This window comes from Lepidochelys kempii, chromosome 12 (genome assembly GCF_965140265.1).
Source record: "Lepidochelys kempii isolate rLepKem1 chromosome 12, rLepKem1.hap2, whole genome shotgun sequence".
Classification (NCBI taxonomy): domain Eukaryota; kingdom Metazoa; phylum Chordata; order Testudines; family Cheloniidae; genus Lepidochelys; species Lepidochelys kempii.
The window spans coordinates 33,511,438-34,664,870 of NC_133267.1; the positions used below are offsets into that span (position 1 = coordinate 33,511,438).

Here is a 1,153,433-nt window from a genome sequence, read left to right on the forward strand (position 1 = left end):
CATAAACTCTTGATCAATGTTAAAACACTTTAGGAAATATTCTGCTTCTTTTGCCTGGAAACAATATTTTACTCTGGAAAAAATCTATCAACGTGATATTATTTTTATGAGAGGCTGTATCAGAAAGAAAAATCAGTGGGTCTCATGGCTAACATATTCCCCTTCCTTCTCAGAAACCTCTATCAGTGTCAGCTAATAACACTTCGGAGGAAGCAACCTTAAATGCTACCTATCTCTTTACAAACTTTTCCTTTCAATGAATTGCTCACATTCTGCTAAGCCTGAAAGACTCTCTGCTTGATGTGGGTCTGATTTCAGACCACACTTAAATTCACATTTTTAAGAGCTTAGGACATGCTAGGAAAACTGTACCTAAAACATAACTGATCTTTGTTTTGATTTTTCATTAGTTAAGATCTTTGTTCTTTTATTAAAAACCAGTTACAAGACCATTTTTTTAAAAAAGAGGGAGATAAACCAGAAAAGAGACAGAGAAATGTCTCGTAACCCAAGGCCCAGTTTTCCAGTTTGAATGTCTGAAATTAGGAACCTAAATACACATTCCAGGCACCTACGGCAAGTGCTGATTTAGGAGCCCCAGAATTTGTGTGCCTAAACCAGGCATATAGGTGCTTAAATGTGGATTTAGGTGAATGAAGTTAGGCATCCATGTTTGAGAAGCGGGCTCTGATCAATACGAAGAAATGAATCAGTACATTGCTAAGAACTGCTTTGGAGGACTGTGATTAGATATTTGTGAGAACTGCGTCAACACTTGCTATGAGCATTTGATGTAACACCTTCTGTGAATCATAGGAACATCTTATTGGGTCAGGTTTGTGCACTTTACATGGCAGCACAATGTCTACTCAATAAAATGGGTCTCTGAACACCTCACCTTCGTGTTCGGCTCTCTGAACTGGCGCCCCTTTGATTACAGAGTCCAAAGCAAGTTTTGTGTCCTGATATTCCAAGCCCTCCACGGGCTGGCCACTACCTAAGAAATTGTCTCTCCCATCAGGAGCTCATCCTAGGACATCTGCATACCATTGGATCACTGAAACCGACAACCCACAGGGGGAGTTTCAGAAATACAGGAGACAAAACTTTCATGGGACCTGGACCCTGGGGTCAGATTTACAAAGGTATTTAGGTGCTTAAAGATGCAGATAGACAGGTAGGGCTAGATCCATTAAGGGACTTAGGTACCTAACTGCCACTTTAGATGCTTAAGTCCAAACTGTAGATCCTAAAAGCTGAGTTCAGCTGCCACCTAACCTGTAGGTACCTCAATTCCCAAGGGGCCTAAGTTTCTGTTGATGGGCCTGCATACAGATGTGAAATCTTGATGCTTAGGGCCTAGCTCACATCCAGACACAAATACTTACATCTTCATTAGAGCCGATCTCGAACCTGGCCTTCCCAGGTGGGTAGGGTAGCCGGTAGGCTGTAGAGCCATTCTCACAATCTCTCTGGCCCAATGAATACAAAGTGGAGCAGCTTCAACAGGAGAGATTTGTCTCCAAATATCCTGTTACCCACGGTTAGGACATTCTCGCAGGTTCAAGTCACTGCTCTGAATCAGTCAGAGTGCGGATCTGAACCTGGGTTTCCCACATCCTGGGTGAGTACTTCCTCCTCATTCTCATTTGTTCTTCTTGAGAAAGGGCTGATCTGGCTTAGGTGCCTCACCCAAGGAGCGGCTTCATGTCTGTGAATCCCAATCAAAGATTGATGCCTCCCGCCAGCCTGGCCTTAAGTGCCTAACTCCCTTGGCACTTCTTACTGGCTAACTCAGGTGGCTGCTTCCTCAGAGTGCTGGCTTCTGTGAATGCCATTCGTTTGTGCCTAACTCTCCCTGTACATTGCAAATCCAGCCTCTTGACTATTGAGACTCACTCCTACAAGAGAGAAGAATGATGGCAGAACTATCCACTGGAAACACTATTGCCATGTGTACATTGAGTTCCACATTTGAGAGTTTTTTAGATCTGTATCACTGTTCTAACACAATAAGCCCCTCTCTCTATACTGATGCGATACAAATGATTGGGAAGAATCAGAGAGTTGTGACCAGCATGACTGACATATATTATGTGTATTGGTAAATACAGTAGTCACCAGTAAAAATGCATCATTTGTTCCAAATAAATAACATTCTCTCAGTATTCCCAGTGTTCTCTAGAGTAAGAATAGGGAATGCTGCAAATGTTCAGATAACCTCTATTTATCAGAGGAAAAAGTGATACTTTTTTTATGCAACCACTGCATTTGGTGGTTAGATTTTACTTCTAGCTTAACAGTTTAAATAATACAGTTTTTATACATACGTACTTGGGGACAGGAACATTTGGGACCAGAACAAGATGGCATGCTCAATGAATTCCTCTGCTCCTGCTGATTGTTTTCATGCAATAAATCACCCTGAAGTGTCTCTCTGTCTTCAAAATGATGTCTCAGGAACCCTAAACAAGAAGCCAAGGGCTCACCAGAGGATGGCATTAAGAACCAAAACATTGTTTTTTTCTCCCTGCAGAAATCTTCTCCATCTGTGCGAGAATTGTTGTCCCTGCCTTCCTCAGCAAAGTAAGAAATGCACAATATCAAAGCCAGCACTTCTGTGTCTACTCTGCCCTCAAAGGATGTACAACAATGAACTTTCAGGTCGCTGAGCCAATGTGCAAAACCTCTTGTGTAACCACACCCACCCCTTGATAATTATATGAGGAAGAGCAACTGCAATCAACCTGGAAAATGGCATCCCATCACACAAACCATGTGCTGCTAGCCGCTTCCACTGCACTTTGGAAGGAGCTGTATTCCTCCAGAGACAAAAAGTAGGTGTGAAAGGCCAATCACAGGCGGAACATCATAGGTTCCACAGTGTACTGCTGCCAATTTGTGGAAAAACCAGTTTGTTTTTATCATCATATAACAAACTTCACTACAGAGGCACAACAAAGAGTGTTAGGGTTTTATTTATTTTACTTTGGAAAGATGTTTGGTATTAAGTCAATAGCCTCCTATTACAAGGTGGGATCCGCTCACCCTGGATTCCTTACTGCTACCAGTCCTCACACAGCATTCATGGCAAACTCAACACCCAATGCTTTATTTACAGTGTGAATATAATCAACAAGTTCCCAGCAGCTTGTGGTTCTTACATTCTCCCTAGGCACAGGGGGGAGAGATCTCACCTCTCTGAGATTCTGGGCTTCTCTAGCCCATCCTTCTAACCTACCTCTCCTCCATTTCCTGTCTCTCTTTGAGCTCTCCTCCACTGATGAGCTGAGCCACCTTGGTAACTGATTAATCATTCAGTCCTAGGCCAACTATCTCCCTGATTTTCCCCATGTGGGGATACTTAACAAAAGACCAGAGTGGTCAATCAGCCTAAGGCTACTTGCACGCTGTCACATCTCTCATTCCATGCTCAGGGAGCTTCTAATTTACATCCCCATTAAAAATAATGATATGAATAGTAGGATACTAGACAGTTCATCCCTTAGTGAATAAAATTAGCCTGTGTATGTTGCACTATAAAACCCAGATCCTGGGGGGGTTTGCCTGCATGGAGTTCATTGCAGGATAAGAGTCTGTAAATGAAGACTCAAAAAGACAAATAACTTATTCTTAACATTTTAATGTTTCTTCAGTTTTGTTTACAAGTATTAAAGATGTTCCAAATACAAGCCTTCTGCAATGGCATTGTCTCAACTTCTGCATCCTACTCTGGGCCTGCATGAAGCAAAGCACACAAGAGACATTAGTAGCCATGATAAATGCCTGGAACGCCCTCTGTGAGCAATTCAGGATACAATGCCAAGTTCACCTCCAAGCTGATTCAAACAAAGCAATGGAAATCTTTTGAGATCTATGTGCAGAAGGAAACTGCATTAATGATATCCATTTGGACCCAAGAGATGCATAATGGCCCTGCAATTACTGGCTTCACTCTCCAGTGACTTCTCATCAGCTACAGGACTGTTACTCTAACTCTAGAACAGTTGCCTCTGGCTTTAACTCTGCAGCAGCTTTTACTCAGCTTGAAGATTCCAGGTTTTTGATCACCGTCTGCTCGGAAAAGAGAGAAGCAGCTGCGGTCACAGCAAGATGAGACTCTTGCTTCGCTATTTCTCCAGTTACTCTTTTTCTGGTACCTGACTACATAACTATGCAAAGTGGCTTCACGTGGTTTACATGTCTCTTCTAGGCTCTGCGCAGAACTTAATGTTTCCCAGTTCCCTTTGGTATAGACTATTGTATTTACCACAACTCACGTTGGAGATGGGTGTCTAATCGCTTCCACTTGCAGAAGCCACATGAAGTCTCCTGACAAGCAGACCAAGAAAATCTGATGGATAACAAACAAATCATGGTGCCAAAATTTTACAGCATTTGACTTCTCTGGTTAGCTCTCTCATAATTTGCTATGTACTTCAATAATAGGCCCTCTTCATCTACTCTTTACTAGTGAATGTAAATGTAGTTATGGCAAGTGTCAGCAGGTGGTGCTGATACATGTAGACTTCCAAGGTCTTTTTTCTTGCTTTGAAAGCAAGCCTTGACCCGTGAAAAGACACACTGTGGTCTTCTTAGTTTTAGGTTCTGCCAAGTTTTTGTGTAAAGGCAGAAAGAGGAGAGAGGGAGCTGTGCAAGCAGCTGGAGAGTTTGCTTTCTGCTTTGGGCTCTTATTAGAGTCAATTCTTGAGGTGGAGTTGCTCCCCAGGAATCAGATATTGGGGTTGGGCTGAGCTTCCTGGGGGAAAGGCTTGCCCTGCATGCTGTTTGACCACCTCATTGCAGGACTGGTGTGGATGTGAAAATAAAGCATGTTACACTTAGACTAGCTCAAAGCCTCCATGTCACTGATTTCTCCTCCACTGCGGAAGCTGACCTGCAAAGGGACAACACTGAAGTCAGAACAGGTTACTGCTGTTGGAAGAAAGGACGATATTATTTATCCTGTTATTATTATTATTTGTATTACAATAGGCCCTAGGTGCCCCCATCATGGACCAGGGCCCTATTGTGCTAGGCACTGTACAAGCAGAGTAGTTGTCAGTCCTTGCCCTAAAGAGCTTACAATTGAAATAGACCACAGCGTGGGGGAAGGGGTGGAACACACAAGCAGAGGGAACAATGTGATGGCAGCAAATGGCATGTTAGGTCCCCATTTTTAGGGGACTGGGGTGGGTTTAATTAGGAGGCAATCTGCTAAATGGAGAAAGAAGGGGGTTACGGGGGGACAGGGCAAGTGAGGAAAGAGTCAGAGGGGCAGGTTTGGAGGGCAGCAGAAGTGAAGAGACTGTGAACGAGGATTGGAGCAAACAGCCAATCAGCACAGGGAAGAGAAAAAGCGTTCCATGGTTTTGACGGGAATATGCAGAGGTCCCTGCTTCTCTTCCTAATGGCTGACTCCTCTCTGCAGTTTTCCACCCAGGCCACATGGTAGATGGAGAGGAGACACCCTCTGAGTCTTAATGCCCTCATAATAAAGGGTGTGTGTATCTCACCTTGATAGATCAGGGTCCAGTGCAATGTTGGGAGAGGAGTAGCCCCACCTGGGCCCCATTTTACCCTCTCCCCACCCAGTGCAAGCAGGAACAGAAGCAGCCAAAACAGGGATATCAGGTGGAGTCTTAGTCAGAACTCAGAGACATCTAGTATTTTTCATGCGCTCTTTCAGCACCATCTCCAGATTATCAAGACCCTTCCTCTGAGCCTGTGCATGATAATTCGTGTGCTGTTTCACTGGGCCTTTGTTCAGTGCCATAATGCTCTCTTCTGCTCTGTTCTCCTAGTGCAGCTTCTTCGAGCTGCAAGCTCATCTGACCTTAGAGCCATTGCTAGCCAGTAGTTTTATTACTCTTATGTGTATTGAAGTAGTACCCAGATGCCCCAAACAGGATCAAGTTCCCATACAAAGATATAGCTCCTGCCTAAAGGGCTTATAAATGACCAATCACCAAGAAGAACCCTGGTCACAGAAGGGACCAGTATTGGTGTTTCATTTGTCTGTCAGCAGTGAGCCAGTGCCCTGCCATTGCATTATGGGTCCTGTGTGTACAATGTGCCATCATTCAGATGAGTTGGTACGTTGAAGTTCTAATGACAAATCGTCATTAAATATTTCCTGGGCATTCTCTACGTGCAGCTGAGTTAGCCTCTCCAGGTCCCTGGTTGCATTCTAGTTTGGTTTAATTCATTTCTGCCTAGCTAAACTGGTGGAGGGATAGTCCAGTGGTTAGGGCACTGGCTTAAGACTTGGGAGACCTTGAGTCCATTCCTTGCTCTGCCACATACACATCATTTAGCTTCTCTGTGCCTCAGTTTCCCAACCATAAAATGGGATAATAGCACAAGGGTATTGGGAGGATACATACATTAAAGGTTTTAAAGCACTTTGAGATTTACTGATGAAAAATGCTAGGTATTATTATTAAGATGGAGCCAATATTCTTCTTCTTTGCTTTCTATGCTCAAAAATTGTAGTGTATCGTTACAGTATACTGTGGAATCGCTATTGCCCTCCACACCAGAGGTGTCTGCACATCTGTGGTCGATATTTGTTATCACACGAACAATATAGTTGCATGGTTGAAATGCCATGGAATAAAAGGTACTGTGTAAATGTATAACATGATTATGTCTCCCCAAGAGCAGGCAATCTGATTGCTAGCTTCAGATTGTATTGACATTCACTTTGGAGTTCGTCAATTTGCATATTATGCAAACTTAATTAGATTCTGGCATGAGTAGATTTCTTGAGGATTGTTTCTGCTGAGTTGACTGGTTTCTTTTGCATCTGTTTTGACTCAGATCTAATCACAAGTCAATTTTTTTTTCTGTTTTATTATTGTAACTTGATTGTATAGGTCTATTTGTGAAGCCAATTGGCATGTGTAATAACATTTGATTGATATTATTTTACATCCCACTCTTCCAGCAATCATTCCTTTCTTCAGTTCCTCACTAACAATCTGCTTCCCTGAACTGCTGTTTCATGTATCTTAAGTCAGGGGTCTGCCCCAGTGGATCTGATTACGGCATTGGGAACAGAGGTAATTCCTTCACTAGTTCAGTAAGACTACTCACAGGCAGGATTAGGCCCTTAAATTCTTAAGCTCTCCAGTGCAGCGAACATTGTGTAAATTTACAGAGGCCTGTGAAATGACTTTAATCATCAGTTAAATTCCCTTAGTTTCATTTTAATATGGAGATATACACCTATCTCATAGAGCAGGAAGGGACCTTGAAAGGTCATCAAGTCCAGTCCCCTGCCTTTACAGCAGGGCCAAATACTGTCCCTTATTTTTGCCCCAGAACGCTAAATGACCCCCTCAAGGATTAAACTCATAACCCTGAGTTTAACAGGCCAATGCTCAAACCACTGAGCTATCCCTCCGGCCTAATTTGCTTTTCTAATGCAGATTTCATAAACTAGCAGAGTTTACTAAGATCCAAACAGAAACAACAAGAAAAAGGATTCATAGAGATGTTGGGATCTATGGATCCTTTTCCTTATTGTTTCTGTTTGGATCTTAGTAATCTCAGCTAGTTTATGAATTGATCTATAGATAAATTAACTGTTCAGTGCACTAAAAGGGTTAACCACGCTGCTTATTTTCACTACTCTGGTTTCACTGTCACAAGTGCAACTCACTACCCACAAAACTCAGCTGTACCCATTCAGCTCAATACATCTTACTTTAGCACTTTACTGCCTGAATTCCAGTCTCAAAGTGAAGCTAATCAGGGGAGCTGTGATTTTTATAGCTGAGTCAGCTTTCCCATGAGCCTCAGTTCCAAAAATAAAGCAATGTTTTCATATGTACATTATGTCCAGGGTTTTATTTTAGCCTCTCTTTGGATAGGCTTTTTAAAAAGGCCTCATTTCATGCCTTTTAAAGGAAAGAAATACAAATAAGATGTGGAGAGGCTGCAAAACAGCATCTCCCTCTCATCCCCTTCCCTGTCATAATAGCAAATCTCAGCACCACTCCTGGCCAGACAGGGCCCTGGACCTTCAGAATTTGGCTTCTTGCCCTACGGCTGTGGGAGTTAATGTGGAGTGTTTACCTATTCTACAGCAGCTTATGTCCTTTGAACTACAGCGATGGATGAGACAGAGCCAATTATACAATATATCTGTAGTTACCCCATTTCCCCTTCCCTTCCTTTCCAGGGAGGATAATTTGGCCTGGTACAAAGACCTGCTTTCATGTGAGTACATTTCCCTCTTCTCACCCTGCTCCATTCTCTCAGCCCTTCCTGTCCAGAAAATGTTCTAGTAACCAAGATGCTCCTGCCTGAGCTTTCTACTGACAATTCAGATGTAGCTGCCACTAGACTCTTCAGTGTCTGCAGGCCACTGAAGTGTTGAAAGCCGGCACCTCTCACCATCTGTATGCATTAGCTGCAGAGTTAAATATTCTGGGATGGGAACTCTGTTCCAGAATGTTCAGGATAGTTGCCCATACAACATAGGGAGAAGCTAGTGACCGCCGTTTTTTGCAACCAGATGCTTGGCAATGTGAGAAGGCACTAAGAAAGGTTGTGGGTTCTTCAGGCTAGAACTGCCACAATGCAGTAAGCTTTGTTTAGTTCTCTGTGTCTAGAAATAGTGTTTCTTATAGAAAAGAAATAGGGCCAGATTCGCTCTCACACCTTGATCTGCTCAGTGCAGCGGGGAGGAGTATTGGGAAGCTGGTTATAGTTTTCTCATTCAGTTAGCCAGTCTGTGCTGACTTCAGCTTGAATCCGAACAGGCCTTAGGTGGCTCTAATTTATGCCAGTGGGCTGTGGTTCTGCACAGCAGCTGAGGCTTGGAGGAATGCAGATGCCTGACATGTTCCCTGTACTGTTGGCATAAGGGTTGAGTACACCAGCTTTATGTCAACTGAGAGTTCCTTCCATGGAGGGAATTCTCAGCTGGCCAGCTGTGGCTGGATTCTGGTCCCTTTGTGTTGCTTGTACCAGTCTGGGGGATGGAATCTGACCCATAGATTCCAGGCTGGAACAGCAAGAGTGTACTTTGGGGCCTAATTTAGTTTTACTTTAGGGGATTGTGCACAATCTAGCAGAAGATATGGGTAAGTCCACTTCTTTGCATGTTAGTAAAACTAGGCCCAAAAAAGATTATGATGACTCCCAGCACTCCATAAGGCAAGGTAATCCCAAAAGAGGAAGCAAAGTGACAGGTTTCTTCTAATGTTTAAAAAGCCTTAATGAATTTTACATAATGAAGATAAAGTTGGAGACAAACAAAGAAATATGAAGAGATCCCAAGATATCCAATGACACAAGAATTCATGCACAATAATATTTCAAATTAATGAAAGAAAATGGAGTAAGAATCACGTACTTACAGTATATACTCAAGATGTTTGCTTTGAGTGGGATATTCAGCTTAAGATATCCAAAGGCTGAAGAAAGATTCCATTTTGCTATGTGTCAGAGCACAATATCTCTCAGCTTTATATTTCACAGAATGTGGAATGGATACAGTGGTTTATATAAAGTTGTGCAGCATCCTTCTATTCCTGAAGGATTATTTTAATGGCTAAGGTTAATACTATATCTAATAGTTTTTGCTATAAATACCTGCCTCCTCTGTTAAATTTGCATACTTGACTGATGTAAAGATTATTAATGACATGTTTAAAACTAGTTTTTAATTTGGCTGTTCATTGAGAGATATCAGTAGCTCGGTTCTAGAATAATTGAACTATGGGACGTGGGAACAGGAGGTGAATAACTAGTTGTCACGCAGCATGACCAGTAAGAGTTGTTATGAGACTGATTGGAGTCCTGAAGTGCTTTAAGCAGGAGGGAAAAAAAGAGGGTTAATTACATGGATGTAAGTCATTAGCATGACATTTGGTCCTCCAAATTTTATTTCTTTCTTCCTGTGATAAGGAAGTATCTGTGTTTATTTCTACTGTAAAGTGTAGTACGGTGGGCCTACAGAGGTAAATTTCCTGAATGTTAATCGTGGTAGATGACCTGAGGGCGGGCAGCTTTGTCACACAGAATCTCATGGACCTAGAAAATTCTGAGAGGGTAGGGAAATTCCTTAATTTACTTCCTTCCTTAATTTATTTACTTAATTTACTTACTTCATTCTTAATTGTTGTGTATTTGGAAACTTACTGTCAGGGAGAAAATAATTCTGAAGATTCTCAGGTGATAAGATGTTGTGTCCTGAAATCAATTCTTCTCTGAGCTCCTCTTGAAGCCAAACATGTAAAGTAAGGACTTCATTGCTATAACAGGTGGTTGTACCAGAAATATCTTGAATAGTGAACAAGACCCTTGAGGATCACATAAGATATTTATTTGCTTAAAGGCCTTGATGGTTACATGGAGACTAGACTGCAATTTTTTAAATGGGGTGGAAAGGACATAAGGACCGGGGTGAAATCTTGACTCCTGTGAAGTCGGTGGGAGTTTTGCCACTAAGTTCAACTGAGCCAGGATTTCACTCCCATCATGCACCCTTAACTTGTAGCATTGGGTCGCTAGTGCACCAGTCCATTCTTGGTGTTCTGCTTGTGTGATGGTCTCCATCTTGGCTATGGCAATGTGGATTGAACCAGGGACCTCCAGAGCTATAAAGCGTGAGTTGCTTGAGCACCAAGTCTTTCATCTGATATCCAGCAATTCATATCCTCTGTGAATTAGCACAGAGCGGGGCATGTAACAAACACTCACTGGTGGGTTATGCTTGCACATATTCAGGGTATCCACAAAGGTTTGTATGAAGTGTAAAGGGGCACTTTATTGGGGTCCCTTCTCCCACAACATGGTCCTCCTGCTTTAATGTCTGAAGACACTACACCAGTAACAGTTGGCTTCATATACTGTCAGTCACTAAACAGTTAGCTGTCTAGCTCAGACAGGTTTCGTCCATGGCTATCCTTTACTAGCATTAGACAAAAGAATAGACGCAGAAAGCATATTTGTGTGTATCCCAAATCTAGTCATCCCTGTGTTATAAATGCTACAACTGCTGTGGCCCTGTGTGCCAGCTGGAGCCCATTACACCCAGATATTCACAGACTGACACATTATTTCTCTGTCTCATATCTTGTTCACCTCAAGCTATACTTACGCATCTGCTGTTCTTCTGTGAAAAGATGAAAGGTTAAGCGGGATTGTTGCTGGATAAAGGTGGTGAAGCATGTTCACCATTAGTAAGTAGCATATACATGGTGGAATATTTAAATACTCTCTCTTGAGAAGAGATTTTTTTTTTCGTTTTAACCCATAAATGCAGGAATTTAAAGACCAAATATCAGCCTTAAATTTGAATTTCCTGGCTGACATTTGGTTGGACTTTGGCAGCTGTCATACAATCATAACATTATTAAAATGCAACATTCTGTGTTTAATTTGTTTCCACAATATTAACTTTGCCGTAACTCATGGTGAATGTCTTGATCTTGGATATGTCTTCAAAAACCAACCAGTGTATTAAACCTGCTCTCTCTGTGTGTTTTCTGAACTGTTTTCAGTGGATACATGATTATCTTGGTCTGTATATATAAATCTGTATTACTTTTTTTTTTTTTAGTAACTTTGTCAGCTGAATCTTCAAATGATGACTCTGACATGGTAGGGCTGCCACAGAAAAGTAGGGAAGAGGATATGTTTTGTGCATTTATTCATTTAATTTAATTACTCTGATCTGAAGTTATGAACAGGATTCAGAATTCTGGGAGCTTGGTGAGTGTAGTTCCCCTGCTCAGACAAAGGAGTTTATTTCACTTGTACAGGATAAGATGCGGTTCAAAGGGAAGTAAGGAAACATGTTGTATTCTGCCCTGGTATAAGCCCTTAAACTCCATGACCTTCAGTGGCATTGCATCTGCTTCTGAGAGGTCTGAATTTAATCCAGGAACACCAGTTGAGGGGGTGTGTTTGGAGGCAGAGGATACAGGTAGGCCAGCCAAAAAGGCCTCGTCATGGTCAACCATATCCTAGCTGCAGGCTTGTGCAATCGCAGCAGGCACTCCAAGGTCCTGCAGTGAGGCTCATTCTGACCAGGGATCTTCGTAAAGGAAGGACAGTTCAGTGGTTAGGGAACTAACGTAGGCCTCTGTTCCCAGCTCCACTAAAGGCTTGCTGTCTGTCCTTGAGCAAGTCAGATTGTTAAAGGTATTTAGGCACTGCAGTGCCTTCCTCCTCTTAAAAATCTGGGCTTTAGTGTGTCTGTGCCTTGATTCTCCATCTGTAAAATGGGGATAAGAGCACTGCCCTGCTTCAGAGGAACTTGTGAGGAAGTTGGATAGATACTTGTATGTCCATCTGTGACCGTGCTATCTGCTATCTAGCTAAGAAGCAACGGTGTCAAGTTGCAGTGGGGAAGGTCTAGGTTGGATATGAGGAAACACTATTTCACAGGGAGGGTGGTGAAGCACTGGAATGGGTTACCTAGGGAGATGGTGGAATGTCCATCCTTAGAGGTTTTTAAGGCCCGGCTTGACAAAGCCCTGGCTGGGATGATTTAGTTGGTGTTGGTCCTGCTTTGAGCAGGGGATTGGATTAGATGACCTCCTGAGGTCTCTTCCAATCCTAATATTCTATGATTCTACTTAGATAGTAATCGCTTCCTGGGGCTAGTATTGGTGATAACTCTACAGTCTATGTGGATTTTCCATTTTTTGTCCATTAACTCACTGTGCTAGACTTTTTACTAATAGATGGTGGATTTTACATGACCTCTCCAGTAGTGGAGACTTGCAGCCTCAGTAACACTTTCTGTACAACCCTATGCTAATCTGTTTGTGGATGAATAGTCTTTTTGAGCCATCTGAGACAGCACATTCATCCATCTAAGATCTTCTTTTTCTGCCTTGTGTTCTTCTGCCAATGTATGCCGGTTAGTAATTTGCAAATGGCAGGTGTTCATGTAGCAGCATAATATATCATGATTCTTGGGGCTGACTTCCTTTAAAAATATCATGTAGCCCCCTCCCGCAAGGTGTGGCTCAATCTTCCTCCTAGTGCGTGTTAATCAGAGTGGCTTCTCCTCTCAACTTGCATGGGTTGGGTCCTGGGTTATTTTTTGTGACAGCTGGTGCCTCTGCACAAGGTGACTCCTCACTGTGCTCAAGACACAGGGGGTGCTGTCCCTTGAGAAAATGAATAATGGTACCCCTGCTGGCATGGGGGATAAAACCCATTGATGGGAAACAACAAAGTACATCAAGACAACACCTAAGCAAAGAAATGACACACCCAAAACTAATGTAACAAAGAGGGACTTTATTGGGAACAGGGAAATAGGAGATGGGGAAGTAAATGGTTAGGTTAACTAATAAATGCTAATACATCAACATATTAACACATTCCCAACTCCCAGCTCCCTACATGGCAGATTCCCAGGCAGATGGTATACTGAGGGTAAGTCAGGATGTGAGTGCTGCGATGCTGTGAACACAGGCTGGCTTAAATGGAAAGGATCACTTTATTGTGTCTCCACACCTGGATGGGGAAGTGTCCTCTTCTGACTCCTTGGTCTGGAGTCCTGTAGAGGTCTTGCTTGGCTCTCAGTAGCTGGTGCTGGGTTTGATCTCTGCCGCTCTGGAGACTGGTCGTTGTAGGTCTGGAACTGGCTGACCCATATACTAGATCCCACAGCAGTTCAAAGACTTTCACTGTGGAGGGGAAGTTAATCAGAGACTCCCTGAGCTGTTCGGCTTCTCTCTGAGCTGCTTCCAAACTCAACATGGAAAATAAAACTAGTCTTTTTGTAAGGCTGTTCCCTCTCACTGAGGGGCTGAGCAGCCTGGCCTCATCCTTGGCCCAGCAGACTGCTCATCCAAAGCAACCCATGCAGAAGCCTCCTTACTGGTTTCATCAGAAGTTGCTAATCCATTCTGTCCCCACTCCTGACTCCAAGCATGCTGGGTGTGCTGTCAGAGGGCTCTGGTGGTGGTGTTCAAAGGGTAGGAACCCCTAGAGGCTCAGTTCAGAGTTCTAGGAGCTGGCAAACTCCACGTGGGGGGTTTACAACTACAGCATGTGTAATAACAGTCCAGCACACACACCGCTCAGACTGGATGAGAGCATTTTGGATCATTTCTATAGAATGTTGTAACATCTCTTATTTGTTTTTAATGGTGTCCCTTGTATTGCATTCGTTCTGAAGGGCCCCAAACAGGAATGGGCCCCTAGAGTGCTAGGAGCTGTGAAAATGTACAGGAAGTTTCCTTGCTCTGATGAGTTTACAAGCCAATGAGTCAAAGGGAAGTGGACCAGAACACCTCCCACATCCTTCTTATCTAACAGGGCCCTGTGGAACTCCTTGCCTGAGGAGGTTGTGAAGGCTAGGACTATAACAGGGTTTAAAAGACAACTGGATAAATTCATGGAGATTAAGTCCCTTAATGGCTATTAGCCAGGAAGGGTAAGGAATGGTGTCCCTAGCCTCTGTTTGTCAGAGGAATGGCAGAGGGGAGATCACTTGATCATTACCTGTTAGGTTCACTCCCTCTGGGGCACCTGACATTGGCCACTGTTGGTAGACAGGATTCTGGGCTGGATGGACCTTTGGTCTGACCCAGTATGGCCATTCTTATGGTCTTATTTTTAAATAAAACATCTGTCCCCAATTTCCCCATATCTTTGCTAATCCTCTTTAAACAATAAAACAACCCATCCCATTTGTTTTCAGTGGATATAAACTGCCACACATTCTGATCTAGCTGCCACTCGGTCTCTGACCCTCTTCCTACTGTTCGCACGGGCATATTTATTAACGTTTGTCTTCCTTCTTCCCTACCCCCCTACCGATTATCCCACTTTCCCACCTAAATCCAAAATTTAGCTCTTTAAAACCCCTGCTCAGCTGCCACTTAACCTTGTACCTAAATCCCCCAGTCACCTAAGTTTCCATTGGTAAAAGTAGAATACGGCTCAATAGCATTCATCACTATGTATTTTTGACAGGTTTCCATGCCCCATTTAGGGCTTATGTCCCACCCACCATTCCCGTTTCCTTTGGTGTCGAGGTTTGGCGCCATTGGCCATTTTGAATTTTTTTATTATTATTTTTTATGTTTGAAGAGAGAGAATGTTGCATTTGTTTAGAGAAAAAGGTTGAAAGAATAGAGTGAGGGAACAAAGAAAAAGAAAGATTTTTTTAAAGGGTCAGTTTGAAAGAACAGAGGCAAGTTATTAAAGAAAAGAAAGATTTTTGGTTAGGTTTAGTAAGGAGAGATGATTTTAAAGGCCTAGTTTGGCATGTTGTTAGAGAATAAAAAAAATTGAAATAAATTTAAAACATTTATTAAATATAAAGTTAGGTTAAAAAGAACACATGGCAGAAAAAGGAATTTTATAAAGTGGACACTGTTTAGTAAGTACATGATAAAAATATAAAGGTTGGTTAAGAAAGAAGCATTTAAAATATTAAATATAAGAGTAGGTTAAGAAGAGAACATTTAAAAAGAGATAAATAAGAGAGAAACATATAAAGATAGGTTAAAAGAGAGAACATGGCAGGAAAAGGGAAAAGAAAGCCCCTCGACAAAGGGCAAAGATAGGCGGCACGTGGTTGAGTCAGAGAGAGAGATCTTACCCTTACGACCGTTCCTGGGGAAAGAGGGAGCTCCCAAAGCTCACAACCCCTCAGGCTAGCTATCTCTACCTTTGGATCGAACCAATCAGATGTTGTTCTACAGCTGGGTCATAGAATACATTTTCCTGAACCAATCCTATTGTCCCAAGATTTTTAAACAAGAGCCATCTCCCTCCCCTCCCCTCATTACCCTCCCTTTAAGTGCCTTATTCTTATTTAAAAAAACAGACCCCAAGCATCTTTCCCACTATGTAGCACTTTTACATAGGTGCTTTAATAAAGGTTAAAACCATAAGCCCTTATTAACTAACGTTTTTTAAAAGTTTTTCCCTATGCTTTTGGTGAGGATTATTTGAAGCTACAGCAAAAGCAGCCTTGTTAGCCAGTGAATTAGAGATAAAGAAGGCTGTTAGAGGTCCAGAACATAGAGATAAGAAGTTTGTTTCTTTTTAAACTTTTGAACAAAAGCAAGTAAAAGTTATATTATGTTTTGTAGAGGAATAAAGCTCTGTTTTATAATCACTTGAAAAGACAAGCCTATTTGAAGAAACAGCCCATTATTTATAGGTGTTTTAATAAAAAATGAGCATGCAGAAACACCCCAGACAACCAGTTTATCAAACTAATTTATAGTAATAAAAATGTTTTCCCCTATGCTTTTGCCTACATTGGTTATTTTTTTGTGAGGACAATTTGAAGCAGTTTTTTTAAATTAGTGGATTAGAAAAGAAGAGGACCACTTTGAAAGACAAGCCTATCTGAAGAAACATCCCTCCATTTAACACTTTTACATGTGTGTTTCAATACAAAATAAGCATGCAGAAGCACCCCAGCATTAAACCCACAAACCCTTACTAACAAAAAGTTTTTAAAAGCTTTTCCCTATGCTTTTAGTGAGGACAATTTGAAGCTGCAGCAAAAACAGTGTCTGTGAGACGTTGGATCAGAGATCAGAAGGTTGCTTCTTCCCCCACTTTTTAAGAAATAGAGGTGAAAGTTATAATTAGGTCTTGTCAAGGAATAATCACTTTAAAAGACAAGCCTATATGAAAACACATCCCTTCATTTAACACTTTTGCATATGTTTCAATAAAAAGTTAGCATGCAGAAATAACCCCAGGTTAAAAACACAGAGAACCTGTTTATAAAAGTAATTTATAGTGATAAAAAAAGTTTCCCCCTATGTTTTAGACTAACATTGGTCATTTTTTAGTCAGGACAATCTGAAGCAGCATGCTTTTGCAACAAAGCCATGGTTAGCAAAAACACCCTTTGTACGCCAGTGGATCAGAGATAAGAAGACTGCTTTTCCTCCCACTTTTTTTTAACAAATACAAGTGAAAGTTATATTAAGTTTTGTAAATATAAACACTTTAAAAGACAAGCCTATATGAAGACACAGCCCTTTATTTAACATTTTTACAGGTGTGTTTCAATAAAAGAATGAGTATGCAGAAACATCCCAGAGTTAAAACCACAGAACCTTAGTAACAGCTAGTTTAACAGCTGGATTCTGTAATCCAGTAGATCAGAGAGAAGTTTTTTTCCTCCCCACTTTTTAACAAATCCATGTGAAAGTTATATTGAGCTTTCATTTTCTTAGGTCTTTCAGATTTAAATATGACTTTTTCTGTCGCATTATCAGAATGTCTTTGTTTTTAAATGTTTTTCAACCCGTGTGCTGAGAGACAGGTACAAGCTCCTGTGTTTGATTTGGGTCCGTAGATTTTATTGTAAAAGACAAAACCCATCGCTTTGTGACTGCATGAAGCTCAGAGATCGCCTATCTGAAGAGCACCCCACCCCTCGACTTTCCTCCCATACTTTTAACGCTTGCTAAACATGCAGTGTTTCATTATATAAAGGGTTTTTTTATATTTAACATGAAAATACAGCATTGACTGAGATGTAATATAACATGACCTTTTTTAAGGATGTTCTGTATGCAGTGAGGCCTATTTGAAGCATTATGTTTGTTAGTTTTTTAAAAGTTTAACATGAAAAAGCATTATTGACTGAGCTGCAACACAACAAGGCCACTCTTAGGGATATTTTTTAGAGGTTTAGTGAACTAAAAAGGCTCAAAATACTAGCTTAGCCTTTTAAAAATAGTGTTTTTAAAGTACCAAAACAGCAGATCACTGCCAGAGAAAACTGGCAATTGAGGGGAGTTTGCATATGTGTTTTAATTAAAAAAAAAAAAATTAACAAAAAAATACACAAAATTGCTTTTTAAAGTTTGGATTTGTACAAAAAACACAACAAAAAATTAGCTTATGTAAAAAAGTTTGCTGTTTTGTTTTTTTTTTTTTACCAGAGACCAGGAATCTGCTCCCCCCCCCCCCGCACCTTTCATCTTTTTAAATGTTTTTTAAATCTAAACTGAAGACAAAAAAATTTAAAAATAAGCCACAGCCATAGTGATCAGGCCATGGGCGTAAGAAAGCTGTCCTGAGTTTTAGGGGGAATGTTGATAACTCTTTTAGTGAAACAGTTTTGTCGGCAGCTATGCTGTGTTAGTTGTTATGCTTTAGAACGGGCAAGTGTTTGTCAGTCAGAAGCACTTTTCCACTTTATGAGGTAATATTTCCCCCATCCTACGACCTATCAGAAATATTAACAAAAACAAACTTAAAGATACGTTGTAGCAATGCCTGCAAAGCAACAATTACAATTTTCTTGATCATTATCTTGTCCAAGCCCCTAGAGAAAATTTTTTTGATTTGTTTTTATAAAACACTTTTATGCGAACTATAACCCTAGATGCTGTATCGCATTAAATAATATGAACCGGTAGATGAAAGACCTGAGACATTGTTGAAATCAGAGTGGTCACGATTAAGTCCTAATGCAGAGGGCCTGGGGTGGGAAATGAAAAGGTACAGCCGAAGCAGAAGACGGTATGATTTAAGAGGGGTTGTGGGGCTGCTTTGCAATGGTCCAGATGGTCCAACAGCCTATATCCCTCATGCACAAGTGCCAGGACTGGGAACAGGCAGCTCATATACCTCTTGTAGTTGTTGACAAACTGTAACCTAACTGCATGTAATCTATGGGGGCAACCTACTTCCCCTTTTGACAAACCCCACACCCCTTGAACTCCATAAAAACACGCCTCACACTGATATTTTCAACTGACATTTTATTTTACAACCTACCCTGTTTTGTTCCCAAAACACGCTCTAGTGTATTAGTGCTTTTTCTTAGCAAGATTTAGTAATTTGCTGAATGAGGAAGACGTTCAACATTTTGCATTAAACATTTCTCTGTCGGTTTGATGATTTCATCCAAAACGCTATTTGGGTCCTCTACCTCTGTCCCCCGTTCTGCCCCTAGAGCTAAATGTTCCTGGGTTAAAAAGAGGCACTGCAGCGCATATCCCAATGTGAAGATGATATTTAACGCACTCTCCATACACAAACTACCACTAATTTCTTTACTTTTACAGTTCAGATCATCTAAAGACCAGTACACGCAGTCGTGATATCTCTGATCAGGGGCATCTATGGTGCACCCAGAACAATCCTCATTTTGTTTCTCTCTCAGGCAGTGCTTGATAATTCCATGCAAAGCCGCTCGCACAATTGCACACATCACGGTTTTACGGTTATGAACTCGCACAGGCTTAATACTGAATTTCTCCCTCAACTTTAGATAGTACAGGCCTATAGAATAAGCATCCCCCTCTGTTTCGCCATTCTGTTGAGCATCTGGTTTTGAGTCTGGGAAAAAACAGATCGGGCCCAATCCACCGGCCTTTCGGAGCTGTCGGTATCCAGAACCTCCAAGTCCTCTGAAGAACCATTGCTCAGCTGCTGAAATATTTACAGTAAGAACTACGTGTAATGCATCTTTGTACTTTTTCATAACATGATTTTAAAACCTTTTTCACTGTGTGTGTCAAGAGACCCCTTCCGCATGCAGCTGTTAAAAACAACAATAAATGCAATGTGTGTCTGTGCAGCCTTGATCCAAAAGGCTCTAGCCAACCGAGCAATGGTGACCAGGTCCCTGCCAAACCATCCCTTGAACGTTCTTACATACAACATACCTGTATCTCGTCTCCATACATCCCTTTGTTTGAATCATTTGGGTTCTCCTGGCTGGGGTCCAGAGTCTCAAACAAATCTTGGCCCAGCGGTCTGGCCTCATGTTTCTCCACCACGTCGTTCTTGCAGGTACAGGCATAGTTAGCTATCCCTGTTTTCCACTCCCATGACCCATCTCAAACACTGTTTGCCAAACAACAGTGTGTTTGTTTCTTCAGGTCCCATAGCAGCGACCGTATAATGTCTCCTCATGAAAGGCTTGACTGCTGGTGTTGGGCAGGGCCTTCTAGGTGCAGTCTTTAATCTTTAATCATCAGACCCATTTAAATCCCTTTGTGGCTGAGGATACCCCTAGTATAACGAAGGGAGATCCCTAGTATAGCAAATGCTGGTCAGAGTTTGAAGTGTTGGCGGAGGTCATGTGATGACTTCATGGCGAAGAGAGTGGACCCCCTGCCAGAGCCACAAACTTCAACTTCTGTTTGTTTTTAAGACTGCTTCCCAAAATTTGGGAGCTGTGGTAGAACTAAGAATGCCTCTACAAACCCATCTTGGCAGCACTGCCAAACACACAAGGCCAGACCTTGGAAACACATTCTTTATCTCTTTACTAATCCAACCCGCAGTATGTTGAATCATTGCCCTCTCGGATAAATGCTGTTCCCCTCCAGTTACTTCGCTCCTTCATGTCTGAAGTCTTCCAGTGGATGAAAGCAGCTGGTCTCACTTTTTGTCCTGGATGCCTTGTCATATGTTTCAAAGCTGGGCTATATACTGTCCATCAGGTGCCTGCTTTCTGGCCTCATACTCAGGGCTGTGGCTGCATTATGGGATGGTAGGACTATGAACTGCTGAAGTTAGGATGGAATGGGTCAGACTCCTCTCTGGTGTAAGCTCAGTGGAGTTACACCATGAGTGTGATTGGCCCCAGTATATTTAGACTTTCCAAATAACAAGAGAAAGACAACAATAATATTTTGTACAGATGTTTGTTCATTGAATGAATTTGGCTTATTCCATTTCTCCCATCCAGGGCTCTGGGCCCACATGCAATCTCTACTAAAAATTCAAAAGGCTATGCCTGTCCCTAGTCCTACAAAATATAAGTCTCTCCATCTACTCCACTGCCTGGGAGAACAGCTAATCTCTACACCATGACAAGAAGGTCAACAGATCTCGGGCTTGTCTACATGGTAGGGTAACACTCTCTATGGGGGTGTGGTTTCTAAAGCGTGGACCCGTGTAGACCCTCCTGGTATGTACAAAAGGTTCTCTAGTATGCTTTAACATAGTACTATTTCAGACAACTATGTTAAAGTGTGCCAGCAGGGTCTCCACAGACCAATTAATGCACAATTTGTTAGTGCACTTTAGAAATCACTCTCCTCCCCCAGCCCATAGAGTGCATCGCCCCACGATATAGACAAGTGCCTAGTGACTGGCAACTTAAGAGGTGAAAGGACCACTGTAGCCCCTTCTCTGATGAGTCCCTCACTGAAAACACCCTGCATCCGACCCACTAGGGTGCAGACAGAGTGCTGTTAACTCAAGCTTAGCATTGACCTCCACTGCTGTGGTATCAACCAGAGAAAAAAGTGGTTTGCAAGGTAACTTGCCTATTTAAGGCTTTATAACGGAAAACTGTGGTGCTAGGAATGGTACCTTCCATCAGAGGATTTCAAAGAACATTGCACACTCTAATTAACTTAGTCTGACAGCATCTCTGTTGGTTGGGTGGTATTATCCCCATTTCACAGATGAGGAAATTGGGGCACTGGACAGTGTAGTGATTTGACCAGTGTCGCATAGGAAGCCTGTGGCAGGGTCAGGAATAGAACCCAAGTTTTCTGAGTTCCAGTCCTGTGCCAAAACCATAAGACCACCCTTCCCCATCTAATGCATTAGATCACCTGTTCCTATAACCAGAAAAAAGGAGTACTTGTGGCACCTTAGAGACTAACCAATCTCAGCTGTAGCTCACGAAAGCTTATGCTCAAATAAATTGGTTAGTCTCTAAGGTGCCACAAGTACTCCTTTTCTTTTTGCTAATACAGACTAACACGGCTGTTACTCTGAATCCTATAACTAGAATACTCATATACATGGTGAGGGCATAACAGAGGGCCTGTAAGGCTAAACCCACATCAGGGACCATGGTCCCAGATGCTACTATTGGACAGGTACCCTAAAAGCCCAGGGAGAGGATTCCACACAAGGTTCACTTGTCCAGAACCGAAATCATTCACAGGTCTGGCTGCAAAGCGTTGGCATTATCAACGCTGAAGAACTGTATCCTACTCTCACCTTTTGCAGAAATACATGCAAGCAAGCTCAATGGCAAACCCCTCTGAGATTAAACCATCCTTTCTGTTGGTTCCAAGTTTCAAGAATATGGGAAAGAGCTAGAACCAGCAGGTCCACCCTTCAATCACACCTTGTCAGTGGGGTCTTATACCAATGAAAGCATTTCCTCTAGGGGCAGAGTGCTATAAAATGACTATCATCCATATGATCCTGCTTCTGCCTACCAGAATAGGCCCCTCCCATAGAGGTCAGCTTCTTAGACTGCCATTGGAGGCACTTCCAACATAACCATCCTCCATAAAAACGAGCTGATGAGGAGACTGGGCTAGATGGTGCCCATGGTAAATGTGGCCTAAACAGAAACCAACTGTCAATTTTTGCTTGCGTCTTCTGTTCCGGTGGCCCGTGCAATGAATGTTCTTCCCCCAGCACACACCATTATCTGTGTTATCAGTCTCTTCTGCATGTATGGTTATTGCAGACATGTTTTTGTTTCCTGCTTTTCCCAGGAAGGTGCCATCTCCTTCTGTGTCTGGCTGGTGGGAATGAGAGGGGGCCGAAATACAAGCATCCTCTTCTGAAAGTCACATAGTGGGGAGGCAAGGATTTACTCCTGCCCCACTATGATCTCAGGCTGTGCTCTGAGCCCTCCACCCCACATTCATACTGCTTGAGTAGAAAGTGAGCGGCTGACCCTGAGGTGGAGCTGGGCAGCCAGTGGAAATGCAGCACTGGAAAGAGACGAGGAGGATGGGTGCCCGCCAAAGATCAATCACCCTCTTTGTTTCTCAAGTGGCCAAAGATATATACTACATGACAGAACTTGCCCTGGCAAGCTAGCCTCATGCCTCAGAGAAGGGAAGTCATGTTTGGGAGCAAAAGGGCAGAGCAGGTAGAGGCCTTCTGCAGGAAGCCATCTGGTATTAGGGAGAGCACCTGGGGGTTGGGAGTGGTGAACATTTTTTCATTTTGTCTAGGGCAGTAAAGACCTTAATGAACACTGCCAGTGCTGGTTCTGTTTTCTGCTGGAGCTCTGATCCATACATGGGCCTAAACATATCCCTGACATTATTTGGGGTACTTATGAGTCCACGTGGCACTAAGCTGCTACTTCATGGGAAGGGTCAGGCTCTTAGGACAGCTCCATCCCCCATCTCTGAGTGGTCTATGGGTAAGCAGCTAGGGTAAGAGCATGCATTGGGAATGCTGCAAAATCATGTCCCTTTCTGCAGGAAGCTCCTGCTGATGCTGAGGAACATGGGAAATAGCTAGCAGCAGAAACACCAGGGACACTGAGATTTTTAGAGCCATTGAGGAGTTAGTGGTGGGGAGGCGGCCGGAGGTGGCAGTGAGACAAGAGTGGGGAGGAAGGGATGTCAGGATTACAGGTACAAAACCACCTGGAGATTACATGGTGGGGATAAAGAAATTGGATGCATCTGAGGGGGCAGAAATAGGGGAAAACTGTGCAAAGGAGACACTAAATTTGTGGTTGGGGCCCCACCTGCGTAATGTTACATTGCTAATTATAACATAATAATTTAACTAACCCCCCCACCATTTGATTCTTATAATATCAGATCCTTTTCCAAACAAGAAAAGTTCCCATAATTGAAGGACACAGACTTGAGAAACTTAGTCCTAGATTCAAGTTCATTGAGTCGAAAGCCAGTCCGCCCATTACCTGAGCAGTTAATAAAATCTATCGCCCTATGATGGATTTTTTTTCTTGCAGGCTAGAATTGATCTGTCCTTGTTGTGATTTGTGAGATGGAGGGAAAACACAAAATATAATCAGGATTTCTGCTGCACTGAAAAACTCCACTATATGGCTTTTCCAGGGCTTGCAAGTAACTAAAGCTGCAGCGGTCATTTTTTTGATTTATTGAAAATAAAGCACACCTTATTAACATTTTAATAAAGAGAATCTCTTTGCCCCGGTGCTCTGAGTTGCTGTTATTTCCCCCTGTGCAATTCCATTCTCTGAAAGAGCAAAATACTAATGAAATCCATAAAGCATGATTTGTAAGACTGAAACTAAACACACAAATTCACCAAAGCCAAATGCTTTCTAAAGGTGCTGTGTTTGTGAGAGGTGCTTGCCCAATATGTGTGATGCAAAATGGGGATGCTTTGTGAAGAAATCATCCTTGTAAAGCTATTGGTTCTGGTCATCAGACTCTATCCAATGCTTTAGTGATGATGCTGCTGATCTATTTGGGAAGTTGGCTGGCTCTCAAGGCAGAGTCTCTTCTCAAAGGCTGTTTCACAGTGAAAATATGCTCAGTGCAGCCGAGTGCATGAATGAAAAAGCCTCCGGTATCTTCTAGTCTGGCAAAATGCAGCACAAAACTCAACTTACTCTGTCCTTTCTACTATCCCAGGTAAGAAATGGGATGTTTTTTTTTTCTTGCTTTCATTCATCTTCTCTCTTCTGCATTTGGATTTGGAAGTATTTGTGATTCAGGTCTGATTTCGGAGTCATTAGACATTGCTTGAATTACTGTTGAAGGACGCAAGCTCTCTGTTATAAGGCAGTTGCCAAGAATGTAGAATCTCGAACCTCCCTGACTTACAGTTACAACGAATTTGCTCTGCGATATGTAATAATGTTTCCCTTTTAGGGGGAGTGTGTGTGTGTGTGTGTGTGTGTGATCTTTGAAGTGTATTCAGCAGCAGCAGCAATATTTTGTCATATCAAATCCTGCAACTTTGATATGCCTCTTTCCTCTGTGGCTTGTGCCGCTTAGAAGGGTCTGTTAGCTCACCTTATTTATTGCTTTTTAGAAAAAAGATGTGGAGGGAAAAAAAAAATCAAAGCATGCAGAAGCTCCCCCCTCCACCCTCTTGACATGTATAGTACTCGATGTGAGTGACTTGCTATGTAGCCTTTCCTCTTATTAACTGTAATAGATCCCCTCTGCCAGAAAGCAGAAAAAAACACCCAGCCTTGAAACCCAGGGGGCTGCTCCAGTCCTGCTGCTTCTGTCACTCAAAGCAGAGGAACTAGCTGGGTTCTTCCTTCTCTCTACCTTTGGTTTCTTTCCCCCTCCCCCCCGATATCCCCTTTATACGTTTAGTTTTGAAAGCACCGTGTGATGTCTGAGGTTTCTTTATTGCTGTCCGGTGTGAAACACTTATATATTTTGTCCTAGTAGCTCTGTAAACTCCCACTGAGGGAAAGCATCGTCGGCTCCCCTTGGGATAAAAGTTAATTCCTTTTTGACTTGGGGCTTGAACAGCTTTGTTAACCCGTAGGAGCCCGGAGCGTTCTGGACTGCTAATGCTTGGGAGGCTGAGTCTCTGTGTGCATCTGCAGTCTCTAAACGGATTTGAAGCTTCCTTTTACAGACTGAGGGAGAATGGTGCGGGCTCGTGCAGGGGAAGCTTTGCTGCCGAGGGGAGGCATGCCAAGGGTCTGTGAGCAGAAGGCAGCTGGATGAATGGAGTGCATGTGGGCTGTGGCTCAAGAGTGGGCATGCTTGGCTGCTAGTGCAACCTGCCTGTGGGTGGCTGGTGAAAGTATGGTACAGAGTGCGAATTGGTGTCTTGAGGGAGTGGATGGGTGGGTTCGACTGCCTGTGCACTAAGAATAGTCCCCCTTAAAGGGAGCAACAGAAAAAGAGGGATGGTGCAGAGTCTGGTTCTCTATAAGTTGTGGGTAAATGCTGCTGTTCTAGGTCACGTCCCTGGGGCCCAGATACTGCAGTGATGGGACCATTAGGATTGCACACGCTGGGGATGTGTATATGGGAGGCCACATAAACAGAGCTAGCAGCATAGACTGAGGCTCTATGGGCTGCCTGGGTGGGCATGAAAATGGGCAGGGGGCCAGGCGAGCTGAGCTGCTAGCTGAGGCAGCACATATGGGAGAATGGGCATGCTGCTGCCTGCGACTGGCATGGCCTGAGGCTCTGGGACTGGCTGGCAGTGCCCGCATGGGCATCAGGTTGGAGAAGCTGCAAGAATGGGCTGAGATTCAAGGGCTGGCTGCAACTGAACATGCAGGCAGCTGGGCAAGGTCAGCTGCCAACAAAGGCTGAAGCATGGAGAGAACAGGTGCCAACCAGAGGGGGTGCGGTCTGGGAACACCCAACGCCACAGTGGGAACCTGGCGCATGTACTAAGCTGACCTCCTCACCCAAGACTTGAGGACTGCCATCTCCACTGCATTTCATCCTGCTTTCTCCGTGACTTCAGGCTCTTTTCCATCTTATGGGTTTTTCAATGCATCAAATTAGTCAGCTCAGGCTTCTGGTCTTATTCAAACATTCCTCTTTTGTCAAGAAGCAACAGGAAGGCACCCTTTCAATCACACTCCACCAATGGCCTGTTGAAAAAGCAGCTTGCATTTTAGAGTTGGCCAAGCACTTCATAGTCTATTAGTGCCCAATCCTGCAAGGTGCTGAACACCTGATCCTGCAAACCGCTTTAGCACGTGCTTGACTTTAAGCATGCAAGTAGCCCCACTGAAGTCACTGGGGCTGCTCACATGCTTACGTTAGTAGCTGCTTAAGTGATTGGCTGAGTTGGGGCCAGAGTGTTGAGCATAATGCAGGACTGAGTTCTTAGTGTTTCATAATGCCCAGTGTTGAAGGTTGTTCAAACTGTGATCCATCCTCTCTTATCAGGATGGGAAGATTTAGCAGGCAGTCTACTTAGTGATTTTTTTTTAAATGTACTTGATTAAAAAAACAACCACCACAGAATGTCAGCAAGTGAATTCATTAGGAAATCAGTTCAATTGGTAATAGGAAAGTGTACATAAATAAACCTGTTTTGTTGAATATAGTCAGGGTAAAATGTTAATTGTTGGTGAGACACAGACGGGGGGAGGGCAAAGGGGAATTATTCAAAAGCTGTACAGCTATCCTCTTAGACTCAATGCGCACACAGAACTTTCATGTGACAGGAGGAGTAAACAGAAGAATGGGAGAAACAACATATTAAACAAATGTAGCCATCTGGCAGTGGTAGTGTTTGTTACACATATTTGTTAGGTGTTTTTTTTCTCCTCCCAGCAGTAGCAACAGCTACTTCTGTAACCTCATGCTAGTGGAACTAGCAAAAATCAATCCTGATAAGCTGATTTCTAAATAATAAACATCAGTAAATGCAATACTTTTTGGGGACAGTGGAGGAAAAGCATAATTCACTTTCAAAACAACAAGGGATACATTTGGGGTAGGGAAAACAAAGCAAATCTATACTCTGCAGAGTACATTACCGGCCATGAGAATATTAAATGTGCAGAGATGAAAGTTTTATATTTTTATTTTTTCAGGTCAAAAGTAATTAATAAAAGAAAATCAGTCTTTTAAAACAGAAACTGACATTTTTAAATAGTCAGTGGTTGACAAGTGCAGGCTAAAAGCCAATTTTCCAGACATTATACTGTCATCCTCATTGGGCAAGTGTACTTTATGAGTTGGTTTGTTTGGTGAGGGTTAACCTATATTAGGAAGCTGATTGATCACTGGATTTTAATTTGCTACCCAAAAGACTTAGTCTACTTGATGGGATTGTTTTACTGTCATTTATGTCTTTCATAATTTGATAGAGGAAGTCTGTTCTTCAGTATCTCAGTCTGAGTGGCTAAGGAGGACATATTCTTGGGAGCCCATCAGTTCATGGTAATCTTTAAGATTTTGCAGGGATACGTGCACTGTACAATTTAATCAATCTGAAGCTGACAGTGAAAATTTGGAAGGTTTGCTGGTAACTTGCATCTGTGCATTTAATCATAAAAATTACAATAGGGAGTAAATACCTATAGATCTCTAAATAGTTCTCCTTTCATAGAAAACTTAATTGCATACAAAAGTTTTATTTGTAGGAAAATATAATTCTTCAAAGGGGTTGCTTTGGCATGTCTATGTACTACATTGAAATATGGACAATTGAATCCAAGTTTATCATCAATTTGAAACTAATAGAACCATCAAATGGCTGTCAGTAGGCTATATAGATAATTGTTCTGCTATAGCTTACAATATAAGGAAGCTACAGTGTTTGAGAATTTTTGGAATCAGTGTGATATCTGCATGTATTGTTATCAGTTAGTTATCAATATATATATTGAATAGCTAGTTCCAGAACACATCCTTCATACATACACACCAATACAGGTGTAAGAATTATTCAGCTGTCCTTTATTTTTCAAATTTCTCCAGAAGAGGGCTCCATGCACAGCATGAAAGTTAAAAGTAATATCTGAAAAGCACTGGAAGTTTAGCAGCTGCAGGAAAAAGAAGAATCTCATTCGCACATAGAAACTCTGTTGAAATAACTTTGAAGATTTTGCTCAAGTTTTAGTCTCCTTCCTTCTTGTCTTATTATTGCATCTGATTTGATGGCACAATTAGGGTTACTTATAATATCAGAGGCCTACATAGAGAAATGTATGTATCGTGTAGTTGTAATTGGGACTTTAACCCTGAATTACTCGCTGAGTACTTTACTTTTGCATGCTATAGCACAATAATGATTGGACAATTTTCTTCAAATGTCGCTTTATAAAAAGGCCTTGTTCTTCCATGCCAAATGTTATCTGGATTATTTTTTTTAAATCAGTGGAGTTGTACCTGCTTATATGTGTTGTGAACTTGACCCAGGGGGAGAACACCCCTGCTTCTGTGGACAGCGCCAACGAATCTTTAACATCTCACTCAGAGAATGGTACCTCAAAATAATACAGTGCCTTGTAGCATCATGCTGTGGCACTGGTTTAATACTGGCTCAGATGGAAGCATGCCCCCTGCTGAATCATCAATGATGCTACCTGCAGCAACTCTGGGTTTTGCTTAGAGGTCCCTTGCACAGGATCTGACCAGACCCAACAATTCTGGCCATGTGAGATCTGAAATAATCACAGGCAGAAATGGTGTGGCAGTTGATAATCGAAATGCTGCTACAATGTTATCTGCAGTGTCGTAAATGGCACAGCTGTAGCAGAGCACAGAAAATATTGCTGGATCATACTTTCCTTCTCTGCAAGATGTATGAGATATATCTAGTTTATTCAAGGGTTTAGTGGCATGGATAAGACGATGAAATTAGTTTTCACCTAAGTCCTATTGTGCATAGCGCTTTTGGTGTGGCAAACAACAGGTGACTTTACAACCTCTCACTGCATAATGAATATTGGAGTAATTTTGATTTGTCAAATAAGAAACAAAATGCATTGGAAAGGAGTCTCTAGTGACTTCTGCCCCACGGAAGCAACAGGAGCTTTTAATGTTGTGCAGATAGGTACAGGAACAGGGCCAGCCCACAACATTTTGGCACCTGAGACAGGGAGCTCAAATGACGCCCCCACGCCCACTTGCTTGGGCCAAAACTTTGAAAGGTCTCAATTCTGCCTTCTTCCTGTTCTTCTCCTCTCATGGTACTGCTCTGTTACCTACCCCAATAAAGGAGAACTAACAACTTAAAACGCCTTGTTCAAAAAAGTAACCCTTAACTTTCAAACGTCTGAACAGCAAATGTAACTTTTCTTGTCTGCAAAGTAAACACTGGCATTTTTATCTGTTTGAATAGTCAAAGTGATGCTTTCCCTGCCTTCTTGGTTGCAAAGATTTGAACTGCTTCCTGCTGAAGGCCCACAGGCCAGCTCATGCTCTATTGAGGTGGTTGCAAGGCCGACCAGCCTCTCCTGTGTCATTGTCGAGCGTAGATGTGTTTTTATTAACTTCAGCTTGGAGAAGCTGTGTTCTCCACTAGCAACGGTGACAGGAAGTGTTAGAAGTATGCACAGAGCAACAAAAGCATTTGGAAAGAGGGTGGTCATCTTATTTGTGCACATATATTCCAGAACAGCCTTTGGAGTTGATCCTGCAGAAATGTATCTTGAAAGGGCTTTCAGTTCATCACCTAAATCACTCACATCAATATCGTGCATGTCACCATGTATCAACACTGTTTCTAGCGCCCTGCATTGCTGGTGTAGGTCTTCTTCAGGTATAGTGAGGAGTTTTGGAATATCATACAACATCCCAGATATACTGCTGTGTTCCTTGAGCTGCATGAAACGTTCTTCAACTGACTGTACTGAACAATCTAGCACCTGGTTAAAGAATTCAACTTTGAATTGTTTTTTGGGGTCTCTTATGGGATTATCCTGTACCTCGTAATCAAAATGTCTTCTTCTTCGGTGACTCTTGTATTCTTGAATGGGTGGGAAAATAGCTTCAGTGTGAAGTTCCTCTGCCAACTTCTGTGCACTCCTCAGAACGTTTTGAAATCCCTCATCTGACCGGTAAGACTGTAGGTATGACTTTGCTTTGTCCAGTTGTTCCATTGCTCCAGATATATCCAGGTCAACACCCTGGAGTCTTTTGCTTACAACATTTATTTCAAACAGTATGTCATGCAACAACACTAAGCCACACAGAAATTTGAAGTTATGTATATGTCTGGTGATTCCATTTCCCTCTGCCACTGTTCTCCCATGAACAGTTCCTGTGATAGCATTATCCTCCATAATGGCAACTATGGCATCATCTATCTTCCCAATTTGGTGTTTGATAGGCTTTATTATTGCCTCCACTCGACTTTCCCATCGTGTGGCACTCAGTGGTTTCAGTGTCAGAGAGGATTTTCCCACATGTTGCTTCAAAATTTGCCATTGATGAGTTGAAGCAGAGAAAAATACATTGATGCTTTGAATTACATAAAAAAATTCAGCAGCCTCACTAGAAGTTGATGCTGCATCACTGACTACCAAGTTCAATGAATGAGAACTGCATGGGACAAAAAAAGCTCGAGGGTTTAACTCTTGGATCTGTGTCTGCACTCCTCTGTTCTTTCCTCTCATGTTGCCACCATTATCGTAGCCCTGACCTCTCATGACAGTTGTCGCAATTCCCATATCTTCCAGCTTTTTAAGAAGCACATTTGTCATACCAGCTCCTGTAGTATCATCAATGTCAATAAATTCTAGAAAATGCTCTCTAACAGTCACCATTGCAGGGACATTTTCACTAGGGTCTCTTTTTGTTGCAAAACGCACCATTAAAGTCATTTGTTCCATATGGCTGATGTCAGGTGTGCAGTCCAGAATAACAGAGTAATATCTTGTTGACTTCAGATCTGCCACAATCTTCTGTTTGACTTTTCAAAAAAAGAAAAGGAGTACTTGTGGCACCTTAGAGACTAACCAATTTATTTGAGCATGAGCTTTCGTGAGCTACAGCTCACTTCATTGGATGCATACCGTGGAAACTGCAGAAGACATTATATACACACAGAGATCATGAAACAATACCTCCTCCCACCCCACTGTCCTGCTGGTAATAGCTTATCTAAAGTGACCATCAAGTTGGGCCATTTCCAGCACAAATCCAGGTTTTCTCACCCTCCACCCCCCCACACACAAACTCACTCTCCTGCTGGTAATAGCCCATCCGAAGTGACAACTCTCTTCACTTTTGTTGCCAGTAACGGTATGATCTCATTTTGAATTGTTTTTCCAAGGTAGTGGTGTGTGTACATTTCTTGGGTGGTGACGACTCTTAGATGCTCCTGGAGTTCAGCATCAAACTCAGCCGTCAGCGCCACAATTTTAAGGAAGTTTCCATTGTTTGGCACATACAGCTGATCTGAAGTGCCACACAGTGCTAGGTTTTGGGTAGCAAGCATTCTCACAATGGCAATGAGCCTTTTCAGAACATTTTGCCAGTAAAGAGACTCTTATGCAATCTTCTCTTGATGCTGATCATCTATGGTGGCCTTTAACCTTAGTCTTATTTCAAGCTCTTTCCACCTATGGAATGCGCTCTGGTGATTTGCTGCCTTCTCATGGCATGCCAGATTTCTAGCCAGATTCTTCCAGTCCTTTGTTCCTTTAGAACCCAATGTGGCTGGAATATTAGACTGGAAGAGTTTGCAACAAAAACAGTATGCAGCATTCTGGGTTTTTGAGTACATAAGCCATGGCTCTCCACTTTGTCATCATTGGGGATTTCACGCCAGTAATGGGTTGGATGGAAATGTCTATTTTCATTGTCTTTGGGGAACATGAAGTTTTTCACTTGCTGTGGTCCATGCAGTACAAGGAAGTCCCTCAGGCTACTGCTCAATTGGTGCACAGTCCTGGATCATCTAGACTGAAGGAACTAAACTCAGCAGCAGCTGTTTCTTGCGCCTCCACCACTCTCTTCTCTGATCTACACTTTTCTTCAGGAATGTGCATGGTTACATCCATTTGAGATGGAGATATGGATGCTGCAGTAGCTGCCAGGTCACCTGCACTCTGACTAACTGGAAGATCAGGCATCTCCTCACCACTCACATCCTCACTGGGACCGGAAGGCTCACCGTGAACATTTGTGTCTATGTATCTCAGGAGAGCTCCTTCCTGCTTAGATAGAAAAGCTTCCTTTGCTTTCTTTCTTTTTCTGAATGCTGCCCCAGAGGGGCGTTTTCTTCTTTCACTCAGGGCTGCTGTTCTGTGCCAGCTATAGTGGCTCTCCACACTCAGTGGAAGGGGACAAATAAGCAGGCTGGTAGCAGGGCCTGAGGGAGGGGAGCTATCAGCGTCTTAAGGGCCCAACTGGCTCCTACTATTTCAGCTGACTGCCTGTTCTCCTCAAGTGGGCTCAGGGAAGCAGCAGGAAACAGGACGCTCCCTGCGAAGCTGGTGTTAATCAGTCCAGGCTCCTGGGGGTGCTAGAGAGGTACATAAGAGGCTCCTCCTCCTCTCTCTCCCTGCAGCTGCTGCTGCTTTCTGTTATTCCCTCTGACCTTTTCTCCTGCCTGCCAGTTCTGTCTCTTGTGCCCTCCTTCCTCCTGCACAGCACTCCCCCATCTCTGTGCATCTCGAGCAGAGAATCCAGATGCACCAGCAGCAGCATTCACGACTTTCTACACTCTGGGTCCTAGTGGTGCCCCGCACAGTCTGGCACCTGAGGCGGCCGCCTCAGTTCGCCTCATGGTAAGGCCAGCCCTGTACAGGAGTGTCTATAACTACCCAAACAAGTTGGCTCTCTTCCTTCTAACATGTGAAGACAGAGGAAGAAAACAGAGGTGTGATGGTATAATCTTTCCCCCTGTCAAGGGACTGATTTTTTTCATTTATGCATTTCTTGTCTTCAGCAGCTGGAGGCAACCCTCTTGTGGTCAGGATTTTGGCTTCAGGCCTTAGAACTGTTAGGCCAGCGTGAGACATGTGTGTTTTTCTTAAGGGTTCTTTCCCTAGGCTAGGATTTGAAGCAGAAATGCTAGGATAATAGCTTTCCTCTTCTGATTTCCTCCACCCCCACTTCACCATGATAAATGCCAGTGGCCAAATTCTCTTTTCATTTACATCACTGCAACTCCAGTTAACACAATGTGTCACCTGTGCAACTAAGAGGGGAACTCGTTCCTAAGCATATAGTTAGCTGTCCAGTGGTCTGATTTCAGGGCACTTTAGTTGTCCTTCCACCATAATGTTGTTAGTGGATAGAGGTCATAGGACACTAGATGCCACATAAAAAGAACGTAATTACAAGATTGTTGGTTCCCTTGTTAGGCACCAAATTCTGTTCTGTTCCATGAAGCACCATTGATTGACCATGTCATCAGACTTTAGTCTACTGTTGAGATAATAGCGTAGACTTGTGGTATGGATTGTGTTATCTCTTCTAGCAAAAGGATCTGATTGCTCAGAAAACCTTATTCCTTTTCTTGTGGAGTGAACTCATGTCCCCCATTACCATATCAAATATTCAATTCTATTTTGCACTATTAATTTTCTTAGAAACAGTCCTCAGAACAGCTTTAAGAGGTTTCAAATAGGGTGAGGCATTAAAGTGGGGGGTGGAGAAATTATTTTGAACTCTAAGGGTATGTGAGAGATACCTGCTGGCAAGCATGAGCAGAGAGAGAAATTAGATTTCTTAAAGCTTTTAGCTGTTTATTATGGAAAAAGAATGATCATGCTAGTTCTGGTGAGGACTTGGAAAGCTGGAAACTAGTGGCCCCAGTCCTGCAAGTTCTCCTACGTAGATAAATCCCATTGATGTGGGACCTGCGCAAGAGGAGAGATCGGGCATTGTGGAACAACTTACAGGATTGGGGGTCTTTATATTGTAATGTTCAGCTGTTTGTATTATGCATGAATAAAAAGGCAATTTACTGAAATTGTGGAAAATATCAGGCTGGCTGATTTATACACAATTACCCTTTGCTTTACATCACCTTTGCATAATTTAAACATGTCAGAAGGGATTTTGATCAAACTTTCAGAATACAAAAGACCTCTCTGAGGTGGAGGATATTGAGCCCCCAGGGGAATTTTTACAAATGTTACGAGTGCATGAAAATTCAGTGTCCTGATGTCACCTTAACTAGAGCTTTCACTACCATGAAAATCACTGTCCACATGCGTGGGGCCAAGATTCTCTGATGGTGAAACTGGCATAGATCTACTGAGGAGCTATGCGACCGTGCATCAGCGAGAATCTGGCTCATTGTATATAAATGTACATTGCTGGCTAAAATGACACACGCGGGGAATGCTGTAGAGTTCAAGACTTACTGTTTGTCAAGCTTGCTTTTTCCCCCTCAGCAGACTGATGATTTCAACTTTCCCAGTGTACAACAGCAATCTTTGAAATGCAATAGTTGCACACATAGAGTCCCAGAGTCTAGCATTAGTAAGTTTCCCCAGAAGAAATGGGGCTCTTGAGCAGCATTCTCACGCCAGCTTGAGCAGGACCAGTGTCTTTCCTGGATCTGAATGCTTCCCCTCCTGCCTCATGAGACAAACTTAACAATTTTCCCAGAGGCAGCCCCTCTAGATGGCCCTAAGGAACACATTTTATCAAATGATAAAATAAACTATGGGAACTAAGATCCTTTTGAATCATGCACCACTATATCTGGAGCTCTGAAAGCTGGACATATCACGGCTGTTTCACTGATGAAGCAGGAAATCCTAAGCATCTGTGTCTAAGTAAATGGGACAGGCTCAGCCATCAGGATTTGACAGGCATTTCCCATCAAATTACATTTGTTATTTCCATGGCTGGGGTTTTGCTGAGTCAAAAACCTGGAAGTTCAGAGGAGCCGCATAATGAGAAATGGGGACCTTTTTGACTCTTCTGCCCAGTGTGGTCCAAATTTTCAGCTGTAGTTTTGGTTGATTTGGCTAGACTACTAGCCAAATGTAACCACGGTTAGCTGCTTGCAGAGACAGAATCTGTGGCCTTACATGTGTCAAAAGAGACACAGGTGGCACCTGCTGAAACAGGTCCTCCTTGAAATTTACATATGTGAGGAAAAAGGGAGGGATTGACGGCTGTGGCTAAAGTAAATGGATAAGATTTGTGAAACAGGCATCTGTCTGTCTAGGGGGACATTTATATCACAATAGTACCAGAGGGCTGGATAGTGTGTGGGTCCGAGTGGCTTTTCTCTCTTCCTAAAATGTCTTGTGTTCTCATAATTGATGTACTGATGGAACTAGCTGATGCTCTGAACTCCATAAACTCTGCCTTTTGAATACCAAGAGCCTTATTAACCTGTCAATGTATAGATTTTGGTGTTTTGAATACAAAAACTCCCAGGGCTGGATTCTACCACCCTTTATACATTTTCAGTAGTACCTTACTAGGGAGTAAGATGCTCCTCGGGGTTAGCAAGGGTGTCAGAATGAACCCTAATAATGATCATAAATAAGGGGATGTATATCTGAAATGCTTCTGTTACGAGATGGATAGTGGTCTGACATGCTCTTAGTTTGCTGTGCTAAATCTCTATTTTATGCTGCTGTTCTAATCATGACACTTTAATAATAACAACAGTAAAGGAAAAGAGCAGAACAATCTTTAGTTTTAAATCCACTTACTCTATTTGTGGGATGTGTTCAGTCGACTAACAACATAGGAATTTCAATATTCTGCACAGTAGGGATATTGATTATTGCAGTGTGTCAAAGAGAGGCAGCCTTTCAGGTATCACTTTCATAGCCACCCTCGTTATATCCGGAACAGGGTGGGGGCAGACAGCTATGATCTGCGAATAAGCTGTTATTTAGTGGAGGTGACTTTCAGCATCACATGTTTCTTAAACTTAGCAACAACCATTTCTGTTAATGATGCTGGGCCAGATTCTCAGCTGGTGTAACATGGGATTACTCCATTGACTACACTGTCATTAACGGAGCAATACCAATTTACCCCAGCTGAGACGCTTGGCCACTGTGTTTACAAAGTGCAATTACTATCAACATTACATATTTCCACTATGCATCTACTGGCGTACTTATATGGCTCCTATTACCATGCTATCTGAGCACCTTGCAAACAACAATGAATGTATCCTCACTTCCATAAAATAAATGCTGCGAGGTGACGGGCAACATTATTCTGAAGTGGGAGACTGTCTTCGCCATCTGCCTGTTCCATTGACTTTAGCACTATTATATTAGTTGACTAATGATGTAGGCTGCTGTCGTTTTTACTTCCGGATGTTGATTCAGTAGTGACAGTTCATTGTACTGACCAAAGATTACTTCTGATTGACTGAAGCCCAGAATAAATTCCCTTTCTAGGTCAATCAGAAGCTAGTTAAGGTCCTAATTTTTTTAAAAGTCTGCTATGCTTTTTAAAAAATATAATCAGTCCTGATTGGCCAAAGTATTACCCATTCAGTTGATGCCATTTTGCATTTGGTTTACAGTAGGAGCTATTAACAAGGGAACTCTTCCTTGTCATTACCGCACAGATACCCTAGAGATCTGCTATTCTAGGTATAAGCAAACTAATGTGATAACCTAAATGATATCTGAGTGTAAGTGAGTTGCCCAAGGCCACTGAAGGTGTCTGTCACAGCTGGGATTAGCACTCAAATTCAAGGACCCTTTTTGTAGTTAGTTTGTGGACTGGCATGGAAAATTCAGAGCTAAAGATTTTAGAATGGCCACTTTAAATGTTTATCTCTTCCTATGCCTGATGTGTGTTTCAGATGAGGATTCAGTTTGCTTGCATTTGCTTCTCAAAAGTTTTATTTTGTGCCTTTTTTCCTCCTTTCAAATACATATAACCTGTTTCTTAATTACTGTTAATGGGAGCTAAACACATGCATTAATTACGAATGGCTGAACCAGTCTGGATAAAGTAGAGACTGACTTGATTCTTTGCCTAGAGCTCAAGTTGAACCCAATCCAAGCTGTTCTTCTGGCTTTTATTCTTCACTAGTTTTCATTTTTGTGTATCTCTGCACTTATGGGTTCCAGAGAGGATCTGAAGTGGATGTGCCAATATACAGCAAGAGAAGCTGCCCTTGTGTTATCTCCAGCCTGACTGGAAGCCAGAAGCATCAGAAATCATCTTTAAATTTTCTGCCTCATTTTGCAGGCCACAGGAAGGTCAGAGAGTTCTTCTGTGTGTTTATCAACACTAAACCTCTAAATCTATCTCCATCACTCCTAACAACTGACGAACTGACCTGTTTGCAAGGAATAATTCATCCCGTGTATGTGTCAGGTGGGGATAGACTTGACCAAAAGTCCATTGAAGTCAGTAGAAGGACTTTCACTGACTTCCTTGAGGTTTGGCTTTGGCTTTGGCTCTGGCTCAGACCCTATGTTTGGAATGTATTGCTATTTTACTTGGAAGATGAGTTCTCCGTACAGCAAGAAAAACAGATATATTGGAGGAAAGTCAGATTCTCCTAGTACGTTGTACAGCTATTAGTTATTTTTCATATCTAACCTGCAGATTTGCTAGAATTACTTCAGTGTCAAATAATAGTATTTTGCTAATGTGGCTGGCAAATCTGACCTTTGGTTCACAAATACAAATCACAGTGATTTAATCTCGTGCTTTTCTGTCTTGTTTTTGATTGTAACTGTGATCAAAATGCTATTTGCTAATATTTGAAGACTTTTTTTCCTGTTACCACAGACACCAGCAGCTTTGCAAGGAGAAAAGTGAGTACAGATTTCATGGGAGTCGCTCTCGTTTTCTTTGGGAAGTATAGACGTTAGAGATGGTTCCCCAACTAAAGCCTGAGTCCAAATACCCAGGAACTTTGGAAAGTTCAGATCTGAGCCTTGTGGCTCAAACTCACCTTTTTTATTTTTTCCCAAACTATTCTAGCATTTTGGCTGCACCTACAGTAAAGTGGATTTTGCAGGCAATCTCCAGACTTTGTGCTAAGTCTTGTGACTATACCAGGGATCGGCAACCTTTGGCACGCGCCCTGCCAGGGTAAGCCCCTGGTGGGCCAGGCCGGTTTGTTTACCTGCCGTGTCCACAGGTTCGGCTGTGGGAAGTGGGGGCCAGCACATCCCTCGGCCCGCGCCAGTTCCTGCAGCCCCCATTGGTCTGGGATGGCAAACCATGGCCAGTGGGAGCCGCAATCAGCCAAACCTGTGGACGTGGCAGGTAAACAAATCAACCCGGCCCGCCAGGGGGCTTACCTTGGCGGGCTGCGTGCCAAAGGTTGCTGATCCCTGGACTATACCATTAACAGTTTAAAGTTCTTGAGCTCCTGAAAAGTCAAGAGTACCAATATAGTAATTTAGTAGTAATTTTCTTGTTGACATAGTTGTTGAATATACGTTCCTTTTCTTGTGTTGACATGGGAATATGAGAAAGAAGATCAAACTCCTACACACCAAATCGGAAAGGAGAAAGCAAGAAAACAAAGTAGAATTGAATGCCTTGTAATTTTGGTGAGGCCACTGGCAGGTGGGAAAATAGCCCTTTTCATCCTTGCTGGACCTCACTGTTGCATATTGAGATGGGAGTACAGGATGCAATCTGGCCCTGATGTATGTGAATTAATACAGGTAAATCCCAGTGAAACAAGCAGGGAATCTACCTTATGTGTTTACACTAACAGATTCATTTCACTTGTGCTGGGAGTAGATCCAAATCTGAACTTGAGTTTGCAATGAGAAACGTCAGTGCATTATCCCAGCGATTTTACGTGCAAGCATCAGTGCACTGAGGGATGATAGTTTATAAGGGATAAAATGTCCCGCCTCTATCTGTTCCCTAGCTTCCAACATTTATTAACTGCCCAGTGAAGGAATGTACTTTTTTCACTTCTATATATTATGGTTTGGTGTTTTTCATTACCATTTGCTCTATGTATTAATGGACAATATTTATCTCTGCCTGCTGCTTTGAAACCTTTGTGTGCATGGGCATAAATCTCACCCTAGCAATGCTTCGGAGAACTTGTTGCAATTGCAGAGGAAATAAGCTCCCTGCAGGGCAGGGACGCAGGGAGTGGAGGAGAGAACAGGAAAGGACAAGCTGGGGATAGGATAAGAAGCTAAATCAGACTTCACTGAGAAAGGGGGTGGTGGAGCTTGCAGTTCCTTTAATGCTGTGTGCCCCCATCTGTCAGTCACTAGCCGGGGGGTCTCTGGCTTGCTGTGGCGAGACCATCACTAGCCCACCCAAGAGACTATCGGGCAGTGGCATGCTTTTGTGCCACACAGAGCACGTATGATAAATAGATATAACCCTGGTGGAAGTGAAAAGTGGGGAAAGGACCAGAGCCAGTTGGGAGATCATAGTCTTTGGGAGCTGGGTTCTCAAGAGGGGAGCAGACCTACTGGTCCGTGATGCAAGGTACAGTGGGCATTTTAAGGTGGTTGAAGTGAAAAGCAGATTATTTTAGAGTTGTGTAGTGGGTCTGCTTTGAGTCTGGGCCTGAAGGCCCCATTTGTGTGTCCTGTACCCAGTAACTTCACTTGTAAATCAGTCCTTCACCTAATCCACTTCCCTTCCTTGGCTGCTATTTCTGAAAGGCCAGCTTAAAGCTCAAAGAGGAGAAATTGGAAAAGATATCTGGCTTTTGGCAAGCTGAGCACTGTGACTGCCTCTCTTCAAGGCTTTTAGTTTTGTCCGGAGTTGGGCTGTATTAAAAACAAATTAAAATCAAGGCATGCAACTTGTAAACTATTAATTTGCTTTTGAGACTGAGGTTTTTGCAGTATTTGCTTGTGACTCATCTGATTCATCTTGCAGTGCTAGAGTTTAAGTGCCAATAAAAGAGAGAGAACACAGCAGAGCTCAAATATATTTGACCTTTTCTACTATTGCCAAGAAACAACTGAAATATTGGTTAGTCACATGAACCATCGCAGTTTATCCTGTAGAGAGATCTACAAATGAGGCGCCGTTCCTTAGAATTTCTGTCAAAGAGACTGGGTAGCACAGGGGACCGGTGATAAGGAGATACTGGGCCCAGCCTCCACTGCTTTGCTCTTTGGGTCATCATACAAACATTCAGATTTGTGTGTTACACCCATTGTGTGTAAATGGCCCAACAAACTACAAGGTGGTCTGACTCTGCTTTCTCCAGGTCACTGGTTGGAATGTAGTTCAGGACCACAGTGTCCAAGAGACATTACCAGTTCATGGTTGTGCTTGTGATGGGTCTTGGTCCATTTGCTAATGGATGGGCACTGGGGGACTGAATCTCAAATATAATCTCTACCGCAACTGGTTTCATGGATCAGTAGTATCAATACGGAGGCAAAGGCCTTGTCTGTAGGGACTATTCTTTCTATGGCGCTTGTGCTGACTTCACCTATAGGGTTGTGTGTTAAATGGATGTAAAGGAATGTGAGGTTTGTAGGACAAAAAATGCAACTACAGATTCCACCCCCCCCCCCCAAGTTGTCTCTTTCCAAGCTCCTTCATCCTGTTCTAACATCTTAGAAAGCAGAAGCAAAAGGACACAGCACATCTCTTGCTGCACGCTGCATTTTGTGCCAGGCTAGATGCAATGTCGTGCAGCGAACTCTCTGTGTATAGAGTGAATTTCCCCTCTCCTGCACAAAGCCAGAACATGCTTTCTGTGTCCAAGGGGCTGGGGGAAGGGATGCGCCCATCTCTCAGCCCTTCCACAGTTGCTGTTCCAGGCTATGTACTGAAAGAGAGACTGCTGCCCTTCTGAGGTTTTAGGTACAGGAGTTGTGTAACTGGGAATCCTTAGCCTCCCCTTGGCTCAGTCTTCCCTCTGTGTGCTGGCCTACTCGAGGCCAGTGCAGAGGAAAAGAAGAACCCCACCAATTCCGGGGCAGCTACTCTCCTTACGTCTCTAGAGGTGAGTGAATTTCACCAATGGTGAATCTGAAACAATTCACTTAAATAAGGAGAGTGTGTCCTTTCATCTCCTCCCACCAGTAGTTCATGGCTTCTCAACAGTTTGGGAAGGTAGCAACATTAGTGGCCAGAAACTAATCCCCCATTCTTTTTATTCTATGTTTAGACTCCTTAGAAATGGGATTGATACTGCCAATGCTAGGCATTCAAAAACCAAACCAAACAACCCCCCCCCCCAAACCATGAGTCAAGCTCCCAAATATCCTGAGATTGGCTTAAAATCATGATCAAATAAAAACCCAGACACAATCAACATGGGGTCCTTTTCTTTGCCTTCTGGGTTTTGCACCTTTAGGGGTTATGCTTTCAAGCTCTTTTCTGTAACTATCACTCCCCACAAACTTTTTTCTAAATGACAGCTGAGATTGTCACCTCGCCACCAATTATCTCAAGCATTGGCAACACTTGGTCTTACTCAAGAGATTGCCCCTGGACCAAGACCTTTTTCACTTGGTAGCAGAATGCAGCATTTCCTTCGTTTGCATCACTTCCCCACCAATCTGAATGTACTTTTTCCCCCACCACTTGGAATTTCCATATTTTGGGTCAACCATTCCTTGTCACCAGCTATAATGTAAAACCTGTGGAGGCTTCCTGGCAGAGAGGGTTGATGTACTGGGACCAAACACTCCTGCAGTGTATTCATCTCTGCAAGCTTCCAAGAGACTTAAATATGAAGGCAGTCAATTCCGATCACTGTACTCCAGGAAGGAAGCACCTCTGCATACAGACTGTTGAAACTCTGAGCAGCGTTTCCCTTTGCTCCACTGTCCTCTTCCAGGCTTCATCCTGCATTCTGTCTCATTTGATCTTTTTCCCTTTTAGCTACAGCCTGCATTGCAGTATGAGATACAGGAGGTCTGACTCTTACACCACCAGCATTGCATAAAGAGAACTAGTGTGAGAACGTCCTAAACTTGTTTTCTCTCTTTATAACCTCATCCTCCTTGAGCAACTTGATTTTTTGGGAGTATTTACCGAAGTGCTGTCAACAAATTTTCTTCAGGGCCGCAGCGCTAGACACACTTCTTTTTTTGCAGCATACAGCGTTTACTTCCAAGCTGTTAGTGATTCATTAGCTTACAGTTCCAGAAATCTTTTCCAAGGGGATCACTCATCTCCCTAGGGGTGGCAGAGATATTTTCAGGCCGGCTATGCAATGTTATGGGAATGTTTTGAAACTTGCCTGGCTCACATCATGTGGCAGTGACCGTGCCAAAAGCTGCCAATTCGATAAAGTGTTGAACATAGATTCCATGGGAGGTGCCCTGCGATATTCATAGACATAAGCAAATAATAGTTCATCCTGACTCTTGAAAGATTGACTGTGCTTTGAAAGAATTAGCCTCTCCCTGGCTATAAGGAATATTCACCTACTTACTTGACGTTACAGAATGTGACAGTAATACATAAGGAGCCACACAGAAATAAGCAGCTCTTGTAGGAGCCACTAAGAACCATCCCCTTTTACCAATGTGGCTTAGCACCCTGTAGGCTAATGGTGTGATTCTTAAAGGAGCAGCTGCAGTCCTGTGGACAAGTCATGCACCAGAACCCCATTGTGTTAGGTGTGGTACAAACACAGAATGAAAAGCTGGTCTCCGCCCCCGAGGCATTTTACATCTAAGAGTTTGTCTACACAATGGGGTAACATGCCTTACATGGGTGTGAGTTCTAGCCCTGGTCTACACTAGGACTTTAGGTCAAATTTAGCAGCGTTAAATCGATGTAAACCTGCACCCGTCCACACGATGAAGCCCTTCATTTCGACTTAAAGGGCTCTTAAAATCGATTTCCTTACTCCACCCCTGACAAGTGGATTAGCACTTAAATTGGCCTTGTGGGGTCGAATTTGGGGTACTGTGGACACAATTTGATACTATTGGCCTCCGGGGGCTATTCCAGAGTGCTCCATTGTGACCGCTCTGGACAGCACTCTCAACTCAGAAGCACTGCCCAGGTAGACAGGAAAAGAACCGCAAACTTTTGAATCTCATTTCCTGTTTGGCCAGCCTGGCAAGCTGCAGGTGACCATGCAGAGCTCATCAGCAGAGGTGACCATGCAGAGCTCATCAGCAGAGGTGACCATGATGGAGTCCCAGAATCGCAAAAGAGCTCCAGCATGGACCGAACGGGAGGTACAGGATCTGATCACTGTATGGGGAGAGGAATCCGTGCTATCAGAACTCCGTTCCAGTTTTCGAAATGCCAAAACCTTTGTCAAAATCTCCCAGGGCATGAAGGACAGAGGCCATAACAGGGACCCGAAGCAGTGCCGCGTGAAACTTAAGGAGCTGAGACAAGCCTACCAGAAAACCAGAGAGGCGAACGGCCGCTCCGGGTCAGAGCCCCCAACATGCCGCTTCTATGATGAGCTGGATGCCATTTTAGGGGGTTCAGCCACCACTACCCCAGCCGTGTTGTTTGACTCCTTCAATGGAGATGGAGGCAACACGGAAGCAGGTTTTGGGGACGAAGAAGATGATGATGATGAGGAGGTTGTAGATAGCTCACAGCAAGCAAGCGGAGAAACCGGTTTTCCCGACAGCCAGGAACTGTTTCTCACCCTGGACCTGGAGCCAGTACCCCCCGAACCCACCCAAGGCTGCCTCCTGGACCCAGCAGGTGGAGAAGGGACCTCCGGTGAGTGTACCTTTTAAAATACTATACATGGTTTAAAAGCAAGCATGATTAATTTGCCCTGGCATTCGTGGCTTTCCTGGATGTACTCCCAAAGCCTTTGCAAAAGGTTTCTGGAGAGGGCAGCCTTATTGCGTCCTCCATGGTAGGACACTTTACCACTCCAGGCCAGTAACACGTACTCGGGAATCATTGTACAACAAAGCATTGCAGTATATGTTTGCTGGTGTTCAAACAACATCCATTCTTTATCTCTCTGTGTTATCCTCAGGAGAGTGAGATATCATTCATGGTCACCTGGTTGAAATAGGGTGCTTTTCTTCAGGGGACACTCAGAGGTGCACGTTCCTGCTGGGCTGTTTGTCTGTGGCTGAACAGAAATGTTTCCCGCTGTTAGCCACGGGGAGAGGGGAGGGTTGAGGGGGTAGCCACACGGTGGGGGGAGGCAAAATGCGACCTTGTAATGAAAGCACATGTGCTATGTATGTAATGTTAACAGCAAGGTTTACCCTGAAAGAGTGTAGCCACTGTTTTATAAAATGTGTCTTTTTAAATACCGCTGTCCCTTTTTTTTTCTCCACCAGTTGCATCTGTTCCAATGATCACAGGATCTTCTCCTTCCCAGAGGCTAGTGAAGATTAGAAAGAAAAGAAAACGCACTCATGATGAAATGTTCTCTGAGCTCATGCTGTCCTCCCCCACTGACAGAGCACAGACAAATGCGTGGAGGCAAATAATGTCAGAGTGCAGGAAAGCACAAAATGACCGGGAGGAGAGGTGGTGGGCTGAAGAGAGTAAGTGGCGGGCTGAAGACAGGGCTGAAGCTCAAACGTGGCGGCAGCGTGATGAGAGGAGGCAGGATTCAATGCTGAGGCTGCTGGAGGATCAAACCAGTATGCTCCAGTGTATGGTTGAGCTGCAGCAAAGGCAGCTGGAGCACAGACTGCCACTCCTGCCCCTGTGTAACCAACCGCCCTCCTCCCCAAGTTCCATAGCCTCCACACCCAGACGCCCAAGAACGCGGTGGGGGGGCCTCTGGCCAACCAGCCACTCCACCACAGAGGATTGCCCAAAAAACAGAAGGCTGGCATTCAATAAATTGTAAAGTTGTAAACTTTTAAAGTGCTGTGTGGCATTTTCCTTCCCTCCTCCACCACCCGTCCTGGGCTACCTTGGTAGTCATCCCCCTATTTGTGTGATGAATGAATAAAGAATGCATGAATGTGAAGCAACAATGACTTTATTGCCTCTGCAAGCAGTGATCGAAGGGAGAAGGGGAGGGTGGTTAACTTACAGGGAAGTAGAGTGAACCAAGGGGCTGGGGGTTTCATCAAGGAGAAACAAACAGAACTTTCACACCGTAGCCTGGCCAGTCATGAAACTGGTTTTCAAAGCTTCTCTGATGCGTACCGCGCCCTCCTGTGCTCTTCTAACCGCCCTGGTGTCTGGCTGTGCGTAATCAGCAGCCAGGCGATTTGCCTCAACCTCCCACCCTGCCATAAACGTCTCCCCCTTACTCTCACAAATATTGTGGAGTGCACAGCAAGCAGTAATAACAGTGGAAATATTGGTTTCACTGAGGTCTAAGCGAGTCAGTAAACTGCGCCAGCGCGCCTTTAAACGTCCAAATGCACATTCTACCACCATTCTGCACTTGCTCAGCCTGTAGTTGAACAGCTCCTGACTACTGTCCAGGCTGCCTGTGTACGGCTTCATGAGCCATGGCATCAAGGGGTAGGCTGGGTCCCCAAGGATACATATAGGCATTTCAACATCCCCAACAGTTATTTTCTGGTCTGGGAATAAAGTCCCTTCCTGCAGCTTTTGAAACGGACCAGAGTTCCTGAAGATGCGAGCATCATGCACCTTTCCCGGCCATCCCACGTTGATGTTGGTGAAACGTCCCTTGTGATCTACCAGAGCTTGCAGCACTATTGAAAAGTACCCCTTGCGGTTTATGTACTCGGCGGCTTGGTGCTCCGGTGCCAAGATAGGGATATGGGTTCCATTTATGGCCCCACCACAGTTAGGGAATCCCATTGCAGCAAAGCCATCCACTATGACCTGCACATTTCCCAGGGTCACTACCCTTGATATCAGCAGATCTTTGATTGTGTGGGCTATTTGGATCACAGCAGCCCCCACAGTAGATTTGCTCACTCCAAATTGATTCCCAAACGACTGGTAGCTGTCTGGCGTTGCAAGCTTCCACAGGGCTATCGCCACTCGCTTCTCAACTGTGAGGGCTGCTCTCATCTTGGTATTCATGCGCTTCAGGGCAGGGGAAAGCAAGTCACAAAGTTCCATGAAAGTGCCCTTACACATGCGACAGTTTCGCAGCCACTGGGAATCGTCTCAGACCTACAACACTATGCGGTCCCACCAGTCTGTGCTTGTTTTCTGAGCCCAGAATTGGCATTCCACAGCATGAACCTGCCCTATTAGCACCATGATGTATGCATTGGCAGGGCCCATGCTTTCAGAGAAATCTGTGTCCATGTCCTGATCACTCATGTGACCGCGCTGACATCACCTCCTCGCCCGGTATCGCTCTGCCAGGTTCTGGTGCTGCATATACTGCTGGATAATGCGTGTGGTGTTTAATGTGCTCCTAATTGCCAAAGTGAGCTGAGCGGCCTCCATGCTTGCCTTCGTATGGCGTCCGCACAGAAAAAAGGCACGGAACGATTGTCTGCCATTGCTCTGATGGAAGGAGGGGCGATAGACGACATGGCTTACAGGGTTGGCTTACAGGGAATTAAAATCAACAAAGGGGGTGGCTTTACATCAAGGAGTATTTCAGGCAGGACTTCCAATAAGAAAAGGTGCACCTAAGTAATTGTTCTTATTGGAACAAGCAGGTTGGTCTGGCCTCTGATTGATGAATGGCTAGATTTACCTCGCTGCACCTTCTCCGTGACCTAGAGGAATGAGTCCCCTAGACGGGGCAGGGGGGGAAGCAAATGAGTACAAAACAAATCTGGTCTATTGTTTTGATCCACTCCATCTATCTTTTACATCTTTGGCTGGCAGCAGACGGTGCAGAAGGACTGCAAGCCATCCACATCTCATGGCTGCTCAGCAGAAGATGGTACAATAGGACTGCTAGCCATCCTCATCTCTTGCCTGCCTGGCAGAAGATGGTACAATAGGACTGCTAGCAATCCATATCGCCTGCCTGCTCACCATAAGATGGTTCAATAGGACTGACTGCAGAACTAAAGAGAATGACCTGGTCAAGTCACTTCTAATGTAGTCCCTGCACCCATGTCTGCCCTGGCGCTCCTGGCTGATGTGGCCAGGGGCACCTCGGACATGACGATGACGGCTACCAGTCGTATTGTACCGTCTGCTGCCACAAGGCAAGGGGTTGCTGCTGCTGTGTAGCAATGCAGTACCACGTCTGCCAGCACCCAGGAGACATACGGTGATGGTAACCTGAGCGGGCTCCATGCTTGCCATGGTATGGCGTCTGCACAGGTAACTCAAGAAAAAAGGTGCGAAACGATTGTCTGCTGCTGCTTTCACGGAGGGAGGGAGGGAACGGGAGCCTGACGATATGTACCCAGAACCACCCACAACAATATTTTAGCCCCATCAGGCATTGGGATCTCAACCCAGAATTGCAATGGGCAGCGGAGACTGCGGGAACTGTGGGATAGCTACCCACAGTGCAACACTCCGGAAGTCGACGCTTGCCTTGGAACTGTGGAAGCACTCCGCCGAGTTAATGCACTTAATGCACTTAGAGCATTTTCTATGGGAACACACACACTCGAATATATAAAACCGATTTCTAAAAAAACGACTTCTATAAATTCGACCTAATTTGGTAGTGTAGACATACCCCTAGAGTGAATTAACATTTGGCACATTAATTAGTCCTTGTGGATCCTGCTAGGGCACAATAAAGATTCCCCAATGCGCTTTAACCTCGCATTGTTTCAAACAATACTATATTAAAGCACACTGGGGAACTTTTAGTGCACACCAGCAGGGTCTACACAGCCCAACTAATGTGCAACACATTTGTGAGCTTTAGACATCACACCCCTGTAGTCATTGCTGGATAAAAGAATTTTGAACCCCTTGGCACCATGGAAATTGTGCCCTGCCTCTCCCTCCCCCCGGCCACAGGAGAGGCCTTGCAACCTGGTGCACAGGCTTGCAGTGCTGCTCAGGTTTGGCCTGGCCACCCTGCTGTCAAGACATCAGGGTGGCCAGGACAAATTTGAGTGAGTGGCGTTGAATGGAGCTGCACTACCACTCAGGTTTTTTGTTTTCAGAGATTAGGGCAGGGGTCCCCTGAGGTGGGGGGCCCTGTATAAGTGCACTAAGTGCACACTGGTTAATCTGGGCCTGCCTTTAGTGCACATATTGCTGCTCTGTGTAGACAAGCCATAAATACAACTCTCTTGCCTCAGTTTCCCCATCTATAAAGTACTTTGAAATCTAATAATGAGAAGTCCCACATAGAGTACAAAGTACTATTATAAATGGCATTAATCATCAAATGGTAAGTTTCTTGAGTGAAGGGGGAGCTTGGGGAGGCGCAAATCATTTGTCTGGCCGACTGCCCTGGAGTTGGAGCTCCCAGGGCTCCAAGGGTCCCTGGCTCTGGTGCAGCCCAGTAGCAAGCCTGCCCCCGAGCTCCCAGTAGAGCTGTGCAGAGAATGGCAATTCTGTTTTGCAGAGAATTTTCAGATATTTAGTTTTGGTTCCAAATTGGAGTGAAATGGGTTTGTTGAATTCTCAAAATCTTCTGCAAAATGGAATTGTTGTCCTCTGCCTGGCTGTAGTCATTTCCTTCCCTTTACTGCCACACACATCCCCCACTCAAGTGCTTTTCTCCCATATGGTGGGCCCTACGAATGTTCCATGAAAATATTTTATTACTATAACAGGAAAATTATCTGGTAAAACTAGCTAATGTGTATCCAGATTCCATTTCTTCTCCATTAGATGTTCCTACATTACATCTCAGATCAAATAATTAATCTATAGTTGACCACATGGCTAAATGAGCAACTAGATCACTGTTTGTAGTGCGGTTCGCGCCAGAGGCTAAACCTAGTAGTTTAAGTAAAGTGCTGTAGTCATTTGAATATATTCCATCACTCTCCTACATGTGAAATATCTGAGTAAGGAACAAAGTAATATTGTCCAATTAAAAAGTTACATAATTTAAGCATACATTTGCATTAATGACAGCCATATCCATATGTTAGTTCAATATTAGCATTCTTTGTCCTTAGGCCTCTTTATATTAGCTAGCATGCAGCATAAAAAGCTCCAAGGCCTTGAATAGGAATGGTTGAGTTTTAAACTTTGCCATTAGTTTGACAGAATGTTTTTTAGAACAGTGACGGCAATATGGTTTATTTAAAAATAAACACAAAACGCATATCAGCGTTAAATGGTAGTAATACACTCAAGCATTTTATTTACACTTTCCGTTCTTTATGCTTATTCACTTAATGGCAGATAAAATAAAATCCCATTATCTGAGGCATCCTTACGATTCAATTAAGCTAGAACCCATTTTGTAAGCCAACTTCGAGCTGAAAGAGAGCAAGTCTACTACAGCTCTTTAGGGGTCTATGCATCTGTCTGGATGACCTTGCTGTTGTTACAATTCTAATAGTAAAAAGCAGCAGCCTAATTCAGAATATTCTCTCAAGCACTGACAAGCAGAGTGATCCCTGTCCTCAAGAACTTGCAATCTAGTTGGCCAGCCCACACAAAACACACATTGGTTTTGTTATAAGACATGGTGGGTTGGTGATTAATATCTGGGTTTCGAAGGAGGAGTGAATTTTGAGGAGGGAAGCATTTGTTCTTTGATAGTTGATTGGCACAATTGAAAAATAAAGGTGTGGTCAAAAGCATTTAACAGCAGAAGGATAAGACCAGACTGTATTTGCTTCTGATATAGGGCAAGCATAGCCTCATATGCCAGATACCAACATCCTTAAACAACTTACATGAGGATCTGACCCAAAGAGTACAGGTTGCTCATAACTCACCTGTTATGTTACGAACGTCAAACTTAGACATTATCCATCAATAGGTTCACAAGTCCTTCAGATGAGTTTTGGACTGAATTAGGGTTTTGTTTCCAAACAGTGCAAAAGTCAGGTTCTCGCTCTTTTGAGACGATAACCGAGTGAAACTTGGCATTGAGTTTTCACATTGAGATTTTGGAACCATTTAAATTTGTCTCTTGGGACAGGTACAAACTCATGTGGTTTGGGATGGAAAAAGTGCTCAAATAATGCAGCGGTGGAATTTCTCCTCATGGCTGTACGTAGCTGTCTCTGAAGTAACCTGCTTTGTCCTCCAGCATTCGAGTGCTGTAAAATTTGGGAACCCAGTGAAAGTAAAGTCAAAGTGGCAGTGATGTAGTGAACAAGGAACATGGCAAAGTAAATCGAGTATGTGCTTGGAGAAAGGTGTTTACAGGACTGGCGTTTTAGAAATACAAATTAAGGTTCATTGTCAGGTCAGCTGGCCTTTGATGCTATTCGATGTTATTCAAGAGACAGTGCCATTCTGAACCATGTATCTTGGCTTTTCTGTACTTAGCTTTACTGAACAGTTTTTTGCAGGCCAGATCTTGTGATCCTTACTCACCTGAGCAGTCCTACTCATGTATGCAGTCTCTCAAAGGGTTTGGTCATTTGAGACATCGGTCATGTGAGTAAGAGTTGAAAGGATTTAGGCCTACATGAACCACATGGAAATTCACATCTTAAGATCCTGGTAGTTCCTATTCCCAGGAGGATACTGATCAGAAGATGTTGAAAAACAGACGGAAAGGAAAAGCAAAGCGTCAAAGAAGCTGCAAACCCAAGAGATGCATCAAATACAATATAGCTGTACACAGCACAATTTAGAGCAGACTAGAAAACTAATTTTGCATTGCCACTGATCAGTGGTAGAACATTGCAAGGCAGAACTGCGTGAATAAAGGAGAAAATACACTACACAGATCTACAGAGCAAAGTTTTTTGTTGTTTTTTTTTTTAATAAAGTGACACGTTCTAATTTAGACCTAATTTTAATTCCTGTAACATTACTTATAATAATGTCTAAAGTCCTCAGAATTAATTTGACTGGAAAAATTCCAGAAGGACTTTCAATTTTTCTCATTAAAAACATTATAGATGTCTTAATTAGGCACTGTTATTAATGGTAATATTATTCAATTTAAAACCACACACTTAAGATGCAGTTACCTCTAGCATGATTAGTTGGAGGAGCTGTGCTTGGCAAGGATGCCCACTAGAATCCTGAACAGTTAACTAACCATGGCCAGATCCTTGTCCTGTGTAAATTGCTGTAGAACCAGTTACTCCAGTGGAGTTATGCTGATATACACCAACTGCAGATTTGGAGTTATTTATAATTGTGTCTGGTAGATGTATGTGGAGGAGAGGGGAGGGGGTAAGTGCAGGGTTGATTGCTTACAGTAGCATAGCTTTGTGAGATGGTGCCAATACATTTTTAACTCTTGCAGCTAAGCATTTTCTGAATTTCCTGTGAAATCAAGTTGGAGCTGGCTTGGGTAGATAATTGGTTTGATGTTCCTCTCTTGCGTCAGTTTTACACAGTATAACTCCATTGACTTCACTGGAGTTATTCCTGGCTTAGGCAGGGATTCAGCAAGAGACCTAACAAGCGTGTAGACCTGTTGATGCCAATAAATGACTCCCATTCTTGAAGCTATATGTGCTTAAGTGTGGTGCGGAATGAGGATCTTATGGCACTGTAAGTGAGAGGAGAATCAGGATCAATATTTCACTTGCTCTCCTGGCAGCAGATTTATCAGAACTTTTTCAAAATATTGTGCATCTCCTTTAATGTGTATGTTTCTTTGTTAGACGACTGAAAGCCATTCAGATTTGCCACGTTTGTCACTGGCTTCGTCGGCACACAAACATCCAAGACAGTTCTTGTTCCATAATTAGTGCCTGTCACTCCCATTTCATGTTAGTTATGTTTATTGTGCCTGTGTGTGGGAAAGGCTGTTTGCTAGCTTGGACACTCTCTGTCACTTTGTGATTTTAATTGGGAGAATTGAACAAAATAAAACGCATAGTTTATGATTGCCATCGGGGTATACAGCTTCGTTGTAGAAAGCAAGGTCTCCAATATTCTAAATGATTTGCAAAGCGAGGTGCCTATGTGGAATTGAAAGTAATATAGCAACATCTTATACATCCTGTTACTTAATCATTCTGGCATTTAGATTCAAAGCACTGCTTTGAAAAGGATAAAATGTCTTCTCTGTGTACATACTTGCTAGCGAAAAGGGAAAGACAGACCTTACAAGAACCATTTAAAACCTATAGACTTCCTTTGTCTTGCAGGTAATTTAACTATGTAATGAACAGTCTGTATATATTCAGGTTAAGAGGTACAAATGTGCATGGGGCTGCTAGAGTAAAAGGCATATGGATCTACAATTAGTATATTGGTAGCACTGAATTCTCAAAATGGGACAGACATTGCATCTGTTCAGTGGTGTATAATGGCAAGTTATTTGAGGTAGTAGGGTGTGAAGCTTAAAAGGAACTTAATGGCTTTCCCTTTAATAAATCATTGACTATCGCTGTGTCATCTTTTATTAGCATGTAATTTTGTAAAAGTTAAAATTGAGTATAATGTTGCATATAATTCTAGAACATCTGGTAGCAATATCCAGCAGCAGCTGTTTAGTACCTGAAATATAAACAAAACATGATTTTATCCCTTGCTGTCACTGTTAATTTTCCTGAAAGTACAATGTTATTGGAATAGGTGCACTAGGAAATATATCTGGTCATTAGAAAGAATTAAAAAAAATCCATCTAATTCAAGCAGTAGAAACAACGGATCTACAGAAGAGTGGATGAGATTAATAGAGGTGGTAATGGTACATTCATTCATAAAAAGAAATCTTTACAAAAGAATTTTGAGAAGATGGTAATATTTAAAGGTGCCAAGTATCAGGGGATAGCCATGTTAGTCTGTATCCACAAAAACAACAAGGAGTCCGGTGGCACCTTAAAGACTAACAGATTTATTTGGGCATAAGCTTTCGTGGGTAAAAAAACACTTCTTCAGATAATCTTGCATCTGAAGAAGTGGTTTTTTACCCACGAAAGCTTATGCCCAAATAAATCTGTTAGTCTTTAAGGTGCCACCGGACTCCTTAATATTTAAAGGATTAGACTACACCAATGCTTCGGGATTGAAGCACTGAAGTGCATCCTATCAATACAGCTCAAGACCGATAAAAATTGTACACACCTTCCTCTGCCCCCTCCCCCTTCAGAAGTAATGTAGCCCAGTGCTTTAAATAGGTGGGGTTCCTGTGTAGAAGGGATATTCCTTAATCACATTTCTCTCCTTCATGTGTGGGAGGGGAGCAAATATGAGTAAAAAATGAGGATATAGCATCATGGTTTCTCCAGTTCATACACATATGTTACTCTCATGTTATAGCATCTTCATATCCAAAAGAGAAACAGACCATGGGCTAGATCTGCAGGTGAGCAGTCAGTACCTGGGGAGGAGAAGGGGAGATACGTGATTTTACCCCACCTTTCCAGTCCCAGATCCTAGGGGAACAGATTAGGCCAGCCCTCAGGTTGCTGTAGCTTACATCCTAGCAGACAGGGGCTCTCAAATATCTGTTCTGCTGATGGTCGTGGCTGGAAAGCTTCGTGTTCTGGCCCTTCCCCCTTCCTTCCCCAGAACACCATGTATGTTGGTGGCGGCTTAGGGCTGGCTAGCCTGCTGAGGGTGGTTCTTTGACAGGGGAATCCTCACTTATTGACTTCCTTAAGGCAGCCCTAAACTCCCTTTAGGCCATCCCAAGGTCTGGCCCAGGATTTGAGACATTCCATGGCAATAGGAGCAGCGATTTGGGGGTTGGGGCTGGAGGTGCAAGTTAAAATAATAGTTTTTGCTTTACGTGTTTGTAAAAAAAACAGTTCCTTAAATGTGTCACTTCAAAGAATAGAGATGAGATCCAAACGGGCTGACGGCATTCGATGAGCTCAGATCGATTTGTGGCAGATCCCGTGCACGCTGAATCAAGGAGAAGATCCCTGTTGGAAGCGGCGGGAGCAGAATCAGAACCAGAAACAGAGCAGAAGGGGACTGACAAGCAAAGTGTTGTGAGGACGGCTCTTCTTTTCCCTCCCTGCCACACCCCTTTCTGGATTCCTCTGGGGCATGAATCCTAGTTGGGAGACAATAATTTAGCAATCAAGTGATGTAGTCCTGTTTAAACAGCCCAGGCCTGCACTGAGTAATATCTGACTTTAAGGATGGATTAAAGTTGATGCTTTCTGACACATGAATAGAAAAGAATTTCCTCACTCTGTAGTATCTATAAGGAGTCTTGATGACGGTATGCCGTTAGCTGTGACAATGGCTATTTTTGCTGCCTAGTAAGGACAATAGAGACTTCTTTTTGGAACCGGGAGTACAATGAGGTTTATTTCTATATCTGGGGTGCAGCCCTACTTTCCTTTTGATGTCTATTTCCAACAATGATTAAAAGTCGCTCCCCCAGCATTCTGATCAGTGCCCACTATGAGCTAAATATATTTGTCAGAGAGAAAGTGGTTCTATGGCTGGGCAAACACCCTTTCTGATTTATCTTGGGCACATTTAACTAGACACACTGCTTTTTCTCACCCTCTATTTACTGTGGAATTACATTTTTATGGAAAATCCAAGCCATCTACCTGTAAGTTGATTTCCAAGCTGAATGCAGTATAGCGTTCAAGTGCAAATATTTTACAGGAACCAGAGATTCAGGCAGAATGATGCTAAATAACAATTTCATATTGGTCATATTCCACCCAGATGGTGAAATCCTTGCTCTGTTGAAATTGATGGTAAAAATCCCTCTAACTTCTGAGGGGCCAGGATTACATCCTTTGTGTGTAATTAAGATTTCCATGTTTTAATTATTTTTATTACTGACATCTTACCTAATTATATAATGATCTTACATTTACGTAGTATCTTTCATTCTGAAGGATCCCAAAGTTCTATATGTGGTATGGCTCAGATCCTGCAATTGCTTACTCACATGAATAAAACTTCAATTGTAATGGAAATACTCGCATGCATAAAGTTACTCACATGAGTAAGTATTTGCCGTATCTTTGCATAATTGTAAGTGTGCCTATGTGTGTATACATGATACATCCCCCCCTGCTGAATGATTGCTATTGCTGGGGTGGGATGTAGTAATTATTTTAACAGCAAGCAAGGCACCGTCACCAACAGTTTGGGAAGTGATGCCTATTTTATCCCCTGCAGGGGGTAAGTAAGTAGGGTATGACAAATGTATATTGCCCTCATAGGAAGCTGACTACTTACAACCCTTTCTCGTGTGGAGAGGAAAAGCCATACGTCTGCAATGACTACCCATGGTTGTGACTTGGTTTGTAGGTTTTATTTCAAATCTGTGACGGAAGCCAGCAAAGTGCTGACCATGTGCTTTTACTATACAGCATTGTATACAACCCATGCAATGCTGTGTGCAATCCTGTGAGGAGCATTTCTCCTTTCCAACAGATTCATAGTCTATTTCAGCTAAAGAAATCAAAGCTCTTCTTGTAAGCTAGTAAGTCATTTGAATGGGGAGAGTTTGCTGAATCTGTTACCTATAATTGCTCGTACTGCTGCATGGAACTTGTGCTGCATAACAGTGCCAAGGTAACATTTTTATGGATCATATTGACCTTTCTGAAGCACCACCCTCAAATGCCTGTCCCCCACCCTCTATAAGTGTGTAGTACCTAAACAATTTGCTGTGGGATTTTATTATATATTTTAAAGTTGGAAAGACAAAAATTGCTTACCTTGTAAGTTGCTAGAGAGTGAGTATCATTGCATTGCTATAAAACAAAAGTTGGTATGTTGCTATTGTCAGCTGAAGGCAAGGAGGAATGACTCTTGTATAATGCTTTTCAGCAGTAGATTTTAAAGTGCGTTACCAGGAATCTTATCACCATTTTACAGTTGGGGCACGGAGAAGAGAAGTGATTTGCCGAAGGTCACCCAGCAAGTCAGTGGCAGGGCCAGGAATAGAACCCAGGTCTCCTGAGTCCCAGTCTAATGGTCTATTCAATAAGATATATTGCCTCCTACCCTATTTCTGCTCTCTCATATTCTGAGATATCAGCTCCCATCTCTGCTCTACCAACAATGCTAGCCTTCATCATCTGTTATATTTTCAAACATACTTTCTCCAACGCTGCCTCTCAGATGTGGAAGCAACTCCCCACAAACATCTGCGAAGCCACCTCATTCTCCTCCTTAAAACCCTCCTTAGAACTCTCCTGGGCTGTGATGCCAAAATAAAACTTTTGACAATTATCAGACAGGTAGGATGCTGAGATTGCTGCCTACCATGCAGACTAGTATTATCTCACTGTTTCCTTGTGCTCTCCCTGTCTGTATCCACTGGTTATCTCTCATCCTATGACAGGGACTGTCCTCTTGTTCTGTGTTTGTACAGTGTCCAGCACAGAGGGGTCCCGATCAGACATGCCAAACCTGTGGAAAAAAAATGCAGAAATTGGGCTAGTTTTTGGCTTAATTGGCTGGTGAGTTGCTTGTTGGCTAGTTTTTGGTTATAGCTTGTTGTTTGTTTGGCTTATAGCTTCTTTTTTTTTATCAGCTCCTGGCAAGCAGGGACAAGGGAAGGGCAAGCAGGGGCATGGTGGGGGAAGAGTCAGGGGTGCACAGCAGGCCCACCACAGTCCCAGACTGCACACTGGGGGGATCTAGTCACATAGAGTGTTGAGGTTCTTAGGGATTGGCTTGTTTTGGCCTTGTTTTGAAATGGGATTAGCTTGATTTTGGGCTTATTGTGAAAGTCGGGGTGCTTATTTACCGTGTGAAAGTTGGCAACTGTGGTCCGGATCCAGGACTGGGGTCCTTACATGCCAAGTTCAGGCAGATAATAATGAAACTTCAAAGGCGTTTGCTGGAAAATTTAACAAATCTGAGCATGTGATGTAGAAAACTTCCAGGATGCTAGCGAACACGATTGATGGGGGCAGACAGCTTTGTGCACATTGATGGCATGTGCCATGCTAATTCAGAGGCAGGTGTCTGGCTGAACTAAGGCATGTCTCCTGCACTTGCAGCCTCAGGGTTTTTCCATAATTGCAATGAAAAAGCAGGAGTTCGGGGTTAGACTAGTGCCTTTTCAGCAGCACAGTCCTGCTGCTGAGTCAAGAAGGGGGATGATGCTCTTCTGCTGCTTGGGCCAGGGTTAGAGCCTGATGGTTATTTAAAGTTTCATTATAGTAGTGCTTAGAAGCCCCAGTCAACAAGCACAGGACAAAATGACAGCCCTTGAGTCCACTCCATGCATGGACCTCAGAGAAGCAAAAGCATGTGACTATCCTGCCCCACCTTTCCAAATTTCTATTAGGATGCATGAGAAATGTTCTGCTTAATTGAACTTAATCAGAGACTGATATGCTCACTAGTAATTCTGGTACCACAGCCCATTTCATCAGTACGGGGGGAGGAAATTCTCGCTGTAGGGATATTGTTCCTGATTAGGAAATAATTATGCTACTAAGGCTGCGTTTGCAGTACAGTGGCACAGCGATGGTGCTGCAGCTGTGCTGCTGAAGTGTAAACGCTTCCTACATCTGCAGAAGGCGGGTTCCATCACTGTAGTTCTACCACCTCTTTGAGAGGTGGTAGATCGGTCAATGGAAGAATCATTTCAGACCAGAAGAAGAGTTCAGGGTAGCTCAAAAGCTTGTCTCTCTCACCAATAGAAGTTGGTCCAGTAAGAGAGATTACCTCAAACACCTTGTCTCTCTGATTAACACCTAATCATTGATTTGACTTTTATAACAACATTATATGAACTTAGTGAATCCCATATACTTCAGGTCTTCTCTTTTCTTTCATACCCTGTGTCCCTCTTTATTATGGCTTATGTAAGAAAGGAACATGTACTGTCAACAATTCTGTTTTACCTTTAAATTGAAAAAAATTGAGCTAAAATGTGTTTTTTTGGGTTTTTTTTGCCATTTACAAGTTTTACCTTCACATTCTCAAAGACACGATCAATTATTCTGCTTTTATGATGCAAAATGCATTTCCAGCTAATAGATCAAAGAGGTCAGCCTGCTTTTTAATGCTGTGTGCATCCATTCGTTTGCAACTTAATCACATACGGTCAAAGTGGAGGCATTAAAAACACCAAGTAGAGGCAGAATTTTTCAGATTGCAAAACAGCATTGAATCCTGGAGAGTTGTCTACTATGTTTTTCACTTATGTGTTTGTTTTTAATAGTTTAAATCCAGATTTGTGACTTGGGATAGCAATGTGCTTTATAGAGAAAGAAAGGAGGAAAAACTAATTTGTCATCGTGCGATGGACTATCCGTCCTTTAAAATCAAGAGTATTGATACTTTATATACAATGGGTATACATATGTACTTTATAATTTCTAATAGTCAGAATCCCTGATTTTAATAATACCTACTGCTTAGATAGCTCTTTTCATGAGATCTCAAAAAACTTTATAAAAGATAAGAGATCACTATTGTTAACCAATTTTATAGATGGGTAAACCGAGGCAGAGAGAGACATGTTGCCCAACATCACCCAGCAAGTCATTGGCAGAGCTAAGAATAGAACCTAGCTCTCGTGCGTTACAGTTCAGGGCTCTATCCATTGTGCTACACTGCCTCCCTCTTTCTTGGTCTCAAATGCCGTTATCCATCAGGGACTTCAAACACAGCAAGTAACATACTGATTTGGGGACTGATCGAAATAGAGGGAGTCAAACTCAGCCCAGGTGTGAGCTGGAAAAGCTCTATTGGCTTTACTGGAGAAGCGATATTAACCCTCAGGCTGTATTTAGCCTGTTGCATCTACCTGAATTCCTATACTCTCTGAGGCTAAGACCCTACAATTTCTGGTACTTACAGTGCTTGTACTTGCATGGAGCTCCATTTAAGTCAGTGTGAATCTTTTCATCCCTTGCACTGTTGTTAATATAATGAAAACATTTATCAGTTTAACTGTTTTGAAAATTATGAGGGTTCATGTGAGCAGCTTGGGACCCATAGCGCACTGTATGCACTGCCGCCAGTCTCCATCTGCTACCACCGCCCGTGGGATAGCTCAGTGGTTTGAGCATTGGCCTGCTAAACCCAGGGTTGTGAGTTCAATCCTTGAGGGGGCCATTTAGGGATCTGGGGCAAAAATTGGGGATTGGTCCTGCTTCAAGCAGGGTGTTGGACTAGATGACCTCCTGAGGTCCCTTCCAACCCTGATATTCTATGATTCTATGTGCAGTAGGGTGTCCCTCCCCTAATAAATAGGCTGCAAGGATATGCTTTAGGTAACAGCTTGGTAGGGCTTCCTGTATACTAGGGAATAACCAGATCCTGTGATATGTAAACTCTGAGGCCCAAAGGCCTGATTTTTCCCACTCAGGGACTAAGGGTCAAAAAGTTAGGAGCGTAAATACCTCTGAGGATATGGGCCTAAGTTGCTACTGTTCATTGAAAGTGGCTGCCGTTACCTCTAGAGAGTCATATGGCAACCTGTCACCAGCTGCAGGAAAACAAAAGGCAGAACCTGCCGTCATCTGCCAAAGGTAAAAATAATGGGAGTGTTTCCAACTGTCAGCCGTGCTGGACCCCCTGGGACATGTTTGAGATGTTGGCGGATGGTCAGATGAGGATTTGACACCCATCAGATGCAAAAAGCTGTGTCACAGTGTGGTATGCAGCAAGGGATAAAAGGGTGTGCTCAGCGGCACGGCCCATATGGAGATGGGGCCTTTCTCAACACAAATCAGCCAGGCCATGTATCAGGGCAAGAGCAGTGCCTCCCCGCTCCAGCTGGTTGTGACAGGCATTATATGATCACAGACAAAATAGCAGACCCTTGCTGAGAGCTCTGAGAGAGGCCAAAAATGCTTTAGTACATATTAAGGCATGTCATCCATTCAACAGTGCTGAGCATGTGACCTATCCCAGTTCTGCCCTGCGTAGGGTGAGGGTTTCCAAGATCCTATCACTGCTGCTACTCCCTAGTATCAAACCAATCTTTTCAGAGGAAAGAGACTGTGCTGAAGTTGCACTGAGCATTGCAGGCTGTGATACAACATGCCTTGCAGAACTGTGAGGGAGCGAGCGTCCCCTTGACCACACACACAGCAGCGGCCAAGCCATTGATTACATATCCATTAGTGTGCACTGGGCCAACCTTAGTGGCACCAGGGCTTGGAGCTGGCTGCTTGAGGTGATCCCACAGTTCTGAGAGGCCTACCCTTATTTCCACCAGCATCCTAGGCCTTGGCTTACCTGCCAGTGCAGGTGTTTGAGGCCTTCGCCCCTGCAATCTCTGGGCTGGATTCTGTTACCCTTACACAACTTGGGTAATCTTATTAAAGTCAGTGGGGCTACTTTTGGAGAAAGGTGCTATTCAGAGTGAGTAAAGGCTTCAGAATCGGGCCTACTGGGAGGTGGGCTTGGCTCCTTTCCACTTCCTCCTTTTCTCCTGTACCCCTGAATTTTAGCTACAGGCAAGAAATGCACTTGTACAAAACGTTGCTTGCTTGTCCAAAACAATGAAAGGGGTGAGAACATGGAGAATGCAATAAAAATATTCATAAGGGGTGAAAAATCACACAGAACCAGATGCTGATTTTAGACTCTGCCAGTAGTAAGCAGTAGCGTGTATTGCACATGACCCCTGAAGGCACTGGGACTCAGAGACATACCTCTCGGTCTCAATTCCTCCCATGCTTCCTCACCGCACTGGGGCTAGTAATGTGCTGCTGGCCTCTACTTGAAGTAGATTTTGAGCCCTTGTCTCTCTTCTCTCTCCCCTGTGCCAGCTCTACTACGCTGGTTGACGAGTAGGGGCGTGGCCACCCCCACCTGCTCCAAAGGAGCATAGTGCCCACTTACTCTGGGACCTGAGCTCTGGGTAGCCCATGCAGGGGCGTAGGGGGCTTCTTACTTCCATGTGAAGGGTATAACCCAAGCCACAATCCAGCCCTAAATGTGCAATTGATTTATTGTGAACGGGGGCGGGCGGTCATTTGCCCAGTCCCGGTGATAACAGTGCAGCATCTGCTAGCAAATATTGACAGTCCTCATGCTTTATAAATCACTTTCTTCTCATGTCCTCCCAAGGAACACACTGCAATCTGCAATCCCATTGGCACAGCTCTGCTCAGATCTCACCAGCAAGAAGTTTAATAGCTGTTTTTTGGGGAGAAGGGGGCACTAACTGCTTATTTGACAATGTATTTCAATGGTTTCTTGGCATCCCTGCTAAGTATTTGTTCATGTGCCAAATCAACGAACACCCACACGAACTTGGCTTTTGACCTGTCTGCGACACATTTGCTATCAATAAATGATTGATTGATTGAATGCTTGATAGCAGATGCGAAGTGTCTGCGGGTGTGCTACAGTAAATCTGGGGTGGCAAAGCTAGCATAATTTTGCCTGTCATGGAAGGAAAAGTAAGGGAGCATTACAGCAAGGGAGGAGAAATTACTGCTTTCTGTTTTGTTTGCCCATCTGAAATGGAAAAAGATACCTCCAATATGCAGTTCGCCTGTATTGTTCACTGTGTTGCATTCCCTGTAGATCAGTGTATTCATGTATACACAGCTAAACATTCTGATGACCAAATTCAGCACTCCTTATTTGCATTGTATCATAAATTGTGCTATATATATATATTTTCTCTTAACCTCACTTGTACAATGAATGCCACACTCCAGAATATGATGTTGTGACAGTTGTTGGCTTGGATGACATAATGCTTACCCAGTAAAGGGTTAATTCTTATATCTTTATGCATACTGTACTGTAAAAACTGCTGCAAATCTTACTATCTGTACATTTTCAGCTATGAAAATTCTGAATACCAAGCATGGAGGTCCCTTCTGGCCTTGGAATCTGTGATTCTCTGATTCCCCCATTCCTTCATGTCCATGGGAAGATTGGGATTGCCTACATAGTGCTCAGTGTTCTCCTACCCCTTGCAGCTTTGTGTTAAGATAATGACTGTAATGAAATATCATGCTTCAGGGCTTCAGCCAATCATCTGCAAGGGACAGGAAGGAAGATTTCCTCCCGATGTACAATTGGCTAGATGTAATGTTTTGCCTTCCTCTGAAGCTTCAGGGATTGGCCCTGGATGAAGACGAGACACGGAATGGAGTGGCCCAGTGCTTTGAGGTGGTGCAGAGAATCCTCCTCTTGGATGCCTAGCTGGTGTGTCTTGCTCACATGCTCAGGGTCATACTAATGGCCAGATTTGGTGGGGCAGATCAGGTCAGATTGGTAGGGACTTAGGGTGGTGTTCCACCTTCCTCTGCAGCATGGGGCATGGATCATCAGATGGAATCATCTGGGCATATCCCCCCTAATCATTTCCCTGCCATTGCAGGGGTCTTGGGCATTGGTGGTAACTTGGTCTTTCCAATTCTTTCCCTGTGCCACACAATTTAGTCTTCTGAGGACTGAAATGCTAACTTCAGTGTCTGGACTTAATATAGAGGTATCTTGGTGAAAATGGCCTATGATATACATAGGTGATCTAATTTTGCCTTCTGGCCTTAAACTCTGTGCACCTATGAAATGTATTGTCTTATGGGCTCTCAAATACTATAGAAATGGGAATTATTACCTTGCCCCCAAATGACTCCAAAGTGCCTTGTATATGGGTTGGGTAAACCCACCACAGATTTATTTCAAGGGGAATACGAATTTCTGTAGTTCAAGGTCTTGGCTTCTCTCCTGCAGTGTAATCTGTGACTAGTTAATTTTGGGACTGACTGTGACAAATGGTGAGCACCAGGAACTCCCTCTGAACTGCAAAGGCTCAGAACCTCTCAGGACCAGGCCCTATTGTTTGTGACTCTGGATTTATTTTGTAAAGCGTCCTATATGAGGATGATGCCTTAAGACTTCTATATCCCTCCTTTTTCTCATTGTCTCTTTTCAAGAAACACAATTTGATCATTTCTTGCATGTTCTTAGTGTTTTTGGTCTTTGAAAGATATTTCGTAACTCTAAGGAAATTAGTTTAATGAGGGAATGAGGCTCAAGGACGGATAAAGATCACTAGTCAATCCATAGATGACTAACAAGACTGTAGAAAGCCTTGACAGAAGCGTACTTTGATCTAGAGTTATCTGAAGAATTTGTTTTTTTCTTCAGTGCCAGGCAAGTTAGTCTGACATGTGTGTCCTAGCCTTTCCTGATTTGAACAGTTTGTTCTTATCCCATTATCTAATATTTCTCCTTTAATAACTTCCTCTTCATGCTTTGTAGAAACCACTGTTCATTTCCTCCTAAACCCATATAGATCACATCTGTCCAAGCTGTGGAAAAAGTTCAGTCTGTTGTCGGCCTTTGTTAACTTTTGAATTGTTTGAACTGTTTGAAGTGTAAAATAGAACATGTTCCGATATTATAGACAGAGTTCTTCCTATAATTTTCTGATGTTTTCAAGTCATAGGGATTTTCCCCAAAACACCACAAATTTTCTCAAGTCTGCCATGATATAGCTGGCCATTGGGGGCCACAGAAAGACTCCCATCGACTTCAATGGGCTGTGGATCAGGCCCCAGGTGTTCAGGGTGCCTAGATGTCTAAGATGAGCTGCTTTGATATTCCAGCTCTGTAGGCGGAAACAATGAGGGTTTAAATGATACTTTGACAGCTATTTATAGACTTTTCTTAACTTAGTGCTGACAAAATAATATCCTACCAACCTCTAGGAGTTGGAGCATTTTATAATTGTTAAGCAAAGGAACAGAGTGAAGTAACCATAGTACTTACTTCTTAAAGTGACACTGGTTTAATACACATGGGAATTAAAATATAGGTCTACAGGGAGGAAAGGCTTTGAGATGGACACAGGGCTAGATTGTAACTTCACTATCTGCCCTAACTCAGTGGTGGCTCGTAGTTGTGCCCAGCCAGGAGGATGGCAGGGAAACAATTATGATGCAGGGAATCTCGATTTCCCCTTATACCACACTCCTCCCTTACTCTGGCGGGAGGCTGTAAATTACTCCTCTGGCTGGTGAGGAAGAGGGACAGAGCCCAGGCTTTTCCCATTTCCTGACCTTCACCACCCATTTGATCGCAAAGGGGAGTATTAGGCAAGTCGGCTGGACTTTCCTGCCCCTTCCCTCCCCTGCCATAGACAGTCAAAGAGTGAGCAAGGCCAAGAAAGGGGGAGCCTTACTTCTATTTACTCCTTGCTGTGGCTGTGACAGTCTAACCCAAATTATTTTATTCTAATACATTCAATTAACTAAGCAGGAAATGAATAAATGAGATAAAAATGCACATATCATGCGAGGTATCATTAGGTGGGAACACCCCCCAAAAATAAAATCTGAACCTGTGGAAGAACATCCACATGGAAGATTTTCAAAAGAAAACTAGAAAGATCTTTGAGAAGAGTATGATTTTTCTATGCACTGAGACCACCAGCGGTTATTGTATGTGGCCTCAATTGATTTAAATAGGCCCAATGGCCTGTGATGGGTATTTAGATGGGGTAAGATCCAAGTTACCGGGAAAGAATTTTCTGTAGTATCTGGCTGATGAATCTTGCCCATATGCTCAGGGTTTAGCTGATCGCCATATTTGGGGTCGGGAAGGAATTTTCCTCCAGGGCAGATTGGAGGAGGCCCTGGAGGTTTTTCGCCTTCCTCTGTAGCATGGGGCACGGGTCACTTGCTGGAGGATTCTCTGCTCCTTGAGGTCTTCAAACTACAATTTGAGGACTTCAATAGCACAGATATAGGTGTGAGGTCTTTTTTAGGAGTGGTGGGTGAAATTCTGTGGCCTGCATTGTGCAGGAGGTCAGACTAGATGATCATAATGGTCCCTTCTGGCCTAAATATCTATGAATCTATGAATCTATGATTAAGCTCAAATATTGTAAAAATAGGGATTACAGATACACATTTATGTGCAATATTATGCTTCATGTTGCTACACCTGTTGTTAGGATGGTCAATATGAAAATAAACAGGTGGCATTTGAATTTTACATCCCTGAAAAATGGTCTGCTCTTATGAATTTTTTGAAGGTAGACCCAGCTTGCATGAAGCTCTTTTTATATTCATAAAAGGCTTGTTCCATCCCAGACCGCATTAAGAGACATCTTTTAAATGTTTTAGTAGTGGCACATTAATTTCCTGTGCCGCATATTGAAAGGAAATGGTCTGAATTTGTTTTGGAGAATCCAGTGAGGGTAGGAAAATATGTGAAACTTGCTAAAGGATTATTTGATGAATAATGTAAAGGCTAAATATGAGCCAAGTAAAGAAATAACCTAACAAAGGGAATCACTTACCAAACAGGCCAACTGAGATATACAAACATAGAAACAAAGTGCTGTGCAAGGATACACAAGAGAGAGGCAAGTGTGGAATTTGTAGAGCTGCAATTAAAGGAAAAAAAGTCATACTATTTTAGCTCTATCCTAATTAGAGAAATGAAATATGTAGGGCTATTGGGCTAGGTGTAAATGTACATAGCTCCACTGAAGTTAACATGCACCAGCTGAAGATTTGGTCTTTTATGTTACATCTTTGGCTCTCTCTCTCTTTTAATTGCTAGAGCTACCCACCTTTCTCTCCCCAAAGAATGAAATAATACTTCTGGAGACAGCATGCCAGAGGAAGCAGAGATTAAGTTCAAAAAGATCAGAATGAAACAATGATTTTCAAAGTGAATATTTTTGCCTGCTTAGCTAATCACATTAATCATTTTAAACCTAGGTTACTTGTGGCAGGAGGGCCTGTAATAGAGTGAGAGGTTTTTTTAAAATTTTTTTTTATTGCTTTTCCTTTCCTCTCCCTACTTTTCTTTTCTTTTTGACAGAGGTGGGTGATTGGATGCACAGTGTGTCCAGGTATTTGCCATCACTTTCCTTTCTCAACACTCTCTTGGCTCCATTAATTCCTTTCCACCTATAATGAATTAGCAATATATACCTTTTTTTGTATATTGGTTTTGTGTGTGCATGTGCGTGTGTGTGTGTATAATTGTTTTTAGCATATGCAAGTAAACTTCCAGATTTTAAACTTTCATTTTCTTAAAACATGGATTTATTTCCTAAAACTGAGAGTTCAATGACAAAATAACTGGAAGTGGAAAATCTCTGTAGAATATGGTAAAACTGAGCTAGCAATCTGAAGTTCTCCATGTTTGAGTTACTTGGAGGGGAGGATGGAATTAAATTAATTGTTTCCCACCTCTTTCCTACGGTCTGTTAGTACTTGGTATATGATGTTCTGTTATTTCTGGCAAGAGATTTGTGTGCAGGCAGGTGGAATAGACCTGAAGAAGAGCTCTGTGGAAGCTCAAAAGCTTGTCTTGCTCACCAACACAAGCTGGTCCCATAAAAGATATTACCTCGCCCTCCTTGGCTGTCTAGATTCACTATATGTTTAATAACAATATGTTAGTTTCTGTAGCACTTTCCATCTGCAGATCACAGCACATTTTACAAACTTTATTGAGTTAAGTCTTGCAGCACCTAAATGGAGATAGGGACGCATCATTACCACTATTCCACAATGGCGACTGAGACACTGAGGGCCAAATTCTGTTCTCATTTATACCACTGTAAATCCTGTGTAGCTGCACTGACATCAATGGAATCGCTTAGGATTTACTCCAGCATGTGTCAAAACAGAATTTGGCTCGAGGAGTTTCAAGGAATGATCCAAAGCTTGCTGAAGTCAATGAGAGTCTTTTTGTTGATTTCCATGGGTTTTGGATCATGCCCCGCAAAACTTCAGCCAGGTCATTTTGCAGCATTTCTGGAAGAGCTGGGATTAGAATCAACTTCTCTTAACTCCCAAGTTTTCATTTTAGTTTCAGGGCCATCGTTCATTTGTCGGAGCTAATGAAGAACTGTATTGATTTAAGGGGTGGGGGGGAAGACTCAGGAGTGCTTTCCTTACAACAACTTTGAAATCATTTAAGGTATCAGAAGAAAGGCTTCTTTCTTTGGAACGGCTTTTCTGTTCATTTGACTGACCTCTGTCTCCTTCATATAAGAACTATGGAAGCAAAACTGATCAAACCAACTGCAACATCCAGAGTATAAATGTGATTACACATATCTTTAAAAAAAAAAAAAGAAGAAGAAGCATGTTTTGTCTTTTGATGGTTTGGGCGACATATGTCTTTGTATAAATTGCCAAGATCAGAGTTTTTAATACTGGCTTACAACTGTGAAATGCATGATTGGTTATTAAGCGAATGTCTTGGATGTCTCAAATTTATATCAATTTTGTTTAATTTATTACAGCTTGTCAAAACTGCCACATTTGACTTCCATAATGTATAGCTTTGTTGCCGGTATGGGCAAGCCCCCTCTGACTGCAATTATGGAACAGTGGGAAAATGATGTACGTTTGGAAAAAATGAATGTTGAGTGGGCTTAAACATGAGTAAATGGGCAGGTTTGGCAGCCACACAGGAGTTCAAATCATACAATTTAAGCTACTTCAAGCTCTATTGCAGTCACACAAGAAAAAAATTAGTAAAAGGTATGGTTATGCAAATCACGTCATAAGTGGTTAGCATTTGGAAGGCCTATAAATGCATTTGCCATATAACTGTCCACAGACATAGGCTGTTTGGACGTGAGTCTTTATTTGCCGTTTGGAGGATTAGCAGACTGTTTATTGTAGCACCCTTAGCTCTTAAGTGCACTTTAGCTGTTTTTCCAACAGTACAGAATTTATTCAGCGTGCTAACTTGCTGATAGATGCAGCAAGGAGAGTAGTTGCCAGACGTCAGCGGAATGTACAAGACCTCACAGCTGATGGATAATATTTCATTAGTTACCTTGAAATGTGCAATGTCTAAATGGGAACCAGTGGACTTCAGTCAAATGTAACAAATTGTAATGATTATTGGTGACTTAGTGTGTGCGAGAGAAAGACAGATATTGTTATAAATCTGCATATGGATAACAGCTGATAGAAATAACAGGTTGAATAAGTCACTGAATTTCTTAATATTATTTAAAATAGGTATTTTATTAATATTTTCTTTTCATTATTCTTCCAGCTTTAGGGACCTGATCCAGGGCCCAGTGAATGACAGTCCTTCAGTTGATTTCAGGGGGCTTTCAGTCAGGACAGAGAATGATTCACAAATATTTTGTGCATATTTATAAATGTAATGAAAAAGTTTGATTAAAATATTCATGCATGATTCAACCCACTGCAGTTTTATCCACCACTTGCGTATATAGCCAGACCCCTTTCCTTGAGGTCTTTCCTGAGTCAAACTGCTACCAAAATGTCAATGGAATTGTGCTTGAATAAGATCCTCAGGATCTGCCCAATATTTGTTTCCATAATCTTTAACATTAATCTTTAGGGCTAAGAATTGATGCTTACAGGGATTTGGGTCCTTTGTGCAAGAAAGATATTTGTTGTATCTTACAACCTGATTAAAGAGATGCTGTCAGGTACTAAAGCCATAAAACCTGACCATGCCTGACAGCGGCCCTGTGCAGAAAGCCTCGTCCTCCAGTATCCAAGGATGTATTTATTTCCCAGTGCACCAATACTTCCTCTTAAATTAACTCAGGTGAAAAGAAGACACTTGACTCAGGCAGCTTAACAACAAACAAGTTAGTTCACTTTCACTAATTCCAGGCCTAGTGTAGGAGGGTGAAGCATACAGCTGTTGGGAGAATAAATAATACCTTGGATTCCAAAAGGCGAGAGCTTTTAGATGAGTGACTGCTGTTGAGGTATGTTAATTTTTCTGCCAAAATACCTTGACAAATTGAAAGATATGCCTTTTCTATGCTCTATTGAAAGATATGCCTTTTCGGAGACATGAAAATTAGATGTGATGTGCTAAATGGATCCCTTGTGTGGAAAGGCAGATCGATTTTGCTCACATGCTTTTATCCATGCAAGTGTACAACTCCACTCTTTGTCCACGTGGCACTTACTCTGATGTCACAATGGAGGGTTGCCCGAGCCAAACCTGAGTGGCACTGTGACCCCGCATGCCCGGTCACAATGCCCAAAGTGGAGAGCAAGAACATGAGTTCCTGCTGCGGAGTGAGTGTGGGCTCCTTCCCTCACCCCTTTCCTTCCCCCAGGCCTCCTCCCTCAGTGGGCTGGGTGTAGGGCTACAGTGCTGGGGTGGAGGGTGCTGAGGCTAGTGGTCAGTATCTGCTCAGCAGGGTGAAGAGAAGGAGGCAGTGGCAGCCGAGGAGAAGGATGCTGGCCTATGATTTTGGGCTCCCAACCCTTTGGGTGGATCACAAAAATACAAAAGGCAATTGGTGGATCGCCTTAATAGAAAGTTTGGGAGCCACTGCTCCAAGGAGGCTGACAAACCACCTCCATGTGATGTCAAATCTGTGCTGACCAAGACAGAAGAGGTCACTTCTGAACCGGGCTGTTGTCTGTGATAGCTACTTTGGTGGCTTGGCAATAATTTAACTGCAAGCATTGATATCAGTATTTACAAATTTCTTTTAAAGGTGTCTTTAAACAGAGATAAATATGCGTATCTGCCCTCAGATACACTGGCACATTTCCCTCTATGCACACATCGAATTGATCCAAGTACAGTAGAACCCCATTTATTTGACCCCTCCTTATCCACCTCTCTGTATTAACCGACCAACCAGCACACACAGGTTCAGAAGTGGGAGATCTCTCCTGTGGCCCCTAGACAGCATTGCAGCCTCTCACTTGCCCATTCGTCGGATTATCTGAATTTTTGATGATCCGATCAGGCTCCAGCCCTAATTAGATCGGATAAACGAGGTTGTACTGAATGTTTAAATATTAAAAGAGAGACATGGGTGAAGTTTGAAACCAAGGGAGCATGGTATGGGTAACTGTGGGGGAAAAAAGAAAAGGAGGACTTGTGGCACCTTAGAGACTAACAAATTTATTTGAGCATAAGCTTTCGTGAGCTACAGCTCACTTCATGTAGCTGACGAAAGCTTATGCTCAAATAAATTGGTTAGTCTCTAAGGTGCCACAAGTACTCCTTTTCTTTTTGCAAATACAGACTAACACGGCTGCTACTCTGAAACCTGTCATTATGTGGGGGAAACTAGATGTGGCTAGATAAGATGAAGCAAGGTTCAGAGTAGAGGAGACTGTGGGTGGTTATCAGTGAGGATGGAAACTGAGACCTCTGTCTCTAAAAGCATGAGCATCTACCATGTGAACTAAGAGACCAGACCTGTTAAACAAGGCTGTGGCAGGGTCCTCAAAATCTATGTGGCTCAGCTACTACTAGAGGGGGACAGAGCACCATGCTGAACTGGTATGGGTTTATATAAAAATGCATCTGGGGGTCATTAGTCTTCAAATATGTAAAAGATTTTGTAAAGGTGAAGGCGATCAGTTCTCCATGTCCGCAGAGCACATGTACCAGCTTCCTCTGGGCCCTGGGGGTGCTCAAACCCTGGCTCCGCCCCAGGCCCCACCCCCACCAACCCCTTTCCCCAAGCCCCCAGCCCTGTCCCGCCTCTTCCTGCCCCCACTCTGCTGCAGGCCCTGCCCCCACCCCTGCTCCACCCCAGTCCCACCCAGTTCCACCCCTTCCCAAGAGTGCATCCGATCCCTGGTCCTCCCCGTCCCCCCAGCGCCTTCTGCACGCCGTGGAACAGCTGATCCACTCCAGGAATTGATCGGTGGGGCTGCCAGCAGATAGGAGGCGCTGGAGGGGAGGAAGGGAGCTAGCTACCGGTAGGTGCTGAGCACCCATTATTTTTTCCCGTGGGTGCGCCAGCCCAAGAGCACCCATGGAGTCGGCGCCTATGCCAAGAAGGGTAGAACTAGAATCAGCTTACTTTGCAACAAGGGAAGATTTAGGTTAGATTTTAGGAAAAACTTTTTAAGTGTAAGGATAGCTAAGCACTGGAGCAGATTACCTGGGGAGGTTGTGGGATCTCCATCATGGGAGGTTTTTAAGAACAGGTTAGACAAACGTCTGTCAGGGATGGTCTAGGGATACTTGGTCCTGCCGCTGTGTGGAGTGATGGAGTGGATGACCTCTTGAGGTCTCTTCCAGCCCTACGTGTCTGTGATTTTACGATGACGCATATTCTACATACTATTTTAAATATCAATCCAAATGGATGTGCCAAAAATTATAAATCTCTTTTCAACTCGACAAGTCATGAGTTTTGGCCAATATGTCATCAGGTGCTGTCTAATTTGGTCACAATATAAAAATACTTATTCAATTATTCAAGTTGTGACCAATCACATATAGAGCAATTGTCTGTGACTTTAGGCAGGCTCCTGAATCTCTCATACGCCTAACTTCGCAGTCCTGCTCAGAAGGTTATCCCTGACCTTACAAGAGGCAGAGCAGGAGATCGGGGCATGTTCTATCAGATGAGAAATAGGTATGTGAACTATACACAGCATGAGTTATTGGGACACCTTACATTGTCTTGGCTTAAAATTGCTTTTTGCCAATGCAAGAGTGCCGTTTTCCCGATTTAGTTTACAGCTTTTATAAATGACTCCCTGTGCGCCTGCTGTGCTATCATGCTGAGATTTCTGTGGGCCAGATTTTCATTAAGTGAGTCCAAAGGTAAATGTGCATTTGGTTGCTTGCGTTTGTCTGTTGAATTAAATCCACTACATCTGAAAGCTGATCATGTTGTGCACGCAAATGGGCATTTGGGCCTGAATACCTGTTTGTGTGCACAGACTGCTGCATGAGTGTTTCTGAAAGAGATTGTCTCGGTGGAGTGATCTGTCTGATGCGGCTCCTGAGATGCATAATTTTCAGGCGACGGGAGATGTTGAAGTCGTCTTGTACACTTTGTACAGGGGCCAGCCACAACCTGACTGTGGGGTGTGCGTGCAGGAACTGCACTAACCTCATGGTCTGAGCTAGACACTCCAGTGTGGACAAGAAGAGCAGAGAGGAGGGGACAATCAGTGCTTCTGTCTCCTTCCCCCTGAACCACCAGGGTAGAATGGGGGTGCACACAGAACACTTTCAGAGACCCAGCTTCTGTTCAAGTAGGTATTATGTTTGTGTGTGTGTCCCCTGACTGAGTTGCTCATTAGGGCATCCTATTTAATGAAGTTTCAGTCGGTGGTTGCTTTCTTCCTGTGAGTACCTGTCTCCTCCCCAGAACCGCTGTGAGGTAGGGAAATATTATTATCCTCATTTTGTGAATGAGGAACTAAGAGGCACAGAGAGACTCAATGACTTGCTGCTGGTCACATAGCAAGTCTGTGGTGGAAGAGGGAATAGAACCTGGGTCTCCTATGTTCTAGGCCAGTGCTTCAACCATTGCAACATCCTTTCTTCCAAATAGGTATTCCCTCAGATAAATTGTCTGTCTCTTTGGGGAAATGAAGACCGTCTCTGATTGTCTGGGGTCTCTGAATCTGTATAGCTCTCTCTTCACCCTGCCTCCAGTGCAACCAGGGGTTTTAAGTTACAGTCTGGCCTTCTGCTCACGTGGGTTGGGATCATTAGCCAAAATATATATTCAGTAATATTACTCGTCACCTTCAAGGTCTTGCAGAATTTCTCTCCACCAACATCCTTGCTACCATCTGCTCTTTCTCTTGTCCTCTATGCTTTTCCCCGTCCTCTAGTCTTATTGCTCCCTTTGTATCCATCTACCATGCACAGCTGAATGCTCCATGTAACTGGAATGGTTTTTTACTTGCCCATCAAACACCTTCTCTCTCCACTTTCAAATATCTCCTGAAAACCAGCTTCTTTCTTGAGTACTTCCTGCACCGGTCTCCTCACCAATGCTGTCTGTACACCCTGCTGCACCTAACCTGTTGCAGCGTATTGGCTTACTGTTTTTGATTGTATGCCCCTTGAAACAGGTATTGTGAAATTGTTTTTTGTAAAGCACTTGTAATAGGTAGTATAGGTTACAGGACTTTACACTGGAATGCCAGATTTTCTGATGAGTCCCCATACTGGAATGCTGCATGAAGATGCAGTTATTTTTCCTGACTCACTCAGGTATCAAATCAGCTGTGTCTTACTTGCTACAACACATAGTATTAAAAGGTTTAAATGTCTCTGAGGCAGATAGGATTAAGGTAAGGGAATAAGGTGGTTCTGAAAGGAAAAGTGCTCAGGAACATCCACGCTCCAGAGGAAACTTAGGCTTAGCCTTATAATGTTAACAATAAAGACAAAACCAGGAAACTGGTAAGTTTGGACTATATCCAGTGCATATGCTGTGTTTGGAGCAGGATAGAAATTTCATATGCTTATGGGGCTATGTGCATTAATGATGCTTTATAAATATTAACAATAGAGATTATGTTATTGTACATACATTATTGTAATCATACTGTGGAAGATATTTTACCAAATACACAACAATAATCCTCTTAGCAAAATTAACCAGGCATTAAACTGAGAGCTGAGGCTGTGAATTTCTGTTTATAATAAAGCTGTTTGTCTGATGGTTTTTCAGGATTGGAATAGATATTGCATGTTTCGATTCTGCTGCTGAAACAAAGTGACTGACTGGCATGTTTTTGAGATTATTTCCCAATGATGAATGCCATCAGTACTCATACTCACATCCACCCAACCCGTTTTCCTAACGCCTGCCGACAGTTCACTGAAAAAATAACGGGAGTCTTGCTTTCAGATATCAAATTTCTATAAGGTACTGCCTATATTTTTTTACTCTACTATGCTGTGCTTTTCCTCTACAGAAGACTTTGATCTTGGGATTGATTTTCATTTGTCTTTCTGCCATCTCTGTCTCTCCCTCAATTTCCTGCTCTTCATTTTGTCGGGTCTACTCTGCTGTCAGTTCAAGGCGATGACTCCTGTTAATGCTAATGGGAGTTAGAGAGTGTAAATTCAATTAGTGCCAGTGGGAATTAGTCCTATAAATTTCTTACGCATTGAGGATTTTTAGACCTGTATGCAAGGAGGGGTTCCCCTTTAGCTAGTTTTCCTAATTCCATTTTCATGGTGTGCTGTTCATTTCTTTCCATTCTCCCAGCCTTTCTGCAGTTAGAGCAGGTGAAAACCTCTTAACGTTACTGGGAGTTGGAAGAACATTCTCTGATAATAGAATATTTCCTTGCTTGAATTTATTTATATTCTTGAAATTTGTGCATGAATCTAAAGTCACTGAAGTGTGTATCATATCATGCATGCATTGGACACACTGGACGAAATATAAATGAATTTTGTTTAACTTCTTGCATTTATCTAAGCTTCTTGGGGAGAAGGAAAGGGAGATGTTAGGTTCTGTATTTGCATTTTAGTATCTTCATCTAGGATTGCAATTGCCTAATTAAAAACTAAATAATTGTCTGGAACACGCTGTTTTCTTGTCCATATTCCAGGAAACTTCATGTAATTTTATTCCATACATTCATTCCACTTTACTGAATCAGAAATGGACAGATTGGTAGTAAAAGCAGGATGGAGATTTTGTATAAAACCCATTTACCCACCATGAACTGTGTCCTGTGCATAGACACTGTACTTGAAAGTCTAACTTTGGCCAGCACTTGACAACAGTTCCTTATTGTGCTAAATAAAGGCACGGTTCTGCCACCCTTATTGGTGCTGAGCGGTGCATTACAAGCACAAGGCAAATAGCTACAGTGATTTCAGTGGGACTATTTGTGTGGTAAGGTACTACTTCTGGTGTATAGAAAACTGTTAAAATGACAAGCTATCACTTTAAGTTACAAGGGGTTTCCTGGTCCTTCTTGCAGGCTTGGGGGCTTGGTAGTGAAGCATGTGATTTGGCTCTTTGGCAGCTGAGTCCTGCTTTGCTCCCCTAGGGAGCAGCCTCCTTGTCTCTCTTTCTTTGTAATTGGTTGTTGCTGTGTTAGAATTGTGGAGTCCAGCAAATAAAGTAGTGTTACACTGCAACCTTTCAGGAAGAGTATAAATGTTTTTTTTTATTCTAAATTTCTGCATGTATTCCATGAAGATAGCACTGTGATGGGGTGTATGAACCCTGCACTAGATCTGAGGGGTTAAGGAGCAGCGCTGGGCCCAGGCGCTGCCCAGTGCAACTTCAGTGTGTGCTCCTGCTGGAGATGGAACTTAAGAGGGAGCCAGACAGTTCAGAAAGGGGCCTGAGAAGCGAGGGAGAGGGACCTGTCCTGAGAAAGTGTGATGCAGAACCCTTCTCCTGGATTGGAAGGTCCTGCTTGCTGAGCCAGAGGGGCTGAAGCTTCAGCTGGTACCTTTTCTCTTACTACTTCTTGACAAACTGCAAAACTTTGGCAGAGAGTGAATGGTTGGAAGTGGCACTGGGAGGCAGTCTTAAGGCATGTGGTAACCTTTATAGGGCCCTGGCCTAGAGCCTGGTGGAGTGGGAAGGCCTCGGCTCCCTTACCAATCCACTCCCCCACATTAAGTAGGGTACAAAACCCCACACTTTCTAGACTCCCCATGAGGGGAAGGAGGGAAAGGATAAATACCTTTTGAACCCCAGTGAGACTGGACGCTCCTGGAGGTCAATAGTTGAATCTCATATCTTCCTAGGAACCCAATCACACCGGGGAGGGGAGGGAGAGAAGATTGAGTGGTAACCTGTCCAGAAGGGTATAGAATCACAGGGTTAGAAGGGACCGCAAGGATCATCTAGTCTAACTCCCAACCAAGATGTGGGATTTGTTGTGTCTAAACCATCCAAGACAGATGGCTCCAGCCTCCTTCTGAAAACCTCTAGTAAAGGAGCTTCCACCATCTCCCTAGGCATCTGTTCCATTGTCCTACTGTTCTTACAGTTAGGAAGTTTTTCCTGAGATTTAATCTAAATCTGCTATGCTGTAGTTTGAGACCATTGCCTCTTGTCCTGCCCTCTGTGGCAAAAAAGAACAACTTCTCTGCATCTTTTTTATGGCAGCCTTTCAAGTATTTGAAGACTGCTATCATGTCCCGCCTTAATCTTCCCTTTTCCAGACTAAACATACCAGACTTCCTTCAACCTTTGCTCATATGGCTTGCATTCCATCCCTTTGATCATCTTTGTTGCTTGCCTCTGGATTCTTTCCAGTTTCTCCACATCCTTTCTATACATCGGTGACCAAAACTGGACACAGTACTCCAGCGGAGGCGTAACCAGAGCTCAGTAGAGCCGTGCTATCACCTCCAATGACTTGCATGTTATGCCTCTATTAATGTAACCTACAATTGCATTTGCTTTTTTTGCAATAGCATTGCATTGTTGACTCGTGTTGAGGTTGTGATCCATCACAACTCACAGATCCTTCTCAGCCGTGATCCTGCCAAGCCAGTTAACCCCATGCTGTATTTGTGCATTTTGTTTTTCTTCCATAAGTGTAGCGCCTTTGTGTTTTCTTGAATTTAATTTTGCTTTCTGTAGTCCAGTTTTCCAATTTATCAAGATCGCTCTGAATTCAAGTCAAACCCCAATAAAAGACAGACTGCCAGCGATCATGAAAGGTTGCCTTGGGGAAAGAGTAGCAGCGGGGACAACAGAGGCCTAACTACCCACTAGGCAGCATCACCAGCAAACAGTATCCTTCACAAACACTACTCAGTAGGCATAAGGTAAACAGAGTTGTTATCTACCTTTATGAAGCTGAGACAGATATGATGCCCATCAGTGTTGGCCAACACATAAAAGTCAATTGAATAATTTCTGTGCTTGTGAGACTTTTCACCATGATGATGGATAGCGATTGTCCCTGGTGGATGTTTATAATCTTTAGGAGCCAGACTGGCGCCTTGCAATCTTCCCTCAAGAAGGAGCAACACATAGTGCAGCCCTAGGGGATAAAACCGGGATTGAATTGTGGCTGTGAGAGTGAGGAGGAAGTGGGAAGGCTAAGCCTTTATATCTGGTATGGTTACTTCCCCTTCCAAGCTCGCTCAGCTGTGCTGGTCTTGGCTCTGACCCCATGCAGACAGCTGCTCCCCCAATCTCTCATGTGGCTGCCTTGAAACACTTAGCTCATGTAGAGGGTAAGGTGACTCCTTACATCCCTTTTACCTCTCAAGCACAGGAGTTTGGCCAGGGTAAAGAACTGGTCCTGTATTAACAGTTTATTTAGGGACCCTTAATTGTGACCCTTCTATTTTGTAATTTAACCCCGCAGGCTGGGGCAGGTACTGTGTAATCATATGGGGGAGAGGGGCCACAAAATCCCAATCAAGCAAACCCACTTTTCCTGATAACCAAAAAAATCACATCATGAACTTCCCAGCTCCTAGTTAGAAGGTACAGGGTATTTGAAACACAAGGGGCAGATGGGATCTGCTTACTGGTGCAACAAAATCCACTGCCTGAAATGAACGACAATTCTCTCCCATGAGGATTCTCCACCAGAGAACAAGTCAAGGGAGTCCAACATGGAGAACCACAGAGAGCAAAGGGAAAACAGCTATACAGCCCAAAGGGAATGGGAGACTCACAGAGCCCTGCCTAGTTGTGAGAATGCCCCTCTACAATAATCACCACCCATTTTCCTTTGCCTTTTCAATCAATGGCCTCTTTCTCCATGATGATGTTGCAGAACACCGGTAACCTATGATAGGGTTGCAGCCTTATTGTTTACGGTTGGGACCTACATTCAATCTGTAATTTGGTCTTTATATAGTTAGCAGGCTGACACTTCCCTGCATAAGCTAAAGAGATCTCAGCATAAGCAGTTGAAATGCCCAGAATGAGTAGGAAATACAGAACAATGAGGACAATGAATCTTGTCAGTTCTGTCTATATATCTATATCCATAGGAACTGCTGCACTGAGGTCACGGTAGCACTTTTTCTCCATTGCATAGCTTAGTTCTAGCCTTTTACTCTATCATTTTTTCACTGAAACTGTAACATCTCAGCAGGGTAGTGGAATAACAGGGTAACTCAAACCAGACAATAACCTGGGGAAAAGTTTAATGATGTTGCAGGCTTCAAAATCACCCCCTCACCAAATGCAGGAGCAGGAGGACATTCACTGTCCATCCCAGTGATATTGTACAGGCATAGAGCTGCTTTTATGTTCCATTTCCTCTCTGTCTGTCATATCTACATACAGTGACACAGAAGTAGAGATTGTTTGTAACTTTGATTCTTAGTGCAATGAAAGAGGGTGATTGTGGCAGATTTTTTACTTTACTTCTTTCTTCTCAGTATGAGACTCTTCTAAAGACCCTTCAACACATGAAATTCTCCCATGCCCTAACTTCATCTTCTCTGCTGATGAATTCTTCCAAGGAGTCCTTCAGAGGTATAACAATGGGAAGGTACCATTCAGGATGACATTTTGCCAAGAATAGTACGTTCTTTTGTGATGAAATTTTCCGAGGCATGCTTCCATTAGAAAATGATCTCAAGAATAATTTCCAACATAGACACCTGAAATTAAAATGTTCTGTTAGAGAATCTATACTGTACCAAGATGAAAGAAATTCACATAATGTACAACTAGAACAAAACTTGCCCTATTTCACCCCTATTTCAAGAAAACTTTTAAAGATTCAATTGTTGGAGAGATTGTAGGTCTTTGGTGTTCATGGTGTGTTTTAAATGAAATATTTATTTGGTGGCAAAGGTCTTGAAGTGCCTTTTTAAATGAATTTCTGCCTACAGTTTGATTTCTTTGTATCTCCCAAATTTTGTTTTTCTTCTAATTTCTGCTGATATTCAACCCATAGCCTGATTCACCTTCCATGATTGATATCACAAAAAGGAGCTGACAGTGCAACAAGAAATTTGTAGAACCATAAATATTTGATCATACACTGGAAAGATAACAACGTTTTTATATCTGTCTAAACCAGCCATGAATGTTTTATTTTATTTTATTTTTAAACAGAAATGATGGCAGGCTTAAATGGAGGCCTGAGCTTCTATTTCTAGGTTCATGGTGCTCATTTAACCTTAAGGTTTAAGTGAAACAAGCTTTGTGGTTTCAGCTTGTCTTATGATGGCCAACAGAGATAAACATACCAGCTCATGCAGTTCCGCAAAGAAACTAAAATAGGTAATCAAAGGAGAACTATAAAGCTCAAGTTAAAATGGGATTAAACCCAGATTTTTTTGTTTTTTTACTGAATGTAAACAGGTACTTAGATGCGCTGGGTGTGCATAGCAAAGACAGAATGCGGCATTAACTAGTCTATGAGTTTCATACCGCACAGGAATAAGCTTTAATGTACTTCTGAGAAATCTCCTCCTTCACCTTAGCTGCTTTGGAAAAATGTTTATACTACTTGGCTCACCAAAGGCATCAGAGAAAACTTGGACCAAGCATGCATTATTCTCTCCTATCTTAAGTGAACTAGTAGGTACTAGTATGTTTCAAAGAGGGGATACTGACACCCCCTTCAGCTAAAAAAAACCAACCCACCCAGACAAAAAACAACCCTGAGCAACCCCCTCCTTAAATTAATAAAATCTAAAAAGTCAAAACCCCTCCCCCAAGGAGAATTTTTACCCCTAAAATGGAGAACTACTAGAGATGCTATGAAGTCCACTAGGGACTTGGTTATTTATATTGATTTTTTGTGGAAGGCACTCAGATACTTTGGTAATAGGCAGCAGCGTGGCACTCTAAGAGAAGATGGGTGGGGGAAGGGTTAAAAGCTAACATAAAACTTTATTCCTGTGCCCTGTGTTTGCCATAACATCAGTAGTGGTGATGTGAGTACACAAATCTGCGATTAACTCCATTTTTACTTTGACGTTCATCCTTTGATGGATTCATTGACCCTTCCTAGTAAAAATGTCAGCAGAGGCTCTATTGGATTACTTTGCTCCATATCTCTCTTGCGTTCCATTGTCAGTTTCAGATGGAGAAAATAAACCATTTGACCAAAAAAACCATTGCTCTGTTCCAAAATATAGGTTCTCATCCATAGCCCATTGAAGCCAGTGAAAAATATCCTATTGATTTCAATGGGTTTTGGGTCAGGCCCTTTGATGATCAAGAGAAACTAGTGTGAACAGATCATGTTTTGAAAATGTTCCACTTGAATTTTCCACTCTCACTATGTATTACATTTCATTGTTACACATCCTGTTCAGGTTAGTCCTAAGATCGTTGTCTACTAGTGTCACAGTCCCCGGCAGTCAAGGATTTTTGCTATTTTCAGTCTCTATATCAAAAGCAACTCTATTTGAATACAATATAGGGTGCCTCTTAATCCTCACAAGTAATCTTTTGCAAAACTAGAGGGCAAGTGATAAACTGAACATTAATTCAAATCTATTACTGTGATAAAGGTACACTGAATTTTAGGAAATCCTGTTGGTCTTAGCATGTTTCAGTATGATGGCGTATGTGAATATACAAATATAAAAAAGAGCAGACAACCCAAATTTTTCTTCCATAGCAACTGAAATGGATACTAAAAACATGAAAGATCTTTGAAAAATAAGAGGCAAATAAAGCATAAAGAAAATAGAGTGTTGGCTTCCATCACTCATTTGGCAGTACGCTCTTTGGGAAACTGAGTGAAATCCAGTGGATTGTCGGTCTAACACTGACTTTTTTGTATATTAACTGGTATTTAAACCTCATTTATAGAGTCATTTAATTTACTCTAGTCATGGATATGTGAATAAGGAAGTTTAAATAATTAAAACCAAAATATATGCTGTCTATTATAATGGTTTAATTACATGATTGGTGTTGAGTTGTCAAGGCAGACCAGGCTAATTTACCTGATAAGCCTAATATAATTTGTTTGTGTATTTTGAGAGGTTGACAGAGAATGCTGGCCCTTGAAGCGTAAAGGTTTGCAGGGAGTTGGGGGCAAGAGATTCTTTGCTTAGATGGTAATACAATTTTCAATACCTCATGACTACATGGTTGCCTTTTTTGACTCCCAGGGGTGTCCCAACTCATTGGTTGAGAAACACTGTTCTAAATTAGACTAATAATTAAACATAGATGTTGTCAGATGCCACCGGTGTGGTGCCCTGCTCTATCCAATGTTGATACAGTCGGCTGCGTGTGTGTGTTCCCTCTCTGTGCTGCCCCGGCTCTGCACAGATAGCTGGCACATCAGACCCCAATAGAACCCCCAATGACCACAGACTCCAATAAGGTACGAAGGCACCTGGCCAGGTTTATTGACCAACAAAGCACAGTCTCTAGCTCCCCGGATCTGATGTCTACAGTTCTGCTAGTATATATGTGCTTCCTGACAATGGACACAGCTCAGTCAGTGGTGGGACACTCCACTGCCCCCTAGGCTGGACAAAGACAACTCCTCAGGTGTGCATTCTTATACACAGGTACAAACAAATTAGAAGTGTGTGTGTGGGGGGGGACACGAGGCCCTGTCCCCTCCATGGCCCTGCCCTTGCTCCTTCTCTTCCCCCTGAGGACCTGCCCCCTTGCCAGCTGGAAGCTGGATCTGGGCCATGGTAAGAGCCACCCAGGGAGCCCAAGGCGCTGTGGGGAGGCCCAGACCCTCCACCTGCCCTGGGCAGCATGCCCCAGGAGTGGGGGACATGGGCTAGTGGGTGCTCTTGGGCACCCCAGCCTCCTGCCCAGGACAGAGCAGGGTCCAGGGCTAATAAGCTTACTAGAGATCACCCCCCAGCTCCAACAAGGGCTCTGGTAGGAGTCAGTCCTTCAAATTCCACAAAGGGATTTTTCTATGGTTACAAATTGATAGCTCAAAACCTGCAAAACCATGAATAGTTCAGTCTTTCCTTTATATAGCTTGGGCCTTGCATTTTGGCCTCACGTGGCAAAGGCACTCTCCTCAGGGCGTAGCTTCAAAAGACTGGGTTTTTGCATTACGGGACTAGAGGGGAGTTGCATTCACCTCCCCCCAGGTGTTTCCCAGGAAACCCACTTCATATGTATTGTCCCCAAAACCATTCTTATCTGCCACATTGTTAAATATAATTCTTTTGATCATCCAGGCTCACAATACTATGTAACCTTTGCATTTAATACAATGGACTGCAAAGATACTTAAACTTAATTCAGTCAGGATTTTCAAGGATATTGCAGGAAATTGGCATACTGGTTACAGTCACAAACAGCAACAAGTAATCCTCGTTTTCAGGAAAAATCCACTGAAACACTGATGCCTGATACCCAGGAATCTGCTTGGCCTCTAGAATTTACTCTTATTAGAGAGATTAAGGCAGAGCGCCAACTCTTTTGCTATTGTCTACAGCTCACCTAAAGAAGTTTGAATCATAAAAACTAACAATACAACACTTCTTCAAAGACTAAACCCTGCTCAGAATTATATGTGTAACAGCACCATCTGGTGACTCCTGCCATAACAGTATTCTCCCATACAGTAATAGGTCTGTCATGTCATACTTGCTCTCCTTTGTTATCCTGGGAGTCCCCATTCAAGTTACTTTTACCTCCCTGCCCCTACAATGGTCTTTCCACAGACGTTCACTCGGGGGATGATATGCCTGGGTCTTCTGTAATGTCCATTGTGTGACTCCCAGATCTGTTCAGGACTGAATTAGCTGCCTTGGAAATTATAGCCAGTATGTTATACAAGACCCACACAATTGCCAGAAATAATCAAAAAGAGTTGTAAAAGGATATCTGTTAGATTTGAGCTCATGCTTTCCATGCATGCCCTTCTGAACGAATAGACTGAATCTTGGTATAAACTGTTCCCCCCTTTTCTTAGACTAACTTTACTGAAACAATGAACAAATAAAGTGGTCTGTAGTGATGAGCAGTGGACAATCAGATAAACAGTCCCTGTTTGTCCTTGCTTGTATTTAAAATATTTTGAATAATACATTCTTTTTTTGCCAATTTTTTACCCAAATTCTCCCCATATTTTATAGTTGAGCAACAGTAACCATGGCAACCTTTACAATTACTTTTACTTTTCACCTGCAGGGGTTGTGTTAGGTGCCCTTGAAATCTGATGTATCAAAGGGTAGGATGCCTATCACAAATTGTAGGGGAAAAAATCTTACTGCTTTGGAGAAGTCTTGACAATAAAGCATGTATGCGTATGTGCCGTGTGTGTGTGAGAGAGATTTGAATGAATTAAGATTGCAGTGTCCTGTATATTTCTCATATGAAACAGTGAGTGACCTTCATCTGTTCTTCTCTATGGATCCATGGAGAGACCATAATCTTAAAGCTTCTTTTGATCTCTCAAATGTAGGCTCATGGGAACAGAACAGTTGATCGTTGTCCTGTGATATAATCTGTTTTATGTGCAGACACTCTCAAAGGCTTTTTCCTATCTTATTTCTCTTACAATAAGGGGGTTATGAACATTTCAGTACACAGGTGACAAGAAGTACAAGGGTGGAAGCATTAAATAAACCCTTATACATTTTATAATTAAAATTCCAGCCAGTAGAGGCTGTGAAACTGAGATAGAAACATGCAGCAAAAATATACTTGATCATAGGAATTGCAAAGGCAACACGTTACATTTGCAAGGATTATATTTGATACTCTCTGTTTAAAACAAACAAACAAAAAACCTAAACGAAATTATTTCGCCATTTTCGGTGAGACAAAACATTCAGCATGATGTGTGGCACGTTTGAGCTCTGTCCACAAGCTCCACTGTTTTATACCTCGCTTACTATGTTATGATACTTTCAAGGGATTAACTTGACAGGGTGAAAAACAGCCAGATGTATATTTGAGTAGAGATTTAAAAAAATGCCAAGACGCAGCATTCTGCTCTGCTGTCAACAATTTCAAGGTGAAAAGCCCACCAACATGGCAAATAATGGAAAATGCTTTGCAAAGTTTATGATAACGTAACAAAAAAAAAAATTCCTCTCTTTTGGTATGCTTCAAACATTATAGCACTTATCCATGGCCTGAAGATCAATAAGGCTGAGTGTTCTTTTTCGTTATCAATTAAGCATGTGAGTTGAAAACATTGTGGGCATTAGAATCTTGTGACTGCTGTACATATATGCAACTTAGCCAAATGCTGCACACGTTTAATGCAGATAGTTAAACTTTATTTAAGGCTAGATCCCTTTGTTCACATTTAATAGCATCTCACTCAAAAACCCCACCATTCACTCTTCTCTCTGTATTTCTGGGAGGGACCAAAACCTCTGCGGGGTTGTTACTCCTCTTCCTACATAGGTGGGTAGGGAAGTAGAGGATCAAAACTAGGAGTGGGGATAGAGCCTTTGCACGAAGTACTCAATGCCAAACATGTGACTGGTGCAGATTACTACCTCCCTGGAGCAAGAGGGGAACTAAGGATACGACTGGCTCCTTGTCTGCTCCTGGGCAACATGAGTATATGCTGCCCCTTACCTGTGCTTCTGGCTTTAGGTGCTACTAAACCTGAGTAAAGGTACTGGAATCTGACCCTTAACGTTTAAAAAAAAAATTCTGCTAGAATGTGTTGTGTTGCAAAGAGTATCGGAGCCCATTCTGCACAGTGAATAGTACCTTTGACAAGTAAGTGTGTGCAGGATCAGGTCCTTGATTTTACATAGTGTCTTTCCTATAAAATATACTTTAAGGGATCAGGCTAATGCCAAGAAGCAGGAACCGTAGAGGAGAAGGCCTCAAACCACCAGGAGTGAGACTGCAATGAAGTGGGAGAAAGTAGGAAGGGGCGAGGCAAAAGGAGGGAGCACGTTAGGGGGCAAAATACATGAATTACTGGTAGGGAGAAGTGTATTTTTTTTTATCTCCAAATAGAGTGACAGTTCTGACCTGGAAGTACATTATTTACTAAAAATCAGATCAAGTAAAATTGGAAGGCCTAATCCCAAAGTACTAAGTGCTTCCTAAGGCCTTGTCTACATGGGAAGGTTTACCATTATACCACTGTAATTTAATTATACAGGCATAATCCCTCATGTGAATATTCTTATTCCAGGATAAGAGTAGCTTTTTTCACTTTAGCTTCCTAAGTGACATAAACTAAACCAGGGGTTCCCACAACAAATTTTTTGGTCGTCTCAGAGTGCGGCCAGCAACTCTTGCTGGTGGCAGGACTGATAATTTTTCCTAAAATACTTGATTAACTTTAGGAAAAACAAATAAATATCACATATACATATCATTGCAATTTATTTATGTAGGGGTTTTTTGCAGACTCGATAGTAAAAATCTTTCTGTGAAAAGTGATAGTTGTACATTTGTTAATATCAATCACTTTTCACAGGACACTTAATAGTGATCTGGAAGGCTGTGAAAAGTGATACTTGCATGTTTGTTAATATCACTTTTCTCAGCAAGTCCCAGGACAAATTAAGCCCTGGATGAGGGGGATGGAGGCGGAAGCTGGTGGGACATGGTGGGTTGGATGTGGACCGGGGGAGGCAGTGGAGGCCTGGAGCAATGGAGGAGTGGATGTAGGGCCAGGAAGTCAGTGAGATCCAGGGGTGATGGGGAGGGGAACATGGATGCGGGGCCAAGAGAGAGGAGAATGGGTGGTGAGCACCACAGCTGTGCAGCTGGAGCTGGGGGTTGGCGCCCACTGCCATGTGGCTGGAAGTCAGTGCCTGTGGCCAGAGGAGGAGCTGCACAGCAGGGAGTTGGAGCCCAGGGCCAGTGTCCCCCACCATGCAGTCAGAGCCGAGAGCTGGGTGCTGGAGCCCGGGGCTGGATCTCGGGGCAGTGTCTGCCACCAGGAGGGCAAAGCCAACACCCACTGCTGCATGTCCAGGGCTGGAGATCAAGACCCAGGGACAGCACCTGCTGCTGCTTGCCCGGGCTGGGGATTGGTGCATAGAGCCAGTGCCCATTGCCATGGGCCTGGGACGACAGGTTGGTGACCGGTGTCACCGACCAAGACTGGGGGTTGGCACCTAGGGCTGGGGGTTGGTGCCTGGGGCCAGCGGCTGCTACCGGGGTTGGGGCGCGTGGCCGGTGCCGTGTGGCCAGAGTTGGAGCCTGAACTGAAGTCCCATGGCTGAAGAACCAGGGCCGCGTAGCCAGAGTTGGGGGTCAGCACTCAAAACCCTGCAGCCGGAGCCGGGTGTTGGCACCTGAAGCCCCATGGCTGGAGCCCTGCTCCGCACAGCCAGGTCCCGAGCCTCATAGCCTCCTCTCCCTCCACGTAGAGAACTCACAGTGCTCCTGCAGCATGGTGCCCCACCTGTCTCCAGGGGCCGTGCAGGGTTGCGTATCCATGAAGAACTGGGAGGGAGAGGAGAGGGGCCAATGCTTTGCTTCCCTCCCCACCACCACCGCTGAGGAAGCTGTGGTGGCTTCACGGAAACCCGCTGGTGGCCGTATTTGAGAAATGCTGAACTAAACTAAGAAAGGCACTCTTATGGGGTGTGTGAGATATAGTGATTTTAAATTACCACTTTAGCAAAAACCGTTTCCCATGCACACAAGGCTTGAGAGTTGCTGAAAGGCCTTGATTAGCGCATGCTTACTAGCTCTTAGGAAATGCTCAGCACCTTGCAGGATTAGGCACTAAGGGCCCACTTGCGCAAGCACTTTGCAAACCGTCTTTGAACTCAATAGGACTACTCCACCACACCTGTCAGTAAGCACTTGCAGGATCAAGTGCTGATTTAATAACTGGTTTTAAGGCCAGCAGAGATCATTATGTTCTAGTCTGATCTCCTACGTTATTGGGTGAAATCCTCTGACCTGCAGTATATAGGAAGTCAGCTTAAATGATCATAATGGTTCTTTCTGTCCTTGAAACCTATGAAGAAATAGCACAGATCTCAGAATTTCTCTTTGTAATTCCTGCATCAAGCCTATATCGTGTGGCTGAGCTCGAGAAAATATTTTTTAGAAGGCCATTCAGCTTATTACTTCAAGTGATGTAAAATCCACCGCATCCCTTGGTATGTCCCAAGTTGACTGATTCAGGCTGTCGGAAAGCATTTTTGGATCTATTCCCATGTTTTCCTTCAGAATCATGTTGTGCTACAAATTATTTTGGTAACCTAAATTAAAAGTGGATTAGAGTATGCTATTGAATTTGTTCCTCCCTCTCCTGTTTAGATGTACAGTTTGTGTTTTGGTTTTACTCTCCCATTATTCACTATCAATCAAACAAACAACATTCAGAGATTTACATCTAATGAAAGTGAGAAACTAGACTCGATTAAAAAAACAAAACAAAAACCAAACATATACAAAAACTGGTTTAAATCATTCTTTCTATTCTAGCAAGTATTAGATTCCATGTTCTACAACAAAAATAAGAAGAAAATTATCCATGCCTGAATTAAAAGCTAATATTATCTCTCCCCCTCCACCCCCTGTATTATAGCAGCAATTAATGTTTCCCTGCTGGCTCAATGGATCGCATTTGTAACATAAATTGCGCATTTCATATCACTAATCGTGTGTGTTTGAGTTATACTTCAAGCACTTGACTATAGATTTCTGCAGCTCTGCTTCAGTTACAGAAACCTCCTAAAAGGAAAGAGATGTCATAGTCAATTAAATATCTTTGACATTCTCTTTTGAAAGTACGTATTGAAAAGATTCTGCATATGAAAACGCAAAATATCCAGTTCATGGGCTTGACAGGTGCACTACAGCTAAAACTCAGCTGCTAAGGTTGTAAATAGCTCTGCCATGACTGTCAGTAACGCTATATTTTAGCCACGGAAATAAGAATCCATCACATAGTTATGCAGATCGTTCCTCTAATTAAATAATCTTTAAGCTAGACTGTCATCTAAGCATTGTGAAACTTTAAGTATAAAACTAGAGACCAGATAATGACTATTTTAATAGAGTACTTCATGATAAACTCTTGCTAAAATTAGTTCCTTGAGGGGTGAGAAGTGCTCAGCATTGGCCTAACCGTATTCCCATTGAAGTCAATGGTAAAACTCCCATTTGCTTTAGTGGTTGTTAGACCAATTCTAAATGCTTTTGAAAGTCCAACCCTGAATGAACAGGTTTTAATGTGCCAAAAAAGTAAATGAGGAGGAAGAGATTGCAGTTAAGGTTGAAGCTTTGGAGGCTAAAGGCGGGAACGATGCTCTTGTGGGTGATTGATTAGACTGGAAATCAGGAGTTCCACGGTTTTGCAAAGCAGGCTCGTTAGACAGAGTCCTAATCCTGTCCTATTCTATTCTGCATAAGTCTTTATACTGCACTTATCACTGTGGAATCTGAGCACCTTTCAGTGGTGCGTGCAGCAAAGGGCCACCAAAATTGTCATGTGATGTTTCTTCTCTCATCCTCTCCCCAGAGGGAGAACCATATTTAGTGGAGTGCCTTGCTTTGGTAGTGTGTCTTTCTTTAAATAAAATATAAATATACGTGTTGCTATGCATTTATGTTAGAGGAGGTAGGGAAAAGAAGTGGGAATTGCACTTGTAGTGAAAAGGTAGAGAGGTTTGTGACGGTCCTCAGTTCCCGGGAAAAATTCATGTGCAGTGAGTACCACTGTGCTTTACCTCTCACCGTTCTTTGCCTTACAAATCCTCCCAGAAACATACAGTGCCCCAGCCAACAGTTCTTTCTACAGAGCACTGAAGGGAGGTGGAGAGTATGTTCTATCCACAGGCTTTTCCCCCCTCTTCAATATTTGTTGGCTAGATTGGGCCCTTTTCAGCCCCACCAAACCTCTAGGCATTCAGGGTGATTTGGTGCATAGTTGCCATGAAATAGAACCAATACGACAAGGTCGCTTAACTATCTGCCAACTGGAAGCAATGGCGATGATGTGGCTAATTGCATGGCTGCTGCTGTTACCTCTGGATAACTCTGCAATCAGCCGTTGCTTTCTAATCAACCAGCTCAGGCAGTTGGAATGCTCAGGGCTTCCATTGAAGTAAAATGTGTAAATTAGGCCCCATGTCCAGCAGGCTGTTATGATGTATTTTAAATACAGCTTTGACTCCAACGGTGATTTCTGAAATTAACAGATGTGGACCTCAGCCCTGCAAAGACCTTAAGCACACGTTTCACTTTGGACGCATAAGTAGTCCCATTGACTTCAGTGAGACTACTTATGTGCTTAATGTGAAACGTGTTCTTTCCTACATTAGACCTTTACTCTGCTAATCATGTTGACTGTCCCACTAAAAGATGTACCTTGACAATGGCTAGGAGTATTACAATAAAAACACAGGAGATACATTAACTTAGAAATAATTCCCCAAATAATTGCTCCAATAATTAATGACCTGTCTGTTTAGAAACTCTCCCAAGAAAACAGATATAGACAGTTAATTCTCTAACAAAATAGCCATTGGTGATGACAACTGCCTAACTGCTATTCCAAACGGATTAGTACAGTTAAAAGTGAAGTATAATTGCATTTAAACACAATTTTTTAGCCCTTTGCAATTTCTAGGCTTCCAGACAAATGAATGTTTCAGAAAGGGTTTATAAAATGTCTACAAAGGGTTAATCCTTTGAAACAGATAAGTAAGTGGCTATAATATAGTTGAGTTACTGCACTTAAAATCCGCAGCATTAAAAGAGTAAATAGTTCATGTCCAGAATGTTTGCGTCTTGGCTGTTTCCAGCATAGTTCCACTCCTGACACACATTTATAACATGAAATGTTTCCATGGATTTCACCATGGTTCTTCATACTAACGGGAGTGCCAAAGGTCAGATTTCACAAGCAGCGAAGTTCACTGAACCTCTAATCTGATTACGGGCATTGTTTATGCCTGCACTACACTTCTTCTTGCTTGATACCATGACTACCAGGTGATATCATTATTATTGCATTCGGTCCTTTGTGCCTTAGGATCTAATCCTGCCATATGCTGAGCACCTTAATAAGAGCTGAGGATGACAATTTAGAGTATCCAATATCCTGAAGGATCTGTTTTATTGTGTGCTATCTCTGATATTTATCATAGTTGAGACATATTAGTCCGTACTCATCTACTGTGGTGTTATAGAAAAATGTACTACTTTTATTTAAGATAAATAGTTATTTTGGTATCTGCAGTATTTCCTTGTACTTTCTCATATTTTACCACAGAAAATACCTTGAACTCTGCAAACACTAAAGCAATTAGCAAGTTGCTAAATACCTAAGATTAATTTTATCATTACAATTTTAATATGCTACTCTCTTTATTCCCAAACTCTATTTACAGCATGCTGGGTGAGATCCTCAGCTACTTTAAATTGGTGTAGTTGCATTGAAGCCGCTGTAGTTATGTTGATTTACAGTTCTTGTGAATCTGTCCCACAGTTTCTAGCATAAGAGAATGGAATTAAACAGGAAAAGATATCATTTCAAATGCAGCCCTGCCAGGTAACTTTTATGTTTCATAAGTAAATTGACAAAAACTGTCTTCTCTAATGTGAGGCAAATGTGCAAAAAACCTCCCATGTTTACCTGTGTTTACACAAAGCGAGTATGAATTTTCTATTTTTTTAAAAAGAAAAATGATACTTGAACTTTCATTGTTTAACACACATGAAAATATGTCTAGCACATAGATTCTACCTCTTCAGAAATTCAGAACTAATTACATCATAATTTGCATATCAAAGCAAATTACAACCTGATGAAACATTTTCCTGCCAAACATTTCTTTATCTTAATGAACAGAGTAAGAATACTTATTATATCCTGATTAAAATGTCTTTGTACTTGTCCAACAGTTTACACTCTGTGTGTGTGTGTGTGTGTAATATATATAAATTGTAACCCCTTACCAGCAACAGGAACAAAATAGATATTCTAATGTACAGCATATATTTTAGTGTTCATATCAACAGATTTAATATTATATTAAGTTCGATGTCAAGCCTAAAAAAAACTCTCCTGGATTTATATTGCATGTAGAAGAAGCTAATGGTTTAATTCAGAATGAATATTCACCACCACTACCTAGTTCCTATATAACAACATGACAACTTCTAACAATCTGAGAAGCTCGGCACATTTTATAGTTATATACCACAAATTATGTTGTTACACACATATACTATGAGGGTGTGTGCTTGCCCAGTGAAATTACTGCTGAAAGATGTACTACATCTGGGATGAGGAAGTAACAGAAATAAATATTTTGTGAGAAGTGAATTTATGTATACAGTTGTTATATTAAAAACTGAGCCTTCTTTATTTTTCTGGAGACAGTTTTTCTTAAGCAAGATGCTCTCACATTACAGTATATTTATAGAATAAACGAGAATTAATATAACATTGTCTATAAATATTTGGTCATAAATAGGTTTTACTATGTGTACTTATCCTGGGAAAAATATGCTTTACTTACTTAATTATGAAGTTCATATCCTCTGGCTGTTTTGGGTTGTTCTCACTCCACTTTGGTAATTAACCAAAAGCTAAAATAAATTTACTAAATAGGATTGTTCTTAATATAAATACTAAATCATATTTTCCCCAATGTAATTGTACCTGAATGGATGTAACTGTAATGTGAGCTATAAAAGGAGATAAAGCTGCAACATAATGTACAATTTCCTACCACATAATGGTAACTCTGAATAACACATGTTCCAGGAAGAAAAGTAATTTAAACTACATTACAACAAATGCCATATTTTAAAATGGAAACTATCCATCATGTGCTGAAAGAAAGCGTTAGTGAACTACAATAATTCTGAGGAATGTACTTAAAAATTCTTGTAGGAGTCCATTAAAAATAAATTGATTGACTTAATTTCAGGACATATTGTAATAAATTGTAAGAGACAGTTACATGTAGAGTCTTTTTTCCCAATGCATAAAGCTAATAATTGCAAGTTCAGTGGACAATAATAATACGAAATAATCGGCGGCAACTCATACTCTTATCTTGAATAAATCCTTCTCTTTAGCAAATGGTCATCAAATTTAAAATCATGATGATAAAAATGCATATTATTTAAATTAGATTTGTATTTCTATGCATGTCAGATTTCTAGCAGCACGGTAAATTTTAACATTGAAACCCAAGGTGGGTAAGTGACAGAAAGGGATAATAATAAGAAACCCACATATACCTACAGTTCACATTGGCTTTCTAAAATAGAAATTGGAAAGAACAGTTATTAAACTCTTTTCATTTCATATATAATTCAAAGATATACATGTATATTTTATACTTTAAAATGAGGGCTTACTACAGGGTAGCAAAACTTCCTTTTGTACAAAATTGTATGAGATAGCAGGAGATAGGTGGCACTCATCAAACTGACATTAACCTTGATTGACACATGTCAACATGGGGATGTGTAGGTTTTGTAATCCCACAGTGCATCTGGGTTGATGGGTACATGTCACTCTGTGTTGACCTAAAGGAGAGAAACATGTAGGCCCAATGAAATAAATGGAGTTGCATGCCTTTACAGCAGATCTGAATTTAACCCTTTGTTTTGCTCTAATTTCCAGGGCGGGGGGAGGAGAGAGGAAGGCTGCCCTTCATATCCACCAGTATTTGATTACTTCCTGTTTCACTTATTCTTCTGTTGCCCTACAACCCTAAAATAATTGATCCACCATTATCCCGACACAAATCCCACCCTGCCAGCAAAGTTCTGTGCCTCTTCTTCCCCTTCTATGGATGGTTTCTTCTCCTTTTAATAAGCCCTCCACTCTACCCACATATTGGTCTATGTGTATATGGCATTTTTTTATTCAGTAAAAAGCTTCACATATTGGATGCCTCAATCATTTTCTTGTACACAACTTTAAAGGTCTGACTCGTTATATAGTAGCTTCCAATAAGCGAAAATAATGTTTTCACCATGCTGGCTTTGAAGAACTTGGCCACCTCTGTTATTGATTTTTGTCATCTGTATAAGCTCAGAACAAGGTATTTTTTGCTGATTGCTTTTGATTATTGTTGGCATATTTCCTATTTATATGTGCAGTCACACTTGTGCACTCCTATTGAAGGCAGTGGAATGGCGCAAATGTAAAATAGAACAGAATATGGTCCTTAGGGACTAGAAAGAATAGAAGAGTACCACATACAATGGGGCGGTTTTCATGGGAAAACACTCCTGAGTCCTGAGAAACACCAGCGACATTGGCACTGCTTGGTTTGCAGGATGTTTCATTCCCACAAATTGACAGTAGGGCTGCAGGCCTGGGTGGTCTTCTGAGGACCGAAAATACTTCCGTAGGAAACACCTCCACGGTCTATCAGTGGCAACTAGCACTGGGATTTCCAGCACTAAAAGCATAAGTAGAGCCCTGCAAATCCACGTGTATCCGCTTTGTATCATCTGACTTTTTGTTTTGATTAAACACATGGTCCCTGGGCTGGAACCCAGAGGAGAGGGTGGGCCTGTGTTCCCCTACCATCCCCAGGAAACCAGGATAGAAACCCTCTCTGAGGAAGAGAGGGTAAGGATTACAAGGGCTGGGGCTCACAGCCTGATACAGGGTCATGGGACCTTTTAGCCTCTAGGATTCTGTACTTCTCCGAAGGACTGAGATTATGAATCACCTGATTAGAGAGCTAGAGGTATGAGAAAAGTCCAACTGTCACTGCCCCAAACTTTTGTCTGATGGAGGAAACTGGGTGCCCCACCATGCCCAGCCATGAGGGGACATGGCTGGGCCGTAAATTTGCTCCGTTTGAGAGACACAATGGCAGTTTGTGATAAACAATTAAAAAACTGCTACAGTAATGACCTTCCTGTTTTACAGAAATGGGAAAGTCAGAGCTATACGGAAGAAATTTGAAATAAATGACAGTTGGAAAACAGAGGAAACAGATTATATAGGGATTCAAAGATGGGATGAGTCACCTCGATTCCTAACTTTTGTTTTTCACTAATGAGGGGTTGAATTTTGCCATTCAGATGCATCCCAAAATCAGTAGTAGTGTATAGTTGCAGCCTCCAAGAGGATGTTCTGGGAGGAATTGCCTCTCCTGAGGTAAAGTAACTTCCCAAGCTCTTTTGAGGCTCAGATGGCTAATGCAGGCTATTTTTCAAGAGAAATGTGTGGTACAAAGAACAATGGAACCACAATACAATCAACATGAAGAGGGAGTCCTCTCAGAGTGCCAAGGTCCATTTGCTGATGTTTGCTACTCAAAGAAAAAGATGTGCAGGATACTGGAGAAACATAATTTCTGCCATTGAATACATTAAAGCATTTCCCTGTGTGAAAATAGTGCATTTTCATTATGAGTGACTGAGGGAAGCAGAAAGCTCCACTCTTTGTCCATGAGCCACTTGAACAGAGCAGGTGACAGTGCCATATGGCCCTTTCTTAAATGTAAAGTGTTCACATGAAATCAATACATTTGTTTGGAGTGGCTACAAATGCATTTAAATGACACCTTCGCAATTAGGAAGGGAAGGTCTAGGGTTCTTAACATTACTGTTGACAAATGCATTCAGTACCACTGAGGGTATCTGAGATCTCATTCGCATTTACCCACCATTTCAAGCAGGCAATTGATGCTGGGGCACCAGAGATTATATACTTGTGATTAGCCTAATTGTCCGGCATTCTGCTGTTTCTGAATAGAAAAAACTCACTTCGAAAGCTTTTAGCTGGTACTAAAACTCTTAGGGTCTGTCTACACTGCAATTAAAATCCCCTGACTGGCCCGTGCCAGTTGACTCATGCCCATGGGACTTGGGCTAAGGAGCTATTTAATTGCAGTGTATATGGTCAGGCTCGGGCTGCAGCCTGAGCTCCTGACCTCCACCTCAGAGGGTCTTATAGCCTGGGCTGCAGCCCGAGTCCAAATGTCTACAGCACAATCATACAGGCCCTTAGCTCAAGCCCCGTGAACCTGAATAATCTGGCCCGGGCCAGCCGCAAGTTTTTAATTGCAGGGTAGACATACTCTTAAAGACCGAGTTGAACGGTGGCTGTAGTTTCTAGGGATCCAAAGGATGTCTGGTCAATGGAAGTTCTGCATTTTCCCCACGCCAGAAGAAGTTGATTTTCAAACAGATGAAAACATGGACGAGACATCTGTTCTAAGCCTATTTTTTTCCCCACCATTCTTCAAAAGCTTCTTCAAAACTAAACCAATCCACTTTAAATTTCACAGGATGGCACATTTTATACCAAACTAGATTTTCTCTTTTTGAAAGTTTGCGGATGGAAGAATCAGCCTTCTTAGCTATACTACAAGAGGTTATCACACACAGATTTTCTAGGACTGCCCCTAGAACGAAACATTTTTGTCACACACAAATACAGGTTAGAGAACCTCGGCAGACAATTTCAGGGTTGACAACCCAACCTAATGTGTTTACTGATATGCTGTTCCTACCACCCTGCCCCAAATTTATTCAACAAACAAGCAAGGTCTTTATTCCAATTATTAACAATAACAGCAAGGAAATACATTTGCGTGCTATGACTCACAAGAGAAAAGCCTACAACTGCAATGTGTTTACACAAAACATGAGGAATACAAGAGATGGATCAGCCTCCGCTTGGATGACACAGTCCCAAGACTTGTCTGAAGCTAATTGGGCCTTCACCGCTTAGTTTGTAGAGCTGGTTGGATGGTGTTTAGTTTTTTTTTTTTTTCCTTATGGAAAATATTGACTGTCAGAAACTGAAAGGCCACCCCCCCTCCCGTTTTCATGAACCACACACTAACTTTTTGGCTGAATACCCATTTTTGGCAGAAAACTATCCAAAATGAAGTTTTTTTGTGATTGACCTTTCCTAGATGAGTGTAACACACAAGAAACTAAGAATAAACCCAGTGAGCTCAAATGGAAACGACACTGTTCTCTAGCTCTAAAGCTGTTAATCTCTCATGCATATACTCTAAATAAAACCTCCATACTTCCTTAAATCTGACAATACTGCATCAGCTGCCTTTGGGGTGGGTATGGCAGAAGATAAGAAAAATAATTTACTTTTTTTCCCAAGAGAGAGACTATTTCATTGATGTAAAATGCAAGTTTCTTCCTTCCTACCCTCCTTTTCTTTGTCCTGTGTCAAACTGAAGAGTTGCCGTTTGCATGATTATTGTATATGAAGAAGCAATGGGAACCTTGGTGTGTCAATCATAGAATATCATAGAATATCAGGGTTGGAAGGGACCTCAGGAGATCATCTAGTCCAACCCCCTGCTCAAAGCAGGACCAATCCCCAATTTTTGCCCCAGATCCCTAAATGGCCCCCTCAAGGATTGAACTCACAACCCTGGGTTTAGCAGGCCAATGCTCAAACCACTGAGCTATCCCTCCCCCCTTCCCTTTCTAAATATCTCATTCAGTTAGAGCCAGTGGTATGCCTCTTTTACTTACGGAGTCATTCAGAAAAGGACTGCAGATTTACTGATACAATTTATATATAGCTATTTCGGCATGTGACAGGCTGGTGATTGGAGTGATGCTATAACTGCAATGAGAAGAGATTCAGTCGAATGGAAAGGAAAACTTCAGCTCTGTGACTATTGCAGGAATCTGAGTATTCTGCTTTTGTTTACATATTACTGGTCTATATTCAAGGGTGGTTTTGTGTATAGAGTGCTGGACTGATGGTCAGATCTGCGTTCACATCCTAGCAGAGCCACCAACTTTCTGTGTGATCTCAGGCAAATCACTTAGTTTCTCTGTACCTCTGATACTTATTTTTAAAATGAGGATTGTGGTATTGGGGCTGTGCCTTTAAAGACTGAGCTTTCCAAACAGAATCTGGGTGGGGTGCCGTGAAGCTCACTGAATACCACAACGATAAAACTTCCCAACCACATTTCATTAATTGTGCGAGGTGCCCAGTTATTGCAGTGATTTAAGTACCTAGACAGACATGAAAATCAAAATCAAAACATAATCTGCACATCCCTTCAGACATTGTTAATAATTTATTACTCAGAAACAGGTGTTCTGGTAGCAACTGACCTCAGAAGGGTACAGACATATTTCCTGCAATATTTCCCCAGTGTATTGTCATTTAAAATATGCTTCTACAAATCAGCTACAACCTGCTTATTAGGAAGTCATTTATTTTCACAGAAGGAGCTTTGCTGTAAGTGGGAGGCTCACAACAACAGGGGATACAAATTGAAACACATGGAAATAATTCAGGACTTTGATTCTACTTCCTAAGGAGTGTGAGATTTGCCTTCACTCCCTAAAACAAAACCTGAGTAAACAGCCCTTTTGCAAGGATCTACATTGGGCTTGTAGCCCAGCTCCCAACCCACCGACAAATTGTGGATTAGTGAAGGGAGCTCCACAAATGCTATTCCAGGTTGCATTGCCAAGGAGGTGATTAGTATCCGCGCAATCCCCTGGCCATGATTTAAATGCTTCCTTGCATAGTGGGCTATGTGGATATGTGGAGCTGGAGAAGAACACAGATGCAGTGTGCAAAAGTGGGTAGAGAAATCCCCCCCCCCCCATCTGGTATGCATAATTGTCTTCCCAGAATGCAACTGGGAGTTTTGTTCAGCCATGAGAATATGGGTTGCAGATCCCTCTATATTGATGGAGTTTCACTTCTCCACGTTCGCCCTCAGTGGGTTCCATTGTAAGCAGATTTCCTTTTTTTGGCAAAGAGGATGGCCATAGGGAGGTGGTGGAATCTCCATCCTTACAAGTTTTTAAGGCCTGGCTTGACAAAGCCCTGGCTGGAATGATTTAGTTGGGGTTGGTCCTGCTTTGAGCAGGGGGTTGGACTAGATGACCTCCTGAGGTCTCTTCCAACACTAATCTTCTATGATTCTATGATAACGTGCCAAACTAACGTGCTGCTTTGCTCTTCTTAGAAGTTAATGTTCAGCTGTGAAAAGCAACATGTTTGAGTCTCTGGGCATTGCTGCCAGATCTGTTCCTCTATAAGGGAAATAGGCCTCTGTGGGCTTATTGATCAAATATAGATAACTACAAGAACCATGGAGGAAATGACAATGTAGTAACCAGCAATTTCAAACAGCAGCCATTCCAAATAAAGCATAGTATAGCAATAGTTGTGTAATGAATACATTTCAAAACTCAGTTTCACATTTAAAACACTGCCTGGTGGGCTTGCTCTCAGTTCAGCTTAGATGTACTCAGAGAAGGGGGAGGCAAGAGCAGTGAAGGTCACTGTAGAATACCTATTCAGCAGCAGCAGAATTAGGTGCATGATGCTCTTGTTTTTCTTATCAGTCATTGCATAACTAATTCCTGCGAGTACCAAGCTGGAAATGATATTTGTTTACTGTATTCTCTCCTATAATAAATAAATGACTAATTTAGTCAAGGTCTGACTAAAATTAATGTTAATGCCATACCTTCTGTTCTCGCTCTGCAGCCTGTGGGATCTGAGGACACGTGATCTTAGGTGTTGTGCTCTTGGAGTGTTAAGTGCCAAATGACATAGCTTGTAATAAAAGAATCTTGACTCGTGGCGATGTTGCTGCTGCTGGTGTTGGTTGTCAGGGTTGGGTAGATACTTTGCTGCGGATTCTCCTCTGCATTGTGGTTGCCTTTGCAGTGCTTCATGAGGCAGATCGCAGCTGGCCGAAGAAGGATCACCCCCGTGTTAGGGAATCTTTTAAAGGATTTGAGCTCAGATGGCAGATTTTATGTCACTGCCCCTCCTCGCTGCCAGTTTCAGGGCCTGGCCAAGGCTCTGTTATGCCTCATGTTTCAGTCTCTTGGGGCCATTGGTTGCCATTCATATGTTCACCAGGCCTTTTAAAATTGATTTCCTGTCCCAAATGGAGTATATCCTTTTGCTAGTGCTAATTTTCCTGAACAAGGTGAGTCTTGATACTTATATAATATATAGCCCTAAGGATGTTCTAAGTTATGCTGGATCACTGGCTGTACACACTGCTGGTCCAGGGTCAAGCGAGTTTAAAGGTAAACTGTATGCTGTCCTTGCATCCTGCTCCTGAGATTTTCTGTTTTCTTCTCTGATGCAATTGAGGATCTAGTTCTGTGTATTTCCATCTGCACAAAGATGGAGGTCCTCCCACATGGGTAGCTTTGGTGAATTAGGTCCTAATTGCTCTTTGCTTGTTTGCGCTGTAGATCCTTCTTGCGTAATTCTGCTGTCATGTGGCTTTCAGTATTTCTGGTGTACTTTGAGATCTCTGGTAAAACAGTCTAGAAGTGCAAACGATTATTTGCTGTTATTGCCACCAGTGGAGGTTCAACATGCAGAATGACTGCAAAGAATACAGCAGAGCTCTTCAGAATGAAGCAGAAGGAAGTGATTTGCTCCTAAATGATAAATAGATACTCATGTTCCATTGATTTATAGTTTCCCACTATTGCCTTCACCTTATTTATGAAAGTTCAGGAGAACGTCCCTCAGTGTAGTACAGTATATCAAACTGAGGATACAGCTAGGGCTACAAGTGCCAGCAGAAATGGCCTCAAGTACTCTGATTAGCTAGGAGGGACTGCAGACCAGTGAAAGATGCCTTGTTTACAGAACAAGCCCTTTTCCCGCTCCTATTTGCCTGCACATAATTGTAAAATGTCATGATTCAAGTGGCAATTAAGGCTACATGTGCAAATCAGGCAATTGTGCATGCAGCTGGCCAGTTGTGCATGCACAATTACCCAAATTAAGCATGCAATCACTGTAATTCCGTGCACAAATAAGGCATGCAAATGCAGACTGCCAATTTAAAAATCAGCCTTTCATTCTGTGCATCAAGTGACATTTCTGAGAATAATGGAACATAATGGGCCCAAAGTGTTGGATGCTTAACGTCATTTTTGGGAAGTTTATTTGGTGGCCGTTCACCAATGAGGATGACATTTAAGATGGCATCAGCTACTGGTTTGTGCTGTAGGTCTTTGAACATATTCAGATATGTTAATACTAAGAGGCTTGAACTTCCGATATTAGCTCAGTATATTTTTTCAGCTTTGTCTTTATAGAGTGCTACAGCCCATTTTATTGAGGAGGGAGTGGTATACCAAAGGATCTAAAAGTTGTTATTGACTAGACTAAATTCCGCTTTACATAGTCTTCATTATGTATCCATGAATCCACAAATCCATGGGGCCGGACGAGTTGCATCCGAGAGTGCTAAAGGAATTGGCGGCTGTGATTGCAGAGCCATTGGCCATTATCTTTGAAAACTCGTGGCGAACGGGGGAAGTCCCAGATGACTGGAAAAAGGATAATGTAGTGCCAATCTTTAAAAAAGGGAAGAAGAAGGATCCTGGGAACTACAGGCCAGTCAGCCTCACCTCAGTCCCCGGAAAAATCATGGAGCAGGTCCTCAAGGAATCAATCCTGAAGCACTTACATGAGAGAAAAGTGATCAGGAACAGTTAGCATGGATTCACCAAGGGAAGGTCATGCCTGACCAATCTAATCGCCTTCTATGATGAGATTACTGGTTCTGTGGATGAAGGGAAAGCAGTGGATGTATTGTTTCTTGACTTTAGCAAAGCTTTTGAGACGGTCTCCCACAGTATTCTTGTCAGCAAGTTAAAGAAGTACGTGCTGGATGAATGCACTATAAGGTGGGTAGAAAGTTGGCTAGATTGTCGGGCTCAACGGGTAGTGATCAATGGCTCCATGTCTAGTTGGCAGCCGGTGTCAAGTGGAGTGCCCCAGGGGTCGGTCCTGGGGCCGGTTTTGTTCAATATCTTCATAAATGATCTGGAGGATGGTGTGGATTGCACTCTCAGCAAATTTGCGGATGATACTAAACTGGGAGGAGTGGTTGATATGCTGGAGGGCAGGGATAGGATACAGAGGGACCTAGACAAATTGGAGGATTGGGCCAAAAGAAATCTGATGAGGTTCAATAAGGATAAGTGCAGGGTCCTGCACTTCGGACGGAAGAACCCAATGCACAGCTACAGACTAGGGACCGAATGGCTAGGCAGCAGTTCTGCGGAAAAGGACCTAGGGGTGACAGTGGATGAGAAGCTGGATATGAGTCAGCAGTGTGCCCTTGTTGCCAAGAAGGCCAATGGCATTTTGGGATGTATAAGTAGGGGCATAGCGAGCAGATCGAGGGACGTGATCGTTCCCCTCTATTCGACATTGGTGAGGCCTCATCTGGAGTACTGTGTCCAGTTTGGGGCCCCACACTTCAAGAAGGATGTGGATAAATTGGAGAGAGTCCAGCGAAGGGCAACAAAAATGATTAGGGGACTGGAACACATGAGTTATGAGGAGAGGCTGAGGGAGCTGGGATTGTTTAGCCTGCAGAAGAGAAGAATGGGATTTGATAGCTGCTTTCAACTACCTGAAAGGGGGTTCCAAAGAGGATGGCTCTAGACTGTTCTCAGTGGGAGCAGATGACAGAACGAGGAGTAATGGTCTCAAGTTGCAGTGGGGGAGGTTTAGATTGGATATTAGGAAAAACTTTTTCACTAAGAGGGTGGTGAAACACTGGAATGCGTTACCTAGGGAGGTGGTAGAATCTCCTTCCTTAGAGTTTTTTAAGGTCAGGCTTGACAAAGCCCTGGCTGGGATGATTTAACTGGGAATTGGTCCTGCTTTGAGCAGGGGGTTGGACTAGATGACCTTCTGGGGTCCCTTCCAACCCTGATACTCTATGATTCTATGATTCTATGATATATAAGTAGGGGCATAGCGAGCAGATCGAGGGACGTGATCGTTCCCCTCTATTCGACATTGGTGAGGCCTCATCTGGAGTACTGTGTCCAGTTTTGGGCCCCACACTACAAGAAGGATGTGGATAAATTGGAGAGAAGGGACCATTCTGATCATCTAGTCTGACCTCCTGCACAACGCAGGCCACAGAATTTCACCCACCACTCCAGCGAAGGGCAACAAAAATGATTAGGGGTCTGGAACACATGACTTATGAGGAGAGGCTGAGGGAACTGGGATTGTTTAGCCTGCAGAAGAGAAGAATGAGAGGGGATTTGATAGCTGCTTTCAACTACCTGAGAGGTGGTTCCAGAAAGGATGGTTCTAGACTATTCTCAGTGGTAGAAGAGGACAGGACAAGGAGTAATGGTCTCAAGTTGCAGTGGGGGAGGTTTAGGTTGGATATTAGGAAAAACTTCTTCACTAGGAGGGTGGTGAAACACTGGAATGCATTACCTAGGGAGGTGGTAGAATCTCCTTCCTTAGAAGTTTTTAAGGTCAGGCTTGACAAAGCCCTGGTTGGGATGATTTAATTGGGGATTGGTCCTGCTTTGAGCAAGGGGTTGGACTAGATGACCTCCTGAGGTCCCTTCCAACCCTGATATTCTATGATTCTATGAATGATTGAACAGATAATTTTCTTCAGCTTCTATACACAGTTTGGAAGAGGGCTACACTCTTTACTTAAAAACAACACAAAGCAATTTAAATAAAATGACCTAAGTCAGTGGTTCTCAAACTAGGGCCGCTGCTTGTTCAGGGAAAGCCCCTGATGGGTCGGGCTGGTTTGTTTACCTGCCACGTTCGCAGGTTCGGCCAATTGTGTCTCCCACTGGCTGCGATTTGCCCCTCCAGGCCAATGGGGGCTGCAGGAAGGGCGGCCAGCACATAGATTCATAGATTCATTGATATTTAGGTCAGAAGGGACCATTCTGATCATCTAGTCTGACCTCCTGCACAACACAGGCCACAGAATTTCACCCACCACTCCTGCGAAAAACCTCTCGCCTATGTCTGAGCTATTAAGTCCTCAAATTGTGGTTTAAAGACTTCAAGGAGCAGAGAATCCTCCAGCAAGTGACCCGTGCCCCATGCTACAGAGGAAGGCAAAAAACCTCCAGGGCCTCTTCCAGTCTGCCCTGGAGGAAAATTCCTTCCCGACCCCAAATATGGCGATCAGCTAAACCCTGAGCATATAGGCGAGATTCACCAGCCAGATACTACAGAAAATTCTTTCCTGGGTAACTCAGATCCCACCCCATCTAATATCCCATCACAGGCCATTGGGCCTATTTACCATGAATATTTAATTACCAAAACCAGGTTATCCCATCATACCATCTCCTCCATAAACTTATCAAGTTTAATCTTAAAGCCAAACAGATCTTTTGCCCCCACTGCTTCCCTTGGAAGGCTATTCCAAAACTTCACTCCTCTGATGGTTAGAAACCTTCGTCTAATTTCAAGTCTAAACTTCCTGGTTCCCAGTTTATATCCATTTGTTCTTGTGTCCACATTGGTACTGAGCTTAAATAATTCCTCTCCCTCTCTGGTATTTATCCCTCTGATATATTTATAGAGAGCAATCATATCTCCCCTCAACCTTCTCTTAGTTAGGCTAAACAAGCCAAGCTCCTTGAGTCTCCTTTCATAAGACAAGTTTTCCATTCCTCGGATCATCCTAGTAGCCCTTCTCTGTACCTGTTCCAGTTTGAATTCATCCTTCTTAAACATGGGAGACCAGAACTGCACACAGTATTCCAGGTGAGGTCTCACCAGTGCCTTGTATAACGGTACTAACACCTCCTTATCCCTACTGGAAATACCTCCCTCGGCCTGTGCTATTTCTCACAGACCCCATTGGCCTGGAGCGGCGAACCGTGGCCAGTGGGAGCTGCGATCAGCCAATCATGCAGATGCGGCAGGTAAACAAACCAGGCCGACCCGCCAGGGGCTTTCCCTGAACAAGCAGCAGCCCTAGTTTGAGAACTATTGCTCTAAAGCATATGGGTGGCCATTAGGAAGCCTTAGAGCACAAATGATGTAAGTGACAAGTACTGGTTACAGCTAAACTGCCCTGCTGGCAGTTCATGTACTTGCCTCAAGTGCTTCTAAGAGTAACACTTTTAGCTTCTAGGCCCAATGCAAAGTAATTGGGTTGAACAGAGTTTTGTAATGTTGGAATTTATAAACACATGAAACAATAAAATCTTAAGCAACATGTCATCAAGAGGTACCCTTCCCACCTCTGCCAAACCTCACATTCACCTGAGACCTTGCCCTTTGAACCATTTTCCATATGTAGGTAAAGCACGAGTATAATAATGTATAAACTTCTGAAAAACTCTGCCCATGTGGCTTGGTCTACACCTAAAATAACTTGTCACTGTTTCTATCACAGGTTCAGCTGCATCAGGGTGGCAGTGCTGGGTTGACTAGTGTAGACAAGACATCTGCAATCACTGTCAATTTAGCATCCTATCACCCGCACGTTCCCTGATGAGGCTTGGATGACATGATCGTTAAACACCGTAGGCCAACTGGAGCATGTGCACATCTATGGAGTTGGCCTGGTGCTAGCATCGGTGGGGAATTTTCAAGAAAAATGTGCTAGTCTGGATACAGCAAGTGAAGGAAGACAATACAGAGTAAAGGGATCTGCGCTGAGAGAGCATCTTCCAGCCCACAGATGTACAAATTTAGCAACTGTCAGTTTGAGCATCTCAGCTAAAATTAATTAGCTGAAATGATCACTGCCATGTGCACTAACTTAGTCTCTTCTGTGCATCTAAAGAGCAATACCTCACTAATGAAGTGAGGATGCACTGTAATCTGTAGTTTAGCAGTACATGAATTTGCAAACTACCCTGGGACAGTATGTGTAATCTTGAAAATCTGGTGCAGACTATGACTGTCTCAGGAATACACTGCACATTTCTCTGGACACGTAAATAGGTCAGGCTAAAACTTTAGGAACAGAAAATCAATCTGATGAAAGGCACACTTGACACTTGAATGATTATTATTTATTTGTCATGTAGCATTGTGGTGATGCAGAGAAACCACGCACCAGCACAGAAAGGGTTAAGATTAGCCATTTGTCAAGGTTCCTCCCCCACTCTGAACTCTAGGGTACAGATGTGGGGACCTGCATGAAAAACCTCCTAAGCTTATCTTTACCAGCTTAGGTCAAAACTTCCCCAAGGTACAAAATATTCCACCCTTTGTCCTTGGATTGGCCGCTACCACCACCAAACTAATACTGGTTACTGGGGAAGAGCTGTTTGGACGCGTCTTTTCCCCCAAAATACTTCCCAAAACCTTGCACCCCACTTCCTGGACAAGGTTTGGTAAAAAGCCTCACCAATTTGCCTAGGTGACTACAGACCCAGACCCTTTGATCTTAAGAACAATGAACAATCCTCCCAACACTTGCACCCCCCCTTTTCTGGGAAATGTTGGATAAAAAGCCTCACCAATTTGCATAGGTGACCACAGACCCAAACCCTTGGATCTTAAGAACAATGAACAATCCTCCCAACACTTGCACCCCCACTTTCCTGGGAAATGTTGGATAAAAAGCCTCACCAATTTGCATAGGTGACCACAGACCCAAACCCTTGGATCTGAGATCAATGAAAAAGCATTCAGTTTTCTTACAAGAAGACTTTTAATAAAAAATAGAAGTAAATAGAAATAAAGAAATCCCCCCTGTAAAATCAGGATGGTAGATACCTTACAGGGTAATTAGATTCAAAAACATAGAGAACCCCTCTAGGCAAAACCTTAAGTTACAAAAAAGATACACAGACAGAAATAGTTATTCTATTCAGCACAGTTCTTTTCTCAGCCATTTAAAGAAATAATAATCTAACACGTACCTAGCTAGATTACTTACTAGAAGTTCTAAGACTCCATTCCTGGTCTATCCCCGACAAAGACAGACTATAGACAGACACACAGACCCTTTGTTTCTCTCCCTCCTCCCAGCTTTTGAAAGTATCTTGTCTCCTCATTGGTCATTTTGGTCAGGTGCCAGCAAGGTTACCTTTAGCTTCTTAACCCTTTACAGGTGAGAGGAGCTTTCCCCTGGCCAGGAGGGATTTCAAAGGGGTTTACCCTTCCCTTTATATTTATGACACCACTGGACCCAGCTAACCACACTGCATTATACCTGCAGCCAATGCCAGGCCTGGAAGGGAGAGAAAAGGAGGAGCCTGGCGAAAAGGCAGGAGCTAGCGGCCTCCCTACTTGAGGGAAGGATCACTAGCCCACTGTCTGAGGCAGCCACCGGGAACCAAGCATGTCTTCCTTGCCAAAGAAGATGGAGAAGGACGTCTATGACCTAAGAGAAACCTGGGTGACCAAACCATGGAGACCATGTGGGGGTTCCAACTAGGGCGACCACCTTTTCAAAATGCAAAAACGCGACATATGCAGGAGCCCCACCCCCTCCATGGCCCTGCCTCCTGCTCCTCTTCTTCCCTCTGAGGCCCAGTCCCCGGCCAGGCCAGAAGCCAGAGGCAGTCAGTAGTAAGAGCCCCCCAGGGAGCCCAAGCCTCTGTGGGGAGCCGTGGACCCGCCACATGCCCTGGGCGGCATGCTCCAGGGAGCAGGGACATGGTCCAGGAGCTTCTCTTGGGCACAATGAGAGACAGCCCTGCTCCAAAGAGCTGATAATCTAAATGGTCAACTGACATTTTACCATAGGGAACCCAGGCGCAGAGAGTTTAAGTGACTTGCTCAGGGTCATGCTGTGAGTCTGTCTCAGAACTGAAAACTGAACCCAGATCTCCTCAGTTTCATTCTAGTGTCTTAACCACAAGACCATTCTTCCTTCCTAAGGAACAGGCTCTCAGTTATAATAAGGACATTGTACACCACTCTGGCAGTGTAAAGGGATCTTAAACTGGAAGTAAATTACATTTATTCTTGTTTTATGGCCCCCTTACATTACTAGTGCCTTAATGAAAATAAAAAATAAAATACTAACTAAGGAAGTGTCCACATGATGGGTTAGTGTGAGGCAAGCCAAGGCGTGACTGGGCAAAGCACCAGCTTGCCGCACACTAACTCACCATGTAGACAAACCCGATATGTATTTCAGATGAGAAACTCTTAATGAGAAACTTTAGAAAATAGCCTGCTCTTCCGCACAGAGGGAAGAACAGAGATGAGCTCCAACAAGACGTGCACGATATTTGAAAAAAATTAGTTCATTCTTCAACAGGTTGGTTTGGAAGCTGCTGGTCTGATGTGCAATGGGATGCTTCTTATTCCAGCCAGTTACCTGAGGTGAGATTCTTGAGGTTTCTATGGAGTTAGAATTGATTGCCTGTATATTATCTACTGTTCAGACAGAGGAAATTGCTCTACCGTGTTCTTTTTGGCACTACATTTAACTTGTTTTCACCTCAAATATGGTCCTTTAATGCATGCAGTTTTTAAGTAGTCCAGCTAACAATGAAGGCTAAAAACATATATCCATAGCCAATGTGATTTGTAAAAAGTTCTTTAATAGACTCCAAACCCTAATTCTTAATGGCCTAAATTAATTCCCGACTAAACCAGTTCACATATGTAACACAAGAAATTATCTCTACCCTGCCCAATATCTCTTCCCCCGCTAAGGTTATAGAACCTGCATGTACCAAGTCCTTCCCCATAATTAATCTCTTCCAACCCTATTAAAAATGGTTGCGCAGAGAACAATCTGATTCCTCTTAGAATAGTTCACCTGGTGCTACTGCTCCCACTAAGGGAACAAGCTGAGAGAAGGAACAGGGTTACTGATAAAGCTGCCAGGCTGACTTTTACAATAACAATATGCCCACTAAAGACCTCCTCAGTTAGTCTGTCAGGCTAAAGCAGTAAACAGATGTACAGTAACTGTCCTATGTTCTTGAAGGGTTATTAGGGTGGCACAGGTGTTGTTTCAGTTGATAGCAGGTACCTCTTAGGACTGCCATGCCATTTTTTCTTGACTGGGTTTTTCACTTCAAAGTCGTTTGAACACCATCCAAAAAGTAAGCGGCTTTCCTTTTAAAATTAGTACATTTTGGCAATTTCACCGAGCTGAGCACATCTCTCAGTAAAGCCAACATTTTTAAAGGGCCACTCAGAAAGCAATGACTTACAAAATTATCACATCTCTGCCAATGCTGTTGCCCTTGGTTAATTCTAGTATCTCTTCACACCCGTATCGTTTCATCACCCTACCAAAGATAAATGTTAATGATTTCTCTGTGGCTGGTGCTCTGTCAGGTCTTTGCCATGGGTCTACTGTACTTCACTCTGGCTTCAATCTATATATGGGTTGAATTCTGGTTTGTGGGGCAATGAGCAAATTACTTCTGATGTAAAATTCTAGATACCTTCTGCTTGCCCTGCTGCCCTAACTACTGGCAGCATATGTTCCTATTGAGATAACTGTCAAAACCTCTGCAAACTCCCCAAAAGTGGAGGGAGTGTGAGGAAATCTGGCAGTTTCAGGAGACCCAACTAAGTGAAAGTGCTAGAAATAAATTTGTTAGTCTCTAAGGTGCCACAAGTACTCCTTTTTTTTTTTTGCGGATACAGACTAACACGGCTGCTACTCTGAAACCTAGAAAAACAATGTAAGTTACTACAAATAACTGAAAATGGACCAGATCCACAGTGTAGTGTGAATGGAGATTCAGTGATTAACATCAGCTGGGGATCTGGTCCCAAAGAGTTAGCTCTTCTTTGAGCTGTTTAACTTGTCAGGATCCGTGTTTTAGGGGAGCAAAACATTTCAATATGAGGGTGCCATCTGCAAATTGTGTAGGGGGATATGTGTGTGTGTGTGCGTGAGTGCACTAATATATGGCCTTCACATCAGAAGAGTTCCCTGCACACATGAAAACATTCTGACATTGTGTTGCCTTGTTTCTGTAAGAGCCAAAACCCTTTTAAGTTTTCTGCAGCTTGGAGTAAATATATTTCGCCAACATAATGGCAGAGGTAACTTCAGAAAGGTTATCGGCTATATTTCTGGAGCAAAGTGCAGCCTGTGGGGAAAAAAAGTATGTAAATGGTTTTAAATGGTATGTAATAAAGTGTACATGGGTTGCCATAAGCAGAAACATGATTAAAAGGATCCTGTTTCATTCTTGGTGATATCTTTTTCATGAGTGTCATAATACTCCTTTGAATTACTGAACCCTTTTATTCGGGCAAAAATATAACTGGCAGATGATGTAATCATGTAGAGATTCGAGTGATCTGTCATTTCACAGCAAACACGGCTTTTGCCAGCTTTAGTTGACTTATGAAAGGACCTTAGCTTTGCTTATACCTGAAATGGCCTCCCAATATCCTAGTTTATAGATTGCTAGATGGAGTAATCGGAAATATATTGCGAGAGGTTCCCATATAATATTTATTATATTAATGAAATGTAAATGAGGTCATGCAAAAAAGACAGGGAGAGATGGTTTCTTTTCTATTTTTTTACCTATGCCATTGAGCTAGAAATGTGATATGAAGGAAGGATATAAAATGCTCTTTATGCTGTGGCAGTGCTGGAAATAACTTATGGGATGTCTGAGCTGTCATAGGGGTTTGAACTGACGGAATTAATGACTGATAAGGAACCACGTACAAGTTGCAGGTGCAAGGCAGATAAGTCCTGCTTTAAGCATAAGCTTACTTAAAGCACAAATATTTACCTGCATTTTTTTTCTTAATACAAAAAGATTCAAGCACCTTTTTCCCATTTGTAGACCTGGACAAAAAAAATGTTGGGGAAAAAGAACCCTTCCTTTCTTACATCTTTGTCTGTTTGTCTATTTCGACTGTAAACTCTTCAGGGCAAAGACAGTCTCTTGCTATGTATTGGCAACACCTAGTACGATGGACCACTCATCTCTTTTGGGGGGCCTGTAAGCATGACCATAATGCCAATGATGTGGCAAGGTCAGAACATTTTTTGTTGAAACAGATTTTCCTGGAAATATGCTTGTCACAAGGGGCTGGCCCTTTAAGGGGAGTCAGCTCTGCCCTGCCTGTGACCAGCAGTTGTCTGGTAGCTGATCCTGATCTGATGACTTAAGTATTACTGATGATCCCAACTGTGAAAGGGTTAGCGAGGACTACATAGGGAGAGAGAAGCGCTCTGTCAGGGAAGGTGACCTGGGAAAGAGGAGCAAGGGGGTTCCTTGCTCTGGGAAGGGCCTGGTGAAGGCAGCCTGGAGAGAACCACAGGGAGCAAGTTACAATCCTATGGGAGGCCTGGAGATAGGGAGGTCTGGAAGAAGCAGGGAAGTCCCTGGGAAAAGCCACCAGAGTCCTCCAGCTGGGGAAGCAGTGGGGAAATCTGCTAGGAAGAAGGGCCTCAAGGGAAAAGCCCAGGGAAGCAGTTGTAAGCCACTGGAACAGAAAAGGAAATCTGCATTCCCCAGGAGCAGGGTGAAGAGCAGAGAACTTCATCGTAGCCCAAGAGAGACAGAAACGTGTTTTGTTTAGCTGTGTTCTGTTTGGCTGGTTAATTTGACTTTTGTTACCCCATAAGGGGACTGAACTGAAAGGTGACCTGGCCAGAGGGCTAGGCTATGGAGGATGGAGATGGGTCATCGTGGAGCCAAGGAAGTGGCCAACAGGGGTTGTTAGAGATGAGCACCCATGCAATGCCATGGCCTGATGAGAGGAGGTGCTACAGTGGTGAGTGGAACTGCTTACAATGCTGTTTTGTTTAAATGTATTGGTTTCAACTAAGTTTTTGTCAGGAAGGAGCGGGGAGCAGGAGATGGCTGGCTAGGTAGATGGACACACAAAGACTGAGTCTATGGTCCGGTGTTTAGGGCACTGGCCTGGGATGTAGGAAATCCTGGTTCGAGTCCCTGCTCTGCCTGACCTGGGATGAAAGTCTTTGCTCTGAATCAACCAGTGCCCAAACCACCAGGATGGGGGACACTCATATGCCCTGAGGTTTGATCTGAAAATAGACGTTTTGACACAGTTCCGTTTGCATGAAACACATTTGAATTCTTGAAAGTTGTTGTGACATGGAATTGTCATTGTTTGGCCAGCTCTTGTGGCAAGTGGCTAATCCATGTTGTGGGGACAAATTCTGCACCCACTTTCACTCTTGCTACCACACTGGGGTTGATGGAGAGTAAACTGTAGGCTGAACTCAGCCCATAATATGTATCTGCAGAAAGAGAAGAAATCTAGATTCTGACATTGAGTAAGTGCAGCTTTAATTGGAGACCCTGTTTACTTCTATCTTTGGCTCTCTTTCCACCTGGCTACCCTCAAGCATTAATTCCATCAATGTTCAAACCCCTGTAGTAGCTCACTTGTGCAATTGTCAGGCCTGACATAGATTCAAAGAGATGCCATATACTTTGTTTGTGTTACATTAAGGGCTATGCTTTGAATAACTGAATCTTATTTTTAACACTGGAAAGTATTAAAACGGAACATGTGCAAGTGCCTAATGAAATGTCAGGTTTCTCTTGTGTTCAATACACCTGTGTTTCCTTTACATCGCATTACATTGTTTTGAAACGCCGTCATCTTGCTTTCACATTTCATCTCTGTTGTTTTACACACTTACGCAAACACATGCTCACAACCCTCTATCTTCTCTTTCAGACAACTGGTAAGAGCGCTCACAACCTTCCATCTGTAGATCACTGGTTTGAGTCCTACACAAATCAGTGGTGACTAAAAGTTGCTATGATTTAGCAGCTGTTGAATAATCTCTGTAATCTTAGTTCATGGTCTAAGGCAGGGATCGGCAAACTTTGGCATGCTGCCCGCCAGGGTAAGGCCCCTGGTGGGCTGGGCTGGGGTTTGTTTACCTGCCACGTCTGCAGTTTTGGCCGATTGTGGCTTCCATTGGCCGTGGTTCGCCACTCCAGGCCTGCTCCGTGGTTCCCATCCCTCGGCCTGCTCCGCTTCCCACAGCCCCATTGGCCTGGGACGCTGAACCGCGGCCAGTGGGAGCCGCAATTGGCCGAACCTGCGGACATGGCAGGTAAACAAACCAGCCCGGCCCGCCAGGGGGCTTACCTTGGTGTGCCAAAGGTTGCTGATCCCTGGTCTAAGGAGAGGTTTTCATTTTTTCCCCTAACAGCAAGGTTTATTATTCTTGTAGAAACAATGGAAGTACTGCGTTGTGGACTGTTTAAAGGATCAGATAGGTTACTAGAGGCAAAGCCAGGTTTTCAAGTAAATTAGCCACACAACTGCATACCTCTTGTATGTGCAGTTTCTGACCCCTTTTGCATATACAAGTTGGTGAATTGCCATGGGCAGAATTGTGCTCTCACCCATCCAGGTTACATGACCGATCATGGTAACTGCACACACAAAGAAGTCATGCAGTTGTGTACCCATGTTTGAAAATGTGGCACATGCTATCTAATTCTGCATTGACAAGGGGATTGACACAGGCAGGGGTTCCCAGAAATGTTCCTTGTGTAAACAACACTTTAATACAGAGATTATCTTGTGTGGATCTCCTCTCCCCATTCACAGACCAACTTTCCCCCCATCTGCTTATTCAGGCACAGCGCATCCCTGCTGTAACTACAGTAATTGATAGCATGGGAAGCTAACACTGGGAAAGCATTTCATGTATTTTTAGGTCTTTATTAATGCAATTTAGCAGCTGGAAATAGGGAAGAGAAGCCAGCACCACAGGATCAGCCAGCCAGTTTAAAATAAATAACTAAACAAAAGCCAGCAATGCTCCTGCTTTAGACGAGTTTCAGAGTAGCAGCCATGTTAGTCTGTATCCGCGAAAAGAAAAGGAGGACTTGTGGCACCTTAGAGACTAACACATTTATTTGAGCATGAGCTTTCGTGAGCTACAGCTCACTTCATCGGATGCATGCAGTGGAAAATACAGTGGGGAGATTTTATATACACAGAGAACATGAAACAATGGGGGTTACCATACACACTGTAACAGGAGTGATCAGGTAAGGTGAGCTATTACCAGCAGTGGCTCAGCAAGCTGCAGTTCAGCCTGCCAGTCTGCCCACCCTGCTGGAACTAGTCCTGTGAATAGCTTTTGTTTTCTTAATTTCTACATATCGATCTGCATGCGGATTCCATTTTCATCCCTGATTGTGCGGTCGTTCCTTGTATCATTTGTGTTTATTCAGTGTGATTTGTTCTCAGTTCACATTTTCTTGGAGCCTTGCATTGTACAGAACATTTCTTGGAAGGAGGGTGGTAGTGTTTTTTAATGGATGGAGGCCCGTGCATAGATACTCTTCCAGTTGTCACTCAAATTTTGTGTATTGTTGTTTAGTTATTTTGTGGGGCAAAAATCCCAATCTACTTCATGGCTCTGTTGTGCAAGGTACATTGCAGACACACAAGAAGCCTCATTCCCTTCCCAGAAGAGTTTCCTAATTAAATTGCTTGCAACCTGGAGGTGGGGTCGGAAGCCCCTGCAAGCATTTGCAAACTGTTCCACACGCCCGGACCCCTGTGTCTGCATCCAGCCTTGTTGCCTTTGCCAAGGGAGACATGGGCCCAGGAGTCTGCCCGCGCACAGCCGCTTGTTGGTTGAGAACTTTGGAGGTCAAAGAGTAGAGCACTTTCTTACTGGGGAGTTTCATTGTGGTCATATGCTGGTCTGTACCTTTAAGCTTCCCTCCAGGGAAGCAGCATTGCACTCCCCACAGAGGAAATATAAATCAAAAGTATTATTATTTTGGTCAACCATGTAATCTTATTACTTTAACCTTTCTCCAGCTTCTACTTACTATTTCATTGCCCCCCGCTCCCGTGTGGAAGCCTCCATGTTGAAGCACAAGTGAAATTATATGGTAAGCACCTAGAGGCAGGGACCCTGTCCCATACAGTCATAGATCAGAAAGCCAGAAGGGACCGATTTGATCATCTCATCTGACCTCATGTATAACACAAGCCATAAGACTTTCCTGAATTAATTCCTGTTTGAAATGGAGCGTCTCATTTTAGAAAGACATCCAATCTTGATTTAAAAAATCCCAGTGGTAGAGAATCCATCACAACCCTTGGCACGTTGTTCCAGTGGTTAATTATCTTTGTTTTAAGTTTGCATACTATTGGATGCAGTAAAACAAATAAGAATAATGGCAAATATGAATGAAAGATGTGCTGAAGCTGGTCCTCTTAAGAGTGGGTTGAATGTTTTTTTCTCCTGGCCTTTCTCTGCATTTCTTCAGTGGCACACTTGTCTTAAAGTTAACTGCATGGCTTTCTTCCTATTGTATTATTGTCCCTTTATCCAGTACCCCTGCCACCATAGACTAACAGCTTCATGTATGTATCTCATTGTGCCAAAACAATGATTAATAAAACACAGCTGGGACGTAAACCATTGAGCCTGGCTAATTCAGAGTAAAAGCTGGTATTGTTTAGCCTGATTTTGTCCCTTTTCTGGCAGTGGGATCCCATGGATGCATTGCTGGGTCTGTTATAAACTGATGTAAAGATCTGCCAGAGGAAGCCATTTGCAGTGCACACCAAGAGGTTGTACTGGTCTATTCTTGAGTGCTACCTACTGGTATTTTATGCATTAACTATTTACATATTTTCAGATATAGAGCATTCCTATGAGAGCATCTATGTGGATCCTTGTGTCTCCCATGTGGATTCGATTGCAGGATCATCTGGACCTTTGACTATAAGATCTTTAGGGCAGGGACTGTGTCATTTTACGTGTCCACACAGCACCAAGCAAATTTTGGTGTTGCTGCAATGGAAATGTTAACACTTGTTCTTAAGTTATAGCTCTGCACTTTGTCTCTCCTCATTTCAAAACAGCTTGCATTAATGATGGTGTGCTGGCATTAATGTTGAACGCTGGCTTTGTTGTCTTCTGTCACAACTTCAGCATTATTAAAATTCAATCTTTTTTTAGGGGAAAGGTTTGTATTTCATATTTGAGTGCCAACAGACAAATCAAATGGCATGACAAGGCTGGAGAACAGCAGAGCTAATTCTGGAGTTGGATATACATGTGTCAGCTGCCAAGCCAGTGCAATGTAGACATCTCATTACGATGTCTTCTCAGCAGATCAGATAAGGCAGGGCTTCTTCCTTTACAGCATTTTATTGGCAAACAGAAATAAAAACACAAACCCCAGTTACATGACTCACTCTTCTCTCCGGCAACTGAAACGATGAGGGGTCCGGAACAGCTTCCATAGGAGGATATATTAAAAAGACAGACTGTTGAGCTTAACAAAGTCATGACTAAGGGGGGATGTGATAGTCTATAAAATCCTAAATGGGAAGTGTTAGCTACTCCTTCACACAACAGAAAACCAGGAGTCACCCAATTAAATGAATAGGCAGAAGGTTTAAAACAAACAAAAGTATTTCTTCACATAATGCACAGTCAATCTGTGGTACCTGTTGCCTGGGGATGTTATGAAGACCAAAAGCATAACTGGGTTAAAAAAAAATTGGCGGATAGGTCCATCAATGACTATTACCAAGATGGAGAGGGATGCAACCCCATGCTTTGGGTGCACATAAACCTCTGATTGCCAGAAGCTGGGACTGGATGACAAGGGATGGATCACTTGATAATTGCCCTTTTCTGTTCATTCCCGCGGAAGCATCTGGCACCAGCCTTTGTCGGAAGACTAGGACTAGATGGACCATTGGTCTGAACCAGTATGGCCGTTCGTATGTTCTCTGTCATTTTGTGTAGGTATATAAATGGATCTCATATACTTAAAAAGATCACACTGTGGTCCTACAATCACTATTATTTGCAACTTCCATCTATTTCACTGATTCCTCTCACAATTTTCAGCTGTGTGGTACAGTGAACAGACATTTGCATTCCAAATCACAAAATAAAGGGATGATTAAAAACTCAATAACAGTGATGGATTCTATTCTCTGTTACCCTGGTGTTAATCAGGAGTAACTTGATGTGACAATATGCTAATGTAATATCAGTGGTGAGATCAGAATCTGGGCCCGGAGGCATACATTTTCCTCTAATATTTATTTATCTTTTTTTTAAAAAAGACTAATTTTAATAATAGAAAATGGACCTTGAGATCCATCATTGTAGGGTTGGTTTATTGATAAGGAAAGCCAGTTCTGTTTTCAACCAGAAGACACGATAAATGTTCATGAGACTCCTCCTTAAAAAAAAAATACTAAAATATAATGTTCTTGGTATATATTCTTTTTATTTAAAGCTGTTTGGGCTGCTATCAATACCCATACAGGTCACACTTTATTTTAAGGGGGTGTTTATAAAGAGTTAATGAATGGTTAATTGATATTATAAGTAGAACTGGGTGGGAAATGATTTTCACATTCCATGAAAATTTTTGAGATTTCAAAAATTTTCCCATTCCATATTGGGCTGGAATTGATATCTTTTGAAAATTTTCATGAACAACCAGAGACAAAGAGTACTCGAGACTAGCCAATAGCTTGATGGTTGAGACATTAACCACTGGGCTATTAGTTATTCTGGAATGAGGGTCTCTCTGGTTTTGACAGAAATTCAATCTGGACCTGAGAAACCTTCTTGTTGAAAGTTTTTTCAGAACTGATACCTTTCAGTAAGAAGTTTCAGTTTTAACAAATCGACATTTTATTTTAAATAATTCCTGACCAGCTCTAGTTATAAGCATGTTAAAGATGTGAACTGTATGTGTTATTGATCATTATAAACACCTCAGTAGAAGAAAATATAGATGGCTATAAGCAACTTGTTGGGCATTCTAACAATCAGTAAGGATTAAGTTATTTATTAAAATATCTCTTATTTATGGACTCTTTACAAAGTATTTGTAGATATACCTTTAATATAAAGTATAACCCATATATATTGTGGCCTATTTTTTTCCATTTAGCGAAATGACGTATTACCTTATTTCTATAGCGCCTGTAACAGTGGCTTTGGTGTAGGAGTGGCTTGCAGATCTAAAGTCAAAGAAAATGTGCTTATATGATGCATCACAGCTGCTGCCAAGTTTCTCTGTCCCAAGATCATTTTCAGCAGGGTGGTTCTTCTGGAGCAGCCTCCGGGTTTGAAGATAGCTGTGGATAGTCCCTCTGTGCTTCACTGCTACTGCTTGAACGCTCCGTATTTCTGCGGTCACGCTTCTGTGCTGTGGTGTATATATAGAGAGTTATAGGCTGGATAGTTCAATTAGCAAAGAGAGTAGTAAAGGACCACTCTAGAAGGATCACTGGGACTCACTTTGAAGAAAGCCACCTGCCTGTGCTTGCATACATACACAGGCTCCATGCCTGCTGCTATACCTCATTGAGGCGGGAGTCCTCTTTACCCCTATGCTGAAGGTCAGCTCCACTGACCTGTACATTGGGGGTGAGGAAAAGTCATATTCTCATCCCCTCCCTGACCCTCTGAAACCAAGTCTGCAATTCTGCTTGGCCTTTGTGTGAGCCGAACAAGGGGAGGTGGTGAAGATGCTAAAATCTTTCCTCTCATTGTCGTATTAATTTTGACGGAATCTATGAGCCCAAAGAGTCAAAGTTGGAAACTTGACCCAGTAACTGTCCAACACTAAAAAGTTTTAAACAAGGTTGGAGTTTGCTGTACAAAGACGTCACCTATTTAGCACCTATTAGCAAACACCAGGAATTCATTGCAAAAGTTAGAAATGTATTGATTGAAACATGCAGAAGGAAAAACTCCAAACACGGCACACGCACAAAAAAAAAGCGTTGAAACTGAAATTGAGTGATTATGGAAAACAAACAATTAAAACCTGTCAAAGTTTCTTTTTAGAGAGAGAGAGAGAGAGAATGTTGATTAGTCTCTTAGTCTGTCAAAGTCCTTCTTGGGGAAAAAAGCATTAGTTCTGTTCAGTTTTCAGTTTGGAGTTATAGTCACTTTCCAGTTTTTGACAAAACATACAGACACAGAAGAGAGAAAAGAGAAAGAATAGTAAAGAGGGGAAAATTCCATTTTTGTTGATCTCAGAGTACAGGGCAGCTGACAGTCATGGATGGTTGCTCTGGTCTGGCAGCTCACCTACGACAGCTGTTGCTCTGGAGCCCAGCTGGCCTCCCAGTCAGAGACACCATCTGTTTGGTCTGATCAGGTCCCTCTCCTTCACTGGTCCTTCTGAGGTGAGCAGAGCTGGATGGGCCATCTCATCTTGCTGCACTGGTGACGTGCAGTGCATTTGATTTCAGGATCAAGTGAAAAGCTGAGAAAGCAAAAAGATAGGAAGAACACAGTGGGGGATGGAAAGGTATAAAGGAGAGAATGGAAGACAGAGCAGGATCCCGCATGTATAAACCTGGAGTCCTTGCTGGTGCAGTGATGCTGGTCAAGTGTCTCCACTGGTGTAAGGAACATGTGGAATTTGGCCATAAAATTCAGGTAGACATAGTAAAACATTGCACAGGGAGAAAATTAGTGTGGGCTCAGTCCTGGTCCCATGAACGCCAATGGCAAAATGCTCAAATTTCAATAAGGGAGCAATTCTGCTCCAAACTATAGCAGAATTATTTGCCTAAAAGAGTGTTCCTAGAATTCACCATGGCCTGCAAAGAACAGTCATTGAAACTGGAACCTTCCGTCTCCCAAAACTCTGGAGTAGCAGTAAACATATGGAAGGATAGCAGCCTCCACTTATGTTTCCAGTTAAGGACAGGAGGATCAAACAATGAACTGGACATATAGCACAAATAACCATACTCAAGGAGGTGAATATTTCTTAATATCAGTCTGCTCGATTTCCGGGACTGAATGCAGCAAATATTCAGATGCTAGAAAGGCAGATCTGGTAGATCAGATAAAGGCCTAAACTTAGAATTAGGCAATCTTTGTTCTTTTTGTAGTTACACCATTGATTCACTTATGTACTTCTTAAGCAAGTTACGTTAACTTCTCTGTGCCTCTGTTTTACCATCTGTAAAATGGGAATGATAATGCTTAATCAGCTTTGAGATGAAAACTAGATTAAAACTAAACAAAAAGAAAAGGAGGACTTGTGGCACCTTAGAGACTAACCAATTTATTAGAGCATAAGCTTTCGTGAGCTACAGCTCACTTCTTCAGATGCATATCGTGGAAACTGCAGCAGGCTTTATATATACACAGAGAATATGAAACAATACCTATTCCCACCCCACTGTCCTGCTGGTAATAGCTTATCTAAAGTGATTTCCAGCACAAATCCAGGTTTTGTGCTGGAAATCACTTTAGATAAGCTATTACCAGCAGGACAGTGGGGTGGGAATAGGTATTGTTTCATATTCTCTGTGTATATATAAAGCCTGCTGCAGTTTCCACGATATGCATCTGAAGAAGTGAGCTGTAGCTCACGAAAGCTTATGCTCTAATAAATTGGTTAGTCTCTAAGGTGCCACAAGTCCTCCTTTTCTTTTTGCGAATACAGACTAACACGGCTGTTACTCTGAAACCTAAAACTAAACAGTTATTGTTTCACGTACCATGTGCTGGATAATAATATGAGAAGACTCCACATCTGTAAAACTAACCTGGCTTGCTCTTTATTAAGAAAACTATTTATAGAGATGACAGGTTTCTGCAGTGAGCATTATAGACATGTGCTCACAGACTGGCTTCCTGGTGCTTCCTCCATACTCTTCCCCACCTTCAACTTGTGCTGCTCCCTCCACATTCCATGTAGGTTGCTACATCAATTATTTTTGTGAATGGATGTTCAGGAGTGAACACAACAAATGGGGTTAAGAGTTAGTCATGGGGCTACAAGTGTTAGGAATTGCAGATAAAGAACTTCACACAAAAAGCCATTTGCAGGGCATGATGACAAGAGGACTTATTAGTTCTCCAAAACCCAGAAAATGATGCTGCATATTTTTGAGCAGCATCTACTGGCACTTTAACTATTTACATACAGACTTATGTCTCTTCTAGAGCTCACCTGTAGTAGGGCAAACATTCTAGCCAATCAGTAGCTGTCTGTCATGTAACCTATGTGGCTTAATGCCTTGCAGTCATTCTTCAGTAGTTTTTAGTGCTAGTTTGGAAGTACTTTTCTCTTCATTCCACCTTTTGTGGAGAAGAAAAAAACAATTTATCTTTCTGTTCCTTATTCCCCAACCCAGCAGGAAAGAAGAAAGAAACTGAGAGAAGGGCGGGTGCTCAGTCTCTGCTGCTGACTTCATAGCAAAAGGTAGACACACTATGTGTGGTGTGTCATTAATGCACACCACACATAGAGCTGGGGAGGGCTGGTGCCTGCCCAGATTCTAGCCAGGTCCATTTTTGTTGTTGTGTCTTAGGCACCCGTGATTGTTTACAATTCTCTGCCAGGATGATCTCATAAAGGATATGGACCCTCACAATGAAAATAGAGAATCTCTAAGTTCTATGTGCTTGCTCTCGTGAAGCTGATGCTGGGCTCTTTCCTCGGTGTCTCATCGTTTATATTTTACCTCTGAAATTTCCATGGTAACTCCCCACCACACCCCAAACCCAAGTATTCTCAAACAGGAGGATCTCTCAGGGTCCTCTGAATCTGAACAGCGGCTGATGTTTTTGTCTTCTGAGAAGGAACAAACCGAAGTATCTTTGTATTAGTACCTTGCACAGTTATAATCAGCCTCTTATTGAGTCTAGCCAGCTCTTGTGTCACATTGCACTCACGAACCACAAATGCAGTTCTGTTTCACAATGGATTACACCCTTCTTTCTGTAGTTCCTGCTGCTGTGTAGCACACAGTTATTTTTCCTTTTATCTTTGCAGGTATGAAAATTTGCAGCCTGTAGTTGGCAATCCCTGTAACAAACGTTATCTATTTGTATTGTCATAGCATGTGTTCTAGGAGTGATGGTTTAGAGCCAAAAATCCCAAAGTGCAACTGGGTACCGATTCCAACTGCTCTTTACATGATAGTTTTGCAGGAGCAGTGGATGACTGCTGACCTTTGATAGGGTGCTGTAAATATACTTCATTTATTTTAGGCATCTCATGAGTCATTGGCTTCTGTACCTCAGACCAACATACCGGCAGAATTAGCTATATTGTCTTTGATGGTATGGAACTAGTTTTCAAATTTTAAAGAACAAATGGTAACATTCAGCCATAATCAGTTGTTGCAGACATTATGCTAAATTGGACTGATTGGTGATTATGTTACGATGGGTTCTAATAGGACACAAATCTGGATTTTGTGGTTTTGGCAGCACAGCACAAAAACTAGTGTTTTGACTGCTGAGCTTAGTTCGGAAATCAAAAGTTCTTTCCTGCACAGCTGCAGTGAAAATCTGACTCTGAGCTCTGTTAAATCTTCCTGGATTAGCACAAAAGAGGTAGTTTTATATGGTCCAGATAGGAAAGGTGGTCAAGTCTTATTACAGTGTGTGAGCTGAGCACTTATTTCTACACAAAGGAGAACAGGTTTTTCAGGGGCATACTGGCAGCAGCTGGAGTCTATCATCCTTAAAGGGAAACATATACTTTTCTACCTGAATGCCTTTTTGCTCCTTGCTATTAGGCCTCTCTGGATGCTGGCTCATGATGATCACAATAACCCTCTGTATCAGTCTACATTTATACACAGTTGCAAGTTCTTATGCCATGCAGATTATGTCCCTGGATGGTCAAGGGTATCAATCAAGCAAAACTGAAATGCATTAGCCACATGTGAAGGGACATTTTCTGCACTGTGGGTGATGAATCAGGATTATGCACACTTGTGAGTGCAACCATATGAAGTCTAGCTGGACTGCATCTATGGCTCAGGTTGTCTCCTGGTGCACTACAGGTGTGATTTCACTGAGAAGCTCAAATTCACTCCTACTGTGACTCAAGGTATCCACAGTTGCAGTTCAGCCACACCAGTTGGTTTCTGAAAGTTCCTTTGGTATTCCATGTTTTTCTTTCACAATGTGCTACATTTCCCCCCTTTCTTTTCTTAAACAGATGATTATCAACAGCTGGTGTAATCAAGCATGTAGTTCTATTACTTCATCGCTGGCATAGAAGCAATGTTTCAGGCCAGATCCTCAGCTGGTGTTACTATGTGTAACTCATTGACTTCAATAGAGCTATGCTGGTTTAGCTCAGCTGACGATCAGGCCTTTCCTATGTCAGGAATGCCACCCCTCGTGTTATACAGGGCTACCCCACCCAAGCCCACTGTTACCCAGCATAATGGTTTTGATCAACTTTATGAGCAAATGCAATACCTTTCTACCAGGAAACCAGGAGCATAGACAGCCAAGTGATATGTGTATGGAGTATGTTCTTGAGGGTAGGTTTTCCTGCTGAGTGTATTCATCCAGCTGACTGGACCCGAGTTTATGTGACTGTGATTAAGTGTATTGTCGCACAGCAGAGTTTCTCCCTAGCTTGCCAAGGCTTCACTGCCATGCCCATAGGCTCTTTTTTAGGCAGTTTTTATTGACCAGACTTAGCAAACACAACCAGTTTTCCCAGCTCACCCTTTGCATCTCAGGCTTTCACAGTCAGGCCTCCCTGGGGCTCAGGCAGGCCTGCTTTCCTGCCTCTCTCTTGCTCACTCTCCCTCAGCCACTTCCTTCTCACAGCCAGCCCCTCACTGGAACCCTGTAACTCTGCATGTCCCAGGTGCAGCCCCACCCCTTTAACTGGCCCACCTGGGAGCACATCAAACTCTGGCCCAGGGGAACTGGACCTACTTCAGTTACAGGGCCAGCTATCCCATGGCATATCTCCCCCCCCCAGACAGGAAAACATGCCTCTTTCACAGGCAGGTTATTTCCATGACCTGTGAGGCCCCATCTGGACTGTTCTGACCCCCACCCCCAACCCAAAACACAGAAGACTCCATATAAACTCATACATATAAATTCAGATATATCCATATTCCCCACAAGCCTTACAATTGATGTCTTCCCCAGTCAGTCTACAGAATCTCTCTTTCTTCTCCGGGACATCAAGGGTATTTGCACAAGAGTCTCTAATTCTTCCTCAAGTTCACTGACCATTAGGATCAGGTGGCCCCTCTCTTCCTGAGTGGTCTGATGTTCTTCAGACAGCTGCTCACATTCCGCAGCTGCCAGTCACTTTGGCAGTCCCCCAGCCTCGTGATGGAAGCCATAACACAGGTGTCCTCTGACTCGCCTCCCACAGAGGATCAATGGTCCCTGTGGGTCCCTGGTCAGCCTCAAGGTCCTGTGTGGGTCCCCACTGCACCCCTCTCAGAGGTGCTGTCTGGGTCCCTGCTGAACCCTGACCTGACTTTGCCAGCAGTTTCTGTTCCCTGTCCCTTCTCTGTCTGGAGCCTGGCCAGCTCCTGCTCTAGCACTAAGCCCTGCTGTTTCCCACTGTCTGCCTCCACCCTAACAGGGGCAAATTTCATTTCCAGTTATACCAACGATCTTCTGCTTAGGTGCTTAGCTCCTCTACTACTAAAAGTTGATGTCTTTTTAGCTGACCTTGCAGGATCTGGAGATTGTCAAGGGCTTGCTCTTGATCCCACTCCACATTTTTACTAGAGCTTCCAGCTCCCTCTACTCCTCCGGTCTAAAAGGGATCATGGTGGCTCCAGTCATCACCGCTGACCGGGCCGTTGACTGTCCAGTTGGCAGCGCTGGGCAGCAGAGTTGGCAGGCTCCTTGCTAGCCTCTGTGCCACGTGGCTCCCAGGAAGCAGCCGGGATATCCCCACTCTGGCTCCTATGCATAAGGGCAGCTAGGGGGCTCTGCACGCTGCCCCGCCCCAAGCACCACCGCTGCAGCTCCCATTAGCCAGGAACCATGGCCAATGGGAGCTGCGGGGGCGGCGCCTGTGGACGGGGCAGTGCGGAGATCTGCCTGGCTGCACCTCTGTGTAGGAGCTGGAGGAGAGACATGCCGCTGCTACCAGGAGCTGCTTGAGGTAAGCGCTGCCCACAGCCTGCATCCCTGAGCTCCCCTCCGTGCCCTAAGCCCCTGCCTCAGCCCTGATCCCCCTCCCGCCCTCTGAAGCCCTTGGTCCCAGCCTGGAGCACCCTCCTACACCCCAAACCCCTCATCCCCAGCCCCACTCCAGAGTCTGCACCCCCAGCCAGAACCCTCACCCCCCCCCCGCACTCCAACCCCCTGCCCCAGCCCGGAGCCCCCTCCTACATCCTGAACCCTTCATTTCTGGCCCCACCCCAGAACCTTCACCCCCAGCCCAGAGCCTGTACCTCCTCCCATACCCCAACCCCTTGAGCCAGCTTGGTGAAAATGAGCAAGTGAGTGAGGATGGGGAGAGTGAGCGACAGAGCAGGGGATGGAATGAGCGGGGAGCAGGGCCTCAGAGCGGGAGCGGGGTAGGGGGCGGGGCAGGGGTGTTCGGTTTTGTGCGAGTAGGAAGTTGGCAACCCTGCTTTCCAAATTCATAGAATCATAGAATAACAGAGTTGGAAGGGACCTTTGGAGGCCATCTAGTCCAACCCCCTGCCCAGAGCAGGACCAATCCCAACTAAATCATCCCAGCCAGGGCTTTGTCAAGCCTGACCTTAAAAACTTCTAAGGAAGGGGATTCCACCACCTTCCTAGGTAACGCATTCCAGTGTTTCACCACCCTCCTAGTGAAAAAGTTTTTCCTAATATCCAACCTAAACCTCCCCCACTGCAACTTGAGACCATTATTCCTTGTCCTGTCATCTGCTATCACTGATAATAGTCTAGATCCATCCTCTTTGGATCCACCTTTCAGGTAGTTGAAAGCAGCTATCAAATCCCCCCTCATTCTTCTCTTCCGTAGACTAAACAATCCCAGTTCCCTCAGCCTCTCTCTGTAAGTCATGTGTTCGAGTCCCCTAATCATTTTTGTTGCCCTTCGCTGGACTCTCTCCAATTTCTACACATCCTTCTTGTAGTGTGGGGCCCAAAATTGGACACAGTACTCCAGATGAGGCCTCACCAATGTCGAATTAGAGGGGAACGATCACGTCCCTCGATCTGCTGGCAATGCCCCTACTTATACACCCCAAAATGCCATTGGCCTTCTTGGCAACAAGGGCACACTGTTGACTCATATCCAGCTTCTCGTCCACTGTAACCCCTAGGTTCTTTTCTTCAGAACTGCTGCCTAGCCATTCGGTCCCTAGTCTGTAGCGGTACATTGGATTCTTCCATCCTAAGTGCAGGACTCTGCACTTGTCCTTGTTGAACCTCATCAGATTTCTTTTGGCCCAATCCTCCAATTTGTCTAGGTCCCTCTGTATCCCTCTGTATCCAAATTGACCCTGGGTCCTTCCTGTCTTAAACTGTTGTTCTACTTTCCCCTGCATTATGGCTGGGAAACTCTGCCATTCTGTCCCCAAGATTACAGACTGAGCCCCAGAGTCATTCAGAGTGGAGCCTAGGCAACAGAGCCAGCTGTAATGATTGTGAATGTGATTACCTGAGTTGTCTATCAGGGATACTCACCTAATATGACCGGGCTTGCCTCATCTAAAGCACACCACCAGACTTCTCTGGATTCCTTCAGAAGTACCTCCATTGGATTATGGGACTTCCCAGGTCACTAGTAGGTCCTGTGTAACACCCACTCCCCCCACCCTGTTTTGGGCTATACAGGGTCTTTCCCCAGTGAGAATTTGTTTTGTAACGTTCCCTGTTGGGTCACTTTGACCACACCATTCAGTCTACTCTGCCCCCTTCAGTCTCAAAGAAGGCTTCCCGCATTGAGGCAGGCTGAAATAACCTTACCTGCTCTGGGCTCCCATAAGCAGGACCTTCAAAAACTGTTCCAAGACAAGTTGGTTCATGATTTTCTCTCTTGAGTTGGTCTCTGGGCATAGCCACCAAGCAATGAGATCCCATAATCTTTGAGTTACGATCTAGGGTTGTGCCTTTGCAAGAATGGTGCAACCTGAAACCGGTGCCTTTACGTCTCTGGAGTCAGTCCTAGTCTATCTAAGATGGCAAACTTCACCACAGGTTAGGAGCCTGCCTGCTTGTTGCTTCCCAGTCAGTAGGCTGCATCAGGAATAGTGCTATACAGGCTGCCCAAGTCGATTTTTATCGCAGCCCGTTGCACTCACCACTCTCTTGAAGGTCTGGAGGGAAGACCAACATCTGACCCTAGCTTTGCCAGGCCAGGGACCAGCCAGCCCAAGGTTCCCTCTCCAGAACCAACCACGTTCCCCTGAGACCCTTGGCCTCAATGGATTCTGCACTCGCTCCTATTGCTGGAGGTGGGCTTCTTGACACCACTGCTAAATGGTGAATTGTGCCTCTGCTTGCTTCTGGAGGCTCTCCATCAATTGCAAGAGTATAGCCTGGATCTGTTGCTGCTGTTCCTGCTGCCACTGTAATGTAGCTGGCTGCTTCTGCTGTCACCTTCTCCATCTTCCTTAATCACCCGAATTAGGTGGGGTCAGTCAACATTAGGGGCTTCAATTCTGCCCTGCCTCCTTACCGGGCCCAAGTGGGAGCCCCTGCTCTGGCACAGAAGAGCTAGACCAACGTCAGCTACAGAATCAGCCTTCTTGTGACATGGCTATTTCAATTAATGATCCAGTTGGATTAATTACAATTAAAAGTAGTTTCCACAGCTGTATTAGGTGAATTTTCTCCCAGCTTGAATGAAGCAAAGTGGCTTATGGAGTATGAAAAAAATTCTCAATGGAGTCTCTTTGTCCCCGAGCCTTTCCTCTATATTTGACTTTGGGTGACTGGGCAACAAAATGGCAGACAAAATTCAACTTTGTTAAATGCAGAGTAATGCACACTGGAAAACATAATCCCAACTGTACATATAAAATGATGGGGTCTAAATTAGCTATTACCACTCGAGAGAGATCTTGGAGTCGTGGATAGTTCTCTGAAAACATCCACTCAATGTGCAGCAACAGTCAAAAAAGCGAACAGAATGTTGGGAATCATTAGGAAAGGGATAGATAATAAGACAGAAAATATGATATTGCCTCTATGTGAATCCATGGTATGCCCACATCATGAATACTGCGTGCAGATGTGGTCACCCCATCTCAAAAAAGATGTTTTGGATTGGAAGAGGTTCAGAAAAGGATAACAAAAATGATTAGGGGTAGGGAGCAGTTTCCTTATGAGGAGAGATTAATAAGACTGGGACTTTTCATCTTTGAAAAGAGACCACTAAGGGGGCGGGGGGAATATGACAGATGTCTATAAAATCATGACTGGTGTGGAGAAAGTAAATAGGGAAGTGTTAGTTACTTCCCCTTATAACACAAGATTAGGGGTCACCAAATGAAATTAATAGGCAGCAAGTTTAAAACAAAAAGAAGAATTTCTTCACACAACACCCAGTCAACCCGTGGAACTCCTTGCCAGAGGATGCTGTGAAGGGCCCACCTTGATTATCACTACAAAAGGTTACCCCCCTGCCCCCCTGCTCTCCTGCTGATAATAGCTCACCTTTCTTGATCACTCTGGTTACAGTCTGTATGGTAACACCCATTGTTTCATGTTCTCTGTGTATATAAAATCTCCCCGCTATATTTTCCACTGTATGCATCTGATGAAGTGAGCTGTAGCTCACGAAAGCTTATGCTCAAATAAATTTGTTAGTCTCTAAGGTGCCACAAGTACTCCTTTTCTTTTTTTTAGGGTTCAACAAAGAATTAGATAAATTCATGGAGGATAGGTCCATCAATGGCTATTAGCCAGGATGGGCAGGGATGGTGTCCCTAGCCTCTGTTTGCCAGAAGCTGAGAATGGGCGACAGGGGATGGATTGTTCTCTGTTCCATTCATTCCCTCTGAGGCACCTGGCATGGTCGGAAGACAGGATACTGGGCTAGTTGGACCTTTGGTCTGACCCAGTATGGCCTTTGGTCTGACCCAGTATGGCCATTCTTATGTTCTTATGATAGGAAGAGCTGCTCTCCCCTAAAACTCTTTAAAGGCAAAGAAACTTTAGAAAAATCTCAGTTCTAGAAGGCTCTGTGGTGAGGGTTTGGTTGTTTTTTTGGTTTTATTCGGCACAACATTGTATAGGTAAAAGAGCTGGTTGGGAATTTTTGACAAATTGCATTCTGGTCAAAAATGCTGATTAGTCAAAACTGAAAAACGTTCGCAGAACCAGTTGGGGTCTATGAATTTCCCAATTCAAAAGCTGAGAAAAATGTTTTTTTGAATTTGTCCCTATATTTTTGTTTTTTTAACATTTTTCGAAAATTCTGGTTTTCCAGTTCTCAAAGTCTTTTTGTTTAAAAATGTTAGCTAATTATATTGACATAAGATTGTTTTAAAAAAAGGTTGAAATCAAAACAAAACATTTTAATTGACCCAAATGCAAAAAAAGTTTTCTTTTTGATTCACAACAATGTTTTGATATTTTTACTTTTTGTCCCAGTTGGAGACAGGAATAAATTTCAAACTCTCAAAAATATTCACAAGATGAGCAAACAATTTCCTACTCTGCTCTAACTGACAATCCTTTCTTTGGCCTTTGTTCGCCAAAGCACTTGAGCATGTGTTAAGCCCAGCCCTATTCAATAAAGTTACTTAAGCTCATGCTTCAATGGGACTTAAGCAGGGACGTGTGTGCTTTGCTGATTCAGGGCATGGGTGCGGTATTGCAAGTTTAAAATCATGTGAAAACGAAGTCAGCAAATGCCCTATAACTTCAACTGTCAAATGGCGGAACTCATCCCCTGGGTTAGTTACTTTTCTGTAGTGTCTGGTGACATTTGACTTCTGACCTATTCACTGGACTCCAGTGTTCTGTTGACTTAAAAACTTAATGAGCTGTAAAATTCCAGTGCAGAGACAACTTTGGTGTATCATTCTATTGGTTGTATTAGTATGCATAGCATAGCAGTATACCTGATGTCCACAGCAGGCAATTGCAACACCAGTGGAGAAAGAAACAGAGTAAAGCACTCAAAGTAAGTGACTAATTAATCATACTCTTGATTCTAATAACATAAACTGTCTGTGTCTTGTGAATTGTTTGTCTTTAATTTCACATTTTATTCTAGAATTTCAGTAATCAGCAAACCCCCTTTGCTCACAAATTGACATAAAAAGTTTTAATCTTGTTTAGAGAGAACTTGGCAATGGAACAAATTACTATGCACCATGTGCAGGACTTGGATTGATTTGAAGGAAAACGAACAACAGTAAATGACCTGTTTTTCAACCAAAACATAGACTCGTGTCTCCCATATATTTATGTACCAATGAATAACGAGTACTTCATTCCAGCAGTCCCTTTCCTTCGGCTATGTTGCAGTTAGAAATAAAACGTTTAAAAAAGAACTTGAGTGTCCTGGTAGTTATTTTCAATAAACATAGACAGGAAGAATATCCATACTTTATATATCTTTTAAAACAGTTCCGAGTAGTCTTTTGTGACAAATTCTGGTTTTGAATTGATATATGAAGTAATGTTTAATGAGAACATAGGAATCAGGTTTGTCTGAAATAAAGGCAGAGAGCTTTCTATTTACTGAAAGAGCCGTCAGATCAGATGCAGTCGATGCAAGTGTCCGGAAATAAAGGCTACCAAATTTTCAAAAGTGGCCACTCATTTTGGCCAACTTCAAACATTTTGAGTGTGATTTTTTTAAGAGATATTGAATGTCTACAACTCCTGTTGTCATCAGTCAGAATTCTGGATGCTCAGTATGTCTGAAAATAAGTACCTCAACTTGGGCAACCGAAAAGCAAGGCACTGAAAACCAGTAGCTACTTACAGAAAATGTTTGTTCAGAGTGTGCTTTAGCTGGGTAAAATTATTCAACTCAAACGTTTTTGGGGAAAAAAAAAAAAGCAGATTCATCAGCATGAAAACATTCTGCACATTCATGTCCGTTTCACCAGTTTGTTTCAGTTGGGAAGGAAGAAATCCATAAAAATCGAAATGTTTTGTTTAGAAATGAAGTGTGTTGAATTTTTAATTCAAAATGCCTTTTTGGTTTTGAAATTTCCTTTAATTTTTTTAAATTAAATGTTAATTGCTCAGAATTGAAATGAAACATTTTGTTTTGACCCATAACATCTTTTTGATTCACTGAAAATATTGAATTTTTTTTTGTTCAACCCAAAACTATTTTTTAATATGTATTTTTCAGAATTGCAAGTGAACAACAACAACAACAACAAATTCCATTATTTCACCCAACGCTGCTGGGTTTGCTCAGAGGCTCAACACGTTTCCATAGGCATGTACTAAAATTACATCGTCTTACTAGTGTAGTTAACGCTATAATGGTATCAGGATACTTATAGAACAAAACACCAGTCTGAGCACTGAACATGTCTTAAATACCAAAACCAAAGCCATATCTGGGGGGAGGTCAGACTGGATGTTCTATGTGTAAATGCAGTCTTTGAGAAGACAGGAGATTATTATTTTTAAGGAGACCGAGAGAAGAGTTTTGGATACTACCATTTAAAGAAAAGGAGGACTTGTGGCACCTTAGAGACTAACAAGTTTATTTGAGCATAAGCTTTTGTGAGGTACAGGTCACGTTCTTGTCAACTGATGGAAATGACCCACCTTGATTATCACTACAAAAGGTCCCCTCACCTCCACTCTCCTGCTGGTAATAGTTCACCTTACCTGATCACTCTCCTTACAGTGTGTATGGTAACACCCATTGTTTCAGTTCTCTGTGTACATAAATCTCCCCACTGTATTTTCCACTGAATGCATCTGATGAGTGAGCTGTAGCTCACGAAAGCTTATGTTCAAATAAATTTGTTAGTCTCTAAAGTGCCACAAGTCCTCCTTTTCTTTTTATGGATATAGACTAACACGGCTGCTTCTCTGAAATCTACCATTTAAAGCATCACTGATTTGGACGTACTATTAAAAGCTTGTAAATCAAAAGGGTTGTGAATTTGGTGAATATCAGTCATATTTTGGCCATAAAATATTTTAAAAATAAGTAAAGCCCACATAAACCAAAATGAATTCATAAGTAAGGAGACGGCTGCTTAGTCTGCTTAGAGATAAATGCTGACCATGCTCATCTCGTTATACATTAAGATGATCCAGGAAGTACTATTTTACTCTTCTTGGGATAGACAGATTGCAGCTAGCTTAAATTCTCTAATGAACTATTCAGCTGTGCATGAAAGCACAGCTGTTAATCTAGAATCTTTCAGTAATGAATCAGGATTATTTATATTACCGAAATATGACTGCAAGGTATATCCAGTTCAGTGAATCAAAGTGCCCCAGTAGGAGCATATTCTACAGCACTCGGAAAGCTGGGCAAATAGAAAAGAAGCCCTCCCCCTCTCTTCACATGCAAGCATTTTTCACCTTCAGAAGCAATCTGTAAACATGCTTTTAAGAGTTTCTCTTAGAAAATTAGAGGGTATGTGTTAGACACAGCCCTAGCCCTTGTCATAAGGTGTGCTTACCTGCATTAGAAAATGTAATCCTTGTCTTTCTTTAAACATATACCATTAGCTACTACACCAGGGAGTAAAAATAAGTTAAGTGAAAGGAAATCATGGCTAAAAATCAAACTTAACAATTAACTTTCACTTTGAGGGGGAAAAAGTACTGAGCACTCTGGCAAAATACACTTCAGCGCACAAAACAACAAGAGCCTTGCTTGGGAAAAATGATGAATACAGTCATTTTAGAAAACCTTAAGTACAGTAAGTAATAATTAGTTCTCCATACTATTAACCAGAAGGAGCACTTAAGTTTTTTGACATCCCTAATCTTGGAGCCTGGGGAACGGCACAGAACATTTGCATTAAATTACTCCTCATTTTCCAAGCCCTGTCTGCCCCTTCTATAGGCTCTGCTGCCAGCATTTGTGAATTTGGCAGAAGCCTACAGACTTCACAGTTAATATCACTGTCTCCTGCCAGGCACATCAGAGTAAGATGCATTATAGTGCTGCATGACAATGAGGAAGGGGGTAAAAATCGTACAGATCTAAGGTGCAGCACCCAGGTACTGTCATTTGCATCAAATTAATGAAATGGCATTAGTGGATCTACATGTGTTCCCCACTTGTAATGTCGGAGGGAGCCGAAGTTGCAATTGGAACAACCACAGTGGTAAGGGTAACCGAGTGGCTCTCCTGCTTTGTAAGAGCTGTGTGACTGCATATGTATTGTATTGCTTTTCATTTGATTATGGCCTTGTCTGTAATAGTCTCATGAAGACTTGATTACCATTTACTACTTCCTTCTGCTGTTACTTTGTATGACTTTACTACTGCCATTGTTTAGGCTTCCACCTTAAATGTTAAACAGGGTTTAAGGAAGTTTTCGGCGTTGGCCTAATTGTGCTTGCATCTAAGGCCTTGTCTACACACACAACTTGTACCACCTTAACCATGCTATTGTAAAGTAGCACAGTCCGCACCAATTTGAAGGCTAACCCCTTAAGGGCTGATCTGCACATAGATTTTGTGCCCCTTTAACTATATTGGTTTGAAATTAGTATAAGAGGTAGAAACTCCTAGTAAATTTAGGGCAAGAAGCTATTCTGGTCTAAGGCAGCTTTATACCAATATGGTGATGTCCACACAATGGGTTGTGCTGTTATAAATACTTCGGTAAACATCATGCCCCTCACAGAAACAGATACAAAAGCTGTTTGTAGGCCAGCCTAAGTCAATGGTAAAACTCCAGTTGACTTTACTGGGAACAGAGTTATGCCAGTGGTTTTGAAAATCGCACTCTCTGTAGTCATGTGCAGCAGTGAAGACTGTAACTTCTCAGTGAAAATGCTGTAATGGGTCCCATTAAAGGTCATTAAGATGGGAGGGATTTTTTTGAATGGATGTATACAAGCAGGTAGCCATCCAGAGGCTCATTAAAGGACAACTTTGAGGTTTAGTTTACCTTGTCAGCCATGATGCTGCACAACAAATGTGGCTAAGAGGCTTTCCCAGAGATTCTAAATGCAGGGGCTATTTGATGTTTCCGTGCTGCTGTGTGAATGAGAAGTGGCAGTTGTGTGTGACGCTGAAAAGCAGCAATGAGAGACAGCACTTCTTAGGGATGGTGGTGGATAGGCCATCTGGCTTGGGATTTCAGGAAAATATATATTTCAGCTCTTCAGAGAAACAGGATTTTGGGTATATTTCTGTAAGCAACTAGATCACATCAAAGATTACCTTGCTTCCGTGCCATTGATTTCTCATTCCAAACAGAAGTGCCCCATTGAGCCCTGCATTTTGGCTTTCAGTTTGGCAAAAGGGGAAACAGGACTTTCTAGTTTTCATGTGTTGCAAGCTGGTTACAGTGTGAGGCTGTAAGAATAATTACTGTCCACTACAGGGTCTGTTTGTTGAAACGCCGTAGTATCAAGTCTGCTTCTATCGGCATCTCGCTTGTATTTTTATTGCTCATATGTAGTAGCATAGAGGCAACCCGTGTGCCTCCATAGTTATGGTTGTGTTGAAGGTTCCGCTAACAGGAGGGTATAGAACCCTTATTTCTGCATACCTTGGTGAAACTGTTCTCAAATGTAGGCTATTTCAAGGAGGAAAATCTCTGATTTTCTTAGTACTTTTCACATCACTAGCACAAAGCACAAATTATAGCGCTACACGTGGGAATTATTGGGTGAAATTCTTTGGCCTATGTTATGAATATCCAGTCCTGCATAATGGTCCTTCAGACTTTTAAAATCCATCAAAACTTTAGAGACTTTGCAGAATTCTAAAAGATTTACAATCGTTCTTTTGGCAGCTTTCCCATAAGTTCTAACATTGCTTTGGACCCCTCTTCCATATAGCAGTCTCAGAAGCCACAAACTTTCTATGTCACACAGGACTTTAGCATTCTGAGCATAAAGAGATTTCTGAGGGAAGGAAATTACAAAGGCAAACTGGAATTTGGCTTCCTTGTCATAACCGTCCTATTGTTTGCCCCAGGTGCTGGAGGAGCAGTAGGACTTCATTGGAAACTGCCTCATTCGTGCTCCTGCTTTGTCTTTCTGCTGGATCAAAGCCTTTTAGCGAACCCTCTCCTTAAATGCTCCCTTCTAACCATAACCTAATTCACACTCAAATGTGGAACACTTCTGCATTGGGCATCCAATTCCAGTGCACTAAGAAAGATCGGTCATAATGGGGCTCCCTCTTGGGAAACCACAGGAAACTCAAAGCTTATGCTCCAATAAATTGGTTAGTCTCTAAGGTGCCACAAGTACTCCTTTTCTTTCATCTGACAGAGAAGCTGTCTCCGTAGTGGAGCTGCCAGCTCTCCTCCTCAGAGCCATTCTGGTTGCAGGTCTCTTCTTCCCCAGGTACTAGCCCCTTCTACCAGCAGGACAACCAGAGAGAGAAGGCTGAGATGTACAGTTTGCAGCTCTGTTTATTTCCCCTTTGGCAGATTCGCCTGTGGTTTGCCAAATGGGAGCCTTATTGGTATATTTAAATGGGGATGGGATAGTGCAGGTGAACGAGAAGAGAGGGGTGATCCCTTTCACTTTACAATGCCTTAGGACTGGAGAAGCGGCCATGGAACGAGATAGCCAGCTGGGAAGCTCATCTGGGAAACTGGTCTAGCAGTGTGGATGGGTACATTTGAAGACACTGGCTGTCTAATGCACTCAAAAGTTCTTGTTTTATCCTTTAACTCAGCAAGACAACATTTCCCATATTGTAAAACTAAGGAAATTCTGAGTGAAATAGAGGGCTTTTCGAGCTGCTGGATTCTTACCAGCATGGCCTTTGTGTCTGTCTAGGGACCATTTTTAAGGCAAGGAGGAAATTTTTCCATCAAACTGCATTGATACTGCACGTCTTCATATCATTGAACACGGAGAGGGAAGTAGTAGCAAGGGAGGAAAAGAAAAATGTTTAGACCCTGAGCCAAAAAGACATCCATTGCTTTTGTTAATAAAAAAAAAAAATGCCCTGTCTAAATGAAAAAGTCATCTAATATAATGTTCTTTATGGAGGTGAAAAATATTCCCTGTGGAGATTCCAGTGTTTCATTATCCAATTGAGTTCAGTGCCTCATGTTTCAAAGACTGTTCTCCTGAATGATTATTCTTATGTGGATGTCAGCTTGTCCTCATGCTCTCGAAACCCTTGCTGAGCTGCATCATTTAAAAGTCAACACCCTATAAGTGTTTTTATACCAAATATAGTAACAGAGCCACCTCTGGCACATTGATTTATTCCTTATATTCTCTGCCTTTTGTGTAGATTACTGCGGTGCTGCTGGTGCTTGCAATAAGAAGAGATGTTTCCCCAAGTCCTTTTTTAATACTGTGAAAGAAGACAGGGTGGAGGGAGAGATTAAGGGGGCTTTCAGTGGGAATCATAGGATGTGAACATTCTGATGACAAGAGGATAGATAGAACTCTCTTCTGCACTCAGGAAATTTAAGGGCCTGATCAAAAGTCCACTGGAGTCATTAGACATTGGATGAGGGCATAAAAGAGAGAGCACGAAAGCTCATGCTCAAATAAATTGGTTAGTCTCTAAGGTGCCACAAGTCCTCCTTTTCTTTTTGCGAATACAGACTAACACGGCTGTTACTCTGAAATATGCCATGGTTGTCACTGCTCATGGCATAACTACATTTACAAAGAACAGAACTGCTCCTTCTTAGGGGGGAATAAGGTTACTGTTGTCTTGACTGACTGTTTGTGTAAAGCTGCAGTGGAAATAATTGTGTAGTCATAGGAATTAGAGATGGAAAGATCAACAAGTTCATATGGTTCCCATCCTCTCTCCCCTGTCCGTTGCAGGATTGTTCCGTTAAGTAAAATGCTTTTATATGAGAATGTTTTGGAGTATCCACCATTTACTTGGTAAGGCAAGGGATAGCGAGGCAGAGAGAGAGTACAAACGTTCTCTGCAAGATGCACGTTCTCAAAGAGTGCAATGTAGCTGTATCCATGTGGGTGCTAGAATATTAGAGAGATGAGGTGGGTGAGGTAATCTCTTTTATTGGACCAACTTCTGTGGGTGAGAGAGAGAAGCTTTTCAGCCACAAAGAGCTCTTCTTCAGGCCTGGGAAAGGAACTCCCAGCATCAAAGCAAAACGCAAGGTGTAACAGATTGTTTAGCATAAGCAGTTAGCACATATTGTAAGGGACCATTCAAGGTAGAGTGGGAGTTAGAGGGTTACAGGAGCCTTCACAACAATCTGTAACCCACTGACTCCTTCTTTGTGTCCTATGAACTGCAGAGGTGTTAATAGACAACTTCACATTGAATGGTCTATTATAATATATGTCAACTACTTACTTGTGACACTGGGAGTTACTTTTCCCAGAAGCTCTGTGTGGCTTGAAAGCTTGTCTCTCCAGCAGAAGTTGGTCCAATAAAAATATATTATCTCGCCTACTTTGTTCTCAAAGTGTCATTTGGTAAGTGGAGGACACAAAAGGTAAATTCTCTGCTGTATGCCAGCTGACTTCAGAGCTGTGAGAATAACAGAATTTGGGTCAGAAAAATTAAAAAAAAAAGAGTTTTTATCCTTTTAGTTTTTATTAATAAACTTCAAATACAATTCAAAACAGCATTGTGAATCAAAAAGTCAAAATGTTTCATTTTAGAAATTGGCTAAACAAAATGTTTCAACTCTTTTTTATTGTTGTTTTGTAGCTGAAACAAATCAGCACAAATTTGTGAAAAGTTTTGATTAATTTGAACCTGTATCTTTCAGTGAAATTTTTTTTTGTCCAAAAATGTTTGCCCAGCTCTAGCTGACTTACTGTGGAATGGGGCTTGAGCTATCAAAAGGAAATATTTTCTGTAGGAAATGCATCCGATGAAGTGAGCTGCAGCTCATGAAAGCTTATGCTTAAATAAATTTGTTAGTCTCTAAGGTGCCACAAGTCCTCCTTTTCTTTTTGCGGATACAGACTAACACGGCAGCTACTCTGAAACTTACCTGTGAAGTATATGTTCATATGAAGTATATGGATATGTTAAAGTATATAAATAAGCATTTAGTACAAGAAACCAGCTGTTTGATTCATATTGTTATGCCATCTCACCTCTGAAATCACACAGCAGTTTTAATTATTATTTCACCACCAAATGCTACTATCTCTTATCCCTTATAATAATTTCTCCTCTGTCTCCTACTGTGGAGAAGAATGATGTAAGCAAACGCCTAATTCCACTGCACATTGGCATAGAATTGTATAAACCCCAAGTCAAGTATGCAATGAAGCCCCATGACAAATGTTGTGACAGATATTAGGATGCTTATTACAATCTAATTTCATGATCGTATAGATCTGACTGCTTAATAAATGAGGGAATTCTTTACTATGTGTCTGATCCAAAGCCAGTTATAGTCCCTGGAAAGATTCCCTTCAATTCCAACGGGCTTTGGAAGACACCCTATGATATTTTTCACTACAAGACATACTAAAATCTTTCCTACTATTGTAGAAAGGAAAGCTCTTAACCACCCCATAGATGGTCTCCCATTGAATCTCTATCCACTTCCACAATCTTGTCACTGTTGGTATAACAGCTGTTGGTCTTTGCAGCTTCTGTCATCCAGAAACACCTTCCTACCATTCTGTGCCTCACCGACTCTCCATCTACTTTGCTTTGAAATATTTTTCAGTGACCTATGTTCACATCTGGTGTAAATACGCTACTGTCCTAAGTATTTTCACTCCGCCAGTTAGGCAGGAAACTTTGTCAAAATTTGTGTCATATCAGTGTGCTCTGTGCTGTACGAAACAGAGAGACAACCAGACCCAGGGCCAAGAAATTTATTTTCCTTTTTTTTTCTTTCTTTTTTCATTGTTTTCTTATTATCTTAATGCCTAGACATCCCTTTTGAGGTGGGTGGTCCTATGGTGCTATGTGCTGCAAAGACACAATAAAAGGTGATCCCCATCCCAAAGAGTTTAGGATCTAAATAGAAAAGACAAAGGACAGAGGAAGGAAATAATTTTCCCCTGTTTTCAGATGCAGATACTAAGCCCTGGTCTACACTAGGACTTTAGGTCGAATTTAGCAGCATTAAATTGATGTAAACCTGCACCCGTCCACACGATGAAGCCCTTTATTCCGACTTAAAGGGCTCTTAAAATCGATTTCCTTACTCCACCCCTGACAAGTGGATTAGCGCTTATATTGGCCTTTCCGGCTCAAATTTGGGGTACTGTGGACACAATTCGACGGTATTGGCCTCCGGGAGCTATCCCAGAGTGCTCCATTGTGACCGCTCTGGACAGCACTCTCAACTCAGATGCACTGGCCAGGTAGACAGGAAAAGAACCGCGAACTTTTGAATCTCATTTCCTGTTTGGCCAGAGTGGCAAGCTGCAGGTGACCATGAAGAGCTCATCAGCAGAGGTGACCATGATGGAGTCCCAGAATCGCAAAAGAGCTCCAGCATGGACCGAACGGGAGGTACGGGATCTGATCGCTGTATGGGGAGAGGAATCCGTGCTATCAGAACTCCGTTCCAGTTTTCGAAATGCCAAAACCTTTGTCAAAATCTCCCAGGGCATGAAGGACAGAGGCCATAACAGGGACCCGAAGCAGTGCTGCGTGAAACTGAAGGAGCTGAGGCAAGCCTACCAGAAAACCAGAGAGGCGAACGGCCGCTCCGGGTCAGAGCCCCAAACATGCCACTTCTATGATGAGCTGGATGCCATTTTAGGGGGTTCAGCCACCACTACCCAAGCCGTGTTGTTTGACTCCTTCAATGGAGATGGAGGCAATACAGAAGCAGGTTTTGGGGACGAAGAAGAAGATGATGATGATGATGAGGTTGTAGATAGTTCACAGCAAGCAAGCGGAGAAACCGGTTTTCCCAACAGCCAGGAACTGTTTCTCACCCTGGACCTGGAGCCAGTACCCCCCGAACCCACCCAAGGCTGCCTCCTGGACCCAGCAGGCGGAGAAGGGACCTCCGGTGAGTGTACCTTTTAAAATACTATACATGGTTTAAAAGCAAGCATGTGAAAGGATTACTTTGCCCTGGCATTCGCGGCTCTCCTGGATGTACTCCCAAAGCCTTTGCAAAAGGTTTCTGGGGAGGGCAGCCTTATTGCGTCCTTCATGGTAGGACACTTTACCACTCCAGGCCAGTAACACATACTGTAACATCATTGTACAACAGTAACATCATTGTACAACAAAGCATTGCAGTGTATGTTTCCTGGCGTTCAAACAACATCCGTTCTTTATCTCTCTGTGTTATCCTCAGGAGAGTGAGATATAATTCATGGTCACCTGGTTGAAATAGAGTGCTTTTCTTCAGGGGACACTCAGAGGAGCCCATTCCTGCTGGGCTGTTTGCCTGTGGCTAAACAGAAATGTTCCCCGCTGTTAGCCACAGGGAGGGGGAAAGGTTGAGGGGGTAGCCACGCGGTGGGGGAGGCAAAATGCGACCTTGTAACGAAAGCACCTGTGCTATGTATGTAATGTTAACAGCAAGGTTTACCCTGAAAGAGTGTAGCCACTGTTTTATAAAATGTGTCTTTTTAAATACCACTGTCCCTTTTTTTTTCTCCACCAGCTGCATGTGTTTCAATGATCACAGGATCTTCTCCTTCCCAGAGGCTAGTGAAGCTTAGAAAGAAAAAAAAACGCACTCGAGATGAAATGTTCTCCGAGCTCATGCTGTCCTCCCCCACTGACAGAGCACAGACGAATGCATGGAGGCAAATAATGTCAGAGTGCAGGAAAGCACAAAATTACCGGGAGGAGAGGTGGCGGGCTGAAGAGAGTAAGTGGCGGGCTGAAGACAAGGTTGAAGCTCAAATGTGGCGGCAGCGTGATGAGAGGAGGCAGGATTCAATGCTGAGGCTGCTGGAGGATCAAACCAGTATGCCCCAGTGTATGGCTGAGCTGCAGCAAAGGCAGCTGGAGCACAGGCTGCCACTACAGCCCCTGTGTAACCAACCGCCCCCCTCCCCAAGTTCCATAGCCTCCATACCCAGACGCCCAAGAACGCGGTGGGGGGGCCACCGGCCAACCAGCCACTCCGCCACAGAGGATTGCCCAAAAAAAAGAAGGCTGGCATTCAATAAATTGTAAAGTTGTAAACTTTTAAAGTGCTGTGTGGCATTTTCCTTCCCTCCTCCACCACCCCTCATGGGCTACCTTGGTAGTCATCCCCCTATTTGTGTGATGAATGAATAAAGAATGCATGAATGTGAAGCAACAATGACTTTATTGCCTCTGCAAGCGGTGATTGAAGGGAGGAGGGGAGGGTGGTTAGCTTACAGGGAAGTAGAGTGAACCAAGGGGCAGGGGGTTTCATCAAGGAGAAACAAACAGAACTTTCACACCGTAGCCTGGCCAGTCATGAAGCTGGTTTTCAAAGCTTCTCTGATGCGTACCGCGCCCTCCTGTGCTCTTCTAACCGCCCTGGTGTCTGGCTGCGCGTAACCAGCAGCCAGGCGATTTGCCTCAGCCTCCCACCCCACCATAAACGTCTCCCCCTTACTCTCACAGATATTGTGGAGCACACAGCAAGCAGTAATAACAGTGGGAATACTGGTTTCGCTGAGGTCTAAGCGAGTCAGTAAACTGCGCCAGCGTGCCTTTAAATGTCCAAATGCACATTCTACCACCATTCTGCACTTGCTCAGCCTGTAGTTGAACAGCTCCTGACTACTGTCCAGGCTGCCTGTGTACGGCTTCATGAGCCATGGCATTAAGGGGTAGGCTGGGTCCCCAAGGATACATATAGGCATTTCAACATCCCCAACAGTTATTTTCTGGTCTGGGAATAAAGTCCCTTCCTGCAGCTTTTGAAACAGACCAGAGTTCCTGAAGATGCGAGCGTCATGTACCTTTCCCGGCCATCCCACGTTGATGTTGGTGAAACATCCCTTGTGACCCACCAGAGCTTGCAGCACTATCAAAAAGTACCCCTTGCGGTTTATGTACTCGGCGGCTTGGTGCTCTGGTGCCAAGATAGGGATATGGGTTCCGTCTATGGCCCCACCACAGTTAGGGAATCCCATTGCAGCAAAGCCATCCACTATGACCTGCACATTTCCCAGGGTCACTACCCTTGATATCAGCAGATCTTTGATTGCATGGGCTACTTGCATCACAGCAGCCCCAACAGTAGATTTGCCCACTCCAAATTGATTCCCAACTGACCGGTAGCTGTCTGGCATTGCAAGCTTCCACAGGGCTATCGCCACTCGCTTCTCAACTGTGAGGACTGCTCTCATCTTGGTATTCATGCGCCTCAGGGCAGGGGAAAGCAAGTCACAAAGTTCCATGAAAGTGCCCTTACGCATGCGAAAGTTTCGCAGCCACTGGGAATCGTCCTAGACCCGCAACACTATGCGGTCCCACCAGTCTGTGCTTGTTTCCCGAGCCCAGAATCGGCGTTCCACAGCATGAACCTGCCCCATTAGCACCATGATGCATGCATTGGCAGGGCCCATGCTTTCAGAGAAATCTGTGTCCATGTCCTGATCACTCACGTGACCGCGCTGACGTCGCCTCCTTGCCCGGTATCGCTTTGCCAGGTTCTGGTGCTGCATATACTGCTGGATAATGCGTGTGGTGTTTAATGTGCTCCTAATTGCCAAAGTGAGCTGAGCGGCCTCCATGCTTGCCTTGTATGACGTCCGCACAGAAAAAAGGCGCGGAACGATTGTCTGCCATTGCTCTGATGGAGGGAGGGGCGACTGATGACACGGCTTACAGGGTTGGCTTCAGGGAGCTAAAATCAACAAAGGGGGTGGCTTTACATCAACGAGTATTTCAGGCAGGACTTCACAGAGGGTTCCAATAAGAAAAGGTGCACCTAAGTTATTGTTCTTATTGGAACAAGGAGGTTAGCCTGGCCTCTGTTTGATACATGGCTAGATTTACCTCGCTGCACCTTCTCTGTGAGTGACTGTAGTGTGACGTAGAGGAATGAGTCCCCTCGACGGGGGAGGAAGCAAATGAGTGCAAAACAAATCTGGTCTATTTCTTTTTTTGATCCACTCCATCTATCTTTTACATCTTTGGCTGGCAGCAGACGGTGCAGAAGGACTGCATGCCATCCACATCTCATGGCTGCTCAGCAGAAGATAGTACAGTACGACTGCTAGCCATCCTCATCTCTTGCCTGCCTGGCAGAAGATGGTACAGTACGACTGCTAGCAATACGTATCGCCTGCCTGCTCACCATAAGACGGTTCAATAGGACTGACTGCAGGACTAAAGAGAATGACCTGGTCAAGTCACTCCAAATTTAGTCCCTGCGCCCATGTCTGCCCAGGCGCTCCCAGCCGACGTGGCCAAGAGCACCTCGGACATGACGATGACGGCTACCAGTCATACTGCACCGTCTGCTGCCAGAAGGCAATGGGTTGCTGCTACTGTGTAGCAAAGCCGTACCACGTCTGCCAGCACCCAGGAGACATACGGTGATGGTTACCTGAGCAGGCTCCATGCTTGCCGTGGTATGGCGTCTGCACAGGTAACTCAGGAAAAAAGGCGCGAAACGATTGTCTGCCCTTGCTTTCACAGAGGGAGGGAGGGAAGGGTGGCCTGACGATATGTACCCAGAACCACCCGTGACAATGTTTTAGCCCCATCAGACATTGGGATCTCAACCCAGAATTCCAATGGGCAGCGGAGACTGCGGAACTGTGGGATAGCTACCCACAGTGCAACACGCCGGAAGTCGACTCTAGCCTCGATACTGTGGAAGCACTCCGCCGAGTTAATGCACTTAATGCACGTAGAGCATTTTCTATGGGGACACACACACTCGAATATATAAAACCGATTTCTAAAAAAACGACTTCTATAAATTCGACCTTATTCCGTAGTGTAGACATACCCTCAGTCACTTGCCCAAAGTCACTTAAAAGCCTGATGTTAATCCTGCTGCAGTGAATGGGAAGTCTCCCAATGACTTCTAAAGTCTTTGGATAAAGTTGAAAGGGAGTCTGCTGGGACCTGAACCAGTTCTCCTGAATCACAGTACAGTGTCTTACCCTCAAGACTGTCCCTCCTTTCACAGTCTGAATTAGAGAACAGTATAATTCATTTATACAAGTACAGCACCAGATCACCGTCAGATGACAATTACATTTCAAGGTTTTGCAGATTTCCCTTTGTCTTTTTTTAAGCAGTGCTCTTTTTTTTTAAGTAGTGGATTAACATCAAAAGGATTTTCTGGAGAATTGTTTAAGAAGGAATTTCAATGCTGAGCAGGTGGTTAGCTGGTCTATATTCGTTGGCAAGCTGAACAAGGCTATGCAGAATAAGGTCAAGTCTGTATAAGAACATCTCTATTACTGTTTAGCTACCAGTGCCCCTGTCTTATTATTATTTGCTTCCTTTTTCTGCTATGGATTTTCTGTCATGAATTGGTCTCTATCCCTAAACACTACGAAAGAGGGTAGCATGTGGATCAGAAGTGACATTCATAAACAGACATGTATGCCCATCATAACATAAGTTTGGTGGAAGGGATGGGTCATTGTACTTTGATAAGAAGTGTGTCAGAAACAATAACTTTTTCTTTCTTTCAGAAGAAGGGGAAATCCTTTTGTCCTTGTATCAGATTTTGATCTTGGGGTTTTAACAGTTCATTGTGTGAAGGGGAAGATGAGGAAAAGACTGATTTCTCCCAGTTTTGGCAACCAGTGACATACTAGCAAAGGTAGAATGGAGTGCTTGCTCATGTGTCTGAGTGGATGTGTGTAGTATGAATATCACACCTTAGTCAGTTTAATGCATATATAGTAAGCATCTTTGAGCACAACTGCTGTGAATTCAGGATGGTGCATTTTTGCAAAAGAGATCATGATATAGCCTTTTGGGGTAGTGTTTGCTGTCCACTCCATTTGTGGTCCTAGGACATAACCTGAACCACTGAGAAGCTCTGAGAACCCAAACTCCTATTGACTTTAAAGAGAATAGCAGATACTAAACACACGTCTGAATCTGATCCTTCAACTCTGGAACAATTTATAATCACACTATGCAAATGGCAATGAAAGCATTTTATTTTCTAGAAGAAGCTCATGGTTAAAGGCATGCTATCTAGATAAATATTGCATATATATGCGTACAAAGAGACGGCAGAAAACCTTTTGCTATCTACCATAAGCAACATATCAGGAAATTTAACACAGATATTAATGAGTAAAACCAAATTTAAATTCAAATTCTATTAAAATTATTTGTTCATATGAACTTAAAGACTCTTGGGTTCTTATTCTGACTTCATCACTTGCTGGGCAACTTTGTCTGCATCTTCGTTTGTCATTCTGGAAAATGTGGTCTACTAATAATTATAGTCTCCAGAGAAGTTGTTAGTCTTATTTAAAATTTGTGAATGACTGGATAAAAGCACAATATTCTGATTTGGGAAAAGTAATTTGTTTATGAAATAAATCAGTTTATTGTTTGTTTCCCATATATTATTTGCCCACGGTCTCTTTATGGGTACTTTTTGTATTTTTCAGTTTATTTATGATTTCATTATGGCAGCAAATGGGTATACACCACCATGGGTTATACTGCCATCAAATGTTACTTGTGTCTTTTTCCAGCTCCCTCCCTCCTGCTGTTGGCAATAGTTGCACCTATTTGGATCCTCCAACTTCCTTGTGTTTCTCAAAAATTAATGATGTCCCTGTGGTTCCCACAGCAATGTTCCTGCAGTTTTGCTATATCGCTAATCACTATAAGCAACACTAGTCGATGAGCATTGCAGTTTGAGGTCTGGATCCCTGGAACCACAAATGGTCTACAATTTTCTCACAGACTTGAATAATTGATTCAACCTCCCTTATTTCATTATTTCAATTCTCTGACTAGTTTTAGAGTAACTTAAGTTAACCACCTTGTTCGCTACAATTGCCCCCTTTTATTGCTATTATATGAAAGACCTATAGATGGGTAGCATTATACGAGCTTATACTGTGCCTATCCAAATTAGAGGAATCAACAATGAAATTGTAAACCTCTGCTAAGAAGAAGCTAGTGTTAAGAGCTATTCACAATCCCTCTCTCTCTTTTGGTGCCAGTCCTACACCATTTGTCATCTGCAGAGCACAATGGAAAATCTGGAAGCAAGGTCCCTTCTATTCAGGTAATTGACATTGCATTAGCTCATCTCACATACGGGACAAGACTCGAATGACAGGCCTCCCCACTGAAATATATGCTTTTGAATAAACTTGTGAAATGCAACAAGGAGTGTCATGGCAAAGCTTCCCTCATGGCACTTTTATGTATATTATCACAAGAGGACTAGATTTAATTGAGTTGTTGTCAGGGTTCCTTCCCGACTCTGAACTCTAGGGTACAGATGTGGGGACCCACATGAAAGGCCCCCTAAGCTTATTCTTACCAGCTTAGGTTAAAAACTTCCCCAAGGTACAAACTTTGCCTTGTCCTTGAACAGTATGCTGCCACCACCAAGCGTTTTAAACAAAGAACAGGGAAAGAGACCACTTGGAGACATCTTCCCCCAAAATATCCCCCCAAGCCCTACAGACCCCCTTTCCTGGGGAGGCTTGAGAATAATATCCTAACCAATTTGTTACAAAATTATCAAAGACCCAAACCCCTGGATCTTGGAAAAGTGGAAAAATCAGTCAGGTTCTTAAAAGAAGGATTTTATTTAAAAAAAAAAAAGGTAAAAATCATCTCTGTAAAATCAGGATGGAAAATACTTTACAGGGTATTCAGATTCAAAACACAGAGGATCCCCTTCTGGGAAAAACCTTAAAGTTACAGAAAACAGGAATAAACCTCCCTCTTAACACAGGGAAAATTCACATAAAACAAAAGATAAACTAATCCGCCTTGCCTGGCTTACTTATACTGGTTGCAATATTGGAGACTTGGATTAGGATGGGTTGGAGAAGATGGATTTCTGTCTGGCCTCTCTCAGTCCCAAGAGAGAACAACCACGTAAACAAAGAGCACAAACAAAAGCCCCCCCCCCCAAGATTTGAAAGTATCTTGCCCCCCTATTGGTCCTTTGGGTCAGGTGCCAGACAGGTTAGCTGAGCTTCTTAACCCTTTACAGGTAACAGGATGTTGCCTCTGGCCAGGAGCGATTTTATAGCACTGTATAGAAAGGTGGTTACCCTTCCCTTTATATTTATGACAGTTGTATATTTGTGCCTTCGGCCATAGGCAAATACCAAGTAAGAGAACAAAGGGCAAGTTCGATTAATTGCTATTAAACTTTCTTCCTGAGACCAGCAGGTAACTGCAAAACTACTACTGCATGACTAAAACTGAAGCATTGCAGAGTGAATTCAGAGGGGAAAGCAAGAAGCTGCTATAATATCACTGCACATTAATTCATGCTTAAGACAGATTCACCTTTCTTTATGGCACCGTGGGGAACCGTAAAGATGACTAGGAATACAAACTAACCAAGACAGTAAAGAAGGAAGGCGGCATCCTGCAATGCTTTTGGAGTTCATGTATTACAGCCACTTTGCCTGAATTCTTTGCTGAGCATTCATTTCCATTTGAGCATAATCAAAGGGTGGCTTGCACCTTTAGCTATGTAGAAATGAGGCTAGGTGATGCAGAGGCTTAGTATTTTACCCTTTCCCCTCTTCTGCCTCTGTAGGTCTGAGTTCAATACTGGATTTGAGTCGCAAATGAAAAAAAGTTTAGTTTGTTGGTGACCATGACTAGGGCTGGCTGAAAAACAACAATTACATTTTGCAAAAAATCTTGAGGTTATGAAATTTGTTTTCATTCTGCACTGAAATGACACAACCTTTTTTTTTTTTTGGTGGGGGGGGAGGAAGGGGGACAATAAAATGTGTGTGTGTAAGAGAGAGAAAGAAACTCTTACTGCAGAAGACCCAATAGCTCATTGATTAGGGCACTGATATGGAAAACCCAGTTTAAGTACCTGCTCCAGATCAGGGCCTTGAACATACATTTCCTATATCCCAGTTTAATGCCCTAACAATCAGGCTATTCGGTCTTGTGGGCTGGATCTTGTTCTCTCTTTTTGATTTTTTAACAGAAACTCCATCACCTGAGAAACCTTTCTGATGAACGTTTATTTGAAACCAAAATACTTCAGCAAAAATGTTTCTGGCATTTCAATGAAATTAGCATTTTTCAACAAAAAAGATATTATCTTGTAAAATTCCATACCAGCCATCCCCATCGCAAAGCTACTATGCAATTTAGCATGGTTGGATGGCTCTCCTCCAACTCAGACAGTAAGAAGGGTGTGTGTCTGGCGTAATGTGCTTTGGAAGTTTTGTGTGTGGGCAGCTTCCATGGTGCCCCTTTCGGAACGTGGACCGAGTGCTTCCTTGCTAGGGTAATCCTTATTCATGTAGGGCCAGAGTGTGAGCATGCTCGTGCAGGGACTCGGGGAATAAGGTGCCTCATTACACCCTTTTGCTTGTTACCTGTATTTTGGATAGCAACTTGGGGTAAGGAAAGTAGCTGCTGCTACCCATCTTGCATAGGTGGGTGGAGACTGGAGTTGGAGCCAAAGCTCAACCCCAACTCACTGGCCAGTGTATTTGCGCTGGCAGAGAAGGGGAAGTAAGCCATGCCAGGGAAAAGGTTGCTGCATCTTTCTTCCTTCCTGGATCAAGAGGAAGCTGTAACCACACTGTGACTGAATAATTGCAGAAACAAAGGGCCAAATCCTGGACTCTCTAGCAGTTTGTTATTGAGTCAATGGGAGATTTTGCCTGAGGAATGAGCTGAATAAAAATTGAATGAGGACTTCAAGATTTGACCCCAAATTACTAATAAAATACTAATTTCTACAGTGGGAAAATATTATTAGTAATATTTACAGTTGGACTGAAATTCTGAAGGTGAGTTTGAATATAAAAAGGCCCAAGATTTTAATTCATTCTAATGCTAAATAAATATGTCTTACTAATGAGAACTCCATTTCATAAACAGTGTATAACATTCACCAAACTTGGTATCCAATATAGAGAGACCCTGAAAACCTGAAATGCATTTAAGTCAATGAGAGTTGTCAGAACTCATAGTATATCTGTTTTGGGTCCCTGGGAACAAGATACATTTATAGGCCAAAGATTAATGCCTGCTTCTGACCTGTTGTGCGATTTTGGGCAGGTCTCTTTACCATCTTGTGCCTCAGTTTCCCCTCCTACTCTTTATCTGTCTTATCTGTTTTCATGTTAGCTCCTCAGGACAAGGATTGTCTCTTACTAAGATGTCTAGTTCAATGTATAAATGAAATATTTTTGTTTTGGATTGACCCAAATCAAAGTATTTCGCCAAATGAAATTGAAATGTTGTGTGTTGGGTCAGTCTGATATTATCTGTGTATGCCTGAGCTGCTGTGGGACCCCATGGAGCTGTAGTTCAGATGACTCATGGCCCCATTCTCCCCTATAGGCTAAGCTCCGCAGTGAGATTACATCTTCCATGAAACACCAACGTATCCCCTCTGATGAACTGCCATGGTGCATCATAGGATCATTATAGAATCATAGAATCATAGTATATCAGGGTTGGAAGGGACCCCAGAAGGTCATCTAGTCCAACCCCCTGCTCAAAGCAGGACCAATTCCCAGTTAAATCATCCCAGCCAGGGCTTTGTCAAGCCTGACCTTAAAAACCTCTAAGGAAGGAGATTCTACCACCTCCCTAGGTAACGCATTCCAGTGTTTCACCACCCTCTTAGTGAAAAAGTTTTTCCTAATATCCAATCTAAACCTCCCCCACTGCAACTTGAGACCATTACTCCTCGTTCTGTCATCTGCTACCATTGAGAACAGTCTAGAGCCATCCTCTTTGGAACCCCCTTTCAGGTAGTTGAAAGCAGCTATCAAATCCCCCCTCATTCTTCTCTTCTGCAGGCTAAACAATCCCAGCTCCCTCAGCCTCTCCTCATAACTCATGTGTTCCAGTCCCCTAATCATTTTTGTTGCCCTTCGCTGGACTCTCTCCAATTTATCCACATCCTTCTTGAAGTGTGGGGCCCCAAACTGGACACAGTACTCCAGATGAGGCCTCACCAATGTCGAATAGAGGGGAACGATCACGTCCCTCGATCTGCTCGCTATGCCCCTACTTATACATCCCAAAATGCCATTGGCCTTCTTGGCAACAAGGGCACACTGCTGACTCATATCCAGCTTCTCGTCCACTGTCACCCCTAGGTCCTTTTCTGCAGAACTGCTGCCTAGCCATTCGGTCCCTAGTCTGTAGCTGTGCATTGGGTTCTTCCGTCCTAAGTGCAGGACCCTGCACTTATCCTTATTGAACCTCATCAGATTCCTTTTGGCCCAATCTTCCAATTGGTCTAGGTCCTTCTGTATCCTATCCCTCCCCTCCAGCGTATCTACCACTCCTCCCAGTTTAGTATCATCCGCAAATTTGCTGAGAGTGCAATCCACACCATCCTCCAGATCATTTATGAAGATATTGAATAAAACCGGCCCCAGGACCGACCCCTGGGGCACTCCACTTGATACCGGCTGCCAACTAGACATGGAGCCATTGATCACTACCCATTGAGCCCGACAATTTAGCCAGCTTTCTACCCACCTTATGGTGCATTCATCCAGCCCATACTTCCTTAACTTGCTGACAAGAATACTATGGGAGACCGTGTCAAAAGCTTTGCTAAAGTCAAGAAACAATACATCCACTGCTTTCCCTTCATCCACAGAACCAGTAATCTCATCATAAAAGGCGATTAGATTAGTCAGGCATGACCTTCCCTTGGTGAATCCATGCTGGCTGTTCCTGATCACTTTCCTCTCATGCAAGTGCTTCAGGATTGATTCTTTGAGGACCTGCTCCATGATTTTTCCAGGGACTGAGGTGAGGCTGACTGGCCTGTAGTTCCCAGGATCTTCCTTCTTCCCTTTTTTAAAGATTGGCACTACATTAGCCTTTTTCCAGTCATCCGGGACTTCCCCGGTTCACCACGAGTTTTCAAAGATAATGGCCAGTGGCTCTGCAATCACAGCCGCCAATTCCTTCAGCACTCTCGGATGCAACTCGTCCGGCCCCATGGACTTGTGCACGTCCAGCTTTTCTAAATAGTCCCTAACCGCCTCATCGTCCCATCATGGTGCATCATGGGAGATGTAGACCAGAGAGGGAGCCCATCCCACTGAAGAGAATGGAGTCATTAGGCAGCCAAACTACAATCCCCATGGTGCAACAGCTGATGCAGATACCGTTCAATGTTGACCCGAGGTGAAATTAAACAATTTGATTTGGTTTGACAAATTGAAGTGAAACAACTTTTTTTAAAAAATTAAACTATCCAGTTGCTGTCAGTTTATATTGAACTGCCTTAAGATTAATGAGTTTGTTTGTTCCCTGGACTTTTCAAAGGCAGTGAGACATAGATCAGTTATTCAAAGAAATTTGGGAATGTTGAAACATTTCATAACAACGGAAAATATCATAACAAAATGTTTCAACATTTAAAAATCCAATTTTTTCAGTGCTTTCCCGCCTGAAAAAAAAATTGTCCAAATATGGGACTCCCTTCATTCCACAAAATACTAGAATTTCCCACAGGATGGAAATTCCCATTTTCAACCAGCTTTATCAAACATCTAGATCTAAAAGTTATGCAGCAGGAGACCACAAAAGAATTACACGTACAGGAAAGACGTGCAAACTGACAGCAATTGGGTAGTTTATATTGAAAAAAACAAGTTTGTGTTTTGATCTACATCTTCGTGCTTGACTTTAGGAAAGACAAGTTTAATATAAATCCCACTGCCAATTTACTGTTTGTTAGTCTCAGGCTGCCTTCTGCTCTCCTCTCACAGTGCTTTAATATTGACCTGCCTTAAGGTTATTGACTTTATTGTTTGTTCCATGGGCTTTTCACAGGCAGTGAGATGGACATCAGTTATTCAAAGACATTTTCTCCCTGACAGTTTTCCCTTGCTACTTTTAACTGAAGCAAGAGCTGTCGACATTTTGATTCTCTGTGTCCACCCTGGGTTTTTTTTTATTTCAACATGGGTTTTCAGTAATATCATAATTCAGTTATTAATGTCTAACCCTTTGGATTTTACTGGATTTCTGTAATGTGTGTCATTAATACTACGGTGAAAGTGGGAGGCATAAAACATATTTCTATTCCTTGTCTGGTAGACAGACTGTATATTGTAAACTTGATTTGACAAGTTTGGTGGCGCACACATTAGTATGTGTTCATCACTGAAGCTGTGCACAACAGGCATGCAGACCACCTGCCTCTTCACCATTTGCAGCTGAAATGGGTGCCTCAGTCTTTGTTATAGCTATGAAACGAATTTCTTTATGTTGAACTATCCAATAATAACAGTAGCCTCTGGGATGAGGAAGGAGAAATGAGCCAAAAGGGAGAACGGAGAACCAGGATCCAGCACACGTGATAGCAGTTAATGGCAAGAAGCAAATCACCAAAGACAGAGGCATAGAGTTTAAATAATAAATACATGGAGTGAAATCCTGGCTTCACTGGAGTAAATGGCAAAATGTTCATTGACTTCAGTGGGGCCAGTATTTCACCCAAAGCGGTTGGCAGGAGAATTTTTGTTGGTCCGAGCTGGGGGAAGTTGTGAAGACAGGGATTCTTCTTTCCTTCTTCTTCTTTTTTTTTAAGTTATTTTGAAGAATTAAGACAGTAAAAAGCAAAACCAACTAAATTCCTAAAAGAGAAATTACATACAATTGAAGCAAGAAAAAAGTAAGAAAGTCATAGCACTAATAGACATATAGCAGTGGTGAAGATAAAACATGAGGCTTGCACTATCATTCATTATTCCATGGAGCACTGTCATGGAACATTTTCCCAGATCCTGCCAAAGAAACACCAGCACTTTTTTGAGGGGGGTCCTCTTCTCCTTCAGAGTTTCCTTGTCAAGGCTGCGTTTGCCACTGATCACTTAGCTGTCTTTGATTAACATGGGGTACTCCGACTTAGTATCACTTTTTTAGTAAAAAGAAAAGGAGGACTTGTTGCACCTTAGAGCCTAACAAATTTTTTTGAGCATAAGCTTGCATGAGTTACAGCTCACTTCATCGGATGCATGCAGTGGAAAATACAGTAGGGGGATTTTAGATACACAGAGAACACAAAACAATGGGTGTTACCATACACACTGTAATGAGAGTGATCAGGTAAGGTGAGCTATTACCAGCAGAAGAGAAAAAAAACCTTTTGTAGTGATAATCAAGGTGGGCCATTTCCAGCAGTTGACAAGAACGGGTGAGGAGGAGCGGGGGGAGGGGGATAAACATGGGGAAATAGTTTTTGAATGTTATAATTCTTGACGTCTGATTTGTGTCCAAACCGGACAGTCTCTACGTAAAAGAATAAATGGACACAAATCAGACATCAAGAATTATAACATTTAAAAACCAGTCAGAGAACACTTCAATCTCTCTGGTCACTCGATTAGAGACCTAAAAGTGTCAATATTACAACAAAAAAACTTCAAAAACAGACTCGAACGAGAGACTACTGAATTGGAATTAATTTGCAAACTGGACACCATTAAATTAGGCTTGAATAGAGACTGGGAGTGGATGTGTCATTACACAAAGTAAAACTATTTCCCTATGTTTATTCCCCCCCCCCCCACTGTTCCTCACATGTTCTTGTCAACTGCTGGAAATGGCCCACCTTGATTATCACTGCAAAAGGTTTTTTTTTTCTCCTGCTGGTAATAGCTCACCTTACCTGATCACTCTTGTTACGTGTGTATGGTAACACCCATTGTTTCATGTTCTCTGTGTATATAAAATCCCCCTACTGTATTTTCCACTGCATGCATCCGATGAAGTGAGCTGTAACTTATGCTTAAAGCTTATGCTCAAATAAATGTGTTAGTCTCTAAGATGCCACAAGTCCTCCTTTTCTTTTTGCGGATACAGACTAACACGGCTGCTACTCTGAAACCTTTTTTAGTGAAGCAGCTGATGTGCACTTTAGAGCAAACAGAGATCTAGGGCCAAGGTTCAACAAAGCAAAACAGAGAAGCATGTGACTCTATTCTATTGACTTCAATAGGACTCACGCATATGTTTAGGTTAATCAAGTGCTTAAATGCTTTGCTGAAATGGTGCATAGTCGCCCAGTGCCAAAGATGAAGTTTCAGTGCATTGGCAAATATGATTCCTGCCTCTTTCCAGCTTTAGGACAGAAGACTAAGAGATAAAGTACAGACTCATGTTGTCTTCCATAGGAACTTCTCCAATATTTCTTACCCATTGCTAGATCTACCAGAACTAATTTTTTTTCTGCTGTCCAGTAATATCTTATCTGGAAAGATCTTGAGAAGTAATGATATAGTGGTTTCCTTGCCATTCAGCCAGATGCTTTGTCATTCTCCATCTGTTGTATCTAATATTCATTCCTGTTCCACTTGACTTCCATTTCTGTGGTTGCCGGGTACAATAAGGAATTTGTAATTTTTGTTGCTGGCAGAAGTGAACATAACAGTCTCATTAGTATTATATTTTTTTCCACAATCTTCATGGTCTCCTATAATGATGATCAGCCTTTTAAAATCAGACTTCTTTTTTTTTTTACTGTCTCAGGAGAGTGAATTTTAAACATATCACATACTGTATAAAACCCTTGCATCTGTTCTTCAATAATATTAACATTGCTTTGATGTGAATCACTAGTAAAGCTTCTGCTGATATTAGAGTATTAACAAGTCTGTAGTGACATAACCCTTCAGGGTGGGTTTTTCAAAAGTGCTTGAAGAAGTTAAGTATCCAACTTGCTCCCACTGAAAGTCAAAGGGAGTTGAGTGTTTAACACCCTTAGGATCTCTTGACTACCTTTTTTTTTTTTTAAAGTGTGTAATGTATTTAGTACAAGGGACCTTGATCCCTGATTGGGGGCGTTTGTGCTACCACAATACAAATAAGAACTAATGATAACACAGCAATTTTAAACTGAGTACAGTTGTTTGACAATGTGTTTGATGTACTTACAGAGCTTTCTGCGTAGTATGAAGTGCTCATGCTGGACTTTGGAGAGCTGGAATTTGGTTAGGTTGTACTTGTAAATATCACTTTTATAAGTTAAAATATCATTGTACTTCTAAAATATCTGCCTTTACGTTTGTTTGAGTTGCATATCTAAGTAATTATAGAAAACTTACCTTTTTGCAGTCAATCAATATATTTTTTTTTTACTTCTGATTTACACATTTCTCTCTCCCCTAGCTTAAAAATCTCCTGCCGTAGGCAACGTAAATGTGACAGGAATACAATTTAACAAATATGTAATAGATGCACTGCTGGTTCCCATAAGAGTTTTGGATACCTGACAAATTATAGCTTTCATTTCTGAAACCCACTTTCTGTACAATTCAGCTAACAAGTCTTTGATTTACCGTGCCGTTAACAAAAATAATTCTTTTTGGACAGCAGTAGAGAACTGGATTAGCACAATGTACTGCTTCACCTTAAAATCTATATAAGGTAACCGTTAAGGAGAAGGGACAGATTTGTGATTAACTGGTCTATAGACCTGCTTTTAAGATATCTTAGTTCATTCCCTATAAGCTATTCTATTAGAGAGCCTTCTCTGAAGAAGTAAACTTGTAATCTCCTAGTGTTTCAAATATTTGCCAAGGTGCCTTATAAATCACTTAGTTTCTGGCAGCCATGCTGTACTTGACTGAAAGACAGGAATATTTCCTACTTTAAACCATTGACATTTATTCCTTTATATTGTAAGAGGAAAAAGTGGTGTGCCTCGTGCTCATACATAACAGTATAAAATCGACTTAAATGAGAGGAAGAAAGCTGCAGGGGGACTGGTTTCAGGAAGTTAAGATGAGATTCATGATGAGCCTACTGTCATCATTTTTAAACAGGCATGCAGGGCAGGGTAAGCGACAGCCACAAGTAGAGAAAAAGCTGAAAAGAGAGGTGCAGCATGTTCATAATTGTAGGACTGCTTGTGCACCTCTTTTTGGACACAATCTGGTACCCCTGGGTGCGCAAAAATCCACCAATTGATGTTAGGGTGCAGGACTGGGCTCTTCACCATCTCTCTTAGAATAGGTGTTTACATTCTATAGCCCCTTTCATTCAAGGATCTCAAAGCACTCTATAAACACTGGATTAATTAAGCTGTACAGCCTCTCTCAGAAGTACATTAGTATTATTGCCTTCATTTTACAGATGATTAAACTGAAGAGAGGCTAAGTGGTTTGCCCATGGTGCCCACTGCAGGGAGTCAGTTATATAGCTGGGAAGAGAACCAAGGGGAGAAATCCTGGCCTTTTGATGTCAATGGGAGTTTAGCTATTGACTTTCAATGGAGCCAGGATTTCATCCTGAGGTCTGGTTCTCAGTCCTATGTTCTGTAAGATGTCACCTCTTCACCACTAGAACTTCTGTTGCTATGGGGGAGCAGCAGGGGCGGGGGGGGGGGGGGGGGAGGAGAGGGAAGAGAGAAACAAAACACAAAATACCACCCAGGCAGGAGCACTGAGTAGTTAAAATTAGGCACGGAATAGCCTCATTTGCTGTGCATTCTGGTTTGCTTTTGGCTTGATTTCTAATTTTGTTTCTTGTAAGAGGAGCACCTACTGTGAATAGCTGTTCTTTAATAATAGAATACTACTTTACTGATTAATATTTGTTGGACACTCAGTCTAATTGGGGTTCTTCACAGCTTCTTTAATTACAATAATTTGAGGTTTTGCTTAAGCAAAATATTTCAGAGGAGTTCAGTGATGCTTTGCAATTTAATTGTATGCAGCGAGCACAGCAGATGACTATGGGGAAAGAGGAGAACACAGTCCTTCCTCAACCCAAGACATGTGTTTCTGAATGATAAGATATGTTAGTATTTTTGTTTCTGAATCAAAAGATGTAATACCAAGGATTTACAGGAACTGGGAACTCTGAAACCTCAGCCTAGGGAATAGATGCAGTGAACAAGATTAACTCTGGATAAAAAGTAGCTCTATACAGTACAATTCAAGATGTCAGTATTTACTTACTAACTGAAATTGAAGAGACAGAATTTCAAAAGCCTTGATTGGCAGGCCAGGCCAGTAAAATATCTTTCAGGACTAGACACTATCATTTCAATTCACTGTACATGATGACACCGAATTACTTTACTGTTTTGGTTAATTGAATTTATGTTTTCATTGTGGCTCATTTTAATAGCAAAGAAATAAATATCTTCAAACTCTTGGGAAGAATTAAGGATTAGACGTTATTAATTTGTTTCTTTCTACAGTGCCATGTTTAATCCTAAAGTTTGTGGACCACATTTTAATACCAAGATTATCTTATGGATACTTGCCATCCATGCTTTCGTAACATTCTTGTGGCTACTGTAGCAACTGCTTCCATGGAAAAACAATAGATTTAGTAGAGTATTTATGTGTCATTGGCAGCCTTATAATGGAATTTAGCAACTGGAAATAAGATAGAGGAGCCATCACCATTTTGCCCACCCATCTCTGTCACAAACACCAATAAGTGCTTCTGAGACCACCGGTGGTACATGGATAATTTTGCCAATTTCTATCCACCAACTGCCTGTCCTCAATTTTCCCTTCCCTTCTAGGGGGAGTGGTTTAAGAAGACCATGAATATTCTTGGCCATTTAATGGGTGAGATCCATCAGTAAAGCATTGAGTTGCTACACTGTAGTTTCAACACAAAGCTCAGTTAATCATATTTTGAAACTCTAAACTTTACAATAACAAAGTTTATCCTGAGAGGTTTCAGAGTGGTAGCCATGTTAGTCTGTATCAGCAAGAAGAAAAGGAGTACTTGGGGCACCTTAGAGACCAACAAATTTAATTGAGCATAAGCTTTTGTGAGTTACAGCCCACTTCATCGGATGCATGCAGTGGAAAATACAGTAGGGGGATTTTATATACACAGAGAACACGAAACAATGGGTGTTATCATACACACTGTAACGAGAGTGATCAGGTAAGGTGAGCTATTACCAGCAGGAGAGAAAAAAACCCCTTTGTAGTGATAATCAAGGTGGGCCATTTCCAGCAGTTGACAAGAACATGTGAGGAACAGTAGGGGGGAAAAATAAACATGGGGAAATAGTTTTACTTTCTGTAATGACACATCCACTCCCAGACGTTATTCAAGCCTAATTTAATGGTGTCCAGTTTGAAAATTAATTCCAGTTCTGCAGTTTCTCGTTGGAGTCTATTTTTGAAGTTCTTTGTCGAATAGGTGCGATTTTTAGGTCTGTACTTGAGTGTCCAGGGAGGTTGAAGTGTTCTCCGACTGGTTTTTGAATGTTATAATTCTTGACGTCTGATTTGTGTCCATTTATTCTTTTACGTAGAGACTGTCCAGTTTGACCAATGTACATGGCAGAGGGGCATTGCTGGCACATGATGGCATATATCACATTGGTGGATGTGCAGGTGAACGAGCCTCTGATAGTGTGGCTGATGTGATTAGGTCCTACGATGGTGTCCCTTGAATAGATATGTAGACAGAGTTGGCAACAGGTTTTGTTGCAAGGATAGGTTCCTCGGTTAGTGTTTTTTGTTGCGTGGTGTGTGGTTGCTGGTGAGTATTTGCTTCAGATTGGGGGGCTGTCTGTAAACGAGGACTGGCCTGTCTCCCAAGATCTGTGAGAGTGAGAGATCGTCCTTCAGGATAGGTTGTAGATGCTTGATGATGTGCTGGAGAGGTTTTAGTTGGGGGCTGAAGGTGACGGCTAGTGGTGTTCTGTTACTTTCTTTGTTGGGCCTGTCCTGTAGGTGACTTCTGGGTGACTTCTAGGGGCATTAGGGGATGAGAGCTGAGGAAGCGTTGTTCTAAGTCAGCCATAAAAATGCTGGCATACTGTAGGGCCATGCGGGTACCCATAGCAGTGCCACTGACTTATTCGACATACTAATTAACATTGTTGAGCTAGAACCTGCAAGGTGCTGAGCACTCTTGCCCTAATTCTAAAAGCACTTCAGCATATACTTAACAGTAACCATATGAATAAGCCGAAAGGCTCAATTATTGTGGGATTCAAACCGTAATCTACTAAAAAAACAACAACAAGGTTGTTCCCTCCACACACGGTTGTCTTCAGCAGAAAAAGAAGTTCAGCTTCTGAACTGCTGTTACTTTACAGTACATAGTAGACATGGAAACTTGATTTTAGAAAGGATCTGTTCTAACATTTAAAAACTGATACTGATGTTCTGATTTTGCATAATCCTGATTTATTTCAAAGTGTAACGCTTCATGGTTATGAGAGGGCTTCACCCTTCCAAACTGAAATTTTTATTTAGGAGATGAAAGTTTGCTTAAATGTAAAATGCATGTATAATTTATCTGGCCTTATTTTATATATTACATTATTCCGGAATTCAGTCCCAACCGTGAAAAATTGATTAGAAAAACAATTTTTGGGGAGGGGGATACTTTAAAATTGTGCAATACTGCACATAATCAGAACCCCAATCATTTTCAGATAGAAGCGCCTATAAAAATTGAAGCACTCGAATAATTTTAAATTGCTTTACACTGTGCAAGAGCAGAACCCCAATCACTTCCAGGCTGAAGCATTTATGAAAAAAATGAAGTGCTTCAGTAATTTTAAATTACTATGTACAAGGAAAAGTGCCTTTAAATTATTGGATACTCGAACATCATAAAAACTCTTTTAAAAGTCCAAGTAAGTTGAGCAGATTTACTTGGTCTTGCGATTCAGAATGTACCAAACTCATTTAAAAATTGAACACAACGAACAAATGAAATTATCACTACTATTTTTAATGTGTGTTAGGACATCCCATGAGCAAATATAAACCCAACAGGAGGAATTCCAAAAGAAGACTGTCCCTTCTCACTGAGGTCAGGTAAAATACACAGTCAGTCTTGCATGGGTGAAAATTGCCGGGAAAATTGAAGTTGTTCTTGCCTCTGATTAAAGAGAGGCCCAAACCAAAACCCAATAGTGAATCTGATCTGAGCATTGTATCTCTGTAATGGGCAGGACAGAAGCTTGACTATGAGCGCTTTCAAAGTGGGAGTCTGGAATCTAGATCTGAACTCTCCCAATCCTTCTGAGCATTCAGACCCATATTAGATACAGGTTCAGACCATAGATTTTGCTGCTGTCCACATCTTCAGTTTTGATCACAGCTTTTGGGGTCATCTTTTTTCTAAAATAAAAATAAAGCAAACTCAGTAAATATGAGGGATGATGGAATCTGATACTTTTCAAAGAACTTCTGTGGATAGTATAGTGTTTTTTAAATATGGGAGTTCACAACAATTTTTCAAGTTCCACAGAATTTTACTGCCTTTTAATTTAAGTCATCATTTTCCAAAAGAAATGCAATGTGGTGATTGCGGTTGGGTTAAACCTTGTTGAAGCTGATGGACATTTATTTAGGATAACTGTAAGGTTCTGTCTATGCTACAGTGCCATAGCGTACAGTGCCATAGTGACAGAAGGGGTTCTTCCATCTCTGTAGGAGCTCCACCTCCCTCAGTAGCTAGGTCAATGAAACACTCTCTCGTTGACCTAGCTGCATCTACACCAGAGGTTAGGTAGACGTAGCTACGATCAAAGTTGTGGATTTTTCCCTCCCCTGAGTACCGTAGTTATGTCGGCCTAAGTGTGGACAAGGTGTAAGAAGGAGTTAAACTACTTTTTGGAGTAAGATAACTGAAGTAATAGGAGCCACCACCCAAAACACAACCCCCATGCAAGGCCTGTCAAAAACTGAGCTATGTGGATGGAAGGGTTTAACGGGTTGTTATTTGATGGAGCTGTATATATGCCTGAGCCAAAGCAGCCAGGATCAGACAGAGAAGGCAGCAAGAAAGCCAAGGAGAGAGCCAGAAAAGGACTCAAGGCATTGCTCTGAGAGAGAACCTAGTGAGAGAGAGAGCACTTTTTGGGCAGAGTGCTGGCTGGAAAGAGGCTTGGAACTAAGAACAGAGAAGCTGCCTACTGTTTGTTTGATTCCTACTGTTTTAAGGTAAACAGAAATGTACATACATTCAGTATTATGTCAAAGAAAAGCCTGATTTCATCATCAATTTCTTCACCTAACAGAAACAAACCACAAGACCCTAAATATTGGCTAACTGCTGGGGTTAAAAGGGCTAAGGTGTTCTGTTATGCTTGTTGGGGCATATCCTCAACTGGTGTAAATTAATGATGCAATGACAATTTAAACCAACCGAGGATCTTCCCCCTAATGTATTAGTAACTCTTGCCTGGGTCCTCAGTTGGCCAGGGAATAAAATGTTTCAAATCAAAACATCAGCTGTCTAGGGCTCAGATTTTCCTACAGCTGCTGTGTGTCAGTTGATATTTTCGGCAGTGGTTGTTCCCTCCTTTATTTCTACCCCCGCACAAATAAAAAAAATTAATAAAAGGTGTTTTAAATGACTGTGAACACATTTTAAGGAAAGAATATAGTCATTGTTTGCCCAGGTGGAAGCGTATTCTGCAGTATAATCGAAAGGAAATAGAAATTAAAGGCCTGAGTCAAAGCCCATGGTAATCAATGGACAGACTAGCCTGGACTTCAGGCCCTCATCACAAATCCTGAAGTTCATGTGAGTCCTGCCATTGTTTCGAATTGGAATATGTGCATAGGTAAAGATACACATGTCCAGCAGCACTGGGGCCTTATTTGATCATATTAAAAAACTGCCACATTCATAAAAGTGTTCAAACTTACATTTCCCTGAATTTTTGGTGTGTGTACGTGTGGTAATATTCTATTTTAAAAAGAAAACACTCTCAAAATATTTTCCAACTAATTTTAAGATTCACTAGTTGTATCTATTGTCAATGAGTGAAAACAAATAGTGATTTCAGTAGGAAGTCACTAAAGTACGTTCAAATATTCAGTCAAATCCCGTTCTCTATATATGAAACATTTCTTTCTGAATCCTAATGCATTTAGGGTCAATAGTAGCATCTTCATACATAAAAGATTTCATTCAGCTTTTAAAAGGCAAGTAATTATAAGAGAGAGGTTATAGACCAAGGTCTTGGTTTCATATAATTTGTGTTCTAATTAATTTACCAGATATAGGTTTTGCTTCGGCTCCTAAGTGTTGATCTTTAATAGTTATCGTGTTCCTAGAACTAATGGGTTTTATTTCTTTGTAAAGGTCATTCTTGATGTAATGTCACTGTTAACAGAGGGCCTGTAAGCTTTAGAGAGTTTGCTATGTTGTGATGTGCACAGAAATGTTCTGTTACTTGCTGTCTTTCCCCCAGGACATAATTCTTCTAGAGACAGAAGAACTGGCAAAAATAATTTAGCTCTTTTAGTTGTTCTCTCTTGTCTTTTATTTCCAAAAAAGGTCACATTTCTTGATGAAGAAACACCTGAAAAGGGCTGTGTTTTATGAATACATGTGCAAGGCCCGGTTAGTTCCGTGAACTGTGATAAGGTGTATGTATGTAGGGGCAGATTTTCAGCTGGTATAAATCAGCCTAGGTCTGTTAAAGTCATTGGAGATATGCTGATACCAGCAGAGGGTACCTATAATAAGTTAAAGCTACCAATCTTTTGTGAATAGAAAAACTTTTTTTAAAAAAGGCACAGTATTGACCAAGATTAAAATTATTTAAACGTTTTTCTTTATAAGTAGTTTTGGAATTGGATTCTTGACTAATATAAATTATACCACGAGTCTTCTGAATCTACCAGATACTGATTCTGCCAATTAAGGAGTTGCATTCCCCTCACCTCCAATTCTCTTTAAGCACCTGGCTTTTCTACACTGGTTATTTCAGAGTTGATCAATTATATTAGTTTTCACTAAAACTATGATAACTTTATGTAGTTCTTGATCATTCATCTGGGGTTCACTGGGGTCAGTACTTACTCTTTTTGATAGACACACTCAGAAAGAAGGAGCATAAAAGGACTGCAATTAATTTATCATCACTGCAGAGTAATTATGCAGGCTAGCACAGTGAGTTGATTTCACATGTTTTATAGAAGAAATTGTAAAAATATGTCCCTCCGATAAAGGTGAGCAGACAAGTAACAAATCTACTTTCCTTTTCCCTTCTATGACTTAGCTTGTAAGTTTTGTGAGTTGATCAGCAGCTAGATAATGTGTCCAAGTATATTATACTGTCTAGCATAGCGGGCTCTAATCCCAGTTACCTCAATAGATTATTCCCAAATACGGAAAGGGTACCATCTGCATGCTAACTGTGACACCCTTGTGAGTTAAGGTCAGCATAAACTGTGCAGTCCCTGATACATATTTTCAGCAATACCTCACTAATTTCAGAGTTCAGTTCCCCTTCCTCTATAAAGGGCATGGTACATTCTAGTTCCCACTGAGTTAGCACGAGAAACTTCCTAGCCTCCGCTTGCTTGCTGAAATATGATTCATGCCCTTACCTTGACCAACAAGCCCCCAATAGCTAGTGCATTCATCCATTTCTTTATCTCTTGGTAATGATAAAGAGAACAAAGCTTTTCTCAGTCCACCTCATGTGAGAGTAATTCCTTTTGTCTGAAGATTTACCATATCCTTGCTAAAGAATAATATATAAAGCAGCTGCACTGATCATGAGCCCATAAACTGGACCAAGCCGATAAAAAGATTGCTCATGCAGATTAAAAGAACACACTGTGGTCTTGCTCCTGATGAAGCCAATAAGAAAACTCCCCCTGATTTAAGTGAGAGTAGGTTTATGTCGTGTCTCTTCGCAGACACTAGCATGCTCCAGAAGTTTAATCATACAATTTAAAAATGCCTTCTAAATGACTCAATATTATGGAAGTATAATTAAAACTATGCATGAGGGGCCAAATTCTTCCCTGACATATGCACATGTGACTCTCACTAAAGCCAGTGAGAGTTCAGAACAAAATGTGTCACTAACTAGGTCATTAAGAGAATTGCCATTTCAATTATACCTGGTAGTTAATGTCTAATAGTATCGGACATTAATAATATGTTTGCATTGGCGTCAATGTACAAAATTTTATTTATTTATATACTTTCAATAGCAAAAAAGAACCTAGTTGATCTAGGTCACTTGTTAACCAATGGCCTGTTAATAGGCATGAAAGGAAAAAAATTGAGTTCTGGTAGTTCACAGAAGTGTTTTGATTGCACTTGTACAACTAAAAAACAAGGGGGCTCTTTTGGTGGAATAGAAAACCTTTTCCCTGTCTTTCATCTGATGTCTAATCTTTTGGCTGAACCCCAGCTTTTTGTATTTAGTGAAATTATGAAAATGAATATTAAACCATTAAAACCACTTTTTATGCCTGTACTACAACAGGTTATTGTTGCCACCAGATATCATTGCAAGTTACAGGTTTTCCCCACCATAAAATACTATATTCATTCCACTGCGAATAATTTGTGGCAAGATAATACAGGTAATTTAATCTAATTATGGTAACAGAGCTCAAATTAACTCACATACTTATGCCGAAGATTATGAGCCCCATTGAATGGAACCTGTCCTGGGATTTCAATAGGTTTTGGATTGGGCCTTGTGAAATATTCTTTATGAAATATTTTTGGGGCTCAATTCCTGATTTTTTTTCAATGCTTGGGGCTCACAATACCGCTCTTGTCTTTACCATAGCAAATGAATCCATGTGCTCTTTTAAAGGTCTATTTTAGCAAGTTTTGTTTTGGTTTTAGCTTCCTGGTGCAGAATACCTGAAAGACAGATATACAATGTTATACACTAAGCTAAGTTTTGTGATTTAGTAATAATTGCCGTGTGTTATAACACTATGGAATGTAAAGAAAGCAAGAGATGGAAGGTTATACCTTTCCGATAACGATCATGTTGTTAGGAAATTATACATATATCATATTCAGTATAGTTGCAAGAAATTTCATCTGAAAGTGCTATCTGGTGTAGGAAATATGACTTAATTTTTTTTTCTGTAATAGGTTCTGCCACATCAATATTTTTCTGTATGGAATAATTACTTTTCCCCCATGCAAGTGGATATGAAGTGGCATAACTATGTTTAAGAATTTCTTAATTTTTTTTTTATAGAGATTAAAATTTTCATGTTTTTCATGGAGCCATAACTATGGGAAAATAGCATGAAACTGGTTCATTAGATGATAAATAACTAAAATGTTCTATATAAACAGACCTTGGAACAGGCTATTGTCGCAATACGGTTTAGGTTTGGATAGTTCCATATGCTGCATTTAATGAGAAGGAAAGTTTGACTTTCTGTGTGTCTTATTTATGCCTCTTTCGCTGGTGCAATAGTGCTACAGAATGGCTCATTTGCATTATTCTGTTGCCTGTAAACTATATTTATTGTGCAACCTCCTCTAAATAGGCTAACCAATTGCAATCTCATTCTGCTGGTGTCTGTGTTTGTCACAGAAACGTGTTACCACCTTTAATAACCCAAATAAAATGATTTGGGGCCAGGCTCCACTGCCCTTAGTCACACTGAGTAGTATTTTACTCGTTGAGTAGATTCATTTGCTGATGATGAGTGGCACTTTACCAGATCCATCTGTAAAATGGGGCGAATGATACTGACTGACCTCCTTTAAAATGCTTTGAGATGTACTGATGAAAAGCACTATATAAGAGCGAGGTGGTATGACTAGTAGCAGATGATTTATTTTAATGGGACTACTCATGGAGAAAAGCACTCCTCATCACAAGTATCCAGAATCTTGCTCTTTGTTACTAGCCCCTGAGAATATTTAATTAATATGGATGATAATTTTGGTATGGATGTAAGGGTTTGGACAAAGGCTAATCCTGATTCTTTTTGCAAAAACTGCTTGCTACTGTTGTAGCAAAACTTACACTCAGGCCTTAGGCCAGAGTTTCTTCACTATACCTATGTATCCAACTAAGACCTCGGTTATACCAGCCTGCTGAACATCAGTTGACTTCAGTGACAGCTTTTAGGTGCCCAGCACTTTTGAAGATCCGTCCATTTATTTAGCAGCCTATGCTTACAAAATTTTGTAAATTTTGACCTAAAATTCCAGTCTTATTATAAACAATCAGCTAGCATGGACTCCAGGGTACTATTGGGACTTGCATGTATATAGGGGTCCATGTGAAAAGTCTGGTTCTGATGCTGGTTTAACAGCCTTATTTTACTTCCTCTATAGAACTTAAACTTGAGAAGCAAAGTACCTGCCTGTTCAAAAACACTTACCAGTAAATCACTTCTTAAATAATCAAATGAACAAGATTTCCCATGTCGGGGAAGATACACATTTTATTCAATGTGTGATACAACTCTCATAATAAACACTCATTATTTTCTGACCCTTTCCTTTTGAAAGTTCTCTTTGTTAGATAGTCCTCCTAAAGACTTTGTCATATTCTGATTCCAGTTAATGGAAGTCTACTACAGTCATACTTCTTAGTGACAAGAGAACTGAATTCATTTGAGCCAATAAAGTCACTCTAATTTGCATTTTCATAACCCACCCTTCAGTACTCCAAGTGTGACTTTCATTTTTAGGACAGAACTATGCAGTAAATGGATGTGCAGACCCTTTAAAAGGATATTTATCATCCTTGAAGAATCTTATTGCCAAATCTTAATAGCATTTCTTACAACAATGACTTGAATTCACTATCAGATTCAGAGGTAGAGCTGTAGAGGTTTTCAATAGGCTTTTCTGAACCATCTCATGATAAAAAAGAAGGTTAACACCTATTTTTTTCTCTTTCTCACGGACTCACTCACTCCCCTCCTCCCCTCATATTTAAAAAAAACCCAAAACACACCACACGCAATCCACCAATAGGATAGAATTCCAAAAAACAGCATTGCATTTCTTTTAGCCTATATAGGTGAATTTGGTGGTGCTGTGATAATGAAGTATAAATCAGTGCGTAGTTTTACAGTATTATAATACCTTTGTTAATGACACCAATTTCAGGATGTACGCTGCTAGCTTTTGGATCATTTCCTTCTGTGCCAGTTGCTGTAAAACCACTCAGTGAGGATGTTCAAAAATGTCCGTCAAGTAGCCTGTATCTGGGTAGGTGAAACAATTGTTTGAGGATCTGCTACTTGAAGGCAGTGTCAAAAATCCCATTGTCCAGTCTGATTCAGAATCAGGCCCTTAATTCATAAGAATATTTCCATTATTCGGTTATGGTAACTATCTGTGACAATTTAATTTAATGTAACTATTTCCCTGATCCAAAATGCTATGGGTGAAATCCTGAAGTCAATGGAAAAACTCCCACTGACTTCAGTGGGGCCAGGATTCACCCTCCTTCTGTAGAATGCTGTCAGGCTATGCTACTTATTGCTATTATACCCATTTTTTCTCTCCAATAGACCCTCTTACTAAATATTTCTGCAGGAAAGGGAGAGGTAATAAAATAGAAAAATGCATAATGTCACTATATAAATCCATGGTTCTCCCACACCTTGAACACTGCATGCGGTTCTGCTCACCCCATCTTAGAAAAGATGTACTAGAAATGGAAAAGGTACAGATAAGGGCAACAAAAATGATGAGGAACAGCTTCTATATGAGGAGAGATTAAACAGACTGTGACTATTCAACTTGGAAAAGAGGCAGCTAAGGGGGGACATGATAGAGGTCTATAAAATGATGACTGGTGTAGAGAAAGTAAATAAGGACGTGTTATTCATAACACAAGAACCCAGGGTTACCCAATGAAATTAATAGGCCTCTGTTTGCCAGAAGCCGGGAATGGACAACAGAGGAAGGGTCACTTGGTGATTACCTGTTCTGTTCATTCCCCCTGATGCACCTGGCACTGGCCACTGTTAGAAGACAGGATACTGGGCTAGATGGAGCTTTGGTCTGACCCAGTATGGCCGTTCTTATGTTGAGGCCCTATTTTTGAAGCACCTGTGGAAGGAAGGGGTCTTTAGATTTGGAGTAGCAACTTAGCCAGTTTAATATGTGTAACAACGTATCCATCCCTGATTTTTCATTTTGAGATTAACTCAGTGTTACCAACTCTCGCAGTCTGGAGTTTTTTTCTCACTCCACAGCCCCTGGTGTCATAGTATTATGAGAGAATATATGCAAGAACCTGAGCTTTAATTTGAAAAACAACAAAACAAAACTGGTTTCTAGCTCTCATGATGCCAGAGAAAAGCTAAAAAAGATGAGCTGGGTGTACCCCAGACCTTAAAACAAAGCAAATAGCAGGAGAAAATAAAACCTAAACTTGTATAATTTTCTGAACATCACATGATGTCTTTGGGACTAACTCCTGATTTTTGAAGTCTGGAGGTTGGCAATACTGTCACTTATGCCTGAGTCTCTTTTCCATGTTAACTTTTCCTGTAACTTTATAGGGTTTTATGGTGATTTCTTAGTGTTAAAATTGCTCGCATGGAACCAGAGATAAAATGGGGACCTCCAACTTTACAATATTATCATCCTAATAATCTGAGATTTCTTTGTATTTATATTCGATACAGTTCACCCTAGCCTATGCCCCACTTACGCCCTGTTTGGATATGCCTTGTGTGAGTCTTCTGCATAAGGATGAATTTCAACCCATAAGAACAATGTGAGATGTAATTGGCATTCTGAAGATTAGGGTTTTTTATAATTGGGACTTGATCGATTACACATCAGGCTGACAAATATTCGAGAAGGATTACAGTAGAACAGGTTGAGAACATCACTTCCAAATCTGAGATATGGCTGATCTGATCTGAATGGAATTCCTGTACAACAAGCAGAGAGATCTGATGGTTTGAAAATCTCGTTTTATGTTCTATTTGGGAGCTTGTTTTAGAGGCTAACTTTCCATCAATTGCAGAGAGGCAGAGAAACCCTGTTCTGAGATGAAGTCACGTACAAAGGGTTTCAGTTCAGGTTCCTCATGAATATCTGCTGCGGGAGAGGTATAAAAACTGTCAGAACTGTTTTGCTTAAATGCAATTTTGGTGAAAAATGCTGTTTTGTTGTTTCACGGGGATGTAGCATGGGGATTCCACAACACTTTCCCAGGGAAGGATTTTGGGGTCTGAGAGACTTTGTACTGAGTGGTTACAGCCATGGCCTGGGATGGGCCTGATCCAGAGCAGAGTTGTTCACCCTAGCTCAGTCTGAATCTGGCAGAGTATATAGACACGAACCTGGGCCTCCCATGTCCCACGGCAGTACCCTAGCCACCATGTTCACCAAAACATTAGAAAGGTAGGTTTTTTTTCTTCTGTCCCAATGTGGAATGGACATTCATTTCAGACCCTCAAAATCTGCTGCAAGACGGAATTGTTATCCTCTGGTCAGCTCTGATAAAAAAGTGAGATCCCCTTCTGCTTTCCATTCCATGGTTCTTGTGTGACCAGCTTTCAGGGCAAACACTGAGATCAACCTCGACCTCTAGAATATGTTTGTTGTTTTATTAAGATGTTTAGTAGGCCTAGTACCACCATGGGGAACACAGCTTTATCTACTGACCTTATGACCAAGCTTACTTAGGAGCTAGCTGAACCAGTGACATTTACTTATAAAGACCAGTAGTAAGTTTGCATAGACAAACTGTCAGGATATTAAAAATTGCCTCTTCAATCTTCACATTTTATTAACAAGTAAATTGCACCAGGTGAGACGGTTTGGTTGTATATATGAGTCCATGGGCTCTCTAGAGCTGTGTGATTGAACCCTGCAGTTTGCTTTGCAGGGAATGGTTCACTTCCAAATTGATTTAGGTTGTTATGAGCAAATGGTGTTTGGTGTTCAGTCTTTGAAGGTTGCAGATACTATTTTTCTCAGTAAAAGAATGGGAGACTGACCCCTTCTCAGTTATAGAGCAGTGTACTTTTAGCTTTCGAAATTCTTATCTCTTTGCTTCTTAAATATTATAAGAAGCTCATTGGCTAAAGTCAAAAGCATTTTAGCATGTGCTTAATAAGGGAGGCAAGGAAGGAAGAATCCCATTTCATAAAAAATCTTGAGGTTTCAACATTTAGTTAATACAGCATGGGGACAAAACCATGTTTTGAAATGTTCATTCCAGGTTAGTGCCCTTACCACTGTTCTATTGGCTGTTTTGGGTGGTTCTCTTGTGCTTCTCTTGTTTTGACCAGAAATTCCATCCTGGACCTAAGAAACCTTCCCAATGAAAGTTTCATTGAAACTGATGTATTTCAGCAGAAAGTTTCAGTTTTGATGGTTTTGGTAAAAACATGTTGCCAAAAAATTCTCCACCAGCTTAAGTGCTTTGCTAAAGGGGATGGGTTTGCTGAATTGGAGGCACATATGCCCTTTAATTTGTAAGTATGAACAGCATTTGTGTACCTTCACAGTGTTTTAAAATCTCCTATATGCAAAATAAAATATTTTCTTTGGGAGAAGATACCTGTAAGCATTCAGATGCCAGTTCTACTTTCTTTAAACAGTTAATGATCCAGGAAACTTTTCTTTTTGGACACACACAATTATGAATTCTGTATGGTGCTGAAATTTAGAATATGTTCTGCTTTAAACAATATTCTCTTTTGCTTTCAACGCAAATCTGTACTTGGTTTATTTTTTTGCCAGGGCTTTTCAAAGTGAAGACCTTTAGCAGACAAAATTTTAAGAAGATAGACATTTAGTTCAATAGAAGAATTTTTGTTGCCTGAAAAATACAGTTACAAGAAGGACTGTGCTTCTAAAAGATAATTAATAAAAACCTTCCATGTGATGACAAACTTGACATCTTGTCTAATGTCTGGAAGAGAAGAAAGTGTTTGGAATTGCACAGCTAGAATAAAATGTTCCATTTCACAGCAAGGCCAGGCCTGCATTTTATAATTATTTCAAAGAGATTAAAGGTCACATTCTGTTTGTTAAGTTGACATTACATGAGTCCTGTATACTAGACTTTCAGAAGTGAACTCATGGCATATTTAGATCATCCTGATTTCACAGCAAACACACATTGTCTGAGATTACTGACCTAGATCATATCCAAATCAGTTTTGCAATCCTAATCTATGTTTTCCTAGGCTACAAACTAGAATTCAAGATTCTAGAGGCTAGGCGATCAAGCTAGGACGTACTGCCTCTTTTATGTCCACCACCATGTATTTTTTTAGCAACAAAATCATGTTTGTAATTAATTTTATCTTTATCGTTGAAAATATATGTACTTTATGGGCTATTCTGCCAAACTGGGCTGGTTTTGCAACACTGTATAGTTCACTGTTTGTGTCTTGACACGGGAGTACAGGAAGGAGTGGCACATTTTATTCTGCACTAATTCATGCTGTGTGCAAGCCCATTTGTTGGCATCATGTGCCAACTGGGCCTAATCTTTAAAAATACACTGTTGCAGCTCCCTGCAGAAAATGCATATGCAAAGCTATAATGCCGACAGACCCTGATCGTCATCAGGCAGGATCAAACCTGAGACCTCTGGAGCTTAATGCTTAAGTCTCTTCTGCATGAGCTAAAAGACACATTTCTATTAGCCAAGGCTGTAGCAGGCGTATCACTCTCTAGTTGTTCTAGGTGTTACTACGTGTGACACTTTATCTACATCAAGCTGGCATGGGTTACATGCTTCATTTTCACACACTATTACTGTGGATTTGCATCCGGATGGAGTAGTTGCACATGCAAACGGCTGGTTACATGCATATCTGGCCACTTCTATGAATTAAATAACTAATTTGCAATTTTGAGTGTAGGCTTTGAAAATCTGGACGTTACTGTGTGAATCCTTGGTACAGAAGGACATTGGAGGGCAGAGTGAGGCACTGTGGGACAATTTCTTAGCTGTGTAAATTGGTAAATTTAAAGTCAATGGAGTTATGCTGATTGTCACCTGAGGATCTTGCCCTTTGTTTGCAGGTTGCTGTTTATTAAGAGAAGAAGGGGAAGCAGCAATCGTATGGGAGACATGACAGTGTTGCCAAGTGGCTTAGACTCTGCTTGCTTGTGCTCTCTCTTGGTTTCTTACTTGAACAAAGGGGCAAATGCGGTGCATGTCATTAGGGATGAGAAGTGAGCCCACACTCTGCCAATTGGATTGTCACGAAACGTTCTGGCTATTGCACACAGTGTCTAGCTGGCCTTTTACAGCAAGTGTTTATGTGAAATAGACTGCCCGAGAATCAAGTTTCAATAAGAGCAACTGATATAAGACCAGGTGGGATACCATCCTCCCTGTGCTTTGAAAGACCAAGTAATGTAAAGCCAACAATGACTCTGTAGTGCACCAGGATTTTCTGTATGGAAAGAAAACCTGGGTAGCATTCTGTTTCTTTGACAAGAGCAAACAAGGGATGGCTAAGCGGGGAGCATGCTAGCCTAAGATTGATAATAATAATCACCTGTCCTCTGAACAGAGCAACATGGCAAAGAGGTTTATCTAACAAAGGTAGCACTGAAGGTGATATGCTGGAGGACCCTGTTCTTACTCTATAGGGAGGAGGCTTATTTGCTGAAATAGTGTTAGATCACTGAAAATGATGAGCTTATCTCTCATTGGCAGGTCAAGCATAGTAGGTAGCTACTGAGTATAAGGGCTCTTTCATGAGCATGTCAACATTTATCTTTTTGTACTAATGAAAGTCAAACTTAGCATTTTCTCTTTGGTTACTCTGTTGCCCTTCTCTGGTCTTCCTTTGGGTGTCCAACTGGAGGCATTTTAGGCATGTGTTTAAACTAATGAGAGCTGTAAGTGCTCTGCATCTCTGAATATCAGGACCAGAGGAAATCCCCCAAAGGAGGCCCCAAATGCATTTGGATGCTTATATTTGGGTATGGAAAAGTAGATTTATCCTGCCTGCTACCTTGGATCTGGCTCGTCTTTCTTGTGCTTCATTTAACCCTTAAACTTTCTGTGCCTTTTTTTCTTCTCCACTCTTTCTGTGACTTTTCTACCTGCTCCTCTGCCATGTAAAGCCCACCAAAGAAAATAGCCTTTCAGCTCATTGTCTCTATTCAGTGATAGAACACAAATCTTCTGAAACAGAGATTGGTTGGGAATAGGTACAATGTCAATTTTATTTTGCTTTTACCCTCCCTCCGCTGCCCAGATGTTCCTGTGGTGACAAGGTGCTTTGGTGATCACATACTAACAGTGACACAAGCTGTATTTAACTTTACCCTTCAGATCCATCTACAGAATGATGTACACATTCCATTTTCAGTCTTTCACTGGGGTAAACAACTTTTTGATTGTGGAGAAACCGGACAAACTGTAGCTTTGTGGGGGGTGGGGAATTGACATTTTCCATCTGCTGCAAGAGTTTATACAAAGGAAACTTTTGTGACATGAAACTTTATCCTTGAACAAAAGACTTCTTCACTATCTCAGAGATTTACTAAACTAATCTGAGCTTATAGGCCTTGAGTCAGCAAATAACTTAAGCATACTCCAGCCCTATTTATACTTGCTTATGTCCCATGACTTAAGAAGGACTTCAGAACAGGCTTAACTTTAAGCAGGTGCTTAAGTGTGTTTCTGAATTGAACATTATTAATCTTAGGTACATCTGCACAATGTTGGCCTGGGGCAATGTGGATGGTGGCTCAGGCTAACTGCTCACGTATATGCACCCAGGGTTGGGCAGTATTGTATTCAGGCAGCTAGCCCATGACGCCACACTGCTATTTTCAGTATGCTAGCTTGAGCAGTGCTAGTGTATGTCTGTCTACCCAGACTGGGCTTTACCGCACCAGCTGCAGTGTAGATGTGTCTTTAGACATATTATTTTTTTTGCAACCTTTATATCTGCCTGGGTATATGCTGATTGAAACTTCTCGTGCAAAGCAATGGTTAGAAAGTTGTAAAGGGAAGCTGTGATGTGCTGGATGTGTGGGTGGCTTTTTTTTTTTTTTTTTAAATGAACATTGAGTCCAAACTTGCTAGCATTCACAAAAGCCAAGAAGGTTGGTGAACAAGTGGATATTAAAAGTCCGTTCCCTCTGTTTCCTCAGGTGCTGTTGCTTGTATTTGCAGAAGATTTAGAATGCATCCCTGGATTCCAGCAAAAGGTTTTTCATATTGAACAGCCATCTGAATTCACAGAGGATCAGCCAATTCTGAACTGTAAGAAATGTAATTTTCATATGTAATTTTTGCAAAAATCTGTATTAACCGCAGTCTGAGTGTTTTTGTATCACACTGAATTTATCAGAGTTCTTTCTCCTTATGACATGATTCCAGGAACAGCCTCCACCTGGGTACTACAATAGCTCCTCCCCTCCCCTTAAAATCCTTTATTTATACAGATTTTTGAACTTTGCTATGAATGAGGGTTGGCAAAATTCTGCACATTTATCTGTTGGGGTTTGAATATTTACATGGAAGCTCAGGATCATCCTCTGATTTTATGAACGAGTCACCTCCTGCATTCTTTGCCTTTCCTGCTGTATCAGTACATGACTATATAGAAGGCTCTTGATTGGCATTTCAGTATAAATTCATTCTTCCTCCCTGGTGTGCATCCATCCCAGGAGCCTGACCCAAAGCTCATTGAAATCAACGAGAGTCTTTCCATAAAATTTAGTAGGCTTTGGATCAGGCCTGAGTTTCAAAAAGTTATTACCATCTCTTCTGTGATCTAAGCAGTTGATCTGGGTGGTCCAGTCCCCTTTCCAATGGACAGGTGTCCATATCACAAAAACTACCACCAGAGCTGAGCTGGCATTGATTCTTGGCATCGTACACTCTACGCAGACAGGCCGAAAATTGAATGGGCCATGGAGATATAACTCTTCTTTCAAGAGTTTGTCTTTCCAGGTACATTAATGATGCAATGTTGCAAAGCTTGCACTGCTGTTGTTCATTATGTAGTGGGACCTGTTCTGAGGATGTGAGACTTCAAGGCTGTCAGCCTAATATGGTACCTAAAGTGAGCTTTAAATATTGATAATTTTCAAAAGAAATTTCAACAGGGTTTGTGAAAAAACCTGCGTTTTCCCCACATAATTCATGTTGTTTAGTAGCCTTTTCATGTGACCACATTTGGTTCAAGAGCTGAAATTAACAGTTCATATGTAATAACATTTATGTGAAAGTAAGGTTCAGAGTTTGGATCAAAAATACAAAGCAATAAAATTCAATTTAAGGAATACCTTTTCTCTCTCCATCCCCTACTTATTTAAGATTATATTGTGAGTGAAAGTATTTGCTCTGTTTTGCAGTTTATATCAAAACTCAGATACACGTGTGGTTAAATATTTGGCTACATGTGTTTGTTCTCCCTGTGTGCTGTCCCAGCTCTGCATAGACAGTTGGCACAGCAGACCTTGAGCGAACCGCCCAATGACCACAAGAGCCGTTAAGGTACGAAGGCACCCGGCCAGGTTTATTGTTGACAAAGCATAGTATTAGCACCTGGCAGACTCTACGAGGATACTAAGACATGTATGCCCGTGACAATGGACGCAGCTCAGTCAGTGGCGGGACTTTCCATGGCTGGCCAAGATACTCCCTCTGAGATACATCTTTATACCCTGATATAAACAAGTTACGTACTGTCAGCCTGACCTTATGTTTTAGGAAGGGTCGGTGTGTTTCTGTTATCCTTGGGGAATGTACCATCCTTGATATTGGGATGTTCTGATACCACTTGATAGTGGGATGTGTTTGTGTCAATACTCTGTACTTAGCACCTCTTAGGAATGTGTACTTCTGCAATATCAGTCCTGTTCTTGCCAGATTTTGTGAGCAGGTCCTGCCTCATACCAGGCCTGTGATACAAGGGCTTATGTCTCAGGCTCTCTTTCTACTGCAACATGTACTACAATTTTGTCACCGGGGCCAACTGAAGTCAAAGGAAAGACTCCCATTGACTTCAGTGAGCTTTGGATTGGATCCAGATTTAGGGTCACCTTTTCTAAAGCACTTTGGAGACTTAAAGCACTTGAGCACTTAGGTCCCTAAGTTCCATCTCCAAAAGTGACGTAGGCAGTACATTGTATTGACTTTCAATGTGATTTGGGCTCCTAGGTGCCTAAGTTGAAGCTGGAACATAGCATCCTAAGTTACTTAGGCATTTTTGAAAATGTTGCCATTATGCACTAAAATGTGTTGCCAGATTTTCAGAGGTGCTAAGCACCTTTTGGATTCCATAGAGTTCAGTTGTTCGTTTTCTTTAAAAGAAGACCAGCAATTTGTTGAACAGACATAGCAGCCAGACAGCATGTGTTTTAAGCACATAATGTTGGGGGTTTCATGGCCTCAAAGGATAAAAATGTTCTCCTGTTAAAATTTAGTTAAATGCAAATAACTTTTATTGTCTCTCTCTTTGGCTGTACCTGAGTACTTTGATGCCTTAGCATGTCTGTCCAAATCTCTTGCTGATTTGTCCTCGGTCTGTTCAGCAGCATAAAGGACAAACTGTTTAAGCCATTGTTGATTTGACTACATTGTGGTCACCCAGCAAATTGCACGGGTGTGAAACTGACACAATAATTAAGACATTATTAATTTTAAGAGGGGGAAGAGCAGGAGGGAAAACCATCTCAAAACAATCTTGGGAATTAAATTATTTTAATAATCAGATGCTAAATTGGCCTAATACATAACATGCGACAAAGACAGCTTGTCAATGTGCAAGTCTAGCGAACTCAATCACTCATAAGCAGTGTGTCCTGGATGTGACAATATTAAACCTGTGCATAGTCTTTTCAGTCTTGTCTTCAGTGGAATCAATATTTTTAATTGTGCCTGTTTAAATACACTTTGCATGCTGTTGCATTATTTTTATACGCATTACTCAACAGCAGTATAATTTAACAGTTGTATCTGAATGTGAGGCCTACCATGAGTATGTAAATTAATAGAGCCAGTATGCAAAGCAGGTCTATAACGGTGATTGCTTTTGTAGTCTTCAATAAACCAAGCCGATTTTAATTCTCCACTGAAGAGCAGGGAAACAATCATATTTGTTTTTTTGATCTTTTTAATTTCAACAAGAACATACTGTATATTCCATTGCCAGTGTTTCCTCCAGTAATTAAATATGGGTTATAGTTGTTTCGTATGTATTTACTAGTTGGTCATAAATGCAGCTATATTCATTATACATGAAACTTATTGAAAAAAAAGAGACCAAAGCGAGAGCCATTTATTTCTTTTTTTATTTGCATGCGTTCTGGCAGTAAAAAAGTTATTTCACATATTCAGCAAACCTTTAAATACCTTCAGTGAAGAAATACAATCAACTGAAGCATAGGACTCTGAAGAAAATAATATACAACAAAAGAACCACTGCAACTTTCAACCTACGTGGGAACTATTTTAGGAGGTTGACAAAGGTAAGTATATTTACATACAGAATATATAAAAGATGAACCAAGGACAAATGAAAGGCAACGTGGAATGGAGAGATCAACAGAGCTCGGCAAAGACTTCTAGGGTTGGTCTGCAGCTAATCTAGGTGAATCCACTCTAGCCTTAGAATTTATTATGAATTCAACAAAAATAATGTTTAGAAAATACCCTACTCTAAGGAAGATGTGGAAGGCAGGAATAAGAGACACTGAGATTTTCTGGAAATGTGGCAGATAAGATCTGAAGGGTTACTCTTGGTAGCAGTTCCTCAGTTGCAATCAGGCTTCCTGAAAAGTGCAGGGACGAAAGCCTAGCCCCACTGAAATCAATAGGAGCATCGGGGCTCTTGCCTTGGGCATAGGTGCCGACTTCTGCTGGTGCCGGTGGGTGCTCGACGCCACTCTGCCCCTGGCCTGGCCCCGTCCCCACCCCAACCCGCCCCCTCCCACCCCTGCCCTGCCCTGCCCCCATTCCAACCCCTTCCCCAAAGTCTGCACCCCAACTCTGCCCCCTCATTGCCCCTATTCGACTCCTTCCCCAAATCCCCGCTGCAGCCCCGCCTCTTCCCCGCCTCCTCCCCTGAGTGTGCTGCATTCCCGCTCCTCCCCCTCCCTCCTGAAGCTTGTTACACTGAGAAACAGCTGTTTTGCGGCAGCAAGCGCTGGGAGGGAGGTGGAGGAGCAGGGACGTGGCACGCTCAGGGGAAGAGGCAGAGGTGAAGTGGGGTGGGGAGGGGAGCTTGGCTGCCGGAGGGTGCAGAGCACCCCCTAATTTTCCCCTTCGGTGCTCCAGCCCTGCAGCACCCATGGAGTCAGCTCCTATGGCCTTGGGAACGGGCTTCTTCCAGAGTTTCACCAAAGCCTGGGTTTGGTCAACTTCAGGGTACACCTGAAAATTCTTCAGTTCAATCTTCAATGAGGCCTCGAGTTAGAAATCTTTTACCATCAATGCAGATGCTAGCATTTTTTTGGTCATTTGTGAGTGTTCCGATAGAGACAAATATTTTTAGTGTTCATTTTCGTTATGGCATGCCCAGAGAACATGGCAGTGGGTGTAATGTGTAGAAACACTTGAATATGAATATATCGAGTCAAATTCAGCCTTGATGTAATCCTTCTGTAATGCAAATGGCTAATAAGAATAATTGAGGTTTTGTGATAACAATGAATTAGACAACATGGTCTAGTTCAGGGCGTTCAAGAAGTTATTCCAAACCCCTTTCTCACCCTTAAAGGGGTTCCACGTGCATTGGATCCTATGAGTGAAAATCTATTGTGTGTCATTTTGCATTAGCTTGCTCTGACCATTGGTGTAGAATACAAAGTTGCTGTGTTTAGAAATGAGCTGAAGAAGAGCTGTATGGAAGCTATAAATGGAAGGCACAGTGAGAGAAGGAGGGGGGTTGCAGTCAGGAAAAATGCGAGGCAGAGTAGATATATACATGCATGCAGCTGATAATGAGATTAGTATGTGCTGGACAGTGATGGTATGTCTGTACTTGGAGCTGGGGGTGTGATTCCCAGCTTGCATAGACACACTCATGCTAGCTCTCATCGAGTTAGTGCACTAAAAATGATAGCGTATGGTATGTCTGTACTTGGAGCTAGGCGTGTGATTCCCAGCTCGCATAGGCCTCCTCATGCTAGCTCTTATCAAGCTAGCATGCTATTAACAGTGGTGTAGCCAGTGTCACACTGGCAGCACCGAGCAGTGGAACGGGCTAGGTGTGCTGAGTACGTACCCATGGGGTTCAGGAGCGTTTGTACTCTGCATGGCTAGTTCATGCCACCGCTTGCCGCTGCCCATGCTACCCTGGCTACACTACTGTTTATAGCATGCTAGCTTGATAAGAGCTAGGAATCACACGCCTAGCTTATAGCATACATATGCCGATGAGTAGCCTAAGAAGCCACTGGCTGACAATAGCTGAATAGCTGAGCTTTACTCTCCCTCCCATTCCTCAATGGAGGCAGGATTTTGGAAGCATGTTGCATAGCACCCATCCACTCTCCCCTCCCAGTAGTAGAGGGGGTTGGGGGGTGGGGAAGGAGGTTTAGTGCTGCCAGTTCTCACAATTTTATTGTGAGCCTTGTGATATTTAGTGCTTTTCTTTAACCCCAGGTTCCTGGAGTCCTGGGATTACGTCCAACTCAGTTTTCATTAAAACAACAAATTATGTTTCTACCCTTCCGTGTTGGAGAAAAGCGGGAACACAAATTCATTGTTAAGGCTCAGAAACCCCGCAAAAAACAAATGAAAAGAAACCAAACTGATTTTTTTTAAAAAAAAACAAAACTCATGATTCTAGGTAGGTGGGTGGACAACACTCATGATTTTAGAAGTAAAAATTGGACACAACAGGCCAATTAGTGTAGCTGTAGGAACTTCTTTGATCAGACAAGCTAGGGACCTACTGAAATTGTATTGCTTCCTACTTCCCTATTCACTGCTGTCTCCATTTCAAACTGCTGTTTAAGGTTCACTAAAGAAATCAGTTTGTTTCCTATTCTGAGGAAACCAGGTGGACTTGTGCCTAGACTATCATTTGCCCCTAGGATTAGGCAGCAGGCTTGTTTTTCCTAAACAATTTTGCTTTCAACTTTTTGTTCATTGACTATAACTACTACACATGTTCTGTTGCATACCCATGACCTCCTTTCCATTAGTTTCCTGAAGATCCTATTGTTGTTTCTTAGCTGTCATCCTTTGTACTCCAGTGGAACTGTTTTTTTTTAAATTGATTTTATCATTACATTTCACTTAATGGCCACCTCCACCCTTCCTTACACCTTTTTGTTTTCCTAATCCCCGTTTTTTATTCAATACGCATTCCTATAGAACTGTTTTCAGATTAGCAACCGTGTTAGTCTGTATCCGCAAAAAGACAAGGAGGACTTGTGGCACCTTAGAGACTAACACGTTTATTTGAGCATAAGCTTTCATGAACTACAGGTCACTTCATCGGATGCATGCAGTGGAAAATACAGTAGGGAGATTTTTATATACACAGAGAACATGAAACAATGGGTGTTACCATTATCAATGGGTGTTACCATTATCATTACCAGTATCAAGAGTGATCAGGTAAGGTGAGCTATTACCAGCAGGAGAGCGGGGGGAAGAGGGGACCTTTTCTAGTGATATTCAAGGTGTTTCATGTTCTCTGTGTATATAAAATCTCCCCACTGTATTTTCCACTGCATGCATCCGATGAAGTGAGCTGTAGCTCACAAAAGCTTATGCTCAAATAAATGTGTTAGTCTCTAAGGTGCCACAAGTCCTCCTTTTCTTTATTCCTATAGAACTGTTTCTGATCAAACCCTAAATCTCTCTTCCTTCGTATCTAAGTATCCCTTGTTCTACTCCCCTCTTTCCCTATCCTTTTTTTCTTAAGATCATTTTTTAAGACGCTGTCGTGTTCAAAACATTGCATCTAACTTTCTGTTCAGCATGAATTCAAGGGGATTTTTATATTTTAGCATCTGTAGCATAATGGAAAAAATACTTTTCAAAGAGTCATAACTTTGGCAAAAATAGCTATTTCAGATTAAGACTTTCCATAGGCAGCCTCAGGGTGAATTTTTGGGTCAGAGTTTGATTTAGCCAGATTTTCATTTTTTTCTGATCACAGGAAATGTGGTTTATTTAATTGCTTCAGTGGGGACGAGAATATTAGAATGCAATTCTTAAGTCCACATTGGCTGTGTTTTTAAAATTCACCATCTGACACATTGTTCATACTTCGGTTTGAGGAATCGCTGTGTATATTTTGGGCTAAGGTGTGGTCCCACGTGGCATGCCGATGAGGAGCCCAGTTGAATAACAGGAAGTTTCTCCTTCAACATGTTACACTGAAGGGGAAGTAAACTGCTATATCACTTTAAGGGGCACAGCCTGGGTGGGAGGGTTCCACCTATGCCCTGGACTCTCGTTGGTGAGTTTCTTCAGAAGTCATAACTGCGAACTCTTATAACTTACTCCCTCCGCTCCTGCTCGGTGTCTGTGTAGGTTCAGCCACAACTGAGTCCTTAAAAAGCACAGATATACTACATGGATAATGATAGTTGACTGAAGATATAATACTGAACAGTTGTTTTTTGCTTTTGCCCATAACTTGAGCTAGAATGCTAGTCTTACTTTGAACTGGGTGGATAGATGCTCACCTTACTGGGCAATACCATCGATTGATAGTTTTCTTTGTAGTTTTGTGAATCTGTTCTTCAGATAACATCAGGAGAGTTGCAATGTCCTAGGACAATGCTCTGCTATCAAACAGGCAAGACTGCATTTTCCTTGATCAGGTGATAAGTGACTTATTTTAAATAGGTTTCAGAGTAGCAGCCATGTTAGCCTGTATTCACAAAAAGAAAAGGAGGACTTGTGGCATGTTAGAGACAATTTGTTAGTCTCTAAGGTGCCACAAGTCCTCCTTTTCTTTTTACTTTAAATACAGTATTTAGACATTGCTGGATCATTTGCGGCCTTCAAATGCTTCCCTTCTGCAATCTCTTTTTTAGTCAAGCTGAGCTGGCAGGTCACTGCCAGTGACAATGCTCCATCATGCAGTGATGACAGAGATTCCTAACCAGCCCCATCATATGTGGAATGTAATTGTGTTACATTAATCATGTTTATACTTCACATACATGACTCGTGGCTTTTTTGAGGTATTTTTAATGGACAATAAATCAAATAGTACACATGAAAAATGAAGGCAATTAAGAAAGAGGCTTTGGGTGATGTGCCTTGCATGCTAAACTAGGAAATACGTTGGTAGTGATTTAAATGTCAAAACAAAAGCAGTGTTGACCCTTACTTGAAAAGATTTAATTTGGATGTTAATTAATGGCTGACCTCTTCTGTCTCTTGCATGATGGATTGCATGTTTTCAGAGCTTGGGATACTTCAGGATCAGGGCTTTGTCTGTCCATATTCAGGCACTTTTTCATTCCAACTGAAACTTTCCTTTCCATCTGCATTGGCATTCTTAGCTTTGTTTACTTATATGGTGGGAGATTTATTAACCAATTAATCATAGATACTTAAAGGTGTGTCTGCAGTTCAGCAAAGCTGCCCCTTTCAGCGAGGTTTCATGTGTCGTTCAAGTTTCAGGTGACATTCTCATTGCCTACAGCAGTGAAAAGCACTGACGAACATCCCTGTTATTGAAGTAATTCCATGTATGGAGACGCAGCTTGTATTGATTTCATGCCACCACAGAACATTTCCTAGTGATTTCCAGAACCAGCAGTTGTAGTTCTAGTAGGAGGTTTTCAGTGAGATGGTACCACTGCAAATGAAAGAACAATTTGGGCCAACAATTTCATACATAGCAAACTGTCTGCAGAGTTGTACATGATCAAGAAATTCAACTAATCAGGCCATGGTGGAACAAATATATGTAAATTACATCTGAATGCCAAATAACAGATGTTTAGTTCACTTTAGACTTATATGACAGCATTTCTTTTTAACTCTATATGTGAACTGTTACGAATGTTAGTTTCACTTATTACAGTCTGAAGATATATGTGGAAAACATGGAAAAACATGGCATGTTCATTATACCGGGTAAGATGTGGCTGCTATCTCCATACAGGTTCTATAATGGGACAATTGGCAGCGTATATAGATAGAGCATCCCACCCGCTAGTGACCATGCCATATTTTTCCAAATTGTCTACATACATGTTGCCTAACTCCTATTACTTTCAATGGGCATTAGGTGCCTAACTGCTGTGGATGTGCCTTTGAAAGAACAGTCTGTCCTTTTGACATGGACTGTATAACAAATGTATAGATGTGGATAATGTATATGAGGACAATACATATATCTCTATATAAGTAAAATAGAAATAATCTGTGTTTGTATGTATGTACAGCTGTATCTAGAGACAGATCTATATTTAAGTGCACAAAAATATTGTATCATCTTCTAAGCTGGCTTCAGACATGATCAAAACAAAAGATAATATGACTAGTGATTGCCAGGTGGCCAGACAGTTGCCTACCCAACTGTGCATGTCAGCTTATTAACAGGGCCTAGGGGAAAATGAATTTTAATATAGACTTTGTTTGATTTTTATGCATATACATTTCATTTAACTAAAAAAAGAATGTTCAAAAAGGAGGTAGCATATAATTGTGAACAATGTGAAAGAACTAATTAGTCGCTGAAAACCAGCTCTGGGGTTGAGTCAAAACCTCACAGGGGTATAGTCACTGCTTTTTTTTTTTTTGGAAGTAGCAACACAGCTCTTGAATTGACGAACAACCGAGAGAAAGCTCTATATAGTAACATGAGATCTTTTCATCTCTTCATCAGGTTTTATAATCTTTGTGAGGAGCACAAAATCAAACCATAAACCAGAATGTGTGCATCACCTGTTTCTCAATTACCCCACAACCCATGCATAAATAAAGGTGATTTGTTTGGGACAGAGTGCTCCATTAACCTTTGGGTTATGAATTTAGATGAATGCAAGGTAGTAAATTACTTGGTTTGAGATGAAGTTTGTTTCTATAGACTTGGCAGGAATCATCCTCATTTGTAGATAACACTTCCGTGAAATATTTCAGGGCTTTGGTTGGTTGAAGTAGGCCAGCTGTTGTTCTAATAGCCTAAATCAATGACCAACTGCTCCATATTAGCAGGTACGTCAGTTGCTCAGTGCAGTGGAAACCTCATATTAATTATGTTTTAAGGTACTTCTAATGGGAGATTTTTCTTTTTATGTCCAGTTGGCACTTCCAAATCAAATATCAAATTAATTTATGTTATCCACCAAACTGATTTCCAGTATTATCAACCTGATTTGCCGCATAGGGTCTGATAGTATCTTGCAGGCTCTTCCTCTCTAGGTAAATAGGACATATCTAAAGGCCAAATTGTTTGTAGCCTTTGTAGAAATGTATATGGTTTATCATTTGACCAGCAAACTATCGGACACAATTAGCCTAAAAACTAACTTATTTAAAAGGGACATCAGCCTGGTCTTACGGTGGGGTCCCTCAGGCTGGGTTACGCCTGTGCAGGTGGTGTCCTTCCACATTCTAGCCAATTGCATCCCCTGTTTATTAGGAGAGCATCTATTGGTGAGGGCTACTGAGTAGCACTGGGATTGTCCAACAGACACTATACCATGGGAGAGAGACTAGCATAAAAAAAATAGCTTTGGGAGGGAAGAAGGCCTCTTTCCTCAATTGTAAAGAATTCATCTACCAACAATCTGGTCCAAACGGTCAGAAAATGTTGACTCCTTTCAAGTATGGAGGTGTTGTTGGGATACTCATGGACTAAGGCGGGTATTTCACGGTGCCGGGTGCATTTCCCGTAAGTACTATGAACTGTAACATGATGGTTCCCACTGGATTGTCCCACCACAGATTGTCCCACTGTGGTGTGTTCAGCTGCCATATGAGACATTAGCTGTGGTATGCAAAGACCATTGGCTCTGCTAAGTCAATTTTTGAAGCTCCACAACTCATAGTTTTTGTATTTCTGGAGATGATATCTCTGATATTTTAATTTTAGGATTTTTGTAAATTCACCCTTCAAAGGAACCAGTGGATAGATAGTGGACTTTCCATTAAATTTTCAAAGCAGTGTGCAGAGATTTAACAGGGATTAGTGGGAGTTTCTGATGCCGAATCCCTCTGTAAATATAGGAGTTTTCATGATTCCTCATCTAAAGTTAACAATATTTTCAGGCACATTGGGGTGCTCAGAAATAATAGTGATCATCTAGTTCACTTTGTTTATGATCTCTCTCTGCTCAACCAAAACAAATTATTGAGATCATCTTTGGCTTTTCTAAGATGATTAAATTTAAATTTAAAATAACTCAAAAATATCCCTTCCTTTTAAAATAAACTTTCCTTTTTCAGCTTGCCAACATTTAAAAACAACCACAACAATCTGCTTTCCTGGACAGGACATTCTCTGTCTGTAAAGATCTGTTATTTCTTTAGTGCATACATTCCCCAATCCAGAAACAGGATTCCTGTTTCTATATGTGTCACTTAGCTGACTTTCTGTCTCTCTTGATTTATGTTTGGGAAAGGAATTTCATAGGGTCCTTGTTGACATTCACTAAGTTGAACACTTATTTTTTTTCTTGTTGCAAGCCGGTGTTCATACCATGGAGGTAAGACACTACACCTCATCCATCCCCTCTGAACTTGCCATCTGGTAACAAGCAGGGAAGAGTAAACAGGCAGAATTTTATAGATTGTTTTTCAAAAACAGAGCCACTTTGGTATGCCATTCTGAATGCTAGCATATCTCTTATACCCATCTGTACTTACTAGGTACAGTAGTTTACTGAAGGTGGGCTAGCGTAGCAATAAGCAATGCATACTGAACCTTATTATGTGACATTGGTATGAACTAGAGCTGGTCAGGAAAAAAAAATCTTGAGAGAAATTTTGACTTTTTTGGGGGGAAAACTCTAAATTTTTCAGCTGAAGTTTTGACAAATTCAAAATTTTTGATGAAAACCAGCACTTTGCCAAATAAATAAATTGTCATTGAATTCCATTGAATTCAATTTTGATGGGAATTTTTTGACTAGCCCTCATGTAGTGCCTAAGAGTTGGAGAGCAAAGACACAACATGGAGTATTAACCTTTGGAGTCTTTTGTCAAATGCCTGAGGCCAATGAATAAAGTAAATTCTCTTAGCAGCATTCCTACGCATCACACCTTTATTACTTCCGTCAGCCAGGTTGGTTGCATGTGTGTATGTGGGCGGGGACAGGGAAGGGGGAATCCTCTTAGGCAAAACTTTGGGTATTATGGCCTTGTTTCCATATAAATTTTTGAGGGGCCATATAAATAAAACAGCAATATTCCCAGGAATGGTAGCATTGGCCAATAACTACAGTCTACTGTACATGCCATTCATGTGATTCACTAGTGGTTTAAGGTTTCCAAAAAGAAGAGGAACTGATCAATTCAAAATGTGGGAAACAAAGCACTACCAAGGTCAACATGTTAAGGGGATTGTTACAGTTACAGCTAAAAATTGCCCTTCTAAGAGCCCACTGGGAAAGCTTAGCAAAATTTACTAAAACATAACAAATCTGGAAGAAAGCATTCTTCCTTATATCCACAGGTAACAGGAACAAATGCATAATGTTCCAACCCTAAAATCTTTCTCTGAGTTGTGCTTTCTAGATTTACACCAGGGTTTGCAATATGTCCCTTTTTTGTTTCTTTCAGTCACAGTAGATTTCACAGCTTTCTTGAAAGCCTCCAGCCACTCCTGCATACAAGGACCGTCAGCCCTGTTTGTTCAGACTTTAGAATGATGATAATCTGTCATATCTCAGGGTGCAATGTACTGCAGGGCGGCAGTAGCTTTGTGAGCCATCTCTAATAGAATCTAGCCATGGAATTGGCGATGAGTGGATTACCCCAAAGCAACTCCTGTTCTGGCTTGGGGATGTGCATTAAGTAAACGGGTATGGCCAGAACAGTCTCACTAATGAAACTCAGCTGACAATTGGCCATTGGTCAGATGGCATAAAACTGTTCTAATTTACAACAGGAAGCAGCGTGCATACAATGAGTTCAAGGCCGGTTTGTTCAAAAGCGAGTTGTACGCCACCTTTATTCCCCCTGCCCCCACCACCATCCTGAGTTGTGCCATTGGCATTTCAGCTGGACCTCAGAATTTATCAGACTGTATTTTGCTCTTGTCCTCCTTTCTTTTAGCAATTTGTATTGAAACAATGACAGTTGCATTGTTCAGTATTGGCACTTTTGAAATGTTCAGTGCAGGGTATTTACATTCTGTCTTCTGTACAGATTCAGAGAGAAACAATGAGCATTTATGGAATGCATCATGACATGTGGGGAGCATTTAGGTGAGCTTTTACTGTGAACCAGCGAACAAGTGGCTGTAGAAAATGCTCCATGGTTTGATACAGAAACAAATAACCCTGTGGTTGCAACTGGAATTCCCGCAGGCTTTATTTAGTTGAAATTTTAATTACAATGCCAGCTCTTTCCTGAACTCACACAATAACACAGTAGGGAAAGAGAATTATAAACTTGGCCACAATAAAAGAAAATATAAAAAAAATTAAACAAAAAAGAAAGTTCACCCTTTGGAAAATGAATAAATTGAGAGATAGGTACAGAACACAGGCGGAATTATGAAGAACTGAAATTATGTGCATGAACATAAGAATGGCCATACTGGGTCAGACCTGCCTCCTGTGGCTCCACTCAGCTCCCAAAAGTAGCGGCATGTCCCCCCTCTGGCTCCTAGGCGTAGGGCAGCTAGGGGGTTCCTCGCACTGCCCCCACCCCAAATGCCAGCTCTGCAGCTCCCATTGGCCGTGAACCAATGAGGAGGGACATGCCGCTGCTTCTGGGAGCTGCCTGAGGTAAGCTCTGCCCGGAACCTGTCCCCCTCCCCCACGCCCCAACCCCCTGCCCCACCCCTGATCCCCCTCTTGCCCTCCTTTTTGTTTCAGAAGATGAAGGAAGTAACCAAGGGGCCACTTTAGACTTCATGCTCACTAAGAGGGAGGAATTGATTGCAAATCTGAAGGTTGATGGCAATTTGTATTGAAAGTGACCATGAAATGATGGATTTCATAATTCAAAGGAAAAAAAAGGAGTAAGAGCAGCAGATTAAGGAAACTGAACTTCAAAAAAGCAAACTAAGAAACTCAGAGCACTGGTAGGTAAGGTCCCATGGGAAGAAAATCTAAGGGAAAAGGGAGTTTAGGAGACCTGGCAGTTTCTCAAGGAGACCATATTAAAAGTGCAACAGTAAACTATCCCCATGTGAAGGAAAGAGGAAAAACGGTAAGAGGTCAATATGTCTCCATGAGGATCTCTTTAATGACCTAAAAATCAGAAAAGAATCCTACAAAAACGTGGAAACACAAACAGATTGTTAAGGATGAGTACAAAATAATATTACAAGCACGTAGGGACAAAATCAGAACGGCTAAGACACAAAATGAGTTACACCTAGCAAGGGACATGAAAAGCAATAAGAAAAATTACGATAAGTACATTAGGAGGCAGAGAAAGATGATGAAAAGAGTAGGTCCTCTACTTAGTGGGGAAGGAGAACTAGCAACGTATGACATCAAGAAGACTGAGTTGTTTAATGCCTGTTTTGCTTGTGTTGTCACTAAAAAGCTAAATTGTGACCAGATACTTAACAATAAGGTAGAAGAAACACAAGTCAAAATAGGGGAAGATCAGATTAAAGAATATTTAGGGAAGTTTGAAGTATTCAAGTCAGTAAGACCTAATGAAATTTACCCTAGGCCTAGAATACTAAAGGAACTAGCAGAAGCTGAAGCAATCTTGGAACTGTTAGAGATTATCTTTGAGAGCTCATGGAGGATCGGTGAAGTCTCAGAGGACTGGAGAAGGAACACAGAATCTATCTTGTTTTAAAATGTGAAGAAAGAAGACACAGGAAATTATAGAGCAGCCTGCCTAACTTCTATACCTAGAAAGATGCTAGAACAAATGATTAAATAATCAATTTGTAAGCACCTAGAGGACAATAGGGTTATAAGTAAGAGCCAACATGAATCTGACAAGAAAAAGTCATGCCAAACCAACCTAATTTCCTTCTTTGAAAGAGTTACTGGTTTAGTAGATGGGCGGAAGCTGTACATGTGATTTTCTTGATTTTAGTAAGGTTTTTGACACAGTCCCACAGGACATTCTCATGAAAAAACCAGGAAAGTGTAGCCTAGATGAAATTAAAGTGTAGCTGTCTATGGTTCATTGTCAAACCGTGAGGGTGTATCTAGTGGTGTCCCACAACGGTCTGTCATGGGTCCAGTATTATTCAACATTTTCATTGATGACTTGCGTAGTGGAGTAAAGAGTGAGCTTATAAAATTTGTGGATGATACTATTGCTGTGAGGGATTGCTAGTACTTTAGAGGACAATATTAGTATTCAAAACAAATTTGACAAATTGGAGAATTGGTCTGAAATCAATAAGATGAAATTCAGGAAAGACAAATGCAAAGTACTTCACTTAGAAATGGAAAATCAAATGCACAACTATAAAATAGGGAAGAACTGGGTAGGTGATAGAACTGCTGAAAAGATCTAGGATTTATAGTGGATCACAGATTGAATGTGAGTCGACAATGTGATGCAATTGTGAAAAAGGCTAATATCATTTTGGGGTGTATAAACAGGAGTGTTACATTATATATATGACATGGGAAGTAATCGTCCCACTCTACTGAGCGTCATTTGGAGTGCTGTGGCCAATTCTGGGTGCCATACTTTAGGAAAGAGGTGGACAAATTGAAGGAAGTCCAGAAGAGAGAATAAAAATAATAAAAAGGATTAGAAAACCTGACCTATGAAGAAAGATTAAAAAAACAGGGCATGTTTAGTCCAGAGAAAAGAAGTATGTGCGGGACTTGATAGCCTTCAAATATGTTAAGGGCTGTTATAAAGAGGACTGTGTTTAATTTTTCCCCATGTCCACTGAAGATTGGACAACAAGTAATGATCTTAATCTGCGGTAAGGGAGAGTTAGGTTAGATGTTAGGAAAAGATTTCTAACCCTGAGGGTAGTTAAACTCTGGAATAGGCTTCCAAGGGAGGTTATGAAACCCCAATCATTGGTGGTTTTTAAGAACAGATCAGACAAACACCTGCCAGGGATGGCCTAGGTATATATGGTCCTGCCTCAGCAGAGGGGGCTGGACGAGGTGAACTTCCAGCCCTACATTTCTATGATATGTTACAGGAGGAATTTTTAAAAATGCAGTTTTGTGGTCACAGAAGGATGCCTTGAAAGGTTAATAACCTTTGATACAAGGTTTCCATTGTCTTGAGTATCTGCAAAGCAATCAATTTTAGCTCCTTTTCTGTGAAACTAAATTAAAGTTGTAAACAAATGCCTGCTTCAGATGAGATTATTTTTTTAAGTTTACTGACCACAGTAAAAGTACAACTTGAAGAAGATATTTCATGAATGCCAAGGCCAGAAGTTGCCTTTATATGACCGGAAGTCTTTTCACATTTCATTGCTTAGGATGCTTTATCTCGCCATTCTTTTGATAGATTTGTTCAGTTTCAGTCTTACCTATCTGCATTTAATTCCATTCCTTATTTTTACAGTAAGCTATATCACAGCTGACCAATGCTATTAAGATGTATCTTCCTCTATTATAAATTTTGGCTTGTATCAGATCAACTAGAAAATTAATGAAGGTACAAATATGTCTCTAGGAAGGAAGATTACAGGACTTTTAATGAAAGACCAATTTACTGTGCAAAGACTGAAGAAAGGGTCTTATGGATTGCTGACCTATTTAGGAATGCTCTGTCTTGAGCAAGGGACTGTGTAATCAGTACCATTCTGGAAGTATCTCTGGGAGGTTGCATGATTCTGAGGCAAACCTCTCCCCCTGTTTTCTACTTGCCCCAAATGGTTGATGGGGGCTGAGGTGTATTAATTTGCTGCTGGCCGGTGCATTGAGACTGGGTGGAGCAAGTGCTCTACCTATTTCCTGTCCTCTGTGATACTGGGGACTATGCAGTTAAGAGCTGAGCTTCTCATATAGGCTGCATGGGGTGCTGTGAAGCTCTTGTTAGGTGCAGCCAGCTGAAGCCAGACACACAATTAAGCAGCACCTTAAACACCTGACTGACTACTGAACACCACACTCACCAGCTCTGCTTGGGAGTAAATGGCTGTGCTGTACTCCCTTGCAAACCTGGATACAAGGTGTGGGTAGCCCAGACAGCATCTTAAGAGGGTTCTTCCTTCTGCATAGGTGTTTAGTCAAAGTCACAAGCCAGGACTCAGCATGAGGGTGAGGATATGTTCACTACAGAGCTAATTTATCCGTGGAAGCATGTGCAGTGCAGAATGGCTTCCTATAGACAATTGGAAAATCTCCATTAAAATACTTTCGGTCTTTGAGAGCTTCTTGGTTCTCAACATTGCTGAAACATTGCTGCTTTGTTAGGTGCCTACATATGGATTTAGGAGCCTTTTAATTTGAAGAAATAGAATATTTTTGCCTACAGTACTGGTCTATAGCCACCTTACGGTATCTTTTTATATTCACAGCTTCAAACATAGAAACGCTAGCTTATAGGAGAATTAAAAGGTCAGTTCATCTGAATATTCAAAATGATCATTTGTGTCTTAATAAGAAATAATCTTGTCTAAAGCTATCCTTTAAATCAAGTAATCTTGTAATGGATCAATTTTGTCTCTTATACTAATCCAAAAAAAAGTAAAATGTAAATATTATCTATAAATTAGGTGCATCTATTGTAAGAAAATATTATTGACATTTCATGCAGGTGAGCAGTGGTTTAGGGGATAAGATATGGAGTCTGTAATTTATAAATTATGAAAACATTTGTTAAAAACGCCCACCAATCCTGAGATTGTTGCTGTGCGGGATTTTATTTTTATTCTCTGAGACACTCAGTCTGTGATGGGTTCTCTAATAAAGCTAGAAAAGGATTCTGAAATATTGAAGTTTTAACACTTGCATAATAAATCTATTAATCTTAATGTTTCTGGAAACAGTAGCCATTGACTACAGTTTTCATACATCAACATCACTTCCCAGAATAGGGTGATACTAACCATAGTTTGCATTGGTAATTAACTGAAATAAAATGACTTGTGAGAACAAGCAAAGGGAATAGTCTACACTGACTTAACCCTTGACTTAACTTTTCCTGGCCCCAATTCAGCAAACACTTAAGCATATGCTTAAGTCTACCCTTTCTTTGCAAATTCCTTAAGCAAGTACTTATTTTTAAGCACATGCTTCAGTCCCATTAGCTTCACTGTGTAAAGTCTTCACTTTATGGACCCCATGAAATGCTTTTCATTGATAGCATTGCCAAGAGATGTTATTTATTCAGCCACAGAAAGGTGCAGGTGTGTAAGTTTCCCACAACATCTGGCCAATATGTTTTACTTCCTGATAGGGAGAGACCAGATCCATAGGTGTGGGGCTAGTTCAGTCTCTGCGGTTCATTCCATCCTTGACCTCTTGTTGAGAGTGTCTACACCTAGTTCCAATTTCCATAAAAGGGTGCCACTTGAGGTCATGTCTTTGATGTATGTATTTGTGTGCTAGGAACTGCACCTGAGATAGTTAAATCATATTCCTCAGACTAGCTGTCAAGTGGTAATGGTTTTTGATCATTATTAACATAGTCTGAATTCAAGAGGTTAAGGACTGAATATTCTGATGCAATTCCTTGTAGTTCACAATGCTGCAAAAGAACTAAAAATAGACTTACCCTATGTTGAGGGAAGTAAACGGGAAAATAGGGTCTGCTTGCCCTTTTTTGGCTATGAACTCTTTGTGAAGACCTCAGATCCTACTGAACTGGACACAGCATAAAAACTTGGATGGATGCATTGATGGACATCCTGAGAAATGCTGAGCATCTGCAACATCTTTGACCTCATCAGGAGTTTCCAGTGCTCAGAACCTTTCAGCATTTGGCTTCCTGAAAGATTAAATGTCTTAGACTCATATATTGTTGGCTATGTAGCTTAATTGCAAAAACATGTATAGTGTGTTTCTTCTCACATCAAGATCCGATAAAATGAAGGTGGGACATTCCCATGTATCTGGATGGGAGTTATTGTCATCACAAAATTAATTCCAAGAGATTTCACTTTTCTAACAAGGTGTCCATCTATACTTACCATCCCAGTTCTTTTAACAAGATTTCCTACTGGGACAAAATCCATGCCCTATGTTCAGTAGTTATTTCCCAAACTGAAATGTCTTAGCCATTTTTGTATCTTCAAATTACCTAAATAAATAAATTAATTAAATTAAATAAAAAGGCTCAGTCCATTTTGGGGACAAATATTGCAAAACTGTATTTGGTTAAAAAATAAATTATTTTAAAAATATCAGTGATTGTTCACTGGAGTTAAGTGTTTGATGCATTTAAATTAGTATTCAAATTAGTATTTAAATTGTTTTTTGAGTGGAGTGGGGATGGTAATAGCTGGCTAAGTTGACCAAGTTTCTCTGTGATTTAAAACGTTACCTGTTACTGAAAGTGTCTGAAGAAGCAGGCATACAGAACGCTACATACAGGTCAAAATTTCAACGTATGCAACTGCTGTCTCTTTTGGTTGCATGAATATTGAGCAACCTGCAACAATAACTAAGCAGCCATGAAAGCAATTAACGTTTAGGGAAAGATGATATTGAGTTTTAAGGAAACTTAAGATAACAATATAAACATTCATTTCAAGATAGCATCATTTTAAATTGAATCCCACTGGAACCAGTGGGAAAAGAAAATGTATAAATATTTTTCCTGCAATATGAATGTCCCTAGAGACGTAATTGTATCATGAAAAATAAACAAGTTTCTGAATGCTGTACACTGAAAGAATTTATTTTGTGTGAGTAGATCCATTTGCATAGAGCATGCAATTGGTAATGTGTAGCATTTCTTGTAAAATTAGTAATTGTTAAGCCACATAAGCAATATTAAATTATTACAAAATGCAGGTTTTGTTCTTTACAGTAAACTGAGCTTTAGATTGCAGTTTTTTTATTTTAAGACTATTAACTGAAATAAAATTGATTTTTGCCAAAGTACATTTTACTGTATGCTGATTATACGACTATCACTTCAAAGTAGAAAGTGTGTAACCGCGGTTATACAGTGAAGTGTCTTAGTGTCTGTTACACATGGTACTTAAGCATCTTCAAAGCCATTTTCATCTTCAAAGCACTCTGTGAAAATTTACTAATTAGCCCGCACAATGCTCCTCTGAGATAGCAAAGTAAAGTATTATAGCCATTTTACAGATGGGGAAAACTGAGATGAAGACGGCTTCACCTAAGATTTAGTCAGGGGTATTTATAATACAAGTCATGGACAGGTCACAGGCCATGAATTTTTGTTTATTGCCCATGACCTGTCCATGACTTATACTAAAAATACCCTTGACTAAATCTTAGCCTTGCTCATATTTAGCTTGTGATCCACTTTGATCCCCCAGATCCTTTTCCGCAGTACTCCTTCCTAAGCAATTTCCCATTTTGTATGTGTGCAACTGATTGTTCCTTCCTAAATAGAAATGAATTTGTCTTTATTGCATTTCATCCTATTTACTTCAGACCACTTCTCCCAGTTTGTCCAGATCATTTTTAATCTTAATCATAGAATCATATGACTGCAAGGGACCTTGAGAGGTCATCTAGTCCAGTCCCCTGCACGCATGGCAGGACTAAGTATTATCTAGACCAGTGGTTCCCAAACTTGTTCTGCCACTTGTGCAGGGAAAGCCCTTGGCAGGCTGGGCCAGTTTGTTGACCTGCCGCGTCCGCAGGTTTGGCCGATCACGGCTCCCAGTGGCCGCGGTTCACTGCTCCAGGCCAATGGGAGCTGCTGGAAGAGGTGTGGGCTGAGGGACCTACTGGCCGCCGCTTCCAGCAGCTCCCATTGGCCTGGAGCAGTGAACCGTGGCCACTGGGAGCCATGATCGGCCTAACCTGTGGATGCGGCAGGTAAACAAACTGGCCCGGCCCTCCAGGGGCTTTCCCTGCACAAGTGGCAGAACAAGTTTTGGAACTACTGATCTAGACCATCCCTGACAGGTGTTTGTCTAACCTGTTCTTAAAAAAATCCTGTCCTCCAAAGCACTTGCAACCCCTCTCAGCTTGGTATCATCCACAAACTTTATAAGTGTACTCTCTATGCCATTATCTAAATCATTGATGAAGATATTGAACAGAACCAGACCCAGAACTGATCCCTGTGGGACCCCACTTGAATATGCCCTTCCAGCTTGACTGTGAACCCTGATAGCTACTCCCTGAGAAGGGGTTTCCAACTATGCACCTACCTTGTAGTAGCTCCATCTAGATTGTATATCCCTTGTTTGTTTATGAGAAGGTCATGTGAGATAGTACCAAAAGCCTTTCTAAAGTCAAGATATACCACATCTACCACATTCCTCCCCCTTTCTCCTCCCACCCCCCGGCTTGTTACACTGTTAAAGAAAGCTATTAGGTTGGTTTGACATGATTTGTTCTTGATAAATCCATGCTAACTGTTACTTATCACCTTATTGTCTTATAGGGTATCTGCAAATTGATGGATTAATTATATGCTCCATTATCTTTCCAGGTCCTGAAGTTAAACTGACTGGTCTGTAATTCGCTGGGTTGTCATTATTCCCCTTTTTATAGATTGACACTATATTTGCCCTTTTCCAGTACTCTGGAATCTCACCCGTCTACCATGACTTTTTGAAGATAATCGCTACTGGCTCAGGTATCTCCTCAGTCAGCTTCTTGAGTATTCTAGGATGTATTTCATCAGGCCCTGGTGACTTGAAGACATCTAACTTGTCTAAGTAATTTTTAACTTGTTCTTTCCTTATTTTAGCCTCTGATTCTACCTCATTTTCACTGGCATGCATTAAGTTAGAAGTCCAATTGCTACTAAACTTTTTGGTGAAAACTGAAACAAAAATGTCATTTAGCACTTCTGCCATTTTCACATTTTCCGTTATTGTTTCCCCCCACATACTCATTAAGTAATGGGCCTACCCTGTCTTTGGTCTTCCTCTTGCTTCTAATGTATTTGTAGAATTTTGTATTTTGTAGTCTCAGTTGGATTTGGTATTCTTAATTGTCTGTGATAAACATTCATAGTGGATTGGGACTGATTGGAACTATGCAGTACCAAAGTAATGACAGATGTTATATAAAAGCTTAATAAAAATGATCTAATCTATTGGACCCCTAAAACATACAAATAGAATTCCTGTTCTATCCAGGTTCTTATACTAGTCCCATCACTATTTTACCTGGACACATAACAAGAATATCAGCACCATGAACTCTAACAGATATGATTTGGTTATTTTTTTAACAAAAGGCAACAAAGCCAAACACTAAAATACTCAGCACAAAAGACACTAACAATATCCTACCTGTTCTGGAATAGACTGAATTAAGAATAAAGTTTCTTTTCCAATGCACCAACGTTAGGATGTGAACAGCGTTTATCAATTTCCCTCCTATCAAAATCCAAGTACACCAAAGTCTGATGCTCACTAATGAATGCAATTATACCCCCCTGCATATTTTTCTCTGGTTTTTAGTTAGAAACCTATTTAAGTTAAAGTAGGATCAGAAAGACAGTGAAAAATGTGACATATTTAATTCTCTTTAGAGAAGATTGAAAAATAATGGGATATATTTTTATTTGATTCTATGAGGATTCAATAGAAAACTCTTCTTATGTAGTCATGAAATATTTTGAGAGTCATGAAAGTATTGCAAATTGATTGCTGGAGTTAGACTTGCCAGTCATAGGTTACTACAAACAGCTGTATTTTACCTTTGGAAACTAAGATCTATTGCAGATTAACTTTGACACGGAGGTGCTATGGTGTGTGTGTCAACATTTAGCCATCTGCTATTTCTGTCAGCCCTTTCGGAAGAGTGCTGGATTGTGATGGATACTATCAATAACTGCATTCCTTAAAGTAAATATAGTAATCTAAATCCAGAGATGCGGGTTTTTTTTCGCATTCTCCTAAAATACTTTATGAAAAAGTAAAGCAGGAATTGACCTCACCATAAAAAACATAATTAATTTTGAGAATTAAAAATATATTGTAAACTAATAAGGATGTTACGTATTGAGGAATTCCATGTAAAACTGACCAGGTAATTAAAGGTTGGAACACCTCTTAAAAGTAGAATATCTACAACAGATTCTCAGCTGGTGTAAATTAGCATAGGTCCATTGACTTCAATCACACTATGGTAATTTATACCTGCTAAAAAACCCTCACTTTCTGTGCCTAAACTCTTTGAGATCGTGTTAATAATCCTTCATAATAATGCTTCCACTATGCCAGGTTGTATAATAACTTACTTGCAGAATTCCTGAAAGAAAATATAGGCTTTTAAATGTCATCCTGGGGGAAAAAAAATAACTCCTGTATGCTTCTAAAGACAGCATTGCATGTGCTTCCGTGTAGACCCAATCATGCTTCCTTTGATTTCAATGACACAACTCCCTTTGACTTCACTGAGAAGAGGCTGAGACTCAGTATTGGCTACGGCCTTTCTTATCAGGAGTGTAATAGCAGTTTCAAATGAATTTGCAATCCCTTTCATGGTCCTGGTGTATTGTAGTTCTCCAGTGCCTGCAGGCCTGCCACATCTAGCAGCGTGGAGGATACCACGTGCAAAATTGGAAATATCAGCCAGGTCTAATTTGGAAGCCCTGCCGCTGTTTTCCCCCTAATTTTCTGCCAGGTTCCCTTCCAGCCTTTGGGATTCAAAATACACTATTTGGGGGTAAGACTGAATTGATTTCTGACACCATGTGACACTGTGGAAGACTGGGAAGAAACTGAAAGATTATCTGGCCCCGGGCATCTGACCTAGGCCAGAGTTCCAAAGTTTAATAACAGGTTTCAGTGTAGCAGCCATGTTAGTCTGTATCTGCAGAAAGAAAAGGAGGACTTGTGGCACCTTAGAGACTAACAAATTTATTTGAGCATAAGCTTTCATGACCTACAGCTCACTTCATCGGATGCATTTTTGCGAATACAGACTAACGTGGCTGCTACTCTGAAACCTATTATACAGGGAGTAAAGAAGAGTGGGAGAGGAGCAGACTGTCTCGCTAAAGCTGACACATTTGATTGCCCCAATTCACCTTTAGTCCCTCTGGGCCTGTCACAGTTTACAGCCTGCTTGGTAATAGCAATACGTCTAAAATTGTCATCCGAACTCTATCTGCTGCTTTCTCACCTGTGTTATTCATTTTTCATTGCTTAGAAGGAGACTTGCAGCTTAATTGGTGTCTTTCTCGTTATTTATATTGCCAAAAGCAGAGGATTAAAATATCAGGAAGGAAGAATAACAGGAGTTTTGTTTCCTAAAATAAATGAAAGATTAATGTGTTTGTTTGTTTGTACACAAGATATACATGGGTAGGTAAAAAATCCTGGAACCTGTTGAAGATCATCTGAACAGAACAAAGTGGCCTTTGGAAGGCAATTAAAAAGAGTTCTGGGAACTGATCTATGCAGATACCATGGCTCAACACTTCAGGGATTAATTCTCATTTTAATTCCATTTCTTGGGACTTATTGACCCATTTCACATCTGATGTGTTTTGCTCATTTAACCTCAGTCTTGTGATTATACAAACATATTGCTGAATTTCTGCTTTTTTTAGTTGGCATCTGCTTCTTGCTCTTATGATCAGACAATGGCCCTGAGTCTAGAATGTGCTCCAGACACTTTGTGCTTCTCTACTTGGCCTAGACCAGGAGCCTGGAGGATCTCTGCAGCATGAGGGGAATCTTGGGTGATTAGTGAATTAGGTGCCAAGCTGGAAACACTTCATAGGGAGCAAAAAGAAAAGGAGTACTTGTGGCACCTTAGTGACTAACAAATTTATTTGCGCATAAGCTTTCGTGAGCTACAGCTCACTTCATCGGATGCATTCAGTGGAAAATTGAATCCAATTAAGTGAGCTGTAGCTCACGAAAGCTTATGCTCAAATAAATTTGTTAGTCTCTAAGGTGCCACAAGTCCTCCTTTTCTCTTTGCATTTGTGGTACTTTGCTGTGATGGGTTCTTAGGGTCTATGGCAGATCATGCAAATTGGGAGCAGCCTTTAGGATGCTCTACCTTGTACCTGTGGGACTGGCTCAGCACAGCTCAGCATCAGTATTGAAGTACAATGGGCACCTTTGTGTCTCACCACACCCAGAGATGTGCCCCAAGGCTTTGCGGGCACAGCTGAGGAAGGAAGCAGGACAAAGTACTTTCTCGGTTTAATAATGCTAGTGCTTCAAGGTTGTTTACTGTTTCTGTAGCATGTTCTTCTGTGGGTGAGGGTTATTTTTTGTGAATCCCTGATTATATTTTTGAATGCATGTGTGTGTTTGATATATATATATATATATATTTAAATCAGTGGTACAGAGGCCCTAGTAAATTGTATGATCCGTTCCAAGGAAGATTTTGAGAAATGTCTGATGGCACTCTCTGACTTTCTCAATAATAATGATGTAACACGTTCCATAATCCTCACCTGGTTCTCGAACAAATAGCATTACTTTGTTTATTCTCAAGCATATTTAAATGAAGTGACCTTGTCATGTAACTACCGGTAAGCATTAATTAGCTAAGCTGCATGTTAGAGTGAATGAACTAATAGGTGAGCCAGGAGGATTTGATCACTAGAGTTTGATTTTTAACCCACCAACTGCCAGGTGATTTGCCTGAGGCTATGTCTTCACAGAAAATAAAAGGGGGGAAGAGGAGGAAATTGTATATCAAGAAAGCGGTCTTGATATAAAATCCTACAGGAGACAAAGCACAGCTAGTTTTTACCTCTTTGCAGCTAGTCAAGGTAATCCCCAGGTGAGGGTATGGATTTGACCTGGACTACCTATGCTGAGGTAAAAACAACATGTGGCTTGTCTCCACTAGGATTTCACATCAAGACAGCTATTTTGAGGAAAGAGTGCACTGTTTTTCAGTTAAGACACAGCCTGAAATGTAGTGAGACCTGGACCCAGTTACTGGTTGTGTGTGTGCTTTATTTCACTAACCCCTGTATGTGACAAATGCTAACAAATTTGGCACATGCAAGCTATATGCATTTCAGTGGAACTACCCCTGATTTACTTTGCTATAAGTGAGGAGAATACGACCTGTTGTTGTTTCTTGGTTTAAAAAAAGCCTAAAAACTGATTATCAGCTGGGCTGTAGAAGCCCACTAAGAGATTGGTATTTTATCCCATTCTAGAGGAATTGCTTGCCCTGATTCATGGTATTCCTTGCCTGCTTCAAAGTCAGGAGGGTAGCACACCTGTAACTGAGGGCACAATTTGGCCCATAAGAGTTACGTTCTAGGTGCTAATTTAATTTTTTGAAGTTTTTCCGCTTTCACTGTAGGGTGATAACCCTAGTTCTCACAGGGGAATTGCTCCCCCATTGTGTCGGGTGGCTGTGATTGCTAGGTTCCTGAATGCAGCAGGGCTGTGATTTGCTCCAAGGCAGAAAGATATGGCCAGTAAATGGTTATATCCTACTCCTTTCTCATCACATCGCTCATGTTTAGCAGGCATAAACATTCCTCCCTCTCTACAGGCAGCTAGCTGACTTTATTCCAAGTCTATGCCTTTGGCATGCTAACCTGTTTCATTCCTACCCTCTCATCTTTTCCCCACCCTCAGAGCATATGTACACTTCTTCTATCTGTCCCTTCTTTTCAGTCAGGGAAACTACAACATTTCTGACTCCACATCACTTCCCATTGACACAGCTGATACAAGTATGGTATATTTTATTAACTGATCCCCTTTATTCCTACCCATGAAGATTTTACCTCCATGAGCTTTTTAAACTAGCTTCATGAGCCAAACATCTTTCACACATGCATGCAGCCTTTTGAAATTAATACAGATGATAAGACGGATGATGAAGCTAGATCCTAGACTCTAACTGGCTTCCCAAAGCCAAAGCTCTCAAAATTCCCCTTCCCAAGCTTTAATGATAAAGAAGAAGGGGAAAAAAAATATCATCCACGTAGTTTCAGATCTGGCCAAACCATTTCAGCAAACAGCACTTCCCTTCTGTTCCATTAAGCATGATACAGAACCCGTGGCAAGACAGGCTATTTTTTGTTGGCTTATCTAAATTTCATCCCGTTTACACAACACTCAGCAGCATGCAGTGGCTGTAAATAATGTTAGTTACTAGAAATAATATGACCTTTGAGGCATAGAATACTCTCCTTCCATCTGTTTTCTGTTAGCAAGAATCTCAGTAGATTGCTGATGGAAAGAAATGGAGAAGAGTACATTTCCCAGGCACTCTCTGGGTTTCTTGGATAATAACAACACCTTTTCAAAATATGTTCAGTGGTTCTAATATTTTCTGTCTTTGAAATGAAATGATTTAATGGTGGACACAAGGTTTTAATTTGATTGAGATAAGCTATGGCTGCAAAGTTGGGATCTGTCTCCAAAGGTCCCTAAAGCTTAAGGTTAGAGTGGGAACTGGTCTGCTGCTTTGGATCCATTCTATAGAGACTGGCCTGGGTGATGGGTGGAGGTGGAGGTCCTCAGCTGGGTGGAGGTCCTCAGCTGTTGTCACCGCATAAGCCCACTCAAATTCTTTGCGCTCATTTTTGTTTTTTGCTCACTTTTGTTTGTTGGGCTGGCTCTGATCACTGCTACTTTAGCTGTCATCTGTTGTTTGCAACACTGATTGTGTACAGTATGTAGAGTGTGGCAGGTAATGTGATCTAGAGAATTGAGTCTGGGAGAGCAAAGAGGTTGGGTGTTGTAATCTTACCTGGGTTGCCTGTTGACTTGCTAAGTAGCCTTGGGCAAGACACTAATGTTCTCTCAGTGGTTTTAAACAGAGGAAGGAAACCAGTGGGAAGAAACCCGCAATGGGGTGCTCCGAGAGAAGAGGCTGTGTGTGATGTTTCCCCTTGTTCTTTGCTCTAGTGCCCTACACAGTTAAGCCACGCTATCCAGGCCACAGCAAGGAAGTGTGGGGAGAAGTAAGGGAGGAACCATACCAAATGGCATGTTCCTCGGTGACCAGGCATCCCTAATTGGATGGCACAGTCCCAAAATATACATTTCAAGTCCTGGTCCCAGGTTGAATGACTTTGGGACAGCCATTTGTCCTGGATTCCCTGTGGCACTGCTCCATGCCTGCCCAAAGTTCAGAGGCAGTGCCAGCCTCTTCCTGTTGGTGGTCGGAGGGAGGTTATATGGGCCTTAGCACCCCCTTGCCATAAGGCCCCCCCTTTGCTCCTCCTCTTCCCCCTGAAGCCCCTCCCCTGGTCAGTTCAGAAGCTGGAGCCAGGCAGTAATAAGAGCAGCCCAAGGAGCCCGGGCCACCAAGGGGACCTCCAGGGTCTTGGACCCTCCACTTGCCCCGGGGGGAACATGGGCTAGGAATTGCTCTTGGATCAGCCACTATGACCCACATCCTTAACTTTACAGGGTCCGGGGCTCGCCACAGTAGCCTGGGATCCTTGGGCAGCTTTTACCACTGCCTGGCTCCGGCTTCCAGCCTGGCCAGGGGCCTGGGCCTCAGTGGGAAGAGGAGGAGAAGGGGGACAGGGCCACAGAGGAGGCGGGGCTCCTGCATGTTTTTGCATTTTGAAAAGGTGGTCACCCTACCTGTTCCGCAGAACAGCTTGTATGCCTGCCTCAGAGTGACATTTGCTAACTCCATGCACAGTGTGACTTCCCCCACTGGAGTCACAGGCTGCACCCAGTGACTCACTAGCAGCAAGGGGACGAACCAAGACCTGCAGAGCAAGAGTTCCGCCATTTGTGTGGCAGGGATAGGCATGGCTGTGGAGATGGAGTCCTGTGAAACCCTGTTCCTTGAAGCCTGACTCTGCCCACTCCACTCCCCTGTCAGCCACGGGGCAGGAGAAGGTCGATGTACTAACAGAAACCCTAAATAAAAAGCCTAGAGCGTTTGGGTTACTTTATATGGTAGGCTGAGCAGAGGGTGGTGATGAGAGGTTTATTGCTAGGATTCTCCAATCCTTCCTTCTCCTTTGCAGACTGGGGATCAAGGCTTGCAGAGAATACATTAGAGCAGGGGCTGTGTAACGATTCCAGCGCTAAAGTATTCATTGTGTGTGGTTGACTGTATTCCTGGTCAAGCCCTAGGTGTGCTTTCTAGCACAAAGACAAGACGGTGTACCTATCGAGTGCATATTATGCAGCAAGAAAAATGGAACTGTGAGAGCTACATTGTAGCATCAGCTCAGTATTTGGGTCTGCACCTCTACCATACATATATCACGACCATGTGTTCAGAAGAGCTAACAGAGTGCGGTGGAGTTTATGAAAAAGTACTTTGATGATGTTCAGAAATCTCTCTTTGACCTTTAAAACCCCAGAATACTGTAAATGCTCTTGTGTGATATGTGGAGAGAATCTAAATCAGATGTGCTCAGCTGCTTCTGATGCAGGTCTTGTTGGTGATACATGTGGGCTATGATTGGGAGGAACAGAGAGAGTAACTTTTTCCTGATGATCTTTAATTAAAAAAAAATAGAACAATGTTGACCATTTCTGCTCTGAATTTATCTTGGCATATGCCAGAGTGTAAACACAAGACTAAACAGGTAGTTAAGCACCGAGGTGCTGGTTCAGCAGAGCACTTAAGCATATGCTTCATTTTCAGCAAATGCTTAAATCTCATTTATTTCCATGTGATTTAAGCATGTACTTAAAATTAAACACATGCTTCGGTGCTTTGAATCTGTGCTGGAGGGATTTTCCTTTATGTCTGTTTCTCCACGCAATATTGTATGGAATTTGAGCCCATATAGCTGAGGGCCCAGTTGGACTTCAAGTGGTAGTTACAATGAAAGACACTTTGAATATTGTCTAGTACTCCTAGAGGTGAGCAATGACTGCAAATTCTCCTCAATGTATATCCTGATGCTCGACTTAATGGGAGTTCCATCGTTGTACTGGACGACAGAACTGAGGCCTTCCTAGTTGTAACACAGCTTTTGTTGTCATACTCGTCATCTGGCGTTTATCCAAGGCAGAGCTGGTAACGCTAAATTCTGCTCTGTGCATGTTAAGTGTTAAAGGAACATGTGAAATTTCAATATAATTTCCATGGTTTTCTCTGCATGCAGAGGGCTTTCTGGTAGTTCGTCAATCAGATCTCGCTTTGATATTGCTAATTATTTATAACGTAATTAGAGATATCAAAAAAAGAAAAAACAGCAGGCAATTCAAAAGGATCTAAAGCGTTGTCTTTATCTTCTAGCTGAAAATATTTGTAAAATGTCTTTTCACTTCACAGAGTATGGAGGATCAAAGAGAGTTCATTTGTAAAATGTGTATCCATTGTTGCAAGGGTTCTGTACTTTCACTGACTATTAATCACCGCTCTGGACTGTTGACTTTATTAAAATAGAGAAACTGCTTAAACCATAGCACTTATTTACAATAAATAGACAAGACGTAATTGCGTAATCCCTGGTGCAACTCCTTGGATGACTGTGTTATTATTTTCCCTCTTCCCTCCAAAAATGCTATAATGGGGAGTCAAGGCATGAGATCCCTCAAAAACCACTGTAGTCAATGGCAGTTGAAGGCACACAGTACCTTGCAGGATCGAACCCATTGTTCCAGCCAGTGTCTAGGAAACCACCACTGCAAAGCTATTCCCCACCGTATTGCCACCCCATCTACATGGGAAACACAAATGAAATTCCACCCATTCCCACTGAAATGGTTCCGTTTTCCAGAGATCTTTTTCAAAATAATAGCCAAATGGGAGCAGACCCCAAGGACTCAAGGATGAGCTTCTCGGAGGCCATTAAAAAACTTTAAGGACCATCCCCTAGGCAGTCTATAGGACTGCAAAGTGGTGAATAGATTTGGGCTTGAGCTAGATGCAATGTAGAAACAATATAATGTCATAGCTGACCACTAAGTGTGAACAGTGAATGGCTATCAGAGCAAACAGTCCTCCATTTGTCCATAGGCTGACATATGTTAACTGAAATCATTTGATGAATAATTTCAAAGGACGCTTGTTAAAAGCAAAGTCCGTACATGGATAATTGAAAAACAGAAAATGGGTCCAAATTAATGAAATATATTATTAGCTACAAATAATCCATGCAGGACCTCCTTGTAGCCTGAGCCTGGTAAGAAAGAAAAAAGACCCATAGTATTAAAATATACAGCATTAAGTGCTTGATCCAATGCTCACTGAAGTCAATGGAAAGACTCCCATTGACTCCAGTGTGCTTTGGATCAGCCACTGTGACCCACATCCTTATCTTTGCAGAATCGGGCACATAAATCTTCAAAGGTCAATCTTGACTTGAAGAATACTCCAGCATTAACTTTGCTTAGCTGAAGATGTCAACCTCAACCCCCAGGCTACAGTTTAATTTGCAATCCTTGGAAAAGAAATTGTCAACTTCTGCAATGGTTGCCTCTGTGTTTCTTTTTATAACAAAACATAGGTCTCTCTTTTTGATAATCTACATATGGAATCTTTAATAAAGTGGATTCTGGAATGGAGGTGCCAAGACAAACTCAGTTGCTGCTGATGATTTAACTGTGTTTAATGAAAGAGCATCCTCAGTACTTGTGTTTGCAAACTGGGTAATGGAATGCTGGTACTTGTTAATCTCTGCTTGGAGTTTGCAAAAGCAGAACTATGTGTCAAAATGTCTCTTTGTTTTATGAATCTTGATAGATGCATGCCATCTGTGCTACCAGGGCCATTGTAAATGGGAAGTTACAAGCTGAAGGTCAGGAAAATAGAAGATCAAGATATTGTGAGGCTTTTTTTTTTTTCCAATTTGCTGTTTTTATTTCAAAATTTATGTAGGAAAGAACTGCTGACACTGTTGGAAGCCGTGGAATGTGTTATAAAATTTGAAAGTCCCCAAGAATGTTCTTATCCATCTTTCTTTTATTTTTGAGAAAGCATCATTGTTATGCGTGAGGCCAAGACCTATTCTAAAGCTGAATGTTTAGAGTGCCAAGCTGTATCCAGAGAGAAAAATTACGCTAAGCTGAACTTCATAAATATTTTTATAGTCTAAAGGTTTTTTCTATCAGCACTGATAGGTTTGTGATGTTTCTCTTCAGTGCAACTACTTAATTATTTAGAGCCATTTATTTTCATTCCAAATACTCAGCTGGTTACAGAAGATATTACAGTATATTAAGGAAAAAAAAATTAACCTTTTAAGATATACTCTACCTTCTCAAGAAAACTGTCTTTCACACGTAGTGGAAGATTGCTTTCACATACTAGGGCACTGTTGTTAAACGGTGCATTTCAGAATTTATGAGGGCACAATGAATTTGACATGTTTGGAGAACAGCAGCTCTGAGAAAGGCAACCATTCAACGGTTAAGGTTTCATTAGCAAGGAGTTGTGGAAAATGTTCCTAAGCTTGCTGTAGCTGTCTGATTGTAACTTGTAATTTTTAGTTTTAATGTACCTTGGAGAGCTTAATATATCAGCTATAGGTAAAGTTTAGGTTGCCTACGCATTTCTTTTCTAACTTCAGGTTTTCAATCCTTTTGTGCTAAATTGCCCAGCTCTGGTTTGTGCCAGCAACTGCATTTGTATTTAGTTATTTTGGAAAGCTCAGGCAAAAATGGTTCAGCTTTTTGTGAGTCTGGGCAATAAAAAGACCCTTTCTCCAATAAAGAAAAATATATCTTGTACCTGAGGTTCAAATAGCGAGGGAAGAAAGTAGGGAAATATTTCTCATTTGAGAGAATTATGTTTGAGTAGTCAGGTGGAAAATTGGTTTTGATTTGGCCAAGCTAGGAGACTTTGCTTAAAAAATAAATAAATCACAATTTGCTCATATGCAGTACATATTTAGCAACATTAGTGTGTTTTCTATCAACACTTGTAACGAGGACAGGGAGTGCTCTGCATGCATGTGTGACTAACTTTGTTGGGCAGTGTCTTTTACTTATTGTAGGTGGTAACACTCGGTGTTAAAGTGCAGATTAAGTGATAAAGTTATAGGCAGAGTTTTGCTCCTGCATTGGGCGTGGCATTTTAGTTGTGTCTAGCTGAAAAGAAGCTGTAAACTAACTCTCTTTTTTTTGCTTTTAAATATAAATAACCCTAGAAAATCTCATTTAAAAAAACTCCTGGAATGTCCCATGTGTTAAGAGACTGTTCAGGTTTGCCCACTTCGGAACTCAGAACAAGCCAGCGTTAAGGTTGCATGCAGCTTTACTTCCTCATAGGTATGGTCTTGTGATAGGGTGTCCATAACCACAACATAGACCAGGTGCAATTAGGTTAATTAACCTGATAGGATGCACCTGGGTGAGAGCCAGGGCTTGAAAAGCTGATAGATGATGGAGTCCAGCTGAGAAGGAACAGGCAGGGCTGGTATAAAGCCAGAAAGTTGGGAGCACAAAGGGGCTGTAGGGGAAGTAGTGTGTAGTCACTCCCTGGGAAAAGGGAGGTGTTTTGGGGTCAGGGAATTAAATAGTCTGCAGCCCATCCCTAGGAGAGGAGAGCCAGAAAATATAGGAAGAAGTCCAGAAAAATAATGACAAGGTCTGGGAGAAAGCAGACCACAGTTGCTAGGACTGGAACCCAGCGGAGAGGGGAGGCCTGGGTTCTCCTATAAGCCAGTGGAGAAGTGGCATAGTCAGGGTAGTGAAGGGAGAGAGACTTTGATACCCAGGAAGGGGAGCACTATAGTGACCTGTCTGGAGGTTCCAAGCCATGAAGAGAGAACACCCTAAGTTGCAGAGAGATAGGGTGGCTATGGGGCTCATGAACAAATAACAGAAGCAGGCCTAGGACCTGGAAGGAGCTAATCCCCAGAGCAGCCAGGAGGAGGCACCCTGGTGGTGAGTGTACCCTGTGACAGGTCTATAATAACATGATCACACTTAGTGTTTCTCCTACTCTTGGTATATGGGTGGAATTTTCAATTACCATGTACTATTCTGTGAATGGCAGAAAAGTAAGAGTCCATGAAATTCATTTATATACAAGATGTGGCTTACAAGGTTCTGGGGGTGGGTGGGGGGAAAGTACTTATTTCCAAGTAATTGTGTTGAATTGTCTTAAGAAGCTCAGAGGAGATCAAGAGCAGGGGTGAAGGTCTCATATTTTTTTCCCCAGACCTTTGTGGCTCAAGAGAGACAATTTGCCATTGCACGGTCACGGAAAGGGCTTTTTTGCAATGGAATAGTTGGAGACTTAAGAAAATCTTGTTGGATGTGTATTCCAAGCCATGTTGTCACAGGATGCCTTATCTACAGAAGCGCACAAGTCCTCCTGTTGTTGACTAATCTAGGGAGCAAGAGCCGAGGGTAATACAAGCAACCATTTGCAATAATTACTAATTAACAGTGATTCACTATACTTATAAAACAAATGCAGGATTGTTAAACCAGATCATATGCTTCTGGATAGATTACCGGACTCTACAGTGCCTGTATGTGGTGGCACTTATGAAATTTGTTGCCTCCACATATCAAATGTATATTATTTATCTGCCATGCTGACAACACATCTCTAAATGGTCAAAAACAGTTTCTTGTGATGAAACCTTAGACTGTCACCCAGGTTACTTAAAGAGAATGCTTATGGGGTCACTGTAGCATCCTGCATGGAACTTGGGAGGGAGGATCACAGGTTGCAGGAGGGAAGAGTTTAGAGAAGGCACCAGACAGCCTATCTATGTGCATGTGGTTGGAATGCAAGCTGGGGGTTGTAGCACCTTGGTAAATAGGTCTCTTAATAAAAAAAAAAACAGTTTTCTTTTAGAAACAGGGAGTCTCCTCATTATGTCCTGCCATGTGGTACATGAAACAATCATGACTGTATTATATAAATTATGTACAAAGAAATCTAATCTGAAAATGTGACTGTAGCCTAAAAAGTGACTATGAAATTGGCTGTTCCACATTGATTGTCCCTATCTCAAACTTGCACATTTTACAAGTGACATGAAGGTTCTAGCTGCAACAGCTATTATCCAGAACCTGAATGTCAAGCTCTGTTCTTTCTGTCTCTTGCATCTTCAGTAATAAAGCTTTTGCAATTGGGACTTAGTTAACCATTTGACATATGTTGTATGAGCATGAGTAGACTTCATCTCGCCCTCCTTTAGGTGTGATGGCTCTGGACTGCAAACTGTTATAAAGCAAAAGATTATTGTATTAAGTTAAGTATGTGTCTAAGGACACACACACACCGCGCAAACACAGATCTTTTGATCAAGATACTTGGCCAGATCCTCAGTTGATGTAAACTGGTATAGCTCCATAGGAGTTACAACAGCTGAGGATCTGGGTCAATCTTTTTTAGTCCCTCTTCCGGCCATCTATCAAGGCTGGATTTCCTTTAACTAATATGAATAACATTTTCTTCTTGACTGAAGAAATACACACATGATGCTTTTCAGTTTGCTCTTTTGACTAAATGAAATATAATCTCACATTAAGTCCTTAAAACTAGAAAATGTAGTTGTTCTCACACCGAATGGGGGTGTGGTCCCAGTACTTAGGATAACAGAAAAGGTGAACACTTAACTCCAGTAAAGTTTTTTGTTGCGCTAAGAGCCTAAAATGGTATGGTATATAATAAGTATGAAGAGTGTTGAGATGATCAAAAACTGATGCACATGGCATTTCAAATGTCAGCGATGTGATGTTTATAAAATATGAAACTTAATGGGGACCCAATGTAAAGACAATTAACTGGAGCAATTGGCTGCTGATCTGAATGTGAGTCATGTTCATAATCTTCACAGCTGTATGTCTTTTTTTAATTGTTTTATCTGTGGTTCTCACCTTGTTAATCAGATCCGTAATCATTGCTTCACATTTGTACTTCAGGAACAATCACATTAATATTTTTGAAACCTTGCTTGGCACAAAACAGTTGGATTTTAATTTCATGTTTATTAAAAACAATCAACCCAACGTGTACTTTGTCAAAACATTAAGATTGGGAACATAGTGTAACACGATTGCTCAAACTCATTTTTGTTGGATTAGGAATTTAATTCTTTTTTTAATACATTTGTTGCTTAATCCCATTTTCACAGGATTAAAGATTTTCCCCTCTTCTTGAAGCTTTCTCTGGTTTTCTGTCAGTCACCTTTGTTGAATATCTATACCACACTCTTAATAGTTCTGCTTAGGTATCTCTTAATAGTTCAAAGCAGATCCACATGTTTTAAATTGATCAAGGTTCCTGAAATAATTATCACTGCTTTTGGATGGCACATTTCATTTTGATACTGTATTAAAGCGACATGTTTCTTCAAAGCTGCAAATGGAAGTCAATAAAAGATGGTTGGTAATTATTCTCTAATAAACATAGTAAAAGGTGCATGGAAAAAAATTAGGTGACATAGTTGCTGCCCACAGAAGTGGTGGTTGGGTTTTTTTTAATTAATTGAACATCTAAAGTTAAGCAGTGGCGGGGGTGTGAGGGGAACAGTTTTTAAAATGCCAGAATAAATGTTTGGGTTTGTTCAACTTTACAGGTCTGTTGTGATCAAATTTGCTATTTGTGTACAAAATATCCTCTGCTTGTTATCTTCCAGCAGACTATTTATCATGTCTAACTATTGCACTTTAGGGGAAAAATTGTTTTCCCAAATGAGATGAGAATGATAATATCTGAAATTTGGAACATCTGTTCTGGCTAAATCCCAGAGAGTTGTCATTCAAATTCTGCATTCTCACTTATCTTCTTATAAATACTATGATTTTCTTTCTTCCAGTGAATTTTCTAGCCTCAGCAAAACCTTAATGAATCTCTATTATTTAAATTGCTTAATAACTTAACCACTAGATAAAGATAGTTGGCTAAAATTTATTCTGGGGATTGAGGGAGTTACATGTAGTATTTTTTATATAAAAATCATGTGGCCCGCTGGCTACCTGTATATTATCCTTCCTGAATGCACAGCTTTAAATCAAAGGCATTGTTAAAGGAACTAATCCCCAAAGGCAATACAATAACACAAATAAAAGTCCTTGAGGAAACAAAGACGCCAGCTGTTTATACAGGAGTGTCCCCTACCTAGCTACATCCAGACTAAGAATGATTTAGTCTTCCCAAGGCTAAGCTTAAGATAAAAGGAGGATGGTAAACCATTAGAGGAACCTGGGACCTAGAAAAAAGAGGGGCATTTTGGGTGAGTTAAGGGGATGGGAGGAGCTGCTCCCAGGGAGTGTCAGTGACACACAAACTGCAGCAAGCTCTCTGCTTCTCCCAGGCCACAGATGGGAGGTAACTTGCTTCTACCCTGTTTCTGTGTGCTTTTTTGCCTTTGGGTGAAAGAATAAATAATACTTTGTTCAGAAGATGCTGTTTCTGTGACCTTGTTTCGGGCTCCCGAAGGGAAACTTACAGTTGCCAAAACTGGTTGGGCTTGTCAGGTTAACATGGTTGGAGACTGCATCTCTTGTTGGCAGCCCCTGTTTTCCAAGTGCTTGATCTGTGTGGTTCTCCCCTCCCCCGGAAAGTGGGAAAGGTAGCAAGGCCTGTCCCCCAAAGGGATACACTCAGGTGAGAGAAAAAGGGGTGTAACACCACAGTGACAGTGCACATCTGTCCTTTTGAATGGGTCCATCCTCACTCAACCATTTTCCTGGATCGCTGGACACTAACTGACAAAGTTTGTTCTAAATTCTGTGTTTGGTTCTTTAATTTATTTGCTGATCTCTGTGTGCATATGGCTGTGGGGGAAGTTATCAGATCCAGACATCTGTTGAACAGAGACAGTGTTAAATGTATGCACATGCTGATATCTCTACTAAAGTGTTTTTTTGGCTGCCATGAGCTTTGGTCCTCCTCCAGAATAGGCTTTGTCAATGCAGTAATGGAGAGCATGTTAGTTGCAAATGATTGACTTTTGATCATTGTCAATTCAGTAAAGTTTGTGATATTTTTGCTTTAAAAATCCCCTAAAATAATAAGGGGGGGAAATAAAAAAAAATTAGGTCTATTTGCACAGATCTCACTGAAGTGAAAGAGTTATCATGTTGGTGTGTCTGTTGTGGCTCATGTCTTAGGTGCAAAGTATCCCACAGCTGCTCAGTCAATGTTTGTAAGTTACTTTTCACCAGAGAGGTTTTCAGTTGGCCATGAAAGGGCTTTCAGTGTGCTGTGAAGTGCTACTGTTGTCCCGGGTATGTTACATAAGCAATCGTCTCCTTTCCTACAGGCCCTGTGGTATCTCAAATGGTCAGTCAAGACAGGTGATCAATATTCTATTGGCTGCAGAAGAGAGGCTGCAGAATGATCCAAGTATGGATCATTATCACTGGACACTTACATCCCCCATAAAGTGTTGGATCTTGTATGATGGCTCTGAATTGTCGATTCTTCCCTCTTCCCCTCAGATGAGGCTGAAAGTTATGATTTTTTAAAAAATAAGTGTAGCCCTGTTGGCTACAAATAGGAGGGTAAGTGAACAACTTATGCTATTTCAGGTCTCAAGATCCACCTGCTTGATGTTGTAATATAACTGACTGTAATGTTCATCTTAACTCTCCTTGATGGTCAAACCAGACCCTCTTCTTCAGAGGGCCATGGACAGACATGGAGGATAAGCGGGTATGACTGTGGAAGATGGCTCAATGGCATTCAATTGCAACTTCATCTTCAGAGCTGCTGTCCTACCTTTGCATGCTTGCTTTCTACGTCATATACAGCCGAAATGTATTAAAAGTTTGGGAAGGACTTGACCCTTCCTGGAAGAGAAATACTGATCAACTAAAATATTCACACCTGTGGTAGCCAGTCCATTGTTCCCACCATCTCTCAAACTGGATATGCCATTACATGGATTAAGCCTGTTCCTGCAGGGTTCTGAACACTCCAAACCTCTGCTCACGTCATTAAAAGTTATGGTCGCTCCCCTCTCAGTATCAGTCTGCATAAGATTATTTAAACTCCATGGATGCATCTAGATATAAACCAAAGCCTGGCAGGGCACCTTAAGTTGTACTATCCCCGAGACATTTAAAACCGGCATGGCATGGCTTACACCAGGCCCCAATCTTTTCATCCCTTTAATGCAAGCCATCCTTAATCTGTTGTGGTTTATCATGTGCCGATGCTGTAGCCCCACGCCAGGCATGTTGGCATGAAGATCAACGCAACGGACTCACTGCAGCTTTTAGTACTCTGGTTTCTGTAGCCGCTCCATGAGCTCGATAAATGACTGGCAACTGTGGCACATTTTATTTAGTTCTCATGATTTTATTTATCTTTACAAATAACATTTTAGAATAAACTGATAAAAATCCCCGGCTCTGTGCTGGTATGCAAGTCACATTTATTATTGCATTGTTTTCTGGATGGTGGTGGTGGGTGGTTCTGTTACTACAGTTTAAGTCATGACTAATGGTACATGCCAGCAACAGAAATACAGATTCAAATTTAAATAAACTACAGAAGCAGTGTTTTACAGGATAAGTTTCTCGTTGGCAATTTGTTTTGTCCTGACAGCCTAGAATCCTGAAGCCATTGTTACACCAGCCTCTGGGACCAGCGCCCGCACCCAGCCAGTGCTTATAAATGTTTCAGACCCCAGTGTGGTATGGTGGTTTGGAAAAATGGAACTTAATTTATTGTTTCGTTTCTTGTCTCTTAAATCAATCTTTTGGAAATGGTTAACAAAATAGGAGCCTAGTTTTATTATTTGGGGCGGTATAAATGTTTCTGCTGTTACATGATATTTCTAAGCTCACCTTTGGATACTGGGCTAAAGTCATCCCTGTAAGCAGTCACAATGTTCAACCTCCACACCAGGGTGCTGTTTAAAACTGGGGCACTTTATTCAACTTTTGTCATAATTAAAAACAAAACAAAACAAAAACCCCACCAACTACCAGATGACCTTTTTTTATGAATAATTGGGGTGACTGAAACTTCCCTTTTTTAATATATTTATAGATAGATAATTATTAAATCAACAGTTTGGCCAAAGCGACTCCTGTCAAATTCAGATTCTCAGAATGTCCAGAGAAGGAAGAAGTAATGAAGAAGAAGAAGCTGCTACCACCACCCTATCTCCACCTTAAAAGTTTTAGCTGAGTGGTTAGGGCACTCACCTGAGATTCAAATCCCTGCTCTGGAACAGATCCAAAATAGACTCTTCTGATTCGACGACAATTCTGGAAAAAGACAGATTTGATTTGACCTGAACTGATTTTTTTTTTCTTTCTTGGAACTGCTGTCAAACCAAAATAATTACTCACCAGCTCTCCTCCTGTCCACACCCAGCTCACTGCATGTTTCTGACCTCTTCAGCACAATTCCAAACCTTAGAGACAGGTCATAGGAAAGTCCAATCCCAGCACACCATCTAGTTCTTAAACACACACATAGTTACCCTAAATATACTAAGTACACTATTAATTTAAATGAAACACACATTCTAACTTATAACTACTGCATCAGGTCCCCTGAAGTTCTCAGGTTGTACCAGGATTAATCTTAACCTTTGTTTATAAAGAGCTGAGTGTGATCATGTTACTCATTTTCCCCCAAACCCTACACACATTGATGATCAATTTTACTATGATGGTAATGCACAGAATGGGGAACAAGGTGTCATATTGTTGGATGTGGCTCTGCTGATGCTCAAGTTCTTCTGTACTAGCATAAGAGTAGTGGAGCCAAACTCTGGGAGGTACAGAAATGGGGACTCTTTGGCTTTCACAAGCCACTCTATTTCAGGTCAGCAAAGCTGGATATTTTATGACTGATCTGGGTGGTGGGGGGATTATTCTCCACAACACAGTTGACTCCAATCTGTGGCGATATTCCGGTGGATGCTGTTCCTTATCACTGGGAGGTGTGAAAAGAGAGAGAGTCCGCTTTGGAGACAGGAAGTGTGTATTGTGCTTAAAGGATTCATTTGTGGTCCATATGAAACCTTCCGGATATCAGAATAATTCTTTCTAATGAGATTAGCATATGAAACATTGCTATTTTGAGACTGTTCAGATTTTGCCCTAACCTCTTAGAAGGTTGGAAATTGGAAGCTCTGACAGCTCCTTTGTATGCTATACCATTCTTTATGTTTCACCAGTGACGCTTTGCAAGTTTCTGTCTACAACATTCAATTCTACAGCCCTAAATTAAACCAGAGTTCTAAAGAAATCTAAGATTTGTGTTTTTCTTATCTCCTGTATCACTCCACAGGCTGGGATAAGATAAAAAGGTATCTGTTTTTTATGAAAATGTGTGACCACATTTTGAATTACTTTGCATTATGTAAAAATGTTAAAGTTAAACTCATCAGAGATTCATGCTTGTTTGTACTGTAGCAAATATCTTATCAATCTCTTCAGGATTTGATTAAATTCTTTGATATTCCTGATGCTGCTGGCTACCTTAGTAATAGTTACCACTTCTGACACCAAATGTTTTCATTCCTTCTAGCTTCACAGAAGAATATATTTCAGACTTATTGCTTAAATATTTTATTAGATCTATATTCAAAGGATTTCTTGTGGTTCATAACTACTTAATTATAGCTCTTGATTACAGATTTATCTTAAATGATGTAATTATAGATTTGATTTAATAGTCCAGCATTTGATGACATTAATATATATGTGATCATTGCAAAATATAATAAACTTGTCATAAATATTTACTACCTTTTTCCAGTGCCATTGTAGTAGAGGAGCTGTATTATCCAGGTGGAAGAAAGTGTTTAGTTTTTGTTTATACTGTAAGGTGAAGCACCGCAGGGGAAATGCAAAATGTAGTAATATTGATGAAGACCATTGGATTCATACACTTAGTCCAAGCAAGCTGTAAATTCAGAGGCCTGTTTTTCATGTAGTTATTGACACTGAATTTTTTTTATTGCTGCTGAAAGATTGTTCTGGGTACATAAGCTCAAGAAAGTATCAGAGTTAGAATATTGTTTTTCTTTCATATTCATGCACTGAAATTGATAGCAACCAAAGATCCATGGGAGGGGTGGGGTGGGAGGAGAATCACTTACAACTGGTAATGTTCGCAAAAAGACAAGGAGTATATTTGGCACCTTAGAGACGAACAAATTTATTTGAGCATAAGCTTTCGTGAGCTACAGCTCACTTCATCGCATGCATTCAGTGGAAAATACAGTGGGGAGATTTATATCCATAGAGAACATGAAACAATGGGTGTTACCATACATACTGTAACCAGAGTGATCACTTAAGGTGAGCAGGGGGAGGGGAGGATGGGGACTTTTGTAGTGATGATCAAGGTGGTCCATTTCCAGCAGTTGACAAGAACGTCTGAGGAACGGGGGGAGGTGGGGGAAAGGGGAGGAATAGTTTTACTTTGTGTAATGACCCATCCACTCCCAGTCTCTATTAAACCTAAGTCAATTGTATCCAGTTTGCAAATCAATTCCAATTCCGCAGTCTCTTGTTGGAGTCTGTTTCTGAAGTTTTTTTTGTTGAATTGCAACTTTTAGGTCTGTAATCGAGTGACCAGAGGGATTGAAGTGTTCTCCAACTGGTTCTGAATGTTATAATTCTTGACATCTGATCTGTGTCCATTTATTCTTTTACATAGAGACTGTCCAGTTTGACCAATGTACATGGCAGAGGGGCATTGCTGGCACATGATGGCATATATCACATTGGTAGATGTGCAGGTGAATGATTCTCTGATAGTGTGGCTGATGTGATTAGGCCCTATGATGATGTCCCCTGAATAGATATGTGGACACAGTTGGCAACAGGCTTTGTTGCAAGGGTGGATACAATTAACTTAGGCTTAAATAGAGACTGGGAGTGGATGGGTCATTCCAGAAAAGTAAAACTATTTCCCCATGTTATTCTCCTCCCCCACCCCCCACTGTTCCTCAGATGTTCTTGTCAACTGCTGGAAATGGCCCACCTTGATTATCACTACAAAAGGTTTCGTGCCCCCCCCTTCCTGCCGGTAATAGCTCACCTTAAGTGATCACTCTGGTTACAGTGTGTATGGTAACACCCATTGTTTCATGTTCTCTATGGATATAAATCTCCCCACTGTATTTTCCACTGAATGCATGCGATGAAGTGAGCTGTAGCTCATGAAGCTTATGCTCAAATAATTTTGTTAGTCTCTACGGTGCCACAAGTACTCCTTTTTTCTTTTTGCAAATACAGACTAACACGGCTGCTACTCTGAAACTGTAAATGTTGTATATTTGGATGAAATTAGGGTTTGGTTTTTTAGCTCTTTTCATTAGACTGGAATAAGTAGGGGCCAGATCCGCAGCTGGTACAAACTGGTGCAGCTTTGAGGTTAGTGGAGCGATGCTGACCTACAGTAGGTAAAGATCTAGCCCTCGAGGCTTAGCTTTGTTAGCCCTCTCTTTCTCGCTTTGGTTGGTAGCCTTGTTTCTAAGGGCCTGATCCTGTTCCCATGGAAGCCATGGCAAAAGTCCAGTTGACTTCAATGGGAGCAAGCCTGTGCCCCAAAGGAGCTGTGTAGTACTGTGTGTCATGAAACCATTGGTTCTTTGTAACATTAGCATAGTGCCTTGAAGACAGCCATCTTATCTTCAGAAATTGCACTGAGACAGTTGAAAGAAGTTATTACTTTGAGATAATTTGCATTGCAAGTAGCCAAATTAATACATCTGAGGCCGTTCTGCTTGGCTGCTGTTGTAGTTTGAATCTAGGCTCCATCTACTTCGAGAGAGTGAAATAAGTGATCTCCTGTAAGAGTGCTAGGGACTGATGTCCTATATTTTACTACAGTTTGGTAGCAAACTTCATTGACCCTGAGCCAAATCCTTTGTGGCCTCGCTACTATGAGCAACCTTACTGAAGCCAAAGGGAATGGCTGGCCTTGTGGAGAAAGCATTTACATTCCATATTGGACTTCCAGTAAACCTCTTAGTCAGTGGCTTGGTATAAAGGGTGCTGCTCTTCTCACCACTATATGCACCACTCAAGCAGCACATTAAGGACTTGATTTTCTTCAAAAATAATAATGCCACATGATGGCTCTCTCCCCCACTCATTTTTCTGAAGCTTCTGCAACTTTGTCCGCTGCTTTATGGAAGCTTTGCTTGCATATTTATTGGATTGGATGTTTTGTGATTAAGCTTTCTTTCTCCTGATCCTTTAGCCGCTGAATGAAGCAAATACATTAGTTAGCCAGCATTTAATTCATTACTGTCATTAGAGTTGAGGATAATATGCTTAATATCTCAGAGGCAATGACAGTCCTCACCTTTCTTTTTCCCAGTACGATGAGCGAGTGATGAGCCTATCTGAGGTATTGCACTTTATCTTACTATACGGTATCTAGCTTCTCTTGCTGCAAAAGATATCTTTCTGTATAGCTTAACAATGATGAATGGAGGATTATTGTACAACATGCAGACCAATGCTCTTTTTCACACCAAGTTTTGAAAGCCTTGCTCTCTCCTGATTTTTGTTTTTACCTGGAAACAAAGCAACCCATCTGGCTATATGGTGTAATAGCCCCAAACGGAAGCTAAGCCAACTCAAGTGTTATCTGTAATAGAGGTGCCTACTTATTTTCTTTGCATCTCGGGGAAGCGTTATGGTTTTGTATGCTCCGTGCACGATCTGAAATAGTCACATTTAATTAATTCCTAGCAAAGGAGTGTGTGAGTCAATAACCAGCTTCTGCAGGTGATTCAACTGCAGAGTGAAGCTGAGGCATTTGATAACTCTCACGTATCCTGGTGTGAGCATATTGCAATGCTACAAGGATTACTCCTATTGTATGGTAAGACAAGGGAAGAGTCAATATGTTGACACTTAAGATAGGCCAAGAAAGATTTTTAAGTCTTGCCTGGGAGCATGACTCCAGGGTGCCTTGCAGTTAAGATAAAGATATCTAAGGAAGAATGGAGTGTTACTGTGCAATCACCTGTAACCTATTTTCAAAACTGTTTTAAGATATAGTTATAGTATATTAACTGCAAGATGTACAATGGATGAAATTATCCAAAAAGGGGCATAAACTCTGATTAACCACCAAATGTTGAGACAGTTGGAAAGTTGTAATGGAACAGGAACCTTGGCAATAGCCTAAGATAAAGACAAGTGTGTACCCAAAAAGAGGAAATAAGGACCAGATTGATGCACAGTAAGAATAACAAGTATAATTGCCCCTTAATCATAAGAGAAGTAAGTCCATCCACAGGCTGGATGTAGACTGTTAGAAACTACAGGAAAGGTCTTCCACAAGCTATTGGTAATTATGTCTGTGTATGTGCTTCTTTTACTAATTGTGTGATTAATAAGTCCAATTAAAGCGGACTTATCTGAGGTTTGCTAAGCAAATTTGAATTCAAAGAAAATTACTGACTAAATGGATAATCCTAACCAAGAATTCTCATCAATTATTGGCTGCTGATTGGTTATTGGTCATGAATAATCACTAAATTCATAATTTTCCGTAATCAATGTGTATCACAAAATAAAAACAAGGGGAGAAACTCATTTTCATTTGTCCCAGGAGCATTTGCTGCTACTTCAGACTTTCCGTTGTCACCATTTGGGGCAGCAGTCGGAGTTACAAAAACCAAACACAAATGTAGAGCCAATAGTATGCTGGTTCACAACAGTTGCCACATGTTAAAATTGCATCTCCACACCAGAAGGGGAAACTAAGATTTCCCTGCATTTGGTGGAGTCACTTCCTTTCTGGATGCTGCTGAGTTATCCCTGCCTGAGATGACTTATCCCTCCAATGGATAACATTACTTGACAGAGCAAGCTCTTGGTTTTTGGAATGAACCAGATTGAATCAAGAGTACAGAGATTCAAACATGCAAACTCGCCTGACAGGAAAGAGCCCCAGATTTCCTCCACCAAAGAAGATCAACACCTTTCACTTTAAATCTCACAAGTTAAATACTCAATTGCAGTACAAGTATTTAGTGCATTTTTCAGGAGCAAAGAATAAACCTTTCTTGCAAAGTCTGGGTTCACGTTAATTTGTTCTTCGCAGTGATGCATTTTCCTCCTTGGTTACATTTGTGAGAATCTTCCATATGGGCTGGTATGGGAGATTCTCTACCTTCCTCCCCCCCTCCCCCTTTCATCAAGCACTTGCCCTTGGTATGGGAATGAAGGACTAATCACTGCTTATGAGAGCCCCTGTTAAAACACTGGCAGCACAGAAGGATGATGATGCTGAATACTTTGTGTCAATGAGGAATTCTGCTTTGTTTGCAAGAGGATAAAGTTTGATTTGTCAGGGCTTTGCTTGAAATCCTTCCCTTGTATAATTAAACTCAATTCTTTACTACTATTACTTGTACCTCAAGAAAACAGACTTTCAAGCTGAAGCACATAAGACCTGGTTCATTGCAGAAAGCAAATGTCTTTCATACTATGAAAATGCACCAAGTCTATAAAAGCAACAGCTGGCTGTGCACTGAAGTTGGGCATGTGTTTGGTTGACTCAGACGTACGAGTCTTTGCTATGAGTGAAAATAATAATAATCAGTGTGGGAATCATGTTAGCTTTTGGGACATCATTTAGATGGGAGAATGTTTTTCTTTTGTCTTTTAATCAGCAAGTTTAAAAGCAGAATCTGGGTCAGATTTTATGGTGGAAATCAGCATGCCTCCATGGAAGCCGGTAGATTGACAGCCATTGAGAATCTGGTCCCGTGTTTTCAAAAACGGGGGGTCTAATTCTCTGAGGTACCAAGTGCTCACTGTGAGATGCTGAGCACCTACAGTTCTCTGCAACTTCCAGCTGTCTCTCCTATTTCTAGGGTGAAAATTAGCATGGTATCTGAGCACAAGGATTTGGAGGCACACAGGATCTTGCAGGTGGCATGCAGCCCTTTAATGGTTGGTGCCTTGTTAAGGGAGTATTGGACGACTTCTTCTTATTTTTTTTTAAATACTGCTTATTCAGCTTAAATGCAGGATCGCTTCCTCTTCCCCTCCAATTAAGGTTACTTAAGTTTTTTAACTCGGGTTGATTTGAAGTACAAGAAGATTAAATGAGTGACCTAATTTCAAAGAATGATGAGTCAGTGTCTTAACTGGAATTGGAACCCAGGTTCCCTCTGCGTCTTTTGCTCAAACTGGAAGGTGCCTACTGAAAAGTTATTCAGAAAAGATCATCTGTCTGCACAGGTTTCCTCTTTGCAAAATCTGGCTAGATTAACCGCTAGATTTAAACCTGATCATGTGATGTTGAGAGGGCTCTGAAATGAGATGGGATTTCCATGGAAAATGAGGATGCTCAATAGCCAGCACTGCCAGCCCCAGACATTTGAAGATCATGTGTTGAAGGATTTTGCAAAATCAAAGCTTGTTTTGAGTTACGGGAGCACAAAAAACACCTTAACCTCTATTTATTTCCATTCCATTTATTCTATTGAATAATTTTTAAATGGACAAATTATGTCTTCAATATTTTCAAAAGCAGAAAAATGCTTGCTTCCTGCCTGTCACAGTGTTTGTTTGCCAAGTTTCAGCCTCACAATTAATGATTAAATTCCATCTCTCAGCACAAATGGCTGAAAAACAAGCTTTGAAATAAGTGGGCATCACTATCCAGTAATGAATTCATGATAGGACAATTGAGGTAGGACATTTTAAGTGCCTCATCATTCTGATTTCCACTGATATTTATTGTAATAACATTGACCATATTCAGCTAATTTGGCATTCATATAGAACTTGCATGTATTTCTTTGTAGATGGTAATTTACCATTTACTGTAGCAAGTGTTACTTAATGGACACTGCAAAGCTTTACCACATAACGTTTAATAAAGCCAGCCTTTCATAGCTTAATCTTCTGTCAAAATCCAGAAATGCAGGGGAAAATGTTGAGCTTTCCAAAGGAGGCAGTTTGAATTGTTTTAATAAATGAACATTTTTCCTTTATTGCTTCTCATTTAAAAAATGTTCTTACTGTAGGTGAATTTGCATGAGCAAGGCGAATTCCCGATATAGATACTGGATACAGTAATAAAACAGATGTTCAGTTTAGGGTTCAAAGTTTTAAAGTTTGCTATAAATAAAACGTTTACCATGTGAGATGAAAGACAGGAAAGTCTTGGTGGGGCATCACAGAGGGTCTGTGCCTCCATACCAGTTCCCAGATTCCTTCTCCTAACCTTAGGGTGACCAGATTTTTTGGGACTTATATAGGTGCCTATTTACTCCCCCCCCCCCCCACATACACACATGCCCAATCCCATTTTTTCACAGTTGCTATGTGGTCCCCATACCTGTCCTACATTTCAGAACTGTGGGAGTAGAGCTTTGCTGGATTGTCAGGGCTCCAAGGAAGCCATGCAAAAAAATGAGAGAAGGCAACAGTGAGAAGAAATTTACATAGGCCCACTGTGCACTTAGCTAAATGGTTTTGAGACAGTCAATTAATTTGACCTAGTCTGTCAGCTAGTGGCCTGATTCTTCCCCCACCTCTCACAGTTGCTGCACAGCTGATGCTCCCATTGGTATGAAAGCCGATGGATTTACCTGTGCAAGGGGTATGATCAGGCCTCCTGCCAGGTAGTTTTTTCAGGGCATTTAGCATTAACTTTCCTTTTCTACTCTACAGAGCTATTAATAATAGCTCTGTATACAGTCCTAAATAATTCCTTTACCCAAGTTGGACATATTTGGCTCTCTCAATCATTCCCTTTTGATCAGTCTTTCTAGGCTTTTGATTACCCATGTTTCTCTTCAGTCATTTGTCAATATCTTCCTTGTAGAAAGCCCATAGTGGAATGCAGTATTCCAGGTGCCAATGCGTCCGAGTTGTAAGGAGTCGGATTATTACCTCCCTGCATCAGGAAGTAATGGTCTTCTATATCTGGAGACAAAATGTGTTGCCTTTTGGGGTGCCATATCAGAATGTAAACTCGCATTTAATTTGCTGTACATTTTCTGCCTGATTTCTCTGTTAACTTTAATGCACCCAGGATTCTTCCCTGTCATTGAGCAGCTGTGTTGTAACGGTATTTCATGGGTTTATATCAATCACCATTACAAAGTCCATATTTGTACCATCGTTTTACCAGGTACTTAAAACCTAGATCAAAGTCATGATCCAAAGCCTACTGAAATCAATGGAAAAACTTGAATAAGGGCCTCATTGTGGTAGTTCAGATACTACTGTCAGATACTGGTTTGTAAATGTTGACTTTCTAATGGAACCAAGCACTGTACAGGTGTTTCATCTTAGATTAAGGCAGACATTTCTGCTGTTCATGTAAAATTTTCAAAAAAGGCATGTACATTAGTTGTCTATTTTCTTTGACATTTATGTGCATTGTTGAACATATTTGGAAAAAAGTTTACGCTTCTTCCTTGGGGAAGAACTATTTCTAGACAAAACAAATCATTATTTTAGAGCTCGTCAAAGATATAGGAAACTTTGTTCAAGAATGAAGGAAATATTTAATAAAATGTGGGGTTTGTCATTTAAAAAAATACTTTATTTTTTTCTCTCAAAGATGGTATTTGGATTCATCACTAAAAAAGTTGACCATTAGTCACCTTCAGAAATAGCGATTGGATTACTTTGACCTTTTCTGTCAAAAGAATTGCAATAACATTCCTCTTTTTGCAGGAGTGTTTGGTGGAATAAATTTGCCAGCCAACTGCAGCCATCCTATAGATTGCATGAATTTAATCAGTTAACCCAATGTATAACAATGGCTAGATAATGTTTATTATTGGGCATAGATGTGTCTAATGACATCTAGAAGGAACTAGGAAGAGAGTGTTTAATTGGGTTATACTGTGTAATCACTGTAACAATTTCCAATCTAAAATCCTCATATGCTAAATGTATTGCATTTTAAATATTAATTTAAATGATAAAACTATTTCAAAAGATTACCTTTCATAAGATGGGAAAAATAAGTTTTCATAGTGGAACTGATCCCTTGAACTTTTTTTTAAAAATAAGGTTACCTCATTTTCTAGAAATGATGTGCAAAGGGAAATATAAAATTAGAGGACCAGATGCTCAGCTATACATCAAGGACTCAATTCTGCAAGATGATCATTCTGTCCTTGAATGATGCCAAATTACACACACGTTCTGCAAAGCGCTTAAGCACGTGCTTAACTTTAAGGACAAGAGTAGACCCTTGGACTTCAGTAGGACCACTCACTTGCTTAAAGTCAAGCATGGACTTAAGTGCTTTGCTGGACTGGGGAAATAGTGCTCACTAGTAACTTACAAGATCAAGCCCCGATGCAACAAAGCACGTGCTTAATGCTTTACATGTGAATAGCCCCATAGATTTCAAAGCAAGATAAATATGTGCTTAAACGCTCTGCAGAACCTCTGTGTAAACTGACAAAGTCCTATCGCTGTCATTGGAGTTGGTCCAGTTAATGCCAGCTGACAATCTGGCCAGTGTGATCATTTTTATAACACAGGACCCAATTTTGCAACTCTATTTTATGCAAGTAGGTTGCATTGGCTTCACTGGGACTATTCACACAATTAAGGATTAGGCCCAGGAGTAAAGGTGCTAGAAGTAGGCAGTTATTAATTCAGGGGCAGGATTTATTGTCCTAAATATGATTGTTGCATTTTTAGGGAAAGTACTACAGAACTTCGTGACCTTGAAAGAAAGTGGATGGCTCTTTTGCTGTAAGGCTGCTGTTTTAAAGGCTGCAGTAATTTCTGAACTGAAATTCCTCCTTTCTGCTTCAGATCTCCCAAATGCTCCAAAAAAGGCAGTATTTTATTAGAACAGAGTTTTGGAACAAGAAGGGAATTGCTAGAGGATGAAATAAAATTCTGTTTGTCTAAAAGACAACTATTATAGCTATATATAGAATACCCGGAGGTGAAGAGAGTAGAATTTGTTATAGCATGTGCTGAAAATGTGAAGCAGAAGAAAAATATGTAGCTTTTGGGATTCAAACACTCAAAAGACAGAACAAGGAAAGGACCCTAATGCTGAAGGCCAGTGGCTTTTTACAGGTGGATTAGATGTCTGACTGGAATGCTATAGCTGACATTGACTATTTCCATTTATATAATTTTTCAGTTGCTTGTAACTTTTTGAACTGTCACTTGGGTTGGGCTCAAACTTTCCAGACGTGGTCTCTGTCTGAAGGAGTCGTGTGTGTGTGTAAGATTGAGGGGGAGGGGAAAACTGTTCAGCATTTTAAATACAAAAGGAGAATAGAAAGACACATACACTTCTCTAATTAGAAAAAAATCTTGCAACTTTTTCTGAATGGCTATAACACAGAGATGGTCATGGGCACAGGTAAAATTGCCTTGCAACAGCACAGGGGAATGAAATAACGGTTGCAAATCACAGAACTTCAGAAGATACTTCCATAAAGGCAGATTAACATCAGTGGTGGAAAGCTGAATTTTAGTAAGCAAATAGCTTTTTCTGCAGAAATGTGCCAGAAGCTTTGTAGTGTTCTAGTGAACACTGGTTTTGATATGGCCAACAGAAGAAGACTTGAAGATCACATGCCATCCTTCAGGTGCAATACTTTAGCACTCATTACTAACGTTCTGAGGGAAGGACTGCTGTGCTGGGCAAGCTGATCATCCTAAAACAATTAGAACATCACTTGTCTGCTATGAAAAATCAGCTCCCTATTATCCCATTGTGCTTATTGCTGGGCAAGATGTTTGTTTTTCTTGGAGCATTCTCTATGCTGTGAAACTTCAGGTCAGGTTTAGTATGGGGTAGTCAGTCCAAGAGAAGAGTAGAAATTTGGGCACAACAGATTTACAGTTTCTGTAGGAACCAACATAACAGCTGGTGCTGAGGACATCAGAGCACCGAGTGACCTTATTATCTTTGGGAATTTTCCCAATAGGAGTATGAACTTGACACATCTACTGACACAAGCAGTGAAACAAAAGCTTGCCACACCTGTGATATAGTAGGCTAGTTCCCAAAGTGATGAAAATGTAGATTCTGGTTTTAGTTAGGTTAAAGGTTTCCAATGCCTGTATAGTCTAGAGCCAAGGGCATTCAGTTAAGCAAATGACTGTGGAAACAACTTTACTGAAATCCCACCAAACTACTAGGAATAAGGAAACTTGTTCTTTGGGCAGCAACTTCTGGAGAAGCTTTATAGCTTCCATGAATTATACAAGGAGACATTTTGCCATTGTTCCATATGTCAAACACCATCTCCATGAGAGTTTAAAAATATATCTGCATGGCCCTAAAGATGATTTCCCTCCACAATGCCTCCGCAATGACAATGCCTCGACAAGATGAAATTTGTTCCTTGCACTCAGCTCTAGAAAATGGCGGTTATAAACCACCCAGAATAGAGGAGGAGTTTCTAGCTATCAGCAGTCCACATGGCTATCAGCAGGCAGCTCACTCTTTTAGAGGCCATTTGGTTTGCTATATTGATAGCTGCTCTCAATAAATAGGTTAGAATGATTTATTAAATTACCCTGTGGGAAGTTAGTGTTAACATTGCTAGTTTGCTATGATTATGTCAAAATGTGACATGACATGAACTATGACAGTCTTCAATTCAGCTAGCTAACTAGATATAAGGAAGGATATCCTAGGTTAGTGGATCAATTCCAGTAAAAACAGCAATATCGTCTTCAGTTAACCGTGCACGCATCTGTTTTGCTGGGATTTTGTTTTTTAATTTTTTTTATTTTAATGCTAACAGTACCCAACAAAGGCCAAGGCCCATTTCTGCCCTGCACAGAAATATAGAGCCCTGCTCCATAGCACTTACAACATAAAGTCCCAACTCAGCAAGGCATTTATGCATGCACTTAACTTTAAACAATTGGGTATTCTTGTTGAAGTCAATGTAAATAGTCCATGCTTCAAGTTAGGCTTGTGCTTGGGTATCTTGTTGAATCAGGGTCTGTGTAGAAAAGACAAACAGTAATGGACCAACAACATGAAAGCAAAATATGACAACTAAAAAGTTTTATACATTTGATTTTTTCCTTTTGTGCTAATTTTTTTTCAAAACATCCCCCCCTCCAGGTGCCCAGAAAATCTGCTTTGTCATTACTGACCCGAAGCATACCCCTTTCACCCTGCCTACGCGCCTACAAAATGAATAGAGACATGCTGATATTGAATGTCTTGTACAGACAAATAGTTAATATGTAACGTTTGTTCTTAAACTAGTTTAATGAAACATATGTATTTTATATCCTAGATGTGATGGCATACATAGAATGCTGATAACCTTGGTCTAAATGGTGAAGTTTAAGTATTAGAATAAAAAGAAACAGGTGAAAACCAATCATAACATTCCTTGATTCAATTCTACTCATTTCTAAATCAAGTTGTACTACAACATAGTTTAGTCTTGAGGAAGGAATTTTGAGTGCCTTTCAAACAAAGACTTGTAAAATTACAGAATATCTTTTTTTCTAATTTCTGTTATTAGAATACTTTCAAGCCTATTGTGAGGATTTCTCCAGGCCAATTAGAAAGCTAATTTTTAAGGCCATTTTTTCCTTTTAACCTATATCAATCATTTTTAAGAAACTGGCCACTTACTTAGACAGCGGAGCTCTGGCCCCTTTAAATCCCCTCTGGAGCCCTGCCGCTGCTACCCCAGGGGCTCCGGTTGCGGGGTCCAGGGACCTTTAAAACACCACTGGAGCCCTGCTGCCACTACTCCAGGGGCTCTGGCAGCGGGGCTTGGGCAGCGCTTTACAAGACCCGGGTCTCTAGCCGCTGCGGGGAGCCCAGGGCCCCCTTAAAGCGCCAGCCTGGGGAAGCCAGTCCAGTTCAGCACAGCGTACTGGCTCTTGCCAGTTCTCTGTACTGGACCGTACCAGCTTACTTTCACCTCTGGTTGTAGCTCATTCTCTCTGAGATGTCTTATTTTTCTTTGGGACAAATCCCTCTGTAGCTGAAAGGATATTGTCCTTATCCAATTCAACAGCATAAGAAAAATATTTCCCATGCTTCAGGATGGAGGGCTATCTTAATCAGATATGCACCTCTTATGTCACTTAGTCAGGCAGACAATGGACAGCCATAAGTTTAAAAGGGTTTGGTTTATTTAGAAAAGGAAGTTTTGGGATGCAAGCATGAATCTATTTAAATTTATATTGGTGTGTGTGTGTACATACACCCTATAATGAGTGAGACATATTTATAGGCAATATATACCATATATATGGTTTTGTGTACACTTGTGTGGTGTGTATGTATATATGGATACATAATCTTCTGATTGCACATGAATTATGTATAATACATGATAGTATATCTTTTTTCTTTTTTTTCCTCCTCTTTCTGTATTGGGATTGGGGGGCAGGGGAATGTAAAAGCATATTTAGAAAAAGGAAAAAATATACATTTAGGACCAAATTCTGGTTTTAGTTAAACTTGTGAAATCTAGGGCAAAACCTTCAAAGGAATTGTATTAACCAACCTTTGCTCCCACTGAAGTCAACACAAGTTTACTATTGACTTCAGTAGGAAGCAGAGTTAATCCAATGATGAGCCCTTTGGAAAAACCTACCTTAAATCCCAACAGCAGATTAAACCTTAATATTCCATTATACTCTAAGGTTAGAATACTTAGCTTAACTGAAGACGTTTTAATTGTACTGAAGATGGGATTTTACTACAAGTAGTTGACTCAGCACAGATGGGCAATGTTAGGCAAACCTTTATTTGAGATGAGATGAACTCCTGCGGACTTTTCAAAGTTCAGTCTCCATCAGACTGCTCCCCGCAACATGGCAGAGATGGAGGTCATTGGGACAAACAGCCTTGACCAGTAGGAAGCAGATTCTTTATCGGAGTTCAACTGTTTCTTCTTGATCGATCAATCAAAACAGGATGTGATCAAGAGCAGAGACTAATCATTCTCTGAAACTATCACATATGTTAAAGATGGATTTCAGTTTATCAAAACCCTCTCGGGAGTAATGCTTTTCCTTGCTCAAATGAAGTAATTCATGGAGAGTCTGAAAGGTGAAGCGCCGACGAGAGCATGGCTAAAATAACTTAAATTTCAATTAGACCCAGCTGGAATTTTTGTATTGGAAAATTTTTACAACGGGCAGCAGAAATTACTATAGGAAAATTGTTAAACCCGTTCTCTCTCGAATGCTGCTGTTCACATACTTGTTTCTTATCCAACTTTCTAATGAAGGGGGTGATATAGTTCTAATAGTTTGCTGTTCCCTTCATTGTTGTTTTACTCATTACCAGAAAACTTGTTTCAGACAAAAGTGGTAAGGGGGGAGGTCATAGGCTGAAATATTTGTGCTGAATCTGTGAGTAGATTCATTCTGATTCCCCACTATAATCTCTAGTTAATTATCAGATTATATAACAGAACTACGTGGAAATACAAATTCTAGATCTAGGTTCAGCCTTTTATCTTAAAATGAAAATTGTTGTTCCCATCCTGATTTCCAAATGATATTTGCATATGGTGGCGCATAAAGGTTGAAAAATACAGATATGCCACAATATTCAAATATCAAGTTGAAAAACTATTTGGGGTGGGTGTGCCCATGCATGTCTGAAGGATGCAAATTTCTTTTTAAACATCATGAACTGAGAGATCTATTAGGATTAACATTTCTAACTTAGTTACACCTTTCACTGTAATATCAGGATCATGCTTGCTGATCTCACCTAACTGCAGATGAAATCAGGAGTAACTCCAGTGAGGTTAAAGCTGGTATAGACTAAGGGCTACACCTACACTGTGAACCAAGGGTGCGATTTCCAGATCGTACGCGTATACTCTCATTCGCTCTCATTGAGCTAGCACAAGCATGAATAATAAGGTAGCCACAGCAGCACAGCATAGTTGAGACATGGTGTGTACAAACCGGCCTGAAATTGGCTAAGCTGTGTACCGTTGCCCATGCTACTACAGATACGAGTATTTATACTCATGCTAGGATGATGAGAGCTAGTACAAGTATATGTCCAGGAGCTGGGAGTCCCATCCAGCTCTCAATGTAGATGTAGCCCTTCTGAAATCAGAATCAGACACTCTCTCTTCTAGAGCCAAATCCTGATCTTACTCATGTGAGTAGACCATACATTTGGCTCACACAACTGTAAGGTTTTGATCCAAAGCACACTGACTAACGTTAAGGGAAAGATACCTATTAGCTTAGTGAGCAAGATTTGGCTATGCTATGTAATCGCTTGATGTTTCCTTAATTGTTCATTCAAAGTTGTCTATTTTAGGAGAGAAAACCAAGCACTTGATAAACACGGATAAATAATGTTTGCATGAAAGGTGCATGTAAATTAAGGCTACTTTATTTTTCTTAGATTAAATTCTGTTGAAATGTACTTGAAATTCTGTCAACTTCCCATGAATTTTATTAGCAGCAGATATGATAAAACTGATAAATAAGAAGCTGAATCTGTTCTTTTGCCATATTATCAGAAAGATTTGTTAAATTACATGTCATACATGCATAGGGAGAGTCGTCATGTGATAAAGCAGGAGTTGGTCACATTGAAAATTAAGGTGGAGTTGTTTTTGCAAAACAGATTTTCAACAAAAACAAAACAAAGTGAAGATACAATGTAACTTTCAATTGCAACTAATTAAGCTTAAAAGCATATCGGCTCACAAATTGACAGCATCACAACTGACATATTAATAATTCATTCTCAAAATTTGTTTCAATTTCACACCATCCTTTCCTGGCACGAGCACAAGATTTCACATGAGCTATTTGAGAAGATGAAGCTAGGCTGATTTTACATCGGCTGAGGATCTGGCTCTAAATACAGTAGATCCTATTGTAGCATTGTTTTTTTCAAGCAGAACTCTCTTGTTGAATTAAATGGGTAGTTCTGGTTTAAAAAAAAAATCAATGGCACAACAGACCCCACTGACCTTTCTTTTTAAATGTAAATGAATTCTTAGTCCTAAATCTATACACTAAAATGGATTTTCTGTGGAATTTTTCCACTTACTCACAGCTTTATTTGTATAAATTCATTGAAATACTTTTACACCTATTTTTTCAGAATTAAACTTCTTGAAGTTTTGTAGAAGGTTGACATTGCCTCAAACCTTTTAAAATAAGGACATGGTACAAACAGCTTATAGCGAAATCCTTTAAGAAGAAACGCTTAGCTTGGAATAAGCATGTCCTCCACTACTGTTTGAAACCCATCAGACTCGCTACAATACTGCGATGTGCTGCAAAAACATTAGCATTTAGGAGGTGCTATCTTCCTACATTCTGTGGCCAGCTCTGCTTAGCAAAGAACAGAATGTGCGCAAATCTATCAGCAGAGCTCTCAGTTTAGAGATGTGGCATTCATAAGCATAGATGTAAAAACTACAGGCAGTCTGCACAGGGCAGCAGAGGAGTTATCCTTTTTTCCAAGCACACCTGCTGATTTTTAAAGCTTTGTATTTTGTTAAAGGGATGCTTGAGGGTAGGCACCTTTGTGCTTATTTTCTAATGGCTTCAAATGGATGACACTATATACAAAAGCCTAGTCTGGAGTTTGTACAAAAACAGAGGCAGGGAGCTTTTTCAGTTGTCAGTGCAGATTTAACAAGAAGTAATGGCCTAAAGTTCAAGAAAAGGAAGATTATAGGGTAAATAGTCTCACCCTTTAGTAACATTATGCCAATTAGATAGTGGAATACCTACCAAGGAAGGTAATGGAACAGTGTCATTAGAGATATTCAAAGCTATTTTCCATGGGTGGCTAATGGGGAATTTTGTAGAAATCTACTGGTACTGTGTTCCCATGATGTACTGGGATTGAATGGATGACCAAAGTTGTGTTCCAAGTAAATCTCTGTACAACGGGGACTTTCTGTCAGTCTAGGTATTTACTGAATATATCTTGTAGTGTCTAGAGTCCGAGTCATAAATATTAAAAACTGCTCTGAATCTCTGGCTAAATCAAAATGAAAAAACAATGGTTTTCAAGTCCTACTGCTCTTTCCCTGCAAGAGTTTGCCTCTCTTAATGTTTCATGTCTGTTTTATTCAACAGGCATGCCAGAGCTTGAGCATTTAAGAACCTCCTCTTGATTTTCTTGAGCCATACCATTTTTAGGCAAAATTCTACTTTTCAAAATCTAACCTGAGTTTTCTGAAAATTTTCTGGGTTGCTATTTGAACCTGACACCCAGATAACAGGACTAGAGAGCTACATTATCCTCTTGATGCTTGAATTATATTGTTTTCCTGATTTATGAGCACAACTTATTTGTTGAAAATATTTAAATGAGTCTGCACTGAGTGGCCACTAATAAAAAAGACAATATCCATAGTTACCATAGTATCAGAGGGGTAGCCATGTTTAGTCTGGATCTGTGAAAGCAGCAGAGTCCTGTGGGTACCACAGGTACCTGGTACCCACAGGACTCTTTGCCGCTCTCATAGTTACCATACAATATCTTAAATAAGACCACATTTCCAAAGAGTAGTATTTAAGGGTTAGACCCTCTGATGTCCTATGCCAATATACAATCATCTGAGGAGCTATACCAATTTATACCATATGAGGATCTGGCCTTAACTGTGGTATCTAGGTGACCATTGCAGATAAATGTTAACCTTGTAATGCTGATCACTGTACCCCTAAAAGATAGGAATGAAGGTTTTCTAGATCATGCAAATCTAGTAGCTACCCATTGGTCAAAGATCACTATCTAAATGTCCTAGTGCTTGGGGAAAGAGACCTGACTCCACTTGTGATATCACAAGTGACACAGGATGCAATAAACTCACGATTCTGCCTCTGTATTAACTTCTCTTGCACGGTTTGGATCTAGGTCAGATTTCAACTTCCATGGGATTTAGAGTGCCTGGTTTGGGGTTTTCTCTGGCTCCGTCTCCAATTTAAAGTGCTTTTTTCATATTCCTTCTTGACTTTACTCCTGACATAAGGGGTTGAATTCCCTGCACTGCAATGGAATTACATGAGCTGAGAATTCTGGCACCAGAAGTCTAATTTATGGCAGAAGTGGGAGAAATAGCAGAGCTGATCGTCTTTGTTTTTGTTTCCTCTCTTTCATGTGCATTGTTTAGTCCACACAGGGTGATCTTAAATTCAGAGTTTACATCATCCTTCAGAGACAAAGAGCAGCACTCCAGGAAGAGCATCATGCATGGTTTTAATCTTGTGGGGAGAGCCCTGAGATCACTGATGAGAACGTGGGGCCTCAGTGGCGACTCACAGAACTTCCTCATGTGCCAAGCAGTGAATACAGAGTGGGGCAAATTGTACAATGTACAAATCAGTGCAAATCTCAGTGAGGCTCCTGGAAACCCTTATCTAGAGCCATCCCTCAATATTGCATCAATAGAAGGAAGTTGTTGGTTCACAGTCAAGATGTCAGGAAGTGGGTAGGATAGATCTGGATCAAAGAGAAATTTTGACTTGCAGGAGAGGGCAGCCAGCGGGCTGGGAACTGGGTGTTTGAGCAGGGATGTTGAATTGCAGCCCTGCCATATGAACTTCCTGCTCAAAAAACGTAGTGTCCCAACTCAGCAATGGGATGGAAGGATTTTTCTATTGATTCCTCTTGTCAGAACTCTGCATATCAGTGTTTAAAGGTCTACTGACTCATAGTGACATGTGTAGTTCGTCAATTCTGCTGTGGGATGAGAGAGGTGGGAGTGGCCCTTAAGAGGAAGGGAGCTAGGGAAGTAGGAAAGAGAAAGTTCTGGAGGGAAGACCCAGGGATAATCAAGTTTAAGGAAGAAGCTGAGCTGAGGTTAATGTTTCATGATGGTTTTTGAGTATATTGTGTTGAAGACAGACTTGGACTCATCCTGATGACATCCAAGGTCAATTCAAGTGGGTTCATGGTTTGCATTGCTCCACTCCCAACACTCCTGTGGTTCAGATAAATGTTTCCAGCTGCAACATGGTAAATTGAGGCACAGAGTACGAAGTCCAAGATCTCCAGCAATTCATGGACAGTCCTGGGAACCGAGCCAGGAGACATAACTGCCAGCCCCTAACAGTGCCTGAAAGTATTCCATGTCTCCAAAATGAAACAAATAGGAAAATCTTTTTAAACAAGAAGGACTTAATTTTGCAGACCTACACCAAGATCTCAAGACTGCAAAAGAAGAATGTCCTTTTGCCCCGTTTACTGCATACTTCATAGCTGGCTTTGAACTTTGTTCATTTTGTGAAAGGATCATACTGCAGCACTTTTTCTGCTGCACAGGGCTTGAGAAATAAACACTCTGTGATGCTTAAGGACTGCAAAGTAGAGAGCGATACAGGGAAAGCTGGAGACTTTGCCAGTTTTTCATTTTCAGCCAGGTTACACTTGTATAACAGATGGTGACAAACAGGTTGATGGCACCAGTTCTTTGCAATAGAAATTTAAATTTTCTGGAGGGTCCTGCGAAGAGGCATCACTTTTAGTAACTCGCAGGTCAGTTAAACTTTTGGGCTAAAATTTTTTCCACCTACAGAGGTCCCTTTTTATCTATTTTTTTTAAACACAAAATTGTGCTGATGTAAAAAACAGATCAAATGGAATGCTGTGTAAAGCATAGAGCTTTTTAAAGCATTTCTCCCTATTAGGGTTAGGCAGCCAAATCCTGTGAAAGAGAAACACTTTAAAATAGGCACATTTTGTACATGATGTTAAGGCTAATTTAGTTTCCCCTCCCCATGAAATGCTACTTTCCCAGTATCATGGCAAGCCAGGAGAAAACTACTTGTTTTGCCAACTCATTCTAGTTTCTAAAATATTTGGAGCGTTACTTTAGTCTATGAACGGATTTCTCCTCTTCCTCCCCCCCAGCCCCCACTCTTACATTTTTGCTGTGTTCCAAATGCCACCCATCCGCATCAATGAGTGGCAGATATTGCTTGCCAAAGGACAATAGGTAGCTCCTGCTGTGAATCTTCGGCACCCATTGGCCAGCTGAGACAGAGGGGGACTGATTGGCCAGCATTCATCAGCTCTCAGGATTTAGCCCAGTGCAGGGACTGTCTGGATCCTCTTTCAGCTCTGTTCCAGCAACCCATCCAGCTCAGCTGAACTAGGAATGGGAACTCAGCCTGACAGATATTGCAGGTCTAGCTAATTGCCTGTTTAAGAGGTCAGGAAGGAATTTTTTCTCTCATGGGCCAATTGGCAGAGGACCAAGGAGTGTTTTGCCTTCCTTACAGCATCTTCAAGCCACAGCTGGTTAAGTAGGAAAGTGCTTCACACCTAACTGGGGTGGTGGTATTTGTCAGTTGTGGTCAGTTCCAGAGTGGTTAAGAAAATAAAATGAATAGTTCCCAGAGGTAGGACCTGGGATTTTGGTGATGGGCCTTGGGCTCATGTGACAGACCATTGTCACCTTGCGCACACTCTGTCCCCCTCATGGGGTAGAGGGGTGCTAGGACTCTGAGAGCTGAGTACTGGGGTGTAGGCTGTGAAAAATACACCCTGCATTATGGGTTATATGGTAAGGAGCTCTTGAACCAATTAAATGCCTGGTATAGGAGAGTATAGGTGATGGGCAGGTAATGCCCCTCACCAGCATTAAAGTTTAATAAAAGTTGTGGCCTGCCACTTAATTCCATAAATGTCAGTTCTCATTTTGCTTCTGTGTCTACATCAATTGTGTTTATATTTAGAGGGGGAGGGGGTATCCTAATGGCTAAGGGATCTTAATGTTGGGACATCCATTACCTACCTTCATCTGATTTACATTCATTTAAATGTAAATATAGTTTGACGCAACATTCTGATCTACATTTTGCAAAATTGGCATTCCCTTCCGAGGTTCATTCACCACATAATACAGAAATACACTTCATTTTGTAGAATGCCTCTATCGATCCCCAAGCACCTGATGGAATTAAATATAAGGAAGCATGTGGTGCTATAGAAGTAAAGGAAATTATAATTGAAAGACATTGTACAGTGAACAAATTAAAAAAAAATCAGTCAGGCTTGTAGCAGTGGGAGAATGAAATTAAAGGAGCAGACAAGGGGGAGGAAAAATTAAGTGGGGGGAGGGAAGCTAGAAAGACAGTGAGGCAAAGAGCAGGGGAAAGGATGCCATCTATTCCAACTGCTGGGAACAAGGCTCTGAAGCCAACAATAGGGGAAGGATCAGAGGAGTATACGCAGACTGCAGAGAAGAACAGAGACCATGTTTATCGGATGAGACACCTACCCAGAGTGCAAAGTGTGAGTGCAAGATAAAACTTAGGTGAACCATGAAATCCCAGGGGGCATGAAAACCTGTCAAATCATTTCTGAAGGTTCACAGTGGTGCAGAAATATTCTCTGTGGTCTTGTCTTGCCCAGCCCTGCCCTGCCCTCTAACTGCTTGGCCAATGAGGAGTCTCTAGCAAGTTTGTTGAACTGCTTAAAGTGGCCCATTAGGATTGGATAGCATCCTCATTGAAAGGGGGCCAGGGTGGAGGGGCTGAGCAATACTGTATACATAAGAACAGGCTGTTGCCAAGTTTCATTTTGATGCAAAAATTAAAAAAAAAGACAAATAGTGGAGTGGTGCATTCTGTCAAACTAAATGTTACTATTTGTTGAGGTTACGAGGCTTTTGGTAGATCTGGAATGGGGGCAGGAACTGGTTATAAGAATCCTAGAACTGAACAAACATCTCTGGGTTTTTTATATTCAAAATACCTTTTGCCTTTAAAGGTGACCAAGTATAACACAAGAGGCAGTGACTGAAACACACCTCTTGAGAACTGCAGAATTACTTTATTTAATGAGACCTGGCCCCGTGGGGCTATCAGTTACATGAATAAGGGCCTGAAGGATTGCTGGGGGAAATGAGTTTGGGAGGTATTCATTAGCAAAGAATGAGAAATCTTTAGACTTCTAATTACGTACATCTAATGGCAGATGGAACTGCCATGAAACCAGCTCTGTGGTTCCCTCTGCTTACTTTCAGATGATAGCATCTGATGGGGCATCAAGATATAGTCACTTTTATATTTATATATATTCTCTCTCTCACACTCACACGTGCACCCCTTCATTTGAAAAATCTGATATGGGCCTCAGGATACTGGATATGATGAACCTTTGGTCTGAACCATTTTGACAGTTCCTATGATCCTTTGTACCCCAGTATCTGCAGAATTCCCTTGCATCCCCTTATTTCCTCCATAGAAAATATCTTGATTGTAAATACTTATTTAACACAATTGGCCAGACTTATTTAACACAGACACCACTGTAGCCTCAAAATTAATAATCCAGTAAACTACTGCAAACTTTCTGAGATCCAAACGTTCAGTATTAACCAAACTGCAGCTGACATGTTGTACAGTATATCCTCTTGCGTGTATCTGTGTATATTTTCACTCTGTTTTAATTATGGTGCCTCAGAGAGGCATTGTTGGTCTAATCAGCTCCCTGTACTTGTAAAGGCTGATTAATATGTACCCTGGTTGGTTGGTTGTATTATAATAAAGATCTTGTTTGTGCTAAGGCCTCACCTGTGGTTTCTTTAGAGCCCTCGCTTTTTGGTGGTTAAAAAAAAGCCTACTGCTGAACAGATGGATTAACCATTATTCCTGATTGATGGCTTTTTCACCTTGCTGTGATGGAGATCTCTTAATCCGCTGGTTTTGACTTTGGTTCTTCGGGGATTACAGGCAGGTTTTAAAGTTTGAGCTAGGTCCCAGCCGTGGAACCCAATCCATGAGTGAGATTACTGAACCAAAGTCACCGCCACAACAATTCGGGGCACATTTTCCAACATGCTCTGATCCCGGCTATCATTAAAGATAGGCCTTCTTAGTGTGACCTACGTGATATCTTATTAGCAGGTTTAAAACACTGTTCTTCTCACTGCTAATGCTAGCTAAATGCTCTTTCTGAGTCTGTATCTCAGGAACAACTCGCTATGGGTTGATTACTCGATCCTGCTATATGGCCACCCTGCTGCTTTTATGTAGAGCTTCGGCTGGAGGATCTTTAGTCATGCCATTGTTCTATCCCTGTCATGCCTCCAGACACTCCTCCCTGCTGCCATATTGTGTGGAAACTCCCTGCCTCCTGCCATCCCATACAGTGGAGAGGCACAGTTTCCACTGCCAATTCAGTTTCTTAGATTGAGATGAGGATTTTCCCAAGGGATGAAATCTTTCTTTCCTTTCCCATCAGTTGGAGGGCAAAAATACTATGTCATTGCATGGTGAGTGGGCACAGAAAAGTCAACAAACAGACTCCATGGTTTCCTCAGTACTGAGGAGCTGAGCTCCATAGTGGGTGGAAAGGCACAGGAAACAGGGCGGGTCAATCAGGGAATGTTGAGGGCCTGGTCAGGGAGTTTAGCAAAACTGGTCTATACATAAATTTTTGTAATACTTTTTTTAACTGTACTGGTTTGAAATCGGAACAGTGAAAGTTGTGCAGCTGCCTGGTAACTTTATAGGAATAAATCACCTTTTTATACCAGCGTTCCACACAACAGGCTGCACTATTAACTATTTTTGTAGGAAAAATCACACCCCTGCCCGAAAGAGTTAAATCAGTACAAAAGGTGGGCAGGGCAGGCCTCAATCATGCTTGGAGTAGCATTAGAACTTTAGCATAAATTTAACATTTTTTCATTTGCCTCTGTCCCTAACCCATGTGAGAATGTAGCAGCCTTTCTTACACTGAAAGAGCTGCTGACATAGTATGTAAGTGTCTAGATCCACTATTAAGAAATTTATGGAGCGGTGCAGAAGTTGGACCAATAAAAGATTATTACCTCACCCACCTTGTCTCTCTAACATACATGCAAAAACAGGTAAGGCAAGAAAAGTAAGTTACCTCTCCTACAGGTTATTTTTATTTTTTCAAATCTCTGGCCTCTGCTATTGTGACCATGGTCTTAGTGAGGAAACACCTGTGGTCCCTCAATTAGGGTGAACTGCAAAGAATGGGACAGAGGATCCCCATAAAGCTGGTGGCTATTCCAATACTAAGAATTACCAAGCCAACATAAAACAGCTTCTTTATTACCTTACTGGTTACTCAGAAGTCCAAACAACACAGTTCCCTTAAAGTGATCCAGCCTCAGGCCTCCATCCAGGTACCCATGTCAAATATGATGAAAATTTCTGTAAATCTTATTTCATCATATAAAAGAAAAGGTTCCACCAATCCCAATGGATCAGACACATAACCTCCTGGGTTAAAAAATGTTTCAGATCTTACCCAAATACACGCTACAGTCAATTCTTATCTCCTTACATGTCTTTTGAGGGTTCTTTATTTTGCAGGATGTTTAACCCTTTCTAGCCATGTGTCACCACTATATTCTTCCCCTGTCTTCTCCACATTCATACTGTCAATCACCTATCTTTTATACCCTGTTCTGTAGCTTCACACACTGTTATTCAGTCACCTCACCTGAGTACCTGTCCATTCTAAACTCAAACATTTTTATGCATAAATCACAATAAGTAACCTAAACCTATTTTTGCTTATCCTACTAAAACATACTTTTATCTGTCCTGTCCTCTGCCGTTAATCCCACTGGCTCCATCCAATTGTTTTTATTTTACTATTCTGTTTTTATGGCCTTGGGTTTTTGCTTGTTAGCTTGTCTTGGAGGCAAAAACCTGCCTGACTTCAAGACTGCGCTTGATACATTTGAGGGGATGGTATGATGAGACTGCCTATGATGGCATTTAGCCCCTCAGCACCTGCCAGTAGCAAAAATCCAAAATGGCTGGAGATGGGTCGCTACATGGGGAGGGCTCTGAGTTACTTCAGAGAATTCTTCCCCAGGTATCTGCCTGGTGGGTCTTCCCACATGCTCAGAGTCTAAGTGATTGCCATATTTTGGTTCTGAAAAGAATTTTCCCGCAGGTCAGATTGGCTGAGACCCTGGAGTTTTTATGCCTTGCTCACTTGCAGGTTTAAACTAGTGTAAATGGTGAATTCTCTTTAACTTGACATCTTTAAACCATGATTTGAGGACTTCAGTAACTCAGCCACAGGTTAGGGGTCTATTACAGGAGGGTATAGGTGAGGTTCTGTGTCCTGCAATGTGCAGGAGGTAAGACTAGATGATCACAGTGGTCCCTTCTGACCATAAAGTCTATGAGACATCTTGCTATTTACACAGACCAAAGATTTTACAAAGTAAGATACAGAAATCATATACCAGTATACCTGACACAATTCATTACACAGTTTTCCAACACTGCGTTGCCAGTATGTTTAATGGAAGAAAAACAGTGGGCCTAAGTACTAATCTTGGTCTAGCGTTTCTTACCAATTTTTTTAAAACTCTTTATGGTCGGTCAATATATAATATCCATTTATTGTTCCATGATTTGTAAAACGAATAAGGTCTCCTTCATGATGTCCTCCTTGGCCAGGATCCACCCCAGCATAGAGGGCCAGCACAAAACAGCACTTAAGCTGCATTTTGTAAATCAATACGCATCATTGTCAGGTGGAAAGAGAAGGGTTTCCGAGACACTTTTCTGTATTATGGTTGCTGATTGCGCAAGTAGATTGGCCTTTTTATTATTTCTGTGTTGCTATTATCAAGGAAAATGCATCCAATTTTTACACTGAGAAATCACATAATATCAGCCTTGGCATTGTGCCCTCCCGCAAGCAAAAAAACCAGAGAACTGGGATTGATTCACCTTAATTAAAACAATGGAATTCCATTAGCTCCACAATCCCCGTAGAGAGAGAAACTTGATGGGGGAAAAACAGCCTGATTCTTCTCTTCTAGCAGTATAAACAGATGTTGAAGTATAAAGGGGAGCATGAAAGAGGAGGTAAGAGAGCACAGCTCCTCCCTCCTGTGATAAAAGCTGAGGGGAGAGCTCCGCCTCTAGTTTGGAAAAGCTAAGCTCTAACACGACTCCTATTCTGCTTCACCCCTCTACAGCTTCCCTTTCTTGCCAGATGCGGTCAATCTACTTTAATCACTGAATGTAAATGAGGAGTAACTGAGTAGGAGGTAATGGCATTAGTGTAAATGAGAAAGGAAGCAGGTTGCATAAATAGGAATATAGAGACCTGATTTTTTTTTTTTAAAAGCTGGTTGCTGGTAGCGCATACGTGATGGCTTCCAAATTGGTCAACAATAGGAATTGATCCAGGACCCTCCAGAGTTTAAAAACACATGGCTTTTAAACTGTGAACTAAAGAGCCAGCTTCTGTAGCTGGGGTTGTAACTGGCCCAGCAATGGGTTCCACATATTCAATTTTGTATAGTCAAATAGGTACACACTAGCTTGTGCACAGGTTGGGGGGGTCTAGGTGAGGCACCATTTCAAATCAGACCCTAAATTGTTGGCCAAATGCTGTACTTTACTAAAGAGTTCTGGTCCTTAGGTGACTTAAATGCTTTTGTTGGTGAATCTGATGTGGGGCCTGATCACAAAGTCAATGGAAAAAGTCCCATTGATTAAAAGGGAACAGAAACAGGCCCATTATCTGTTTATAGCTCCCCTTCAAAGGTGAGTTGGTCTCAAAGGCCTCTATTTTCCAAAGCTTAATAAGCAGTTTTTCCTGACTCAAATGTGAGTGGAAATGGTACTTTTATGCTCTTCAACATTTTTCTTTGTGTTTGGCAGAACCCTCTGATTAATGCACTTAAAATGTAAGCATCTGCACTAAAAATAAAAATAGAAGGGGGAATGCAGACCCCTTAGCAGTTGCTGGATCATTTATAGGCATCTTATACTGCCTTTTGCAAGAGCACATTGACATTTTATGCTTTCCTGTGGCAGTATATTTTATGGGATAATTGCTGTAGGCAGAATGAAATTAACTGATGGAAAATTTCACTTTGTGTGTATGTGGTTGTTTTTTGTTTTGGTTTGGTTTTTTTCCTACAATTTACAGTGCGTGCTGTTACCTTTCTAGAGATCAAGGATTCTTAAATGATTAAAATTTCAAGCATTTGTCCCTCCAATTTTCTTTTTTTACAAATTGGGGTTGAGGGAATCAAACAAGCAAACAATCTTTACAGGCAAGAGAAGGCAAAAGGTACAGGAAGCCTGATTTTCATATCCTCGGTGACATCAATGAAAATTGTCTGAGCAAGGACAGAAGGATTAAACCCCGAGGCTGCTACTCAGGCAATAAAAGTTTATTTTATTTCCCATTCTCTCTCCTAATGGCTGCTATTACTTTGAAACTATCCTGCTATTTTGCAGTCAATAAAAAGGCCAAAAAGGCTCCTTTTCTGGAAATTGTGTAAATTAAAGCATAAACTAAAACCAATAGCTTAAATGGAAGTTCCAGACACCTTCTGTTCCCACACCACTGGGCTCAAATACATGCAAATAAGAGCCAGAGGCCATCTCTAAATGTGGCTAAAGTTTAAAAGAAAAGTGGTAATGGTAAGAAAATGCATCCAAAATTGAGATTACGTTAAAATGCAGGGAGAGAAAAGATTGTATCGTGGGGGGGGGGGGGGGGGGCTGTCTGTGTTCCTGAAGAGTCTTACATATTTGGAAAAACAGTAGTGTTTTCGAAGGGCAATTACTCTAGATTAACTAGAGGCTTTCAAAAGTGCCTACAGTAGTTAGCCACACCACTCCCCTGGAATTTCAGTGCCTAACTCCCTTAAATTCCTTTTGAAATTCCTACCCCGAAGCATTAAAAATAAAAGTAGCAAATATCAAAGTCTATCTCTTTTGGATGAGCTGAGTCCCAGAGGAGTTTTGTTGTTTTTATTATACGTAAAAGCTAACATCTAAGGAACCCAGCCAGCTAGACTGTGTGTCTGTCTGTCTGTCTATACAGTGCCTTTCTCCCAAATAATTTACAATCTAAGCAAGAGTTGGAATCCTACTGATGTATCCTAATTCATTGCAGGGCTGTGTTTCGCACAGGATTATTTAATTCTTCCCCTTTCCTTTCAGAACACACATATACACTTCAACTGTATACCTGCTTCAAATACAAAACAAGTGTTTGTATTGTATCTTGTGCTCTTAAGACAAAGACTCCAAATGTTTGCGGAGAGGAGATGGTCTGAGACGTTAGCTTTGAGGAGTCAGGTAGGCCAAGAGGGGAAGACCGCAGACTGCAGCGGTGGAGCAATCTGAGAAGAGAACTGAAATTTAGATGCAGGAGGGATGTGTAAGCTTGTGCGGTGACTCAGCACAACAAACCAAGTCATGGGCACCAAGTTCTTTTCCTCATGGATTAGCATTTAGAGCAAGAATGTAAATTACTTTAAAACTGTTTAACTCCCTCCTATGAGCCCTAGCCTGGGGTAGTGCTTGCTCAGAAGTCCTCTCTCCCCTCTGAATTCCAAGCTTGCGCTGAGTCTTTGTGCCATTGGAAGAAGCTAACTGAAATTAGCCCCTTGCATCGTGGGTGTCAGGTAATGGTCCTGCACCTTGAAGAAGGCTACCAATGAATGGCCTCAGCTGATTTCATATAAAAAGGGAGACTGGAGAGCTGCCAGGATGGCTAGGGCTCACGCTCTCACCATCTGCAGCCAGTAGGTTTTAAGTAAACCTCTATCTCTAGGACTGGGGATTTGAAAGGAGGGTCAATGGGGCAGAGTAAGTGGGGGAAAAATGGCAACCAGATTTGTCACAAAAGGTTCAGAGAGTGCCCAGGTCCATCTTCTCTTCTCCAAGCCTGTCTGTACAGCTAGTTCCTTTCCTGTGCCCGGATCCAGCAATGTACTTAACGTTCAGCGTGTGAGTAGTCACCCTTGAGATCAACCGATCTAATCACATGCTTAGGCGCCTTATATAATCTGGGCACCACTCTGTCCTTCCTTGCTTCTCAGCCCCTTTTTATTAGTCCCTTCCTGTCTTTTCCCCCCCCCCCACTGCAAACAAGACACCTTTTTTCTCTTAAGCTCCTTTCTCTATAAGACCGCTCCACAAAAGGGGAAATAATATTAAATGCAAATCCATGTTAATAACACTGTTATAAACAACTGCCGCTCAGTGCAAATGTATGGTTGTAAAGATACCAAGTATATTTCCTTCGTGTAAAGCTTACGGAAAGCTCACAATGGGAAAACATGACAACGAATTGACAGCTCAGAGTTTGTCCTTTTTTATCATCACAGAGTCCTGTGATAAATGTGCAAACATGTTGTTCCTCACTTTTCTTTGTAATGTAAGATTGAAATCAGCCAGATTTGATTGTTCCTTTGAGTTACAATTAATTAGCTCAATGTATAGCAACCGTTTTTAGGAGTGCTCTGTAAATTCAGAACTGGCTGTCTTGTTCTGGACTTTATTGGCACACGATTGCTTGTTGACAGTGTTACATAAGAGTAACAAGCTGATGTGTGTTTAATGCCCTAAATTCACCGTGTAACTCCATGGTTGAATGATAAGCACCCTCAACCTTATTTGAGATTCAAGCAACTTAGCATGTGTGGCATCAGTATTTCAAATAGGGAGAGAGGAAAAAAGTCTCATTTCTGTGCATTGGTTTCCCAACCTGTTGCGTTGGAGGCCTGCGGTTTAAAATGAGGAGTTTTAAAGACTCCCAAATACGGAGGCCCAGATTCTCAGAACTGCATGCATAGATGAGTATAAAAATATTGCTCGGGCATGCAGGAGTGAAATCAGGGAGGCCAAATCACACCTGGAGTTGCAGCTAGCAAGAGATGTTAAGAGTAACAAGAAGGGTTTCTTCAGGTATGTTGGCAACAAGAAGAAAGTCAAGGAAAGTGTGGGCCCCTTACTGAATGAGGGAGGCAACCTAGTGACATAGGATGTGGAAAACGCTAATGTACTCAATGCTTTTTTTGCCTCTGTCTCCACGAATAAGGTCAGCTCCCAGACTACTGCACTGGGCAGCACAGCATGGGGAGGAGGTGACCAGCCCTCTGTGGAGAAAGAAGTGGTTCGGGACTATTTAGAAAAGCTGGACGTGCACAAGTCCATGGGGCTGGATGCGATGCATCTGAGAGTGCTAAAAGAGTTGGCGGATGTGATTGCAGAGCTATTGTCCATTATCTTTGAAAACTCATGGTGATCCGGGGAAGTCCCGGACAACTGGAAAAAAGCTAATGTAGTGCCCATCTTTAAAAAAGGGAAGGAGGAGGATCCTGGGAACTACAGGCCAGTCAGCCTCACCTCAGTCTCTGGTAAAATCATGGAGCAAGTCCTCAAGGAATCAATTCTGAAGCACTTAGAGGAGAGGAAAGTGATCAGGAACAGTCAGCATGGATCCACCAAGGGCAAGTCATGCCTGACTAATCTTATTGCCTTCTATGACGAGATAACTGGTTCTGTGGATGAAGGGAAAGCAGTTGACGTGGTGTTCCTTGACTTTAGCAAAGCTTTTGACACTGTCTCCCACAGTATTCTTGTCAGCAAGTTAAAGAAGTATGGGCTGGATGAGTGCGCTATAAGGTGGGTAGAAAATTGGCTAGATTGTCGGGCTCAACAGGTATTGATCAATGGCTCCATGTCTAGTTGGCAGCCAGTATCAAGCGGAGTGCCCCAAGGGTCAGTTCTGAGGCCGGTTTTGTTCAATATCTTCATTAATGATTCTGGAGGATGGTGTGGATTGCACCCTCAGCAAGTTTGCAGATGACACTAAACTGGGAGGAGTGGTAGATGCACTGAAGGGTAGGGATAGGATACAGAGGGACCTAGACCAATTGGAGGATTGGGCCAAAAGAAATCTGCTGAGATTCAACAAGGACAAGTGCAGAGTCCTGCACTTAGGACAGAAGAATCCAATGCACTGCTACAGACTAGGGACCGAATGGCTAGGCAGCAGTTCTGCAGAAAAGGACCGAGGGTTTACAGTGGACGAGAAGCTGGATATGAGTCAACAGTGTGCCCTTGTTGCCAAGAAGGCCAATGGCATTTTGGGATGTATGTATATTTTGGGATGTATTGCCAGCAGATCTAGGGATGTGATTGTTCCCCTCTATTCGACACTGTTGAGGCCTCATCTGGAGTACTGTGTCCAGTTTTGGGCCCCACTCCACAAGAAGGATGTGGAGAAATTGGAGAGAGTCCAGTGGAGGGCAACAAAAATGATTAGGGGACTCGAACACATGACTTACAAGGAGAGGCTGAGGGAACTGGGATTGTTTAGTCTACAGAAGAGAAGAATGAGAGGAGATTTGATAGCTGCTTTCAACTACCTGAAAGGTGGTTCCAAAGAGGATGGATCTAGACTATTCTCAGAGGTAGCGGATGACAGAACAAGGAGTAATGGTCTCAGGTTGCAGTGGGGGAGATTTAGGTTGGATATTAGGAAAAACTTTTTCACTAGGAGGGTGGTGAAACACCGGAATGCGTTACCTAGGGAGGTGGTGGAATCTCCTTCCTTAGATATTTTTAAGGTCAGGCTTGACAAAGCCCTGGCTGGGATGATTTAATTGGGGATCGGTCCTGCTTTGAGCAGGGGGTTGGACTAGATGACCTCCTGAGGTCCCTTCCAACCCTGATACTCTATGTGAATGCAATTCTCATGTGTTCATGATAGATGTGGTAAACACACACGTTCACACGACTAATGCATATTAAGGCCCTGATCCAGGTCCTGTCGAATTCAGTGGGTCTTTCTATTGACTTCAGTGGCAGCTGGAGTAGGTCATAAGTGATCAAATGCTCCTGCACACTTCTGAACATCTGTGTTTACACTTCAAGCATAAATAAATCTGATGCATCATTTTATTATTCCCTCAACTACAGTGTCCACTCTCATATCTGTAATAAAGGAACCTTTTGAGGGCATAGATCTTTTTAGAGAGTTCTTACTACTTCTGTCACTGATAAGCAGAACACACCTGATTCATATGTTTACTCATTCAGATAATTGTCTAATTGGTCCATGGTCCTAACCAGGTGATAAGAACTGTGACTGTCACTCTGACAGCATGTCCACAGAAACTTTGAGCAATTAATCCAGAATACATTAAACATGGGATACATTTTGAGTGAAGCACGTGGTATTAATATTTATTGCAATATCTTTGCAGAAATGCCCATAATATTAGACCTTGTACTCGTTAGACTGTGAGTTGGAAAATTATCTTGGATTATATACTACTTTAGTGACAGATCATGGAGGAACTCCTGTATGCTATCTCTTAATAAATTCTACATTTCAGAATCTATATAGATGAGAGTATATAGTTTTGAAAGTGGTCCAAATAGAAGGAAAGAGTGTAGTAATTTAGAAATGTTCTAAATGTATTACAGGGTGAGTTGCACCTACCATATCCCTGTATATTGTGATAACTGCATAGGGATAAATCCTGATCTTCTTTGTCCATAGTCTCCTTACTTTCAAACTACTCACCGGATTAAGGTAAGCAAGATCTGATTCCAAGAGTAATGTATGTGAAAACACATATGAAGGACCCAGTCCTGTGATGACCTCCATACATGCAGCTCTCTACCCTCTTTCAGAGACCCACTGAAGTTAAAGGGGCTTTACATAGACGTGGTGATCTGCTTATGCAGACCTGATTGCTGGATCATGGCTGTTATGATACTAGTGGAAAGAGTAAATTACTTCATCTTAGGGTCTCAAAGTAATTATAAGCATACTGCAAATTGTGGCTCAGTACCTTCTTGCAAGGTAAGTGAGTATAATTTTAGTACTTACTGATGGGAAAAGTTAGACTTATTAAGACTATGTCATGTTTTCAAAAGAACCCATCAAGTTTTGACAATTCACGTGAAATCCTGGTTTCTTTCAAGTAAATTACAAAACTCCCATTGATTTCAAGGCAAGATTCCACCCACAGATTGAAGCACTCAGAATTAGTGGAAAATTTGGCCTTCGGTGATTTGCCCTATGTCCCAAGGCGAAATTGGGTTCAAATCTACCCAAGTGCATCTTTTCCCCTATGAAGAGGTCAGTTGCAGCCCTTAGTTGTGGAGCTGAGCATAAATGCCAAGAAGTTGCTCTCACCTGAAAGAACATGCCCTTTCATGTTGCAAGAAGCACAATCATTCATCACAAATAGTGGCACAAGTCTGATTAAACCAATATTGTTAGTTGGCAAAACTGAATATGGTGTAAATGACACAGGCTATTGTGTCTGGTCTGAAGTAATAATTATAATACCTTGCTCTTATAGAGCTTTTCATCAGTGCATCTCAAAGGGATTTACAAGGAGATCAGTAGCAGTTAGAGAAACTAAGACAATGTTGTGAAATGACTTGCCCAGGTCACCGAGCACGCTGATAGAAGTAAAGAATCCAGGTCGTCTTTGTCCCACTCAGCACATGCCATTGGAATTGCATAGAATTTATTTTCCTCCAGGTAATGCAGTTTCCTCTATTTTACTGTGTAACTGGGGGCATGCCACTTAATCACCAGCTTCTCTGCCTCAGTTTACCATTTCTGTAATTAGAGCTTTTACAGTTCTATTGCTGATTTTCATCAGCATCCGAGAAAATATTATGCTGCTTGCCAGTCTCTGGTAATTGCTGGAGGTGATCCCGTGTTTAGTAGATAACCCAGATGTCAAATGTAGACCAGAGAGCTCTATTACAACTAGGCATGTCTTAGCAGTGAGTGGGCATATTTCAATACACTCCAGGAAAGGTATCATCAATAAGTCATCACTGGCTATACAGGAACTGTTTTGTTCGTTCACATAGTCAGATAAGTGTCAGACAATTACCTTTGCATGCTGCTAAGTCATGTAAGTGTTGCTGATGTTTTCGAGGATGTCAGCTTTGAAGCCTGAGTAGCTAGTTAGTGTTCAACACTCAACTTTGTGATTTTTTTTTTAATTAATACACCAACTTTCATTGCTCCTTGCTGACTGATTCTGTTTGTCTTTATCCTTATCTCCCCTCTGGGGCTTGCACAGTCCCAAAGAGATCCTTGGAAAGGCATGGAGCTGGTCAGATGATAGAATATCTGTCCTGTAGGAAATTCTGACATTTTTTCTCATTACGAATTGGGATGAAAAGTCAACATTTTGAAATGTTCACAGAATGGAAATTCTGAAGAAAAAATTCTTTCAGAAACCTCCAAATGGCCTTTTCAATATTTCATTTTGCTAATGTTGAGACGTTTCCTTTGGATAATTTAGAAACCTAATATATTATAAAAATATTAAATATAACATTTTATAATCTAATTTAAAAGTCTAAATGAAATAAAGATGTTGGAATGAAACTAGTAAAGTTGAAATAAAATGAGTCATAACAATATATTTTGATTTTGAGTAGTTTTGAAATTGACAGATTTCAAACTTTCAAATTTTGATGGAGTGATATGTTCTGTCAAAAAATATTGACTAGTTCTATTAAGGAATTATGGTTTGTGTAAGATACACAATGAAGTGGAGTTTCATAAGTTTTCCAAAGACATGTATATGAGCTCTCAGTGCGATGCTGTGGCAAAAAGGGCTAATGTGATCCTTGTGTGTATAAACGGGAGTCTCGACTAGGGGTAAAGAGGTTGTTTTACGTCTCTGTGGCACACTGGTGTAGGTGTTGCTGGAATACTGTATCCAGTTCTGGGGTGAACAATTCAAAAAGGATGTTGATAAATTAGAGAGGGATCAGAGAAGAACCATGAGAAAGATTAAAGGATTAGAAAACATGCCTTATAGTGATAAACTAAATAGACTGAGCTCATTGAGTCTAACAAAGAGAAGGTTAAAGGGTGACTTGATTAGTCTGTACATACCTACATGAATAAATATTTGATGATGGGCTCTTCCATTTAACAGGAAAAGGTATAACACAATCCAGTGGCTGGAAGTTGAAGCTAGACAAATTGAATTAGAAAACAAGGTGTACACTTTTAACAATGAGGGTAATTAACCAGTGGAACAATTTACCAAAGGTCATGGTGGATCTTACATTACTGCCAACTTTTAAATCAACATAGGATGCTTTTCTGAAAGATCTGCTCTAGGAATTTTTTTCAGGGAAGTCCTATGGCCTGTCTCTTATAGAAGAGGTCAGACGAGATGATCGCAACAGTCCCTTCTGGCCTTGGAACCTATGAAACTTTGAATCCCTCAATTTTCTAAGGCAGGGTGGCCAACCTGTGGCTCCGGAGCCACATGCAGCTCTTCAGAAGTTAACATGCAGCTCCTTGTACAGGCACCGACTCCGGGGCTGGAGCTACAGGTGCCAACTTTCCAATGTGCTGTGGGGTGCTCACTGCTCAACCCCTGGCTCTGCCACAGGCCCTACCCCTACTCCAGCCCTTCCTGCCCTCTCCCCTGAGCCTGCCGTGCCCTCGCTCCTCCGCCTCTCCCAACCCCCAGAGCCTCCTGCATGTCATGCACCTCTGATTGGAAGGTGCATGGAGGGAGGGGGAGACTCTGATCGGCGGGGCTGCCAGTGAGTGGCGGGCTCTGGGAGCGGGATGGGGGAGGGGGGGGCTGCTGAGGTATTACTGTGGCTCTTTGGCCATGTACATTAGTAAATTCTGGCTCCTTCTCAGGCTCAGGTTGGCCACCCATGTTTTAAGGTCTAAATGTGGGACATACACAATAATGATGCAGAGGGATTTGTTCCTTTAGTCCCAAAACCTATAACCTTAGTTTCAAGATTCTTTATTTCTCATATAAATTAATGTCGTCAATCAAAGCATCACGGTTGCATGGAATGTAGGTAAAGTTGGTACTAAATGAGTGAAGGCCCTCAAATATGGGACTGTGGGCAGGTATGGAAATCCATCCTAATGACTTTCAGAAATGGTCCTGAACAAACCATGATGATGATGATTTGTATTATAGTAGCACTGTCACAGACCAAGACCCCATTGTGCAAGGTGCTGTACAAACACAGAACAAAAACACAGAACCCTGTCCTTGGCTGTTTGGAACATTGAACGCTATCATTTAGTAAAACATTTGTACAACAACGCTTGCAAATTTGGGGAAATAGAATTTGGATTAATCCGGGATTATTCTGATGCCATCCTTCTTTGCGTTTTTGGGTAAATATGTGCAATGCTGATGTATGTGCATAAAGAAAATGGTTTATATCCTTTGTAGTGTCAACAGCCTCAGCAGGCATTTATCTAAGTAAACATGCAGCAGGATGATTAAGCAGGGGTGAAGCTGAATGCACGAGATACAAATTAATTTTACCATTGTTTATAAGCCATACACAACACAAAATACAGAATGTTTAGCACGGGGGAAAGTACTGAGCTATGTAGAAAATGTCAAAATGAGATATGGGAAATTAGCTGTTATTTAATAAGTGTTGGAAAGAAGCCATGGCTTGAATCAGTAAAATCATTAGCAAAGACAGTTCCTTACAGCAGAGTGATATATTTGAAGTTTGAAGAATGGCATTTGTTCTGCCACTGGGCTTCACAATCCACTCAAGAATATACATGACACTGTGTGGCCAAAACGGACCGTCTTTTCCTCTCTGCGTGTAAAGCCCCTGGCACATTGAGGCTCTAGTCTCAGTGGGACCTGTGGGTGCTACCATAGTATGATTAAGAAAATGAAGAAGGGTTAAAAGGAGCAGTATCTGTCTGCAAACTGGTATTGCTGATGCAATTATTCAATAGTAACATTTTGCACTTACGTAGGGCCTGATTCAAAGTCTATTTAGATCAGAGAAAAGACTTCTGATGATATTCATAGACTTGGGATTTGACTCTCAGTGGCTTTCATCAAAGGAGATCAGAGGATTTATAAGGAGAGTAAGAATTATCCTCATTTTATGGAGGAAATGGAGGCATAGACACTCAAGTTAACAAACTGAGCCGGTGGCAATGGAACCCAGGTGTCCTGAATTTTAACCTTCTGAAACAATCAAAAGAAAGCAGCATGCTTTTTATAACAAATCCTGGTAAGGCCACAGAGAAGCAAAGCTGCAAAGGCTATTTAAAAAAAATTTTATGGCATCTAATTGGCACAATTATTTTGTGCATTATTGCATAATTAATGCTGTGTTGAGAAGTCTGAGAAGTGCCATGAACATAGTTACCATCTAAGTAATCTTTTTACAAAAGAAGGATGATACAGCTCCTTTGATACTGCCAATTAGCAGAGAAAATCCTCATAAGATATAGCTCAAGGATCTATTCATAATTTTGTGTTTGAATATTATGGTAAAAAATGTATATGGCAAAACCAATAAAAATACAGAAGAAAGGCAGAATTAATTCTCCAACAGCAAGGCAACATTCCATATTTAGAGTTCTGTAAACATAACATTAATCAATGGAAAATGTGCAGGAAAATACTAAACAGTTATGGACCCTAATTCAGAGAAATATACTTAGCAAAATATATCTAGCTTCCATGCTTCAAAAGCCAACGCAAAGCCGCAAAACCTGTTGGAAAATCAATTTTCTGCAGTGTCTGTGGCTTGCACAGACTTCCATGGTACAAAGATTTTTTTTTTTAAGTTTAACCAATTTATTGCTGGGCCTCTGTGCTACAAAAGCATTCAAGTTGATCTTCCAGAGTGCTATTGAAATAATCATGGAAGAGCTCAATGCCCCTGGAGAAGATGGCGTCAGGCAACTCTGGTGGCATGTTTTCCTTGGGGTACCTTTACACATAAATCCTGCCTTCTGCTGCAATGGTGGGCAAGGCAGGAGAGTGGGGTATAGGCAGGGTCTTTACCTCCAGTCCATGGAAAACAAGCTGGGTAATTTAACAATGCATTGGGCAATGTGGCCAGCTAACACTCTGGGCCATACACCATATTGCCACAGGTTTGTATCCTAATGCAAAGGAAAGATAGGAAGAATAGTAAGAAGCCAATAGGGCTCCAGGAACTTTTTTATGACCTGAAAATCAAAAAGGAGTCCTACAAAAAGTGGAAACGTGGATGAATTGCTAAAGAGGAGTACAAACGAATAGCACAAGCATGTATGGACAAGATTAGGAAGATGAAGGCACAAAATGAGTTCCACCTAGCAAGAGACAGAAAATACGATAGGAAGAAGTTCTATAAATACATTGGGAGGATGAGAAAGACAAAGGAAATTATAGGTCCTATACTTAGAGAGGAAGGAGCGCTAATAACTGGTGATATCAAGAAGGCTGAGGTGTTTAATGTCTATTTTGGTTCAGTCTTCACTAAAAAGGTTAATGGTGAACAGATACTCAATACAATTAATATTAACAACGAGGGAAGGAATGCAAGTTAAAATATGGAAAGAACAGGTTAAAGAATATGTAGATCAGTTGGATCTATTCAAGTCGGCAGGGTCTGATGCAATTCATCCTACAGTACTTAAGGAACTAGCTGAAGCAATCTCGGAACTGTTAGCAATTATTCTTGAACTCCTAGAGGATGGGTGAGGTCCCGGAGGACTGGAGAAAGGCAAACATTGTTTCCAATTTTAAAGACAGGTACTAAGAGGACCCATGGAATTATAGACTAGTCAGCCTAATTTTGTTCCAGTATCTTTCTGTGTTTAAAATTATTAAACAGTGTTTGTAAACACCTGGATGATAAGAGTTATAAGGAATAGCCAACATGCATTTGTCAAAAACAAATCATACCAAACTGACTAAATTTGATTCTTTGACAGGATTACTTGTCTAGTGGAAACAGTAGACATGATATATTTTGAGTTTAGTAAGGCTTCTGACACAGTCCCCATAGGACATTCTCATAAGCAAACTAGGGAAATGCTGACTAGATGAAATTATGATAAGTTAGGTACACAACTGGCTTGGAGGCTGTTAGCAATGCTTTGCTGTTAAACTGTGAAGATGTTTATATAATGGGGTCAGTCCTGCGTCTGGTGATATTCAGTGTTTCCATTAATGACTTGGATAATGGAGTGGAGAGATGCTCATAAGATTTGCAGATGACACCGAGTTTGGAGGGGTTGCAAGCACCTTAGAGGAAAGAATTAGAATTAAAAAGGACTTTGACAAATTGGAGAATTGGTCTGAAATCAACAAGATGAAATTCAATAAAGATCAGTGCGAAGTACTTCACTTAGGAAGCAAAAGTTAAATGTACAACTACAAAATGGGGAATAACTGGCTAAGTGGTAGAAGTACTGAGAAGAATCTGGGGGTTAAAGTGGATCACAAATTGAATATTAGTCAACAATGTGGTGTAGTTGTGAAAAAGCCTAATATCATTCTGGGTGTATTAACAGGAGTGCCATATGTAACACATAGGAAGTAAAAAGAAAAGGAGTACTTGTGGCACCTTAGAGACTAACCAATTTATTTGAGCATGAGCTTTCGTGAGCTACAGCTCACTTAATTGGTTAGTCTCTAAGGTGCCACAAGTACTCCTTTTCTTTTTGCGAATACAGACTAACACGGCTGTTACTCTGAAACATAGGAAGTAATTGTCCTGCTTTTACTTGTCACTGGTGCAGACTGTGTCATACATGTACTATGTCCAGCTCTGGGTGCCACACTTTAGGAAAGATGTGGACAAACTGGGAAGAGTCCAGAGGAGAGCAACAAAAATGATGAAAGTTTAGAAAACCTGACCTACAAGAGAAGTTAAAAAACTGGGCGTATTTAGTTTTGAGAAAAGAAGACTGGGGGTGGGGGAACTGTTAAGGCCTGTTAAAAGGGGATCAATTTTTTCCCATGTCCATTGGAGGTAAGAGCAGAAGTAATGGGCTTAATCTCTGCAGCCAGGGAGATTTAGGGTAGGTCTTGGGATAAAACGTTCTGAGCATAGGGTAGTTAAGTTCTGGAATAAGGCTTCCAAGGGAGGTTGTGGTATCCCCATCATTTGGAAGCTTTTAATAACAGGTTAGACAAACACCGGCCAGGGATGGTCCAGGTTTACTTGCTCCTGCCTCAACGCAGGGGTCTGGATTTGTTTTCTCAAGGTCCCTTCCAGCCCTACATTTCTATGATTCTATGTCTGGTTCCCCAACTCATTAGCACCTGTAGAAAGGCCCCCATTGACTTCAGTGGTTGTTGGATCAGGTCCTTGATGCACATATTGAACCTGCTTAGAGGAGAGACAAAATGGCCAACATATTACTTAAGGACTCTGTACTAACAGGATTCCTGGAGGGGATTCACGAAGATACCTCTGTCCTCCTTTGTTCTGACCAGGGCAGGACTGTGCCCAGTGTCAGCAGCGAAGCAGTTAATAGCAGGGGATTCTTTATTTTTTCATATAAATCAATACATTTCTTCCATAGCAACATACATTAATGTCATTTTAGGTAAATCTGAGGATTAAACTGAAGCATCTCTGACAGCATTTTATCTCTGTGCCATTGTAGAAGCACACACATTGTTAGCAAACATGCATTAGTTACAAAACCTTAATTCCAGAAATAAACAATCTAGCTCCTGTATTTCATGTGATGGTGCTTTCTTATTTGCAAGTTTTCAATTGAGCACCTTTTCCATTACTGGCAGAGCTTATTGCGTTGTTTAAAGGGGAACGTGTTACTTACAAGAAATGTGGTTTTGCTGGTTTACAAGTATTTAACCCTGTGAAGTGAAATCGGGATTCTTAATGCAAAATGCATTACTGCTGGACTCAGGAGATTCCATCTCCATGAGTCTTTTCCAAGAAAACTCAGCCCATTAGTGTCCTGAAAAATTCTGGGAGAGGTACATTATTGGAAGTTTGAGAGAATGTTGAGCTGAAATATTGAAAAACTTCTTGTGTCCTTCTTGTCCATGGTCTAGATCTCACTCATTCAGACACTTCTGATGCCCAGTTACATTAATTCAACCCTATGAAAGTGAAGTCATGTTGTACTGATGGACCTGAAAGCAGAATCTGACTTCTAGAGCACACTGAATTGCCACATTTGGTGTGAAAGCATTTAAAAATAGACCATGCCAGGTGAAGGTTCTCAAAAATATGATACAGGGTCTAGGTTCTCAGAAAGCTTCACAGATATTTTGAAGGAACCTGGGCCAAGATTTGGATGAAATCCAGGAGTTTGTCACTTGAGGTTGTAACTGTTTTGGTTTGACTGAATTCCACTTTTTCAGGCGAACCTGTGAAACACACAGGAAAACCAAGGAGACTCCATGAGAACTGGGAACAAAAAAGACCACCTTCAATTAGCTGAATTTTGCACCAACTTTAAAAATGAATTGTGGCACTTACCTCCACTTCTTTAACTTGAACCCTTTCTTGGTGGGTAGAGAATGGTTGAGGTTACTTCTCTTTGTAGCTACAATCTTACTTACATTTCTGCTGAGAATAACTCTCATACTGATGAGAATAACTTACATACTGATGATTAGGAAACCTGATCTCTTTTGCTGAGTGATTTTTTTCACATTTCATTGTGTGACAAAATTCATCTTCTTGTAATCTTCTAAACCTGAATGTTGTTCGGTTCCCATAAAGGTTGCATTTTAAATCAGTTGCTTTTGTTCAGTCAGCAGAAGTTTAGCTTTCATTGGAAATATGTTTCTTGCAGCTGCATAAGTAGTGGGCAGGTTTTCAAAAAATGTTCAGGTGAATTGAAAAAGAATTTCAGACTATTGTTTTTCTATTTTGTGCATTTTGAGTGGTTGGCCTTTTCTAGTGTGAATAGGATATTTTAAGCTTCTGAGCTCAAACATTCACTGAGGCCTATAACACTATTGTTATAGTATACAGTATACACACACAACTCTCTTAACGGAGATGGAGGTATACCAGCAATAAGAGTGCTTTTGCCCATATAGCCTATACTGATTCTCTGAGGAAAAATAAGGTATACCAGCAAAAACATTTTATGCTGATTTTAAGTGTGTCTATGCTAGGGTTTTTGCCATATGGAGATGTCCTGAAAATATCATGCCCCTGTGTAAAATGTTCTTGTGTGGATCTGGCCTGAAAGTGAATTTTGAAGTGTATACTTGCTAGTAACATTTGAAATGCACTCTAGGTTGCCGAACTGCATCCAGTCAGGAGCAGAACCAAAACCCTATGTAACTGACAGAGCCAATGTTGAAATTTCAATATTCACAACCAAATTTCAGTTATTCAAATAGGAGGAAACATTGACAGAAATGCATGAATAATTTACCTCTAAAAATTTAGCAATCTGCTTGTGAATAGAAAAATACTTGGCAAAACCCAATAAATGATTCATTCCAAGTCATTTTCTCAGCTCTGATGTTTACTAAGAAGTATATTTTTGTCACTTTTACTTAAATGCTGGTGGTGGAGATAATTGAATAGCAGAGAGTTGCCTGGGTATTAGAAAAACTATGTGAATCTCATACACTGACATAAAACAACTTGTGTCAAAGGGTCTTAACATTTGTCATGCAGCAACTTCAATTTAAAAATGTGTAGCTTTAATGAGAAAGGTTATGTATAATGGTGAGTGATACATAATTAATTCAAAGATGATGCATTGGGTAAAGCTTTAAGATTTATAGGGTAGGTAACATCTGAAAGGAGAAATTCTCAGTTTCCTACTGTGCCTTTGGGGACTGTGATATCCTTTTTAATAAGCCGGGGGTGGAATTACACAGCACCAGTACGTTTATGTTCCATTTCATACAATTAGCAGATCAGCCTGTAACCGTAACTGTTGTAAATTGTGTTTCTGGACTACATGATACTCCAGTATTTCAAAGACCAAAAACAAAATAGTTTTACCTATTGGAATATTGGAGCTTTTTAAACAAAGCACCATTGCTTTTATACGCTCGATAATTCTTTCAGCTCCATGGTTTATTAAAGATGAATCATTAAAGGGGCCTGATTCTGATGTCACTTACACAAATTAGACCCCTATGTAACGTTCCTGGGGTTACTTCTGCTTTACAGTGGTGTAATTGTGATCAGGCTCAGAGACCATTAAAACCGATCCTGTTTCAAAACCTTTATGAAGAAAAGCACTCTTTCATGGATTTAAAAAAAAATAGCCATAACTAGGAAGACACCAGCATTTTCCATTATGTTCTGGAACTGCAGCTGCCTCGTCGGATTGCCAAACTGAGGGAGTGGTCTGTCAATTGCTTTTCCATGGAATATCTTAAAACATCTCTTGAACAATCAAAGCTGGAAAAATGTCCACCAACTTTCTGTTTATAGATAGCTTTTTTCCTTTACATGCATGGCTGACTAATTCCGTACAGGTCCTGAATAATTCTGTGTTAGAGAAAATGTTTCAAATTACAACTCTGTAAACCAACAACAACAAAAAGACTCCAAAGCACTCAATTGGATTTTAATCCTTATTTTATTTTATACAGTTTACCATATTGGGAGCATAATTGTCAAATATAGACGTAATGATAAGATGTCCACTTTCTAGATTTGGATGCTCACATTGGCAACTGTGGACTTGAAGTGGCTTTTTCTGATTTTAAGTACCAATCTGAGCATCCAAATGTGGGTTTTCTGACACCTTATGACTACTCCTTATGTGCTGTCTATGGCACTATCTGCATGCCATAGTTCATGGCATCCATTTTTTAAAGAAGGCATATGACTTTTCACAAGTAGTAGCCAAAAAGTTTTCTAAACTGTTACTGGACAAGGTCCCTCACCAAAGGCTCTTAAGCAAAGTAAGCAGTCATGGGATAAGAAAGAAGTTCCTCTCATGGATCAGTAACTGTTTAAAAGACAGGAAACAAAGGGTATAAATGGGCAGCTCTCCAAATGGAGAGAAATAAATAGTGGTCCCTCCCACCCCCCCATCCCCATCAGTGTGTGCTGGACCAGTGCTGTTCAACATATTCATAAATGATCTAGAAAAAGGGGTAAACAGTGAGGTGGCAAAATATGCAGGTGATACAAAATTACTCAGAGTTAAATCCAAAGCTGACTGCAAAGAGTTACGCTGGTATCTGACCAACAAAATGGCCGATGAAATTCAATGTTAAGTGCAAAGTAATGTACAGTGGAAAACATCATCCCAACTATACATGCAAAAGGATGGGGTCTAAATTAGCTGTTTTCACTCAAGAAAGAGATCTTGGAGTCATTGTGAATCGTCCTCTGAAAACATCAACTCAATGTGCAGTGGCAGTCAAAACAGCCAACAGAATGTTAGGAACCATTTGGAAAGGGATAGATAATAAGACAAAAAATATCATCATGCCTCTCTATAAATCCATTTTATGTCCACATCTTGAATACTGTGTCCAGTTCCGGTCATCCCATCTGAAAAAAAAGGAATTGGAAAAGGTACAGAGAAGGGCAAAAAAAATGATTAGGGGTAGGGAATAGCTTCCATATGAGGAGAGATTAAAAAGACTGGGATTTTTCAGTGTGGAAAAGACACCTAAGGGGGATATGATAGAGGTCTATACAATCTTGATTGGTATGGAGAAAGGGAATAAAGAAGTTATTTACCCCATCACATAACACAAGAACTAGGAGTCACCCAACAAAATTAATAGACAGCAGGTTTAAAACAAACAGGAAGTACTTCTTTACACAATGCAAAGGGAACCTGTGGAACTCTTTGCCAGGGGATGTTGTGAAGGTCAAAACTTTAACAAGGTTAAAAAAGAACTAGATAAGCTCATGGAGGATATGTCCATCAATGTCTATTAGCCAGGATGGGCAGGGACCATGCTCTGAGTGTCCTGAGCCTCTGTTTGCCAGAAGCTGTGAGTGGACAATAGGAGATTGATCACTTGATGATTACCTGTTCTGTTCATTCCCTCTGAAGCACCTGGCATTGGCCACTGTTGGAAGACAGGACACTGGGCTAGGTGGACCATTGGTCTGACCCAGTATGGCTGTTCTTCTGAAACCATTTCTATGCAAACTTGTCAAAAACTTTGAAAAATGGTAACTTCTGTCCAAATGGGCCATGTATTAACTTTAACATATCTGTGTTTGCATGTGCAAGGGGTACTGATTTAGATCATGATACTCATGTCACTTGATTTTGTTCCTGGCTGTCTACCACTGATGTGTTATGTGACCTTGAGTAAACCATTGAAACTCCCAGTATGTCAAGTCAGGATAACAATATTCACCCTTCTTTGTAAGTGGTTTTGATCTATGGATGGAAAAATGCCACATAAGCCCTTAATAATAACAATAATCCATTGTCTTTATTGGAACCAAGATCTCTTGAAGTGGAAACTTAATGCAGTAACTCACACCGTTACCCAAAACTTAGTATCAAGTTGACTTAATTTCATGTAATATCGAAGAATTGCTTAAAGAAATAATGAAGAAAGATAGGGAATCTCCCCCTGGAAGAGCAAGTGTGAAAGTAAAATGGAATTCTGGTTGTTGTTCTCTCTTCTGCTGTTATGCTGGCCTGGCCTTACTGAGAGGGGCGGAGTTGGGAAGGAACCCTGGAAAAGGCCACTAAGACTAACAGAACAGTGTCCTGGTGATTACAGCAACAGTAATTTCTCCTATCTAACCTCCTGTGGATGGGGTAGAAGTGAACAATGATAATGGAGGAGTCAGTACATGGAACATAACATAAACCGGCAAACCTAATAGAGGAATGGGGTCTTGAAGAACAGAGGAAATTGGATTCCTAGTGTCTGGCTGAATATTTGCAAGATGTGGTCCAGATTTCGCTACAGATTTCTAGCCTAAACTGGAATTAGCAGGCCCTCCACTGCCATTTCTGTAAGACCACCATTCCCATCTTACTTAAGGAGCTGATGGGGCTGGAATACATCTAGAGAACCCCACGTAACCTGGTAGGCCATCAGTGGAGCTACAGTGATTTACACCAGCCGAGGATTTGGCCCTCAAATATATTTTCCCTTTGTGTGATTATTTTCCCCCTCCCTACACCCTCCCCCTAAAGGTGAACGATCTGGACCAGATTCATCTCCAGTGTAACTCCAATTAAATTAATGGACCTATGCCAGGGATGCATTGCAGTCCTCTTTTGTTTAGTCTCCAGATATGTACGGAATGCTCTTAATAATGAGGTTCAAGGAGCAGAAGTCTCAGCACTGACAAGTAGTATTTTTGCTCTTTTAAAATAATAAGAGACAGCCTAGTCTAAAAGGTCTACACTGCTTATGCTAATATTGCGCATATATATATAGCTCTGTAGGCAATGAAGTAATGAACACTGCCCAGCGTGCTGCCATGCTGCGTTAATTTTAGACAAAAATAGGAATGGTCCGGGAGGTACTTATGCAAAATAGTATTTGTTTCCAGAGAATTATCTGGCCATCTTGTTGGACGGATGCTGTGCCATTTGAAAACTAATTTTGTTTAGTTTATACTAATCGATATGAGTTCTAGTCTGCCATTCACTTTCAGTGAATAATCTCATTGTGAGATGTGTAAGACAGTATAGTGTGAGTCAGACCTGTTTGACTGAAACCAGCACTGAAGTTGTAGTGTGAAAACCACATTGGTTTCCAGGTCTATGTGGCTGTCATGTATTCAGCCCCACCTTCTATACCTTGCTTTTATATGCATTGTATAATAATTTGATTTTCCTTGGCAGTCATAAGAGAGTGCACAGCATTTCTGTTTTGTCATCTTTCCTCAAACTCCTCTCAGCTTTTGCGCTTTACTCATCTGTTGATGGGTGAACTGCAATTCTCTGCTTTAGGATAAACTGGAAAGTTAGAGCCTACCAAAGCACTCAGCAAAGTTTTAATTATCTGTAGGCATCATTGCAACATTAACTTGCCAATCAGCGAGAGCAAGAGTGTTTACAATTTCTTGCAAAGGGCCAGGCAGGGCATCTTTGATCACATTTCTATTTTTAAACCTCTAGTCATCTAACTTGCATACTGTTTTACTCTTTCCCCCAAGCCCTCCACACCCTTCCAAAAAAAAAAAAAGTGAGAATGGTGTCATTATTAATTTATGGCTCAAATTGATCCCAAGAAGAAGGGACTACAAAATTGCTAAAAGGCCACGTATATAAATATATTTATACAGTGTCATTTGAAAACAGTCACATGGTAAATGACTTGCTGTCAATTTGTTTATCTTTTTTAGCCAGTAGCAAAGTGCAACACACATGAGATCTAACAATATACAGTGGGCTGTCGATTTATGATGCCATAAGAGACTGCTGATTTGGAAAGGGACACGCTCTTGGAAAATGTACAGATTTAGTGATTTATACTTTGTAATAGGTTTATAACTATGAGAAAAGTAAAGTCTGATTATTATCTCGTTAAACTTAAGCATAATAATCATGATGATTGTTCTAAGGCACAAAAAAGGATGATATTCAAACAATTACTCTTATTAGGGTTCTATAGTCTAATGCCATAACTAAGGTCAGGTAGTAGCTCAAGAAATCTATATTGATAATCCCCAGAGCAGCATGATTGCAATATTTATAACTAATGGTGTCTATAATGAATCTAAGGGTTAGTGAGAAGTCACTGTTTTACATCTGTATGACTTGGAATGCAGGAAGGAGAGCAGACATGTTAAAATAAATACGTTAAATGAAGTCTTAGTGGAAGTAGCTTTGCCATTAAATCACTCAAGATCATTTTGGGACTGGTAGTATTTTCAAGTGTAGCAGCTAAAGCACTACATGGGAGTTACACGGGAGTGTGGATTACGGTAGAATTTATTTATCCTTCAAAGGATAAAGAGTATTTAGCTGTGCAATAACATTTTACGTACATCTTGACTGCCATGTCACTGCATGGTAATAATTGCCCAACGAGCCAGTATCTTGTGTATCCTGTATCCAATGTGTCCCTCAAATGAAAAGAAAGAGAAAAAGCCAGAGGCAGACTGGGAAGAGCTTTTAAATAAAAAGTTGTTTGCAAAAGAAATTCTGGAGCCCTTAGATGGTCTGCAATACAGACTGCTTTTTCATTTTAATAGTATTCATTTTGTATGAGAAATGGTTCCAAGATGCAAAATTTGGAACTCGAGCCAAACTTTCCAGAAAAATTTGAGGGGTTTTCAGATCTGGGGTTTTGGCTCAGACCAGTCTTTATAATATCTTCATATAGGGCCTCGTATTTAATACCAAAAGTGCTTATTTCTGGCCAATAGGACCACAGCTAGTTGAAAGTGTCTGTAGGTCCTGGTCATGATGTGCCTGATTAAAGCCTACTGAAATCAATGGAAAGGCTTGGAATGAAAGACTCCCATCAACTTCAGCTGGCTTTGGTTTTGGTGATGGGAGTTATGTGATGCCATTGCATGCTTAGTATTAAATTAAATTTGTGTGCAATCCCATTCTGCTTTCAGAGACAAGTAGATATCTGAATGACACTAATGATCACAACTTGCTAAAATCTTGGATAGGTTGAATGTGTCAAGTCATTAATTTTAAAGTTTTATTTTAATGTTGCTTGTTTAACTGGAAGCCTCGGTCATAGCAAATCCAGCTGTTTAACAGTAAAAATTACAAAGATTATTTAATATGAACCTTGACTGCAACTTCTGGGCTACCTAGTCTACTTAAACACATTACTTTCTCATTAATAAATGGGGGAGAGGGAAACTTTATTCGTCTGACAGTCTTTCTCTGTGTTATATGTACAAACAAATTTCAGGCTTCTTCTAAATGGTCTTGATTGACACAACTTACTTGCCCCCAAGGCAGTTGTTTAGTGGAAGATGCCAAAGCTTGTCTTTATGTGAAGTATTAAGGGCTATGCTTGATGTGAACAGTAACTGCTTTGGGAATGGCTGTGTGCTGCAAGATTACATGGTTTGGTTTTAATTATATTGTTCTCGGCAGTGTCACTTGTCTGATCTTCGTATGAGAGTCAATATTCAAATGAAGGTTATTCAGTTTTGTAACCATTAGTCAGGCTCTGATATTGTCTAAACAAGATAACAGTTAAGCAGGTTGAAAACCCAGCAGAGTTTTAAGAGGCTTGGCGAGGAGGCATTACTTGTGATCTCCAAAATGTTTTGCACTTTGGTAGACTGTAATTAAGTGATTGCTTTTCTCCAGCTTAGGGAGTGATTTGTATGTCTGTGACATAAAATTGATGGGATCCTCAAATGAAGCAAAACATAGAATTAGCGACAAACTGCACAGTGTTGAAATGAAAAGTTGTTTGCTAAAGGTATTCTGGAGCCCTTAGATTGTCTCTGATACAAAGAATGGCTTTTAATTGTAATAGTATTTTTAAAGATGCAAGGGCATTCATATTCTAAGAAAAATATTACATAGTGGACTTATTACTCTAATTTCCTCTAATGTATATAACCAATGCATCATCCTCTATCTCCAAAACAAGCTCATACCACTCAACAGCACTCTGGAACTGTGTGCTGGTACCGCTTACGCTGAAGGTGGGAAGAGACAAAAGATTTATTTCTGGTGATAGCTTTTAAGATAAATTTACTGCACTTCAGGCAAAGAGTTTTCCATTGATTTTCTTTATTCTTTCCTTTTTTGCATTTCCTGGCATATACCAGCTAATCATTTTCCTTCTTGTTGGGGTGGTGAGGTTGGAGCCGGGCATGTGCATTCCTCTGTTGTATTATCAGACACATAAATAACTAAGTCTCTGGCTTTGGCTTCTTGCCTCAATGTATTCTTGTGGTGAGAGAGAATATGCCATCCAATTTTCCCTTCTCTTTTTGAAAAAATTCTGTCTCAAGGCGCTGGGGGTAGGGAATGACTGTACTGACAGTGGTATCAGATGAAAGTTCTAGGTGGATAGTTCCGTATAATGGGAATCTCTCTCTGTCTCTCCCGGCCTCCCATCACTACAGTGTTCGGTTTATTTTCTCAGGTGGAAGTCAAACTCCCAGGGTGGTCCATGCACAAGATAGGAGTGCTGTGAGAGCAGATCCATAGTCCACTGCCTTAAAGAGATCAAGTGTTTCATCTCTATCCTATAGGCAGCTTCTATGGACAATAGTCTTGAGCTCCTTCCTAGTGACCCAGGGTCCAGCCAAGCAGAAATGTGCTCACCTTTTGGTAGCAAACTCCTTCCTCGCTTATCAGTAAGCTGGGCTCTCACATCATTTCATTTAAGGTTTGTCTGAAATTAGAATTTAAGTTGTTTTTTTTTTAAAAAGAGGACTTAGAAAAATGTCTGCCATTTAAAAAAAGCAACAAAGTTATGACAGATCACATTAAGAAATGACAGATCACTGTAATTATAACAAACAGACCTTGAAGATAAACAGTTTTAATTGTGAACTTGAGGTAGGGGGAAAAAAAAATCCTATGACCTGCAGCTAATTGCCTGGTTAAATGAAAACCCTTTCTAAATTAATTTGTTACCTGGAGACATTTATTTAAAAAAATGGTTCATGCCTGTATTTTTTTCGGTTTTGGCTCTAGCCATTTCTTGAGAGTGATTGCTTGTCTTTATTTTTTTGACAACTACAGACAACTTATTTACATAGTTAAGCCTCCTGGAACCCTGGTTTCTTGTGTCAAATGTAACTGAACAGATCAGTTTCTAGTAAATCACAGATGTAAAGAGAGTAGTCTTGGATAGTTTTTTAGGCTGAGATCCACACTGAGAAGGAAATTCAGCACCAAGAATCCCACTCCAAATCTTGTATTCTGTTCTATTTCATGGCATTCAGAGAAGTAAGATTTAAAAAAAAATATAAAATACTCTTGCTGGAAGGTTGCAACAGAAGACTACTTGATTTCTTAGAATTCGAAGTAACACACCCAAACCAAAAAACAGAGAGACACAGCAGGCTGCTCCCTAAAACAGAGAGACTAAACTCACCCTATCTTACCCATGCTGGCTGGCTGCCGACTCACTCTGATGGTTCAATTCCCTACAGAGCCCTCTACTCTGAAAATTTAAAGTGATAGATCACAAATTTAAAACACTTTTCAATGCAGCACAGATTCATTATTCAGCCCCTACTCAGCTGAAACTATCCCTCCACCCAATGCATTCAAATAGGAATTCTTTTACAACTAAAGGTGTTGGCCAGTCTTACACAGGTATTGCAGCCGTAGAGTGTGTGTGTGTGTGTGTGTGTGTCTATATATATATATATATATATATATATATATATATATATAGAATCATAGAATATCAGGGTTGGAAGGGACCCCAGAAGGTCATCTAGTCCAACCCCCTGCTCGAAGCAGGACCAATTCCCAGTTAAATCATCCCAGCCAGGGCTTTGTCAAGCCTGACCTTAAAAACCTCTAAGGAAGGAGATTCTACCACCTCCCTAGGTAACGCATTCCAGTGTTTCACCACCCTCTTAGTGAAAAAGTTTTTCCTAATATCCAATCTAAACCTCCCCCACTGCAACTTGAGACCATTACTCCTTGTTCTGTCATCTGCTACCATTGAGAACAGTCTAGAGCCATCCTCTTTGGAACCCCCTTTCAGGTAGTTGAAAGCAGCTATCAAATCCCCCCTCATTCTTCTCTTCTGCAGGCTAAACAATCCCAGCTCCCTCAGCCTCTCCTCATAACTCATGTGTTCCAGTCCCCTAATCATTTTTGTTGCCCTTCGCTGGACTCTCTCCAATTTATCCACATCCTTCTTGAAGTGTGGGGCCCCAAACTGGACACAGTACTCCAGATGAGGCCTCACCAATGTCGAATAGAGGGGAACGATCACGTCCCTCGATCTGCTCGCTATGCCCCTACTTATACATCCCAAAATGCCATTGGCCTTCTTGGCAACAAGGGCACACTGCTGACTCATATCTAGCTTCTCATCCACTGTCACCCCTAGGTCCTTTTCCGCAGAACTGCTGCCTAGCCATTCGGTCCCTAGTCTGTAGCTGTGCATTGGGTTCTTCTGTCCTAAGTGCAGGACCCTGCACTTATCCTTATTGAACCTCATCAGATTTCTTTTGGCCCAATCCTCCAATTTGTCTAGGTCCTTCTGTATCCTATCTCTCCCCTCCAGCGTATCTACGTACAGCGTAATTTATTAAAATCCAACTGTAAACTACTGATGATCTGGAGTTACAGCTGTTTTGTTTTGTTTTTTAATTTTGTTTGCAGTTCAAATGCTTTCTCTTTGCTAGAGTGAACTGTAGCTCACGAAAGCTTATGCTCAAATAAATGTGTTAGTCTCTAAGATGCCACAAGTCCTCCTTTTCTTCTTTCAGTAAAGAGATGTGTTCTGTTTTACTAACAGAAAAATTTCATAGTCTTATTTTGAGACCAAGAAACTCATTATTTTCATAAGAATTTTCAAAATATCACTGTTCTGAAGTTTTTTGGAGTGATTTGCAACAATACCATATGATAAATACATTTTAAATTCCCTTGATTCAGTCAGTTTGTAGTTTAGATTTAGCATATTAATATTTTTAAAAAATCTTTGTATGGTATGTTCTATGGAGGTCACATAAACCCATAAGGAAAAAAATATTGACCATTTGCATTTCAATGGCATACACTTCCACTGAAACAAAAGAGTAAAAAAAAAAATCCTTTTCTTGATACTGCTTTAGGTTCTTGGGTCACTTGAATCATTCAGGTTGTAATCCATATTAATAGGGAAATCTCTTGTTCTTCCACTGACATGAAGGTTCCAATGTAATTCAACATAATATCAATGCAGGTGTCTTCTACGTTTTCAATCACATAACCGTTCTTTTTAAATTGTACTGTGTGTTGTATCCAAAAGATCAATGGCCATGACAGAATGTCATTGAAAGTTCCTAACATACTTCTACTGACATCACATTTTCATTGGAATTGCATCTGATGTCCAGGAGTTACAATACCACCTCTAATATTACTATGCCTTACGGTCTGCATCTGGCCTAAGTGCTCAGTCAGATCATGTCTGTTCTAATATAAGTTGGGGAAAAAATCATTACGGGGCCTTCTATTTGACAAGATTTGAGACTTCCATTTATCTTATGTCACGGAGCAGTTACTTGAAGAGACAGCATGGGTGGTTTGTGAACCAGAGGCTGGGGGAGCACTGGAAGGGCAGGTGGCCTGGCCACAGCCCCCTCACCCCAGAAGTGCGAGTGGTATGGCTCCAGCCTGAGCCGGCGCCTCCACACAGGGGGACTGGAGCCATGCTGAACAGGAAGCAGCATGGGGCGGGGCTGCGGTGGAGCATGGGCGGGGCAATGCCTGGCTGTTTAGGGAGGTACAGCTTCTCCCAGCCTATGATACCCACTGCCCAGGAGAATCAGCATGGCTTTGAGGTTTCCTCTGAGAGGAAACATGGTTTGAGTGGACTGGGAGTCAGAACTGGGTTCTGGTTCTGGAACAGGCTACTCTGAGACCTTGAGCCAAATTGTGGCCAGTCCTCCTTCCCCCATCTTGCACTTCCAATCTGAGGATAGCAACTATTCCATCAGGGACCACAAACCAAGTTTTATGCTAGGACTCCTGTGGGTGGCTGCTTCTTTAAAGTAATGGGTATGTTAGTGGTAATGGGCAGGCCCTTGGTCCTACCTTGTCCCTCAGACCTACCTTGTCCCTCGGACCAGACAGCAGATTCTGTTGGGTGCACAGCATTGGGCGTGCTGCATCCTCTCCTATGGTCGGAGGAGCTCCAGAAGGAATTCTGGTTCAATCACTGGGAAAACTATGGGGAGGGAAAAGGTTGAAGTAGCCCTTCTAGCCCCTCCAGCTATATCTGACTGTAAAAACTAGATCTAGCCATAAATATAGCAATAGGCAAAACAGGATGTGTGACAAAATCATGTAATTTGGCTTGAAATTTTATTTTTTTTTCTTTTTTGAACCCATAGATTCATAAATTCCAAGGCCAGATGGTAGCATTGTCATCATCCAGTATGACCTCCTGTATAACACAGGCCATAGAACTTCCCCAAAATAATTCCTAGAGCAAATCTTTTAGGGGGGAAAAAACCCCAGTCTTTATTTAAAAATTATCAAAGCTGAAGAATCCACCGTGAGCCTTGGTAAATTGTTCCAGTGGTTAATTGCTCTATTAAAAAATTATACCTTATTTCCAGTCTGAATTTGTCTAGCTTCAACTGCTAGTCATTGGATCATGTTGTTATACCTTTCTCTGATAGTTTGAAAAGCCCATTATTAAATGTTTCCCATCTAAATACTTAGAGACTGCAATCATGCCATCCCTTAACCTCCTCTTTGTGAAACTGAATTGTATTGTAGTGCTTGTGTTTTTTCAATAACTTGATACAAATGGAGGCTGGTAGTCACTTATTGGCAGAAGTGAGCTTCTAGGAAGCACTCCAAAGATGTGATTGAGGAACACATATGCCCAGGATAAAAAGTGATATTTCAGGCATTGGAGGAGCAATGTGGGGAAAAAAGCATGAAAAGACTAGCAGGAGAGTGAGACAGTTGAAATTTCACCCATTGCATCAGCTGTGTTGGATTCCCCGTAAAGCAGCATTGTATGACCTGTTCTCTTTCCTTATCTATGGTAAGCCTATCCCACCTCTCTTGGGCTCTGCATTTTTATTTATATAGTTATTTATGTGACACATGGAAGAAAAACCTGCTAACGTTAATAGCTACCAGGAACAGTGTGGAAAGCTTTTTCTTTGAGGGCCAGCATCTCACTCACTTGAATGTGCAAAATGAGCACATAATTGCGTGAGAGAGTTGTGGATGCATTTCACAGCGTTGCACACACAAATTTGGTGAATGCAGATGCAATCAGACACAGACATTTGCCTGTGCAATTATTGAATTGGTGCATGCAGTCATTGTGACCCGAAATTGGGCCAGCTAGTAAGCTTAGGGAGGACAAATGACCCACCAGAGTTTGGCAGAAAGCAGCACCTTTATTATACTGATAGCTAAGCTCAAAAGAAGGGTGGGGGGCTCATGGTCACACTCACACTCTCATACTCACGGTCCCAGGACAGGCATGGCACTGGAGATGTCAGGATCCTTCAAGGTAAGTGTCCCACAGCACAGCGATGGATGGTACGATGAAGATAAGTCTTCCCGAGGCATGATGGAATGCGAGGTGGTGAACCACTGGCCAGGAGGTACAAGCTTGTGAGTGCACTCCTGATCACATGGCCTCTTCCCCTTTTAAGGACCTGCTCCTCATGGCCTGTGACTAGAGATGACTTGGCCACATGTGGTTGGTCACACTTCATCTTGGATGGTGTCCGTGCATTGGGTGTGTGATCGCTGCCTAATTAGAGTTCCAGACACCTTGTCTACCTGGGAGCTCTGCTGCTCTTCCAGCTGTTTAAGCAGCACAAGCATTCCGGGAGGGAGGGGGAGGGGGAAAGCCACTTCACAGGTATTCAAAGAGGGAGAGGAGACAAAAGGGAGGGGGAAGGTGTAACAGACCTTTTGAACATACAGGTTGTACAGAGCATACAAATCACTGCTGCTCCTATAACAGTCATTGCAAGTGTATCAGTGATTAGGGCTTCAGAAGGACATGAAATTCCAGGGCTAAATGGTATGAAATTTGGCCTGGCTTTTCCAAAGTAATTAAATTATAATTTTTTTTTCTATTTATTCCTGTTGTATTTTGCTGAACATTCTGCTGTCACTCCCATTTCCTCAATCTTTGAGTATATGCGAAGAAACAGTTTTTATAATTTTATGAGCTATATACAGAATTTACATACATACATATGGAAGAGACCTAAAGAATACAATAATGAATGATAACCTTTCCATAGGGTATTTTTTTTAATCTATCCCCAGGAAAATCCACTGCAGAGGTAGAATTCTTCATTAAATTCTATAGGATGGTTAAAAATATCCTTCAGAAAGATTATCCTTTTCTGTGAAATTCTATAGGAATTTTTTCCATGAAAGAACCCTCAGCCTCGTCTACAGTTTTCCCTGGCTACAAATCATCATTTCTACAAGACACGTTGATTTTTAATAACTTTTTTGTATTGCGTATCTTTTTAAAGAAAACTGTTTGACCTTCAGAAGCCATTAGATCTGTCAGTTGTTAGTAATACATTTCCCATCCTCCCATGCAACTGCCAATTTTTAAAGCCTCTAAAGAGTCAGGACACAATTCCTATTATCAGTTAATTTTTAGCTTCAATATGGGGTGCTAAGGGATCTTGCCTTATTTGTAGAAGTTTGCTAATGATAAAGGGGTCAGGATGCAAGGAGCAGATATACAGAGGCAAGTTTCTGTTGCTATGCAGGGAGCCTGCTCTAGGTCAGTGCTTCTCAAGCTATCTGATGTGGGGGACCGGCAATTTTTTCCCCAATAAGCGCGCAGACCGGCAGCTGATGGCTCGCGGACCGGCACTGGTCCGTGGACCACCACTTTGAGTAGCACTGCCCTAGAGAACAGAAACCCATAGGAGAAGCTTGGAAGCAGGGACTCTGGAGTCTTAGCAGTTATCAGGTAGGAAGGGGCTGAGCCATTATCTCTTCTGTCAGAAGTGGGTAGGAAGTAGAAATACAGCTGTTATGTTCGGAGCCGGGTACCCTCCTAGGCCTTCAGCAAGGCGGTGTGTCTGTGACTTGTGATTATAAGGGCTGGAATTAGAGACGACATAAAGCAGAGCTCTTGCAGGCTCCATAAACACAGTATGATCACTGAACTCTACATGTCTGAGAGAGACTGGCTAGCTGTCCAGCTCCCAAGGGAGTCAATAAAGGAGGGTAACTACTGTCCATTGCTAGAGAGAGGGCCCTGTGTGGACTCAGGCCTGGGCTTGGGGGGCCCCCCATCAAACTAATGCCCTGGAGCTGCTGTTGGGGGAAGGCTCAGAGGAAGGGAGAAGAGTCTCTCATTCCTGTTGCTGGTCCAGGGGAAAGGGCAGAGAACTAAACTGAGTCGTCTCTGTTGCTTTGCTGCTCTTGCCCTGAGCTGCAAGAGCAGCTGCCTCCCACGCTCTAGGTCTGGCTCTAGAATGTACTCTCTGGCCTGCTGCCATCTCCCCAGTTGTTTGTCCGTTGTCCTCACCCACTTCCATTCTTTAGTGCTTACTAGACTTGGGTTGTGGTGTTCTATGAATCATTACAAACGTCCTAAAATAAGAGCTCTCAATAGCATTTGCTGCTGTTCGCTTTTCTGTGCCTAGCTAACAGGGCTCAGGTTACCCACCCTGCCTGTATTGCTGAATTCTTTGAGCAGGGCTGGATTCTTTTCAGAGCAATGGGTTCTGTGCCAGCTGGGAGTTTAACAGTTGCTTTCTGTATGTAGCTGCTGCTTCCTCACCTCTCATCACCAGACTCCCCCACCTCACCCCTCTGCCCTGATCCAACTGAACTCTGTAAGAGAGATCAAGTCCTGTTACAATTAAAACATGATCTAAAATTAACTGTTAAACTGAATGAATAAACCTAAAGGCTAAAATCCTGGTCTCTCTGAAGTCAGAGGCAAAACTCCCATTGGCTTCAATGGGCTAAGATTGCAACCACAGAATGAGCTATTAAAGTTGTCTATTAAAGTTGGCATAATGCTATAGAACCTAACGCTGATAACACCCACACTTAAATACTTCAGAAATTTTTAGTTTACTAGTACATTGACCCACAGCCTTTCCCTTCAAACTAAATGGCGAAGATTGAAATTGATTAGCTGACTTGGACTCAGGAGCACAATACAGTGATTTTCACAAGGGACACTTCAATTCACAATCTTAAAAAACTGGGTATGCCGTGCATTGCAGGTGAGAGTATTTCACTTTTGCACCAATGGACAGAGAGGCATTATTTCTGTATGAAAAGAATTATCCTTTGGTTCTGATTAAAAAATGTTTTCTTAAACAGAAAGTACATATGGGTTGTAGCTACTTTTCAAGCTTACTTTTATTTATTTATTTAGCCTCCAGCTACACCACTACGGGCTCTGATCTTGCCATTAAGGAGTCCAGTCCCCTAGCATGGTGTTGGAGGTGCTTGTCTTTCAGAGGAGATGCAAAACTGGGATTCTAAAACTTTTGGATATTAAAGATGGCAATATTTGCATGAGAGAGCTTGTAAGCTTCTGGTCTGCTGGCCAGATTCCAGTTGGATAATTACTTTCTGCCTGCCTAAATCTTCCCCTGTAGTTTCAATCAGATATAGTATCCTTCAGTCCCTATCATAAACTGTTGCTGGGTACCCTTAACCAGCTGTTCCACCAAAGAGGCAGGCCCACTCCAGTGATTGTGTGAAGTGATGCCTTTATAGAGTGTTTACAAGGGTCTTTTTCTAAATATAAGCTCTTATTCATATTAAGTCTGTCTGTTTAGCTGGCTAGCTATCAGAATTCTATGTATGCACGCAGCTGCAGAATATGCACATATATATTGTGCTTTCATACCTTTTTTTTAATAGTCCAAAATAGTTCTCAAACAATTTTAGACAAATGATAAACAGGCAGGCTCAGAACTGTGGATCCCATACTTCAGCTCAAAGCAAATTGAAGCATTTGAGTGTTAAAACCCTGAAAATGGGGCTTTGAAATAGAAACATCTCAGCATAACGAACTCCGGCATGTAAGAACCATGCTGCAGCTTGTGTTTTCTCAGTGTACCGCTTACAGGAAGGATCCAGGAGTTAAACATTTCCTGTTTTAAAACTGGATTCATTAAAACATCTGTGGTTCATTATCACACTGGTGTGAAAGCCTCACATATGTTACCCATCATAATTGTGGGGTGGGTGGATAGGAGGGAAGGAGCTTGGAAAAGAGTCCCACAAACCTCAGATTCCTTGTTCTGATCTACAAAAGGTAACGTTCCCAGTCACACCTTCAATTCCCTATCATTACAGTAATGGGCTTGGGATCCCATGCAAGAAACCTCCAGTTGCCAAAGTTGCCTCTGCTGATGGAAGGCTATGATTAAAACCACACATACACACACTCTGATTAATTTAGTTAGTGGGCATATATATTATACCAAATACATATGGTGAAAAGATTTTCTTAAAAATAAAGGCTGGAGAGCCTAATGCTGAGAAATGAACAGAGAGAGAAGTGACATACATGTTGTTTTTCATTGGGAGATGGTTGGCAGTGCTTCCATTCGGCTCGCACAGGGTTTTGGAGACTGTTTCATACCATATGGCATATTAAACACAATAAACATGTTCACTTGGCAGTGGGGGCATGACAAGGAACATCAGAAGGCATCAATAAATGAATAACTTTGCCTTCGTGTAAATAAAACTTAGATGGTTATATTTTAATTCCCTGATAACTTCTTATCTGGACACAGCCATTTATAATCATGACTGGTATGTGATTTCCAGCAGTGTAGATTATAGAATAGTTGAATGATTTATTATTATTTTTATTGCAGTAGCGCCTCTGATCCTCAGTCATGGCCTGCTGTGCGAGGTAGTATACAAAGAGAGAACAAAAAAAGGTGGTCTTTGCCCTAAGGAGTTTTACAGTCTAATTTGATTAAACTTCTTAAGCACTAACTAAAGTTACTCCTGTGAACATTTATTTTAAACTTCAAGTGTGAGAGTTCCCTTTTAAGCAGGTTACTATTTATTTGATCTGTTAAATCCCAGCTATACAGTATGCATGTCTGTTATGTGAGAGCAGTTGCACTGAGTCTTTTGTCCTTATTTCTTGTAATATTCACCACGTCTCATCTGTCTGTTTTTCACCCGCTTCATCATATCTGAACACCTAAACATCAGATAATGGGCCAAATTCTCTTCTGCTGTAAACAGACTATTAGAGGATTTGGTCCAATGACTAAATCTTCTTCCTCCCACGCCCACACAACCCCTCCAACAACCTTTTTTGACTATTTAAAACATGCACTATCCTGCAGACATACTTTGATTTTAGGTTATTCACGGACATCTTTTTCACTTACTTGGACTATTTTTTAGGGCCAAATTAGAAGAGAAAATTGAGATGAATAGATTCTTCTAATTGCACTTTGACAGTAACCTGTTGCAAGCAGGAGGGATTTCCCATTTCTAGGAAAATCCAATCTTACCCCTTCTTGAAGTTTGACTGTACTGGTAACGCAGATAACAACCAACCAAGCTTCAGCCTGAGCTTTCCACCCAGGTATGGTTGTTCCTAAGACTCTGGCTCAGACCCAAGTTTGCTTTGTTCTTGAGAGAGAGGCTGTAGCCCCTTTTGATTCAGCTAGATCCAGGTAGGATATTAGACTTTGAGTATGACTCAGCAGTACTTGTGTGGCATTTCAGTGTTTTCCTTTCTCTTTCTTAACTAAGGCCCAAATTCATAGACCCAATATACAGCCAGCTTGGGAATACACAGCCTGGGCCAGGGAAATGAATCCTTACCATAAAGTTGTGGAACAGCTGTGGGACTCTTCCATGGAGACTGCATTAGCTGAAGTAGCTTGCCATAGCCCAGTATCCCCTGATTGAACGGTAGGACAGGAATGCCTGCACAATGGAATATCCTCTGTCCTTGGTCCCCTGTGATGTGAGCACAGAACGGATGGTGCAGAACTCTTGTGCAAGACCTAAAACCAAATTCCCACCTTTCCTTTGTACAGAGAAATCACAACGATTCTGGTGAAAAGCTGGGTTTGCTCCCGAAATTCAGATTTACCATACTTATCTTCAACTCTTTACAGTTTTGCTCAACCTACTTCTCTATCACTGCTGGGCCCTCATATTCCTCCATATTGTGTTCGTGTGGCTCCCTTTGTCTCCTCCCATTCACTCTTGGTTTCACTCCTACACACAATCAGATTCTCACTGCTTCTTTCTCTCTCCTTCATATCCCTTCCCAAAACACTTTTTTCATTGCCTGCCCTCTTTCTTTTCCACCATCATCTTCACATCTTCTGTTCCTGAGATCAGAGCCAAATTCTGTGGTGGAACTGGGAATTTAGGGCATCGGTGTTTTGCTTGAAACATGGCAAGGAAGTAGCATTCCACTTTTCATACAGCCCTGTTTTTCCACCAGTTGGAAAAAGTGCCAATTTCGTAAAAGCCAGAGAGATGGAGGAGCAGACTATGAAGGGGGTTGAAATGACAGGTTCACAACTCCAAGTGAATATAAAATATACATCCAAATATCTCTTCTGATTGCATGTGTCCAAGCAGCATGAGATCTTGGGTTTCTTTGCAATGCTCACAGATGTTGGCGATGCAGGAATCTAGAAACTGGTGAATGCTGAATAGCGCTGCTGGAGAAATGCACGACTAGAAAGTCTAAAACCTCTTTTTTTTTGAACCATTGGGAAGCATAACTTTTTTTAATGTAGCCAACAGTGCTGTGCTTGGTGACGTTAGAGGTCTGAACTGTGATCTGTTTTCAAGTGAAAACTTTCCCTATTTGTTCAGCTTTTTTTTTTTTAAACTGTTACTAGGAGACTCCTCTCTTCTGACACACTTAACTTGCCGAAGTGGCAGCTGCCAAACTTTACCAGCTGTGAACTATTAATACATTAGTAAATTGCCGGGAGCTTTTTATTATTGGAGGGCGGCTTTTATGCAAAAGGATCCACTTAAAATCTCTCCATCAGGATGGGATCTGCATCAAGCAACTGAATGAAAAATTTCAGTTTTTAATCCCCACAATTTGTGTGTGTGTGTGGGGGGGAGCTGCCTTTTTGCAAGTTGACGGTACCATGAGATTTCTGTGTGGCTATTAAAATGCCTGGCATGTATCATCGTCAGGAGTTGCATTCATATGGTGCTTTTGGTACTAGGGCAGGCGGCTAATACAGAGCTTTCCATCAGGACCTAACTGCAGTTACATGAATCTTACCACCAGTGCTCCATGGTCTCAATTAACAGACAGAGTGCTCTGAGAGCATTGGCTCTGATGTGTCATACAGCCTTATTATTGTCAGGTTGTTTGGAGCAGCACATCCCATGTCAGTGTGTTCTTTCTCTGCTGCAGTGTAAGACTTGGTTGGCAGGGGCCTGCAGGATGGGGAAGAGAGGAGTAGGGGGAGGCTGGAGAATTCATCTGGAGGGAGTGGGATGGCCAAGGGCAACAGGGGCTTTTGTCTTATTTATGGTACCATTTTGGATTAACCTTTATTCAGTGAAATAATGAACCTGCTGGGCCCAATTCTGCTCTGTTAGACAACTGTCAGTCGAAGGTTACACTGAGGACAGTGATGCTAATTTAGAGTAAATGGAAGCAGGATTTGGGGCAGTATGTCTCATTTCTTTTTGATCCTCTGTCTCTTTTCTTTTCCTTCCATTCCTTCACCAATAAGTGGTATCCTTCTTTCCTCTAGCCACTTTTCATGTGTCTGATTTCTTCTCCTTTCTTCCGCCACCTCTATCTGCCTTCCTTTTCCAGTGGTGTTTTTTCTCTCCTTCCCTCATATTTTCATTTCTATCTTTCCCCTTAATGTATCTCTTCCCAAAATTTAGTGTCTCACTGCTTCCTTTCCTTCCTACCCCTTCACTGTCTCCCTCTTTCTCTCCTCTCACTTGCAGTGGTGCTGGGACAGTTTTTATAGTGGGGGTGCTAAGAGTCATTGAACCAAACCGTAAACCCTGTATATAATTGAAACTACTTCAAGCCAGGTGGTGCTGCAGGACCACTAGTTCTAGCACCTATGCTCACCTATGCAAAAATGGGAAAACATTTTTGAGGATCCACTTTCCATTCCCCCATCTATTCAATCCTGACTCCTCCATTTACTCCTGGACACTTCTTTTTTTACTCACTCCCTCATGGTGCTGCATCAGAGAAAACTAAGGCTGGAAGGGACCTCAGTCATCAAATCCAGCCTCCTGTGCTAAGGCTGGCCTGTAAACCTAGACCATCCCTGACTGGTGTTTGTCCAACCTGTTTTAGAAACCTCCATGAAGGGGATTCCACAATTTCCCTTGGAAGACTATTCCAGCATTTAACAACCCATATAGCTAGAAAGCTTTTCCTAACATCGAACCTAAAACTCCCTTCCTCCAGATTAAGACTATTACTACTACTTCCTTCAGTGGACATGGAAAACAATTGATCATAGTAATCTTTATTACAGCCCTTAACATAGTGGTTCTCAACTGTGGTCCACTGCTTGTTCAGGGAAAGCCCCTGGCGCACCAGGCTGGTTTGTTTATCTGCCGCTTCTGCAGGTTTGGCCGATCGTGGCTCCCACTGGCCGCGGTTCGCCGCTCCAGACTAATGGGGGCTGCGGGAAGGGGCGCAGGCCGAGGGGCTTTCCCTGAACAAGTGGTGGACTACAGTTGAGAACCACTGCCTTAACGTATCTGAAGACTGTTAACAGGTCCCCCATCCGTTGTCTTTTCAGAAAACTAAACGTGCCCAGTTTTTTTAACCTTTCCTTACAGGTCAGGGTTTCTAAACCTTTTATCATTGTCATTGCTCTCCTCTGCACACTCTTTCCAATTTGATCCAATCTTTCCTATAGTGTGGGTCCCAGAACTGGATCAGTGCTGAGTAGAGTGGGACAATTAACTCCTGGGTCTTACCTACAACTAATACCTCCTGCTGATACATCCCAGAATGATATTATCCTTTTTGACAACTCCATCACATTGCTGACTTCTATTCAATGTGTGGTCCATTATAACACCCAGATTCTTTTCAGCAGTAATATCCCCTAATCATTTATTCCCCATTTTGTAGTTGTGCATTTGACTTTTCCTTCCTAAGTGTAGTACTTTGCTCTTATTTTTGTTGAGTTCAGGCTAAGCTTCTGTGTTGTGAAAGTTGTTTTTGAATTATAATCTTGTTCTCCAAATTGTTTGCAATCCCTCCCATATTGGTGTCATCCACAAATTTTATAAGCATGCTCTCCACTCCATTATTCAAGTCATTAATGAATAGTACTGGATCTAGACCTGCCCCCCCCGTGGAACCCTACTATATATGTCCTCCCAGTTTGACAGAAAACCATTGATAACTACTCGGAGTATGGTCTTTCAACCAGTTATAGTACTTTATAGTAAATTTACCACTTTATAGTAAATTCATCTAGACCACATGTCCCTAGTTTGCTTATGAGAATGTCCTGTGGAACTGTGTGAAAAGCCTTATAAAATCAAGATATATCATGTCTACTGCTTCCCCCATCCACTAGGTAAGCAACTCTGTCAAAGAAGGAAATTAGGTTGGTTTAGTATGATTTGTTCCTGGCAAATCCATGCTGGGTATTCCTTATAACAGTCCATCCTCGAAGAGCTTACAAATTGATTTAATAATTTTGTTCCAGTATCTTTCTAGGTGTCAAAGTTAGGCTGACTGGTCTATAATTCCCTTTTTTCTCCCCCTTTTAAAGATAGTCACTATGTTTGCTCTATTCCAGTCTTCTGGGACCTCACACATACTCAAGGAGTTCTCAAAGATAATTACTAATGGTTCAAGATTGCTTCAACCAGTTCCTTAAGTACGATAGGATGAATTTCATCAGGACCTACCCCTTGAATACATCTAACTAGTCTAAATGTTCTTTAATCTGTTCTTTCTCTTTTTTGCTTTGTGTTCCTTCCCTCTTGTTGGTAACATTAATTGTGTTGAGTATCTGGTCCCCATTAACCTTTATAGTAAAGGCTGGAAAAAAATAGGCATTAAACACCTGAGCCTTCTTGATGTCGTCATTCATTAGTTCTCCTTCACTGCTAAGTAAAGGACTTATGCTTTCCTTCATCTTTTTCTTGCTCCTAATGTATTTCTACAGCGTCTTCATATTGCCTTATGTCCTTTGCTAAGTGTAACTCATTTTGTACCTTAGCAAGTTCTGATTTTGTTCCAATATATCTGATATTCTTTTGTACTCCTCCTTACTAATTAGTCTGTTTCCACTTTTTGTGGGATTCCTTTTTGAGTTTTAGGTCATAAAAGATCTCCTGGTGGAGCCATATTGGCTTCTTTCTATTCTTCTAATCTTTTGCATCAGGATAGTTTGTAGTTGTGCCTTTAATATTGTCTCCTTGAGATTTTAATATTGTCTCCTTAGATTTTCTTCCCATGGAACCTTGCATACAAGTTCTGAGTTTGTCTGCTATTTTGAAGTCCATTATCCTTTTTCTGCTGCTCTCACTCCTTCCTTTTTCATGATCACTTTCACCCAAATTGCCTTCTACCTACAGATTTGCTACCAGTTCCTCCCTGTTGGTCAGAATCAAATCTAAAGTAGCTATCTGCCAGCCCTTCAGAGTCTCAATGTGTGGATGAGACGATGGTGTAGAGGGGAGGGGTTTAGATTTATTAGGAACTGGGGAAACCTTTGGGATGGGGGGAGCCTATACAGGAAGGATGGGCTCAGCCTATACAGGAAGGATGGGCTCCATCTAAACCAAAGTGGATCCAGACTGCTGGCCCTTAACCTTAAAAAGGTTGCAGAGCAGTTTTTAAACTAAGAGATGGGCAGGGGGGAGCCGATTGTTGCAGAGGCGCATGTGGATCAGACAAAGACTTCTCTTAGCGGAGAGTCTATTGATAGAGATTCTCTAGGTTTTAGTCAGGAGGAAGGGATGGAAGAGGATAAAGTATGGGCCAGATAAGATGAGAAACGTGTCAGATTCTTTATGTGAACATCAGAAAAGGGCAGGCAAACAATGACAAGTTTTTAAAGTGCTTGTACACAAATGCTAGAAGTCTAAATAATAAGACGGGTGAACTAGAGTGCCTTGTGTTAAAGGAGGATATTGATATAATAGGCATCATAGAAACCAGGTGGAGTGAGGACAATCAATGGGACACAATCATTCCGGGGTACAAAATATATCAGAAGGACAAAACAGGTCCTGCAGGGCTGGGGAGTGGCACTATATGTGAAAGAAAATGTAGAATCAAATTAAATAAAAATCTTAAATGAATCCACATGTTCCATAGAATCTCTGTGGACAGTAATTCTATGCTCTAATAAGAATATAACAGTAGGGATCTATTATCGACCACCTGACCAGGACAGTGATAGTGACGATGAAATGCTAAGGGAGATTAGAAAGGCTATCAAAATAAAAAACTCAATAATAGTGGGGGATTTCAATTATCCCCATATTGACTGGATACATGTCACCTCAGCACAAAATGCAGACACAAAATTTCTCGATACTTTAAATGGCTGCTTCTTGGAGCAGTTGGTACAGGAACCCACAAGGGGAGAGGAAACTCTCGATCTAGTCCTGAGTGGAGCGCAGGATCTGGTCCAAGAGGGAACTATAATGGGACTGCTTGGAAATAGTGACCATAATATAACAACATTTAACATTCCTGTGGTGGGAAGAACACCTCAACAGCCCAACACTGTGGCATTTAATTTCAGAAAGGGAAACTATTCACAAATGAGGAGGTTAGTTAAACAGAAATTAAAAGGTACAATGACTAGAGTGAAATCCCTGCAAGCTGCATGGACACTTTTCAAAGACACCATAATAGAGGCTCAACTTAAACGTATACCCCAAATTAAAAAACACAATAAAAGAACTAAAAAAGAGCCACCGTGGCTTAACAACCATATAAAAAAAACAGTGAGAGATAAAAAGGCATCTTTTAAAAAGTGGAAGTCAAATCCTAGTGAGGTAAATGGAAAGAAGCATGAACGCTGACAGATTAAGTGTAAAAATATAATAAGAAAAACCAAAAAGGAGTTTGAAGAACAGCTAGCCAAAAACTCAAAGGTAATAACAAAATGTTCTTTTAAGTACATCAGAAGCAGGAAGCCAGCTAAACAACCAGTGGGGCCCCTGGATGATCGAGATACAAAAGGAGCACTTAAAGTCGATAAAGTCATTGTGGAGAAACTAAATGAATTCTTTGCTTCAGTCTTCATGGCTGAGGATGTTAGGGAGATTCCCAAACCTAGGAGCAGTCTTTTGTAGGTGGCAAATCTGAGGAATTCACAGATTGACATGTCACTAGAGAAGGTTTTGGAATTAATTGAGAAACTTAAAAGTGACAAGTCACTGGGACCAGATGGTATTCACTAAAGAGGGGAACTCAAATCTGAAATTGCGGAACTATTAACTATGGTTTGTAACCTGTCCTTTAAATCAGCTACTGTACCCAATGACTGGAAGATAGCTAATGTAACACCAATATTTAAGAAGGGCTCTAGAGGTGATCCTGGTAATTACAGACTGGTAAGTCTAACGTCAGTACCAGGCAAATTAGTTGAAACAATAGTAAAGAATAAAATTGTCAGGTACATAGAACATAAATTGTTGGGCAAAAGTCAACATGGTTTCTGTAAAGGGAAATCATGTCTTACTGATCTATTAGAGTTCTTTGAGGGGGTCAACAAACATGTGGACAAGAAGGATCCAGAGGACATAGTGTACTTAGATTTCCAGAAAGCCTTTGACAAGGTCCCTCACCAAAGGTTCATATGTAAATTAAGTTGTCATGGGATAAGAGGAAAGATCCTTTCATTGATTGAGAACTGGTTAAAAGACAGAGAACAAAGGGTAGGAATAAATGGTAAATATTCAGAATGGAGAGGGGTAACTAGTGGTGTTCCCCAAGGGTCAGTCCTAGGACCAATCTATTCAACTTATTCATAAATGATCTGGAGAAAGAGGTAAACAGTGAGGTGACAAAGTTTGCAGATGAAACTAAATTGCTCAAGATAGTTGAGACCAAAGCAAACTGTGAAGAACTTCAAAAAGATCTCACAAAACTAAGTGATTGGGCAACAAAATGGCAAATTAATGTGGATAAATGTAAAGTAATGCACACTGGAAAAAATAACCCCAACTATACGCACAATATGATGGGGGCTAATTTAGCTACAACTAATCAGGAGAGAGATCTTGGAGTCATCGTGGATAGTTCTCTGAAGATGTCCACACAGTGTGCAGCGGCAGTCATAAAAGCAAATGGGATGTTAGGAATCATTAAAAAAGGGATAGAGAATAAGACTGAGAATATCTTATTGCCCTTATATAAATCCATGGTACACCCACATCTTGAATACTGTGTACAGATGTGGTCCCCTCATCTCAAAAAAGATATACCGGCATTAGAAAAGGTTCAGAAAAGGGCAACTAAAATTATTAGGGGTTTGGAACGGATCCCATATGAGGAGAGATTAAAGAGGCTAGGACTTTTCAGATTGGAAGAGAGGAGACTAAGGGGGGATATGATAGAGGTATATAAAATCATGAGTGGTGTGGAGAAAGTGAATAAGGAAAAGTTATTTACTTGTTCCCATAATATAAGAACTAGAGGCCACCAAATGAAATTAATGGGTAGCAGGTTTAAAACAAATAAAAGGAAGTTCTTCTTCACTCAGCGCACAGTCAACCTGTGGAACTCCTTGCCTGAGGAGGTTGTGAAGGCTAGGACTATAACAGGGTTTAAAAGAGAACTGGATAAATTCATGGAGGTTAAGTCCATTAATGGCTATTAGCCAGGATGGGTAAGGAATGGTGTCCCTAGCCTCTGTTTGTCAGAGGGTGGAGATGGATGGCAGGAGAGAGATCACTAGATCATTACCTGTTAGGTTCACTCCCTCTGGGGCACCTGGCATTGGCCACTGTTGGTAGACAGGATACTGAGCTGGATGGACCTTTGTTCTGACCCAGAATGGCCGTTATGTTCTCCCAGTACACCAGGCTGGCTGAGAGGGTAGGGGCTGGTATTGTCCCTGGTATTGTCCAAGCTGATATTCCTTAACCAGTCTGATGCCTTAGTGCTTAGTCTGCCACATACTGTAACCACTTGCCCTTTGCAGCCGCTTCTGGTTCAATTTAGCATCTGAGGTTCTGATTTGTCAGAGGTGCTTAGCACCTGCACTCCCATTGACATCAGTTGGAGTTGTGGGTACCATCGCCTCTGAAAATCAGCCCTAGTGTGCATTTTAGGCCGCACTCCACAATGCATCACATGGTAACAAGCTTCACTCAAACTGAAGAATCAAAGGGCCACAGATTTCCCATCTCTGCAATTTTCTGGTGGTGGGGTTCAAATGCAGTGGATTTCCAGGTGGAAATTTGACTAGGTCTACAGTCCCCTGGCAGCCCAGGTCCCAGAACTGCAGTGCTGTGAATATATGCTTAATCCACAGCATTGGTGGAATGAGGTCATATGAGAAATTTACCTGCAGGTCTGTTATGCCAGTCAGTTGTAGATGGTCTCTGTAGTGTGTGTCCAGTCATGGTACAGTACAAAATTATTCTGTATCTGAGACCACAGCTTTGGTTCCAGTATTGGTCATGGCTGTGATAGAATCTAGGAATTTCTTGACTATAAAAACAACAACTGAACCTAACAGGATAATCTCAACAGTGGATTTAACCAGTTAATCATTTTGAAGCTTGCTTTATTTTTAATAACTCTAATGCCTTTGATCTTCTATAATTTCTGGGTGCTTGTCTGTAGCCATAAACAACAACAGTTTTTAAAGATCCACTACAGAAGGGAAAACAAGATCAAAACAGCAAGCAACCCACAATGAACTTAAAAGAAGTTCACTGTACCAGCAGCTTAATAAGCAATCTGGAAATCTAGGGTGGATCTCCTTTTAAAAAAAAACAAACCCCACACTAAACACATGCAATCCATCTTTCTCAACTGGAGAAACCTAAAAGATTTACGGTGCAACTGCAAGTTTGTGGTGAAGACTTCTTAATCACATGGTTTATTATGAGGTCTAAAGCTGACATGATGTAACTGAGATTCCATTTTAATGAAGTGTGTAATTACTGCAGGCAATGGTATTCACAGTATTTAAAGGCTAGGAGCACCTGCTAAATCTCCAAGGTCTTTAGGGGCAAAACTGTCTGTAGTATAAATCTGTAATGGTTAAGGAGACTCACACAGCTCAAGAAAAACCCATTCTACATGTACTGAATTATATGATCTGAATTAACTCGCGTTACTCATCATTTACCAAAAAGAAAAGGAGTACTTGTGGCACCTTAGAGACTAACCAATTTATTTGAGCATGAGCTTTCGTGAGCTACAGCTCACTTCATCGGATGCATACTGTGGAAACTGCAGAAGACATTATATATACACAGAGACCATGAAACAATACCTCCTTCCACCCCATTCTCCTGCTGGTAATAGCTTATCTAAAGTGATCATCAAGTTGGGCCATTTCCAGCACAAATCCAGGTTTTCTCACCCTCTGCTTCCCCCCCCGCACAAACTCACTCTCCTGCTGGTAATAGCCCATCCAAAGCGACCACTCAGGAGTGAGTGGTCGCTTTGGATGAGCTATTACCAGCAGGAGAGTGAGTTTGTGTGTGTGGTTTTTGGAGGGGAGTGGGGGGGGTGAGAACCTGGATTTGTGCTGGAAATGGCCCACCTTGATTATCATACACATTTTAAAGAGTGGTCACTTTGGATGGGCTATTACCAGCAGGAGAGTGAGTTTGTGTGGGGGGGGGCGGAGGGTGAGAACCTGGATTAGTGCTGGAAATGGCCCAACTTGATGATCACTTTAGATAAGCTATTACCAGCAGGAGAGTGGGGTGGAAGGAGGTATTGTTTCATGGTCTCTATGTATATATAATGTCTTCTGCAGTTTCCACAGTATGCATCCGATGAAGTGAGCTGTAGCTCACGAAAGCTCATGCTCAAATAAATTGGTTAGTCTCTAAGGTGCCACAAGTACTCCTTTTCTTTTTGCAAATACAGACTAACACGGCTGTTACTCTGAAACCTGTCATTTACCAAATGTAACCTATAACATCTAGCATACATTTTCACTGTATTGTGAAATAAGAAAGATAAAAGAAATGGGGATAGATACTTGTATCACCCCATAACTTATCAACTTGCAGTAGCTTGCTGATTGTGCACTTGAAATTAATGTAATTCATCACAGTATCTTTCTTAATTACCATCAATCTCTTGTTTCCCTTTTGTATGTTTTTTTTAGAGATCTCTTTAAAGAAGAATTGTGTTGTAATGAATTGTTGGTAAAGATGATAATATATTAAAATAAAGTCCCGAAGATGCAGAGCAATAGCAAGTATGCAGAACATGTATATCTGAGCAACACTGTCTACCTTCACAAGGCTTAAAACAGTTTCTTGGTAGCATAAACACTTTCTATCTATGGATATATAGGGGCAGATCCCCAGCTGGTGTGCTCTCAATGATCTATGACCATTTATACTAGGGCTGAGGATCAATGGCATTATGACAATTTTGACCAGGATGAGGATCTGCCCCATAGTTTTATTAATGGTGGAAGTCTGACAAACACAAAGAACTATATTGCTCCATTGATGGTTGCTGTTAAATACGGTGCCCACACAATGGTAACTGGGATCCTGTATTTGGGTGATAGCTGTGTTTTAAATGGTGGCTAATATAACTACCTTACTCGCTTAATTCTATATAACCTAAAATAGTCACCTTCATAGATCATCAGCCCTTTATAAAAGGATCTCAAATCAATAAATAAGATAAACATCCTGCAAACACAAAGTCCATACTACTCACAATTACAGTATTTTGAATTACATTTCACACTGTTACAATTATGGGGAAGATTTTTAAAAACATAAGAAGCAGGTAGGTGCTCACTTCCCATTGACGAATCAGTGGAAGTTGGCTGTCTATCTTCTATTTACAACTTTAAACAATAAGGAGGGTTAGTTTTAATGTGGAATTCATACATTTTGCCAGATATCTTAATAGTGACTTTCAAACTGTAGTATGCTTTCTGTCACACTTTTCTGTCATATAACATTTTTACAATAGAATATGTACACAGGTTAAAAACAACCAATTCCAGTCATGAAGGCAACATACTGGTTACCTTTAACTGTTTGGTTAGCCTTAAAGACTCTAGAGGTCCAATTACATGAACAACTCCATAATAAGTATTCTGTAGATACTACCTAGTATATGCAATTAGGTATGTATTTGCTGTTTGTGTGATCTTGATTTGAGTAGTCACAAAATGCCCATGACTGAAATTATTAATTCATGTCTTAGCTACCCAATTTTCCTGGTCAAATCTTGCATCCCTCCAAAACTGCACACACACAAGCTTGTCCACAAAGTGATGGTCATGCAAACAGAGAGCTTGATTGGAGACCACTTTGAAAATGTGCTCCATAGTTTGAACTAGTTGTGTATGATATCTGTGGAGAAGCAAATCATGTATAAATGTTTGAAGTTTGTGTGCAGACCAATACTTACACTCTTGTTTCTTCTTCTTTCCCAGTGGTGTTTGATGACTGCAAGGGGAATGACAAGTTGAACTTTGAAGTTTCTAACCCAGATTTTAAGGTGGAACCCAATGGATCTTTAGTTGCACTGAAAAATATAACTGAAGCTGGCAGAGCTTTGTTCATCCATGCCCGGTCTGCCCAGGCTGAAGATATGGCAGAAGTTGTAGTTGTCGGAGGGAAAGACAATCATGGCTCTTTAAAGGTAATAAAAGACCAAAGTTCACAAGAGAATGTCAAGGAGGGTTGCCGTTTCAATGTAACTAACATATTAAACACTAGACAGCTTTACCTCCTTAAAAGAGAGATGTCATCAGACATAAGAACAGCCATACTGGGCCAGACCAGTGGTCCATCTAGCCCAGGATCCTGTCTTCTGACAGTGGCCAGTGCCAGGTGCCTCAGAGGGAATGAACAGAACAGGCAATCGAGTGATCCATCCCCTGTCCTCCACTTCCAGCCTCTGAAAAACAAAGGCTAGGGACACTCAGATCATGACGTTACGTGCCTGACCATCCTGGCTAATAGCCGTTAATTGACCCATAGTCCAAGTATTTTAATATTCTGAACTCTTGAAATTAGGGCTGTTGTATGATATTGAGTCACTACATATTTCCTAGGCACCAACAGAGAATTGATAATGCCAATGAAGGCCAGATATTAACAAAAGAACCATTCATACAAAACAGCCCTTCTGCAAGGACACAGATCAGCTTTGTTGAGGGTAGCTCATAAGAGGCCGAACCCTAATAACCTTACTGGTGCAAAACAATGGGGCTAGACAGCCATGGTGTGGCCCTTACTGAGGATCTGAGAAGACTTACTGTAAACATGTAATTTAGGTCCTACAAATCCTTAACATTCATTAGAAATCTAAGAGTGACATGGGAATGAATTCCAGCCTACGGCTCTTAAATTTTTTAATATGGGTCTCCTATGTCCTAGTGTACATCAATGCCTGTACCAATTATTACCCCACATTTTGCTGTCTCTTCTTTACATGCCAATGATTTTTGTTCCACTTTGTCCATAGAATAGTGTCTCCTTCCTTTTTCACATACAATTTCAACATAATCCTAAAATGATGGGGTGGAGGGCGGGGGAATTGATTGAAATGTTTACTTTATACGCAACAAAATAACAAAAGAAAAACTGATGTAACCTTCGTTTCTGTGCCATGGCATTCAGCAAGTAGGCAGGCATGACAGTGACTTACAAGATAATTAAGCCCGGTACCTTTACAGACCTATAATTTAAAGGAACTCAAAGAAGCCATAATGAGGAGGGTTATAAAGAGTGACTGATCCAGCGTCTTATTTCAGTATTTAGACTTTTGGCTGGGAGCACTTTCATTATATTTCCGACAATAGCTATAGTAGTTTAACTTAAATCTTCCATTTTTTTAAAAAAATGGGTTAGCTGTAGGGCTAACAAAGGCTGAACAAACTTTTAAAAGTCAATGGCCGAGGGAAAGGTTTTGATTTGCATTTTAAGTTGTATTGAATGTGAATATAGATTGCCGGGGAAAACAAATGGCATCAGAAAGTTGTTATAGCATGAGTAGAGGTGGTTAGAACATTTTCAACTAAAGGAAATTTTGTCAGCCTTTCCGTTTCAACTAAGGATATGTCTACAAGGCAAGCAGAAACCTGTGGCGCTGAGTCTTGCAGCCTGGGTCTACAGACTCAGGCTTGCACTACAATTCTAAAAATAGCTGTTGTACACATTTGGGCTCAGGCTTTAGAGCCTGAGCTCTGGCCCAAGCCCAGACACGAGACCTGCAGCCTGAATCTGTAGACCCAGGCTCTGAGACTCACTGCTGTGAGCGTCTCCTTGCCATGTTGATGTACCATAGGTCACCTCAAGAGCAAGAGTGACTCTCTCACATGCTATAGCTGGCTAGTTAGGGCACTGGCATGGAATCAGAGAAACCCTGGTTCAAGTTCTTGCTCTACCTTATTCAGCGTGATTTTTGGAGGAAAACTCTCTGGTCTGAAGCAGGGGCTTGAATCTGAGTCTCCAGCATCACAGAACAGGCTATAACACACACTCACTCTTCCATTTTTGTGAAAGTGTTCAAAACATTTTGTTCCAGTGTGGAACAAAAAACAAACGTTGAAACCTGGAAGTTTGCCGTGAAATGGTATTGTGCCCTTTAGTCAGCTCTAATTGTGAGATGAGGGATGGGCCCAGATCCAAACAGCCCTGAATGCTGCTGATAGATCTGGAGCCAATCTTTGGGGCCCAGTCCCTGTGTGAAAGTCTTGTTCTTTATGAGCCACATCCTGAAGTTCTTACTCAATTTTTATTCAGTCTTCCTGAATGAGGCAGCCCTTCCATTGTCTTCAATAGCAGGTTTCCTGTGAAAGGTATGACCTCAGGATCTGAACCACTATTTTTGTGAGAAACGGGAGATTTCTCTGAGAAGAAAAACAGACTGTTGGCATGGGGTATCTATGTGCATGTTTGTGCCGTGCACTTAACTATATCTATCAATGCACGTTGGTCCTCAACTGCTATTCAGGTGGTGAGATTCTCTTCTTCAGACTCCCAAGTGTACTGATTAATGCTCAGGACAGGTTTAAAAGCCATCAACTTCACTTTATTCATAAATAACGTTTGATATGAACTCTGGCCCTGGTCCTGGGCTCTGTTCTGGCCACTTTTTGCTGCTCTAGTGGAAGAAAACCAACCTAAATCTGCAGATCCAACTGTTGGCTGATCTCCCCCACACAGGTGGATCCTCAGAGGGTGTAGAGCTACCTGTAGCATCTCCTACACCTGCAGCCATCAACCTTTTTACAGCTGCTGGTATAGGGGACATGACTGGGAGAAAGGGCTGTGACCAGCGTCCCCATTCAAAATGATAATCCTCGCCTGTAGTAAGGACATTGGCAACTTGTGGCTGCTTAACCTTGTCTTGGGAAACTATCCTGGTGTAGAGCAACATCAGGATTTGTTTCAGAGTAGCAGCCGTGTTAGTCTGTATCCGCAAAAAGAACAGGAGTACTTGTGGCACCTTAGAGATTAACAAATTTATCTGAACATGAGCTGCAGCTCACTTCATCGGATGCATTCAGTGGAAAATACAGTGGAGAGATTTTATATACACAGAGAACACGAAACAATGGGTGTTATCATACACACTGTAACGAGAGTGATCAGGTAAGGTGAGCTATTACCAGCAGGAGAGCGGGGGGACTTACCTGATCACTCTCGTTACAGTGTGTATGGTAACACCCATTGTTTCATGTTCTCTGTGTATATAAAATCTCTCCACTGTATTTTCCACTGCATGCATCCGATGAAGTGAGCTGTAGCTCACGAAAGCTTATGCTCAAATAAATGTGTTAGTCTCTAAGGTGCCACAAGTCCTCTTTTTCTTTTATCAGGATTTGGTGACAGTGGAGAGAATCTTTCCAGCCTTCCATCTTGTGTTTACTGAGCATTCCCCAGTGATGTCAGAGAATCAGTCCCAGAGCTGCTGGATTAATCCAAGTCTTTCTAAGGAGGATTGTATTTTTTTAGCAAACAGTTCAGTTATTATTTGCCTATATTAAGTCCAACATAGTCTGTTTTGTCTTTCTGTGTGTCAAATTCAAGTAGAATTTGAAGATTACATTGTCCTATCTGAAGTGATTTTATGATAAATTTGAACTTAAACCTTCGTGCTACAATCTCAATGTGTCAGCATGGAAACAGCAAAACTGCTCCATCTGTGTGTGAGATGGATCTTGGCTAAGAATAGCTCTGATTGGAACTTTAGCATTTTAGTATAATTCTGTAGGGTTATGATAAGCATATGCTAGAGCAGTGCTTAGCATGCAGTACTTAGAGTTCCGTACCTTGTTTAATTAGAGGATAAGTAGTTATTAAATATTTCCCCACTGCCTGTGTCTGCAGTTTCTCTTTTGAAAGCTTGTAATCTACATCTGTGAAATCCCATTGTTAATGGTTCTAATTACAGAATCTCAACATGTTTAGAAATGACTGACAACAATTGACTAATACAGTGACTGGCAGTCTAGGTAACATTAGCTGTGAGCCTGAAGAGAGACTAAGTAAACGATAAACCTTTAGAAAGGGTGATTGCTCCCAGTCAGAGTTGAGATGGCTACTGGGAAGATATATTCTCCAGAGTTGTCCTCTAAATAAGTTTTTGGATTCTAGTGATCTAATTCCCATTGAAGCCTGTGGAAAGACTCCACCTGACTTCAGTGGGAGATGAATCAGGTCCTAAGTGATTCAATTAATGAGTGATTTAATTAAGTGATTCAATTCATAGCTAAAACATCACCAGTGATTATAAAGATATTGCCTTCTTTCTTAGCGGTTCTGCTTGTTGTGTCTTTGAGACATATCTGCTTATTTTCCTGTCGGAAAACATTTTTACTTTTGTTAGCTCTCCAGAGGCAACGGATTCATATTAGCAAGATGGATGCTACTCTGCCTCCAGCATAATCAAGAAGATAGCCAATTAGATGCTGATTAGACTTTTTATTGACTAGAAGAGGTGGAAGAAGCAAAAATTGTAGTTTGATTTTTCAGATCAAGTTTCCTCTGAAACTTACTTCAGAGGTTGTGTGTCTGTGTAATACATACATATATTTGTGTATTATGGAGGGACAGAAATCCCTTCATTGTTAAGGTTGTAACCAGATTCCATTCTAAGTCCTGTTGTTAGCACCTCCCCTATAACTATGACTAGTGACATTGGTTTCTGTCTGTTTTAGGGTGTTCTACAGCAGTGGCTTTCAATCTTTCCAAACTACTGTACCCCTTTCAGTAGTCTGATTAGTCTTGCATACCCCTAAGTTTCACCTCACTTAAAAACTACTTGCTTAGAAAATCAACCCTAGAAATACAAAAGTGTCATAGCATGCATAGGCACCGACTTCCCCTCTGCCCAGTGGGTGCTCGACCCGCCCCAGCCCCCTTCCCATCCCCATTCCACCTCCTTTCCCCACAGGGAAAAATTCTTCTTTTTTTTGGGGGGGGGGGGCAATGCACTTTTCTGTGTGTTGACAAACTCTGCCCCTTTTCACAGCAAAAGGAATTACTTAGAAATTTTCTTTGCAGAAACACAAACACTGAAAAAATAAAAGCAAGATACCCAGAGCCGGGTTCCAAAGCAGATAAGGGGACAGGCGGATAGTCACAAATTCTAGCCGAGGAGTAGCTGTACCACATGGTGCCCAGGATTCTCCCATACACAAGGATGAAATGATTAAACGGAAACTGTCAACCCCTCAGGACTCTTTTCAGGCACCAGATGGGAAAAGAAAAGAAGAGATAAGAGGGAGGAGCGTACCCTTGGACAGCATGTAATGTAGGAGCAGAACTTTAAAATAGCTTCTGTTAGTAGCTCAGAAAGCAGGGAATGAACTTGTTGCAGTCAAGCTGCCCTGTACCATTCACTTTAACTGACTACCCCTGCGGTATTCTACACCGCCTGCAGTTTCCCTATTTTAAAGTTTTGGTTTTCAACATTATGGTAATATATGCTTGTTACATATAATGTTGAGGAGAGTAGACTGAGACTCAGGAGAGCTAGGTTCTGTTCCTGGCTCAGCTGTTGGCACTTGTCCTGTGGCAAGTTACTTCACCATCCTGTGCCTCCATAGAATGAGAATAGTGATTCTTAGCCCTTTGTAAAGCACATTGAGACCTATGGTTGAAAGGTACTTGTCAAGGTTCCTTCCCCACTCTGAACTCTAGGGTACAGATGTGGGGACCTGCATGAAAAACCCCCTAAGCTTATTTCTACCAGCTTAGGTTAAAACTTCTCCAAGGTACAAACTATTTTACCTTTTTGTTCCTGGACTTTATTGCTGCCATCACCAAGCATCTAACAAAATATAACCAGGAAAGAGCCCACTTGGAAACGTCTTTCCCCCCCAAAATCCCCCCAAGCCCTACATCCCCTTTCCTGGGGAAGGCTTGATAAAAATCCTCACCAATTTGCATAGGTGAACACAGACCCAAACCCTTTGTTCTTAAGAACAAGGAAAAAGCAGTCAGGTTCTTAAAAGAAGAATTTTAATTAAAGAAAAAGTAAAAGAATCACCTCTGTAAAATCAGGATGGTAAATACCTTACAGGGTAATCAGATTCAAAACATAGAGAATCCCTCTAGGCTAAACCTTAAGTTGCAAAAAGACACAAAAACAGGAATATACATTCCATTCAGCACAACTTATTTTATCAGCCATTTAAACAAAACAGAATCTAACGCATATCTAACTAGATTGCTTACTGACTTTTTACAGGAGTTCTGAGCTGCATTCCTGCTCTGGTCCCGGCAAAAGCAACACAGACAGAGAACCCTTTATTCCCCCTCCCCCCTCCAGCTTTGAAAGTATCTTGTCTCCTTATTGGTCATTTTGGTCAGGTGCCAGTGAGGTTATCTTTAGCTTCTTAACCTTTACAGGTGAAAGGGTTTTTTCCTCTGGCCAGGAGGGATTTAAAGTGGTTAGCCTTCTCTTTTATATTTATGACAGTACTATATCAGAACTAGGTGGTATTATGAAAGTGTGCTATATTTTGGTCTGAAATCACCAAGATGAAATTCACTGGACAAGTGCAAAGTACAGCACTTAGGAAGAAAAATGAGACAAAGTACAAAGTGGGGAATAGTTGGATAGGCAGTAATACTGCTGAAAAAGATCTAGAAGTTATAGTTGAGATGAGTCGTCCATGAGTTACCTCTGAGCCTGCCCAAGCCTGATGAGTCATCCCTGAGCCAGAGAGTATGATGTGTCATCCACAGCAATTACCTGCAGGTCTTGTGATAGGCCCCATGCCGTTCAACCAGGGTTTAGCCAATCCTCAGGCCAGAGCCCGCTCATGTGATCCCAAGGCAAATGTATAGACTCCTAAGGGGAGAAGTTTCTCTGGTCTGCTCACCATCACTACCTGGCTGGGAATGTTCTCATTGTCTGGTAGTTCTGACACACTGCCTGTACTTCAGTTCCAGCCAGCCCTTGCTCCTGCTTGTACTTCTGCTCTAGCTGGGCCTTGTTCCTGCTTCAACTCTAGCCCCTGCCTGCTGCCATTCTAGCCAGTCCTTGCTCCAGCCTGCATCTGCTCCTGTCTCAGCCAGCGATTCTGACAGTAATGGGTCACAGACTGAATGAGTCAACAATGTGTTTCAGTTGTGAAAAAAGAGGCTAATATAATTATAGGGTGTATTAATAGGAGTGTCATAAGTACGACATGGGAGGTAATTCTCCTGCTCCACCCAGCATTGGTGAGGTCTCAGCTGGAGTACTGTGTTCAGTTCTGGGCCCCAACCTTCAGAAAAGCTGTGGAAAATTTGAGGAAGTCCAGAGGAGAGCAACGAAAATGATAAATCAGGTTTTCTAAATCTTTTATGAGGAAAGGTTAAAAAGTCGGCACATTGTAGTCTTGAGAAAATACGACTGAGGGGGGACCAGACAGCAATTTTCAAAAGTGTTAAGGGCTGTTATAAAGATGGTGACCAGTTGTTCTCCATGTCCAATGATGGTGGAACAAGAAGTAATGGGCTTAATCTGCAGCAAGGGAGATTTAGATGAGCAGTTAGGAAAAGCTTTCTAACTCAATGGGTAGTTAAACTCTGGAATAGACTCCCAAGGGAAGTTGTAAAATCCCCATAATTTGGAGGTTTTTTAAGAACATGTTAGACAAACACCTGTGAGGGATGGTCGAGGTTTGCTTGGTCCTACCTCAGCACAGGGAACTGGGCTAGATGACATCTCAAGTTCCCTCCCGCCCCCCCCCCTTCTGTGATTGGCATCATCGTGCCATAGGTTCAAATTGCAGCACGTTTTTTTGGATTTCACTGTCTGCTCTGCCAGTGTAATACAAAAAGGCTGCAAAATTTTGTTTATAGCGGAGGAGAAATGCTGAGGCCCTAGAGCAGAGGTGGGCAAACTATGGGCCACAGACGACCCACAGGACCGTCCTGCCTGGTCCTTGAGCTCCTGGCCGGGGAGGCTAGTCCCCGGCCCCTCCCCTGCTGTCCCCCCTCCCCTGCAGTTACGTCACTGCACAGTGGGGCTGCGAGCTCCTGCTGCTCTGAGTGGCATGGTAAGGGGGTCCTGGGAGGTGGCGGTTGGATGGGGCAGAGGTTCTTGGGGGGGGGGGTGGTCAGGGGATGGGGAACGGGCATTGGATAGGGCATGGAAGTCCCGGGGGGCCTGTCAGGGGGCGGGGGTGTGGATGGGGGCGGGGGGGAAGTTGGGGACAGGGAGGTTGGATGGGGGGGTGGTCCCAGGGGGGCGGTGGTTTAGGGTGGGGGATCCTGTGAGGGGGAGGTCAGGGGACAAGGAGCAGAGGGGGTTGGAGGTTCTGAGGGGGGCCGTTAGGGGGTGGGGAAGTGGGAGGTGGCGGGGTCCAGGCTGTTTGGGGAGCCACAGCCTTCCCTACTCGGCCCTACATACAGTTTCGCACCATGATGTGGCCCTCGAGCCACAAAGTTTGCCCTGCCCTGCCCTAGACCGTAGTGACTGTCTGTCTATCTTAGCACTGATGAAAAAGGATCAATATTCTTGTTATAAATCATGATTCTATAATAGAAGAAAAAAATCATAGGGAGAAAAGTGAATACGTAAATTGAGTCATTTTGCAGTACAACTACTGTAGGTTATTTGAAAACATCATAAAGTACCAGCCACTATGCTATAACCAGTAATTGGTCCTATCAAGGAAAATTAGGATTTTTTCAACATATCAGTTTGGAGGAAAATTCCAAATGGGCTGAAAACGACCCTACAAGTGTATGAACTGGACTCTCATATGAGAAATTGACAAATAGATTTGCTGATTTTCATCTTATTAGATTTTACAAGCAGCAGTTGCTTCAAAGAGGAGTACGTCCAATGCTGTATTTTACATATCATTTCAAGAGACTACAAAACTATTCCTAAAGTCGCAGTGCTCCATTAATATTGATAATATACTTATGAGTTCTTATGCTGATCAAAAAGATCTGATATAGAAAATTGCTTCTTTTCAGAAAACTTTGAGATATTTCATATTACAACATAAAAAGGGTCCATTAGGTTTTCAAAAACACGTAGTTTATTTTAAATCCGTAACACAAAAATCTTTGTTTCTATTATACTGTAAAGTTTAGATACAAACACCAAGATTAGATGAAATATGACATTTCTATACTTGCGGAAACAAAATGTTTGTCATATTATTCCACTAATGTACGAATCTGTATGAGATTTGTTTGCAGGCTTTAAACTTCATCCACATGAAGCCATAGGTGTTGGTATATGGATAGTATTTTGTTAAATAGCTTTTCTCCTTTTTATGGCCACCCATTGAATGATTTAAGTGAAAATCATTTTTAGTTGAGATAACCTTCAAAATCCCTATAACTACATAATCACATTTTACTTTAGGTCCATGAATGCAATACCTCATTGCCATCAGTGGGTGAGTCAATAACGTGTTCCAATTATTTCTATGTGTACATTTATTAAAATCCCCATTGCGGCTCTCTGTGTTGTGAAATCATTATACAACATAGAGCTCTCTCTAAATCCTCCTTAGCCACTCAAACCATTATGCACCCAAAACCCCAGCCAAACATGGGTCCTCTGCTCCCTGAGACTGATTCAAAGTCCAGTGAACTTCAGTCAGGTTTGGATCAGACCTTCTATGCAGGAGTTTGAACTATTAGATCCACGTAAGTGTAGTTCTGAGAGCTTCTCTCCTGGCTCACAGTCCCCCGCCTGGCAAGCCGTTCATGGCTGACAGAGACATTCTCTTAACAGTGTACTTGAAGTAAAGAGACTCCACTGTGTACACCCCATCCCTGAGTTCCCCATCCACTCAGCTACATCACTGCATCAGCTCTCACTGGTGCTGATAGCCAGGTGTAGATCTTCAGCACTTGAGTGCATTTCCCCTGCAGATTTCTGCTGCTGAACAAATCCAGATTTCACATCCATTGGTTCTGGAATCTGCCCTAACAATGTACCATTGATTGAAGAATTATCATGGTGCCAAGAGATGTGGCAGTTGCTATAGAAGCAATTGCCTTTTGTATTGAATGGCAGAGTAAAGAACATGATCCACTGATGATTCTGATTAACTTACATTCCATCTTTGAGCAAAGTATTTCTAGTAACATCTCTCATTGTATGTGTAAATGCTTAGATCAAATGTTGTTAGCCATAAGCACCGAGTTTTCTTTTGCCCCTGGGGTTGCTCCACCCCTGCTCTGCCCCAAGGCCCCGCTCTCACTCTGCCCCTCCCCTGAGGCCCCACCCTCTCTCTCTGCCTCTTCCCACCCTGCTCCAACACCTCCCCCAAGGTCCCATCCGCCCACCACTCCCTGCTTTCTGCCCGTCCTCAAGCACCTCCCCCAGCCGCCAAACAGCTGATTGGTGGCAGCCACCAAACAGCTGTGGCTGGTGGGTGCTGAGCGACCACGATTTTTTTTTCCCCGTGGGTGCTCCAGCCCTGGAGCACCAACGGAGTTGGTGCCAATCTTGTTAGCTAACTTTGCTCCCTTTCCCCTCGATGCACAACTTCAGCATGTAAATGAGAAGTAGTCAGTTATTTAAGGAGAGAAAAATGGTCTTATCGACTGGAAACATGAATAATTCACTTTGAAATTATAAGCTGTTGGCTGCACTGCATGTTCTGTGCTTTCCTAGGTGAATAATCTACATTCTGATTTTATATGAACTAGAGATGTACTTATCCTAGGAGAAGGACTTTGTGCTTGTCATTAGCAAACAGAATCCAGTCAGCACAGAACGTTTTAAGTGTTAAAGCTGAAGTGAAATCATAAATAATTATTTGTATTTATTTCTTAAAGAGTCACGATCAGTGACAGAGTAACTGGGTAGACTGAAAAATTACAAGAGAACATATTCCAGAATAAAGTATTTAAGAATCACAATTCCCTTTATGCACCAGCCAGGACCTGAGTATAGAATTTTGTGTTTTGCAAGAAGAATAGATGTTGTCTATGTATCTATTTCACTGTAACATAGGCAGCCGCTTGTCCTGCTGTTAGTGTGGACATGTGGTTTCTTTACAGGTGAAATGAAAAAGCCCAGATTAAATCCCTGCACTGTAACCAAATACTCTGTTTTTTTTAAATGCATGTAGGCCAATCCTGTGCCCACTGGATTGACAAAGCTTCCATTATTTCAGTGGGAGCAAGGGTTGTTCAACGATTGTATTGTTGGAGTAAAATTCATCCCCATACAGAAGGCTTGGAAAATACCCATGCTCCATTTATGTCCCTCTGAAGCATTATCATGAGGCAGTATTGGGATCGGAGTGGAGCATAGGCCCTGTGCTGCTTCTTTGCACAGGGATGAAATTCCCCTTTATGGTTTGGGATAATAAATAGCTCCCCTTGCCACTTCAGGGAGAGGGGGGCTGTCATTCTGTGGAGTGTCAAGAAAATCCGTAGCGGCTCCTGTCAGGGTTCCCTCCCCACTCTGAGGTACAGATGTTGGGACCTGCATGACAGACCCCCTAAGCTTATTTTTTACAAGATTAGGTTAAAACTTCCCCAAGGCACAAATCCTTTCCTTGTCCTTGGACGGTATTGCTGCCACCACAAAGTGATTTAGACAAAAATTCAGGAAAAAGGACCACTTGGAGTCCTCATTTCCCCCAAATATTCCCCCAAACCCCTTCATCCCTGGGGAGGCTTGAGAATAATCTACTAACCAATTGGTTACAATCTGAGCACAGACCAAACCCCTTGGTTTTTAGGACACTGAAAATTAATCAGGTTCTTAAAGAATTTAAAAAAAAAAAAAAAAAAGGTAAAAGAATCACACCTACAAAATAAGGATGGAAGGTAACTTCACAGGGTAAATAAAAAGATTTAAAACAGAGGATTCCCCTCTGACTCTGCTTTCCAGTTACAAAACAGGAACAAAATTACCTCTTAACATAGAGAAAATTCACAAGCTAAAACAAAAGATAATCTAATGCATTTCCTTGCCTTACGTACAATTTTTGTAATCTTAGATGCTCATTTCAGGTATGTTTTTAGGAGATGTTTTTCCTGCCTTCTCTCTCTGTCCAGAGAGAGAACAAACAAAGAGAGCACCGACAACCGCCCCCAGATTTGAAAGTATCTTCTTTCCCCATTGGTCCTTCTGGTTAGGTGCCAACTAGGGTAATTGAACTGATTAACCCCTTACAGGTAAGGCAATTCAGTACAGTTGCCCTGTGTATATTTATGACAGCTCCTTTAAGGGTCACCCCTTTGGGGATTGCAAGGAGGGTCTTGGGAGTGGGGAGAGGGTAGCACCTGAGCAGGTTAGTGGGGCTCAGGTAACCATTGGCCCCTGTGCACCCAGGGAAGGATATATACACATACCCTTTCTGCAGCCCCATAACCCTTGTACAAGAGGCAGGTGGTGGGGTCCCAGCAGTGGGTTGGAGACCAGGTGTGGAGGGGTGGTGGGATGATGGCAGACACCCACCAGGTGGAAATGATTACAGAATGGTGGTCTGCATTGTATGAATGACTGAGAGAGTTCCTTGATGAGTTAAATTAATAAAAGTTGTGGCCTAATTAAACCCCATCTCTGACACCTTGTCTGTCTTAGTGCACATCTGGCATGATGTGTCGAGCTGCTAAGATTTATAATGACATTGTGAGGAAATCTGCTCCAGAGATGTGGAGAAGATGCAGAGGACTCATTGGGAGAAAAGCTTAAATTTAAAATTCATTCCAGTAACTGGGGGATGTTGGAGGGAAAGCAGTAGGCTAAATGTGATTTACAAGAATGTAAAAAGAGATCATAAAGGATAAGATGTCCATTAAGATACGTAATAATGTCATATTTATAAAGCAGCTTTCATCCTTTAAGATTCTTAAAGCATATCCATAAGTGTAGCTAGTGTCTATCTACATACAAACATCTGCATAATATGAAGTATTTAGGTGGATCTGTTTAGTATACATTAATGTATAAGTGATGTATAACTTCATCACTGAAATGTAGTTGCTTTTATAGTGGGGATTTTGGAAAAGGACACAGAGACCCCCCACTCAGTATTAAAACTGCCATGAAATCTTTAATATCCATACAGAAACATATTTTTAGGTAGCCCAGTAAAGAGACTGAACAAGAGAAGTGACAGACTAGAACCCTGCAGAACCCAAGAGAGCACCTTGGAATAGATGATGAATTGTCCACTACTTTCCTTTTGGTCTTTTCAGACAGAAAGGAGCCAAGCCATTCAAGAATGATCCCATCAGTCCTTGTTGTAGTCTACAATCACTTCTGTAGTTCATAAATGAGATTTTAGTTGATGATCTCCTAGCATCGATTATGCTCTGACCCAAAGTAAAATTTTCTGAGAACAGAGTCCTGAGGATTCTTGATGTTGTTGGAATTGTCTTACCACCGTCTATTCCATAAACTTCCCCAGATAATAGAGATTTGAAACAGGGCAATAATTAGACTAATTATTCATGTCAGAAGATGATTTCTTGAGTATAGTAGTTTCTCTTTTTGGAGGCATCGATAATCATGTCTAATAATTACCCCCAACACTGCCATGTTTCAGCAGCCAAAAGGAACAATTATTACAATAGCACCTATCTTAGCAAACATCTCCAGCATCAGTGACCATCACAAACAAAGAATACTCTGCATTTGTCCTCACCCAAGAATACTGCTATCACAAAGACAGGGAGTTCATTCTGGATCTTGGCAAACTTATCTGGTGATGACCTGATTCTGTCACCATTACTCACATTCATCTCTACCTTCATCTACACGTATTCTTATGCTGTAAGAGGGACTACTTGTCACAGCAAGGTCCTTTTCATCATAAGAGTGGCAGAATCAAAATTCAAAAATCACAATAAGCATCACATTCCTCAGTTACTGGATGCTTGTCCCTCGGCCTGCGCCGCTTCCAGCAGCTCCCATTGGCCTGGAGCAGCGAACCGCGGCCACTGGGAGCCGCGATTGGCCAAACTCGCAGATGCGGCAGATAAGCAAACCAGCCCGGCCTGGCCCAGCAGGGGCTTTCCCTGCACAAGCGGCGGAATAAGTTTGGGAATCACTGATCTAGATATTTGCCCTCCCATTTTATCAACCACGAGGCAGCTGAATCTGTACAAGTGGAGTAAAAGAACACCTGATCATTGTAAAGTCCTGCCTTGTCAGGACTCAGTTATTGCCATTGGTCTTTTTTTTTTTTTGACGCCACCAAAAATTCTCAATATATTCTATTATCATTAAATAACGAGCTGCATAGCATGCGTAGCTTCTATGGCTCTCCACTCAATGAATTCATAAATGGTGAGAGGTGTGATCTCTACCGCTCAGAGCTAAACAAGATCCCCATTTAGCACAAGTGCCAAAAGTATGTGGTGTTGGAGCAGGAGAATGAGGTCTATTCCTGCTGTCACCGTGAAGTTCCAAGAATGCCACACTTTGCTGCATAGTAACAAACAAGAAACTCATTGATGACAATAGATTTGTTTAAAATATTTTATTTGAGACCAGCTACAGTGAAATGGCTGGATTCAGCTTTTGGCAACACAAATCATTTCATCAGCAAATGTTCAGACTCCTGTAGGTGGAAATGTATTAACCTGCCTGTGAGTCAGCAGGTACACTTGGGTTTTATGGTGTCCAATTTTTGTTGAACGATTTGGCATCTCTTAGACCTTTAAAACATTTTGTCTTTCATTTCTTTTCTGTCTCTAGAATTACTTAAACTTTTGTGGTTCTGAGAGAAATGAATTACAGATCTAGTACGTGCAGCTTTTTCAGATAGGGGCTAGAAAATAATCCCTTTAAAATGAGACATGGCTCTTGCACTTAGTGTATTGCCTTCTCATGGACTGTACTTTATGATCTCAGCATGATACCATAGTTCTTGCTACTTAAAAGGGTCATGCTTTGCATCACCAATCAAAATGGGCTAAATGTTTAACTTTGTAGAGACAAATGCATTTTAAATAATGGCACTAATCACACTAGAGAACTATTGCATATTTTATGTGGCCAAGTACCCAGTTCTACAGCTAGTGTTAAGGCGCTATTGATGAAGAAGACTTTTGAGTGTTCAGTCAGACATGACCTGTGTGTTCACAGATGGAAATAGTTAGTCTGTTGTTGTTTTGTGAACTGTATCACCAAATTATTTATATCACTATATAAATGGCAAGGTTTTCCATAGCTTTAAGGACTTTGCGAATAAGAATCAGTGCAGTACCATGCATTTTGCATGTGCCCCTGATGTTTTGAAATGGATAAGCCTGGCATGCACAAGCATATCCTTCAAATGAGAGAGGACTTATAAATTTTGCAAAAGATTAAGTAGTGATTGTCTACATGCAATTTAAAATTTATTTATTTACTTTCCTAACACAAATCTGCCTTTGAGATAGCATGTAAACATCTTGGTAGAAAATTTATTCATTTCTGATTATTTTTTAAACTGTTCAAGGCTAATATGTTGCATAAAGATCTACCATGAGATCACCTGAAAGAGACAGACAGTGGCAGTACTTTATCAGCAATAAACTGCACCATCCCTTTATTTGGACTATCAGCCCACCCTTTTTTACATGTGTGTCAGTGCCTGGGATGTGGGCTGTCAGGCCTAGTGGTTGGAGCAGGAGTCGGATCCCAGGGTCAGAGCTGGAGTCAGAAGTTAGAGGCCAGAGTCAGGGGTGAGAGTCAGAGTTAGGAGCCAGGAGTTGGAGCCCAGGGTTAGAACTACAGTCAGACTAGAGCCAAAGTCAGAGGTCAAGAATTGGAGCCCAGGGTCAGGACCAGATTACCTGGAGAGAGACCAAGCAGGAGCAGGGTCTGGGAACAAGCAGCCATGGGCACATGCTTTGCGCAGCCACTGAACTGCTGCTGCTGGCCTTAAGATCCAGTCTGCTGATCCTTCCAACCAATCAGGTGGTGTAGCCAATCAGTCAGCCTACTACTGGCTAGCTGGACTTGTTAGGTTGCCCAGAGACTGTCTCTGCTGCAGACCCTGATTCTTGACAATGAGCTTCAAGGGCTTGATCCTGTGTTGTTCTGAGCTTGCCCTGGGAGATTCTGGGCCCCTCTGTATGCAACTTCAGCCCAGAAAGCCCTCATCACCATCCCGCACATACTCACAACCCAAAAGGCTAGGGAATTGAATTCTGTTCTTGGTTCCTCCTGCAAAACTCTGCTGACTTCACTAAAATAACTTCTGATTTACACCGGTGTAACTGTCAACAGAAATTGTCCCAATGGCTTTTTTTTTTTTTTGAAGCACAACATTTCTGAATATTTTAAAAGGCCACATCAAAACATAAAGGCTCTCTTTCAAGCTCATCAGCGTACTTATGAATTATGGCATCTGTACTTATGAAGTAAGGCAGTTGAATTATCTCATTTGGGGTATTATCAACCTGATTCTACGCTCATTGAACTCCATGCCAAACTCTCAGTGACTTCACTGGGATCATAAACACTAAATGTGAAGGTAGAGTCTCTGTAGAATAATAGGTTTCAGAGTAGCAGCCGTGTTAGTCTGTATTTCCAAAAAGCAAAGGAGTACTTGTGGCACCTTAGAGACTATGCTCAAATAAATTTGTTAGTCTCTAAGGTGCCCCAAGTACTCCTTTTCTTTTTGTAGAATAATATAGTTTTCTCTTTGTGTGGGAATAATATTCTGATACTCTCAAAGCTTTCTGCTGATGTAAAGCATAAAGGCAGTCATTTTTGCTTGCTGGAAAACTCCTGACCAATCCAAAAGACATCGTGACTAAACAGAGACACTGTCAAGGCCATCTGCATTAAATTATTTCCTTTCATCTATGTGATATCTCCCAACAAGGAACTGAAAACAGCATACACTATTCTCTACCGTTGGGTGTGGGTTTTTCCTGGGAGTCAATGTTGAGAAAACTTATAGAATTTCTATTTTCTGCCTTCTAGCTATGTCACCTTTAGGATCAGTTTTTTACAAAGAAATGCTACAATCTATGCCTAAATTAGGAAGCGTGTGTCACAGTATTCTGTATTTGGTTTGGAATGGCTGAAACTCTCATTGGTACAGCCAATCTTTTGCAGCAGGGGCGCTGCTTAGAATAAAATCATGTGTTTACTTGTTTTTACAGGCACTGACTCCTAACTACTCTAGAATGACTTTCTGAAGAGATACAGGGGATGAAAATTTTGCTGTCGTCCTAGAAATGGGTAGTTTCTAGTGCAGATCAACTTTTTAAATGCACTTTTTGAGTGCAGAAATATTCCTGCTAGGTAGTGAGTATCCAAGCCTTCTTGTTAAATGATAGGCTGTTCCATCCCATGTTATTAAAGAAGCACCCTCTACAGAGTAGTGAATAAATTAGGGCTATATTGTCACTTTTTTCCTAGCCCCTCAGTAAGGGGTGGAGCTCAGTTAAAGCACAGCAGGAAAGGAGTTGAGCAGTTCTGGCCAACAAACTTGGGACTGTGTGTGTGGAGGGGGGGAAGAGGGGAATCAAGGCTATTCTCTGTTCCTGTCTATCTACCCAATGCCCATCTGCATAGGTGAGAAGGGGTTTTGCAGTCCTGCAAGCCTGCTCTTCCTTGATACCTTCACCCATTATTTTGAGACTGGCAATACAGTTAGTTCACACTATGCCTCCTTAATTCCTTGGGTTGATATGTAGGGCAGAGGGCCTTAATGAGGATAATATTGCTTACTCCAATTTCCACTTCACTTGCAACCAGTCTATATTTCTTCAGTTGCTTCCACTGAATCCTACATTTGTGTCTGCATGTGTTGACCTGTCTTCAAGTCAGTAAGGGAACTGAAGTCAAATGTGTGATGGCCACCATCTTGGCTGACACACCAGGGACTGAACTGGGATCATCTAGAGCTAAAAGCATAAAGCACCATGGTTCTCTAGTCAAGGCTCTAACAGACTTTCATCTTTTCTGGATTAGATACCAAGAGCGACCTGTAACACACACTTTCCAGTGGATTACTTATACAGAAGAAATGTTTCTTGATTCAGAGTATCATATTAAATTACATTAGGACAAAATTAATGGGAAGTATCTCTGTAGTGTAGGTGGGAAAGGTGGCCTTATAATTTTCCTGTTGGGTACAGAAGGAGCTGATTTTACTGCAGGGACAAAATCACTTCACCGCCTCGCAAACCAGAAATATGGGGCAATCTATCTTTTTCTTTTTTAATCGCTTGGTGGACTTGAATCAAACTGGCTGTTGGTAATTAAACCTTGTTCTTTTAGTGAGCACTCAAAGTGCATTAGGCTGCGTTGTGGGTCATTTTATTAATTGAAAATGTGTTTAGGATGATTGTGGTTTGGATGAGTGACTTGATTAAGCCTTTGTCTTTAAAAGTGTAGAATGGGAAAACAAGGGGGAAAATTAATCTTGACACTAGACAATATGTCGTTCAGTAATATATGTAACTGTGTAGGAAGCCATTGCTAAACAGTGTTAATCCATGTGATATGCATTTATAAAATAATAAATTGTACATAAATATTGGTATTTTTTGAGGGTATATAAAGGTCTTGCATATGAAATGCACAGAGCTATGTAAGTATTAACACAGTGTAGAGGGAGGGAAAGGGTGACCAGAATAATACAGGAAAACTACAAGGGAGAGAGCAGGAGCATTCAGCATTAATATTTATTGTTACAGTAGCAAGGTTGAGGCTCCCTTGGCATTGTACAAACACATAATAAAAGACAACCCCTGCTCCAAAGGGCTTACAGTCGATATAGAGAACACACACACATGGGGTGGGAGTAAGTGGTGTTTATCCCTGTTTCACACATAGGGAACTGACTTTCCTAAGATCTGTGGCAGAGCTGGGACTTGAATCCACATCACCTGAATCCCAGTCTAGTGTCTTAATTGCAGGCTCAGTCTTCACCTTTAGGCACTGGGAAAGCCCCCTGACTCAGGATTCACCCGCTCACCAATGCTAATATGTGCCGAAAGGGGCTCTGTGTAAGCCTCCAGCTTTCCAGTGCTTCCTTCATAGGGCTTCTAATGCCATTAGCTTCAGGAGATCTTCAGCTGGATGCTGCTGAGGCAGCAGCCTGAAATCCCAACCTGAACTTCCATGTTCTTTCAGCACTCAGCATGAGCCATCCCTGCTCCGACACAGCGTGTTGCATTTTGCAAGGGGCAGGAGACTCTGGGGCCAGTGGAAAATGAAAAAGCCCATTGTGTTCTGTTCAGCTCTTTATATTGAACACGGAAAGTGAAGATATGATTAGAAAACAGGGACCTGACATGCGAGGCCCTGCAGAGGGCAGATCCAGATCCAGCAAAAATACATGGTTGAGAACTAACAAAGTCATTGTGACAGACATGGCAATTTCCTGCCATCCCTTGAAAAAACTTAGTGAATTAAGTTTTTAAGTCTTTGGGATCTGTTGTATTACAAATGCACAATTTATGTATTGTGGAATTGTATGTACCTTCTCTAGGGAAGAGACGAGACCAAAGCAAATCCTGGGAAGAGTGAGGAGTGTCAAAGGACTATTTTGAACAATGTGGCAGATAAGAATGAACTTTTGGGACAAAAAAAAAAGTTAAGTGGGTTTCCTAGGAAGTACCTGGGTGAGAGAGGAATGCAAAATCCTTTCTCTGGTGGTGCAAAGACCCAACCTTCTGAAGCTGTGCCCTGAGAAGAGAAGCATTGTTTGCTGATTGCCAGTTACATGATGACAGGATCAAAGGCCCAAGCTGTATAAAGGAAAGAATGAACTATTCATGGTGGTTCTTGTTCTGAGCTTAAGCAGTTATGAACTTGTAACCACAGAAAAAGCCCTGTGAAGGGTTTGAAGGACTTATCACCTTCCAGAGCCCTGATTGGAGTTGGGGATAGTATCCGTGTAGGTTTTTTTAATGTTTCCATTAGTAATGTATTCACCTGAAGAATAAATGTGCTTGCTTAATAAAGTAGGGTTGCCAACATTGAATTTTAAAAAAGTATGGGACTGTTTTCTTAGCACTCCTGCCCCACCCCTTCTCCTGATGTTGTTTATTATTATTAATAATAATTAGCAGTACTCACCTACTGAACGCCAGGGGTATTGCAGCACTCAGCAACTCCCCATCTTGTTGTAGAGAGAGGAGAAAATAAGGGAGTGTTGGCAACCCTGCATGGCATCTGGAGAGACAGCAAAGCTGGCCACTAAACCATCTGGTTTGTTTGGGTGTATGTGATACCGTTTACAGACCCAACACTAAGTCTAAAGGAGTGAAGAAACAGTATGGAGCCAAGAAGGCTCTGGCCCTCAGCAGGAGAGTGAGTTTGTGTGTGTATGGGGGTGGGGGGGATGTGTGAGAACCTGGATTTGTGCAGGAAATAGCCCAACTTGATTATCATGCACATTGTGTAAAGAGTTGTCACTTTGGATGGGCTATCACCAGCAGGAGAGTGAATTTGTGTGGGGGGGTGGAGGGTGAGAAAACCTGGATTTGTGCTGGAAATGGCCCACCTGATGATCACTTTAGATAAGCTATTACCAGCAGGACAGTGGGGTGGGAGGAGGTATTGTTTCATATTCTCTGTGTATATATAAAGTCTGCTGCAGTTTCCACGGTATGCATCCGATGAAGTGAGCTGTAGCTCACGAAAGCTCATGCTCAAATAAATTGGTTAGTCTCTAAGGTGCCACAGGTACTCCTTTTCTTTTTACAATCAGTGTCGTGCATGTGATACCGGCTGCTACTGTTCGAGCATTTGAGAGAGGACTAGTTTGGCTGCAATACAGTATCTGAGTGTAGCAGGGTGTCTTAATTCAGTCTAGATGCATTTGATTGTTTAACAGAGACCGTTAAATAACTTGCAGTGCATATTTGATACATTTGGCCTTTCTTTCTGTTCACAAACTGCCTGTGAACAGACTTTGGCATTTGTGACTGTACAAATTATTCACAGCTATGTGTGAAATTCTTTGAGTAATTTTTGATCTGAAGATTGTTCACAGACCATTCCTAGAAAACATCCACCTGTGTTAGTTATGTGATTTACATGATATTACTTCTGCATCAAGATTTGCATGGCTTGTATAAATAACCAACAGAGGATGAAATGCAAATTTAAAACAGACTACACTATTTAAAGAATTTGCTTTTGGTAAATATTTGAGCTTAGTTTACTTTTGGCACATATTTGATTTATATTTTATAGAAGAAGGTGAAAACAAAAAGGTCATCTCCATGATCCAATTGATTTGAGAAGGGAGGACATAATTCCTGGAAAACAGAGACTTAAATTTACAAAGGGGGAAAGAAGTGGGATTACATGATGTAAAAGTAGTGGGGGAAATGGGCCTTGGAAGGTTCTCTGGATGAGAAGAACACTCCCAGCAATATGAAGCTATGAAAGAATAAGCTGTACGTTCCGGGCATGTTACAATCCTGCTAATGGCACTGGGCATGGTCTGGTTACTTGATTGCTTTCTACAGTGAAAGGATGGCCTGGCCTTCCACTGTTAATAGAATGTTATTTTGTTTCTAAAATATAATGTTGTGGTTCAGATCAGGATTTAGAAATTTTGAATAAGCCCGGAAGAGCAGCAACAAAAAATCTTGCTCATCTTAGTCATGTTAACAAGGCCTTCCCTCAAATCAATAGGACTAGTCATGTAGGTAAGATGAGATGGATTTGGTCAATACTGCAGTATAGATTATATAAAATTGTAGACCTAGCACTGGAAACCAGATGGAGTCCTTTTCTTGTTTGTGTTGACAGTGTGAAAAATATTTTTGTCAATTGTTTTTTTTTAACGATATAAGCATTGTTAGGAAAGCTGAGCAGTCATATTTGCTTCAGTGTTTGTGCATTGATTATAAATAATTTCCTCCTCTGTTGGAGGCAATGATTTATAAATGCAAGATCATCATTCAAAACTAAATATAGAGTTCCACTAGCAAATGTTGCTTCTTTCAGCTAGAGTGAGCCATATATGGACAAAGTATGATACTGAGTAAAATCTAAAACCATGGTCTGCGCTGCTTGTGGAAACATACATTCAGAGCATAGCCAAAGCTATGTAGGCCCACAAAATCCATAAATTTAAAAGAGAAAAGGTTAAAAAAACATGCACTGCTGAAAAATGACTTTAAAAAACATTTTCTGGCTTCCTCCCAAAGAATATGTAACCTTTGCTTTATTTTATTAACTATTTAGGACTTGACCCAGCAAAGTTTTATGGCTAATGGGGCTACTTGCAGAGTATAAAGTTAAATGCATACATATGTCTTTCCAGGATTGGGGTCCTATACTAGAATATAGAAACAGAGTCCGATACTCAGTTGCCTCAAAGCTTGACTCAGCCAAGCTGAGGAGGAGTGGAAGGGAAAATGTCTTTAAGCCACCTTTACAGAGTCCTGCACTTAGGACGGTAGACTCCCATGCACTGCTACAGGCTGGGAACCAACTGGCTAAGGGGCAGTTCTGCAGAAAAGGACCTAGGGATTACAGTGGACGAGAAGCGGGATATCAGTCAACAGTGTGTCCTTGTGGCCAAGAAGGCTAACGGCATATTAGGCTGCATTAGTAGGAGCACTGCCAGCAGATCAAGGGAAGTGATTATTCCCCTCTATTTGGCACTGGTGAGGCCACATGTGGAGTACTGCATCCAGTTTTGGGCCCCCCATTACAGAAAGGAGGATGTGGAAAATTTGGAAAGAGGCCAGTGGAGGGCAATGAAAATGTTTAGGGGGCTGGGATACATGACTTATGAGGAGAGGCTGAGGGAACTGGGGTTATTTAGTCCTCAGAAGAGAAGAGTGAGGGGGGGGGGATTTGATAGCAGCCTTCAACTACCTGGGGTGGGGGGTTTGAAAGAGGATGGAGCTAGGCTGTTCTCAGCGGTGGCAGAATACAGAACAAGGATCAATGGTCTCAAGTTGCAGTGTGGGAGGAGCGATGGTCTCAAGTTCCAGTGGGTTATTAGGAAAAACTATTTCACGAGGTGGGTGGTGAAGCACTGGAATGGGTTACCTAGGGAGGTGGTGGAATATCCATCCTTAGAGGTTTTTATGGCCTGGCTGGGCAAAGCCCTCTCTGGGATGATTTAGTTGGGGTTGGTCCTGCTAGATGACGACCTGAGGTCTCTTCCAACCCTAATCTTCTGTGATTTACATCCCCAATTATCCAGAGCTTTTCATTGCTGGATCAGCCTGATGTAACTTAGACTGAGACCTGCACTGTTTTTAAATTCCACCAGCACCCAGGAGGCTGTTTGGCAAGTTGTGGGTTGCTGGAGAATAACAGCATTCCAGGCACAACTCCTAAACTGAGGGCTGCAAATAAGCAGGGTGCTCAGCCAGCTATCCCAGCTCTATGCTACTCAGGAATCCCCAGATAACTGAAGCTACCAGGTGTCCAGCTTCTTTGTGTGTTGCAAAGCAATTATTCCACATAAAAAAAAATGTACAGTGCAATAGCACACTGATAGAAATTTTCAAGAGGAAAGAAACTCTTCAGGTAGTCCTCATAGGTATGTCTCCAAGCACAATAGTTGCTTAAAATTCTGGCCAAACATTTTCCAAATGTTCCTGGAATTCTTCGTCAGGGTCAAATCCTTCTGCTAGCTAGACCAGGGCTGAGCGGATGTGAAAAGAGAAGAACCAGACTGCACCATAGCAGCTCACACCTAAATACATACACACAATTCTTGGTTAGCATGTAAGAATGTAGCTAATAAATCCTATGGAAGGCAACTGCCCTTTAAAAAGATATGACTTCAGTATTTCCCACAAGTAGCCTCAAATATTGTAACACTCTTGTAGCAATTTTCTCAAGTGCAGTACAATGCTGTAGTAGTTTTACACTGCGACAAGATGTTAAATATGAACTTCATTAGAAAGATGAATTCTGCTCTCATAGAAACTCTCCCCACAAGTCTAAAACAAACCCCCAACTGCACCTCTATAGACCTCTATAAGTTACTTTCATAACAAAAAAAATGGTTTTAATTTTTTTGAGGAAAGGTTTGAGTCAGATCATATTGTCTGGATCTGTTAACTCATTCTCAATATTACCTTTTCCTCTCCCACAAACACCTACCCTCCAAAACTTAGCATGAAAGGTATATATTTTTCTAAATCGCCATCCTGTACCTGACTTTTTAATGGAAGAAACAATATCCAGAGCCAAGACTAAATATTTTATTCACAATAGAGAGCAAAGTCTCTCCCGCACTGAAACTGAGGCTGTAGATTATTCTGGGCTGATAAAAAGATACAATGGTAGGAAAAGAACTTTCTTATAAAGAATACTGCTCTAAAACAATATCTCTCTGAGGGAGGAAACTCATCTGCATAATTACACATAGTCAATTCAGTTTTAGAAGCCTCTGGAGTATAAATATAACTTACTCAGGGGAACTGTTTTGCCAAAATAACTAACGAAAGTGTTTGAGCAACTTAGCATTTTGATCATTAATAGGATTATTCAGAACCACAGTGGCAGATGACATCTTCCCATACAAATTAACTGCCTCATGACTGAGCGGATAGAAATTGGCAGATTCTAAGAGCCCAGTATGCCACCAAGTGAAAAACGAACAGGTGGATTTAATAATTGCAAAATTGCCAAGCTAATAGGTGACATGGTTTAACTGTGATCATCTTCACGAAATACGACGTCGCTCAGCAATTATCACTTTTAAAAATCCCAGTGGTGGTTTGACTGACATTTCTAATATTCCAGTACCATGCAGGAGTGTTTGACTAAGCATAATGAAGGACCATTATGATGTTATACACTTAGCTAGCAATCATCAGTTATGCTTTAAATTTAGGTGTCAATATTAAATCATCAAGAAGGATTGCCGCAGGTAACTCTTTCACAATCTCATCAATAATGCCTTGCCAAGTACAATCCTTTAGAGACTTAAAATTTACAGTGAGCCTAACATGCTTTTGTGGCCACATAATTATTTTTATTATGCTTTGTGGCAGTGTTGGCTGCCAAAAGAGGTTGTCCTAAAATCCCAGTGTGACAAAAATCAATTTTCAGATGCAAATTAGGGTACCATAGGTGACATTTTTCATACCCAATAAATTGCTTGTCTGTGGCTTTGAACTAATGGCCACATAAACAAGAGTGATTGGTGCCAAGGTATTGCATTATAATCTGTGTGAAGTTTTATGTGACTCATACTACACATTGAAAAGAGAAACACAAAAAGAGGGGGACACTTCTTGCAAGAATCCTTCTTCTTATCCTTTTCCTTCAGTTTTACATCATGTATCTCCCTTTTCCCAGCCCCTGACTCCCCACCTCTTCTGTCTCTCTCTCCCTATTAATTCCAGTTCTCTCAGTGATATCTTTCTACAGCAATTTTTGCTTTACTACAACAACCCCTCCCTCTCCTTCCTCCCCTGGGAAATCTGTCTGAAGAGTAGCCCTTACTAATTAGCTTGTTACATTCTGGAAACTCTGCTTCTACCATGGTTATGGGCCTTGAAATGATGAGCAGCGACAGGAATTCATCCAAAGCTTCTCGAGTGCAGCTTCTGATGAGCCACCTACCTAGCCCAAGTAACTTTGATAAAGAGTACAGTTTAACAATAAACTAGGAATTTGCAATGTAGTTACAAGCAGAAAAAGGCGAGGACCAAAACTTCTGATCTAAACACCCTTAAATCTTGAAGTTGTTTGAAACCCAAACTTCGATCAGAATTTGGCCTCTGTCTTAATAATGGGTTAACTCAGACCTCTGGATCTCTAATTAAGAGGCTGTTTTGTCCATTACAAACATGAAAGGTCAGTTTTTGATAACATTTCCCTTTTCTGAATCACAAACACCACAAGTTAGATATTACGCCATAGGGATGATTAATAGTGCTGTGGAGTCATACCAATAACCTGTTTTGTTGTATTTATGTGCACTTGCATGGTGCAGTAGATGCATTTTAAAATGCCAATTCTAGAAACGTTAGGGTTCTAGTAGTAAGTAGAGTGAATATCACTGGAACTGGTAATATCTCTAAAAACAGAATGGACTTTTTAGGTGAAACATATGGAGTTTGACTTTGAATAAAGTGCTGGCAATTTCTGGACGCTTGTCCAAACCTAATCTGAATAATCCAACTCTGGTGAGCCTGATTATTTAGATGGGTCATCCTGGGAAGCCTCTGCTGATTGTGATGCAAATTAAAACCCGGTGAGAAGAAAATTCCTATGGTATGTGGACATTTTAACTCCCAGTCGTAGTCCTGAAATGGAATCTGTTTAACTAATAAACAAAACACATCATATTTACTTGGGCATTTTTCAGACCTCTTTAAAAAAGGTTCAAAGTTAAGTTCAAGTTTTGGATGGAGGCTCAGATCAATCTTTATTTTATTTAAACTATTCCTTTTTTCCTCTCTACTTATTGATTCAAATAATATCATTAGGAAAATATTGTCAGGCTAAAATAACTAAGACGCCCACTCCTGCTATCTCATTTGCCCATGCGGATCATGGGCCTATGAATATGAAAATAAATTACCCATCTTTTGGAAAAGGAAGAGGCTGTTTCTGTTTATTGTTCTGGTAAATGGTATTTTTTCATGTCATTGTTCTTTAGATATATATGTAGTGTGTTTTCCACTGCTGCTTGCAGCATTTACCTAGCTCTGTGGATCTGAAACGTCGGTACCTGCTATTAGGATCACAGAACAGAGAGCAAAGTTTTTGTATGTCAGAGTTGTCAGCACAGCAACGCAGCATAACAGGTTCCTGACACAGTGCAGGCACAGCTTACAAAACACATTTTTTAAACTTTTGTTTGTGCCACTTGGTTGGCTGAATTGCATCGGTTTATTCCTTAGAAACAATAGTTTATTCTCATTGCCACAGTAATGCCTGGCAAGGCATAGCATATGGAATTCAGGGCAGCATGCCACTACAGACTCCACCCTGTACTTCTGGAAGGAGAAATTGTGATGGAAAGTATGAAAACTACTGTTCCAACTTCCAGTCCTTTTAAGGGCACCACAGCTGTTCCCCCATCCAGATATCTAATCTGTCCTTCTAACCACCTATATAGCCCCTATTAGGTAGTATCTTAGTACTTCCTCACCAAGGAACATGGCCCTTCAACTAGTGCAGAGACTTTGAAGACAGCTCCTTAATTCAAAGATTTAGATGGATGGCAAGATTTTCTCACCGGGTTACAGTTCCTCTGTACTACTGGGGATCCAGTAGCAAATGCCCAGCAGAGAGTTCTCTTGGTAAAGGAGATTTGCCTGTTATTTGCACCATAGCTGTACCTTGTGCCTTTGTCCTCTTTTTCCAGCACTGGAGGTGGGAAGGGACATGTCATAGGTCAATTTACCACCACATTCTTCCTTTCTGGAAGCAGCTTCAAGTTGCATGGGGTCAAGGCTGTTCTGAAGACTCAAGGAACAAGAACTGGCTCCTGACACCTTCACCTTCTCTTTTGTGCTGAGCAAATGTAGCCCATAGATCTCGATCATGGCTAAGTGCAGAAGATGAGAGATGACCTAGTCCATGTATCTGTCTTATAAAAATTGATAAAGTGGATATAAAATGCATACAGGACAGAGGTCAAAGAGGCTTTTGAGCCAGAAAATATATTCATTGATGGTACGTTAATGTACATTGGTATTATGCAGGCTCCCAAACAAGGGTTTAAGTAGGGATTTGATGAATAGGTAGTTCAGCTATCTTGACCATGTTCTATGCTATTGGAAATTAACAGCTATTTGCACAAGGAATTTCATTTGAAAACGGAGCAACACAGTTATGTAAACTCTTAGAAAAGTACATTTTTGGAAGACTTAGGCCCCGGTGACTTTTTAGCATAGATTATTACATCCCATATGTTAAAAAAGTAAAGGTTTAGGAGTGCAAGAACTGATTCATTTAGACTAATAGGGGGTCTACAAGCAGCCACACATTACGTGACTTGTTCTGATAGTGTTGGCACTCATGATTACTAAAAGAAGACTGTTTCAGTTTTCGTGTAGTGATCAAGAAAGGTTCACCTAAGCAAGACTTCAAATGATTAGAACAAGACAGGTGCTAAACCCATCCCTTGACTTATCCATGTGTTAGTAGCTGGAGTTCATTAACTTGTCAACACCCCTTCCTTTCTGAGAAGCATAGTGAAATGCAAAAGATGATGTGCAAATCAATATCAGAGTTCTTCTTTACTACTGTGTTGAATATGACACAAAGCAGATTAAGAAGAGAAAAACATAAGGGTATTGTTAATATGCCATTCTTATAAGCATGTGAATCTCACAGCTAATTCATAATAATTCTTATCCTCATCATTACAGAAGGGTAGACTTTTGGACTTGGGGGCTGTAGTCTGAGCTCTGAGACCCTCCCACCTTGCTGGATCCTAGAGCCCAGACTCCAGCCCAAGCCTGAACATCTACACCACAATTGAACAGCCCCTTAGCCCAAGTCCCGCGAGCCTGAGTCAGCGGGCACGGGCCAGCCATGCGCTTTTAATTGCAGTGTAGACATACCCTAAAGAGCTCTAAAATCTGTATGCTTACTCAGGTTGTCTTTAAATTTGCTTTGCCTCCTGTGGATGCTGGGTAGGGTAAGTTAACTAAATTTAGGGAAGAGACCTCTAAAATCTAGTGTTGTTTCCAAGTATGAGGATTTAAAATGACATCAGGTTTAATAATATCTTTAATAACTGGGACAACAGTTTGAGTATAAAATTTATTTCATACAAGAGCTACATACCCTATAACATAATCTCACACACTTTTCTTTAAAAAGAATTGCATATCCTGCTAGCATTGCATGATGCCCTCATACAGATTCTCTTTGTGAAATACTGTACACTGCACAGATGAAGGATAATCCTTTTCACACATTTCAAGGTGTCAGAATCCTCTGACACCCAATTATTTAGGTGGATCAAGGCCAGGGAAGACTGAGCGTTACTCCGGAAGGACCTACAAAACTAGGTAATTGGGCAACATGATAGCAGATGAAATTTGCCATAGATGAGTACAAGGTAAAGGTAATGCACGTTGGAAGGAACAATTTAAACTATTCATATACACTAATAGATCCTGAATTGCTTATTACCTTTCAAGAAAAAATGATCTAGGAGATGTTTGAACAGCCCAGTGAAGACATGTGCTCAGTAAAGGGTGAATTCACTTCCTAAATCCTAATTTGGGCCCTAAATAAAATAGCCTTATTTTCAAAATTGCTGAGCATGTATCTATTCATGGGGTACCACTTATTTGGCCCCCCAGAACCAAAGTATGTGAGCACCTTATAATCATTAGCATATTTATCCTTACAACCCCCCTGTGATACCACAACCCCCATTTTACAGATGGGAAACTGAGGCACAGAGAGACTTAGTGACTTGCCCCAGGTCATACAGGAACCTTTGGTGGAGCAAAGAATTGAACTTGGCTCTCCCAAGTCCCAGCTTAGTGCACTAACCAATGGACCATCCTTCCTTTCCAAGCAAGCCACTGTAATGAGCAGGAATTATGTGGTGCTCAGCACTTTTGAAAATCCTACCTCCTTTTAAATAGCATGGCTTATATGATTCCACTGACCAGAAACCCAATGTACCTTACCCTAGTTTAATTAATTTGCACAAAGCCTGCCTGCTTAGGGGTTGTACAGATGGTGACTATTTTGCTCTTGAAGGACACTAATTTAAAAGGCAACACATGTAAATTAGAAAAGAAATGTTTTTATGTAACCATGACTGTTGCATGTTAAGGACAATGGGTCAGATTTCACACATCCGTTAGAATTGTGCATGATGTTGTGATAGCTGTGTTAAAATTACGATTACTATCAAACCTCATGTTTCATGGTAACAGATCACTCAGCTACAGTCAGGAACTCGAGCTCAATTAGGTGCATACATTTAGGTTTCCATCTTCTGAGACATTCAGTGATAACCACTGTCAGGAACATGAAGCCAGATGACATGGTTCATTGATGTGTTCCAGTAGGGCAATTATTTTATCCTGATTGTTGATCGTGTCAGATCCACACTATGAATACCCTAAATTATACTTTATTTGCAGTATGCAAGTAAGGGGGCCTTCTGGATTCTACATCTAATAAAGAATTGACTGGGATCCCATCCTCTAGAAAAAGCTGGTTATTCTCATCTGCATCTTCCATGTCTGTATGGGAAGATTCTTCCAAAGGGGGTGAGATTTGACCCAAAATAGGTGGAACTAGCTCCAAACAACACTAACTTCTATTATCTACAGAAAAAGTTGGATTTGGAAGTTAAAATTGAATATAAATTAATGGTAATCTTGGATAGAATCAAGTGCTCTTAGGTACAACAATGGCAGTAATTTGAGAGTTGGCTTTGTACATATAAATATTCACCATCTCTTACCTAAATTAGGATCCACATAAAAACTCTTGCATTCAGAAAAGTTACATGGCTCTTTTTGATAGTCTCTTCGAGAGCTTTCCATCTGTAGTCTAGTAAATGGATTATAAACAGAGCAGTCCTAATTCTCCAGTATCTACATTACCATTAGTGTGTCCTTGTTGCCAAGAAGGCTAATGGCATATTGGGCTGCTTTAGTAGAAACATTGCCAGCAGATTGAGGGAAGTGATTATTACCCTCTACTGGGCACTGGTGAGGCCACATCTGGAGTATTGCATCCAGTTTTGGGCCCCACATTACAGAAAGGATGTGGACAATATGGAGAGAGTCCAGCGGAGGGTAACGAAAATGTTTACGGGGCTGGGATACATGACTTATGAGGAGAGGCTGAGGGAACTGGGGTTATTTAGTCCTCAGAAGAGAAGAGTGAGGGGGGATTTGATAGCAGCCTTCAACTACCTGAGGGGAGGGGGGTTCGAAAGAGGATGGAGCTCGGCTGTTCTCAGCGGTGGCAGAATACAGAACAAGGAGCAATGGTCTCAAGTTGCAGTGTGGGAGGAGTGATGGTCTCAAGTTCCAATGGGTTATTAGGAAAAACTATTTAACTGGGAGGGTGGTGAAGCACTGGAATGGGTTACCTAGGGAGGTGGTGGAATATCCATCCTTAGAGGTTTTTATGGCCTGGCTGGGCAAAGCCCTCTCTGGGATGATTTAGTTGGGGTTGGTCCTGCTTTGAGCAGGGGGTTGGACTAGATGACCTCCTGAGGTCTCTTCCAACCCTAATCTTCTATGATTACATCAGTGTGAGTCCTTTGCCTTCAGCTGAGTCATTGGTATAAAACTGATGTAAGGCAATGGAAAATCAGGTCCATTATTTTCATGTTTGAGTATCATTCTGACTGTAGTAGGAATCTGTACCCAGGGTACTTGTCAACACTCATCCTTGTTTGTATCTCACAACTGAATTAAGCTCTTAGGATCAAGTTGATAATGCCAGTGAATTAATTTGGACTGAGTAGAAGAAATAAGGACCAAATTGTGAAGCAGATTTATATGCTAACATTTCAGCTCTTTAGGCCCCAGTTCAAATCTGGCTTGGAAAAGGAGGAATTTGGCCTCAGCCTGGTTCTAACTGGGCATTTTGTCTTCATCACAGACCACCACTTCACTTGTTAGTACTGGCAGCCTCTGCTTAGGAAAAGCATAGAACTGTAATAACAGGGGGAACTTAAACTCTTTAGAACGTCATTCCTATATAGTAAAGAGTACTGGAAAGTCTCCTGTCTCTGTGGCATGCTGTGCAGTCCACAGCAAATCTGTGAGATCTACCCTGCATTCTCACCCTGCAGTCTAATGCAGCACATTGTTACAGCCCCGAGAAAGAGCCACCTTCCCTCTCCACTTTGTGCAATGCATTTTTTGGTGTGGGATAACTGGCAAATTTTGCACACGAGTACCTAGTTAGCCATTACATGGGAGAAGGAAGCTTGGAAATCAGATCTGTGTGCCCCAAATTGTTTTCAGTTGAAAGAGCATATGAATTAGCGTTGTATTTTAAAACAGGCCACACAAATTCCAAATTCAAAATGACAGAATTGGGAGATTGGATACTTCAAAGCTTGGAAATAGGGTACAAGGAGCCTGCTCCTCTGCTGCCTTGCCTATGTAGCTATTTGCACTGTGTAAAGTGGACTGGAAATGCTACTATTCTGACTGGTTAGCGTTTTACACACACTGTTGCACTGGCATGAATGGCTGCGCAAGGTACAGGACAACAGAATGAAGCCCTGCATCTCTGATCTCTAGGTTGTTATCTGTATGAAGGCTATTCTGTGGCTTATGGCAGCAGTGTCATGAGCTGCGTCCAGTTCCCAGTGGATTTCATAAACAAATTTGAAAACCGGGGTTAGAGGTGGAGGGATGTGAGGAAACAGCTCCTATTTATCTGCTAAAAGCCAAAGGAGAGGTCCCACTGGTATTTCTCTATCTGGCTTACAGAAAGGCTGCTCTGGAAGAGTTCCTCCCTTGGTCCTGGCTCATGAAGTCAGAATCCACCAGGATTTTTGAACTTTTGGGTTGCCAATACTGGCATTGGGGGAGTGAAGGTGAAAAGGGGAGACAGAGAGAAGAAGGGTGAAGATAGGGAAGCTGGGGAGAGGCAAAGCAAAAAGGTATGTTCATGGGCAAAGGAAGCATGTGCCAAGGTGATTGACAGAGAAAAGTAGGCATTTTGGGGGGCAGAGGACATCAGTTTAGCGTGACCTTGGCTGCTGAACAATATTGAGTGACAGTGACCTTGAAGGATCAAAATGAAGGGGGTGTAACAGGTTCTGGGCAACTGAATCTGCATTCCTGGTCTGTGGTCCACCAAGGGCACCCTCTTTTGGCTCCAGCTCTTAGCCATCACCTCTTTTAGGTGGCAACCTGCAGCTCACTCACTCCTGAGTGTGTTTTAAGGCTGCACAGCTCCCTGCCTTACACTGCGATATCCCCAGCAAGCTAGTCTGCCTAATGGCCAGCACTTGCACTTTGCTTTCGCTCTCTGAAAAACCTATGACCAGTGTCTTGCTGCAATGATAAGTTACTGCATGGCTCCTTCTAAGCAAGCACATTTATTCTTAAAGTAAAAGCATTCCAGTGAAATCATATTAAAACAATCAAAGCATCTATATGCATGCTCAAATCTGAACAGAGGTCTTCTCCAACTCCAAACTAGGTTATAGTCCTTCAAAACCGACAATTGGGTTTTTCCAGTGGTTACAAGTTCATCCATTTTAGTTCCAGAACCAAAATGAAAAATGGGCAGCCCAGCCACTATTTGGGCTTTTGATCTTGACCTTCTGTAGTAGGTAATCAACAGATAATGACTGTCTCCGTGGCTTCAAAAGGCTGGGATTTTGCATAACCAGGGTTAAGGAATTTGCGTTAACCTCTCCCCAGGAATGCCCCAGGAAATCCATTTAACACATGTTGTCCCAAAAGTCCATACTTGTCTGGCACCTTTTCAAGGTAGTCTTTTGAACTCCCAGGTCTCACATCTATTACATCTCCCCCAAAGAGCGTTTAAATACAGTCCCAGCCCATAATAATACATATTACTTAATGCAATAAGGTATTGCAGGGAATTGCCATATCTGTCCCAGAAGGATATTAGAAGAGGGAGAAAAGACTGGGATTAAGGGTGGGAGGATTGTGGTGCTTTCACGTGAAAAAGAAGAAGGGGGTGGGAAGAGGGAGATTCAGCTGAAGGAGTAGAGGCAGTGTTTATGGGGAGAGGGTAAGGAGAGGTGCAGAGTTTGGGGAAGGATGGCAAGGAGGATGGGGGTATTTGAGGGAACAGTGGTGAGATCTAAGGATGTTTGTGAAGAGCTCAGGGGTTGGAGGGAAAGGGAAAGGAAGGTTGAGAGGCTCATGGGCAGTGAGAGGAAAAACTGAAGATTTGTTGGGAGGGGAAGGCAGGCATGTTTGGGGAAAGAGGGATGTTGAGCCTTTTGCGGGATGGAGGGAAAAGAGGGTACTTGCACTGCTGGGGACCTGTATGCACAGAGACATTTGATTGGGGCTTCCTGTGTGACCCTGGACAAATCACTTAGAGCCAAATCATTAAAAGTATTTAGGCACCTTAAGATGCACCAAGGGACCTTAGAAATTAATGGGAAATATTTAGATATTACACATTTTAAAACTCCTCTATTGTGTAAGGGCCTTTTATTCTTTTAACAGTGGGGTAGATTTTTGTAAAGAATTATTAACAAAAATGGGGGTTTTGGTGTACATTTCCCAAGCGTGGCCTGGACAATTTCCTCAGAATGTTTCAGATCTCCTTCGAAGGTAGGATGTTTTCCTTACATATGTCTGTGACTCTCCCAAACTTCATCAAAGGGAGCCCATCTTAAATATCAAACAGACTGAAAGGGGGCTGGGATCGGGGGGAACAGCCTTTCCAGCTACACTATTGAAATCAGTGCCTCTTGTGAATATTACAAAAACTAAAACACAAACTGCTGGCTCAAAACCACCATCATTATTTCAAAATGCACAAAAATAAAATAGGAAGTCAATGAGCCCTCTCGTCCCTACACTTCCCACTGTCTCCGATTTAGCCTCTGGTATTTTCCTTTGAGATTATAGGCAGCTGGGAGTAGACTATATATACTCACTTATATCAGCAGTTTCAGATTTCAGACATGACATAATTTAAACTCTTACCCATCAATACACCTATTAAAGATCTGATTTTATAAATCTCCCAAACTATGACACTACCTTCATACCTGAAGTGACTTGGGCAAACCTAGGGAAATCTACACACAGGTCTGAAAAATAATTGCAGAAACTTAGAAAAGCAGATGGTTCTAAAAGACAAATTTACATTTTCTGTTCAGCTCTGTTGAAATAGGTAACTGAAAATATAAAGAAAGATAACTGAGTAATTTAGAAGAGTGTTTCTCAACAACTGGTACCTGAGATCTCCCTGATACTGTTTAGAAAGGCTGAAAGTCTGTTCCCTCTATCAAAATGGTTGAGAAACATTGATTTAGAAGATGATGCATGAGGAGAGTTCTCCTGAAATGCATTCAGTGTCACTTTTCACCATCATGGAGGGAGTTCCAATGGAGAAGAAATAATCCTTTATTAGTAATTTTTGGGTTGCAGGAAAAAAGTTTAGTCAAACAGCCCCATCTGATGATAAGAAAGTGGGCAAACAAATCACTATATGCACATTTTCTAGGGCTACTTACAGATCCAAACACTTCAGTTTGAGAAACCCCACAATCTTTTGATACCATGGTAAAGAGAAACTGTGCGGGAGAAAAATCTCCATTGTATTAGGCACAGTACCTTCATGATCTGTGCATTGTTATATTTCATTGCATTAGGGCAGTGAGTATAAAGAAAATTAGTCTGTTTCTTTACAATATGGTTGAACACACTGAGGATCTCAAGGTTTTGGGGCATCTTTAGTGGCATTGTATTATCCAGGATATCAGACGAATACTCTCTATTGAGGTGAGTTCTCCTGCCTTCTGCTATAAAAGCAACTTGTTTCTGTTTGCTTCATGCCAGTGGAGATTTTTTTTCCACAGTGATGAGTAATGCGAGTTAGTAATGTGTCCAGGTGAAACTTGAGACATAAGGTCAAAACAGTAGTTTCCCAAAGCCCATATTTTGCAATGTTATCTGACATGTGCAGTCAGCCAGAGCCTAATTAGTTGTTTATCCATGAAGGGATACCTTATTATATTTAATGAGCAGTGTGCAGCCAATGTGAGCATTCCTGCTAGAGGGGTGATTCAATATGGTTTAAATGAAAATACACCCACTACAGTAAATAATGATGGGAAAAGTCTAGAATGTTAATTTAAAGTAACATTTCTTTGTCATTTCTGGATTAGTCCCAGAATAAGTAACTCCCATGGTTAATGAGTGCGGAAAGAGAAAGCTAATGGCATTCAGTCATTATCAGCTTTGACTTAGAAATACTTTTTGCTGACATAGAATAAGGTGAGCTTTCAGATACATTAAAGTTACACTTGAATGTAGACAGAGGATTTTTTTACATCATGCCTCACAATGCATAAGTCCAAGATAATCATAGAGCAAATAATTCTACAATGCAGAAATGAAATGGTTTTCTCTGGAATAGTCTTGGGTATTCATATATACAGCTTAAAAATAGGAAGATGTACCTTTGGCTATTTTTAATGCATTTATAAAATAATTATTATTTACAAGGGTACTAAAATATAGAATTGTAATAATGTAAAACAAAATGTATGTTACCCGTCAGGAAGGCTAAAAAATCCAATACCCCATAAAAAAAATGATAGCCCCTCATTAAATAAACAGTTAGTAAATCTGCAGTCAGAGATGTCATGAATTGGTGAGAAGTCAATGAATCGATCAACTTGTGTAATCTGAAGATCTGTCTGTCTATGTATGTAACAATTATAATAGTAAAAAACACCCACGCAATTAAATTCACTTTTCCACTAACAATTTCCAGATGCTGCCCCATTGTGCATACTTCAGAAACTTTTAATCTCATACGTTCAAAGATAGATGATTCTCCTTAGTATACTGAATTCTAGTTAGATTTAAGCTTTTAAAGTATACAGTACAATTTGTATGGTGGGATTTACAGGGAATGAAGAGAGAGACTATTTATAAGTAGGTGTCTGTGTATCACTGGCCTCTAAAATTCTTAATTTTATTAATTGATCTAATGATTTATTTAAACAGCTGTTCTTAAACTTACTTATGAAGAGCTCATGAATACAGTTGGGTCTTTCCAGAGTATTAATAAATGCCAGTGTTTTGATGCTTTGGCAAACATTTAGAAAATTTACTTTCAATACTGTTGATGGTAACCACCAGGTAGTGATGATTATTATAATAATCTGCACTTACAGCACATAACACACATTAAATAAATCAAACACCCTCTCTGAAATACAGTAAATAAGGGATAGATATAGAGAAGACTATATCTCCCAACACTGATATGCAGCCACCTCCAGCTGCTCTTTTACATCACACAGCCATGTTACACAACAGTGGGAGTGAAAGAGAATGCCATATTAAATTGCAATTTCAGGGAGGGGGTCAGGTTGCTTGCATTAAAAAGTAAATTAACTCTGTTTGTGTTTTTGTGATGGAAACTGCTATTGACCCCGTCTTACACCATCAAACTTAATTTATAAAAAACAACTAAATGACAAGAAACACAACTGCTTTCCTGGTCACCTGTAATGGGTTACAGATTGCCACTCCAGTCATATTTCCAACCCTTATTGTGACAAATTGATGAGTGTTCGGACATCTAACTTATTCCCCTGACAAATTCTAATGAAGTTTTCTCTGCCAAGAGTAATGGTGCCTGTTACTGGAAAGTGGCTTGGCTATTTATTCAAATTTTCAAGAGGTATTAAGTCCTCAAAAAGACTCGTACCACACGGTGGTGGTGGTGAGGAAGCTGAATTGAGAATTCTTGAGGGAACTAGGGAAGTCTGAACCTGTGTAACATCCTAGATTATGTAGACTTGACCTCTATCAACTCAAGGTCATTGCAGTTATTTGGATTAGTCTTTTTTTTTTTTTAGCACATGCCTAAATATTAGAAAAATGAACCTCGTCCGGGCTTGATGCTTGTGTAATGGGACTAGGAAATTAAATTAAATTACTGGTATTGTATCTAAAAATGACACTCAGTAAAGTGAAAGGCCTGATGCAAAGCCTGTGGTGAAGTGGTGAGTCAGATAGTCAAGTGAGAGTTGGATGCCGGCCCGATTCTCCGTTGTCTAGGGAGACAGTAGCTGAATCCTTGTAAGCGCTGAGGCAAAATATTTCTGTCAAAAAGTTAAAATTAAACAATGCTCATTCCACTTCCTACTCCCTTGTTTATTGAAAAGGAGAAACATAATAAAGAAAAACTTTGTAACACAATTTCCACGCAAAGTATAAATGGAGTTAAGATTCCCATCTTTTAAATAGGATGGCAGATCTGAGATTGAACTCTTTCAACAGCTACCTGTAATTAACTCCTTTGTACTAATATTGTGGGAATCTTTCCGTTGCCTTTATTAAGTTTAATTGGATTGCTAGAGCTCTCTGGCCCAATCCTAGCCATGCATTCTGCACAAACAGCATGAAGAAAGCTTGAGTCCCATTGTTTAATTGGTAACTACTCACCAGTTATCAGTGGCAGAGTTTTGCTTCTATAATTTCTGTAACAAAATCCTATTGCTGAGACAACTTTTCTGGGGGGTGGGGCACAGCCTTCCAAGAGATGCTAATATTATAATACAATAATAATATTAAAGTGATATTGAGACAGTAGCTTACAACATTATCAAAAGGTATAACTTGTGCCATTTGAAATGATTTCATAATCTTTGCACCGTGCTCCAAGAAATGAAAAAGGTGCACCCAGCTACTGTGATTACATATACAAACTACAGGCCTGATTGAGTATGCATTGAAGTCAATGCAAATCTTTTCTGTGACTTCATTAGGTCAGGCTGTGTGTAAGCATAGAATTCCCAAATCCTGGCTTCTGTGTTGGTCACCATTAACAAGTCAGCATTTGCCAACTGCTACTGCACAGTGTTAGCTGACATACCATAATTTCTCCTTTTACTTAGAAAAGGAAGTAATGTGGTAACTGTGCAATATATATATATATTGGTAAATGTTGATGTCTTAATGGTGGCCAGTCCAGAATTCTTCTGCTTCCCTTTTCTTTTTCCAATTTTGTTTATGTGAACTTGATAGTGACGTATATAGGCTACTAGCTTAATTAGTCATATCTGCGTGGTGGGTGAAATGTACCCCTGTGCAGAGGGGCAAGCATCCCTTTAATTTCAGTAGGTGACAAGAAAGAGAATGTTGACTTTTTAGAGGTGACTAATCAGATGTAAGTGTTACACAGTCATCTGTACAGGAATGAAATTTACTTTATATGAGTATACAGACATCTCTGACTGAACTACCAAAGCCCCATCCCACCCTGCACTGGACTCATTGTAAAACCCTGGAAGAATTCTTTATTGTTCCAATATCTTGCTCATAATGCAGAGGTAAGGTCTTCTAGTCTTCCTACCTCCTTTGACACCTCCAACACTTTGTGATAATGAATGTGGACTGAGGTAGTGACCAGTTGCATAATCTTTGGTTTTTTGCAAGAGGGGAACAATCTGAAAAAAGTTTAATGATGATTGATTGTGGGAAAATGTATGAAATAATTGTTCATGACTCAAGTCTTCCAGTACTAATGGAAATGGGTTCCAGATAGAGCTAGTCCTAATTTGTATTGGCAGCAAAAATAGACACAAGACACTGTGATACAGCAGTACATATGGAAATCTGGTACTAGATATTGCCTGACTATTGCTGAACGCTGACCATGCCTTTGAGTGGTGTGGATCTGGAAATGCCTCCCACTGAACTGAACACAGGGATCCATACTACAGGCAGGAATCAATTTCTGTTGCCTTGTTCATTTGCAAAGGCATTTTGGGAGATTATTCTTCAATGTAATGTAGCACTTCATGAGCTCAGAGGGGTTGGTGAGACTAGGAGTCAGCATGGATCAAAGTTGTCATCACTGTAGTTCTATTTGTTCTAAGCTGACTAAAGGAACCTTTTCATTTTGGACATTTCAACGTTCATTCCTTGTCATGCTCCTCAACCACGTCACATAGACATATGGCAACCTAAGCTCCTGCCTGTATTTACAGCAGAAGTGAATTTGAAAGCTTACTGTATTGTACATTTGCCTTTCGGTAGAATTCAGCTTTTTTTATTTTGACACTTTCAATGTTTTTGTCTTCAACTTTCTCATGAATTTTTATTAGGCAAAATTCATTTGGGAGAGAAATTGAAAGACAAAACAAAAACACGGACCCAAGTGTCTTGCATATTGAAAGACTAAAGAGAGGTGGCAATGTGCATAGGATGGAGGGGAAAATATTATTAGGGTGGGCCTCAAAGTAATGAAGGCTGAAAACAGATTTTCTTGATAGTTCTTCCTCCTCTTTGACTTCAGCAGGATTGGAATTGACTATTGCAGGCCTGAGTTTCCCCTGCTTTCTGTTCATTGTCCACTTTGAAAATTCATACTAAAACCAATTGAGGCAACAGTTTTCAGTTACTGCAGACTGTATATTAGCCGGAGGCACTAGCAAGATAGCAGCAGGAACAGCCCGTGGTTGTTTCCTGACAGAAACAAATCGTGCCTTTTAGAAAGCTCATTTACAGAATGACAAAGGTGTTGCATCAGCCACCATTGAAATGCATCCACCTCTGGGATATAATGCAGCAGCTATTGTAACAATACCCGTATACAGCAGTTTGGGTCCAGAAGAGAGGGAGAATGTAGAATGTAATTACCCCTGCTGAAATTTACCGAGATTCTCCCATGGATATAGCTACTGTGATCACGCAAAACTGTCATGAGATCTTTAATGACCATAAATGATCAAAACCTACCTCACTTTCACAACTGATCCCCCCAACCAACATCTTAAATACACGGAAATTGCTTAGCATCAGGTTTTGATTCTACCTGACTCGGATGGAAATGTGATACTGGTAGAATTAACCAACACCACTTCCACCAGTATGTTTGTTTACCTGCAGGTCTCCTACCCAAGCACTTAGCTGGCCAGATCTCATCTGGTTTTTAAGATTCAACAGGTTCATCAGATGGGAAGGTAGCACAGTCAGAGGTGAAGATTTATAGAGCTACTGTGGTTGCTTTCAAGCTAGGCCATTTTTTCTACTTAGGCTGAAAGTTAGGCTACAGGAATGCAAGATGAACAGTGCATGCATAAATCATTATTGGCATCGTCATAAATGGAATGATCCTGAAGATCAGACTGAATAGTTTAAAGATAATCATTAATCACAAAAATGGTTCAAGTCTTGAACTAACAATACTCTTCCTGCTAATGAGGGTTGAGAGGATGTATTGGCAAGGTCCCGGCACCTGGAATTTTCTAGTCAGAAATTAAGATCTATGCAATGGGGATAATAAATTCATGCTGTCCTGGAGGTCTTGGATAATTACTTCCCTCTTTTTTTTTTTTTTTAGGAAATCTTTAAGATTGAAGATGGCAGTCTTGGAATTCTAAGACAAAAAAGGGCCATTGTGGCAACAGCAATATTAATTCCAGAAAATCAGAGACCGCCATTCCCCAGAGTCGTGGGCAGGGTAAGTCTTGACAAAACAGAGCATCAAATTGCGATATTAAGTAATTCATCCATTTCTCTTCGGTTTTTCTGTAGCATCTATCACAGTGGTAGATATATGCTGGACAAAATTAAAGAGCATGGAAGCCAGACAGAAAGAGGTGATTTCTCTCTTTCCTTTTGGGACAGAGGAGCATGATTTTGATGCATGTTGGATTTTTACTTGAACGGGATCAGTTCTGATAAAACGGGTTTATCAGAGTGGTATGTTTTTAACCTCGGCACAAACTTCACAGTAACAGTCACCTAACAAATGTGCTTGTCCAGTATTGATGTCCACATGACAAGTCATGAAGTTCTATTTGAGAACAGTACATTCCCTCAGGATGGGATATCTGGTGTCTGATTTTGTTTTTAATTGTGGCTATAGCACCCAAAAACTGACATGCATACAAGGCTTTGGACTCCTTTAATCAATCTACAGTACCCAAAGACCATGTGTAGCTGGTGGCTTTTTTGTATAGATCTTTCAAAACAAGACCCTATTTTGTGTATCTCTGTAGACACACACACACTCACACTCACACCCCTGCAGTTCTTATGCATAGATTTTCTGAACTGCACACATATAACTTGCATATCCATTTGGCAATATTGCTCATACAGCAACAATAATTGAACATACAAATGAGTCATTTAGGCATCATTTGTTATAACCGCCTGGACATATTTTGCACATGGGCATTTCTGAAATATGGGCTTGTAACTGGGTCAGCACTCACCTCTCGGGAGCGCCCCCTTCTGGTCTGGTGTGTCTGTGTTCTTTCAGTTCTGGTGACCCCTTTTGGTGGTTCTTAGGCAGTTTTTTCAATGACTCAGCCCTCGTCACACACATTGTCTTCATGTTAACCAGAACAGACCCCTTCTGGGGTATATAGTCACTGTCTCTCTAGCCCTCCCTGGACTTTGATTTTTAGTAGTCCAGCCCTTGTATGGGGCCATATCCCCAGGCATTCCTCCTGGAGATACTATCTTCCTGCAGCCCTCCCCAGGCTTAGTCCTTAGTCAGTCCCCGCAGCCAGCCAGGAGCTCCCTCAATACTCCCCCGGTCCCTGCTAGCAAACTGTCTTTGGCTCAGTCTTAGCAGCCAGCCAGAAGCCTCTTGCTGCCTTGGTCCCTGCCAGCAGACTGTCTTTGGTCCTGCTGCTCTTCTAACCAGACACCTAGTCCTTTTTTCTCCAGCTCCAAGCAGCAACTAACTGCTGCTCTGTTCTGCAGCTCCTTTTATATGCCCCCCCCCCCAGCTCCCTGATTGGCTGTTCCAGTGGTCCCTCTGGGTGCTTCCTCACAATCAGTCTAGGCTGCTTGGAGGACCTCTCCACTGCTCCTTTTCTGGGATGGGTGTGGCAAAACCCTGAAGCCTCTAGCATTTTATCCTCCTCCCTGCCCTTGTTCCTCACACTGATACTAAACAGATCTCATCAGAAGATTTCTTTTCTTTTGGGGCAGACTTGAATTTTTTTAAGTACAAGTCTTGTTTAATTGTGAAAAATCCACCATGGCTAAGCTTTTTCTTTGTTTGTTTAAAATAACCAATAACTTGGTAAGCGGTTTTTGAACATGGGCACAATAAATATTTGATATCTTAATGTCTACATGGTGCAGCAATGTGTAGTAAGGATGTGAGTTTTCTAAAGTACACAAATTGTTCCATGTAGACCCTGTTGGTGTGCACTAAAAGTTCGCTAGTGTGCTTTAACATAGTGCTGTTTCAAAGAGAAGATGGCAGCTGTCGAGTTCTCAGATGTGAGTGATTGAGACAAACAAGAAAGTTATTTTATATACAGATCTGGTAGGTAGAAGTTTGGTTTGGGTTTTTTTAAATGTATTCAGTCACCTTCATATTAAATATGAAGGGCAAGCCCTTTGAGATGTCTTTCATAGGCTGTACATCCATCCACCACAAAATCCTTTTTATCTAATAATAATAATAATAATAATATATTTTAAAAAGATCCCTTTATTCCTTTCCATAAACCCAATATCAACTAACAACAGATGGTTCCCAAGTCACAAAATTTAGATGCCGATCTGGATTTCAATCTCTGAGAATTTGATTCAGCACTTACAGAAATAGAGCCCAGCCTTGAAATTCAGATCTGGATCCATGGTCCAATCCTGACTCCCTTCTTCTTTTGGAAGCGGTTGAGTTAGAACCATTTCTGCTATTGCTATGATGTAATTTTAACTGGCAACTTCATTCCAGCACTGAAAAAGCCAGTGATGTTTTCCCCCTGGAATCACCGGAAAAGGTTGTTATTAGTGACAAATTATTCTAGAGTAGAAATAATAACCAAGACTTATTGTAAAACGTAAACGTTACCAGATAAATAGCTGGAGGAGCAAATGAACTACTACCTCGTCACATCCAGCCTCAATATGCTAATCCCTATAACATCCTTTTATGTTGACTGAATAAAATAGATTGGGGGTCTTAATCCTGAATTAAATATATTCTAATTTCTATCATATGTTCATTCATTAATCGTACTTGGCAGAATCTCTTGGTTGGAAAACAAGTATTTTGCTGACCCAGGTTACCAAAAAATACGGCAGAGTGTTTAAGAAACCTTGTGGAGCACGATCTACGTCAAGGTTCCAAAATTAGTTTAACTTGCAAACTTTTCTTTCTGCTGGTTGAAGCCCATGTTATTTTCCAGGGCGATTCAAAATTTTTGCCAGTTCTCCTGAGGTCTGCCCCCCCGCTCCTCCCACCCCCATCTACAGGGAAGCCTGTGCTCTGTATTAGGAACAGAAAGAGCCCTAAAAAGTTCAATTGTTATAATTGTCTGGCAGGTTACAGTATACACATAGGCCATGGAGCCAGGACAGCCATCTGGGCAACAGCCTTTATCCTAGCCAAAGTTTGGTGGTGCTGTGACCCTGTGTCCCAGCGCACTACACCACTCAATCAAATGTAGAGAAGGCATGTGTAGGGGCTCAGAGGTCAGGCTGCTTGGTAAAGAGGAAGAGGAGAGGTAAACTGCAACATGAATGGAACAGGCACAGCACAAGGGAGCTGGATCATAAAGGTCATTGTACTGACCTTCACAGAGTCTAACTTCTCATCTGGAGGGTTTAAATCTAGGGAATAAGAATTTGGTTTGTTTTAGTATTCCATTCATTCATGGGCCTTTCTGCCAAAATACCATTAAGGCTAGTAGTTTGGAGGGTGTCGTGAGTTGCATATCATGAGAAACTAGTCTGAAATTCACCATCTCACCTTATGTAGGTCTCCAAACAACTGCCAAATAATACCACCATTCAAAATAGTGAGATAGGATAGAAACGTTTTTACCTCTATTGCGAAAGTGTCCATCCATATAGTATCCCAGTAGCTTGACAGCATTATTATTTATATTACTTTCACTTTGTTGACTGGAAGGCCTTTTCAAGACATTTAGTTGCCAATTTGATGGCATTCGTTGTACTTATCCATGTAGCAGCGGAGACCACAAGCAGGTTCTCATCTTCTCTGCTATCGCCATATGAAAGAAGAAGATTATTTGTATTACTGTAGCACCTAAGAGCCCTAGTCCCTATTATGCTAGAACAAAGAGACAGTCCCTGCCCCAAAGACAAGAGATGGATACAGACAGGAAAGAGAGTACAAGGAAACAATAAGACAGTATTGGTTAACATGATCAGCAGCGATATCAGCATGCCAACAGCCTTGGTGTTGTCAAGTGTTTTGTCAGCATCATGGAAAAGGAGAGTTTAAAGAGAGTTTTGAATGAGCAAAATGTGTTAGAAACAATATTGATCGTACTGCTCAGTGTCTTGAATCAAGACTAATGAGCGATTTCAAGCTAATGGGATAAATTACTTCACAACTCTGTGCAAAAATTCACTGGAATCTATAGTTATAGCTAAATAACAGTTCTAATGTGGATGCCTAAACTTAGGACAGAAATCCATACCAAGGCACATACATATTACCCTGATTTTCAGCAGTGCTAAGCATCTGCCCCTGCCATGTAAGGCGGTAAGAACCACAAGTGCTCAGCGCCTTTGAATACTGGGGAACTTATCGAAAAACACTTAAATATAGGTTTTCAGTTGGAGTCTGTGCATAGGCGTGGGAAGTAGGGGTGCAGGGTGGGGGGTGTGGGATGCTGCAGCACACCCAGGTCTTATGTGGGGCCACTGGCCGCAAGCCCAGGCCTTCACACCCCAGCCCAGGGCTTGGGTCTTGGCCACCGGCCCAGGCCAACTCAGGTTCCAGCTACCAGCTGCTGGCCCACTTCCTTGCTGCTGGCCCTGTGCCTGGGGCCCCACACCCAGGGCTCTGCTCTTGGGGGGCTGGCCTTGCCCCTTGGCCACTGGCCCCTTGCCCGGGGCTCCAATCCTGGCCCCGTGCCAACCCCCAGTCTTTACCCTTTACCCCTGTCCGGGTCCCCCCCTCACGGAGACACGGCCCTGCTCCCAGCCCCAGCTGCTGGGAGCGGGGGTTGTGGACAGGGGTAAGGGGGCTGGCTTTCAGCACCCGCACAATTAAAAGGGTTCCAGCGCCACCGAGTCTGTGATATTTTGGGGACCACCCAGGCGAATAAGGGGTTCTGTCACCCCTGCCCTGTAGCTTCAGGGTGCTTTGGTGTTGTGCAGATCTCTACCAGCAGTAGCCTGTCCACAAGCAGAAGGCCTCATCCTGGCTTCCGCTAGCCTAGTTATTCCTTGCAGGGTGACAGTGTCTAATTTAAGTACCCAGGTCTGAACATTTTGCCCCAGTCTCATTTGAAAACAAAGTAGATTTTGTATGTTTCTTTGAAAATGCAGGGGAAAATATCAGCAGTGTTTCAAATAAAGAGAATGAAATACTTCAGAGCAGCAGCAGTGAATTGCCAGAATGTACTTAATAAAACATTGTAAATAAAGGATACATTTTTTAAAAAGGCTCTAATTCTTAAAGTACTGGTGGCGGGGAAGGAAATTTGTATACTTTCATATTTTTCAAATCCAATAAGGATCAATGCTGACAATGAAAGCATTTGATTTTATTTCCATTTTGGATGCCTCGCTCAAACATCTGCATTAGCTATGCTCTTCGGAAAAATGTCAACATCGGAGCACTAGTTCTGGCAGAAAATCATGGAGAAGTCGAATTTACATTCCTGTTACCAGTCATGGGCAAACCTCAGGAAGCCTGGTGTTCTGATTAAGCTACAAATGCTTACTGTGAGCAGCTTCATGAGTTCTGAAAAGGTGACTTTGCATTTCGCAAGAAGCAGTTTTCTCAGATTTCTGATTCTTTCTGCTTCCTGTGAGGCTCAGACATTCCAGGAGAGAGAAACACAGTAGCATCTGTTACTGCATGAGAACCAGGAGAGAACCTACATTCTCTTTTTTTTTCATCCAACACAGGAGAATAGCTTTAAAACCTAATATAGTCCCCATAGAGTTACAGTAGGCTCAGTCATCACAACCACAGCTAACTGGACCCTTCGTCCTCCTTGGTTAGTCCTAGAATGTTGTAAGAGGGAGGCTGTGGACACTTCTTTTGCAGCCACCATCTTCTGCAACTGGTTTTCTACTCTCAAAACCCACCAGAAATGCTGGACTGAATTTGGCCAACTGTGTGCCCAAGCACGCCACGATGTGGGGACTTGTCCAAATCTTTTTGAATTATCTGGATGTCTTGGGTCTGTAGAATTGGTCGGGAGATGTTACAAGAACATGCTTTCTTGTGAGATTTCTGTTCCTTTCTTGTTTCTAGACACACTCCTTTCTTGGCCAGACATAAACGTGAAGTTCAAGGCATGAGAAAAAGAAAATAGGTAAAGAAGAAAATAATACTTAAATAGATGTTTTCAGGTTTCAATAGTTGTCTACTTTTGATTTGTAGTTTGGGATGTTTCATCTTTTATTCAAAATTGGTCACTATTTATGTATATTATAGCATACAGAAAGGACATTTTATTTAAATGCATACGTGCTGTATATATACTATGTTTTGGTAACCCTACCCTCTTATATTTGTGTCTCTGCTGGTAGAAATCTCAGAAGGAAGGAGAACAACAAAATTCAAGCAAGCATGTACAGTCTAGGTGTAATAAAAACATAATATTAAATGTTATTGAATTTGCTCCTCATAAGGATGAACACAGCTGACTCAACTGATAAAAAGTTATAACGAGTTATAGTGCAGGGCCCCGAGAAGAAAAAATGAATTAGTTCTAACTCTATGCAATCATTTTCAGAACAGTTCCTACTATGGAAAGTCACTAGCAGGATTTGTGCCTGAAACAGAAGCGTAGTTAACAAATGGTGTTTATGAAAGCAAGGAACAAAGAAAGAAAAAACTTCTTGTCATAGACTATACAGTTTGTGTGACTGCAGCTAGGGCTGTGATCCAAATGTGACTTGGGGCAGACGTGGGCTGCCCAAATCACCTGCCAGATGGTTAGAGGCCATTCTTTTGGTGAGGCAGTTCACTTAGAGCCTCCCATGTTGTTGTTTCTGACTGCTGCTGTTTTAATGTCTGATGTGGCTCTACCTACAGTTAAGAAAAGAAAGGAACCTGATTAACTATAGGTGAGTATAGAAGCACCGTATGTTGTATTATGAAGTTGATCAAGGAATAGTATGCAGGCTCTTATTAACAGTACTCTCATCTACAGTTTACAATGCTGATGTTACTGTGTTGTCATCTGCTATAGAAATATTGTAGTATTTTCTTCATAAGGAAAAGATGCTAGTCACCCAAAAAAGCCCATTCCTCCTAAAAATGCTGTCATCCCATATAACACACGGCTGAGGATGTAATAAAAGAGATATTGAAAACGGTCTGAAAAATAAAAGGCCACAGTCATTTTTTAGACGTTTCTGCTTCTTCATTCGCAGTCACGCTGGATTTTTGTAAACTCCTTCCTCTCTTGTAGCCCTGCCTGTATCTCAGATCTGTGTGCCAATAAAATTCAGGATCGCCCCTTGATTCAAACTCTCACTAGCAACCTAATGTTTTTTTTTAATTCAGCAGGGTTGCAGCTGACTTGACTGTCCACTGTGACTGATGAGAGTGTAGCGTTCCTGTTGATGATACGGTATATGAATAAAAGGAATTAAGAACCAAGGATGCTCCCATAATACAGAACCACAAGGGAAAATCAGAAAACAAAACACCCAAGTCCTTCCCTATGTGACAATCAGTGATCAGAATGACAACGTTTTGCTTCATCTTTCTGTTCATACTGTTTACAAGTTATGTGGCATTTTCTTGGCTCAGTAAGATGACTGGGATAGTGACATAATTTCGGATGCTCCTAGCTCTTGGTGCTCATCACGCTGACAAGAACATTTTGCTATACAGTCCTTCCGCTGACCCTCCTTTGTTCCTTCCAACTGCTCCATCAGCACATCTGTTTAGTTTATTTGGCTGCCCTGACTAGCCAGCTTATATTTGTGGCCCACTCTAATTCTGTGCTTCCTAGAGAAGCACATGGTTGCATGGAGATAATAAGGGCAGAAGCCAACAGCCAAACTCCTTGCTGGACCATGGATGGGAGCAGGACAAATAGCACAAAACAGGAGAGTCAGGGGGAAATAATTTTATTTCAACGTTTTAAAAAATCATGACAACATAGGAAACTACAAGGGTTTGAGGACAATATCCATTAAGCGTCACTGAAATTTTGGGAGTTAAAACAGGGAGGAGATAACTATATTGCATGGGAGGAGAGGGAAACTTGTCACTTTTTAAACACAAAATCTTAATTCAATTTGTAGCCTAGTAAAGCAATAAATGTAGACCTCCTGCTCAGTAACATTATTGACCTCCTACTCTGTCTACTTAGGAACAGGATTATTGCCTTGTCAACTGAGAACCCCTTCCTTGGTATCTCTTAATTAAATAACGATCATACCTATACTGTGCATTTACGATGAGAATTCTGGTGGTTTAGCAGATCCTGTGCTTGTGCAAACTAGCTTGCGTTCCTAAGGGAATACAATGAGATTAAAATATTTTAATACGCTCTTGGCAACCCAAGCTTCTGTGTCCAGATGGTCTGGGCTATACATGTTGACTGTTATTGATGTGTTTCTTTTTGCTCTTGATGGTAAAAGTGCAGGGATATTATATTCAATTTTTTGGTGTCCCTCCATATGTTACTCTTCCCGTTTATTTGTCCACATCAAGTGAAATGAAGTACAAAGCAGTGGGACATACAATTCTGCTTTAATTACACTGATGGGTTATTTGTCAGTGCTCCATAAAATTATGGATATTTATTCTATGACAAACTAAGAGTGGTGGTTCTATTTACTTAGTGATTGCCTCTTGTCAGTCTTTAACAGTAGCGGTACATTGTATGATGCTTTCTATTTGGAGTGTGACCATTATACTAATAAAGAGCTTAGGGTCTAAAAAATGTAGTCACAAGTGGTCAGTTTTCTAGACATGCTGCTAGGCATCTGGAGAGGAAATACTCTGGAAGATTAGTGTTTTATCTGGGCTGGATCTAGGCGTTTGCTATTGATCCTACACAGTCACAGGGAAATTGAGAGTCCATAATGTTACTATATGAATTTATAGGAAAATTTCTCATGAGATGTGTATTTTGTTTTAAGGGTACCCAGAACATGGACTGCATGCTTACTGATTGGATGATTATCTTATTTACACATAAATAAAGCACCCATACATCAAGGTTCTTAATCACATGCCTATCTTTCAGCAGCGGAGCTGTGCCATTGGGACAGTTTAGTTGGGGCCTAAATGACCTACTGAAGATGATGTAGTTTGAAATCTGAGATCAGATTTATGAGTGGTATAAGGGGACAACCGACTCTACTGACTTGAATGAAATTGTGCCCATTTATTTAGCTCTTGATGAAGTGAGCAGCCCTCCAATCAAATAAAGGCTTTCAATGCTAATACGTGAGTTATTAAACTGACATTTTAATTTTCAATAAAGGATCTATATTTGATGTCCCAATGAACCCATTAAGTCAAAAACGGCACTCCAGCTGTATCTGGTTTTCTGAAGGGCTCTCTTCAAACTTTCGTCCTGTTTAAAATATTGATAGTCACATAAACAATTAGAGTAAAATATGTTCTGTTTAAACTAACAGAGTCCCGGTGAAAAGTCTTGTTAAAACAGTTATGTTTACTTAAAATGTTTCAGAAGAATCAACGTTGAGCAGTTGGAATCAGACAGCTTGGAAAACTAATTCAGTTACAATTAACAATAATTCATCTCCAGTTTTCAATGTTTTGTGACGGTAATAAGGAGAAAAGAAGATTTAAGGAATACTTTGCTAATCTAGTTACCATGGCAACAAGTTTGGTTGGAGATACAGTAGCTCTATGGCAATGATGGAATTAAAATTTTCTGCCTAATATTGAAATATCCAGGACCTAATTTCCTGTAGCTTCATAATAAATCATGTTAATGACCTTAGAGGTAGATCCAAAGAGATATAACCTTGTCCAAGCTCTGGAGCTATTCAATAAAGTATATTACAGATTAACTATTGTGTTGTTTGTATTAACCTAACCTTTGAATTTAAGGAAATCTTAAAACTCTTTTATGGGAAAGAATTTCTAATAGATATGCTGCAACTCTTGCTAGTTAATTGCTCATGTGAGATAACCACAATAGAGCAAAACTCTAACAATTCCTTTTTAGTTGTTATGCTGTTGGGAGCTAACTTTTTTGAAGAAAAAGTGGCAGGTTTTTAAAATGGAAATAAGAAAGTGAATGAATGAAATATGCTTTTTTAAAAAAGATTTTGTCTATTCTGCTGCCCTACCTAATGAACCTAACTGAAAATTTTAATTTGTTTCCGTAGTGGTATCTGCCCAAATGCTGATACCATGGGCTTGTTCAGGAGCAAGAGTTCTGAGTTAAGAAAACAACATTCCAAGAAATCAGACATAGGGCCTGATTCTGCCACTTAAGCAAACAGTCCCATTGACATTATGAGTTGGAAAGACTTCCAATAAAAGATATCTAGCCATTTTAGGGATGAAAAGTGCCTGAGTTAATAACAATCTCTCATCCTGATCATGCTTCCCTGTCCCTCATGAAGGATTGTTCCTTTCAGTCCAGTTTTAAATTCTTTGTCTCCATTTCATGTATGGCAAGTAATGGGACTTATGCATTTCTCCCAAGGTGATTATTCACTTGTCTAATCACTCCATTGAGAAGTTTTCTTGATGTTCATCTTAAATTTGTCATGTCTCAATTTAATTCAGTTATTTCAAGTCAACACCTCCTACCCTTTCTCCCACTCAGTCAAATCATCTTGTACAATCCCTCTTCCGTCTTGGTGTTTTTACTGTTGACCGGGAGTTCACCTCCAATTCTAACCTCCCAAAAGTTTAGGCATCTTTAGATCCAGAATTTCAGTTTGTGCCCATCTCTCTGCTGTTAATTTGTGAAATTGCCTCCTATAAACCTATTTAAAGTAATATCTTCCTTTAAGTGGGATTATGAGAGGCAAAAGGAGCTACTCAGTGATCCATATGTATAGCTAGGCTGAAATATAACAAGCATGAGAGGCCAGATGTGAAGTGCATTGAAGTCAATGGAAAGGCTCCCATTGATTTAAATGGGCTTTCTATCTGGCCTATGGTGCGAACGTACTAACACACATTTATATCCATGTAACTATCTAATAGAGATGGACTGACCCAGCATGGTTGAAGACTTGATCTTGTTGTTGCCCAGTCATTTCCACCATCTTCATTCATCCCATTTCCTGCTACACCATTTTAGGCTTTCTACCCCTCTAAATAATTCTTCAGCAGTAGCTATTCATGATTTAAAGTAAGATCGACTGAATGGTGCTTTAGAAGAAAACTAACTTATCCCCACATATGTACAAGCCAAAACATGTTAGCACTCTGAGCACTTATTTTGCTGACAGGGTTTGTTAAGTCCAGTAGAGAGGAAGACAGTATGTGGACTGGCCCTAAGACAGTCATTTTCATTAGCTATCACTTGTTAAACTGATATTAAGGAAAGGTGACTGGTAGATTATTTCTAAAAGGAAGAGGATGATGTGTCCTGCATATGCGTCCTCTACAAAGTAACGTAAATATCTATGATTCAGGAGATGATGGATTTTTTTCCTTCTGACTGACCGCCAAATTCTTTTAATCATAAGTAATTAATGGTGACTTTTTTAATAACCGTATATTAAAGAGAGAAAAATGTGTTCATCAGTTGAACAAGACTAAATATGTGAGCAGAATTAACAGAAGGGGAAAAATGGTTCCTGTAGTAGCCTATTAAAATGTGGAAATTGATCTAATACAGAGAGATGCCACATGTAGAACAACACAGCTGAGCATTTGGATTCCTTACATCCATTAATCAGAGAGCAATGCTACTTTCTGCAGACACCTAATTGCGAGTCCTGGGTTCTACTCCTCGATATGCCACTGATTTGCTATGTCACCTTAAAAAGTTACTGTAATTCATGCTTCATTTTCCACAGTCGTAAAATAGGACACATTACCTACCTTGTTATAGACAGATAAACTACATTTGGGCTGGCTTCTGATTAGAGCAGGCTGGGAAATTTCTGTCAGAATGATTTTTTTAAATGAAACATGCCCTTTTCATACAATCAAAATTTTCTTTGGGAAAATTTTAATTTTGTCTTTTTTTGGGGGGGGGGGGGGGGAAGGGCAGGAAGCCAGGGTCAGGATGGGCAGGAGGCAGGAAGAATGAGTGCCCTGGCTGTCTGCCAACTCAGTTGTTGTGCAGTGAGGCAACCAGGTTGGGGAGAAGGTGGGGAGACCAGTGCAAGGGGAGTGGAAGCCCACCTGGAGGTTCTTGTCAATTTCATTTTCTGCCTACTGGGGAAGAAGGTGAAATTGACAACAGCCTTCCAGGTGGTCAGCCACTGAGCTGAAAAATTCCATTCTGGATCTCCCAAAATGGAATCTTTTGAAATATCTGCCCCATGGAGAATTTCAGAGGTTTTACTTTTCATTTTGAATTGTGGTGACATTTTTTCCAAAACCTTGACATTTTCCAGGGGACAGAAATTCCATTTTCAGGTCAGCCCTAATTCTCATCTCCTTTGAGCAGGTATAATCCAGAATAACTTCAGTGAAGTCAATGCAGTTACTCTAGGTTTTCACTGATGTAATGGAGAGCTGAATTTGACTTTTGAAATGTAATTATTTAAAAGAATATTCAAAGAATCTAATTTATTGGTGTTTCTAAGGATTGATTTTTTGCTTCATTTTTATTGCAAAACATGACATTGTTGTAAACCTAGTGCTAGGTAAGATTGTCATGTCCCACTCTAGTGACCAGAGGATAAGAATTCACTATTGCTGCCAGCTAATGCTGGCTATTTATTTTAACTCCAATGCCAAAGATGACCTCTGCTTTGGTGTTTATGGTCCTGAGTTCAATCACTCCTCATGACCTAGAATAGGCTATAATTTGTAAAGCTCCCCTAGGTTGAGATTTGAACTTCTGCAAGCTTCAGAAGGTTAGGCTGAGCATTCCTGATGGGAGCAGTTTGTAACACTTGTCAAGTATGTTTCATAGAATCTCAGCCAGAGGGGAACAGTGTGATCTTCTAATCTGACCTGCTGCATAAGGGAGGTCACAGGACTTCCCTGAATTAATTCCAATTTGAAGTATAGCATATCTTCTAGAGAAATATCCAGTCTTGATTTTAAAATGTCCTAATCCAGCACAACCCTTGATAAATTGTTCCAGTGATTAATTACTCTCTCTCAGTTAAAAATTTGTGCCCTATTTCAAGTCTGAATTTAGCTAGCTTCAGCTACCAGCCCTTAGAACATGTTGTACCTTTTGTCTACTAGATTGCAGAACTCTCGGATACCAATTTTCTGTTCCCCAGGTAGGTACTTTTAGATTGTGATCAAGTCACTCCTTAGCCTTTCCTCTGATAAATTAAACAGATTGAGCTCCTTGACTATTATAAGGCATGCTTTCTAATCTGTTAATCATTCTTGCAACTCTTCTCTGAACCCTCTCCAACATCCTTCTTGAATTGTGGAACCCAAAACTGGACATAGTATTCCAGTAGCCATCACACCAGTGCCAGGTACAGAGGTACTATAACCTCTCTATTCCTCCTTAATATTCCTGTTGCTTCTCATTCGCACTTTTGGTCATAGAGTCACACTGGGAGCTCATGGTCAGCTGATTATCCATCATGAACCCCAAGTCTTTTTCAGAAGCACTGCTTTTCAGGATAGAGTCCTCTGTCTTGTCAGTATGGCATGCATTCTTTGTTCCTAGATGTATGGCTTTATATTTGGCCATATTGAAACACACGTTTGCTTTCACCCAGCTTGCCAAGCAATCCATATCACTCTGCATCAGTGATCTATCATCTTCGCTACTTACCACTCCCCAATCTTTATGTTATCCACAAAGTTTATCAGTGTTGTGTCCTCTCTGATAGCTGAAATTAAGGATATAATACTGCTGCTAACTAAGGCAGTTAATCTTTGAGCTGAATGGCCTGGATCAGTGCTTTTGGTGCTTAAAGTCTGTAGTTCTTTCCTCTCTGACAACCCATTGTCAGTTGATTGGGAAAACTTCTGTGGACATACTCACCCATGGGTCATAGCTTGGGTAAGCATAAGGATTAAGGAAGGCCACGATTAAAGAAGGCCATGATTACATTATAGAAAAATGTGAAGGATGTGAATGCCAAGGAGAGAAAGGGATTATTTAGAATAATAAAAGGTGATGTAACAGAGTAATGGGACAATAATAAGAGACAAAATGAAAGCTGAATATCTCCTCACAGTAAGTTGTACTGTTCTGTGGAAGAGTTACCCCAAGGATAGCAGTGGAAGGCCACCTCACTTGGGACATTTAAAACTAGAGTGGACAAAGACACTAGTAAACTTGAAATAGGGAATCATTGTACACTGATAGTAAGATGGTCTGTGTAATCTAATAGGGTTTATTTTTCATCTCTGGGTTCATCCAGGGTTATTTGACTTGCATCAGTGTTCACTCTTAGTCTTGCCCCATGTGAAGGGCATTTTCTTTCCCTTCTTTATTTTACAGTGTTGTGTGATAATCTGATCAAGGGACGGATGTACAGTATGATTCTAACTTCCATGCTGTCTGCTGTGGTTCTCTTTCATAAGCCTTCCAATTTTTTTTTCCAACAACTTTCTCCAGCCTCTTCCAGCTGGCCACAAAGGGCCAGGTCCTCTTATCTTTCTCATTTATTATTAAATTCTCATTAACCACCTGTGCCACACAGTTTGCAACCTTATCCATGAAAATCTCTTTCAAATGTTCCTTTTAGGCTTTACCACATGGAAGGGAAATGATCTTGGTGCCTTTCAGGCCAGGATGTAAAAATGTAATGAGAGAGAAGCTCCAACAAATCTTCTAAGCATGTGTTTAAAATTAAGCACACACTTCTATCCCATTAATGTCAGTTAGAAGAGGCTATGCTTTGCTGAGTCAGGGCCCAAGGGCCTGATCCAAAGCCTACTGAGGCCAATGGAAAAGCTTCCATTAAGTTCAATTTCCTTTCAATCAGGCCCAACTGCTTGGATGTTTTAGTAGGAACAGAATGTAATTTGGGTTGATAACTTGAAGCAAGTGTGAAATAAACTTGACATGTACATAGCTGGTTTTGTTGCTTTTTCATTTCTTCGAGCAAAAATTTCGAAAGTACATCTGGCAAAAATGGGCTTTTCATCTAGCCTCAAATTTGTCTAGTTTCACTAGATTAGGTTTTTTTTTCATTGCTTTAGAAGTTTTGCCTTTCATTTTTGTAACACATGCAAGAAACTATTAAGCATACATTTTCAATTGAGCTTTCTCAGTACTTGCCAGAGACTTGAATGGATTTTGATAATAAAAATCTGCACAGCGATGAAGTCCAGAAATTGAAAGCAGCAGCAATCCTTATAATCTAATAACATATACTAATATTTTTTTTACTTATTAGAATTGCAAGAATTGAAGAAGTATGGATACAGCTATGAGGAAAATTAAAGTCAGTGGCTTTATTATTTTGAGGGGAGGTTCATGTTTAAACCTGATTAAAGATATAATAGAAAAATATATTATAGTTTGACAGTAATTCCTTAACTCATTTTATTCTTCATAAGGTAAAACAAAATACATACAAATTACCAGAGGAATTATTGCTTGATTAAATTCAAAGTACCAGTGGTAATCTTTTCAGAGAATAGTACATGCATTAGGGGAACTCACTCTTCATATAAAGAAAAAGTAAAAGGTCTATGTGAATTTTATCAATAATAAAAATTAATGAACAATACAGCACATGCAGAAATTGAGTAAATATGAAAACATAAATCAACATCTAATATTACTGTGTTGTTGGGGTTTGTTACATTTGAGTTTGCTAAGGGCACTGGAACCTGAAAATTAATTTTAATTAATAGAATCTATTCATGTCTGAATTCATTTTGGGCTCTTTACACAAGCATCCAGTTATACTATTGAATTCTGTTAACTTATTTTATGGTGACAATCTCAAGGAGCAATTATCACTTAAATGATTTTTTTTAAAGGAGTGGAACACAATAGTGAGACACAAATCCCACCAAATACTATTATTATCTGTTACTGTGAAATCTTAAGAAGCAAGCACAGTATTTCCTGTAGGGAAGAAGTTAAAGATGTATACAAACTGAGGAAGGGCAATCTTTTTAAGCAGTGGAAAATAGATTTTTTTAAAGGGTTTTTTTAAAGGTTGGTAGTTTCAAAGTGCAGATAAAAGCATTCACATTCAGTTAACAACCATCTAATGAAAGTTTTGCACATTTTGGTTGCTGAATATGTGCTCTGATCCTTTATCTTGTTGACATGAAAATACGCTTGATAACATTTGGTTATGTCCATAACCTTCCCCATCATAAACCTTTATTCTGTGTCTACTCCAGACAGAGTTTATGCTATCAGATGGAGGTTTGTATACTGCTCTGATTCATGCTCCAGTACAATAGTCACTTTTTACAATGCAGAGAAAAAGAGCCAAAGATTTTTTCCCCCTCACAAAAGAGCAATTTTCTAAAATTCTTATTTGACTGTCAGAGTTAATTATATTTTATGATAGGGCTGATTTTTTCCTATCAGGGTTTTAAATCAAGAGCTGGAGGAAAACTGCATCTAAATTGCCATTTTTTTGTTCTTGATCCTCTTGAGGAGTGACTCCCTATTGATTGAGTAATGAACTATGTAGACCCATATCCAGTAGCAGGATTTTTGAAAAGGAGAAAGGGCTGTGATGCAGAGCTGGGGGGATTATTTCAAAGCGCATAATTTATTAGATTAGTTTAGCTTTGTTTTCTGAAAATATATTGTGAACATACTTTGATTTTTTACAACTTTTTGTTCTTCATACTTAGTCAACAAACATTTTACACAAATATTTGACTTTAAGGGATGTTTGTGAGCTATTTGCTTTTACAGTGTTTTCAAAAGTTTATTATTTGGGGTGTGCAATTGATCGCCTTTGTTGTCTGCCCTCTTAGGGGCCCTGGGCCAGCAAGTCTTATTGAGTTATTGGACCCAGCTGGGAAGGAAGCAGGTGATTATAAAAGCCAGAAAGTGACTTAGTTGAGAAGGAACTGAAGGTACCAGATGGTTGCATGCAATAAGTTCTGAAGCAGGGGGAATGAACAGTATGTCCTCCCTTCAGGGCCTCTGGAAGCTGTAGCCCATGGTATGCAGAGGAACTGCTTTTTGTTTGGATGTTTTCCCAAGTGTTTATGCTGAAGAACAAAACTGTGTCCTGAAAGAGACTTAAGCCTGAGAGTAAAAAGAAAAGGAGTACTTGTGGCACCTTAGAGACTAACCAATTTATTTGAGCATGAGCTTTCATGAGCTATAGCTCACTTCATCGGATGCATACCGTGGAAACTGCAGAAGACATTATATACACACAGAGACCATGAAACAATACCTCCTCCCGCCCCACTGTCCTGCTGGTAATAGCTTATCTAAAGTGATCATCAAGTTGGGCCATTTCCAGCACAAATCCAGGTTTTCTCACCCTCCGCCCCCGCCCCCAACAAACTCACTCTCCTGCTGGTAATAGCCCATCCAAAGTGACCACTCTCTTCACAATGTGTATGATAATCAAGGTGGGCCATTTCCTTGAAGAGAGTGGTCACTTTGGATGGGCTATTACCAGCAGGAGAGTGAGTTTGTGTGTGAGGGGGCGGAGGGTGAGAAAACCTGGATTTGTGCTGGAAATGGCCCAACTTGATGATCACTTTAGATAAGCTATTACCAGCAGGACAGTGGGGCGGGAGGAGGTATTGTTTCATGGTCTCCGTGTGTATATAATATCTTCTGCAGTTTCCACGGTATGCATCCGATGAAGTGAGCTGTAGCTCACGAAAGCTCATGCTCAAATAAATTGGTTAGTCTCTAAGGTGCCACAAGTACTCCTTTTCTTTTTGCGAATACAGACTAACACGGCTGTTACTCTGAAGCCTGACAGTGAGTCCTTCCTGGGTTGGAGAAACAAGCCAGCAGCTTACAAGGAGGAAGGAAATCAAAGAGCTTTCAGGATGGCTACACAAAGACTTCCTGTGCAATCACATATTGACAGGAGTATTCACAAGACCACTAACATCCTTGCAAATAAAATATCTCATACAAATATTCCCAGAAAGCACATAGAAAGGGTGGAGAATACCATGAAAATTAATTCATTATTTTTATTCAACTACTGTAAGATCATGAGAAGTTTCTACCTTCCAGTCAATCTCCATCTTCTCTAATTATGAGATAGTCAGGGAAATATTGCCCAGCTATTAGGATGCATGGCTCTGTCACTGACACTGTATGGGCCACCCTTACTCATGCTGAGTAGTACCTTACTCCCTAAATGTTAAAATCTGTGAGACAGATTGTTATGCCCTTACTGACAGAATAGTGCCTCAGAGTTACTCCATGAGAAGTTTAATCACTTTAAAGAGACATCTTTTGCAGTCAGATGCTACTCTAGATGTATAAGGGTATTAGAATCTGGCTCAATTGCACTGCTCACAAAGTAAGTTACTACTCTATGTGAGTAGGGGATAGGAACTAGCCCCATGGGATCTTGGAGTAATCTGCTGTGCCCAGGTAACCCAGCTGTCAAACAGGTATAATAAATCTTACCTAGCTCGTAGGGATATTTTGATGCTTATTTCATCTTAGGTTTCAAACCATTTTGATGTCTTTGCACTTATATACTGCCTTTCAGTCAAAGTCTTTCACATTTTCATTTTGGAACTTTTCATATACCAGGGGAATGAAATAGACTTGAGAAGAAAAAACAATATTTCTTGATAATGGAAACTATCTGAAGTATTGACGTATTTTGTGTTCTCATCTAATGATTTGTGTTGACTTTGAGTTTTGATTAACGTGCTGTAGCATAAAGAAGACACTGTGGATAGCAGCAGATGGCTAGCTCTTCAGAGAAGAATCAATATTTATGAACTGCTTATGGTATTAAATGTGTATTCATATCTGTGGCTTTAAAGTTATATGGTTGTATTAAGGTAGAGTAGCTGAGTCTATTACATTTGAAGTGAACCAAAATAGACTGTATCACACAAGTTGAATAGGTGTGGAGATATTCTGTTGGGTGTCTCTAGGCTTCATTTTCATTTGTTTCTCTGCTGGACTATCTTCTGGATAAAAGGAGAGAGGCACTGAATTTGAGTGCTGAGTTTTCTAATGGATACACAATAGATACATGTAAGGCCTAATTCGCCTCCAAATAAAATCAATGGATTAGGCATATGCTGCATGCATGTAGAATAGTGAGAAGACTGTAGTAATGAACCTGTCAATAAAATGTCAAATATAATAAAGAGTTGAAAGAAATATAATAGATAAAGAGTTGAAAGTAGCTGTCTGAGCATGTTTATTGTACATATATACCTTAATGCTAAATCAAGTAAACAACAAGAAGTTGCTTTTAATTAGTGTGTGATAGCCAGGTACGTCAAAAGTACTATTTTAAAAAATTCTATCAGTGCTTTTATTTGGAGAAAAGCTATTAAAATTTTAAATGGGACTAGTATTGTAGTAAAATGACAAATCATAATCAGTTGTCATAGGAACGCATCTACTGAATGGACTGTAAATTGACGCTATTTTTTTTTACAGGAGCAGCCAATTTCAATTTTTGGATACATGTCATCAGTTAAAATTGATATACTAGGCTGTATGTTGAGATTAGGGGATGAATATACTATATAGTCTTGTAAAATTCTCAAAACCTTCCAGAGAGGGAAAGGAGACCCATAGAAGTAACCCTAATTGACAAGAGATCTGTCTTCTCATCCATAGACTCTTATAGCTAAATTAAAATGAGTGCTTCGTAGTTGGAAAGACCTGACTGTTCTTTATAAATATCAGTTTCAAAACCCCCTGAGCTCCTCATATTAGTTGATAATCCTACAAATGTCTTAAGAGCTTTCTTAGCCCTGGTCTACACTAGGACTTTAGGTCGAATTTAGCAGCATTAAATCGATGTAAACCTGCACCCGTCCACACGATGAAGCCCTTTATTTTGACTTAAAGGGCTCTTAAAATCGATTTCCTTACTCCACCCCTGACAAGTGGATTAGCGCTTAAATCGGCCTTGCTGGCTCGAATTTGGGGTACTGTGGACACAATTCGACGGTATTGGCCTCCGGGAGCTATCCCAGAGTGCTCCATTGTGACCGCTCTGGACAGCACTCTCAACTCAGGTGCACTGGCCAGGTAGACAGGAAAAGAACCGTGAACTTTTGAATCTCATTTCCTGTTTGGCCAGCGTGGCAAGCTGCAGGTGACCATGCAGAGCTCATCAGCAGAGGTGACCATGATGGAGTCCCAGAATCGCAAAAGAGCTCCAGCATGGACCGAACGGGAGGTACGGGATCTGATCGCTGTATGGGGAGAGGAATCCGTGCTATCAGAACTCCGTTCCAGTTTTCAAAATGCCAAAACCTTTGTCAAAATCTCCCAGGGCATGAAGGACAGAGGCCATAACAGGGACCCGAAGCAGTGCCGTGTGAAACTGAAGGAGCTGAGGCAAGCCTACCAGAAAACCAGAGAGGCGAACGGCCGCTCCGGGTCAGAGCCCCAAACATGCCACTTCTATGATGAGCTGCATGCCATTTTAGGGGGTTCAGCCACCACTACCCCAGCCGTGTTGTTTGACTCCTTCAATGGAGATGGAGGCAATACGGAAGCAGGTTTTGGGGACGAAGAAGATGATGATGATGATGAGGCTGTAGATAGCTCACAGCAAGCAAGCGGAGAAACCGGTTTTCCCGACAGCTAGGAACTGTTTCTCACCCTGGACCTGGAGCCAGTACCCCCCAAACCCACCCAAGGCTGCCTCCTGGACCCAGCAGGTGGAGAAGGGACCTCCGGTGAGTGTACCTTTTAAAATACTATACATGGTTTAAAAGCAAGCATGTGAAAGGATTACTTTGCCCTGGCATTCGCGGCTCTCCTGGATGTACTCCCAAAGCCTTTGCAAAAGGTTTCTGGGGAGGGCAGCCTTATTGCGTCCTTCATGGTAGGACACTTTACCACTCCAGGCCAGTAACACATACTCGGGAATCATTGTACAACAAAGCATTGCAGTGTATGTTTGCTGGCGTTCAAACAACATCCGTTCTTTATCTCTCTGTGTTATCCCCAGGAGAGTGAGATATAATTCATGGTCACCTGGTTGAAATAGAGTGCTTTTCTTCAGGGGACACTCAGAGGAGCCCATTCCTGCTGGGCTGTTTGCCTGTGGCTAAACAGAAATGTTCCCCGCTGTTAGCCACAGGGAGGGGGGAAGGTTGAGGGGGTAGCCACTCGGTGGGGGGAGGCAAAATGCGACCTTGTAACGAAAGCACATGTGCTATGTATGTAATGTTAACAGCAAGGTTTACCCTGAAAGAGTGTAGCCACTGTTTTATAAAATGTGTCTTTTTAAATACCGCTGTCCCTTTTTTTTCTCCACCAGCTGCATGTGTTTCAATGATCACAGGATCTTCTCCTTCCCAGAGGCTAGTGAAGCTTAGAAAGAAAAAAAACCGCACTCGAGATGAAATGTTCTCCGAGCTCATGCTGTCCTCCCACACTGACAGAGCACAGATGAATGCATGGAGGCAAATAATGTCAGAGTGCAGGAAAGCACAAAATGACCGGGAGGAGAGGTGGCGAGCTGAAGAGAGTAAGTTGCGAGCTGAAGACAGGGCTGAAGCTCAAATGTGGCGGCAGTGTGATGAGAGGAGGCAGGATTCAATGCTGAGGCTGCTGGAGGACCAAACCAGTATGCTCCAGTGTATGGCTGAGCTGCAGCAAAGGCAGCTGGAGCACAGGCTGCCACTACAGCCCCTGTGTAACCAACCGCCCTCCTCCCCAAGTTCCATAGCCTCCACACCCAGACGCCCAAGAATGCGGTGGGGGGGGCCACCGGCCAACCAGCCACTCCGCCACAGAGGATTGTCCAAAAAAAAAAAAAAGGCTGGCATTCAATAAATTGTAAAGTTGTAAACTTTTAAATTGCTGTGTGGCATTTTCCTTCCCTCCTCCACCACCCCTCCTTGGCTACCTTGGTAGTCATCCCCCTATTTGTGTGATGAATGAATAAAGAATGCATGAATGTGAAGCAACAATGACTTTATTGCCTCTGCAAGCAGTGATTGAAGGGAGGAGGGGAGGGTGGTTAGCTTACAGGGAAGTAGAGTGAACCAAGGGGCGGGGGATTTCATCAAGGAGAAACAAACAGAACTTTCACACCGTAGCCTGGCCAGTCATGAAACTGGTTTTCAAAGCTTCTCTGATGCGTACCGCGCCCTCCTGTGCTCTTCTAACCGCCCTGGTGTCTGGCTGCGCATAACCAGAAGCCAGGCGATTTGCCTCAACCTCCCACCCCGCCATAAACATCTCCCCCTTACTCTCACAGATATTGTGGAGCACACAGCAAGCAGTAATAACAGTGGGAATACTGTTTTCGCTGAGGTCTAAGCGAGTCAGTAAACTGCGCCAGCACGCTTTTAAACGTCCAAATGCACATTCTACCACCATTCTGCACTTGCTCAGCCTGTAGTTGAACAGCTCCTGACTACTGTCCAGGCTGCCTGTGTACGGCTTCATGAGCCATGGCATTAAGGGGTAGGCTGGGTCCCCAAGGATACATATAGGCATTTCAACATCCCCAACAGTTATTTTCTGGTCTGGGAATGAAGTCCCTTCCTGCAGCTTTTGAAACAGACCAGAGTTCCTGAAGATGTGAGCATCATGTACCTTTCCCGGCCATCCCACGTTGATGTTGGTGAAACATCCCTTGTGATCCACCAGAGCTTGCAGCACTATTGAAAAGTACCCCTTGCGGTTTATGTACTCGGCGGCTTGGTGCTCCGGTGCCAAGATAGGGATATGGGTTCCGTCTATGGCCCCACCACAGTTAGGGAATCCCATTGCAGCAAAGTCATCCACTATGACCTGCACATTTCCCAGGGTCACTACCCTTGATATCAGCAGATCTTTGATTGCGTGGGCTACTTGCATCACAGCAGCCCCCACAGTAGATTTGCCCACTCCAAATTGATTCCCAACTGACCAGTAGCCGTCTGGCGTTGCAAGCTTCCACAGGGCTATCGCCACTTGCTTCTCAACTGTGAGGGCTGCTCTCATCTTGGTATTCATGCGCTTCAGGGCAGGGGAAAGCAAGTCACAAAGTTCCATGAAAGTGCCCTTACGCATGCGAAAGTTTGGCAGCCACTGGGAATCATCCCAGACCTGCAACACTATGCGGTCCCACCAGTCTGTGCTTGTTTCCTGAGCCCAGAATCAGCGTTCCACAGCATGAACCTGCCCCATTAGTACCATGATGCATGCATTGTCAGGGCCCATGCTTTCAGAGAAATCTGTGTCCATGTCCTGATCACTCACGTGACCGCGCTGACGTCGCCTCCTCGCCCGGTATCGCTTTGCCAGGTTCCGGTGCTGGAAACTCAGGAAAAAAGGCGCGAAACGATTGTCTGCCCTTGCTTTCACGGAGGGAGGGAGGGAACGGGGGCCTGACGATATGTACCCAGAACCATCCGCGACAATGTTTTAGCCCCGTCAGACATTGGGATCTCAACCCAGAATTCCAATGGGCAGCGGAGACTGCGGGAACTGTGGGATAGCTATCCACAGTGCAACGCTCCGGAAGTCGACTCTAGCCTCGGTACTGTGGAAGCACTCCGCCGAGTTAATGCACTTAATGCACTTAGAGCATTTTCTGTGGGGACACACATACTCGAATATATAAAACTGATTTCTAAAAAAACGACTTCTATAAATTCGACCTTATTCCATAGTGTAGACATACCCTTATGGACACAATTGTACATATAGAAACACTTCTTAAAATTTTCATTATTAAGAAAGTTAATAAATTTAGTTAAGTTTTTAAAAAAGGCTAAGATGTGTTATTTGTCTCATTTCCATAAACTAAGTAGTGTTGCTAATGTCATTAAGTCATTTGTTCCTTTTATGAGACTTTTGATAGTATGCCTCCAGCTTTTACATTTCAGTAAAAATTAGAAAAAAGTCTGATTCTCAGGAAGCTAGCTTGCTTTATTAACCTAAAGGCTTGACTTACCCCAATGCCCATCTCCAGTGTCTTTTTGTCAGCCTGCTTACAGATCTCTCAAATTATATATAAAAAGATCAGAGATTCATTTACTACATTGCTGAGTACTTTATGTATGTTTGTGTGGTTTTATCGATTGTTAGGTTAATCTTTAACAAATTAATTAGAACCACAAAATATTTTGATTATATTTTTGCAGGAGACTCAAACCTATATCTGAATGCCTCAACTTTTTGGAAGATCATATTTAGATCCTACTGTTGTTGGCCTAAGACCATATTTTAATTTTGCTCATAATTGTATCATGATTATTACATCAAACAGAATAAAAGCTTTCTGTAGTGTTACATATAAACTATACTTTTTAGCTTTGGAAATTTTGGTTTTTGTGTAAATACAGATAAGTAGAGGGAGACAATGGCTCATGAGATCGGAAATGGGTTACTGACCCTTTCATTGATTTCATACAGCATTTCACCTATTCTAATCCACATAAATATGGTAGTAATCAAAAAACATTGTCAAGTGTTGAAATTCTGAGACTGATATCCTTTAAAGTGCCTCATCTGGAGTGATCCCAATTAAGATAAATTTAACATATTTACACCTGCATAACGGGTCAAATCTGGTGTTCATTGGCCTTCATGAAATGAATCAGACTGCTTCACTAGCTGAGACTAAACTATTTAGTATGAAACAAAAATTGGCCTGAACATTGACCCACCCTGAAATTAAACCATATCATCAAGTTGTCTTCTTTTTGAGTCAATAGTGAGCTAATATCTCATTATGGGCAAAAGCACAATGCTTCAGGAGTAGCCATTTTTTGAATGAGAGATAAAACCTCGGTCTAGAACAGCTGTGGTCATTTATAGATCCCTTCTACTCTTTACAAGTGTAGTAAGCTGGCTCCAGTATTCTGGCTAAACTTCCATTGGGTATTTATATGCTGCCTGCCTATAGTTTAATTGGTTACTCTGTTTTTTTTAAATGGACACCAATCATAATCCCATTTTGCAATGGTATAATTTACATGTTTAAGTATACCACAATGAAATTGCCAAAAATGTGAATTAATAGATCATCATAAATGTGTATTTAAAATAAAAACAAAAACCACCCTACTGTCCAAATAACCTAATTATTGTAACATCACTAAGATAACTCATGGTCTTGTATTTGTAATCTTTAGCCTCCATTCCTCTCCCACTTCACTGTTTTCCTTCCCTTGTGTTCTGGTGACTCTTCTTACCTACTAAGCTCTTTGGAACGGGGCTCATGTCCTTTTTTTTAAAACCTGTAAGGCAACTGGAAAATATTCTGGTTGACAGTGAATGAATAATAATTGCCTAAAGGCATTGGACCCAATTGGGCTATTCAGCATTGGTATATCCTCATGCAGTGGTGCAACTGAGCACAAAATTTGGTCCAGTTACAATGATTACCATTAAAAATCAGTTACAACAATCTCCATTAAAATTCGGCAGTTTCCAACTGTTATGTCTGATAGCATAGTTTAGTAATGGTTATTTTTTAATGGTAGCCACCGTGTTACCTCTAAAATGACCTTAGCTGTAGAGGAAGGAGGTGTAGAGGTGCTTGAAAGCCACTTATCCATCTCCTTCCATCTCAGGGGTGACCCAGTTCGGGTGCAAATTAGAGAAGTTTAAGGATTTGCTGCAGCCTGTAGAATTGAAATGGCCCCATAGGATCCATTGCACCAATGAGGACTGGCAGAGCACAGCGCACTATGGCCCCACCCCTTATGGCAAGGGCGTGGGGGGACAAGGAAGTAAAAATTATACCAGATGAAGATTCACTCCACATAGACTCCTGAACCACTCATCTGGGACAGGTTGAAGGTCCCTTTGTCCTGTTCCAGTGGCCCCTTGGCGAGACCAAACCCCACTAAGCAGAATAGAAGCAAGACTTGACATTGCTACAGTAGATAGATTTTCTTCCTAAATCTTGGCCTACTTAAAACAAGTATTCTACATTTAAGTTTGAGGTCTGTTCAGCCATGCTTATTTGATTGCCCTTATTTATTTTTTTTTAAACTAGCTGAAGTGTTAAACTGAGTTTCTCCCCTCATTAATAGCTACATTTACATTCTGCAAGCTGGGGAATGCACAGCTATTATCCGGCAGAGTTATGCATCTCACAGTTTAATAATTTAACTGCTCAAACTTTCACACAATCTTACCATTAACTGCCTTAAATTGTAGTTTTTGACATTGAACAATGTTTTGTTAAGCAACTACGTGTGACTGGAAATTCTCATTTAGGCGAAAGCTTCCTGTATTTATTCTTAAATGGAATAGAAAGCCTGCAACTATTTTTGTTTCTTTGGAAAAATAATGTAGTTAATTGTAAAACAACAACAATTAAGATTTACATGTTGATAATGCATAAGTTTACAGGCTGACGCTAATGGGGCAGTTTGCCTGAAAGCAAGAAGAAAAAACTATCCATTAAAAATGAGTGCACCTTCTGAAGTACATCTACATATTTGTCAAACAAGTTAGGTAAAACCTAGCCTTTTATTATAGGAACTGTTATGTATTTACTCTCTAGGTCCCTCCTCTGAAAGTTTCTCAGATGTCTCCTTCCCCACTCCACGGCCCATATTCAGGCCTCAGGAGCAGCATTTCTGTTCTTCTCCATAAATCTTCCTCATATCATGTGTTCTTTCTTGAATGCTTGCTGATATTTTAGAGACACAAGATGGGGGAGGTAATATATTTTATTGGACCAGCTATTGAGCTACACAGAGCTCTTCTTCAGGTCTGGGAAAGGATTCCAAGTGTCACAGCTAAATGCGAGGTGGAACAGATGAGCATAAATAGTTAATACATTTTGTAAGAGTTGGTCATCATTCAAGATGAAGTGGCTAGATAATACTTCTGTAGTCATTGGACAAACAAAGGGAATTACTGGGTTACAGATTGTTGTAATAAACTGTAAATCCAGTGTCTTTATTAAGTCCATGAGTTTTGGTGTTTAGTATTTTAATTACTAGCAGATGGTAAGAAGTTATTGGCTCAGGTTCTCTGCTTCACCAGAAATAAATTTTGTGAAGCAGAGGAGGTGGGCTTCAGCGAATTGGTTCTGAGCCCCTGTGAGGGACTATGGGCCTCAAACCTGTGCTCATAGGTCCCCAGGTAGTCTGCAGACGGTGACTACCCCTCAGCAGCTTCTCTGACACTGTAGAGAAGAGAGCTTAGTGAAGCTCTAGATCACAAAAGGCCTCCTCCCATGAAGCTCCTGACTTGGGGGAGGTCCAGCCCCACTGATTAGCTGGGACACAATACTTAAACCAGAAAGAGAGAGAGAAAGTTGTCTGAACAAGTAGGTGAATCATAGAGCCTCGAGAGGTCATCTAGTCCAGTCCCCTGCATTCATGGCAGCACTAAGTATTATCTTGACCACCCCTGACAGGTGTTTGTCTAATGTGCTCTTAAAAATTTGTAATGATGGAGATTTCACAACCTCCCTAGGTAATTTATTCCAGTGCTTAACCACCCTGACAGTTAGGAGGTTTTTCCTGATGTCCAACCTAAATCTCCCTTGCTGCAATTTAAGCCCATTGCTTCTTGTCCTATCCGCAGAGGTTAAAAAGAACAATTCTTTTCCTTCCTCCTTGTAGCAACCTTTTATGTACTTGAAAACTTATCATGTCCCCTCTCAGTCTTCTCTTCTCCAGACTGAAAAAATTGGGTTTGTTTAATCTCCCCTCATAGGTCATGTTTTGTAGACTGTGACGGAGTCACGACTCACCACCACCGGCGCCTCCTGAGGGTTGCTCCAGGAATTAGCTCTTGTCCATTGCAGAGCACCCTCTGCACATGGTGTCTCACCCGCTATCTGCTCTGATGGTTTGGAACCCACATTGCTCTCCACTCAGTGGCATCCTCTTCAGGACACTGCCCTCCAGCAGTGCCCCCTACTCTGTTCTTAACCCCTTCCGGGGGGTGGGTAGGAAGATAACGACAGTCCTTTGGCTAACATCTGCCTCGGTGGCCAACCACAGCCCCAAAGTCTAGCCCCTCACCTCAGGGGTAAGTTTCAGTCTGTCTCGGTCACACTCCTCTGTGGCCAGGTGCAGTGTAAGGGGGAAGCGGGGGACCCAGGCCCACCCGCTACTCTGGGTCCTGGCCCAGGGACCCTCTAGCAGCAGCCTCTCTCTGCCCTCCTTCGCTTCCCTCTTGTCCATCTATCTTCCCTGGGCCACTTCCCCTTTGGCCCCGTGCACCTTCTCGACCCTTTTTAGCAGGGGCCGCAGCCTGGCAGGTAACTGGGCCAGAGCTCTCCTCTGCTCCTCCAAGCCTGCCCAGCACTGCTCTGTCCAAGGTGCTACCACCTTACCTCAGGAGCCAGTCCTCCTCCTCTGCTAGGCAGCCTTTATGTAGGACCCAGCCCGGCCCTGATTGGCTGCCTCTCCCTTTGCCCTGATTGGCTCTCCACAGGCCCTTGCTGATTTGCTGCTGGTCTGTGCAGACTCTCTGGCCTGTTCTAGCCCTTTTCCTCATGTAGTGGGGCAGCTGCCCCACTACATAGACCTTTAATTATTTTTGTTGCTTTTCTCTGGGCTTTCTCCAATTTGTCCACATCTTTCCTGAAATATGGCACTCAGACCTGGACACACTACTCCAGGTGAGGCCTAATCAGAGCCGAGTAGAGCAGAAGAATTACTTCTTGTGACTTGCTTACAACACTCCTGGCAATACATCCAATGATGTTCTCAATGCAATGATGTTCTCTTTTTCTGCAACAGTGTTACGCTGTTGACTCATATTTAGCTTGTAGTGCAGTGTGACCAGCACATCCCTTTCTGCAGTACTCCTTCCTAGGCAGTCATTTCCCATTTTGTATGTGTGCAGCTGATGGTTCCTTCCCAAATGGAGTACTTTACATTTGTGCTTATTGAATTTAATCCTATTTCAGACCATTTCTCCAGTTTGTCCAGATTATTTTGAATTTTAATCCTATCCTCCAAAGCACTTGTAACCCCTCACAGCTTGGTACGATCCGCAAACTTTATAAGTGTGCTCTCTATGCCATTATCTAAATCATTGATGAAGATATTAAACAGAACCGGATCCAGAACGGATCTCTGTGGCCGCAGAACCCCACTCGTTATGCCCTTCCAGCATGACTGTGAACCACTGATAACTGCTCTCTGGGAATGGTTTTCCAACCAATTTTGCACCCACCTTATAGCAGCTCCACCTAGGTTGCATTTCCCTAGTTTGTTTATAAGGAAGTCATGTGAGACAGTATCAAAAGCTTTATAAAGTCAAGATATACTACGTCTACTGCTTCCCCCCATCCACAAAGCTTGTTACCCTGTCAAAGAAAGCTATCAGGTTGGTTTGAGCCAATTTGTTCTTGACAAATCCATGCTGACTGTGACTTATCACCTTATTATCTTCTAGAGGTTTGCAAATTGCTTTATTATTTGCTCCATATTTGCTTCTGTCTGGGTATGGAAGTTAAGCTGGGTCGTCCTTATTTCCCTTTTTATAGATTGGCACTATATTTGCCCTTTTCCAGTCTTCTGGAATCTTTCCCAGCTTTCATAACTTTTCAAAGATAATCGCTAATGGCTCAGTTATCTCCTCAGTCAGCTCCATGTGTATTCTAGGAAACATTTCATCAGGCCCTGGTGAATTGAAGACATCTAAGTCAGTGGTTCTCACACTTTTTTTTCCGCAGACCACTTGAAAATTGCTGAGGATCTAGCAGACCACTTAATGATCTTTCCAAATGGTTTTGGTACCGTTAGCTAACTATTGTAAAGTGTGTTGGATAAAAGCATAATTTTAAAAAACTTAATAATAAACTTTTTTTGTTCTACAAATAAAAGCACACATCTCATTTTAATATCAGTACAGTAGTCTTACCTTTCTAATGTGATGGATGTGCCCTCTGTCCCGGGCTGCAGAAGCCCCTGAGCTGGGGCTGGGAAGGAGTGGGGTCTGTCCCTCTCTCCCCCACCACAGCAGCCCCCCGAGCTGGGGCTGGGAAGGAGGGCCGTCTCTCCCCGGCAGCTGCAGTCCCGGAGCTGGGGAAAGTCACTTCTTTCTCTGGATGCCACAGCTCTGCACGTCCCAAATTCCCCCCACCCCCTCTTCTCACCCCACTGCCCCCTACCCCCTATTCCCCTCAAGGCCACCACCTCACCTTTCATGTGTGTCTTCTCCACGGTCCAGGCACCTAACTAGTGGAGCCACACCTGTGTGCCTCCACTAATTAAGTGGGTGGCCCTTCATTCTCTGATGCGGCTGCCCAGGCATGCACCTTAGAGAGAACTATCCGCGGACCCCCTGACTGGAGCTGGCAGACCACTGGTGGTCCGTGGACCACAGTTTGAGAACCACTGGTCTAAGTAATTTTGAATTTGTTCTTTCCCTATTTTAGCCTCTGATCCTGTGTCATTTTCACTGGCATACACTACATTAGATGTCCAATCACCACCAACCTTCTTGGTGAAAACAGAAACAAAGAAGTCATAAATCACCTCTGCCATTTCCACATTTTCTGTTGTTGTTTTTCCCCTGCTCATTGAGTAACAGGCCTATCCTGTCCTTGGTCTTCCTCTTGCGTCTAATGTATTTGTAGAATTTTATTTTTACCCTTTATGTTTCTAGCTAGATTGATCTTGTTTTGTGCCTTGGCCTTTCTAATTTTGTCCCTACATACTTGTGTTATTTGTTTATATTCATCCTTTGTAATTTAACCTAGTTTCCACTTTTTGTAGGACTCTTTTTTATTTTTAGATCCTTGAAGATCTTGTGATTAAGCCAGGGTGGTCTCTTGCCATCCTTCCTATCTTTCCTACACAGTGGGATAGCTTTCTCTTGTGCCCTTAATAATGTCTTTTTGAAAAACTGCCAACTGTCTTCAATTGTTTTTCCCCTTAGACTTGCTTCCCATGGGATCTTACCTACCAACTCCCTGACTTTGCAAAAGTCTTCCTTCTTGAAATCCATTGTCTTTATTTTGCTGTTCTCCCTCCTATGACTCCTTAAAATCATGAACTCTACTATTTCATGATCACTTTCACCCAAGCTGCCTTCCACTTTCAAAGTCTCAACCAGTTCCTCCCTATTTGTCAAAATCAAATCTAGAATAGCCTCTCCCATACCATGACATCTCCCTTGCTTTTTACCCCTGTATACTTACCCAGAGACTTTCAAAAAGTCTGTCTCCTATTTCCATCTCAATCTCAGTCCAAGTATATACATTTTTAGTATATAAGGCAACACCTCCTCCCTTTTTTCCCTGCCTGTCCTTCCTGAGCAAGCTGTATCCTTCTATACCAATATTTCAGTTGTGTATTATCCCACCAAATCTGTGATGCCTACTATGTCATAGTTGTGTTTATTTACTAGCATTTTGAGTTATTCCTGCTTATTCCCCATACTTCTCGCATTAGTATACAGACATCTAAGATACTGATTTGATTCCCCTCCCCCCCCCCAGTTCTTTCTTGTCTCTCCTTTATCCCTGCTATAACAAGCCAGGCTACCCCCCAGATTCTGACCCTTCTCCCAGGTCTCCATGTTTCTGACTTACCTGTGGGCTTTGGTCACCTGTGCCCTTCAAACCTAGTTTAAAGCCCTCCAAATATGCTCTTCCCCTTCCTCAACAGTGGACCCCATCTCTGCTTAGCAGTCCTTCTTCCTGGAACAACATCCCATGGTCAAGGAAGCCGAAGCCCTCCTGGTGACACCATCCTTGCAGCTAGGCATTCACCTCCAGGATGCATTTGTCTCTGCCTGGGTCCCTAGCTGGCTGCTGCTATGGATTGCCCTCCTTATCCCAGACCCCCATCTGTTCCTGGTTCCTGCCTTCCTACCTTGCTTCAGGTCCTTGCTCCTACAACCTAACTCTGACACTGACTCTGACCCCTTGCTTGGCTCCAGACTCTTTCTCTGGTTCTGACCTTTGGATTGGCACCTGCCTCTAAACTCTGCCATCTGGCCACAGATGTCAAAGGACCATCTACCAACTGCAGTGCTATGCATTGCAGCCACTTCTTGGTTCCCATTCTTTCTTGCCCTCCTGCCCAGAAACACACTTCACCATTCCCCAGCAAAAGGGGTTATGAAGAGGGTGGTGTATGAGTCAGCTATCCCAGCTATACACACAGTGGAGAGATTCCTAAGCCACAGGAACCCTCAGAAAAAGTAATGCAGCCAGTCTCCACCCCATGTACATCACTTGCGTAACATAAAAATTGTGGAGTGGGGCAGAAAGTTTACCCCCTTGTGTTGTCCCATGGAAATCATACCCAGATTTAGTAATTGTTGAAACTATATCACATTCTTACTGGTATGCATGGTTATTTTTCCTTTCTGTATTTAAAAATAAAACTGAGGGATCACAAAGAATTATACATGCTGATAATGTCAATGGTCAAGAAACTCAGATCATAGAAAGTCAATTTTTAATTCATTGTCCTGTGCTCTCTATTTTAATTATGTTCTTCTAATGTTAATAGGCTTTAAAACTGTGTGGTCATATGCTCCAATGCCTTGTTGTATATTAGAAATACCTAGATACAATGGGTTATGCTGAGGATGGATTGGAATCTGAATTTCCAGGCTTACGCAAATTGAAAACCGATCCTTTGTTATTGGATCATGATTTTATTTTAGTTTTTGTCTGTGGGTTTACATGTGATTAAATATTGTCATTTTCCGAAGGAGTATTTGTTATAAAAGAAGATTTAAATATACATTCATGGAATAGGCTTCATATCAGTTCAAAAACCTGATTGATAGACAAGACAAAAACAAGGATAAATGATAAAATAGACCATTCTTGAAGCAGATGAAAGAGGTGAATCATGCTTTTTTATAATGATGAATGTGGTGTCAGTAACAAACATGTTGTTACTTAGACAGTTATTTTTCTAACCAAAATATAGTTTAAGAATATGTATTATAGTGATGGGCCCAGCCCAGAACATGGTATAAGAACCTCCTGGAATTTTGAGATCTTGTATTCAGATCCAGGCCTATCTCTAATGTGATAGCTGCAAAACAAGAGAATAGAGAGACAAGGTGGGTGAGGTGCTATCTTTTATTGGATCAACTTCTGTTGGTGAGAGAGCCAAGCTCTTCAGCTACACAAAGTTCTTCTTCATTTTCCAGTAAAAGATGTTTTCTTACCCACCTTGTTGCTCTCATATCCTAGCACCAACTTGGTTCCCTTTGATAAACTTTGGGTTTTTAATAAATTCGGATTTGTCAGATTTTTACATTTTTTGTGATAGTTATTCAAAAGAACGGGCAATAGATCATGGGGATTTTAGCTTGCTTTTATTATAGAGTAAATTGGTTTACATATTACAAGTAGGATGAGACAAAAGAATGTTTATTTGTTAACACTAGGTGTCCTTTTTTAAAAAGGAGCTTAAGAAAAAAAAAAGTAAAGTTGCATGTGTGTGACCTTAGACTCTCAAGTCATAGGCTAAATTCAGACTCGAAGTAACTGGGGACAATTTCATGGGCATTTTGACCACCTTAGTGTAGGGCCAAATGTGTACTATTCAGATACATCAATTGACGCACTCTGCTGCTTTTGGGATCCTGAGAATTTTGTTGGGGTTTCAGATGGTGATTCTACTAGAAAGAAGAAACCACCTTTATACATGCACAGAATTAGAAGGATGAAGAATTAGAGGAGACGTGGACAAAATCTGTTGTTCTTAGGAAATAGGGAGAAGAGAGGCTGAGCAATCGGCAGGATCCAAAATTTTTCAGAAGGCTAAAAGTGTAATCAGGCTATCCCATTTCCAAGAGATGCATTAATAGCAGAATATGTCTTATGGGATTCTGGATCGCTCAAGATCATTCCATGTTTTTTTAAATTATAACCGCCTTTTTAATCTGTTAAAATGAACAAGGTATTGAGTCTTGAAAACATGAATGGCTCTAGATAGGCTTCTTAATCACAGATATGATGTAAACATTCAAGCAGTGGAGCTTACAATAAAAGTAGATATTTCATCTATATCATATTTTGGATTGGGATTTCAGTTTAGGCAAGACATGTGTGTTTTGATCTACTTTATATTATATATCCTGAAGCAGAGTTTGTTAAATTTCTTTCATAAATCAAATGGAAGCCATGTATTAAAACAAGAGGCAAAAATATAGACTTTATATACCCTGTAAGGTGTCGGCTTCCTCACCCATCTGAGGAATTATCAACCAGATCAAATTGGACTTTAGCCCTTTCTATTGGGCTCCATTTATGGTCCAAATGACCACACACTCCCAAGAGGCAAACAAAACTTCCAGCCATGATTCCTAGGGCTTTCCATCTGGAGTCTTCTTTCCTCCGGGATTACTGCAAGAGACTGTCTCTTCCTGCAGCTTCTCCCTGTGGTCCCCTCCCCTCAACTGGACCTCTTGCTAGCTCTTATTATCACTCCCTTCCCATCTGGGTCTGGGAATTGACCAGGGCTGTCTGACCCCAGGTCTTTGTCTTTTAAAGGGGCAGGCCACCCTGTGCACACCACTTGAAAAGGTTTTTGTTTTTAAAGATAACTTCTAAGTGTGTTCTTTAAAGTTAGTGGGTGGTTCCTGTATACTTGGGTGATGTGAACCACGGAGTATTACATTTGGTTACCCTTAAAAATCAATCAGTATGTTTCAACAGTTACCTCACCAAGGTATCTGAGAGAATTGTTGGTAGGCATTGCCATTTCAATGGTGTCTATTATGTTAGGAAACACTAACTGGACAAAGAAAAGGAGTACTTGTGGCACCTTAGAGACTAACCAATTTATTTGAGCATAAGCTTTCGTGAGCTACAGCTCACTTCATCGGATGCATACTGTGGAAAGTGTAGAAGATCTTTTTATATACACACAAAGCATGAAAAAATACCTCCTCAGACTAACACGGCTGTTACTCTGAAACCTGTCATTATGCAAGGCACTGCATTTAGCCGTATGGAGTGGAAATCTATCAACTGCATGAAAAAACTTGTACAGATACAGACAGACATCATCTTCCTTTCCAAATGCAAACAGATGGACATCGTACCAAAAGGACTGAAGGTAAAAAATCCATTACAATCTACATACCACACAGACTATGCTGACAGCTTGTGCCACACGCTCTCAAAGAAACTGCGGAACCACCTGATCAACATCCTCTACAGCAAACAGGGAAAGATTAAGAATGAGCTCTCAAAAATGGATACTCTCATAAAAAACCAACCTTCCACATAAACTTCCTCGTGGCTGGACTTTACTAAAACTAGACAAGCCATTTACAACACACACTTTGCTTCTCTACAAAAGAAAAAGGACACTAAACTTTCTAAACTACTACATGCCACAAGGGGCCACAGCAATGGTTCCCTCAACCCACCCAGCAATATTGTTAACCTATCCAACTATACTCTCAGCCCAACAGAAGCAGCTGTCCTATCTTGGGGCCTCTCCTTCTGCCCCTCCACCCCCACGAACATGATACAGTTCTGTGGTGACCTATAATCCTATTTTCGATGTCTCCGACTCGAGGAATATTTCCAACATACCTCTGAACAACATACTAATCCACAGAAGCCTCCCAACCAACACTACAAAAAGAAGGATTCTAGGTGGACTCCTCCTGAAGGTCGAAACAGCGGACTGGACTTCTACATAGAGTGCTTCCGCCGACATACACGGTCTGAAATTGTGGAAAAGCAGCATCTCTTGCCCCATAACCTCAGCCGTGCGGAACACAATGCCATCCACAATCTCAGAAACAACTCTGACATCATAATCAAAAAGGCTGACAAAGAGGTGCTGTTGTCATCATGAATAGGTCGGAATATGAACAAGAGGCTGCTCAGCAGCTCTCCAACGCCACTTTCTACAAGCCATTACCCTCTGATCCCACTGAGAGTTACCAAAAGAAACTACAGCATTTGCTCAAGAAACTTCCTGAAAAAGCACAAGATCAAATCCGCACAGACACACCCCTGGAACCCCGACCTGGGATATTCTATCTACTACCCAAGATCCATAAACCTGGAAATCCTGGGCGCCCCATCATCTCAGGCATTGGCACCCTGACAGCAGGATTGTCTGGCTATGTAGACTCCCTCCTCAGGCCCTGTGCTACCAGCACTCCCAGCTACCTTCGAGACACCACTGACTTCCTGAGGAAACTACAATCCATCGGTGATCTTCCTGATAACACCATCCTGGCCACTATGGATGTAGAAGCCCTCTACACCAACATTCCACACAAAGATGGACTACAAGCCGTCAAGAACACTATCCCTGATAATGTCACGGCTAACCTGGTGGCTGAACTTTGTGACTTTGTCCTTACCCATAACTATTTTACATTTGGGGACAATGTATACCTTCAGATCAGCGGCACTGCTTTGGGTACCCGCATGGCACCACAGTATGCTAACATTTTTATGGCTGACTTAGAACAACGCTTCCTCAGCTCTCGTCCCCTAATGCCCCTACTCTACTTGCGCTATCTTGATGACATCTTCATCATCTGGACCCATGGAAAAGCCCTTGAGGAATTCCACCATGATTTCAACAATTTCCATCCCACCATCAACCTCAGCCTGGTCCAGTCCACACAAGAGATCCACTTCCTGGACACTACAGTGCTAATAAACGATGGTCACATAAACACCACCCTATACCGAAAACCTACTGACCGCTATTCCTACCTACATACCTCCAGCTTTCACCCTGACCACACCACACGATCCATCGTCTACAGCCAAGCTCTGCGATACAACCTCATTTGCTTCAACCCCTCAGACAGACAAACACCTACAAGATCTCTATCAAGCATTCTTACAACTACAATACCCACCTGCGGAAGTGAAGAAACAGATAGATTGATAGAGCCAGAAGAGTTCCCAGAAGTCACCTACTACAGGACAGGCCTAACAAAGAAAATAACAGAATGCCACTAGCCGTCACCTTCAGCCCCCAACTAAAACCCCTCCAACGCATTATTAAGGATCTACAACCTATCCTGAAGGATGACCCAACACTCTCACAAATCTTGGGAGACAGGCCAGTCCTTGCCTACAGACAGCCCCCCAACCTGAAGCAAATGCTCACCAGCAACTACATACCACACAACAGAACCACTAACCCAGGAACCTATCCTTGCAACAAAGCCCGTTGCCAACTGTGCCCACATATCTATTCAGGGGACACCATCACAGGGCCTAATAACATCAGCCACACTATCAGAGGCTCGTTCACCTGCATATCCACCAATGTGATATATGCCATCATGTGCCAGCAATGCCCCTCTGCCATGTACATTGGTCAAACTGGACAGTCTCTACGTAAAAGAATAAATGGACACAAATCAGATGTCAAGAATTATAACATTCATAAACCAGTCGGAGAATACTTCAGTCTCTCTGGTCATGCGATTACAGACATGAAAGTTGCTATATTACAACAAAAAAACTTCAAATCCAGACTCCAGCGAGAAACTGTTGAATTGGAATTCATTTGCAAATTGGATAAAATTAACTTAGGCTTGAATAGAGACTCGGAGTGGCTAAGTGGTTATGCAAGGTAACCTATTTCCCCTTGTTTTTTCCTACCCCCCTCCCCCGACGTTCTTGTTAAACCCTGGATTTGTGCTGGAAATGGCCCACCTTGATTATCATATACATTGTAAGGAGAGTGGTCACTTTAGATAAGCTATTACCAGCAGGAGAGTGGGGTGGGAGGAGGTATTTTTTCATGCTTTGTGTGTATATAAAAAGATCTACACTTTCCACACTATGCATCCGATGAAGTGAGCTGTAGCTTATGAAAGCTTATGCTCAAATAAATTGGTTAGTCTCTAAGGTGCCACAAGTACTCCTTTTCTTTTTGCGAATACAAACACGGCTGTTACTCTGAAACTAATTGGACAATAAGTATTTGGCTCTTTTTTAAATAATTCAAAGCCTCTTATGACCAGAAGTGTATACTCACACATCTTTGTCTTATATTTCCTTGTTCAACCATTTAATTCCTTTCCATAGGTGTGCAAGGAGTTCAGTGTTTTAGCGGCATTTCAGTTGCTTTTCTATCGTGCTAATATTTTAATAATTTTGTTTACAGTTACAATTAGCACAAGTAACCTACAGAAGAACTGGGAGTGAACCGGATCAGCCCTCTTATCTCTGTAAGCCCTCACATTAATAGATATTATCTCCCTAACTTAACCCTGTGGTCAGAATAGCACAGTTGAAAGAGTGAGTTACATAAATGTAGACCCTAATGGTTGGTGTCTGTATGAGGAAACAGTAAACAAGGCATTCTTCAACTAGAGCAATCAGAAGGAAATCTACTTGCTGTGAGACAGAAGAGGAAATGGCTTTCCAAACAAGTTCAAATCTGCTGCAAGTCTGTCAAACTCAATGAATCATTACTTGAATTCTGGAGTCAAATCATCTATCATTCTAAAATACGTACTCTCTCAGAAACTCATTAATAATCCATCAGACAACAATTCTGGAAGACTTGGAACATAAACAGATTATTTTTTAACCATTTTTGCATTTAATTTCCCGAATGATGCAATTTATTTAAAATAAATCATGTTTCAGTTCTAAATGATATTTGGAAATTTCTTGGCACTTGGCAGCTGCAAATCAAGTTGATTCAAATAAATCCATGTATCAGTCAAGAAAAGTTAAGTCACTCAATGAGCAAGAGTTTGAGTAATAAGAGAAAAGGCTGTCCCAAATGCTTCCTTGTTGTAACCTTTCCTATTTTAGTAGACTTATGTCAGGGATAAAGTTAGTCTGCTGTGTGTGCATGTGTGTGTTTTAACAAATAATTACTCTTCATAGTTTATAGCTCAATAAAGCAAAAGAGCTTCATATGTTAGCCAATGAACACGAGTGGAATATAGCATGCATTCCTTATTCACTGGCTCCTGTTCTGCAAACTATATGCTGTATAGAATAAGTGTATTTGACTTTATTTAATACAGATCATTCATGTATTGAAAATTCTTTGGGTGAAATCATGGTCTAGTCAAATAAACACAAAACTCCCCCTGACTCCATCAGAGCCAGAAATCTACCCTTGGACTTTGTTGACCTCTAAGGTACCAAGCTTCATTTACTAACACTGGCTGTGCATAGCCCAAATACTTTGTCTTATTTCAGGCCATTCTACTTTAGGATATCTTTACCACTAATCAAAATATATGGCTATGAATAGAAAAGAGCTGAACAATAGAAGTGCAGAGTTAACGTGGAACAAAGTATGTTTGTGTCTTTATTATCACTGAGCACCATAAAGAGCTAAGCTGCAAGTTTCAGATGAACATATTTTCTCATTAGCTGCTCTGAGAAGTCTTGGCAGAAAACGTGACAGGTATTTTACTTCTGCTCTCCCTGGTGCACACAACCTTCTCTTCCCATCTTATGATGAATATTTGTTGCACTAGCATTTAACAACTTGTGTTAACATTTTTGAAAAACTCCCTAACTTTAATTGTTTTAATCATTTTGATCATTTCATGTTATAATTCTGGTAGACTGGTTTTGTTCTTTCTTGTCAGAAACAGCTGTTTTAGGCATGGTATATAAAAAAATATTTCAAGGTTTGATTACGAGACGTTGCTCAATCTGTCATTGGTTTCCACTCCATCTCTACATGTACTATCGGACTAAATCATCAACAGTGAAGGCCTCAGATGACCCAGAGTTCACAGAAGTCAATAGGAATTTTTCCATTGACTTCAATGGACATTTGATCAGGCCATTACAGATATGTATGCTAATGTATAATATACCAAACTGAAAACAGCTTGCTGAAATTAACTTTAATGTTCCACATTAAAACAAAATAGGCAACCATGTTTACAGCATTGTTTCTCTATTTGATGTATTTGATATAATGCAAATTTCCTGGGTGAAATTCTAACGACATTGACGTCAATGAGAGCTTTCTCATTTACTTTAGTGGGACCAGGATTTCACCCTCATACATATTACAAAATAGAACAATGCCAACCCACCTAATTATTCCAATTTCAATGTGCAAGCACAAGTCTGAAATGCCACAAAAATGCATCAATCTTTTCTCCCTATGGAGTGTAACCAAAGGAATTCTTCAGCATTTATGATGTACCAAAGATACCTTGCTCCTTAATGTTCTCATGAAGCCATCCAAATTAGAGAAAGGGACAGAATTGTATTATTTAGAGGCTTTTCTGGGCCTTTGTTTGTTTGTGGTTTTATGGTTCCCTTGTATATAGCCTTTTACAACCTCTTAAAACTTTATTTATTCCTTTCATAGCTATCTATAAATATATAGCTGTGATAGCTATTGTATTTTGTATCTGTTTGTTGAAGCATTTAATATCCTTTAACAAATTGATAAAATAACTTTGGTCCAAAAAGAGTTTTGCAAAAATTCTGAGTGACATATAATAGTATAGCTACATTTCCCACGATCCTTCAAGATGATCTTCCAGACAGTGGAAAATCCAGCAAGACTTTGGGAAGCACAGATTCACCCTGCATTTTCCTATTGCATTTGTGAGGGTCACAGTGACTATGGGGGAAAAATTTGAAGTGTTGCTATTGACTTCAGTACAGCCAGGATTTCACCCATGCACTTCCCCAAGTCAGCCTACTGGGAAATGTAGCTAGCTCTGTAAAGTATTGATAATTTTTTTTCAAGTCAGGATCAATTTATTTTCAAGGTTCTAGCTGATTAGTTAAAAAATCAGGATTTATGTGTTAATGCAAAAAAGAGATTATGTATTACAGAGTTTTGGCAAATATTTCAAAATCAATTTTTGTATATGGTTTCCTTTGCTTACTTAATCTTCCCCAGTTTAAATTCAGTTCCTTTCAATCAGAAGAATGTGAACAAATTGTAGGACATACAAAAGGCAGGGTCGGGGGAACATATGAATGGGATGGAGAAATTGACTTACAGTGTAAAGGAAGATTTCAGTTACTATTATGGACCAGCTCCTCAGATGGTGTTTTATATCAGCTGAGTATCTGTCCCTAAATATGTATAGTTTTGCTATACGACTGATTGTGTACAGTATATGTGTACACAAGTATTAGAAGGTTGGAATCCGCAATGGAGAGCCATTTTTATGAAATAGTCCAAGGCACTATAGTTAACAGCTAAGGGAGGAAAATAAACAAAGAAAATCTTAAGCTTGAAATGGGAAAAAAATCCTGAAAGTGAAATGTATTGTGGTAGACTGAAGACATAGCACTGCTGATAGGAACAATCCTACACTGGGAGGGGAATAGAGAAGATCTAAGAATCTGTCTTTTCCGTATGATTTCTATGATGATATGTTAATCCCAGGAATTTGGATGTAATAATCAGCCCAGTTGTAATCAGATGCATATAGGCTAATATTTACTTTTCCTTAATCCTTTTTTAAATAATAAGGCTCAGTTGTAAAATAATTCTGTGGACATGATTCTAAAAGAGTTGTGCAAGTTGACTAGCTCTCTTGATTAGGTGATGCAGGATTTGGCAAGTTAATTAGGTATAGAACTCTAGTGCGAGGCTAGATTACTTAGGTACATTAAGTTACATGAGTACTTTACTCCCACTCTACTGTTGCTTTGCTGGCTTTTTGTTAAGCAGCTTTTGACTATAAAATTGCTCTTCCATTTTCTAAGTTATTTCACTGCCTTCCATTTTCTCCTTTAATAGATTTAACAGTTCTGTTTATAGTCTTGGATTGACAAATATTGGTCCTCTTATTTCCACGTGTTATTCCAAGTAATGTGATTATAGAAATCCAGGTGTAGGGCTTTGTAACTTACTGAATGAATATTACATTTTCATAAAAAGTGTTACATACCATCAACAATGGAACTGATAGGCAACTGCTGCCACTGTCAAGGTGGGATCTGTCATCTGTCAGTCATTATAAATTATAGTGGCCTAGTTGTTAGTTGAACCTGGAGACCTTTCTAGCTTCTGAGGGTTTAAAAACCAAGCTTAGACTTGCTGTTTTGTATTTTGAAAATGATTAGTTTGGGAATTGTATATGCTTTGCTGCTAATTTTAACTTTTGATTGAGTCTATAATTCCTTAGTATGACTGCATGAAGAGTAATATACAGAAGAAAGTAAAATTGCATTGCAATTATCATCTAGTCATCTGAAAGCTTCTTGAGAGACTAATGTAACTCTGTTGCTAATTGTTATGTTATAGAGGTGTTTTGCACACTGGAACCTGTAGTTTGAGCCATTACGTTTCTACTTCTACCAAGAATAAACATTCATTAAGGTAAAATATTGATTTTTTTAAAGAGTGAAAGCAAAGACGAACAATGGCAAAGAACAACATTTTACCTTCACGTTAGAGTTGCTAATAATCCTGAGATTTATTGTGCATTTTGAACCCTTATCTCTGGGGAAAGTTGGAGAAAGGAATTAAGAAGAGGAGAGAGTGAGCTGTTTATTGCACTGAGCAATTATTCCAAACCCTAATGTGAGGATGCTGTAGAGCTTTAAGAGTTCTCATTCATTCAAAACAAGTTTAAATAAAAGGGTTTTTTTTTTTTTAGAAGCAGTCTGGGCAAAAATCAGACTTACACAGAGTGACAGTACATCTCAGTGTACCTTATTGGCAGTTCTGTCACTTGGAAAAAAGTTTAATTTCACAGCCCAAATACTGAATAAAATTGAAAGCTGAACCTCATCAGGGGAGATGAAAGTCAAATATCAAATCACCAACAAAAGTCGTTAACTTTGAGTTAACGTTGCTACTGTTAAAACATGGATATGCCAAGGAATGTCACCATTAAAAAGCCCTCAAACCCTCTGAGAAGGTATGGAAATTAAAAGTGAAGAATGGGTAAATGTGCAAATACCCTCACAGATAATGCAATCTCTTAAACATACAAGGGTAAGATAATTTATTGCTCATTCAAAAAATGACCTTTTCTCTTTTCTTTTCAATCTTCTGATTCTCCCTCAGGAGAGGCTGTGGTGGAAGTATATCAGGAGATGTATGTATAGCATGCAAATTGTTGGCAAAAAAAAGTGAATCCATCTAACACACACGTGGGGTCTAAATTGTGAAACCCTTGCTCGCATATTTGAGCTCTCACTTACATGAGTAGCCCCATTAACTCTGGAGGGACATATGCTCCTCTGTACATTTTCACAGAGGGGAGGGGAATGGGAAAGAAATTAAAACAATAGTACAATAGTTTATTGTATTTGCAAACAGAATAATTTTTCCTACCAGAGTGTGGGCAAGAGCAGCAATTCCCAACCCATGGTCCGTGGAGCCCTGGCATCCTGTAGATTACTTGCTGCTGGAAAGTCACATGCTAACGGCTCTCCTCCTTCATTTCAACTGTTTCTTAAGATGTTCACGCACTTTACTGAAATGCTTTGAAGAACAAATAATTTAGGCCAATATTTTCCAATGTAGATGCCTAATCTCTCCATTAAGATGTGAGTCACACTATCACAAAGTTTAAGAATCCCTGGACTGTATGCCTACAGGGCCACCAATGATACTGCCAAGAACGACCTTGAGCAGATCACTGCAGGCTACGTGGCTCTGGGAAGAAGGATAAAGGAGTTTGAGGCACAAGGGGTGGTCTCATCCATCCTCCCTGTGGAAGGAAAAGGCCCGGGTAGAGACTGTCGAATTGTGGAAGTCAACCAATGGCTATGCAGGTGGTGTAGGAGAGGTGGCTTTGGATTCTTTGACCATGGGATGGTGTTCAAAGAAGGAGGAGTGCGAGGCAGAGACGGGTTCCACCTAACGAAGAGAGAGAAGAGCATCTTCGCAAGCAGGCTGGCTAACCTTGTGAGGAGGGCTTTAAACTAGGTTCACCTGGGGAAGGAGACCAAAACCCTGAGGTAAGTGGGATACCAGGAGGAAGCACAAGCAGGAGAGCACAAGAGTGGAGGGCTCCTGCCTCATACTGAGAAAGCGGGACGATCAGCGTGTTACCTTAAGTGCCTATACACAAATGCAAGAAGCCTGGGAAACAAGCAGGGAGAACTGGAAGTCCTGGCACAGTCAAGGAATTCTGATGTGATTGGAATAACAGAGACTAGGTTGGATAACTCACATGACTGGAGTACTGTCGTGGGTGGATATAAACTGTTTAGGAAGGACAGGCAGAGCAGAAAAGGTGGGGGAGTTGCATTGTATGTAAGAGAGCAGTATGACTGCTCAGAGCTCTGGTGTGAAACTGCAGAAAAATGTGAGAGTCTCTGGATTAAGTTTAGAAGTGTGAGCAACAAGGGTGATGTCATGGTGGGAGTCTACTATAGACTACCAGACCAGGGGGATGAGGTGAACGAGGCTTTCTTCCGGCAACTCGCAGAAGTTACTAGATCGCAGGCCCTGGTTCTCATGGGAGACTTCAATCACCCTGATATCTGCTGGGACAGCAATACAGCGGTGCACAGGCAGTCCAGGAAGTTTTTGGAAAATGTAGGGGACAATTTCCTGGTGCAAGTGCTGGAGGAACCAACTAGGGGCAGAGCTCTTCTTGACCTGCTGCTCACAAACCTGGAAGAATTAGTAGGGGAAGCTAAAGTGGATGGGAACCTGGGAGGCAGTGACCATGAGATGGTCGAGTTTAGGATCCTGACACAAGGAAGAAAGGAGAGCAGCAGAATACGGACCCTGGACTTCAGAAAAGTAGATTTTGACTCCCTCAGGGAACTGATGGCCAGGATCCTCTGGGAGAATAACATGAGGGGGAAAGGAGTCCAGGAGAGCTGGCTGTATTTTAAAGAATCTTTATTGAGGTTACAGGAACAAACCATCCCGATGTGTAGAAAGAATAGTAAATATGGTAGGTGACCAGCTTAGCTTAACAGTGAAATTCTTGCTGATCTTAAACACAAAAAAAGAAGCTTACAAGAAGTGGAAGACTGGACAAATGACCACGGAGCAGTATAAAAATATTGCTCAGGCATGCAGGAGTGAAATCAGAAAGGCCAAATCACACTTGGAGTTGCAGCTAGCAAGAGATGTTAAGAGTAACAAGAAGGGTTTCTTCAGGTATATTAGCAACAAGAAGAAAGTCAAGAAAAGTGTGGACCCCTTACTGAATGAGGGAGGCAACCTAGTGACAGAGGATGTGGAAAAAGCAAATGTACTCAATGCTTTTTTTGCCTCTGTCTTCATGAACAAGGTCAGCTCCCAAACTATTGCACTGGGCAGCACAGCCTGGGGAGGAGGTAACCAGCCCTCTCTGGAGAAAGAAGTGGTTCGGGACTATTTAGAAAAGGACTAGTGCAAGTCCATGGGGCTGGATGCACTGGCCTCTGAGAGTGCTGAAGGAGTTGGTGGATGTGATTGCAGAGCCATTGGGCATCATCTTTGAAAACTCATGGCAATCGGGGGAGGTCCCGGATGACTGGAAAAAGGCTAATGTAGTGCCCATCTTTTAAAAAGGGAAGAGGGAGGATCCGGGGAATTACAGGCCAGTCAGCCTCACCTCAGTCCCTGGCAAAATCATGGAGCAGGTCCTCAAGGAATCAATGCTGAAGCACTTAGAGGAGAGGAAAGTGATCAGGAACAGTCAGCATGGATTCACCAAGGGCAAGTCATGCCTGCCTAATCTAATTGCCTTCTTTGACAAAATAACTGGCTTTGTGGATGAGGGGAAAGCAGTGGACGTGTTATTTCTTGACTTTAGCAAAGCTTTTGACACGGTCTCCCACAGTATTCTTGCCAGCAAGTTAAAGAAGTATGGGCTGGATGAATGGACTATAAGGTGGATAGAAAGCTGGCTAAATCGTCGGGCTCAATGCATAGTGATCAATGGCTCCATGTCTAGTTAGCAGCCAGTATCAAGCGGAGTGCCCTAAGGGTCAGTTTTGTTCAATATCTTCATTAATGATCTGGAGGATGGGGTGGACTGAACTCTCAGCAAGTTTACAGATGACACTAAACTGGGAGGAGAGGTAGATATGTTGGCGGGTAGGGATAGGATATAGAGGGCCCTAGACAAATTAGAGGATTGGGCCAAAAGAAATCTGATGAGGTTCAACAAGGACAAGTGCAGAGTCCTGCACTTAGGACAGAAGAATCCCATGCACTGCTTCAGACTAGGGACCGAATGGCTAAGCAGCAGTTCTGCAGAAAAGGACCTAGGGGTTACAGTGGATGAGAAGCTGGATATGAGTCAACAGTGTGCCGTTATTGCCAAGGAGGCTAACAGCATTTTGGGCTGTAGAAGTAGGGGCATTGCCAGCAGATCAAGGGATGTGATCGTTCCCCTCTATTTCACATTGGTGAGGCCTCATCTGGAGTACTGTGTCTTGTTTTGGGCCCCATACTACAAGAAGGATGTGGAAAAATTGGAGAGAGTCCAGCGGAGGGCAACAAAAATGATTAGGGGACTGGAACACGTGACTTATGAGGAGAGGCTGAGGGAACTGGGATTGTTTAGTCTGCAGAAGAGAAGAATGAGGGGGGATTTGATAGCTGCTTTCAACTACCTGAAAGGGGGTTCCAAAGAGGATGACTCTAGACTGTTCTCAGTGGTAGCAGATGACAGAACGAGGAGTAATGGTCTCAAGTTGCAGTGGGGGAGGTCGAGGTTGGATATTACGAAAAACTTTTTCACTAGGAGGGTGGTGAAGCACTGGAATGCATTACCTAGGGAGGTGGTGGAATCTCTTTCCTTTGAGGTTTTTAAGGTCAGGCTTGACAAAGCCCTGGCTGGGATGATTTAGTTGGGGATTGGTCCTGCTTTGAGCAGGGGGTTGGACTAGATGACCTCCTGAGGTCCCTTCCAACCCTGATATTCTATGATTCTATGATTGATTCCCTATCTGCAAGTCCTGTAGCATTTTAACTACAGAAAGCACCTGAACCTACCTTCTCCCACTGAAATCCATGAGAATTTTGCCATGTGCTTCCCTGGGAGCAAGATTGTGTCCAAAGTATTTTATGATTCAAGTTGTATAGAAGATGCCATACAAAATAAATTTGTCATATTGTGTGGTAAAATTCCACTGGTGTACAAAAGTCCCATTTTCCTCTAGAGTTAGTCATCCTACGCCCATTTTCTAACTGAAGACCTATATTTCCTCGTATTTAATATGCAACACAATAAACAATATAATCATTCCCATTAGTGTAAGTAAATAATAGCATTAAAATCCAGAAGCAGATTTCTGTGTGTGTGTTAATATTCACTAAAGCCAGTCTGATGTGCAAAGTAAACGAGTTTACTGGTTTAATGCTCTTTTAGGCCAGGAAACATTTATTTCGCGTATTTCTCTTGTGTAAATTAAATTAGGTTTAAGGGCAGCAGCACAAACACTTATTTATCTTAAAAATGAGACTGAGTCAAGGTATAATACATATAGAGAGAGTGATTATTTAGTTTACACATATATAATGAGAATTTTATATTGGTCCATTAAGATAATAAATTTATATATTCAGGTAGTATCTTTCAGGGAGAGCTAAAAGACTCAGGGATTGGAAATGAAGTATAGATGTTGGGCTGGATCCTGGACTGACTTTAGTGGCTGAAGGATTCATAGATATTTAGGTCAGGAGGGACCATTATTGGTCCCAGAGCCTTGCACGGCTATGTCACTGGTTCTTATCGTGCTCTTGTGGTTGTTTCTGAATTTCTTTGCCATCCAGATGTGGTTCAGTAGCCTGTATGAAATAAATTGTTCCCAGCTACTAGTAGACAAGTGTGTCTAGGTCAAAACCCACCACTGCCACAGGCAGTAATTGGTCATCTTGTTGGTACTCTCAGCAGACAGGACAATGGTTGAATGTGATGGGATACTAGGTTACTCACCAGTCTGGAGATGTGGTCCTTGTAGGTCAGAGTTCAGACACATTGTCTTTGATTCTCTTTGTTTCCTCTGTTACAAAGTGGTCAAGCAGAGACAATAAGATCCAACAGTGAGATCCAGACAGGGAAAATATAACGAGGAGATTAGATGGAGTTAGGGAAGTAAAGCACAATATAAGAGCTGGGCAATAATTTAAACCCACAGTTTTGCTTTCAGGAGTGATTTGGTTGTTGGTAACATTCATTTTGGCTGAGTTCATTTTTTCTGTTATTTTCTAGCTAAAGAGAAGTCAGTCAATTAGGGACAAAAGGGCAAAAGCTACGCTGGCACAAGTGGATGGCATTTGAGAAAGGAAAGGAGCAGAGTCACGGGAGAGAGGAAAAACAGCTGGTGAGAAAAGAATGTGAAAACAGAAGATCAAGATGGCAGAGCCAAAAAAGCAGTGTCGAGAAACTGAAAATATTGAAAATTAGATTATCTGTGTAATCTATCTGTCCACATACACACAGAGAGAATGTGCCCTATGAGTGTAAATAGTTAAATCCTAGAATCCTTACATACTTTGAAATTCACCCTTCTGCTGAGGCCAGCACAAGACCTATGCATCATTTAACTCACATTGAACCAGGGTGATTGTCATGTGGAGTGTGACTAGGACTTTTGTCTTCTTACGTACAGTGAGATTTTACCTATTGTTACTGTATGTGGGCCAGAACTAGAACCATTCAAAGTTGGGGATGGGGACGACCGTGACACAAGGAACTTATGTTTAAATCACTCCTTGTTTTCTCCCTGCTGCCCCCAAATCACCCCTATCCCCCTCTAGTTCTTCATTTACACATGGGTTGGTTTCAGCATGAATTATATTCTAAGCTTCTTTTGTGATACTGGTTGAAAATGAAGCACCACTTCTCACATTTTTTTTCATTCTAGTAGTGCAGCTACAATCTTATTGACAGAGTTGTTGGATCAGTTTGTTCTGACATTTTATGCTAACTTTAGAAGCAAATTTCAGGACAAACACTACATTTTATTTATCATTCATACTTTGAAGTATCATTCATACTTCCATTTTCTGTCTCACTTTTTGACATATTTCAGATACTTTCCAGATGTTTCTTATTGTCGTGTGACTGTTTTTCATGTCTAAGTCGAGAAGTGAGCCATATTCAATAACATGCACTTGCAAAAAGAAAGCATGAAATTCTTTGTTTATTGCATTAAAAACAATGAAGTATTGTTTATCATTAAAGCATTAAGTGCTTTACTAGATTAAAATGTTTAAGGTATTAAATACTTGAGATAGCCATCAAATATAGCAGCCTTCTGTCCTTGACAGAAGTGCCAACATTTGCTGAGATGCAGACCTGTGACCTCTAGATAAGTTTCAATACACATTAAAATATTTATCTTCCTACTATGACCTTCCATGTGCAAGTCATGAGTCATGGATTTGTTTCCTAGGGAACTAGTGACTGAGAAAAATCTATAATTAGATCCGTGGGTTATTTGCTACATATCGGAATTGGGTGCTAAGCAGGTTCTAAAAACATCCAGAAGAATTGCATTGTCTTCGGGTTAATATTATGAAACCAAATTTACACAGAACTTTGTTAGCAACTCACTGGTTTTGAAAATGTTCAGTTAAAAATATTTCTACATTTTTCTGGTACAGCCTGAATGTTTTTTCTCTGAGTCTTCCCTCAACTCCACAGTATTCTCAAAGAAAGAGACTTGGGCTGGGCAGTTGGTTAAATCAAAATAAAATCCGGCACAATCTTTCTTTTCTTTCTCTAAATACAAACTGAACATTCATTTCCAGGGATGGGTCAGGTTGGCTGGAAGACTCCTCTTGCATTCATGTACCCTGTGGGGCTCACTTTGCTACTCCTACTCAGTCCCAAATTGGATCCCTCTACCCACAATTCTTATTCCATAATCCCGGCAGCTCTGTTTCCATTGGTGGTTTCCACCTAATCCCAATCCTGATTCATTTTTTTTTTTTGCTTCCCCTGGAGGCATTGCCCAAAAGACTGGGGACTGTAGCTGACAGGTTGGTGTGGTGGTTGCAACTGTAGCCAAAAGTGAGAAGCTAGCAGCTGACTCTTCTTAGCCCCAGGCTGGGTTTTGCTTTCCAGAGTGATGTTCTCTAGAGACCATTTCAAAATCAGACATGGCTGTAGCTGGGGAAAAGCTGCTACTTAGGTTTCAAGCTGTACGTGTGCCTGTGTGGGAAAGTCAGCAGAATGCTAAATATATTGGGGGTGAGTCTCCACTGCGTCACACCTGGTGCCGTCATTTACACATGTGCAAAGTGTGTATAAAATGCTGCCATGGTGGGTTACATAAGCATCAAGTGAAAACAAACATCAAACAAGTAAACAGCATTGGTGGGGAGAGATTTTTTTCTACCTTTGTGTTTTAATAATTCCTGTGTTTATATTAGCACAGGGGGAAGAGCTTTTACCGTTAGTAATCATGACAGCTAAATGTGTGGGGCGGCGGCGGGGGGGCAGTGCAATCATAGCACTCTAGCAGGAGCTCTGGGAAACGCAACAACTTGTTTATGCGCTTGTATATTTCAGAGTACAGTCTTCAGTATATTAATACCTGCAAGGAAAGTTTGTTTATCATTTTGTGTGAAGCAGGCTACACCTAGTGTTGCCAATTCTGGTTGGATGTATTCCTGGAAGTTTCTTCATATGACATAATATTTAATTGATTATTAATCTTTAATTCCTGGAGACTCCAGGACAATCCTGGAGGGTTTGCAACCCTAGCCACACTCACTGCTGGATTGATTTTGTTGGAGTTACATCAGGAATGCAGAATCTAGAGAGTCACTTATGGTTCATTCTGGCTATTGAATGTCAAAATATAAATGTAATTGAAGGGATTTTTTAGTCTTAGGTTAAGAACTATTACAAAGAAAGTGCAGCATATTTAGACTAGATAATACTTAAGATAATATTGGGAAAACAATACTGAACTAGATATTTACTCCTATTCTCCCATTTACTTACAATCTCTTAGGTACATGCATGATGATTGCATATTGTCTGGTCTATCCCATATCCTGAATCCCGCCAATGAGAAACCATTAAATGCTATTTCTGAATATTTGCCTTTTAGATCACAATTATAGGTTTTTAATAAATCATCTCCATAAATCCCATATAATTCCTTGTATGGAAAAATCTCCCTCCCCCTCCCCTTTTTTTAAAGAGTTCATTTGAGATTTTTTTAAAAAAATATTTGTCACTTAATCAAATTTTCCTGACAGCTAACTACATATTTGGAGCTACTCTAGCCGCTTGTCACTTAAACAGACATCAATCCTCAAATTCTCTTAAGCAGTGCAATCTTCCTTCAATGGACAGAGTAAATCTAGTAAACTTAAACAATGATTAGACTATGGTAATTGAAAGGCCAAGTAAACCAGTGTAAAATCCAGGCACTGATGATAACTCCAAATGTATTCCTTTGAGAACATGAAACTCTGTGGCTATAAATTCTGCCCAGTCAAAATAGTCAATATATATTCTGTAGTGTAGCAAATCCAGACCAATGAAATAATAATAATCTACTGCAGCGGTTGTGAATTTGTCAGTTCCAGAGTTTGCTTGAAACCACAGGTCAAGTAAACGTTGCTTACAATCAGGGAATCTTCTTCTTGCCTCTCATAAATTAAAGGCAAAAGGAGATTGCAAAAAGTCAGCATTCACCTGTGCATTCAGTTACCATATTTGCATGTGTATGCAAATATTCAGTGTCAAAATGCTAATTTGTATAGTTAAATCCCCAGTTTGCATGACATGTGCAGTAACTGCAGGAGAAACCTGTAGGCCTCAATCCTACAATTGATTCTATGAAAGCAAGCCCCGTGCACTGATGAAGAGCCCCATCAACAAACTTCCAGTTAAAGGGGTCGACCCATGAGGAGTCAGTTGCAGGTTCAGGGCCTTAATGTATTAATGTAGGTGTGTGAATGAGTAGACCTTTTTCTTTTTCTTTTTTGGTGTGTGGACCCTTGTGGTGGGGTAGACAAACTCCACTGCAGCATGGAGGGGTTAAGGAGCTGCTTTGGGCTAGAGCGGCCCCACCCCTCTGCACTTGGAATCATGTCAGGACAGGAGGAAGAGTTAAAAGGAGGGAACTCTACTCAGAGGGGGGCAACCCGGGCAAGGGAACAGGCTGTTGGGTTCCCTAGCTCCCAGGGAGAGGTCTGACAGCCAACAGAACCTCTGCCCTTGCCCACAGGAAAACTTGGATCCCCTGGGCTAAGTAGGAGAAAGAGACTGAGACTTATGCTGGAGACCCTGTGAACGCCGTAGCGCTTCCAAGGCTCTCTGCAGTAAGAGAGGCCAATATCCTGACTGAAGCTGCCTACAGGTTTTCTTTCTTTTCCTTAGTGCTTTTATTTAATCTCTTTTGTTGACTGCGGACTGTTTCATTTGTTTCCCTAGTACCCTGAGAGGGGGAAAGACAGTCGCCAGACCTTGGCCAGAGGGTAGAGCGCCAGCCTCGCTGGACTAACACAGCCAGCAGGAACTGTTGGAGTGGGGCCATTTTGGATCCTCACACTTGTGTTCTCCATGTAGCTCCTAACGGGTGCTCTGCCAAGGACAGATTTGTGACACCCTGTGTCTCTGACTCAAACTTGATTCAAAGTTCTTCTTGGTTTAACTCCTCTGCTGTGGTATGTTCCCTATTACAATTCATGGCCCTTATATCCAGAAGATACTTTTTGGCTGCATTTCAAAAGAGGATCTTCAGATGATTTATACCAAAAAGACACTCTTGAAAAGAAGGGCCTGGTTGTTTAGAAACAAGAGTTTGTTAAAATGATTACTAGAGGATTGGGACTCCAACCAAGTCATTTTGCTGAAAGGTTTGTGAATTTAATTGCCTTGGTAAATTTCAGATTCACAAATGAGGATGAATCCTGTTCAAAGTAAAATGTTTAATGTTTGTAATGACCCGTTTTCCAGCTACAGGATTTGCTTCAGCAACATAATTAAGCATGTGACTAATTCTGAGCAGGTGTATAGTCCCATTGAATTCATGTGCTTAAAATTATCAAACACACATAGCTTACTGATGATTATTGTGTCATCCAGAGTAACCATGGTTGATGGTGTCATACCAGGCGTTGTGTTGTAAAGTTCCCAGATCTGGCTAAATCTTCCAAATCCACAAATCTTTGGGTCTGGTGATGGTAGGGAGTCAGGGCACGCATCCCCTTGTGCATCAATGGAAAGTTTGAGAGCATGGTGTGCTGGGGTGTTGTTATCCATCCAGATAACATTGCCAAAAATCATACAATGCTGCTTTCGAATATAATGAGTGATGGAAGGAAGGCCAGATTGCTGAGAAATTATGACATTTTGCACAAAATCAAACCACTTTAGTCTCAGGATTTGATGCTGACAGGACATATAGAATGTCAGTACTGCTCCATGTCTGCCTGTAAGAGGGTCCAGGTTTCCGTACAGCAATACAGGTAGTACACAAGTTTGATAGGTCCTGAATATGCACAGAGACAAAGACATCATGCTTATGGATGAAGAAGCGTGGGATTAATGCAGGAGGCAGCAAGACCTAGTTGTGAAAGAATGTCTGTCTGTTTTGCTGCAACTGTTTGAACTCTGCTTGCAGCCTAGGTAGAGGAACTCATCAATGCTCCCCAAGATCTCACCCTCACCTGAACTGGGGGTTTTGGTGGCCCAGCTCTGAAGTTCTGGACCTTGGTCTTCTGTCATGAGACATTTAACCCCATAGTGTGGGTGATGTCTTGGAGATCTTGGAGGGCAGGGCCGAAATTCTCTGACTTCTCCACAAGCAGGGCACCATCAGCTGCATGGTCTTGGTTGGTGAATGCTTCTTGACCAACCTGGATTCTGATGTGTGAAGGGCAAGTCCTAATATCCAGCTGATAGCTAGACAGAATAGTGCCAGGGCGAGAATGCAACCGTGCTGCACACCAGAGATTGTGTAGAAACACATTGAAAACCATGAACCAACACATACTCTCATTCGATACAGGTGTGAAGATCGGTGTACCAGAGTTAGCAGAAGGTCTGGAATGCCATCTCCTTTCAGTGTGAGCTAAAGTGCTGACCCGTCAACTGAATCAAATGCCGCTTTGATGTTGATATATGGCACGTGATGCACTTCATGTGGCTTAAAGTCAGATACATGATAATTGCCTTTATGAATTAGATTCTCCATTTGGATCTGGCAGGTGCTGGAGATGTTTATATAAGATTTCTATAAATTCTCTCCCAATCAGATTTGCAAACACATATGCAGCTTGCTCAAGAGGCACTTAGCATGCGCACTAGATCTTAGTTTCCAAAGATGTCTTCCATGCCAAACAGGTTCAGAATTAGAGGAGTGTAAATACAACATTGGGAACAAGTTTGTGTCTTTTTATTTTCATAATTCGTTTTAATTTCTACAAAATTTATGAACAGATAATCGCAATATTGAAGAAAGAGATACATTCCTATTTTGTAATGACAGCTAGAAAAAATAGTTCCCAAGTTCAAATTTATTTATGTATAGGCATATCTTAGCACTTTTATTTATCTGTAAAGCAGACTTCAATTTCCAAAAAATGTTTTCATCTGCATTATGCAATATAATAGTTTGTGTCATGTTGTCTTTAAGCTGCAAAGAAAAGCCTACCCAATAGTCACTTTTATTTTTTAGGTAGTAGCAAAAAGAACCAATACAAAATGTAGCCCAAAGTAGTCCAAAAAGGAATGGCTAATCTTGGAAAAGTAGCTTTTGCCCAATAGACATTGCCTTTTTATTATACACTTGAAAGTGTGAAATTAGAACACACTCCAGTCACATGTTTCTCCCAATTAAAATTGACCCTTGGGGATGTGACATTGAGTAGAGGCTGAGAATCTAATTAAGCTTGCAAAGGGAAATGTAGTTTTAAAATTAAAATAACCGAGTTATAGTTTTCTTTGCGAAGTTCAAATGTGCCTGTTTGTTCACTAACTGTGTAAACTATTCTTTCTCTGAAAGAAATACAGAGAAGTGTTTACTAAGTCTTTCAACAAAACCAGGTAAAATATTTATAGCATCGCAGATAGTCGAAGAAGGAAGAAAGTACAGTATTCCCCAGTTCCTGCCACACTACTGAAAAAACATTAACTTGACATTTTCCTTTTCTTTCATTCCTGGGTTTTCACAAGAGTTGGTTTGGTGTCTGGGGTCAAGTATTCATGTTACGGGCCAATTTCTCACCCTTTAATTGCAAGCACATGGTTTTATGGGTTATCTGCAGGCAAAAATTACATTAAACTGCAGGCAAAAATATTAGAATTTGGCCTAGTTGAGTTACGGGTGCAAGCATCATGGTCCAGATATTCAAAGCAGTCTAGTTAATTTAGATGGCTTTCAAAATCTCATCCCATATATGGGCACCACATTGGGAGCTGAGCTAGAGCCCCTTTGCAGGACTGAAATGATACATCTCTGAAATACAGAGAGCCAGTGGTAAAGATTTAGAAATTCAGGAAATATTTCATGTGAACTGCTATTAAGTAATGACACTTCCATGCTTACTAACATGGAATAAATGTTGTTGATGGCAGAATTGCTGTGGTTGCGGAACTATAAAAATATTTCTCTCTTGGGGGATGTGGTGGTGGTGTTGCTTTTATCTCCCTTTTTTGAGAATACTCTGATTTATTGCTGTGATAAGCCCCTAACAACTGAGGGATCACACTGTTGAAATGAGCTTAGCTGGATGGGACACACAGTCTGCTGAAAAATCATGTTGGTTAAATATGTTTCAGCCAAGAGGCAGCTTTTACCAGCTCAGTAACATTCCATTTTCTACAGAGTGGTGATCATGATGCCAAGTACTTTGTCTTAAGTGTCTTTCCTTTTGGTCTATCAAAGGCGCTTCTTATATGACCTCCTTAATGATAGTTTCATAGCACCTGGCAGTCTTAAATGCATTTACCCCCACAACACCTCTGTGAGGTGGGTTTAGTCTGTATTAGCAAAAAGAAAAGGAGTACTTGTGGCACCTTAGAGACTAACCAATTTATTTGAGCATAAGCTTTCGTGAGCTACAGCTCATTTCATCGGATGCATCGGATGCATCAAATAAATTTGTTAGTCTCTAAGGTGCCACAAGTACTCCTTTTCTTTCTGTGAGGTAGAGAAGTGCTTTTATCACTATTTTGCATATGGGGAATTGAGGCAAGAGAAGCAAAGTGGCTTTCCCGAGGTCACATAGGAAGTCTGTTGTGAATTTAGGAATAGAGCACCGGTCTCTCTCTAGTCCCTTAACCTCTGGACCATCCTTCCCCTTCAGGCTAGTCATACTCTACATACAGCCTTGTCAATACCTTGTTTTAAGGATTGAAATTCACTCTAAACTTTAAAACAATTCAAAACCAGAGTACACTGTGTAATTAATAGCCATATTTTGGGTCTTCTGTGTGCAAAAGGCATTGGGATTTCAGGGCCAGCTGAACAAGTATTACTATAACATTATTACTATGTACATACTCAATGGGGTGGGGGGGAAACAATAACAGAAAATGTGGAAATAGCAGAGGTGCTTAATGACTTCTTTGTTTCGGTTTTCACCAAGAAGGTTTCTGGTGACTGGATGTCTAACATAGTGAATGCCAGTGAAAATGAGGTAGGATCAAAGGCTAAAATAGGGAAAGAACAAGATAAAAATTACTTAGACAAGTTAAATGTCTTCAATTCACCAGGGCCTGATTAAATGCATCCGAGAATACACAAGGAGCTGACTGAGGAGAAATCTGAGCCATTAGCAATTATCTCTGAAAAGTCATGGAAGACAGGAGAGATTGCAGAAGACTGGAAAGGACAAATATAGTGCCAATCTATAAAAACGGAAATAAGGACAACCCAGGGAATTACGGATCAGTCAGCTTAACTTCCGTACCCAGACAGAAGCAAATATGGAGCAAATAATGAAGCAATCAATTTGCAAACCTCTAGAAGATAATAAGGTGATAAGTCATAGTCAGCATGAATTTGTCAAGAACAAATTGGGTCAAACCAACCTGATAGCTTTCTTTGACAGGGTAACAAGCTTTGTGGATAGGGGGAAGCGGTAGACGTAGTATATCTTGACTTTATAAAGCTTTTGATACTGTCTCACATGACTTCCTTATAAACAAACTAGGGAAATGCAACCTAGGTGGAGCTGCTATAAGGTGGGTGCAAAACAGTATGCATCCGATGAAGTGAGCTGTAGCTCACGAAAGTTTATGCTCAAATAAATTGGTTAGTCTCTAAGGTGCCACAAGTACTCCTTTTCTTCATTCCCAGAGAGTAGTTATCAGTAGTTCACAGTCATGCTGGAAGGGCATAATGAGTGGCGTTCCGCAGCTTCCCGCGGCTCCCATTGGCCGGGAACAGCGGCCACTGGGAGCTGTCGGAGGCCGTGCTTGCAGACTGTCATTGTAAACAAGCTATCTCGTGGCCTGCCAGCGGATCCTGATGGGCCCCGTGTGGCCCATGGGCCGCAGGTGGCCCATTGCCATCCTAGGAAGAGTACTGCAGAAAGGGATTTGGGGGTAATAGTGGACCTCAACCTAAATATGAATCAACAGTATAACCCTGTTGCAAAAAAAGCGAACATCATTCTGTGATTTATTAGCAGGTGTATTGTAAGCAAGACATGAGAAGTAATTCTTCCGCTCTACTGTGCTCTGATTAGGTCTCAACTGGAGTATTGTATTCAGTTCTGGGCACCACATTTCAGGAAAGATGTGAAACAAATTGGAGAAAGTCCAGAGAAGAGCAACAAAAATGATTAAACATGACCTATGAGGGAAGATTGAAAAAATTGGGTTTGTTTAGTCTGGAAAAGAGGGGACATAACAGTTTTCAAGTACATAAAAGGTTGTTACAAGGAGGAGGGAGAAAAAATGTTCTTCCTATCCACTGAGGATAGGACAAGAAGCAATGGGCTTATATTGCAGCAAGGGAGGGTTAGGATGGACATTAGGAAAAAATTCCTAATGGTCAGGGTGGTTAAGCACTAGAATAAATTGCCTAGGAAGGTTGTGGAATCTTCATCATTGAAGATTTTTAAGAGCACGTTAGACAAACACCTGTCAGGAATGTTCTAGATAATACATAGTCCTGCCATGAGTGCAGGGGACTGGACTAGATGACCTCTCGAGATCCCTTCCAGTCCTATGATTCTATGATTATGAACTGAGATCTGGATCTTCTGCATGGATTTGGGAACTCTCAAATCCTATTGAAATTAATGGCAGCTGAGGGTGACTAGCACCTCACAAGAGGAACTCAGCACCTTGCAAAACCTGGCTCTATATGGCTTCTTATAAGTTATTGCTAAGAAAGTTTTTAATTTCTAAAGTGTAATACATGCTGTGTTTCCATTATACTCAAATAGTGTTTGAACTCTTAAATACCCAGGGCAGTGTGAGCTAGTAGATAAAATAGGAGACTAATGATCAAGAGACCTGATGTTAAGCCACACTTTTCAACTTACGGTACCTAAATTCAGACCTTCTAAATCCATATGCAGGCTCCTGATATGAGTGGCCCATTCTTAGCTGCAGGCAGTCAGCTTCCCTGAAAATCAGACCACTTATTTAGGAGCACCCAGCATTGAAAATTTTAGCCTTAAGTTTTCTGTGCCTCAGTTACTCCATCTGTAAAGTGGGAATCACAACACCCAACTTGTGATATACTTTGAGATCTTGGCATGAATGGTGCTATTTAAGACACTAGTCTTAGTAACACGTTTATGAGTAGCAATGTTAGACAGTCATCCTGTTCTTTCCTCCTTATTCTTGTTGAAGCACTGAAACATATGGCAAATTAAGGCTGATTTTTATTAAACTTTTCATCTGTATTGAGCTTAGTGTGAACTGGGAAATGCACTTTCTTTGATTTATGGAAGCTTTATATGAGCATCTTAATTAGAAGATGTTAATGGTCCTGTTATATTCCTGGGAGCATGTAGTAGCTCCCTCTTGTGGCTAATTAAACATTAAAAAACCAAAACTTTAAAAAATGACTTTTTTAAAGTCTTGTTGCTGCCAGTCCCAAACAATAGCAGTCAGGCGAAACTGATACTTCAGGCTTCCGGGTGCTCCATGCTTTCCATCGCTACATCAAGCACGTGCCTCTGAGATGTATCCTTATTCTCTGATACCGCTCACCTCCAGGTTAGCTCTGCACACTCAGAGAACCATGATAGCATGTGGGCAGTTTGATCCCTAGTCTTGTTGGCAGGGATTGCTTGTTGGCGTGATGTGCTCTAGGATGGACTAGCATTTGCAAGGGGGTGGGAGGGCAGATAAAAGACTTACTGGTTTTGTAGGTTTGAGTGTAAGTTGCATGTGTTGAGTTGATGGCAGAATCCGGCCCCAGAAGAGAGCGTGTAGAGACCAGCAGGCCAGCAGCTCTCCCCTCTCCCAAGGAAATGACAAAAGTGGGATCCAAGGGCCCTGCTATGGAAGAAGAACCATGACACCAAGCGAGTTTTGCCTGATTGTTGGTTGAATAGGGGCAACCTATCCTGACTCTGTGTTTTGCCTTGGCATATTCAGAATTGGATGAGGGTAGTGGGGAATCCATTTATGTTCTGAGGAGGAGAAGACAAAGAAGGTGGAACAGATTTATAACACAGAAATTCCACCCTCCCCACCCCCACAAAAAATTTTTTTTGAGAGGAGAAACTTTATCTCTGACATTCTTTTTCTTGTAGGGTATTGTCTTATGGCAAATTTTCACTCAATTAAAATTTAAAAAATTGAATAATGATTGTTTGGGTTAACCAAAAATCATACTGCCCAATAACCTGCAAACAGGCATTGCTGAACCCACAGTAACAGGGCAACAAACATGAATTTCCTCAGGGACATTATTAACAATCTGTGCATTTATTAACTCTAAGTGGGCGTGGATCCAGAATTCCTAATACTTTTCCTTTGTTTTTTCCTGAGCTGTGATTCAGACCAGCACATAAATATTTGACTTAATGTTTCTGTGGAAACATTAACGAAATGGTAGAAACAAAAATAACATGAAAACAGCAATAGGAAAAAATGATTTGGCAAGACTGTCAGCATAATAGGGCAAGATTAGTTTATAATCCTTTTAGGTTCTTGTGTATAAATACAAGTTTGCAAAGCCTCTAGCTTGTAAGAAACTTCACATAGCTCTAGAAGTGTACACATGGTGCCACCACTCATGTGGAACACACTTGAAAAAGGATTTTTAGGCATTCTCTCAAATGGAGAAAAGAGGGAGTGTTATCCACGAATAGACACATAAAAGGAACAAGAATTCCATCTGTATGGCTAAGCGATGTATGGCAGGGGCACCCAAATATTTAATTAGGAGTATTTTCCTGGCTTTAAACCTGGGGGTGGGTGTGCCTGGAACAATGTCAGTCTCACTTTAGATTGTTTTGAAATGAATTAGGAATCATTGTGTGGTAGGCGGTTGCTGCTGAGATTTTTTTTTTAACTATTTAGAGTGGAAATCACGTCTCCAAATTTTGTCCCACTTAAATGGAATAGGTCTCTGATTTTTTTTCCATTTAAATGAAAAATCAAATCACAGCCACCCCTAGCTGGTGGGCAAGTGCTGTAGTAGATAGGATAGGCAGGATAACAGTAGCTTGGATAACTGGAGTTCCTCTTGCGGGGGGCGGGAGGGATAGGCTAGTAACTAACTGACAGTTAACCTAATCCTATTGACATCAAGTTTTTTCAGGTTTAGATACTAAAATTTCACTCTGTTTTCTGGATGATTTAAAGTGTTGTTTTTTTTATATGGCTTCATTTTTAATGTCAAGAAATTCATTATATAGTTTCACATTAGGGTAAGGCTTAAAATTATTTCTGTTGAATTACTACATTTATATGAGTTTTGATCAGTTCAGTCGAGCTGGGTCCTAACTTGTTACTTTCACCTAACAGGTTATCGACAGTGACGGAACAGAGGGATCAAAGTTTCGACTTTCTGGAAAGGGAGTGGATCAAGAGCCAAAAGGAGCATTCAAAATCAATGAGAACACTGGGGAAATCTCAGTGACACGGTCCCTTGATAGAGAAGCCATTCCCACTTACCAAGTGAGTAGTCTTAGCATTATGGCCTGTACCCCTTCCTCACAAAGTATCTTTTTTTCTGTGGCTCAGGTTTGCTTTTTGAGAGTACAACAGGTTCAGTGTTTTGATTAATATTGCATGCTACTATTTGTATAAAAAATTTCAGAACATGAACACTTGCACGTGCAATTTCTGGACACACTCTCATACCCACCCACATGCATGCAAATCAGTCATATTTATTATCTCTAAATGAGAGGAGATCCAGATTCCTAACGCTTGCTTTTTCTTTCCTGTTTCTGAGCTATGAGTCAGACCAACACATAAATATTTGTGTTTTGTTTACATAAAGTCTATCCTTTGTGTCTCCTAGAGACAGTTTGTGAAAACTGTGCATGAAGTTGATTTATGAACGCAAAGTTCTGCTTGGACAAAAAGAGGTCTCCTTTGAGAACATTGCAGTGGAAGTATTATCAAATCCTCCTTTGTTTTACAACCTTCTGTCCAATTAAACTTTCTTCACACCACATTGATTAATTCCAGTTCTATGCTTCTCTTCTTATTTCCTCAAGCTGTCCATGGAACAATATATTATCCAGCTCTACTTTCTAATCATGGAGCTCTGTCCAACGGGCTATCAAAAATGTTGTTAACAGGAGCATATATCCATGTGTTTGGCAGGTAGAATTCTTCAGAATATTTTATATATATTATAATAATTTTCTTGTTCAAGTAGTTGAGCTGGTCTGTGCGCATCTTGTGCACTACTGCCAGAGCGTTTTCCCTAGCTGTACGCATAGGGACAGTCACACATGCAGTCTGGCTTCCCTCACACTCTGAGCTGATACCATAACTGGTGGAGCCATCCTGCCCGTTCTACATTTCCTTCTTACTGTCAGAGGTCAGAGAATGCACTGTGCTTTACTGTCCTCATGTCTCTGTCCCCATTAGTACTCCACGCTCTCTCTGTATGAGGGTCACATCAGAGATAGGTGTCTGATCAGCTGTGCCTTCAGAACAAGAATGAAGAAGCAGGAGTGGTGGGAGTTCTGCCTCACTCCTCTCCACCCCTTCTCCCCAAGGCTCCACCTCCTGCTCACTCCTCTCCACCCCCTCCCTTCCGTTTCTCACCCTTATGGCTGGTAAAAAGTGGGAGGGTCCATGGCCTCCTTGCCCCCCCCCCCATTCCTGCACCCCTGGGAAGTTGTTTTTTGCCCAGCATTGGAGCTTGCTCAGTTAGGGCAAGGGAGCTCCTTGACCACTCCTCCCAGGAATGATCTCCCAGCATTGCCTGCTCACAGAGATCTCCACCAGAGCAGTCCTCCAAAGAGTATAACTGCTTGGAGCACTCTTGGCCTCTGAAACTTGAAAAGAGGGTGGCTTGGATGTCCTCGAATCCACAGTGTGGGACTCTTCTCTGGCAAAGGTAAGACACTCCAGTACTGAAGGTAGAGAGCGCCCTTCAATGTGCTGCTCCCTGGTACCATTCCAGAGTGGCTCTCTTAGGACTAAGCCACTGACTCTGGTCCCTACCCTGGAAACATCAAGACCAGTTACTTTATCAATGACAACAGTGAATTGGTCACCCCTGCTTATGGTGGGAAAGCATGCTGCATCAGTACCAACAAAATCAGAGGCCTCTCTCTCTCTCTCTCTCTCTCTCTCTCTCAGTACTGCCTTCGCCACTAATTCAAGGTGCGGGCTCCCCGTTCCACTATAGCACCAATGTTGGCGTCTCTTACAGCGCCCATATCAGGTCAAGTACTGTCTTCCTCACTCTTTGATTACATCACCTAGATCACCAGTGCTTGCTCCACTTCAACACCTAATACCAATAGCCAGGAAGCCTCCGATGCTTCTGCTGATACTGCAGCCTTGGTGTAGATCCCGCTCTCCAGTGACATTTCAGGTACTGCACCAATATGGCCTTCAAAGAACTGTTTCTCCTCATCAGAGTGTGAAATGAGTTCTTGTCTCTCCCACCTCAGAGAATCCAGGGTGCCTTTCACTATTTTGACAAGAGTAGGTAGTACAATTAGGGGGCCTGGGCTAGGTATGACTGACCTCTGGTACCATATCAACCCAATCACTGGTCATACTAGGTGCCTTGGAGAGGGTACCTCCACTGTTCAGATCTATATCCTCACCTCCTCATAGAAGTGGGGCACCAAGAAGGGAGGCTTTCCTACCCAGGACGCTCAGAGTCGGTACTGGACAGCCACCAGCACTGAATTGTGGGACAGTCCTCAGGCTGGCTCGGAGCAAATGTCTACCTCAGTGGTACAAGACCGGGCTCATGATGGTCATGCTTTGTCTCATAACACATTCTTAACACTGGATGAGGCTCTGGTACTGGATGAGTTTAAGGTTTACCGAGAGCTCTGAAAAAAATGGCTTCATCTCTTGATATTCAGATGGAGTTGGTGGAGGAGAATCTTCATATACATATAGACATTTTGCAGCCACCAACTGCTGGAAAAGTAGCCCTTCTCATAAATGAGGTGATAATGCAGCCCATCAAGTTGTTCTGACAAAACCCATCCTCTTTTACACCTATGGCAAAGCACGTAGAGCATAAATAACACAGTTTTGAACAGTTCTATCAGCACTCCACACTTTTTTGCAGGGATGTAAACAAACCAGACCTGTTTGGCAGAAAGTTTTATTCAACTATGAGATTGCAACTTTGCATAGCCAACTGCCAGGCTCTCTTGGCATAGGGATGCAGTATCAAATTTCTTAACAGGTTGCCTAAGGACTCCAGGGCGAGTGTCAGTCCCTATTGATGGAGGATCATCTGGTCTCTCAGTCAGCTTTGCAGGCTTTCCTGGATGCTGCACACTCAGCTACAAGTGTCATGGTGATGGCATGACCATGTGACATTGCCATAGCTGCATTCATTGGGGATTCCTGCAGAGATACAGCAGATGACTGAAGATCTCCCTTTTGAGGGCTATGTGGTGTTCTCCTCCAAGACTGATAAGGCACTACATACACTGAAAGACTCCAGGTAGTGAAAAAGTCCTCATTATACACCAGCCCCTAAACGGTCAAGTTTTCATCCTCACTTCCAGCCAAGCCGCACTACCTCTCCAGAGAGCTGGAACAGTCCAGGCACACACAGACAACAAAGGAGGAGGCCTCCACCATCTGCCTCCTCCGTCATTTCATCTGGGCAATCACAGGCCTCAAAGCACCTTATTTGACTCCTCCATCGAGGATGGCATACTACCAGGTCAAATTTTTCTGGCCCTTTCCCTACCTTTGGGAACTGGCTGTCTCATTTCTTAAGTGCATGGGAAACCATCATCACAGACAAGTGGGTCTTAAGCATGGTGGAGTGGAGATTTACCCTACAGTTTCTTTCTCTCTCCCATTCCCACTCCACTCTACTAATACCTTTTCAGGGACCCATCTCACAAGTCTGTACTATGACAAGCAGTGCAGTCTCTATGTTCTTTGGGAGCTATAGAGGAAGTGTCTCCTTAGTACTGGAGCAGGAGGTTCTTATTCTGTTACTTCCTAATACCCAAAGCCAGAGGGGGTCTTGGGCCCATTCTAGAGTTCTGAATGTGAACATCATCAAAAGATTAAAGTTCCTATGGTTTCCTATGAGACTTTTGTGCATCATTCAAAATCTATCCCCAGACCTCAGCAAGGAACTGTCTCAGGTTCTGGGGGCACATGGTGGCATGTTCTTATGCGACCCACCTTTCCCACCCCAACTGGACATCTGGACAAGTTAGTGTGCATCCCAGCCAAGGTCTTGTTGCACATGGATTGGTGGATGAACCAAGACAAGGCCTGCAGGGTCACTGACTCTCCCTTCTATGATCTTGGGGACAGCTGCTTCTGCTATGGAGTGGGAGTGTTATTTGGGCCATCTGCAAGCTCAGGGCCTGTAGTCTACTCATGAGGGCAAACTATGCATAACTCTTCTTGAGTGGTGTGCACTATCCAGAGTATGTCAGCAGTTCCCGCCATGCATCCAGGGCAGGAGCATGAAAGTGCTCACTAACAACACCACAGCAGTGTTTTATGTGAACGAGCAGCGGGGATGCCTGCTCAGATGGGCTGTGTCCCGAGGCAGCCAGGCGGTGGAATTTCTGCATACTGAATGAGTAAACTCTCAAAGCATCATACCTGCCAGGAGCTCAGAATGGCCTGGCAGACTGCTGGAGCAGATAATTCAATGTGGATCATGAACGTCTCTCAGTACGGCTGTTCTAAGATCATAGCTTTGAGTAGGAGGAATTTGTTCACAACTCAGTAGAACAGGAAATATCCCCAGTTAGTGAAAGGACTGTTTTCTCTAGTCCTTTGACAAACATGTTCCTAAAAGGTCTTAGGTAGTCTATTCCCACCTATCAGGAATCCATCTCCTCTTTGGGACCTGAATTTAGTTCTGTCAGTTCTTATGGGACTTCCATTCAAGTCCTTAGCCTCTTGCTGTATGTAACCGTTTTAGTAGCCATCACTTCTGTGAGGAGAGTGGGGGAGTTGCATGGCCCTAGTAACTGATCTTCCAAATACAATATCCTACAAGGACAAGGTGCAGTTTAGCCCACACCCTATTTTTCTTTCCAGAGTTGTATCTGATTTTCACCTCAATCAGGCAATATTCTGACTGGTCCTTTTTCCCGCCCTGCAAAATCAACATGCTCCATAGTTGAGATGTACACCAAGCTCTAGCCTGTTACCTGGATAGAACAAAACTTTCTTAGTTTTCCTGACAGCTCTTTGTGTCCTATGCAGAAAGAAGGAAAGGTCATCCGGTTACTGCACAACTGCTCTCTCAGTGGATTGTCATCTACATTGCTCTGTGCTGTACTGCTAACGGTATCACACCACCTGGACAATTGGCAGCTCGCTCAGCTCGGGTGCGTTCGACTTCCACTGCTTTTGTAGGAAACACCCCTATTGTTGACATTGGTATGTGCGCTAGGTACTATGCAATTCCTGCAGCACCAAGGGAAGGTGTGAATGTGTGAAAAGCCGCCCCTTATTCTGATGAGACTCCTAGCCTCACCTCCGCTGATAACAGCTTGGGAGTCACTTACAGTATAATGGACAGATGCAATCACTTGAAGAAGAAAAAAACAGTTACTCACCTTCTGGTAACTATTGTTCCTTGAGATTTGTTGCATATGTTCACCTTCTCCAATTACATTCTGGTATGAATGTTGGGGTTGGTCCTGCTTTGAGCAGGGGCTTGGATTAGATGACCTCCTGAGGTCTCTTCCAACCCTAATCTTCTATGATTCTATGAAGGACTGAAGGGTGAGCAGCCAGGCTCCTCCCTTTATATCCTCTGCTCAGAGCATGAGGGAAGTCAGGGCACATGTGTGGCCTCCTCTTCACATCTTGAAGAACAACAGTTACAAGAAGGTGTAAGTAATCATTTTGACAGAAAAGACTCGGAAGGAATTCAGAATCACCACCTGGTCCGTAATTTCCCTATGGAAATTCAAACAAATGACTTTTAAAAAAAATCTGTATAGCAACTTTACAGCAATTCTTTGTCATACGTGGTTTGGCCACATGGGATCTGTTATTTCACATGCTCTTTCTACCACTTTGACTGTGAACTTGGTTGTATTTGGTTATGTTAATACAGTGGTTCTTAACCTTTACTGCAGCCTGCACCCCTTCGGTTCTCCAAATATGTTCTCGCACCCCTTATCAAAAATCAAAATATGTTCTCGCACCCCTTATCAAAAATCATTGAAGTAGGTCAGTTCTTTAAACTTAGATATATTTTTTGTTTGTATATTACAGTAATCGTTAAATGTATAATGTTAATAAATACATAGGTTTGATGAAACAAAGTAGCTGTACTTACCTGCCTGTGCTTAATTTGTGTTTTTGATGATTTACCTTCTAAAAAAATCTGGCCTGTCTCGCACCCCCAAAAAGGGCATCTTGCACCCCCAGGGGGTGCGTGCACCCCAGGTTAAGAACCACTGCTTTAATATAATACTATAACCGGTATTTGGTTACTTTGATATAGATTAACAGTTGGAATCAAAACCCGAAGAGGCAAGCAAATTTGCACCTTGCCACTTCTTATTGCAGGCCTGAGCAATTGCCTTCTGTGGCCTCATCCAGAGTGAAAATCTCATTGTTCCAAAAGCATGATGTACCCATTCTGTGCTAACAGTTCTGCTCATTACCATCAAGCTGTTCCACTGTGTTTCCCAGCATGTGCTGATCAATATCTGTTGTTTAGAAGCTTTCTCTGTCTCTTGTCATTTGGAAGGGGTTTCCCAGTCATATGAATATCCATATTTGCTAAATAGCACTGCTTCAAACTCACCAGATTGCGGTTTCTGCCCGGTAAATGCCACACTGTGGACTCACTATTCAGATTTATGTTACCAAGTCATAGAGGATTTATGGTAAACATTTTTTTCTTTAAAGCAACAACAACAAAACCCTTCAGTTTCACCTTGTACTGTTTCTCATCTTCTTTTTTGCAGCTATTTCTTCCTTTCACAGAATCACAGAATATTTGAGTTGGAAGGGACCGCAGGAGGTCATCTAGTCCAACCCCCTGCTCAAAGCAGGACCAATCCGCAATTTTTGCCCCAGATCCCTAAATGGCCCCCTTTTTGCCCCTCAATTCATTCAAAATATTTTCCCCTGGAAAGTCATAGCAATCTTTCCAGCCTAATGCATTTAAATCTCAAACCTCAAATGTTGTCCCTATCTGATCTGGTGGGGCATGTGTTAAATTATGGACAAACTTTATTTCCCTAGAAGAGCAACGCAAATCACATAAAAATAATGCAGTGCAGTAGATTATCCAGAGCAATGCAAATGTTTATTTTAATGGACTGTAGCTCTTTCTATCTGACCTGCTATAAAATTCTTCTGCTCAGCATGGTCACTGAAATCCTGTTGTGCAAACTGTAGTGGAAAAGTTCTGTAGGCGAGCTCTTAATTTGATTAGTCAGTCTGAAAAAACAATGAGTTAGTGATTCATCTACATTGAAACTATGTCAGGAAGGCGGTTGGGTTTTTTTTCTTCTGTGGCTTTCTTGAACCACTAAAAGATGAATGGCTGGAAAGCTTCTTAGGTTTGTGGCTTTTTTTCCCCTGTATTATTTCAAAAAGTACAGTGCACATGGAAAATAAGAAAAGAAAAAATTTCCATGAAAAAAGTATGAATATTTTTCAGGTCATCATACAGTATAGCAGATAAAAATGGTGCAGCAAAGGTAAAGCTGTGCATGAGGAGCGCGTCAGTGTGTGTCCTACATACATAAGGGAGGAGAATTAAAGGGGACATTCATAGGCCTTAAAAAAGGATCATGCCCTTTTCCCTTCTTTATCATGTATAAAGAAGGTTTTTTCTTTGCTTCTTTTTTAACACTTGAAATTCAGGTTTTCCTTACTTTGTGGTTTCTAGAAGATTCTAAGGACTACTGGAAAAGCTGTATGATATTCATGCAAGAGAAATCTGATTAACAAAAAAGGGTGATGAATTCTACTCAGACCGTTTTAAACACTTTGTTCTTCGTTTGTTTTTGTTAACCCCTATTTAACTGAAATGGATGAGACACACTTGCGAGATAATGTCTTTCTTAAAGATTCAACATGCCTGTGATCCTTTAAACAAGCATTGAGAAAACGCACTGTTCTTGTATCTGAGACTTCCAGTGAGTCCTCTGGCGAAGACGAGGAGAGGTTAGGAATTGCTGCTCCTCATATTTGTAACCATCAGTATGTTTTTCACCCTTCTTTATGCATTGTAAAGAAGAAAGGAAGCCACAGTGGCCAAGATTTTCAAAAGTGACAAGGGATTTTTGGAGGCCTCATTCTTTTGGTGTTCAGCTAGAGAGTCCTGCTGTTCAGAGGTATGTGATAAGCAGTTTCTGAAAATCTGGCCCTTTTAAAGGCATCTTAAATTGGGCACCCAAAAATTCAGCCAAAAATCACTAGCCACTTTTGAAAAACTGAGCTATTTTTTCCCCCCCAGATTACCTCTGTTATATGTGCAACCTAAAATATGGCATTTGTTGACTTTTGGATGGCTAACCAATGCAATCTTCATGGTCCCCTTAACATTGTCATGTGGTATTCAAATACATATTAGACACAGGAGGACCAAGCAAATAGCTACTGCTGCTATATCCCAACCAGAACCGTTGGGAGGGGGTCTTGTCAAGCCAAATCTCTTAAAGTGTGGTGACTATGGGGGGAGGTGTTCTCTTTACCTGGAAAATCTCAGATAAATCAACTCTAGGTGGACTTTGGATCTGATTGTGTACTTGACTCGCCTTGCTGACTGGAGTGGCTTTGACTGAAATCCTTCACAATAACTTCTTTAGCATGTTTGACAGTGGGAGTAATGCCTGGGAGAAGCCGCCAACACAGAATTAGTTCGTCCGGGGATATTTAGAAAAGTTGCATGTAGCTGGACCTAAAATGGCAACAAATGTTCATGTAAATACACTCGGAAAAAGTTGTCTAGGTCTCCTCCAATGCGAAATGAGAATACAGAATTCTAGAGACTGCTGCTGAGAAACCAGGAAAATCTTAGGATAAAATAATGTACAGCCTGAAAAATAAAAAGGAAAATGAACCCCCCCACCTGGACCAATCTTTAAGAAATCAGTTTAAATACCTATCTGATTTTAACGTAATGGAATGATAAATAATGTGCATGGGGCTTCTGATGGTTTATTTTAACGGATAAACACCCTATAAAATACCCCTGGTACAAAAGAAATTAAATTGGTGTTTATCCAATAAACACCAGAAATGGCTACTTGTATCTAAGGCAGAGGTGGGAAAACTATGGCCTGCGGGCCACATCCGGCCCTCAGGACCCTCCTACCCGGCCCCTGAGCTCCTGGCCCAGGAGGCTAGCCCCCGGCCCCTCCCCTGCTGTTCCCTCTCCCACACAGCCTCAGCTCACCAGCTCAATGCTCTGGGCAGCGGGGCTGTGAGCTCCTGCCGGGCAGCGCAGCTGCAGAGCCGCGGCCTGAGCCAGTGCTCTGTGCTGCTCAGTGGCCTGGCTGGCTCCAGCCAGGCGGCACGGCTGCCTGTCCTGGTGTTCTGGGCGGCGCGGTAAAGGAGCAGGCTGGGCTGGATAGAGGACAGGAGAGTTCGGGATGGTGGTCAGGGGGCGGGGGTGTGGAGAGGGGTTGGGCTGGTCAGAGGGTGGGGAACAGGTGGGTTGAATGGGGGCAGGGGTCCTGGGGGGGCAATCAGGAATGAGAGGGGGGTTGGCTGGGGCGGCGGGGGGCAGTCAGGGCAGGGGGGTCCAGAGGCAGTCAGGGGACAGGGAGGGGTGGATGGGGCAGGAGTCCCGGGGGGGCCATCAGGGGACGAGAAGCAGGAGGGGTTCGATGGGGGCAGGGCTGGGCCACGCCTGGCTGTTTGGGGAGGCACAGCCGCCCCTAACTGGCCCTCTGTGCAATTTTAGAAACTCAATGTGGCTGTCAGGCCAAAAAGTTTGCCCATCCCTGCTCTAAGGGCTTGTCTGTACAGAGCAGTAATGCAGGCTATGTGGATGTGATTTCTGAAGCGTACTAATGTGTTGCATATTAATTGGTCTATGTAGACCCAGCTGGTGTTTTTGAAACAGCTGTATTTTAAAGCGCACTAGGGAACATTACAATGAGATGACTCATTACAGTATATACTACTGCAATACATTACACTTTACAGTATATACAAAGAAAGCCACGAACCCCCCCCACACACAAATCTGAAAAATTGCTAAAATAGAACCTTACAAAATGAAATTAATAAACCGTGACCCCCTGATGTCCTATCTGTACAGTATTTTATTTTCCATCTTATTTTTATTGGTTTTCATTTACAAACATAATCGTACAATTGTATCAGCAGGACTGAACATACACAGCAATTATTCAAGTATATATTTCAAATACTTGTATTCTGTTTTCACTCCTGTTAAAGTATCCAAATGTAAACATGCTGTAGACCTAAACTCAAAAGTTTCTACCTGATAACCCATTCAATGGAAAAAATAAATTACAATAAAACCAAAACAGGAATGAGAGACGACACAGTATTATTAAAGACATTTAAAGTGTCAGATCTCCAACAGTGGGAGTCATTAAGAAAATCAAGGGAGACAAGGTGGGTGAGGTATTATCTTACACTGGACCAACTTCTGCTGGTGAAAGAGACAAACTTCCAAGCTCCCCAGAGCTCTTCTTCCACTTTGTGGTGCTCAAAAGCTTGTCTCTTTTACCAGCAGAAGTTGGTCCAATAAACAATATTAGAATCATAGAATCATAGAATATCAGGGTTGGAAGGGACCCCAGAAGGTCATCTAGTCCAAACCCCTGCTTGAAGCAGGACCAATTCCCAGTTAAATCATCCCAGCCAGGGCTTTGTCAAGCCTGACCTTTAAAACCTCTAAGGAAGGAGATTCTACCACCTCCCTAGGTAACGCATTCCAGTGTTTCACCACCCTCTTAGTGAAAAAGTTTTTCCTAATATCCAATCTAAACCTCTCCCACTGCAACTTGAGATCATTACTCCTCGTTCTGTCATCTGCTACCATTGAGAACAGTCTAGAGCCATCCTCTTTGGAACCCCCTTTCAGGTAGTTGAAAGCAGCTATCAAATCCCCCCTCATTCTTCTCTTCTGCAGGCTAAACAATCCCAGCTCCCTCAGCCTCTCCTCATAAGTCATGTGTTCCAGACCCCTAATCATTTTTGTTGCCCTTCGCTGGACTCTCTCCAATCTATCCACATCCTTCCTGTAGTGTGGGGCCCAAAACTGGACACAGTACTCCAGATGAGGCCTCACCAATGTCGAATAGAGGGGAACGATCACGTCCCTCGATCTGCTCGCTATGCCCCTACTTATACATCCCAAAATGCCATTGGCCTTCTTGGCAACAAGGGCACACTGCTGACTCATATCCAGCTTCTCGTCCACTGTCACCCCTAGGTCCTTTTCTGCAGAACTGCTGCCTAGCCATTCAGTCCCTAGTCTGTAGCTGTGCATTGGGTTCTTCCGTCCTAAGTGCAGGACCCTGCACTTATCCTTATTGAACCTCATCAGATTTCTTTTGGCCCAATCCTCCAATTTGTCTAGGTCCTTCTGTATCCTATCCCTCCCCTCCAGCGTATCTACCACTCCTCCCAGTTTAGTATCATCTGCAAATTTGCTGAGAGTGCAATCCACACCATCCTCCAGATCATTTATGAAGATATTGAACAAAACCGGCCCCAGGACCGACCCTTAGGGCACTCCACTTGATACCGGCTGCCAACTAGACATGGAGCCATTGATCACTACCCGTTGAGCCCGACAATCTAGCCAGCTTTCTACCCACCTTATAGTGCATTCATCCAGCCCATACTTCCTTAACTGGCTGACAAGAATACTGTGGGAGACCGTGTCAAAAGCTTTGCTAAAGTCAAGAAACAATACATCCACTGCTTTCCCTTCATCCACAGAACCAGTAATCTCATCATAAAAGGCGATTAGATTAGTCAGGCATGACCTTCCCTTGGTGAATCCATGCTGGCTGTTCCTGATCACTTTCCTCTCATGCAAGTGCTTCAGGATTGATTCTTTGAGGACCTGCTCCATGATTTTTCCAGGGACTGAGGTGAGGCTGACTGGCCTGTAGTTCCCAGGATCCTCCTTCTTCCCTTTTTTAAAGATTAGCACTACATTAGCCTTTTTCCAGTCATCCGGGACTTCCCCGGTTCGCCACGAGTTTTCAAAGATAATGGCCAATGGCTCTGCAATCACAGCCGCCAATTCCTTCAGCACTCTCGGATGCAACTCGTCCGGCCCCATGGACTTGTGCACGTCCAGCTTTTCTAAATAGTCCCTAACCACCTCTATCTCCACAGAGGGCTGGCCATCTCTTCTGCATTTTGTGATGCCCAGCGCAGCAGTCTGGGAGCTGACCTTGTTAGTGAAGACAGAGGCAAAAAAAGCATTGAGTACATTAGCTTTTTCCACATCCTCTGTCACTAGGTTGCCTCCCTCATTCAGTAAGGGGCCCATACTTTCCTTGGCTTTCTTCTTGTTGCCAACATACCTGAAGAAACCCTTCTTGTTACTCTTGACATCTCTTGCTAGCTGCAGCTCCAGGTGCGATTTGGCCCTCCTGATATCATTCCTACATGCCCGAGCAGTATTTATATACTCTTCCCTGGTCATATGTCCAACCTTCCACTTCTTGTAAGCTTCTTTTTTATGTTTAAGATCCGCTAGGATTTCACCATTAAGCCAAGCTGGTCGCCTGCCATATTTACTATTCTTTCGACTCATCGGGATGGTTTGTCCCTGTAACCTCAACAGGGATTCCTTGAAATACAGCCAGCTCTCCTGGACTCCTTTCCCCTTCAAGTTAGTCCCCCAGGGGATCCTGGCCATCCGTTCCCTGAGGGAGTCGAAGTCTGCTTTCCTGAAGTCCAGGGTCCGTATCCTGCTGCTTACCTTTCTTCCCTGCGTCAGGATCCTGAACTCAACCAACTCATGGTCACTGCCTCCCAGATTCCCATCCACTTTTGCTTCCCCCACTAATTCTACCCACCTTGTGTCTCTTATACCCAGAGCGCAACATGGCTTAATCAACAACACTGCAAACAATTAAGAAAACCAGCGTTACCTTCTGTAGCAGTTAAATTTGCTGTAGTGTTCATAGTTAAGGGTGGGATTTTAAAAAGCACTCCTTAACCATTGACTTGGATGGGAGCAGAGATAGACTGATGCTGAGCACTTTAGAAATTCTCCCTCTTAAATACATAAAATACTGTAAATACCGTGGGCAAGTCAGACACTGTTTTGATGCATATTTCTGGAGGCATATATGTATTAGGGCAGAGTCACATCTCATGTTCTACAGGTGCAGATCTGTGGTACTTTCCCTTCTAATTGGTTTCCACTTGCAATCAGTTTGTTGAAGGTGCAGGTACCCAAACTTGCACCTGCAATCCAAGTATAGCTGCAAAAATTCAAGTCAATATTTTGCTGGTGCAAGTTGCTTGCCTGAAAATATACTTGTGGAGAATGCTGACTTAGCATGAAATTGCCCCCTGCTCACAGATTCAGTACATGGTCTATGCACCACTTAAGCCTCAGCTGTATCTGACTTATCCATGGTATTTGCAATATTTTATACCTTTACATTTAGGATCTACTCTAAGAGCTGAATGTATGACTTCACTCACAATCCCTTGCTGCCTTAAGCAGGTTTTTTTCCACCCCATTTTCATTTGGTTTTAGGCAAAGGATTAATGGTATTTTTAAAGGCTGCTGCCTTAATGATCTCGGTCCCATAAACCTTTATTACTGCTTATCTGATTGATTTGTGAGCTGTTTATTGGAATTAGATAAGTGATGGCCAAGTGTGTAAAATCCTACCTAAAATTTTAGTGTCAGTAATGATTAATTCTGTTAGTCACTAATACATTTGCAAATATGATGGCTTCTCTTGAGAAAATGTCAGTTAAAGTTTGGAGTGACAACAAAATCCAAAGCCAATGCAGTGGAATTTTTTTTTAGTAATCACCGTTTATAGCGTCTACTGGACTATACTGATGAAATCTTTCTTACCAAAGGAAATTCCCAGCAGCTGTTGACATGTTTGCCCCTAACTTACTATGATTGGGAGGCATTTGGTTGTAAGAATCTGCTCAGAAATAGTGTCTTCGTGTTCTCTGATAGCTTGAAAGGCAGGAAAAACTGCCAGACCTGTTCTGAGCACCACCTGGCATCTGGTAATGAATGTAACAGTTCGAAGAGTGTTAATTATAACTAAAGATTGACTAAGGAGGTAGAGTTCCAATCTAGATCCACATTAGCTTTATAATAGTTACTATGTATTTAATAATAGTGCCCAGACATCCCAGTCAGGACCTGGCATCCCAGATACAAACGCTTTATGAAGGCATGGGCTCTGCCCAACAGTGTTTGCAGTCACAGTTTGATTTCAAGGTGGAATAGTGGCTAGGAATTTGGTTTGAATTTAATGTCTCAGAGACGTCTCTCATCTCACAAACTTTTTTGTGTCTCAAGTTTGGCATCCAAACTGGATCCAACACACAGCTGACACAGCAGGGACATATTCAGATCTGGGCATTCACACACTTCCTACATTTGAACGGGCTTTGTCATGAGGGTCTGGTTTTGGCCACCTCTATAACATGACAAGCCTTGATATAACTGTTTTGCTTCAATGACGTTTAAGACCAAGAAAGAAAAGGAGTACTAGTGGCACTTTAGAGACTAACCAATGTATTTGAGCATAAGCTTTCGTGAGCTACCCCTCACTTCACCGGATGCTGTAGCTCACGAAAGCTTATGCTCAAATAAATTGGTTAGTCTCTAAGGTGCCACAAGTACTCCTTTTCTTTCTGCGAATACAGACTAACACGGCTGCTACTCTGAAACCTGTTTAAGACCAAGTCTCTTTAAAAAAGAAGAAAGATCTTTTGATTTCTGAGGGATGAACCCAGTAGCTCCTTTGTTTCAGGTAAGCATCCATAAATGTGGTTGAGTATCCAAAAATTCCAGAGTTCTTGAGTCTGCAAAAGAGGAATATGAATCTCAGGAAACATCTCTCTCACTAGGTAGCCATACTTTGTGCTGCTTATTAAGGTAGAACAGAACAGCCTTTTTTCATGGTAGTAAGGCATGTCTAGCATTTGTCCCATCTGGAACAAAGACATGCAGACATTCGAGATAATAATATTGGAAGAACAAGTTAAATCATATCTTTCTAGTTTTTAAAAATCTTTTAGTTGAGGGTCATTTTGAATTAGAGATGGGTTTGAGTTGTACTGTTTGGTGTTTTGGTAGTTAGGACCCATGGGCGAAATCCTGACCCCACTGAAGTCATTGGAAGTTTTGCCATTGGCTTTACTCAGGACAAGAGTTTACCCAAAGGAGTTTGGTTCAGCTAGTGTAGAAAATAGGGGCCAGTTGTAAAATTCAAAATCTAAACTTTCTTAATATTTAAGGTGACATTCAGATCAAAGGGTCTGATTCTGCTAATGTTGGGCTTCATTCTGCCACCCATAATCATGATGGGTGGTACTTTACTCCACAATTACTCTGTGTGAGTAAGGGTGGCATTTTCAGTTCCATTGAGAATAGGGGCCAGTTGAAGGGTTTGGAAATGGATCTGATCTTCCCCATTGTTCTAGGGTTTTTTGGACATGACTGGTTTGTTCAGGCCCATCTCTGGTTTGAGCTTTTTTTGTCACTTATTTTTATTTTAACCCAATCATTTGCTTAGCTCTGGTTATTATCCCAATTAACATGAGCAATAAATCTGACCCAGAAAGGCAGCAGTGTTTCCTGATTTCCTTTGCAGTACTGCCAATATAATTTGTTTGAATTTTCTTGTTTTGTCATTATCAAAGTCTAGGCATCCTTGTACAGGAAGCCAATCTGTCACTGCAGAAAACAAGCTAAAAGCTCCTACAACTGATTTCACACTTTGTACATGATAAACATTTTCTAAAACAAATAAAGCCCTTCACTTTTTTAAAAAAAATAAATAAAACAAACTCTTCACTTTCATTCATTAACAGTTCAAATTGTCTAGGTAAATTTTGTCACCACTCTGATTTGCAAGCTGTTGTTGAGTGCCTTTATCTTGCTTTTTTGTTTCACGCTTCCAGAGCATCCGTTTCTGTCTGATTATTTCTACCTCCATATCTATTCAGACTTGTAAAGCAATTATGAAAGGACTTTGACTGCTGTATCTAATATAAGGTTGGATAGGCTCAAATGGAGACTACCCATTGCCTAGCTGGCACATTATTATTTGGGGCCAGATCTTTAAAGGAATATAGTCCTCTAACTCACATTGAAATCAACACGAGTTAGGTGCCTAAATATTTTTTAAATCTTGATGCTTAAGACATGAAAGATCCGGTGCTTCTCGTCAGTGCTGTGGGGTTTGCATTTAGCAATAAGTCATGAGTGAACTAGTTTGTACAATCTGAATCTCTGGCCAAAACTCAAACCAAACTTCAACTAAACTTTATTACTTTTTTAAAAGTTCATGGACTGTTTTGTCCATGAGAAATTATGCTTCTTTCCTATGTTGATTAATTAGTGGATGTGTTGTCTGCCCTCGGTATGTGAAGAAATATTTATTGGAATGAAGTGCAAAACTCATGTCTTTGACTTAGTGTACCTATAGCTGTTTCCTTATACACAGGGGCTCACAACACACTCACTAATTAATCAACATAGGTAAGCAGCAACAGTAACAACATAATCTATAAACTAATAAAACTGTTTCTCCCAATGGGCTAAGGAGGACTAGGAGAGAGATTGTAATTCTTTTACAGTTTTAAAATACTTGGCACATGCTTAGCTACTTGAGCGATGGAGGTCATATGAGTTCCTCGATGTCTTAGATCTAGAAATTGAGCCAGACTTAATTACCAAACCAGCCCAGACACACTGGGCTCCAGGAGGTTTCTTGATTAGCTTGTGCTTATTGCAGTCCCTCACATAAACTAGAGCAGACCACAGTGATTATTTGCATGAACTATTCAGCATTCCCAAGCCTGGCCTTGGCTTGGGCCTCTGCAGTCTTGCACACCCAGGCCAAGAATTTCAAACACAGGAACCTAATGTTAGGCTCCCAAATCCTTACTTAGGCTCTTAGAGGAGTGATCTGACTTTTTAAAAGGCTGAGTGCTATTGATTTCTGTAAGACCTGCTGAATGCTCAGATCACTTTATTTAGGAGTCTATATAAGAATTTAAGGATCAGATATTCCAAAGCTCTCAATTAAGCAAATAAAAGAAGTAGCCAGATTTTCAAAAAATGCTTATTGGCTCCCTCTTAGAACAATGGGAGTTGCTGGGTCCTGAGGACGTTTATTTCCTGAGGACAGATGTACAAATGTTAGTCTCTTATTTTTGAAAACCTTTGCCATGGTCCCTGGCACAAGAAAATCTATGCCTATTGTTTCTTGTATGAAAGCGATTTGCACATGAACATGCTAATAGGTGCAAAGTTAGAGGTTTGTGAAATGTGCCCTCTACTGCATAATGTCTTTATTTCACACTTTTCTAAAACAAATACAGAAACAAACAATAGGTTGGAGTAAATATTTAATTCCCTGGGTATGTTTTTTCATCTTAATCAGGTGTATATGTTTTTATAGCACCTCCCACAATTGGTCCACATCTTTATTGGAGTCTTGGGTGCTGCTACAATACAATAAATAATATTACCAGGGCCTGATCGTTGTTCCCCTTCTGTCTTTTATTTATTTACTTACTTATTTCTGCTAAAATTGCAAGTTGAAAACTACGAGTCAAAATGCCCTTGAATATATGAATGTAGCAGCAGGCTGTTGAGGTGCCAGCTGTAAATTATGTCATTATGAAAGGAGGAATAACTTGTCCTTTATATATAGACCTGTTCAGTGCAGTTCAGAACAGTTTTACATACTCAGAATATTGGATCCGGTATGGTATGAGGAATTGCTCTGGTGATCTACAGTCTTCAGACATATATGCATAGACAACCACAGCCAGCAGCTGGGGGAATTTGCTATATTTCTTAACTAGTACTGTAGATGGTACCTGTACCTTTTTACCCTTGAAAACGTCTGCTGGAACAATGCCTGCCATAAATTATTCACTCCATGGTATTGCCTCTTAATATTTGAATCCTACACAGACAGATATTTAGAACTGTGAAATCGTATCTTCTTAGGCCCAAATCATCTCCTCTGTGCAAAGCTCTAAGTAAAGGGACTTTTGTGCAAGGGAGCTCTGTGTGGGACAGACCCCTTGCCTCCCGATAAACTTTGGACTGAAGGTTATGTCTACACTGAAGCTCGAAGGAAATCCCAGCATGGGTAGATGTACCCGCGCTAGCTCTGACCAATTAGATGTCACAGTGGTGGGAGCAGCAGAAGGGGCTAGCTGCCCTACCACGTGGCTAGGGTATTGGTCTTTTGGCACCTTGCCCCTCCATCTGCTTGCTCTGCGGTGGTTATGCTTCTAGTTTTAGCACTCTTATTAGAATAGAGCTAGTGCGGGTACGTGTCCTTGAGCTGGAATCTTACACCTTCAAGTTCTAGTGTAGACATACCCTAAGATTCATGATAGATCAAAACACAACAAAAATCAAGCAAAACAGCCCCACAAGGGTATATTTCTGTGTCCTTAGGCTGACTAGATTCATCTAGTTCATTTTCCCCCTGCCCCATATTGATGAGAGCAAGTAGCAGCAAGACTAAGTACTTGGTAATCAGGTTAGAAGCAGTATTGATATAAAATGAATGCTATCATAACCCAGGATTCAATCCTGCAAGATGCAGGTGCCTACTGTAGCATAATGCCACTATATGTATTTATCAGGAAGTGCAGAGGCAACGGGAAGCTGGTTAGAGAGATCTGGAGCTGTAAAGGGCTAGATTCTGATGTCAGTCTGCACAGCCTTGTTGAAGGCAGTTCATCCTGGTCTACGTTTGAGAGCTGCACTGTTGTAACTATTTTGGCTAGGGTATGAATTTTAACTTCTATAGTTTATGCTAGTGCAAGCCTGGGTGTGGACACAGTTTTACTCGTATAAAAGTACTTTATGCCAGTATAGCTTATTCTCCTTCCTGCATAGAAATATTTATATTGGAGTAGCACATCTTTATATTAATATAATTAAGTCCACACTAGGGAGGCTGTTCTGCTTTAAATATATGGGTGGAGTTGAAGTGACACAACTTTCTAAGGTAGACCAGGCCTGAAGCTAAGCTGATTTTTACCAGGATCTGACCCACAGAAGTTAGGGATCAGAGTAGCAGCCGTGTTAGTCTGTATTCGCAAAAAGAAAAGGAGGACTTGTGGCACCTTAGAGACTAACAAATTTATTTGAGCATAAGCTTTCGTGAGCTACAGCTCACTTCATCGGATACAATGTTACGGACTTTCTGAGCGAGACCCAGGCTTTATCCATTCCATTGCAGATGTAATAGTCAAATTAATGCATTTCACTGAAACTAAGACTCTCTTCTTCTCTGAGAATATTATGCCTGCTCCAAGATTTGGAGCACCCTCCTCTTCCATGGACTGCCCTGGGAAATGAAGGACCTCAGCACTATGTAAGAGGTGCTCACTTCCTTGCCTGATCCTGCATTTTACGACTCGTGTTTTTCTTCCAGTGATTAGTTTTCATCTTCCACAAACATTATCACCAGACCCCATGCTGAAAAGTCCACGTAGTAAAGTTAGCTAAATTTCATGTAATATTGCCCTTTAGCAACCTAACAGTGCTCTTTGATTCAATACCCAGTTCTGTCTCACTGGCAGAAGACAGATTTCATGTCTTTTTTCTCAAGGGGAAGTAATTCAAATGAGCTATCTTTGAATTTGGCTGGCATGTTGAAATATGGATAATTTAGTGCAAATATGTATTTTTATTGTAAGTTATATAGCTCTTTTCTGGAACCAGAATTTTTAGCTATTCAATCAGTTTATCTAAATATGCTGCCTAAATATATTATCTTCTAACATGTTAATAATCATGTCTAACAGCTATGCAAGGAACATTTTTTTCCTCTGGAGTCTTTCTTTTTCTGTTTTTTCTTTTTGTGTGGACAACTTGGATTTCAAACAGTCTAGTTTTTTCCCCTTCGTGTGACATAAAGCCTGAAATCATCTTCATGTTGCATGTACTATACTAGTTCATGCAATCTAATTATGGCTCAGAGTATGTCAGTTGCTTGTAACAGTCATGTATTGTTCATAGCTAATTGAATTTGGATTTAATATTTAATGCACTGTTTGAAGTAGTGATAAATAAATGCTTGACATAAGGATTCCACATTATTTCTGAGCTATCCTTTTACTAACCCCAAAATTAAGGTAGAATGTCTGTTATGCATGGCCAGAGAGGGTTAAACATCCTGCAGAATAAATAACCTTCAGAAGACGTGTGGGGAGATAATGTTTGTGTTTCTGCGTATTTATATAAGTACGAGTAGGGTCGACAATGTAATCCACTGTCCCTTTCTATGCTGATTATTCAGAGATCAAAAGAACATCCTAGTATTTAAATGAATTGTAAACATGGGATATCTCTGTATTCATCTCTCTTCGAAATATACTGTGAATGGTGGAGGAACAAGCAAATTGCCTTATGTTAATTCTATACCTAAGTACCAATGATGATCCTCCTTCAAAATCATCCTAATTACCTTTTGTTCTCGGAGGAACTCCCAACTTGTCAAAGAGGACATGAAATTGTATAAATGATCCTTGGGCCCTGATTCTGTCATCTGCTTAAGGCTGCATACCGGGGAAGCTTAGGCCATAAGGACTGAGAGCCCACTCCTAAACTGGAACACCCTGCAATGACATTGGACTATAACCTATGAACTATTTCTGAAAGAACTCTTTGCAACTACAATGCTCACCATCTCTGCTATGAATTTGAACCTCATTGAATTAACGTCTGTATGTATAATGATCTCTTAACCATGCTGTCTCTTTTGTTTTTTAATATATTTTAGTTTAGTTAATAAGAATTGGCTGTATGCGTGTATTTGGATAAGATGTATTTGGGAGGTAATGTGTCCGATCCTTTGGGATTGGTAGAACCTTTCCTTTTATATGATGAAATAAAGTTTTCAGAAATCATCATATTTGACTTAGGTACCTGGATGGAGGCATGAGGTTGGGTCACTTTAAGGGAACTATGTTGTTTGGACTGCTGAGTAACTGGTGAGGTAATAAAGAAACTGTTTTATGCTGGCTTGGTAAATCTAAGTATTGGAATATCCACCAGCTTTGGGGGGGGATTGTCTGCCCCATTCTTTGCAGTTCACCCTAATTGAGTGACCACAGCTGGCCCCCACTGGGACACAGTGTCTTATACCTTTCCTTTGTGTGAATCTTGAACTGATGAAAGTTATCATGCAGACAGCTCTTAGGACCAGAATCCTATGTTTACTCACAAACAGGTGTGGTTTAGGCATCAGACATTCAAGCTTCTCCACTCTGTCTTGTCACTATATTTTAACCTACTTCCTAAGGAGCCAGCTCTTTGAATGGGAGGGTCATTCATGCAGTCCCTCTCCCAGCTCATTCATTGGCCTCTGTGATGAGTGCCACCAAACTTGTCAGTTTGGGTAAGGTGCGAGGGGGTGGGGAGAGAGTGTCCATACACCTGTCCATACACCTGTCCATCAGGAAGTGAACTGAGACTATCAACTCATTTCATATAGTTACGGAAAGCTATTAGATTTGTCATGCTGAACGAGTGACTTGGAAATGAAAGCTTATATATTCATTACCACATAAATGAGCCTCTATCTTCCTTTACTATGGTTTAACTGTTCACTTTACTCATATACATGGTGCCAGCACTTGGGCCTGTAATTTTAAGATGGTCAGTTGAATTTGAAATGAAAAAAGTCAATTATCTTCATTAAATATGGGTAAAGAGTGTGCATGTAACCTGTAAAATAAGGGTTCTTACTTTATGAATCCAGAAAAATTACCACTTCTTAAATGAAGGGCCTGATTTTCAATAACGCATATGTACAATTCCACCAACACTAGAGGGGGACAGAGAGCTATTCTGTAAGTGTTGGTTACACACACCAAACTGTGTGTGCAATTGCCATGATTGTTCATGCAAATCAAGTATTTCCACATGCTAATTAGAGGTGCAATAAGCTTAGACTTGCACACACATTTTTTAATTGAGCCTGAAATAGTTGTTAACAGCTCAGAAGTCAATGGAGTGTCGGGTCTCCCAGAGTATCTACAGGTGCAGTATCACTGCATTTTTTTGGAGAGAGAAAATGAAAAACTGTCAGAAGAGCAGAGGTTAAAATAATGGGCTTTCTATGAATGAGTCAGTTTTATCCTCTGTATATACAAAATACATATTTTATAAACTCCATAATTTTGCATATGTTGTTCATTTTTTACTGTAGATAAACTCCTCAATGAATACTGTAGGTCTTAATGTTATGTGATATCAGCAGGATACTGTGCTTTCATTTCACAACCACTGGCATGCTGGTCTCATCTATTTGGGAAGCACCTAAAGTCAATGGTTACTGTGGTTTGTTTTCAGATCTCAACACTAGCATGGATTTGTCATAGTTGCCTGGTCCATGTCCATGTTATTGCTAAGAGAAATAGAGTGAAGTTTCCTTACAGTGAGAGATTACCAGTGGTTTGGTTATAACTTATCACCTCAGACAGAGCAGCAGGCTTAGGTTCTTGAGGAGGCAACTCCCTCCTCCAGTTAAACTACCATCCTAGCAATCAAAGCTGACTCACAGAGAAAGGAGGGAATGAGGATATTTCTGTTTTTGATTTTTCTCATGGAGCAGCAATGCTGGAAAGAATAATAATGGGAATGCAAGTTAGAGCTAATGACATGTTTGTCATATCATGCTAATAGTCTGTGAAGCTATTTTTGCCATTATATATTAATTGTCATCTTAAGCATTTAAATGTCCTCATGATACTTCTGCATGCCTTAATCTATTCTAATACTATAATTATTGCTGTTTGTCTGAATTGTGGCAGTACTGTAAGCATCGATTTGGGACTGTGGTCTTATTGTGTTAGATGCTGTATAAATACACAAGAAGTCGTGGCTCCTTCTCCAAAGAGCTTGTGTTCTTCAAAGCATGGTGGGAGATCAGGCTGTGCTTTGTCTGTGGTTGTAGCAGATAACTCCCCTTCCCTGCAAAATGTAATGTGCACAGCTGAGGAACTGTGCATTAATGCGTGTCTCTGTGGTTCGGTGCCTCCCTGAGCAGTGCGATATATGCATAACCTCTGGATCAAGGTCAGCAAGAACACAGTGCCCATACCTATTAGACCTGCATCACTCAGTTGCAGGTACAAGCAACATTATGTTGCCTGTGCTCTTCAGTATCTACTACTACTAGTAAGAATAACAGCAGCTTTCTGAATGGTTTACCTTGTGGTTAATTTCTATTTCCCTAGTAGCCATCTACAGTCTATTAGAAAAAAAATTGCACCCAGTTGTACCAAGTAGATAGGTGCTACTTGATTGCATTCCAACTCCTTATAGCAATTTACTTTTGGGTGGACATTTCTGAGAGACATGTCAAAAAGTGGGCTCTGGTTTGATGCCTGCAGCCTTATGAACACAAATTCTGTGCATCCATTTGCCACAAAATTTGCAGCACTTTTGAGATGCTGTGCATATAAATGCAGGTGTTTAGAATCTCAGATTTGTTCTGAAGAATTAAAAATTTAGAACTAAGGTGATACTAATCTTCCTGTCTGACCTTTGTTAAACAACCTGGCTGGGACATGTTCTTCAGCTGAATCCACTTGACGCACATATTGGATGTACCTGTTTTGACACATGGGCATTGTGACAACAAGCCATGTCTAGAGATCATGAGGTTTTTTTCTTGGATGGACTGACAGGGAATATCACTTGATCCATTGACAATAATCTTTCTCTGAAACAGTCTCGGAGCTCAAATGTTGTTGAAGTCATGTCAATCCCAGGATATTCGAAAGACGATGTGGGTGAGGTAATACCGTTTATTGGACCAACTTCTGTTAGTGAGAGAGACAAGCTTTCGAGCTACACAAAGGTCTTCTTTAGGTCTGGGAAACACTCTGCGTACATTTCCCAGACCTGAAGAAGAGATCTGTGTGTGTTCGAAAATTTGTCTCTCCTACCAACAGAAGTTGATCCAATAAAAGATATTACCTCACCCACCCTGTCTCTCAGTGCTCAAATGAAAGATATCAGAATACCACACCCAGCTTCTGAACCCCTCTCTGACATGCATCATAAAAATAAAGGGAATTCTGTATACAGGGCTATAAAATCCCTCCTGGCCAGAGGCAAAACCCTTTCACCTATAAAGGGTTAAGAAGCTAAGATAACCTCGCTGGCACCTGACCAAAATGACCAATGAGGAGACAAGATACTTTCAAATCGGGGGGGGGGGGAACAAAGGGTCTGTCTGTGTGATGCTTTTGCCGGGAACAGATCAGGAATGCAGCCTTGCAACTGTTAGTTAGTAAGTAATCTAGCTAGAAATGCATTAGATTTCCTTTTGTTTAATGGCTGGTAAAATAAGATGTGCTGAATGGAATGTATATTCCTGTTTTCGTGTCTTTTTGTAACTTAAGGTTTTGCCTAGAGGGATTCTCTGTGTTTTGAATCTGATTACCCTGTAAGGTATTTACCATCCTGATTTTACAGAGGTGATTCTTTTACCTTTTCTTTAATTAAAATTCTTCTTTTAAGAACCTGATTGATTTTTCATTGTTGTTAAGATCCAAGGGTTTGGGTCTGTGTTCACCTGTACAAATTAGTAAGGATTTTTATCAAACCTTCCCCAGGAAAGGGGGTTTAGGGCTTGGGGGGATATTTTGGGGGAAGACATCTCCAAGTGGGCTCTTTCCCTGTTCTTTGTTTAACACGCTTGGTGGTGGCAGCATAGGGTTCAAGGACAATCTAATCGCCTTTTATGATGAGATTACTGGTTCTGTGGATGAAGGGAAAGCAGTGGATGTATTGTTTCTTGACTTCAGCAAAGCTTTTGACACGGTCTCCCATAGTATTCTTGTCAGCAAGTTAAGGAAGTATGGGCTGGATGAATGCACTATAAGGTGGGTAGAAAGCTGGCTAAATTGTCGGGCTCAACGGGTAGTGATCAATGGCTCCATGTCTAGTTGGCAGCCGGTATCAAGTGGAGTGCCCCAAGGGTCGGTCCTGGGGCCGGTTTTATTCAATATCTTCATAAATGATCTGGAGGATGGTGTGGATTGCATTCTCAGCAAATTTGCGGATGATACTAAACTGGGAGGAGTGGTAGATACACTGGAGGGGAGGGATAGGATACAGAAGGACCTAGACCAATTGGAAGATTGGGCCAAAAGGAATCTGATGAGGTTCAATAAGGATAAGTGCAGGGTCCTGCACTTAGGACGGAAGAACCCAATGCACAGCTACAGACTAGGGACCGAATGGCTAGGCAGCAGTTCTGCAGAAAAGGACCTAGGGGTGACAGTGGACGAGAAGCTGGATATGAGTCAGCAGTGTGCCCTTGTTGCCAAGAAGGCCAATGGCATTTTGGGATGTATAAGTAGGGGCATAGCGAGCAGATCGAGGGACGTGATCGTTCCCCTCTATTCGACATTGGTGAGGCCTCATCTGGAGTACTGTGTCCAGTTTTGGGCCCCACACTTCAAGAAGGATGTGGATAAATTGGAGAGAGTTCAGCGAAGGGCAACGAAAATGATTAGGGGACTGGAACACATGACTTATGAGGAGAGGCTGAGGGAGCTGGGATTGTTTAGCCTGCAGAAGAGAAGAATGAGGGGGGATTTGATAGCTGCTTTCAACTACCTGAAAGGGGGTTCCAAAGAGGATGGCTCTAGACTGTTCTCAATGGTAGCAGATGACAGAACGAGGAGTAATGGTCTCAAGTTGCAGTGGGGGAGGTTTAGATTGGATATTAGGAAAAACTTTTTCACTAAGAGGGTGGTGAAACACTGGAATGCGTTACCTAGGGAGGTGGTAGAATCTCCTTCCTTAGAGGTTTTTAAGGTCAGGCTTGACAAAGCCCTGGCTGGGATGATTTAACTGGGAATTGGTCCTGCTTCAAGCAGGGGGTTGGACTAGATGACCTTCTGGGGTCCCTTCCAACCCTGATATTCTATGATTCTATGACAAGGCAAAGTTTGTACCTTGGGAAAGTTTTTAACCTAAGCTGGTAAGAATAAGCTTAGGGGGTCTTTCATGCAGGTCCCCACATCTGTACCTTAGAGTTCAGAGTGGGGAATGAACCTTGACACATGCATGAATAATAATTTCAGTTTGCTTGGATGAAATTTCAAAAGAAAAATATCATTTTTTCTGCTCTTCTTTCCCCTACCCCACCAAAATCTTTTAGCTGGGTTGTTCTTCAGTTTGTGAAAGCAGTTTCTCTTCATACTGTACTTCTGACCTTGTAGATTGCTGTATTAATTTATAGAAAAAAAGCTTTCCTAAAGATCCAAAAATGATAGCCCCAAATTCCCCAAGTCAGCACTTGTTTTAATTACATCCTAAAATATCTTATCAAATGTACAGGTATGATCTGATTGCTATAAACCCATGTGGATGGTCCTCATTAAGCAATAGATCTTTCAAGCTGTCCTTGATTATTACTTCCAATACCTTCTCCACTGCTCAAGTCAAGGTCTTAGACGTCTGGTGTTAACCTTTTAAAATTAACATCTCTTCAGCCCTGTAGTAACTCGCCGTGTAGCTGAAACGATTTTAAGAATATCTGCTAAGGGTTCCCTTATCTCTTCTGTTGTTCCCATCAAAATTCTGGAAAGGATTCCGTCCGGTCAAACATCCGACAACCTAGTTTTGTAATCACTTGTTTTGCAGGGACCTGATTTCCATTAATATTTCTTCAATCTCCCCTGTGAAATACACAGGCCTTATCCTAAACCGAGGCAATGAATTTATTAAATTTTGGGGTCAATAAATTACTCTTTTCAGCTCCTGTGGGCCCCACTGTCTCCTTGACTGACCTCTAGTTCCTTATGTACTTGAAGAAAATCAGAATACCAATCTTATCCTCTTATGCAATCTTCCTTTCATTCTCCACTTTTTCTTCTTCTTCTTCATTTTTTTTTTTGCACTTTCTTACCTTCATTTTCTATCTTTTCTACTTCTCTGGTCATCCTTGATGTGTTTTATGTCATTTGTAGATATTTTTCCTACTCTCACTGCCTGTTTCCCTATTCAGCCATGCTATCTTGTTTCATGCCTTTTTTAAACGGCACTGCTGGAGGCATTCGTCACCCTTATGTGAACATAAACTTGTCCTTAAACACTTTCCTTAGCTACTGTTTCCTCCTTCGTCTGCATTGTTTTACTCTGTTTAAATAAACATACCTTATAGTTCCCATACTCTTTCAAATATTGTTTGTTTACATTCAAAGTATTTATGATCATCTCCTCCTTGGCATCACTTTAGTGCTACTTAAATACTGAAGTAGAATGGTTAAATATGCAAAAAGCCTGGTACTTTTGTCTAGCTTTGCAACAATCACATTCTGTGTTACTGAATCTAAACCAAGAATTGTCCTGTTTGCATATCAATCTCCCCCTACAGCCCTTTAGAAAAAACCCTGAAATTTGAATTAATTTTTTACTTTTCATTTAGCCTTGTCACACAGGAGCATAGTTTCTATTTATTCTCATGCATCATCAACAGATTTGTTAACTATCTCTATTCTGCATAGCAGTATGAGCTCTGCAGTGCTACCAGGAGTCAAATGTAGGAACAAATACATGTTTGTGAAACAAGTGACAGACCTGGCTCTGAACACACACACAGGGAAGATACATTGAGGAAGAAGGTGCTCTGTTTGCGTATTCCCTTTTCACAATACAACTGCAGTTCCTGTGTTCAGCTCCCTGGGTATCTCAGCTGCTGCTACTGTCCTTTCTGACTTCTCCTTTCCCCAGTAATGTCTGCCCTAACTGCTACTCAACAATATCCTCACTGTCTGCACTCCTGTTCCGAGGGGCTGTAGCACATATATTTGTATGTGCTGCCTGTTTTTATCTGCTACTTCCTGATTTCTAATTTTTAAAAAAATCATTCTAAATCCCAGCAAATGCAAATAGGTTTTTTCCTAACGTAGGAGTGATGCCTGTTTGGCCAAATATTTTAAATTCCACTTCAATCTGTCTTTCTACTCTAGTTAAATAGAAATCATGCCTCTCGTCTCAGCAGCATCAAACCCATGGTGCATTGTCATCACTTTATAGTCACTACACTCTCCAGTTGCTTTGGAGGACATCCCAGTCACATTGAATTCATGCATTGTAGCTCAAGTCTATGCCTCATTGGCCACCCCAACTATTGAAAACCTGTAAGTCCCTCACCCTCAGAAAGTCTGAGATTTTTTTTTTTAATTTGCCTTCTCAGTTTTGAGCTTCTAGGGTTTTCAGTCTCTTCTCTTCAATTATTATGCTAGAAACTTACTTTTTCAAATGAGATTCTCACATATTACAAGACTGCAGTAGCTGGGGTTTTAAGAAAAAACAGGTAATATCATGAAACTTGTGGTAAAATTGCAAGAGTTAGCAGCAGTACCTGTGGCAATGGGAACTGTGAGAACTTCTTGCATTTTCACTTCACAAATCTTTCATAGTGAAAACAATTATGAAAAGGAATTATTCCTGTCCACTGTAAAACTTCTTTCTTTCTTTCTTTCTTTCTTTCTTTCTTTCTTTCTTTCTTTCTTTCTTTCTTTCTTTCTTTCTTTCTTTCTTTCTTTCTTTCTTTCTTTCTTTCTTTCTTTCCAGAATATGTGAACAAATTAGAGAGCGAAAGAGAGAGTGTCAGGGTGGCTACAGCTATAAATATGCAAAAAGCCTGGTACAGAGAGAACTCATATAGTATCACAGATGCTTTTGGTGGAGTCACTTTGTTCATATTTCCAGGACACAAGCCTTGCTGTGTTTGAAGGTGTTTGTCCTGATTTATCTTGGCCATTATTGATTTTTCCCCCTTTTATATTAGAATCATGCTCTTCAAAACCACACTCACACTCTTCAAAACCAGGCAATTATGTCTGGTGAGACTGCTTTTCTTCCAGTAGCTCATTAATGAGAAACTTGCAGCAATCAAGAGGTGGGAGTTATTTTAGAATTTTCAGCAGATCGGGTTCCTGGTGCTCAGACTCAGAGAAGGGGATTTTTGTTTGTAAGAACCGTGCCTAGAATATGTTTTCTTTTGGCTAACCAAGGAGAGGTAGAAGAGTGGGACAGATCCTTGCAGCTGTCACCAGTGCTCCTTGTGGTGGAGATATGAACTAATTAAGTCAAGTGAGGTAAAATGGCGTGGGCAAAATCTTGGGACCCTATCAAAATCAATGGCAGTTTTTTACTTCACTGTGACTATGATTTATATAAGTACATCTTTTGTATTGGTTTCTCTCATGTATAAATACACAGAAGAGTTTGTGGCCATTGCCAAGTGAAGGATCATGGTTTGAGAGAGATTTAGGAATCTAGAATACTCTGATTCTTTTCACAGAACTTCTGCAACTCACTTGCTGCATACATGAGCTTCCAGAGGATAGTTCTTAACATAGATAGCTTGCATTATTTTAAAAATATTTGTTTAAATAAAGTTTCGGAGACTGTAGACATAAGCAGAGCCTGTTAGAAGTTCTACTCCATTCATCTTCATGGCTACCATGAAGGCTGTCATAAAAAAGTCCATCTGGGATCGAGGGACTTTAAAATAGAGAATGAATATGAGATCTGGGGGAATACTGAAAAACTGACCATAAATTGGGCTCCTCCATCTGAAGATATATATAATGAAAGAGAGAGAAAGAGGTGGATTTTCTTCTGGTCTGTGCCTACAAAGCCTAGGTCTTCCACAGTGTATATTTGGATTGCTACCAACACAGCACCCACTTGTAAATTTCTACCTTTCCTCATAATATGGGGACTAAAAAGGAATATACTTATATTGTGTTATGAACACTGCAAAATCACAACTTTCCTCTGAGGTTTGTAATTAGTGTATTATTTTTACATAGCTGTAATTCAAATGTCTTTGGGGTGCACCATATTTGTATCATGATACACCTGTTAATACACTGTATCATATAGAACTTGATCCCAGTCTCAGCTGACACCTAAATAGAAAAAAAAAGTTGTTTTTTTTTTGCTTAGATGTGGCTAGATTTATGTATACACAATTTAAATGAATTATAGGTTACTGGTTTTTTTTATTTGCAAGTGTGTATACTTATGAAAAGTGTTCTTTTATCCATATTTTCCTACTAGTTTTATAGATTTGGGTTGGTTTTCCTGAAGAGTACTCTGCTACTTAGAGCTGTTCGAAAAATGAAAAAACAAAATTTAAAAAATTGTTTTACGGGTTTCAGAACGAGTGATGTTTTTAAAATTTTGCTTTTCCATTTTCTCTCCTATTTTACTCTCTTTTCTCTGTTTTTCCACAAAAGAAGGAAAAAATAAAAAGAGGAAGATAAATCAGTGGTGGGATGGAAAAATGATGAACAAAAAATAATTTTTAAGTCTAAAAAACCATATTTTGGAAAAAGTAAAAATTTTCAATTACATGAGAAGTCCATGTATTGACAAAACTAAAATTGTTTGAAAAACATTAACCAGCTCTACAGATACTTTATTTTCTTTTCTATTTTTTGTTTATTATCATTATTGATAAAATAGTTGGACTGGAAAGATCTCAGGCTATTCTCTCATATCCATTCTGGGTGAAATCCTGCCTCCATTTCAGTCTATGGGAATTTTGGCATTGACTGGAATGAGGTCAGGTTTTCACCCAACATTCCTGAAGGTAGTAAACTGAAGAGCAAAAAGATTTAAGATCTAAATCCAACAGTGTTTAATCCCATCAAATGGAGTTTTACCTTCATAAAGAGTGCAATATTGGTGTCTCAGTTAGAAATCTATAGCTTCCAACAGAGCCTTAGAGGAAAAGCAACAATTTCAGTAGTAGACCAATCTGAATTACATTTAACTTCAAGATTTTAGAAGTGAAACAATTTGTACACTACATTTGCTGTTCTCTGGAGGGGTATGTCTAATGGCAATGACCTTATTGATGCATGGAACTGCTATACATTGAACCAGTAAATTAAGTAGCAATACATTGTGTATATAGACTTTAGAAGCCAGCAAGCTGATTACCCAAACATGTAATTTAATAGTCATTCATCATTGCAGAATAGAGTTGTGGCAATACATAACCAGAAGAAAAATGTAACTGCAGTTGTAACCTTTAATAAATTAACAGTACATCAATGTGAAAAATGCACTGTGATTCAAATTAAAAATTAATACTGAATGTTAACATTGAACTGTAAAAGATGCAAATATCACTTAATAATACTAATATTGAATACTTGAGTTCCTGTATAAACTATGACTTACACCTTTTTGCAGGTGGAGTATAGACAATATAGTCTATTAAGGGAAAAAAGCTAAGGAACTAAGATATTCAAGGACGTGTGTCCCACTGTATTGTTTTTCTTTAGTTGTAGCTATTGATCAATACTATGCTTACTACCAATACAACACACTTTGAACTTCTAAATTCAAGCATATAAATCACTTCCCTAGTCTCTTCTTGGCAGATCTACCTGGGGTGAAACCTAAAAAGTAAATTGATTCCTAAATCCAAGGCAGAGGGATCAGTGAATTGATCAGTGGACTTCTGAATAAAAATTACCATTAAAGGAGAATTTGTATTTGTTAGAAAAGCTGCAAACCGCCCTCCCACCCATGTATTGTGGTCAGATTATTGGCTTCTGATGGAGGATTGTACTGTGGATAAAACTCATCCAATAACTTATTTCTGTTTATGCAAATCCTCATAGCAGTAGCAACAAAGAATAGAAATATTTTTTCTGCTTGCAGGGGAAGTTCCATTGTTATTGAAAAGACTGACGGTTTGATTCATTGAAAATAATGACAAACAAATACTATCAGTTGTTGTTAGTGCTGCGGTAGGTTGTTTGCTACTGCTGCATTGATAAGGCTGCCAAGTGCTCCTGTTACTTGAGTGCCGATGTCAGCTGCACTACCAGAGAGTGCAGCTTGCCAATTCACACCTTGACGTTCTTAGTAAAGAAAGACCACAGGCTCGGTTCAGAGGCGAAGGTACTCTGCCAGGTTTATTGTCAGCGAAACCTGGGGCTAATACCCTGTCCAGTGGGTCGCTGGGACACTAACACATCTATGTTTGTGACATGGTAAAGGCTTAGTCAGGACATTCAGATCCTGTCCACTGGACTGATACAAAGATGCCCCTCCTATAACTTCGCCTTTTATACATTGATACAAACAAAATACATATTATACGTCAAATGTTGTTAGTTACCACCCTTCTACATGATAGTTTGAACAAAACATTCTCATCCATTATTCTGTCATTCCCTCTTTACCTCACGAGGGGTCGATGTGTTCTTGTACATAGTTACTTGAGAAATCTGTGTGTTTTTGTACCATCTTCTCCTGTCAGGAATGTGCTTACTTGGTGTTAGCTAATACCTAGTGTGTCATTGTTTTGCCAAGGCCAGGTCTGCTCTGGTTCACAGCCTTAGGTTCACACGGTTAGTTAGTTATGCCTAGGGCTCCAGCAAGGCCTACATCTGTGACATAATTTAACTTAGCCAATATACTTTGATGGTCAAGCTATGGATCTGATTTGTGCAGAATTTGTTCATTTCAGTTAAAATTAATAGAATATGTACAGTGCACAGACATACATTGTACTTGTATAAGGGTATAGCTCAGACATACATACACCGGACCCTCGCTAGGACGCGGGATTTGGGATCCATGCGCGGTACCACGTTAACGCGGGACCGCTTTATAATTAATTGCAATTAAAGTAATTACATTTGGGATCCATGGCCGCGACTGCGTTATATGCAAATTCGCACTATATAGATGCGCGTTCTAGCAAGGGTCCGGTGTATATTTGTATCTGAGACTAAAAAGAAGGCACCTAGGGATTTGCTTTTCCACGATAAAAAAATAACATGTTAAGGACTGCTGGAATTTATACACGCATTTATTCCTATAATTGGCAATCATCATGGTTGAGTTACGTTCCTGTTTAAATGTGTGTATGTATGTGTACAAACATTCGGGTGATAAATATTTTTCTGTTTAGGGTTTTTTCTTCTTCGTTTTCTTGGTTTTACTCCTAATGCGCTTAGCTGTAGATAAGCTGTAGATTTCTCTTCAATATTAATTAATATCTCTGAGCACCTTCCATTCATCTCTTTCTGCATTTCTTTCTACCTTATTTTATCCTGTTTGATCTTCACATGTGGTTCTTCCAAATCTGTTCGGCTGAAGTTCCATGGCCACTAGCTATAGAACTTGGTGTTATGATTTCATCTGGTCTTTCAGGGTATGCAAATTTGAATCAGGTTGGTAGTTGAATGGGAGACAATAAGAGAATATCTAAGCATTGCAGGAAGTAGTGTCATCATTTAACAGATATCACTCTTCCCTTGGCATCTTAACTGAAACAAAATCTCAGCTGTTCTTGAGGGGTCCTGTGCTGCTGGAGATACCCATCATTATGAATGAGATGAACAACAAGGTACTGAGTCCCTATAGTCTTTACTTTATCCATTTGGGCATCCCTTTGGATTTCATTACAACTGTAAATAGTATAAGATCAACAAAGCACAAAACTCTTGAGCTGGGCCTTGATTCTCCAATCCCAACCTTCTCTATCTGTTCACAAAGAAAAGCAAACACATGCACACAAAGCTTATGATTGAGCTCTGGCACCAGAATCATTACATCTGCTTTTAGGCCTGGCTTGACATGAGTAATTGGACATGGGGGAGGCCTCATTTCTTGGAAGACAGGATTAGGGAAGTAAATATATCAGCAGGCTCAAAATGGAATATTTGTGCTAACTAAGATGGGTAAGTGGGTCAATAAGCTAAGAGACAGAATATCTGAACTAGCTAAAATAAGAGAGGGTACACTGAGGGAGCCATTTTTAAAAATCAAGTAAGAGTGGACAAGATACGCCAGCAAGGTAAAGAGAAGGTGAAGTGTAGGTTGTAGCTGGACAGCATGTGGACAGAGCATGCTTAGAAGAATTGGTTCCTGCAGAGTAACCAAGCCAATCCCAAAACATGTGATGCAATGTATAGAGAGGGTTGTCCTTAACATAGTCAAACCTAGGCTCAGCAGTTGGTGAGAGGTTGCATGCAGTCGTAACCAACTACTGAATAGGTTGTTTTATGTGTATTTATCATAAAGCAAACAAAAAGTGATGGTAAAAGGACAGAAATACCTTTATAAAGTGAAGATGAAATGTGTCATTTTCAAAAGATACTAAAACACTCAGGGTTTGAGTGACTCGAAAACATCTGTTGACTTCAGTTGGAGTTTTAAGTGCTCAGTGCTTTTGAAAAGAAGACCCATATGTACTGCTTTTAAAAAGTGACACACATTATCTTCCCAATTACCATGGCATTTCATGTGATATTGCATTGTGCTTGCAGTAGCGCCATATAAGTGTTGTTACAGTACAATATCTATCTGAGGATTTATACATTCATTTTTCCTTTTTTTCCAATCACACCAACTTTCATTTATTTTATTCTAGTTAAACTTTTTTTTTCCTAACAGCAAAAGACACCACTTAATGTAGTAGAGAATGTGAAGTATTTACAAAGTCTTGTTCTTAAAGATATAGGGCTCAGTTTTGCCACCCTTATTCATGTTGAATAATACCTTAATCTTTGAGTATTGCCAGGTAAGGGTGAGATTCTTGTTCTACTTATGTTCTACTTACACAAGTATTATGTTCCGCTGTGAGCTTTCTCACTAGGTTTAGACTGTGGGCCTTTTAGTCAACATTAGTGAGCAGTTAGGGTCTGATCCAAACCCCATTGAAGGCAATGGGGGAAGTCATCTTACCAGCTTCAAAGGGCTTTATATCAGGCATATAAACTACATGAGTAGCCTCATTGATGTAAATGGGGCTAGTCATCTATATAATTGTTTGCAATTGAGAGTAAGGGGTTCACAATCTTGGCCTCTGATTCCAATAGGCCTACTCATGGAGTAAGGGTGAGGTACTCATGTGAATATGGGTGATAGATTTGGATCATTATTGGTTTTCAAAGTAAACAGTACCAATAAAGAAGGTAGGCTGCTGTATCATGATGAGTATCCAATATGGTTTATTCTTACACACATTATGGAACTGATTCTGTGCCACCCTGCCCCTTGCATAGTTGTGGACACCAGTACAAAGTGAGTGTAAAAAGCCACCACCCGAAAATGTAGCATTTATACCCAATTTACACTGGCATAAATAAATATACAATTTGAAGTGCAATGAAGGTTCATGTGTTTGAAATCTGAATAGTTTTGACAATCATTTATGTAGAAAACTGTTTGGTGTTACCTGTCTTAGATGCACATAACACATGAAGTGTAGGGCCCATTAAAAATCTTATGATGGTAAATCCATTATCTTTAGAAAGAGAATCCACCATCAGGAGATGTTAATTCAATGTGACACCAACTGGCGCGTTTATATACAGCTAATTGCAATGTCAGACATTCTGCTCTAATTGAGTTTAATTGTGGCAAAATTGGAGTTAATTAAAAGTTAATGGTATATAGCACATCATGTTGTTATCAACTATGAGTGCATATTTCATATCCATATTATTGTTGTTTAAATGGTCCTTTCGATTGCTGTGCCACGCAGTGGCACTTTTGAAATGCATCGTAATTTTGTTCACATCAATTATTTTTGTCTGGGGATGGGGTAGGTACACACATTTGATCTGTTAAAAAAAACAACTAAAAAGTTCAGGTTTGTGCAATATATCACACTGTAAATATCACAAATGATGTTCCTGAGCACCTTGCTAGAGCCAGAATTGACTTTACTAGAAAAAAATATTGGCAAAATGAAGAAACAATATTTACAGAAAGGATTAAATTTCTGCCATGGCTGATCACACTTTGCCTCTTCTGGCTTTTGTAACTCCACCCTCTCCTGGTTCTCCTTCTATCTCTTCAACAGTTCTATCAATATCTCTTCTAGTGAGTCAGTGTCCTCCCCTTTCCTGCTCTCTCTGGGAGTCCCGGAAAGCAGTGTGCTTGGCTGTCTCCTCCTGTCCTTTCTTTGGGTAACTTTAATCTGCTTGCATGGCTTCTAACTACATCCGCCATGACGACTCACAAATCTCTCTCTCTATTCTGACTTCTCCCTCTATCTGGTCCCACATGTCAAGCTGTCTCTTTGATATCTCCTCCTGGATGTCTTGCTTTCAACTCAAACTTAAGGCCAGAGCAGAACTCTGCACCTTTCGTCCCTAACTGGCCCCACTTCCCCAATTCTATCTCAATTTTGACACCACCACCATTCTTCCTATCATTGAAGCTGACATCCTGGGGGTTCTCTTTGAATTATCCCCCTTCCTTGCTTGCTCCACACATTCCTGCCATTTCCAGATCTTGCACGTCTTCCTCCATAACAGCTAAGCACTGTCCTGGCTTTATTTTTGGCCACACTACTACAATTCTCATCCATGTTCTCATCCTATCACATCTTGAATACTGCAGTATCCTCCTGTGAGGTCTCCTGGAAACAGACATCATCCGTCCCCAGCCCATACAAATTGCAACTGCTAAAATAAGCTCCCTTGCCTGTCACTGACAAATCCTACTCCCTGGTTCAACCCCTCCACTAGCTTCTTTGTTTCCCATTGCATCAAGTGCTAGTTCTTCTCCTTAGTTCCAAGCCCCTCCACAATTCTGCCCCTCTGACCTATGTGTTATCATGTCATTGCATTATCTCTTCACCCTCACTGCTCTGCTCATTATTCCAGCCTCCCACAAACATCCCTTTGCTCTCTTCCTTTGTGTGTGGAATGTCCTCTTGGCTAGTCTACAAGGTCATTGCCCTCTCCTCCTCAAAACCCTCATCAGGAGTCACCATTGTGATGTCATAATAATTGTCCAATGAGCAATGTCTTTGCAACAGAGTAGCTTGCCCCTTATGGGCTGGTGGGCCTAAGGCTAGCCAACCTTGATTACTCAGTGTGCCACACCGAAGGGTAGGTGTGGGACTTAGTTGGCCAAGCTATAAAAGGGGCTGATGCTCTATGAAAGAGCAGCAGGAAGGTGCCAGGGGAGAAGGGATCATTCTTCATGCAGGGAGACCTCAGAGAGACATTGGCCAAACCAATTACTCACAGACCTTTCATTGAAATGAATGGGGCCCACAAGTACAGACAATAACTGTTCCCCCTTCTTCTGAATATGAGGTAAATGCAGAATACCAGACCTGTTTCCAGATGAAGAGGCATGCATACAACTCTGCATTTTATTGTTGGTATGTTACAAAAAATTCCTTTAAGATGTTAGAAATTACCACTACGTGTCTTCATGTTTCATAGAAATCCAAGTAGTACAAAATCTCCTCCGGGTTTGTTTTTCTCAAGAGGGAAGTTAATGGGTATTATTGAACACTGTCAGTTTTCACAATAGATTAGCACTACCTTTTTAATCTGACTGACTGCTGGAGAATGTTCCAGGTAGAGCTCACTAGCTGATGTGAACTAGCAATGTCAATGGGATATTACAGGAAGAATTCATTTGAGCAATTCTACAACACATATTCAACTGAGTTGGCCTTAGCCCAGAAAGATGTAAGTGATTAGGTGCTCAGCTACTCTGGTGTTGGGTACAGTGTAAGACTAGCTAGGCACCAAAATGGCTGCTGTCAAGTATCTGTAAATGTAATTTTTCTGAAGTCGTGTTTCTGGCTCTGATTTTCTCCTTTGTAGTTGAGTTCAGCAGTCTGGAACATAAAAGACGGAGAGACACTTACCACCTGACAACGAACTCCTAAATGTATAGCTCCTTCTTTATCTATCTTGGCACCTTTGAACAAACCTGAGTGGATGTCAGAAGTGGCATAATGAGATAGGTGTTATGTCTAGACTTGTGGTTACTTACTACCAGCCATCACATTATTCTCCTCTCCCTGTTCATGTCCAGACTTCTATTGACATTAACAAGAATGATGTGTGTCTAGGGAAAGTATAGCAGCACTAATAGGCAGCTAGAAAGCCAATGTCAGTTATTACCATAGGAGACATATAAATGATCTAGCACCTTTTAAAAATGGAATATTTCTCTCTTATTATGTTTGGAAATTAATCTAAACGTTCACTTGCCTAAAAAGTCTGTTGCTGGGTATCCAAAGTTTTTGACTGTTCCCAGGTTTATTTTCTTGTCCATCATCAAATGCACTAAGTAGCACTTGATCCAGAACTCTGGACCTTAACAACCATTCTAACCAAGGTAGAAAACCGGTCCAAATCCCACCTGAATCAAGAACTAAAAAGTCCTCTTTGATTTCAAAATCCTTGGTGGAGTTGCCTGTAACGTTAATAGAAGTTATACAGTGTATCTAGTATCAGAAGTGGTCTAAAAGGCTCTCTTTCTCATAGTGTATAATAGTATAAACTGGTTAGTTTCATAGGCCAAAATACTGTGTAGTTCTATTTTATTATTTTTGTTTGAGCACAGCTAAGTAGATCAAAGTTTTTAAAATGTGCATTCACAAGTGTTGTGATTGCATACACAAATCAAGCATTTTAGTGTGTAGATGTCCAGTGAATGTAAGGCAGATTAGTATTATCCCCGTTATACAGATTGGCAAGCTAAGGCATAGAAATGCTAGGTGACTTGCACAAGACAACACCTAGTTAATGGCGGAGCTAAGAACTCCTTTAATATAGCCCATTGAGTCAGCGGCTGAAAAGGAAATTTATTCTATTGCCATGACAGTGACAGGGTTGCTGTTACCAATTCACTCTTGATCTACCAGTTTTAAGTAAGTTAATGCTTTCTTATCCATGCACCATAACTGTGATATAGGTGAAATGATCAGCATTATCTTTACTTGCTGCAGACTGGGAAGCTCTCAAAAAATCCTCCATTTTATAAAGCCAGTGACCTAAAAAAGACAAGATATACCCGGTGTTGATGACATACTCATTTAAAATCGTTCTATAGTTTCCACTCAGAGATAATAATGTTTTGCATCTCACTAGGAGAATTGTATCCTGGGCAACATTTTCATTAATCTCTTTACTAAACTAAACTGGTTTCCCTGTGGAAATTAATTACGGGAGTAGTATCAGGAATTTTATTTCTATAATATACCAGTGAGATCTACTGCTGTGTCTTTATATACTATCACACAGCAGAGCCATAATCTATTGTAATAAGCTTAAAAAAAAAAGGCAGCATGTAATTAAAAACAGTATAACACAAGTATTTGCTGCCTTTCCTAAAGCCGAAATGCCCTTTTGTGCTATGATTTGTTAAAAATTGTGGGCCCGACCCTGAGAAAATGAGCAGAGCCCAAGTTTATAAACGTTTTCATAGCAGGAAAAGTATGATAGGGCTTTGCCATCTGGGTACCAGCTGGCCCAGGGCTTCTTGCTTGCTGGGCATAAGAAGTGGATATGCCTACTGATTCCCTATTCACATTATGTGCTCATTGACTTGTAACCCACACACCTCCTGGGTGTGGTGCTCTGTCCCAGGTAGTGGCACTGAGACCACTATAAGAGCGATTAATGAGTCTGCTACTTCTTAGCTAAAGGCCATGTGGCTTTTGGCTCATGCATTGATCTCCAGAGGTCCCAGGTTTGATCCCGCCTGCCAACGACTGGGTTCTGTCAGTGTTACAAGTTGGGGCTCGTCTAGGATTTCAACTGGGAAGTCTCTGTAGCTCGGGACGTGTTTCCTCAGCTAGGGGAAGTATGCAACTACACACCTTCTGGGTGTGGTGTTCTGTTCCATCTAGTGGTACCGAGACCACATACAGTGTGATGAATCTGCTACAGCCTTAGCTAAAGGCCACGTGGCTTTTAGGTCATGCACTTAGCTCCAGAGATCCCAGGTTCAATTCCACCCGCCAATGACCGGGGTCTGTCGGTGTTACATAGTCATGGGCTCAAAGTTACACTTTGATGCTTTCCTGGATTTCCTAATCTGCAGAGGCCCACCACATAACGTCATTCTGAGAAAGCAGTGCAGATTCTCCCATTGTGTTTTATCCCCTAATCTGGTGGTATTTTATATCTGAGCATTTTAGCCTAAGAATCAGGCCCAAAGTATGCAAATAAACAACATCTATCTAATTAGGAAGGAGTTAATGAGTCTAGTGATAAATACAATTCGCCTATCATCTTAGAGGGCAATGTAATTCTTCATCCAGTATTTGGAAGAGTCATTAACATTTACAAAAAGAAAAGGAGTACTTGTGGCACCTTAGAGACTAACAAATTTATTTGAGCATAAGCGTTTGTTAACTACAGCTCACTTCATCCGATGCATTCAGTGGAAAATACAGTGGGGAGATTTATATACATAGAGAACATGAAACAATGGGTGTTACCATACACACTGTAACCAGAGTGATCACTTAAGGTGAGCTATTACCAGCAGGAGAGTGGGGGCGGGGGAACCTTTTGTAGTGATAATCAAGGTGGGCCATTTCCAGCAGTTGACAAGAACATCTGAGGAACAGTGTGGGGTGGTGGGGGAGAATAAATATGGGGAAATAGTTTTACTTTGTGTAATGACCCATCCACTCCCAGTCTCTAGTCAAGCCTAAGTTAATTGTATCCAGTTTGCAAACTAATTCCAATTCAGCAGTCTCTCCTTGGAATCTGTTTCTGAAGGTTTTTTTGTTGAATTGCCACTTTTAGGTCTGTAATCGAGTGACAAGAGAGATTGAAGTGTTCTCCAACTGGTTTTTGAATGTTATAATTCTTGACGTCTGATTTGTGTCCATTTATTCTTTTACGTAGAGACTGTCAAATTTGACCAATGTACATGGCAGAGGGGCATTGCTGGCACATGATGGCATATATCACATTAGTAGATGTGCAGGTGAATGAGCCTCTGATAGTGTGGCTGATGTGATTAGGCCCTATGATGGTGTCTCCTGAATAGATATATGGACACAGTTGGCAATGGGCTTTGTTGCAAGGATAGGTTCCTGGGTTAGTGGTTCTGTTGTGTGGCGTGTGGTTGCTGGTGAGTATTTGCTTCAGGTTGGGGGGCTGTCTGTGAGCAAGGACTGGCCTGTCTCCCAAGATCTGTGAGAGTGATGGGTCATCTTTCAGGATAGGTTGTATTGCTCAAGAAACTCCCTGAAAAAGCACAAGAACAAAATCCGCACAGACACACCCTTGCAACCCCGACCTGGGATATACTATCTGCTACCCAAGATCCATAAACCTGGAAATCCTGGATGCCCCATCATCTCAGGCATTGGCACCCTGACAGCAGGATTGTCTGGCTATGTAGACTCCCTCCTCAGGCCCTACGCTACCAGCAGTCCCAGCTATCTTCGAGACACCACAGACTTCCTGAGGAAACTACAATCCATTGGTGATCTTCCTGAAAACACCATCCTGGCCACTATGGATGTAGAAGCCCTCTACACCAACATTCCACACAAAGATGGACTACAAACTGTCAGGAACAGTATCCCCAATAATGTCACGGCAAACCTGGTAGCTGAACTTTGTGACTTTGTCCTCACCCATAACTATTTTACATTTGGGGACAATGTATACCTTCAAATCAGCAGCACCGCTATGGGTACCCTCATGGCCCCAAAGTATGCCAACATTTTTATGGCTGACTTCGAACAACGCTTCCTTAGCTCTTGTCCCCTAATGCCCCTACTCTACTTGCGCTACACTGATGACATCTTCATCATCTGGACCCATGGAAAAGAAGCCCTTGAGGAATTCCATCATGATTTCAACAATTTCCATCCCACCATCAACCTCAGCCTGGACCAGTCCACACAAGAGATCCACTTCCTGGACACTTTGGTGCTAATAAGCGATGATCACATAAACACCACCCTATTCTGGAAACCTACTGACCGCTATGCCTACCTACATGCCTCCAGCTTTCATCCAGACCACACCACATGATCCATTGTCTACAGCCAAGCTCTACGATACAACTGCATTTGCTCCAACCCCTCAGACAGAGACAAACACCTACAAGATCTCTATCAAGCATTCTTACGACTACAATACCCACCTGCTGAAGTGAAGAAACAGATTGACAGAGCCAGAAGAGTACCCAGAAGTCACCTACTAAGCCCAACAGGCCCAACAAAGAAAACAATAGAACACCACTAGCCATCACCTTCAGCCCCCAACTAAAACCTCTCCAATGCATCATCAAGGATCAACAACCTATCCTGAAAGATAACCCATCACTCTCACAGATCTTGAGAGACAGGCCAGTCCTTGCTTACAGAGAGCCCCTCAACCTGAAGCAAATACTCACCAGCAACCACACACCACACAACAGAGCCACTAACCCAGGAACCTATCCTTGCAACAAAGCCCGTTGCCAATTGTGCCCACATATCTATTCAGGGGACACCATCATAGGGCCTAATCACATCAGCCACACTATCAGAGGCTTGTTCACCTGCACATCTACCAATGTGAAATATGCCATCATGTGCCAGCAATGCCTCTCTGCCATTGGTCAAACTTGACAGTCTCTACATAAAAGAATAAATGGACACAAATCAGACGTCAAGAATTATAACATTCAAAAACCAGTTGGAGAACACTTCAATCTCTCTGGTGACTCGATTACAGACCTAAAAGTGGCAATTCAACAAAAAAACCTTCAGAAACAGATTCCAAGGAGAGACTGCTGAATTGGAATTAATTTGCAAACTGGATACAATTAACTTAGGCTTGACTAGAGACTGGGAGTGGATGGGTCATTACACAAAGTAAAACTATTTCCCCGTGTTTATTCTCCCCCCCTCCCCCACACTGTTCCTCAGACGTTCTTGTCAACTGCTGGAAATGGCCCACCTTGATTATCACTACAAAAGGTTTTCTCTCTTTCTCCCCCCGGCTCTCCTGCTGGTAATAGCTCACCTTAAGTGATCACTCTGGTTACAGTGTGTATGGTAACATCCATTGTTTCATGTTCTCTATGTATATAAATCTCCCCACTGTATTTTCCACTGAATGCATCGGATGAAGTGAGCTGTAGCTCACGAAAGCTTATGCTCAAATAAATTTGTTAGTCTCTAAGGTGCCACAAGTACTCCTTTTCTTTTTGCAAATACAGACTAACACAGCTGCCACTCTGAAATTAACATTTACAACATTTTTACAATCTGTTCATGATTAAAAGGTCCCTTTCTTAGTTCTAAAGTACGTGGATAAGGTGTTAGGCAACCCTGATATTTAGGGTCATGATAAACGGATGAGAACATGAAATTTAGGTGTAAAAGGCCAATATTTCCAGGTTTTTGTTTCCCTTCTTTGTTCATTACTGATAGTTTTTGTTTGTTTGTTTCTTTAAAAAATCTGTTTAGTTGGACTTGAAACATCATTGTAGAGAGGCACTGGTTTAACACCAGTTTAATTTGAACTCCATCCAAAGATGACTACAATAATCAGTTGTTTTATCAGTTCATTGACTTTATAAGAACAAGATACACACATGTTCTGAAATGATTATTAACTTCTCAACTACCAGCCTGGTAGTTTAATTAGCATGTTGTGCTACCATGGGAACCTATGGACGTCAGCAGCTAGAATTCAGAGAAATCTGCATCTGGAAAAACTGTTGAAGTGACCTGTTGAATCCATGGCAGTGGGAGGGAGAGAGCCGCTCTGCAAACAATCCTTTTCGCTAATTCATGAGCAGCAATGCTCTTCTCCTCATTTGGGAGAACTATGGTCTGATCATGAAGCCTTGTGTGTGAGTTCAAGTGCCTTCAATGGTGGGACTAGAATTCTAGAAGCTCCTAGGCTCTGCAGGTTCAAAATTCTGCTGAACAAGATTACGGTGTGCATCCTCCCAATATTCTGCAGTTCGGTATGAGGGGATCAAAAAATGCATTGATACTTCCTGAGGTGTAAACGTGAGAAATTAATTCTCCTATCGTAGATATTAGGGATGGGAAGGGCTAGTCCATCCTCCTGCCAATGTAGGATGTTTCCCCATAGTCAGAGTTCTAGTACTTCATGAAGTGTAGTTTTAGATTATTTATCTTGGGTTTGTTTAAAATATTGTAACAAGCGTGGCAGTTGGATGCCCTTGTGCCAGTCTATTACCACATAAGACATGGAGAAATCTCGCTATAAAGAGAGGCGTGTCCAAAGGTTGCGAGTAGCGTTTTAAAAAATCTAGAAGGTCAGTCATCAGACAAAGGAAAGGAAAGTATGTTTGCCATTTTGTGGCTCATTACAACACTGTAGACCATTAATGTCAGTTTGTAAAATGCTGCAAATGGAAGTAACTGTCTAAAAGATGACATAATGCGGCACCAAAGATCATAAAATGCCATCAATCATATTATTCCTGGTTTCTCAAGGAAAATGGTGAAATAATTGATGATACTTGGGCTGGAATCCAGCTATTATAATCAAGCAATATTCACAAGGACTTCTCTTTTTATTTCCTCTCTCTTTCGCCAAACTGTTTGACTAGTATTGTTCACTCCTGATAATTATAAGAAAATTCTGTAATAAATTCTTTGTGAAAATTAACTGTCAGTCAGCTCCTCTGAGAACTGTAGCCTTTTATTAGCTGTACAACTGCAATTTAGTAAGCTGTAATTTACAATATCCTGTTTTACCTGGCCCCATAGGTCCATTGTGAGGTCTTCAATGCTGTGTATATTTAATGTATTTCTCAGACTATATTGGATAATGTAACATTTAGAACTTTTGGCTATACATTTGGATATCTTTTCTTTTTTACACTAATAATTATAGTCTGTTAGCATCAAATAATAATAAACCCCTCTTTTTCCGTTTCTTTGTATTGATTTTTCACTTTAATACACACAACTTCTCTACCAATTACAACAACAATCTACATTTACATTATTGGTTCAAAGATCATTTCTATATCATGGTTACTTTTTTTTCTTCTAGGATGATCAAGAATTGAATCTCCCAATGGGCCTGTAACATGCAGTGCTCAAAAGATTAGGTAAAATAATATGATATTTCCCCCCTGCTGGGTGAATAAAGACTTATCTCAGCCAATGATGGGTAGTGGGTTCTATTTGTAATCATAGAATCATAGAATATCAGGGTTGGAAGGGACCTCAGGAGGTCATCTAGTCCAACCCCCTGCTCAAAGCAGGACCGATTCCCGACTAAAATGGATTAAATGGTGCTGAGGTAAGATGTATAACTCTCTAATAGAATCCTTGTATTTCTGCACTTCAGCCTATTTCCCTTCTGAAGCACAGGCCAGAGGTCGGGGAGGTGTGTTTTAAACCTGGAATAGTTAAACTGCATTAAACCCCTCTGTGGACACTCTTATTCAGATACAAAGTGGCTTTAATTCAGTTTATCTTAACCTAATTTAACTCTGCTGACTTAACATTAGGTACACAGGTTTGAAAATAGGGCCTGAGCTTTTAACTCCCAGCAAGCTTTTCTTTACAAATCTTTTACAGACGTTTTCTAGCCTATTGTTATGTCCCAGAAAATATACGTTGAACCTCAGTCTTGCAGGGAATGGTACTATGACCTCCACCCTTTTTTCAGGATTTTATATTATAAAGCTTTTATAGTTAATACTTTCTTTCGGTTTAACAGAGCACCTCTGCCCTCTTTGCCCACAGTTTCTATGATTCTGTCCATGTCGTGAACCTCCAATAGTATGAGTATTTAAGCCCTTTCAGTACCTTTAGGTGTGGACTTCAATGCAACCTGATAGGGTTTCTCAATATAAACAGGATTCTCTTTGACATTTAAAAACAAAATCTTTGATAAATAATGTTTCCAGGAAAAGAATTCCCAAGGATCCACTACCCTTAATGATTATGCTGGGTCCCAAGATATAGATTTTCTGATTCTGGAAGTGCTCCAAGCATCATTATCTTATCCTTCTAGGGCCAAATTTTTCACTCATTTTATACCATTTCAGTCTTATTGAAATCCAAAGGATTGTGCAGAATATAGCTCGGCAGAAAACTTGGCCTATCCATTTTAACTGATGCATTTGTCTGCTCTAAGTTCTAATGAGGTTGGCTAGTGATTATACCAGATCTCCAGGATTTGTCTAGTCCTTTTGGTCTTACCTTTTGCTGTGTGACTGATATGATAGCTCTTCTAATCTGCATATTTCCCATAATCTGCATTTGCCACTTTTTCTGGTTGTAGCTTCTGCTTATCAATTCTTATCAGAATATTGGCTGTGAGGAGCAAAGAAGAACACAAGCAGGTGGCTGTGATGTATATATGATATGTATATAGCTGCTGAGTTAAATTAAAAACAAAAAAATCCATAGATTAAATTCTGACTCTTTGATGTTAAGATTAGGCCAGGTGCTTTACAACACGTTTGAAGTGATACCCACACTGCCAGTAACTCCCTTGTCCTTTATGGGAAGATTTTCGATGAACTTCAAGAGGATGAGTCAATTGCTTGGCTCTCATTGGATAAAGTAGTGCAGAATGTGGGAAACAGTTGCTAAGGAACTCCCGTGTTTTGTCTTCTGCTTCTACTAAGCAGTAAAATTTTCCCTTTTACTACATTCCTGGATTCCATGAGTTCCTGATGGTTTTCCATTCCCTTGACACTCCCTTCCGTGACTCAGAAAATTTAGCAGAAAGCATTTCAAAGAGGTTTAGTTTCTTTAGATAGGTTGTTGTTTTCATCAGGCAGAAATGCAATGCATTCTCTGATGGATCATTTATGTTTCAGATTGTAAGAGAGACTAATAGCCCCCTTTACCAGGCAAGTTACTCCTGCTGTGACATCTAAGCATCAGGATCCCTTGGTTTGGGAAATAGCTCTAATTTTTGGTTTTATTTGTCCTCTTTAACATTCCTATTTAGTTGTAACCTTAGCCATAAAAATCCTCCTCTTGCCATGTTGGGTATTATTCACTCAGTGAATATTAAAGCAACATCAAAATAGGTTGGTACAGAGATGCTGGTTTGGAATGTCGTTCTTGACCTACTGGTTCCACCTATGTAAAAGTTCCTTGTATAAGCAATGCTAACAATACAAATACAAGTAGCTTGCAAAGTTAAACTGAACTTAGCTGCTGTGCTTGTAGGTCCTGTGGCCTCTTTTGTCAAGTGCTGAGGGGGAGAGAAAAGTACATGCAGTTTATTTTGGATCTGACAGTACGCTGTGTACTTATAGTAGGCTCAAACTTGAGTGTGATCAGGAAGGGTTTCTTTCTGATAGTGATAGTTACAATTATGTATTTGATGAGGTGGACTTAAAAGTGCATTTTATATACTGATTCTTGTGGGTGGTTCCATACTTTTGTTATAACAGAGTTAGCATTCTCCAGCATCTGTTGTGGGAAACCTTTCTTTCCCCTTATTTCCAGAAATACCCCATAAAGACAATCCTTGATTTCCAGCCACTCCTGCCATCTAAAAACCAAACCAAAACAAAACAAAACCCCAAAACAAAACTAGGCAGTAACATCTCAGCATAAAGATCTCTAAAATAATGCATGTGATCATAATGCTTTTCAGTGCTGAGAAGCTGAAAGGTCTGCTGTCTTCTGCTTTATAAAACTCTGTAGTATTTTCAGTCGTTTCAACCTAAGTCATTAGAAAGTTGCTCCAGGCTGAAGTCAGACTTCTCAGTCCATTGATTTTTTTTTAAACAAAACATTTTTGCAATATTTTTAATTAGATTGGCTGTCTTTTAATGAGTGCCTAGAAAGAGATGTTTGTCAGTTCTTATGTCAGGGCAAGTTTTCTTCCTCACAGATCCTTTTTCCCTACAGCTCTGTCATGTGGTAGTTTGTCCCTTTTTTGTGACTTGGCCCTCCGAAAGGGTCATGAATCGCAGTCCATACCTTTCAAGGCACACAAAAAGAGTGCAATAATGGGACAGTCTTCAGATGCCTGCAAGGGCTTCAGGGCTTTCTCCTTTGGTCAGGGACTTGGGATCTAGACCTTTGTGCATTCAGGGCCTTCCCCATCTGCGTTCCCCACTGAGGGATTGGCTCCTCATGTTGTCCCCTCTGTAGAGATTAGTAGGGGAGCCAGGGCCCAGCCTCTCCTCCTGCCTCTAATACATAGCCCAAAGGTCGGACGGCTAAGTCCTGCACCTCGAGGTGCTAAGCGGCTACCTTCCTCAACCATTTCTTACCAGAATCTCCTTTTTCCCCAGAGGGTTAATTAAAGAACTGAACACAAAATAAAGTTTCTGACCTTCAAGCACTACCACCAGTCCCTCCTTTGAAGGCTTGTTCAGATCTGTATTTGCCAGATTGCTGTTTTGGTTCTTGTCTGTGGGCAGCTTACCAGAGTAGTCCTAACGGTGTATGATTTCACTTTAAATCAGTAAGCTCCAGCAATAGGAGATTCTGGCTTTGCAACAGGTTTACCTATTCAGTGGAAATTGCAATAACCAAAATTCATGGCTGTTCCCACATACTCAGAAGCTTACAGAACAGTCCAAGTGCATAGAGGAGTCATATCAACTAGCATTTCCATCTCACATATTCCCGCACCTTGTCTTGAATCTCCTTTTTATCCCTACAATAGAGATTCTCTGATTTCTTCCAACTCTTGGGCTCAGAGATCCACCTGAATGGTCTGACTAGGAAGGAGAAACCATTTTGCTCCACTCCAATTGCAACCACATTTTGCTCTCTTAGCTTCTGTCTGCCCCACAACAGGAAAACTGACTTTGGCAGCAAATGTCACCATAGCAGATCTCATCCCTGTTGTGCTGTCACCGGTGATGGACTTAGGGACTGAAGGGAGAAAAATGCAGCAGGTGTTGAAATGTTAAGATTTATCATTGCAGCTTTTAAGAACACCGAATTTGAGAGCAATCACTGGAATTATTCTTTGTTACCCCATTCCCCCCATTCTCCAAATGGAACCCATATGGCAATGTGAAATGGCTTAATTAATATATGTGCTGAGTTATGTTGAAGCTGATCTTTCACTTTGTACCAAAGCTGACCATTTTAAGCTCAGTAAGTAAACCTCATTAATATGCTGAGCTTTTGCGCACAGGATATATGGTATTAAAAGGGAGTTTGATACTGACATAAATGAAGAATGATTAATGAAACTTTGATCTTCATAGTTTAGGGAGGATAGTTATACTTATGGAGGAAGAAGAAGGAAGGGAAAACAAAGTTTTCTTGAAGGGTGGATTAAAAGGTTAGCACAAGCAAATCACATGCCCTTATAAGTCAGATAGTGGTAAGTGCGTGGCACGTGATTTATGATGTTTCTCAGGGAATCACTCTGTTTTCTTTGAGAGTATTTCATGACCAAAGCTCAATTGAGAAAGAATATGCAGGTCCCTATTATATATTGTTCCTATAAGATCTATGATAGAGGGAAGAAAAGATGATCTTGAGGTGAAGATCATGGACTGGGGCTAAGGAGACCTGAATTCTGCCCCTGACCTCCCGTCTGATTTTGCTTAAATTACTTATTTTTTATCTGCCTACTTTCCACATCTGTAAAATGGGGATATCCTCAGTGTGATATTGCTAGGATAAACCTTGAGTACTGGGAGGAGCTGATACCATGGTGATGGAAGCCATATAAATACACAGATATACTGTAGAATCATATAAGTTAGTGATAAAATAATTCCTGGCAGTACATTTCACTTCACACTTCTTCTAGTTCTCTACTTCATCAAATTATGGGGTGTGCATGTCTCCTGTGGGATTTTTAGTTCTGCAAATTCTATAAGTGACTGTCTGGAAGTTTTCCTTGATATTTAGTGTTATATTTTTCCTTCTTAATGTCCTAATTAAAACTTTTAATTACTCTTCTTTTGACTCAATACAACTCCATCTTCTTCCATAAAGCCTGTACTTTATCATAAAATCAGTGGAGGCATTTCTCATTGATTCTAGTGGAGAATGAGTTCCTCAGTTTATGTATTGGAAACAGAAATGACTTGAACTAAAATTCGAGATCCAAACACATCCAAAGTTTGGATCCAGATCTGAACTTTGCAGTTTGTGTCCATGTCTAGCTGGAAATACACATCAGTCATTTGATGTCAATGGAATATCCTCTTCTCAACCTTTCCTATCTAGCTTGAAATCTGCCTAAAAAGTCCTCCAAGGCTTGACCTTAAGAAGTTAGTACCGCTCCTCTTTAATAAGAGACCATCTGGTGCAAACAGAAGCAAATAGTGCCTATTTGTTATCTATTTGTCCACATTTTTCAAATCAGGGGTTTTTTTTAGTTTTAATTAAGATTTGATAATAATTGACCAAACAGAACTATATGACCTCAGATATTTCAGTGAATGATTTATACTCTACTATCATCATCAGCAAATGACTAAGAGTATGATCCTTGTTGTAGAGTTAAAAAAAATCAATAGTCCTGATCCATCTGTTTTATATTATTAATGAGAGGATCTAGAAAACTTGATGAAGAGAAGGATAGTGTGTGTGTTTGAGTGTGAATGTAAATAGCTTCCTGACCAATACAATGTAATGATCTTTCCAGTAGACTGCAATGATTTCATCAGTGAATGGCAGATTTCTAGATAGGAGTGTTTGAAACCAGACTTTAAGAAGAGACTCCATATGATGTATCACCAAATCATTTGAGACCAACTGGTGCTTTTTATGGAGTGTGATTTTCTTGCTCGATAATTTTTAATGATTCTGAATAATTTAGTGCTGATTTTTCTCTCTAGTCATAACTCTTCTGGCTGTGAATATGATTATCAGCACCCAGTTGTGGTTAGATTATTAGGTTGGCTAGTAATGTTATAGATGATTGGTTTTTCAGCTTTAAACATTCACAACTGTAAAACTACCCAAAAAGATTGGTTTCAAATCTGCATTATTTTAGTGGATTTCATTAAGTCTGGAAAATCATAAACCAATACACTCTGTGCATTGTTTTGTAGCATATTATAAAAAAGGGGTTACACCAGAAAATCCAGAATGCATATGTTAATAGAATTAATGGAAAATTTCCCAACAGTTTTTTAAATGGAAAATGTGATTTTGTCAAAATAGATTTTTTTCACCGGAAAACGTTGATTTCAAGAACATTTTAAAATTTTTGGAAATGACATTTCAAAATGAAACATTTTATTTCCAGCTGGCATTTTGAAATAAAACATTTTCTTTCAAACTGACACTTCAGTTTAAAATGTTATTTTAATGTCGTTTAAAATTTGAAAAGTCACCATGAAAGGAACATTTTCATTTTGAATTGACGTTTTGAAACAAAATGTTTAGGTTTGAAGATAATTTTATTCTGAAATGTCGAAGCATTTTCTTCCTCTTGAAAATGTCAGTTAGACATTTCCACATTTACAAACAAAAAATTATCTGAGGTCTTTGTTTTTTTGTTTTGTTTTTTGTTTTTACACCAATTAGGAAAAAAACCCCAAATGTTGAAATGCTGATCAGCACCCCAGTTGTGGGTAGATATCAGATTAACTCATGATAAGTATTGTGCATCTGATTACTTGTGGGATGGAAATTCTGTTTTCTGACCAGCTTCTGACAGTAATTCACTAATTTTTAATCTACACAAAGAAAACCATATTTTAAACCATAATGAACACAAACTTTTGAGTGTTTGAATTCTTAGCCTTAACATTTCATTCATGCTAAGGTGTTTTTTTTTTTTGAGTTGCGCTTTTATGTTATAGATGCAAGCCTAATCCTGCTCTCATTTTGTACAGAGACAAAGCTGCCACTGAATTCATTGAAAAGGGGATAAGGCCCAAAGTTAGCAGCAATGAAAAATAAAAGACTTTTTAACATTTTTCTAACTAATCTTTTCCATTGTCCATGTCTTTATTCCAGGGATATGAATGCTAATTGTTTTGATAGACAGTTGGACTTGGACTACAGAGAGAGAGAAAGAAAAGGGTACAATTTCAAATACAGTAATTTTCTATTTTCATGCACATTTACAAAGTATCTAGAGGTGTTAAGCAGAATAGCTACAAGAATCAAAAGCTGGCACGCTCATTGCTGCAGTGAGTTTCTTCCAGACTCTTATCCTGTTGCCTTCAGCTTAACTGAGGCAAAGGTTTTCTAACCATGTATCATCACTCTTCTTGGATGGCTCTGTGCTGACAGCTAAAGGAGAGTTCTCAATAGCACAGTCATTGTGGTGTATCAAATTTGAAATTTCTTTGTACGCACAGTATTTATATTTTAAAATACCTTGAGAAGCTTTCTTGTGTTAATTATCGCTACATTTATCCTATCATATAGCTGTAGAGGACTTTAAAAAAAAAAAGCCTAATGCCTGATTCATTTTATAGTAAGGGTATGTTACATCACATGGCATTATAAAGCGTGCGTAAAGTGGATGTAAATTATAAGTTATGTCGATTTAAAGGCCTTTTACACTCCGAAAGTGGTAAAAAAGGCCTTAATGTAAATGAGAATCAGGACCAAAAACTCTGTAGTCCCTATTCTCTGTTTCCTCCCTCAGTTTTTGTCTGTAAAATTCAGGAAATGTTCAACTCAAATCTCTCAGGGAAGAAAAGTAAGTTTTCTCATTACGGGTTGTAGGTTTTTTTCCCCATAGAAGGTGCTAAATGAAATGACCACTTTAATTGTAAACTGCCTGTGATGTTCATTATCTGTGGATAAGTGGAAGATTTGAGTCCCCAGGGCTTTAACTCAGCACCTTTCACCAGCACTTTGTTCAATTAAATTGCAAAGCAAGTTCAGAGGGCAGAGTTTCTGTAGAAATGTGACTTGCAGGTACCAAGGTAAATAGTGTGCATTTTTTATCATTATTTTGATACCCTTGATATAGTGTCTTCGTAAAGAAGACAAAGGGAGAATTTATCAGATAGTAAACAAAGAATAACTCTCAGCTTCACTTAAAAATAGAAAGTTACTTTATTTCTCTATTTTGGTTTTGGTAGTATTTGCCTCTGGCAACAAGATCCCCTCTGTCCATTTCTTTTGGTAATTGCACTGTTCTTTGGAAAGAAAAGGAACTATACGATTTTATTAAAGGACACGACTTAGCATCAGTTTGAACAAACCACCACTATTCAAAATCAGAAGCAGTTTAACCTTAGGGTACACCATGTATTTTGAATAAATGCTACTGATTTAAATACCTAAATATGTGCAGCTCTGTGACAGGCCTCTCACTGCTCTGTCATAGTATATTATTAATCACCCTCTATTGTGAACTGAATATTAATTCAACTATATTAGGTGCACAAGTACAATAGCAACACTCAACATAATAGGGCCTTGGAGTTATCATATCTTCCAATTCACCAGACGTCACCAGTGCAGGAGGGTGTAATTCAACTCTAATTATTATTTAAAGAGGTAATATTTGAAGAACTTTCATTTGGAAGGACTTCTTATAAATGCTAATACAGTACTTAAGGAAATGGCACAACATGGCGAATTACGACTATTGACCTAACAACTTTCATTACAGCTAAGGGATAAAGATTTTATCATTGAAAGGAAGATGAATACTCTTTACAATAATTTTATAGGGATTCAATACATTTAGGAGCCAAAGGTTAGAGTTGTATTTTTCAATTGCATTTAAATGAGGTGCAGTTTAATATGGTGGAGCATTATTAAAAAGAGAGCACTGTCCATATTTTTTAAAAATTACGATTAATTAACCTTTACAAATGTGTCATTTTGTTTTTTCCTGAACAACAGTCATGCGCTGTCAGAAAGTGCTTCTGTCTCAGCAGCAATTGAAAACTAAGATGTTTCCTACTCTTTGAATTTTATTTGTAAAATGTTAGGTTCAAGAGAGGCACTTGACACAGCCTTAATTTGCAATAACATTATGTATCTACAAAAACAAAGTGTCTTTTTGACTTTGTAATATTCATCTGGAGTTATATATTGAACGCCACAATTTAAGGTGCAGTTTGGGGGCAATTCCCCAATGCTCAGGAGGTAGAAATAGGATTCAGATTTTTTATCTCTAGGGATGAAATCTTGGCCTTATTGAAGTCAAAGGATATTCTGCCATTGGCTTCAATGGGCTCACAGTCTCTACTTTAAATCTGGTACAGAACAGTGGTATATGTCATATGCTGTCTGTCTGATTGCTTATACAGACTGTTTTATGGGCATCAATCTAATGGCCAAGTGTCTATATAACAGAATGTGGAGCTAATTGATGTGATCATAGTGGTCGTCTCAGCACAAGGCAACAATTGAATAGGCATCAGAACATGGTTGGGAAATACTGGTGCGACCTTGCAAGAAAGAACACATGAATACCGTGGCTGGTTCCAGGGCTGTCAGCCTGGCAACATATTCGTTTCACGAAGAAAAGCTGCACCTTTTCATAATATATATTTCAAACGTAACAGAATATATTTTCTTAGCAACAAAAGCTCAGGGTCTGGTGCTCCTGAAACGAGCCCGCTGTCTGGAGGTGATATGCTATCAGGTGCTCATGGGCCATAGTGCTTCATTAACAGATATCTCACAAAGAAAACGTAAGTGTCACTGTGTGGTATTTTTGACAACAATGCAGTATTTTTGTTGTTTCTGTTGGGAGAGCGGAGGAACACTGATCAAAGCCTGCAGTATATTGATTTTTACTCAGATTTCCTAACCACCCCCCCCTTGTGCATGCAGTAAATAAGACTGAATCGTACACACACACAATATGTGGCATAGATATGACCTGACTATATAACAGATGTTTCCAGGAATAGGATCTCAAAGAGTCTCGTAGCTTGTTTTAGTAAGACCTGCTTTCATTCACTTTGAAAAAAAGAGTGCGTGCATGTGTGTCATACTGTAGCAACAGGTTTGGGCTGCGCTGATATTAAAGAACTTTAAATATACTCCTGGAAAGTTTTACGGGTCTTGTGCCACCATTTGTGTGGTCTTTTATTTACATTGCTGCGATTGGGAAGACAGTATTGAAAAATACAGATGAGGTCAACTACTGCATCCCTCTGCACACACACATCTCCCATTTAAAAGCCAGAGTTTGTCACATTTGCTGTGATTGAGAAGCCTCTTACTGGCTGAATAGTTCCATTCAAATCAGTGGAAGTTTGTCACTGAGTAAGGTACTAATGAACCCATAGAAAAGGGGCTTTCAGAATCCGGCCTCGTGTCAGTTAGGCATTCACATGTCGTTTCTACAGGACTAAGATCAGGGCATGATGATACTGAGTCTGTATGATGATTGACTTTTTAAAGAAGGTAAGAGAAAACGTATAAGAGATTGTGACTTGTCTAAGACCAAACAGCATGTCAATGGCAAAGTTTCATGAACTCAAGTTCTGACTCCCGGATTCCTGTGTCACAGTTTGAGGGTAACTGCACCTGAATACACATGCGTGCACACACACACACACCCCCTACCTCTGCCCCGTCGTCTGCTCCAGGTGTTCCCAGTCATATCTCTAGCCATCAGCTGTCTCGGGGCAGGGACCCATATCCTTCTCCCTTATGACTGGGATATTTAAGGCTGCACAGCTCCATGCCTTGTACATGATACCTCCAGCAAGCCAGTCTGCCTAATGGCCAACACCTGTACGTTGCTTTCTCTTTGAGAATTATGAACAGTGTCTTGCCAGCAATTACAATTTACCCCACAGCTCTTTCTTTATTTAGACATTTATTCTTAAGGCAAAAACATTACAGAACAAAACATATAAAAAACAATAAAAGTTCTAATATACACATGACAAAAGCTTACCAGAGATCACCCATCAGTCTTATGGTCCTCAGTATGCCAAGGTCTTCCACATCCCTTCCACAAGGGTTGGGACTCCCCTTGGATGGATGGTCCTGTCCATTTCCTGGATCACAAAGAAGGCCCTATATCAGTTCAAGCTCTGCTTTTTATACCAATAGCCCTTTCTTTGTCTGAGTCTCTGGAAAACCTTGAACCCTACAGGTGATGCTTCTTCAGAGTTGTTTACAATCCCCAGGGTAACCATCCCCACTGTTTTTAGTTCCTAGAGGAGCTGTGGCAAGGCTCCCCCAGGGAATAGAACACTATCATGGATAAACCATTCATAAATTTAATACAGTGGTCCCCAGAGATACTTCATGGGTTTGCAATATCTGTCATAGCCTACATGACCACTAGACCATGCTGTCTCACTACAGTAAGAACCTAATCTAAAATCTATTGAAATCAATGGAAAGAATCCCAAAGACTTTTGATGGTTTTGGATCAACTGCTTACTGCAGTGAGACAGGATGATTTAGCAGTCATACTGACTCCCATAATAGGCTTCCATTGACTTCAGTGGCCTTTGGATTAGGTCCTAAGTGTATAGAGGTATTTATTAAGGAAGGAGCAGGGAGTGTTGGTCTTAACCTTGAATGTCTTTGGTTTTTCACTCTGTCATAACCTTAAAGATCTAAAAACAGAGTTTTTGCATATGAATCATTTAATTTTTTTCCAAGTGAGATGGAATTGAAAAATTCATGTCATGGTTAATCAGTTACTTACTGTTTTATTGTCCGATTTCATAGGAATATTTGAATAGACATAAACCTTGATGCAGTTTGGTTTGTAGAACAAACACGTATACCCTACATAGTTATCCTGTGCATTGAAAATGCCAATCAATCATGATTTTTAAAATCATATTTGACTAATTAGGTAATAATGCTTGATATGGTGGTTGTTACTAGTAGATAATGGATTGCATTAGTAATTAAGTATCCCCAGTGAACTGAGAGCGCTGAACAAACAGGAGAGCCAATTGCTAAGGAGTAATGAGCACTGCACCTGATGTTATAGTTATTGAAGCAATAATTTTCACACACTGATACATTTATTATTTAAAGAAGGCATTCTCTAAAGGGATAATCACTGAATTTAGGCAGGCAGGCAGTGTTTGTTGTCTGTGAAAATTCCATACTTCCTGCTCACTAAACCCAAGTTACAGTAGACCACCCAGAACAGCCCATAGCTGTTGACAGTGGCATTAACACTGGATGTAGGACATTCAGGTTCAATGCCTATTCTGCTTAATTCAGAAGAGGGACTTGAACCCGGATGTCCAATGCTCCAGGTGAGTAACCTAACAACTAGTCTATATAGTCAATCTCTCTCACTTAATTTCTCCTTTTGATTTAATACTCATTGGGTCAGAAAGAGAGACTGCCAAATCAAGCAGAGTAGGTACTTGAGCCTGGATCTCTCATATTACTGGTGAGTGCCCTAACCACCAGTCTATTATCTGTTTGGGGGCTCTTTTTCTCTGTCCAAAAATTTCATCCTGGACCAGAGCAAAATCTTCCCAATGAAAATTTTGTCAAAACCAGTGTATTTCTGCAAAAAGTTTCATTTTTCACAAATCTTCATTTTCCAATGAAGAAACATTTAGTCGAAATTTCCTGACCAGCTCTGGTTTGGAGTGTATTGGAGCGGGACTGAAGATTTCTGTGTATGATAGATGGGTCACTAGCAAACTATAGGAACTCTAATGTTTGTAGATTAAAGATCCTGGCCATGCCAAAGTCAAAGGGAGTTTTGCCATTGACTTTAATGGTGCCAAGATTTCACACATTGTTTGTTGTCTTACCTGTTAATTTCCTTGATTTTGAGAGATTAACTTAATGGGATTTGGACTTCAGCAACTTTGACTTTTTTTAACAAAGTTCTCTATGTGGTGGAGTGTGTGTCAAATAAATCAATTAATATCAAACAGCACAGAAATTCAACCAAATTTGGGGTGAGAGGACACTTCAGCACTACCCAACAGTCTATAGCTCAGAGATTAAGAGAACTACAGTACCTTTGTTCTGTTAACTCAACAAGAGGACAAAGATAGGGAAATTGAAATAGCCCATATTGGATTATGGTCAAAACATCAGGGCAGATGATCCCTGCCTTTAATGGGATCTTTAATGATGAGAAATGAACAGAAAGTTACTTTGCATCTCCACTAGGAGGTATCAGCCCAAAACGCACACTGTCTTATAACAACACTGGTACACAGTTTCATTTCTGATTCAAAGAAGAGAGTTCCATTTGCTGAGTCACCAGTATCTCTTCTCACAATGGCCTTTTTTCCCCTTTGACTGTCTCCATTCGGGGCTACTCAAGCCTGAATGCTGCTTGTCTTTGTAAATTTGAAGAAATTGGAGCCTGAGGTGATATAGCTCCAGGCTGCTTTCATGGAGCTGTAGTTTAAAGGTCTAGGCAAACCTGCCTGACAGTACTCTGAAGTCTATGTCGATGGTGGTGGTGGTGGGTAGGGACTTACAGTGTTTCCTTCTTTCCATCAGCATCACTTTCATCTAATCTGAATTTCTCTTTAGCCCACTAATTTTCAACCAAGTGCTGCTTTCTTTCAGGCAGTTACTATGATACCTGGAAGATAGTGCTGCCTGCATTAGCTATCCACAAAGTGGCATTAGATATAGACAGGCCATTGGAGTCTCTCTTACACCACTTCTCCCTTTTTGATGGCATTTTCATTTGGCTAACTTGCATTTAGCGCCATCCTGTTGACTGTGAAGAATTTTGATAAAAAAACGGAATGAGAAGCAGCAAGGTCTATGGGAATTTGAGAGGAGTGTTATCCCGTTGGTATATAAGTTTGTGGCATGCATGTCATTCCATCCTAAATCATGGCCCTGTAACAACATGCAGATAACATAGGATGGTTTCCTTTTGAGAAAGGAGGATGTAATTTTGCACACGGCTTTTCTCTTAGTATCACAATTACTATTATCATTATTATTTGTACTGCCCTCGCTGCATATTTGTTACACTACTTATGTGTCTTAAACTTGGATGTGAGTTCTTTGTGGTAGGTACTGTCTATAACCAAATATTTGCATATTGCCCAGACTGATGGGGCCTTGAGTCGTTTGGGGTTCTCACCATTACTGAAATAGAAATAATAATAATGAAACAATGGAAACCCATAATGTCAATTAATTTGGGCAGCTGCCATTTGAGATAAGTAAGTCCTTGTGTTTTGTGAAGATTCTGACAATTTAAACGATGGCTGGTAGGGGGAAGCTTATGTTTTAAAAGGTCAGTTTGCAAAACTGGCTTTGATTCATTACAGAGACACAGCTGGATTTTCAGAAATTTGCTCCGCTTATCCCTGCAGATGTACACTCTGTCCCTGCACCAAATGGACAGTAACATTACTGTTATACTGTTGATTACATAAACATTTCCAAACATCCTGATCCCACAAATTTTACAATGGACTAAAATGATTTCTTGACATATTTGTCAACGTCGGTTACCAAGCAACCCATGGTATTGTGACTGCAGTCATATCAAATTGGTATCTACTTTGTTTTCCAGCAACCTAAACGAGAATTCTATTTAATCTAGGTGTATTCCATACTGATTTTTATGACTTTCTGCAGTCTCGGTACTCGTCAAAAAAAGACTTTCATGGTTGGGTTACATTCTTTTCCATTACTTTCTTTGACTAATGGCTATTCAGGAAGCACATTCAGTATGAAAAAGTGTTCAATTATTTTTTTTCTGGTCATTTTTTAAAACAGGAATGCAAGTGAAGACTGATCACATCAAAAGCTTTGAGTCTGGTTTCCGTTCAGATCAACCCCCAAACATTCAGGTGCTTCTGTGGGGCTTGTTTCATCCTCATTGGTTCAGGGAGGCATAAATTAAACTGTCCCTGCACACCAGTCTATAAACTATTGGGGATTCATCTCAGTGAAAGGCAGGCTTTGTGTTGTGTGCACAGTTGCTGAATTCTAGGTGCAGCTGCAACATCTCTGTAAATAGTTCCCTTACTGAAGACCCACTTTAATTTTACAAGCATGGAGTCGCCTCATATGAATATCCAGCATGCCCTGCATAAAACACAAACCTCTTGGATCTGCAAACCTGGACCTGAAGTCTCTTAAGAACATACTTTCCTGCAAAATACATATTGTATGCACTCAGCTCGGACTTACTGCTAGTTTTCTTGAAGTATTTTTGCTCTTCTGTGAACTGGAAATCAAAACTGCTGAGGTGCACAACCCTTTTTTGAACCCCAGAAATGATTTGGTTTCAAGGGGATCTTATTATACTAGCAAAAGAGTGTGTGCGGGGGAAGAATCATGACTAGAGCTAGGCAAAAAATTTTGAATGACTCTTTTTTTTTGCCATATATATTCATTCAGATTTGGGTTGATTGAAACATTTTTGTGAATTCATGTCAAATTCACTGAATTGTTTCAATCGAAAAAACCCTAAAAATCCCAATAAAGTGAAAACATTTTATTTTGCCATTTTCAAAATAAAATATTTTGACTTTTCAATTGGAAATGACTTTTCAATATTGAATTTTACTTCATTTTGATTTTTTTTTAAAAGTAAAAGAACTTGAAAACAAAATGAAACATCTTGTTTCTGATCAAATGAAATGTTTCCTTCAACCTTGGCCTTAAAAAACCAAAACCAGCTCTCTTTAGTTCACTGAATTTTTTTTTTTAATTCATTTTATGTTGATCTGAAACAAGTTTTATTTTTTATTTTATTTTTCAGTTTGGTGACTGAACCAAAACATTCGTTATTTGCACCAGTCTAGTGCTTACTTTATCTTTTGTACAACCCTATTAAACCCTCGATCATCTCCTTTCTTTGGCTGTCTTAAATCTTTTGTTAGTGTTTTGTTTTGTCCCTGCTGGCAAGTGGGTATTGAAAGTTGCAACTAGTCAAAACCATGCAGGAATTCATTTGAGGGGAGGAAAGTTGTCTGAAAATAAAGCTTCCCTACAGAAGGTTTCAGAGTAACAGCCGTGTTAGTCTGTATTCGCAAAAAGAAAAGGTGCCACAAGTACTCCTACAGAAGGTGGTAGTCAAAGAGTCACCAGTCACCAGAAAATAGGAAATAGAAATATAAGGAATGAAACATTGGTTCCTAGGTTTTTTTATGGCTTTCCTATAATGTCTGAATGAGAATAAATTTTTTTGAATTTGTGCCTGCTTTCCATCTGTGGGATGGGCTTCCATTTCATAGACATTAATGTAAATCTATAATAACTCCATTGAAGCTAATGAGGTGACATCAGTGTCATGGACACTAGAACGTAGCCCTGAAAATATAAAACAGCTTCAAGAATACTTCAATAGGATGAAATTGGTCAGATATCCTCTGATTAGTTGTTTAAAATGATCAATAGATTGGCAACAGCCAACTCCAGACTATAATTCTGTTTTAACAGCAGCAATGTTGTTGGGGCAGAGACTACACTGGGGTTTACCTGTCTTTACTGTAACAGTGGCTAAGTGTAATGCAGTAGTTCAGGTCATTTTTAATTTTTGTGGCTATATTATAAGCTGCTAAGAGTACTATATAGTGCAACAGAGTGGAAAGCTTTTTCTCTCTGTACTTGGGTCATTGATATTAGTTAAGTGTCATTCTTACTTTTGGATCACTACTGAAGTGATGTGGCAGTCAGATCCTCAGCTGGTGTAAATTGGTGTCACTCTATTGAAAGCAGTGGAGCTATGCCATATTCACCGGCTAAGAATCTGGCCTTGCGTTCTGGGAACCACATAAAATCGGTTACTTTTATTGGCAATTTCTCAACAATCCATTCATGCAGTACAGTACAATGTGACTTCTCTGGGTGACTCATGCCAGCTGTCCCCCTCCAGAGAAGAGTCACTTGAACTCCTGCTGACTTCAACAAGTGTTGAAGGAATTTATCATCTTGAGGATTAGGCCCTGTCTGAGGAGGAAAAAAAGAGGAGGGGATATGGTAACAGAAGTCTGCTCTGCATGGCCTCCATCTTTCCTACTTTTCGGTGATGAGGGCATTGACAAACGTAGTGAAGTTACAAGAACTGTGTACCTTTTCAAAGGGCAGTTCTTCCTTAGATCCAATCACCTGTGTCTTTGGAAATTATGGTCATCTTCCTTTTTAAAAAAAGGAAAACATAGGGTGCTTTTAATAGTTCAAAAAAATAAATAAATAAGAATTATTCTTCTACCATGAAACATTATCAAAGAGAAACATAATATGAATAGCATTGTAATGGCTGAGTTACTAATGCCGAGATACCTGTACGATTGTTGCAGTAGTTCCAGACTATGATCTATTGTTTAAACGGCATGCATTTCAAACATTGCTTAAAACTTGTATTCGCATGATTGACACTAATGGCTCTGAAAGAGACACTGCATTCTATCAAGTATGTAATTTGTGGGTTTTTTTTTTTAATTGCCTGAATACCTGTTTACGCAGCAAACCACAACAGCTGGGAAGGTGTTGTAATGGGATAGCCAATTAATAAGATGGTTCATATTTTTTAAGTGGCTAAAATACATGCTAATATTATCCAGCACAATGACTGCAAGGAAGTGGTTATTGATATGCATATTAGAAATTCTGTAAGTAGCAGAGCTGTGGCATTTGGATCTAGAGCTGCATCGAGATTTTGAATCACCTAAATTTTGGTGGTTGGAGTTTTGGTTTGGGCTAGCTTCTAATAAATATGAGACCGTAACATCATTCTTTGTGTCTTTTCTATTACAGTTACCTGAGAAATGTGTTTTAACCTGTTAAAATAAGAACAATGAGAACTACATCTTAACATATTGTAGGCATGATCCTAATGCACGTGGAGTCAATTTGCCTATGTTGAGAATTCAAGATAGAATTCTACCTGGTACTAGTAAAAGTCTGATAAAAAACAGAAAAAGCCTTATCCCAGTCAATAAGGGTATGTAGAAATAAGGCAAACATTCTGTATAGTGCTTAACACAGCCTGCTTTACATAGCATAGTTCTCAGGCTTAAGTACCTGTTCTGTCTCAGATCACGCTGTTAGCATATTTCTTTATTATCTGGGCACAATAGGAAGACAGGAGGCAAGGGGCAACTCAGCCTTTAATTCTGTACTTCCTTGCCTTCGGGGATTTAAATTCAGAGTGTAGGAGGTTATAGTCTCCCTCAAAGCCTGTGTTAATCTTTCTGGGAATTATGTGTGAATTCCTCAATAGATGAATATACCACTTAATCTGTTTGTGTTGGGTGTGGGTTTTGTCAGCCTGAGGTAAATTGCAGAAAAAGGAGACACTAATACAACTACACAAGGTCAAGAATTATTTCTTTCAACAGAGTTCTTTTCCCCCTTGTCGTTAACTGTTCTCCATTATTTAGTTAATGATAGAACTAAAAGAGGAGAACAGGTGCTGAATCTCTACCAGCATATTGGATTAAAAATTCAATACAGGTAGCCCTTACTTTAAGATGAACTATCTGCATTCTGCAAAGCTAGTGAAGAGCTATAGGGGCAGATTTTAAAGGGCTGCAGCATCAAGCATCTGATATTAGTTGTTTTTTTCAGTCACTGAATAATAATCTTTTGTCTAATATATTCTTACTGGATTAATCCTCCTGAATGCAAGAAACTTTTCTTCTGTATATGTAATGGTAACACTACTGTTTAATGCTTTGTTCATGCTTCTGTCAGTTTCATGGATCCTTGTTGTGAGCACCAATGTGTCCTTTGTAGAAGATTATCCCGGTCATAGGATGTATTGATCACTGTAGTAGCGTTTATCTTCATAATAAGAAAATGGCAAAAACTTTAAAGGGGCAATAAAGGAAAATCACTGAAAATAAGTGTACCCCCCCAACCCGAACTCTCATTTGTTGAAAGAATATGCATATTAATTAAAAATTCAGACACTTCATTTCTGTTGCAAGGCTCCTTGCGAATGACAAATTATTTTCCACATCTACTATTTGTTAGAACTGACAGACGAGATTAATATGCTTCTTAAATTGCCATTGCTAAGGGTCAATTAATAAGTGAACTAACCTTGTGAAAGTCATTCTGAAAGACTAGTTATGGATCTATAATGGTCCCTGTCAAATTACGTAAAATTGAGAAAATGAGAAAGCTGTCAAATAAATGGCAAGCTACGATACCTACTAATTACCTTCTCCATAAGGCAAATGAGCTTCTGTAGTTGTTGCTTAAAGAAACAGGAAATGTATGCTAGAAATGCTACTGATAAAATAACATGCTTAAGTGCACAAAGACTCGTAGATAAACTTGCTTGAAGAATAAATATACAAATCTTCTTTGGTGAGCGAGAATGACATTTTTTGCAAGCCAGGAGTGTATATGCCAAGATCAGATGAAAATTAGAGAGGGATTTTGAGGCATCCATAGCTGTAATATATTCATTGTGTCCTCAGATTTTTCAGACTCTATAACTGTGGGGTTTTTTAGCTGACCTCTTGATCTTAACCAATTTGTCCAGAATTATGATCTCAACACCAAAGGAAAGAAAATACCAACTTCTACCAGGAGACGTGTCAGGGACAGACATTTGACACTGGGTTTCTTTGTGATTGACAGTGAATCTTAAGCTTCCCTCGCTGCTCTCTTCCTCTGAGCTGGCCAAGTATCACTTTATTTCCTCTCAAAGCACTTTGAGATCTACTGATGAAAAGTGCTACAGCAGGGGTCGGCAACCTGCAGCACGCGTGCCAAAGGCGGCACACGAGCTGATTTTTAGTGGCACTCTGCTGCCAGCCGGGGTCCCAGCTGCCAGTCCCGCTCAGCCCGCTGCCAGTCTGGGGTTCCGTCGGGGGGGGGGGGGAGGGAAGGGGACTCCTTAAACGTAAAATTTATTACTGGCACGCGAAACCTTAAATTAATGAAGACTTGGCACGCCACTTCTCAAAGGTTGCCGACCCCTGTGCTGCAGGAAAACTAAGTGGTGGTCTTATTAACTATACAAAAATCCTACTTCCTCTAACAGGCCACACAGCTACAGCGGACAGGTGGAGCAGCAGGACAACATGACATGAGCATAATCACTTTGCGTTCCCCTGAAAGAAAGAGAAAACTATTAAGATCTGATTTTAGGCTCTACTGGCCTTGACAGTGTCCCTTTTAAAGAACTGACATCTATAATACAAAGGAGAAGAAGTAACAAGAGGATCAGGAGCTGTAAGGTGAAATGAAAAGCAAAAGGGATGTGTGGTATAGGAGGTATGGTACAATATAGTAACGGACTTGGGAGGTTTAGCAGATTTCTCTTTTCACCTATTGATTTCAGTGGCAATTTAGTTTGGCAGTTGGCATGTAACAATAATTTCCAACAACGAAATAATCTAATCGGCAATTTTTCAGGTAGCAAATGGGTCATATCAGCTGTCAGCAATTGCCAGTTACCATAGGTAGGCTGGTGTGCTGTATATTTCAATCCAAGCCCATTTTTAGCTTGTTTTATAGCAGATTATGGATTAGCTAGCTAAATAATTTATCACTTGCTAAGCATCTTTTGTATTGACCCTCTGGAAAGGGAACTGTGGATAATACCCCAAATGGCATTATCCTAATGAATACTGAAATGATATTATATATATATAATTAATTTGGATAAAAGCCACATATTTTCTCTGATGGCACTGATGGCCATTCATGCATTAATTCATACATTCAAATTCTGCTAATGTTAGTATAAGGGACTTTGTATTAGTTTGCTTGAATGTTCAGGGAAGCAGAGGTCTTTCAGAATCTTGTGCAAGGAGTGCTGAACTGGAAATTAGTTATTCAAGTCATTCACCTGTTTATAAAAAATGGTCCAGTAAGAGTGCAGAAACAACTCTATATGACTGAAATGATCAATCACACAGCACAAATAGCAACTACTCAAGGCAGAAGTCACAGCACACAATTTGCAAACAATCTAAAGGCTGAAATATGTTCACTTATAATCACTGTTGAACAATTCTGAATGATGAATGCCCTTCTAAAATTTGAAGTCTTTCCACAGGTAACCAGAAAAAGGCTAAACCATCAAATGCAACAAATAGTTCACTCAGTTCTATTTGCTACCAACCTTCTGCTAGCAAAATCAACGAGTTAAAGCAATGGAACCATGATGCAGAAAAATAAGCTTAATGTCAGTTTACCAAATTCGTTGTTTCATTAGTAATAAAATGTTTTCCACTATGCAAATGCTGTTCATGATCAAGACATTTTTGTTGAGTAACTTTCTTAAACTCTTAGACTCTGTAATTTACCTGCTGTCAAACCCCATTTGAAGTAATGCAGTCTGTCACTGACATAACCAAGAACATGTCAGGAATTAATGAATTATGAAAGTTTTTTCTACTATTATGCATTTTTATAAGTCATTCCACCCCTACTACTAAACAGCAGATGTGTACTTTTCGAACAGCCCTTCTTCCTTAGTGAACTATTAACTGTTGTGCCATTTTGGTTCCTGCCTGCAGAGGCAATTCATAGACATGTCTGCTCACTTGACCTTTTGAGTGTCTGTGAATATTCAGCAACTGTTGATTCATTGTGGGAGAAATGAGGGCTAAATTGTTGAAAAGTCATTAAAAATCATTTTCACGAGCCATGTTCCTGCAGTTGAAACTTCCAGTTCCTTTGAAACATTGTGTGGTATTAAGTCCATCTGCCTTCTGATAGTAAGTAGATTTTTTAAAAAACCAGTGTGTAGTAAAATTAGGAGAGATAATAAAATATACTCCCAGTCATAACTCTACCCCAGCTGTCTCCATTTAATGGCATGTAGTGTGTCTCTAGGAGGACCTATAGTGCCATCTATTGAATGATTCTGTGATCCTGCAACCTTCCTATAGAATTAAATGAGACAGCCATATGTGCAAGATGATTAGCACATCCTATTATGGATATGAAGATGTTTTTCCTTTGGGTTTCCTGGGATGGTACATGGAGAGTCTTTAAATTGGCTCTTTATCTACTTTTAAATTTGACAAAATCTTTGCAGATCTTGTTGTTGGCATGAGATGCCCCTTTGTGTCTTAGCCCTAACTCTTTTATGTTTGTCCTATTCACAATGTACTGTTCTTTTCCTTATCCCACTCCCCCCACTGTTTGTATGAGGGATTATGATCTCTGACAGCAGTTTCTTCAATATACTTGGTACTTGCATAGGCTCCATAGGAGAAATTGGAACCTTGAGTTTGTTGAACAGATTGCATATGTGTTCTGGCCTTCATGTTACAGTCATTTATTACTTGCTCCTTCTGCATTTCTTACTAATATTGTACCTCTTGTAAATATAATATATTACAATGTCAGTAGAATTGTTACCCAAGTTTGAATTTATTCCTAAATTGTTTATCCAGTATTGAATCTATTTACAGTTATAGTAGTGAGCATTCAGTTTTGCAGAACTCCTTCCCAAGTAATATTTCTATATAGAACAGTTTTCCTCTGTGTGTTAATGTCTGTATAACTGATGTGTTGCTACTGACTGAAGCACAAGAATCAAACAGTAGGTATAGATTGGATGTGAATTTCTTTCTATGTTTCACAATAAGCAGCAGGTTACTTAATGGTGATAAATAGATAACTCCAAAAAAGAAAAAGTTTCCATATCCATTGTAAGCATGTTGCTGGAAACTATCCTTGCAAAGTCAAAAGAACAAAAGGATATTCAAAAGAGCTACAGTGATGTAGCACACAGAATGAACTGAGAACTTCTGTACAATTTTCATCATGCTCTTTTACATGAAGGTTGTTTACTTATCCCCATCATGTGCTGTATTGCATAGAATGTATGTATTGCATATTGCAAGTAGTTATGAACAGTATATTGTACACACAGACACAGATTCAGTTCTAGATGACACCGTCTTCTGATGCCTAATCCACGATGAAGGACTTCTCACAGTGGAAATGCACATGCAGTCCAACTCCAACTTCCTCTGTGCTAGGTGGGGAGTGGGGAATGCTGGTGCTACCAGAGTTGGGACTACTTGTATGAATAAGTGCTCGTCAGTGATTGGACAACTGGTTTGAGGTTGATAGTGGCTGAAGTTGTTAGTGATATCCACTAGATGCGACTAAATAACTCTCACTTCATTTAAACAGGGGTATATTGTTCATATATTTTATACTTGAAATATGATCAGAAATTTCAGCATGGTTAGGCCTAAATACTCAGAAGTGACTAGTGAATCTGGATCCTTCAATTTTGTCATGTCCAACCTGAGCCAGATTAAAGGGGCCTCGTTTTCATATTGGGAATGCTCAGCACTCTGCGAAAATCAGGTGTCCCCAGTCGGACAAAAAAAATAGGGACACCCTTGAAACTAGACATTTTTACGTTTAAAAGTTTAAGTGAAGAGATTTTTCTTGAAGGTTTTTCTTTTTCTAATCAAATAGGGTGTAAAAACAGTCCAGTGCTTCGCTATTGTAAGGCTTCAACTGCTTCCTCTATTTTGTGGGTATGTTTATCTCTACTGTGTGTTACTTTAATTATCAAGTCTTGTTGTGGTGACCCTGTTTCTTTGAAATTAGTTACCTCTTTCCTAATTGCTATTAATGTCTAATAGGGTATAATTTTCTCTTTTTGTTAATATGTCATTTCCTCCTGTTCTTTTAGTGATTTTCTCTGCTGGTTTCAAAGATAAGAGTTTTTGTTGTTGTTTCAGTTGTGGCTTTTCAACATGGATAGCAGGTTTCACTGCTATACTTCCTGTGGTGCGATTGGGAAGTTCATGTGTTCTGTGATTGTTTCTTTTACGTGCGCAAGTTATTTATTGGAAAGAAATGTTTCACAAATTTTCAGCTGTATAGTTCAACATATCTGTTCTTTTCATTTGTAATTATTGGGGTAGGTGGCATTAGACAGTTTTGTGGTTAACTTTTTGCGAGTCATTGTAATTAACTTTTGACATTCAGGTAACTCCTTTCTAGCTGAATTATACCCTTTTTTTTTCCTTTAAGTCTAATTTTTGATTGGAGTAAGCAGCAAGAAACTAGAGAGCTGAAAAAAAACAAAACTAACATCTCTACATAATAAGCATGTCCATTGCATAAAATAAATTAATTCTAGAGCTGGGGAAATTATTTGGCCAGCAAACTGAAAAATCAGGGGAAAAAATATTTGATTGGCTTGAAAATGTTTGGAATTTGTCAGCAAGTTGGAAAAGTACAGTTTGGGTCATATGAAATGTTTCATTTCAATCAGCTGCAGAAAACGTACATGCATGTCTGTTAATCTAATGTTGAGGGCACATGCCTGGGTGGGTTTTGAATAAATTATTCATCCAAAAATTGTGTCCATCTTAACTAATTATTACTATTAATTAATATAGTAAAGTACTTTTATACGGTAGTAATCATACTTTCCTGCCACAAAGATCTTTCAGCTAAAATAGACAAAACAAAGACCAAACAATTGGAACAACACTTCCGGTAAGGGAGAATGTGGAGAGACTTTTGTTACTAAGGATTCCTAGAGGAAGAAGGCTTTAAGGGGAGAGAACTGTTAAGGAGAACTGTTCCTAGCACAGGGGGAATCATGAATGAAACTGCAACCAAGGCAGTAAATTGAGTCTGGGAATTTGTTATGGATTTTCTTGGGGCCAGGTTTTAGTCCTAAGGAAGAAAGTGAGAAGCAAACGTTAAGAAGAGCACAGGGAGGAGAGAGAAGTAGATGTGTAAGTGAGGCCACAACGATGTTAACTTGACTGCAAGGATGGGGAATTTGTGATAAGAGACAGGAAGCCAACAATGGGGCTCAAGAAGTGAGGGTGGAAAGGGGAGAAATGGTCCGATCATCAAGGGAAGCTAATGACTGAAGAAGCTTTATTTTGGGTAGTCTCATGTGGGAGGGATTTAGGGGAATGCGTAGATGAGAAGCAGTAGGGCCAGGAAGGAGGAAGTTGCACCAAACAGAGCAAGAAATAAAAACATGGTCAGGAGTGAAGGTAGAGAGGAAAAGACATAATGTGATCACATGGGTAATATTTAAAAAGAAGCAATAGGAAATAGCAAAAGACTTGATAAGGGAGAAAGAGTGAGGAAAGAGAAAAGATTACATGGATGTTGTGGGCCTGAAAGATGTGACACGAGTGGACAAGAAGCAGGAAGACAGAGAAGAGGTTCAATTTTGGAGATAGACTAGTGGCAGGACATCACAGAGATGGTGGCAGGACATTGCAGAGAAGATACTGAGAAATACCTGGAGATGCCTAACCAGCCAAAGGGCTGGAGTTTGGGTTGAGAGCTAGACTCATGTATTGATATAGTAACTGATTCTATTAAAACAATTATAAGGAGTTTCCAAATTAGGACTTGCTGGCCAAGGCACAGATAACGAGGTGGTGGTGGTGAGGAAGGTGGTTTGATTCTGGGGCTGCCAGCTTTGAAACACTCACTTGTTGTTAAAAGTACCCAAACTGTCTTGGAACCAAACAGAAATCAGAAATGTCATGGAAAAATTAACCACGCATTGTGTTTGGATCAGAACAAGCCTGAGGCTCCTTTATTGATTACAAGCGCAGGGGGGTAACAGCTCTAAGTAGCTGCCCCGCAGTATACAGAAAATACAGGAGCTTATATTGCTATAAACCACAATTTGTTAAACCCACTTCCTTTAACAGCATTTTCCTTATTTGGCATATAGTGCAAGTTTCAACAGTAGCTTTGCCTTATTTGGAGTTTAGCAAAAACAAGCTTTTCCTGTTATTGACAGGTGTTTTCTTTGCGGTTAATGGTTTTTTTTTTTTTTTAACTTTTAGTGGTTATGGTAACATTTTTTTAAGCTGTGCTGTTTGCAATCGCCCCTTAATGGAATTTACCTCACTCTTTTCTTATGCTTTATATACACAGTTAGCTTTACCAAAGATTTAGGCCTGTTTGGGAAATTTAGGCCTACTTGGGTCCACTGAATTTTTCCTTCACAGAAACAACATCTAGCTCAAACTAGAGGCACCGGAACAGGCTGCTTTCTGTATCCACTTCCATTATATTTACCTCAGTAACTATATTTCCTGAAATAAAATGTAGAGCCAAAGTCAGGCATTCTCTTTTGTATGTAGCCTTCTCATTAGAAAAACTACCAAAAAAAGAAGCTCAAACCATTCCACATTGTGTATGAGGAAAAGCAGCTGAATGTCTATGACCTGACATGAACTAATATGTTTAAAGACCAATAAGTTCAGCTGATAGGATTGTGAAATACGTCCCATAGACATTCTATTGGCAAAACAACTGGGCATAACAGGAAATTCAATAAAGCTAACTGTAGACAAAATCAGTAGAAACTCATTTAGTTGAAAGTAAAAGGCAAAGAAAAACAAGTGCACCATTACCACCTTTCCCATACATCTTTGTAACCATTAGGGCCAGGGAAAGAATACAGGGGGGAAATAAAATCAAAACTTTGAACAACTGTGAAAACTTTTATGGTATTTTTAGCCAATCAAATGTCAAAATCTTACCTTAGCAGTATAACAGAGCTGACAACCTCTTATTTGTGAATGCGGATATTGGAGAAAATCAATAAAAGAGCTCTTGTATTTTATGGATAACTAACATAACTAAACACAGCTTCACAGCAAACCATATAGATGGGAGCTACAATAACTCAATCTTTGCTGTCAACACTGAAAATATGTTCACTTAGGCATACTGGATAGGCTCAAAAACAGCACAGAATGCTTATTGGAGGAGACCATGCTGAGGAAGGATATTCCTGTGGTCACAGTCAGGTAGAACACATGGTGGTCAGGGGTGTGGGGAGATCCCAGATGATGGGTGGGCATGTCAGGATGCATTATGTTTGTGAGAGATCGAATGACCACTTTTTTTTAGGGGGGAGAAGGCTCAGAGGGATATTGCAAGAGAGATTTAGGAATGATGTAATGCTTCAGGTTCCACTGATACTCCATGTGCAGGCAAAACATACACTTGAGTCCGTAGGAGTTTTCTGAATAAGGAGTGCTGAACAGGGACCTTGGAAAGTAGCGAGTTGGGTCATTTGATGCTTCTGATGCTCCCATGAACTTTTAAGGACATACAGCACTCATGAATCTAAGTTCAGCCGGGTTCTCAGTCAATGTCATTCATGAACAGAGTGAAGAAAATGGAGAAAAGTTTGTTCATATACTTTAATTAAACAATTCCTTAAAAGGCACTATTTAATGGAGTGGTTGCATCCGTTTTGTAACCTGCAAAGTGTAGAAAAGTTTGTGTTTTAGTGCTGTTTTCCTCCACTGAAACAAAAAAAACCTACTAATACTGATACAAAACTGGCTCAAACCAGTGACTTCCTAGAATGTATATCAGGAAGTCCTTTTTTTCTTCCTCCCACTAGTACCAACAGATACTTTGAACAACATAGTAATATGACATAAAACATATATACACATGGTGATATATCCCTAACTTTTTCATTGACCTTTATTTCTTCTGCTTAAATGGGTTCTCTTGTTTCTGCTCTACTTTTGATTTTATTTTTATTTTTTACTGATTAAGTTTTGCAACCCCACTGCCTCTTAACTGGAATCTCACTCTGAGATGGAACTCTTGTTGAGGCTATTGTCATTCCCTTTATGACACTCATTAGTGCACTGTCTTTTCAAGTGGTAAGAACAGTGAGCAGGACTTGAGCATTCTTTGGGGCGATTTAAAAGAGTATTGCCATTCTCCGTCTGTTCTTATGCATGTGTGTTTGTTGGTTTTGTTGTGCAGCACAGAGCCTAAAAAGGCTGGCAGTGCTTGTTGTTTTCATGCTTTTATTTCAGTCCTAGTTCCTCCTCTTTTGATTTCCTTTAATTTCATGTTTTTTAGTGGTGATTAGACTTGATTGCTTTGGTGTATCCTGATATCCTCTATCCCTCTCTTTTGAGGGCCTCAACATGTGTTCTCTTGTGATATGGGAAGATTTTAAATAGTATTTATATGATCATCCATAATGCTTTCTGTTTGTCTAAAGTACACATGGCTTCACTTGAAGAGCTCTACAACCATACAGATTTGAGTTATATTTGAAATACTCCTTAGGGTTATTTTGGGATTGGACACTGGAGCATATTTTCTCTGTGTCCATAACTCCTAGATAACATTTAAGGGGATGCATGATTTTAAAAGTGTTTTTGTTGTTTGTAGCTTGTGAGAACAGTCCCTAGAATTGTGCTGCTTTCTATGACAAGAATGGTTTTCAATTCTCTTTCTTGTCTTTAGAGACATTGAGAAAAATGAGATCCAGTTTTCCTAAATAAGGAGGGCTGAATAGGGTTCTTGGAAAGTAGAGAGTTGGGATATTACCTAGCATAGTCCAAAACAGAAGCAGATTGTAACATGGATAAAAACAGGACATGGTAGAGTACAGTACCATGGCAGCCAATGTGCTAGCGAAAGGGAGAGAGAGAGAACTCTTTACAGAAAAGGCCTAAAGGAGGAAGGATAATAAAATTAGGGCAGCACAAAGTGATCACAGAAAAGACTGCAATGTGTCATATGATGCTTCTGATGTATTCAAAGGTATATAGGGGCTTGATTTGGATGGGAATTAGGTGACTAACCTGCTTTTGACTTTTGAAAATCCCACTACATGCCCATCTGCACTTTTAGGCACCTAAATACCTTGGAAAATTTGACCCTATGGGGGTATGGCTACACAGCCCCTGGCACCAAGCCTCCCAACCTATCCTTGCAGGGCTCACTCTAATCCTCTAAAAATAGCTGTGTAGACAGATCTGAAGGCAAGAGAAGTGGGTGGGCTTTAGTCTGAGCCACAACTGTCTACACAGCTATTTTTAGAGTGCTGGCATGAGCCCTGCAAGCTCGAATCTTTGACCTGGGCTGGGAAGCTCACTGCTATGGGCTGTGGAGAGGTACCCCAAATGACTTGGTTGACATGTATTATGGTTCAGTTGTCAGACTGGTGCCAGAAAGTCAAGCTACTTAGGGTCTAATCCTGGTTTATGATTCTGACCATCTATATGAGTTTCAACAGTCATCTCATTTCTGTATCCTCTCCCAGCCTTTGTCTTGTCTATTTTTATTTTAACCCTTTTGGGGCAATGACAATTGTGACATTACCCAGGGTACAATCTGGACAGATGGACAGCTGTGGTGTCTCAATTCTCCAACCTGGCATGCCTCTTACACTGCTTTGCTGTGAGAGCAATCACTCCTGATCTGCCCACACACAGGCTCCAGCACGTAAATCAATCCCAGCTATATTGTATGAGTGCTATAGCCAGCCACTCATGAATTACATTGCAGGGTAACACCAGCAAACTCCAAGTCCCAGACTTCCCCCAGTAATGTGTGTCTTGTACCGCCCAGCTCCCTCCTAGACAAAAAAATCTCATATAAAGTCCATCATTTCAATAATAGAAGATGATATGCACAAATTTTGTTGTCTCAAATGGAGTTTCCAAATCACATCAATCCAGACACACACTGGTTTAGATAAAACAATAAAACAAGTTTATTAACTACAGAAAGATAGATTTTAGGTGATTACAAGTAATGAGGCATAAAAGTCAGAATTGCTTACAAGAAAATAAAAGATAAAATGCAATTAATATCTAACTTAACAAGCTAAATGAATTCAAAGCAAAGGTGTCTCTCACCACATGCTAAGAAATCTTACTGGCTGGATTCTTTTCAGCCAGGACCCCTCCCTCTGTTTAGTGTTTCCTTGTCCTTCAGGTGTCATTGATACCATGGGCAGAGAGAAAGGGAGGCATATTTTGGGGTCTCTCACACACCCTTTTTCCTGTTGAAGAATGGCCTCTTAACCAGGTGATAGTCCATTTGATTTTGTTGACACCTGGCTCAGGTGTTAGTTTGCCTTTTGTCTTTGAGGAACTGGTTTGTGCCTGCTTTTATAAACTTGGAACATATCTCAGTAATGTTATACAGTAGAATCTTATAACTTTACATAGAATGTTGCCACACATATTTTACCAGTTCAATAATGATCAGCAAACTATGAGTTTTCAAATAATACAAGGCATATTTTGTGCAAAATCCATCATAGCCTTATAAAAAGGGTGAACATAGGGATACAGGTGGTGACAACCATCCTACTACTTGTATGTACTATTCTTAGCAAAATGAGGCTGCAGTTTCAGTTGGGGCTCCGCAATTCTACCCTAATATTAAAATAATGATAGAGATGATCGTTAATTACCCTGTGCCTCATTTTCCCCACCAGTGAAATGGGGGTGCTGAAACATGTCTATTTCATAGGGTTCTTGTGGGGGATTGATTCACCAAATATTTCTAAACCTATCAAAAATACTCATCTAGTCTCCTAGCACAGTCCAAAACCAGACCTGTGTCCAGGCCAGATTAGATGCCTGCCCACTGATCCTGACTGCCAGCACTTGTACTCTTTTATTCTCAACTAGACTTCTTTGGACTATCACCACCATACAGGTGTTGCCTATTCTTCTGGAGGAATAGATATGTTCCCGCTGCTTCCCAATAATGCAAAGTAGAGAATTCCAGTTGTTCATTGCTTGACTTTGCACAACTCATTGAATATCCTTTTCCCTCTACTTCTCTGTCAGAACATGGGGAGGATGTCTTTTTCACAGGGACTTTCTGAAGGTTAATTAGTTAATGTATGTAACATGCTCTGAAGATGTGAAACACCACAAACAAGGCCGTGATCCTATGTATAAAGACTTGATTCTGTATTGATATCAGTGGGAATGTGTTGTGTGCAAGGAATACAGGCTAGGGCTACAAGTGCTAAATATATCTTGTATGTGATCAGTGTTATAAACATAGCCAAATAACTGCAGTTAAAGTAAAGTTCTATCTGTTCCAAAATGGAATACGTGTGCCTATCTTTGTATGATACCAAACATCATTTATTACTTAGTAATCTAGTTTTGCTTTCAACACCTTTAATTATCTCTAGGAGTAACTGATAGAAATATCAGATTGTTTCCCACCTTGAGTTTTTCCATGGACTCAAAAAAACCACAACAACCCTCCCTCCAAGAAACAACCAAACTTTGACTAACCCAGCATTAGTTGGGTTCTTTGGTAAGCTGAAAACCTCAAAATGCATTTTTCCAAAAACAAAACAAAACAAAGAAAACAAAACAAAAAAAGAGGTTAGTCTTGTCTTGTAGCAAAAGCTGAGTTCATTTAAGTGTAAGATTTCTAGGATTTAGTCGTTCGTATTTAATGTACTCTATTCTCTGAAATGCACGCCATTGTTCTCTATAATTCTTTAACATGCTTTTCTACACTGTGATCTAGTTCACAGAAAAGAACCTTTTCATGCTGACAGTAAAGAAAAAAAGTCTTTAACCTTGGACTCCAAGGGAAAATGGTATTTCTTCCCCCACCCCCACCCCAAAATTTGGATTCAGAGGAACATATGGTGATGGCGAAAATGCATTTACTAGGACACCAATAGCATTGAAGTATCTACATTAGATTAGGTAATTAGAGTCTTGATCACCAAATTTAGAGTCAGGCAGACATTTTAGCATATTCAAATTTATTAGCAGGGACCCTGAGAGTTTTTGTCTTATTCTATAGCACTGATCATCTTGTATCTGTAGGGGTCAAGTCGGCATATTTCCCACAACTGAGCTCCTGAAATTAGAATGAGTGGGCATTGGTGGGTTAGAACATTTACTGTTTTATGCTTCTGTGTTCCCATTATGACATCTAACAACCTGGATTTCTCCAGGCCATAGTTACAGAGTTATATTCCATCATTAAAGATTTGTTTTAATGCTAACAGTAAGGAAGATTAGTCTGTCAGAACTTAGTGTCTCTTTGGCAATTCTTATAGTAATTACCAGGTAGAAAAATCCCCACTTGGCAAAAGTGTGTTTCAAACTAGCAAATACACTAGAACGTTTCTGTTAAGGGTGTTTTTGTTGTTTGTTTGAACTTTCAGGTTTCCAGGACTAGCTGTGGCTTGGAGTACCATTTTAATTAGCGTAGAAAGGACTATGGAGGTGATGTTGGACAGCATTTTTTGGCACTTGTGTACTTCCACCTCTTGGAAAAGAGGAAAAACAAACAGTCCCTGAATTTGTTGCTGCTTTGGATGCAGCAGAGATCTCTTATCACAAAAAAAGAGAACTGGGGCCTGATTTTTCAGAGGAACTGAGCATTCCTAACTCTACCTGAAGGCTACAGGAAATGCAAGCGCTCAGCACTTCTGTAAAATGGGCCATTACAGAAAATAAAGCATGCAAGAGCTATTGGCTAGGTAACATTCCTGCAGTTCTCACCTCAAGGAAGGCCAAGCAGTAGTGCATTGTGAGTAAAGCTATTTGCTGTGTAAAAATCTTTGTGGTAAATAAACAGTAAAATAAGTAAATAATTGAATCAAAGTATCTGTATGGATTTGATCATCTTTTGCTTTTATATAAGTTTGACCATAATGAAACTTGGGATTCAGGCTGCCATACAAAATCATGATCAGCTAGGTCTCTTGCTTGACCAAGTTCATTCAAACCCCCCGACTCATTTTCTTTCAGCTGAATGTTGCTTGGATAATAATAAATACAATATGAAAACCTCAAAATGGATTGGGCATAGATGCTTTTTTCCCCCTCTGATCACTGTATAGTAATTCTAACTGAGAAGGATGTAGGTAAAGGAACCAGACAGAATTATATTCGGTGGACTTTGAGACCACTCCTACCAACAGTAAGTTAAGTCTCTTGTTTGAACCCCAGGGAATCAGAGTGAGATCAATTCTGGAAACTATTAGTGGATTTGACTTAACAAAGATAAGGCTATCTAAGAAAGGCTTTTGATATTCTCCATTATTTCCTTTTCCTTCACACTGTCGTATTATTTTGTCCTGTGGTCTTCATTCCCCCTTCTCCCCCCGATATAGGTTTTTTGTCAAATGGCATCTAACTTCAAATATAATCTATATGATAGCACAACTTCTTCCAATACATGCCCATTATCTTGCATTTCACTTGCTAAGAAGCCACTCTAATTGCCCGCCCCGTCCCAGCTCCCCAGCTCCACCCAAAAAAATCATTTCATAGCAATTCAAAAGAGGAGAATAATAATTAATTAATTAATAAAAAACCCTTGAAATCTAGTGGGGCTTTAGAGATGTGTACATATAGGTCCCCGCACTTTCAATGAGTGAAATTAGAGGGAGCAACGAATATCATTTTAACATTTACTCTTAGTTTCTTGGGAGTTCATGCTAAGCACCACTTCAGGAATCAAGACCCGCTTTGATGTTGGCTGTGACCTTTTATTCTCCTTACTTGAACAATGATCTGAATTATTTAAAAAGAGGGGGCATCAGAACTGATGAAGAATTGGAGTCTATGGCTATTTATATCACGACTTTGTTAAATTCCTTCTTCTGCTCACAGGTCAGCAATGCTTTGTGCCTGATGTTCCAAAGAGGTTGAAGCAATTTCTTCCTAATAAAGAATTAATTACTGTGTAATTCTACTGGGAGTCATCAGTCTCTTTTGAAATTCTTCTTAATTTACACACACAGTTAAAATGTAGTTGTGTTAAGAGAAACAACAATTTCTGAAAATCCTATCCTTTATATAGCACTGTGGGGCCAGATATTGTAAATGGGACATTGGCACACTTGAGGAGTTTTGCTTGACTAGAGGGTGTAGAATTTGTTCCACAATTATTTTCTGACCGTACGGTCCACACAGTGTCTGCTGGGGACATAGACTGACACCAGCCACGCCTGCAGGGGCCTGAGGCGGAGCCACGTATGCCGGACCATGCAAGTGCAGACCGCCACGTGGCCCAACAATCGCAGGCACATGTGAGCGGTGGTGAGAGGGTGTCTGCGCACATAATCTTCCAGTTTTCGGATGCGGTTTGTGGGCTTCTCACACATATCATCTAGTTTTCTAAGTATACAACCTTCCCTTTTGAATTTGAACTAGCATGCTTCAGGCTTGCTCTGTAGACATGGATATTGATGCTACTATGGAAGTCAGCCAAGGTTTCAGTACCTTATGCCCTGTTCAGTGAATGGAATATTTTGAATACCAGTTGTACTGCATATATTCTAGCATGTCCAAAACACACAAAAAACCCTCCACCTTTTTGCTCCAAACCCTGCACTTTTTTATGTGCTGATTTTTCGTTTTGTTTTTTCTGCTTCTTTTGTTAACACAGATCAAATCACCCCCGCGCCCCCCCCCAAAAAAAAGAGAGAGAGAGAGAGAGAGAGAGAGAGAGAGAGAGATAAGCTATTAAATGAATGATTAGTTTGGAACCTTTTCTCATTTGTCATGCCTTTAATAATACCTTCTTCATCATGTAGGCTGCAAATCCAACTTACAATGTTTTTGAGACCAACCTTTAAACTGAAGCCTTTACAGCAGGTTCAATGTTATTCTGTTATTTTAATGAGTTTTTCCTAATTCTGTGAAATCCTTACAGTTTTGAAATCTTTAGAAGTTTCTGTTTATTGATGTTGATAAATATTAAGGTTTCTAAACCCTTTTTTTCCCTGCAACAGGGAAATTTAAGCATCTGTGCATAAGATGACAGCTATGTATATATTTATACTATGAAAACTTACAACAGTCATAATATGAACATGGTAAAATTAAATGTTTATATCTTTTACTATATATATTTTCCTAAGAATTTTACTAGTTTTTCCATAAACCTGGCTGCAATTTTAATCAGCCATTTGTAGACTATCCTGTTGTTCCTATTCTTTCTTTTAGTTACAGTAGCTTTCAAATGGTTTATTTGTGAGATAACTCATCAACTTATGCCAGTATAACTTTGGTATTACTCAAGAAAAAGTAAAGAAGAAAAGTAGATTAAAAAAAGATAATTTGTGATTTAATTATCCAGGGCAGAATTTAAGTAACAATTAAAATGAGGTATTCTGTCCTCACTGATAAGATGGCAAATCAAAACTGTTAGGTGTTTCTCCTAAGAAGACCTCTCTGGCATTTCATAACCTGAAGAAAGCAAGAAAGATCATTTTAACATCTCAGATAGATGTGTCAGAACTGTCAGAAAGAGAACAGATTGAAGATCTATAGTAATTGTTTGTTATGAAAAAATGATCTATAATTTAGAGGAGACATTCAGAAAAGTCTTCATTCAGATAACGCTCTAGTGCTTAACATTTTGTTGAAAGAATCTATTTCCAGCAAAACATGTTGGAGATAAAACATGCATGATAAAGATAGAACCTTTCTAAAAATAAAAGCAAAACCCTTTATCTTGAGCCTTTTAGGCTTTATGTGTATGAAAGAGAAGGAAATGTATGTATGTAGGAAAGAGAAGAGGAATTTCATATCTATAATTAGCACCAATATTCTGCTTTACAACTTCTAATTTCTATAATAAACATTAATTCATAAGTAGACTATATCTGCCAGATACTATGTTCCCTAAGAGATGCTCAGAGCCTTCGATTCCTATTGACTCAGGCACTCAGCACCTTGCAGGTTGACTGCAAACACTTTCCCAAGGAGCGACAATTTGTGAAGTTGAAATGCACCAATAATGTGACTATAGCTTGAAGTGGAACCAAAAACTTATCATATATGAATCATAGAATATCAGGGTTGGACGGGATCTCAGGAGGTCATCTAGTCCAACCCATGACCAGTCCCCAACTAAATCATCCCAGCCAGGGCTTTGTCAAGCCTGACCTTAAAAACCTCAAAGGAAGGAGATTCTACCACCTCCCGAGGTAACCCATTCCTGTGCTTCACCACCCTCCTAATGAAAAAGTTTTTCCTATCATCCAACTTAAACCTCCCCCACTGCAACTTGAGACCATTACTCCTTGTTCTGTCATCTGCTACCACTGAGAACAGTCTAGATCCATCCTCTTTGGAAACCCCCTTAGGTAGTTGAAAGCAGCTATCAAATCCCCCCTCATTCTTCTCTTCTGCAGACTAAATAATCCCAGTTCCTTCAGCCTCTCCTCATAAATCATGTGCTCCACCCCCCTAATAATTTTTGTTGCCCTCCACTGGACTCTTTCCAATTTTTCCACATCCTTCTTGTAGTGTGGGGCCCAAAATGACACAGTACTCCAGATGAGGCCTCACCAATGCCGAATAGAGGCGAATGATCACATCCCTCGATCTGCTGGCAATGCTCCTACTTATACAGCACTAAATACTGTTAGCCTTCTTGGCAACAAGGGCACACTGTTGACTCATATCCAGCTTCTCACCCACTGTAACCCCGAGGTCCTTTTCTGCAGAACTGCTGCCTAGCCACTCAGTCCCTAGTGTGTGTCCACTAGAGGACAAATAAATTGAATATGTATGTAATAGGGTGATCTTCCCCTTTGAAGGCCAGGGTCCCAGCAGCTGCCAGTCTTGGTCAATTAGCAAGCCCAGATGGGAAGGGGAAAAGGAATTATAAAAGCCAGCAAATGGCTCAGTTGAGTGAGGAGCTGCAGGTGGGAGATGGGCTCCTGCAGTAGGCCTTGAAACAAGAGGATTGGAGGGAAGGGTGTGTTCTCCTTTCGGCATAGAGGGGAACAGCCTCTGGGAGCTGTAATCCCTGGTAGGCAGAGGAACCACTTTTTTGTTTGTGTGTATTTTGCCTAAGTTTTATGTTTGAATAATAAAACTGTGCTTGGAAAGAGACTTGGGTATGGCAGTGAGGTCTTCCTAGGCTGAGGAAACAGGCCAGCAGCCTTGCAATTTTTTTATGGATGGGAACCCACTTTTCGAAAATAGCAAGATGATCAAAGTCCACATCAGGATGCTCACAAGGGTGGTTTGGCATACCAACAGACATTTTGTCCCTGTTGTACCTATCCATGTCAACTTCTAAGGGTATGTCCACACTTCAGCTGGGAGTGTGTTTCCAGCTTGTGTAAATGTACACACGCTAGCTTTGATTGAGCTAAGCATTCTAAAAATAGCAACATAGCCATGGTGGCATGGGTGGCAGCATGGGCTAGCCATCCTAATACAATCCTATCTGAGACACAAGGTATATGTTCAGGCAGCTGGCCCCTCCTGCTGCCCATGCCACTGCAGCTAGCTTCAGCAGAATTACTGCGTGTATGTCTATCCAAGCTGGAAATTAGTCCTCCAGCTGCAGTGTAAATGAACACTAAATGTGGGCTTTGAAAATTGGGCTAAATTCTCCCATTGGGGACAATTGTGCCACCACTCTGAAATTACTTGAGCCACCATAGAACTGTCAGGGGGTGGCACAGTTGTCCTTGAGGGGAAAAATGTGGTCCACGCTATCTAAATATGCTGCTTACTAGCATGATTTTTAGTCTATTTTTCTTGATACTGTATAACAAACAGCTAGTATTTTCTTTATATTTTTGTAGAGTAGAAAAGCTGGAGTAATTATTTGTTAAAAGTTATTTATAGCAACTTATTTCTTTGTGTCCAGGCTGTTATTTTCCCTGAACTGTTCCTCTAGATAATGCAGACTCCTTTTAAATAGAGCCCTAAAGTGTTGAGTGGTTCTTTATCACTTTTTTCCCTAACCCACTGGTAGCTAAGTGGTTTTCCCTAGTGGGGGAGTACTATATACCAACACTCTGAAGATGAGTCTGACAAAGTTTCTCCACTCTGACCCTGCACTTAGCAAGTCATTTTAAATAAAACTAACAAACATCTCCGATGTAGACTTTCAATAAATACAGCATTAGTATACATATCCTCCAAGGAAATGGAGGGTGTTTCAGGTAGCAGTGTTACTGATTCAGTAGGGGTCATTCTTCAGTACTACATTAGTATTGGAAGTAATGCTCCATTAAGATGCTTGAGTGCACTCTGCTGCTGGAAATGCTGATGTAGCCTCTTATGGCCTACAGATGCCTTGGTGCTTTTTTACAGGACTACGATTCTTAACTGCATCTTCCTGATCAGATTCTGCCAACTTAATTCCCTTTGTAGTTTCAGTGTGGTCGTTTTGCACCAGCTCCAGTTGATGTAAACAGCTTTTGCACTCCAGCTCAAAAATGGCTGCCTTTCATTGATGGGTGAAGATGGACAGCATTGTCTGGAAGAATGAACATGGGGCTGGGAGACAATGACCCCTGAAAAACACCCAGTGAGTCAACTGGGGGAAGTCTATGCAAAATGTGTAAATCAGCAACAGACCTGAAGTCCACATTGGAATACAGTTGATGAACGGAGTAGAGCCCATAACAAGCTTTTGTTTTGTAGTTAGCTCTAACCGAGGATGAAGGAAAATTGTGGTTACCAATGAAAAGGTTGAGAAGAAAAAGGAAAAAGGACTTCTAAGCATAAAGACCAACTGACCTGACCCCATCATATTGCCGTAAGGTCATAGCTTGGATGGCAGCACCAACAGGAGACACTGATGCTTGTATGCAGAGAAATGAAGGGGAAACAATGTGACAACACAGACACTTCAGGCTAAAGGGGAAGCCAAGTACAGTCAGTGACCTGTAACAACCGTGCTGTGAGATAACATATATAGGAAGCCTAATGATAGTACTGCATGTTGGCCAGGATGAAGCCTCTCTGTTCCTTAAATGTTAGCCATATTGCCTAATGCACTTTGGGAAGAAGGTGCTTAGATACTATGCTGATCATCACAATATAAGAACCTATATAATGACCTACTTAGACCTGTAGAGTATAGAACAGAATAGTACACTGAAGACAGATCTGTTGTATATGCTGCTGTCATGTAAACCTGCTACATTTTTTATCTTTTTTGGGGGGGGAGGAGGGGGGGGGGCTATATTCATATGTAGCTGCTGGCATGTGTATAGTAAGTGAAGCAAACTTCCATTTTAATGGGATTTAACTACCTAAGGCAAATTATCAGAATGATTCTTTGAAGCAAATTGATTTTAATTTTGTATTCAAAAGGCAATGGTAGGGAGGATATTATCTAGATACTAAAGTATTTAAGTTTGTCTCCGAGTTTTTGAAGAGGAAGGTCAAGAAGGGGTATGTAACTGCCTCATCGGTTGACTTTCCAATGTATGCAGCCATACTGTGTAAATTACTGGAGCAGAACTGCAATTGACTGAGAGTTTGAGATGAAAATATAGTAGAGAGGCCTCATAGCCTGAGCCATCTCCATTACAAGCATGAATAGACGTGTGTTGTTTGATGAACTGAACTAAAAGTTCCAGGCACAAAATAAACAAGAGTAGGATCATGGGCAAACTTGATGGGTGCTGCAAACATTCTATGAAGTCAATTAGATTCCTCCGAAACCAAGATGCAAATGTAAATATAAACAATTGCTCACCATAGTCAAGAGCGTTTTTCTATACTCTGTGAAAGGTGATGATGTGGGGTTTCATGAGATTAACATCCCATGGAGGTTATGTGAGTATCTACCTTTTATAAATCCTGTGTAATACAGGAATTATTAAAATCAGGATGATGGATTGACTTTGAGTGGCAGCACTTTCACAAAGATATTAATTTCACAATTAAACAGATCTGGATCTTTTTGATGTGCTGTCCTGGGTATCTTTTTTACTTCTGAACCTGAGAGACCCTCACTTCAGATATAGTGAGTGAAGTTTGATGAGAAGTTAAAAAGCAAATTAAACAGTCCTGTTTGGAATGGAAAGTATTGAGAAGAAATTGTCTTGTAAAACTCAGATTAAAATTCATTGTTGCCTGAGATTTACATCTTCTTTATTGCTTCTAAACCTCTACCTGTTCTATCGGTCTACTAAACTCTGCCCTGCATTTCTCACCCAGGCTGGGAACATTAGCCCAAAACTGGATCTGTACCTTAAGCCTGTGAGCTATCATGTTTCTAATAAACACTCCTGACTTTATATTGCCCTGAATGTGGTCTGCTTATATCTTCCTTAACACTGAGACCGTGGGACTATGCTTGACTCTTTCTGAGAGTCTGAGAGAGAAGCTTGCTAGTGTGAGCACAATGAAGGTAATGTTCAATGACTTTTCAAGTCCATACATCCAAAGGATAGTTATTCTTCCCAGATTTTCTTGTAATAATGTAAATAGCTTTAGAGAGCCGTGGGGCTGTTTGCTGATTTGGGCAAGCCTGCCTATCTGTTTAACAAGGGTCATTGGTTCAAGGAGTTATTCTGTTGGAAGTCATGTGTTGTACATGTATCTTGAACCACAGCTTTAAGCATTCCCAGTCTTGAGGGAGGTGAGTATTCTGGGCAAAGGTGCACTGATTGGACCTGATTTTTAGAGGTTCTGAACACCCACAACTCCTACTGACTCGAGTGGGAGTTTTGGGAGCTTGACAGTCTGCATATCTGTCTTTCTCTCTAGGCATTTATACCCTAACTATCACTCTGAGATCTGAATGAACAATTTGTAGAAGGCTTCTATATGTGCTTAATAGCCAGTGTATGATTTTCATTGTCAGCCAAGGCTGGGTTTAAGCACCAGTTGGACGGCCAACTCTCTGGAATACTAGCGCCATGTGTACAGAGTGATGGTAACAATGGGTCATAAGCAGTGTGCTATAGTCTATCATTTTAGAAAGCAACCTCAGGGGATGAGGGGACAAAAGCAACAGGTAAGTTGGTGATCAAGATATGTACTGTACAAAGAGAGTAAAGAAATCCATCATGATTTGTACATGAGATCAAGCAGAAGTCAGGTGAGAACTGTTGGGTTTCATATGGGTGATACATGTTGACCAGCAAGACCTCACAACCTGGCTGGGATCCTTCTACTAAAATGAACCATCTCAATCCTCTGCTTTAACCTTGAAATGGATGTGGTTTATAAACAAAAATAACAACCCTCTCTTTCTCTCCTTACTTTTTGAAAATTGGTGAAGAATGCAACATTTAAAAACCATGCGCTAAGAAGCTTACCATGTTCTGTGTTGGTGAGGTGGTCTCTTGTATAAAACCAGCTGAGGCTTGGTTCTTTATCAACCTAGTTTAACACTTGCCTTTTCCACTGACTTATTTATTTTCTTGACACTGTGAGATCTGATATTAAGAGCCATTTGGTACCTAGCTTTTGAAGGTTCATAGATTCCAATGCCAGAAGTGATTATTGTGATAATCTAGTCTGAGATCCCATGCAACACAAGCCGTTGAACTTCCCAAAAATAATTTCTAGAGCAGATCTTTTAGAAAAAAATCCAGTGTTAATTAAAAATGGTTAGTGATGGAGAGTCCACCACCACCCTTGTTAAATTTTTCCAACGGTTACTTACTCTCACTGTTAAAAATTTACACCTTATTTCCAGTCTGCATTTATCTAGCTTCAACTTCCAGCCATTGGATCATGTTAAAGGAATTACACACGTAGGAACTGATTTTTATCAGATTCCTCCTACTGTTGCCTTTCCAGAAGTATGACCCATGACCACTGTACCTTCACATTGTCTGACTACCAGCAATTGCTTGCAAAACATTTTTAATCTAATAAAATAAGCTACCCATACTGCCAGAAATGAAAAGGGGCAGGGGAGAGGAAAAATAATATGGCTGAGAGTCAGGATCAGTCTGAAGCTCCAAAGCAACCAGGGACATGTCATTTACTATTCATTTTTGGGTTAGCTCTATGCAGTGGCATTGTGACACAGCAGTGCAGAGTGCAGGTATAAGACTGAACTGTAATTAATGGCACCAGTAACACAATATGGGTCAGGGTATAGAAAATGTTAATAACCCTGTGACATGAAATTGACTTCAGAGACTAATGTTAAACAAGTCTTGGAGAGTGAGGATCAAATGTTCTCTATGAAACATTTCATTCTGCATAGGCCAGCGGGGCAAAGCAGCCCATGAAGCACCAGCTGCCAGGAGATGTGTACATGCCAGAACTATTTTCTGGCTCCTAGACCCCTAAACGATATATATTGTAAATCATAGGGAGAGTGGGCAGGGTTTTACAAGAATGGTATCAAGCAAGAGGGCATCCAAATCAAGACTGGGATAACAGAGGCCCGTAAAATGGACTGAGGCAGTGCTCAGAGTCTTTGTAGTATTTTGTGGGAGCAAATAGTCTATTCAAAGCATAAATATTGTGCTTCTCCCACTCACACCCATCATAGTACAATATAAAGTGAAATGTGCATACAAGCATAGCAGAATGCACTGCGATAAGATAATAAGCTATCCATCTTAACAAATGAATTAGAATTCTGACCTAATCCTAGCCCAGTAAAGGTTTCATCGCTAACATATAAATAACTTATAAATATCAGGCGCCATGAGTAAGAATAAATTAACAGAATAAACAAACCACTCAAAGTGCTCTCAGGCCCCTGCTGCTATTGCAATCTCTTGGGAGGGAACTGAGAGGGTGAAGGTAACTTTTGTACTCAGGTCCTTGTTCCTCCTGGTTTATCTCATAGAAGAGTTACACAGGGAGAAGTAGATTGGGTGAAGATAGTAGCTCGCTTTCTATGGTCCTCATTGAGGTCCTAATCTCTCATCTTGGACGTGTTGAGGGAGAGAGAAATTAATGTCAGGGCATGCGCAGGTAGAAGGTGGCTGCAATCTGGACAACCATCTTCTTCCACCCAGTAGTAAGGTCTGACTATCTCCCACTTATGGCTTCTGATACTTCATTACCTCAGCATGGCTCCTCATCTGGCTGGACTGTGGGCTGGAGATTTCAAGGCCTGGTATAGACTGCTGTGCCGTTTCTGGAGCAGGCATGAAAACACGTAAGGCCCAGGCTGCTTATGCCACGATCTGACCTGAACTAGGCATTTCTGTGTGTCAGCATATGTAATAAATTGTTTGTGTGTGTATAACTATGCATCTAGTACTATATCCTTCCATGTCTTATTTGCACATACCCCAAGAAAGCCAAAGTTTTTTTTTATTAATTAGCATTCATGCATTTGTATAGTGCAGATGTGACCTGGGGTTTTCAGAACCCAAAACGGTGGTAGCCTAACTCTTTCTCTCTCCAGGCGGTGTCAGGAATAAATCAATGGGAACACAGTGCTTCCGTCTGATAAATGATTGATAGAAGAAAGCATGCTCTTATCTAAAACTACTATTTATTAGATATTACGTGTATGCATACACACACACACACACGTTATACTTAGAAAATGAAAACAAGCAGGATCTTATTCGGGGGATAAGGCAATATGCTGCGTTTATTGTGATTACAGAACAAATCAGAGGAAGCAATTGGTTATAGCTCTAACATTTCATGTACTCACACATTCACTCACACAGGCACATAAGTTCTGCAGTTGTTGTCATAGTTACCAGCCTATAAGTTGCTAGTCACACTCACAGGCAGCCTGGACACAAGGGTGGATCAGGGCCTTGTCAGATGTGCATCCGATGCTCCTGGAAGTTGGTTGCAGAACCAGTCCCAAAGTCCTCAGTCTTCAGGGTCTGTTTTTATAGGGATTTATCCTCATACAAGTCTACAGGGTTTGCTTCGTCATGCTGTTTTTATGTTTGAAGTGATAATCAATCATTGTTCTCACGTTTGAAGTGATAGTCAATCATGCAAATGGCAAAGCAATGATGGCTTCTTGTTATCTTGTTCTTTGGTTCTTCAGGCCCCCTGTCCTTGGGACAGTTGTGGGTGCCCTCAGGGTTATTGGACTCTCTCACCCAACATGTTCTTCGGCCAAATGGTCCTGGATAATTGTTTTTCTTATTCTAAGGCTGGCACCTCAACCTTTTATTATCCATCAAACATCCATCCGCGACCACACTCGATTTCACTTAACATAATTCCTATCACATCTACATTTTATTACCTATTCATCCTTTACCATGACAATTCTAAAATCATTGGGGCATGAAAGACTTCAATAAGCCTGTTCATACCACTTGTTACATATGAGAAGAAAACAAGCAAGATAAGAGCGCAAGAAATGGGGGGTTAACAAATCTTACTCCTGGGTTCCAGAAAACAGAGTTGTAACAACAGCTGTCTTTCCTCCCCTCTCCCCCCAAACACACACACAATAGGTTTAGGACATCCCAGATATAGTTACCCACAGTCTGAGATGGTTTCAAGTGATCACCAGCCAGGCTTCCAGAGTGCCTCTTTCCATCCAGCTGATGGGGAGTTTAGATGTCATCTTCTTGTCCTTGGAAAAGCTTCCTCGGACGGCTGTGAGGTATTTACTTTTACTTAATCTTATATAGCTAACTCTAACAAAGCACATAATCTATAGTGACTCCTAGTGGGTCAGCATAATAACCTCTACTGGATCACCAATTCTCAAACTACTCATTGTCTCAGAACTTTTCTAGTATTTCTAGCCAAAACAACAATATGTCAGGGGCACCTAAAACCAAGGGCGCTATTCACTCACTCTTCCATAACTTTCTGTCCCATCTTCCCCTTCTAATTAACCAACTGAAAGTATACAGCTGTCTGACCTTGTCTCAAAAAGGCCTAAGATTTCCTAGCTATGTGATGCTTGGTTTTCAGCTGGCCATGGCTGAACATACTAAATGGCTGTCTGCAGTACTGTCAAGTTCTGGGGTACGTGCAGGAATGTTAAATTCTGGGGTAACACTGACAATACATTCAGGCATTACAGAACACACGCAATAGACAATTCCTGACCCGTGGAGTTTATAATCTAAAAGAGATAGACAGATAAAATAGACTGCCCAGAGAGACCAGATGATAATTTAGTATTTTTGTTCACTTTATAGCTTTGTTTCTAAAATGTTAGGAGGGTACGGGATGATTAACTGATCTAGGGGAGACTCTGTGGGCCTTACAGAGGGTGTGAATCTTAACTTTGAGTTTGAGGGCATTGCAGACTGAGATTGGGATTGCACATGGGGCGGAAGCAAGGCGGAAAGCATGAAACAAGTGTGGGAGAAGGAAATGAAGAGGCTGTGGAGACTGGCAATGATGGACTGAAGGAGGCAAGGAATGAAATGTGCTGTTTCAAGCTAGAAACAGATCTGGATCTGTGGAAAGACAAATTAACCCAAATGCTTCCCTGAAAGCAAAATCATTGTGGGCTCAAAATCCCTATGATGTGAGTTTGTGAAAAACATCATGTGACCCTTTTCAGCAGTTTTGGCCAAGTCTATCTGAGGAGCTTAGCTAAGCAATATGTGTACAATGCTTTGAAAACATTACATGTTTAGTATTAATAATAGCAGTAACTCCTAGATTGTTAAAATGACTATTGTTTATTTTAATAGTTAATAATGAGGTGATGGGTGAACTTCAAGATCAGTGGTTCAGCTCAAAATGAGCATGCTATAAAACAGTCCTCATTTCAGTCTCTGATCCTACATTTGACTGCAGGTAGGTAGACTGCTGTTCCCATGCAGGGCCCAATTGACAGTACACAGATATTGCAGGATTGGAGCCCAAGTCTTGACTATATGGCAGACAACTAGTAAATTTGCTTGCCCATGCATGCAGTTGCTACAAATTAGATCCTCAATATTCACTTACTCATAAATTAGAACATCTCCTTCTGTCAATGTAAATACTACATGAATTTACCAGAGATACAAGTGTGGTATTGATCTGTTGTTTTAGGTAAATCTTCAGCATGTTGGAAAAGAATTTTTTTAAAAATTCAGAGGATGGTGGTTGTGGTGAGATGTGCAAAGGAGTGGAATGAGATTTAGCTCTAATGCGGAGTGGGTACCATTCTCATCAAAGCAATGGGGTTGTGACTGCGGAGGATAACTTTAGTTTCAGGCCAAGACTCTGTCGGACACTCATTAGTGAAGACTGTGCTGAATCAGACCCAATTCTGATCAATGCCCCAGGCATGATCTAGATTTTTTTTTGTCAGTGGAGGCTTTTGCACCCTTGGTTAAAGTGATATAACCAAGGGCTGAATTTAGCATCAAATTTAAATTGTATTAGGAAGTGACGACAGACCAGGGACAGCCAATGAAATTAATAGCTGTGCATTAAAGTTACCATCCTGCACAGTTTAGCTAATATAGCTGGTAATACCAGAAAGATTCCCAATCCTTTTCTTTTAATTTTGTTGCAGGCTGTCTGTTCTCAAAAGACAGCAACACTTTCTGATGAAAAATGTCACCAAGAAGCAGACTATTTTAACTGTACCTTGTCAACTGAAAATCCAGTTAGTACCCCAGAGCCCACAACATGAACACAGGCATACTATTTTCTGAGAATTGCCATACTAGTAACAGCTGATTGATTTGTGTGTGTGTTAAGCAGAGTTGATATGAAAGGAAAACCTGAAAATGGACCTAAATGGTAGGTTTGAGTGCTGGAGGTGCTAAGGTTTTGTGACGAATGTTTATTATTCAAGAGTGGAACCTTTCAAAACGGCACAATTCGTTACCACACGGTGTATGATATGCACTGTATCAACCCTCAGCTGCTAAGCAAACACATTCATAAACACACAATGCCCTTCAAGGTAAAGGTCATCAGATGTGTAGTTTTCTATTATAATATTTGCATCATTCCATTTGGACAAAAACCACTTGTTTTGCTCAATAACCATTGCCTATGGTCACAGTGGACCAATTTTTTTAGATTCCCTCTCCCCCCTGACAGAATACTTGTTGTTTAGCTTTTGAGGCTATTTAAGCTGTTCCAGAAATTTACACTAGAAATCCCAAACGTTAAAACTTTGTGTTTTAATTCTAATTAGTTAACACAGCATTATTTCCAATGCTCTTAGCCAAAATCCCAACCAGATCTGAATGGTTCCTTTTGCTTTCCCAGCTTTTTGTGCCAAAAGACTTTAGTACTCGTATACTCTGGATGTAGAAATAGTCATTGATTGCAATGAATCCTTGTTATTACTGTCTCTCTGTGTTTATGGCTGACATAGCAATTCATAGCATTGGAACAAAAGCCACCTGCCACAGAAAGGGGAAGAAATGTCTCTTGCATTGCATGCCTCAGGTTTTTGCTGCATCATGACTTTGAGGTGTGCTTTGTTGAATTTGACATGTCAAGGAAATAGTGGCTGCCAATTTCACAATTTCCCATTGCTGCTACATAAAAATAAATAAATAAATAAATAAAGAGGAGACATACGAAGTGTTGAAGGCAGCAGTGGTGGGGCGACTTGGCATGAAAGTCACGACATAACATAATTGAAATATTATCATTAGAGCTATTGCCTCTCTACCTTTCTTTTCAGGACAAAATACACAGAGATTGAATCAAATGTTGTGCTGATTTACTCCACTCCCTCATCAAGGAGGGAATTTATTTACTCTACAAAAGGGCTACTCTTACCTTTTCTTATAACACCCTATTTATATCTTCTAATACTCAGTTAACAAGGATCTTGCAATTTATTTTATACCTGGTACTGTATGTTTCCCTTTGAAGGAAATAGACTGATTCTAAGCAAATATTTACTTCATTAGTATCAAATTATGATTCTTTTTTTCTCCCCTTCACTGCATTCTTTAGTAAATTTAGCAAATCAGTTACAGACTATTCAAGGATAGTCTGAATCTCTCTTGCTTCCATTCAAAACTATTTTGCTTCTAGCCCAGTCCTAGAGAATCTCCCTTGAGACTGAAGTATTAAGTCTTCCAGTGGCTTGTTCCAGCAAAAATGCTGATGTAAGCTTTTCTGTTCCTTGCTCCTTGCTTATGTCATGATAATGAACTAACTCATGTACTCCTATCTTTTTGCTCATTCAGCTGCAGGTTGAGATCACTGATGTCAGCGGCAAAAGTATTGAAGGCCCAGTCCTTCTAGATATCATTGTTATTGATCAGAATGACAACAGACCCATCTTCCGGGAAGGGCCGTACGTTGGACATGTCATGGAAGGGTCACCTACAGGTATGTGACATCATTCATGCTGCTGTAAACTACTGTATGTTTTATAGGCCATATATTGCCTTCTGATACCTGCACATTTGTTCCATTGCAGAAGGATATTTGCTGACTGTGTGTGATGGGTGTGGCTCATTAACTTCTGCCTGCCTTTTGGGCAGAGGGTAATTGTCTCTGGTATGCCGCAGGGAAACCCTAGAAACAACATAGTTTGAGAAGGAAGCTCAGTCTGAGGTTTATGTTTTGTTGTTCTTATCTGAGTTATCAGTAGAGATGAACTGCAGGATGGGATTAAGGTTGGGACTGAATACATCCCATATCAATTCAGTTCAGGTGGGAACTCTACCTGTTCTCAGTCAGATTGGCTGCTGGCAGGATTTATTTGCGTATGCAATGCCTATGGTAGGTAAATGACAAGAATAAATCGAATGCGTATTGAAAAATATTCTCATATTTTAGGGCTTGTTGGGATATTGCAATATTGAACATATTTGAACACTGATCAAATAAAAATAGACTGTGTAGATGAGAGCCAGTATGAACATTTTCTGATCATTTCTAATGTAGATTTGATGATGCTCACGTGTGCTTCTCATGGCATTTTCTGTAAACTAGGGGGTCTTAGAACAGATGTCCTTGCCAAATTCCAACTAGGATACCCAGACTCTCTATCTAAATTCTTCCTGCAGTTACAACTCAATCTATTTCTCTTCAGTTCCTGCTGTCAGATGTTGTGCAAAGTTGCTGTGAGTTGTTCAACAGCTGTTGTATTCCAGTGCAGAGGTATCCCCACTTCAACTGTGAATGATAATTATATTATCAGCAAATATAAACGAGTTAATTCTGATCTCATTGAAACCAGTGCAAGCTAGGGGAGATGCCTGTTAAAATCACTGGAGTGACAGTGGTGTGAGATTAAGATTGGGCCATACATCTGTATGCCTATATGTGTATTGATATAGATATATACATATATCAAATAAAGAGTTACATCCTGTAGTCCTTAGTGGGAGCTGTGCGTTAGGGGGCTTATTCCTTCACCTGCTCACTTCCCTGGTCTTTCTCGTATGAACAGAGAGCAACAATACCCGAAGTCCAAAGGTGCAAACAATTCGATGTTTACTGGGGTGAAAAGCAATGATTCCAGTTTCCATCATGTCTCCCTTCCCAGCTCTGACGCCACAGAACATTGCCTGTCTCCCTGTTCCCAGTCCCCCCTTTAGCAAAACATTATTCCAATTCCCCCACCCCCATTCCCTGTTCCCATTCCCCCCTTTTCTTCCTGATTGACTGCAGACTATATCGTAAAACTTGAGTTCTGCTTAGCTATTCCTTAACCAATCATTTTACCGAAATTTAACTAACCAATCCTAACATATTGTAACATGATTATTTAACCAATTATATCCCGCCACCCCTTAATTAGTTTACACCCAACAAACTTAATTATAGAGCAGACAGAAACAACCACAGAACCAGACACAGATTATACAGACAAATAATAGGGAAATGGGGACTACAGTGATAGAACAACAAAGAAATGAGGATTTCACATCCCAGCTATTGATAAGTGAGTTCTTGCCAGACAGGATGCTATCAAACTAAATTTCTTTTTACATCTTCTAGGCACTTCCCTTTCTCTGGAGGGGATAGGCATTATCAGGACAGGATTGTATCCTAACAGCCCAATAGCACCTTATTTCAATGTGCCCAGTTTGGAATGTAAGGATGTGACCGTTCGCTTCCCAGCTTATGGCTGCCTCTGCTGCTTAGCCCAAGGCCTTAGCCTAAGAACAGGGCCTCAGACTGTCACAGGAAGGGAAGGCCCTTACATCTGCAGACAGTGATTTTGATTCTTTCTTTTATACCTCTTTAACTAGCTAAGTGATAAGAATACACCTAAATTCTTAGAGTATAGGCCTTTACAGGCAGGCCTGAATATCTATATCCTAACACTGTGGCTGGATGAAGACTGCAGGATTGTCCTATGTTTTAAGAGATTTGCTTATAAACACACTAGAATCTTTCAGGATGAAGACTGAAATTAAACCTATTATACCATTATGAACAATTAATATTAATTTCACTTCTATATAGGGTGTGTTGCGTTTAGTGTGAACAGAGAAAATCATTTTGTACTCCCTCTTTAATGTATTAAACCTTTGGTAAGCCTATATATTCATCTTTGTTCAAACTTTGTCATTGGTGGAGCTTTTAGGAATCATCTGACCATATCAGCAATTATATGTACTAGCACATGGTTATGCTTCCCTGCTTGGCTTTGGACTTGAATTGCATTATAAGCTGTTATCCCATAAGATTAACACAGAGAGGTATTAAGATAAATGTGTGATGTTGAATATTGCAATATTTAACAAGCAGACTAAGAACCAACAGGACAATTTTAAAAAAATGGCCATATTTTCATTCTAACCAGAGATAAGTTAGAGTCCTGTTTAGAAGTATAGTATAGTTATCCAAGTGGAAAATCAACCATTTTCTAACATTGTTTTGTGTATAGTTCAGATTTTAGTGAACTGTAAAGAATCCAAAACAAACCTTCCCAAAAGTTCCCCTTTACTTTCCCCTCCTCCTGCATCCCCTTGTAATGGACCTAATAAAACAAGAACTTCATAACTATTGACTGCACATGCATGGCTGTCCGAATTCCTCTGAAATTCCTTTGTACAAACTAATCAATAGTACATAACAGGGTATGACTACCTAATGAGATCGAGTGACCAGTTTCAAATGCATTTTTTTAATTTAAACTGCAATATAAGGAGTTTCTGAGTATGCATAGTTAAATCTATCATCCACAATGCCTGCTAATGACTTCCATTACTTTCTACAGACAGTTCTGTGCTATTTAGGTGTCACAGGGTTAACAACAACAACAACCCAATATCCTTCACAGTTGATTTCAAACATACATACCAGCAAAGCCTTTAAATATTCTGAAAATAGATCAGATGGCAAGGACTCCAGAACCAGTGGAAGCAAATTTCTGCTAATCCATATTTATAGTATTTTGGGGGAAACAAACAAACAAACTCCTAGCTTTAAAAATAAATCCTGAAGATTCTTTTCCCTCAGTTCCTCAGCCAGGGGAAAATAGGATAATTTTTTATTTAATTTTTTTAACTTCCAGAAATAAACACCAAAAGTAATTGATACCGGAGACACAATTTTATCACTACACAGGTTACATTCTGATAATTATTCTCTTTCTCAGTGTGCACACTCATCATTAGAGCGCTCACTTGCATCAGGGTATGATGTTCTAGGAATCTGTATCTCTAGCCCACCCTGCAGGTTATCTGTGTGCAGTTTATTCCTCTGGCTGAGGTGTTTCTAAGTCCAACCCCTTTGGGGACGACAAAAGCTCAAACTGGTAATCAGAGTCTCTTAACAAATCTACCTTTCTCTGGGCTCCATCTTCAATCTCCTTCTGTTACTCCAGATTTTTATCTCCCAGTTCTGATGTTGAGGACTGGCCCCTCAGAATGAGTCTCGCTGAGGTCTCTGCTCACATGCAGACTCCGGCTCTGGCAATTTTACAGGAGTCCCTCCTCTCTCTGTGGTTCCTCTCTTCAGAGTGCACTCTTTCATAGGGCCCAGGTGCCCATTAAATTATCATCTGATGTCTCCAATTCCTGACCCTCTGGCTCAGGAGCAGCTAATTGGATACATCTATTGTACGTGTGCCATAATTAATTGATTATTAACTCCATGTGATAGGGCTTCACCACTTCACTCATCACCCATATCACATTGGTAGTAAATAGTCACCAGCAACCACACACCACACAACAGAACCACTAACCCAGGAACCTATCCTTGCAACAAAGCCCGTTGCCAACTGTGTCCACATATCTATTCAGGGGACACCATCATAGGGCCTAATCACATCAGCCACACCATCAGAGGCTCGTTCACCTGCACATCTACCAATGTGATATATGCCATTGTGCCAGCAATGCCCCTCTGCCATGTACCTTGGCCAAACTGGACAGTCTCTACGTAAAAGAATAAATGGACACAAATCAGATGTCAAGAATTATAACATTCAAAAACCAGTCGGAGAACACTTCAATCCCTCTGGTCACTCGATCACAGACCTAAAAGTGGCAATACTTCAACAAAAAAACTTCAAGATCAGACTCCAAGGAGAGACTGCTGCATTGGAATTAATTTGCAAACTGGATACAATTAACTTAGGCTTGAATAGAGACTGGGAGTGGATGGATCATTACACAAAGTAAAACTATTTTGCCATGTTTATCCCCCCCAACCCCCACTGTTCCTAGGACGTTCTTGTCAACTGCTGGAAATGGCCCACCTTGATTATCACTACAAAATGTTCTGCACTACCCCTCTCTCCTGCTGGTAATAGCTCACCTTAAGTGATCACTCTGGTTACAGTGTGTATGGTAACACCCATTGTTTCATGTTCTCTATGTATATAAATCTCCCCACTGTATTTTCCACTGAATGCATCCGATAAAGTGAGCTGTAGACCACGAAAGCTTATGCTCAAATAAATTTGTTAGTCTCTAAGGTGCCACAAGTACTCCTTTTCTTTTTGCGAATACAGACTAACACGGCTGCTACTCTAAAAACCTACATTAAATTAGAATGGCCAGTGCACTCATGTAGCAGTTTTATATTGACAAGAGATGGAGCCCATTGTGCTTAGCACTGTACAAATATGGAACAAAAAGAAGGTCCCTACCCTAAGAAGCTTACAATCTAAGTATAAGACAAGAGAAGGATACAGATGTGGAAATACAAGGATACAATACTGGTTGACAGGATAGACAGTGGTCTCTGTCATGCCAATGCCTTACAAGTTTCTTGAGGGTCATGATTTAGACTTGGTGTGGAAGACCCCCATGGCCAATCCATCTCCCATCTCATGTTTCTATAATTACTTTCCTCAGCTATTTGAAGTCCTGACATGCCTTGTTAGCATTTTGTCTTGTCACGTAGGACAAGAGAATGCCTTTACTTTTATCTATAGGTTGTGCAGTGATCCCTAATATAAGTGTTGAGTGCAGCTGCAGAACCATGGCATTTGAACAAGAAAGCTTTCAGATCTCAGAGAGAGAGGAGAAGTAAGGTAAATTACTTGCAAAGAGCTACAAAGAGATCTCACTAAACTGGGTGACTGGGCAAAAAATGGCAGATGAAATTCAGTGTTGATAAATGCAAAGTAATGCACATTGGAAAACATAATCCCAACTATACATATGAAACGATGGGGTCTAAATTAGCTGTTGCACTCAAGAAAGAGGTCTTGGAGTTATTGTAGATAGTTCTCTGAAAACATCCACTCAATGAGCAGCGGCTGTCAAAAAAAGAAAACAGAATGTTGGGAATCATTAAGAAAGGGATAGATCATAAGACAGAAAATATCATATTGCTTCCATATAAATCCCTGGTACACCCACCTCTTGAATATTGCATGCGGATGTGGTCACCCCATCTCAAAAAAGATATTTTGGAATTGGAAAAGGTTTGGAAAAGGGCAACAAAAATTATTAGGGGCATGGAATGCCTTCTATATTTGGAGAGATTAATAAGACTGGGACTTTTCAGCTTCGAGATGACTCCAGAGACAACTAACGGGGGTGGGGTAGGTATGATTGAGGCATATAAAATCGTGACTGGTGTGGAGAAAGTAAATAGGGAAGTATTATTTTCTCTTTCTCATAACACAAGCACTAGGGGGTCACTAAATGAAATTAATAGGCAGCCGGTTTAAAACAAACAAAATGAAGTATTTTTTCACACTACACACAGTCAACCTGTGGAACTCCTTGCCAGAGGATGTTGTGAAGGCCAAGACTATCACAGGGTTCAAAAAATAACTAGATAAGTTCATGGAGTATAGGTCCATCAATGGCTATTAGCCAGGATGGGCAGGGATGGTGTCCCTAGCCTCCGTTTGCCAAAAGCTGGGAATGGGTGACAGAGGAAGGATCACTTGATGATTACATGTTCTGTTAATTCCCTCTGGGGCACATGGCATTGGCCACTGGCAGAAGACAGGATACTGGGCTAGATGGACCTTTGATCTGACCTAGTATGGCTGTTCTTATGTTCTTATATTCACTATGAATGTAACTTATATTTGCCAAAACCTCACATCCTGCTGAGAAAACACAACTCAGTCTAGATGTGTATAAGTGGAAGGCTGTGAAGCATTAGATGTCATTGAAAACTATCAGAATAAACTAAAATATAACCAAACAGTATGAGGTAGTCAGCCTGAGTGCTGAGTGAGGTAGGTATCCAACAGAGATCACATTAGATGAGTCAGCATTCCAATGGTGCCCCAACTCAGTAAATGCCTATTTTAAGAGACTGTAACAAATTAGGGTGAGTTCCTGCAGACCCCCTCAGTTCAGCGTGTTGCTTTAGCAATCCATTGGAACCCTGCCTGTTTCAATATACAAACCTTCAGAAACTTTTCAATATGAAGCAAAATTTGCCATGTGCCCATGAGCAGTTCCATCTTAGCATTAGGGTACAGGTGAGACAAACAACCACCAACCCCACTAATGTTGCTTTAAAAAACAAACAAACTTGCATTCATTACATGCCTTTTTCACAAGTGCTAATTTGGTCAAAACCAAGCCAGTTTTCATCCAAGTGTTCCATGGCATTTCTCCTCAGTGAGGTTTATTTCCTTGGCAAATTTCAATGATCAAGCCCTCCCCCCCCCATTTTGGTGCTAAAGATATTCAAAAGAAAGGATGCAAGCATTATTAGACTAGCAAACAAAATGCTTAGGAGCAGGTAAGGTTGCATCATGACATGACAGGCCAATCCACCTGAAACCTGAAAAGTCTGGAAATAAGAAGTTAAAGGAAAAGATCTGTGCATTTCTTGACACCTTCAGAATGACAAGAGTGTGCTTCAGTATTCCATAGGCTTTCTTTTTTACTGCTACCTCCAACAGGTACCAAAACGCACTGTGTACCCCAACTTAATTAAACTTGCTGTCTAACCGAAAAAAACCTCCTATGTTTTTATGTCAATGATATCAACAGATCAGCACATCCAACTGTCACACATTCCGTGGATTAGGTAAGGGGCAGTGCGAGGAGGGGCTGCCATTTTTCCTTTGTTGCTCTGACAGAGGAGGGCTTAAGGATGATGCCTTATGCATTAAAGGATGAAGCTTTGATCATGAAGACTAGAGCTTATCCAGGTGGGCTTAATCAAAGCTAGAATCCTGAAGCTGGTAGAACCATAGAACTTGTCCTCCTTACATAAAACCAGAAGAAAATGAAGAAGGAAGTTTGCATGCAACCATCTTGGTGTACAGAAGATGAACAACACCTTTTGCCCCAGGAAGGTAATGGAGGTTGAAGATCAAAATTGAATATGGTCCATTAGCTCACTTTAAGAGCCATAAGGATATTATTGTATACTACTTCAGGGCAAACTATGGAACTATTAGGTCCAGAAATTTGGAGCGGCGTGACTGGTGACGACCTGTTGATGGAGTCACAAGGTCAAAGATCTCAGAATGCCAGCACATAACAAGGCACAGGCAAAAATAATGCACTGTGTAATATATCTTGCACCTAGACACAATCCTGAAATCTGAGACTGGAGTCAAGGGAACTGATGAAAAAGTGCCAGGCTGACAGTCTATACTGAAAAGGAAAGAGTTAGATATAAATGCAACTTGTCAGGCAAAATTATTACATTGCTTAAAAGTTTTAAAAGTCATGTGAAGCATGAATCTCATACATAGCTGAGTAGATTTGCAAAAGTTTGCATAGCAAGTTTCTGAAAGATCAAAGCAGTTGTGGAAATAGGATTAGTATAATTGGTTTTAAAGAACTTAAGAGTTGTATTTGTATTTTCAAATTTATGGGTCAATTCAAGAGGAAAAAGGAATTGCAATGTGTTAAACTATTGTTGCGTATCACAAGTGGAATTCTGCAAACAAAATGGTGTACTAAATACTCAACTGAAAGGCTGTAGAGAAGAGGTTTGTGGACAAGACTTGGTGAAGAAGGACTGAGCACATTGCTTTACAATGCGAAAGCTGGCATCTATTGTGAAGTGTAGTATAATATCGTTGTTTTTATGTGATAATAAGGACAAACACACCTTGTTATGCTGTGCCTGAATTGAAGGCAAGGCAAGGTTTCCAAGTATGATATATTTAAACTAGAAGTTTATATGTATTTTTATTTGTTTAGTATGATTATACACTGTTAAAGAGTTGCCATGCTTAATCCCAGAAGTGGCTGTATTTTAGTGGTGTATGAAGTGATTCCTGTGTAATTAAGGCCACATTTTCAAATGGACCTCAATCTGCCCTCCATGTTTTGGGGATTGGTGGAGCGGAAGGAGTGCAATTTTGTCCTTACTAATAATTGCGCTTTCTATTTTGAAACCACAATGCATTATGGACACAAACAGCTGTTTAAGCCTCTATAATGTTAGTGTCTTCATCTTACTAAAGGAGCAAAAAATTGGGTCTAGTTATTTGTGAATGCAAAATTGTGCGTACATTAAATGGAAGCCACTTCTCAAAACCTGAGCCAGAGCTTATCATAGAATCATAGAGTATTAGGGTGGAAGAGACCTCAGGAGGTCATGTAGTCCAACCCCCTGCTCAAAACAGGACCATTTATCATTTAGTTTGTAATGTGCATTAGGATCTTTTGGATGAAAGGTGCTATACACATATATTTCCCTATCAGTTTTTCTTGCATGGAATTAATTTGTAACATAAGATACCTGTGGTGTTGTGCCGAGTGATGATTTTCTTGGGACTAGCCAACTGTCAAAATCTTACCAAAGCAATTTTAAAAGTCATAGAAAACTTGGCTTCCGTTAGAAGTGTCCAATCCTGGACATACTGGAAGTTTAGTGGTTGCCTGTTCAGGATAATCTGTACTTGAAAAATTATCTCTTTCGGTTGTTTTGTTTGAGTGTTGATTTCTACTGCCCCTAGTTCCCGTAAAAGACTGAGCGTATGTAACATTAGCATTTAATATATGGGCCTGATCCACTGATGTCAATAGGAGTCTTTCCACTGACTTCAATAGGCTTTAGATCAAGCTCAGCATACTTTATACTGCTATAAAGTGTTATACTTTATACTAAAGTAACCTTTTTCCATATTGCAACCTTGTGTTCCAGCAGGGAAAAGTTTTGAGATCCTCTTCCCATGAGACCCTGTCCCATGCACCCATTAAGAAAGGAGCACATCCATTACCACCCTAGACCTGGTCACAAGCCACCAGATTGAGAACCCACTTGCTACGGCAAAACCTAGGTCAATAGCCTTATGGATTGCAGGAGAGTGGTCATCTGGAAATTTCTGACAATTTCCTGCTGATGAAAAGTTTATTTATTTTTTTACTTTGGGCTGGTTAAATGAACTAAGCTGACATCTCATTTCATTCGCTGGAGCCATTTGGCAGAAATGATTCTGAACACATTTGACTTGATTATCCAACTTGTAACAATATGTTAGAAGCCCAATGGGTTAAAAGCCTAACTACACAGGGAGGGGAAATTGCTTGTGAATTGCATTAAAAACAACAACTTGTTTTCCATTAAGCACAGTAGCCTGAATACATTGCATTCCAACTGAGGAGCCCTAAAGCAGAACGGATAGAAGATGTCTGTAAATAATTATTAGAAATAAAGGGACATTTAAAGTGGCACACAGGATGACATTAAGCACAATAGCCCAGAGGAATGTTCAATATCATAAAATAATAATTTGTAAAAATGGATAAGGCATGAGGAAGGGTCTAGATCACTGAGCATGTATTATTGATAGCCACATGCTATATAATTGTATGTTGCTATCATTCAGACAAATGAAAATTGGGTTATAGAGACAGTTTCCTCTTATCAAATACAGCATGCAAGGCTGCCTTTTTTTCAGCTAGCCTAATAACAACAAAGTTGCTGCAGAAATGAATATTAATGAGATTGCATACGGAAGATGAAAATCAAAAGACATTTGCAAAGGTAAACTGCATGAAGATATATCTGGAGAAGTTGGCAGAATAAGTTAGATGATTTTTCTCCCTGTACAAATGTTGCAATCATCTTTGTTTGATGTATGTCTCAAGGATTATAAAAATATTTCCCCCCCAGTGTATTTCTTTTTACTTTGTGATCATTGCTGATGTGCGGAAAAAACAGGACGACTTAAGCTTTAAAATGACTGAAATTGCATTGAATTTGGTGAGCTCCGCAGGCTTGCTTCTTGCCTTTGACTTGTGATTCCAACAACATGGGGAAAAACTACAGGGGTTCTCTTAAGAGCTTTCCTGCAGCCAGTTGTTAGAAAAGACACAATTTTTATAAAGAGCTTCCAGCAGAGGAGAAAATTCAAGGATTGTTTCTTTATGACTAGGTGAAACCAGGAAAAAGTGGAATTAGGTATTTTCTAAGGGCCTCTGATTCTCCTTCCACCAGTGTCAAGACCACATTTTTCTTTCTTTCATGCATTCTTCAATCACAGAAGTTACTCACATTCTGCACACATGGATTGTGGAGTTTTATGGCATTTCCACTGTATTTTGAAAATAAGTAAATTCCTCCTGGAAGACTGAAATAATGGAAGAGTTCTCGATTTCAGACCCAAAACCACATAAACTCAGTGCAAGAGGGAGAAATTCACACCAAGCACAGGACTGTGCAACTCTTAAATCCACAAAATAGGGATCAAGCGGGAATTAAGTGGCACATACTCCTTATGCTGGTTCTCTGCTTGGGGGATAATTTCATTCCAAGTGAGATTGGGAAATCTGCCATTTTTTTCGTGATACACAGTTATGGAAAATATTCAGTCATTTTTGGTGAGAGGCAAACTTACTCTGTGGAAACATTTCACTGAACAGAATATTGCCTACAACAAAGTACATTGGTGTCAGTAATTTTAAAACCATTTTCAATAGCGTGTGATGAGGTATACTAAACCCCACACTGGACAACAAAGGGTTAATGAGCCGCTCTGGGCGCAGGCAACGCCGCACTGCGACACCTGCAAGGCATGAACAGGCTGCCGGAGGAGCTTATAAGGAAGCAGAACAGCACACTTGTTGGCAGATCAGGGGAGAGAACAGACCTTCAGCTCCTGAGCAAAGGGCTGACTGGAGGCAGGAGCTTCCCAGACAACCACTGCCTGAAGGCCCCTCCCTGAGGGAAGTGAGGGCCAGATTCTGACACACCCTGACAGGGAATCATTCCCCTCTGTTTCTTTTTAACTCTGCTTATTTGTGTTAATTCCCTTTGCTTTCTGTTCATGAACTACCCCAGAATGAGACAAACTTTGAAGTAACCTGGGTGGAAGGTCAAATCACAGAAAGAGGCAGGTCACCACAGAGGCGGAGCAGCCATCATCAGGAGCCACCCAGCAAGGAGAGAGCTGCTATGCCACACTTTGCCACAGGGAGGCGCCGGCAGCAGTAAGTCAACACCTTCACAATAGATCGTTCATGTCCCTAATGAGAGAACAAAATCTGAAACACGTGAATCAAGAACTGAAGAAAATATAAATGAAGCAATAAAGAAACATTGTTGGTCGGTCTTAAACTGTCACTTTAAGGAAATTACACAGTTCAAGTACTGCTGATACGAATGATGGTCTTATATTAAAACAATGAAAGAACAAGTTGAAGACAACATCAAAAGCAATTTTCTGTGTTTAAGATTTTATAATGCAAATCAAATCGTTATGAATTCTTTTGATGTGACTTGTGATACAGTGAATCACAATGAATACCTCTAGGGGTTCACGAAAATGACAGGAGTATTTCTGATGGAATTCCAAAGGAAGATTCCAAAAAAGGTAGATTTAATTTTCATAACTAATGTAGAAGTTAGCGCCTTGGTATTCCACTGTAGGAATATATTGTACGGGGAAGGATTGTTGCTAAATATATTGAGATAGTGAAAAATAAAATATTGCTCTTGGTAATAAATTGCAGTTGTAAGATTCTAACCATGTTGTAAATAGAATAATTGATTCTGTCCATCTACATAGGTTGGTCCCAATTTAAAAGGTCATGTTCTGCCAACACCCAGAAGCGAAAAGTGTGATTCTCTTTTCACTTTTCCTGTTTCACGTTAATTTAACTCTAATGACTTCAGTGGAGCTGCTCCTGGGTTTACACTGGTGTAAGTGAAAGAATTATCAAGCCCCAACAATTGTGTTTTATTTGTTCTTTTTGCCAGATGAGGATTGTAAAGAACACTGTTTTGTGTAATATATCTGGCTGTCCCAGAGCTTCTTAAGAGGGCACAAATTTTGGAAAGTGGATAGGCTATCAGGACCAGACAGCTTGTTTTCACTTAGGACTAAAAATATTTCTGAAAAAGTGCAACCTACAGTAGAATCTCTCTTATGTGGCTTTACCAGTTTTAGATTTCTAAGGTATCTTAACAAATGCCAGTCAGTATCTGCTCAGACAAATATAAGAGCTGGCCAGGCCCCAAACATTTGTAATGTTGATATTCTGTTTTTCAAATACAGGTGCCAACCAGAAGCCAATAGAATAATCACAGAGGACTATTTCAATAGTTGGAGGACTCTATCTCTCAGGAAATATTGGAGATTGTATATATTTATTATTATTTGTTTATTTATTATTACACCCTGCCTTTTTTAAACAAACAGCCTTTACAACATACACGATCTCTAAGTATAAAAAGGGGAATGTTGCTGTCTAAAATCCCTCTGAGGCACCAATAAATCCCGATCAGGAACTGACTCTGTACGTTTGGGTAGTCAGGAGTTTTGTTAAACCCTCTGCAGAATTCCTGCATTTTAGATGCTCATCTGCACTTGTTCTCCTTTGACTTGCCTGAAAATTCTCACAGTGCGCAAGAGTCTTCTAGAGGTCACTGCTCATGATACCTTGAACTCCTAGTGTGTTCATGAGTTGCTTATTCAGACCCTTAAGGATCACTCCAAGTGCTCCAGCAACCACTGGGTTCATCTCTGATCTAGTTTTCCTTGATTGTTCCACTTTGTGGCAGAGTTCTTTAGACTTTGCCATCTTTTTCTCTTGTTTCTTTTTTTTTATATATATTTCCATCTGCTGGTATGGCAGTATCAATTAACATTGTCTTATTTGTCTTCTTTCCTACAAAAACTACATCCGGCCTGGTAGCCTGCACCATTTGGCCTGTGACAATTGCCAGATCCCATAAAATCTTTGCCTCTTCATTCTCTAGAGTGCTTTCAATCTTCTGGTCATAATCCCACATGATGCATTTAAATCCATACTTGCCAGAGAGGCTCCAATGCAGACACTTGGCGACCTCATTGTGTCTGTTCATATATTCTCTCCCAGCCAGGCTCCTGCGGGCGCTCAGCACGTGCTCCATTTTCTGTCCTTTTTAGAACACAGTCTGCATTCAGGGAGCAGTTCTGTCAGTCAGTTTTGTTTTGAACATAATTAAGCCTTAAGGATGGCTCTTGTGCACTCATAATTAGGCTTGCTGTATCTCTTTTGTGGTATCTTTCTACAGGCCATGAAGTAGTTAATCTTCAAACACTAATTATTTTATTACTACTATTAATAATAATAATAATTAATTAATAATTAACTTGTATTGCAGGAGTGCCTAGTAACATATATCTATTTGTTACTTTGATGATAAACTCCTCAAGGCAGGGACTGTCTTTTGTTGCATTTGTATAGTGCCTAGAACAATAGTCTGTGGCCCTGGTCTATGACCCGGGTCCCTGTAAGCAGTCATATAATAACATCACCCTTTATCCCAAACCTCCAACGAAGTCAAAATAAGTATGTGTGCATATAAATAATATAGGGTGGTGAAACAGCAAGTAGGTGGACGTGATAACTGTTTAGATACAGAGATCATTCCTGTTTTTTAATCTGTCTTGAAATCATGGATGTTAGAGTTGGGCAAGACCTGTTAGAGCCTCCTGTCCCTAACAAGTGCCCAGCCAAGCCACTGTGTTCAGCTCAGTCCATCTTGAGCACATTTAAATAATCTTAAGTGTAGCAATTTGCAGCTAAAAGAACTGCTATGTAAAAAACTGGAAGCAGTAGTCAGTGGTTCACTCCAGGGTTCAATTATGCTTGGCTCTCCACAGAAATAGGTTAAATTGAGGGAAAACTCCAGACTGCCTCAGGAGCAGAGGTCAGTATTTAAGGCTGTGTGTAAGAACTGAAGAAATTGCAAAAAGCCCTTTGTTGTTTAACTTTTTTTGTGAATAAATTATTTGTTTGTTCATTGCACCTAAGGTTAAAATGACCTGTCCTCTCCTGCAGCTCTACCCCACACAATAATATACCAACAGTAATAGGCACCTGACTTGAACATTGTTAATTGCCCAGGATACAGAACACATGCCATTTTTATGCTGTTGCATTTCATGTAGAAAAATAATTTCACTTTAATATACTTCCAGGCATAGAACTATCAAAGCAGCGATGTTTGGTTGCTTGGCATATATTTACATTATACCATTGGTTTATTAATTAGAAATAAGCATATTTCTTAATTAAAGAACAAATGAATTTTTAAGGAAGTGGTGGACTCCCTTCTGGGTATTGAAGATCAGGGACTCAAGTTTGTTTGTATAATTCTGTATCTAATTCTTTGCACAGGGAATTTAATTTATGCATTAGCTCAGCTAGCAGGGATTTTATGTATCTGTTTATGCATCTGTCTGTATGCCCTCTGAGGGGCAGGGTGGGCTTAAAAGATTCAAATGACTTGAACACAAGAGATATCGTTCATCCATATAATCAGTTAATTGAAAGGTGCTTCAGCATAGTTTAGACAGTGTCAAAGAAAATGAACCTGAAGAAACATATTTACATGCATGACATATTCCAGAATAGGATGGCATCTCGTTCCTTTTTGTTATGCTACTGGCTGTACCAGATCTCAGTCTTTTCCTGTTTATATAGATGTAAGTTACAGGTTTTATATTTTGCCTTTCCATCTCCTGTTTGCAGGATGCCAGCCCTGCAGGCTGCTCTGTGAGCTGTACTGTAAGTCAGTCGACTGTCAGCTTCCACACAACTGTATTTCATTTGAGTCCTTTAGTGTGCATACAGAAGGTGATAAATCCGAACAGCTTGCAATCATGTGCCATAAATTTATGATCTGATTCAGAGATTGATGAGCTTTGATACATTAGATGTGGGTCTAGCCCCTGTGCTGTCCTCCCCCTTAAATGGATGTAAATCCTACTATTGTGTTGCCAGGCATTATAACAATAGAACATCATTTCCTGTGACAGTAATACTATGGTGCAGTCAGTACTCCAAATGCTCGGTTGAGAAAGGCCTATAAATTGCCAGTGCAGGTGGGATTAGTCTGCCCTAGCATGGGGTGCTAGTATCCATCAACAGAGAGATCCACACTACCTTTATGATCAGAGAACATGTCCACCTGAATACAAAGTGGATTGTTTGAGAATGACAGGATTATTTATTCCTATGCTGGTTACTCTGAGTTTTCTAACGTTGTCTTAAAGAGAAAAGAACAGGAGGACTTGTGGCACCTTAGAGACTAACAAATTTATTAGAGCATAGGCTTTCGTGGGCTACAGCCCACTTCATCGGCTGCATAGAATGGAAAGTAGAGTAAGAAGATATATATCTATATACACATACAGAGAAGGTGGAAGCTGCCATACAAACGGTAAGAGGCTAATTAATTACGATGAGCTATTATCAGCAGAAGAAAAAACTTTTGTAGTGATAATCAAGATGGCCCATTTAGACAGTTGGCAAGAAGGTGTGAGGAGGATACTGAACATGGGGAAATAGATTCAATATGTGGAATGACCCGGCCACTCCCAGCCTCTATTCAAACCCAAGTTAATGGTGTCTAGTTTGCATATTAATTCAAGCTCAGCAGTTTCTCGTTGGATCCAAAATTATGAATGTCTATTTTAAAAAAAAATGGGGTTGGCCTTTCCCCCACCCTCCTTTCTTTTCCCCGAGACATTGTTTGAAATGTTCATGGAACAGGGGTTTGGTGCACATGAGACCCCCACAGAACCATGAATCCGGGTAACAGTCTAGAATTGAGGCATAGAACTGGACTTTAATTTGTCCATGCAATGTACTCATTTGCATGTGCAATTTTAGGTGTATTAAATGTCCATTTGTGCATGAAAATTTTCAATCTGTGCACACAATTGTGGCGACTATGTTTGTAAACTAGGTGCAAACTCACTTCTGTCTGCTGGCTTTCAACAATTATCCATCAAAGAGAGATGGAAAATAACATATGCATGCTCTTGTTTGTATGTGTTTTTGAAAATCAAGCCCTTTGTTACTAAGTGAGCGCCACCAGTTGTGCTTTACACTGCATAAATAACACTGACGAAGACGTATTCCTTACCTCAAGAATATTGCAAAACAAACTAAGGGCTTAAGTTTATATTCCTTGCCTGGCTACCCTTTACACTGTTGTCCGTGTATGTACTGGATATGCAAAGAATGCAGCACCAGGTTCTGAATCAAGCACAGACAGTCAAATTCAGAAGACGTGCCAGAAAGGGTGAAGGTAGAATCTCAAAGTGATGCAATTTTTGATTTTTTGCCATCTATTTCTGGTGGATAGCTGCTGGTAAGAAGTATGCTTTAAAGAAGCATTTGAAAGACTAGAGAGGGACATTACCGAATGCAATGATTCTGCTTTATGGAAACATAAAACACTGATAGTTATCTAATACAATGTATTAGCTTTACAGCAATGAAATATTCTATCACTGATCACTTTTGTGATTGATATCCAAAGGAAGTCTTACAAATTGTTCATTAGTTCCAAGTTACACAATGTTTAAAATTTCTTAAAGAGGAAGGAAAAGCCTTTTGGTTTAACTTAAGAGTCAGAAGATCTAGGTTTTGTTCACCTGTGTCACCATGAGATCTCACTTTAATTTCTATGACTCAGTTTCCCCATCTGTAAAATAAGGGTGTGATTAGAGCTGCTTCGGAGTTTTTTGATTATATGTGTTTTAGTCAGAAAATGCCATTTTAACAAAACTAAAATTGTTCATGGAAATGTGCCAGTTTTGAATAAACTTTCATTGATCACCATTAACCTTTTTAGTGAAGAGTGAAGCAAAATAGTCATTAAACATCTCAGCCTTCTTGATGTCATCAGTTATTAGCTCTCCTTCTCTATTAAGTAGAGGACCTATACTTTCCTTTGTCTCTCTTGCTCATCATGTATTTAAAGAACCTCTTCTTAGTGCCTTTTATATCCCATCTTAGGTGTAATTCATTTTGTGCTTTAAACTTTCTGATTTTGTCCTTACATTCTTTTGTACTCCTGTTTAGCAATTTGTCCATGGTTCTACTTAATGTAGGTGTCCTATAACATATTTAATGGAAAGTGGTAAATAAGGGCAAAGTGTTAGTGTAGTGATATTATAAATAATATATCTGTTCCAGCTACCTCTGTGTTAGGAGCAAAGACTATTTTGTTGGACATCAACTTTATATATTATTAAAGATCAACAGATGCCTCAAATAAAACATTTAAAGCCTTATGTATAGTTTTCTGAGCAAATCGTTTATTACTAAGTACTGGGGCTATACAGAGGACAGTAGTTCTATGTCACAAAGGAATGCATGATTTCAAAATTTGGCTTCATTTTGAATGGGATGTATGATCATATAATACATTTAAAAATTTCTCAATGAAAATTTATGTCAAAACAAAAAATGAAATGTTTCATTCCAAAACCAATGGAACAGCGTGTTTTGACATTGGAACTTTTTTTTTTTCAATTTTCTTTGCAAACAAAATTCTGGCAAGAAGCAACCCGATTTTGCAACGCATTTCACTTTCAATAGAACTATACAGTCCCATACTTTAGGGTTCTGTCACAGTTTCTCCAACCAGCTCTACCAGGGATATTTAGCTTGATTCTGATTTCATTTACACCTATACTCTCTATTGACTTTCGAAGAGTTAGTCCTGATTTATATTAGTGTAAGTTAGGTCAGAAGCAGTCTTTGACTCTGTTCCTTAACAGGTTGCTTATTGTACATGAAACCATAATAACAAATGTACTGTTTTCATAGCATTATCTTTATAGCGCTAATGATTTCTGATTCTCATGGATTTCCCTAATGGATTGGCAGCTCTCTTTTAAAGGGAGTTTAGAACTGACAATATTAGCCTATTTAGGTCTAACATTTACTAGCCTTGATGTATATATCAAAGTCAGTATAATGAGACAAAGCATTACGAATCTCATTCATGTATAAGAGCTAGTCAGGGAATGTATAAAGGCTCAGATTCTCAGCTGATGTAAATCTCTACTTCAGTGGAGCTATGCCTATTTACATCAGTTGATAATTTGGCCAAGAATTATTGTAGTATTGTTCAAAGCATCAACCACTCATTAGATTTTGAAACTGTTTATTGGTGGAGTAGTATTCAATTGCACAATCATAACTAACAACCCTTTTTTCTCATACAATTATGATAACATATGCTAATTTCAAATGTTTCTATATTGATTAACTTCAATGACTGTTTACCAAACAAGAGACAAATCCATTATATATGGACTATCCAGTTCTCCATAGACAAATAGTTACTTAAATCAAGTTGTAGCATATCATTCTGGGGATTTCAGAACACCTGCAATAAAATAACTTACCCTACTAATTCATGGTATTAGAGCCTTACATCTAGTGTCTCTGCTTCTTAAGGGATTTTCAGATTTAATCACAGATGAATAGGCTGTGTCACTTATAGAGAAGTGTGATTGAACACAAGAATAGTAGACAGGAAGTCTCAAGTTCTGACTTAGACAAGGATTTTCTTTATGGCAAAGGCATGTAGCTCCTGAGCATGAGTGTCCCATGTATGCAAATAGGAATGATAACCCTTGTTTACCTACTTCACATGGGTGTTTTGGGTTTAACTGCTTATGACCTGCGTGGTGCTCAGCACTTCAGTTCTCACAGACATTGCCATAGCAGGGTCAGTGCATGCGACACCCCAAGTCAGATTCTTTGGGCCAGATGCTCATTTGGTGTAAATTGGAAAACCTCCATTGCCTACAGTGGAGCCAATATGACACCAGCTGAGGATCTGGCTTGTTATTGGAGTTGGCTGGTAAATATTATTTTTTTCTTCCCTCATAGATAATTTCAACAAAAATGAAAACGAGTTTTCATTAAAATTTTCCAGTGCTGAAAAATGATGATTAGGATGTTTTCAGCTAGAAAGATTTTGCCTCTCAGTTTGTCATAAAGTCAATTTTTTCTGCAGAAAGCAGACACTTTGTGGGGAAAAAAAATCCCAGAATTTCATTTTGCATAAAAAAAATGTAAACAGGACATTTTTACTCACTATGTTTGTAAAACACTTTGCAAATGGAAAGCACCGTCTTTGTGCTACCAGCTATAACAGCCAAGTGTTATGGTGATTTACGTTACATTAGCCCTGAATATCCCCGTGACATTCCTACCATGACTAGGAATGTGCTTCTTAACAGGACACTTACAGGGGATGTGGCCCCAACTTTAGATTTTTGTAAATACAGCCTTATCTAACCTAAGATCAATAGAAACATGTAATGATTTTTTTTAAATGTAATTCAGTGGAAATTGTTTTTTTAAATAAGTAAATATTCTCCTGCAGTATTTGCAGCGCAAACATTTCAGCATTGTACTAGTGCATGGGATCATGATAGAAAAAGAGGAACTTTAAAGTGACTACAATCAAACATGAAACTGACCCAGAGTCTATTCTCTCTCCCAAACATCTAAGGGAAAAGCAGAACATGAACTTAGCATACAGAGTGAAAAAAACAAACATTTTAATATCTTTCCATTTTAATTATCAAAGGTATTGTTATAGCACTGGTAGGGATTTTTTTTTAATATGATTGTTAACCCGACACTCTCTTTTTAAAACAGAATTATTCTAATTACATGATTTGATATACAGTACAGACTTTGTCCATAGGGTCATATGATTACTCCTTCATTGAACATACATTATGGATAATCTTTGAGAGCACGCTAGGGGATAATGCTATCAAGTACACAGTCAAACAGTATTTCTTGGCTTCACTGCTTTAGGTTTTAGAAGGCCAGATTATACTTGACCTTAGACGGGTGGTTGATTTTTGTTGAGAGGGGTAAAAAGTGAATTCAGTTTGTCGAACGTTCTTGATTACATTTTTTTCAACTTTACTCAAAGATCCATTGATTTGCAGCTTCAAGCAGTAATCTATCATCTTATCGTGTCAAACAAAAACCTTGGGCTTCAGAACAGTTGCCCGAGATCAATATATTTGTATAGTTTTATAGTCTGGATTCCATGATGTTAGGTTACAAAAGTCTGTTGAACAAGCATTCCATTAGCTTTCATTAAAGCAAAGGCACTTGTGCTCTCTTACTTCAAACATCTATTGATGTTGAGGAAGTAATCCTTTAAATGTTCTTACTGTATTATTTAATTTGTCTGACTATATCTTTCCATCCATCCATGTATCCAAAAATTTTGGGAGGCATCTGAAACATTCAGATTAAAAGGGTTTTGATAAACAGGAGAGCTGATATCCTGGAGTGCATTCTTGTCAGGTGACCAATCCTTGCTCCACCTGAGTAGAGTACAGTTAAACAAAGTGATGCTGAATTATTGGTAAAATTCATGCAGGAGAGTTATAGCCAGGGTGTTCCATGTAGCAGTGGATCCATTTTTGGGGGAAGGGCAATCTTTGGAGACTGAAGATGAGGCCTAGCATGGAGAAGTTCTTGGAGAAAGCTCCAGTTGCCTCAAACCCATTCTTACAACATGCATGGTGTGATGTGTTCCCCCTGAGGTGCCACTTGGAACTAGGGTACCACTGAGCCTGCCTGACCCACCAGCCTGGGCTCCCTATCACACTGTGCTGCTGCGACAAGTTGCTAAACTCTCTAAGATTGCTCTTTCAATCAGCATACACACACAGGCAGGGACACACCCAGCTGTTGTGACATGCAAACAGGCTTTCTGACCAACCCCTGCATGGTTAGGCTATACAGCTAAGGCACCTCCCCGCTGCTAAGGCATACATCCCCCTCTGGAGTGTAAGCCCAAAATTATACTATCTTGCACTGCACAGAGAATTGTACAGCGTAAGCTCGTAAAATTTGCCCCTACCTCAATGTGGAGAGAGAGATGCAACAGCTTTCTGTTGCAAGTTATAATTTCCACACTCAGTTTTAGACAAAACAAAAACAAGTTTATTAACTACAAAAGATAGAATTTAAGTGATTATAAGTGATAGCAAACATAGCAAAGCTGATTATCTTAGTAAATTAACAAAGCCACACACTGAGCTTAACACGCTAGATAGGATGGATATGAATTAGCAAATTCTCACTCTGAGTGATAAACAGGGTGACAGATTCTTAAGGCACAAGTTGCCTTGGCTTCCCAGGTCTTTCATACACAGGCTAAAAATCCTTCTAGCCTGTGACCATCACTTCCCACAGTTCAGTCCTTGCCCCTCAGTTGTTTCCAGGTATGTTGTTGTAGGGAGAGAGAGGTACCATCATGATGTCATTTCCCCCCTTTTATATCTTCTTTTCACTTGCTGGAAAGCTCTTTTGCTGTGACCTGTGTCAAACAGTTCCCATTGTGTAGTGCTATCTCCAAGAGGTTTCTATCGTATACAGTTCCTGGGGTAATCCTTGTGCTTGTGTGCATTTCCTCAATGAGCCATTAACATTATTTGGCCTTTTTACTGTTGTACCTGAAAGGCTGCTTGTGGGTGTTTTCAACCTCACAACATGTTTCAGTAACCCACACATCACCAAACTTCATAACTTCACATATGACGATCACACATACAATCCAATGAGACATTAATGTCTTTTAGATCAAGACTTTTAGAATGATACCTCAGAAGGCATACTTTGTACAAAACATATCCTAATTACATGACAGTGGTGAATATCGAGGTGGCAGGGTATCACACAAAGGGTCCACAAAGTTTCCAGGACTTTGAATGGCTTCTGTCCAGAGCTTTCCTTATGAAATTAACTTACTATGTTACTTTTCTTTCATACTGTATTGCATAGAGCTTTAATTAATGTTACTTTTTCTTGCAATCAGTTGTTAATTGTGCAGCGCCCACAGCATCTTTGCTGGGGACCTTGATGAATAAAAGTATTGATTTATTCCCCCAAAACCCCCACAGTGAATTCTGTCTCTAAGCTCCCACATCACTTTCCCCCTCCTCAAACATTGTTGGAGTGCGGTATAGGCTATAAAATATAATTACAGAAAGTACATGTCTTTCAATTAAAATACTGTGCAATACTGTAAAATATCACATCAAAGACTAAATTGCACTTGTGTCTGATCCTGGAAATGCTTATTCCCAAATCCATTGTCCATAAAAATCATTGGCTTCACCAGACATTAGATTGGGTCCTTGCTATCCAGCAGTGCTTGGTAGATTTTGGGATTACTTACAACCATAATCGCTGTGGTTGTTAGCATTTGCAGGATCCGGCCTGTAATCCTACAGATTATTCAGGTTAGGTAGTAAAGACGGCAATCAGTAGTAAGTGTTTACAGGGTTGGTCTTTTTATTGGACTGAAGCTGGCAAAAGCCAGAAAAGAGAAACTGAGCTGTGTGAACAGCACTTGCTTTGGGTTTCCTCCCTTGACAGAGAGCAGTTCATCTTCTTGAGAAAAAGACTTCCTATTAAATTATGTTATATCTAATTATACTTAGAAACTGTGGTGCTGAGCAGCTGATTTCAGTAGTCAGTGTCTAGCAGGATTGGACATTTAGATCACTAGAGTTTCTTCAGCATGAAGGACATCTTTGCACAAAGCAAATTAAATTGCTGCTTCTGAAAGTCTCATTTTTAACTAAAAACCTGCATGGTTGTTGACATATTAAAAACCACCATCTAGTTCTCCTGTTGAGCTCAAACTGGCCAATGAACAAAAGTGTTACCATCTGGTGACTTCTCAGTACATGGCATGAAATTAGTTGGATGGCTCTTGTCCAATTCCTATGAGGCAGTTGTCCACATCGGAAAGCCACAACAGAGCTCTTGTTGGCCAATTAAACATAGGTCAGTTAGAAACCAAACTTCTGTAGATAACTGTGTCTCCTGGACATTGCTGAATTGAGCTGGGTAAGAAATGGTTTTCCTGTCCTGATAACATTTTCAAGACTTTAGAAAATGTTCCTGTTCCGAATTAGGTGGAAAAGTTAACATTTTAAAATTTTTCATAGCCCAACTATGTGTGTATGTGTATTTTAAGGGATTTTTTTAACCATATAAGAAGTTTAACAGTTATTTGAAATATTTTGGATTTTTTTTTAAATTGTACAATAATTAGCTTACATTTCTAAAGAAAAAATCATTCCAAACCAGAAAACTGAAAAATTTCATTTTTGGAAATATCAAAATGGGATGGATTGACAATTTCAAAACTTATGCAAAAAATTCTTAAGTACAGATTTGAAACTGACCCTTTCCCACAGAAAGTTTCAGTTTAGACAAATCTGCATTTTTAAATGAAAAACATGTAGTAAAAAATTCTTGACCAGCTGTAGTGCTGAAGCACATTAGTGGGGTGTCATGGGGAAGTTTGCACCTAAAGTACCTGTGCTGGACCACTTGTGTGAATGAACACGAATCTCTCTCTGTTTTAGGGTTTTATATTGCTGCCCGTCACTCTTGGACATGAGCACCTTCCACGTTAGACTGGCAAAGCAAAGTCATTAGTGGACTTCAAAGAGTCTATGAGTATGTCTGCAATGCAGCTGGGAGGTGTGATTTCCAGCACAGGTAGCCGTGCTTGCCCTAGCTATGCTCAAATCAGTGTGCTAAAAATGGCAGCGTGGATGTTACTGAATAGATGGCAACACAGGCTAGCTACCCAAGGTTAGACCCAGGGAGTCAGACGAGCTTGGACTTACGTGGCTAGCCTGAGCTGACCCATGCCATCATATCCAGGCTGCTATTTTTAGTCGCTAGCGTGTGTCTTTCTACCCACGTTGGGAATCATACCTCCCAGCTGCAATGTAGACATACCCTACAGGTCTTATGCCATTTGGGATTATAGTAAGATCCGCTTAGTGATGAGTGGGGATGGGAAAAGCTGTCTTCCATGAGCATTCAATTACCAAGTGTGAGAAACAGTGGGACCACAGCTACTGACAACAAAAGCAATACTGGTCCCTCAGCATTTCTTGCAGAAAGTGTAATGGGTCATGAAATTGTATAAATTACTATTTGGACATGCTTGCAAACATTTTTTTTTTTGCAAACTTCTTTCTTTCTTAATTTAAAAAGTTTTGCCTTTTGCTTTCAAGTTGAAATATCATGGTTTCTGGGTTATTTTTTTTTACACAAATTGGTAACCTTGATAAGATAAAAGGTGACCATAGCCATATTTTATAGTTTGAGTCTCATTCAGTGATTCTCAGCTAGTGTAAATTGGCACTGCTCTTGACTTCATAGAAGCTGCACCAGTTTACACAAGTTATGAATTTGATAATATGCTCTTAGCGCCAAAAAAAAAAAAGAAAGAAAGAGAGAGAGAGATCTTCAAGGAATCAGCAGTTTTCCACCTCGGTTTTATATTTTTAAAGTATTGTCCTTGGTAGTTAAGATAATGTAAGTTATCCACTCTTTGGCTCTTATTTTCTCATTGCTACAGCTGCATCCAATAACTGAGGGCAGAGATGATCAACTTCAGACTTCATCATTATTAAATAGAACTCTAACTCCTCCCAGTTTGTTCTGTGTGAGGAAGCCTTTTAGAATTAAGCTTGCAACTTTTCCTTTTATTCACTACATTTAAGAATTGATTTCCCTGCTTACATTTTGGCTGCTAACGTGTTACAGTCATTAGGGGAAACATTTCATTTTGGTGCTCTTTCCGCGCACAGTGATACTAGGAATTATCCACTATACTTCTGGAGCGCCCTCATCATAGTATCTGAGCACCATATACAGGTGCCAAGATTCATGCAGAAATGCCCGTAGTAGGTTAGGAGCTTTTGTTTGGGAATGGGTAACAGAGGATGGATCACTTGATGATTCCCTGTTCTGTTCATTCCCTCTGGGCCACCTGGCATTGGCCACAATTGGAAGACAGGATACTGGGCTAGATGGACCTTTGGTCTGACCCATTGCCATTCTTATGTTCTTATGTTTACTGTGGTATTCATTACTGAATTTTCATGTCTTTGGTTTTATGGGAAAGCTTTTCCAAAATGGTGAGTCAATCAGTATTCACCTCATCCAGTAGGAGGTTCCACATTACAGCACCCTCAACAGAGAGTGACTTCACCCAGGCTCACCCTGAGGAGTAGCAAGCAGCTGTGTTGCCACAGAAGACCATTGTTGTTTTCAGTGGGTTATGAGTGGTGAGTCTGAGGGAACTGTGGCCAGTCTTGAGGGCCTTAAATATTATTTCCTTGGAGGTGGGAATGAAAAAAAAAAAGAAAAAAAAAAAAAGGAAAGGAATCCCCTCCAAGCCCCTGCTGTCTCAAGTTCTCATTTTGGAATGTTTTTATCAGCAAGTATGGGGGAAGGGGTGGGAAAGACAGGGGGACAGTCTATTGCAATGCTATTAAGTTAGCTCAGGCTGCAGAAGCCAAAGAGCTGGAACACATAAAAAAGGATTAATTAAGGGAACCAGAATTAGATTTTTTTTTAATGCTTAAATAATAGTCTCTTTCAGAGCTAGTAAACCATAGCTGAAGGCTAGTCCTTGACATGCTCTAAGAATTCTGACCTGTTGAATGCTAAGTAGATGGTATGGACCAATAGTAATGAGGTTCTATGAGGCAGTATCCTTATCACAGCTAACCTGCCCCCCCCCACCCACACACACCAAAAAAAAAGTGAGAGAGAGAAAGAAAGAAAAGTTTTATAGTCAGCTACTATGCCTTGGGACACAGAATTTACATATGGCCTAAAACTGCTGATCAGAGCTAATCTCCATGATCATTATAGCTTGAAAAGAGGCTTAATATTCAAGATTTTCTGAACTTTTTCTAAACAAAATAGACTGCACGAAAGTGGGTCATCATTGAGCCAGTTGCATACACTGCAGCTGACTGTTTTAATGGCTTGATACTGAAGAGTGATGCATTGTGCGACTCCTGACACTAGATACAATTTCTCTCAGAACTTTGCTGACAGGGATTTGTTTACCTTTTCCCTAAGTCTGTGCCCAGGCATACTCTCCCTCAAACCTTTCTAATGAGTCTTGGGGTGACACGAGGTAGTGACCAAGGCTGTCTGATATGATCTTGCCTGCAGAAGTGTTCGTTGTGGATGCCAGCAGATACCCTTAGAGCAGGGTTTCTCGAACTGTGGGTCAGGACCCCAAAGTGGGTTGTGACCCCATTTTAATGGGGTCATCAAAGCTGGTGTTAGACTTGCTGGGGTCCAGGGCTCAAGCCCAAGCCCCACTGCCTGGCTCTGAAGCCGAAGCATGAGCCCCACTGTTCAGGGCTAAGGTTATATGCCCCCCACCCAGGGCAGAAGCTCTTGGGCTTCAGCTTTGGCCCATCCCTCCCCACCTGGGGTGCCGGTGCTCAGGCTTTGGTCCCCCTCCACGCCGCCCGCCCCAGGGTCATATAGTAATTTTTGTTGTTAGAAGGGGGTCATGGTGCAATGAAGTTTGAGAACCGCAGCCTTAGACTCTTCTTTTTGACAGCATGCACGAGTCTTGTGCAGCGGTTTGCTGCTGTTCATTCTCTTTTTTTTCTTTTTATGAGTGAATGGAAGCAAAGGATCTAACACTTTTTGAAAAGTTGTTTTCCTGGTGTTGTGTGTTTCATGGGCAAAGAGTGAAGTGTAATGCAAGTGAAGTTGAACAAGTGGAACTTTATTAAGCCTTGTGGGCTGCTCTGTCCAAGTGGCTGAGATGCTTCTAGCCTACTACGCCACATTCCCTGTTCCACTTGTGTTCCCTTCAGTGACAGTCCCTCCAGGGAGCATGGGTCTTCTGTCAGCAATTCCACTGACCATGATACACCTTCCCTATTTTACAAACCTGTAAACATTTTGAACAAATAATTTATGGCTAGACTCCCCCGCCCCACCTGGTGTCCCTTTGGCCATAGGATGCTAGCGCATAGCCAAGTGAGAAGCTTGTCTTTACCACAGACTCAGCTGGTGATAGTCTCATCTTCTCAGCAAGTGACCACACTCGGAGTGACCTATCTCTGTTTCCCTGTCACCTGTCTCAGAGTTTAGCAAACTCTCCTCCCTCACTGTGGGTTGGCCTCTGGGTGGTTCGCTGTCTTTCCATTCTGTGATTGCATTCCATTCTGGCTTGTAAGTTCCTGTTCCTTCAGATCACTTGTTCCTCTTGAGTAGTCATCTCATGACCTGAGTACCACTGCACCCCTCATGAGTCCTTTAGTCCACACATTCTGGTGTCTCTCTAATGGCTGGATCCTCACAGGTGTGCTTGTCTCCAGGGCTGGTAAGTCCTTGGCTGACCTATCATACTCTAGTGCCTGCTTTCCCTGATGATTGGTCATCTTCTCTCAACAGTGTCCCCGTCCTTCTTGCTGAGGTAGATAACTCCTCACTGGTAGCAGGGTTTGGGTCCTTCTTCCCATCTGTGCCTGTGTTGGACTGTTTTAGCACCCCTGTTTTGGGGTATTCTTGTGTTCCAGAAACGCTAACAAGTTGTCTGAACAAGGAAGTTTGTGTAACAGTCTCTTAGCTATTTTCAAAGCTGGTTCCACTTTGCCATACCTCTGAGGGTATGCTGGCAAGGTAGGGTGGTGGTCAAACTCCCATTTGTATGTAAATTCCTTGCATTCTTCTGAGGCAAATTGGGGTCTGTTGTCAGTGAATAGATGGTCCAGAATGCCATATTTTTCAAAGAGGGCCTGAAGTATGCTAATCACTGGCTTGCTTTTTGTATCAGGCAGGGCATCAACCGCCCAAAAATGTGAGTAGTATTCTACTGTAGTTCAGTACACCTTTTCCTATGGCTGGGTGGGGAGCTCATGTGGTAAGTCTTTTTCTGTTGGCAGTTATCACATGACCGGCAGGTGTCACACCCTTTTATCAAGAAGTGGAGTTGTGTATTCATTCTCAGTCAGTAAACACACTATTGAGCCCATCTAAGACAGCTGTCAATGCCCAGATGTGGGGTATGTATTTTGTTGCATGACATCCTCATGTAATGAGGCAGGGACAGTAGCTCTTTCTTCTCAGAATATGACTCCATCCTGAACACTCAGCTCATCTTTAATTTGAAAATATGGTTCTGCTTCTACGGGTACTTGGCTTTTGTCTTCTAGCTACCCTGCGACTGTTGCTCTCTTGGCTTCCAGAGATTGGACATCCTTTTCTGTAGCCTCTTTGATTTCCATCCTCTACACTAGGAGATAGCACAGCATGTTAATGGATTCAGTGTCCTGATCTCTTCCCTCAACTCGCTGATGCTAACACTAGTAGTCACCCTGGACAAGATCTTATCTCTATCTGGTAATGTGTAGGCACATCAACAAGCACTGGAATCTCTTTGGAGCACTAAGAAGGGGCTTTGCCATTCTTCTCTCTAGAGGTTTGTGATCTGATCACACTATTAATGAGTAGCCACAGGTGTACTGATGCAATTACTTCTCTCCAAATACCACAGCCACAGTCAGTCTCTGACAGGGTCTGCTAATGTAAGTGACCAGCTGCTCTGGCAAAACAGAAAATAGCTGCACCCATTCCTCTCTCCAGTGCATCACACTGGAATATCAGTGGCTTTCCTCTACTTTGGGACAGGAGTATCCATTAACATTTGTTTCAGCATGTCAAATGCTTGCTGTTGAGGACCTGCCCAATCCCACCCAACATTCTGCCTTGTGAGCTAACATACAGGTTATACTACTGCAGCCAAGTGTGGACAGAACTGGAACAGAAAATGCATCGTTACGGTGAAGCATGGTGCCTCTTTCACATCCACTGGAGCTTGATCTTGTTGGGAATCTGCTTTCAGGCCCTCTGCTGTGGGCAGATGTCTAATGTATGTCACTTCATGCTGTTTGAGTCACATTTTTGGGGGGCTGAGTTTTATATTTTTGTCCCTGTGTTGCTATAGAAAAGTGTATAGCTTTCTTTCATGGTCTCATTCAGCTTCTTTTTCATTGCTCTCTTCACCTAAAATGCGGATATCATCTTCCGTTATTTTCACCCCATGCAGTCCTTCCAGTGCTTGGGTGAGTCTTCTCTGGAACACCTCTGCTTCTTGGCTTATGCTAATTGGCATGCATAGCCTTCCGCAGTGACCAAAGGGTGTTGCAAAAGTTGTCAACATGCTGCATTCTTTATCCAGGCTTATGTGCCAAAATCCATTTCTCACCTCACAAACCATAAAGATTCTGGCTTTGGAGAGTTCTGGCAAGATGTCATCAATTGTGGGCAGTGAATAGTGGCATCTTTTCAATGCTCAGTTCAGTGGCTTCGGTTCTATGCCGATGCATAATTTGCATGACGGGTTTTTTTACCACCAATATGCTGCTTACCTAGACATTACTGGTACTATGATACTCCTGCTCACTTCCAGTGCTTGAAAAACCAGACAGCAGGGTTCAGTCTATGGATTCCTTTATGAACCATGCCCAGTAGAATTAATACAACCTTCCTTATTTCATTAGTCCTTTGAACTAATGCAGAAGCTAAATGCCCACAAGACTTTCTTTAGAAGATACACTTGCATCTCAGTACAAAGCTAGAGGTATTTTTAAAACATGTGTGACTCCTAGTCAAAAGTTTTCTATTGAAATGTTTTGTCAATTGAAATGACTTTCTGACAAAATGAATTCTGTTTTTGTTTTTGTTTTCCCATTGAAAAAACAAAAGCAAAAATGTTTTCAGTTTTTTCTGACCAGCTATAGAGAAACACTAATGGCTATCGTGTGTGGCTCCTTTGTGGAGGCAAAGATGGAATCATAGACTATCAGGGTTGGAAGGGACCTCAGGAGGTCATCTAGTCCAACCCCCTGCTCAAAGCAGGAGCGATCCCCAATTAAATCATCCCAGCCTGGGCTTTGTCAAGCCTGATCTTAAAAACTTCTAAGGAAGGAGATTCCACCACCTCCCTAGGTAATGCATTCCAGTGTTTCACCACCCTCCTAGTGAAAAAGTTTTTTCTAATATCCAACCTCGACCTCCCCCACTGCAACTTGAGACCATTACTCCTTGTTCTGTCATCTGCTCCCACTGAGAACAGTCTAGAGCCATCCTCTTTAGAACCCCCTTTCAGGTAGTTGAAAGCAGCTATCAAATCCCCCCTCATTTTTCTCTTCCGTAGACTAAACATCCCCAGTTCCCTCAGCCTCTCCTCATAACTCATGTGTTCCAGACCCCTAATCATTTTTGTTGCCCTCCGCAGGACTCTTTCCAATTTGGTTGAAAACCTTTCTGCCCCAACTCCAATGTAGGAGCCTGACACAGTTAAAGTATTTGCATTCATATATTCATAGATTCCAAGGCAGAAGGAACCATTGTGATCCTCTAGTCTGACCTCCTCTACAACATAGGCATAGAACTTCCCCAAAATAATTCGTAGAGCAGATCTTTTAGAAAATATTTAATCTTGATTTAAAAATTGTCCGTGATTGAGAATCCACCACAACCCTTGGTAAATTGTTCCAATGGCTAATTACTCTCACTGTTAAAAAATTACACCTTATTTCAGTCTGAATTCGTCTAGTTTCAGCTTCCAGCCATTAAATTGTATTATTCCTTTCTCTGCTAGATTGAAGAGCCCATTATTAAATATTTGTTCCTCATGTAGATACTTAGACTGTAATCAACTCCCACCCTCTTTGTTAAGCTACATATATTGAACTCTTTGGGTCTGTTCCTAGAAGGCATATTTTCTAATTCTTTAATCATTCTCATGGCTTTTCTCTGAACCCTCTCCAATTTATCAACATCCTTCTTGAATTGTGGGCTCCAGAAGTGAACACAGTATTCCAGCAGTGATAGCACCAGTGCCAAATGTAGAAGTAGAATAACCTTTCTACTCCTTCTTGAGATTACTGCATTTATACATTGCAGGATCGGATTAGCTCGCTTTGGCCGCAGTATCACACTGCAAACTCATGTTCACCATGACCCCCCCTATCTTTTTCGCTGCTTTTCAGGACAGAGTCCCTCATCCTGTAAGCATGGCCGGCACCAGTTGTTTTCAAACTTTTTTTTCTGGGGATGCAGTTAAAGAAAATTGTTGCTGCCCATGACTCAATGGAGCGGGGGATGAGGGGCTTAGGATGTGGGAGGGGCTCAGGGCAGGGACAGAGGGTTGGGGTGTGGGGGTGAGGGCTGCGGGGTGGGGCAGGGAATGAGGGGTTTAGGGTGTGGGAGGGGGCTCTGGGCAGGGGGTTGGGGTACAGGAGGGGGTCTGGGCTGGGGGTGCATCTCTGGTGTGGGGCTAGGGATGAGGGGTTTGGGGAGCAGGAGGGGCTCTAGGTTTGGGGAAGGCTCAGGGTTGGGGCAGGGGGTTGGGGTGTGGGAGGAGGTCAGGGCTCTGGGCTGGGGGGTGCAGGCTCTGGGGTGGGGCCGGGGATGAGGGGTTTGGGGTGCAGGAAGGGGTTCCAGGTTTGGGGGTGGCTCAGGGCTGGGGCAAGGGATTGGGGTTGGGGTGCGGACTTACCTCGGTCAGCGGCGCAGCCGGGATGCAGAGGCAGGCTTCCTGCCTGTCCTGTCGCCATGGACCATGCTGTGCTCCAGAAGTGGCCAGCAGGAGGTCCGGCTCTTTGGCGGAGGCACGCAAGCAGCTTTGTGAGACTCTCGCCTGCAGGCACTGACCCCACCAGCTCCCATTGGCTGGTTTCCAGCCAGTGGGAGTGGGGAGCCAGAGCTCAGGGTGGGGGCAGCACGTGGAGCCCCGTGGCCCCCCTGCCTGGAAGCCAGACCCACTGCTGGCCGCTTCCGGGGCCCAGCATGGTGTCGAAAATGGTAGGCACTTAGCTGGTCAGTGCTGCCAATGGGACTTTTAATGTCCTGGTCGGCGGTGCTGATCAGAACAAGGCGACCCAGTACCTAACATGCCATAACCCGCTACTGGGTCATGACCAACACTTTGAAAAAACACTGGCCTACACTCTTTGTTCCTCAACTCACCTGAGCATCCCTGAAATTTCATGGATTCTCTCTTCCCTTCAATACCAGCCACACAGTAGTCGCAGTTGTGCTTGCACTGGAGAACGCTGGGAAGCTTTGTACCTGCTTGAGGTAGAAAGGTTCCTTGAGCATCTCCTGAGCCAGTGTGGTTCTGCCCTGCCTCTCCCATGGGGGATTGTTGGGAAACAGAAGCATCAGGCACAGTTGAGTCCTAAGGATGCAGACTTACATTCATACAAATCAAGAACTGAAAATGTTATTCCTCAGGGCACTGTTAACTTGCCTGCATTGCAAATGTTGTGTATATTGCCATGCACTAAATCACAAGAGGCTGAAGATGTATTTTTAGCTTATTTTTATTTCATTCATTTCTTATATGGTAATATAATTAGCAGGTTCATCTGAGATTTTGTCTTGTTAAAACAAAGAGGGATTATAGAAACTGAGCATCCACATACTTTGAAATGCTCAGCTTTACTGTGAGTTCTGTAATTATTGTGAACTTTAGCCTTCTCAGTGCCCTGCTAGGAGCTGTCTGACGAGGAAGCCATTTGCAAGACTCAGCAAGAACTTTATTGCTACTACATACTGATGAACAATGTTACATATTCTTATGTCTCAGTAGATGGCACTCTTTCAATTAGCCATACTCTCAGACATACAATTATATCTGTTACATGCAACTCCTCTACACAGCATTTGTGATGGGTGCCTCTGATAGCTGTGTTTTATCATAAATCATATCTATGGGCCAATGATTCTCTTTTTAATTTTTGACATGAGTGCTTCTTAGCATACCTAAAAAGAAAAGGAGGACTTGTGGCACCTTAGAGACTAACAAATTTATTTGAGCATAAGCTTTCATGAGCTACAGCTCACTTCATTGGAAGCATACCTAGTGTCACGGGGTCACCGGGCAATGCTCTGGAACTACTCCATACGAAGCCAGTCGGGACTCTGGGGAAGCACTACATACTGTCTCCAGGGCAAGAAGCTTACACAACTTCGGCCTTCCTGGGACTGACCTCGGAGCATTCAGCATCCCCTCGTTACACCGTGCGCTTCCCACAGCGAGTCCGCACCAGCGGGGCTCCTGGGGAAGCCAGAGGGCCCTGCACCTCAGCTCCGCAGTCAGACGTGACTCTCAGCCAGCGTAAAACAGAAGGTTTATTCGTAGACAGGACTACAGCATAGAGCAGAGCTTGTTATTACAAACATCAGTGACTTTCAGCCAAGTGTATCTTGGGAATCCTGGGCCAGACACCCTGGATTCCCCCCACCCTCTCCTTCCAGTACCCCAAGCAGACTGCCAGCCTCCAGCCACCCGACCTCCGACACCCCCCTGTAGCCCCTTCTCCTTCCCTTTGTCTTGCTTCCTGGGCCAAAGATGTCACCTGGTCGCACTCCCCTCCTAGGTCTCAGCTTACAGAGCTGCAAATAGCTGGGCAGTCTCACCTGCCCCGAGGGCCTCAGCAAAATCACACGCACAATTCCCTCCACCTAAGTATTGGTGCAGTACACAGGGAAACTAAGGTACACACAATATTAGTACAGGACAGTAACACACACACACAAGCAAGACGGATAAAACCCCCACTTCGTCACACATCGCATTTCTTGCTTTTTATTTATTTTTTATTGGATCTGAGTTTGTACAGAAATGGCTGTGCTGGACACTCCAAAATGCCCTGGCAACTGCCAAGATCTCTGCAGCCATAAGGAGAGTGAGGATGTTCCTACATACTCGTATTGCACATGCAATATGTATATTTATTTACTTGCCTTAGGTTGATAAAATTATGGTACACAATTGACTTGTAGAGATGTCATTTTTTTAAGCAAAAGTTAGATATGCAAGTGGTCTTCTAAATAAAGCTTCCATTTCGGCTTGTACAAATACCACTCTGTTTTCTGTCATGATTTTAATATTATTATGCACTATAAAAGTTACTGCTCTACGTTGATGGAGATTTTGAAGGTCGCTGCTTAAACATTACCATTTTGGATAATAACAGAGATGGCTGAGTAAGAGAGAACTAGCGGTTTATAAGTTAAATAGGGAACTGTCAAGAAAATTCTGCCTTCATCATAAATTAGAGAGTGTTTCATGTCATATGGTATGGAGAATCTTCTGATTCCCACCTATATGTTTTGTGGTTCCGAGTTTTTATTATTATTATTACTTGTATCTTGAGGTAAGCTGAAGTTAAGATACTATCATTTAAAAACAGAATGTTAGAAAAAAGCCATAATTCATGGGTGCATATCTCTTGTAGTCTAATACGGCTTTTAGGAAGTATGGAGTTACTTTTGAGACGCATATTAATCTGCAAGAAGCATGACCATTTTATAAAAGATGCATTATTCAGTGACGAGTCATCTATAGTCTTTTAGACCATTACTTGCTATTATAGATTTGGGAAGGTGCATGGGGACAGGTTATAAGGAATGTCAAGTAGAAGCTTGCAGCTTGGAGACATTAACTAAGATAATATGCTGTAAAAGAATGAATTACTCCATTTGAAGCATGACAAGGAAAAGAAGTTTTATGAGGTCTTTGGAACATGGAAACAATCCACTACTGATCCCTCATTAAAGATTACCTTTAAGATTACCTCTCAGGTTCCCCTTGAGAAGTCCATAATGTATGGTCTCACAGTTACTACAGAGAATAAAACTTAATATTTCATTTTCATAAAACAAATTGCAGCCTTCATAGAGAAGTTTATTTGACTATAGTTAGTCAAATGCCGTGATCATTTATTGTATTCTGAACAGATGTTTGGTTTGACCATGTCTATGCCCCCTTTTATTCACAAACATCAGCATGAATGCTTTGGTTTTGGTTGGCATAAATGCCTGGGAAAGGGGTGTTCTTCATGGATGTGTGCCTCATCCAGAGGACTAGCACAAGGGGCTATGTACCACTGAACATCCTGTGCTAGGGGCTTAAGTGAGACATAAGTGGTGCACAGTCCTTGTGCTGACTTTCAGCACAAGAGTGATTTTTACGTATTATGCACATTTACATTTGAACAAGAAGATGCTATTTGTTAGATGAGGCGTACTAGTGGCATCTTAGAGACCAACCAATTAAGGTGCCACTAGTACTCCTTTTCTTTTTGCGAATACAGACTAACATGGCTGCTACTCTGAAACCTGTCATTATTTGTTAGATGCTACTCATCAGAAATAATTGTCTATTTTCTCATTTTAGAAGTTTGTTATCCAGTCAGAGAACATTAGTGCTGTCAACTCTTATGTTTTATTGCAAATCTAAAGATATTTACAAAAGAAAAGGAGGACTTGTGGCACCTTAGAGACTAACCAATTTATTTGAGCATAAGCTTTCGTGAGCTGCAGCTCGCTTCATCAGACGCTATAGCTCACAAAAGCTCATGCTCAAATAAATGTGTTAGTCTCTAAGGTGCCACAAGTCCTCCTTTTCTTTTGCGAATACAGACTAACACGGCTGCTACTCTGAGACCTAAAGATATTTGATGTTTTACTTAAAGCTCCACCTCCTGGAGGCAAGTAATTATGTGAAAATCACAGCTTTCATGTATTTTTTAAAAAAATGTTTCTATGATTACAGAGGAACATTTGCAAATGTGACCTCAGTGCACTGTGAGAACTGTAAAATCAGAAGATATTTAAAAAAAAAAATCAAAATTATTATTCCCCACCCCGCCCCAAATCAGGGTTTTAAAGTCAATCTCATAATTTTGGGGGCCTAACTAATGATTTTTGAACATATGTGGCTGGCAAAACAAGAACAGGAACAAATACCATGAGACTTAAAATACTACTTTCTAAAGCTGTTTGAGAATTTTTCATCAGAAAATGCTGGATTGTCAAAACTGAAACTTTTCATGGAAAAGGGTCAGTTTCAGCAAATTTTTGACTTGAAAAACGTTTTTAAAAATTTTCAAAATTGTTGAAATGAAAAATTCTGGGTTTTCCGTTATAAATGCCTTTCAGTTTAATTCAAGCTAATTATAATAAAATATTGTTAAGAATAAAAAATGGTCAAATCAAAATTAAATGTTTCAAAATGATCAAAGTGAAATGTTTGGTCTGAGCCAAGCTGAATTTTTTTGCATGTTTGGTTCATGATAATTTTTCCAGATGTTGACTTTTTGTCCCAATTTGGAATAGGAAATATTTTTAAATTGTTCAAAATTTTCACAGGATGGGAAAACCATATCCCACTGTGCTCTGCTTGTCACATGCTACAAATAGTCGGAGAGCCCAATCCTGCAAATATTTGAATAGTTTGGTTGATGTCAAAGTAATCATGACGCATGTATATTATATGCTCACACAGCTGGGCATGTGTGGGCATTCTAATATCAGAAGTTTTTCAGTCACAATAGGAACACCACCTCCTGAGCACCAGTAGCTTGGTTGGCTGAAGCATTCTTGTGTCGACTAGTTGCATCTACATGGAAGTGGCAGAACTACGGGACAAGGGATATGCATTTTTCATATGCATGAGTATCTTAGCTATATCAACTTAAATTTTAAGCATAGATCAGGCATAAATATTGACTTGCAGAGTTAAGAGATTTGTTTCCACTATATTGTCTCCAAATCTTATTTCTAATCATTCATAACTTTATGAACTCAAATGATTTTTTTGTTTAATATTTAGCCAAGGCACTACAATGTCAACTAAGAGCATTTACACATTAAGTTCAGGGAAGCAACGTTTTTGTCGATTCTCTCCACTAGATAAGCTATTCTAGGAGTATAACTCATAAATGGTTGAAATTTTCCAAAACAAAATATATTTATGAGCACCGAACAAGTGTGAAAAATTGCATCCCTAAGGAAAATTCTTTCAAAAGTAAAAAGTAAAAAGTAAAAGAGAGTAAAAAGGGATCTATACGGGGGATTGTTTAGTCAATTTAACTACAGAAGGAACTACTATAAACTGCTATAATAAAATAGACCCACTTGGAATTCTTAACTAATTTTAGAAGAATATTCCAAGCTTTTAAAAAAAATAGATAGGGCCATTTTATGTTATATTTTATTTTACTTTATTAATGTATTGCACTTTAAGAAATAATGCAGCTTTTCATAGCCTTGTGTAATAAATAAATACCCTTGTGTTCAAAGACATGAACTGTTAAAGTTTAAAAGTCCTTTGTCCTAAAATTCTAAAGCCTACCCGAATAGTTACACTAACTAAATTATATGGTTAAATGCTGAATGATATGGAGCCAGATGCAATCTCCATAATTCGTATTATATAATACATAGAGTATTTATGAAAGAAAACAGTTCATCATTCCCCTTAATTATTGGAGGTGGGTGGAATTTTATATGTATTGATGAATGAATTTTAAGGCTTGTTACTTTTTAAAATTGTGAGAAACAGTGAAACAATGATGTTTGTATCCATTATTATTATAGTGGTATCATTCAGATTTAAGGGCTTGTTTTATTTTAGCTCTGTTCTAAATCTGAAATGTGTCACAGTTCGTCTTTTAGCTGTAAAATTTCCATCTATTCCAGAGTGAAATCTTGAGTTCATTAAGTAAATGGGAAGTTTGCCACTGCTTGCAGTGAGATCAGGATCTCATCCCAGAAGTTAAACATGTAAAATTCTAAAGTTATATTAATCACATTTTCAAATAGAAATCAGTTTAATATGGGAGAAATTCACCACTGTGCAGAGGACCAGCAAAAGTCCCATGCACCACCTAAGTCCCCTATAAGACTTTAAAATCGTCCCCAAAATAACACTAAGTAAGTCTCAGGTGGTGCATGATACTTATACTGTTCTTCTGGACAGGGGTGAATTTCACCCTCTATGCACACAACTCTCACTTGACTCTGAATTCCAGCTCTCCCTATATATGCAGAACTCAATGAAGAGAGTAGGATATTTGGTGTCAAATTCTGCCCTGAACATCCAAGAATAGAATGTTGCCCCTTGCAGTCCTTTTTTCACAGTTTTCTTTTTCACACTGAACAGCTTTGTGTTTTTAAAATGAAACTCTATGCTCTTAGGGGCTTTTTTTAGGTAAACTGGATCCATTGGGCATTCTTGTAACATTTGGCAATTAGTTTAAAACCTTTTTAATGTCCATTATATGGTGCGAGGGTAAATCCATGTGCAGTATAACGATCGTTGAAAAGATGTGTGGTCGGCTTGTATAAACCCTACACTGGGCCAGAAGGGGTTCAGAAGCAGTTCTGGACCCAGATGACTCTGCTGTGCTGCACCTGCAGAACCTGCTTCAGCTGGAGGAGGGGAGCTTTAAAGAGAGCCGGACAGCCCAGAAGCGGGGTAATCAGGAGAGGAGGAGAGAGTGATCCTGGGAGCTCCTGAGTTAGGGTACAGCAGGAGGCCTGGCTGCAGGGAGAGGTCTGCAAGCGGCAGCTATCCCAGGCCTAGAAGAGGCACTAGCCCCTTTTCCTAGGGCTAGGGAACCCTTCTCTCTAGCTTTGGTGGATCATCTGTGAGGTTTTTGACCACGCCTTGGACTAGGAAAGTAAGTGGTAGGAAATTTCCCAGAACGCAAAGGTGTTTGCTATCGCTGCCTCCTTTATGATCTTGGGTTGGAACCTGGTGGAAGGGGTAGGCCATGGCTCTCCTACAAACCACCCTTTCATGAATGGAGTATAAACCTCTCCCCGCCACACTTGAGAATAGAGACAAGACCTGAGACAAAGGTGTGCCACCCACAAGAGCCCCAGAGGTGGACTGAAAACCATTTCTTCTGTGTGGAAGTTGGATATTATATATATATATACTTGGACTCTTATTCCATAGGGGGGCAAACTCAACTAGTGACCTGGTCAGAGGGCCAGCCCCCGTCACAGTAGGGTTTCTGCTAGTCACTTTTAGGGCATGTGAACTTGATGTGGACATTACAGAGGAGTTAAATGTAGCATACATTTGGTAAGCTTAAAGGCAGGTAGGCACTTTATTTAACTGCTTAAATAACCATCAATAGCTGTACAAGGTTAGAACATAACAACCTAGATACAGAGTCAGTATCCCAGCCAAGAGCAGTATGAATCTCTGGGTGTATTGGTCCCATCATATCAGGAAAGTTACCCTTAGCCACCCGTCCACTCTAGGCAGTGGAACTCAGTGCAGGGCCAGAGACCCTAGTTCTTCGTCCTGCAAAAGTTTAGAGTCTGGAGGAAGGGTACTTCAATCTATACAACTATTTGAAGTCAACACCAAGCTTATCCCAATGCTGCACAGTTGGCCTAAACCAAAGGCTTGTATGAGGGTGTAATAATGATACACTGGCTCAAAAAAACTGCACACTGGACACCTCTTCCACAAAGTAGCAGCAAACTAACCAATATAGCACTTGGAATCCCCACCCCCCGACCCTTTGGGGAAGGTGGAATAAATCCTGCTGGCTCATGCTAACCTGCAATGTGGGAAAATTCCTTCCTGAACCCAATGTATGATCAGCCACTAGCCAAAGCACTGCAGGGGACATGGCAGATCTGTGCATAGAGGGTATTCAGGGAATGAATCAGAGTTGAATGGTGGATGAGGCTGTTTGTCTATCATTTGTTGCAGAAGTTGGAAAGTGTGTAGCAAATGAGGCAGGAGACTGCGGGAAAGGAAAGGATAGTCCTATCTTTTAGGCAAACACTCATGCTTAACTTTAAGAAGATGATTAGTCCCAATGAAGTGTGACATTACTCACCTGCTTCAAGTTAAGTTGAGATGGAAATGTTTGCAAGGTCAACACCTGAGCGACCTGCTCAAAAGTATAAACTGACTTAGAAGTAGGCTGGGAATGGAACCCATGAATCCTGACTCAAGTTGCCTGCTGTAATCAAAATAACAGGCTATAAATAATAATTCTATAGAGAAAGGACTGTAAAGGCATTATAAAAGAACAAAGAATTCTTAGCCTAATTAGTTTGCATTGGGGAACATGCTTTTTCTATTAATTTCTGTATTGGGAGCTCAATGGGCAAGGCAAACTGCTCTATGAAATTAGCTTTTTCCACTTCCTCTTATGAGAAACCTCAGCAGAATACTGATGTGGTAATCCAAAATTGCACTTTTATTTATTTATTTCCGGCTGGGGATGTAACCCAGTAGATCCTATCTTTTAAAAAATATACTGTGGTAACATCTCAAACCTCATGCCATATTTAGTAACTCTAGACAATCTCTCAGGGAAAACTCAAACCTAATATGAATACTGTAGGGATCTGAGAAATCTAAGCAGAAGACCTGAGGAAGGAATTCCAGATCAGGTCAATAATGCCTAGGAAACAATCCCCTCCCACCCCCTCAATATCTGGATATTCAGAAAGGGCTCAGTCATGCAGTAGAAATTAGAATAAGTTAAACGGCTGTCATGTGTGCTGAGCATGGTGCATTCCAGCTTCTGATGCAGCAAGGTGGAGTAAAGTTAAACCTCTTGCTTAAGCACTCAAATTGTGGCAGCACTGTAAAACGTGTCAGTGGTTCCTTTATTAATGTACCTACTTTGCTTCATCCACACTAGCACAGGTTTGGTCAGTCAGACATGTCGCTGGTCCTCATAGCTCCACCCTCTACAGTGAGGCCTCTCTTGAGGTGTATTTCGTTAGCTCTCACCGTAGGGTATCCTTAGCAGCATGAATGGCTGCATGACCTAGCCCCAACTGCCCAGGACCCTGGGTACATTCTCAAATGTTGCCACCCATGCTAAATCTAGCTTGGGTGTGTCTACACGGGATGCAATCACACCTCCCAGTTGCAGTGTAGACATACCGTCACTGTGAAAGTTTGCACCAGCTGAGAAGCTGGCCCATTATTGTAACATCTTGGGTAAATTGCTTAACTTCCCTGTACCTCATTTTAGCCATCTATGTATTATGAAGTACAGAAATTTACTGAAGTTAACTAATGTTTAAGGCATTTTGAGATCCTCTTTGTAAAATGAACTGCTGATGTACAGAGTCTTTTTACTATTAGTGCAGATAGTATTACCTCTTGGTCTGACCCACAAGCGTATTATATGATATCATTATTTTGCTGATGATGTTCTAGATTCTTATCAATCAACAAATCTGGAATTAAAAAAACCCCTAAACTCACAAAATTATTTCATTAAAGTGTGTATCAGACTGCAAAATAGAAATTAGTCATCAAACTCCCTTTTCTTGTTGCAAGATAAAAACCCTGTAGTTTGTCAGCTTCTCTATTTTACTTTAAAAGAATAATGGTATAAAAATAGGCAATTGCCAATCCTTCTTATCTCTGTTCATTCAGATGAAATGAACAGTGACAATCTTCTCTGTGGAGTAATTTGAGTGTCAGTTGAAAGGAAAAAATAACAAAATTACTTAGTACAGTAGTGGGCCATATTGATCATAGTTTATGAGCACTTAGTTTTCTCTTAGAAGCAATTGCAGATATGTTTACATTTTGCATGAAAAGAAACAACGTCCAATCTTAAAATCCACAAGCCCTGGAATGAATCTATATCACCGCCTGTCTCCTTTGTGAATGTTCTTTCCAGCAGACAGTTAGCTTGGAGAGACAGGTCTGCTAATGTGCCTCATTGGTTGCTGCCAAGTTAGTGTTACAATGTATAATTTAGTGAATATTTTAGTTTAATTAATTTAATTACACACCAGTTCCGGAAATAGTTTTGCAGGTAGCCATTTAAAAAAAGAAACCTGGTCCTTCATTTCGCCCATAAACTATCCACTATGAATACTGGAGCATAAGCTAATATAGTTCCCCAGCTGCCTCCCAAAACATTAAAGTGACATAAAAGGCCCAATGGTCTGGAACTCTTTTTCCTTGAGATCTGTTAACAAGACTTGCAGCTGTGGCACTGAGAGAGTGAAGTTATTGGGATCTGTATTTCATAGAGTGGAATTATTTTGTCATTCGATTGTAATTGTCCATGTTTCATTTCTTGACTGTTTCCTTTCTTACCCATCCTAGGACTCTTTTTAAAACCAAAATATTAGGGTCAACTTTCCCCTACCCAGGCATGGGCATAACTCTCGCTGGGCTAAATTCTACATTGATGACAGTGGAATCGCACCAGGCATGAATTTAGCCTATTAACTTTAATGAGCATCGAGGAGGAAAAGAGACCAATGTCATTCTCCCTCTTAGAGCTTCATTCTGCAATGGCTGCTTTTTTCCCCACCCACTGATTTGTATGGGATCAGGACTGAGCCTGTAGCTAACAAGTCAGTTTGATGTTGGTTCTGAATGAACACACACTTTGAAAAACTTAGATTGCAATTGCCAATCTATAAAACACTGAGATTTTGAATGCACCTTTACTTTGATTGTAATTGAATTTCAGGAGCCAGGGAAAGAGGTCTGCCTCTATTACTGTTTCTTTGTGTCCTCCTTTTCACCATTTTTTTTATACAGATGGTACCTTATTATAATCACATAGGCACAGTACATGAATTTCAGGATTTCTACAAAAATGAATTTTCTCTTCATTTGCTTCTCATTGCTTTGATGTACTAATAACTTTTTAGGAATAGTTTAGGAATAAATTTAATTATCTTGTGAAATAGTCCTCCAGAGGGGGGATACCTAGTAGTGATATTCAAGAACTGGCATCATTTCAGTCTATTAAATAAGCAAGTGCTACTATGAACATTGCATGTTGTGTCTCTTTAAGTGGAAAAACAGCAAACCAGATGGAGACATATACATTTATGATTCTGGGGTTCCCTAATATATACACATATCCCTTTCTGAATTCTTATGTCTCATTAACATTCTTTTTTTAAGGCTGCCAGTGAACTGCAGATAATTAAAGCTCTCTATAAGCTTTGTAATTGTTCTGTTTTATGGATTCAGCACATTCTTTGTTTGTTTCCCAGAGGAGTCCTTCTGGATGCTGGAATACATTTGTTAATATAATGTGGACTTGGGACACTTAAGGTGTCTCATAATGCAACAGGACTGTTTCTCTTTCTGAAATTTGCTGACACAGCACTATCCACTGGCCTCAAAGTTCAAGAGAATGCTGTTGCCATGATCATTATAATTGACCCAGTCCTGCTATTTTGGTACAGAACAATTATATTTAAAAAAAAAAAAGGAAATCTCAGTCATTTATAAGTACTGTTCCAACAGTTTCATCTAAACAGACAAGTGCAAGAGGGATATTATTTTTTGTTGCCCCACCCCTTCTTGTTTTTAACCTTTTGGGGTAGGTACCCAAACATAAAAAGGAAAATTGAAATGTCTACCTAAACATATATGACAGGTCCCCTACTTCACTTACAAATGGCCAGCCACTTTTTAAATATGCTGCACAGCTTGTAGTTAATAGAAGCTCAAAAAGATAATGAGTTCTCTATTGCAGAACAGATGTATACAGCTCCTTTTATCATAAGAATAGGTTTGCAGGAGAACAATTTGCAGTAAGCCTTTGAAATGAGCAGCTTTCCTGTCATCCCTCGCTGTCTCTGATTACAGAAAAAAGGGCACTATGGTAACTGAAAAGTCAGTTAGAAAGTGATTAAGTAAAAGTTAAGAAGATATCAAGTAAAATGCATGAAAGAGATGACTATTTTAGTGTGGTATGTGTTTTGTTTTTTTAAAGAGTGAGATGAATTAAGAGGAGATACATGTAACCTATGGAAAAATGTTGGCTCTCTATGTGGCCAGTGGTGCTCTTGGGGACACATTACTGAGAAGGCAAATTCAGATAATTGCTGAGTGTTATTTGATGTTATCAAGTTGAAGAAGAAAAAAATTAATAAAACTCGGTAATAATGATTTGCTCCTACATAGCTTTTTTGGAACAAATGTTGCTAATATGGTGTAAAAACATTAGCCAGTCTTTGCTATTGCCCTGTCATATAGGCAGGTATTGTTTAGAGATGGTAGGAGTGGAAAGTTGGGATCTGGACTCATATCCAAATCTGCATTTCACAAAGTTTGGTGGGTTGGGGAGAAGGTGGGTTTGAATAAGGTGTCAAGTTTGAGCCATCTCAATATTACTATACCCATTTTTAATGGGATCTGATGAGGGACAGGAAGGGTTAAATGTCTCATGTAATGGAGTCTCTGGTCCACTTCATTTAATAAAAGAAACACAGAACTTGCCCCCATCCCATGTTAAGAACCCAGTTGACTGGAGAGTCATGCAGTGACCCATAAAACACACAACTGGGCTCTATGGAAACAAAAATGGGAAAAAAAGTCATAAAAACATCTTTGTCCCTCTTTCCTTTGTTTTTTGGCTGCTCGACGTTGTTCCTCATTTACAGATGCTCTGGGGTGTGCTGCTTCTGGCCAGAATTAATTACTGTCCAGAGGTCAAGGTGGGTGAGGTCATATCTTTTATTGGACCAACTTCTGTTGGTGAGACTGACAGGCTTTTGAGCAACACAGAGCTCTTCTTCAGCTCTGGGAAAGGGAATCCCAGCTGCACAGCAAAATGCAAGAGGGAACATAAGCATAAATAGTTAACGCATTTTGTAAGGGGCCATTCAAGGTAGAGTGGCCCGTTAACACCTCTGCAGGCATATGACAAAAAAAGGGAGTTAGTGGGTTACAGACAGGAGTGGCAGAAGCTCCCTGAAAGTGGGGAGGCCACCGGCTTCCTAACTGTGGCCCTGCCCCCACACCGCCGATTCCCTCCAACCCTCGCCCTCATGCCACCCTTCTCCCCGAGCTCGTGCCCTTGCACTGCCCCTTCCCGTGAAGCCCCACCCCTGTGCTGCCTTTTCCCCTGAGGCCCCGTTCCCATGCCGCCTCTTCCCCCCAAGACACCTCCTCCCGCGCTCGCTCCTCTCCACCCCTCCCCCCGTCACTTGTCCTTATGGCCAGTGAAAGGTGCCCTCCCACTTTTAAAAGTGATGGCGCCATGGCGTTCCAGCACCCCTGGTTACAGATTGCTGTAATAAATCCGGTGTCTCTGTTCATTACTCTGCTAGACACTAAAAATCATGGACTGCACAGAGACACCGGATTTATGGCTTATTACAGCAATCTGTAACCCACTAACCCCCTCTTTTTGTCCTCTCACTGCAGAGGTGTTAACTGGCCACTCTATCTTGAATGGACCCTTACCATATGCTCTGACTACGCTAAACACACTGAACCACCTTGCATTGTGCTGCGACACAGTGAGTACCTGTCCCAGACCTGAAGAGCTCTGTCTGGCTCAAAGGCTGGTCTCTCTTACTGACAAAAGTTGGTCCCATAAAAGAAATGACATCACCACCCCCTCCCCCTTGTCTCTCTCTGATATCCTGGGACCGCCATGGCGACAGCTACACCACATGACCAAAGGTCACACAGCAAGTGAGGCCATGTCTACACTGAAACCGCTGCTTTGGCAAAGCTGCACTGTTGCAGGTGTGCTGCTGTAGCCCTTTAATGAAGGCACTGTAGGCTGATGGGGGAGAGCTCTCCGGTCGGCTTAGTTAATCCACCTCCCCAAGAAGTGGTCGCTATGTCGGTGGGAGAAGCTGCCCTGCTGACATAGTGCAGGCTACAGGGGGGGATTGGTAGGTAGAACTAAGTCGCTCAGGGGTGCCGATTTTGAAATAGTGAGATTATAGTGAAATTATTTGTTTTGCAGTAACCACTTTCTTCCTGAGTTGTGCATTTAATGTACCTTACATGTGTGATCAAACAACAAACATCGCTGTGATAGATCTTTCCCTAATCTCATTCTGTGTTAGCTTTGCCTGAGGAGAATAACTCTAATATGACCCTAGTGCTTTAACTCCCATTGCAATCAGTGGTCCAAATATTGGCCCCTCTGAATGTAATGGGAATGTCCTTTGGTTATTCTAGGGCTGCATTTGACCCCAGATTTCATTAACCTTGCAAATCAAATGGGTGTAGTGGCTGACTTTAGTCCTTGTAACACTTTGACATTATTTTACCATTGTCCTAAACCTGTTGGGCTTAAATTTCCAGCAATGTGCATCTCCTTATTATATTTTTAAACATCACTTGCTTAAAACCCAGTCCTGAAATAAAGAATTCAGCTGAACAACTCCTGTTTTCTTTCAGGAACTGGTTGCACAATACAACAACTTGGAAAACATTTAAAAGAGGTGGTAGACCATATTCCTTAGAGTCACATTTTAAATGAAATTCTTAATGGCACTGGGAGTAAAAACTACTCAAAATTTGCCTGTAGCAGCTGCAGCAAACATGATACTCATTGCAATCCATTAGGCAGCCCATTATTCCTGATCTACAAGTGGACCTCAGTTACCCTGCTATGAATCACTGTACAGAAGCTCTTATTCAGAAACAGCTGCCATCCTCTGAGCCACCATTTTTACTATTACATCCACCACTAGATTACTAAATATTTAGTACATCAACAGTTAATTAACATGACAAAGGCGTAGCTTAATAATAAAATGTTGACAATGTACAACTGGCTAAATTGTGTTCAGGGGTGTATCCCTCATTGATTTTAGTGAATTTTATGCCTGTATCTCAGGGCAAAATTTATCCCATTGGGTAAGATTATGATCCGTGGTTAAAAAGCAATAGGATCGATCTTATTTTCTCTGAGTCCAGTCTGGTAAATCCTTCCGGCATGGTACTCCTATGGATTTTAGCAGGAGTGCTGCACCTGGAGAAAATGTAAGATTGGGCCCTATATTTATGGACCTACATGTAAGCTGAGCTGGGAAAACTTTGTTGACAAATTGTTTTTGTTCAAAAGTGCAGTTTTAGACAACACAAAACTATTCACTAATTTGGCATGAATAGTTTCCTCCATTCACAAAATGTCCCGAGGAAGGAAACATGGTGGTGATGCTGTCACTCCACTCCCTCCCCAGTAACCGTTATCCTAATGGTCAGGGCACTCACTGGAAATGTGGGAATTCCAGGTTCAAATCCCTGCTCTAGAACAGAAACCAGGCTTTTTTGATTCATTGAAAATTCTGAAAAAAAATCAGATTCAGTTTGACCAGAGCCAATTTTTTTCCTGATTTCTTTTATAGCTGCCATCAAACTGAAAAAACTCTTATTTGCCCAGTTCTGCATGTAACTTCGATCATTTTTAGTGGCTGCATGCATCAAATAGTGACTGTATCCTCTCCTACTTATTAAGAATGAATGTGAAGCACACTCAGCAGTTGCACAAAGATTAAGACATTTTTGAGGATAAGCAAACAAACAAAAAATCAAAACCTCTCAAGGACAGAATGAAGATTGCTCTTTTCCTCCATTTTATTAAGATTTAACTGGCTTCTGCTGGGTTTTCTACCTCAGAGCATCATTTGCCAAACAGTTTGAGTCTTACCTTTCTTATTTATATAGAGACAAGATATTTATTTCCTTCCTTCCTTCAGCATTCTTGCATAACATGATGTTGCCTGGCTTGAGCTCAGCTTTCTCTCCACATGTGCTGATGGGATATGTGGCTCTTACCATTTCCTTAAGTATGTCCTGCTGTGCAGACAGTATGTTTGCTTTGACACATGTATGGTTACCTTTGTAAGTTGCTCTGATGCATCAGAATAAGACACTGATGCTGCTGAAAGATATTTAGGGGCAGAGAGACCCTTTTATTTGCTGTTTGAAGGAGCTGTCTTCAGGCCACACCTAGTATGGGACATGAGAGTGCCTTAAGGTTCCATATACAAATCTTGTGAGCAAATAGCAGGACTGAAGAGCTTAGCTTCTGCTTGTCACTTCACTTTTTCTAGCTGAAACTAAACCTCAAACTGCCAAACTGTTAATGGACTTTAGTGTCTGTGTCTTTCACGGATTTGAAAAGAGACAAAGTTCACCAGTATCCACATTATCAGGACAGTCTAAAGTCATGTATTCATTGCTTTTGCTGTTGAGGAAGTTTTATGCCCTCAAATCCCAATAATTCATTTTACTGCAGTTTTCTTCTGCCATCTATGTGCGAGTCATATCCTGCGAGGTGCTGAAAAGTACCTACTCCACTCAGTGGAGCAGAGGGTGTTCAGCACCTGGCTGGAGGTGCCTTGCTACTCTCAGTATTGAGCCCAGAGTTAGAAAATCAACTAAGTGTGAGAAAAACAGAGATGAGTCAATGAAGTGTTGGCATGATTTAAATGTGAGTTAGTCTAAGACTTGGAGTCTGGGTGAAATAACGGCAGGGGTTTAGGTTTGATGACACCGACACTTGCTATCTGCTTTTTGAATGGTGGAAATGTAAAGGAATCTGGTGATTTTTGCACTAGTTAGGGTTGAAACCTCATGAGAATGTTGGACACACCTGAACTGGAACCAGAACACAACCATTAAACAAAACTGGAGATGCTGGAACAGATTCAGGGATTCATATCCAATCCTTTCTCTGCTACAGATAAACACACTATATTGGGGAAGAGTCAGCGTGGCTTTTGTAAAGAGAAATCATGCTTGACCAATCTGTTAGAATTCTTTGAGGGAGTAAACAAGCACATGAACAAGGGTGATCCAGTCAATATAGTGTGCTCGGACTTCAGAAAGCCTTTGACAAGATCCCTCTCCAAAGACTCTTAAGCAAACTAAGTAGTCATGGGATAAGAGGGATAATCTTTTCATGGATTGGTAACTGGTTAAAAAACAGGAAAAAAGGGTTGAGATATATGGTTGGTTTTCACAATGAAGAGAGGTATATAGTGGGGTCTCCAAAGGACCGCTCCTGGGTTCGGTGTTGTTCAACATATTCATACATTATTTTGAAAAGGTGATGAACAACAACATGGAAAAATTTACAGATGATACAAAATTACTCAAGATAGTTAAGTCCAAAGCTGACTGCAAAGAGTTACAAAGGAATCTCACTAAACTGGGCCACAAAATAGCAGATGAAATTCAGCGCTGATATGTGCAAAGTAATGCACAATGGAAAAAATAATCATAACTATACATACAAAATCATGGGGTCTAAATTAGCTGTTACCACTCAGGAAAGGGATCTTGGCGTCATCATGGGTAGTCCTGTGAAAACATCCACTCAATGTGCAGTGACATTAAAAACAAACAAACACCCCCCACTGCCAAAAAAAACCCCTCAGAAAATGAAAGGAACAATTAGGAAGGCATAGATAATAAGACAGAAAATATCATAATGGTACTTTTAAAATCTATGGTACACCCACTCATTGAATACTGTATGCAGTTCTGGTCACCCCATCTCAAAAAAGATACATTAAAATCTCAAAAGATGCAGAGAAGGGGAACAGAAATGATTAGCAGTATGGAACAGCTTCCATATGAGGAGAGATTAAAAAACAAACAAACATAGAGTTTAGAAAACAACAACAACAACAAAAAACAAACAGAGTTTAGAAAATAGATGACTAAGAGGGGATATGATAGAGGTGTATAAAATCATGAATCATGTGGAGAAAGTGAATAGGGAAATGTTATTTACCCTGTCAAATAACACAAGAACTAGGGGTCACCCAATACAATTAATCAGCAGCAAGTTTAAAACGAACATAAGGAAGTACTTCTTCACACAAAACATAGTCAGTCTGTGGAACTTGTTGCCATTGGCTGTTGTGATGGCCAAAAGTATAAGTGGGCTCAAAAAAGAATTAGATAATTTCATGGAGGATAGGTTCATCACATGGCTATTAGCCAAGATGGTCAGGGATGCAATTCCATGCTCTGGGTGTTCCTTAACCTCTGACTGTCAGAAGCTGGAACTGGATGACAGGGGATGGTCACTTGAAATTGCGCTGTTCTGTTAATTCCCTCTGAAGTATCTGGCACTGGCTGCTGTTAGTAGACAGCACACTGGACCAGATGGACCATTGGTCTGACCCAGTACGGCCATTCTTGTGTTCTTATATGTGTTTCGTGTAGCAGTGAATATTCCTTGCCCCCTCCACCACATCCAAACTGTCGGCAGGGGTACAGGGAGAACTCCTTGCATCTCCTCATTGTGCTTTTCGTGAGGTCCAGACAGAATTAAGTCCATAGTAATCAAAGAAGAAGATGATATCAAGATTAAATATAAAGTGAACAGCATTGTTTAGCCAAGAGACTTTTTCCTGTCCAGCATTTCCCAATACTTTTAAGAATTCATTTTCATAAGTATCATGCTGTATAGCATTGAAATAACAAAATCTACCTTTTGGATATTCAGGGAATGATACTGTATTCTTTGGATCCCTGTATTCTTCTGAAGTCAGTGACAGTTTTGGGTTTCCATGGAATGCAGAATCAGGCCTTTAATGATGTATGAAGTTCATTGGATGGCATCATTGCTTTGACAATTGATGCTTCACTTCAGATTTTTCCTAACCATTTCTGAGTATCACATCAACAGCAAAGCAGGATAATGCTGTTTAAGATTTAATGTCATTACTGACTCCAATCCTGAGGGGAAAAATGTTTTCTCCTCAGTTAGTGGAGCATATTTGTTATTTCTAACAGTTTAAATTTGAGGTTGAATCTGTTTTTGATTGACATTGGTTAAGGGATAAAATATGGAATAAATAAATTACAGCCATTCACACCTGCCAATTACTAAACCTCCTTCCTAATGATAGTTAGCCACAAGGCAAATGGACACTCCAGTGTTATATATTCAAGAGTAAAGTCTTAATGGTTGATAACCATACATGGGGCAATAGGGCAGTATTGTTTTGAAAACTGATGGGCAGATTGCAAATGGCAGGTAGCCATGGAGGACAGAGGCAAACATGAGAATTTTGGCCAAGTAGTGGCAACTTGATTATTACTTTAAAAAACAAACAAGACAGCCTTGCCTGGCAGCCGGGAAAAGAAGGGATGTTAAAGTCCTGAAAAATGATCCCTCACTCTCACAGATCTTGGGAGACAGATTAGTCCTCACTTACAGACAGCCTCCCAACCTGAAGCAAATACTCTCCAGCAACCACACACCACACAACAAAAACACTAACCCAGGAACCTATCCTTGCAACAAAGCCTGATGCCAGCTCTGTCCACATATTTATTCAAGTGACACCATCATAGGACCTAATCACATTAGCCACGCCATCAGGGGCTCGTTCACCTGCACATCTACCAATGTGATATATGCCATCTTGTGCCCACAATGCCCCTCTGATATTGGTCAAACCGGACAGTCTCTTTGCAAAAGAATAAATGGACACAAATCTGACATCAAGAATCATAACATTCAAAACCCCGGTAGGAGAACACTTTATTCTCTCTGGCCATTCAGTAAAAGACTTCAGGGTGGCAATTTTGCAACAGAAAAGCTTCAAAAACAGACTCCAATGAGAAACAGCTGAGCTTGAATTAATATGCAAACTAGATACCATTCACTTGGGTTTGAATAGAGACTGGGAGTGGCTGGGTCATTACACATATTGAATCTATTTCCCCATGTTAAGTATCTTCACACCTTCTTGTCAACTGTCTAAATGGGCCATCCTGATTATCACTACAAAAGATTTTTTCTCCTGCTGATAATGGCTCATCTTAATTAATTAGCCTTTTACAGTTTGTATGGCAACTTCCACCTTCTCTGTATATATATATATATATATATATATATATATATATATATATATATATATATATATATGTATATAATCTTCTTACTCTATGTTCCAGTCTATGCATCTGATGAAGTGGGCTGTAACCCATGAAAGCTTATACTCTAATAAATTTGTTAGTCTCTAAGGTGCCACAAGTACTCCTGTTCTTCTTTCTGAGTTGTTACTGGCTCATTCTCCTTTCGATGCTCTGATCCTGAGCAACCTAACCATCCAAGTCTTAACCAACCCACCTAAACCATGATGGCCTGGGCAGTTCCAAGGCCTGCAGTGCCATGAACCTCTTCACAAGAACTTTGGCACCTTTGTGCATTTGACCTCCTTCAGCAAAAATTGATGGTCAATCCCTTTTTTGTAGGGAAGGCCATTTTCGTCTTTTTCCCATCATATGTAGGATTGGGTGAGCCAGCACTACACCTTTCAAATGACTGTAACCCCAACAAAGAGAATGTAAATCCTTCAACCAGGACATACATCCTAAAGCTGTGATGCTGTGAAGCAAATAATAAAATCAAGTGAATTACTATAACTGCACTCATGCAGCATGTAGATTGTGCCTGCTGACACAAACCCGGCAAATCCAGAGGTACTCTCTGCAAACTGATGATCTTAGCAAATACCACAACAACCTGATGCACAGTACATAACCCCATACAGACAAAAACAACAATGGAACTTGATGCTACCCATGCAACCATTAGCCAACCTAAAGTGAGGCAATGTACAATATTTGGGGTGGTTGGGACAGAGTATGAAGGAGTCCACTTCTGCCTAGCACCACCTTTTATGTACAGTTTAGTGGACAATCTTAGTGTCTCTTAAAAGCACTGAGACTGGCCAATAGGACTGTTGTTGGCTTATAGGTGCCATAATACTATTTTGGGCTTGTGGTTGTTCTTCTGGCCCAAGAGTATGGCACAGCCAGAGATGGCCAACACTCCTTTCCTAATAATCGCAAAAAGAAAAGGAGTACTTGTGGCACCTTAGAGACTAACCAATTTATTTGAGCATGAGCTTTTGTGAGCTACAGAGCTGTAGCTCACGAAAGCTCATGCTCAGATAAATTGGTTAGTCTCTAAGGTGCCACAAGTACTCCTTTTCTTTTTGCGAATACAGACTAACACGGCTGTTACTCTGAAACCTTTCCTAATAATATTTGTGAAATAAAATAACACAGGCGGCATGTTAGCAATTCGGTATTATATTTTGCAAGAATATATCTCTTCTTTCTAAGGGCCTGATCTACCTCCCATTGGAGTCAGTGGGAGTGTCTCAATTGAATTTAATGTGCATCGCATTGGGATTTAGGTAGAAAACTTGTGGCTATCTAGATATTTTGACTTTTTTTCTGTGCTTTCTTTCTGCCTCAAACTGTCACACGTGTCTGCCATACAAGGTTAGCCAAAGCAGCTCTTCCATGAGATTTGTGTGAAATTTTCAGCATTTAAGAAGCTTTAATGGATTTTTTTTTTCATACAATGGTAATTTGTTCATCAAGGATTTTATGACAAAAAAGATATTTTTTCTTATTACTCTATATTTTAAACTGCTTTTTTGGCATCTCTATAACTTTTTTTCTGAATAGATACAGCAGGAGGATACTCATCTCAGGTCTAAATAATTAGGTGTTTTAAATTCTAATTCCATTGTATGGTTTCTGCAAATGTTTTAAAATTTATGACTCACCAGGGATAAATTTCTACTAGCTTGTTTTTTATCTCATTTTATAGTGCACTTTTTTTAATATAACACCTACCATGCTATTAGTCATTCCATTAACTTTCTTCTCATTTTCTCCCCTTCCTTTATTCAAGGTGTTTAAATACTCAGGCATTTTCAGTACCTCTTTCTGTGGCTGCATTTTCTGATAGATGTGACTAATTTATAGGTTTTGTGCTCAGGAAAATTACACCAAATGCAAGAAATAATCTAATAAAGGCTTATAACTATAGATAGATCAAAATCGTTATTTGAGGTAATCAGAAAAGTCACACATATCCTTACCTGTACCCATGGTTTGTTGGACAGGTAGAAGGAAAAAGCATAGGAGTAGGAGACTCAGACTTTGTGACTTTTTTTAATGGGGAAGACTGAGACATTGGGTAAAATTTGCAAGTGCCTCAGTGATTTAGGGGCCTAAGAGACACTGACTTTCATGACCTTTCTGGTTACCTCTGTAGGTGCACTGTCAGAAAATGGAACTTTGAAAAAAGGGACTTAGGCTCATAAGACACTTATCCAATGCTATGCCTTCCTTTTTGTGACAGCTTTAGGTGAGCATTACATGCAAGATCAGTCCCATAGTCTGTCAATTATTGCAGCCAAACCAGAACTGTCAATAAAGAGTTTCTTCTTCCTTTAGAACCTTCCATATTTTTAACAGCTGTGTGCCCTGAGAACACTGGTAAATACTCCATGCTAAAATACTTTATTCTTCTCCATTTGCAATTAGAACTATTCCAAACCCATAGTTATTTGTTGCTTTAAGGCCCAATCCTGTGTCGACCCTGATTTCAGTGGGAATTAAGAGTGCTCAACATCTGGCTGGATTGAATAACTGGGTATGTTGTTTGCCAAGGAAAATAATAATTTAATGTAAATGTATATTTCTCTTGAAACTCCAGTGAGAATGACACTCACGTGAGATTTCAAACTTTCCTTCCAAAATTTTTCATTACTTTGATTTCTTATGTCTCCATCTTTTAGGTGATGTTTACTGAAACCTTTGTACTGCTTTTGTGCTGATGATGAATAATGACATTCTTGCAGGGTGTTTGATCACAACTTCCTTTTTTCTTCTGGATTTATTTGAAAGAGAAAGGGAAAAAGCAAACACTCTTAGACCTTGATCTTTAAAATTATAAGTGTTTATAATTTACTGTAATATAGGATAGTAAAAGAGTACTCTCATATTACCGTAATAAGGTACATACAACAATTTCAATGTGTGTACTACATGGGATGCTAAGGTAGGTTTTTTGTTTTTGTTTTTATCTTGGCTAGGCACTGATTTTTTGACTTTTAATTCAAGGGGTTATGTGGTTTATCCTGTACTCCTTTCTACTTGCATTTTGATTTGTGTTAACCTTGTCTACCTCTCAGACCCCATTGTTGAAAACAGTTTCAGTTAGAAAACCCAGTTAGATTTTAAAGTGTTTTCCTTTCCAATAACCTGTCTATCCGTTTATGAACCACAGCATCTCATAAATTAGAAAAACCTCAACATGGAAAGATACAGGAGAGGAAAGCTTGTGTTTTAACAATTAATACATACTGTGAGCCCAGTCATGCTACCATTCCAAACTTAGACCCTACTGAAGTCCATGGAAGTTCTGAATGTGAAATTTTTTAAGTAACATTGGATTGTAATGGACTGCCTGGGTCCTTGAGTCCAGTCCCCTATTGCTGGTGGAAGCAACCTTGTCATATAATCCTGCTCATAAACATATCAAGCTTCATCTTAAAACTAGTTAGGTTGGTTGCCCCCACTTCTCCTTTTGGAAGGTCTATTCCAGAACCTCCCTCCTCTGATGTTTAGAAACCTTCTAATTTCCAGCCTAAATTTGTTCACGGACAGTCCACGATGCAGTCCCATTGTCCTTCTGCAGAGCGGGGCCTACATTTTCAAAAGTGAAGAGTGGTTTTGGGTTCCCAACTTGAGACACTTAAAGGAACTCAATTATCAAGGGGTACATGCCCAGCACTACTTGAAAAACAACCTCCTTTGAGGTATTTCAAACTGGTCGCAAACAACTTGAGGCACTCAAAAGCATTATGACAGGTTTCAGAGTAGCAGCCATGCTAGTCTCCATCCGCAAAAAGAAAAGGAGTACTTGTGGCACCTTAGAGACTAACCAATTTATTTGAGCATAAGCTTTCGTGAGCAACAGTCTCTAAGGTGCCACAAGTACTCCTTTTCTTTTTCCAAAAGCATTAGTCACTTTTCACAATGTAGGTCTGTTTTTTTCTCCAGATTTCCCACCAAACAGAAATAGTGGATGAATTTATGAAACAAAGCCTTTGCAGCAAATAGTTCAATGAACTATCCTAACGGCCATACCTTTTTTGCACTGTTTTCTTCAAAGTACAGTTCTTGGGTCTGAATTCTTATCATTATTATTTTCAGGGCATGGACCTTATGGGTTGACTATGGCCAAGTTCTAAAAAGTTATTTGACTAGTTCTGGACATCACCATACCCGTCTCTGTGGGTACTTGTAAGGTTCCTGTCACCACGGTATCTGAGTGCTTCACAACATCCCCTTGCGATGGACAAGTTTCATCCTCATTTTACAGATGGGGCACTCAGGAACAGAGAGATTATGTGATTTGGCCAAGTCACATGGGATATTAGTGGCAGGGCTGAGAACTGAACCCAGATCTCTGAATTCCCATTTCAGTGACTTAATTAACCAAAATATCAACCTTTTCCCGTTGGTATCTGTCTTTGTGCTTTTAATTATGTTGGGGTGTAGCAGGTCAGTCCAATAGTCAGCTGGCCTAGGCAGTGGCTTCATAGTTCTTTTCAGTCTGACTGTCCTGGAGGGGGCCCTGCCAATTCATATATGGCAAAACTCAGTCTCTTTTGTGTGTCCCCTCTTACCCCCTTGGGGTTCTGTCACAACAGAGGGAAGGGAAACAGGGGAGAGCAAGCAAGGCTCTAAATGGGTGTTGCAATGTTCACACCACTCGTTGGTTTGCCCCAAGTTATGTTTGCCGTGGGTCACTTCCTACTGGGCTATGACTCTTCCATTCAGTAGAATCTGCTTCAACTGCAGAGAGACAGTGGCCCGTTCTTCAGTGCCTCTTGTGGGTTTTCAGCTCCAAAATAGTGGGGGATGGAGGTGGGGAAATACATATCACTGCTCCCAGAGTGGCCTTGCCAAGGTTGAAGTCACTTTGCCCACAGCACTACGCATCATCCTTATTTCCTGGTGCACTCTGCAACTCTTTCTCCTCTCTCCCTAGGCCACCAGTGCCTTTTAAACTGTCCCTTCTCCTGGAGCATGCCCTGTAGCTGTAGAGGGGTGGAGCATCCCTGGCCCTGCATTGCTCCATGGTTTAGTGTGGGGTCTGTAAACCCCATCACAAGGGGTTACATTTACTTTTCTCATTATTCTTTACCAAGAACTTCAGAGACACTCACAGAGACAAACAATGTGGGAAAAGCTGTTTGGATGTATGTGTTTAAATTTCCTGTTGTCAGTTGTCCCATTTCAATAACGACCTATCAGCACCGTGCAATAGAGTGGAAATTGCTATCCTTCTCAAAAGTAATTAATTGAAAAGGTAGTTCTAGAACGTGTTCTGATCTTGCCTGCTGTGAGCCAGAAAAAAGAACTGAACAGAGGTCGGATAAGACAGTACCTCAAGCTCTGGATATGTGACACTATCAAAGCTCTGAGAGAATTTTTTTTTTCTCACTTGCCTGCTGGCAGAAGGAAATGATGGCCCCAGAGTCCAGATTGGCACAGGGCGATGTAGCAAGAATAAAGAATTTCTCTTTTTTCTTTTCTTTCTGTTAAGGCCATGTCCAGACTTTATGGCCTCACTGCAGCACTTTGTGAAAAATGAAGCACATGAGAAAGCCCTTGACCATTGCCGAGATGGAATAAGGAGAGAGAGATGCAGTTAATGTGCGGTGCTGCTTGCTGTGCATATATATGAAGAGACAAAAAAATCCAATAGGATATGAGTGTTTAAGGAAAAACTATGAGGCCTATGTGGTAGGATAGGGTACTCTCCTTTCTCCTACAGGGGTCTGAGTTCAAATTCAATCTCAGGTGATAGCCATTTCTTTATACTGCTCAATAGACGTTCTTTGCTCAGGAAAGGCCTAGAACTTGAATAGATTGGGTGTTGTAGGTTGAAGTTAGTTGCATGTTATGACAAATACTGGGTACACTGTAATTTGAGTCATTGTTGATTCACTGTATCGAAGTTGTAAAAGGATATCCCCAATAGCAATAAACCAATGTATTAAAATGCTTCCTGAACAACTAAATAGTTAAAAGGCCTCCTTTCAACAGCTTGCTAAAGCTATTACAAATTAAGCACGTGTTTAGGTGTTTGTTGCTGAATTGGGCCTTATTCAAATACTTCAGATTATGTTGATCCTAACATCAGATATAAGGAAACAAGTTGGGACATAATGAATCGCTCCTTTATGAGAATAATCTTTTACCTAGAGATGTACATCAATGATATGATTGATATTTCACCTGCAGTGAGATGTGTGTTAAGTATATTTTATCACAGGTATTTGTATGGTGTCTACCCTGCTGGGGCCAAATCCTCACTTATTGTAAATCAGAGTATTCCCATTGAATGCTCTGCTGATTTACACCAGCTGAAAACAACACTTATGCAGAGAACATTAAAAGCTCTCAAAAGAAAAAATGCATAAAAAGGAGCTAGAACATTGTAGATTCATGGACTCCAAGGCCAGAAGGGACCATTGTGATAATCTAGTCTGATTTCCTGTATAAAACGGGCCATAGAACTTCACCCAAAAACTTCCTAGAGCAGATCTTTTAGAAAAACATCCAACCTTGATTTTAGAACTTTCAAGTGATGGAAACTCCACAACAATCCTTGGTAAATTGTTCCAATAGCTAATTGCTCTAACTTAAATATTTACACCTTATGTCCAATCTGAACTTGTCTAGATTCAGTTTCCAGCCATTAGATTGGGCTACACCTTGTTCTGCTAGATTGAAGAGTTCATTGTCAAATATTTGTTCCCTTGTAGGTACTTATAGATTGTAATCAAGTTACTCCTTAACTTTCTCTTTGTTAAAATGAGTAGATTGAGCTCCTCAAGACAATCACTGTAAGGCAAGCTTTCTAATCCTTTAATCATTCTCCTGGCTACTTTCTGACCCCTCTCCAATTTATCAACATCCTTCTTGAATTGTGGATCCCAGATCTGGTTGCACCAGTGCCAAATACAGAGGTAAAATAACCTTCCTAGTCCTACTCAAGATTCCCCTGTTTTATGCATCCAGGGATCTCACTAGTCCTTTTGCCACAGTGTCAGGTTAGACTCTCATATTGAGCTGATTATCCACCACGAACTGCACATCTTTTTCAGAGTCGCTGCTTTCCAAGATAGAGTCCCCCATCCTGTAATTATGGCTTACATTCTTCTTTCCTAGTGAATGCATTTGCAGTTAGCCATATTATAATGCATATTGCTTGCTTTTACCCAGCTTATCAAGCAATCCAGATTGCTCTGTATCATTGATCAGCGCTCTTCAGTGTTTACCACTCTCTCAATTTTTATGTAATCTGAGGACTTTATCAGTCATTTTATATTTTCTTCCAGGTCACTGATAAAAATATTAAATTGTGAATAGTGTAGGGCCAAGAGCTCATCCCTACAGGAACCCACTAGAAATACATAACTCCATAATGATTCCCCATGCATAGTTACATTTTGAGGCTATCAATTCGCCAGATATTAATCCATTTAATGTCCACTATGTTAATTTTACATCGTTTTAGTTTTTAAATCAAAATATTTTACTTTAATTAAAATTTAATAGTTGGCCATCTATGTTGGCTATTAGTTCAAGAATTAGAATGATTAATTAAACCAAATAAACGTCTGCCATGCACGGTTACTGATGTACTTACAGTGGTCACCCTTAAAATCCTTTCAGTTATCTTTGTTGTTAAAACTGCTGTGGGCCTGATTCTCTACTGCATTACTCCAGTATTATGCTGTTGTGTTTTCAGAAGAGCTACTCTTTGAATCAACTAGTTGGATTCTTTTAGACTTCCCTCCCTTTCAAGCAAGATGTGTTACGCTACATTGAAATGATGACTTTTTAAAAAAGAAATACAGCTTTTTTTGCTGTATGCTTCCAGACTTGCAAATTATTCTTCCTCCATCTCATTCCAAGGGCAAAATGTCACCTATCTCACATTAGAGGGAGCCTGAAATGTCTTCTGACTGTGCTAGAAAGTCATAGAGCAATCCCATGACAAAGTGAGTGACTTTTGACAAGAGGCAAAACCTTTATTTACTCTCTAAGCGCCACTGATGCTTCTCTGAATGGGCAGTCAGCTAACTGAATCATCAGTAGTTATCCTAGGTAGCATGCAAGGTAATATATGCTTTCTTATCAGCCTTACTTAGAACTTGTGCAGATTAGTTGATGAATGTGTCCACAGAGCTTTGAGGCCACAATATGCTTTATACCTCTACTGCTGCTTAAGGACCTCAGTCAACTTCTTTTGAGTTCAGAGGAAAGGCTCCCATTGCTTTCAGTTGGAATTGGATTAGACCCTATGTGAATTGCTGTGTTATTATGTAAGTCTGAAATCTCCTGTATGATGCCATGACTGTATTGCCAGCAGTACAGTTATTTTAACCACTTCAGTGGTAAAAGTCGTTTATTATTGCTGTGCATTTCTTTCAGATATTAATGTACACTGCTGCCCTACTTAGACATACCCACATTTTTCGGATCAGTTTTGGCCCATCCCTTTTGGTAAATTGCAAGCAGCACCTGAATTTGTACCAATGAAATTGTTGTGAGTTGTATGGGGCAAGTCAGTGTGTGGCTCCTTGATGGAAAGATAACAAGCTGCATTTGTATTACATATAAAAAACCATACAAACTGCTTATTGTTTTGCAGTGAAGCCAAGTGTGAAATCTAATCATAAGAATTGCTTTTGCTTTCAAAGGGAATGTATGCAGAGTCTCTTTTTCGCTCTCCCTGCCTTTCCTCCCTCTTCCTTTCTCTTCTTTACTTTATTGATCTGATGTGCTTTGCCTAAATCAATCCCTCAGGTTATAGAATGGCCCTTTAAAAAAAAATCTGCTTGATAAATGGGGAAGCTGGGAATGCCACTTTCAGCAAGTTTTCTGTACGTGTGTGCAAAAGCTGTAATGTGAGAACTTGAATGTAATCTTCGAAATATCCCATTACACTGTGAGGCAGGGTTTCAAGTTATTTGAAGAAGCCAGTACAAGACCTGGTCACCAGGTAACTGGCAACCCAACCAGCAAGGCTGAGCTATTGAACTTAACATTTCAAATCTTCATGTGCTAAGTATTGATAGTGGCCCGTATGTTAATTAGGGTAACTAATATCTTTTCTTCTAATGTTTTCTCTGTTTTAGACAGCTCACTAAGCCCTACTAAAATAATAAGAAAAGTATTTTTTAAATCTTTCTCGCAGCTTAAGTGCTCTTAAAACTTTCTTCTGTAATTTGTTTGCTGTTTCCCCCCCAATTATGGCTATTTCATGCTAGCTGAGACCATTGTACCAGCCACAGACCAATTTTCATCATAAGGCTTATTAGCCAGGTAGCTGTATTCTAATACTGAATTGTGTTTTTGTCTTCTACCACACCTTTCTTAGCTTATTGATTCATGCACAGGGAAGGTTTGCATCTGATTGATCAGTTTATTTTGCTAACAAACACTTCCTTGCATGTAACCTCTTGGTGCAAGAAAATTACCTAGGTTGCCATAAGAAAAGGAGTACTTGTGGCACCTTAGAGACTAACCAATTTATTTGAGCATGAGCTTTCGTGAGCTACAGCTCACTTCATCAGATGTTTACCGTGGATGCAGTTTCCACGGTAAACATCTGATGAAGTGAGCTGTAGCTCACGAAAGCTCATGCTCAAATAAATTGGTTAGTCTCTAAGGTGCCACAAGTACTCCTTTTCTTTTTGCGAATACAGACTAACACGGCTGTTCCTCTGAAACCTAGGTTGCCATAGTGATTTCTGCCAGAATTTTTGTTCTTGCTGCTCCTTCGCCATGTCACTGGAGTGTATTTTCCCTGTGAATTGTGTCTATCGTTCCTTTGCCACATGTGATTTTTTTTTCTTTCAAACTACTGTATAAAAGTATATATTAGTTCATGCTTCTCCCTCAGAGCAAAGCACACAGAGGCAAACATTTAGTCACTTATGCAAAAAAGTGATATCTGTTGTAAAGAGTAAACTCTCGTTTTCATATTTAATGAAGCCAAAATCAATGGGAAAGGATGAAGACTGCATTAAAGAAATGTTAAATCTTCTCCTACGGGGAAGTCATTTTACTGGAAAAAAGCTAGTTAATCAACCTTAGGAAAAAATATATAGTTCTTTTATACTAACAGTTTTTCTAGAGACAATGCAGGAAGTGTAACAAAAGCATCCATCTGTGTGGATCTTCAGCAATTCATCACATATGGCATTAGATGTTCTGCCACTCCCAAGCATCCAACACCAGACTGCTCTCTGTATAGGAACAAAGAGACCAGGGCTTGGATGAGCACAATATTAATTATTTCTCCCCTGATCTTTAAGGGCGTGTCTGCACTGTGTCTGGGAGTGAGCCTTGGAGCCAAGGTCCACCCACTTCTGGTAGTGGGGCTCACATGAGTGCAGCTGTGTAGATGTTGGAGCTTGGGCTCTGAAACATGGCGGGGGGAGCGTCACAGCCCGAGCTCCCGCCTGCTCTGCAATATCAAAGCACCACCTACAAAGCTATTTTTACCATGGTAGTGGAAGCCCTGCTACCACAAGTCTGTGAACACGGGCTCCCTCCTAGATACAGTGTAGATGGACCCTAAATTATATCTCATAGACAGCTAACTACAAGGAGCACAGAGAGCCAGCAGTCAGTCAAAGTGTTCTACTCTATTTGGGTTATATATTCAGATCAAAATTTAATTTCGGTGGTTTTAGCCACAGAGCCTTCATAGGATTGCCCTGGCTCTGCATAGGAAGCATAATATTTATATCAGTGCTGATATGTTCTTCACCACTGCTCCTAGGAAATGAAACTCAGGAGTTTGAAAGTACCTTCTGGCTGGCGTAGAACAAACACCTCTTGGCACGCCATTACATGGTAGGTGACGTGCTTAGAGAGAACCGTGTTGTGCCTATATATCTAACAGGGATAGATTGAGAGCTGGGTGACAAACATCTTTGACATCCAAATTTTCTTCCCTGTGTCTGGATTTAGTCCCAGGTGTCCATCCTCTGGAACATGAGGGTACAATTTTCTCTGTGACCAGTTTGTCTCTTTCTGTATTGCCTATTTTATTTGTTCTTACTCTGAAGTTTTCCTGTAATCCACAGAAGATAAGATATTTCTTATGGCAGAAAGATGTTTATTGAAAGATATTTAGGGAACTCTGCAGAATAACTTATTTTTATTTACTATAGTACATCACAGCAATTTACACATTAGATAAATGCAGACATTACCATACTGTTGCAACCTCTAGGCTGAAGGGCAGTGGCCAGGTGTACAGTCAACAGATAGGACACTGCATCAAAGTGAAGAGATGGGACATAGCTAAAGAAGACCTTGGTGCAAATGTCTTCTGTTTTAAAAAAGTTCTTTCATTCCCAAACAGGCTGGAGAGGACCTTGGCTATTAAAGTCTTACAGAGGCTGAGGTAACACAAAGCAGTCACGAGGCTTCCCTGGATTGAAAGCTGAAGATTCTGTTCTGGGGTAGGGGGATCCTTGTGTAAGGTTGATGTAGCCAGCTCTCTGTCTCGCACATTTTGCTCAGCATAGGGTATGTGTCAAAGGTGGTAGTTGAGTGAGGTGGAGCTCCAGATGCGGTTGCTTTCAGAGCAGCCCTTTGACTGTGGTAACTTACACTGGGGAGCTGGAATGGGTGCTGTAGTTCCATTCTATCTCCATCCACATGCCCACTCTCTTTCGCAGCCCTGAGCATCAACTTGGTGCAGCTCAGGATTGAGGCCAAAGCATCTATATTGTTTGGATGAAGTTCTGAGTTGACCCTTGGTTTTCAATATTCTAAGTATTGCAAATATGATCCTTGGAGCTGTTTGCCATCCCCTCCAGCACAGAACTACACATACCCAAAGCCCAACCCAGTAAACAAATGTTAAAGAATTAAAGCACCTAAGGAGTGTGGTTTAATGGGGTCGGTTATTACAATCCTCATGTGTGGAAGAAGGATAAAGTATTTATGGCATACTTGAAGTGCAAGTGACTGCAACTTTCCTGAAAAAGAAAACAGTGGGGGAAAAGAAGCAGACAGAGTGGTTTCACATGGCAACCTGTGTTGTGCCTTGGGACCTCAGCTTTCACAGGCAGTCACTAGCTACTCAAAAATACCTTCCTCACTGTAAGGGACCTGGAAATAGGTGGTCTGGCTTAGCAGTCGTGGCTGTGATGGTGTCCACATGTCAAGGATGGCCACATGGTGGTAGTCAGCAAGCAGGGATCAGAGTAATTGCTAGAGTTGGGATCAGTGAGTCAGATTAGAGTGGGAGATCAGAGATAGTTACCAGGCTGGAATCAGAAACAAGAGTCAGGGTCAGAGTCAGGCTGGGGTCAGGAACTAGAGATCAGAAAGCAAGGTCAGGTCTGGAGTTGCAGCAAGCCAGACGTTTGCATGGTTGCCTAGACAACTTCCTGGGGCATCCTCCAGGGTTAAATAGTGAGCAGTGGCCAATCAGAAGACCACAGGATGCTTTGGCTCTGGACACAGCTCTTCTTGCAGTACCCAATCTCCAGAGTGCTCCTTGGAACCTCCCAGTGGCAATGTGGGAATGTCAGCTGTCCCAGGCACTGCAAACCTGGGATCTAATCCCATGGACCCTTATATTTATTACTTAAGTGAGAATAAGCCAAGAAAAATGTTGGCTGAATAGGACATTGTTGTTGCTAATGGAAATATCTATTAAAGGAAGTACTGCAAGTTCCCACCCTTTGAAACTGGACAGAATAAGAGAATAATTTAGTAAAAACACGGGCTTACATTTGATAATCTAATCAGTTTTATCAATCTTTAACTTCCATTATTTTTTTAAGTACCATTTTCAAGAGTGCACAGTTCTAATAAACAATGGAATAAAATGAAAATTAGAAAAGAACAAAGTTATTGATGAAACCACATTATATATATAATCATCAAAAACTAATCAGAATAACGATCCGGGTATGGCATTATTATTAATAGTGATAGTAGTATTTATTTAGCAATTATATTTCTGTAGCACCAGGTTGGGCCCAATGATGCTAGGCATTGTATAAACATATATAACATTTCAGCCCCTACCCCAAAGAACTGGAGTCTCAGTCTCTCCATCTGTCGTTCCATCCTTCCTTCAATGAAAGAAATTTACTTCATGTCAGGAGAGGTGGCACCATGACAAAACCTTACTTATGAGCATTTTTGGGAAGTGGGATATTTTTTGTAGTTACTTTATTAGGAAGAGGTTGAAACCTGCCAAAGCAACAGCCTTCTCCATATGTCCAAAGGTAAGAGAGACCATAACTGTTTCATTTGTCTGTTGGTTTCATGCTCATAGATTTGAAGAGGATTGTGTTTCCTTCTAAAGCCTCTGACCTAGTCTCCCCCTGCCTGGTGCACAGAATGAAGTGAACATTTTTCATTTTGTGCAACTCCAGCCATTCTAGATTAAGAGACCAATACCCAATCACACGATACATTAGAATGCAGTGGTTCATGGTACAGTATGACTTTGCATGCCTCTTGAATTGATCACATCAACCATGTTTCATGCATTCCTTTTTTTTTAATCTGATGAAGTAGCCTATAAAACCTAAGCAAGAATAAATAATTTTGACTGTCAAAAAAACAATAAAATCATTGGCTCTTTTAAGGAGGTCAGTTTCAGTGTCCCTGCTTGTAACTTTGCTTGCATCAGTCTTCACAGTATTTCTGCACATAGAGCCTCACTCCCTTCGACTCTAGGGGACTTTGACTCAAAACCTTATAGCCCTTTCTGCTTGGAATACAGACCCTGTTGACTTTGACTGCATATGAATAAGTGCTTTGCTGGATCAGAATCTTTGAGCATGCTCTGTGGCTTTCTGTTAGCAAGTCAGCTCACATTCCCCACTCTCAACAGCTCTCTCTGCCATAAACACACTCCAGTCTGTGCATGCAACTGCCTCCAGCCCCTTCTCATCAACTTTCTCTATGGACTTGGGAAGAGACCCCTACCTCCAGAAAAATTCCCTCCAGACTTGGAGATCACTTTCTTCACCCTAATTCTAAAGGTATGAGGAGAACACTCCATTTTCAGTTTTCTTGGCAGTTGTATGGGGGAATTTAGATATAACAATTGAGAGCTTTGTGAGGTGTAAAGGGAGTAATTTTAAATTGTTAGATGCTAAATAATTTATTTTAAAAATGACTAAAGCTATGTACTTTAGAGAAACAAGATATAGTCAGCCATTTCTTACTAATTAATTCTATTACTATCAATGTAGGAGTGTGACTCCAACTATTTTAGACACAGGTGTTTTTTACCTACCTTAGAAGATATTAACTATGGGTGTTTAATTATTAAAGGAAGAGAAAGAAAACGTTAAAAATAGAAACAAATGACAGAACACAAATGATAAAATGATTACTTCTGTTATAGCTTCTTCTGTATGTCTCTCAATACGGAGCTTTTAGTAGACATTACACCTTTGAGAGTAGGCCCACCTTTGGTGAGGCACTTTTCTCTGAGAAAATTGCAACCAAAATCTGGTTTCCCAAATGATCATAAAGTCGGTTTTAATCTATCTTTAGATAACTAAGAAGGTTTGTAAATGGGCAAGAGAATTTTAAGGACTGGTGGATCCAGTTGGTTATTATTAATAGCCATCCAGTTTATAACTGAGCAAGTTAAGCAAGTTTAACTAAATCGGATGAAATTGAAAAAAATATTTAAATTAATTACTGCGTTCTTAAATGGCTTTTTCTATCTTGAGACAGACCAATTAACCGATATTAAGAATCTTAAATCCAATTAAATCCCACTGTTTCTCTGTTTACCAGCATTTAGCTCTACCTCTTCTCCAGGAATACATAGTCTAATCACTTGATGATTGGCAAGAGAAGCTGTTAATATTTTAAGTTACAGAAACATTTTCATTTTCCGATTAAAATAATGACTAGAGTGTTAAATCTTATCCCTTGGCAGTGTTTTAGTTAACGTTCTTTCCCCAATCCATGTTGAAGTCTTGGGGAAATTTCCTTGGATTGGTTTCTTCTTGAAGCTTTTCTGTTTTTCTTAGCTGTTGTGGCAGCTTGCTTGTAGAGATGGACAGGAATAGTTGATGAATGTTTAAGGTTTAAGTAGGGTAGCAGAGAATGTGTGTGTGGGGGTGCTCACTTCCGAGGTGTTGGGTTGTTTTATTTTTAGTCTCCTCCTTCCTATTTCTATGAAATTATAGGAGAAAACACCTCTTCAGCTTGTTTAGTTTCATAGTTTGTTGTTGTCGCCCTTTCATTGGCTCCATGACTTTGGGGATGTCCGTAGGAGCATCTCCGTGTTATGAATATGTAATTTGTTAATACATATGTTCATTAAGGTTATAATTCTCTCTTGATGGTTATAGTTCCTTTGTGTTTGTAGTGGGAGATTCTTAGAACATCTTTACAGATGTTTTGTGTTTTTTACTCTATTTATTGAGTTCATTTTCTTAGGCATTCCTTCAGTTTTATTAGAGTTCAACAGGAAATGAAATTCTGTTTTCAAAAAGTCAAAACATTCCTATTCCTCATTTTTTTTGTTTTGTTCTCAAAACAGTCTCTTGACATTAAATAACCCTTAAAAACTCTTTAGCTTATATAGTTATTAAAGAAGTTGGGGATTCTCTATAACAATTTTTGGAGGAATGATTCTGTGTATCTTCCTGAGTTGGATGAGGCATTGTTGAGCACGGCCAGTCATTCATTTATTCCCTCCATTAATATAAATATTCTATACTTAAATATCTTCTTAAATTAGTAAGTAGTTTAGCAAGATCATTAGATTTTATTTTGGTACTTAATGCATTTTACCATTCACATAGCAATATTATTAGGAAATTTGCATTTAGCTAACTTATTTTCAAGTATGCATTCCACTAAGATTTTAAGCAGGGGTTTCAAACTGGAGGGCCGCAACCCCAAGGTGGTTACGTGGGGGTCGTGAGCCCTGCCATGAATGGGGACTGTAAGCCCCAAGCCCCCAAAAACTTAAAAGCCCTTGGTTTTAATTTATAAGGGGGGAGGGTCACACTCAGAGGTTTTCTGTGTGAAAGGGTCACCAATACAAAATGTTTGAGAACCACTGATTTTAAGAAAAAAATAAAAGGTTTAAATATTTCCAACTATACACATTTCCGAGCGGGTTTTCTGAACAAAGTTTTCAGAGTAATTGTAAGTTATTTCAATAAGAATATTTCTAGATTTTTGTGTAGATTTGTTTACCTTTTAGATAACACACCCCACAGGGCTTTACACTAAAACATGAATGTGTACATACCTTGTATTCTTGATATAGCGATTACAGTTGAATCAGACTTGCCTTGACTACAAAGAGAAAAGTCCTAGTCTAGAGAAGACACTCATAGGGGTTTGTCTCTTGATCCAAGACTCTTAGAGCTACAATCTGTCTATTTCAGAAATTGAACTGCTATTAAATATTTTGTAGAAAGTACAAATTGCAATAAGCAACGTACCTTTTAAATATAGCACAAGAAAAATAGCATAAACATTAAAGCAAGGTAAAGTTTTTAAATGCAGCTTTTCTGAGTTTGTATAACACTCATAGGGGTCATAAACACAGTTTTATTGCTAAGCAGAATTATGTTCCTGACATTTGCTTGTCCATGGTGACAGAACAAAAACCTCCTGCAAGTTCTTTGATTTTCTTTTTGTAACATAACAAGCTAAGAGGTATTGATACATTTTCAAGCAGCCTGGCTACAACATACTATATTTTAATATTCAGTGAAGACTCAGACAGGTTTGCCATAACCAAACAAAAACACATCAGTAGTTTTATTAATACCATGGTTGCATCAAAATTGAGGTCTGTATCTCACCGATGCACCACAGACAAATGCAGAGTTATGGGACATGCTCTAACACCCAGGGCCACAATGCTGGTTGTTTTTTTCCCACTGCTACTTAATTTACAGGTAGAGGAAATACCATAGCCATACCCATCCAGCAAGTGCAATCCTGCTTTGCTGGCCCCACTTGTGGATGGAGTTCTACAATCCTTACTGCCAATGGGTGAAATCCTGGCCCTCTTGAAGTCAGTTCATATTAGCTTCAATGGAGTTAGGATTTCTCCCATGGAGTAGCTCTTACTCATAGGAACACTCCCATTGACATAAAAGCAATAAGGTCCACTCAGCATGCAGAATCAAGTCCTATATAAGTGCAGAGCTGTGTGCGGCTAGCAGCAAGTTTAGCCAGTCACCTGGAGGGTTAGCACCATGTATATTTGCAACACCGACAGACCCCAGTTGGCGGCAGGCAGGATTGAACCAGGGACGTCAGGAGCTTAGTGCATGAGCCTCTATCGCAACTGGCTGCTAGCTAAGGCTGTAGAGCACGCACACACATACACACACACAATGGGACAGAACACTACACCCAGGAGGTGTGTGGGTTACGTATTCACCACCACAGCACTGGTCTCTCCCACTTGAGCTAAAGGAATAATTTCATTTGCTGGCAGCAGTAGTGGAATGTTATTTTCTATGTGGACCAGACACTAAAGGAGGGTGCAAAACACACTTAACACGTATGATAGACAGGGCTGTTAAGCATGGGACAAGCATGTGGTTAGTTACTTTCTTCTTTTCTTTAACTCCCATTTTGGAGGCTGTGTGTTTTTTTCATACTGACATTGGTCCAGATCCTCATGGTATGGAAATCAGTGGAAGTTAGGAGCCTAAATACCTTGGAGGGTCTTGGTTATATAGCGTGCAAATTGGAAATAAGTGACCCTGGCTATTTATTTTACAGTTTCAGCCAGACAGTCTAAGCAGCATTTAAAGGAGATAAATAAGTGTTTCCATCTCTTTTAGGAGGTCTCACTTGTTCTGTTACAAAAGCATAAATTTATTACTTACGACACAGACAGCGTTTAAAGCAAAGAAAACATATTTTGCTGGGTGACAGGTATACTTATGCTGGAAGTTCTCATTTTCTGGTTAAAAAGTGTTTCATTACTGAGAATGACATAACATTCTATGTAGCTACAGGAAATTGACTGATCAGGAAAACATTCCAAGATAACAAGGCATGCTAGAATAGTACAGGATTCTGCAAAATAAAGAACAAAGCAGTTTTCCATGGGGGAGGAGGACTTTAAATCTTCTTGGTTTGCCTGCTTGACGTAAATTGGTGAAATCAGATGAACTAACCCTTTTTGAATTCCAGTATTTGTTAGTTTTCTGTAAACATTTCTGTGTTAAAGTTTAGAATGGCAATATTAGTTACACTAGTTGTAATGCCTTGGACCCTAGATAGCTAATGTTTTATAGTTATTTGTTGCCATTCTCTCTCACACAGAACACACACACATACATACTTCAGTAAACAGTGTGAAGAAACCATGCAATCACTTTTATACAATATGGTTGTGATATTGCACCATTTTAGCATAACAGTTTCATTTGTATGTTTCAATAACATATCAGCATCCAGCATTTACAATTTAGTTGTTTTCTATTTTCAGAATTGCAGAGAAAATGATGTTTTGCTCCACGTTTTGTGTAATAATTATGGTATATCTTTCAGCAGAACCATTTTTGTTGTTGTTCTAATTGTTTTTAGTGCAGCATAAAAGGAATAGTACAAGTGCTGTATCTGTATTTAATATTTCTTTGAATGTTTTATGCTTACTATGCTGTACTGTAGCTCCATGAAAAATCTGGTCGTGTTTCAGTTAGGATGAAGTTGTATACTTTACACTTAGAAGAGAATCTGTAGGGTGATTGAATGGCACAGAGAATTGATAATAGTCTGTACAGCCTTTCATCTCTAGAATTGCTGGTTCAAATCCATCCCATGTCAATACTGATTAGATTCCAATGGCTGCTTGTTGGCCTGTGTGAAATAAATTTGTGGTCTCAAATCAGCTCCCAGAATCTCCCTCAGAAAAAAACCAACCATACTATCATAATTGGCAGCCTGGTCAGGTGTTAAATATGTTGTAGGTAATGAACAGTTAATCAAACTGTCCAGTATAGAGCAACTTGCATTGGTAGTGTCTATTTCTGTAACTGTTCTTTGCATCACTAGACAATTACATGTTTAATATTGACAATAAAGTAAATGTCTAAAGTACTAAAAGCAAAAAACAAACAAAAAAACCCCACTGGACTTACCAGAAGATACCAGCATTTGGGCAGGATTTTTATTTTATTTTTATAGAACCATAGATTTATATGGCACTTTATAGAGGATAAAATGATAAAACCACATCCCTGGCAGTTGTATAGGGGATGCACAGGCAAGAAGGGGCAGATGTATTGACATGGGTTATAACAAAAAGAGATCAATGTAGGCTTTGTATTCTATGTACCTCCTTTTTATTCCCATTGTTGTTTTTAGTTAGCATAGTACAAATGGAGGGAGCAGAGCCAGCGTGGATTTGCAGCAGGTATAAAGATCAGTGTGAACAAAAGACCTAATGTTGATCTCATTTATACTGGTGTAAATCAGAAATAACTTCACTGTTATGGATTGACAGTTATGTGAAATTAATCTATGGAAGTGAGATCAGAATCTGCTCCAAGATAAATATATATCAGATACGATCACTCATATCCCTATAACTGGAAATTACCTACAATGCATTTTGACATTGCATTATACGGAGTGCAATCATGTCACAGAATAATACATGGACAACTTATTCAAATATGCTTATCTTTGCTTCAATACAGTACATTCAAGTAAATCTTTGCTTTAATTTCATATATATGGTAAACCCTTAAATTATTAACTTGCCTGTGTGATTACTTAATGTTATTGCAGCACAATTCACATTGCAGTGGTCACCATTAAAATCAACATTTATAATCTCACATACTGACAGGTGTTTCCATATGTTGAATTTAAAACAGAAGACAACAAGTAAATGTTGACTTTCTAATGGTGATCACTCTATATTTGTTTTTTATCCGAATATCAATTTAGTAGAGTTGGCTGAACAATTAGGCCAGGGGAAGAGAATTCTGGGTCATGCTTTATATTAAGGTTATATTAATGTTTCAGAGATAAATAGCTTATAAATGCTTAATAAGTAAGTGATAGATGTTAATAAATGGTTAATAAATTATTATTTATTATAGAATCCAAGAGGTCGCCAGATTATAAGCATCTATATCATGTTCAACTGATTTGCTAATTGCCATCTATAATATATACTACTCATGTTTATAGCATCTATCAATCACTTATTCACCCTTTATAAACTATGTATAAATGTAACCTTTATATAAAATATGATCAGATCGTGAACATATTTGTTTTCATTTTTGTTTTCACCGAGATTCTAGCACCTTGTGCACGAATACCATTTCCCTGGAGTTCCATCAAGTCACAATGGAATGTCACGTGCCTACTACAGGATATTGTGCAGAGGCGTGTTTTTCCCAATGCCCAATACCTTGTTTAAAACCAGTATTTTCAAAAGAAGCTATAATAAGTCAAATCCCATTAAATTATTCATGGTACAACCTTTTTTCTGCTCTCTTGAGGATTGTTGTTCAAAGTAGAAAAGTGTGGTTATATGTAGAGGAAGCACAATATGCAGATTCATACACTAGATTCCATAAAGTAAAATGCAAGTAGAACATTTGGAATTTTTTCTTCTAGTTCTTTTATGCACCCTGCTGGAGTTAGCATAGCAGGGTTGTTTCATAAGTGGGCTGCAAATAAGTGATATTACAAACTGACATTGGGAGTGATAAATTAAATGAGAAACTCCAGCAGTACCATGTGTATCATCTACTGTCTGCTAATTTTACAAAAGAAAGTCCCGATTTATAGACTGCAAAAAGAAAAGGAGGACTTGTGGCACCTTAGAGACTAACCAATTTATTTGAGCATAAGCTTTCGTGAGCAACAGCTCACTTCATCGGATGCATACTGTGGAAAATACAGAAGATGTTTTTATACACAAAAACCATGAAAAAATGGGTGCTTATCACTACAAAAGGTTTTCTCTCCCCCCACCCCACTCTCCTGCTGGTAATAGCTTATGTAAAGTGATCACTCTTCTTACAATGTGTATGATAATCAAGGTGGGCCATTTCCAGCACAAATCCAGGGTTTAACAAGAACGTCTGAGGAACGGGGAGGTTGGGAGGGGTTAGGAAAAAACAAGGGGAAGTAGGTTACCTTGCATAATGACTTAGCCACTCCCAGTCTCTATTCAAGCCTAAGTTAATTGTATCCAATTTGCAAATGAATTCCAATTCAGCAGTCTCCTGCTGGAGTCTGGTTTGAAGTTTTTCTGTTGTAATATCGCAACTTTCATGTCTGTAATTGCGTGACCAGAGAGATTGAAGTGTTCTCCGACGGGTTTATGAATGTTATAATTCTTGACATCTGATTTGTGTCCATTTATTCTTTTACGTAGAGACTGTCCAGTTTGACCAATGTACATGGCAGAGGGGCATTGCTGGCACATGATGGCATATATCACATTGGTAGATGTGCAGGTGAACGAGCCTCTGATAGTGTGGCTGATGTGATTAGGCCCTGTGCTGGTGTCCCCTGAATAGATATGTGGACACTGTTGGCAACGGGCTTTGTTGGAAGGATAGGTTCCTGGGTTAGTGGTTCTGTTGTGTGGTATGTGGTTGCTGGTGAGTATTCGCTTCAGGTTGGGGGGCTGTCTGTAGGCAAGGACTGGCCTGTCTCCCAAGATTTGTGAGAGTGTTGGGTCATCCTTCAGGATGGTTGTAGATCTTTGATAATGCATTGGAAGGGTTTTAGTTGGGGGCTGAAGGTGACGGCTAGTGGCGTTCTGTTATTTTCTTTGTAAGGCCTGTCCTGTAGTAAGTGACTTCTGGGAACTCTTCTGGTTCTGTCAATCTGTTTCTTCACTTCCGCAGGTGGGTACTGTAGTTGTAACACTTCACTTAATTCTGCCATCAGCAGAATCATTATCCAAGTGGTGGAAAAAGAGAATTTTGTCAGGCACGGTTCTGTAGGCATCATGATGCATGTATGACATAGGCAACTTACATATTCTGTTAGCAACTCTCATGTCATGTTATATTTCTTTGCACAAGTTCAATGCAAAAGAGGCAAGTGCTTTGGCATCATAGTTCACCATCATAACAGTAATAATTTTGTAATCATCACTTATGAGTAAAAGCAAGCTCCATCATGATCTGAAAATCTGAAGGGTGCTTAATATTTTAAAGCACAGTAAAATCTTTGGAGGTGAGTGGAATAAAATAAGCCTACAGTATTATTTGTTTGGGGCCTGAAACTGAAAGGTGCTGCACAAGCTCAACTTCTATTTAAGATAATTTATGAGCAGCCATTTTATTTTCTGTTAGTGAGTTTGATTCAATAGTGTAGCTGAATGGACTACTTCTTAGGAGATGAGGATATTTCATGGTACATGAGACCGAGGGAGTAACCTTAGTGTTGTATGGAGGTCAGTAACGTAATGCTAAAGTTGCGTATTGGCAAAAGCTGCTTAATTTGTTTAATGCAAATGCAAGCTGAATCACAAGAGTTGCTTTTCCATTACTGAAATGTCGTAGTAAAATTATAGAGCACCTGTTACTTTTCAGTAGAAGCTGACATTTCCCACTCTCAGACGAAATCCTCTCAAGGAATGAAGCCATTCCTAGCCCTTGAGTCTTTTACATAGCAAGATATGATAGTCTCCACAGAGCCGTAAGGTTTGCAGGGGTGTGAGGGAAGTTGGGTGGGGCTTTATTAACTAAAGTTCTCGTGCCAGAAAACTAGAATCGAGGAATGTGTTTGTTCGGCATCATGCTTACAGTAGAAAATCAGGAGGTCAGCGTCTTCTTTAGTGCTTACTTTAGGGTGATGACACCACACAGTAACATGTCACACGGTGCTGAAGTGTTGACAGCTGCATTTTTCTGCTTTTTGGCAACGTTACCACCTCATCATTAATTGGCTACTGAAAAAAAACTCTCCCTACTATGAATAAACATAGTTTGCTGACACTTTCTTGGGTTCATTTGTTTTTATTCTATCTTAATTGGGGGCTTTCATGCCAGGAAAGCTTGCTCAAAATGATTGAGAAATTCTTTTAAAATTTACTGCCCACTACAATAACTCAGTAACTCCTCACTTCACGTCATCCCGGTTAAAGTTGTTTCATTGTTATAAGAAAAGGAGTACTTGTGGCACCTTAGAGACCCAACTTTGCCCAACTTGATGATCACTTTAGATAAGCTATCACCAGCAGGAGAGTGGGGTGGGAGAAGGGATTGTTTCATGGTCTCTGTGTATATAATGTCTTCTGCAGTTTCCACAGTATGCATCCGATGAAGTGAGCTGTAGCTCACGAAAGCTTATGCTCAAATAAATTGGTTAGTCTCTAAGGTGCCACAAGTCCTCCTTTTCTTTTTGCGAATACAGACTAACACGGCTGTTACTCTGAAACCTTTCATTGTTATGTCGCTGATCAATTAGGGAACATGCTTGTTTCAAGTTGCACAATGCTCCCTTATATCTTAGTTTGGCAGCTGCCTGCTTTGTCCACTGCTTGCAGGAAAAGCAGTTCCTTGGAGCGAGCTGGTGGGGGCTTGGAACCGGGGGGGGGGAAGAGGAGGCGGCAGCTCCATTATCAGCTCCCCTAAGTTCCCTGGGTGGCAGCTGCTCAGCAGGCTATCAATTGCTGGACAGTGCCAGTGTCCCTTCCCCTATTGCCATGTGCTGCTCCTGCCCTCTGCCTTGGAGCTGCTCCCAGGAGCCTCCTGCTTGCTGTGCAGAGGGTGGTGATGGGGGGGCACTGATGTCAGGGTGTCCCCCTCCCGCCCCCTGTTTTTGTACCCCATCTCCACAGAGCAGAGTGGGGGACACGACAGGGCTCAGGATGGAGGGAGCTTGCTGGCAGCAGCTGCTGTCTCAAATTGCTGATCTACTTTAAAAGGCAGTGTACTTAGAGTAGGGTCAGCGTACTTAAAGGGGCAATGCGTCTCTCTCTCTCACACACTCACACTCACCCCCCTCACCCCCCAGCACTTTGGAAAGTGGAGGGAGTAGTGCACTCCAGTGGGAGAGTGCGGGTTCATCATCATGTTCAGTTTCTGCAGGGAATGTTTGCACCCACTGCCATGCGTCTGTTGTCTCTCCTCCCTCTGTCCGTGCTGCCTTGTAGAGTGTGAGGCTACATTAACAACAATGTGTTAATCCTGGAGGGCTTAGCCGAGTGTTAGTTCATCATTTAGCAGCAAGGCATTCCCTGGGCAATATCCCACCCTCTGACTTCACCACCTCAACCAAGCTTCACAATCATCAGTGCTGTGGACAGTATTCAATTGTTGATTTAAAACTTTGTGTGTGTAAATATATATATATAAATAAAATGTCTTTTGTCTGGTGAAACGCATTTCCCTAGAACCTGACCCCCACTATTTACGTTAATTCTTATGGAGAAATTGGATTTGCTTAACATTGTTTTGCTTAAAGTAGCATTTTTCAGGAGCATAACTACAACGTTAAGCGAGGAGTTACTGTACTTACTAATGCAAATTAACTGTGTGATTTATTGTTGATCTCAGACAGCTGAAAATCAGAAGTAACTCAGTTTATGTCAGTGGATATACACAGTGCAAAGGAAATCAAAATTAGCCCTATTACATCTCTTTCTTCAAAGTGGTATATTTGAATAAAATATTATAAAATTCAGAAAAGTTTCTGAACAGAGCAATTTAATGCATGTTTTTTGTAACATAGCAAAAATGTATGGATAGCTTCATTTGACTTTGGTACATTTAGTTGGCATATCTCCACCTCGGTTTTCAAAGTCTGACATAAATATATGATTTAAACTGCTATTTTTCAAATGTGACACTTAATCCATAGATATAAATCATTGTGACTCACTATTATACCATAACTGTCACTGGTTCTTCTTTTTTGATAAACAGACATAAAATAATTGTGTTTAAAAGTCTATCAAAGTCAGTAACTTTTAAAAATTATCGGGTTCAATTTTTCTGAAGGAAGTTATGGTGAGAAAAGTCAGACACCAAAATAATATTGTTCTGATGGAAACCTTCCTTTCCTCGTCTCATGAATTATATAAATCTCATGTCAAAAGGATAAAGACAAAGACAATCTCATCTAATTGCATGACAGTGTCAAGGAAAGATACTACTAGCAAGTATCTAAGAGGCAAAGAGAGATACTTGAGTTCTGACCTTGAGTTACTTAAATGATTAGTTTGAAGGCTTACAGTTCAAATTCACAAGCCACAAGATCTCAAATAAGCCTGTGGGGAAAGAAACAAATACATCACAAGAATGTATAGTGTCCCTGCTTTTTCTAGCTGAGGTCTTGCATGGAAAAACCCTTTTTCAAATAGTTATGGATTTGATCCTGCAATGTGATACCTTTTAAAACTAGAATAGAGTGTTTCATATGGCTGCCATCAGATCTATAGTTGAGAGCAAATATAGTCTGAAAGGATATGCTTGAGCACATTTTAATACTTAAATTGTATGAAATATTGTCTTTAAAATTATTGCATATATTACTAAGAACTTCACATTGCCTTAAGTCTGAAAGGAGAAAGAGGAAATGAAAATATTTATTCATTATTTATCTGATTCTGCTCCATTTTTCCATTCTCTTCAATGGAAGCAGGATTAAGGCCTATTTATTTTGTGCTTCACAGGACAGATCCTCAGGTGGTGTAAGTTATAATGAAGTCAGTTTTTTGTTTGGCGGTCTGATTCTCACATAGAGCTGGCATAATTTATGTGTCAGATCCTTCCTGGACCCCAGTCAATGAAACTAGGACAGTTAATATCAATTATGGATCTGCCCCATGATGTGCTAGATGCTTTCTTGACATTCAAGAAGAGATGGTCCCTGCCATTAGGAACTTACAGTTTAAAGACAGACTGGCTGGTGGACAGAGGCTAAGAAAAGGTTAAGAACACATAGGGATTTCTCATACACAGTTCAGTTCAGTTCACCGTAAGCAGCATAAAAGAACTGAGACTTTAATTTGGACTTAAATGTAGACAAGGTAGAGAAGGATGGGTAGCTGAAATCAATGAAAAGATAAATATTTAGCATTTTTATCTGTTTATTGCTATTTGTTCTTATTGCTAGTTTATAGCATTTAATTATACATACTTTTTGTGGACCTGAGCCCAGAAGACTGTGTGTGTGTGTTTATTTAAACCAGACAATGATTAATTGTACACAACTTTGATCTCTTACTGCCTCCTAACATTCAGTGATATATAGTGCAGTTCTGTGTTTAATTATTAATTTTATTTTAAGGAGTTGCATAATCAATAGCATAGATATTTTATGACATGCAGAGTCTTTCCAATGCCTATATTTTCTCTGCATGGACATAAAGAGTAAATCAATTCCAAGCTAAGTTAAAGGAGCTTGATTTGTTATTTAAGGCCCCTAACTCACAAGATGCATCACTTCCAAGGAAGTAAGAATGCCGCTGCTGTGTTCTGCCATTACTCAGTGCCACATAGGGACTGTATTGTGTCTCTACAGGGACATGTATCAGTGCAGAGCACAGTGACGCTTGGAGCAAAGCTGAGGAAGTGGCATCTGCAACTCTTCTTATTGGGATACAGTCTATGCTCCCCTCTGCAGTATGGCAACTGTGAAGAGTTGGGTGGGCCCCTCTTCCTCTCCACTCCTTTAGGGTGATAGCTCTGTGTTAGTTCTATTCTTGCCATCATCTGAGCCTAAGAACTGCTTCAGTCACCAAGTCATGGGAAAGAAACAATGTTGGCAAAGCATTTTATTGTGACCTTGTTGCATATCTTTGCAGGGGTGGTCACCTATTGACTCTACATTTGCTGGATTCAGAGGGTTTGTATATAGGGTGATTCCATACACGAGAGAACATCAGGACACTTCCATGAGAAGAGACTTACCACTTACCAGACTTGATCCATTTTATATATACACATCTGTGTATTTTGAACCCTGCGTTTCATACAGTAGTTTAAAAGACTTATTTTAAAAATCATACAGCATCTTCTTTAAATAGCTGAAGTATTTACTGAGGTTGAAACTGTCAATGGTTTTAAAATAAAAATCCACCAAAATGCGAGGGAACTAGAGCAGCGCTGTTGAGACTTCAACATGCAGATTTCCTCCAAACAAACCTCAGTTATTCAGCTGAGAAATAGCTTGAAAAACATTTAAATCATCTGCTGCTTCCAACTACTTTAAGGGATTGAGCTGGGGCTGTGATTTTGGTGTAGAGGTGGACCAATTCAAACAGGAGATGTTCCGAATGGCTGGTTGTGTTTCTTCTTGTTGCCATGACCTCTTCTGATCTGGGAAATTATTGAGCCTTATTCTTAAGAATCTGGGGGTGTTTTTAGGCTAGGTGCCAAGTGAATATTTTGTCCTATTTCCACATAAATTGCCTAATAGTATGTGTGAGAATGTAAGCGTAATGCTTCAAAATTAAAATCCACCCTTTTGTGTAGAGATATAGTAAAGGTTACAAGAACTACTGCTTTCTTTGGACAGATTTACCTGGGCAAGGGCAATTCACGTGCCTGGCTCATGCCTCCCTCCCCACCAACCTATGGAGCTTTCTAGACACAGTGCAGGGAACAGGCAACACTGTCTGCTCCTTCCCCCTGCTGGTTTGTGTCTAGATGCTGTATCATGATCAGTAGAACTGGAGTCAAAGGAGTGTTATTGATGAAACACTAGGAAAAGAGGGAGTGGAGGGAGTTAGGGTGAAAGCTGCTAAGCCACAGAGGAGAACACAGGATCTAATAAAGTTCCTCCTGCTCAGTTTAACCTGCATTCAGCTTCACTCTCTTTAAAAGAAAGAGATGCATCCATCTGTCCCATGGTAATTTACGAAGGCATAACTAGGTTCTTGCCCAGCCATTGGTTTAGTTTATTGCAAATATAACTAAGTAACTCTCATAGGCACCAGGTTCATCAGGTAAAATGGCAAGCTATAGTGAAAGAGCTGTTGTATGAATTTAGATGGAGCAAATGGGTCAAATGTGTTAATAGTCCAACATTAAACATTGTTAACAAGATTCAGGGTTTGGCATACAGACCTCAGGCTGCTCAGCACCATGGCAAACAAAAGATCAAAAATCATTTTAACCTTTTATAAAAGATGAAGAAAAGAAGTAGGATTTCAACATAGTCTTTGAATTATATCAGTGTGGCCTTTGTTGGTTTGGACTAAGATAGTCTGTCTGGTTCTCTTGCCCCTGTTCATAACATTCATTACTGAAAGCAACTTGACCTATTTTCTATCAACAATTGTTATTACAGGTTATTATATCATATAATCTTTTACAAACTTTTATAACTGAGCTCACAATTAGGGTAAATTTGTGAGCCCAATTGTCACAACAAAGCTAAATTTGTCAGCCCAAATGACACAACAAAGCTTAAATGCTAGAGTAAGAACCTTAAACTGGCTTTGTAAAATGCAAAAGCCCTGGAAAACAATGAAGTCACTGAAACAATACAGGCACATGAGAAAAAATAAAATTATGGAAAATTAACTGGATAACTAGCTTTTTGAATAAGATTAACAATTTCAGTAGGGCTGGTGCTGGGAGACAGCAAAAAGACTAATAAATAGTTCAACTAGAAAAAAAGCCAGGACATCCGCAAGGATTGTGGCTGTCATGTATCAAGCACATGAACTTTAGATGTTCTTTTGCAGATCAGATTAACAGGACTTGACTGTGAAATCAATAGGAGGATGAAATGATAATTTAGAGTAAAATTGTGCCCAGATTCCAGGAAACAGGACCGGAAGATATGAGGAGAGGATTCACCTCTAAATGAAGAGGTCAGATTGCCCTTTGAAGTACACTAATTTTAAACAGTGTAACTGTGGATTTTTTGCTGATTGGCACCTCTAAGTGAAAAGGGTATCAAACAGAGAATCATAAGAAAATAAGATGAGTGATGAGGTCAAACATGATCAGGAAGGTAAGAGGAGAACAATGAGAACGTAATGATCTCTCTGCTAAAAGCTGCAAAATCACATCTCATGCACCAGTCAGCCAGATTCTTAGTTGGTGCAAACCATCACAAAACATTTCAGTGTTGCTGAATCTGCATTTTTCGCCAAAAAAGTTTTTTTTTGGGGGGGAGAGAGGAATGTCAAGGCTTAGTCCTAAATACTGAAAAAAATCTGGAGTGCAGAGTAGAGCGGAGTAGATAGCTGATTTTTCAGTTCAGTTGCTGAACTGAAAAATACAGAAAAAAAGGTTGGACCCCAAATGGATTTCTTTTTTCTCTCTTGCAAAAATGGGAAAAAAAATCATTTCAAAATGAAATGCTGAACCATTGAGACATTTCTGGTTTCATTGCTTTACAGGGTTTTAGGGGGTTTTTTGGCTAAAACTATTTGCTGAATTCACAATTAGTTTTGGTGCCCTGAAAAATGCCCAGCTCTAGTGCAAAGTATGCACATACAGGATAGTATGTATGTAGCTTGGGATTCTTACTAAAATAGACCACCAAGAAAGTGAAAAAACCCAGACCTCTGTGGAGCTCGAATGTTTGTCTCTTTCATGAACATAAGTTGTCCTATAAAATATACTATCTCACCCACCTTGTCTCTCTCATGTCCTGGGAACAGCAAGACTACAGCAACATTGAAAACATCAAGAAATTGGATTTTACCGTGTTTTATAAAATAATCTGAGTGTTAGAGTTAACAGATTCATTTCCTAGATTTTTAATTTTATTTTTTTGAAGGAAGGAGTTGCTGGGATCGAAGGAACTACTCTTTTGTTTGTTTTCTTTTCAAATATTTTAAAGAAAATGAAAGAACTACCCCCCAAAAAAATGAAAATCACATTTGACATTCCCCCCTTTTACCCATTACTGTCATGAATTAATTTCACAAGTCCTGATCCTCACTTACAGTTTGGCTGCCTCTGGAAATGCAGCCACAAAGATGGCTTGTCAGCCTCCTTAGGGATTCCTCTTGTGTAAGGAAAAAACCTGACTGACAAAGACCTGTCAAAACATTGCTCTGCCAGACCTTTCCCAATCCCTTGCCTGGAGTAAAAGTGTGTCCAGGTCACTGCTGTGATCCCAGGCTGTCTTAATGGCTCTGGGGGCCATAGGGAGGTGAGTAGGGTGCCAGATTTGTAGTGCACAATATTGAAAATTAGGGTCAAATTTTCTGAGACTCTCAGGCCCAGATCCTCAGAAGTATCAATGGGAATAAGGTGCGGTCATAAATATAAAGGGAAGGGTTCACACCTTTAAATCCCTCCTGGCCAGAGTTAAAACCCTTTCACCTGTAAAGGGTTAAGAAGCTAAAGATAACCTCACTGGCACCTGACCAAAATGACCAGTGAGGAGACAAGATACTTTCAAAGCTGGAGGGGGGAGGGAACAAAGAGTTCTCTCTGTCTGTGTGTGGCTTTTGCCGGGACCAGAGCAAGAATGCAGGTCAGAACTCCTGTAAAGGGTTAATTAAGCAATCTAGCTAGAAATGTGTTAGATTTCCTTTTGTTAAATGGCTGGTAAAATAGGTTGTGCTGAATGGAATGTATATTCCTGTTTTTGTGTCTTTTTGTAACTTAAGGTTTAGCCTAGAGGGATTCTCTATGTTTTGAAGCTGGTTACCCTGTAAGGTATTTACCATCCGGATTTTACAGAGGTGATTCTTTTATTTTTTCTTTAATTAAAATTCTTTTTAAGAACCTGATTGCTTTTTCCTTGTTCTTAAGATCCAAGGGTTTGGGCCTGTGTTCACCTATGCAAATTGGTGAGGATTTTTATCAAGCCTTCCCCAGGAAAGGGGGTGTAGGGCTTGCGAGGAAAGACTTTTCCAAGCAGGCTCTTTCCCTGTTATACTTGTTAGACGCTTGGTGGTGGCAGCAAAAAAGTCCAGGGACAAAAGGTAAAATAGTTTGTACCTTGGGGAAGTTTTAACCTAAGCTGGTAAAAATAAGATTAGGGGATTTTTCATGCAGGTCCCCACATCTGTACCCTAGAGTTCAGAGTGGGGAAGGAACCTTGACAGGTGCCTTAATACTTCTGAGGATCTGGGCCTTAGAAAATAAAGCCACCAATGTCCCTTTAGTTAGGGCACTCATGTGGGACACCCAAGTTCAAGTCCCTGCTTTGCTTGATTCAGAGCAAGGGTTTGAATCTGGGTCTACATCTTAGGTGAGTACACTAACCACTGGATGATACTGGGCAATTCTCTCTCCTCACAAAAGAAAAAGAAAAATTCAGAAGTTCGTGTTTGTCTTCCATAAGAATGGAAACCAAAGTCAAAGCCTCAACTTTTCTTGTGAAACAGAATTTTTGTTTTCTGGTCACCCTTAAGCCTTCCCTCACCTGAGTGCAGAGAAAATGTGGTGACTTGCTTGCTTAATGGGGAAAAACAGAAAGACCCCATCACTGTTCCTGTTGTTCATCCACTAAATATGCAAAATGGTGACTCTTCACCACAGAACTAGAGTGGGAAGAGGATGGCAGATGATTGAGTGAGGCAGTTATCCAAAAAAAAAGCACCTCATTATCGGCTCTCATGTTTTGTAGAGCCCTAATTATCAGCTCTCAAGTTTTATGAGCCCTAATTATCAGCTCTCAAGTTTTGAGATTTAATTGTTGGCTCTCATGCTTGGTAAGCCCTAAACTCTTTAAAATATTTTTCTTTTCTCCATTTGCTTTAAGATTTCTCCCAGCTTAGAAACCAAGTGAAACTGAGGAACGCTGCTGTTTGTTTTTTTTAAAGCAAATTAAATTAATCTAATTTTGTCCTGTTTATTTTCTATCTTGAGGCTTGGGGGAATCTTCCTTCTCACCACCCTTACAAGATAATTTCTCACAGGTATTTGTGAATATGAAACTTACAGCAGGGCTTATATCTTGGTAGAATTTTAAATTTGCTGTCTCTTAGCAATTTGGAATGCAGCGGTCAGGACCTATGATGCCTGGTTAATAGGCAAAGAGAAAAAGGATGGGAAAATATGAAAGAAAAGTCCAAGAAGAGCTAGAGAAAACATTTGGATTGCTAACCAGTGTTAAGAAGAAAACTGAGCAGAACATATTTTTTTGGAGCAAGCTCTTCACTTAGACTATAAAGTTTGCATCCGCACTTAACCCGCTTACAAATGTCCAAAATCAAATTTGAATTAGTGCAGGGAATTCTAATTTGCCACAAAAACGGAGAAAACATGGCAAATCCTGTGAGATGGAAGCACCTATGATAGAATGTGTTAGCTGTAAAATAGTTCAGCTTGAAAGACCTTGAGAGACCTGTTCAGTCTAGGCAGAGCAGGGAATAGATTTTATCAAGGCATGGGCCAGACTCTGTCCTGCCGTATGGATGTGCATGGTGTGGGGAGGGCACAAAATGCGGATCCCTTCCCCCCACCCTCCTGGTCAGTTGATGGCCAGAACCTGCTTAGGGAGTGTAGTACTTTCTGCTGATCAACACTTTCACTACCTGCCTAAATTGGATCAGGGCCATTGCTCCATCTCGCCCTCTGCATGGACAACATAGCTGGCTGGATGCAGCATGTGCTATCTTCTTGGCAGGAGAGGACCTACCACTGCAGCACACATTTCTCAAGAGCTCCCAGCATCAGTTCTTGCCAAGTCAGGCAGAACTACTGTAGGGAGAATCGGCTGTGGCCCCTCTATACCCCACCTGAGGGTGCCCAGGGCAGACTCTTGACCTAAAGGTGTGCTACACCATAACCCTAGTCTATGTTCCTATACATCCTTCCCCCACTGCAGCTACCATCCACCCATACAAAACTCAAGCACATGCTTGTTTGTGTTTTGAACCCATACTTGTTTGCACAGCTAGGGGTCTGGGTTAAAGACCAAGCTGTGCTTTAGTTCAGATTGGGATCCACCAACTATGCAGTGAGGATGCAGGTAAGCTCATCTGAGTCTCCAATGACCTTCCAACAATTCACTCTGAGTAACAGACAAGTTCTCCAGCAATTGACTGGGAAAGATTCCTAGAGCATCTCAGCACAAAGACCCAGGGGATATGCATGTGAGCAAGTGCAGAAATAGTGAGGACACAGGTGTCACAGGGTGGGATTTACTGTGGGAACACTCATACTAGAATGAGGCTAAACCAAGTGCCCAGACCAAGTGCCAATCACCCAGGCCAACTGCAGCATAGAGACACCCTACATGGGTTGGTTGACTACTCCCTAACGAACAGTAGGCATGGCGATTGGTGGTATATCATATTTACCTACTGCAAGCTGTTCAATCATTTACTTTAAAACATTTATTTCAAGGAAACATGCTATATTGTATTGTAAATTATGTTATCTGAAACATGTTATGAATTTTCAGTTGACATACTAGAACAGTGGGATCTTTTAGCTTGTGGTCATGATTCAAGAAGTAATTCATACCTTTTTTAATAGACTTTACTGGTAAAAAGGGAAAGACATGAAACTCCAGTAAAGCATATTGCACTATGGTTCCACCATTTAGGCAGACTCCTAGTTAAGGACAAAATCCTTGCCTAGCAAATGCCAACTTAAAGGACCATTCAGTTTGAAGAGAGAATTCTAGACTGGCTATGGTGGAGATTTCATTTGATCAATGAAATCTCCAAAGGCAATGAGGGAAAGTAGCAGTCACCAGCCTGCCTTCCGACAAACCTTCAGTCCTCTCTTCCCCAGATTAAAAAGCAGATAAAAAATGGTTCAGGACCATGTTGTGGTCTCATCCTCTTCCCTACTGCAACTCCATTGGGGGAGGCATACTGCAGCCCTGGGTGGGGGCACCATATTTATGCAAACTATTGAGCCGAGCTTCTTGGGGAAAGAGAAGGAAAATGTATAAACTTTGTTTCCACCCATTTATTTTTGAAATTTGAAAGGTTTTTATTTTGAAATTCAAAAACCGTTGAGCAGCGCTGCAGCTGTCTGTAAAACGGAGGGAGAATGACAATATTGTCAACATTTAACCAGCTCTTCTCTTGATGCTCATGAGCCCTAAATAACCATGGAAGCACAGCCTCGGATTTGGACCCCATCATTATTTCCACTTACATAGAGATGTGGGTGTGTGTTTCGGTGTCCATCTGTGTGTGGATTCCTTGAAAACTATAATAAGTATTTTTCAAGCTAGTGAAAACCCAGACTATTAGCATGCTAGTATTTTTGCTGCCCTTAGCTGAAAAATAGATTTTGCTTTTCAGCCTGCATAAGTATGTGGCAATAGAAAGTTGGCTAACTTCAATAAAGCACATTTCAAATCTAAATCTAGACATCTGGGACTTTTTTTTTTTTTTTTTTTTTTTTTACACACACACAATCTCTGCATTCTCTGGGTGTTTGGACCAATAGCTTATACTCATCCATGTATGTACTGTGTGTCAGAGAGGGATAGTATACTCAGTATAATGATGGTGTTTATCTTCATTGTACTGGTTTCACAATACCATGTGCGTGCATCAGATGGAAAGCAAGTTGTTTACATGAAAACATTGTTGCAATACCTATTAATCTAATGCATTGTTTTTATAAGCAATGTTATTTCAAGGCAGTCATCACGTATGTGTGACTCAGGTATATAGCTCATATCTGGGTCATGCATACATGTGCTAAGTGATTTGGACCCAGCATTTTCAGCCAGTGAGCAATCAACATTTCCAGAATAAGAAGTCTTCATCTCAGCAGAGGCATACAAAACAATATACCAGAGCAGTGTCCAGGTCATATGCCTCCAAACAATGCAAATTCACATCCTAACTCTTAGGCATTTCATATTCCGCTGTCTTGCCTGGAGCAGTCAGTTACTCGGAAGCATTTAACATATTTTAACGTTCAGCCACACAGCACTCTCACCTGCAATATTGCTATGGACAATACTGTACATAACACATTCTCAAGTAAACCAGTGCATGAATAATCTTCTAATCAAACATCCATAATGCTTTCTAGGAAAAAAATGGTTAAGTAGCAGAACAGCTAAACTCTGCAATTGTAGATCTTCACTGTGTGCATAGTTTATCATAGCTTTCAATTAAAAAATAATGTCTTGTTATTTCCTCTTCCATTGATAAAAGATTTCTGGACCTATCATTCCATAGGTACCAGAAGTTCTTAACAAGGCTTCCTCTGTATTTTAAATCTCACTCATTTCTTGTGTTTATGACAAAGATGGCATGAGTGATCAGATTTTGATTATTTGGCTATGTGATACTCTATGGCATCAGTCTTACAGCTGGGCATATGCCAATTTCAGTGCTTGGTTCAGGGGGGTGGGTTGCCACAACTGATGTCCGGGGCTTAAGTAAGACTTCAGTGGTGCATCGGATCTGTGCTGGTCCTCTGCACAGAGAATTTCACTCTGCATGCACAAAGCAGCCACTCATTTATTTCTTTGAACGAAATTAGAGTAGCTTGAATATCCTGTGATGCGAAAGCATCCATCCTTGATTATGTTCCATGGCAATGGCAAAACTCCCATTGACTTCAGTGCGGCCAGGATTCACTTCATGTTTATCATCATCTACTTTTGTCACTAATCCCACACAGACCAAGAGCCATGGTTTTATAGCATACCCCACTAATGAACCTTCACCACTTCATCTAGCCATTTTGACTGGCTGTGTTTTGTGGTCAGATCCAGTGTGCTGCTTAGCACTGTGGAGACAACACACTCTGAATTTTAAAATGTCCTGTGTTTGCCCACTATTTAAATAGACAACATAAAGCAAGGGCTAGAAATGATTGGCCTACAAAAATATAAAATATGCTAAAAGCCTGAACTTATTAATTCTCACTAAACCTCTCCTCTATTGAGTAATGCCTCCGAGTTTAACAAGAGCCATAAGTTAATAGTTGCAGTTGCAATTCAAATGTAGTTGATTGGAGACGTAATAGACCTTTCTTCTTACATTTGTTTTGCTTCCCTGGGGCTTGTTTTCTTTAAAGTACAGATTGACAGTCAAACATGTAATTAGTTATGATGAGTTTAGCAGGCAGCAGAGTACCCTTCTCTGTTCTGTTTTCTGAGAGTTGCTTTATTTCTATAGCGATAAAGTGTAGAATCATAGAATCATAGAATATCAGGGTTGGAAGGGACCCCAGAAGGTCATCTAGTCCAACCCCCTGCTCGTAGCAGGACCAATTCCCAGTTAAATCATCCCAGCCAGGGCTTTGTCAAGCCTGACCTTAAAAACCTCTAAGGAAGGAGATTCTACCACCTCCCTAGGTAACGCATTCCAGTGTTTCACCACCCTCTTAGTGAAAAAGTTTTTCCTAATATCCAATCTAAACCTCCCCCACTGCAACTTGAGACCATTACTCCTCGTTCTGTCATCTGCTACCATTGAGAACAGTCTAGAGCCATCCTCTTTGGAACCCCCTTTCAGGTAGCTGAAAGCAGCTATCAAATCCCCCCTCATTCTTCTCTTCTGCAGGCTAAACAATCCCAGCTCCCTCAGCCTCTCCTCATAACTCATGTGTTCCAGTCCCCTAATCATTTTTGTTGCCCTTCGCTGGACTCTCTCCAATTTATCCACATCCTTCTTGAAGTGTGGGGCCCAAAACTGGACACAGTACTCCAGATGAGGCCTCACCAATGTCGAAGAGATGAGATGTTTGTCACTCTTTGGATTTTCTCTTTTATCCTCCTATCTCCTTCTCTTCTTTGTTCTAGCTTTCTCTTGAAATAGCCCTAATTCTTGGAAGTTTTCTGTCCTAGATACAGAGAGACGCCTATCTTAATTTATAAGTAACAGGCTAAAGCATGTGAAAAGAAGCCGTTTTCACTGTCAGCAAGCGGTTCAACACCTATCCAGTCTTTAATTACTAAAATATACTTCTCTTCACTACCCCACACAAGAACCTACAGGGCAACACATGCCAAGGAACATGAACATTCAGGACTATTTTAAGCAGTAGCAAATAAAGATGCTGCAAAGGCAGCACATATGAAACTGTGCTTGTGTAATGCCGACAGACCCCGGTCGTTGGTGGGCAGGATCGAACCGGGGACCTCTGGAGCTTAGTGCATGAGCCTCTACTGCATGAGCTAAAAGCCAACTTCCTGTTAGCTGAGGCTGTAGAGCAGGCTCCTTTTATTTCTCTCTCTACGTGGTCTCAGTGCCACTACATGGGACAGAACACCACCCCCAGGAGATGTGTGGTTACACTTGCATGGGTAATCTCATTAGCTGCTTACATGTTTAAGTGTTTGCAGGATGAGGCTCAAAATCAGCAAAGGATTGTGGGCCAGGTTCTCATTTACACTAAGGCCCCTTTATGCCACTGTGGTAGCACAAAGGGGCCTTAAATGGGAATGCATGTAATTTACATTCACTTTAAGGCCCTTTGATAGTGTCAGAGCAATGCAAATGGACCTTAGTGTAAAAGAGAACCTGGCCCTGTATTGTGTAAGGCCAGTCAGCTCTAAGTCCAGATATTGCTTCATTTCCCTTAGCATACAGTGATGAGAATTCAAAGTATGATGCAGCACACACGCTCCCCCTGGGCTGTAGGAGGAATTTTGTCTGCCTGCTTCACGTGCCTGGGAGAGCTTACTTGGGCTTTCAAATTCTGCATCATATCCTAATACATGCTGTGGTTAAAAGGCCCAGGTTAGCTCCCTGATTCCATACAAAATGTCCTCAGAGGTAATAAACAGCAAGGAAGGAAAATGCCAAAACAACATTTACACAGAAATATTTTGCAGAGTAATACATTTCTAGTCGATTTTTGTGATGTGTTAATAATATTGTAACATTCCTTATATTATGAATTAAGCTAGTGACATGACAGGAAATGGCCCAACTTGATTGTCATGCACATTGTGTGGAGAGTTGTCACTTTGGATGGGCTATCACCAGCAGGAGAGTGAATTTGTGTGGGGGGGTGGAGGGCGAGAAAACCTGGATTTGTGCTGGAAATGGCCCAACTTGATGATCACTTTAGATAAGCTATTACCAGCAGGACAGTGGGGTGGGAGGAGGTATTGTTTCATATTCTCTGTGTGTATATAAAGTCTGCTGCAGTGTCCACGGTATGCATCCGATGAAGTGAGCTGTAGCTCATGAAAGCTCATGCTCAAATAAATTGGTTAGTCTCTAAGGTGCCACAAGTACTCCTTTTCTTTTTGCGAATACAGACTAACACGGCTGTTACTCTGAAACCTAGTGACATGTATTACTGATACAATTCCTATTTTACAGACTGGGGAAACCTGGGAACAAGGGGGAGTCAGGACCAGATTTGCAAAAGTGAGCTCTTATTTTGGGTGTCTCAGCATTTTTGGTGCCCTTTTGAGACATCTTGGGCCTGATTTTTATTTATTTGTTTTTTTGTAGTGCTGCAACTCCATTTGGCCTCCATTCCTCTGAAAGCAGGTCCTAGATTCCTAAAATAGGGTGCCCAAAGTTAGAAACCATTTTTGAAGCTGTGGCCCTACGTGATTTGGTTTTTACAGGAAGTCTGTGACAGCTGGGAAAAGCTTTCATTTCTACAACCTTCTGATCCGGTGCCTTCACTGTAAAACCATAATTCCTTAAAAGTAATACTTTACACTTTAACCCATCTCCATACATTTTGCAATAAGAACTCGTAAATAACACCTTAATAAGATATTGCGCAATTCATGTTTTGAAGCCTATATCACTCAGGAAGCCTTTTTTAAATTTCATTATGCAGTATAAAGCATTCACTTGACTGCACTACTTAACGGTAACCTTAACTAATGCATGATAAAATACCGTAACTGCATATATAGATTAGGGCAAGATGTATAATAATGACCCCCAAGGTAACAGCGAATGGAGATGACAGGTAATGAAGCAAAAGACCCTCAACCCATCTGGTAGTTGAACCTAAAATAATTCTGTTTTAATAGTTCTCTGTCAGCTCAAATGTATCAGATACTCTCTTGGCATCTGACAAAGAAAGAAAGGTTATTGAAAGGTAAATTACAAAATGCCAAGGAGCTTTTCCCAAGAAACCACCTGTTCCACTTGCGACAAGATTGTGCAAGCGTTGTGTTTTGCTTTCTGGTGCCTCAGGGAAGATATTCACTAATATTTCTAAAGCAAATTGTAGGCCAAATCAACAATCAGCAGATTGGTAGCTATAGCCTTTGGAGCAATGAATTGGCTGGTGAAATATATATTTAATCAATGAGCAACTTTGGGAGGTGCAAGTAGAGGTTTCCAGTGATTATAACAATAACAAAACTGCCCAGAAGGTGTAACAAACATTGAAATATAGCATGGCAGCTCCTATACCTTTGCTAAGGAAGAGAGCCTAAAGTGAATATCTCCAAATCATGGGCAGAACTGTAAAGTTGCTAATTTTGCAGACATTTGTTCCTCAGCTTGATACGTTAATATATATTGTTTAACATGATAATGTTGCAAGCTGTTTTGTGGGTTGGAAGCCAGCTGCATTTGATTGATACCAGGAATGGAAGTTTTTATAAAATGACACTGAATTAGAAGAAGTCAGTTTATGAGTCTGGGGAAATGAATCTTTTATGAAGAATAAAACTTTATGATGAAGGAGTAATGCCAAAGATGTATGTATCTTAAATTAAACTTGTTGGCACTGAAGTCTACGCTATAGATCCTCTTGAAATACTAGCAGCAGTACGTGTGCCCAAACCAGAACCATTGATCTTCACATCTTTGCATCTCTAGGAAATGCAGATCTGAATTTGCTCTTTTTGACTGGGGTCCAATCTTTAACTTATTATAAAGCACAAATATATAACAGTGACTGTGTTTAACTCTTAATTTAAAGCAGCTGTGTTGTTTGAGGAAGGAAATGCAACCACTTGCCTGCTATTTTTGTAAAACATTTAGATTTCATTTTTTAAAATGGCTTTGAATATATACTAGCTACTACTGTGCTGTTAGTGTGCATGTGTGAAATGTGCAGCAATGAGCTTTCATGTTAGTTTTGGTATATATTTGAACACAGGCCATTTTTAGTTAGGCTAGACAAGCCTTTCTCACACTCAGATTGGTCCCATTGGAAGAGCTACTCTTCTCTTTGTGCAGTGGGATTCCACAGCTCTTCTGACAGAGGGTGCTAGGGGATCTTGGATCTAAAGAGTTGCTTTTCTCTGTGTGTATATGTGTATGAACAAGTGACAGATATCACAACAATGTTCAGGCACTGATGATTTGTAATGACATAAGTAGTATGAGATATTACTGAACCTCAGAAAACCTCATCCGTTTACGTTTATTTTCTCTTTGGTTATAGAGACTCATAGACGTAGAGTTACTTGTGCCTTATGTGGCATGGACACCTTAGAAATAGCGAAGGCAGAAAAAAATGGACCTGCTTCTCCACCTATATTAAGCATCCACACCTATACAGAGTGACTGCCAAATGCTACCATATGGAACTAGTAACTTTTGTACAGTGGAAATTACTTCACAATATATTGTTTCTGTCCATGCCTTTCAAGATCATGCATAGCAAATAGCAATGTTCACAAAAAGGGTTAGAGTACCATCGCTCCTAGGGCCTGGTCTACACTGGGGTGGGGAGGGGAAATCGATCTAAGTTACGCAACTTCAGCTACGTGAAGTTGACGTACTTAGATCTACTTACCATGGTGTCTTCACTGCGGTAAGTCGACGGCTGACGCTCTCCCATCGACTCCACCTATGCCTCTCTCCCTGGTGGAGTACCGGAGTCAATGGGAGATTACTCGGTGGTCAATTTATCGCATCTAGACTATACACAATAAATCGACCCCCGCTGGATCAATCGCTGCCTGTCGATCCAGCGGGTAATATAGACAAGCCCTTAGTATCACACGAGTTTCATGCCACTCTGACTGAAAATCTTGAGGACCCTTCCAGCCTTACATTTCTATGATTCGATGAGGGCTTGACTACCTGGAGACTTAATGCACATCAAGCTAGGGTGTGAAGGTACAGCTCATTAGCCTGCCATGCGCTAAGTAACCGTTTGGATTCTGCTACCGCAATCCAAAAGTTGCTCAGTTTGCATTGATGTGCTGCTGTTTGAAACAGCAGTAGGTCAAAGCACGCTACAAACTTTTAGTGTGCAGTAGCAGGGTCCATGCAGCCAGTAAGCATGCAGCAGGCTTGTGAGCTTTAGATGTACACCCTGGCTTGCTGTGCACTAAACCTCCATGTTGAGCAAGCCTTGATTCCACCCATGAAAACGAATCCAGACTAGGGTCAGGTGTGAATTCAAAGCAGATTAACTATTCCTGATTAACTCCTTCTGTGGATGCTCTTATTCTAAATCAGCTTAATTCACATCCCAAATGGATTAATCTAATTCAGAATAAGGCAATTTTATTCCATTCTAAGAGTTCCACACACGGAGTTAATCAGGAATAGCTATTCCAGAATAGCTCCCCATGTTGACAAGCCCTTAGAAATCAAACAGAAAGTACAAAGGCTACTGCATTTATGGGTGGATGTAACATTACAGCACACCGTGAAACAAACAGTACAACTCTCTTGGTCAAATGTGCTTTTTTCTCCTGCTTCTCTTTTGTTGTATTTCTCAGAGCACAGAACAGAGCCTTTTGTTGTAGTGACCTTGAAAATAAGTTCTCCAAGGTTTTGCTTCATTGCCACTTCAGGCAATTACCCCCCCTTGAGAAATATAACAGATCTGACAGCATGTTGGTTTCGTGCACCAGTGATTAAAGGTCAGACAGCTCTGAGAGAAGAAAGTTACCCCTTGACGCCTTGCTATGTTTCCCAGTATTGCAAAATGTAATAGGGGGATCTGATTATTAGTGGTTGGGTTTGCGATGACTGGGAGAGCCACAGGGTGAATTACCTGCTGCATGCATGCAAAGATTGCAGGCCTCTTGAGACATCTAAGTAGACTTGTGTGCAGTATTGGGAAGGAACTAGTATTGGTGGTACATGTGGGTACCAGTGACATAGAGAAAGGCAGGAGATTGGTCCTGGAGGCCAAATTGAGGCTGCTAGGTAAGAGATTAAAGTCCAGAACCTCAATGGTAACATTCTCCGTAATGCTTCTCCTTCCATGTACAGGACCAATTAGACAGGCAGACCTACAGAGTTTCAATGCATGGATGAGACAATGGTGATGGGAGGAGGGATTTATTTATTTATATTAGGAACTGGGGAATTTTTTGGGAAAGGAGGACACTGTTCTGTACATTCTGAGGGTATCTTCTGAGGCTACATCATACAGTCACTTGCAAAGCTTGCCCCTCAGCACCCATTATCTTTGGAGAGGGGCTGACATAATTTCCCCTCTCTCAACTCATCAGTGGGACACCACTGGCCGGTTCTTCACAACTGGCATCCACACAAGGGCAACAAATAGGACAACTTTCTGCCCATCACTCTCCAGCATCCTGGAAGACTCTTCTTGAGAGGGAGATGCATGTGCATACCTCATCATTAAGGAGCAATGGGACTGAGAAAGAGTTCTGAGACTAGGCCTCTCCAGTCATTGGTCCACTAGTGAGAACATGATTTGCAGAACATCACTATATGGTATCTTGTCTACAGCTGTGCAAAAAATGATTTTTTTCCATTTGTTGGCTGAACCAAAATATTGAAAGAAAACATGTCATTTTTGGATTGACTCAAAATGAAAACTTTCCAGTTTACTTGGTAAAACCAAAAAAAGGAAACAAAAAATAAGTTTTGGGTCGGACATTTAGTTTGATCCAAAATAAAATATTTTGTTCTATTCGAGGTATTTTGAACTGCTTGTTTTTATTAAAAACCAGAGGAAAGACCATTTCCAGAACACCAGGAAGAGGTGGTGGCCCCTTTAGTTCAGAGGATAGACCACTCACTAGGGATCTGAGACACCGGGGTTCAAGTCCCCCCTCCGCCTGGTTTGGAGTAGGGTTTTGAATTTGGAATCATTGTGAACAGCAGCAGAACAGCTTCAAAAGGAGAGACTGAGAAAGGCTCACCCCAGAATAGTTCAGGATAGTGCCCTAACAACTGCAATGTAAAAAATTGGAGTGAGGGGGATTATTCAGCAAATCCATGTCAAATTAACAAATAGTTCTGATCAACTCAAAGCTCAGAAGCCTGAGTACTAAAGAGTTTTGAAACCCTTCTCTCATTTAAGTATTGCATTTTTTATTTTCCTATTTTTTCTTTCATCTGTTATTAGCTGGAAGACATCCTAGACTCTAATTTCTTTATTTTCATGGTGTGAAAATGAAAAAGTGATTATATGCAAGCATGTGGGTGTGACCACCTGTGGTGGGCCTGACACCGTACCGGCCCTTTGTGGCAGGGGCAGGGTGGGGTGTCAGAACCTCGCCACTCCTAAATTCACGTGTCCGCCTCTCTGTGCGCAGCCAGTTGTGGCTTAATGGCCTCCTTCCACCCAATCGCCCCTTGGTCAGGTTAGTGCGGCCTAGTGGCCAGAGTCCAGGTTACTTGCCCCAAGTGTCAGGGCAGTGTGGCCCAATGGCAAGGGTCCATATAAATCACTCCCCGCATTGGAGCAGTGCAGCCTAATGGCCAGAGTCCGTACAATCCCCTTCGCAAGTGGGGTAGTGTGGCCTAGTGACTGGCATCCATGTAACTCTCCCCAAGTGTCAGGGCAGTGTGGCCCAATGGCCAACATCCATAAAATCCCCCTCTCAGACAGGGTAGCATGGCCTAGCGGCCAGATTCCATAGGATTCACACGGTGTGGTGCTGGGGAGTGGTATGGGGACCCGGGCCCATCCTCTCCACTGGGTCCTAATCCAGGGCCCTGGTAGTGGCAAGCTCCCCTTGCCATCAGCTCGGTGGGGATCTGCCCATAACATGCCGAGTTTCTGTGCGGCTCTAATGCCATTTGCCTCTAAAGTTCCCCGGATCACTTCCTACCATAAACACTGGGTTCTCCGCTTTGGGGGGTCCTCCGGGCTGTTCCTCTCCAGTGACAAACTCCGTCTGGGCATCAGGGTGCGCCCTGGCTTGGCTGGCCTCTGGATCCTGGTGCGCAGGCTGTCCCTCTTCAGGAGCTGGTGGTATACCTCCTTCCCCTCCTGCAGTCAGCCCAGACTGAGCAGCTCTGCAGGCTTTTATACGGGCTCTCCAGTTGAAGCATGCCCAGCAGAGCCTCAGGGGCATGGCTTCCTCTGCTAGGAGGGAAGGGTTAACCCCTGCGGTACCAGTCTGGGGCCACTCTGCCCCGTCCCACCACCCATGAAAGCCACCTGGGGAAGATGCCATGTTTGGTTTAGATACACTTGTCTGCTGCAGGGTAGACACATGTGCCTGTTGTTACCAACCTAGAAATCAGTAGCCCGAGGAGAAGTAAACTGACAGACTAAATAGCAGGTGAAATTCTTTATTGGTTTTCCTGAGCTGACGCTGGATTACAGCTTAGTGATGCTCACACATGGAACCAGAGGAGCTTTATGCATTCTTGTCACATAGTCTACACTGGTAACCACGTTATATTGTTTGTCCACCTTCTCTTTAGGAAGCACTGTGATGCGCATGATGGCCTTTGATGCTGATGACCCTGGTACAGACAATGCTCTTTTGAGGTATAATATCCTTAAGCAGACTCCTGACAAACCATCTCCAAATATGTTCTTCATTGATCCAGAGAAAGGAGACATTGTCACAGTGGTATCACCTGCATTGTTGGACCGTGAGGTAAGTGAATAATTTATCTATGTAAATATATATACTGTCCTTCCATCCATGTGGGCCTCTTCAACATAGCAGCTGAGCATACTTGTTGATAGTATTTTTATGTTACATGAACAGAGGCTCAGAAATGTTCAGATGTTGAAATTTGCTCAATGAAGCACTGTATTGTAGAGCTTTCCATTTGACGTTGGTGTCAGAGTTTGTATACCATGCCCATCATTTGTGAATCTGGTACCACAGGGTTGATAGACAATGCATTTGGCATTGGATTCGGAGGAATTTTTCATTGCATAACACTGGACATAAAATCACTGGAATGAATAAACTTTTAGAACTTGAAACAGCAGTTGTCTGCTGGTTTGGAACAAAAGGCAGACATGATTTCCTATCTGACCTTTTATGAAATTGTGCTGGGTGTTAGTCTGGCTCTTTAAATACCCACTGGTCTTAAAGGGAGTTTCCTGGCCTGTGGGGACAAAGTTAATTGAGTAATGCTTAGTTCTTATAATCAAAAAACAAAAACCAGTCCCTTCCTGCAAGCCAGAAGGAATTTTAAAGAGCCAGACTGTCTCTACATTTGTTGGTAAAGGAGAGCAATTCAGCAATTATATATATATATATATTTGGAATGTGTAACTGACGTTTAACATTGTGAAAGTCCAGATTTTTCTGGCAGCTACATCACCTGGAGCAACTCCACTGACAACCCTTTTTTCTGGTATTGCTGAGAGTAGAATCCTCTGTCCCGCAGAAGCAAATGCTAATATTTGCAAAAGTTTCCTTTTTAACCACAGGGTCTCCAGTTCAAAACCTTGTTATTGTTTTCTGAAGTCAGGCTCTGCATTTTTTATTCCTAATACGTAAACAACCTCAAGATAAAACCAATTTACTGGAAATTGAAAAATCAATGGAAGGTGATGAACAACCCTACCTTGCCTAGTATGCGCCAAAGGTCAGTGGTAATACATGAAATAATGATGCTATTTACATACAAGAAATCTGTCTGAGATTGAACTGTTATTGCTACTGCACAGTGTGTGCTGAAAGCAAGACTTGATCTCCCCAGGATTTCCTATTAACTGCTGATTTGATACTTTTGTGTGGAAAGTAGGGTGGCATCATTTAATCTCGCCAAAATTGCAAAAGTGGTTTTTGTTGCTACTGCTTGTGTTGAAAGCATTATACAGCTATAATTGGAACTGTGCAAACCTTTAGCACTGAAACCCAGTGTTATCTGGGTTCAAATGTGTTCTATAATTAACTTTTAGCTGAGAATACGGGCTAACCCAGGTCCCTTCCATTTCTACCATACCAGGCTCTCCCTCTCTCGCAGGCTCTGACCCCCAGTGACTTGCCTTCATGTGTCTTTTGGGGTGACACAGTGGCCTGCAATCTCGCCTTTCCTTCCAGAGTCTTCCTGGCAGTAAACTAGCCCACTTACCCATCATGCCACCTGGCACTTTTGTAGTCATCCAGCAGTTCTGCTGCTCCTATCCAGCATCTTCTAGGGACCAATAAGTAGGCCCGCTGCCTCCCCTGAGCCTGGATTCACTTCATCAGAGGAACTTTGGAGCCTGACTGCAATCCATTCATAGGCAAAGGCTTGTAATAGCCCTGGAAAATTAGGTTCAGGAGAGGTACTATCTTCCTATGTATTTATACAGCACCTAACACAGTGGGGTCCCCATCCTGAGTGCTGGTGGCCTTTAGGCACTATCATAATACAAATAATTATAAGTGGGCATGGTTATGCCAACTCTTCCCCTTCTATAATGTCAAGTCACAGTAAAAGGAACTCCTATCTCTCATCACAATACTATTTTAGGGTGTCTCAGGCTCCAGACTGGGGGATTAGCAGAGGCCCAGGATGAGACTGGAGTAGCATATCTCAGTTCCACTGCTGCTTAATAATGAGGCATACACATGCATTTCTCTCCTAGGAAGTCTTCCAGGATGCTGGAGAGGGATGGGCAGGAAGCAGTCCTATTTGCTGCCCCTATGTGGTGCTAGCTGTGAATAGGGTGACCAGATATTGAGTGTGAAAAATCGGGACTGGGTGGAAGGCAGGGGGGTATAATAGGTGCCTATATAAGACAAAGCCCTGAATATTGGGACTGCCCCTATAAAATTGGGACATCAGGTCACTTTAGTTGTGAAGAATGGGTCAAAGATCCCCGCACTCATGATTTGAGGGAGAGGAAATTGAGCCAGCCCCTCTCCAAAGATTATGGGTGCTGAGAGGCAGGGTTTGCAAGTGACTATATGATGTAGTCTCAGAAGATAACCCCAGAATGTACAGAAGGAAGTCCTACAGGGAAGTTTCTTGTTGAAACTGACACACAGTGTCCAAGCTTGCACAGCCTCCAAGTTTCAGGTGAACCATGAAACCAGACAAATTGAGCCAGCTGTTTCTGACCACCAAAATTACAGCAGTTTCATGTGAGCCCTAGTTGCAGTCAGCCCAATCGGTCTTATTTACCAGTCCTTTTTTATTACTGTATATTTTCTCTTGAAACACAAAAACAATTGCCAATCAAGCGGGTATTATCCTTAATTATTCTGTGTACGTTCACTGAATAACAAGGGAACCAACTGAGGAAACTGTGGCTATGTTTAAGGTGAAACATACCAGGTAGGCTAAACTGCCAAAAAAATCTGGCTCTTATTATTCAAATGTGAATGCACTGGAAGTTGATATAAATGCTTTTAAAGCAACTGTGTTAAAGTGATAATCAAAGTTAGTCCATGTTTTCTAGCTCTTTTATTCATTTTAGTCATTCAGTAGCTGCAGATGCTTATGTGAAGCCTTCCCCTTGACTTGAGCTAAATTGACAGAATGTAAATTGCTACTTTTTTATTTCAAGTTTAGTTTCTTTCATGTTTGTGTATCATAGGGAAGCTGCAAATATTGCCCAAGAGGGAGTATTGAGATGGAGAGGTACAAGGCATCTGGCAGTTTTTGATTTCCCTTTTGAACATAAGCAGCAACCCATATTATTTCTTCATGCTTTTATATTTTAAGAAGAGCTGCTCTGAGACAGCTCAGGGAGTCGTTTCTATGCAGAAATTCAAGATCTAGGTACTAACCCCCAACCAACCAAAATCATCAGAGCTAGGTAGCTCAGACTTTACACATGAGTAAACACACCCAGGTGAAGGACTGGTTGTTCCGAATGGAAAGACAAATGTTGAGGTTATTGTTTTTAATGAGATTAAGACCAACCCCCCCCCCCTCCGCCCACATATATTTGGTAACTCTCTAGGAAGTAAAAGAAATATTTAAAGGGACATTTATTTGACTAAAAAAATATATATGTAACTTGCTTTTTGTGAGCCTCAACCTACCATCTGCTCCTCCCACGCAATTGAGCAGTTTTTATGGCTAACCACACTTGCCTCTAAATGAAGATCAGTTAAGATAAATTCCTAAGAACCTTCAGAATCTTGATTCCTTGGACTGCCTTTAAATACCTTACAACTGGAAAACCTGCCCTTATATTAGAGTGTGAACAAAGGTAGGTGAGAAGGAACATTAAGTGTCCTCTTCTGAAGATGAGCAATTCTGGGATCAGTTATCAGGAAGAATTTGTTCAGTCACATTATCGTTGTCAAGTGTGCAGTAGCCACAGTGTTCCCTTCTTCCGCTACCTGGGGGGAAAGGAGATCTGAAGCCACTGTGAGCCGAGTTTTCCTGCACTACCTGTCTGCTTTTAGAACACCAGGCTGGCTACAAAGGTGCTGACTCCGTGGGTGCTTCAGGGCTGAGCACCTGTGGAACAAAAATTAGCGTGTGCTTAGCACCCGCCAGCAGCCAAGCTTCCCCTCCCCCCACCGCCTCCCCATAACTGTTCCATGGCATGCAGAATGCACTGGGAGGCAGGGAGTAGGTGGGGATGGGGTGCGCTCAGGGGAGAGAGTGAGATGAGGCGGGGCAGGGTGGAGTGGGGGTGGGAAGAGGGAGGGGAGATGGAGCTTGAGGGAAGGTGTGGAATGGGGGAGGGAAGAGGCAGGGTGCGGGCTTGGAGGAAGAGGTGGAGTGCTGGCGGGTCTGGGGGGTAGTGGGGGAGTTGAGTACCCCCCCGGATAGAGAGGAAGTCTACATCTATGATAGCCTCAATCTTCAGAAAATATTGAAAATATGACACAATAGTAACTAAATATTGTAGTATTAAACAGTATCATATGCCAGAATTTAGGGCCAGATCAAACTCCTGTAGTAGTTGATGGGAGTTTTTCCCATTGACTTCAGTGTGAGTTGGACTGGGCTCCTGCCTAGTTTGCCTAAATACTGTTTGTCAGATAATTTTTTTCTGTTTTGTATTAGGGGGAGTTAGAATATAGCAGTATAACACCCCCGCCACTAAGTTCAGGCCTGGATATGTACTAGAGCTGGGGATTTATTTTTGAGAAATAGTTTATTTGCCAAAAAACGCAGTTTCAGCTCAGCCAAATCTATTTGTGAATTCATGTCAAATTCCGCCAATAGATTCATGTCCCCAGCCTCTCCCACAAAGGATTTTTAAAAAAAGTCAAAACCTTTCCTTCTGACATTTTTTAAATGAAACATTTTAACTTTTCATTTTTAAATGAGGTTTCGGTTAGAAATGTAGGTAGATTTATTTAAAAACCAGAGATAAGCTCTCAAAAATGAAACACAATGTTTTGTCTCAGGTAGAAAAAAATGATGAGTTTAAAGCATTTTTTTTAATGATGAGAAAAAATAATTTTCCATTTCTGGGTGGCACTAAAAAAATGTTTTCAGATTATTTGGTTTGACCACTGAGCTGAAAAAACCCCCTGTGATTCACTCATCTGTAATGTGAACTGCAGTGAAATTCTAACTGCAAAGTTCAAAGCAGATTAGGACCCAAAGTTTCAGCTTGGACCTGTTTCTGTAACACATGGCCACGTGCAAAAAATAATGATAGAAAAGGTTATTTTCTTCAGTTTACAGGGAAAATGACAATAAGGCATATATAGTAAGCTGAAAGGTCCAATCTGGCAAACAGCTGAGCACTTTAAACTCCCATTCACTTTTGGGGATGGGAGTTGAAGGTGCTTAGCAACTCAGAGGAAGTGTTCAGCAATTTCAAAAATGATTATGCCCTAAATCTATCAACATTTATATTATTTATGTATTTTTGAGTTTCCAAATTGTTTCCAAAAGTGCATGTTCCTCAGAGTTTGCAGCAAACTCTAATAATTTATGGAAGAAGATCCATTTTCATTTTAAGAAGGCATGTAAGGACATATTTTTGAAGATTTATGTTCATTTTTTTCTCGTGGGACTGGAGCATCCTTGAATGTGCCAGAGATGAAGATTGAAGAGCATAAGGGGGCAAATTATACCTCCAAACATCCACTGGAGAAGACATTTTGATTCATAGATTCAGAGCAGAAAGATGCCCTGTACCAAAGTGTGCAGTCTAAATAGAACATAGCAGAATTTCACCTAAAAAAATAATCTGATGTTGTGTAAATGGTCTGCAGTTTTGTATTTTAGGGGACAAAAAATCCATTTCAAAGTGACACTTGCCTGCAGTGAGCAAGAAATAATGCTTCTTATGTGAATACTAGAAAAGGCAGCTGTACTTTCATAGAATCAAGTTCTCTTAAACCTCTTTGATAGAGCACTAATAATTTTTATCCATTACCCACTGTGCTCTTTTGCAAGTGTTACAGAATCAGCTTTGTGGAGGAAAATATCAGTTCTTGTCTGAATTGAGGGGTATATAGAAGCTAGTGCTACCTCTATCCAAGTAAAATGCTGTTCACTCTACTCCTAATATGGTTTGATGAATACATAATTTGCTTTTTGTTCCTCCTAGGAACTGCTGCATTTAATTTGCAATATAGTTAAAATAGTTTGAAATATCTACAAAATGCTGTAGTATATAGAATCATAAAAATGTAGGGCTGGGAGGGACCTTGAGAGGTCATCAAATCCAGGTCTTGTGCTAAGGTAGGACCAAGTTAACTGAGAATATCCCTGACAGGTGTTTGTCCAAGCTGTTCTTAAAAACCTCCAACAATGGGGATTCTGCCATCTCCCTAGGAAGTTTATTCTTATTCCAGAACTTAGCTACCCATATAGTTAGAAAGTTTTCCCTAATATCTAACCTAAATCTCCCTGGCTGCAGATTAAGCCTATTACTTCTTGTCCTACCTTCAGGAGACATGGAGTACAATTGATCCCCATACTCTTTATAAGAGCCCTTAAACATATTTGAAGACTGCTATCTTTTCTCAAGACTTAATGTACCCAGATGTTTTAGCCTTTGCTCATAGGTCAGGTTTTCTAAACCTTTTATCATTTTTGTGCTGTCCTCTGGACTCCAATTTTGTCCATATCTTTCTTAAAATGTGGCACCCAGAACTGGATACAGAACTCCATCTGAGACCTCACCAGTGCTGACTGGAGCAGGACAATTACTGAAGTTAGCTGTAGCTCACGAAAGCTCATGCTCAAATAAATTGGTTAGTCTCTAAGGTGCCACAAGTACTCCTTTTCTTTTTATGTCTTACATATGACACTCCTGTTAATACACCCCAGAATATTAGGTTTTTTTGCAACTGCATCTGATTGTTGACTCATATTAAATTTCTGATCCTCTATACCCTCCAGATCCCCTTCAGCAGTACTACCATCTAATCATTTATTTTCCGTTTTGTAGTTGCACACTTGATTTTTTTTCCTTCGTGTGTGTAGCACTTAGCACTTATTTATATTGAATTTCATCTTGTTGATTTCGGACCAATTCTCTGATTTGTCAAGGTTGTTTTGAATTCCAATCCTGTCCTCCCAAAGTGTTTGCATCCCCACCCAGCTTGGTATTATCTGCAGATTTTATAAGTGTACTCTCCACTCCATTATCCAAGTCATTAATGAAAATATTTAATAGAACCAGACAGAGGACTGACTCTTGCAGCACCTGCGAGATAGACCCTCCCAATTTGACAGCCAACAATTGACAACTACTCTTTGAGTGCGGTCTTTCAACCAGTTTTGCGCCCACTGTTTAGTAATTTCATCTAGACCACATTTCCCTAGTTTTCTTATGAGAATGTCATGTAGGAGTATATCAAAAGATACAGCACATCTAGCACCCCTCCCCCCAGCATCCACTAAGCCAGTAACCCTGTCAAAAGAAGGAAATTAGATTGGTTTGGCATGATTTGTTTTTGACTAATCCATGCTGGCTATTCCTTATAACGTTATTATCTTTCAGGAGCTTACAAATTGCTTGTATAATAATTTGTTCCAGTATCTGTCCAGGTATCAAAGTTAAGCTGACTGGTCTAATATTCCCTGGGTCCTCTTTGTTCTCCTTTTTAGAGATAGGTATTATGTTCTGTTATATTACACTATATATTTAAAGGAGTCATCTGTAAAGAAAATCAATGCAGATATATGACACTGGACCAAGTTCAGCAAAGTTAAGTTTCTTGTACTCTGGAAATTCACCTCCAGGGCACCCTGGCTAGCCACTACATATTTCCAACAAGTGCCCCCCACATTGTCAACTGTGCTGACCTAGTACTGCCCACTCCTCCAGTGACACTGAGGTTGCATCTGCTGTGTATCCCGGCACCCTGGTCCCTCATTCTGTACCTGCTACCTGTGAGCTAAAGAATTTATGCCTTCAGGTTGCATAAATACGGGGTGACTCCAGCCCACTGTGTTGCTATTCAGTTTGACTTTTTGTGAAGTGGGGTCAATCGCCATGTCATCTAGTATTGTTTCTTCTTACTGATTGCATGACTGAAACATCTGAAACAAGAGAAGGATGAATGATGGCTAACTAGTGAATACTCTTGCTTATGCATGAGTTGGTGGATATTCATACTCAGAGAAGCTATTACCTAAGAAGTCATGCAAACCAAATGTTCTTGCATATTCTACAGTACCAAGATGTGTAAGCATGCTTGGAAGGACTAACCATTTGGACAAATGTTGGCATGCATGACTTTTGAAATATTCAGCCAGCTCTTTTTCTGACCGTGAATCATTAAATCATCCGTTGATAATACTTTGCCATTCTAAAGGGCAACAGTACATAATACAAAGCTTTTGCTTTATTTTACTGACCACATTTTCAAGTGGACACTACCCTCTGTACTCTTCTCTTTCTTTTTTGGCAATATGCATCTTTAAGCAGTCCATACACTTCTTACTTTCTCGTTCTAAATGTTGAACTGACAGCATGCTCTCATTTTTAATGAAAAAAATTACTGGTTTCAGCAAATGTATTTCACACTTGAACTTTGTATTACACTCTAGAATATTCATATTTACAATAATTTTAGGGAAAACTATAACTTGAATTAGATTCAGCTCTGAATTAGAATGATTGTATCATTTTATCTTATCTACAGCTTGAAAGTCCCACCCTCCCTTTATTTTGTTTGCAAGATAGTAAATATTACAGCTGGATCTCATTTCCTAAGCTCCATTTTTTTAAATAAAAACACTGCATTATCTGTCAATCTAAAAAGATAGAGACCCAGGAGCCCCTGACTTTACCGAGAGGACTTACCAACTGCTGGATTCTTTCTGTAGCCCAGAAGGGATGGACATTAATATATGACTGGCTAGAGGGCTGAGTCACAGAAGAGACAGACCACCATGGGACCAGAGCAGCTGTCAACAGGGGGAGCCAGGAAAAAAAAGAACCTTACATGCCCTGCCCAATCACTGAGTGGCACCTGCAGCGAGTGATCTCCTTCCCCCACCAAGAGAGGCTGTTCAACAAAATAAGACTCTAAATGATATCCTCTCTCTCAAAAGGGACGTTGATAGGTTTTGATTGTTTGTCCTATATAATCACTCAAGTGCTTCATGCCTTGTTTTGATGCCTTTCCCCGTGTATACCCCAACCAATAAATGTTCCTTCTTTAGTATGTTTGCCATGAAACCAAGCAAACTGAGGCTTCCGGATACCAAACCCCGCACCCTGCTTGGCTGTTTAATGTTGTGCAGTGACAGGATCATGTTAACTCCTTTGACTTTTTGGGCCCATTATTCCACTGAAATTAATACAATGCCCTTTGTGGCTTCTCAATCCTATTGCTTGCTGGTGTAACAGAACTAGCCACTGGACTCTATGCACTAGCAGAGGGTGCAACTGGATTTAGCAGCCAGACACCTGGCTTATTCTATGAATCTGCCACTGAAAATTTTGGTGGGATTATTATAAACACCTTATTTATTGATTCAAGAGAGCCATTTTTCACAGAGGGCTTTTAATGTTTACATTGGCACAGAGCTAATATTTCTTGTATTTTGTTTTTAATAAAGTAACTGTAGCCCCAAAAGAGAATACATTTCAGCTATCAGCATTTATTCAGAATATACAGACAGCTGCTATCATGCTTAGAGTAGCTCTCTGTCAGCGCCTTGCAGATAACTGGGTTTTTATCTTTCAGCAATACATCAGTGGCAGAGAAACTTGCTTTATTTAGACAAGCATCATGTCCAGAGAGGTTGCAAACTATCTGCGGCAAGTGGTGCCCAACAAGCCAGACCCATCCCATGCTAGTAAGCACGTTAATAGCCACTTATACAGCACACCAGGACAGGTGGCTTGAAAAATGAAGGGTTTCAGAGTAGCAGCCATGTTAGTCTGCGTCCGATGAAGCGAGCTGTAGCTCACGAAAGCTTATGCTCAAATAAATTCGTTAGTCTCTAAGGTGCCACAAGTCCTCCTGTTCTTTTTGAAAAATGAACTCACTGTGCTGCTGGGAAAATTTGAAACTACACCAAAGACATGGGCCACTGGAGAAGCTGGAATCCTTTTAAGATGATGTTCGGTGCCATATCACTTGCTCAGGGTCTTCGTCTCTTAGTTTCTGCTGTGTATAGAAGATGAAACTTGTGCATTAGAGAAATGGAAAGAGTCAGTGAAGTAGCATGGAAGAACATACTGAGGTCTAGGATAGACACATAAGTACTTTCTTCTTCCTGGCATGTCAGAGACCCAGAGAAATGAGGGAAGGGGAAAACAGATTTCTTTCCTTGCCCCTGGAATGTCTGTCTGAGAGTTAGGAAGAGATGGCAGACAAGCAGTCAATTGGCCCCAGGAGAGATTTATTTCAACATCATAATAAATTGTAGAGAGAGAGAGAGAAGGAAATGGTCTCGTGAATGCCATTAAACTCTTGGCTTTTGAGAGTTCTCCAGTACTAGTCTCCATCCTCAAAAAGTCCAGCTATTCTGCAGCTAGTGGAGTGTCTTTGTTTGTTTTACAGGAACTCAGTGATATTCAGTGGAATACGCAAGGTAGGTGGACTATTAAGAGCCTGACTCGCCATTGCCTTGAATGCTTGTGCAGTCATTTGCCTTTATGCAAATTGAATATGAAGTGGGTATAAAATGTTACCTTCTGTCTGAGAGACTGATTTGGGAGGGGTAAACAACGACAGAAAATTCAAGGCAATGGAGAATCAGGCTGTAGGGGCCAAATGTTTAGTTGCAAACGAGTGTGTGGTGTTAGGAATGAGAGTACAGAGGAGTACTTTCTTCTTTACAGACACTGGGACTAATAAACCACTGGTCCTGTCCCTGATGTACATTTACACCAGTTGCCAGTGGGTGCATGGGACTGGCAGGATGACAAACATCCACTACATGTTTCATGGTCCTGCCCCCATACCAGCAGTCAAGAGGTGATTGGTAGAAATCAATAAGACAGCTCTATGCCATCCAAGGATTCTCCTAATAAAAGTTCCTAGTGACCAGTCATGTTGGTTCATAGCTCCATTGGAGCAGCCAGATGCAGGCTTATCGCAGTCTAGTATCTGGCTCTAGCATTGATGTAGATGAACTTTTTAATTTAAAAAAGGAAGCTAATATCTGTGCTCACCTGTAGCATTTTGCTCATCTGTAATGATCTTACATGTTGTTGTTGTTGCTTTTAAAGGAATCCATTCAGCAATTTATTATGCTTTGTGATTTTGATATTGTATTCTGTATCCAGAAACAGTGAGTGTCCTTGAGATAGAACAGCCATTTATGATGCTCCTGGTGTGTTATATTGTTCAGCCATCAAAGATTTTAATGGAATAGAAAATTTACTTCCTATTAATGTCAGTCTTTTTAAATATATGTACAGAATGACTATTAAGCTACCTGTTGGAGTATGTGAAACTAAAAAGGATGACTATAACATAAAAGATTTGGAAGAGGTTTGCCAGTTTATGGTCATACAAATTAGTTTTTTTTTTCCATGAAGAATTTCTGCAATGGGAACCCTTATTATTCCCCTTATGGTATGATACCCCTTATATTTTGACCCATCCCCTTTACTTTTCTACCCCTCTGGGAAAAGTTTCTTTGGCAATATGAGTATGGGCTTACACATTTTCTTATCAGAAACACAATGGCAAACAGACTTGGTACACAAAGTATTGACAGCTTTTTTTTTTTTCTTTGTATTGCTTTATATAGAGACCAGTTCAGGAAAGCATTTAAGCATGTGCTTAACTTTAAGTATGTGCTTAAATATGCCATCACTAAACTCAGAACAGCCCACTTCTAAGGTAGTTAAGTGTCAATTTACAAAGGGGGAAATGAGGCACAGAGAGATTAAGGCCTAGACCTCAAAGGTCTAACGCCCATTGGAGTTAGATGCCTAAATACCTTTGAGAATCTGGGTTTAAGTGATTTTACCAAAGGCCACACAGGAAATTTGTTGAGAGAGCTAGGAATATAATCCAGATCTCCTGACTCCCCACCCTGGGCTTCAAAACCTTAGAAAATGCTTCCTCTCCTTCCCCACACTAGTATTTCAAAAGACTACTAAAACATATATATATTTCTTGGCTACATGATAACTACGGGGTTACATGAAAGGGGAGGGGAAGATAATAGCTATATACAAAGTATTTGAAGGATGTAGACACCAAGTATGAAGCAGAATCATTTAGGCAAGTCCAGCCAGAGGTGCTGGAACAAGAGATGCTGGGGTGCTTCCACATACCCCAGGCTTGAAGTGGTTTCCATCATATCCAGGAATTACAGTTTGTTTCAATGGCTATCAGCACCCCCACAATAAAATATGTTCTAGCAACCCTGGGTCCAGCTGAATATTGGAAAGATTCCTATTAGAGCTGCGTGAATAATGGATTTGCTGGCAATTAAAAAAATTTGGGTCAAAGGGTTTTTTCTCCAAATTTTTGACAAATCAAAAAGTGAAGAGAAATATTTTGGGTCAAATGAAATATTTAATTTCATCAGTATCTAAATTAGAACTTTAGATTCGGCCCATTTTCAAACATTAGTTTTATTGTTTTTTCCAAATAAAACTAAAGAAAATATTGAAACTCAAAGTCATTTAAAGTGGAAAAACAAACATTTCACGTAGAAAATATCAAAACAAAGCTTTCTGGTTTTTTTTTCATATTTTTGTCCATTTTCACACTTCAGCAAAACGGACATGAATTCAGGTGAATGTTTAGGTGACATTGAATCGGCATTTTTCACACACACACAAAAAAAGTTAGGCCAAAAATGTTTGGCCAGCTCTGTTCCCAATATTTGATATCTACTAGATATCTGTTATCTAAAAGCGAGAGATGGATGTAAGGCACCAGGTCCATCATCCTGGCTAGTGCTCTTGCTGATCTCCTTCCCAGGAGTTCAGAAGGTAGGTCCATTCATCTTCACTGTCTGCTGCCCTACTGAGCTGGCTTTTTCTTCTTTTGGTGGTTGGGTTGGGCTGCATGGGCCCAGAGCAGCTGCTTATAACCCTTTCCTTACTGGTGTGGGGTTTGTATGCCCAGAAGGAAAGGGTTAGTTTCCAAAATGTGATGGTTACTTCCCCTGCTTTTTTGACAGACAGACAGACAGACACCAGGGGGTGAAGAGACAGGATACTAACGGTAGGGGAAATATAAGCTTTTGTTGATGTTCTCACAATTCTGGGCAGCAGAACAGTCACATATGTATGCTGTCAGCTGGCAGGTTGGCCACTGCAGCTGTTGCTCTGGGTTCTGGCTTGCTTTCCCAGGCTAGGACATCATCTGGCTGGTCTGAGCCATCTCCCTTACCAGTCTCTCTCAGGCTGGGAAGAGCTGGATGGGCCATCTCATCTGCCATGTTGGTGCCATGTGGTATAGTTGACCTCAGGATAAGATGAAAAGCAGAGAGAAACAGAGGACAGGAGGAAAAATAGTGTGGAAAGGAACACACAAGAGAAGGGAAGATACAGTCAGTCTCACATATCTCCAGCTGCAGTCTCCACTGGTGTGGCAGTGATGGCCAGGAACCCCCTTCTTATGCTGAGGTCTGGGTGTCACAATGATGTAATGACTCTCAAGGTTCACAAGTGGAGGACAAAGTCCCTGGAGCAAAATGGGGGACTGAAGGCCTTCCCCCCGTCCTTCAGGAATCCCTCAGTCAGCACACACTCCCCTTCAAGTCTCTTTTTTTAAGGACCCCAAAATGGGGTGATAGGAGGAATAGTCCATCCTCTTATTACTTTGTCCACCCATTCGGCCTAATTTCCAACACACCAAGTTTAGTCCATTGACTTTCAGTCATACATTCTTTTCTGTTTACCAAGTATGACCTCAACACAGTCCTTGATTTATATCAGTAAGCCTTTTGGTTTGGATTAATTCAGTCTTTCTGTCTTCCTTCTGTAACTCTTCCCACCAGCATTTGTTGTTGTAGGTTATTGTGACACGTTATGAACTTCCATTCACTTCTTACAGCTGAACTCAAATTAGGATGAATTTGCAGATCCAGTTATTACAACAGGAGCTTGCACCCCCTGCATGTATGCTGACCCGCTCAGGGCTTCGCCTGAGGGGGGGGTTGGATGGGCAAAAGAAAGGAAGATTCCACAAGATCCACACGTCTCCTTCCTCAGATATGGGGAATTCAGCCACATGGGCTATTTTGACTGCTAGGATAGAGTAGGCCTCTGTGCATCAGCCCCAATGCAGCCTATGATCTGAGAGTAGGATTGATCCCACTCCTTCCTCTGCAGAGATTCCTGTTCCCAGACATGTTTCTTGGGCTGGGCAAGATGAGGTATCTCTTATTGCACTGTATAGAGTCCAAGATGCGTTGAAAGGAAAGGAATAGGAAGTCTGGCCATCTACATGCTCTTAATTACATCATTGAGGCTCCCATGCACCTAGGGAGAAGGTTGAAGAGTTCTCTGTGCTTCAGGGAGACCAATTTAGCCTTCGATTGGCATGTAACTAGAAACAGTTGGCACAGAGTGCCCTTCAGTCCTTCCAAGCACTAATATTAAGAACTTAAAGTTAATGGGTCTCCCTGAAAATGCTGAAAAGTGGTGGTTAGAGAATTGTAACGGTTGTCTACCTGTTTAGTTCAGTCACTTGCTGTACTGCAAGGAGAATTTCAGCTGAAAAAAATGTGAGAGTTCTTTCCTATTCTCAATGCCGGTAAAAGCCTGAAAAGGGAAGCAAGACTTTGAAATCCTTTTGTTTACTGGGTGAAAATCACTTTGGCATTTGCCCTGTTTACTCACCTGCCCACTTCAGAAGAAAGAACAAATGCACTTATATCAGGGAACAATATTATAAATTCTATATATAGAGTTCTATATATTCTATTCTATTCTAAATTCTATAAATTTTATTCACAATCTTTTGTAATGGTGAAGATCTGTGAAGATCTGTCTGATTCTCGTGATGAGATAGCAGTGGACATGGGCTTATCACATTTTGGACTTTCTTGAAAATGCTTCAGGTCCTCCTCTGTTTGGACTAATTGCCTGTGGAGTTAGATTGGGACATTCAAAGAGGCCTAACAGAGTAAAACACCCATTTTTCATTAAACGTCAAAAGGGGCCTAAGTGAGTTTCATTAAACTCACTTAGGCTCCTTTTAAAATCCCAGGTCTCTGGCTGGTTTTGTGTGTATATGTTGGGTGGGGGGGGGGACAGCTAAGTCATCCATGAAGCACATTTCCTTTTCCACAGACAAACCAGTCTTCAGAAAATCCACTCCCAGACACTAACTGGCAAGACTTGGCTGGACTCGAGATACAATCTAAATAGAAAACCACATATTCTCTGAGAGTGATAGCTGATTATTTGACAGTGCCTGGTGATCTGAAATAGTCTCTCCTCCAATTATATGAGTGATGGATAATTGCCACAGTGTCGAAATGAGGTCAAAGTACTGCCAGCCCACTGAACCCCAAACACCCCATAGACTTGCAATTTAACATACACGTTACAGATCACCAAAGATGTTTATACAATATAACCTATTTAAGCACTGTACAAAACACAGAGAAAGGCATGGTCCTTGATCCAAGGAACTTACAATCCAAATAAAATATATATACAACAATGATATTTATGCAATCTACTTATTTTTTCAATGTTTCTCCCTTCCATTTTCTATAAGGAAGGACTGGACATCATGTGTTTGGCCACTCCTAAAGGCTATTGGCCATTGGTATACTTGCCTTCCACTTGGAAGGAAAGACAGGACTGTATCAGTAACAAAGTTCCTAATATTTTTTGTAGTCCTGAAGATGCCATTGAGTGCCACCCTCAAAGGGATTTAGGAGTCAGCATAGTACGATTGGAATCCCCTATATAGGCATCTCCTCTGATGTCTTGTAGGCTATTAGTTGTATGTGATCTTTTCCCTGGTTTGTATCTATGTAAATTCTTGTTTGGGATAGGAATATTGGGAGTAATTCTGAGACCAGTTTCTGCATAGCTAATGTGTTGTGAAAGAAGAATTCTATGTGGTGTACATGCAGTGATTATAAGCCTAGGGCAACACTATCCTAATATTATGCAATGGATTAGAAAAATAAACAACGTATAAAGTTGTAGTTGGTTTGTAAATTGATGATCTCCAAGGAATATTAATATATGAAGTTTCCTGCCCTTCAAGAGTGTCCTTGGAACCTAGAAGGAAATAATTTGGTGACTATAGAGATTCAAGGACTGAAATTATAAGCATGAGGAACATGGCCATCAATAGATAATGCTAAAAAAGCTGTTACCATGCTTCTTTGTAACAGAACACTAAGTAGGGTGCAGCATGCTCAATGCATTGAGCTTTGTGTTGCTTCTTCATATAGTCATAAAAAAGGGAATCCCTGTGAATGTATTTAGTCGGCCTACTCTTCTGTGCATCTGTAGGCTTTCCCTATCCAGAGCAGTATCTGACCATGCATTTTTACTGTCCCAAGGGCAGACTAATATGTAGAGTATACCCCGCCCCCATGTTGACCCACACAGAATGTACACAGCCAAAAGAGGATATGCTTCTGCAAGTATGAAGAGTCATTACTCCACCTCAGAATAGTTCAGAATGTGCTCTTGAGGGGGGATTTGGCTTGTGCTGTCAGGACTCAGTTCACCGAAGCGTCATCCTCCTGATGACTTTCCATGTACTTTTCTATGACTTCCCTTTAAATAGTTGAAAACACAATAAAAATATGTTGTGTTCATGTCTGGTACTGTCATCTTAAGGGAGTGATCGAGTCAGTGCCATGAAAAATAATTTCATGCTGCATCCCTGCGTAAGATAAACTCCCAATGGGAAGTTAAAAAGAAAGTGTTATTCCTTCATTTGTGTTCACTGCTAATAAGAAAAAAAAGAAGCTGGACACAAAAACCTGTTATAGCCCTGCTTCTAAATTAACATGGTAATACCAAGGGAATTTATTCTGATTTCACACTGATTCTGCAGTGATGTAACCCCCATTAATTTTAGTAGACTTTCTTTTGATTCATACAAGTATAACTGAGATAAGCCCTTCATTCTTAACACATCCTGTTGTGACTTGTATTTTTTAGGGTTCTCATAACAATGCCACAAAGACAATCTAAAATATTCCTTAAAAGATTTCCTCTTAAAGTCCAACCAAGAAATTCCTCTTCAACTCTGAATACTGCACAATTGTACCTGTCCGATGTGCTGGAATACTTAATCACAATGACATGGATTAAGAAAGGAATGGTGACAGCCTTTGCTCTGAATTTAATTGAGCTCTGTTGGTTTATGTAAGAACCTTCACGTAGCATCTTTTTCATTTAATAATGTCAACATCTAGAAGCACCAAGATTCTTTGCTGTTGAAGCACACAAAACATATTCAAAGGAAAAAACCTCTTTGGAGAGTATGGGATAGTTTGGATTCCTCTTTTACCTGTTTTTTATACTTGATAAATCAATAAAAAGGCAGTCTGAGAAGGGGTATATATAAATAATACAATATGTATTTTACTTAAATATACCCTGTAAATTCTTACTTTAATAAAATATTCAGAGATATTTGTCACAAATAAGTGTCCCTTTGGAGAGAATTAGATAGAGATAAATTGTTGGATTAAAACCTCATGAACATAAACCAATGCGGGATGACAATCAAATTCTTCCCCTTCTGGCTCTTGGACCAATGAATTTCTCAGAATATATCAAATCGACTAGGGAATTATTTATAACACATTAATGCAACATTTTGCTTACTTCAGTACTTGTCACTGTCACATGCAAGGCAAAGTGAAGAGCTTTGGAGTCTTAATTAAAATGGGACTGCAAAACTCAAACTCTTCTTGGTTTGGAATTGTTGGACTTATTTTTTAAATAAATCCAACAATTCCAAACCATAATTTGCATACATAGAGATTTTAAAAGCTTAAAACTTTAAACAATAAAATGAACAAGCCAACAGTAGCATAACTATACAGGTGACCATTGAAGTGTGAAAACAACTATCCTTACCACTGAGAGGCTGGTGTTTTCTCTATATAAATATTGTGTTGTGTTTTGATGCGTGTCAATATTTTGTACATGACTGATTTTTCAACCCTCTGGAAGCTCTCAGAGTGGTATCTCAGTGGTCAAGATCTAGCTATTTATGCAGGTAATTCGGTTTTCTGATTACATTTTATAGTATACTCCTGGAGCCTTTATATTTTACCTGGATTGCAGGTTGGAGAGTATGTATCTTTTTTATTAGGATCTCAGTTTTATTCAATAGAAACTCATATGGCAGGAATCCCCCTTCCAGGAAACTGTACATTTAAATCCCTTAGGACCATATATAAAGTAACTCTTACAGGTCCATGAATGGCTATTAGCCAAGAGGGCCAGGGATGCAACCCCATGCTCTGGGTGTCCCTAGAATCTGATTACCAGAAGCTCGGAGTAGATGCCAGGGTATGGATTACTTGATGATTTTCTGTTCTGTTCTGTTCATTCCCTCGGAAGCACCTGGCATTGGCCACTATCGGAAGACAGGATACTGGGCTAGGTGGACCATTTGTCTGAACCAGTATGGCCATTAAAATCAGTATGGCCATTCTTATGTCCAGGAAGATATTTTTTACCTAGAAAAGTGTTTTGTAGAATATAAAATTAGGGCCAAATTGCACCATCATTTTAAAAGCTGAAATCCCTGTTGAAATGAATGGTACACTAATGTCACAACTTATGCATGTACTTTTCTCCTAATGTGCACCCCATAATGACTGTATGGTACCGCTTCACACTACTGACCTAATTACATGATAATGGTCCAAATCCTGTTCTGATTGAGACCTTGTTCACCCCATTGAGTTTAACTTTCCTTTATGGAAACTTTCACTTTCCTTTATGGAAAGTAATTTAGGATATTGATCTGCATGAAGTTTGTACATATATTAGATTATCTTTAATAGTCCAGGCTACATCTTCACCCCAGTGATGAAAGGTGGTATACTGGGTCATGTTTCCCCAATGAAAATCTGGAGTAACTCCATTAACAATAATAAAGTTGCTCCAGATATACACCAGTGCAACAGAAATCTGGAGATCAGAATTTGTTGTCGATAGTTGCTGTAGTTAAATGGGGTGGGGGTAAGAAATTTTATTCTGGATGTATGGCAATTTAATAAACATCTGTCATGTATATTTAAAACTGCCATTTCAGGATTCTAATTATAACATCTCAAAATAAACCCTTCTCAAAAGAGAATTGAAGTGACAGTTCACGCACTGAAGAAAATGAAACATGACGTTGCTCGTTCTCCTTTCGTCCTAGAGCTAAAATTTAAATTAATTTTCTTCTTCTGACAGAAAGTATTTTAATTGGAAATTATTTTTGATTGCAGTTTTCAGAGAGGATTTGGATTCTTCTATGTGTGTGTACAGACGTTGTTTAGTGCCTTCATAATATTGTAGTAAATTAATCATTTGCAGAAATTTTAAATAGTTGACAGCTGCACTGGCAATTTTAAGGAAGGCTAAACAATTAAAAGAATAGAGGTAAAACACTAATGGTTTTTCCCCCATAACTCAGCACCTTCAGATATACTTCATGTTTAGCTCATTGTTATGGGTACCTGTCATAAATATAAAGGGAAGGGTAACCACCTTTCTGTATACAGAACTATAAAATCCCTCCTGGCCAGAGGCAAAACCCTTTCACCTGTAAAGGGTTAAGAAGCTAAGATTACCTCGCTGGCACCTGACCAAAATGATCAATGAGGAGACAAGTTACTTTCAAAGCTGGAAAGGGGGGTGGGGAAACAAAGGCTCTGTCTGTCCATGTGATGTTTTTGCTGGGAACAGATCAGGAATGCTCTTCAGAACTTCTGTTAAATTAGTAAGTAATCTAGCTAGAAATGCCTTAGGTTTCCTTTTGTTAAATGGCTGGTAAAATAGGTTGTGCTGAATGGAATGTATATTCCTGTTTTTGTGTCCTTTTGTAACTTAAGGTTTTGCCTAGAGGGATTCTCTTTGTTTTGAATCTAATTACCCTGTAAGGTATTTACCATCCTGATTTTACAGAGGTGATTCTTTTACTTTTTCTTTAATTAAAATTCTGCTTTTAAGAACCTGATTGCTTTTTTATTGTTCTTAAGATCCAAGCGTTTGGGTCTATGTTCAACTATGCAAATTGGTGAGGATTTTTATCAAGCCTTCCCCAGGAAAGGGGGTGTAGGGCTTGGGGGGATATTTTGTGGGGAAGACGTCTCCAAGTGGGCTCTTTCCCTGTTCTTTGTTTAACACGCTTGGCAGCATAGGGTTCAAGGACAAGGCAAAGTTTGTATCCTGAGGAAATTTTTAACCTAAGCTGGTAAGAATAAGCTTAGGGGGTCTTTCATGCAGGTCCCCACATCTGTACCCTAGAGTTCAGAGTGGGGAAGGAACCTTGACATGTACCTAATTGTGAAAAAACAAAAGATATGACATCAGGAGTAAGTAGACGGCAGGAGTTTAGATGTACTTGCCATTATAATTTAGGGCTATTGTGAAATTCTTTACTGTATGATTCAGTGAGTGTGCATCTATGTAGCTCCTCCCCTGAAAAGCTTTGAGAAAAGTTGGGGAGCCGAATTCTGAACTGCTGCATAACCTCATGTACATTTCATTACCTTACCCTCACTAAGACTCCTTTGGACCTATTCACCCATTCCACAAATGTGTAAGGGAGTCTAAATTACAATCTGGAGAGCTAAACGAAGATATTAATTAAAGTAACCCCCAATCTAATCTAATTTACACCTTCCAGGCCTTCTGCCTGGGAATTTCTCCCACTGAGAGCTTAATCAAAAAGCCTATTGAGGTCAACGAAATCTTTCCATTAACTTCAAATGGCTTTGGATCAGGGACTGAGACATCCGTACACATCATTAGAAAGGGTGCAAGTAGCTCTATATGAATCAAAATGAGTGAATGTTCACAGCCATCACCTGACAACCAACCTGTTGAAGCTACCAGAAGGGAAATACTAGGAAGCCAGCCAGTCAGCAGAGCAGTAGACAGTATAGAGTAGACAGGAGAGTAACAAGAGGCTCCCATAAAATGGACAAGAACAAAGGGAGGATTTAGACTGGGACTTGGCATTTGAAAAGGGGAGAAAAATCATCTGCAGGGGGAAGAGTTGTCCTGATATTTTCACTCTGCTTTTCATTGATAAAGTAGTATTGGATTTATCAATAGAGATCCTGTTATCTATATTATTTTCATTTTCCTGGGTTTCACTGAAAACAGTGTTGAAAACCTGGTCACAGTTCTCAGTTAGAAGGATTTTCAAGTGACTTTGTAGCACAAGCCCCACTGAAGGGCAACATGACTTTTGCTCTCAAGTCACTTAGACGCCTTTAAGACCCTTACTAAATGGGGGAGGCAAAATAGTGGTAGATGATGTAGAAAAAGCTGAAGTACTCAATGCTTTTTTTGCCTCAGTCTTTACAGACAAGGTCAGCTCCCAGACTGCTGCACTGGGCAACACAGTATGGGGAGGAGGTGAGCAGCTCTCAGTGGTGAAAGAACAGGTTAAGGACTATTTAGAAAACCTGGACATACACAAGTCCATGGGTCCAGATCTAATACATCCAAGGGTGCTGAGGGAGTTGGCTGATGTGATTGCAGAGCCATTGGCCATTATCTTTGAAAATTCATGGTGACTGGGGGAGGTCCCAGATGACTGGAAAAAGGCAAATATAGTGCTCATATTTTAAAAAGGGAAGAAAGAGAACGGGGAACTACAGACCAGTCAGCCTCACTTCAGTCCCCGGCAAAATCATGGAGCAGGAAACCATTTTGAAGCACTTGGAGGATAGGAAGGTGATCAGGAGCATTCAACATGGATTCACCAAGGGCAAGTCATGCCTGACCAACCTGATTACCTTCTATGATGAGATAACTGGCACTATGGATATGGAGAAAGTGGTGGATGTGATACATCTTGACTTTAGCAAAGCTTTTGATATGGTCTCCCACAGTATTCTTGCCAGCACGTTTAAAAAATATGGATTAGATGAATGGACTGTAAGGTGGATAGAAAGCTGGCTAGATTGTTGGCTCAACGGGTAGTGATCAAAGGCTCGATGTCTAGTTAGCAGCCGGTATCAAGCAGAGTGCCCTAGGGGTCGGTCATGGGGCCGGTTTTGTTCAACATCTTCATTAATGATCTGGATGATGGAATTAATTGCACCCTCAGCAAGTTCTCAGATGACACTAAGCTGGGGGGAGAGGTAGATATGCTGGAGAGTAGGGATAGGGTCCAGAGTGTCCTAGACAAATTGGAGGATTGGGACAAAAGAAATCTGATGAGGTTCAACAAGGACAAGTGCAGAGTCCTGGGGAGGGTGAATCCATGCACAACTACAGGCTGGGGACCAACTGGTTAAGCAGCAGTTCTGCAGAAAAGGACCTGGGGATTACAGTGGAAGAGAAGCTGGATATGAGTCAGCAGTGTGCCCTTGTTGCCAAGAAGTCCAATGACACATTGGTCTGTATTAATAGGAGCATTGCCAGCAGATCGAGGGAAGTAATTATTCTCCTCTACTTGGCACTGGTGAGGCCATATCTGGAGTAATGCATCCAGTTTTGGTCCCGTTCTCCCCCCACCCCCCGCCCCACTACAGAAAGGATGTGGACAAATTGGAGAGTGTCCAGCAGAGGGCAACAAAAATTATTAAGGGGCTGGGGCACATGACTTACAAGGAGAGGCTGAGGGAACTGGGGTTATTTAGTCTACAGAAGATAACAGTGAGGGGAGATTTGATAGCAGTCTTCAAATACCTGAAGGGGGGGTTCCAAAGAGAATGGAGCTCAGCTGTTCTCCGTGGTGGCAGATGACCAAACAAGGAGCAATGGTCTCAAATTGCAGGGGGGGATGTCTAGGTTGGATATCAGGAACACTATTTCACTCGGAGGGTGGTGAAGCACTGGAATGGGTTACCTAGGGAGGTGGTGGAATCTCCATCCTTAGAGGTTTTTAAGGCCCCGCTTGACAAAGCCCTGTCTGGGATGATTTAGTGGGTGTTGGCCCTGCTTTAAGCAAGGGATTGAACTAGATGACCTCCTGAGGTCTCCTAATATTTTATGATTCTATGAAACTGCTGGGTCCTCAGCCCTCTTGAAAACTAAGACACTTAGTTCCTAATCTTTCAAAAACTTTCTAGATTCCGAGGCCAGAAGGGACCAATGTGATCAGCTGATCTGACCTCCCTTATACCACAGACCATAGAACTTCCCCAAAATAATTCCTAAATCATATCTTTGAGAGAAATGTCCAGTCTTCATTTAAAAATTATCGGTGATGGAGAATCCACCACAACCCTTGCTAAATTGTTCCAGTGGTTTATTACAGTCACTATTAAAAATGTATGCCTTGTTTGCAGTCTAAATTTTTCTAGCTACAACTTCTAGCCAGTGGATTGTGTTATACTTTATCTGTTAGATTGAAGAGCCCATTATGAAATATTTGTTCCCTGTGTAGATACTTATAGACTTTAATCAAGCCACACCTTTATCTTCTCTTCATTAAGCAAAATTGATTGATCTCCTTGAGTCTGTCACTATAAGGCATAGTTCTAATTCTTTAATCATTCTCATGGCTCCCCTCTGAACCCTCTCCAATTTATCAACATCCTTCCTGAACTGTGGGCACCAGAACTGGACACAGTATTCCAGCAGTGGTTGCATCAGTGCCAAATACAGAGGTAAAATAACCTCTCTACTCCTACTTGAGATTCCACTATTTATGCATCAAAGGCTTTCATTCTCCCTCTTGAACACAGCATCACACTGGCAAATCACGTTCATCTGATTATCCACCCCACCTTCATTTGTGCTTAACTTTACTACCATGTGCTTAACTACCAGTTCCACCACTGCTTTACTACCAGCAGCCTCACTTGTTTTTCAGGGGGACTACTCATTGAATAACGTTAAGCCTGTGAGTAGTTGCAGGATTAGGGGCTTATTTAGGAGCCTAAATATGGACTTTAGAGTCCTGTTTTTGAAAAAAATGTGGCCCAGCTTTATTACAAAAGGGAGCAATACATAAACATTTGCATTCTTCACTGAACACAGCAACTGAACGGCTGATATGAATGGTGAAACCCTTGCAGCTGACTAGTTAGTTGTTGTAATGCAGCTTTGCTCAGACTACCTCCTCTAATTCATGGTACAGAATTATGGCTGCCTCTAAGGTGAGTTGATTCTCTCACAGGTATATAGTGGAACACATAAAGGCATTCTGCACTTTAGAGAAAAAAATGCTCTCAGCCGTATGTCAACATCCTCAATACGTTGTGCTCCCTTTCTTCCCTGGAGAAAAAGGAAAGGCATTTGCAGTCCCTACATGATAAAATTTCTACTAACTGGAACCTCCAGACACTTAGTTGCCCTGTATTTCCCCTCATTCATTAAGGGGGCCTGAGCTTTTATCCCTAGCTTACCTTCAGATCACAAGAATCCTTTCGAATCAATTCCCCTTTGACCACCGGAAGGGTGTGTGAGACTCTGTGTGTGTGTATGTGTGTGTGTGTTGGGGGTGGGGGCATGGAATTGCTAGGAAATACACATCTCATCTCAAAAGTCCTTCAACAAATAATTGCAAACCATATAGAGAAAGATGGATATTTATCCTGCATGGAGTTTTCATTATACAACATTTTACTAAAGAGACCAGCATAAATTTAATTTAAAATGGTAACACCTAGAGAACTGTGCTCATTGGTCTTGTGGCTTTGACTATCAGAAATTCTACAAGAACTTTCGTGTCAAAAGGTCAATTACATCACACTGCAAAGATGTAGATTCAGTTAAACCAGGTTTTTAGTAAGGCAACAACAAACTGGGACAGGAACAACTTAAGTTAGGAGAGGAAGTAGTTGTTTTAAAACAAAGTAAACATTTAAGGCTGTGTAAATTCAGCAGATCATTTTTTCTCACTGTCAAGCCAGTCAGCTTCTTCTTTCTAGAGCTGGTTAAAGCAGAATGCCAAGTAGCAAAGAAAAAGTTTAGAAGAACACTTCCCTCTGGATAACTTCCACTCCCATCCGACAGTATAATCTGTGTTTTTCCAGTTTACACACTATATTTAGTTAATCAGACTTCATATGTGGCAGATGGGATTTGATTACATGACCCAGCATGTCAACATTATCTGTGGGTGGCAAAGGAGTTTGATCTTAGGTGACTTGGTAAGTTATTCCTACTTGAACAGATGGGATTTAAATTGCCGGGAGGGTGTTTCCAACAGATAAATATTTCTCTTTTTCATTCTGAAATGATAGAAAGAAATATTAATTTTTGTTTCATGAGATGGAAACAGAAAGCCAACACAGATTTTGGAATATAAATGATGAATTTAGATGGTATTTTGAGGAAACTGATAAGCATACAATGCCTTGTGCCTTGGTTGGACTACAGTCCATCTTTACAAATCATTTTCAGCACAGATAAATTATATAGTATAATTTAAACTATTATAGATAAGTGTAATGGATTAAATAGAATATGCTACCTGCTGCAGTAAACAGTGATGAGAGAGGTAACTTTTTAAACACTTTCTCCTTTTCTGTGCAAAACATCTTGGAAAATAATAGACGGTATCTTTAAAAGTAATTGTAAGATATAATGTGGAAAGACCTATTAAAATATTTATATAATTTTGTTGACAATGTTTTCCACCCAGTTAAAACTTTTTCTTTTATTTAGAAGAAGTCAGGGGAAATATTTTGAAACACTTTACATACAGATATTTATCCTATTCAGATAGTGACAGAATAACAACCACTCAAAGATCTGATAGCTTCTCTGAGATGTGAAAGTAGAAAAAAGAACCCGTGTTGAAAATGGAACATGGAGAAGGGCAACAAACAAATAAGAAAAGTCAGACACTTATGGATTTCAGGGAAAGGGTAGTGGTAGGAGAGGGGAGAGAGAGAGAAAAATGAGTGTCACAGTTAGAGATGGTCACGTATAAATGCACCATTTTAGTTTTGCTCTGATCCATGGTTCCCATTATGAGGTTTTTGCGAGCATTTGAACACAACCATTTACATTTTCACAAATTTTCTCACAAATATTTATCTGTGCAAAAATTGTACCAGAATTTTGTTATCCATCATTTAAAGTATTCAGCCTTCAGACAGCATGCAGAAATGTTACTATGTGATTCAGGGGATCAGTCACTTCAGAAGTATAATAAATAATGACTATTGACTGGAATGAGCCACAGATAATCATCAACCCATGGACTGAACATTATTCATCAAAACAAATAGGCGATTAGTAATAAGCATTAATAATTTCAGGCATTAGCAGCAGTGGACCTCCTAGTGAAAACTTTCAGAACTAGAGTGGCCTGGAAACTGGTTTTATAACCCACTCCCTCCTTCCCTTTGACAACACAAAAAGTGAAGGGAGATGGAACAAAATCTTAAATGCATCTGACTGGAGCCCCTGAGGCACTGTCAGTTAGCTATCTACACTGGTGGGCTGAAGGCTGGATGTCATGATGATATCATGACTTTCAGGACTCTCAAATGAAAAACAACGTTCCTTAAACAAGAGCAAACCCTGACAGCCTTCCTTTTGGGAAGAAAATCCTTTGGTTTGCTCTGCTCCTTATATCTTGGGATCAGAGAAGATGAGATGAGCTGGGTTGAGGCGAGTTGAGCTGTGATGCCATGATGATTTTTCCAAGTCTTCTTTTAAGGACCTCAAAATGGTAGGAGGAGTGGATGACATAGTTAGAATCATAGAATGATAGGACTAGAAGGGACCTCAAGAGGACTAAGTATTATCTAGACCATACCTGACAGGTGTTTCTCTAACCAGCTCTTAAAAATCTCCAATGATGGAGATTCCACAACCTCCCTAGGCAATTTATTCCAGTGCTTAACTACCCTGACGGGAAGTTTTTCCTAATGTCCAACCTAACCCTCCCTTGCCGCAACGTAAGATCATTGCTTCTTGTCCTATCCTCCAAGGTTAAAGAGAACAATTTTTCTCCCTCCTCCTTCTAACAACTTTTTATGTGCTTGAAAACTGTTATCATGGCCACCCTCAATCTTCTCTTCTCCAGACTAAACAAACCCATTTTTTTCAGTCTTCTCTCATAGGTCATGTTTTCTAGACCTTTAAATGTTTTTGTTCTTCTCTGGACTTTCTCCAATTTATTCACATCTTTCCTGAAGTGTGGTGCCCAGAACTGGACACAATACTCCAGTTAACGCCTAATCAACTCAGAGAAGAGTGGAAGGATTACTTGTATCTTGCTTACAACACTACTGCTAATACATCCCAGAATGATGTTTGCTTTTTTTTGCAAAAGTGTTGAACAATTGACTCGTGTTTAGCCTGTGATCTACTATGGCCCCCAGATCCCTTTTTGTAGTACTTCTTCCTAGGCAGGTTTCAGAGCAGCAGCCATGTTAGTCTGCATCCACAAAAAGAAAAGGAGTACTTGTGGCACCTTAGAGACTAACAGATGTATTTGAGCATAAGCTTTCCTGAGCTACAGCTCACTTCATCAGATGCATGCAGTGGAAAATACAGTGGGGAGATTTTATGTACACAGAGAACATGAAACATCTTATCACTATAAAAGGTCCCTTCCCACCCCCTGCTCTCCTGCTGGTAATAGCTCACCTTACCTGATCACTCTTGATACAGTGTGTATGGTAACACCCATTGTTTCATGTTCTCCGTGTATATAAATCTCCCCACTGTATTTCCACTGAATGCATCTGATGAAGTGAGCTGTTGCTCATGAAAGGTTAGGCTCAAATACATTTGTTAGTCTCTAAGGTGCCACAAGTACTCCTTTTCCTTCTTAGGCAGTCATTTTCCATTTTGTATGTGTGCAATTGATTGTTCCTTCCTAAATGGAGTACGTTGCATTTATCCTTATTGAATTTCATCCTTTTACTTCAGACCATTTCTCCATTTTGTCCAGATCATTTTGAATTTTAATCTGATCCTCTAAAGCACTTGCAACCCCTCCTAGTTCTGTATTGTCTGCAAGCTTTGTAAGTGTACTCTCTATACCATTATCTAAATCATTGATGAAGATATTGAACAGAATTGGACCCAGGACCAGTCCCTGTGGGATCCTACTCAATATGCCCTTCCAGCTTGATGGTGAACCACTGATAACTACTTTCCGGGAATGGTTGTCCAACCAGTTATAGTATCACCTTATAGTATCGCCATCTAAGGTTCACACCTAATTATTTCATCCACTAATTAAATCCATTTCCATAAGGCCAAAGGGTTCTCAGATTTTTCTTTGAGTCCAACTCAGCACAGATCCTTGAGCTATATCAGTAGACCTTTTTGTCTGGAGTAATTCATTCTCTTTCTAGTTTTCTTACACCTGTTTATAACATTCATTATTGAAAATAATTTGACTTACTTCTTATGGTTAAGTCCCAAGCAGGCAAAAGTTATGGACTCAGTTGTCTCAACAAGCCTCCTCTTGCATCCAGGAGGGAAGTGGATGCTATCACCATCTGCCACTGAAGAAAGGGCAAAGGAAAAGAGCAAGTAAAATAGAGAAACAGACTAAACATAATCTGGCGTAACCATTTCTGTTCACTGGAACACTGCTCTACAACAGTTCTATCACTTAGCAAAGCTGTATGCAGTTATAACTGAGCTGCGTCCCCAGTCTCACTCACATTATTTCTAGGTGACATTTCTAAATGATAGCAGGTTTTTTTCCTGCTTCCCTTTAATCCCTAGATTCAGCGGAAATGTAGAACTTTGGAAAGTGCTGAGGTTTTCATTTCTGTAGTGTAGAGATTTCACTGTCTATTGAATACATCGGTCACAGGCATAAGAAAGCAACAGTGGCCAGGAATGACTTTCCATTTTCAACTAGTCACATAGTGACATAGCCCATGGCTTTGTTACTTGGGATGGCTGTGAAGGCCTCAAGGAAGTTTCATCTGTACTGCATGCAGCAGCCTAAATCCTAAGTAACATAAATCAAGGAGAGCATATTTGTCTGCAGGTCCACATTCTATGCCTTCTCTCTATACGTCATAAGACCTACTTCAAAATGTGGGCTAGAACCTAGCTGACTGTAATCTTTCTCCCCACACGTCTCCCAAAATTCTACAATCACCAGAGATGCTGCAGTTGACAGAATCTCATAGGCACATGCAGGACACACCACTTTTTTCAAGACTTCCCATGACTGAGCAGTATCCCAAATGGCCAGTTGGCACTTCTTCCATTCCTCTTTTCCCTGTGTAACCCATCTCTGCAAATAATATTTCATATATCTAACTGTCTCATTGGGAGGGGAAAAGAATATTGTCCTAATACAACACCAGTTTGTGCTTCTACTTACCCTTGTATTTGGCAACTAGACACTATGGTGGATAGCACATTACAAATTCATATCGGGAAACAGATGACTGCATGGATGGTGAGAGAATAAAGATGGGCTCTTGAGTATTCATCTTGCAGATGGTTCCTTCTCTGTCTCTATTTTCTAGTCCCTTTTTGTCTTTCAGTCTAATACCCTATGATATCTTTTCAGTGGCTTTTTCAGTTCAGGGCAGATTGCTTGTTCTCAATGAGCCAAAGACATTTAAGAAAATTATATCTTTTTTCCCCTCAAACATCAGTGAGGTTAGAGAAATAAAACAAAGGAACTGAGAGGGGTTAGGCATATCCTGAAATAATTAACAGAATTGGATTTAGTTTAGATCTCAGTAACACGTCAGACAAAATCTGTAAGGAAAAACAACCTGGACTGCAGATATTCAGAAGGAGAGAAATATTTTGAGAACAGTCATATTCCAACAAATGCCTGGATGAGTTGGATTTTTTGGGGCTATTCAAGTGAATGTACTGTATCTAAGAGTAATTAAATGAAACCGAACACAAGAAAATACCAGAGAATATTTCCTATCAAGAGTACAAACAATGAAATAATCTCCAAGGCTGCTGAGACATTTAAAAATAGAGTGAGGACAAACATCCAGTTTTAAGGGCAATTCTGCATAGGCAGGCGATGGCCAAGATAAAATAATAGTTTCTCCCCCTCTTTAATTTCTACTGATTTGCTTTTACAGGAGTTTTTTAATGACACATTTTAACTTTAGAGGAAAAACATAAAATGAGTATTAAAATAGAAATATATTGGTTTGTATTTTATTAACAATTTTTGCTTTATTTAATTTTTTAATTTGAATTTAAGCCGCCTAGGTTAACCACTCAAAAATATTCAAATCAATTAATTTTTTTAAGATTTAGGAAAGATTTTGGTTAATGAAAGAAAAGTTGGGTAAGAAATCTGGAATATGGAACAAACAATAGATTATGGACTACCAGCTCAGTGGGGCTCTTCAGTAGATATGATGGAAAAATAAATCAGGTGAGAAGACTCACTGATGTAGAAAAAGTTATTTCTGGGAAAATGTGTTCAGTCTGTGATGACTTCAATGAAGAACTGTCATCTGACAATTTTATTGTTAAAGAATCCAAGCAGTTCACTTCTGAGTATCCCAGACGTTCATATAATGAGGTGCGATTTTACTTTAAGCATAAAAAGTGTTGGAGCAACGTTTTTCCCCTTTCCAGACCCAGTTGGATTTTTTTAAAGTCTTTTCAAAGGTATAAATTGGCTGCTTCAGAAAAAAAATGCAAGTAGACAGACCTAAGCATGGCAGAAGAATGGAAGCAAGAAAAGGTTTGAAACATTAGTTTACCCAGATTGTTTTATATTTTGAGTCATGCAAGTTTCTGCTCTGTTGTAGGAAATTGTCTCAGAAATTGCTCCAGGCAGTTAGCTCAGAAAATGACATTTTCAGATTTGTTCATAGACTAGTATGCTTGTTCATATTGGCTCACTTTAAGTAGTTTAGCCTCAGACTTTAATGTATCTCTTAAAATAAGATGGGAGTTTTCTGGAGTTTAAGGGACAATTTCAACAGGTGCATATAAGTGAAAAATCTACTCCTACTACAATTTGTGCACAATCGTACCTGTGCATTCTGCACTAGTATCAACAGGTTTTCTGAATTTGTGGCCCCACTGTGGGCCTTGTCTCCACTTCATCTCTGTCCACTTACCTGGATCTGAAAGCTGATAGTTCTGACACCTGAGTAAGCCCCGATGATCCTCTCTCTTGCTGGTGTGGGACATGTTGTCCTGTCATTTCCTGCTTGTTTGTAAGCAGGTCTCCCATCAAGCACCAGTTGGAACTTATAGTATAGGGACATTCCTCATGTGCCTCTTTTCCCCCTCAGCTGACATGTCAGCACCGAGGGAACACAAGGGGTGAAATCTCTTTGACTTCAATGGAGCTGGGAATTCATCCAAGAAAATGTGTGGATCCTGTTCCTAGAACATTGAGGATGCCATGGTGAAATAAAGAGGCTGAGGGGTGAAATACATGTTTGCCCAATTCAAATATGCAAAACCAGCAGGGAAATAACCGTTTCAAGCTTTTAAGGGATTGAATGGAAGAGTAAAACAAAACAAAGGACTTTTAGGAAGTGCTTTGCTGCGCACTGATCTGGGGTGGTTGCCGGTGGATGGGATATTGCAGCTACCTCACCACCACTGTCCCATTCCAGTGGATATTTCACCTCCAGGCAGCACTGCTCTGGTTAGCACTGCCATTAATGGTTTAAGTGTGTAAGTGAGTGTAGCCCAGGAAGTATAAGCAGGAGGTCTCTGACCTAGAAAGTGATGCATGCTGCATCCTCAGTGTTAACGTTACTTAGTCTTTTTACTGAGTGTGCCTGTTATAAGGGCAGTATAGAAATGTGCATCCATTGGCTACAAACCATTTTTTTCTGGTCCTGTAACTCAAAACCATTTTTTTAAATGGAATACTGCAGAATTCTTGGCTATAATTTAGACTAGGCCCCTTGAGCAACCTTTCACCATTCCAAACAAGCTAAGTTATTTACATTTTAAAACCAGCATGCCTTGTGCATGTTCCACATGAAAACTTTATTAATATGTATCCCATTTGAACCTTATGACAGCCTGTATCATGAAATGACATGAGAGATTTACCCTGGCCATCCAGTAATTAATGTAAATTTTAAAATGTGTCAGGATACATGTTTATGTGATAGCTCTGACAGGTCCATTGTGATCTATTATGATCTACCCATACATCCCCAATAAAAACATGGAGGCTAGAAGTGAGACAAGATAAATAACTTGCTTATAGCAAAGGAGATATTTAAAAACTAAAAACAAAAAAAAACAAGCTCTGTTCTTGTACAAATATAATTCTATATACACGCGTAAACAATTGTCTATAACTATTAGAACAGATTAGAGTTGTTCTTGAGTGCATGGAAGGGTAACTGCATTTTCTGTTAGGCTCTGATAAAGAAGACCCTTAATCATAGGCTTAACTTTAAGCACATTTAAGTTACAGCGAAGACCATGGGATTTAAGTGTGTGCTTTAGTTCTTTCCTGAACAGAGATTCTTTTCTTGAAGAATAGCAAAATATGTTAGATTGTAATTTTTCAATCAAAACAGGGTTTTATTTTTATCTAGAAATGAGTTAATGATATTAAGTTGTTTCATAACTACACTCATAGCATATAAAATGAGGAAAATTGAAGAATTTCCTGTTATTTGGTAATATATACAGAAATCCCACTTCATTTTAACACACTTAAACTGTTTAACTATTACAGTTGCTGGGTAAGTGGATCTAAGACTTCCTGCTGTATTGCAGAGGAATCATTTTGAAGTACCCCAATATTTGAGACTAGGAATTAGGAGCTTCTCAGTTTGAGTAGGAGTTTCTCTAGTCAGGATATTCTTTCAACCATAGGATTAGGTGGGCCTGTCAGAGATGTGAGAATGGTTTCAAGGTAAGAGAAGAACATATACCCAATGTCAACAAACCCTTCAGCCAATTACAGTGAAATCCCAGAAACCAATTTAGATGTGTATTCATCAGGCTGTGCAGGGCTTCACATGCTTGCCTCAAATTAATGGTAATAGGAATTATGCACACAAATCCTTACACATTGAAAGGAGTGGAGTGAGGACTGGGGGGATTATAATAAAATAAAGTATAGGAAATATATGTACCCACCACTTTCTGTCCATCTTCCAGATTTGTGAAAGAGGACTGCAATGAAGAAATGAAATGTAAATGGATATTGTATAGTGTACTCTGAATAAATCTTACATTGAATGAAGAGTTCTTCAAATAAACATGTGCCAGTTTCTTGTCTGTGTCCTTACAGGGAAAAAAAGCCATGTTCTTAACTCCATTTAGCCAACTCTAGGCAAAAACCTAGTGTGGCCAAGGCAGTTTGTAGCTTATGCACAAGTTTTCGGGTCAAGTTCAAGACTACGGGAGAGCCTAATCTTTAACTCAATCTACTAACTCATGCACAAACTACAGTACACCTTGTCTTTACTAGGATTTTACCTGGAATTAACTGAAGTTCACTAACTCAAGAACACAGCTTTTTGTTCCAAGTGAAGACAAGGCCTATGTTACAAATTATCAATGAAAGAAACACATCAACATTCACTCGACAAAATCTAAATAATTTCCTTAAATTTATAGTAGTCCATTAATCACATGGCATGATTTTTAGCCCACAGCCTCAGCTGATATGTGTACTGATGTGCAGAATGATAGAAGTTTCACACTGTAAACTCATTGATGACAATGAGTGTTTGCCAGGGTAGTGGGAGTGAAAGCTTCAGGATCTAGCCCACAGTTTTTGGCATTTCTGACTAGTGTGTGTGCGCGCGCAGTCTATGTTCGTTTTTCTTGTCTCCAGAGCACCATCTGTTAACTAAACTTCTTTACAAGCTACTGTACATCACTCATTTTAGACATAAATGTTCTTCTGTTCCTGTTGTGTTTTTACTGTTTCTTCTCTGTTAATGATTGGTATTAGAAATGTTGATTCATGAAAATGAAGTGATAGAAAATGGTGTGTTATGAAGCAGCTAATCCACTATAAACATTTTCAATCTTCTCCTGCTGCTGCCTGCCACTGCATCCTTTATTTATAGTATTGTTACAAATACTAAAGGCAGGTTGAGGTGAGGGTGTACACAGCTGCAAACTCTCATTTGGATAGTAATGGTGCACAGATAACTCTCCCCTTCACAAAAATATGCTAGGATTTATTTAACTGCATAGAAAGAGATCTGAGTAAAATATCAAGATTGCAAGCTGGCCTTATTTTGATTAGGTCATGTGGTTTTCTAGTAATTTTACCCCGTACAACAGAAAAGCAATCAAAACGTTTTTGAGACAACTGTTAGCACAGGAAGTAATAACAGTTGAGACATCATCACTTTTATTGTTTGAAAAATAAGTCCAAGAATTAGAAGTGCCATAAATGTACGTTAAAGACTTTGCTTGTTGGGGATCTATTTTTTATTACTATTATGTGTAGGTTTTTAACTATTATATGTGCATCTAGTCAATAATAAAAATAATACTTTTCACTTATAGTACACTTAAACTCCAAAAAGCCACTCTTTAAATGGCATCTTGGCCTTTCCATGTTGTTTCCCGGTGACTCCTGATTAAATCTGCTAAACTGACAAGGGGTTTTCACATTTGCTAGCCCTGCAATCCTGTTTTGTGTTCTGAGAGTTAAGCTAGGTTCTTTTCAGCTTGTACATCAGCAGCTGTGCTAAAGATTTTGCAGTTAAATTCTGCCTTCAATTATTAAGCCTATTTTTCCAATTATTCAGTGAGGCTGCGCAAGTGTAACTAGAGGTAATATCTGTGCCTGTAATTGGACCTTCATTAACTTTGGAGCTTAGACTCCATTAAAAAAGCATGAACCAGAAAAGACTCCAACACACTCTCATGTTGTTGTGTTGCCTGTACAATGCTAAGAGGACTAAACATTATTTTTGTCAGTGGCATGAAGCAAATATTGGGGTAAACAGCAGATTTGTTGCGTAAGAAGTTTCAATTTTTATCCACTTTGCAAGTAGAAATGCACTTAAATCTTCTTTATTCTGCTTTTATTTGCAGTGATGAGTAACACCGAATAGAAGTAACATGCAGAGTGATGGCTAAATAGTCTGTTTGTGCCTCATTTAAATTTGGTTAGGAAGTGACTGCTTTCAAAGCAAGACTCATAACATCCTTTGAAAGTCCAATGGCTATTTACATGCACATTGCTAACTAGGTCCACCTAGAGGAGACTCTCCATAACAGAGTTTTCTACATACTATTTAATATTACTCAGTGCTTATTTCAATAGTTATGTATAGTCAGCCTTTGGTCTATTTTACAGCAGTGTATATATGGAGTAAACCTGTTAACATCAGTGGAATTACTGCAGGTTTACACTAGTGTAATGAAATCAGAATCTGGTTCAAAGAACGGAGAGATATTTTAATTTATACTTGTTCGATCTCTAATTTGAATAATGTCCTTTTTGAATTTCTGATTATAATTAGATAATTAGCTATTTCCTTTGTTAAAATATATGTTTTATGGATTAAGGTTCTGATTTCCAATAGCACCTCAGCTTGTCTCCAGTTTAGCTCCTGAAAATAATTGCAGCCGTGTTTTGTTAGCACTTTGATGAGGTACAGTGTCAGGTATTTAAATTTCTGAGTACTGTAAGATGTGGGTGCAAACTATAGGGCTGCTTCTTCAGATTAGGACTTTAAATCCGTAAGAACATAAGCTTTTATGCAGCCATTTTAATACAAAAATTAAACATAGACTATTGTATAATATACCCTAATAAACAAATGGCAAGTTTTGTGATAAGGTAAATGTTCTACACATTGTTTTTCTATAGGTTTTTTACCCTTTGTATATTGAGTAGACGTACTGTATCTTCAGTTTCAAAGATTCTCTGGATCTTGATTCCGCAACTGCTGCTACTCAGCTGCAGCTGACCTATTGGTTACAATACCAACTTTACCCACATTGACTGTAGTAAGTAGATATACCAGAACTCAGTGGGTGGTTCATTTTCTTAGCTCTGAGAAACACACACTTCATCATGTTGGGTGCTGGTAGTCTGATTTAAATTATTTGTAGGCATTTCCCAGACCATTTGATTTTTGTCGAGAGACGCTTTCTTGTTAGCTGGCTCGAACTAGAGAAATACTGTCATTTTGGTGGGCATATATGTACTCTCCTCATTGAAATTAAGCTGATCAGTGATATTTGTCTCTGTATCAATACATTTGAAAGAAAATTGTTTCCCACAAGGTAAAGACAGTTACAAATTTAAAATAATTGAAACACCCTACTCAGTCACACCACTTTTGTGAAATGTCTTATCCTCAGACATAAGCTGAACATAGCAAGGGCGCTTTATAACTGAACTGTGATGCCATTTTTAAATATCAGAAGTGGATAGTTGACAGGCAATGGATCTACGCCAATTAGGCTGACCAGATAGCAAGTGTGAAAAATCAGGACACTTATTTTCATGGGTGAAGCGTATAGTTACCTATATAAGACAAAGCCCATAGTATCAGGATGGTCCCAATAACATCGGGATGTCTGGTCACCCTAATAGCAGTTTACACCAGTATAAGATCTGGGCCAGAATCCTTGAGTTGTTGTATCAGGAATACCCACTCGGGATCAGCATAATTGGCCACAATCTAGAAATAAACACCAGCAAGCAGGTTTTCCCACATGGTTCTTGTATTCAGGATGGGTATTTTGGGGCTGCCTGAAATAATGTAATGCAATAACTTATGATAAATAGAATAGTTCTAACTGGCATTTCATGCAATTGTGTTTGGAAAAAGATGTGAATCTATGTGATTTGTCAATCTTATGGAAAAAATTAGTTCCATACCCGAGCAGCTGCCTGGATAAGTGCTGAATTTATATTTCTAAACAAGGTTTCTAAATGGGTCCAAATTCTGGATGGCAGAGAGAGCTCGGGGGTGATGCATTCACTGTGCTGCTTACAGCTGCTATGAAAAGCAATGGTGTGTCCATCTGCCTTCCCCACTGCTGGCTGCCAGGGCCCATTTATACCTCCAAGCCAGGTGACTGTGCCCCCTTGGAACGATGGAGCACCCCCATGTGTCTTGGTAGTAGCCCTCCAAGTGTTCAAAGGAAGCAGGAGTGAATATCCTATATTGCACCTGAGCTAAGGAGGCAGAGGCTGTCTATGGTCTCTGTCCCCCACTAGCACGCTCCTGGAAGACAGGCTAAATTTTTGCCCTGAGATAGGATCATCACGTCAGAGTGGAATTTGTGGCTTGAAGCTCATTACTTTCCCAGATGGTGGGTGTGAGCGTACCACAGCTGGATTTGTACCTGGCTACCAAAGGAAACCATCCTTCTGATTATCAGGGGAGCAGGTCAGCATCACCCCTATCAGCTTCTTCAAACACTCTGGAACTGCATTTGATTACAAATTGTACTCCTGGTTTAGAAGCTCTCCAGGGACTTGCTCAACCTCCGTAACCTGCCTTCTACCTCTTCCTTCCACCGCTCTATCCGCTTGACCTCCTCTCTGCCCTCTCCCTATGACTCTGCATCTTGGGCTCAATCTTTCACTTACCCTATCCCATAAAGGGTTTGAACTTTCTGCCCCCCTCCTTTTGAACCAGTGGGTCATTTGCTGACTTTTCATCCCCCTTTAACCTTCATTTGAAGTTAGTTTATGGCTATATTTCTTTGTGTTCTTTTTGTGATGTTTTGTATCGGACACTGAAAATATAACCTGTATTGTCTTGAACTCTAACTAGCAGATTACTCTCCTGTTCACTTCCAGTCCTCTCTAGCAATGGTCCATTAACAAAGAAACTAACAGGAAGGGACAGAAGGAGTAGCTAAGCTAAAATTAGGATATTACTTTCACTATCTGTGGCGCAAACCCGCAGCCAAACCAGGGCTGCTCGCCCAGCTGCCTCTCCAACAGATCCAGGCAGAGTTCTTCTGGGAAATGTCTACTGGGTCCCTGGACACCTCTGGGGAGTAGTAGGTACTGTTTGGGTTCTCTGCTTGGTGTCCCCTTCTGGATCTCTGGTTTTGAACCTGTGACCCTCCCGTCCCTGTTTTTCATTTGTTGTCCCCCATAATATTTTGATGCCTGGATCCAGTGGCTCTTCCCCTTAGGCTGAGGGGTCCCTTTACATCCCCAGAGCCTCAAGAGGTACCCCTCCAAAAGAGCTGCAGTGAAGCACTACTCAGGCATGTGGCAACAACCCAGCTGCACTAACATGCCCTTCCCACAGAGACTACAGTAACTCAGCCTTCAGTCGAGGGAAAAGTCATGGAGCGGGTCCTCAAGGAATCCATTTTGAAACACTTGGAGGAAAGGAAGGTGAACAGGAATAGTCAACATGGATTCACCAAGTGCAAGTCATGCCTGACCAACCTGATTGCCCTCTATGATGAGATAACTAGCTCTGTGGATATGGGGAAAGCGGTGGACGTCATATATATTGACTTTAGCAATTGATATGGTCTCCCACAGTATTCTTGCTAGCAACTTAAAAAAGTATGGACTGGATGAATGGACTATAAGGCGGATAGAATCATAGAATCATAGAATATCAGGGTTGGAAGGACCCCAGAAGGTCATCTAGTCCAACCCCCTGCTCGAAGCAGGACCAATTCCCAGTTAAATCATCCTAGCCAGGGCTTTGTCAAGCCTGACCTTAAAAACCTCTAAGGAAGGAGATTCTACCACCTCTCTAGGTAACGTATTCCAGTGTTTCACCACCCTCTTAGTGAAAAAGTTTTTCCTAATATCCAATCTAAACCTCCCCCACTGCAACTTGAGACCATTACTCCCCGTTCTGTCATCTGTTACCATTGAGAACAGTCTAGAGCCATCCTTTTTGGAACCCCCTTTCAGGTAGTTGAAAGCAGCTATCAAATCCCCCCTCATTCTTCTCTTCTGCAGGCTAAACAATCCCAGCTCCCTCAGCCTCTCCTCATAAGTCATGTGTTCCAGACCCCTAATCATTTTTGTTGCCCTTCGCTGGACTCTCTCCAATTTATCCACATCCTTCTTGTAGTGTGGGGCCCAAAACTGGACACAGTACTCCAGATGAGGCCTCACCAATGTCGAATAGAAAGCTGGCTAGATCGTCGGGCTCAACGGCTAGTGATCAAAGGCTCGATGTCTAGTTGGCAGCCAGTATCAAGCAGAGTGTCCCATGGGTCTGTCCTGGTTTTGTTCAACAAAACTTTTTTTTTTTAAAGAACAACACAACTGTTGTTTTTTAAAGAATCCTGTATTTTAAAGAATCCTTATTGAGGTTACAGGAACAAACCATCCTGATGTGTGGAAAGAATAGTAAATATGACAAGCGACCAGCTTGGCTTAATAGTGAAATCCTTGCTGATCTTAAACACAAAAAAGAAGCTTACAAGAAGTGGAAGATTGGATAAATGACCATGGAGGAGTATAAAATTATTGCTCAGGCATGCAGGAGTGAAATCAGGAAGACCAAATCACATTTGGAGTTGCAGCTATCAAGAGATGTTAAAAGTAACAAGAAGGGTTTCTTCAGGTATGTTAGCAACAAGAAGAAAGCCAAGGAAAGTGTGGGCCCCTTACTGAATGAGGGAGGCAACCTAGTGTCAGAGGATGTGGAAAAAGCTAATGTACTCAATGCTTTTTTTGCCTCTGTCTTCATGAACAAGGTCAGCTCCCAGACTGCTGCACTGGGCAGTATGGGGAGGAGGTGACCAGCCCTTTGTAGAGAAAGAAGTTGTTCGGGACTATTTAGAAAAGCTGGACAAGCACAAGTCCATGGGACCAGATGCACTGCATCCGAGGGTGCTAAAAGAGTTGGTGGATGTGATTGCAGAGCCATTGGCCATTATCTTTGAAAACTCATGGCGACTGGGGGAGGTTCCGGAAGACTAGAAAAAGGCTAATATAGTGCCCATCTTTAAAAAAGGAAGAAGGGGGAGCCGGGGAACTATAGGCCAGTCAGCCTCACCTCAGTCCCTGGAAAAATCATGGAGCAGGTCCTCAAGGAATCAATTCTGAAGCACTTAGAGGAGAGGAAAGTGATCAGGAACAGTCAGCATGCATTCACCAAGGGCAAGTCATGCCTGACTAACCTAATTGCCTTCTATGACGAGATAACTGGCTTTGTGGATGAGGGGAAAGTAGTGGACGTGTTATTCCTTGACTTTAGCAAAGCTTTTGATACGGTCTCCCACAGTATTCTTGCCAGTAAGTTAAAGAAGTGTGGGCTGGATGAATGGACTATAAGGTGGACAGAAAGCTGGCTAGATCGTCAGGCTCAACGGGTAGTGACCAATGGCTCCATGTCTAGTTGGCAGCCGGTATCAAGTGGAGTGCCCCAAGGGTCGATCGTGGGGCCAGTTTTGTTCAATATCTTCATTAATGATCTGGAGGATGGCATGGACTGCACCCTCAGCAAGTTTGCAGATGACAATAAACTGGGAGGAGTGGTTAGATACACTGGAGGATAGGGATAGGATACAGAGGGACCTAGACAAATCGGAGGATTGGGCCAAAAGAAATCTGATGAGGTTCAACAAGGACAAGTGCAGAGTCCTGCACTTAGGATGGAAGAATCCCATGCACTGCTACAGACTAGGAACCGAATGGCTTGGCAGCAGTTCTGCAGAAAAGGACCTAGGGGTTACAGTGGACAAGAAGCTGGATATGAATCAACAGTGTGCCCTTGATGCTTATATCAAGGTTATCTCAAGTGCTTATATACAAATGCACAAAGCCTTGGAAACAAGCAGGGAGAACTGGAGGTCCTGGTGATGTCAAGGAACTATGACGTGATCGGAATAACAGAGACTTGGTGGGATAACTCATATGACTGGAGTACTGTCATGGATGGTTATAAACTGTTCAGGAAGGACAGGCAGGGCAGAAAAGGTGGGGGAGTAGCACTGTATGTAAGGGAGCAGTATGACTGCTCAGAGCTCCGGTACGAAACTGCAGAAAAACCTGAGTGTCTCTGGATTAAGTTTAGAAGTGTGTGCAACAAGAGTGATGTAGTGGTGGGAGTCTGCTATAGACCACCGGACCAGGGGGATGAGGTGGATGAGGCTTTCTTCCGGCAGCTCACGGAAGCTACTAGATCGCATGCCCTGATTCTCATGGGTGACTTTAATTTTCCTGATATCTGCTGGGAGAGCAATACAGCGGTGCATAGACAATCCAGGAAGTTTTTGGAAAGCGTAGGGGACAATTTCCTGGCGCAAGTGCTAGAGGAGCCAACTAGGGGGGGTGCTTTTCTTGACCTGCTGCTCACAAACCGGGTAGAATTAGTGGGGGAAGCAAAAGTGGATGGGAATCTGGGAGGCAGTGACCATGAGTTGGTTGAGTTCAGGATCCTGACGCAGGGAACAAAGGTAAGCAGCAGGATACGGACCCTGGACTTCAGGAAAGCAGACTTCGACTCCCTCAGGGAACGGATGGCCAGGATCCCCTGGGGGACTAACTTGAAGGGGAAAGGAGTCCAGGAGAGCTGGCTGTATTTCAAGGAATCCCTGTTGAGGTTACAGGGACAAACCATCCCGATGAGTCGAAAGAATAGTAAATATGGCAGGCGACAACTTGGCTTAATGGTGAAATCCTAGCGGATCTTAAACATAAAAAAGAAGCTTACAAGAAGTGGAAGGTTGGACATATGACCAGGGAAGAGTATAAAAATATTGCTCGGGCATGTAGGAATGTTATCAGGAGGGCCAAATCGCACCTGGAGCTGCAGCTAGCCAGAGATGTCAAGAGTAACAAGAAGGGTTTCTTCAGGTATGTTGGCAACAAGAAGAAAGCCAAGGAATGTGTGGGCCCCTTACTGAATGAGGGAGGCAACCTAGTGACAGAGGATGTGGAAAAAGCTAATGTACTCAATGCTTTTTTTGCCTCTGTTTTCACTAACAAGGTCAGCTCCCAGACTGCTGCGCTGGGCATCACAAAATGCGGAAGAGATGGCCAGCCCTCTGTGGAGATAGAGGCGGTTAGGGACTATTTAGAAAAGCTGGACGTGCACAAGTCCATGGGGCCGGACGAGTTGCATCCGAGAGTGCTGAAGGAATTGGCGGCTGTGATTGCAGAGCCACTGGCCATTATCTTTGAAAACTCGTGGCGAACCGGGGAAGTCCCGGATGACTGGAAAAAGGCTAATGTAGTGCCAATCTTTAAAAAAGGGAAGAAGGAAGATCCTGGGAACTACAGGCCAGTCAGCCTCACCTCAGTCCCTGGAAAAATCATGGAGCAGGTCCTCAAAGAATCAATCCTGAAGCACTTGCATGAGAGGAAAGTGATCAGGAACAGCCAGCATGGATTCACCAAGGGAAGGTCATGCCTGACTAATCTAATCGCCTTTTATGATGAGATTACTGGTTCTGTGGATGAAGGGAAAGCAGTGGATGTATTGTTTCTTGACTTTAGCAAAGCTTTTGACACGGTCTCCCATAGTATTCTTGTCAGCAAGTTAAGGAAGTATGGGCTGGATGAATGCACTATAAGGTGGGTAGAAAGCTGGCTAAATTGTCGGGCTCAACGGGTAGTGATCAATGGCTCCATGTCTAGTTGGCAGCCGGTATCAAGTGGAGTGCCCCAAGGGTCGGTCCTGGGGCCGGTTTTATTCAATATCTTCATAAATGATCTGGAGGATGGTGTGGATTGCACTCTCAGCAAATTTGCGGATGATACTAAACTGGGAGGAGTGGTAGATACGCTGGAGGGGAGGGATAGGATACAGAAGGACCTAGACCAATTGGAAGATTGGGCCAAAAGGAATCTGATGAGGTTCAATAAGGATAAGTGCAGGGTCCTGCACTTAGGACGGAAGAACCCAATGCACAGCTACAGACTAGGGACCGAATGGCTAGGCAGCAGTTCTGCAGAAAAGGACCTAGGGGTGACAGTGGACGAGAAGCTGGATATGAGTCAGCAGTGTGCCCTTGTTGCCAAGAAGGCCAATGGCATTTTGGGATGTATAAGTAGGGGCATAGCGAGCAGATCGAGGGACGTGATCGTTCCCCTCTATTCGACATTGGTGAGGCCTCATCTGGAGTATTGTGTCCAGTTTTGGGCCCCACACTTCAAGAAGGATGTGGATAAATTGGAGAGAGTCCAGCGAAGGGCAACAAAAATGATTAGGGGACTGGAACACATGAGTTATGAGGAGAGGCTGAGGGAGCTGGGATTGTTTAGCCTGCAGAAGAGAAGAATGAGGGGGGATTTGATAGCTGCTTTCAACTACCTGAAAGGGGGTTCCAAAGAGGATGGCTCTAGACTGTTCTCAATGGTAGCAGATGACAGAACGAGGAGTAATGGTCTCAAGTTGCAGTGGGGGAGGTTTAGATTGGATATTAGGAAAAACTTTTTCACTAAGAGGGTGGTGAAACACTGGAATGCGTTACCTAGGGAGGTGGTAGAATCTCCTTCCTTAGAGGTTTTTAAGGTCAGGCTTGACAAAGCCCTGGCTGGGATGATTTAACTGGGAATTGGTCCTGCTTTGAGCAGGGGGTTGGACTAGATGACCTTCTGGGGTCCCTTCCAACCCTGATATTCTATGATTCTATGATTCTATGCCAAGAAGGCTAATGGCATATTGGGCTGCATTAGTAGGAGCATTGCCAGCAGATCGAGGGAAATGATTATTCCCCTCTATTCAGCACTGATGAGGCCACATCTAGAGTATTGCATCCAGTTTTGGGCCCCCCACCTCAGAAAGAATGTGGATAATTGGAGAGAATCCAGTGAAGGGCAACAAAAGTGATTAGGGGGCTGGGGCACGTGACTTATGAGGAGAGGCTGATGGAACTGGGCTTATTTAGTCTGCAGAAGAGAAGAATGAGGGGGGATTTGATAGCAGACTTCAACTACCTGAAGGGAGGTTCCAAAGAGGATGGAGCTCAGCTGTTCTCAATGGTGGCAGATGACAGAACAAGGAGTAATGGTCTCAAGTTGCAGTGGGGGAGATCTAGGTTGGATATTAGGAAAAAATATTTCACTAGGAGAGTGGTGAAGCACTGGAATGGGTTACCTAGGGAAGTGGTGGAATCTCCATTCTTAGAGGTTTTTAAGGCCGCGCTTGACAAAGCCCTGTCTGGGATGATTTAGTGGGGGTTGGTCCTGCTTTGAGCAGGGAGTTGAACTAGATGACCTCCTGGGGTCTCTTCCAACCCTAATCTTCTGTGATTCTATGAATCTGTGTGGCAGCAGCCCATCCCTGAGTAGAGCCTGGGTCAGATGAACCCAAGGCTCAGTTATTTTCCCAAGCTTGCCAGAGCTGCAGATCAGACTGTGTAACAGCACTACCAAGCCAGGAACCCTCCTACTGCCTTGCAGTGTATTAGATTCTCTCAACTCCCAGCCTGCTCCAGGTCCAGTTCCTGTTCCTGCCCCAGCCTTGCCGAAGCCCTGTTCCAGTCTTGTCCTTGCCATACTCTGTCCTTGCTCCAGCCCTATTACAGACCTGTTCCAGCCTTGCCTCCACCTCCTGACTCTCTCAGACTCTGACCACCCAGCTTCAACCTCTGGCCTGTACCTGGACTCTTGACTATGGTACTGATTTGGTTTGTTCATGGCCTCTGACCACCCAGCTTTGACCTCTGGCCTGCACCTGGATCCCAGCTACAGAGTTGTTTTTGGCTTGTCAACCAACTCTGATCTTGGTTCTGACCCTGGCCTGTCCCCAGATCTCGGTACCAGTACAACCCTTATCCCAGTCCCAACCCTATGTCTGACTTTGCTCTCCACTCTGATCACTAGGTCTCACTACTGAAAGGCAGTGCCTGAACTGATTGATAGGGTCCCTAGATCTATTAATTAAGCCTCACAGCACTTTTGTCAGATCAGTAAATATTTATTTACTCCCATGTTACAGACAGGTAAATGGAAATATGATGATTTTAAATGATCTGCCCAAAGTCAAATCAGAAGTCTGTCTGAATTAATAAACTTAATTTTAATTATTAAAATAAAAGGAAAAATTGCAAAAACATAAGTAAGCATATATGTATTTATTTAACATTTTATATTAGCCTCCATATCATTATGTGTGTATGTTTAGTTTTTTCTGTTTAATGCACTACAGATGTTTAATGGCCTAATTAACATGGATAGAAATCGGTGATCTCTATGTTTACTTCTACTGTTGAATTTGGTTTTTAAACAATGTAAGCAGCCAACAGCAGTGAAAAACTAGCTACTGTGGGGTACATTTTCACTTTTCTATTTGATGGTGCAAACTGCATTTGCAAAATTGAGGCTACCATTTTTAAAATTTGTCTTTTTCACTGTAAACCACCAGGCACCACAGCAACCAGCTGAAAACCGGCCTTGGAACTCTCATAAGAAAAAAACTTTCTTGTGAGATTTCAGGCATTTCATGTTTTTAGCTGGGTCAGAAATTCACACAAACCGTTGTCCAGTCTGAGTCCAGGAAATGTGGAGGGAGCAAAAGGAGATAATGGAAACCTCCTTTCAAGAGATGGGAGAAGATGAAGATCACTTTTTTTGATTGATACAAATTGGGCAGGCTGTTTTAAATTCAAATCATGAGGGATCACAACCAAATGTCATGTGAATTTCCAGTGTATAAGGGACCAGGAATTGCAGTTACTTTAGATTCAGGTTAGGAAGGATAATAAATATTAAACCTAACCTTACAATACTCTGATGCAAACGTGGATTAAATTGTCTGCTTTAACAGATTATTGTGTTGCTATAAAAGGAAGGTAATACATTTTGGTTTGTGCAGTACAAAGTCTAAATTTGAGTCTAAGCAAACCTACATATTTTATAGACTTAATTTATAAATAAAAAGTGAAAAGTCTGAATACATGTCTATGTCACAAATATTTATTTGTCATTCCAACTGTTTAGTTGTAACATTTGGAAGCTTCTCTTTCTGATCCCATGAGATGCCCTATAAAAGAGTTTTGCCTCTGGGTATAATATCTATATGCAACACAGCTGTTAGGCTCCGCAGTGTGATAGATTTGGCTTTTATGAACATAATGAAATGGAATTTTTAAATGCAGTAAAAACAGACATAAGATGGCACATCAAACAGAATAGAGGCTTCCTGCGTTCATCCTTTCAGGAACACTATATACTTCTGTCACTTTCAGAAATGAGAACTGTTCTGGAGATTCTACAGCCTACTTTTCAAAATCCAAAACAAGGGCTGCTCTGCCATGCACAAATCAGATCAGGCCAAATTGCATATTAATCAAGATCTCTTTACCAATACTTGCTGCTCGACAGAGAGACTATAACACTTTCATTCTCACGTAGAAAGCACTGTCATAAATGGTTTGTGTTAGGTGTTAGAAACATTTTTTGACTGAATGACCTGTAACTAATAAGAGGCAATGCACAAATGAAATGAAGGCCCTTGTCTTCCAAGCACTGTACAAATGGGTTCCATCTGTCATTGTTGACTACATGAGTGATTTCATATTGTAGGCATGTGTTTTATAGTGGGAGAGGTTTAAGGCTGTTTGTTGGAATACAGTGTTTTCCACTAGCTGTGATTATAACAGGTCTATGACAACAGCACAAGTTTCATTAGAACCAAGATGTCTGACTTACACTTTGGAGTGTTGTAGTCATGTTGATCCCAGGATATGAGAGACACAAAGTGGGTCCATCCACCTTGTCCTCTTGCACTTTGGGTACCGTTCTGCTTGTGTTCCCAGTAACAACCATCTCCTGGAGTGAAGGCAGGAAAAAGTCTATCGAAGTGAATGGAGTAATTACCGGTCCTTCTTCAGACCTACTTGCAAAATACAGCTGGTTAATGAAGGACATAATATTTCAGATTCTCACGTGTCTCTAACAGCATCACTCTGTCTCTCCAAGGCTCCTAGTCAGCCTTGTTCTTCACTCTGATACTTTCCCTTTTTCTTTCCTTCTGCACCTGCCAACATCCCCAGTTTATGGGAATGGCTGTTGATACACAGTTTGTGAGCAATTTTCGAAGAGCATCTGGCCCTGGGTCCATCAGTCATGCCTATCTCCTTTTCAGATCCTTTTGCTGGATTCAGTTTGCCTTCCACATCAAAGATAATCTCCTGCTCTTTGCCTGAAAGGTCACATATACATTGGCCCTCCGCATGCCTCTTTTCTCTTGACCCACTGACACATATGATACAGTCAATCATTGTGGGCTCCTTCCCAAGATACTAACATTAACAAAGAACCAACACTATGTGAAGTTAATAGAGACCACACTAGAGAAGAGAAGATTTATGAACTTTGGTGGCAAATGGAGCTGATGGCAACAACAGAAGAATGACTTCTCACAAGGCAGCATCTAAGCACCTACATTATTCAATATCTACACAAACGACCAGCCAAGCTACTCTGGCCCAAGGTGCTTTATCTGCTCAGATAATCTGTGCACCTCCACACAGCACAAGGAGTTTGGCATTTTTGAGATTGCTCTGCTGCATGCACTTAACACCCTAGACAAGCACAACATAGCTAGCCACTGCATGCAAACCCAGCAAAAATGCAAGACAGTGCATTCCACCTCAAAAACTGAAAGGCCAAATGCAAACTCAAAACCTCATCTAGCTTGGGACAAAACTTACTTATTCCACAGATCCCTTACACCCCGGTATTACTTTTGATCACACACTTTCCTTTAGAGCCTACATTGAGAAAACGAAAGCCAAGGTTAGCATGCAAAACAACATTCTCAGCAAGCTGGTTACAACAAAGTGGAGGGCGGACCCGTCCACTCTGCAATCAACAGCACTGGCATATTGCTACTGCTCTGCTGAATGCACCGGTGCATACTCTCATGCAAAGAAGTTAGACCTTGTTTTTAACACTGCCTATGGCTGTATTACCGGATGCTGCTGTTAGTGCTACGGAGCTTTGGGGATGCTGCAGAGTTGTTAATGCGGCTAGTCCTGCTATTCTTGGAGCGCTGGTGTTAGCTGCACTAGCAGAGAGAGCAGCATGTTGATTCAACGGGTCATGGTGTTATTCATAAACAAAGACCACTGGCTCAGTTCAGGGGTGAAGGTGCTCAGCCAGGTTTATTGTCAGCAAAGTATGGCACTAGCTCCCTGTCCAGTGGGTCACGGGGACACTAACACATGTATGCTCGGGTTGGCAACTTTCTCATCGCACAAAACCTAACACCCTAGCCCCGCCCCTTCTCTGAGGCCCCACCCCCCCACTCACTACATCCCCCCACCCTCACTCACTCACTTTCACTGTGCTGGGGCAGGGGGGTGGGGTGCAGGAGGGGGTGAGGGCTCTAACTGGGGGTGCGGGCTCTGGGATGGGGCCAGAAATGAGGGTTTCAGGATGTGGGAGGGAGCTCTGGTCTGTCCAGGCTCTGGGGTGGGGCCGGTGATGAGGCGTTTGTGGGGGCTCAGGGCTGGGGCAGAGGGTTGGGGCTCGGGGTTGGTGTGCGGGTTTACCTCAGGCAGCTCCTGGTCAGCAACACCACGGAGCTAAGTCAGGCTCCCTGCCTGTTCTGGTTCCACACTGCACCCCAGAAGCGGCCAGCCGCAGGTCCGGCTCCCAGACGTGGGGGCCAGGATGCTCCACACGCTGCTCTCGCCCTCAGGCACTGCCTCCCCCAGCTCCCATTGGCCATGGTTCTCAGCCAATGGGAGTGTGGAGCCGGTGCTTGGGGCGGGGGCAGTCCGCAGAGCCCTGTGCGCCACCCCACACACACACCTAGGAGCTGGGCCTGCTGGCTGCTTCCGGGGCACAGCGTAGGGACTAGCCTGTCTCAGCCCCGCAGCACCACCGACCAGACTTTTAATGGTCTGGCTGACGGTGCTGACCACAACCTCCAGGGTCCCTTTTTGACTGGGCATTCTGGTCGAAAACCGGACACCTGGCAACCCTAATGTATGCCCATGACAAGGTAAAGTCTCAGTCAACATAACATGATGCTGTCCTGTTGACCAATAAAAGATGCCCCTCCTATGACTTTTCCTTCTATACATAGTTACAAACAAGTTACGTAGTACTCTCCAGACATCGTTAGTTACCACCCTTATACCTTATACATGCTAGTTCAAACAAAACATCCTCCTCCATTATCCTGTCATCCCATTCTTATCTTATGAGGGGTCTATGTGTTCCTGTACAATCTCTGGGGAATTTGGTTACATAGTTACTTGAAAACTCCAGGTGTTCATGTACCATCCTCTCCAGTCAGGAATGTGCTTACTTGGTTAGCCAATACTTGGTGTGTTATGCAACTGCCGAGGCCTACTTTGGTTCACACTCTTAATTATGCCTAGGGCTCCAGCAAGGCCTACAAATGGCCAGGCCAACAGCCTCTATATCCTCTCAGGTATTGCTCTTCCTGATACATGCAGGGAAGTTACTAATAGAATCAAGCACACAAGGCAATACTCGGATCCAAGACATCACTATATAACACCAACGCTGAGTGAACTGAAGTCACAACAAAGTTTTCTTATCCCCATTAAACCCCTAACATTGTTACCCAAACAGACAAGGGTTCAGTGATAGCAAAAAAACCCCAAAAAACAAAAAACCAAACCCACCAGAGACTAGAACAACCCTGTGGTCTGTGTGTGCTCTGGCTCCCACGAGGTGAACACCTTTCATATCCTTTTTCCACACTTCTAATTGTCCATGTACATGATATCCTCTGCATGGAACCCTCTCCCTATTCTGCCCCGGTGTACCATGCCTTCAACCTTTTCTTCTTTAGGTTCCTCTTTCATACCTACATCATCCAAAAGGCCTTTCCACTTCAGTCCTATTGTTGGATAAGTGTTGACAAACTAGGACTGGGGTTTTCAAAGGAGAATAGGGTATGTCTGTATTTCAAAAAGGTGTGTTCTTAACATGCAGTAGCTAACCTATGTCAGCCAACTTGAATTAATATAGCAGTGGAGACCTGGCAATGCAGCTTTTAACTCAAGTTAGCAGCTATAGTTAAGGCCTGTGTGGGAGCCTGGAGTTGAACTTGAGCTGCTAACCTGAATTAAAAGCCAAATTGTCAGGTTTTCATTGCTACTTTAACTTGAGTTAGCTAACATGGGTTAGCTAATCCAAATTAAGAACCACCTCTTTTGCAATGTAGACATACTCTTAGAGAGTTAGGCACCCAACTCACATTGAAATAGTCTCATCCCCATACCCAGCTGGGAAAGTACCAACACTAGATATTTTATCATTAATGTTTTTTCTGTACACCTCTATAGCTTCTTAGTTGGTTCATGCTTGAGACATTTTATTATGTATTTAAACCTATAGTTATTGCTGCTCTTCCATATCTTTGCCACTTTGAAACTCTTGCCTTGTGTCTTCTGCCTTGTAGAAGCATCTCTTGCTACGAACTCATTAGCCTTTTTATAGGGATGTCACTAGAGCTATTTATTCACCATGGTTGGGGCTGTATTAGAATAATATCTTATGAAGACAAAAAAAATTACACAGTGTAACCCTTGTTCTCTGGAGGCCTGTTATTCTAGCAGATTCCCACTCACTCACCCACCTTCTATGCAGAGCAGGGGGTGTGTTTTGAAGTAATATTTAGAAATGGTAGTTGGTGGAAGTGGTAGGAATTGATGGTTAGAACCACTTAAGACTCCTGTACCAATAAGAGCCACTCTACCGCCTCAGCAGGAACTAACAGGTATCAGCTTGTGGTGAGTTGATTTGTCTTCTTTAGATTTCAAATGGATGGGATATCTGCCAGTCCCCTGCTGAAACCATGGAGACAGAAGTTACAGCAATGGTGATTTTAGTATTTACTTTATATATAGTATTGTAGCATCACAGGTGCTCTTGGAACTGGCCAGAGACAGGATTGAGTCCAATAAGCTTCTAAAAATGAGAATCACAGTTAAGAAATGTTCTCTCTTGTTTATTACATATCTTTTTGGAAGAGTTTTTATGTTATATTAACACACACATATATTTCAGGAAGCTTCAATTTTTATTTGAGGAAGTCTGTTGTTGAATATTACTAGGAATCAGGTTTAAGGAGTGGTTGTATTTTTTATTAAATGTGATAGCTATGTATGACATCCTGTGAAGAAAACTATTCCTACTATTTAGTGGGAAAATGCACTGAGATATAATGAATGTAACCTAATGCACTCAAACTGGGTTATTACTGTTATGTTTTAATGGTCTAACGTACGTTCGTCTAATTTGACCATCTTGTAAGTGAGACAGTTCTTGTTTGAACACTGCCTTGACAGGAATTTAATTTTACTCTAAGTTAGTATGTTTCCTTACTCTCCTTTTCTCAATGATAAACAAGATAATTCCTTTTGGGTAGTTTTGCATTCTAGAAATATAAAAAGTCTGCTGTAAATTGTTATGTTTGTCATTAAAATTCTCCCTAAACAAGCTGAATACATTCCACACCTTTCTCTGAGAGACTAGCAGCTATTTTTAAGTCACCTGCTGTGTCCATACATATTCAGAAGACCATAATGGAGATGTGCTACTGAGCAATTTGGTAGAAAGTCATTTAAATAGAGAGGGGTGCAAGAGTGAGTGTAAGGGAGTTCAATAAATGAATGCACTAGGTGGTTTTTTGTTTGTTCTTTACCTCTGCAGCCCGGGCTTCAAATCTGGCTTGGGTTGCAGTTGAAATAATTGTGGTGCAATCTAGTATTTATCAGGATATTGTCTACATTAGGAAGCTACAAAATTGTAGCAGCATGGCATGGTTTCCAGTCCTTGTTTACAGGAGACTCGGAGACAAAGAGCAGAATTGCTACAGCTGAATTATAGCAACAAAGCTGTGCGGGAGCTGGAAACACCTTCATCATGTCTGCATACTAATCAGAATTCTCTCCGATTTCTCTAAGTGCTCAGACGCCTCCAGTATTTTACCTTTTGAAATTAACGTTGTGTCCCTCTGCACACCCAGCCTTTATAGCCCCTTCTTCAGGGAAGGGAGCTCTTAGGGAACTTGCTTTGCAAAGAACAGCTCTTCTTGCAAACAAGAGAGTGAAGCACCTGAAAGGGGAGAGAGAGAGACTTTAATTTCTCACGCCATCCTCTTCTTCCCACGCTGTCTCCTGATATGTTTCCACTAAGTTTTACAATATCTCCCCAATTCTAGGAGCCATGGGTGGGTGTGTGCATTCATGCATACATCTCTGTATGTCTTCTGAATTTTTGAAGCATTCTGCCTTTCCAGCTCTTCCCCTGAGCAGAGAGGAAACCATCCCTTTGCCCTTTAAGGGGCCCAGTGATGTCTTTCCAGTTGAAATACCGGAACCACCATAGAGGTTCATGCATTAAGTTCCAGAGGTCCCAGGTTTGATCCCAGCCACCTGCAACGAGGGCATTACGAGTGGGATCTCATCCGGGATTTCAACTGGGAAGTCTCTGAAGCTCAGGATGTTCTTCCCTACCTAGGGGAGAGTGTGGAACCCAGGTCTGCTTGGTGTGGCACTCTGTCTCCCTCTAGTGGCATCTAGACCAGCTGGAGATTGATGAGCCTGCTGCAGTCTTCTTTAAGAGACACATCTTTCAGCTCAGGAAGCAGCAGCTCATGCTTTAAGCTCCAGAGTTCCCAGATTTGATCCCAGCCACTGACAACCAGGTGTGTCGGTGTTACATAGGGCAATAGATTTTTCTTCAACATGAAATGCTGGATCTGCTAAGCAATCAATCATTACCTGTCAAAAGCTGCCATTAGCCCTGGCCAGCCCAACTGTCTCTAATTTGGGAGTCATAGATGTGACAGTGAGATGTGCTCTCGAAGTCAGAGTCAGATGCAGCAGGAGGTAAGGCAGGATGGGGGAATTGTGTTGGATAAAAGTCCTGAAGCAGTAGCCTGAGCTTGACTTCTGCTAGACGGGTCAGTGAGGCAAATCATCTGAGACAAGACTGTATTTATGCGGTAGCCTCAGGAGATGGACCCCTAGGCTACAGGTGTAGTCATGATTTTGGGACGCTCTTATCCATGTTTGTTTTTTTCTGTTCTTGATAAGGTTTTATTCATTTTAAATCAACTTGTTATGGGTCATCTCTTTGCTAGCCTAGTATGGTGACCATATTTTCCCAAAGGGAAAATGGGACACGCCCAGGCTGTCCCAAGCCCCCCTGCCCAGGGCCAGCCCAAGCCCTCTCCCACCTCCATGCGGGGCGGGCCCAAGCCCTCCCTGCCTCCCACTGGCATGGGGCCAGACTAAGGTTCACCTCCCCGCCGGGCTGACCCCAGCATCCCCTCCCCACACGCACATGGCCGCCTGAGCCTTCCCTGCCTCCCACTGTCATTGGACCAGCCTGAGGTCCCCATCCCCACTGGCGGTCAGGGCTGGCCTGAGCCCCCCCCCGCCCATCCACCGCTACCCCCCTCCCCGGTGTGCATGGGGCTGGTCCATGCCTTCCTGCGCGGGGGAGGGGGGGGCTGGTTCTGTGAGCCCCCCACTGCCTGTGACTCCCCCTGTATGCGGGGCTGGTGGTCCAAGCCCCCCCGCTGCCCATGCGTCTGGTGGTCTGAGCCCCTCCATCCCCCCCTGCACATGTGGCTGCCTGAGGCCTCCCTCTCCCCACTGCACACAGGGTGGGCTGGCGGGCCTGAGCAACTCTCCCCAGCCCTCCCTCCAGCGCAGGGCTGGTGTTGCCACTCCTGCCCCTTCCCCCCTGCATGTTCCTCCCTGCTAGGGATCCCGCCCCACCTTTTTGACAAAACTGGGCATGTGTCCAATTTGCTCTTGTCAACTGATGATCAAAGGGACTCAAAAAGGGAATGTCCTGGCCCAGACGGGACGTATAGTCACCCTAAGAAAGGCAAGAATATAGAAGAAGAGGGACTGAAGTTATAGGATCTATGAGGGTATCCATTCTAATTGAACAGCCAGTGTATTGAGACATTTCTAGTAGCGCAGACACTTCTGGTATTGGAAAGAATGGGCCAGATCCTCGCTGGTGTGACTTAGCCATTTATACCAGCCGAGGACCTGCTTCCTTACATTTGTTTATTTTCTGGTGTAGTTCTGTTAAGGTATTTTGGTGAAACAGGAGCATCAATGGGAAAACAGGACGAAAACAGAACAAAACACACCTGCAGGCTAAAATAAGATACTATACACCCATATAGATTCAAATCCATTCATGTAATTGAAACTGACAGTAACAGGAAAATATTCAGAAAAGTCTCAGTAAACATCACCCGGACCTGCTATGAAGGAACCACAGCCAGCAGATCTTTCTGGTTAGTTTGACATTAACTTAATACTTGGGTAACTGAGGTGGTATATTATGAAATCTTAACCAGAATGATGGGTTGGAGGCCTGCTGGTGGAGCCACTGGCTGTCCTCTGCTGTCATCCAAACAGGTTTGCGTGTGTCTGAAGTATATTAGACCCTCCTTTGGCCTTCTCTGACTGTACTAGCAAAAGTTAAGTTTGAAGTTAATGGCAAAAGTACAGTTCCCTTTGAGAGCCGATTTAGGCCCTGGGTTGTAAAATGACAAACACAGAGTCAATAATTAATTGTAAGGATTTTCCCACAACCTGCATCACCAAATCCTTACTTTAAATATGTACAAAGTCAACTAAATAAAAGGCGTATGTGGCCAACATTGTAGTCAGGGGCCTTCTTTATTGAATCCCTGCCTTAACTAGTAAACTGGGTTTGTCACATTAAAACAGTCTCTGCCTTTCTTATCTCAGCATTGGCTGCAGTTAGCATCACTAGTGAATTCTATTAACACCAGTTAGGCTTTGTAAAGGACTCTTATTATATTATGTCCCCCAGGCAGCTCACCCTCTTAAAAGTGAATGGATGGTGAGAAAAAGAAACTAAACATAGAGATTTCAGTGTTTCCGAAGGAAAGAATGCACCTTAGTGTAGGGAAGAGCCACCACATGGCAACAAAACAAAGAAAATAGATTGGAATTAGGAGGCAGGATGTGGGAATGCACAGGAGAAGAAATAGACAGGAAGGGTATGTCCTTCATTTACAGCATAGGGAACATAATTTATTCTTTTTAAATTCAGTATATATCCTGGATCTCTGTGGCTCTCAGCATTTGACTTTATGCCATTGAATTTTTTGTTTTTTTTTTTAAAGATGAAAACCCAGCACTTGTCACATCATTACATGTCTAATGGCAGCTAATGCTAAATGAAGCTGGGATCTTTAAAACCAAATATAACCCCAAACACTCAGCTGGCTCTGTCTGAAGTGGATAAAATTCTATGGCACATGCTATGCAGTAGATCAGACTAGATGATCCTCATGATCTATGAATATGCATGGAGCTGCATGTTCACACATTTCTACTGCCGCAGTATGGGGACACCACTTGTCAGAGAACTGGTCACAGTTTCGTTTAGGCGATCAGATAATAACACCTCCTTTTTTTAAACAGCAACAAAAAAATCAATGTACAGTCTTCCGTAGTAGTGGCAAAGGTAAGATCTTTCTAGCTATTAGTAGAGTACACAGTACAAGAAGTGTTTTTACAGAGACAACCCTGTGTTGTCTTGATTCACTTTCCTAGGCCACATGAAAGCCATATTTCCTGGACATGGATCCTTGACATGGATCAATGGAAGAATGTGATTGTCTGCCAAGAATTGCAATGTGGGAGTTATCATTTGTCTTGGGAACAATCCCCTAGCCTTCCTGGCTGTAACACCACATACTGTGACTGTGCTGTAGCCACTTTATGGAACACGAGGTTCAATCTCTTGCAATCAGTCACATCAAATAGTGACACAAAACTAGTCTCATTCTCCTCTCTGGTGATATTCCTAAATTAATAGCCAAATGGTCAAATGTATTAAAGTAACTCTACTTTGGATAGCTTAAAAGAGAAAAAAAATAACACAGTTTGCATGACATGTCTAAGGCTTTCACAGGGGTAATTTGAGTAGTTTAACTTGAGAAAATAGGGAATTTTTCTATTCACCTATTTCCAAACCTAGGCTCCCCACCACATGCCTCTTTTCTGGCATAGAGCTAAGTGATAAACAGAGCAGTTAATAGAACTGAATGAAAATGAGACATTCTTCTTTATAAAACAAAAGGAAGTCATTATATGTTAGACTCAGCAATCAGAAGCCATCCTAGCAGAGGGAGCATAATCCTGTGATTTAAGATGTCTGAGCACCACCTTGGCTCTTCCACAGGTTTGCTGTATGGCATGGGGAAAAACACTTAACATACTCTGTGCTTTATTTTCCTCCTGCTCTAATGTAAGTAGAGTTGGGGGAAACATTTTGGCTGCAACAATTTCCAGCAAAAAAAAATCAGATTTGGCACACCAAAACACTTCATAAATCCATGTCAATTTTGCCAAAAAAAAAAAAAACCCTGAAAAACATTCAAAATATATTGTTTGATATTTTTGAAATGGAAATTGTTCCCATTGTGATTCAAAATGAGTTTGTGCTTTGAAATTTCCTTTCCATTTTATTTAATTAAAATATGTTTGAAAATGCTCAGCATTGAAAGTAAACATTTCATTGCAGAGCAAACAAATGTTTTATTTCAATCCAAAGCAAAACGGTGGTGGTTGTTTTTTTTCAATTTGATGAACATTTCAGGGCTGGGGAAGGGGGGTTGGTTTGATCCATAATGATTTTTTCAGTTTTATTAGAATTCCCAGTGAACCAAAAAATTCTGTTCTTTACTCAGCCAAAGATAAGTTTCTTACAATGTCCGTCTTTAGACTAGCTATTTTGTGTTCTTATATCTGGCATCAGTGGGTTTTAGCAACATAGCATGAATGAATGGCTCTTGAAATGGTACATGAGCAATAAGCTTGATTTTAAATAAATAAATAATATACATTTCTTAATGTGGAGTTCAAGAATACATTGGAACTACATGCAATACTTGGGAAATATTTCTGCGTTATTAATTTGCATTGTGAGAATTGCCTTGGGGTGGAGTGAGGGGCACATTGGTATACCTTACTCAAGTGAATCAAAGTTTGCAGAAACAGGCTGGATTCTGGTTTCCATTTAAGTCAATAACACATCGCCGATTGCTCTCAGTGGTGCAGGATCTGGCCCATTCTTTGTACCGTTATAGTTTGTTTAAACCTCTAGTGTCGTCATCTTATGGTTTCACTACAGTAGTTTAAAATCTCTGTAGAAAAATACATCTTTAGGTAATTGTGGGTTTGATAAAAAGCATTCTGTCTTACTGTGTAATGCTCCATCACTTTGATACCTATAGTCAGGTGTCTGCATTCGCCTCATGTCCTCAGTGTCTACCGCAGCAGCACAGACAAATAGGCCTGTGTCCAATACCATTATGGAGTATGCTCTTGGAGCCCATATGGTGTTAGTTTCTCATAAATAAATCATGCTGAGAACCGTTGGATACATACAGGGGCTTTTTCCAGTTCCCCATAGAAGAAACTGAAAAAAGGAGTGATTTCAAAGCAGTCAAGTTATATAGTTTGTTTCATCCAATTCCTACAAATGAGTTTGTGGTGGATTAACATCAACAAAATTAATAAAATTAAATTTTAATTGCTGTTTAGCAAACCACATTTTGTAATTTAATAGCTAATTTAAAACCAAAATTATGGTGTTAAGAGCAAATATAACAGTTCCTGATAGTTTATAAAAGCAAGAAAATATACATTCTGCATACCGAAGCATATTTGTAGTATTGCAGACTTTAAAATGACGATAATGGTATTTTTCATCATTTCAGGGCTCTCGCCTGCTTTACTGTCCACTTATACATGCAGGCTTGTTTTGTTTGTTTTATCTCTCATGCAGCAGGACAGTTGCATAAAACTCATGAAGAACCTACAGAATCCATGTGTAATTCCGGTCTCTCAGCAGGGTTGTGTTGACTTCCATCTTTGTATAGAGCTTTTGTTGGACACTCAAGTGACTTCCAGACAGCTGTAAGGCAACAATTGCTATTCAAACTTTATGCTCCCTCAAAAATTAAAACAGCTGTCTACAGTGGTGGTAAAAAAACAAATCCCTCTCAAACGTTAAAGTTATGATCCAGTAGGTGGCTCAGGGCTTGCTAATGAAGATGCATCTGCTGTTATTTGTTGCCTTTGCAATTAAAAAAGTTCTGTCAGAACAAGCATGGAGCAAACGCAGGTTGACATAGGCACACAACTCCCATCTACCAGAAGGTGTATCTGCACTCTCGCTCATTACCATAGTTAGAGAAAACCTTTCATCTGACTGAATAATATTGATGGTCCCACTGCTCATTCCCCCTCCAAAGAGCAAACTTCAAATAAATGGGTTGTTGTTTAAATTGAGTTCCACTGAACGTTCTGCTGCACAGATGTATGTCTGGGAGAGGTGCAGTATATGAATGTAACTGGCAGTCATGACAGATATGTAGACAATCGTGGCTGAAGCTCTGAAGAAACTGAAGGATTCCTGCCCCCAAACTAAACGATCTGTTTTCTGCTTCTTGGAACTCCTATACCAGATTCCTCTACCTCTGCACTAGAGATTTGCCTCAGTTGCTCGCCCAACATGCCAATATCTTCACCGAGAACCAATTGAAAAAGGGAACTGATGAAGGAAAAACCAGAGCTTCGTGCTCAATCCTGCGTGGGCTGAGCACTCAGGTCCTGATCCAGCAAAACACTTATGTACATGCTTATCTTTAAGCACATGTGCAGTCCCAGTCAACAGCTGGTGGTGAAGTCAATAATGCATCATTTGTCTGGCCTGTTGCCTACTGACTGAGGCTATGTTTGATTATGGCTACTCTTTAAAATAACATCAGTGTTTGCTTTTAATTAGTGTCTTGACTGTGGCCCTGATTGGGGCCCTGTTGACTTTAGTTGGTCTCTCTGTGGGCTGAGGGGTCTAACGCAGCTTGTGACGGGGTGCTCCATTCACTGATAAAATGGCACCTCCTCCTGGTCATTCTGGAGAATAGCTCGCAAGGTCAACACCCCTTCCGGTGGTTGCACGCCATCTCTCCACCTCTCTCTGGGTCTGCAGCACTTCTCTTGCTCCCTGAGCTGCTGCTGCCTCTTCATGACACGGTCTTCTGGCCAGGTCACTCTATGCATTTTTTCCCTTCCAGGGTATCAAGGTTTTTCTTCAGCAGTCCTAGGCAGTCCTCCCATTCACTGCCTTGTAGTGCCATTCCCTCAGTGGCTGGCAGGGGAAGCCGGGCCTGCCCTTTACTCTGGGTTCTGGCTCAAGGAGTCAAAGCCTGTTCCCTTCTAGACCTTACTGCCTCTTCCTGATTCCTTTCCTGCCTTCCTCCCTCTCTGAGTTTGCCAGCCCAAATGCACCTCTCTTTCCACAGGGAATGACTGCAGACTTTCCCAGCAGCCCTTTTCTGCTGCCTGCTCCCTGGCTTTATGGAAGTCCCACCTGTTCCTGCCCAGGTGAGCTTCTTTTAATAGGGCTTTTCTCTCAGTCTTGCCTCCTAATAGGTTAATGGGCCCTCTGGCCTACCCTAACCCCTTCAGGGCAAGTGTGGGGTGGACGCTCCATCACACAGCTTCCAACACCTCATTTGTTTAATTAGTGTAAAGTTCCTAGTGTCAGAGAATGGAAGGTATGACATCACAGTACCACCCCCCTCCTCAACATCATCCAGAGAAAATGGGAAGAATGCCCCTTTCTGAATGACCAACTCTATTTTACTCAGTACCTGGTTTATGCTACCTACTTTAAGTTTTAATTTGATCCCTCATTCCTGTAGCATCCTCTTCACCTTCATTTCGCTGCTGGTTGTTTCCTGCATGCTGGTCATATTCCTGTGCAATCGTTATTTCTCTAAAAGGCTTATTAAAGCAGATAGTTTATGTGTGTGACCTTCCTTCCTTCCTCTACTGAGTTTATTTTCTCCCCTACAATAAAAAGGTAGGCTGCATTATTGTGCTTTTGATCCGGAGAGAGAGGAAAAAATCCACAGATCAACTATGTTGATTTTATTTCAAACTCCTTGCCAATGATACATGTTTCCCCTGCACCTTCCTCACCACTAATGGTACTTACATCTATCTTTGAAGAGCTTTTCTTTTAGTCCCAGTTTCCTTCTGTAATCAGTACTCCCACTTAGGTGTTTGAAATGTGCTTTCCTCTGACCCTTCTGTAACAAACAAGTTAGGTTTTCTTTGCTTTGATAGCCCTTGGGGGTATAAAATACCCCCCAAATATTCCAGTATCTTCTAAATACCACCTCATTTTGCATCTGCTTCCCCTTCTGTATTGAGTTGGTGGGGGGCCAGATCCTCCATCCTTCGTTGAGACTAGCAGTCCCTGCTCATGCGTGTAGACCCATTGAAGTAAAAATTGCTATATGATTAACAGTTGAAGGGTTGAGCCCTAAATCACTGACCACAGCAGCTCTATTCCTTCTTTTCTCAGGACATTTTATTTTCCTCAAATTTCCCCTTGCTGCTGTTGCTGTTTCTCTTTGCTCCTCTCTGCAGACCTGTTTTATAAAGGACGAAGCACAACAAGATCCAGCCCATGAGTAGATAGCGAGGTAGAAGGTGAGGTCTCTCTCTCTTTCCTATAGAAAATAAATACTTTGGGTGCTGGAATTGTTTCCTACTTTCTACTCCCCACCCTGCCCTGTGCCATTTTTGAGAGAGGGGACTCTCCCCATTAACATCAATCACAAAAATTCCATTGACTTTAGTGAGCCAGGCTTTTACCTCCTAGACTACTTCAGTGAATTCCCTGTACTGTGACACCACTGGAAAACTTCAGAAGCAGAAAGAGCTTCTTTCATCTGCTTTTAATTAACTGTACTCAGTGTCATTGACAGGTTTTTCTCTTCTCTCCCAATAACCTCCTTTCCCTGACATTGGGACAATGAGAGGACGGTAACACATCCAACTGTGTGTCAACTTTGACCTTCAATTATCCCAATTATTCACACTTCGGAGTTTTAGGTAGTAAGACGAGAAGTTTTACAATAGCAAGAACAACTTTGCACTTAGAGTGATGTCCATAAAATTGCACGTGGACAGCAGTCAGATCCTCAGCAGGTGTGAAATAGCATTGGCTTCAGTGGATCTATGTTGATTTTCACCAGCTGAGGATCTGGCTTTGTGTCTGTGCTGCTGTAGCCCATTGTTCAGTATGTGCCATATGTGGCCCTCTGTACCAGGTTTCCAGAGGGTGTGCCTCTGCTACCACAGCCAGCTAGGGGGGTTAGTCTTTTAGCTCAATCTGCAGAGATTAATGCTCTAGCTCCGGAGGTTGACAGTTCAATCCCTGTTGATGCCCAGATGACAATCATTATGCCACTCAGAAGTCAGATTTCACTGAATTTTTCACCTCGCTCTAGTAAATATTGCAAATACCTGCCTCTGTTTGAAGAAAATATCAACGTTCCAGAGGCAGGAAAGCAAAACACTTGGCTGAGTGTCCAGCTTTATTTTCTGATTTCTCCCTTATTACAGGGTCATTTGGAAAGTCATTGGATAGTAGAACGGTGCTGGAGCAGAGTGAAAATGAACCAAAAGAAGAGAAAAAACAACATCTGAGGCAAAATCTGTCTGCATTTCAGGAGCTGTCAAAATGAAAAATGAAACCACAAGTTGGCCTTTAAAAATATTAATTTATTTTAAAGATGAACAGCAGAATGCTGGGAAAAAAGTCACCTTATCTTCAGGAAGGAGCAAGCTAGACTAAGCCTCTATCATTCTTCCCAGATCTCAAATGTCACTTTCCTACCACCCTTAAATTTAAAAAAGAATTGCAAGGAGGTAATCCTCGGTCTTCCAAACATAATAAATTCCTGAGGTGTTTTTGCTTTCTTATTAATGAGCCAGTCATCAAATGTACTAACCAAGGTTTAAGGTGGTATATTTTCAGTGGTCTTATTTGTCAGTTTTACTGACTTAAGCAGATTCACTTCCCCTTTTGACTTAGGGCAGTATTTATGAATTGCTTGACAACAGAAGCAATGTTGCATTGACAGGAAGTAGGACTACCTGTGACAATAAAAAAATATAATTGATGAATATTTGGCTGCCAGTTAATGTCCGGTTATATCTAGGGTGTGTTTTTCACAAGTCGCCACCAAAAGGCTATTCTTATCTAAATAAGGCTTTAATTACCACCCTATACATGTTTTCTCCTATTAATTCCATGCAGCAAATCACTGTATCTTAGTGAATTTACAATCCCCACTACGAAATAATGTAAGATCATATTCCAATATTTTATACTACTTGAAATAGTAACTTGATACTTTTTCAGTAATTTGTCAAAATATTTGGAAGATGTTCCTATTGTACATGATATTTCTTAATTTATTATATCTGGATGTATGCTTTCTTTGTTACCACAGTTACATATTCTGAGAGCAAATACAATACATTCCATTCCTGAGTGGAACAGAAAAGAAAAAAAATCACTGTTCTTTACTTGCTAATGTAATAAAGCTGATAGATAACGAAGGCCCATTGCAGATTTAAAAAAAAATATTTCATATTAGATTAACTTTTAAATGTATCATTTACCATTGTTCTACTAAATCCATCCAGCACCTATGAAATGGAGGTAAACAACTTCCCTTTAAGCGCCTACCTTAGTCCTCTCTGATGATCAGCTGGTAATCTGAATATTGCATTTCACAAATCTGTGGACCTAAGGGTTAGATCCTCAGCTGGTGCAAATCAATGTAGCTTCAGTAAAGTCAATAGAACTATATTGGTGTACACCTGCTGGGGAACTGACACTATCTTGCTCAAAAAAAGCAATCCATTTGACACTGACCAGCTTGAAGATTATTGCCTGTCCTCTAACCTGCCTTTGGGGGGCAAATGTGTAGAAAAGGCAGCAGTGAGGAAACTCTGCCACCATCTGGAGTTGCAGATTTCTTTGATAACTGTCAGTCTGGTTTTATGCCTGATTATAACTAGGGGACTGCACTGGTTTCATTGTTTGACAATTGGTTGATATCTTCCTATCTGTGGACAAAAGGCTGGTTCATTTTAATTCTAATATTTGGGGGGATTTTCCGGTGTCTCTTCTGTTTGATGTGTGTGTGAAGTCACTGGAGAAGATAGTGTGATGGTTTGGGAAGCAGCTGCATTGGTATACTGCTGAGATGCAGCTTTACAACTCTTTTTTATTGGACCCACAATGCTTTCCCAGGGTCAGGCCAAATTGCAAATGTCAGAGTGAACTGGTTGAGACCTCATAGAGATCAGTCTGAGTTGATGCTGGTTGGGTGGCAGAAGCTTTCTGATAGCATAGCAGTGATGGTGACTGCTTCCTGTAGAGAAGTGATTCTTCACCCTCCTTTTGTTAAGAGACCTGCAACGCCGGCACGCTTTTGGATCACCATCTGCTGTTAGAATCCAAGGTCGCTGCAGAAACCAGAAGTGCCTATTTTCTATCTGCATATTACATGACAACTGTGACCATTTCTCTTGGATCTTCATGTCTTTGTGGCTGACAGATTGGACTATTGTAATGCTTTGCATCATACTCTAAAGGGACCATCCACGGAACCCATCCTGAAGTTGCAGTTGGTACAGAATATGGTAGCCCAGTTGCTTAGTGGGATTGGCTACAGCACATTACACCGGTTCTCCATAAACTATGCCGGCTTCATGTTCTCTGCCAGGTGCAACACAAGGTGTGTATTGATATTGCTGTATATAGCCCTATATGGTTTATATCCTACCCTATATCCTACTTCCTGGCCAAGTGAGATTGTCTGATGTGCTCTCACTAACCGTTCCTAAGTTTGAATATCTGTTGCTGGGTGGGAGTTCTACATGGAGGGTCTCAACTTTGGAATTTGCTTCTTTTTCGACTGGCCACAACCCCAAGCTTGCTAACCATCAGGAAAGGGTGCCAAACTTATCTGCCTACTCAAGCTTTAGCCCATTGGCTGATGAGGGAGGGAATTATGTCATAGAATCATAGAATCATAGAATATCAGGGTTGGAAGGGACCCCAGAAGGTCATCTAGTCCAACCCCCTGCTCAAAGCAGGACCAATTCCCAGTTAAATCATCCCAGCCAGGGCTTTGTCAAGCCTGACCTTAAAAACCTCTAAGGAAGGAGATTCTACCACCTCCCTAGGTAACGCATTCCAGTGTTTCACCACCCTCTTAGTGAAAAAGTTTTTCCTAATATCCAATCTAAACCTCCCCCACTGCAACTTGAGACCATTACTCCTCGTTCTGTCATCTGCTACCATTGAGAACAGTCTAGAGCCATCCTCTTTGGAACCCCCTTTCAGGTAGTTGAAAGCAGCTATCAAATCCCCCCTCATTCTTCTCTTCTGCAGGCTAAACAATCCCAGCTCCCTCAGCCTCTCCTCATAACTCATGTGTTCCAGTCCCCTAATCATTTTTGTTGCCCTTCGCTGGACTCTCTCCAATTTATCCACATCCTTCTTGAAGTGTGGGGCCCAAAACTGGACACAGTACTCCAGATGAGGCCTCACCAATGTCGAATAGAGGGGAACGATCACGTCCCTCGATCTGCTCGCTATGCCCCTACTTATACATCCCAAAATGCCATTGGCCTTCTTGGCAACAAGGGCACACTGCTGACTCATATCCAGCTTCTCGTCCACTGTCACCCCTAGGTCCTTTTCTGCAGAACTGCTGCCTAGCCATTCGGTCCCTAGTCTGTAGCTGTGCATTGGGTTCTTCCGTCCTAAGTGCAGGACCCTGCACTTATCCTTATTGAACCTCATCAGATTCCTTTTGGCCCAATCCTCCAATTTGTCTAGGTCCTTCTGTATCCTATCCCTCCCCTCCAGCGTATCTACCACTCCTCCCAGTTTAGTATCATCCGCAAATTTGCTGAGAGTGCAATCCACACCATCCTCCAGATCATTTATGAAGATATTGAATAAAACCGGCCCCAGGACCGACCCCTGGGGCACTCCACTTGATACCGGCTGCCAACTAGACATGGAGCCATTGATCACTACCCGTTGAGCCCGACAATTTAGCCAGCTTTCTACCCACCTTATAGTGCATTCATCCAGCCCATACTTCCTTAACTTGCTGACAAGAATACTATGGGAGACCGTGTCAAAAGATTTGCTAAAGTCAAGAAACAATACATCCACTGCTTTCCCTTCATCCACAGAACCAGTAATCTCATCATAAAAGGCGATTAGATTAGTCAGGCATGACCTTCCCTTGGTGAATCCATGCTGGCTGTTCCTGATCACTTTCCTCTCATGCAAGTGCTTCAGGATTGATTCTTTCAGGACCTGCTCCATGATTTTTCCAGGGACTGAGGTGAGGCTGACTGGCCTGTAGTTCCCAGGATCTTCCTTCTTCCCTTTTTTAAAGATTGGCACTACATTAGCCTTTTTCCAGTCATCCGGGACTTCCCCGGTTCGCCACGAGTTTTCAAAGATAATGGCCAGTGGCTCTGCAATCACAGCCGCCAATTCCTTCAGCACTCTCGGATGCAACTCGTCCGGCCCCATGGACTTGTGCACGTCCAGCTTTTCTAAATAGTCCCTAACCGCCTCTATCTCCACAGAGGGCTGGCCATCTCTTCCGCATTTTGTGATGCCCAGCGCAGCAGTCTGGGAGCTGACCTTGTTAGTGAAAACAGAGGCAAAAAAAGCATTGAGTACATTAGCTTTTTCCACATCCTCTGTCACTAGGTTGCCTCCCTCATTCAGTAAGGGGCCCACACATTCCTTGGCTTTCTTCTTGTTGCCAACATACCTGAAGAAACCCTTCTTGTTACTCTTGACATCTCTGGCTAGCTGCAGCTCCAGGTGCGATTTGGCCCTCCTGATAACATTCCTACATGCCCGAGCAATATTTTTATACTCTTCCCTGGTCATATGTCCAACCTTCCACTTCTTGTAAGCTTCTTTTTTATGTTTAAGATCCGCTAGGATTTCACCATTAAGCCAAGTTGGTCGCCTGCCATATTTACTATTCTTTCGACTCATCGGGATGGTTTGTCCCTGTAACCTCAACAGGGATTCCTTGAAATACAGCCAGCTCTCCTGGACTCCTTTCCCCTTCAAGTTAGTCCCCCAGGGGATCCTGGCCATCCATTCCCTGAGGGAGTCGAAGTCTGCTTTCCTGAAGTCCAGGGTCCGTATCCTGCTGCTTACCTTTGTTCCCTGCGTCAGGATCCTGAACTCAACCAACTCATGGTCACTGCCTCCCAGATTCCCATCCACTTTTGCTTCCCCCACTAATTCTACCCGGTTTGTGAGCAGCAGGTCAAGAAAAGCACCCCCCCTAGTTGGCTCCTCTAGCACTTGCGCCAGGAAATTGTCCCCTACGCTTTCCAAAAACTTCCTGGATTGTCTATGCACCGCTGTATTGCTCTCCCAGCAGATATCAGGAAAATTAAAGTCACCCATGAGAATCAGGGCATGCGATCTAGTAGCTTCCGTGAGCTGCCGGAAGAAAGCCTCATCCACCTCATCCCCCTGGTCCGGTGGTCTATAGCAGACTCCCACCACTACATCACTCTTGTTGCACACACTTCTAAACTTAATCCAGAGACACTCAGGTTTTTCTGCAGTTTCGTACCGGAGCTCTGAGCAGTCATACTGCTCCCTTACATACAGTGCTACTCCCCCACCTTTTCTGCCCTGCCTGTCCTTCCTGAACAGTTTATAACCATCCATGACAGTACTCCAGTCATATGAGTTATCCCACCAAGTCTCTGTTATTCCGATCACGTCATAGTTCCTTGACATCACCAGGACCTCCAGTTCTCCCTGCTTGTTTCCAAGGCTTTGTGCATTTGTATATAAGCACTTGAGATAACCTGTTGATCGCCCCTCATTGCCAGTATGAGGCAGGAGCCCTCCCCTCACAGACATTCCTGCCTGTGCTTCCTCCCGGTATCCCGCTTTCCCACTTACCTCAGGGCTTTGGTCTCCTTTCCCTGGTGAACCTAGTTTAAAGCCCTCCTCACTAGGTTAGCCAGCCTGCTGGCAAAGATGCTCTTCCCTCTCTTCGTAAGATGGAGCCCGTCTCTACCCAGCACTCCTCCTTCATGGAACACCATCCCATGGTCAAAGAAACCAAAGCCTTCTCTCCGACACCATCTGCGTAGCCATTTGTTGACTTCCACGATTCGACGCTCCCTACCTAGGCCTTTTCCTTCCACGGGGAGGATGGACGAGAACACCACTTGCGCCTCCAACTCCTTTATTCTTCTTCCTAGAGCCACATAGTCCGCAGTGATCCGCTCAAGGTCATTCTTGGCAGTATCATTGGTGCCCATGTGGAGAAGCAGGAAGGGGTAGCGATCCGAGGGCTTGATGAGTCTCGGCAGTCTCTCCGTCACATCACGAATCTTAGCCCCTGGCAAGCAGCAGACTTCTCGGTTTTCCCGGTCAGGGCGGCAGATAGATGACTCAGTCCCCCGGAGGAGAGAGTCCCCGACCACCACCACCCGCCTTCTCCTCTTGGGGGTGGTGGTCGTGGAACCCCCAACCTCAGGACAGCGCATCTCATGCCTTCCAACCAGCGGAGCCTCCTTCTGCTTTCTCGCCCCAGACATATCATCTGGTCCACTCTCCGCAACGATACCTGTGGAGAGAACATGAAAGCGGTTAGTTACCTGTGTCTGTGTTACTGGAACCCGGACATTCCGCTTACCTCTTCTGGAGGTCACATGTTGCCAAGCTTCTTCACTGGTCTCTTGGCTCCTCTGTGCAACCTGCTCTATATCTGTAGAGCTTTGTGCCCCTAGAAGCCTATCCTGAGTTTCGTCCAGGAAATCCTCAGTTTCCCGTATGCAACGCAGGGTTGCTATCTGTTGCTCCAGACCTTCAATCTTCTCTTCCAATATGGAGACCAGCTTGCACTTTGTACAGACAAAGTCGCTTCTGTCCTGTGGAAGAAAGACAAACATGGCACATCCAGTGCAGGTCACAACAGCTGAACCCCCCCCTTCCATATCACCTTCCTACTATGAGCTTCCTCAGAACAGTTTGCAAGACGTAAGCCTCACTGGGCTCCCTCCAGGCGAACTCCCAGGCAAACTCCTGCTGTGTGCTGCTCTGCTGTCCCCGCTGCTCAGCTGGTTCTCCACCGCTCAGCTGGTTCGCGAAGCTCTGGCTATTTTTAAACAGCCAGGCTTCCCTGTCGCAAACAAACAGACACCCTACTGCCCGCCCCCTGCAGGCTAGCAGCCAATCAGACACTCACTCAGGCTCTCACACTGCCCCCCCAGCAAACACACGCTCGGATACTTCCTCAGCAAGCAAACAAACACAGACTCGGATACTTACCAGTCCCAGGCAAACTCCTGCTGTGTGCTGCTCTGCTGTCCCCGCTGCTCAGCTGGTTCTCCGCCGCTCAGCTGGTTCGCGAAGCTCTGGCTATTTTTAAACAGCCAGGCTTCCCTGTCGCAAACAAACAGACACCCTACTGCCCCCTTTAAAGTGGTTAAATGTCTTTAAAGTGGTTTTGGTTTTTGTTCAGTGATCTTACCTTCAAGTTCCAACCTTTTGACTGTAGTAAGTTTTAAGAGTGTCTGTTTTGTTGCTTAAAAAGAAAAATGAATAGTAGGGGTTAGATCGTGTGACTCCTACAGTTTGTCGACACTGTATTTAGCGGTGTGACTGCCATTCAGATGCTCTGCTAACTAGAGTTTAGACCAAAGTTTCAACATGATAGGCCTAAGCCATAGCTTTCTGCCCCCTTCTTTTCTTCTGAAATTAGCCCTTTAGTCAGCATATACTGAATTTACAAATTATTGTCTTCAAATTTGCCAGCTCCGCTTGCTGGATTGAAGTTGACCTAATCCTAAAAGACTGACTTTATTAATAAAACACAGAAGCATATAATTTAGTGTTGTGAGACTACACATAGAAAATGTACTACTCAACGTCATTCTCCTGTATCCTATTGTATGTGCTCATGAGTTTAGTGTACTAGTTTCTTTTTCTTGCTTGCTTGCTTTCTTCAAGATTTGTGTCAATTCTCCCTCCTAGCAATGAAGATGAATGAGAAGCTGTTGAATAAAGGTATACTAAACAGAAATGCCTGTGAACTTGTAATGTAACAACCAACCAGGAGAAAAAAAGTGGCATTAAGGAGCCTGACATGCTTTATCAATTCCATTCAGAAAAAAAGATCAATTTTGCTAATTTTAGGAATAATTTCTTTCTTGTTTGTTTTAATGGTTCAATGCATTAGAAGTTTAAATATAGGAAAGTTATAACCAATACTTTCCATTGTTTTATCTCCTAGCACCATGACCAATGAGGCAAATAATCCCTGGCCATTAAGCTTTCTATATAAAGAACTGAAATGTATACAGAGCTTACAACAGCATGAATAATGGAGTTCTTTCCTTAGGCCTTGACAGGTTGACACATACAATATTTTTCAACAAGAATACATGGTGTGATTCTTTAGTCTCAATCTATTTAACATTAAATACAATTTTTATGGCTTCCTCTAGAAAAAAGTCATGTATCACTTAGCCATTGAGAACTTATGGGGATACTATACCAGTGACTTAAGTACTGACTTTGCATGCAATTCCACTGTTATGTTTCAAGGAAGCTCAGGCCCAGGGCATGCAGTTTCCTCCAGAAAACAGAGTGGGTCAAAAAGAGACATGAATCCATCAATCAATACACGAACATGTCACCCTTCATGTGAACATCACACATCTCTGTCATAGCAAATAAAATCTGGAAACTAAATGGCAAGAACAAAATACTCATCAGACATGTGCAGAACTTCAAACAGAGACTCCAAGAAATGAGCATGCGAATGATGGTTTCTCAGGAGCTGTAGTAAATAGAGATACAACTAAACCAAAGTATGGGTGCAGACATCCCCTAGTACTTTCTGTGTTCAAAATCCAGATCCAAGCATTGCATCTGAATCCTCTCACTAATAAAATACAATCTACTCTTCCTTCAGCTCAAAAAAATCAAAGGCCTGTTTTTTAAAAACTAAGTTACACTAAAGTTTTTAAGGGAAAACATGGGAGGGGGGAGGCATTGAATCACAGGAATCATGCCTGCCAGATACAAAGATAATGTGTTGTATTCCCTAAGCAGAATTTCACTTTGCTGCTGTGGAGCACAATAACAGATTTTCTGCAGGTCATCAGCCAGGCTAGTAGGCATACTAGGAATGCTGTAAATACTGGGAATTTGTAAATCTACCTTGTGAAGCAAGCAAATGTTACACAAAGATCGGTTAAGAAAATTGCAGTAAGGTTTTATTCTTCATTTGTAATTAACAAAGCAGAAGTGGTTAAAGTAGTGGACTGGAAGTTTGGAGCCTGTGATTTATTCCTAGATGACTCCATGCATCTGAAGAAGTGGGTTTTTTACCCACAAAATCTTATGCCCAAATAAATCTGTTAGTCTTTAAGGTACCACCAGGCTCCTCATTGTATTTGTGGATACAGACTAACATGGCTACCCCTCTGATACTTGACTGATTCTCCATATGGCCTCAGGCATGCCATTTTGGCTCAATTCACCCATCTGTTAAATGGGTATAATGGTATTTGTCTCTCCTGCAGTGTGTTGCTAGACTCAATTAATTTTTGTAATGGGCTTTAGGATCTTCATATGAAAGACACGAGATAGCTGCAAATTAATATTGTTAATAATCTGGTCATCTAGATTTGTTTAAAGGCACATTGCATTCTATTTACTACTTAAAATGACACGTGCTTAAAGAGAGAAGACAGCAAAAACCATTTAAATTGCTCACGACATTTACTATAAAATATGCTGCTGTGTCACTGCTTTGAATAATATGTTGGTCAGTATGATACTTTATTTTGTAATAGGGTATCATGGTACTTGTGAAATGTGAAGTCTGTAGTTTTCCACATTTCTTCCTGTCTGTGTGTATAAAGGATTTATTGTCCTCTAAGGGCTGAATCCTCCTGCCAGTGCAAAGCCTGGACAAACAATCTTTGTTAAAGGGAGTTTCTGTGGTGGGGATGAAATCCTTCCCCACTCAGGGTGTGGGGCTACACCTTAGCCAGTATTGCAGTTCCCTGGGCATGGGGATGGGGAAAACCAGTTATGTATTCATTGGCCTCTCACCACGCCAACCCTCTGCATTAGAGGGAATGGAGCATCACCAAAGCTCGGCATTAAGGCATGCCGGAGTTGTGGGTTCGTTGTACAGGCTCTCCATATCCTGCAGCACAACCACACAGGTTCCATCCACAGTCATTGGAGGTTTTTGCCCGACGTAACGAAGATGCATTGTAAAAATTATTTCTGAGCTGTCGTTGGTTGCAATAGTATCTCCTGAAGGGAGGGAGGGACAGGGAGATATCCTTATTAGGGGATAATCATTTCAGTTAGTGGAGGAATTGTGTGATCTGTTGGCTTACAAGCAGCAAATCTACTTTGGAATTTTCCCCCAATGTATATGAATGGATGAGGAGATAAGTTGTAGTCCAATGAAATACTATTCTGAAGGGTGTGAGGGTCAGATTTTACCCTCATGTAAGTGTGGCGTTTTTAACAGAATTGTGAGGGCAGAATTTGGCTCTTCTGTTTGCGTGGGGAGGTTTAGGACTAATTGTTGTCCTTCCTAGCAGGTTTGGTCAGCTGCCTAATTTGAATATCAGTTGGGGAGTGGCTCGGCTGTCCAAGCTTCAGACTTGAAATGCTTAGATTCCCTGGAACCACAATCTAAAATATTGATGGCTTTAATCCAACCCTTTATTCTTCCAAGGTAGATAAAGAGGGTTCCTTTCATCTTAAAAACTGAGGCTCTGCCTGTGCAGAGTACTATGACGTCTTTCTTAAAAATATGTATCAAATTTTCCATGGTGTGCTATGCCCCAACCTGCCCACAGAGTAAGGGGGTATTTTTTATCATCTGACTATCTGGCCCAATCCTCTGATGTTTTGAGCAACTCCTGAGCAAAATGAAAGATCTGAACTCCCATTAAAGTCAGTGACATTTGAGGGTGCTCTACGCCTGACAGGATCAGACCTTGTGTGCTGAAAATGAGAATGTGCTGCGTAATTAATTTGCGTACCATGAATCCATAATACCAGCTCCATAATGCAAATATTTTAGGTGAAATCCTATCTCAATTGCAGTCAATGGCAAAACTCCCATTGTCTTCAAGGATGCTGGGAATTTCGCCTTCGAAAGCAAGTTATATGCTCTTCTAGGCCCTGATTCCGGAAAGCATCCTTATTTGGGAAGTGCTCTTAAGCACATGCTTAACGTCTACTGAAGTCTGTGGAACTTAAAGGAAATGCTTAAGCACTTTCCTGGATAGGGGTCCTAGACTCAGACAGTTACTGGGGGTGTTGAGAACAGAGAAATGCCAATAGGGTTTAATCCACATTGTGGATGTACAGTCTGAAAAATGTTATGAGAATCAGAAGCATGCCCATGTGTGTGCAAGCACACAGTCACGCCCCACACATCCAATTTTTAATTAATTTGTACTTCTTATACTTACAAACCACCAGCAGTTTGGTAGTCTTTTCTCTTCAAAAATTATTGCAAAGAAATAGTGGTCCATGTCTCATCTCCTCCTGAATCTCCCTTTACTCGGTTTCTTTCCTAGAAAGAAAAATCAGAATTTTTTATTATAACTGCTTATAGACATTCAAGGTAGCACCGGGACTGAGCAGTGCAATCCTCATATGCACTTCTCCTATGTTCTCAAATGTGCAGTCCTGCAGCGTGAACATTGTACTACTGCAAAGTTAACTTTGATTCAATAACAAATAGTTTTTTAGCCAAATAATTCAGCTGCATGTCTCACTCCTGGAATAGTGTAACACTTTGGTTCTGATTCCTCTGGGAGATATTATGGTCCAGTTCACATTCAGGTCTTACTCATTTTTTATTTGCACTGCACATATTATTAGTTGAAAATCCCACATTTCATTCAGTATTTCCATGTCACATCCTGAGAACTAAAGACATTTTCACTCCCCTGGAGGGAGAAAACCTTGCTCAATTTTGTCCCCCACCCCAACCCTTGCAATATCCCTCTTGACAGGGAGCACTACTGAACATGTGAATTTCTCATTCCCATTGTCTTTGGATTATTTTTCAAATGAAGTAGGTGCAGGGAATGGCAGAGCTTGGGTGGGGATGGATGGGGGGAGGGATGGAGAATACTTGGAGATAACGATGCTGCCTTGACAATATTTTGCAAGCCTTTGAATTCCCTGAGAGAGAAACAGTGATGCTAATAACAGGTTTCAGAGTAGCAGCCGTGTTAGTCTGTATTCGCAAAAAGAAAAGGAGTACTTGTGGCACCTTAGAGACTAACCAATTTATTTGAGCATAAGCTCTCGTGAGCTACATTGGTTCGTCTCTAAGGTGCCACAAGTCCTCCTTTTCTTTTAGTGATGCTAATATTTTCTACTGTACTTTCATCTGTGTATAATAGTTTTGCTTTAGTAAATTAATGCATATCTGTTATTGATTTTATTTTACTTTCCCATTAATAATTGGATTCCAGTTTTGATAAGCAGGATATAACCAGGATTAGGAACAGGATGATAAACATTTAACAAAGGCAGTCATTTTCCAGTGTGTCTTCTCTGTGTATTTATTAAACTAATTCTTTATGCCTCTGAGCTTCTCTTCCATTTGAGTTCTGGTGGTTGTTATGTTAGCTCAGCATTTTGAAAAAAAAAAAAAAATCTGGAAATTTCTTTTACTTTTAGTGACCTAGATCGTGAGATTTTCAAAGTAGTGCAAAATGCAATGCGATTTTATATTTATTGCTAGTGAATTTACAATTTCTCGGTTCCTTTTCTTCATCTCAGTAAAGTTTATGCAAATAACATTGTAATTTATAATAAGACTAACATTTGTTAATCTCTGTTCAAATCGTGGATTTGTACTGCACCAGATTTCCAGACACTTTTGTTGAATGAGAGTAGGGGACAGCTTGTAATACTTGCATTATTGTGCCAGTCTGTTAATCTTGATTTGTCATTTTTGATTACACACCTTCATTTTCAGTGTTCATTGTTAATTTTTTCAAACCCCATTATACTCACACATGCACATTTTTTCTTTCTTTTTACAGATGTGTCTGTGTATAACTAGTTCTAAGCCACGGGCCTGAAGCTACACCACTTACTACAGTGTTGGCTTCAGTGGGAAACCCGGTGTGCGAGTAAGCGTTTTTAGTCCTTGACCTCGAGGGGTGGGAGGTGGGGAGTTAGATCTTGATCTGATTAAGGTCAGTTTTAAGTATCTGATTAAGGTCTTGCTGATTTAGATTTAAATTCATTCAAATGGCTGAGATTCTTGCAGAATTGAAAGGGTCATCAGTCATTTCTTTGGCATTATCAGAAACCGCTCTGAGAGACAAGATGCTGTTTCAAGACAGTTCACCTTTGTGTATCTAAAGTGAATCACACCTAGGTATTTTAGCCCAATCTGTTTTATGCTCCTTTTAAAACCTCACCTCACTTGTGTGTAAATTTTCTTATCACCCACACTGGAACCTTGTAGAATTTTCCCTTACCAGGCTTTAATAACCTTGGGCTAGATTGGGACTTGGATTAAATATCCATGCAGGGAAATAAGAAGGAGTAAGACCTGCTTTACACCTCCATTCAGGCAATTAGACCTTGGCTCTGAGCCTGCAGGAGTAAGCAGGTGCTGCATGCTTATTTATTCCCTCCAGAGTAAGTGGATGGGGATTTGGCCGAGTTTTGCAGCATAACTGAGTGGGCAGAGCAAGGAGAAATCAGGGGAGGAATTGTGATTTAGAAAGGTGTATGTATGGCACAATGCCTCCCGGATTACTCCTGGGATGGTGCAGCTTTGGTACTGCCCTTTCTCAGATCCATGGCTAGAGTTACAATCTAGCCCTTTCTTGCTTTGAAGTTTTTCTTTTAATATTGTTATAAATGTCTGCTCTCTAATCTTCAAGGATGTCCAGAATTCTGCCGTCAGACTGCTTTTACACTCTTAGAAGTGTACCTCTCATATCATCACCCCATCCTTTGTTACCTTTGCTATCTTTTAATCTACAAAGAACTGTCCAGAAATCTATTCCTAGTTTTCAGAACTCCCTGTGGACTTACTCCGTCCTGCCTCTCTGACCTCAGCTTACTCCCACGCCCACCCGTTCATTCTATTCCTCTACTGTCCCTCTACTGAGACATGACTGGGAGTGATTCTTTCCTCTAAAAAGAAAAGGAGTACTTGTGGCACCTTAGTGACTAACCAATTTCTCATGAAAGCTTATGCTCAAATAAATTGGTTAGTCTCTAAGGTGCCACAAGTACTCCTTTTCTTTTTGCGAATACAGACTAACACGGCTGTTACTCTGAAACCATTCTTTCCTCTGCAATTCTCCATCAGCCTGGAATTTTCTCTTCCTCACTGTAAACTAGTGACTCTTTACCCTTTCCCTCTTGTCTTAAGCCCTTCTCTGCCACTCTGACTTAACAGTGAATTCCTCTGTAAAGTGCTTTTGGTAGCTTTTCATAAAGGAGTGCTGTAGAAAGCTGGTTTGCATTGTAACAAGTGGCCCCTAAATACTTTGATATTGCATAGCATGTTGGAAAGATAATAAAATACTGGCCCTGGATACTGGCCCTGGATACAAAGGACGCCGTGGCAGACCGAGCTCATAATATCCTTAATTGCATTGGTTTATATAGAGTGTACTAATCTTTAGAGCTTTTTTTTTTCTAAATGATACAAAAAATTGCACTAAGGGATTATTACAAATGCTGGTTAAATAATTAATTGCAGAGGAAACCTGGTTGCAGGAGACTGCTTAGTGTCTTTGCCTTTTTGGTTTATGACTAGCAATGTCCTGGATGAGAAGTTCTCAATCTCCAGTGAGAGTCTTCATCCTTCATGGACTTTTCAAACCAACTTGGGAGTTGGTCGTTGACCAGCATTGCAGAATGAGGGGAGGCTATCGGGTCTCAGCTGGGTTAGGAATATAGAAACCTCAGAGATGCTGCTTCAGTTGACTCAATGTTACTTAGTGACTGCCTAGAGGGAGTGAAAGACTGATATTCATACATCACAGTGAGGATCTGGGACAAGAGTTAGGATGTGATCTATTGCCATAAGGTAGACTTAAGCATCGGGAGCCCCTCTGCCACAGTAACAGCAAAGAAAAAGGTTTCAGAGTAGCAGCCGTGTTAGTCTGTATCCGCAAAAAGAACAGGAGTACTTGTGGCACCTTAGAGACTAACAAATTTATTTGAGCATAAGCTTTTGTGGGCTACAGCCCACTTCATTGGATGCATAGAATGGAACATATAGTAAGAAGATTTATTGCAGGAGTGGGTGGGTGAGATTCTGTGGCCTGCATTGTGCAGGAGGTCAGACTAGATGATCATAGTGGTCCCTTCCGATCTTAATATCTATGTATCTATATACATACAGAGAAGGTGGAAGTTGCCATACAAACTGTAAGAGGCTAATTAATTAAGATGAGCTATTATCAGCAGGAGAAAAAAACTTTTGTAGTGGTAATCAAGATGGCCCATTTAAACATATTGAATCTATTTCCCCATGTTACACCTTCTTGTCAACTGTCTAAATGGGCCATCTTGATTATCACTACAAAAGTTTTTTTCTCCTGTTGATAATAACTCATCTTAATTAATTAGCCTCTTAAAGTTTGTATGGCAGCTTCCACCTTCTCTGTATGTATGTATATATCTTCTTACTCTATGTTCCATACTATGCATCTGATGAAGTGTGCTGTAGCCCACGAAAGCTTATGTGCTAATAAATTTGTTAGTCTCCAAGGTGCCAAAAGTCCTCCTGTTCTTTTAGCAAAGAAAAACTGCAGCTCAATTGATCTTTTCCAATTGAGTCATTGATTCAAAGAGGAAATATTTATTTAATCTGGCCTCCGATGATAGCACCTGATTCAAAGCCTTTTGTAGCCAAAGTTAGCCTTTCAACTGACTTCACTGAATGGGCTCCTTCTTTATTTGCCATATTTCAGTGCTCCTGGTGGAATAGATCATTCACTGGCTTGATTCATAGATTCTCAAGACAGAAGGAACCGCTTGGTGTTCATCTAGTCAGGCCTCCTGATCGATGTGCTATTGGGTTAACAGTCTCTCAGTAACCAACCAAATATTCTTTCTGATAATAATGAATAGAGGAAAACAGACAAAGTGAGACATGTAGCTGAAGATTTTTGCACTGTAGGAACATTGTTGGTTTGAGCAAAATTTTTGACAAGTGCTGCAGCAGCATTGGAGTGGAAAGATTAGAACATACTGCCAATAAAGCACAGTTTATCTTACTGAGACAAAGCATAGAGTAACACTTTTTTTGGTAGTTTCCAGCAAAACTGTAGTGTTAAACACTTGGAAGAAAACACAAATGCAGAAATATGTAGGAAGGAATTCAAGTTTATTACCGCTGTTGTTTCTTATTATTTGAGCACCTTTAACTAGATGATGACAAATATCTATCTCAGTCCAGGTTAATCAATGGCTCCATGTCTAGTTGGCAGCCGGTATCAAGTGGAGTACCCAAAGGGTCGGTCCTTGGGCTGGTTTTATTCAATATCTTCATTAATGATCTGGAGGATGGCATGGACTGCACCCTCAGCAAGTTTGCAGATGACAGTAAACTGGGAGGAGAGGTAGATATGCTGGAAGGTAGGGATAGGATACAGAGGGACCTACACCAATTAGAGGATTGGGCCAAAAGAAATCTGATGAGGTTCAACAAGGGCAAGTGCAGAGTCCTGCACTTAGGATGGAAGAATCCCATGCACCGCTACAGACTAGGGAAGGAATGGCTAGGCAGCAGTTCTGCAGAAAAGGACCTAGGGGTTACAGTGGATGAGAAGCTGGATATGAGTCAACAGTGTGCCTTTGTTGCCAAGAAGGCCAATGGCATTTTGGGATGTATAAGTAGGGGCATTGCCAGCAGGTCGAGGGACGTGATTGTTCCCCTCTACTTTGACATTGGTGAGGCCTCATCTGGAGTACTGTGTCCAGTTTTGGGCCCCACACTACAAGAAGGATGTGGAAAAATTGGAAAGAGCCCATGGAGGGCAACAAAAATTATTAAGGGACTGGAACACATGACTTATGAGGACAGGCTGAGGGAACTGGGATTGTTTAGTCTGTGGAAGAGAAGAATGAGGGGGGATTTGATAGCTGCTTTCAACTACCTGAAAGGGGGTTCCAAGGCAGATGGATCTAGACTGTTCTCAGTGGTAGCAGATGACAGAACGAGGAGTAATGGTCTCAAGTTGCAGTGGGGGAGGTTTAGATTGGATATTAGGAAAACTTTTTCACTAAGAGGGTGGTAAAATCTCCTTCCTTAGAAGTTTTTAAGGTCAGGCTTGGCAAAGCCCTGTCTGGGATGATTTAGTTGGGGATTGGTCCTGCTTTGAGCAGGGGGTTGGACTAAATGACCTCCTGAGGTCCCTTCCAACCCTGATATTCTATGATACTACTGCCTTTAGTGAGGTTAGACATCTAACACAACACCTTTAGGTTTATTCAGTGACGCAAAATTCTTGCAAAAAGAGATTTTAAAATACTTTTTGTGTTCCACTTGTTTTGTGTTGTTCCCCTTTATCTTCCCCCTCCCTGTCAGAGGTTGTAATAGGTTGTGTAACTAGATTTATAACAGTGATTGAGGATTGTAATCCTTCTTCCACAGTGAATGTGAAAAGCTCTACAAAATTAGCTTATGCAAAGAAACTGACATTTTGTAATAGATAAGCTAAAAGAGTTTGCACTATAGGAGAAACCTGTTGCTGATTGACAGTCTTTGCTTCGGGGAGAGAAATTTGCACAGGTGTAAGTGAAAACACAAAAGGTCAAGGCAGTGGAAAATCAGGCCCCGTGTCTGTATTACAGCCTTACTGCTTGAAAGCGAGACTACGGGAAATACTCAATGTCAGGATTTTGTTGTAGGAATTTCTAAGGTTCTGCTTTGTGTTATTTTCTGATTGAACAACCATTATCAGTGGATTCAGGCTGAGGCAGCACAGCCAAACGGAACAGAAAAGGGGAAGAGAAACAAAACTTGTCTCTCTGTTCAGAAAATACAGGAATCCCAAATTTTTTTTTTTATCAAATAAGGCAGAAGAAAAGCTGATAAAAAGATATTTAGAGTTAAGTCACAGTGACTGGAGAAAAAATAAATGGAAAATTGTTTTCTTTCATCAGAAAGTGAATCCTATAGAGGTGCTGATTCACCCGCCCCATAGAGTATTAAATCTTTTTGTAAAGCAGCAATGATATAATTGAAATCCATTTTACATGATTTTTCCTCAGATGATTTGGAACTAAATCAATTTATATTCCAGGAGCATAATCCAATGAGAGCATAAATGCAGCCACCAGAATTGTTTTTGTCCATAGGGAAAGCTCCTATCATTTGCTGATTCATTATACTCTCTGCAGGGTGCTTTGTTTCAACAGCTACCTGGAATTATTACTGACAATAGGACACTAAACTAAACTAAATTTTGCATAAAAAAATTAAACTTAAAGGGAAAATAATAATACTGATTAAAACTAACATTTGATGGCTACATTGATTAGAATATTGTGTTTACATAGTAACAGGGTCAAACAGATAGGAAGGGTTTTTTAACTGCAACGAGAAGTGAACCTGTTTAACAGGAGTTTTAAGTTCCTGATGAAATGCCTGAAATAATAGGCAGTGCTCCCATTAATTTTTAACAATATAAATATCAGGCAAAGATTGTAAAACTGGAATTGCAAACTGTGTTTTCTGCATTAAGGCACTAATTTTAGAAATAACCTCTTTCATCTTGGCGTGCTGATGAATGGTTACCATAGCAAGTCAGTAATTGAGTTTCCTGAGCATTTTGACCACTGGTACAGGTTTGCAAAACAAACTACATAGCAGAATGCAATCTCTATCCTGATCTTTGTAACATTACTTTCTGGTGTGGAATGGGAGTGTATATGGAGGGAAATATAACCCAAGTGCACCTAATTTGTAAAAATGAGCTATCTGCCGTTAACCCACAGTCAGCTTCATTTGTAACTGATTATGTAAAGACTTGACATAAGGGAGTTGTCATAAAAAAAATATTATCTTTTATTACTGAGGCAGACAATATTATTTTAGATGGTAACAAATCAAGGAAAACTTTCATTTTCGGCAAGTGTGCGAGGTCTGCAAGAGCATCAGTTTCTCAATTCTGTCACATGCCTCGATTAACAGACAGCCTCAGTCAGACTCTTCCGGCTCATCTGGGCATCAGAATAAACTGTTTATCTCTATCATGTGTCATGGGAGTTGTATGCATCAGTTGCTCTTTGAAGTGATTAACTTGCAGAGCTTTAAGGATCATTTCCAAAGGTTGTATATATATAAAAAGAATAAGGACTTGTGCCTTCTTTGGCTTCTTTGTGATATGTGAAGAAGGCCTGTACTATTTTCCCCCATTTTTTCTTTCTTTATATTTTTACCCTAGAAATATCAGGAATGTTAAGGCTCAAGCAAGACAGCAATATCTTATGGTCAGCACTGTTGAATGTTTCAAAGAGGCCCAGAAGGATGAGAGTGGATGTCTGCCCTTAATTCACTGACAGCAGGACATCATCCATCAGTTTTACTAAAGCAGTTTCAATTCCATTTCCTGGCCTAAATCCAGATTGTGCTGGGTCTAGGATATTAGCTTCAATTAGATGATCTCAAAGTTGGCCTTTGGCTAGCTTTTCTGTCAACTTGCTCAGGAATGGGAGGTTTGATGTGGGATGATAGTTGACTAGAATTGATGTATCTTCAGTGTTGGTCATACTATTGTGTGTTTGAAGGAGGAAGAAAAGATTCTTTCCCTGGATGAGGCATTGGCTATATCAGTCATGAGTGACACCAGTTGCTCACAATTCTGTTTCACAAGCCACGGAGGGCATGGGTTGGCTTCACAGGTCTTCAGTCAAGACTTTTTCAGGGTATCCAGAAATGTTGGATGAGTGAATATACTGAATTCTGGAATTACAGGCAGGCTATGGGTTACTGGGTGCAGGCAAAGCAGATCCAGGTTGTTTGGGAATCCTTCCCAAACACACATGATGTTTCCAGCAAAGTAGATTGATAGTTCTTTGGAGGGCTTGCTGCTGTAAACACCCAGGATTGCTCCTTGGTAGCTTCAGTGGAGGCTGACAGATTTTCATGGGCTGTGCTACAGCCTTGGCATAGACATGGAGGAATTCACTGCGTTTTGTCTTATACAGTATCAGCCTTTGTTTTCCGCCTATGGTGCTCAGGTTTCTGCCTCTCTCCCTTCATCTGGTGCAGGATGCCAGAAAATTAAGGAGACCTGTGTGGGCGATGGGGAGGAATGGGCTGTTTGGTGGCCATTGAGTTCATGGTTGAGGCTAGTGTGCAATGATAACAATTCACCAGGTCTTTGACTCCTTGTCCTGTGAGAAGAATACTGTTATTTACCAGGCTTTGGAATTTGATGGAGTCCATCAGTCTTCATAGTCCATGTAGTGGGTAGATACCCGCTCCTGCCCTGAAGGGCTTAGAGCAGCCCCGGAGAGGGCTGTGGCTGAGGTGAGAAGCCTGGGCTGATTGGCGAAGGTAGGCTCAGCTGTGGCCATGCCCCAATTAGGCCCAGCTGGCCCCTATAAGAGGCTGCGAGCCAGGAGCCCAGACAGTCTCCCTCTGCCTGTAGAGGGAGAAGGGCCTGGCTGTAGGGCAGGACACCTAGATTGGAGCAGGGCTGGGAGCTCCGGCCTGACTACAGGCCGAATAGGTGCAGAGTTGCAGAGGGGCAGCCCATGTGTAGGCAGAGGCAGCAGGTCCGAACCCCCTTGCCTGTGATGAGTGGCTTATACTGCAGTCTGCCCCAGAGAGTGGGGCTAGATGGGGACTGGCAGTAGCTCAGACTGAGGTGAGGTGGGGTTAGAGGGTGGAGGTTCCCCTGGGTGGGGAGACCCAGAACCTGAGAGTGTGGGGGTACTGCCAGGGGGGCAGCACCCCAGAGAAAGGGGCATTGGGTCCTGGGAGGGACACAGGGGCCGGCAGTAAGGTGGATCACCGACCTGCAGAGGGCGCTCCGACGCCTGGTGAGCTAATTCCCAATGACTACCAGCAGGAGATGCCGCAGGGGTGAGTCCGCTCCTCTAAGTCCAATTATGATTCATGGATCTTTCTTCTTGCCTGGGAGCAGGAAGAGCTCTGACCACTGCTTGAATAAACTGATGGTCTGTCCAAGATTGTGGGTGGGTTCTCATGTCCATGATATTGACACAGTTGTAGTTTGTTTTGCTTTGCTGTCTGCTTTTGACCCATGCCTATGTAGTGGTCGTGCACAGTATCTTCGATGTCTAGAATCTGGTTTCTTATGTCTGTTTTGTTTCCTCAAACAGTTCTTCCCAATTTGAACTGTGATAGGTGAAGTGGTGGGTTGTGTCATGGTATGAGCTGAGTGGAGGACCCGTTATCTGGGCCACCAAGTGCCATGGGAAAGGCAGGTCTGTTGGATACCTTTTGGAACTGTAACCTGGGACTGGGAGGAGATGGAACAGTGGGTTCCTGGTGTAGTGGAGGGTGTGGTGAAAGCATGGTGGCATAACAACAAAGGAAATTATGATAGTTACAGGCAGGAGTAAGCCCAATCAAAAGATGATTGCATCAGATATTCATTTACTTGAAATAAGTGTCTGTGTTGTCACGGTACCTCTATTGCTTTTACCTGCTTTGAAAGAGAGGTGGGGAAGGGAGATATACCTTCCCATTAGACTTGAAAGGATTAGATTGTTATCGGTAAATGTTGGTAAACCTTGATTTCGCCATACACACACAAACAGACGAAAAAATATTTCCACCAATAATTGAAATATATAGATAAGCAAGGTAACAAACATGCTGCTTAACAACTTATTTGAGTTTGACTTATGGATATTTACTTTGTATATGTGACACATAATGTTGATAATTTGAGTTTTAATAGTTATAAAGCTTTAACTTTTTGAATCTCACCATCTAGTGTCATTAAATAACTAATGTTTGATCTCCCATAATTGTTTGCAACTGTGAAAATTTAAATGGATAAAAATCTAATGCTTAAAATTTCCACCACTGTGAAACTTTAAAGTGATTTCTAAAATAGAAACTATGCTTAAAATAAACATCAATATTTGTTGAAGTTGTATTAAAAAACCTGAATTCTGCCAAGCCTATTTACCATGTAGTAATGTCTGGCAAGTGGAAACCACTCAGGAAGGCAGTGGTGAAGGTTGTGGTAACAGGACTGGGGACTGAGAGCTTCTTCCCTGTCAAGGATGCAACCTTTGGCAACCTCGATCCCAGTGGCATTCTGTATCGACAGGAGGGGCTGAGGAAGAAGTCACAGCCTCACTTTCACAATTTAGAAAATATCTCTCCTTTTCTCATGTCTGTTCTCAGATATTCCAGAGTGCCCAGAGATCACTGCCCTGTCACTTCCAGTGGTACTAGCAGTATGTGGGAGTAGGTGGAGCTAGACCCACTGCTGCTGTTGTGTCTCACTTTGCTCTACGAAGTAAAGCCCAGTCTTGGGTATAGAGGCCGAGCAGCACTTGAGGGATCCCTAGCTACTGCTCTATGCCTTACAGAGCATTATTTGGTTGTGTGGCTTAGTGCATAGCTAGCTTCAGAGGGAAAGAGAGGCCATGTTGCCCTCCAGGAAGGTGATTAGGGCAAGTACCTACTGAACAACTTTACTTGCTGCCCAGGGCACTCCCTGGCACTGAGGATCAGTCACCCCCCTTAACAATAGAAAGTATTGGAAGAGACTACCCTGCACCCCAAAAGTCTCTGGAGAAGGGTCATTCCTTTGTCTCACAAGATGGCTTTGTGGAGGGGTCTTTGGTGGGTTGGTATAGAGCTGTGCAAATAGCCGATGTTTTGGTTTGATGGCAAAACCAAAAAAAATGGGGGGAGAGGGAATTTAGTTTTGAGTCAACCCAAAATAAAAAAAAAACCCACAATTATTTTTGGCACACTGCAAAAGTTTTAAAAAAATCATTTAGGGTCCAAATTAAAAAGTTGTTTGACCTGCAATGTTTGGTTGCTTTTGTTAACTTTACAGTTTTTTTAATAGAATTGAAGGAAAATAAGTCGTTTCTAATCAAAAAGTCGAATATTCAGTTTTGAAAATATCAGAACAAAAGCTGTCAACTTTTCTGTGAGATAATTCTGTAATTTGAACTCAAATTTGTGAAATACAAATAGTACATTGTTTGGTGGCAGGGGAGGGAGGTTCACCTGAACATTTTCTCCCAGCTGTTTGCAGGAGGTTTGCATTCTTGTGAAGGGAAGGAAACTGGCAAGCTGTTTGCAGCAAGACCCACAGCTTTCCCTGCTGTGCGACATCCTCACCTGAAGTTTTCAGAGAATCCTTCAATGCAGCTTGAAGCCAGGTTAAGATGGAGTGGATTCAAGCAGGGATAGGAATGCTTGACGGAACCTTTTGTTTCTTTACTCAGTGAGAGATTCCTATACTGTTGGGCTGAAGATAATGTGTGTTTATCAGTGATGACTTGATACTGGCTGCTATTCAATTAAGGCAGGTAATTTGTATCACATAAACAGCAAAAAAAAAAGCTGATCACCTAGGTGTTACTCCTATTGTGCAAAGTATTTTAGTCCATGTATTGAAAAATGTCAGATATTTTGCATGGGCTAAGTACCTGGAGCTTCCACATTCAGCCTGGAAGGAGGATCACAATCCTGTTGTTCTAAATGTATCCAAGCACAACCTATTATTACTATGAATGTGCCGGACTTCCTTTAGTTCTAATGATTTCTGCCTTTTGCAATAATTAGAGGAAATATTGCTTCTGCATTTCTATTCTAAACTAAAAACAAAAATTTTGGGACACATTTGCAAAATGAACAAGAAAACATTGCTTTCAGGGATCCTCACACCTTCTTTATTTGGAAAACACGGTCATGATGATGATGAAATATTTAGTTTCACATTGTTTTGAAAGCAAATGGAGGAGAATCCTTAACCTGTTAAGGCTTTCAATCCAGCCCATGGAATTGCCAACCCCATGGTGCAGCGGGGCTAAGGCAGGCTCCCTGCCTGCCCTGGCCCCGCACAGCTCCCGGAAGCAGCCGGCACCACATCCCTGTGGCCCTGGGTGAGATGAGGTGAGGTAATTGTCACAGTTACATTCCCACGCAGCTCTTTCTAAGCAAGCACATTTATGCCTAAGGTAAAAACATCACAGAGAAAACACATTAAGCCAATAAAAGAACCTACACACATGCTAATAACCTTACCAGAGATCACCCCAGCTCCAGTAAGGGCTTTGTCAGATGATCAGTCCTTCAACCCCCACCCAGAGCTTTTTCTGTGATCACAGGTTTGTAAGGCAAAGCTTCAAAAGACGGAGTTCTTGCATAACGGGAGTCACATTTGCATTTCTCTCCTAGAGATTTCTTGGGAAACCCACTTAATTTTAAAAGTTTCATTGTTTCAAATAGTCCTTTGAGACTTATAACATTTCCCAGTGTTTGTATTAGGTCGCCTCCCTAAAGATTTTACATACTATTCCCCACTAATACATAAACAATGAACTTCCAAATACCTAAACCTTTGTCATTAAGGTTTAACTTCATTCAGTAAGGTTGTCCAGGATATTAAAGGAAAATTCTCATATATGTCATACCAACACCTTCACTCATGTCTGTGTGCTGCTCCTCATTACATTTCTATAACCTTTACACCTTTCATAGTCCTGAGAAAGTCTCCTGACAGACCTATTTTAATACATAGCTTTGAAAAAGCTGTCTGCACTGATACATACGATAGGTTACTGTGCTGAAGAAATGTGTCTCTCCTTTTAAATGTTTGGATTTAAACAGACCTGTGCCATGGCACGGACTAGCAATGAGTGAATGATGTGCACCTAATAATTTATTAGAGGAACTTTGCCCTCCTTTTCTCTTCACTGATTGGCGAAAAGCACATTGCACAGCTCTTTAAAGTATTAATTGTTCAGAATTATTTAAAAATGACTCCAGCAAATAATTCTAGGCCAGCAGAGTGTTTGAACTGCTAATAGTGATTGTTATAATTGAATATACAGCTAACGATGGTACTTATGTGAGTATGAAACTGACTCATATAAATACACACACAGTGAAGTTCAAATTCTGTATTCAGTTTCAGTATTCTCAGTTTCTGCTGTGTTTGGTAGTTCCATGAATCATCCAGTCAGGGAACAGAAGTAATACCAAAAATCAAATACTTGCCACTCCCCATCACCCACTCTGGCCCCTTTGTACCATGGTAAAGAACCAACGTGACATGGGTGGGAGGGATGTGTTGTGGCAGGACTATACCATGCTTCACTATGGAGATTCCAGGCATGTTGCAGCCTATAGGGAAGCCTGGGAAGGATGCCATAGTTTAGACAGGCCCTTGTGACTGTCTAAGTAATGCCTGGGGCCTATGCAGCCCCTAGACCAACCCATAATCAAGAGGGTACCAAGGTGATTTAAAGCTGCCTTTGCCCCCACATCACATGGGCTTGTGAGTTCTGTGCTGTTCCTCTTGGGGCTTATCTACATGATAAATTATTCCACAACCAGAAGGGTATAAATTCTAGTCCACACCAGTTTGTCATGTACTAACTGGCTGATGTGGACCCTTCAGGCACACACTAAAAGTCCCCTAGCATGGGTTAATATAGTACTGTTGATATGGACTACATTAACTGCACTAGGGAACTTGTCATGCACACCAGCATGGTTCACACTGGCCTCATGACACCCTGGTGAGGACTAGAATTTTACACCTCACTGGTGCAGACTAACGTACCGTGCAGACAAACCCCTGGGGCACAACACCAAATCTCACCTTGTCTGATTGATCAAATTAACCAACATTAGATGAATGACACATTTTATTAGCAAATATACAATTTTAAACGGTATTTCAGTGAATATTGAAGCAAAAATTGTCCTTTCTGTGAGCATTGGCCCTTGTGATGCCTCAGTATTCACAGAAATTGAACCCAAGAAGGGCCGTACCGATTGCCAGCTTGTAACTCCCAGGCCTAATTTGCATGCACAAGTATCACCATTTTGTGCGAAATCTGGTAATTGTATGTTCAAATGCATCTAATTAGTGTCTTTTAAATGCAATTACTGTATTTGCATATAAAGTTCAGCAAGTGTATATGCATATTGGGCATACAATCGTGCCAGCATTTTTGATAATTAAAATGTTGAGCCTTTGTGCCCTGCAGTTTGTTAGGGGGCTTATTCCTTCACCCACTTACTTCCCTGGTCCGTCTCGCATGAACAGAGAGCAACAATACCCGAAGTCCAAAGGTGCAAACAATTTGATGTTTATTGGGGTGAACTTCCAGCAAGCATGATTCCAGTTTCCTTCCTTAGTGTCCCCCTTCCCAGCTCTGACACCACAGAGCCTTACACCTGTGTCCCTGTTCCCATTCCGTGCCCTTAGCAAAACATGATTCCAATTTTCCCACCCCCATTCCGTTCCCATTCCCCCCCCCCCGGCCACTCACTTCCTGGTTGACTGCAGACTATATAGTAAAACTTGAGTTCTGCTTAGCTATGCCTTAACCAATCATTTTACTGAAATTTAACTAACCAATCCTAACATATTGTAACGTGATTATTTAACCAATTATATCCCACCACCTTAATTAGTTTACACCCAGCAAAATTAATTATATAACAGACCGAAACAATCAAAGAACCAGACAGAGATTATACAGACAAACAATAGGGAAATGGGGACTACAGGGGGAGAACAACTAAGAAATGAGGATTTCACATCCCAGCTATTGATAAGTGAGTTCTTGCCAGACAGGATGCTATCAAACTAAGTTTCCTTTTACATCTTCTAGGCACTTCCCTTTCTCTGGAGGCGATAGGCATTATCAGGACAGGATTGTATCCTAACAGCCCAATAGCACCTTATTTCAATGTGACTAGGTTGGAATGTGAGGATGTGAGGATGTGACCGTTCGCTTCCCAGTTTATGGCTGCCTCTGCTGCTTAGCCAAAAGCCTTAGCCTAAGAACAGGGCCTCAGACTGTCACAGTAAGAGAAGGCTCTTACACCGGCAGACAGTGATTTTGATTCTTTCTTTTATACCTCTATAACTAGCCAAGTGATGTATAGGCCTTTACAGACAGGCCTGGATATCCTAACACAGTTCTCTTTTCAATGGGATACAGAGCTCTCAGTCCTTCAATCCAAGACGTAGTTTGTGTCAGGCATCTTGGAGCCACGTATTTTTTCTTTTACATTGGCCTCAGAAGGGGAAAATTTAGTTTCACTATTACTCCCCCTTGCAGCTATGAACTCTCTCTCTCCTGTGGGTAGTAAATGGATATTGATTTTCTTCGTAACTGAAATACCTCCTTATTACTTTGATTAAACTGCAGATCTTCCTTTAAGACCTAAGAATTGGAAATTGATGAGATAGAGGATCTACATTACAAAATTGTTTTGGTTTTTGTATTCGTGAAATTGTAATTCAAGCTCTGAATATAATTCTTGCCTTTGTTACCTCTTCCCCACAGACAAAATTGGCATTTAGAACTAATGAAAAGATTGTGATTATAATTTTTTAAAAATTTTCTGTGTTAATAGTCCTATTGCTTCAGTTTTTGTATTCCGCTTTTGTCAAAATTCTGGCAGCATACCCTGGAACACTGATAGACTGAATGCTGATAGCATTAATCAACAAAAAGATTCAAAAAGTTTTAATAGGACAAATTCAATACTTTGTGCGTGCAATTTTCCTCAAAAATGAACATGAGCCTTTATTCCGCACAAAGTGAAATTATTCACATCCTAAGAGATTTTCTTATTGTTGAGCCTTATGTTATAATTGTGTAAATAAAAAATGTGATATGGTAATACACTATGAATAAGATTATAAATATGTAGCTTATAAACAGAATTTTGAATAAACTTAGTTTTTAGAGAGAATACTGTTAACGTTCTACAAAATAATATTTTCTGTCTACTGACAGTAAGTGAAATGTCGGTGAATGAGGAATTAATAGGACCAAAAAGGATGCTTTTAAAAAACACTTAAAAGTTTTGAGTTGCTGTTTGTCTTCATTTGAACTATCTATGGTATTTTTGTGTCCACGCCTTACCACGGCATTAGAACGCCTCACAATCTTTAACGTATTTATTCTCACAGCATCCATGATAGCCTGGGAAGTACTATTATCCCCATTTTACAGATGGGACACTGAAGCATAGAGAGATTAAGTGACTTGCTAAAGGACACATAGGAAGTATGTTGCAGAGCAGGAATTGAACCCAGTCTCCGGAGTCCCAAGCTAGTACACTAACTACAGGACTGGTCTTCCTCTCACAGGGTTGTAGTTCTCACTGTTGGATTGGAGTTCAAGTGATGAAAGATGGAACTTTCTTACTCAGTAGAGGTTCACATTCCAAGTGATAGTTATTTATTTTAGAGCAGCCTAGTGGCTAGGGCACTAGCTTGGGACTCAGGAGACTTGGGTTCAATTCCCAGCTCTGCCACTGTTTTGCAGGGTAACCTTGGGCAAGTCATTTCCCTCCACGTGCCTTAGTTTTCCTAGCTATGAAATGACGATGATGATACTGGCTTCCTGTGTGAAGCACTTTGATATCTATGGATGAGAAGTACTATAGAAGAGTGAGGAGATTATTATTTGCTCCTATTAGCATGACAACACCCATACAGATATCAGAGAGTGAACTGATCTCAAGAGGGCTCTCACACATTCAGTGAAAGTATTAATTAAGTTCTAGTATGTGTGCTGTGTAGTTGTAGCCGTGTTGCTCCCAGGATATTAGAGAGACAAGTAGGGTGAGGAAATACCTTTCATAAGCTTGTGTCCCTCATGAAGTTGGTCCAATAAAAGATATTACTTCACCCACCTTGTCTCTCTAACTAAGTTCTAGCAAGGCAGTAGCAAAAAATACAGACATATTTTACTAGTAAACTGAGGCAATTGCTCCAGAAGTCAATGACATTCTTTTAACAAGGAACCGCACAATGCCATTTTTACAGTCATCTTTCAGACTGGAACTACATCTTAGGAATCCTTAATCAGTTGATCAGAACCAAGACAGCACCATATTGGTGATGCAACACATTAATTACACTTTTTTGGGGGTCAGGAGATTTGGTCCAACACATGAAAGTGAGGGAATAGAATCATAGAAGATTTGGGTTGGAAGGGACCTCAGGAGGTCATCTAGTCCAATCCCCTGCTCAAAGCAGGACCAACCCCAACTAAATCATCCCAGCCAGGGCTTTGTCAAGCTGGGTCTTAAAAACCTCTAAGGATGGAGATTCTACCACCTCCCTAGGTAATTCTTTCCAGTGCTTCTCCACCCTCCTAGTGAAATAGCATTTCCTAATATCCAACCTAGACCTCCCGCACTGCAACTTGAGACCATTACTCCTTGTTCTGTCATCCTCCACCACTGAGATCAGCCCAGCTCCATCCTCTTTGGAACCCCCCTTCAGGTAGTTGAAGGCTGCTATCATAGCAGCACAGGGGCCCCAAAATAATTCTCCTTCCCTGATGCATCTATGCCAATGCACCTCCCAGCTTCTGATTTTGCTTTTTCATTTCTAGCGGGAGACATTCAAAGGCATATTGGGGGGTCAGGTGTCTTTGAACGTCAGTGGGAGCTGGTGCCTGACTGCCCTTTGTGCCTTTGAAAATCTCCCTGCTCAAGATTACTAGAGGAGAACCTGCCAAACAAGCTGGGTTGGGTGGCAGGTTGCTGATGTGGGCAAATATGCAAGGGCAATATGACAAATCGCCAAATTCCTTTTCCAAATCATCTACTTATGGTTGTTTCCAGTAGATTAAAGCTGGTATTAGAAGTATCTACAAGAACAAGCCATGAGCTCTTTTTAAGATATTTTGCATTAGAAAGCCCAAATTATTGATGAGCCCCAAATCCTGGTTCCATCCACCCGTACACTTTGAAGAAGTTTGAATTGGAATCCAAACTCTGTATAATGCAGACTCAGCTACATAAAATATATTCACACCGACTGGTGTATCTTTCCAGGAAATAACTTATCAACATTTTCTGGAAAAAAAAATCCCCAGAAAATAAGCAGTTCAGAGCTAGCTGAATCTGAAAAACAAAACAGAAAGCCTAATTCCAGGAAATAGACTTCCCATTGCATACTGTATCTGGCTTACTGTAATAGCAAGTAAGATTCAGTGTTTAGTCAAGTGTGTGGGCACCTTGAATATGCCAGCAATCCATATGTCAACTTCATTGATTATCCCATTTTACTCACAACCACAGTCTATTCAGGTGCCAATGACAAAAAGGGGACTTTGTTACAGCCTATTCATGAAGAGGTTCATTATTCACATCTTTCATGTGAATTCTTATTGCTTGCTTGGAATTGGTTTTATATTCAAATGATCTGTCTGGGCAAAATTTTCAGCCTCTAAAACTAGGAACCTCAATTTCTATTTAGGCGCCTAAATAGGTGCCCCCCACCCGAAATTTTTATGGGTGCTGAGCACTCACGATTTCATTCAAAGTCAGCGGGAGCCACAAATGCTCTAAACCTTTGAAAATCAGGTCTCGTTTATTTATGTGTCTACATATGGATTTAGGTGCCTTGCTTCAGGTGATTGAGTGTGGCAAATTTGGACTCTTTGTTCTCTGTGACATACAACATGAATTTCACACTCTAGGAATAGGCAACACCATGAAATAATTTAGTATTTGTTCATAGTCCCTCTAACACCCAAAGAATTTAATAAAATTACCCAGTCTATCCATTCTAGATGTATTAATCATTAATTAGTCATAGGATAATTTTGTAAAACAAGGAGTCAGGACTCTTAGGGTATGTCTACACCTTAATGTGAGCCCAGGATTAGTAGAACTCAAGTTAGCAGACTCTGGTTTTGTTAACCTAGAGCTTGAGCATATTCACTCATTTGTAACCCCAGGTTAGGAATTGTTGATCCCTGAATCCCACCCTGGGGTTCCAGCATTTATACTGCAGTTTATAGTCCTGAGTCCAACCACCCATATCCCAGACTTCCTAGCAACCTCCCCAAATGTGGCCGCTCTAGCCCTTTGTTCTTGGGACAGTGTGGGAAACCTTTACTGTCCACCATATGTGACTGTTCAGAGGACAAAAAATTGGCCTGTGGGATTGTGGCATACTTTGGGTAGACTCCCAGAGCATAAGTCCAGCAGGGAGGCATCAACACTGCAAAACAATAAGGCTTGAACCCTAGGTCCTGGCTTGAGTGAGGCTTGGACCCTCCGCCCCCGAGGGGTCCTGGGACCGTGGGTACAAGTCCCAGTTAGCACAATTTTTGTGCAGACAAGAGGGGGATTCGTTCTGAGCCTAAGTTTGAATGCTGGGCTTGCCTTGCAGTGTAGATATACCTTTTGGGATCTCTTCCTGATGCTGCCACTAATTCTCTGTTACCTGGACAAAACCATTTAACGGTAAAAATTTCAAAAGTGCCTAAGAGTCAGGTTTTTTAGTATATTAGGCAGCTAAAGATGCAGATAGTCACCAAATGGGATTTTCAAAGTGTCAGTGACTTCAGTAGGAATTTGGTATCTACGTAGTTTTGAAAATGCCACTCAGCATTAACTCCATTTAAAATTCTTTCCATATGTGCCTCCATTAATTTATTATTCAAATAGGTGCAAGACCACAAGGCTGTTGTGAGTTTTAATGACTGATTGTTAAATGCTTTTAAATTCTCATGTAAAAGATACCATGTGATGCAAAATATAATTTTGAATTTAATAATATTTATGGAGGATTAAATGAACCATGCCATCTCTGAAAAATTCAACAAAACAAAGCAATGAAATATGTACACACACACATTTATGAGATTTCACCCTTACACAGTGGACACTTTTAAAATGTTCAATCTAATTCTAGTGATTCCAACTTTTTATTAGTTTGTTTTGAAAAAATAATGAAAAATATTCCAGATTCATCATAATACACAAAGTAAATAAAGAGGTTTTAAGATAAAGGGTTCGGGGGAAGGGGAAGCAACACATCTATCTTCAGGATCTGCAGTAATCATAGACCTCTAAAATGCAGCCCAAGTTGCTTTGAATTGTTCAGGCATTTCCCTTCTGCAGAATGCCAGTCATTAGTCAGCTCTGAGGTCAGCCATGTCACTGAGCCAGGCTGGATTCCAAATGTTAAGTTATAGCCAATATCTCCAGAACTGGGAATATCTCTAACAGAATGAACTCTAACTATAGCCTCTATATAGTTACTGCTTATTCAGTCTTATCTAGTTTAGTAAAGTTCTAGCAGATTGCAACACCAACCTAACATACTGTACATTTATTAATTAGCTTGGGAGTCCAGAGAATGAACTTTGCCTGGAAAGTCTGACAATTTTTGCATGTCCCCAAAATATTAAAAACACTGAATGAATGTGGAATTTAAAACCAGTGGTAGAAAAAACTGGCTGCTCCCTATATTTACTGTTCATGAATCTTTGATGAAGCATGTCCTGCTACTTGTGCTTATTTGAGACTAAAAAACATTTATGGTTTCATCAAAATCCACTAAAGTCTTCCTGTTAGTTTTGTTCTGCTGTGGATCAGTCCCTTAGGCCTTGATTCATCAAGTTACTTAAAAGTGTGCCTACATTTAAACGTGCCAGCAGTTCCATTGACTTCAGTCTTTCTGAATTTGGGATTTTAGGTGCTGAGAATCGTCAACTCCTGGATTTCACTGGGTATTATGGGAGCTTTGCACTCTGCACCTAGCAAAATTGAGGCCTCTGTTAGTGATTGTGATGTGAAGTGTGACTCCTGGGGATCACTTTTCTTATGGCTTCTACACCACTGACAGTTTTCTTACTGTAACTATAAAGAAAATATTAAAAGAATTAACCTTGGCATAGGATTGTCATATCTGTCCCCTACCTAGACGTTATCACTGGGTTTATTCTAACTATATGTAACTGCATTGAGCTACTTGTTTCCCTCTGCTACTATCATATCCTGCTGGCTTTGTCAGCAAGCCAATAATCTCAAAAAGTGAGCTCTCTTACCTCTCATTGCCTACCAGTGATGAAACAGTGACGCTGAGAGAGCAGGGGATGGAAATCTGATACTAATGACACATATTGGAGAGTGTGGCATTGTGTGGGCTGTAGAATGCAAACTTGTCAGACTGACTGCAGGCCAAACCATTTGCCAACATCACCCCCACAGTGGGCTAAATGACTAAAGTGCAAATTTATGGGGAAATGAATGGGTTTCCTGCTGTAATGGTACAAAGTCTCTTCACAGTGCTATGGTGCACGTAGCCAGAGCTGATCAATAAAACCCCAGACAAACAGCGACTATATGTTCATCAATTAAAATCATTACCCCTTTTGGCTATGGATAAACTTTGTTTGAAACCATTGCATGTTTACATCGTCAGCGTATCCTTGTGCAGAGTGATTTGATTTTGGAGCTGCAGAGTGGTCCAGTGGCTAAGTCACTAAATGGGAATTCTGGAGACCCGGATTCTATTCCTGGTTCTGCCAGTGACCTGCTGTGTGACATTGGGCACTGCGCCTCTCTGTGCCTCAGTGTCCCCCTACAGCTCTTTGTTTGTCTTGATGATTTTTTAATTTACACTTTCAGTGTGGGGACTGTGTCTTACTAGGTTTCTTTGTACAGTACCTAGCAAAATGGGGTTCTGATCTCAGTTGGCGTTTCCAGGTACTACAGCAATATAAATAATTAATAACAACAATTACTTCTCTTTTGGGGGGCGGGAGATTCTGAGGGAGCTGCACAGATAGGCATGTTTCCTTTTTGCATCCTATATAAATAAAATTTAAGGGCCACTTCAGATATTTGATCCCCAGGATTCAGCTTCCTAAGAAAAGGAGTATTTGTGGCACCTTAGAGACTAACCAATTTATTTGAGCATGAGCTTCGTGAGCTACAGCTCACTTCCTAAGAATCATTCATAGCAGTGGTTCTCAGCCAAAGGTCCATGTATTCCTGGGGGTCCACAGGAGATACCTCAACTCATATAGACATTTGTCTAGTTTTACAACAGGCTACATAAAAAGCACTAGCGAAGTCAGTACAAACTAAAATTTCATACTGACAAAATGAGAAAGTCAGCAATTTTTCCATAATAGTGTTCTGCGACACTTTTGTATTTTTATCATAGAATCATAGGACTGAAAGTGACCTTGAGAGGTCGTCTAGTCCAGTCCGCTGCACTCATGGCAGGATTAAGTATTATCTAAACCATCCCTGACAGATGTTTGTCTAACTTGCACTTAAAAATCTCTGGTGATGGAGATTCCACAGCCTCCCTAGACAATTTATTCCAGGGCTTAACCACCCTGACAGGTAGGAAGTTTTTCCTAATGCCAACCTTAACCACCCTTGCTGCAATTTAAGCCCATTACTTCTTGTCCTATCCTCAGAGGTTAATAAGAACAATTTTTATCCCTCCAAGTCCTCCTTTTAGCAATCTTTTATGTACTTGAAAACTATTATCATGTCTCCCCTCAATCTTCTCTTCTCCAGACTAAACAAACCCAATTTTTAAAATCTTTCATTATAGGTCATGTTTTCTCAACCTTTAATCATATATGTTGCTCTCCTCTGTCCTTCTCCAATTGTCCACATCATTCCTGAAATGTGATGCCCAAAACTGGACACAATACTCCAGTTGAGGCCAAATCAGTGCAGAACAGAATAATTACTTCTCGTGTCTTGCTTACAACACTCCAGCTTATTCATCCCAGAGTGATGTGTGCTTTTTTTGCAACCGTGTTACACTGTTGGCTCATATTTAGCTCCACTATGACTCCCAGATTGCTTTTTGCAGTACTCCTTCCTAGGCAGTCCTATTTTGTATGTGTGCAACTGATTGTACCTTCCTAAATGGAGTACTTTGCATTTTTCCTTATTGAATTTCATCCTATTTACTTCAGACCATTTCTTCACTTTTGTCCAGATCTTTTTGAATTTTAATGCTATCCTCCAAAGCACTTGAAACCCCTCCTAGCTTGGTATCTCCACAAGTGTACTCTCTATACCACTATCTAAATCACTGATGAAGATATTGAATAGAACCAGACCCAGAACTGATATTCCCTTCCAGCTTGACTGTGAACCATGGATAACTACTCTCAGGGAACAATTTTCCAACCAGTTATGTACCCACCTTATAGTAGCTCCATCTAGGTGGTTTTTCCCTAGTTTGTTTATGAGAAGGTCATGCAAGACAGTATCAAAGCCTTACTAAAGCCAAGATATACCAAATCTGCTGCTTCCCATCTATCCAGAAGGCTTGTTACCCTGTCAAAGAAAGCTACTAGGTTGGTTTGACATGATTTGTTCTTGACAAATAAATCCATGCTGACTGTTACTTATCACCTTATTGATTGCTTAATTCTTTGCTCCATTATGTTTTCGGGTACTGAAATTAAGCTAGCTGGTCTGATTTTGTAAGCAACTAGTTTTTAAGTGAGGTGAAACTTGAAGTACCCTAGACAAATCAGACACCTGAAAGAAGTACAGTAGTCTGGAAAGGTTGAGAACAATTGATTCATAGTATTCTAGGAATTTTTACAATATATTTTGCATATTGTATATGAACAAAAGATGATCTCCAAATGCCCCAGTTCTGCTACCTTGTGACTTTAGGTAAGTCACTTAACAGTTTCTTGAAGAAGGTTTGGATCTGGGTTTAAATTATCTTCTGGTCCATATCTTTCTATATGTAGTCAAGAAGTTCCATTCTATCTTGAAAATTACAGTGCCATCAATTTTATTATTATTATTATTTTATTTTATTAATAATAATAACCAAATCTTCTCAGATTCAAAAAAGGGTGTCAAAAATATTATTCATTGCAATGTCTCCTAACGTCCAAGTTCTAAAAAAGGCCCAACTGCATAAGTACTGGAATATTTAAAATGTCACGGCGTTTACTGGTCCCAGTGTAGAAATTTTACAAGAGAACCTTTTCTCTTTAGATTACAAGGCCCATTTTGTCAGACTCCAAGATTCAGATAAATATTCTACTTTTACTGGCTTATCAAAATGGAACCTGCTGTGGTGCAACCATTTGAAGCTGTTAAAAGTCAACCATCGCTTCCCAAATGATTAAATCAAAATGACCTATTTCAATAGGTTAAGATGTTTCCAATTGATACATATCTTGCAATTATCCAGTGTATTGAATTTCTTCTTCCTGTATTACTCTTATTGAAATTCAGTTACCGTCAGTGCAACTTACCTTTCACATATGTGTACTTGTACGCCCAAACTTTGGAGAAGGTTGGATACACTGGGACCTCACATCTCCCTTGTTTGAAAGTATTTAATACAACATTTAAACTCAAATCTTTAGCCTTTAGTATCACTTTGCTGATTACATGTATCTGATATTGGTGAGATATTTTCCAATAAAATGCCCTTGCTATGCAAGTACTTTATTCTGAATGAGGCAACATCCTGGTGGTGACTGATTTTTCTAACAAATATTTGATGTAATATATTTTCCTATCTGATCATTATGGGTTGCTCAGGTTTTAAACGTTGTTCTGAGCAAAACTTGATCTTGTACAAAAAAATCTCTGGAATTCCTGATCTTGATACCTTCCTGCAAAGCTATACTAGGTACTAATTTTTTTGTAAATATTTGTTCAGAGTGATGTACCTCATCTGTTGTTCAGTTCATACGTGGACAGAATGGCAAAATGATGACATTCTTAGGATTTACTAAGTGTACTGAGCAGCTTGTCTTTCTCAAGTGTTCTTTGGGTTCTTAATGCAGTTTACAGATTGTCATTTTCAATCATAAATGCATTGTTTTTGCCAGAACAATAGTATTTGATTAATTAGCTCCTGTTATTAGCTGATGAGGACTAACATAGGCAACAGAGACAGAGCTAAGCACATTCAAGACCCACCACCAAATGAAGCCGATTCAACCAAGGGAGTGAAGGTATAACTTGTGCTTATAAAAAGCAAAAGGAAATACGAATAAACATTATTGGATAAAGGCTGGAAAAGGGTTAGAAAAATTATTTTTTTCCTGTTAAGACCGCCATCTGGAATGCCATATCTTTTAAACCATATAATCACACAGAAATGGATAATAATCCCATCCACCCCCACAAATATCAATTATTGTCCTTGCTGATATTCATAAATGTTTTACCTAGACCATCTTTGAATATCTGCAGCAATGGAGTTTCACAGATGAAAAGGTTGTTCCATAGTCAGACTACTCGTACTGCAAAATGTGTTTTGGGTTTGTTTTTGTTTGTTTGTTTCCCCCTCCTCTCCTGCATCTGAGGCTGAATTACTCCTTGCACAACTTCATGTAATTGCTCCTAGTTTGCCCTCCCTGCAGCACCTGGAACAATTCTTCCTCCTCAATTATGCAGATGTCCTATAAATGACCATTGACAAGTTCAGAAATCAGGAGAGTGATGCTCTGGAACTTACTGGCTCTCAAGGCCTCCCCTTACTTGTCTTGCCAGAGCCCACACAGAATTGATTTCTGTTGGTTATATTCATATTATTGAACAGCATAAAATATAGGTCCTGATTCAGAGCTATGCTGTGGCTTACTCCCACACGGTGAAAGGGTCTTACATCAACCAGATTTCCCAGCCGAGGATCCTCCTACACTAGTGGGCTTTTTATAATTAGATAATGTTTGCAAGGCACTTATCAAATGAAAGCTATTAGAGAGAAGCTAAGTGTTACTATTTGTTTCAATGTCCTTAACAACTTCAAAGGGACTTTTCAATGGAGAGAGAAAAAGAAAGATGTCTCTTAAATATACTTGACAATCACATAGGCAAAGTTAACTGCTAATAAGTACGAACTAGTGAGTTGAGCTATTAAATTCTAGAAATATGAGAAATGCTGAAAAGAACCTCAAATACAATATTTTAGTGTAAAGGGAATCTAATTGGGTCACACTTCTTCTCTCGGGTAGGATATGCCAGGAGTTGCTTTTTTTCTAACACAGCAGGGTGACAGGACTAGATGCATAAACTGCTGCACTGCAGAGAAGTGTGAAGTATTCATAATAATATGAAATGCGACTCAAAGCTCAATGTTTTACACATTTCAATGTGAGCTTGAACACTGGACTCTTGTCTTGGAAATATCTGCTGAGACATGCACTATTTCCTACCGCTAATGGACGCCTTTTCAATGGAAAATGGGCCAGCTTTCAAATAAAAAAAAATGACCCATTTTAAGCATAAATAGGCCTATTTTTCCAGTTAAGTCAGCTTACAAAACATGCAATAAGACATGATTTTGCAAGTTTTCTATGCAATAATAGCCATTTTTTCAAAATAATGAAGAAAGCTAAATTTGCAGGGGGGAGTGGAGGGTAGGGTTTCCAATACAGCCTGAAAAGAAACAACTGAACATTTTTAAAATGAAATTCTGTGAATTTTGCCCAGCTAAGGCTTATACTTATACCCAGGATCATTCCCTGAGTCATGGATACTGCAGTGATATTGCTATATGTACAATTATATACTGTCCTGGAGCCTTAAAATCCCAGTAGGGGATTTTCTGCCGTCCATAATGAACTGCATGCAATAACATTTAGTTTCTATGTAAAAGGGCACACACCTCTTGCAGGATAGGTGGGATTTTAAGGCTTAATAGCTGAAGGTTTTCTACAAAACTATGTTTTCAGTGTTTAGCATCTCTCCTAGTTTGGGCTGCCTGAACGGCAAGATTCTTACTGAACCATGGTATTGACCAGTTGCCTTTGGAACCTTTCCTGGTGGCCTGCAGATGTTTTGAGAACCAAAACATGGGTGCTTTGGGGTTTGGCAAGGGAAAATCCCCATGAAAGGCTGTCTTTTTTATAAAATGGGCTGCACAGTGTGTAATTTGGAGGACCCCGGCAGTGAGCTCTTAGCTGCAAAGAGGCTGTCTTGGGAGCTTGGCTTGTTAAGTGATAGTCAAAGAGGCTTTTTTAATTTTAAATGGCAGGGGGTTAATTGCTGGGGGACAAATTGTGTCCCAGGCGCTACAGTTCTGCTGCGTGAGGCAGTGATGGTATTTGGAGGGGCTCGGGGACACATTTGTTTTCTCTGCAGCATGGAACTCAGCACCAATTGGCTCCCTTTATGACAGCACTCCAGATACATGTTTGAACACAGCTATTGAGCATGCAAGATATTTCTACTACATAACATTAAAGGTGACTACAGCACCTCTCCATCTTTGTTCTCCATGGACAATGCAACACCTATGGTTGATAGATAGATGGTCCCACATGAGACCATAGAATCATAGAATCTCAGGGTTGGAAGGGACCCCTGAAGGTCATCTAGTCCAACCCCCTGCTCGAAGCAGGACCAATTCCCAGTTAAATCATCCCAGCCAGGGCTTTCATACAAGTAGGGAAAATACTCATTTTAAGAAGGGCCCATTCCTGTCTTCAGTGAAGTCAGTGACCCCCCACTTGGTAAGGCACCTCCCATCTTTTCATGTGCTGTTTATTTATACCTGCCTACTGTATTTTTCACTCCATGCATCTGATGAAGTGGGTTATAGCCCACGAAAGCTTATGCCCAAATAAATGTGTTAGTCTCTAAGGGGCCACAAGGACTCCTCATTGTTTTTACTGATACAGACTAACACAGCTACCCCTTTGAAACCTGTTAAAATGGTTTATGAGTTCAATGGGAGCAGGTTTAGGCACCAAATAGTAATTCCATTTGATGATATATAACAGTAACCTTTTCTCTGGCAGGCCACCATCTATGCTTCCATGCCCAGCACAAAAGGTGAATTGAGAACACTGTGGATGCCCCAGTGTGGAATTCACTCTGGGCCCCATTTTGGCTTTTAAGTTATGGCCAGCATTGGAAAGGTGGGATGGGATGGGACTTGAGAACGGGTTGTGCTGCAGCACGAGCATGGAGACCTGCTGCTCTCTAGTTCTTTGATGGGTAGGTACTCAGATGATGAGCATGGCATAAAAACTGGTTGGTTAGATAGATCTAATGCGCTAATGTCACCATATCTAATTCTTTTGTGCAAAGATATTGCTTTCCTACTTCTATTACTTCTGAATATTTGGATTACCATTTAAAATACTATGTGCAGAGGACATTAGGCTTAATACAATAAAGTGTGAGTTTATATTCGGTATGTGACTTTAGGATTTAATTATATAACTATCATAACATTAACACATCATGTGACTAAATATTGGTGCATTGAAGTGAAACTCTACCCATAAAACCTGGGAATATTTTAATTTCTGTCCCATTTCACCATACAGTTGAATAATTGTGTAGCTTATACACTGTTCACAAACATAAACCCATTATATCTTGCTTCATATTGTATTTTAGATAAAATTTGTCATCCCAGTCCCTGGAGCCCAGGGGAGAGCCACACTCTCTCAGTAAAGCAGTAACTCAAATAAATGTTTGGCCTATATTGTATCAGACCAAATTGTATTTTGTTGTTGTTGCTCTTGATGTCTGAAGTAGAGGAAACTGAATTTTTGATCTCTCAATTTTTTTTTCCAGACGATGGAAAACCCTAAGTATGAGCTTATTATAGAAGCGAAGGACATGGCTGGTCTTGATGTGGGATTAACTGGCACAGCAACAGCTACCATTGTTATCGATGACAAAAATGATCACCCACCAGAATTCACCAAGAAAGAGGTAAGAATTTGCCAGTTTTCTTCTATTAATCTTTGCATCCAATTGTACTTAGTTCTGTTTCTGAATATAAAATAGCATTATTTTATGAGGGAGGGGAACACTTAGTCGGCTTTATTTCAGCTTCTTTGACCCACCTTTTCTAGGGGCACCCTCACACGAGGCATGCAGGCCATTCCTAAACAGGGCTGCTTGGAAATCTTGGTAGCTACCCCATGCACCTCCCTCAGATCCCTGCGACCATCTTGCCAAGACCTTAGGCTCATACGCCAAGGCAAAGTCATGGAGGAGCGGAAGCTACCATAAACCTGTCGTCTGCCCTTTAAACCACTGATCCAGAATCCAAAGGCCAAAGCGAGTTTGGACGTTCAGTGACATAGAGGTTGTAGCTTCTGCCAGAGAGCAACCTAGACAGAGCTGCTAACTGCCTATCACTTCAGCATGAGCACCTTTTCTATCTGGGTGAGATCCTTAGCCTTTCTTCAGCCAAGAAGTATGCACAAGGCAGTGGAGGATGGAGTTTAACATCATGCCCAGGACAAACTTTTATCGGAAAAGCGGTGATCAAAAGCATTTGTTTTCTTACCTTGTATATCTTCTTAAGCAAAACCTGACCTGAAGAAGAGCTCTGTGTAAGCGTGAAAGCTTGTCTCTTTCACAAGCAGAAGTTGGTCCAATAAAAGATATTACCTAACCCACCTTGCCTATGCAAAACCAGTCAGCTTTGGCTTACATGGATTTCAGGAAATTGATACACAGGAAACAAAACTCAGAGCACTGCAGGATCCTTGGACAGTGTTCTGGCTCTTTGGACAGAGTCCCCGGTCTCTGAACCCTTCAGCATTTTCTCCCCTCTTGAAGTTTGCTCATTGTACCCTACTGCTTTTGGGCTCAGGTTGACATAATTTCCCTGGGGGATATATCTAATAAATTCTCCCTCCCTTACATCAATACACTTCCATACACCATTTAATATAATTTCCAAAGGCAGAACACAACCAAACCCCAAACATTATAACATAAAGTACTGCACAGAAATGGGCTGCAGGCGATGATAATATCTAAATTAAGCCTACAGAGCTATTTCCCTCCTTTCTCCCGTAGCGGGGAGTCCCATCACTGTAAACCTAGCTCTGGGTCATATGATAATATGACACTCAGCTGAAATCAACATGTTTTGTCAAGAAGCCAATGAATTTCAGCACTTTACCTTTGAGACCTGCCAGCTTTCAGAGTTTGGTAATGAAACTCTGGTCCTGATGCCTTTTAAATTTCACCTGTTCTGTGTGATAATTTTCTGCCCCACAAGATGAATTCTATTGAACAATACTGAGTGCCTGGAAGAAAACAAACAAACACAAAAGACATCACCTGTCTGTAGAACAATGGCATTTTAAGCTTGTATCCCTGTCATGACAAAGCTCTTTGGCTTCAGACAAACCATTCCCCAAATCCTTCCCTTTCTGCCCCCCACCTCTGTTGTCCAAAAAGGGCAAAAGATTCCTGGGAGCATTGGTTAATTTCACCAGTCAGTTTGACACCCAAAACCACCTGTTTTCAGATTTGGCTATAAAAGTTTCACAAAGTTCTGCAGTTTACAGGAATATTTCCAGATTGTAGGAAGTGAACACTAGAGATGCTGAATATAATATAACTTTGAAAGGGAGGGGGGAATTGTATTATTAAACGATTATTTTCTTCTTGCTGCTGTTTGTTTTTTCCCCTGTTTAATTTTATCCACTTGGCAGTGTTTCATTTTCAAAAGAGTGATAGCAATTTCACTCTAATAATTATTCTGTCAGCAACTGAAGATTGAGGGACCAGACTGAAAAACAAGGATTCAGAACAGCTTTTCTTGGCAGTAAAAATGTGGTCCTAAATGCCAACAACACTAGCTGCTTTCAGCAGGGTGCTTTTACCAGAGCACCACTAAACAATACCACAAACAGTTTCTAGGGCCTGATACAAATCTTATTGAAGTGAAAAGGAGCCTTTCCTTTAATTTATAGTGGCTTTTGATCAGGCTGTTAATCCTGTTAGAATTATGTCCTTGGATCAGGCCCTTAACCCTGTAAGAGCTATTTCATTAGGACTTTTAGTTAAAATAGGTATATAATGTTGTATAACCATAGGCTCCCCATTGATAGTTATAAGTACACAAGAAGACTCAACATGATAAAAATAGGAAGCCATTCTATTCAACATTGCTACCAGTTAGGCTTTCACATGCCTACTTCCCTGAATTTCTACCATTTCCCTCAATCCTCCTCTTCTCCAGAATTAACTACATGTCTGTCTTGAAATCATTTTTATGGTTAGCTTTAATAATCTTCTTTGGTAGTTTAGGCCAACATTTCCAACTGAATGAACAGTCTGTTTCTGAGAAGTTCTGAACACCTACACATTCCATATAAGTCAGTGGGACCTGATCTCAATGAAAACCCGACCATTTGCCTTTATAACTATAAATTTAGGCAGCTAACTTTAGTCACCCAGGTTTGAAAAGTTTGGCTTTAGATTATATGTTTGTTACACTCTATCTGAAATGCTTTTCCCTGATTTCCCTATTTAGTCCTGTTGTCCTCATTTTTATTTTTTGCAATGTATCCTGGTTTGATCCCTTTCATTATAGTTTAAAATAGTAGCTTATAATCAAAAATCTTCTGCTTTGGTAAAGCTGAGTGCTGAAAACAAGCACAATCCTGGGATTTTTCAACCTGCTGCCTTCAGGATTTCAAGTCAGTAAATGTCGCCAGTGGACAGGATGGCTCAGAAAAATATTTGTAATTCATAAGTCAGACGCTTTCATTTGTAGATCGGATTTACTGCTCAGATGCAGTCCATATTTAATAGTACTTGAAAGTATTTTTTTCCTTCCGAATTCAGTGGCTTTTGGTGGCCTCTTTCCAGTTTCTAGCAATGTACCATCCCATCAAGCAACACCGCATTTATATCTACTAGTCAGTCTTAAAAACCAGGCGTGAAATGGCAACAAAGAGTCCCTGGTTCAGAAAAGCACGTAAGCGTGTGCTTGCTGTTAAGGATGTGCAGAACGTTCATTGACTTAAGACAGGGTGGAACTGAAGTACCTGCCCAAGTCCCCGCAAGCCTGCTCTCGCAAATCTAAGCCAGAAACCAAACCGCACTTCTCACCCGTGTGATTCCTCTGCAAGTGCCTGGGGTGGGTAGTGTGAAGATGTTTGCATGGCTGCTGCCTGTGGTATACTTATTCTGTGTATAAAGACACCGCTGACACAATAATGTTTAAAAGAAGAGAAAGGAAAAAAGAAAAGATAGCTTCTACAGGATAGCTTTTGAGGCAGAAAGCTCAAATACAATAAATGATTTGATTTAGAAGTGCTATCATCTTTTATTTACTTTGAGATTGGCTGCTTTATATGGGTTCTTTTAGTATTGATGTATTTTTTTTTCAAACTATCTCCCTTCTGTTTATAGATATTTTCTAACAGTCCCCTTTCTCTTTTATGAAGCAAATACATATTTAGTGGCCTGCTTTATCTTCTCACAACATAATTTCTACTGAAAATAGCTTTTGCTTTTATTTTTCATGGTGTTATGAAGGTAGCTCTATTAAGTTATGTTTTAAATGTTCACTTTCCATTGGTGAATTATGAGGGCCAGATTCACTGCTGATCTGACACAATGGAAGTCACTGGAGTTATACCATAGATGCATCTGGTTGTGAATGTTGTTTGTTGTGTACCTAATAAAAAGTCTGGACACTGCATTAGTGCAATGCTAGGTTCTCCAGTGTAGGTACAAAGTGGAAGATTGTACAGTGTTCCTTAAAATGTTTTCATTTTTTATTATCTTGCTGTCTCACTGGAAGTCCAGTGATTTTTATTGCTTTCCCCCAAGTTGGAAACCAGTGTTTACATTCCTGTTTCTGAGATGTGCTAGATCACTTAACAGATATTTTCTGTAAATCCCCAGTGCAAAATAACCTCAGCTTTGTTTGAGTCTGTCTGTTCATTAAAGGTGATTTTTATGTTTTGATGCCTGAGGCATCTCTTCCCTTTCCCCTGCCCCCTGATAAGCTCTGATTTTACAGTATATGTCACAAATAGTGTTTTTGTAACTATTCTTGAATAGTGATAGTTTTGCAATTACTCCTTAAGAGCCAATTTTTGGACAACTATTCAAATCACATTTAAACTGGGTTTTGTTCAGTAGTCTTACTGTAGACTGGCTGGACAGATTCATCATCATAGAATCATAGATTAGGGTTGGAAAAGACCTCAGGAGATCATGTAGTCCAACCCCCCTGCTCAAAGCAGGACCAACCCCAAATAAATCATCCCAGCCAGGGTTTTGTCAAGCAGGGCCTTAAAACCTCTAAGGATGGAGATTCCACCATCCTCCTAGTGAAATAGTTTTTTCTAGTATCCAACTTAGACCTCCCCCCACAACTTGAGACCATTGCTCCTTGTTCTCTCATCTGCCACCACTGAGAACAGCCGATCTCCATCCTCTTTGGAACCCCCCTTCAGGTAGTTGAAGACTGCTATCAAATCCTCCCTCCCTCTTTTCTTCTGCAGACTAAATAACCCCAAGTCCCTCAGTCTCTCCACATAAGTCATGTGCTCCAGCCCCCTAATCATTTTTGTTGCCCTCTGCTGGACTCTCTCCAATTTGTCCACATCCTTTCTGTAGTGGGGGCCCAAAACTGGACGCAATACTCCAGAAGTGGCCTCACCAGTGCTGAACACAGGAGAATAATCACTTCCCTGGATCTGCTGGCAATGCGCCTACTAGCAAAGCTCAATATGCCGTTAGCCTTCTTGGCAACAAGGCACACCGTTGATTCATATCCAGCTTCTCGTCCACTGTAATCCCCAGGTCCTTTTCTGAAGAACTGCCACTTAGCCAGTCGGTCCCCAGCATGTAGAAGTGCCTGGGATTCTTCCATCCTAAGTGCAAGACTCTGCACTTGTCCTTGTTGAACCTCATCAGATTTCTTTTGGCCCAATCCTCCAATTTGTCTAGGTCACTCTGGACCCTATCCCTACCCTCCAGCATATCTTCCTCTCTCCCCATCTTAGTGGCATCCGGGAATTTGCTGAGGGTGCAATCCATCCCATTATCATTAATGAAGATGTTGAACAAAACCGGCCCCAGGACTGACCCCTGGGGCACTCTGCTTGATACCGGCTGCCAACTAGACATTGAGCTGTTGATCACTGCCCGTTGAGCCCGACGATCTAGCCAGCTTTCTATCCACCTTATCGTCCATTCATCCAATCTATACTACTTTAACTTCTTCAGCCTCTACTGTGCATACAATGTTGCAGTAGCCACCACAGTCATTTTCTCCCTGCTCCTGGGGTGTTTTAGCCAGTAAATCTGATAGATGAAATTCTTTTGGCTCCTCCCGTGGCTCCTCCCTAAATGCCCTATGATGTGGATGCTGATTCCTCAGACAGAGAACTGTGCCCTCCTGCTGCCGTCATGGCCTTAATGTTTATGGAGGGCAGAGGCAGCATGTTGGTGTTTGCCCTAATGGTGTTTTTAGGGCTCAGTTATGCAAGGTGCTGACCATCCTGGCCCTGATCCAGAAAAGTGCTCCCATTGAATTCAGTAGGACAAGTCAAGTCCTTGCAGTTAAGCATGTGCCAGATACTTTAATGGATTGGGTTCTGACTGCCCAGCACTTGGTGAGATCAAGCCAAAAATGAAAATGCTTATGAATCAGTAATCCAGCCTCAAAAAACAGCTATCTTAAAGTATGCAACCTATTCCATTTGATGTATGTCCTTATACCTTGCTGATCACTATTGTGTCTGAGCAGTAGTGGCAGACACTCAAGAAATGTAGGCCCAAAATGTAGCTATTCAACAGCAAACTCTCAAACTCCTCTGCATATGTAACCCACACACCTTCTGGGCGTGGTGTTCTGTCCCATCTAGTGGCACCGAGACCTCTCAGAGAGAGAGTAAAATGAGTTTGCTGTAGAAGCCTTAGCTAACAGCCAGACAGTTTTTGGCTCTTGTAGTAGAGGCTCATGCACTATGCTTCAGAGGTCCCAGGTTCGATCCCGCCAGCCGATGACTGGGGTCTGTTGGTGTTACACATACTTTCCATAGGTTTATCTAACTGCAATTTAAATGCCTAAAAATAGCATTTTGCAGGTAAATGGTATTTGGTCTTGACCGGAAACTTAAGGATAAAATTTCAGAAGTTTCTCCCAAAATGTTCAAACAAGGTAGCAGATGTGTACACAAGACCTTTAATTGCTCGCCAGTTTCATAGGTGATTGCCCATATGCACAATAATAGTGCATATAGATAGAAGTGCTTGCGGATTTTGTGGTGATTTTTTTCCTGGGAGCTCTGAAACACTGTGGCTCTGCTTGTTTAATATTAGTGGATTTTTTTTAAAAAAAGGAATTTGGAGAGTTATTACTGTACACAAAGATATATTTCTGTGTCATGAAGAACATTTGGCCTTTTTTCCCCAAGAAACTTAAGATATGGGGCTCAACTTTTGAGTCGTACCAAGGGAGTGTCAGTCTGAAAGTAAATAATGAACCAAAGGGAAGCGCAGGAATAGATCATTTTGGAAAATCTGACAACTTCCTTGCCTACTGTAGGATATTCAAACAGCTTGGCAATGCATTACTTAGGCTGAGTGATTGCTAATGGTGCTGGGAGTTATTTATATACTCAGTGCATTCAGAAAATACATGATTTTTTTTTCTGAGCCACTTTGTAACAGTTGGTGACAGAGCACTGCATCACGTTGTGTACCTGCAATGCATGCGTGCGAGCCTATGGTTCGCGTCCCTGTTGGTAGTGTGTGATAAGGGGTTAGCGGTGAAACATCTGCTACAAAGCTATAAGCAGGCTAATTCATCTCTGTAATGTCTTTGTTCTAACACCATTGATTCTGGCAAGAGGTCAGCCTGCTGCTGCCCAGAGAGTCAGTAGAGGAAATATCAAGGAGCGTTGCCCCAGGTTGTTCCACCGCAGAAGTGGTGTTAAGGGTTTGTTCTCCCTCTCCTAAGAAAATGGGGTGTGGAAGCCACCTCCCATGGATCCCAAGGAATCAACAGATGTCCCTGTGCTTCTGCAGTAGTGTGATTCCATTGGAACCACATTGCCAAGGCTTTCCTCTGCCTACTGCTGTCTCGGGCACCTTCTTAAAGGAAGGGCACTCCATGGGAAGGCTGCATTAGCTTTCCTTCATAAGCTCTGGGGTGGGTGGGGGGAACAATGTGCTGCTGACCACCCAGTACCCATCCTGTCCCCCACAGAGTTCTGGAAACAGCAAGGTGCCCTCTGCAGGACCTTGGGGAGAGCTGGCATCTGCTGTGAGGTTACCGCCCACAACCACTTGCATATGGCAGCGGGAAAATCTACACATAGACCTTGTGGGGATAATTTATATAGAAGTTTTGGCCAAGTGAGGATCAGTCCTCTTTGCTCTCCTCCATATATATTCTCTCTCTCTCTCTCTCTCTCTCTCTCTCTCTCTCTCTCTCTCTCTCTCTCTCTCTCTCTCTCCCCCTTCCAATACCCCCTTCAATTTACTCAATTTCCAGAATGTTAAATCATTTAAACACTCAGAGTTCTATGGCATCAGGGGACTCAACTTTGGAATTGACTGTCTTTAGAATAAATTGTCCATGTTAAAAAAAAAAAATAAAGGGAGAGATTTCTATATCCCTTCCCAACTCATGCACAAACACAAATAAAGTAAATCTCTCCTTAACTTTACTGAAACATTTCCACTGTGACAAATCCCTGTTAACTAAATTGAGCCTCCAAGAGAGAGATTTGGTCACACCTTGGATTAAAGGTGTGATTAAAGATCCATTTATAAATAGGTTATAAAGGGTTAATAAATGATGTTTTCATAAATGATTAATCAATTGTCATAGACTCCACTAAGTCAATCAGTTGCTTATAACCATGATTTATAACGGTTCATAATTATGTGCTTATGGTAATGCATTGGTGAGAGTGTGTTACATGTCTCCCTCCATCACTGATCCACAGAGTATATCAGTCTTGTAGAGCTCTACTCAGAGAGCCTGGTTCTTTAGCTCAAGCTTTAGATATTCATGCTTTCAGCTCTGGAAGTTTCTTCCTCAATCTCTGATGTCAGCCAAGATGGAAGCCATCACACCTATAACCTGTTGTGACACATACAACTCATCTCTACAACATGCTTGTGGCATCCACAAATCATGTATTAACCTTTTAATAAACCATTTATAAGTGAAAAGGAGTACTTGTGGCATCTTAGAGACTAACCAATTTATCTGAGCATAAGCTTTCGTGAGCTACAGCTCACTTCATCGATGAAGTGAGCTGTAGCTCACGAAAGCTTATGCTCAGATAAATTGGTTAGTCTCTAAGGTGTCACAAGTACTTCTTTTCTTTTTGTGAATACAGACTAACACGGCTGCTACTCTGAAACCATTTATAAGTGGAACCTTATCTAAAGTGTGGCTGATTATTTGATATATCTCTTTGAAGAAAGCACAAAATAACCTTCCATATGGTGTCTCAAGTCTCCTTATATCCCATTTTGCTGGATAGATGTCGTGGAGCTCAGGATGGATTCATGACATGGTCCCTTGGTATCTTGCTAACTAGTTTAGCTGTCTGCTCAGAATGGATTGAAAACCCAGTCTGGCGGTTAGGACAATGGACAGGGAGTTGGGAATCTTGGGGTTTTTTTACACAGTTCGGGATAAACGAAGTCAATTAATTTCTCTGTGTCTCCATTTACTCATTGGTTAAATGGATAGGATAGCATTTCAAGTAAAAGATGAAGTTAAACGAAATATATCAGTATCATTATCATTATTGTTCCTGCAGTGTTAATAAATATGATAGAGATAATGGATTATAATTAAATTCTCTCCACAGAAATGCTTTAGATTGGGGAAAAAAATACACTCTGAACCATGACATTATCGGGTTCTAGGTCTGTTGGGGCGGGGGGGTCTATGACTTTGATCAGATTTGCTCAGTTGACAAATGAAAAAAGCCTCACTTTGCAAAACGCAGTTCAGATCTAAAAATCAAGCCTGGTGCATGTTGTCAACAGTAATAAAGATTCTGCAGGTCAAATTCTGCCTTTAATCACACCCATGCAAACCCATTCTCTTTGGGGGCAGGGAAGAAAAGGAGAAGAAAGAAGGAGGGGAAGGTTGTGCTGGTAAGTAAGGCTCTGTATTTGGAACCTAGCAATTCTGTGGGTGATAAGGGAGATGGAATGGAATCCAGGACCCTCTCCCTCCATTGTGTTCGCTTGTCAGGGACTACAGGAGTATAAAAAACAATCAGGTGGGGCTCTGAATACACACATGGAGCAAGTCAGTGGAGTAAGGAGGTGCCATTTTTATGCAGTCACTTTTCATAATGTAATTCCACTTTGGCTCCCATCTTTGGGTCCAACCAAGCCGCACTCAAAGCAGGACCCAAAAGGACAAGGAGTGGTAGAAGTCTACCCTTCCTTATTCTACCCTGATCTCCACGACTTCTGGAGATCCTTGTGAGCACTGGGCATGTCAGGAAACCCCCTCCTAGAACATCATGGCCTACCAAAGTTTGCTTTTATGTTGACTTTAGTCCCTGACATTTAATACTTATAATCTGTTGGAAGGAAAAATATAGGTAAAATTGTCAAATGTTGATCTCCTGGTTGCCATGAGTAGGCAGGATTGTTGATGGGGCAGGCATGTTGACGGCTCAGAATGTAATTCCTTTTCTTTTTCTTTTCATAATTTTTTGCTGGTTTTACCTGTGCTGCAAATATTTTTACACAGCCCTTTGTGCAACAAATGTGTCGAACACAAAGGAGATTAGGTAGTCCCATAATTGGTTTATTTGTGTTCTTTCATGTCTATGCCTGGGGCAAAGCTGCAGATGTATACGTGGCGTTGTAGCTAGATTCCATTTACAAAGTGCCTATTAGTTTAGTTTACAAAGTGCCTATTAGTCACATTGAGAGCTGTTTATCAGATCTCTGTGTAAGGAAAGTAACACCTAAATTGTGATTAACATATTTTCTCTAAATTAAGTATGCATGCATTATAAACTCAATGCAAAACAAAAAGAAAAAATTCCTACATTTATTTTAAATTAATGTTAGTAGTCTGATTCAAACTATAGTATTTGTTGTCTTGTTTAATATTTAGCCTTTTCTGTGGAGTAAGTATTAAAGTCCAAAGAATTAAGGGTTTTCCTAATTTGCATGCTGATCTCTAGTGCAATTGACAGGCCATTGGATAAAATTTTCAAGCGCATCTACGTGACTTAGGAGTCTAATTCTCATTTTCAAAAGTGACTTCGGCACTTACAGCCAGATTTCCAAAGGTATTTAGGCACCTCACTATGCATGGGTCTAGTGGGATTTTCAAGAGCAACCTTGGTGTTGAATTCCCTTTGGAATCAGGAGGAGTTGAAAATGGCCCCTACCTATGAGGAATGCTCCGTGCCATACAAGATTGAGCCCATAATGAGCACAGTGACAAACATTCAGCTATAATGGCCCAAAGTCAATACCACAGTCAATTCTTTGACCACAGTCAATACTTATTCTATGCATTGAGTAAAACAAAGAGGAACATAGTGTAAAATCACATTTGGAAAAGATCAGTGCTTTTCGTATTCCTCCAAATTCATATGTATACACAATAATTTGTATTCATGTGGCTTTCCATTAGCTATCTGTATAACTGGTATCAGCACTTTGTTCAGGAATTTCTGCAAATTATGTTCAACATGGAATCCATCCACTTATCACAGAATTAGAGCAGAATATACTGCATCGCAGTAGGCAGCAGAGTTTTACATTTATCTCCACTTTTGAAGGGTGAGTTCATTGCTTTGTTTCTCTCCACCAAGGTCATGAAATACACAAAGTTGTCTATTTAATCTACAGATAAACTCATTTCAGTGGTACAAGAAACAACACAGTGCATGCTTTTTTATCTGAAAGCAGACAAAAAACACTTGTATAAATACAGGAAGGACTCTAAGAAGAGAAATGATTGTTCAAACCGTATTAAATTGGGAGGTGAGGGACAGACACAAAAGCACTTCACTGTTTCTCCAGATGTGTTTCTCTCCCTGCACTCCTTATAATTTGAGTCAATGCACATAAAAACCTTGTATTCTTGTGAGTCCTTTTTCAAAAGGACTATTTTACCTTCCTGTCCTTTGTCTAGTTTCCTTCGTTAGCCATGTTCAGCTGATTTGAGAAGTCCTGATATGAATGTCTGAGTCCTTGTCTTTGCTAACCATTTGGTTATGCTCGGGAGGTCAACAACAACTCAGTGGTAAAAACAGCAATTCTCACTACAGCTGGTAGTTCTCACCACTAAACCATTCCAATGCTGAATATCCCCTGAAGACTTCTTCCATCTGCTTCAACTAAGAGCAAATATCCAAACAAAAAGCCATAAATCCACAATTTATTGCTCTTTTCTCCAAGAACTGAAGCTTCATATGCTTCCTCAACATGGTCTGTGAAGTGTGAACTTTGCCATAGGTATTAAATTTGGAATTAGAAAGGAAACAGTTAGCAGTAACAGTTTTGAAAATAATCAAGCAGAAATATATTTGGGAAGATAATTTGCGAGTAGATTTTTTTTAAAAAAAAGAAAAGGAAATTAAGAACAGTCAACCAGACAAGCATAAGCTAAAGGGACTGGCCAGAGTCCAGGGCTGTCTCTGCATGTCTGATTCAATACCATCTTATATTTAGCGCTCATTACTAGGGCTGGTCAAAAATTTTCCATTGAAACATTTTTCCATTTGAAATTTGGATTTTTTATTAAATTTAAAATTTTTTCCTGAAAACTATCTGCTTTCTGTGGGAAATTTTGATTTTTGATTGAAAAATTGAACACCTGAAAAGGGAAGTATTTTGGCGGAAAACCATAATACAGTCAAACCTCAGAGTTACGAACACCTCGGGAATGGAGGTTGTTCGTAACTCTGAAATGTTCATAACGGAACAAAATGTTGTGGATGTTCTTTGAAAAGTTTACAAGTGAACACTGATTTAATATTAACACAGCTTTGAAACTTTACTATACAGAAGAAAAATGCTGTTTTTAACCCTCTTAATTTAAATGAAACAAGCACAGAAAGTTTCCTTACCTTGTCAAATCTTTTATTTTTTTTTAAACTTTCCCTTTATTTTTTTAGTAGTTTACATTTAACACACTATTATACTGGACTTTTTTTCTTTTTTTCTTTTCTTCTTTTTTTTTTGGTCTCTGCTGCTGCCAGATTAAGTACCTGCAGTTCCAAATGAGGTGTGTGGTTGACTGGTCAGTTTGTAACTCTGGTGTTTGTACGAGGTTCTACTGTATTTCAATTTGAATATACTGCTGCAGTGCCCTCTGGGAGTTATAATTCTAGTTGCTTTATGTCCCCATTCTCTGCTATTTTCTGGGCTCTCTGACCAAACAACATCTCACATGATGCACCATGATTAGGGATTCATAATGTACCTTCTCTATTCTCCAAGAGTGGAGGATGTGGTTTATGATGGAAGATGGAGTCTGAGAAGATGTAGCCTGACCTGGCCCATAGAGGACAATGAAAGCATGAGGAACCCAAACTCCAACTCCAATAGGCACCACAGCCTCGTTTCTGAATTGAGATATTTAGGTTTTCAGCCAGAGTTTCAGTATTCTAACTTTTGCCAAAAAAAATCAAAATTAAAGACAGGGAGGAAAAAATCTGATTGGCTCTACCTGTTGCATATTTGAGATCCACAGATGGAAAGTACTATATTTTGAGGCCCATAAACTGCCGTGACCTCTCTGTGGAGAGAGACATGGCCCTCCACTCAGCCCTGTTAACGTCAATGGTTCAGTGTGCAGGTGCAGAAGTTTTCCCATGCAGAGGTCGTTGTAGGTTTGTGGCCTAAGTGTTTATTATATTATTCTTATAGTTGGGAGTAAGGACTGTGGGATCAATAAGTGGAATAGGTGGCAAAGGCAAATTGTTAAGTACTCTATTGGCTTTGAGATATTGCCAGCAAAACTATTTTATAGCTTAATGGAAACACTTGTTATACACTGATGTACTGAAAAGGTTATGATTCCCTGTCTCTAACTGCGTCTCCAAAATGTGGAATCTGCACTAAACAAAAATGCTAAGAACTCTATCTTTATTTGACACTGTCATGGCTGATTTTATTAGATTTTATTATTTATTAGTGGAATTGTTAGATATGTGGCAAAATATCACACTAATCCTATGAGTTAAAAAACCCATACAACCTAAAAACCTCCAGCATCTGTAAGAATTTCTCTTCATCAGTGGGATTAAACAAGATAACCCACTATAGATCTTAACATATTCAATTTGCGCCAGACAAAACCCTATTTAATAGCAATATGTGCGAGTTAGCTTAGTACTTGTAGTTTATATGACCAGAAAGGGGTTATGAAACTGCAGAACGTTCATACAAAAATAACAGTTATCTGACTCCTTAGGTCATTGCTCCAGAGAGGTTTTTTTTTTTAATTTATTTTTGTGATCAGTTTTTCAATTTCTTCACTGACAAGTCAATCAGCAACACAAAAACTGATTTGGCTACTGCAAAATTTGCTAAGCAGCTGTGTGTGTGAATCAAAGTGTCAGGATTATTTAGACAAAATATCTTTTTTCCATCTGCTCTGGAACATTAAAATAGTGAACTGATAAAAATCAACATGCTAAAAAGAGCCATACATTTACTCAAGCAAAACTGTTGGTAAATGTCTAAGAAACAATCCCATTTGCAAGGCAATAAAGTTCTGTACGGCTGATCATCTGTTGAACTTACTGGAATGAAAATGTTGTCGATTGGTTTAACAACCAAAACAAAAAAAAAAAAAAAAAAAAAAACCAAGCAGGTTTGGAGTTACATCAAGAATTCTTTGCAATTATGGTATCTTTTGAGAAAGATGATTCAGCAAAGTAATTTATTCAGATCCGTGTATGTTATTTCCATGTCTTGTTTGCCTTTGAGTCCCAGATGCTTATTTCTTAAAGGCTAGTCCTTTTCTCTAACCGGCTGTCTGAGTCACTTAATACTTATTTGTTTGTACAAATGTTTTCCCTATGTTCCCAGGCCATATGTCATGGGGGGGAAAAAGCGTAATCCCATGCTGTGCACAGCCCAGACTTTACAGCACTGTGCACCCATGTTCACCCTCCCATCCTAGGCTTTGGCTGCCTGAATTTTGAAATGTCATTACCCTCCTGACCCAAGGCTGAGTGATGCTGTTTCTGCTCCATCACTTCCTTCCTCCTCTCATCTTTCAGGTTGTAGTATTTTAGGCTTAACCTGTGGGGGCTTCCATTTGCAGGATCCAGTCTTTCTCTTCCTCCCTTTCCTGGAGGGTTGAAATCTGGGCTCTCTTGTTTAACAGATTCCATTGGTTGGCCAAGTGTGTCCTCTGTGCTAATAGCTATGCTCCTCCCTGTTGGGGAGGTAATTTGCATCAACACAGACACTAGTTTGTTTACTAGTTTTCAAATTCATCTTTACCAATTCCAAGGCTGGACTCTGTCTTAAAGACCATCCATTTTTACTAGCATGTCAGAATCAGGGTTCTGATGTCCTTCCATTACCAATCTCTGCTTCCAGATGGAACCAGATGTACTCTAATCCACTAAAAGACTACAAGACATATCCAAAGTCTCTAGAGGTGAGAGTTTGCCTGCCACCCCCTGCATTCTCAAGACAGTAACTGCACAGCTGTTCTGCTCTGCAGATTCAGCTACCCAATCTCCTCTCTGAACCTCAGACACAAACTGTTCACTTAAAAGAATCAGCATGGAGACATTCATGTTCCAACAAGATTATCTCTCCAAAATGCTGGCTATGCAACAGGGGCGGCAGGTTTGTATAATTTTTGGTGGTGCCCAGAATGGGTCCAAGTCCTGCCCTCCACCCCACCTGCATATTGTTGCACAAAAAAAAATTAATGGGGTGGGGCCGAAGGGTTTGGAGTGTGGGAGGGGGCTCAGGGCTGGGTCAGAGGGTTTGGGTGTGGGCGTGAGGGTGAAGGCTCGGGCTGGGGATGAGGGGTTTGGGGTGTGGGAGGGGCTCAGGGGTTGGTCAGAGGGTGCAGGAGGGGGGGGTTAAGGCTCTGCCTGGGCCTGGGGATTAGGGTTTTGGGAGGGGCTCAGGGCTAAGGCAGAGGGTTGGGGTGCGGCGCTGCGGGGTGGGACCGGGGATGAGGGGTCCACAGTACAGGAGGGGGCTCAAGGCTGGGGCACAGGGGGATGCTCCAGGGCAGCAGGCGGGGCCGGGGGAGAGACCTGGCCCTGAACATTGGTGGATCCAGGCCCCCATGGCCTGAATTTGCTGGAGCAAGGGCACCACGGGCCCATATAACTCGCCGCACCTGCTAAGCACGCTCACTTGGTTATAGGGCTGTTCAAACTCCCTCACAATTTTCACTCCATCTGAAACCTCCTTTAAGCTATCCACACTGGATCTGTCTAAAGCAAGGTCAGTGGATCCATACACATCTGAAAGACAGTTAGGAACTGAAAAGTCTCTCAACAAATAAACTGTTGCTTTCTACAGACAGTGATTCATACTGAACTAACTCAATCAAATCACTTCCACACCCCTCAGGTGCTGCAAGCTGCTTGCAAAATCCACAATGAGGCTGTTTTCCCTTTTCAGGAGCTTCTCTGAACAGCAATTCAACTTGCATACAAGATGTGCCTCTGCCCTCCCCAGCTGGGACTTGAATGTAAGGATCAGCCATAGCCTTAACTAATGAAACATAATTTTGCCATACTGCAACAATTTTTTCCTCTGTTTCATCCAATTTCAGAGCCACCTCAAACAAATTCTCAGCTGGCTTAAGCTGAGAGACACTCCCTGTTTGTTCACAACCTCCCTTACTGTCACCAGTCAGGCTGTCTTTCCGAACAGACAACTAGGAGAGAGGGACAGCTTCTTAACAAGCAAGTTGCCCCTCACAACAGACAAACAATTGGAGATATCCTCTCCCTTGCCCTGGCACTCGCTGCTGAGTATGGACAAATACTTGGAGAATGGGATCGATAAAGGCTTGGGAATATTCCCCTCCTTTCCACTACTCTCCACACTGCTAACAGGTAATACAGATGAAACACATCCATATCTTCCTTGTGGGTGGGTTATGATATTCACTTGACTAAACATAGCTTTATTGTCATTTCCACCCATTGTAAGGAATCTTTACCCCTTAACAGTCTCAATTTCAAATTTTGAATAGCAGGGGTTCTGAGCCAAAACTTAATTGGCCTGGTTCTGTGGATCCTGCCAACTATGCCAAATGTCACCATGCCTCAGTGAGTCACAGCTGAAGATACCAGATTCAGGACAAACTGCTGAGAAATAGGGCAGACTCACCCCAGACTGGTGCTTATTTTATCAGTAGATTAAACCAAGCCTGCAACAAAAATAAACTTCTGTCTAACCTCACTGGTTTAACAAGAAGTCAAAAATGCAGTCTCCTTAGGCATCCCAGCCCTTATTTCACTACCAAGACACTAGAATTTATGATGAGCGGTCATTGAATACCAATTTTATCAAACAAAGGGTTCTTCTGATCTCAAGAGATCAGCCACACCGCCAAGTCAATATGTAACGCAGATCTTACCCAACAATCACATTATTGCCAATCCTTTACTAACTAAAATCTAAAGGTTTATTAATGAAAGAAAAGATGAAGAGAGTTAAAAATGGTTCAGAGATTATATTCATATAATCATTGCAATGTTCTTATATCAGGTTTATAGCCGTGATTAAATAAACTGCTGGCCTGTAAAGTCTCTGGTAACTTCCTAAAGATTGGAAGGTCTTCAGTATGTAGATTAGAAAATGCTCCCTTTAGTTGAAGTCTGTAGTCCAGAGAATCAGAGCAGGAAAGAGGCAACATGAAGATGATTCAAGAGTCTTTTATACCATCTGCCAGGTGCTTGGAATTTCACTGTTCCAAAACAAAGCTCACAGCACTGTTTGTGGAAAATTACAGGCACAAGATGGAGTCCAGGGTCACGTGAGCAAGTCACATGTCCTTACATGGCTTGCTGACCCACAGGGGCAGCCATTGGCCTCTTGGAGTCTAAGGTGTCTGCGGAAATACTTGCTGGGCCATTGTGAGAGTTAATTGCCTTTAATGGGCCATCCACACAAAGCTGTCTGGTTTCAATGTAGATTTTATCTGCTGGGTGTTACCACAAGAACACATTTGGGATACAGATATATAGTGCCAATATTTATAAGTTCAGATACAGTGATGATACATACATTTAAACAGGATAAACATATTTAGCAAATCATAACTCTTCCATTGACACCTTACATGATATACTTTGTGCAAGACTTGTTGCAATTGCCTAACTGTGGCAATATTAATGATATAAATGGTCATATTTCAATCATACAGCATCACATGTTACCATCTTCTTGATATCTTGCCTTCCTTTTTCCATGTGTCTGAATTTGAGGTCTCCCATCTTCATGGAGGAGGGTTCCTCCTAACTCCCTCATCATTAAATAACTCCTCCCTGGCTCTTGTCTCTCCACCTTCAAGCATGGTGTTTACTCCAAACGATATAAAACCTTTTCTAAACCCCACCTACTTTCTAATTCTTTTTCTTCATCTGCAAGACCCTGACTGTGGCATCTAGTCCCAGGACCTACCTATTTCCCAGCTTCCTTTAGAGCCCCCTCCATTCTGGTTTCCATCTTCTCTACTCCATCGAATCTCACTTCACCAAAATAGCTAATGACCTCTTCCTGCTTAAGCTTAAGGGCCTCTCCTCCATCTTTATTCTTATCAAGGTCTCTGCTGTCTTTATTCCCCTCATCCACCCTGTTCTCCTAAAGACCTAAGTTTTTGAGACTCTATCTTCCTATCCTTCTTCTGCCTCACTGACCACTACGTCGGTGTTACCTTTGGTGGAGTATCATCTTTCCTCTCCCTGCTGATGTCTCCTGGGAGACCATTATTCATAGCCTCCTTTCCTCTCTGTCCAGTTATCTCCAAAAAGAGTTGTCATGGCTTCGATTACCAGCCGTATGCTGATAGTTCTCAGAACCCCAGCTACTCTCTCTCCCTCTCCCTCTCTGTCCCGGCTCAAATCACTCCCAGGTATCTCACTGTTTCCTTAAATTTAAACATGTCTAAAATTGAATCTCTCATCTTTCCTCCTAAACCATCAATCCTCCTCACTTTGTTTATCTGCAGTGGCCACTCCCATTCACTCAGGCATAGAATGCTCACCTAATTTACATGCATATATCCAGGCACTAACTTGCATATACACATGGTTACATTAGTACATAGTTCCTTTCTTTGTTACTAATAACACCTCAGATAAAGATAAATGATAGAACTGTACAAACCCTTTTTTAAAAAATTTACATTTATGATTTCTGTTTACTTTTTGTACTTCATTCAGCATGGATAATGAAAATAGACAAGTCAGTTTCACTTTTGTCTACAGTCAGTTTCATTTTCTGAGAAAAATTAACACTGCAGATGAATGTATTAATCCAAATATGCAACTGATTTTATTGAAATATTACCCCCCAAAAAATCAAAGAAAACATTTCTGAGGGATCAGTTCAATGGGACAACTCATGTGCATAAGTGTGTGTGAGAGATCATATTTGCAAGTGACAGTTTAGGCATGTGCATATGCAAATCCTGGTTTTGTGCAGGCGTACCGATAGATGTACATGGTCACAGGTGTGTGCCTACCTAAAACTGAGGCCCATGCCTTTCAATCTTAAAATGTCCCTTTAAATTGAATTTTCTGCTGCAGGTTGAATTGAAATTTCAAGGATTAGTATTTGGGGTATTTTATTTGTTTGTTGGTAACCAAACAAGCAACATAACAAAGAGAGAGAGAGCACTGTACTTGGCTAATTGATTATTATACTGCCAGCTGGGGGGGAGGGGGAGTGCTTATTTGAAGACATGTGAAGGGCATGTTTACTAAGTTAGTAGTTCTGACCTTTTCAAAGTTTCCAGCTTAAATAATAATTGAAGTCATGAGTAATAAATCCAGCTTGTCTTGCAGATGTTGAACTCTCCTAAGTCCTTTTACATCTGCTGCCTGATATTAGTGGTAGAAATTGTTTTATCATACCCCATGCTGGGGCCGTCGGGTAGACTCTAGGAACTGTTTTTTTTCCTCCAGCCATATGATTAAAATGCAGCTCCGATCAATAAATCTGTATGGTTTCTGTCAATGGTAAGTGTTTGCCTGGGGCCTTGTGCCCCAGAGATATTTATTTTCTTCTATTCTTCAGTATTCATTGGGGAATTCACCAGTTCCAGTAAGTCTTGTTTACCTAGACTATCTGTTGAGATTGTTTTCTGACAACCTGCTGGAGCTGTGGTGAGAAATATATACATATGTTTAAAATATATATATGGCTAATGCAAAATGTAAGGCAGTAACGCAACTGTCTTCCAATATTGGGATCAGACATAGCCACTAGAAAAATCTTTGCTTTTGGAAGATTAAACGCTTAAGCATGCAGTCTAGATTCATTTGCTGTGGTAGTAGGAGGCAAGGCAGAATGGATTACAGGAACAGCTCACAGCTTCTGACGTCCAGCTTTGGCTTTTTTCACATGGTTGTAGGGCTGTCAGTGTTTCCTCTTTCCCTTTTCCCACACGTAGACTTTATCAGTTGATCAATGGAATAATACACGAACAACTAACCAATTTCAAAAGCTCCTTTCCCACTCCTTCTCCCCCTGCCCCCCCCCCCCCCCCCGATAACAATTGTATGCTTAACAACACTTCTTCAAGTAGTTAAGGGAAAATGTAATGATACCTCCAACTGGGCTTTTTAAGCAAACATGACATCTACTATTGAAACGTTAATTTATCATTTCCCATGAGTCATCAGTTTTGAAAAACAAAACACTGGATTTAAAAGGTGTTGTCTGCTGAAGCCCAGCTTGATTATATCTTAAATTCACATGCCATTATCATCTCTGTAAAGCATAATAATTTCACAAAAGCAATGATCTAATTGTGCCCTACTCAGAACACTTTGCATGTCTCTCATTTGGATTATCAGTGGGTGGGAGACAAGGGTAATATGACATGCTCCTCCCTGATTTTGGAAAAATTTGCTATACACTTCTAACCACCAATGCAGCTGAGAAAGAACACCTTGTTTGTTACATTGAAGACACACTTCAAATAACAGCAGAAATCTGCTATTGTTGGTGAGTACAAAAAAGACTAGGCTTTAGTCAGCAGACATGAATCTAGCCAGCTGAATGTTGCACACCTGTATTTTTTATTTGAGAACGGTGCTGCATTTTTTGTCAACAGACTTACACAGAGAGTTATAGGTTACACGGTCAAGATGTTGTAAGATCCTTTTTGGACTCTTTTTCAATAGGTCAAAAGACATTGAGTTTTCCCTTCTTAATTGCCAGAAGGCCAAACTATAGATGGATGCTCTCTTATTCCATGAATTTATTTTTTTCTAAAATTCATAGAGTATGGGCTGCATTACAAATGTTAATGGTACTATTATAGGATCATAATTTAAAAATTGCAAAGGGCTGCAGCAACATGTCATTCCCCCACTTTATTAAAATGAATGAACAGATGTACAATTTATTTCTGCTGAACTATCATCTAAATTCATAAGCTATTTCTCATGTGTCTAAAATCCTTGTTGGCTTCCCATTTTCTTTGCTTTAGAAAAAAAATTACGCTCTCACATTTATCACTCTGGGGATATAAACGGGAAGTGTACTCTTCACTCCAATCACTTCAGACTAATATCCTTGACATAGTTTAAACCCCATCTCTTCAAGGCTATTCAGCAAAAGCCAAGCAACAGAACACCCAGGATCCAATTGTAAATCTCCCTGCCCCACATGTTCAAGACTGAGAAATTGAGTTACCTGAGATTATCTGTTCTCTCTGACAGAATGAGGTGGTACACAACTGCATTTAATCTTTTAGGCTGGCACCTGTAATGACAGTGAAGGGTATACAATTAATAGCAAGTTTGTTTCCATAGCAGCCAATTTTGGGGAAACCCAGGAAGGGGCAAATGATGTACCATAATGTGGTGATGGTATAGATATTAATCTTTGTAACTAAATTTGCACTTAATAGGAGCATTTTTGATTGGCCTCAGTAATTAATGATGCTTTTTATTTATATAGCACCAGACTGCACTGCCATTGTAGGTGCTCCATGGAAGCAATAAACAAACAAAACAAGACGACACACAGATTTAAGGACTAAAAATCATAGTCATGAAGAGCATTAAACAAATCCATTGCCATGGGAAAAATTAGTATCAAAATTCCAGACCATTTACTGTCAATATATCATCCGTCTTACTTGTTTGGCAAGGTTGGCAGGCAACATTTTGCACTTGTTCACAATGTGCCCCTGAGGTTCTGGCCACATTTCCATTGCAAATCCTATTTTCTAAGGGTTTATGTTGCAAGAGAGCAGTAAAAATGTGCTACAGGCTGCAAGTTATATCAGAGTTCTCGGCCTGTGAATGTGTTTTTTTTTTTTTTATTATTTTATAAAAATCGTTTTGGCAAGGCCAGAGGAGTACAGAATGTGAAACAATCTGCTTTATTCACTTTGTAACTGATCCATAATTTAAACACTGCATTGCAGGAGAGGTTAGGAATATCACCTAGTTTTTGTTGTTTTTAAAGGAACACACAAAAATGAGCACAATTTCCTACAGAAAATGAATTTTACACATGTGCAATACTCACTTTCCATCCAGTATTCCCTTCCAGTTGATTGGTGGTCTGTGGATAATGGAGACAGTGCAGCAGTCTATCCTATAAGATAGGTCTTGATGCATCTGTTTAAATATAGGCCCAGTAAAGTCAGTGGGGCTAAGCATGTGCTCAAAGTTATGCATATGTGTAAGTGCTTTGCTGGAAAAAAAAAAAAGCCATAGATCATATTAGTCCAAAAATAATTCCCATTTCATTCGAAATGGAGGACTGGATACTGGGGGGAACCTGAGAAATATCAAAACCTTAAAGTTTGGACATGCTTAGAAAGATTTTTAGGGCTCAGTGTCTTCTGAGATAATGCAATATATGAAATTCTGGACACTCAGTTAAATGGCTAAGTCTCTCTTTATGTGTTGACTTTAGAGTTCTGGTCTACAAGAGAAGATAAATCATCTACTCCTTGTATTTGGAAATATTAATTCATCCAGTGTGAGTGTATAAATGCACCCAGACACCATAGTGGTGGGTGTCTTATATGTATGAGATAAACAAATAGAGGCATTCAAAGCCTCATAAATCTTAGCAACAAAGGGATAAAAGTAACCTATTTCTTAGCTACAACCTCATGATATTTCCGATTGGTCCTGCCAGAAGTAAAAGAATGTTCTACTATATAAAGTACCATCCTCCAAATGAGATGTTGGTTGCCTTTTATATTAAGGTTACCTTTTATGAATGTAATATTTGTATTACCGTAGCACCTAGGAACCCTAATCATGGGCTAGGATCCCATGGGCTAGGTGCTGTACAAACTCAGTCCCTAGAGCCCGTAAACCCTCAGGGTTTACCATATCATAGATTAATGTTGTAAGCATGATACAGATATGAGTAGAATGTGTTATAGATGGTGATAAGCACAACAGTAAATGGCCTTAGAATGGTTAAAGGCAAGGACAATAAGCAACCTATTAATCTGATCAAAGCTATACATATTATGAGAGAGATGTCTTTACATATGCAAATTGTTAGTCAATAACGTGCCAGTAAATGGGGATCAAGAATATGAAGCTCCCTTCGTGGGTATGGCTGGTTGGAAATTTTCTGTTGATATTTTGTTTTACAGAAAATGCAGTTTCTACAGTGTCAATTTTTTTAAATTTTACACAAGTTTTCCCAATTTTCTTCCCCTTCAGTTGAACTTGTACAGTGGTCTTGGGAGATGTAGTCCAGCCAGGGAGCCTGGCCCGTAGAGGAAAATGGGGCTGAAACACCTGATCTATAGCTCCTGTGAGACATCGCGGTGGCTGCAGTTCAATGTTGAAATAATGTTTTGATTTTGTTCAACAAACTGGAATGAAATGTTTTGACATTCCAAATCTAACGTTTTAGGAACTTTCCATTCTGCCAACAATTTTGATAGTTTTACTTTTTGGCTAGAGTTGAGCCAAAAACAAATATTAAAATATCGTAACTGCCTACAGGAAAGAAATTCCAGTTTTTGACCAGCTCTATTCCCGTAGGACTAATGGAACTTCTTCTTGTGCACAGCAATTTATGGGCAATTCTTAACAATTGAGCTCAGTTGTGACTTTTGGCAAAATCTCTACTTTGGAGGTGGTGCCAAGACACACCAGCCCATGAGGAGTTGGGGGACATATGATGCTGCCGGAAGCACAATCTCTTCCAAATTTCCCCTGCACATATGCCCCGGTACCATCCCTTAGGATGTTGCAGCCTGCTCCCCTCTCATACTCAGACAACTCTGTTAGCCAGTGCACTGAAGGGGAGGGAGCACGGTTCTGCCTCTTCTTTGTCCCTCCCTGCTGCTGTTGGAATACTTTGCACCCACAGGAGTGCTAGGTGGAAGCCTGTAAATATACTAAAGAGAGCATAGGGACTGTAACTGTGGCTGAATTATGTAACAGAGACACAAGCTACTTCTTCCCCCACACCTCATTCCAAGTGGCCCCTCACAGTCTGTCCCAGCATGATTGTTTGAATATCTCACTCCCCTCCCTTTCAATTCAGGCTTGAGAGGGTTTTTTCCTTTGCATATTCATGGCAGTAGAGTATACTTTCAGCTAAGAAAAGAAATGTTGAAAATATAACTCTATCTCATCTTTCATCTGCAGCTGGAAAAGCAAATGTGCTTTTTGCAGTCAATCCCTATTTCTATAATGGACAGAACCAAAACCCCAGATCAAAACACTGCTGAATTTGTGTGTGTGTGTGTGGGGGGGCAGTCTGAGACCTGAATTCACATTTTGTGGTTCAGTCCTATTTATTTATTCATTGGCATGGAGCCTTTTCCTTTCTTGGAGTTCAAGCTACAAGCTTCATTAAAGACAATACACATATGATCATTCATAAAGTCAAACCTTCTGAATGATGCTATACAATCGTGAAAAGGTTTATTATTATGGGGTCTTATTCTAGTCTATATATGCTCTTATATTGTGGGTACCATTGCCACAATACCTGAGTGCCTTGCAGTTGTACGTTGTGACATAACTAACATCTATCAAGTATGTTTTTTCTTTCTCTTATCTCTCCTCGGGGAGAATTGTATGTGCAGTAGCGTTCTGTTTTTGTAGGGTTTTTTTGGTGTTGTGTTTTTTTCTTCTGTAGATAAGACTCAGGGTTTAACGATATGATGTATAGGTGGTTTTCTTGGTTTTCGTTATATAAACAGGCTGAAGGAATTTCATGTTCATGAAAGTGTGAGACTCTTAGCACTGCCTAGTGACCTACATAGAATAGGCAGGCACTCGGCTTCCTTGACAGTGTTCTTCACATATTGCTGCTAATGCACCTAACTCATGACGTGCAGTTACCCTGCAGTTCCTGTTCTGGACTTCTCTTGAGCTGAGAGAGCCTGACATATTTGTCAAATTTTGTACAGAGGGCAGATACCCACAGGTATCTAGGATGAGACCCATCAAACAAATAGTCACTTCAGAGACACCTTCGTTAGAATATTTTACACGTGTATAGCACTTTTCATCCCAATGGACCTCAAAGTAGTGTACAGATTGTGGGACAGATTAATTTCCATTGACTTAAGGTAGTATAAATTGCAACTCTGCAACTGTAGGAAGAAACGAATTTATTTCCAAGGTGGGGGACAGTGATTCCACTGCCCCCCAACCTTTGGGGTTCTGCCCCGGGCAGCAGTTTTAATTTCCATAGGAGTCTTGCTAGTAGACACTTCTAAGGACATCCCCTATTCAGAACATCTCCAAGCTGTCCTGGTCACAACAGATCCCCAACCAGCAGTACCCTTTTCAGGGCAGTACTGAAACCTTTAGGCCCCCTTAGCAGACAGAGGAAGTTACAGATACATTGAGCATCCCAAATGTTGCAATTTTACGTGTCAGGGGTCCTGTACCTTATGGGGAAAGAAGCCAGCATGAGTTACAGGAAATTAGGTCCGACATCTTTCTTGCTATCTGTGCTATCTATTTATTATAGATACTCATCTCTCACAACTAAAACTGTGCATCCGATGAAGGGAGCTGTAGCTCACGAAAGCTTATGCTCAAATAAATTTGTTAGTTTCTAAGGTGCCACAAATACTCCTTTTCTTTTTATGAATACAGACTAATACGGCTGCTACTCTGAAACTAAAATTCAATCCATCTCAGGGGTGTCAGTAACAGGTTGGTGTAATGGCAGAAGCAATACTCTCCAACAGCTAAGGAACAAGAAATGGAGAATTCCTGATGCATTGACAGATGTGAATTTTGGCTAATCAAAATGGAAAATTATCCAGATAGAATTGAGCAAAACTGCTTCCTATTCTTGTAAGAAGTGCCAGGGAACCTTTATGGAACAGAATTAGTTAAGGGATCCATTCTACATCTCATGCCAAACATAGTACTTGTTGGAACATGGCACTCCCAATCATCCTGCTCTGGAGCTGAGTGATGAACTTTGTTTTTCAGTTCTCTGCCAATTCTGAAACAAACAAACAAACAAAAGTGTGGATGAAATAATCATTGGGCATGAGCCATTGAGTGAGAATAACCCTCTAGCCTGGTGGTTAGCATATTCATCTGTTGGAGGAGAGACCTGGGTTCAATCCCTAGTCCAATGGACATTTACTTATTTATACAAAGAAGAGACTGTGGGAGGCCGATCCCCTGATTGTTAGGGCACTCATCTAGGAGGGTGGAGACCTGTGTTCAGGGTCCAGCTCCAGGGTGGAGATTTGAACTTTGGTCTCCTGCATCCTATGTAAGTACTGTAACCACTAGGCTATTGGGTAAAAGGTCACTACCCATGGTTTTGTGAACGGTACCTGAATCTAACCCCCAAAATGGACATGTCAACACAGTTTAGACATTTCTCAGTGTTTTTTCCTTTTGACCAAAATAATTCTCCAAATTCAATACAGATTAACTAAGTATTTTGGCTATCCCAAATCTGCATTTCTCTGTGAAAAAACTGGTTGGGAGAAAAGATGTTCACTTAGCACTATAATACTGGAGCTGTTAGTAAACTACCCAAGCCCACCTCTGAGCATGAACTAAACTGCCACGATTTCTGAAACCTCCTACCACGGAATAACGTCTGTCCCTAGATTATTGGCCAAACTCCCTTTGCTTGAGAGACATCTAAAATTAGACTCAACAAAGCAATAAAACACACTCACATACAATGTCCGGCAAAGTTCTTTCCAAGCCCATTCTAGAATGTGCTAGCAGAAAAAACCCAACCTTAACAGCAAAGTGCTTTTTTGTCTCTCAGTGAGACAGTTCCTTCTCCTCCCCACACAGACGCTCCTGGTTTTATGAGTGAAAATATCATGAGTAATTGAAGTTGAAAACCCCACTAGAATATCAAATTAGAAATTAAGCTAAAATGCTCATCAGCCAAAGCATAGGAATTCAGAAAAAAAATTCCTAATGCAGTGGTAGAAATACATTTCTCTAACTGCTTCACTAACTAAATTGATTGAATTAAATGTGCTCTGTGGTGCTAGCTAACCTTTGACCCCTGGTTACTTAGAATAATCAGGAGGCTAATTATCTTGGCACGAGCTGAGCTCCAAATGATCAGAAATACTGTAGTGTTCAGAGAGCCTAAACCAGCATTAATCAGGATGTCATCAAGGTTTGATTATAAATCCTGAAGATCAGAAGACTGATAAAACACTGCTTAATATGCTGAAAATTATATATCTATATATTAACCACCAAGCCGAACACCTGAAAATTATTACTTTCTTAGGAAGTGTTGGAGTCAGGTGTCTGTGCTTTCAAACATCCCACTGTTCAGTAATAAATGTACCGATCCGCATCAGCACAAAAGCCGCATTAGCCAGATTAAAAAAGATTTTGTTCTAACGTCAAATAGATTTTGATTTTCCTGTTGGGGTTTCTGGCTCCACTGAAATCATTCTTCATGTTTCACCTCTCTCGTTATGAGCTTATTCAGAGGCAAGAACTGGCATAGTTTTCTGCCTACCTGCTAATGCAGCAGTATTCTCACTTTCAAAGGGAGAAAGAACTGCTGGCTGCAGAGTATCATATAACTATATACAGAAATAAAGTGATGGTTATTGTCCCTTAACATCATTTGCCAAAGAACTGGCAGGCTCAGTTGGAAGTGCTCCATATGGGACTGTGCCTTAGGATCCAAAATATTTATTAATGGGGTCATTTGCATGGTTTTGCTTGGGAAAGGTTCAGAATGTACTTATCTGTGGGGATGTGTTTGTTATTAATAGTTTGCAAAAATACTAAGAATAAAGATAGATTTACAGATGAAGGAAGGAAAGAACCATTCAAAAGCAGGAATAGCATAACTGTTTAGTAAGCAAGTTTTCTTCATACAAGTCCTGATCCAATGTCATAGAGTTTAAGGCCAGAAAGGACCACCAGATCATCTAACTTGACCTCCTGTGTATCACAAGCCATCAATACCACCCGCACGCTAAACCCAAAACTAGACCTAATGTACATTGAGGCCTGTGAACAGAGGACACACATGCCCACCGCCTGCATTGATGCAAATAGGCTTTGGGTAGGCCTCATGGTCCTTCCAATGCTTGTCACCCTGACCTACAAATAGAACATCCCCTTTTATTCTCAGCAATGCGTAAATATTGGCTATTGTATTAAACTGAGAGAGATAAAAAGCCTCGTCAGTCCTTTGGTACTTACGTCTACAAGTATCTGTAGTATGCTGGATAGTTTTAGATAGATTTTGATGTGAAAGTATGTAAGTAATTATGTCATTCTGGAGCTACGCTCTTTGTTCATGTTTATGTATAAGCACTCAAGTGATTATTTCTCCATCCACATCAAAACATGTGCTGGGTAGGTGATGGGGAAAAAAAGTGATTGTGTTCTATTAGGCTGTGTGTCTTCTGAACGCACTGTTAAGAAAATGTAAATTACGGGCAAGAAGATGAAAGTGCATTGAATGCTCCCTCTGCACACATTGCAAAGAAAAAACAATACCACAAAAGTCACTCAGAAAGGAGATGTTTAGCTTTCATTTTTCACTATATACTTTTCTTTCAAGTACAGATGAAATGAGCATCTAAGAAAGGAGCTGGACAATGGGGGATGGAGAATACAGGTTCCCTTAAAACAGAAAAGAGAGACTCCATTTAGCATATCTTTACTTTCTTCCTGACCTACCTCTCTTTTACTCAACCTCAGCTAGTACATCCATTCACTCCATGCTTCAATCACTCCCCATCACAGCACTTTCCAGTCGACATTTAATTCTCACACACTTTCACCTTGTGCATGCACCATCTGCAAGAGAACTCCTTGCAAACTCTGCTTTGAACGCTGCCGTCACAGTGCTATACAAGAAGGCTCGCATCACTCTGAAGTCACAAGGTTGCTGAGATTCCATTACATCTATTATTGTTTCTCCTTTTTGACCTTGGGAAGGGAGTCTTTTTGTGCTGACGGAGTTGCAGACCCATAGACCAACTGTTCCCTATTAGCGTAATGATAGCACTGTGTTCTTCAGACTGTTAGCAATATGATAAAAAGTACCTTCCCATGAGAAGAAAAGAAAAGAAAGAAATCACTAATCATGAAAGTTCTCTTACTATGATACTTAAATGGTTCTCCTTATATTATGGCACTTTCATATACCACTGCTATTTCCATTCAGTGAATGCTGCACAAACAGGAGATATGACAGATAGTTTGATGGAAACTCATGGACTTCCTCTCTGAAATTCTGCGTATGATAGACTTTATTCATCAGCTTGAGAAAAGAGAGTCTTCTGCTTGCCTGGAAGAGTTATTATGTGCAGACAGTGTGAAATACTGTACCTCTGGCCAGAATTTCCATCCCCTTCACCTCCCACTTCCCCTAGAAAATGGATACTAGCTAGAAGTTTCAGTTTCAAAATTAAAACAAATTTTGTATTATTGCACATAAAGCTACCTCCTTCCATCTGCACCTCCTGGCACACCATGAAACTTTCCCTAGTGCTTAACTGACTCCAAAAAAGAGTTTTCAGACTGGGCCAATTTCATACATATCTCTGCTGGAGGGGTTTGTAAATCTAGGGCATCTCACCCACATGAGTTGGCACTCTCTGAAATGCCAGAAGTTTGGGGAATTGATTAAGTTTCATTGCTAAAATATTCTAGTGATACAAGTTGTTCTGATGCATGTAGCGTGCTCGCCAAGGACCACAGGAAGAGGCTTAACCACTGTTGAAACATCTGCTGCTGGCAGCACGGATTGTGATCAGCTGCAAGTTAGCACTGTGAATAATCATCTTCACTGGGAAATTGGTTCTTTAACATCTGAGAGGTCCTGTCAGTGCAAAAAGTGACAAGATATTAGATAGGATGCTTAGACTTCTTATCTTATTATTCAGCTTCTTTTTCTCATCTATCCCAAGGATTCTGCCTTGGGGAAGATCTCACTTACATTGTAATTTCTATTCCATGGTGAGAGCTCTGTGCAACATTGCAACTTCTCAGCAGGATTAAAATGCACTTCCATCTTGCAGTGTCAAAGGGATCATAGTGTTTTTTGCTGCATCACTCAAAGTGTGCAACAGCTTTACAAAGTCCAAGGCTGTACTACAATTTCCTTGGATTTTGCAGGGTATTGCATAGTTTGGGAGAATTGTTAAAACATGATTCAGTCCTATCTATGCTACAGAATCAAATTGTGCTTTAGCCTGTATTGCAAACCTGGTTACAAATAGTCATTCCAACATGGTGGTAATTAAAATGTAGGTGGGATCTAGGCCAGAAGAATCAATAAACCTGTTCATTGTTCAATGAGGCTAAAAAGATCTTGCCTCGCTTATATAAAATATGGAGGTGTACATGGGCACTATTAACCATGAGAGCAATTACCAATTGGAACAATTTTCCAAGGGGTGTGGTAAAATACTGCTGTCTTGAAGGCTTTAAATCTGAATCGGATGTTTTTCAAAATACACACTAGTTCAACCATAAATTGTGTGGCTCAATGCTGGTAGAGTTCTAAAAGCCAGGTGGTCAGACTAGATTATCCTAATTGTCCCTTCTGGCCTCAGAGTTTATGAATAATTTGACCCAATGTATATGGCTTAGACAGATCTTTCTCAATACTTAGCATAATAGATATGAATATTTTTTCCTGTTTGATTTCTAGGATGAAGTCACACAGGAGAATCAGACCAAAAATGTCCTGTACTTTATTTTTGTTGTCAATGTGTTAGTAGCAAGTACATGTACTATGTGACTGTGTTTGGGACTCCACAGTGAAGAGTTAAATAAAATAGCAACAAATTATCCTTTCATCAAGTAATAATTTCCTTTTCAGTTCTGAATGATCATCAGCTTGAAGTTCTTTACCAGTCATGTTGAAATTATTACATCTCCTATGTTTGTAAGAGTGCATTTCTTGACATTTTATTTTCTATCCAGATCTGTACTCAGTCCTAATACATTTTAAGTCTAGCAACATACTTATTAATATATTTAGAAGTACAATACTTATCTTTCAAAGCTCAAATCCACAAAATAGGGGTGGCAAGCCGATTTATGTTTTTAAAAAGCAACAGATGCAATTTAATCCATTCAGAAATTATGGGTTCACAGAACATTAACTACTGACTGTGGCAGTAGTTATACATATGACCTTTATCAAACTAGAATTTTAGCTGGCAAAGTTTGCTCCCTGGTCACATTCAGAAATAGTCTTTTGTTTGTTCTTTCTTTCATTGATTTGTCATTATACACCCATACAGAAACACAATGTATTGGTATGTATATAAAAACAGCCATTAGATGTTCCCTTCACACGCTCTGGGCACTCCTTCCAAAACATAATCTTCACAACAACAAAAAATTGCATTATATCACTTAAGTCCACGGCAAATGCCCCCACTCCTCACCTTCCACGTAATCAATAAAATCAGCATGGATGCATTTCCTTTACCATAGCCAGGAGGAGATCATCGACCAAGGACACTTGGGCAGATTCTCTCTCAATCCCCTAAATCTCAAGCCCTTCCATTAAATCGACATTCCTCTGCTACAATATGCAGACCACAATCTTAGCCTGCTTTTTCTTTTCAATCATCATTCATATGCAGTATTAGCAATATTAAAATGCCTCAGAGTTTTTCCGTAAGGGGGAACAAATTCTGCACTTCAATTCCTACTGCAGTCGATAGGAATTGTAACCATTTAATAGCAAAAAAAAAAAAGTACAAATGCATTCAAAATGATGATGATCAATTTCATATCTTCAGGAAGATCTTTCCTAATGTACTGTTCAATTATTTTCTATGATCTCTTCCTTCCTCCTTGAGAATATTCTGTATTAAGAGAAAATAAGGAAGCAGCTAGAAGAAATATTATCAGTTTATAAGAAATAAAGTACCCAACAGCCTGAACTATTACAGTAAAACAGTGAAAATTACTGAAGGCTACTCAAGTGATTTACGTTTTGCACTCTCCTCTTTAACAGGATATTGCATCTAGTTTACATCATCAAATCCTGGTCATGTAATAATAATAGCTTACATTTTCATAGCACCTCTCATCTAAATGCTTCCCGATGTGCTTCATATATTAATGTACAAACTGTGCAAGGAGAACCTTAAATATACTACTGTAATACAGCTGCCCCTAGGGTGAAGAACAGCAACTGTCTGTGTGAGCACAGTGAAGGCTCCACACCATTTAAAGACAGTAAATGTCTTAAAAAAACCCACAAAACAACAACACAGGAGAGAGTTATGAAGGGAGAATATAATTTTCCAAGCTGCAATTTGGCAAGGTCACAGGGTTAACAACAGCTTTATTCTCATGAAAAGGTCAGTAAATCTTTAATTGTCACAGCAGGTCATGTCCTTTGTTTTACATTGCACTCTGTGCCCCCTAACACCATGCCAGGACATTTGATCACTGTTGGACTCAGAAGGAAGAGTGATCAAATCACTTTGTGAAGCACACATATGTTAATTGAAAATTTCTATCCAGGCTCTTATCTGGCAAGCTTGAGACATCTGATGGGATCATATTCATAATGCCAGGTGATTTGGCTTATCATTGGCTAGAAAGTCTGGCTTGTGTCTCCAAGTGAATTCCACTATAAATGTCAGCAATTGACATTCATGAGATTCTCCCTGCTGGGTTCTTTGACACAGCAAACCTGTATGATCACACCAAAGATCCATGTATCCTGGGAAGTATGCTAGTCATAATGCCATAGAAAACCCACTAGCCTCTTACCAAACAAATGCATAAATACTGTATATGCATATCTCATGGCTGCCACTGAATAGCAGCATGGAAAGATAAAAAATATAAAATACGGTACTTTAATAAACCTAATTTGCAAAAACCTGTGTATCTAGAACTCATGTTTTAAATACAAGGGATTGTGGGAAAGAATAGATGTGAGACGGTTCTAACGGGTGGTGGTGGGGAATATAGCGGATTGATCTCCCTCTGGGAGCTCTCTCTACATCCTCTTATGGAGCTATGTGTATTAATGTATCTCATCATTTTTCATCAGTCATGAGATCTAGCAAGGAAAACAAACACCACGATGATAACACACACAACACCTTCAGTGGAATGGTGTTCTGATTAATGAAAACTGACTTGCAGTTTTAATGTGGTGGTTCTTGAGTGGGGCCGACAGTGTGTGGAATCCTAATGAGCCTTGATGTACAGATCATCAATTCAAGCACGTTTTTCTCACATTGCATTTGCTGTTCACTGCAGCTCTTTACTTCAGGCTGGGTTGGTGTCCTAGTCTAAGGCAGAATTTGCTCAATGGCCTTACAAAAGGGCATATCTTCATGCTCATGCTCATTGTCTGGATGCTAATCACGCACGGTACCCCAGGTCATTTATTATTATGTATCATATGGACACATCATAAATAAAATCTCACCTATTACAGAAACTTTGTTACAATTTTGGCCAAGAAGGCAATTTTCAGATCGTTTAAGGTAGAGTGTGGAGTTTTGATCAAGGGCTAGTATTTAAATTTGCTGGTGCTGCAGTCCTGTTAGCTGATCTCTTAAGATTTCAGCTCCAAATGGTGGAACTCCCCTGAGATCTGTTGTTCCTCTGATATTTTTTCCATCTTGAACTGTACCGAATCAATAAAATTAGGCCCTTTCTGCTTTGGAACCAAAACTTTAAATTTTATTATTTTATCATCCTTTTTTTATATAACTTAGAACTGCCTTCCCAGTTCCAGGGCAAGGGAGTTAGATTTGAATGTTTGGTTTGAGCCCATTTCTAGAAATAAGGCACACAACTCTTTTGAATGAGTTAAACTTAGAGCCAAATTCTCAGCTGTAATAAAGGAGCATAGATAGCTCCATTGACTTCCTATGGCAACTTACACCAGCTGAGCATCTGTCTCAAGGTGTTCTGTTTATAAATCGTTTTGTTTTTAATGTGGGTGCTGATGGCAGCCGTTTAAATAAAGTTCTGAACTCATCTATTTTATTCTTAATTTATAGTGGTGCTTTGGGGATGTGTGAATATTTAAAATGAGTAAAATCAATTAACTCGCGATCTAATTATAGGTGTTAGCCACTGTGGGGGTTTTTAGAGCACAGCAGTAGCTTTTCCCTATTCAGCACCCTGCCTTCAGAGTGTAAATCTTGCATTTTGAGAGATGAGGAACTTATCACTCTGTTTCCCCCATTTCCAAAACTAGCTTGAGCTCTGAGTTCATTTTTTTAACCCTTCCTTTTTCTGCTTATGGGTTTTAAAGGGGAACCATTGTTACTACAACATTTTTTTCTAGTCACTGGGGAATTTGTTCTGTGTATAAAAGGGCCCTCCAGACTAGAATGACACCAGAGGTTGTCCTCTGTATAACATGTACTATACTTTTTTCCATAGTAAGAATTTCTCTCTCTCTGCTCCTTCTTTCACACTCTCATATGAGTGATAAGAGTCTTCACATTATCCATGTACTAAATTGCAGAGCCAATGTGATAATTTATCATGCACATTTGATCACTTTGCTTCCTAATCCATCTTCCCTGGATTTAGTCTAAGAGCTCGTCTATATGGGGAAAAACCCACAGTAGCTGATGGGCATGAGCTGGTGCATGTAACTACTCCGCACTAACACCCGATATGAATGCTTTTTCCGCGCACTAAGGGTACCTTTGAGCACATTAGCTTAATGCACTTTGGAAGTATGCTAAACTAATTTGCCTGGGGGCACACTTTAGTGCACAGTCAGTGTCCTAACAGGGAGTGAGTCTGCAGTAGCTAAAATGCTTTAAATTTACATCCTAGCTTACTGTGTCTTAACTTCCCCATGTAGACAAGCCCTAACATTCCAGACTCTAAACAGCTTCAAATAGTCACTTGCTTTGATGGTCATCTAAAGTGCTTGTAAATTGCAGGACAGCTATGGTTAATATAACTTGAAGGTTGGAGTTTATCGGGTTTAACATTGTTGCCTTTTCCAGGGGAGTTTCAGTTACTTGACCTGCTGGTATCATAAGTTCTGAAGGTTTCTGGCCACACCAGGTCTAAGTGCCCTTTTCTGAATTGCTAACTCACTATCATTGAAGCCACTGGGTGTTCTGCCTGAAAAAGGAGTAGGTAAGAGGTGCCGATTGCATAGGAGAACCATCCTCCTAAGATATTTAAGATATTCTTAAATCAAATGTCCTTAAACTGACTTTCATGTTCCATGAAATGGCTGAAAAACCTTAGAACCTCTGCCAGACTTTCCATCAGAGACTGGCATCATAACTGGGCTGTTCTTCTATATTTACTTTAAGGGCTAGATCTTCAAAAGGACTCCGCTCTGAATTAGGCACCTAATGACACATGTCCACATTTTCAAAGTGCTCAGCACCCACCAGCTCTTTGTATTCTTAGTGAGAGCTGTAGGGGAGTACTGAGTGCATATGAAAAATCTGTCCACTTGATTCAGGGGTGGCGTTTTCAAAAACACCTATGTGAATTAGGAGCATGAGTCAAAATTCCTCCATTGGGCCTTGACCCTGCCTTTGTTGATGTCAATGGCAAAGCTCCCATTGATTTTAATGGTACAGGATCATGGCCTAGGGACTTAAATAGGAGCTGAGATCTCTTGAAATCTGGCCATCTATTTAGGTGTCTAAATGGGAGGTGTTGGGTCCTGAACACCTTTGAAAATCTGGCCTTTGCAGTGCATGGCTAGTAATTGTATAGAACCAAGATTGAGAAAAAGCTTAAAATATTGAATGTGCTGATCTCTTCATTTTTTTTTAAGTAAAAAATGTCAATAGTAAATGCTCATCTTGCTACTGAGTTGTGGCTGGAGTGGGTCTGGGAGAAGTGGAAGCACGCTGAGAGTGGGAGCGGGGGCATGAAATCTCAACTAGGAGCAACTAGGGCCATGTGCCACATGCGTCCTAATCTTCTCCCCCTACCTCCCTTGCCTTCAATATGTGTATGGGGCAGTTGTTTCTTTCCCCTTCCCTTCTCCCCACCCCCCGTACTGCAGGACTCAGGAAGGGAAAAGCTATTGTATGCTGCCTCTCGGCACTGGAGAATGACCTGCTTACTGCTGCAGCCATTGGTCAGTGGTGTGTGATAATAGGAGGGGAAAATTGGAGGGAAAGGAAAGTGACTGCTGTTTGCTGCCCAGGCAAATAGCTATTTTTGGCCTCCCTTTACAGTGGCCATGAGGACTGCTATCCATGCTGAGGGGGTCTGCACCAATGTCTTGCACATCTTAGAGCACCCTCATCTTATCTCTGCTATCACCAGCATGAAGGAGGGAAGTGGGCTGGGATGCTAGTTTTCAGGCAGGCCTGAGTGTGTAATGGGCCCGTGGTGTTGATACCCATCCTCAGGTTTATAGTCTACATGGGCCACTGGTGCCAGTTGCGACCTACCTCTAAGAAATCATGAGGCAGCGTGATATTAGGTTAGAAAAAGTTCTGGTTTTAGGTCCCTGTGACCCAGTGGACTGCCTGGGCATTGATCCTGAGTACAGCAATGCATGGTGAGAGGATATTCCTCCTTGTCTTGCAGAGCCTGTTGCTGTCCTCAACGTATCTCTGGTATGAAGGAAGGAGGCTGGGCAGGACTCTTGCTTCCTGTCAGGGTCCCTGGGCAGGCCAGATGGCATAAAGGGGGCATGGCCTTTACACTCACCCTCATGTTTGCTGCCCCTGGGGCCATTAGTTTGCCAGTTGAAGTCTGTACTGGAACAACCCGGCTGGGTAGTGTGAGGTTGTGTTAACCCAGTTTATTAATAGTTTTAAATAAACTTCAGACCTCCATATTTAACCATACTCCAGTGTATGTTTCCCATTGTTCCTGGGTCAATATCCGATAAATTTTGCAGGGCTGCAGAACTTAAACTGTTAACAGACTGGAGAGGGATCACTTGCTAATTGAACAAATCAGTCATGGGACTGAACTTGGAAAGCTGATTTCAACAGGTGCTTCACACCTCTGAGATTCAGGCCCTAAATGCTACAAGAAATGGTGGATTCTTTCAAAATATGAGACCCGAACAAGTGTGCTTTGTAAGTTACAGCACTTTTCTATGTGGTGTGGAGCACCTTCTTGGTAACCACAGCTCCATTATATCTGAGGTTCTTAATATTGTATTTTCTTTTGATCCATTTGAAGTCAAGTTAACATATTGTTAAACTATTATTTCACGTTAATTAAGCTGTAAATGAGCTTAATGATCTGCCTGAACTGAAGCTCAATAACAACCTATGTATTAACTCCCAAAATCAAAAGAATCTTTAAATTCCTTGCCAACTGTACTGAAGACAATAGAAACAGATAATCAATAATGTTGCCCTTCTTAGAAAATCAAGTCTGAAGCTGAAGAGCTTGAAATAAATTAATTTTAATGCATGCACTCAGATTCTCCAGATACATTCAAAAATGGCTTGAGAACCTAAGTCAAGTATGTTGGAAGAAATAAAAAAGAGGACATGAAGACAGAAAAAGACACAGTTGCCTCCCCTATATTTTAGTATAGGGGATCAAATTGTACCTACAAGTAACCAGAAAGCAAAGTCTATATTGTAATAAGATTATAGTTTAGATCTTCTATCTTGGGTAATATTTGGAAATCCCTGTAACCTCTTCAAATGTTCTGTTATTATGGGGGAGTGAGGTTGTCATAAATATAAAGGGAAGGCTAACCACCTTTAAATCCCTCCTGGCCAGAGGAAAACCCCTTTCACCTGTAAAGGGTTAAGACGCTAAAGATAACCTCGCTGGCACCTGACCAAAATGACCAATGAGGAGACAAGATACTTTCAAAGCTGGAGGTGGGGGGAGAAACAAAGGGTTCTCTCTGTCCATGTGTTGCTTTTGCCGGGACCAGAGCAAGAATACAGGTCAGAAATCCAATCTAGTTAGATATGCATTAGATTCTGTTTTGTTTAAATGGCTGATAAAATAAGTTGTGCTGAATGGAATGTATATTCCTGTTTTTGTGTCGTTTTGTAACTTAAGGTTTAGCCTAGAGGGATTCTCTATGTTTTGAATCTGATTACCCTGTAAGGTATTTACCATCCTGATTTTACAGAGGTGATTCTTTTACTTTTTCTTTAATTAAAATTCTTCTTTTAAGAACCTGATTGCTTTTTCCTTGTTCTTAAGATCCAAGGGTTTGGGTCTGTGTTCACCTATGCAAATTGGTGAGGATTTTTATCAAATCTTCCCCAGGAAAGGGGGTGTAGGGTTTCGGGGGATTTGGGGGAGAAAGACGTTTCCAAGTGAGCTCTTTCCTGGTTATATTTGTTAGATACTTGGTGGTGGCAGCAATAAAGTCCAGGGACAAAAGGTAAAATAGTTTGTACCTTGGGGAAGTTTTATCCTAAGCTGGAAAAGTAAGCTTAGGGGTTTTTTCATGCGGTTCCCCTCATCTGTACCTGAGAGTTCAGAGTGGGGAAGGAACCTTGACATGGTGGCAGACCAGGGATTAACTTGAAATCATTTTGAGATCAATTTGAGATTTTTTGAACCAGAAGCACAGGTTTTAAAAAAGGACATTTTTCCCCCCTTTGGGCTGCTGGAAAGCAGGTTTTAAGCTGAAAGCAGTTAGAGGTTTTTTTTGGTCTCTGCTTAGGGGCCAGAGCAGAGACAAAAGGTAATTGTCTTTTGTGAGCTGGAGTTTTCTCTACCTAAAGGCAGGGTAGTTAACCTCCTGCAGGGAAATTCACAAGTCTTCACAGACCTGAAGGTTTTTTTGTTTTTGTTTTTTTTACCTAAGAGCAACTAGAGGGGTTTTGTGTCTATTTGCCTGGAGAAAAAGGTGTTAGGTTTTTGTTTTTTTAAAGGATTATTCTGTAGGCTGACAATCACTATAAGAGAACATAAGTATCCAGTTACAGTACAACCTATTTTTTTTGACAAGCCAAGTTTTTTTTTGTTTTGTTTTGTTGTTTTCTTTCTAACTCTCGGGTGTAAAGTTAGTTAAAAACAGAGAGGCTAACATGGCAGAAACCAAGGCACAACACAAACTGGAGTTAACCAGACTGGAGGCAGCAAAAGAGGCAGAAAAAGCCCTAGAAGCTACCCACAGGAAAGCTATGGAGGCAAAGGACAAAGAAATGGAGGCAAAGGACAAAGAAATGGAGGCAGAGAGAGAGGCAGAAAAAGCCCTAGAGGCTGCCCACAGGAGAGCTGTGGAGGCAAAGGACTAAGAAATGGAGGCAAGGGGAAAAGAACTGGAGGAGAAGGAAAAAGAGAGGAAGCATGCACTGAAGATGGAGAAGGTAAGGGCTGAGCAGAATCTACTTGATAACCCTAACAATCCTTCCCCAACAATCCACAAATGGGAGCGACTGTGTCCACAGTATGATGAATCCAGTGATATTGCTGAATATTTTCTCACCTTTGACAGACTGTGTGCACTCCATAAAATTCCTGAAGCTCACAAGATGACTACATTGGTCGCAAAATTGACTGGAAGAGCTCTGGACATATTCAATAAGATGCCTATTGATGAAGCTTCTGATTATAATAAGTTCAAGGATTTGGTTTTAAAGCAATTTCAAATTACATCTGAAACGTACAGAGTAAAATTTTGAACCCTTAAGAGAGGGCCTGGACTTATGTGGCTTATCTAAACCAGATGAAGGATCTGTTAGATAAATGGGTCCAAGGAAGGGGTGTCACTAGCTTTGACGGAATGTGTGATTTGATAGCTCAGGAGCAATTCCTGAATATGTCCAAGGAGGAAATAAAATAGTGTTTATGGTATAAGAAAATGGACTCAGCAGAAAGTCTTGCTTCTTATGCTGATCGATATGAGCAGTCCCAGACCATCAGAGAGGTGGGGCAAGCCAGAACAAAATGGGTGGAGGGAGGAGAGAGGAACAATCCTGGTCGCAGTTGGAGCAGATACCAGAAGGGACACCCTCAGACCACATCCTACTACCAGGGGCAGCCCAAGGCCCCAACTACACACCAAGGAATACTCCAGACACCTTATTGTCCTGCCACACCATTCTCCAGCAACCCACCTTGCCCCAGTGACCCGTCAGCTGGACGATGTTTTAAATGTAACGAGCCGGGGCATGTGAAGGCCAACTGCCCCAAGAAGCCCAACAGATTACAGTTCATTGCACCGGAATCACACCAGAGTCCTCAGGCCCAGATACCTCCCAGATACCCTTGGAGCAGAGGGAAACTGTGAGTGTGGGCAGGAAGAAGGTCACCACGTGGAGGGACACCAGAACGCAAGTGTCGGCTATCCATGCTTCCTTAGTGGACCCCAATTTAATTGACCCAGAGATCCAAGTGACAATTCAACCCTTCAAGTCCAACTCTTTCAATTTGCCTACTGCCAAGTTGCCGGTCCAGGACAAGGGCTGGTCAGGAATGTGAACTTTTGCAGACTATGATGATTATCCCATCCCTATGCTGTTGGGGGAAGACTTGGCCAATCATGTGAAACTAGCCAAGAGGGTGGGAATGGTCATCCGCAGCCAGGCTAAGCAAGCTGTCATGCCTAGCTCTGTTCCAGAAACTTCTACCAGGACCTGGTCAGAGGTGATGGAACCAGACCCCATGCCAGCGTCTGTAACAGCAGTAGTGGATCCAGTCCCAGAGACCCAGATAGAGCCAGTCCCAGAACCGGAACTGGTGGAACAACCAGCACCAGACCCATTGCCAGCACTGAATCCAGTACTTGCAACCCCAACACCAAAGGGCCCCACCGAATCTGAACCAGCAGCAGCCAATAACCCTACACAAGAGGCTCAGCCGGAGCCTGAAACCCAACATAGTGCACCAGCGGAGAGCGGTTCACAGTCAGCAGAAACAGCCCCATCCCCTACATCGCTTCCAGAGGGACCAAGCCTAGGTCCACATTCCAATGAGGAACTGATGTCTCCAGCATCAGGGGAACAGTTCCAGACTGAACAGGAAGCAGATGAACACCTCCAGAGAGCTTGGACGGCAGCACAGAGCAACCCACTGCCTCTCAGCTCTTCTAATCAATCCAGATTTGTTGCAGAAAGAGGACTTTTATACCAGGAAACTCTCTGGTGGACACCAGGAAGACTGGCATCCTCAGAGACGGTTGGTAGTTCCAACTAAGTAACGGGTCAAGCTCTTGAGCTTAGCCCATGATCATCCTAGTGGCCATGCTGGGGTGAACAGGACCAAAGACCGGTTGGGGAGGTCATTCCACTGGGGGGTAATGGGCAAGGATGTTTCTACCTATGTCTGGTCTTGTGAGGTATGCCAAAGAGTGGGAAAACCCCAAGACCAGGTCAAAGCCCCGCTCCAGCCACTCCCCATCATTGAAGTTCCATTTCAGTGAGTAGCTGTGGATATTCTGGGTCCTTTTCCGAAAAAGACACCCAGAGGAAAGCAGTACATACTGACTTTCATGGATTTTGCCACCCGATGGCCGGAAGCAGTAGCTCTAAGCAACACCAGGGCTAAAAGTATGAGTCAGGCACTAGCAGACATTTTTGCCAGGGTAGGTTGGCCCTCCGACATCCTCACAGATGCAGGAACTAATTTCCTGGCAGGAACTATGGAAAGCCTTTGGGAAGCTCATGGGGTGAATCACTTGGTTGCCAGCCCTTACCATCATCAAACAAATGGCCTGGTGGAAAAATTTAATGGGACTTTGGGGGCCATGATACGTAAATTCATAAATGAGCACTCCAATGATTGGGACCTAGTGTTGCAGCAGTTGCTCTTTGCCTACAGAGCTGTACCACATCCCAGTTTAGGGTTTTCACCATTTGAACTTGTATATGGCAGCGAGGTTAAGGGCCATTACAATTGGTGAAGCAGCAATGGGAGGGGTTTGGACCTTCCCCAGGAACTAACATTCTGGACTTTGTAACCAACCTACAAAACACCCTCCAAACCTCTTTAGCCCTTGCTAAAGAAAACCTAAAGGATGCTCAAAAAGAGCAAAAAGCCTGGTATGATAAACATGCCAGAGAGTGTTCCTTCAAAGAAGGGGACCAGGTCATGGTCTTAAAGGTGCTCCAGGCCCATAAAATGGAAGCATCGTGGGAAGGGCCATTCACGGTCGAGGAGCGCCTGGGAGCTGTTAATTATCTCATCACATTCCCCACCTCCAACCGAAAGCCTAAGGTGTACCATATTAATTCTCTAAAGCCCTTTTATTCCAGAGAATTAAAGGTTTGTCAGTTTACAGCCCAGGGAGGCGATGACGCTGAGTGGCCTGAAGGTGTCTACTACAAAGGGAAAAGTGCTGGTGGCGTGGAAGAGGTGAACCTCTCCATGACCCTTGGGCATATGCAGCGACAGCAGATCAAGGAGCTGTGCACTAGCTATGCGCTGACGTTCTCAGCCACCCCAGGACTGACTGAACGGGCATACCACTCCATTGACACAGGTAATGCTCGCCCAATTAAAGTCCAACCTTACTGGGTGTCTCCTCAAGCTAAAACTGCTAAAGAACGGGAGATCCAGGATATGCTACAGATGGGGGTAATCCGCCTCTCTGGCAATGCATGGGCATCTCCAGTGGTTCTAGTTCCCAAACCAGATGGGGAGATACGTTTTTGCATGGACTACCATAAGCTAAATGCTGTAACTCGCCCAGACAAGTATCCAATGCTATGCACAGATGAACTATTAGAGAAACTGGGACGGGCCCAGTTCATCTCTACCTTGGACTTAACCCAGGGGTACTGGCAGGTACCACTAGATGAATCCGCCAAGGAAAGGTCAGCCTTCACCACACATGTCGGGCTGTATGAATTTAATGTACTCCCTTTCAGGCTGGGGAATGCACCCGCCACCTTCCAAAGACTTGTAGATGGTCTCCTAGTGGGATTAGGAGAATATGCAGTCACCTACCTTGACGATGTGGCCATATTTTCGGATTCCTGGGCTGAACACCTGGAACATCTACAAAAAGTCTTCGAGCTCATAAGGGAGGCAGGACTAACTGTTAAGGCTAAGAAGTGTCAAATAGTCCTAAACAGAATGACTTACCTTGGACACCAGGTGGGTCAAGGAACTATCAACCCCCTACAGGTCAAAGTGGATGCTATCCAAAAGTGGCCTGTCCCAAAGTCAAAGAAACAGGTCCAATCCTTCTTAGGCTTGGCCAGATATTACAGGTGATTTGTACCACAATACAGCCAAATCGCCGCCCCACTGACAGACCTACCCAAAAAGAAACAGCCAAATGCTGTTCAGAGGACCGAAGAGTGTCAGAAGGCCTTTAACTAGCTTAAAGCGACACTCATGTCTGACCCTGTGCTAAGGCCCCAGACTTTGACAAACCGTTCCTAGTAACCACAGATGCGTCCGAGTGTGGTGTGGGAGCAGTTTTAATGCAGGAAGGACTGGATCAAGAATTCCACCCTGTAGTATTTTTCAGCAAGAAACTGTCTGAGAGGAAAAGCAACTGGTCAGTCATTAAAAAGGAATGTTACGCCATTGTCTACGCTCTGGCAAAGCTACGCCCATATGTTTGGGGACGGCATTTCCACCTGCAAACCAACCATGCTGCACTACGGTGGCTTCATACCGCCACGGGAAATAACAAAAAACTTATTCAGTGGAGTTTAGCTCTCCAAGATTTTGATTTTGACATCCAACACATCTCAGGAGCTTCTAACAAAGTGGCTGATGCACTCTCCTGTGAAAGTTTCCCAGAATCAACTGGTAAAATCGTCCTTGAGATGTGGAAAATATTGTTAGTCTTTATATACTTGGTAGTATATTTAGAGGTGCATGTGTCTTATTAACTCTATTTTCTCCTAGAGCTCCAGGAAGAAATCACAGCCAGCGTTTCACCCTATCTGTGATTTGGGGGGCGTGTCATAAATATAAAGGGAAGGCTAACCACCTTTAAATCCCTCCTGGCCAGAAGAAAAACCCTTTCACCTGTAAAGGGTTAAGAAGCTAAAGATAACCTCGCTGGCACCTGACGAAAATGACCAATGAGGAGACAAGATACTTTCAAAGCTGGAGGCGGGGTGGGGGGGGAAACAGGGTTCTCTCTGTCTGTGTGTTGCTTTTGCTGGGACCAGAGCAGGAATGCAGGTCAGAACTCCTGTAAAGAGTTAATAAGCAATCTAGTTAGATATGCGTTAGATTCTGTTTTGTTTAAATGGCTGATAAAATAAGTTGTGCTGAATGGAATGTATATGCCTGTTTTTGTGTCTTTTTGTAACTTAAGGTTTAGCCTAGAGGATTCTCTGTGTTTTGAATCTGATTTCCCTGTAAGATATTTACCATCCTGATTTTACAGAGGTGATTCTTTTACTTTTTCTTTAATTAAAATTCTTCTTTTAAGAACCTGATTCCTTTTTCCTTGTTCTTAAGATCCAAGGGTTTGGGTCTGTGTTCACCTATGCAAATTGGTGAGGATTTTTATCAAGCCTTCCCCAGGAAAGGGGGTGTAGGGCTTGGAGGGATTTTGGGGGGAAAGGTGTTTCCAAGTGAGCTCTTTCCCGGTTATATTTGTTAGACACTTGGTGGTGGCAGCAATAAAGTCCAGGGACAAAAGGTAAAATAGTTTGTACCTTGGGGAAGTTTTAACCTAAGCTGGTAAAAATAAGCTTAGGGGGTTTTTCATGCAGGTCCCCTCATCTGTACCCTAGAGTTCAGAGTGGGGAAGAAACCTTGACAGAGGTTGATAAGATAGAGCAAAGGACTTCTCATCACGACTCCTTGGGCAAAAGTATTGACACCGCTAGAGATGCACAATGGATGAATTTTGTCCCTGGGAATAAAAAAACAGTATAGCCACTGACAAAGCAGGAACAGGCAAGCCAGTTTGGGGAATGGGGGCTTCTTACATTAGTGAAGTTTGCAGGCTGGGGCCATTGAGGGGGTTAATCCTGAGAGATGCTGAGATCTCCCAGCTCCTAATGATCTAAAATTGAGCTGCAGGTGATCTGTAGTTCTCAAGGTTGGGCCTTGAATCTATCTCTGAGCCTCAGTTTATCCATCCATAAAATCAATCTATCAAAATTCTTCCCCACCACAAAACCATGGAGAGATGTATTCATTAAATTAATTAATATAAAGTGCTTCAGCTGCCAGTGCTTTAGAATTGAGGAATATTATTGTGTCTGAAATTCATGTGCATCTGTGATGGTTTACCTAATATACCCCTGCTAAGTGAGAATAGTGTTCATATACAGTTTGATTGGATCATAATCAAGTTGTAGATTACCCAGGTAAGATTTGGTTAATTGACCTGTAAAATAGGGGCAACTTCCTATAATGACAGTTCTTCCCTCTGAAAAGAGAATGTAATGCATGATAGGTATGGGAACTAAGTAGTAAAATGAACCCTAATTATTCTATCCCAGAGAAACTCATCAGAGAAAAAGCAAGTTAAGGGACACAAGTCAAATATTTTATTTATTTATGACCACTGTAATGAGCAATTAAGCGGGGGTTTGTTTGTAAAACATCAAAAGGCAAGAATCTTAAAAGAAGAATGAATCATGTTCCATCCACCCTCTTAGTTCTGAATATTTCTTTTTCTAGTAGTTGTGCACTTCTGCACCTCTGTGTATTATCTGCAGTGCATTAACTGAAGTTACTAGATGATTTTTTTTCTTCTTAGTCAAGTGCTTTCAAAGGGTGTTTTCTATCACATTGTTACTTATCTACAATCTATCAAGAACAGAAGCAGTGCAGTAATGATATAGTACCTTACTTTTCATGCTCCGGGAATGTATTATTTATGGCCTATGAAATTGAGTTTCACTCAAGTATTACATCTTTCTTCTGATGTAAATAATGAATGCTGTCTTGAATAAAAAAAATTGTGTGGTCATTACTAGAAAATAGTAACTATTATTATTGTTAATAGTACTAATAACAAATATTGTTTTAGTTCCAAGCCACCGTAAAAGAAGGAGTCACAGGAGTGATAGTGAATTTAACTGTTGAAGACCGAGATGACCCAGCAACAGGAGCCTGGAGAGCTGTGTACACCATTATCAATGGAAACCCAGGACAGAGTTTTGAAATCCATACCAACCCAAAGACCAATGAGGGGATGCTCTCTGTTGTCAAAGTAAGGACAATTTTCTTTTGTGTAATTTATTATTACTGTGAGGTGCATTACACATGAAAAGGACCAACTACTGGAATTCTCAAGTCGAAAGTATATTATTGGCTTGCAGTTCAGTTTAGGCAATACATGTCACTCCTTTTGTGTTACAATAACACAATAACCCTGCTTACTGAAAGCTAGTATCTCTGCTACTATGCTAGAGTACATGCTGTAGTTTTGTCGTGTGGCTATATATACACAAAATATGAGACAGAGACCACACAACTTGTCTGTTGCTGAACTTTGACCAGACAGCAGGATGTATCCAATGATGGTGATGGAGGTGCTGTCCTTTGTGGCTAATTCTGTCACTTTTACAAGCTTGGATGAATGTTATATATGCTCTTCGCATCTGGTACTCTGATTTCTTGGTGTGTCTTACAGCCTTTAGACTACGAGATCTCAGCATTCCACACACTGCTGATCAAAGTAGAAAACGAAGACCCGCTGGTTCCAGACATAGCCTACGGCCCCAGTTCGACAGCAACAGTTCAGATCACTGTTTTGGATGTAAATGAAGGCCCTGTTTTCCACCCAGACCCAATGACGGTAACCAAACAAGAAAACAGCCCCATAGGCAGTGTTGTGTTAACAGTAAACGCCACAGATCCAGATACCTTGCAACACCAGACGATTCGGTAAGTGCAATATTCTAAGTCTACCAAAAAGTGAATATAAATGTCTGTTGTGCCTGAAGAGCTTGGCTGTTAGTACCACATTAAATTAAATTAATTTGGGATCCGGATAATAAGAAGTGAGGATTTCTTTTTCAGAATGAAGAGCTTCATTATCATGAAGACAAAGATCTACATTAGGCAGGTGGCAATAGTCTTCCAAGTATCAGGGGGTAGCCATGTTAGTCTGTATCCACAAAACCAGCAATGAGTCCAGTGGCACCTTACAGACTAACAGATTTATTTGGATATAAGCTTTCATGGGTAAAAACCACTTCTTCACTTGCCTGAAGTGTGGCACCCAGAACTGGACACAATACTCCATCTGAGACCGAACCTGAATAGAGTGGGACAACTACCTCCCTTGTCTTACATACAATACTCCTGTTAATACACCCCAGAATTATCTTAGCCGTTTTTGCAACTGCATCACATTGTTGATTCATATTCAATTTGTGATTCACTATAACCCCCAAGATCCTTTTCAGCAGTAATATTACCTACGCAGTTATTCTCCATTTTGTAGTTGTGCATTTGATTTTTCCTTCCTAAATGCAGTACTTTGCACTTGTATTGATTGAATTTCATTCATACCAATTGTCCAGTTTACCAAGGTCCATTTGCATTTTTATCCGATCATCCAAAGTGCTTGCAACTCCTCCCAGCTTGGTGTTATCCATACATCTTATAAGCATACTCTCCACTCAATTATCCAAGTCATTAATGAAAATATTAAATAGTTTCAGACCCAGGACAGACATCTAAGGGAGCCTACAAGATTTGCTGTCCTAGTTTGACAGTGAACCAATCAACACTAATCTATAATTCCTCGTGTCCTCTTTGTTCCCTTTTTTAAAGATGGGTACTATGTTTGCTCTCATCCAGTCCTCTGGGTCCGCACCTGTCCTCCATGGGCTTCCTGAAGATAATTTCTAGTGGTTGCAAGAATGTTTCAATTAGTTCCTTAATGCATCCTAGGGTGAATTTCATCAGGCCCTGCTGGCTTGAATACATCTGACTTATCTAAATACTCTTTAACCTGCTATTTCCCTGTTTTGGCTTGCATTCCTTCCCTCTTGTTGTTAATATTATGTTGAGCATCTGGTCACAATTAACCTTTTTAATGAAGACTGAAGCACAATAGGCATTAGGCCCCTCAGCCTTTACCTGTTATTAGGTCTCCATCCCCCTAAAAAGTGGGCCTACATTTTTCTTTGTCTTTTGCTTGCTCCTAGTGTATTTCTAGAACAAATTCTTATTGCCTTTTATGTTCCTTGTTAGATGTAACTCATTTTTTGTCTTGGCCTTTCTGATTTTGTCCCTACATGCTTCTGCTATTCTTTTGTATTCATCCAAAGTAAATTGTCCATATTTCCACTTTTTGTAAGATTTCTTTTTGATGTTCAGGTTATTAAAAAGCTCCTGATGGAGCCATATTCATTTCTTCCTATTCTTCCTGCCTTTCCTTCACATGAAGCTTGTTCCTGTTGTGTCTTCAATATTGTCTCTTTGCAAAACTGAACTCTTTTTCCCCCTTAGATATGCTCCCTTAGATATGGGACTTTATCTACCTGTTCTCTGAGTTTGTTCAAGTCTGCTTTTTTGAAGTTCATTTTCCTTATTGTTCTGTTCCGTTCTTCTTCCTTTCCTCAAAATAATGAAATCTATCATTTCATGATCACTTTCACTTAAATTGTCTTCCAAGATCAGATTCAAAGCCAGTTCCTCCCTGTTTGTCAGAATCAAGTCTTAAATGGCTGTCCTTGGTTACTTCCTCCACCTTCTGAAACAATAAGTTGCCCCCAATACATTCTAAGAATTTGCCAAAGATTTTGTGTTTTGCTGTATTTCTTATCCAACAGATGTCTGAGTAGTTAATGCCCCTCACCCCTCATTACTTACTAAATTTGGATATTTGTTGTTTGTTCTAGAAATGCCTCATCCATTTCCTCCTCCTGATTTGGTGGTCTCAAATAGACCCTTACCATGTTTAGTTTCCCCATTAATCTTCACCCAGAGACATTTAACTGGCCAGCCTTTCACCTCCTCCTGGACCTCAGAACAACTTTATATATTCTTGATGTATAAAGCAACACTTCCTCTTTTTTTCCGCTTCCTGTCCTTCCTGAGCAAGCGATATGGCTCTATAGCAATATTCTAGTTATGAGGTTTATCCCCCACCAAGTCTCAGTGATGCCAATTAAGTTACAATTTAACTTGTGTACTAAGCCTTCCAGTTCTTCCTGTTTATTCCCCATACCCCTTGCAGTTGCATGTAGACTTTTTAGATGTTAAGCAGATTCCCCCACTCTTCCATTTTGTCGCTTCTATGACACTATTGTCATTTTTCATTCCTTCCAGCTGCATCTTCTCGCCCTCTATCAAGGTCACCTTTTTATACCTACTGGTAGGCTTTTATCACTTGGCCCCTTTTGAGCCTAGTTTAAAGCCATCTTCTCTAGGTTGGGTAGTCAGTGTCCAAAAATACTCTTCCTCTTCTTGGTCAGGTGGACCTGATCTCTTCCCAGCAGTCCTCCTTTTCAGAATAGCACCCCATGGTCGAGGAAGGCAAAGACGTCCTGTCAACACCATCTGTACAGCTTTGCACTCATCTCCAGGGTGCATGTGTCTCTGCCTAGGCCCTTACCCTCAACTGGGAGAATGGAAGAGACACTTATCTGCACCCCCACCTCCTTCACCCATGCTCCCAGAGCCCTGTAGTCCATGATGATGTGCTCAGGATCAGACCTGACAGTATCTGCAAATTAAAGAAACAAACAAACAAAAAACAACCATTACCTCTCTGCCTTTTTCTGCTGAAGAACCCAGCAGGTTCACTCCCTTAGTCTTCCAGTGGCCTTCATCCCAGCAGCTAAATCTTACCAGCCACAGGGAACTTGTGTGCTTTTTAAAGCTTGGGCCGCACATGCACTCTCAAATGGAATGGGTGACTCACCCTTTCTCATTCAGCCACCATAATCTCTGGCCTAGTAAAAAAAAAATTGCATTGCCCTCACTTCAAAGAGCCCCACTTGTATTCAGGTGTTAACCCACCTAACTGCAGGGTGATCTAGCCCAGACAGTCAGCAACTGAGCTTAGATTTCAACCACACAGCAAACCAGTAAACTAACCCAGAGTCCTACTAACCTGGATGACAAGATCCTAGCACAGAAAAGTGCTAATTTTTTCCCCATCAAAGTTAATTAATAGCAGGAAGACAGAAACCCCCTGAGATATTCAGCAGCTGGCTAACTCCCTTAGCTGTCTTCCTCTCACCAGCCACATGATGATGTCTTCTGTACTATAGAAATATAATTCCATACATATACTCTGTCTCTGAGGAACAGAGTTGGCTATTATTAAGTGCTGCCATCTTCTCATATTTAAAAATGGAGAATCAATTTTAAAGCTATTTTATGACATCTGATTGCTATTTTCTGGTCTGAATCTCTTGAGACCACAGCCTATATTAGGCAGCTTATGATGATGATCTACCAGTGTTCTGGGAAGGCTCGTGTGGAAAGAGGGAAATAATTTTTCCAGCCCAAAAAAGCAGATTATTTTTACAGTTAAAAACGGTTCCTGGAGTCTCTGGTGAACTGGATGAAAATTTAGAAAGAACACACAAGTCATACAATGATGTTAGTCTCAAAATCGTATTTTCTTTGAAATAACGTTAACTCTACCTTCCTGCATATCAGAGGAGGAGTTTCAATCAGATGCTTAGACACTTGAGCTGGATGAGGGAAGCAAAACTGGGTGGAGCGAGGATGTAGAATGCAGAAAGGAGGACCAGAGGCTGTAGCCTGGGGAGTCCCTCTACAGATCAGCTGCCTTGTCAGTTATTAAAGATTGAGAGGGTGCATGTGAGGAGAAAAATCAGTGAGCAGCCACTCTTTGTAATATGCTTCCCAGAAGAATTTCCAGTTAGAAATGGAGCCTTGTTGCAGGGCATTGAAAATGAATGGCAGAAAGGTGCCATAGAATAATGTAAGAGGGATTAAGAAACATTGTGCTCTGATTTCCCTATGGATTCTCTTGGGCAGTGCAGTCTGTGACCCCTTCTCCCGAGTCCTTACCGCATGAGGTTGCAAACACCATTTGCATGAAGGAAGAATGCAGTTTTGACTTTATGATAAACTTCATGGAGGTTTAGAAGTCATTTTTTTACCCTTCTCTATTTCCTTTTTTTCCATGAGAGGGAGCAACAAGGCCATGGATAAGCTCTGTAGCTCAAGGGGGTTGGCCCGCTCCTGTATTCCTTGTTTGCCATACACTCCAGGCAAAGTCAATTGAATCTTTGAGTGCCCAGTGATTGCAAGGCAGGCACGCAGGCTCTACCAAAAGGGAGCTAGGTAAATTCATGGAGGAGAGGTCCATCAATGGCTATTGGCCAGGAGGGGCAGGGATGGTGTCCCTAGCCTCTGTTTGCCAGAAGCTGGGATTGGGTGACAGGGCATGGATCACTAGATGCTAACCTGTCTGTTCATTCCCTTTGGGGCACCTGCCATTGGCCACTGTCAGAGGACAGGATACTGGGCTCGATGAACCTTTGGTCTGACCCAGTTTGGCCATTCTTATGTTCTTATGTACCTGTAGAGACCACAATGCCAATCCATGTGTGGATTTGTCCATCATCACAAGAGTTGTTTAGAAGTGACTGGTCACTTCTTACGGAAAATGAGTCTATGGGTCATTAATGAAATTCAGTGTAAATAAGCATGTATCAGCATAGTGTTGTGAAGGACTGGACTGAGAGGTGGGGATTAAAATGATGTGAAGATGAATTTAAACAGGTAAGAGTACTCAACATTTAATGTAGGGGAGAAAGGTAACACATATAATTAAAGATTTCAATTCCCTGCATCATCTCAAAAACATCTAGTTAATAGACTATGAATATTTTGTTTTTCTGTATCAAGAGTACCTGTAAACGTTGTCACTTAAAAATCAGATTATCTGAAGGATAGATCTTAACTGATGTCATTTCCCCTGTTTTTTAAATGTATTTATTTATTGAATGCATTTTTAGCCATTCATTTCATTTTAGTCTTTGCTCCGGAGAATTCTTATTTCATTCACTATTGTCATAGCTTTCTGTTGATGGATGGAAAAGAGCTGTGGAATTTCTATCACGTCAGATTCAGCAATATGACCCTCACGTGCATTATTCAAAGCCTGACTCATGTAGAAAAAAAGTCCCATATTCCCTTTGGTGTTGGTATTGAGTTTAGCATATACAGGGCTAAATTTATTGACAGTTTTAAGTATTTTCATGGGAGCTATTTGATAAGAAAAGGCTCATTAATTATTTGCAATGTTTGATCTTGTTCTGCTAAGAGAGCAGCCCCAAGAGAATAGGGAGTATACGTGAAATGGGTTAAGAAAATCATGCAGTAGGTTTTTCTTATAATCCTGAATCTGTTATCTGTACTTCTGAACAAGACTTGCTGATTTTGCCAATTTTTTTAATGATTATGTTGGGAATGAAAATTATAGGTGGTATTAGTGGATCACTGGGAATTCTAGTTTGCTTTTCAAATAGCGTATGCAGGCAGCTAAACAGCATAAATCTTTTTGCAATCTACCACTAGTCAAAACCTGCAGCAGAGGACTCCTGAAATTCTGAATAATAATAGTTCATAAGCTAAATGAAAGGTTCCCAGAGCCCACAACTTAATGTGGACAATATTGGCACTGCCAAAAATTGGAATTTTCTTTTACCCAAAAGAGATGTTTTCTTCTCTCATGCTGAACATCCAGAAAAAGCACAACAATGAGGTAGAGGGCCGAGAGTGGATAGTGATTAGTAAGCCTTAGTGGACAAGTGCAAGTCTCAGTTTGTGTGTGCATGCCCACATCCCTGATCCATATGTGTCTGTGCGAACCGTATGCCCACATCCCTGATCCATGCATCCATTATTCCCAACAAAATACATATGTCAGTTGCAAAATGTATGTCTGTACAGATAGAGGTATGAGGAGTTTTGTTCACGTCACCCACCTTTGTTTTCAGTGTATTGCAACTAATGTATGAGACCATTCGGGGCCAAAAAGGTATTTTCAATTTGCTGTACCTACAATTAGGAGGTGCTGGTAGCTATTAGTAATGACCACTAACATAGTGTAACAACTACACTTTAAAAACCATGAATATAACACAAAGAAACATTTCTGTATCATGGTTCCAAATCAAACTGAATCTATTGTTTGAGCACCAAATATCTGAATCTGATTTAAATGACTTGTCTCTTTGGAAAACGTAGCTTGCCTTATAAAGATTCCTATAGGCATCTGTATTTTTGAGACAATTTTCCTTCTAGTTCTTCAGTCTGAAGTATTCAAAGACTCCAAGTATTTGCAAGAATCAAAACCCATATACCTGTAGGTCTAGATGTCAGTATGCATATGGTTAGCAGTGCACCTGCATTAACATTCAAGGGAAGTTATTAGAGTTATAAACATCATACTGGGAACTAAAACTCACAACCATACACTTCAGGATCCAAGTCCAATTGTGCCCTTAGTTACATCTGATTAGATCTAGAGTAGTTTTAATTTCAAGCCAGGCCTTGGACAATCATGTCCTGATCTGGAGTCAATGAAAAGGCTCCCCTTGAGTACAGTGGGATTTGAATCAAGCCCTCAAAACAAGAACCGGTAGACAAAACCAACAGAGTTTCTCCCCATTTACACTAATGTAACTGAGAGCAAAATTTTGTCCCTCTGTGTTCACAGGGAGAAAGCAATGGAACCATTTAACGTACAATTGAAATTCTAAGACTGATTAACCTATATTAACCTATATTTTCTTCTGAAGTATTCAGTTCCTTCTACAGCTTCCAACTTTTTATAACAATAATAATAAATAATAATAATAAATCCAGAAGCCCCCTTATTAATTATAATCCAACAACTTATTAATAGACTGATAATGAAGTTTCTCAAATTTGATTTCTTAATCAGGGATTACTGTTATTTTTGTGCCAGATTTAAGAGTTTAATTTTGGGTGCCTCTTTCCCACCTCTGAAATTTTAATCAGAAGTTTCAAGGGTATGTGTCAATGCAAAGTTAAAGGCCAAATTTAATAACATTTTCTATCTTGGGAAATTAAAAGAAGAGCTTTGCTTTCTGAAATCCATTATTAACAGTAGATCTTAATTAAACATAGTTACCAGCCTTAATAATTTGTCTGCATGGAGAGATCAAGTTTTGTCATTTCTTTGCTCTTTGGATTCAACAAGTTCCGGAATAACCATAGTTAGACTTCAAACTAAGTGTAAATAAGTTGTTTACTGCAGCGTACTTATAATTTTTAATTAAAGCAATGCTCTCTGGTTTCATGTTTTATCATGGCAATATATTTTTATTACCTACTCTGCTCTAGGATTTTTAATTATTTATGTAAGTATATTATTGCAACTTTCATTCTTGGTAAGTGATGTGACTGGTTGCTGTAGAAACATCTCCAGGAAAAAAAATAGTTTATGGAATACAGCATGTATAATTAATTAAATAACAACATTAAAATGGCTTTAATTCCTATCTGAAAGATGTATGTGAAGCTGGAGTGCTTAGAAATAGAACCCATGCTAGAATGAGGCTCATAGGAATGGAAACTTTGTCAAAATTATATGCAGTAATTTTGGCAACTCATCTGTAGTCAATCCCAGTTGATGCCATATAATATCAAGGAAGTCTGAATAGATAGCTGAAGGCCCACTGTCATAGTTTGTACAGCACCTAACACAATGCGGTCCTGATTCATAACTTGGGCTCCTAAGTACAATAATACAAATGAATTAATAAATAAGAAGAATATTGAGGAAGTCTCAGCTGCATTACGTTGAAAGGCAATGTGGCTATTTTACAATAAATTTGACATGTTAACAATCTTAAGATCTGATTCTGATCTCACTTACAATGCGTTTGAAGTCAGTGGAAATACACCAATATGAAACCAGAATATCTCCAGTGGCTTTGGTGGTATGGCTCCTGATTTATATTAGTGGAATTGAGATCATAATCAGTACTTGCAGTTCATAGCATGATTTCCAAACAACAGCTGTCTATGTTGAAATGTAAAACAGACTTTGTTTTACTTCTTATACTGGACTTGAGCCTTAGAGCAAAACACTGACAAATTCTAATGGGGCTTCTTTCTTGAATAACAGACTGTGAAAGTAATATTGCTGAGCCCTGGTCTACAAACTTATGTTGGTATAACTACGTCACTCAGGGATGTGGAAAACCCATCCCCCTACGCAGCACAGGGATATCAACCAAACTCCTGGTTGAGACAGTTCTAGGTCGATGGGAGGTCTTCTCTTGTTGACATCGCTATCGCCTCTCAGAGAGGTGAAGCCCTCCCGTTGGCACACATAACATCTTCACTAAGTGCTACACAGCTGCAGTGCTGTAAGTGTTGACAAGTCCTGAGTTTCTCAGACAATGAGTTAAAGAATGATACTCATTTCTTAATATCTTTGTTCAAAGTGCAGCCGGGCAGCGTAGTATCTACTAAGTCCATTGGTGGTTACTTTTAGAAGTGAGCCAGATTTGGCTCTGTTCCATCTTCAGAAACCTAGAGTCAGGGCCTAGTGCAATCCACTGAAGTCAGTGGAGATCCTCCAGAGTTATGCTGGTGTAAGTGAAAACTGCCATGTTTCATCTTTGAAAAGATGGAGTGGTTTCCTAAAGGCCTGTAAGATAGTGTTGAGATTACATTAAATGTGAAATCTGCAAGCTCGGTGAGTTCATCGTGACTCCCAAACATTGGAGAAACTAAGCAGAATTCAGTGGAATAAAGTAAGAAATGATTTACATCTGTTATTCCCATTTGTGCTGCCAGTTACTAGTTTATATGTAGTGAAATCAGAAGCCATGCATCATTAAACTAATTCAAGAAATGTATTTCATTCTGTTCTGCAAGTTGGGTTTTTTCAAGCAAATCTGAGCACCCTATGTCCAAGAATGATGAGACTTCAAACAACATTCCTCGCCAACTGTTAAGGGATTAATTTTGCATACTCTGATGCATACTGAGTCTTTTTAAGACACACTTTTATTGTAGGCACGGGTCAATAAACTTGCTTTAGGTTGCACTGCAGTCATTTTAAGGAAGTACTGTATAATGAGAGAGGGACAGCAAGTCTCAAGCTAAGAGTGCATGCTTATGAAGTAATACACGCAGTCCTTGTTAAATTTGTCTTCTAGAGTCAGAAAGTGTTGTCTTTGGACCCCTAACATCAGGAGATTGTTTTCCTTATACAGATAGAAAAATAGATCTTATTTTTAAAAATTAATGGCTGAGCCATACTCTCAGTATGCAGCACCAGGGTTTTTCATTTTAAGTTATACCCAAGAGCATCTTGAGTTAGCTCTGCAGCTGTATTTATGGCCTGTCCAAAATCCACACCCTGGGAATTCGGAGCGCATCTCTAAATCTGAAGATGATGTATATTGGGGAGTACAAACTGCTTTAAAAATAATGGAGATGGAGAGCGAAATCATGAAAACTTGGCCTAAGGTACAAGTAATTCCTATGCTCCCCTTCCTGCCATGATCTTTGAAACACAAAGCATTGCCTCCAGAGAAGCTAATTGTAGCAGTGGAATCCAGAGATGGGGGAGTGGAAGAGGCTTGAATCACCTCATTTTGAAAGAAACAGTCCTGCCCATTCCTTCATGCTAGAGAGGAAATTCTTTCAGACCACCCTTCAGAACAGCATTTTCACTGAAAACCTTTTCTTGTATGTGGTTATAGTAGCAGTGTAAGTATAATAAGTGAGATGTATTGTGGTATTGTTGTAATACTAATACTCAGAGAGGAGAAACTTTGAATGAAAGATTCATGTTCATTGCTCCTTGGTAATCTGAATGAACTGGCATGTGTCTTTCATTTATTAAGTGGTGAGATAAATATACAATTCTTTCCCTGTGTAACAAACTGTTTAGACTAACAGTAAAATGAGAAAAGGAGTGAAGATATTCAGATTGGAGCGGCTTCTAGAAAGGGATGGGTATGCTTGATTCTCTTTACATACCACTTTTACATGTATAACTGAAGTGGGGTTATGAGGCGTGAGAGGAAAATTGGGTCCAATATCTATCAGTGTTTCTCCTGTTCTGAGAATTATTTGTAGCTACGGGGCATTTGGCTGGCACTGCCTGGAGAGATCACACACTTTGAATTAACTGTGAGGAAAAGCTGGCAAGAGAATCTCTCTGGTGGAAACAAACTAGTGAAATGAAACTGAAGAGAATTAATGGCTGGAGTAAAATCCTTAGGATGGAGAGAATTTAAAAATCTGCCGGATCTGGAATTCAAGTCCTACCAGAGCTGTGAAAGGAGGCTGAAAATGACCACACAGGTGAGGAACCCGGACATGTCATCTGCACTTCACACACCACCACTACCATCAGACATTCTCCTCAACCTTAGAGCTGGACAAAGCGATAAGTTCCACCAGAGAGACGAATCTCACCCCAAGTGCATGAGGCAATCTCACCCCAAGTGCATGAGAGTCTCTTTCCTGCAAGAGTGTAAAGGATTAAGCAGTCTTAATTAATCAGACAAATAAAAAGCCAGACTCTGAGGGTTAAATCATTGCAAGAAGGGAACGAATAATTTGTTGTGGAAACAAAGATTGCCCTGTGTTTATCAATGTACTGTCATGCCCTGAAAATGAGGCCGTGGTTCCACACTCCCTGAAGCATTGTTGGGTACTCCTTTATGGATGTTCTGTGGGCTTGTAAGCCAGGGATAAAGGAAAGATGATGAAGAACATACGATAGGCTTCTGTCTGCCATTTGCTGCAGAGATTCCAATGAAGATGAGCCAAAGCGGGAATAAATGCTGCTCTGGATCTCCTCCATGGATGCTTCTGACAAATCATGAGGGGAACCAGCCGATGGTACCATGGCTCTGGATGGAGCCACATTGGAAGTGGTGAGGGACAGTAGCAGAGGCAGGATTCATAGATCTGGAAGGTTCTTTCATAGACTGGGAACCTTCACATTATCTGAATTCCACAGGGCCTCAAGTCCCTTGTGGGAATATTTGGCAAGAGACTCCACATCTCCTCTCTGAGATGGCCTGCCCCTCCGTTCCACCCTTGCTGGTTTCTCCTCCATGGAAGGGGGTGATCAGACTCAGATACCCACTTGGCCTCTTTGTTTGTATCTTTAAAAACAACGGGCTTGAAGTTCTGAAGTTACCTCATGAGTAGCATGGAAGGAATTGAGAACAACATCTGCTCTAAGGATTAGAAGGATGCGTGAAAAAATTGCCCCTGGCCAAAATGCAGTGCGGGCCAGATCCTGGGGTCCCACTGACCAGTGCTCAGCACAAGTCAAGGTGCGGTGGGGGTGCACCTTTGAGCTTCCCTAATCCTGGGCTTGCTCTGCACTGTGTGCAGATTAGAGCAGTCTTCAGTCTTACCCGGGCTCCAAACAACAGCAGCAGCAGAGGAGCTGATATGGCACCAGGCCTTTATGAGCACAAAGATTCCCCAGTTATGCCCCTTTTACCTTGGCCACACCCCATGCACTTGCTACAATGAGCACAGTTATGGTGCAGAAGCTACCACAGTGGCTCCTTGTCAGCCAAGGATCACCCAATGCTGAAGGGTAATCCTCCGGTGGTAGTTAAACTGGGTTTAGGGCAGTTTTCCAGCAGGATAGCAGCATAAAGCTGGCTTAGTGAACCAGAAGATCTGGCTCACAGTCTGCTTTCCTGTAAGCCCTGTGGATGAACGCTGCAGAGGGAGTTCTCTGCTTCCATCTGTTGGTGAAACAGTGTGAAGAACAGCTGCAGAGCTGCTTCATCTGCATAAGATATATACCCAGAACTCTAGGTGGACGAACGAGCTCCAGAGGGGAAAGAGCAATCTGTTCCCAGCTGTGAGTGAGCAGGGAGAATGTACAGCTACAGAGAGCTTCATTTACATCAACTTTCTAACCCAGAATTCTTCTAGAGCCACCATAATGGTACAATAGCTCAGAATTGGTTGGATAATAGAATTGGACTGAGCAAAGGGGGAAAGATCCCTATCTTATGGCAAGGAGTATACCTGTAATGGCAAGAACTCTGTTCAAGAGTGCTATATACTACTGTTTATCTCCAGAGGATCCTATGCTGTTGAAGGGACTTCACTGTGAGAGGTGATGCAGAGGTGGCTCCATGATGAGGTGCAATGCAGGAAGAGTTCTTCACTAAAGCCTCAGAGGACAGTAGCACTCTAGGGAGGACCCTTGTAACCAGCTACTAAATAAAGCTGAGATCATGATAGCTGGGTTAGGTGGTAGAGCCTCAGGACAGGACCAGGCAGGACTTCCAAAGGGACTAGAGACAGGCCTACCTGAGCACACCTCAGGACCCTGGGACTATGCTACCCACTGACACCAAACTGTGAGTGGGGTTTAGCAGATGGGGCAGGGAGAAGTGATGTGATAACAGACATGTGCCTATGGGACAGTCACACTGGTAGGCAGGGAAACAAGCTAACGGACTATTGCCAAAGTCTCTATGGAGGAATGTTTTACTTACCATTCATTTAGATATGGCATTGCTGTGTTTTCCCAGGTTGATGCTGTTTTCCTTTCCCCTCTACTAAAGTTGTCCTTGTTTCATATGCAGACTTAGTGCTTGTGAGTGGGGAAGCATTGCCTATTAAGCATGCCCACAGAAAGTGTTCGGTAATCCCAGAAATTCTGTGGGTGGGGGAGTTGAAGCTGCTGATCTTTTTTTAGGTTTAAGAGAGACCCTTAGCTATTTGAACTCAGCCCTTGTTGCTGCCAGTAACACCTGGCAGAAGAGTTACATTCCTAAAATCTGAAATCGGCCTTACCTTGCCTATAAACATATTTAATGTGTTGTTAAAGTTACAGATGATAGACTTGAGAATGTGTTTTGTTTTCATGTAATCAGAATGGCTATCAAAACCAATATAAACCTCCCCTGATATTTCCCTAAGAGCTCCAAATTCTTGATTAACAAGGATGAATGTAACATTTTAAGGGGAGTCTAATTAGACCCTCCCCCCTCCCCCACAAAACAGCATTATTTCACATAATGTGTCAGTGCAGAGAAATAAATTGCTCTGAACCATGAAATTATAGGGCACATTTTTCATGTCACTGACTAAACAATATTGCAGTTCTCCTAGAGCAGTGTTTCCCAAACTTGGGACGCCCCTTGTTCAGGGAAAGCCCCTGGCGGGCCGAGCCAGATTGTTTACCTGCCACGTCTGCAGGTTTGGCCAATCGCTGCTCCCACTGGCCGCGGTTCACCACTGCAGGCCAATGGGGGCTGCGGGAAGTGGCAGCCGGTACGTCCCTCGGCCCGCACCGCTTCTCGCAGCCCCCATTGACCTGGAGCGGTGAACCGTGGCCAGTGGGAGCCACGATTGGCCAAACCTGAGGATGCGACAGGTAAACAATCCGGCCCGGCCTGCCAGGGGCTTTCCCTGAGCAAGCGGTGGCCCTAGTTTGGGAAATACTGTTCTAGAGAAATAAAACAATGGGATATATAAGTCACAAGTTATGCCTATCGTGCAAGTTAGATCCTGATAATAACTCACTTTGTCATTATTTTATGACGGTTAAAGAATAGAAAGACACTGAGGTGAAAAGTATCTTAGTTATTATATATTTGGATATTAAATGTAGGGACATTGTGTGAGGTGGTTGGGTCACTATGAAACTGGTGGTATATACTGCAGTTAATAGTTCGTGTTTCATTGAATTCTGGAGTTCCACACAGCCAAATTATAGTTGAAAAGTTCTAAAACACTTCCACTGTGCTCTTAAGGAAAGGTGTTTGTGTGATAATAAGTATAGAAGATAACTCACGAGACCACTGTTATTGTAAAGCAAAGGCCAGGCTGTAATAGTAAAAACAAAAACCTGAACAAGAGTTTGCTGTAGGACATCCATACTGAATGAGACCAATGGTCTGTCTAGTGCAGAATACTGTTTCCAACAGTGGTCAGAGAAAAATGCAATAAGCCCTTTGTCATCATTGTGTACTTCTCAACTGCCTTCTTTTGACCAGATCCATAATCAGAATTTTTATAACAGAAGAGTAGCTATTTTTCTGGTATTCATGTTCTAGGTGCACAAAAGGTGTGTTGGAATTCTTGCAGATCTCTTTGGCCTGGTTTGAAGATCCAAGAGATTCAGCTGGTGTCAATATCCTTCAGATAAATGTGGGTTCACTCATGTCTAGTATCCATGAGGTCAGGGTTGAAATTTTAGCCACTTGGAAAACAATGGCAAAACTCCCATTGAGTTCAGCGAGGCCGGGTCTCAGGTGTCTAGAAAAGAGCCGTTCCGAAACTCAGGTCTTCCACAATGCTGCACACAGTACTATAGCTGCTAGTGTTGCAGGTGCTGATCAGCCATGAATCACCCTGATCTGGGCACTTCTCAGAATCAAGCGTCCCATCTTCTTTCAAAATCACATGTGGCTATTCTTAGAATGGAATTTAAGTTCCGCTAGGAAATGGGTAGAAGGTTTTAGCACTCATTTTTCACTGAACAGAGCTCTTTGAAGTTACTGTAATAGAAAAAATCTTGCAGAGTTGAATTGGAATTTTCCTATTAACTGAGTAATAAGGGGCCCAGTTTCCGTAAAATAGTTTTGGCATGTAAGTGAAATTATGCACTTTGTTAAGCAGTGGCAACTCTGCACTTCCACACTTGGCTCAAACAGAATTCACCCATGAATCAAACTTTCTGTGGGTTTATGACCAACTTTGCTGTGCACACAGAGACATAATCCATGAACACGTAGGTAATTAATATCCATGTGGTACATTGTTTGCAGAGTCATATGATAATGGTGTCTATTATGCACATCTGGCTAGTCATCCGCGTGTTCAGGGCCTATTAAACACTGGGGCCATTTCAAAAATTCAATTTTTTTTCAATCAACTCACCAGATAAATGCTACATCCTTTCCCTTGCAAATATGATATTTCCTACATAATTCTGTCAGCGTAAACCCCAGGTTGGGTGAGATTCAGTCCTGAGCTAGTGATAGATTTGTTTTTAATACATAAAATGTTGCAGATTTAAAGTTTCTTACCTCATGACTCTGCAGGGCTATCAACAGGAACTTTATACTGTCAGAACAGGAGGCTTTCAGCTTCACAATGGAACACACAGCACTTGCTTCTGGCCCTGGAAGGATCGGAGTTACATCTTAAGTACTTTTAACAATTTTCCATAGCTTCCTTTGAGCCATGTAAAGTTGGAGTTGGGCTCTGGTAACTATGGTGTTTGACTTTATGGGGGAATGGATATAGAAAGAAATTCAATTCAATATTTACACCTCTTTAAAACATTCCTAAAATAGGTTTTCTGTAACAAATGTGGCACATACAGTGTCCCTCTTAAAATCTGCCCAAATTTGGCCAAATTATAAGGCTCTGAAAATTTCATTTTGCACATGGTCAGTCGAGGTGTGGTGGAGACTGGCAGCATTAGTCTCTAAAGATTCCATATGCACTGAGCATAGGAGATGTATGGGGATGGAGCGTGCCCAGTGCATAGGAGATGAATGAGGATGGGGTATGCTCCTGTTTCAATGGACTGTGCAATGGACACTACATCTACAGAGCGACAGAGCATATGCCATCCCAGGGCTGCAGAGATATGGGCCTTTTCCTGCAATTGCTCCTCCAGGCTGCTTGGGCCTGCTGGGGTGCCAGACACTTAAATTACAATTGGGATGATGGCCTCTCCTGTGTTTTGAGTGCTCCTGCTGCTGGTGCTCAGGGAGTTTTGATGAAAAAGAAGGAAACAGCCTCCCTCAAATGCAGAGAAATGAGCAGAGCTAAGGACAGGAGCAAGAAGCGGTCGGGGTTGTGGACAGGCGAGGAGGGCATAGGGACCAGGAGGTGGGCTCTGGGACAGGACCTGAAGGGAGTTACAGTAATAGCAAAGGAAGAAAGAGAGAGGAGCTGATGCAGGTAGGGGAAAGATAGGAACAAATTGGGGCAGAGATAGGAGGTTATTAAGGGCTGGATAGGAACCAAGCAGGAGTGTGGATAGAAGCAGAAGGGAACAGGGTAAGGCTGGGAGGAATGGGGGGAGAAGGGTTATAAAGCACACTCCCCTCCAGAACAGAAACTGGACCCAGGATTCCAGAGTTTCAACATTCCTCTGCTGTCTAACAAATAGCTGTGAAACCCACTGGGAAAGTGTGTGTCTCATTGCCCTCTAGTGGCTAGACCAACATAGAATACAACAGTCTTCTGCTACCTCTTACTCCTCTTACCTAATGGACTGTGTTGTGAATCTAATGGTTTCAGCACTGAAGATGGCCCCTGTGGTGGCCAGCAGGATTTCACTTGATAGTATTTCAATTTTTTTAATGTACTTTTAAAAAAAATAAAAACAATTTGCATTAAAAATGTTCAGAATAACATTAAAGTTGCAAAATCAAGCACTCAAAAGTTAGAAAATGCCAGGATTGCGTTGATCTTGCAATTTTAACTGTGCTTTGAAGATATAAAGTGCTAGAAAAATACTACATACTCTAAAAACTCAGGCCCTATGTGTCTTGAGTTGCGTACCTAAAATTAGCGGGCACTTTTGACAGCTTTGGCCTTAATGTCTTGAGGTCTCAGTTGTTCATGTATAAAACATGGACAATAATAGTCCCTCATTTCACAGGGGTGTTGTGAGCACAAATTCATTAATGTTTGTGAAGCAATCAGGTACTATGTTCAGACCAGAATAGAAAAGCCCATCGGGAAATTAATAATTTTGTATTCAGTGCAGGGTTTAATGTGCAGTAAACAAGGCTGGATATTTAATGATGAGGATAAAAAATAGAATTGAATAGTCACCCACTCAGTGAGCATCGTATATCCTGTGCACTGAATGAGTCAGGGTTCTTGTGAAATAAATAATAAGAGGTCCTGTAATTAAAGACTGTGTGAAATCCTAACCCCATAGAAGACAATGGAAGTTGTGCAGTTGACTCAGCTGGGACCAGGATTTCACCTTGTTTCATAAGGCATATGCAGAAAGGTGACAAATTAAAGCTGAACAGGCAGTCTTAATTCACTCATTTCCTATCATCTGAGTGCCTGATTTTGCTATGTTCTGTTAACACAGTAGAAATAGTATGTAGCATACTAATACATGCTTGCAATTACATATTTATAAAAGAAATAGTGTCAGATATCGCCATCCACCCCCTTCTACTCAGCTGTCAGTGATTAGTTAATTTCTTACAGGCATCACAACGGAGATAGCCTATCTATATTCATGACTGCACTGTGTACTTAAGCTAACAAGTGAGACACTCTCAAACTTTGTAACTGCTAGAAGGATGCGAGAATCATAGAATCATAGAACTGGAAGAGACCTCAAGAGGTCATCTAGTCCAGTCCCTTGCACTTGTGGCAGGACTAATTATTCTAGACCATTCCTGACAGGTGTTTGTCTAACTTGCTCTTAAAAATGTCCAATGATGGAGATTCCACAACCTCCCTAGGCAATTTATTCCAGTGCTTAAAGTCTTCAGTACCCACTCCCTTGCAAAGGATCATTTGCTTGTGAAAATATCCTGTCCTTTTTTTTGAAAAAAAACACATTTTTTGTTCAGAAATGCCTGTATATTATAGCTGTGGAATATACAAAGTGCCATGTTCTCAACCCACACCATGGGTAAAGCTTGTGCCCCTTTACCCATTGGCAAATCTAACAGAAATTAAATTATATTAGTATTCTTCTTCATTAATATTTAAACATGCAGCATCAAATTCAGTTTGTATATAAACCGGCAAAGTAATGGAAGTCACTCTAAACTTACACCAAGGTAACTGCCAGTAGAAATCTGGCCCTGACTACTTTTGTTCAACTTCTGGGAAGCCATATTTAATTTTCCTACAGGCCCAAAAGGGACAGCAGAATCAGAAAAAGCAATCTTTTCAGCACAACAAGCAATAACAAATATAACAAACTAGACTTGATAACATTATAAATAAAACAGCTAAAACATAGACACACAGAAACTTGAAAGATGGTAAGTGCTTGTCTTTTAGGGAGTGCATGAATTGTCTGAATATCTGGGAATCTCATCCAGATCAGAATTGGTAAATCACATTTTCCTTTTCAATTTTCATAATGAAAAAAGATAGTGAGTTAGACAAACAAAGACAACTGGTCTAAAGTCAGAGAAAAGATATGGCAGGACATTGTACATGTGGGCACCTACAATATTTAGAATAGAAACCTAGTGCAGTTTTCTGTACAGAATGTTGGGATGGACTTGGTCAGCTAAACATCTGATAGGATTTTGCCTACTTATTGTCACAATAAGAAAAAGGAGAAGAGAGTTGGTTAAAAGCATTGGATGTCTGTGGCACAAGAAGTGCAGCCTATATGGTGCACCATATCCCCAAAATTAGTCCCTATAATTCAGCTTCTTCCATTGTGTATTCCCCACTTTTTGTTATCAGATACAAATGAACATTTTTCCATTTTTGTTATATTTTGACTAAATTCTGGTGTGAGGTTTTCTAGAACCATATATCATCATGTCATCACGTCTTGCTGAATTTCTCACCTATGCTTACCTTCTGTTATTGCTGGCTACAAGGATAGAACGTATTCCTCAGGGCTACATAAATGCTTAAGTGCATCAAGATGGCTTTGTTTTCCACCAGATTTTCTCACTCACTTGATGCTTTTAAAGGGTGCATTGGGCAGTCATATATCATCCTCAAGGAACTAGAAGTCATTTTAGAGAAAAGGAGAGCTAGTACAAGTGTTGCTGCTAAAAATCCCAAATAACAAAATTTAAAATAAATGAACAAACAGAACCAAAAATTATCTTAATTCCTGGCACAGTGCCAGACTCTCATATTTTCAAGGGTTGGCATGATAGTGAATCTATTTCTATGGAAACAATCTTATTCATTTGCTGTCTTTCCACTTATTCATGAAGCACTTTGAGAATTACCAACTCCTCTGGATAAAGCCAGGCGATTAATCAAAGATCAGAAAACTTGGCAAGCACCTTTTGTGTAGTGATGACATGAAATCCACTTTATCATATTTGTCTGCCAGAAGATAATCAAGGCTGAGAACACACACAAATGATATGAATTTAAATATTGGGGCCTGTTTTTTATTAGGACATCATAGAATCTCAGGGTTGGAAGGGACCTCAAGAGGTCAACTAGACCAACTCCCTACTCAAAAGCAGGACCAATTCCCAATTTTTGCCCCAGATCCCTAAATGGCCCCCTCAAGGACTGAGCTCACAACCTTGGGTTTAGCAGCCCAATGCTCAAACCACTAACTATCTCTCCCCTCTGTTGTCAATATCAACCCAGCATTAATTTCCATGTACCTGCATGCACACTTTTCCAGCACTAACACTTATGCCACCAGGTGATAGAGTCCATCACCTATGAGTGTAGGTGACAGAATCTCCATGCACATATCCCAGGAGGACAAATAGATTTTGTGCATGTAATCACATCCCCTGTACTTTTCCTGGGCAAGAATGTGTACACTCAAAAGTGAAGGACACAGTCTCCACATATAAGCTAACATGTTCCACTCTTCACCCCCACAGACCCACCACCCTGCCCATGCCCATGCCCCTGCCTTGCACTAAACTTTGGAAAATCCAAACTTCACAACTTGTGTACCTATTTCTACAGAACTCCAAACCAGTGTTCCCCTTATGCTTTGGGAAAGTTTGGATTCTAACTTGGAACTTTGCAGGCATGGGTCTGAGTAGCACCAACACATACAAATGCCATTATAGACATTGGTTCAGGAATTGTGCCTTTCAGCATTTAACAAAAACATATAACTTGGGTAGGGGGGCGGGAAATCCCACCAGCTATATATCATATGTAAACTTTTTATATTCACACAATGAGCAGGTTTCAAGTGTTTTGGGATTTGGTTCTTTTCAGACCACCAATCAGGGACCTAATGCTACTCGCACTGAAGTCAGTATTAGAACTGCCAACCAAGCTGGAATGGGGCATGCCACAGAATCATTCTTAGTGTTACCTCTTAATGTGTTGCATTCACCTGCATGAAGTCTATAAATGAAAAACTGAGCTATGTAGAATCTCTTTCTGAGTCAAGAGAATAGCATACTTATTCCACTTCCTCCTGCTGTATTGTCTGTTTCCCTTGTATATAGCTCATTCCTAGCAATGAGTCCCTTGTCAGTTCAGACAACTTAGACGTATTCCAGTTCAGTCAGCATTGGAAACTAATTCTATTGCAATTTTTGGCAACATCAGCTTCTTTACAGACTTTTCTTTTCAGTTATTACATGTTGTGTGTTAAGTTCTGTGCTTTCTACAGTTGTTTTTTTTGTTGTTGATTTTTGTTCTTTTGTCTGCGAAGCCAAGAAAAATAGGCGAATACAACAAAATGTGCTGGGTCACTGAAATAAGTAACCATTTCTTATTTTTTTGCTCAGACTGCTGTTCCACTGCTTGCATTCCTAAAATTGTGTTTCCTCCTTAAGAAAAGTCTAATGGAATCACCTGGGAATTCCAAGTTATCTGGAATAGCTTGAAATACTTTATTTAGCCCTCAGAGCAAACTGCAGTAGCTTTATAGAAAATGGAGGTTTCACTTGTTGTTATGATATCCCTTCCATAGGCAATAATCACTCTGGTTGTCCTTGCCTGTTGTCAAACCCTGATCCAGTCATAGCTGATGCTTCAACCATATTTCCTCTTCAAGGGATAACTGTAGTTTCTGCTTTATCCAGGTTTAATCATGTTTAGCCCTCAGCTGCTCACTCTTCATTCTCCAGAACTTCTTCACTCCATCTTTGTTGACCTTGAATTGACAGACTGAACATAGATTACCTTCATAGCATCTCTGTTGTAGCTTTAACTAATGTCTTCTGCTGGTGTGGGGGACAGATGTTGTGATTCCATCACTTGCTTTCTAAGAAAGGTCCATTTTGTGAATATTTTCTCTTGCCCTGGATATGATCCCAGTTTTTCGTAGACTTCATGGAAATGCTAAATGAATGCTGTTTTCTAATACTTTTCCAGATCTCTGTGACATTAGGTAATGTTCACCTGTTTGCATTCAGTGCCGCTAACAGTCCCTTTCGGTTCAGAATTAAAAATTTAAAAGATTTTGGTTTTATTGATTTTTTGGAGTGTGATTATTTAGTTAATAGACTTTTCTCCTTTCATTCACTCTCCTACCTCTTTTATAATTCATTCTCTTTTTTTGCACATTTCATACTTCAACAGGTGGATGCACTGTATGTAAACACTTGTATGTGGTATTAAGAAGCTGAAATAACTTCACATTTTCCCCCTGATCTCTTTTTAAAATGGTAAGGGGCATCATCTCCACAGTTGGAGTTATATATACATCATAATTTATACTTTTGCAGTTATATACATCATAATTAATACTTCTGTTTGAGACAGTTTTCTTCCCATGAGTAACAGTAGTTCAGACTTCTTCTGGTAAATTATTTTGCTTCCCATGTAATACTCAGACCATATAAAGCAAGAAAAGGTTGAATTTGACTTCATCCATGTTTAATAGTCTTAGTTTCAGCACTATCCTTTGAGCAGTTGGTAGCATTTTACATCCACTTCTCATGGGAATGAATGACTACCCAAGATGCAAGATGGAGAAAAATCAGGCCCTTAATACTTCTGAATGCCAAGGAACTTGAGAGTAGCTGGAGGATACAATACCAGTGATTCTGCCTGTTTATGCTCTGAAAGAGTTTACAGAATTTAAACATCACTTTCTTTCGCATTTGTTTCATTCACTAATGTTCTTCACCTCTCGAAGAACATCTCAAGTTAATTGTCAAAGTGGCACTCATTTAAGCCACAAGACTCCATTTAGTGTCAGAGGAAATAATTCATCTAAATCCTCAGGAACTGCTTTTAAAAATGTTGCCCTTGATATTGTTTGCTTCTCTGACAGTGAGGGGAAAGATCTAAAACAGCTATAAACTTGATTTTTTTATCTGTGTACTCGCCAATCTCCAAGATAAAATAGTTTCCTTGTCTCCTAAATGTATGGCGGACTGTAATTATTTTGAAAAGTTCTGTGGCAAAAAGGGCAGTGGTAAATAACATAATAGGAAAAATGCAAGCCTGGCACAAAAGTAAAAAAAATGCCCTGTGTGTGTGTGGAACATGTACTAATTTCAGCTAATCTCTACTGAATGAAGAGCATATTGCACAGATCTTAAATATGCATTATAATATATACCCCAATCCATAAATTGCACTTAAATGATTATTTACATTTAGTAGTTACCCTTTCATCTCCCAAATGGACTCATAGAAATATATTAATTCCCTTCTAATCTTGCCTCTCTGAGTCTGTTCTTGAGGTTAATGGAAATTTTGCCATGGACTTCAGTGGGAGCAGGACTGGACCTTCTAAGAGACCGTGGTAGAGTTTAGGCTTTTACTGCAGCTCATTTAAGGGATCTCATGCTGGTACCAACTGGATTTCTAGCAGCAAGTGCTGCTGACCTTCTGGAAGTTCTATTGATCCAAATGGAACAATACTTTGCAGTAGTGTGCCATGTCTCATTTCTTTTCTGCCTGCCCCCTGGAAAAAAAACCCCATAACTCCCTTTTCAGTCCTAGAATTTGTCATTTATTATTTATTTTATAGTGAGATTGTAGTTGTGAATCTGCTAGACTCGTATCAAAACTCCTCCATCTTTTAAGACTGCATGGCTCCTGACTAAAGGAATGGAAAACCAGCAAATGGACAGGTAGCAGGAAAAGCTGATCCAGCTGGAAGGATGGATATAAATAATTGCAATGTGCAGAAGTTTGATAGAGTTTTACAGCCCAAACCTCCTCTAAGTGCTTCATAAAAGCACCTCCAGCTCTTCTTGTGTTGATTAGCTTCTGACACACAATTACTACAGTTAAAGCATTTTTACTGGTTTGCATATGTCGACAAATCTTCCAACAGTAACATCCTGATTATGCTAGTGTGTTATTCCCAGATATGATGTATTATTCTTTGGCTGTAGGAATAATACAAATCGTCACAGCCTCTGGGCCTATTTAACCATAGCCCTAATTACTTCTAACTGAACATTACATTTTGGAATGTAGAAATTTTTGGAAAGCCATATAATAAAGCTAATATAAAATATTTTGCACTATTATAGAATTCTTCAACAACCTGATGAGAACCACTATAGTATTTTAATTTGATTGGTCAACGTTGTTATTCTGCTTAGCACCTATTTCACGCAATCACTCTTCAGTTTCTTCCCTGAAGTTTATCAGTTATTTTCCTTCTTGTTTTTGCACACAAGCAATAAATTAGTGACTCATATATTTCAGTAGCAAGGGACAGGCAAGCTGAATTTTGACTTTTTTTTTTCTTTTTGCTGTGTTTTGATCATATTATACAGCATTGTGATGAAGGCTAGTTTTCTAAATCATTAACGTGACAAGTATCATAAATCTCTAACAAATAAGTGTCCCCACTTTCATGGCATGGCATCATGCATAACAAAAGATGTCTACAGAATCTGTATGCAAAAGGAACAAAATAGGTTTCTACAGCCAACAAACTGCTCCATGCAAGCATAGGGCTCAGCCCAGATGGAGCAGGTTACGTGGCTGGTGCTGTTACCAAGGGTTCTTTCAACCCAAAGCTCTTGGTAACTTTTACTCTGTGCAAGGTGGTGTCAGGAAATAAATCAGGGGAGACCAGGCCGTCCGACCAATAGATGGCTGGCACAAACAGGGCAACACAAGAGTGCTTTCACTTAAAGCTAAACTTTACGTAGTCTCAAGCACTTACACACGTCCAAAAAGGTTAGTAAAACACCCCCAACTCTTGATAATTACCAAAGCTGAGTATGGCTCTAGAGTGACACAGCGGCAGGCTTCCGGTGGCCAAATCTTCTATCTGCCAGTGGGGACTGCAAGATGTATCCAGAGGGAGAGTCCAAAAAGAGTCCAGCTACCTCAAACTTTTCCCCCTTATTTATACATTAGTAATAGAATGACATGTCCCTTAAAGAAAACTTGTTAAATAAGCAGTTTCAATGGTCAAGCAAGAGGTTTCTTCTGATTATCGATTAACCAGGTGTGGGTTTTTCCAGAGTTTGCAGCCTTGAGGCCCCAATAGACATTCCTGGGGCACATCCTGCTCTTCTAAAATGCATGTATCAGCCATTTCAACACAATTCTGATCAGGAAGGACGTGGGGTCAAGCTGCCCTTTCTGTGGCACCCAAAGACCCCCCCTCCTCTCCTGCCTTGGTTAAGCTAAGCCTGCTGACTTGGCTGCTTTTAGCAATAAGCCATCGTGGTTTCAGGCACTTTACTGGTTTGCCAAAGTCTCCCCGTACAGCGCATGAGCACCAAAAATGGTGCTCTAGTTTATAAGCAAAGTGACCAATTTCCCTCATAGTGCATGAGTTAGAACAGTGTTAACATGGTTTTTTTCATTATGCTGTGTATAATTGATGTACCTGGCTCACTCTCATTCATGATCAAAATAGAAGCAGGAGCAAATATTGGGTGAATATTATTGATCTGTCATTGGCAATAAAGACCCCTTAAGCCAGTGGGAACCCTGTGTTAGGACAGCTACCACAGTGGTTTGAATTCCTAATCACAGTCCTTGAATTTTATTATCCCATCTGTTCTGCATAGAAGTGTCTGTTTTATAGGGAAATAAGGTGGGTGAGGTAATATCTTTATCAGACCAGCTTCTGTTGATAAAAGAGACAAACTTTTGAGCCATACAGAGTTCTTTGGGTCTGGGAAAGGTACTCAGAGTATCACAACTATATATAAAGTGGAACAGGTTGTTTAGCATAAATAGTTAACACTTACTCTAGTAGATGAATGTGAAGTGGCCCGTTAACACCCCTGCAGTAAAAGGACAAAAATTGAGGGTTAATGGGTTACAGATTGTTATAATAAGCCATAAATCCAGCATCTTTATTAAGACCATGGTTTTAGGGTCTAGCAAAGTTATGAATTTAAGCTCCCGGGCTCACCTTTTGAAGGTGTTATGCAGGTTTCCTATGAGGAACGAGAGGTCAGATATAAAGTGATCATTTTGTGAAAAGGGTTTGCCCATCAGCAACATGGTAGTATTGTCTTTTATCATTTTTCTTTGTGAGTTCATTCGAGAGTGTAGGGATTGTCTGGTTTTACCATGTGGTTCTTATTAGGGCATTTAATGCACTGGATGAGGTACCCCACATGTGGTGATAGGCATGTGGAGGACCCAATGACGTTGTAGGAGATATTGATCATTGTAGCAATGGAGATATGTCTGCAGGTTTTGCATCTGTTGTTCTGACAGGGTCTGGTGCTGCTTTGAGTTGGTGGGTCCTGGTCTGTGGGGAGCTTGCTTCTGATGAGCTTGACAAGGTTGGGGGCAGGTTGTTTGAGGGCCATAAGAGGGGGTTTGGGAAAGACTCAGTATTATTCATATACCAGTTTGCCAAGAGGGGGATTGAACATTTTCCTTGTGATTGGTCAACATTTTTTGAAATTTTTCCTGCCAAAAACAGATTTTGTCAAAAATGAAATTTTGGTCGGAAAATGTCATTTTGACCCTTCCTCCCACCCCCCCATTTTTACTTGAAATTTCAAAAATAAACACCATTTTTCTTTTTGTTGAATTGAGCCAAAATTATCATTTTCTTTTTGAAAACTGAAAAATATTCATAATTTCAGATTTTTGTTATTTCCCGTTTCCTTGTCCTTGAATTCAGAAACAGGAGTGATGTATAGGTTTTTTATTTTATTTCAAAATTCGGTTAGCACTGTCTTAATTTTTTTTTCTTCCAAAAAAAAGGATTGTTCCATTTTGAATCCTACAAAACAGAAACAACTTCAAAATTTCAAATATTTGTATGAAATTGTTTATACATTTTTCAACCAGCTTTACCTGTGGCCCTTGTTAGCATGGCCTTGACAAATACTAGCTGGAGAACATGGCATGAGGCATATGAATCTATGTGGTATTGATAAGATATTTGTTTTTAATCTGTATTTTCTATTCCTTCTGCCTCAAGCAGGAATGGTGGCTAAAGAGGAGATTTTCAAAGGAAAAAGTGGAAGCAAGGTGTCTAAATTCAAGGTCTTTGGGGAAAAGATCATCTTGTCATTCTGTGTTTATACTGCCCCTAGTAAAGTGTGGTCCTGATCCATGATTGCAGAGCTGGCAGGCCACACAAGTGAACACCTCCTAAGCAATGTGTGATCTCCCCTGTCAAATCAGGGCTCCAGGATGGTTGTGCATCCTGCTGAATGCTTCCCAGCACTCCTCAGAGGGTATTGTATTCTATTCAACGCGGGCCTGTGCCTCGAAAGCGCACACTGTTCCAAAAGCAATATCAACATGATACAATTTATATTGTACCTACAATGCAATTATGCTGCAGTCAATTTATAAATCCAACTAACCCAGTGGCACTCTCAACATTATCCCTTGGTAGCCAGAAAGGGCAATTTAAGTAAGCTTTATGTTGTTGTTACCAGTATATTTGTTCTTATTAAAGAATAGCGTATTTAGGTTAAATTTCCTAATTACATTTTAAGGCTATGGATTTAACAAAGAATCCACCAGAGCATGACCGCTTGAGCTTGTATCTTCAGAATTTGTGTGCACTACAGGAGGTGTTTTATGGTCTGCCGCACTGGTAGCATATAATAATAGGTTTGGTAAAAGCATTTCCATCCAAATACATACTTATGCATTTTGTATCGTCAAACGTTTAATTAAAGAAGCTTGTCCACCACTCTTAGTTCCCCACCTGAACAACGTAAGTCAAATATGAGAAGAGTGAAAATATAATGGAGCAAACATGACTTTTTAAATAGCATATTTTGAAGGCTGCCGGTGGATTATTATTGGTGTTTTTAACCAAATGAGGGATTCAAGTTGTGTCCTGAGCTTGGTCCATAGACTAGAAGATGCTGGGGAAAAAAGAACCTTCTTTTTGAGTGGTTCTCCCCTGGCCAGCATCCCAGCAGAAACAACATGCATTTAGAATTCCTCGGCTGAAGGATTGTATAATTGTGATCCAGGTTTCAAAGTTAGCCAAGAAGGGTAAGGAAAATTGGTGAGAATATGTGGGATTGTAATATGTAATTAAATAAACAACAACAAGCAAGTAAGGGAGAGGGATAGCTCAGTGGTTTGAGCATTGGCCTGCTAAACCCATGGTTGTGAGTTTAATCCTTGAGGGGCCATTTAGCGATCTGGGGCAAAAACTGGGGATTGGTCCTGCTTTGAGCAGATGACCTCCTGAGGTCCCTTCCAACCCTATGATTCTATGGTTCTAAGTTATTTCATTGAGAAAATTGCTTACCATTCAGACGTAACATTTCTTATGAAAGATGTTTTGAAAGAAGTTAGCACACAAGCTTCATGTGTAAGCACTTAAAGATGTATTAGCATGATGGGCTGTAATTGCTCCTTTGGAGAAGCAGAATCTTGCCACTGATTCACAAATTTAGGTACCTGTAAGAGGGCTCTGACGTGATGGAATGTAAGGGCTCCTGTCAAAAATCCAGATATTGTGAAGTTTCCAAGTGGGTCTTGTGACCAACAGTCATATTATCATAAAAATCACACACTCAGATTTATACAATAGAGTTCCTACAGACTTCACGGATCAGTAATCCAGGTGGTGGTTCTTTTATGCAGTAGACCATATGCACAAGCCTTAAAAAGGATGCCAGTATGTTTACCATTACTACTCCTTATGGTAACATGTCTATCTTGAACTGTGATTTTTGGGCCAAGTAGAAAAAATGCCTAAGCTTTGACTCATTAATGTTGCGTGCTAAAGCAATTGATCTGAGTATCATCCATAAAGTGAAATTTTCTGATTGCTTGTCATCCCTTGCATGTCATCCAAATGCTTTCTCATGTGGCTTATGTTACGTGGTTGAAATGGAGCACACTGTGCAGTTAAAGACATAATGCAATCTTCCAGTTTTGTGTGTGTACTTGTAATGGTGTCCCCTCTAGTGGTTGGCCTACAAGGTGGATAATTGCCTACCACTACTGCCACCCAGAAGAGATCTCCATTAGCTCTGGCAGAAGAGGCCTGTGTGTATGAAGCTTAAGGACACCCAAATTTTAGTTTCAGCTCTCCAAATATCTCATGGGTATGTGATTTAACCAGTAACTAAATCTGTTGTGTTGTATGAAGTCCATGGATTTGGTACAAACAGTACACTGAGCAGCCAATATGTCTATAAATACAGCAAAATCTGCCTTTGCCACACTGATCAGTGAGCACATCAGAAAAGCATGAGGTCCATAAAATATGATGGGGTGAAGGAGTGTTGTTGAAAGAAATTTGGGTTATTGGGTTTAGCCAGTGCAGGTCAGCGGTGCACATCCAGTTGCTGACACCAGTGCTATACGTGAATGCACAAAGGGCAATATTGATACAATTTTTGTCCTCATTTCTGCTAACATATGGCCACTTAACTGTTGACATTGTATTGTTTTGGACAAATTTTATGTGAATTGCTAATAAATTATGAAAAAAGACTCAAATTGGATTTATTGTACACACAGACATGTACTTAGCAAAACAGCCTAAGCAATAGCAGACTATAAATTATCCTCAAATGATTCGTGCATCAGATTACACAGCATAATATATAATTAGATCATTCTGACAATACTGCAGCTCTTACTACGTGTGCTCATTTTAAAAAAAGGGACAAATGCAGGCATGGAAAAGTGAAGCAGAGAAAACAAGCTGTATCAGAGTCCAGCAGTTGGCATTCACGCACTTTTTCTGACTACAGAGCAACAGAGGTAGACAACAGGGTATGAAACACCATAGTGGTCACATGCAGATTTATATCCAAGCGTTATCAACTTAACAGCAAGCTACCAGCCTCTGAGTTCAGTACATAGGAGAGGATGTAAAAACATCCTGCTGTATGGATGTAGGAATAAAAGATGGAGCTGTTCAGGAGACATAAAGAAAAAAATATATATATAGTCCCTTTTTTATTTCTTAGGGGTTTTATGGCTTTTATGTATCCTAATGGGAAAGCACATCAGGCAGGGGTTTTGAAAGGCAATATGAAAGCCCTTTTGGATTACTGATTTTCCCCAGAACTGCTTACTAGTAGTATCCTGTCGACTAATGTGATAAAGTTACAATACGGGTCATATCCGTGGCTTCCATATTTCATCACTAATATTTCTGTTGAAATGGAGAATTCAGTTATTGTTAGTACTGTCTCATCTCTACTGGTACAGCACACACTCTGCATCATGCTAAACTGAGGGACCAAGAATTGGCTCTGCTATTGAACTGTATGGCACAGACAAGGTATGGACTTAAAGGACTGCAATAGAGAATTAAATTACAGTGGCTTTACATCTGGGCATGTAATGCAGTACAACCAGTCTATTCACTCATATGTTTTAACACATTCACTTTATTCACCAAAGCTTGCTGGAAAATTGGAAAACTAAAAGGAGTGAGAGAGAGAGAGAAACTGTTCGTTTCCATTTATTCATTGAAATTTTCCAACCATCCCTGTTTTCCACACACTTTCTGACAATCATATTTTACTGGTGCAAATGTCAAAACTTCATGTAAGATTAATTATAAAAAGCCAAATTCTCATGTAAAACTATTCTCGTTGTTGTTATCATTTAAATCAATGGTGGGCAACCTACGGGCTGCATGCGGCCCATCAGGATAACCTGATTGAGGGCCGCGAGACATTTTGCTGACATTCACTGTCCGCAGACATGGCCCCCTGCAGCTCCCAGTGTCTGCAGTTCGCTGTTCCTGGCTCATGGGAGCTGCAGGAAGCGGCGGGCTGTAGGGACGTGCTGGCCGTTGCTTCCCGCAGCTCCCATTGCCTGGGAAAGGCAAACTGCGGCCACTGGGAGCTGCGGGGGGCCATGCCTGCGGACAGTCAACGTCAGCAAAATGTCTCGTGGCCCGCAATCTGATTACCCTGATGGGCTGCATGTAGCCCATGAGCTGCAGGTTGCCCACCACTGATTTAGATTGTGGTACATCTTAGTGCAAGGCAATGTACAAATACAGAACAAATTACAGTCTCTGGAAACAAGCAGGGAGAATTACAAATTACAGTCTCTGGAAACAAGCAGGGAGAACTGGAGGTCCTGGTGATGTCAAGGAATTATGACGTGATTGGAATAACAGAGACTTGGTGGGATAACTCACATGACTGGAGTACTGTCATGGATGGTTATAAACTGTTCAGGAAGGACAGGCAGGGCAGAAAAGGTGGGGGAGTAGCACTGTATGTAAGGGAGCAGTATGACTGCTCAGAGCTCCGGTACGAAACTGCAGAAAAACCTGAGCGTCTCTGGATTAAGTTTAGAAGTGTGAGCAACAAGAGTGATGTAGTGGTGGGAGTCTGCTATAGACCACCGGACCAGGGGGATGAGGTGGATGAGGCATTCTTCCGGCAACTCGCAGAAGCTACTAGATCGCATGCCCTGGTTCTCATGGGTGACTTTAATTTTCCTTATATCTGCTGGGAGAGCAATACAGCGGTGCATAAACAATCCAGGAAGTTTTTGGAACACGTAGGGGACAATTTCCTGGTGCAAGTGCTAGAGGAGCCAAATAGGGGGAAGCTTTTCTTGACCTGCTGCTCACAAACCGGGAAGAATTAGTGGGGGAAGCAAAAGTGGATGGGAATCTGGGAGGCAGTGACCATGAGTTGGTTGAGTTCAGGATCCTGATGCAGGGAAGAAAGGTAAGCAGCAGGATACCGACCCTGGACTTCAGGAAAGCAGACTTCAACTCCCTCAGGGAACGGATGGGTAGGATCCCCTGGGGGACTAACATGAAGGGGAAAGGAGTCCAGGAGAGCTGGCTGTATTTCAAGGAATCCCTGTTGAGGTTACAGGGACAAACCATCCTGATGTGTCAAAAGAATAGTAAATATGGCAGGTGACCAGCTTGGCTTATCGGTAAAATCCTAGCAGATCTTAAACATAAAAAAGAAGCTTACAAGAAGTGGAAGGTTGGACATATGACCAGGGAAGATTATAAAAATATTGCTCGGGCTTGTAGGAATGAAATCAGGAGGGCCAAATCGCACCTGGAGCTGCAGCTAGCAAGAGATGTCAAGAGTAACAAGAAGGGTTTCTTCAGGTATGTTGGCAACAAGAAGAAAGCCAAGGAAAGTGTGGGCCCCTTACTGAATGAGGGAGGCAACCTAGTGACAGAGGATGTGGAAAAAGCTAATGTACTCAATGCTTTTTTTGCCTCTGTCTTCACTAACAAGGTCAGCTCCCAGACTGCTGCGCTGGGCATCACAGCATGGGGAGTAGATGGCCAGCCCTCTGTGGAGAAAGAGGTGGTTAGGGACTATTTAGAAAAGCTGGACGTGCACAAGTCCATGGGGCTGGACGAGTTGCATCCGAGAGTGCTAAAGGAATTGGCGGCTGTGATTGCAGAGCCATTGGCCATTATCTTTGAAAACTCGTGGCGAACGGGGGAAGTCCCAGATGACTGGAAAAAGGCTAATGTAGTGCCAATCTTTAAAAAAGGGAAGAAGGAGGATCCTGGGAACTACAGGCCAGTCAGCCTCACCTCAGTTCCCGGAAAAATCATGGAGCAGGTCCTCAAAGAATCAATTCTGAAGCACTTAGAGGAGAGGAAAGTGATCAGGAACAGTCAGCATGGATTCACCAAGGGAAGGTCATACCTGACTAATCTAATCGCCTTCTATGATGAGATTACTGGTTCTGTGGATGAAGGGAAAGCAGTGGATGTATTGTTTCTTGACTTTAGCAAAGCTTTTGACACGGTCTCCTACAGTATTCTTGTCAGCAAGTTAAAGAAGTGTGGGCTGGATGAATGCACTATAAGGTGGGTAGAAAGTTGGCTAGATTGTCGGGCTCAACGGGTAGTGATCAATGGTTCCATGTCTAGTTGGCAGCCGGTGTCAAGTGGAGTGTCCCAGGGGTCGGTCCTGTGGCCAGTTTTGTTCAATATCTTCATAAATGATCTGGAGGATGGTGTGGATTGCACTCTCAGCAAATTTGCGGATGATACTAAACTAGGAGGAGTGGTAGATATGCTGGAGGGTGGGGATAGGATACAGAGGGACCTAGACAAATTGGAGGATTGGGCCAAAAGAAATCTGATGAGGTTCAATAAGGATAAGTGCAGGGTCCTGCACTTAGGACGAAAGAACCCAATGCACCGCTACAGATTAGGGACCGAATGGCTAGGCAGCAGTTCTGCGGAAAAGGACCTAGGGGTGAGAGTGGACGAGAAGCTGGATATGAGTCAGCAGTGTGCCCTTGTTGCCAAGAAGGCCAATGGCATTTTGGGATGTATAAGTAGGGGCATAGTGAGCAGATCGAGGGATGTGATCGTCCCCCTCTATTCAGCACTGGTGAGGCCTCATCTGGAGTACTGTGTCCAGTTTTGGGCCCACACTACAAGAAGGATGTGGATAAATTGGAGAGAGTCCAGCGAAGGGCAACAAAAATGATTAGGGGTCTGGAACACATGACTTATGAGGAGAGACTGAGGGAACTGGGATTGTTCAGTCTGCAGAAGAGAAGAATGAGGGAGGATTTGATAGCTGCTTTCAACTACCTGAGAGGTGGTTCCAGAGAGGATGGTTCTAGACTATTCTCAGTGGTAGAAGAGGACAGGACAAGGAGTAATGGTCTCAAGTTGAAGTGGGGGAGGTTTAGGTTGGAGATTAGGAAAAACTTTCACTAGGAGGGTGGTGAAACACTGGAATGCGTTACCTAGGGAGGTGGTAGAATCTCCTTCCTTAGAAGTTTTGAAGGTCAGGCTTGACAAAGCCCTGGCTGGGACGATTTAATTGGGGATTGGTCCTGCTTTGAGCAGGGGGTTGGACTAGATGACCTCCTGAGGTCCCTTCCAACCCTGATATTCTATGATTCAATGATTCTGCCCTAAAAAGCTTACAATCTAAGACAGTATTCAGGTGGAAGTGCTTTTGCCTTCATCCAATCAGATAGCAGAAAAAGTGCAATGTAACTTATAACTGGTCACCATTAGCCAACACAGATCAAACTGCAAATATTTGCTGATCAAACCATACAGTTTAAAAAGAAACAAAAGTTACAAAATAATTTGTCAAATGCTTTTGGATATCAAAGAAATTCATTTAGCTTGCTATCTATTCGCAGTTATTCCATGGGCAGAAATACAGTGTAAATGCATCATATAAATTATTTCTTGTACTGTATTTGCTCATCCCTGAGCCGTCTAGAAAATCTAAAATTAGCTGCAGGACACTGAGGGCTATTACACTGCTGATAGATCACCTACTATCAACAGTAAACAGCACAGTCTAATGCTAACGGTGGCACAGTGGGAAGCAGAGAATATGATGGCATGCAGCTTACGATTTTAAAAGCTCTAGGTTATGCGACCCAAAGGTAAAGCACACGAAATGCAATGTGCATTAGTTATCATTTCAGCCCAAACATTTAATCTTGTATTCACTGTCTTGACCTATTTGCATTTTTTCAAACATGAGGAACAAATATCTCTCCGCTATAATTACCACACTTGTCTCTTTTACATGTCTACAGGCATTTCTCAGAGGCAGTTGTGGTCTTTTGTTTGAGGGTACTTCATCTAATAGTATGAAATGTATATTGGTGTGATTCAAGGATCATATAATATCCATTTTTAGAGAATGTTTCATTCAAGGGCAAAAGGAACTTTTCATACTGAATTCTTAAGCACAGAAAATATGGAGTTGCATTCCCCACTGATCCTTTTACTTGAACAGTTTGTGAAAAGTGCAGAGAAGAATTTCTGAAGCTGCCTTTATGTAATGTAGGTCCAGCAAGGATAAGGACAGACAGTTGTTTCAGAATTTCACCTAACTATGGGTGAAGCCTCCAAGATGTTTGGATAAGCCCCCCCAAAAGGTGAACACTTAGCTGAACTTCTAAGATGAAATCCTGGGCCCATTAAAGTCAATGAGAATTTTGCCATTGATTTCAGTAAGCCAGATTTCACCCCTTAAAGGCAGAAAATGTAGTGTGGAAATCTAACATATGAATAGACTTTCTTGTGACATTTCTTGCTACCAGTTCGGGTGGAAATATTGCAAAAATGGCTTTTATCCATGGTAGGCACTTTTAGAACCAGTAATCACATGTCTGGAAAATAATGACAATTTAACCCAACTGTGTTTAGTCTTATTTTTTATAAAGGGCCAGATTTTAAAGGGGTTTAAAACTCTCATAGGCACTTGGGTGCCTCTGAAAATCCCATAAAGGACCTAGCTGCATCTTTAACTTTAAAAATCTGACCCAAAATGCTTTGCTCAGGCCTGAGATCGGTGTGACTGCATCTTTTCCATTATTTACCCTCAGTGTGATTCATTATTGACTAGCTGATTGCTTACATAAGTCACCTGGGTGTGTTCTGTGACCTAACTGGATGAATGCACATGCACTTCTGCCCCTATACTTTCAGGGGCAAATTCAGTTTGTACAAACAATGAAAGGCTATTGTTAAAATTCATTTATAGATTTTATCCTTGCCACACCTTTTCAAGGTAGGGATTAATCTCCCCATTTTACAGATGGGAAACTGAGACTCAGGGTAGATGAAATGTCTCATGCCATACAGGAAATCTTTGGTAAAGCCAGGACTTGAACCCAAGTCTTTGAAGTCCCCCTCCAGTGACTTAAGCACTGGACTGTCATTCCTCCCCATTAGAGAATGCCACAGGTACATTCCAACCCATCATATTGTGGGCTCATGTCCAGACTGTTAAAGGTATTTAAGCATTGAGTTGCTCAGCATTGCAACACCCAATTGATTTAGGAGCCTAACAGATTCATTTTCAGAGGGGATTTAGGCACCTAGGAGCCCAAATCTCATTGACAGTTGGGATTTAAGCTCCTAAGAGCGTAAATCACTTTTGAAAATGAGATTTAGGCTTCTAAATCAGTTATGCATTGCAATGCTGAACACAGCAACACCTAAATCCTTTTAAAAATCTGGGCTTCAGGGCCTAAGTTCCCCCGCTCTTGGGAACATGCTGTCATAGCAGAGCTGAATTGCACAGCCAAACTGATATTTTGCTACTCAAGACTGCAATACTTGTTCCAGTGTCCTCCCAGCAGTTGCATGTTGTTGGTTATACAATCTTTGTGCAATACGATCTGAGTAACCTCTGTTGTAACTTCAGATTCCTGTAACAGAAAAATGCATATCCCAGCATGCTCATTTAGATTACTAACTTCAAATGTACCCTAGCAAAAGAGCTGCAACATCAAATTGGCACGTATATGTTAGTTCAGTGCTAATTTGGCACGGCCTTCTTCTGTCACTGGTGGTGCTCAGTATGCTCAATATGCTTCATTTTGCCTTCCTTCTCGTTCTGTTCAATCATAGAAGCTAAGACCCATCTACTCACATGGGATGTGTCTGGCAGCTACCAAGCTCTGGAATGGTTTGCCAGAGGCAGTAGCTGGGTCTGTGCCTAGATGCCTGGCTGCTCTTCTGTAACCCCTTGGCTACTTCACTCCTAGCTATGAAATTCTTTATGTGGCAAGTGCAGGGTCGTGACACTGATTAGATTTTCATGTCCATATTGTCTCCACTGTTTTGTATAATGATCTTCCCTCCTAATCAGCTGCCAGCCACAGATATTATTTGTGTGTGCTAAACATCCTTGGGAGCTGTTCTTTGGAAGACTTTGAATACTTTCCAGAAAATATGTATATAAATACACACACATACACACTACTTTAAAGATGAAGCCATTTCAAATATTTTAATTTGTTTTGTTTTTTTAGCCATGTAAGCCAATTGCACCTTGTGACGGGGAGGGACTCACCACTGCGGCGCCCCCTCCTAGATGTCTCGGGGATCAGCTCTGCTAGCCAGCGTGCCCTCTTCTGGTGGCGTCTTGCCACCGTCACATCTGTTCCTGGGACCCATGTCACTCCCAGGAGTGTGGCATCCTCTTCAGGACACAGCCCTCTGTCTGTACCACACTCTGTACTCCCCCCCTTCTGGGGGAATATCACAGTCACTTAGTCCAGCCACTTCTTCAGTGGCGAGTGGGGATGAGGAGGGGACAAGGGACCCTGAAGATGGCTGCTGCTTGCGGGGCCCCCTCTGATTCCTTGGTAGATTTCCCTGGGCCACTTCCCTGCAGCTGCAGCACCCTCTTTGCCCTTGCCTCAGGGCCTCAGCCTGCAGACACCTTCAGCCTGCCATGAGCTGCCTTTAGCTCTTGGGTCCCTGCCTGCAGCACTGCTCTGTCCAGGGTGCATGCTGCCTTCAGCCTGCCAGGCAGGCAGGCAGGCAGGCCTCCCCACCCCAAGCTCCAGGAAGTGACTGAAGCTGCTCTGCTCTGCAGCCCTTCTTATATGGGCCAGCCTGGCCCTGATTGGCTACTCCTTGCAGGCCCCCTCTGATTGACTGCCTCCTGCGCAGCCTCCCAAGGGCTCTATTAACCCCTTAGAGCCCAGTGTGGGCCAGGCACCCCAGCACACACACATTAAGTCAGATTTTCTCTCCCATGATTTAACTCTGCTACATCTCTCCAGAGATGCCATAAACCATGAAGCTCTTCTCAGCTGAGGATTTTCCAGCTAAGGGAGGTGGTGTAGCTGGCTTCTCTCCCACTTCCCTGCAGCTCTTGGCATAGAGGGGCATGTCACTAGGAGAAGAGGCACAGCCAAATGGGTTATACTCCAGTGATCCCCGTTGACAAACATGCTGGGGCGGGGGCACAGTCTGCTGGCACAGATTAGAACAAACTGAGGCTGCTCTAAGTTTCATGAGTGCTGATGTAGAACAAGAACAAGCTGCAGTCAGGTCTTTGACACAGCACAAAATATGGGCCTACATTTATATGTAGGTGAGTAAATGTGTCGACATGCACGTGCCTCTGACTTACAAAATTCAGTGCTTAAAGTTAGGCTGCTAAGTCCATACTTAGGCACCTGGATATATGGCACGATTTTCAAAACTGCTGAATGCCCAGCGGGTACCCTTGAAGTCAGCAGAGGGGGAGAAAGTCAGTCTTTGTATTCTGTATTTTTATGGTTTTATATAATGCTTTTCTTAATGAGTGTCTAGTTTAAGCCTTTTGGTAGTAGAACCCTTATTTTGAAAAAGGAACAAAGAACAATCATCTGAACGATACCACAGTATATTCTTACAATATGTAAAACATCTGGTGGAAAAGACAAAGTACTGCTTTTACAATATCCTAAGCCAAATCACGGACTATACAATTCTTTTTATTATTGTTATTATTTGTACATTCAACAGTGCTTTGTAGAGCAATCAGGGAAGATAATAAAAATCCATTTTAAATTCTCATTACTTTAAAAGTGTTGAATCCCCTTAAATTGTTTCAGGGTTAATTGAGAATTTGCTGCCTTACAATAGACTGGGAATTGTTTAGACTGCCCTGGTTCCATATTTTGTTTGTTCATACCTTTGTTGCAATGTTATAAAAACAACAATAAAAGAAAAAACAAAGGAGTACAATGAAATAATTATCAGCCTTGTTACTATTCTAGCAACTCATTTTTATGGGAGATAAAGCTCAACTATTGATTAATGTTTGAATGGTTATTAAAGTGGAAGTGCATACACGTTTGATAGACTGTACCACTCACTGTTCATTAGTGTTTGCTTCCATTTCTTTGTTTACATTTTCTCTATTGGACTCCAAGAGAAGCCAAGGATGAAAATGTATAGACTTCAATGGGAATAGGATCAGGCTATAGCTTAGTAGGTCTGGAAGCTGGAGATCAAAAAGCAAATTCCATTTCCTGTGCCATCAGAATAAAGGTTTGATTCTGATCTCACTTACACCAGTGCAAATGAGAACCACTTTCCCTGATGTCAATGGAGCTAACCGTGTGTAAATGAGATTAGAATCTGGCCTTACTCATATAGGCTGGGAAGACAGAATTTAGGGCAAGATCCACCTCTTGTGGAAGTCAATGATGGTCTTTCCATCGACTTTGATAGGATTTAGTCTGAGCCCTTTGCCTGGTCCAAAGTTGGTTGAAGTTAATGGATTTCACTGTGGCGATAAATACGTTAAAGATTGTGAGGTGCTCAAATGCTGTGGCAATGGTTTCCATATAAGTACCTGAAATAAATAGAATGTCTCAGTTACCTGAAACCAAGACAAGTCTCTGAAACAGGCATTCAGTGTGCTCGCTTCTTTAGGCTGCTAACCATTAATTCATTTTTTTTTTCTTTTCTGGCACTATTTTCTTCTTGCCAATCCACTGCTTTAGATTGTTTCCTTCAGTGGGTAGATGATTTTTTGGCAGAAATACCTGCCTAATGCACCTTTTAAATGGAGGCCACTCTAAATTACTTGGTTATTCACAGATACTCATAAAACAATAAACAGGCTTCATGTCAATTGATAGTGATTCAAAATACCTATGGTAGACTTGCTGACTGTTATGACCTATAAAGCAATCCATTTCAAGCAGATAAGCATCTCACTAAAGTGCATATTGATTGTGCAATAGGCACTTTAGTTGGAGACTTGATGCATTAAAATATTTAATTAAAAAGGAAACTTGTGTCAGTTATTTCAACACATTATGGTTAGATTATTTCAATGTATTTAACTGCATACAAAATTAGGCCTGCAAAGAGTTTTACATGTAATTTGACTTCAGTTATGCTACTCATAATGCATAAAGTTAAGCACTGGCCTAAATCTGTCCAGGATCAGGACCTAAATGATCATGATAAAGAGGAGGCATAGTCTACAGTAGTGAAGTATGTATCAGGGCTCCCAGAAGGCAACAGTTTATATATATTTTTAGGTGACTATGGAAGTGCCCTGATTGTTCAGAGAGTCTGAGCACCCACAGCTTGGAAGCACAACAGTGCAGATCACAAAGCCCAGAAGGAAGCATATGAGAGCTGAAGACAAAGCATCCTTGGAGGAGGGGAGCTGGATATGGAACGAACATTTAGAGGAGATCAAGCAGATCCAGCATCGGACCATCTTTAGGAAACACTGCAAAACCTTCCTCTTCCAAAAATCCTTGCCGTCATAAGAATGGCATTTAAAACACCCTTCTAATTCCCTTCTAATTCCAACCCCCTTAGCAACCAATAAAATAAAATAAAATCCAAAATATCCAACAAAAAGACAACAAAATAAGTACTATCCTTCCCCCCCACAGAGTTCTGACCCTGAAAAGGGAACAGTGCCAGAGACTCAGTAAAGTTCACTAGGGGCTTCACTATTGTTATTGGTTTTATGTGAAGGCGGTCTGATACTACAATAATGGGCAGTAGTGTTAAAGCCCTCAGATAGACAGCAGAAGGCAGTCAGCACCCATGAGAGCCAGGTTGCCTGTGTTTTAAATATTGATTTAGGTGTTTGAAACTGTTGGCCTTCACCTCTCTCTGTCTGTTTCTCCATCTGTAAAATGAATCTAATTATAATCACCTATTTCAAAGAAGTAACTGTCTGTGAAAGTGCTTAAGAGATTCTCCTAAGAAAGGCAGTCCGTGCAAAGGGCTCTCCTTTTGCAATAACATAATCAGTTCAAGGTTAGATATGTGATCAGTTGATGGCTTTTATCTTTTTGCCTAGGTATTCTGTTTACAAGGATCCAGCAGGATGGCTGGAAATTAATCCTACAAATGGTACCATTTTCACCACTGCTGTCCTGGATCGTGAATCACCCTATGTCCACAACAACGTCTATACAGCACTGTTTCTGGCAATAGACAGTGGTGAGTAATGGTTGCTGATAACACTACTGGATTGATAATTTATTTGATTTTTTACCCCTTCAAGCCCATTTTTCAAAAAAGCACAGGCATAAAGTTAAGCCTGGGCTTAAGTAATTTGCTAAATCGGCACCTAAGTGTCTAAGATATTTGTGAACAAATAGAGTCAAAAAGTAAGTGGAGAGGAAATTAGACTTCAAACTTAGAATGGCATAGGTTTTGGGGGCAGGCTGGAAACATTTAATCCTACAGAGCCCACACTGCTAATAGTAAACAATGCATGTGATGAATGTACTTGGGTAGTAATAAATCATCTTTATCAGAGTTAATTTCTTCATAATATTTGAGTTGTTATGAAGCCTAAGGCACCAATAGCAAACTCATCCTGGATATGGTGAATTCTATCCTATTTAACACATAATGACAGTGACAATAAAAACATAATTAAAACCCCTTGTTAAAACGCAATATTTTTACATATTAAGTGTATTAAAGTTTCTTCTGTCGAGTATAATCTAAATTAAAGTATGTTGCAAAAATTCACTACGAGTGACTTTTGTAGCACATAAAAATGTAGTGAAAATCCTGAACATTCCTGCAAATCTCTAGAGCTGAGGGCACAAAATAAAGAAAGGCTTTGTATGTAATATAACAGCTAATATGCTAACCCTTTCCCATAGCTGCAGCTGCTTTAGCCCTGGTGATAAATTGTAAAATGTTCTTTTTAGGAGGTTAATTTTACATTTTTTGCATCACATGACTTGGCTCAGGAAACATTTGCTAGGTCTGACAAGAAAAAGGAATCATCTCCTTCAGTGCAAAAGGAAAAAAGAATCTTCCGCAGAAGCGATTTACTTGTATATTCATAAATGGTTTCTTTCTTAGTGTAATGTCCATAAAAGAAATGTGGCTCTAACCCTACTCCTTTACCTATGTTTGCTGGCTAATCATTTTTGAAAAATGTATCTTAATTATAATAGCATCAGAAAGGTATGGGGGTCCCCGGTACTTGTCAGGGTTGCGTTCTTGAAAAGGGCAATGGATATTGAAACAACGGATACTGGGGAATTTTTCCCATAAGAAATAGTGGCCCACCCCGCCTCTTCCCGGCCCCCCTTCACCTCTGCCCCGCCTCTTCCCACCCAGTTCTGCACCTTCCTCCTAGCGCACCCCATCCCTGCTTCTTCCCCTCCCTCCCAGCGCCTCCTGGACACTGAGGGAAGCACCCAAAGAAGAGCCAGGTAAAAGGTGAAGCAACGGATATGCGGATGGGGACCGACGTGAATCAGGCATAGTCCCCTATTGATGAGCAACGGATATATGAAACGACGGATAAGTGGGTATACCAGGGCCCCCCTGTAATGTTATGTTGAGCCAATAGGAAAACTGGGATCAAATTACTTAGGGTTTGATTTTCAGAAACCCCACCCACCTGCCTCAGTGAGTAGGGGAGCTTGTCGGGGCCAGCAGTGAAAGGGAACAGCCCTTCAACAAGGGAGGGAGACACTTGGTGAGGAACACCGGATAGCTCTTTTCCTCTCCCCTAGGAGTCTCTTTCACTGGTTGGTCAATTGGAGGGGAGGGGTACTGATTGGCCAGCATTCCTCAGTTCCCAGGATCTAACCTGGAGTGGGGGCCATATGGTAAGAACCCTGTAACTTCTGAACTGGAACCAATTAAATGATTGGTATAGGACATTATGGATGATGGGCGGGTAGTGCCCCTTCCCTCTATTTAAATTTAATAGTAGTTGCAGCCTGCTTCTTAAAAATCCATCCATGTGTCTGTCCTCATTTTGCCGCTGTGTCTGCATCAAAGGCAAAGCTGTAGACACTCAAGAGGCAGGAAGCAGAGGCTTAGAATTGTATGCAGGAGCAGGAGGAAATTGTCTCACCAATTATCAGAGAGAGAGAGAGAGAGAAATGAGGGAGCAAAACATTTGAAAATATGCAGGTGCAGATACTAGCGAATGCGGGCACAGTCACAGTGATTGTTTTCTCCTATTCTACAAGTAGGTAGGTTCTCATGTCGCAGTATCTGAGCATCATGGCTGTGTGCAAAAGGAATTGTACAGACCACTGCACAATTGTTGTTGTTTTTATAATTAACTTCATCAGTAACATCTTTCAAACATGTGCAGGTAATAAGATATGCTAGAAGGCAGTTGGAATTGGGGGCCTCAGTACAGAGTGAGGTCACCCAGCTATGAAGCACCTGAATACCTCAATGACAACATAGAGAGTTATGTTGTCATTGAGGTATCTAAACCATTGATGAAGATATTGAACAGAACCAACCCAGAACTGATCCCTACAGGACCCCACTTGATATGCTGGAGGTTTCCTTGAGGTTTTGTGCGGAACCATAAAGTTGTTCTGGAGATCATGCAGAATGAACCAGAATTCCAGGAAGCCCTGTTCTACGAACAAAAGCCTATAATACCTTAGCTTCACTCTTGAGCTGATCAGCTCCAAAGAAGGCTATTGTAATATGCATATGTGTCTCTTAAGAGTTGCATGATAGTGTCTACATAACTACTTACTTTTCTATTCTTAGGCATCTTCATAAACATGCCAGCAAGTGTATCATAGAGAGAATGGCTAATTTAGAATGTTCACCACCTGTATGAAAATACAGTTAAGCGGATGATACTTTGATATCATTAATATCAGGCTCAACCCTTGCCTGAGAAATGCTGGCCCCTTTGCCTTCAGGAGTACATTATTGATGTTATTGGGAAGTCCTGCAATGCGTCTGCTGACTTCATTGTACAACAATATGCAATAGACTTATAACTTGATTGTTTCCATTTTAGCCATAGCAAGTGTTGTCCCACCATGTATGTGCAGTCAAAGGGGTATAGTGTTAATCCAGGGTCTGTAAAGGCTTGATCCGATGGCCAGTGAAGCCAATTGGAGTGTTTCCGTTGATTTCAGTGGGCACTGCATTGGGTAGTCGGTCTTTTCTGGGGTGCTGATATGTCCATGCTGCCAGTGAGGCACAACTACTCCCCTCTTTCCCCTACTGATGGGTCACCAAAAAGTGCTAACCAGCCATGCTGGATTCTGCTCGATTTTTCTAGCCAATTAACTCTAATGCCCAGTTTGAAAAGGTTTATTTCATTTCCTACAGGCTAAATACTATATGTAGCTTGGTAGTAGAATAATCTAAAATGAATATAAAATTCTTCCAGGACTTTAAAAGAAGGTTAAATTAAAATATGCTCCATATGTTCTTTTTGAGAGCTGCAGTGTCCATAAACTCCAAAGGGAAAAGTCATTTTTTTCAGTTTACTGAATATATTCTAGTTGAAATTGGTGAATAAGGTTAGAATGATGTGTGATAGTGGCTATTCTTGGAAGATTAAAAGAGGACCAAACAGATTGGGTGGTAAATTGAAAACATAGTGTTATTTCAGCCAGTTCAAATTATGCATGTGGCCAAGAGTCTTGGAGCAAGGAGAGGTAAAAGATACTCAACCACAGAGTCTTTTATCCAAAGGCTGTGTTCTGGCACAAGCTGTAGGTTTTTTCTCCAGCCATTGTATGTGGCCACTTGCCAGGAAAAGAGAACAGATATTTATTAGATCTTCTTCATTAAATGTGGATTTCAGCCTGGCCAATGCAAACATGTTCTCGATCTATTAATAACACATCATAGGGTTCTTTATTCTGTGATTGATATGGCCTAAAAAGTAGCATCTGTTTAATTCTGGCTTTGACTAGGTATTGGGTGGAACTTGAACTATCTTCTCACCTCCAAGTCAAGTTTGATCCGTATCAACTTGGGGAAGCTTGAACTGCTGCAGACTTTGCCTTTCATGGATTTAGAAGACTCTCAGTCAAGCCCCTATGACCAATATTAAGGGCCTGATCCTGCTCCCATTAAAGTCAGTGGACTGACTTTCATTGACTTCAACATCTGGCCTTAAGCTCATAAAAATAAGACTGAGAAATTGAATACATGCCTTGGGAAGGCACCTGTAGATTTTTCCTCTGATTTTTAATAGTGTTGGAGTTTAATAAACCTAGGTTACAGCTATCCACTCTCTAGGAAGTTGGTTTTTTTCCTTATTCAAAACTAATGATTAATTAAGGCATTCAATTAGAAGGCAGTCGTAGTGCTTCGACTCCAGAATTGGAGTCCTCAAGCCTGTCCTTAATATGCTGTATATCAGAGTTAGTCATACAATAAAGGGTTGAGAAGCCTAAATGTTACCATTGCTAGCCACAGTGCCTGGGATATATTTAGCTACAGAATGTGTTACAGTTATTCCAGCATGTTCTTTCACTATCTGTTGTGTAGATTATGGGTAAGAAGGTGGGGTGAAATGGGAATCAAATTCACAATGACAGGAATGAAATTCACAGAGATAGGTTTGTTTTGTTTTGCCCCTCTTAGCAGTGCCCACTGAAGTCAATAGAAAATCTCCTACTGAATCCAGTGGGCACTAGATTGAGGTCATTTGACAATGCTAATGACTACTACAAGGGCACTTTTCCCAACCTGTAAAATAGAGTGTGTCGCAAGCTGGGAATATAACTCAGGAATTTCTCATTGGCAGTTCTGTGCATAAACTGGTCAGCCACACCTTCATCTGCATCACTTCTCTTCAGCCCACCACAAAGATGCTCTTAACAACAGGATGTTAGTAGATGGAGCTGTGGCTGCCATTCTCATTGCAGGAAAAAAAATAATTAATAGTTATGTCAGATATCTTGAGGATATTCTTCTTGAACATTATAACTGTATCAGAAGGAAAAATTTGGTTAAGTGTGAAATGATTTCTTCCAGTTGTAAACAGCCCTTCTGATCTCTGCCAGGACTTATTGAAACAACATAGATAATAATGAATTTGATGGTCATAGTATTTAATTTTATAGATTAAAAAATATGACCTTTTATGTGGAAGAAATTTCACTTTTTGGAATGTACATCCTAATTTTCTTTGTACTCCTTTGATATCTGTAAAGGTCAAGACCGTGTCTTTAGAGTCTGAGAACTCTTTATTAAGGGCTTGTGTGGACATAGAGACTCTGGTCTATCAAAGGAGAAATTAAATGCTGGTGGAAAAGATCCTGGAGCAGAGTTAACATAAGTGGAGTGAACTGTGTTTAATCTGAGAGCAGGCTGATAATGGGAAATATACAGATTTAGGTAAACCTGGAAAACATCTTAGGCTTCTTCCTGATGCCCCCTTATTGAAATAAATGCTGCGGTAATCACTCAGACACTGCAGTGTCCTTATTGTAAAATGTGGTAGTTTGCACCATGACTGTAGGATGCTGTACTGTTATTTATTTATTTATTTATTTATTTGTGTAAGGGCAAGAAGCCTACTGGGTTTGCAAAACTGGGCTGGAACAAACTTTCAAGAAAATGTTAGTATTTCCTGTTTGAATATGTTGCAGTATCCTTCAATAATCATCCCAAAGACATTATTATTAACTGGAGTATTCTGGGTGATTACCAGAAAATAGAGCAGCTGGCTGTTTTAGCTCATGCTGAAAACTCTGTAAGTACAATCTTTCTCATTGGATTTTGAAATTTCCATTCCCAGCCCAGAAAATAAGCAGGACGTTATCAGTGTGATTGTGGAATGACAAAGTTCTGTTATTTTGTGCTATGAATTCTCAAGTATGGTGATTTTTGTTGTCTATTTTAAAAATATGGCTTCTAGTTACCATGTGTCAGTATAATATCATGTGGAATATCCCTTTTGTTACTCAGGGATGTAGGTGCCACGATGAGGCGCACAAAACTCAGATAGTCATCACTTCTGATTTGGAGCTGATTCTGTAAGAAGCTCCAGCCCCTTGGCATTACTCATGAGGTGCTATTCAGGAGAAGCAAAGGGGCTGAACACTGCCCACAAATCTTCAGCAGAGGATTCCCCCATTGGAGAGAAAATCTCTGTTGGTGCAAGTGTACCAGTTCCTGTCCCTTCTCTCCTCATGGTAGGAGGAGTATTGGGAGTGGGCTATGTTAAACTGATACTTAACTAGTATAGGGTCTGCATCAACGGAACAAGGTGGAGTGCCCTGTTTTTATGCAAATATCCATAAGCAGTGGTAAGGGGGAAAGAACATGTAGGACTATGTAGAACTGTCTCTAAATCCAATGTGATTTCAGTATTTACATTGTGATAAATTACGCATGTAATGAGTATGGGGAATAAACATAAAGAACTCAGACTATAAGTACATAAGCTAAATTTAATTGGCATCATAGAGACTTGATGGGATAAGTCTTGTGACTGTAATATTGGTATAGACATGTGCAGCTTGTTCAGGAAGACGAGGCAGGCTAAAAATTGAGTTGTTGCATTGGACATCAAGAATTTATCCACTTGTTCTGAGGTCCAGGAGGAGCTGAAGAGGCAGACCAGTTGAAAGTCCCTGGGTAAAAATAAAAGGGGCAAAAAAACAGTAGGGATGTCCTGGTAAGTGTCTAGTATAAAACATGAAATCAGGAAAAGGAGGTGGATGAGGCATTTCTAGAACAAATAACAGAAATATCCAAAACAAAAGAAATAGAAGTCACAAGGAGCTTTAACCACCTAGACATCTATTGGAAAAATAATATGGGAAAACACAAAATATCCAGTAAGGTTTTGGAATTGTTGGGGACAACTGTTCATTTCAGAAGATGGAGGAAGTAACCAGGGCAGTCATTTTAGACTTGTTTCTGACCAAGACAGAGGAATTGGTAGCAAATCAGAAGGTGGAAGACAAGTTGGGTGAAAGTGACCATGAAATGATAGATTTCATGATTCTAACGAAAAGAAGGCATAAAAGCACCAGAAATTTGGAAAATGTACTTCAAAAAATGCGCACTTCAACAAACTCAGAGGACTGGTAGAGGTAAGGTCTGATAGGAAGAACATCTAAGGGAAAAGGGAAATCAGGAAAGTTGACTGTTTCTCAAGGCCACAATGTTAAAGGCACAATTGCAAACTGTCTTGATGTGAAGGCAAGACAGGAAGAATAGTAAGTGGCCAATATGGCAGCATGAGGAGCTCTTTAGTAGCCTCCAAATCAAAAAGGAACCCTACAAAAAGTGGACGTGTGGATGAACTATGAAAGAGGAGCACAAAAGAGGAGCACAAGCATGTCGGGACAAAACCAGAAAGGGTAAGGCACAAAGTGAGCTACATCTAGCCAGGGATATAAAGGGCAATAATTAGTGGTTCTAGAAATATATTAGGAGATGAGAAAGACAAAGAAAATGTGGGTCCTCTAATTAGAGGGGAAGGAGAGCTAATAACTGATGACATCAAGATGGCTGAGATTTAATGCCTGTTTCCTTCAGTCTTCACTAAAAAGGTTAATGGTGACCAAATATTCAACACAATTTAATATTAACAAAGGAATACAAGACACAATGGGGAAAGAACAGGTTAAAGGATGTTTAGATAATGTAGAAGTATTCAAGTTGGAAAGGCCTGATAAAATTCATCCTTGGGTACTTAAGGAATTAGTTGAAACAATCGCAGAACCATTAGCAATTATCTTTGAGAACTCATGGAGGATTGATGAGGTCCCAGAAGACAAGAGAAGAGCAAACATAGTATCTATCTTTAAAAAGGGGAACAAAGAGGACCCAGGGAATTATAGCAGGGAATTATCTGATACCTGGGAAGATACTGGAACAAATTATTGAACAATCAATTTGTAGAGGATAATAGGGTTATAAGGAATAGCCTGCAACAATTTATCAAAAATAAATCATTCCAAGTGTACCTAATTTTCTTCTTTGACAGGATTACTGGCCGTGGATAGCGGGAAGCAGTAAACAAAACATTTCTTGATTTTATTAAGACTTTAGATGCAGTCCCACCGTGACATTCTCATGAGAAAATTAGGGAAATGTGGTCTAGATGAAACTGCTGTAAGGTGCACAGCTGGTTGAAAGGCCATATTCAAAGAGTTATTATCAGTAGTTCACTGTCATACTGAGAGGGTGTGTCTAGTGGGGTCCCGCAGAGGTCAGGCTTGGGTCCAGTACTATTCAATATTTTCATTAATGACTTGGATAATGGAGTGGAGAATATGCTTGGATGGATTGCAAGCACTTTGGAGGACAGGATTAGAATTCAAAATGACCTTAACAAATTGGAGAATTGATCTAAAATCAACAAGATGAAATTCAATACAACTAAGTGCAAGGTACTGTGCTTAGGAAGGAAAAATCAAATGCACAGCTGCAAAGCCGTGAATAAATAGCTAGGTGGTAGTACCGCTGAAAGGGTCCTAGGGGCTCTCGTGGGTTGCAAATGGGAAATGAGTCAATAACGTGATGCAGTTGTGAAACTAGCTAATATAATTCTGGGGTGTATTAACCAGAGTGTCATATGTAAAACACATGAGGTAATTGTCCCATTCGACTTAGCACTGATGGGGCATCAGCTGGAGTACTGTGTCCAACTCTGGGCACCACACTTTAGGCAAGATATGGATAAATTGGGGAGAGTCCAGAGGAAAGCAACAAAAATGATGAATGGTTTAGAAACCCTGACCTGTGAGGAAAGGTTTAAAAAGCTGGGCATGTGTTCTCTTGAGAAAAGAAAACTGAGGGTAGACCTGAGAACAGTCTTCAGATCTGTGAAGGGCTCTTATAAAGCGGATGGTGATCAATTGTTCTCTGTGTCCACTGAAAGTAGGACAAGAAGTAATCTGCAGCAAGGGAGATTTAAGTTAGATATTAGGAAAAGCTCCTTAATTATAAGGGTAGTTAAACTCTGGAATAGGCTTCCAAGGGAGGTTGTGAAATCTCCATCAATGGAGGTTTTTAAGAACAGGTTGGACAAACACCTGTCAGAGATGATCTAAGTCCTGCCTCAATGCTTGGGACTGAAGTTGATGACCTTTTGACATCCCTTCCAGCCCTACATTTCTGTGATTCTATGTATATACAGGTGAGCTGAATGGCACAGTTTCGATTTCTCCATGGAACATTCCAAACTAAAATCAATCAGAAATGATGAAGAAGGTTCCAATTACAACCTTTTCAGTGTTTACAGTGGCCAGATTGAATGAACCCCAAAATACATGCAGAGGGCCAATATTCTCATTCATTAAAAAGAAAAATGATTATTCAGTATTGTGTCTGATGATGAACAGAAACAGACAGCACCCAGAAGAGAGGAAAAACTGGAGTAACAAAGGGATGCGTGACAATTTGCAATTAAAATTTCTCTTTACATGTATCTTAATCTGTCTTCTTGCTTCATGATGTATATAATTAAATTACCACCAATTGATTCCACCTAAAACATGTTATTTTGGAAGAAATAAGACTATTAGTTGCTATGGCAACCCAATTAAGCCAGTTTTACACCTCTTATCTTAATTGCTGTATTAATTGAGAAGAGAAAATAAATTTAATACTTGTCCTTTTCTTGCCATTTTAAATTTCAATAAAATATAAATTGCACACAAAATATTATTTAAATTTGTCACCATGGACTGGTGATTAGAAAAAGAAATTAAATTGCTGAAAACAATATTTAAGACGGATGCATATGTCAGTAGCAACTTGATATGCTGACAGAGCTTTGCTCTTCTGAAATATAATTACTCAAAAATATGATCTGCTTAGAATATTGGAATGAATAAAGGATTATAACTTTTATGGGCTGTTTATTTCCATATATCATGAAAGAATATATCTGTGTACCAGAGAAATGTAACAAAAAAACAAAAAATGAATTCTTGTTCATTGAGACCTTGGGAGCTATTCTTTGCAAAATGACAGAGGATTGCATTTATGGGCCAGATTTTCCAGTGTGGCCAGATTTGATACCTTTATTTGTGAAGAGTTGCTTCTCAGAAAGTCCTCTTGGCTTCAGTGGGTTATTTGTAGATATGAGCCCGCATATGGCAATAACAGAATTTGCCCGTGAACTGGATTCGTGCCTGCAGATCAGGTAGGTCAGTGCCAAACCACCTGACCTGCACACATTTCTTGTTTAGAGAAACAGCTTGCAGAGAATCTCTTGTTCGTATTGTGCAGGGTTTAGCCGAATATTGATGAGAGAGGCTGGTAAAGAATTTTGCAACAAGAGGAAAGTTAGAATGTTTGCCGTAAACTTTCAAAGTCATTTAGTCCTACAGCAGGTTTTCAAATGTTATTTTCAAAAACAGAATTTGCAGTATCCTCTTTTCAGAGAGAATGTGCTACTTAGCCCATCCAAAGGTTACACTGTGTGACTGCCTGGCTCACACCGAACACTTCTGGGACCTTTGAAGTGTTTCTTTCATTCTTCTGTTCTCTTCCCTTCTTGAAAATATTAAGTGCAACAAGAGGAATATATTAAAGCAATCCAGGGAGCTTATATTGTGGTGCTTGTAAGCCCTTCCAAAACCCTCCCTTTCAGGCAAAGCGGAAGCTAAGAATACACAAGTGAGTTGGTGAAAAGTCCAAGTCAAAGCCCAAAGTCAAAGAGCCCAACTCAGGCTTATCTTGTACTCTTGGGGTATGTCTATACTACCTGCCGGATCAGCAGGCAGCGATAGATCCAGCGGGGGTTGATTTATCGCGTCTAGTCAATTTATTGCATCTAATCGACCGCCGAGTGCTCTCCCGTGGACTCCAGTACTCCATCGGAGCGAGAGGTGCAGGTAGAGTCGACAGGGGAGCGTCAGCAGTCAACTCACCGTAGTGAACACACTGTGGTGAGTAGATATAAGTAGGTCAACTTCAGCTATGTTATTCACATAGCTGAAGTTGCATAACTTAGATCGATCTTCCCTTCCCCACTCCCCAGTGTAGACCATGCCTGAGTTACTTGGGTGTAAATCCAAGTAACCCTACTGCCTTCAGTTACGCTGGTATAACTGAGATAAGAATCTCATCCATAGGTGTTTAAAGAGGTATACTTCAGCTTTTAGTAACTTTATTCGTGACAGGGTGATGGAAAGTTAATTGTCTTGAGAATTATTGACTTCAAAATCACTACAGTTTTTACTGCTTACATGTGAAGAATGTTAATTCTTACTATTATAAGTGAACAAACACTTGGGGATGTACAAAACTTTGGTTTTACATCAGTACAACTGTTGACTTAAGTAGAATTATAGCTGCATTAAATTAGTGCAACCGAGTCCAGAATTTGGCCTTGTGTTGACAGTTTAATGCAAACTATGGGTGAAAAAGACTTTTTAAAGGAAGTGATAGAAATACTCTAATTTCTGAGAAAGAAATCATTGTTGGTGAAACTTAAATGAGTGGCTGAGTATTAAGCCTGTTGGCTTGAAAGAAAATCTGTGTTTAAAGGCCAGATTCTGCCCTCAGATGCATGTTAATAGCTCTCACTGATTGCAATAGGAGGAGAGAATTTTGTCCTAAGAATTAAATGGCTTTGTAATTTCTGCATGGTGGCACAAAAGGACATAGCTAATGGATTCACTTGATAGGCCTGTAAACATAATGCAATCAAAAGAAATAACTTCACAAGTCTTTCTACCATTTGTAATGTCAGTGTGATGTGAGACTCTTTCTGCTCTGTTGTTCCTGATATGGTTCTGGCTTCAGGCAACACTATGGCTTAGAGACCTGTATAATAGTCAGATCCTCCAAAGTGGCTGAAGTTTCTTTGGGAATGTCATAAACATACAGCTAAGAGAAGCCTAGAATTCCTCCTTACCTGTAAGGGGTTAAGAAGCTCAAATAACGTGGTTGGCACCTGACCAACAGGACCAATGGGGAAAGAAGATACTTTCAAATCTTGGGAAGGGGGAAGGTTTTGTTTGTGCTCTTTGTTTTGTGTGGGGGTTCTCTCTTGGGACTGAGAGGGGCCAGACAGAAATCCTTCTTCTCCAACTCATCCCAATCCCAGTCTCCAATATTGCAACCAGTATAGGTAAAACAGTTTATCTTTTGTTTTGCTTGTGAATTTTCCCTGTGCTAGGAGGGAGGTTTATTCCTTTTTTCTGTAACTTTAAGGTTTTCCCCAGAGGGGAATCCTCTGTGTTTTGAGTCTGAATACCCTGTAAAGTATTTTCCATTCTGATTTTACAGAGATGATCTTTACCTTTCTTTCTTTTTAATAAAATCCTTCTTTTAAGAACCTGACTGATTTTTCCATTGTTCCAAGACACAGGGTTTTGGGTCTTTAATCATTTTGTAACCAGTTGGTTAGGATACTATTCTCAAGCCTGCCCAGGAAAGGGGGTGTAAGGGCTTGGGGGGGGATTGCTGGGGGAAGAGGAACTCCAAGTGGTCCTTTTCCCTGGTTCTTTGTGAAATCACTTGGTGGTGGCAGCATTACTTAAACCCAAGGTACAAGGGAGAATTTGTGCCTGGGGAGTTTTTAACCTAAGCTGGTAGAAATAAGCTTTCATGGGTCTTTCATGCAGGTCCCCACATCTGTACCCTATATGGATTGCAATATTGGAGACTTGGATTGGGATGGGTTGGAGAAGATGGATTTCTGTCTGGCCCCTCTCAGTCCCAAGAGAGAACCCCCACACACAAAGCAAAGAGCACAAACAAAACCTTTCCCCTTCCCAAGATTTGAAAGTATCTTCTTTCCCCATTGGTCCTGTTGGTCAGGTGCCAACCAGGCTATTTGACCTTCTTAACCCCTTACAGGTAAGGAGGAATTCTAGGCTACCCTTAGCTGTACGTTTATGACAGTGAATTTGATAAGCAGTTCCAGAGCACAGGTCTGAGATGGGCTTGAAATATAATTCAGCAGTAAAGTTCTCTTTTATTCTAATTGTCACTGATAAATTGTTTTTGAAGGGACTTAGAAAAATGTTCCATACCTATAATGACAAAAATGTAGACTATAAAACGTATGTCTCTAATAATGAAGATTTTATATATTTGGTGCTTTAATATCACAAGTTTTTAAATCTAAGCAAAAATATGCAGTCTCATTAATTAACTTGTCTCCCAGTCTTAACATTTTCTGATTTGTGTGTCTCGTATTTTCCTCTTAAATTGATTATGTCTTGTTTATCTGTTCTTTGTTCCTCAGCTATCCCACTAAACAAATTATATTATTTACAGCTGCATCCAACTTTCAAAGCCTATGGTAACATGGTCAAATACCTTTTGCATTGTACCGATGTCTTCACCACACAACTTGCTCCTCTCATGTGATATCAAGTATTGATAAATATACATATCTCCCTTTTATTTAATTTTTTAAATCTTTCCACTTTTAATTCCCAATACTATTGTCTAACATATAGACTCTCTGGGCCATATCCTGTATATCAATCGCACTGATGGTTACACCACTTGGGATTTGGCCCAATGCCCATACAGCATGACATAAAATGTATTTAGTTTCTTTCTTTCTTTCTATTTTTCCCCCATTGGTTTTCAGAAATACAAAAAATAATGTTTGTGTTTGATTCACTTTGTTAATTGAGCAAAGGTTCTTATTTTGTCCAAACTGGTTTGGTTAGTTTAGTAAAGTGCTTTGAAATCCTCTAGTTAAAAACATTGTGTAAATGCCTAATTCCAAACAAGAAAAAGTGCATTTAAATTGCATTCAAAGTGTGTTAAAAACTGTCAAAACTCAGCAAGGTCAAAGTTAAGCTGACAATATCAAATTAGCAAAGAACACATTCTCAGCCATAACTTTGAATTTCCTGGCTTTTGTCTCATTTGGTTACACTGGAGCTGAGTAAATATTGGAATTTCCAAACTATGGGATATTCTGAAATTTCAACATTTGTTTTCATCCCGAATTGGGACAAAAAATGAAATATTTTAATTTTTCTTGGAGTAAAAAGTTCTGAAAAAAATTGATTCTGAAGTGTTTCATTTCAAGTCTGTACAAGATTAAGCTGGATTTTCCTATAGTGGTACATTGCCTCATGGGATTTGTAGTTCGGGTACCTGAGGCTCCCATTCTCCCATTTGGGCCAGGATCCCTGTCTGAGCTATATCTCCCATGATGCACTACAAACAAGTGACTCTCATGATGAACCATGCCACCTGGTGAAAGGGGAGACTGTGTTCCTCATGGGAGATTTAGTCCAGCCAGAGAGCCCAGCCTATAAGAGATGCAAGTTGAACTTCACGCTTACTCCAACTTTGCGTTATGTTTAAATTTCAAATTTGTTTATTTACAAAGCTCTGGATATGCTTGTGAAACTTTGGCAGACATACTCGGGGGTTATTTGCACATCTGGAAACTTTTCTCTGCAGCTCTCAGCTGCCTTGGGCTTGTCCCAGGGCTTATCAATTGATGGGGAAGGGATGCCTGAAAGAAAGAGAGTAAAGTATTATGAAGTATTTTAATGGGAAAGTCTTCGTGCAATCAAGTCTTTATAGGTTCTGTCATACCTGCAGGGTTGGTCCACCTCCAGCCATTGGTGCAAACACTTTCAGAGACCTAAAAACTACAGGCTTAGCACAGACACACAGTAGTATGTTCCTTGGGGTTTCTTTTAGTCTCTGCTTGAAACAAACCCCAAAATTCAAAACGAACTCAGACAATGTCACAAGGTTTGAAGTTGAAACTATAAGAAACAGAATTTCACATGCTTATGTAACCCTCTGGTAATGGCAGCCATTACACTTAGTATATAGAACCATAAATCAGCCCTAGCTCTCATACAGACATAGGGGTCCAGATGCTCAAAGATGTCTAAATATCTTCGAGGGTCTGGGCTAGAGTTCCTTAGGGAATTAGGTATTTCACTCTCGTTGACTTTGGGTATGTCTACACTATGGAAAAAGGTCAAATTTATAGAAGTCGTTTTTTTAGAAATCGGTTTTATATATTCGAGTGTGTGTGTCCCCACAGAAAATGCTCTAAGTGCATTAAGTGCATTAACTCGGTGGAGCGCTTCCACAGTACCGAGGCTAGAGTCAACTTCCAGAGCGTTGCACTGTGGGTAGCTATCCCACAGTTCCCGCAGTCTCCGCTGCCAATTGGAATTCTGGGTTGAGATCCCAATGCCTGATGGGGCTAAAACATTGTCGCGGGTGGTTCTGGGTACATATCGTCAGGCCCCCGTTCCCTCCCTCCCTCCATGAAAGCAAGGGCAGACAATCGTTTTGCACCTTTTTTCCTGAGTTACCTGTGCAGACGCCATACCACGGCAAGCATGGAGCCCGCTCAGGTAACCGTCACCCTATGTCTCCTGGGTGCTGGCAGACGCGGTACGGCATTGCTACACAGTAGCAGCAACCCCTTGCCTTGTGGTAGCAGACGGTACAGTACGACTGGTAGCCGTCATCGTCATGTCCGAGGTGCTCCTGGCCACGTCGGCTGGGAGCGCCTGGGCAGACATGGGCGCAGGGACTAAATTTGGAGTGACTTGACCAGGTCATTCTCTTTAGTCCTGCAGTCAGTCCTATTGAACCGTCTTATGGTAAGCGGGCAGGCGATACGGACTGCTAGCAGTCGTACTGTACCATCTTCTGCCAGGCAGGCAAGAGGTGAGGATTGCTAGTAGTCGTATTGTACCATCTTCTGCCAGGCAGGCAAGAGATGAGGATGGCTAGCAGTCGTACTGTACCATCTTCTGCCGAGCAGCCATGAGATGTGGATGGCATGCAGTCCTTCTGCACCGTCTGCTGCCAGCCAAAGATGTAAAAGATAGATGGAGTGGGTCAAAACAAGAAATAGACCAGATTTGTTTTGTACTCATTTGCCTCCTACCCTGTCTAGGGGACTCATTCCTCTAGGTCACACTGCAGTCACTCACAGAGAAGGTGCAGCGAGGTAAATCTAGCCATGTATCAAACAGAGGCCAGGCTAACCTCCTTGTTCCAATAAGAACGATAACTTAGGTGCACCATTTCTTATTGGAACCCTCCGTGAAGTCCTGCCTGAAATACTCCTTGATGTACAGGCACCCCCTTTGTTGATTTTAGCTCCCTGAAGCCAACCCTGTAAGCCGTGTCGTCAGTCGCCCCTCCCTCCGTCAGAGCAACGGCAGACAATCGTTCCGCGCCTTTTTTCTGTGCGAACGCCATACCAAGGCAAGCATGGAGGCCGCTCAGCTCACTTTGGCAATTAGGAGCACATTAAACACCACACGCATTATCCAGCAGTATATGCAGCACCAGAACCTGGCAAAGCGATACCGGGCGAGGAGGCGAGGTCAGCGCGGTCACGTGAGTGATCAGGACATGGACACAGATTTCTCTGAAAGCATGGGCCCTGCCAATGCATGCATCATGGTGCTAATGGGGCAGGTTCATGCTGTGGAACGCCGATTCTGGGCTCGGGAAACAAGCACAGACTGGTGGGACCGCATAGTGTTGCAGGTCTGGGACGATTCCCAGTGGCTGCGAAACTTTCGCATGCGTAAGGGCACTTTCATGGAACTTTGTGACTTGCTTTCCCCTGCCCTGAGGCGCATGAATACCAAGATGAGAGCAGCCCTCACAGTTGAGAAGCGAGTGGCGATAGCCCTGTGGAAGCTTGCAACGCCAGACAGCTACCGGTCAGTTGGGAATCAATTTGGAGTGGGCAAATCTACTGTGGGGGCTGCTGTGATGCAAGTAGCCCACGCAATCAAAGATCTGCTGATATCAAGGGTACTGACCCTGGGAAATGTGCAGGTCATAGTGGATGGCTTTGCTGCAATGGGATTCCCAACTGTGGTGGGGCTATAGACGGAACCCATATCCCTATCTTGGCACCGGAGCACCAAGCCGCCGAGTACATAAACCGCAAGGGGTACTTTTCGATAGTGCTGCAAGCTCTGGTGGATCACAAGGGACGTTTCACCAACATCAACGTGGGATGGCCGGGAAAGGTGCATGATGCTCACATCTTCAGGAACTCTGGTCTGTTTCAAAAGCTGCAGGAAGGGACTTTATTCCCAGACCAGAAAATAACTGTTGGGGATGTTGAAATGCCTATATGTATCCTTGGGGACCCAGCCTACCCCTTAATGCCATGTCTCATGAAGCCGTACACAGGCAGCCTGGACAGTAGTCAGGAGCTGTTCAACTACAGGCTGAGCAAGTGCAGAATGGTGGTAGAATGTGCATTTGGACGTTTAAAGGCGCGCTGGCGCAGTTTACTGACTCACTTAGACCTCAGCCAACCCAATATTCCCACTGTTATTACTGCTTGCTGTGTGCTCCACAATATCTGTGAGAGTAAGAGGGAGACGTTTATGGCAGGGTGGGAGGTTGAGGCAAATCGCCTGGCTGCTGGTTACGCGCAGCCAGACACCAGGGCGGTTAGAAGAGCACAGGTGGGCGCAGTACGCATCAGAGAAGCTTTGAAAACCAGTTTCATGACTGGCCAGGCTACGGTGTGAAAGTTCTGTTTGTTTCTCCTTGATGAAACCCCCCGCCCCTTGGTTCACTCTACTTCCCTGTAAGCTAACCACCCGCCCCTCCTCCCTTCAATCACCGCTTGCAGAGACAATAAAGTCATTGTTGCTTCACATTCATGCATTCTTTATTCATTCATCACACAAATAGGGGGATGACTACCAAGGTAGCCAAGGAGGGGTGGTGGAGGAGGGAAGGAAAATGCCACAGAGCACTTTAAGCACAGCACTTTAAAAGTTTACAACTTTAAAATTTATTGAATGACAGCCTTCTTTTTTTTGGGCAATCCTCTGTGGTGGAGTGGCTGGTTGGCCGGAGGCCCCCCCCACCACGTTCTTGAGCGTCTGGGTGTGGAGGCTATGGAACTTGGGGAGGAGGGCGGTTGGTTACAGAGGGGCTGCAGTGGCAGTCTGTGCTCCAGCTGCCTTTGCTGCAGCTCAACCATACACTGGAGCATACTGGTTTGGTCCTGCAGCAGCCTCAGCATTGAATCCTGCCTCCTCTCATCACGCTGCCGCCACATTTGAGCTTCAGCCCTGTCTTCAGCCCGCCACTTACTCTCTTCAGCCCGTCACTTACTCTCTTCAGCCCGCCACCTCTCCTCCCGGTCATTTTGTGCTTTCGTGCAATCTGACATTATTTGCCTCCACGCATTCGTCTGTGCTCTGTCAGTGTGTGAGGACAGCATGAGCTCGGACAACATTTCATCGCGAGTGCGTTTTTTTTTTCTTTCTAAGCTTCACTAGCCTCTGGGAAGGAGAAGATCCTGTGATCATTGAAACACATGCAGCTGGTGGAGAAAAAAAAAGGGACAGCGGTATTTAAAAAGACACATTTTATAAAACAGTGGCTACACTCTTTCAGGGTAAACCTTGCTGTTAACATTACATACATAGCACATGTGCTTTCGTTACAAGGTCGCATTTTGCCTCCTCCCACCGCGTGACTACCCCCTCAACCATCCCCCCTCCCTGTGGCTAACAGCGGGGAACATTTCTGTTTAGCCACAGGCAAACAGCCCAGCAGGAATGGGCTCCTCTGAGTGTCCCCTGAAGAAAAGCACTCTATTTCAACCAGGTGACCATGAATTATATCTCACTCTCCTGAGGATAACACAGAGAGATAAAGAACGGATGTTGTTTGAATGCCAGCAAACATACACTGCAATGCTTTGTTCTACAATGATTCCCGAGTACGTGTTACTGGCCTGGAGTGGTAAAGTGTCCTACCATGAAGGACGCAATAAGGCTGCCCTCCCCAGAAACCTTTTGCAAAGGCTTTAGGACTACATCTAGGAGAACCGCAAATGCCAGGGCAAAGTAATCCTTTCACATGCTTGCTTTTAAACCATGTATAGTATTTTAAAAGGTACACTCACCAGAGGTCCCTTCTCCGCCTGCTGGGTCCAGGAGGCAGCCTTGGGTGGGTTCGGGGGGTACTGGCTCCAGGTCCAGGGTGAGAAACAGTTCCTGGCTGTCGGGAAAACCGGTTTCTCCGCTTGCTTGCTGTGAGATATCTACAACCTCCTCCTCATCATCATCTTCTTCGTCCCCAAAACCTGCTTCCGTATTGCCTCCATCTCCATTGAAGGAGTCAAACAACATGGCTGGGGTAGTGGTGGCTGAACCCCCTAAAATGGCATACAGCTCATCATAGAAGCGGCATGTTTGGGGCTCTGACCCGGAGCGGCCGTTCGCCTCTCTGGTTTTCTGGTAGGCTTGCCTCAGCTCCTTCAGTTTCACGCGGCACTGCTTCGGGTCCCTGTTATGGCCTCTGTCCTTCATGCCCTGGGAGATTTTCACAAAGGTTTTGGCATTTTGAAAACTGGAACGGAGTTCTGATAGCACGGATTCCTCTCCCCAAACAGCGATCAGATCCCATACCTCCTGTTCGGTCCATGCTGGAGCTCTTTTGCGATTCTGGGACTCCATCATAGTCACCTGTGCTGATGAGCTCTGCATGGTCACCTGCAGCTTGCCACGCTGGCCAAACAGGAAATGAGATTCAAAAGTTCGCGGTTCTTTTCCTGTCTACCTGGCCAGTGCATCTGAGTTGAGAGTGCTGTCCAGAGCGGTCATAATGGAGCACTCTGGGATAGCTCCCGGAGGCCAATACCATTGAATTGTGTCCACAGTACCCCAAATTCGAGCCGGCAACGTCGATTTAAGCGCTAATCCACTTGTCAGGGGTGGAGTTAGGAAATTGATTTTAAGAGCCCTTTAAGTCGAAATAAAGGGCTTCATTGTGTGGACGGGTGCAGGTTTACATCGATTTAACGCTGCTAAATTCGACCTAAAGTCCTAGTGTAGACCAGGGCTTTAAGTGGGAGATGGGCTTCTAACTGTCTTAGGCACTTTTGAAAATCCCATATAGTGTGCTTAGGTCCCAGACTTAGGCTTTGTTGTTGTTTTTTTAAAGTGAATAAGCGTGAGGATAACAGAATCCAAATCCAAATCAGAGTCAAAATGTTTTTATTCATTTTTATGACATTTCAAGCAAACATCTGCACTTACTGATCTGAGCATAGCCCTGCCATGCTGGAAGCCCAGAAACAGCAGCATTGCATTTCTGCACGAGAACCAGAGAACGCAAACAACAAGAAACTGAAACTGTCTTGCTGGCTTCACACCAAATGAACCCAAGTAAAATAAAGGCAGAAGTGTGAAAAAATACCCTGGAATTTTAAAATCCTTTTGGTTTATTGATAGTAAAGGAATTTTATTTTGTGATAAGATTTCTATTCTGTCAGTATCCCTTTAAATGATTCCATGAAAAGAATAGAATCTCATCGTGGGATAATGATCCCCTCCAGCTACATAAATACTGAAGCCAAGCCAAAACATTTGTCTTCCAAGCAGGGGACGCTGATCATGTGACAATGGTGCATTACAATAACATCATTCTAATTAGAGAAAATTGTTTATGTAGATTTATTATTTTTGATGGATGTTGGCACAGTTGAGTGACGGTTGCTGACAATATCGTTATTTATTCCCTGCTGCCATCACAATGGTTTTGTGAGCTGAGCTATTGTGTACTTCAGCCAATCAGAGACCAGGTTTTCCCTAAAATAACTTTTTAAAAAATACTCTGCATTCCTATTAATACATTGGTCAGCCATCCAGCAATCTGAAGATAGTGGCTGGGCGTGAATGTGTCATTTTATATATGACCTGATATTAAAAATGTCTTCCCATTCTATGTCCATAATTTTGTATCAGGCATACCTGATGTCTGGTAGGTATCCAACTACTTGACTGGCTTTAAAATGGGAAACCAGATTCCAAATTCATGCCTACATGTTTAAAACCTAAACTCTTATTTGCTGAGTTTTAACCTAAAAGGTTTCTGTAGCTGAATATAACTTTTTTTAAAAATCAGCTTTAGACTAGAAGCACTAAAATGATACTGCATGGTATTAAGTTAGAATACAGTAGCAAGATAGAGCAAAAAACAGGTCCAAAAAACATGTTCCCTGACTGTTCATTTTCAAATCACTTATTTTCGCTAAGAATACCTTTTTACACTATTTGCTTATTGTAATGGCCCCTTTCATTGTAGGCTCTCAGGCAGGGGGCCTAGTCATACATTATATTATCTACCTCCTCAAGGTATGATACATAACTACCCAACCTATTCCATTTCCTGACTGGTGCATCTCACAACAGCAGTAGCTATTGCCTCAGTGACACCTGCTGTCAGAATGTTCTAATGTAAACTAATATTAGGTTATGAAGACATTATTGGTTCTAACGTACATCGTACACTTCCCATTGCTGCATGATCTGATATTCGCCTAAACCTTTATATTATTACCAATGAAGGGTCCAGTCCCACAAACCTTACTCAATTTGGATAATCTTTAGTCTCATTGAAGATCACTCATGAGGGCTTCAAGATTTGGCCTTATAATAGTAATGTCCCTATCTGATAGCTATTCTCTTCACTTTCATAAACAATTAAACTAACTTTTGTAGCCCGATCCACAAATTCTTACACACAGTAGTAGCCATTACTTATGGAATAGTGCCATTACGTTCAGTTATATAGCTAGCGTGATTCAGAGCAGGATTGTCCAAAAATCTCTGTGGTCAACAGCTCCCAATCAGGCACCTAAAGGTTCAAAGCTTTCAGCACCCAGTGGGACAAGCTACTTCATTGAGGTGCCTAAATGGAAGCTGAGTTTTTCAAATCTTGCCCCACGGTTTGTAGGACTGTCCTTTTATAATCTGTTTAATGCATTAATTCTTCCTCTAGCTACAACATTTTACAATATAGATTGAGGGAAGGCTTATTTTAGAATTAAAATATGCAAGTGAGAGACTTTTAGTTCAAATTCATTGCCAAATAAAGATCATGGGGTTTTGAATGTTTCTTATTTCCAAGGCATAATAGTATCAAATTTATAAAATTTATAAAAATTCCAATGGATGTGTTGTAGCCATTTTACTTTGACTTGCTTTTTGTTGCATTTTTATGGCATGCTTGTTAACAAGCTTCAATTTATGACCTTGACATTTGCCTATTCTTCTTTCGAAAGTCTTTATAAATCAACAAAACATTTTGTCACAGTAGTTACAAGTAAAACAGTCTGAGAATAAATCATTGAAATGGACAGAAGCAATTTTCTTTTTCTCTTTTTGTGTGTATTGTTGATTGATCCATAAGCCATAGGAAGAAAGTGAAGAACTAGCAAAGCGGAGCAAATGTAGCCATATCTGCATTCAACAATTAACAGTATAGTCATAATGCTGTTGGGTTCTTAATTTCAAAAAGAAGATTTTAATATTACTGACTTCAGAGGAAGATAAGCAGGGCAATGCACAAGACATTATCAGTCCAGTGTGGAAATAATGCATTCAAAATTAAAGACAGCAGTTTAATTAAGTGCATGAAAGCCTGACTTTTACGATCATCTTTCAAATACTCAAATGTCTTTTCATCCATTCTGCCATATGACTTTACTTAATAATATATCAAGAACAAAAAATGTATTGGAATATTTCTGCAAATTCAATTAGTCCAATAAAAAGTGAAAAATAATTTCTTTTTAATTAAAAAGAACTCAGCCCTAACCCTCATCATGACAAAAAGAGTGAGGAAAAGCAACCGAAGGGAACTATGAAAATTCTGCCTTTGTTATGCATGTATGTGTCTGAAACAGATGAAGTGTCACTATTAGTAACATTTGTCATTATAACGACTAATCACATTATGTTACAGTTACAGTTCTGTCAGATCCAGACCATGGGGTGAATACTTTCTTCCTTAGAATGCAGTGTCACAATCTATCAGTGATTCCCAAGTTCATTGAGTTATTGTATGCAGATTAATTATACATTAGAGTACCACTTTTCCTGCTGAACCACACTAGCAGTTCAGAGGCTAAACATACCCCCTTGCTTCCTTTTTATATTCAGAGAGTTCTGAGATGAATGGACTTTAGGAATCTCAGATTTTTGCTACTAAGGGGATGGTAGATTTATGATATGAATAAGAAAACCTGGCTCTCAAGAAGTGTTTCCTTTAGATTGGGAAATTATTATTAGGTATAACAGCCTATGAAAGAAGAGATGTACTTTTAAAAACCTTTGTGGCCAGCTATCATGGAGAACTGGATGGCAAAAGCTATCATGGAGATACTGAACTTTTAACCAGGACAGTAAGTCTCTGGTTCAGCTTTGGCACACAATCAGTAGTGACTGAAACATATTATCATCTGTCAGCTTTTCATTGACCTCTGTAAAATGAGGTGGTTGGCTCAGTCCTGATCCCTGTGACCAGATGTCTACATTTCAAACGCTTCCATCACCATAGGTGGTACATCAGTCACAGAATAGAGGCTAAAGCTTGTACTGGTGGTATGTTGAATAAACAACACTGTCACCCCTAAAGTTGATTCCTCTAGGTCAAGGCTCATGCAGATAATTTGTGGAAGTTTGAACTGCCATTGCTCATTCTGTACATCTCTGGACAAATAAAAGAGCTCATTCTCACAAACTCTCAATCTGGCAGATTTAAGCTCCACTAAATTAACCAAAGTCGTCCAGTAACCAGGGTTTCAGGAGACCTCGGTGCTATTCCCACCTTAAGCACTGACCTATTGTGTGACCTTGGGCAGATTACTTTTCTATGACTCCATTTCTCCTCTCATTCTTTAAGGGTCGTGTTTATTTAGAGTCTACTCTCTCTGGGGCAGGGACTATCTCTTACTGTGTGTTTGTAAAAAGAAAAGGAGTACTTGTGGCACCTTAGAGACTAACCAATTTATTTAAGCATAAGCTTTCATGAGCTACAGCTCACTTTGTGTACAGCAAGCTGCTCCCTAGACTTAGACTTGGACTCTAATATAATTTTGACCCCACTTTGTACTACACAGAGTCGTCCTGAACAGAGGTTTGCTTAGATTTACTCTCTTTACTGTAGAGAATCACACTTACTGGATTTTGGAAAATATAGTGTCTAAATCAAAACTTTGCAAAAGTAACCCTTGAGTTTAAAAAAAAATGGCAAAGGTCATCCTGTGATGGTAAGCAGTGGGCACTGTGTCAATGACGCTGATCTCCTTTTGTGAGCATCCAGGGGTGCCTGTTAGAGGCTAGCGTGCATTACGAAAGTTCAATGCTATTTCAAGCTTATAAATACTTGCTTGTTTGTCACATAGGCAACCCTCCTGCATCCGGCACGGGAACTTTACAGATAACTCTGGAAGATGTCAATGACAATGCCCCTACCATTTATCCAACATTGGCAAAAGTCTGTGATGACGCAAAAGATCTCAGGGTTGTGATCTTGGGGGCATCGGATAAGGACCTTCACCCTAACACGGATCCATTCAAGTTTGAACTGAATAAACAGTCTGGCCCAGATAAAGTGTGGAAAATCGCCAAGATCAACAGTAAGTCTTTTAATTTGTTTTTCTTATACCTTCATTCTTTCGGACTGTCTCTCCCTCTCCCTAACTGCCCTTCTGAACCTTCTTCCTATAAGTTCTATCTGAGATCAAGGAGCATAATAATGTGATAGGTGTACTATCACTCATGTACTCCTATGCGCTTTGGATGATTAGAACAGATCACTTATGAGTAGATTGTGCCTTTAAGGCCTGATCCAAAGCCCAGAATGACAAACTGCAGTGACTCTTAATGCACAACCCATTGTGATGGGTGGCATGGGGCCATTCCTTTTCCCTCCTGCCCATCTCCACCCCGGTGGGGAGCACTCTGAGCCCAATTGCCTTGGGGTCAGTACACCATAAGAGGTTTCGGCATACTCCCCCGCATACCAATGAGCAATTCCTTTGGCTACTGCTTAGGACATACAGAGCCATGGACCTGCCTACTGTCTACTTCCCCATAGCTTCTTTCTAGAAAATCAGTTAAGTAGGATGAGGGAATCCCCCCATTGACCTCCCTGTGTGCTCCTCTGAGCTCCTTAAGTGCTATTATTTTAGGTAGTAGGCCTTCATGGTTACAGACTAGCTGCTCCTCTGACCCCTTCTCTGGCCTGTCTGAATGAAGCTCAGCAGGTGGTAGGCTTTGTGCCCTTATCTTTCCAGGGTGGAATCCCGCAATTCTCCCACTCTTACACCAAGTCTCAGCCTTACCTCCAGCAGGTCCCAACGGGCTTGGATACCTGTGGTTCCACCCTTCGGGAGCCTGTGGTCAGTGGTTAATATAGCTGGAACAAAGTGTAACATAAGAGAAAAAGGATTTTAAAACAATAAGAGGTCTACATGTATGTCTGTCTTACCCAAGGCTTACCATCCCCCTGGGAGAAGGCCTAGCTTCTTCAGATCTCCTAGCGGGTTGTCTGTGGCTATCTGTTCTCCAGGAACAGCTCCCTGACAACTGCCCCTACCTCTCAACTGCCTTTTAAAATCCTTTTGGACTATTGGCTTCCAGCACTGACAAAACAAGTCCTGTAACTTGGGTGGAGCCTGCAAACAGTATCTTCACAACTAATGGTTCAGTCATTGTCTCTTCATGCCTGCTGATGTGTTATCAGGTTGTTTATCTGGAGCCGTTGTGTGGTCTTCCTGCTTGCTTCCTAACAGCCTTGCTATTAAAACTCAACCAACATATGCTTACAGGAAACATCCCAATGATTCAATATAGCCATACAGTAACTGTGCCACAAACCAGGTCACATAGAGTACTGATAAGTTACAACAGCCCCACATCCTGTTTCAGCCGGACAAATCATAGTTTTAAACTAAATAAACTCTGGAAAATCCATTTTTTTTATGGGATTGCAGAAAGAGCCGGGGGAAATTACATTCCTGCCAAAGAGGAAGAATTCCTATGACCGAGTTGTTGATTGAATACCATTTTGTAATCAGTTATATATAGGCTTGGAAGAATTCCATTTCTATTTTTTTAGAATTTTGACTGATAATGTCATGTTTAGTTTTAAGCACTTTTTTTTACTTTTATCTATTTAAATGTTCACAGTTCCACAAAATTAAGGGGCAGGGGGTGTCAGACAAAGGTTATTTAATGACAATAGATGTTGAGATTAGAAAAGTAAATAAAGCTTTTTATAATAGTTAAAACACATCACCTGTCAAAATGTACAAAGTAAATATCCTTATATTAAACTCATAAATTCTCAAGAAGCACTTTCTTACTGCGCCTATCTGTGAATTTTGATTACTGTTGATGGAAATAATTTTTTGTGGGTTTGAGAATTGGACGTTTACCAACAAATCCTTCCAGCCTAGTTATGTAGAGTGCTCTCATTTCCCCCTAGATTTTCATGTGGCATGTGTGGTGTGGCGTACTGGTGCCTTTTTATTCCCACATCTCTCCCCCCCCCTTCCCTCCCCCCCCCCCCCCCCCCCCGTGGCTGCCTAATTGTTACCTCCTTATTCTTTGCAGACACTCATGCCCAGGTCAGCCTGCTTCAAAACCTGAAGAAGGCCAATTACAACATCCCAATCTTGGTGACAGATTCCGGAAAACCACCTCTGACTAACAATACCGAACTGAAAGTACAAGTGTGTTCCTGCAAGAAATCCAAAATGGACTGCAGTGCAGCCGATGCCCTTCATATCAGCATGATCCTAATCCTTCTCTTTTCACTCTTCAGTTTATTTTGTAAGTTTTCCTAAACTCCAAGTAGTAACAGTGAAGCATTATTTATCTAAGTTCTTGGAAGTGAATCTTTTGTGTTTCTTCATAAGAAAACCTACCCACGGGAGCAGAAGTTAATTTGTATAGTGATCTAAAAGTCCACAGTGTGACATCTGAATATTTTGAGAAAATATCTATGTGAATGGGGAAAAAAAATTCTGTAGGCAGAAAAAGGGTAGAAAATGCCAGGTGATTGCAAATACAGGAAGAGTTTTAAGGAGAATCAAAGAAAATCAAAGCTGAGATATTATAAACTTAGAAGCATGGGCAGTAGTAACACATTTGTGACTCATTTTCCTTCGTCTCTCCCTGCCTGAATTCAATTCAAAAACAGAAACAGGAGATTAAACGTGTTCTTGTAACCACAGCTGTTGTGGGTCACTATGAAAATGAGTCATGTCTGCTCCAATCTATTCCCCCGTATAAAGTGCGTAAGCAACCGTACACAGGGAATTCATTCAAGAATCTAAATGTATAGACATCTAAGATGATAGTCTGGAGAACTGCAAGTCAAAAGAGAGAACAGGAGTTGATGTCTTGGGATAACTTTCAATAGATTGTCTCTCTTTGATGCTTCCGAGTAGGCGTTTCTAAAAAAAAAAAAAACCTTACAAATGTACAATTTAATTTTGGAGGGTTAAGAGTCAAAACTAATGCTTGAAAGGTGATGTGACTGGGGGGACAAGGACTTCCGAGTTCTAATGCTGGCTCTGCCCTTGGCTTGCTCTAATGGTCTTGGGCAGAGCTGAGAAAATAATTAATTTTTCGGTTCAGTGGTTGAGCCGAAAAAATCTGGAAATAAAATTAATTTCATATCGACCTGAAATGGAAGTTTTCATTTCCATTTCCCTTTCTCCCCTCAATTCATTTCAGGTCATACAAAATATTTTGGTCAATCCAAACCCTCTCCCCACCCATTTTTTTGTTTTGGTTTTGGGGGGGGTGTTAGCTTTTTCTGTTTTGTTTACATAAATCGGGCGAAATTTCTAAAAACCAAAACATCACTTCGAAATGAAAGGTCAAAATGTTTCAGTTTGAGCATGTAGTAACAAAACATTTTGAATTAAAAAAAAATCTGGGGGAGGATTTGGGGCCAAAACTATTTGACAAATGCAACCCAAATTCACAAATAGTTTTGGTCAACCCAAAATTGCATTTTTTTGACAAATAAACTATTTGTCCCAAAAAATTTGTACAGTCACCATATGTATGCATGGTTTTGTATAGGTGGATTTAACACCTCAGCACTGCCAAAGGGCTTAGAAATCTGGGTAAAGTACAATATGATATTATGCTGAGATAAAGGCCTGAATAGCAGAGTTTTGCACATATCGGATTTTGGGGCTGCTTGAGTTATATAGTATACATCATATTAGTTTCTTTTTTATTTGAATATATGACTTTTATCCCCAAAGGTTGGCATAAAAGTCATTGTGGGAAGTTTAGAATTAGCTGATGTTTGTGAAGCTCTTTGAAGATAAAGAGCTGTACAAATGCTAAGTGCAAATTCCTGTTTTTGATTCCATTGGGTGACATCTGAAGTGACTGTACTTGCGTCAGTGCAGTTACCCTGCACCCTGAATTCAGCCCTAAGTAGTTATTAGTTTGCTAGAACTATTCTGCAGGACATTAAAAATCATATTTGTGTATATTAATATGCAGCTCATTGGTTCAGATTCATTTCTGATGCAACTACATGGAAGTTAATGGCATTATACCAGGCATAAGTCAGGCCCATTATGAGAACCTCCTTGCATTTCTAGATGAGCTTTCAGTATTCCTTCTGAAACTTTACTCTTGTTGGTTTGTCTGTACAGGATGTGATTACAGGAAGGGGTTGCATTGTTTTAATATCTTTTGGTTAAGTGTTTTGGTTTTGAATGCACCCACCTGGTTGTTATCTAGCAGGTTAAGAAGTCAACACATTTTTCCTTGGAATGAATCACGGGAAGTAGGTTTATCTAATGGAACATTCTACCTTTTGGATCCAGATCATCACAGAGTACATTTCCCAGCTACTGTAACTAGTTAAAATGTGAGCCATATATAGGCCCAGATTGTGAGAACGGCCCATGCGCACAGGAACAGAAGGATTGTGCAGTGAGATTCCCCCTCATTATGTGGCTGCAAAAGAACCATTCACATTGACAGTCCTGGCATTCTGGGAAAGACAGGGACTGCTGGTTCTTTCTCGCCCAGCCCAACGCTCACTAAGGAGCAATATAATGAGAAGGGGTAGGAGATGGTAGGTGCTTGGTCCTGCCACTACTCGATACCAAGGCATAGAACAAGGCCAGCATACTGAGGAGGGAGCATATTGCTCCATCATTATATGCAAGGTGCAGCTCTGGATAGACAGTACCCACCTAAGACACACTCTCTCTCTGGCTCTCTTCCTGGCGTGGTGCAGCTCTGCACCACATCGTACGTGGGCTTGTGGCATAAAAGCCACAAGCAAGCCCATAAATACTAGCCTGTTTGTTTGTTTTTAAAAGCTGCCTGTCAAAAAAATATAAAGGGTCAAATTTATAAATAGATCCTCTTCTCTAATTTTGCAAAACAGCCGCACAAATAATGTATGTGTTTATGATTTGCAGGTGTGGTTTGTTTGGGTAGGAAAAGATATTCCATTCTTTTGTCTTGGCAACTGATTAAAAGCCAGGGAAACACCAGCTGTATTGGGAAACACATGTGGAAAGACCACCTTGTTCCAGATTTAGGTGATTTTATCTACAGTTGTGAATGTGAGCATGAATTCAGCAAACAGGGTTAAGTACACTCAGGCAAATACAGGCCTGACAGCCAGTGTTCAGACCAAATTTAGACTTTTTCCTAAAATTCAGTGATGCTCAATCTGATTCAATCCATTATGGAGAGAGGGGACCCTGATTTTCCAGTGTCTTGTGTCTCATACAGTCGTTAATAGTTGCACAAAGTGGCTGAAAACCATTGTTAAATCAGACGGGTAGCATTTTAAAATCACTTTCCACAGGTGTGCATGACCACACAAGGCAGTAGAGAATGAAGCCCAGGAGGTAGCTGAGGAGTTTGGCTCTGGCTCAGAACTTTTGCAAAATGTGCTGGTGTCATATCCAGGGGACGATGGGGGGGAGGGGGGGGAGGGGGGGGGGGCGGAGAGTGGTGGTTCCTACTCATGTCCACAAGTAGGTTTTCTTTTTATAGCTACCATTAGTTCCATCACAATGTCTTGCGTAGTCCAAATATTTATCAGAGTAATCAAAGATTATGGTGCCATAAAAACTCAGATAACTTTAATGCTTATTGAACAGATGAAATATCCCATTGCTAGTGTCAAGTTATGGGTTTAATTTTTGCAAAACCCCTTACGTAGCTCACTTTGCTCCTGGTGCTTATGTTTTATGAGGCTCTTATTCCTAGGAGGCAAATTCCTCAATCAGGTGAACTTTGCTGTTCATGGCAAAATCTTTCATTTTTGTAATTGACATCTGGAGTGAGGATGGATAATCCCATGAAAGAGCTTTTCAGCATAAAAATGCCCTGTGTGAATCTTTGGCCAGTACAAAACATCTTTAAATAAGGCAATTATTAGCTACACTTGGAAAATATGTCTGTTCTGTAAGTCACAGGAGAAGTGATATGTGGCAGATTTCTGAATGAAATGACTGCAGAACAGAAGGACCTGATTAAAACTTCAAGACAAGCAAAAGGAAACAGTTCAGCATATTCAGCTGCTGCTGAGTACATTCAGTAATGGCAGGCTAAGAAATATACAATTGTCCAGAAGCCTGGGATAAGTAGATATATGGTTGGGGCAAGAAAAGGAAAGCAGGGATTGCTGGTTTGTGTATTGTTCATAAAACAAGAACAAAGGCCATTCCATGGAATGGAAAAGTGGCATTTCAAAAGTGATAAAACAAAATACTTCTTTGTGCAATGCATAATTAATCTTTGGAACTCATTGCCACAGGAAGTCATTGAGGCCAAGAACTTAGTAAGATTAAAGAGGGATTGGACACCTATCTGGATAACGAGAACATCCAGGATTACAATAGTTAATGCTAACAAATTTTGGAAGGGATATTAAATTTCATGCTTCAGGTCTTAAACCAATCTCTAACTATTAGAGACCAGGTTGAGACCTAAAATTGGGGCACATTATTCCTAATCTGCCTTTTGCAGTGTCCTTACACCTTCCTCTGAAGCATCTGGTGCTGACCTCTGCTAGAGACAGGATACTAGACAAGATCAACCATGGGTCTGATCCAGTCTGGCTATTCCTGTCTCCTTGTGGCCCTGCGATATCAGGGAGAGCAGAAATAGGGTGCCTGTCAAAAGGGCATTGCTGATTGAGAGTGGGACAAAGGAAGCTGAGTTTCCTTCCGGGCAGTAGGGTGAAGAGAAGGGGCTGATCAGAGAAATAGATCTCAGCTACCAGCCAGAGAGAAGGGGAATAAGCCTGTTGGATGTCAGTCACACAGAGTAATGCCTTGGGACAAGGAGGCAGGACTAGGGAGGAGTGCACTATTGACACATATGCGCATAAGCCTCATTTTAAAGGTACCATATTGTCTCTCAGTGCTCTGATTTGGCCAGGTGACCAGGCAGGGCCTTTCAGTTACAGTCAACTATTTGTTTCTTTCAGGAAAGAGATGCAGCATGTTAATTTACCCACCAAACCAAAATAAGTTGTATTGGAGGTATCCCTCATGTATGCTAGTCAGATTTACAGCAGAAGGAAAATGATAAAAAATTATCATTTTAATGTCACACAGTAAAAATATCTGAATTTGGGAGCTGATGTAGTCCATGTGAGGGGTATTCTGAAGGGGATCAAAACATTTTTTAGCATTTTGTATTTCATGATGGACTTATTCACCATTTTAACTGAAACCGCTCAGCCTTTCCACTAAGAGGATCTCCACAAAGTGGCCTACTGATTAAAAAAAGAAGAAGAATTAGCCCATTATGGCAATGTACAAATTGACAGTCTGGTAGATCACATTCCACAGGTGTTGGGTGGATAGTAAAAGGAGCATAGTTTCCTGTACAAATTACACTTTAAATACTATTAATTTCACAACAAATGACAGTGTACATAAACGCTAACAAGCTTTTAACCACTAGACTATTAGTTTTTCGGGATACTTTGCTCCTGATAGAAATATTTGTTCTCATTGCCATGGTAGAATGAGTTTCCACAATGAACTTAATCAAAACAAGCCCACTCACAGATATGCATCAAAGAACCTTCAGGACTGGATATATGCACAACAGAGTGGGTAAAGTATAAATGCTCTCCAGCTCCATCAGGCTATTTCCCATTGGCTTAGAGGAGGATCAGGAAGAAAACATACCTGTGTTCACAGTCACAGTGAGCTCAACGGCAAAAGCCGGCGTCTCTGTGAAGAACTCAAATATAGCTATCCTGTATGATCAGCTCTAGATTTAAGACCAGATGCACATTATCCAGAATATTATTATTTAAATATTTAGACTTTTCACTTGATTTTGAAATAATTGTACATTGTCTCAAACTGGTGGTTGCTTGCAACATTTTAATGTATGTTAAATCAACATAAAAGACTAAATGAGAGCCAGGCCTACTAAAAACAAGAGATTAAAAGAGAGACCTCAAAGCACAATAGTCAAAACCAGAACAAATAGCATGCACCGTGATGGCTTCAGTTAATTACAGCAGTAACAATATTTTGGTTTAATTTACTTATGAGAAAGAGGTGAAAATGAAAATGTCTATGTTTAACCTTTTAAGTCTTAGTTGATGGGAAACAAATGATAGGAACCTTTCTCTTTTTGATCCAGTCTGGGAAGTGGGCTACAAAGTTGTAAAGATGACTTCAGCCCATGTAACTAAAGTACTCCATGATCATGAACAGAAAGAAACAGAAACCAAAAAAAAGGTGGCTGTGAAGAAATGAAATGAGTTTGTGGCCTCTGTGTTGAAATTCATTTGTCAAACTAAAGTGTGAAAATCCTTCTGTGTGTTGAGAAACAAGAGTAGCGCACTGATGCCTCTATTGTGATTGCAGATAAGCCTGAGAGAGATCCTTGAAATTAACCTCCTATTAATTTCCTCTATCCTTCCTTTTGAAATGGTAACTGCCACCTCTACAGCCTTTCCTCTCTGCTGCCCACTATCCCCATTTAGGAATGCATCTTCAAGGCTAATAGACACAACATCTTATTTTCCCCTGGATTTCAAATGTTGGATATTAAACCAATAAAAAAATCTTCAAATAATATTAACTGGCAGATTTAAACTTGCCTGAGTGTGGAGAGCCAGAATTAAACCTGAAATGTCACTTTTAACCCACCTCATTGTACAAAGGAATTGCAGCATATAAATTCTACTTTATGCAAGAACACCAAACATCTGAAGATTCAGGCAATGCGATCTAGTGTGAACCAAAGACAAATAACAGAAGTTACAGATGGAAAAGACCTATGAGGTCTTCTGGTCTTTTCCTTTGCCAGTGCAGGGCTGTTACCTGTAGGTGCACAGTTTTGAGTCTTATCCCTGAATTTCTTTGCTTTGCTTAGGTTGACTCAGACAAATTATACAACTTTTCATCGTTTAACTTTTGTTTCATTTTTAGAGGATATTTTTTTCAAAAGGAGCAAAGATCTGGCTCTGTTCTGTGAGGTCAGAGGAAGAAATTATGCAGAAAACATTCCATTTTATTGGGTTTGCCAAAACCAAATATATATAATTCCCAACTCAGTGCTTTTAGGGTGTGTTGTGGCTGGTTTTATTTTTATAAGTAGGTTTTACAGACAGGAGAACTGACATTTTGCTGGCTAAATGAAAACAAAAGCCAAAACTTCTTAGCAAAAGTTTCAAATTTCTACCAGGGCAAGTACTCATTTTTTAAAGAAAAATAGAATTTCAGTATTGACCTCACATAGAGCTGTATATATTAGCAAAATTTCACTACGTTCGAAATTTAGGAATGCTTCTGATGTGAAAATTAGCAGTTTTGCACTGCTGCCATCAAAGGCTCTTTTCTGATATTCCAGCATGCATACTGTATGTATGAAAGGAACTTTTAATAGTGCTGTTTAGGGCCTGATTCTCTTCTGACACTGGTGTAAATCAGAAATATTTCCACTGAAGACAATAGGCATACAGTGCTGTAAAATTACTTAATAATTATACCTAGATTTGAAATGCGAGGAGACACAGGCCCACCTGTATTGTGAGAACAATCATTTTGTTGTGCGCCCCATAAATTTTTGATTGACCAAGCTCTAGTAGAAAAATAGTGCTCTTATGTTTAAGGCACTTGACTGGGAGTCAGAAGATGTGGATTCAGTTCCCAACTCTACTGCAGACATCTTGGGCAAATATAATATCTCTGTATCTTACTTACTCCATCTTTTCCAACTTCTTGGAGACATAATTAACTCATTAATGTTTATGAGATGCTCAGATACTCTGATAATAATGGCAATGTAACTCCTGGGTCTTGCAACTTATTGGGGGAAGACTGACTGCTGAGCACACATTAAGTCAGAGGGCTTTGAATGGGCACAGCAATCTGCCCACACACAATGAATTGCAGGTTCAGTACCTAATACCTAGCTATATAAATAAGACCAATAGCAACACCCACAGTTTATACTTAACCTTAATGAAAATGTAAGTCATTAGCCTACATTTCAATGAATCAGTACAGTTATTTGGATAGGTAAAGGGCATTTTAAGTATATTTAAACTAAAGATTCCAGAAAAATAAATGTTGAAAAACATGTGACAGTTTAGAAGATATAGCTAGCTAGCTAGATATAAATAGATAGATATGTATTGGGAATGTTAAATAAATACTTGATAATACAAAAACAACTAGTTCCTTAAACTCTGTGGTGGTGTTACCACCAGGCATTCCATAGAGGTGAAACAGACATTTGAAGAGATTAAACTAGTAGCCCTTTCTTTGGTGTTCATTCAGAAGAACAATTTCTTTTTCCCTTTTTTTTTTTTTTGCACCGGTAAATAGTTGGTATATAAAGTACCGTGTTTGTTTTCTGGATAACATTGTAACGTCAGGTGTGTAACTTCAGACAAAAAGAAAAGGAGGACTTGTGGTACCTTACAGACTAACACATTTATCTGAGCATAAGCTTTCGTGAGCTACAGCTCACTTCATCAGATGCATTCAGTGGAAAATACAGTGGGGAGATTTATATACACTCTCGTTATAGTGTGTATGGTAACACCCATTGTTTCATGTTCTCTATGTATATAAATCTCCCCACTGTATTTTCCACTGAATGCATCTGATGAAGTGAGCTATAGCTCACGAAAGCTTATGCTCAAATAAATTGGTTAGTCGCTAAGGTGCCACAAGTCCTCCTTTTCTTTTTGCAAATACAGACTAACCCGGCTGCTACTCTGAAACCTAACTTCAGACAGTTTTCTGAATTGTTCTAAAATAGACTATACCTAAAAATGAGGGCTGAGCAAATGATTCACAGAAAATAATTTACTAGACAAATTTAGGCTGTTTTCCTGCTCACAAAATGTCCACAACAAATCATGATTCTGTTTTCTCTAGCTCAGCTATTTTATCTAGCTATGCTTTTCTCTCTCTCTCTCTCTCTCTCTCTCTCAATCACTATAGTATCTGAGTACCTCAAAATTACTAACACATATCTATTTCTATATAGACTGATTGTAAACAACTTGCTACTGGTATTCAGTATGTGGTATCTACAATTCAAGATGAGTTGGTGGGTTTTGATTGGCCACAAATGTCAGATGGTGTTGTCTGTGTTGCTTGATTGGATGAAGATAACTCTTATGTTTGAAGAAGCCATTGGGGCTTTGAATCATTCATGTCCACATATTAAGATCTGTGCATGCTTGGGTTATGCATGCACAGACTGGGCATGTACAAAAGTGCTTTGAAGATTTAGGGTTGAAATGAAAATTCAGGGGCAGTTTAAAGTAATATTTATCTATATGTAGCATCAGCACAGCCAAATCTGACAAATTTCTAATTGATTTCACTTTCTTCCATGGCTGCTGAGCAAATTACTTTCCTCTCATTTGCATTCTATCTTAATAACAAGTTTTTAGGGATTCTCTCAATATTTCATGTTGGGATATAGTTTACCTAGAGACCTAAGTGTCCCTGGACTAATTATGTTCATGCTCTACTTTTGCAAGACTGCTCACAAACTAAGCTGCATTGCTTTGGAAGATGAGACCAGACTGCTTAAGTAGGTCTCCATTGTTTTAAAAGGTTGGCTGGCTCTGATCTTTGATATGTTTCATTTACTTTAGTACTATATGTGTGAAAACTTAAAGAGAACTACTCAGTTGGTCTACTTCAAATATTTACTTGTCTGTTTTATTAAATGAATATTTTCAGCCATTCAGTGGGATTTAACAGCTCAGTGCATGAGAGAATTCTTTCCTATGTACTTATTTTACTAGACATTTTCCCCTTTCCTCCTATTTCCCCCTTGAACTGAAAGAGAGTGCAGCTTTATATTTTTGTCTATCAAAGCTACAGTGACATGACTGTATTACTTAAAGAAAAAAATATATCCAAGGCCTGGAATATGTTTGCTGCTTTACTCTAGGAATTATAGTCCCCAAATTAATATACTCTAAACAAACAATAAGCAGGGATGTTTATGGAACCTGCTTTATTAGCTAGCTGTATAATCACATTGAGTACTAGGTAATAAAAAGTTGAAGGCTAGATTTCAAAGTTTCCTTCAACCACAAAACAAGCATCACTACTAATCTGATAGGATTGATGTGTTTTGCTATAAGTAGATGTCACATGCATACTTTACACTGCCTAAGAATTGCCCATTGAATAAAAGCAAACAAATAAATCAAGAAAAAAGGGTTCGACAAAGGAGGAGGAACTTGACAAGAGTTAAAAAGATAAAGGCCAGATCATTAGCCAGTGTAAAGTAGTGTTACTCCAATGGAAGTTCTGGCCAATTTATATTTTTAATTAACAAATTACTTCACAGTGCAAGTGAAAACATCTTTATAGTAGGCTGATAGTACCAAAGAGACTTTCCTTTGGAAATTATTTCAGCCGAGGAAGACCTGGTGTGCCCTTCAGTAGCTGATCAGCCTGAACTGATATGTTTCTCCACTTCCTTGCCAAGCTTGGTCTCAACCAGTTGTATAGCACTTCTGTCATTTTAGTTCATGAAACTGAATATTGACATTGGTATTTAAGATTTTAGTGGAGTTGTGGGTAGAGTTACAACAGATTCACTTCAGGCATACAGAATTACTACATGCTGTGGTTTTTTTTTTTTTTTTTTTAATCATTAAGGATCTAGAAGTCATTTTACTAAAGCAAATGACAATTAACTACATGGGTATACCTGTGAACTGGATATTTTCCATTGAAAAATCATTTACTTTCTCTTTCTGATAGACCTTTCACCCTTGTATGTATGTGCAGTTAGATCACTCATTCTCCCTGACAACGGGCACAACTCCTGGCTCATGCAAAAAATAGGTGTCTTGCTTGCTGAGATGAGCAAACACATTTTCTAACTGGGGCAGATGTTTCATCTGTCCAAGTCTAGTGAGAATTTGGGGAATATATTTCCCTTCTTTCCCAAGAAAAGCAAATGCCAGCTGGGCAAAGATCAGGAGCCTATATCTTCTGACACCTGCAGTAAAGCTTATAGAATATCTTGCTACGCTGAGATTTGAACTAGGAAGTGGCTATTCAATTATTACTTTCTATGTGCTTGGAGAAATATTAGTAATTTCCAAGGGTGTTATCCAATTTCTATTGAAGTTGATGGAAATAGATTTGGAGGAAGCTCAAAGAAAACATAGTTCTGGATATTTGGAAAACTCATGCACACTGGGACACTGGCAAAAAAACAAATAATTTATTTGAAAATTTCTAAGGTGTTTTGTTATTATTATAATTTACATTTAGGCTACAGCAGTAACTATGTATCTAATCCATGCTCTTTTCTAGAGGGTAAACCCAGGAAATAATTATCTGAATGTTGGTCAGGTGACTGTGGTTCTGATGTTATATACCATTTCCCTAGGAACTCTGCAACGGTATTGAGATATCAACAAACCCCATGTTGTAAATGTGTTTTTTTTAAGTATGCAAAGATTAAATTCAGTGTTTCCAATGAGAGGGCAATTGAAGCTTTCCCTCTGAAGAAAATGGCATTTGCGAGCAGTGAACTCTAGAATCCAGTTTTATTAACTATCCTACTATGAATATGTACAGTATGAAACACTGGAATGCGTTACCTAGGGAGGTGGTAGAATCTCCTTCCTTAGAAGTTTTTAAGGTCAGGCTTGACAAAGCCCTGGCTGGGATGATTTAATTGGGGATTGGTCCTGCTTTGAGCAGGGGGTTGGACTAGATGACCTCCTGAGGTCCCTTCCAACCCTGATATTCTATGATTCTATGATTCTACTATATGTTAAATTAGAATTGGTACAAACACGTATCTTGGGTAAAGTTCATCTCCATGCAGAGGGTCAACACAAAGCTTATGCACCACTAATTCCCATGAGGGTTTCAGTGGGACTTAAGTGGTGTATAAGACATGTGCTGCTGTCACTCTGCACAGGGCTGAATTTTGTCTCTTGGGAGGAACAAAGCATTCAAGGGCTGTTTAGCAAATGGGTCTGCATTCTGTAATTTTGTTTCAAAGAAAAAGAACAGAACAGTAAAACTAATAGGAAATGACATCAGAAAAATGCCATGATATGAGAATGGTGAGGTTGCAAAGTTAAGCAGTCAGTGCCAAAGCACTGTGATAAGTACAAGCTGGAGGTACCTAGATGGGAGTTGTTGGACAATGAGCTCTTGGAAATCATGCCCGTAGTGAATGAGGCAAGGGTATGAACTGTATGGTTTTTCTGGTAAGATAAGGCAGGTTGAAATATTGGACTTCAAGAATGGCATGTGTATTCTTTTGCCATTTTCTTCCATCACACACCCTCAGATACAGTGAACATGAGATTCACCCTCTAGGAATAGACAGGTGGCAACTATCATTGTATAAATCCATAACACAGACACATAAGTAGGCTGTTTAAAATGGATTGTTACTTTTTGCAAGCTGGTTTTTAAAAACTATCCATTAGACAAACCCTTATGATTGGATAATGATTTTTCTTTTTCGCAGCCGCATCACATCGTTGACTCATGTTTGATTTGTAATCCACTATATCCCCCAGATCCTTTTCAGCAGTATTACTACTTTCATTTAGCTAGTTATTTCCCATTTTGTAGTTTTGCATTTGAGTTTTCCTTCCTAAGTTTAACACTTTGCACTTAGTTTTATTGATTTTCATCCTGTTGGTTTCAAACCAATTCTCTAATTTGTCAGTCATTTTGAATTCTAATCTTGTCCTCCAAAGTGCTGCAACCCCCTCACACCTTGGTATCATCCACAGATTTTATAAGCATGCTTTCCACTCCATAATCCAAGTAATTAATCAAAATTTTGAACAGTACCAGACCCAGATATTAACCCTGCAAGACCCCATTAGATACAGTTTGACAGTGAACCACTGGTAATAACTCTTTGAATATGGCTTTTTCAACCAGTTGTGCATTCACCTATAGAAATTACATCTAGACACATTTAACTTGTTTGCTTATGAAAATATCAAGTGGGTCTGTGTCAAAAGCCTTACTAAAATCAAGATATATCACATCTACTGCTTCCCCACTATCCACTAGGCCATAATGCTGTCAAAGAAGGAAATTAGGTTGGTTGTTTTTTCTTGACAAATCTATGTTAACTTTTCCTTATAATTCTATTATCATCTCGGTGCTTACAAACTGATGGTTTAATATATGTTCCAGTATTTTTCCAGGTATTGAAGTTAGGCTGACCAGTCTATCATTCCCCAGGTCCTCTTGATCCCCGCTTTTAAAGATAGAGTGATAGAGTGTTAGATGTAGATGTAAGAGTTCAGCTGGAGTACTGTGTCCAATTCTGGAAGCCACAGTTTAGGGAAGATGTGGATAAATTGAAGTGAGTCCAGAGGAGAGCAACAAAAATGAGAAAACCTGACCTATGAGGAAAGGTTAAAAAAACTGGGCATGTTTAGACTTGACAAAAGAAGATGGAGGATGGACGTGATAACAGTCTTCAACCATGTTAAGGTTGTTATGAAGAGGACGGTGATCAATTGTTCTCTGTCCACTAAAAGAAGGACTACAAGTAGTTGGCTTAGTCTGCAGCAAGGGAGCTGATTTAAATTAGCATTGCACTATTGATTTCAGTGAGTCTATACCCATTTATCCCACGTGAGCATCTTGCCCACTACTTTGGCTCTTCTTAATTTCTGCAGATATTCTAGCAAATGAGTTTTACTGGCCTGAGTGTTTCTGAAAATGCTACATTTAAGTGACTGTTTGAGAATATTCTTGAAAAGCAAATTTTGAGTTGGCAAACTTTGATATTCGTACTGGAATAGAAGAGTTGGGTTAATTCAATCAGGGAATATAAACCAGATCATGTTACCTCTGTGTGCAATCAAAATTAACTGACACTCAAATATTGAGTACTTGCTCTCAAGATACCGAAGAGAATTATTTGCAGAAATTGTTTGTCACATAATTTGGAAAAACATACATCTGAGAGAACTGAAAGCAGCTCACAGGCAATTTACATGCAGAAGAAGAAGCAAAATTAAGTCAATCAATTAATCATAGTGCATGGCTGACGCTGCTCTAACCAACACTGCTTAGAATAGGATTGTCCTTGTCATCTGCACAGCTGAAGCTAAGGATGGCTACAGGGCTGTCTTGAAGGCTAGATCAGAAAATGCAGAGGAAGTGTACAGCCTGCAAAAAAAGATAAAAAGAAAGAGTCCCATCAAGGGCTTCTGGTCACATCAAAATCCAGGAGAATGAAGCAGTACATCATTTGTGCTGTCCCTGGAACCTATGGAATGAACAGTTTTCTTTGTCTCACTGTTGCCAGGGTTTCATTTGATAGACTACACGGCTCATAAAGAAATAACCTTAACTCCCACTGAAAATCTTGACAGATTTCTCTTGATAAAAAATAAGTCTATTTTTTCCTCAAAAAAACCAGTACAGATGGAATCTCCACCTGCTACAGTTAGATGAAAAACTGCAGGGTTTTTTTCCCCCTAATGTTTCTTAAAAGTGTGTATGTCTGTGACTGTGTGTGTCCATGCACAAAATCGAAGCTTAAATTCCATAACCCTAAACAGCAGGACCTTTGCCCTCAGCTGGAACCCTCACTTAAATTGAAGCCAATGTGCACTCTCTAATAATCTCTATATCACCTTTTTAGCGTTCCAGTAAGTCTGATCATAAGAGTTGCTGAGCACCGGGATCTCCAGTCAACTTCAAGGGGAGTTGAATATGTTCAGGATCCCACCTTTTGTTGTCTCTTCCTCTTGTTATCAGTTTGGTGACATTCCAGTTAGGAAGAGCAGTTCATGCAACTTTTCATGGCACATTTAAATGCATTTCTTTTATTTGGTTGAAATTGCAATGGAAATACTGCTTGAGTCGCTGAGCAGAAAAACTAAATTCTAGCTGGTAAATGGGTGAGTCCACTGGGAATTCACACTCAGAAATAGAAGGTGAGGGGTGTGGGGGGTTTTTTTTGGGGGGTTGGGGGGGTTGTGCGATTATTGTTTGTTTGCAGGTAGAGAAAATTTTCAAAATATGACCATTACATCATAAAATTATATATTTTATTCTCCATGAGCACAGCACAGTAGGAACTGTCAATACTGCGTGAAGCAGGGTTTTGAAATATATGTTATGTCACAGTTGTATTAGACTCCAATATAGAAGAAACTAGCGTGGAAAAAATCGTGGTCAAAACTAGAGCTGGGCAACCTATTTATAATGAATGATTAATGCAACAAATGTATCCCCTATTTCTTGTTCACAAGCTGCTGATGAACCAACTATGAATTTCCTGACTGTGTTGGGTATTCATAATTGTGTCCTGAAATTTTATTTTCTGAAGAAATTTCAGCCTATGGATTATCCAGATATTGAGTATTATGATTATTGTTTATTTGCCACGTGTGACTGGCTATCCTTAGCTTGGAGTTCTCCAAGAGACTCCTAGAAACTCAGAGTAGATTTTTGATTCAAAAGGCAGCACAACTTCCTGTGAGTCAGGCTTGAATAAAACCCACTTCCTGATGCTGGGAGGCATCAAACTGACTTTCAGAGATGTGACATTTATTTTTCACTGGTTTCAGAGTAACAGCCGTGTTAGTCTGTATTCGCAAAAAGAAAAGGAGGACTTGTGGCACCTTAGAGACTAACCAATTTATTAGAGCATAAGCTTTCGTGAGCTACAGCTCACTTCTTCAGATGCATATCGTGGAAACTGCAGCAGGCTTTATATATACACAGAGAATATGAAACAATACCTATTCCCACCCCACTGTCCTGCTGGTAATAGCTTATCTAAAGTGATTTCCAGCACAAATCCAGGTTTTCTCACCCTCCACCCCCCCACACAAATTCACTCTCCTGCTGGTGATAGCCCATCCAAAGTGATAACTCTTTACACAATGTGCATGACAATTAAGCTGGGCTATTTCCTGCATAAATCCAGGTTCTCACATCCCCCCCACCCCCATACACACACAAACTCACTCTCCTGCTGGTAATAGCTCATCCAAACTGACCACTCTTCAAGTTAAAATCCAAGTTAAACCAGAAGTTTTTCACTGTCACCGTAGGTCAAGGTATTTATGAAAAATTGGCCCAAATCTGAACCCCTCATCCAAACACATCTAAACACTGGTGATGGTGCTCAGGGAGTATCCATATCCAAACATGGATCAGAATTTTGTAATTAGCATCTCTGCCTTTAATAACCATACCTGAACACCCAAACCAAACCATCCCAAATGCTGTAGTAGTTTGGAATCGGGATGGCATTAGCACGTTCCATTTCAGGTGATTGCATCCTTCCTAACTAAAATTCACTCTATTGTTAAAATGGATATATGGTATCCTCCTCTCTGCACTGTATTAGTATGTAGCATTACTGTGTGCTCTTTATACATCAGTTAAATTCCACCCCAAAAATGACTGCAGTTCAATGGTAGGTGAAGCCCTAGGAGACATCACACAGCAGCGTGTTCTCAAAATTGGGAAAGAATATAAGCAAGTATGGATGGTAGCTAAGCAAACTCAGGAGAAAGCAGTGGGGAAGGTGAATACAAAGGCAAGCAGAAGATAGCCACTGGCTGAACTCGGTTCTTCAGCTCTAGAGATTGTGTGTGTTCTCAAAAGCCTCTCTCCAGATTCTTTTGCTTGTTTCATTTCCTTCCACTTATTTTTATTAGAGAAACATATATTGCATAATTTATATTTTGCCATAGGGGATGGTAGGCTGTTATAGGTTTCTTTGTTGTTTCAGGTTGCTTTGTTGTGCTGCATGTAATTCCCTAGTTAGTGAAATTTAACATTAAATTCAGTTCAAATAATGCAAAAATAATAACAAGCAAATAATTAGTCAGAACAAAATCAGTTTTACCAAAATTGATATTAAACTCAGTTTGCCTCAAAGAAACAAAATAAATAATCAAAAACAAGCAAACAGAAATAGTATTCCAGCATCTAAATAATACCCATTGTGTCCTGAATAGACTGCATGTGTTTATAGTTAACTGGCAAAATTATAAATAGGTGATCAAGGAATAGAAATTTAACAAAGGTTAGACAGCATATTCAGTAAACACATTCATCTCTTTTGACATGGGTGTATGACATTTGTCGTCATGGCCCAAGCCTGCAGTGATCTCCACATAAGCAGATCCTTCCCTCTGCCTGGAGCCCTGTTGAGATGGGGTCCAACTATTGTAGGATCAGGACCGTGCATGGTTTGACCTGAATCCTTTCGACAGCCTTGTGCTTTCATTCTCAATGCAAACACAGTATTTTCAGTTCAGTGAAGGACGCATCCAATGCCTGATGGAGTCAATGGAAAGACTCCCATTAACTCCAGTGGGTGTTAGAGCAGATCCTACTTGCCTCTGCTTCTTTGGGTCTTGTGTAGGCACCTCTCTGATACAATGTAAAGGGTGACAATCTAAAAAAGGCAGAGTTATGCTTCAAGGAGCAACACCTGCAAACATTTGTGGTTTTAAATTGGCTAACAGGAAAAATAAGAGGTACACATTGTATTCCTCTCGTTTCAGAGTAACAGCCGTGTTAGTCTGTATTCGCAAAAAGAAAAGGAGTACTTTTGGCACCTTAGAGACTAACCAATTTATTTGAGCATAAGCTTTCGTGAGCTACAGCTCACTTCATCGGATGCATACTGTGGAAACTGCAGAAGACATTATATACACAGAGACCATGAAACAATACCTCCTCCCACCCCACTCTCCTGCTGGTAATAGCTTATCTAAAGTGATCACTCTCCTTACAATGTGTATGATAATCAAATTGGGCCATTTCCAGCACAAATCCACGTTTTCTCACCCTCCGCCCCACCCCACACAAACTCACTCTCCTGCTGGTAATAGCCCATCCAAAGTGACCACTCTCTTTACAATGTGCATGATAATCTAGGTGGGCCATTTCCAGCACAAATCCAGGTTTTCTCACCCTCCCCCCCCCCCCTTTTTCCAAAAACCACACACACAAACTCACTCTCCTGCTGGTAATAGTTCATCCAAAGTGACCACTCTCTTTACAATGTGCATGATAATCAAGGTGGGCCATTTCCAGCACAAATCCAAGTTTAACCAGAATGTTTGGAGGCGGGGTAGGAAAAAACAAGGGGAAATAGGCTACCTTGCATAATGACTTAGCCACTCCCAGTTCTATTTAAGCCTAAATTAATAGTATCCAATTTGCAAATGAATTCCAATTCAGCAGTTTCTTTCTGGAGTCTGGATTTGAAGTTTTCTTGTTTTAAGATAGCGACCTTCATGTCTGTAATTGCGTGATCAGAGAGATTGAAGTGTTCTCCGACTGGTTTATGAATGTTATAATTCTTGACATCTGATTTGTGTCCATTTAGTCTTTTACGTAGATACTGTCTAGTTTGACCAATGTACATGGCAGAGGGGCATTGCTGGCACATGATGGCATATATCACATTGGTGGATGTGCAGGTGAACGAGCCTCTGATAGTGTGGCTGATGTTATTAGGCCCTGTGATGGTGTCCCCTGAATAGATATGTGGGCACAGTCGGCAACGGGCTTTGTTGCAAGGATAGGTTCCTGGGTTAGTGGTTCTGTTGTGTGGTATGTGGTTGTTGGTGAGTATTTGCTTCAGGTTGGGGGGCTGTCCGTAGGCAAGGACTGGCCTGTCTCCCAAGATTTGTGAGAGTGTTGGGTCATCCTTCAGAATAGGTTGTAGATCCTAATAACATCAGCCACGCTATCAGAGGCTCGTTCACCTGCACATCCACCAATGTGATATATGCCATCATGTGCCAGCAATGCCCCTCTGCCATATACATTGGTCAAACTGAACAGTCTCTACGTAAAAGAATAAATGGACACAAATCAGATGTCAAGAATTATAACATTCATAAACCAGTCGGAGAACACTTCAATCTCTCTGGTCACGCAATTATAGACATGAAGGTCGCTATCTTAAAACAAAAAAACTTCAAATCCAGACTCCAGCGAGAAACTGCTGAATTGGAATTCATTTGCAAATTGGATACTATTAATTTAGGCTTAAATAGAGACTGGGAGTGGCTAAGTCATTATGCAAGGTAGCCTATTTCCCCTTGTTTTTTCCTACCCCCCCCCCCCAGACGTTCTGGTTAAACTTGGATTTGTGCTGGAAATGGCCCACCTTGATTATCATGCACATTGTAAAGAGAATGGTGACTTTGGATGGGCTGTTACCAGCAGGAGAGTGAGTTTGTGTGGGGGGGGGCGGAGGGTGAGAAAACGTGGATTTGTGCTGGAAATGGCCCACCTTGATTTTCATACACATTGTAAAGAGAGTGGTCACTTTGGATAAGCTATTACCAGCAGGAGAGTGAGTTTGTGTGTGTGGTTTTTGGGAAAAAAAAAAGGGGGGGGGAGGGGGCGTGAGAAAACCTGGATTTGTGCTGGAAATGGCCCACCTTGATTATCATACATATTGTAAAGAGAGTGGTCACTTTGGATGGGCTATTACCAGCAGGAGAGTGAGTTTGTGGGGGGTGGGGCGGAGGGTGAGAAAACGTGGATTTGTGCTGGAAATGGCCCAACTTGATTATCATACACATTGTAAGGAGAGTGATCACTTTAGATAAGCTATTACCAGCAGGAGAGTGGGGTGGGAGGAGGTATTGTTTCATGGTCTCTGTGTATATAATGTCTTCTGCAGTTTCCACAGTATGCATCCGATGAAGTGAGCTGTAGCTCACGAAAGCTTATGCTCAAATAAATTGGTTAGTCTCTAAGGTGCCACAAGTACTCCTTTTCTTATTGTATTCCTCTGTTTCCATTGTCCTACCACACAATCAATAGAGCAGCTGTTCCAAACCGTAGCAGGGAGCATAAAACTGCCAATAGAATTATGATTTTTTTAAAGTACATGTTCTTTAAAAAGTTGCCTGGGTTTCCTGCACTGTTCATTGGTTGAAAAAAGTGTACTGGTTGGTATTTGATCTCACTTTACACGGGTGTAATTGACTAAGGTGCAAGGTACAAGAGGATCAGGTCACAGGAGTTCCTGTCTCCTCTTTTAAGCTCAGACCTCTTGGCTATGCACTGTTAAAGATCCTTAAATGGCAGAAGTGGCATTTCTCCCATAGATTTCTGCCTTCAAATAATTGCTTCCGAACCAGGATGATTTAGCTGCAACTGCTTAATAATATGCATACAACCCAATGAGGAATTTGATGTATTTTTCCCTTAAGGAATATTTAGAGAATGCTGTGATCCTGCTCAGTAATAACCACACACATTTCCCATCACCTAGGTCTGTAAGAACTCCTGACATTTGAAGCTGTCCTACCGAGTTGCCATGGCAACAAGAAAAGGAAAACATCAAATCTGAAGATCGCAGTTTACAATTACTGTTCTTCACTACTAGGCCTCAGTTGCTCCAGATTCAGTTTAATTTGCAACCTCACTTAGTCTATCCGACTGTACGTCAGTGTTTGGCAACCTCTGCCCTTACTGTTGTTCAATAATGGATTTCTCTTGCAAGATGCAAGGTTTATGCGAATTTTCACTGAATGTTAAAAGACCATGACATCTCCACTTGACCTTCTGCGAGCTGAATATAGAATGAATCCATTTTTTTCTATCTGTTGACTTGTTGCTATTCAACTGTTCAGAAACAATTTTTTTGTCTGTGGGATGGTATCTGTATATGTATGAATGTATGTGTGTATATATATATTTATATGCAGAGAAGAGATACACAATAGGTTTAGCTTTTATGAGACATTTGCCTGAAGCTGGGGAGGGACAGGACAGAGTAACAGGGCCATAGGTGAGTTAGAATTGTCCTGTCATAGCTAAACCCATTGTATATGTTGTTTATACAATGGTGTAACACAAAAGACGAGAGCAACTGCAACTATACCATTAAAATTGCCATGTCAGTAGTGCCAGCTATACCACAAGGTCACTTCATTTACCTCAGGCTCAGTGTACAAGAGACGCAAATTCCCAGTGCTCTATTTCCAATCAAGATTTCTTTCCTTCAGCCACAGGTAGTACTGAGGAAGCAGCAGTGAAAGCAGCTTTTCACTCCACATTACAATGACAGCAGCCCTGGGAGATAAGGAGGCTGTGATTTGCAAGGGGGCTGAAAGCAGTCAAATGCACTATGGGTCATTTCATATAATATTGGGACACTCTGGGCTTGATTTTAAAGGGGCCTTAACCCAGCCTCTCTTTTTGCTCCTGCCGATAATTATTTGCTGGTGCAGCTGAGGACATTTTAAACTTCTTAGTGCCTGATCTGCAGGGGCAATCAGATAGGTAGATGTTTACGTGTCAGAAGGCCTGTGTGAATAGTAGGAGTACAGGGATTTCTCAGATGCATTGATCATCTCTCTTTCGACTCCCTGACCACAAAGGCCTGTTCTCGCTCTGTCCCCATACAGCTCTCATTGACGTCCCTGAGCACAGTGAGGAAATTGTATTGTATAAATATATTCATATATACAGTTTGGAGAGTATATATATACACACACACATACATATACATGTACGCACAGTTTTCAATTAAAAGTAACAAGATCATTTCTCTGTGTGTGTGAAATAACTTGTTTGCAAACCTGGAATTAAAAGGTGTCATTATGTATGAATATTAATCCTTTTTTTATTCTGTGAGCATGTAAGGTAAACAAAAAACTTCTAACTGTATCAAGATGATGATCCTGTTAATAAATTGTAAATGATCCATCAAAGCTCACACCAAATTTTTTATAAAATTAACACACACAAAAAATTATACTAGTGGCAGACTGTGGCTTTTACTAGAGCTTGCCAGTAACTAGGGTGAGGTTAAATGTCTTAGAATATTTTAATAAACTTGCTTATTTAAAGTTTAAACACCAATGCTTTCTTATGCAATAGATCGTCACAGCTGCGTTTTTGGGTTAGCGTTTTTACAGTACTTATGGGTCATTCTGTATGTTGTCATTACTGCCGTGAGATTATACACATACCTTCCACATCATGTATATGTTTCAGTATTAAAGCTTTTTGGAAGTATAAAAAATAAATTCCAAACACACATTTAGTTTTTTTCATGATGTTACACTAGATATTAAATGTGTATTGGTGGTGAAAAATTGCTGTACAATAGCTTTTCTCTGACTTCCTGTATTATACCAAATATTACAACAGGTCCTTTTTAAGTAAAGTAATAATAATAATAATTAATAATGGTGACAGCAAAAAAGTTAGTTTATGTTGTGGACTTCCCTAAATTTTTAGATTTCTTCATAAGATATAAACTGCCTTGACACAAAAAGCTGGGTTTTTTTAATCGGAGAGCTTAACACTTGAAGTCCGCACCCAGCAAAAACTCTCACTGACCTTGCTTCTTTCACAGGTCATAGGTGTCTGAGTTACCACAGTAGTACTTAGAGGTCAATGGGAGGTTCTTTAGAAAAGAATTTCAGAAAGGTTCATTAAGCAACTGCAGGCCTTTAAGCAGGAAGTGCCTGATCTCAAATGTTACTCCTACCTGAACATGGGCATGCTTCCATTCCATGCCGTCTGCCCCAGGCATTGTGGTAAGCAAATGCTGCTGCTTTATAATCACCAATCACTTATATATATAAACAAGCGTTAAATGCAAAATTTGCAAAAGGAAAATAGATGAATGCTAAATACACTGTGGATCTTTCCCAAAGAGGAATTGCATCCCATGCCTTGATCTACTAAACTTTTCACTTGAATGTAACGGAAACAACGACTATCCTTCCACATAAATATATTTTTCTAATGGGATCCTTCCTCCCCCTGCATATGGACATCATTCAAAGTCTGTCAGTGAAAAGATTCCCATTGACTTCACTGGGCTTTGTGTGAGTTATGATGAGAAGCTATCCCTGCTTCTTGTTCAGAACCTAGCACATTATGGATCCTCCTAAGGGGGCCCAAATCCAGGAATAAAAATTTTCTGTTTGAATCTGGCCTAGCAACAAGCTACTGGGTAAAGCCAGTTGCCTACCCTTTACCTGTGCAATAAGAGTCCACAGTGCAGAGTAACGTCTCAAATAATATTGCAAAAAAATTGACCTATACACGGGGTGGTTATCAATGAGGATATTCCCCAGTGGAGGCTCTGGATCACAGAGGTACCAATACCTCCCTGACTTTCTCATCCAAAACTGGGGTGGGAGGGTCTGAAATCTCAGTCCCCATCATCTCCTGTTCATATGCCCGAAGGCTCCAGCTTGAGTTAACCTCTGGGCATTCGAGGCACGAAAAGAGGAAACCTACCTGCCATCTTAATATTTTGTCCTCATTTCCCAAGTTTCCATATTCAAGAAAGAACATCTATCAAGAAGCCCAATAGGGCAAATCTTACAGTATTATTAAAGAGAGAAACCCCATTAAAACGTATGGGGTTCCTTACATGAGGGAAAAGGCCCAAAGTGATGTCATTTCCTGAAACTCAGAAACTAGCAGAATTTGGAAGCATTTCATGTCATGCAAAATCAGAAAAGACCAAAAAGAAAAACCTCATAACTTTTGCTCTTCCTTTTTATGTTGGATTAAGTTTAAAACTTGTTCAGGTATGCCTTGCTATTTTCATAATCCATCAGTTATATGAATTTAGCTATTTTAGTTGCTACAACATTTATTTCTCTCTGTGTGTATGTGTGTGCAATACATGCAAAGTTGTCTGTATTTTGAAAGACGCTGAATTTAATCATTTTCATTTTGAAGCATACGCAAAGCAGTGCCGGTATAAATCATTTAATTTCAAAATCCTGTATTTTCTGGTAAAACATGAATCCAATATGACAATTATCGAGTTAATCAAAGAATGGTGTTGATTAGCAGGGTAATTGTGTCATTTTCAGTGTACTTGCTAATTGAAGCCCTGTCAATACACCTCATGAGTGTGCTCGCATTATGCCTATGTGCATATATTAATGTACATTATGTTCAGTAACTGCAGGTCTGAAGCTCAAAACAAAAGAAAACCAGCTGAATTTCATGGTGGGGATCAAATAAGAGTTAGATTACAGTGGAACGATGTTTTGGTAATAGACCCATGGAGCCAGATTCTCATCACATTTCCATGAATAACTCCATTAACCAGAGATGAAAGATGAAAATCCAGCCTGTCCGTAAGACCCTATACCTTGAGATATTTCATCTCATTTCTCAACACATTGCTTTATTCAGTCTGCTGTACATAGTAAAATAACATAACTTGTCATAAGACACTTGGAAATCATTTATCTGTTATTGTAGGTTTGTCTTGAACTTAGGGAAACCTAAAGTCTATCTGACTCACTTCCTTCGCTGACCCCGTTAAAGTATCCCTAAGGTCCCCAACACAATTTGGTTTAACTTTTATTTAGAATGACCACACTTCTAGCCAAGCAAGTCTTGTTGGTCTCTTTGGTGATCATTTAAACTAGGGTCCACTGTAATACAAACTCATTTATTAAATTAAGGATTTCCAGTCAGTTGATAGGCGACCTGGTTTCAATGCTTTATTTTACCGTTACAGAAAAAGAGAAGCCTGTGTGTTATGGTTATGCTTGTTTTACCACTAGCCATTCCTTTGCATCACTAGTTTCCTAAAGCATGGTGATTGCTAATTTGCCCCCTCGGTTTCTACCAATGCATTTAGCCATTTGATCACACAGCAGAGTTTTGTACACGGATCACATTATTGTTTGTCCAGAAGCCAAATTCTTACCAAATGTGCTTATCTCATTTCATGTAAAAAAGTTGAATAAAAGATGAATGACAATAAAAAATGACACTGGCTCAAGAATAGCAGGTCCAAGGGAAAATATAGGATTATGTATTCCCATTACAGTATCTGTAGAACCGTCTTTTGTCCAAGTGCTACATCTCCCAAAGGGAGCAAAACAACAAAACCAAAAACAATTCTTTCCCATTTAGCTCTTGGTGATTTGTAACCTTGAAGTTCACATGCAAATTATTTTGGAAAACAAAGCTAGATACAGATAACTATTTTACTGTGTAAAACGTACAGCCCATTGCTGTGACTACTTTACCTAACCACAAGTTTTGATGATCGCTAACTTCTCAATGTCCAAATGAAATGAATACACACAAAAATGCTCAGTGAAAGTTACTAGTTGCACAATTGCTATGTGTGTGTATATATGTAGATATATAGAGATACACACATACATATATAGAGCTATATATAATATATGTAGAGGGGGAGAGTGAGATTACACAGCATGGGGATTTGGAATAAGCAGTTTAATTCTATGAATTATGGATGAACATTCAACTTAAGAAGGGGCGTGGTTTATGCAGGGTCAACCCAAACTGCTGAAAATAAATAGTTTATTCCCACCTCTGATGTTGTATTGATTTAAGCCTCACTCGGCTCTCTCGCTCTTTATATTGATTTACATAATTTGAAGATATGCATACTTGTTTACTGACTCCTTTTGTTTTAGTTGTCTATGTACCAGCAAGTCAGTAGCAGTGTGAAGGGGGATACAGAAAGAACCCTAACTTTCTTCAGTATTAGCAGGATGGCTATATGGAGCTATACCCATCCTCTGAAAGTTATGCTTCTCCTCTGCATTAATAAGTGGCTGTATTTGATGTTTTGAGGTTAAATGAATGTAGTCTAAAGGGACAGTGCATGCGTGGGCATGCATACGCGCCCTGCCCATGAACTAGGATTGTAAAATGAAAATGTGTATGGTGGCGAATTCAGTACAGATATGCTGTGTGATTAATTGAAACGTCCAATGGTAACCTCCTGTATCGTCACGTTTGCCCCATAATGAACTCTGTCTCCTTCAGTCATCACCAGGAATTTTTGTTTGGATTTGAATACTTTATTCAGCTACTTTTCCAGTTAATGTTTCCTTTAGGCCCTAATTGCTGAATTGCTTGCCGTTTCTGAGGTGTAAATAAACGTTTTGATTTATGATGTGGTTGCAAAGAAACTTGTAATTTATTTGTGAAATGCTCAAATAAAGGATGTCTGGGCTTTTATCCTTTCGTCTGGGTTTAGACCTTTCTGAAACAACATTGCATGAATCAAGGGGGCTGTATAATCACCCTGCTGTGGCTGACACAGGTGTCTGAACCCACCCCACACTGAACTAGAAGCAAGAGCCTCAGGGGCAGCGCTAGGAGGGGGCTTGCAAGGGCTATAGCCACCCCGAAATTTGCCATAGCCACCCTGTAGCAGCTGCTGCTCTCCAGCACAGTGGAAAGAGCGGCAGCTACTGGCCAGGAGGGACATTCCACCCAGCCGGGGCTCCTGGGCCACACCCCCGATGGTCACTACTCCCCGAGGGCTCGGCTGGCCCCACAGCCAGGTCGCCCCACTTGGGCAAATCTTACTAGCTGTGAGCAGCCAGCGTCCCACAGTACTCAGCTCCAGCTTTCAGCCTCCAACCTGGCCATGGGGAGGGGCCATGGAGGGGGTGGACCTCATGGTGAGTGGGGGGGGGCATAGCCCACCTAATTTTATGTCTGGCCTACCTCAGGCCCCTGACTGGGAAGAGGCAGGTGTCATCCCTGAAGATCCTCCCCCAGTTGCCCTGATTAAGGCAATGAATTGAGCTGTTTGTTGTCACACAATGGCCATAGAGTGGGACTAGGTGGGTATAGTGAATGGAAGAAATCTAGAGATCATTCACCAGACTTCATAAGAATGTGGTGAGTGGATTATTTTGCATACACCAGCTCAGTTAAGGATTACGCCTTCCAAAGCCCAAGTTTTGTTACAACACTCCTACCAAATTTCTTGGCTATGTGCCGCAAAGAAACTTCATCGGTCTTTGGCTTCACCATCCTTTGGCTTCAGCCAACTAGCCCTTATCACCTTCTTCTATCAGCAGGCAGTTAAGGGCTACCAAGAGAAGCCACCCATGATAAAATCAAATGCCAAACAAAAGATCAACAAAACCATAAGTCAGCTTCCTGAAGATTCACCAGTGAACGCTACGGGAAGCTGCAGTACTAGATTCCTGCCACTGTGCAGTGCTGAGTGTCAGCAGTGGTTCCCAGTCCACTTGCATTCCAAGATGATGTCCTCTAGCAAGTACTGATAGCTTCTCTTGAGCTCCAGAGATGACCCAGAAAACTAAGGGAATTCTCATCCAAGGTAAAATTGCCCAGACCTTTGTTTCTATAATATAGTTGGCAAGAGATGGGCTCAGACTCGCTCTGCCATGTGCATCTTACTGATGGTTTAACCTTGTGTTCTCATGGGAGGTTCAGGGAAGGGTTTTCCAATAAAGTTACCATACTGGAATTACCTTACAGTGGCTCTACCCCTTAGATGTTCTCTCCCACCATGTGGATTGATTGCTCGTCACAATCTTTTCTTAGCCTGATATATTTAAATGCTAATGTTAAGGTAGTGGGCTCAACCTGCTGCAATTCTGCTGGATCCTTCCTGCCAATGCGTCAAGAGAATTACAGTTCAGATTATTAGTATGGGGTCATTCCTGAGGCCTATTCTCAGAGCCAGATCATTCCATGCACCCCAGAACTCCATGATGCCACTGCAGAGATTCTCAGAAATCAGACCCCCAAATTTAAAGTCCTGATTTTCTAGGCCTTCAATGTTCTGGACCCAGGACACCCACTGGGATTTTAACTTGACCGCTCTACACAGCAGGAACAATGGAACTGTCCACATTACTGGTGAACCTCATGTGAGCATGACAACAGATTTCCCAGGACATTAGGATTCACAATCCTCACCACTTCTCTTCTGTAACTTTGATTTCCCACAAAGCAACTCATAACCCAGAAACCGCTCTGGAACACACACGTAGAAAAAAAATTCTCATGCAACTTACTCCTCTGTGGGGTGGAATAAAGAGGAAACTTTACTGCCTTGAATCACCACGGTTTCTAACTCTGGCAGGTGCTCTGAGACCATGGTGATGGGCCTGTTCCAAGACCAGTAATACAGATCATAGTAATAATAGAATAGGATGGAGGTCAAGAGCAGGAGTGGAAGGGTCAGGTGGAATGCACATCTTCTCTTGCGAAAGTACCAAACTGAATCCATCCAAAAGACACCAGGCTGTATTGCATTCTGCATAAAAGCGCTCCATGTTGGGGAAGCCTCTCTTCAAGGGGGAATCCAGAAGCAGCTGCCTGTGTGGAATTCCCTGGAACATTGCTGCTTGAGGAAGCATTTGACACTACACCCTGCAGGTAGAGATGGTGTAGTCTCAAGGTCACCACATGAGTAATCTTTTGTGTCCAAAAGATCTTAGAGAACATCAGGAACCACTTCTTATTCTATGGGGTTGAGCAAAACTCCACCTCCAAAAAGGAAACGTTCAAGTGCACACCACAGAAGTCATCTTTCTGTGGTTTTTCACCCCCCACAGGCCTGCTCCCATTGGCTTTTTCACCCTCAATTTTTGTTCTACCTGAACTTGAGCAGACTGCGTATAAAGTGAGTAAGGACCTTTGCATGGGGCTCTTTACAAATAACAAATAACACATGGAAACTGAGGTTAAATTTAGCAAAAGGCCATTACCTGGAGGCCACCACAAAGGGCTCCTGCCCTTGACTTTATTTGGTCCCGTAATGTGGCTATGATTAACCTAAGCTGATGCTGCATACTGTATCTTAAAAGAGCAGTTTTAAACAGTGCAAGGTTAACACACAAGCCAGGACAAGGTTGGCAGTGAGAGTAGAGGATGTTGAGAGTTTTTAAATCAGGCTAAATGATGTCTTTGCCCTACCACCCTTAATAGGAGCGATCTAGAAGTTCTGCTCTGAGGCGTCATTTTTTACTGTGTAACTTTGCACTGCTCATGCTAGTTACAGAGTTCTCCCTCAATAGTAGATAAATACGTCTTCTGGCTTCAGAACAAAGGCCTTCTCTGCAGACATCGGACAAGGGACATTGCTCCTCCTCCTCCTACCAAGATGGTCTTCCTCAACTATGATGCCTCTGGCTGAACTACACACAACCTTTTCCCCAAATGCTCTGACCTGCAATGCTCCTGTAAGCACAGAAGGGAAGTAGTCACCATATCCCAACGCTTTCAGCATTACATTATGCTGTGATTTATTATGTATTACTTACTATGTGTTTCACTATTATCACATGCAGTTGTAGAGTGCCCCTAATAATGGCAAATGGATGCACTTTTCATGGCTTCGATCTGGAATCAGCACCATTTCCAAACTAGAAGGGCAAATCTAAGTTGCTCCTTCATTTTTTGCAAGGCATGCTGAAACGGCCTGGTTAGAATGAAAACTAGAGCTGGCCCCTTGTTTCAGTTAATGAATAACTTGCAAACTATTCCCAATTTTCTTCAAAGGTTATTCTTAAGCATCTGTTGGTGGAGAAAGACAACAAAAACTGATTAGGAGTTGGGAACAGTTTACATATGAGGAGGGATTAAAACAACTGGAAATGTTCATCTTAGAAAAGAGACGACTAAGTAGGGATATGATAGAGAGCTCTAAAATCATGATAAGTGTTGAGAATTTGAATAGGGAAGTATTATTTAACCCTTCACGTAACAAAAGAGCCTAATGAAATTAATAGGCAGCAGATTTTAAACAAACATAAGAAAGTATTTCTTCACACAATGCATAGTCAATCTGTGGACCTCATTACTAGGGTCTGTTGTGATGCCCAAAAGTATGACTGGGTTCAAAAAATAATTACATAAGTTAATGGACAATAGGGCTGAGGGACGTACTGTCCGCCACTTCCAGCAGCTCCCATTGGCCTGGAGCAGTGAACCGCGGCCAGTGGGAGCCGCGATCGGCTGAACCTGTGGATGCGGCAGGTAAACAAACCGGCCCGGCCCGCCAGGGGCTTTCCCCGCACAAGCGGCGGAACAAGTTGGGGAACCACTACTCTCGTAATTAGATTAACTCATATTATTGGAATTAAAAAGCTAAAGGAAATATTTAGAATCTGGAAACAGAGCCCAGGGGAGGTCATGCTGTTACAGCCCAACAGGCCTCAATATGTTCATTTGCATAGAATCATAGAATATCAGGGTTAGAAGGGACCTCAGGAGGTCATCTAGTCCAACCCCCTGCTCAAAGCAGGACCGATCCCCAATTAAATCATCCCAGCCAGGGCTTTGTCAAGCCTGACCTTAAAAACTTCTAAGGAAGGAGATTCCACCACCTCCCTAGGTAACACATTCCAGTGTTTTCATACGTCCCAATTTGATACTTATTAACTACATACTGTAATAACTAGATCAAGGCTGAAATCCTGGCCCCAGTAAAGTCAACTTGAGTTTGCCATTGCCTTCAGGAGAGCCAGGACTTCATCCCAGGTACCACCAAATGCTTTATTCAATTTGAAAAGGGCTCAGTCTCCAACCAAAGAGATATCTTGAACCAGTTGAAAACCAAAACCCCAGTCTGCAATCAGCTCTGCAGAGATGTCTGCCTGTCACAATGAATGAGGCTTTGTGCAGCATCTGGACATCACCCATGCTGACCTTATTCTAGGATGGCGGCCCATAACTGTTTACCCATCTGAGTTGTCATGAGGCTTTGCCTATATTAGATGCTGATGTGCCAGGTATCAATGATGGGGGGTAGAGTTGCAACACAAATATCCTCAATAAGAAAGGTAAACATGAAGAATTTTAAAAAATATTGGTGTGTTTTTCCAAAGCACCTACAGGTATATCTACACTGCAAAGAAAAACTCACGGCACCAAGTCATAGAGCCCAGGTCAATTGACTTGGGCTCATGGGGGTTGGGTTGCCAGGCTAGGAATAACTGTGTAAGTGTTCCTGCTCGGGCTGGAGGTTGGGATCTGAATCCCTTGCCCACTTACCAGGCTTCAGCCTGGGCTCCTAAGTGATTTAAGAGCACAAGTTCCACTGACTTTGTCTCCTGGAAAAGTCAAGGTGACTTGTGCTCTCACACCCTTTAGGCGCTTTTGAACCTACCCACCCCACCCCAGGTTTACTGTTTCCTGATATTCTTTATAAACATTTGACAAACTAGAGTCTTTGCGTACAGCCCATAGAGATTGTAAAGGGAATAACCTATTGGATCATCCTGTCTATCCTCCAGCTAATATAGGATTTTTCTGACAGATGGGCCACATCAATCTTTTCAGTCCCTAATTTCTATGGTTTCTTCAAGGCACAGCAGGAAAAAAATGGCCTAATTTTGCCCCACCTTGCTGATTATTAGCTCTGATAGGTATTCCATCCCTGACATACTGAGCTAGTGAGCAATCAATACAGCTTGGAGCTGAATATATGTTCATATATTTTCCACCAAAAGAAATACAGAATTATCTGATTTTTCCATCTCCCTCTCCATTAAGGCACCCTAACATTTAATGCATGTGCTTTGATTTCTAGTAATTTTTCTTGTATTCCTTCGCATTAAAGAGCGAGTTTTGCTATTGTATCAATTCAGAGATAAACCTACTTTTAATTGTAGCTCTTTGTGACCATTTACACAGATCCTGGTCTTCATCCCTTTCCTAGCCTCTTAATTAACGTTCCTTGGCACTCTGCACATTGTTCTTTTGTAAAATAAACACTGAGGACAGGAAGCTAATAAAACATTTTGCTGCACATTGCTCCATCCTTTGGGGCAATCCAAGATGTTTGTTTTTTTTTTTTAATGGGACAATCAAAAAGTGCCCTCCTCTCTTTCTTGCTTTGACTCTAAATGGGAGGAGTATGTGCAGTTCAGATGATATCCTCTGACTGAGCTATCACAAATCTATAACAAGCGTAAATAAATTAATTAAAATTAATTGTAATTCAAATCAAAGAAGACAGTTTTAGAAAAGACATACCCTTCAATTTCACAAAAAGGAGAATTTGAGGCCCGTTTTACTTTAGTGTTAAATAGCGAGTGCTCTGTAAGACCTCAATTCATTAGGAAAATAAAAAGTAATACAATGGAATTAATTTGCATTGCACACTAATTAATATGGGAATTAGGCTATGTGAGGAAGCTTCATAGACATACACTGGGATGGAAGCAGGGATTTCTGGCAGCAAGTCATTACATAAGAGAATCACACATTGGCCTAGCAGAATCACACTTTGGCCCAGCAAGTCACTGAATCACACAAAGGGCTTGGTTCTTTGGTTCTAAATGAAGTGCTAGACAAAGATTGATTTTGCTTTTTGGAGGGGTCATTTTGTTTTGTTTGTTTGATAGGGGATTTTAATCAGAGATGGGCAAAGTGGCTCCAACTGTTACTCATCCACTGAACTAAACCCGAGTCTTTGTTCAGTTTTGGTTTTGTAAAAGAACATCTCTTGGCTTCCTGCTCTCTCCATCCCTCCAATAAATCTGAAACACTGGGAATAGGAAGAATAATCTGAAGCTCTCAGCCTCCCAAGCCTCTTGGCCCTTTCTCAGTTTGTGTAGCAACTTGTAGCTTTGAGAGATCCCTGTTTGTTTGTTCTCAGTAAAGGTCGCTGATTCAAGAAGATGTCTTGCAAGCTGTCCAATTTCTTCTGATTCAGAAGATGTTTGTTGGTTACAAACTGGACTTTTATGAAACATACCTTTCTGATAGTTGTGAGGAAAAAGAACCTATCAAAGCTCCAGAGAGATGGAATTCCAGTCTCACATACTGTCTCCAAAACTGCTTAATCCAAAACTCAGCCTGCTAGAAGAAGGGTGACATATCATGAATTGAGAGCATGAGCTTCTTCTATTCACTTCCTCCTGTAAAAGCATCACACAAAATGTTAAGTAGCAGAAGGGTAGTATTCCAACCAGAGATTGGCTACAAAGACAGCTATCACAGTCAGGTCCAGGATAGGCTTAATCTAGGGTGAACTATTTGGGCTCATAGAATCAGAGAATCATAGAAGATTAGGGTTGGAAGAGACCTCAAGAGGACATCTAGTCCAACCGCCTGCTCAAAGCAGGACCAACACCAACTAAGTCATCCCAGCCAGGGCTTTGTCAAGCCGGGCCTTAAAAACCTCTAAGGGATGGAGATTCTGGTTCAAAGCCCAACCAGAGCTCTGTATCTGATTTCTTGGCACTGTTGGTACTCATACATCATTTTCACAAAAATGCTGATCATGTGAGATGTCTGCCATCTTGAATGGTGGGAATCTCATGGACTTTCACAGTTTTTAATGAGATTTCTGCCATTGCGGTCCAGATAAGAACCAGAAAAGGGAACCTTATGGTTAGGTATTTGAATCAGAAGCCAAAGTTGTACGGGTGAGTTCAAATCCCAGGTACTGAACTGAACGTTTTTTAAATCTAAATTCTTCTTTGGATCTGAGGTTTGGCTGGCCAGGGGTTTTTCAAGTTTTAGAAGACCAAAGGTCGATTCTCCACTGCCTTGCCTCTTGTGTAGTAACTCACACCAATGCAAAGTGAGTGCAAGTCACAACCATTCTGATTTGCTAGCATTTTACTCTCACTTTGCATGGATGTAAATGACTGCAGGGCAATGGAGAATCAGGCTCCAAATCTTACTGGTGGATCATTACGTCATGAAAGTTCTTTATGTGAAGTAAAACCCATTGGTGCACAACAGTTAATTTGAAAGACATATGCCATCAGCCTAAAACAATGGGTTTCTTCCTAACTTTCCCTTGTATTTCAGTCTGCCACTTTTGTTTTAAAAAATAAAATCCTAGTTGGCCTGTGGTTGATGAAAGTCCTGGTTATTTCACGACAACATTATGTAGTACTGAAGAAGTCTGGCAACACTCTAAACCTGGCTCAGATTTCTGTTCTGTTCTCTTCATTAACATTTTGTGTGACTGTCTAAATCTTCTAGACATTTTTGAACTCTGTGAATTGTTGCAACTATTGCAAAGTCCAGGTGTGAACTGAACGATGTGAACGATCCTGGGGGGGCCTGTTAACAGTCTGTGAACAATAACATCAAGTTCACAGAACATAACAAGTATTTTTCCAAGGCACCTGTACAACGAAAAGCAATAGTCTTAAAGTGACACTCAATTTGCAGGTCTTATAGAACAGCATGATTCCTTGCACATCATCCAAGACATGTCACAGGGGTTGCTAAACAGTTTACTAATTTAAAACCAATTTTCTCAAGCCAAGGCAAAATTACCACTAATGAAAAAGAGAGAATCTGAATAACTTGGCATTTAAAAGTCAGGATCTCAGAAGACCCTCAACTATGTGAAAAGGAAAAAGTTAAGCATTTGACTCTCAACTCAGACCCTCTTGCTAGTTAAAAACAAAATCTTTTGCAGTCACATTATTATTTATTCAGGTTCTCAATCCGAATAATTATCTGGAGATTTTATAATTTTGTAGAAAAGGTTTGAATAGTTTTTTTTTCAAATAAGAAACTGGAAAGAAACTAAGCTGAACCAAAGGAAATAATAAATAGTGCTAGAAAAAAAGACCTTGAAGCAGTGAAGTTTTAACATGTATGGCCAACATTTTTAGATCTGGGAACCATTAAGATCTTTACAAAAGGTGCGGGGGTGGGGCGGGTATCTGTCTGTGTGTGGTGGGGGTTAACCAAACATTTCAGTCTTTTAAAATAATTATTTGGGAATTTAATGGAATGAGTCCTTTGGAGAACAAGTTCTTTAGAATGTACCGAGATGCAGAAATTATTTTTTCCTTTTTGGGGGAGCTTTCGCGTTGTGATTAAGGGCATAATGCTTGAGCTGCAGCAAATTTGAAGCTCCAATTAAAATTTAATGTAAATGTTCAGCAGATCCATAGGTTTCCGGTAACTCTCCCAGGCTGAAGAGTATTTCCCCTTTAAGAAGAACGGGGTGTAGCTCTGCCAAGTGGGGAGGAAACAGCCATTACAATGACCCACTAGTGTCTAGAGATGGCTGCCAGGCTAAACAGAATGAACCTCAGAGACTGTAGGTAAACTTGTTCATATTGGGGGTTATCAACCAGAAGCTCGCTGGTTCACCATGCACTCATGCTACTGGCATGTGTGCTGGAAGCTTAGTTTGTTGTTTGTTTTCCTGAATGGCTGATAACTTCTCAGCTGGCTTCCAGAGAGCTCACTCAAAAGTTGGACTTTCCAGACACACACACTCTGAGCCAAACTGCGCTGACTTTTTCACCCACCTTTCGTTGTCTCAGCTCTTCTAAGCAGTTAACTGTCTGGTTTCCAGAATCTACCCTGACAGGGGCTTAGTATATTTGTATCTTACTATTAAATTAGAAGAATTTTACTTTTGAATAGAGCCATTTTCAAGCTTTGCTCACCTATGTGCCTTCCATTCCATGCCTCTTCGGGACTGATACATATATCTAATTTGGGTGAGCGGGAGGAGGTCACACGAGTAATTTTGTGGGGAGTCCCCTCCAAACAAACACAAGTTAATGAGTGAATAACACAGAATCTGCAAATAAACAGCTACATCTGCAAACTCCAGAATAACCTTTCCTGTCTTCTAGGTATGTGATTGCTCATTGTCCTGTGTGAAGGATATGGGGATGATCTACAATAATTGATGAATACCACATATGAGCTGGGTATATTACTGTACAGCTATATTGGGTTACTGGCATGTTTACTATATGCATATGTGGTTTAGTTTAATATGAAACAAAGAGAGAGACAACACAATGGCACCAGGGGGAAAAAAAAACCCTGGTAAATGGGTCAGGAGGTTAAGAAAGAATACCTGGTCTGTTAGATAGGAAAGTGCTACTTCCAGGCTAACAGCTGTTTTGCCAATGCTGGGAACACCCAGATCAAAAGCATTGTATATGGTAAAAAAACAAAACAAAACCCCTCTCTCTCTGTGTCCAGAAGTGGGGAGTAGTTGTCAGGGAGCTGTTCATGAGGAACAGACTGACCTAGATCCTGCAGGAGCATCTGAAGCAGTTAAGCCTTCCTAAGCTTGCAGATGGATGGTAAGCCTTAGGTAAGATAGATATTTTATTGAGTTAAAATCCTGTTTCTGGTGTGCTTTGCTGTGTTCCTACTTTTAAAAGAAAACAACACTTTGTTTTAAGAAAACTGTCTGGTCACCTGTGTTAACCACTGGTCACAGTTCCTGACGGGAAGATTTACAGGTGCTGAATGAGTGGTACATGGATACTGTAGCCCAGGGCTTGGTCTAAGAGTGGTAGAATAGCTAGATTGCCCCGCCCCGCCCGCCGAGGGAGCTGAAGGCCAGGCACCTAACACCTGAGGGGGTGCCCTTAGTGAGACCAGACAGGGGTCAAGTTGCTGAAGCTAGTGCTGCAGCCATAACATCCTTCACATAACAAAGAGCGTCTATGACAACCATCATCTTGGCTAACCCACAGGGATTGAACCAGGAACCTCCAGAGCTAAACACACAAGCGGCTGCAACTCAAGCTCTCTAAGAGGCTCTGTGATAAACTCACATATTCTGCAGATTGGGCCCAGCGGAGACCTGAAACATACACTACCCAGTAAGTTACACATCCTTCTTGATTTGCCCCCTGAAACCTTTCCTCCTTCCTCTTTGGTTCCTGTCTCTTTCTGCCCTCTTCTTTCAGTGGTGCTCTTACCTTCTTTCTTGCTAGCCAATTTAGGGGCATGTTCTTCCCCGAATCTACATGCAGGCAACCCTCATTGACATCAAGAATGGATTTATGAGGAGAAAATGTGTTCACATTAGTGCTAATTAACATTAGTTGCCATTGTTCCCAGTGTTAAATAACTTGTATTACCATCCCTGCATCGCTGCATTCTTGGTCTCTTAACTCTATTACTCATCCTATTGCCTTCCCTTTTAACTTACTATTCCATCTCCGTTCTGGATTATTGTCTTTGTTGCACTAAATGATTATTTTCAACCAATGATCCAGCTCAGGCATAAAATAAAATATCCCCCGTATTCATTCTCAATGGCCTTCATTTTAAATTACTTAATCTGTCATTTTCACATTTCCTTTCTTGATGTGGCAATGCATTTTTATTCTTTTTTTCCCTCTCTGCCATAGCTTCAATTTGTATCTAAATTCAACACATATTGATTAAATGTTAAACTTGTGCATGAAACAGTCCCATTTGTAAACACTTTTAATGCAGGTTAAAAAATACCAGCAAGCTACACCTGAAATATCAGTGTGATTGGCAGGGCATTCTTAGTCCTTTGAAACTGCTTATGCAGGCAGAAGAGTTGAGTTTTCCTGACACATACTTTGTCATTCTGCCTATAATTAAGCTTGTCTAATCACGTCTCTGACAAGGATTTCAGGGTGAGCATATAAATTCTCTAAGAAATTATTTGCTGTATCTGTGTAAGTGTCATGTAAAACATTCATAGCACGATCCATTTAAAAAAAAAAGTAACAGTTTTAACTGAAAATTGACCAAGAGACTTCACAACCCTGATTTGATCTGTTTGTAGCAGTAAGTGAAATTATGAAACACAAGCAGAGTATAAAAGTATGTTTCTGCTAATATTAATGTCGTGGCTGACACACATGACTTGGTTCTGCATTGCGAGCGCTAAAATGTTTATCTTTAACAGCAAATTGTTTGAGCACAAGAAACATGGCATCCCAGTAATGAATTCAGAGAGCAGATATAACACATGAGATGCAAAAAAATAAGGAATAGGAAAGTGAAATTAAAAAAATGGTTGTTAATACAAAGATAACAGGGGAAAGGAGTAGGTGATACAGTTGTCAAATGTGCCAGCATTTTGTTTCTGGAGAGTAGGGAACAAATTCATCTTTAAGTCACAAGAAAACTAAATTATTTCCCACCACAGCTGCCGGGATATTTGTCTACAAGAATATACTTCATGAGGGATATGATCATTTGCCCTGAGGCAAGGTAGAAACGGTCCACCTTGGCTCAGGAGATCCTGAGGAATCTCTCAGGGAGTTTGAGGAACTGGGAATCTGTAAGACTAAAGAAAAAAACTGAGACTGGAAAGGCCATTGAGGAGACTGAAGACAACTGGGTTCTGGAACAACGTACAGTGGGTTGACTGTTGGGAATTAAGAATTGCTCCTTTACGGACTGAGGTTCTGATCCTTAAAGGTATTTAGGCACCTAAACTTCCACTGATTGGGAGTTAGGCGCGAAAGGCTTTGAGCAACTGGCCTTCAGAGACCAAAGTGACTCTTTTCATCTCTGTGTTCTTCATCTCTGTGTCTAAATCAGCTATCACCGTCACATCCAGGTAACAAGTATTGCTGTACTCTACAATAATTACTGTTTAAAAGTTAACATTTGACAGAAGAGTTATCACACAGTACAGTCAGAAGTAGCTGTTAGTTTCTGGGCTATGGGCCATGCAATAACTATTGTCAAATCTTATTGTTTTTGAATGGTGCCTGCTGAATGAGTCTCACCGAGGGAGCCAGAGATCTGCACAAGATCTGATGTATTCTATAGGAAAATACCTTGCTCGGGAGCTCTTTAATTTTAAGTGGACATTAGGAAGGAATCTAGGGACACTGTCAGAAAATTCTAATGACTAATACCTCATGACACTTAGGTCAGAGGTCAAATCCAATAATTTATATGTAAACAGGGGACTATTACCTGTTGAATAAAAATGTCGTGACCTACGACATCTAATGGTCTAGGGGGAATTGAAGTCCTGCCACACTCACATACATTCAGAATACCTCCACCGTATAGAATATATATAATCAGGAATTTCTCTTAATACAAGAAGTAGGAAACAGTCAATGAAATTAAAATGTATTAAATTAAATACTGATAACAGGCAACACTGAAAAATGTAGAAATAACCTGCGGAACTCATTGTCACAAGATATCATTGAAGAGCTTAGCAGAACTATAAAAAAGGATTGCGCACCTTTATGGATAACAAGAACGTTCAGATTTATAACAGTAAATATTACAAAACACCAAGAGTTTTAGAAAAGATGGGAAATCCTCAAGATTTGGGGTATAAGCCAACCTCTAACTATTTTGTGTGAGGAGGAAGCTTTCTCTGAGGGTAGGTTACTCCATAAGATTTCTTCTGCTGAGGCAGCTAGTATTGGAGACTGAATATGGGTCTAGATGGTCAACTGGTGTGATTCAGCATGGTATTCCCTATGCTTCTATATAATTAGCCTCCATATATGCATAGTTAGAAAGAGTGTGTATAAATTTAGGTTGATTTTGTGAAGAACTAAAGCCCAGCTCCATAGCGGTTGGGTTGCTAAATACTTTTGAGATTCTGGGACTAAATGTGAATCAAAACCTTCTTTTTTCACCACCTTTCCTATATATTAATGCTAGGACCATCCTCACCCTTACCCACCTCTCCAGGCCTAGAATCTTGATTCGAGTTGCATTTGATAACCATGCCAGCAGCCGCTATGGTCAAAGCAAGGCGAAAAGTACAGATCTTAAAGCTAGCAATTTAAGGGGAAGGCACCAGAATTTGAAAAGATTTGCTATGCAAATTCTCATACTGTATAAAAGTTGGAAGTCAAGTGTGCAGTCCTGCTGCCATAGGGTTTGGTGGGAGCAGGAGCAAGCCTCCAGTGGAATTTATTTAGCTCAAGCTTTTAAATAGTCATTGCTTCAAAGGCTAGTGTCAGAATCAATGTTAGGTTGCTGCTTTATACTAAGAGGACTACAATAATGCCTGAGAAATGTGTACATCTCCTAGCAAAAGGCTTTTGTTGTATGTACTTGCTGTAATTTAGTCTGTCATTACTTGAGTGTAATTGAATTGTAGCTGTTTCACGGTGGCCTTTGCTTGTGAAATTTAAATCCTTTTGTTGGAACTTTTATTTGCTGAGCGAGCATAGTATTTCTTCAAACCAGCATTCTGATCAAGTTGATAACAGGCCCCAAGCTGTCAGAGTTCTAAGCACATTTGGCATTTGTGTTGTTTTGTTTTAACAGCAGAAAGGTAATGAAATAATTCCATAACATAAAGCTTGCTTAAAGTGGCAATTAACAAGAAATTGATCTGACATATCCTGTTCTTCAAATTACAATGCTATGTAAAAAATTTAAATCTCTATCTCCTTCATGAAAGCTTTCGTCTCTTGTATTGGTTAGGAAAATATTGAGAACAATAATAATTTTTCAATAAAGTGAGCCTTTGCCATAGAGTAGAAAGAATGCACCGTGGTTATTACATTTTCCACAGAAGACTGCCTTTCACATTAGTGCTTGCTATTTGCGTATTTCATGTCACTCCATCATACTGTCTTTCACTCAAATCCTACATTTGTTGGAGCAGATGGAAAGTTAGTTTAAATTAATTGAAAGCCTGCTGTTCACAGCTTGTGGTACCAAGAACATGCAAAGAAGAAAGCCAGATACATCAATTCCCTGTCTATGACACCTATAACTGCAAGAAGAAATCTCTCAAGAAACCACTGGCATATTATACTTTTTTGTAAAGCTATATTGCTTTTATTTTGTCAAGAGGAGAAGAAGGTGATGCAATTGGTTGGATACAATTGTCTGAAAAATAAATTCAACATGGATGGGCCTTATTGGAATGGTACAGGGCTTTTCGTTGCCTGCTGTTAGAATCATAGAGTCATCAAATATTAGGGTTGGAAGAGACCTCAGGAGGTCATCTAGTCCAACCCCCTGCTCAAAGTAGGACTAACACTGCTTCTCTGCTTTTCTCAATGATAGTGAAGAGTTTTGTGGCTAATGAATTTAGCACCTACTTTGGGTTTCTACTACTTCTCCAGTTCCCATCCTCTGCTTTTCTTTGTCTCCATTGTCAATCGGACTCTCCTTCCTGTTCTCTTTGCTCTTGACCTCCTTCCATATTTATGGCCTGATCTAGCTGCCAATGACATTAACAAGGAACTTTCTATTGGCTTTAATGAGACTTGGGTGCGCCAATGCGAAAAATGAAAAGAAGTGGGAGTTTTGCTTCACTTTCTCTCCCTTTTTAATTTTTTTCCACCGAAAAGGGAGAATAAAAACCAAGAAAACAAAACAAAGTTTAAAAAAACCTTTTTTTAGTTTTCAAAAACCTAAATGCAAATAGAATTTGAAATAAAACAAAATGAAGTAAAATATTTAGTTTAGCTTTACTATAGAACCTCAATTTTTTACTAACACCAATCCCAGTCACAGGAATCATTTTTCCTGACTGGAAGCAAAAAAATCATGTAATAAAAGTGATGTTGATTAAGAGCAAGTCAGTGAGCCTTCAGCTGATGTCTTCAATGCATTGGGAATCGCTTTGCAGTGGTTTGAAGGAGAAGATGAAATTGTTGCAGTGCATTGTACTGACGGGCCCAGCGTAATTTTGAGATGTTCAGCTTTAGAACGTTATTTGATGAACTCCATCCGCAAGTAGTTTGTAAAATTGGAGTCTATCCATGTTTTTATTTTTTGTTCTTCAAAACTCAAACCATTCTCAAAACACCAAGGAAACAAAGACCTAAATTTTTCACAAAAAATCATTTGGATTTTTTGACTAGTCCTAGTTAAAACCTATGTATATAACTTACACACATGCACAGCAAAAAGATGATCTCTGTGCCAAAGAGTTTACAACCTAGTACAACATGAGAGCAAATGGATACAACAAACAGTGGATGGAGCATACGTTTTTACCTATCCTGCTTCCTTGTCTTTCCCCTTTTCAGACTGTACAAATGTTCCTGCTAAACTCATGTTCCTTTTTCACTTCTTTGATCATGTAACATCCCCTGCTGGAATCCCTCCAATGGCTTCTTATCTCTTACCACCTGAAATTTAATCATCTCCATCTACAAGTGCCTAGAAAATCTTGCATTACTGACATCTCCATTCTCATTTCTGTTGACAGCATTTTCCCAGCCTCTTTGCTCACCTTGATTCAGCAGCTTGCACTGATTTAAGCCAGGGCAAAAATTTGTCCTTTAGATTGTAAGTTCTTTTACGAAAGTGAATGTGTCTTCTTCTGAATTTGTAACACTCTTTGGAAATGTACAGGGCTATAAAGAAAATTGTTGTTGATGATTAGTACTTTACAATTACCAAACAAAAGATGGTATTGACAGGCAGTAAATGCCAATCTCAAAGCAACCCACACGCATGTCAAATTTGCAAAGCTTTTACCTTTCTCCCTCCATTGGGGCACTGCTTGACCCCATGTTGAGTTCCATTTCTATAACTGTGCCCAAGAAACATTCACAAATAATTAAGTAGTCATAAAGAAATTAGGAATGCAAGAGAATTAACTTCTCACCTCCTAGTGTTACTTGAAGATTAATTTGCCTAAAAACTAATTAGTTGATCTTCCACAAGCACGGAACGTCAACTGAAATGCAAAAAACAAAAGAGATTTTTATTTTTGGTGAATCTACAAATGAACAAGTTTATTGCAACATTTCTGAAAGCTGTTAGATTAAACCTTCAAAGAGAACGTTTCTGAAGAGTAAATGAAACTGCGAAGCAGCTGAGATAAATTCTTCTCTGATGTTTGAGTTAAAAAGAAACCTGCCACAATATTAAACTTCTTTTTGAAGATAAAAGAATAGACTATTTATGATTGCAAGTGACTGAATGGCTCAAGGATATTGAGCCATTCAACTGAGATTGCTGGTTAGCATCTAACACAGCTGGGTGATAAGCCAAAAGTCATTACTGTGTGACAGTCATAAAGCGGGGTATGCAAGGTAAGTTGATGGACTCGACAGCATTGGTTCTGTGATGCAGACTATTTATACTTTTGTTGGCAGTGTCAGAAGAGATAATTAAATTTGAATAAACATGAAAACTGAACCATCCTTTCTCCTTCAGAGGTGGGAATAGGTAAGATGCAGAACTGGTTGGATATTTTTCGTTGGAAGAGTTTAACATTTTGGTTAAACCAATTGGTTTTTGTGCAACTGAATGGATTTTGACAAAATTTCCCAAGGGAAAAAATTTCTTTTTTCATTTTGAGTAATTTCAATTCAGAAAACAATTGAAACTTTGTTTCCAAACGCCTTTTTTGTTTTGATTTTTTGATTTTTGATTACTTTTATATATTGTTTCATTATTTCATGACACATTGGTAATAGTGCATAACATGGCAGGTCATTCATGCAGCTGCTTAGTAGTGATTGAAACATTTTATCCTACATTGGAAAACAATGTGTTTACTGTTTGTGGTGTAAGGAAACAGTTTGGCATTTTGACACTTGGATCTGGAAAAGAAGATAAGCACTCAGTGCACTAGCTAAAGGACCAGCTGTTTTTAGTATCCTAGAAAAATGATTCCATGCTAACACAAGGACATTGAAAACAGCTGCTCATCTCATTAGTACATTGAAGCCCAGTGTTAATGAGGGGAAAGGACAGAAGGGCTTAAAAGCCAGACACTAAGCAACCAAGGCAAACAGGGGAGTTTAAGAGGGAGAGCCCCTGCTGAAGAAGGTGCGGGGACTAATTCTTGGAGTGAGGGAGCACGCTTGTTTGTCTGCTTGGATTTTCTTTTGGCTTGCTTAACATTGACTGTGTGGACTGTGTGAGAGTGAGGGCCAGAGGCCTACTGTCTGCTTGCTGAATGGACATGGCAAGGCTCTAGCCTCCTGTCCTTTGATCACTCTTGTGCTCATCCTTCCCTGTGGGTTGAGGAGGGGGCAGGGCTTTCCTAGGAAAGAAGGGCTTCGAAGACAGCTGTTAAGTGATCAAGTGGTGTTAGCAAACAGGGGAGTCTGAGAGGGAGTTTGTCAGCATGGTATGGAAATGCCACATCACCAAGGTCAGCACCACCACAACCTGCACCTGTGTCCAGACTGAAAACCTGACCATGGATGCCTCTACCCATGTCATGGGGTGGATTTCAGAGACTGTGGCCTTCATTTCCTGCCCTAAAAAGCCAGGCTGAGAAGAACATCCAATGTGAGAAGTGTCCACTTGTAGACTCTCTCAGGAAGCAGGGTGCAGAGCTACAGGGGGAGGTGGCTAGGCTGAGGAGCATCAGTTCACATCAGCAATTCATTGAAAACATGTGTACAGAGACCTCCACCGATGAGAAAACCATCCAGCTGGAGAGGACTGCACTAGCATCACCAGGGGAGGAGGGAACTGCTCCTTCACAGGGAGGAAGCTGGCTGCTGATTACTTCTGGCACCATGCAGTGTTCCATCTTTGTCCCAGCACTCCATCCATCCAGTATGCTGCCCTGGGAATGGGGGATGAGGAATCTCCCTCAAAGGTGGTGGAGGAGAAGCTACATATCTCCGAGGCTGGGAGGATCACGGTCACCACTCTCAAGAAGAAACAAAGAGTGGTGGCAGTCGGTGACTCGCTTCTAAGGGGGATGGAGGCATCCATCTGCTGGCCTGACCTGGCATCCTACGTTTCTATGATTCAATGATCATCAAAGGTATTTGGGCATCTAATTCTCACCTGGGGCTGAGGGCTTATCTTCTTTTCTTGTTCACAGAGACAAAATGTCAAACAGTTTCATTTCAATGCAAACAAGAGACATAAAATAAGATAAGATGTTTCAATCCATGCTAAATAGCAGCTGTCCCTGATGATTTTAAAAATAGTTTAAAAATAAAATAGTATAAAATAAATCAATAGAATATTTTGACTATCATATTGTGGCATGCCGGTAATAGCAATGCACAATGTGATATGTCATGTTATGACAACGGTCACAGTACACCAACAGCCTAAAAGGCATACAGGCTTGACTTGAATATATCAAGACACAGAGAATCCACCACTTCCCTTGGTAGTTTATTCCAGGGGTTAATCACGCTCATGATTAACAAATTGCACCTTATATCTAATTTGAATTTGTCTGGCTTTAACTTCCAGGCATTATTTTTAGTGCGTCTTTCTCTGCCAGGTTACAGAGGTCTTTAGTACCTGGTATTTTCTCCCCATGAAGATATGCACACTTAATCAAGTTAACTAGCAGTCTTCTTTTTGATAAACTAAACAGATTGAGTTCCTTAAGTCTCTCAAAGGAAGGCATTTTTTCCAGCCCTTGAATGATTTTTATGGCTATTTTCTGCACCCACTCCAATTTTTCTACAACCTTTCAAAAACGTGCTCACCAGAACTGAACACAGTATTCCAGTATCACTCTCACCAATGCCACAGATGGAGGCAAAATCACCTCCCTTGCTCCTACTAATTTTAATGGGGAAAGTATGTGGTTGTAGCAAAAAGTGACTATATTGTGGCTGAATGCAGCTCAGCACTAAACCTAGGACAGAAAGAGAGAGACTCTATCAGAACAGATTCTTATGTGATGGGACGGGAATATCTATGAGAGAACATGCTTAGTATTAGCGGCTTAGCTGATTGCAGTTGATTGTATTTTTTTCTCTGGCATTATTAGAAAAACATTTAATGGATTTTTTCACTGTCTTTTAGTGAAAATGTATCCGCTGGAAATAATGAGAGAATCAGCTCCATACGTGCAGCCAGCACTCTGCAGCTCACCAGTAGTCCATGGAGTGTAATTTGGGAACCTCTGTTCTGTACAATAGCTGTTGTTTGTTAGCTTTGTAGCTGTTTGTCAGAGATCTTCCTTTTCAGCAGAGAAGGTCTTTCCTGCAATTCAGTGGCACAAGTGTAGTCAGCTGAATGAAGAAAAATATTGATAAAAGCTACTACCATACCCAAATAGAGCAAAGATTTCAAGTCCGGTCAAATTCTGTAGATACCAGGTAGTGAGACTGCATATAATACCATATCCTGGGTCCTGTGGGACAATTAAATAATGGAATCTGTTTCCCCAAATCATCTAGTTAAGGATATATATGGTACCGATGGTGACTGGTTTTCTTTTTGCGATCTGTAAAATCAGTGAGACTTCTTGCCAATATGGTACTACTCTTCATGGAAAAAGGACAGCAGAACCTGGCCCTAAGTGAAGCTTATCTTGATGTTCCACTAAGTTGTTCATTAAATACCATTTGGCTACAAATCATTCCTTTTAATTTAAGGTACAAATGACTGTCATTCCTGTTTACTTAAAATGATGGAGGTTGTGTTGTGTATTCCCTCCGTGAATCAGACTCAGAGATTAAGAGCTTTGTCCAGAGGTTATGTTAATTAATGAATCTCATGTTTATTAAGTACACTATATGCATTGTAGCATAGGTACAACTTACAACTTTAAACCTGATTTAACTAAAGGGGAAAAAATCCAAAACCCTAAGTGGGGAGAGGTTACTATGAAACTGCTGCTAATAAAATGAAGATGGAGCTGCCTAGAATGAAAAGAATACATCAACGCATCTTTACTGCCCTGTTTGAAGAGAGTTACCTTAGTATAGTCTCTGCCATGAAATTACAGCTACTTGGCATCAGATATTGCTATTTCCAGTGGAGCTTTACAAAATTTGGTGACACAAACAAGCCTATATATATATATATACACACCACAGAGCAACTCCAGTGAACCATGTCCTAGAAGATTATGTCTAAAGTGCAAATATTCCAGAAATGCTTATTTAGGAAGATTGAGCACTTCACAGCATCTTCATTGAACAACGTCACAGTTGTTGTGCTAGTTGGGTGAATGGGTGTTTGTTGACACATCTGCAAGCAGCCTCTAGAGTGCGTGGCTCCTCCCAGAAGAGAAGCAAGTACCAGATGCTGTTCTGTTGTTAAACTGAGCTCGTGCCAAAGTCATTACACCAAGGACTCTGCATGACTGTCAATCAGGAGACTACAGGCCACATAACAATAGTCTACTTCTTCAGAGTCTTCTGGGTGCAGGATAACTCAAGGTACTGTATGGCCAACCTCAAGCATTCAACAATCATGAGCCAGCTCCCCCTGCCCCAAATCACGTGATTTGTTTAAAACCATGAGATTTTAACAAATAATAAATGTGGCTCTTTTTATTTGCCTTTGGATTTCTGAGCCATTAGCGTCATTGCAAGTCATGTTTTCAAGCTTTTCTTTGCACCAAGATGACTAGAAACTCACTTTTTTTTTAATATGAAAGCTGAGATTTTCTCAAAATCGCTCGAGTTCAGGAGCTGGGGCTTGAAGAAAAACACCAAATATCACGATCCTTATGATAAAATCACAGGAGATTGCAACACCAGTACCACCACATAGAAAAATTGCTAAAAAAGGGAAAATATTAAACTTTAGAGTGGAAACAAAGCCAATTCAACCAGAAATGGACTGAAGCATAAAATACAGCTTGGCTTTGAAGATGATTCTGTAAAAGCAGCATTGGATGATTCTAAGTTATTTTTCTCCCTCATCATTTTTTCCTCCAATTTCTAAGTAAAAAACTGTCATTCCTGCAATCTCTTCTTGGCACCTGAAAGTCAAGCTATGTGCTTTCCAGCTTGTGCAGCCTCATCTCCAGCAATAAAGATTCAGCAGTCCACATTCTGCCTTGGTTGGCAAATTTTGACAAATGAGATGAAACACTGGAAATGTTTGTCATTAAAATTCCCTCATTTTCCCAACCCTTACTTGACAAGTAGGAAATGCCATTGTCTGGGCTGCACCTGTGTAAGTGAGAGCAGAATTAGGCTCTGGGCCTGGAAGCTGGGGAAGCAGACATTGTAAGGGAAAAGGAACATCATAATATTAGCTTTTTAGCTACTCTGACAAACCTGCGAGTATGCAGTAGACCAGCACTATATGTCATGCACCTTCCGCTGCTGGAATGTTTGCACAGAGACTGCTGATGAGCATATTCCGTACATATTTTCTCTCTAAGAGCATGTGCAATCCCATTATTTCCTCCTGGTTACATTTGGTTGAATGCAACAAAGAATGATCCACAAATACCTATTCATATTTTTTTTTAAAATAATTCATCTTTTGCCCCATTTGTGGTTTTGTTTCTGCAAATATTTTAGAATAGTATTTTACTGTTCACCATATTTGCATGTGTAAACTGCATTTCAAATTCTTAATCATGAGTATTTCCTCTAAACCCAATGATTTTCTAAACATTACACTCAGGACAGGTCTACACTAAAAGCGCTAAATCGGCACAGCTGTGCTGCTGTAGCACGTCTAGTGAAGACGCTCTATGCCAAAGGGAGAGCATTCTCCCATCAGCATAAATTACTCCACCTCAGCAAGAGGCAGAAGCTACGTCAGTGAGAGTGGACAGTGGTGGGGACAGCGCTTAGATCTCTGGCATTTGCGTCGCTTCGGGGGTGTCTTTTTTACACCTCTGAGTGATGCAAGTTAGATTGACTTTAGCGGTAGTGTAGACCTGCCCCAAGCCACTTGCAAGGGTAGACATTGTAGCATATGGGCCTGTGTGTCTAATCAAAGCAAATTGAATTTGGCATGTCAAATATATACAGCAAACGGCTCGCCAATGACCTACAGTTCAAAAACAACTGGCAGAAATTACTCAACAAATAACTTTAAACACGGATTGAACTGGAGAAATCTGAGAGCTGTTCCCAAGCAATTAATGAACAGAGAAAAAAAGAGGTGAAATTTTCAATATACATTATTCATTACACGTTATTTTAACAGCTCTATACCTGGCCCAGCAGTGGTACCGCTGCAGGCCGAGAACACCTTCACAAAGTCTTCTCAAATCTGATGTGATATAACACCTGCTCTGATATTGACAACACAGTACATGCAAATGAAAATGATGCAGTGCTAGTCGAGTTACTATATAAAATCCAACATAAGGAAACAAGGCAAAAGCACTTATCTTCCAGGAACAGAGAGTAATCTTTGAGGGAATTAGCTCAGGCCATTTCTGTCAGCGAGTACTGAGTTACACCAGTGGCAATAAGTCATTTTTTAATAGCTAGAGACCTACTCTGTAATTCTGAACTAAAGTCTATACTAAAATTTATTAAGGAAGTTTCAGTGAATTGGAGCTATATTTCTAGATGAGATCTAATCTCCATTAACTCTTAGGAGGTGCTGCTCTTGGGACGGCATTAATATTAAAAAGCCTGAAGCACTGGATACAATGGCTTTGTATGTTCACTGGAATATTTACTGATGCTGCCTGATCCTGTGAGTAGCTGAGCACCCTCAACGCCAGTGGGAGTTGAGAGTGCTTGAGAACTTCACTGGAAGTATTCAGCACCTTCGAAGTCCATCTCTGGACTGCTGTTCATGGTAGAGAGGAGGCAGTGCTCAGTTTTAAAGGCTATAAAAAGGCTCTCTTTATTGAGGCTGCTGGACACAGACAGACCCTTTGCTTCTCTCTAGCTCCCAGACTCGCCTACTCTCTCCAGATAGGGTCCCTCTATGTCCTGGCTGGGCCTGCACAGTAGTGGCAGGGCCTGCTGCTGACTACACGACAGGCCAGACATGATGGATGTTAGCATTACCAGCCACTGGCAAACAAAGCCAAGCTGCAAAATGTAAACAGCCTAACCCACAATTTAAAATCCATTCTTTGTGCTTCCAACAATGCTTCCCCTCATAGAGTCATCTCTGATTTTAGTAATGCTATTCTGGAGTTCTTACCTGACTCAGATGGCGGAAGACTGAGGACAACTGTATTCCAGAGTAGCAGATGACAGTTAATGATGGAGCTCAGAACCTGGGTTCAGGGTGAATAAAGTGCGATATTTTCTAACAGTGATTAATGGGAGGTAAAACGCATCCTACTCAACAATTCTTGGAGGTGTTGCAAACTGAGGAGATGGAATTTTAGCATGAAAAATGGCACATGCCATTCCAAACAAATTAGACTATACTCACAAGACAGCAACAGCAAGAGTTCTAGCTTCATACAGTCCTTCACGGGACAGCTGAGCCAGATGGGGGAGGTTCTAGTGTGCTCTATGGGCCTGACAAAGGGGTATTTTTTTTCCTTTACCTTTAGCTACGTAACTGATCATCTGCATATGAAATCCCCATGTAGTTGCAGTAACTTTTTGCACAGTTTTAGGCCGCCTAAATTTCAATGTCCACAGTTGCTCACAGAGACCTGCATTTTCATCACCCACAGCACCTAAGTAAGCCAGGCTCCCAGAGAAAACTCACAGTTCACCCTAAGCATAGGTAAGCTTAGCAATGTACACAGCCCAGCATAGAAGAATTGATGATCAATGCATTCCAATGTATTTATCCCCCACCCAGCATCCCTTCCCACTATTGTAAATATGTGGTCAGAGTAGTGCTGAATGTATTATATGGGTAGATGCTGCAGAGAACACTTGCTCTGCATTGGATATATACCAGTGGTGGGCAACCTGCGGCCCATGGGCTGCACATGACCCGTCAGGGTAATCCACTGGAGGACTGCGAGACAGTGTTTCCGTTAACCATCCACAGGCATGGCCGCTTGCAGCTCCCAGTGGCTGCGGTTTGCCATTCCCGGCCAGTGGGAGCTGCGGGAAGTGGCGTGGGCTGCAGAGAGGTGCTAGCCGCTGCTTCCCACAGCTCCCATTGGCTGGGAACAGTGAACCGTGGCCACTGGGAGCTGCAGGTGTCCGTGCCTGCAGGCAGTCAATGTAAACGCTGTCTCGCAGCCCGCCAGCGGATTACCCTGATGGGCCACATGCAGCCTATAGGCCAGAAGTTGTCCACCACTGATATACACTGTAAGGAGAAGACAGACAGCTCACATGTGCCATATAACCTTAGGTGTTAGTGTTGGCCACCAATCTGTATGCATTTTATATTACATTCTGCAGCATAGTCTCTGAGCACCTGTTTGTCTGCAGTTGAAGCAGTCTCTCTCCTTTGTGGCTGTAAATGTGTGCCCTGCTTCTAGGTTTGGGAGTGGATCAAAATTAAAAGAGCATGCAAGTCCCACCATTATAAACACAGCCAAATTAGACTCAGCACACACAGTGAACCAGTCTCGCTTGAGCAGAGCTCCATAGCAAAGGATTCAATATGTCAGTGTCAACACAGTAAAATTACACATAAAAACCTCTGACATTTGAAGCTATTGACTTCACAACATGCCTCAGGCCAGCTGTCTCATCCAATCACCTCTCGCCAACATGCCTTGCAACATAACTTCCTATTGCTTCAATAGATGTTGTCTTCTTGGTGAAAAAGGACCAGAGCCTCTGACTCCACTCTTTGCCAGATGGAAGGCTGATGTCTAACTCCTGGGTCAAGGTCATCAGACAGCGTTATATCTCTTCCCATCCAGAAGGGTATTCTGGGATAAAGGAAATTGCATTCTCCCCATGCTGCAGCAACAAGTAGCAAAGAGTCAGTCCCTACTTCTGCAAACCTGGGACCTTTCATCTCTCGTTTAACTGCCCTGTTTGCTCTGGCACAAACAGCAATGGAGGTCTTGTGCACAAAGGGCTAGCAATTGGCAAACATTGGCCAACTCTATATCTTTTAATTAACTAGTTGCCTCCAAATTTGAAGGCAAAGCATCTCATTGCTAAGCCTGTGCAATGGGAATTTTTCACAGTAACAGCCACTGAGTATATCCCCTACCTGAGGTTTCCTTATATAAACCTACAGGCTCAAATTCTCTACTGAGATCAAGCTTCTTTGGAACCAGAAACTAGAAATACCCAACAGAGAATTCCCTGAGCTTAGGGGATCAGTGTAAAATTTTTTAAAAAAAAACTTGTTTCACATCATTACTGAATGCTTACGTGGGTTTTCAGTAATTGAAATTTTTTGATGACAATTTGAACATGATTGTTTTTCTGAAAAATGCATTTTTGGTCAATAAAACCATTTGATAATGATTCTGAACATGGTTTTGATGCAAGTTTTGGTTTAAAATATCAGTAAAAATGTTGCAGAAATTTTTACGAAAAAATAGAAAATGGGTCCATTTCAAAGCCTACAAAACGAAAGCCATTTTGAAATTTCCTGTGAAAGAGTTTTTCTCTTTTTCAACCAGCTGTATTTGTTATACCACCCTCATTAACAGGTTCAAGTTTGGTACATTTTACCATCCTATTACAATTATCCCTGAGCTGGAACATCTAGTGCTGCAAAGGTTTCTTTTCCCCCTTACATGGTACTTTTGAGGACAAATCCCTAACTGGTATAAGTTGTCTTAGCTCCATGGAAGGCATTGGAGCTATAATTTACCTCAGATGAAGGTCTTCTCTGAAGGACTTTTCATTCTTCATCATTGAGACCTTCCTCTAATACAAATGTTTTTAGTTACTTTTATTCCCATACTTTTCTTTTTCAAACGTTATGAGCAATTTAGCTCACACCTCCCATGAGTGCCATTCTCTTCCTATTTTAACAACTCAGATTACTGATGCAATTCTTTTTTTTTATAAAATTTTTTATATATTTACTTTATGAAACTCTTACAACATAGAACTCTTTCCACCTTAACTTTAAAACAACGTTGCTAAATATAGAGTGCCATATATACAAATCCTAAACCCATCAATGCAACAGCAATTGAAATCCAACTTCACTTTGTTAGAAAATGCTTTTCAAAGTTCACATGTGCTCAGTCGGCCTCCAACTCTTCTTCCTCATCTGATTCCTTTTTATCCTGGGAACCCTGATCCTTATTGGTACTAGTATTTCTTTGTCCAGCTTTCTTTATTTTGCTTTTGTTAGTTGCCAGTTTTAAACTATTGATTCAATTTCAGAGGTATCTTTTAGCAATTCCTGCACTTTATCTTCATTCTTCATATTAAGACCCCTATTTTGAGGTTTCACTGCCACCACCCTTGTTTCAAGTTTACAATATTGTAGGAATGTTCCTACAATAGCCAGGTTTCTGGAAAGCCTTCGAGACAAGAAATATGAGGACAACTATTGGCATGTCAAAACCCTGCTGATAATGTTGCCTAATGACACAGGCACTGTACAGCGCATATTGAAGAAAAATGTAGATCCTGTCTCAATTGTGGCAAATCTCTGTTTCCCCACAGAAACTGTTTCTCCATTTTATTCTCTTCTCATTCAAAATGACCTGTACCTAATTTCCTTAAAAGATTATCCACTCATTTCACTGCCCTTTTTATGATAGCTTCTTTTGGCTAATAATAGGGAAGCCTTATTGTAAAGTCCTCTGGTCTTTGACCAGCATTTGAAGGACAGTGTGTACCACAATAGTGTACTCATCTGCACTTTGGACATCTAATGTTTCTTTTTATAGCTGTTGGATGAATCCAATAGGAAACATTTTTTCAGAAGATTCAGATATTCTTTGTTATTCCTCCCCTCCTTGTCTTCAATGCCATCCAGTTTTCACTGGATTGCTATAGCTTCCACAACTCTAACTCTTTTCTGTAAATCAACGCAAACTCCCCAGTTGTAGCCTGCACTGGTCTCCATCCTGAAGACATTGTGCTCAGATCTTCAGCTGGTGTACATTGGCATAGCTCCATGGAAATCACTGGCACTATGCTGATTTTCGCCAAATGAGCATCTGCCCTTCCGACTTCCAAGTTATTGTTATTCTTTATGGCCAGAAGGTCAGTATTCATATCTGCGCCCACTGCCAGACATTCTGCCATTATCTCTCTGCTTTCATTGTAGGGTGATCTTTTTTCCTCTCATGTCTGCTTGAGTGCCATGCTTGAATGTATCTCTTTTTTCTTGCTTAACATGGGGAGAAGCTTTCCAGATTGTGGTGCAATCTGAGGGGTAACCATAAAAGACTTTTTTTCTCTTCATATTTTTGGAAAAGGAGGTAGATAAGGGGACCAGTGGCGTGACATTTCTTTCTTTACCCGCTCAAGGAAATTGGCTCGCACATTCATCTTTCATTAGCTATGTCATTTCCTAATGTAGTGTCCTGTGCTAAGCCAGAGGTAATTAGAATTTGTTGTTGTTGTTGTTGCAAATTGCATAGCAAAACCCAGATGGGAAGTTTCTCTTGTTTTCTTTGCTTAGAAAAGGGAAGAGGCATCTTACCCTGCACACCTGATGGCTGCTCCCTCTGTGACTTTTTGGCCTTCATCCCACTTTGCCCAATTCCTTCCCTGCTATTATCTTGCTCTGCTCTCAGGGCATTTATCTCTGGAGACATATTTCTGTGACACAGTGTCCTCACTTCACAGGCCCACCTCAGATCAGCCATGTCACCACCAATATTGCTGAACCATCTCTCATCAAGGATCAGTTCTGCAGTTCATGAAAGGGTTTATTATTAGTGTGACAAAAATATTCCCTCAGTTAAGCCAGACGCCTCATGCAAATGAGAGACCAGAGTTCAGGCAGTGCAGGTCTCTGATGTTCTTTGAAAGTCTATGTTTCAAAGATGTGCAGTGTATTTCAGAACCAACTCTGGGGCTTGGTGGGTGTTCCTCTAGACAGCCCACAGTAAAAAGATACCAACCTTGATGTCATTAACTAGAGAAAGAGAAACAATCAAACAAAATAGGAAACTTATCTCCCCCCTTGTTAAAGCAAAAATCAATGAAAGTACATATAAAAATAAGTGGGTGATTTTTATATTTTTTCTCTCCTCCTTCCAACTCCCAGGCTATGCTTCCTGAAAGTCACCCACTTCTTTTTTTCATGGGGATTTCAGCCATAATGAACAAGTGGCCTTCAACTGATATATGCAGGATATATTGTAAATTAAAGAGAGGTTAGAAGTGAAATGTCTTGATTTGTATAGATGCTAAGCAAAAAGTGTATGTTTTAGAAGGATGAGCCCATCTATTTGGTCTGTAGTGAAAATCTGTTCAAATACCCAGCCTGGCTATTTACTGCTGCTAATTTAATTCTAGCAAAAGAGATATAAGAAAACTCCACCCAGCAACCTGAGAGTTTAAAAGCCAGGAAGCATCTCATTGTGAATTCAGTTGAATGTCTTTATTTAATTGCAATTGGAATATCTGTAAGAATAACATTATACACGGCACTTACAGAATGATTTTCACCCATGGATCTTGAAGCACTGTCCAAAGTGAAAAAGCACTACTGGTTAACTGAGGAAACTGAAGTACAGAGAATTAATTGAGTAGCAGATGGTGGATTAGAACCTAGATTAGAACTGTCTAACCCCCAAGTTGGTGTCCTTTACAATGGGCCATGCTCTTGGCAGCCATCTTATGACAAGGTGTCATAAACATACAGCTAAGGATAGCATAAATCCCTCCTTTACCTGTAAAGGGTTAAGAAGCTCAGATAACCTGGTTGGCACCTGACCAAAAGGACCAATAAGGGGAGAAGATACTTTCAAATCTGTGGGGGGTGGTTTTTGTTTGGGGTTTCTTTGTGTTCTCTCCGGGACAGCAAGGAACCAGGACAGGGAAAAAACATCTCCTAAAGCCATACCTGAACTAAGCATCTAAGATTACAAACTGTAAGTAATAGGAAGGAAATGTGTTAGATTATCTTTTGTTTTAGCTTGTGAATTTTCCCTAGGCTAAAAGGGAGGTTTATTCTTGGGTTTTTTTTTGTAACTTTAAAGTTTTGCCTAGAGGGGAATCCTCTGTGTTTTGAATCTGATTACCCTGTAAAATTACCTTCCATCCTGATTTTACAGAAGTGCTTCTTTTACTTTTTCTTTATAATAAAGTTCCGCTTTTAAGAACCTTATTGGTTTTTAGTGTCCTAAAAACCCAAGGGGCTGGTCTGTGCTCATCTTGTTTACTCTCAAGCCTCCCCAGGAAAGGGGGTGAAGGGACTTGGGGGGATATTTTGGGGAAACAGGAACTCCAAGTGGTCCTTTTCCTAAATCTTTGTTTAACTCATTTGGTGGTGGCAGCGATACCATTCCAAGGACAAGGACGAATTTCTGCCTTGGGGAAGTTTTTAACCTAAGCTGGTAGAGATAAGCTTAGGGTGTCTTTCATGCGGGTCCCCACATCTGTACCCTGGAGTTCAGAGTGGGAAGGGAACCCTGACACAAGGATATTACAGGTGATCAGTAACAACAGATGATATGCAAGGTTTAAACCAAATGTCTAATACTAAATATTAACAAGTTTTCTTTTCAGTAGCTAAACTGTTGTTGAAGCACATTGGAATCTGACGTGCAGGTTGTCACACAGTCACTATTACAAATGAAATCAGTTTTCCTAGTAGCCACCAACAAGTGGAAGGTGTAAAAATGCCAGCATGGGGATTAAACCTTAAAAAAAAACATACAACATCTCTCAGGACTGGTGGGCTGATAACAAGGAAATCCCAATACATTTTTCTCTGTGACAAAATGGAGCAAAACTTGTGCCTTCTGTTCATAAAGGAATGTGGGGGGGGGGAGAGAAATAAATAAATAAACCATGAGACACCCAAAGTCAAAAATAATTTAAAAACCAAGTTGATAAGTGAAGTTGAAAGATCCACTTCTAGGTCTTTTTTTTTTTTTTACCTTTGTTCTCAGTTTCTTTGTTCTCCTTTAATTATAATCACTCTAATCCTGGACCGCTCTGTCTTTTCTGGTCCAGTCATTACTTAAATACTAACCACGAAAGGAACGGTGATAGTTGCTGCTGCGTCTTTCAAATGCTAATGTCCAGAGAAGCAGAGAATCCAATGCCAGTCAAGCAACTGCTGTAACTGCAAGCCAAACATGGAGTGCTTCAGGGGCATAGGAACACTTCGAGTAGTGGGGGTGGTGAAAGCCAGCCCCCTTACCTCTGTCCGCCCTCCCCTGTGGAGCCGACACCTGGGATCCAGGGGTGGGAGGCCAGCAGCAGAGCCCTGGATAAAACCTGGGGGTGTTCCAGCACCCCCAACACCCTTAGTTCCTGTGCTTATGGGTGCTTGTATTTCTACCTGTAGGAAGATTTGCCTTCACAGAAGACTTCACTCTGGGAAATACCTCGGGAGGGGTAGAGGAAGTATGACACTAAAACATGGCTTCCCAGATCTATATTTTTCAGAGGTACATTTTTCACACTGCTGGGGGATTATAAAACTAGGTGATATCGTGTAATCTGCAACAAAGACAAAGTTAACACGGATCTTAGCCAGAGGTGTGTCACATGAAAGGTACAAATAGGTTCAGAAGAACTCTAGAGTTCAAGCACTATCTGATACTATACATCCCATGGCAAGAAAACTTCCTCTTTTATGATTCAGAGGGCTCAAAAGAACATATCTTATGGCCTCCACTGTATAACAACAAAGTTACAGGTTACAACACAACACCGTTGTGTTTTATTTGTGTGAAGGTTAGTATGGCAACAGGATAAGACAGTAGAGGTCCCAAATGGAATTTTGGGCATCTTGTATATTATTACATTCTTACTATAGGGAAGATCTGGGTCCACCATAGTGTGAAGACAGCTGCTCATGGCTGAAAAGTTGTGCTAAATTTGCCTCACCTGGAAATTGCTCTTTTGTTACTGTCCCTGATTTAAGTTTGTGTTCTCAGCTACACTCTAATGCAAAATCATTAGATCCTAATTTGAACATGCAGGATCTAGCACATGAAGTAATTTAGGCCCAGATTGTCTCTCATGAGTACTGTGTGCTTGTGACTTGGGCTTGCATACTTTCAGTATGCATGCGCACAAACTGGAGTCAAGCTACCTCTGCTTTCTTGATTCTTCCCACTTATTTAAAAAAAGACAAAATGAAATAATCCCTTCCTTTGCATTCTATTCCAGGCCTTCGATGTCTGTACACTGATTATTTTCTTATTTTTATCTTATAAACAGTTTCTCTTTTTGCTATTTAATCTTTCCGGTTTACTTTTAATGCAAAAAAAGCTCACTGAAAGAGCAGTAGGAATGTTTACAGTCTATTATGCCAAGCCACTTAATAATGTGGTAATTGTTGTACCAATTCAGACTCAACAGATTGTAGCGAGTCTTTCATAGACATCCTGATCTTGATGTATTGCTACAGACTGTCCACTCTGGGGACGACTGCTGTCTAAGAGTATTCAGATATCACGGTGTTGGAGGTCATAAAGGAATCTACATATATAGAGCAACCTCACTGTTAGGAAATGTTTACTTACACTTAGCCTAAATTATTCTTTGCTTAATTTCATCCCATTCTTCCGAGTTATGTCCATTTAGTTCCTTAGCCCACCCTGAAAATATTTCACTCCGTCCTTGGCACTAACATCCTTGAAGACAATTATTTCTTTGTCATTGTTTAGTAATACTAGCTGTACTAAGGGTTGGGTTTTCAAAAGCACCTAAATGAGTTAGGAGCACAAGTTCCATTAAAAGTAAATTGAATTTATGTTCCTAAATCATTTCAAAAATTGCTCCCCTGGACTCTTTTGATTATTTTCCATGATCAATTTCCTACACCTTGTTATTCACTTTTGTTCTTCTCCACAAGTTTCCACACCGGTTTGTTTACTTCTCCATGGGACTGAATCCGATGAAGTGAGCTGTAGCTCTCAAAAGCTTATGCTCAAATAAATGTGTTAGTCTCTAAGGTGCCACAAGTCCTCCTTTTCTTTTTGCAGTATACTAGGGTCCTTCTTCCCACAAGGACTGTCACTTCCCTAACCATGAGGTGATGCTTTTGCCTATGGAGCTCATTTGAACATTGACCATAAAGATTTTTTGTAATAAATAAATGAATCTGAGTGTCCAGTTAGCTCTGCCCAGTTGCTCCATTGCCTATTGAAAAAAGTATATATGAACATAGAAAGGGATATCTATTCTCAGATATATTATTTTAGCTTTCTGTTAGTCATAAATATGCTGTTTTATTTAAAAGAAGGTGGTAGAAATGGATCATGAATGACTCTCTTGGGCTCCTAATTGCCCCCGAGGGTAGCATCCTGCCTCTCCAACTCCTTTTAAATGCCCCTGACTTAATGGCATGAACCATGATATTATTTTGGCCAATTGTGTACTATGCCATATCTCATGAAAGTGACTAGTCCTCCTTGCAGTGTCAATGAACTGGTATTTGTCTACCAAAAACTCAGTGGCATCCAAAATAGCAAAGTAGGCCCTGGGATTTGTACAGGATAACACACAGCTTGGACATTTTGTACTCTCTTTCACTCTGTAGTGCTCATGTGTTAGGACAATGCTGCTGTCATTGAGTTCACAACATTTTAGGAGAAAGTTTAAATCCAAAAACATTGCTGTCTTTGTAAGAAAACAGTCAATCAATCAATCTTACTAGATTGCCTCAAACCATCGTGTAAACTAAGCTGATTGGGGCCAGTGTAACTGAGAGAGGAATTTGACCCAGTGTTGTATTAAACCAGCATATTTATTCATTTATTTTCAAACTATGGCAGGTTTTGTGATTTGTAAGCCTTTTGTACCCTATAAAGATGCAATTTAATGTGCCTGTGCAGTGTGTTACAGTTAACTCATGCTGAGATAGCTCAGTGTAGCTAAACGGTTACATAATCATTTTCAAGTTTCAAATTTTATTCCCTACCGGTGGCGTTTAGCAAATGGTATTTTATCCATGTAAATTCATTTAAATCACATTCTTTTCAACTATTATTTTTACAAAAATCAAATTAATCTTTTTCTTTAGTACTTAAGGGTCTGGTGTTTTTTTTAAAGTGTCAGATTTCATTGCATGTTTTCATCACTTCATGTACCCAGGAGAAGCCACTGAAAATAACTGAGATGTCAAATGTAATATATGGAAGGGTGATTAGGAGGAAACTTTTAGGTTTTGGTACAGCTGAATATGTTAATTACCACACACATTGTGCGAAAAAGATTAAGTATCACCAAAGTCACTTTATTTTTTAACCAGCTTTATTCTTTACACTTCATAAATTAACCAGCAGAATGCATAATGGAGAGGAATTCAGACACTAAGAGTGCTAGAAATTATGCAAACCCCAACATGTACAAGGATGTAATACAGATAATGTCTTTGCTATAAAATAAGCACTTCATCAAGGAGAGATATGCTTGCTCTGAAACACCTGTTTTCCTGAACTCTCTGCGAGTACTGTAACTGGAAAATAGTTTGCTTCATTGACAGCACCAGACTAGATCAATATTTTAAAATCTATTTCTGCCATCTATTAAGAAAGTCAGTTATTAACATAATAAGTACATAGCCTTAATGTCTTTTGAGAAAAGAAGCAACACCTACCACAAAAGATCTGTCTACCACACACCAAAATTGCTGAGATTCATAGTTTCACTTGTAAAATAACAAAAGCCTCGTTAAAAAACAATAACAGGCTCGTGCATAACTTGGTATTAAGAATCATGTACCATCAAAGAAAGTACAATACTTTTCCAAGGTATAAGCTGGCAATTCAGTATTTTGTATCCTACAGTGTTGAAATATACTACTTCATGTTGACATGCCCACGATGATGAAACTATTATAGGCGTGGGAAATATTGCAATTTGTGTAGACTATATAGAAAATAAGGAAATTTACATTAACCTAATGCCATCAGGTGTTTAGGTAGCATCTGTTCTGGGCAGCCTTCAAAAGATTTTACACAATGGCATGTCAGCTATGAGAAATAATTGTTTATGGTGTATAGTGTAATTTCTATAACAAAAAAGACTGATAAACTAAATAACAGGTCAAATTGTCAAGAATAATCCTACGTAAATTGACGTGTATAAGCATTAAGGTTGACAAAATAACAGCAGATTCCAAGCTCCATAATAAGTTGATTGGCAATTTAGTTCCCTGGTGCAAAGCAATCCTTCTCTCATTTTATTGAGTTAGAAGACAATGTACATGTGTAACCCTTTGATGGCAGAGTCTCATTGTGGCCCGTGTAAGAGGATCAATTTTACTTTATTGCAGGGAGAGATTTATAGTAAATAATTCCCTTACAGTTTTGATTTATGGAGTCATACGTAAGGTGGAAAGAGCACCCAGTAACATCATTTTGATAAAGTATTTGGGGATATGTTAACCCTGGAGAAATTTTGCATGCCAGAAATCAGAAAGCTGACAGGTAATGTAAGGTTTGGCTGGTTCTTTATTGAGTATACATAGGAAAAGCTCTCCAGTTGATAAAGGAGATAACTGGTAACTGTCCTTATTATTTATTAATACTAGTTATATTTAGGTACTGCCAGAGACCCCAACCAAGATGAGGATCCCATTAGTCTACATGCTATTTGTACATGTATGAAGACAGTCCTAATCCAGAGACCTCAATAGACAAGTCAGACAAAGTAAGTATTATTATTCCTCCTTTACAGAACCGAAGCACAGAGAAATTCTGTCTTGCCCAAGGTTACATGGAAGAGCCAGGAATTGAACTCAGATCTTAGGGGTGTCAGTACAGTGCCTTACCCAGAAGATCACTCATCCATCCATTTCCTCTTCCTACTTGTTGTTATTAATAAAATTTTACAGTTCTAATCTAGCTCTGTCTAAGATGAAAAGAGATGCAGAACTGAACTACATTCAGAGTACTGCATGACAAGTTTACTTATGGAAACTGACCGTGGCCACTAGTGGTGAAATCCTGGCCACACTGAAGTCAATGACTTTACCATTGACTTCAGTAGGACTAGGATTTTATCCTAGGTCCATACAATAACATAGTATACATTAGCTAATGTTTGAAAGGCCAGGGGTAACCAGTCTCCATAAAAACAAACTTTGAGCAATACCATGACAGATTACTGACCAATGCCATAAGAACCACTGTGGTTAACTCAACAGGGAAACAATCTATGAAGATGTTCTGGACAAAATCTTAGCATGAAAGACACAGTAGAAGCCTGCCTCATAATGGAGCAATAGAAGAGGGATAAAGAGTACCTACTGGAACACAGCTAACCAGCGGAGAGAAACGTTAGTGAAGAGGTGCAAAGACTTAAACTATGCTATCTACATGGGAGGTACACTAGTAACACAGAGGCACATAAAAGGATCTCTGCAGTTATGGATCAAGAGACCTTTACAGGCGTCAGTATTTGAATGCAGCCACCAAAACCAATGTAAAATAATTGAGTGTCATCATTATCTAAGAAAGAAGGAGACAGTAGTGAAGAAGTTCATTACACAACATTACAGACTCAGAGAACATTACCTTGATGATGAGAGAACTACTACTGGACTCAAGCTATCTATGGGGGATATATAAGGATTGAACATTATCACCAAGGGAAAGAGCTATGGGGTCAGATCCAAAGAGATGATTGGCCCCAAATTCAGTGGAAAGATTCCCTTTGACTTCAATGGACTTTGACCCATAAAAGCTATGTTAATGGCACTATAAGTGCATCTTTTCCCTGTTGTTTTTATTCTGTCTTTGGTGGCCCCACTTGTAACAAATTACTTTGAAAAATGCCATAATCAACAGCCTCATTGGACCCCTGCTAAGCTGAAACAAAAGTCTCCTCCTGGCTGTATGGTCCTACAGCTCTGCTTTGCCTGCAGCCTCTGTGGCTCCTTCACTGCCAAATGATTCGTGGCATGCCTGATAAACCATTAGAGATCAATCCCCTTCACCCACTGCAAGCACAGCAGGAGCAGCCCATACTTTGGGTCTGTGGTCTTAGAGTATGTCTACACTGCAAAAAAAAACAAAACAACCCAACAACTAAACCATGCTGCAGCAAGTCTCAGAACCCAGTCCGCTGACTCAGTCTCATTGGGCTCATGCTGCAAGGCTAAACACAGCGGTGTAGAAGTTCCTGCTTGGGCTGGAGAGTCTCAGACTCTGCCAAAGTGGGAACAGCTACACTGGTATTTTTAGTTCTGTAGCATGAGCCCCCACAAGCCCAAGTCACTTGACCCGGGCTCTGAGACTCACTTCTGGCAGGGTTTGTTTGTTTTTTTTTTCCAGTGTAGATATACCCTATATAGATTTCTTAGACATTGGTAGTTTCTGATATGCCTGCAATGAGGCAAGGTTTAAACAGATCATTCTCCACATGGGGTGCCTTCATAAAAAGTGATGTGAAAATCTAAGTTGATGTCTGTGGAATGTGAGTCAGGGCAAGATAGGTTGCTTAGAGCTAGGATAACTGATGACAGTTACTATGGAAATCACTCGAGAGAAATTGTTTCTTTTTCATTAAAACAAATTTTTCACTTTTCACATCAAACTCAGTCATGCATTCATGGAACCCCACACTGTCTTCTCTTCCTACTGAAGGCAAGCAAAGCTAATGAATTACCTCTGTTAAGATGGCTATATCCATGTGGGCTTTAATTGAAATGCAACTCCCACAGCATAGTTATTTTGTTGACTGTTGAGTTAGTTTAATTTACCATAGGGGTATTTTTTGCACCTGCCTTACACATATACCCCATTAAGCATGTGCAGATTATCTGATTCTCACTCAATTAAATTAAACAACTGTGAAATGGAAAGTTTCATTATATTAGCAATGTAATCATCTAAAATACTACTTGGAGTGTACTAGCAAACATGGCCTGTTCCATGGAAACCCATTCTCTGATTAAATTATAAAACAAAGCCCGTTGAAGTCAATGGAAAGAGGGCTTTGAAATCAGGCTCTAAATTAGGTGATTCTGCTTTAAGGTTACTTCTAATTAGAGCTGTGTATTAAACAGTGGATCCAGCTTGAGCTGGTAAACTTTTTCTTAGTTTCATGCTTGTTCACATACCCCAAAATTCAAAGTGGAAGTCATGAAAATTGCAAAGTGTTGCCTCATTTCATCCCTCAGGTTTCACTTGAAACTCAGCCCAGCTTTGTGGACTTTTCTGAACCCTTTGGTACTGAGGCAAATCTGGGCTGACTCACCTGGTTATGTGTTCCAATAGGAAAGTCTTACACAGATCTATTCCTGACACCTGTAGAATGTAGGTTTAAACTGCAGTTGATGTTTCTATGCTCCATTTGATGTCTGACAGGCAGATTCTCCCATCCTTACATTGAATAGTGAGTAGTCCCACTGATTTCAATTGAAGTACTTGTGGTGGAAAATAATATTCCATATTATGATTGATTATTTGTATTGTAGTACACCTAAAAGTTCCATTCATGGATCAGTACCTGATTGTGCTAGGTGCTAGACAAACATAGACCAAAAGGACAGCTCCTACCCCAAGGAGCTTACAAACAATATATAAGACAAGAGACAACAGTTGCATACAGACAGACACACATGGAAGTACAGGGAAACAATGAGACAATATTGGCCTAGCTGTTGACCAGTGTTTTAACAGTGTTTTAACAGCGCCATAACAAAGGAGAGTAGTAAGGGGGGGATTTGAAGGAAATCCATGAGGTGGCTTTGCATATGTTCACAGGTTGATTCTCCCAAGCATGAGAGAAAGCACAAAGGCACTCCTTTGAAAATGTACCAAGTGGGCAATGGAAACTGACATCATGGGCCAATGGAAAGTGGAAATTGACCTCTCAATAGTGAATAAGAAATGCTAGGTAGGAATCTGGCACCGACCACACCGTTTTCCCAGTACTGCTTTCTTTCTGGATGGGCTACAAGAAAGATCAGACATACTCCAATATCTTTTCAGACTGTATTTTATTTGATTGACAACTAATAGCAGTACCCAAAACAACGCTAGGGCCTTATCTTCTCACAAACTTGCATTGGTTTAACTAGCTGCATATTTTAAAACTGATTTGATCAAACCAGTGCAAAACCCTGTTTAGATACCAATTTCAGTTTAAAATAGTTTATACCAGTTTAGCTTATGTCGATTCTTAAGCTCAACTGAAATAAGCCACTCTTAGGCCAAAATAAGAATGTTTATACAGATGTTTCACTCATTAAACTAAATTGCTTTTTAAACGTATTTAAATGAAAGTGATGCAACTTTCTCACATAGACAAGGCCTAGACTCCTCACCTATGCAAGCTGTATCACCTTCACTTTCTTCCTTGTTCCTTTTCAGTGTGTTTTGGCCTGTGTCAAACCAGACTCTGCCTTAGCTATTTTAATGAAACCCAAATCAGTTTGGTAGGTAGCTGACATCATAAGAACATAAGAACGGGCATACTAGGTCAGACCAAAGGTCCATCTAGCCCAATATTCTGTCTTCCAACCATGATCAATGCCAGGTCCCTTAGCAAACAGCCCGTTTCTAACTTGTTTTTGTTTCTGAATGGAGATTCCTACAAATGTGAGCGCAAGATTCTAAAATGATCATCACGCACCTGCACGCCTAGAGCTACAACATACGGTTATGAACTAATTTTCACTCTTGTGTGGAGGTTCAGGGAGATGCTTCATTCCTCAGCAGATCATGTGTCCTGTGACAAAGACAACTTGGACCCTAGCCTTCCATTTAAATGGATGGTTAAACACAACTCTGAATATGGCGGTGTAATATTATATTAGTTAATGATTATATTAGTTATATTAGTATGGTTATATTAGTTAATGATTAACAAAATCAACATGAAATTCCTCATGCCAATGGGGCTGGAGACAAAAATTCAGTTCCCTAGAGTGAAAAGTACTGTGGTTGACACTGATAAGATAAAAAAAAAATCCGTTATCCAATATTATCTACAGAATCTGATTGGAGACAGGCAGTGGAGGGGAAGGGAGAGGAGAGGGAATGATGGAATTCACTGGACTTAAGAAAGAAATGTTCTGCAATTGTAAATGTCACTCATGCAGCAATTGCTGTCAGACTATGTGAGCCTGTTTCTAGCTGACTTGCATTACCTAGTTAGTTTGCAGCTGTTGATGTGAGACCTTCTGGCTTTATTTGTATTCCTGGATGGTTGGAATTAATTGATTAGAATGAGCATAACCAATAATGTTGACTAAATGTATCAAACAAGATTTTGCTAGTAAAATGGAGGGAAAAGTCAGTTATGCTGCTATAGCCAAGTATGAAGTGATGCACAGTTTGAGCAGTTGTTTCTACCTTTCTAATGCCCCTGAGTAAATCCTGCATGCTTTATTCACAGGGGTAGTCCCACGGAAGGCAATGGGACCAGTTGCATGAGTAAAATGAGGATGATTTGGCCCTAAAATCACATCCCCTGTGCACAGCCTTAGCTCAGCGAGGGTGAGAGTGCTGTCCACTAGCTTGCAAAGCTTCTGTTGCTGTGTGAAAGACCTGGGTATGGGAAGGAGTTGGCACTCCTGCTTGCATGGTCTGCAGGCTGTCTAGGATCTGATGCTTAGCTTGATGTGTGCAGGGTTTCAAGAATAATAATGTCTTTCAAAAAAACCCCGCTCTTTCTCCCCCTGCTCTTATAACAAGGACTCAGTTGTTATACTCGGCATTGCTGTCTTACTTATTTTCAAGGATGTGTTTTCTAATAGAGCCAAACCTTTGCAAACAGCAAACGGCTTGAGCAGCAAACTGGGGAACATTGGCACATCATCATTAGCAACCCTACATCATTTTATGTTAGAGTGAGTGTCAAGGTTCCTTCCCCACTCTGAACGCTAGGGTACAGATGTGGGGACCTGCATGAAAACCTCCTAAGCTTACTTTTACCAGCTTAGGTTAAAACTTCCCCAAGGTACAAACTAGTCCCTTTGCCCTGGTACTTTCGCTGCCACCACCAAACGTCTAACACCGGTATTATTATTATTAGGAAAGAGTTCGTTTGGAAATGTCTTTTCCCCCAAAATCCTCCCAAATCTTACCCCTTTTTTCTGGGGAAGGTTTGATAAAAATCCTCACCAATTTGCATAGGTGACCACAGACCCAAACCCTTGGATCTTAAGAACAATGAAAAAAGCATTCAGTTTCTTAAAAGAAGAATTTTAATAGAAGAAAAAGTAAAAAGAATCACCTCTGTAAAATCAGGATGGTAAATACCTTACAGGGTAATTAGATTCAAAACATAGAGAATCCCTCTAGGCAAAACCTTAAGTTACAAAAAGACACAAAAACAGGAATATCCATTCCATTCAGCACAGCTTATTTTCTCAGCCATTTAAACGAACAGAATCTAACTCATCTCTAGCTAGATTACTTACTAGGTTCTAAGACTCCATTCCTGTTCAGTCCCCTGCAAAAGCATCACACAGACAGACCCAGACCCTTTGTTTCTCCCCCCTCCAGCTTTGAAAGTATCTTGTCTCCTCATTGGTCATTGTGGTCAGATGCCAGCAAGGTTATCCTAGCTTCTTAACCCTTTACAGGTGAAAGGGTTTTTCCTCTGGCCAGGAGGGATTTTAAAGGTGTTTACCTTTCCCTTTATATTTATGACAGTGAGCTATAAATTCTATTAGCAGAATACTAATAGCTGGCGAGATTAGCCCCAGTTATTCAATGGTGTAGACAAAAGTGAATGTTAAAAAGCCTCATGTGTTGCAGCACAAGCAAAGGAGAATTTGATTGCATTGTTGAGGAACTGCTTGCTGAAAGGGCCAATTTTAAATGACACAGTGTTATAAGACCCCCTACCCCACTCTGCAAACAGGTGCTGAACAAAGCATCAGGAGGTGCCATTGCCCAGGACACAAAGTCACATGCACCATCATACTGACGTCACTAGAACAAAGTGGAACGTGAGAGGAGATGCGACTTGGCTGGCCCAACACACAGCAGTGAGTTTCTTGTCCTTGTCCTGGGGAACTGAGGCCCTGTGAGCGCACTCCCAGACCGTCCCTGGAGACACACTCAGCCTCTGCAAGCATAATGCTTCTTAAGTCCATTGCTCCTCCTACCCCCACTTTACTGTAACTGAGTCCCAGATTTGATTTCTGGATATTCACTAGATACGCACCAAAAAAAAAAAAGAGACGTAAAAGGGAGTTAACTAAACTTTCTCAACTCCCTTGCCCCCAAACAAAAAGAAAACGAGAATTGAGCTGCAGATGATGGCTCAGACTGGTTCTTATTGTGTCTAAATTGGCCCGCTTATCCCTAGCACTTGCACAGCGGATTTTATATCTGTGGCTGACTGATTAACACATTGCAAGCTTTCCATTCCTCAGGGAAGATGTCTGCTCTTTGTGTGTGTTTATAGAAGCTTGCTCAAATGAAAGAGTTTTGTTTACAGTCTCCTGGAAAAAAAACCCGCTCTGCAGCATTCACCTGGCTGGGAACTTGTCATTATTCTCCGCAGAAGTTGCCAAGCCATTCAATAGACTCTTTCCACCATTGAGATGTCAACCCTCTCCCAAAGCAATGATCTTGTGCTGCCTCAAGGCTGGCGGTGAGTTTGCAAGCGCACTAATTCACAGTATAAACCGAGTGGATTTTACTGTGAATCCAAGAGTCAATGAATGTGCTTGGTCTGATGGTTGCCCTCTATAGCCCCATTGAAGGCTGGGTGGCCATATCATTGCAGATTTCATTTATCCAGTAAAGAGATTATGTTATACAGTAACATTTACATATGAACATGACTGATATTTCAATCTGGATATAAAATGGACCTGATCCTGGGTTTCTTTGGGCACTTTGCACTGCTAAACTGCCATAAAGCAAGAAAATCAAGCGGAACTAGCTTTGAGAGCAGCTCCGTATTGTTGGGCTATCAGCAGAAGCAATGTGCAAAAGCAGCCTTCAAGGCAGAACAGCCCCTGAAGCAGGGCAATACAAAGGCACTGCTTTTCCTGAACTTTCCTCAGCCACCGTTCCGAAGCTGTCGCTGGCTGTGTGAGCAGCAGAATGCTATGCCAGTACAGAAACTAGTTGAAATCCCCTTGCAATAACACACACCAGCTGCCCTTACCAGAAAACCTCAATCCATTATGTTGCTCTTGGAAACCAATCCAAATAATAAAACTGTGATACACCGGTCTCTCCTCCAGCTTTGTCAATGCCTAAATAAATGAGCAAGAGAGACTATATATAATAGTAGACAATAGGGAAACTTTTCCTCTTCACTGCTAACTTGTGATACTGGAATCCATGCTCCCTGAGGGAAAATCTACATGTGAGCTATGATGCTCTGGCCCTTGTAATTGAATGTCATCAAGAAGAAGACATATATAATACGCCATGTTCATTACACTAATAACGCCTTTTATGGAGGTGCTTTCCCCTGGTGACCTGAGATTGTGTGGCAATGAGACAGGGAAGCTGGTTGCTCCACCCTGCCAGAGCCTTGGCTGGCGAGAGAGCTGGCAGGAAGCTTGCCCCTATGTCCAGCTCTCCTCTGATTGGAGGATAGGCTTGCCAATGGCATGTGTATGCTCCCAAGGGACACAGCGGGCTGAGGGTCACAGGACAGGCTCAGCAAGCTGCCAGTCTGTGCGGCCACAGTGAGCCTGCAGCACGTGTGAGAGACTGCCAGTGGGAAAGAGGTGCCCTGATCAGGGACTGAGGAGCTGGTATTGGGGGTGGGATAGGGTGTGAACTGGGCCTGTTTGCTATTTGTTGGGTGCTTTCTGGGTGAATTCCTGCCTCCCCACCGGCTGTAGGAATGGTCTCCACCCCAAGCCAAGGGATGGAAGTTTGGAATTAACTACCAGCAAGGGGAGTCCCCCTCGACCTCACATTCATAGGTGGAGTTAGACTGGGGATTAATCTGGCCCAGTATTCCAATGTCTGTGAGTCTGTATTTTGTTCAGACTCTTGTTGTGTCTCAGCTGGCCCCTTCAGTGACCGCAAACTGCACTGGGGGAAAAGAACTGGCAATTGTATTGCTGAGATTTAGGCCTGATTGCTTCTTGTTTCCGCTTCAAGTGGGCCTTGTATAAAACACTGCCTGGATTCGTCAGGAGCCCCAGGGCGTTCCTTTCCCAGGACACTACAGACAAAGGTCTTAGTACTGTTGCAATTAGGCTTCATTTAGACCCTCTTCGAATGATGCCTGTTCCATGAGGCATTCCAGCTCCGATAACCACACACCACTCTTAGGGCTAGATCATCAGCTCCCAACCTGCAACAGGTTCCACCCATGGGAGCAGGAGACTAATCTGGAGGGAAGGGTCCAGCCACGTGTGACTGCTGGCACCGCTCAGCCTGAGGCAATGACAATAAAACAATAAATACAGGGAGCATCTGAGCTTTCTTTCTACGCCTTTCCCTAGTGTGCTCTCTGGATTGGCCCTTAGGAAGGATGGGTGTTTCGGCCTTAGAAGACTACTGTGCCCAGTGAAAAGGAAAAGCAGCACATTCCCATACATATTGGGACCATCCCTATAAAATCAGGATGTCTACCGAACTCTGAGCCCAAGAGTCAAAGCTGGTGTGCTTTGCAGCTCAGCTGCCAGCTAGCATTAGTGTGTGTTTACAGTCTGCAGCTGGGTAACAGACACTAACCAGTCAAAGTGAAGGCCTAGATAGATGGGTGTCTCAGATGCTTTGTATTCAAAGCCACAATCCTGCAGTCCTCTCAGGCAGTGTCTTCTCTAGGGAAAAAAGCTGTGTTCTTAACACGAGGTAACTAACCTGAGGGGAAAATCCTAGGGAAGGCAATTTGCGTTTTCTCACAACTACACAGGCTGAGTTAAAGGCAGTAGTCTTTAAGTCACCCTGCTAACATGTGAAAACTTCAGCCTGCCTTATTTTCCCTAGGATTTTACCACGTTAGAGACCTTGATTTAGCAAACTCGGGGTAAGAACACACCTTTTTCTCTTGTGCAGAGGTTCTCAAACTTTAACAACCTGAGGACCCCCCCATTTTGATTTAAAATGTTTTGCAGACCACCAAGCCCCCCACTCAGCCCCAAGCCATGCCCCCACTACATCCCTGCCCTGCCCCTTCCCCACCTCTTTCCGCCCCCTCCCTCCCAGCGCCTCCTACACACCGCTGAACAGCTCTTCCCTGGCATGCAGGAGGCACTAAGAGGGAGGGGGAGAAGTTGAGGGAAGGGGAGGAGTTGATCAGCGAGGCCCATGGACTGCCTGGATTCCCTTTGGACCCCCCAGGGGTCCGCAGACCCAGTTGGATAAAACCTGCTTTACTGAAACCAAGGTCTCAGAAGTCTCCTGGCTGAGGGCACATTTACACTGCAAAATAATCCCAGCAAGTCTCAGAGCCCAAGACAACTGACTTGGACTTGCGGGACTCTCGTTATCAGTGTGAAAAGAGCAGTGTAGACATTCCCGCTCAGGCTGGGTCCTGGACTCTGAGACCCTTCCCCTTCACCAGGTCTCAGAACCTGGGCAGGAACATTTAGACTGCTATTTTTAGCCTTGTAGCACAAGCCACATAAGCCTGAGTCAGTTGACGCAGACTCTGAGATTCACCGCTGTGGGTTTTTTTGCACTGTAGACATACTGATGACCCTGAGTCATCCAGAGTGCATCCACGGACTGGGGCATAGTTCCTGGAACCCACCACTTTTTTGTGAACTCCTGCTGTAAATGCTAGGATAGATACTCATGTTTTCCTTTGTTTTTCTTGTCTAGATTGCACTGTGCTGAATACATCTGTGCTTGTAGGACCTGATCCAGCAAAGCTGGACTACTCAAGTACTTAGTGTTAAGTGCTTTGCTGGACTGAAGCCATGGTTTTTCAATGCAGAGATCCTACTCTTTGTTAGGTACTTTCTGCTTATACAAAAGCGCCATGCATGCATACAGCACTGTACAAATGTAGGTAACGATGATTTCCCTGAGCAGCTTTGGTTACAAACACTCGCCCCAATTTGATTTCACTTCTTTTTTCTCCTACATCAAGACAGCTTCCCTCCTGCCATGGCAAAACTAGCCCTTGTGGCCTGGGGAAACTAGCAGATGAGCACACACAACTCAGAAAGACACAAGCCTTGTTTATTTGTTTGTTCATGTGCCCGTGGTACCTTTCTGCAGGCAGCAGTGTCAACTAGACTGGGAGACCAGGACTTTCAGGTCAGTGAAGGGAGAGGTACAGAAATTGTGACTAATTCTAAATCTTGTTTATTTTCGGTGAATTTATCACACTTGAAAAGTTCATGCGTGGACAATGCTGGAGACTGAAATCCTCTGATCAGTCACAGGGCAAGCACAGCATGAGAAGTACTAGTGTGAATTTCTCCATGCTGTCCCACCATAGCAGGCTCACCATTGGCCTGAGAAGGTAATCAACCCTCCATGCCCATTCAGTCCCTGGCGTCTCTGCAGTGGAATCTCTGCCAATAAGGGTGACAATTACAATGGTAATTTTTATTACATTGATACCTGTCCAGTTGTACTCCTATTATGCACCCTGTCCTTCCATTACAGAGCATCAAACAGCCAGATGGTGACAATCATGATTTGGTCACTAGTTACCTGAAATGAATTTGAACTATTGGCCAATAGTATAACAGTCTCATTAGAATCATAGAATCATAGAATATCAGGGTTGGAAGGGACCTCAGGAGGTCATCTAGTCCAACCCCCTGCTCAAAAGCAGGACCCATACCCAATTAAATCATCCCAGCCAGGGCTTTGTCAAGCCTGACCTTAAAAACTTCTAAGGAAGGAGATTCCACCACCGCCCTAGGCAATGCATTCCAGTGTTTCACCACCCTCCTAGTGAAAAAGTTTTTCCTAATATCCAACCTAAACCTCCCCCACTGCAACTTGAGACCATTACTCCTTGTCCTGTCCTCTTCCACCACTGAGAATAGTCTAGAACCATCCTCTCTGGAACTACCTCTCAGGTAGTTGAAAGCAGCTATCAAATCCTCCCCCATTCTTCTCTTCCGCAGACTAAACAATCCCAGTTCCCTCAGCCTCTCCTCATAACTCATGTGTTCCAGACCCCTAATCATTTTTGTTGCCCTTCGCTGGACTCTCTCCAATTTATCCACATCCTTCTTGTAGTGTGGGGCCCAAAACTGGACACAGTACTCCAGATGAGGCCTCACCACTGTCGAATAGAGGGGGGCGATCACGTCCCTCGATCTGCTCGCTATGCCCCTACTTATACATCCCAAAATGCCATTGGCCTTGTTGGCAACAAGGGCACACTGCTGGCTCATATCCAGCTTCTCGTCCACTGTCACCCCTAGGTCCTTTTCCGCAGAACTGCTGCCAAGCCATTCGGTCCCTAGTCTGTAGCTGTGCATTGGGTTCTTCTGTCCTAAGTGCAGGACCCTGCACTTATCCTTATTGAACCTCATCAGATTTCTTTTGGCCCAATCCTCCAATTTGTCTAGGTCCCTCTGTATCCTATCCCTGCACTCCAGCGTATCTACCACTCCTCCCAGTTTAGTATCATCCGCAAATTTGCTGAGAGTGCAATCCACACCATCCTCCAGATCATTTATGAAGATATTGAACAAAACCGGCCCCAGGACCGACCCCTGGGGCACTCCACTTGACACCGGCTGCCAACTAGACATGGAGCCATTGATCACTACCCATTGAGCCTGACAATCTAGCCAACTTTCTACCCACCTTATAGTGCATTCATCCAGCCCACACTTCCTTAACTTGCTGACAAGAATAGTTCATTATCCATCCCCAAAGCCATCCATTGTGAAGTCATCATGACCAGCATTAACATTTTAAATGATTTTGTTTTTATGTTCTCCTGTCATTCAGTTTTCTGGCTTGCCAATGCATGATGATGAATAATCAGGTAAATGAGCTCCCAGTGTGACTCTGTGGCCAAAAGGGTTATTGAAATTTTGGGGATCCCAGAGGAATCTTGAGGAGCAGAGAAATTATTTAACCTCTGTTTTTGGTGACTGCTGCTGGACTTCTGTGTTCACTTACAGTGTCCACAATTCAAGAAGGATGTTGACAAATTGGAGAGGGTTCAGAGAAGAGCCATGAGATGATTTAAGTGTTAGAAAACATGCCTTTCAGTGGTAGACTCAAGGAGCTCATTCTATTTAATTTAACAAAGAGAAGGTTAAGGCATGACTTGATAACAGTCTATAAGTACTCACATGGGGAATAAATATTTAATAATGAGCTCTTCAATCTAGCAGAGAAAAGTATAACATGATCCAAAGGCTGGAAGTTGAAGCTAGACAAATTCAGAATGGAAATAAGGTGTAAATTTTTAAAAATGAGGGTAATTAACCATTGGAACAACTTATCAAGAGTCATGGTGGAGTCTCCATCACTGACACTTTAAAAATCAAGATTGATTGTTCTTCTAAAAGATCTGCTCTAGGAATTATTTTGGGGCACTTCTATGGCCTGTGTTATATAGGAGGTTAAACTAGATGATCACCATAGTCCCTTCTGGATTTGGTATCTATAAATCAATACTCCTGCAGAATCTGATAAGCGATTGTAGATCAGTGCATGGAATGAAAATGAAACAAGGCTGACATTCATCCAAGAAAAACAGGACTCTCTAAAGTCCAACACAAGGGCTCTTCAGAAGATGGGTATGGTACCTTTGACTTCTGGAGAAAATGTAGATCGAGGCTAATTAAAACTTCCAGGACTCAGTATAGAGCACCGGATTCCCAAGCAAAATCATCAGTAGAATTTTCACATATTTAAAGAGTACAAAAAATGCAACAGACAGCCACTTACTTAGATTATGAACTCTTTGGGTCAGTGGCTAGGTTCCTGTTAAGTGCATTTGCAATGTCTAACACAATGGGACCTTGAATTTGGCTACCACCATACAAATAATGAGAGTTATTCCATATTATGCTATTGAGATGTGAAATACATTTTTCTCTGTCATTTAAAAAGTAGTAATATGGGGATAATTATTAATGCTTGTCAAATCTTTAGTATTTGACATTGCAAGAAGGTGGAAGAAGTCTCCTGTTGCCAAACCCTGTTAGAAAGTGTTGGAATCCAGCAGGGAGCTGCCAGTGAATTACTGCTGACACTCTAATAAATAATAATAATACCACCTAGCTCTTATACAGTGCTTCTTCTCAACAGCTCTCAAAGCACTTTACAAAGGCGGTTAGTATCTTTATCCCCATTTTACATGGGGCTGGGGAACTGAGGGACACAGCAGCAACATGATTTGCCCAAGGTGACCCAACAGGGGAGGTGGGAACTGAACACAGCTCTCCTGAGTTGCACACTGTTGCTCAGGGCCACATTCTTTAAAGCAAGTGGGGCTCATTAGCTTTCTCCCTGAATAGACAGGAAAGTAGCAATAGCTCTTCACCAGTGGGAGTTAGGGCCTGGGAACAGCGGAATCTTACAGGAAGGAACCTTAGGAACAGCCAAGGCTGAGGAGAGGGCTTAGGCTGAGGTTCATTTAGTGTTACCTTTTTGTTAATAAAACCAGACCCAAGGAAAGGTGACACACTGATTCTATGAGTGCGTAGCTTTTCTTTGGAGCTGGGTGGATTCTCCATCAGTGCACTGAGTATTTTCATTTGATCTTTCTGTACTGACTGCAATATATATGAAGTATTTCCACCACCTTCATTTGTATCAAAGGTTGTTTCTACCTGACTGTAGACAAACACTTTCCAAGTTAGAGTGAGTTTGCTGCTGTATGGAAGGCATTGTCAGTTGAGTTTACGGCAGTTGGGAGACATAGTATAATAGTCTCTAAATGTGAAAACATTGTATTTTGTGATCAGTTTTACGGTTTCTATTTTATGCTAATGGGAACACATACAAATGTGTTTTTTATCATTTAAGATCAGTATCTTGGGCCTTTTCTTGAGTCCCTCAGTGTAGCTTGTTCTGTTTATGCATATCCGAGCAATTATGCTTTTTACAAGTGGTTTTAGAAATGGCCATGTTATGGGGGGAAACTGGGAAAGTGATGAGCTTTGCCACCTTTATGCCATCTTCCCAAGGCAATATATCTATCTCTGTGTCTATTCCAGCTTCTGAGATACACCAAGTACAGCTTAGAATTGCATTTTAGCAACAGGTCAGAGCAATAGCTGCTACAAGGAATAGTGACATTCCTGATGCGTGATGTGCTGTGCACCACAGGGAGTTGAAATCTCACTTTGTGAGCCTTATGGCAAACCGTAAATTCCAAGTTTTATGTGCTGATGTAAAAACCTGTTTGATCCAAGCAGTCTACTCCAAAGGACTTGTTAATATTACGACAACCACAGAGAATCCCAAAGGCATTCCTGTAAGAAAATATCTGAACATCTTCATTCAAAGGCATACATTAATTTAACATGTTCATGAGAGCGCATGCCCAAATGAAAGACTTCCTGCTTCCATCTGTGGAGACTCTATATTCGGACAGTGTTTGTTACGGCCAGAGCTACCTGCTGTAGTTACAGACACTGAATTGGACTCAGTGAAAGAGTGTCTGCTCTACCTACCACACCAGTTTTAATAGTATTAAACACATTTAGTATGTTGCTAGTGAAATATAAAATAACATAATGCTCAAGACATCTAACTTTTTTTATTTGTGTTGCTAGATGACAGGATATTTTTAATAAAGTGGCATTCATCACTCTTCTTGGATGTTCACAGAAACAAAGAGGAAATATAGATAAATTATCTTCATATTTTCAAATACCTAGTAAATGAGAATCATCCTGAATTATTACTAGGGACCCTGCTAGAATTTTCCTGTTACATGGGCGATGGAATATCCGAAAACAATCATTTTACATTGGACCTGTTGGTACATGCAGAGATATATGGACTACTAGAAGGAGTTTTGGCTCTAACAAGGTGAAAGAACAGGGACACATGACTAGTAGATTTGATGAACGTCTGCTTGTAATGTTTTGGAGAGTATTGTTAGGAAGTTGTTTGAGTACAGTCCAGAATTATCTGTCCTCATTCCATAAATTTTACAATTGCCTACTGCACAGCAACTAGAACTGACAGTTAAGAATCAAAAGCACTGAAGGATGTTGCAAGAATCATCAGCTCTGAGATACAGAGTATTCATTATCACTCAGTCAGCGAACAGCTGGCAGGAATGTGTAGCTTGCATAGGAAGGATCACTAGTGCTATGTAAAATTAACAGCCTATTAAAGTGATTGCAGAAAGAAGGCAATAGTTACAGGACAATCCCAGCAGGATTTCATTCATAGATGCTCTACATATATATTCATCTTTGCATTTGCTACAGTGAGAAAAGTATGATCTTTATCAGAATGCTCAGCATTTCCCATCTTAGAAAAATCTTGAAAGCCCTGGATTTATGGTGGATTTAGTTTTCAGGGAAGAGGCTCTGAGAGAACTTTCATCTTTGTCACAAATCCTACAAAGACATGACCTTGCCATTTATAAAGCCACAGAGCACATTAGAAATAGAACTACCATTCTTGTGCTGGAAGCTATGAAAGTCTAATGGCACCCGTTTTGTGAAGGCTAAAGCGCAGTGCAGTCAAAATGTTTTTTTAAAAAATTAGCTTGACCAAAACTATTCAAAGTGAACAAGCAAGAGTTGGGTTTTTTTCCTTTTTTTTAAAATAGAAATGTGAAAAAATCATCTAGGTTTCAGCTTGGGAGCATAGACACAATTCTTCAAATAAATTACCTTAAGAAATTATGGCAGCAAATTATAGTAGCTATTGCCATAAGGTGATTTATCTGTCTAAGGAAATACAGTTATTTGTCTGAAATGTCATTCAGTTCAGGACACAAAATTTCGGGTAATATCAAAGACATTAATATAGAATCAAGCGATGACTGTGACTTGAGGCCTCACAGTGTAATCAGTTGTTAACACAGCATTTTAGTATTGCTACTAAAAGTATATGAAACAAAATGCTCTGCCCCCGTATCATTCAATTCAAAGGCTTTGCTGGTCTTTTGTAGACTACAGTTGGTGCCTCAGGTACATTGTCATAACATGGGCCTTCAGGCCAATTACTTTGTCCACCTAAAGTCATCGGGACACTGCCAAATAGTATAACTGCATTGTGGAAACCAAAAATTCCCAATTTTAACTTTTCAAACACTTTTAACGACACAGGGATATGAAACAATGTAATGCCAGACTGCTAGAGCATGCTGCAGAGTCCAGAAACTCATTGCCACTGGGCCCTATTCAGAGGCAGAGATAGATACCAATTCATCTGGCTTTGCCATCTCCAAGAGCAGTAACACTGTCTTCAGGTGCATCTTTCTAAATAACACTTGCCATATTACATAGGATTGATAGGCCAACTGCAGATGCTTTTGTTTTGTGCTCAGTAATTTATTCCTGTTCCCTTTGTGACACAATTTGTTCAGCATGAACAATTTGCAGTAATATACAGCACTTGTTTTGTGCTACATAAATCTTGTGTGTGTGTATGTGAGTATATATATATAATTAAAATTTCATTAAATTTTAAACAGTAAATTACAGAATAAAGGATTACATTTTTCAGTTCAAGGATGCAGATCTACATATAAATAATATATAAGTAATGTTCATATATCAACAGATATCAATTTACTATAAAATAAATGACTCACCCCCCAGAGAAAGAAGTTGAGTACTAGTTATCACTCATGAGGAAAAAATAATAAAACATAACAAACAAGCTGAGTATTTTGCCTTCTTTCCAGACTGCAAAACTACTCCCAAGCAAATACTTGGATAACTACTATGGACCAGATTGTGAAAGCTTTAGTCACAATGATTAATAACTTAGTGTTCAATATACTTCTATATAATGGGTCAGTTAACACTTCCAGTTCAGCAAGATCATCATTTTGAAGACCACCGCAGCCCTCAGAAGCTACCCCCTCCTGCCACTGGTTCAAAAATGTAAAAAAAAAACCACCCAGTGTTACCCTTAAGAACAACAGATAGAACAATTTCCTTGAAACGGCAAATACTAGCAGCTGCCTTCTTAGGCTAGCCTTCCAAATAGGCAACATTATTTGGCAAGTCCATATCAGATGCAACACAATGGCCTTGTCCATTTAAGAGTAGCCTCTGGGCTCAGTGGCCACTGGCTCCTGCCCTATGATGGGTATAATTTCCCATAAGCTTGACCTGTGCCATATGATGGAGGAGCTGACCCCTCAGTCTGGAAGGGAATCCGGCAGAGACCAGGAGACACTAAAAAAACTCCTCCCCTCCCCCCTCCCCCCCCCAATATAACAACACATATTTATACTCATGTTAAATGTACCCTTGTAACAGCTCTTACAACCCCATGCAGTATCTTTGGGGACCGCCAGGAACTAAAAACAGTGGGGAGTGACTGAGCTGAGTCACTGAGACTAAACAACGCTAGAGAGTTACCACCCCCTGGAGAGGTTTGCAAAGGCTAATACGGGTTCAAACTGGGTTTTCCAGAGACTCGCACAAAGAAAGGGCTTTTGGTTATAAAAAGGCAGAGTTTGAACTCCCACTGGGCCTTCTTTTGATTCAGCAAACAGAGAGGACCTTCTGTCCAGGGTGTGGGGGAGGGAAAGGACTGGAAAGACTGTGGCTTACATGGATTCTCTAGAATTGATGGGTGACCTCTACTAAGGTTTTAGCATACATAGAATAACTTCAGTTTGTTTTATATGTGTTCTCTGTAATGCTTTTACCCTAAGAATACATGTATTTTGTTCTGTGGAGGCTGGTTGTACCTTTGGAGAAAGGCTAACCACAGGTGCTGGACCCTGGTCAGACTGGCTGGGGAAATCACAGTACAGAGGAACTTCAAGCCCACACACCCCCGATCTGGAGGGAGAGAGAGCTGCAGGTCTCTACCCAAAGGAAGGAATGGCTAGAAGCCTGAATCCTTAAGTGGATGCCCTTGAGGAAGACCAGGAGCAGGGTGAAAGAGGTATAGAATCATAGAATCATAGAATATCAGGGTTGGAAGGGACCTCAGGAGGTCATCTAGTCCAACCCCCTGCTCAAAGCAGGACCAATCCCCAATTAAATCATCCCAGCCAGGGCTTTGTCAAGCCTGACCTTAAAAACCTCTAAGGAAGGAGATTCCACCATCTCCCTAGGCAACGCATTCCAGTGCTTCACCACGCTCCTAGTGAAGAAGTTTTTCCTAATATCCAACCTAAACCTCCCCCACTGCAACTTGAGACCACTGCTCCTTGTCCTGTCCTCTTTGGGGTAGTTAACCCCCAAACTGTGACAACCCTCATCTGCACAGACAATGGAATTCAACCCCTTGTTCTCTTTGCCTGCGTGGCAAATGTGCCGGAGGGGGTTCACCCCTGGAGAAACGTAATGGCAGTAGTGCTGTTACTTTCCCCCTCTCTGGGTCTACCAGTGTAGGAGGAAGGCTGCACATTCTGTTCGCGTGTGCTGGTTGCCCAGAAGCTGCTGTGAGTCAATGCAATGTTGAGTACAAGCTGGCCTCGCCCCATCTCCTCCGGGGCCAGTCTTACCCACTTTGTCCCCCAGGAGAACAGCTACTGGAGGTAGCTTTCAGCACTTCAGACCACCACGGATTAACTCTAGCATATGACAGTTTCTGTGTGCACGGACCGCTTTATAATCTATCTTTATTCAAAGAGCTAGAAAGGGACAGCATTCCCTGTCACCAAAATAGAGAAAATTAGCAGTGTCTCAGAACCAGTGCCAGCTCCATAATGACTGTACACAGATGTTAGCAAAGTAAACTTCAGAAAAATGTGCTAAAGGCTGAACAATCAGCCATCCCCCATTGGGTGAAAATATTTGGAGTAGCTACTGGAGTTGGAACTCGTGCAAAATGAATGACTCGGGGATGGACCCCAGATGCATGGAAACAACATCTGTGATTATGATGTTGGCATGAAGAGCTGCTTGCATATTCATGTCACTGTTATTCTCCCTGCTTCTGTACAGTTCCTTATTGTGCACAAGGGCTACCGCTCTCATATATTTATAGTCAATGGCTCTGAGTGCGCTGGGGTCTCCAGTTAGCGGCAGAGAATTCTCAATTTCAGTTAGAGTGAAGCAAATAAAGAAGTGCAAATGGGTGTCTTGCTATGTCATGCCAGGACCACAATCTCAGCAAACTGTGAGAACCTTCTTTATGTGGCCACCTGATCTTCTTGGCTACCATTTGCAATTCCCCCTCATCCAAAATATATAATGGGTGGATAACTTTTTTGTGAGTCTGTATTAGTAGCATTAGTCTGTATTATTTGCAGCTAGTAAGGCCCGCTGCTCTGGCAATATAAAGGAGTTTTAAGGTTGGTGTACATTTAATGAGCTGTACAAGATAATTTACATAGAGTTCAAGATTCCATTACACTGCCAAAATGATGCTAAGGGATGTTCATGTAAATGAGACTCAAACCCTTCATTTCTGTTGTTAGTGTGAAATTCTAATAGGGGCAGAGTGTTGAATCAATAAGAGTTGCAGGTCCTCAGCACCTCACAGGATCAAGCCCTTCAACTGTAAGAGCCATGCCGACGGGGACTTTGTCCACATAGTTGTCTATAGGAATCTACATACATCGTTGGTACTACATGCATTCAATGAACAAAGCTAATAATGTCAACAAAACCAATTTGCTCACCCACCAGATCGCAGGGTCAGGAAAAAGTTTCTGTCCCCTGACTGAACATGTGCACGAATCCCCGCTCATGGTTGTGTTGTGCCTGTTTTCAATCATGGCTTCCCCATAGTTTTTCATCACCCACTACCTACTAATACTCCCATGTTTTTTGACTGAAGATATTTATACAGAAAAGATCATTGTAGAATGCATGCTGCTCCCACTATTGGTATCAACCCTATCATTTGGCCTTCTTAATGTGGGAAGGTCGACATATGGCGATATTTTCTATACAAAGCAGAGGACTCATTCTTCTTTCCTTTACTCAATCAGGTTGTCATAAATATAAAGGGAAGGGTAAACCCCTTTGAAATCCCTCCTGGCCAGGGGAAAGCTCCTCTCACCTGTAAAGGGTTAAGAAGCTAAAGGTAACCTCGCTGGCACCTGACCAAAATGACCAATGAGGAGACAAGATACTTTCAAAAGCTGGGAGGAGGGAGAGAAACAAAGGGTCTGTGTGTCTGTCTATATGCTGATCTTTGTCGGGGATAGACCAGGAATGGAGTCTTAGAACTTTTAGTAAGTAATCTAGGTAGGTATGTGTTAGATTATGATTTCTTTAAATGGCTGAGAAAAGAATTGTGCTGAATAGAATAACTATTTCTGTCTGTGTATCTTTTTTGTAACTTAAGGTTTTGCCTAGAGGGGTTCTCTATGTTTTTGAATCTAATTACCCTGTAAGATATCTACCATCCTGATTTTACAGGGGGGATTTCTTTATTTCTATTTACTTCTATTTTTATTAAAAGTCTTCTTGTAAGAAAACTGAATGCTTTTTCATTGTTCTCAGATCCAAGGGTTTGGGTCTGTGGTCACCTATGCAAATTGGTGAGGCTTTTTATCCAACATTTCCCAGGAAAGGGGGGTGCAAGTGTTGGGAGGATTGTTCATTGTTCTTAAGATCCACGGGTCTGGGTCTGTAGTCACCTAGGCAAATTGGTGAGGCTTTTTACCAAACCTTGTCCAGGAAGTGGGGTGCAAGGTTTTGGGAAGTATTTTGGGGGGAAGGACGCGTCCAAACAGCTCTTCCCCAGTAACCAGTATTAGTTTGGTGGTGGTAGCGGCCAGTCCAAGGACAACGGGTGGAATATTTTGTACCTTGGGGAAGTTTTGACCTAAGCTGGTAAAGATAAGCTTAGGAGGTTTTTCATGCAGGTCCCCACATCTGTATCCTAGAGTTCAGAGTGGGGGAGGAACCTTGACACAGGTAAAAAAATATCATGTGACAAACTTTGTTCAATTGTGGCCATGTATAAAAGATATCCATCAGCATGACTACTCCTTGCTGTCTCTCTCTGACTCAGTAAACTTAATTACTTCGACTTTTGACATGCTTTCCTCATAGCTTGAATAACGGTACTAAGTGTTTTGCCTCAGCACTGCCTGATGAGGTCTTTGGGCCACAGTATTTATTGTGTCTCCTTCACAGGCAGTGAGAATAAATAAAAGTGTAACATCTTGGCACCTATGACATAGTCATGGGGACTTGCTAATGTACTTGAGGGGAATCTCAGAAGTGAATGTTTCTATATATTTGCATCAAATTGGGTTGGCAATCCTCCCTTTTTGGACATAGAGCAGTGAGAAGAGGGGTGGGTGGGGAAAGAAGCATTTTAATGATATTTAAAAAAAATCAAGTAGCACAACATCCCTCCAGCACTCCTCACCAAAGCCCCGCCAAGAATAATTTGTGGGACTCCCACAAAAATGCAGGTGCATATGTTGATCTCAGCTACACTGTGTAAATCTGAAGCAATTCTACTGCTGGAGGGAAAAAAATTGAAGGCACAAAGGGCGTTTCTTCAGGCTGATGTTGAAAATGTTACTCCAGCTTTACACTGATGAATGTAGATAAGAATCTGCCTCTCCATCTGTTAAACATATATAGATAGACAGATGTCAATAATGTTACCATTAACATTATCATCCCTCCTTAAAAACCTTCACTTTCTGTGACAAACAAAAAACTTGATACAGTTAGGCAGCTGGTATGCTGAGAAAACTGTCCATCATGCTGACGGATCCTCTCTCATTGTTTCTTTGTGCTCCACCATCTGTCTGTATCCCCCTATTGTCTCTCACCTTATAGTTAGATTGTATACGTTTGGGGACAGTGACCATCTTTCGATGCTCCTAAACATTACACAATACAAATCAATAATAATAATAATTTATAATGATAAATGGGCTAATTTTCAAAACTGCTTTTTAAACAAGTGAATACCATGCAAAATTCCAGGCTAAAGAGCTAGCTATTTTGTTTTAAATTATTTCCCTGAATTTTTACTCTGTTATCCACTGATGTGAATTACTGAATGCTGCTGCTGCTGTCGCTTATGAAAGCAGAGCTGCAGGCTTGAGTAAGGCTGTTGTTTTTATGCAGGAGGTTTTCACCTCTTCTGAGCCCTGTGGTTTTCTCTTATTATTAATCTCTGGGAAATCCTCTGTGGTTAATGGAAAAATATTATACACAAAGCAGCCAGTCGTAAGTTACCGGGGGTGACTGGACAGAACAGATCTATGCACAAATAGTAGTTTAAGGGATGAATCCTGCTTCCACTGAAGTCAATGGCAAAGATCTTAGTGACATCAGTGATGCAGGATTGGACCTTTTGAACTCTGACCCATGACCTGAACTCGGGTGATCAGGCAAATAATCATGTACATCTTAGAAAGCGTTCAGCTAATTTGCTAAATTAGTGCAAATGAAACTAGAGCTATAATGCAAGTAGAAATAAAGAAAGAAAATTAAATATTATTTTAAAATAGGCTTTGCCGTAAGCCAGAAGTCTAGCATTTAGCTTGAGGCCTAGTGGTAATAATAGTTAGCATAACTCCACATCAGGTCTAATAAAAGTTAGCATTAGTAAGTAACCTTGGGTTAGAAGATTTAGTAATATAGATCTTGTGATAAACTCTCTGGACTATGAAGGCTTTATTTAGGGTTGCCAACTTTCTAATCACACAAAACCGAACACGCTTGCCCCGCCCCTTCCCAGAGGCCCTGTTCTGCCCCGCCCCTGCCCTGAGGCCCTGCCCCCCACTCACTCCATACCCCTTCCCTCCATCACTTGCTCTCCCCCACCCTCACTCACTTTCACTGGGTTGGGACAGGGGGTTGGGGTGTGGGCTCTGGCTGGGGGTGCAGGCTCTGGGGTAGGGCCAGAAATGAGGAGTTCAGGGGGCAAGGAGGAGGCTCCGAAGGGGCAGGGGTGTGAGGTGTAGGAGGGGGTGCGGGCTCTGGTTGGGAGTGTGGGCTCTGGGGGGAGGGCTGGGGATGAGGGATGCGGGGGGGGTGCTCAGGAGTGGGGCCGAGGGGTTGAGGTATGGGAGAGGGGTGCAAGATGTGGGTTCTGGAAAGGAGTTTGGGTGTGGGAGGGGGTTCCAACCTGTGGCAGGGAGTTGGGGTGTGGGAGAGGGTTCGGGGTTAAGGATGGCCAGTTGCGATCCATGCGCTGCCCCTGCCTGCAATCACCATCCCTGCAGCTCCCATTGGCCACAGTTCCTGGCCAATGGCAGCTGCGGAGCTGGCGCCCGGGGTGGGGGCGGGCCATACAAAGAGCCTCCCTGGCTGCTCCTGCGCCTAAGGGCTGCAGGGACATGCTGAATGCTTCCAGGAGCCGCAGGCAGCCTGCCTTAGCCCCGCTGCACTGCCGACCAGACTTTTAGCAGCCCGATCAGCGGTGCTGACTGGAGCCACCAGGGTCCCTGTTCAATTGGGCATTCCAGTCGAAAACCAGATGCCTGGCAACCCTAGCTTTATTTAGTCAGACTTCCTTAACCACATTGTATAAAGAATCTTCTCTCTGTGCAAATGCTTACGACAACTGCTGTAACAGGAATGTAGACAAATGGGTAGCAGGAATAACAAGCATGAACAAGATACCAAGACTTAATCAAACATGGTCTCAGCGCAATAGGGAGGTGTAAGCACTAGATGCATTAAAAGAGACTCAAACACCACCCTCACAGGGATAGCAGGATGGTGAAAACCTTAATACTTAATGTCACTTTAAGCCCCCCCCCCCCACAGTCCTGCAGATTTGTAAGTATGCATGATGTGAATTCTGCTGTTAGCCTGTCTTGTTTTTCTAGTTCTCTGATTTTGCTTACATTAATCATGATAGAAATAAAACTCAAAGTCTCTGTGTGTCTCACCAATCATTGTCTTAATTAGTCTCTAAGTAGCCACCAAAGAACAAACCTGATATTAGTGACAAAATCATTTTGCATCCCAAATTAATTATAAGGCTACAGAGCCTACATTTCTAAATGAAAACACACCAGCCCATACGTCACAATTATGGACCGTAGAGGGAAAAGACAGTACTGCTATTTCCCAGCAGACCTTAGGCACAGCTTTGGAAATAAGAAGGTACTAGTGACTTTCTCCCATCTTTCCGTCCCCCTGGTCTTCAAGCCTACCGGGGGCGGGGGCGGGGGCGGGGGCAAACTCAGGGCTGCTCTAACACGTGCCAGTGAATAGTAGTCCTCAAGGGACTGGCCAAGATCTCCAGAGAGCTCTTGCACTCCAGCTCCACTCCCTGATATGCCCCATCCCCACTCCATATGCCAGATAGAAGGGGAACAAGAGAGACCAGCCGAGAACTGGCTATGGGAGCCCCAGGCCAGCTCAGGATTCCCCCTGCACTAGAATATCCCTCAGCTGCTACCCCAAAGCAGCGTTATGGCCCCTTCACACCACTCAAACAACACAGGAGGGGTTTAAGGGAAGACAAGTATCTGGTACAGTAAGTATTGCTTTATTAATTTGGGAGATTGAAAAAAAAATCCTCCAAATGAATTTCCATCCCTGCCACCTGCCCCCCAGCGGATCTGTCTTCTCCCAGCTATTCACGTTTTCAAGCGCTCCACTCACTGGCTCCACCACACTATTCCCCAGTGGTGACGCTGGCTCTTCAAAGTAGCCAGCGTCAGACAACGGTTTCACAGTACAGGTTCTAGATTCCAGTTGCAAGCTGCTGTGATGAGTCAACGCTAACTCACCCTTTTTCTAGGTTGCTAATTCCTTTGAGATGACACTTACCAGGAATCAGCCATAGAATCATAGAATCATAGAATATCAGGGTTGGAAGGGACCTCTGAAGGTCATCTAGTCCAACCCCCTGCTCGAAGCAGGACCAATTCCCAGTTAAATCATCCCAGCCAGGGCTTTGTCAAGCCTGACCTTAAAAACCTCTAAGGAAGGAGATTCTACCACCTCCCTAGGTAACGCATTCCAGTGTTTCACCACCCTCTTAGTGAAAAAGTTTTTCCTAATATCCAATCTAAACCTCCCCCACTGCAACTTGAGACCATTACTCCTCGTTCTGTCATCTGCTACCATTGAGAACAGTCTAGAGCCATCCTCTTTGGAACCCCCTTTCAGGTAGTTGAAAGCAGCTATCAAATCCCCCCTCATTCTTCTCTTCTGCAGGCTAAACGATCCCAGCTCCCTCAGCCTCACCTCATAAGTCATGTGTTCTAGACCCCTAATCATTTTTGTTGCCCTCCGCTGGACTCTTTCCAATTTTTCCACATCCTTCTTGTAGTGTGGGGCCCAAAACTGGACACAGTACTCCAGATGAGGCCTCACCAATGTCGAATAGAGGGGAACGATCACGTCCCTCGATCTGCTCGCTATGCCCCTACTTATACATCCCAAAATGCCATGGTTCTATCTATTACGTTTCTCCTAAGGTATTCCATTCTCCGGCTGATGGGGTATATATGGGGAGGCAGTGCAGCCTACTGGAAGGACAACTGGGACTCAGGAGACCTGAGTTTGACTCCTGGCTTTTCCATAGGCTGGCTGGATAACCGGGGCAAGTGCCTCAGTTTCCCAATCTGTAAAAAGCAGATAATGATCCTGACCTCCTTTGTGAAATGCTTTGAGCTCTACTGCCGCAAAGCGAAACATAAGAGCTAGGTATCATACATGACACAATCACATGCATAGGGCCGCACCTGCATATGTATTGGAATGTGCTGTATACGTTCTGTGTGTGCAATTTGCAAGCATGAAGACCCTGCATAGTAGAGTGTTAAAAACTAGGAGGGTGACAGAATTCACTATCCGATCAAAGTAATCGGAAAGAAAGAAAGAAACTAATTTATTTCAATAAATCTCTAAAGCCGCAGCTTGTCAGAGCCATCTGAATAATTCTGCGCTAATTCCGATCCATATTTTCTATCTGAAAAAAATGAAAATCTTTAGCATGCAATTAATATGGCTGGTGGCGGCACAGCTCATCCATCTGCCCTCTTGCACCCAGTGAGGCTTAATATCAAATATGCCTGACGGGCTCACAAGCATTTAGAGCACTTGTTTGCTTTCAAGAGTGCAAAAGTTTTTACTACTTTTCCCAACCAATTAAAAGGCGCTGTGTGTGTATGTGTTTGTGTGTCATAGTGTGAGGACGGCTTCTCATAAAAAGAAGTTGCTCTGTGCAGTCATTTTGAAGTATCAAATTTTGATAACTCTTTAATCAATTTGGTTTAATGAGACAGAGGCAGCAGGTGAGAAGGAAATCCATCATGTCAGTTCAAGAGCCTGGCTTCTCTTCCTGCTGTGAACATTTAACATGACACAGAATTCTGAAGCCCTCCTTTTGCCACTGCAACTCAGGGAAAGGATTTTGTCTTCTTGCAAGAATATTTGATTTCCCTACAGATCCCTCTTGCCTGAGCTGTTTATGTGATCAAAAGTCATCCTTCACTTCCCCCCGGAAAAAAACGTGTTTCAAAAAAGTGTGCCCAAAGTGCATGGCTTTACTGTAAACTTGTTGGTTTTTTTTATTTGAAAATTGCTTAGGAAAGATTGTATTATTCTACAGCGCTGTGTTTGTTATGACTGTCATTTCAGACTACTTTGTCTTCTCTGGCAGCATGTTTCTTATGGCTGTCACTGCAGACTGTTTTGTTTTCTCCAGATTTAATAGGCTTTTGTTAACAATCAGATCCAGGTTCCAGATGATGCTTGTGACTGAGCATGGATTATTAGTATTGTATTACTAACATCTTATATTTCACACACACTCCCCGGGATCCCACAGTGTTTTGCAAATACACAAATCACTTCACCAGAGCTGAAGTGCAGCTACCTCTAAAGCAGAATGAGATTGCTGATTAACAGCATACAGTAACACGGCACACCATGGCCCTGGTCGTGAAAATATTTAGGCAGGTATATAACTTTACTCATGTGAGTAACCTCATTGACCTTATGCACATGATTGTGTGTTTGCAATATTGTGGCTCCGTTTTGGGCAAAGAACAAAGAAGAGTACTATATCCAGTGGAAATTGCATAGGGGATTTGGGTAGGCAGGATCTATTTACCCAAAGTAAAAGTTGGGCCAGATATCGGTGTGAATTCACCTACTTTTGCAGAATGCCCCATGCACCCACTTTGCAAGCTGCTGCCTCCATATAAGGTCGTAGGCCAATGTGGACAGATCTTCCTGCTCCTTAGCTAAATGATATAATGAAGGTTTGGGCCTCGTGGCTTATGTTTTCTAAAAATAATAGGATTTATCCCTTAATAACTTTAACCTTTGAGAAGTGGACAAACATTTGCAAGAACAAAGCAGAAAAACATTATGCCCATTGGACTATAATTTTAGAAGCACTGCCATTGAGGTACCAACCTGTGGTGAGATAATGATGATGCTGGACTATTTTTCTTCATGGCAATGTCTTTGTAGTGCCCTGACATGCACCAGAGTTATTTCAACTGACATCAGGACTCTGATTCCCTAGCAACACTAAAGAATGCTTTAATCACCTCCTTTTCCTTTTTGATCAGCTCACATTTTCATATGCGCCTGTGTAGCGATGGCAAAAAATCACAGTTCTCGCCACCATGAGGTTCAGAGATGAGCGAACAATTGCCGGCAGGGGGTTTGTTATGACTGCCACTGCAGACCTCTGCTCAGCGTGGGGCTTAATTTTGTCTTTTGCACATTTAATAGGCTTCAGTCAACAACCAGGGCTGGGCCTCACCCTTTCTTCCTTTTTGTCTCGCATCCTGCAGGCTGCTGGGCAGTGCCACGCATCCAGTTGACCCTCACAGACACACACCGAGAGGAACCAATCATAGAGATTGAGGTTATGTCTAAACAGCCAAAGTTGTGACAGGCTAGCCTACCTGAGCTAGCTTGAATCCAGCTTGGGCAGGCAACAACAGTTGAGAGGATTGTGCTGCACAGGTTTCATACAGGGATAGTGAGCCAAATACTTACTCATAGCCTATGCCAGGCTTGTATTACCCTCACTGCCACCTGAAACGTGCTGTCTTCACTGCCATGTTACTCATGCTGGCTGGATTCAAGCTAACTTGATTAGGCTAGGCCATGCACAGCTTTTGCTGTGTAGACATAATCAGAGACAGAAGGTACACCTAGGTTTGATTACTGAAGCATCAGAGCAGTGTTTACTTCATAATGCCTTGATCCTACAAGTAGATCTGCCCAGGCAGACCCCCTACATCTGTACAGATGCAATTCCAGGACTGGGACTTACATTATTAACTGTTCATTAAGTAAATACATTATCCTAAAAATCCCTAAGTCTGTCCTAAAATAAAGACTGAAATAAATGACTCACCTTTTGTCATGACTGTTCCATATGCCACCATCTTACAACTCAACATGTCAATGCCGCTGACCGCCTGGACACAATTTAACTCAAGAACTCATTAGAGCAGATGCAGTTGTAACTCCTTGACCTTCAACCTTCCCTTGGTTGTGACTCACGTTTTAATTTCTTGAAGCCAAAAGTCTTTTACTTTGGTCTCAGTCACCAAAAACGATTTCTTAGTCTCTGGCCAAATTTGTGAAAACTATAATGGGTGCAAAATTGATTTCTTTCTTCTTTCTTTCTTTCTTTTTTTTTAATTTATTTTATTGCATGCAACCAGCCACATTTGGCTTCCTTCACTTTACATGCAAGACTTTGTGCGTACAGTTCTAAAAGTAATTAGAAAGCAGGCTTGTCATTTGCAATCCACGGACTGCAAGAACACAGTAACGACTCCTATTTTAACACTGATGACTTCTTTGGAGGGAGGTTGAAGTGCTATTTAGAATATATATGCTCGCTTGCCTTTATTTTGCACTGAATTGGTTTTAAAATGGATAAAACCTCTTGGGTTCTTAGAAAAAAAATATTCCCTTTCTTTTCCCCTTCTCGCTAATAGCAGGCAATTCAGTATCGTTTTTCTGTGAAGTAAGTTCTGCTTAATAACAGCAATCCTTTTATCTTTCCTGTTCTTAAGGCTGTCCTTTTATTTCTTTTATGTATGTCTCAAAATTATTGGTGCCACACACAATCTCTCACCTTTACACCCCTCTGCAAATTGAATTTCAAGCTTGCTAAAGCCTCTCCAGCTCTTGCTTTTAAGATTTAGATGAAAAAGAATGGCAATATTAGACAATACACCTATATTCAAACAGCTACCATTGTGAACTATAGCAGCAGCATGGGAGGCTCCCCTTACCCCCATCCCGGAGAACCAACTCCAGCCGGTGCTTAAACTACGAGGAGATCGACGCTGCTGCAATTGATGCAGCAGGGATCAATTTAGCTGGTCTAATAAACACCCACTAAATCGACGGCAGAGCACTCTCCAGTTGACCGCAGTACTCCAGCTTTCCGAGAAGAGTAAGGGAAGTCGACTGAAGAGTGTCGCCCGTCGATGCAGTGCAGTGATGACACCGGGGTAAGTCAACCTAAGCTACGTCAACTCCAGCTATGTTAATAACGAGTAGCGTAACTTAGGTCAACTTACCCGCGTAGTGAAGACAAGCCCAAGGACTGCATTTCCACTGTTCTGTGGTTTGACCAAAACTCTCAGTCTTGCCCCAAAGATTTTTGTAAAAGAATTTATAGAAGGTTTCAACATTTTCGATATACATAATAGTCATTCCTATGGAGTTGGCAATCGCTGTAGGATAATTACAAGCTGAAAGACAGTTCACCAATAGAAAATAAGAATTTTAAGGTAGGTTAAAGTCTTGGTTTTCTAATTACTTTAAAGAAGATCACACAATCCTAGACAACATTATTAAATGCAAGATTTCTATTTAACATGATTTCTCTTACATCCTGGGCCTTGAATGTCATTGTTGTACTGTCACTGATACAGCACTTGTGACAGGGTTGGGCCAAATGGCTATAGGAGAGTAACAGAAGGCAGATATATTAGCCCCAGGCTAAGTAGGTCTCTTTCCTGTGGGTAAGGTAACAGGGAAGGTTTTTTTTTTTTTTTTGGAAACAGAAAAGAAGTTTATTGGTAACACTTACAAAATTACCAAAGGAAACAAAACAACTATGCAACAAAACAATGCAAACAGAAGGTATAACACAGCAGCTTTCAGGAGGGAGAAGTGTTCAGGCTAGCCCGGGCCCAGAGCGGGGGGGCTTCCTCGACACTCGTGGTCTTCCACCCTCCTGAGTTACCTGGTGGCCTAGAGCGGGGGGGCTTCCTCGACACTCGTGATCTTCCACCCTCTCGAGTTACCTAGTGCCGCGCCCAGTGTCACCGATCCTCCCTCTCCTGAGAGTGCCCGGTAAGAGGGGCACGGCTGCGGGGTGGGCGGTTTGGGGGGGGGTAGACACCCATGTATTATAGGACCCCTCCTAGATGACAGGAATGATGGTATCCACAGCGGCAACGGCTGGGGCTGGCGTCTCTCGCTCTTCCCCTCAATCAAAGGGTCAGACGGAGGGAACCGGATGGGGTCACCGAGCAGAGAACCCTGGACAGCGCCCACCACTCCTCGAAAGCGTCAAGGGAGTCGGTGGACGCCGCACAGAGGAACTCCGCCCGGATACGTGAATGTACTGAGGATCGGAAAAAGGCCCCACAATCGCAGGACGTTTCATGGGCCAACCTCCTCTCTCTGGTTTTATAAATGGCTGTTTTAGCCAAGGCGAGGAGGAGGTTGACCAGGAGATCCCGCGACTTTGTGGGGCCACGGATGGGAAGTGTATAGATAAAAAGGTGAGGGGAGAAATGAAGCCAGAAGCACAATAGAATATTTGTGAGGAGCCGGAAAAGTGGCTGCAATCTGGCACACTCTAAATATACGTGCGCCAGGGTTTCCCTCACATTACAAAAAGTGCAAGTATCCAGGATGGGGGTAATGGTTTTAGTGGGGCCCTTTCCTTTCATCCCGCCCTGGCCCTTCCGGCCAGCTGGGGGGGGGTTTCCTAGAATCTGGGGGGGCAGTGGGCGCAGCAGCAGCAGTGATCACCCCGGTGCCTCCTGCTGCCAGTGCCCCAGCGTGGGGGGTGGCAAGTATCTTAACAATAGTGGTGGGGGGGGGGAACCTTGGGGGTCGCGCGGGGGGGGTGGTGGGGGAGGGACAACTAATTTTGTTGAAGCAGCCTCGCCCCTCTCATTCCCCGCCATTGTGAGCAGAGAGAGAGGGGGAGACACCGGAAGGAGGAGTGGGGAGGGGGAAAGCAAAGTAACCGCTCCTCCCTGCTGGTTGCAGGCGGGGGGGGGGGGGAATGCCGAAGGGGTTGGACTGGGAGGGGGGAGAAATCGGGATCCAGTAATAGGGGCTGTGGGATAAGCAAGCCGGGGGGGGGGGTGCAGATCCACACACGTTTGTCCAAAGAGTCTCGGTTGGTTGGCTGTTATGTCCGGTCCGGAAGGCAAAGTTCAAAGCGAACAGCTGGATCTGAAGGGAGATGGCAGGTTGCCAGCAGGGACAGATGGCGGGAGGGCCGTGACAGTTGTAGTAAGGGTGGAGGAGTTAGGGGCACCAATGGATTGGGGGTGGGGGTCTCCGCGCCACACCCCCTGTGCCGCCACAAACGCAAGTAACCACAGTCAAACTCCCCCCCACGAGAGTATAATTCAGAAAATTACTCAGTCTTACGGCCCCCTTCACGATGATTTATAGCTCTCCTGGATTATTTCTCCTGTCTTCTGAAATCTTCTTCTCCAGCTGTGTTGGCTGTGTTCCAAGGCCTTCGGCATGCTGAGAATGTTGTAAAGTCCAAGCTGCCAGCAAAACGGCTGGGTCTGGGGGTTTCCACTCTCCCTTCTGGACAGCAAAATCGGCAATCTTCCCCCCCTCCTCCGGGGGCTCAACTGAGGCAAATAGCTGCACCCGAAAGCAGGCGTGGGGGTGGGGGGGCGGGTGCTGGCGGTGAGCTGAGGGCCGACCAGCACGTAGACGAAAAAAAAAAAATCAAAACAAAGCAAAAAAAGCGTCTAGCCCAGTCGGCGGGGACTAAGGCAGGTTCAAAAAGTGAGAAAAATCCAGGCCAGGGGGCTTTAGGAAAGAATAGAAAGCAGATAGCTGAGGAGCAAGCGAGGGACGTTCCGTTTCCCAACAGGGAAGGTTCCAGAACAATCAGGAACCTTCTGGAGACAATTAAGACAGGCTGATTAGAACACCTGCAGCCAATCAAGAAGCTGCTAGAATCAATTAAGGCAGGCTAATCAGGGCACCTGGGTTTTAAAAAGGAGCTCACCTCAGTTTGTGGTGTGCGTGTGAGGAGCTGGGAGCAAGAGGCACTAGGAGCTGAGAGTGAGAACGTGGACTGTTGGAAGACTGAGGAGTACAAGCATTATCAGACACCAGGAGGAAGGTCCTATGGTGAGGATAAAGAAGATGTTGGGAGGAGGCCATGGGGAAGTAGCCCAGGGAGTTGTAGCTGTCGCACAGCTGTTCCAGGAGGCACTCTAGACAGCTGCATTCCACAGGGCCCTGGGCTGGAACCCGGAGTAGAGGGAGGGCCCGGGTTCCCCCCAAATCCTCCCAACTCCTGGTCAGACACAGGAGGAGTTGACCTGGACTGTGAGTTCAGAAAAATGGCCAAGCTGAGAGCTGCCGTGAAGCTCCAAGGCGAGCAAATCCGACAATAAGTGCAAGACCCACCAAGGTAGAGCAGGAACTTGGTCACACACTGTATAGGAGGAGTGTGGGTAGACTGTCAGGAGTAACGGTCTTATATGTTTAAAACATCTGCACCAAATGATGGCATTTCTACCTCTGCTCTTTCTTCATGTTGTTTACTTGGACATATCAGGATTTAAAGTCATCTGCCTCTAGTTCTTATCAGAATCATACATTTGGCTTAGATAGCTTTTAAGAGAAATTATTAAGCAATTATTATCTCTTATCACTTTCTAATCCAGAAACCTTATCGCTCCGTTCACAAAATGTATGATAATTGGATCTTTGCAATTATAGGTACAACTATAAAGTATAAATAGGCAGGCCAAAAAAGAATTTGAAGAGCAACTAGCAAAAGACACAAAAACTAACAACAACAAAACTTTAAGGACATCAGAAGCAAGAAGGCTGCCAAACAATCAGTGAGGCCACTGGACGATGGAGGCACTAAAGGAGCAGTCAAGGAAGGGAAGACCTCTGTGGAGAAGCTAAGTGAATTCTTGGCATCCATCTTCACTGGTGAGGATGTGAGGGAGATTCCCACACCTGAGCCATTCTTTTTAGGCGACATATTTGAGGAACTGTCCCATATTGAGGTGTTGATAAATTAAACAGTGAGAAGTCACCAGGACCAGATGGTATTCACCCAAGAGTGCTGAAGGAACTCAAATATGAACTTCCAGAAGTGCTAACTGTGGTATGTAATCTGTCACTTAAACTAGGCTCTGTTCCAGATGACTAGCAGATAGCTAATGTAACACTGATTTTTTAGAAAAAGGCTCCAGAAGTTATCCTGGCAATTTCAGGCCAGTAAGCCTTACTTCAGTACCAGGCAAATTGGTTGAAATTATAGTAAAGAACAGAATTATCACACACATAGATTAACATGATATATTGGGGAAGAGTCAACATGGCAATTGTAAAGGGAAATCATTCCTTGCCAATCTTTGAAGCGGTCAACAAACATGTGAACAAGGGTGATCTAGTGGATATAATGTACTTGGACTTTCAGAAAACCTGTGACAAGGTCCCTCACCAAAGACTCTTAAGCAAAGTAAGCAGTCATGGGATAAGAGGGAAATCATGAATCAGTAATTGGTTAAAAGATAGGAAACAAAGGATAGGGGTAAATGGTCAGTTTTCACAGTGGAGAGAGGTAATTAGTGGGGTCCCCAATGATCTGTACTGGGACCAGCGCTGGTCAACATATTCATAAATTATCTGGAAAAGGGGTACCAGTGAGGTCTCAAAGGTTGCAGATGACACAATATCACTCCAGATAGGCAAGGCCAAAGCTGACTGCAAAGAGTTACAGAGATCACACAAAACTGTGTGACCACCTTGTCTGCCTTGGGCAAGAAAATGGCGGATGAAATTCAGTGTTAATAAATGCACATTAATGCTCATTTGAAAACAATATATATACAAAACAATGGGGTCTAAATTATCTGTTACCATGTGAGACAGGGAGCTTGGAGTCGTGGGTAATTCACAGAAATCATCTACTCACTATGCGGTGGTAGTCAAAAAAGCTAACCATGTTTGGAATGACTAAGAAAGGAAAAAATAATATGATAGATAATTGCACTATATAAATCCATGGTACCCCCACACCTTGAATACTGCATGCAGTTTTGGTCACCCCATCTCAAAAAAGATATATTAGAATCAGAAAAGTACAGAGATTAAAAAGACTGGGACTGTTCAGTTTAGAAAAAAGAGCACTAAGGGTGGGTATGATGGAGATCTATAAAATCATGAATAGTGTGGAGGAAGCGTTATTTACCCCTTCACATAATACAAGTACCAGGGGTCACCCAATGAAATTAATAGGCAGCAGGTTTAAAACAAATGAAAGAAAGTACTTCTTCACACAACTCACAGCTAGCCTGTGGAACTCATTGCCATGGAATATTGTGAAGGCCAAAAGTATCACTGAATTAGATAAGTTCATGGAGGATAGGTCCATCAATGGCTATTAGCCAAGAAGATCAGGGACACAACCCCATGTGACTGCTAGAAGCTGGGAGTGGAAGACAAGGGATGGATCACTGTTCTCTTCATTCCCTCTGAAGTATCTCACACGGCCCACTGTCTAAAGACAGGATACTGGGCTAGATGGACCATTGATCTGACCCACTATTGCCACTCTTATGTTTATGTTCTTAACACACAGAGATTTAATGGGCCAATTTGACATGCTAAAAAATTATCTTTCCTTTATCTATTTACACTTTAATCGTGCTTCTGACAAGTTGTAATTTCCACTAACTGGAAACATAATTAGAGCAGATCTGCCAGGGCAGAAGAGGGCAGATCTTGTTACAGGATCTGGCCCTTAGACCTGATGTGAACAGGTGCCTTCACTCAGAACTGGAACTAAAATTCTATAGAAGGTTAAGAAAACATTAGACCAGTAAGTGACCATAAGAAGGAGCCACAAAAATCAATCAACTTGTTGAGGTAGCTTTTAACTGAAGCTTAATCAGAATAGCAGTGGGAAGCTTATAGATGCTTTAAAGTTGTTGCTTTAAACAAGGGGCTGGTGTACTGTGATGACTTATCATTCTGTTATAACCATCTCACTGGTACCTTGCACTCCCCTGTGTGTCTGTTGTATCCGCCTGGCATGTCTATTCTATAGTCAGGGTGTGTGATTGAAGCTTGTGCCGACACACCCTAGATAGCTTTAATCTCACTAGCCTGAGCCAGAACAGTGAAGCCACCGCAGCATGAACGTCAGCCCAGGCTGTAGAACCCCACCCAGAATCCTGGGTTAATACTCATGGGGCTAGCTTGCACTAGCATGACCAGATGTCCCGATTTTATAGGGACAGTCCCGATATTTGAGGCTTTGTCTGAGATAGGCACCTATTACCTCCCATCCCCTGTCCCAATTTTTCACACTTGCTGTCTGATCACCCTAGCTTGTACTTCCATGGCTTCACTGATCCAGGGCCTGAGCCAGCTAGCTGGGGTATGTCTCCTTGAGCTGCAGTCACACCCACTGGTTGCAATATAGACATCTGCTTATCCATGGCTTCTAAGCTCTTTGAGGCAGCCACAGTCTTTATTATAGGGCCCTGATTCCTGATTGGGGCCCCTAAGTGCTCCCGCAATACAAATCAATAATGAGAAGAGTGGATTTGCAGAGCCTTCATCTGTAGCCCTTGGCAGCAGACAGATGGTGGAGTGGCTGGATGCAGGGGTGTGAACATCCTCTGTGCAATGCCTTGTATAGCACAGTAACCAAGCCTGAGAAGGCTTTGAAAATGTTACCACTTAACAGACAGCACAAGCTGCGGGACAGTCCCAGGCACGTTCAATATGAAGGTCTTCTGTAAAATGGAAAGTCACAGCTATGTATCCTGTGTTATATGGGCCAAATGCTCTTGTCCTCAGGGCATCAAGGGGTTATACCAGAGAACGCAGTCCTTTATTTGTTCCGTATTGTGCATAGGGCGTACGTCTGTGGGTATGTGCCCAGGCTTGTGTCAGTGATTATGGTGGCTGTGTTCCCGGGTGAGCGTCTGTGCTATGGTGGGCACTGAATGTGTATGTGTCAACGTCTATACGTATGGTGTGCCCCTGTGTGGTGTGTGTCTGCATCATTGTGTGTGCGTGAGAGAGAGAGAGAGTTAAGAGTAAAACTAATGGTTTGCCTACACGTTGTTTTAGTCCACACTAGAGGGATGTAAATTCTAATGCACACAGTGTCTGGTGCCCTAATGGGCCCATGTGGATCCTGCGGGCGCACCATAAAAGTTCCTTAATGTGAGCTAATGCAGCCCTTTTTGTTTCAAAAGTACAACAATAATAAACACTAGGGAACTCTTAGCGTGTGCCAGCAGGGTGTACATGGGCCAGTAAGTGCACAACATACCGTGAAAATTAGACTGTACGCCCCTGATGGTGCACCCGAAAGCACCATGCAGCCAAGCCTAAGATTTGTCATTCGCTGTGTAATAGGAGCAGTTGTTGATCCTGACCCGGTGAAGTGGTTGGTCAAAACCTTCTCTGTCAAGGTCAACCAAAGCAATGTAACAAAAGGAAAAGAAACTCTGGTTTCAAGAAAATGCTTTGATTTTTATTTTCCTCCTCAAGGGTTGGCATGTTGTAGAACTAGAAAATATTCCCTTATTGGTAGCTGGGAACATTAGGCCTCTTTTCCTCCAGGGGCTAAAACTAAAACCAATTTAAACACAAGAACTTTGCATTCCTTAATAAGATCTTTTTGCTCTCAGAGGAGGTTGGCTCAGTAGAGTTAAGCTATAATACATTTGGGGGAATTGCAAAGTCAAGACAGCTAAACGTGCCAATATTGCTGCACAGATAGATATATACTCTGTGTATTTTACTTTTTAAATTACTTTTTATTGGGTTTTGTTATTGTGAAAGCACGTTTTTCATAAAAGTGGAGACAATACAATGAGCAGAATGGTTAGCAACCAAGCAACATGATTCAAGATAGCACGTTTGATGGGAATGATTGATTCATAAACTCTTCTAATAAGGCCCTGTCTATGATGGAGGATCGCATTGGTTCAGCAATCAGTAACCAAGAGAAGTGTAGCTGCACTGGTGGAACAAACCCCCGTAAATTCAATCACGGCTAACCCCAGCTTGTGGCTGTCTATGATTAGAGTTCAGAGCCTGTGCAGCTATACTAGCTGGTGGCCACAGACTGCTGAATTGGGGTTAGTCCTGAGTGCAGACAAGGCCCTAGGTAAAGCTTGGGCCAAGCCCAAATACAGGGATTGATCCGTGAGAACTCAGCAACAGTAAGGGGACAGGCTGGCTCCACTACCCTTAAGCTAGTGCATCAGCAAGTTCTGCAGCATCCAGACTAAAACAGCCTCAGTTTGGTTTGCTTCCACATTCTGCTAGAGGAAGAGGCCAGGGAATCTATATATTTGTCCATCCACCAGCCAAGCTTTACACCTTCTTTGCCTCCTCCTCACAACTCCCGTAACAGCACAGAAGAAGCCCCAGGTGTGAACATCCCACATGCAGGATTCTAGCATCCTGCCTACTCCTTCCCCTTTGCTAACCATCCATGTTTTGACCACAAATTTGTTGAATGTATTCATTATTCACAGTTATTTGGAAGTTACTTGCATGAATAATTTGGCTCTGCAGATCATTTGAATTGCAAGTTGCAAATATTACAGGGAAACACACAGTTCACTTTGTAACTTATGTAATGAAGCACAGCCCAAATTTTGAATTATACGTTCATTTTAATCAGCTGAAAGTTGTGATATGTTGGTTAGTTATAGACACCATCCAGTCAGGGAATAGAAATAGTCCATGTGACCCATATGCACCAACTTAGTATGAATCATAACCTCAAGTGCTTCATTTGTATTGAAAGAGGTGCCGGGGCTCAAGCAATTTTTTTGCTCTCATAACTGATGCAGCAAGCCCAGAGATGCAGGGGCGATGAACTGCCAAGCTTAAAGGTGTCAGGGTACAGCCCTGACCCAAATTAAGCATGGCATAACTTGCACTTTTGACAACTTAATACACAAATCTGAAATTTGTTTTCAGTGAATATTTGAACGTTCAATCTAAAAATCTGTGTTACCCTGAGTATTTATGCTAGCAAAACTTCAGCATTCAGATATAGCACTTGTCAGAAAATATCTTCATCCCCTGCCCCCCATGGAATTTTTGGGGACTAATAACTTTTGTTTGTTTCTTTTTTTTTCCCATCAAAACCATCAACATAAAATTTCAACTTTTCATCAAAAAAAAAAAAAAGAAAGACTACCAAAATCCTGCCAAATGTTCCATTTTTCAGTTTTCTGATGAAAAAAAGTGTTGAGGAAAGCAGAAATTCTCCACTGAAATGTGTTTCACAGAAACCCCAATTTTCCATTGAAAAAAAATTCAGATGGAAATGTTTTGATCTGCCCTACTCAGATATTCATGGAGAAAGTGGCAAAAGCAGTGGAATTGAAATTTACTTGTGAACCAATGAATATTTGCCAAAAACTTATCTCTGCTATTGACTTCCCCTCTGCTATTCCACTACTATCCACTTCCTGTATCAAATGTAGTAAAAATCTTCAATAACTGCTGAAGCCTGAATATAAAGATTCAGGACAACTCAACGGTGTCCTTCCTGTTCAGCCTCTATAATCTGATCCATTTTGCTATTAAGCTTTTGATCATCCCAATCTCTCCCGTTCACCCAGATTGACACTCAGGAACCTCAGCACTTTTTCTCCTACATTTGCTTTCTCTTCTCCCTCTTTAGGACCTTGCATTATGGTGATCTTTCCTACCCCAGGAAAGTCATATTCCTTTGGAGCAGGTTCTGAAGATGATCATTCAAAAGCAGGGGTGGGTGAACTGAGCCAAGGAACCGTGTGCGCTGACTCATCTTAATGGTCCGGAGAACAAGGCAGCATTGCCCTTATTTACCCCCAAAATGATAGACCTCTAGGGAAGAGGCAAACTTGGACACTGAAAGCTCAAAACTACCATTTCTAAATGTTGTACATCACATGGGGGAGGGATAGCTCAGTGGTTTGACCATTGGCCTGCTAAACCCAGCCTTGTGAGTTCAATCCTTGAGGGGGCCCTTTAGGGATCTGGGGCAAAAATTGGGGATTGGAGGTTGGACTAGATGACCTCCTGAGGTCCCTTCCATCCCTGCTATTCTATGATTCTATGTGTACCTAACACGTGCAGAATGAAGCCTGTAAATCAATGCATGCTAATGGCCCAGTGTCGCAGTTCTTGAGCAAGCAAATATCACATTGACTTTAATGGGAAATTTGCTTGCAGAAGGTCTGCATGATCATGCATTAAAGGGTATAATTATGGTCTGCAGAGAACCTAGACAATAATTCCTAGAATTGTTATTCTTCATGATTGATTTCCTAACTGTATATATAATCACCCATTCCTTCCTCAGCTGTAGAAGCCAGTCTCAACAATAAAAGCTCATCTATGGCTTGCAATCCTGGCTTGGCAAAAGTAGTTCATTAAGGGGTTTAAAGGTAATTGTTGAACATCTTTGTCTCTCTCACTAGCAAAGCCTCAGTTAGACTTCGGTAAAGACACATAAATTTCCCATAAAGCTGCACATTATAATCCTGAAAGAAAGTGTCTCACTCTTAACAGAAATAAGGGATTGAAATGTTATACAACCTCAGCAGCTGAACAAAATAAGGAAGATGGACCAAAACTGCCGCCTACAGTAATTTTTCCAGGGATGTTGTTAATTTCCCTGAGCAGGACTCTCTCTCTCTCTCCTTTCTCAGCAGTGCTCTCCTTAGTCTTGATGTGCTCTGAACCCCTTTTGCACTTGGTTTCTCTGACTCTCCAGCAATTTTCACCATTAAGGGGAAAAGCCCCCCACACTCCCAGTCATAGCGAAAAGACCAGTACTCTCCCCATATTTCACCAAACCCCTTTGGCTATGTCTACACAACAACTAGACACCCATGCCAGCCGATTCGGTCTTGTGGGGCTTGGACTGCAGGTTCTTTCATTGTTGTGTAGGCATCTAGACTCCAGCTGGAGCCCAAGCACTAGGACCCTGCAAGGTGGAAAGATCGCAGAACTGAGCCCAGAAATCTACCCAGCAATAAAACAGCCCCTCAGCCCAAGTCCTGCAAGCCTGAGTCAGCAGGCACAGGCCAGCCACAGGCTTTTCTATGTTCTGTTGACATACCCGTTGTCTCACACCGTATCCCCGCATGCACACTCTCATACTTCCCAGAGTCGTGGTGCTGGTCGGTCAGAATGGATGCCCCCAATCTGTTCAATTTAGAACTATTCCTCCCAATTCTCTTGGGAAAAAATATTCAGTTTAACACTTTTAAACACACTTCTAGGCTAAGGACATCACTGTGTTGAACATAAATGAACACCAACTACAGAAAGTTGGCCTCATTCTTCACCGTCCCACATATTCAAAGTAGCAAACTATCACAAACTAAAGAGTACCTGTAGCACATGGGTGTTTCCCACTAGCATCCATTGGGAGAATACTATGGTGGAGCTTGTAAGTTGAATTTCATTATAACTCAGTGGGGTTCTTTCATTCAATTGTTCAGTATTAACTGTCTTCTCTGAGTTTCAACTGAAAGTTCAGAGGTGACACAGGTTCTTAACAGTAAGAGGTACATTTGACTGTGCCCCTAACTTTACACCAACTTTATCTGCATTAGACTCATGCCCACTTACACCAGCTTAGCACCACAGAATCAGGTGCCATCACCTCTAACAGAAGTTGCACCTGCTTACATATGCTGTGAATTTGGCCCTGAAAGGTTATGGTTGTTCAATCCAAAATTAATTCACCCACATTGTACAGAGGTAGTACTTTTACACTGGGATTTTCCAAGGAGCTGGAAGGCGTTATGGGCTCAAGTTCCATTGCAATTCAGTGTCTCAGTAAGAGATATGTGCGCAAATTAATGTTGCAATGAAGCCTTTAATTTTTTCATGTTTTTGTATTTTGTGGATTTAAATTTGCATCTTTTTTTAGACTTCTGCATTTTTCACGGAGATAGAACTTTATTCCTCTTTCCTCTTTATTGTGGGCATGAAAAGGGAAAAAAGGAATCGCAGCAACATACTTCTGTGAGTCCTAACAGCAGTTCCTCTCTGCTATTTCTAAAGCATATTTTTTTTCTTTATGTCACAATCAAATCCATGCTCTCACCCTGGTTTTGGGATGAAGCACTGTTTTTGTGTGAAGTAAATTGCTCCAAATAAAGTTGATTTCTTTCTTCCGTTTGAGGGAGAAATTTGTACACAGTACAAGTGAGGCACAGCCCACTCTAGGGAATGTAGGATGAGCAAGCGCATGAAAATAGAATTCACTCTGTGATGAAAATTCCTCTGATGCATCATCAAAGGAGAAACGAGCTGGTAGTTGGGTTTTTTTTTTGGGGGGGGGGGTTGTTATGCCCAAAAGCCCTATCTTAAAATGAAAACTGCCTTACTAGATGTTTCAGCACAGCAACTAGTGATATAAAACACAGGCAGGAGAGGTTTCCATTAAGTGACAAACAACCCAGCCAAGCTACCTGCTGATTGCCTGCTCACTGGCAGTACAGCGAGACTGATTGTGTTCTCCTGATTTTTACAGTTGGTATGGCTAATTCCAACTTTTCATGTTCTCTGTATGTGTATATATATCTATATCTTCTTACTCTATGTTCCATCCTATGCATCCGATGAAGTGGGCTGTAGCCCATGAAAGCTTATGCTCAGATAAATTTGTTCATCTCTAAGGTGCCACAAATCCTCCTGTTCTTTTTGCGGATACAGACTAATACAGCTGCTACTCTGAGACCTGATCTTTTTAACTTCCTAAACTTCATCTTACTTCCTTAGGTGATTGCAAGAGAAATGACAGCAGTGGTAGCTAAGCATGACAGGGATGGTTCTGACACGGAGATGAGGCAGGCGCCTGTGGCAGAATAAAAGGAAGACAAGAAAGTAGCAATTTAATAGAAATTAAATGTGTGTAGTACAGAGGATACTACCATTATCCCCTGCAGTTACTAATTATGTCCCTGGTAAGGAAGCAAGTTCTTTGGCCAGAAGCCTTAGGGAAGGTAGAGGGGTTTATCCATGTGCAGCCATGTATAGCAAATACATATGCTTGGGATAAAGAAAGAACTTCTCTGATCACCACTTCTTTGGGGATGAAATTTCCACAGCCTCAGCCCAAATCATCTGGTCACATACTAGCTAGATTTTGTAAAACAAGTGCTGACAAAAGACAGACAAAGCACTCCAAGGCTTCCACCAATGAGCATTTCAACAAAAGCAAGGCCAGCCCTTGCATCAAAAATTAATAGTTAGAATCCTGCTTTGAAAAGCATAAGGAGTGTATATATACTTGTTATGCTTTCAAGAAAAATCTGCAGTTTCCAAAATATTGCATCAATTATCAAAACAATATTGACAATCTATCCTTGATCGTAAAAATCCATCCACATTAAAGAAGAAACCTGCAACTAGTTTCAAAGCCCCGTACTCAGATTTTGTGTTAAAAAGGATTTTACCAGAGCTAGTTGGGAATCAGAATTTCCATTCTGTGGAAAAATTCCAACATCTTTAATTTTCTTTTATTTTTCTTCATTTTGAATTGGAATGAAAAGACAAGATTTCCCATGAAATTTAATTTTCAAAATAATTCCATTTTGGCTCAAACAGTTTGTTTTAATAAAAATCAAAACATTTCATTTTGATTTCAATTTTTTAAATATAAAATAAAATAAATTTTGAAAAGAAAAGTTATTTCAAAAACAAAACATTGAAACATTCCATTTTGAAAATGAGGCTACGGACAATTTTGACAATGTCAAAATGCTTTGTTTTGATTTTTTTTTAAATAACTTTTCTTTAAAATCTACATGTTCCTGAGGAAGCTTCTGATTTTGACAGAATGGCATTTTCCAATGGAAAAACATTCCAGCAGAAAATGTTTGACCAGTAGTAGATTTTACAAGAGTTAAGGGTCAGATTTTCTAATGCTCAGTACCCACAGCTTGCAGCTAGCCTTTCTAAAGAGTCCAGCTCCCCTTTAGGTACCCAACGGGGGTTGCTCTAAATTGTGCCAGGTGAAAAATGGCCCCAGGATCAGGAAGGTAGCTCAAAAATACCCTCCCCTCTCCTCTGGTCCTACACAAAGCAGAGTTCAGCACGCCCACGTGTTACCCAGGGTTCTTTCAACCCAAAGCTCTTGGTAACTTTTACTCTGTGCGAGGTGGTGTCAGGAAAAAGATCAGGGGAGACACGGCCGTCTGACCGATAGATGGCTGGCACAAACAGGACAACACAAGAATGCTTTCACTTAAAGCTAAACTTTACTTAGTCTCAAGCACCTATACACACATCTGCAACAGGTTAGTAAAACACCCCCAACCCTTGATAATTACCAAAGCTGAGTGTGGCTCTCAAGTGGCACAGCGGCAGCCCGTCTGCCGGTGGGAAACACAAGATGCATCCAGAGAGAGAGTCCAGTCCTGAAGAGTCCCACCACCTCAAACTTTCCCTCCTTATTTATACATTAGTAATAGAATGACATGCGCCTTAAAGAAAACTTGTTAAGCAAGAAGTTCCAATGGGCAAGCAAAAGGCTCTGATTATCGATTAACCAGGTGTGGGTTTTTCCAGAGTTTGCAGCCTTGAGGCCCCAATAGACATTCCTGGGGCACATCCTGTTCTTCTAAGATGCATGTATCAGCCATTTCAACACAATTCTTATCAGGAAGGATGCGGGGTCAAGCTGCCCTTTCTGTGGCACCCAAAAGCCTCCCTCTCCTCCTGCCTTGGTTAAGCTAAGCCTGCTGACTTGGCTATTTACAGCCTGCTGACTTGGCTGCTTTTAGCAATAAGCCATAGTGTTTCAGGCACTTTACTGGTTTGCCAAAGTCTCCCCGTACACAAGGATCTAGCTCTAGGATTTTAATATTACAATTTGGTCCTAATATTAAAGGAAGGCCCTACTATATCCTTGTGAACAAAGACAGTATGTTCCCACTGCAATTTCTCAAGCAGATCTGTATGGGTGCACTATGCTCACTTGTCTGTCAGGCAGTAGTCCCTATACTGAGTGTCAGCTCTCCTCAGTGTCAAAAAACACAGCTTGCCCACTTTTGCCCTATTGACCTTTCTAAATGCCAACACTGTATCAAAAGCAGATAGCCATGCAAGCAGCATTGCAAAGAGTAACCGGGTGTAACTAACATCATCCAACTGCACACTGGTTAAGCAAGGCACCAAGAGGAATAATAACCTTGGACTGATGTCTCTTCTCTTTCACGGTATCACTCGATTTCAGCAAGCAGAGTGGCACTGTTTGAGTTCCAAATAGCATCATCAAAATATTTTGGCACAAACAAGAATACGTGATTAAATGCATCAACGTGTAGACCAGGCGCCAGGCCATGAAGTTAACGGCAGGACCACAGATAGTGTACATGTACAAGCGGACAATCAAGCAGCAATGCAGAGCTACAGCTCACTGGACATCATTTTCCTCTTTTCTTCTGCTCTGTTCCTTGCTAACATCAGCTGCCCTTTGTGTCGTATTTGTATTGACAATGTGCACGGTGGCTCGAACCTCATGAAAGAAGCAAAGAAATTATTTTGCCAAACTGCATAGCTGCTTTTGTCTCTCTGCCCTTTCTCCATGATTCATGACTCAGACACGGTTCCCTCTGCGAAGGCCAAAGAGGCTTGTGCACGCATTCTTTGCACTGGGACTGCCCTACTTGTTTGGGACTTCCTTTACTGTAGAGAAGAAACGGTAAAATGAGTTCTGTTTATCTTGTAAGTTGCATGCCGAGATGTGACTGACCTCGTTAAGCAGTATAGTCATTTCAGGAGGCGAATAATCCTTTCTGCAGCTATATTTTTATTATTTTCAGACGGCAAACAGACTTACTGGAAATCTCCACTTGTTTTCCTCTGCCCGGCCCTACCCAAGTTTGCAGAATAAGAAACACTTGATATCCTGGGTTAAAAGCAGAAAATGTCATTTAAAAGACTCCAATGACCATTGGCATTTCCAATCCGCATTCTGCAGGAAGCCATCTTGATACTAGCAAGGCAAGACGGACCAAAGGGCAACTGTAAATAAGTTGCAGCCCACTTCACTCATCATCAGCAATCAGTAATCATCACCAAAAGAGCTCTATTTAAAGAGAGTTGGAGAGTGAGCATGGTTCATTGGTCAAGACACTACCCCAGGACTTGGGAGACCAAAATTCAAGTCCCTGCTCCATCACAGCCTTCCCATGTGACATTAGGAAGAACTCCTGAGGGAATTCTGCACCAAAAAAACAAAAATTCTGCGCACAGTAGTTTAAAATTCTGCATGTTTTATTTGGCAATAACTTTAAATGTGGAGGCTCCAGCCTGGTGGTGGGGAACACAGGCCACTGGCTGCAGAGAGGTGGGAGATCACCCTGCAGCCCTCCCCTCCCCAGGACATGGACTCGGTGGTGAGGCTGCACTCGATCCTGACAGAGCACAAGGTCTGGGCCTGACACAGAAACCCACCTCCCCCTCAAGCCCTGCCCCTCTGCACCAGTAGCACTAGGGCAGGCAGGATCCAAGTGTGGAGGGGCATAGTGTGGGGAGATCCAGATGTGGGGTGAGAGGGTTCTGTGTGGGACAATCTGAGTGCGGGCAGCTCAGTGGGGGATGTGGATGTATGGAGGTTCCAGGTATGAGGATGGGGGGTCCAGGTGAAGGTGGTTGGGGCTCAGCATGGGGGTCTGGGTGTGGGAGTATGGGGCTCTGCAAGAGGGTCCGGGTATTAGAGGAGAGGGGTTTGGTGGGGTGCGGGATCCACATACAGCTGGATGGGGATCAGTGGGGTGGTGAGCTGGGAGGTGCTGGGGGATTTGTCAGGGTGGTCCAAGTGCATAGGGGGTGGGGCTTGTTGGGGTGGGGGGTTGAGTGCAGAGGGCTCAGCAGGGGGCTCTGGGTGCAGGGGTGAGGGTTAAGATGCAGGAGGGTGGGGCTCACTGGGGGGGGTCTGAGTACAGGGGATGGGACTCAGTGGAGAGAGCCGGATGCATGGGGGTTGGGTCTGGATATGGGGGGTCCAGATGCATGGGGGTTGTGTGAACAGGGGAGTGGCTCCCATATAGTGACCCCCTCCCCCCATACAGGATGACTGATAGGAACAGGAAATTGGGGGGATACAGAGCCAGGGGAATTTTATGGACTAGCAGCTGAACCTGGCACAGGGTAGAAGCCACCTGCCAGCATCCCCAGCCCTACCTTGTGCAGGTGCAGGAGGTAGGGCTCAGCAGGGAGGGTCTGGGTGCAGGGGCTCCACTTGCAAAGTTCCATGTATGGGAGGGAGGTCTGGGTATGGAGGGTCCAGATGCATGGGGAGTGCATCTGACCCGGCACCAGCCGAGGCATCCTCAGCCCTGTTCCACCCCCTCACCCTCCCACAGTTATTTATCTCTCTGCTGGCTGAGACAACGCACCCACACTGCTGGGGCGGGGCACTTGACCACACTTGTGGCTTCCCTTTGCTTCCCCATCAGAAAGTCATTTTTATGCTCATATCTATAACTCTCATGGAATAGGTCTGGAATTCAGGCATGTCAGAGCTGGCAGACCTTAGTTAAGCAAAACTCCCATTGGCCTTAGGGAAGATTGCTTGGGCAAGGGACTGCAGGATGCCTTCACCACTTATGCAACCCGGCAGAAAAACTGCACCCGCTCAAGGCAAGTCTATCAAAGCCCCAAAACTTTCCAGGTGGGAACTTTACTTGCTCAGATAAGAGTGGCCACAATATTTAGCAAGCGACCTAAGACCTCAATGTAGTTCTTTAGTTCTTAATTGGCATCCAGTGGCGAACTTGAATTTTCCCATTCATGGAACTTTGCAAATCCAGGCCCAGAACATTCAATCAAAGAAATAAGGAAGGTCTTTAAGGCTAGGTAAACCTGGGCTCTGGGTAAAAAGATATTGTCTCATTTTTTGATGTGTTTACATCTAGACTCATGTAAAAAGCACAGTCCCACAGGTAATCAGGTTTGTGGATAACACTAGGTATATTACATGTCAACGTATATAGAGGAAAGATTAAATATCCCACTTCTATAATAAATTAAATGCAGAATAACGTATTTCACACCCCCTCATTCCCATCACTCATTCATGCAAGTAATATATGTGCCGTCAATGATAGCTATGTATGCATAGCTGGTGGACTCGCCCTTGATTTCTCACTGCTTGTAACAATACCAAAATTTCAGGCATGCATATAATCTGTGGCTACTTTATCAAGGCTAACACGGTTTGAATATGCTTCAGCGGCTCAACCACCTGCCAAAACAATAGCTGAATCAAGCTGTTCCAGATCATTGGAACTTTAATTATTATATGCACAAATGGCTCTTGGAACAGCAGAAAGCTCTACATGAGTGCATTGGCAAGCACTCCATGGATAAAAGAGCTAAGCTCTACTTGCTGATTCTGATGACTAGCTCATCCACTATTTTCTAGTTGTTTGGGTTCATATGGAAATGGTGGAATGGTGCTGTAGTCATTTAACCAGGTATGGTATGAAGTTAATTGTCTACATACCTGAACCATGCATAAAGGGTATTCCAGTAATTGCACAATGGAGAAAGGGTAGAGCAAATGCCAAGAGCAATCTTTGGCAAAACCACCTATGCTCTACATTAAAGGAAAAGGTGAAGTCAAATTCTACATGTCACACAAAACTGCAAAGACAACCTGTGACATACAGGGGGTTCTCAGGTCATGAACAGGTTATGGGGTTGTGATTACCCTAATTTTTCCATATTGCTAAACGGGAGGGGATTCCTAGATGTAGCATGACCAGATGTCCCGATTTCATAGGGACAGTCCTGATATTTGGGGCTTTTTCTTATATAGGCACCTATTATCCCCGTTCCAATTTTTTACACTTGCTATCTGCTACCCAGATGGACACCAAAGAGATGAGAGGGGAGTCTCAGGAGTACCACTATGAAAGAGGTTGAGAACCATTTTTCTATACCGGGGGCTTGTCTACATCATGCCACAGTCTGAACTATGGTGGTGTGAAATGTAGAGCACTCAACGGATTGCAGTCTAAGTGGCTTGTGTAGACCCTGCTGGTGCAAACTAAAAGTTACTTAGTTCACCTTGATGTCATCTTGTTTGAACCAGGGCTATGTTAAAAAGAGTTAAGTACCTTTTAGTCTGCACCAGCAGGGTCTACATGGACCAGTTAGAATGCAAGACATTAAGCGCTCTGCACTTTACACCTCCATAGTCCAGACTGTGGCACCGTGTAGACAAGCCTTAAGATACTCCATTCTCCCAGAGAGGGTTAATCATATCAAGAAAAAACTTCACTTTAGAAGACTCTAAGAATGACATATTTTGCCATTTATATCCAGAGCACTAACTGCATTTTTCACCTACTGCTGTAATTACACATCTCAACACGTGCTATGATACATCAAATACACCACTACCTACCCACACCCTATCTTCTGGCAGGGGTGGTACAAAGCCATGTAAAACTGTCTTGCCCCTTCTCTGGGTTTGTCTGATCAGATTCTTTCAGGATAAGATGAGGAGAGAGAGAGAGAGAGACTAGATCTTTGCATCCAAGTTCCCAGGATCAGCAACAATTGTACTACCTCTGATTTTCAACCAAGCAGCAGGTTCCATTTAAGATACAGTAAATCTTGTGGTTTTTTGCCAGCTGTTCCCTGGAGACTTACTCCTGAAGTATTTCTACTTTAGCAGCAGTATAATACTTCCACAAGCATTACAACAGCAGGTAGACGTAGGCTACCAAAACACCATTCCTCTTACTGATGCACAGCCTTTGGACTGACTCTAGCAATTCAAAACAAGATGACAAAGTATCTCCATCTGCAATTTTTTTAAGAGAATTGCCTTTTAAGTCCACCAGTTGATCACATTGATTCCACCTCTTCTACTCACACTGAGTAATACCTTACTCTTTGAACAGTCCCCTAGAAACCATTGAAACTGCTTGTGGTAAGTTACTACTTAGTGTAGGTAGTGGAGGCCCACAGAGAACTATTACATAGGTACAATCATTTCATGCAGGCATGTTGCTTTCAATTTTTTTATTATTATTATTTATTTCCTTTTTCTTTTGTCCTTTGATTTCAAAAGTATCTGGAATGCTATAGATTCTTGACATGTTCCATCTTTAGCTAATGTGCAGAGTACACATATTAGAAAGAGATCAAATTATTTTTCTTCTAAGCCTTGTCCACCTGCTTCATATTTGAAGCACTTAGCATTTAATATTCTCACAGTAATAGATTCTGCTTTTACACTCACAGTAATAGATTCTACTTTTACACTCACAATAATAGATTCTGCTTTTACATGTAGCTTAAGTAGAACTGTTAGATATTGGAGGTGTCACAAACTTATTATAGGTTTAATTCTCTCTAGCAATACGCATTAGTTACGCTCTTCTGGTCCTTATAATATAGCAGGGAACGGAGAGACAGCCTCTCCTTCAAGATCAACAAGAAATGCTGGAAAAAAGGGCAGTTGTCTGACCTACGGATGTTCATTTCCAATACCAGGAGCCAACATCACTCCAGTCTTTTATTAGGAGATTCCAGGAGATGGATGTCTCCAGACAACGTTGCTAAATCATGAAAATAAAATACATTCACAGTGAGCCCAAATAAAAGAAGAAGTAAAAGTGTCTTCCCGGCTATAGGTTGGGGGGGGGAGGGGAGTATTCACAATCATCAACATGTGTATCTGCATGACAGAATCAGAGCGGGTACCATTACCAATCCCAATTAGGGTTGTCAGGGTATAAGCAATACTACAATACTACAGTAACAATAATTACTCATTAACTACTAATTAACAACTTTGTCATGGCAATCACTGTGTTCTCTCCTGTAAATAGGCTTGTCAAGTATTTATGTTAACTGCTATGTTACTGATTTAGGACAGTTTTCATTTTCAGAAGTACTGGGTGTACTTTTGGTCTGCGCTATGTGTTTCCCTCATTCACACATACCGTGTCTCCCTGCTGCTGGGGAGGTGAAGAGTGCAGGGGTCGGAGAAAGGGAATCAAGAGGATGAGAGCTACTGAGACTTGGCAGGTAGAGAGGGGGGAAGGCAGCAGGCTCCGGGCTGGGAAGTGGCATCCTGGCAGTTCCCGTATTGGTGGCTGCTTCCCAGTGCTCCCCCCATTTTGGAGTCTGGCAACCTGTCTTTCCTGCAGGTACCAATGCCCTGTCCCCCACCCCAGCAGCTCGGGCACATGCTTTCTGGCCCAGGTCAGGTATCTTCACCGGGACCCATGGTGTCTGGGAGAGGAAAGGCTACCTGTTTCCCGGCAGCCACTCCTGAGCTGTGGAGCCCACTACAGCCCATCCTCTGGGACCCGCTCTAACCTCCACTGGCCCCAGACGGGGATGGAAACATAGCCAGGCCTCCATTTCAGGGGTGCCAGCCCTTCTGCTCCCCACTACAGGTATGTCTTCAGACTCAGTTTGGGGGTTCCAAATTTCACATCAGCCTCAACGTATTAGGTGTTTGATAAACTGTATCTTTTAGGGCCTACTAACTTGAGGCAGAGCTGTCCGATGCTTAAGGCACTGAGCTGACTCTCACTCTGTGTCCTACTCCGCTCCTCTACCACTGATCTGCTGTGTGACCTGACACAGACTGTTCCATGCCTGTTTACAGATAAAGAATGGGAGGGGAAACAGACCAGAAGGTCTCCAGGGCGGGGATTGTCTCTTGCTAATTGTACGTACAGTGCCTAGCTCAGTGGGGCTCTTGATAATCCTGTAATACAAATAGCAGTAATAATTAGATCCCCGATTCTTCACTGATTGTGAATTCTAGGACTTTGGACCAGGACTGTCCAAAGCTACTACGGGGCTCGTCTTCTTCAAAGAGACAGTAGTACACAGTTCTCAGCACTTTTCATGAGTCGATCTCAAAACACTGCACAAATGAGATAAATATCCGCTTACAGGAGGGGAGCAGGCAGAGAGAGGTGACATGTCAGCCAGTCAGCCAGCAGCAGACCCAGGAGCAGGGCACAGGTTTCCTGAGTCCCAGTGCAGTGCTCTAGCACTAGACCACTCTGCCTCCCTATAGTTAACTAGAGCAAGCAACAATTTTGTTCGGTAAAGTTCTTCTGAGCAGTGCTGAAACAACCAAACTTTTAAGCTGCTTCACAAAACAGTCAGGGAATTGAGAGAGCACTCTTCTAAGACTAAATAGTGTGCAGCTTACAAACAGTGTCCATTGTGCAAAGAATGGCCATGCTGGATGTAAACTGCCCAAACCACGCATACAGCCTCAAACTCAATACATTCAACGTGTACTGTACCAAATTGCAGCTTTTCACCACCATCAGCCAAATGTCTTCAGTCAATTTAGAAATTTTGGGGGAAGTTCTCTCCTGATCTACATCCTTTCAGTGGGTTGTAAATCAAGACACAGTTCTGCCTTCTGAGTATTATTAGAGCTCTGTACTGATAGGGAAGCAGTAACTAAAGTAGAAAAGTCATTAAAAGACCTAGAGAAATGTCCCCCTCCCGTTACTAAAATGACTGTACTGCATATTGAATACTGTGTTGTATCAACTTTCTTCTTCACAAAACCAAACACTGGGAAAGAATGTTTACTGTTTTTTAGTGGAACTCTTTTGCTACCATGAACTTCCACTGCTTGAGGTTCTAACAAACTCAACACACACTTATATTTAGCAAAAAACTGTTCTACAGCAGGAAACATGATTTAAATAGAGGTTCGCACTGTGTGATTTAAATGCCAACACACCACTTTTAACACCAGTATAATATAAAACTGCCAGGCAAGACTTTAAATAGTTTCTAATTTCTGCCACATGTGGATCTTCCCAATTTAAGACAGACAGGTCATAGAAGAGCAAAGTTGGGGGATATTTTCCATTACATTGCTAACCCACTCACTACAAGTAAGTGATCATCTGAATGAGATTCAGCACTTTCTACAAGACAATTACATCACTCACATTATATGGCTTGATTCTGCCTTTGGACCTATAGAAAGGAAAATGGACCACTTTATTTTTATGTTGCAGAACACACTTGGCTTGCAACAGTACTAACTGTCAGCTTGCTCGTTCACTCACAGTTAGAGATACTGAATTGGTGATCCATAAGGAATCTGACTAGCGGAGCATATTTGTGACCTGCAGAGCACATTCCTCTCTGCATTTGTTTGCTAAATTTCTACCTTTCTTTCTCTACATACATTAGATCTAAATCTATAGATACGCACAATACAATACCCCCTGCCTGTACTGAACCCAACTACAGGGAAACTGTAATTGCAGTGAACTGGACAAAATGTCCTCGTTTGCATAGTTTATTTCAACAGCCTTTCACCCCTCTCATAGGGAAGCTTCAATTTTTCAGTGGATGGGTTTTTTAAAATTCTCATTGAATTTAATTGGAAGTTGGTAGGGCCACAAGGCAGGAAGGGCCATAGCCAAACTACAATGAAGTCAGTGGAAAGACTCCCAGTGACTTCAATGGGCCTGGGATTGAGCCTCAAGAAACTTAGTTATACACGAGAATTCTGAGAAAAAGTTCTGAAGTAAGGCAGCGAGTGAGTGAGAAAGTCTGCACCCACTTCTGAAGCAGAGAGGGTAGCTTAGGCCACATTTCATCTGCAGCTCATCCTCATGTCTTCCATTCTGTGCTTGGAGTCTACTGTGACAAACAGTCTGACATCCATCTGGTGAGTGATAGCCGGTGCAGTTTCACTCTGCTATAATAAAGTTCCACTGTGCTAATCCCCTTGGAATGCTGCAATTATCTCCTAGCAGACAGGTACCAAATGCTGCCTTCCAAGGAGATTATCCCATTCCCTACTGCTCCCTAGCTGAACAGAGGAAAATAGTAAGGAGAAGTTGCCACTCTTCCCAAGAGTAAAGGGGAAACATTAGTTCCTGATCTCCTGTAAGCAGAGAGTGATGAGGAGCTGGGTTTGCTCATCATTCAGAGCATGGATCAATGCTGCAGTGATTGATCCACCTGGGGTCAATTTAGCAGGTCTAGGGAAGACCCACTAAATCGACCGCCGATTGCTATCCTGTCAACTCCAGTATTCCATCAGAACGAGAAGCATAAGGTAAATTGACGGGAGAGTTTCAACTAGGTCTGCAGGTCACAAATATGCTCCGCTAGTCAGATTCCTTATGGATCACCAGTTCAGTATCTCTTTTCAACCAGCTCTAAAAGATAAATTGAATGCAGGTCTACACTACAGGATTAAGTTGACCTAAACTACATCGTGTAACTTAGGTCAACTTAATCCTGTAGTGTAGACCTGCATTCAATTTATCTTTTAGAGCTGATTGAAAAGTGGTCATTGTGTTTCATGGACATTTTTTACTTTCATGAGAATATTTTGTGTGGATTTTTTTTAATCAAAAAATTTAAATAATTTTTTGTTTTTCCTGTTCTTTCCTCCTTTCCAAATGGGGAAAGGAAAGAAAGGGGGGAGAAAAAGAAAAATGAAAACCAAAAACTGAACAGATTATTTTTTTTTCCATCAAAAATCCAGAAAATTGTGAATGAAATGAAAATTTTCTGCAGAAAATCATTGAACAAAAAGGCTCCTGTCCAAATAAAAGTGTTTTTGAATGAAAAAATTGAGCAGTTTTTCTAATTTTTTTACCATTATTCATTAATTATTATTATCTGTTATACACCAACAATGTGCTCATCGTAGTCCAAAACCATCCCTGATCCTGAGAGGTTGAAGATAGAATGTCTTGGTTTTTCCTCTGTTCATAACACAGCCATTACTGAGTCTCTACCAGAACTATGAAAATATCCATTTACCCCTGGGCTAATTCTCCCGATAGTCTCCTGGTGCACTCAGAAAACTAAAATGATTAGAAGTATTTTAATCTTTGGGATGAGTAATTAGAAGAGGGCTGGCATTTTCAACTGAAAGTTCCTATGGAGGGTGTGCACCCAACTCCCATTAAATGTCACTGGGATTCACACATCTAACTTCATTAGGCATCTTTAAAAATACCATCCAAGATGGATATTATATTGCAGCCTGCAAGTGGTCATTTTAAGGTCTTTTAGAAGGAACCTGGAAATCTGCAAGCCTGCTGCCAAGACGACTTTTTTCTCTCCAGGTACATGTTTCTGGCACAGTCAATTCCAGTGTCTGAGGAGATGACATGATCAATGAGAAAGAGAGAGGCAATTCCTGAGATAGTCAGGGCTTTCAGGATTCATGGCCTTAAAGAGCAAGACCAGTTCTTTAAACCAGATCCACTACTGGGCAGGGAGCCAGCACAGTGCCAGGGGGCATCAAAATAATACTTCCATCTTGTGCTCCTATATAACTGATTCTTTATTTCCAGGGGAAACTATACCAAGAATCACCTTTATTCAAATACTTCCTGTCCTAAGAGGCCACACCCAAATGGATCTGCACATATTTTATAATAACTTACTTGTAAGAGGACCTCTCTCCAATGTGACCAGCTCCCACACCAAACAAGTCCCCTCCTTAACCAGTTCCTGCAGTCAGAATGATGACCACATAATTTTCAGCCTTCCTACCTGCCAGCCCAATGACTTAAGGCAAACCTATAAATCTCTGAGTCAGCTGTCAGCCTACCCTGTCTGAAGGACAGCCAAGGAGGTTGGACTCCCGATGCTTTTGACTGAAAGGAGCCATTTAAAGGGGATTGAAAAGTAGAAACTGACTTGGGATCCAGTGACTATCAGTTTATCTTTAATAGATTTCTCATTATAGTGGCTTTGCTCCAACTGGTAACAATCTAAATGAAATGGAAAAACACCTTTGGCACTGAGCTTTTGCCCTGTTCTAAAGCAACTAGTATTTGCATATAACTGATGCCCTGTTAGCCATCCAATTGTTCTTGCATAATCAACTGGTGAGATAATTCATGTACACCCAACTGCTATAAAACATATTTTGTTTGTTTGCACATCTTGTTTGTAGATATTATCACCTGGGAAGAGAATCAATACAGACAATATTTTTAAAATAAATACAGTGGGAGTAATTTATAAGTTTGGGGGTTCATTCACGTATTTGACTACTCAAAAATACCAGCTCTGAAGGATAAGTGAAGTATTTGAATTACCAAGTACTGAATTGGAGAATTCTAGTAATGTACTAGGTCACTAAGAACAGAAAAAGCTTTGAATTAATGGAACATTTTCTTATGTCACCTGTGAGGAGATGTGGCCACCCCATAGCTCCTGCTGGCCAAACATGGTATGGCTGGCACTTCCTGCCTCAGTTTCCCGCCCCCTGAGGTGGGTCTCCTGAGCTCTCCATACAAGCCAGTGCTGGTGATGTGGCTTAGCCTTCCAGCAAAACCACAAATAAACTTGCTATCCCAGAAGGGGTTAAAAGTCCACCTAATGAGTCCCAAACCAGAAGGTTCCCCTGCCCTTCCAGGTTTCTCTTCAGCCCACCCTGTAGGCCTTATTCCCACCCCTTCCTGAACTAACTTTGAGAGTCATAACGGCTCTAGGTTAGAGCACTCAGCTCTCAGGCCAGTTCCCCTGCAGTCTTATTCTCAGGCCCTGCTGGGCTCTGTTCCTTGAATCCTTCCCAGTGCTAGTATGGAGCACTGGGCCTTAGACTGCTCTCCCAAAGCACCCAGCATCCTGCAGACCTGGGCTCAGGGCATTCCATGAGAACCTACTGACTCCCCGATTCCCACTCTCAGACTGGTCTCACTGAGTCAACCTTTTTATTAGGCCCAGGTGTCCATTACTCTATCATCTGGCCCTCATCAATCCCATCTCCTGCAGGCTGGGAAGCAGCTAATTCATTATGGCACAGTTGTGGTTTGCCCCATATCCCCTTAAAGGGGCCAGTCACCCATGAGATCACCAATCAACAGATGTTTGTGTCCTTCTTTGTTCAGTTCCTTAAGGCTGGTTTGACAGCATTGCTTTTTTGGCTCCTATTATAAAGTTTCAAACCACAAGGCCCCTTCACAGGGAGCCCTTTTTGGCACTCCTTTCTTTTGCACATCAACAGCAATTTCAGTCACATTCAGATGCTTTCACTCATCTTCCTGGTTCCTTTCACCGGGACCCACGCAGTTCCAATCAAGCCAGAGCTCCAAAGAAACCTCCCTGAAGAATTTATCTTGAAATGTATTTACTCCATGCTAGCTTCCAGTGTCAATAAAGGGAACAATTCAAGGTGAAAAGCAAAATTAGTCCTAACTTGTAAAATCCATAGGCTCAATCTATATTTCTGTATGTTACAAAGTTCCGGAAAGCTGTTGAGACAGCCATCCAGCCTCTAGAGAGCACTATAACTTTCTAACAGTGTGGATCTATTAATCTGAGTCACGAGCACTCTGATTCCCTAGCAGACTAACTATTAGTCGCTGGTAGCCAAGAGTGATACAGGCAAGGAATAGGGAAGGATCTTGGCATTTAAGCCACAAATCCTTAGAAGTGAGCCTGATGCTGAAATAACTCGCAGGAGACAGCGAAGTGTATAGCTCTTTGCTACCAACCAGCTACTTGCTGCTGGTTCAGGACCCAGGGGCAGAAGATGAATCCTGGGTCCTTGGGGCCAGCTATGCGCCCCCAGGTTGGCGTTAGGAGCAGGGAGTAGATGACAGTGATTCCAGCAGCTGGCTGTTGTGTGAAGTTCAGGTGGCTCTCTAGTCTCGAGTCACCCATGAGAGTTGTGTGTAGCATCCTAAGCTGAATAAGAATGTTCATACTGCAGACTCATGTCTGTCTGCATTACCGTCAGTGTCACACTGCTGCCAAGGATCTGAACTTTCTACCTGACTGCCCAGGGAACCCTGAAGCAACCTGGGGAAGAAAAACAAAGAGAAGGCCGCAGACAGAGCATCCCCTGTACCACACTCATCCAGCCTGCTGTGGGTGATATTGGCAGCTCCTTTGACCAATATCAGGCAAATCCTCATATCAGTCAGGAAGCACCCCAGAACCACACAGAAGGCTAGAACCCAGATTACCTTGCCTTCTGTGCCAAAAGCCCTCACACTGTTCTACTGTCACAGACTTCTACACAGCTACAAAATTCCCTTCAGCTCCCTGAGGTCCTTCCGCGCCCCCACCCCCGACAACAACACTTCTGAGGAGGCCTCCCCTCTTCCATAACCAAAGCTCTCCTGTACACTTACCGCTCCTGCTGGGAAAAGGCAATAAGCCGCATTTATTGAAGATACAACAATTAGCATATGCATTTAATTACACTACATACATACTGTTTTGCCAGTCAACGTTATAGTTCCTAGTCTAGAGTTTGGAGCCATCTAGTGGCCAACTAGGTTGATCATGGGTAGGGAGGAGCCAGGCTTTGTCGGTCACAACACAATACTCCAGGGAAGTCTTGGCAGGACAAACCCAAAGTTTCATGGCAAGGCACCCTGTTTATATAGTGATTTTTCTTTACTGGGATCAATGAGTTTTGCACCATCATGCTGTCATCAATTGTTGTTTGACGAGTGCTTGTTTTTTTTAATTGTTTTTTTTTATTTTTTATCACAGCTATCTTGTCCCCATTAATAGGTGCCTGTTTTATTTTTAGAGTTGTCAATCTGCTCTCCTTTGACATTACAGAAGGGGGCTGTTGCATTTGTCTTGGTGCCCTTGCGTTTGTCTCCGGTTCCTCCCTCGTACATCTAGTGCAGCAAAAGCCTTCACATTTATTTCTGAACACATACATTTTTTTATTCATACACAAAACAGAATTAATTTACACAAGACATTTTGCACAGGAACATCAAGTTGCAATGCACAAGAAAACAATCACGGCATTCTTTTACTAATTTTAAAATGATAAACATACAACAAAGTGGTGACCTTAAAACATCTGTTACTGCCTTGAAATCAGCCCAGACACAGATTCCAGCTGATGCCTTTTTCCCAAATGGCCCATTAGGCCATTCCTTTCTGCTATTCAAAAAAGGTGGCTGGCAGAATGTGATTAAATCATACACCAGTACATTTAACACATGCTACATTATTTTTTATTTTAAATTACACAAAATACAAACATAAAACTACACGTCCACCTAGCAACTACCTCCCAGAGAGGTGGGCTTACTACAGTGACAGAAGAACCCTTTCAATTGCTGAAGTAAGTGTCTACACTGAAGCGCTACAGTGGTGCATTGACATAGCCTTAGGTTTCTGAATCTCTGAAAAGGCTCGAATTTGATTTCTGTCAAGTAAATATAAAGGGGAAGTTTCCCTTTTATCTGAAGCTTGTCAATCAACCATCGTTATCCCTCACTACTGAACCAGAGTGTAGATTATCTAGCAATTACTTCTGGGCCAATAAGTTTCATTCCCAACGGCTACATTCCACAAGCCCTATTCACATTGCATAGCACTTACTCACCCACTGACTCCAAGAGGACTAATTCTATGAATAAGTGCTCAGAAACATAAGAATGGCAGAACCTGAACCCCAAGTCATCCACAGATGCCTGCAGGTACTATCTCCTTGCAATTTATTGACCCAGGTGGTGTCTGTAGACTATGCAAAGGAAAAGTGCCAACTTGACATTTGTCCCCAGTTAGATTTAGCAGTATCTTCTTTTCTACTAGCTCAGCATCACAATTTCTGCACACGCCTCTCAGGCTCTCCTAGTATTTGTCTGTAATTCTTATGCTTTCCTAAGCATGTCTTCCCACGGGATGTGTATTCAATCATAAGTATGTGTTTACTCTGCTTTGACCAGAACCTACTTTCAGATTTGTTGTGGCTATTTTTCCTGGCAATACAAGTTGCTGTTGCAAGGATTCCCTGTGGAAATGTCCTGCTCATCTCTGCTTTACCTCCTAGTGATAGATAGCATAATTTTAAGTCCTTTAGCTACTTGAACTTTTTTTTTCTCCTTTCTCTGAAGATGGTTAGTTCTTGTAAAACTAAAATGTCTTTCTTCTGCTGGAAAGAGAAGGCACAATTGTATATTTACTTTCCCGCTTCCCCTGCCCTGTATATCCGTATTGTAGCAAATTGATGCCAATGAGTGGTGAGTCATTAAAAAGGATGCTAGAATCATTTTCTGGGGCTCTCCTCTTACACAGATAATGTCAGTCAGCATTAAGGAGGGGATCAAGGGGGTCTAATCCAGGGTAGAATTGGGGTGGAGGGGGGAGGCCATGTTCTTCTAAGCTCCACCCACAAAATAAGCTCCACCCCGGTGAATCATCAAAATGGAACTCCACTTCAGAGTCGATGGTGTAGATGTTCTAAAGGTGACCATGCATGCTCCCTGAGATTGTCTCCCTGTCAGTGGGGTTTGAATATGCCCAGAGGAACTGTCACACTCCTTGGGTTGGTCCCTTGCAAGGGGAGGAGAGGGGAAATAAACATCACCCGTTTGTGGCAGCGTTATTATAATAAACATGGCATCTTGTTTCAGGGGACAGCAGCAAAATGAGATAAATTTTGCAAATCTACCATCACCATCCCTTTACATGAGGAATACTGAGTTAACCAGGCTGAAATGAATATGTGCATCTGAGGTCATCCCTCATGGAGAGGAATGAGGAGTTCACATTTCAGAGGTTTCCTTACAACCATAACAGCCAGGGACGTAAGAAAGAAAGAAAGAAAAAGCTAAAATTCTGGAGAGTAACAGCTCTTGAGAGGTGCCGGGATGCTGTCTCCCTGCAGTTTGAACCACAGCTTGCTCTCTGATTTGAACCAAACTTGAACTGTTTTTAAACTGTTGCTAATCAAAGAATCGCTCCGCTCCCCTCAGTTCTGCCTACATTTGTTGACAGTGTGACAGTTCATAGGACATATCTGATAGCCCCTCCACATTCCTGAGTGAGCATTCGAACCCACAATGCACTCTGGGATGACTACGGATAGAGTCCTGGGACATGTGATGTTTGACTTCAGAAATATTAGGACACAACACAGAGTCTGTCAGACACATGGCACCTTCGTCAACAAAGGCAGGGAGCATTAAGGTTCCAAGAAAATACGGTGTTGACTGCGGCTTGTTTGTGGAGGAGATTGCAGGATATCAGATGCCTAGAAATGGTCAGGGAGAGAAAAGGCTATTCAGGATTTCTAAACCACTAAACTTCCCAGTGTCTCCATCTGTGGCCCCCCTATCCCACAGATCCTCTGTTCCTGGAGCATCTGTGAACAAACCCAGCTGTGCTTAGAACAGACCTTTTGCTTCGCTCCCTCTGCATCCTCTCTATTTAGTCCCAAATTAGAATGACTTATTGCTTTCCAGTTGCTCAGGAATGAGTGTCAATTACTCTTTCTTTAATAAAAAGGTTTCTTAGAGGACAAATCCAGGCCTCGTTTTTATTTAAGTAATATAATACCGACCTTTTAAAATGCTTATTACTTTATAGATTTTCTTTCTCTGCCATTGACTCTCTCAACACTACACAATATATTTTAGTCCTTGGCAAAGACTTAAATGTTCTAAGCTAGCAGTTTATGTCTATTTTATTAATGCACATGACAAGATCCAAGATAGCCAGCAAGGGGCCCGATTCTGCTACCTTTACTCCTCTTTATTTAACAGCTTGGTGAGCCCCAGTGATTTCTGTTGGACTGTCTGAAGAGTAAGGCACAACTCATCATGAGTAAGAGTGGCAGCAATGAACAACAGAACGCAGACTAGACTGACTGATTATGTGACGAGAGAGAAAAGGCTGCTTAACACTTGCTGAAAAGGTGACGGCATCAGAAACAGGTCACTGTGTTTGCTGCCCTTGTACTCACTGACCTAATGGGATAGTCAAATCCATTACACTGTTTCATTACTCTGTCTTCTAAAGCACCACCACATTCATGAGAGACGGCACGGCATCAGGTTCTGCCAAAAGCTATTCCGCGAGACAAAAATCAGGCATGCAGCTATCTTCAGTCCTTTCAGGTGGAGCTGGCTTTCTGCTTACTGCGGCAAGCAAGAGCGTAGAAACATCTCCCCAAAAACAGTAAGCGTCCACAATTTCCGTGCCACCAAGCATGCTGGTTGGCATCGTCCCACATTTGCTTTTATTGTGGTCAGATGTATTGCATTGTTCTTTCAGCCCCTTCAAGAGCTTGCCATTCATTGCTTAAAAATGTACTTCTCAATTTTAATTTGGATTGCTCTGGAAGAGGTACGTCACCTGCAGACATTCTGAGAGGCAGGAAACATTATTCAAAGCTAGCCTTGCAAAACACCCTTCGATTCTTAAATGACACCTTTAAAAACACTGTGACACAGAAACAAGAGCAGCTTCTTCATATTGACTGCAGTACGCACGATTTTACTATCAAATGCAGCCTAGATTGTGCTTAGGGAAAACAAAAGACAATAAACCCCACAAGTCTTTGATTGCAGCTGTGCTCCTTTCTACCATATTTTGAGTGTGATTTTAATGGCAACGGCTGGTGTTATTGAACTAGTTTGAAGAAGACGAGTGCAGGATAAAATGAGGAGCAATTAAACCTCAAGCAGTGGGATGCTGTCAGTGACAAACTATTGTCTAGTGGCACATACCTGACTCAACATTACCTCAACCTCCATCTGCTTTTCTATCTTAGCAGGATTTGAAGCTATAAAAGTCAAGTGCTTTGACTAAGCATGACAAGAAAAGGTATTTTTACCATCTATCTGGGGGGTAAGAGTACAAATACCTCGCCTGTGATTTGCCTTCAGCCGTTGTGCTAGAAAAATTAGAATGTGCTGCATTTTGACATATAGATCATCAATTCCAATGCAAATGTCTCGTAAATAATAAATAATGATCAAATTAAAGATATTTGGTCATTGCTGATTTTAGAGATGGTCATTATATATTTTTTCTTATATTTCAAATCATTTAGAAATTTTGTCAAACACTACTGAAAGTCTAGGGAAATCAAATACAGAAGCTTTTAAAATATATTACAGGTCTGAATTAAATACTTAACCAACTCCATAGTGACTAGTTCCAGAGATCTCAGAACAGCAGGTGATATATTACAAGGTACAACACCCAGGCACAATGGCATGAGTTAAGAGCAGACTTAGGGAGTGATCATCCATTTCAGATGAAATAAGAACCTTCATATATTTTTACTCTCAACCTGAACCTCTTTGACTTTTTTTTTCCTTCTAGTTTCTGGCCAGGGATGGAACTGTTGTGGCTGGATTACCATGAGAGAGAGTCTTCTGACAACATTTCCAGCTGGGGCCAGATATGGACTTTGACTTGTAACTCATGAAAAAACTTGTATGTGTGATCCTTAGCAGATGAGGGTGGAGAAGCATCTTTTCAAGTAACTTTGTCCTCACCCACAACCATTTCAGATTTGGGGACAACTTGACCCATGGGAAGGAGGCCCTTGAAGAATTCCACCTGGATTTCAACAATTTCCACCCTACCATCAACCTCAGACTGGACCAGTCCATACAGGAGATCCACTTCCTGGACACTATAGTGCAAATAAGTGAGGTCTCATAAACACCACCCTATACCAGAACCTACTGACTGCTATTCTTATGTACATGCCTCCAGCTTCCATCACACGATGCATTGTCTACAGCCAAGCCCTAAGATACAACCACATTTGCTCCAATCCCTCAGACCGAGACAAACACCTACAAGATCTTTATAAAGCATTCTTAAAACACAACACCCACATGGGAAAGTAAGGAAACAGACTGACAGAGCAAGACAAGTACCCAGAAGTCATCTGCTATAGGACAGGCCCAACAAGGGACATACTGGCCATCATGTACAGCCCCCAGCTAAAACCTCTTGAGTACATCATCAATGATCTACAACCTATCCTGGAAAATGATCCGTCACTCTCACAGATCTTGGGAGGCAGGTCAGTCCTCACTTACAGACAGCCCCCCAACCTGAAGCAAATACTCACCAGCAACTACACACCACACCACAGAAACACTAATGCAGGAACCAATCCCTGTAACAAATCCCATTGTCTACTCTTTCCCCATATCTACTCTAGTGACACTATCATAGGACAAAACCACATCAGCCACACCATCAGGGGCTCATTCACCTGCACGTCTACTAATGCAATATGCCATCATGTGCCAGAAATGCCCCTCTGCCATGTACATTGGCCAAACCGGATAGTTTCTACGTAAAAGAAGAAATGGACATAAATCGGACATCAGGAATGGTAACTCACAAAAGCCAGTGGGAGAACACTTCAGTCCTCCTGGACATTCAATAACAGGTTTAAAAGTAGCCATCCTTCAACAAAAAACTTCAAAAACAGACTTCGAAGAAAAACTGCAGAGCTATAATTCATTTGCAAACTTAACACCATTAATTTGGGCTTGAATGGGGACTGGGAGTGGCTGGCTCACTCCAAAAGCAATTTTCCCTCTCTTAGTATTGACACCTCCTCATCAGTTATTGGGAGTGGACCCCATCCATCCTGACTGAACTGGCCTTGTTATCACTGGTTCTCCACTTCTAAGGTAACTCCCTCCTCTTCATGTGCCAGTATATCTATGCCTGTATCTGTAATTTTTCACTCCATGCATCTGAAGAAATGAGTTGTTACCCAGGAAAGCTTAGGCCCAAATAAATCTGTTAGTCTTTAAGGTGCCACCGGACTCCTCATCTTTTCGGTGCTTATGTAAATTGAACTCAAACTCCAGATATATTGAAATTCTTGTTAGAGTTGTTTAATAAATGCACAGCACCCAAAGTGAGGTGCTTTACAGATAAAGAAATAGACACCATTATCCCTTGTGCTGAAGAGCTTACTTCTAAAGTCATGATCCTGATCAGAGATCTGCTAATCTGGCCCAATGTCCAAACTCCATTCTAACACACTCCGATGCAAAATCAAGGCTGAACTGTAATGCTGATGCAATGAGTGAAAGCAACAACCAGTGGGGAGATCATAGAATCATAGAATCATAGAATATCAGGGTTGGAAGGGACCCCAGAAGGTCATCTAGTCCAATCCCCTGCTCGAAGCAGGACCAATTCCCAGTTAAATCATCCCAGCCAGGGCTTTGTCAAGCCTGACCTTAAAAACCTCTAAGGAAGGAGATTCTACCACCTCCCTAGGTAACGCATTCCAGTGTTTCACCACCCTCTTAGTGAAAAAGTTTTTCCTAATATCCAATCTAAACCTCCCCCACTGCAACTTGAGACCATTACTCCTCGTTCTCTCATCTGCTACCATTGAGAACAGTTTAGAGCCATCCTCTTTGGAACCCCCTTTCAGGTAGTTGAAAGCAGCTATCAAATCCCCCCTCATTCTTCTCTTCTGCAGGCTAAACAATCCCAGCTCCCTCAGCCTCTCCTCATAACTCATGTGTTCCAGACCCTTAATCATTTTTGTTGCCCTTCGCTGGACTCTCTCCAATCTATCCACATCCTTCTTGAAGTGTGGGGCCCAAAACTGGACACAGTACTCCAGATGAGGCCTCACCAATGTCGAATAGAGGGGAACGATCACGTCCCTCGATCTGCTCGCTATGCCCCTACTTATACATCCCAAAATGCCATTGGCCTTCTTGGCAACAAGGGCACACTGCTGACTCATATCCAGCTTCTCGTCCACTGTCACCCCTAGGTCCTTTTCCGCAGAACTGCTGCCTAGCCATTTGGTCCCTAGTCTGTAGCTGTGCATTGGGTTCTTCCGTCCTAAGTGCAGGACCCTGCACTTATCCTTATTGAACCTCATCAGATTTCTTTTGGCCCAATCCTCCAATGGGTAAAGGGAACATCATAATGCCACACAGGTTTGTTATATGCTCTGCTTAATAGCACAGCTATCAGTGGGATGGTCAAAAGCATTCAGCCTTAGCCTAACTCTGTTCCCACTTATGCTCATTGGTTAGTCTTTAAGGTGTCACAAGTACTCCTTTTCTTTCTGTTCCCACTGAAGTCCATTGAAAAACACCCATTCCCTGCTGAGCAATTTTGAAAAACCCTACACTCTGAGTGAAATCCTGTCTCTATCCAAAGCAATGGGAGTTTTGCCATTGACTTCAACGGGGCCAGAATTTCACCATATGTGTGTATAAATATGCAGATTTACCTATCTCAGTGTAACTCTGGATTTCTTTGCTAGATCCATAGAACTCTTTAACATTTTTTTTTATTTAATTCTACAACAGTTGTGAACACATGCTGTTTAAGGGCTGTCATTTTATTCCAACAGGCTGCCTGTTAATACCCAGGTGTACTGAACTATGATGATCATCCTACTTTTGTGATCTTTGGATTGGCAGCTTAGATCAACCCTCCAATTAAATATAATTTGGGAACAAGCCACCATTCAAAACAACCGTAGGCTGATTACGAAATTAATTATTTGACAGATGTGAGTGAAGTCCTAGAGTAAAATCAGATATGCAGTCTATAAAGAGATGCCACTGTGCCCTTCAATATATAGTAATGTATGTTAAGTGTAGGTACTAAAATCTACTGAGAACAAAAAAGTAATATATAGGCGGTATACTCTCTCTAGTAATTCATTAATACTAGTCTATTTAATGGGAAACACTGGTAGTAAAGAAGGCTCAAATAGGATAAGGAAAAAAAAAACCTTCATATATTCCCTGATGTCATCTTAACAACAGCTGATATATTACAATGGTATGTGCTTTTTAACTGCAAGTAAAATAGCCATTACACTTGTAACATTTTATGTGGAATGTTATTGGAGAGAAAATAGCTTTGACAATATATATCTGAAAAATTGTTGCTCTTACTCAGAATTCATGAATGCAGACTTCCTGCAATATATCAAATCTATAGTAAGTCGTCCATCACATTACCTTTTAGGTAACGATTAAACTGATGGTCCATGGTTTATAGAACACTGAAAACCGAGGAACAGTTTCCTACCCCAAAAAAGCTTGCTTAGTTCAGTTTTTTAAAAATGGTCTCTTTAAACAAGTATGAAGTCAAAATAAATAAATACAGTGCTCTGTGGACTCCAGGGATGTTGCAGCCCAATACAAACACAGTTATTATGACCATTTAAGCAAGTGGCCTGGAGAACGAATGTGTATTAATTATAAAGAATGCAGAGTAAGTGCAACTGTGCCTGATTTGCATTTGGTTCTGCTGTTATTTCTCTTTCCATGGTGCAGAAAGAGATTTCACAGATATTTAATGGAAGGGAATAACAATGGTCCTTCCCATACAGACAGCAGTAATGCAATTATCTTCCCTGCACAAAACACCACCACCACCACATTGTTCATGCCCAAAGTTAAGATTGAGAAGTGAAATAATAAGGTACTGAGGAATTCAGACAATAATGATTAGAGGTACCAATCTTGGGGGGACTGGATAGCTGAGGGGATCTATACTGGACTACAGAGCCTTTCATTACTATGGCAAGGCATCAAATCCATCCCATATTGTTTATCCTCTGATGTGTGTCCACTAGCAAACATAGACTGGTTGGGTGGTTAAAGTCCATTTCCTGATGGAGGGCACAACGTGGTGTCAAAGGGTTACAGCCAGGTTCTTCACAACCTTAAAAGATGTCCATATGGCAACTGATTGATGTACATATCATTGATAAAGGGATGGGTCAATTCTAAGTTTCATGTTCTAGATGGAAGCCACCAAAAGAGGATATTTGGCTGCTGTGACTCACTGGGGTGGCAGAAGGTGTGATAGGGTTAAGCTGTCCCAACCTCAGTGGGCTACTAAAAAGGGAACTCTTGAACTAAACTTCACCTGCCTGAGGAAATAGAGGGATGGGCTTTGAGAGTCCCATAAACAGACACCCAAATGATGACTCCGGAGTGATCTCTTTATAGGATACTAGCGGCCACACATCTTATAGAAACAAGATCTACGTAAAGACTAGTGATCATTTTGGTTAAAAAATGTTATTTTTGAAGAGTTTTATAACACTATGTTATTTTCCTGTCTGACTGTGCATGTTACTTTATGTAATTCAGCTTCTATATTAAAATTCCCTGATTTTCTTGTACATAGTTAGCCAGGGATTTGTATGTTAGACTTTAAAATAAATATGTTTTACCTTGTTCCTTCACCTGCTACAGTTAAGTGCATTATCATTTTGTTGTGACCCAGAAACCTCTGTTATCTAACCAGAGAACTGGTACCTCTTCTTGGAGTCTACCAAAGAAATAACTACATAACAGGTTGTAGGATTGGGAAGTTACTCTGCTCATTTTATTGAGTAAATACCTGTCAGCGTTCATAACCAACAACAGCAAGTGTAACTTGTAAGAGCGCAGGGCTAGAGCCAGAGCAGAGTTATAATGTCAGAGTCTGGACATGGCATTGACCTCCCTCAAAGTTTGGGGTAGGTCAGAAAGGCGGGTTGGTTGCAACCTATCCCTGTTCCATAGATTGTATTCTGACATACACATAGAAATGTGCTCACACACCTATGTACACAAGAGCCAATCCTCACTTGACGAAGGCTATTTTACACTACTTTTGTAGCGTAAACGTGGCTACAAATTACAAATATACTTCCAGAGCAGTGTAAAGAGGCCTTAGTTTAGTGGAGAATAAAAACCACAGATTTACATATGCCATTACACATACAGCTATGCACCTCCTCCCACCCCCAATAGACACAGAAATGTGCGCACACATGAATACGCACAAACACACACCCTCACCTGTTGTTCTGGCTGCAGGAGAGAAGAGAATAAAATTGGACTGGTGTAAATCAAGTGTGGTTGCGGCAATAATTCTTAAAAACAACCGAGGGGAAAAAAGTTTCAAAATATGTGCGCCATAAATAAAATATACAAGGGCTTGCTGTGAGTGCAGTATTGATCCCCATTGTAAGTGGAGATGTAGAGAACTGCAGTGCTGGCATGCGTGGATTTGTGAATTGACAGTAAGTCCTGGTTTGCCAGTACCCAAATTACTATTTTGCACGTGACCAATTGGAGGGAAGTCATTAATTACGTTGACTTCTTTACTCAGGAGGTAAGGGTAGAATTATTCCACAGTACCCCATGGTGTGCTCTTTACTTACAGCTTCTCTAGGACTTTTGGCAAATTGATGGGTAAAAATAATCTCTCAGTGAATGCAAGACACTCCTTTAAAGCACAGCCAAAGAAATGGAAAGGTGGACTGGGGCTGTTAAAGTTTGCAGCAGGAATGGTTGAGGAAGAATCAAATTGACAAAGCTGGGATCGGAAGGTCTGTACAACAGGGTTTATTCTCCACTGGAATCAATGAGGGCATGACATGGTGTCTGGCGATTCAAGGGGGTTGGGGCGCAGCCAACCCTGTTCTGGAGAGGATCCCAAAAGGCAGGTGTTGGGAATCGTCTGACCCAGCTGGACAGCTTCTAGTGATCGGGTCGGATGATTCCCAGCTGTGAATAGCAGCCCCTTATCCCCCCCACCTCGGCTCCAAAAGAGGGCTGGGAGTATACTCTACAGTGGATGCAGCAGAATGCTATGAGAGGGCAGACCAGTTTACCCTGCAGACCATGCCCCCAATCCCAACCCCCTCTCCCCCAAGGCTCGGGAAGGGTGAGACCATTAAGCTACTGGAGGCGAGAGGTCACCTCAATCTCAGGTGAGAACAGGACTGTTGCTTCTTATTATTGCTCCACATTTGTGTGTATGTGTGTGTGTTGAGGAATACACAGCCCTGAGGTAAAGGCTGCAAACTAAACTGGGCATGGACGATTTTGTCTTAGATGGTGACAAAGGCGGTCTACCAGCCTTCAGAGGGTTATATGTATGTTGCATCGGGGAAATGGGGTTCAAGTGGTTTATTTTGCTGTGCACTTCTTGGGGTAAGGAAGAAGGGAACAGAGTGTATCTGCATTGCAAATGCAGTTGAAACAAGGGAGAGCTCACATTCTTATGCTTTAGATATTCTTGCTATAGAGCAGAGGTTCTCAAACTGTGGTCCGATAGACCCTCCATTCAGGGGGTCCACGGACAGTTCCCTCTAAAGTGTGCACCTGGGCAGCTACACACAAAAGAATGAAGGGCCACCCACATAATTAGTGAAGCCACACAGGCATGGCTCCACTAATTAGAAGTCTGGACCCTGGAGAAGATGCACATGTAAGGTCAGGTGGTGGCCTTAGGGGGAATACGGGGTAGGTGGTAGGGGGAAATGGAGTGAGAAGAGGGGGTGGGGGGAATTTGGGATGTGCAGGGCTGCGGCAGCCAGAGAAAGAAACAACTTTCCTCAGCTCCCGGGCTGCGGCTGCCGGGAAGAGACCCTTCCCCGCTCCTTCCCAGCCCCAGCTTGGGGGCTACCACGGCAGGGGAGAGAGGGAACATTCATTGCATTAGAAAGGTAAGACTACTGATCTTAAAATATGACTTGTGTGCTTTTATTCGTAGAACAAAAAAACATTAATTATTATTGTTTTCTTTTATATAGCACTTTTATCCAAAGCGCTTTACAATAGTTAGCTAATGGTACAAACAATATTTGGGAAGATCATTAAGTGGTCCTCCGAGACCCTCAGCAAATTTCAAGTGGTCCGCAAAAAAAAAAAAGTCTGATAACCACTGCTATAAAGAATAGAGTGGCTTGGCTGATGACTGTGTCCAGTTGTGTCAGAGCTGAAACATTTCCATGAGGGATTTATCCTTTCTTAATGTCTATAACAAATGCATGTTTATTTCTGGCTTATCACTAAAAGGCAAGAAAACATTCCAGATAATCTTGTCATGCAGGTACAGTCTGACTTATTGCATTGGAAATAAGTTATCCGTGACACTAACATGTAGAGCTGGGTGGAAAATGGGTGGTTGTTTTTTTTAAACTCTTCATCCTGAATCACGATGAAAATTTAAAAATTTTTCACAGGAGGAGAATTCTGAAGAATTTCATTTCAGGGTACCCGATACCAAATTCTTCAGCTTGCTTCTGGCTGCCTGCAGTGCCCTCTTTCCACTGCCACGCTACCAGCTCCCTGGAAAGTTGGGTAGCCTGGAAAGGCAGGTGCCCAGAGGAGCCTATGTTGGCAGGAATCCATGTGGGTACTCTGGCCATTCTGCCTGACTGGTTTCCATCAGAAAATTTCCCAGAAGCTCTACTAAAACATTTCCTTCCCTTCTGGGCAAGTTGACATCATAGCATCTGTCACGGACTCATAGATTGGGCCCACTCTTGGTCCTATATGGTCCCTGGGGGGAATCCCCTTCAGAGCAACAGCCCTTCTCTGCAGTCCACTCTCTCTCGGGGCTTAAGCCCTGACGTCACCTGGAACCATATCTCTCTAAGACTTAGCATGTCTGTTTCTTGCTGTGGGCCCCCTCAGGGAGTCCACTCGCTCTGGACCCCTGGGGCCTTCACTCCCAGAGGGAATAATGCAACCCTGTTCTCTAGACCGGAGCGACTCTCAGCCAGCATAAAACAGGAGGGTTTATTAAGTGTCTGAACACAGCATAGGAAACTCTCAAGGCCCTCAGGCCTGGCCTCCCTCAGCACAGCGGATCTAAGTCACTCCTGCATCCAGGTGGGCTCTGTCTGCTCTCTCTCTCTCCAGTCCCGAGCCCCTGTGCTTTCCAGCTGGGCATCTGATATCACCTTCCCCCCAATACCTGCCTCTGTCTATTGTCTTCTATCCAGATAAACAGGGTCGCCTGGGCCTCCTCTCCTCTCAGCCCTCTTTTCTTCCCCTCTGGCTGGAACCAGCTGGTCAGGTCACCGGGGTCCTCTCTTTGTCACACCCTGATGGCTCCCTCCCTCAAGTGGTCCCCTGGGGAAGGCAGATCAGCATTGTATATTGCTAATGTTATTGCAAGCATTGCAGGATATTTTGGGAAGGGTCAAAGGTGTGAGTAAGTGTGGAATGGAAGATTCTTTTGCAGGCTGCAAGAGGCCAAAGGGGGAAGGAGAAAGAGAGCAGAGAACGGGTTAACTCAATACTGCAGCTAGCAAGCTCAGTCCAACGATAAGACGCTGGCCCCAGCCCAAGGATGCTGCTCACAGCTGAGACTTGGCGGACAGCCGAGAAAGACTGGGGTGTGAATGTGCCCAAGCAGCCGTGAGAAAGAAAAACCCAGCAGCACAGACCAGCAAGGCACTGAGGCCAGCAAAGAAGAAAACAAGTTCTAAGACTGCAGAGATTGAAAACACCAGTGAGACAGCAAGCGGGGGAGCCGAGCCTTGCGTCCCTGGAGCTGGGGTGTTTTGAGAATACTGAAGACACCATGGAAAGCCAGTTTGGACTGGCACAGAGGGCACCAGGAGCAGAGGTCCCTGAACGAAGCACTCCCCCTCCCGTCCAAGGAGACTGGGACTTAAAACCTTCCTGATAGCTGGAGCAACTTGGAGATCACAGTGGACCCAGACGACCTGTGCGCACAGGACAAAACTCCTGTCCACCCTCCCTGCTCTTCTTCTTACGTTACACCCAGGCCTGGCCAGCCTCGGATAGTGCGTGTGTGAGTATGAAAGTGGGTTAGGGCTCGGGACACTAACGCTTTCTTCCTTCCTCTGAGTGACATGGGAAGCACCCATCACTCTCTGCTGTTATTTTATTATTTTATCAATAAAGCTTTAAAATTTAGACACTTGGTGTGTTACATCATCTCCTCCCTTAACGATCCTGTGGCCTCAGACTGACCACCTGATACTTCAGGCAGATTAGTAACAGAAATCTGTCACATCTTCACAGCCCATTGTCCTCCCACTGGCCAGAACTGGCTGTGACTTCTGAGCTGGGCCCTCCGGTCACCAGATCACTAGCCGCTGGGGTATCCATTCTCCAGGCCATTGGCTGGGGTCCCAAGTTCCATCGCTGGTCCTCTGTAACAACAAAATCCCTCTCCCATCACCTGGTAAAACCAATAACACCCAGGGAAACTGTGTCCCATCCCCTCTGCATGCAAACCATTGAAAAAAAAAAACAAGAAAAAACAAGAAAATCCCCCACTGTGTCACAGAATCTCCAAACACTGCTGGCAGATTGACTGATACCAGAAAGAACACGAACTTTGTCAGCTAAGATTCTGAGGTCAGTGCGGCTTTACGTAGAAAGGTGATGAGAACCTTCTCTAACCCATCAGAAAACCCTGGAGAAGGAATGAATGAAGCCATGAGTGACGCACAAGTGTGTTATGGCTCTAGTAACTATAGAAACTATCAAACGTGGATTTCATAACCACCAAAGCTAATATAAACAGGCCATTGGGCCAAACGCTACCATCATTCTGTGTGAGGAACCACCATCAAAATCAATAGGAATTATGCATGAATGTAATTTGCATGATATTCCTCGTAGTGCCTGCTTTAGTTGCCTCTCTAGTGGTTTCCTACTGCTTATTACAACTGAGTCACAGCTGTGCAAAGGCCTTCTGGATCCTTTCTAAATAATCTCAGAAATATTGTAAAACAAATCAAATCTACAAAGGAGAAGAATCACTTAAAAGAGCTGTCTAAGAATCTGTTTGACTTTGCTGTCCTGGGACTACTATAAAGTCACACAGCAAGTCAGTGTCAGAACCAGAGACAGAAACCAGGAGTCCTCAGCTCAAGTCCTCTGATTCAACCCATCAACTATATCCACTCCTTCAGAATATGCAATGAAAATTTTGTACTTAATCAGAAAGTGCTTTTTCACCCTTTGTTCTCATTTTCTGTCTCATCTCCCATGCTGGTCCCCCTCCCATCCCAGAATAGTCTCTCTGTGTCTCAGATATATTCTTTCTTTATCAAAGAAGGTGGCTTGAAGCCTTGGAGAGACGCATGAGCAAGACAATTTGGAGGAAGAGAAGATAACTCAAATGGTCAAGTGCTGGGAGGGAGAGAGCTTTGGGAGCAGAAGCAGATAAAACTCTAAACATTTCTTCATAGCAGTTAAAATGAAAGTCAACAAAATGCTAGGTTGCATTCATACATTAAATGGGAGATTGAAGAAGTAATTCCACCACAGTATTATGGGATGGTTGGAATGGAATATGGAAATGCTATGGCCTGTGTTATGATCACAATGGTCTCTTCTGGCTTTAAAAATCCTATAGAACCTGCTCCGATCAACCCATAAAAGAACACGATGGGCCTGATGCAAAACTCACTGAGAGTCTCTGGAAGGCTTTTCATCAACTTCTATGGCTTTGGATCAGGCCCCATATGAAGATATTCATAAGAGATAAGGGATACATTTTTTCAAACGTGCCCAAATGATTTAGGAGCCAGTCAAGCAGACTGATGGCTAGATGCACAAAGGGAGTTAGGTGCCTAACAGCCACAAAGTCCACAATTTAGATCCTCACAACCCCAGCTCAGCTGCTGCTGAATCTTATAGGCATCTAAACTCCTGTTAGTGCAGATATACATAGCTGCCTCACTCTTGACACGGCTGAGACTCTCTGCACCTAACTCACACCTAAGCCCTGGCAGGAGTCACAAACTAGGTGTTCCGCCACCTACATTGCCTGGGGGACCCCAATCCAATAGGCATCATGCCTAACCCACACAACACAAGGAAGAGGTGAGTCCCCATGGTTAGAGCACTTGTCTGGGATGTGGGAGGCCCAGGTTTGCATCCCTGCTCTGCCTGATTTGGGGCAGGGACTTGAACCCAGCTCTCCTGCCTGCCCCAGGGGCTGTAGAGTATTCTGGGGTGGGTCACTCTCAATCTCTCCTTTAGGAGCTGTTTATGTTGTATAACTACTTAAATATTCATTGGAGCGGAGACTAGACATGGGGCTCCCAGGTGAATGTGCTAAGAGCCAGGTGATAGAGTCATCCTTGCTCTCTCTAGCCCAATGCTAATCCCAATCCTGCCCCTCCCTCAAACTCAGTGTTCTAAACCACTTGACCATTTGGACTGAAAGAAGCTTTTGAATGATCACAACCCTAGAAGCAAGAGAAATAAGCCTCTGGGCCAGTCATTGTTCCGGTTGCCATAAAGATGGGGAGGAACGATCAGAAGCAAGGGAAGAGAAGGAGAAGAAGAAGGAAAGAAGGGATGATAGAAAGGAAGAAAAGGGAGAGTTAATGGGACAGTCTTGGGGTGTGTCTGTCTACATGCACACCACTGATGGCGGCATGTAGGCTATCTGTAGCTACACCACGCAGGGAAAAGCAACGGCATCCACACTGAGTAATGGTCTCAAGTTGCAGTGGGGGAGGTTTAGGTTGGATATTAGGAAAAACTTTTTCACTAGGAGGGTGGTGAAGCACTGGAATGCGTTACCTAGGGAGGTGGTAGAATCTCCTTTCTTAGATGTTTTTAAGGTCAGGCTTGACAAAGCCCTGGCTGGGATGATTTAGTTGGGGATTGGTCCTGCTCTGAGCAGGGGGTTGGACTAGATGACCTCCTGAGGTCCCTTCCAACCCTGATATTCTATGATTCTATGAGGTATATAGCTACACGAGTCAGGGAAAGGTTCTGGTGGCAAGGAAAGTCTACAGGGAAAGACTCCAGACATGGGGAGGCAGAGGGACACTCCCCTGCTACAAATAGCTGTGGTTTGGCATGTAGAGAGCCATTCAGGGACATACACAGAGGGTTCAGGCGTGTCTTTACTCCCCTCAGCAATGCTTCACCCGCAACACTGCTATTTATACCCACGCTAGGGAAGTAGGCAGCGAATGTACTCCACATACCACTGTAAGGAGTTGGCAGTGAAGAGGCACCCTTAGAAGAAACAAGGTAAAGATGTACAAGAGTTTTACCCTGCACAGACAACTTTTTTCAGAGTTTTTGTTCTGTGCAAGGGAAAGCAATTTCATTTTTGAAGTGCACATAAGGCTATTTTGTCTGTGTGCCACAAATAGATACACAAAATTGTAAAATGTCCCATGATTTTTAGTTGGCGTCATAAACAACGTAGCATCCAGTACCCATGACCTGGTTATCTGGTGTGCTTCGTGCATGGTTTTGGAAATAGCTGAACTGATCCAAAGAGCAAGTGAGACTTTAACTACTGCTAACTGTCACCAATACATTACTTTATACTTTCTTCGCTGAGCTGTCCAACTTACTTCCTCTTGTTATAGATACACCTGGGGAGTACAGAATTTATCAAGCACTTTGAGGTTCTCTCAGACAGAAGAGCAGAGATGACGGAAGGCCAGGCCCCAATGGAATTTCTTTACCAAAAACTAGTCAGAAGCCACAGAGGTGAAAAGTATCAATAGTTTTAAGCTGGATTTAGACATATCTGGAGAACAAAATACTGTAGGATACAACTGTGAAATGACAGGAGGAAAAACTGGTGCAAATATTTTACAGGTCATTTGCTAATAAATATTTTACTAAGGTAAAAACCAAGAGCCAGATTCATCATCAGGGTTTGCAATCTTTGTTCCACGCCAGTGGAGTAAATTGGCCCCATGCCTGGGTTAGATGGACAGTTGACCCAAGTTCATCAGCATGACGCAAAGCAGCTAGAGAATACAACTAACTTTGGCCCCACATCCTTCCTTCAGGCTAGTATGAGTGAAAGAATCAAATTCACTTTTCATCTTTTATTTTGTTTATTTTTCTACAATACTCAGCTTACATAATGAAACTCAGCTGATCAGTTTTGCTTTCTGTTTCTCGTGTATTTGCATATTACTGCTGGATTTGGGGCTTCTAGCACTTCAGGGGAACAATCAATAGACTTTTCATCCAAATTTTCAAAAAGGAAATATATCTAGTCTTACAAGGTTTTTTGAAGCCCTTCATGGAACATTCGTCTCTGGGGCTTAATTACTTGATGGTACTCGTTAAGAGAACTGCCTTTTTTGGCCTCTAATTTTCCACATGCAGCTGATTTTGCTAGCTAAATAGGCATGCCCTGTTTGTGAACAACCATAGAAGCGAGCACCCAACTCTCCAAATTGATTGTGCAAAATGACTATACAAAAGGGCTGTTGGAAGACTAGTCACTGCATGCGAAGATTAACCCAATATTGTTATTTTTTATTCAACGTGGTATGCAAAATCGGATCAATGTCATACACAGATAATTGACACCCTGTTGGTTATTCATGAAACTTAGGAGATCCTAGGGACCTGCCATTAAACTTAGTGGTTAGAACCAGTCTGAGGGGGTCAGGAACTGGAGTCAGAAAAAGGGAACCAGAAACAAGGATCGGAGCCAGAGTCAGGAGCCAGGAACTAGGAAGGGAAAGCAGGGCTGGAGCTGGACCAGAGCAAGGCTGGAGCAGAGCAGGAACAAGATTGATTGCAGCTGTGGCTAGAAGTATTGAGCAACCAGCGATCCACTGCTGTTGCTAAGCTTAAAAGTAGGCCTGCTGGCTCCCTTCAGCCAGTTAGGCAGCCCTCCCACAGACAGCTGAGCTCACTAATCTGCCTGGAGGCTAGCTGGCTAGTACTCAGGCTCAGCTGAAGGTGCTCAACCCTGACAGCTAGTGGGTCACACACACGTATTCAATGGCAAATGTATTTGACTGAATCAGGCATACCAGTTTCAAAGCTCCATGAATACAAAAGAGCATAAACGTGGCTCAGTAGAACCAAAGCCTTAGTATTTGTGAGGTATTTGCAAATATTTTGTTTTGGCTATTCAACCAGCTCTGGCAAGAACCCACATTTCCTGGCACATGCACAAACATGGGCATGAAAACTCAGAAGCTGGCTGAGAAGTTGGCCCTCCAGTCTTTCAAAGTCCTCCTTTTGCTTCCAACGACATCAAGGCGAGATGATCTGGGCTGATGTGACTGAGAATTTTTTTACAATGAGTTCATGAGCGAGATCATAAAGCACAGTATAATCATTCATTACGGTTGAACCTGGGAATCCCCATAAAGGACAGGAACTCCACTGTGTAGGAGAGAAATTATTCCTGTTAGAGTCATACAAAAAATATAAAGGGACCCCCTACTCAAGACTCTATGTATTCCTGCCACATACTACTAAAACAATTTAGTTCACTGGCAGAACACCAGGCTTCCCTTTCCCCCACAGATTAGCTTTTTCTAAAGTCCCCCCAGCCATCAGTTCACATAAACAGACATCTTGCCATATGCCCTGAAAGTCAGTAGACTTGGGCCATTTCAAACCAGGGTGGAAGCCTGTTCCAGAGTTGAAGGTCCTATATGGAAAATGTTCTACCAAGTGTCCCGGATTATTTAAACTAATGGAGAGCCAGCTCAAGTGCCTACATCAGTCCCAACCGTGGCAGTGTGGCACAAGGAGAGAGGTCGTCTCTCAAGTAGCAAGGTCCCAACTCACGTAGAGCTTTATTGCTCAAAACCAGCAACTTAAATTCAATCCAGATCACAGAGCACTGGTTGCACATGCTGCCACTGAGGTGCACGGCTTAACAGGCTGGCTTCTGCATTCTGCACCAACAGAAGTTCCACATTGACCTATGGTGCAGCCCCACAAAAACTACATTGCAATAATCTGGTATGAACAAACAAGGAATAGCAAAGAAGACATTTCCCCCAGAGAGCTTTGCGTCTAAGTCTCAGCTCCCTAGTTGCCTAAGAGAAGGTTAACAGTTGGCCAAAAATGCACATTCAGAACAATAGGAGAAACAGATAAAGAAAACAGGAACAGTAAATGATACCAAAAAAAGATGTGGAGAAAACAGGAATTGCATGCAACATAAAACCCATTTATCAAATGTCATATTTCATTACTACTTTCCAGTTCTGAAAAAGCCACAGCCCCTTATTTTGTGAAATGACAAGTTATTTTTGTCTGATGACAATGAAGCAGTTAAGGTCGCCGGCTGGTTTAAGTCTCACAGCATGACAACCTTAAAACAACTATTAGCATTGCTGAGTTGAAATGGTCACCCAAGATACATTCATTCCTCCCCTCCTCTCGGCAAAATGTGTCAGCATAAATGCTTTCTAAAGGGGAATTCACACTTGGGAAACATTTTCAAGGGTATCACACTTTAACTTGAATCCATGTACCTTTTCAGACAGCCTTTTGGTGAACTTATTGGTTCTCATAACCTAACTTGCGTCAGGACTTGCTTGGGAGACCACAAGGGAAAATCCAGAGAGCTCCAAGAGGTACTGCTACGGTGATCTTCCCTGGGAATCAGTACTGAAAAAGTGTTCTATTTCTTAAGTGTGTCGCCAAACCCAACCTGAGCTTATTCACCTATCACCAATGGAAATAACTGCCTTATCCAAGGATCAAGTAGCTTCATGTACAGGGGATTCCAAACCCATGTAGGGCAACTGAAGCATCCCTAGAGTTGTAGGAACAGATGTTTAGCTGGGGTAAAAGAATATAGTTTCACTGACATCAATTGGTGACATATTCGTTTTATAATAGTTGACAATGTAGCCTGTTGTATGGTAATAGTTGTAATTAACACCGTTTCTTTTCATCTGAATATCCCAGAAATAAACACATTGCGACAATCACTAAAATGACGCCTGAGGTTAAAAGAGTGAAGTCCAAAGGAGCAGAAAGCAGACGTAAATTGGAGCTTACTATTTAAATATGCACATTGAAAAGAATTCAGTAGAATGCACCCAAGTCTTCCATGTTTCCATGCAACGCGCAGCTTTTTAATACTTGTTGAGACATGCCATGATGTATAAATGCTGGTGGAAAACAAACACAGATAATCCTGCTGCAGACCATTAATGGAATAATGAGATGCCATTAAAATGTAAAATATAAATTTAATTAAGCATAGTTTGAGCATGATTGGCATGGGTGGGGCACCTATGTCTTCAGTATTTGTTCAGCTCATTACATTGTTTTGCAGAATCTTAAACCTTTAATCTGAATATTCAGTGGTTAGCTTTAGTTCATGAATTCTCCATGAGCAACTTTATCTTCTGCTCTTCCAAATAGAAACCTTCAGGAAAGGCTGGTGGAGAATGGACAAAGAGATTCATACTGAAAGAGCTTTGGCTAGTAGTTTGGGGTTTTTTTTCCTGTTTCAGCTCTGTGGAGCCCCCCTTTGGGGAGGCTTGCCCCTGGATCCGCCCCTTCTGCCCATGCCCTCCCCGTTGCTGGAGCCCCGAGACCCCCATGGCCGGAGCCACAAGGGCCCCACTCCTGGCCAACCGTCCCCCCGGCTGCAGGAGCCCGGGGCTGGCCACCGCCCTGAGCCTTCTCCCACAGCCGGAGGAGCCTGGGGCTGGACACAGCTGCGCCGTGCCACCCCTCCCCAGACCCAGCCCGCCCAGGTGAAAATCATCTGTTAGAAGACACTTTTGATATGGCCCATGCAGGTTCCGGGGAGGCTGAGGCAGCCGGACTGTCTGTGCCTCCTCAGCCACCCCAGAACCTGCATGGGGCATAATAAAGCAAAAACTTGGCCCCCAAACACCCCTGGCCTATTATACCCTCTGCCCATGTGATCGGGGGTGGGGAAGCAGTGGAGCCACAAACTCCAGAGGAGCAGGCAGCCAGTGTGAGTTTCCCACCTTCCCAGGGGTTCAGGCTTTCAACTTCATCTCTGGGGTGGAGGGCTCTGTACTCCGGCCACCCGGCAGCAGGCTCCACTACGGCTGAGGAGCTTCTGCCTCTGGTCCCAGCCCTGGGCTCACCACCCCATCGCCCCTGGATCCTGCTGCCTCCCTTGGCCCCCGCTGTCTCCCTACCCACCTCCCCATCCAGGGCTTAATTTGTCCTTGGGCTTGCCAGGGCTGAGTAAGTCTCTTGTGAAAAGTGGTATGTTTGTTAATATCACTTTTCACTGTCTTCTAGCTATCAAGTCTGCTGCTGTGAAAAGTGATATTAACAAACATACACATATCACTTTTCACAGAAGCAGACTTGATAGCTAGCAAGTCATAAAAAAGCAACCAAAAAAAGTACAAAAGACAATAATATGCAAAGTACCTTCTTTGTGTTTCTATTCTGTTTAGATCCAGTAAAGAAAACAGACAACTATACATTATTTTTATTATTAGGTCTGCAAAGAACCCTACATAAATTAATTACACTGATTTGGACCTGTATATGTGCTGTGACAAAGTTCCTGCTCTACCTTGGGTGGGTCTTTGTACCTATTGGCAGATTTGCTCGCCTTGGAGCTTCACGGCAGCTCTCAGCTTGGCCGTTTTTCTGAACTCACAGTCCAGGTCGACTCCTCCTGTGTCTGACCAGGAGTTGGGAGGATTTGCGGGGAACCCGGGCCCGCCCTCTACTCCGGGTTCCAGCCCAGGGCCCTGTGGAATGCAGCTGTCTAGAGTGCCTCCTGGAACAGCTGTGTGACAGCTACAACTCCCTGGGCTACTTCCCCATGGCCTCCTCCCAACACCTTCTTTATCCTCACCATAGGACCTTCCTCCTGGTGTCTGATAATGCTTGTACACCTCAGTCCTCCAACAGTCCGCGTTCTCACTCTCAGCTCCTAGTGCCTCTTGCTCCCTGCTCCTCACACGCACACCATACACTGAAGTGTGCTCCTTTTTAAAACCCAGGTGCCCTGATTAGCCTGCCTTAATTGATTCTAGCAGCTTCTTGATTGGCTGCAGGTGTTCTAATCAGCCTGTCTTAATTGTCTCCAGAAGGTTCCTGATTGTTCTGGAACCTTCCCTGTTAGGAAACGGAACGTCTTTTGCTTGCTCCTCAGCTATCTGCTTTCTGTTCTTTCCTAAAGCCCCCTGGCCCGGATTTTTCTTCCTTTTTGCACCTGCCTTAGTCCCCCCCCGACCGGGCCAGACGCTTTTTTGTTTTTTCTTTTTATTTTTTGTGTTTTTTTCCGTCTACGTCCTTCGCCAGCCACCCCCCCCCCCACGCCTGCTTTCGGGCGCAGCTATTTGCCTCAGCTGAGCCCCCGGAGGAGGGGGGGGGAAGATTGCCGATTTTGCTGTCCGGAGGGGGGAGTGGAAACCCCCAGACCCAGCCGTTTCGCCAGTAGCTCGGACCTTATAGCATTCTTAACATACCGGAGGACTTGGAACACAGCCAACACAGCCGGAGACGGAGATTCCATCGGACAGAAGAAATAATATAAATCATCGTGACGGAGGCCGTAAGACTGAGTAACTTTCTGAATTATACTCTCGTAGGGGGGAGTTTGACTGTGATTACTTGCGTTTGTGGCGGCACAGGGGGCGTGGCGTGGAGACCCCCACCCCCGATCCATCGGTGCCCCTACCCCCCCATCGTTATTACAACTGTCACGGCCCCCCCGCAGTGTGTCCCTGCTGGCAATCTGCCATCTCCCTTCGGATCCAGCTGTTTGCTTTGAACTTTGCCTTCCGGACCGGACCTAACAACCGACCAACCGAGACTCTTTGGACAAACGTGTGTGGGTCTGCACCCCCCCCCCCGGATTGCTTATCCTACAATTTGCCCCTTTTACTGGACCCCGATTTTGTTCCCTCCTTCCTCCCAGCCCCCCTCCCTCGGCATTTTTTCCCTTCCCGTCCGCAGCCAGCGGAGGGAGGGGCTATTCTGCCTTCTCCCCTCCCCCCTTCTCCTTCCGGTGTCTCCCTGTCTCTCCCTGCTCACAATGGCGGGGAACGAGAGGGGCGAGACTGCTTTATTAAAATTAGTTGTCCCTTCCCCACCACCACCCCTGCCCAACCCCCAAGGTCCCCCCCCTGCTACTATTGTTAAGGTACTTGCCACCCCCCCTGCTGGGGCACCGGTAGCAGGAGGCACCAGGGTGATTGCTGCTGCTGCTGCTGCACCCACCACCCCCCCAGATTCTAGGAAACCCCCCCCCCCCGGTTCGCAAGAAGGGCCAGGGCGGGTGGAAGGGAAAGGGCCCCGCTAAAACCACTGAGCCCTCCATGGCGGGAGCTGCCCCCACCGCTGCGGCCTCGTCATCAACCGTGGCGCCCCTCCCAGCGTTTCCCTCCACCAGCTCTGCGATTGTCCCTCCCCCGGCCCCCAGGACGTGTGCCCGGGCGGCAGCGGGCTCCCCGCTGCCTGCCGCCTCGTCATCTCGCCCCTCCCGCCTCTGCCACCATCACCAGCGGCCGAGGCCCTTTCCCCGCCTTGACCAGGAAGCACGGCGTCCGTTGCCTCCTGGTGCCCGCCTCGCCCCACGTGGAGACATACGTGCAGGCGTTGGCGAAGGTGGTGGGACCCACGGCTATTGTGGCGGCCTCCAAGATGTATGGGAAGGTCGTTTTCTTCTTAGCCTCGGAGGATGCCGCCCAGGAGGCGGTGGAGAGGGGCCTGACGGTAGGGGGGGTGTTTGTCCCCCTAGAACCGTTGGAAGACCTGGGCGTTCGCCTCGTCCTTACCTCCGTTCCTCCCTTCTTACCCAATGCTGCCCTGTTACCCGCTCTTTCCACCCTGGGGAAATTTGTTTCTGTCATCAGCCCTCTCCCGTTGGGCTGCAAGGACCCCACCCTCCGTCACATTTTTTCGTTCCGCCGGCAAGTGCAGCTCCTACCACCGGCAGGGGCGCGTGACGGAGAGGCGCTTGAGGGGTCCTTTCTAGTCCCCTACGAGGGAGCCCGCTATCGGGTCTTTTATTCTACCGGAGAGGCCCGGTGCTACCTCTGCCGCTCAGCGGGGCATGTCCGCAGAGACTGCCCTTTGGCTCGAGGGGGAGGGGCACCCGAAACCCCCGAGACCCGGCAGGACATCGGCCCCGTTGCTGCCGACGCCCCTGGCTGCCCAGTACCTGAAACCAACCCTCCTCCTACTCGACCCATCGCTGCTCCCGTCCGGGCCCAGGAGATATCTTCCCTACAATGCCCGGGCGAGCAAGGGGTTTCCACCCTTGCTAGTACCAACCCAATAGAGCCCATGGAGGAGGGTGTGGCAAGGATATTATCGGGTATAAGAGAGGGCCCTCCCCAAGGAGAAGCCCCCGCCCCTTATGTTGCCCCACCGCTACCTCCCCGAACCCCTAAACCATCGCCTCCGCCCCCCGACACGACCCCTGCTAACCAACCCCCAGATGATGCTATGGAGGGCTGGACCCTAGTCCAGGGGAAGCGAGGCAAGCGGAAGGCTCGAGCTCCGCTGCATCCACCCGACGCGGAAGCCCCCCGGAAGACCAGGAAAGGAGGCACTGCTATCGAGCCTCCCGCCACGGCCGCGAGCGAGATCCATCCGCCGGTGTCGGGAGGGGAAGACGGACTGGCATTGGAGGGCAGAATCCCCCCTCCACGGGAAACCCTCCCCTCCGAGACTTCTGAGGACACCCCTTCTGCCTGGACGCTACCCGAACCCCCCGCAGACCCCGAGGCGGCCGTTGAGGCGGGCCCTAGAAGAGAGGCCCCCGGGGTGGCAGGAGTTGGCCTCTCCTCCGTGTATGCGGAAGGCGGTCCACCACCTGATGCCGTGACCGCTAAAACCACCATGGAGCCAGCACCTAGCATTCTTGGGAGCCCCTCCCCTTCCCCCTTAACCCTTGATTTTGCTCAGGAGGCACTTTCCTTTAGCTGCTCGCCTCCTGCACCCCAGAGCCTTACCCCTGCCCCTGCCCCCACCCCTGCCCCTGCCCAAGGTCCCTCCTCCTGCAATGTTAATGCCGCCCCTGGGGTTATTTCCTTTCCGCCTTTTGCAGACTCCCCCCAGGGAGCAGTCTTTGCACTTTCTAGTCGCGACCCATTAGGAGTGGCAATTTTTCCCCTGCCATCCCCCTCCACCCCAAGGCGTGAAGTGAATTTAATAACCCCAGCCTGTCAGACGCCCCGTGGGTGGTCCGCACCCTGTCTACCTGCCTTAGCGGACCACGAGGCTGTATTAAGAGGCCCATCAGGGAATACCTTGGGAATTGTAACCCCACCCCCCCATGAGCTGCGGCATGCGCTACGGAAGTTCCTAGAGCACTCCCGTGGCGCCCGCGATAGGGCACAGCTGGCTCTTCGGCTATGGGGGGACTTTGATCAACTCCTCCAGGCCACAAAGGCCCTTATAAAGGAGGGCAGGGGGCAAGGAAAGCGCGGTGCTGCGGCCTACGAGCGAGCCCGCAGCTTCCGCAGCGATCTACTCACCTACGGGATGGGTCATGGGTTGCTGTGCAACCCGCCGGGGGCCCTGAACCCCCCCGCCAATACGAGACCCCCACCCCCCCAGCCCTCCGTATGACGCCTCTTATTATTGCGACCCTGAATACCAGGGGCTGTAGGATGGCTCTCCGCAGGTCCCAGGTGCTCTCTTACCTTCGGGAGGGGAGGTACTCTGTAGTTTTCCTGCAGGAGACCCATACAGACCCGGCCGCCGAGGACAGGTGGCGGCTGGAGTGGGGGGACGGGGTATACTTTAGCCACTTTGCGACCTGGCAGGCTGGAGTGGCAACCCTATTCTCCCCCAACCTACGGCCTGAGGTGCTAGGGGTCAATGAGGCCGTGCCGGGCCACGTGCTGCACCTTCGAGTCCGTATGGAGGGGCTCGTGGTTAATTTTGTTAACATCTATGCCCCGCAAATGAGCTCCAGGCGGCCACAATTTTATCAGCAGGTGTCCGACTTTCTCGGCACCCTGGATTCGCACGAGTGCCTGGTCCTGGGAGGGGACTTTAACACCACCCTCGAGGAACGGGACCGCTCAGGGGCCGAACCGAGTCCGGCCGCTGCGAATATTCTCCAAGGGATAGTTGACCATCATTCCCTAGTGGACGTCTGGCGTGACCATCACCCAGATGACACCTCCACGTTTACCTTTTTCCGGGTGGAGGCCCATCGGTCACACCACTCTCGGTTGGACCATATTTACTTATCCCGTTTCCATCTTTCACAGGCCCACTCCTCCGCCATTCGGCCGGCCCCATTCTCCGATCATCATTTAGTCACTGTAACGGTTTCCCTCCGTGCAGAGAGACCGGGGCCGGCCTATTGGCACTTTAATAACAGCCTGTTGGAGGACGAGAGCTTTGTGATGTCCTTCCGGGAGTTTTGGTTGGCCTGGCGAGAGCAGTGGCGTGCCTTTCCCTCGGTGCGGCGATGGTGGGATCTCGGGAAGGTGCGCGCCAAGCTCTTCTGCCGTGACTACACTCGGGGCACCAGCCAACGGCGAAATGCGGCGATAGAGCAGCTGGAACAGGAGGTCTTAGAGATGGAGAGGCGCCTGGCCGCCGATCCCGAGGACCCGTCCCTCTGCGGAGCGTGCCGGGAGAAGCGGGAGGAGCTCCGGGCCCTTGAGGACCACCGGGCCCGAGGTGCCTTCGTTCGATCCCGCATCCGCCTCCTTCGGGAGATGGACCGCGGCTCCCGCTTCTTCTATGCCCTGGAGAAAACGAGGGGGGCCAAGAAACACGTCACCTGCCTCCTTGCGGAAGACGGCACCCCCCTCACGGGTCCGGAGGAGATGTGTGGGAGGGCCCGTGACTTCTACACAAGCCTTTTCTCCCCGGACCCGACCGATCCTGACGCTTGCGAGGTGCTCTGGGAGGAACTCCCCACGGTCAGCGTGGGCGACCGAGACCGACTAGAGCTGCCTCTCACCCTGGCCGAGTTCTCGGAAGCCCTCCGTCGCATGCCCACCAATAAATCTCCGGGCATGGACGGGCTGACCGTGGAGTTTTACCGCGCGTTCTGGGACATTCTCGGCCCAGACCTAGTCACCGTCTGGGCTGAGTCCTTGCAGAGCGGGGTCCTCCCTCTGTCATGCAGGCGTGCGGTGCTCGCTTTGCTGCCGAAGAAGGGGGACCTCCGCGATCTACGAAACTGGTGTCCCGTCTCACTCCTTAGCACGGATTACAAAATCGTAGCGAAAGCAATCTCGCTGCGGCTAGGGTCCGTGATGGCGGACGTGGTCCACCCAGACCAGACCTATACTGTCCCGGGTCGCAGCATTTTCGACAACCTCTTTCTAGTCCGAGACCTTTTGGAACTCGGGCGGAGAGATGGTCTATCGTTTGCCCTCCTGTCTCTTGATCAGGAGAAGGCGTTTGATAGAGTAGATCATGGGTACCTCCTGAGCACTTTGCAGGCGTTTGGATTTGGACCTCAGTTTGTGAGTTTTCTCCGGGTGCTGTATGCCTCCGCGGAGTGTTTGGTTAGGCTCAACTGGACCCTGACTGAACCGGTCAGCTTCGGGCGAGGAGTGCGGCAGGGGTGCCCCCTCTCGGGCCAGTTGTATGCTCTGGCGATCGAGCCTTTCCTCTGTCTCCTCCGCAGGAGGATGACAGGGTTGGTGCTGCGGGAGCCGGAGCTGCGGCTGGTCCTGTCGGCGTACGCCGATGACGTACTCCTCGTGGTCCAGGACCCGGGCGACTTGGTGCGAGTGGAGGCATGCCAAGCCATCTATTCGGCAGCCTCCTCCGCCCGAGTCAACTGGGTCAAGAGCTCTGGCTTGGCGGTGGGGGACTGGCGGCAGGTGAGCTCCCTCCCACCCGCACTTCAGACCATCCGGTGGAGTGCGGGTCCACTGCTCTATCTCGGCGTTTACCTTTCCGCCACGCATCCTTCCCCGCCGGAGAACTGGCAAAATTTAGAGGGCGGGGTGATAGAGCGGATCCGGAGATGGACGAGGCTTCTTCGATGTCTCTCCCTCCGAGGGAGAGCACTGGTGCTTAACCAACTAGTCCTGTCCACGCTCTGGTACCGGCTCAACACCCTGGCCCCGGCCCCGGGTTTCCTGACCCATCTCCGGAGATTGATTCTAGAGTTCTTTTGGTCAGGAATGCACTGGGCCCCTGTTGGAGTTCTTCATCTACCCCTGAAGGAAGGAGGGCAGGGCCTGAAGTGTCTGTACACTCAGGTCCGCGTCTTCCGCCTCCAGGCCCTGCAGAGGCTCTTTTATAGTGCAAGTAGTTCGGCGTGGAGCATACTGGCGCACGCCTTCCTGCGCCGTCTCCAAGGGTTTCGATATGACCGGCAGCTCTTTTATCTTTCTCCGAGGGGTTTTCCGCGAGACCTCTCCGGGCTGCCGGTCTTCTACCAGGACCTCCTCCGGACCTGGAAATTGTTTCTAACAACCAGGTCCGTGGCGGCCACCGTGGGGGCAGATCTCCTCACGGAGCCCCTGCTACACAACCCCCAGCTCCGTGTGCAGGTGGCGGAGTCCCGCTCGGTGCGCTAGAGGTTGGTCCTGGCGGAAGTCACGAGGGTCGGAGACCTCCTGGACTACGACCGGAGAGACTGGCTGGATCCCCTGATGCTCGCTCGGCGCATGGGGCTCTCCAGCCTTCGTACCCCCCGGCGCGTACTTCAGGAGGTGAAGGCCGCCTTGACCCCCGCTGCTCGGGCTTATGTTAGCCGAGCCTTGTGCGAGGGCGCACCCCGCCCATCCCTTACCCCGGGCCCGCCGGACCTTTCCATCGGGCCCCCACCCCGTAGATCCCAACAAACCCCTCAGCCTTTCACTGCAAGCCGGCTGCACGAACTGCAGCCGGTTAGCTTTCAAATTGCTCCACGGAAATACTTATATACACTTACGCTTCACACCCTTCACGCCCACACCCTGGTGTCCCGCCCCGATACAAAGTGGCGGGATCTCCTGCCACCTTTGGAGGGTGAGCAACCTCGGTGGGCCAGCCTGTATTCCACCCTGGTCCCAAGGCCCGTCGGGGACATCAGTTGGCGGCTCCTTCACGGAGCTGTGAGCACGGGCGTGTTTTTGACACGGTTTACCCCCATTCCGGACACTTGTCCTTTTTGTAATGTGAGGGAAACCCTGGCGCACGTGTATTTAGAGTGTGCCAGATTGCAGCCCCTTTTCCGGCTCCTCACAAATATTTTATTACGCTTCTGGCTTCATTTTCCCCCCCACCTTTTTATCTATACACTTCCCATTCGTGGCCCCACAAAGTCGCAGGATCTTCTGGTCAACCTCCTCCTAGCTTTGACTAAAACAGCCATTTATAAAACCAGAGAGAGGAGGTTGGCCCATGAAGCGTCCTGCGATTGTGGGGCCGTTTTTCGATCCTCAGTACACTCACGTATCCGGGCGGAGTTCCTCTGGGCGGCATCCACCGACTCCCTTGAAGCCTTCGAGGAGCGGTGGGCGCTGTCTGGGGTTCTCTGCTCGGTGACCCCGTCCGGTTCCCTCCGTCTGACCCTTTGATTGAGGGGAAGAGCGAGAGACGCCAGCCCCAGCCGTTGCCGCTGTGGATACCATCATTCCTGTCATCTAGGAGGGGTCCTACAATACATGGGTGTCTAACCCCCCCCCCCAACCTGCCCACCCCGCAGCCATGCCCATCTTACTGGGCACTCTCAGGAGGGGGAGGATCGGTGACACTGGGCGCGGCACTGGGTAACTCGAGGGGGTGGAAGACCACTAGTGTCGAGGAAGCCCCCCCGCTCTAGGCCACCAGGTAACTCAGGAGGGTGGAAGACCACGAGTGTCGAGGAAGCCCCCCCGCTCTGGGCCCAGGCTAGCCTGAACACTTCTCCCTCCTGAAAGCTGCTGTGTTATACCTTCTGATTGCGTTGTTTTGTTGCATAGTTGTTTTGTTTCCTTTGGTAATTCTGTAAGCGTTACCAATAAATTTTCTTTCTGTTTCAAATAAAAAAAAAAAAAACCTTCCCTGTTACCTTACCCAGGGAAAAGGGACCTACTTAGCCTGGGGCTTATATATCTGCCTTCTATTACTCCCCTATAGCCATCTGCAGCCCAACCCTGTCACAGTGCATATTTATTTTTTTTTTAAAGTTAATTAAGTATTGTAGGAAAAATTGTCAGAGCGGCCACTAGCAAGAGTTGGTGGCCACACTCTGAGGCCACCAATTTTTTTGTTGTGAGAACCCCTGCTAGAGAGTGTATTCTCCACAGATGACCTGAAGGTTATTAACAGTATTTGAACTAGTTGATCCAAGTGTTTCCAAACACCCCTGCTAGGAGAAAACACACAAGCTTGATTAAGGCTTGAAAAGTGCTAGCACATTGTGCTGAATTCATTTTCTGAAGTACTGAGGCTATGAGTTAGTTGAGTTTCTGATAACTGATTAGGGCTAGATGGTAATTCATGTGGGGAAAAAAAGAGTATTTTAGATAAAAGGAAAATAATGCCTTGATTCATTATCCTTAGGGAGGTCTAAACTTGCCTCCTATATACACATGAAATTGTTAAGTGCAAAATAATTATGAATAAAATTGTCCTGATAGACTTATAATAATAATTATAAGCTTAAGAAAACAATCTAAGAGTGTAGCTAATATCAACAGGAATAGCCAGGGAGGGAACCATAACTATCTGGAAGCACATACGTTCATTAAATTAGTATGGCTCATTTTCATAGATGCAAAACTCTGCAGTTTTGCATCATTAAATTATGCTTTCTTGCACAGGATTAATAGTGTACCCATGGGTTCTGATGTGTTGATTCAACACTCTGGAGGCCTACCTTGAAGATCTCACTGTGCTTCCGAGACTGCTATTCAGATGCAGTATGAGATAGTTCTCCATGCTTGCAGCAAGAAATGATCATACTGGAGTTTCTAGGCATCTCCAGAGAAAGCACATTCCTCCTCTGTACCAGACACTGTTTTGATTAAAGGAATCATTGGTACATATCTGGCTTGATTCTCAGCTGGCGTCAATCAACGCAGCTCCATTCGCTTCAAGGGAATGTCAGCTGACACCTGCAGAGGATCCGGTCTACAGTCAGCAACTGATCAAAAACCCGCATCAGTAGGGACCTCTTTTAGGCAGGGATGGATCTAGTTATTCTGGCTCTGGGCTGTTATTTTTCCTAGGAGAAACAGGAGCCCCAAACATCATTTTAAAACATCCTCACGTCTGGGAAGATTCTTCCAGCTATTTTACTCTATTCTCAAAGCTATTGGGATCTGAAGTGAAAGAACCTTTAGAGAGATTTGTGCAACACTTTAAAATAACTATTGTAAATCCACTTAGCTGTGAATTTCATCTGCATTTACAAGGGTAGTTGCCCACTAAAAAATGATAATACTTTATTTAATACTTTAGCTTTCGTCTGAGGAGCCCAGAATACTTTGGGTGAGATTCTGTGCTATGCCGCTAAGAAACACAGCAGAGAATTCACAGGGCAGTGTGTGGGGAGGTTAAGGTGTCTCTAAACCATATTTCTGGAGTGATCTGCTGGCCAAAGAGTACTGTGGCATAATAGCATCCTGTCGCTGGTTGTCTATGAGGTGCAGCACTGTCCAAAATCATTGCAATGTTACATGCTGTAGCCCCACTCTCAAAATACTACTCCCTTCCTGACATACTCCTTACATTGGAGTTTGTGAAGGGCTGTTTTCCTCAGTTCCTGCACTAAGGAAACTCTCCCTTAGCATCGCATGGGGCTTTAAGAGTCCCTTTAACCAGCGTGGAGCAGAGATAAGAATCTTGCCCTTTCTGATTAGTAATTAATTAAGTCTCACCATACTCCTATAAGGTAGGAAAGTTTTACTATCCCAGATAGGGAAATGGGAGCCCAAAGTGGTTAAGGCTATTTTTTTTTTTAATTGGACACTGTGACACATGGCCAGAATGGGTTAAGCATCTTGCTGGCTAATTGACCCAGATTCAACCTTTAGGGAATTATTGGTAAATAATGTTTGTGTTTTGTGTGTTTATTGCTAGAGGTTAACAATGAAATCAAATAGTCCCTGTCATGCTGTATTCTGTTAATTCAGAGGTCAAAAGGCGATCTTAACATTTAGATGAACTGTAAACATAGTAAAAAGAAAAGGAGGACTTGTGGCACCTTAGAGACTAACCAATTTATTAGAGCATAAGTACATTGGTTAGTCTCTAAGGTGCCACAAGTCCTCCTTTTCTTTTTGCGAATACAGACTAACACGGCTGTTACTCTGAAACCTGTAAACATAGTGTAAACGTAGTGATATCACTGTATTCATCTCTCTTTGAAATGTATAGCAAATCACCTGCGAATGGTAGAAAACGGGCAATTGCCTTATGTTAATCCCTGTAGCTAATTACCAGTGATGTTTAGGAAATGGGTCTACTTCAAAGCCTCAATGATTGCTAGTGTTCGCCTGAGGACTCCGAGCTGTCAAGAGAAGGCCTGGAACTGTATGAAGGTGTCTTGGGTCCTGATCCTTTTTCATGTCAGATCTGCTTGATGCTTTATGCAAGGGAAGCTTGAGTCATAAGACTGAGATCTCCAGTCCCACCGGGATCACCCTGAATATGAACATTGGACTATGGAATAATTCCGAAAGAATTCTTTGCAACTACAGTGCTCAACATCTCTACTATAATACTGATCTCAGAACTGTACTCATGTCTATAGATATACTGATCTTTTAACCAATACTCTCTCTTTTTTCTTTTTTTATAAATTTTAGTTTGGTTAATAAGAATTGGCTGTAAATATGTATTTGTGTAAGATGTGGAATATTCATGAACCTGGAAGGTAATGTGTCCAATCCTTTGGGAATGGTAGAACTTTTTTATATGATGAATAAGATTTTCAGTAATCCTCCTGATATTTGACTTGGGTGGCCGGGTGGAGGCCTAAGGCTGGGTTGCTTTAAGGGAACTGTGTTGTTGGCTTCTGGGTAACCAGTAAGGTATTATAGAAGTTGGTTTGTGCTGGTTCAGTAAATCTAAGTATTGGAATATCCACCAGCTTTGGGGATTGTCTGCCCCCATTCTTTGCAGTTTACCCTAACTGAGTAACCTCAGTGTGGCTCTCTGGGACTCCCGTCACAGGCACATAAAAGTGCATGTGTTTGCAATTGCACAGGCATTTATAATGATCGCCTTGTACAAATTAGGCAGCACATACATAAGGCCAGTTACACATGGAACTAAACCATTTGTGTGCACAAATACGAAGTTATGCATGCAGCCACGCAATTATGCATACCAATTAGCACAAAATTGCACCCACATTTTTTGAAAGTCAGGTCCCAAGGTCTTGTCTAGATTAGAAATTAAGCTGGTATGCTGGCATGTTAGCTAGGACGTGCCAAATAGCAGGGTTTGTAGTCTAGCGTCAACAAAGCATGCTACCTTTAATGTGTGCTGAACTGGTTGATTTAAAGCCTAAGTCTGTGTGACCGTTTCTGCACTGGACTTTTCAAACGTTCTAGTTTGTACACATGAGCTAAAGCCTGCTAATATCACACCTTTAAATTCTAGAGATTTGCCTAAGGATACCAAGCAAATGAGTGCCAGAATCAGAACCCGAACCCCAAGAGTTCCAACTCTTAGGCCCTGCTCTAACCACTAGACAACACTGATCAGTAAGAACTGTTAACACATCAGTAGTGCCTGGTTACCACAAACTCGATATTTAAATAGCATTTTTGTAATTAATTAGGGCCAGATTGTAGCTTTAAAGGCAAGATTTGCAAAGGAGGGCACACAGAGGGGCTGTACCATAGCAGGAGTCCACACAGCTGCTCTGCCATCATTTTTCACCAAGGGAAATAACTGCACAAGATACAAAGCAAGAGGAAAAATTAGGATCTCCACCTTTTGCAGCTTCCCCATCACTACAACATCTGGGTGATTTTTTTCCCCACTAAGAGGCCATCCCTATTGTGCACTGAAACAGTTTCTCGGAAGGAGTTCAGTTTCCTTTCAAGACAGATTTCCTTTAGTTCTTTCTTCTACTTTCCTCTCTCTTGGAGGATGGTGTGGGAAGCAGTTAAGTAAATAATTAAATCATGATAGGGGGTGGAACAGTGACATTTCTGCCTTCTCTTTGCAGTCATCTGTCAAAGTTCGGGTTGCAGAGAATTAGAAAGCTTGAAGAAATAGTGGTTCGATGTTCCTGGAAGACAGAACTCCTCAGAGTGACTGGCTCACTGTCGGTTTATAACCTGGAGCATGAAGTCTTTTAAATCCTCTGTAATTTTTCAACTGCAAGGGATTTGGGGATCTTATCAGTGAAGAAATAATATTGTTAAGGTTTCTTTCCAGCAAGTGTTCCAGTCTTCATTTCAAATCCATGAACTCCTTGCTTTGTTTAGGCTTGTCTAATATTTTAAATTTTTAAAAAGGTTTGGGAATGGAAATGGTAAATTCACATGCTACCTGGATTTGGAATTAGCAGGAGAGTCTCTTGAGTTATTGTCTAGAAGCACAGAATTACACACAAACATCCCCATCTATCTGAAATTAACCAAAATACTTAATAAAGGAAATAGCAGCATTGCCTAGCCAGAATATTTAATAAATGGAACAGCCTGACTTCCTGACTAGTATATTCCCACTGATGTGCCATACCGAATCAGAATAGGGGCCTAAAGTCCAATATTCTGGCTCTGAAAGTGGGTCCTAACTCATGATTCAGAAGAAGACAATGTGTCCCATTGTAATGTTAGTTGTGAATGTTTAGTGTGGCCCCAGTGGGGCTATACAAAGGAGGTAAGAAGGCAACAGGAAATAAAGACAGCCTTGCATTCACCTAGCTCACAGTGTCATAGGTCTCTACTCTCTACATGTATTCTGTCCCCCACATTATAAAGGCACTTCTCCATCCGGGCACTGCAGTGCAAGGATGAAAATTCCTTACCTTCACGTACTCTACTTACATCAGAAGGCATAAGATTTTACCATGCTTACTTTGGAAAGGGACCACTCAGTGCCACAAAAATAAATCTACTCACAGTACTGCAGGCTGAGAACTTGCTGCTTTATTTAACTGCATCACAGAAAGTGAGGGAGAAAACTCCCAATGACTAAGCAGGAAATAAAAGAAGGGTGGTGCATGGCTCCATCCCATAATTACTCCCAGTTAACCCTATCATATTCACTTAACTAACTACATTTACTGCAAAATTGTTTCTGGTCATAAAATTAACCAGTCTTTTTGAAAAATCCAGCCACATTATTTGACCTGACTCCCTGCATCAGGGAATTCCATGGCTCATGCTGCATGCAAGAGCACACAATAGAAGAGCTTATTTCTGTTAGTCACCTAGGTAATATTCCTGAGTATTTCAACTGGAAAGAAAGCCAGCCATGAACTGCAGTGATGATACAAATTACGCAAGTTAGATTAGTTGCTGTGAAATGCATATTATTTTTGCAGAGGCTATTTAATGTCCCGGAGCTAACTGCATCTGCACAAAGGATTTCTGTAACTGTAACTTATGGTCATGTTTACCACATCCCCATCTGACTATGTGAATAATAACTTGTGTTGCTGCTATAGCTGTTCCGTAATAAAGCTGCAAATAGATATTTCTACAGCTCATCAACTGAAATAACACCCACATCTGTGCGGCTTGAGAAATGCAGCATTTCCAATGTAACCTTCAGAAATCAAAACTGTAGCCTCCAAACACAGAAGAATCAAATGCTAAGCACATCATCTCATCCAGGAAAAAGGTTATTATTAAATGTTTTCAATATATTTAATCTAGGAATAGATTTATAGTATTAATCAAAGCTGTGTTCTGGCTAGTCTCCTAGCATTGCTCATTGCAGCACTGTTATTCTGGATACGCACGCAGAGAGAACACAAAAGGTCTTGGCATTTGAGAGACTAATAAAATGTAATTTGTCTGTTTGTGTGATAAACACTCCCGACATATCAAAATGTAGGGAAAAATATTAAATCCTACAAACGATATGGTTAATACAGGATTAAACCTTGGGCACTGCACCTAGCCTGCCTACTCATCAGGGAGAGTTTAGGGACATAATCTAAAAAAATTCAGGGCCTGATCCAAATCCCATAATATCAGTGGCAAGACTCCAACTGACTTCAATGAGCTTTTGATCAGGCTCTCAACCAGTAGAGGCAACAGACTAAGGAATTGTCACAACTATACTTCCGCACTGGAGGGCTTGTTTCCTGCTATGATCAAAGGAGGAGGGAGAAAAGGGGACATAACCATCTTTTAAAGATCACTTCAGAATAAGCAGAGGTGGGTATTGTGCTGTGTTGGTGTTAACAGCCATAACAAAATTTGCGAGGGGGGGAGCCGTGAATTGCTGATTTTGATTATAACCGAGGGAAAAGAAAAGAAAGCCTGCAGGAAATCTGTCAATGACTGCTATGAATCAGAATATAATATGAATGATTGTTCTAGTAACAATGAACGTAGTTTGCCATAATCACTTGTATTGGGAAAGCATCACTATGCTATGATCATTGCAGTGAACAGCATGAGAAAATTATATAATCATAGAATATCAGGGTTGGAAGGGACTTCAGGAGGTCATCTAGTTCAACCTCCAACTATATTGTCTCAACTCAACACTGAGCACTTAGATTTTCATTAGGCACTCAGGACCTCAGGTTATTGCCAGTAGTAGGACCTCTGGACTGTAACTAAGGAGCTTATTTTCCTGAAATTTCCAACCCTATTTTGCAAGATCTGGATAGCATGGTGTAGTTCAGATAAGCATGCATACTTTCAACTGCTTATCTCTACTTAACCTCAGCCTTTTCTCTTTCACCCCTACTACTAGTTGACAGTTGCTTGTTGATTTCAATGAGTGTTGGGCACATAAATGCATTTGAAGATCAGGGCCTAGATTCCTAATCTTTGAAAAAGCTGTTTCCAATCCTTCTACCCAGTCCCTGACTACTAGCTACTCCATGCATAAGTCTTTAAATGTTAGCACAAAGAAGCAGCACATCAGGATATTATTTACCAGTAGAAAGTGTCAGAGAAACCCATAACACAGGAAATAGCTTTCATAGGGATTTCCAAAAACTGTCAGCTGACTAATCCACAGCAAAATCTTCAAACTGTAAAGAATTCAGCTAGCACATCTCTCAATAACAAAGGGCTCCCAGCCTGGAAATTTCTGATCAATAAAAATGTAATTGTACTTCTCTGGTATATCTTATTCAATATTTGTCTTTTTTCCCCCAATGTGTTTAATTTTTTGCATACATCATATTCTTCCCCTCGTGGCACAAAGATGTAATTCCCTTCAACTTGCAGATTCTGTAATTAGCTTCATGGTATATCCACTGTCTAACCTGGAACACTGCTAGCGACACTGGAGAATTTAGGGGTTTGGCTTTAACATGCTCCAGATAGTTAGTGCTCACCATTGTTTCAATTTAGCATGAATGGCCCACTGTTTCTCTAGGGATGGTGTTCAAATTAAAGAAAAAAAAAACCTTAGAGGAAATCCTGGTCCTGGTGAACGGCAAGTTAGTTTTCACATGCATGAAAAATTACTGGCCCAAGATGGAGTCCAGGGTCACATAAGCATGGAAAGTTACTGGTAAAAGATGGAGTCTTAGGTCACATGTCCTTATATCATTTGCTGAATCACAAGGGTAGCCACTGACTCCTTGCTGTCTGAGGCATCCACAGAAAAAGCTACCCGGGCAGGATGAGTTTCTTCTATGGCCCATTGTGAGAGTCAAGTGTCCTTAATAGGCCATCATCACAAAGTCACCCTATCCCTGATGTAAATCTATCTGGTGGGTAAAAACAACAGTCCTTGTGGCACCTTAGAGACTAACACATTTATTTGGGCATAAGCTTTCGTGGGCTAAAACCCACTTCATCAGATGCATGGAATGAAAAATACAGTAAGCAGTATATACATTACAGCACATGAAAAGATGGAAGTTGCCTTACCAAGTTGAGGGTCAGTGCTAACGAGGCCAATTCAATCAAGGTGGACGTCGCCCATTCCCAACAGCTGACAAGAAGGGTGAGTATCAACAGAGGGAAAATTACTTTTTGTAGTGACCCAGCCACTAATCTGGTGGGTGTCACCCAGGAACAAAACACATGTTTGAGATGCTAATCATAGCCAATATTCAAAACTTTAGATACAAAGATGATACATGGATTTAACCAGGATAATATTATTTGATAGACTAACTTTTCATTGACACCTTACATGATGCACTTTATCCAAAATGTCTGGTAATTGGGTAATAGTGGTAACAGCAGTGATATAAATGGTTCCCTTTCTTATACACAGCACAAGGTAAATAACGCTTCTCTATTCACTTTGTGCGTATACAACTTCATACATGCAAATATAACCTTTTCAAGTCCTAAGACATGCATGGACAGAATCTATCCACTCTACCTCCAGGTGCTAGTGCTTGAAAAGTGCAAATATAGCTTTCTTCATGCACAGAATTGTGCCCGTACGAAAGGAAGCTGGGTTGTGTTCCTATTGGGAACTAGCTTGTAGGGGCCTGATTTTCAGATGTGCTAAGCTGAGCATCTGAACTGATACACACTGAACTAAACATCCGCAGCCTCCACTGGCACCAGGTAGAATTCTGCATGCTCAGTTCTTCTGAAAATTACATTCCGGGTAGGTGTGTGAATCTTCAAAATAGGACAGTGTCAGGCTCTGTGTTGCACGCAGTCAGGTCTGGTGATTGGAGTCAGCCGTGCAGTCAGAACTGAACTGAAGTCCAGCAGGCAGGCTGTGGGTCAGAACTGAGGTTAGCATCCACAGACAAGCCAAATTAGGATTGTAGTCAGGTTGAAGCCAGAGTGGAGGCAGTCCAAGGGTCTAGGGGTCACAAGAAGGCTTCAGGGCTGGAGCACGGTTGGAGTAGGACACGAACAAGGCTGAAGCAGGTTGGAAGAGGACTCAGCAAGGCTGGGGCTGGAACAGGAACTGGATCAAGGGACAGGCTGGAAGCCGAGGGAGTCTGTAACACTGCAAGGCAGCAGGAGAGTTCCTGGCCGGGTACTGCTGTTGCATAGATTAGCTTGCAGCTCTTGTGAGATACCTGTGAAATACCTGTGCTTGGGAACCATCTGGCCCGGGTCTTGCCCAGTAATAGGCTTCTGCAGCATGCCTGAGGGCTAAGTCACTGCAGGCTGTGGTTACAGGATGGGCCAGTGCACCTATTGAGGCTCTGGAGATGAGCGAGCAGCCCTGGTCTGGCTGCCGGATTGCCTCAAAGTAAAGGAACATCCTAATTTAGTCATCAAAGGACAGGTTGTGTCCTTTGGGTTAGATATGCTCTATGCAAGGCTTTGAAAATTCCCCTCTAGGTCTCTGAATAGAGATTGTCCACCTAAGTGTGGTGGGCCATCCCCAAAGTAAGGCATGTAGCACAAATGGAAAGATATAAGTGTGCAACTTCTCACAGAACGTCTGTTGCTAAGAAAACCAGTTTGCTTGCATGAATCCACAATGGCTGCCTTGTCTGGATTCTCGGCCTCTTTCTCCACCTCTCCCGGAAAAAAGAAAACTATAAAACAACTGAAATATTCATATACCTTTGTTACTGAGAAGTGAAAAGATCAACAGGCAGCAGGTTATGACTCTAATGTTCCACTGTGACCTGGGGAACACGGCTGTGACCAGATTCTCTTTTTCTGCCTCTGCAGAGTGCATCCTGGAGTGAATTATAACTTTCTTCACATGTGAAGGGATAAGGGGCATAATAGGAGAGTTGAAAATAGAAAGAGTAATAGCTGCTCTCGTTCAGGCCTGACCCAAAACCTGCTGAAGTCAATGGCGATTTTTCAATAGACTTCAATGGGCTGTGGATCTAGTCCTTTAATGAGGCTTCTCTCGGTGTGTCTTTTCTTTCTTTGGAATACATCGGTAACATACATAGAACCAGGAAAATGGAACACACTTGTTAGTTCATGTAGTCCATCCCCCTGGAAGCGTGGGGTTGTTCTGGATAGCCCCGGTGCAGAACACTCAGTAAATGTGCAACGGAAGCACTGGTTCTTCAGGCTTTCATGTCAAGTACTCCAAGCTGGCCGTCTATCCCTGCATCTGTGACAAGCGACAGGGCTCCACTCTTCTGCCACGGCTCTTCTCTCCCATTCAGTGGGCATTCTCGCCGGGGTCCCAGCAGCCATGCGGCAGGGTCGGGCAGCAGGGTCGTGGTCCAGGGTTGGGCTGCAGGGTTCTGGCTGGTGCCCGGCAGGGTCAGGCTGTGGGGTCCTGGCTACCACCTGGCCCCACAAAGCAGGATTGGGGTCTTGGGTTGCAGCGGGGTCCAAGCTGCCCCCTGGATCCACTGTGTGGGTCCGGGGTCCACCCGCTGAGTTTCTTCCATGAGAAATTGCAGCAGTTAATTCAGAATAGAGTGGAGACCTTAATCTTACGGACTTAGACTTTCCCTGTCCGAGTTTAAGCAGATCGGAGATGGCAAGGATCAGGCCTGAAACTTTCTTTATAGCTGAAGTTCAGTTGTGGTCAGAGAAAGCCCTCCTTGGCTGCAGAATAGGTAATGTATATTGTTGCTTTGAAACTAATCTGTTTCCTAAGTATACACTAGTAACTAGTTGCATTCATTAGCATAGGGCAACAGTTCACAGGTAGTTTCCTACAAATTTCAAAGAGAAATGAAGACAACAATATGATTGCACCACATCTAAATGGCAATATCCCCTTTTGATCTCTGAATCAACAGATTACAATAATAAAACATTATAGGCAGGAACAGAAGTTTAGCAGCTACAAACTAATTAGATCACATTGTTAAACTTCTAACAAGATATAGGTAAACAAACAAATACAATTAGTATCTATTCCTGATTCTCTAACAATAGAGGCCTATATTTTAAGGACTCTAGTCTACTTAACATGGCTTTGCTAACTATCTACAAGGATTGGCCCTGTTTACCATTTCAATATTTTTCTAATATGTCCTTAAAGATTGTTTATCAGTCACTCAGCTTGCTGGTTGGCTCAGCGTCATAACAGCAGTGGATATTGTCACCTTCCTGGTACCTTCACTAGCAATTATGGGGACTTTTGGGGGATTGAACCTCGGTTGAAAGGAGAAAGTAAAACATGTTCTTTTCTTCTCCTGAAATCTCACTCACACTGGTACTTTCCCAAAATAGATGTGAGTTACTTTATAGTCAGGATGAAAAACACGCTACCAAGTTCAGACCAAAAACAACTTCCTTCAAGAAAACTCACAAACTAAATGCCTTTATCTCAGAAAGCGGGCTTGCTTTGCTTTCTCAGAAATCAACTAAAGGCAATAATTCAAAAGCCAACAGAAAGAGGAAAGAAACCTTGCTTTTTCCCCCTCAAGCCAGCATTGAATACTGGAGTAACTGGTGCCGAGTTAAAGATACCCTAATGAACAGTGATACTGCACCCTACACAATAAGAAAAAGAATGTAACCTCCAAACTAAACATGCTGTACTCATTGTTTCCATAAAGCAAAGGCCACTGTGGAGTAGTGTGTGAAGTGAAAACAAGGAATTCAGTGTGGAAGAAGGCAATGAGCACAAATGTTCCTTTCGACTAGGAAGAAGGAACGACTAAGTACAGTTGGCATTGCAACACAAGGTCTGGTGCCCTCAGAGTTACAGGCAAAGACTTGATGACCCCCATTTAGCCTTTGATGTTAGCAGCTGTAAACACAAGTAATTCAGCACCAACTCTTTGTTCACTTTGATGCTTTGTTCAAAGCCGAGCTCCTTCCAGACCACAAGGCAAAGCAGTGAGCATGCATGCATCTACTATACCTTGGTCATTTGTCTACAGGTGTCTGAACCATCTAATAATGAATAGTGAAGAGACACTAGGCAGTTATGCAGTAGTATCTCTACTGTTCATAAACTGTTTGGGAGGGAGAATAGCCAGCTAAAAAATCTTTTATAATTCATTTACACTTCACACACTTTCTTTCTTTCTTTCTTTCTTATAAATAAAACATAGGATAGAAACCATTATCTAAGAACAGGATTATATGATGTGGTTTCATGTGATAGTCGGAGACGGGAATCAATGACTCAAGTGGATCCTTCCACTCCTATGTTCCCATGCAAGATGTTCAAAACTCAAAACTTACTGAAGATTTTGCATGTTTCATACATCAGAAATATATGAAAGCTCCCTCCATCCTAGGGGTGAAAATCTCATAAATTTGGCAGAACCCACAGTACCTGTTCTCCTGGGAAATGTCTGAATTTCTTAATTAAAATTGTGCACAGAGATGTGAATGTCGATAAGCCATTGACTACTAATAGCACATAGACCAGAGCAGCCATGAGCAAACCAGCACACCACAACACATATTTGTTGGTCATATTACTTCACTGTGCCATCGTTCTCGCATGATGTTATATGTTGCCGATATTACTGATGTAACCTGAAGTTGCAGTACACATGCTATTCACCTACTGGTTGCACATAACCAAAATGCGTACTTGTCAGAATGATATTAGCATATTCAATCAGGGTCCTTTGAAAGAGGATTGGTTTGAAGAAGTCTTTTAGTTTTTTTCTTGCAAATTTAATTTCATCTGAGGTTTTTATGGTCCATGATGTACATTTTGGGGTCTGTCCTCCTGTTTATACACTTGACACATGAAAGCTCCATTGGTATTAACAGGAAATGCACCGGTAACATGTCAGCACAATACTAGGCCCCTTAGTAGGTACCTGGAATTTAGATGATTCAGAGTGAGGTGAGTAGTCAGTCTCAGAACAGGGCTTGATCCAAAGCCAACTGAAATCAATGAGAGCCTTTTCACCGACTTCAATGGCTTTGCATCAGGTCCCATAAGGAAACATATTTACTCCAAAGGTATGGAGGGAGTCTGCTTTCTAATTTTGTACATTATGTCACACTCATATTTACACTGCCATGAACAAATGCTTGGGCACTCAAGCTGGCAGTGAAAAAGGACCACTCTCTTGCTGCAGGAAATTCACCTTCTTGCTGCAGGAAATTAAATTGATTTGTATGATGTCTGCATGACATGATTCAGAGTTAAAATCCACAACAGACTGCTTCTATAATCCTAATGTCCACACACCACCTGTTGTAAAAGATAGATCATGTTGTTGTAGTTAATGCATTTAATATTGAAATGTTTGTATGTTCCAAACTGGGGTTTTTTAGCTCTGATTTTCCAGTAATGGTTATTATTTTATCTTCATTTTATTGCTGGTAGTAACCACAAATAGCTGCACTATTTAGTGCACTGACTTCTAGCTACCGTACAGTATCTCTTGCTATGGAATCTGTCTATGTTAGAGGTATCCACATCACCCATCAACCTACTTGGACTGTAAACTCTTTGAGGAAGGGACCACATTTTTATTATTTTTGTACAGTGCTTTGCATAATGGGGCCCTGATTCCTCAGTGGTGCATCTAGCTACTACCACAACACAAAAAAAATAAACAATTTATTTTAAATCAAAACACAGTATCTTCACCTTTTGGGATCTGATGATCTGAAGCCTCAAACACCTCCCTCCCCCAGTCACTTCAGTTGTGATTGGAGGGTGCTCAGCACTCCTGAGAAATCAGTGTTTTGTATTTATCTCTGACATTCCAGTCTGGCACTCGAACCCAGACCCTGCAATTGGCTCAGTGTCAGCATACCACCGTCTCCACCCAAAGCCAATTGCAAGATCAGAACCTGAGTCCACCAGCTGTGCAAAGTCCAGTCCACCAGCTGTGGCAAAGTTTGTTTAATACTTGGTACAACTGGTCATTTGCCTGCACAATTGCTGCAATTGCTCATGCAATTGAATAGGACTAAACTCTGAGGTCTTTCCCCAAGTTATTGGTTCAAACTCCCATTGCCTTGCCTCTAAGTTTGCATGGCTAAGATCTGTAAGATACAAATACAGAGTAGGTATGAAATTGCGCACACTATTTTCTTAACATTTACACCTTTGCCTTTTCCCTACTCAAAACTCTTTTTATAAAAAGGAAGTGAACTTTACTCATATACTTCAAAGTGTCAGTATACTTCCATTATTGCTAAAGTATGCTACTTTTTCATAAACGAAAAATGATTCAGAAACTAAATGGCGGTAGTTCGTGTCATATTTTATCCTAATACCTTCTATAGATGTATATGCATTCTATATGCTCGTTTTCCAAGAAAATGGACAAGAAGTGACAGAAAAAAATATTTAAAGAGAAATGAGCCCATTGAAAACACATTAAAACACAGTAAAGGTAAATGTAATTGTTTTTAAATCTAATGTTTTTGAAAGATAAATTCAGCATTGGACAGGCTCTTTAAAAATCAATTTGCGCTTGCTTCCTCTATAAAGATTTATTCCTGAGGAAAAAAAAATCCATTAGTATTAAAGTGCTTAAAAACTTGGCAGACTATCTCCAAAGGCATCAATTTCTAGTGCTAATTACAACTAATTATTCACTCAGCAGTTGTAAGTTGCATTCAGTCCCTGAGGGTATAGGACGGATTTGTTTCTTTCCAGCATAGCATGCTTCATATATTTGTTTCTTGACATTTTTCCATTCAAACATCAAAACAGTAAGGACTGAATTAGTGACTTACAGTACTTTACTGCCTGTCACCAGGCAGGGCTCAGGGTCGTCTTCCATGACACAGAAGCCATACAGTGGCTGAACACCCTGGAACTAAAATCTTGGCTTCTTCCTTCTTTAGCTATGTTGCTGCTTGGCAGAGTTTGGGCTCTTTCTATTGTTTCAATGCCTCCTTTGATCTAATTTACAGTGAGCTTCAGATTGTTCAGGCCCAAAGAGCAAACCAGGTTGTTAAACTGATACATACAAACCACTAAGAGGTGTTTCAGAGTAGCAGCCGTGCTAGTCTCCATTTGCAAAAAGAAAAGGAGTACTTGTGGCACCTTAGAGACTAACCAATTTATTTGTGTATTTTGTTTTTGTGCACTCACAATGTAATGAACACTTTGTGTCTGTAAAGTTACCTCTGTTCTCTACATGCATCCTCAGGATCAATTGTCCTATGGTTTGCACTTATTAAGTGCCTCTGAAATTGTCACTGGACATGGACATGTGCAAAAAAAAAAAAAAAAAGCATGGACTGGCCTGACCTGCACACACTGATCACGCCTGGAAAAACTGTTCCTCCAGCTGCAGCTGATTGGTTTGGTCACAAATTGCTGTGTAAATATTGCAGCTGATAGAAAAAACAAATTTTCTGTGCTGTGGAAAGTTTCGCTCTTTTCATCCTGAGTCAGGATGAAAACTTGAAACAACAAAACTTTTCATAGAATGAGAAGTTTCTAGAAATTTTTTTTTTTTTTTTGAAATATCAAACCACTCTGTTTTGGCATTTTCAATCTAAACAAAGCATCTTGATGTTCCTGAATTGAAATGTTTTGCTTTGATTTTCCTGGTGGAAAATTCCACTGAAATTGAGTGAGTTTGTGGGGGGGGGGGGGGGCGGAGGGTGAGAAAACCTGGATTTGTGCTGGAGATGGCCCAACTTGATGATCACTTTAGATAAGCTATTACCAGCAGGACAGTGGGGTGGGAGGAGGGATTGTTTCATGGTCTCTGTGTGTATATAATGTCTTCTGCAGTTTCCACGGTATGCATCCGATGAAGTGAGCTGTAGCTCACGAAAGCTCATGCTCAGATAAATTGATTAGTCTCTAAGGTGCCACAAGTACTCCTTTTCTTTTTGCGAATACAGACTAACACGGCTGTTACTCTGAAAACTGAAATTGATGTTTTCTGGAGGAAGATTTCAATTTTGAATGAATGCTCATGTTCCTATGGGAAAATGTTTCATCCAAAAATGTTGAACCTGTCCTTCTAAATATCTTTAAGGTCATTGAATCATGTTATTAAATACCTAGGTAAACTAATATTGACCAAAATGTTTAGATTCAAGTATCTGCATGCAAAAAGGAAAGACAATGGGGAATGTTAGACTAGCTGTTGAGATTAATGTATTAATGCACTATGGCACTGTCTCTGCCCAAGGGAAAAGATAGATATGAAACAGAGAGCATCAATAAACGGGTCAGTAATGATAGAAATACATCATTCGTAGAATTGACTAGGCTTTACTTGAGATTTATAATCCATTCTATGGGAAGTAATTTGTGACTCCAGGAGATAAATTGCCTGTTGGACATGATATTTTTGTAGGGCACCACCCGAAATAAAATGTGTAAGTTGACACACAGGCTAGTTCACTCTTCCCATATGTTAATTTAAATAATGCTCTGTCTGTATATGATGCTTTTCTTCCAAGTTGCCACTTAATCCCATGTAATAGATGGGGAAATTGAAGGCCAAAGGGGTTAAAGCCCAAACCCTTGAAATCTCTGAGTATCTGGACCTTAGTGACTTGCTTAAAAATCACACAGTGAGTCAGTGGAAAAGCCAGAGATAGAACTCATCTGACTTCTTGGCTCTCTTAATTTCCAAATTCAATCCACTAGACCATAATTTATACATAAGAATATAAGAATGGCCATACTGGGTCAGACCAAAGGCCCATCCAGCCCAGTATCCTGTCTACCGACAGTGGCCAATACCAGGTGCCCCAGAGGGAGTGAACCTAACAGGTAATGATCTAGTGATCTCTCTCCTGCCATCCATCTCCACCCCCTGACAAACAGAGGCGAGGGACACCATTCCTCACCCATCCTGGCTAATAGCCATTAATGGACTTAACCTCCATGAATTTATCCAGTTCTCTTTTAAACCCTGTTATAGTCCTAGCCTTCACAACCTCCTCAAGCAAGGAGTTCCACAGGTTGACTGTGCGCTGAATGAAGAATAACTTCCTTTTATTTGTTTTAAACCTGCTACCCATTAATTTCATTTGGTGGCCCCTAGTTCTTATATTATGGGAACAAGTAAATGACTTTTCCTTATTCACTTTCTCTACACCACTCATGATTTTATATACCTCTATCATATCCCCCCTTAATCTCCTCTTTTCCAAGCTGAAAAGTTCTAGCCTCTTTAATCTCTCCTCATATGGGACCCATTCCAAACCCCTAATCATTTTAGTTGCCCTTTTCTGAACCTTTTCTAATGCCAGTATATCTTTTTTGAGATGAGGGGATCACAGCTGTCTATGTCCTTTCCTGGGGGCCTGGAGAGTTCTGTGGTCACAGATCTACACAGGGCTCAGGGCAGATAGGTCAAGAGGTATGCCTTCTTGCTTTTATTGGAAATTTAATATGGCCTGCCCCGCTACTGAATAACCACCATCACTTCCTCTAGCACTTCAGTGGTGCCTGAATGCCGCCTGCCCAGCTGTTCTTATATCTAGCCTACCAAAGATAATTCTAAGGGTATGTCTACACTGCAATGAAACACCCATGGCACCAAGTCTCAGAGCCTGGGTTAGCTGACTGGGGCTCATGGGGCTCGGGCTGCAAGGCTAAAAACTGCAGTGTAGACTTTCAGGCTCTGAACGTTCTCCCCTCTTGCGGAGGTCACAGCCCAAGTCTGATTGTCTACACTTCAGGTTTTAGCCCTGCAGCCTGAGCCCTGTGATCCCAAGTCAGCAGACCCTGGGCTCTGAGACTCAATCCTGTAGGGTTTTTATTGCAGTGTAGACATATCCTAAGGCACTCATCATGATAGCAGTCAAGTCCCCATCCAAATACTGAGCTAGCTCAACCCTGTTTAGTTAATGTGATCACAGAACAAGTTGGTATCACACTATGAATTAAGCAGGGGCCTGTGCTACCGTGGGGCTAAAGGGACACATATTTCTCTGTTTATGGTATTTCAAAGCACATTAGAACCTTCCCTGAACATTGCCTGTTATCTTGTCTATCACATTCTTTTGTGACTGTTCCTTCTCTGCTGTGAAATTATATCTGTGGTCAGATGAACAATACAGCTCAGAAACAAAACTCCAAAGAGAACAAGCCTTCACTAACCTTTCTTTAAACAAAATCTTGGCTGCAGTTGTGTTTCAGTGGTTAGCATCAGACTATGGTTCTGAATCTTTTCAGGCAACTGTACCAGCTTATCATGCTTGGAATATGTTTGTACCAACCAAGGATCACCATTTTCCATGAAGTGTTTACTTTCCATACTCCAGCATGATGAGACTAGGATTTGGAGTCTGGTTTTAGAACATTCTGAGATTCATGGCAGGTTAGAGCATACATACCTCAAGAGAAGATGTGCCATGGGCCAAGATTCAGCATAGGGGCTCATCATTGAAGGGCAGGTTCCGATATCCTTACTCATGTTGTGTAGCAACATACCCCACAAGTAATCCCAACGAGTCAGAGCCTCAGCTGGTATAAATCGGTGTAACTCCATTGGATGCAATGGAGCTATACAAGTTTACACTGGCAGAAGTCTGTCCATTGACTACAATGGACATATTAGTGGAGTAAGCTACTGCTCAACACGAGTAAGGAGCATGCCTTGCTTTGTTAAAGAGCATTGGCTATGGAGCCACAGGGGGAGGCATCCAGGCCATGAGCCAACCACATTGTGGCCTGGCCAAACCTGAATGCCACTGCAACCCCGTGCACCAGGTTGCGATGCCACTCACTCTCTCTACATTGGAGAGGGTGGAGAAGGGACTCATGAGCCCCTGAAGAGTAAGTAGGATATTTAATTACTCAGTGTGAAAGGCCCATAAGTGACTCTAGTGGCTTTGAAAATCTCTCTCATGAATGAAAGAAAAGGTGATAAAAAAATAAAATAATCATCATCATCATCATCACAGTCAGCATCCTTTGTGCATAAGATGTTCTTTTCATCCTGTGAGATTATCATTTAATTAAAGAGCTCCGTACTTTTGGCTCAGGCCAATGTGAATACATTAGCATGACTGAATTGGCTTAATTTAAGGCATAACTCCAATTCTGCTGGTGCAGTTCCAATCCTACACACTGGAAGCAGAAATTTGTTAAAAACAGAACTCCAGATCAAGAAAGTTGTTCTTTCATGATGTTAATAGCTTCATTTAGCAAGTCTTCATTGTTAAAGAGGTCTTTATTAGTGCAAAAGAGGCAGCGTTCTTTAGTAGCCCAATGAATATGGCATTCAGGGAGTTAATTATTTTTAAAGGTTGATTTTTTAAATAGCTGATTATTACTCTCACTGGCTCTCCCCAACTCTGGTGATAGCTTCCAAGGATTTCAGTAAGGACTAAATTTACGAAAGCAGTGAAATTGCACAATTGAAGGGGCCAACTGACAAAGGTACAATTTAAGTTAAAGTCCAGGGCTAGGGGGGACTTTTGCTAAAGAAAATAGAGCTGTGGGACATGGTAGGAGAGCACAATAGCAAACTGGTGTGATGAAGTTATACAGCTTCTCATGCACCCCATTAACATCTGGTAGAATTGTGGGGGCATCTGAACCCAGTTGAGATCTGGAGACTCAGAGAGGCATCAAGAAATAGCTTCTCTGCCAGTACTACAGCAATTTACACCATTAATTTCAGTGGAGCTCTGACAAAGAACACCTGCTGAGCATCTACCCCCAGGTAGAGTACCTGCGTGTTCACCTCGGGGCCAGCATCCATCTTTAATGCCAAAATTCTCACAAGAAGTATCCCCCAAAAGTACAACTTCCAGTGGTAATGATTAAACTTTCCCCTTTCGTCCAAACTTGCCGGACCTCCATCACCTTTTCCTACCAGTGAGGCTCACCTTACAAAGCTCCCATCTACATTCCTGATTACATTAAGGAGATACCTGTCTTGGTTAAACATTCAAGTCCAACTGATGAACGACTATTACTATCAGGGGGTAGCCATGTTAGTCTGTATCCACAAAAACAACAAGGAGTCTGGTGGCACCGTAAAGACTAACAGATTTATTTGAGCATAAACTTTCGTGGGTAAAAACCTCACTTCTTCAGTTTAATTTGATCAGGGTGAATGTAGTCCACTCCCAACAATAGATGAAGAGGTGTCAATTCCAGGAGAGGCAAAGCTGCTTCTGTAATGAGCCAGCCACTCCCAGTCCCTATTCAAGCCCAAATTAATGGAGTTAAATTTGCAAATGAATTTTAGTTCTGCTGTTTCTCTTTGAAGTCTGTTTCTGAAGGTTTTTTGTTCAAGTATAGCTACTTTCAAATCTCTTATAGAATGTCCAGGAAGACTGAAGTGTTCTCCCACTGGCTTTTGTGTGTTACCATTCCTGATGTCCGATTTGTGTCCATTTATTCTTTTACATAGGGACTGTCCAGTGTGGCCAATGTACATGGCAGAGGGGCATTGCTGGCACATGATGGCATATATAACATTAGTAGACATGCAGGTGAATGAGCCTCTGATGGTGTGGCTGATGTGGTTGGGTCCTCTGATGGGGTCACGAGAGTAGATATGGGGACAGAGTAGGCAACAAGGTTGCTACAGGGATTGGTTCCTGGGTTAGTGTTTCTGTGGAGTGGTGTGTAGTTGCTGGTGAGTATTTGCTTCAGGTTGGGGGGCTGTCTGTAAGCGAGGACTGGCCTGTCTCCCAAGGTCTGTGAGAGTGAGGGATCATTTTCCAGGATAGGTTGTAGATCATTGATAATGTGCTAAAGAGGTTTTAGTTGGGGCTGTACATGATGGCCAGTCGTGTTCTGTTATTTTCCTTGTGGGGCCTGTCCTGGAGTAGGTGATTTCTGGGTACCCGTCTCACTCTGTCAATCTGTTTCCTCACTTCCCCAGGTGGGCATTGTAGTTGTAAGAATGCTTTATAAAGATCTTGTAGGTGTTTGTCTCTGTCTGAAGGATTGGAGCAAATGTGGTTGTATCTTAGGGCTTGGCTGTAGACAATGCATCGTGTGATGGAAGCTGGAGGCATGTACGTAAGAATAGCAGTCAGTAGGTTCTGGTATAGGGTGGTGTTTATGTGACCTCACTTATTTGCACTATAGTGTCCAGGAAGTGGATCTCCTGTGTGGACTGGTCCAGTCTGAGGTTGATGGTAGAGTGGAAATTGTTGAAATCCTAGTGGAATTCTTCAAGGGCCTCCTTCCCATGGGTCTATACGATGAAGATGTCATCAATGTAGCATAAGTAGAGGAGGGGCGCTAGGGGACGAGAGCTGAGAAAACATTGCTCTAAGTCAGCCATAAAGATGTTGGCATACTATGGGGCCACGGGAGTACCCACAGCAGTGCCACTGACTTGAAGGTATAAGTTGTCCCCAAATCTGAAATGGTTGTGGGTGAGGACAAAGTCACAAAGCTCAGCCACCAGGTGTGCTGTGGCCTCATCAGGGATACTGTTCTTGATAGCCTGTAGTCCATCCTCATGTGGAATATTGGTATAAAGAGCTTTTACATCCATGGTGGCCAGGATGGTGTTTTCAGGAAGATCACCAATGCATTGTAGTTTCCTCAGAAAGTCGGTGGTGTTTCGAAGATACCTAGGATTGCTGGTAGCGTAGGGTCTGAGGAGAGAGTCCAAATAGCCAGATAATCCTGCTGTAAGAGTGCCGATGCCTGATATGATGGGGCATCCAGGGTTTCTGGGTTTATGGATCTTGGGTAGCAAATAGAAAATCCCTGGTCGGGGCTCTGGGGGTGTGTCCATGTAGATTTGTTCCCGTGCTGTAGCAGGGAATATCTTGAGCAGATGGTGTAGTTTCTTTTCGTACTCCTCAGTGGGGTCAGAGGATAATGGCCTGTAGAATGTGGTGTTGGAGAGTTGCCTGGCAGCCTCCTGTTCATAATCAGACCTGTTCATTATGACTACAGCACCTCCTTTGTCAGCTCCTTTGATTATTACTTTAGACAGCCCTGTGAGCATCTTACTGCATGCACAGGGGTTCACACTTCAACAGGTCAGAAAGTTGAGATTTTACTGAAAAAGCGAGGGAGGAAAAAGGAATATAAGTAGTGGCTAAGTGGTCTGCAAAATGACATTGAAGAATAGAATGGAGGCCAGCAACCATGACTATCATGTGGCACAGGCTCAGGATAGCTGCCAAACCATTAGACCCAAGCAGGCTCTGAGCGTATCTATGGTCTCAACAGTCATGTGGATGGCTCAATGTCTGGGTGCCCAGCATGAGGCACATAAAGGGGCCACAGAGCATGCACATTCTGAAAATCAGCTGCCTTTAAAGCATCTGCACTTGCAAAAAAAGGAGGCAATCAAAAGTCATGGATCCAGTTTGAAAGTTTGTACCCATGACGCACATTCTCTGTGTATTACTGTATTGCTACTGTAATTATTTCATAGATTCCAAGGCCAGAAGGGACCATAGTGTTCATCTAGTCTGACCTCCTGTATATCACAACCCCTAGAACTTCCCCTGAAATAATTCCTGAAACAGATTTTTTTAAAAAAATTCCAGTCGTGATTAAAAATGGTTAAGAGGGCTATTTAGGGAATCCAGAGAACACATTGGGTATCCTGTTTGTGAGCCATGTGTTCCTTTAATGAAGGGGCTGGCATTGGCTCCTGGATTATTGGTTAACAATTATGAATTTTCACTACTTTGTTTGGATGAGGATGACGCTTCGCTTCCCACAGAATTATTGGATTTACGCTGTTTCGGCAAAAGGTTGTCAAAACAATGACTATTCTGACATGATATTAAATTTAATTCCTTCTGCGACCCTCCTAAAACTTTAGCACTGGCCTCCTTTGGAAAAAAAACAACGGCTGGATGTTCAAAAATAGAACAGGATCCATCAGTTCAGAGACAGCCAGAAACCAGTGAAGAATGAGAGAAGTGTTCATTTTAAGAGACAGACCAAATGCCAATCTGGGCAAAGCTTCATTTGGGACTGATGATGAACTCTGATGTGCAAGATCAGATCTCAGTAAGGCTGAACAGAAGGTAAAAACCAATTAGTTTAAAATGCCTTTCAGCAAACCTCACCCAACACCATCCCCCTCCACTTGTTTTATCAATAAAAAACAGTGAATTGTTTATTTTCAGCTATTCAGCAAATGGAAGAAATTCTTTACACTAGCACTAAATATTTCAGGACCATGTGCAGGAGTTTGGAAAATGGTGTGGAAAACCAGTCCCAATGAGGGGGGAAAATGCATAGAGCAGCGGTTCTCAAACTTCATTGCACCACGACCCCCTTCTGACAACAAAAATTACTACACAACCCCAGGAGGGAGGACTGAAGCCTGAGCCCGCCCAAACCCCACTGCCCCAGGTGGTGAGGGGGCAAAGCCCAAGGCTTTAGACCCAGGCAGGGGGCCTTTAACCTGAGCCCCACCATCCAGGGCTGACACCCTAGGGCTTTGGTCTGGGACTTCAGCTTTTGCCCTGGACAGTGGGGCTCGGGCTCCGGGCCCCAGCAAGTCTAAGCCAGCCCTGACGACCCCATTAAAAGGGGGTTGCAACCCACTTTGGGATCCCAACAGTTTGAGAACCACTGGCATAGAGAGTTGCATAAAGATCACAATAAATTAGTCATCTATTGCCAATCCAAGGTAAACAGCCCTTTGTCCCTTGGATGGCTCATGCCACCATCCTAAAATGGGAAGCAGTTTGCCTTTGCCATTGCCATTCAGGTGCTCATTAGAAATCGAGCAGCTGTTGGCATTCTCAGCATTGGCTGGGATGAGAATTAGCATTTGGCTCATCTCAGATCATCCATATTAATACCTTGTTTCCACAGAGCAAAATCTAGGTGCTTCTTGAGTATGCCCTTGGTGTCATCACCTCCAAAACCTCGCTAGGTAGTTCGTTCCAAACATTTATTACTTTCAAACAGAGAAGATGCTCCCTTGTGTCTTTATTTTAATTTAAATTCCGTTTGTGCTCTTTTGTCAAATTTTCTGCATGGAGTTATGAATAATGCTGACATTAGTTATAGAGTTTGAGCTCTTTAATTAGATCCCCTTAGTTGACTTTTTTCTAAGGTTAAGGTTTTTTAACTTGTCCTCATAACTCATTCCTCTAAAGCTGAAGGCAACAATACCGGTGCCTTCCTCTGTTGTTATGGGTTTGGGGTTTTTTTCAAGTGCTGTAATGTGTTTTGCAATGCAGTGACTGGAACTTATCGCTTTGATTGAGGTCTGCCAGAGCATTGTGCAGCCTCAGCCATGCAGACTCTAATAATTCCCCAGCTATTCAGCCAGACGTTTTATTTGCTCTTGTAATTACCTCCCCACTTTGAATACACATATTAAGAGATCTCCCCATTTCTACACGTCTGATACCATTCTGGCTCCAATTTTAGGATATCCTTTTACATTCAATTTTTAGTATCATGGAATTTGTTGGGATTTTCCCCTCACAGGACACCCCTATGTCTCCCCCTACCCATAGCTTTGCACCCTAATTCTCACTTTTGTGCTATCGGCACAGTTGCAAATTCTTCAATACCTTTCTCTGTGTTTTTCTTACTCCTTTAATTTAATTTGAAACAGCTTTGGACTGAAATGTTAATAGTAGTGCTTCCCACCCAGACATTATTAGAGGATCTTAAAGGGCATGATAAGTCATCAGTTACACATCCCAGCATGCCTGTGAGTTAAGCAAATAGTACTGCTGCTTTTGAACAGATGAAGAAACTGAGGCAGAGAGGTTAAGTGACATGACCAAGTTTTCAGAGTAAGTCAGTGTCAGAGAATGGAATCCAGCATTTCTGCTCCTCTCCTCTAACCATGAGACAACAGTGATGCTACCTGTGAGATCTCATTTGCTGGATCTGCCATCTCAATACATAAAATATATTCATCAACTTTAAGGATAACAGTTTTTGTCTCTTTGTTACATGTGGTTATAGATGTATAATGGATTTCTGTTGCATTTAGATCGAAACAGGCCATCATTGGAAACTTTCTCAAGGACTTCTTAAAATGTAGACTGAGGTACATTCAGATCTCAGAGTGCTGGGAGTAATGCATGAAAATCCCTTTTTATGGAGATGAGAGTATAACTGAGTCATTTAACTATTCTGTCCGTAACCTTGAAATCATCAAGTCTGTGCTAGGCAAGATCCTGCTCTATGTTATTAACCCCGTAGTGGTTTATATCTCTCTAAGTGGTGCTAAGACAGGATAATGCCTGTTTTTTTACAAGCTTTGCAGAAGATGCAATGATAATGACCCTAAACGGTGGGTCAGAAGAATTAACTCCCTGGGCTATTTCTAACTTTTGAAAGAACTGTGGGAAGGAGGCGGGTGATAAATTATACCATCCGTTGTCCTGTATTATTTAACTCACTAAAGTGCTTTGGGATGCAGTTTGTAGGAAAACTGGTCTACCAAAAATCATACTGTACTGTATTGTCTATTTCAAAGCAATTTCTGAAGTGGAAATTAATTTTCCATTGCTGCCATGAAATAGAATCCTTGGCAGTTGGAGGAAAAGAAAACACTCAATTTAATATTATGTATTAAATCCCCAAAGAGACATTAAAAACAATTATAAGGGACTAGAAACTCTTCAATCTCAGAAGCAAGGCCAGTCAGAAGTATGTAGTCCCTTCTATGACTGCTAACTCCTGGCCAAGATGCAGGGAGATTCTGAATGTTTTCACAATGCAGCACTGGCTGGTGGTCGTCATTCTAGCGGCTTAGAAAGCCAAGTGGAAATGCAGGGTCTATCTGTGTCCAGCAGACTTAATATATAAACCCTTTTATATTCATTATAACCTAGCCCTGCCTCTTACTTTCCAGAGCAGGAAATAAATCTATCAAAGAAGAACAAAAGGCAGGATATGATCAGTCCAAAGGGAAAGAGATATCAAGCTAAATTCGCTCCCAGTGTCGGCAAAGTTAACTCCTTTGCAGTTAGCAGGATTGCACCCACTTGCATCAGGGCTGAATTTGGCCCATTGCCTATCTAAAGAGCTAGGGAATCAGATGCTCAAACCAACATTCTGCTTCCAGTAAACGTCTCTAACACAGGCCACAAGAGACAAACCCTCCCAGAGGTTAATGGTAGGGAGAGAGGGAATTGGGGCAGATTTGGCTGGACAACTTTGACAGTGCTGTACAACAAGGGTGAATTTTCCATTGAAATTCAGCAAGAGCTGGGTGCCTAACTCTGTTAGACACCTTTGAAAAAGCCCTCCTAAAGGCATAGATTAGCTTGGACAGAGAATTATGGGACCACTACTTGTGATTCATCCCTACAGTCCTAGCAAATGGAGATGGGAAAAATTCACCGTATTACATCATATATTCCACTTCCACACCCTGACCAAGCTAGGGGGATTGTTCCATCCAGGATCTTTTGTAGTGTTTTGTGCAGTTTCCTTTTAAATGATGCATGCAGCGGGGCTTCTTTTAAAATAAATTGTCATAAATATAAAGGGAAGGGTAAACCTCTGTGAAATCCCTCCTGGCCAGGGGAAAGCTCCTCTCACCTGTAAAGGGTTAAGAAGCTAAAGGTAACCTCGCTGGCACCTGACCAAAATGACCAATGAGGAGACAAGATACTTTCAAAAGCTGGGAGGAGGGAGAGAAACAAAGGGTCTGTGTGTCTGTCTATAGTCTGTCTTTGCCGGGGATAGACCAGGAATGGAGTCTTAGAACTTTTAGTGAGTAATCTAGCTAGGTACGTGTTAGATTATGATTTCTTTAAATGGCTGAGAAAAGAACTGTGCTGAATAGAATAACTATTTCTGTCTGTGTATCTTTTTTGTAACTTAAGGTTTTGCCTAGAGGGGTTCTCTATGTTTTGAATCTAATTACCCTGTAAGGTATCCACCATCCTGATTTTACAGGGGGGATTTCTTTATTTCTATTTACTTCTATTTTTATTAAAAGTCTTCTTGTAAGAAAACTGAATGCTTTTTCATTGTTCTCAGATCCAAGGGTTTGGGTCTGTGGTCACCTATGCAAATTGGTGAGGCTTTTTATCCAACATTTCCCAGAAAGGGGGGGGTGCAAGTGTTGGGAGGATTGTTCATTGTTCTTAAGATCCAAGGGTCTGGGTCTGTAGTCACCTAGGCAAATTGGTGAGGCTTTTTACCAAACCTTGTCCAGGAAGTGGGGTGCGAGGTTTTGGGAAGTATTTTGGGGGGAAAGACGCGTCCAAACAGCTCTTCCCCAGTAACCAGTATTAGTTTGGTGGTGGTAGCGGCCAATCCAAGGACAAAGGGTGGAATATTTTGTACCTTGGGGAAGTTTTGACCTAAGCTGGTAAAGATAAGCTTAGGAGGTTTTTCATGCAGGTCCCCACATCTGTACCCTAGAGTTCAGAGTGGGGGAGGAACCTTGACATAAGTCTACAAGGAAACAGAGCGCGCTGGGCTTGTGTGGTAATTGGTTAGCGGGAAAAAGGAAGGCAGATGCTCCACCATTGGCCAACCATTGCCCCTGAGCGCAGGGAAGGAGACGAAAGAGCTGAGGGCAGTGCACCTGTGGATTTGTAGCAAATCTTTCTAAAAGAATCAAGCCCAGATAACAAAGCTGCCCAGGCATGCCTAAGCCAGTCCAGTTTTTCAGGTGTAGCTGGCTGTTTCCTGCTTTCCTAGGCTTAGCTACTGATCCAGCTGTCTCCACATCGCTTCCCCTTATGGAGAGGTATCTGACACCACTCTTGTGACCCCAGAACTGACTTAGGTCAGACTTTCGATCGATGTGCTGGAAAGCCTTTGCCCTGGACAATTCTTTTTATTTATTTATTTATTTATTTATTTATTTTTGCTTGGCTGTTGTGTGATCTGTTGTGTTGCTTGGCTGTTGTGTGTTGGGGTTTAAGTTGAGCGCAGTTTGCTAAAGTAAAAAAGAAAAACAAACAGAAGCTTTTCCTCCTTTAAAATAATAGACTTGTTCCAGAAAGAGATGGCTCCCTGTCAACTGCCTCTAGGTGAGGAACTGAAAAGATCTCCCCTCGGAGTCAGGGGTGTTCCAAGATCACGCTGTGTCTGTCAGCCCTGGGGCCATTCTGAAACCTTCTCTCTGGCTGTGTAACACTCCGAGAGCCTAACTAGTGAAGTACAGGTAGCTCATTCTCCGATTCGCCAATCAATCAATTATGCACATGGTCCTTGCGCATCATATTTGAAAGTATAATTTCCACAGCGAGACAAGACAAACCAGAAACATTAGCAAATCCTTTTCCTTCCCCCTCCCCTTCCCTTTCTAAGCAGGAGTTTGAATAATTTAGAGCGGGTTGGCAATGCCTGATTACATCTGTACACCCTTTTAAAACCATCTCAACGAAATTTTTAAAAAGTAATTTAAGCAGCACGTTAAAACGACACGTCTTTGGGTTTTGCTTTTGCAAGAGGGCGTACTGGGGAAAACTGTTATTGCACAGAAGGTATCTGTGGCATATTCTAGCAGTCTCAGGTCCGAGCCTGCAACTTTACTCAGAGCGGCGGAACTACTGGGATTACACCTAGGGAAAAGGAAGAATACTCAAGTGAGTAAGGGTTGCAGGATCAAGCCCCAAATCAATACACATGAAACAAGCCCTAGTGGCAAGTAACAATAAACAACAACAAGCTTGGTGGATGTCAGTTTGATAAACCATTCAAGACAAGGATCAGATACAAGAACTGCATGTGGCCTTGTGATGGGTGAACCTCATAGAATTTGGAGGGGATCAGTTTGCAGAGGTACCCAAATGTTCTGGGAGTTCTGTTGTTACTATATTTAATTTGGGCTGTAAACTCATTGTCACGGGGATGTTGTCTCCTTATGTTTCTGTAAGGTACTATGCATATCAATGGCATTGTGTAATGAAATCAATTAGAATAATTGTTCATAAAAGTGCAGCTCTTTATCCAAACCACCCAGATCTCTTGGGGAAACAAAACTTGGCTGGAAACCCCATAAAAGTTCAAAATGCCTAGTCTGTTTGGTCTACCGATGCAGGAAGAAAGCTTTCCTTGTGGCATTTCTGCTTTTAGGGTAGATATCACTGCTGAGCAGAAGACCACCACTTACGGAACATATAAGTCCAATTTTGAGGGTCTAGGTGAAATAATAGTGCATTGGATTGTGCTGGCTGTCTGTATAGTTGTGAACTTTATCCTCAGGGCTTAATTTTAAGAATAGATGAACACTAGCAATTTCCAATAAAGCCAGAGATGCTTGTAAGTGCTCGGCTGCTCTAAGGATCACACCCTTTGTCCTTTCAAGAAGCAGGCAGTTCAGGGGCACACGGTGGAGAATATTGGAGACAAGAGGTCTCTGAACATATCTGAACCTCCAGAAAAGTTCATTCCAGGTTCATCTTCAAATTTCAAACAGAAGCTCTTATTGATTCTTATTTTATTTTCATCAGGTTGTACATCCATAATATAGTCTCTGGGTTTTGTGAAATGTAAAATTTCCTTTTGCTTAAAAAGAAGATGCACAATGTGATAGAGAAGCTTTACCTGGCTATAAATAGAACCGTCCAAGTCTGAATAAATTATTTACAGGTGATATGCAGATAACAATGTGCAAAGTGGGGGGAGGAAGGGAACACACTTCTCCACAAGTTGGAGCAAAAATATATAGATTGAAAGAGAACAAATGAGGTGCCCATTTAAGGGGGGGTGGAAAGGAGGCAGCGGAGGACATAGAAATCACATATGACTTCTAAATTAACTTGCAGAATACCCGTGATGTTTTGTCCTTGATATTACCTATTGATCAGCAATGAGAGCATTTTGACTACAGGTTGAAAAAAAAAAATCGCTGTAATGTAAATCACATGGAATCAATGGCTCCAAAGATTGCAACAAAAAAACGAAGTATGGAAAGAAGAGATCCATGACAGTCTCTGGTAATTAAAAGATGACACACCTATATATACCGAGAATTAACAGTATTGATATGCATAAAAAATAAATGCTAGAGTCTGGATTTAACTAATGAATTACAGTGTAATCTACCAAGAGTGGAACCCTCAAACTGGACCAAAAATCACCCAACTATTTCCGTTTTGGGGTCTTGGAGACCCCTATTATGTCAAAATTGGGGGGAGAAACACATGGGATGCATTTAAAACTGACTTGATTGTAACCAGCGAACCATAACGCTCTGAACAAGTTAACATTTTCCTAGATTCAAAAGCACGCTACGCAGTACTTGGGTTGGGGTCTAACTGACTCCCATGATCAAACCCTATATAGGTGATCAAAGTCTAACTGACCCCATGTTTAGACAATGAAAATAGATAGCAACAGAAATGATATAGAAAGCACAAATGCAGCAAAATGGCAGCAACTGGCCTACTCCTTTGAACAAACAGAGCAAATACAAGACACGTGTTGTGAGCATACAACATTTTTATATTTCCCACATTTTTTGTGTTTTTCTGCCTTGTTCTCTGGAACAGATGTAATATCTTCCCTGGTTCTTAGGCTCAGTATCAGTATCCAACACACTAGATGCTACTTCCCTAGAAGCCTGAGGCAATGGCTGCAGTGTTCCTTTCCTGCGCTATTTCTGTGCCCAGGTCCCTGAGAAAGATTTATTATCCTAAGTGCCAGTCAACAAAATCCGAACGATATATGCATTCAGAGATGCAATGTGCATGTGAAATGCAACAGCAAATCTTTGCCCCAACAGCATCATCTAGCAAGCACAGGCATGCTCAAAAATGTATCTGACAATTGTGGCTTCCCCAGAAACTAGAGTTGCCAATTTTGGTTGGACGTATTCCTGGAGGTTTCATCACATGACACAATCTTCAATTCCTGCAGACTGTAGGACAATCCTGAAGGACTGGCCACCCTACCAGAAACTCTTGCTAGCAAGTGTAGGCTTCCCAGAAAATCAGTCTGACAGAGTTATTTTCAAAGAAACTCAATTTGCTGGTTAATTGTGATGATACTTGAGGCAAATGTTATCCAGGGTCTCAGAGACCCCCTAAGATCGTAGAAGTGTATTTAAAAAAAACCTGGAACTATGAGGATAAAATCAATGCTGAAAGATTCACATAGTCATATAGCTGCTGCCTCAAAATAAAAATAATCTGATGCTGGAATAATTATTTGGGGTCGGACACCCTCTACTTTGATTTTTTTTCACTTCACTAAAACCACAACAGGTATGCAGACAAAACCAATGCTAACAGTTGTCCTCATCATAGTTTGAGAATATTTAAAGAAAGAATAGGCAGTGGTTTGCCTATCACATTTTATTTAAAATTTTGTAAAAGGCTGGGGTTCAAGAGACCCTCACAGACCTTGGAAATGTAATTTTTTCATTTCTCCCATTAGTTAACATTGAGGGGTCTAGCTGATCCCATTACCTTTTTAAGTAACATTATTTGCTACACAAGAACCAAAACGAGTAGGGTGACAAAGCCTGTGTGGGAAGATTGACCTCATCCGAGTTTGAGAATCCTTAATGTACGAAGAGGCAGAGGTTTGGCACATTTTTTTTTTTTTTTTTTTTGGTGATGGTGGGAATCAGATAGACCCCAAAACACTGGGAGAGCTAAGGGGCTCGGTTCTAAATTTCTGTGTTTACTGTTCAGCACACATGTAGCCTCTCTCGCGGTAGATCACCAGCAGTGTTTGGTGAATTAATATTATGTAAAATATTAACTCCATAAGGTTATAATTTGCCTTTTAGTAATACCTTTCATTGGAGGATCTCAAAGTCTTTTACTGAACTGGGGAAATGTTTTTATTAGAGTTGGTTGAGGGGAAAAAATTTCTCCATGCACAAAATGTACATGACAACTACTTTTGTTGTTTTGTCAACATTTTTACCTGAATTTTGGGGGAGTTTTGTCAAAAAACCTGCAAAAATCAGTTTTAAGAAAACCAAAAAAGATTCATGAAAAAATATCTTTACTAACATCTTTTTTTAAAGGCATTGTCCATATAAAATGATTTGATGGAAAACTGTCAACCAGTTCTTATTGCCACTTTACTGACAAGTCAAGATGTTAAAAAAGAAACATGCCTTTGATCACTAAAAATCTAGTTTAGCTACTACAGCTGTCCCACGACAAGCAAATGGAAAGCAACACCGAGAAACCCAAGAAGAGAAGAAACTCCCCGAAACAGAAGAATCCTGCTCTGAACCCCTTTCAACTCAGTTTGGCAAAGAAAGTGGAGTGATTTAAAAAGAGTGGAAGATTGAGAAAAAGAAGCATTCATCAAAAATTGACATCACCGCTATGCCAATCCTGGTTAATCTTTCTAAATTAGGTGCTTGGTCAAGTCACACAGAACTGAGTTCTGACAACCATGAATGACAGTTTTATATGTATGACAGAAATCTAACCAGTCTTCCAAATCTTACTTATACAACTTCAAAACAGCACAAGAACTCACTCATAGATTTTAAGGCCAGAAAGGACCATTATGATAATCTAGTCTGAACTCCTACATGACACAGAGTAGAGCACCTCATCCAAAAATTCCAGCATGAGACCTATAACTTACATTCAACCCATACCAGAATTGGTTATCATGCAGTTCCCAACTTCACTGTATGACTTACACCATGCTGCTCCAAAGCCTACTCATTCCTAACCTCCTCTTCCCAGATCCTCATAAAATGCAAAACAGTCATGAACTCTGGACTCCTTGAGCTCTGGAGTCCTGGACTCGAATTCTCTTTTCAATGACACCCCACTGAATTCTGAATAAAACACATGGTTCAAGTGTCTCATTCTTCCTGCAAATTCTCATTCTCCTCACCTTCAATTTCCACGAAGCAGACACCTGTTTAGTGCATGATGGGCCTTTCCTTTTCAAATTAATTCACTGGACTTCATCCACTCCAAGTAAACCACAAGTGTAGACACAAGAGAACCAATGAAGATGAGAGATTGATGTTTGTACCTCAGCCTTCAGATCTATACAATACATAGCTAAGAGCTGTACAGTGAATATGGATACAGACCTCAGAGCAGAATTCAGCCAATATGACAGATATTGCTATACATTCACCTTATTACAGAGAAAGCCATTGAAATTGTAAGTCTCTGTTTGCAGCAGTGCCCATATGTTTAGCCTTTCACCAGCAGTTCATATTTCCTAGCCGCACAGTAATTAGGGAATTAGGCACCCCCGCTACTGCATTTTTCAGTGAGTCACTCCCACTAAACAGCAAGCATCATTAAACCAATTTTCAAAGTATTCTACAACTCCTCAAAAGAACCTGGCATATCAAATAGACTTTCTTCAAAAGAACTCCCTTAGGCAGTACTCAGAATTTTCCCTCATGACAGCTATTGCTGAAAACAGTGGCTGCTTTACTTCTCCCACTATTATCTTACAGCAAGGAAAAGTAAAAGTTGTGAATCAGTCAGCTACCAGGAATCCAGGGATAATGAAACAAGGAATAATTAGGCTGCCAGAAGTACTGTTTGGTACATATAAATCACAAGTAATTTTTGAACACTGGTTCCCTTAGCCCCATAAAAACACCACTCTTCCCCAGTGAAATTAGTCCAGCATTGCAGCGTGGAGACAGTGGAATGAGTTCTCATAACAATTATATTCTGCCCAAGTTTCTGTTTTGACTGGGGAGCAGCGAGGTTTCTGATGGAAGAGTGAAGTTGCTTACACAGGTTTTCAGAGCGATGTCTCTCTGAGTGACACACATGTGCTAGAGCAGGGTTAAGTGCTGTCATGTTGGTTTATGAAGCACTTGCTCGGGAAAGGTTTTGTTTTAGTGCTTTATAAATGAGAATAAACTAGAAATGAGCAGGGTAATTAGAAAGCAAACCTTGTTTCCCTTCCAATTCCGGTCCTGTATTAAACCTCAGCAGGATTGTCATGCAAGTTGAAGTTTAACGAAGATGTTAATGATGAAGCTGTAGTTACCTTTGAGAAGAAAAGGGGCCCTTTTACCAGTTCGTATTTGCTTATCAGAGATGACTATTAAACCCGCCAAGCCTACCTCCATATCTTGCCACCTGAAGTGTGACCACCCAATATGGTGCATTATTTGACCCAGTGGTGCAAATCCTACAGGTGATGGAGGTAATAAGATCTATGAAATGAAAGCACATCTGGAATTTCAATAAAGATAATATGCAGGAAGATAGATAAACACATTTACATTAACTGTTCTTATAAGGGTCGTGTGTTTGTCACCTTTTTGCTAATGGAGAGACTGTTGACAGCTGTCACCAAATCCAGAAAACAGTCTCTGCACATTTTAAAGCTTTCTGAAGGACTATGCAGGAACAAAACCAATTATGATGCATCACTGCAAGAGCCTCTTTTCCTTTCCCTAAATGCTCCCAGGACAGATCAAGTAGAGATCTCTTCAGTTCAAAGGAGATTATTTGCTAAAAGCCATTAACCTGTGCCCTGAAGCTCTTCCTGTGAAATCCCAGGAGCCGAGGTGCCATCAGTCTGAATTCAAGGAATAGTATAAACCACATGATAACAATAATTTCTTACACTGAGGACCTGATCAAAAGCCCAGTAAAGTAAAGCCCATTGTCTTAGTCAGCTTTGGAGAAGGTCCCTATATACTGGGAATGCCCAATTAATTTATGGGATGTTCACTTAGTACTGTCACAGCTACGGGGCTAGTTGTGTCTTTGACACGCGCCCCTCTGCAGAGTTTCTTAGTGCAACCCTCTGTGTCAGCCTGTCACCATTTCCTGGCAAAGCAATGGAAAAGCGGAAATGGAATTCAAGTGACAAAGGATAGGAATATATCATTAACACCACTCAACATGGGTTTACCAAAAATAGGCCTCGTCAAGCAAATCTGATTTCATCCGTTGATGAGATTACAACTTGGGTTGATAACGGTAACTGCATAGATACATTATACTTAAACTTTTGTCAGGTGCCACCCAACATTCTGATTAAAAATGAGCACTCTAGTATATCAATAAAACACATGTTAAATGGATTAAGAATTGGCCAACTGATAGATCTCAGAAAGCAGCTGACAATGGGGGATCATCACTGAATGGAGGGGGCGGTATTTCTAGAGGGGTTCCGCAGAGGTCATTACGAGGCCTGATGCTAGTCAACCTTTTCATCCATGACTTGAAAGTAAATATAAAACCGCTGCTGCTAACATTTGCAGATGACACAAAGATTGGCAGAGTGTTAAATAATGATGAAGGCAGGGCAGTAATACAAAATTACCTGGATCACTTGGTATGCTGGGCCCATTCAGACAAAATGCATTTTAATTCAGCCACCATTATACATCTAGGAGCAAGGAATGCAGCCCATACCTACAGAATGGGGGGGGGGGGCTATCTCCTGAAAAGAAGTGACTCTGAAAAGGATCTAGGGGTCATATTGAACAGGGAGCTAAATATGAGCTCCCAGTGTGATGCTGGGCAAAATATGCTAATGTGATCCTGGGATGAATAAACATAGGAGAAATGAGTAATGGAGGAATGCAGGTAGGAATAGCGGTCAGTAGGTTTCCGCTCCAGCTTTCACCCTGACCACACCACACGATCCATCGTCTACAGCCAAGCTCTGCGATACAACCGCATTTGCTCCAACCCCTCAGACAGAGACAAACACCTACAAGATCTCTGTCAAGCTTTCTTACAACTACAATACCCACCTGCAGAAGTAAAGAAACAGATTGATAGAGCCAGAAGAGTTCCCAGAAGTTACCTACTACAGGACAGGCCTAACAAAGAAAATAACAGAACGCCACTAGCCGTCACCTTCAGCCCCCAACTAAAACCCCTCCAACGCATTATTAAGGATCTACAACCTATCCTAAAGGATGACCCAACACTCTCACAAATCTTGGGAGACAGGCCAGTCCTTGCCTACAGACAGCCTCGCAACCTGAAGCAAATACTCACCAACAACCACATACCACACAACAGAACCACTAACCCAGGAACTTATCCTTGCAACAAAGCCCGTTGCCAATTGTGCCCACATATCTATTCAGGGGACACCATCACAGGGCCTAATAACATCAGCCACACTATCAGAGGCTCGTTCACCTGCACATCCACCAATGTGATATATGCCATCATGTGCCAGCAATGCCCCTCTGCCATGTACATTGGTCAAACTGGACAGTCTCTACGTAAAAGAATAAATGGACACAAATCAGATGTCAAGAATTATAACATTCATAAACCAGTCGGAGAACACTTCAATCTCTCTGGTCACGCAATCACAGACATGAAGGTCGCTATCTTAAAACAAAAAAACTTCAAATCCAGACTCCAGCGAGAAACTGCTGAATTGGAATTCATTTGCAAATTGGATACTATTAATTTAGGCTTAAATAGAGACTGGGAGTGGCTAAGTCATTATGCAAGGTAGCCTATTTCCTCTTGTTTTTTCCTCTCCCCCTCCCCAGATGTTCTGGTTTAACTTGGATTTAAACTTGAAGAGTGGTCAGTTTGGATGAGCTATTACCAGCAGGAGAGTGAGTTTGTGTGTGTATGGGGGTGGGGGGGGATGTGAGAACCTGGATTTGTGCAGGAAATAGCCCAACTTGATTGTCATGCACATTGTGTAAAGAGTTGTCACTTTGGATGGGCTATCACCAGCAGGAGAGTGAATTTGTGGGGGGGGGTGGAGGGTGAGAAAACCTGGATTTGTGCTGGAAATGGCCCACCTGATGATCACTTTAGATAAGCTATTACCAGCAGGACAGTGGGGTGGGAGGAGGTATTGTTTCGTATTCTCTGTGTATATATAAAGTCTGCTGCAGTTTCCACGATATGCATCTGATGAAGTGAGCTGTAGCTCACGAAAGCTTATGCTCTAATAAATTGGTTAGTCTCTAAGGTGCCACAAGTACTCCTTTTCTTTTTGCGAATACAGACTAACACGGCTGTTACTCTGAAACCTGAAATATTAGAGGGTGCAGTAAGGAACCACAAATATGATTAAAGGGCTAGAGAAAATGCCGTACAGTGAGAGACTTTGAGAGGTCTCTCCATCTAGCTAATCTAAAAGATGTTGAGAGGAGACTTGACAACAATGTGCAACTACCTCCAGGTGGAGAAAAATACCATGTACTAAAAGGCTCTTTAATCCAGCAGAGAAAGGCATAACAAGAACCAATGGCTGCAAACTAAAGGCAGACAAATTCAAAACAGAAATTCTGCACAAATTTTGAGCTGTGACAGTGATTAGCCACTTGGACAACTACCAAGGGAAGAGGTGGATTCTCCATCTCTTATCAACACTGGATACCTTTCTGGTACAATGCTTTAGTTAAACCCAAGTTACTGAGCTCAGTACGGGGATAACTGGGTGAAAGGTTATGTCCTCTGGCATACAGGAGGTCAGATGAGATCTAATGTCCCTTTTGGCTTTAAACTCTGTGAAAATTATTTGAAGAATTTATACAGCTGGTATCTGTTGTCTTTCACTGTCATGCTGTCTGCTATAACAAGTCCAAGAGAATATCAATCTCCAGATACCTCCAAAATTTTTTTTGCTGAAATTTCTTCATATGAAAAGGGAGTCCTTAAAAAGCATGTTACTTCAGTACTACCATGCCATGCAGCTCCAGGAACAAAGTGTTCAGCCAATTAAAATAGCCATTTCAATATCAAAAAGTGTAATTCTTCATCTTTTACTTATGCAGTGTACCCTACGTACATGGGTTTCAGAGTAGCAGCCGTGTTAGTCTGTATTCGCAAAAAGAAAAGGAGTACTAGTGGCACCTTAGAGACTAACAAATTTATTTGAGCATAAGCTTTTGTGAGCTACAGCTCACTTCATCGGATGCATTCATAGGCTCTTCCACAACCACCTCCTCTCAGAGACGCTATGTTTTTCAGTTAAAGATTTCCTCAGTGCTTGGATGCTACATTAAACTTGTTTCTTCTCCTTTTCTGCTGTGAAATGTTAACTGCTCTCAGATCTTTGCTTTTTGACGGAATGGCAGAGCTAAAGTCAAGGAAGACAAGAATCCTTCCTCCTTCATAGGCTATTCCAAACTCGGTCTTAGTCTCCTTTGTGGACTATAACGGGCTCCTCTGAATTCTGTCTTTAAATTTGCTTCCCTTAAAATGGAGCCTGGACCATAGCTTTTCTCCACTCACAGCAAATCTGCTTTTCTAGTAGCGTTAAGGGACTGGGGAAACAGCTTTTTCCATACAGATCTGGATTGTCTCTACCTTTATCTTTCCAGGACTTTCTTTCCCTTTAATATGATTATTAAATCACCAGGCATGCCCTCTATGAAATTTCAAAAAAGGTCTCTGGGGTTTTCTTGCTGCATGCTGTCCCCTGACTGAAACTGTCTGTGCTGTGATACAGCATTGCGCTGCTGAATTCATGGCACTGTTTGACCTCAGATTTTTATGGTCCTTATTAAACACGGTTCATCTTTTAGAGGCGTGATCCTTTGAAATACACAGTGTATGTCAAACCAACTAGATGGAATAACATCAGGTTGTGCATGAGGTAATTTTGTCTCCTGCTACCAAAAAAAGAAATATTTAGCAGTTTCCTTAATAGAAACCCACAGTGATAGAAGGAGAATCTGCTTCTGTAAGATTGAAAATTAAATTCTATAGTGCCGCTATCCAAAAATGAGGTCAGGGAAAGGGAGGAGTGTGATGACTGTAGGGTATAAAAGCCAGCACGACAAGATAGTCTTGAAGACTGTTTTGTTATTGAATGGCATTAGAGGAGAAAAATGCATTTCGGAGGTCTGGCATTTCAGCCCACCTTTGAAATGCATTTTTCCTATTGAGGTATGTATTGTGTGAGCCCATTCAGAAGATAGGTAATGCGGTGTATTAGGATTAGATGCATAGCACTGTACCGCAGAGGAGCAGAACCACAGATGGGCGGTTGTCCATTTTTTGATTGGGTACTGCCAAGCGGGAATGAAATAATGAGTTGGGGCTGTAATTCTAGGACTGTTTCAGGAATTGAGGACAATCTGTTTGGATCAAAGGGTCCACTGCTAGAAACTAACCGACACCACAAACTTTAGCTGCAACCTACAGCTGAGGAGCACGCAGTCCAGCACGGCAAGCGGTGGGCCAACGTGGCTTTAAGTCATCTTTGTCCTTCTTTGAACCTGGACTGCCTATGTGCCCACACAAGTGGCCAGCACCAGTTTTAGCATCCTTAGAGCTGCTCTGTATTATGCCAACTTCCAATAGTTCCTATGGACTATGATGGCAGCTGGAGATCACTGGGTTGCAGGGAAGATCTAGCCACACTCCTTTTCCCTCAGCCAATCCCCTATGTGACCCATGGGGGGGGGGGCAGGTGGCATAGGTTCTGCCACACAAACCATGGTGGCGTTTCCCAGGGGTACCAGGGCTGTGAGTCACCTTCCTACCACCTGCCCTTAGCATGAGGAAGGCTTGTCTGTGACAGCCAGGGGTGAGCTCCCAACTAAGGCCCCAATTAAGCAGGATAGTTAAGCATGTGTCTAACTTTACACATGCAATAGAGCCATCAAAGTCAATTGGAGGTCTCGTGTGCTTACGCATGGACATAAGCTCTTTTCTAAACCAAGGCCTAAGAGGCTCCATAATCCTTTTGTAATGGTAGGCACTCACTCCTGGAACACCCCCCTGGTGGCCTAGTGTGGAACTGTGGTTACATCTCCTGCTCAGTTTCCCTTAGAGGGTTTTCAGTAAGTTTAATGAGGCTCGTACACAAGTGAACAATGCCCCTTCAGGGGTCTAGTTTATTTAATCAACCGCCAAATGTTTGTGTAAACAAACCTTCTCCTTCTGCTGTAAGTCAGCAGGCTGTTCCACTGCCTGGAGCTCTGCAGTCTCTCCCCTGCTGAATCAGGAGGTCATGCAGGCCTCCCTGCCTGGAGAGTTCGCAGTCTCTCTCCTCTGCAGTTTCCTCTCTTGCTGAGCACTCATAACTCTTTATAAGGCCAGGGGTTCCTTATAAAAATTAATTGCCATCCAGCTACTTATCCAATTAATCATCCCCACGAGGATGTGGTTGGCTGTTTCTCTTTAGCAGAGACTGGCACAGGGAGGCTGGGTCCCTGACCCCTCAGAGAGCCATGACACCTTCCCTCTACATAGGAAATCATTGTGTTATCTATTCCCGATATGACAGCTACCAACCAAAACAATCTCAATACAATCACTGTCTCCTTTTCCACGAGCTAACACCAACAATAAATCTCTATAGCCACTGATGCAGCAATCGGTGTACTCTGTTTGATTCACATTTTTTTTCTAGTTGTGAGGTGCAAAGTATCTTTTTCAATATTCATCTTTATTATATTTTAATAAATAGAAATCAGTGATGCAATCAAGCAACTGAAAATATCCTAAGCAGCAATGCAATTCATTATATATATATATATTTTTATATATATATATATATATATATATATATATATATACACATACACACACACACATACATGATTGGCATCCAGACATGATAGGCAATAAAGAAAAAAGGAGAACTAAAAGAATATGTTTAATTCATTTGTATATAGGTAACAGAGGCATAAGCTTGCACTAAGTTTCCTTCCAGAGGAACAGTAATGTAAAATCAATACAAGTTATTAAAAAAAGAGTGTTTGAGCCAAATTACAGTGAAGATATTGTAGACTGTCAGTGGGCTAGAGCTAGAATATAGGCTGCTATAGAGGCTTATTGCTCGAGTCATTCAAGTTATACAAGGGATATAAGCACCTGCCAGAGTGAAACATGGGACCATGGCACAGGCGCCAACTTTCCTTGGTGCCGGTGGGTGCTCGCCCCCGCCCCGAGCCCCACCCCGACTCTGCCCCCTCCCTGCCCCTATTGGACCCCTTCCCAAATCCCTGCCCTGACCCTGCCTCTTTCCCAAGCACGCCGTGTTCCCCCTCCTTCCCAGCGCTTGCGCCGCAAAACAGCTGTTTTGCGCTGCAAGCGCTGGGCGGGGGGAGAAGCAGGATGTGTCAGCATGCTCAGGGGAGGAGGCGAGCTGGGGAGGGAGGTTGGGGAGGCAAGCTAGGTGGGGGAGCTGCCGGTGGGTGCAGAGCACCCACCAATTTTTCCCTGTGAGTGCTCCAGCCGCGGCGCACTCACAGAGTCAGTGCCTATGGATCATGGAGGTGTAGGGCTGTTAACACTGTTGCATTGCCATTGGAAGATCAGTCTGAGCTTCCACTGTGGAACCCTATGAAGCTAGACACTGCAGGAAGTACCATCCAGCGGGGCCTGAGTGGTGGCCCCCCGGAGCCCACTGATAGCCCCCCCAATGTATATAAACCAGGAAGCCATTACAGGGAGCTGTCTGAGCAATGATGAAGACTGCTTGCTTGCTTCTGCAGACCACCTCTTACTGTGAACCTTTGATTCCGGTTCCTGACCCCAGTTTGTCCCTGACTACTCCAGCTTGCAACTCAGGGCCTGACCCTGACTTCCTGGTGTCCTGACCTGGCTTGAACCTGATTCCATTACACGTCTCCCTGACTGTAATTTGGTAACTAACCAGTGCATGCCGGCCACCCGCAGCCCTCCTGTGGCTTGTCATCTGTCTGAAAATCAGAATGGAATATTTCTGGCTTCTAATACCCTGTTCATTTGAGTCTCACAGCTGAATGTTCTTTGACAAATGAATGAAGCATCATTAAGAACCATATCAAAAGGTAATTTGGGTATTGGCTAAAACTTGGTAATATGTCCTTGTTTTAGCTTCATGGAACCGGACAGTGAGCCTACAAAGCATAACTGCCAAATCTGCAGAAACAAGCAATTAAAAGGAAGGTGCATTTCCCCCCCCTCTACAGCCACCATTCACAGAGGGCCCATTCTAACTCTCATTGAAAACTATACAAAGACTCCCACTGAGTTTAATGGAGTTTGGCTTGAGTCTATAAAGAGTACCAACCACCATGAGGAGGAGCTAGGATTTTTTAATAGATAATAAGTTACAGATCAGATTTGATATCTGTTGTGTCCTTTGCTCTCTACTTAAGAAAAGTTATAAGAAACCCACCAGCCCAGCTAGGTTCCAGACAACCACATTTACTAACCATATACAAATATGTAAGGCCTAGCTATATACATTCTGCTGCTCTGGCTAGTTGCAAGAGGTTCCTGATGCATGGAACATGGTGAGCACCGCTGGAGGATTCACCAGTTATTTAACCTGATAGTATCTTATTCCTGCACATTGCAATATTCTTGAGTTAATTTTAAGGTAAAAAAGCAGCAAGAAAAGTGTGTGGGGAGGAATATTCGGACTTTCTTTATACACCATCAAAACAAAGAGGGCCCAAACCAATTTTTTAAAACGCCTTTGCAGGCACCTTTAAGAGATGTGAAAGTTGTCCTAGAGCAAGGAGGAGACATGATTACATAAAGAGGACAGGGATCAAATGTTCTCATTAATCAGTCAGTACCGAACAAGAAATAATGGACTTAAGCTTCAGACTAGAACATTTGTATATTAGGAAGATCTTTTGATCTGGAAGATCAGCTCAGCAATATAAGAAGTTGCGGAGAGGAGAAGTGGAATTGGCCATCACTGGAGCTACCCCGACTAATACTTGACACTGATCTATCAGGAATAATTCAATCATTCTTGCCATGAACCAAGGGGGTGAGTTAACAGGAACGTGGTCTCCTGCAACATAGAATGTTGCAGTGTCCACACGACTTTTTCAAATTCTTTGGACAGCATTTTTACATAAATGGCGTACATTTCTTTGTTTGTGTGTGGGCCACCTGAGCATGCAAAACCTACATTTGTGCATCAAAACAGGCATGGCAAGGGAGGATGGTTTTATGATGAAGGTAGAGGAGGTAAGAATTGGGAAAGAATGTGTTCCTGCATCGGCTACAGACTTCCTGTGTAGCTTTAAGGGAGTCATGAGGGTAGAGATCCTCAAAGGTAATTATGATTTCAACAGAGCTTAGGTGCCTAAATACCTCTGAGGATCTGTTCTGAGGAGCCTAATACTCAAAACCCAGCCTTTGCTGTGCCTGAGCATACAACTGGCATTAGAGCGGGAGTCAAGAGACCTGGTCCCAGTCTTGGTTCTTCCACAGACCTGTTGGGTGACCTGGGGCATATCACTTTGCTGCTCTGTGCCTCAGTTTCCCCACCTGTAAAATTGGGATAATGATACCTACTTCCTTTGTAAAGAGCTTTGTGATCTTGCAGATGAAGAGTGGTATATAAAAGATATTTTATCAACAACAACAAATACCAACCATCATATCTTGTCCAATTGAAAATTCCATCATCCTTGTGCGCAGATATTAGAAGCTTTCATCTGCAGATGAAAGTGTTAAAATGGACCTTGCACACATCCTTTTGTATGACCCTAACTCCAGTCAGGTGGACCCCACTGAAAATCCTTGTGCCTCAATTATCTCATAACTCAGAGATTTGTGAGGCTAAACTCATTACACTGTTTCAAATAATACCTTACATTTATATTACACCTTCTATCATAATATTATTAAATTTGTTAGTCAAGAGTGCACTAATTTAGCGGGCGCTTAAATGCTTTTTTTGCATTGTGCAAATAAGAATTCTGCCTAAGGTCACAAGTCTGATGCTTGAAATTTTGACCCAATATGTCGGTTCTACATTTGAACTTAATTATAAAACCCCCAGCTACAATGCCCCTTTAATATGGTAAATATTTCTGGATTCCCACATTAGATTGAGAAAATTAAAGTCAAGTTTATTCAGAATATGTAATATTAGAGACAGAGCAGAGGGGAACGCAACATGCTCTGTATGCTCAATATTTGCACTGCACGATTCTTTGCTGATTAGAATCTGTGAACACGGTAGGTAACTTGCATCGAATCACCACCAGAGCATCTCTTTCTGGGAGGAGCTACAGTATTTTAATTAGCTACCCAATTAGTAGTCAAGGTGTGATCTCTGATTACTCATCTAGTATTCATCAAGTGTTGTTCCCCTTCAAACTTTTAATCAGGGATGAATCTCCTGGAGCTGAAGGTCTCCTGAATCTCTTGAACTAATTATGAAGTCTGAAAACTAGTGGTGTTACCAAACCATTGTCCCTGAAATTTATCTTCCTTTCCTCCCCATAAGAGGACTCCATTGTTTCTTCCCTAAAAGCTAGCTCGCTCAGCTAAAACTATGCTCTGTATTAAATTCTACTCTAGCGGGAAAAAAAATGTTAAGTAACAACAAGTGATACCCCATAAATGCAGCTACAATTATATTTGCATGGACACAAAATAGTTATTTTTGCTTTAAACGTTTTTCCTCCCTTCCTTGTTTTTCCCACCAGCCCTTCACAATCTCTCTGTAGTTGTGGAGATCCCTCTGACGGCGCTCTATTCCATTTGATGCCAATGGGACTCAAGCATAGGTTTAAAGGTTTTATAGATTAAGGGTTGCCCATAAGCATCATTGAATTCCAAAGGGACTAGAGCACATGCTTAAAAGTTAAGCATATGCTGAAGTGATTTGCTGGATTGGGGGCTAGAGAAATTCAGTAACTTACCCAAGGTGAAAGTCTGTGGCAGTCACCCATTCAAGTCTTTCCCATATCATTCAAGGATGGGAAAGAACCCAAGCCCTCCCCCTCTACTCCAGGTTCTGGGTCAGGGACCCTCTAGCCAGCACTCAAGGTCTGTTCCCTTCTAGGCCTTACTACCTTTCACTGAGCCCCATCCTACCCTCCTAGTACCTCCCCTCTCTAGGCTTGTGTAAATACACCTCCCTTCTCTCAGAGAGTGACTGCAGACTTTCCTAGCAGCCCCTTTCTGCTGCCAATTTCCTGCCTTTATAGTCCCAGCCCAGCTCATTCCTCCTCAGCTGGGCTCCCTCATTCAATCAGGAGATTGCTTAGCCACCTGATTGTCTCTGCTGTGTCCTGTTGGGTTAACTAGCCCCCTTCTCACTCTTCATTAATCCTTTCAGGGCAAGTGTGGGCTAAACACCCCTCACAGGGTCCAACAAAGTCGCTCAGTGGCTGTTTTCAGATTTACTTTAAATCCTGCTTTGGGTTGTATTGTCCATGATCACTTGTATAATCAGGGATCTAATCACCCACTACCACGTGGAATGCTCCATTTCCAAAGGTATTAGGGGATCTGTAGCTGGACCGTAAGACCCAATGTTTAATTATTGTATTTTTGTGTCTATTTTGCCTGGATATCCAGCAAATTAATTAACAGAACAAATAATAAGAAGCACACAGGAGGGCATTTGCCATTATTAATACAAACGTGCCCAGTATATTGAATATAGATAAGAGAGCATCTTAGCAAAATAATTGTCACACCAAGTTCTATTTCTACATTTAATGTATCTCATTAAAATGTAATTAGAGATTTTAAAAAAGCTGCGGCATTCATACAGCAGTGAAAGCGACAGTCCTCAGCAGCTATATAGCCACTTAATAAAAATGGTATTAACTGTTTCTATTGCTCAGCTGGTATGTAAATCAACTCTGGCAACCTTGGACATTTCAAGTGAACTAAAATTAGATAAACTTAAGAGATCTATTTTGAATTGGAGGTGGAGGGAGACATTAGAAATATGTTCAGTGACCCTAAGCCATTAAATTAGCCAGCTGGTATCAATTCAAGGAAGTTATAGACATCGAACAGTATTCTTACATTTCTCATTAAGTAATTACTGTGTTTTACCTTTCAGAAAGACCCACTGAAACTCAGAGAAGAACCTTTTTATGACCAAACTGCATCTAAATTGCTTCATGCAAATAAGCACAGTAAAAAGCAGCTTCCTTTGGTGTATGCAAATACAAACTGCTGGTTCCCCAATCAGTCTCATCTTCTATAAAATTAGGTCATTCTCTCAATCAGATGAAGAAATCTACAACGACCGTCAGTTTTCAGAACAAATGACATTTCTCTCAAATAGGTTTCATTAGCCCTTCCATTGCCATGAGACATTAATTCAATGGAGCTTGATAGTTGTAAGCTACATTCAAGTAAAAGGCGATTTACTTTCTTAAAGGGACTTCTTTCAGCTGTAAAATTAATAGGATTTTGGTTCTAGGACAATATTTTCTTCTGGGTTTTGTTTACAGAGTATGAAGTTAATAATCTATAAGCCTGTGAACAACCTTTGTATTCACTTGCTGAATAACTCTTTTCAACTAACATGAATGAGAATTTAGCTTTTAGACTCTTTCTGTCCATTACTTTAATTGAATTAGTGAGAATTCATTCTTATGGAATAACTAGTTGCTACAGGAAGTGATGCTGATAATTCAGTGAGTGACACTTTTTCTTCTGAATCAGTACTGAGCCAGTTTTCCAATATGCAGCAGGGAATTTTCCTGCTGCATGTGTCTCCTGTGTCCACTGCCTCACAAAGTTTGGGGTGTTTACCCCAATGCCTTGGCCACATGCCAAGTCCAGCAATTACCTGGTCCATATGTAAATTCTCCCTCCACCTTCCAAACCCCAAAATGTGACTGGCTTCAAGTCAGTATTGTTGTGGTGCAGAATTCAGGCTACTGGTCCACATGGGGATTAGATCCCTGATTAAATAAAGTGCTTTAGAATCTTTTGGATTTCAGGTGCTACATTATATCAATATAGGGCACAATTATGAATTATTTGAACTATATGAAAGATTTGATATATACAATAAAGCCCACAAATTATGTCAGTTTAGTAAATCAGACAAATAAACCAAAAAATGCCAAAGGAGACTTTACAATCCTGTTAAAAAGGTCCTAATATCCTTGGAATTTTCACCTTTACTTGAACAGAGCAAGGAGTTTCACTATGATTGGCAGAGTAGGGATGAAAGAGGCTGAGAGAAGTGAGGTGAAGTAAGGGGTTGCTGAGGCAGGCAGAGCAAAGAGGGACGATAGAATATGTTAATCGGGAAAGTAAGGATGACTGGGGAAGCAGGGCGGGGGGACATTTTGGATGTGGTTTGGAAGGGAGAGGAGGAGCTTTTTGCAAAACTATTCTGCTGGGTCAGATCCTGACGCTGGTTGAATTCCGCACTGCTATATTATGGAGCAAGGCACAGATACACCAGCTATGGATTGGGCCCATGATGTATGAGGCTAAAAGGTGATTCAGAAGAGCCTGTGCCCTAGGGTCCGATTCTCAGAGTGCCGTGGCGGGAGAGGGATGGTAGCTTCCAGGTGGCTGACCCTGAAGTGGACACTAGAGTGGGACTCCTCTCCTGTAAGGTTGAAGTTTGAGTTTGTTGAACTTCATGGTCAAAAGTGGAACCTGAACTTCTTCAGATTCACCCATTCCTGCCAAGTATTAGCCTGATCCAATTGGCTTTGAAACCGAATTTAAAAGACTCCCAGTGACTTCAAATAAGAGTTTGACCAGGCCCTATTTGAGCAGGATTTCTTGTTGCCAAACATACTGAGACTATACCATTTGCATGGTTCTCAGTGGTACTATTTGTCATTTCAAGGAAGAAAGACTAGCATGTTTGAAGGAGGATATGTGGGAAAGTTTCTAAATTGATTTATTTGAAAGTTTGAATTTTTAACAGGATTATTTCTTACTTTTATAAAAAACGGTAATGAGATTCTGCTTCTTTTTTTCGGAAAGGCCATCTTGGTAACTGCAGGGGTGACTGCATTGTCTAGAACTCCTGGAGCAATATTACTGCATAGACTCAACATGGTATTGCATATTAAACCAGCTTCACCATCAGTCAATCATACATAAGTGTCTACCACACATTCAAGCCTTGGAAAGAATTCATACAAGTGAACTACAATTTTGAGTTCCATGTAAGTTAAGAGCGTGTAGAGTTCAGCGAATTGTAAAAGGTTTAAATGACGGGAAGGTTTAAATGAAGAGAAAACATCTTAGAGGGCTTAAAAATGTAATAGGAGTAACACACACACACACAAAATACTCCTAAACTCAAGGTAGTGCCTGGGTTTCAAACGGCAGAATTGTGGCCACCATTAGCAAAGCTGAACTGTCTCTTGATACTCTCGCGATTATTCCAGGGATACAAATCAAGGATGTATACCCTCTAGCAATGTTCCCTCTAATTTTTAACAGGCCGTGTGCCCAAAAAATTTTTTCTGTGCTGCTGCCGAAGCAAAAAAAAAAACAACCAAAAACCCGCCAAAGCCAGAGCGCACGCTGTGTTTTGCCATGTGCGCAGGGTTTAAGAGCTGTGAGCGAGCGCACATGCCCACAGCTTAGAGGGAACAGTGCCCCCTGGAAACCTTTGACCTAGTAACACATTTAGGGGTGACAGCAAAATGGGCGGTCACAGAGTTATGAGACAGTGAAGAACTCTTGGGCAATACTGGATGGTGGAGAAAAATTTGGGCCCTCCTCTTAATGGGTAAACTGCCATAACGTGAGAGAGGGAGTGTATGCCTTTTATCAAGTGTGGCTACTCCATTTTTTAGCATCTGTGGGAGAAAGTGTTCTAGTTTAATCAGGAGACTGAAAAAAATAGATTTCTTTTTATTACAAACAAATTACAAGTTCTCAGCATTAACTATAAAAATATGCCTAGTTCCAAATAGTGGATGTGCTGTATTTGTCAGATCCAGCTTTCTTTGTGATCACGCTCTATGTGGTCAAATGGAAAGGGATGATTCTTGGTTATTATAATCCTGATCTAGCAAAGTACTTAAGCATGGGCTTAACTTTCCACCAATAAGGAATCCCATTGAAATCAAAGGGAATACTCACATGCTTACATATACTTATGTGCTTTGCTGGATTGGAGCCAGAGCACTCAACCCTTTGCAAGATTGAGTTCTATGTCTATTTTTGTCTATGTGTCATCTGCATTGTCATCTCCATTTGCCAACAGTTATCATACAGTGGTATCTGAGATAACATATTTCCCCCTACACTTAGTACAGGAAATAATTACAAGATCTCATCTACCACTGTGTGTGAGCTGTTCACCTTAAGGATGGATAGTGTGCACTAAGGAAATTGATCAATAACCCTGCTTAGTAAATTACATTGTGCCAGCCTAAATTCCTCCTCTGCTTCCTTCTTCCCTTTCAAGCCAGATCCGGAGTCAGAATGAGCACCCACGACTTTCACCAAGCTACAGTCAATGGTAAGTTGTGGGTGATCAGAAAAATTTCACCAAGCTACAGTCAATGGTAAGTTGTGGGTGATCAGACAATCTCAGAATCAGGCACCTGCTGTCCTGACCCATTGCATACAACTTCCATGTGCTGTTAAGTACCGCTGCACTTCATCCCAGAGGTGACTGCACTTCATACGTGGGTGGCATGATTCCTGTGTATATAATGAGACATTGCAAAGTGTAATTATCATTATTTCTTAAGACATCCTGGCTAACTACCCCTCTAATGCACGGCCTTAGCACAGTGGTTCTCAAACTAGGGCTGCTGCTTGTTCAGGGAAAGCCCCTATCATGCCGGGCCGGTTTGTTTACCTGCCACGTCTGCAGGTTCGGCAAATCATGGCTCCCACTGGCCACAGTTCGCCGCTCCAGGCCAATGGGGGCTGCGAGAAGTGGCGCAGGCCAAGGGATGCGCTGGCCGCCCTTCCCGCAGCCCTCATTGGCCTGGAGTGGCGAACCGCGGCCAGTGAGAGCCGCGATCGGCCGAACCTGCGGATGCAGCAGGTAAACAAATTGGCCTGGCCTGCCAGGGGCTTTCCCTGAACAAGCGGCGCCCCTCGTTTGAGAACCACTGATCTACAGCACTTGCCTCTGAGCACATGGGACGTCAGCAAGCTACCAAACTTCTAAGGACTGGTTTACCGCAGCACTCAGAGCAATGCCCTCTTGTGGGATCAGCAGCAATATTTAGGCACCTAAATGTGGTTATGAAGTCTAACATTAGGTTCCCTGGCTTGAAAATTTTAGCCCTAGTGTCTTTGGGGGCTAGGTACTTGTGCACACAGACTCCTTCCTGTGCTGGTTCCTGTGATGTTGCTGTGCATAAAAAGCAAACTTTTTGCAGCAGAGAATTTCCATAGGAAGTAAATGACTGATGCTATTGTTTTTAAAGGACTATCTCTGAGGTAGGATCCCAACTGAGAGAGCCCAAGGTGTGCAGCACACAGCAACTCATGTTTTAAGCAAGAAGAAGAAAAAGTAAGTCCATCAGAAGACGCTCCAAAGATGCCACTGTACCAGCAATAATTCCTCAAGGTCATTGTCTGGGGCCTTACCTTGAAAGGCACTTAATGAGATAAGATATGGCTATGTTAGTGGTCACTTCTCCATTCATGAGGCACCCCAGTGCTCAACAGGAACATTCTGGATAGTGGAGCCCAGGGCAAAACTCATGCAAGTGTTTTCAGAACAAGCCCAAGCCTGGAACTTATAGTTGCCAAAAGTCTTTTCTTATTTATGAGGCATAAAGAAATGGTGGAGAGCAGAGTCCCTTAAGGTCACACTTAACCCAACTTGTAATTTTGCTAGGGTGATGTGGGCATTAGAAATGACACTGGTAGATTAGAACTTGTTTTGCTTTATCGGTTTGTCGTGGTTTAAAATGAAAATTGAAATCCCCAAACGCAGAGAGACCCAGATCTCCAAAGCTATTTAGATACGGAACTGCCATTGTGACAGTTATGTGGCTAAATAACCCTTGACGATCTGGGCCAAAAGGCTTGATCCTCCCTGGTCATGTTCATCCGTTGGCTTTGATGGGAACTACATTAGGTCCATAGCGTAGAACACTTCTGGATCCTTTTTGGATAAAGCATGCTGAATAAATATGACCAAATATTATAGTAAGAGCCCTCTGAACAATAGAATACACAATGCAAAAATGAAAGCCAGCAGTCTGCTAATTCTGGGGAGCCAAGAAAGATGTAGTTGAAATGACCAAAGTTTCTCAAAACTTTGGTCCTAGGTTTCTTCAAGCCCTGTGAGGAGCAGCCATGCTAGTTCTTTTACAGACTGATTGGTGCAGCGGTGACTTAATTTGGCTGATTCTATAAATAAGAAATTGCGTAGACTTGTCAGCAGCAACGCAACCAGTTTGTTCTAGGTTTAAGCTGCATGACTCTGAAAATGGCAGTCTTCAAGCTCCTGAGCATAACACATTAATACCATTGCTAATGCCTTGTGTTTTGTGTGTACGTGCGCACGCGTGGGCATGTGTTTTTCCCCCTGTTAAGACAAAAGTGCATCAGAAATGGGTATTATTTGAATAGTCTTTAAATTAGGTTGGCATAGCCTTAAATAAAGAGATATTATCTGAGGGGGGAGAAATAAGAAAATAGAGAAACTGTTTGTAAAACATAATTCTTATGCCCAAAGGGACATATCATTTTCATATTTTAAATCTGAATGCATTTTAGTTATTTTGTGTTTTCTCAGCAATCAGTTCACATTATGAGAATAGGGTAGTATAATTATGGAAATTAAGTACAGATTTCAGTTGAATGAACTCATCAAATGGAATTACAGCCTTTCTAGATTGGTCGTCTGGCTTTATGTCAGATGATTTGCATAAAACATTTAGCTTAATGAGAAGTAAACAACAAGACTGTGTAATGTATTAACCCAAGGGGGGGGGGTCTGAGCTGACATATAAGAAATATTAAGGTTGTTGTGTTTTGTTTTTTTAAGACACAAAGCAAGCCTTGAGAGCGGATTAGGAACATAAAGGTAGGAACATAAACATAGTTTAGGCCATAATTCTTCGTGAGTGGTATTTTTCACCACCTACAGTCAAACACTGCGGAGTAATCTTTCAGGTTTATTTACATTCGGTTGCCTGTTAGCAAAATCTGACATAATCTAGTTACTTTGTCAGATGGCGTGCATGGCTGCAAACATGTCTTTGTGTTCAGGAGTTGAATTTTCTTCTGGTCAGTGGTCTGGAACCTGCTCAAATTACAGTCCTGGAGATCTAGCCATTTATCCTTACTTTCCGGAGGCCCTGGTTTTCACAAAAAACTACTTTTGCATCTTTAATCATTAAACTCAGAAATGCTACCATGCGAAGAGCATCTATTGGTAGCTTGGTGTCGCTATGGGGCTGCCCATAAATTACATAATGGATTGGGGAGAGGGGGGGTTGGTCCTTAATTTTGCATGTTTGTTTCAATGTTACAAAGTGTTACAAGGGGGTGGATGGGCCTTGAAATTCCCCCAAAGCTATGTTACGTAATTTATAGAAAGCCACTAACACAAAGAATATCAAGGGCTATGACAGGAGTTCTCCACTCACCACTTGTTCAGTGCCTTCTCCTGGTCACTCTGCAGATTAGCTCTCGAGGGTGATATCCCTTCCCATGATTGCATGCCCTCACACTGTGTCTCTCTCAGTCTGCAGTTCCTCTCTCATCCCAGGAACTGCAGAGTTCTCTTCATGACTCAGTCCTCCAGCTAGGTTACTCAGCGTTTCCCTCTTCCTGGGGTACAGTCCTTCAATTCTCTGTCACTCCCACAGTGACCCAGGCAGTCTTCCCATTCACTGCCCCACCGGTCTATGCCATGCCCTCGGTGTCTGGTAAGGGAATCTAGGCCCACCCTCTTCCCCAGGTTCTAGTCCAGGGACCCTCAATGCAGCAGTTCTGGGCTTTCCTCTTCCAGCCCTAAATGCTGCTTCCCTGGACTGCTTCCTACAACTCCTAGTTTCCCTCCTTGCCCTGAGTGTACCAGTTCCAAACTCTCCTCCCTCTTCCCAGGGAGTGACTGTTCTTTCCCAGCAGCAGCCTCTGTCTATTGCCATCTTCTTGGCTTTTCCTCCAGGTGTAGCCTATGGAGTTAATAAGCCCATCTAGCCATGTTAACCCGGTCCAGTCCTGTGTGGGGTGGGCACCCCCTCACAAGGGCCTTTCTTTCTTTTTCTTTCTTTCTCTTCCCATGACAGCTATCTGGTTATGGACTGGCATTTTCCAGAAAGCCCCCAGCACAGAAGGTGCAGCTTAGGGAGAGGAGGGTAAAGATGCTTTGAACCATTTTTGTGCCCTCAGGATTCTGGATTGCTCTAATTTGCTCTGAGATTGCCTATGGGCTGCTCTGTAGTCTGGTGCTGCCCAGAGTCCCCATAGCCCCTGGATTGTGAGCATGCCTCATCCCAGGCTGCTCCTAGCATGCTCCCTATGCCAAGGCTTGCATTTTGCCACCTGCTACAGCCCAGCTGTGCATGAAGAATTCTACCTTGGCTATTTGTGGGCTGTTTATGGCTCTTCTGTGCTATCACAGTGGAGTGGAAGAGTTGCAGTGGGGGGAGGCAGAATTCCTCACACACTATTCAGGGTTTCACTAAATTTCATTCCCCTTTAATCCACCACACACACAATTAAGTCTCTCTTCAATCTCGGATCCCTCCAGCCTAAACCACACACTTTATTACTTGAAGGAAATTTCTCCAACTTGCCTCTATCATCATAACCACCGTCTCCACATAAGGGAAAATACCACCCAATGCTGCAGTGCAGCTAGGACATGAAATAAGCCCTTGTGCTCAGTATTTTATTTGACCCAGGCATGTCAATGTTTCGGAGAACTGCTTAGATTAGCTACTAAAGGGGCTTTTGTAAGTACCATGACAAGCAGTTTGCATAACACACTTCAGATTTAGAAGAATTCAGTATGCTGCTGCTTTTCGAAAGGATGCTATAGATGCAAATTTTACTGCTTTTTTGTTCTCCAAAGAAAATCCTCATGCCAAAGTAACTGAAAATAAGTAGATGCACAAGCCACCTTTTCGTCGATAAGGCAAGGCTTCTACTATGCTTGCCAAGCACGTGGCAGCGTAGGGAGATATTCCCTTTCATCCTCCCATGATTGTTGGCGACAACACAGAGAAGGAAATTATTAACTCACGGAGCTGAAAAGCAGCAAGCTGGGCACTGTGCTTAGATTTCAAAATCAAAAATCAGATGGAAGCGGAACATGGAAAAAGTCAGTTTGCTCTTGCTGCCACCTTTATTCCTTCTGCAGCCCACCACTCCTCAAGATGTAAAAAAATTGGCCCAAGCGCTGGCGAGCAAAGAAGCTGAGTTGGAAGTGCTTGTGGCACCTTAGAGACTAACCAATTTATTTGAGCATAAGCTTTCGTGAGCTGCAGCTCACTTCATCGGATGCATATGCTGTAGCTCACGAAAGCTTATGCTCAAATAAATTGGTTAGTCTCTAAGGTGCCACAAGTACTCCTGTTCTTTTTGCGAATACAGACTAACACGGCTGCTACTCTGAAACCTGAGTTGGAAGTGGCAGTGCAGAAAATCATTGTCTCTTGTGGCTTGCTGAATGCTGTTGTAGCACGCAGATTAAGAGGTTCCTTGTTGGAGTAAACCAGGGTATATGAACACACAGCTGGTTGCATTAAGGGAAACAAAATGGATCAAAGGCGACGAGATGTGGGAAATGCAGATCCAACATGAAAAGATGAGCTGTGGCAAATTAAAGCTTCTAGGGTCAATGCTACATACCCAGAGGTGGCTCCAGAAGGCAGAAAACTCAGCAAAAAGTGATAACAAAATGAGAGCCTTTGAGCCCACCCTGCTACCATTAAAGTAAATGGGAATTTGGTTTAACCTACAGCGACAATGAATTGTAGTGCTCCTCCTTAAATGTTGGCCCAGAGCGACCACTGAATCTCCCCCCTAAACTCCCTCATCATTCTAAGCCTGAAACACTCCTGGTGAATGTCACAATGTAAATGAAGTGAGCTGTAGCTCACGAAAGCTTATGCTCAAATAAATTGGTTAGTCTCTAAGGTGCCACAAGTACTCCTTTTCTTTTTGCGAATACAGACTAACACGGCTGTTACTCTGAAACAATGTAAATCAAAGATGCCCATCGGTCACTTCCATTGAACAGTGAAGAAAACCCCTTTCATTGGTTGGCTGTGTTTTAATTTAGGGAGAACTGCGGTGTGAGTTATTTCTAGGAGAGCTTGATCTTCCTCCCCGGTAATAATAGCATGTGGTACATCTACAGTGCAATTAAAAACCCACGGCTGGCCCATGCCAGCTGACTCTGGCTCATGGGGCTCGGATTAAGGGGCTGCTTAATTGCAGAGTAGACATTCAGGCTCAGGGCTGGAGCCTGGGCTCTAGGAACCTGAAAGGTGGGAGGGTCCCTGAATTCAGACGGCAGCCCAAGCCCAAACATCTACACCACAATTACACAGCCCCTTAGCCCAAGCCCCCACGAGCTGAGTCAGCTGGCACACACCAGCTGCAAGTGTCTAATTGCAGTGTAAACAGACCCTGAGATTCAGGGATGCCCTGCCTGGCCCTCCGCCAGTCACTCGATAATGTTGCTATTCGTGGCAGAGCAGTGGCCACGTTCCATCCTAGCCGTGGTTCAGTGTCATGGGGGTGCTGCCTGTATGGCTGTAGAGACTGTAAAGCACTTTGGGATGAAGGGTGATATTCACTGGAAGACAGTGGGAACAGAGCTTTTCAGGAGTGATTGACAGCTGCCCTTCCTCTTTCCATACCTTCCCTCCTCCCCTCATTTCCTTTATATCCAGGGGTAATGAAAAAAATCTGCATTTTTCCCCACCCCTAGTAAGTAAGTGCTCTCTGAATAGCACATGACAGCAAAGAGAAGGAAGACACAAACCTGCATGCACGGTCATGCACATATTCTTTATATTTCCTTTCCCAAGTGCTTTACATTCATAGCTTTCAGGGCTGCTCCTGGGTTATCGCCTTCACATCAAGGAATCGCCACAAGCTGCAACACAGTCGTTGCTGTTAAGTGTCACACTGGGACATGCCGGATGGCTGAGCACTTGTGAAAATCTGACCCCAAGTGTCTTAAGCGTTGGTATCCACAATTGGCGGGTACGCAGGATGTATCTATTACAGGAAATCCACCCTGTAGGAGAGGAAATCCCCAGGAGTTTTAAGTCTCTGTGACTGTAACTGAAAACCTTATTTGTGTTCATACAAACATCCAGGATGGGATCTTCAAAGGACCCTATGGGAACTGGATGCCTGACACCTGTAGGCCCTTTGTAAAATATTCTAACTTGCTTTTTATGATTTCTCAGGGCAGCCAACCTCATGGGTCATTTATATACAGCGTAGCAGATATTTAGCTTTCCCCATTGTAAAGCTGTTGCCTCTCAGGTTCAGCAGGAGTCTATCTCATGGTATGAGCCATTAGCTAATGGACTTTTGACTATGCTTTATTTCATAGACCCTGACTCTTCTTTCACCTCTCCTGTCCAACCTGAATAATCCGAGGCTTTCAATTCTCTCCTCCTCACATGTAAATCCACCCTGGCTGCATACCTCCACTCACTCTTGTTCCTATCTCTAGGCCTTTTCCAATTCTGTTTTGGCTTTACTTTAAAAAAAAAAAGCCAGTACATCTGAACAGTGTGTTTGAGGCGTGGGCGTACCTTTGAATTCGCTCCGGTTTGAGGTCTCTCAGCATTTCACACGGAGGTTTATAAAGATGTTGAAAAGGACCTGTTGATTGCATCTGTCTGTAATTACTAATTGTGGAATGTGACTATGCAGCATGTATTTACTGAATTAAGCTCCGAATGTGAATAGTATGCTGCTGTTTGTTAATTGCCTACCCCAAGAGGTGGCTGATAATGGGGCTTTCATCTCAGCCCACCTCTTCAGGGAAAATAAATACATTTTCCTTTTCATTAACCAGTTTGCTGATGTTTTATCAGCTGTAGCACACATTGTGCGAGGTACTGTTTCAATACGGCGTTATTTTGTATGCAGTAAAATAATTAATAATAAGGGTAAAGTTACACAAAGACAGGTGTGATGAGCAATTCTTAGCACCGAATCCAAAGCCCCTGGAGGTCAATGGGAATCTTTCTATTGTGAGAGGGTCAGGCCAGATGGCTACAGGAGAGCCGGTTTTGTTCAATATCTTCATAAATGATCTGGAGGATGGTGTGGATTGCACTCTCAGCATATTTGCGGATGATACTAAACTGGGAGGAGTGGTAGATACGCTGGAGGACAGGGATAGGATACAGAGGGACCTAGACAAATTGGAGGATTGGGCCAAAAGAAATCTGATGAGGTTCAGTAAGGATAAGTGCAGGGTCCTGCACTTAGGACGGAAGAACCCAATGCACAGCTACAGACTAGGGACCGAATGGCTAGGCAGCAGTTCTGCGGAAAAGGACCTAGGGGTGACAGTGGACGAGAAGCTGGATATGAGTCAGCAGTGTGCCCTTGTTGCCAAGAAGGCCAATGGCATTTTGGGATGTATAAGTAGGGGCATAGCGAGCAGATCGAGGGACGTGATCGTCCCCCTCTATTCAACATTGGTGAGGCCTCATCTGGAGTACTGTGTCCAGTTTTGGGCCCCACACTACAAAAAGGATGTGGATAAATTGGAAAGAGTCCAGCGAAGGGCAACAAAAATGATTAGGGGTCTGGAACACATGACTTATGAGGAGAGGCTGAGGGAACTGGGATTGTTTAGTCTGCGGAAGAGAAGAATGAGGGGGGATTTGATAGCTGCTGTCAACTACCTGAAAGGGGGTTCCAAAGAGGATGGTTCTAGACTATTCTCAGTGGTGGAAGAGGACAGGACAAGGAGTAATGGTCTCAAGTTGCAGTGGGGGAGGTTTAGGTTGGATATTAGGAAAAACTTTTTCACTAGGAGGGTGGTGAAACACTGGAATGCGTTGCCTAAGGAGGTGGTGGAATCTCCTTCCATAGAAGTTTTTAAGGTCAGGCTTGACAAAGCCCTGGCTGGGATGATTTAATTGGGGATGGGTCCTGCTTTTGAGTGGGGGGTTGGACTGGATGACCTCCTGAGGTCCCTTCCAACCCTGATATTCTATGAGAGTGATAGAAGGCAGATATATTAGCCCCAGGTTAAGTAGGTCCCTTTTTCCCTGGGTAAGGTAACAGGGAAGGTTCCAGAACAATCAGGAACTTTCTGGAAACAATTAAGGCAGACAGGCTGATTAGAACACCTGCAGCCAATCAAGAAGCTGCCAGAATCAATAAAGACAGGTAGGCTAATCAGGGCACTTTGGTTTAAAAAGGAGCTCACTTCAGTCTGCGGTGTGTGTGCAAGGAGCTGGGAGCAAGAGGTGCAAGTGAGAGTGAGAAGGCGTACTACTGGAAGACCGAGAAGTACAAGCATTATCAGACATCAGGAGGAAGGTCCTGTGGTGAGAATAAAGAAGGTATTGGGAGGAGGCCATGGGGAAGTAGCCCAGGGAATTGTAGCTGTCACACAGCTATTACAAGAGCCACTGTAGACAGCTGCATTCCACAGGGCCCTGGGCTGGAACCCAGAGTAAAGGGTGGGCACGGGTTCCCCCCATCCCTCCATTCCCCCAACTCCCTACTTGATACCGGAGGAGTTGAACTGGACTGTGGGTTCCACCAGAGGGAAAGGTCTGTGGCCTGTTCCCTGATCCAGTAGGTGGATCAGCAGAGACTGTGGGGATTGTTCTTCTTCCTTTCCCCATGCTGGCCAGTGATGAGGCTAACTGAGTGAATGACAGATTTGAGCCACAAAAGTGGCCAAACTGAGGCCTGCCATGAACCTCTGAGGCGAGAAAATCCGCCAATAAGCGCAGGACCCACCAAGGCAGAGGAGGAACTTTGTCACACTATGAACTTCAGTGGGCTTTGGATCAGGACCCTTAGTCATTTGTTCTCAAATAGGGCCAAATTCTCTGCTAGTGTAAACTGCTGCAGCTTGGCCTAAGTCAACGGAGATGCATCAATTTACTCCAGCAGAGCATTTAGCACATAGTATTTCTAGTGCAGGAGATCACACAAAAAATGTCCCCTGCTTAACCCTCCTGAAGATTGCTGTTTTATGCTGACATACCATAAGAGTAGACAATCACTATCCAGATGTTTTACAGTGGTAGAAGTCCACCTTTGTCTTCTGGCATGTGCCCTGTTCCATATCACAAGATGAACTTTCAACATTCCTAACTGAGGTTTATCATCTCTGCAGCCGTTAGTTTAAAGGGATCCTGAGCAAAGGCATCTTAGAATATGTTACAGAAATACTGGCAATTCTCCTGACTTACTACATTACCATGTCCCATGTGAGAATATACTAGATTTACATCTTTGACAATGCCGAGCCTAACTGCATTCTATTTAGCAGGGTGGCAATGCAAGGCAGACAGAGAGGAGATTCTGTATTTTATAGGGGTAGTGTAGCAATATTTTAGTCAGAGCCAGAAATTCATATTCATCCTTCCGTCTTCACAAAGGAAATTACAGCCAAGATTCTCAAGTTTAAATTGACCTGGTATTTGACACTGAGTAGTATTATGGACCATTGTATTATGCAACAATATTTCTTGTAGGGTCTCAGCCCTTCTGTTTTGATTGCAGCAGAATGATGCAATGGAAGAAGACAAAACAATATCAACAAGCAAAACAAACACTGTATAAATGAACCAACTATTTCTTCTATAGGTCGGAGAGGAAGAAAAATAGCAATAGACATCTCTACGTATTTTTAAATGCTGCAAAGGTGCTTGGCATTATGGTGATTGGGACTGTATAAATAGATGGATAAATTCCTTACTTTTGTGGTCTGAGCTAAAGCTGACTGATATAGATAGAAAGACTTCAATGGGCTTTGGATCAGGCCCCTGGAGTTCCAGAGCCATATTCACCTTGACTATCTTGAAGGCCTATCTAGTCTATCAGACTACCTAACTCTGGGACCCCCATCACCACAGCATCTACACCACCATCCACACACCCACAGTAACTAATATAAACACTATTACTCATATCTATGTCAATACAACCATTAATTTTTAAGTCCCTGGAATTCAGAGGAGGACGCTCAATGAGCCAGAGCCAGTGGAATTTCGATGAAGACATGCATTACAGTCCTTCACTTGTGACAGAGCCTCAACTTTCCTTCTCTACATCTTCAAACTGTAGATCACTGAAATAGCACCAACACCTTTCTTGCCACAGAATCCCTGCAAATAACTAAACACAACAATGTCCAGAAATGAAGCAACCTTTTCTCCACTTGCTTATGCTTTCTTGGCTATTGTCTTCCTTAAAACAAGAGAAAATTATTTATTTTCTTGACTAGTGTTCTGGCATTTCATGGAAGTATTCTCTGCAAAGCACACTCATTCTATGGCTGTACTTTAGCATGGTTCTCTGAACCCTATCTCTGAAGTCCATAATGCCAAAGACAATGCTAGCAAACACCATATGTGGAGCACTTTTATCTGCACTGCACCAAGTCTGGATGCATAAGCAGAGCAGGATTTTTAATCGTTTATGGAAATGTGGAACAGCACTTCAAGGCATATTAGTGAAGAATTGTTTGCTGTTTGAGACTTGTTGATGCATTTTGCGCTAATGAAACTTGCACCAAAGACCAAATTGGACACTGGTGTCAATATATATACAAATATGAACAAGGGCTATTTTGCAATGGTTCAATTTCCACAATTATATTAAGTAATTTATGGGATTAAGAACAGTAGACAGAATGCTACTGAAGAGATGCTCTAATAACCAATGAAAAAAATCCAGATTTTTTGTTCTAACATCTTGTTTCACAAAACGAGCATTAGCCAAGCAGCCTTTCCCAAATCTTCCGCATTGTCAGAGCACTTGGCTCAAAATGAATGTACAGACAGTGGCTTCTGAGACCCTCACCACGGCCTCTGTTATACAGCATGTTGCATCCAAAAGCCACCTGGGTATTCATAGACAATGTTAGGCGTTTGCATGTCAAACTGGGTCTTTGTGAGAATTTCTGAAGTTATATCTAGATAAGTCTCTCCTGCCAAATATATTGATGGGGTTTCCAACCTAGTGATAATATGATTGTTTTAAGCCCTTTTTAACTTGACTGCCTTGCTGGGTGTTTTCTGCCTGCCCATCTGCTTTGGTTTGTATTGCTGTTGGTTTTTTTCCTCCCTTGCTTTCAGCCTGGCTTTCTTGTTCTGCCTGCTTCTTTACTGTCGCACAGTCTATACTCTCCAATCCTCTTAGGCTCACTTGGATCAGAATTCAAGCTGGAGTAGTTCTTCTCTCGAGTGGCTTCCACATTCGATCTTCATTTGCTCTTTAATATTTGGCTCAAAAGCCACAAACAAAAAGCGACGGCTTGTTCTATTGTCGCCTTTCACCATTTTCAAAACAAGTACTAAACGAGAAGGAAATCTCTGACCCCAGCTGTCAGAGCTGAATTCCATAGCTATGCTGAAGATCCCAAGAAAATAATACAGTAAAAATGTCTCGGGGCAGGAGAAAAAAAAAATACGCAAAAAATAAATAAATAAAAAAAATCGGTGCTGAAGACAACGCAGGACATTGTGCGATAGGCGTTAGGGGCAGAGTTGAGAGTGATATAGAGATTCTGGTCTCTGTTGCAATTTAAATGAAGTATCTTTTTAAAAGGGAATTAGGGCCTGATCCAAAACTCTTTGTAGTCAATGGAAAGAGGTTTAGTGCAGATGCTGGGTTCTGCCAGTCCCCAGAACTGCCCAGGAGCAGGAAAGCACAATGGTGGTAGAAAGTCACCATACCCTCCACTCCCCCTGGGCTGAAAGCCCTGAGCTATGCTTCCTGGAGGCAGAGAACGCCATCTCCCCTGAGTTTTCAAAGATGCAAATGTGGAATTGCACACAGCCAAAATGCATGGAGCAAACTTGCATGCACTGTTACCAGAATCCGGCACACCTTCATGGGTTTGTTTACATGAACCATGTATGTTCACTTTTGTGGGGCATGTACTCATGTTTAAAACAAGACCCTCGGTCTCTTGCAAATCCCCATGCCTTTTAAATACGGTACATGATTCTTCTTCACTTCTTGGCCCAAACCATCATGCAGTGTTGCTAGGCTGCTAAAACAGTCCCCCCAGTCAACAATGAATTAAGTGAATGTGAAGTGCTCCGAAATCCATTGATGTAAAGGTTGCTGTGAATGAAAAAAAAATTCTTTTGATTCCTATTCATTTGTAATGTCAATGACTTACTTTTAAGACATTACATCTCTCCTGCCTTGTACAATATAGAATTTTTGCATTTATCTTATTATATCTAAATTAACAGCATCCCCAAGCAGGTGTTACATTTGGAAGGCAACATACTGTAAGCAATTAGAGAATTGTGTGTAAATATATAATTTGTTTGAGGAAAGGAAAGCTCTTTGTTGCGATTAAGTCTGATTTAAAATTTCACTTTAAAAGCTAACCAATTCCTAAAATGGGAAGAGAAGAAATGGCTGGAGGACCACCCCGTATATTTGTACAGCACTTTAACACCATGGGGTCCTGAGCCAGGCCTCGGGCTCCTAGTTGCCACATTAATACTTATCAGTAAGAATAACATATCTGCTTTTATCCAGCTGGTGGGAAGTCCATACCTCAATATGCTGCAGGGCTCTCAGGCTAGCCTCCAGGGGGACTCTGCTCTTTGCAGAGATGATGAGAGAGAACATACATGCTTGTCAACTATCTCCTCCTCAGTAAGCAGGAGTGTATTCCTAGCATGTACATGTTCCAGGAGTATTCTTGCTGACATGGGATAGGAAGGGATGTCTGGGTAGGGGAGGTGGACATGTTCTGGGTCTTGACTGAAAAACAACAAGGTGTTAAAGTGAACCCAAGAGCTGAGTCATTTCTTCTGCATGGATTTTACACATAGCCTTGAACTCCCAGAGGATAAAAAATATCTACAGTTTCCACCGGGGGCACTGAACCGTAATCTAGCACTGCTGCATAAAGCCTCTTGGGGCAGCTGCAAATATAGGTACATGGATTTACAGTTCCATTTACAAGCTCAGTATCACACTTTGCAGGGATTGCAAAATATGTTAGGATTACTAATGCAACTTCACAGTATACCCGTGAGGTATGTGCTATTATCCCTAGTGTACAGATGGTGAAATGAAGGTTCAGAGTTGTTAAATCACTTGCCCAAAATCACACACTGTGTCGCAAAAGTAGGAATTAAATCTCTCCCCGCCACCCCCCACCGGCTAAGCACTAGGCAACACTTTCCTTGCAGTGATGTCCTTGACCTTGGTACTAGAGAGTTCCACTGGGCAGATGCTTGCCACAGTGCATCCCAAAAATCAGTTAGATTAGTAGCCACTGTAACTAGCAACAGCTGCATAAACATAGCAACACAGTGTAAAAGTGAAGCAAAATATAGCCACTCCAGTAAACAGATAGTAGCCTGCACCAAGTTCTCCACATTGGCACAATTTATCTCTACTACCAACCCCTAACAACATGTAAATTACACCACACTGCACTCAGTTTAACACCCTTACACTCAGCCAACCTCTCCTAATTGGTTCAGGAGCGACTAAGGCAGTCTAACCAAGTCTAAACGGGTGTAATTTACAGACTGCGAGTACTGGAAGAAGGTGTGAATTACAGTAATTTAGATTCACCTCTATGTTTGGCCCAGGATCTAAAGGGGCAAGTGAGCTCTAATCCTGACTTATGTTGGTGCTGTTCCTTGAAGCCATTCACTGAGCTCTGTGACTGAAGTTAGTTGGAGCTGCACTCACTTGGCTGAGGGCAAAATAGCACATATGGCATTTCTTTGGCCAGGTTATTTGGGAACCAAAACTGCGTTGCAATAATTCAAGGCCATGTCAGACGCCTGGAAAGAGCATCTTTTTCCTGCAGCAGTCAGATCGGCCTGGGTGACTAACTACAGCAATGCTTGTAGAATAGCATCTGTCATTGCTAATGCAACATTTCTACTTGCCATGCAAAAGGCAACAGGCAAACGTGTCACATACGCACCTATTGGTAAGTTGAAAAGATGCACGTAGCAAGCACTAACTTAGCCGCAAAAAAACATTCTCCTCCATTACCTTCAGAGTTGGAGCCTCAGTTTTGCTTTGCCTTTACAGATGCAGTTTTCCACATGATGAATAGCATATAGCAAATTAATATTTAAGAATCCAGCTCTGAGAAGTAATTACTCAGCTAACACAGAGTTCATGTTATTGATGCTTTTCTCCTTAAGAGACTTTTTGAGGGCTAGTCTACAAACTAAATTAAGACATTTAAAACAGGGGGGTATTACACATCATTAGTTTTCCTGATTTACATATTTTAGCAATTGTTTATATTATGTAGCCCGTAGAGCAGCTTTTCCAAGTTATTCCTGAGGAAGGACAGTACATAGTCATATACCCCTAGATTTTGATAGGATGAAGCAATATGAAGGTAGCATCTATCCCTGGTCCTTTGCTAAATAAGATTACATCTATCGTGACCTCTACAGACAAAAACAATACAGTAAGTTCATTAATAACAAAGAACTTCCGCTCCTACCACAAACTTCTCTGTTCTTGAGCCATCTCCCTTGGGAAAAGCAGCATACGCCAATGGAAAAGAGTGGAGAGTGAGCTTCCAGGTCACGGCTCTTCCACAAATATCTCTCTCCTGCCTGACCTTGTGCCCCCAGTTGATTAAATCTAAGGTCCGTCAAATTGAGCTTTCCATCTGGTCCAGAGTCCTGAGACAGTTAATCTCTAATACCTGGGCATGACACTTTGAACCATTAGGAAATTCCAACTAGTAGAGAATGCTGCACATCAAACATGTCCGCCGGTCTCTACACAAGCTTGCCATAGAGAGCAATGCTCAAGGTCTCAGTCCGTATCTTCAGTGTGCTCAATGGCCTGGGTGCATGATACCTAAAAATCCAGAATGAAGACCTTGGTCAACAGCTTCTCTCCTCTGGCACAATGAACTTTCTACCATAAGGATAAAGCTGTGCAGGAGACAGAGCTTTCCCAGGGCTGGTCTGAGACTGTGAAATGAACTTGTCACAGTTCAGTACAACTGCACCTGTATTCTTCCTCTGTTGTCCCTCGAGGGCACCCACTCTAAAGTCCAGTCTCCTCAGCCATCACTCTCTTGGGTAGATATTAACATCGCTCTCCTGCCTTACTGGGGTTACTTTCAGGCAGCACAGTTCCCTGCTTGCACTGTGAATTCTCCAACAAGCCATGCTTTGCTTTCTCTTTGAAGACTATGAACAGCTGTAATTGCCAACAATAATAAGTTATGACAAAGACTTTTAAAAGCAAATACATTTATTCTTAAGGTGAAAGCATTGCAGAGAAAAACAATAAGCATTCTAACTGCATGCTAAAATCTTACCAGAGGTCACCCATCAGTCTTATAAGGCCTCAGTAGCCCAAAGGCCTTCCAACCCTTCTCAGGAAGGACTGGGACCTCCTCTTGGACAGAAGGTCCTGACCGCCTAGTGGATCAGAAAGGATGCACTGAGTAGATTTAAACTTAACCTATTTATCCAAAAATCCTTCTTTGTCTGTTGGTTTCCAGAGAATCTAGTATAAACTAGTATACGTGTACCTCTCCAGGGCGTTACAATCTAGCTGATTGGTCTTAATCACCAGCCAATGTTTTTTGTTCCTGGAGGAGTTCCTTCCCCATGGAGTAAAACCCAATCTTACATAAACCATTCATTTAAACCAACGGACCCAAAGATGGTGTTGCAATATTTGTCACATGCCTCCTATGATGAAATGACATACAATCCCAGCCCACAACACTACATACACTTAATACCCTAAGGTCTTTCAAGGACATTGCAGGAAATTGCCATGTCTGTCACAAAACTCACACAGGAACTAATCACCAATCTCACCACCTTCTGCTCCATGTGCCAGGTGCCTTTCTTTGACCTGCCTTCTCTATCAAATATATACAGAACATGTGTACACACGCACCCACCCCCAGTGAAAACAATACACTCCCCTGCACACATTTCTCCTCCTGGGGGAGGATGGGAGAATAAATACTTCTTGACAGATGTTGGAAACATTGGTTAATGCACTACTGGAAGGTGCTAAGATACCACAGGGATGACCACATTATAAGAACCTATACAGAGTTCACAGGCCTCAGACTATAAATGGTTTTATAGATCCAAAACAACAACTTGACCTGCTGAAGTATGACCATGCAGCAAGCTGTAGAAGACATAGATTTGGATCTTACATGCTTGGGAAAGGAATATAGCCTCTCATGAAACAAATACCCTTTGTTGTATGACAGATGAAATGGTAACAGCATTGGACTTTGCAGAAGGCCACTGACAACCTGAACCATGTTTGTGTTTGCATAGGGGAGACTTAAGATGTTGAAGGATAAAAACTGGCCTCGATCCCCAGAAAGGAAAGATTAGGATCCTGAGAGCCACATGTGGAGTGGCCGTGGATCAGGGCCAGATGGAGTTAGAACTCACACTCGGCTCACTGGCACAGGGCAAGAGAACTGCAGAAAAATAATTTGCACTGTTAAGCAACAGAGGCATAGTTTTGAGTTGATTATGTTTATTCAGTTGTAACTGATCCAGATTGGATCCCATTCTTCACGTAAAAGGCTTGGAAAGAGGCCTGACAAATTGTCAGTTATGTGCTGTACCTACATATGTTCCCCGGCATACAGGGATATAATCTTAAATTAATGCATTTTATAACTCGAACAAAACTAATCTAGGTCTTTGGTGTAGAACAGAATTGCTGTACTTGGCAGGCATTTGTGAGCATTTAAAACCTCTCTTTATAGGCAAAAATGACAAGATCCATCAATACCATATTGTTCTGTTAGCAGAAATATACCATCTATGGTACATTCAACATAAGGCTTTGACTGGCCTTCTGAGATAGATATAAATTAGATATAGATATTTGACACTGATAACTGAGCAGAACTCTCTGCATCAATCTGTCAAGCATTACCTGGTTTATTAGCTTATCGAATGCTGCTTTATCCCATATGCTAGGAGGTACTAACTCAAATGTGAAAGTTTCCTATATTGTCATGGTAATTTCCTAATTATATGTGGTGGCTGGGGAAAAAAGAGAAAAAGTTTGACACTACTCCCCAAAATAAAGAGGCATAGTGCATACATTTTATGCTGAAAGATTCACTTGAGACAAAATGTGATTTAACTGGGGAAGGAAGTTACAGCTGAAGGAGTATCTATGTGTATAACAGAGACATCTACTGGCCAAGTGGCGGGGGAAGGGGGGAAATGCAGCTCCTTTTGCTTGTTTTGGTACAGAACTTTACCCCGCACATAAAGACCTCCCAAATTTAACTCCTTCCTCCTCCCCCCACCCCATCCTCTTCAATGTTTCCTTCTTATTCATATTAGTTGTCGGCCTTCATGCATCTAGTTGCAGGCACACTCTGTTTCTCATATTATTGTTAGCTGTCGTGTATTTCCTGTAATATGGGAAACAGAAGATAATTCCCTGTCGCATGCTTGGTTTACATTAATACTAAACATTCCTTGTCTTTTGTAGGCAGATGGTGTAGTTAGGTCTATGTCCATCAACTGGCCACATTCCAATATGTTAAAAATAATCTGAAATCTGTTGTGTTGCCTCACTTTTGCTGGTTTCTATAGAGAAAGGGAAAGTTTCTCTTGTTTATTTTTACAAGACACTGACATTTATGTTAAGATGTTTTGATTCAAGGAAGCTGAATACGATTCTCGTTGCTGTCTTACAAGAAATATCGTGTTCCCTCAACTCCTGTTGAGTTAAAAAGAATCTTACCGTTTCCATAGCCTACTGAAGCATACCTTCTTTTGGGGATGTAGTTTTCTGCTGATTATCCACCAACCATTACATTTCCCCTTGGTAATTGTAGATCAGATATTAGAGTAAAATGGTTATGATCAGCCACTATTTTAAAGATATGTGCAAATACAAATCTTGCTACATATCTTAATCAAAATGTTTTGTAAGTGAAATCGCACTCCTGAAATGAAGCAGTTTGCCTTTCAAGTACTGTAAAAATCACTTGGATAGACAACAAATGAACAAAATCCTCTCAGATTTGCTTTGATGTTATATTTTAATGTTAAGATGACTGCTGTGTTGGTCTCTTGGTGCAATAATCCATCATTCTGTGGCAGGGGGACACGGTGCTGTGTTGCTCAGGTATAAATCTGGGATAATTTAACACTGCGGATTGACTGTGGACAATGTATTACTGAGGAAAATACTTTAACTTAAATACCATGTCACCACCACCCTATGGAATGTAATGGGAATTTTGCCTAAATTAGGGCTAAGTACTTGAGCGTTTGGCCCAATATGCATGGGAAAGGGATGGGATTTTTTTGTAACTAGTCAAATAAAATCATTTATTATCCCATTTGAACATTCCCCTGCAGCATCCTGCACCAAACACAACAGCTTTGCACTAAGGCACAGAAAGAGAAATTCAGAGGGGACTATGACTGATCAATCAGTTTCACAGTTCAAGTGGAGGGGAGAGCAAAATAAAGCAAATAAACTTCATTAGTGGTAAAAAGTTCGATTTTCTGTTACAGGTTGTCAGAAGCTTTAAGCACCCACTTATGCATCTAAGTTGCACATACACAAATAACTATCAGGTATGTTCACATGCACAATTGCTGAATAATTTTCTTTAATATTCTATTTTAATCTTGATGTTGCCCCTTTTAGTGTCTGTAGACAAGTAGCTTATATCTGCATAGTGAACAGGTGTGGTCCTCTGCCTGAAGATTGTACACAGTATTGCCACACCATCAAAAATAACCATGAACAACATTTATCCAGAGGAGAGCTTAGAACTGAAAGGGATTAAAGCCAACAATGACTAGTGGGAAATGCAAATTGCAGAAAACCCAGGGTTGTGAGTTCAATCCTTGAGGGGGCCATTTACATATCTGGGGCAAAAATTGGGGATTGGCCCTGCTTTAAGCAGGGGGTTGGACTAGATGACCTCCTGAGGTCCCTTCCAACCCTGATATTCTATGATTCTATGAAGTGGAAACAGGGCCCCATTTACATGATTGGGCCCTGTAATGTGAATAAATGTGATGGAGTTTTTGTGCCATTACAAATGTTTTTGAAGTTCATTGAATAGAGCTATAAAGAAATTGTTTTTTTCTGCCAAATCATTTCATCTCCAAACCACCATCCCCACTTTCACTTCACGGAAGATTCTTTTTCAGAACCATTTTATAGCCATAAAAAAGTGTCTAATCTTCTCTCTTGAATTCCAAAATCATGACGAGCTTGTAATTAATCATTGTTTGTAGGGAATTTCTGAAGCCATTATGCTATTCTATAAGAACACACATTTTATCAAGATTTGAGCGTGGTCTAATTAATGGAGATCACATGCAGCCCATTAAGTAACAACATGGTAATCAAACATCTGGAAATACTGCTTGGCTAGCTCTTTATGCACCCTGGGGCAAATCACGCATCCATTGAAGACATTATATCGCTACATTAATTAGAACATGACAACCTTTGAAGATGTGATATTCATGGGTTAATTTGACCGAAGCTACACAATAACAAGAAACTCATTTTAAAGTGAATTTAGTACCCATTAAAAAATTAAATTGACAACAATAGAAAGTTAATGGTTGCTCTTGTCACCACATCACAGGTACAAGACAAGGTCAATTTAGTCCTTGGCCTATCCCACCTCGGTCTTCAATACTGATCTGGATAGTGAGAAGGTGAGAATGTTTTTAAGGCGTAAGTGTTGTGCCCCAGGAGATTAGAGAGATAAGGTGAGTGAAGTAATATCTGTTATTGGACAAACTTCTATTTCTTAGAGAAACAAGTTTTCAAGCTTACACAAAACCCTTCTTCACATCTGGGAAAATCTGAGTTAGTTTCCCAGACCAGTAGAAGAGCTCTGTGTCTCTCTCCCACAGAAGTTAGTCCAATAAAAGATATTACCTCACCCACCCACTCTTTAATGAGTGAGTATTCTATTGCTTGATCTGCCTGCTGAAGCTTACTGCTAACTTCCATGTGAACACCTGCAGTTTGAGATCAGCAACCTGGTCAAACAACAGCCATCCTGTACTCATCATCAGTCATTACCACCCTCATTAACATTACAAAAAGGGCACATTTCATGGTGACATTTAGGCCATCAGTCTGCTCTGGCCTCAGCTAAATGTTCACCTTGGTAAAATGTTCTGTGCAGTTTCCAGGTGATCATACTGGCAAGAAAATTGTTACCTGTATAAGTATTTAAAGAATGCCTTATAGTCAAATCAGTGTCACAGAAAGACACTCCAAAAGCAGGTTCCTAGCCTGCTCTGACTCATAGTTCACATTCAGTTTCTTCCACTATCATGGGATTTGAATAAGTCATAAAATATGGTTCTCTCACATGAAAGTTCCCATATAATAGTTCAGCTTTCAATCATTTGTGATGCATGGGAAACAGTCAGCCATAACATCTTGGGCTGTGATCTCATCGCATAGATTTTTATTCCAGAAGGGATCATTATGATCATGAAGTCTGACCTCTTGTATAACAAAGGCCAGAAAATGGCACCTCGTAATTCCTGTGTCAAGCCCATAACTTGTGGTTGAGATAAGGACGTTTTGGTGTGACAGTGTGTGTGTGGTCACATCACACGGGGAGGCATCATTTTAAGGGGCAGAGTGGCATCCCCATCCGATACCAGACAAAACCATGTGCAGTTTTGTCCCAGTACCAGATGGAGGACAAACCTCTCAAAAAGAGGACTGTCTGGTTTAATAATGGAGGCTGCCCTAGGTTGAGATAAAACTTTTTTTTTTCTGGAAAGACATCCACTCTTGATTTAAAGACTTAAAGTGATAGAAAATCCACCAGATCTGTGGGAAGTTGTTCCAATGATTCATTACCTTGAATCTGACTGTTAAAAATTAGTGCCTTATATCTAACCTGGCTTCAGCTTTATCTGGCTTCAGCTTTCAGCCTTTGGATCTTGTTCTGCTTTTATCTGCTAGATTAAGGAGCCCTCTATTAGAAATCTTCTCCCCATGTACGTACTTGTAGGCTGCAATCAAGTCACCTCTTAACCTTCTTCTTCGTGAGCTAAATAGATTGTGCTTCTTTAGTCTCACTGCAAGGCAGGTTTTCCAGACACTGAACCAGTCTTTTTTGCTCTTTTCTGAACCCATTCCAGTTTGTCAACATTATTTTTGAAGTGGAAACCCTAAAACTAGACAAAGTATTTTCCAGTATTGGTTTCACAAATTACAGAGGTAACAACACCTCCCTACTCCCACTTGATATTCCCCTGCATAAACAGCCAAACATTAGCCCCCTTTGCTATAGCATTGCTCTGGGAGTTCACGTTAAATTGGATATCCACCAGGACCCCTAAATCCTTTTCAGCGTGACTGCTTTCAGAATATAATCCCCGATCCTCTAAATGTAACCTACATTCTTTTCCCCCCCAGATGTATGACCTTGTTGTTTTCTACATTACAACACGTGTTGTTCAAATGAGCCCAGCTTACTGAGACATCCAGATTGCTCTGTAGAAATGACATGAACTTTTCATTATTTTCCGCTCCACCAATTTAGTGTCATTTGCAAATTTTAATCAGCAAAGCTTTAATAAACCTATTGACTAGCATTGGGACAAGAACAGATCCCTGTGGGACTAGACGCTCCCCTTTTGGATGATGATTCGCCATTTACAGTTACCTATGGAGAGCAATCACTTAGGCAGTTTTGAATGCATTTAATATGTCCTATATTTATATTGTACAGTGATAATTTTTTTTTATCGGAATGTTGTGCAGTACGAAGTTAAATGCATTGCAGAAGTCTACGTATGTTATGTCAACACAGTTAGCTCAAATTAAGCAGTGTTGGGCCTGGATTGAAGACCTCCAAGGAAAACCTAGGTGCAGTAAGAAGTAATGTTGTCAGTTCAGCAGGTAGCAATCTTCCCTGACTCATTAAGGAATCAATATCCTAATTTGGCACTGGATATGCTATCTTTCAACTGAGATAAAAAACCTGAGGTCCTTCCCAACTGCTTGTGGTAATTAAATATCTCATGGCACTTTTTCCTAAGAGCAGTGGTGTTAGCCATCAGGTCCTGACATCTGCTCATGCCTGGAATCAGTAGCTGGTCAATTTATTATTTATAAACACTTAAAAATTGCTCTATATACACATACAGATAACAGGAAAGAGAGGGAAAGATAAAATACTGCATCGTGCCACTGGAAGTAACATACATCTCTGCCAGAGCATTTTCGTCCCTCATCTAGTCTAAGTGGAGTGAGGGCAAAGTTTCCTTCAACCTGTCTCGGGGGGAAAAAGGAGGAGAAGAGAGGAAAATGGTTTGCTTCAGCTGGTAGGGGAGGATCAGGAACAATCAATACTTAATTTACCACTTTACATGTAAGTGAACATGAGTAACTTACCTTTACAGTTTATCTTATAAGCAGTAGAGTCCTTGAGTATCCCAGTTCCTCCTTGCCTCCTAAATGCAGGGCAGGGCAAGCATTTCTACTTCCTTTTCCTGAGCTTCCACTGCCTCCTCTTTCTATCACTGCTCAAATGACTCCCTTTAATCTCTTCCCAGCCTGCCTTATACACCCCATCATAAGCAGTTTGTATTTGATACATCTCTTCAATTTCTCCTCTAAGTCCTGCAAAAAACCCAAAAGCCGAACAACCAACAAAACCCTACTAAATGGCATGTTTCCTCAACAAGGCTAGCAGAACAAAAGAAACAAAGTTTCTAGACCAAGCCATTTTGGTGTTGAGCAAGATGCGATGTGTCAATAAAGTCAGGTACATTTTTGAAAAAGTTATCAATAGGGAAACTTAAAACTAGAAAAACACTACAAGTAATACCTCTTTTCACCTTCATTTGACACCTTCCCTTTACACGGTGTATGTCCATATAGACACTGTCGTTGGTATGGCAATGTGGGTAGTAAAGTGTTTGCAACAACGGTGAGGGTGAGGGAATGACCACTGATTATTATTACAACAACCTTACCACGTTACCTAACCACATCACAGAAATGAACTTCCTTTGAGTCCCCAAAGCATGCATGCTTTCACAGGCATTAGTAATTGTTGCAAATAAATACTATTATTAAGACATGGATACATTACAATTTTACTGAACTATAAGCTGAATTTCCAAACGAACAAACAAACAAACAAACAGCGATTCAAGAAACTACCGAACTTTATTGTATTTATACAAATATTGTCTCCATAGTTACACATCACACAAGTAAACAGCAGAAAGCAAATGTACTTTTGCTACCATGCGCCCAAACATACACGTACATTATGTTGATACATTAGGGCCAACTCTCAGCCTTAGTAGCTTTGGCTGTTCATGGAGGAGGTCTGCAAATGCAGGAGAGGAGAGAGGTTGAGGCTGCAACAGAGTCGATACTCCTCCAAGCCACCAAGTGGCAGAAGAACTCCTCTACAGTCTCAGTTTCAGTCACAGGGACACAATAGTCCCGTCCCCGCGCCCCCCCCCCCCGCCCAAAAAAGGAGGACTTGTGGCACCTTAGAGACTAACAAATTTATTAGAGCATAAGCTTTCGTGAGCTACAGCTCACTTAGACTAACAAATTGATTAGCGCATAAGCTTTCGCGAAAGCTTATGCTCTAATAAATTTGTTAGTCTCTAAGGTGCCACAAGTCCTCCTTTTCTTTTTATGGATACAGACTAACACGGCTGCTACTCTGAAAATAGTCCCCCAGTCAGTATATCCCAGTTTCCCTATAACAGGGGTAGGGGGTATGTGGTTTAACAGATGCATCTTCATAATTGTGTCCCTGCCAGTGCTAAGTCATATGGACCCCGTGGAGTATAATTAGAGGAGTTTGGAACCATTTAAGCAATGGTTTTTGCGGGAAAGGAGCGGTTTAGCTGATAGTTTCATTGAAAAGGTCCAGGAGGTTATTTCTGGCCAGAGAAAGAGAGTGGTTAGTGGGATCAATTTCCCATGTCTTCCACATCACAGAGGCAAGTTCGGGTTTTTTACACAAAAATAAATGGACAGATCTCAGTTTCGTCTCGATGGAGAATGAAAACAAGTTTTGAAATCATGAAAATATTTGCTGAATGGGAAAAACATTTCTCACCCAGCTCTAGCTTTAATCCATGACTGAGGGTATGTCTACACTACGGAATAAGGTCGAATTTATAGAAGTCGGTTTTTTAGAAATCGGTTTTATATATTCGAGTGTGTGCGTCCCCACAGAAAATGCTCTAAGTGCATTAAGTGCATTAACTCGGCGGAGCGCTTCCACAGTACCGAGGCTAGAGTCGACTTCCGGAGCGTTGCACTGTGGGTAGCTATCCCACAGTTCCCGCAGTCTCCGCTGCCCATTGGAATTCTGGGTTGAGATCCCAATGCCTGATGGGGCTAAAACATTGTCGCGGGTGGTTCCGGGTACGTATCGTCAGGCCCCCGTTCCCTCCCTGCCTCCGTGAAAGCAAGGGCAGACAATCGTTTCGCGCCTTTTTTCCTGAGTTACCTGTGCAGATGCCATACCACGGCAAGCATGGAGCCCGCTCAGGTAACCGTCACCCTATGTCTCCTGGGTGCTGGCAGACGCGGTACGGCTTTGCTACACAGTAGCAGCAACCCATTGCCTTCTGGCAGCAGACGGTGCAGTATGACTGGTAGTCGTCCTCGTTGTGTCCGAGGTGCTCCTGGCATAACCGTCTTATGGTGAGCAGGCAGGCGATACGGATTGCTAGCAGTCGTACTGTACCATCTTCTACCAGGCAGGCAGATGTAAAGACACCCCCTTTGTTGATTTTAGCTCCCTGAAGCCAACCCTGTAAGCCGTGTTGTCGGTCGCCCCTCCCTCCGTCAGAGCAACGGCAGACAATCGTTCCGCGCCTTTTTTCTGTGCGGACGCCATACCAAGGCAAGCATGGAGGCCGCTCAGCTCACTTAGGAGCACATTAAACACCACACACATTATCCAGCAGTATATGCAGCACCGGAACCTGGCAAAGCGATACCGGGCGAGGAGGCCTTTGCTGCAGCTCAACCATACACTGGAGCATACTGGTTTGATCCTCAAGCAGCCTCAGCAGTGAATCCTGCCTCCTCTCATCACGCTGCCGCCACGTTTGAGCTTCAGCCCTGTCTTCAGCCCGCCACTTACTCTCTTCAGCCCGCCACCTCTCCTCCCGGTCATTTTGTGCTTTCCTGCAATCTGACATTATTTGCCTCCACGCATTTGTCTGTGCTCTGTCAGTGGGGGAGGACAGCATGAGCTCAGAGAACATTTCATCGTGAGTGCGTTTTTTTTTCTTTCTAAGCTTCACTAGCCTCTGGGAAGGAGAAGATCCTGTGATCATTGAAACACATGCAGCTGGTGGAGAAAAAAAAAGGGACAGCGGTATTTAAAAAGACACATTTTATAAAACAGTGGCTACACTCTTTCAGGGTAATCCTTGCTGTTAACATTACATACATAGCACATGTGCTTTCATTACAAGGTTGCATTTTGCTTCCCCCCACCGCGTGGCTACCCCCTCAACCTTCCCCCCTCCCTGTGGCTAACAGTGGGGAACATTTCTGTTTAGCCACAGGCAAACAGCCCAGCAGGAATGGGCTCCTCTGAGTGCCCCCTGAAGAAAAGCACTCTATTTCAACCATGAATTATATCTCACTCTCCTGAGGATAACACAGAGAGATAAAGAACGGATGTTGTTTGAATGCCAGCAAACATACACTGCAATGCTTTGTTCTACAATGATTCCCGAGTACGTGTTACTGGCCTGGAGTGGTAAAGTGTCCTACCATGAAGGACACAATAAGGCTGCCCTCCCCAGAAACCTTTTGCAAAGGCTTTAGGAGTACATCTAGGAGAACCGCGAATGCCAGGGCAAAGTAATCCTTTCACATGCTTGCTTTTAAACCATGTATAGTATTTTAAAAGGTACACTCACCAGAGGTCCCTTCTCCGCCTGCTGGGTCCAGGAGGCAGCCTTGGGTGGGTTCGGGGGGTACTGGCTCCAGGTCCAGGGTGAGAAACAGTTCCTGGCTGTCGGGAAAACCGGTTTCTCCGCTTGCTTGCTGTGAGCTATCTACAACCTCATCATCATCATCATCATCTTCTTCTTCGTCCCCAAAACCTGCTTCCATATTGCCTCCATCTCCATTGAAGGAGTCAAACAACATGGCTGGGGTAGTGGTGGCTGGACCCCCTAAAATAGCATGCAGCTCATCATAGAAGCAGCATGTTTGGGTCTCTGACCCGGAGTGGCCGTTCGCCTCTCTGGTTTTCTGGTAGGCTTGCCTCAGCTCCTTCAGTTTCACACGGCACTGCTTCGGGTCCCTGTTATGGCCTCTGTCCTTCATGCCCTGGGAGATTTTGACAGAGGTTTTGGCATTTTGAAAACTGGAACGGAGTTCTGATAGCACGGATTCCTCTCCCCAAACAGCGATCAGATCCCGTACCTCCCGTTCGGTCCATGCTGGAGCTCTTTTGCGATTCTGGGACTCCATCATGGTCACCTGTGCTGATGAGCTCTGCATGGTCACCTGCAGCTTGCCACACTGGCCAAACAGGAAATGAGATTCAAAAGTTCGCGGTTCTCTTCCTGTCTACCTGGCCAGTGCATCTGAGTTGAGAGTGCTGTCCAGAGCGGTCACAATGGAGCATTCTGGGATAGCTCCCGGAGGCCAATACCATCGAATTGTGTCCACAGTACCCCAAATTCGAGCCAGCAATGTCGATTTAAGCGCTAATCCACTTGTCAGGGGTGGAGTAAGGAAATCGATTTTAAGAGCTCTTTAAGTCAAAATAAAGGGCTTCATTGTGTGGACGGGTGCAGGTTTACATCGATTTAACACTGCTAAATTCGACCTAAAGTCCTAGTGTAGACCAGGGCTCACTGGGCTGGGGCGTGAAGCCAGGAATCAGACATACAACTTCTGCTTTGTCTCTGGTCCTCTGTGCCTGTGAGAGGCAGAGGAAACTGGATTTGCCTCATTGTGTTCTAATTGGTCCTGCTGAAGAGTGCACAGTTTAACTGGCACTATTCAATTCAGCTCATATTTGCCCCAGCCTCCCCCATCCTCATTGCTCTGTCTGTCTCCCTCACTCACAAGCAATTGTTTAAATAAACATATGTTGCTGGAACCAATTTAAAATGCACCATGTGCATAGAGGTTTGAGCCATTCTTCTACATGGTGATGCAAAACCACCCAGCACCATGGCAAAAATTCACATTGCTTAAGCTCCCATCAGTCTCAATCCTGCCTTCCTTATTTCTCGGATGATTAAAGAGTTCAGCCATGACCTGTGTAGGTCAGCAGCAGAGAAATGAACGACACATACATGTCAAAATACGGACCAAAAATGTGGGTTTTTTTACAACAAAGAAACAATTCTATGTCATACAAGCAGATTTAGTTGACATTAAGCTTAAAGCTGAAGAGGTTATTATAAAGCTATAACTCCTGTTGAAAAAGAAAGACAGGAAAGCCAAATTAAACCGGCAGATTTGGAAATTTAAATTCAGCGACAGTTCAGGTAACACACTACGCTTAGGAAAAAAGCCTTAATTCTATTTTAAAGGCTCATTTTCCACAAATGGCTGAGCTGTTTAAGGTAAAGTGAATAAATACCTAATGAGCCATTAAAGTCTGTAAGACTGTATGCCCTCCAGGCACCGGTATCTGGATTCAGCCAATTATAGTTCCATAAGATATGGTGAAGACATCAGGTTGTTATTGGAAAATATAAAGGTTGAAGACACTTCTAATAAGTCACTCCAGGATGTGATAAAATTGTTTAAACCATTGGAAAACTCTCAGTGTGTTTTTGTCAGATATATTTTTACTGATAGTTTTTTTTCTTTTTTTTGAGCGTGCGCGAGAGAGACAGCATCTAAATTTCCTTCTCAGAGACCTGAAAGTCACACACCAAAACATGACATTAACACCAATATGTGATTTGTGTCTAAATTTCCATGTTTTTAGCACATACTCCAGGGGTTATGAAATATTAATGGTAGCAATTCCTCAACTGTGCCTCAGAGAGAATGACTGGGAGAGGGAAAAAAAACAAAAAAAACCAAGAAAATACCAGGAAATGTTTTTAAAATCAAAGACACTGCATAGATAGAAGGTGGGGAGATGGGTTATAAGCAGCAAAAGCTACAGTTTCCTTTGAGCAGAACAAATCTTCATGAAATTCTTCAAACATTGCTCCTGTGTGTGCTTGCTAAGCACTTGCCCAAGTTTAAAAACTCTGCCTTTTCAGGATTAGGATTTTTGAAAACATTTTTTTGATCTGTAATTTTATTTAAACTGTGCTGAGTACATAAGAGTTGGCCCGGTACAAGTCAAAGAAATAATTAGAAATACAAGCAAAATCGCCCTATGCATTAAGGCTCTGATCCTGCAAAAAAGTACATGGCTGCTTAACTTTCATCCTTCATTTCTCACTTCGAACAAGCATCTTCATGCTTTCTCCCATGCTGCCCCTCAGTTGGGAGGACTGGAGCTCATCATGATTCTTTTTCAAAACCCTCTTAAAACTCTCCTGTGCTGTGAAATCTACAAAATTATTGACAAGAGGCTGCCAGAGACCACTGCTTATCATGCTGAGCGGTGTTGTCTCATTGTTTCTTTGTGCTTTCCCGTCTGTCTGTATCCACCTGTTTTCTCTTGTCCTATAGTTAAACTGTAAGCTCTCTGGGGCAGGGAGCATCTTTTGGTTCTGAGTTTGTACAGTGCCTAGCACAAGGGGTCCTTGTCCATGACGAGGGATCCAGGTGCTATGGAAATACTAATTGATTAATAATTAGCATTGGGTCATGGGTGCAGTTAGTGGCACTAGTCACAGTGTTTGAAGTTAAGTCCATATGTAAATCGTCGTGTGTGGAAGTTGCAACATTTCATACGCGGCGGCCTCTGTCAAGCCTCGTAACACCCGCACAAGTAAAGTATCTGAACTCCTTTATTATTTGCTCTCTCATCATTTAAGATTTGGAGATTAAAGGCAATCTAGGCATAGCCACCACCTAAATGAATACTTTGCCTCACTTTTTAATAGGAGTGTCATAAATATAAAGGGAAGGGTAAACCCCTTTGAAATCCCTCCTGGCCAGGGGAAAGCTCCTCTCACCTGTAAAGGGTTAAGAAGCTAAAGGTAACCTCGCTGGCACCTGACCAAAATGACCAATGAGGAGACAAGTTACTTTCAAAAGCTGGGAGGAGGGAGAGAAACAAAGGGTCTGTGTCTGTCTGTAGTCGTCTTGGCCGGGGATAGACCAGGAATGGAGTCTTAGAACTTTTAGTAAGTAATCTAGCTAGATATATGTTAGATTATGATTTCTTTAAATGGCTGAGAAAAGAATTGTGCTGAATAGAATAACTATTTCTGTCTGTGTATCTTTTTTGTAACTTAAGGTTTTGCCTAGAGGGGTTCTCTATGTTTTTGAATCTAATTACCCTGTAAGATATCTACCATCCTGATTTTACAGGGGGGATTTCTTTATTTCTATTTACTTCTATTTTTTATTAAAAGTCTTCTTGTAAAGAACTGAATGCTTTTTCATTGTTCTCAGATCCAAGGGTTTGGGTCTGTGGTCACCTATGCAAATTGGTGAGGATTTTTATCCAACATTTCCCAGGAAAGGGGGGGGGTGCAAGTGTTGAGAGGATTGTTCATTGTTCTTAAGATCCAAGGGTCTGGGTCTGTAGTCACCTAGGCAAATTGGTGAGGCTTTTTACCAAACCTTGTCCAGGAAGTGGGGTGCAGGGTTTTGGGAAGTATTTTTTGGGGAAAGACGCGTCCAAACAGCTCTTCCCCAGTAACCAGTATTAGTTTGGTGGTGGTAGCGGCCAGTCCAAGGACAACGGGGGGAATATTTTGTACCTTGGGGAAGTTTTGACCTAAGCTGGTAAAGATAAGCTTAGGAGGTTTTTTCATGCAGGTCCCCACATCTGTACCCTAGAGTTCAGAGTGGGGGAGGAACCTTGACAAGGAGTCATGAGGAGTTTCGGGACAGTGGCAGCGTGGCTAATGGGAGCAAGGATATGGAAGTCAAAATTACCACATCCAATGTGGAAGTCAAACTCAGTTTAATGGGACTAAATCAGGGGCCTGGATACTCTCTATCCAAGAATATTAAAGGAACCAGCACACAAAATTGCAAGCCCCCAAAACAAAGATTTTTAATTAATCAGTAAACTCAGGTGTTGTACACAACAACTGGAGAATTATAGTACCTATATTTAAGAAAGGAAAAGAAGTGATCTGGGAAACTACAGGCCTGTTAGTTTGACCTCAGTTGTATGCAAAGTCTTAGAATAAATTTGGAAAGAGAAAGTATTTAATGACATAGAGGTAAACAGTAACTGGGATAAAATGCCACATGATTTTACAAAAGGTAGATCATATCAAACCAACCTGATCTCTTTCCTTGAGAAGACAATGGATTTTCTAGACAAAGGAAACGCAGTAGATCTAAACTACATGGATTTCAGTAAGGCATTTGATACAGTTCCACTTGGGAAATCGTTAGTTAAATTGGAGAAGATAGGGTTTAGTACAAGAACCAAATTCGGGTAAGGAACTGGTTAAAGGGGAGACTACAATGGATCATACTGAAAGATGAACGGTCAGGCTGCGGGGAGGTTACTAGTGGAGTTCCTCAGGGACTGGTCAGGAGAGGTATTTCCAGTAGAGATAGAGAAGTGTTACAGTAATAGTATTTTTCAAGTCACCTAATAGAAGTACTGAGGAGCAATCTCTTTATCATGAAAGTGCAACTTACAAATGTGGATTTTTTTGTTTGTTTGTAGAAAAACATCCACAAATATTTAATAAATTTCAATTGGTATTCTATTGTTTAACAGTGCGATTAAAAGTGTGATTAATTTTTTTAATAGCTATTAGTTTTTTTGAGTTAATAGCTATTAGTTTTTTTGAGTTAATAGCGTGAGTTAATTCTGATTAATCGACAGCCCTAATATTTTCCCATTTACTCTATTTTTAGTATTATATGCTGGAATTTCAGGGGTTCACTTCTATATGTGCAACCCCCAATATACATGCAAGCCAGGAGTTTGCCAGAGTGAGCCTTTGAAGAAAATCATGCTCTCAATATACATGCTAGGATATTTTGTTATTGATTTGAATTTCCAGATTTTACATTTTGTGGTATCGTGATTGAGTTCCTGACTTCACAATAGTTTTGTTTACAAGGCAGCAATCCCCCCTTTAGCGGCAACTTGCAAGTAATGAGTTTGGTGTAGTCTCACAGAGAGAGGGGAAGTAGGGGAACCAGTAGTTGAAAGAACACAATAAATAAATGAAGAATCTGGCAGTTGAAAAATACATTCCAAACTAGAGTGATCACAAATGAGAAAATATAAATAAACTAAAAGTTGAGGATTTGGAATACATTTAAATTACTTTTGCATGAGCCCTGTTGTTCTGTATATTAAAGATCGCTCAGAGCAGCAAATTAAATAGTCAGGGTACTGTAGATAATGGAGTGCTGATATCTTAATGGCACTTGCTGTCATGACTATGCAATGCAATCTCCTTTTTATTAAGGGAGATTATTTTCTTGTTTCTTGATTATATTTCCCAGTTCGTGATTTGCCTTTTATTTACTGTTACTGTTATATATTGTAAGGATGATGTTAGCTACAGGCCAGGAACATAATTTAAAACCTGCTTTAAACAGCTGTGTGCTTGTTGGCTTGAGACATATGGTTTTATAAGTTCTAAAATGATTACGTGTGCCAAACCATCAGCACGGCAACAGCAGAAATGTAGATCATATTTAGAAATGTACATTGGTGACATGTGTAACTTTTTAGAAGATAATTATGAATATTTTTGCAGTTTAGAAGAGAGATTACTGGTAGCTGAAAACCAGGGAAACCAACGGCAAATGACATACTTTTTAAAGCAACCATTCTTTGTTTACATTGCCAATGAAACAAGTGGCTTTTAATATCAATACAGTAAAATGCATGTTTAATACTCACAAAGAAAAGAAAGAAAATTGCTCCACAGCTATGGAAAGAAACGTAGAAATGGAGAGGATTATAAAATATAATAGTGAGTTCATACAAGGTCAATGCTATATATTATATTTGCATTATAATGCACTGCTGTCAAAGTCTACACTGCGTGAACTGACTGGGGGTGGAGGGAAAGATGATATTTTCAGCTACGCATGGGAACTATGCAAGAAATACAATTGACTAGCCTTATCAAATACTGTCGCCCAACTGAAGCCCTCAAACCCTGGTGTCCAAGGAATGGCACCATTTTGTTGGGCATTGCTGGATGAAGTACAAAAGTGTTCTAAATTTCAAGTACAATACAGTAGGGTTTTGAGAAGTGAACAATCCAGTCTGGAATACTCCCCTCCAAAATCCTTTGATTTTTTGAGAAATCCACTTCCAAACCTGGACCCACCCTTCATTATGTTTGTCCCTTTGTAGTTTTAAGATAATAATTGTAAGAGTGTTTTGCACTTATGTAGCATCCTTCATTTCCAGATCTCAGTATGTCACAGCAGAAATAGAATCCAGAATACACAGCACCTCCTTCCAGCTCTGGCCATTAGATGATTGAATTCAACTGTCCTTGACTCTCCCTTTCTCTGAGAATCTACTGCCTCCCACAGCCGTACAGCCCTGGAAATGCCACTTTGTTGGATGAGCCACACAAGCCGCTATTCTGCTTTCTAGATATAAAAGCGAACCTGCACGGACATCACGGGGGTGGCGGGGAAGGTCTTCAATTATTTGCAGTATAATCAAGACATTGCAGTATAATCAGCTACGTTATTCACATAGCTGAAGTTGTGTAACTTAGCTCGATCTCCCCCCGTAGTGTAGACAAGGCCTAAGAAATTCATCCACATGCACTGGGAGAAAACACTAGGTCTGCCCTCTCTTCCTATCTCTCTTTTAACTGTCCTCCACTGACTAGCTAAATCATCTTGTTAACTGGTAAATCATGCAGTCCTTAACTACTTGTCTTCTCAGTTTGGCCCATGTGAAGACACTTGCCAAGTGCACAAAGTGGAGGGTCAGCCTTAGGCTGCTCACACTTTGTCACACACCATAATAGAACCTCCATGCTGCCCTATTTATGGAGTCCCTTTTGAGAGGAGAACTACACTTTCATGATGAAGAACACATGGGTTTTCCAGAGACCAATAGGCAAAGAAAGGGCTTTTGGCATAAAAAGGCTGTGTTTAAACTGACTTTGGGCCTTCTTTCTGATCTGACAAATGGACAGGGCCTTCTGTCTAAGGGATCCACAACTCTTGAGGGAAGGTTTGGAAAGAATTTGGTTTCCTAGGACCCCATAAGACTGATGGGTAACTGTAGGATTAGATAGGTATGTAAAGGATAAAATTAGGTTGACTAAAGAAAATATATGCTTTGCAGTTTGTGTAATCTGCAGGCCTTGTTAGCAGTTGCTGGAAAGAATGTGGCTTCACTGGAAAAACTGGACCTGGAAGGTAACTGTAAGATAGGAGGAAAAGGCCTTGAAGAAGAGGCCTCAATTTCCAAGGGTTGTTCCAACTGGTTTAAGCAAAGAAAGAAATTCTCAGTCACGTAGAGACCAATAGGTAAGGTATAAAAGGGTGAACTCCTGAAGGGTTTGTTACTAGTAGCTGCCTGACCAAGTTGGAGCCAGACAACATGGGTCTGAGAACCCCAGATCTAGTCCTCTTGTAAGCACCTGATCCATACTTATAACTGCTTGTTATTAAATGGGTGTGGTTATTTTGGCATTTACAGCATGTTTGGAGCAGCTGTATAAATACCATTTGGCCTTTGAATTTAACAAAAGGCATGTCTGGTTAAATTGGTGTTGTGGTGGTGTCCTGTAATAATAATATTAATACATTAGTAATAATTCCAAGTGACCTCTGGTAAGCTTTTAGCATGCAAATAGAAATTTGTATTGGTTTGTATGTTTTCTCTGTAATGCTGTTACTTTATGAATAAATGTGCTTGCTTACAGCTTGTCTTCACTACAGGGAGATCAATGCTGCTGCAAAGAATGCAGCAGGGGTTGATTTAGTGGGTCTAGTGAAGACAAGCTAAATCGACAGCAGAGAGCTCTCAGGTCGACTCTGGTACTCCACCAGAACAAAAAAGAGTAAGGTAAGTCATAGAATCATAGAATCATAGAATATCAGGGTTGGAAGGGACCCCAGAAGGTCATCTAGTCCAACCCCCTGCTCAAAGCAGGACCAATTCCCAGTTAAATCATCCCAGCCAGGGCTTTGTCAAGCCTGACCTTAAAAACCTCTAAGGAAGGAGATTCTACCACCTCCCTAGGTAACGCATTCCAGTGTTTCACCACCCTCTTAGTGAAAAAGTTTTTCCTAATATCCAATCTAAACCTCCCCCACTGCAAGTCGACCAGAGAGCATCTCCCATCCATGCAGCACAGTGAAGACACCAGGGTAAAGTCGACCTAAATTACATTGACTCTAGCTACATTATTCATGTAGCTGAACTAGCATAACTTAGGTTGACTTACCCTGGTAGCCCTCAGAAAGAGTTGTGTGTGGTAACTTTTAACTGCTGGAAACGCACTCTTCATAGCACTCAGAGAGAGAGAGAGAGCAAAGTACAGATGCTGGCTGTTAGGCAGACGGGTTTGCTGGGTATATCACAGTGTAGGGAGCTGTGTAGCTATAAAATCCCAAGTCAGAAAGGAGTGGACAAAGGATCCTGTCCAGAGACAGGTGATGATTGGAGACCTCACTGGGCACTACAGGAAGGGAGGGAGGGAGTTCTGACAAGAGGCACAGAAGGGTTAAGGACAAGATTTTCAAAAATGGCCACTGATTTGGGGGGTTCAGCTTGTGAGACAATGAGCTTGGTTTTTAGAGGTGCTAAGAACCTGCAGTTGAAGTTGCACCGATAGCTCCAGCAACCAGTGTTTCAAGATGGACATCCAAAATCTCAAACCAGTAGCCACTTTTGAAACCTCAGAACTACTTTAAGTTCACATAGCAAGACAGTGGGAGAAACTCAAGACCCAAATCCCATTTCCCAGCTCTTATCATTAGGGAAATTCTGGCTCCTAATATTACCAAAAGGGTTGAAAGGACCAGTAAGCGTAAGCACAACTTGGTAAGACAAAGAGAAAAAGTAATACACTTCAAATAAGTTAAATATGGCAACAATAACTAAAAACAACAATCGACAATTTGTTACATACTATGGGCTCTGCAAAATAGTGTTACCTATTACTCCTTATTATTGCACTGGGAAAGAAATGCACACTGAAGGCAGAAAATGAAGTTAGCAATGATTTTTCACTCATGAATCCTTCTCCAGGGATGAGCCATAAAGGGGAAAAAATGCAGCCAGGGGAAAGAAAGGTAGAAAGCAAAGATGATCTAACTTTATATGTTTATTGAGAGAGACACAGGGTACATCTACACAGTATTTGGGGCCGAGCAAGAGAGAGCCTCCCACCTCGGGTCGACAGACTCGGGTTACCAGGGCTCACGCTGGCACGCTAAAAATAGCTTTACAGACCGTGCTTTGAAGTAGCAGCTCGGGCCCCGAAGCACATGGAGCCGGGTGAGCCGTGTTCGATCTTTGAAGAAAAACTTTGAAAAATTTTTGAGTTTTGTGATGTGGTTTCCTTTGCGGGAAGCTGTGGCAACAGTAAGAGAGTTTGCTTTCTGCTTTAAAGTCTCTCTCTGGAGTCAATTCTTGGGGTACAATGACTTGGAAATGGGCACTGGGCTGAGTATTGCGTGGGGGATTGCCTGTGTGCTGTTTTTGACAACCTCTGTTCCAGGATTGGTGTAAATAAAACAATTTAGAATCATAGAATATCAGGGTTGGAAGGGACCTCAGGAAGTCATCTAGTCCAACCCCCTGCTCAAAGCAGGAACAATCCCCAATTTTTGCCCCAGATCCCTAAATAGCCCCCTCAAGGATTGAACTCACAACCCTGGGTTTAGCAGGCCAATGGTCAAACCACTGAGCTATCCCTCCCTTTACCCTAAGAACATACCCAGACACAATGTCACTGATTTCTCTTCCAATAGAAAACTGAACTGCAAGGCTCTCCACATCTGCTATTGCTCTGCAGAGGGATAATACCATACAAACTCTCAATGCCTATCGTATATTATCCAGATAAACATGAATATGGAACGCAGAGGTCTGTGGGAAAAAAGAGTACATGCATTAAAGTGGGTGGATATCAGAGAATGATGAAGAGGTGCAGCTATACTAAGACCAGAGGGAATTTTAGAAGTGTGAATGGGAAAGGAAAAAGTCCAACAGGAAAAGGTTGCATTACAGGTTAGCGAGACAAAGGGAGTGAGGCAATGTCTTTTACTGGACCAACTTCTCTTGATGAGAGACAGACAAGGTTTTGAGCTTGTACAGAACTCTTCTTAAATAATTCAGAAATGTAACAGAGAAGGTAAGGGGGAAAAAGTGTGTGGGGCGGAGCAATCAAAGGTAAAACTAAATGAAAGGATGCATTTCATAACTGGGCTCATACAGCGTAGTCGGCTGGAAATGTGCAAGGTTAGTAAGTGGAGGAAACGTCGTCGGAAAGAGAAATAAGAACACACAAGGTGCATAAGCTACACATGGGGCAGAATCTCTAAGAGGTGGTAAGGAAGAGTCAGCCAAAAATAAGGTTGCCATTTTGTCTTGGGAGCTGGTGGGATAAGTACAGGTAGGGCCAGCTTTTGTGTGTGTGTGTGTGGGTGTGTGGGTGTGTGCCCAGTGCCACAAGGGATAATGGGTAATATTTTTCAGAGACATTGGCATGAATACAGCATATTTCCTCTGGTTTCACACTCCGCATATTTCAAAGAGCTTTACAAGGTGATGAATGGATATTCAGAGTACAGCTGTACATACGTTGTGGAGACGGGGCAGCTCTGCAGTACTAATGATTTGCTCTGACCCAGGCTTGGCCATTAGGATGTGTACACATGTGAGAGTAGCCAGGATACTGAAGCTCTCCTTTTTCCCTTCAAATCTCTGATTTACACCTGTGCATCCTTGTTTTAACTGTTTCCTCATAGAATTACAACAGCACATCATCAGCCGAGTTCAGAACTCCAGTGTCAGCAGCGTGGACAGGCCCAAGTCTTATGTAGGACACGGGTTCTTGACCTGGGGTTCATGATGGAGTGGCAATGCCTGGGGAAAGGAGAACTAGCTGAGCTGCATGGAGAGGCAGCTATCCAAGGAAGCTGACTCCAGCTTCATCTCCTGCCCTCTCCAATTAAGGCCTCAATTTACCAAGGTACTGAAGCATGTGTCTACCTTTAAGCATGAGAGTAGAGTTAGACACACATTCAAGTACCTTGCTGTATTGTAGCCTATAGTCCTAAGAACTCAGGGTCCCATGATGGAGTTTTTAGTTCCATCTATCCTTCTGTTTGAGGGAACAGGATTATACTGGATATTATCATCCTATGTGTAATTAGTGATCCTATGTGGGAAGAGAGAGACAGACAGACTGGGGCTAGCCTTCCACAGTGGAAGCAAAGAAACAAGCGAGAGAGGGAAATAATAAAATATAGCAAAGGTGAGGTATAAAGTATACCCTATTACCTTATATTAAAGGATTCCATGATTGAATAATATCATTATCCCTTCTGGCTCATGTTAATATGCTGGTTAAATCTCTTAAATAGATTTAAAAGAATTTGCTTTCTCTACTGAGAAACAAACATGAACATGTGGTGTACACATTTATCTATGTATGGATACAAACATAACTCCACCACAGTGGAGAAAGAAAAAGAAAGGGGACATACTTGGATTACAGTGAATGTGAGAGAGGAAAACTGGCGATTAGAGAGAGAGAAGGATTTGAATGTTGAAGGTTTCTTTTATGTTTTCTTGCTTGGCAACTTTGGTGTCTGGTTGCTCATGGTCCCTTTGAAGCATTTAAGATACCTTCATTTCCCCCCAAAATAGCAACAATTTAGTTAAGCATTGCAAGAATAACAATCCAGTGTCCTCCAATAGGTCAACATGTTTGGTTAATTATCAGGATAGATCCTCAGTGGGTATAAACTGGCAGAGCTCTGTTGAAGTCAATGGCATTACACCAATTTGCATTGAGAATCTGGCCCATCATGGTCCTCCATCCAATAGCTAACATTTTGACAAATTGTACATATTAAATTTTTAGCCTTTTGTCATAAGTATTTTCAAAATAAAAACCAGAACACTTCTGTGGTGGCAGATTATAGGGTCATCAAACAGTTCTACGAAAGATAACAGCACAGTGAAAGTTAGGCGCCTAAAGTACCTTTGTGGATCTGGATCCTAAGTACTGCCCTTTCCTCTGCATGTCCCATCTAGCTAGCTTAGGGGGCTCCCGACTCAGCTTGCTGGCTTCTGAGAATCCCTTTCTTAGGCACCTAATTTCCCCATATAATGCAACGGGAGCCTGGACACTTAACTCAGGGCTGGGCAGCAGTTTGGCTAGGAGTTAAATGTTGCAATGCTTAAGTCCCCTTAGTGAACGTGCTATGGATGAGTCTCTTGTGAAACAGCAAATGTATATTGTTAACAAATGCAAAGGACAGCTTCAACAGGGACTATAACCATTTGACTTTCCACTCCAAACACCGTTGATGACACTGATCGCTCATTCCAGTGACCTGTGTGTTCCTGGTAAATGCAGAGCAAATTCTACTCGTGGTAGCAATACATCTAAATCAAATAATTTGTAGTTGAAACAAATGCTTTGTTTACACGAAAAAAATGGGACGTTTTAGGTGTCCTCAAAGAAGCTCCTTGCACATTATATGTAAAACTGGGAGTGTCCAGCCGAAGTGAAACAAGTCATCCCTTTACTAATAAACCAGTCCCCTTCAGCCAGCACTATTTGCTGTTCCTCTCCACTGTTACTTTTTCTCTTACTTTGAATGGCAAATGTTTCTAAGGCCTTTTTGCTATTTCTTGAGACTTCCGCCATTTGCACTTGGCCGAACAAATGCTCAAGAAATAGAGATTAAATCAGAGGAGAAAAAGACAGACATCACTAAAAATATGAACCATGATTTCCTTATTTATGAGCGTGTAGCTGTCCCCAGAGGCTGATTAAATAGAGTAGCTAATTTCCCAGAAAATGACATTTTGTACCATTATACTGAAAGAATTTAATATGTAAAGTACTATATAAAACAATTATCTAAATCTGGGTAGAAACAGTAGCAATTTAATACTTTACTGTGCACAGCAGAAAATTGCAGGTATTAAGGAAGATGAAGGGCTACCATAGAGACTGTGGGGCTCTTTAACAATCTGTACCCATATGATCACATCTGCTGAGATCTTTTAATAAAGTGTTACAAGGTGGCCCCTGCTTCCATATTAAAACCATGATCTTTCTGCAGTGAAACTTTGCCTCATCTCAAAACCAGCCGTTTGGATACAGCACATGGACATCTGATGAATAAAAATAGCTTGCTTACAATTTAGGCTGGAGCTTGCATAGGCTGGATTCAGACTTTTATTGTATTGTTGAATGTGGTACCCCAGAACACAGCAACGTTTTCATTGTTTGCCTGAATGGATTTTGAAGAGGTTCTGTGTAATTATTTTTCTAAGCCACTTTGGCAAAATAAATTCTAATTAATCTCCCCCCAGCACTCTTGTCAAGGTTCCTTCCCCACTCTGAACTCTAGGGTACAGATGAGGGAACCTGCATGAAAACCTCCTAAGCTTATTTTTACCAGATTAGGTTAAAACTTCCCCAAGGTACAAACTATTTTCCTTTTTCCCCTGGACTTTATTGCTGCCACAACCAAGCGTCTAACAGATATATAACCGGGAAAGAGCCCACTTGGAAATGTCTTTCCCACCAAAATCCTCCCAAACCCTACACCCCCTTTCCTGGAGAAGGTTTGATAAAAATCCTCACCCCAATTTGCATAGGTGAACACAGACCCAAACCCTTGGATCTTAAGAACAATGAAAAAGCAATCAGGCTCTTAAAAGAAGAATTTTAATAGAAGAAAAAGTAAAAGAATCACCTCTGTAAAATCAGGATGGTAAATACCTTACAGGGTAATCAGATTCAAAACATAGAGAATCCCTCTAGGCAAAACCTTAAGTTACAAAGAGACACAAAAACAGGAATATCCATTCCATTCAGCACAACTATTTTATCAGCCATTTAAACAAACAGAATCTAACGCATCTCTAGCTTGATTACTTACTAAGTTCTAAGACTCCATTCCTGTTCTGTTCCTGGCAAAAGCATCACACAGGCAGAGAGAGCCTTTGTTTCTCCCCCCCACCTCCAGCTTTGAAAGTATCTTGTCTCCTCATATTGGTGAGGTGCCAGCGAGGTTATCCTAGCTTCTTAACCCTTTACAGGTGAAAAGGCTTTTCCTCTGGCCAGGAGGGATTTTAAAGGTGTTTACCCTTCCCTTTATATTTATGACAACCCTCAAAATGCTGCCTTGTAGGCTTGGCAGAATTCAATTTTTTTTTTTATAGTTTTGACAGAGAATATCTTTATTTTTAAGCATTTTTTCCCATTTTTTATCTATCTAAAGTTTACAGTTGCACAGAATTATGGGTTTTAAGCATTTTCTTTCCCAAACATTATTGATTTAAATTTTCCACAGCTGCAGGAAATTCTGAGGGAGGGGGCCAGACAAGAATTAATTAATGACAATGGACACGGAGATTCAAAAAGTTAAAGCTTTGTAACTGTTCAGACATAAATTGTCAAAATACAGTAAATATCTAGAATCCTGCATGGATACAAATTTATATCCATGGATGCGGATATCTGCAGATATAAGTCAGTATCCGTGGAACCGCAGGGCTCTCCTGGGAACGGCAGCAACGAAAGGAGCAGAAAGCCAGCGCCCCATGCCAGCAGCTCCTCTGGCATGGCTGCACTGCCCCCAAAACAGGAGACACAGACAGTTGTGTGGAAGGGACCGGGGCAGGCTAGGGGCGGTTCAGCTGCACTGGGAGCAGCAGCCCCACATTCTGCTCCTTTCGCCATTGCGGTTCCCGGGAGACCCCTGTGGTTCCACAGATTCCAATTTATTATCTGCAGATATAAATTTGTATCTGTGCAAGGCTGTAAAAATATCCTTAAGTCAAACTCTAGTGAGTTCTCAAGCAAAAAGTTTTTCTTACTTTTCCTATCTAAATTTAGATTATTAATGGGCATATTTTCCCGTTGATTTGTGTGTGGATGATGAAATTGACATTTACCTACATTCACCAGTAAAACTGTAAACTTTCCAAGCCTGCTTATATGGCTATTGTCACCATAGGGTATGTGTCATACACAGAACAAGTGTATGAGAACTGCTCACTATGTGGAAGCATTCCCTAGTGAAAGAAGGTAACCATAGGCTTCTTTGTTTTTTAAAGGGCAATTCCTTGGAAGTTTGCAATAATATGTCTTGGCTTGATGTTAAGGGCATTGATACTCTCAGAGATTATAATAAAAAATGTCATTCACGTGACTGACACTTGTAACAGCATGTGAGAAAGTGAGAGTCTTCCCATGGCAGCGACTGGGACACAGGCAGTCATGTCTAGTGTTTAGAGCAGGCGTCAGTAGCCAGGAATCAGTGCCTAGGGTCAGAGCTTGAGTTGGGGGCCAGGTGCCAGAGCCAAAGGTCACAGCTGCAGTCCAAAGTCTGGAATTTGAGCTGAGGGTCAGGACCAGATTTCCTGGAGTGAGGTAAGGCAGGAGAGGGGCTGGGTCCATGGTAGGGGCAGGACTGGGAACAAGCAGATGCAGAAGTTATCACAGCCATGGGCGAGTGCTTTGAGCAGCTACCAAACTACATCTGCTGCTGGGCTTACGAGCCAGTCGGCTGATTCGTCCGACCAATCAGGCTGTGTTGCCAATCAAACAGTCCACTACTGTTTGTGCCCGTTAGGTGGCCCAGAGATTTGCTCTGTAGGGCCTGCTTCCAGACTGACCCAGATGCAGACCCTGGTTCCTGACACCCCTTCGTCACTGAGATGTGCTTTTATACAAGTGCAGGTAGGAGCTGGCTAAATTGTCTTTGACAAAAAATTCACCACTTTTGGCATATCCTGTAAATGAAACTGTCTGACAGTATGTAGCAAAAAGTTTGATCTCCCTGAGTCATAACCAATTTGTGACTAATTTATTACACTATTTAACAGGGAGCTATCACTTAGGGTTTCAGTCAAGCTTAGCACAGCAACAAATAGGCATTACTCATTCATTATGTCTTTACAGTTACATGCTTATTCCTTTTCACATTCAAGCACTCCTCATGGTACTCCACTGGGATGGCAACACATCTGAAGTGTCTGCTCAGCCAAGCTATCAGTAGCATTTCTGTCTTGTGGGGAATGGGATCCCCTGACAAGTCCCCTTGCTGGAATTACGTAGCCAGTTCAATAGGTGTGGCCTTTACAATGAAACGTAGCATGACGATGAACAGTAAGTGATAACCTAACAATGGCACGTGCATATCCCATTGGCTCAGCTTACCAGAAAAAAGATGCCCCCCTGTAAACTCAACTCGGGATCTGAAAATCAAGCTGGACTCTTTCCTGCCTGCTAAGAGCATCTTTCCACTATCCTGAGGGGCTTTAATCAGCCCCATTGACAAAAGGAAGCTAGGTACTTGTAGAACTCAGGGGAGCCAAAGCCATGCTAGCCACAGCAGGTCTGTGCCACCAACAATAGATCTCCCTATGTAGGTGAAATCCTTGGTCATTTTGTACCCATGGAGAGGTGCAAAGCAGGTAGAGCTTAGCTAAGAATCAGGGCCCGTATCATAATGCAGGTGCACACGGGGGAAAGAGTTAAGGCAAGTCAACCTCAGACTCCGTTCCTGTAATCGACTCCATACAAGTGGACCCCGGCTCCTGCAAGGTGCTCTGTTGAAGTCAATAAGACTCTGCATGGAGGTGGAGGCCCATTGTGGGGTGTTTGATGTAGGATCTAGGTCTTATACTGGGAGCCTAAGGGAGGCAGATGCCCAGCTCCCACTGTTTCAGTAAGATTAGAGTACTAATGCCTTGAGAGCCTTTGAAAATTCCAGCCTAAAATACTGTCTCCTGACTTGTGCTTTTTACTTTGCAGCTCTAATGTTCTTCTAATATGGGGGTAGGGGTTGTATGGGCTACACAGAAAGTATCATTTTCATTGCAATCATACCCTAGATGCACTGGGTCTGATTCGGATCACAGTTATCATGAGGTAAGACGGGAGTTATTCCATTGAAGTCAGTGAGTGAAATCCAGCCCCATTAAAATCAAAGTCAAAGCTCCCATTGACTTCAGTAAAGCCAGGTTTTCACCTAATGGATTTACAATGTGTGTGATCAGTCTCTGGCTATCTACAACTGTCTGCTTTGCCATTGATGGAGCAGAAGACAGGCTTCACTTCTTGAGCCACAAGATTATTTTCTCCATTACAAATGCAAATGACACAAATCTGGGTGTCCTTTTGGCTTTACTACCAGAGGTTAGTTCTCTGTGAACAGGGATTTTCAGCTGTCAATAGGCATGTGTTTCACCTTTCTTTTAAAGTAAAGAGGAATAAGCAATGGTTGTGAGAGATTAAGACTGGCAGGGTAAAAGAGCACTGGAATGAACCCTAAAGCTATTTTATTCTCATACAAAGCACCTGATCAGAAATAATGGACTCAGATAGATGCGATGGGAAGATTCAGCTAACAGCAGTGTTTGTAAACCAGCAAAAAAAGTTTGTCAGCCTCCTAAATTATTTTCACAGAGCTGAGCACGTCTCTGTCTATTGTGTCCCCATTTTGAACAATATCCCATGTTCGGTGTGTAGGGATTCATGCTATTCACCAGTACTGCATGAAAACAGCTGTTTTGCCATCGTGGCACTGTGTTAAGCCATTACTCCCTCCCAGACTGAGGCTCAAATACAACAGACATCTATCTGAGAACAAATTCATGGGTACAACAGCCAGCTCTCCACAGAGCTAACAGAGGAGATCACATGCCTAAATGGGCTTCACTGAGCACTGCATTAAGAACAATAAACACATGAAGGGATGGCAAAACTGAGACAGACTAAGATAGCCACAGCAAATGATGAAGATGACAGACAAACCATTATCTGCTGCAGGACCTATAGGTTGAAATCCTGATGCTGTCAAAATCAATGGGAGCTTTGACATTGACTTCAATGGAGTGCTAGTAAATAAAGTCTGCAGGCTTGGCAGGACTTAGCAGAGAGAATTAAAAAAAGTGCAACATGCTAAATCAAGACTTGGCTCAGTCCCTGTGCACACATCTCTTTTCTTACACAAAACTGTATTAAGCTTAGAGTTCAGTAAGGGTCATTTACATACAAATCCCTTGTAAATCAGAAGTAAAATTATTTGGTTTCTATGAGCAATACCACCACACATTTACTCATCACAGGTTAATATTTCAGGGTGTTCCTATTAAGGACTTTTCTGCAAACAAGATAATACACAAGTGCTTTCTCTCCCTTCAATTCTCTATTTATATATACATCAAAACCTATAAAACACATGTTGATAGTCTGTATGTGTTCATATTATACATACACACACACACACACACACACACACACACCAGAGTGGATACAATTCCTCTTGATGAATCCTATCATTTTAACAATGACATAAGAAGTGTTGAAATATGCACTTCAGCGAAGCCCAAAGTGCTCACATTATGTCTTATTTCAACACATTTTACGCTGCATACCTATAATTTCAATACTCCTAACACAGCAACTTGTTTCAGCCTGAATATCCACAAATCCCTCTGTGTCATTTCCTTCCAGAAAAGCAATGATAAATCTGTTCAAAAGTGAGCCCACCATTGTTCTATTTTAAACACCTCCACTCTCTCATCATTCATTCTTTTTAATGCTTTTCCCATCTTAACATCTGTCCTCTGATCAGTCTGCAGCTACAGAAGCCATTTCAACTGTTTTCTTAACAACTCTCTTACTTGATCAGATACATACAGAAACACACACGGAAATAAACTCGTGCTGCTCTGACACAAAATAATCACTTGTCATAAATTACAGCTGTGCTTACAGATCTCACATTGCGAGCCAGGTCAATGTAGGTGACATACAAAAGTGAAGTCTGTAGATAAGGGTTGCCATCACTTTTCATTATAAGCCATTAAAAAAGGCTAATAATTTTAACAGACATAACTGCTCAGGCTGAAATTTTCTATGCCAGACGTCTGCCTCTGGTTTACAATATATTTTTTTTTAATTATAGCAAAAACGGTTCAGCTGTTTCTCAGCACAAGGTTAGGGGGAAGTTTCTGATTCATTGATCAGCTTTGATGCCTCCAGGTTTTGGAGCAAGGACCTCACTCCGTGACAGCGAAGTGCTTTTTGCTGTTCCCATGAAACTCTTCCCAAATTTGGCTAAATTATAGCCTCAGTAGAGACGTAAGAGTTTGGCAGCGAAATTCTCTGAAGAGTCCATCTGTACGGAGCATGCTCCATCCAAGGGCTGCATTGCTTCTCTTGGAGCTAAGGCACATGAACTACCGCCCCTGTGCTCTCAGTGCTCCTGGTGTCCAGGTCGCAGGGTGAAGAAATGAATCAGCTTGACTGGAATATAGGGGAATCAGGAGCAAGGCCTGGGGGATGAAAAGGGGGAGACTGGGATGTTCAGCTAATCAGGTCTATAGGATGGCATTCAATCTCCAACCCTGCTCTCCTCTGAGAGCAGGGTTGGAGATTGAATGCCATCCTATAGACCTGGAGTCTATCCCTGCCTCTGCCACAGAGTTCCTATATGATGCTGGGCAACTCACTTCAACCAAACTTTTTACAAATGCTATTAACACTATGTTCCTCATTTCTGCATGCCCAACTTGAGACAGCTAGCCTATGATTTGCATAAGTGCTGAGTACTCACATCCTGTGCACTGAATGAGGTTCTGCTGAAAATATAGTCTATGATCATGCAGTTAAAGACGGTATCAAAATGCATATGCACAAGGGCCCAAATTAAGGTTACATAGGCAACCTTAATTCTGGCATTTCCTAACTTTTGAGTGCTTTACCTTACAATATTAACATTCTTTTAATGTTGTTTTCTGTATGTTTGGGGGAGTGGGGTTAACGCGTATTTGCCTGCATCTGAGAACATCAACATTTCAGTTAAATAATCCTATTGGTTTTGAGATGTATAAAGTTGCAGGTGGTAATACAGAAGTCCCCAGTTTATGAGAAAAGCATGTACATTCAAGCATGAACATCCTAGTACCAAGCTGGATGTTCAGTATTTCACGTACTTTTTCCAAATGACAGATTTTATTTAAAATGTGTTAAAACTCCAACGTAAGAAGAAGAAATGACCGCATTTCATAAAACAGGGTGCTGGCTAATGAGTTTAAAATAAGCAAGGGCCTAATGTGTAATGTATACTTTCAACATATTTAGAAGTATACTCAGAAGTATATTTATAACTACATCCTTTCCCACCAAACTCTCATCCATAGAGGAAAATACCCTCCAAGAACGCAGTGTAACCTTTTTCAAACTTAAAAGATATTTTCATGAAAAAAAAGGCTTCTTTGAAAAAAATAGTTGATTAAAAAAAAGCAAACATATCATTGATATTTTAATTACATTTTAAAGACTTTACTAGAACAAAAATTCCACTTAAGTATAATCTTAGATACAGATTGTAGGAGCCTAATGATTTTTTTTTCCCCACTATTTAAAGTTTCTACATCATTTCCTTTTTCTCTAAATTAAGCAGAAACAAGATAAGTCATTTTGATTCTCTCTCTCTTTCCAAATTCCAGCTCTAATTAAGATTCGGTTAGTGTTCCTAGTGTAATCCCAATAATCAGGGGTTCAGGAGTCCTCTGGTTTAAAGTCACGCTAAGTTGGAATTTGGTGTACCTGTTTCAGCAAATTAGTTACCCTCATTTCCCCTTATATTTGCAATGGTTTCAGCAATTTTTTTTCATTAGATAGAACAGCTGTAGCTGAAAATGAATCTATCAATTCAGACATTTTTGAAAATGGAAGGAGCTCTCTTTGAATTTTTTTATTTCATCGCATCAATTGGCATTGGCTAGGCAAGTGGTAATGTGACACTTCTGCTAATGGCTACTTGGCTTATTCTGATTTCATCCTGCCGACACAGCTGCAGCACTTTTTGTCTATTTCATCCACACCTTGTGTCGATTCGGACCCCTCGGCTGTTAGTTCCTTTGGGCAAAGAATGTCTTTGCTACGTCTGTACAGCGTCCAGCACAAAGGGGTCATGATGGAGGTTCCTACATGCTATTGTAATATAAATGAAAGGCACACCTTTGTTACTTTCCAGTACACAAGCCATTGACTCTCCAGAAGTATTTAGACACAAGAAAATCGGTATTTGTTTATATCAGTTATAGGCCTGTCAGCCTGTGGCTCAACTCTCCATGTTTATCTGAACGCCAAACATTCAGATTGCAATTTACAAAACAATCAGTATCAGACCAAATCTTGGGGTCCTTAATTCAGTAAAACTCCCATCGACTACCATGGTCATATGTTTGAATACAACCCACAGAAGTCAGACCATAATTATTGTAGATTTACCAAGAAAAATTGTAAGGCAGCATTTCAGCCCTCAAATCTTCATCATAGGAGGGAAGAGTCTGATGAAAGCTGGAAGCATGGAATGGTTTGTATTGATTGTCAATACAATTCTGAACCATGTCACATTGAGACAGGGCCATCAAGGACCGTTGCACTATGGGGGAGGGGATAAAATGGGGCCCAGCCACTCCTTCCCTCAGCACCCTCCTTGATCTAAAACAGACCTCCCACACTCTGGGGGCATTACATGGTGGTGCACACATCCTACCCACACATCATGTGGCCTTGGGAGAAAACTGCATAGAGAAGCCAGCCAGAGACTCCAGCCAGTAGGGGCAGATGCAGCCAAAGCAGAGATATTCAGAGAGCTTTCTAGTTTTGACTGGACTTTCTCCGCTGTGCATTGATTGGCTCCTTGCTCCAACCTTCCTCCTCCTTCACTTTGGTTTCACTCCACATCTGCCCCGCTTACCCTCTTCTTGTTCCTTTTTTGTTCATTTAGCTTATCTCCTCCTAAGTAAAACCATCAAATAAATAAAATTAAATTAAAATTTAAAAACCATGGACTAACATGCCTTTTGCTGCCATCACATTTTCACTCTGCTTGCATGTTATACCCCTTCTCTTACCCAGTCTTTCTTGCCTGTTTAGATTGCAAGCTCTCTGGGGCAGGGACTACCCACTATAGCACCCAGCACACTGTGGCCTCATTCTTGGCTGGCCCTTAGACACTGCTGTAATTAACGTGGTTCATAATAAATCATAAATAATAAATAATAATAATACCACCACCAATTAAAATGCAGTGAGGTATATTGAGCCATGCGGTCTTATGGTATTTTGGTGGGAGGAGACCAACACGTCTAGAAGACATTTATCTTTGAAAAACTATGACAGAGCATATTCAGTAGCTAGTCTCCATACTGTTTTTTTTTTTTTTTTTAAATCAGCAATGAGGTTTCAGTATCCCTGCATCAATGGAAGTGTCCCAGAGAATTTTCCTGAACTACTTGTAAGCATGTGCCCTGATTAGCATCTCACACGATCAGGTGCCAAACACCTCTTTATGCACAGAACAGGTATGGTGCTACCAGCGCACACTCCCTGCAGTACTGTATCCATAGGCCTCAGTCCCCAATTGCAAAGGCTCTCTGCTCTGTATTTCCTTGCCTTGGTGGGCTTCTTTCTTGTGCTTAACACGATTGAGCCCTTGTCTACACAGGGAAGTTGTACTAGTATAACCTAAGGTGTGAATTTAGACAGATACAGTCAGTGCTTCATTTGTAATGAAAGAGGTGCCAGGACACAATTTTTTTTTACATTCATAACTGATGCAGCAAGCTAAGAGGTGCCGTGGCTATGGACTGCCAAGCCCCCTGGTGCAAATTAAGCACCAGATATAGTTACATCAGTGTAAACTCCTGTTTTCACACTCTTATTCTAGTCTGAGTGGCTTTTTATGTTTTTTTAAGCCAATTTGGAACAGGTTTAAATTAATCCAAAATAATGGTCAACATGAGTTTACACTACACCAGTGCAAGTTTTGGTATTGACAAGCCCTTTGGCCCTGATCCTCAACACTATTTAGGCTCCTAAATTCCACAGATTTCAAGGGAAGCGAGGAGCCTGTATACCTTTGAGGATCTGGGCCTTGGAGACTACTGGCCGGATCATGAGATGGTGTAAGGTGGTGTAACTCCATTGTAGTCAATGGAAATACACTGATTTATACCTCCCAAGGATCTGAGCCGATAACTCCTTTTTTATCAGTGACTTTTTGCACAGCAGTGTATAGTGCCACTATCCGGACAGCATAATCATCAAAATAGTGCTTCGTTTCACTTATTTACTGGAGGAACATAACGAGCACAGCCATCATGTCATCTCTATTTTTGACATCCTAACCAAGCCGGTGATGCACAAGGCAAGTTGGCACAAACTTTTCTTTGGTTTGCTCAACGTAATAGTCTCATGTATGACATACAGCTCTTGGCCAAAATGAGTTGTAAGTTAGCCCAGAAGTTGGTATATGTTGGGGTAACTTGCCTCAATCTGGCATTTCTCCTGGAACCAAACCCACCTGTTAAAATGAGTGCAACATCCATTGCTGTCCATAGGAGCTGAACTTTCATGCCAGGAGTTACTTGGTCCCTCAGAAAAATAATGGGAACGATGTAACCATAAATTAATGGAGGGGCAGTGGCTTTCTTCCACCTCATTCACTGTCTTGCCACACCGTCCTCCTCTTTGGACCCTTTTGCATGTGTGCAGCATCTCACGTCTGCTGGAGCAAGTAGGGAACAAAGCACCCACATTCCAAAGCACCACACACTAGACAGTGTGGCAACATTAACTTATTCTACTGCCATGAAATACCCTATTACCCATGCAAACACACCTAGCTGGGTCTCATACTGGGAAATACCCATTATTTCTTAACATGAGTTTTATTGTTGAATTTTCCAGGCAGCTTGGCTTCACCTCCCTGGACCTCTGCTCTCACTAAATTGTCCAGGTGGCCTCTCTCAGGGCCTCCACCCCTTCTGTGTGCCAAGGAAACGGTTCATTGGCTGGCTGAGCTACTGTGCTGTACCTAAAACAAAGGCATCATAGTTTCACAGCTACACCCCACTACTGAGACCAAATCAAGGCAAGTTACATTACTTTGCCGCTTAGGACCATTTTCTGATCCACTTCCATCACTCTTTTTCTCACCACTGAAATGAAGTCCAACTCCCTCCATGAGAGTTGAATCACTTAGGGAGCTTGTGTGTTCTTATGTGGGTCCCCAATAGGTGGCAGTCCATACATCACTCCAATGTACTATTTATAAGGTGCAAATAATGTAAGACAGGACACTGAAGACACAAGTTGCACATACTGAGCCATCACAAAAGCCTTTATAAAGAACGCCATAAGTGTTTCTTGAAACTGAATAAAGTTGCTGCCTTTTCCGTGGTGTAGGTAGTTTCTTATATTTGTCTACAACAGCAACCTACAAAACATGTCTCCCTGCAGACCATTTGGTTCTAGGCACTTTACAAAACACACACAAATCTACTCGTTTTCAAACATTTTCCATTCATAAAAATATGACAAACTTTGCTTGATAGCTGTTCTTTGCGTTCTTCCATCAAGACCAGTTTGTTTATTACTATGGTAATGATAGTAACAAAAAGAAGCAGTCCACATTAAGGAGTGTGTGTCTATAAAGCGTTAGGTAAAATTCAAGCCATTTTCTCAGTATGTTTATTTTTAATTGAGCATCTGAAACTGTGTATAAAAATATTTTTTGCAAATTTGTGACTAATACATGTCAAAAATCAATTTACGCCCTGCCCCACCCCCTTAAAATAAATCTGTATTTGGGCTGATAGAGGACCTGTAAAAGGCCCAGATTTAGCAATATATTCTCTGAAACAACCAGCTATGGTTTACAAATTGAGTTTGCAATGGAAAGCCTTAGAGAAGCATTAACCCTCTCTGAGTTAATGGTTTCCACCCAGTTCATTATGATAGTGACTAAAAGTCATTACCCAGCCCATAGCTCTCGCTGAAATGAGTCTGTAGACTCCATCCAGTATAGCATGGGCAGCTGTTTAGAGCACATGCACAAAATACCCCATTAATACAATCACTATTCATTAGCTCCCTTGCACCAGACAACCCACATTTTGTCTGCTTTGTGCCAGAGCAGCTGTAAAGGTACTTTAGCGAACTTACTGTGACTTCCCCCCTTTCAGGGAATCCTTCAATGGCGCGTGGTATAAAGGACAGGGCCAGAATGCTGTTCTGCAACAATGGACCTTTGGGCCAGGACATAGGCAGCTAGGCATTAGTTGAAGTCTGCTCTGATTTCCATTTAGGAATAGCCTGGTGCCAGAATTTGAGGAAATACAAAGACTAATGCCACTTTGCTGCCTTGCTGCCCTCCCTCTACCCACATACATCTTTCTCTGGCCCTGACTAGACTACAGGACCTGACCCCTTCATGGGGAAGCCATGGATTGAGTGTGTAGAGAACAGACTGACAACTAACAATTATTCTCTCGATTGTGTTGCATCAGAGGGTTCTGCGGTGAACATATTTATTTAATTTGTACAGGTTAAATGCTTGGGACACAAAAGCACATGACTACTGCAGGAGTGCATCATTCAGCATGTGTTTAAATCTTCAGCCCAATGAGAGTTTTAGCATCATAAAAGGCTATCAGAAAAGGACAGCACATGAAAACTCCTCAGCTTGGGACCAAAGAAGGAGAAAGAAGCCAGAGTGTTGTTTTTTTTAAACATTACTTTTCATATTGAGGGGGAGGAGGTCTCTGTCATTTGGAGATTTTACAATCGCATTTTAATGTCAACAGAAAATTGTCTTTACGATGGCTACACAATACATGTTTCTATTTTGAATATTTTCTAGATCATCATTAAAAAAGCATCATCGTTCAGCAGCTAGCTGAAACTGACAAAAGCAAACGGGAGTCATGCTGCTGAGGCGCTGTACTGCAAATTTACCTTTTACATTCTAAGATAGAACTGTGCCCTGCCAAGTGTCAGACAAACACTGGAAGGAGACCCAAGTTTTACTGTTCTACGCTTTTATCACAGCCTCTTTGTTGTGTGCTCTTCAGAATAGGTTCCACAAACTGGGAGGGGGGAGGTGTTATCCCTGCATTTTGAGCAATGAAGCTGCATTTCAAAAGAATAGACTAAAACCTCTCCAATGACATGCCCATTGCCCCATTAAATAGAACATACGGTGAGCATTTCCTTTCCATTTTCAGCATTGTTCATTTTAAAGCAACCTTTAAGGGCATGCTGGACAGTCTAAGAAATGATGGTCATTTCAAGGCCAACAACCAATGAAAGAAAACAAGTGGGAATAAAAAGCTAGTGGTAGTAATGAGCAAAGACTTCACCCTCAACAATCCTTTCACAAAAGTTCTTTTAAAATTGAACTAAATTTCTGATGCACAATTAAATGATAGAATATTTAGCCTAATTTGTTAGGTTACTGGTGTAACAGATGAAGTGAACCAAAAAGCGAGCATGAAGTGAAATACTTTTGCAGGTGCGTGAGGGCTCATGGAGAACAGATGTCATATAGAAAATACATCCATACAATGCATCTCCAATGTGATGCTAAAAATCTTTTCTTATAATCTCCCAACAAACACACCATGGAGGCATTTCAACTCTGTCTAGGTGTGAGAATCCACAGTTTATGAGCCTGGTTTAGATTAGCCTGTTGCATCACTCAAAATCTCTGTTGTCTTTAATAGAAGTCTCTTATTTGAATTCCTCAAACCGGAGGCATTTTAGAGAACAAATATAGGGTTTTTCCTTCACAAACAGCTGTATTTATTCATATATAAAACTGAATTTCATCTTAAAACCAGGAGTATACAGATTAAATTGTACTTTCTAAACCTTGGAGAAGGGAAAAATAAATACACCTGGCTTCTGATCTCTGTTGAAAACAAAAGTGTCATGTCCTGCAGTAATGTGTTCGCTAAAAATGAGATTTTCCTAAGTGACTGACTGTCTGGCTGTCAGGGTATCAGACTAAGCACTCTTTTGACAGCAGCCATTGAAAGTTCAGCACCCACACAACAGTTATCTACACATGTTCCCCCTCAGGGCTCCATGTAAAGATAATATTTAATGATGTTACAGACAAAACAGGCTGCAGAGTTCTAGAAATAATAGGGAAAGCACAGAAATGGGAAGGTACTCTTTGCTCATCTTTTCCTTGCTCTGGTCACAATTTTATGCTACAACTTTAGGCCTGATATTTAGATCCTGGCGGGCAACCGTGAGCTTGCAAGTACTTTCAAGGGCACTTTCCTACCACTATTGGCCATGTGGGCAGGTATTATAGATATTAATGCCTGTACCTGCAACGGTATTTTATCATATCAGTTGCAACTGCAGGTGCATGGGTTAGGAAAGCACAGGGTGGGTTAAAACCCCATTTAAAATCAGATCCTTATTTTAAAACGGGTCTTTTTCTTCATGTTGTTATAGAGAAACAGAAAATGACAGGTTTTTGTTTGTTTTGTCTTTAATTTTAAAAGGCACCAGTCTACACATAGCATTGGAGCAGGGGGTCATACCAGGTCAGATCATTCATCCATCTAGTCTGGTATCAAACTATTGTCGAATCAAGGGGACCTTTCATAAAACTTCTACAGCACACCTACTCAGAAAGGGAGATTTTTTCCTCATCCCAGTAAGTGATCATCTTTTTCCCTAACACTATCCTTTATAACCACTCATAATTCTTATCTTAGCCAGTGTAACTTCAGATGAGTAAGTGCCTCTTGGGAATACATGCTTGAAAAATTTCAGGTTCTTAAATTTAAGCTGTTTTTCCTTAGAGAAAATATTTAAACCCCCATTTTTTGCTCTAAGTCCAAAAATTAGGTTTTTTTGAAATAAAAAAAAAGAAGAACTTGCACACCAAGTTTCAGAAGGATGAAAGTTCAAAACGGTCCTGCTAGAACCCCTAGAAAACTGGGGTATTTACACAGAAGGAGCAACTGACTATTCACTATGGCAACACTAATGGGTACCACTCCAGTGCAAGGTCTGGCTGACTTCATTTAGCAGGTTTTTAAACTCTTAAGTCCTTGAGAGTCTTTAAACATGGATAATATCCTCCCTTTAGGCAAAACTGACATTTTATATATAGCAAATGCTGAAATTTACTCCAAGAGCCATCGACAGGCAATTTTGAACAAGCTGAAGCGATGACTGACTGGAAAGGACGGGGTACACTCTGCACTGGGAAAATGCATCAAGAAGTACACGTGTTGTCATTCATACCTGATATTAATGGTCTCCATAGGGACGACGTTTATCCTGTGAAGTCCCAACCCTACACCTTTGGCATCCATGAAAGGTTTGTCATGGCCTTCAATAGCAACAGGATTAAGCCACTGTTTATAATGCCTATCGGTGTGTGGTGCGGAAGCCTCTCAACTCCCACTGATTTCAGTGGGGGGAGGGGAGGATCAAATTTTCAAAAGAGCTCAGTCCCCAACTGCTTTTTTTTAGCCATATAAATAACTAGGTTTTTCAGACATGCTGAGCACCCAGCAGCTCCCACTGATCTTAATGGGTGCTGAGCAGGTCTGAAAACCCTAGGGAACAGCAGGTTACTCCTAACAGTAACTCTGGTTTCAGATGCTTTTTCCATATGGATCCCTCTCATGGTATGTACATGCCTCATTTATGCGTGTTTGGAACCTTTTAGCTGGCAGTGTCCATTGGGGCCACGACATGTTCCCTGCATGCCTGTGATCCCTCGCCTGAGGGCATAAAGGCAAGTACAGTCCCAAACACCACAAATGGCTTGTCCACATGGGGAGTTATTCCAGAATAGCTCTTCCTGATCAACTGTGTGTGTGGACCCTCTTAATCCAGAAGAAGAGCATCTTATTCCAAATTAGTTTAAAGTAGATTAAGCTAATTTGGAATAAGGCACTGTTATTATGGAATAAAAGTTTCCATATATGGAGTAAAGCAGGGATAGGTAATCCACTTTAAATTCACACCCAACCTTATTCCACATTAAACCTTCATGTGTACACAAGCCCACCATTTACTCTCACTAGTTGAGTTGGTACACAGTGGGGTCAGTCTACTCTCAGGTATTATCAGGAAAAAAACACAGCACCCCAGTCCTCACCCCATCAGTGAAACGCTAGTTTTAAAATTAAAATAACTGTTTCCTTGTCCTGTTAGCAGTTACCTTTACTCTAGGCCACTGACTGATTGATTAGACTGAGCTGCTTTCCCACCACTGACTAAACACCGGACAGTGTCCAGTGGACACTACTCACACCAGAAGATTCCAGAAGTTTGAGTACTTAATTCCATAAGTGGGAAATGCAGAGGCAAACTGAAGAATTTCCTGATTCTTCTCAAAAACTTTACAGTGTTTTTCTGGCTCATGTGCAACGAATCAGGTTAGTCAGAGCCAGTGAAAAAGCTATATTTTGGCAAGTACTGTATTGCTCTCTGGCATTTTCACAAAAACTACAATTCAAATTGAGCAAAGAGTTGCTTAATTTTCCTTAAAAATTTTGGCAATACAATATTGCTCCCCCGCAAGAAACTGGTAGTCATTTTTTTTAACTGGTATCTGATCAAAATCCATGGGTTTGCCTTAATTTGTTGACATAAGAGATACCTGCTGACTAGATGTGATGGCTTTTGGAACCATTCTTAAAAACATAATGAAAGCAGCATGGCATAGGCTAGTTGCCATTGCTAATGTGAAGACCAGCTGCTATGTAAAAATGACTTTGTTCTGAAGGGAACAGTGTGTAGTGAATCCAGCCTCTCTGCATCATCACACTCAGAAATCTGCCATCAGCTGAAGCCAGGGAACTATTGAAGCCATTTAATCTCTTTAGCAGATATTTAAAACAGGCCACTCAGTAGGTGGGAAGTTTTTTGTTTAGTGAATACAAATAATTCATTTGATTGCCCTTTCTCCTGGAATGAAATGGTACATCTGGACACTTAGGGATCCCTTCACCTTTACTTGCATAGGGAAATAGAAATGTTTGTGTAATTCTCTCAGGAATCTGGTCAGGATTTCACCATACATTGAAGAAGTCAAGAATTCTGCACTCCAAATCTGCTGATATCTGATCCATAGAAGGCAGTTATCTTATTTCACTGGAGACACTAACATCAAGTGTGACTGTAACCTGAATATGGTACATTTTAAGAGAGATATCATGTAACGTTTATAGGGCAAGATTTATTTTATTTTAATTTATTGCTTTACAGACCAAACCTGGCTGTTTACTATTAAAAAAGCTTCTTACCAATTTCTAAAATGCCCAATATAATTTATGGAGATTTAATATATATCCAAAAGCTTCATAATTAAGTCCTATAAGCAACAGACTCTCTTCTCTTATTCAGAACCACTGATTTTACTTATTAAACTGTAAATTTGAGCTATAGCAATCTGCAGATACACTGTTACACATACCTACAGCCTTGAGAAAAAGCCACGGAAATACAAGGTATCTTGTTGCTCGATCAGAGCAATGATTCAGTGTTGGCACTTTGTACTGTACTTTGAAAGAGCAAAAGAATGGCCAAATCAAGAGGTTTTACCAAAAAATGTCAGGAATAAAGATGAAGACGACCTTAGTGAAGAAATGCTGCAGATTGCTCTTCTGCTTATACAAATTTGAACAAAAAGTTGTCTTCGCCCATTGCTTTTATCTAGTTATTTGGATATTAATCTATTTAATATATTAGCATACTGAGGAGTTCCTCTGTGCTTTTAAAGATGTACCTTAAAACAACTATACTGATCCTGAGAACGACAACAGGGGCAGAGAACAGTCCACACAAGTTACCACTGGCTTGTAACCTTACTGAGATGAGTTTACACAGCCTTTAATACACACTTCCAGCTCATCTGAACATAAAGTATGGCAATAATTCAACCAGGCTTTGAGTATCTGGCAATGCAAGTAAAGAAAGTTATAGTGATTTTGGCAGACTATGTAATTTTTCATCCTGCTGTGACTAACAACAGAGCTCACTTTTTTATTACAAACATTCCCTTTTCAATAAGGACACCCCAAAATATCATACCCCTTCATTCAAATGAGAAATGTTTGCTCTTAAAATCTTGCTGTATATTTAAAGTTTGCTATTTTGTTGAAATTGAGACACCAAGGAAAGAACCTGTTCTGAAGCTTTGATGTGCTTTGTCCCAAGGTATCCTGCACTGATACTGGCTGTGTCCTCTAAGAAATACCGATAGTTTACCATCATGCCACATGAAGCAGTGATCCCACGGGGGCTTGTGTCTGCCATCCAGTTTATCCGCCACAGCACAGCACCATTCTGAAGATGAAAGTTTGCTACTGGATTAAGGGCATATCCACGGTGTTTCTCTCCATACAGGTACCAAGCACAGAGCCTCATAAATGGTGAATGCAATGCTTTGACCAATTTTTCTGATCTCACCCATTCGTTGTTAGTTAAGAGCCTCTTTAGCTTTTCAGCAGCAGGGTCACCTGTGATCTCAGAGATTTCTTTGCATTCTGCATCTGTAAATAGTTCATTTCTCCCCTGTTCCTTTGTTTGTGAGGACAGAAGTCCAATGAGCCACTTGGTGAATCCTGGGATAGGTGACAGACTAGAAAACACTTTGATCTGAGGAAATTCCCCCTGTAGACCAAAAGAAAAAAAAATAAAAAAATCAAGCACAATAATTGCTTTTTTAAATAAATGAGAACTCTGACTCAATAAGAACTCTCACCAACAACTGTTCAGGACAATTTACTGTCAGTAGGGACAAATGGTTTTGAGAAAAGATTATTTTCTTTAGCCAAAAGTATGATTTACTACACTAGCTACTGGTGTGTGCAAATACCATATAAAATCACCTCTGTCAATAACAGATTAGTTTCAGGTAAGTGTTTGCCATTCTGTTAATATTTTTCCTTTACAACTGATAATTATAATCTACACAGTAAACCTCATCTAGGTCTATAGGTATGTGTGTTGTGCCCATCAACATAGTACTGTGCCCATTAACAATCCTACCCAGAGGAGTAAGGTGAAAGGATTTGGCCATTTTATGACTTTCCTGCATTTTTATTATAATTTTCCCCTCTTTTGATGTGAAGAAATGTATGGGTAATTAGGGAGGGAGGGAGGGAATGAGGCTTAGGCTAAATTTCTATAATAAACTCAGGAGGCTTCTTCCGATTAGATACAAAAGGCAGTGTGTCTTGTTTAGGTTTTTAGTCTTGACGTCAGTAGCCCTTTTAGATGAACTAGTGCCACTTACGCAAGGATTTTTCTGAATCCAGCGTTTACTGAAGTCTGAGAAGAGATTATGTACCATTGGAAGCTACTTTTCGTACTATCCATGTGAACTGCAAACTCTAAGATAAAATTTTATGTTGAGAATAACACAGTTGATCCCATCAATCAACATTTATAGAATCAGCTGAAGTATCTCTTAGGTACTAACAGACACATGAACAGAAACCATTCCCTTTGGTAATTATGTCAAAAATGAATGCTGGTATTGAGGTGCACTGATATCAGCACTAGCTGGAACCACCAAATTCACAGTCATTTGGATTTAACACATCAGGAATTAACTTGGATATCAAACCTGATGGGTGAAGGAGGGAGGAAGAAGCCAAAGTACAACAACGCAGAGTGCTTTTTAAAATTACTTTTCACACTGAGGGGGAGGAGGTTTCAGACATTTATAGACTTTACAATAACATCTTAACGTCAACATAAAATTGCCTTCACAATACATTTTTCTATTTTGAGTATTTTCTAGATCATCATTAAAAAATCATCTTCATTCAGATGCTATCTTAAACTGACAAATGCTAACGGCAATCATGCTGCTAAGACACTGCACAGCAAATTTATCCTGTAAATTCTAAAATACAACAGTGCCCTATCAAGTGTCAGACACAAACATTGGAAGAAGAACCCTTTTAAACTCCTGGATTTCCAAATGTAGGACTCAATCCTCTGTGGATGCCCAAAGAAGTGAAAAAGGCTCTGATGGGATCCAGCCATATAAAACAGCTTTCAGGACTAGAGTCTAAGAAACCTGAAATATGAAACACACACACAAACCCCCAAAATGTATGTCTACACAATTTAATATTCTTAAAAACAATACAAATTCTGCAAGAATAAAGGAATCTAGTGTTTGGTTAAAATATTATGCTGGTCAGCAAGAGATCAAGATCAAAATACAGTTCTATATCCACTAGTCCTGTTAAAAAACCATACTTGATACCCAATATAATATGGAGTCTGATTTTCAAAAATTACCCACACCTAATCCGTTTGTCAATTACTTTAAATACATACAATAGTCAGCATTTGTGCAAAGAGCTTTCAAGTCAAATGTGTAAGTGGCTATTTGTGCAAGCCAATACCAAATATGCATGCAAAATGACATGACAGCACCCCCTCAGGGAGCTTGGTCTGGCAGGGCAGTCAGTCAGCTGCTCCTGCCCGAGTCCTTATCGTAGCCCCATTCTTGGGCTATAAAGTATGTTAGTCTCAGTCCTATTGGGGTGTTCGGATTTCCCATTACACCTGCAGGGGTTAGCTAGTCCTGGTTGTCAGGGTGTCTAGAAACCCCTTGGGGTCTTAAGACTCTGAGGGATGGAGAGGGAAACCCAGGTGTACCCATGCCACTGGGTTGCAGCTCAGGGCCCTTAAACTAGAGAGGCGATATCAAGACTCAACAACTCATTTTGCTGTGCCTTGAGTTCTTTCCTACCTCCCTTGGTTCCATAGACTTCCCCAGCCTGTAGATCTGGTTATCCCTTTGCTGGGGTTGTCTCTAGGTGGCTTCCCACCAGCTTGCTGGCAGTACCTTCCTTCTCCAGTTTTCTTTCTCCGGGGAAACTGTCCTGCCCCCTCTGCTTCTCAGCTCTTATTCTCCCAGCTGCTGTGAAGTTGCTAATTGGCACTGACAGGTGGTTACTGCATTAACTCCTTTGTCACCAGGCCACCATGGGGTCCACAAACCTCATCACATATACGCATCTGTACATACTACAAACTGAATTTGAATGTAACTCAAAATAGATTCCCCCGCACCAAACATTTAGAAGCTTGTCTCCTGCTAAAAAAAAGTCTTAAACAAAACAAAACTCACACTTCGGCCTAATGCGACAGATATCCTCTGCCAAACATTGCAATCCAGCAACTGAGGTAGTATATTTATTAGTCAGCGGGAAACATAAAGCATGCTATTCATAATGTTAGAATGTCCTGACCAGTCATTATTTAATACTATCTGTTAGAGAAAGAGCCTATTAGTGAGAAACACAAATGTTCACTCTGCAAAAGTTTGAGAAAAACGCCAAATATTTGTTAGCCAACAGAAGTAATTATTTGCCTCCTACTTTTTTAATGGTATTGCAGCAGTGCCACCAAACCAATGCCTCAAAAAAGTCACCGTACTGGCAGCTCTACAATGAAAAATAAATCAGGGATACCAATACCATCCCTGTAATTCTAATTCAGCTTTCCACTAAAAGCACTGCAGGACTGCTTAATGCTGCAGATAAAGAGTTAGTGTATTCTAGAAATTTAGCCAAGTTACAGAAATATAGAAAACAATTGAAAACCTGTATACATCTGAACACTGAACAACACTTCTTCTTGTAGCTATAGCAACAAGTTTAAAAACATTGGTGAAAAATATAATTCTACGGTACAATTTACTAAAATACATGACTTACATTGTTTACTAATTATATTGTTTACTAATTGCTACAGTAAAGATTCATACCATAAACTGATCTCCCATGACTGACACTCCTAGAATCATCTCTCTCTTCCTATCAAATCCCACACAATTCAATTTAAAGCAAGAATGAGATTGCCAAAGAACTCAAGTCACATAGACAATACAATACAGCACTGGTAGAATGAAGGCTGTGGAGCACTGAGCAGCATCACTATGTACACACAATTTTAATTTAGATATGGTATAAATTTTAGCTTGGACTGTCAAAGGAGCCCAAAAGGAATGGAAAATCAATGGAAAATGGGAGCCTAAATTCCTTTCAAAATCTTTGCTATATTCTCCAGGTGCCTGGGAGCTAGCAAACTGTTTCACAGATTCTAAGAACTTGAAAACATGGGGGCTGTGAAGAATCTCAACAAAAGCAGAATGGACAGTGAGCAGTGATCAAGTTATAGAAACCAGTGACCCTTCAGGATAAAGTCTAGGGACACATCTCTGGTTAAGGGTACACAAAGAACATCATATACAAAAAGATTAAAAAAAAAAATCACAGAAGTGTGTAGGCGGTGAGCCTCAACTTTGATGCAAAAATTAAGTTATTTTAATATATTCTGAAATGTTAGGTTGTTACAAACTTGCTTGTGCCTTTATTAAATTTGAAGAATTTCTTACAAATACTTTTATACATATGATATTGGAGAATAATAGTGTATGTATTTAGTTTTTCCTTCTTGTTTTATTAAATTTCTTTAAATGCTTACAAATAGCATAAGCTTCTTTGGAATACTACCTGCTTAATACTACTGCCATATAAATAGTAAGATGTCTTATGGACACATATAGCATCAAATAACCTTGCTATTACTGTTTACTGATGAAACCAGTGACCCTTCAGGATACCTCTCTGGTTAAGGGTACACAAAGAACATCAGATAAAAAAAAAAAGATTAACAAGATCAGGGAAGTTTGTAGGCAGTAAGCCTCAACTTATATATGTATGTTTTTAATTGGGCAATTAATTATCTGGCAATTTCCCTATCAAACTCAGAAATACAAGTACCCTCTCCAAAGATTTTCAAGAAGGAACAGAATCTTCTGTGTAGACTATTTAAGCTAAAAAGGCTCTTTAAGAATCATGTAAGTTTTAAAAAGGCAATTTTGAGAACTTGACTTTTTGTACAAATACATTTGTACTTATTTGAAATAGAATTTCAAGTCCTACTAAACCCTAATAAAACTACAAGAATAGCTCAGAAAATGGGCTAAATACAAGAGTTAAAACTCTAACCTAAGATGTTCTGACAGCTCCCTCCACAAGAACAAAGACAGTTATTACAGATTGCATATTCATGTTCTAAAGATGATACCAGGACCACCTCACTAATGTCTTCAATCACAGAATGGGTGACAGCAGTGAATATTCAATTTGAAGAACGCCCTAAAAGAGGTGTGTCTTGAACCTCTAGTCAAACTATGAAAGAATACATTTTTTCTGAATTAAGCAAGTAACATGAATTTTGCTCCCATCTGTTGACTTCAATGGCAAATCACACTCATCTCCTCTCATCCTGTTAATATCATCTCTTTAGAGCACACAAACAGCAGAATGACAACAAAGAACAAAGACAACCCCATACAGCATTAGGAAGGAACAACCTTCCAGTACAGCACTGCTTCTGGAACACAATGAGATCACTAAGATTTCAACATCAAGGGTGAAAGATTGCCAATGCACTAGATTTAATGTTTTCTTGTAATGATTTTAAATGGGATATTGAAATGCTATTCTACTTTATGATAGTAATGGATTCTCCTGTTAAAACACCAAATTGGTTTAGATTATATATTTCCAGAGGGGAGACATATGCTAACCTGGATAAACAGAAAGAAGCATTGGATTTAATATGAATATTAGAATTCTTAATATGCCTGTCTCAAGAGAGCTCCTTGAATGACTTCTCTCAAGTAATCTAATTTAAACACCTTCTTTGCTTTCACAAGACTTAGTTAAGATCACTCAGTTTTGCCCATTTATAAACTCTTTACGTCATCTTTAATAAACTAAAAAAGCACTCACCTACCCATAAACAAAAATTTATTTCCCCATCTATAAAACACAACTCACTACTAGTGTTGAACGTGTACTTTGGTCTTAACTTATCTCGATAAAAGTGCCCCACCGGGGGCAGGCCCACTCTCAAAGGTATAATCTTGGTTAAAAAATTGCCACAGAGAAACATATACAAGAGATTGTAACTGCAGTAACCACTGTATATATATTTTTTGTTCTGTTTTTAAATTTTTCTTTCTTTAATACAGTCATAAATAATAATAGTGATTATTTTTTTATTTTTAATCGTGGTGTTCCGTAAGCCATGGCAAACAACCCCAGGTGACTCAGATAATGGGAGTCACATCCCTGAATGGATATTAAGAGAAGCAATTTGATTTGGCCTACCATTTCTTGTTTATTGAGACTACAGATTTTAGTAATTTGGGGGATAAAATTAGTTGATGCTCAATATCTTAACACCACTTCTTATCCTACAAGTTAATAAGCATGAAAAATTCAATTGCAAGTTGGGTAAAGGAATTAAAAAGAAGCTATACATGTAGCCTAAAGACAAGTGTCTACCACATTAGCATTAATGAAAAAGTAGCATTAATGAAAGTAACATTCAGCTCATAAGAACAGCCATACTGGGTCAGACCAATGGTCCACCTAGCTCAGGATCCTGTCTTCCGACAGTGGCCAATGCCAGGTGCTTCAGAGGGAATGAACAGAACAAGGAATCATCAAGTGATCCATTCCCTGTTGCCCATTCCCAGCTTCTGGCAAACAGAGGCTAGAGACACCATCCCTGCCCATTCTGGCTAATAGCCATTTCATTCCTGGGTAAGCTGTTTCAATGGTTAATTACCCTCACTGTTAAGAATTTGCACCTTCTGTCTAGTATGAATGTATTTAGCTTCAGATGCCAGCTGTTGAACCTTGTTATATCCTTGTCTGGTAAAAGAGCATTAATAGAAGTTTCTCTTTATGTAGGTACTTAAACTGATCAAGTCACCTTTTTACCTTCTTTTGACTAAAAGTAAGTAGACAGTGTCTTGCTATAAGGCATGTTTTCAGGACCTCAAATAATTTTTGTAGCTCTTTTCAAAACCCTTTCCACTTTGTCAGCACCCTTTTTGAAATATGGAAACTAGGAATGGATGCTGCATTTCAGTAACAGTCTCACTAACGTCAACTAGAGGAAACAGCATGTCTCCACTTCTCATTGACATTTCTCCCACTAATACCTACAAGTATACACCAGCTGTCTTAGCCACACCCTCACATTGGGTGGTCATTTTCAATGGGTTAGACAAAGACCCACCCCAAATTCTTTTCAGAGTCACTGTTATGTAGGATGTTGCCCACCCTTCATGTAAGTATGACCTATGATCTTGGTGACCAGACGTATGACCTTGCATTTGGCAGGATTCAAATGTGTGTTACTCAAAGGAGCTCAATTATTCAAAACATTTACACAAGTAATATCCACTAACAATAACCAGTTAGTGATTTATGAAAAGATAACATTTTACAGAAAATTCTTCAGGTAATATTTACCTTGCAAATAAGCACTGAACTTTAGAGAGAGAGAAAACTCATGGAAGAATCTAGGCAATCTAAATGTGTAATATTTAGTGTAGATATTGATAGAGGTTTACACAAGAGCTACTGACTTATGTGTTTTAGGCTTTGGGCATCTACATACAAGTAAACAGGATGCATTTCCGAGGAAGCTATTGAAAATGATCACCCACAGCTGATCTGTGCTTAGCACCGGAGCTCAGGGAGAACCTCAATGAGTCTCTGATTCTGGGGCTGACAGGCCTACCTCTTGTGTAAGTTAGAGCAGCCCTATACCCAGCTGCCCATAGCTAGAGCCCCTGCGGAGATACAAAATGTGTATCTGCAAACACAGTCTGCCAATATCTGCATCTGCTCCAACAAGTCATTCCAATGTCCTGAGCTCCAGCATTAAGACAACGCATATAAGAAAAATATGTTTACATATAGTAGTATGGGGCTGCTAGTTTCTTGGGCTACTGATGACTCTGTTCATGTTTATTTTCTTGTCAGAAATACTCACACCATCAAGAAGCTGCTGGTGGTGTTGTTTTTGTTTGTTTTTTTCAGAATACTGCAGATCCCATCCTATTATTCGTGACTCATCTGAAACCGCTGCATTCCACACTAGCTGAACAATGAAAGCAACAGTCCAAGGTCACATTTTTCGCCAATGAAAGCAAAGCTTGTGTAGGAAAATAAGTTCTTACCAGGTCACCTTGAACAAATTAAAGTAGTAATTATCAACAACCCAACCAGAAAGTCAAAATCTGCTCCCAACTGTTATGTATTTTAGAAACTGTTAACCTGGGCATCCTGTCTAGTCTCAGTTTGCAGGTATAAATATGTCACTGTATCAGCTTTTTACCAGTTCTCTCAAATGCACACCTTGTCGTGGTTATCCATGTCTTTGTCACCTGCAGACGGAATTACCACAATGCATATTCTGTGAAGAATATTTGAAAACTTCAGCTAGCGAGAAATGCATCTGTCCATATGCTTACCTATCTCAAGACATTTTTCACCAGTGCTCTGTAAATTACATTGGTTTTCATTTCTAGGTGCAACACAAGTTTTAACTTAAGCCCTACATGGATTTGTATCACTTGTTCCCAGAGACTACTCACCCTTGGTTATACCTGGAAGCTGAAACTAGACAAAATGCTCGAGTTAACAGTTCCTAGATTTGTGCATCAGGAAACTGGTGCTAGAGTACTGTCAATGGAGAGGCTGTTGGAAAACTGTGTACTGAATTGTGCTAGTCATACATATAACCCAACCCATTAATATACTAAACAATGTTAGAGAAATTATTGTCTACATTATAGGAAGACACAAAGGATTTTTTTTTTGTTGTACATGTCTGATGCAGAATTTCAGAATTTAGCTGAAAAATGGTTGTGTAAGCCATGACAACTGGTTTGTGTGCCTTCCTCCGTAAAACCTTGGTCTAGGTAAACAGCAGGTGAAACCATCTCACAAGAGAATTGTTAACTTCAAGTCTCCCTGCAAAACAAGTTAACATGCAAAAACCCAAGGCCACAAAAGCAGACCATTAAGATCAAAAAGAATTTGAAGGTACCAGTGGGGTTGACAGCAAAGAATAGATCACAAAAGTTAGTTTTAGTAAGGTGAGCAAAAATGTATTCATTTAGATGTATTAGGTTAATTATTGTGATTTATGCATACAAATGTTTACTTGGGGTTTAGAATGGATAGGTATGAGGCAAAGTTATGGAACAGGGTATAAAAGACAATGATTGACAACAGGCATGGAAAAGACACAGGGGAAGAACACAGCAGATACCACAGATTTGAAAATAGCTGCCGTGTCCCCAGGAGAGGTAACTTCTCTTGCCTTAGCTGTTTTTGCTTGTATATGTAATTTATAGGTGCTAACAGCACTGTCTTAAAATGTACAAAATAAAGGCTACCAGGAACTGTTAAAGCTAAAGGGGAGTGGATCTCATCTGCCTTCCAACAAGCCCCGATTCTGAAATAGTTTGCCTCCTTGGCTCAGGGTCCAAATCTGTGGATCTTCAGGACACACCCTTGCAGGATCCCAGAGCTTGGGCTCCAGCCTGAACCCAAACATATCTACACACAATTTTTCAACCATAGCCCTGTGAGCCAAACTCAGCAGACGTGGACCAGTGTTTTTAATCCCTGCATAGACATATCTTGAAAGCTTATTTGTCTAGAGTGAGTTTGACTGGGTAGGGAGTATTTTAGCAGACACTGCCTTAATTTATCTTTAATGACTCTATTCTAATTTACATGTGAATCTAATACATTGAGTAAGGTTCATTCTATGAACTGAGATAAATATTGAGACTGGAATGTTTAGTGCAGCATACTTTCTCCCATGACTCCCTTTGTGCGTGGAACAAACCAATCTCTAAAGCCACTGTTCTGATCTCCTATAAATACCTCAGAAACCATCTCTATCTTGATGCCTATGGTAAAATGCCAGCTGATAATGGTTAGGTAGGTTGCTAGTAAGGACAACTAATATTTAAAGATCATTCGAACTGTTAATTGCTCAGTTAGGAACATGTATTCACACATGCTATCACTGTTTGCCTTGCCATCAACTTCATAATCTCCTCTATTTGTTCTAAATTAGACTAACTCTTTTGGGCAGGGGATGTGTCTTGCTATGTGATTACACAGTGCTTGGTGAAGGTGGGGAGGGTGGGTGGGTGGCTCACAGACCTAACTGGGGCTTCTTGGGCTGCAATAATACAAATAGTAGTGAAAATCCATATTTAGAAAAACATCCTTATGGGGGCATATACTTTAAAAAGTGTGTGTGCAGTTGTTTGCACCGGCAAACTGGATAGAGACCTGGTCCTATATGTCCTCACACTTTAGTAAAAAAGCCATGTCTATATTAGGAATGTTTTGCTGGTATAGCTATATCAATATACTGTACTGCCTAAGTGTTCCTATTGTGGAAACAACTTATACGAGCAAAACTGTGCTTTTGCTGATATAGCTTAATCCAGCCAGCTTCCATCCCTGACTGAAATAAGCCATACTAGTAAAAGTGCAGTTTTGAGGTCATAAATGTGTCTATACTAGGGGCTTTTGTTGACACAGTGGTCAGACAGATATCACACCTCTTCATACCCCTGACTGCAATAGCTATGCCAACAGAAGTCTGTAATGTAGACATGGTCTTTGTCAACCTCTAATCAAGAAAATTAGGAGGAAGTTTACCATATGGGCAGGTTATTACCTAATTGCTCACTTTGAGGGTTACTTTGCAACTTCCTCTGAATTGTCTGGTACAAGCCACTGTTGGAGACAGGATACTGGACTACACAAATCAATTCCCATATTCCTATAAATTCAAAAGTCCTTCTAAATAAAGAACTAAATGCAAAGAGTGGTTATAAACATATTTCTAACTCAGTGGCTGTGTCTTTTCTGATTTAATGATATAACTTCATGACAGAATGTTTTGCAGCTTCCCTTATGAAAAATGGCAACAGGGGTTCCATTTTTGAAGTTATACTGGCATTTACAAGCAGATGTGTCACAGTGGGTTAAGTTAAGGCAAAGTCAGAAAAAAAAAAAGAGTTTTACTGGAGGATGAAAACAAGTTTTAAAAAATTGCAATGCCTTGGGAAATCATGAATTGAATAACCTTCTGCTGCTCAAGCAGATGTCCACAAAGGTTAACTCAAAACATGTGAAGGGTTACAGAAATGTATTAAACATTAAGTGTTTAAACTGTAAGGGAAAAAATAGATAAAATATTGCTAAAAAGTTTACTCAGTTCTTTCATAATATTCCCTCTTCCCCCTAATATATTACTGGCAGCAAAATTAAAAGACTTTTTCACCATTCCTAAACTGCATCTTTTAGCACATAGTGGTTGAAAAGATCTGTGTGTTTATTATATAACAAAGTTTGTACACAAGTTTTCCTTCTCTGTACATTACTCCCAAATCTACCTATTTTTCACATAAATAACTTACTGCATGCCATCAGCGTAAGCTATCTTAACATCAACAAAATTCTTGCTGTGCTACACGTCTTAAGATGCTGCCACCAATTCACAGCTGACTCAGCACTGTAATTATATTGTTGGCCCCTTTAAAGTCACTGTGGATAGAACGGTGCTCCAAACAAATGTCTGCACTGAACTCAGGCAGCCTTGGAAAGTCCTTCACTTTTAGCTGACCCAAAATACAGAGCAAACAAATGCAATGAAGGAGTATTATCAGAAAGCTGAGCCCTTCTGCCAAAATTAGGCTGCCAATAATATTGATGATTATATGTTCCTCTTTTGCCCTCGCTGCCACAGCTCTGCAGAAGAGGTTCCATAAGACAAGTGCTTTCAGGCTGTAATGCATTAGATTCCTCTCAACTGGTGCATGTAGCTCAGTTTGGGGGGAGGAGGGGAATAAAACCTACTGTTGTGGGAGTCATACTGAGGTCATGAGCAAGGTAAACCTTAAACACGTATTCAAGTTCACCAAAGAATCACGGAGTAGTATCACTTAGACAACATAATGATAAACACAGTATAAGAACTTAAGACGGAAAGAGGAAGAAAGGGCTCTTCCCCTTCAAATTGTCTAAGTCAATTTGGCTGAAGTCACCTGCCCCTGGTTCAGTCAGAGACTGAAATTACTGAGAGGGTAATCATGTAATCACATTAACTGTTTTTCATTTACAGGATTGTGTATAGTATTTAAAGGATGTAAAATATCTAATGGTGGTTCAAAACAGAGCCTGTCTGGTGTTGCAGAATTTGAGACAGGAAGTTCTCCACGTGGAAAAAAAAAAAAAAATCAGTTCTCCCCTCACATAAAATAAATAAATAATCCCATTTAACAATCTAAGAATCTTTGTCCAAAATCTAACCCATTTCCAGGTGGCTGTACAAAGACTGTAAACAGTGCTATATTTGATATTTCAGAGTTTCAAGAAATAACATTCTCTCATTAAAAAACTAAGTCTCTCATGTTAAACTAAGTATACTTTGCTACTTATTTGGTGTCAACACAACCGCCTGTAATCAGCACTGAAAAGGGTAATTTCCATACCTGCTTTAACTGAGAGCCAAGTGGCTAATTATCACAATTTACACAAAAATCACTTCCAAAGATATAACATAAGACTTATCCTGACATTAAATTATGCCAGCATCAAGCCAGCATTTCAAAACCTTGCAGGCAAGCCATCAATTTTCCACACCTACAGGAGAAGTCTGTTTCCCCCTTCATATATAAACCTCAACCACTTCCCAACAAAACTACAGATTCATAAAGGTTAGATATCACACTGGAGTACCTAAAACAAATACTAAATACTAAAACATGTCAATTTCTCCCCTAAGAATGCAGAAGCAATGTTAACGTTATGCTAAATTATTACAGCAATAAGAGTGGCTCACACAGTCTCAACGTACTAAATTTTGACACAGCTCTCAATCCTGGCCCACGTACATTTAATTAGGCAGGATTGTGCCCGATCATATAATCCCAATCCAATTGGACACAAATTGCATCCTCCCAGGCAGCATGGGGCCATAAATTCTTGTAGTTTATAGGCACCACAATCACTAATAATGGAGAAGAGCGCTGCTGGGGAGCACGTGTGGGAAGTATGGCAAGGTGGAGTTTAACAAGGACAACAGGTAGAAAGGTATGAGAAAAAACTGTGAGCAATGGAAGGAAGGAACAAGTGGCAAGAGGCAGAAGGAAGAAGAAACAGCCAGAAAGAGGGAGAAGGAAGAGAGTAAGAGACATTACAAGACAAAGGAAGGACAGCAGAGAACCTAAGAGAGATACCTCTTCTCAGAGACAAACAACACTGGCTCTAATAACCTTCTATGCCCCATCTCCTTCTTGCCACCAACCTACCCAAATCACATAACAGAAAGGGGAGAAATGATGTGAGTGGAGAAGAGGGGCCACAGAACTCATCATACAAAAAGTAAAATAAAATGAGAGCGTAGCCCTTCATTTTAAATGCTGTCAAGTTCCACAAATTCCAGCGCTGCGCCCTTCTCCACCTATTAGTTATGCAGACATGTTAGCAACAGTTTGTCTCTTATTAACGCTGCTTAAAGGGCCTTTGATTAAACATCATCCTTCCCCTCAATATCTTGCAGAGTTAAATTAGGAAAATCAGGGTCTTTGTTAGGTATCTACATGCAAGGGGTCTTCAGCAGTCCTAGCTGACATGCGGTTGACATAAAAAAATCCTACCGCACACAAAGGAGTTTTTCTTACCAAAAATGTTCTGAAGCTGAAACAACGATGTTCAATTAAATAATGTCTATATGCTTACAGAAAGATTTTCTGAAATGTTATATTTTTTCTTATCCTTTCAGTAGACATACTGATCCTTTGTGCACCTGGGTGTTTATGTTGTCAGCATATCTTTATCCACTAAAGTAAACGAAGCTATGCTTTGATCTTAAACAAGAAATGTTGCTGAAAATTCAGTAATCAAAAGCTTTTTCTTGTCCTGAGTCCCCTCCATTATTTTCATTGAATATAGCCAATGTAACAGGCTGAGCCTCTGATTTTGTAAGACTGGAGACGCAATACATCTGTTTAAAAACAAGTGATCTTAATTTACAAGAACTGGTTGGAATTAGCCTGTTTGAAGTTGGTTAGAAATCACAGACTGATTAGTGGGGTGCCATTCATTCAGACCGAGTTTCAGAACAAAAACCGGATTTATGATACCACCTTATTTTGATTGCTATGATTCAAAAAAAATTATTTTTTTAATATAAATGCTACTGGTATCCTGCTGAGTAAGCCCCTTTCTCTCCCTTCCCCCCATCCCTGTGGCAAATTACCATATTTCATACTGAAAATTAAATCTTTTCAGGATATAGTGTGCTATATGAGAGAAACATTCATAAAATATAATCGCTAGTAAACTGTGATCATTAAGTTGCTAGTTTATTGATTTAAAGCGTGTATTCATCCCAGCAAAGACAATATGCACCTAGAAATGTCATTACTATGACATTTTAAATATTTATTATTCCTTCACCTGCAGCTTTAATTTCCTTTAGGAAGCTAGTATATTTTGTTTCTGCAGCTGAGAGAAGAAGGAAACCATGACTGGTATGAATGCACTTTTGGCACCACAGAAAAGAGAACGGACAAGTGGATTGATCATTTTTGTTTTTCCAACATTATTGGATAAGGACCTATATATTCTTTACTTTAATGAGTCAAAAGGCTTGAAATTAAGTGATTTGGAATTAATCAAATATAGTGGAGTGTAAACAAACAAATAATAGTACATATTTTCTCATATTGTCATTATACTCTCTTTGTTTATTCTCCCCAAGGATTATTTTTTAAAATCAAGGCATGAGAATAATATTACTGCCTAACTATCTATGGGAATGACACCCAGCAAGTAGAGCAAAACACAGTAATTTAGTTTGGCACTTAACATGAGCAAGCTAAACTTTTAATGAGACAACTTCCTAAATGCCTGTCTAAAGCCAAAATTAAAATGTTTAATGCCCAGAATGCTTGGATTTTGAATTTCACTATGTAACAACACTATGAATCCCAATTTAGGACACTAAAGGATTTCTAACTTTGTAGGGTCTAATTCTCAAAGTTGCTGAGAATCTTCAGCTGTCATTAAAATCAAGCGAGAACACCACTTTGCATGACTCGGTTATAACACTGTATGTAAATTTCACTCCCCATCTTTTCCAGATACTCTTGTGATTAAGTTCTTTAGTCTCTACATCTACAAAAAGATCATTACAGTGAAAAAGAGGCCTATTTGCCTCTCTCAGGCATTAAACAGCCTACTTCTGTTTTCAACAAGTGCGAGTAAGATAGGGCCCTACATTTAAATTGATAGATTTGCACTGACTTTTCAGTACCATCTTGGAAAAAGCAAACGTGACTGCATTTTTAATATTTTATTTTGTTGACTAAAATGTTACTTTTTAAGAAGTTGACAACCTAAGTGTCTGACCTAACACCAAGCTCATACAGAAGTTAATCCTGTAACAGAAAACCAAATTTTTCCAGAACTCACAACAACAGATTCTGGGCAATCCCTGGGAACATAAGTGCCTGAGCCCATGTCAAGATTGCTTAAATATTAACTTAATAAAATGAGAAGTCAGGATTTTCTAATGCCTCTCTCAGTAAGAGTATTGTTTCATACTAAACATTTCTTATACTATTAATGCTTTCACTATATTTTATCTACCTTGCTTATAGTTCAAAGCAATTGTTTAGTGCAATACTAAGGATTAATGCATTATTCTTTTCTTTAAATTCTTTACAAAACTAACTGACACATTGAAGTTCAACTACTTCATGATGTATATGTTTCTGATTAAAACAGGACAGTCAGAATATATGCATTTCTGATAGCCCCAATTTATGTCAGGACTTATGTATCTGTGTGTATATGCTCCAATACCCTATCTCACTAAACTGAAAATGTTAATTCAGCTTAATTGGAAGAACAGATCCTCCAACAGTTATTCCTAACAGCTACAAGAAAAATAAACTCTTCTCCAAGAGTCTAGAATGGTGGATGTGTTTGTTACAATAGGTAAAATAGCAGACACACACAGACATTTTATTTACAATTACAACGCAACTGATAGCCCAAATGCAGTAGTGTTTTCACATACTATTTCTAAATTCTTATACAATCCATACTCCACATCAATTATTTGGGTGCACAACAGAGTGCTATTCTCTTATTATAATTAGAGGTGGTTGGGAAATTTTAAAAAGGGAAGATTTCTGCGCACACACACACACACACTCACATACTCACACTCACTCCATTTTTTGATCAGCTCTAATTAGAATAGGAGACATGTTGATCAGTTAGTTGTTCACCTTGCAGTGAAATGTTAGTAACAATGCAAAGAAATTGCCAATGATAGATAAATAGTTGCAATTACTTTAATATGGACCTAGACTTATCTGCAATATTCCATTCCACAGTTCTCTGTACTATACCAAAATACTACATTCTGCACCAATGTAGAAGTTAAATTATCTGTACTAAGAGTTCAACTTCAACAGTTTAAAACAATCAGTAAATAAAAGACATTTTTAGGAAGAAGAGGAGGAAAAGGAGTTGTACCCTGAACTTGGACCACAAGAGGTCTTATATTACACCTTCTATATCAGCTCCTAAGCCTTTCTAACCTCATTATTTTTAAAATCTGAGCCTCAAACATCTAACTTATTAGTTTCCAAAAACAAAGAAGAGGTGTGTGTGTGTCTCTCTCTCTATATATATAATATCAATGACAAAACATACTATAATGCACTGAGAAAAAAATCTGCATTCAGATAAGAAAAATCCCTTCTAACTAGGTCAGCTAAGAGGTATTTTGCTAAAGAAAGCTACCAAACAAGTCCCATATTTTTTAAAAAACAGAAAATCAAAAAGTCAATATTAAGGTTTAGTGCCGATTTACTAAATACAGATGGGAAAAAGATTTTTCAGCCCTCGGAAGGTCAAAGGCTTAATGGGAATCCATGGCAGCTCTACATCTTGAGCAATGAGGCACAGTGACTACCGAAAAAAAGGACTCTGGCAGAATAATACCCCGAAGTGTAATTTACCACACCTACCTGTAATTCTTTAACAACTCGTTTGATGAGGTGAGTCCCCAGTTCTACACCCTGAAGTCCCTGCTGCGTCAAACTGATTGAATAGAAAATGGCTGTAGTAATTTTGTTCATATCTTCTGTTTCTAGAGGGGGAACCTCTTTCACTATGGCCTGTGAAAAAAAATTAGTAAGAGTCACCATCACCACAAGACTTATTTCATTTTACTACTTTTTAATTTATTAAAAACGTTGACAGTTTTTTCCATTCTCTTACTGTATTCAATCTATTGAGACAAAGTCAAACTCTAGCACAGTATAAAAGATATTCCAATCACTACATCCCGCACTCCAAATCCCCCATGGCCATTCCTGTGCCTAGAGCAGCAGGGACATGTTGCCACTTCCAGGGAGCCACCCGGAGCCAGGTAGAGAGCCTGCGCCAACCAGACTTTCAACGAAGACCAGACATTTATAGCCGGTTTATAGAGCTTGCCGGTTGGTGAAGTGCCAGACAACACAGCTTTCACTGTACTTTGAAAGCTAGCTCTCTAACCATTACTATGGAGGGGGGGGGGGGGGAGACCAACCACCCATTACTGGCAGGTATCATTAACACAACCACCAAAATAGACCTTTCTTCAGTGAACAAAGATTCCTGCCACTTATTCTAAAGACTGTATTACAATTCACATACATCACCTAAATCATTAACTCACTGAGTTATTCTTGAAAAAATAAGAAGTGCCATTAGTAGCACCAAGAACTTAACTTGGATTTTCAAAATGAGAGTTTAACACAGACTTCTGATCCATTCTGAACCAACCTTTTTTAAACAAGCCTATTTAGCAATTTAAACATTGGAGTAGGTATAGAATATGCTGACTGTACCTGGATGCTGCTGGAGATTTCATTGGTTAGTGCTACATGCAAGACTATCAATGGTTCCCCAGGGATTGCACAGTGGGCAAAAAAGTAGCACCTTCTATATGACCCAACTCGACGCTTCATATCAATCCAGTTTCTGACAGGATGCACTGCTTCAGAACTGAATAGGAGGTTAAAAAAATTAAGATTTTCATCTAAAAAGACAGACTTCACTCAACCCACTGTATCAACCCAATGCTGCTCCCATTAATGTCAATAGCAAAGCTCTTATTGACATCAATAGGGCAGGATCAGGCTATAAATGAAATTCACCCTCTAACTGTAACATAATAGATTTTGTAAAATATATCTCACTTACCACACACTCTCTGTCTGTCTACAGCCTTCTCTGGAACATAAATTCCAGCTTGCAGTTTGTATTTTACATAGGAGATCAGATTAGATCACTATGCCACTGATTCACTGAATGACCTTGGGTATATCACATCCCCTCAGACATCAGTTTCCCCAACAGTACAATAGAGAAAATATTTGATTGCCCTTGTAAAGAACTTTGAAAGCTTTGGATGAAAAGCACTACACATTAAGCGCAAAATGGTTCCTCACAGTATTACCGTCTATCCTGATGGAATGCTATTTTCAAATACAATTTAAAAATCCAACCTCCTCATCCCATCCTATTGCTAATACTTTTGTTGCATGCACACAGAATAGTGTCATTTTTTATAAAAAGGAATCTAGATATTAGTGAAAGGTTTTATAAATTAATATTTCAAAAGGGTTCATGTAAAACACTGAAACAAGAACGTGAAGTCTCTCCTCAACCAGTTTTAGTACTCTATTCAAATCCTTTAATTTATCAATATCCACAGATTAATCACATATAGAATTAAACTAAATAACTTTTATTAAGAAGTTTCTGTAGAACACAAATTCCCTCAGTCATCTTTTTAAATACTCATTGAACAAACTTTAGTCTTAAAATTCTTATGCTCCAGTCTCTAGTTTGGAAGACTTGGATTTCTATCACTTATTTTTGTTTTGCAGACCTAGCTTGTATCACCATTTTACTTTCTTTGTGTTACAAAGAACAGATGAAGTTGCCTGCCCTCACAACTCTTTCTTTAGAGATGTTGTTTTCCTAAAGCTTTTCTTAGAGTTCAAAGTATGGCAAAAAAAATTCAGCACAATAAAACTTTGATTCATACATTTCCAATGGAATCAATGCAATTCTGAATACAAGACAGGAAGATACAAATAAATATTGTTGATTGTCAAGGCACTTGTATAAACTTGACCTCAATTTACAAGAAAAGCTGTGTTATCCGGCACTTTACAAACCAGAAAGCTCTATAAACCAGCATTTCAGGAGGGGGTACAGGGTCTGGGAAGGAGTTTGGATGGGGGAAGGGGCTCAGGGCAGGGGGTTGGGATCTGGGAGGAGTTTTGGGGTGCCGGATCCGGGGCAGGGGACTGTAGTGCGGGCTGCCGGATCCGAGCGGCACTCACCTTGGGCAACTCCCCACAAGCAGCGACGTGTCCGGAGGGGCGCAGCCAGTCAGCTTCGCGTGCTGCCTCTGCCCACAGGCACCGCCCCCGCAGCTCCCATTGACCACAGTCAATGCTCCTAGACAGAGGTACAGGCAGGGGGCTCCGTGCACTGCCCCCACTTCACCCCGAGCACTGGCTCCGCAGCTCCCAGTGGCCGGGGACCGCGCCAATGGGAGCTGCAGGGGCAGTGCCTGCAGGCGAAGGCTGCGTGCAGAGCTGCCTGGCTGCGCCCCTCTGGACAGGTCACCGCTTGCGAGGAGCTGCCTGAGGGGAGCACTGCCCGGATCCGGCAGCTCAAACCACAACCCTCTGCCCCGAGCCTCCTCCCACCTCCACCCACTCCTGCCTCTCAACCTCCAGCTTCCTCCTGCATCCAAACTTCCTCCCTGTGAGTTAACTGGAATTTTTGACTTACCCATTCCCTGAACATGCTGGATAACAAAGCTTTAACTGTAAATTTTACACTGAGTTCTGCATACTGTACATGACTGCTGAAGAATTACAATAATATTTGATTAGATGTATCGTCTTGGTACACTATACTGACTTCTTACTATGTAGAGTTCACCAGCAGCAAAATAGACTTGTGTGTCTTTTATGGCCATCACAAGAAAGATTCTTCTTGGCTCTAAGCATACTCTCCCAGAGCCTGCAGCTCTAATTTATGTTGAATAAGACCATAAGAATGAATCATCTCACGCCCCAAGGATATTGTTTATGATCTACATAATTCTGTTAAAATCAAAGTATGTGCTAAACAGTATGTGTAAGGTTGCAATTCTTTAATCGTACTTTGCAGTAGAGCATAGGAATGCAATTTCTTGAGTTGGGACCTGCACAAGTGTCTGCAGAAGAGCCAATGCGTTGTTCAAACTACTTCAACAAACACTGAAAACATTGGAAATTCTTGGCACTTACTCACTAATCTTTTGAAGCACTTCACAAGGTGACTGCCAGGTGACTCGTTCCAGGTTTAGGAATCCGGTAGAAAACCATTCTGAAAGCATGCTCTTTAGCATGCCATTCATTTCCTGGAAACAGGAAGAGAAAAACTGACTCATTACTTTGAATAAACTGGGTGCAAGATAACAATCTGGGACAAGGCCATCTATTTCATTAATGATTTTTTGTTTATTTTTTACCATTACCACACTGAAAATTTTAAGCAAGTTCTTGGGTCCATTTGAGAAAGCTGATTGCAAATCATCTGAAGCTTGAATAAATAGAAATCCTTTTCATCTAGGTCTAAAATGATGAAAATGTTTACAAGATACTATGCAGACATTCTCCACAGTGCACTGAAGATTAGAACCCAAAACAGTTAAGTTGAAAAGGACACACCAGAACAGCATCTGAGTGGTCTCTAACACTGACAAGAACTGAATCTCAAATCATGTGTTTGCTCAGATGCATCAATTTGGATGCCAAAAACAAATCAAGGAGAAGGCTTTCAGATTGAATGTCTCATGTAATATTCTGTCTTGATCTCTGCTGAATACTAAGCAGCTCACATATTAGGAAGTTAACATCATTACATCAGTATTACGGTCAGCATTCATACATACTCTTTTTAAACCTGGTGGACAAGTGGTAAGATATTCTAAGAAGCAAGAAAATCACTGAAGAATTTTTAAGTCACTTCTAAAAAAAAAAAAAAAAAAAAAAAAAAAAAGGAGTACTTGTGGCACCTAAGAGACTAACAAAATTATTTGAGCGTAAGCTATAGCTCACTTCATCGGATGCATGCAGTGGAAAATACAGTGGGGAGATTTTATATACACAAAGAACATAAAACAATGGGTGTTACCATACACACTGTAACAAGACTGATCAGGTAAGGTGAGCTATTACCAACAGGAGAGCGGGGGGGAAATGGGGGGGACTTTTTGTAGCGATAATCAAGTTAGGCCATTTCCAGCAGTTGACAAGAACGTGAGAGGAACCGGGGGGGGGGGGGGGGGGGAGGGCGCGCTAGGAGGGGAGGGGGAATAAACATGGGGAAATAGTTTTACTTTGCGTAATGTCACTTCTATATTACTCTTTGTTCACTACTGTTTTTGGAACTGTTTTAACCACCTCTTCACTGCTGGATGCACAAAGAATAAAGTGGGTAAGTATTATCTATTCCAGGGCTACCTATAGCACTGACAACGCAGGAAGGACCTTTTCTGTATTGTTACCTCCAGAACCAAGATTACTAGGTCAGGTGAAAAAAGCTTAGCTGAGTCTGCTTGTAAACCTTGGCAACCCACTTCTCTACACTGGCAGTTAGCACAACTCACATATGCATGCTTCTGCTTTAGACAGATGCCCCTCAAAGAAATGTAAATTTTACACTGAGTTCTACATACTGTACAGAAGAAATGGTAGGGAAATGGTGTTCACAGATAAACTAGTTGGGATAGCAATCCTTGAAATGTTGTAGTATATCAGCACACTGACCTCTAGGAAAACAAAGTAAAACTCTCTGATGTTGCAACACTTGAGTTTGTTCCAATTTATTGCCATACTCTGTCTGACCTTCAGAGTATTCTGTATTGTAGTCAGTAACCAGGTTTCCATAGAATCCCCCCAATTTTTCATTCATTCTCCAGTGCTGCTCTATCGTGCCTAAAGTAACACTTTTTTTTAAAATGAATATAAAATGAACCATCACGCACCATTTTCTAGATCACTAGCAAACAGATACTTAATCATCAGAAATCACTTAAATACAAGAGGTGCTCACCAGCTTCATGTCACGATGACACGCATTAAAGAACACAAATAACTTGGCATGCCAAGTTTCAAGATCTTTAGTTGTAATGTGCTACGGATTACCGTCCCTCTGTATTCCCCCTGTTAGAAGCTGAACATGATAAAAATAAATTATCAAAAGAGAAGATTCTGCCGCATAAAGAATAAATCTCATTAAGAAAAAAAATAAATGGGTAGGTTTGATTTATTCAAACAACAAAGGTACTCATTCCCTGGCTGCGTAAGGTCTGCAAAGACTTCCAATGAACAATCAGGATTCAAGTGACCTGTATCTCAAGAAGGATAAATTTAAGACAGCTATATATTGCACCACATACGAGCACATTGTTGAGGGGCAGATATAATTATGTACATTGACTATTCCATGCAAAGTTTCATTGCCACAATTATGGAAGCAAATTCATTTCTGGTATAGCTCCAGTTACTTCAAGGGACTTACACCATGGATGAATTTGCCCCACAGTCTCCTTCAAAAAGATCCCAAAACTACTTAAAACTCAAAAAATAATTTTAGAAATACCAGTTAATAAAGCTGGCATGTGTAGGATATTTGCATCTCATTTTTTATATTTTGATTATATATTTATACTCACCCAGTGTATGTTACCAATGTCTAATTATTTAGTTATTAAATATGCATATTATGGTTGTGTCAAGAGATTTTAATCGGGACTTTACTGTGCAAAACATTTTCTAAACACAGTAATTGGCATGGTTCCTGACCCAAATTACTTGCATTTTAAAATGGGAATCATCTTATGAAGGGTGTGGGTTGAGGAGACAAATCTCATTTTATATAAATATTAATTTATTTTTATTACATAATTTATTCCATAATATTAGCTTTCCCTAACTACCCATCAGTCACCTGCAAGATGGCCTCTGAGTCTAGCAATAAATTGTTGGCAAGTTTCATATGGGCACCAGGGCAAAACAGATCTTGGAAAGTGATATGAAAGAGAGGCTAGCAATTTTATAGATCAGTTCAGGGAGGGGATTACAAACTGAACATAAAGTACATCTCTTGAACTCCTGTCTCTTAGCTTTAGTATCTCCCATCACAGATCTGAGAACAACTGCCAGCATGTCTGCGCCTAATAGCCCCCAAATTTTCTACTACTATCTACCAACTATGACCTAATAATTAATTTATCTAAAGGCAGGCACTCGGAAACTGTTTCCAGAGAGCTAGATCCGACACTCAGCCAGTGTTCCTGGCCTGCGCAATACCACACAGTCTGATGAAACCGAGGCTCTTGGGGCTCTCTTTTTATATCCTTGCCTGCAGAACATTTGGGGCCCTAAGGGAGGGTGCATGGGTCCTCCAACAGGTGGAGATTTTAGAGGTTTCCATAAAGCCTGCTACACCACCAGCACATCTCCCATTATCGGGAACGCACAGGGGTCTACTTGAAGAATTTCAAAACTATTTGTAGTTCACATGCAATTCAACTGTTCAACTGCCCCTGATCATTCTCTTTCACCTCAGATGATCCAATTTGAAAGATCCAAGTCACTAACTCATGTAATGCTTTTCTTCCCTGGTATCTTTGTTTTTATTGTTTGCAATTTAGATATATATGCATTTGGGCAGCAATAGAAAAGTTACCAATAGTAGGAACAGACATGGCTCAAAAACCTTACTCCACACTATTAAATGTTTTACAGGGTACAGAACTACAGCATTAGACATGTGGATTCAATAAATATTTACTTGTCTTTACTCTGGTAGACCCCAAAGTGGCTGTACTGGAACCACCAGGAAAAATAAGCAGCAACACTCTGCGTTGCTGTAAATCAGAGCATGTGCAATTCAGAACATAAAGACATTACTTTAGCACAATGTTTAAAACTCTGGTTTTAATAATATTTGAGCATGACCTTTGTCCCCCCTATGAACATAGAAGATGGGTCCTTGGGGTTTTGTTTGCTTGAATATGCCTCATATTTTTCCCTTTTGCTTTGAGCTGTAGCTCACAAAAGCTCATGCTCAAATAAATTGGTTAGTCTTTAAGGTGCCACAAGTCCTCCTGTTCTTTTGAGTTTTAGGTGGATTCAATTGTGACCAATCACAGGAAGCACAACTATCTAGCTAGTAGTACAATAACAATTTGTAAAGTGTTCTACTTTCAGTTCTTATCATTACACCAGATACTCAGGCAGAAGAAAAGTTTTTTCTGGAGCATCAGATTTTAATTCCTTATCTTCCATTTAACAAAGCACTTTAATACAAGACATGCCTGACATGACTGAACATCTTGCTTCAGAGAAAAAGCTGAAATGCTCAAGAGTAAAATAAAATTGGGAACAACAGGTTAAGGGGAAGGAAGAAAAAGGAAACAAAAAAACTGGAGGAACAGCCAGAGAAAAGGAGATGGACAGCAACTGTTGAAGATGAGGCGGGGGAAAAAATCTAATGAGGGTCACATTTTAAAAACTCTACCTTTGGGAGCCATGAATGCTATTTTTTTTTAAGATTTTGCAGAGGAAACATTTTGGCCTGTTATCTTTCTCCGCTGATTTCAATGTGGGTCTAAGCAATTATACTGTTTGCAACATTAGGGCCAATACCAGTAAAATAACTAAAAAATGAAATGTATCCCCATATACAAATGAACATAGCTAGTTATCTTTAGTTTTGTTAGTTAATAGTGAGCTAGCAAATAATGTAAAGCTATTGACAAATTTATAGCATGCTAAGAGCACCATTTTATTAATTCTAGCCTTGTAACTTCAATCATTCATTATATAATGTAACAGCATTTATTATGACTGGTAAAATGTATGTGATCCTTAAAAGAGAATCTGCTCAACATCAACAAGGAGAATAAAGACTTTTCAAAGAAATGTGAGCACTTTTTTTCTGAGATCTTTTTCCTGCTAAAAAATTCACTTAGTGTAAGTTATGGACTTCATATTTCACTTCTATAACTTAGCCCTTCCAAAAAAACAGTTCTAAGAGAACACTGAGCTAAATACAATAGATCCTTCATTGCGTTTAGTCTTAAACCTGGTTTTCAGCAATAGTTTTTACCAGCAAACAAAATATAGTTAACTTAAAAACGTAACCTGAAAGTTTATCACTTTTCTCTAATGACAGGTTTCAGAGTAACAGCTGTGTTAGTCTGTATTCGCAAAAAGAAAAGGAGTACTTGTGGCACCTTAGAGACTAACCAATTTATTTGAGCATGAGCTTTCGTGAGCTACAGCTCACTTCATCGGATGCATACCGTGGAAACTGCAGCAGACTTTATATACACACAGAGTTTATATACAGAGTTATGTATATATACATATATATATATACATATATACACATATATATATACTTTATATACAGAGTTGTGTATATAAAGTCTGCTGCAGTTTCCACGGTATGCATCCGATGAAGTGAGCTGTAGCTCACGAAAGCTCATGCTCAAATAAATTGGTTAGTCTCTAAGGTGCCATAAGTACTCCTTTTCTTTTCACTTTTCTGTAGACTAAACCAAAAGAAATACAATTTTAAGGCTGCTGTAGCTCAAAATCCCCATAGCAAACTTTTCCACAATATGCATCATATCCCATTACTAGATCTCCAGACCTCAGGATAGAAGATTTAAACCTTTAAATAGGATGTGACCACATGCAGAGGTTAATAGAAGTCATCTGCCTAAATCCCATGTAAATGTGAAATTTTTTTTGAGAACGAAAGAGTGAAGCAGCAGCATATGAATATAAAATTCAGCAAAGGGGTTAATACACACAGAATACGCACACAGTAAACAATACACACAGAAGTGCACTGTTGAATAATTTCAAAAAGCAATGAATTTTATCTTCTTCATTTGCTTTCATCTATCTATGTTACAGAAGATTGCTGCAGATGCAGAATTACTTTCCAGACTGAAATGGTAATTCTTAACCTTAACCAAAGTATGGATCTCCTGCAGTGATGTTCTGTGGCTAATTTTTTTTTTTTTACAGTAGTTTATATTACACTGTACTCATATTTAAAAAGCATCAAACTACTAGCTGCCTGAACAGAGACTATCATAAACAGGGCATTTTTTACAATTAAGAACAGTTGAGCCACAGACTTTTAGGATAATTAACTGGTCTATTTAACTTACGTACAACACTCAGATAAAAAAAATTCTCCGTTGCACCCTAGTTCTCTAGAAGATTTTTATAAACAACTATTTCATAGAATCATAGAAGGTTAGGGTTGGAAGGGACCTCAGGTCGTCAACTAGTCCAACCCCCTAAGCAGGACCAATCCCCAATTTTTGCCCCAGATCCCTAAATGGCCCCCTCAAAGATTGAACTCACAACCCTGGGTTTAGCAGGCCAATGCTCAAACCACTGAGCTATTCCTCCCCCCAGCATTTCTTGAAACAGTTTCTGAAAGTGTGTGAACATTTCCTATAATGTCCTAACAAAGATAAAAGTAGAAATGTTTTTAAAAGGCATACATCAAAGGAAAACGCTGTTGGCCAAGGTAATTGCTATAAACAATCCAAAATGAAGATAGCTTTTATCACAAAAACCATGTTTTATCCCTTAAAACACCATGCTAGTAAAACTCTGCTTTTGCAATTCCAGACTCTTCTTGCAACCAATCTACACTAATCCACCTAAAGTTATAATTAAATTAGTTCTTCCTAGAAAAACTCCTAAAGCAAAGTTGTTGATAATGATCACAGTAATGGAGTTTGCAAGGTAAATTCCCAAATCTTCGCTTTTTTCCCAGACCTCATTTGCAGACTCAATCAAGTTAGCCACATTTTCCTTCACATAAAAAAAATCTGCATATTCAAAAATCTCCCTCTCATTTTCTTCCCACCCACAAGTTTAGCCTTTACTATGTTAGACAATGCATAAACTTCTCAGGCTGCCATGATCCAGTGATAAAGCAGACACAGTAGAGACTGTTCAAGGACCCTAGAACAAAGCAGTCTTTCACCCTGTAATGGGGCAGCTGCCCCACTCCCATGCCAGATCGGGGTACAGCAGGCCAGAGCAGCCGCACAAGGCGGCAGCCAATCACGGAAGGCCTGTTAGAGAGCCATCAGGGCTGAGCAAGAGGCAGCCAATCAGGGCCAGGCTAGGCCCTATATAAAGGCTGCCCAGGTGAGAAGCAGGCAGTCTCTCCTAGATCTTCAAGGGGAAGGTCTGCCTCCTGAGTGAGGAGACCAGCACCTGGGACAGTTCAGCACTAGGCAGGCTCAGGGGAGCAGAAGGGAATCATAGAATATCATAGTTGGAAGGGTCCTCTGGAGGTCATCTAGTCCAACCCTCTGCCCAGAGCAGGGCCAATCCCCAACTAAATCATCCCAGCCAGGGCTTTGTCAAGCCTGACCTTAAAAACTTCTAAGGAAAGGGATTCCACCACCTCCCTAGGTAACGCATTCCAGTGTTTCACCACCCTCCTAATGAAAAAGTTTTTCCTAATATCCAACCTAAATCTTCCCCACTGCAACTTGAGACCATTACTCCTTGTCCTGTCATCTGCTATCACGGAGAATAGTCTAGATCCATCCTCTTTAGATCCACCTTTCAGGTAGTTAAAAGCAGCTATCAAATCCCCCCTCATTCTTCTCTTCCGTAGACTAAACAATCCCAGTTCCCTCAGCCTCTCCTCATAACTCATGTGTTCCAGTCCCCTAATCATTTTTGTTGCCCTCCGCTGGACTCTTTCCAATTTTTCCACATCCTTCTTGTAGTGTGGGGCCCAAAACTGGACACAGTACTCCAGATGAGGCCTCACCAATGTCGAATAGAGGGGAACGATCACGTCCCTCGATCTGCTGGCAATGCCCCTAATTATACATCCCAAAATGCCATTGGCCTTCTTGGCAACAACGGCATACTGTTGACTCATATCCAGCTTCTCGTCCACTGTCACCCCTAGGTCCTTCTCTGCAGAACTGCTGCCTAGCCATTCGGTCCCTAGTCTATAGCGGTGCATGGGATTCTTCCATCCTAAGTGTAGGACTCTGCACTTGTCCTTGTTGAACCTCATCAGATTTCTTTTGGCCCAATCCTCCAATTTGTCTAGGTCCCTCTGTATCTTATCCCTACCCTCCAGCGTATCTACCACTCCTCCCAGTTTACTGTCATCCGCAAACTTGCTGAGGGTGCAATCCACACCATCCTCCAGATCATTAATGAAGATATTGAACAAAACCGGCCCCAAGACCAACCCTTGGGGCACTCCGCTAGATACCGGCTGCCAACTAGACATGGAGCCATTGATCACTACCCGTTGAGCCCAACAATCTAGCCAACTTTCTACCCACCTTGTAGTGCATCCATCCAGCCCATACTTTTTTAATTTGCTGACAAGAATACTGTGGGAGACCGTGTCAAAAGCTTTGCTAAAGTCAAGGAATAACACGTCCACTGCTTTCCCTTCATCCACAGAACCAGTTATCTCATCATAGAAGGCAATTCGGAACTTTAGCCTGGTACCTGTCAAGCTGCAGGCCCTGATACAAGGGCCCACAAGGTGCAAAGGGGCCAAAGGGGAAGTGACCCAGGATGGAGAGGCGGACAAGGGGAGCGAAGGAGGGCAGGGAGGCTGCTGCCAGAGGGTCCCTGGGCCTGGGTCTCCCTCCCCTCCCTTCCCCATTGTATTACACCCAGCTATTAGAAGTGGCCATAGCAGACTGCACACGACCCCTGACAGAAGGGGTTAGACTTTAGTAGGGGTGGTTGGCCACTGTGGCTGGACTGAAGCGGAAAGACTGCTATTAAATGCCCCCCCCAGAAGGGGGTGAGCATGGACTAGGGGGCACTGCTGTTGGGCAGTGTTCTGAAGAGGACTCTGTGAGAAAGGAACAACACGGGTCCAGATGCCAACAGAGGGTGAGAGACTGACGGGACACCATTGGCAAAGGGCGCTCCACATGGACTGAGCTAATTCCCGGAGGTACCAACAGAAGGTGCTGCGGTGGTGAGTCTCAACCCCCATCACACACCCCAAAGTATTAGGGCTTTAGTGGCATATATGTGCCGAAATGGAAAGTTGTTTGGGATTTTTTGAGGCACATATTTTACAATACTACCTAAGCCCTACTGTAGATCTAAAAAGGTCACATATCCTTCGCCACATAGAGAAGAAAGAAGTCAAATGTGAATCTTCATCTAGGAGTCAAAAATTTGAAGCCAGCCAGACTTTGTTGGCCTTCCTTCCTAGATGAAATTCTCTCAGATTTAATATCAGGTGTCATTTTCCAGCAATGTATGACAGCAGGTAGTTTTCTTTTGGCTGCATTTCCATCTGATCTATGCCCTAATTAGCAGGACTGTACAAAATTATGTTCATAAGCATTATGTTAATAAAAACCTAATATGACTGAGAAACAAATGCACAACACAACAGAAATTATGTACATGAAGTTTATCTCAAAGCACATATTTATGTTCTTAAGCACATTCCTTAGAGAAGCACACTCTCCCACTAGTCACTACAGCTGAACTACTGAATTCCTGCCATTTGGTGGGAAGCAGGGACACAGACTTCCAGAGAACCACGAATGCTATTGTCTACAGAGTGTGGGATTCTAGAGCAGAGGCTATTAAGGGTTCTATTAAATATCGGCCACAGATGAGACTTCAAATAAATATCATTTCCATACAACCAGCAAGTAATGTAATAAGTGACAAAAAATTAATAGGCAATTCTGTTCCTTTATCAGTCATTAGGCAGATAGGCATAGTGTGTGTGTGTATCTAAGTGAAAAAATGAGAGAGAGGCCATAAAGGGGAAATAGAATTAACTCTCATAGGGTCCCAAACTGCAAGAGAATTCAGCTATTCAAGCAAGTTGCATAAATGGAATAAGAAAACATACAGAAAATTAAATTTGGCACCCAGACTTTCATAACTGAACAAGTTACTTTGTCATGAAAAGAAAAATGTTTTTTTCTATTTTTGTTGCAGAGGAATAAGGGGCGGGGGGAAATCAATGATAAAGGATCTGTTAAGTTGTAAGCGCATCATAGTTTGTGGTGTTTTTGTTTATACTCTTCAGCCTGCCTTTAAAAGATAAGCACTGCAACAACAGAACCTTACGTAATGTTTTCTGATGTTTAGCCATTTCATTAATTTAAATGTAGTTTAAATACAAACAAAGGACTTTACTATTCACTGGTATTTATGAATACCAGGTTTTACTGAGGAGGCTGAGGAGTAGGGGTGTGTACTGCCCCACTACATCTGTCTCATCTTCAATAGAAAAGGGATAGAGTGACATGGGAGGGAAGGTGAACAAAAGGACACTTCACATATTGGAAGCTCTGAATATAATCAGAGCCCTCCAAAGTTCCTCAGTAAAAAATGAAACAAAAGACACGTGCGCGTGCACACAAAAAGAAAAATAAGAGTTTAATCTCATAAAAGTTATGTCTATACTGCAAAGTCAAACCCACCGTACCAAGTCTCAGAGCACCTGCAGGGCTCAGCAGAACTAAAAATAGCAGTGAATATGCTCAGGCTGGCGCTTGGGCTCCCAGACCCTCCCTGCTCACTGGGTTTCACAGCCCTTGTTCCAGCCTGAGATCCTAAAGTCTACACTGCTATTTTTAGCCCCGCAGCCCGAATCAACTGTCCCAGGCTGTGAACCCCAGATGCGACACTGCAAGAAAAAACAAAAAACAAAAAAAAAAAAACACACACCTTAGGGACCAAGAGTACTAGTTTAACTCAAGCACAATATGGTATTTTGCAAGCCTCCCCACACAGCTCTTATACTCTACATATTTCAAACAAAACCCCCAAACCTCAACTACTCCCAATGAAACCATTCCATAGATAACACTGATACTTATAGATTTAGAAAAAGATCATTAAAAAACTGTCAGAGTAACTTCTGGCTATCAAAATCTGAACTTCAGCTCTCAGTTTAACAAGATGGAGCTTGTTTAAAAATTCAGGACACAGCAAAATATTAAAGTTTCCTGTATACGGGCACAACTCCAAACTGTTCTTCTCTCTCTTTGGTGAAATTTTTATATAATTTCCTCTACTGAAAACTGTTCTAAGTAATTAATATATTTTCCATTAACTTTCTGTTTACACATTACTGGTACAGAAATATTTATGAAACACACTATTTAATTGTATCTACTGAAAATCAGTGTACTTGAAGGAAGATCGTATTTGTTCCAAATTACACCACAGTTGCCCAGATTCTCTGTTTTTCCATTTGTGCTAACCACAGGAATGGGGCTAGGAAATAGAAGGGGGCATAGGTGGCTTTAAGTCACATTTGTGCGCTATATATCTGGGGCATATTCTACACAGCCCACAGCGTAAATTAGTCAGGGAGGCTCTAATAAATATGGTAGTTTCCTAGATCCCTCTATTGGCTATGGGGACTCTGGCCTCACCCATGACAGAGGACAAGTTGTAGGAACATGCTATAAAGCTCTTACCAGCTTCAATGCCAGGGGTAAGACCCCTGTACTGAGAGTAGGCTCCCAGGCCCATCTCCAGCAGTTTTCTGCCTCATGTATGCTACTGTAGTGTCATGCAAAGAAAAGACTGCAGCAGATTAAGCAAGTAACTTGGTACTGTTTTCCATTGTAAGCAAGAGGTTTTTCCACCTTGTTTTGAACAGTCTATGCACACTGTAAGGAGTCCACATTTACTCCTTTCCTGAGGTTTGCTTTACTGGCAAATCAAAGGATACCAAAACGTGTCAGCCAAAGCTCTTTCTATCAAGGCTACCTGCTCCTAAGGCTTCCTTGCTGGACGACTTAACCAAATCCTCACTCCCTCTAAGGGTTTGTCTACACAGGAAAGATTTTCTTGGTGTATTCATATGCCCCTTCATCTTCAACCACCATTCCAGAGGACGTGTCCGTGCTGACAGGTTCTGCTCAATAACAATCCAAAGCAGTGCAGACAGACCCATGTTCACTTTCATCATCTGAGTCAGATGACACCAACAGAAGGTTGATTTTTTTCTGTTTTGATGGTTTGGGTTCTGTAGTTTCTGCATTGGAGAGTTGCTCTTTTAAGACTTCTGAAAGCATTCTCCACACCTCGTCCCTTTCAGGATGGCACTTCAGATTCTTAAACCTTGAGTTGAGTGCTGTAGCGATCTTTAGAAATCCCACATTGGTACCTTTGTGTTTTGTCAAATCTTCAGTGAAAGTGTTCTTAAAACAAACAACATGTACTGGGTCATCATTTGAGACTGCTATAATATGAAATACATGGCATAATGCATGTAAAACAGAGCAGGAGACTATTCTATACTATTCTCCCCCAAGAAGTTCAGTCAAAATTTAATTAATGCTTTTTTTTTTTTCCCTAATGAGCATCATCAGCATGGAAGCAAGTCCTCTGGAATGGTAGCCAAAACATGAAGGGGTATATGCATGTTCAGCATATCTGGCATGTAAACACCTTGCAATGCTGGCTACAAAAGTGCCATGCAAATGCCTGTTCACTTTCAGGTGACACTGTAAATAAGAAGCCGGCAGCATTATCTCCCGTAAATGTAAACAAACGTGTTTGTCTTAGCGATCGGCTGAATAAGAAGTCGGACTGAGTGGACTTGTAGGCTCTAAATTTATATTGTTTTGGTTTTGAGTGCAGCTATGTAAAAAGAATTCCACATTTGTAAGTTGCACTTTCACAATAAAGAGATTGCATTATTGTATGAGGTGAACTGAAAAATACTGTTTTGATTACAAATATTTCCACTGTAAAAATTATAAATCAAAAAATGTAAAGTTAGTAGCGTGCACTTTGTAGTCTGTGTTCAAACTGAAATAATATATTTAAAAATGTAGAGAAAACATCCAAAAATATTCAATATTTTTCAATCGGTAGTTTATTGTTAAACAATGTGATTAAAACTGCAGTTTTTTAATGGCAATTAACTCATGCAATAAACTCAAAATTAACTATGATTAATCAACAGCCCTACTAAAGACATTTCAAAGTGCACAAAGGTTATAGGCATTCATGGCTATTTTTAATCAGACCCTCAATACTAGTAGTCACTTGGGTCTAAATCAGTAACAGCAAACTGTTTATTTTGCAGTGCACTTTGCGCTGATCTGCAGGTCTTATATAAGAGTTTAAGGCAAAGATAGCAGTCCATTTTAGGCACACAATACTTCCTTGGGGCCACCTATATAGGTGGGGTTGCCCTTCCATGGCTGCATTAGCTGAAGGAAAAGGGAGTACGCATCCTGTCAGACAGCAGACTCAGAACACCAAAAAGCATTTTTGCATACCCACAGGGGAAGAACTATATAGTTACCACCAACATAGTCCACATCTGAACTTTTGTTGCTAGGTATGTCTAAACAGTTCTGCAGCTGGGTCAGAAGTATCTATCATCTTCTATGAGTCTACCAGGAAGTCATTTACTGTTTCTTAGCAACTAGTCTATGAAGAGTCTAGTCATTTTCTCTGGGCCGTTAGTCATGATTCTGCTGTTTTACCTTAGAATACTAACCCTGAATACAAATTCCTCCGTATTTGCAGGGTGTTCTTTTCTTTATACTACCCTCTATTCAGTGTTCAGAGTAGCAGCCGTGTTGGTCTGTATTCGCAAAAAGAAAGGAATACTTGTGGCACCTTAGAGACTAACAAATTTATTTGAGCACATGCATCCGATGAAGTGAACTGTAGCTCACAAAAGCTTATGCTCAAATAAATCTGCTAGTCTCTAAGGTGCAACAAGTACTCCTTTTTCTATTCAGTGTGTATACAATGCCTTGTTCAATGTTTATGTTCAGATTCTTTGGTCTTCCTGAACTGAAAATTGGGACTATTCTACTCAGTTTCTTAGATTTTGTTTGCTACAAATAAAATAGTCTTTTGAACTAAACCTACCTTGATAAGGCTCATGACAGCTATGCCACTTACAAAAAAAAAAAAAATCAAGATCACCACTGAATTATGCATAAAAAGAAGGAGTTCAGTCACATCAGCGCATGGCGCCTATCATCATCCATTTACCAACCACATTTAAGAGTGGGATACAGCCAGGCACACAATACCTGGGCACTGTGTCATTATGGAACTGAATCAAATGAGGTGAACACAGAAGGAGACTTACCTCTCTGCATCCTAACGATTTTTATCTCAACATTGGAAAAAGCAGTATAATTCATGCAAACACTTATTTAAGTTTTTACCATCAATAGGCTGGTTTAAAAACTGGACCAACTAAGTCTATTTATCCATTACACTGAAGATATAAATACTCAGGTATAACTACAGAATGATAAATGTTGCATCCATTTCACCATCTACTACAGTAATGATTCAATAGCAATGCACCTGTGGTAGAGAAATAATCACTAAATGGTCTGCCATCCTTCCATTTAAACAATACCTGTAAAGATTTTGATGGAGAAATGGTCACATATTTAGTTCTAGTATTGCAGAATCCAGCTACCAGCCTTACCATAAGTTCTGAGAAGACTGTTCTGTGCCCTTTTCTATAGTCTAGCACTCCTCCTTCAGCTCAGAGGAAGACAATAGGGGGCAGTACAGTTGTTTTTTAATCATCTGCCGGACTAGGATCAGTGGTTACTGAACCATCCCAGTGTCATAACCAATACTGAGAATAAACATTTCCAAGAGAACTCTGTTTTTTTCAACAAGATTTGTGATCAAAATCAAGTCAAGATAATTTCAGCTTTAAACGGAGATATCATGGGCTGAGTTACGAAACCCCATTGTATGAATCCTCTCTACTGAACTGAAGGAACCAATGCATAATACAATGGCGCCAAAATAATTTTCCTGAAGAAAGGCTGCCAATAATAACCTAGAAAAAATAGGAGGGATGTGCCCCACCCATTTAAAACAAACAAACAAATCACATCGAGACATCCACTGTTCTCCTGTTAACTTAATGAGTTCAGCTATATCAGATCACTAATCAGAGACATCATCAACCAAGGTGTGGGGGGGGGTTGGGGGGGAGCAATTGAAAAAATAAGAATTACAATGCTGGCACATGAAATAAGATTTCATTAATCAATGGGCCAGCTGTTTGGACATAAGGCCCCAACTGGAAAAAGCAGAGCCATGAACGGCAGGAAAAAAATGCTTTTATAAAGACTGCATAAAATTCACTAGAGGATGGAGTTTACCCATCCTGCAGGGAATGAAGGAAATATGCATCAGAAGGTTTCATTAAAAAGAAAAGGAGTACTTGTGGCACCTTAGAGACTAACCAATTTATTCATTAATCCGATGAAGTGAGTTGTAGCTCACAAAAGCTCATCCTCAAATAAATTGGTTAGTCTCTAAGGTGCCACAAGTACTCCTTTTCTTTTTGCGAAGACAGACTAACACGGCTGTTACTCTGAAAAAAGGTTTCATTAGTTTCATATTGAGCAAACAGGAGTTGCAGAACTGTAAACAAAAACCAGCAGTTACCACACTATCTTTAAAATTTCAATCATTAAAACAATCTTTAAAAGAATGAACTAAGGGAGCAGTCTGATTGGTTGATGAGGATACACTGACATGTATTCACAAGAAGAGCCCTACACAGATACAAAATTTATATCTGCAGATGCGGATATCCATGGATATAAAGTGGATATCTGGTGAGCTGCAGGGCTCTACCAGGAAATGTAGTAGCGAAAGCAGCAGCATGTCAGGCAGTCGCTCGCAAGAGCCAGCGCCCATCCTGGGCAGTTCCTATGAAGTGACTGTACGACCCCCCACCAGGTTCACCAGCAGCTGTCCCTGGTCACGCTAGTGTGTGCAAGCAGCTCATATGCTCCCGGACAGGAGTCCCTTCCATCCAGTGGTCTGTATCTCCTGCGGTTTTGCCATTGCAGTTCCTGGTAGAGCCCTGCAACTCCCCGGATAACCACTTTATATCTATGGATTATCTGCATCCGTGGATATAAATTTTGCACCCGTGCAAGGCTCTATCCACAAGTCTCAGAAACAAATGAGCAAAAACATTAAAGTGGTTGTTTTAAAATTGCAACACTATCCAAACATGCTAAAATATGTATATATTTTAGAGTATTTCAAACAAATTCCTCACAAACATCCCAGGCAAGCGTACACATGTCCCAGAATTGGATATATTTCCCTCATTTATTGCTCAAATTCACAAGCCTTGCCCAGCTCATGACTTCACTAGTTGAGAGCAGTCAAAAAACAATAAGATAATTTTTTAAAAAATACTGCGCTATAGTTAGAACTAACAACTCTAGACACTAAAACTCAGCTATTGCCCTCCCTCTATTCTTTTTCTTTTCTATTAAGAAGTTTATAGAGAGGCAACTCTGGAGATATATGCAATCCTTGGATTTCCTTGACATTTAACAGGTGCATCTTATGTAAAAGAAAAAAAAACAGAATTCAGATCTAGTTTCCTGTAGTAAACAAGTGAGAATAGACTAAACTAAAGCCTCAGATGAGAGACAGAGCTAACACTTATATAGTAGAACTTCAGTTACGAACACGTTGGGAATGGAGGTTGTTCATAACTCTGAATAAAACATTATGGTTGTTCTTTCAAAAGTTTACAACTGAACATTGACTTAATGCAGCTCTGAAACCTTACTATGCAAATGAAAAATGCTGCTTTCCCTTTTTCCCTTTATTGTTTTAGTAGTTTATGTTTAACAAAGTACTGTACTTGGGGTTTTTTTGTGGGGGGGAGAGGGGAAGAAGAGGTGTCTGCTGCTGCCTGGTTGTGTACTTCCAGTTCTAAATGAGGTGTGTGGTTAATTGGTCAGTTTGTAATTCTGAGGTTCTCCTGTAGTAGCTTCTTAGGGTGTGTTTACACTGGGAGCATGCCTCCCACCCTTGGTAACAGACACATTCTAGCACCACTTGAGAGAGCACGCTAAAAATAGCACTGTCCATGTTGCTGCCAAGCAGTGAGACCCAGACATTTGGGCTGGCTTGCCACCGCCAAGACACCTCAGGATGACACCTCCTAACATTTTGCTTCATTAACATTATACTACACCTCTACACAGCATTTTGAAGTGAGCCTTCGAGACATACTCAGGCTAATGGTATTCATCCTAGTACTCTACAAATTGCTCTCTAGACAGCACTCTTTGAAGTTGCGGCTCCAGATCTGAAGCCCACACCACCCTCTAGGCTTCAGAGCCCAAGCAACAGCTACAAGACTCCGTCTGTACAGCTATTTTTAAAGCACCCGTTTGAGCTCCAACTACCCTGAGTGTGTCAACCCGAGCTGGCAGGCTTTCTACAAAATGCTGTGTAGACACACCCTGTGTGTTGTACCAATGTAGCTAAAGCACATCCTTGGAATCAGAGTACATTCACCTCACCAGTTATCTCATACCAAGCCAATTATTCCACTTGCCAAAATGGAAATTCTCACACAAGTTGCAGGACGCCCTGCTACGTCCTGTTATTATTTTCCACAAGCGTGTTGCCTCGTGCCAATGGCTCCCTTCCTCCTGGCTCATCTAACCGCTGGCAGAGACACAACAGCTCCCACCTGCAGCCTACACCACGGGCAGCTGGTCTTCCTGGTGCCATGCCATATCATGTCCATCAGTGCACCATTTCCTCCACAGCGTGCTGGATTTCCCACCCTTCACACCATCATTATCTGTATTGCCGTGACGGGCTCCTCGGGAGAAATCTGGGGCCCAAGGTACATCCTGTTCGCTGGGTCCCACCTCCTCTCATTTCACTTCATTGACACAAACGTTGGGGGGAAGGGCTGACGAACTCTGGGCCCCCCTCTCATCAGCCCGGCACCTAGGAGCCCCACTGCCCCCCGCGACCCGCGACCGCCCTCCCCTCACCCTGACGTGCGGCCCCTCCGCATGCCGCGCCGCCAGCGCCTCCACCAGGTCGCCCCTGAGCTCCATCAGGAAGCGGAGCCCGCCCTCCAGCCGGCCCAGGTGCTGGAAGAGGCCCCGGTAGCGGGGGCTGAGGTAGTAACGGAGCCGGTCCTCGGCCTGGAGCAGGGCGCCCGGCTCCCTCTGCTGCTCCCGAGCCTGCAGCACCTTGGCGCTGAACTCGGCCACCCGTCCGTGGTCCACGCCGAAGTCCCGGGCCAGGCGGGCCAGCAGCTCCGCCCGCGGGGGGCCGGCCTCCAGGGCCCTGTAGGAGCGCATGAACTCCGCGCTGCGGAGCTCGGCCGGCGGCGGCGCCTTCTCCCTCGTCTCGTAGGGGGGCAGCGGGGGCACGGAGCGGCTCAGCAGCTCCTCCATGGCCAGGCTCGGAGCCGCTGGGCCCGAGCACAGGGAGGCGGCGGCGCCTGACCCCGCTAGGCCCGCGCAGGGTCCCGTCACTATGGAGACGCCGCTAGGCCGCCTCGGCAGGACCCAGGGCCGGCGGAGCAGGCGCGGCGCAACCAGGAAAGGGCCCAGCCGGCTCATGCTGGCCAACCCGCACCCGGCCGGGACCCCCCGGGCCAGCGGCGCCGGGCTCCTCTCTACGCCGTAGCACTGCTAGGCCGCACGTTTTCGGCGACCAGCCAAACAAAAAGGCTGATTGGGTGGTGTTGCAGATTGCTGGCGGCGACAGCCAATCAGAGAGGGAGTGGGCGGGGCGTTAGCGTGCGTCCTAACTGTGTCTGGCCGCCATCTTGAGTGTGGCCTGGAAAGCTAAAGGAGCGGTAGGACGTGACTCTTCCTCCAGGGTGGGGAAGCAACGGCCGCGCTCCGCCTCTCCTCTCCTCTCCCCTAGACCTGGCCTTCCGCCCCCATTTACGAGTCTCTCCCCTCAGGGCTCTGCCCTGTTGCCTCCTTCCCCTGTAGCCACCCGCTTTCCTCTTCTCCCGCTGTGTGCTTTCCCTCAGGTAGCATGGGCCGCCATTTTGTCCTCCTGCTTCCCCCTCCGTCACGCACGTTCCACTCATGCCTGCTACTCCCTCCTCGCCTTCCTTCGAGGGGGACCCCGTTTTCAAAATGAAAAACCAGGACATATGCCAGAGCCCCACCCCTCTCTGGGGCCCCGCCCCTGGCTCCTCCTCTTCCCCCAAGGCCCCGCCCCCTGGCCAAGCTGGGTGCCAGAGGCAGGCGGTGACCAGCGCTGCAGAGCATCGGGGGCGCTCAAGAGTAGCCCCGGGCTGGTGTTCCCACTCCCTGGGACGTGCCACCCAGGGCAGATGGAGAGTCTAGGACTCCGAGGTTGCCCACAGCGGCCTGGGTTCCCTGGGCAGCTCTTACTACTTCCCAGCTCTGGCTTCTGGCCTAGCCAGGGGCAGGGCCTCGGGTGGAAGTGACTGGCGCCACCCCTGAACCTCAGCCAGGTGCAGCGCTGCAGGGAATCCAGGCAGCAGGGCAAGTCGGGCGGCACCCTCCAGTACGCAGTACCAGCAAGAGATTTTTAGCAGGTCTGGGGTAGCGGAAAGAGTTGGGGCTAGCCCCCTTCTCTTAAAGGAGCAGAACGTGGCTAGTGAGGGCATTCATTCTTTATATGGCTTTAACAGCATAATACATATGCTAACAAAAGCTTTGTTTAAATTTGTTAGCATATGCATTGTGCTGTTAAGTTGGTCAGGAGTCTTCAAGAGGGGCGGGGTGAGGAGGATGGAAGGTGTTTAAACATTGTTTTTGATTCTGTTTTTCCCCATTGGTCTGAATTATCCATGACGTTCATACTGCATCACATCAAGTCCAAATCATTAGAGGAATGCCTCTGCTTGCACTGACTAGAGGATGTTTGGATTCTGATGTCAGCCCAGGCTGACAGGAATCAAGTGTTGTCCCCAGTGTACATAGAATTCTTCTTTTCAGCCAAAATAGTCTAACTTGCATTTTGTTAACTGGAACTGGAGCAGCAAAACAAAGAAAACAAATGCCTCATTTTCCAGCTTTGTGGGTGAGAAAACTATAAGTGAAGATTATAATGCCGGACACTGACGGCCTTAAACTAGCTGCCTCGGGAATCTGCCAAGAACTTTGCTGAAAGTTACTCATCTTAATTCCTAGCTTGGTAGTTATCACACATCTGCCCACCTTTATTCGAATGAAGCTCCTTCTGATCTGTCAGCTCAGGCATTTTTCAGAGGAGCAGCCGTGTTAGTCTGTATTCGCAAAAAGAAAAGGGGTACTTGTGGCACCTTAGAGACTAACCAGTTTATTTGAGCATAAGCTTTCGTGAGCTACAGCTCAATTCATCGGATGCATACTGTGGAAAGTGTAGAAGATCTTTTTATACACACAAAGCATGAAAAAATATCTCGCCCCACCCCACTGTCCTGCTGGTAATAGCTTATCTAAAGTGATCACTCTCCTTACAATAAGAAAAGGAGTACTTGTGGCACCTTAGAGACTAACCAATTTATTTGAGCATGAGCTTTCGTGAGCTACAACTCACTTCATCTCACGAAAGCTCATGCTCAAATACATTGGTTAGTCTCTAAGGTGCCACAAGTACTCCTTTTTGTGAATACAGACTAACAGGGCTGTTACTCTGAAACCTCTCCTTACAATGAGTATGATAATCACGTTGGGCCATTTCCAGCACAAATCCAGGTTTTCTCTCCCCCTGCCCCAACCCCACTCTCCTGTTGGTAATAGCTTATCTAAAGTGACCACTCTCCTTAAATGTGTATGATAATCAAGGTGGGCCATTTCCAGCACAAATCCAGGGTTTAACAAGAACGTCTGCGGTGGGGGGGCAGGGGTAGGAAAAAACAAGTTTCATCCAGAACAATTTCAGTTTACAACCTTGGAACCTAATTCTGTAAACCCTTAATCGTTTGATCAATTCCATTGAAGACAATAGGACTATTTGCATGACTATGAACCACTTTTGTGGTAAGAGTTTCTGGAGTCTGTTCTGTTCCTATAAAGGAAGTTGAATCTCCCATTGAAATGCAATATTTGGATGTAATACCATAATGCGTTTAGGATACAGTTCTACTTAACATTTGACTTTTAGTAAGTCAAACATATGCTGAAATGGCTCCTCACACAACTCCAATATTCCATATAAACAGACTGAAATACTACATATTTGGGGGGAAAGTGAGTAGTTAAGCATGTTGATGTTTGTATATACAAACACCCATTTCATCACTGTACTGGAAAATATAGCTGAATTTAATTTTCTGTTGAATTTGAAGAAAGTTTAACAGCCCTAGTTGTTTTCTGTGTTAATCAATCAGTGCGTACCTGAAAAAAATGCATGCCTTCTAAGAGAAAAGAATCAGTCCATGCTTACTGAAAAAAAAATTCCTTCCAACTGGTGTTCAGACGAGTGCTACAAGACACATACATAACCTCATGAGCAAAGGGCAGAGAGGATACCCTCCCACATTATGACCAGCAAAATAATAATAATTAATAATAAAATCTCAAAGAGGCAGAGATTCACAGATTTGCAAACCTAAAAACATGTGTTATGCTAAACCACCTCAGCACATACAAGGCCGATGAACATTAAAAAGTTAACAGTGTGATGGGGCAAGGCCAGATGGCTATAGAAAAGTAGCAGGAGATAGATATATTAGCTCCAGGCTAAACAAATCCCTGGCACCAGGATAAGTGAAATAGCAGCTGCTCCAGGTCAGTTAAGACACCTGGGGCCAACTAAGAACTTTCCAGAAGGCAGGGAGAATGCTAGGTTGATTGGGACACCTGAAGCCAATCAAGGGCCAGCTGAAACTAGTTAAAAGCCTCCCAGTTAGTCAGGTTGGGGTGCATGTCAGGAGCTGTGGGAGGAAGTTGTGCTGTTGGAGAGACTGAGTAGTACACACCATATCAGGTACAAGGAAGGAGGCCCTGAGGTAAGGGTGAAGTGGAGCTTGAGGAAGTAAGGGCTGCTGTGGGGGAAGTAGCCCAGGGAATTGTACATGTCATGTTTCTAAAAGGTCAGCTACCATAGCTGATACTATTAGGGTCCCTGGGCTGGAGCCTGGAGTAGAGGGTGGACCTGGGCTCCCTGCCCTTTGCCCCCAATTAATCACTGAGACTGGGAGACAACAGAGACTGTGCAAGGAAGGATAGCTTCTCCTCACTTCCCTAGCTGGCTTATGATGAAATGGCTCTGTAGACTGTGACCCTTCTCCCTAGAGAGAGAGAAGGGTTCCGTGGAGAGTCACAGCGAGCCTTAGAGGCTTGCTAAATCTGCCAGGAAATGTGGGACCCATGGAGGCAAGGACAGAGCTTTGTCACAACACCTAAAAATTAACCTTGCCCTTGTAGACTAAACAGTGTCATGTCACTGGCTCCATCTCTGTTACATAACCAATAACAAAAGTACAGTGGGGCATGTTGCTGGCACAGAGGGTCGCAGGTACATGCTGTGATTTTTCAGACTCTCTTTTGGCAATTGTAATGTACATTAAATAGCTGGTACTTATGATTATTCTCTTTCTATGCATGTATATTCATCTTGGTATCTGAAGTTATGAATATTAGATATGTTTGCTTGCTGCTGTGGTAATGCCCACAAAGTATTTAGCCAGCACATGAAGAGACAAGTCAAGTTGAATGGCCCATTGAGGAACAGTTAGCTCACAGTGGACCCTAGAAAACGCCTGTCTACATTTAATGGACTCTTTGTGAATGTTCTAACTAGAATATGGGCTGGGCTGATAAACATGTAACTTGCTCATGTGACTCCAAACACCATCTTTCACAGTGAGAACAGATTTCCCTTTACTTGGCTCTTGGCAGAAGCTAAAAGGCCCTGGCCTTGAAACATCTCCATTTTGCCTCTTTCCTGCTCCAGCCTCTGGACTATGAACATATACTAATGGGAGCATTCTAACCAAGAGACTGAGGACTTTAATGTAATCTGGAGCCTTCATATTTCCTTGATCCTTTGCAGATAGATTTCTGAGTTGGATATGGTACAGAGACTGTTCTAACCTCATTGATTGCTGATTTCTCCCTTGCAATAGACAAGATCAGATATCTGACTTTCTCACATGAGTCAGCAACCTTCGGTATTTGCAGCATAAGCACACCTTGCTTGAGTGGTTTTTTCTTTCCTCTCCAAATGTCAAAACCTGTTCCCATTGAACTCAATAGCAAAACTCCTTTTGATTTTAATGGGAACAGGATTTGGCCCCAAGAGATCAGAGAATGTGATTTTGATCAATTGCTTATCTCTCCAGAGACAGTTCTCATGCACATTCTGCCAAGCTGATTTTGATTGCCCTTCCTGTTTGTCATGCTGAAGAAAATAATAAAACAAACTGGGCTGTAGATCTATCAAGATGTACATGACACACACAGTTCTATGTCTCTCTTTTCCCTCAAACCCAGATAGCGCAGTATGTTTGCTTTCCTAGTGCCTGGCACTTATATTGGGCCTATAGACACTGCTTATTGTTTGCAGTGTCTATGGGCCCAATTTTAATTCAGTGTAAATTGGCTATTAACATAACTGGGAGCAGTATTGGGCCCCATAGATCTGATCCTGAGAGGCACTGAGTGTCCTTGACTCCCTTGTACTTCACTGGAAGCTGAGGATACTTGTCCCCATGCAAGATCAAGCCATCTATGCTAGTGAAAAGCAATACACAAGAGCAAACTATTGTTAGTTATATTATGAAATGTAATTAAATGTTTCTAAAACAACACACTAGGGTCACAGAGGCAGAACAGAAAACAAGATTGTCACAGCAGTCTCACATTTGTGCAGTGTAGGTCATAGGTCATGTAGGTCATAGACTCAGATAATTGAAGGGGGGAAGGCAACAAGACTCAGGAGCATTAAAATATGGAAAATAAATATCTATTAAAGTGTGTGAGGACAGAATCTAAAGTTAACTGAATCAAATTACAGAAATTCCCACAGCAACCTCAGAACAGTATAGCACCCGCTAAAGTAAAAGCCCCTGGAGTTGCAACAAGCTTTTATCTGGGCTAAACAAATCTTTTCAGGCTGCTGAGTCCCTCTGTCAGACCCTCAGACTAAACTCAGGGCTCAACTACTCTTGAAATGCTACAGTTGCACTGCTGTTGTGCTTCAGTGTAGACGCTATCTACACTGATGGGAAGGGTTCTCCCATCAGCATAGGTAATCCACCTCCCCTTCAGTCAACGTAGCACTGTCTACACTGGAGGTTCAATCGGTTTAACTACACTGCTCGGGGTGGATTTTTTCACATCCCTGAGTGATGTAGTTAAGCCAACTTAATTTTCTAGTGTAGACTAGGCATCAGCCTTTCCAAACAAGAGCAAGCCTCCGTGAGTAAGGTTCACATGCTAAATTTAGTTGTAGGCTAGCTGTATTTCCCAAACCTGGAGCAGGTTTCTGTCTAACCCCAACCTTCCCAGGCCAGACTGACTCTTTCAAAGCTGGGGCAAGCTTTATAGCACATGAACCGTGTTCTCACTAAATTCCAGGCAATTAGCTAATATTATCACCTTAATAAAAACTTAAGGTGAACAGCAAAAATGGGATTACCCATTTGTACCCAGCCAAAGCTTGGTTTAGATCTCATGGTGTTACACTGGTGTGTGACTTCCATAAAGTTACTCCTGATTTACCCTGTCATGAGATGAAAATCAGAACCTGGCATCTGGCTCTATGATTATATAGAAATACATTTATTCCTCCATGACACAGTTTCCATTAGACCACATGAGTTTATTTTAAAAGCACATATAGTGGCATCGTTAAAGTATTTGGCTCAGATTTGAGTTTCAGAATAGATTTAAGTGAGCACATGATTGGGCCCTAAATGATTAGATTCTGATACTGCAATGACTTCCATGGGAACCTATGTGCCAGGCGCATCATTTGCTATGGGACCAGAGATCCATTTACCCACCCCCCAGCTTTTTATAGGTCACTATGCTCCATTATGGCTTCCACTTCCTGCCCCCAACTTTGATCTTAACTCTTGCTATGCCAGCAAGCATTCATTATTCATCTATTTTTGCCATCCCCAGAAGTTTTCTGAAGTGATGCCCTGCTCTATGCCCACAAGGTGTCTCATTAACTTCAGTGTGGCTCCACATGGGGATAGAGGCTCCATCTAGATGGAGCTCATTGCAAGGCCTTAGACTTAATATTAGAACAAATATCAAATTTTTGAAAGACTGCACTGTTGCATTATTATTCCTTTCCCCCCTTCTCTGTAATATGATTGTGGATTTTCAATTTAATGAATAAGGTAATATTGATCCATTCAGATAAATTATTTATTTAAAATTGCAGTAAAACGTGCACAGGAGGAATGTTTTATTCAATTTATTTTAGTGTCACTGTCACAGCTCTTAAATACTTGACAACTTTGTGTGATACTGTCACATCTAATTTTAATCAATTTTCCCCCCCAAATGCACAGTGTTAATCAAAATCAATGTCTGTCTTCAAATTTAATTTAATTGTAAATATGGGGGCAAAATCCCAAATTGCTAAGTACTTACCTTGTGAGGATGCAATACCAAAAAAACATAGGAAGAGCTGTTAAGATACTATTGACTTATTTAATTTCTTTTTTTAAAAAGTATTCTACTACAGAACCAAGTCTGAGGGTCCTTGCTGCAGTCATTTTCCATTGTCAATGGGTCAGATTTGGAGCTTGTTAATTTTTAACATCCTCCACAATTGGTATTTCTGTTGGAGCTATCCGCAGGCTCAGAAATGAATGATCATGGAGAAGGTGCTACCCTCTCACCCTTATATTTGGTTTTTCTGCTTCATCACTGGCACGTACAACATGCCTATATTTGTATCTGCTCAGTTGACAGAGGTACTGCAGCTTTAAATGGAGTCAAATAAACTGGCACCTTTCACAAGATCTTTTTTTTTTTAAAAATCACTTAAGTCTGAACGAAAGACAAGAGTATCAAACAGCAACATTCGTTAAAAAAAAGAGTGGACAAAATGAAACCAAAACGATGGAGCTTTTTTTAAACATTTTCCCCCCCAAATTATCTAGCTCAATTAGTTTAAAAAACAGTTGTCATGAGAGGTGTGACTATGCTAGGTAACGAGTGTGTCCAGCAAACCACTGAGGGCCTGATCCTGCAAACATTTAAGCATATGTTTAATTTAACTAGCATGAGTAATCCCACTGAAATCAATGGATTTACTCATGGTAGTAAAGTTAAGCAGATGCACAAGTGTCTTCGGGATTGACACCTTTGGTTCTGGTCCTGCATCCCTACTATTCAATGGGAAAATTCTCTCTGACTTCAAAAGTATAGGATCAACCCCTTAGTAAGCTCCACTTCCACTTCTTAGTGTTTGCCTCAGGTGGCACATGGCCAGGATTCATTACCATATTTGGTCCCCTGGTTGGATTATTAGTTTCCCCAATTTGGGTCAGGTACCGATGGATAGTGTGACGTGAACACTACTCCTTGCCCTCCCACTCCCACTGAAGGCAGCAGAGGGAATTGACAGCATGTAGGCTCAGATCCTCAGAGGTATGTAGGGACTTACCTCCCTCTAATTTCAATGGGAAATAAGCACCTGAATACCTTTGAGGATCTGGGTCTCAATACCTCATAGAATCAGGCCCAATATTTAAACCTTAATTACATAAGTATAAAGTGCTTTTCCTCCCCTCACTCTGATAACTTTCTAGATTGGCCCTTTTCCTTATTCTCACAATTTGTTTCTACATAAACTATAAGCCATTTAAAAATGTGCCTACATGCATTGCTCACCCACAAGTGCCATCATGAAGTAAGAGAGAACTTTTTATTAAAAGTTAGACTTATTATTAAGTAGATTCATTTTTTCAGGAAAAACAAGTACTTGCATCAGTGTTTTGTTGGTTTTAAAAATGGAAATGTTTCTTCAGAGGGAAACTTGAGTTTATATCCAAAAGGTAGGTAAGCAAGTAGTTCGGGTCCAAAAATGTATTTTCCTTGAAATCAGATTTTATAAAACCCAGCATGAACAAAAATGTTTTCATGACATTTAAACATGCAAAAAATTCCCTGGCTTCATTGAAAAACCTGAACACAGTACTATTGTGCTAGTTTCTGTAAACCAGAAAGTGAAATAGAATGTAATTACACTTTAGGAACTGTAATTTGAACCAGTAAAGTTTCACAATCCCAGCAAAAAGCAAGCTACCAGTATAACTGGTGAAAAGTCAGGCAGATCATTCAATTGCTCAGGTGATTTCTACCCACCTTCAGATTTTTATTTTTTAAATGAAGCCGCACAGTTTTCAAAATAGACAAAGGGAAAAATATTGTTTTGTACAAAATAACTGCCTGGGACTGAGCTCCTTGCTAAGTGCACATTTGCTAAATTTTATTACAATGTCTACTGAACGATACTATCATTTTAAGAGTAAATTCAATCATGAAACCGTTTATTTGACACAACAATCCATTTACATATGAAAATCATTTCTGACATTATGGAGTATCTAGTGTTGTAAATAAAAACATGCATCGCAGTTCAAGTTCACTCCGGACTGAAATGCTTAAAGGAAACGTATTGGAGGTTTTTATTTTTATCTTGTCTAAGCCTCTTCCATCTGCAAGTTGTCAATATACAGTTCTAATACTAGTGAAATCTATTTCACTATCTCACTCACTTAATTCCCATTTTCAATAGATACCTCTAAACTTAAATATAAAAAGTTTATCATTAAGATCCCTGATCCTGCAAACACTTATGCACATGCTTGCCTTTGCTACTGTGAGTAGTCCCATTGACTAGTGAGACTATTCATGGTAATAATGTAAAGCACATACATAAGCATTTTCAGGATTAGGTCCTAAATAGAGATAAAGGCCCCAATCCTGCCTAAATTATTCTCATTCTTAATTTTAATATGTCATTTTAGATGTAAAGTAACAGGAAAAAATTGTAGTCCAGATTCTCAACAACTAGAAATTTGCTTAGCTCTGTTGAAGTCAAGTAAATGAAGCTGATTTACACCAGCTGAGATTCTGGTTCTAAGTTTCATTTTATCAGCAGCCTTTTTAAAATTTTTAGTCAAAACTTGTGGCACCTTAGAAACTAACCAATTTATTTGAGCATAAGCTTTCGTGAGCTACAGCTCACTTCATCGGATGCATACCGTGGAAACTGCAGAAGACATTATATACACACAGAGACCATGAAACAATACCTCCTCCCACCCCACTGTCCTGCTGGTAATAGCTTATCTAAAGTGATCATCAAGTTGGGCCATTTCCAGCACAAATCCAGGTTTTCTCACCCCCCTCCAGAAACCACACACACAAACTCACTCTCCTGCTGGTAATAGCCCATCCAAAGTGACCACTCTCTTCACAATGTGTATGATAATCAAGGTGGGCCATTTCCAGCACAAATCCAGGTTTTCTCACCCCCCTCCAAAAACCACACACACAAACTCACTCTCCTGCTGGTAATAGCTTATCCAAAGTGACCACTGAGGAGAGTGGTCACTTTGGATAAGCTATTACCAGCAGGAGATTTTGGATAAATCACAAGATAAAAAAGAAACAAGTTTCACTTGAACTTTGCGCATGAGAGTTGCAGCACATATCCAAAGACATGATCCATTTGAATGGAATGGTAGTTACACATAAGTGTAACTACCAAGTATTTGCATAAGTTTTTGTAGGAAAGGGGCTTAAATGAGGCCTGGACCATGGTGCCATTGAAGACAATGGCAAAACTTCAATTAATTTCAATGGGAGCAAGACTAAACCCAAAGTACCCAACATAATGTCTTACTAGGAGAAAAGCCATTCAGCGCAGGTGTATAGTGCTGTCTCGGAGGTGCTCTGTGGGGAGATATTATTCCACACCTGCAAGAAGGGCACGATGATTTTAAAATATTGTTATACATCAAGAATTGAAGCATACAGGCGCTTTCCATTGCTTTCAGACTAAAAATGCTGAAATAAATGTTGAACTGATAGAATGTATTAAAAAGGCCTAATGGTGTATTTAATTTAGAACAGCCTTTTTCATTTTAGAATGAGTAGCAAGGATAAGAGGTGGTAAAAGGTTTCCCTTTTAGTGCTTAGTAAATTACAGGTGGAAGCAATAGTTTCAGGTTCACAGCACAGCAGTAAGTTGTTTTAAGCACATTTGTTGATGGATTTTTGGGAGAGCCTTTAGGATAATTTTAAAGAGGATTTGGTTTTGAAGATTTCATAAATCTCATACTGCATTATTGAAAACAAACTGACACTAGTTATTTTGTAGAAAGCAGAACTTTTTCAGATGTAGCAATGGGCCTTCAATTATTTAAACCCTTCAGTTAGGGTTGTTAAATCTGACAGGATTAAGGGCTGTTTAGTTACAAATCCAAAAGCTTTTTGTTGTTTACTAAAATTAAATGACAAAGTTGTACTCGTAACTGCAACTAATGCTTAATTTTAGACTTAATTTTAGATATGTACAGTAATGTCAGTAGAATGATTTAGCTGTAAATACAACTCTACTTCTTCATAACATTAGGCTAAACTCGAATCCCAAAGCTTCCATTACCTTCAAATAGAATTTTGTTTTTAAGGATTGCAGAATTCAGCTGTATGGCCCCAATCCTGCAAATGCTTATACATATGCTTAACTTTACTATCTTGAGTAGTCCCACAAGAAGGGGCTCAATAACATGCACATGCAGTTATTTTGTACAAAATAATTTTTTCCTCTATTTTGAAAACTGCAGCTTTATTTAAAAAATAAAAATCTGAAGGTCAGTAAAATCACCATTTTATTAATGACAAATCAAAGATAAAGCTATTATGTTTTGAGTGTGTTGGCAAGTGCTGCAAAGTTTAATATTGTGGGTGAGATTCACAAGGGAGACTTAGATGCTGCAACACCGCTTAATTTTAAAGTGCCCTGCTGCCTAATAGAATTCACAATCCTAAATTAAGGTGGCCAGGCTCCTTATACAATGCATGGGAGAGTTAAGTGCCTAAGAATGGCATTCACAAAAGTCAGCATACTAAGCAGGGAGCCACCTAAACTAGCCAAAAGGAAATGCTGGGAAGAAGGGTGGGGCATAAATCCTGCCCCTCCTAAGAAGTTAGCTACCTAAGTCTGGGCCAGAGGGAGATGCCTGTTTCCACTCGGCATTCACAACTGTGAACCCTCTTCTGGAGTTAGGTGCATAAGCCAAATCAGCATTCTTTCAAGAAAAGTGGTTGCAGTGTTACTGCTGCTCTACCCTTATAACCTGAAGCCCACCGGTTAGAACAGGCTGTGGGATCAAATCTTCCCTCTGCCTGATGTAGAGCAAGAATCTGAATTTAGGTCTGCCTCTCAGGAAACAGCTCTTAACGACTGAAGTATTCTGGGACAGGCCTTCCACAGTCAGATTTTAAGGCCAGAAGGAGCCATTATGATGATCTAGTCTGACCTCCTGTATAACATAGGCCATAGAAAACTTCCACAAAATATTTCCTATAACATATTTTTAGAAAAAAAGCATCCAACCTTGATCTAAAATTTCAGTGATGGAGAATCCACCATGACCCTTGGTAAATTGTTCCAATGGTTAGTTACTTTCACCATTAAAAATGTATGCGCTTTTTTTTTTTTCAGTCTCTTGTTAAAGCTATTCCACTGTGTAAAATACTTAATGTTCGTGTACATATGTTACAGGACAACAGCAATTTTCACCTTGCACTTGTTTGTTTTTGTATCCACTTGTTACATTTTTTACCTTGACTGAGCTAGCTCTTTTACAATTGCATGAGTTTTTGTTTCCAAGCAGCAATTCTTAATGTGATTGAATGCTAGCCTGCAGTAACCAGATTGACTATTGTAGTGGTAGACTACCTTCACTTTGTTCCAGACCATAACCTGGATTATAAAAATGGGGGGCAGAGGGAAGTGCAATAAAAGCTCTGCATAAAAACTGAATATGGAAGAGAATTTACATTCTAGCCTTTTCACGTAGTTCATCACTGACGCCATTTGGCTTCTTTAATGAAAGCTCTCCTCTTAATGACCTGTCCAATCAGATAACTGCCCTTTCACTCTCCTCCTCATCCCAGTGTCTATGACAGGGGTGGCCAACCTGAGCCTGAGAGGGAGCCAGAATTTACCAATGTACATTGCCAAAGAGCCACAGTAATACGTCAGCAGCCTCCGTTCCCAGCGCCTCCCGCCCACCAGCAGCTCTGCCGATCAGCACCTCCTGATCAGCTTTTTCATGGCGTGCAGGAGGCTCTGGGGGAAGGGGAGAGGAGCAAAGGCACGGCAGGCTCAGGGGAGGGGGCAGGAAGGGGTGGAGTGGGGGGCAGAGCCAGGGGTTGAGCAGTGAGCACCCCCCGGCACATTGGAAAGTTAGCACCTGTAGCTCCAGCCCCGGAGTGGGTGCCTATATAAGGAGCTGCACGTTAACTTCTGAAGAGCTGCATGTGGCTCCAGAGCCACAGGTTGGCCACCCCTGGTCTATGAACTGGTTATAGATATTGGACCAAATTCATCCCTGCTGAAACAAAGCACATTTTAGAATCTTGCATGAATTCCTTGCAGTCCTCTTCACTTTTCTCTCTCTCAACATAATAGAGGAGCAGTTAGATTAACAGTTCAATACAAACTAGACAAAATTCAGTTTGAGTATATTGTAGCACTTAGAGGATAAATGGCCTGCAGCCCTGGAAATCAAAGTCCTTTATTAAAGCAGAGGGCTGCTGGGTGTAATCGGTTTCAGTTCAAGCTGATACATTGTCCACCAATGACCTCAACATTGACCCTGGGAGGACCAATCTCTTTCTCTGCCTCCTTGAGATTAGGGTGATTTAGTTTCCATGATTCAGCCCTAGCCTTGGCTGAGCAGACATGTTCAAGAGCGTAGAGTTTAGCAAATTTTATGAGGAGCAGTTTTATGATGTACTGTAGGCTTCTGTTTACTCCATAAATATTATTTCTCTGACAATTACTGTTTGGACCTAAGAGGTGAATGTAAATTATTGGTTACAGTCCAGTACAACTTTATTTTGTATAGAGTTTTTCATGTATCCAAAAATACTCTGTAGAATTAAATGAAGCAGAATAAGAGAAATTAAAAAGTATCTTCTAATTTCATTAATTGTTCTTTGCAGCACACAGTGCAATGTTTTGGAAGTAATGTGGTTGGATGCTTTGGGGTTTTTTTACACCAGAATAATGGCTTTTGAGTATCTTCAGATGATGTGTTCTATATTAATGGGCGTATTGGAAGAAAAACAATTTTGAATAAGGCCTGACTATGGAATTTTTCGAGGAATTAGGGCAGAGGACTAAGAATTGACATTCCTGGCTTCTAACCACTGACTTTGATCCTGATCCTGGCAACATGTAAGCATATGAGTAGTTTTACACATTGCTCATATGTGTAAAGATAAGCTTGTTCTTAAGTGTTTACATGTTTGGGGCCTTCACCTTGCTGGAACTCACTTTCCTCCTATGAAAAAATTAGGATAATATTCTACTCACAAGGATGTTGAGGCTTAATTACAGTGAAAGCTGTGCAACATTAATCTGTCACCCGCTCTAATGGCCAGTAAGATCTTTGTTCTCATGAAGGTTTCTCCACAGCAATCCCACCGTTGCATGACTACCCATCATTGACCAGAAAAACAGAAATCCCTCTAGTGGCCATAGTCATTAGGTTTCACTGTATTTGATGCTTATAAATTGCTTTGGTTTTCTCAGATGAAAGGTGCTGTATGAGTGGAAAGACATTATTTGCTTAATGTAACTGCTGTGAGGATGACTTGTTTAGGAACCACTGAGCATTTATGCCTCATTCATTAGTGGGTAGACATTCATTTTACTGTTGTACTGTAGTAGTGCCTAGAGACTCCAATCAAGATCAAGGCTGCATTGTGATAGGCAGGGCATGAGTGTAAAGTAAGGTACAGTCCCTGGCCCAAGATGGGGAGGGATATAACATATGCATTTATGAAATTAGCAAGATGCCTATTTGAAAGAATAGCTGCTAAATTTGTGGAATAAAATGTACTTTAGCTCTCTATTATAATAGCTCAGAAGAGGCAAGTATAAATGCCTCCTCTCTAGAATCCTCCTTTCTTTTTCACAACTCTTAGAAAACCACTTCCATCTGAAATGAGTTATGCTTTTGCTTTCCTGGGGGCAATGTCTGGTTGCAGACGTCACCTTTGCTTTAGGCAACCCAATGTAACTGAAGGATGCATGAGGCATGCGTGTGTCAAGGAAGGGGATTTGAAAATCTGTCTAAACCATCATGAGGGTGGTTAAGTCATTGGTTAACAAAGTACCGGCATTACCTGTGGGTCAATGCATGTACCTTACATTTACAGGCACACAGATTTCAATTTAAACTCGGTGTTGCACTGGCCTTGAAATAACTGTGCAAACCACAAGCTACTATGTCAATGGATTCAAGGCTCTAGGGATAAAATGTAATACATACTTATTTTAACAAGCTTTTCCAGAATGAAATTTCAGCTGTGGTGCTATGTTTATTCCAGGGTCTATTTTTTTTTTTCAACAGAACTATAAACAGTTGATGTGACTAGTGTATGCCCGTGAGGTCTGCAGGCAGAAATTGCAACGTAAATGTTTGAATCCAATTTAAGAAGGAAAAAACTTTTGAAGTTTTGCACGAAAGTGTGCAGGTGTTAGGTTATGTCATTACTTAAAAATGTAAATGCAACTCTAGCCCAGTACATAGTTCTCATTTAAATTTTCATTGATTACTGACAATGAAAAAATTACCAGCAGACTGGAGCATGAAAGACTAAATGTGGGTGGTGAAGAGATTTACTTCAGTTAATGTGGCAGTAAATCTAGTTATTCAGAAGGAGAAGAATCCTTTGAGGCCTTTCTTATAGCTACTGTTGGTTCTTGCAAATACTGCACTGGAGTTTGATAAAATTTAAAAATGTGTAGGCAAATTACAGAGACATGGATACAAGATCAATTTATAGCACAAAAGAGATTGTAAATTGTAGGGATTCATGGGGAATGCTCCCCATGGGAGGAAAATGCTGTTTTGGGTCTCTGGATACACCACTGTTCATCTCTGTACTTGAAGCTGAGTGTTGTAGAGAGGATGTGCTGAATTTCTGGATTGTCTGTTAGAAATGATAGAGAATAGAGCAATTATGGTTCAGCCACAAGTTTCACATTGCAGTTATGGAGCAGATTTTCAAGTTTTGTTGTGCACAGATGCATGCATATAACTGCACACATCTACATGGTGTGCACATGGCGTGTTAGGTTCCCAGTAGTCAGGTGAACATATCTAGTATAGGCATATGTAATTTAGGTATCTACAATTTTGTGTGTGCAATTGCATACACCTAAATTTGAAAATGTAGCTTTGTTTGTGCACATTTTAATGCAATAATTCATTATTACAAACACAGACTAATGATAGTGGCATGCGAAGCTGAAGCAATTAAATAATCTTCTTTTACACATTGTTTGCAGTACCACTTGATTTTAAAATCAAAGACTTTTTATTTCCAGATGTTCTTTCAATTGCATTTGTGTGGATTAACGAAGACTAGCCTGGGAGTTTAAAAATTGAGCAGTTTGAGATATAGTGCTTTGTATTGCACCTTACATCCTGAATCTTAAAGCACTTAATAGATAATTCAGTTGTAAAATACCAGTGTATTAGATAAGTATTTTATAATTAATACTAATGTGCCATTTTACATCTTTGAAGTGTTTTACACACAATTGTCTACCTTACAGAGAGGTAGCAAGAGAGACACAAATGGAATTTGTTCAGGACTGCACAGCTACTCATTAGCAAGCCTGAAAATGGAACTCAGGAGCTCTGGTTCCCAAGTAGTGTTCTCTAAACTCTGTGCAACACATTATTTGAGATTCCCAAAGAATATAGTATACAACTTGTCAGCTTTGGAAGCAGTTGAATTCAGGTGAGACTTTGTTGGTCCTCACTAATTTCAAGTGAAATAAACAAAAGCAAGAAGTTTTTCATGTCACTTTTTAAAGGATGTTTGTTGACCCCTTTGGCTGAAGATTCCTTTAAAAAATAAGACCTTCTGTTTTCCTTCCCTGGTTGCGTTTCTAAGTTTTTAGTACAATAGCCTCATCAGGGATCACAATTGTAATCAGCAGGGTAACCAATTATGAAAATCTGGCCTGCCACTCATGGGAAGAACCTGCATACCACATCTAAGTGGAATGTTCAATCAAGCCAAATGCTTTGGTGTGCCCTATAGCAAGCCAACATAAATTTAGGGTTTCAAATATTTTAATACTGTTTACGTTCATTGTAGCAGCTATGAATCCGATCATGGGAACAACTGAAGTATTTGTTTCACATGGAGAATGTAGGACTACGATACTTAATTTCCTCTGATGCTTATGATGGCTACTGCAGACAGCGCCCTCAAGGAAAGCTGTGCTTGAGATATAAAATGGTCGAAGCTGAAATGTGCAAAGAGTGTCTGGATACCCTACTAAAAAAGGAACAATCCATAAACACACTGAATTCTTTTTCTACTACTTGGTATCCTTAAATATATTAATATAAAAATGGGAGTATCGTAGTAACTGATACATACAGCATTATTTTTTTCAGAACCCAACTACACTTCAGAAGAATAATCGAAGGACAAAATCGTACTCTCCTTTATTTTCCAGTTATTTGAGCTTGCTTTATAGGAATTCTTTGTATAATACTTGCCAAGTCAGTCATATGAAAAGGATTCATGTTTGGAGTTTTTTTCTAACTCTTTTTAGCACTTGCTGAGTTTTTAGCAAGCTAACTTTGACTGCCATAGGTTTGTGTGTTGCACTCTGGGTCAATGCATGCGTCTGTGAGCTATAAATTATTTGTTATGTACTCAGTATTTTATGAGGCATGCAATGAAGGGCCACTATAACAGCCATTATATATGTACTATGTCAGAAATACGAGTTTTGGTCTTTTGAAATCTTCTGGGATGTTTAGGAGTTAGTTCATGACCGTGGACTGTGAAGTTAAAGGATAGCTCTCTGCTCTCTAAAATGTCTTTCACTTCTGAATTTAATGTGTGTTAAATATTTCCAGACACTAATGAAAACCACCATTCCCTTCAGCATTTTTACTACAGACATTTGAAACTTCCTTTAATAGAAAATTAATAGCTCTCAGTGAAATTAATACCTAGTTTATGCAGCCCATTAGGAGCCAAATTCACCGCTCTGGTATAAGCAGATTCTTCCACTAACTTTTTTAGCAGAATTGAGCCCATTTACACCAGCAATGAGTTTTGTACCAAAATCTTCAGTGTTTTGTAAACACTAGCTAATTCATTCAATGTACAATAAAGCTGTAAGCAGATGATGCTAGCGTAGACCAAGGTTTCAATTCTGTAATTGCATATTGGTTGTTCCCTGTGATTGCATGAGTGGAATGCAGGATCAGAACCTGAGATTGCCACCAGCCTAGTTTTGGGATCTTGAGACCTGGGATTAATAAGGAGAGAATGGCCCATTTGCTTTATGAAGAAGAAATATCATTATGGATCATAATATCATCCACCACACTTAAAATCCTGTACTGTACAGTGCATTGCTCTTTAGCATTCTGCAATAGTGAATTCTATGAGATGACTTCCTGGTGCATGTGAAGAACTTCCATGTTATTTGTTCTGAATGTACCTGCCATTCACTTGATCCCTTGTTCTTAGAACTACTTAATTGGACACAATAAAAGTAAATGTCTGGTCATTTGTTGCATATATAATAAAGGAGGTCTCCATTTTTACATTTAAACAGACTTAAACAAAAAGACGCAAATACAGGTTAAGCCTGGCCCACTCCTTGTCAGCTCTTCTCTGTCTTGATCTAGGTAAATGAGCATTGAGAAATGTGTTTTTCCAAGCAAAGTTTCTAACTCGGTGTCTGCAGCGCAATCATTTGCCAGAAGTGTCATTTCTTTATCCACTCTACAGTGTCTCATTGCGAAGATTCCCAATTATAAGTTGAGAGGTTCAAGTTGGCTATTATCAGTGTTTACTTAGGCATGCTATTTGTGTCTCATCCTGTAATTGATTTCCATATATTCTGTCTTGGGATCTGACACATTTCCACAGTATTATCCTTCCAAGTATATTGCCTGAGCAGCACTAAGAAAGGTGAAAACTGTCTGTGCTGGGTGTTGGCAAAATAGCAGGACTCAAAGGAAAATCTTTCTGTCTTGTGAAAAACATTGCAGAGTTTTGGTGATTTATCTAGTATCCAGGTCTCACAAGAGCACACGCTCCCCATCCCCTTTCTGCTGGAATTCTATTTGCCAAAAATGCACATGGAAGAACCGAAAGCAGAACAGGATGACAATTACTGATATGAAAACAGCGTTTGTTTGTGGTGGACCTTGATGATATGACTACAATTGGCACTCTAACATAGGATAAGAGGACATTAAGTATTGAGAACTGCCAACTAAAAGGTTAAATATGTATCAGAAGAACATAAGTAACCTAAGCAGAAACCCAGTCTGTATGAAGATCTTTTTATCAGAAAGACAACACTATCCACTGATATCTTATAATTGGAGGATAATTGTTGGGCATCAATTTTATTTGCATTTTGATAGCCTCTAGAGACCCCAACCAAAATCAGTGTCATTGAGCTAGGCACTGTACAAAAATATACTAAGACAGTCCTTGTCCTGCGGAGCTTATTCTAAATAGACAAAGGGTGGTAGGAGATGTAGCTTGTCCAATGTTGTGCAGTAACAGAATTTGGGTCTCCTCACTGTCCTTCCAAAGCCCTGTCCATTAGACCATGCTACCTTTCCATTATGTTTCCCAACTTCATCTCTGGGGTTAGCTTTGGTGCTTCTAAAAGTGTTTTTTTCAGATGTGTAGTCACTTGTTTTCACTTTTATTTCCTGAGGAATTTCCCCTGCCCTGGGGATTAATTTATCTCCTTTCTACCCATGGTACTTGTGTTGTTAAATAACTTTTATTTAAGCCAGGAATCGGCAACCTTTGGCACACAGCCCACCAGGGTAAGCCCCCTGGCAGGCTGGGCCGGTTTGTTTACCTGCCGCATCCGGAGGTTCAGCTGATCGCAGCTCCCACTGGCCGCGGTTTGCCACTCCAGGCCAATGGGGGCCGTGGGAAGCAGCGGCCAGCACATCCCTCGGCCTGCCCCACGTGCCAAAGGTTGCTGATCCCTGATTTAACCCATGCCCATATAACCTAGTTATTTTCTATTTAAATGTTCTTCATGTTTAGGGGCTGGAGTGTCACTTCAATTTAATTTAAAGCCTTTATTTTCTGAATTCTAGAAATTGTATTTTTCACCTGCTTTCATAGTTCATTATTTGTAATTGGAGCAACATGATGTTTTTTTCCAAAAATGTCTTGAAACCAGGTCATGGGATTTAATTACTTTACTGATCCAAAACTCAGGTCAGGTTTTCAGATGTTTGCAAACCTATGGGCAGAGTTTTGAGCAAAGCTGGGCAGACTTATGATTTTAAGTAAAAACTCAGCAAAACCCTGTCGTTGTTTTTCTTTAGCATCCTTTTTCTATTGTCCCCTGACTCTTGTTCTTCTATCATGTTGCCCTTGGGAACCAGTTAATCACTTTCTTTCTTTAATCAAATCTTTCCTTAAAACACACTTTTTAATTAATCTGATCAACAATACCCGCCACCCCCAGAATGGAAGTATGTAAACTTTAAAGAGAAATTGGCACCATTTAGGAGACTATTTTACCCAGTGCATTGTCCTAGCACTGTATTGCCTAACGTAGGCTTCAATACTGCAAACACTTCTACTTGCTTATCTTTAGATATATGAGTTGTCCCATGGACTTGGTATTTGCAGGATCTGGGCCATCCTAGGTGAGTGGCCCATAAGCCTCTGATTTGAACAGCACTGAGCACATGGGCAGCAAACAATAAGCAAAAGTAAACTTGCTGGCAGCCCCAGAGGCTCTAATGTAGCTTGTGGAGGCTTTCAGCAGCGACTAACCATTCACTTGTTTGCTGAATGCTAGCAATATGCACAGTGTGGTACACAATATGGGGGGCCTTGTTCAGGTTTTGAAAACCAGTCATGACTGAGGGGCAGGACACTATGGTGGAGTTGGTGATGCTGATACTCTAATTACGGTGGTTTCTAATGATCTATCACTAGAAGAACATACAAATATATTCATTGGTTATGCATTGGACAGTGTATTTCTGAGCACAATTCTGCACTTCACTAACTGCAGGCATCAGTGAGACCATGATCCAGTTTTCTTTGACACCCACACCTCTTCAGTTTATGCTTGAATGATTTTTAATGCTCTTTTTGGTGTGTACGTATGTCACATAACTCATCAGGCTGATGGAATACATTTTGATATGTTTCAGTGCAATGCCCTTCAGCCAGTGACGGATCATTTTGTTTTAGTAAGGAAGAAAAAGAAATTTACTTCTGAAACAACAAGCTTTTCCTAATCTCTATGGCTAACCAGCATTGGGCTGCAGGCAGACAGATCTCTGTACTGGGGGATAGCCAGGCTACTATAAACTTTGCTTGGAATGAAACATTCCTCTAGAACTGGAATGTATGTGGGTCATGTATCTGATAAGGCCACTGAGGCTGGGTGTGAAGGGTGAGGAAAAGATGTTTTCTTTTTATTGCCTATGCTCTGTAATTTGAATGTATCAAGAGCTTGTAGGAATGTATGGGATAAACAGTAAATATCATGTTTACTATTGGCATTATACTAAGTGCCTTGAAGCTCAACTAAAACAAGGACCCCATTGTGCTAGGCACTGTATATCCATGTAATGAGACAGTCCCAGCCTTGAAGATCTTACAATCTAAAAAAACAAGACCAATTCTACAGAAACCATACTAGTTTTCAGAGTAGCAGCCATGTTAGTCTGTATTCGCAAAAAGAAAAGGAGTACTTGTGGCACCTTAGACTAAAATTTATTTGAGCATAAGCTTTCATGAGCTACAGCTCACTTCATCGGATGCATGCAGTGGAAAATACAGTGGGGAGATTTATATACACAGAGAACATGAAACAATGGGTGTTACCATACACACTGTAACCAGAGTGATCACTTAAGGTGAGCTATTACCAGTGGGTGAGGGGAAGCCTTTTGTAGTGATGATCAAGGTGGGGCATTTCCAGCAGTTGACAAGAACGTCTGAGGAACAGTGGGTGGGTGCCGGGGGGGGGGGGGGGGGGGAGGGAGTAAAACTATTTCCCCTTTTTATTCCCCCCCCCCCCCCCCGCACCCACCCACTGTTCCTCAGACGTTCTTGTCAACTGCTGGAAATGCCCCACCTTGATCAAGAACGTCTGAGGAACAGTGGGTGGGTGCGGGGGGGGGGGAATAAAAAGGGGAAATAGTTTTACTCCCTCCCCCCCCCCCCCCCCGGCACCCACCCACTGTTCCTCAGACGTTCTTGTCAACAGCTGGAAATGGCCCACCTTGATCATCACTACAAAAGGCTTCCCCCCCCTCTCCCCCCACTGGTAATAGCGCACCTTAAGTGATCACTCTGGTTACAGTGTGTATGGTAACACCCATTGTTTCATGTTCTCTGTGTATATAAATCTCCCCACTGTATTTTCCACTGAATGCATTTGATGAAGTGAGCTGTAGCTCGCGAAAGCTTATGCTCAAATTTCTTAGTCTCTAAGGTGCCACAAGTCCTCCATACTAGTTTTGTATCCTATTCATCAGCATGTTTTAGAATTCTATTTCGTATTATCTTTTCTTTCCATTTACCTGCTAATTAAAAAAAAAAAAAAAACCTCCATAGGTTTGCAATTCTCAAGTTCAACCCCAGCACCATCATTTTTTAGAGGTCTGTACACCTTTGCTGTCTTCTGGCCTTCTGGTATGGTTATTGGTTTTAATGTGTGTGTATTTTTGTTAGCAGTTCAATCACTTTAAAGTTTTTCAGAATTCTTTAATATATATCTGATTGATTTATTCCAGTAATATCTATTCTGACACCCCAATATCTGAAAGTGCTTCATCTTTATTACCTGCAGACAATAGGTCCAGGGTAGATGTCTCACCGGTAACTTAGCTTCTCAGCAATGTTGTCTCTGTTCCTTTCACTCCCTGATAGTTCAGCACACCCACCAGTTTTCTAAGGGACTTCCTGCTTCTGTTATGCTTAAAGAATTCATTTCAAGTCTTTGAATATCTACTTTTGAAGATCCATTTTAGTATTTCTAATTTCCTTTTTATATTTTAATTGCCATACTTTAAGAGCCCTTCTATTGGTTTCACTAGCATTGGATTTCAATCATCTGAAGTATCTCTTTGGAATGAATGACCTCTTGAGCTTTGCCATTCAACCATACAGGTCTTCCTTTTCTCTTGCCTTCCTTGGATATGGAGAATTAATGGTAGATTTTTGTATAGGAAACAGCAAACTTAATAAGGACTGTGAGGTGTGGTTTGTTTTTTCTTTTTTTTTAAACCTGGTAAATTAACTATGTATCTTTAACCAGTTCTCTAGCCTCAAGGAGTTTTTATTAAAGTTCTTTACTGCTCATTCAAAATATTCCATTTCCCCCTCTGATTCTGTGTTCAGCTGAGTCGTTCACTCAGACACTCTTGAAAGGTTTCAGAGTAGCAGCCGTGTTAGTCTGTATTTGCAAAAAGAATGGACACAAATCAGATGTCAAGAATTATAACATTCATAAACCAGTCAGAGAATACTTCAGTCTCTCTGGTCATTCGATTTCAGACCTAAAGGTCGCAATATTAGAACAAAAAAGACTTCAAAAACAGACTCCAACAAGAGACTGCTGAATTGGAATTAATTTGCAAACTGGATACAATTAACTTAGGCTTGAATAGAGACTGGGAGTGGATGTGTCATTACACAAAAACTATTTCCCCATGTTTATTCCCCACCCCACCCCCCACTGCTCCTCAGACATTCCTGTTAACTGCTGGAAATGGCCCACCTTGATTATCACTACAAAAGGTTCCCCCCTGCCCCCTCCCCCCCACTCTCCTGCTGGTAATAGCTCATCTTAAGTGAAAAGAAAAGGAGTACTTGTGCCACAAGTACTCCTTTTCTTTTTGCGAATACAGACTAACACGGCTGTTACTCTGAAACCTGTCATCTTAAGTGATCACTCTCCTTACAGTGTGTATGATAACACCCATTTTTTCATGTTCTGTGAATATATAAATCTCCTCACTGTATTTTCCACTGAACGCATCCGATGAAGTGAGCTGTAGCTCACAAAAGCTTATGCTCAAATAAATTGGTTAGTCTCTAAGGTGCCACTAGTCCTCCTTTTCTTTTTTTCTTGAGAGGCTGTCTTGTTCTTTGTTAGGATGTTGGGATGCAGGAGAATTTTTAACAGGAATGGGAGGCTACCTACATCTCGGTGTTGATTCAGTCCTCAAAAAAATAAGGATTTCATTAAGGTCATTGATGTTTAGAAATGACACTTCTCACTTTAAAATATGCAGCTTCTGCCTCCAAGTTGTCTCTGGAGGCTCTTGTATTCATGCCCAGAAGCATCACCGCTGCGGCAAATTTAAGATCCTTGGTGCAAAGTTCAATCGTTATTATTTTAGGCGACTGAACCCATAGACTGAGGTTCTTGTTAATTTGATTGTTTCTAGTAAATCTTTCGGCAAATTCTCCTGTATCCCCAGACTGCCTGTCTAGCAGGATCCTGTGACGGATGCACCATTGCTGTACTGTGTGTGGCATATATTAAAACAAAAGCAAAATAAAATGAATCCCATGTGTGCCTGTGAAGTGAAGGGAGGGTGGTGGTATTTGTTTGCGGGACGGGAGGAGGGGAGAGAGACAGTACCTTGGTTATTGGAAATGAAATCTCTGGTCAGCAGTCTCTGCAGTTGCAGGTGCCTCCTAACATTGATCTAAGCCATAGATAAGCCTTAAGCATATTACATTTACAGAAAATGTATCTTGATCCTAAAATAATAGACCTGAGCCAGCAAGTTCATTTAAACAAATAAAACCAAGCAAACCAGAAACTTCCTATGATGATTCGAGTTGGGAAAATGTTTAATCCTGCAAACACCTAATACTGGTAGCAAACACTACACCCATTAGTAAGCATTTGCAGGATAAAGCCCTTGGATTGAAAGTTCCTTGGGGCAGGGATTACCTTGCGCAGGGCTGAGCATGTTATTGACACTTAATAATTAGCCTGCTATTGGTCAAGCTAATACTGTATCTTAATTTCGGCAGAGGAAATAAGTTTTTTGATAAGCTGGCTGATATCTTTTATGAGCAGAGTGTGTCAGGAGTGTCATGGAAAAGTGTCATTTTCATCTGTGTCTTCACTGTGATGGGAGCAGAGAATAAAGCCAACACTATTAAGAAAGTAATGAAAACTAAATCCAGATCTAATGAGGAGCCAACAGAGGAGCTGTCTTTAGACAACTATGGCGTCAAAAAATGACAGTTTGTTTAAAATTGGAATCACCATGGAATATAACTTTGTGTCTACAATGTGTGCAAATATTCTTGAAAATGTACATGCATTTGGTTACTGGCTGCATAGAGAGCATTAATGCTGACAGCACGCATCTCCACTATTTGCAAAGCTGTTGTCTAGCCACACTGAAGAAGGAAAAAGTATGTTGCTTTGATTTTGTGTGACCAGCTTCTGAACTATTGTGAACAGCAGATATTAGTGGTTCACTAGCATTTCAGGTGCTATCAAAGTGGGGTTGTCTGATCAGTGTTTGTGTGTTATGGAGGTTGTAGAAAAGAGCTAAGTCAGGAGCAGGGTGTGTGGCACTTTCCTAATGAATTTCAGAATGGGGTGGAACTTGGGTTAGGGCTTCAATACTTGAGTTAGGACCAGCTAAAGGTTTGCTGCTGATCCTGAACTCTTCAGCAAAAATGAACTGAGTTTCAAGTGAGGTTGAGGTATTGTTTCATTTGAAATCATGTGGAATTGGTAGCTTCTGTCCCAAACCAGAGACACTCACACATTGGCTTGAGTTTAATTTTTGTTTCCTTCATGAAAATGAACTTCCCCAAGATAACTCCTTTTCATTTTGTATTACGCAGTGCTTCACAGCACTGTATGAACATCAGTTCACTCTACCACTGTGAAGGCATTAATCATCCTCATCTTGCAAATAGCAAAGCTGAAGGAAAAGAGAAAAGGAGTACTTGTGGCACCTTAGACTAACCAATTTATTTGAGCATAAGCTTTCATGAGCTATAGCTCACTTCATCAGATGCATGCAGTGGAAAATACAGTGGGGAGATTTTATATACACAGAACATGAAACAATCTCCCCACTGTATTTTCCACTGCATGCATCCGATGAAGTGAGCTATAGCTCACGAAAGCTTATGCTCAAATAAATTGGTTAGTCTCTAAGGTGCCGCAAGTACTCCTTTTCTTTTTGCTGATACAGACTAACATGGCTGCTACTCTGAAACCCGTCATTACTGAAGGAAGAGGCATTCAGGCATTTGCCCATGGTCATACAGCAAGCTTCTGACCGAGCCAGGGTTTGAACATACAAGTTGCTGTCTCTCTTCTCTGAGCTCAACTCACTAAACCATGCTTCCTTAGAGTTAAAAGTGGGGGAAAAAGTTTCATGTGAATCTCAGTAAATTAAAACCAGTGAGGGGTTTTTTATCACTCTAGTCTAGAGGAGTGTTTAATTCTAATATGCTCTGAGCCACTTGCTTCTTCGGGAATTTCAAGCACACTTTTTGACCTTCTTGCCCTCCTTTCAACCCAGTTGGAACAAATGGGGAAAACGTAATGCTGTTGGAAAGGAAGAGTCTATACATGAATGGAATGAAAATGGATGTGATTTAGGGTGAGCAGGTGTCTGGCTTTTGGACTGGACCACCCGGTCAAAAAGGGATCCTGGCGGCTCTGGTCAGCACTGCTGACCAGGCTGTTGACTGTCCGGTTGGTGCTGCCGCCACGCTGCAGTGCTCCTGGGTCGGGAAGCAGCTGTCATGTCCGGCTCCTAGCCTTAGGGGCGGCCAGGGGGACCCGCGTGCTGCCCCAGCCCACGGGCGCAGCTCCCATTGGCTGGGTCAGGGCAGGGGTGGAACTAGCGTGAGTGCTCAGCAGGCGGCTGTTGAGGGGTCGCATGGCACTCGCCACTTCCACTGCTGCACGGCCGCCCTCCTGTGGCCGGGCTCGAGCTGGAGCGCACGCCCTGCTGCGAACCACAGTCTGTCACCCCATTGCCAACATCCAGGAGTTCAAAGTATGTGTATCTCCGTCTCCAAATGCTGGGAATGTGGCTGCACCCCAATCCCCCCCCTCACTGCATCCCTCTCCCATCCCATCCTGTTCTGCCCCCCACTCCTACCCATCCCAGCTCTGTATCCCCTACAGCGCTCTCCCACCCATCCTCTCCATCTCCCAGAGCTGCCACCCCCATGTCCCTCACCTCCCACAGACCGGCACCCCATTCACCTCCATACACTGCTGCACTCCCATTATGTTCCCCACAACCTCATGCACCTGTAGCCTTCTGCCTCCCCCTGCATTACCATCCACCCCCCTTCCCCCCCCACACCTCCTCCTCTCTCCTTCATTGCCCCCTCTCACCCCCACCCTACTATCGTCCTTGGCCTCTTTCCCTCCCCATCCCCTCTCCTCCAGCCCACCCTCCTCCCTTCCTGGCTGGGTGATTTAGGCAACCCCTGGAAAAGTGTATGAAAGTGTCTCTATGTAGGCAAGTGTGTGCATGCATGCATTGTATGTGTGTAAGACTGTATCTTTGTGTAGGGAGGTGTGTGTATTGCAGCATGTGTGTATCTGTGTGAATAAAATTTGCTGCTTAACTTTGATTTTTTTTATTCCTTTTGTTGGCTTGCGCACCAAAAAATTGACATAAAATGTGTTCATTTCATAACAAGTTCTTAAAAGAGAAGAACTCTAAAAGAAATGTATTATTAAAAAGTGAATGTTGTTGGCTAGTAATTGTAGAAGAGCCAAATGTATTATACATTTCTCCCCACCTTTGTCTAGCAACATTATAAACTTTGTTGCAGACTCTCTCGTCATGTGTATGTCCAGCACTTACCAACCTGGAGCCCGATCTTAGTTGGGGACTCTAGGCACTAAACAACAATTGTAATATTAAATGTGGAAGTACATGTGTTAATGCATGCTGGATGTGTACACATGAATACACCTGTATATCTGCAAGTAGGGGTGGGAGTCGGTTTCTACAGATTTATTTATACAGGTATCTGGACAGGTGCATTTCTGTGGTTGTGCTCTATCGATTTGTATTTGGGCTTCAGGAGTGGGCCTTTAATGGATCTGTTGCTGCTATGATAATTGTGTGGTCCTAATTCTACACTAACATTACAATAACTTTAGAGAACAAAAAAACATGGAGCTGGTTACAAAAAAGGGGAAGAGGGGAGGGAAAGAATCATGAAAACCTTTGTGAAATTTCTTTTTATTTAATTATCCTTTTTGACTGTTTTGTTGCCAGCTCTAGCATCGTGTAACAAATAAAACCTGAACTTTGCATAATACATCTGTCAAAACAATAAATATGCCTGTTTGGGCCTTGCAGTGAAAATGAGCACGTGCGAGAGGATGGGGGGGAAAGCAAGTGACGGCGGTAGGGGGGGACATAGTGAGCGAGTCGGGGCCTTGGGAAGTGGTGGGACAGGGTGGGCAGTGGGCAGGGCAAGGGTGTCCATTTTTCCGGAATTAGAAAATTGGCAATCCTAATAGTCTGCTCCACAATTTGATATTTCAAACACAGCTCTTTTTCTGACCCAAATGTGTACAAATGGGTCTAAATTTTGCATAGTTATGTCACTGGATTCTGTGTATTACTGTCTTCCTACAGTTTTTCATCCTTGTTTCCTGCATTTTCTTGGCTTCTGTTTTAGCTCTTTTTATCACGCCAGTGCTTAAAATGAACCTTTTAGGGCCAGAATTTCAAAGCTTACTTGTATGGTTATAAATTGAATTGTACAGATATAAGTAGGGTGTGCAGAAAAGTGGACTATAAGATATTTTCATACTCTTAATATATATGCTTTGCTTTTTATACTTTATAGGCTTCTGCTACTGATTTGTATGGTCAGTCACTGTAAATTTCTTAGGATTTTTTTTAAACAGAATTTTCTTTCCATACCTCCTCCTCCCATTTTAGCCCTTTAGCAATCCCAGTTTCTTACAAGTTTAGTTGGGTCTTTGTGTCCAATTTAATTTATGCTTCTGCCAGTGAATGTTTTAAATAAAATTTGACTAACTCTACAAGAAACCCCTGGAGGAATACATTTTTTCAAGAATGAGATTCTTTCCCCCAGGAGTAAAAAATGCTTATGATGATTTCCTTCTGAGGCTCCTGTGGTCTGTTGGGTTTTTTGATTTATGCTGTAAAGTACACAGAAAGGTCTGGGGTTTAAAGACGGGGTGGAAGTCCACATTACCAGTTGCATTACTACTGTTTTGCCTGCAATTTTTAGTGCTGCCATAAACATGCCCAACCCTATTGGTAGTTCAAAGTTCATACACTGGTGATGGTATGAAAAAGATGGAATGCTAAAAGTCTGTGGGTTATTGCCATGCAAGGGAGCACACCAAACATCATGTTGCTTCAGAATTCTTAGATCCTTAATCTGTGACATTGCCTCAACAAGAAACTCTCACGCTATTTTATTAATTTAAACTTTTATTGTGTCTCACTCTCCAAGACCAATTATTTTTAAAAAAATCAAATGCTAACACTATGCAATGAATACATCTCAAGCAAATCTTTTAAAAAAAAACATTCCTAGAGAAATTCCTGAGGTGTAGAATATTTTTTTGCCACATTTATTTGAACGTTCTTAGGAGTCTCCATGGCAACCTCCCAACCTCAGCCCACCTGGCCAATTCCTCTTTCCCACCCACCCAAGAGAAAGTCTTAGAGAACAGGTGCATCTCTCTGGTCCTAAAAGTAATCAAACCTGAATTTTAGGAAATCAAGGTAAGAAGGGAATTCCAGAGTTCAGGAGCCCTTGTGCAGCTACTGTTCTAGCATATGAGGAGAAGTGGTTCTGGGTAGACAGGGCTGGAACCATTTTGGACTCTGTCTAAACCTCTTTTAAACTTTGCCTGGAAATCAACTGGCCAACCAGCAGCCAACGAAGTCCATGAGACATCAGAGTCACATACTCCTGATGGAATTTGGGGATGCCACATCTTGAACTAGTTTCAACTTCTGAATTTTAAGGTGCAGCCTCGGCTAAAGTCCAATCTAAATATCAAAGTGCATTATTATAAAGATATCTTGCACATCACACTATACGCAATGTAGCGTGATCCATCACTGAAAGAATAAATGTATTACTGCTCAAAGTGACGGGGGGGGGAAGCAAGTGTCCATAGTGTTGTTTGCCAATTACTTGAATTGCTGTAGCTGGGATATTTCAGACTACGCCTAGTGTGAACCCCAGGAGAAACTATTCCTCTTTCTCAGACTGGTATTTGATTATCTCTGTGTGTGTGTGTATAGAAAACCTATTAGTTTGCAAGTGTAATTGGATCAGCAAAGCTTGATAATGCCAACAATTTCCTGGGGATTCCACTACAACAATCTAATTAAAGGGGTGGAGACTTGAGGATTTGAAAAGAGAACCTTAGAATATGCAGTGCAGAAGAATAACAAGTTTCTGAACAATGTGTTGTTGCAAATAGCTGGACTTCGCTGTGCAGTTTATTACAGCACATCTGGCATTGCATATACCTTCACATGGGAGTCTGTCTCAATCCAGTTAAGCAGAATTAAAAAGAGGACTTGGGGACTAGCTACATATCAATTAATTGGGCAGTGATAGTGACAGAATAGACTTTCCCAAATGTGTGCCATTTTTGCTTCTGTTTTAAAGACACTGAGAATTTCTGTTTAAATTAGAGTGTCACACTTAAGGGGGGGGAAACATTGCTGGAAAGACTGGGAATTGATAATAGACACCTGGTCAGTGACCTTGGATTGAGAGTTCACATCTCAGAAAGGAGCAACCTAGATTGAGTCTGACTGTGCTGAGGTTAACGGGGTTTTGCGTTACAGCTGTACTTATTGTGGTACAATTTAGCAATTTCAGTTCTGGCTGAACCACTCACTTTAGATGGAGGTTTAAAAACAAAACAAAAGAGTTAGGGGAACAGGACACCAAAGGAAATTTAAAGAATTGTTTAGGGTTAACCAGCCTTGTGGAAAGCTGTCTCATAGCTCTTCCTGGATTAGAAGTACTTGATGTGGGCAGGAAGGTTTTCTAAACCATGAAGACTGAATAAGAGAACTAGCACTGAAACCATTCTTTACATCGAGGGCTGCTATGTAATACCTGACAAACTTAAACCTTTTTTAAATGTAGCCTATGTTACTGAAATACATCAACTACTGGTTTGGGGTGAGACATCCTTTTTGCATTTACAAATCAGGTATTGTGTGTCTGGTGTGTGCCTGTTTGTCACTCTTCATTGTGTTCCTTTTCCAGCAAAATGATGGCGACCTTCCCAGAGGCAGACTAAGAGCCCTTCTGTACAGCCAAGGAGGACAGGAAAGAAATAAGGAAAAGAAGCTAAAAAAGATACTTAAATCAGGGGACATCAATAACAGCTGGAAATTTAGTTTGCATGATAATTTAGTGGTGACAGAAAGGAAATCTGTATTTCTGTATCTAATATAATCTGTCATTTGTACTTAAGTAATAGAACAAGACAAGATCAAAGACATTAAAAAAGGAAAGTGAGTCTATAAGGTGCATGACCGAAATGTTCATTGCTTCCAATCATTCCTATGGTATTCCTCTCCTTTTTAGGAAGGAGTTTTAGGAAGAGTATTAATATTGCAGTACTTTATAAAGATCAAAGGATATCTTTTTCTCTGTCAAAACTTGAAAGTCCATTTCAGTTCAAAAACCAATCAAAGAACCAGAATACTCTGATTTCATGCCTGTCCACCAAGAGCCAAGGAAAAGATAAGAGGCCAAGGATGGACGAAGTGGTTGTATGAGTTACTCTGAAAACCATATGCACTGGAGAGTAAGGCAGGAGAATGAAGTTGGATGGTTCATTCAGTATGGCAGATGAAAGAAAATCTCTATGGCATGTAATAAGGCAGCTATATAAAAGCACCTGATGTACAGACATGGATGAATGGCAGCTGGAAATGCAAAAGGGGGTGGGGGTAACCAAATAGTGGAATGCCAAAAAATAGAGGAATGAGAACTACATACAGATTCTGGCCCATACTGCTGTCACATTTCTCTGTTGCATTGTAAATGACTTACCACATCAGCAATGCACTGACCCAGCACAACCAAATGAAGCCACTTATGCTGAAAATGTTCAAGTTGGTACCAAACGAGGCAACCCTTCTGCTTTAGCAACACAGCTTACCATATGCTGCATTCCCACTGGGCATGGTCCAATTCTAGCTCCATCAGGGCTCTGATATTCAAAGGCCTCCATGAGATTGGTCCAAGCCAGGCATAAAATCCACACCAGTCCAGGAGTGCTGGAACAATTTTTATAGTGCAGGTGCTGGGAGCCACAGAACCAAACTGTAAACTCTGTATAGAATGGGAACCACTTCAAGCCAGGGGGTGTGGCAGCATCCCCCACACTCCTAGTTCTAGCACCTATGCACTAGTCTCTCCAAAGGTTGTGGTACACAACATGGAAGTATCCAAATGTGAGCCAGGTTAATTAGATTAGACAAGCAACATAGGTAATGCAAATAGCTTTGTGCAGTCTTCAGCTCTTCTTCCTTCTCTCCTTCTAGGAAGGCCTTCCTGGAGAAGGAGTAAATAGGGTGGGGGTAGATAATATAAATTTCATTTTGGTAATAGTGTGTAGTACACAATTTGGGCCCAAAACCTTAAAGGTATTTGGCTTCTAATTTCCATGGAAATTACTGGGAGTTGTATGCTTAAACATCTTTGAGGATCTTGGCCTTGGTGCTTTTTTTGCATCTTTAGGCTTTTGGGGTAGGGAAGCTACTGAATCAATCTCTCTCTCACACACTCATGCACAAAATCCTGAACTAAATTAGTAACAAAAAGCAGGAACAACCGTACCCCAAAATGTATAACTTGCTGTGCATCTAGGAACACCCTTACAGGGAGTTTATTCTCATTCCCAATGCATTAGCTTTCATTTCCAGCTACTTGACAAACATTGCTTCTGACTACATTCCTGTGAGGTAGGAGAGTATAATCCCCATTTTACGCAAGAAGAAGTTGAATAACACTTGCAAGGCCACAGACAGAATCATTGTTGAGACCTGGATTATACAATTCTTGCTTTTCAGTTCTTTGCTCAAAGAGTAAACCATGCATGATATATGATAATCAGCTGAGCTACTGGAAAAGTGATCCATGCGGAGAACATTGCCAAGGTTTAGATTAAAAAAAAAAGTTGGAATTAAAGAGATTATCACTATATAATGGAGATGTAGCCATAGTTTAAAATGTTCAATTTGGGGGGTGTATGGACTGCTTATGAAAAGAGAGAGCACATTCAATTAGCAATTAATTATCCTTCTGCAGTGGCAAAAAGATACTAGGATTATATTACCATCTAACCAGAGAGCTAGAGCTAGCCAGATTATTGTGGATCACCATTACAACAAACACATTTTGCTGTTTTTAGACCATCAGTATCTCAAAAGTCAATGGGGAAAAAAAGCTTTATCACACCACATAAATATTACATTGTCTGCAATGTGCTACAGTATTCTCTGTACACCCAAATGCCAGCGTTTAATGAATAGAAAACATTTTTACAGAACCTTATGCCTGTCACAGCAAGAAGGATTTTTCCAATAAATTTATATTCTTCAGAAAGTTCCTCAGCTGCAACTTTGTACAAAAGCTTCTTATTTTGTACAGATATTAAGATTCAAAGCTCTGTCAGTCTGAATCTTCTCTTCCTAGAAATGGAGCCTGCTCTTACTTCAAAGACATTTTCTTTCTTCAGTATGCATTGCAAGGAGGCAGTCATATCAATACATAGCAGAATGCAGTCCACGATCTATTGATTATTATTCTCCATATAAGAAAACAAAGATTATTTTGAGTTTACAGAACCAAGGGTGGTTTGAGTTTTGACAAGCTGTAGATTCAACATACAAGATGAATGAATAGCTTGCAAGCGTGATATAAGTTCCAGTGTGTGTGTGTACACACAAGTACCTTTTGGGTGGGATTCTGTTTGACACTTTTTATTCTGTGTATTAAATGTATTCTAGAGTAGTTGGGAGAAAAGGGTAGACAGAGGATTAGGTAAAAGGAAAAACAAAGGAAGGCAGAGGCAAGCAGGGGTGTGATGCAATGTACAAACCCCACACAAGTCAGGAAAAGGTTTATGGGCAGCTGGGGGCTAGAGGGAGGAGCTAAAAAAAGGTGAAGCCCTGCCTAACTGCTGCCTGGCTAGGTGGAAGAGAAGTCTTTGTGCTCTCAAGTGGGAGAGAAGTCTGGCTGGGGTCAGAAACAGGGAAAGACTGCTGCCTATCCAGGCCTCCCTGAAGGAAGGGATGAGTTTTACATATCATTGTGTTTAATTTGGACTTTGGGTACCCTGGGAGGGGTAGAACTGTTGTGTGATCTAGCCAGGGGGCTAAGTTACCTCAGCGTGGAAAGTGCTTGGAGGATGGATGGATCTGCTGAAGGCACAGTGGCAAATAGACAGAGCTCCTACCACACAGAACCATGCCAAAAGGGGGCATGCTAGGAGGGTATGTGGCCACAGGAAGAATAAAGAAGGCCATGGAAGGCAACTGGAGCAAGGCTGAAGCAAAGAAAGTGGGAGGTAGGGAGGAAGGAATAGGTGGCTGGAACAAGTTGGCACAAGGTAAAGAATATTTAGAGAACTATCTGAGGACAACACCAATATTCAAAGGCCCCTGCTTAAACATTCTTCCGGCTTTTGTGTCCAGGTGGCTCCCCTCCAGGGTTGTTTTTATTTTTTCTTTCCTTGATTCCCACATCAACATTAGAATTTTATGAATGAATTAAAAGTGTGTAATGCCATCAAGCACCAAACATGATGATTAGATTAAACTATAACTTTTGGTTTCAAGTCTCTTCAAAATTTCTTGCTCTTTATCTATTAAAGGGTCAGATCTTGCTATGTCACACATTAAAGCTTTAAACATAGGTTGCCAGTTTTGCCAACATAAATCCAACTGAACTTTTTATTTTAGTATGGTTGATGTGAGTTAAGTGCATATGAAAATGGGAAAATAAGGGCACTGGCTGAGAGCCAAGCAATGTGAAATTATGCACGGAGTTTTTCCTCTGTCCCTTCTCCATGCAACTCTCCCAAGATTTCTCAGCTCTGCACTTACAGCAGCCCTGCCATTTGTGTTTTATTGGTGCCAAGTTGTGTTGGTTTTGTGTTGTGGTTAGATGTTTGCTAGGAACTAGGGTGGCATCAATCAATACAGGTTCCTGGTGAATCTCCTGAGTTTAGGCCCCAGATTCTGGAGGGGAAAATGCACTAGTCCGCTACACCAATAAGATATCTCCAGATCAGGGTTTCTAACATTGTGTTAAATCCAAATAACATTAAAAAATGCAGGTGGTTGTTACCTTTTTTTTAATATATAAAGCGAATGAATACCTGCTCTTCTTCTGCAGCTCTTTACATTTTGTCAATTGTTTCATATGCCTTTTTTCAGAGGGAGAGAGAATCTAAAGACAGGAAAGGAACAGGAGGAAATGTCAAAAGAAAAACCAGAATGATGAAGTGAATAGCGACTGTCTGCTTCAAAAGGTTGGAAAATACAATCTTCTGGCTTATAGGACAAACTCTGTGGGCAAAAAATGTGTACTTCCCCCAGCAATCAATTTAAAGTAAACTTACTGCTGACTGATTCCCCATTGACTTCATTAGCAAAAAGAGAACTTTTTCAAAGTGTTGTAGGTTTGACTGTCATTCAGTTTAAAGAAACAAGGTAGGTGAGGGGGTAATATTTTGGACCATCTTCTGTTGGTGAAAGGTACAAGCTTTAAAGGTAAGGAGTGAATTAAACAAAATCATACAGGGACAAAACTTTCCAAAGAAAAGCAAAAATAAGTGTACCTCTATTCTAGAAGCCAGGAATTCTTCCTTTCCACTGAATGTTGATGGTGGTTTAAGTTAGGTGGTTTAAAATTAACTGAAAGACTCTTATTGACTTCAGTGGGCTTTGGATCAGGTCCAGATTGAATTATTAGAATAGGTTTTGTTATACAATGATGGTTTTTATTTTTTCCTCATATGGGGTAAATCCTTGCTCAGAGTGACTTTAGTCTGCAAGTAGTCCACTGAAATGTATGGACTACTCAGGTGCTGTTGTATTGAGCATGACTAACCAAATCAAGCTGAATTCTGTGGCAGAAAGATGTATGTTAAAGGCATGGTAAAAGATAGGAGAATCCCAAACGGAAGGTTACGCATCTGAATGTAACCAACAAACGCAGTCTGCTACCTTTATAATAAACTATGCAATTTGAAATTCACTTGTGATTATTCCAGAATTTGAGCTAGAAATTCACTTTTTGCAAGAATTTGTGCTGGTAAACCTTAAGCACTCAAATGAACCTGAACATGTAAGGGGCAAGAGCACTGTCAAATCATCATAATTTGCTTCAAATTCAAATGACAGTAGTTGGGAACTTCTTTCCTAATTTTTTCCTCAGTGTTAACATTTATACCAATTCATCCAAACGTCTAAAATGTTCTGATTTGAGTCAGTCTTTGAACTCCAGCAGCTTCATTGTCCTTTCGCTCAAAAATGTTTCTCCTGATGTTTCCATATAGAAATTAAGGTTGTTGACCTCTTCATTACACACTAAATATAATTTGGGTGCAAGAAGGTAGTATGTTCATAAAGGTCAGCTGACTTTTTTGTAACAGAGCCACTAAGAACCTGCTCTTTCCTATCTTCAAGACTGCTTAGAAATTAGCAGCTTGCAAAATTCTGAACACTTAAACCATCAGAAAATGATGAAGCCACAATAGGTGATGGCTTAAATCTACTAGGATACCAGCTATGAACTCATTCCGATGTATGAAGTGAATGAATTGGATGAGTAATGTGGAACCATTATTAAGCCCTAAGGTTTTCCAAGTGGAACTTAGACAGTTGCTCCTAGAAAAAGTGCAACATAATTTTCTTGGGTCAAACTAGCTTTAATGAATAATAAATCTGGAATGAAAAGGCCATTTTAAGTTACACCAGGCTGGCATACTTCCAAAGATGCCAGAATGATGTTTGGAATTCAGATGCTATTAAGTTTCTTCTGAGAGTTCTGACTGGGAAAATAGCATATCCTTGTCATAGCACCATCTGAAATGTGTAATGGAATGCACCCCTCTAGTCACACCCTACATACTATTGTAGTAATCTTTTCACAAAGTATGCCTTGTGAGGTATCATCTGAAAACTCATAACTTGCTGATCAGTAATATCATGGTAAAATTCAAGTAGCCATATTATGTGTGTGTAGTATGTGCAACATAAGCTGAGATCATGACTGAAGTGTGTTTTCCAGATAAGTCTGGGGAGTGGCTAAACCAGTTGCTCAAAGACAAAGAGCAAGCTGATGCCCCAGCCAGATATCTGCAAAGCTTATGGTCCATCACTTATCAGGTGGCCATTCTTTGGCGAGAAAAGGGGTCAGGGACAAAGAGCTCTGCATCTCTGCAAAGAAGCAGCCTAAGGTCTGCTTCCTCCATCAGAACCCCATGTCTTTTGGTTCTCATCTGGAAATGCTTTTCAAAGAGGGGCTGAAACTATAAAAAGGAGGGGCAAACACCCCAAAAGGCCCTCCATCTCTCTCCCTGTCCCTCTCACTCTTTGCACATGAAAAGGCTAAGGAAGAAGCGGTTAGACTCTGGAAGACGGTCCTGACCTGAAAGTTTGATCAGTAATACTGTTGGAAGCACATGGTAAGAAACTATACTTGAATCTAATATTAGTTTTAAGTTTAGCATTAGAAAGCATTTCTTTATTTTTCTTGTAACCATTTCTGACAGTATTATCTATGCTTATTCTCACTTAAAATCTCTTTGTAGTTCATAAACTTGTTTTATCTAATCTAGCGTGTTTAAATTAAAGTGTCTGGGTAACTCCATTTAAGGTAGTGAGTTATGTGTATATTATTCCCCTAAAGGGACTGTCCAGGAGCGGGCTGGGTAATACAAGATATACTTTTGGGGGTGAGGAAGGGGATTTTGGAACTTGGTAGTGTGTTGGGGTCACCCTGTGGAAGTAACCAAGGCTGATAAAAGCCAGCGTGTAACCCAGATGTGGTTGGCAGATTGCAGTTACACACAGACACTCTGGGTGTGACTTGCATGACAGAAGGCTGTTTGTGAGGGGCCAGGTGGGAGCTACTACAGCAAGACTTTGTAAGGCAGCCAAGGTTGCAGCGCAGGGTGACATAGCCCTTCATGGGTCTGGATTGCACCCCAATATGTCACAGTAGCATCATCTGAAATGGGCAAGAGTTTTTATCCAAGGAGAGTTTTGCAGAGCAGTTGCCTTTCTGATCATAAAGTACAGAGAATTAAACTAAAAAAAAAAATATTCTCCAGAGAGCTGGGGAAGTGAAGCCAAGTGAGTTATAAAAGCTTTTCCTCTTGATTGTTAATTTTCAGTCAACGCCATATCCAATGCAAAAGCCACCTGTACTCAATTTACACCAAAGCATTTTCGTCTCAGACCAAGAGTTATTTCCAACAGAAAATAATGTTCTAACAACAAAAAGGGATATAAGGGATAGAAGCACTAAGCTGGGAAATGAATATGAAATAATCCACTATTGCTCTTGATTATGAAGTGGAAAACAATTCCTATAGAAAAACCATACAGGAAAAACATTTGAAGAAAAAGATGGGTAATAAACAACCTACCTACCTTTTCCCATGTCCTTTTTCAGGCTTGCTTCAAAACAGCTGGGAAATACAAGAGTCATGTATTCTTTTATGCTTTTGTGAACTCTAGGAAGAAGTATTCTAAAAATACACCATAGACAAATTCCTCATCTATTTCATTTTGAAGAGAGTAAAAAGAATAACCATCTTTGCAATCATTATAGAATGACTTATTTCTCTTGCCAGCAGACAGTCAATTTTGTTAAAGTTTGAAGAAATAAAATCCTGACTTTCCTATAGCGGACTCTAAAAGGCAAAGTACTCTAAATTGTAGTTATTTGTGTAGAATTGGCTATGAACCTGATTCTGCCAACGTGCATGTGAGTAACCTGATTTGTGACCGGACAGAAATTGTTCCCATGCATGAGTGTTTGTCGAAGCCAAGTCTTAAATCAGAACATATACAAAACGAGCTAAAATTCTGCTTAATTAACACCCTATGCAACCCTGTTTGTCAGGTGGGTTGCACAGGATTTAAGTTGGGCAAAAACATGGCTGAATATTTGTGCCAAAACAAAACCATGAAAGTACCTCCAAGGGGAGGCAAAAATGTTCACTCTGTACAACCTTGTCTTCACTAATTGGATCTTGAGTATGGATAGCAGGGTGTTGCCTCTGTTCCCTTAGGAAGTTAATCAAATCATGCCACATGACACTTCATTCTGCCTGTGTAATATAATAATCTCATATGCCTCTTTAGCAAAGGACGCCACTGAAGAAGTAAAGTTACACCACACGTTTTAATGGTGAAACCAATTATCACTTGTGATGTCATGGTGTCCATGATCAGCTGGCTAAAATTTATGAAGAAATAAACCATTCCCATGCTGCTGATTACATTTCTTAGGCCCAGTGCCCTCTGCATTTAATCAGCACAGAAGGAGTCATTAATTAGTTTGTAAACCCCTGCCAATAAAACACTATTGCTCAATTAAGTTGCTCTTGACTAACTGCAGAACTATTAAACAATAAGACAATAGCAGCTGAATTATTACACTATAATTAAGTCCTGAAGTGTTGAAGTAACAGCTTTAGATCCCAAATAGTTTTTAAAAAATTTTAAAAGATCAATTTTAAATAAATCCATTAAAATCCTTCATCAAAAGAAATTAATTCAAGAGAACTTGGTAATATCATAGACCAAGAAAACCTGGCCAGATTTGCATCCACTGAGGATTTGGCCCTTTAAGTTTGTTTACATTTATTCCTTTAACTTAAGGAATATAAAATTCATCTGCAACATCAAAAAAGTTTTAAGGTTATTCTTGCTAATATTTCTATGCTTTTTCATAGTTGCATATGCAGATGCTGGTATGGTTAACGAGTTGTGACCAGAGATGTTTGTACATTGCATTACAGTAGTACAAGTCAGCAAATCCAAAGCCACCTTTCTTTCCTCCTTCCATTATTATAATTTCAGTTAATAAGTTTCAGAGTAGCAGCTGTGTTGGTCCATGTCTGCAAAAAGAACAGGAGGACTTGTGGCACCTTAAAGTCTAAAAAATTTATTTGCGCATAAGGTTTCATGGGCTACAGCTCACTTCATCGGATGCATAGAACGGAACATATAGTAAGAAGATAAACAAACACACACACACGAAAAGGTGGAGTAAGAGGCTAATTAAGATGAGTTATCAGCAGGAGAAAAAAAAAACTTTTGTAGCGATAATCAAGATGGCCCATTTAGACCATCTTGATTATCACTACAAAAGTTTTTTTTTTCTCCTGCTGATAACTCATCTTAATTAGCCTCTTACTCCACCTTTTCGTGTGTGTGTGTGTGTATATATATATCTCTCTTACTATATGTCCCATTTTATGCATCCGATGAAGTGGGCTCTAGCCCACAAAAGCTTATGCTCAAATAAATTTGTTAATCTCTAAGGTGCCACAAGTACTTTTTTTTTTTTTAGTTAATTATAAGTGTCTCTTTCTGTGTTTAATACTTCATTTGTTAGAGGAATTTGTGGAAAGGCTTTTTGACTTAAATGTTCAATGAAACTCACTTTCTTTTGTTTTTTTTAAAGAGTGATCTGCACCTGTTGAGTATACCTAGTTCTGATATGACAATTGATAGTCCTTGCTAGGCACTTAATGTCTGAAAGTTGAGTTGATAGTTTAGTTGTTAAACATGCTTAAATGCTTTGCTGAATCAGGGCCTTAAAGAGAGAATGTTATAACAAAGGACCCAAAATGGGAAGTATGTTAGTTTTCCTGGTCACTGTTCAATGTTAGTTCACTAAGTAAAGGTATATTTGTCAGCTCTGAATGTAAGCTTTTCTGTGGGACATCTACTTCAGACAACATAATAAAACTCTCTAATTCTGACTGTTGCTGTGTGTATGAGGGTAGGAGGGGGGGTTCCCCCTGCTGAACTCTAAGGAAATAGAGCAGGAAACACAGACAACTAAAGGAGTGAAAAAGAAAGCTAAGCAAGGAGAGACTGCTTCAGCCCTGAAAGTGAAGCAGCACCTGCAGAGGAGATGGTAAATACCTGTTAAATTATACGTTCCATTTTAACAGTAATGCATCACAGTGAGAGAATCTACTCTCCGATCCTTAAGCACTCTAAGTAAATATATGCAAACTACCATTTAAGACATGTCAGCTGCCTTTTGTTGACAATAGAATCTGTTCTGTAATTGACAATCATGATTATGCACTTATAAAAGAAAATTCTGGTTGAATACACTTACCTGTTTTCAGATTCATCTTGGAGAAGAAAGATGCCAAACGAGTGAAAAGCAGGGTTTAAATTTCATATTTCATCACATCTAATTATCTCTGCGGGTTTAAATAGCTTTGTATAACTTGAGGTAGCATAACATTTTTTCAAATCACAACCTAAGACCATGTGACCAAATTCTGTAAAGGCAACAGGGTAAGGGTAGAATTCTACAGTGTTCCACTACAGAATTTTTTTAAACCCAACTATGGTCCCAAACCAACTCCTGGAGGTACAATAACTGAAACTCCTTTGATATTTTGTTAATGGCAACCTGTTGTTGTTCCTCTTAATATTGTATCCTGTCCTATTTCCTAAGGATACTGTCCTATCCAAGGCCAAGACAAACTGAAGTGTAAACATTGGGTCAACTCCACAAACCGTTTGGGTTCAACAAGCCAAATAAATAGAGCCAGATCCTGAGCTATGGCTAAGATATGCTTCTTACAGCTCAAGATAAGAGGCACATTAAGGACCTTCACTGATTCTCAGCTTGCTAGGTGGCAGGCAAGTCCCTCAGTGTGTTGGGGATGTGATGCAAAGCCTATTTAAGTCAAGGAAAGCCTTTCCATTGACTTCTGTGGGCCTTGGATCAGGATGTAGGGGGATTATTCAAGTTGCTGGGTAAACCAGCTTTAAGGTTGTTTTTTTTTTTTCCTGTCCAACGGTCTGACCCGTAGCTCATATGTAAAGTATTTGCTGAGATAGTAACAAAATATCTTGTGGCTAACCTAAGTTTTCCGCTTATTGGTGTGCAATTATGTGACATGACAGCTTAATGAGGAAAGGCCAAACATTCAGACTAATGAAAAAAAGTCTGAAGGGAAACACAAGTGTCTATAAAACCCACATTATAACAAGGACAGTGATTCATTAGTGTCACTAGTCAATTTGGAGAGAGCACAAGCTAATGAGCTGAAGATGCCACTTAGCTTAACTGTTATGAAAAAAAATTGACTGATAGGAAATGTCCAGAATTGGAACAAGCTACCACAGGAACCAATGGATTTGTCATTGTTGGAGATATGAAAGGATCAACAAGTGGAAAGATTGGGTGACTAAGGATAGTAATATCAAAGGAAATGTGCAAGTGAAGTTTAAAGTAAATGTCTGTTTATGTCAAGGTTCCTCCCCCACTCTGAACTCTAGGGTACAGATGTGGGGACCTGCATGAAAAACCTCCTAAGCTTATCTTTACCAGCTTAGGTCAAAACTTCCCCAAGGTACAAAATATTCCACCCGTTGTCCTTGAACTGGCCGCTACCACCACCAAACTAATACTGGTTACTGGGGAAGAGCTGTTTAGATGCGTCCTTCCCCCCAAAATACTTCCCAAAACCTTGCACCCCACTTCCTGGACAAGGTTTGGTAAAAAGCCTCACCAATTTGCCTAGGTGACTACAGACCCAGACCCTTGGATCTTAAGGGCAATGAACAATCCTCCCAACACTTGCACCCCCCCTTTCCTGGGAAATGTTGGATAAAAAGCCTCACCAATTTGCATAGGTGACCACAGACCCAAACCCTTGGATCTGAGAACAATCAAAAAGCATTCAGTTTTCTTACAAGAAGACTTTTAATAAAAATAGAAGTAAATAGAAATAAAAAAATCTCCCCTGTAAAATCAGGATGGTAGATATCTCACAGGGTAATTAGATTCAAAAACATAGAGAACCCCTCTAGGCAAAACCTTAAGTTACAAAAAAGATACAGACAGAAATAGTTATTCTATTCAGCACAATTCTTTTCTCAGCCATTTAAAGAAATCATAATCTAACACATACCTAGCTAGATTACTTACTAAAAGTTCTAAGACTCCATTCCTGGTCTATCCCCAGCAGAAAACCAGCATATAGACAGACACACAGACCCTTTGTTTCTCTCCCTCCTCCCAGCTTTTGAAAGTATCTTGTCTCCTCATTGGTCATTTTGGTCAGGTGCCAGCGAGGTTACCTTTAGCTTCTTAACCCTTTACAGGTGCGAGGAGCTTTCCCCTGGCCAGGAGGGATTTCAAAGGGGTTTACCCTTCCCTTTATATTTATGACAGTTTATAAGAAGAAATATAGATATATCTAGCTTTATTTTGCATGTAGTTCACCCTATTGTCTTTTTTTACTTTTTTGTAAGACACCACTGGCACTGGTCAAAAATATCTGTCTCAATAGGGGTTTTTTGTTTGGTTTTTTTTTGGGTTTTTTTTGCAGTAAAATGATGGCTCATTCTAAAATATTTTTGCAGTCTTTGTACTAACTCCATAATTTGGACCGGTGAGCATTTGCTTCCACTCTCCTGATTTTTAGTTTATTGGTAAACAGTATAACTTGTGTGCATCCACTTCTCTTGGGTTGATAGCTCAGGGTTGTGAAGCTGATAGCAATAAAATATGTAGCTTTTAATAGCTGGTATTCAGGAGTGTAGGCGAGCATGCTGGCCCTCCGTTTCGGGGGGAGGGTCGTGGGGGGGGCGTGCCATCTTGAAGTCTGTATCTACTGAAGCCTTCTCTGAGCAGAAAGAGTGGGGGAATGAGTGATTTACAAAAGGGCCCGGCCTTCAAGTGAGGTGGGCCTTATACAGTTTGGGCTCTGGTTTGTGACCAGGGAGAGTTGCAATGGCCTACTCACCCAACCCTGCAGTTAGGCTGAGCTGCGGCAGTCTATTCCCTGGGTCTTCAAGCACGGTGGGGGTGGTACCAGTTAAACTCTGGCCTGCAATCAGGCAGAGTGATCATAGTCTATTCCCCTGGCCTTTAAGCAGGGTGGGGCAGTCAGCAGTTAAGGCTCTGGCCTGCAATCAGGCAGAACAGTCATATCAGCCCAGTGTATGGGGCTCCGGTTTGGGGTGAGTGCCACATGGTCTGTGGGGTTCCGGTTTACAGTGAGCGCCACACACAGTCTATGGGGCTCTGGTTTGGGGTGAGATGAGGAACACAGGCCTTCTGGCCTATGGGGGGAGAGTACTGCTACCCCACGGTTGGGGTGGCAGGGGGGATGCAGGCCTGCCCAACTCCACCGCGTCCCAATGCAGGGCCTTATCAGTGGCGGAGTAGTCCACCACTTGGTCAGCAGGGATCCACCCGCAACATGCTGACCTGATTTCAGGCTCACTCTCCGCCAGACTATTGCCTGGTTCCCCGGGGTTGCTTCCTTCTCTCCCCTCCGGCATACCTGTGTCCAGGGGTCATCGTCAGTCTCCCCATGATAGACTGCCAGGGTAGTGGTAGCAGTTCCTCCACGTCAAGAATGTCAGTGCTCCCTGGAAGCGCAAGTGGGTCCCTGGGGCAGCAGCAGTTTCCCTTGATGCTCCTCTCCAACAGCGGGGAAGAAGCATCTGTCTCCTCTAGCCGCTCCCTGCCAACTGAGCTACTGGACTGGCCTTTTATATTTTCCCTTCCTCTCTCAACCCTCTGCTTCCGGCATGTGGGGCGTGGTCCTCCTGGCTCACCCACTAGTGGCTTGCAGTGCTCCCTCCGCGTCTGCCTTTGAGAGGGGCCACACCGCCTCACTACAAGGAGGAAAATCAAAAGACTGAGCCTGAGAAACTCTTGGTCCTGGCTCTTCATTACTCTGTGAACAGAGGGAGATGGTGGATCTCTTATGTGAAGTGGCTTTTCATTAACGTCACTGTTTATTCAAATTATACTGTCACTATTATAGAACTGTTACATTTATGCTTACTTCTCATGGTGTTATGTTTGTTTAGAGAATAAAGCCAGGTCTACTCTACAAAGTTAAGTTGATGTAACCCTTCTTACGCTGACCTAGTTGTGCATGTGTCTACACATAACTTTGTCTCCCACCAATGTAAGCGTCCCATTACTGTGATGCAATAACGCCACCTCCCTGAGTGGCATTGAGCCATGGTCAATGCACTGAGGTTGATGCAGAATGAGTGTAGATACTGCATTACCGATGTCAACCCTCACAGTCTTTCAGCAGCTGTCCAATAGTGCCTGGCACTGACTGCTCTGGTCAGAGTTGTGAACTCCATTGCCCAGAGGTCATGGAGACCAGAAGCCTCCCCACTTTTAAAACTGCAATTTTTAAATGCTTTTTCCAGTTCAGCTTGTTGAGCGCACCTAGCAGTTCTCCATTATTGAGTGCAATTGCTCAGCTGGCAACGCTGTCTTCAGCTCCGGACACGCTCCTGCCTAAAGTAAACAGGAGGTGTTGGATCTCCTGGGCCTGTGGGGAGAAGAAGCTGTGCAGGCACAGCTATGGACCAGCCATAGAGATGTGGACAGCTATGAGCAGATTGCATTGGGGATGCAGGAGAAGGTGTACGACTGGGACCAGTAGCAGTGCCGTGTGACGGCAAAGGAACTGTAGCAGGCATATCAGAAGGCCAGGGAGGCCAACTGTTGATTCAGTTCCAAGCCACAGACCTGCTGCTTTTACAAAGAACTGCATGCCATGCTTGATTGAGACCCCAACACCACTCTGCAGACCTTTAATACCCCTGAAGAGCCTGAGTCAGAGACCCATCCTGTGAACAGCGAGGAAGAGGATTGGGGACATGTAGCCAAGGGATCCACCTATGCTGTGAGCCAGGGCCTGTTTGAGACTCCTCCACAGGCCAAACAGGTTTGGCAGTTGAGTATGGCTGAGCAGTGTATATCAGGCAAGTGTATAAATGTATTTCCCTTTACAGTGAGGCACACATCTATCAACTTTTAATTAATTTACTTGTACTAGAAGAAATAACAGTACAACAAATAGCAGTAGGGTTAATATCTGCTTTTCATCCCCCTGTACAGCTAAGTGGAGGGATGTCCCTAGAATCCCTTCAAGAAATTTTAATACAACTTTCATGGAGGTACTCCTGTTATCCTGTCCTGAAGGTTTCTAGGGATGGCAGCTTTATTTCTTCCTCCGCTTCCATGTTTTCCCATGCTCGTCGGCAAGAACTTCTGCGGGCACTATTGAAGTAAACAGGCTAATGGCCTACAAGCCTGGGTAGCTCTGGGACACCTGCAGCAACGATATGCTCTGTGCCTTTGTCGCCCTCAGGAGTGAGGCATCCGCTAAAATCACCAGCGCTTGTGGCAAATGGTGCCAATAGTCAGTGCCATCACCATGTACTCATTGTTTAATGGAACTGAGCAATTCCCTCTTCTTTTCCCTCACCCTTGGCAGGCCATACTGACCATGGCTGGTGTTTGAGTGCTGTCATGCACAAGCACTGTGAAGCAGAAGTGTCAGTAAGTATGTCCTGTTTAAAACTTCAGGGGGAAAAGAAAGTTAAGATTCAGAACTCCGCTTTCCATTGTGACTCTACTGACAATGGTCCCTCTGTGATTTAGCTGTAGCTGCTGTGGCCTTGAGGGGGTCCCCCTCCACACTTGCAGAACACCTGAACCTGACAAAGAGGAGAAAGAAGAGGGCTTGGGATGACCTGTTCAGCTAGATCCTTCAGGCCAGTGCTGCATCAGACCACATGCAGAGGGTTTGGAGGACGAACATTGCAGATTGTATGGAAAAGGAAAGAGTGGACAGCAGAAAGTTCCAGCAGGAAAAGGAGAGGGAGATACACCAGGACATAATGGGGCTTCTCTGGCAGAAAACACAGATGCTGCAGACTCTTGTGGACCTACAAGCTCAACAATCGTGGGCTCGACTCCCTTTGCAGTCTGTGGAGAAGTCCATTATAACATCTCTTTATACCTACCCCCTCCCAAACATTCCATGTGGTATGAGGGGCCACATCCTTACCCCCCCCGTTCCATCCCGGGGGGACATAAAGGACAACCACAGCTTCAAATACACTGACCTGTAAGAGCCACGGTTGCTGTATGTGTAAATAAAATGTACCTGAATGTTCTTTCCCCTAAGTTCTGTTCCATAAACTTATCTCATTTTTAATGTATTTGCTTTTAAGTTGCACAGAGGTGGGGGGTTTTTTTCAGTGTTTTTTGTTACTCAATAAAATTCTGTTTGGAAAATAATTCATCTTTATTAGTTCACTGCATATGCTGCAGCGTGCCTAGCGGTACTGAAAGCACCCATTTGTTATTGTACAGTGTGACACAACTCACAGGATCAGTGACAAACACAGTGTAATAATCATAAATGTACAGCAAGCACCACGAAATTAATAGGTGCATTGGCAGTGTTCTATTCATAAATGTACACCAAGCACCACACAATTTCTAACAGGCCCCAAAACAGCAGGGGTAGGTAAAGCACAGTACACCACAACGCATTATTGTGACTCACTGTTTAAAGTGCTCTTTCAAAGCCTCCCTGAGCCATATAGCTCCACACTGAGCTCTTCAAATAGCCCGTGTTTCGCTGTTCAAACTCGGCAGACAGCCATTCCACTTCTGCCCTTCACCCCGGAGCCAACTTTTCCTCCTTGCTTCATCGACATTATGCAGGACACAGCAGGCAGCTATAAACATTGGGGTGTCTTTTTCACTGAGATCCAATCTTGTGATTAAACAATGCCAGTGTCCCTTGAATCTACCAAAAGTCCATTCACCTATCATTCTGCTCCTGCTGAGCTGGTACTTGAATCTTTTCTGGGTGCTGTCAAGGTGGCTGGTGTACAGGTTATGAACTAGGAGAGTAAGGGGTACCCTGGTTCCCTCAAGATCACTACTGCCATTTCAGCATCGTCAACGGTAATCCATCAGTTGGGGTGGGAGTCCCTAATTGTAGCTTTCTGAACAGTCATGTGTTCTTAAAGATGCAAGCGTCAAGTATGTTCCCCAATCAGTGTTCTCCCAGTATTTCCAGGTTCCCACGCTACTGCAGGAAGACTGGAAGCCCTGGAGTCTCTCAGACCTTGGGATAGACAGCATGGTGGGGCTGCTCTGGGGCCATGCACCCAGGAACCCTTGGACCCCGGTACCTTGCTAGGAAATCTGTCAGGGGACCAGGCAGGCTGGTTTCAGCTGGAACTCTGGCAGTTAGGGTGCAGCAAAAAGTCATCAAATCCCAAGCATTTCCCCAAAATATCAGTGGGAGTCCCTGATGAACCAGCAACTCTTCCACTAATGTCGAAAAGTAGCCGTTTCTGATGTACATTATGGCAAAGTGGACTGGTGACAAAACAGGAATATGTATGCTGTCTATTGTTCCATTGCAGTACAGGAACCCCATTTCCACAAATCCATCCACATTGCCCAGAGTCACAGTCATGTGTAGCAGGAGACGATTAATGGCCCTGTATACTTGCATGATCATTCTAAACTGATTTCCCATTGACTGGTGGCAAATTGGCATTGCAAGTTTCCACAGTGCTATCCCACTCACTCATCCAGCGTCAGCACAGCTTTCATTGTGGTGTCCCTGTGCTCGAGGGCTGGGGCGAGCTTGGCGCACAGATCCAGGAGTGTGGCCTTGCATGTCGGAAAGTTCTGCAGCCACTGCTCATCATCCCAAGCTGTGATGCCGCTGGTCAGTGCTCATTTCTCAGGCCCAGAAGCGGTGCTTCACCATCTCCAGCTGCTCCGTGAATGCCATCAACAACCTTGAATTGGTTCATGCGATGTTCCACGTCAGTCTGTCCTCCATGAAATTATAAAGTTCCCAGCTGATTTGGTTTCTTTTGTGGCTCTGCAAATATCAGAAGATTGTGTGTCCTGTGCTTGCAATGCTCATGACAACAGTGCAGAGGGGTGCAAGCTCCATGCTTCTGTCAGAGATGGCAGACAGCAAGGAGACTGCACAGGTTTGTGTGATTTTTTTTTTAATTGTGAAAATTATGGGATGTAGATGATATTATGGGGATGATGAAAGTTGCATGCTGGGAAGTTGACCCTTGCTCCCAGTCACCCCTGCGTAACTCATTTCTGACCTACCATGCATTGCCAAAACTTCCCAAAAAACTGTGCTGGATGATGGGGTGAATTGCATACTGGGATACATACCCATGGTGCACTGCACTGTGCATAGACACAAGCACTCCTAGTGAGTACATGCACGGTCAATGGAAGGAGCCAAGTATGCATGTGCACAAGTGATATACGAACTGAGGCAGCTCTATGCTAATGTAACCTGCATCAGCAAAAGTTTGTAGTGTGGACATGGCCTACATTAGAAACATTTCAGAGACATAACCATGCTGAAATGTTGCGAGAATCCAGTGAGAAATTGCTTAGTTAGTGCTGATGAGTGCAACAAAACCATTTGGACTACGTTGTTACAGAAACACTTGCTGTGTATCTCCATTAGAGCTGGCTGAAATTCAGATCTGAATTCAAATCTGGTTTGTGGGAAATTTAATCCTTTCAAAATTTTGTGTTTGGTCCAATTTAGACTGAAACCAACTTCGTTTGAAATTTACTGTCAACTGGAGAGTCCAAAAACATTTATTCTGGAAATCCTGAAACCTGGTGTTTCTATAACAAAATAAGCTCCCGGGATCCTGGACAGTTGCTCACTGAAATTGACATGATTCATGCTGCTATTTGGTAGTGAACTGCAAGGAAACTGACATGAATCATACCAGCAGCTGTCAAGGTTCCCCTGGGCAGTCCAGACATGTGGACTTCCCAACTCCCAGCCTAACTGGCTCCTGGGCTGCCTGACTCCCACTGAGTCTGGCTTAGTGACAGGGAGCCTGGAAGCCCTCAGAGACTTGGCTTTCAGGGGTTGTTCTTGCATGATCTGGGGTTCTCAGGGTTTCCAGGTTCCCTACTGCAGCGCTGGGATCCTAGACCCCGAGAACCCAGGCTTGAGGTGGGGCTTCTGGGGCTGCCATAATTCCAACTCTGGCAGCAGGGAGCCTGGAAGCTACAGTCAAGCTAGGAGCCAGGAGTCCCTTGGATTTTAAGGCTCCCTTCTGCAGAGCCTGGAGCCAAGTCCCACCTAGGGTCAAATCTCCCAGTACTTCCAGGTTCCCACGGTACTGCAGGGAGACTGGAAGCCCTGGAGTCTCTCAGACCTTGGGATAGACAGCATGGTGGGGCTGCTCTGGGGCCATGCACCCAGGAACCCTTGGAGTCCCCTGTACCCTGCTAGGAAATCTGTCAGGGGACCAGGCAGGCTGGTTTCAGCTGGAACTCTGGCAGTTACGGTGCAGCAAAAAGTCATCAAATCCCAAGCATTTCCCCAAAACACTGTGGTTTGACACATTGCCATTTTCTGACTCAAGTCTTTCATTGGAAAACTTCTGATCAGCTCTAATCTGCATGATAGTTGCATTGGTGGGAAGGGAACTGTATTTAGTCTTAACTTGTCTACATGTGTAGAATCAGAATTCTTGTATCTACAGTAGACCATGCCAGACTGTCCATAGAAATATTGTTGTTTAGTATGTGGACATCCACAAAAATATTTTTGTGAATGTTCTTCTTGCACATCTAGAAGGATGGTCTGGAACAGCAATGTCTCCCCACACTTTGCAATGGCAGGAAATGGATTTGGTCAAATATTCTACCTCTTCTAATCAATGAGTCTTGCTCTATGATCTGGGGAAGGATTATCAAGGTCCTCTCAGCTGCAGACTCATGGGTTTGTGTCCTTTTGTTGCTTCTCTATGAAGTCAAAAGAAGACCTGAAAGGGTAGTTTTCTCAAGAAAGAAGATGTAGATAGGGATGAAAGGTTAAGTGAAGAGGCAAGGGTGATAAATATTTTTCCAGCAATTCAATAGACATTAGAGTTAACACCTATTTAACACAGCACTAGATACTGTACTAAAGTCTGCACTTAGTATTTTTATAGTGCCCATCTCTATCTTATCTAAGATAGAACATAAATGACCCACCCCAGCCCAAATTACTGTCCTTCAATTAATCAGTTGTCACTTCCTAGGTGCCTGTGGTGATATACATGTTCTGTTTAGGTTTTTATATCTCATTCATTACCCTAGTGTCTGAGCACCTTTCAGTAGCATTAAACAATGTGACCAACACCTGTCACGTGGTGTTTGTTTTCCCATCCTCTCCCAAGTGGGGAGATGCTTGTGCAGTGGAATGTCTTGTTTTGTCAGGTTTTTTTTTTAATGTTGCTATGTATTTGTTAGTGAAATCAAAGTCAATGAAATATGTCTTGCACTTGATGCAGAAAGTGGTGAAGTTTGTGATGGTCCTTAGCTTCTGGGGGGGGTCTCCATTCCAGTCTCAGAGCAGCCCCTGAGGAAAGTTTGGGATCCTGCAAAGATGAGCTTTACCCTTATTGTAGAGTTCCATTGTCAACTTAGGTTCTTTTTAAAAAGAAAAGGAGTACTTGTGGCACCCTAGAGACTAACAAATTTATTTGAGCATAAGCTTTTGTGAGCTACAGCTCACTTCATCGGATGCATGCAGTGGAAAATACAGTGGGGAGATTTTATATACACAGAGAACATGAAACAATGGGTGTTACCATACACACTGTAACCAGAGTGATCAGGTAAGGGGAGCTATTACCAGCAGGAGAGTGGGGGCGGAGGGGGAAACCTTTTGTAGTGATAATCAAGGTGGGCCATTGACAAGAACGTGTGAGTTGCGGGAGGTGTGGGGGGGAATAAACATGGGGAAATAGTTTTACTTTTGTGTAATGATACATCCACTCTTTATTCTTTATTCAAGCCTAAGTTAATTGTATCCAGTTTGCAAATGAATTCCAATTCAGCAGTCTCTCGTCCAGGCCATGGAGCGCTATAAAATAAGGACCGAGAGAGTGAACTTGATTTGAAATTCTTCGGGAAGACAGCATAGGTGCTGAGTTTCTAATTTGCCGGGGGGGGGGGGGAGTGCTCCGCCCAGGCCCCGCCCCCACTCTATTCCTTCCCCGAAAGCCCCGCCCTGCATCTTCCCATCCCACCTCTTCCCACCCCGCCTTTTCCCCACCCAGTTCTGCCCCCTCCCCCAGTGCGCTGCACCCTCGCTCCCTCCTCCTCCCCCCAGCACCTACTGACACCACGAAACAGCTGATCCAGGGCAGGCAGTAGGTGCTGGAAGGGAGGGGGAAGTGCTGATTGGCGGGACCTGCCGGTGGGTAGGAGGCACTGAAGGGAGGGAGAGGCATTGATGGGGGGCTGCTGGTGGGGGCAAAGCACCCACCATTTTTTCCCCTGTGGGTGCTACAGCCCTGGACCACCTACAGAATCAGCGCCTATGGAAGCCAGTGTAGGGAGTGAAGGACGGGTCTGATCAGCTCACGGCAGCCTGTGTTGCTGAGATGATGCTCTGTGGCATTCTGTACTAGCTTCATGCCCAGGTATGTCATGTGGCTGTAGTCCAGCTGAGAGTTGACAAAGGCATAAATAACTGAGGCCAGGCCATCATCTGTCAGGGTTAGCATCTCCTAGTCAACTGGAGAAGATAGAAAGCGCTACTCATAGATGCTGCTATGTGAGAGCTTAATGGGGAAATTCAAAAAAAGAAAAGGAGGACTCGTGGCACCTTAGAGACTAACCAATTTATGTGAGCATAAGCTTTCATGAGCTGCAGCTCACTTCGTCTGTAGCTCACGAAAGCTTAAGCTCAAATAAATTGGTTAGTCTCTAAGGTGCCACAAGTCCTCCTTTTCTTTTTGTGGATACAGACTAACATGCTGCTACTCTGAAACCTGGGGAAATTCAGGAGCTATCCTAATCTACAGACTGAGTGGACCAATTGTGGGTGTGTGCTTTCAACCAAAGGAGATGGCACCATGACAGCAAAATCTCCAAGACGCTTTCCTCTACCCACGAACATCACCTCTGTCTTTCTAGGGTTCAGCTTCACTCAGATGTTTGTCACCCTTAAGCTGGTCTCATCTAAGCACAGGGTCACTGTCATGGTAGTGGAATGACTATATCTAAATATTCTCCAGGGGTCCAGAGACTTCCAGGAAAAAAGCAGAATTAAAAGCCCTGAATTCCTGATGGGGGTGGGACAAAGCAGAATATTTGTGGGGTTGGGGGGACTTAAAGGCCTTTATATGTTGTAAAGAGCCAAAGAAGACAAACATCCAATTTCCTCTCCACATTTAATGACAGCTTGACAAAAATAAAATCTGGATACAACCTGCATTCTTCAAACCTTTCCACTTTGACCTTTTCTTCCTAATCATGATTCTGAAATAAATTAATTTATGGCAACTCTATTTGTCTGCACAGGTGAGGTTTAAATCAATGTACAATAGCTTCATCTGTACATGCATCTGTACATTTCTGACAGTAATAGACACAGGAAGAAATGGAATATTGTATAATCCTCTAGTGGAGTTAAAGTAATTACCAAGGTGTAGAACACAATTAAGATAAAGTGAATACTTGTCTCCCAATATTAGATTAATCTCTTGCTTATCTGTATTTGCAGATAAAATGGTTACAAGATTTATGACTTCTCTTTGGGCAGTCAGTGACTTTCCTCTTTGAAAAACTCAATGTTGCTTGAGCAAAAACTCTGGGGTAGCTGCTGGCATCCTTACTATAGAATCTTTTACCAAGGTCCCAGTTTCCTATTCTGTTTTCCTAATGATGTTCCACCCCACTTTACTCTTCCTGACTTTCATGAACTGGCCTAACAGTTTTGAAAAGAAACTCTTGAGAGACCACATAGACTCACATTTGGTTGATTCTTCAGTATAATCCAAACCCTATTGTAGCTGCATACAAAAAAATTGTATTAAAAGAACATTGAGGATCAAGAGCTCAGATGTTACTATGTGCCAGAATTAATGTAGCCCATGCATGACTGTCTAGATAAATTTCGGGCCCCAGGACATCATGTTTGCGGGGACCCTATCCCCTCCCATTTAACTTTCTTTACACAGATATTACAGACACTTTGGGGGCTTCTTAAGCATAATATAATTGTCCCCCCTTCCCTCCTCTGGTCGGCCGTGAGCCTATGCAATCTTAATTCAGCCCCCTTGTACAGATGCATTGTGATGGTGTTGCCCGTGAAGACAGATGAAGTCTCTCAAAGAACTAGAAATCAAATCCAGCTCTACTGGGTCCCAGTCCAGTGCCTACAACATAAAAGAACATCCTTTTCTTACTTGCAATACTCTGCCACTTTCATTGTCTATCCTATTTGCTGATGAGTCGGGGCTCCTGTACAACAGAGTACATAATCATATAATTAAAGACCATATCATAATGCATATGATCAAAGGGAAAGATTAGGCACACTTAATTCTGGTATTTTGTAACTTTTGCATACTTGACTTTGCAATAGCAACATACTTTCAGAATGTTTTTGTATGTGATTCCCAAGTTTGCTTAAAAAAAAAAAATCTGAAAGAGCAGAAATTCCATCCTGTGGAACCTTATTGTCTGCTCTTTGGGTCATCAGAGAGAATATATCCTAGGACCTTTACATAGAGTGATGGATAGCAGTAGGCTGTTATCCTCGATATGGCCTTACCATTAGATGGGGCATGGCACACATTTTGCCAATAACTTATACAACTGTTTTCTCAACAGCAGTTGGGAATTGCAAATTGGGGTTCTATTCCTGGCTTTGGAGGAGTGTGTGGTCACATGGTCAAAGTCAGCACAACAAAGTACATGCATTCTGAAATAGAATATGATTAAGTGGATGAGTTGTGGGTCTACCATATTGGAGACTAGAGGCAAGATGCTGGTTCCCACTTGTATGCTGCTCCAGCAGAATTGTGTTCACAGACATCCAGACCAGACTTGCTCCATATTTTTTAACCCAAATCCCAGTAAATTTGCAAGGGAAGTGTGCTCCTCTATTTTGCCCTACTTATCCCAGATGAAATATTCCTTGACACTGGTTACTGGCGCTAACCCAGATGTTTTTATTTAAGAGGATAGAAACATCTACATAATTCTAACCATATCTAGCTTTTCTCTCTACCATTTGTAAAGTTAAATGGCTTTGCTTTTCCTGATGCTGTACTTTGATGTCTCTGGCCAGCTGAAGGTAGCACTGCCATACGTATTAAAAGGTGAAAAGCTGCTGTTTGCCATTTTTCTACTGGAAAGAAATGTCCTGTAATATGCTGAATGTGCAGCTGGACAACAAACTTTAAAACCTCAGGCATTCTGTTGGTGGGGATTCTGGATGCCCAGGTGAAAGTCTCATTCCTTAATGCTAGAATTTTATATGAGAACCTGCAGGGGTCCCTGAGCTGCTATTTTCAGTTGCATGTTATGGGCAGGTGTGAAAAGAGAGAACTGGAAGTAACTGTCAAAAATTTTGCCAGAATGAACTTCTATAGCTAGGAGAAGTAGTGCCATGGGGAACTTAGTCCTGGCTTTCAGTACAAACCTATAAAGAAAAATGATTTATTCCTAGATTCTCTTGCCAATTCTGGGACACCTGTACTCACTTGGACCTTGTCAGCATAGCAGAGCCAGTGCAGCTATAGGAATATAGATAGATGGATAGAGCTAAGCAGGAAATAGTTTTTCTGACCTGTAAAAAGATAGATTAGATTAGATTAGATTTTAATTTTGTCCCTATTCTGCATCAGAATGAAACCTAGAGTTTTTCTTAAAAAAAAAAAAAATGTGGAAAAAACAGAGACTGCCATCCCAGAACAGCTGTCTGGGCTATTAGCTATTCTGGGCTGGGTCTGACCCTTTGGTTTTGACCAGAAATCTATCTTGAACTTCAGAAACCTTCCCAATGAAGATTTCATTGGAACTGGTACATTCCTGCAAAAAGGGTACTGTTTTGACAAATCTGCATTTTCTGACGAAAAAACAGTTTTGCTGAAAAATTCCTCTGCTCCTGGATTCTGTTCTGCCTCAGGCTCCTTCAGCAAATGGTCAATGGAAAACTTGGTCTCTTTCATGCTCATGAAACTTGAACTCATTTCATGGACTCTTGTACAAATGTGAAAATGACACAAATGCTGCGAAGCAAATTAATACTTAGATGCAAACAAATATTCATGGGACGTGTCTTCTGCATTAATTACTCCCACAGCATGAGTTGTGAATTTTGCAACTGAATGTGCAATTCTAAATTTGCTTTTAGCAAATATTTAGTCTTGTGCTAAAAATCACATTTGATGTCGATTTGCATTAGTAAAGCTTAAATGTTCATGAAAAACTAACACGAAACTCTTGTGAATACTGATGAACAGAACCTTTTCCAAATTTTCATGAATATCTGTAGGCAGTTTTTGCCACTATTTGCTCCAGCTGCATTAATGACCAGCAAAATTAACACATATTGGACTAATGGAGCACTGTATCTACAAGTGAAATAGCTCAGGTGCTCAAATATTTGCCCATGCCTATATCTGGTGTGTTTAGATGATTCCTAATGCTGCTTTGTTCTTCGAAAAAAACAAGCTTTTATTTGCTCTCTTTAAAATCATATTTTCGTTTTCTGTGAGCAATCTGATCATACTGACTTCAGTTCATGCTGGTTTTAACTCCATGGCTTATCCCTTTAATCTTGTTCCAAACCCTCAAAAGCATTCCATTGTTCTTTATTCAGTGGGAGTCTTAGACAGAAATGCCTTAAGTAGAATTTTGATAGAGGATCTGCAAAGGACGCTGTACTGTGGAAGGAAGAGAAGTACGCTATAGGCGTATGCTGTAAGGAGGGATGCCACAGCTTGTACAGTGTGACCTAGAGCAGACTCTGGAGCAGGCCTGCAGCAGACAACATCAGGCTGACTTTATTGATAAGTCTTGATCGTGAATTTAGCCCCTGTTGCTTGCAAATCTTTTGTGTACTTTTCTATATGTAGACAGATCTGTAAATACGTGTTCAATAGCTTTTGCAAATAAATTCCAGACTCTGCACTGCTGGCAAGCTATTTGCCTTGGGCGTGTCTGATTTATTCTGTGAATTGTCACAAGGCATTGCTTCTGTTTTCTGACTGAGTGACTTTGAAACTTTACAGAGAAGATAAACAAATGCTGAAGAATGCACTTCTGGTATGAATTTTCAGATGAAATGTCACTTGTGCAATTTCCAGGATTCATGAATATTTCGGACAAACCAGTGCCCATCCAAATATTTGCTAACAGATTATCTGAACCTATGAATAGTAGTGGTAAGTTTGCAATGTTTAGTCATGAAAACTATTTTCAAACCACTTTCTTTGGAAAGTTCTATTCCTTTCTCCTTTTTCTACTGAAGCAAACTAAGATCCTCTTCTTTCCAGCAAATTGCTGCGGTTACCTTTTGAAAATGAATAGTTTTCCCAATGCAATGCCCAGAAACAATCAAAGCATGCTTTCATGTCACAAATCAATTCCTCATAAATATCCGCGTTCACCGTTGGGTTAGTATTTATTGTACTAGCCTTTTAAAATTATAGTGTTTACTGGTAAACACTTTCTTTGTGCATTAACTAATATCCAACACTAGAAGGACATGGTCCTATAGAGTGCCATTGATCTATTTCCAAACTCAACCAAAACTTGCACTCTTTCATTGCCTGCACCTTTCTCATCCGTTTACATTTGTTATTTTTAACTTTGTAAAGCATTTTGGGCTAGAGGGCCTGACACAAAGCCCTTTGAAGTGAATGGAGAGGCTCCCATTTGCTTTGATGGGCTTTGGGGCAGACTTAAGGACTCTATATAAAGAAAATAGTATTGTGCATATTTCAGTCCAAATCCTAAAGTCTTCAGTAGGGTTCTACCATATTGAATTCGATGGGATGAGTAAAACCTGTGTAAGAGCATCAGGCATTTGGCCCTAGGTGTTTATATAATGGTAATACAGGGTACTGCATCCTACACTTATGGAATTTTGCTTTGTAATGTTAAAAAATGTGTGTGTGTGTGTGTGTATAATTAGCTGGTATTAGAAGAAATGCTATATATAAGTAGAGCCGGCCGAAAAACAAGAATTCCATATCGCAGTTGTGACATTTGTTTTTCATTCCCCATTGGAATTAAATGGACCCCAGTCCCAAAATAGCCAATAACACGGGGATGAAGGCACTCCCTGGGGATGTAGAAGATCCAGGTTCAGGCTCTGCCTTATCCGGAAGAGGGCCTTGAACGTGGGTCTCCTACATTCCAGATGAGTGCTCTAACTGCCAGGTTATGGAGTTAATCGCTCCCTCTTCATCTGGCCTGTTGAAGCTGTTTCATTTTCTGTAACTTAATTAAATATCCATTGGGCCAGAGACAGCAAGACTGACTCTATTGCCTGATCGTTAGGGGGCTCACCTGGGATGAGGGAGACCCATGTTCAGGTCTCTGCTCTGAATCAAGCAGATCCTGAACCTGGGTCTCCCTCTTCTGAAGTGAATGCCCTAATAACCACAGGGGTATTTTGGGTGGTTCTTTTCTCCTCCTCTTCCCCTTCTCCCTCCCTCTCCACTGTTTTGACCAGAAGTTCTATCCTGGACCTGAGAAACCTTTCCAACAAAAAGTGTATGGGGATGTGTAGATGTCTGGGATGGTTTCCTCTCTCTCTCTGCCCTGTCCTGTTAAACTGAAATATATCTGTAGGCTCCTCCGCTAAATAATTTACTGTAAATATTTCACTATAGCTTGAATTAATGAGGGATGGTGGGGAGTTACTTCCATTTTCCTTCAGCATTAAACATAACGGAACAGCAGATTCTTTGCACTTACTTTAAATGGCTTTGGGAGAATGTGGATTCATTCTCCTGGATAAGTCTTTGGCTTGGTCTACACTACTGCTTACGTTGGGATAACTTATGTCACTCAGCTATTCTCCTGAGCAACGTAAGTTACACCGACCTACTCGCTGCTGTGGACAGCGCTATGTTGGCGGGAAAGCTTCTCCTGCCAGCATAGCTACTTCCTCTTGCAGAGGTGGAGCTAAGTCAATGGGAGAGCTCTCTCCCGTTGGCATAGAGCGTCTTCACCAGATGTGCGATAGCGGTGCAGCTGCATCACTAGCCCTTGGTCTGTGACAACTACATTTGACAATGGTGAGGCAGCTGGTGTGTGAGATCACTGCCTAGTGTGCTGACCAGGACTGGCTCATTGTTTCTCTGGAGAACAAGGAAAACTGATTTATGGTCCCCTGTAGCACAGCACTTAGCACGAGGGGGTCCGGGTCCATGACTGAGGCTGCAAGGTGCCACCGCTACCCTAATCTTGAATAATTAAAAATGAGCGGACTTGATCTGAGTAGGTGAATTGTGGCAGCCCAGTGCATCTATTTGTTCTGTAGGTGAACTTGCAGCGCCATTGGCATCCCCATAGATAAAGCAGAGGCCTCCAGCCTAAGATTTTGCTAGTGAGAACTCAACAGAGAAGCTGTATTTAGAAACAAGAAGAAGAAGAAACCACTGCATAAATGTTTCATTGAACCTGTGGAGGGTACTTTGTTTGATATTTAGCTTGGAAGCCTGAAGTGTCTGAAGCAGGAATTGCTTGTAGGTAGAAGAATATTATGTATTACCTGTCTCTGTTCAATCACCTGTCTTGCCTGCCATCTATACACATGTATAGAAGTATAGTAGAACTGGGTGAAATCTAGAAAAAAAGATCTGTGGGTATTTGTACTGGAAAGTGGATTCTGCTTCAACTATGCTTCTACCCCTTTTCACTTTCATAGACTCATGGGACTGGAAGGGACCTTGAGAGGTCATCTAGCACTTTCCTCTGGTGCTTATGCAGCTGAGTTTTACGAGTCTGAATACTGATAGAAGGCCTGCTCCGAAGCCCATTGAAATCAGTGGGTGATTTTCCCATTTACTTCAACAGGCTTTGGACCAGGTCCAGAAAGGAACCTTGAAGCTGGCATGCTCAAACACTCATGGAAATCAAACATTAAATTTGCTTTTTGGAGCCTTCTATCTAGCAACCTGATGATAAGTTATGTTCATCCAATTGGGGAATAAAAACAATACCATGAGTGACTTACACGTCAACCATAACTGAGTTACAAGATGAGTGCGGTAATATTTTTTTATCAGGCCATCTTCTGTTGGGGGTCTCCCTCACCCACAGAAGTCGGTCCAATAAAAGATATTACCTCACCTGTGTCTCTAATATCCTGGGAGCAGTGCAACTCCTACAACACTGCATATAACTGAGCTGCACAGTTTGGATTGGGAAGAGCAAGCCATTGTAAATGAATTTGGAAGAAAAAAAATCATTGAACAACAATTTGAGAAAATTGTCTGAAAAAAAGATTGCAATCTGAACAGAAAGGAAATAAACTCAGTCAATTTAATTCATTTATTTATTGCCCAGCATTCATGTAAGAAATTATTTTAAAATGGTGGTTGAACCCCCACAAGAAAAGTTTTTAGATCTGGATTCACATTTTTTCCCAAAGCTCCAGCAACATGGGTAAATGGCGTTAATTGTCCCATCTCTAGTGGACAATACAGATTGGTTGTTGCTTTCTTTTAATAGCACTTTCACATCCAACAAGGGTGGCAGAATTGGTTTCCGAGCAGATGCTGTTGTATGCTCTCTAAGTCAACCACTAAAGAATGGGATTGTGTGGGGTAGTGGCGGGTCCAGGAGGTCAATATAAGAAGGAGTAGCTAGGATTCCCTTTTAATATACCCCATCTGCATTGAGACTGTCAGGATTCTCCAAAATTGCATTTCCTGGGGAAGCGGAGAGCCTGTTTGCTCATCAAAAGGGCACTGGTCCTTTGTCAAAGACAAGGAAGATGTATTTGAAAATTAAATGGCTGGGTTTTTTTCCCCACGCAACTTTTGGAGAGAGTTTTAAAGTGAAGTTTACATAGTGTAATGGAAAGCTCCACTGTACTATTTGGGGAGATAAGCTGCTGCTCACTGAACTTCTCCAAGCATTGTACTCTGGAAGCAACACTCAGTGAATGCTAATGGGAACCACAAAAGCACTTTTTTTTAATCTCGGTCGAGGATCTCTGTTCTTAAAGCTAAATCACTCATTCCCCAAGGGCAGCTGCTCTTTAATAGTCTCTAACCTCACTGAGATCTGTGTTTTAGGCCCCTTTGTATCCCTCGTTATTTCTTGAAGAATTCTGCATCTGTGTTGTATTTTTTCTTTTCTGATCTGTGATATTTGTGATTCTTCATATCTGGACTTAGTTCCCGTTTTTCATGTTGTTTTACGTTCTTTTTGTAGGGATGATTTTTTCTTCCCTGGGGTGAGTTAGTATGCAGCAGGTTTTGGATCCCACGTTATTTCCACAAACTGGAGGCAAAAAAGAGGTTTTCTTCTTTGATATCCTTTATGCATTGTTTCAGAGTTGTAAAGGGACTGTACATGCTATTTTTTGATAGAGAAAAAGGTTATTCTGCCAAATCGATATCAAATCTAACAGACTGAAGCAGACGGGTTCTTGGAAATTCAATATGGGCAAAGTTTTGACTTCAACGAACACTTTCTCACCCTAGAATTATAATGAGGAATGACAAATAGATGCTTCAATTACCTGATTAACTTCACAGTAGTTGTAATTTTTAAACCTATTTACTGATAGAAAGTGACTCTGGGTTTTTTGATGACAGTTAAGGAGAGAGCTTTAATTTCATATTCCATCACAATCTGCTAGTGTTACATCAACTCTTTCTGATGTCCTGGAAGAAGACTTGAAATGTTGCCAACAGGCTCATTTCACCTGAGTTCAAGAAGTGAAATAAATTGCTCCCATGTGAAAGAAAACCTTGTCTGCTTCCTGTTGTTGACCAATGCACCGTACAGACCATTCTGAAGGCATTTTCTGATGGAAGAAGTCCCCGGGATGTAAATGTAATTCAAATACTTCTGAGAGCTGCGCTTCCACTTCAGAATTTTATGAAAACTTGGAATTGAGGTTTGGTCCTAAATACCTGAATATTTCTGAGATATAGAGCTGAGGTTGGGTGTGACTCTTGTCTCATGGTTTTTCCTGTCGCAGTCCAAGTCTTCCTTTTTCGCTTTCTGCACAGTATAAGCTACAGGGCTACTCCTGAATTGTCCTCAAGTCAAAGGGCCATTTTCAATTTAGACCCCAATTTACCTCCATCCTGCACAGGATTAACTTCCTCACTTTTACTGTTGTAAATTATTGCCATCAGCAATGCTGAGTCATGAAATAGACATGCTATATGCTAAAAAAATATGAAACCCACAGCGTTTTGTTTTTTTGAACAATGGCTCCCCAGTGTCCCTAGGCCTTGGTAAATGGAGAAGCATGCTTGCTTGGCTACTACTTGCCACATTCTGAAACTGGCTTTTACCACAGGCCCTCTTTCTTTTGGCTAGAGCTGTCCCAGTTACTAGTGTCTACCTTTCATCTTCATCCATTGCTAGCCTAACTATTTATGCATCAGCTCAGCTTGCTGTATCTTTTTGATCCTTTACTGCCTCTTCAAACAACCATACCGTTCTTGTGAAAAATAATAGAAACATTTGCTTTTATGATACCATATTCTGAGGATCCCTGGGAAATATTAGATTATTTTTCCCCATTCAAGCCTACAGGGTGACCCATGCTTAGCAACGTCTCATTTAATCCGGAATTTCCATGTATAGTGGCAGGCCTGGGCGTACTGGCTGAACCTAAAATAGGTACTGACCTGAACCATTGCCCAAACATCAAATTGGATCCTAAATTCATGTGAAGCTTTTTTTAAAGTTTAGATAGCACCCACTCCTCACTCTGCTTTTTTCCCCTCGTTTAGTGAAACTGGCAGGATACAATGGGAGACTTTCCTCCCAGGTTACCTGGCCTGAACAAAGCCAGAAGGAATTCAGGGAAGAAATCGAGAGAGCCTGTCCTCATGAGATTACTGGGCTTGCATTTTACACGCCAGACCAAAGAAGCTGAGATATTTTGGATATGAGACAGTATCCAGTATCAGTGACATGATTCCTTGAGTGGTTTATCTGCATGATTTGACCCCAGGGCTTTTGAATCTAAAAGCATGAAGCCTCTACCACCTAAATTAATAGGCCAGTGCTGTTAGCGTGGATGCAGTAGCAGACTCCTAAACCTCCGTATGGTCCATCTGCTACCAGGCGACTAGTACTAGTGTGGGTCTTTATCTGGGTTACATATGCCTTCAAACTGTTGCCTATGTGCCGGGCTGGCCCAAGGCATGTACAGTACAAAGCTGCAATGGACTCCAGTTTTGGGGACCTCATGCCCCTGGAGCAGGGATATAAAGGACTAGCTGCTTACCCATGTGAACAGTCTTGAAGAGCACATACCTGGTACATGCAGCCTGGTTTCTCTCTTGCCCCTTCCTGACGCTGAATTCTTTTCTTCAAAATATTTCATAGGAACCCTTTTGAAAAAGAAAAAAGCTCACGTCAGTACCCTTGAAATAACCAGTTTATCCCAAAATAACCAAATACCAGCCAGAGACCAGTCTGACCAAGTATCAGCCACAGTCGCAACCTGACTCTAGCTGATAGCAAAGCACAATTTTTCATCTGCCCTAGCCTAAGTGTAAGCATTGTGGCTCCTTATTTATGCTAATAATGGTGTTTGAACTGTACTTGAGCATCCCTTAACACTTATTGCTCCCAGGAAGAGCAAAATCTTCGAGTGAATAACCCTTGTGTATATATAGTTTTATATGAACAATCCTATTGTCTGATACCGAGAGGGGCGTCAGATTGCTCAGAGGTACTTGTACAGATGTTTGAAGCCTCAAATTGTAGCAATGCTAGGATTCTCGTTAACGTTACATAATACTGTAGAGCTGGTTCCAATCTGTTCACTTGTGCACATTGTGTATCTGTTTATTGCACTTTACAATAAAGAAGAACATCCAATATCTGTGAAACAAAGAGGTACTTATGAGAGCCCTGGTTCTGAACTCTTTCCCCCTCTCCACCCCTTCCATCCAAGTAGCACGGCTCATATCAACTGTTCAATGTATATGATGCATTGGGTGACATGCAAATTGATAAATCTTAAATTACTGATTGGCCCTTTGTTTCCTGAAATAGCTGAATAGTCCAAAGTAGGCTCAAGTAGGAATGTTGGCCATCATTTTCAAAAGTGATTTAGGCATGTAGGAGCTTAATTCCTATTGAAAGTCAATGGACCTTAGCTTCTTGCATCAGTTCTGTTCTTTCACCAATAGGAATCTCGATTGATTACATTTCTTTCAAACTTTCACCTTCCCTGATGTTGATAAGGGTGCTGCCTAATGGTATGAGCATAGCGCTGGGATCCAGGAACTACTCCTGTGTTCTAAGCTTGGACACAGACATCTTTTGTTGTGTTGGACAATTCACTTAACCAGTCTTTTTTTCCCTTTTTTATAAAATGAGGTACTATTTCAATACATACTTTAGCAGAGTCCTGTGAGAATTAGTGCTTGTAAGACCTTTTGGAGATGAAAATTATAGAAGTCCTTATTACTGAGGATGTTACATTGGGATCTTGGAGGTGAAGTTGCATAGTTTGAAGATGCATGGAAGTTGCATTGATTTTGTTGTGGGAGCGGGAAGATTGGGTGGATAAGAGTAACTCAGTGGGGAAGAGATGAAAGGATGAGCTGGAATCAAGTACTGGCATGAAAACTTTTGAAATGCTTATGCTTTATAAAAACATCTAGCAAAATAGAAAGCAAGTGCCATGATATGGTCAAAGATCAATCCCTTTTGATTTCAAAATTCTAGCATGGGTAAAGTGAGGGCTAATATAACAGATTAGTATCAGTGCTTTTCTTCATCACACTGTAAATAAAGAGCGTTCAGCATCAGTAAAATGTGACCCTAGCTGTTTCTATCCTGAGGAATTGTCTTTCTGGTAATTAAAAATACGTCAGACCCCTGCTGGAGGTAATAAGTGAAAACTCTTTCATTCAGCTCCTAGAAATGTATTTGCCTTGTGAGTGGCTCCCAGCAGATGTCTGTGGAAAGTTTACTTCCCCTATTACGAATTGCACATGGGAGGAGAGGAAATAAGATGGTATCAAATGAAAGTTTCTGGAACACCAGGGTCCTGTGTTTTTGCCCCAGCCTATGATCCGCTGCCTGCGGTTGTGAAGTTTTATTATGATGGTAATCACCTACCTAGCAAGAATATTGCTCAGTGGGTATTAATGTCCTGTGTAATGAGCTCATGCATGCTAATTGTTTCAATATGGATTTTTATTTGGTACTAGGGTAGCCACTGCAATGAGTATGATAGTTTATATAATTGATCTATTCAGAGCAAACTGAACTCTGAATCAAGAAGATAGTGTGTGTGTGTGTGTGTGTGTGTGTATAGATATAGATTTTGTCCGTGTATTTGCTGTTCCTGGTAGTAACAACACTTTATCCTATAGCAATACCATTAGGAAAAGAGCCATGAATTCTGGTGCATGTGGGGAAATGTCTCAGTTTAAAATATTAATTTGAACACTCTGCCTAATCCCCACTCCCTTTGAAAATCAAATATTGCTCATTGATAAATCCTGGGATATCAGTGTGCTCCTGCACATTCTTATTTTTTCTGCATACACACAATAATATAGATAAGACACATGGGTCTGATCCAAAGCCCACTGAAGTCAAGGGAAGATTTTCCGTTGATTTCAATCAGGCCAGTGTAGCAAAAAGGAGCCAAGTTCAATGCCGGTAGCAGTATATGCAAATCCTTTGACTTTGTTAGAGTTACCCCAATTTATAACTGTGGCGAGATGGACTCCATATGCCCGAATACATAGGAACACATACACAGTTTACTTTAAAATGCCAAACTTCCAACATAATCAAATTCTGAAGACGCACTAAAGCATTTTCATTTGTAAAATCTAAGTGTGTCACTCATGGAGGGTTTTTTTTTAATTATACGATATAGTTTCCAATTTGCAGACTTTTTTCCATATAATGGGTGAGTGTTTCTCAGATCAGGTTGCATATTTGCATGTCCACTGAGGTTTGCATGGCCTTAGCAATTTATTCAAAGTTCAACAAAAAAAAGTGGGTGGGGGAAGAGAAAATTAAAATATATGTATTAGGTTCAACAGTGCCAGTTCTGGTATATTTTCCACTTTATCTTTCAACCTGCATTAGAAAATGACTAATTTTATTTTATAACTCACTTGAAAAATGCACATAGGCTCCAATGTTTAGTGGGTTTTGCAAAGGTTGACCTGTGGGTGCCAGCGACATAAATTGCAACCAGGTCAGCTCTACTGTCCATAATTCGTATAATTTAATGCCTCATAAAATGTGAAAATGAATACACTGGAATTTGTGGAGGGGAAAAATCCTCCTTCAGCTTTAGGAAGAGCAATAAAATGTTGCAGTATTTCTCCATACAGGAGCAATAAGCAAAAATTTTCTGACCAATAATCTGATTTAATGTGAAGAACCATCAATTTGCTTAACAGTGAAGCTTAATATGTATTTATAGTGCACATAGCTTATGTGTGCGGGTCAAGCTACATCAATAATGTGGTGCCTATTCTGATTTTTCAATAAAATAATCTCAGCGAGGCTCATATTGCTGATTCAGAGACAGAATTCCTAAAAATGCTCTGGCATTGGCATACCACTGTTCATTTTAAGATGTTAAACAGAAAACTCAGTTCGGAAATTTCTCTCTGCCTCCCAAACGTCTTCCTCCATCACTAAAAATTATTTACATTTCAAAGTAAAATAAAATAAGGAGTGTGCATGACTGAAACTGGGGCCTCTGTGTCAGTGAAAAGGGATTTATTTCGCTTAGGTTAGAGAGAACACAGAGAACACGTCATCATCATCATAGCTTTGGAGTACGGGACAAAAACTGAAAATCAAGTGGCAACTGCATGACCGACATTAAAATATGTCAGAAAAATCTACGATAGGTTTAAAAAGGGATCTGTGTTTTAAAAAGATGAAAGGATAATTGACGAAATGGCCTTCCAGTAATACTCTAATGTCCTGCTGTAGCTGAATGAGGAAAGCTATTGAAGTAATTCTGTAGTTTCAGCAGAAACTATTCCGAGCTTACCATGCTGATTAAACCACATGCACTTGTAATAGCTTTAAAATTCCAGGCTTATGAAATACAAATCAAACACTATGAATATCTTATAAAGCCAGCTTCCAAATGCGAAGTTTAAATTTAACTGTAAAAGAAACAAAACAACTGAGTTGAAATAATTCCCCTTTTATGAATGCAGCATGTGACATGCTGCCGTCACTGTTACCATATACTGCTCATCCACCTTTCCCAAATCCTCCTCCATCAAATATGTGTATAGCACAAGGCACATGGGCCAAATGCTGCTATGTCTGCTTCTGTCTGTTCAGTCTCACAAGGAGGAATGCAAGCAGAATTTGAGCCTTCATTTCTAGAGTTCCTGGTTCAAATCCTGCCTGTGTTGGTGCTGATCTGAAGTTGCCATTTGAGGGCTGTTTAGTCTTGGGTTTCTTTGTCTCCGGCTAGTTACCAGTGGCTAGATGACTGAGCAGTAGCCGTTGTGGCAATTCATGCTAATTGGCACTTTCAGCAGAGAAACAAAGGTTTGACCAGACAGGGAAGCTGCCCATTTCTGTGTTACCCCGAGAGGTGTTTAGTCTGGGACAGGGTGGGACCAGGGCTCCGGGGACAGGACTCCGGCCGCCACTACCACCCCGGGCCCATTAAATCGTCCCCAGAGCCTGCCGGAGCCCTGGGGAAGTGGTGGCAGGGCTCCGGGGTTGATTTAAAGGGCCCAGGGCTCGGCCGCTGCTATCGCCCTGAGCCCTTTAAATCGCCCCCCCAGCCCTGCCGCCGCTACCCCAGGGCTCCGGCAGCGGGGCTCTGGCAGCAATTTAAAGGGACGGGGGCTCCAGCTGCTTCTGAGAGCCGCAGGCCCTTTAAATTGCACCTGGGGAAGCCGATCCACCCCAGTACAGCGCACCGGCTTTTGCCGGTACACTGTACTGGGGCGAACCGGCTTACTTTCACCTCTGGTGTGAGCCCCTTACTGAATGAGGGAGGCAGCCTAGTGACAGAGGATGTGGAAAAAGCTAATGTACTCAATGCTTTTGTTTGCCTCTGTCTTCACGAGCAAGGTCAGCTCCCAGACTACTGCATTGGGCAACACAGCATGGGGAGGAGGTGAGCAGCCCTCTGCGGAGAAAGAAGTGGTTCGGGGCTATTTAGAAATGCTGGACGCGCACAAGTCCATGGGGCCAGATGCGCTGCATCCGAGAGTGCTAAAGGAGTTGGCAGATGTGATTGCAGAACCATTGGCCATTATCTTTGAAAACTCATGGCGATCGGGGGGAGTTCCCAGATGACTGGAAAAAGGCTAATGTAGTGCCCATCTTTAAAAAAGGGAAGAAGGAGGATCCGGGGAACTACAGGCCAGTCAGCCTCACCTCAGTCCCTGGAAAAATCATGGAGCAGGTCCCTAAGGAATCAATTCTGAAGCACTTAAAGGAGAGGAAAGTGATCAGGAACAGTCAGCATGGATTCACCAAGGGCAAGTCATGCCTGACTAATCTAATTACCTTCTATGACAAGATAACTGGCTCTGTGGATGAGGGGAAAGCAGTGAATGTGTTATTCCTTGACTTTAGCAAAGCTTTTGACACAGTCTCCCACATAAATCTTGCCAGCAAGTTAAAGAAGTATGGGCTGGATGAATGGACTAGAAGGTGGATAGAAAGCTGGCTACATTGTCGGGCTCAACGGGTACTGATCAATGGCTCCATGTCTAGTTGGCAGCCGGTATCAAGTGGAATGCCCCAAGGGTCGGTCGTGGGGCCGGTTTTGTTCAATATCTTCATTAATGATCTGGAGGTTGGCGTGGATTGCACCCTCAGCAAGTTTGCAGATGTCACTAAACTGGGAGGAGAGGTAGATACGCTGGATGGTAGGGATAAGATACAGAGGGCCCTAGACAAATTAGAGGATTGAGCCAAAAGAAATCTGATGAGGTTCAACAAGGACAAGTGCAGAGTCCTGCACTTAGGATGGAAGAATCCAATGCACCGCTACAGACTAGGGACCGAATGGCTAGGCAGCAGTTCTGCAGAAAAGGACCTAGAGGTTACAGTGGACGAGAAGCTGGATATGAGTCAATAGTGTGCCCTTGTTGCCAAGAAGGCCAATGGCATTTTGGGATGTATAATTAGGGGCATTGCCAGCAGATCGAGGGACGTGATTGTTCCCCTCTATTCGACATTGGTGAGGCCTCATCTGGAGTACTGTGTCCAGTTTTGGGCCCCACACTACAAGAAGGATGTGGAAAAATTGGAAAATGTCCAGCAGAGGGCAACAAAAATGATTAGGAGACTGGAACACATGACTTATGAGGAGAGGCTGAGGGAACTGGGATTGTTTAGTCTGCGGAAGAAAAGAATGAGGGGGGATTTGATAGCTGCTTTCAACTACCTGAAAGGTGGTTCCAAAGAGGATGGATCTAGACTGTTCTCAGTGGTAGCAGATGACAGAACGAGGAACAATGGTCTCAAGTTGCAGTGGGGGAGGTTTAGGTTGGATATTAGGAAAAACTTTTTCACTAGGAGGGTGGTGAAGCACTGGAATGCGTTACCTAGGGAGGTGGTGGAATCTCCTTCCTTGGAAGTTTTTAAGGTCAGGCTTGACAAAGCCCTGGCTGGGATGATTTAGTTGGGGATTGGTCCTGCTTTGAGCAGGGGGTTGGACTAGATGACTTTCTGAGGTCCGTTCCAACCCTGATATTCTGTGATTCTGTGATTCTATAAAAGCAGCGCCCAGCCTTCAGCTATATTATTTCAGCTATTGTGTCTATTCCACTCAGACTGAAATGCCACCCCGCTTCCCAGCTTCTCTTCCAGCCCTTAGCTGATCTGCTAACAACTGAATGTTTGCTGCAGCACTGGAAGTTCCATAATTAAGAGGAGGAGCCCTGTTTTCTAGCTGCCGGAGGTTTAACGAGTTAAGGAAGACATCAAAAACCTTCGCATAAGTTCAATGGCTCTCATTTAAATTTAAAATAGATCTATCCACTTATGCGTGAGAGCGGGAGATGGCTGCTCAGACTTTTTTCCATGGACTCATGTGGGCAGTAATTGTTTTTTCTGAGAGGCATAATTCTCATCAATAAATCATTGGATTTTTCAGGCCCCGTCTGATGCATTTTTATAACTTCTCAGGGAACATTTACTTCCAGCTGCTGAAATGTCCCATTTGGACACACTGCAATAAAGTCTTTTAAAGCCGAGGTCAAAAGTTTATCAGGATATTTTGTTTTTCCTTCAAGATGTCAATTTTCAACTAGGCCTGTGGCACAAAAGAACAATTTTGCGGTAAATACACACAGAGACGTGCTGGTGGTTTTCGTTGCTCATCATATCCACTTGGTTGAATGTTTCAAAATTTTGACGATAACCTTTTGGAGATAGAAATACTCAAGCTCGCTCTCATTGAGCTAGCATGCTGAATATAATAGTTTAGTGCCCATAGCGCGGACAGTGGTGGGCTGCAGTGTAGGCTGCCCCGAGTACAAACCTGCCTTGTTCCATTAGGTCTGTACTTGGGGTGACCGGCACTCACCACTGTTCATGCTACCGTAGCTCTACTACTATCTTTTGTGTGCTGGCTCAATGCGAGCGAGAGCGAGGCAATCACTCTCTTCGCTCTGAGTGCAGACGGAGCCTTACTGTTACGATCATGTGCTGCCTGATGCTGCTAGGATGTCTTTATCTTTGGGTTAGAGTATAATGCCAGGACTTTACTCGGGCTCTTGAATTCTGTTCCAGCATTGTCACTGTGACTGGGCTGTGATGTTTGGCTAACTCCTTTACCTTTTTGTGCCTCAGTAGCTCTCTCTGTGAAATGGGTATAAAAATACCTGTCTTTGGGGACTGCGGGTGAGGGCGGGAGGTGTGGCTGGCTTAGGCTGTTTCTAAAGCTTTATAAGATCCTTTTGATGAAAGACACTAAATTATGGGCACGCCACACTGGCACAGCTGGATTTCAAATAACCATGTTTATGAACTAGGTACAAATATACAAGGCTTAGCTATCTATGCACATGGCTGCGCTGGCAAAGTTCTGATGACTTCTGCAATAGAAGACAGGATGGCCCTCTAGAGGGTTCCCAGACTCTTTAAAGGGATATTACCCAATTCATTGGCTGTGGAGTTGTGGGGAACCATCTGGACCATGGCCCAATCACTTTTTGGCTGGGCCAAACCGGAGTAGTGCTGCAACCATGCACATCATTTTTCAATGACATGCACTCAGATTTTGCCTGGCCGCCTCTCCAGGGATGTCTAGGCTAAATTTGAGTGAGCGGCATTGCAACCTGGTGCGTAGGGTTATGGCAGCACTCTGGTTTGGCTTGGCCACCGCTCTTTGATGATGGAGAGGTGGCCGGGCCAAATTTCAGTGCCTGGCTTTGCAACCTGGCATACAGGGTCACTGCACCCTTCAGGTTTGTG

The 1,153,433-nt window shown here is 41.4% G+C and overlaps 3 protein-coding genes across 8 annotated transcripts; 1 reads left to right on the top strand and 2 right to left on the bottom strand.

Moving 5' to 3' along the window:
• Positions 1–24,188: 24,188 nt before the first annotated feature.
• CDH13 (cadherin 13) lies at positions 24,189–813,611 on the top strand. 4 transcript variants are annotated; one of them, XM_073308069.1, is made up of 14 exons: positions 24,189–24,326; positions 171,805–171,916; positions 284,304–284,512; positions 325,244–325,363; positions 385,764–385,916; positions 477,759–477,903; positions 573,917–574,095; positions 675,203–675,343; positions 720,893–721,075; positions 721,499–721,752; positions 761,427–761,569; positions 785,496–785,729; positions 787,711–787,929; positions 807,892–813,611. In XM_073308069.1, exons 1-14 carry the CDS (start codon positions 24,282–24,284, stop codon positions 807,897–807,899), a joined length of 2,145 nt encoding a protein of 714 aa, XP_073164170.1. In that variant the 5' UTR covers positions 24,189–24,281; the 3' UTR covers positions 807,900–813,611. The 4 variants fall into 4 exon arrangements, with proteins under 4 accessions (XP_073164170.1, XP_073164171.1, XP_073164172.1 ...); XM_073308070.1 differs by lacking the exons at positions 477,759–477,903; positions 573,917–574,095; positions 675,203–675,343; ... (4 more) ...; positions 787,711–787,929; positions 807,892–813,611 and adding an exon at positions 450,210–450,348; XM_073308071.1 differs by lacking the exons at positions 477,759–477,903; positions 573,917–574,095; positions 675,203–675,343; ... (4 more) ...; positions 787,711–787,929; positions 807,892–813,611 and adding an exon at positions 405,414–405,515.
• A 197,640-nt stretch (positions 813,612–1,011,251) lies between these two features.
• LOC140896549 (uncharacterized) lies at positions 1,011,252–1,013,110 on the bottom strand. The gene is made up of 2 exons (XM_073308474.1): positions 1,012,521–1,013,110; positions 1,011,252–1,011,940 (listed from the first exon to the last, which is right to left on the bottom strand). The coding sequence occupies exons 1-2, from the start codon at positions 1,013,107–1,013,109 to the stop codon at positions 1,011,525–1,011,527; spliced, it is 1,005 nt and encodes a 334-aa protein (XP_073164575.1). The 5' UTR covers position 1,013,110; the 3' UTR covers positions 1,011,252–1,011,524.
• A 30,480-nt stretch (positions 1,013,111–1,043,590) lies between these two features.
• On the bottom strand, positions 1,043,591–1,082,335 carry MLYCD (malonyl-CoA decarboxylase). 3 transcript variants are annotated; one of them, XM_073308068.1, is made up of 6 exons: positions 1,081,857–1,082,335; positions 1,064,035–1,064,147; positions 1,061,569–1,061,725; positions 1,060,702–1,060,851; positions 1,051,608–1,051,715; positions 1,043,591–1,044,389 (listed from the first exon to the last, which is right to left on the bottom strand). In XM_073308068.1, exons 1-6 carry the CDS (start codon positions 1,082,229–1,082,231, stop codon positions 1,043,856–1,043,858), a joined length of 1,437 nt encoding a protein of 478 aa, XP_073164169.1. In that variant the 5' UTR covers positions 1,082,232–1,082,335; the 3' UTR covers positions 1,043,591–1,043,855. The 3 variants fall into 3 exon arrangements, with proteins under 3 accessions (XP_073164169.1, XP_073164167.1, XP_073164168.1); XM_073308066.1 differs by having other exon boundaries at positions 1,081,653–1,082,335; XM_073308067.1 differs by lacking the exon at positions 1,051,608–1,051,715 and having other exon boundaries at positions 1,081,653–1,082,335.
• Positions 1,082,336–1,153,433: the final 71,098 nt, after the last annotated feature.

Excerpts from the sequence above, each read along its gene's own strand:
- CDH13 (XM_073308069.1), top strand. The coding sequence starts at position 24,282 with ATGCAGCACAAAACTCAACTTACTCTGTCCTTTCTACTATCCCAG. Across the intron at positions 284,513-325,243 it reads ACAATCATGGCTCTTTAAAG|GAAATCTTTAAGATTGAAGA; the intron begins GTAATAAAAGAC and ends TTTTTTTTTTAG. Across the intron at positions 675,344-720,892 it reads CAGAATTCACCAAGAAAGAG|TTCCAAGCCACCGTAAAAGA; the intron begins GTAAGAATTTGC and ends ATATTGTTTTAG.
- LOC140896549 (XM_073308474.1), bottom strand. The coding sequence starts at position 1,013,109 with ATGCAGAGCTCATCAGCACAGGTGACCATGATGGAGTCCCAGAATCGC. Across the intron at positions 1,011,941-1,012,520 it reads AGGCGGAGAAGGGACCTCTG|CTGCATGTGTTTCAATGATC; the intron begins GTGAGTGTACCT and ends TTTCTCCACCAG.
- MLYCD (XM_073308066.1), bottom strand. The coding sequence starts at position 1,082,231 with ATGAGCCGGCTGGGCCCTTTCCTGGTTGCGCCGCGCCTGCTCCGCCGG. Across the intron at positions 1,064,148-1,081,652 it reads CGGAGGGGCCGCACGTCAGG|GAAATGAATGGCATGCTAAA; the intron begins GTGAGGGGAGGG and ends TCCTGTTTCCAG. Across the intron at positions 1,044,390-1,051,607 it reads ACCAGCAGCTTCTTGATGGT|GGGGAATTTCCTCAGATCAA; the intron begins GTGAGTATTTCT and ends TTTGGTCTACAG.